The sequence below is a fragment of the Mesocricetus auratus genome, unplaced genomic scaffold (genome assembly GCF_017639785.1).
Source record: "Mesocricetus auratus isolate SY011 unplaced genomic scaffold, BCM_Maur_2.0 Super-Scaffold_100041, whole genome shotgun sequence".
Classification (NCBI taxonomy): domain Eukaryota; kingdom Metazoa; phylum Chordata; class Mammalia; order Rodentia; family Cricetidae; genus Mesocricetus; species Mesocricetus auratus.
In genome coordinates this window covers 3,708,512-4,838,137 of record NW_024429218.1, presented here as the reverse complement: position 1 = coordinate 4,838,137, position 1,129,626 = coordinate 3,708,512, and the positions used below count along the sequence as shown (strand labels likewise).

Here is a 1,129,626-nt window from a genome sequence, read left to right as displayed (position 1 = left end):
GCTTTTAAGACTGTTGTCAATCAGCCTACTTTAAATTTTCCTTAAAGGGCCGCAAGGAAGAAACGGAGGGGGTATTGCTTAACTACCCCACAAAGCAGGGGAATTAAGCACAAGAGTTGAAATAACACCGTCAAGAGTCTGAACAGTTTTGGCTAATCAAATGATCAGAACGAAGTTCAAATTCTTACATTATAATGGCCTATACTCTCTCCAATTCAACATAATCATATCCAGAAAAAATACATCTGATTTCCTATTAATTTGATTTTTAAATGCCCAAGAAAATACAAATTTAAAACTTGGAAGATGTTACTTGATCTTGAAATTCTACTTCTAAGACTGTCCTAGGAATAAGCTAAATGCATGGGCAGACATATATGCATATGATGTTCAATATATTGTTGTTTATAATTAATGTCTATAAATAAACTAAATGGCAAAAAAGGAGAGGAATCACTGAGATTCTTTGGTTAAATATTATAAATTCAAACACATTCCAGGAGACAGGTTTAATGATATGAGGAAATAACAATGGCATCAGGTTTGTAAGTTAAAGGAAATGCAATACTTAAGGATGCCCACTGTATGTAAATATAGAGGAAAACAACTATAAAAACACAACAGGATGCTAACACACATTTATTCTGTTTTTATGCAAGTATGGATAGTCCTAATTTTCTACACGGAGCATCGTTTGTTTTTATGACCAAAGAAAATGAAACACTTAGTTCCTCAGTGGATCAGAAGGTAGTACTCACATTTCACAGAAGTCTCCGCAAGTCACAGAAACATAGGCCACCCAGTATTAAGTACTGCAAATCCTTTTGAAAACCTCTTACACCACCAGCCATTCAGTGTCCATGTGGGTATGAGAGCTGTCTCATCATGATCCAGAGTTGTGGCAGATGAATTTTTGCCATCCTGTGACTGAACGGATCTTAGCAGACAAGGGTACCTTTCCCAGAGTAAATGAAATTTCCTGTGAAGGACCTAGAATTTGTCTACCTGGAAAGGAAGAGATGTGGTCACGATGGACTACAGTGACAAGACAGGTGACAACAAATGCATGAGTTCAACTTCAAGCTCTTCAGTGGTACTGTACTACTTAAGATGAATCTCTCTTAGGTTAATCAGCTCAACTCTGACCCATTCATTTTGGTTCAAAGCATTTTAACCAAAGACATTAAGATATTAAGAAGGAATCTGGGTGGGGCCTAGGAAGTAGCTGAGTTGCATGTGTGAAGCCTTAAGTAATGCAGCCGGGCATAGTAGCTGAGACAGAAGGATACAATGTGAGGCCAGTCAATGACACAGAACTCTGGCCCAGTCCGTGCTATGTAGAGAGACTCTGTCTCCAAAAGCAGACAAGACTGGACTGTATATATTCCTGTATAGCCCCTTTAATCACATTTTTTATTGTTAGAGACCAACCTAGAACTCTTAGCAAGACCATGTTAGCATATATATTAATACAATCAAAATAGAAATACTCATCACTACCAAGCAGGATGTAGACATGGAGGAGATTGACTCTTTTGACTGCTCCCTTTTTAGATCTTTCCAGTGGATTCTCATCATCACACAGAACAGATTGTTGTCTGCTCAGTTCTCTCTATGGGTGAAATGTGTAAAATACTTGAGATCAAGTAGAGAGCTCAGAGACTTCTAGAAGAGAAGGAGGGGAAGGTGGGAGAGAAAGATTAAGATGGAGGTAAAGAAAGCCAAAGGACACAGAGAAAAGACAAAGAGCTGAGTCACTAAATACAGCACGGGTTGTAACAGGTATTAATAATAAAAGCCCGGGGTTGGTGAAGATCTTCTCCCATTCTGTGGACTGCCATTTTGTCTTGCTGACTGTGTCCTTTGCCTTACAAAGGCGTCTCAGTTTCAGGAGGTCCCATTTATTAATTGTCCATCTCAGTGTCTGTGCTACTGGTGTTATGTTCAGGAAGCAGTCTCCTGTACCAATTTGTTTAAGGGTACCACCTACCTTCTATTCTAAGAGGTTCAGTGTGGCTAGATTTATGTTGAGGTCTTTGATCCATATGGACTCAAGTTTTGTGCATGGCAATAGACATAGGTCTATCTCCAGTCTTCTAAATGCCAGCATCCAGGTTATGCCAGCACCATTTGTTGAAGATGCTTTCTTTTTTCCATTGTATAATGTTAGCTTCTTTGTCAAAAAGCCACATCTGACAGAGGGCTGATCTCCAAAATATACAAAGAACTCAAGAAGCTAATAACTAAAACACCAAATAATCCAATTAAAAAGTGAGGTACAGGATTAAATAGAGAATTTTCAATAGAGGAATCTAAAATGGCTGAGAGACACATAAGAAAGTGCTCAACATCCTTAGCCATCAGGGAAATGCAAATAAAAACAACTCTGAGATATCATCTTACTCCTGTCAGAATGGCTAAAATCAAAAGCATCAGTGACAGTTTATGCTGGAGAGGATGTGGAGAAAGGGGAAAATTCATCCAATGCTGGTGGGAGTGCAAACTTGTACAGCTACTTTGGAAAACAGTATGGCAGTTCCCCAGGAAAATGTGAATCAATCTACCATAAGTTCCAGCAATTCTACTCTTAGGCATATACCCAAAAGATGCACATTCATACAAGGACATCTGCTCCACTATGTTCATAGCAGCATTATTTGTAATAGCCAGAACCTGGAAGCAACCTAGATGTCCCTGAAGTGAAGAATAGATGGAGAAAATGTGGTACATTTACACAATGGAGTACTACTCAGGTGAAAAAAACAATAGAATCTTGAAATTCACAGGCAAATGGATGCAACTAGAAGAAACCATCCTGAATGAGGTAACCCAGTCACAAAAAGACAAACATGGGATGTACTCACTCATTTATGGATTTTAGACATAGAGCAAAGGGTTACCAGTGTACAATCCATACCGCCAGAGAAGCTAGGAAACAAGGAGGACCCTAAGAGAGACATACATGGTCCCCAGAGAAGGGGAAAGGGACAAGATCTCCTGAGCTAATTGGGAGCATGGTGGGAGGGGAGAGGGAGTTAGGAGAAAGAGAAGAAGAGAAGAGGAGGGGAGAGAAGGACAGGAAAAAGCAGGAAGATGGAGTCAGGGAAAAGAATAAAGGAGAGCAAGAAAACAGATACCATAATAGAGGGAGCCATTATAGGTTTAAAGAGAAAGCTGGCGCTAGGGCAATGTCCAGAGATCTACAAGGATGACCCCAACTAACAATCTAAGCAATATTCGAGAGACTACCTTAAATGCTCTTCTCCGATAATGAGATTGATGACTACCTTAAATGCCATCCTAGAGCTTTCATCCAGTAGCTGATGGAAGCAAAAGCAGACACCCACAGCTAAACACTGAGCTGAACTCTGGAATCCAGTTGCAGGAGTGATGAGCAAAGGGGTCAAGACCAGGCTGGAGAAAACCACAGAAACAGCTGACCTGAACAAGGGGTTGCTCGTGGACCCCAGACTGATTGCTGAGAAACCAACATAGGACTCTTCCAGACCCCCTGAACGAGGATGTCAGTTTGGAGGACTGGTTAATCTATGGGGCATCTGGTAGTGGATCAGTATTTATTCCTAGTATTCGAATGGACTTCGGGAGCCCACTCCACATAGAGGGAAACTCTCTCAGCCTAGACACACAGGAAAGGGTCTAGGCCCTGCTCCAAATGATATGATAGACTTTGAAGATCCCCCATGGAAGGCCTCACCCTTCCTGGGGAGCAGAAAGAGGATGAGATAGTTGGACAGTGGGGGGCAGGCGAGAAGGGGAGGAAGAGGGAACTGGGATTGACATGTAAAACAAGCTTGTTTATAATTTAAATTAAAAAGGGGGGAAATAATAAAAGCCTGGAGTCAGATATAGGGGAAATTTTTGAGAGATCAGAGAAACGAAGGAGCAAACCACAACCACCACATGTACACAACTTCCCAGCCGAAAAGAGACTGAGCTCCTGTCTCTTCCCCCTTATCACTTCCTCTCCCTACCCAGCCATCTCACTTCCTGTCTGTCTGTACAGATCTCCAGACCTCTATGGTCACCTAATGGCTAGCTCCACCCTCTGATCTTCAGGTAAGCTTTATTTGTTAGAGTATAAACAAGATCTTGCCACAGCTATACATACCTAAGAAGCCAGGCTGTTTCAGCTTATTTAGATCCTGTCCCAATTTTTCTCCTAGAAGAGACAAAGATTCAGAAGCCACACTGAGTTCCTAATGCTCCTCATTTAATCCTAGCACTTGAACAATCTGCAAACAAAACGACAATAACAACAAAAATCCAAGGTGATGACAAAAACAGAAACAAAACCCCACAGGAGTTTTAATCACATTTTTGAGTTTATATGTGAATACTGTAGTTGCATCGTTTCTATCCCTCCATCCCCTCTCATTTCCCTCCGTGTCTTATTTTTAAGGCATACATTGAAATACAGTCCCATGAGACTGACTTTAGTTTCTCCTCTTCTTATTCACTCACTTTAAATTGCAGGACTCATAAGCAGTAAACGCAGTGTTTCAATAAAAACACATATGAATAAAATTCTTAGATAATAAAAAGATGAACAGTTTTCCAAAATGACCAACACAGCTCATTAATCTGAACAAATGCTTCTCTTAGTTTAATCTCTGTGTTATGCTTCTTATTCAAAATTCAGCAGATGTTGAAGGCAGAAAAGGTTGTTAAACACGAAAGAGAACTGGGCTTGGTGCCTTTAACCCCAGCGCCGGGGAGGTAGAGACCTGAAGATTGCTGTGAGTTTGAGGCCAGCCTGGTCTGCATAGAGAGAACTACACAGAGAGACTCTCTCTAAAAAATAAGAAACAAAATACAATAAAACAAACACTTCTCACCGGGCAGTGGTGGCGCACACCTTTAATCCCAGCACTTGGGAGGCAGAGGCAGAGGCAGAGGCAGGAGGATCTCTATGAGTTTGAGACCAGCCTGGTCTACAAGAGCTAGTTCCAGGACAGCCTCCAAAGCCACAGAGAAACCCTGTCTCGAAAAAAATAGCAAACAAACACTTCTCCCACAACGTCAGGGAACACGTGTAATGATGCCTCTGTTAACCCTTTTATCTTCTTTTATATAGAGAGGTAGCAAAATGCATGCGTGTTTTTCATCATATGTGTTGTCCGTAATTTGTTCAGTCATTCTCAATGTTTAGACACAGGGTTGATTTTTTTTCATATTATTAACCAACAATAAAATATTTGAAAATAAATTCTTCTATCTGTTAGTAATCTTTTTCTCTTTAGAATCAACTCAAAACTATGGAATTATTCAGCACGAAGCCACGGAAGCTTCTGGTTCCTTTGCAATGCATGTATTGCCCCCTCCCACTTTACAATCCCAGAGCAATCAATGTTTGTAAAAATGTCTTCTGAAATAGTTCTATTGATCTTCTCTTTGTTTGAAAGTAACAGTTTAGCTATGGGGAAGCATATACTAAAAGTGAAACAGTGCACTATCCATCTAAAAATTATTTCTGTCTGTCTGCTTAAACTGTCTAAGGAGGGTGCACCCATATACAGTAAAGACCTTGTTTACCTCCAATGACTGGGTATTAGGGCAGAAGCAACTTTGACCACTACACCCATTCATTTCTGTCTGCATGAAGCACAAGGAACTGGGCTTTGTATTAAGTGACTGAACTGTTGAATCCCCAAACCCTATTATGTGTACCATTCTGAATGACTAGGGGAATCCACCAAGTTTACTGCCTGATGTGCACAGACTGTACTTGCCGACTTAGAGAAGGAAAGATGCTAAGGACTGAAATCAAACTCATCAGTCAGAGAATATCATAAAACTCCAGTGTCCCCAGGGCAAGACTTCCAAATGACAAAAAAAGTGCCAAAGAATGAATGGGTACCAACATGTCAGGAGAGGGACCTTAGAGGAAATAACAATAGAGAAAGTAATGAAAAGAGAGAAAGGTAGATCTGCCTCAGTCTTGTCGAGACAAGAACAGGTGAGCTATTCTATGACAGTGGGTTTCCTAATCTGAAACATGCCAGGCCCCTTGTTAAATTTCTGCTCTACTGTGTCCTGGGAAGATGCTCAGGTAAAGATGATCTGTATCTGTACTTACAGAGGCAGAAAGGTCACTGAGCTGGTGTCCCCATTCTGTCTTCTCAGAAGGTTAAATCTGTAGATACTCAAGGTTTAACATGTTCCTTATATCAGTGGGTGACTTCTCAGCCATTTCCAAGTCACAAAGGTAAAACTATAAATTTCTACCTGTAATGAACAAGAACCCTTCAGAAGCTCTGATGATTGAATACCCTTATGGGGATTTATACCATGTGATTTTTTATTACCCAGAGCATAGTTGTGAATTGTCTTTACTGACCAAAGTCCTTCAAGTGTTAAATAGGCCACTTGGATGGGCTTGGGGGTCCCTTGCTACCAACAGCACTGCTCCAGGTGGAGAAGTCTTGTATACTGACCCATGTGTTATTAAAAGTACACAGCAACTTTTCTGAAACTTCTGGGAGTTGACTCAGACTTTTCACTGGGTTGTTTCTGAGACATTACATAGAATTGTTCCATGTGTGTTACATTATAGAGACCGCTGAGGTCTACAGCAGAAAACCCCGTTGTTGCTCCTTATCCTGGGACTGGAGTAAGGGAAAGCGAACTCCTTTACAGGAGTCTGCCTTTCTGCATCTCTTCCCCTCTTTCTTCAGCCTAATGGCTGCTTTGCTCAAGGTGATGTCACCTTTCCAGATGGAAAACCACTCATGTTCTGTAGATGTGAAACTACCATCAGGTCACACGCAAATTTTGCCAGACCAAAATTAACTTAAAAATTGAGTAAATGATCGAATCAGTCTGTGAATGTAAGATTATCTCTTACTTGCCAAGAGGCCAATTTTCTAATACAGTGAATTTCCAACTCAAACAAACAGATCTTTGATCCAAAGGTATCTTTACAGAGAGCTTGCTCATTCAGATGAATCCTAGAGAGAACCATGACTATTTATTTATTTTAACCTAGTTATGGACTTCTTTTTTCAGTTACAAATGCTGTTTCCCAGAAAATGAATTGTCTATGAGGCAGTGTGATTGTTGAATCACTATTGACAGTTACACCTTTTCGGACTATTTCATTATGACACATCTCTTCCCACACTCCCTTTGATTAGACGGCAAGAGAGTTAGCCTAGCAAAGCAGAGTCTGTGCTGAACAATTGTGAGTCTCCCTTAAAACCAGATCCTTAGGCCTCAGAGAGTAACTCAGACCACAAAGGTGGCCATTCTTGGCTGCGCTGTCCAAATGCCTCTGCTGTCCAGAGAGCTGCATCAATGCCAACTCTACTCTATCGGTGCCAATATTTGTTCTTTATACCCATCAATCTGGAAAGTTCTGTCCACTGTTTTATCAAGGTCCACTTATAGTAGTCTTGATACTTCCGTTCTCAAATCCCCTCTTGACTATGTTAAAGTGGAGGACACCCATTAGCACCAGGAGATGGCTCCTATGGGAAAACACTTGCAGGGAAAGCATGAGGACCTGAGTTCAGATGCTCCTGCAGATGTTTTCAGTTGGGATCCCAGCACCCACGCTGGTCTGCTCACAACCACCTGTATCGGTTCCTAGGGACCCGATACTTCTAGCTTCAGGTTCAGTCAGATCTCTTGTCTCCAAAAAGTAAGATAGGGAATGAGTGAAGATGTCAACTTCTGACTTCTATACATGTGCAAAAACATACATGTGCACATGAAAAGACATTTACAAACATGCACACATGGAGAGAAAAGAAAAAAATAAAACACAAGATGTTCATTGTCCCCCAGCCTTTATCCTAAGGCTCTAAGGCTCTAGTGAATGGCACTATTTAAGGAAGCCATGGAGTTTTTTTTTAAAGCCATTTTCGCACTTGTGGTATAAGCTTACTGGCCCATGAAATAAAACTGGCAGTTTTTGCTAAGGCCCATCCTGGCAGCCGACACCTCTTCAGCTAATCCTGAAAGTTAGTCAGCTCACCACTTATAGCAGGAAAGCCATTGAGATACAGCGTGAATAAAATGGAATCTATATTCTTATGCAAAACTGATTTTCACTAAGTGCCTGAAAATAACGGATGCTATTTAAGGGGCGCTTGCGACATATTTCAGGAATGCCAAACACTGGTAAACAGTTCAGAGCTACATTTGTAAAGAGGCAATTATTTGCTGAGTAAATGAAAACCAGGTTCTCTGGGTTATTTTTCCTAAGCAGTCACTCCAGGGTGATCTTTCCCAACTTGAAAATGGCAGGAGCAGTCCCTGCCGTGCTGCAGTTCTTCCAGAGTCCTGCCTCCTGCTCACCTTTCTGGGGCTAGCCGGAGGACAGATGACGTGACAGTGAACTGCACTCTATGCCAAGCTGTGACCAACCACAGAGCACAGAGCTGACAGCACACAGAGCGCTGTCCCACAGCACAGTCAGCTCTGCTTAACCTCCTACTCCAAGCTGACTTGCACTGGGCCTGCTGTCATTCGGGGAAGTGATTAGAGGCAGAAGCCTCCTTTCCTTTCAAGAATCTTGTATACGGATCCTCCAATCACCAGAAGTTAGAAAATCGACCATTCTAGAAATCCCAAGACCAGCAGAGGCATCATTTCTACAAAGTCAAGCCAAAATGGCCATAGCCATATCCTAGGATCTCTGCTCTGTCCTCTGTTGGTTTCCCCAGAGCAATTGATGTGCTTTGAATGTCACCAAAACTCGTGATCAGGATCAATTCTACTTGCTAATGTCATTCTCTTCAGAGAAATGAAGGCTCAGGTGCTTAGACTCCTAAGGAGGCACAGCCATCTCCTTCAGTAAACGGTATCAAGATGTAATGATAAAAAGAAACGAGCTTCCGATTGTAGGTTCTCATGTCATCTCCTCAGACCCTTAGGCAACCCTGGACATTAAAAACTGGGGTTTGAGTCTATGAAGCAGTTGTCAATCCCAGTGTAACTAATTTGCAAGTGAGTGTATGGATCGTGTCTTCTATGTTCTGCATTGCAATGTATTGGCATCTGTAGTCTTGTGAATTGTGGAAGGACTACCCCATCTTTCAGAGACAGTGGGCAGCGAGTCTTTCAACACAAACCAGCTCTATAGAGCTTGGGCCTCAACTGCTTTGCTTTACTGAGGTCTCAGCACTAGCCACTCTCCATGCTAGTCACCTCAAGGTCAGGGAACAGACAACGTGGTGTCACCTCTGGATTCCACCCAAATAATCTTTCCTAGTTTGCCTTACTGGTGCTGTGGTTAAACACTGACCAAAAGCAAGTGGGGAGGAAAAGCTTATACGTTACCGTCTTATATGTAACAGTCCATCATGAAAGGAAGCCAGGGCAGGAGCTCAGGACAGAACCTGGAGGCAGGAACTGAAGCAGAGGCCGTGGAGGCATGCTGCTTCCTGACTTACTCCCCATGGGTTGCTCAGCCACCTCTCTTATAGACCCCAGGGCCACCTGCTTAGGGGTGGCACCACCCACAATTGGCTGGACTCTTCTATATCAACTGCTAAATAAGAAAATGTCCCCACAGTGCCTCAATTGACAGCCCCTCTTCCTGGGTGACTCTAGCTTGTGTCATGTTGTCCAAAACCCAGCACATAACCTAGGTTGGCCAACCCTTCGCCTGTGGGCCTTGCCTTATTCATTCCTTCCACAGGAATCACAATCAAAGCCCCCAACAACATTCACACCCCCTACCACATGGCCAGCACTTCCTGGAGGGTCCTTGTGTGCGGCGTGTCCCTCCTCCTGACACCTTTGAGTGTTTTAGGGGTTTTGTCCTTGCAACTACAGAAAGGAAAGCAGACTAGAACACGGATGAGCATTTCAGTAGGAAGGGAAAGGAGACGGCACTGATCACTGTAAGTTTAGGCTGCAAAACAACTGGAGAAAAATGGCCATTTACCAAGTTATTGGGATGCTCTATGGTCTGGTAACTTTTGTTAGTCACAAGGATGGTATTTGTAGAAACAATGTAAGAACTGATGAATAGAGAGAGAAGCTATTAAGTGTTGACATAACATGGCTATTACACATCCGCTCACCTTAGCAATGGCTACTTGCTGAAGACCTATAGAAGATTGGGCCACTCAAATTTCCAGCATTGTTAGAACAGGGGTCCCTGAGACCTACCCTCGACAGAGGAACTATTGACAAGTGATGGCTGCTGATGGAGCAACCGTCACTCTCCTTTGGGTATTTGAGAGCTGGTATGTTTCCCATACCCGAGTAGATGATACCACACATGAAGTTTGCATGCGAGTAGCACTGAGAGGCTCACGTGGTCTTAACAACAACACGGAAAGGAGGAGTGCTGGTGCCCCAATGGAAATGTCAGTTTAGTATGCACAGGCCCTGAGTTCAATCCCTAAGCCCACTTGGAAAAGAAAGAGGCCATGGAGTTGGGAGGGAGGCACGAGGGGAGGCACTGGGAGAAACTGGAGGGAAATAGTCATGATGAGTATGATCAAAAATACATTGTGCAAATATGTGAGATTTTTCAAAGAATAAATTAAAATATTATTTTTTAAAAATCTCTTCCTCTTAGTTCAGGGAATCTGTCTCAAGCAAGATACAGCTTGGTGACCAGTTTGTCCTTGTATCCTGGAATGACTCTGCATCTGGAACATTCTTGGTTTTGATTTTATTTTTCCTGTTGTGATAAAGGGGTGCCCTAAAATTTACTCCAAAGGGAATAAAGGTTATTCTAAATCAAATATGAATGACTATAGCCCAAGAATATGGGTGCTGGCAGCCCTGTATAACTTGTTTCATTGTAGAAGTGATTGTATGAGTTTATATAGTCATAGAACAAATGTACAAACACATTGGTGACAATAAAACAGATGAAAGCTCTGCTACATATTTCAGATGCTGCCATTTGTCATTTGGGGGTTGGTAGCTGCTGGTGTTTTACCTGATAGTTGAAAGAATACTAGCTCAGACGCAGAGGTGATAATAAATGGTTAGTAGTAAGATTAAAAATAGCCCAAGATAACTTTTGTGTTCAATCTTCAACATTCCAACTTCCACAATCACGAAAGTCCTTTTGTTTGTGTGCAGGTGTGTGTGCATGTGTGTTCAGGTATGTGTGCACACATGTATATCAAGGCCAGAGGTCAACCTTGGGTGTCATCCTCACTGCCCCTATCTGCTTTGTCTTTTGAGACTTGGTCTCTTGCTCCAGATCAGCCTGTCCCACCTCTGCAGTTCTGGGATGATAAGCATGTACTATCACACCTGGCTTTTGTGTCCCCCATCTCTTCCCAGTTGAGCCCAGGCCTTCTCCTATTGTATATTTAACCTCTATCACAGCACATTTGAAAGTCATGTGTAATAACAACAATGGAACAACATGACTTAATACATGGGAAAAGGGGAGAGATGAAAGTTAGAGACGGAGATAGAAGAAGGGAGAGGGATTGAGGAACAGGGGGAGGATACAAGGAAGTGAGAGAGAGGGGGGTGAATGAAGGGGAAGAGGTGAGAGGGAAGAAAAAAGAGAAGAGAGGAGAGGAGGGGAAAGGGAAGGAAATCTTTTTTCTCTTGGAAACACAAGACTTTCTTTCCTGTATTTTCTCCCCAAGTCCACCTACAAGTAAAAGGAGAATTGCTCTATCATTAGCTTAAAAGCCCCAATAATAATTAGACTTTTCTCTTATTAGATTTTTTATGGACCTAAAACCTTCAATCAACACTTCTGCCAGAATCCCTCCTCTCCTATTCTTGTGATTTACAGACTTTAGGAAAATTAATAAAAGCTGCTCTCCAACTCTACTACAGCCTCCCTGTTTACGTGGATTCTCTGTTTCCCATTTCTCCTTTCCCCTCACTCACATACTGGGCTTACCATCTTCAGGGGCCCCGAGATGACAAGTTAATTATGAACAGCGTCTCCTCTCAACTCTGACCCAACCTGGAAATGGCATTCTCAAAACCACCTATAACTTAAAGTCAGGATTTTTTTTCACTTTAAGCAAGCGTTGCAGGTTTAAGCATCAAACGGGAAGGTCAGCAGATGTGGAGGGACTGAAATGTGGAGCATATGTTCCCTGTCCAGTCTCACACCCTCGTGCTCAAGCTCCATGCACCCACATCACCCACATTTTGAAGGGAAAGTTTTTTCAAATCTCTATTTTTATATGAAGAAATTTTCTACACTGAAAGATTTTAATGTAATTTACTTTAGACCAAATGAAAAGTGATAACTGGACAGGATCACCCCACTCCCCATCTATAGTGGTCTTTGTGGTCGCTGGTGTACATAGATGGTGGGTTGTGACTCCAGTGAGTAATCTGATATCATGATTTGTCACCTATGTTAGGTCACAAACTTTTCAGTGATGTGGTTTTTTTGGAGACATCCATGCTCCCATACAGTTCATCTGTTTTGCTATTTGTAACCCCAGCACACTCACTTATGCAGCAAACTGGACTTAGAGGGAATCATTTCTTTGCTCTGTCAATACTCTATCTTAGGCAAATACATTTGTTTATGTTCCCCCAGGAAAAGTAACTTGACACTGAACAATATAATGAGAATCTTATTTAGAAGAATAGAAGGACGAAAGGAGGGAGGGAGGGAGGGGGAAGGAAGAGAGAGGGGGAAGGGAAGAAAGAAGGAGGAAAGAAAGAAGAATTGAAGCAAGAAAATAGGAAGCAAGGGAGGGAGGGAGGGCAGAGAGAAGGAGAGAGTAATGTAGTATGAAAAATAAAAGGCCCAGAGACAGATATTCGGGTTCAAGCTTCAAGCTGAAGATCAGAATAAAAAGCTGCAATCACTAGCTCTTACCTCTACCTTAGACTGAAAGGTGATCCTGACTCTACCAAACCTCAGACTGCAATCACAGACTGCTATGCTCTACTGAGACTGACTACTGAAGACCCTGCTCCTATATTTTATACCTCTCTACTTCTGGGATTAAGGTGTGAGCTCTGTTACTCTTTTAGACTGATTCACTCTCATGTAGCCCTGGTGGCTTTGAACTCAGAGAGATCCATCTGCCTTTGTCTCCTGAGTTCGGGGATTAAAGGTGTGTACCACCACCACCTGATCTCTATAGCATGAGGCTGACTTTGCTTCCTGACTCCTCAGGCAAGTTTTGATAAATCTTAAATAATGTATCACCACAGAGTAAGAGAGAGAGAAAGAGAGGGAGAGGGGAAGGAAGGAAGGAAGAAGCAGAAGAGGGAGGGAGGAGGCAAAGAAGGAAAGGGAGAGGATTAAAAGAGAGAGATGCCATTTAAAATACAATAATACAACAACAGAAGAAAAGCATGGAATATAGCAATAAAGCCTACAGAACTCTGTCAAGAGCACCAATACATTGTGAAGTTACAAGAAAGACAAATGATAGAGGAATAATCCAATAGGTTGCTTAAAGAAGTAATATATGAAAATCCTTCCAATTCTAAGAGGAGACTATACATGCAGACTCATGAAACTCAAATATCCTTGAAGAGGCTGAACCCTTAAAGGGGTTATACCAACACATAGGACAGTCAAGGAGGGTTGTACCAATGAACACATTACAATCAAATTGTGAGAAAGGGTTTGTGCCAACACATAGTACAATCAAACTGCCAGAAAGAGTTGTACCAATACACAGTACAAACAAATTGTCAGAAAGGGATGCACAAACACAAATTGTCAGAAAGGGCTGTACCAAAACAGAGTACAATCAAACAGAAAGGGTGGTAATAACACACAGTACAAGGAATCTGTCAGAAAGGGTTTGTTACAGCACACAATACAAGCAAACTGCCACAAAAAGTTTGCACCAACACATAGAACAGGATCACCCCTTTGGTCTGAGGACTCAATAGAGAATACAGTCACAATGACCACTAGAATCAAAAGGACCTGCCTGCAGCTGGAGGAGCGATCACTGGAGCCAAGGCCCTGTCTGCACCTGGAGTTGCCTACACCTATGGGTAGACACCAATGCAAGAATATACTCAACAATCTAGAGAGCAATATGGTACCACTAGAACCTAGTGATCCCACAACAGGAAGAACTAAACATCCCAACGCAGAAGAAGCAGGACAAAATGACCTTAAAAATAACTCTATGAAGATGATAGAGACCCTTAAAGAGAACATGACCTTAAAGAGAACATGAAAATTCCCTTAAAGAAAATGAGGAAAAGACAAACAAAAATGGAAGAAATCAATAAATCTCTTAAAGAAAACCAAGAAAAAGCTATCAAACAGGTGAAGGAAACTGATCAAGACTTAAAAATTGAGACTGAGTCAATAAAGAAAACACAAACCAAGGGAACCCTGGAAATAGAAAATCTGGGCAAATAAACAGGAGCTACAGATGCAAGCATAACCAACAGAATGCAGGTAATAGAAGAGAGAATCTCAGGCATTGAAGATACAATAGAGGAAACAGATTTATTGGTCAAAGAAAGCATTAAAACAAACAAACTCATAACACAAAGCATCCAGGAAATCTGGGACACCATGAAAAGACCAAACCTAAGAATAATAGGGATCGAAGAAGAAGAATCCAACTCAAAGACACAGAAAATAGATTCAACAAAATCATAGAAGAAAACTTTCCCAAACTAAAGAAGGACATGCCTATGAAGATACAAGAAGCCTACAGAGCACCAAACAGACTGGATACCCCCCCCAAAAAGACACCTCAACACATAATAATCAAAACAAAAAATACATAGAATAAAGAACAAATATTAAGAGCTGAAAAGGAAAAAGGCCAAGTAACGTATAAAGGCAGACTCATTAGAATAACACCTGAATTCTCAATGGAGACTCTAAAGTCAGAAGGTTCTGAACAGATGTGCTGCAGACACTAAGAGACCACAGATGCCAGCCAAGACTATTATACCCAGCAAAATTTCCAATCATCATAGATGGAGAAAACAAGATATTCTGTGACAAAAACAGATTTAAACAATACATATCCACAAATCCAGTCCTACAGAAGGTACTGGAAGGAAAACTCCAGCCCAAGGAAGTTAGCTGTGCTGACAAAAGCACAAGCAATAGATAATTCCACACCAGAAAATCCTAAAGAAGGGGAACACACACACTACCACCAAAAATAACAGGAATTAACAATAACTTGTCATTAATGTCCCTTAATATCAATGGACTCAACTCACCTATAAAAAAGACACAGGCTAACAGAATGGATACAAAAACAGGATCTATCCTTCTGCTGTGTATAAGAAACACACCTCAACCTCAAAAACAGACATCTCCTCAGAGTAAAGGGTTGAGAAAAGATTTTCTAATCAAATGGACCTAAGAAGCAAGCTGGTGTTAACTATCTTAATAGATAACAAAATAGACTTAAAACTAAAGGTAATCAAAAGAGATGGAAAAGGACATTTCATATTCACCATAGGAAAAAAATCCATCAAGATGAAGTCTCAATTCCGAACATTTATGCCCCAAATACAAGAGCACCCACCCACTCATATTATATATATATGTATATATGTATATATAGGTATTATTTTAAAATTTAAATTAAAAACAAGGTTGCTTCACATGTCAGTTCCAGGTCCCTCTCCATTTCCCTCCCCTCCTCCAATGCCTTCCCACCAACTACCCCAATGCCCCCTCATTTCTCCAGGGAGGGTGAGGCCCTCTATGGGGGTGCCCATAGTCTGTCATTTCATCCAGGGCAGGGCCAAGATCCTCCCCCAAGAATTCAGGGTGAGAGTGCATCTAGTCCATTTGTATACCCAGGATAAATACTGATCTACTACCCAAGGCTCAATACATTACCTAGGCCTCCTCACTGACACCCACATTCAGGGGGTCTTGATCAGTCCCATGCTGGATTCCCAGGCATCAATCTGGGATTCGAGAGCTAACACTTGCCAAGTCAGCTGTTTCTGGGGGTTAAAGCAGCCCAGTGTTAGTCCCTTTGGTCATGAGTCCTCCCTCTCTGTCACTGGATTTCTTGAGTTCAGCTCAGTGCTTAGCCATGGGAGTCTGCCTCTGAATGAAGGTTCTGTTTCCTAGACTCTCTGGCCATGGGATTGTAGGCTGACAATCCCCCAGATCTATGTCTAAAATCCATATATGAGAGAGTACATGCCATGTTTCTCTTTTTGTGACTGGGTTATCTCACTCAGGATGGTTTCTTCTAGTGCCATCCATTTGCCTGCAAATTTCAGGATTCCATTGGTTTTTTTTTCTGCTGAATAGTACTCCATTGTGTAAATGTGCCACATTTTCTCTATCCACTGTTCAGTTGAGGGGCATCTAGGTTGCTTCCAAGTTCTGGCTATTACAAATAATGCTGCTATGAACATAGTGGAACAAACATCCTTGTTGTATGAATAGGCATCTTTTGGATATATGCCTAAGAGACCCACTCATATTTGGAAAAGAAACATTACTGAAGCTTAAATCACACATCAAACCCAACACACTAGTAGTGAGAAACTTCAGCACTCCACTATCACCAATGGACCTGTCTGCCAGACAGAACCTTAACAGAGAAATAAGGGAAAAAGCAGAGGTTATGACTGGAATGGGCTTAACAGACATCTATAGAGCATTCTACCCAAACACAAAAGAATATACCTTCTTCTCAGCACTTCATGAAACCTTCTCTAAAATAGATTACACAATCACAAAGCAAACTTCAACAGATACAAAAAGAAAAAAATGGAGTAAACTGCATCTTATCAGATCACCATGGCTTAAAGTTATAATTCAACAACAATGCGAATTCCAGAAAGGCTACAAACTCATGGAAACCGAGTAAGGTTGAACTGAATCACCCCTGGATCAAGGAAGAAATAAAGAAATTAAAGACTTCCTAAAATGTAATGAAATGAATGTACAACATACCCAAACTTATGGGACATTTTGAAAGCAGTGCTTTGAAAGCTTCATAGCACTAAATGCCTACATAAAGAAGTTGGAGAAATTCCACACTAGAGAATTAACAGTACAAGTGAAAGCTCTAGAACAAAAAGAATCAAACTCATCCAGGAGTATATGGATGGAAATGATCAAATTGAGGCTGAAATCAATAAAATGGAAACAAAGAAAACAACACAGAGAATCAGTGAAACAAAGAGTTGGTTCTTTAAGAAAATCAACAAGATAGAGAAACCCTTATCCAAACTTACCAAAAGGCTGAGAGACAACATGCAAATTAACAAAATCAGAAATGAAAAGGGGGAGATAACAACAGACACTGAGGAAATCCAGAGAATCTCCAGGTCATACTTCAAAAACCTGTACTTCACAAATTTGGAAAATTTAAAAGACATGAACAATTTTCTGGATAGGCACCACATACCAAACATAACCCCCAAGGAAATAGAAACAGTCATTAAAAGTCTCCCAACCAAAAAAAAATCCTAGGACCAGATGGCTTCAGCACAGAATTCTACCAGAAATTCAAAGAAGAGCTAATACCAATACTCTTCAAATTGTTTCACACATTAGAAACAGAAGGAACCTTGCCACACCCCTTTTATGAGGCTACAGTTACTCAGATACACAAGCCACACAAAGACACAACTAAGATAGTTACAGACCATTTATGAAAATTTATGCAAAAATACTCAATAAAATACTGGCAAACCAAATCAAAGAATACAACAAAAATTTTTAAAAGATCATATTCCATAACCAAGGAGTCTTCATCCCAGAGATGCAGAGTTGGTTTAACATATAGAAATCTGTCAATGTAATCCTCCATATAAACAAACTGAAAGAAAAAAATCACATGATAATCCCATTAGATGCTGAAAAAGCATTCAACAAAATTCAACATCCCTTCATGATAAAGCTTTTGGGGAGATCAGAGATACAAGGAACATATCTAAACATAGTAAAAGCAACTTACAGCAAGATGGCAGCCAACATTAAATTAAACAGAGAGAAACTCAAAGCAATTCCACTAAAATCAGAAACAAGACAAGGCTGTGCGTTCTCTCTATATCTATTCAAGATAGTACTCGAAGTTCTAGCTAAAGCAGTAAGACAACAAAAGAGATTTGTAGGCGAATCTATTCCATGAGAGCCCATTCAAATGGGTAACAAGGATTTATTAGAAAACACTCATGGATACACAATAAGGTAGACAGCCGTTGTGGTCTTCTGTTCTGCCAAGGTGGGCCACTCAATGGAACCAGCAATCTGATCTCCTAACACACACACAGAGAGAGAGAGAGAGAGAGAGAGAGAGAGAGAGAGAGAGAGAGAGAGAGAGAGAGAGAGAGAGAGAGAAAGAGGGAGCAACTTCACCTCTCTTTCCTTTAAAGGGGCCATGTCCTCAGACAAGGAGCTCTTGGAGGAATGAATTCCCACAACAGATAACCACACTGAAAAGGAGAAAGAAATCTATGATCAAATAGAAAAGCTTAACAAATCACAAGATTGATAAATTTAGTAAAATTAACGATACAAAATCAGTATATATACATTAACTGGATTTCTACTCACACCTCTCTAAAATAGGAAGTTAAGAAAACAACTCATGTGGAACCACAGAAACCACTCATTAAATCAAAGTGATCCACAGCTAAAGGACAATGTATGTTACCAAACTCTGTCACACTGGTACAGCATCAGTCCCCCACAGAGACAAACACAGAGGTTATTAGAACAAGGTAGAGATCCCTGAAGTAGGTCCACCCACTGTGGTAAACTGATCATCACCAAGTGCTTTAAACAGAGTGAGGAAAGGACCGTATCAGCAATACATAGTGTTGGACAAACTGGATACCCACTTGCTGAAGGATGAAATCAGAGATTTGGCTCACATATGCCTTGCAAAGTGGATTAATGATTCAGTGTAAGACCCGAAACTCTAAAACCACTAGAAGATGAGTTAGAATCTCCATAGTTGGTTTAAACAATCCTTTCTTTTCTTTATTTTATTGGAAATAGATACTTTTCTCATACAATATATCCTGATTACAGCTGTTCCCTCCCCCTACTCCCCCCAGTGCCTTCCCACCTCCCCCCCCCTGCATCCCCGGGGGGGGATTCACTCCTTTTCTCCTCTCATTATAAAAGAACAGACTTCTAAGAGATAACATCCAAACATGACAAAGTAAAATATAATAAAATGAATCAAGAAACGTTACATTAAAGCTAGGAAGGCAACCCAACAGAAGGAAAAGATACCCAAGAGCAGGCACATGAATCAGAGACCGACTCATTCACACACTCCTGAGTCCCATGAAAATGTTGAGCTGAAAGTCATACACACAGAGGAGCTGTTACGGACCCGTGTCTGCCCTGTGCTTGCTGCTTCTGTCTCTGTGGGTTCATGTGCACCCAGCTTAGTTGATTCAGAGGCCTTGTTCTGGTGTCCGCCATCCCTTTTGGTTCTTACACTCATTCTGCCTCCTCTTCCACAGGGTCCCCTGAGCTCTGAGGGGGAGGGATTTGATGGGAACATCTCAGTTAGAGCTGTGGGTCCCGAGGACTCTCAGCAATGCCTGGCTGTGGGTTTCTGCATCGGCTTCCTACTGCAGGAGGAAACTTATCTAATGATGACTGAGTAGGGCACTGGCCTATGAGGATAGCAGATATTATTAGGAATTATTTCACTGATAATTTTTTATACCAGTAGTATTTAGTTTTACCTAGGTCTCTGGGCTATCCAGTCTCTGGTTCTTAGTTACCCAAGTAGTGTTGGTTTCTTCCCTTGGAGTGTCCTTAAGTCCAACCAGATATTGGTCTGCTCTTCTCACAAGTTCTGTGCCACCATTGCCCTAGGTTATCTTGCAGACAAGGTAGATTGTAAATCAAAGGTCTTGAGGCTGTCTTGATGTGTATGTTTCTCCTTTGGTATCCTGCAGGATATCTTCCCCAACCAGACACAAGACTGTAGGGGTCAAAGCTCCATGTGGGCACCAACTCAACTTCTCCGTGTTCAATGAGTTGTGTAGGAGCTGTCCTTGGCAATGACCCCCATCAGTTTGCTGAGAGCAATACATTGTCTTAGCAATAGCCTAGGTTGGGATTTTCATGGAACCCTCTTTGCCAACAACTCAGTCCCAGTACTGGAAGTCTCATTTAGTGACAAGAGATGGCCAGTTGAAACTCCATATCTCCTATTAGTATGACACCTCATTAAGATTGCCTTCACATATTTTAGGAAATTTCCACTCAGTGCCCCTCAATTTCAGCTGCGTCTTCCAGCATTTCTTCCCTCAACCGTGTCTTCCGTCCACCTCACACCTGATCTCCCTGTCCCTGTTCCCACCCACCCCCAATCTACCTAGAAAATCTATTCCATTTCCCCCTCCCAAGGAGATCTATGTATCCTCCTCAGTCCCTTCCTCTATATCTGACCTATCTGTGTCCACACATTGCATGTTGGTTATCATTTGTTTAATGACAAATATCTACATATAAATGAATTCATACCATATTTATCTTTGTGGGTCTGGGCTACCTCGCTAAGGATGATTTCTTCAAGTTCCAGCCATTTGCTGCAAATTCCATGATGTCATTTTCTTTAACAGATGAGTAGTACTCCATTGTGTAAATGCACCACATTTTCTTTACCCATTCTTCTTTGAGGGGCATCTAGGTTGTTTCCAGTTTCTAGCTGTTTTGAATAAAGCTTCAATGAATATGACTGAGCCAGTGGTGGGATGGAGCAAACTTTGGGCATAGGCCTAAGTCTGGAATAGTTGGGTCTTGAGGTAGATCAAGTCCCAGTTTTCTGAGGAACCACCATATGATTTCCACAGTGGCCGCTCCTATCAACAATGGAGGAATGTTCCCCTAACTCCACACCGTCTTCAGCATGAGCTGTCACATGTGTTATGGATCTTACCCACCCTGACAGCTATAAAATGGGATCTCAAAGTAGTTTGATTCGCATTTCCCTGATGGCTAAGGATGTTGAATATTTCTTTAAGTGTTTCTTGGTCATTTGAGAGTCCTCTTTCGAGAATATTCTGTTTAGATTTGTTCCCCATTTTTAATTGGGCTATTTAATTTTTTATATCTAGTTTCTTGAGTTCTTTATATATTTTGGATATTAGTCCTCTATCAGATATGAAGTTGGTAAAAATCATTCTGGAGACTGAATGCCAATGCCCTTTGCCTTACAGAACTTTTTGGTTTCATGAGGCCTCGTGGATTCAAGTGCCTCTGCTATGGGTGTTCTGCTCAGGAAGTCTTCCCCTGTGCCAATGCGTTCAAGCCTATGCCCCATATGCTCTTCTGTCGGATTCAGTGTATTGGTTTTGTGTTGAGTTCTTAGATCCATTTGGACTTGAGTTTTGCCAAGAGTGGTAATCATTCACCTGTATGTATTCTTCTACATGCAGACATTCAGTTTAACCAGCACCATTTGTTGAAAATGCTGTCCTTTTCCAATGTGTGTTTCTGGCTTCTATATAAAATTCCAGGTGTCCATACGTGTGTTGATTAATGTCTGGGAGTTAAATTTTATTTTATTGATCACCATGTCTGTTTTTGTGCCAATATCTTGTGGTTTTTATTACTATAGCTCTCCAGTACAACATAAAATCAGGAATAGTGAGACATCTAGCAGTTCTTTTATTGCTCATGATTGTTTTAGTTATATTGGGAGGATTTTTTGTGTGTTTTTTGTTTTTTTGATTTTTTTTTTGGTTCTCAACATGAAGTTGAGAATTTTCCTTTCAATGTTTGTGTTGGCATTTTGATAGGCATTGCACTGAATCGGTAGATTTCTTTTGGTAGGATGGTCATTTTCACTATATTAATCCTACTGATACATGAACATGGGAGATATTTCCATTTTCTGATAGCTTCTTCAGTTTCTTCAGAGACTTGAATTTTATCATTCAATTATTTCACTTGGTTGTTCAGTTCCCCAAGATATTTATAATATTTGAGGTTATTGTCAAAGGTGTTGTTTCCCTGATTTCTTTCTCAGTCATGTGTATATAGGAGAGCTAATGATATTTGGAGGTTACCTTTGTATCTAGCTACCTTGCTGAAAGAGTTTATCAGCTATAAGAGTTACCTGGTGGAAATTTTAGGTTCACTAATGCATAGTGTCATATCATCTGCAAATCACAATACTTTGGCTTTCCAATTTGTATCCCCTTGATCTCCTTCAGTTGTCTTCTTGCTCTAGCTAAGACCTCAAGTACTATATTGAATAGATATGGAGAGAGTGGACAGCCGTGTCTTATTTCTGATTTTAGTGGAAATGCTTTGAGTTTCTGTCCACTTAATTTGATGTTGGATATAGGCTTTCTGTAAATTTTCTTCATAATTTTAAGTATGTCCCTTGTATTCCTAATCTCCCCAGTACTTTTATCAAAAAGGGGTATAAGGTTTTGCCAATGGCCTTTTTTGCAGGGATCATCATGTGATTTTTTCTTTCAGTTTGCTTATATGGTGAATTGCATTTATTCATTTTCATTTATTGAACTATCTTTATACATCTGTGATGAGACCTACTCGATCACTTGGATCTGGCTTGCAAGTATTTTATAGAGCATTTTTATACCCTTGTTCATAAGGGAAATTAGTCTATAATTTTCTTTATGTGGTTTGGGTATCAGTGTAAATATGGCCTCATAAAATGACTGGTCAGTGTTAATTCTGTTTTTTATTTTGTAGAATAATTTAAGGAGTATTGGTGCTTGCTCTTCTTTGAAAATCTGTGCTAAAGCTATCTTGCCTTGGGCTTTTTTGGTTTGGAGACTTCTTAGTTAGGGTTTCTATTGCTGTGGATAGATACCATGACCATGGCAACTCTAATAAAACATTTCATTGGGCTGGCTTATGTTTTCAGAGGTTTAGTCCATTATCATCATATTGCGACATGGTGGCATGCAGGCAGACATGGTGCTGGAGAAGGAGCTGAAAATCTTATATCGTGGAGACAACAGGAAGTGGACTATGAAACTGGGTGGTTTCCTGAGTATAGGATACTTCGGAGCCTACCCCCACAGTGACACACTTCCTCCAACAAGGCCACACCTACTTCAACAAGCCACACTTCCCATTAGTGCCACTGCCTTTGGAGGCGATTTTTTTTTCAAATCACCTCAGAGACTTTTAATGACTGCTTGTTTTTCCTTAGGGGTTAGAGATGTATTTAAATTGTTTATCTGATCTTGATTTAACTTCAGTTAAGTGGTACCTATCATGAAAATTATCCATTTCTATTGGATTTTCCAATCTTGTGGAGTACAGATTGCAGATATTACAAAATGGTACCCAATGTGGGGCATAAGAATTTCCACATAGAATCTGACAAAACTTTAAAAAGGGATTTTAGAAACAAAAGAACAAAATCAAGCACAGCTTCTTGGTAGCAGCATTCACTCAGGTGATCTCTGTTTGCTAGACACAAACAGAGGCTCACAACTCCTTTAAGGGAGGTTTCCTGACTCAGCACAAGCAGCAGAAGCAGCAGTGGGACCCTGCCAAGCCAGAAACTTATATCAACAGAAGGAAATACTGAGAGAACAGAGAGAAGGAGCAAACCACACCACACCTTACCTCCTTAGCATCTCAGCAGACAAGAGAGAGATTTCCTGTTTCTCCCTGCTTATATCCTGTTTCTGCCCAGCTACCTCACTTCCTGTCTGTCTGTACAGACCTCCAGACCTCTATTGTTAGCTAATGGGAAGCTCCATTCTCTGACCCTCAGACAGGCTTTATTTGTATAAGCAAGGTATCACCAACAGGGTTTTAAAGAATGTACTTATGATTCTCTGGATTTCCTTCATGTCTGTTGTTATGTTCTCCTTTTCATTTCTGATTTTGTTACTTTGGATATTCTCTGTCTACCCTCTGGCTAGTTTGGATAAGGGATTATTTGTCTTGTTGATTTTCTAAAAGAATCAACTCTATGTTTCGTTGATTCTTTGTACTGTTCTCTTTGTTTCTATTCTATTGATTTCAGTCCTCAGCTTCATTATTTCTTGCCATCCGCTCCTCTTGGGTGTGATTACTTCTTTTTGTTATAGGGCTTTCAGGTGTGCTGTTAAGGTGTGAGTATGAAATATTTCCATTTTTCTAATGTAGGGAGTTCATGCTATGAACTTGACTCTTGAACTGCTTTCATTGTGTCCCATGAATTTGGGTATGCTGTGTGTATTCATTTCACTGAATTCTAGAAAGTCTTTGATTTCTTTATTTCTGTCTTGACCCATTTTTCATTCAGAAGAGAGTCTTCCAGTCTCTGGGAATTTGCAAGCTTTCTGTTGTCAATATCTAGCTTTAATCCATGGTGGTCTGATAGAATTCAGGGAGTTATTTAAAATTCTTGTACCTTTTGAGATGTGTTTTGTTTTCAAGTAAGTGAACAACATTAGATAAAGTTCCATGAGGTACAAAAAAAGATATATTCTTTTCTGTTTTGAGTGAAATGTTTATGAATATCTGTTAGGATCATTTGGTTTATAACTTCTCCAGTATTTCTCAGTTTAGTTTTTGACTGCATAACTACTCCATGGATGAGATGTGTTTCTTGGATGTATCAGAAGGTTGGATCTTGTTTTCACACATGTTCTGTTAGTCTGTGTATTTTTATTGGAAAATGGAGACCATTGACATTGAGAGATACTAAAGACCAATGATTATTGATTCCCATTGTTGTTGTTGTTGTTGTTGTTGTTGTGGTGGTGGTGGTGGTGGTGGTGGTGGTGGTGGTGGTGGTGAGTGAATGCGTGTGTTTCCTTTTTTTGGATTTTGATGGTGTGAGATTATTTATTTCCTGTGTTTTCATGGGTGTAGTTAACTTTCTTAAGTTGGAGTTTTCCTTCTAGCACCTTCTTTTTGGCTGGAATTGTAGATAGATATTGTTTAAATTTGGCTTCATCATCATGATTGAAAGTTTTGCTGGGTATAGTAGCATGGACTGGCATGTGTGATCTCTTAGAGTCTGTAGCACATGCATTTAGGCCCTTCAGGCTCTTAGAGTCTCCATTGAGAAGTCAGGTGTAAATGTAATAAGTCTGCCTCTGTATTTACTTGATCTTCTTCCCTTGTAGCTTTTCATATTCTTTCTTTGCTCTGTATGTCTAATGCTTTGATTATTATGTGCTGAGGAGCTTTCTTATGAAACATTATTTTCTGTATGACTCTTGAAAATATTTCCTGGGCCTTTGAGCTGGGAAAACAATACAAAGAATCAATGAAACAGAGAGTTTGTACAATAAAGGAACATCTGTAAGCAGCACCATCCCTGACTGCAAGCTCTGTTATAGAGCTATAATCCCAAAAACAGCTTCATATTGGACCAAAAAAAAGACAGGTAAACTATTGGAATTAAACTGAAAACCCTGATATTAACCCACACACCTATGAACACCTGATTTTTGACAAAGAAGCTAAAATTATACAATGGAAAAAAGAAAACATCTTCAACAAATGATGCTGGCATACCTGGATGCTGACATGTAGAAGATTGCAGATAGATCCATACCTATTGCCAGGCACAAAACTTAAGTGCAAATGGATCAAAGACCTCAATATAAATCTAGCCACACTGAATCTGTTAGAAGAGAAAGTGGGAGGCACCCTTGAACAAATTGCTACAGGAGACTGTAGCTACACCAGTAGTACAGACACTGAGATGAACAGTTAATAAATGGGACCTCCTGAAACTGAGAAGCTTCTGTAGGACAAAGGACACAGTCAACAAGACAGAAAGGCAGCCCACAGAATAGGAAAAGATATTCACCAACCCCACATCTGACATAGGGCTGATTTCCAAACTATACAAAGAACTCAAGAAGCTAGTCACCAAAACACCAAACAACCCGATTAAAAAATAGGGTACAGAACTAAATAGAAAATTCTCAATAGAGGAATCTAAAATGGCTGAAAGATACTTAAGAAAGTGCTCAAAATACTTAGCCATCAGGGAAATGCAAATCAAAACAACTCTGAGATATCATCTTGTACCTGTTTGATGGCTAAAATAAAAATCACCAATGACAGTTTATGCTGGAGAGGATGTGGAAAAGGGGGCACACTCCTCCACTGCTGGTGGGAGTGCAAATTCATACAGTCACTTTGGAAATCAGTATGGCAGTTCCTCAGGAAAATAGGAATCAGTCTACCACAAGATCCAGCAATCCTACTCTTAGGCATATACCCAAAAGATGCACATTCATACAGCAAGGACATCTGTTCAACAATGTTCATAGCAGCATTATTTGTAATAACCAGAACTTGGAAATAACTTAAGTGCCCCTCAAGTGAAAAGTGGATAAAGAAAATGTGGTACATTTACACAATGAAGTATTACTCTGCAGAAAAATGAAACAATAGAAACTTGAGATTTGCAGGCAAATGGATGGAACTAGAAGAAACCATCCTGAATGAGGTAACCCAGTCACAGAATGACAAACATGGTATGTACTCACTCATATATGGATTTTAGACATAGAGCAAAGAATTACCAGCCTGCAATCCATACCTCCAAAGAAGCTAGTAAACAAGAAGGACCCTAAGAGAGACATACATGGTCCCCCCAGAGAGGGGAAAGGGACAAGATCTCCTGAACAAATTGGGAGCATGGGAGAGGGGAGAGGGAGTTAGGAGAAAGAGAAGGGGAAAAGAGGGGAGAGGAGGACATGAGGGAGCAGGAAGATTAAGTCAGGGTAAGAATAGAAGAGAACAAGAAAAGATATACCATAATAGAGGGAGCCATTGCAATTTTAAAGAGAAATCTGGCACTAGGGAAATATCCAGAAATATATAAAGATGACCCCAACTAAGATTTTTAAGAAATAGTGAAGAGACTATTAAATGCCCTTCCCATATAATGAGACTGATGACTACCTTATATGCCATCCTAGAGCCTTCATCCAATAGCTGATGGAAGCAGAAGCAGAGACCCACAGCTAAGAACTGAGCCCAATTTCTGGAATCCAGTTGTAGAGAGGGAGGAAGAATGAGCAAAGGGATCAAGACCATGCTGGGGAAACCCACAGAAACAGCTGACCTGAAAAAGGGGGAGATCATGGACCCCAGACTGACAGCTCAGAAACCAGCATAGGACAGAGACAGGCTCCCTGAATGTGGGTGTCAGTTAGGAGACCTGGGCTCCTATAGGGTCTCTGGTAGTGGAAAAGTATTTATCCCTAGAGAATGAATAGACATTGGGAGCCCATTTCCCATAGAGGGGGATACTCTTTCAGCCTACACACACGGTGGGGGCTGGGTCAAATTATGTGACAGATTTGATTATCCCCCATTGAAGGCCTCATCCTTTCTGTGGAGCAGAAGACGGATGGGATGGGGGTGCTGGCGGGGTCATGGAAGGGTAGGAGAGAGAAGGAAATGAAATTGATATGTAAAATAAGATTGTTTCTAATTTAAGTAAAAAGAATAATGTTGATGATTACAAAAACAGGAAAAAAATGATGATGTCTTGGCATTTCACTTTGGGATGATTATACCCCAGGTGTTGATTTCTGGATTTGTCTTTGTTGCGTGGGTTTTTTGTTCATTATTTTCTGTGTCCTCTCTGGATTTTCAGAGAGTGTGATGTCTGTTTGTTGCCTGGTTGGAAATTTTCTTTGGACCTGATAGTTCTGGACAGTAGGGGTTCCAGTTAAAATGTAATTCTTGGTATTGGTAACTGACACTTAGGAATGGGGATAGATTAGGGGGTCTGAAAGGTCTCACATTGAGGGGAAGAGCACAGTATTCAACCAGGATATGTTTGTTTCCTATCCTTGAAATGGGGAGACAATGAAGAATGCTCACCCCAGAGGGTCTGTCATAGCACTGGGGATGAAACTGAAGGTTGGATCTAGAGGAATTACTACACAAGTTTTAATAGACCTTATTTTAAAGAGCCTGGAGTCAGATATAGGAAGAATTGCTGAGAGATCAGAGAGAAGAAGGAACAAGCCAAAGCTACCTTTACCCCCTCACTAGCTTCCCAGTAGAAAAGAGAGCACGTTCCTGTTTCCTCCCATCTTTATTCCTCTCTCCGCGTAACCATCTCACTTCCTGTCTATCTGTGCAGACCTCCAGACCTCTATGGTTAGCTCATGGCAAGCTGTACTCTCTGGCCTTCAGACAAGCTTTATTTGAACAAACAAGATATCACCACTGTAAGCATTTCGGGATGGGTCGGGACAGGATGGAACGGGAGTAGGTCAGGTATTCTGGCACTGGGGAGTCACAGAATACTGAGTGTTACACAGCTCAGGTGGAAAGGTATCCAGGAGCTCAGGAGCCAAGGACCACCACAGGTTGCAGTAAGCTTGGCAGCTTACAGCCTTGCCTCAGAGAAAGGCTTCTCCCATGTATCAGCTCTGCTCCTGCTCCGGCAGGACAGGGTCTTCCAGCTGGGGATGTTCGCCTAGTGTAGCAGTTTTGCTAGGCAGGAGGTTTCTCAGGGGAAGTTGCTACAGTTCAGCTCTGCTCCTGCAGAGTGGAGAGCTGGGAGCAGAGTGTAACAACTTCGCTCTGCGGAGGAAGGTTTCCCAGGCAAGTGTTACAGCGCTGCTGGCTCTGCTCTGCTCTGCTCTGCCCAGGGTCGCCTCTGCTCTGTCGTTGCTGCAAAAGAAGATCTTCACCCAAAGCTCATCCAAAGGGGTTTATTGGAAGGCAGCTGGACCAGCCAAGCTGAACATACACAGGGTTTATATAGGGATTCTTGGGGGCGGGGAAGTTTTTCCAGAGTAGGGATTGGTCCAATTTCAGTGCTGAGCTCAGATTGGCTAGAGTTCTGCTCCGGGTTTGGTTACTTTTTTTTACACAGGATTAGGGTCAGATTTGGCTCTGGTTTCAGGGCCAAAGTCTGTTTCTTTCTCTGGTCCTTTTTAGCCTTTTGGCTCCAATTTTAGGGCCAGGGTACATTTCTTTCACTAACTCTGATTCCAGGGACAAAGTGTGTTCCTTTGGCACTGGTTTTAGGGTCAAGGTACATTTCTTTGGTTCTGGTTGCAGGGTCAAAGTGTGTTTCTTTGGCTCTGCTCAGGGTGTGTTTCTTTGACTGGTCCCTTTTCCCTATATTCCCCCCTACCACATATCCCCTTTTCTGTCTAAAAATAAAAAATGTTGTAGCTAATATAAAAAACCATATACAATAAGTATAATAACTATACACAATATATACAGACAATAACTACATCAACATTGTCTATTCCATTAGCATTTAACATATTCAGAGAAAATGCTGCATTATCTATTGTATCTCGGTGAGTCCAAAGTCTTGTACCTAATTTACTTTCTATTCTAATTTCCATTATCAAATTATCTTTTAATGTCTCTCAACATTTTATACTTTATGTATCTTTAGGGAATTTCTCTTCTGAGTCTGGTAAACAATGAAAACTATAACTATCTTGTCTTCATCTTCCTCAGAGACCTGAGAAGGAAATAATATTAACTGAGTCAGCAAGAAATGCAAATAAAGACTTCCAAAAAATGTGAGAAATGACAGAAACAGATGGCTGCTTGGACAGTCACCTAAGGTTGCTCTGCAACATTGGAGCATCCATCTTCTGCCTACAAGCCTAGCATATCTGCTAGACTTTTCTGTGAATCAGGATATCTGAAGCACTGTCCCATCATCCTTGGCAAGGTTTGCAGTCACTCTTTTTGGTGTCCTGTTTGTCCAATTTGGATGGCATACTGTCAGCAGTTGAGGCAAGGGCACTTTCTTGCCCAGTGGCTTACCTTTGCCACAAAGAAGGTAAACTCCATGTGAAGCGTCTTCAATGCCCATCATCTGCTCTGTAGTGGACTGATGCTGCCAGGAGCAGACATGTCTCATTATAAAAAAGGGAACCTATGTTATTAAAGCATTTTAAATATTATATTCTGTAGATTTCTGAAATGCTTGAACACAACCTGTCTATTTGAAATATATCTGTTTGACCTTGAAGGCATTACTTAATATGAGTACAAGTTTGATTGTAATAAGTTGACTAATCACTAACCTACATTTCCTGATTATCCTATAATCTTGGTAATAATAGTTTTCAAGGACTAGAAATTTGCATTACATTGTTAAGTGAGCTGTATAGGTACAATACCTTGAACAATATTAGAAACATATGCACAGTATGTTTTAACCAATTATTTTAACCAAAAAATTTAAATTAAATTTTTCAAATTGTTATTAACATACAATATTTGTATTCATTAAACAAAAGTTCAATCCAATATAAAATATTTAAAGCTAGTAGTTGTTTTTAAGAGTAGATTTAATAATCTCCTTTTTATCTCATCACATTTTTCCTCCCTTTTTTCTTTTCAGAGTAGATTCAATAAGCTACCCTTTTATCCTAACATATCTGTGTCCCCCTTGAATCTGATCTTTTTTGTTTAGCTTTCTTCCTGACCATTACCGATAACAAGTTGTAACCAATCCCTGTAAATGATGACAAATATCTATAACCAATTGAGGGACCAAAAACCACCCACCCCACCTTTTGGAAATGTGGGCATCATGTCCTTAAATTTACTTCCTACTCTCTGGGGGCAATGGCATTTTTAGGGGGATACTGAAAAGAAAAAGTGGGTTAATTGTCAAACTGTATCATTTGTTGTCCAGTCTCTGTGTAATGGGGAAGTGCAAGACTTGTTTCAAGTCCTGGCTAGAATAGTCTGTGATGCTGGATCACCTCAGCTAGCCAGCTCGAAAGTGTTCTGAGCAGTTTGTAATCCAAAGCTGATCTTTAGTTGGAGTTTTTCAGCTTAGCAGTGTTGTCAAGTCCTGGTGAAATTGTCATTGTGGAGTCCCATCTTCCTTTTGGAGACTTGAAAGGTTGCTGTTAAATGTGGTCATGGTTCATTGCAGAAAACTGGTAGAGACTCAAACCTGAAATCACATACAAGAAGGTAGAGGAAACCTTTTTCTAGAATTAGTTAGTACTCAATATGACCATTAATATTATGACAGAAACTTTAAAACACATATATATTAATATCAATTTTATGTAATATTATAAAACCAAGGGATTGTGAGATTAGTGTCAACAAAACGACCTTAAATATTTGTTTTTCTTCTATCCCATTTCAGATGTCTCTTATGACATGAGACAGACATTTTACTTTAACAAGCATGCTAGGATTTAGAGAAGGAGAGAGCCACGCTCCAACTCCAAAGCCAGCTTTAATCTTCAATTGGACTGAGACTACAAGAAGACCATTTACATTATATGTCTGTAGAAAAAAAGCAGAAACAAACATTTGGGAAGATTTATGAAATTGTATCCTGTTGGAAATATGATATACCAATAGGCCAATTTACTCTTTTTTTGGGACAATTTTTTCTGGATGATTTGTCCTTTTTCTTCACGTGTTTCATTCGTCCAGTTGTCTTCAGATTCCTTAGATAGATACCTTTATTCTCCTGAAAAGACAAAAGTAAAACCCTTCCCTAACCCTAAATGTTGGGGAGGTTCTCCTTTGGCAAGTTATAGCTGATCAAATGAAAAGCATTTGTTAGTTTTATAGATTAGTTTAGGTTAAATGACCATCAACAAGCATGCTTGGGTTTAGAGAAGGAGAGAGCCACACTCCAACTCGAAAGCCAGCTTTAATTTTTCAATGGACTGGGACTACAAGAAGATCATAAAGTTGGGGTGGGGTGAAAATACAGTTATGTTAGGATAAAAGGGTAGATTATTGAATCTACTCTTAAAAAACAACTACTAGTTATAAATATTTTACATTGGATTGGGCTTTTGTATATTGTATACAAATATTGTATATTGATACAAATTTGAGATAAATTGGCTAAAACATACTATATATACGTTTCTCATATTGTTCAAGGTATTGTACAGGAACAGGAGAAGGGAAGATCTACAGACAGCCTGCCTTCTTCCCCGGCAGGAGTGAGTTAGTAGGGTTAGTAGTAGGTTAGTGGGTTTGTAGGGAAGATCTACAGACAGCCTGCCTTCTTCCCCGGCAGGAGTGGGTTAGTAGGGTTAGTAGTGGGTTAGTGGGTTCGTAGGGAGTGCCTGCTGGAGTTAGTGAGTGGCTGGGATGAAGCAACAAGGGGGAGGGAGATTGGGGGGAAGGTCAGTGGCATCCACAGGAGATGTGGGCAGAGGGGCAGGCAGGCTGTAGCAGGTGGTTGCAGGGATGGGGTGAGGCGGGGTTTGGGTTTGGACGGGAGGAGGGAATGGTGGAGGACTTCAGTTAGCTGCCCTGGTTTCCTGTTCCCCTCAGCCGGTGTGTTCCCAGGGGATGTCTGCTGGTGCAGAGGCTGGGATACTGGGATGAGCTGGGGAAAGGAAGGTTAGAGGAGGAGACCTTTGTGGTCCATTGGAGATGGGATCAGAGGGAAGGGGGGATCACAGCAGGTCTTCGGCTACAGAGCTGGGGACAATATTTGGGGGATTGGAGGAGCAGAAGGAGAGGGGTGGGTCTGCCTTGGGTCTACCTGTAGAACAATCATTTTATGAGTATATGGTGCCAAAAACACAGACAAAGCAAAGATACCAGTAGAATTATGAAACTGGAAAGCATATAGGCGCAATGGAGCAATCAACAAACCTACAAAGTGAGAGAAAATACTGTCAAACCAAATGTGTGTGTGTGTGTGTGTGTGTGTGTTGATTATATATATGGCCGCACACATAACTCAGTAACAAATATATATATATACTTATTTTAACATTTTATGTATATATATATTCTTTAAGTAGGCATTTTTTAAAAAGAACACATACAAATGGCCAACAGACATATGAAAACACACTTAACACCACCGATAATCAAGGAAATGCCAATCAAACCCACAACGAGATACTACTTCATGTCTGTTAGTATGGCTGTTATCAAAAATACTAAGGACAACAAGTGCCAGTAAGGGTATAGAGAAAGAAAAACTCTTGCACACTGTTGAAAAAATTTAAATTGATAGAATCATTATAGAAAGCAGTATAGTGGTTCCTCAGAAACTAAGATAATATTATTATATGATCCAGCAACCATGTCTGTACTCCTGTGTTAACTCAGTATTAGTCATGGTGACCAAGATGGGGGCAGGAACCTTGTGTGTCTGTTAATAGAGTAATAAAATTTATACATGGAATATAGGTGAATGTATGTTTCTCTTACTGGTGGATAAATAAAGCTGTTTCAGCCAACGGAGAGGCAGGATGTAGCCAGGCAGGAAGTATAGGCGGGGCTACAAGGCTAGGAGAATGCTGGGAAGAGGAACACAGAGCGTAAGTCTCGAGGGAGATAGGACCCCCATTCTCCGGTAAGCCAAGACCTCGTGGAAATACATAGTTTAATAGAAATGGGTTAATATTGGGCCGGGAGGTGGTGGCTCACACCTTTAATCCCAGCACTCAGGAGGCAAAGGCAGGTGAATCTCTGAGACCAGCCTGGTCTACAAGAGCTAGTTCCAGGACAGCCTCCAAAGTCACAGAGAAACCCTGTCTCAAAAAAAGAAGAGAAGAGAAAAGAAAGCAAAAGGGTTAATATTTAAGAGAGCACTAGCTAGTAATAAGCCTGAGTCATTAGCCAAACAGTTTATAATTAATATGAGCCTCTGTGTGTTTATGTGGGACTGAATGGCTTCGGGACTGGGTAGTACAGAAACTTCCATCCACAAATTCTACCGTTGGTGGTAGCACAGTTAGGAAGTTATGCAATGTGAACTGTTGCAGCTGCAGAAAGACAAGAACTGCATGCTTTCACTAAACACATAATTAACTAGTGAACTTCCACACACAGAGCGGGGGCACAGTTAACTGCACTGAGGTGAGGGGAAATAAGGGAGATATTGGTCAAATCAAACAAAATTCAACTATGTAGGATGATAAAGATTTGCCAACAGAATTTTAAGAGTTCTCATCTTGAAAAAATAAAATAAAAGCTTTTACAAGGCAATTATCTGCTCTAACACCTTGGAAAGGGAAGGGCTTATCTCAGTTTATAGGTCGCAGTCCATCGCTGAGGAAAGCCAAGGCAGGAACTCAAGGCAAGACCTCACATCAGGAACCTGACCTGTGGGGTAAGCACCTCACTAGCTCTGGGGCTCTCTTCAGAAACCTGTCGTCACAGCCCTGGCCCACAGACATACCCGCAGGGCAATCTGAAAGTCTTGAATTGAAGCTCCCTCTTGCCCTTGTCAGTCTGTCAGCTATGAACTCAGCTACTCAGCCCGGGTTGGTTTGGAACTTACTTTCTGTGGTCCTCTTGCTGGAATTACAGAGATGAATCACTAAGTCTGGTTTGTTATTTAATCCATTAGATAAATGTCAGAATTTTTTGAAAGCAAAAATCTCTGAAAGAACAAAACTATAAAAGCACAGCTATTTGATAATGAAAGCATTAAAATGGGAACCAGAACACTGGTAAATCTAGTTTAAGAGCCTGAAAAGTTCATAAGCCCAGCCTCATAGTTGCCCGTAGCCTCTCCCACTCCTACTAAGTCATCCAATCAAATGCCATCACGTGTAAGTTCCGCTAACTGCAAACAGCTGGAAACTGGATCAGCGTCTCAAAAGCTTTTACAGTAATTTACCAAATAGCCAGAGATTAAGAACACTACTTATGATCAATCTAGACAAAGGAAGAAAGATACAAGTTAAACCCAGCAGCTTGAGCTACGTGGGAGTAAGCGCGGAGTTGGACTTTTAACTGATGTGGAACACAAAATTTCCATCATAAACACAATCAAACGAAGCTTACCTGGGCCTAGAGACTCTGCTCCAGCTGCATACTCTGACATGTTGATATTAAAAAGAAAAAATCCTGGGGCCTTAGAAAACTTGACTTTAAGGTGGTGCTACACAAACTCTAATCCCACTCATCTGAAGGTCAGTATCCCCAACTCCCAGCACCGCGATAGCCTTCTGAAGATGTACAGGAAAATGATCACCCAACAGCACCAGTAGTCTTTCATTTGTGCTGGGGTTTGTATGTTTCCAGGAGTAATATAGTTTTTTCTGGCCTACTAAACAAAAATGCATACACATTTAGCAACACCCCCAAGTGATTAATGTGCACATTAAACTTTTGCACAGGGCAGAATCGTCTAGAGTATTTACTAATGCATGATTCTTGGGCCTCACCCCGTGCTTCTCGCTGCCTAGATCTGGAGTGGGGGCAATAATTTCACCTATAAGTAATTCTCACTGGCCTCCATGCTGAGGGTCTGGAGAGCCCGCCGTAAGAGCCACTGTTTTCACCTAAAAGATGTTTCATGGTCCTTTAGCTGCATAGCAGATTATTCATATTTCAAGCCAGATGATGAGGGGATGGAATCCAGGCTTAGGTTCATCCAGTCTCTCGCCACTAACTTGACTGGTGAGAAACATCGGAGCTGTACAGTGAGTCTGTGCCTGACGCAGGGAGGGTGCTCAGCTCAGTGCCGGGCCGTGCGCTTCTTGTCCCGCCTCCTAGCAATAAAGGTGTTTGGAACCAAAACAGAAACAACTTGCTCCTCCTGGGCCCGTCTAATTCTCTCATGCTGGCACTGAAAAGGGCGGCCGAGGCTACTTCTTTCCTTTGATCGGATTCCTCCACCAGTCACATAAGTGACAATATTCTTCCAGGAAACCATTCTCTTTGCACATTTTGAGAATTAGTACAAACGCCGTTAAGACGTTTCAGGGAAAAAAAATCCTTCAGCGAATCCTTTTTGTGTGTTTAATGTCTGGACAACAGAGCCGTAAGCAAGTACCAGGGAGTGTAAACAAATAAGAAACGCGGCGATCTCTCTTCAGCTTCAATTGTCACCAGCTCTGTTCACCGCTGTTTATTGTCTGGTGGATAAAGACTGTAGTTTCTGGAACGAGCCCAGTGACCATTCTGTTGGCCTTGGTTCCACGCCTAGCGCTGGAACAACTGTGGAGCTGCTGCCCCACTGTGGGCAGGGAGGTCATGAGCTCCTGGTGTAGGTACCCGAAGTGAGAACAGGGCAGAACTGTGGGCATGCCAGGAGCAGGGGAAGAGGGCTCTGCTCCCTCCGCAGCTCGGGTGAAGCACTCTTCATTTTGCAGGACTTGTCAGGACTCCATTTTTGACAGGTTTTGGTGTCCTGAGCTCACCCTGACTGCAGCCGTCTTGAGCTAATTCCTGAGGAGTCATGAGGCCAGAGCAAGAGTTGGAATCTCCATCCTCACCTTTCAAGTTTACCTTGCTGAATCTCTTCCTTTTCACAGATAATGCCATCCGGGTGAAAAAGAAGCTTAAAAAGAACATTCTCCCCACTTCTAATTATCACCAGCTGGAAGTGCACATCAGCTCCAAGTGAAGTTTGTAACCGATTGTGTCTTTTATTTTTATTTTTATTTTTAAATTTAAATTAGAAACAAGGTTGCTTCATATGTCAATCCCAGGTCCCTCTTTCTTTCCCTCCCCTCCTCCCACGCCCTCTCACCAACCCCTCCATCCCCTCCAATATCCCCTCCTTTTCCCAGGGAGGGTGAGGCCCTCCATGGGGGTGTCCATAGTCTGTCATTTCATCCAGGGCAGGGCCTAGACCCTCCCCCAAGAGTCCAGGCTGAGAGTGCATCTCTCATTGTGGGATGGGCACCCAAAGTCCATTTGTATGCCAGGAATAAATACTGATCTACTACCCAAGGCCTAATATATTGCCGATTGTGTCTTTTTTCGGAGGTTCAAACCTGTTTGAACTGATCTGGTCAAACCAGTTTAAAGAACAATGCGGCAAATGGAGACCGCAGGGCCAGCCAAGATGAGTAGGGACAGAAGTAGGCCCATTGACCTTGACCTTAAACCTAAGGTAAATGCCCTTCCCTGTCCTCCCTCCTCTCTCCCCCTTCCCTTCCCTTCCTTTTGCTTCTCATACTTTTAGCCTCTTACAAACAAATAGGAGAATATAAACGCCTAATCTGGGACAGAGGTCCCGATAGGAAACTGACCATCTGATGCTCAGTCTCTGCTCTGCTCCCCGAAGCTGTGGTGGGTCTTTGAACGCCCAGCCTGAGCTTACTCAGGCATCTTAGCAGTTTACTAAGAAAGTGTGGGGGCACGCGGGGTCCTCTTCCATCTCTTCCCAAGTGTGAGAGCATTAGCCTTCAACTGGGGACCAGAAACAAAGTAACCTTTAATCCCTGCTGCCTCTTAATACTGCCCAGTGGATTTCTAGAACACAGAAAAGATCCTCTAAAGGTTGTGACTGGATGTGTGTTCTCTGATTACTAGAAGTGAAAACAGAAGGATAAACACAAAGTAGAGGAAAATAAAAATAATTAATTAATTAAATAACCCAGCACTGTCTGAGGCCACTCTAACTCCCTCCAGCTTCCCATCCCTAGGAAGCCCAAACCTGTCTCCAAGGCCACTGCTGATGCCAGTTAGGGAAGGGATAAGGCATTGGTGCTGAGGCCCAGAACCAGTCATATCCTTTCCTTTTTATTTCTTTTTTTTTTCATTCACTCGGAAGGCCATATCCTCCAAGTAGACCTCCCTGATTTTTCTGCCACCTTCCAAGAACCCATTCCAAATTTGAACCCACCAATGGATTAAATCATTGATTAGCATGCCTGGTCTAATCACCTTTCCATGATTGGATCCCTCAGCCAAGAACCAAGCCTTCAACACAGGAGCCATTGTGAGGATATGTCATATCTATACCATAGCATATGCAAAGCAGTTTTTCACTCTTTGCTTCTTCAGCCTTTGTCCTTACTACTCCAACTGAATTCAAACCACAGGAGCACCAAGGGTCCTTACGGCTGTCCAGAGGACAGTGGCATCAGCAGCACCTGGAACCTGCTGGAAGTGCACACCCACAGTCCTTACCACAGAAACACCACATCAGAACCCTGGGGTGAGCCTGGAAGTGTGTTCTGAGAAGGCTTCCAGGTAGTTCTGCTACATGCTGAGATTTAAGAACTACTACTTCAGGGAATGGAGTTGAGGTGTCACTGTGTACAAGGACAGAGGTATAGTTAGTTCCTCCACTCCCTGCAAGAACCTGGAGTTCCATTTCCCATTAAAGACGTCTATCCAGGCAAAACTAAGATTCCGCCTTTACCACTGAAACAGCTGTCAGATGAAACAGTGTACAGCACCCAGAAGTTTTACTGAAAGGTAAAACTGTAGCATAGACCTTACACACAGTAAAGAGTAAGAGCCAGGAGCTCAGCTAACGGATAAGACTTAGCAAAAAAAAAAAAAAAATGTGTATGTACTTCTCCAGGGAGTCAGACTTGTGTCTTTTTTACAACCAGAATGTTGTTAGGATCTTAGTGGATCTCAAAAGTTTGCCAAGAAACAACACACACACACACACACAGACACACGAGACAGAGAGAGAGAGAGAGAGAGAGAGTAGCCTACAACAAGTTTAAGAGTTAAAGAATTTGCTTCTGTAAACATCATTTTGAGATGGATTTATGGGGCTTCCATTTAGGTTTAAAAAGAGGGACCGGTGCTGGAAATTGCAGGTCATGGAACATTCGGTTACTCAGCACAGTTTATTTCTTGTCCTGGACAACGTGTCTTCTGGAAAACGCATGTTTTCTTGATGAGCATTTGGTTTTTGTCACTGGTTCCTGAAGCTTTCTGACTTCCCAACAGGTCAGGCGAGTTTGCCTTTTCTCAAGTTTTCTCTCGTGTGCCCATCATCGTTCCTGGCATTCTGTGTGCTTCAAAACTATTGGTAACGAGCTGGCATCAGGAGAGGTGGAGCAAGGATCCCCAGCAGAAGACCGCCCTCTGTGTTAGTGCCAGCAAGTGACTCTCAGGAAGGGTGACTTTCTCCGCACTGTCCCTTGATCTCCTTTACTTTACCAAATGAACATCAGTACAAATCTCAACTCTCCAAGACCCCCACATCGCCACATCCCCCTTCCCAGGACTCCCCATTAAAACAAAAAAGTCTGAAGTTGCCAAGGACTGTCGTATCTGTCCAAACGAGTGATACGTGTTCAAAGGTAATGTGTTTATGCTCAGGGTCACTTTGGATCCTGACAGTTTTCCCACAGCCCCTGTACTGAGAAGCTTGGCCTTCGGCCTGTGGAGCTACAGGATGTGATGGAAGCTTTAGGGAGCTAGGCTCTTTGGAGGGGGCCCTTCCTTTCTCTTTTACTTCTTGGCTTCCATGGAGTAAAATGCCTTCTCTGCCTGATTGCCTCTCACAATGTACTACAAGAGGACAAAAGTGACAAAGTAACTAAGTAACTGTGGACTGAAATGTCTGAGTTCGTGAGTCAAATGTGAACTTCCTTTAAGTTGGTAAGGTATCTCTTTTCCTAGGGAGATAAGAACACATCCTGGTCACCCACTATAGGGCACTACCAGCTTCCCAAAGAGACAATACAATCCAGCTTGGTGAAACAAGTTTATTGGAGTTACTTACAGGAGCACAGGTAGCTCAAAGGCAACTGTGTCACCAAAAAGCCTATCTGGGCATGGCAATGATTCATGAAAGTGCTGTCCCTGTACAACTTGCAGGAGGTTCCTGTCCACCAGCAGATATCATATCAGTTTGAGAAGGAGCCTCACGAACTTTGAAAACTTGTGACTACTTTCCAACGTTTAATGAGATTCCTGGGTCTGGTAAATATTTCCTTAGCTTCCTGAGTCTCAGGAACTTCACCCCTCCTTTAGAGAAGGATTTTTCAGATTGGAGGAGATAGCTCTACAGCAGCTATTTTTCCTCAATATTTTGTCACAATAGCAGAAAACTTACACATTCAAAATAGTTTAAATCTGTTACAAATTAATAACAGGGTATCTGACAGCTAGGGAGGTGGCTTGGTGGGGAAACCAAAAAGTACTTGCTACACAAGGGTGAGTTCTCGTTATGTGAGAACTAGTTATGTTTTAAGTTTTAATTACTGTGCCTAAGAGATCCATAAAACAAAATGCCTCTAACTTGTAAGCCCCTTGCCCAAGGACAGACACTTTCTGAAATGCTGGGGGCTGTTGTTTATGTTTTCACTCCCCTAAACAAGTTTGTGGGACCCATCTGCACTAGACATGTGTGGGAGGGACGCAGACAGGAAGTACATCAAGATGTAGGCTTGCCCCTGATTGAACCTGATGGAAAACACTGTGGCCTTATGGGTTTACATTTTTAAGCCTCTGCAAAATATGACTCATTGCCATTTTCTGGGAACCCTGGCCACAGTCCATCATCCTGGCCAGTATTTTACTAAAGCTTTTTCACAGTTGGCTCAAAATTGTGGTAACAGCCCCATTCTCAACCAGTGGGATTAACAATCCTCAGAGACCATGTAACACTGGGCCCGGTAATGTGTGTCTGCAATGCCAACGTTCCTAAGACAAGAGAGGAACTAAAGACAAGAGAATCCATGGGAGCTCCCATGTGGCCTGGTGTTCCTGTTGTCAGCGACAAAGAAGCCCGGTCTCAAGCATGGTGGAAGGTGAGAACCAAGAACCGAGTCGTCCTGTGACCTCTACACACACTAGAACATGAGCGCACAGACATGCGCGTACCTGCTCACACACCCACGGAATACAACAGCTGAACACAAGCACTGTGGAAAACAGATGGTGTAGTTAGGAGAGGACCATTAAATTTAACATATTTCCACCTTCAAGTCAGAATCTCCTACCTTTTTCTTTTACACTCTGAATGAGATCACCCTGAAGACATGCCAGATGGCTTCAGATTTTGGTAATAAAATCATCACAGATTCAGGCCATTGGCTAATTATTTTGTAATCTGCACTGACACAGAGTTTTGGAGACGTTTTCATGTGTGATCAAGGGCAGACACTGGGGGGGGACACTCAGAAGATGTCTAGGTCACAGCCTCGGGGAAGCAGGGTAGATATGTGGGAGGGGCCAGATGAAGAAACCTGGAAGCTTACATGCCCTTCCTTCTCCTCTACTGCACTTCCAAATTGAAACCAAAAGTCCTCCACAGCACAGGCAATTTAGGGATCTGTTTCGTGGCTTAATCCTATTATTTTTATGCTCAGGACTCTGTCATAATTATAAAATCAAAGGTAACCTGGAGGGTTTTATGCAATGAAGTTTGAAGATGTTCTGATTTTCTAGTGTATGTAATACGCCTGCATATTTGACATTTGGCCTAATTAAGTAGTCATGCACAAGAAATTACTGTGAAATTTAGTAACTTGAAACAGCTACTATTTAGTACCTCACATCATTTCTGAGGTCAGACATCAGGGAATGGCTCACACGGCTTAGTTGGAGTTTGGGTTTTCTCGGGTCCACTCAGCCTGTCAGTCAAGTTTGAATCAAAGGGCTGAGCCCAGTGGTGCATACCCGCATTCTCAGCTCCCTGGGAGGCTGAGGCAGGGGGCTCACTTGAGCTTTGGAGTTCACAACCCGCCTGGGCAGCAAGCTGAGGTCCTGTCTCAGTGAAATAACAACAGAAAGAGATGAACTGAACTGGGAGACTGGGTTAGGACTAGAAGCACAACTTCCTAGGCAGCTCACTCTAGAAGCATCACTTCCTAGGTAGCTCATTCTAGAAGCATCACTTCCTAGGTACTCACTGACAGAAAGTCTCGGCTCCTATCTAAGCCTCTAGCATCTGTGGGCATTGCATTCACATGCACATCCCCAAACACACACACACACACACACACACACACACACACACACACACGCACGCACGCACGCACGCACACACGCACGCACGCATGCACGCATGCACACAATTTTAAATAAATTCTTAAAAAGTGGAAAGGGAAAATGAACTTCAATGGAAATAGTTGTCATAATGAAAATTAGTACTATTAGTTAACTAATGCTTAGTATTAGTAAGTTGTGATGTCACAATTATGTTTTAATATCTAAAGCTAACTGTCAAAAACAAATAAACTTCCCTAAACAATATAAGTAACCAGAGAAAGGATCTCAAAAAAAATCAAATGATTGCAGGCACACAAGAGAAATGGGGATAGGAACCGCCACCAGCAGCAGCTAAGGAAGCAGTGAAACAGCGTACCTAAATCTACTAGATCAGTAAGCTCCTTATGTACACCAGTCGAAACACACATTAGTAAAGTACAGTGAACACGTACATACCTTACAGGCTGCTTCCAAAAAGCTCATTTCAAGAACAATGATGAAAACAAATGCACAAATCAACTTATGTAACTGTCTTAGGTTTTTTATTGCTGTGAATAGGCGCCATGACCACCACAACTCTTATAAAGAAAACATTTCATTGGGGTGGCTCACTTACAGTTCAGAGGTTCAGTCATAGAGTCCAGGACTACCAGTCCAGAGATGACGCTACCCACAAGGGACTGGGCCCTTCCCCATCGATCCCTTATTAAAAAAGAGCCCTATAGACTTGTGTGTAGTCTGATCTTATGGAGGCATTTTCTCAACCGAGGCTCCCTCCTTTCCAGTGACTCTAGCTTGTCTAATAGACATAAACTAGCCAGCACATTCAGTATGGCTCTTTTAATTTTTCTGCATTGTAATGTTAGTAGTAGTGTGTGATGAAATTGTGTAGCATTAATTGCATACATATATACAAGTAGGCCCAGCACTGTTTTAATGTCACTGTGTTTAATTCACTTGTGATACTACAGAATGCTGCCATTGGGAGTATGTTAGGCATGTTCCTATCACCGTAACAAATACCTGAGATGACCAACCTATAGAGGAGGAGGCGAGGAGTTGGCTCAGTTTCAAAGCCGTCTTTGGTTGGACACGTCGCTCTTAACCCTGTGGCAGGGCAGGGCATGATGACAGGAGGATGTGATGAAATAGGATGGCTCACCTCAGGGCAGCGGGGGCTGGATGGCAGCATCCCATGATCCTGAAAGATCCCATAGACAGAATCCCACGATCCCGAAAGATCCCATAGACACTGCTCGAAAAGGTTCTACCAGCTCCAAGGGCACCGCTCACCTTGGGGACCATGACTACAACATGAGGGTCTAAGGGGACTTTTCAATTCCTACTCTAGTAGAGGGAGACGAGGCAAAGCGTTTTTGCTTAGGCAAGGGTTCTCTGTGTGAATCTACAGTTATCTCGCAATATAAAATTTAATTAATTGTGTTTCATAACCAAGCATAAAATCTGTAACAACAGTCTTACTGAACATTTAACTGCATATTACCACCCCTAAGCATGTTTTGCTCCCAATATCAAGTTAGCTAGAAGGCTTTAACAAAGGGGTAGGATTCGTACATCATCTCTTTTTCGTCAAAAGTGTTGTTTACATGCGCCTGAGGAAGTCACGTGATTATTGTAGACTCAGACCCTCCAAGTTAATGAAAAGCCTTGCCTTACCTGGACCCTGAGATAAGATGGGAGGGAACGGAAAGCCATGCCCTGAGAGGGAGCCCGACACGTGGCCCCTCAGGAAGTAAAACAACACAATAAAAAAGGAGTAAAGCCCATGTGAAACAAGCCTGTAGATTCACATTTGCCTCGGACCTGTGAACTTGGTGCATGGCGGGTGGGGTGGAATAGAAAGCTGATTTTGTCTTCTGCCTGAGCGGGATGTGTGTCTGTGCGTCTATTGGCGTGCATGTACATCAGCCTGAAGTGGTGTGGCTGGCCCTGGCCCCAGTTTTACACCAGCCAGCTTATGTACATTACTAGAGCAGTTCACCTTTTTTTTAAATCTTGAGTCCAACCTTAAAAGTTGCCTGCTGTGGGCCTGGGAGATGGGTCAGTGGCAGAGAGCTCTTGCTGCTCTTGCAGAGACCGGGGATTCCATTCCCAGCATCCACAGCGGCTCAGATCAGCCTGTAAGTCGGGTTCCAAGAAATCTGACGCTGTCTTCTGACCTCCGCAGGTCTCGGGGATGCACGTGGCTCACAGACACATATCTCATACACATAAAGTAAAAATATTAAAATTTTCAGTTTCCTTTCGGAACTTCAAAAGGTAATGCATTTTATGGTAAATCTAAGGCTATAATATCTAATTTAATATTAACAACTTTCAGCTGCCAGAAATACTTTTTTTTCAAATATTTGCCAGATTATAATTTGTCCCTACCACCTCATATTTCTAATAAACACAAATGAAGTTAACCTTTGTGAGCAAGTGAATAGTTCAGGTCTAATGAAACCGTATTGTAGACATGTTGTTTCTTATTTAAAGTATTACTAGAACTTTTAAGCAATACTTTGTGCTGTGCATGGTGGTGCACGGCTTTAATCCCAGCTCTCAGGAGGCAGAGGCAGGAGGATGTCTGTGAGTTTGAGGCCACCATGGTGGTCTACAAAGTGAGTTCCAGGAAAGCCAAGACTATGTAAGAGAGTCCCTGTCTCAAGAAACCAAAAAGGAAGGAAGAAAGGAAGAGAGGGAGGGGAGGAGGGAGAGAGAGAGGGAGGGCGGAACGAAGGAAGGAAGCAGGCTTCATTATTGTATTAAAAAACATAATTAAATGATATTATCAGTGACAGCTTCATGTGGCTGAGCTCACTCTGATTTCTCTCCTGTCAGTCTCTTCTTTTCCTGATTTGTTTCATTGGCCACCAGCACATATACCTTCAAAGGGTGGAAGGTGTGCTTCTGCTCCACCAGAGGTCAGGCCAGCATCCTGAACCCCAGGTAGGACTGCCCCCCCTTCCACACACTAAGCCAGCGTAACTGCAAATGCTCCTCCTCTCCTCATCACCACATCCTGGCCCACACCTCTGGCTGAAGCCTTCTGTCCTACCAAGAGGCCAGGCCAGTGCCTGCAAACCAGGCAAGCAAGCCGCCCCCTGCTGCCCGACCTGTGCCTGCCCTCCTCTCCTTGTCACCACATCCCAGCCCAGACCTCTAACAGAAGCCCACTCTTCCACCAGAGGCCAGGCCAGCACCCTGAACCCCAGAGGATTCCCCATCATGCCAGAGGCCATGCACATAGGTTGGGCAGCCACTTCCTGCTGGACCAGAGGCCATCCAGACCATCAGAAGTCCAGCCCACAGAGTGGGCAGTCTCTGCTCAACCACAGGCCACTGCAGTAGAAGACAAGAGAGGAAACAGAAACCAACGAAGAAGACACCTTTCCACAGAGACAGATCCAGAAAATGCACCCAGACCTAAAAATCACTCTGAATCCAGATGCCTAAATGTAAGAACATAATCAACAACAGCCAGGGCAATATGGCACCACCAGAGCCCAACCATCCCACCACAGCAAGCCCCAAATATTCCAACACAGCTGAAGCACAAAAAAATGACCTTAAAACCCACTTTATGATGATGACAGAGGTCCTTAGAGAAGAAATTAATAAATCCCTTAAAGAAACCAAGGAAAAGACAGTGGAAAAAACTGGCAGAAATCTATAAGTGTTTTAAAGAATGTCAAGAAAAATAAACAAGCAGTTGACAGTTGACGGAAACAAAACTGTTCAAGACCTAATAATGTAAATGGAAGAAATAAAGAAAAAATAAACTGAGGAAATTCTAGAAATATAAAATCTACGTAATTGAACAGAAACTACAGAAGGAAGCATCATCAACAGAATACAGGAGATTGAAGAGACAATCTCAGGTGCTGAAGACAAGATAGAATAAATAGATTTGTCAAAGAAAATGTTAAATCTAAATAATTCCTGACACTAAATATCTAGGAAACATGGAACACTATGAAAAGATTAAACCTAAGGAAAATGGGAATAGAAAAAGACTCTCAGCTCAAAGGACCTGAAAATATTTTTAACAAAATAATAGAAGAAAAATTTTCTAACTGAAAGAAGGACATATTTATAAAGGTACAAGAAGCTTACAGAACACCAGATAGATTGGATCATAAAAGGAAGCTCCCTTGTGACATAATAATCAAAACACTAAACACATAGAATGAAGAAAATTATTAAGAGCTGCAAGAGAAAACAAATAACATATAAAGGCAGGTCTATTTGAATTGTACCTGACTTCTCAATGGAGACTCTAAAAACCAGAAGAGCATGGATAGATATACTGAAGACTCTAAGAGACCACAGATACCAACACAGACTAACTATACAAAGCAAAACTTACAATCACAATAGATGGAGAAAACAAGATATGTCATGATAAAGTCAAATGTAAACAATATCTGTCCATAAATCCAGCCTTATAGAAAGTACTAGAAGGAAAACTCCAACCTAAGGAAGTTAACTACACTCACAAAAACAGAGGCAATAAATAATCTCATACTAGAATAACCCAGAGAAAGAAAACACACACACACACACACACACACACACACACACACACACACCACCATCATCCACTACAACAAAATAACAAATTAACAATCACTGTTCATTGATATCTCTCATTATCAATGGACTCAATTTCCCAATTTAAAAAAAAAACACAGACTAACAGAATGGATGTGAAAACTTGATCCATCCTTTTGCTGCATACATGAAACACACGTCAACATCAAAGATAGGCATTATTTAAGAGTAAAGGGTTGGAAAAGATTTTCCAAGCAAATGGCTCCAAGAAGCAACCTGGTATAGCTATTCTAATAACTAACAAAATAGACATCGAACCAAACTTAATCAAAAGAGATGGTGAAGGGCACTTTATACTCATCAAAGGAAAAAGATCCACCAAGATGACATCACAATTCTCAACATCTATGCCCCAAACACAAGGGCACCCACATTTGTAAAGTAAACACTACAAAAGCTTAAATCAAACATTGACCCACACAAATTGATAATGAGAGACTTTAATACCCAGCTCTCACCAATGCACAGATCACCCAGACAAAACTAAACAGAGAAATACAGTAGCTAACAGACAAATGAATCAAATGTATATAAGAAATAACTACAGAGCAGATCCAGGGAGACCAGGGTACCAGCTGGTCTGGCAGGACCAGATACAACAGGCCCTGTATCCGGGCCTTCATTCCAGTGCCTGGGGATTGCCTGGGAACTGCACAGAGCTTCCAATCCCAGCGGGAACCAAATACCCCAGATTCCAGGTCTTATCTTCCACTAATGAGACCAGAAAACCAGCAGATCCAGGAGACCAGGGGACCAGCTGTTCCAGCAGGACCAGGTAAAACAGGCCCTTCATCTGGGCCTGCATTCCAGTGCCTGGGAATTGCCTAGGAACTGCACAGAGTTTCCCATCCCGGCAGGAGCCAAGCACCCCAGATTCCAGGTCTTCTCTTCCACCAACGAGACCAGGAGACCAGCAGATTCAGCAAAGGGACCAGGAGACCAGGTGGGAGGCTATGCACCCCAGATTCCTGGTCTTCTCCTCCACCCACGGGACGAGAACAAGGATGAGGAATAGAAGAACTACAAGATTATTGGACTTGCTAGCAACCACCGAAAGGGAACTCTGGTCCCCTAACCACCAGACCAGTAAGGGACTCTTTCTGCACCCACTAGAAGAAAAGATGGGAAAGAGACAATACAAAAACACACTCAGCAACAGAAAAACAAATATGACACCACCAGATTCTAGAGACTCCACACCAGCAAGACTCCAACATTCCAATGCAATGAAGCAGAAGAGAATGACCTTAAAAACAACTTCATGAAAATGATAGAGGCCCTAAAAGAGGATGTAGGAAAATCCCTAAAAGAAATGGATGAAAAAGCAAACCAAAAAGGCAGGAAATGGAAGAAAAAAGCAAACCAAAAATGCAAGAAATGGAAGAAAAAACAAACCAAAAAAGGCAGGAAATGGAAGAAAAAACAAACCAAAAAAAGTCAGGAAATGGAAGAAAAAAAACAAAAATACAAGAACTGGAAGAAAAACCAAACCAAAAAAATTCAAGAAATGGAAGACAAAGCAAACCAAAAAATGCAAGAAATGGAAGAAAGAACAAACCCAAAAATTCATAAAAGGCAACAAATGGATGAAAAGATAAACTGAAAATTGCAAGAAACAGTGCAAGGGTTGAAAACTGAAATAGAGACAATAAAAAAAACAGAATCTGAAGAAAGGCTGGAAATAGAAAAGCTGGGCAAACGGTCAGGTACTGTCCCGCGCTACCGTCTCGCCAGCAAGAACGACGCAGGACACTCGGATCCTTCTGCAGTAAAGCTTTAATACATCTTGAGAGATAGATGATCAGCTTCTGAGAGGGAGACCCCAAGCTAAGAAACCCAGCCCCTTATATAAGCCTAGGAGCTCCGAGTGAGACGTGTAGAGCCGAGATTGGTGGTTTGCTCATCACCCCAGATGACACCATGGGAGAGGCACAGCTTAAACGGTGAACTCCAACTGACAGCAGATGTCAGCGCCATCTTCTAATGGCGATAGCGATAGCGAGGGCGGCTCCTCACATCTCCCCCTATTCATTTATTTTTGAAGCCATAGGACACCCACAACTTTGGAGTGGAGATAGAGGTCAAATCCCCATGTGCAAATTTGGAACATGTACAAAGCTCCTCTCCAGGGTCTTATCCCCAGAGGGAGCCCTGACCAGTCCCGATGTCGTTTTTCTGGGGGAAGGAGATCATGACATAGAACCTTCATGCAAGATGACTTATCTCCCAGGAGAAAGTCGTTATACCGCAGACCTCTCCTGTGCAGTGCTTAGCCTTGCAACTCCTTGGGCTGCTGAAGCCTACCCACTCTATCCCGTGCAATGAGACTAGCCTCGTGGGGTGCAAGAGCCGGGAGGCCAGCGACCTATTGCTTTAACATGGTTAACCAAATGTCAGGGGAGGCTCCGTGTTCTAAGGCAGCAAGTGCTTGTGCCACCATCACTTTGTCTCTTTTGTTTGGGCTCTGAGCTTACACACCATCCAAAGCATCAACACTATTCCACAGCAGAGAACTAGGCTAAATTATCCCACCCCAACCCATTCCTTAAAATAAGAAAATGCAGATGAAATCCAGGAGGAGAGGCCTTCCATCAGAGAAAGTCGAATTCACTTGCAGGATCGCCACTCTCAACTCACGGAGTGTCTGCTCAAACTCAAAAGTCCAATTCTGTAATAAATGTTGAGACAGAGCTTTTGACAGGTTAGCTGCTCTTGTAAAATTCTCATATTGTACTGAAGTGACACAAAGGCCAGGCAACTTTTGTTCACATCCCAATTGGGCCATCTGCCACAATATATCCAATTGTTCCTGAACCAAATTAATCTGTTGGTTTACCAACATCAGGCCTCCTTGTATCTGAGAATTGGCAGTGGCCTGTTTATCTAGGGCCATGGTCACAGTGGCCGATAGTTCATTAATGGTTTGAGTTGTCTGCACAGTGGCGGAAAGTGCAAGGGCCGAGGCGGTAACTGAAGTAGTAACCACGGCGGTGGCTATCAGGCCCACAATAATAGCAGAGATCCCAAAAATCTCGCTTTTCCCTAAACAAACTCAAACTACTTGGCACCTCAACAGGAACTGGAACAAATCGAGGCATGCGCATTACCAAAGCAAAAGGGTGCTTAATAGCATCCCAGCATAATGCATAAAAACAATTCTAAGCAGAGCAATTTATTTCTTTCTGATTCTTACCTAAGGTATCATTACTCACAACCCAAATAAAGGGCAGCCAAACACAAATTGGAGCAGCTGAATAATTAGTTCTCTTAAAAGGGGTATACTTAACATTGGAGGAGGACCAATCAGATGATCCAGAGCTCTGTCCCTCACTCAGACTGTTGCCTAATGCCCCTTTCCAATCAAAAGTAATCTGTCCCTTCTCACTATATCCTCCAGCAATCATTGCCATAGGAGAAAGATCAGTACAGCTTCCATTAATTCAAAAGGATTAGCATTAGATCTTTCTGGATCCATATGAATAAAATTATCCTTTAATGAAGAAATCACAGTAAAGCACAAGCTTCCTACCAATGACAAGGTTCTCTCATCCTGAAAACTCTGTATCTGAGGATCTAAAGGCAAAAAGGCAAGCCCCAACTCTCTATTAGTTGTGAAAAATCTAGGGAACACTTGGGCATTATGCATCACTGGCATCGGTAGGGGGAAGGTAGACATGATGGCCCACCGTAACTCTCCCATCATACTAGGAACCATCATCCCGAGTAGGAGAGTCTTCATCACCCACTTGGCCTCCATCCTTCTTATTCTGGAGTTGTGAAGGAGCTCTTCGAGTGAGTCTTTCAGGGATCCACAGGGGGTTTTCTTCCTCCTGTGGAAAAACACACACAGCTCCCCTGGATCTTATAAGAATAGGATCCGGGCCTTTCCAGAGACCAGTCAAGACATCTTTCCATTTTACCATTTCTTTTGGCCTATCAGGCTCTAAACTGTGGCAATCGGCCGCAGTGTGGCCTTGGGCATCAGAGTTCAAGAAATTAAGGGTAAAAAGTGCCATGGACACAGCAACTCTTGGTACCGAGGGTAGAACATCCTCAATACTCCCCTTTTGTTTAATCAGATATGATTTGAGTGTACGATGGGCACGTTCCACAATGCCCTGTCCTTGAGGGTTATAAGGTAGGCCAGTTAGATGGGTAACATCCATTTGCCGACAAAACTGTCGGAATTTTTGAGAGGTATATGCTGGTCCATTGTCTGTTTTTAAAATTCTGGGTTTTCCCCAAGCACTCCAGGCCTCAAGGCAATGTTGAATCACATATGAGGCCTTTTCCCCTGTTAGGGGCGTGGCAAACATTATGCCAGAACAGGTGTCAACAGAAACATGAACATATTGAAGCCTTCCAAAAGAGGGAATATGAGTAACATCCATCTGCCACATCTGCAATGGTCTAATGCCACGTGGGTTTATTCCCACGTGGGGAGCAGGTAAGAATTCGCAGCAATTCTGGCATTGAGTAACAATTTCCCTAGCCTCTTTCCTGGATAGAGCAAAACGACAGCGCAAGGTCTCAGCCGTCACATGAAAGCGTTGATGGAACTCTTTTGCTGCTTGTGCGTGGGTAGACAAGGCAGCGACCACCAGCTTTGTAGCCTTGTCCGCTAAGTCATTCCCTAAGGACATGGGACCTGGGAGTCCAGAATGTGCTCGGACATGGGTAATGAAAACAGGAAATCTCCTATTTAACAAGGCAGCTTGTATCTTCTGAAAGATGTTAGCAACTCTGCTGGAGGATCTTATTATTCCAGCTATCTCAAGGAGATTAACTGCATTAACCACATAAGAGGAATCTGATACAATATTGAGGGGTCCTGGAAAAGCCTCAAGAACCTCCAGTACTATCAGACATTCTACAACTTGAGGTGAAGTTTCATTATATTGTTTAGATATAACCCTATCCTTGACCACATAAGCTCCCATACCAGTTTTGGATCCATCAGTGTACACCACAGTCCCATCTGGGAGTGGGTCTTTAGCTGTCACTTGTGGAAACACTATAGCCTGGTTTAGGGCAAACTGTAAAATTGGATGCTTTGGAAAATGATTATCAATTTGTCCTGAAAAGGAAGTAACTAAAACTGCCCAATCACTAGATGTGGCTGCCAAGGTCTGAACTTGTGCAGCAGTATAAGGCACAATCAAGGAATCAGGATCCCTGCCAAAATGCGTAACAGCTGCTTTTATTCCGCGAAGCGCAAGCTGTGCAACAGCATCAGGGTACCAGTCAATAATCTTAGCAGGGGAAGCATTTGGATGAATCCAAAGTAATGGTCCATGTTGCCACAGGACTGCAGTTGGCAATTGAGCTGTCTTAAAAACACACAGATTAAAAGGTAGTGACTCCTCAATACATTGTAATTGTGCTTCCTGTAAGGCCTCTTCCACCATCTGTAAGGCTCGGTGGGCGGCAGGGGTAAATTTTCTGGGTGAGGAGATATGAGGCTCACCCTCCAGGAGATCGAAGAGGGGTTTTAGATCAGCAGATGGAATTTTTAAAAAGGGCCTCAACCAATTTATATCTCCCAGAAGTTTCTGAAAATCATTTAATGTTTGTAAGTGGTCTTTGCGAATTTCTATTTTCTGAGGAACTATATTTTTGGGAGTAATCATTGAGCCCAAAAAGAGGCCTGTATCTGCAATTTGAACCTTTTCTGAGGCAATCTCTAATCCCCACTGTTTTAATTCAGCCACCAGCATGGGAAAAGCCTTTTGTAAAACATCTAACTCTTTGTGACAAATAAGAATATCGTCCATATAATGAATCATGATTAAAGATGTAAATTGCTTCCTAATTGGCGCCAAAGCCTCCTGCACATACAGCTGACATATTGTTGGGCTATTGGCCATGCCTTGCGGCAGTACCTTCCACTGAAATCTCTTGTCTGGTTCCATATGATTAAGAGAAGGGATAGTGAAGGCAAACCTTGGTCTATCCCGTGGGTAAAGTGGAATAGAGAAGAAACAATCCTTAATATCTATAATAATAAGCTTCCAATCTTGAGGAAGTGCAGAAAGCAAAGGAAGTCCTCTTTGAACAGGGCCAAAAAGATGCATCTGATTGTTAATGGCCCACAGGTCGTGGAGTAATCTCCACTTCCCAGATTTCTTCTTAATAACAAAAATTGGTGTATTCCATGGGGAGGTAGAAGGCTCTAGATGCCCCAGCCGTTCCTGTTCTTGCACTAATCTTGTGACAGCCTCTAATTTTTCAGAGGATAGAGGCCATTGAGAGACCCATAACGGCTCCTCTGTTTTCCACGGTATGGGTCGTGAAGCCTCAACGGCCCCTAAATAAAACCCAGTCCTTTTCTACCCCGATTTCCGTGTTGTGTAATGGGTTTTATTCTGCCTTGTTCTTGCCTACCCAAGCCTCTACCTTTTGTATACCCCATCTTTGCCATAATGGCTGATGCCTGGGGGGAGTATTCATTAGTTAGGGTCATGCCCATGGCTTGTAACACATCCCGTCCCCATAAATTTACAGGGAGTGGCAACACATAGGGGGTAAAACATCCCTGTTTGCCCTCAGCGTTCCGCCAGGTTAAGGCTGAGGCACTGATGTCAGGAGAGGACTGGTATCCAAGACCTTGTAGAGAATGAGATGAAACAACAGTGGGCCAAGACTTCGGCCACCAATGGAGTGAAATAATGCTTTTGTCTGCTCCCGTGTCCATTATCCCTTCAAATTCTTTTCCATTAATTAACAATTTTATTTTAGGTCTCTCATTTAGGGGTATAGCCAGATAGGCTGAAGATCCCATAGCCCTTTTTTGTAAAGTGTAGGTTTCTCCATCCCCGAGGGAGGGCAGCAACACCAGTTGTGCAATTCTATCTCCCTGCTTTATAGAAAATACGCCCCGAGGGCTAGAACAGAGAACTTGAATCTCCTCTTTATGATATGGGTCAACAATCCCAGGATATATAATGAATCCCTGTAAAGTTAAGGAGCCACGGCCCAGAATAAGCCCAATGGTGGCAGAGGGCAAAGGTCCAGGGGAATGGACTGGGACCGGTTGAACATTCATTTGGGGCATGAGTAAGAAGTCGGAGGCGGCATGCAAGTCCATTCCGAGGGTTCCTCGGAAGCCTCTACTTCCTCTTGATTGCTTTTCTGAAATCGGTTCCCATATTTCTGAGGGCCCTGGGACCATGGGCCCCGTGACCCATTTTTTGATTGGGGTACCTTGGGTTCTTCAATAGGCGGCAGAAGCCTCCCTTTCATATCCCGGACTGACCTGCATTCACTAGCCCTATGATAACCTTTACCACAACGACGGCAAAGCTCCAGTTCTCTTGTTCTTTCAGGGGCTTGACAATCTTTCTTAAGGTGCCCCATTTTCCCACAATTAAAACAAGCTTTTCGACTAGATAAATCTCTACGCCTGTGTGTTTGTAAAATGGCGGCAGCTAGTCCTGAATTGGTTAGGGGTCCCCCCAGCTCCCTGCACACTCTGAGCCAATCTTGTAAACCTTTGCTTTTGCGAGGGGCGATAGCCGCTCGACATTCCTGGGTTGCTTGTTCATAGACAAGTTGCTCAATTAGGGGCATAGCTTGTTCTGAATCACCAAAGATGCGACCGGCAGCCTCCCTCATTCTGGCCACAAAGTCTGAAAATGGCTCTTGGGGTCCTTGGACAATCTTTGTAAGGTGTCCACTGGATTCTCCCCTTTTTGTGAGGGCCTTCCATGCTTTAATAGCGGCGGCCGACACCTGACCATAGACGCCCCAGATGTAGTTGGTTTGATTAAGGGCATGTTGACCCTGACCTGTCAGCATTTCAAATGTACACTGCCTCTGATTCTCATCTTCAGCCGTGGCATTAACTCTAGCTTGCGCCTGGGCTGCATCATACCAGAGAGCCTTCCATTCCATTTTTTGTTCCATGTTGGGAAGCACTGCTTTCACTGTCGTCTGCCAGTCAGTGGGAGTCATGGCAAAATTAGCAAGCCTTTCCACCTGTATTGTGGTAAAGTTAGCATTGACCCCATAATTACGAACGGATTCAGCCAATTCTTTGATTTGATTGTAATCTACGGGGGTATGTACTCTTCCGCCTTCCACATTCTCGAATACTGGAAAAGCCATTTGTATTTTTCTCCGTTCCTCTAAAGGTAAAAAGGAGTCAGTACCAGTATTCAGTCGAAGCTCATACTGCGGAGGCGCCGAGGGGCGTGAGCCCGCCGGATTTATAGGCGGTGGCCTCACATTCATTTTTGTTTTCAGCGGCCGGTGTCTATCAGGGTGATATCTTTCTTCCTCATACCGTGCCACCTCCTCCTCTAGACCACCTTCTTCGCTAGAATACAGAGTGTCAGAATCGGAATTATCTAGCTCCAAGGCTTCTAGCTCTACCATAGGGTATAGGCTAGATTCTGGCTTTTTCTTTTTCTTAGATTTGTTAGGGGGTGAATGATCACTCCCTTCTTTCTCCCCCCCCCTTTCTTAACTTCTTGGGGAAGGCCTTTTTTCTTAGACATGTCTTTCCTTTTGCGAGCTCCCATTCTCTCACTCCGTTCAGTTTCTGACATGCTATCCTGAACTTCCTCTAAGGTTCCCTGACTTTCTACTATAGCAGGGTGACAGGCCTCATCCTCCAAGCAGTTTTTAACTAGCTTCCAAATGGCTTTGGTATCTAAGCGGAGATCTCCTTCTGCATGCTTCCTGTCTAGTTCTTTACCTAGCTTGTTCCATGAGGCCACAGTGAGGGACCCGGAACAAGCATACCATGGTGCCACTCTATCCACCTCCTTCACAAAATTTTGAAGTGTTTGTGGTGCAATTTTGAGATCTCTTTGTTTTAGCACAGTCTGTAGGGCAGTAACCACTGACTGTGACGACCCCATCGCGCTGGCGGCTTATCTAAAAAACGGCGCTCGACTCCTTTACCAGACTGACAGCACCGTTCTGTCAGCACCAGCCACGATGAAGAAGGACAAACAGGACTAGCACCAAAGCCTCCACTGACCCGTCCCACGGTGATAACAAACTAAGGCCAAAGTCGAGAAAAGGGGTGTTCAGGATCAAGCATACCTCTCTGAACTTACGTCCCTGCAGTTCTGAATCCGCTCCGTCTTCCTAGGGGTCTCCCGCAGCGCCGGCAGCGATGTTGAAGAGTTCCCGGGTGTCGGCACCAGATGTCCCGCGCTACCGTCTCGCCAGCAAGAATGATGCAGGACACTCGGATCCTTCTGCAGTAAAGCTTTAATACATCTTGAGAGATAGATGATCAGCTTCTGAGAGGGAGACCCCAAGCTAAGAAACCCAGCCCCTTATATAAGCCTAGGAGCTCCGAGTGAGACGTGTAGAGCCGAGATTGGTGGTTTGCTCATCACCCCAGATGACACCATGGGAGAGGCACAGCTTAAACGGTGAACTCCAACTGACAGCAGATGTCAGCGCCATCTTCTAATGGCGATAGCGATAGCGAGGGCAGCTCCTCACAAGGTACTACCGATACAAGCATTACCAACAGAATAGAAGAGATGGAAGAGAGAATCTCGGGTGTTGAAGATACACTAGGAGAAATGGATTCATCAATCAAAGAAAATCTTAAGTCCAACAAATCCCTAACACAAAACATCCAGGAAATATGGGACATCATGAAAAGACCAAACCTAAGAATAATAGGTATAGAAGAAGGTGAAGAAAACCACCTCAAAGGGGAAGAAAACATATTTAACAAAATCATAGAAGAAAACTTTCCCAACCTTAAGAAAGACATGCCAATGAAGGTACAAGAAGCTTACAGAACACCAAATAGAGTGGATCATAAAAAAAATTCCCTCGCCACATAATAATCAACACCGCAAATATATAGAATAAAGAAAGAATATTAAGAGCAGCTAAGGCCAAGTAACATATAAAGCAAACCTTTCAAAATTACACCTGACTTCTCCATGGGAAACTCTGAAAGCCAGAAGGTCCTGGATGGATATTCTATCAACACTAAGAGACCATGGATCCCAGCCCAGACTACTATACTCGGCAAAGCTCTCAATCACTATAGATGGAGAAAACAAGATATTCCATGACAAAACTAGATTCAAGCAATATGTATCCACTAACCCAGTCCTACAGAAAGTTTTGGAAGGAATACTCCAACCCAACAAAGTTAACTACAACCAGAAAAATATAGGCATTAGAGAATCCCTCTCTACCAACAGCCAAAAGAACAAAGGGGTGAAATTCCACACATAATTCCACCAACAACAACCATTGCAAATCGAAGAAGAATGAGCAATCAATGGTCATTAATATCCCTCAACATTAAGATACAAGATCAACTCAAGAGAATCAGTAGCCCTACTATATACAGCTGATAAAAGGGCTGAGAAAGAAATCAGAGAAACATCACCCTTTACAATTGCCACAAACAATATAAAATACCTTGGGGTAATGATAACCAAACAAGTGAAAGACCTGTATTGCAAGAACTTTGAGTCTTTAAAGAAAGAAATTAAAGAAGCCCTCAGAAAATGGAAAGATCTCCCATGCTCTTGGATAGGTAGGATCAATGTAGTAAAATTGGCAATCCTGCCAAAAGCTATCTACAGATTCAATGCAATCCCCATTAAAATCCCAGCACAATTCTTCACAGACCTTGAAAGAACAATAATCAATTTTGTATGGAAAAACAAAAGACCCAGAATAGCCAAAATAACCCTGTTCAACAAGGCAACGTTTGGAGGCATCACCATCCCTGACTTCAAGCTCCATTATAGAGCTATAGTTCTGAAAACAGCTTGGTATTGGCACAAAAATAGACAGGTGGACCAATGGAATCGAATTGAAAACCCTGATATTAACCCACACATGTATGAACATCTGATCTTTGACAAAGAAGGTAAAAATATACAATGGAATAAAGAAAGCATCTTCAACAAATGGTGCTGGCATAACTGGAGGCTGGCATGTAGAAGAATGCAGATCTATCCATGTTTATTGCCATGCACAAAACTTAAGTCCAAAAGGATCAAAGAACTCAACATAAATCCAGCCACACTGAACCTCTTAGAAGAGAAAGTGGGTGGTACCCTTGAACGAATTGCTACAGGAGACAGCTTCCTGAACATAACACCAGTAGCATAGACAGTGAGATCAACAATTAATAAATGGGACCTCCTGAAACTGAGAAGCTTCTGTAAGGCAAAGGACACAGTCAGCAAGACAAAAAGGTAGCCCACAGAATGGGAAAAAATATTCACTAACTCCACATCTGACAGAGAGTGTATCTCCAAAATTTACAAAGAACTCAAGAAGCAAGTCTCCAAAACACCAAAGGATCCAATTAAAAAGTGGGCTGCAGAAATAGAGAATATTCAATAGAGGCGTCTAAAATGGCTGAGAGGCACTTGAGAAAGTACTCAACCTCCTTAGCCATCTGTGAAATGCAAATCAAAACAACTCTGAGATACCATCTCACTCCTGTCAGAATGACTAAAATCAAAAACACCTAAGACAATTTATGCTGGAGAGGATGTGGTAAAAGGGGAACACTCCTCCACTGTTGGTGGGAGTGCCAACTTGTTCAGCCACTTTGGAAATCAGTATGGAGATTCCTCAGAAAAATGGGAATAAACCTACCACAAAACCCAGCAACTCCACTCTTAGGCATATATCCAAAAGATGCCCATTCATACAAAAAGGATGTCTGTTCTACTATGTTCATAGCAGCATTATTTGTAATAGCCAGAACTTGGAAGCAACCTAGATGCCCCTCAACTGAAGAGTGGATAGAGAAAATGTGGTACATTTACACAATGGAGTACTATTCAGCAGAAAAAAAAACAATGGAATCCTGAAATTTGTAGGCAAATGCATGGCACTAGAAGAAACCATCCTGAGCGAGGTAACCCAGTCACAAAAAGAGAAACATGGCATGTACTCTCTCATATATGGATTTTAGACATAGATCTGGGGAGTGCCAGCCTACAATCCCATGGCCAGAGAGTCTGGGAAACAGAAACTTCATTCAGTGGCTAATGGAAGAAGAGGCAGACTCCCATGACTAAGCACTGAGCTGAACTCAAGAAATCCAGTAACAGAGAGGGAGGACTGATGACCAAAGGGATTAAGACTGGGCTGGTTTAACCCCCAGAAACAGCTGACCTGACAAGGGTTAGCTCTTGAATCTCAGGCATCAGCCTGGGAATCCAGCATGGGACTGATCAAGACCCCCTGAATGTGGGTGTCAGTGAGGAGGCCTAGGTAATCTATTGAGCCTTGGGCAGTAGATCAGTATTTATCCCAGGTATACAAATGGACTTTGGACTCCCATCCAAAATGTGAGATGCACTCTCACCCTGAATTCTTAGGTGAGGGTATATGCCCTGCTCTGGATGAAATGACAGACTATGAACACCCCCATGGAGGGCCTCACCCTCCCTGGGGAAATGAGGAGATATTGGGGGGATTGGGGAAGGGCATGGGAGGAGGGGAGGGAAAGGAAGAGGGACCTAGAACTGACTTGTGAAGCAACCTTGTTTCTAATTTAAATTTAAAAATAAAAATAAAAAAAGAGAGAACTACAGAACATTTTACCCAAACACAAAAGAATACACTTTCTTCTCAGCACCTCATGGAACATTTTACAAAACTGATCATATACTGGTCACAAATCAAGATACAAAAAAAATGGAATAGTTCTCTGTAGTCTATCAGACCACCATGGATTAAAGCTGGATTTCAATAATAACAGGAAAAAAACCTACAAACTCATGGAAACTGAACAACTTTCTACTGAGTTACCAGTGGGTGAAGGAAGAAATAAAGAAATTAATGACTTCCTAGAATTCAATGAAAATGAATGCACAGCATACCCACTATTGTACACACACTGGGTATGGGACACAATGAAAGCTCTGCTGAGAAGGGAGTTCACAGCACTAAGTGCCTGCATGAGGGGAAATTTCATACCAGTGACTTAGCAGCACACTTGAAAGTTCTAGAACAAAAAGAAGCAAGCTCACCCAGGAGGAATAGACAACTGGAAATAGTCACACTAAGGGCTGAAATCAGTAAAATTGAAACAGAAAATAATGCAAAAAATCAATGAAACAAAGAGTCGCTTCTCGCAAGTTCTGGTGGCACAGGCAGGTAGAAAATGTTGAAGAGACAAAGAGTTGGTTCTCTGAGAAAACTAACAGGATAGACAAACCTTTATCCAAACTAACTAAAAGGTAGAGAGAAGATATTCAAATAAACAAAACCAGAAACTAAAAGGGGAACATAACAATGGGCATCAAGGAAATACAAAGAATTATTAGGTCATATTTCAAAAACCTGTACTCCAAAAATATGAAAAACCTACAAAAAAGAACAAATTTCTTAGTAGAAACCACTTCAGAAAATTAAATCAAGATCATATAGACAATGAAATAGAATGAAATAGAAGCAGTCATTAAATATCACCAACCAAAAAGAGCCCAGCGCCAGTTGGTTTCAGTGCAGAATTCTACTAGACTTTCAAAGAAGAGGTAATCAATATTCCTCAGATTATTCCAAGAAATAGAAACATAAGGAACATTGCCAAATTCTTTTATGAGGCCACAATCATACTGATACCCAAAGGACACAAAGACTCAACAAAGAAAGATAATTACAGACAATTTTCCTCATGAACATTGATACAAAATACTCAATAAAATACTCACAAATCAAATCAAATAACATAAAATAGATCATCTGTCTTGATCAAATAGGCTTCATGTCAGAGATTCAGGGATGGTTCAATACAGGAAAATCTGTCAATGTAATCCACCATATAAACAAACCTAAAAACCACATGAACATCTCATTAGGTACTGAAAAAGCCTTTGACAAAATCCAACACTCATTCTGGTAAAAAGTCTTGAAGAGATCAGAGATACCAAGGATATAACCAAGCATAATAAAAACAATATACATCAAACTGAAAGCCAACATGGAGAGAAGCTTAAAGCAATTCCACTAAAACCAGGAACAGGACAAGGTTGTCCACTCTCTTCATTTCTATTCAACATGGTACTTGAAGTTCTAGCTAGAGCAATAAGACAACTAAAGGAAATCAAGGGGACACAAATTGGAAAGGAAGAAGTCAAGTATCATTATTCACAAATATGATAGTATACATAGCAACCCAAAAAAACTCTACCTGGGAACTCCAACAGCTGATAAACACCTTCAGTAAAGTGGCTGGATACAAGATCAACTAAAAAAACAGTAGCCCTCCTATATACAAATGATAAGGAGGCTGAGAAATATATCAGTGAAACAACAGCCTTTACCATATCAACAAATAATATAAACTATATTGGGGTAACTCTAACCAAGCGAGTGAAAGACCTGTATGATAAAAACTTCAAGTCTTTGAAAAAAGAAATTGAAGATGACATCAGAAAATGGAAAGATCTTCCATGCTCATGGATTGTAGGATTAACATAGTAATACAGCAATCTACAGATTCAATGCAATCCTCAATAAAATCCCAGAACACTTCTTTATAGACCTTGAAAGAATAATCCTCAACTTCAATGGAAAAACAAAAACCCAGGATAGCTAAAACAATCCTATACAATAAAAGATCTTCTGGAGGTATCACCACCCCTGATTTCAAACTACAGAGCAATAGTAATAAAAACCACATGGCATTGGCATAAAAACAAACAGGTAGATCAATGGAATCAAACTGAAGACCCAGATGGAAATCCACACACCTATGGGCACCAGATTTTTTACAAAGAAGCCAAAATTATACAATGGAAAAAAAGCATCTTCAACAAATGGTGCTGGCATAATTGGAGGTTCACATGTAGAAGACTGCAGATAGATCCATATCTGTCACCTTGCACAAAACTCAAGTTCAGGTAGATCAAAGACCTCAGCATAAATCCAGTTACACTGAAGCTGATAGAAGAAAACATAGAAAGTAGCCTTGAGTGCATCAGCACAGGAGACAGCTTCCTGAACAGAACACCAATAGTAAAGACATTAAGATCAACAATTAATAAATAGGACCTCCTGAAACTGAAAAACTTCTGTAAGGCTAACAATACCATCAACAGGACAAAACAGCAACCTACAAAATTAGAAATAATTTTCACCAACCCTACATCTGACTGAGGGCTGATCTCCAAAATATATAAATTCAAGAAACTAGACTAGAAAGACAAACATGATACGTACTCACTTACAAGTGGATATTAACTGGAAAGGATAGCCATGCTACAATCCACAGACTCAAAAAAACTAGGTCAAAAGGAGGGCTCAAGGGTGGACCCTCAGATCTTCCTGTGAAGGGAAAATCGAAGAGATTTCAAGGGTGACAGGGTTGGGGTGAACATGAGGGATCAATTGGAGGTGGGGGAGAGTACTGAAAGATGTGGTTGGAGAGGGGGTGCATTTCAGGGTCGGGTAGAAACCTGGTGTAAGGGGAACTACCAGGAATCTACAAGGACAGCCCCAGCAAACTCCTAGCTATAATTGATGCAGAGCCTGAACTGGCCATCTCCTGTGACCAGGCAAGACTTCCAGAGGAGAGATGGAACACCAACCCAACAACAAAACCTTTGACCTACAGTCTGTCTTTCCTATGGGATGTGCTGAGATTGGTGCCTTGCCCAATTGTCCTCAGAGACGCTTCATCCAGCAACTGATGGAAACAGTTGCAGAGATCCACAGCCAAACACTAGGAAGAGGTGGGTAAGGATTGTGGGAGCCACAGGAGTCAAGGATATCACAAGTAAACCCACAGAATCAACTAACCCTAGGCTCATAGGAGCTCACAGAGACTGAACCAACAACCAGGGAACCTCTGCATATAGGGACAGTTTGTAACTTGGAGTTTTCGTGGGAATCCTAGCAATGGGAGCAGGAGCTGTCTCTTTTTTACTGGATTTCCGGACCCTGTTCTTTATACTGGGTTTCCTTGTTCAGCCTTAATACAAGGGGAGGTGCTTAGTCTTATTGCAGCTTGATATACCATGTTTTGTTGACATCTTGGAAGGCCTGCCCTTTCCTGAACAGAAATGGAGGAGTGGATTTGTGGGAGTCAGGGCAGAGGGGACTTGGGGGAAGGTGCTGGAAGAAGAGGCAGATGGGGACACTTAGGTCTGGAGGTAAAATAAATAAATATTTTTTAAGTGGAGGACGCTTTAATAATGAGTTCTCTGTGCAAGGCGATGAATTTCATTAAGGCAGATTCCCATGCTCCATATGTCATATGTGTTGCCCTGCATATCCGCCATTGCCATCTCTTAGCACCAACCTCTCCAGCTGATCCCATTTTTCCTTCCAAATAGTCTAGTTTTCATTTAACTACTTAAATGATACAGATTTTTTAAAAATCTTGACTCGGCATATGAGAAAAAAAAACTTGCACTGTTTGCTTTGGGAGATCTGGTTTATTTCATTTAAAAAAGGAAAGTCCGTTCCATTTGGTTTCAAAAGTGGCCTCATTTCATTCTTCCATGCCTGAGCCAAACACCAATGGGTGTATACATACCCTATTCACTTTATCCATCCATCTGTTGTTTCATGCTCAGTAAACATAGATGTTCGGCTCTCTCTGTGGTATGTTGACTTAGAGTACTTCACGTATGTAGCCATGAGTGTTCTTACTGGATATGATAATAATCCTATTTTCTTTTTTTCCCACAATCTTTATTCTGATTTCTATAGTAACTGTGCTAATGGACATTCCTACCAACAGCGTTAAGGGTTCCTTTCTCCCCATAGCCTCACCTGAATTTGTTGTAGAATCTCAACACACCTTGATTGCATTTCTCAGATGGCTAAGGATGTTGAATCTGTTTCCTTTTCATATAGGTGCTGATCATTTGTATTTCATCTTTTCAGAACTGTTCATTCCATTTGCCCATTTACTGGTTGTATAATATGTAGGAGGTTTTGGTGTTCTTTTAGATTCTAGAAAATTCTGGAAAAGAACTAAAAACATATATGTTAATTGGGTCCACTCCTGGGTAGAAGATCACAATTTGAAACAAATCACTTTTCATGTTGTTAAGATTTCCTGGGCTATTGGAGTTCATTTGAGATAGCCAATGACTTTCTGGATGTAAATCAATCCAGTCACTGTGGGAATCAGTGTGAAAGTTGCTCAAAATCCTAAAACAGATCTTCCATATGATCCAGCTATAATACTCCTGGGAATATACCCCAAGGAATCTAAGTCGGAATGTTACAGAGATAACTGCACATCCAGGTTTACTGTGTACCAATGTCAATAGTAAATTATGAAATAGCCTGGGTGTGCACAAACAGATGACTAGGTAGAGGAAATGTTATATAGATAGATGATAGATGGTAGGTAGGTAGGGAGGGAGGGAGCTAGAAGATAGATAGATAGTAGATAGATAGACACACAGATAGATAAGAGATGAGAGAGGGGACATACTACGCAGTGTGTGTGTGTGTGTGTGTGTGTGTGTGTGTGTGTGTGTATGTGCTACAGTTTTATTCAGCCATAAAGAAGAGAGAAATCATGACATTTGTAGAAAAATGGACTGAAATGAAGAGTGGCTGTTGGAATAAAACTGAATAGAGGACAGAAGGACAGAAAGACATAATAATAATTCAGATTTTTAAAAGATGACACCAACTAAATTAAAGGCTAGTTATAATAATGCACATTTTAGTGATTTTGTTACATTTCTGTGGGTGGGGCAGGTGTACACCAGAGCACACGTGTGGGGTAGAGCCCAACTGTGGAAGTTGCTGCTCTCCTTCCACCATATGGGTTCCAAGGATTTAACTCAGATTACCAGGCTTGGCAACAAGTGCCTTTACCCACAGCGCCCCATCTGCAGCCTGTTAAACTCATATGGAATGGACAAACTTCTCAAAAGACACTGACTGTCAAGGATACAGTAGATGACCTGAACAGTTATTTAATTGATAGTTACAAATGTTCTTACAGTGACATCTTCTACCCAGATTGCTTCACTGATAAACTACAAGGTTCTTACAGAAAAACAGAATACTAATTCTGCATGAAGTCTTCCTCAAAATAAATGAAAAAAAGGAAGATGCCCAAGTTTGTTCTAGTCAACTTTGACTGGACATTAAGACCAGAAGAAATATACAATAAGAAGAAACCACAAACCAATATTCTTCATGGGTACAGTTGGACAACATCTTAGAAATTTTTTAAAAAATTGACTCCAAAAAAAGAAAATTACACTGAGGTTATGTGTTTAACTGGAGCTTTTCTCAGGAATACCATGCTGCCTAATCTATCAAAAGTCATTCAGTATAATTTTCTGTATCAAAAGACTAAAATGAAAGATATTACATGATCACCTTAGTCTATACAGAAAAGGCGTTTGATGAAATCTGTCTCTAATGCCTGACTTTCTAAACAATCCCTCAGCAAACTAAGAATATAATTAAAGTCTTAGCCTACTGCAGGACATTCACAAGGAAATGACAGTTCATAAGTCACTGATTATTCCTCCCTATGCAGGACAGCAAAGCCAAGACATCTGCTCTCCTTATTCCTTTTCAGCCTACTGCAGTAAGTTCTAGTGACACACGGCAAGACAAACAACTCTTACATGCTTTGGAAGAAAAGTAATATTTTCTCTGTGAATAAATATTTACGCAGAAAACCCTGTAGAAGCAATGAAAAAAGCTACTTAAATGTGAATAAATGCAGCTTACAGAGCATAGAGTCAATAAAAATTCATTATCTAAGTAATAGCAACCAGCAACAATAACTGATTTCAAAATATACATGATTTTATGACCCTGAAATATTAGAAACAAATAATAAATTTGACGTGTGAAACAAAATACTGACGTGAGTAAGATTTAAGTAAATATTAAAATATGCTACATTTAGAAGCTGGAAAATTCTATGTTGTAAGATATGGATTCCCATCAACTGATTTTATAACCTCAGTAGAAACCATTTCAAAATCCAAACAGCCATTTCTATAAAAATCAACACGTTTATTCTCACATGCATATAGAAAATTGTAAAGCCTGAATAGCCAAACTTAACTTTGTAAAGGATACAGATTTTGGAAGATTTGCACAATACTGCCTCATTTCAAGGCTTCTAATGTTACTTATAATGTTATCAGTACTATAATGTACTGTAAAGAAAGATGAAGAAATTAACAGCTTAAACTGTAGAACATAGAAAATAGAAGAAAAGATCCTAATAACATCAAGTTTGTTTAAGGTTTCTTAATTTTAGCACACAAGAAACAAAATGGCAAAAGTCATCAAATTTAAAATACTTTACTATTTTAAGAATCCAGTTTGAAACTTTCAAGGCAAGTCGCAAAGTATGCGATGTAGTTGCAAATCATGCCTATGTATATACACACAATCATTTATATTTACATGCTCTAAATATATATGTGAATAGATGGGCTTATACTTAGAATGCATGGGAAACTCCTAAAGGTCATTAGCAGTTTGACCCAACACCAAAGATGCCAATCTCAAAAGGACTCAAAAACGCTAAAGATCACTTGTCACTAGGAAATTATAAATGAAAACAAAATGTGAGTCATTAATTGCCCTCCCACTACAAGGACTGAGGCTTACAGAGCAACCATACTAACCATGCAGGGCAACTAGCACTCTCCTATGACCTGAATTTTACTAAAAAAAATGGCTAAGTTGTTTTGCAAAATATTTTTCAGTTTTCCCACCCTGCAACTATATTTGCTGTATCACACACACCTACTACTCATTGTTCACTTAAGTGAAACAAAAGTGTAAGTTCATGAAAAGATTTGGACGTAAGTATTTATTGTAGGTTTAGTTGCTATGGCTGCAAATGGATGACAATTGAGTCTATGACCAGAACATCAGTCAGTCTTTGTTCATTGTGACAAAAAACTAACATACACAATGTAAAGGAGGAAGGATTTATTTAAGTCATGGTTGCAGAGATTTCAATCCATGGTCCTTGGGGCTGCTGATTCTAGGCCAGGAGTGACATGTGACATCACTATCATAGGAGCATGTGCCAGGGGGCCAGAGTGTACTCTCCTCATAGCAGACAAAGGGGAACAGGGTGTTATCCAGCACCAAACTATATCCCTAGAAACCCACTTCTTACAGAGAGGTCCCACCTTCCACAGTTTCCAGAACCTCTAAAAATAGCAACAGCAACTCAGAACTAAACTCCAATGTCACGTGACCCTATAAGACCCTATATTCAAACCGTAACAATGGGGTTGTGCATAGGTGAACATTCAATGAAACACTGCTTAAGAATTAAAAAGTCTCCCATCCAAGTACTAACCAGGCCTGACCCTGCTTAGCTTCCGAGATCAGAAGAGATAGGGTGCATTCAGGGTGGTATGGCTATGCCCCTCAACTGAAGAGTGCATTGAGAAAATGTACATTTACACAATGGAGTACTACTCAGGAAAAAAAACAATGGAATCTTAAATTTTTCAGGGAAATGGACAGCACTAGAAGAAACCATCCTGAGTGAGGTAACCCAGTCACAAAAAGACAAACATGGTATGTACTACTCATATATGGATTTTAGGCATGAAACAGGGGAGTGCCAACCTACAATCCCACTGCCAGAGAGTCTGGGAAACAGGAAGGACCCTAAGAGAGATATGCATGAAACCCCAGAAAAGAGGAACTGGACAAGATCTCCTGAGAGGATCAGGAGTATTGGGGGGAGGGGAGAGAGAGCTGGGAGAAAGAGAGGGGGAGAAGAGAATGGAAGAGGAGGACATGGGGGAGCAGGAAGGTTGAGTCAGGGGAAGAATAGAGGAAAGCAGGATGAGAGATACCATAACAGAGGGAGTCATTACAGGTTTGAGGAGAGATCTGGCACTAGGGAGATTTCCAGAGATCTACAAGGATGAGACCAACTGCCAATCTAAGCAATAGTGGAGAGGCTACCTTAAATGCCCTTCCCTGATAATGAGATTGAAGACTATCTTATATGCCATCCTAGAGCCTTCATCCAGTGGCTGATGGAAGCAGAGGCAGACACCCACAGCTAAACACTGAGCTGAACTCCTGGAATCCAGTTGCAGAGAGGGAGGAGTGATGAGCAAAGGGGTCAAGACTGGGCTGGTTTAACCCACAGAGACAGCTGACCTGAACAAAGGGGAGCTCATGGACCCCAGACTGATGGCTGAGAGGCCAGCATGGGACTGACCCAGATCCCCTGAACATGGGTGTCAGTGAGGAGGCCTCAGCAATCTATGGGGCCATGGGTACTTATCCCTGGCATACAAATGGACTTAGGGTGCCCATCCCACAATGAGGGATGCACTCTCAGCCTGGACTCTTGGGGGAGGGCCTAGGCCCTGCCATGAACAAAATGACAGACTATGGAGATCCCAGTGAGGGCTTCATCCTCCCTGGGGAGAGGAGTGGTGATTGGGTGGGGCACTGGGGGGCCTGGCGGGGAGGGGGGCAAGGGAGGAGGGGAGGGAGAGGGAGCTGGGATTGACATGTGAAACAAGCTTGTTTCTAATTTAAATAAAAAAGAATTAAAAAGTCATGTTCTATTACTTTCACACCCACAAAAATAAATAAAACAATGCATGAAACTAAAAACAGTTATGCTAGGTAAAACAAAGGACACAGAAATGCATACCTTGCGACTGTATTTAAATAAAGGTCTTGACATTTCGTGTCTGTGGTTGCCTGTGGACGGAGACATGGAGAGAGTAGGGAAAAGAATACAACAGTACAAGAACAACACTGTGAAACCAAGTTTCAGTCCGTGCTGTGGTTACAGGTTCTGACCTGAAAAGCTTTCTAGACAACCATTATGGACATCTTACGATAAGTACTGATATTTACAGAACAGCCATCCATTTTTCTTTCTTTAGAAAGAAGTTGTTTGTCTGTATTTCATGTGTATGTGTGTTTTGCCAGTGTGTATGACTGCCCCCATATACGTCTTCTGGCCTGAGAAAGCCAGAAGAGAGCCTTAGAAACTCCTGGACTTAGAGTTGTAAGTGTTTGCTTGCTATTTGTGTGTGGGAAGAGGGTGGAGTCCATGCTGTGAAAGCCCTTGGTTGCCTTTGATCTACGCTTACCTCAGATCCGAAGCAGTCAGAAGAATCCACTCTCCAGGAGGAGTAGCATTTGTTGTTGTTAAGGAGCAACACAGATGAGGCCACATTTGTAGAGCCTTAGCGACTGTGGACTCACATGATACAACTGGGAAACCACCCGAGTGAAAGCCAGAAAACCTTTGCTTTCAACTTTAATCATGAACACGCTTAGCCAATCCCCTGTCCACACAAACGTTTATATGTACACCCAACATACCACACACTTTTCTACGCTGCACCATTTTTTATAATAAAGAATTTAAAGATTAGTGGAAGAAATCATACCCTGATTTTTTTTCTTTTTTACTTTGTTTAAATTAGAAACAAGCTTGTTTTACATGTCAATCCCAGTTCCCTCTCCATCCATCCTCCCCTACTCACCACTGGCCCCTATCCTTTCTGCTCCACAGGGAGAGTGAGGCCTTCCATTGAGGATCTTCAAAGTCTGTCATATCATTTGGAGCAGTGTATAGACCCCCCCCAACATGTCTAGGCTAAGAGAGTATCCCTCTATGTAAATTGGGCTCACAAAGTCCATTCGTGTACTAGGGATAAACACTGATCCACTACCAGAGGCCCCATAAATTATCCAGACCTCCTACTGACACCCACGTTCAGGGGGTCTGGGTCAGTCCTATGTTGGTTTCCCAGCTTTCAGTCTGGGGTCCATGAGCTCCCACTTATTCAGGTCAGCTGTTTCTATGGGTTTCTCCAGCCTGGTCTTGACCCCTTTGCTCATCACTCCTCCCTCCCTGCAACTGGATTCCAGGAGTTTGGCTCAGTGTTTAGCTGTGTGTGTCTGCTTCTGCTTCCATCAGCTACTAGATGAAGGCTCTAGGATGGCATATAAGATAGTCATCAATCTCATTATTGAGGAAGGACATTTAAGGTGGCCTCTCCAGTATTGCTAGGATTCTTTGTTGGGGTCATCCTTGTAGATCTCTGGACATTTCCCTAATGCCAGATTTCTCTTTAAACCTATAATGGCTCCCTCTATTATGGTATCTCTTTTCTTGCTGTCCTCTATTCTTCCCCTGACTCAACCTTCCTGCTCTCTCAAGTCCTTCTCTTCTCTCTCCTCCCCTTCTCTTTCTTCTAACTCCCTCTCCCTTCCCCTTATACCCCCAATTAGCTCAAGAGATCTTGTCCCTTTCCCCTGCTCTGGGGGACCATATATGTCTCTCCTCTGGTGGTATGGATTGTAGGCTGGTAATCCTTTGCTCTATGTCTAAAATCCATATATGAGTGAATACATCCCATGTTTGTCTTTTTGTGATTGGGTTAACTCACTCAGGATGGTTTCTTCTAGTTCCATCCATTTGCCTGCAAATCTCAAGATTGTTTTTTTCCACTGAGTAGTACTCCATTGCGTAAATGTACCAAATTTTCTTTTTCCATTCTTTAGTTGAGGGTCATCTAGGTTGTTTCCAGGTTCTGGCTATTACAAATAATGCTGCTATGAACATAGTGGAGCAGATATCCTTGCTGTGTGAATGTGTATCTATTGGGTATATGCCTAAGAGTAGAATTGCTGGATCTTGTGGTAGAATGACTCCCATTTTCCTGAGGAATCTCCATTCTGATTTCCAAATTGACTGTACGAGTTTGCACTACAACAATCAGTGGAGGAGTGTCCCCCTATTCCACATCCTCTCCAGCATAAAATGTAGTTGGAGTTTTTGATTTTAGCCATTCAGACAGGAGTGAGATGGTATCTCAGAGTTGTTTTGATTTGCATTTCCCTGATCGCTAAGGATGTTGAGCACTTTCTTAAGTGTCTTTCAGCCATTCTAGATTGCTCTATTGAGAATTCTCTAGTTCTGTACCCCACTTTTTAAATGGATTATTGGTGTTTGGGTGAATAGTTTCTTGAGTTCTTTGTATATTTTGGAGATCAACCCTCTGTCAGATGTGGGATTGGTGAATATCTTTTCCCATTCTGTGGGCTGCCATTTTGTCTTGTTGACTGTGTCCTTTGCCTTACAAAGGCTTCTCAGTTTCAGGAGGTCCCATTTATTAATTGTCCATCTCAGTGTCTATGCTATGTTCAGGAAGCTGTCTCCTGTACCAATTTGTTCAAGGGTACCTCCCACTTTCTCTTCTAAAAGGTTCAGTGTGGCTGGATTTATGTTGACGCATAAGAAGATGCTCTGGCATAGCTGTGTTAAACACAACACCCTGGGAGAAGATGCTCATCCTGTGTGAAGGAAGCAGACAGAGGTGTTTTGACCCTGGGCATCCCTCTCAGTCATAAAGAGGGATGTTAATAGCTACAGCTGTGTTTTTCATTTAAGGTAGTAAACATCTGGAATTCATGGTCCCTGAACTCTTGAGAGTTCTGCTTTAAGAAATTCTAGGGCCCACTCCACATAGGAGGGATATTCACTCAGCCTAGATAGACAGGGGAGGGCCTAGACCCTGCTCCAAAAGATATGACAGACTTTAAAGATCCTCCATGGAAGGCCTCACTCTCCCTGGGGAACAGAAAGGGGATGGGCAGGGGAGGACTGGAGGGAGAAGGATCTGGGATTGACATGTAAAAGAAGCTTGTTTCTAATTTAAATTTAAAAAGGAAAAAAAGAAAAGAAGAAGAAAAAAGAATTTGCATTAATTTATTATTTTTATTATTGTTAATATCGCTGTTACTATTATTTCTGTGTGTGATGCTGGGGCATGCTAGCACCACAGCAAATGTGTGGAAGCCAGACAGCAGCTCTGTGATTGGTTCTTCTTTTACTCAAGTTCAGGGATCAAACACAGACAGCAGCTCTGTGATTGGTTCTTCTTTTACTCGAGTTCAGGGATCAAACTCAGACAGCAGCTCTGTGATTGGTTTTTCTTTTACTTGAGTTCCAGGGATCAAACTCAAGTCACCATGTATGTTTATCTACAAAACCATCTTGCTGGCCCCAGAATTTGCATTTTTTGTTGTTGTTTTAGTTATTCAAGACAGGGTTTCTTTGTGTTGCTTTGGAGCCTGTCCTGGAACTCACTCTGTAGACCAGGCTGGCCTTGAACTCACAGATATCTGCCTGCCTCTGCCTCCCAAGTGCTGAAGTGCTGGGATTAAAGGCATGTGCCTCCGCTGCCCAGCCAGAATTTGCATTCCTAGTAACATCTCAGATGGTGCTGAAAATCCTTGAGCCACATTTTGCATTACCCCAGAGCAGAGAAATCAAATACTGAACTTTTAAAAAACTGGATGGTACCTGAGCCCCAGTCGCAGGGTTTCTGATTAGGTAGATCTTGTCTAAGGTTTGGGCATTTCACTTTTAACACTGCCCTGGGTAAAGTCTGTGCTGCTCCTCCCAGAACCACAATCACTAACGCTGTCCCAGAACTTTCTGCATGACAGAATTTTGTTTTCTAGGAGGCTGTGGTGGTTTTGACTGCAGTATCTGTAACCCTTAGAAGAATAAAGAGGATGACAAGGACAAGAAGAGATGGTAACTAGAGACTAAGCAGGCGAAGATTTGTGCATGTACCAATATATCAATGATGTGGAAAGCACATTGGGTTTTCAGTCATACATGCACAGGTTCAAATCCCAGGTGTGATGGTGTCTGATATAAGATGCATCCCAAGCCCTTTTGTCATCTGCAAATGACTATAATGAGCCTATATCATCTGATTCTTGCCAGTGTGTTCTATATGGCAAATGTGTATCATGTAAGAAATAATAAAAGAATCAGACCATTTCTTGTATACAAGTTCATGAATTTTAGTTTACTATGCTGAAGAAAAAGTTCAAATCATTCTCCAATTTGTTCTCTTTCTCATACCAATCAGAGGCATGTGGTTTGAGGTCCTCTCCCTTCATTAAAGTATTTAACCCAGAAAAAAAAAGTCCATGAAGATGTAAACATGTAGAAAACACCCAGATGTACTATGCGCCCCAAAGTAGAAAACCTAGCAAAGTGCTAACATACTGCAACCCAGGTTTGCAGGGAACAGAACTCTCGCTTCGAGGAGGTCACCACCCACCTCAAACAGCAGGTTCAGATGAGCATTATGAGCCATCCTCCCTGCCTCTGACTCCTCTCTGCTTCACCCTGCTCCCCGGGCCCCAAGGAAAATAGGATGAGTGCGGGGCTTGGGGTTCAGGTCTGTAACACACCTTGGCAGGTCCCCAGACCTTAGCACAACTGACTTGGTGATGGACGTGCATTCGGGCTGTAAACTCAGCACGTGGACAGCACCACCTGCCAAAACAAAAACAAAGACATAACCCTTGGAGGTCCATACAGACTCTAGGGAAAGTCTCGAAATGTACTAACACTGCTTTTCAGCTTCTACAGAAAGTTCTGCTTCTAGCTAACTTCTTGCTAACTGAGCTGTGTCTAACCAAGATGAGGTTTCGTGCTTAAAACCTCACCCCCCCCAAAAAGGCTTGGGGCTACAGTTGGGTCCCAAACACCCAGTGTAGTCACCAGCCACATAATAAAGACTTTCTAGTGACTTAAACCGGTGTCTGAGTTGTCATGTCTGGTGGACTGTTGGGCTTCAGCCCCCACAGGGTCTCTGTGAGTCACTGGTCAGTCAACAAGTCCATCCTGTTTTCCAGTCCAAGTGCATCTTGTTTTCTAGTCCTGACTTACTGCCCCCACCTTGCCCCACTGAAACCAGTATCTAGCAAGAGAAGAACACCGGCTCTTAGACCTGGGCTTTTTTCCACTGTCCTGTAAGCCTGCTCCCTCTCAGAGAGAGAGAGAGAGAGAGAGAGAGAGAGAGCTCTTAGCACTTGCAATAAAGACACACAGGTATGGAACACACACACACACGTACATGCATTCACCTGGCAATAAAGGCAGCAGACGCATTCTCTAGCACAAACGGTTGGACATCTTGTCTTTCATTTCCTGATACCTCGGATTTGTTCATGGTGCAGACGCCACAGTAGACACCCCACAACAAGGCATCCTCGTTGATTATGGGGAACAGAAGACCACAGATTTTCTTTGTATTCTTTCCCATCTGTTCGTAGCATTGACTGCACCATAATCCAAGAGAAATGATTTTAGTTTCTGCTTTCTCACTCCAAGCAGAGATCAAATCACTCATGAATATGGTTTCTCTCCTGCCAAAATGGCATTCTTTTACTTATGCCAGAATTTATTCTGTTATTCCCAAAAGCACCCAATACTGCATGTTCTCCAACTGTTGTCTACCTTACTGAAATAGTGCTAATTTTACCCAAGGGTTTGTGCTGTCAGTCACTGAGTGAGAAGATGTTTGGTGACAAATATGCATAACTGTCACAACAGAACAAGAAAGGCACCATGCATGTTCCATGCCCATTGCCCATCCGACTCCTAGACTGAGCAACTGACATTGCCTCTGTTTTCATAGCCCTCTCTTGATGGGGGATGTCCTTCTGCATATGTGTCTCTCTTACTGGTTGATGAATAAAACACTGTGTGGCCAATGAGGCAGGAAGATAGGCAGGACTAGGAGACGAGGAGAATTCTGGGAAAGAGAGCCCACCAAAAACAGCCACCATGTAGACCACAAAGGAGTAGCAGGTCTAGACCCTTCTCTGGTAAGATAAGACCACGTGGAAATACATAAATTTATAGATATGGGTTAATAATTAAGACAGAGCTAGCCAATAAGAAGTCTGAATCATCGGCCAACATTTTATAATTAATAATTAATAAGTCTCTGTGTGTTTATTTGGATTAACAAGGGCCTCGGGACCTGACAGGACAAGAAAATCCTACAACACTCTCTACTAAAGGTCATGACCACAAGCCAATAGGCACTTTGCTATTGAAACGTTTTCATTTTTAATTGATAACTAATTAACAATCTGTACTTTAAAAAATCAAGCTGAATCAAACCGTTACAAATAAGGTGAACATTTATTATCCACATTGATACATATGTCTGATGTAAATATTAAACTAAATAGCTTATAAGACATGGGGCATAAACTAAGGAAAATGTACACCATTATCTTATAATGAAAAATAGATGCTCCCGACCTGCGCCAACATCCGACATTGCTCCCCACTGTCAATCACAAGAAACTATGGGAGCTCTTTCTACTTTGCATGTATTATAATTAAATGGCTACTTCTTGGTTAACCAATTTTAGATACTAAGTATGGACTTCCTATCACTCCAATAAGGTTGAAGTACTAACCTTAGTACTAGCCTCCTGCCCCTCATCTTCCCAGTATCATTACATCACACAGTTATTAATTTAGCTAGTTTAGCCATTGTTTTGAATATTGACTGTGTAACCAGTAATGTGTTGGGAAGCGCAACAGAGGATTCTGCACAGGGCGAGTTTACCTTTTCTTTCTCACATTCTGTGGACCACTCTCCCTGAGTTCTGCAGCTGCTGTTTCTCTTGATTTACATAGTTTAGGCGCTCTTACCTGCCTTTTCCCACATGTTGCACTGGGTCTGCCATCTGTGGGTTCTCCTTGCCTGCTGTGTCACGTGTCCAGGCGAGCCTCTCCTGAAGACACGGATCTTCTGCTTCCATCTCAGCTGACGGCTCAGGCGTAAGTGTCTCCTGGAGCATTCTTCCCACCGTTCTCCTGAGGTGGACTCGCCAAGTCTTGGCTTCTGTCATGAGCAAACACCTCTCAAAGGTCCCAAAGAAACCATGACTCCCCGTGTGTGTAAAATCGTCATCACATGGGGGAAGTTTCTCCAGATTCAATGGCCATGTTTGGAACTGTACCTAGGGAACTGTTTTTACCTTAAAATTATGGGGAATTCCATTGCCTTCTAGTGCCAAGTGTAACTATGTCACATGCTGTCCTGTTCTTTACTTCTGTGTTGGTGATTTTATTTCACTATTCCCTTGGAAAAGTTTAGAACCTGAACATTTGAGACTCTTTTTCCTGTATTTTAACCTACAAGAAATGCTACTGGCCCCACATCTATTTGTTTAGGAAAGAACACTTTATTAACTTGTCACAATCCTTTTTCTTTTATGTTTTGTTTCTGAAGCTCCTTTTGACTCTGACTATGTAGAGTAGAATATGTCTTCTGTTTCCTGATTCTTTTCATCTATTATTTTCTTTCCTTTTCTGGGGGAAGCTTGCTTCATGGAGTCAGAGGCCTGTAACTGTGCCTTCATACTAAGCAGTAAAAAAACTGAAAAATGGTTGGAACTTCCCTGGCTACAAATGAGAATCACCGTCTGTCCTGGTTATCCTCTGTGGTGGGTTGAAAGAAACCGGCCATGGTATGCTCATAGGGAGTGGCCAATTAGGAGGTGTGGCCTTGTTGGAGTAGGTGTGGCCTTCTTGAAGGAAGTATGTCACCAGGGTTGGGCTTTGACTCTCTTCCTGCTGCCTGCTGATCCAGATGTAGAACTCTGAACTGCTTCTCCAGCACCATGAGTGCCTGCACATCACTAATCTTCCTGCCGTGATGATTATGGACTCAAATGCAATAAAGCAGACACTGTTTCCTGAAACCATCTCTAGAATGGTTATCTCTTTGGCCTTTACTGAACCACAACCGTTGCTGTCTTGTCAGGGTATGTCCTGGTAATGATGGCATAGACTATCTAAAAAAGCTAGCTGAGTAAGCCAGAGGAGGGAGCCAGTAAGCAGGACCCCTCCATTGTTCCTGACCCCGGATTCCTACATTGAACTGCTGCCCTGACATCCTTCAGTGACAGATTGTGACCCACATATGTAAGCCTTTCCTCCCTAAACTGGTATTTGTCACAGTAACACAATGAAACTGCGATACTAAGCAAAGGCTCTGCTTTACGTTGGCTTGGCCTGGAACCTTCTCTTTGGCTTCTTAAAGGGTCCAAGCATCGGTGTGTGGTTATTCAGCTATCAACCTCCTTATAATGGACCGCTCAAGATGAAACGTGATGTCCATCAGAAATACGCCTAGCGATTACCTAGCTTTAATTCATTCCCACTCTCTGATGACATGTGGGTATTTGTAGATACTTTCCTAAATATGCCTTGTCTTTCCTATTAAACATTCCCTCAAAACTTTGTCTTGAAATTTTCTGATACACCATTAATATGTATTATATAGTAATCAGAAAATGGGAGGGGGTCTAGAGAGATGGCTCACCAGTTAAGAGCACAGACTGCCCTTCCAGAGGGTCTGGGTTTGAATCTCAGCACCCACATGGCAGCTCACAAACATCTGTTACTCCAGCTCCAGGAATTCAACACCATCTGACCGCTGTGGACACAGGGGCATACATGTACACCTGAAGCTTAAAATAAGTAAGAACAAAAATTAAAGAGAAAGCTGTTTGGGAATGTTTAAGAAGATCTTAGATTTCTTATATGTAAAATTATAATATTGAAATGTGGGGGTAATTTAAAACCAAATCAGAAGACCTAGTTTGCAATTGTATTCAACCAATGGATTTTCAACTGCAAGGAAAAAAATGCTTATGTTGCTTAGATATTAGCATGTAGATAGTATAATGTTTATACATTATACATTGATAAGCCTTTTTTCTTTTGCAGTCTAATAAATAATTTTTCAATACAAAGGAGATGAGAATTACTGCTGTAAACATTTCCATTCTTTGGAGCAAATTACTTCAATTGTACATTATAGTTTGAGGATAGGCATCTAGCATACCATTTGGTAAAGTGAGTTTTCCATATGCAAATACTGCTCTACTGTTCTTTGAGAGTGTGATCACTGTTAGATTTGCACTGCTCCAATGGATGGTCGTACACCATCCGTGTGTGAACAGCACTAATTAAACTTAATGGATTATCAAAGAGAAAAAGGACAAGAAGTTTGGGGTGGGGAAAGCTGGAGGTGGCAGATGGCTAATAGGGATGGATCTGATCGTATTTTATTGTATTCATTTGTGAAATTATCCAGGAATAAAAGAGAAAAAAATCACTAAAGAAAAAAAGCTTCATTCTTCCAGGACATAAAATAGTTTTCCATCATGCCCACATGTTCCGTATTCTGTCTTACATGTTTATGGGATGTATGGAACACAGCAAATTAGATTTAACCATTAAAATCAAGCACATTACATCACACACACTATTTTCCTTAACACATCTGAAGAGGTTTTATACAGCTCAAACCAGCACATTGAAGGAGGTGTTTCTCAATTGCCTCTGCCTTCTCTCAGAATCATTTGTTACAGCCTACACAATCGTCTTGCAGGTGATTCATGAATGTGGATTGCCAAACAGGACGAAAGCACAGGAGATGACTGCAAAGTAATTAAACCCACAGTGGAGATTGAAATAAGATAGTTTCCATTTTTAATTCCTTCCAGAAAGAGAAGTCAAAGGGTCGTGTTCTCTCCCAGGAAAACACATGCTCTCCGGTCTTTTCAAGTTGGAGATGTTAGGTGGTTATGAAGGTCTGCAAGATAAATGAGGAGTGCTCGGTGCAGCTCTGTTTTACTTGCATGAGAACAGACAAAATCCGTACTAGTCCATGAAGTCCAGGTCTTAGAGATGTCCACACTGCCCTCCCACCCGCCTGCCCTCCTGCATCCCCACCTTCCCAAGTGAGAACTAGACAGCCAAAGCAACTTCTCAGTTATTACTATCTTTCAGAATTACAATGGGACTGTTCACATTTAGCCCTCTCTCTCTGCAAGTGCCCAGTACTAACTGCCTCCTGATATAGAGACAGTGAGTTGTTTGTTGAGGACAGCATCCATGGCCCTCAAACTGTAAAATCATTCTGCTAGACATTTACCAGTCTAGGAAACATATGTGGGCATCATGACAATATGCTCAGAAAGGACAGCTGTGTGCTGAGGGGCATCCTGCATGTGTGTGAGTGAACATCAGATTTACACAGACCCATCTATAAAGAACAAGGCTCCCGAAAAGAATAAATGCCTGCAGCATAACAAGTAGGTCGGATTCACAGGTATGAAATCGAAACTTCAGGAGAGTTGGTGAAGGGAGAACACGGTCTGGCATGATTCCTTAAACACTCCCTTTGCGTGAGCTCCTCGGGGCTTCCCAAGAAGCTGAAATATCCAGCCCCTAATATCTGTACCTGGCTTCCATTGTGAAGTTCCGTTCCTCAGGTTGAAGGGCTATTTAATGGATTCTCAGATACAGCCCACCTCGGACCCATCCCACCTCGCCCTAGAAGGAGCTGCTTCACAACAGGCACAGCCTTCCCTGCACACGATGGCTATGGTTGTAGTTGGGAACAGGTTAGACTTTTTTACGAAAGAGAAACCTCCAGCGGATGGGTTAAGTGACCACACTCTGAGACTAGCATCAAAGGCTGCCTTTGACACAGGTGTCATCTTTCACACAAGCCAACCAGTCACTCGCTTGGTGTTCAGCCTTGGCTTTTCCTCTCTTGGACCTACATGTTATTGAGATGAATTGTTTCTGCCTTGCTGTTACCATATGTGATTATTTTACCGTCACCCAGTGTCTTACCTCTTAAGTTAATGTCCTACCATGTAGGGTTGGGGAGGGGGCTCAGGTAAAGTGCCTGCAGCGAAAGGGTTAGCACCTGAGTCTGAGTCCCTAGGACCCATGTTAAAATCTGGGCAAGCTAGCATGTGACTGCCACCCCAGCCCTGGGGTAGAGGCAGCAGAGACACACGTATCCTCAAAGCTCATCGACTAGTGTGGCCCAACTGCATCAGTGGGCTTCAGATCCAGGGAGGGACACTGTCCCAGAAACACTAAGGGAGAGAGTGCTGGGGAAAGACACCCATGTCCACCTTAGTCTTCACAAGCACACACACACACACACACACACACACACCACACACACCACACACCACACACACCACACACACCACACACACATGACACACACACACACACATCACACACACACATCACACACACACACACACACACACCACACACATGACACACACACACCACACACACACACCACACACATGACACACACACACCACACACATGACACACATGACACACACACACGACATACATGACACACATACCACACACACCACACACATGACACACACACACACACACACACACACACACACACACACACATCACACACACACACACATCACACACACACACACACACAGACTATCAAAATTTAGACAACAAACTAGTAATCCTTTAAGCACGACTAATGCGCTACTGAAATTATTGTAGCCAGTAGCCACTGACGGAACATCTCCTGTGTGGCAGACACGTATCCATTCTTCTGTCTCCCCACATGGCTTAGAGGCGTAAGAGAATTTGGGACATCTTTTGGCTGTCATCACAGTTCCAAGAAGCCAAACTGAAAGTGCCCTCTTCATCAGTGTTGGGGTGGACTAATTCCTCTCATGACAGGCCATGTTCACAGACCATAAATCACTTTAGTTAGGCCTATGGTTAGCAGCTAGAAAGGTCTCAGCAGAAAGTAATTACTGACCAGCACAGGCCTCTGAGACTTCACGAGGCCCTGTCACTCCACCATGCACTGTCCACGGCCACCTCACCTCACAAGTCAGGAGACACAAAGGCAGCTTTATCGGAAAGTGGTGACAGCAGCCCTAGCTACTCTCCACAGAGGGACAAGCAGGAATGTGTGAGGGCCAAAGGGCATGGCCTTTCACCTCCTTAGCCTCTTCCAGTTCTCCCTCCACCCTACAAGGAAGCCCCCACAGTGGTCCACAGAGGAACCCCTTTTGCTGCTCCCTTCTCTCTTTTCTGCCACCACAGGATTCCTTTCTCTGTTTGTGCCTAAATACTTACGAAAAGACATCCAACAATGAGCTAGCCACCAATTATAAATGGGGAATTTGACATATATCTAACCACCATGAAAATGTACAAGGATAAAAACTCTTTAGAAAATGTTGTTGCTAGAGGCCAGGGCCTCCTCATAGAAGCCACAGAAAGCTCTTCTGAGAGCTGCTTGGGCCTGTGGCCTCCCTTTTCTCACTTGAGGAGACAACACAGCAATTGTAATTTTCTGAGTGAATTTGGATGAACAAATGTGATTGTCACCCCCATGAAGTTGTCCTGTGGCTGGGGTGTCTTTCCACAGGGTTGTAAGACATTGGGCTCACCTTTGGGAAAGTTCCTTTGAGGGAGAAGGCCACAGTCATTTTATCCCAATAGTAGAGTCTCCTTGCTGAGCAGAAGACTTTCAACAGGGCATGCACCACAAGGAAGTCTGGGAAGGGAGGAAAGAGAAGCAGGGAGTGATGGGAAGGAACCTTTGTTTGAAAGTCTAATCAATAAGCATTTTAATTAGCAGCTAAGTCCCCTAAACTCACTTCAGCTGAGGGGTTGATCTTATGCAGCCCTACGAACTCCGGCCCTTGACTCTGATTGGCTAGATATTCTCCTACCTCAGGACCTTTGTCCGTCAGCTTCCCTCTGCCTTTTCAAACACCCACATACATCACTATTTCAGAGCCTCATTCAGATTCTTAAGAGGGTTCCTTTCTTATGTCTAGTTTCACAATCGTTTGTCCAACCTTGTTTCTCCTTTTTTCACTTCATTTTTTATTGCACTTGCGGGTATCTTATGTGCTAGATTTCCTTTTTAATTTATGCATGTGTATAGCTGTATATTGACCAGGGGTCAGAGGCGTCTTCCTTTGCTGCTCCTACCTTATTTTTTGAGACAGGGTGTCTACTGAGACTGGAGTTCATCAATTCAGCTAGACAGGCTGGTCAGAAAGGACACTGGGATCCTCCGTCTCCACCTCCTCAGTACCAGGATTACGTGCTGCCTTCTGTCTACATGGTGATACTGAAAGACCCCTACCCAGGCCCCCCTAGGAAAAGAAAAGCAAGGCCAAGCTGTTGCCTAATGAAAGAAACCCAGACCAGGTGCCTCGCCCAGCTGGCAGGATGTCAAACAGGATCTGTGGTCACCAGAGCAGTCATGGGACCCGGATAATAATTGCTGAAGCGTGCCAGGGTCTTTCATGAGGTAATACCAGGAAACTTAGTCCATGGGAACTACCCCTGTCCCCAAGATGAGCCAATGAAATGCCTGTTGCTATGCTGATACTTATGTAACCATTAAAACTCTATAAATATTGTGCTCCCTGCAAGCCCGGTATGCACTGTACCTGAGTAGCAGTAGCATCCGCAGGCACCTGTGTACTCAATAAATCACCTCTTCATTTGCAGCCAGTGGTCTGGCCCCGGTTCTTGGGCAGAGGGTTCGGTTCAGTGCCCAGCGCTTTGATGCCGAGGTCTTTCAATACAATATATTCTGAGCAGTATTGGGGTTTTCTTTTCCATTCCTAGAAGACACAAACTCATTTAATTTTAAGCACAAAGTATTAGTATCTTAGTTATTTTTCTATTGCTGTGATAAAACATGGTGCATGATCAAAACAATTTATAAAAGAAAGCATTTGATTGACTTACAGCCTCAGATGGTACAGGCTCAGAGTTTACATCCAGATGGTAGAGAGACGGGACAGCTGAGAACTCACATCTGTATCCACAACTGAGAGAGAGAGACAGACAGAGACAGACAGACAGACAGACAGACAGACAGACAGACAGAGACAGAGAGACAGAGGTAGTGGCTCAAGTATTTGAGACTTCAAAGCCCTGATGAGTGATGTCATTCTGTGTATATGTTGTCTTATTGGATGTTATTGAATAAATCACTGATGGTCAATAAGGAAGCAAGATAGGTGGGACTAGGAGTCGAGGAGGATTCTGGGAAATGTAGTAAAGTGAGTCGTCTCCATGTGATGTGGGGAGCACGCATGAAGCTGCCTCCTTGGAAACATAAGTCCTTATAAAAATATATATTAGTAGTTATGGGTTAATAATCAAGTCAGAGCTAGCCGATAAGAAACCAAACAAATGGCCGACAGCTTCGCAATTAATACAGTGTCTTGTGTGTTATTTGGGGGCTCAGACAACACGGCAGGGCCTGAGCGGCTGGCGAGAAGAAAGCACGTTACACTCCCCCCAATGACACTCTTCCTCCAGCAAGGCCACACACCCCAACCGTTCACAAACAGTTCCACCAGCTGGGGACCAAGTAATCTAATGCGTGAGCCTGTGGAGCCGTCCTCATTCAGCCGCCACAGTCAACGTTCCCTTCTCGTCCCCTCACCGCCCAGCCTCCTTTCCCTTGTGCCCTCCCACCCCTGCTGAGCTCCTCCCCACTTTCGAGTCACACGCGTCTTTTTGCCCTCCCCGTCCACAGCAGTCCCTGTGCCCCTCGGTGGACTTGCCTGATCATAGCCGGTACCCACTCTCACAGCAAGGCTGGAATGTTCTTGTGGCGACTAAACTCCGTTCCCCACATTGATTTCCTTTTCCTTGGTTGGAACCCAGGGTGACCAGAAAGGTCTTTATTGTGTAATTAAACATTACCCCTGGGGCTAGAAGCTGGTTTTCATCAGGACACATGTATCCCAGGTACTGAGAATAATTTTCAAGGGAGGAGTGTACTCCCATGTCTCCCTGTGACTGCACAGATGGGACAGAATGCTTAGGCGGAGAGGAGTCTGTTCTCATGATCAGGAAGGAAGGGATGAGCTGCATAGCCTCAACTTGCTTATCAGTTTTGGATTACAGAATTTTAGCCCCATGCGCTATAAGCAGTAAAACTGTGTCGTCACACTATCGTGTTAATATTTAACATTAGTATTAATTAGTGAATACTTGAATTTGGCAAAAAAGCTGCTATTCATTATCATGTGTGTATTGGATATTGTTTAGTGAATACTGTTAACATTTTTTGTACTACAACATCTAAGGCAGCAGTTCTCAATCTGTGGGTCTTGACTCCTTTGGAGTCAAATGATCTTTTGACAGTGGTCACCTAAGACCTTCCAAAAGCACAGATATTTACATTACAGTTCATAACAGTAGCAAAATTACAGTTGTGGAGTAGCAACAAAAATAATTTTATGTTTGGGGGGTCACCACAACATGAGGAACTGTATTAAAGGATCACAGCATTGGGAAAGTTAAGAACCACTGATCTAATTTTTGTTCTTGGTTTATTTATTTTTTAATGTGTGGGTTAGAAGATATCTTTTTGTATACTTAGCTTGAAATTTGATATAAGCAAGAGCTTTCAAACAGTATCCACAGGCAATGTATTGCAGTCTGGCTGCAAGGGCGAGCACGTCCACCAGCTTGGCTGTCATGAGAGGGAAATGCATAGTGAGTGTCCACAGAATCAAGCCCAAGAGGCTGAAAGGGACTTGAAAGGAATTTAACATGGGTAAGACTTACTCATACTTCATTACAAAACAGACAGGAAGTCTAGTGCGAAATGGAACAGTGTCGCATGAGCTCAGTCAGAAGGGGTTCACTGGTAGCTAAAGAATCTCAGGGCAGAGCTGAAAACCTAAAATATAATTATTTTTAATTTTCAAGAAGCTCTCCAAGGCCAATTCAGCTTTTCAGTCAGGACCGATGTCTGAGAATATCCCAGTCACCTCCCGCAGACTCACAGGTTTCTCCAGAAATCAAGTCCAGCCTCCTGAGATAAAACCAGCTTGTGGTATTCCCAAGGAGTCAACCCCAAAGTAAGATACGATACTTTTTGTATGTATGTGCATGCGTGCATGCATGTGTGTGTGTGTGTGTGTGTGTGTGTGTGTGTGCGCGCTGCATGCATATGTGTGTCCGTGTGTGCCTGTGTGTACGTGTGTGCATGTGCATGCATGTGTATCTGTATGTACGTGTGCATGTGTTGTGTGTGTATGTGTGTACATTCTCAACGATTCCTATGCCTGTGTTTTCTCAGTGCCTTCCTTGGTCTCTCACTGTCTTATTTTGGGATACGGAGTCCCTCCGAGAAGCTAGAACAGCTTGGTTTTTAAGGCTGTCATTGAACTAGGACTCGCTTGTCACTTTGGCCCCTGAACACCTGGAGTCGGGCCCCTCTCCCTCCTGATCCTGGAGTTCCAGGCAGGCATCATCAGCCGGCTTTAACGTGCATACTGGCACCTAAACTGAGCTGTTCCGTAGTCCCATGGACGTTACATCTAGGGAAACCAAGATTTCCTTTTTGGATTATTATTCAAATTAATAAAATAATTTTAAGATGGACTTGGAAGCTTAAAGACAATTTTGCTGGAGTTTGAGGGGGAAACAAGAATGGGAGAGCTGTAAACCTCAGCCTGGACCCAGAGGACCAGAGGAGAGAGATGCGGAGGGAGGGGAGAAAGCTGTGCTTCCTCCCGCAATGCAATGGGGGTTGGTAAGTAGCCAAGGGGCAGAAGGTGAGGAAGCTTCGGAGAAAGAATGCTCAGAGTGTCAGAAAAAAAAACTTGTGCCAGTGCAGAAACTAAAAAGTGATGATAAAGAAGGAAAAGGCTTGCAGTGCTGTCAGATGGAAGTTCTGCCAGCGTCTACCCCAAAGATCAGCTCCTGGGAAACACAAGCATGCCCTCTCACTGAGGGGCAATTAGTTGGTCCCTCCTGTCCTTAGCCTGCCTTTCAGGGAACCAGCTTTTCTTGTGGATGGAATCCCAGCAGGTGATTGGTAGGTTTAGATGGGGCATCACTTAAAGGGAGGAAACAGTTGGTGATGCTTACCTTTAATCCCAGCACTCAGGAGGCAGAAGCAGGCAGATCTCTGTGAGTTCAAGGCCAGCCTGGTCTACAGAGCGAGTTCAAGGACAGTCTCCAAAACAATACAGAGAAACCCTGTCTTGAAAAACCAAAAAAAGAAAGAAAGAAAGAAAGAAAGAAAGAAAGAAAGAAAGAAAGAAAGAAAGAAAGAAAAGGAGGAGACATCAGTATTGTTAGATCTCACAGAATCCAGACGAGGCACCCTCAGTACCTGTGGCCCCTCTTAGCACTTCTTTGGGCCAGGGAAACTCACTGGCAATACTTCACTTGTTAAAAATGAAACTTGATTCTAACATGGTTGTCATGGTGTCAAGAACCAGGCAGAATGCTGCAAGGTGAGAAATTTATTTTACAGCTGGACCAAACCTGCAGTCTCCTTGGGAGTAAGAGAATGAAGTGGCCAATGATGGGAGATGTGCTGTCTGTATGCTGCAAATATATGTTCCTCTTATTGGTTGATGAATAAAAACACTGATTGGCCAGTAGCCAGGCAGGATGTATAGTTGGGGCTCCCAGATGAGGAGAATGCTGGGGAGAGAAGGCAGAGGGGAGCCTCCAGAGAGACACCATGTAGCTGCCAGGAAGACAGGATACCGAGAATTCTTCGGTAAGTCAAGACTATGAGGAGATACTTAGATGAATAGAAATGAGTTAATACTTAAGAGAGAGCTGGCCAATAAGAAGCCTGAGCCATTGTCCAAACAGTTTATAACTAATATAAGCCTCTGTGTATTTATTTGGGACTAAATGACTGTGGACCAGGCAGAACAGGAACTCCATCTTCAAATGTGTAATTTATCTTTTATCCCAACTAAGGAAAGCCGCAACCATGACTATCTGTCTTCAACTTCATCAAAGACCCCAGAAAGATAACATATAAACTCTGGAACTGGCAGAGACATCTCACTACATGGACAGTCACCCAAAGTTTCTCTATAACATTGGGGCATCCATCTTCAGCCTATAGGCCCAATGTCTGGCAGACTTTTCTGTGAAGCAGGAATCGTGAAGGTCTGTCCTGTCTCTTGTCAAGTTCAGCAGTCACTTTTCTTTATAACCTACTTGTCCAGTTTGGACAACATACTGTCAAGCAGTCAGGCAAGAGCTGTTTCTTGTCCAAATGGGTATTCCTGCCATGTTGAAGGCAAACTCCATAATGAGTTTCTTCCATACCCATCTTCCCCTCTGATGTAACTGGTGTTGCCAGGAGCAGTTGTGTCTCATTGCCATGAAAAACCCTAATAAACTATTTTAAATGCCAAATTCTATAGGTCTTTGAAAGATTTTGAAGATTGCCTATCCACTTGAAATATATCTCGGTATGTCTAGACAACCTAAATAACCTAAGTTTTGTGACTATTATAGGTGACTATAATCTGTATTTAATTATATATTACATTTTTAAAAGAGCTGTGTAAACACAATATACCTATAACAAAACTGACCTTAAATTTGTATCAATAAACCAGAATCCATACCAATGCAAAGTATTCATTTCTATATCAGGCCAAGACTAAAAGCAGGGGAGCCTTTTTATAGTCCAGTTCAAGCCTGGGTACATAGCAAGCTGGGTTTTTACGGTTAACTTAGTTATAGCCAGTTCTCAAAACATACTATGAAATAATGGAAACAATTTATTATGTGTAAATTATTGGGCTGGAATCTCTATCTGCCCCTGCATGATCCAATTCGGAAAGCCCCATTCCTGTTTCTCCAAACCCTGCCCACTCAGAGAGTCTCCAAACAAAGGGAAGGCACCAAAAAACCCAGCTCTGCATTCTTGCAGCTACAGCAGCTTCCTCCCCTGAAGTTTCAGCTACCCAAGCCCCTGCCTAAAGTATTCAGCTTTTGATCATACTTGGACACAAACCCAGCTTGTGGTGGCCTCATCATTACCCCTTGCCTACAACCTATATAATCTCCCTGCTTTAGTTCAGGCGTGTGGCTTCTCTGACCACCATCTCTGGGACTGGAGAACCTACCCAAGAGTTGCTTTGCTCAAATAAACCTGTTTTTATACTTTTTCAATTCGGCTTGATCTGATTTATTGCATTGGTGGAGAAACCTATTATAGGGGAGGGACAGAAAACCTATTATGAATAATAAGATTATAGAAGAAGAACAAGTAAAAAACAAAACACAAGTTGACCTTAGCTTAGGACAAGAGTAAAGACAAACACTATAGGGAACAATATGGAAATAAATCAAATTCTAACGGTATGTTTAACTAGGAAAAGGAAAAAATGGAGCCAGCTGGCCCTTAACAGTGATCTACTGAGTACATAATCTCTGACGAAGGCCCCAGAACCAACAGGTTCATCACAGTTTAGAGGAACATCACAGCTAGAGGAGCGAGCTGCTGTTCTCTTGAACTGCAAACGTTTGTCAAATACAGAAAATCGAAACTTGCTTCTATGACTCCACTTCCCATGAGGATCTGCTAGGAACCAATTTGTCACGGAAGGCACAGGGTATCTGTTTTAACCTACAGAACAGCTCTCAGACAAACCCCATAATTTGGAGGGATGAAGACTTTGTTTGGAGTCGTGAAGATCCTTAGTGTGAACGAGATACAGAATGGTCTGGCTATTTAATCATGGAGAGCGAACGTTCTGGAGCTGGCTTGTGTCCCCCACCCAATTACTTAGAGAGCAGATTCTCTAAAGGAATATCTCACAACTGGAAATTTTCTAATACAGTCATATGGTTTCTTTTTATTCCGTTTCAAATGCCATTGGAGGGTGGGTTTGTAAGACTTTCTAAAGGTAAGGGGATAGCAGCTACTGCAGCAGCGAGTCTCTTCAATCATAGTGGAGGGCGGGGAAACTCCTGGAGGCTCTTCCATCCATCAAATGAAAACCTTTCTCTACAAGGAAGCCGAGTAGCTGACACGAGAGTCTGTTGATTCCCGGAGTCAGACTCTGGCATTCTCCCTTTCATCAGCTGGGCTCTTTTGAGTCCAACAAGGAGCATCAGGAGCCCTGATTTCTGCTCTCTTTCCACTCTGGACTCACCACCGTCTGAACAAATTCCTGCCTCCCAGGGCTAGCCCTTTCCTCTCAAACACTGGAGATAATGATACAGTGTTTCAGCCCTTAATCTTGGTAATGATGCCAGGGTTAATGAGAGTATTCAGAAGGGGAGAATGTCTTTGAGCAAGGATCAAAGCATGGGGTGAGTACATTTTATTAGAAGAAATAATAATGGCCCCTGCACTCTTGATGCCTGGCGAGCAAACCACTGCCCTCCTGGCCTGCATTAATTCTTGGACCCAAGGGTGTTAATTAGAGTAAAAATGTATGTACTGAATGGCACCCAAGGCCCTAAAGGAATTAATCCATCTCCAAAAGGTGGCTCGTTCACCGCTCCCTCCCCACCAGGCGTCTCTCCATTGTTAGCGCAGAACAACCTCACCCTTCCCACCTCTTATTAGAAAACTCTGCTTCCTCCCATTTAGCTAATAGAATAAAAAGGATCCAAAAGTGCTATTGGAATAGTCACCTCCTCCTTAAATATTTACTCTTTATCCGTTGGTGCGACAGCCCCAAACTGTGGTTATCTGTATTCAAGATCAAGCTGTTTCCCGTTGTCACAGTGTATAGAGCACATCTGCTCCGTTGAGGCAGAACACATTTAAACCCACTCCATTACCTTTGCATTTTGTCTCCGAAAATGCTTTCCACTCCCTTCACGGACACAATTCACCACAGTCCTAGCACAGATGACACCAAGAAGCCAGCTATGTCTTAGGCCTAATCTGTCTTAGCCAGAGCAATCAAATAGACCCTCAGTGTGTGGTGATGGTTATCGTGGAGTTTTTCTTTATAATTGCCATTTCACTTGGAATCGTTTGCACTGCTTTCTCGCTCATCATAAATAAAAGCACAACACAGGATTGAGGAGAAGTGAAAGGACCACGAGACACAGCGGGTAAGCCATCTGACCCCAGAAGTCATGCGAATGCTCACATGTTGGAATTGGTAAATGGGAGGGAGGACAAGCCACGGTGAAGAACACAGGCATGAATGCAAATGTGGTCCCTATAGCACATCTCCCCAGGCAGCTGGAGGGTCCTTGGTAAGGGCCTAATTCAATTTCTGTCATATAGACAGGGTACCCAGAGCCTAGAAAAAAAGGAAGGAGCTTTGTCACAGATCACTCTTCACCATCCAGGACCCCCTGCTCTGATAAAAGTGAGCTCAGAGAAGAAAATCTGCTTTGTGTAAAGACTATCTCAGTTAGTTAAGTGTCTAGACATCCCACTGAAGAGTCACCGAGAGTAGCGTCAACATCGTCCAGCTGAAATTGAAAGATCACCCTTAAAGACAGTATGGTACTTACCTAATCCTGGTGCAATAATAACACTAATTTGCTATTTAGGTAAATAGAAAGGCTAGGGTGGGCTGCAAAGGCAGTGCCCACGCATGCTTACATCAGCGCGCCCTACGCCCCAGAAGACTTGCGCTATTGACACCAGGGATGAGGAAACCTCTCTGAGACCAACTCCATTACAGGGAATTTCCTGGCTCTCCCTGAAGAATTCATCCGGAGAGGCAAAACTTGTTACAGAGGCTTCTGGGGCACTCAACAACCTGGTAAGAAAGAAGCAGCCACAGGCTGATAACTACAGAGAGAGGCTCCTCGGGGTGGCCAGCTAGAGCAGGAAGTGCAGGGAGACTAGTCTCTTATACCTCGTATATGACGAGGAGAAGCGGGATTCAGCGGATCTCTGCACTCCCCCACCCCAAGACAGAACTAACAGTTCCCTGGGGTGGGGCACCCTTCGGGGGAAGCTTCAAGGAATAATTTTGCGCCCCAAAAGCAGGAACTCAAGATTCTTTTGACCGCAGCATAAAGCTCATGAGAATACTTACGAGAGTTGATGATAAAAACAACAGATGGCTATGCAAACACTTTGGAGCTTAATTTACTTTAATGCTTATGTATATGGGTGTCGCCTGCATGTATGTCTGTGTACTGCTTACATGTCTGGTGCCTACAAGTGCCGGGGAAGAGGATATCAGATCTCCTGGAACTGGAGTTACAGATGATTGTGAGCCACCACGCTGGGTGCGGGAAATTGAACCCAGGTCCTCTTAGAGAGCAGTCAGTGCTCTTAACGGCTGAACCGTCTCTCCAGCCCAACATTTATTTGTTTATTGTTTATTTATTTATGCATTTATGCAATTATTCTTACATTATAGATATACATACTTACACGTATGTGCTACAGCACACATATAGAGACAGGACAGCTTGTAGGAGTTGGTTCCCTCCTTCCCCAAGTGGTTCCTAGGGATCCAACTAATGTCAGCTTGACAGCAGGCACCTTTTCCTGCTGGTCCTTCTGATGACCCTTCATAAACGTTTTAACTGAATTGACCTTTTCTTCATTCCTTTTCATTCTTTTCCATATCTGAAGACTATCCTTTTGTGTTCATTTCTCAGTGATTTGTTGCTGCTGCTGTTACTGTTGCTTTATTTTGTTGTTGTAGGAAATATCTTACAGGAACTTTGAAATTAGCATTGAGGCATTGCAGTTGACTGTGACTGGCTCTAACTTTCATTAAAAAAAAAAAAAAACAGAAGTGAATATATGAGCCAGCCTACTTACATTTAAAGGAATTGCCAGAAACTGAAACCTTTTTCTTCATTATTCAACATCCAAAGACTTCCTGTGGTTCTTATCCACCAGGATTCGGTTCATAACACTTTTGGGGCATCTGAGGACCAGCGCACAGAAGCCAAGTGTGCATTCCACAGGTAGCACTGGCCCCTCCATGACCCAAAGCAGCCGTCATGCATCTGAAGCCTCCAGTGCATTCCAGGGTAGTCCTCCCCTCTTTTCACCCACCAGGACATAAAACTGTGAACTGAAGCCCGAGATGAGAGCCTGTGTACTCCAAGGGTAACCCTCTCCTCTGCCTGTCTCTGCTATTCCAACCTCTGACTTTGGAACTGCAGTATGAACGTGTTTGCTCTGTTTGGTTTGGAGGGGGCGTCCATTCCAATGGTTAGAGGCTAGACCTTTCTTGTAGCTGAGCCAAGACAACTTCTGATATACCAACTACACATTAGCCCTGAGTAACTCCAAGGTGGAATGAGCAGCAAGCACCATCCAGCTGATACAAAACTTGACATGACGAGGTAAAAGTAAATCGAGATCCAAATGTCTGTTCTACAGTGGTAAGTTTTATCTCCATAACAAAAGAATCAACTGGGTCTCGTCATGAAAACACACAGCACACGCGCACACACGCACACACACGCATACACACGCACACACACGCACACACACGCACATACACGCACACACACAAAAGACAACATGTCTCCTCCAAAAATGTTCCCTGGGGAAAGCAACTTAGTTGATACACAAGACAGTGAGTTCAGAACAGCACTTATAGGTATTTTCAGTGGACTTGAAGACGATAGGAAGAAATGCTGGAATGCAGACAAGGAAGCATAGACAGCTGAATGAAACAGAGAAGACAAGTCAGCATATGAAATTCAATATAGAATCCAGTAAAGAGATGGAAATTCCAAAGGAAGTCCAACTGAAACAAAATTTGAAATAAGAAATTCAGTGAGTCTAATAAAAAGGTCAAGGGAAAACCCTCACCAATGGATGATTCAAGGTGAAATCAGGGCTTGAAGACAAGGTAAAGGAATTAAATCATTCAATCAGAGAAAATGATTAACTTAGTTCGCAATTTAGGTTTCTGACCATGTTTTACATTCATGTTCTATTATGTAGCTCTAGTTGGTGTATCTCTTTTTACTAATAACTTACATAGCTTACTTAAAAACTTGAAAACATCCTTTTCCTAGATTAATGTGTCTAAAATATATTAAAGGATTAAATTTGGTAACATCCTATTTGGTAGAAAGTATTATGAACTAACCCTTACCCCTTGTTTATTGCATTAAGCATTTCTAAGAATTGAAATTGTTTTCTTTTTATTTATAACCTTTATTACAAAAAGTCCTTATGAATAAAAATGCACCAAAATTAACCATACTCAAAGTCTAGAAGTTCATTGAAGACAGTCTACAGGCATTTGACTTGCTGTTCCAGGCTGAAAGAGTGTATACCAAACTTTCCAAAAGAGAACTTTCTACCCATTTTTATCATTCTCAGAATCTGATTTTAGAATTTTAACTTATCTAAAAGTTAATACTGACAACAGATTTATTATTCAGCAGTTCCTAGACACCTACCTTTTCAATTTATGAGCATATTTTCTGGCAGAGTCTGAGACCAGTTTATTTAATAATGCAATATAACCCTGGGAACCCCTCTAAGTCCTTTACCTTTGGGTATAAGACCAACAATAAGGAAGTTCTAGCTAAATGTTGCATTAATTAAGGGCTAGCCTCTTTCACTGTTCTGAATTCAATCCCCACTTGAATCCTCTGCCTTAGGCGAAACTCTCCTTTTAGATGAATGGATATCTTGAAAAGGAGGGGGAAATTTCTTTATGAAAGATAAAGACTCTTTCCACTTCATACTTTCTTTGTAAATTCCCTTTGGAAAAAATCCAGTGAAAGCTGAAATGGCATGAATGCAATCAGTTTGCCAACAGAATATGATGAGTCTGCCACGTAATATGGATAGAGATGTTTTTCCAAGCTGTCATACCTGTGACTCTGTTCTCAAGAGTCCTTCAGAGGACCTTCAGAGGCCTTCAGTAGCCAGCGTAAATAAGCAATCAAGATGGCTGGAGAATACAGAGAAATAATTGCCGCAGTTGTCTTATTTGGGGTGTAGGAGAACTGAAATATTTTGTCACAATGTTGTTTCAGACTTAAGCTCAACCTAGAAGGGTTAAATCACCAAATGGAGGCCATTAGCTAGTGCATGGAAAAGTACTGCTACTTTCTATTTAGAACTGTGTTCAGATGTCAGTGAAAACCTAAATTACCAAAAAGTGAGAGAGTATTGCAAATTGTCATCTAAGAATTATACACAGGCAATGGTACACCTTGAATCCTCCAAAGCAAGAATGTAACAAATGTTCATTTACTCACAAATTCTCAATACCTGCAAAAGATGTAAGAAGCTTGTCATGTGAGATAGCCTAATGTGGGCTCTAAAATGGTCATACTTCCAAACCAACTAATTGGGTAGTAGACAAAGCAGAAAGGGGGGGTTACAAAAGAGGGTGGCAATGCCAGGCAAGACTGGGGTGGCATCAGAAATGAGTGTGAACACACAGAAGGTGATGAAACAAGAGCTCGAGTATGGGGAATGGGAATGGTGAGAATCCGTGAGTCAGCCGGCCAGAGGTGGTACTCCTTTCAGAGGTGAGAGAGGATTCAACGCTCTGCACAGGGAAACAGCGCTCACCTGGGAGTGCACAAGGCTCAGAGACCAGCAGGCTATGGAGGGAGAGAAGATGCAACCTAGTGTACAAGTGAAACATATGCACTTAGTGGAATATTCATCTCCACTGTGTGAATATGTGTCATTGTGATTGGTTTAATAAAGAAGTTGACTGGCCAATGGCTGGACAGGATAAGGTTAGGCAGGAGAGCCAGACTAAGGACACTGGGAAGAAGAAGGTGGAGTCAGAGGAGACGCCAGTGAGATATGGAGAGGAAGCAGGGGATGCAGGATGAAAGAGGGGTAATGCCATGTTGCAGAATGTAGATTAATATAAATAGGCTCAGAATTTATATTCAATATTAAGTTTCTGTGGGGTTATTTGGGAGCAGCTGCTGAGACACAGAGAAACTCCACCAATACACTTAAGTGTCCTGCAGTATGTGTAAGAGCAAGAGGCATTCAGCCACACAATGGATGACTGGCAAAGCTATCCGATAAAGAAATAAGAAGTGTAATCAATGCAACACTCAGAACTCCAAGTCCACACAGATGTTTAATGCCACCTCCATTAGAAACGGAAAGGGAGTATGGGAATTACTCAAGACTATTGTCTTCGTGCACACCTTTTTTTTCAAAAAGAAAAATATAAACTCAGAGTTTTTCTAGTAGAAGAAAGCTTTTCTTTTCCATGTTTCTTGAGGACCAGTTTTCATGGTGTACTTTGTACTTTAGACAGAAGAAACTGTCTCTGTTATTCTGAGAAAAAGAAAAGATTCAAGTTACGGTTAGTATTTCTGCTAAATTAAGTGGAAATCGGTGAAGAAAAATAGTTTTTCACATATTCCCCATGCCCTGACCTTGACTAATGGAGCTGTTATGTTCCAGATGTCATGAATGTTCCAGATGTTGTGAACAAGATTTCAACTTTAAGAACCCTGCAAATGCCAGAGCAGTCTAGAGAGTCCGCCTTCTGTTCCTACATCAAAATACTGATGTCACCACCTTATATGGAGAAAGGTTTGTTTCTACTAAAGGCTTCAGCACAGGCTTTCTGGGCCTTGTTGATTCTGAGCTGTGGTAAAAACCCCATGGTAGCTGAGAACCAGCGACAGAGAGACAGAAAGAGAAAACAGAGTTTCATGTTCCTCAAGGACACACCTTCTGCGTTATGTAAAATAAGGCATTCCACCTACTGATGGGTCCACTCCCAATAGCTACAAAGCTGTGGAGCTTGGCTTTGCTTGCACGGGCCTTTGAACAATCAAGCTAAAACCAAACCACTGTCGGAGTTCATACTGACCTTCTAGGGAAGACGCAATTTCTTCCTCTCTGTCCTTCCTCACGGGCCTAAGAATTTGTCTGCTATGTATGTACTTTGTCACCAGATAATTTGTTCAGTGATGTGGGGTAGCAGTTAGAATTTTGCTACCATTTCATCAGCTATTGTTAAAAAGGAGGAGAATCAAGAGAAAAATTAAGTCTCTTTGGGAAGTTTAACAGTTTGTAGACTTGTGAATGATAGAGAGGCTATAAACAGTCAACCACAAAACAGGGAACATTAAGAAGTTCCAGAACACCAACAAGCCTTGACTCCTATGTCTTTGTGCATTGCCTTTCTCCCAGTTTTTTTTCCATTAGTGTCATGGTTTGAAAGAAAATGGCCTCCAAAGGGAATGGCACTATTGGGAGGCGTGGCCGGCCTTATTGGAGGACGTGTGTCACTGTGGGGGCGGGCTTTAAGGTCTCTTTTGCCCAAGCTTTGTTCAGTGTTACAAGTAGATCACTTCCTCTTGCCTGTAAGATGTAGGACACTTAGCTAACTCTCTAGCACCATGTTTGCCTGAAGGCTGCCATGTCCCACCATGATGATAATGACTGGATGTCTGAACTGTAAAGGCGTCACCCTAGTTAATTTTTTTCCTTTATAAGAGTTTGCATGGTCATGGTGTCTCTTTACAGCAATAGAAACCCTAACTAAGACACTTAGAGTGTGCTAGATCACGATAATAAATCCCTTTGGGTTTCTCTATTATGAGCTTCCTGTAACAAACCTAAGAAGGATGAGCAATGATTGGTTGACTCTGGGCAATAGAGGGCAACAGAGAGTTAGCATCTCCAGCTTTCACATATATATATTATATGTGACACACACATAATACATGTAAGTAGTATCAGCTCAATGGTAGAGTATTTGCTTAGCATGCATGATCCCAGTGCTCAATCTCCAACACTGAAATAAGTAACCTAATTAATTGTTAATTAAGTTAAAAATAAATGTTGGCCAAGACTGTCTCTTCCCAGTATTCTCCTCTAGACACATGCACTCATAGTGCCTCATTGCCAACCCAAAACCAAGTCCTTGTGTCAAATATCTGAGGTAGAAATAGATTTTCCCTTCTCCAGATGCCTTTAGACTCTGTTCAAGGAAGTAAATTCTATTTTCCACTTTGGTTTTTTATATTTATTTACTTACTTTGTGCATACACAGGCACCATAGTACACATGAGGAGATCACGGGACTGCTTGCAAGAGTTGACTCTCTTCCTCCACCATATTGGTCCTGAGGATCAAACTCAGGTCGTCATGATTGTCAGCAAGAGCCTTTATTCACTGAGACTGCCTGTAAATTATATTCTTTATTCTGTTTTTTTCTTAAACATGTGACAGGGTGACCAAATTGTGTCATGCCTGTGACTGTGTTTCTCCCTCTTGTAAGACTGTTGGGAAGAGCTTAGTTCCTGAGCTGCTGCCATTCAAATAACTGCTACTCATGCAACTTCCCCCTTGGGGAGTCCCAGGAGTTTTCTTTCCTTGTAGATCATGCATACAGAAGTGCTTTCCAAAAGGTATTTATCAAGGAGTGCATGGCTTCAAAGAAACAGATGGTCTCACTATGTGAAAAGCCTACACCTAAAAACCAAAATAAAACAAAACAAATCCCCAGCGTTGTCATAAAAATCCTGAAACTAGGATACTTGCAGTTCTCATAACTCAGGTAAAATTAAGTCGCTTTGCCTACATCTGGTTTTCATAAACAGTAAGGATTGAGCAATAAGGAATGATAAAGAATGAGGTGGGAAATTTGAGTAGACATTCAGCCTATTGTCCCATGCTCTTCTCTGTAACAGGGAACACATCCCTCCATCCCCTTTGCTCTGTGAAACAGTAAGTCACAAAATTCCCACAATACAATTTACAAGCTTTGCTTTCTTTACATTATTTCTAAAATAGTACTACACTGTGAAGAAAACCTTTCCTAATATTTTGTTTTAGAGTTCCACAAAGTAAATAAATTATCACTATATGACTTAGATCAAAAAGACTCCAGGTTTTTCTATTTATAAACTTCTGTTTTATTTTTTTTCTCAGTATGTAATATACTTTTTCTTCTTTCACTGCCTGCAAATACATAAATAAATAGATCTAGCCTAGTAAGAAAAGGCTTGAAGGTGCCCTTTGTAAATCTAGGGATGAGATATGCAACAACATGTTACATAATTCTAGATTGATGTATCATAAATAATTTCATGTGAATAACTGTGCACCAAAAAAATTAAAACAGACCTATGCAACACTGGTGTGCCTAGGGTAACATATTAAACTGTTAGAATTGGAATAAAGTGTTCTCTATGCTAACTGAAGAAATTCAGTGATAAACCTCTCCAATATAAATATTAGAGTTCATTAAGATGATATAAACTGCATTTTAAGTAATGAATAATTGTAAGGTCTTCAATACTTAAGAATCTTCTGAGATCCCTTTCGAGCAAACCTTGAGATGGCTTGAGAACGGCTAATGAATGGCAGCTTGTGACAATCAGGCCTTAGGTCCAACAACAAGAGAAACAGAAACTCAAGCAAAGCTCATTCACAGATCTGATAGACATTAATCCAACATGCTGCCAAGAAAAACATTTCTCATTAGCTGCCCTGAAGACCCTTCCTCTGGACGTGGAAGTCACTTGCCAGATGTCACTGCTTATTTTTCAAATCTGTCTTAGACTGTGCTTATTTTTCCTTGACCTCCCCCAGCTTCTCCCACATATACCACACGGGGGTGGGGGAGCATGGCTCTGTAACTCTTGCTGACACAGGGTGGGAGAGCATGGCTCTGTAACCCATGCTCACACAGGGTGGGGGAGCATGGCTCTGTAACCCTTGTTCACACAGGGTGGGGGAGCATGGCTCTGTAACCCTTGTTCACACAGGGTGGGGGAGCATGGCTCTGTAACCCATGCTCACACAGGGTGGGGGAGCATGGCTCTGTAACCCATGCTCACACAGGGTAGGGGAGCATGGCTCTGTAACTCTTGCTGACACAGGGTGGGGGAGCATGGCTCTGTAACCCTTGCTCACACAGGGTGGGAGAGCATGGCTCTGTAACCCTTGCTAAGGAAGTTCTTAGCTGTTCAAGTCAGTACATACATCAGTCTCAACATGTGTTCTTGTTTATGTGTCCAGCCTAATTGCTGATGGATACTGAGTGATTAGACCCCCCATTCCATGGTATCTCAATATCTGTCAACACGACAGACTACTTTACAACTTGGCATCATGAATGACATCTTTCTCTCTTGTGATAACAAAAGGCCTATTACATATAATTTTAATCAAGATAAAGAAAATAAAAGGTCAACATGAAAGAAAACTGTTGTGTTGTTATTTAAGGTTGTGTGATGCATGGCTCTCCCGAAAGATCACACAACTGCTATGCTCTGCCAGCTGGAATTTCCCTTCAGTCTTGTTTTTCCCTCAAGACAGAGCACCTTTGTTTTATTGACCTTAATCTAAAATCACAATGGTATTGGTGTAGGGTCACAGTGTCCTTGGGGTCTCTCATCCAGCCACATGTCCCTGTCAACTTGCTCAAAGCCAACTAACGGCTCTTATGGTAAGCAAACGCTGTGCAGGTTAACTTCTGACACTGATGGGATTTCCGGGGATTTGTTTCCCTGCCGTCTTCCAGTTCATTCCATAAGTAGGAGCTAGACCAGGGTATCACTGAGGCAGAGTATTAGTTACTTTCCTGTAGCTGCCATCAAACATGACGAACAAAGCAATTTAGAGAAGGAAGCGCGTACTCTGACTTGTGGTTCCAGAGGGTTAGAGCCTGAAGAGCGGCAGCAGGCAGGGCGGAGAGCAGGGAGCTCCTGCAACCACAAAACAGAGAACAAGGCTTTTTTACTCTGAAAATGTACCCTGCCCCATGTCTTACAGCTCTAGCATGTTGGTAAACACATACACCACCCAAGCGGCACCACCAAGGGGACACGGTGTTTAAACACCTGAGACTGTGGGAAACATTTCTCACTCAAACACATTGCATGGGGAAGCCAGAGTTGGAGCCTAATTGACTAGGAATACTCTGCAAGTGAGTGTAACAGGGCTGATCCCTTAAGAGTCAAAGGAACCAGAAGGCTGCCATTTAAGTTATCTTCACATGTATCTGGGAAATTTTAAATGGGAGGTAATGCATGGCTATAACCTCTTATATTATCACTGAGTTGTGTCTGACTACCCAGAGGATGGGCCCTGGGAATGTAGTAAATACACAATATTCATTAAATAGACAAATGGGCAGATGTAGTGGATGATCAAATGGATAGAAATACAGTAATTGCTGTGGAAAACATTTCCCTGTGCGTTTATCAAGATATTCAACTGTTGGATAGTAAGTCCTTACCCCTCCAAAATTTGGGCACAACTTTTTACATGAAGTTTTATCCAAAGTTGTCTCTGTCTGCTTGGGCATATCCAGCGTTCTCCCGATCCTACTTTTCTGTGTAAGGAAAGACTGAAAATAAACAATGTTAGCTGCTGTATAAACCACATTTTGTATTTTCACCCCATTTTTATATTTTACCGTGTTTTCAGCTCAATAGCACTCGTGGCTTGGTTGTGTTTTCTCGTAAGTATTCTCAAACTATGTTGGAAGAGCATACTGTTTCAAAACTGCCAAAAATGAAAACAAAAACATAAACTCCATTTTGTTCATTACTAGATGCAACAGGTGCGAAAGCCCATGCCCACTAACTCTCTTTGAGCCATACTCGACAGTTCTAAACTCTCAGGTTTATCTGGTCACAAAGTGTCCACGATTAATTCGCTTAGCAGAACCAACCTATTGGGCACACTGAGATCCTATTGGCTATGTCCAATCTTCTCCTTGCATTTCTTCAGAGTTAAGCAGATTTACAGTGACAGAATATAAGATTTTCTATTACCTCCTTTATATAACACTTAACATTGAGACTTTGCCCAAAAGGTTCAGTCTGTGTTTTAGAAATTCATTTCCAAACATTTCAAACATTAAGAATGTTATTTTAACCCATTATGTCCTTCACTCTATAGTGATGATTTTTTAAAAGTCAAGGAAGTCAAGGAAACTAAAACTCTAAGTAAATGTCTTTTTGGTTTTGTTTCTTAAGGGACTATTCTTGCTTACACAGGTCTCTGCCTCCTGCTAGAAGCCCTCCTTTCTCAGCAGTGTGGACTAGGGGGAGATGAATGCTGGGGCCAGGCTGGGCTCAGGCAGAAGATTGGATGGCTCTCAGCGCGTTGCCCTCTTCGGTGATTAGGCTGGTTTTGGATGCCAAGAAACGAGGGAGGAAAAGATTATGTCATATGTCCTTATATTTTATATGTTTTTTTCTGTGTTTCTCTATACACAGATACACTCACACTCACTCAACGCACAGGCACTCACACAAACACATGCATACGCTCACACGCCCACTCATACATCCACACACACTCATACATGCATGCACACACACACACACACACACACACAAACAAGAAAAATTAAAGAGCTGAACACGTCTTGAGGCTGAAATTCTGCCCACAAGCCCAGAGAGGAAGTTACCTAGAAGTGAGGAAAGTCACTTAGAGTAACTGAGCCACGCCAGATTTCTCCTTATAGATTCTCTCCCAATTTCCCTTCTAAAAAAGAAAAAGAAAGAAAAACCCCACTTCCTCCCAGTAACTAGCCAACACAATGTGGTGTGAGGAGCACTTCCTCTGAAGCATCAGTAAACAAAGCCAGCCTCCACAGTACCAGCCCCGCCCACACTCCCTTAACTCTAAGCAGGGAGTGAAGTCTTCAGAAGATGGCAAATTATCTCCATTGGATCTCTTAACTCTGTCTGGCTATTTGCATTTTTAGAAGTACCTTTTTCCCAAGTCCACATCCCGTTCCCTAGTGCCGAGGCTGGTTTGAGCCTGATAATCCTCTTCATGCAGGGACAGGGCTCTTGCCTTGGTGTTGAAGGCTTCCAGGCTGCTCCAGTGCTCGGCTGGCAGCCTGTGTTAGTTTTGGCCAGGCAGACGTATGGAAAACTGTTATCATGTTCTTTGGCTCTTGCACTTTGCATGTCAGACGAACCAGCAATGCAAAACTAAAACTCTTCCAGGCCAGCGAAGACACTGAGTTTCGTTAAGCTTTTGGGAGACAGAGAGGAATTCCTCCTCTTCAAACCTGGGCGGGTGTGTTCTACACCCCACACTGCTGCCCACCAGGGCAGACCATTCTGCTCGCTTCATCCCTGTATCTCTAACTGGCGCTGAAGAATTCTTCCTAGACGGGGATTTGACGAGCACAGGTAAAACACAGTGCTGTGGGTCATGTCTGAAATGACTCCCAAAGACTAACAGGTTGAAAGCCTGGTCTCCAGGGGTAATATTTCGAGTCGATTGATTTATAAAGATACACATCTCATCAATGGACTAATCCATTGATAAGTTTGTGTTGAAGGGCTGTCGGGAGGTGAAGCCTGGCTGGAGGAAACAGGCTGCTTAGGGGGTGGGTCTTGCCATCGGCCATTTACTCTCCCCTCACTGTCTCCTGTCTTCATGAGGTAAGCCTCTCTGCTTCATCATAAACATCCTGTCATGACATTCCTCACCACATTTTGTCCAGAGGCAAGAGAACCATCTGAAGTTGTGAGCAAAGGAAATCCTTGGGCCATCAAGAGGACTCAGTGGGGAAGGGTGTTAGTTACCAAGCCTGATGACCTGAGTTCAATCCCTGGAGCCCCCATAGCAGAAGGAGAGAAAAGCTACCACAAATTGTCCTTTGATACTCACATGACTAGTTTAGCTTATAAGAACACACACACACACACACACACAAATTAAGTTTTTTCATTTTCATTTTTTTGAGCTTTTCATTCATGAGCGCTGTATTTATGTCATTTTTACCACCTCTCTCAGCTCCAACTCTTTCCTTCTTTCCTCCCACACTCCTTCACAAATGCATGACCTCTTCCTCACACACACACACACACACACACACACACACACACAGAGAGAGAGAGAGAGAGAGAGAGAGAGAGAGAGAGAGAGAGAGAGATGAGAGAGAGCGACAACTTACTGAGTACATTTAGAGTTCCTTGTATGTGTATTTATTTTAAGGCTGACATTTTCCTTGGGATTGGATCACTTATCGGGGGGGCTCATTTGCTCACTGCTGGAGAAGACTGGTTGTCCCTCACTCAGCAGCTGTCAATTGCTGATGGCTCCTCATCTGGGGGTGGAGACATGTGAAATCTTCCCCTACTAAGTTGTTATCTCTGGTACCTTGTCCTAAGGTACAAAGATGACTGACGCACAGAGAACCTCAGATGAGCATCTTCAACAACTTATTGAAAAATTGTGTTTTCTGTTGTCCAAACTAGAACATGTTGAAATGTGGCATTATCTAAAGCAAAGAGTTCTCTCAATTGCTTACCTATTAAACATGTCTTAATTACTCTATACACGTGTATAAAATTGGGTGAGCTAAAACATGCCTTCTGTCTACATTCTCTTTGTTTCTAGATTTGGGAACTGATCCTTTAAGCTATGAAAATACCAAAGAGTATCTGATCATGATTATTTTTATTTAAAAAGGAAAATTATTGAAAATTTTAACTCGCATTGGTAGTTTAAAAATCATCTCTGTTACAGAAAATTTTGCTGATGATTTTACCACTTACTGTCAACCCTAACTAATAAACTTTCTTTCACACTTTTCAATAAGTCTTAGAGGGGACTAGAACTCTTTTTTTTAACTTAGGCATGACAATACTATTTATAGAATTTAGTTTTCTCAGTTGCTTAATGTAGCATTTATCTAACTTGTTATAGATTTTGTATTCTCAGTGGTGGCATACTACTTTAAAAAAACATTCACATCAAATTCACACTCATCCCCTTGAATATGAACATTTTTAACTAGCAAGTCATTATACAATATTACCTTCCCATGCAAAGGACATGAAGCTGTCACCAAGGTGGGCCGGAGAGTGTGCCACACTTAGCAGCCAAGCAGGAGCCAAGAGAGGCAGCGTTCAAAGAAAGCACTTGCCTATGATGCGCAAGACCCCAGGTTCAACCCCCGGAACTACATGAAACCAGGCACAGTAGCAGAGACCTGTGATGCCAGCCACTCACACTGGGAGGAGAAGGCAGGAGGTCCAGAAGCTCAACTTCATCCTCTGCTACATAGGGAGTGTCAATCCACTGTGCTACATGAGAACCTGTCTCCCACGCAAAAGCAAGACAGGGCAAATATAACTTGGACCAAAAAAGTAATTAAAGGCTCAAAAATAAATGATATTAACCCAAGATCTAAAATGCTGGAACCTGTAGGACATTTTATGTTTTCCTATTTGCAATCAGAGCTTTAAAAACATTCTAGGGAAATGATTTTGATGATGGTGTATTCAGAGACTTCCTTAGTTATCTTCCCTCTGAATCAGTTTTTTTGTTTGTTTGTTTGTTTGTTAGTTTTGGTTTGCTTTGGTTTTTCAAGACAGGGTTTCTCTGTAGAATTTGGAGACTGTCTTGGAACTCTCTTTGAAGACCATGCTGGCCTCAAACTCACTGAGATCTGCCTGCCTCTGCCTCCTGAATACTGGGATTAAAGGTGTTCACCACCACTGCCTGGCTGAAGCAGATTTTTAAAGAGAGGACTTTCTCTCTCTAAAATATTTGGGAGGTGTTCTGAAAGAGAGAGGCCCTGAGTCTGACAGCTCTTCAAAGTGCTTCCTCTGCGCTAAGCCCAGATCCACGCCTCACTGGGCTCCTAATAGATTAAGTAATGAAATGCTTTTCTTTTTTCTTGTCTCTTCTTCTTTGGCTTGGAGAACTATTTTTAAATTAGCATTTCCTGTCCTCTCCCAAGAACCCTGGCAGCTTTGCAAACCGGTGTTGAAGACCATTGTTTCCCTTATTCATTCACCACTGCTCCCCAGACACATAACACCCACATGAAGGCATCGCTGTGTCGAGAGCTGTAAGAAAGACAAAAAATGAACCAAAGCAGCTGCTGGACACGGCCTTCTTATTCAAGAGAACTGCAAGAAGAGAGAAGCTTTTGCTTTTGATGAGGATTTCAAGTTCTCAAACTTTGTTCGTGTGCACTGCGTACAACTCAACTCGTAACTTATTTTGCATTTTCTGTCTGCATAAAGTTGTATTTCAAACAACAACTAGATCCAATGATTTCTTTGGGGCTGCATGTTCATCTTGTGATGCAACACCTATTTGTTGGCATCAACAGCAGCAGTGTTTCAAGAGTAACTCCGGTAATTTTTTCCTGATTTTGTAAAGGAAGAACACAAAGCGCTTTCTGAAAAACCTGGAGCATTGCCCAGTGAGCCTTTTACAAACACACACACACACACACACACACACACACACCAGAGAAATATCAAGAGGAAATTTTCTTTCATCATCTTTCAGAGAAAAATCCTTGCAAACATATCTAATCAAAGATCTTTTAAAGCCAGTCTAGTATTTGTAAAAAGGATTTATTTGTTTGCCTTTTGGGTAATAATAGCACTGAATTGGGTTATACACAACGATGAGAATACAAAACCCACAAGATTTTCTTCTGTAAGTCTTCCCAAGCAGCAGCAACAGCCCGTCAGAATGGTTGACATCACTACGAGTCAGTCAACTGATGTACTTGGATGAACATCTAAATCAAAGATCTAAGTTCAAAGAGCTTAGTTTCATAGCCAGTGATACAAATGTCCAGACTATAATTTTGTAAAACAACAGACAGAAACACATATTGTTTCCCAATTATTCAAAGAAATATTTGACCAAATAGTAAACCACAAAACTTGTAGTCTAACTTAGTTAACTTAGCTAACATAACCTACTAACAAGAACTAGTTTTCTACCTTTTGATTAATTGCTATTTTGGAGTTTGTTACCTGGATTTAGAAAAAAAATGCTCTATAGGTACCCTAGAGAAAAATGTAGTTTTGCCCAAGGACTTTGAAACCCTTGAGAAAGTATGGCAGGGAGTTTATTGCCAATCAGATTGTGATATCTTGACAGATTCCTTTCAAACTTTAGAACTCACCAGGTTCATAGAAGTTGAGCTGAAGCACCTACAGTTCATTGCCACTCAAAGACAATTTGGACCTGACAAACTTCGGGGTGCTGGTGAAGACTGCATACCCAAGATTTTGTCACAGGAATAACTTGTACCCTGCTTACTCAGGTCTGGACTGCAATGTGATCTGTCCTCAATTTCCAGGCTGCTGGACGCCTTTGGCTTCCTTGTTCAAAAGTCTTCCCTGACCTTTAACAGCTCACCACATCTGTAACCCCTCTGGCTGTGTGAGAGGGAGTTTAATAAACTTCGGTAACCTTAAAGCACGGGGGCTTTGGTAGACTTTAGGGAACCACGGCGACAGCTGACCTGAATGGAGCATACAGCCTAGGAAAGCTCCAGACTCTTCAGAACCCATGGATGACCTGCTGACAGTCCCCTGTGTGTGCACCAACAACACTCTCCAGCGGTGCAAACACTTCTCTGTGAACTTTCCTAGGCCCCTTGTCCTGGGTGGGGAAATGCTAACGGGGATTGTGCCCTTTGCAGCAGCTCAGCTCCCTGAAGAAGAGCCTAGAAAATACCTGGACCTCAATAGTATGTGTTAAATTATCTAACAGTTTCTTGCCATATAAAGTATGTAACATTTACAAACTAAAAGGCATAATAGTTGCAGGACTCTTGGTAACAGTATCAAAGGAGCCATCTTTGCCCATTGTTAATCTACCAGAGTCAACTCCCATTTTGCAACATGCTAATCAATGAAACCTGCTTCAGATGGAGATTTACTCAGCATTTCTTACCTGGGCACACAATATTATACAAGTCTAGATGCTCAGTCTTAGCTCACAAATTTGAACTACACAACGTCCTGTAACGACACAAGATGGCCCTGGGCTCCAGCTAAATGTATTGTGAAGTGAAACCTCAGTCATTGCTAATCCTCTGTTTTTAAAGCTACAAAGAGAGCCCTGAAGTAGCCACCTGAAGAGTGCTGTTATTAAAGGATTACTGGGTCTTTCTTGGATGGATGTCTCCAATTTTCTATTGGTCCATCAGTGGAGTTCTCCCCTTGCTTAGAGTGGAAGCTGACACCTTTCTATTTAAGCATATCTGCAATCACATGAATTAAAGCTACAAGTTTTACTTGCTCAAGCTACAATAACCTCTGTTAGACACAAATGATCTCTAAATCTTACCTGTCAACTGACTCTTATAAATTTAATTGTACTCTGATGCCCTAGGGAAGCTTGTTGGTTTGTATGATCCTATGGTATTACATTTGCAATATGATTTCAAAAAATAACTATTTTGCTAACAACAAATTTACCGTTTGTATTATTAAACCAAGAGCTTGTTTTATAAATCTGGGTAATAATTCATTCATGCTTTAGAGGGGAAGACAGAAACTTTCAAACAACGGAAAATCATCAGCCAGGTACAACTGCCCAGGGAAACTCTTTCACTCAGTCAGCATTCACGGAAGCTTTTCCTAAGCCAAACATTGGCAATAATGACCTGGCAGTTGGAATTCCTGCTGTCCACTGAGTTGATGCTGGGGGAAATGGCAAGCACTGAGATAACACCAGTGAAACTGGTATTAAGAAAAGCTTAAATGGAGAGGGGTGTTTCAAAAAATGGCATTTAAGAGTCCCATGGGGTTGTGACATTTAGACTGCAGTCTGAGCTTTGATTGACAATTCACCAAGGAAAGAAAGAAGGGTCAGCCAGCTTTGTCCCCAGGCGACAGACTGTCATCTAAAAAGAACTGAGTAACACTTACTAAAGCCAAGGAAAAGAAGATGTGGGATGGCAAATTGGGAGAGGCAGAGTCTTGGGCAGGTCTCAGAGTGGACGCCCTTGCCACCACGCAAAAGGTTTTGAGCCCTCGTCTGACAAATACTGTTAAATGACTACACTGAAGGGAACACAGCAAGTTTCACAGTAAGTTCTATTTTCATGCTCACCTAGATCAAGCAAACAGCACTCTTACTGGAGCCTCCTTTCTCAGGCCCAGGTTATCCCTAAAGAGGAGTCAGTGGCTGCAGAGCTCCCGTGTGGAGCGTATCTGGTTCTGCAGAGCTCCCATGTGTAGTCTATGTGGTTCTGGGACTCTGAAGAGTATGAGGAAGGCAGTGAGGTGAGTGATGGAGAGGAGGCTCAGCCAATCCAAAGGTGGGAGACTGAGCTTGGCATCTAGTGTATCCAACAATCCCCTGATGGGGAACTGTGATTAAAATACCTGATTCCATTACTACACAGAAAACCATCCCAAATCCATCACCTCAAGCTTTAAGAGCCATTTGTTACATCATTCATAGCCCACAGGTAGGAACTTGGTAGCAATTCAATAGGGTGATTTTAGGTCATGATTTCCTACGAGGTTGTGCTTAAAACATTGACAATCTGCCAGGCGTGGTGGTACACGCCTTTAATCCCAGAACTCTGGACACAGAGGCAGACAAGTGGACCAATGTGAGTTCGGGGCCAGCCTGATCTAGAGAGTGAGTTCTAAGACAGCCAGGGCTGTTACACAGAAAAAACAAGCTCATGAACCATGGTTGTCAATATCTGAAGACCTCACTGTGGATGGAGATTGCTTCTAAGACAGCCCACCCACCCAGTCCTGGTATTGACAGGAAGCCTTAACCAGGTGGGCTTTTCCCTAGGCACTGGCACAGTCCTTACAAGAGGCCTGCTGGTTTTCTCCTGATTGAACAAGTCGTGAAAAAGACCAAGACAGAAGCCATAATGCCCAGGACACCTTTCCTCAGAAGTCGCACGTCATTTCTATGAATCATATTGGTCTCCATAAGTCACCTGGACCAGTAGGGAAGCAACTGCACATGGGTGTGAATCCCTGGGGACAGTGATTACAGGAAGTCACCATTTTACAGCTGAGGCTTCTGGGACCCAAGGACACAAATTCACTTTGCAATGGTCCCACAATGAGTTGTGGACCAGGGATTTAAACACAGCTTTTCTCAAAACCCCATGTTCTAAATCACTGTACACACTTCCTCTTTAAATAATCTAATACTCGAATACAAAGATATTCATCCACACAAGGAACTGTTTAAAATAATATCAAGAATGCAAAATTTAAAAAAAAACAATCCTGGAGCCTACCAATAGACTTAATTTGGCACAGATTTTTGACTCCAACTTCCTTCATCTCCGGCCTAAATTGTCAGGTTTATAAACACAGGTGTACTTGTGCCAGAATTAATCAAGTATTACATGGCACAGTAAAAGGGGCACAATCTGAGAAAGTTTAATTTGGTAAAATAAACTGACTTCAAAGCAAGCCAGATGTTTTCCACGCTACCTTTGTAAAGGAGAGGCGGAGATTAAAGCCATGATAATGAAACATTCCGTCCTCTCTGGGAGATGGAGGAGCGGGGACTGCTTTCTTCTTCTTCTTTATGAGGCATTAAAAACCAAAGGCCGGGTGACTAGATGCTGCCATAAATCATAGACGCTGCTGTACTCAGTTCTGGACAGTGCGGGCCGTACAAACAAAGCTCAGTGTGGAGACTCAGGGACAAAGGGAAGGGGCCCAGAAGAACTTTCTCCACCTGTGTCCGTTCAGTGACACCACACATGGCCTTGTGCTCATTTAATAAACCGTTACTGTTGGTGTTTGGCCAGGACCACGAGGGCACGAGTCTTAGCTGTTCTGTAGTCAATATGAAGCATGTTGACGGTTAAGCCACGTGAGACCATAGCCGCAGTAAAGAGGGGGCGTCTCCAGCGCCCCTGCTCACTACACTGGGCCCTAACTTTGTAACTCTGGGGCTCCTGCAGCCCCACGTAAAAGTGGGGGGAGCCATTTGAATTCCCTCTGAAGAAGACATTAGAGTCGCCTTCCCAAATCCCAGCCCCTAGACTCCTCGGGAACAATACCCCATTGTTCAATGGAAATAACAATCTTAGAGCTTCCAGCAACTGCTTCTTTTCAACTCTGGCCACTCCAAAAGCTTTGCCCTGTGTTTTTTTTTTTTTTCTCTCTAATGAAAGCAAATGAAAAGCAGGCGTAGCAAGGGCTGAGACCCACACGGTAAATTAAAGCCATTCCCCCACTCGCAGCTTCCCAGCAGCTTTTCATATCTGCAGGCCAGACTGCAGACTTAATCATTTTCATTCACTTCAACTCCTGTTTCAAAGCATTGGGGATGGAATAAATTAGCCAACTCAGCTTGCCCTCTATTTCATAAAAATCCCAGCATTATTTCTTTGGAGAATGCTTCATGGAATAGACAGCATTTCTTACAGGAAAAAAATTGTTTAGCAAATGGGTAAAAGATCTACAACCATGTTCAGTAAGATTTCAAAGAATATAGGGAATGAGAAAAGGCAGGACGGGCACTCCAGTGCGGTGTGGCACCTCGAACCTTGCAGGGTCTTTGATCTAGAAGGAGGGAGAGGAGGGGGAGGAGGAGGAGCGGAGGAGGAGGAGAAAGAGGAGAAGGAGGAGGAGGAGGAGGAAGAAAAGATGGAAGAGAAGAAAAGAAGTTGTTTGTGGAAGTTTAATGTAACAGTCTCCTGAAAGACAGCTAGCAGTTGAAAACTGTGATTAGTAATATACATGAATATCATCGTTTTCCCCACTCTTCTCCATGTTATAGACTCAGATGCCAGCTCTCGGAAATACGTCATTCCAAAAGATGTAGCACTTGCATCTGTAGACAAAACACACACAAAAGAGCCTCCAAGTCTATTGTAAGAGCCAAATGAAGGTTCGATTTGGTTTTTTGTAACACTGTGCTCTGGATGGAGGATATTGGAAGGTAGTACAAAATGAAGATGAAAAAGGAGAAGAGGAAAGACAGAGCCTCTTGTAAATGACAAGAGACTGTGTCAAGCAAGTTGAAAGCTGGCCTTGGCCCCCTATAAGGCAGAGTTATCTGTACAGCCCACCTGGGTGCCTATTCTAACACCAGGAAGCTTAAGCTCTGGGCTCTCAACGACATCGGGTCCTTCGAAGCACGATTCTGTCCCCAATTACATCTGTAGTTTTGAGTCTTTTTTCCTGTGGAGCTCCTCAAATTGTCTAAGACACATGGCCTTTGAAATCGGGAGTCTTTTCTGCCTCGTGCGTTTGTAGAGGTCCTCACTCAGAGCTGGTCCCCGTGGCTGTGCTTTGAAGCCTTCAGGGCTTCACGTGAGACTCTGAATAAGACGCAAATTCCTCATTGCATTCTGTGCAACCCTCCACGGTCAGGCTCTTTGTTCTTTGTAGCAAACCATTCCACACTGTCTCTGACCTGTATCCCAGTGGGCAGACTGACCCCCTTGCAGCCGCACTGTGACAGCAAACTGTCTCCAACCCTTTGCCCATTTCCTCTGCTGTAAACACACTCTCCCACTCTCTGTTTTTGCTTCCGTCCTCCCTCCCTGCCTCCCTCCCCCTTTTCTTACTGCCTCCTCCACCCTGGCTTTTTTGGAGGGAGCTCTGTGGTCTTGTCTGGTGATTCTAAATGACCTGTCATACCTCCCCCCGTTATCCTCATTCTTGGGGCTCCACATCGCACCCCACATTCTTTCCCCTCATAGCCTTATACAAGTCGGACGAATATACGTATGTCTTTTCTTTTTTTCTATTTTCATGTTTAAGAGGCCCATCATTCCAGTACAAGCCAAGCCCTCGGGGAGCATTAATGTTTGTTTGATTCACTGTTGTGGACACAACTCCTACTTGGTGTCTGGCATGTATTACATATGCCATAAAAACACATGCAAAGGATGGTCAGTGACTCATACAGCATAATAAATGTTCCCATTAATTGAACTTAAACCTTTAAGGAGCAGTCACTAATAAGATTAAAAGTAATAACAACAATCTGGTGGAAATCTTGGCATGTCTTTAAAATTGACCTCCTGAATGCAATGGAAGTTTTTCCTGGCAAGCCGGGGTTGCACTAATGAGTGGTACACACTGCGCCTCGTATAAGCTCTGGGTGCTCTTCTTGGACTCTGCTGATCGTTAGCTCATCAGTGATCATGATCATGTGCCTGAAATTGTGTGTCTGCTCTCTCTGTTTTGTCTGGGTTTATCCGTGCTGGCTTGTCACATCGCCACATTCTAGCGAAAGACCCTTGAGCAAGTCACTACCTTCATCTGCTTAGCTCCTTCATCTGTTTATGGACTGGGGAGCTAGATACTAATCTTGGAACGTGGGCATTATGTCTGTAGACAGGCTCCTCAGACACCTGATTGAAAGCTCAGTGGACAGAACAACATCTGTTTCTGTCTTCATGGCTGGTACTGTGATTGGGCTTCAGGACCCAGCAAGGTGAGCGTCTTTCATGGTACTCACCGTGCTCAGGCTACAAGAGTCAGCAAGGTGAGCATCCCCCAGGAAAGTGAACAGTACCATGGCAAGGTCCCATAGCCATCTCAGCTCTTTGCATTTCCAGGCTAAAAGCCACAAGACAGATGCCAGCTTAAATAGTAGTGCAGATGTATGTGGGAAAGTAATATGTTTGGATTATTTTTGTAGAAAAAAGAAAAATATTTTATGTAAAGGATATGAGTCAAGGGTTAATGATCCAGAAACTTGACCAAAACTAATGGAAAGCTTCCAAAGTAAGCAACTGGTAGGTTTAGCTATGTTTGGTTCATTGATCTCCCACCAGCCAATAACCAAATGAATGACTCCTCAATGAAAAAAAAATCCCTTCTGAGTTTGAAGGAGGTAAGATTGAAGAACAGATGAAAATGGAGACATTGAATCTCTGACATTTTGTTCTTTGAAGGGTGAGTCACTGTGGATCTTCTAAATGATAGATTGCAGTGTGTGAGAAAAAGAACATAGTAAGCCTTTAGAGCCCAGTGGCTCCCTGGGGATCTCCCCCCACTTTTTCAACTATCTGATTGCATAAGCCAATGCTACACATATTACCAAAGTGAAATAGCCCCAACGTTTGGTTTTGTCTGCCTGGAGTGTAGTAATGTCATTTTCTAAAGTGAAAATCCATTTAGTACTAAAATAGACTTATTCGTGTATTTTATTCTTATTTTTAATGGGGGCCAGGGTATGCCTGCATACATGAGTAGAGGTGCCTATGGAACCCAGAGCAGTCTAAGTCCTAGGAGCTGTAGTTACAGGCGGTTGTTGGTACTGGTACCAAAACCCAGGTCTTCTGCAAGAGTAGATGTACTTTTAATCACTGAGCCTCCTCTCCAATAGTATATTACTGCATTTTGAAATGTTTTGATTGCATCTTCTCCAATTTCAGCAGTGATAGAAGGGACTTGTGATAAATACCCATGCACAGAAAGAAAGCTAAAATAGGAAGGGAAAGCTGGTCCTGAGCAGTGAGAGCCAAGTCTGTCCACAGTAACAAGGACGGATGAGGACAAACAATGATTCACCAAAGTCAACTGGGCGAGCGAGGGATTACACACCTCTCATCCAAACGTAACTGGGCGAGCGAGGGATTACACACTTCTCATCCAAACATAACTGGGCGAGCGAGGGATTACACACCTCTCATCCAAACATAACTGGGCGAGCGAGGGATTACACACCTCTCATCCAAACAAAACTGGGCGAGCGAGGGATTACACACCTCTCATCCAAACTACACACCTCTCATCCAAACATAACTGGGTGAGCGAGGGATTACACACCTCTCATCCAAACAAAACTGGGTGATCGAGGGATTACACACCTCTCATCCAAACAAAACTGGGTGATCGAGGGATTACACACCTCTCATCCGAACGTAACTGGGTGATCGAGGGATTACATACCTCTCATCCAAACATAACTGGGTGATCGAGGGATTACACACCTCTCATCCAAACATAATGTGTCCCATACTCAGGAGCTTCACATCTTCTAAGAAGTATTTATTTTGTGGACGCTTTTACAAGTGACATTAGAGAAAATATCAGAAACACTCCCATCCAGACATCACCATGTTTACCAATACAGCATAATTGTGAATCATTTCATTATTCGTAAGCCCACTATGAGTACATGCACATGCGCCGCTGAGTTTTACCATGTAATAGATCCACATATTCATACACATACACACACCCATAGACATATGTGTATGTTTACACACACACACATATAAATGTAAATACATAAGCAATTCATTAAAATGCTTTGTTAAAGGGGTTAAGGGATTAGAGGCCCACAGACAATGGTTCCCCTCCTCCCTGTGTGTTAACATATTACAGCGTGGTTTGGTCATTTCCGCGTCTGGTGGTTGAGTGCATTTTTTCTCCCCTTCAATGTGGGATGGGCCTTGAGACCAGCTTTAATTCACAGAAGTGAGACTTGCAATTTCCTAGCTGGCTTTCCAGAGACCTTGCCATGCCTTTCCACCCTCTCAGCAGGAAGCCCATGACTGTGATCTGAGGCATGAGGAAACCCCTCCCCCCAGGGAGACGCCCTGCCTGCTGCCCACCTGACAGGTGTGAGAATGGGCCCTTTTTAGGCTCCTCTGTACCAGGCAAGATCCACAGCTTCATGGCCGATACCAGGAAGGACCAAAATGGGTCAAGTTGAAACGGATAAACACCAGAATTATAAACTAATTTATTAGGCTAACATCACGTTGGGGTAGTTTTCATTCCGCAAAGCAGCCACTTACGTGTGTTTTAAATGGAGATGCCGACACTCAAGGTACCCATGTCTAAGAACAGGAAAAAAATGTCTAATTCAAGAAATTGCCTTGCAGGTGCTGTGTGTATGTGTTATGCCTTCCTTTGTGTTTTGATGGGATTCCTGTGTGTGCAGTCTCTGAATCTATGTGCTTTTCTCACGCTCTTCCTTGGGCTCTTTTTGTTTGTTTTGTCCGATTCAATTTGCTTGCTTTTGCTTTATCGTATATTTTATTTTATCATCATTAAGGAGAGAGAGAAAGGGTGTGGATCAGGATAGCTGGGGAGGTGGGGAGGAGCTGGGAGGGGTAGGGAGAGAGAAAACTGTAATCAGAACACATTGCTTTAAAAAGAAAACCCTGTTTTCAGTAAAAGAAAAGAACAAACTGTAGCTGTCTGTGCTGCATTGGACGGAGCCTGTCTCCACCTCCACCTCGCTGCGTCTTCAGTAGAATAATAAGCAGACTGAGAATTTACCAACATGCTGGTGCTCTGGGAAGAACACTCTGGAACAATGAGCAGGAGGAATACAAGGTTATATGAACTGGAGGTTTCAAAGGTGATGAAGTTTCTCAGGCAGATGAGATCCAACACATGTGCACAGAAGTAGGTCTATGGGATGATAAAAGAGAAAGAGAGAGGAATAAAAATCAGGAGATCATAGTGTTAAGTGGAAAAGTGTGTAAAATGTGCCCTCTCAACGGGTGATGGTAGCATATGTCTTTAATGCCAGCACTTGGGAGTCAGAGGCAGCTGGTCTCTGTGATTTCAAAGCCAGCCTGGGCTACAGAGTGAGTTCCAGGACAGCCAGAGCTACACAGAGAAACCCTGTCTCAAAAAAAAATAAGTAAATAAAAAACAGAATAAAATAAAAATGTGCCCTCCCAAGCAAGCAGGCGCACAGGGCAACCTGCTGTGACATTTCCATGGTTTTTTCCTCCTGACACACAAAGGATGACATTTAGAACAGTGTATCTCGAATATCACAGTGCATCAGAGTTCCCGGAAGAGCTTGTTAAAATGCTGAGCCTTGAGCTCATCCCCAGAAACTTTGGTTCCATAGATGTGGAACCCGAGAACTTGCATTTCAACAAACCGGGAGTGAGTGCCTGTGTTCTCTATCACCAACAGAACCCATGCAGGCATGATCCTCTGGAAAGATTCCAAGTCATGGAAGGGCTTGTTGTTTAGCGATGCGAGTCTAAGCATGTTTCTTTCAGTATGTATATTCATATGGCATACATTTTAGTATAGACTGAGACAGACAGACAGGTTAGGTAAATAGATGACAAGTATAAGAGAGGGAAGAATAAGATGGAGCTGGGGGAGAGGGAAAGAAAGTCAGAAAGAAAAGATTGAGGCTCCTCCCCATCCCCTCCTACAGCTGGTGCTGACTGCCACGGTGCCACCTAGCAAAGACACCCTATTGCCCCTTCCTTCCCATCACCTATCAGGACGACAACTGCAAGATTACTGGAGGTCAGTGCAAACTCCATTCACTCTGGCTGCAGGGCCTGCAGGTCTGGAGCGCCAGAAAAAGTCCGTGCAGTAGCTCAGGTCACAAGCAACCGTTTCGGGGAGGCTTCTCTTCAGGCTCCCTCTCCTCAGCATCATCTAACAGCTGCAGCGGTGCAGTGTGTCGTCCCCTCATCTCTCTCCAGTCCTATTACTTCCATAAGGCATATCCCATACAGACAGACAGCTTCCTTTGTAGTTTTGAGAAGATAGATTTATCATTCCATGTTTTACTTAAAACTGCAGCTATTCTTCATCCTTGAGTACATAGTCGATTGCAATTCTGTTTCTCTGTCATTGGCTGCTGCAACAAAACACCATACACAAAGCTTAGAAACAATGGAAATTTCTTTCTCGTGGCTCTGTAGGCAGAGAATTCCCTCGATGCCTGGGGAGGTGACTCCTGGAACCCACAACCGCTAGCCCTCCTGCCTCTTTCTTAAAGATATCTGGTCCAGAGGGCTCCACCTTCCTGACCTAATCACCCCCCCAAAAAAAAACTGTACCTTTCAACACCATCACCATAGGGGTTGGGACTTCAATATATGAATTTGGCAAGGCACATCAGCCCTTTCTTCGGTATCTGCAATGTGTTCTTGGTATAAATTGCTTCTCATTTGTTTTTCCTTTCACTGGGGATCTGGCTGCATTTCCCTAGACTTGTCAGTAATTCTCCATTCAATTTTCTGCATGGCTCATGCTGCCTTATTCATCAGTTGGGTCTATTTTTGCTGGAAGCATTTTCCCCAAGCTGCCCATCAGCCTGCACAATGTCTCCTGGCCTGCAGGAATCCCTTCTCAGGCCCGTAGTGGTGACCTCACATCCTGGGTCCTGTGTTTTCTGTTCTCTTGACTCAGATCTTTTTTTGTTTGTTTGTTTTGTGAGGATAGCTTGCTGAGGAAATATGGAAGAGCTAGGATTTAAAAAAAAACAGGCCTTCTGGCTGTTTAAGCGCTTGCCTTGCAAGCATGAAGACATGATTTTAACATTTAGAATCCATGTTTACAAAGCTGGACATGGTGGGACCTGTAATTCCAAAGCATGGGAGACAGAGTCAGGCAAATCCCCTGCACTCAGTAGACAGTCAGGATAGTCAAATTGCAAGTGTCGGGCCAGAGAGAGAGAAAGACCCCATGTAAAGAAACAAGGTGGAGCATGGAGACACGGCTCCTCAGTGAGGTTCTTGCCATTCAAGATGAGAGCTGCAGTTTGGACGGTGGGAATCCACGGGAAAGCTAGGCGGCATAGCAGTGTGCCTGTGAGCCCAGCACTCAGAAGTGAACGCACAGCATCTCCTGGGGAAGTTAGCCAGCTATAATGGTAGATTGGCAAGCTCCCTGTTAGATCCTGCCTCAGGGAATAAAGTGGAGAGTGCTCAAGAAAGACACCCAGCATCAACCTCCACGCCCGTTTCACACATGCATCTACACATATGTGAGCATGCACACGTTTGTTTGCATGTCCAACACACAAAGGCTGACTGCACCCTACACCTGATTGTTGACACCTGAGATTGACCTCTGGCCTCCACGACACACATGAACATGTACATATCTAGCATACACACACACACACACACACACACACACACACACACACACACACACACACACACACACACACACACACAGAGAGAGAGAGAGAGAGAGAGAGAGAGAGAGAGAGAGAGAGAGAGAGTCTGCCTGTTTGAAAATATCTGCATTCTAGTTTTGCAATAGACTGTTTGTTTCTCGTGGTATTGGTATCTCTGAAATCTGAGGTCTTCCCCCAGTGCCACAAACTCCCTGTCTTCCATGTGGACGTTGACTGCCATTGCTGTCATGGATGCCATTTGTCATTTGCTTCTGTTGTTTTCTCTGTGGAAGTAGTTAAGCTCTCCTTTTTAACATCTGAATTTCTGAGATTTCACAAAATTCAAAAAGATATGGCACTGGTCTTTTATCCAAACATCGTATTAGGTACTCAGTGACCTTTGCAACTGAAAAGTCATGTCCTTCGATACTGAAGACCCTTGAAGAAGGCTCCAGGGTACCGCTGCTCCATCTCCTGTGCTCGCCCGCCTTCTGAGGAGCCCGATCTCTGGGGCTCTGACTTCTACGATGTTCCCACTCTCCCTCCCACTACGAATTCTCAAATTACTGCTTACATCTGCCATGAGTGTCTCCCATGAGCATTGGTCCACTAATGCTCTGCTTCCTCATTAAATGGTTCCCAGAGGCTTCTTTTCATTTCATGTATATAGCATTTCTCTGTGTGTGTATGTGGGGTGTGTGTGTGTGTGTGCTGTGCATGTGTGCCTGTGTGGTGAGTGTGTGTGTGCTGTGCATGTGTGCCTGTGTGGTGAGTGTGTATGTGGGGTGTGCGTGTGTGTGTGTGTGTGTGTCTGTGTGGTGAGTGTGTGTGTGCATTTTTATGCCCCCTTGCAATGAATTTTTCCTTGGTTTTGGTGTAGTTGGCAGGCTGGCTCCTGTCTTCGTGTTATGAACTTTGCTCGTGATTGGTCTTTTGTATCTAACGCTAGTTGCCCCGCCCTCACTAGAAGCTCTTGTGCACGTACTGAGAGACTCCTCGTAGGACTCCTAACAGGGATAGGCCATCCAGATTTCCTCCCAGTGACCTGGGAACAGAGCAAGGTGTGGCAGCATGTCTCACAACTGAACTGTGTACTTCATCAACCCTGTCCTCCTACAGCCTCGCATTTCCCTCTTCAATGACAACAGTCAAGCCTCAGACCAGGAGGAACAGCTGAGGTGCCTATTAGCTTATCAACGCTGGCCTCCAGCACCCCACCTGTCACAGGGTCTTCCTGGCCGCCATACCTGGCCCCTACCCTAAACTTCCCCAGCCCAGATCTGGAGGGCGGAGCTGCCCTTCTCCAAGCTGTCCTTTCCTAAGTAAACCAGGCGCTTTGGTGATTCACCCCTTTGGCCTTTTATGACTCTTTGCCTCCTGCCCTGGTAGCTCCTGGCCCTGCTCTTTTTCCTCTCCCTGCTCCACCTCTCCTGGTGGGGCCTAGCTCAGTCTGCTGGTGACGTCCACCCTGGACTTTCCCAGATGTCCCTCCTCCTCCCTTTCCTCTCCTCTAGACATTCATGTCCTCATTTTATTTCACACAGATTTTTATTCATCATAGTTTGTGTCCTGGGTCCTTAGGACAACAAGGTCACCATCAACTCAGAGCCTGTAGTGTTAGGCTAGGCCTAATATCATCAGGAAGAGGGGCGTGTGGGTATGCTAAACCCCGGCTCAGAGAAGCAGGAGGGGTGTCTAGATATGGGGACAGCAGAAGGTGTTCCCCAGGGACACTTTGACAATCCTCCTCTCCATCTCAGCAGGTCAAGACAAGAGACTTAATTCTCTCTACTCGCTGTCATCTTGCTCTTTTCTCTTGGCAGGGAGTGTCAGGGCAAGGGATCCTAACCCCAGGAGTTTACAGCATGGGAACACCAACAGACTCTCCTTGGTGTGCAGCAGGGCTTACTGGGTGAACCCACCCTCAGCTGGAAACAAGGCATGCCCAGCGTGGCTAACCTGCTGCCGTCAGTGCAGCTCACTGCAGAGCACTGGCTGTCTAGGAACTGGAGCTCACCTCTGGCATGCTAGGGGAAGGAGCTTACTTCAGATCTCAAGCCAGAAAGGGAACAAAATTCAAAAGCGGAGGTGTAACCTTCACTTAATGTAGACCCCTTTGCCATGGTATAAAATTAAATGGCCATCTTTGCCTCCATTGGATTGCCTACTGGACCCATCCACCCACCCCGAAACCATGACCTTGCAAATAATATCTCTTCATACAGAAGCAGAAGTTCTGTTTGGGATTGTTCTGTTCTATTTACCCAGAAAGATTGTTTTAAAAGCAAACCACAATTGATCTCCCCACTGTACAACTGAGCTTCAATTTTAAAAAGCAAACCTTGCATATCCCAACCATCGGGAGGAATTTTCCCAGCCCTCCTCCTATTTCTCTTGGAACATCAGCAAACTGAATGGCCAGGGACTTAGAAGATCTTAAGTTATCCTGCAGACATGAAGACATGGGAAGTTGGCTATAAAATTACATTTGGGTATTTTTCTTATTCCCTGTTCAAATGCTGTCCAAATTTTCTTTATGAAATTGGAAACTGCCTCCTTTTTTCCTGCCCCTGCACTCTGCATGTCTGGAGCTCAAGAGGCTCTCATAATCTCCCCATGCTTCCCCACCCCGCCCCGCCCCACCCCACCGCCTGGAGTACTCTGCAGCATTAGAGTCATTCTTCACTGTCTGAACTACTAAAAGAAAAAACCAGTCCATAGCAAAGAGCGTCCTACCACTGCCAAGATAAATCGTAATCAATCACAAAAGAACAGGACGTAGTCCAGGGACGTGGCAGCAGCGTAAAAGAAAACTCAGATGTGCTTGGACTCAGTGGGCTCAAAAGCATCTAGCAATCAGGTTGTGCCATGGAGGGTGTGTTAGGAGTGCGACCACAGCCCAGGCCAGAGTCCACACGGTATTTCAGTATAGAGTACAACCCACCCCACCCCAGTGATGTCCTTTGATTTTTCTCCCATTGTCTCAGGATGAAAGCTGACAAATTGTGTGGTTCATGAGGTCAAATGTGATACTCACTATGGAGCATTCCAGCTCCTCCCCCTTTTACCTCGAACTCAGAAAGTGTGGCCCATATGTCAACTCCTGTGTCCACATCTTCAGCGTAATCCGCAGCCCTAGAATTCAAAGAGCATGTTAGGTTCTCAGTCCTGAACCACGAGAAGCAAGTCCTGCTTAAAAAGCATGTGACGGGGACAGGCCTGAGTTATCCAAGGATTTCACTGCATAAACTAAGTTTATAAATGTTTAAGGGAGGCTAGCCTTGAACTTTCCCATAGGACAGAGTGAAGGGAGAGAGAAAAAAAATCAAATAAATTCCAGCTAGATAAGCAGTCTGGGTGAAGGTCGGGAATGGTGGGGGAGGGGCTAAGGAGGTCATAAAGCCAGGAAGCAGTAAGGTTCATTAGACCAGAGTATGAAAGGAAATTGTCCACACAGTTAATAAGGAGGTCAAAACAAGAGAGATTGGTTCCCAGGACCTTGTGCGCGTCAGCATCTGGCAGCGGACTTGTATATGTGACAATGTGAACAAGCTAGTAGAAAACACTGCGCCATCAGGAAAGTTCAGAACAGTGGCTGCCTATCCCAACAGCCCTGAACTCATGAGAGATGCAGCCCAAGGAAGCCTTCAGGGGAGTAAATGGCCAGCTTCTACGTATTCTTCAGGAAAGAATGAAAAGGCCTACTAGGAAATTCAGTGAGATTCAAAGCTCAGTCTGCATCCGAGCACCAGGGTCTCTGCCTATTCCGGGCTTGGGTGCATTTGTCTCTCACACCCAGCAGCTAATGCTCAGCGTGTATCAATGGGACAAGATCACGCGCACAGACTTCGCCAAGGACAGCCCACAGTGCCACATATTCCTGGTGCGAGTTCTTCGACAGGCACACGCATGAAAAGGCAGCATTCCCCATAATGTACGAAGCAAAAAGGAATGGCCACACCCGCTGTCCTTCTCTGGGTAGGAAATGAGTGTCCCTTGTCACCAATGTTTCCGGTGAGCTGAGCTCACCCCAGCCCAGCAGCCAGCCCAGCTGCTCTTGTTAACAAGGGCTTATCTCTCAAGGTTATAAAGCGATGACACACTCACCATACAGACCAGACTCGTCCCAGGGGGTGGTGGCTTTCTGCCTCTCGTATCTTCTGTTGCTTAGCCACACGTCTAGGACCACTCGGTGTTAAAAGGCTCATGGGGGACAGCTGCACTTAGAAGCCAGTGCTGCCTTGAGCTAGGGATTCACTGAATTGCCTTCATGTCACACAGCCATCTTTTCTCCCCTCCGAGAGCAAGAGTCATTCAGCTTGATGGTACATTTGCTTTCCCGAAGCTGTCTAAATCTGAGTAGGCCTCCACATATGCTGGGTAATGGATCTGAAGCACGGTGCCCAGTCTCCTCTTCCCGTCCATGCCCGCTGCAGAAAGGCAAGCTTTGCTTCAGAGTCTGCGGCCTGAAGGCAGATCCATTCAGGCTTTGGGAAGCACAACGGGACACACCTGCCTCAAAAACCCACAACAGAAAGAACAAGGGGTTCTGTTTGGTTTGGGGTTTTTTGTTTTGTTTTGGGGTTGAGGGTGAGACAGCATTTCTCTGTGTGGCCTTGGCTGTCCTGGAACTCGCTGTGTCGATCAGGTGGCCTCAAACTCAGCAGAAATCTCTGCCTTCTGCCTCCCAAGTGCACACACCGCCACCACCCTGCAGTTTTTGTAGGTTTTGTTGTTGTTTTTTTTTTTTAATTTTCATTGACGATTGTCAGGTTTCTTTTCCCTAAGTTAATATGAGGCCTGTTGTTGTAATTTAAGAAAAGCAGCCCAAGAGAAAGACTCCATGTGACAGGGTTCAAGCAGAGGGAATTTTTTATTAGGGAAAGGGATTGTAAAAACATAAAGGGGAGATGGGTCTCCAGGGACAGGAGCAGCAGGAGAGAGGAAAGAGGGGCAGAAAGACAGAGAGACAGAGAGAGAGAGAGAGAGAGAGAGAGAGAGAGAGAGAGAGAGAGAGAGAGAGAGGATAATGCAAAGATTTAAGTTTATCTGTTTGTTTCATCTCTGTCTTCTTTTTCTTTTTAAATTTAATTTAACTTTGTTATTGCTGTTGTCTTAATGTAAAATGCAGGGGAAGACCAGGTAGCTGAATATTTTGGCTGTTTGGAGTTCTGACAGGATACGTCCTCAGCTGTAGCCACTAAGAGCACCACCTGTGCGCGCTCTCTCTCTCGCTCTCTCTCTCTCTCTCTCTCTCTCTCTCTCTCTCTCTCTCTCTCTCTCTCTCTCTCTCTCTCTCTCTCCCTCTCTCCCTCTCTCTCTCTATACCTCTCTCCCTCTCTTCTCTTCTGCTGCTCCTGTCTCCAGAGTCCGGTCTCCCCTCTCCATTCCCCCTTGTCCCATTCACTTTCCCCCAATTAAAAAAAAAATCCCTCCACCCAAGCTCTGTCAAGTGGTGTTGTCTTTCTCTCTAGTGCTTCTTTTTTAAACTACAATGCATGACAGCTCACAATCATCTGTAATTCCAGTTCCAAGAGACCTGACACCCTCCTCTGACCTCAGGCACCAGGCACAGATACACATGCCTGCAGACAAAACGCTTATGCACATAAAATAAAACTTAAATCTAAAAACGCATTTACAGTAGGTCGTGGATCCTGCACATGAAGGATGCCTACCTCTCCCACACTATGATAACGATGACACGTGTGTCTGTTTACTGTTACCCCGGGCTCTTCATGGCATGGTCCATCAAAGGAAAAAAAAACAATTTTTAATGCTAAATGTACTAAATCTTATCAGGAAAATAATAAACTGGAGATTCATATAACTCAATTAAACTTACATGTTCTTTCTCCTTTTTGTGTGGAATCCGCTTTTATTTGAAAGAAGACGATTTTTTACTAATGCATCCTCTAAGAACTTCATATTGTAGAACAGTGCCATTACCACTGTCCATACCAAGATTTCTTACAGCAAATTATAAAATTGCCCCAAGTCATAAATAATGGTTGACCTTCATCAATGATGAGAAATATTTACATTCACTAAATTTAACTCCCCCCAAAACCCACACTTTCAGTATTTAAGATTTAACAAATGTATTTCAAATACAGTGTGTTTTACTCTCTAAAAATGGACTTCATTTTCAGGGTTCAAAAATTACATTCTTCAAAAGAAATGTCCATATACTCTTCTGTAGTGTCAAACTCTCTCCACCTTGACTGTCCCATTCCAGGCAAATCTACCATGGGTACACTTACTCCATTGTCATTGTCCTCCCAAAACAAAGTTTAAAATAAAACTGTGGGATACTCCATGAATTTCCATGTCATCCTTATACTGGAGACACTCTACCCTTCTTGGAACCATTCCAATATTAGTACATACGCTGCCAAAACAATTACAGTAACATTTTCTTAGCCTGGACAGTGTGTGTGTGTGTGTGTGTGTGTGTGTGTGTGTTACATATACATTATACTTTTCACTTATAGTATACACTTATGTAATAAAAACATACAAGCATGTAAATCACACAGAGAAATTCAAAGTTCAACAGCTCTGTCGTGAGGGAAACCAACCACAATGATGTATCTTCCATTCATATGCAGTGTCCTGAACAGGAACATCACTACAAAGGCAATGTGTAGATCAGCAGTTAACTAGGGCTGTAGGGGAGCACGGGAAGGATGCAGGGAATGCAAGTGACTTAATAACTGAAGGGTTTGCTCTCAGGTGATAAAAATATCTTTTTATTTCCTTCTTTGCAGGGTTTGGGTTTGAACCAAGGGCCTCCATGAGCGCCGTACCAATGAGTCACACCCCAGACTTCAGAGAAGAAAAATATCCTAAATTTAAGACTATCATGATGTTTGTATTTCAGCGACTACAATAAAAATGATGGGCCTGTATTTTTTTGGATGTGTAAGTATGACGCATGAGAATGACATGAACTTTTAAAAACAGCATTCGAGGGCCGGAGAGATGGCCCAGTGGTTGAGAGCACCGGCTGCTCTTCCGCAGGATCAGGGTTCAGTTCTCAGCACCCACATGGCAGCTCACAACTGTCTGTAGTCCCAGTTCCAGGAGACCCGCCACCCTCACACAGATGTGCATGCTAGCAAAACACTAACGCACATAAGATAAAGGCGAATAAATCATTTAAGTAAAACAGCCTCTAGAGGGACTATGCTCAGCTGCCCAACACACACGAGTGTTTGTTCCTTTTCTTACTGTGATCGTTACTGTGATCGGATCCCTGACAAGAAACAGGTTAAGGGCCGAGGGTTTCAGTCTGAGAGGGTACAATCCATGGTGCTGAGGAAGCCATGGGCACTGTGCTCCGTCAGCAGTCACGGGACAAAAGAGGACAGAAAGTAGGGCAAGACTAGGAAATCTCAAGGCCCGGCCCCGGTGGCCTACAGCAAGGCTCCAAGTTCCAGTGCATTCCCCAAACAGCATCACACATGACCCTGAGGGAGACACCGTACACCCAGACCGTGACGGCGAGTCAGGATGACCCACAACGTGAGGACAGCAGGTTTGTGCAAGGAGCTGTTTTGCCCCCTCTCCTCTTTCTTTGGCCATGATATTTTGCATCTCTCTGCTTGAACTTGATGTACAGCTGAGGATGACCTTGAATTCCTCCACCCCGTCCAATCCATCGGTGCTGTTTACAGCCATGCGCCGTCAGACCCCGTTTTAGGCGCTGATGACGATGAGGTACTTTGTGCGTGGGAGGCAAGCACCCTGCCACCTGATCCACGCCCTCAGGCCTCCACTGTGTCTCTTAGAGTATGCACTGATCAGAGGTCCTGGGTCATACCCAAAGCCTGATGCCTAAAACAAGCAGTCCTCAAGGAGCATCCTCCTGGACTTGGCCAGATGTCCATGTTTTCCATCCCCAAACCTCTGTCCTACCCCAGGACTCTAGTTGACTGTGGATTAGGCTTCTAGAAAAGACTTCGCTGTGTTTTGTAGCAATAGCTTGTACCAGAATGATACGCGGTGATGTGTAGTTAATGGAGACACACCCTAGACAGCATACAAACCTATCCTGGCTATTACCTGTTGCAGATTCCTTGTGGTTTTCCTGTTCTCCACTATGAGAACACAACATGAGGGGTTGACAGCCGCACTGTGTGAGCCTCGGCATCAGGGACCCCTTCCGTTCAGAACTGGAAGGACCACCTCCAACAGTGAACTTGCCTTGTTGAACCACATTTGGCATGGCTGGGGAAGAGGAAGCCTCCCAAGGGCTTATCTGAGCTCACTGATGCACAGATGCCAGACTCGTGGCTCCCTTGAGCCCCTCTGCCTTCCCAAATGTCTCCACCCCACTTTTGCCATCTCTGCAGAATCTCCACAGGATGTGGGGCTGAGGGGACTGTTGAGTCACCCAGCTGTCTGTGGTCTGACGCCCTAGTGCCTTCAGTTTTGACTTGACAAAATCTCGTGAAAACACTGGTCTTTTTCTCGCCACTGACAAACGGCAAAGTCTTCACACAATGAAATCAGCGTTCTTAAGTGGAAAATATAAGAATCAATTTGTCCGTCATTTTGTTACTCTCCTCAAACACTTAATAACTAAGGGACAGGCCCCAACATTCCTGTTAATTGCCTAAAAGGTTCTATTTTTCCTTTGAGTTTGTAGTGTTGACAAACTGCCAACACTCTCAGAAAAAATTCTTTTAAGCATTTAGGTGAAAATTGTCAAGGAGTTTAAGTGGGTCACTCATTCCAAACGAAATTTAAATTTCTTCATAACAATTTTTGTTTCATACAACTTTCTATTTAAAAATAATTCCACATAACCTTACATGAAACAAGACTAAGAGCCAATGAACAAGAGAGGCTTGCTCAAGTTCCTGTAGCTAATGTGGGTACAGCTGGGGTTGGAAGAACCCAGGTCCTTGGCCTCCTAAAGCGCTGCTGCCACTGCTGTCTCCAGGATTGCAGCAGTGGGGTGGGGGTGGGGAGGACTTGGCAGAAGGAGAGGATCAGATAACATCTCTAGTCCGAATACTGACAAGGACTAACCTACTCCCTGCACTGGAAATACAGACTTCCTGGCAGTTAAAAAAGCTGGGAAACAGGCCCTCCCACCCCACAGCTGCCTCATAAGGCTTGGAAACTAAAACCCAAAGCTTTCTGTGTCAGGACGAGGCCAAAATGAACCATGACTCACGCCAGTCTGAAAAAGTCGCAATTATATCTCTTAGTATTGCTCTCTCATATCAAATAATAGGAGCAACTACATGCACTTACATTTCACATACAAATGTGTATTTATCCTTGCAGGGTCATGTAATATAAAAGAAATAAAGAATTCCAATGAAGAAATCCTGCTGCTGCTGCACTGGTCCCGCTTCCTGCTTTTCCTCGGGTCTGCTAGGAAAATCTAGGAGACCTCCTGTCAGGAGCCATTGCTAACCCTTTTTGCTACGAGCTATTAATGGCATTGCTAATGTGTGCTTCCACAGAACACTTTCCTGGGGCAGAGGGCAGCTGAGGGAGTCCCACAGGCTCTAGGAAGACAGTGAACGGCTTAGTCTGAATGAGGTTGTTGGACCTATCAGTTAATGTTCTCCGTGGAAGAATTTCTCAGATCAGAAGATAACCGTTCAGGGAGATTCAGAAAGGCAAGCAATGTTGGAGCAGGCAGCAGCAGTTTTCAGTAAGAAGTACAGAGTCCACATTCCCCAGTCACTGTCATTTACGTTCCTGAACATGCCTACAGAATAAGACACGCCATGAACACCATAGCATGTTGTGAGCATTCAATGGTGTAAACATGTGATTGTTCCTAGCCTGTCACATGTATAAACTGCATCTTCCTGAAACAGTTTCTTTCTTCTTCTGTTCCTGCATCCCCACCTTCCTAAAAAAGAGTGTGTTTGTATGTTTGTGCATGTGTTTGTGTGTGTATGTGTCTGTATGTGTGTGTCTGTGTCTGTGTGTGTGTCTGTATGTGTCTGTCTGTATGTGTGTGTGTCTGTGTCTGTATGTGTGTGTCTGTGTGTGTGTGTCTGTATGTGTCTGTCTGTATGTGTGTGTGTCTGTGTGTGTGTGTCTGTATGTGTCTGTATGTGCGTGTGTGTCTGTATATGTGTATGTGTCTGTATGTGTGTGCATGTGTGTGTATATGTGTGTGTCTGTATGTGTCTGTATGTGTGTGTGTCTGTATGTGTGTGTGTCTGTGTGTGTCTGTGTGTGCCTGTATGTGTGTATATGTGTGTGTCTGTATGTGTCTGTCTGTGTGTGTGTGTATGTGTGTATGTGTGTGTCTGTATGTGTGTATGTGTGTGTCTGTGTGTGTCTGTGTGTGTCTGTATGTGTGTATGTGTGTGTCTGTATGTGTGTATGTGCGTGTGTCTGTATGTGTCTGTCTGTGTGTGTGTGTGTGTGTGTGTGTATGTGTGTGCACATGTGTGCGCAGCTTTGTGGAGTCAGTTCTCTCCACCCACCCTTACGTGGGCTCCAGGGTTCGAAGTCAGGACTCCAGGCTTGAGCAGCAAGCACATTTTCCCACGAGCCATCTTACAGCCTCAGCCCTTTTCATTTTCTTAAGAAAATCAACTTGTTGTACTGTTGAAGAGAAAAGGCATACGACAAACAGAGTACTGAAGCCATTTGAATTATAGGAAGCATAGGTCTAAACTGTGGTTCCCACGGAGGCGAGGAAACTCCAATCTGTCTACCAGGAAGTTCAGCCGCCCGCCCAGTGGTCAGGTCTTGTTTCAGTCTGACCCAGAAGTGTCAGTATCACCCGGACTTCTAGACGGGGAGCTCTTGAGGTGGGGGGCTCTGCGGGTACAGCAGCTCTTTCAGGTAACTCTTCTGCACCTTCAAGTCTGAGGAGCACGGCGTAAGAGAACATACTATCGCCAGATCAGAAAGGACAGCAAGGCATTGGCCCAGACAGCAGTGTGATTTCCAAGGGCTCAAGTCAAAGAGGCCTTAGGAGAATGCGGGACAGTCAAAACCTCTGGGAGGACCTTTGGGAACCACGTAGGCATTATAAATGTCACAAACATCTTCATTCATTTGGTCAACATGAACCCACATGCTGCTCATTCATCTTCTAACGAGAGATGAGCCAGGGAATTTATTAGAAATGGGCTGGGCTGGCTGATTCCCGAGACAGGAAGGGATCCGCAGTAAAATCCTTCAAGACCTGAGTGCTTAGGCTCTGGTGACAGCAAGAGAAAAGGGAGATGGGAAGACAGCATGTTACCAGTCCTGGGGAGAAAGGAACCCAGGACAGAAGCAAGCAGTCCAAATCCTGGGGCTTTAGAAAAGAGAAGGAAAATATAAACGCTAGACACAGGACTGAGACATGCTCCATCAGGCTCCCACTGGCAGGAGGCCCTGCGGGGAGTCTCCCTCTCACGAAGGAACATCTGCCTTTCTTCACGTCTCTGCAACATACTAGATGACCTGCTAGAGAGCAGTTTCAGCATCGCAGAGATCGGGACACAGGATGCTTACAAAATTCAGTCACATATGTAAACACTGACCCAGCTATTTCCTTGAGGTCAGCAGAGCAGTTTCATTTTATTGGCAAACTATGTCGATTTAGTGAGCCGCTGTGTTTTGTTAAGACTACATGAACTAAATATACGCAAGTGTGTATACTATTAAGAATATGTGAGATATGTATATATAGCTTGAAATAACTAGGAAATGTGTTATATTATTTGTGTTCGATAGAGTTTGTCCCACACATGCCTGTAAAACTCCAAGGCTTCCAGTCAAGATCTAATGGCATGCCTGGTAGAGGATTTAACCTGCTACTGATCCAACAGGATTCTGCTTGAGGTTAGGGCTGTTTGAACTCATTTCCACCTAGAGCTCTTTTCTAAACCCTAGATCTGATATGGACTTTAATCTATAAAAATACCCAGGAGAGGGCTGGAGAGATGGCTCAGAGGTTAAGAGCACTGACTGCTCTTCCAGGAGTCCTGAGTTCGATTCCCAGCAACCACATGGTGGCTCACAACCATCTACAATTCAATTTGGTGCCCTCTTCTGGCATGTAGGAAGAACAGTGTATATGTAATAAATAAATAAATCTGAAAAATAAATAAATATGTAATAAATAAATAAATATATTTAAAAAAATACCCAGGAGACTGAACGAGGCCTTCAGTATGTAGGAGAGTTGTGAATCTTGGGCTGTCTGAGGGACCCCTGGTAGTAGGACCATGATACAAACCTGATACATGAGCTAGCTTGCTGGAGACCATTCCCTGTGGGAGAGGGACTTGGCCCAACCAGACTCTGTTGACTCCTCATGGGAGCCCTCACCCATGAGGAGGAGTGCAGGGGGGGTGGGGGTGATGCAGGGGCCAGGAGGAGAGGCTGGAGGGAGAACTGTTGTTGGAATGTAAAATGAAATTTATATAAATACAGTATATAAACATCTAAGTACTCTTTTCCCTAGACACACCGTACCAGTCAGCTTTTGTGGCTGTGATAAAAACACCAACACCAGAGACAGCGTTAGGAAGAGAAGGTTTCTTTGGTTTGTTGTCCGGGAGGGATGGGGACCCATGGGCGGAGCAGAGAGAAGCGCAGCAGCAAGCCACGGGCGGGCATGGGGACAGGAGCATGGAGCTGAGAGCTCACATCTTCAAACAAACACAGCACAAAGAGCAAAGTGAACGCGGGGGAGGCTTTCTCTCTCCAGGCTCGCCCCAGGAACAACTCCCTTTCTAGCTCACACCTCTGAACCTCCTCCAACAGCACCACAACCGGGGATCAAGTGCCTGAACACTGAAGACTATGGAGGACGGCACCATAACCAAAGCTGAGAGCTGTTACCTCTCCTTTGCCTGCATCTTGTTTACATCCCTGCCTGTGCAACCTGTGATCCAAACCCTTCCCCCAGGAGGCCCCCCGCTGTACTTCCTGGAGCAAGGCTCTAGACCCTCTTCCCACATGCTGGGATTTAATAGGAATTAAAAGCTCAAACCCGGTGGTGGCAGCACACACCTTTAATCCCAGCACACTTTTAATCTCAGTACTCAGGAAGCAGAGGCAGAGGCAGGAGGATCTGGTCTACTGAGCGAGTTCCAGGACAGTTAAGGCTACACAGAGAAAGCATGTCTCAAAGAGCGGGGGAGGGAAGGCGGGAGGGGAAGGAAGGAAGGGAGGGAGGGAGGGAGGGAGGGAGGGAGGGAGGGAGGGAGGGAGGAAGGAAGGAAGGAAGGAAGGAAGGAAGGAAGGGAGGGAGGGAGGGAGGAAGGAAAAAAGGAAGGAAGGAAGAAAGGAAAGGAAACTTAGTAAAAAGATTGGCAAGTAAAACATAGTTTAAGGGCTGGAGAGATGACTCAGTGGTTAAGAGCACTGACTGCTATTCCAGAGGACCCAGGTTCAAATCCCCAGCATTCACATGGCAGCTCACACCTGTCTGTAATTCCAGTTCGTTCCAGGGGATCTGACATCCTTACATCAACACACATAAAATAAAAGTTAATAAAGCATTTAAAAAATGGTTTAAAAATACAGAACCAAGAGACGGATAGAAGACAAGTTCTGAGAATCTAGCAGTGGAATAATAAGCTTTATGAAATGGGAATAGAAAAGTAAAGAGGAAATTCGCAATTAGAAATTTAAGGAAACTTCCTAGAACCGCAGTCATGTGTTCAGCGTGGTACATGAGCTGTGAGGACTGTACCACAGAGGCGTGTCACACAGGCCACTTGAGAAGTTCAGCACAGGTTGCTACCATGATCTGGCCCCAGAGAAGACTACAAGAGACAGAGGCAGAGGAACCAGAGGGGAAGTAAGCATTAAAACATAATAGTGACTGGAAATTGGAAAATGATAGAGAAATGTCTTCAAATTTCTCAAGGAAATCTATTTTCAATACACATTTCTGTAAGCTGCCCAGCTGCCATTCAAGCATCAGGAACAGATGTATTTTCCAGTGTTCAAGGACTCAAAAAATGTTATACAAGTGCTTGTAGTGGTTAGCATCAATTGTGAACACTATGAGATGCAAATTCCTCTGGAAAATGGGGCTCTAGCCAAGGCATTCAGACTAAGACGGTGATAGCGGCACTGGGAAGACACAACAAGACAACTCGGACAGCACAGACAGTCGTGGAGAAGGGAGAAACAGGCTGGGTGCAGGGTCCATCTGTAAGTAAAGAGCAAGCCTGGTAGCATGGGCACGGATACAACGGTTTAAGTGCATCCCTACAAGTTTATGCGTTGGAAACGAAATTTCCAGTGTATTGCAACTGTAGGGCCTTAGAGGTGATCGAGCCATGAGAAGAAATCAGTGCCTTTCTCCCAGAACTGGGTCTGCCCTTTGGAAAGTGGGCATTGCTGAAAGGTGCCCTCTCTCACGTATGTCCAGTCCCTTTCCTGCTTTGGGTCACAGTTGGAACTGTGCAAGGCCCTTGAAGGTGCCATGGTCTTCGTCTTCTGAGTCTTCAGATCTATAAGCCCAAACCAATCAGTTAGCCAGTCTCTAATGTTTACATCACAGGAACAGGAAACAAAGGAATACACTGTCTGTGATGACTACCAAATAATTATATTAGGATGTCAGAGAATGGAAGGAAGTGTGTGTACCTGTGTGTGTGAGAAAGAGAGACAGACAGACAGACAGACAGACAGACAGACAGACAGACAGAGAAGAGGATTGCAAATGTTGTCTCCCAGTGTATAATTTTTAAAACTAGAAGAAGTGAAGAAATAGAAATACTTAGATAATATTCAGAGAATGCATAAACTATGAAGAACCTCTGAAGACAGAAGCTGGGAGTAGGAGTCACAGAACTGATACAGTTACTGGGTTTGTTGCTAATTTTTAGAGCTTCCAGCTCTTAAATCTTTTGCTGCTTTAAATAAATTTTGTATACAATGTATCTCAACTGTACTCTTCCCCTTCCTTCAGCTCCTCCCCATCCTTCCATAAGATTTGGTTATTAAATCTTATGGAAGGATGCAGCAACGCTGATTAAAATAAATATAGAAGAGACTGAGGCCTAAAGCAGGGACAGAGGCTGTGGGAGAGCAGATAACACATAGCATCTGAACTTAGGTCATGTTGGACTCTGGCTCCTGGTTAATTCTGTGACCCCGAGTGGCCTCTGTGAACTTCCGTTCGCTCAACTCCATGTGGTAAGAGAGTTGGTGCAAGAAACATTATTAGAACTTAAATCACATCTAAAGCCCCACACAGTTATAGTGGGAGATTTCAACACACCACTTTCACCACTAGACAGGAATACCAGACAACAAAGAAGAAAAGGGTCTAATACAAGTAATGACCCAACTGGGATTAACAGACATCTATAGAACATTTCATCCACATAAAAAAGAATATACCTATTTCTTACCACCACATGGAACCTTCTCAAAAATCGACCACATACTTGGCAACATATCAAACCTCATCAGCTACAAAAAAATTGGAATAACTCCTTGCATCTTATCAGACCACCATGCTTTCAAATTAGAATTCAACAACAACACAAATTGCAGAAAACCTACAAACTCATGGAAATTGAATAATGCTCAACTGCACCATTCCTGGGTGAAAAAAAATAAAAAAAAGAAATTAAAGACTTCCTCGAATTCAATGAGAATGAAGACACAACATACCCAAACCTATGGGACACTTTGAAAGCAGTGCTACAGGGGAAGTTCATAGCTCTAAGTGCCCACATGAAGAAACTGGAGAACAGTTATACTAGAGAATTAACAGCACAGCTGAAAGCTCTAAAACACAAAGAAGCAAACTCCCCCCCAGGAGGAGTAGACGCCAGGAAATAATCAAATTGAGGGCTGAAATCAATAAAGTAGAAACCAGGAAAACAATACAAAGAATCAATGCAACGAAGAGTTGGTTCTTTGAGAAAATCAACAAGATAGACAAACCTTTGTCCAAACTCACCAAGCAGCAGAGAGTGAACATGCAAATTAACAAAATAAGAAATGAAAAGGGGGACATAACAACGGACTCTGAGGAAATCCTGAGAATCATCAGGTCATACTTTGAAAACCTGTACTCCACAAAATTTGAAAATTTAAAGGAAATGGATGACTTCCTGGATAGCTATCACTTGCCAAAACTAAATCAAGAACAGATAAGCAGATTAAATAGACCTATAACCCTGATGGAAATAGAAGCAGTCATCAAAAGTCTCCCAACCAAAAAAAGTCCAGGTCCAGATGGCCTCAGTGCAGAATTCTACCAGAAATTCAAAGAACAGCTTATACCAATTCTTCTCAAAGTATTCCACACAATAGAAGCAGAAGGGTCTTTGCCAAACTCTTTCTATGAGGCTTCAATAACCTTGATCCCCAAGCCACACAAAGACACAACTAAGAAAGAGAACTTCAGACCAATATCCCTCATGAACATTGATGCAAAACTACTCAATAAAATACTGGCAAATCACATCCAAGAACACATCAAAACAATCATTCACCACGATCAAGTAGGTTTCATCCCAGGGATGCAGGGATGGTTCAACATACAAAAATCTATCAATGTAATCCACCATATAAACAAGCTGAAAAACAAAAATCACATGATCATCTCACTAGATGCTGAAAAAGCCTTTGACAAAATCCAACACCCCTTCATGATAAAGGTCTTAGAGAGAGCTGGGATAACAGGGACATACTTAAACATGATAACAGCTATATACAGTAAACCAACAGCCAACATCAAACTAAATGGACAGAAACTCAACGCAATTCCTCTAAAATCAGGAACAAAACAAGGCTGTCCACCCTCTCCATACCTTTTCAAAATGGTACTTGAAGTTCTAGCTATTGCCATACGACAACAAAGGGGGGTCAAGGGGATACAAATTGAGAAGGAAGAGGTCAAACTTTCACTGTTTGCAGATGATATGATGGTTTACATCAATGACCCAAAGAACTCTACCAGGGAACTCTTACAGCTGATTAACACCTTCAGCAAAGTGGCAGGCTACAAGATCAACTCAAGAAAATCAGTAGCCCTACTATATACAGATGATAAAAGGGCTGAAAAAGAAATCAGAGAAACATCACCCTTTACAATTGCCACAAACAACATAAAATACCTTGGGGTAACACTAACCAAACAAGTGAAAGACTGTATTGCAAGAACTTTGAATCTTTAAAGAAAGAAATTAAAGAAGCCCTCAAAAAATGGAAAGATCTCCCATGCTCTTGGATAGGCAGGATCAATGTAGTAAAAATGGCAATCCTGCCAAAAGCAATCTACAGATTCAATGCAATCCCCATTAAAATCCCAGCACAATTCTTCACAGACCTTGAAAGAACAATAATCAATTTTGTATGGAAAAACAAAAGACTCAGGATAGCCAAAACCACCCTGTTCAACAATGCAACGTCCGGAGGCATCACCATCTCTGACCTCAAGCTCTATTATAGAGCTATAGTCCTGAAAACAGCTTGATATTGGCACAAAAATAGACAGGTAGACCAATGGTATCGAATTGAAAACCCGGATATTAACCCACACACGTATGAACATCTGATCTTTGACAAAGAAGCTAAAAATGTACAATGGAATAAAGAAAGCATCTTCAACAAATGGTGCTGGCATAACTGGAGACTGGCATGTAGAAGAATGCAGATCGATCCATGTTTATCGCCATGCACAAAACTTAAGTCCAAATGGATCAAATAACTCAACATAAATCCAGCCACACTGAACCTCTTAGAAGAGAAAGTGGATGGTACCCTTGAATGAATTGGTACAGGAGACTGCTTCCTGAACATAACACCACTAGCACAGACAGTGAGATCAACAATTAATAAATGGGACCTCTTGAAACTGAGAGGCTTCTGTTAGGCAAAGGACACAGTCAGCCAGACAAAAAGGTAGCCCACAGAATGGGAAAAATATTCACTAACCCCACATCTGACAGAGGGTTGATCTCCAAAATTTACAAAGAACACAAGAAGCAAGTCTCCAAAACACCAAAGGACCCAATTAAAAAGTGGGCTGCAGAACTAAATAGAGAATTTTCAATAGAGGAGTCTAAAATGGCTGAGAGGCACTTGAGAAAGTGCTCAACCTCCTTAGCCATCTGGGAAATGCAAATCAAAACACCTCTGAGATACCATCTCACTCCTGTCAGAATGGCTAAAATCAAAAACACCAACGACAATATATGCTGGAGAGGATGTGGTGAAAGGGGGACACTCCTCCACTGGTGTTGGGAGTGCCAACTGGCTCAGCCACTTTGGAAATCAGTATGGAGATTCCTCAGAAAAATGGGAATAAACCTAATACAAGACCCAGCAACTCCATTCTTAGGCATATATCCAAAAGATGTCCATTCATACAACAAAGATGTCTGTTCCACTATGTTCATAGCAGCATTATTCGTAATAGCCAGAACTTGGAAGCAACCTAGATGTCCCTCAACCGAAGAGTGGATAGAGAAAATGTGGTACATTTACACAATGGAGTACTATTCAGCAGAAAAAAACAATGGAATCCTGAGATTTGCAGGCAAATGGATGACACTAGAAGAAACCATCCTGAGTGAGGTAACCCAGTCACAAAAAGAGAAACATGGCATGTACTCTCTCATATATGGATTTTAGACATAGACCTGGGGAGCACCAGCCTACAATCCCATGGCCAGAGAGTCTGGGAAACAGAAACTTCATTCAGTGGCTGATGGAAGAAGAGGCAGACTCCCTCGGTTAAGTACTGAGCTGAACTCAAGAAAGCCAATAACAGAGAGGGAAGACTGATGACCAAAGGGATTAAGACTGGGCTGATTTAACCCACAGAAACAGCTGACCTGACAAGGGTTAACTCTTGAATCCCAGGCATCAGCCTGGGAATCCAGCATGGGACTGATCAAGACCCCCTGAATGTGGGTGTCAGTGAGGAGGCCTAGGGAATCTATTGAGCCTTGGGCAGCAGATCAGTACCCATCCCAATTATACACATGGACTTTGGACTCCCATCCAACAATGAGAGATGCACTCTCACCCTGAACTCTTGGGGGAGGGTCTAGGCCCTGCCCTGGATGAAATGACAGACTATGGACACCACCGTGGAGGGCCTCACCCTCCCTGGGGAAATGAGGGGATAATGGGGGTGTTGGGGTCGGGCCCGGGAGGAGGGGAGGGAAACGGAGAGGTACCTGGAACTGACTTGTGAAGCAACCTTGTTTCTTATCTAAATTTAAACTGAAAAATAAATTAAAAAAAAAGAGTGTTGGTACAGTTCAAATGGTACAGGACAGGGACCGGCTAGAAGAGGTCAGTGAGTGCAGGGCACTTCAGTTCTGATCATGTGACAGGCAGTCACAGATGTCTGCCACACATCAGTGAACAGCAGTGTCTCTAGTCTTGTTAAGCCTACAAGAACTGGAGGAAGAGGAGGATGAGACACAAGAAGCAGAGAATGTAGTCGATGACACAGTACATCCAAACAGGGGCAAATGACAGAGACTGAAGCCCCAAAAGATCAGGGGTGTGGTTTGCTCAATAAACACCCAGGGATTTCACTCAGTGGAGCATGAGGTATGCCCAAGACGTTGGGACTTCTCCCCAGATGTAAGGGGTGGGAGAATTTGAATGAGAGAGAAAGGGAGGGAGGGCGAAGGAGGAGAAGAAGGAGGGAGGGAGGGAGGGAGGGAGGGAGGGAGGGAGGGAGGGAGGGAGGGAGGAGAGAGCTCAGCAGTGAAGAGACCTTACTTACTGCTCTAGAGAGGACCCAGGTTCAGTTCCCAGCACCTACAATGGGTGACTCACAGCTGCCTGTGACTCCAGTTCCAGGGGGTCTGACTCTCTCTTCTGGCTTCCCAGGGTTCCTTCACAAAGATGGTGCACATAGACTCATGCAAGCATACACACATGCACATGAAAACAATGAATAAATATTTTTAAGATACCTAGCAGAGATTCCTCTGAGTTTAGGGCCAGCCTTGTCTTCATAGCAAGTTCCGAGCTAGCCACTACATAGTGAGACTCAATCTCAAAATAAGAAAATAAGAAGGAAGAAAGGGGGGAGAGAAAGAAAAAGAGAAAAAAGTAGGGAGTTGGAGAAGAGAGGAGGGCACACGCAGCAGTTGAAGTCAGTAGAATGTCTAGGACTGAGATTTAGTGGGAGGAACTTAGGTCTCAAGGAGGATGTCCTTGAAACAGATGTTAGGAGCCTGGCTCATTCTGTTCCTCTCTTTGCTTCTCAGCCTCCGTGAGATGAGCAGTCCTCCCCTGTCACCTGAGATGCCACAGGCCCAAAACAAGAGCCAAGTGAGCGTGAACTAAAGCCTCTGAAACAGTAATCCAAACAAGCCTTCTTTCTTTTTAAGGTGATGACCTCAGGTATTTTGTTATAGTAATGGAAAAATGAACACACACAACATTAACAGTGTCCGTTTATCTCTGCTTTATATAATACCATTGGAGAGATTTATTTGTTCATGAATGTTTTAAAATAAGGCTGGAACCCTACCTGATGGGGGAAGTCTTCTGTACATATGTTTCTCTTATTGGTTGATGAATAAAACACTGATGACCAATAGGGAAGCAAGATAGGCAGGACTAAGAAACCAGGAGGATTTTGGGGAGGTGAAGGCACAGGAGTCACAATGTAGGATGAGAGAGGAGTAACGTGTCTCCTGTAAGAGAAGACTACATGAAAATATTTAGATTGATAAAAATGGGTTAGAAATTTAGTCAGAGCTAGCCAATAAGAAGCCTAGATATTGTCAACAGTTTCATAATTAATACAGTGTCTCTTCTGTTATTCAGGGTTTCTGAGGCAGCTGTAGAACCGGGCAGGAATCCCATAACATAATGACGCCCAACGTGGGGCATGAACTCCCACTTACAATCTCACAAAAACTTAAAAAGGGATTTTAGAAACAAAAGAACAGAAAAGTCAAGCACAGCTTCTTGGTAGCAGCATTTTTCTCAGACGAACTCTGCTTGTCAAGTGTTCTCTGGGGCAAGCAGAGGCTTATGGCTCCTTTAAGAACAGCTCCCTGATTTACATAAGCAGCCAAAACCATGGCCATTAGCGAGCAGATAAGGACTTATGTGGTTAGAAAAAGATAAAGATTTACAGTGAAGAAAAATGCACATAGACTTGGGAGAGAAAAGAAAAAATAAATAAAGTATCTGGGCAATGGTGACACATGCCTTTAATCCCAGCACTCCAGAGGCAGAGACAGGAAGATTTCTATAATTTAAGGCCAGAGTAAATTTCAAGATAGGCAAAAATAAAATAACCCTGTCTCATAAAAGAAAAAATGATTAATAAAATAGAGTTATAATGATAAATAAGTCAAGTAAAGATGAAAAAAACACAGAGAGTCTGGATACTGTATGTTATTATGTTATCTTCAAATTTTTTAATTGCTGAGAAAGGAACTACTGCTTAAAGCTGTTTAATTGTAAATGTTGCTAAATTAATCATATATATATGATTAATATATATAACCATATATATATTGGTTTTTTCCCAGACAGGGTTTCTCTGTATTGTTTTGGAGCCTGTTCTGGAACTTGCTCTGTAGACCAGGCTGGCCTCAAATTCACAAAGATCCACCTCTCTCTGCCTCCCGAGTCCTGGGATTAAAGGTGTGTGCCACCAATGCCCAGCCAACTTATATATTTTAAAAATACTTTGACTTCAAATTTTAAATCTAAGGACAGGTTACTTGAGAAAAGAGCTTCTTTTTTTTGTTTCCACAGAAAATAAAAAGTGTGATTCCTTCCAGACTAGTATGGTTAGATGAAGCAAGACCCTTGGCAATAGTGGCCCAGCTGATCCAGCATCCAAAACAGCTGAGACCATGCTGCCTTGCAGACTACAAAAGCAAGGACTTGGCCAGGTTTCTGTTATAAACAGTGCCCCTGACCAGGAGGAAACAGTTTAGAGAGAATGATGTCCACATTCCCAAATATTGTTCATAAATGTTTGTTTTCATTTAAATGGGGTTGGTTATAAACGGTTAATGAACCCAATCAATATCTTTTTAAAGGTAAAATGGAGATTATGGTATAGAATGAATATTTTGTATTGAAATGGATTTTCATTTACTGATGCAAATTTAAGATCAATTTTGTGATATGTATATTTCTCCTCTTATTTAGGTATTGTGTTTGTATAGCTCATTTAAAAATGTAATAAATGTATAATTAAATACAGATTATAGATAGTTACCTATAACAGTCAAAACTTAGGTTAGTTAGGTTTTCTAGATATATAGAGATCTATTTAAACTAGATAGGCATTCTTCAAAACCTTTCAAAGACCTATAGAATATGGCATTAAAAATGGTTTAGGGTTTCTCTTGACAGTGAGATACAACTGCTCCTGGCAACACTAACTGTGTCAGAAGGGAATCTGGACATTGAAGAAACTGGTTATGGAGTTTGTTTCCAATAAGGCAAGACTAGCCATTTGAGCAAGAAACTGCTCTTCTCTGGACTGTTTGACTGCTGTATAAAATGGACATTCAGGACCCACAGGAAAGTGACTGCTGAAGCAAAATGGACATTGCTACAGGTTCCTGCTTCATGGAAGAGTCTGCCAGACATCCTACAGGACACAGAGAAGAGTGACTGACAAACTGCCAATACAGGTGGACAGTTTAAAGTTTCCTGCTTTGCTGAGTAGTCTGCCAGACACACTATGGCCTATGGGCTAAAGATGGAACATTACAGAAGAACTTCGGGTGACTGACCAGACAGCGAGTTGTCTCTGTCAATTCTAGAGTTTATATATTATCCTTCTGTGGTCTTTGATGGTGTTGAAGACATAGTTATGATTATAGTTTTCCTTAGTTATGATAAAAATAAGTTACATATAAGATTTTAGACTTACAAAGATAGGATAGATAAAATATTTTTTAATCTTGCTAAATGTTATTGGACTAAATATTGTAATTATAGTTCTTGCTTAATAACTATTTTGTTATATATAATTTGACTATGTTAAAGTTAAAACCTTTTTATTTAGACAGAAAAGAGGAGATTATGGGGGGAAGTCTTTTATACATATGTTTCTCTTATTGATTGATGAATAAAACACAGTTGGCCAATAGGGAAGCAAGATCGGTAAGACTAAGAGAAAAGGAGGATTCTGGGAGGTGTAGGCACAAAGTAGGATTCGAGAGGAGTAACATGTCTCCAGATATTTTTCCAGTAAGAGAAGACTATGTGGAACTACTTAGATTGATAGAAATGGGTTAGAAATTAAGTCAGAGCTAGCCAATAAGAAGCCCTAGTTATTGGCCAACAATTTCATAATTAATATAGTGCCTCGTGTGTTATTTGGGGGCTCTGAGGCAGCTGCGGAACCAGACAGGAATCCCGTAACACCTACCCTTGGATTACATAACTGCATACTGAGGGAATGTAGAGGAACTCTAGGAATTAAGGCACACATAGAAAGTGTCGCTACCCCAATACCCACTTGGTTGCTTTAGAAAGCTCAGAGGAGGGCAGCCATTCCTCTCAGCTAGGGAGAGGAAGCAGGCTATCGAGCAAAGGGCCCAGAGGAAGCATCTGCAGGGCTTTCTGCCTTCGGATGTGTCAGCTTTTCCCCAGAAATGAAGAAAGTGAAAAGGACACTGAAGCAGGGCATTCCCACAGACTCGAGAGCAAACTTTCAGAAGTTTAAGCAAAGCCCCTGGCTTAGGAGAAGGAGCAGGGAGAGGCCAGTCAACGTCAGATCGAGAAGGGTCTTAACATCGCCTGGACAGCATGCTAGGTAAAGATGGTAACTAGAACGAGGACAGTTCCCTCTACAGCTGGCCAAGGCTCTGGTTGCTGGCTGTGTGTTCACCAGTAGTCAAATTCACTAAGACCAGAATACAGGCAAAAACTAAGGACTTGTTCAAAAAAAAAAAACTCTACTTCCCAACTCAGGGATTTGTGTGTGTGTGTGTGTGTGTGTGTGTGTGTGTGTGTGTGTTGCTTTCTTTTCCCAGTCTGTCTGGGACCCTCTCTTCCTTGTGTCCTGAAGAGAAACCTGTAGCTTTGTAAGGTTTAGGAAGATACCCCATCAGCGGAGCTGAGCAGATGAGTCTCACGGCTACCCTTGCGGTAAGTGTCTGTTTCCGTGACGGCTCATTAGAGTCAGAACGGTGACCGAGGCTCAGTAAAGAAACTTGCAAATAAATAGAGCAGTCACTGGCAAATGCTTGCAGCCAGCCTTCGCCTCTCTGTGAGCACGAATTCTGCTGCTTGGTCAATTGCGTCGTCCTGCACAGCCCTCTTGCATGACCTAATAAGTAGAAATGTATCGCTCACCCAGCAGCCTCCCAGACGTGCCAGGACCCTGATTATCTGAAGAGATCTCGGCCTTACAACAGTATCTCAGAGGCTCCTTTCAAAACACAATCCCATCTCTGCCAAAACCAACACAGCTAATGAGGATGGAGAACCTGCCCTGGAGCATCCAACCCTGTTCCATCCTGAAACAGCCCTGGAAGGCAGGTGCAACCATTTGCAAAAGAAAAACCCAAGGGTCAGAGAAGCCAAATGATGACACAGGGTCACACGGTGTCTGGGGAGAATGAGCTACACCTCCTCTTGCTTCCTAACCCGGAGTGCACAGCCCCTGCCTTTGTCTAGCAAGGTGACCTGCGGACATGGAAAAGAAGGCCTCCTTTCTTTCCAGGATGGAACCTATCTGGGTCTCCTAGCTTGGTGTTCTGGTTTTGTTTCTGTTGCTGTTATAAAACGCAATGAGTAAAAGTAGCTCAGGGGAGACCAGGTCATGCATCTTACAATTCTAGATGGCAGTCTGTCATCAAGGGGAAGTCACAGAGACAGAGCCTAAGTCAGCTGCTCCTACCACCTCCACAGTCATGATCAGTCAGGAGCAGAGAGGTATGAAGGCACCATGCTGCAGGCTCCCTCCTTTCCTCTTACACAGTTCAGGCCCAGCCTATGGAATGGTGTTTCACACATCCAAGGTAGGTTCTCCTGCCATAATTAATAGTCAACACATCCCCCAGACATGCACACAGGGCAAACCGATCTAGACAGTTAATAGGTTGAATCCCTCATCTTAGATGATTCTTTGCTTTAGCAAGCTAAAATTACAAGTTAACTATCATCTAGGTACATGCCAAATCATCCTGACTGTGGTAGCTCGTAGCCTCTTTCAATTACAAAAAGAAGAAGAAAGAAGAAGAAAGGAAGGAAGGAAGGAAGGAAGGAAGGAAGGAAGGAAGGAAGGAAGGAAGGAAGGAGGAGGAAATGGTAAAGAAGTTAGTGATTGCCTTGCAAGCCTAAAAGTCTCCATTCCATAAGCCACGACTGTCAGAAAAGGGGGTAGTCTGCCCGGAGAACTTTCCTTCACTCTGTTCCCCAGACCCAGCCACCCAGTCTTGTCCCTAGCACTGCTACAGAACACCCGCTGTAACCTTTCCTCACACCTGCTTACATCCCCTGTGCATCCCACAAATCATCCCGTCCTAACCTTCCACACATTCACTCGTTCCTATGTCCCAGACCCCAGCTTCAGCAGACCCAGGACAAGTGGGCACCTCTCCTACTGCTCCTGAGATCTACTCCCTGCCCCCAGCTCTATAGCAGGAAACCTGCTGTGTTCTCCCTCTCTTCTTTGACCACATCCCCAGCCTTTCCTTCCAACTTTCCTTCCCCCAACTCCAACAGGAGCAGGCATTCCCTACAAACACAGCTCGAAAGCCCAGGAAAACAGGCAATACACAGCTACCACACTCTTTGTGTGTTTCTTGGATGCAGCAGGGTTAATCCTTTTTCTCGTCAATTCTGCTAGTCTGTGTCTTTTTATTTTGAAATAGAGTCCACTGATACTGAGGAATATCAATGACCAGCAATTGTTGATTCCTGTTATCTTGTTGTTTTGGTGGTGGTGGTGGTGGTGGTGGTGGTGGTGGTGGTGGTGTGTGTGTGCTTGTGTATGATTTCCTTCTTTTTGTTTTACTGGTTTGTGATTACTTATTCCCTATGTTTTCATGCATGTAGTTAACCTCTTTAGGTTAGAGTTTTTCTTCTAGAGCTTTCTATAGGACTGGATTGTAAATAAATATTGTTTAAATTTGACTTTGTTACAGAATATCTTATTTTCTCCACCTATGGTGATTGAGCATTTTGCTTGTTGTAGTCTGGGCTCTTAGAGTCTGCCATACATCTGTCACAACTGTCCAAGACCTTCTGGCTGTTAGAGTCTCCACTGAGAAGTCAGGTATTATCCTAATATGTGTCTTTATACCTTACTTGGACTTCTCCCCCTGCAGCTTTTAATATTCTTTCTTTGTTCTGTATGGTTAGTGTTTTGATTATTATGTGGTGAGGAAACTTATTTTTTTGGCTCAATCTGTTTGATATTCTATAAGTTTCTTGTGCCTTTATAGGCATCTCCTTCTTTAGTGTATGATAATTTTCTTCTATATTTTTGTTGAAAACTTATTTTGGGCCTTTGAGCTGGGATTCTTCTCCTCCCTCTATACCCATTATTCTTAGGTTTGGTCTTCTCATAGTCCCAGATTTCCTGGATGTTTTGCATCAGGATTTCTCATTCTCACTGACTGATATGTCCACACTTCGTGTTGCTTTCAATTAAGCTGTTGGCCAAAGAGTTCTCATGGAAATCCCCAGAGAACCCAGGCTGTTGCTGAGACAAAAGATTGCTCTCTGCAAACTGACAGAGGGGCCCACTGCCTAGAACAGCACCCACATGATTCATGAACATGGAGAAGTCAAGGCGGTGCCCTCATGGAGCTTTCAAGCCTGTGTCCTAGTCTCTTTGGTGAGGGAAGGCACTCTGAGGCTACCAAAAGAGAAACACAAACACCAAACCAGTCACAAAACCTGTGATCTAGGATCTGTCCTGCCTGCAAGATACGCTTGGGCAATGGGGACACACAACTTGTGGGAGTAGTCAATCGATGTCTGATATGACCTAGGGCCCACTCTGTGAGGGGGAACACATACCCAGCGCTGCTTGGGTAACCAAGAAGCAGAGAATGGAGAGCCCAGAGACCTAGGGTATAAATAACACTATGATCTTAAAAAACAAACAAACCAAAAAAACAAAAAAGCAGAACAAAATAGTAAGATGATTCCTATACTCATAGGTCAGTGACTTATCTAGTCATCACCAGAGAGGCCTCCTCTGGCAGCAGACAGGAGTGGGTGAAGAGACCCACAGCCAGACAGTACGTGGAGACAGAGTCTGAACTGCAGGTCTTCATCGAACCCTCCTCCCCACAGCTCCCGGGATCCCCCGGAAGATGAGTTGGAAAGTTTGTAAGAACCGAGGGGATGGAGGACGGCAGGAGAACAAGGTCCTCTGACCCAACTACACAAGGCTCACAAGGCTCACAGACTGAAAGAGCAAGCTCAGGGCCCACAGCACCGCACTGGGGTTTCCGCGTACACGCTGTAGCCACTGCTCAGAGTCCTGGTGGAACTCCTGAGTGTGAGAGCAAGCCTGTCTCTGACTCTTGTGCCTGCTCATGGGACTCTTTTCCTTCTGTATGATGGTTTTTGCTCTATCTTATATGTTATTTTGTCACATTTGGACGCTATCTCTTAGAAATCTGTCCTTTCCTAATAATAAAAAGAAAGTGGATGTAGAAGGGAGGGGAGTTGGAGAGGAACTGGGTTAAGTAGAGGGAGGAGGGACTATAAGCAAGATATATTGTATGAGGGACGAATCTTTTTGTTTGTGTCTTTCCAGATGGGGTTTCTCTGTGTAACAGCCCTGGCTATCCTGGAAGTAGCACTGTAGACCAGGCTGGCCTCAAACTCACAGAGATCTACCTGCCTCAGCCTCCCAAGTGCTGGGATTAAAGGCGTGGCTCAATTTTCAATAATAGAAAAAAAAAGTCTCCATTCCATCTGCAGAACTCACGTAAGAAGGTAGGGCATCGGTGGTGTTTTCTTAAGTCTCAATGTTGGGGAAGTGGGGACAGAAGGATCCCTGGGGCTCACTGGCTACCCATTCCAGCTTAACCAATGGTCTCCAAGCAGATGAAAGGCCTCGTCTCAAATGAGGTGGATGGCATTCCTGAGAATAACAGTTGAGGTTGTCCTCTGGCCTGTGCATGTACACTCACACAGGCACATGCACCCACAGTACCTCAAGCACAAGTACCCATGCGCAGATGTGTACATGAGTGCACACACACACACACACACACACACACACACACACACACACACGTCAAAACAAACAAGACCTAACTTCTTACCCTCCATCAGCAGTGTTCTGTTGTCAGAACTTTCCTTCTTGAGAGGACTTTGTTGTTGTTGGTGGTGGTGGTTGTGGTGGTGGTGGTGGTGGCATTGTCCGGTGAAGTTCACCATTTTCAGATGTCAGATTAACTTGTTACCATGTAAGCGCCTTTGGAAACTATGAGATTACAGCTCTTCAAAAGCATGCTGGAGCCCAGTAACCCTTCTCCGAGAACTAAGATGCAGTTGAAAGGATGGGAATGGAAAATAAGTCCTCTCAGCTGCCTGCACAACTGCCCACAGGCTTAGATGTGTGCTTTGAAAGGTTGATGCCCACACAGGAAGATCTGCCCCATGCTGCTGCTTCTGCTGCTGAGTGCACAGACGTCCACTGGCAAATGCAAGGAACCTGGTCTGCAATGCCAGGCTAATCCAACCCACGTTTATGAACATCCCTGTTCTACGAAATCAGGCGTGTTTGCCCTTCACATAAATGAGTCACGATAGTCCCAAGTGCGTTATTGGTGGACACAAGTTTGATCTAAATAACACATGATCTCCAGGTTTGCACTCGGACATTTTTATAGAACAAAAAACACCAAATAACATTAAGTACTATTTATATTTCTCTAAATTTTCTTCAAAACTCTGTCACTGCCCTTCTGTGCTTGCATTTTTAAATTAATTTTTATTTAAATTAAAAACAATCTTATTTTACATGCCAATCCCAATTCCCTCTCCCTCCCATTCTCCCATTACCCCCACCAATCCCTTACCCTACCCCCTATCCACTCCTCAGAGAGGATAAGGTCTCCCATGGGGGAAATCATCAAAGTCTGTCACATCATTTGGGGCAGGACCTAGGCTCTCCCCCATGTATCTAGGCTGAGAGAGTATCCCTCCATATGGAATGGGCTCCCAAAGTCCATTCATGCACTAGAGATAAATACTGGTTCCACTGCCAGCGGCCACATTGACTGCCCAGCACCCCCAGCTGACACCCACATTCAGGGGGCCTGGTTCGGTCTGATGCTGATTCCCCAGCTGTCAGACTGGGGTCCATGAGCTTCCACTTGCTCAGGTCCCCCTTCCCCCTTCTTTTTTCTTTTTAGCATTGGGGTTATATTCTACATTCGACTCTTTGTGGTTGTTGTTTTGGTTTTGAGGTTTTCTTGTTGCTGTTGTTTGGAGACATGGTTTCTCTGTGTAGCCCTGGCTGCCCTGGAACTCACCCTGTAGATCAGATTGTCCTCAAACTCAGAGATCCCCTTGCTTTGCCTCCCAAGTGCTGGAATTAAAGGTGTGCACCACCAGCACCTGGCTGATGTTTTCTACTCTTTAAGTGAGTTTTTTGAATGTTGAGATACAGTGTTTACACTTTGCTCTGTAAGAATACATGAGCACAATAGCTTCAACTGCATTTTTGTTTCTTCTAAACCAGTTTCCCAACTTGTGGGTCTCAACCCTTTTAGGGGTTAAATGACCCTTTTCCGTGGGTTGCCTAAGATCATCTGAAAGCACAGGTATTGCACTACAGGTCGTAACAGTAGCAAAATTACAGTCATGAAGTAGCACAAAGAATAGCTTTCTGGTTGGGGGTTACCATGGCACGTATTAGAGGATCGCAGCATTAGGAAGGTCGAGAACAGCTGCTTAGAATCTAAACTCTCAGCTTAGCCATTTATTAACGGAAAGTCCAGTTAGGATGCACACACGCATGCGGGCACTCACACAGTGGCACGAAAAGAGCCTCAGCTGGCCTTCCCTTCCCCCATTGCTTCCAGAGCCTGGTCAGGGTCTGGCTACTGGAGTTCAGGGAGACAGAAAAAAGGGAGTGCTCAAGTCTTGGGGTTTACCTGGGCCAGTTTCCTGAGCCCTGTCTCCAAAGGAATTGTAGCGCGTTGCAAGGCAGAACTGCGGTGTGTAATTAACTGCCCCCCACCCTTCCCGATGATGCTGTGCTGTGTGCCTTACTGTGGTGACTGATCTGCAGCATCTAAGCAGGACAAAATACCACGCAAATACTCTTCTAGAACTCAAACCCTCGAGCCAGACCTGACTGCCTAGGTCTGGAATCCCAGATGCTGGGGCAGGAAGATTGAGGCCCGCCTGAACTACAGAGCAAGATCACCACCAATCTGCTCAGCACAGTGAGACTCTGCTTCAAAATTAGCAGTAAAAAAATATTCTGGGGACACAGCTCAGTATATAGTCCTGGACCGGCACCACAGGAAGAAATTATAATTAAAATATTCAATTTTGAGCAAAACTGTGTTGCCCCACATTCAGTTCGCTTTTCCGTATTCTTTGGAGTGCCTGAACTGTGTTCTCATCTTAGCATCGAATAGGCTCTTCATATTGGTGTAATGTAGAGACCTCAATAAACAATATTTGTATCTTTTATAAAATTTTCTCTCCTGTAATATATGTAATGGTAAACTGCCCCTCTTATTTTGAGATTTTATTGTTGTCTTTAAAATGTTGTCTTATTGCTATTTGCTCTACAGAACATTTTAGAAGTCTGTATTTAAAGTCCCATGTGTGAAGCTGAGAACTAGGAGTGAAGGTGAACTCATAGACTCCCCCAAGCTACCTTGAGGACAGACAGATCCCCTAGACAAGGCCACAGACACCATCCGGGTGGCCCCAGTCACAACCCATAATAGAATCTGGGAGAAACTCTGCTGGAAAGTCAGCTAGTCCAGGTAAGAGACCGAGCAGGCTGGGGTAGACCAGAAGCCTGGACGCTCCTGAGGGCTCAGAGGTTATAAAAAGCAGTCTCTGTCCACCTAAAATAAATCACAGTCACCGGTTCTTACTCTGTGCAGTCTACCATGTGGTTTATTAGGGAGAAAAACATCTTATGTTAGTTTAGGAGGCAGGCAAGCCCACACCAACCTTCCACTGACTCTGTGACATCTTCGGTTTTCCCAAATCTGGAAACCTGTTTTCTAGCTATAAAATTTTTACCTGGTTCCAAAGAAAAGAGAAGAAAGGAAAAAGAAAAGAAAAGAAAGGTGATGACTAACCCTTCAGTGATTTCTGATAGTGGCTGTTTAAGCTTTAAGCTTTTGGCCCCAGGAAGCAAATCTCAGCAACTCTGAGTTTCCCTGTACCTCAAGTTTGCACACGGCAGTTTGCCCTGTGACCTCAGCCCTCTGGGAAAACGTCATCTCTTTCCATTTTCTTTTAAGATCAAGAGTGTAAAACTGTATGCAGGGACTGGAAATGACACAGGGTTTCACTACGTTCATATACAGCAAAGCAAGGCCACCATCTTTACAACAGTCTTGAAATTTTGCTCAGGAGTTTCCTTACCTTGAATTAGCATAAAATCATCACATTATTTCATCACCCAATGTTACCCAAATACCAATAATATTATGATTGATATTTCACCATTTGGGTTTTTTACCAATGAGGACACCAAAGTGAAGTAGCCAAATCCATCAAAAGAGCTTTATTAAAACAGGGCCTGCTTTTCTGCAGGATCATCAAGTCCATCATTTACAAAACAGAATTTACCCAGGGTAAAGCCAAGATAAGTCACAGCCAATTAACACGAGGGCTGGATAGCCTATCGCTGGTGTATGCATCTTTCTGACCCTAGAACACACCCCCCCCCACACACACACACACACACCTCTCTTTCAAATGTACAGGGACATGCCAAGGGCATGTGAACATTTTTAAAGGCCAGCTGTATTGCCTTTCCCATGCTCACACTTTCTAACGAGAGCAGCAATTCGGCCAGGGCTCAGGGCTGACTCCTTGGGCACTGCACCCTCCCTGTCCTCGCTCAGATCCTGACTTGCAGGTGGTATTCAGCTCACTCAGTCTGCTCTCTTTAAAGAACTTCTCTCTGCAAGGTGCTTTCAAATTCTAATGAGATCTCCAGATGTCTATTGCCAAATACCTGTGGTCCTCCACACACTGGCTCACGAGTGCCTTCTTTTACCTTCAAATAGCCTCTGTGTGTTTGAAAGTTTATTTCTCAACAAGTTCTGTTTGAATACAATTCAAGGTATTATTTTTATCTAAAAGCTTTGACTTTGAAATTTTTATTTTTATACCTGAAGACATTTTCAGTTTACATGGTTTGCTGACTAGAGGGTTGACAGGTCCTGTTAAAAACAAGTTGTCAGACTGATTAATGTCTGTCCTTAAGACCTAAGACTAATTCCAGCATGCTGTGGAAAGCTACTCACCCCACCTTTGTGCTGGTGAAGATATTGCGGGGGCCGGGGCGGTGGTGGGGGTGGGGTGCTCAACGCAACATCCTCTGCATGACCATAACGTGTGCTGGGAATGTCCATCCTCTCCTGCTTATTGAAAAAGGTAGCTTTAACATTGCTGTTTGCTTTCGTGAAAAAATAATGGGCTTTAACTTCTAGTGACATAACTTGGGAAGATGTGGGGGGAATGTTGCTTTGCAGTAATTTTTTGTTTTTGTTTCTCGGGATTGCTGCTGCTGTTGTTTTGAGACAGGATTTCTCTGTGTAGCCCTGGATATCCTGGAACTCACTCTGCAGACCAAGCTGGCCTCAAGACTAGAAGATCCTCCTGCCTCTGCCTCCCAAGTGCTGGGATTAAAGGTCTATGCTGCTGCCACCACCACCGGGTTGCTTTACTATAAACGTTAGCCTACAAGACAACCAACTGCACACAAGGCCAGAAGCTTCTGACTGGTCAGAGCCATGTCTTCCTGGAGGGAGGATTCCCCTTTTCCATCCTGCCTGGCGAGCAGACCCCACCCATCAACAGGAACAGGTTTGCACTGTGCCATGCAGGCCTCATCATCAGCAAAGAGCACCTCTTCCTCATGTGGACATTTCTATGATTTGTAGTATTTATTTCTCCACGGTCACAGCTGTAAAACAGAAGGTCACTCTGTAGAATTCACAAGTCAAAAACTACTGACCGTCAGTCATACAGAATTCAAAACTGTAGTCACAACACTAAGGTTATCGTCTAATTTCTTATAAAATAACTTGCAAAGAAATAATAAGATAAAAGGAAAAAAACAACAATCTAGTCTTTAGTGAAGGTCAAAAGGCATCTGATTAGTTTGTAAAACATAACTAAAATTTGCTAGTCTCAAGAATGTTTTAATAGGAACTAGAGAGATGGCTGTGATTAAGAGCACATATTGTTCTTCCAGAGGACCTGAGCTCCGTTCCAAGCCCCCACATGGCATCTTACAGCTGCTATGACTCCAGCTCCAGGAGATCTGATACCTTCATCATCATCAGAGTGGCCTCCAAGGGCACTACGCTCATGTGCATAAACTCGCTCACACAGACACAGACATTTACACATAATTTTAAAATAATAAAAATAAATCTTTTAAAAATATTTTACAATATTAAACCTTTTCCATTATATAATTAGACCGTGTGACATAAAGTTTAACTTGTTTTTCTAGTTGACAAATCTTCAGTACATTATCGTATATGACATGGTATCTTGAGCCATGACTTCATTGTGGCATGACCATGGAATAATTTGTGATTTATCTTAGATCCTTATCATTGTTGTAATGAAATCATTTAAATCTTTTCTACTGATTTTCAAAAATATAACACATTGTTTTTTAATTATTGTTCCCAAATTGTACCACAGCCCTCTTGTTTTGTAGTGTCAATGTTTAAAACCACACAGCCACCAAGGAATAAGGGATCTGTTATGTCATCTTATAATTTCTACAGGCATCTGTCATACATTTGGGTCCTCTATTTTTGCCTTCATCACTTAATTCAATCCATGCATATGAAATTCTCCTTTAGTTATATAATTTTCATGACAAAGGCCTACTCCAAGAGTTTGCTTATGAAAACATGTATTTTTGTAATTCACAAAACGGACAATGGCTGTTCCCTACATTACTTGACACACATTGTATCTAAAACAGTTGTTATATTTTACAGTTATTACCCAAATGATTCTGTTATTTTTACAACTACTGGCCTCAGAAGTTATGCTACAATGTTGCCAATGTTTATTTTGAGCACAAATGACTTCTGCAATGGTATCAAATTCTGCTTTGATTTCTACAAAACATAATGAATGACCATTATCACACTGTATATTTTTTTGAATAATTTTCTTGCCAACAGCTAGCTAATGTACATTTGAGGGTCAATCAGGCATATCAGCTCTTTCCCCTTCTTGGTATAGCCTCTGATCACATGAGTGATTATTATGTGGAAAGTTTATGTAATTGTTAATGGCTACCATTATTTCATTCCCCTTAAGAAATATGTAACATATAGAATGCACTCACTCATAAGTGGATACCAGACATAAAGCAAAAGGTACCCAACCTACAATCCACAACCCCAGAGAATCTAGAACCCTCTTCCAGAAACAGATGGAAGCAGATGCAGAAATCCACAGCTAACCAATAGGCCAATCTCCTGGAGTACAATCAAAGTGAGGGAGGAGCGATAATATGAACAAAGGACTCAAGACCATGATGGAGAAGCCCACAGAAGCAGCTGACCCAAGCTAGTGAGAGATCACTGACTCAGGTCTGACAATTGGGGACCTGCATAAGAGTGAACTAGACTCCCTTAATATAACAATGGTGTGACTGGGACAATATATCAGGCCACTGGCAGTGGGTCCAAGATCTAACACTAATGCACAAACTGGCTTAGTGGAACCCATTCTTTATGGAGAGATACCTTGCCCAGCCTAGACACAGGGGTATGAAGTGGGGAAGTGCCTTGGTCCTGCCTCAAGAAGACTTAGTAGACTTCCTAGGGGAGGCCTTACCTTCTCCAAGGAACAGATTGGAGGTGGGGGAGAGTGGAGGTAGCAGGAAGAGAGAAGGGAGGGGGAACTGGGATTAGAATGTAAAAAAATAAATTAATAAAAACTGCTAAAAAAGAAATACATAACAAATACTGAGTTACTGCACAGTATTTGATTTTTATTTTTGTTCCTAGAGTAATCATCTGAGGAACAACTATAATCTGGCCATTTTCTTCATCTGGAAGAATTCATTTGTCACTGTACTATGTAGGAATCATACCCAGAGTGCCCTAAGGCCATGTGCTGGAGGACCGGACAGTCCACAGTGCTACCAGAAGGTGGCAGAGCTTCTAGGAGGTGGCGCTAGGTTGGTAGGCGGGGAGGATATTGGCTCCAAGCCCCTTCCTGTCTCAGGAGTGTTGCTTCTTGGCCTCCATGAAGTGAACAGTCCCCATTCACCACGTCTTCTCACCATGATGCCCTTCCTCCAGCTCAAAAGTCAGACAGCTAACTGTGGCCTGACACCTCAGAAACCAGGGGTCAAAGTAAGCCTTTCTTACTTCAAGTTCATTTCCTCGGGCATTTTGTCACAGTAACAGACAAACAACTAACACAGATCACTTCTGGAATATTCCCACATCGATTTCTGTTGCAATAGTGTGCTTCCTTAATAGAAGTGCAAGATTTCCAACAGCAGTATAAGATCCTTTTGTCTGATAGTCACATGCAGTGCCTGGGTTTGGACCAATGTCTGCATAGGGATCCTCCCTTCGATCTCTTTCTGTTTATTTTGATACAGTGGAGTAGAGATACATGCTTTCTACAGCACATGTGGAGAGGTCAGAGGACAGCCTCTAGGAGCCAGATGTCTTGCACCATGATGCAAGTTCAGGGATCAAACTCAGGTCCTCAGGTTTGATAGCAGGTACCTTTCCTCTCGGCTCAAGTGTCTCTTGAAACGCTAAGAGTTGGCTTTCAGGTGGAAGGTAAATTTCCACCCTGTTTCGTTAGTGGCAAATCTATGCTACGTCTAGCTAAGAAGCGTTGCTATAAAGTGCTTTCCTCTTGTGGTCTGTCATTCCCCAGAAAATGTATCTAACCAGCCGAAGAAGTTTTCCTTTTCATTTCTGATTTCTGACAGTTTCTCAACTTTTTTTTCTGTTACAGATGATTCACTCAAATTTCCTCTTCAACATATGGGAAGATGTAGATCTTTTTCAAAAAAACTATAAATTTTAAAATAATATCACATCTCCAAATTAGAGGTGTATTTTGTTACAGTATCCCCATAGTATCAACAATAAAGCCAAATGCTATAATAAAATTAACAAATTGTTACATAGTAATCTTTAATTTATATCTATGCAAAACATACTTTCTGAATTATTAATGGAAATCGAATTGTTGCATACTAACTTGTGTCACAATGTAAGACTCTTACATGAAATGGTAACTTGGCAATGCAATTGTAGCCCAGAAAACAAGTACCAGATGGCATAGACTGTGACATAGAACAGATAATCGAGCCAGCATGGAAAGCCAGTAAAATAGTTTTTTTTAAGATTACCAAGATAAGTAAGAGTTTCCATGTTTGGAGACCTGGTCGTCAGATCAGCAAGCTCGGAGCTGCTCTTGGGGTGGAACACATTCCCCTTCTCAAGGCGAAGCAGAGCAGTGCTTTTGTGTCACGGCCGGGCACTCCCAGCTGCTGGGAATTGGTCACACTGGCTTGGGTTTGGTAGAGCAAAACTCTTTATTGTCACAAGGCAGAAAATTGACACAACAAGGATGCAGATCATCTATTTTAGGAGTCAACAAGAATAAAAGACCCAATCTGTCAACAAGGATGGCTGTATTTGAGGGCCCCCCACTCCCCGTTCCAGGCCTTTTATATTTATATTTTATATTTATATCTGGCTGAATTGTCATCACCGCCCATGTGCAGAATAAGTACATGAGTCTTTCTTCTTCACAGTCTGAACTTTTAGCCTTTTAAGTGTTTCTAAATGTTCGTGTCTTTTGTTTCCATTGACTCACAGTGCACATACCTGTAGGTTCCATGGCTGGTGTGAGCAACTTGTCTGAGGCCACAGAGCTAACAAGACCCATGCCTTTGCCACTGTCCCACGCTGTCTCCCCACAAGGAGGCCACCAAATGCTTCCCATGGGGCACACCCATCACAGTGTGTTATTGCGCCTCCTAAAGCCAAGCTCACAGAAGCAGCAACATCGCAGGAGGGAACACTCTATTTTGTCTTGCCTTGTTTTTAAAAAAAAAAAATATTTTTTCAACCTTGCTATTTCTATCAGAGTTATCCAAGAATCACACAGAAATCTTGAATTTAAAACTCAGATGGAATGGAGAAAAACTGCTGTAGACAAATCATTGTCCCTCAGAAGAAATATTTCCTGACGAGGTAGCTAAAGAATTATGCGGACAAACAGAAGAGCATTAGAAAACTGTTTGGTGCTGAAGGCATAGGTTGAGCGCTTGCCTAGAAGGCACAACGCCCTGGGTTTGATCTCCAGCACCGCATAAACTAGGAACGGAATACATACCTCTAACGCCAGCATCTGGGAGGTAGAGGTAGGAGAATGAAAATGGGACCTGGGGAGATAGCTCAGTGGGTAAAGTATTTGTTGCTGAAATGTGAGGACCTAAGCCTGAATCCCAATGGCCCACATAAAGCCAGGTCCCGCAGGAGTGTCTGTAATCCTAGCACTTCCACAACAATGAATGTGGAGAGAGGATGATCCCTGGAGACCCACAGCCAGCAGCTCCCAGGGAAGAGACTCTGCCCCAAACATGGAAGGCACTGACCAACACCCAAGGTTGACCTCTGACCTTCACATGCTCACCACAGCTATGCATGTCCATTCTCTCACATACAAACACACAAAGTTCCTGGTTAGTCTCAGTTATGTAGTAACTTTGAGGTCAGCCTGGGATAAATGGTACCTTGCTCCAAAAAAAAAAAATTGGGTTTTGCTGCTTCAAAGTGAGAAATGAATGCTTTTTGTAAACCCCAGGGACTCCCTGAATTGTCCTTATGAAAGAAAAGAAGCCAGCATGCAACCCTGAAGGGAACACAGGGTCTTACATCACACGCGAGTCACAGGATGCTCCCTGAGATTTGGAGTAAAGCAGATTCTGTATGAAAACGAGGTACATGCTGTGTGTCTCCGCCCTCCAGAGGCATATGGCGCTATCTGAATGCAGGGCTCATAACACATCCCAAGCGTTGGCTCTTCTTCCCTGCATCCCCTGTGAGGAGCCTGCTCTCTGGGCATGCCCACACTGGAACTGCTTGGGCTGCGGTCCATGTTTCATTCACAGGCTCAAAGGTTTAATGGCAGCCCCGTCACAAGAGCATGAATCACACACAATGAAGCTTCAGATTCCCCAACATTCTTGAGCAAGATGTGCTGAGCCTTGTGTTAGGTTTGGCCCACAGAGACTTTGTCAAAGGAGCACTCTGAGTTCAGGGGATCTGGGACACAGCCACCTTCTAGCACCGTCATTTGTTTGGGGTGGTAAGGTCTCAAATTAAGTCTATTCTTGCCTTTGTTGCAATGCCCAGATATTGTCTACCTGAAGCATAAGTAATTTTTGGATCAACTCAATGACAGAAAAATTAAACTAATTTTAATCAAATGAATAAAACATCGATTATGCAGACTGCTTAACTCTATAGCTGCATATGTTGATATTACGTTGACAGACACCAAGTGCAGTGTGTCCTAAATAAAAGCAGGCATCCTATCAAAATCCCAGCGTGATTCAGACACACCCTCCGACCTCAACTCCTCCGACTTTATTCACTCCCTACAGTCACTTCAACTTCCTCTCCTTTCTTCAAATGAACCAGGCTTCTTCCTGCTGACCTTCTGAACTTCACGATTCATCCTCCTAGGACGTTCCGTGGCCAGGTAGACGTGGTCTCCACCTGCCGCTCTGATGTTGGTCCGTGTACGTCTTTCCCCCTTGGAGACCCATTCCCAGATCACAAGCCTCAGTGGTTGTCTTCTGGGACCACTCAGCAGCTTTGGTTTTCTTTATATCATTCTTGGTCTCTAAAAGTGTGTGGTTTGTTCATTTGCTGGGTTTTTTTGTTTTGTTTTGTTTTGTTTTGTTTTCTTTGCTTAGCATATGCACCGTAAGAGAAGCACCTGGCCATAACTTTTACCATCTCCTGGGAACTGAACATGTGCTGGCTGAAGCCAGATGTGGCATGCCTCGCCTGTAATCGCAGCATTCAGGGCTCTGAGGTAGCAAGGCCACAAGTTCCAGATGTAGTGTTAGACACGGGGAAGAGGGCTCGGTGCTTAAGAGAGCCTGCTGAACTTGCAGAGAACCCGGGTTCCATTCCAGCACACCACATTTGGGTGGCTTCCACCGGCCTGCAACCCCAGCTCCAGGGGCCCTGATGACTGGCCTCCTTAGCACCTACACTCACATGTACATATCCATAGACATAACTTAAAGATTACAAGTTAAATGAAAAATGCTATATTGGCGAATGAAAGAAAACTGAATAGACACAAGAATTTATAAAATCTCTAGCAAAGGAACTCACCCCAAACTCAGTCAGGAGTTAGGGTGAATCAGCATCCGTCTACAGCACAGGGGAATGACTGAGGGAAGGAGACACTGAATACACCTTTGTTTGTAAATAAAGGGCTATCCCCCAATTCGGGCAATGCACTACAATGTATAGTAGGTGGAGTTTTCTTGTCCTGACCACCTGCCCCCAAATAACTGACACTGAGACTTAATATAAATTACACATGCTCGGCTGATAGCTCGGGCTTGTCACTACCCAATGCTTACATTTAAATTAACCCACATTTCTTATCTATACTTTGGCTTGTCACCTCATTTTCTACATGTCCTGCTTCCTTAGCAGCTGGCTGGCATCTGCTCTGACTCCACCCTTCTTCTCCCATCATTCTCCTGCCTGGCTATTGGCCAATCAGCATATTACTAAACCAATTAGAATGACAACTCTTTACAGTGTGCAAGAGGCCGCTCATTTTTCTTCAGTTCTGCTTTCTCTTGACATGCCTCCCTCCCCTAAAGATAAAGATAAGGTAACCACATAATGTAAAGGCTATAGAGTAGACATGTCCTGAGTTCCTTCTGGATACAAAATAACAGAGATGGCTGCAATATGATGACTGTTAAAAAAAATGAACCAGAAACATGGTGTTTTTACTTACAGGAAAGCCACTCAGAGTGACTGCCTGCCATTTATTCATTTGCGGAGGCAAAATACTAGTGGTGTTTAACAAAACAGATAGTCATAGGACTTTTACTAAAATATTGGGATGGGAGTATCATTGTAACAGTCTATATATTTTCAATAAAATTAAGAATATAACCATTCGGGGCCCAGAATAGTGGAGACAGGCAGATCTCTGTAAGTTTAAGGCAAGCCTGGTCTACAGAGTGAGTTCCAGACTAGCCAAAGTCACATGGAGAGACCCTGTTTAAAAAAACAAACAAACAAAAAAGAATAAACAGTCAAGTCCATTTAATATTTGTTATTTTGAGTTATTCACACCATGGTGGATATGCTATTTATGGACCTTATGTTTGCAGGGCTTACAAAAAATAATAATAAAAGAAAAACTATACTTTTCAAACATATTTCCTTGTTTCAAGATGGCTCTCATTGGAAACACAGGATTAGAATGCAGGATCTTAATGCCAAAAAGAAAATGGAAACACCCAGAACTGTCCAAAGGGCAGTCAGTCTGTGCTCAGAGGTGCTGGCTCATCTGGGTTCAGCTGTGTAAATGACTCCATTCAATCCTCTGTGAAAAGCTGTAAGTACTTTTCTGAACACAGTGTAGACAAAATTGAAGCAGACAGCACAGAATTCTAGTTATTCCAACTGAAAGAAACAAAATTCTTAGCAACTCAGCACACACTGTTCTCTCCCTGCCCTCTTTCTAGATTTTTACACTGGACACTTTTCCGCTCGTTAATTCATTTATTCAGACAACAAAAATGTTAGCACTGTGCTAAACCACAAAGAATTCTTCAAATTAGTGTTATGTCTGCCGAAAGGCCCAGTTCTGAATTTCAAATTACCTTTTTAAAATACACTGGTCAAAGTCAACAGCTGTGTTTCTTGACAACACTGGGCTTTGCTCAGTGCGGGGTCAGAGGGTGGGTGTTAAATTTCATACTTCAGAGAACAATCCAGGCAAATGTTTTCCTGTTTTGTTCTGTTTGACTTTAATATACACATAAAATAATGCTCAGGAGGCAGAGGCAGGAGGATCTCTGAGTTTGAGGTCAACTTGGTCTACAGAGTGAGTTCCAGGACAGTCAGGTCTATGTGGAGAGAACATGTCTCAAAAGAAATAAACTCTGTGCATCCATTGTATATAAATTCTTCATCTCCTTCCTAAGAATGTGTCACCTCAAAATAAAACCTTGTACCAATGAGCCCTTCCCCATTCACCCCCCCACACCCATCCCCCCATACCCCACACCCAGCAGTCATCAATCTACTTTCTGTGTCTGGGAGCTGACCTACTTCAGGTATTTGCACGTAAATGGAGTTACACAATGTGTGATGTTTTGTGGCTGGTTTCTTTCACAATAACGAGTTAAAACTTCACCCATCTTGAATTTCCGGGATAAAAACATTACATTGTATGTATATATCATGATGTATCATTGCACCCTCTGACAGATGTGTGTTTTCACTTTTTGGTTAAGGCGAATTGTGCTTCCGTGAATATTGAATATATTGATTATTCCTTAGAGTTCAGGCTGTGTAGCCAGTTCCTCTAAGCTGAAATAATACATTCTAGAGGGAGACTCTTGAGACCCAGGAAGCAAACACGTTTCTCTTGTTCTGGAAAGCTAAAGCCTACAAGAGTCACAGGATCCTGGGAGAGTCTCAGTAAGCACCTGCCAACACAGTCTCTGGAGGCGGATCCCTGACCGGAGGAGCTGTCTGCAAGTTTTACAGAGCCTACCAGGGTTGCAGCTGTGTGAGTCTGCCCGCGCGCGGTGGGGTGGGCTTTCTGATGATGCAGTTGCCTGTCAGCCATCCCTGTTCCTGTAAATAACCCGGATCAACTCTCGGGCTTGCCTAGCTGTACCTCAACGTAGCCGCTATTGCTGTCTGTCGTCAGTTCCGCGTCTGGGGTAAATAGATGTTTGTGCTGTGTCTCGCCAAGAGGGGTCTCTCACAGGATTCCCTGGGAGTGGAACGCTTAGGTCAGATGGTAATTCTAGGTCCAATTTTCAAGATTGCCATCAGATTTTCCCATAGTACCGAAACCGCCTTATATCCCGCCAGCATTGTCTATGGGCTCTGAGCGCCGGCTTGCTTGATCTCCTTTTGCTTGTCCAGTGAGTGTGAAGTGTCTTTCACCATGGGTTTTACAGAAAGCTTAAACACAGAGGAACTCATCAACTAAGCCCCTTAACAACTATTGCTGGTCCTACAGCACAGGTTATGTTGTAGCAACCGTGAAAATACTCATAGTGATAGCACCTACCTTACACGTACTGATATTCCTAATTCTTGAGAAGCATGGAGCCCTCACAGCCCTACATGTAAGGTCTTATTATCAACTCCTCTATGCAAAGGAAGAGACCGAAACTGCAAGATCCTAAATGGGGTGAGGGAGCCCTGGCTGCACTTTCAGGAGACGCAGGTTCAATTCCCAGCACCCATGAGTCGACTCACAGCTATCTGTAACTCCAGTTCTAGGAGACGCCCTTCTCTGGCCTCAGTGGGCACCTTCTGCGTACGGTGCACAGACAATACATGAATGCAAGACGCCCATGCTCAGAAAACAGTCTTTAAATTAAGATCTTACATGAGGGTCTGGGGAGATGTCTCAGTGAGTAAGGTGCTTATCAAGCAAGTATGAGGACCTAAGCTCAGATGCCCTTAACCCACAGAATCCAAGTTCTCCAACAGTGAAATTCGAGTCCCAGATCATGCATTAGTCAGCCTGGCATGCCCAGCAATGAACCCTGCCTCAAACAAGGTGGAACTCAGGAACTGCATCCAAACTCTGACCCCATACGTGTTCATGACACAAGTTCACCTGCACTCACGCGCTCGTGCACACACACACACATATACACACACACACTCACACACACAACACGCACCATATACACAGTGCACCAAAGATTTCTTTTAATGACCTGAGTCTATAGCCAGTGAATACTGAAAACTGGTTTAAAATCTAAGCAGGTGACTTTGACTTAATTTGCTGTTGTTTTTATTATTAGGTTGAAGCCTAATGGCCTAACAAATGCAAGTTGGCTAATGTATGTTAGTTACAATACAGAAGTTGGAATCTAGGGACCAGCACTGTATTTGAAATACATGTGTGACTTGGAGCTACCTATAACTGCAGCACCTTCAGCCACCTGTGGGGGCGCCATTCTGCCTCTGCTGTCCAGTCAACCGGGGTTCTCCGCCCTCTATGAGTTCCACCTCTGTCTGACTGTGATGACAAGAAATGTCCGGCTTTCCTTTTAGGACACTCTCCATTTCCCCACAGACTTTAGAGGAATAGCTGGTGGCAAGAGAGGAAACGTTCCACAATTAGATCACTTGACGGCGCCTCCTTCTGCGACCCTTGCCAACACCCTGCTTATTATCTTCACCTGGTTACTAGGCAGCGACCGTTCAAACTCCTTTGATTACTCCGCCCTACCTAGTTTCCCCGCCCTAACCACTATGTAACGGGCCCGAGGAAAACAAAATCTCGCAGACTGATCAGCCATGTGGTTTCGCTGTCCGTTTCTCTTGTCTCTTGTCCCGTCATCCCAGGTTCCCGTGGGCTCGACCTTTGCTGTGCCCTGATGACCGGGGCACCACCCTAACCAGCCACGCTCAGCTCTCCGCTAGTGAGACCCTCCCTTCCATTAACCTTGCAGTGTGATTTTCCAATAAAAAGAGCATTCTTCCTGTGCCTCCCAACCCCCAGTCCACAGCAGTCAGTCTGCGGACGGTCAAGAAAGACCAGGGGCCTTTTCAAAAAGACTTCCATAAAAAACTAACTACTGACAAAAGTCACGAACCACGGAAGAATAAAAGAGCAAGAAATGCCACAAGATTACCAATGATTCAGAGAGTTATATAATGCCCTTGATTCCCCAGAGGGTTCTGCAATCTTTGCCTTCTTCATGCCTGTCATTCCTGGTTGGCTAAGCAGGGTCCAGACGTCTCTTGGTGTGTGGTCATCCTGGCTCTTAGTGTGTGGCCATCCCTCCTAACAACAGTTATCGCGCTAGCCTCCACCTCAGCATCTGTGGGGAACGTCCCTGTGCACCAAGCTTTACAGAACCAAGCAAAGACATGGGACTCTGATGGCCGGGAGACCAAGGGTTAGCTTTCAGCTTCCCCTCTGTCCAGCGGCTTCAGGAAAGTTTCTTACTGCTCCATGCCTCCCTTTGCCTATCTCCTGATGCTTGTGGTGAACCCTGCCTTGCACCCAACCTGTCAAGCGCTTGGCACAGAGCCTAGAAGCAGCTAATTTCACTGTGACCACCAGCTCTCAGACGGCCTCACCATTCCATTATCTCACAGTCCCTTCTTAGGTAAGGTTGGAAACAGTCTAGAATGAAAAGAACACTCTGAGTCCTCCCGTATCTAAATTGCTTCCTCTTCCCAGGCTAGTGCCAAGAGGCATTTTGCAGACGGGTCACGTCTTTCACCTCCTGGTGCCCCAGACCACAGAAAGCGTACAAACTGACACAGGGATCCAAGCTTTGCTCTTAATTTTAGCTGAAGGTACCACAAGCCCCCTGTCTATCTTTCTAAGCCAATCTTGTGGAAGTTCCAAATAGACACTTGGCCCAAAGTTGCTGCTACAGTAAAAGGTGTCATAGCTACTGAAGCCACAGGTCAGGGGAGGGGTGGCTCCAAAATGAGCCCTCTACCTCATCGCTGGGAGAGCTGACTGTCGGTGGATGGAAACGGAACTCCGCACGCCCCACCAGTGACAGGTCAGTTGAAAACATTGGCCTATTTTAAGAACAAAGTTGAAATTGGCCTTTTATGGCTATTCAACAGCGTACAGATAGTATCTGCAGTTGTTTACTCCTTTGCCATGGCGGAGTTGCTGCTCCCTGAAGCAGGTGGCCTGAAACAAAGTGTTTAAACAAAGCACGGGTAACTATCCATGCTTATCCGTCCGCTCTCTGTGCACACTTTACAAAAGACTCCAGCATGCTCCAGACAGAAGCAGGCCCACAGCAGAAAAGAGCATGTCTGTGACACACAGTTTGGCCCGCGGTGATCCCAACCGCTCTCTTGCTTGCTCCGTTAAATGGACGATTTTTAGCTCTTGGCTCTTTTGACCTTCGGGATACTTTCTGAAGCAATGTGTGATTGTTCTCCTCCATAGAAACAGCCTGTTCTGTCCTCTTGCCATCACGCAAGCACCTCTTTGTCTGTCCCAATTAGACCCACCGTCCCTACTCATACCGGGGTCCCCCCTACAGGTCTCCAGGTCAATGTCTGTCTTTCTCTCTTTAAGGTACAGACAACCCCATGGCACATGACACCTTCTACTGGAGGAAACTGAAACTGAATGACATATCTCAGTTAGAGAGAATTCTAAAGAGAAAAGTGTTTCCATGCCCCCAAATAAAGCAACTTGAGGCAACGCTGCTACAATACACCCTATTTACAAGTCAGGGAGTAGCAGGGCAGATATGAGCAGGGGGAACTGGAGGGCAGTTTCCTGGAATCAACTTAGCAAAAACCACCCCAAAATACTTATAAAAAGTCACACTTTTAATCCCAGCACTCGGGAGGCAGAGGCAGGCCAATCTCTGTGAGTTTAAGGCCAGCCTGGTCTACAGAGTGAGTTCTAGGAGAGGCTCCAAAGCTACACAGAGAAACACTGCCTCAAAAAATCAAACAATAAATAAATAGGTAAATAAGCAAATAAAACTTAAAAAGGTCTTGCCTTTAGATAAGGCGATTCTATTCTATAGAACAATTATGCATAGGTTGATATTCACCTCAAACATTAACAAAGAATTTCACTTGTTAATTCATTCCTAGTTCTTTTTTCCTACGTCTGCGTGTTTGCCTAAATATGTATAGATGTACTAAACATTGGGGTAAGACTTCATATACTTGTTGCATATGTGGCTGGAGAGACAGCACAGTGGCTAAGAGAGCTCTCTACTCTTACTGAAGATCTTAGATCAGTTCCCGGGAGTCACAGTACTCATACTGCGTGGCTCACAGCTGCCTGTAGCTCTAGCTCCAAGGGATGAAGATATCCTCTTCCGACTTTTGTTGGCACTGTACTTATGTATCACACACACACACACACACACACACACGCTAAAAGTAAGACAAGTAAGTAACCTTGTCTTAGTTAGGGTTTCTACCGCTATGAAGAGACACCATGACCATGACAACTCTTACAAAGGAAAACATTTCATTGGGGGAAGCTTACAATTTCAGAGGTTTAGTCCACTATCCTGATGGCAAAAAGCTTGTTGATCTGTGAACAGACGTGGTGCTAGAGAAGGAACTGAGAGTCCTACATCTTGATCTAGAGGCAACAGGAAGTAGTCTGAGACATTGGGGCATGCTTGAGCATATGAGACCTCAAAGCCTAACCCCCACAGAGACACTCTTCTTTCAACAAGGCCACACCTACTCCAACAAAGCAACTCCTCCCAATAGTGCTACTCCCTATGAGCTTATGGGGGCCAGTTACATTCAAACCACCACAGACCTCCTATCTAAGAAACAGTGCTGCTCATACAGGGCTGTGTCTTCCCACATCAAGGAAATCAATCAAGACAATCCCACATAGACATGCCCACAGGCCAATCTGATGTAGACCATCCCCCACTGCAGATGATTCTAGGTCAAGTCAAGGTGACAATGAAAACCAACTATCACAAACTGTATATACAATTTTCAATGGCAGCTAATGTGATGTTCAAGCTTGGCATGAACCCTAAAGCAGAAAAAGGAGATTGGTGAAAAATAAAGAAATGGAAATAAACACAGTAGTTGAACAAGAGTTGTGGCCATGCTACTTTTCATTTAGCTAATGATATATTGAGCACATATAGTGTTTGGGTTGTGAAGAGCTGGAAGAAAACTCCAGAATTCCTACACTGCATATACAACTCTTCTCTGCAGTCTAAAATTCACTCAAGAAAATCTGAGACATGAGAATAAAGGAAAGGAGAAACGAGTAAATGAGGAGAGAGACTCATCCTGTATCCAGGAATGAATTTTGAAACGAAGCCAGGTTGCGGGAGGGGTGGAGATCATCTGCTGTGGTGCTGGCAGGAAGTCCTATTGTCCATCCAGGAACAACACTTTCTCAGGGAATGGACAGAAATGGTTCTTTTCAACTCTTCCCAGAGCCTTTCAACTCCTACCACAGAGCAGATGTCTCAGAACAGACTAACTGGTGGGCACTTGTCCCTTTCTCCAGTCAGGATAAAACTATCTGTTTGGGACAGTAACCCAGATGCCCCTTTTGGGGGAGAATAACTCACCTGCGAAGGGTTGTAGTATAGAAAGTATTTTCTCTCAGCAGGAACTCTGGGAACAAGTATCTTCACATGTCCTTCTGGGAAAACATGTTCTCTAGGCTCCTGGTGCATAGTCATAATATGACCATAATTATTTCTAGCTTGCTGCCATTACAAGTTATAGTTGTCCCTACCCTGAGTTCTTTTGACAGACCTTTTCTGCTTAAAAATCTTCTCTTAATATAGTTACTGGAAATTACACAGGTGTGGTCCAAACAGACGGCAGGATACCCATTTGCTTCCTAACAAGCTTGGATAGGCAGCCTAAAATATTGGAAACATTTTCTTCTCCACACCCCACATGAGCCAACCCCTGTTGATTGTTGAGGAGGTTCCCTGAGCCCTCACCAATCTGTCTACTGTGCTCCTTCCTGACTCTGGAACAGTAGACATGACTATAATGGATAGCCCGGACACATGAGTACCCACAACTCATACCAGAGTTAGTGTGGTAATTTGAAGGTAATTGGCCCCCATGAGCTTACAGGGAGTGGCAGGATTAGGAGGTGTGGCTTTGTTGGAGTGGGTATGGCCTTGTTGGAGGAAGTGTTTCACTGTGGGGGCGGGCTTTGAGGTTTCCTATACTCAAGACACCACCCAGTGTGTCAGTCGACTTCCTGTTGCCTCTGAGTCAAGATGTAGGACTCTCAGTGCCAGCATCACCTCTGCCTGCACACCGCCATGCTCCCCATCCTGATGATAAAGACCGAACCTCTGAAATTGTAAGCAATTAAATGTTTTTATTTATAATAGTTGCTGTGGTCAGCATGTCTCTTCATAGCAGTAAAAAACCCTAAGACAGCCTACCAGAATAATAGCTTTACAGTATCATTGACTTAAGTTCTCTGAGCTCCCAAACACTCCAGAGCTACAAATTTGTGTTCTTCTTAGAGAATATGCTGAGGCACTGGGATAGACCCAATGACTCATGAGAGGTGACAACAGGGGTGGCACTGACCAGAGGCATAAGCAGTGCCATTAGTAATGAAAAGAAACACCAGCATCCAGTAAGCTGCAGCTGTGTCCCAGCCACTGAGTTAAATGCCACATGAGGTACATGAACTCTTGTAGTTCTCATGAATGACATGCGAAGACAATAACTTTCCAATTGTCTTAGAGCTATTCAATGTGACATGTGAGCAGCGTTACACCGACCCAGACTTCGACAGCAGATGACATCGTACTAGGCACTATGTTTGATGATTAAAATCAGAAAGTTCCAAGTAACCTGTCATCCAAATTGCCATAATAACCTGGCCTCTGGAAGATGCTTTCGGGCAGGCTGCTGTCCCTAGAGACAGCTGTGGGCCTCCTTCATTTGTTTCCAGCTACCTTGGAGGACAGCTTGCCTGAACCCAACGCCCTACAGACTCTTGAGACTTAGTCCAGCCCAAATGGTTGCACCTGGAGCACCCTCTGCTCTCCTGAAAGTGTGGATTCACACAGCTGTCTCACAGCCAGTCTTCAAAGGCCCCCGACTTCCCCTGGGCTTTAGGGTGTGATCTGACAAAGCACAGAAGCTGCCCTGCCAGGACAATGCATCTCCTCTACCCACTGTCCTTCCCGACCAATGTGGGTGGAGAGAAAGAAGACCACCATTGTTCTCTTGAGCCAGGGAGTGCAGTGTGCCCAGGCCTCTCCATTCCCTCTCTTCTGCTGCACCGTATCTAGTCAGTCAACAAATTTTGTTGGTTCTGCTTCAAAACGTATCCTCATTCCAGATCCTTGTCTCCACCTCCACTGCTACAACCATGGTCCAAACCTACAACAGCTCTTGTATGGACCTCTGTCAAAGCCCCTCCTCTGCATTTACTGGGCTTCCCTGGCTGGGCCTTGGCCAGTTGTCTACACAGCAGCCAAAGCTATGTGATTTTAATACAAGCCCAGCTGTGTTCTATGTCTACTCCCTGTGACTTCAAACACATTGAACTGTGGGCTCCTGGATGTGATGGCCCTTCACAGACTCCGCTGTTCTCCTTTGTTATTTCCTCCCTCACTCGGCTTCAGGGACACTGGACGGCACTTGCTACAGTAGAGGCATCTGCACTGGTGAACTTCCCGCTTCCTCTGTGCTATGGTTTGAGTGTACCTCTCAAGCTCTCATGAGCTGGAAGTGTCCAATACAGTGGTTCCAGGAAGAAGTAGTAGATTCCAGGAAGAAGTAGTAGATTCCAGGAAGTAGTAGTAGATTCCAGGAAGTAGTAGTAGATTCCAGGAAGTAGTAGTAGATTCCAGGAAGTAGTAGTAGATTCTAGGAAGTAGTAGTAGATTCCAGGAAGTAGTAGTAGATTCCAGGAAGTAGTAGTAGATTCCAGGAAGTAGTAGCTCTTTAAGAAGTAAACCCAAATTAGGTATTATGGAGTACCTCCCTTAGAGGAGATTAACACGGTCCTCACGGTTATTTATCATAAAATGAATCTACCCCATGTGCTTGTACAGCATGTACTGGAGCTAAGGGCCATGCACTGTATGGAAAACATGCTAAGCCAGAGGATTCCAGATGCTCTCTCAAAAGTGATAACTGAGAGGTGGCTCATCCATCGACTGGCTAGTTTTACCATTCTGCAGTTCATCGACTGGCTAGTTTTACCATTCTGCAGTTCATCGACTGGCTAGTTTTACCATTCTGCAGTTCATCAACTGGCTAGTTTTACCATTCTGCAGTTCATCGACTGGCTAGTTTTACCATTCTGCAGTTCATCGACTGGCTAGTTTTACCAGGCTTTAAAGTAGTATGCTGTACACAGCAAATACAAATAAGTGTCAATTCAAAATAGTTTTCAAAAAAAACAGTGGAAATTTTACACAAAAACATGCATAATCAAAGAAATGTAGTTTACAGCAACAAAGTCACACTAGTCACCTATCATAGTGAGGATCATTTTCCAAAGTTGTAACATCTGATTATCTCTAAAAACTATAGAAAAAAATGGAACTTGCTAGTGACATCTCAGGTCTTTACCTCTTGTTTTGTTTTGTTTTTTTGAGACAGGGTCTCTCTGTGTAGCCCCAGCTGTCCTGGAACTCACTGTAGACCAGGCTGGCCTCAAACTCACAGAGATCTTCCTGTCTCTACCTCTGGAGTGCTGGAATTAAAGGTAAGTCCCACCATGCTAGTATTTTTATTGCAAATCATGATTGATTTTCCAAAGATTTATGCAACTTACATTGTGAGGCAACTAACATTTATTGAACGTCTAGTATATTTCATGCCTGTGCAACATATTGTATACACCTCAAATCATTTAACCATGGTGACTACTGTGACAAGAGACACTATCATTATAATCTCTATTTAATAACAAGAAAACCAAAATATAATCCTTTGATTACATCTTATTACAATAATGGCCTCTTCCAAGGAGGAGGAAAATCCTTTCCTGGTTCCTCCCAGCCTTCCAGCCTCCCAGCCTTCATTCCTCCTGTCTCTCCTGCCTCCCTCTCTCCCATCCTCCCTACCTCCCTGCCTCCCTGCACCTCTGCCCTTGCGTGATCCCCTTCCATGATGCCTCTGAACCTGTCATTTGTCTCAGCCCATGAAATACCAGCAGGAGTCACAACAAAAGCCCCTCTTCACTTTTGAGACCCTAACCATATGAGGAAACGCTGGCTAGCTGGTTGAAGACCCTCTCTCCCAGTCAGTCAATGTGGAGCACCAAGCTCAGGACCTGTGAGGGGGGACAACTTAGATCACCTCACCACTGCTGTGCTCGCAAGCAGCGGGGGACACCCAGACGCTCCCCAGCAAGGAAGACAGAAGAACCAGCAGACTGAGCGCAGCATAAATGTCAACCCACAGAGTCCCAAGTCAGGGGACTCCACTCGCTTTGCAACAATGAAAACTAATGGATAACTCCAGGATAATTTTGCTATATATAATTAAGATTTAATCAAGTCCAGCCAGTGACATGTCAGGCGTTCATGGGGACACAGATAGCAATTTTAACTGTTAGCGCTTTGACAGTATGGGCTACATACTATTCATCTTTATAAAGTGCTAGGATGAGCAATTACAAACCCAAAGCACCTCAAAGCGGGGTCACTTCCGCAAGATCCACTACACAGAGAGCAACGGGGAACAGCGAAACGGTACTAACGTCAGCATGGTTTTCAGCGTCCCTCCTATACAGAAATAGAAATCTGCCATTGATGTAAGAAGATATTAAAGGTTCACTTTGGTGGCAGGCTACTGGGGCACATTCCTTGGTGTTTTATGCTCTTTACATAATTTGCTGTTCAAATGCTGGTGGGGTGGGGGGCTGTACATTATTCCCATTTATTATCAACCCTAATTATTCTAGCTCCTTGCTTATTACAGATTAGGAGAGAGTGCAGATTAAGTGTGTAAATTGCACGAGGTCAAAGCTAATAAGTGACAAGGCTGATGTCCAAGGCTATGTTCCTAATAAAAACATTACACAACTTGTTTTCCTCACAATGTGTACTTAGTTGACCACGATCAGTTATAAAAACGATACGTGGCTCCATTCTGAAAGAACACATAGCTGTTGATGTGGCATGAAGACCTAGGAAGTGACACGTGAGACTTGTAAGCACACATGTCAACAGGAAGTCCTCCTAACCAAGGGGATTATGGGTGGCTTTTATTTTCTTTATATATTTCTTAAAGTTTTCTGAAAAAATTTTGCAATGAAAATTTTCAACTTTTATTGTGGGAAACAGGCTACCATTTTTTTAATCCCTCGACAAGCTACCATTTGTTAAATGTTAGAATAAGCGGTAAGCACGTAGGTATATAACTAGGCAGTCAGCGTGTGCTAGGCTTGTGCAAGCTCTGGGTTCAGGCCTCAGAGCTAAAAATTAATTAATTAGCAATAAGTTTTAACTACATAGAGTTTCACGTGGCCATGTAAAGAAATACAAGTTAAGCCAATCATTTAATGCAATTAACCCACTAAAGCAGTTGTTTTTCTTTGCATCAAATGGGCAGCTTTTAAGTCAGTTTTCAGTGCTTGCTGGAGCCTTGGGAGATGCTGCCTGGGCCATAAGTGACACAGCCTCTCTGGAATTGAATTTAGCAATTTGTGTGAAGAAAGAGTCCATACCATGGGAAGCAATAACGAGGAAGTACTACTTAAATCAACAAATGGGGAAAAGAGCTGCGAAGTCCAAGAATAAGACAATCAATGGAGGGAGGCTGCGAAGCCTAACAGTAGGAGACAATGCAGCCATTACAAGTCGTGTTCTTGGGAAACAGCTGACGCCGTGCATTTTCCCTGCCACTTTACTATATCATCTGAAGAACAGAATATGGCAAGTAACAATATGGCTCGTGCGTGCGTGCGTGCGTGCGTGCGTGCGTGCGTGTGTGTGTGTGTGTGTGTGTGTGTGTGTGTGTGTGTGTGTGAGCGCGTGCGTGCGTGCATGTACTGAAACTTTAAACCTTACTGCTGAGTGGGGACATCCCAGACCATCTCACCTGTCTGCTCAGCAGTCCCAAGCCATCTCCTGTGGACTCGGGGACACACTGAAACCAGGAGGTCCTAAGGGCATCAAAAGTTAGGATGGAGCTCAAGGTCAGGGTCTCTGCTCCAGATCGTGGACCATAGTTCAGTAAGGAGGAGTCTGGTGTAAACCCTCATTTCTTAATTTCCCGTTAGCTTAGGAAGACGCATAAAGTGTGGCAAGTCACACGAGCAGAAATAGGTCGGAAAGAAAAGCCAGGCAGGGTGGCACAACCCTTAATCCAGCACTTGTGAGGCAGAGGAGGGTGGACCTCAGTGAGGTCAGGTCCAACCAGGGCTACATAACAAGTTCCAGGCTAACCCGGGCTACATAATGAGACAGTGCCTTTAAAAAAGAATAAAAAGTGAACACACCGACAGAGACCCAAAAGTGCTCTGCAATTAAGAGTGACATAAAAACAAAATCATACGCCACGTTGTTCTGCTGTACACTCGCCACCATTCCCATTATGAATCCACCTAGCGTTTTAGAGTCTTTCTATTTGATGCTAAGCCAACACAATGTTTGTGCTATTTGGGTATGTCCGCCAAAGCCAGGATGCCTTTTCCATACCCTGATTGTTATGGCACTCCCCACAGTGCCAGGAGAGTCAAGTAGTTCAGAATCCTTTTCAGAAGCTAATGAGTGGGTGTGGCACACGGGCCAGTAGCCCAGCTCCAATCTCCATAAACAGCCTGCATTTCACCCTGAAACAATGAGAGAAAAGTATCGAGTAGGGGGTAGTTTTTAACATATAATATGCAATCAATAAGTTATTACAAATCTGTCAGATAAGCAAAAAAAAATCAATGCAGATACTGACTTGTATTTGGGGGAATAGTTTGATCAATGGATAGAATCACATAAAGTAGTCATGGTGTAACCAAATACTTTTGACGTGAGCAGTAATGTGTGTCGGGGAGTGGCTGGTGTATGCACACATGTTGGCTGTGGGCTACATGTAACTGCATACATGGAATCCAGTGCAGGGCATTTGGTATCTTTCCCTATCACCCTCCACCGTATTTCTTTGAGACAGGATCTCTCCCTAGACCTGAAGCTCATGTGGTTGTTGTTTTGCCTCTGGGGGCTGGCAGCTGGCAGACCAGCAATCCTCCCCTCTCTGCCCCTCTCTGTGTTGAGTAAATGGGTCTGTGCAGGACCACATCCATCCTGTTAGGTGGGTGCTGGGGTCCAAACTCCAGTCCTCACGCTTACACACCAAATACACTTGCTCACAATGCTTTTTTCTCGAAAATCCCTCCTGATTTTTTAAAGAAACCTCTTGGATTCAAATATGTAGCCCCTCCCTCACATGATAGCAAGAAAAAAAAAAAACGTAAAAGTCTGGAGCAGATTCAACATTTTTAAAAACCAGTGCCATATGCAGAGTTAATGCTTGCGCTGAGCGGATACACCACACTTGGAGGTCACACCCGGAGGCCATAACTGGAGGAGGCCACACCTGCAGGTCACACCTGGAAGCCACACTTGGAAACCACACCTGTAGGTCACACCTGGAGGAGGCCATACCTGTAGGTCACACCTAGAGGAGGCCACACCTGGAGGCCACACTTGGAAACCACACCTGTAGGTCACACCTGTAGGAGGCCACACCTGGAAGAGGAGGTTCTTGAGCACATTGGGAGGATGCATACACTAGGCCCCAGGCTTCTCCTGCTCTCATCTGTGAAGCACCCTGGCTTGCATGGTTACTTTGTTTCAGTAGTTCTCAGGCAATGAGCAGAGGGTGATCCTGAGATTGCTCTCACGAGGAACTGAACGATGATGCTCATGAGTAGTCCAAACATCATCACTTGGGCAAGAGGAAACTGGAAATTGATGTACGCACTCAAATGTAACTCCCAGCCTCACATGCCATTCAAGTTTAAGGACTAAGTTAAATGAAATGTAGAATTCAATCCTTTGGTTATGTTCCTTACATTGTAAGGACTGTCTGGTCACATGCGGCAGAGGATTCACCGCTTCTATAGAACACTGCTGGACCAGAGCAGGTGTGACCATCAAAGAATTGAAAAACTGTAAAATGTATTTCACCTTGAAACAAATCCAACAATGAGATCTTGATCAGTCTTCTGTGAATTTCTGCCACCTTTCCTCAGAAGGAAAAAAAAATACAAAACCCAGAACAGGTCAGGACACTGTGTTCGCTGTAAATAAAAGAAGCTCACTTTCTGTCACTGTAGCAAAGAACAGCACAACTCAACCGTAGACGGTGACAGTAACGGGCTGAGAGACTGGAGCTGAGCAGAACCAGCACCCGCTGGGTGCACGTCATGCCAAGGCCACTCTGTCCTCCGTCCTCTCGCTCTCTTGACCTCATGCAGACAGCAACGTTGTGGAGAGAAGGTGTAGACGTTAGTGAGAGTGCTTCTTGTTCCGTCTGCCCCATCAGGGATACTCCCGGCTGAGTACTCAAAACAAGCAACGTGAAGAAACAGACAAACTCACAAAGAGATACGTGAGTTCGGGTTCTCCTCAGAGACAGAAACGGGCAGAAGGGCGCTTACAAGCCTGTGTCTGCAGCACAGGCCAGGACAAGACACAGAGAAGAGTGGGTTTCACAGTCTTGAGGCAAAACTCCTTGCACAAGGGACTTAGCCTTGATTGTGCAAGGAACACCCACGTTATAGGAAGTAATCTGCTCTACTTCGAGTCCAGTGTTTCAACGGTAGCCGTGTGTAACCTTCACAGCATTATGATGTGGACCAAACAGGTGTATGCTGTCCTCACGGATGAGACGTAGATGACCATCATGAGGGATGGGTGTTACGAAATCTTTCATTGGGGCTCTCCTGTCAGATCCCTTTCTTGAATTTTGCCCATAAAATTCAAGCAGTGCAGGAAGAGGTCATAACGATTGATGGCTACTGTAATGGCAGATTTAACTATTGTAGCTGCCTCCCATCTTTCTCATTTAAAATCTGCAGAGACTAGAGAGGCTACCATGGGCTTTAAGAATAGTTCCTCTGATGTCACTACTGGGGTGGCTTTGAAGACAGTAAAAAGCATGGCCTCTCTTCCAAGACCTGCCTAAGGCATTGAAAACTGGAGTCCTGTCTTCTTGATAATATGGCCACTGAGACATTTGAAAAATAAGTGACATGTTTGTTAACTACTTTAAGTATGGGAATAAAAGGGAAGTCATTAAAAATCTTTTTAGGCTGCTAAACCCAACTTGAATTTTCCCGGGAGTTGGTATATAGAAAAAGGATGAATTTACTGACCTAGAAATTTACTTATCTTTATGGTTTTTCTTATTCTACTGAGATATGACTGGCAACTTGTATGTGTTTGTTCCAATGTGATGGGGATTTTTTGTTAATGTTTTTTATTTATGTGTATTGGTGTTTTGCCTGCATACATGTCTGTATGTGGTGTTATGTTACTGGAACTTGAGTTATAGACAGTGTGAGCTGCCCCGTGGTTGCTGGGAACTGAAACCGGATCCTCTGAAAGAACAGCCAGTGCTCTAACCATTGAGCCATCTCTCCAGCCCAATTTTTTTTTTGAGACAGGGTTTCTCCCTGTAACACTGGCTGCCCTGGAACTCACTCTGTAGACCAAGCTGGCCTTAAACTCACAGAGATCCGCCTGACTCTGCCTCCCGAGTGCTGGGATTAAAAGCATGCCCCGCCGGGCGATGGTGGCGCATGCCTTTAATCCCAGCACTTGGGAGGCAGAGGCAGGCGGATCTCTTTGAGTTTGAGGCCAGACTGGACCGACAGCCTCCAAAACAATACAGAGAAACCCTGTCTCGTAAAAAAAAAAAAAAAAAAAAAAAGCATGCCCCACCACTGCCCAGCTGCACAATGTGATGTTTTGGTACGTATTGTGAAATGATTTTCCCAAAGAGTGAATTGTCCTGTCTGTCACCTCACATAGTAGACAGAGAGCTTTTGTGCTTAAAATCTGTGTTAAAGATGCAAACTTTAAGCCATAAGATAAATAAATTCTGGGGTTTGATGCATGGCATATGAACTATATGGCAGATTATACTTTATCATGTAGATGAAATTTGCTGAGAGATATGTTTTGCCACAGATCTCCTGCCTTTCTCCCCAACAGCGAAGTCACCAGTGAGAGTGTGTGGCCCACAGTGGCACTGTCTGAGCAGGAAGCCTTGCTTTAGTCATCCTTACACTCTGCAGTGACACTATGCTTTCAGGAAGGAGGTTTGGGTTGATTTCCTTCCCTTACCATTTACTTCAAGGTCAAACCATGTACCTATGACTCACAGGTACCAATACTAACTTTCAAGGCAACTGTGGCTTCCTGTGTTCACCTTGGCATGACCTCGGGACTCTATTAAGAGCACGTGGCTGGATTCAGTCCAACTCACAATACCAGTGAACCATGTTCCCTGAATGGGTTCAATTCACAAACTAACGAACTCCATGATCCCCAGTTACTCGGCATTCCTGACTAGACAAGATGGCTAGAATCAGTTATTTATGTCCAAAAGTATGCCAGCTTATTTTCACTCTTGGTACGCACTTCTGAAGCTTTGGAGCCCCATCCTGATGAAGGATTGTATGAAGTCCGAGAACTAACAGCTGGGTGTGGTATCGAACCATGTAATCCAGCACTCAGGAGCGTGAGGCAGCATTCGGTGCTACATCATCAGATACTGTGTCAAAACTGAAACAGAGGTTTGTATCTAATGAAGCAACTTTGTGTCAATAGTCAAAAGGAGCTCAGGAAATGGAAGTAATAAATTCATTCACGCGATGCAACTAAATAAATAAATAATGAATGATTCCCTTCGTAACTCAGCCCCTATGCACCTTCTCACATTAGACTGATCCCTGCTGCCTTCAAGGACTGCCTCGCATCCCAACCCCCCCTTGAACCGCTCGTACCCCAACTCCATGTACAGACTGTACAAGCATGTCAAAGGGCCCTCACTCACGGCCAAGTCTCACACCAGCTCACCCTTTCGGGAGCTGACTCCCAGATTACACCACTGCGCCTTTGTTTGCAGAAAACACTGTCTTCACCAGAGTTCATCTGCCTACACTTCTGGCTGGGGTCCTTTGTGAATCTTCCTCATCGTGGGCACAGTGTCCTGTTCCATCCTTCTCTCGCCACACCTACCACACAACCTGCCAAAATAAACACTTTAAATGCCATGGATGGAAGGAAACCCACCAACAGAAGCGGTTCCTCGGGGACGGCAAGTTAAGCTACTCAGCTAGCTCTTCTCAAGCCAGTGTCTGCCTACTCCAACACTGTGTCTCAGGCCCTAGGAACCCAAAGACAGCCTGAAAGGTGGGAATGGACATATGGTCCTATCCAGAGTCACTCAGGTACACTCCAGAATGACCTCCAATACCTGCGGTGTCCTGTGTCCAGGAGACCATAACAGCCGGGTCCTGCCCAGCTTTTGACCCTGTCCGTTTTTGGAGGGAAGCGTGCGCATTGAGAAATGGATGGTAGAAAAGTAAAGATACGAAAGAAAAGACAAGACACAGGACAGAATTTTGAGAGGGCATCCAGTGAACACTGGGACAAAAGCCCCAGGTTTATTACACACAGTCTTTATACACCCCAATCAAAAGTGAGGGAAGGCAAAGAGACTTCCTTACCAAGATCCAAAGAACAGGCGACCATAATTAATTACCTTCTCAATACCCAAAACATCAAGTAACCACACCCTGAACCAAATATCCACCTTAGGCTAAATATCCTGTTGTCAAGGTAAGACATCCATTAGTCTAGCCACACCTCAAGCCAAACATCCTACTGTTTATCCCAGAGAGAGCAACAGTGAGTTTGGACTCTGTGACCTTAAGTGAAGATGAAGCAGAGTCATCTCTGTGGACTCTGAAAACCACCATGGTCTTGCATGGGTTGACTGTGAAAGGATAAAGCAAGACTGGCCTCCTCTGTGGATCTTAGAACATCTCTTTCTTAGACGCACTGTCACGGGAGAGAGCTTGTTTCGTTCTGCTGCTTTTAGATGAACAGCACCCAGCATTAAATGACGTCCTTAATGCCAGTGAGTCACCTCTTTAGCCCTATCCTAAAGGCTTTCATGGTATCGTAAATGGGAATTCTTTTCCTGTTTTTTCTCAATTAGATTATTTATTTCTAAAGAATTATCAATTTTGTGTTTCAATTTAAGTATCTTACAACTTCAGTGCATTTCTTTATGAGTTCTAGGAGCTTTTTGTAGAGCTGAGTTTCCTATGCACAGGGTCGTCTGCACACGGATGGTTTTACTTTTCTCATTAGATGACTTTGATTTCTTTTTCTTGTCTGACTGCCCTTTCGAGTACTCCCAGTCTTGAACTGAACCAAAGGGAGGAGGGCAAGCATGCTTAAGAGAGTGACTGTGGTGCTTTGGTTAAGAGTGTCCCCAATTGGCTCACGTATCTGAACACTTGACCCTCAGTTGGTGGCTGTGGTTAGAGAGATTTGGCCTTGCTGGTGGAAGTAGTCACCATGGTGGGCTTGGAGAGTGTGAAGACTCGAATCCTTCCGAATTGATCTCTCTGGTTTGTGTTTGTGGTTCAAGATTTGAGCTCTGAGCTTCTTCTTCTCCGTCTTCTGTGTCATGTCTTCTTGCAGGACAGACTCTTACTCTTCTGGAATGGTAAACTCCTTCCACAAATTGTCCTGATTGTGGTGTTTTATCACAGCAATAGAAAAGTACAGTTACTCTACAGTGGCTAAGGATCTTAAAGAAAATGCTTACACTTTCTCCCACTGATTATGAGGCTGGCCATGGTTTTCAAAAATGGCCTTCACATATAGCATACAACATATTAAAGCTATGCAAATACATATACATATATGGCTTTTAAGGGGCAGTAGAATAGAGTTAGCTTGAACAGGTTATAAACACAGAATTCAGTGGGCTACATGGTATATTTGCACTAAAGAAATAAACTTGGAGGAATAACAAATGATTGTTACTTTGAGAATTATCTCTTGACTAATCCAAAAAGACAAAGACAAGGAATTATGCAAAGTGGAATTTTGTTCCCACCGGCCCTCTCTGATGCCCATCAGGAAGAGAAGCAATAAAGAGGGAAGATTCGGTAAACGAATGTCTCAGAAATCACAGGCTACTTAAAAGAAGCAAAACAAACAAAAACAAGACAAAAAATTACCTCCTTTCCAGTAAAGCTCTAAAATTAAGGACCTAGTTGCAGAGCCAGTGTGTAAGGTGTAGGGACTCAGGCATTTGATTACCTCCGCCCCCTGACGACCAGGCACTCATAGTGACTCTAGGTCATCACTATGTCACTCGTCGTGGGACTCAGTGCGCATGTACACTGTCCCCTTTAGAAGCCACCACTCAACCGCCCCCCCTCTCTCTTTCAGCTCTACAGGGGTTGGTTACCTGTCACCCACCTTTCCTTTCCTGTCCACTGTGGGGACACCAGACCTTGAACAGAGACCCACTTCCCCTTCGGCCTGGGAGCAGGCAGCTGTGAGATAATGTTTACTGAAAACAATTCAGTGCTATAAAGCTCTTGATAGGGCTCAGATAAGGGCTTGCTCACTGAAACACCATGACTTTGACACCCCCTACGGCTAGATGCTTCTTCCTGTCCCCCTGGAGATTAAACCATCAGCCAGGAGGGTGAGAAGTCTGGAAAGAATTGTATGTAGATGAATGGCAGAAGTCCTTAAAAAGGGAAGCGTTTTTTTTTTCTTGGAGAGACTTCTCCTGAGAGACTGTTCTCTTAAGCGGACTTGGGGTCTCCTCCTAAGCTGACTGGGGAAGCATAAAGTTTTCTTAAAGCAACCGACCGGTCTCTGTGTCATCTATCCCGACCACCTCGCTACATTCTCGGATGCAGGCCACACAGCAGGTGCGACAGTCCACCATAAAACTCCACGTGGGATCATTGAGTCACAGTTTGTGTCTGGTTACTGGGTAAACCTAGACATTTTAACAATATAGGGCTCTGCACATATGTGTTTCCATGTAAATTTACTGAAGTTCTAAATGACTGCCAGACAAAGAGATCCCAGAAGCAAATTTTTGACTCTAAAAGGATGTAAATCATATTTCCATCCAGAGAAATAAATCCTTTTCATTATTTATTATTAAATTTTCCCACTCAAAGGATGAAGGAATCTGATGGAGCTTTCTTTTAAAGTTGACTATAAAATAATACTGCTGAGATAGAAATCAAAACCAGAAGAGAAAGAAACAAATATCCCTACCACAAAGGCTGACCAAGCCCCAAGCTTTCTGGAAGCCGAGTGAAAGGAAAACACGGTGAGTTAGTTAGACAAAGTCTTGAGGAAAGTGCACAAATGCTTCAAGGGAGAAAAATCTTCATTTCTGGTAACACATTTTCCTGAAAGGATTCACCCATGGATACACAATACTGGGTAACAGGAGGCATTAGGGAAGGTGAGGCTTGCGTTGGTGCTTCTTAGAGATCAATGTGTTTTGTCTTGACTTATTTTTGTTTGAGCTCTCACTCAGGGAAGGCCAAAGTGTGCACTGACGACACTACAATTGTATAGTGTCACGTCTGCTGCGCGGCCTGTGTCCGAGAACGTGCGGAGGGTGTCGGGTATTGAAAACACAGAGACTCGTTCAATGATATAAAGAAAACTTTAAACAGGCTCCAAAAAGGTTCAAGAAAACCTCCTAAGAAAGGCTCCCACCAGAGAAGCTTCTGCTCTCTCCTCTACCCTGGCTGGTTCTGCTCTGACACCAGAGGTGGATGTGTGTGGGTTTTTGAAGGTGCGGTTAGTCTTTGGACAAGGTCGAGGTCAGGGCGGTTTCTGTGGGAAGGCCTTTCCCAGGAACTTATTGTATCATTTTTAGTAAACATGTTTTTACTAAACATTGTCTTACAGCTGCCTACTCCCAGGCAGAAGGGGAAGTGGGTCTCTGCTCAAGGTCTGGTGTTCCCACAGTATAGTTTTAGAAAAATGTCTAAGAATGTAAACAACAAGGTCCAGTCTGGCTCTTAGTTACATATAGGCAAACATCACTGCTGTAACCCAAGCAAGATGCCAGTCCAGGGTATCAGGCAATAGAACTGGTTTTCATCTTCAGATCTACCAAAGGCTGCAAGGAACTGCCAGTATCCTAATAAATAAATGATCACGCCAAAAGAATAATAGTCCAATGGGGCTTTGAGGGGGCTTTGCTGTGTTATTTTAGTCCAAAGACTTTAGGAGTGTTGTGTGTTCCGTTTTCACTTCAGAAGCAGGGAGACGGCTGCTCTTATTCTGAACAGTAGTCGTCTGTCTGCAAAAGGACAGGCTCCTGGGCCAGCGCTGCAGAGAACAGGGAGCAGAGGTGAAGACTTCCAGCAAGCAGTGCTCAGACAGTGGCCTGCTGGAGTCACCAAATGCTAATGAAGGGCGAAAGAGAGAGAGAGAGAGAGAGAGAGAGAGAGAGAGAGAGAGAGAGAGAGAGAGAGAGAGAGAGGACAAGGACACACAGAGCCCATGGAGTCAGGGGCAAAGGTGAGTTTCAGAAGGAAATGATTAAAAACTGCTGAAAGGCCTTTAATTGCCAAAGCCAAGAAGGAAATCAACTTAACAAGGACTTTAGGAATTCTGGAGTCTGGACAGGAGTGTCTGCAGCTTAAGAAAAGTCACATAAACCAGGGGGTCTCTAATCCATGTCTCTCACCCTAGCACTCAAGAGGCTGAGGCAGGCAGATCTCTGTGAGTTCAAGACCAGCCTGGTCTGCAGAGTGAGGTCCACAACAGCCAGGGATACACAGTGAGACCTTGTCTCAAAAAAATAAAATAAAATAAAGGCACATAATATACAAATACTATATATCAAATATAAACATATAAATGCTACGTAAAACGTATGTTATGTTTATGCCCCATGTTTGTATTAGATGAGCACATGAGTAGCTGTATCTGTATAAGGATTCAAAGTCCCGTCACTGCTCCTGTCACAGGCAAGTAAAGAGGAGAGACAGGATCTTTATGGCCATGCATAGGGACAGGAAAGGATGGGAGACATAGTGTGCAGCGCACTCACTTAGATTTGAGTCTGTTCTCACGGCTCACTGGTCCTGCGACAGCAAACAGACAGCGAGGCTGTGGCTTCTTGCTCCTGGAGATGGGAGAACAAGGGAGGTATGGGGAGAGAGAAATGACCCAAAGCCCAAAGCGCTTACTACAGCGCCATCCACAAAGAAGGGCAGTGATAACTCTCAGAGAGTTCTGGGGGAGGAGGGATGCCCAGGGAAGGGAGGAGGAAGGAGAAAGAGGAAGGGGAGGAAGGAGAAAGGAGAGGCAGAAAGAGAAAAGATGGTTCCAGCTCGGGGACACACGGCACGTTTTCAGTAGACTTCTTCTCTGTAAAAAAAAAGAAAAGGAAGGAAGGAAGGAGGAAGGAAGGAAGGAAGGAAGAAAGAAAGAAAGAAAGAAAGAAAGAAAGAAAGAAAGAAAGAAGGGAAAAGGAAAACTACATTGTTACCCTAGAAAAATAATGCTGATAATCTACAGTCCTAAGTCAGTAGTGAGCATTCACCGTGGCTGGTGTACATTTATCACCTGAATTTTTTTAACGTTCTTTGAACTTAGTCATCTAAAGGCCGTCTCCTAAATTTAATGGATAGTATTCATGTTCCATTTAAGTTTAAAGTTAAAGGAGTCATTGAACATTTTGTTCATTACGAGCCTGCCAAGACTGGACATGTAATTTTTTGGAGTAAATAATTATTACCTCCTTGTTACTGTAACAACAGTCTCTAAAGACAATTTGGCCCAGACATGTCAATTAATGGCAGAATCATTAGTTCTTGGCAAGAATAGCTTTTTGATAGCACCTACCTTGTCCTGACCAAGCTCTAACAGCCACAATCACAGATTCTTTTTGCTGCCCTATGGACTGGAGGTTTTGAAACTGTGGGCAGAAAGCATATATGCAAAGGGGAAAAGTTTTTTCTTTTCTCCTTCAGGGGGAAATGATCTGCTTCATCCAACTCCCATTGTCGAACATGTTTATTTTCAGGGAGACAGACACAGGATTTTGACTGATGTTTGTTTTTCCTTTTAATTATTTCTTTTATTTTTTGAGATTATAATTACATCATTTCCCCCTCCCTTTCATCCCTCCAAACCCTCCCAAATGCCTCTCCTTGTTCTCTTTCAAACTCATAGCCTCTTTTTTCATTAATTGTTACATACACACACCACACACACACACACACACACACACACACACACACACTTAAATACGTAAACACAACCTGCTCAACCTGCATAATGTTACTTGCATGTATGTTTTAAGCTCTGACCATTTGGTGCTAGATAAACAGTTGGTATGCTCCTCCCTGGGGAAGACTATTTCTGTTCCCAGCATTCCTTAGTTGCCTGTAGCTCTTTGTGTATGGTGGAGACCTCCTGAGCTTTCCCCCATCCACACTAGCATGCCTACTGTTCTTGTCCCTGTTTAGGCATCAGGCTGTTGAGGCCTTATGGGAGTGGCTTCTGATATGCCCAAGTTACACAATCTCACAGCCAAACCCCAGTCCCTCCTCTTCCTCAATGACCCCTGAGCCTCAGGTGCAGGAGCTGTATTATCTATGTACCCCCCCCCCTTTGGATTAGACTCCACAACTCTGCATTTTGCATGATTGTGGTTTTCTGTAATGGTCTCAGTGGCAAAGAGAAGTTTCCCTGATGAGTGGTGAGGACGACACTTATCTGTAGGCAGAAGGGCAAATATTCAGATGGTGCCGATGATGCTTATTTTCCTCAACATACATCCATCTACTCAGATGAGCTGCACCTTAGATTTGGTTCAACTATTTAACCAGGTTTCTCAACTCTTGATTTGGTAACTGCTGTCAACCACACTCCAACCGACGAGCACTAGCAAGACACATCAAGGGCATTTAAATCTTTAAGTATTGGTTATCCTCCCCTACCCTTATGAAGAAGCATAACACTTAAAGAAGAATACAATGCTTAGTTTTAAATAATTCCCATTGGGCAAAAAGCCAGCATCCAGCCCTACTTTGTGACTAACTTACTACATGAGTAAAACTGTCAATAGGCAATAAACTAAGAATGATGATCAAGGAGGGTCTATGCTGTCACTGTCACCATCACCACTTACCTTAGCATCTATGTCTTTACAAGACAAAGATAGCATTATTATTTTAACCTCTATAAGTGTTTGCTGTGTAACACAGGCCAACCATAAATCACTCAATTTTTTTGTTTGCTTGTAGTTTTTTTCAAGATAAGGTTTCTGTGTATTTTTGGCTGTCCTGGAACTCTCTCTGTAGGCCAGGTTGGCCTCAGACTCACAGAGATTCACCTACCTCTGCCCCCTGAGTGCTGAGATAAAAAGCATGTGCCACCACTATCTGGCAATCACTCAATTTTTGTGACAACCTTTAAGGATGGGTGATAGTGTCCCTATCATATCATCCAGGATATGAGTGGTAACGTCCCTACAGATGAGAACATAGACACTCAGAAAAGTTACAAATCTGTTGGAGGTCCTCGGAAAGTAACATTGTATCATTGTCATGCAGAATGAATAAGGTCTCCAGAGCTATGGGGAGACATGGGTAGGAAAGGCATAGGCAACAGCACGCTGGTGAAAATGTCACCGTTCACTGGGGTAGAAATAAAATTGGAATGACTAGCTAGTAGACCACACTGGCAACCAAGCAACACACACAAACACACAATCATACACATATACACACACACACTACACACACACACACACACATACACACGCACACACATATACACACTGAAAGAAGAACACCCAAGTCACATTTTAGAAAGGTAAATCTCATAATAATAAGATCCATTCAGATGGCTAAGAGAACTGGTAAGTAGGCTTGCACGATAAGAAAGGATATGAACACGTAGTGTTGGGAAGGATGACATACAATAGGGTTAGGTCACAAGAAGTGTCATATTCTCAACCCCAGAAGTCACGAAAAATCAGAAACTCAATTCTGGTTCTGAACTGAGCCTGAATAAAGACAAACATGACCCCTTTGATGGAAGCTGCAGAGCTGAGTTTGCACTTGAGTGGGTAATTTTCTGAAGTCAGTTCTGCGACACACAGATCTTACTCACACTTCCTGCCTCCAACAGTCCACGTTTACATTTCCCTGCCCTTCAACCATGTATCATTCCCACAGCTGTAAAATTCACATCCACCTTCTTTACTCTCTAATTCCAGACTGATACCACCTGAGCCGACGCTCTGAGTCCACCGTGGTTGTGGTAAGGTATCCTCGAAGGCACAGCTACCACCTCAGATGGACACACCCTCGGATAAGGGAAATGGTGGCCCAGACAGAAAGGTAAGGTTTTTTTTTTAAGTAAGTCTCAACCCTTGGTGTGTGTTAACATAAACCATGAAGCATTTAGAGTTCACACTGAGACGACTACGTTCCTGGATAGCTATAGGAGCATAACAAACATGGACGGTTGAGCGCATCTATGAGTCTTGACTGTTAAATGACAGTTGAAAATCCTTAACTTCTGATGAGATCGGTAGAGCTAAAGACTTCAAGGTGTGGAAAAATAAAAATCAGCAATCAGAAATTTGACCCACACAGAGAGGTGTCAGGGACACAAAGGGTGTGAAACACACTACCAAATAAAAACCAAACTATTGGACAAAAACAGTCCTGAGAAGACAAGGTCTTAGAGTTTAGACAGCAGCCTTGCAAGTATGATTCCCAGACCTGCAGTTTTGTAAACATCATCACCAAACTTAGAAAAGTTCCTGGAACACTTGACCTATGGAGTCCAAAACTCTGGTAATAATGTCAGCCACATGAGTGCTAGGAGGTCTTCTAGGAAGGGGTCCTGCTTACTCAGGTTTAGAATCCACAGTCTTGTGCTGTAGAGATGGCTCAGTGGTTAAGGGCACTTACTGCATTAGCAGAGGACCTGGGTTCAGTTCCCTGAACCATTAGGTGACTCACAACTATTGTTTGAAATGTTTTTTACTCTTTTACTTTTAGGGGGCCAACCACCCAACTCCCAGTAAATCACACATGGAGGCTTATTCTGAGTTATGAATGCCCGGCCTTAGCTCTGCTTGTTGCTGGCCATCTTTTCTTAACAAATTAACACATCTTCCTTTTCACTCTGGGATTTAATCTTTCTTACTGCTCTATATCTTGCTTTCCTTCTTACTCCATGTCTGACTGGGTGGCTGGGTGGCTGGGTGGCTGGGTGGCTGGCCCCTTACATCCTCCTCTCCTTGTTCTCTTCTTGCTCATTTCTCCTGCTGTTTATTCTCTCTGCCTGCTAGTCCCACATATACTTACTCCTGTCTTGTTATTGGCCTTTATTAGACCATCAGGTATTTTAGACAAGCAAAGAACCACAGCTTCATAGGATTAAACAAATGCAGCATAAGCAAAAGTCATGCACCTTAAAATAATATTCCCAAACATTCCCCCTTCTATATAATAAAACTATGCACAACAAAAACAGTTATAAGTAAGAATTAATTTACATTATTCCTTCCATTTGTATTTAGCATATTCAGAAAAAACAATGCATTATCTAACCTATCTTAGTGAATCCAAAGTTTTATACCTAACTTACTTTCTATCATATTTAAGGAAAACTGCAACTGTAACTATCTATTCCATCAAAGGCACCAGAAGGATATATTATTTAATTATACAAAAATTGTGCTGCAAACAACTTCCATAAACTCTAGAAATGATAGAGACATCTGACTGTCTGGACAGTCACCCAAAGTTCCTTTTGTGGTGTTGGAGCATCCATCTTCAGTCTACAGGCCCATTTTATCTGGCAGCCTTTTCAATGAAGCAGGAAATTTGAAGAACTATCCTACCTCGTATTGGCAAAGTCCATCTGTTGCTTTCTTCTATGCTTGCAGGATGTCTGGCAGACTCTTCCGTGCAGCAGGAACCCTGAAGGACTGTTCTGCCTCATTTTGGCTAAGTTTAGAAGTCACTTTTCTGTGGGTCCTGCAGAATGTCTGCACAGCACATTGTTATCAGCTAAAAGCAAGAAGAGTTTCTTTGCCCAGTGGCTAACCTTGCCACAATGAAAACAAACACCACAAGAAGTTTTTCCAATGCCCATCATCTCTTAAGTAAATTGATGCTGACAGGAGCAGATGTGTCCCATTGTCATGAAAAGCCCTAAGTTAATAAAACATTTTAAATAACATATTCTGTAGGTCTTTGAAAGGTTTGAAGACCATCTACATAAAACATACCTCTGTATGATCTGAAAAACATACCTAACATATCTACAATTTTGTTAGTGATGACTAACTACTGACCTGTGTTTCTTGATTATCCTAAATAGTTCATAATAATAGCTTTCAAAAACAAGAATTTTACCTTACATTTTTAAATGAACTGCCTAGGTACAATACTTTAAGCAAGAACAGAAACATATGTATAATAAGTTATAACAAAAATAACCTTAAGTTGGTATCAGTATACAAAAATCCTTTAAACAAGAGTAGAAACATATATACAGTGTAACCAAAATAACTTTAACTTTATATCAATATACAAAAGTCCTTTAAACAAAAGTAGAAATATGCAGTGCATTGCATTATAACAAAAATGACCTTAAATTTGCATCAATATACAAAAGTCCTTTAAACAAAAGTAAAAATATATATACAGTGTAACAAGATTGACTTCCAATTTGTATCAATATGCCAAAATCCTTGCCAAGGCAAGCAAAATATCTGAGATTAATAGTTGTCTTTTTATCCTACATTCCTACATTCCCCTAAATTATAACAATCATCCATAACCCACGAAATAACCAAAGACCACCCAAACCCCTCTTGGGAATGTGGGTTTCCACAGGTGAAGATAATAGTAGCTGTGCTAGTGTGTATGACACATCTCACTGCAAGTATTTCCTCACAGCCACACTTCATGAGAAGATGGTATCTTTTAAAAATCTGTTGTATGTGAGGGATATCTGATCTTTCCAACGTCCTGTATATGTTCTGGAATTTTCTCTGTGGTTACTTCTCTCTGTGACTCACTGGTGACATGATGAAGAAATAGCCAACCTCCACTGCCTGTAAACGCACAAGTGTTTCCAAGCTGGTCTGAACCAGTTAGTTCAAAGTAAGTGGAGCCAAGAGACCAGGTGAAAAGAAACTAGACACAATGAGAACAGAGCACTTTGAAGGGAATATGGTAAACAAAGGTGACCAAGAAAAGGACTATAGCTGAAAGAGAAGGTCAACTCAAGAAAAATACTGAATTCTTTCTAAGTAACAAAGCAAACCTTTCTTCTCTACATTCTTTTCTAAAAATATTTACCAATGCACTAAAAGTATCATTTTTAAAATGTGGGCTATTTATAATGTTCAATGTTGCATTATATTAAATTAATTCATATTCTTAATCTACTTATATGCTGCATTTGAAATGCATATAAGTAAATCTATCACACCAAAGAATTTGATATGTTAATAACCAGACTTACATCTAAAATCTAGTTTTCCGTCTCTGCCGTTTCAGCCACTGGGCAAAGGACAGAGCCTTTGGCATCTAGTTCAGCATCCTTATCCCATTGCTCTGTTTTAGAATGCCATTCCTCACCACCCACCATCAACATCAGCAGCCTTTGTCCTTTGAAGGCCCCATTTCCATAACTTCAGGTCACAGGAGGATTGGGTGGGGTGGGGTGCCTGGGTCGTTAGAATGTTTAGTCTTCCTCTGCATTAAATTCACCCCAAGGCTATTTTCCCTGGCGAATTAGCTGGGTCTAAGTGAATGTTGAGTTTTCATGGCCTGACTTCAACATTGTTTCTTTTACAATTCCTTCCCTGGCAGAATTCTCAATCTGAGCATGACTCACACAGACTGCCCAATTAGGCACTCTAATTAAAAGAATAGGCCTGTTCATGTGACACTTGTAGAGAGGGAACCAAAAGGTGAGCCCTAAACATCTGCTGGGAAGAAAAGACTCCCCCGAAAAGGAGCATGCTAAGAACTCACCCTTCCCGTTTCTGTGAAAACATCTCCACCGTGGTTCCTCTGGAGAGGCATAAATTTGAAACTCTCGTGAAAACAGACCTATCCTTACCATCGGGTCTAATGGTCTGTCCTATTTGGTTAAACAAAAGCACTTAGTATTTTGTATCTGTCTTTTCTCATATAGTAATGTCTTATTGTTAATAAGAAAGACCAACAGTTGTGCTCAAGGAATCATCTCTAAGGAAGTCAAGAATTCTAAAATTGACTTTTAAAGTTGAATTGTTAGCCGGCTAGTTTGGGTGGGTGGTAAGGAATAAGGAGATTTGTTTTTTCATTTGATTCCCATCTGATTATTTCAAGAGCCTCGGGAAAGGTGAGGACCACCTCTGCCAGTTTGAGGCCGAAAGAGGGTACTGTGAAGACCTCCAACCCATAATGCCATGCTCCTGTTCGCAGTTACCTGACAACCAAAGATATCCTCACGCAATCTCAGATGTCCCGTTGGTGGCAAAATTTCCCTCAGCTGAGAGCCGCCTAAGTACACACCAGCAAGAGAACTCTTAACTGCATAGAGGGTCTCTTTTCAGTACTGCTACCCCAGGTCGGACGAGCTCCCTGATTGCCTGGCAGTCTTCAGTTATACCCTTTAGAGCAGTGGTTCTCAACCTTCCTAACACTGCAACCCTTTAATACAGTTCCTCGTGCTGGGTGACAGCCCCCCAGTCCCACCCCCACAGCCATAAAATTATTTTCCTTGCTGCCTCATAGCTGTAGCTTTGCTAGTCTTATGCATTATAATGTAAGCATCTGTGTTTTCAGGTGGTCTTAGGCGACTCCTGCGAAGGGGTTATTCAAATGCCCGAATGGGTCACGACCCAGACCCACAGGTTGAGAACTTCTGCTACAAGGCTACCACCCTCCCACCGTCCTGAAGTCTAGGACTGGAGATGACTATTTCACACCTTCATTATCTACTTCCCTTGAACGTCTAACAATCCATCCTCAAACCGCTTTTCCTTCCTTCTTTTTCTTCCATGGTCTCCATTTTGCAGGCAGAAGCCCTCTGGCTTTAAACTTGCCATCCTCCTGCCTCAACCTCCTAAGCACACGAACCTCCACACTGAGCTCCTTACTTTTGGCTGTGATCCTACCTCCCATCTCACCATGGAAACAGAAGCAAGCAGATGGTACCTTCCTCCTGCCTGCTGCAGAATCTTCGAGCACTGACTACTGCGTCAGCACCTCTGACAGCCAGCTGAGGACTTCCTGTCCCACTGCCCCTAAGGCAAGGATGGCTGTGCTTGTCCAGAAAGCCCTGGAGAGTCACAGTGGGAGAACTCAGTGCAGAGTTCCACCCTGAAACAACCCCACACAGACAGACACACGCTGTGACTGCTCCCCACTGTCTACTCTAAAGAGCAGCCCCAGCTCACCGGCTCTACTAACAGCCGTCCCCCATCGTCTGCCCGTCTCCTGCGGGTCTCACGGGCTCATTCTTGTCAAGGTCATCAAGACCTTCACCTTGCTTTTCCCGAGGTCACTTCAGAACTCCCACCAGTTTCTTGGCAACTCTAGACCGTAGGGGATCGCTTCTTCCTTGAAAGGTGCTCTGGGACAATGCTACCGCAGGTTCTTCCCACCAGTATCTGCTCCTCTGTGGTCCCCTTCCGCGCCTCCCTATTGCTCTCCTCCATGGTGTGGAGGCCCTGCTGCCTTTGGCTCACTCCCTTCTTCAGTCGCCACGCTCCCCAAAGACAACGCTTTCATTTTTGTGGGCTTTCACTCACACAGAGGAAACCTAGCACACACTCCAAAATGCCCTACCTCTACACGGGGTAATTCCTCTACGCTTGCCTGGATCTCCAGCCGGCCACCGGGTATCACTCACGTCTTATGGGTATTTCAAGCTTGCATAACACATTGAATCCAGCTTTGGCTAAACTTGTCTTCCTATACACGTCCCATCTCCACGGATGAGGGCAACCACCCTACCTCTCCTCACAAACATCTTAGCTCTGTCTCCAGATTCTTCCAGAGTCTTATTCTGTCTCATAATTCATGTTGCTTCTAATTCAGACAGTTTTTTTTCATCCACCCTGCATCTTGGTAGTCTGTTTTTCACAGAGGAACATGCAATTTTAATCGAGTCTAATTGTCTTTGTCTCTCCAGCCCCTCCAATACCTTAAAATCAATTTACAACAATTTCTGCCATGCTGTACGATGCACCACAGAGATTTTCAACCATGAGAGCACAACGGCCCAAAAGCCCTGGAAATACACTTGAAGTTCACCACTGGCTACATGAAACCAACGGTCCTGCCAGATGCTTCCAGCCAATGACCCACGCTAAGTCAGAACTTGGGACATACAGACTCTGGACTCAAGGACTTAGATGACCTTGCAGTGCATTTGTAATGGTCTGACGCACATTCACAATCTTCTTAACCCATTATACCAGAATCTTCACCTGCAGTATGGATCTTTAACTAAAACTATATTACAAATGTATTTTGTTCGATCAGTAGCCTTGTTTCTATACTAGAATATTAGCTCCATGGGAGTAAATCTTTTGTTCATGTTTGTCACCCCAATGCCTAGGACACAATAGAAACTCGATTTAACATTGATTTCGTAAAATGTATGGTTTCTGTAATTCAGTCATGCAGTGATTTATATGTACATCAACTGCAAAGCCTTTAGCTGATCACCATCAAAGCACACACGCCGCCTTTAGGATGCAATGTGACTCCAGGGCTGTGGCAGTGCTCCACTGACCTCTGATCTTATAGTCTACTAATGATATTTAGGTTTACCGGTGAGGCGAGGCAGCCCTAATAGCCCTTATCTGCCGACAGAGCCTCTGGAGAGCCGATTCCTTCTGCCTGCTGTCAAGCAACTGCATCTGTCACTGAATAAATGGAGGGCATTGGAGAGTGAGGCTGAAAATAGGCTGGTTTGAGTGTATGTGAATATATGCATGTGGGATCCATGGATCAACAGGATATCTTATCACTCATGGTGCAGTTCCCAGAGAAACTCTAGTTAAAAAAAGAGAGCCGGGCAGCGGTGGTGTACACCTTTAATTGGGAAGCAGAGGCAGGCAGATCTCTGTGAGTTCGAGATCAGCCTGGTCTACAGAGCGAGTTCCAGGACAGCCAAGAATGCACAGAGAAACCCTGTCTCGAAAAAAAGCAGAGAGAGGGGGGGAGAGAATTGCTATGCCTGTCTGACTGTCTTACAGAAATGTTAGAAAACTTTTTGAAATGATTTCTGTAAATACGTTTTTAAAGCTGTTTGTTTTCACTTAAGAGACTTCAGTGTGGTAAATGACCTAAACACTGTTCTCCAGGAAATCAACGAGTGCACCAAACTAACAACTCTGGAGACATCTCACCCTTTAGCATGCAGCCCGGGTGCCTGCCTGTTCAGTTCTTCTTTTTCTTGGTTCCCGGGACGATTCCTACTATTGTTTTATTTGTTTGTTTGCTTGCTTTGTTTTGTTTCGTTTTAGGTTATTAGAAGCCCCAAAGGAAGAAAGGCGGGTATGATTAAGCAAGCACTTTAAAAATCTCTAAGAGAATGAATATTCAGGAGCCACAAGTAAGTAGATTGACTGGGCATGATTATGTGAATAATCTTTTTCTACACTGTGAAGATGTGTCTTTGCCAAGGCTCCCTCTGATTGGTTTAAGAAAGAGCTGAATGGCAAATAGCTAGGCAGAAAGGGCTTATGTAGACTTTCAGGCAGAGAGAGAGAAGAAAAGAGGAATCTGGGTGCAGAGAAGATACAGGGGAGACTGAGAAGAAGCAGGACCTGAAAGAGGAGAGGGAAAAGCCATGTGGCAGCACAAAGATTAATAGAAATGGGCTAATTTAAGTTCTAAGAACTAGTTAGAAACAAGCCTAAGCTAAGGTCAAGTTTTCATAATAAGTCTCTGGTGATTTGGGAACCGGTGGCCCAAGAAAGCCTGCTATAAACAGCACCCAACATGGGGCACCAGATGAAATAATTGCCTAAATTGTTCCAGTAATATAAAAACGTGGGAGCCAGAAGTTGAGATAAAGACCTGATAAATCTAAGGAAAGTGAAGAGTCTATTGGCCATCTCTCTTTCCACATTTTGCCCCATCCACCAGCCCTGGAAGTCCCTTTGGAAGTCCTTTTACCTCTCCTCCTGTCCTCTCTAGCAGACTTCCAAAGTCCCCCAAGAGTTCTAAAGCTAATCACAGTCAGCCAATCGCTGACTCCAACTTTTAAGGTGGCTTTATCGGCACAGTGGATTGGCTGTATGAACGATTCTCCCACAATGCCCACTAGTAAATGAGTCAGCTGTGATCAAATGTTGAGAAGGCACTGCTGAGAAGGACCTGGGCAGGTACCACTGCTCCAACTGGGGACGTGTGAAGGCTTGACTCCAGGGCAACAGGTAAGAGGGTAGTATTTTCATGAAAGTAGTCAAGGACATTAGCCTAAGTCATAGAACGGCACAGACTCAACACAGAAATTTACCTATGCCAAATCATTGATATAGACGATGAGACTTTGTTTGCAAGGATTATAGAGAGATAAGAAAAAACAAAGCCTTTTCTTAGTGAAGTGGTGGGGGGGGGCAAATGTGAACACCCTTGCAATATTATGGACTGGGAATGTAGATGCAAACTGTTAGTCTCAATGTTCGTGCCCTCCCCCACTACCTCCCACACACTTCCTGTGTTTAACTCCCGTGGTAATAAATAGTGCTAGGAAGCGGGACTTGAAGGAAGGTGACTAAACGGAGAGAGCAGACTACTAATTAATAAGATTAGTGGCCTTACAAAGAGGCTCCAGGGAGCCTTTCTCTTCTGCCATTTGACACCTCAGAGAGATGGCTCTGACTACGAACCAGGAATTGAGCCTTTGCCAGACACCAAAGGCAACAGTGACTGGTCCTGGACGCTGTCCGCCTCTGTGGTTCACAAACTGCCTGCTTCACACTATGTGGTTGTAAACTCTTAAACAGATTAGGGAAAAGCTAGCAGCATGGGGTTCCTGTGACTGAACTAACTCAAGATAGACAGGGGGAGACGGCATCTTTGGCCTGAATTTCTGAATTACCTCCTCAAAGATAGTAAGAATACAGACAGTAAAAGTTCTGGAAAACCATTAACACAGCCGGAACATCTCCAAGAAGTGAAGTAGATAAGGGTACAAAATAAATCAGTGTCTAAAACTTAGCATCCTCTGGGAATGAGTGATTTTCAGTCTTCTAGAGGCAGAAATCGCACTGGTGACACCGAGATGATGTCCCTAAAGCAACAAGTAAGAACGCATAATTACTTCCTCCAGACACATACATATCAGCATTTCCCAGCATTATTTAAGCACAGGCCTTAGGAATGGTGACATGTTGGAGAAACACCAATCTGGAGATACAATGCAGAAAGAAGCACAGAGCTAGGTAAAACCAGCGCTTCAGGAAAATACCAAAACTGAATACTAGTATGTGATAAAATGTAAGCAGTGAACATAATCAAATAAAGCAGAAAATGCTCTTGTATTTTAGGGATACATGAAATCAAGTGATGTGTGCCAGGCTCTCTTCATATTGACTTTAAAATACTTCCACAGAAATATATTTATGAAAAGAAAAGAATTATTTACACCTATGAAATACATAAATCAAACTCTGAACATGTTTTCCTGTTGTTTTTTGTTTATTTTTTATTTTTCCCCACGACAGGGTTTCTTTCTCTATCTAGCCCTGACTATACTGGAGCTCACTCTGTGGAACCAGGCTGGCCTAGAACTCCGAGTTCTGCCTGCCTCTGGCTCCTGAGTGCTGGGATTAAAGGCATGCACCACCACGACCAGCCGTGAACATTTTTTAGTTATTAAAACCTACAGGGAGGACAAGAGGCAGCAAACTGTAGCAGAGCTGTGGAGCCTGGAGTTTAGCAGTGTGCAAAGTATGTTTCAAAAATACCACTCAAGATACCAAGTGCAAGCATAGGTGTTGCTTGGGATTGAGTTGTGCCTCTTCACATTTCTAAGTGCTAACCCCTCGGAGTGTGACTATATTCACAGACAGGGCTTTAAAGTGGTCATTTAGGCAAATGAGATCAACAATGGTGCGGCTTGACATCATGACTACTGTCGCTAACATAAGAAGGTCAAGACACAGATGCTTTCAGGACCAAGACAAGGGCACTCACTAAGGAAAGACCATGTGAAAAAAAGAAGGAAGGAAAGGCGGGCTTTGCTTCAAAACTCATCTTACTGTTTCTTCGCTCTCTACTCCAGAAAAATAGAAATAGAATGTTCCCAATAAATCCCTTTGCCAAAAGGTACCAATAACTCTTTAAAAGCTTAATGTACATGCTATTGTAGAGAGTGTTGACTTTCCTCCTCCAAATGATAACTATAATCTAGTGAAAGCATTCACGTTAAAGTGGGCAATGACACTCTGTCTTTTGGCACAGAGTCTAATTACTGAGTTACTTTGAGTCTGGGTGAAGCAGGAGTGAGCCTAACGGCTAGACCTGCTGTGCTTAGAAGAATATTCTCCCTGGCCATCTCCAAGGCCTCTCTCTTCGTTTCTCTGGCTTCTCAGGCCCACCCATATTCTCTCCTTCCTCTGTGTCTCAGACACTGACTACCCTGCCCTGACTCCCTCTCTGATGTGTCTGCTTTAGACAAGTGTCTGACTTCTGAACTAACTGAAGACTTGGCACAGGGTTCACTCTGGTCTCTCACCCTTTTCTCTTTCACATTCTGTCTCCAGATGAAAGGCATCCAGCTCATGGCTTCAATTACTAATTACCCTGCCCTCCTATTTCAAGCTGAAGCCTTTACCTAGACCCAGGTCTCAGTGGATACTAGCCATTCCCAGATGACTGTCTGCAGACTGTTTCAGAATTGAGTTCTTCTCTTGTGAGCTCCTGCAGCCTTCCTAACCTGGCTTCCCTTTCCAGAGACCCTCATGTACTCACCACCTGTCCTCCTTGTCAGCTTAAGGCAACACTTTACATGTCTGTAACACTATTATTATAATAGTGTATTTACATAACAATACTAACAGTCTGTGCCTCCTTTTGTGCTAGTTCAGAAGTGGGATACAGTGGCTTTAAGAGAGAATGGATCATCCTCAAAAACAAAAACGTCTCCCTCGTGGATAGCGACGTCCACATGGAGCTCTATCAATTCTAGAGGCAAACCTACATATTCTCTCAATGAGGACTCCACGCGCAGCTCAGAGCCAGAGCACGTCCTCAGCCTGCATCAACCCCCAGCACCACACATACCTTCAAAGAGTGGACACCCGTTCTCTATGGCTCTGTTGTAAAACCGGTGAAGAACTTCAACATCTGGGAAGACTAACTAAACAGTTTATAGTACAGTCAGACTGTGAAATACTCCGAATTCTGAACCCCTGACAAGAGAAAAAAACCCAACAGTGCTAGGATACATAGTTAGGTGGACATAAAAAGATAGCACACCAATACAGTAATCTAACCTCATCTATGTCAAATAAACAAATGCAAAAACACAGTGACCCCAGAAAAAGCACAAGGAACCTCAAAATGGTTTTTCTTAGTGGGGGTCATGTATCTGCAAGCCAGCCTGCTAGCATTTGCTGTTCTCTGCTGGTTTAATGGGAAACACTCTCCACAGGCTCGTGTGTTTGAGTACTGTGACTCCAACTGACAGCGTTGTTTGGAAATTTGAGGAGCTTTTAGAAGTCAGGGGCTCGCTAGAGGAAGTGACCACTTTCTGCCCCATCTCTGCTTCTTCATCTGCCTTCACCCCTGCTACCACAGCCACAGGCAGCTCCTGCCTCTCTGCCTTCCCCACCACGGTGAACTGGATCCTCAGACCATGAGCCAAAAATAACACCTTTCTTAAACTGGAAAATAAAATTTAAAAAAAAATTAAATTAAATTAAAAAAATACTAACCAACTTAAAAAAAAATAACACCTTTCACCTTTGAGTTGCTTGCGTCATCAAACAGTAGCACATAGGTCGCACTCAGACAGCCACTTGCTCACTTGCTTTTGTTGTTATTGTTTGGGGTCTCTCTCTCTCTCTCTCTCTCTCTATATATATATATATATATATATATATATATATATATATATATATATATATATATGGGTATTGAAACAACCCCATTTGTGCATTGTCTATTAACATTTCTAAGCTTCAAGGACAACACTGAGTAACTGACACAAACATTCTCAAAGCTAAAAATTCAGTATCTGATCCTTTACACAAAGAGCTTGCAATCTCCACTCTAGAACAGGGACAAGGATAATCCCCCTCTCTCACTGTGTGTGTGTGTGTGCACATGCACACGCGTGCGTGCAAGCATACAGAGCACAGCTGTCAACCTCAAATGTCATTCCTCAAGAGCCATCCACTTTGATTTCTGAGACAAAGCCTCTCACTGGCACATTAGGCTAGGCTGGCTGGCCATTGAGTGTCAGGGACACTCTTGTCTCTACCTCCCCAGCCTTGGATTTACAAGCACAGGCTACCACTGCCGGCTGTTTTACATGGGTTCTGGGGATTATATCTCAGGTCCTCAGGGTTGCACAGCAAACACTTTACTGACTAAGCTTTAGCCCAACAAGGCAAGAGGAAGGCTTTGTGAGACCTCACTCTCGGCGTGCTCAAGTTAACCAACATATATTGGGGAAGTCCTGTGTATATGTCAATAAACCACTGTTGGCCAATTGGGAATCAAGATAGGTGGGACTAGGAGTCAAGGAGGACTCTGGGTAGGAGAAACACAGAAGTCGAGATGTAACCGCCATGGGGTAGGAAGCCCGGAAATTTCTCTGGTAAGAGAAATACTTAGATTAACAATTATGGGATAAATACTTAAGTCAGAGCTAGCCAGTAAGAAACAAGCAAGGCCAACAGCTTCATAATTAATATAGCCTCCTGTGTGTTTAATTGGGACTGATGCGGCTCTGGAACCAGGATGGCGGGAAGGCTTTCTATTTACATAATGGTGATCAGAAGTGGGATCATGAATTTCCACTCAGAATGATAAAAGCGTTAAGGGAATTTTAGAAACAAAAGAACAGAGAAAAGCATGGGTTCTTGGTAGCAGCATTTTTCTCAGGTGTGCTCTATTTTGCTAGTGACAAGCGGAGACTCACGTGGCTTGCTTAAGGGAGTCTTCCTGACTCAGCATAAAAAAAAAAAAAAGCAAGGTGGTTTTAAGAGACTCTGCTAACAATTGAAAAGTTGTACGTACAGGTGGAAGTGGCAATGACCACATCTCCAAGCCGGCAGCTTTTGCTGGATGTCAGCATAGACTGAGACAATGAGCTGGAGTCATGCTTGCGCCGGCCATCTTGGAAAAACTGCAGTTTAAACAGTCTCGGCTTTAACAGATAAGACACGTGGCCAGAAAAACATAAAGATTTACAGTAAAGTCAGACTTGGATGAAGAAAAATCTCTAAAGGTTTATAGTGTGTTTAAAAATATAGATAAGATTGAGAGAGAAAAAAAAAATACCGGCATAGTGGTAAATAAATAGAGAAGCCGGCTGATTTGCTGCAGAGGCAGAGGCAGGCAGATTTCCAAAGAAAAACCCTGTCTTGGGGAAAAATAACTAAAAGTAAAAGAAATACAGTAATGATAGATAAATAAATAAGCCACGTAAAGATGGAAAATACACAGAAAGTCTGGATACTGTATGCTATTGTGTTTTTCAGTTTTTTGATTGTTCAGGAAGGAACAACTGCTAAAGTACACTTGATTACAAATGCTGCTGAATTAATTCAACTTATATCTTTTGAAAATGCCTTGACTTCAAAATTTAAGTATAAGGATATGTTACTTGGGAAAGGAGTTTTAGTTTATGTTTCTACAGAAAATGAAAAGCTGAGGATTCCTTCCAGGCTTCTGTGGTTTGATGAACTAAGACCCCCGGAAGCAGTGGGCCAGGTGTTCCAACAGCTGAAACACCTAAGATGATGCAGTCTTACAGACCCTGAAACTAAGGACTTATACAGGTTTCTGAGTTTTGTCATGATCCCTGTGGTATGAACAGCGTCCCCTTCCAGCACGAAGCAGTTTGGAATGAGCGACGTCATAATTCCCATATTGTTTATAAATCTTTGTTTTCATTTAAATGGGGTTGCTTATAATTGGTTAATGATCACAACCAATCTCTTTTTAAAGGAAAAATGGGATTATGGTATGGAAATGAGTACTTTGTATTGGTATGGTTTTTCATTTATTGATACAAATTCAAGGTCAATTTTATGATATGTGTATTTCTCCTCTTGATTAAGTACTGTGTTTATACTAATCTTTTAAAACGTAATGCATAATTAAATACAGACTATAGATAGTTACTTATAATAGTCAGAACTTATAGTTAGGTAAGTTAGGTTTTCTAGATATACAGATATATATTTGAGATAGATAGACAGACTTCAAACCTTTCAAAGACCTTCAGAAAATGGCATTAAAAATGGTTTAGGGTTTTTCTTGACAATGAGAAATGTCTGCTCCTGGTAGCACCAATTACGTCTGAGAGGAAGATGGGCATCGAAGAAACTCGTTATGGAGTTTGCTTTCAATATGGCAAGATTAGACATTTGGGCAAGAAACTGTTCTTGCCTAGGCTGTTTGACTGTTGCTGTATAAACTGGACATGAAGGATCCACAGGAAAGTGAATGCTGAACTCAGTCTTACAGGGTTCCTGCTTCATGGAAGAGTTTACGAGACTTTCTGCAGGACACAAAAAAATGACTGACAGACTGCTGATGCAGATGGACAGTTTGAAATTTCCTGCTATGCTGAGAAGTCTTCCAGACACACTGTGGCCTATGGGCTGAAGATGGATGCCCCAAAATTACAGAGAAACTTCGGGTGACTGCCCAGGAAGCAAGATGTCTCTGTCAATCCTAGTGTTTATATATAATCCTTCTGTGGTCTTTGATAGAGTTGAAGGCAAATAGTTATAATTATAGTTTTCCTTAGTTATGATAAAAGATAAGCTACATATAGAACTTCGGAATCACAAGGATGGGATGGATGATATTTTCTTTAAATCTTGCTAAAATATTGTAACTATGTTCTTACTTGATAACTGTTCTGCCATATACAATTTGACTATGTTAAAGTTAAGACCTTTCTTTTTGTTTAGACAGAAAAGAGGAGATGATGGGAGAAGTCCTGTGTATATGTCAATAAAGCACTGTTGGCCAATAGGGAACCAAGATAGGTGGGACTAGGAGTCAAGGAGGACTCTGGGTAGGAGAAACACAGAAGTCGAGATGTAACCGCCATGGGGTAGGAAGCCCGGAAATTTCTCTGGTAAGAGAAATACTTAGATTAACAATTATGGGATAAATACTTAAGTCAGAGCTAGCCAGTAAGAAACAAGCAAGGCCAACAGCTTCATAATTAATATAGCCTCCTGTGTGTTTAATTGGGACTGATGCGGCTCTGGAACCAGGCTGGTGGGAAGGCTTTCTCTTTACAAACATAGATGTTGCCTATGAAAGCAAGGCAGATGTCAAAGCTAAGTCTTTTTTGCACAAAGCCCTTTCCCTATGCTTTGATTTTTTTTAAGTGCCAACGTGATTTTTTTTAATCTGGGCAATGTTTCAGCTGTATTCCATTTTCTCTATTTCTAGACCAAAATATCTTATTTCTTCTATGAATTGAAAAGGGAACAATTAATTTTATAGTTATGGTTCTCTACCAGCCATGGATACTATGTTTTATTTTGTGTACACAGAAGTGTAGACTGTAGACTTTAAAGTTTTTTAAAGAGTTACTATCATTAGAACAATAAGATTTTAAATATTCAAAGAGTTTGATTGGCTAAGGAATCCTACAAAATGAAGATAAATAAAAGTCCCACTCTCTTGGCCAACAGAATAAATCAGAGGAATTAGCAGATGAAGTTTCCTGAAAGTGTGACAAAAAACAAGGACACAATAGTGCCTGACATGGAACTCAGTGCTGGGTGGAGGAGACAGGATCCTGGAAGCACCAGGTAGCCAGGGTAGCCATTTGAGAGCTTCAGAGTGAGAAAGGCTGTCTCAAGGGCGGGGCCGCAGTGTGGCTCAGCGGTAAGGAGCACTTGTTGCTCACACAGAGAACCAGGGTTTGTTTCCCTGCACCCCAGTGCGGCTGAAAACCTCCTGGACTCTGGTTTTAGAGGATCTGACACCTTCTGGCCTCCCCAGGCATCTACATGTGTGTGCGTATGCTAACACAAACACATGCACACACAGTGCCTTTTAATTTAAAAAATGAGGTGGAGGGCTATAAAATAAAGTACTCAGCATCAACTTCCGGCATGCACATGTGCACACACCACCAGCGGAAGCAACAATCAACAAAACAAGGGAGTTGGTGTCAATGACACAGTTCCCACCCATCAGGAACTTCCTAAAGAACTTGGTCCATTTGTGTAGCAATAACAAAATGACACCTAAGCCTGGGAAGTTTGTAAGAAACAAATCACTCCCCACAGTTACACAAGCCAGGAAGTCAAAGGTCAAGTGAGCATATGAGGTCTGCTCTCCGTATCCAAGGTGATGCCTTGTCGTCGTACTCTCCAGAGGGGGCGGAGAGATAGACAGTGCTTTCATGAGTGGGTAGATTCTCTCTAACCTCTTTTCCAAGAGAATCTACCCACTCATGAAAGCACTGGTAACTTAACTACCCCTCCCAACAATGACCTCATCATTTAGTGCTACCACAGTGGAGATTAAGTTTTAACATGAATTTTGAAGGGGGAACACTTAAATGACATAACCTTGGACAAACCACTCAATCTTTGGTTTTATCAGAATCCACAAAGGACCGTAACAGAACTTACTCTGCAGAGATGTGGTGATACCTACAGGAAACAGTATACGCAGAGCGCCCAACGCCGTGCATGCCTGCAGAAGTGGGGAGGGCTGGTCACAGTTATTCAGAAGGCCTATTTCACTACGCAAGCATGCAAGCAAACAATGGGCCTCAAAGCAGAAGGTTCTAGTTGGCTGCAGAAGGTGTATGACCAGAACAAACACTCTCACAGAATACTTACAGGAAAATTCAATAAGCCTCACTTATTACCAAAGGTGTCCAGCTTTTTGGCATTTTCGTATGATTCTGTCATCTACAAACTGATCATGTTCATGGCTTTCCTGGGACTCAGGAGCCTGTGGCCTCACAGCATAAAACAACCAGAAAGGTTGACATAAATTTACTAATAGCTATATAACTGGTGTTATCTATAATAACAATATGCCTTAGGCTAGACTTCTAAGGTATTTTGATATTATAAATGAAAATGTCTCTTCCCACACTGCCAGAAGCTGTGAGCTCAAGATTTGAGCGCAGCATGGTCAGATTGAGGTGAGTGTTGTCTCCCTGACCTGCAGGTGGCCACCTTCTCGGAGTATCATCCCATGGCGAGCCGCCTGGTGTCTCTTCCTCCATGAGAGCACTGCCCTCAAGATTGCATGGAACCCTAATTGTCTGCAAAAAGCTTATCGCCCAGTCCATCAGATCACATGGTAAGAGAGATCAATACCTGAATGGCAGGGGACACAAAAACTCAAGCCATAGCTGTCCTCTTGCCCCTAAAAGCCCATGTCATTATCACCTCAAAATTCCCTTAATCCCAACAAGGCCCCAAAGTCAGTTTATTCCAGCTAAAGGCCCCAAAGTCAGTTTATTCCAGCTAAAGGCCCCAAAGTCAGCTTATTCCAGCTAAAGGCCCCAAAGTCAGCTTATTCCAGCTAGAAAGCTGAAGGTCCAAAGTCATCTAAGTATCATCTAAGTCAGAACTGAGTGAGACAATTCATCTTGAGGCAAATTCCTGTCCAGCTGGGTCCCCATAAAACCAGACTAGTGTCCAAAACACCACCATGATCAGGCACAGAACAAAATCTCTCATTCCAAAAGGCAGGAATCCCCCAAAAGAGAAGCGATGACAGATGACAAGTCCAAAACACAAAGAGAATTCCATCTGATCTTAGGGCCAAGGCATCTATCTTTGGTTTGATTCTTTGCCCTCCAGGCTTTCTCTGGTGGCAGTGTGACCTCAGCACCTCTGGAGGTGACAGGGTCCCTGAGGCAGCAGGAGGTGTCACACAGGGCCTGCTGAAATCCAGAGGCTATCCCAGTCCTTGACAACAAAGATGCTCACAGACTTCCCTGGGTCTGCAGTGACAGTTCTGATAAATGGCCTCTGCATCGCCCTAGGGCCTGACTCTCTTTCCTTGATCAATTATACACATCTGCTGCTGAACAGCCCTACTGCCCCCCAGGCCACCCCTTGGCTTGGGGCACGTATTATCTCTGTCCACCTCTGTAGTTCTTTGTCTCTCTCTCCCTTTTCACAACTCAAGTGGCTTTGTTCATGCTTTGGTAGTGGAAGCACTGAAGAATCTATAAAATACAAGACCGTCCTTCTACATACCAAGACAATATTCTAACATTTACTAATCTCCCTGTGTGTGTATGTGCCTGTGGACACTCACATGTATAGAGGTCAGAGGACAATCCTGGATGTCATTGCTCAAGCACCTTCCATTGGTTTATTTGTTTGTTTGTTGAGACAGGGTCTCTCTCTCACTATCCTGGAACTACTAGCAGGCTAGGCTGGTTGGCAGAAAGTCCCAGAGATTTCCGACTTCCTGGTCTCTAACTCCCCAGCATACCTGGTGTTTTTCTTTCTTTCCTCCTCCTCCTCCTTCTATAATCAGATTCCTGTGGACTTTCAGCGCCATCTCCCCCAGCTCAAAACCAGTAAATTCTTAACAATATCTGATGCTGACTCCAAATTGTCCAAAACAAGCAGGCAAAAAAGGTGACATTTAGAGTTGGTTTTCTAAACCTGGATCTAACCCAAGACAATGGAAATTTCCTGATCCTATCCTGTTGTCTGCCCTTAAATCTCTTTTACTGTGAGGCGGGGTGGAGGTAGGAATCCCTCTGTACTGGCTGGCTTGCTGAAGAGCTGGTGGCCTAGGTTAAACTCCCCCCTTTCAAGCTGTGTGTTTGCTTCGTTGTGTTATTTATCTCTCTTTTTGCCTCTTCACTCTCTTTTTTGAAAACAGAGACAGCTAAAGTCTTGATTATATTCAAGTTAGACATTTCTGGAATAGATACACAGAAAACACTCAGCATCTGCTTATTGCATTATTATAAGAGACACTAAGACTAGAAGTTTCTCAGCTCTCCAGCAATTTAGCTACATCATGCAATAATATTTTTTTGAATGGGAAAACCTGGGGTTTGGGAAACTGGATACAACATTGTTGCCATAAGAAAACACTTCAGGCAGGACAGTGATAGCACATGTCTTTAATCCCAGTACTTGGGAGACAGAGACAAGTAGATCTCTGAGTTTGAGGCCAGCCTAATCTACAGTATGAGTTCCAGTACAACCAGGGTTACACAGAGAATCCCTGCCTCAAAAAGAAAAGTCAAGACTTTTGGATTGTCAACAAGCCATTCCAGACACACACTTTGAAATACAATTGACCCTGGAACAGGTTTGAAATGCATGTACCCTCTTACTAATGAAATCTGAGGTTTCTTACCTGAAAATAAGGCTAGATTTTTTAATAAGAAAAGGGTATACCATAAATATACAAAAACGTGTAAATAACAGTCTAGCTTATCATGCACTACCATAAAATACATAGCAATAATTAGTTAGTGTTGTGACCAACTTCTGAACCCCAAAATCACCAAGAGGCCTATTTCGATGCAAAAGCAAAGAATCTTTTATTGTAGTTCTTTAATGAGCTAACCCCATTAGCTCGGGCCCTTCATCCAGCCACCATGGCAGACGGCTGGAGAAAAGACCCAGAGAGGCCCTGAGGCGGAGATCTTAAAGGGTAGCATAAGGGGAGTGTCTAGGGGTATGAAACAGTCTCAGGACTGGTGCACTTCTAAGTTTGGATGACCTGCCCTGTGTTGATTGGTCAACTGGTTGTTATGACCTATAGGCCCTCCCAGCCTGGTTGCTATGCCCTGCACAAGTGCACTTGTCCATAAAGCACACCCAGAGCCATAAAGCACAACCCCACCAGCTAACTTCTGATTGGTTCCTTGCCACGAGGAGGGCATCTGACCTCCTAGTGACCAGGACAGGGGCTGCAAGGTCATGCAAGCACATGGTAGCCTGTCATGGCTGCTAAAACGGGGAGGCTGGTCACTACAGTTAGAAGTTAAAATTCAATAAAAAATATACACAAACACTGAAGCATGTGTTATTGGCCATAGAAAGTGTAAAACTATAATTTAACTGTTAATGCATTTTGTACTAGTGTAAAAACTTAGATGCCATCCCCTATTGTTGAATGACAAGAGTGGCCAATGTTTGCTAAAACCCGTGTGATGCTGGTCATCTCCTAAGAGCAGTTATGTTTCCAATAGACTATGTATAACAGTCAAAGTGACCTCTCCTGGTTTGCACACATTTTCAGCATGTATTACACACATGAAATGTAGCATATGATATAATCAGTTTTTCTGTTACCTGTTGGGCTTCTGGTCAACAGCAGGCAGGTGGAAGCTGAATGCTAGGGAAGTCAATGGCCAAGCTAGAGCAGAAAGTGACCCAGGGACAGTGGAACATCCCCACCGATGCCATCAGACCGTTCACCATCACCATGCAGCATGGCAGAAGGGCTGCATCCACCTTAGCCTCGAAGCTGGGGACAACTCAAGGATGGGCAGAGAGGGGGTGACCCAGAAGACCCCATGTCAGTGGCACTTGCCTATGGCAAGACACAAGACTGTCACCCTAAGGTTGGAGAACAGAAAAAAAAGTTCTGTGTAAAGAGCAGATACAGTTTCACCAACTGTATGTTGCTGAGGACAGCAGACACTGTGTGGGCGAGGAATACTGGAGGCAGCTTCCTTGTGCAAGAGCTGTCTGTGGAAGGGTTTGTTGGTGCTGTTGAGTGACAAAGGGTCAGAGGTCCTGCTGAGGTCCCTGCTTAAGACAGCCCAACACAGGCTCTAATCACGTTGCAGGGTTCCTCCACATGATTAATTGGACAGCTGCCAGAACGGTGAGGAGAACTAGGAGAGGCTCCAGGGTCAGGCCTCACCCCAAGCCAAGGATCCCACCACCTTACACATGGAGACACCCGTGGGCACAGGCCACCACCTTACACATAGAGACACCCGTGGGCACAGGCCACCACCTTACACATGGAGACACCCGTGGGCACAGGCCACCACCTTGTACTGTACAGAGGTGAGGTGAGTGCTGACACCCATGATGCAGAAGGGGATAGACTAGCCACACACACACACACACACACACACACACACACACACACATACACACACACACACAACACACACACACACCTCTCTAACACACACTGCTCAACATGAAGGCTACAGTAATAGTTTCAGGCATGCTGCCATATATTTTCCCCTTCTTTCTTTCCTTTACCTTTGTGTGTCTCTGAATCCTTCCTGTTCTACAAAAGCATATCTTATTCTCAGCAAATGCTGTGAGAGCCAGATGCTTTGCTGTGTGCTGAGTTTAGGATCCTGGAAGTTTAGCAACTGAGACGGATTTGCACATCTGAAACCATGAAGTAAATATACAATATTTGCCTTAGGAAACATGAACAGTTGGCAGTTGGTTCTTTTTTTTTTTTTTTTTTTTTTTTTTTTGGTTTTTCGAGACAGGGTTTCTCTGTATTACTTTGGAGGCTGTCCTGGAACTCACGCTGTAGACCAGCCTGGCCTCGAACTCACAGAAATTCTCTTACCTCTGCCTCCCAAGTGCTGGGATTGAAGGTGTGTGCCACCACTGTCTGGCTGAACAGTTGGTTCTTAAGTGCTGTCTCAAGTGTGTCTTAATCCATGGTTATTGTTTACTAAATCAGTATGATTTGCTGCTGAGAGAAGTTACTACAAGAGCCTCGACAGGATACTCACTTGGTGAGCCATCGGAGGCAGAGGGCAAGAAAGTCTCCCTGAAGTGGAGAAAGCCTTCAAACCTGCACGTATCTCCTAGGGAAAACAAACAACCTTTCTAAGTCAAGCTTGGAGAGCTTGGCTAAATTTACTCATTCAGTACCCTTGGGAAGTGCTAACCAGGGATTGCAGAGGGGGTGGGGTGAGAATACTGTCCTGCCTACATGGAGGGGCAACCAGAAATGACCTAAATTTGGCCAAAAGAGATTAATTTGAGCTCACTGCAGCCATTGCCTTCAAAGTAAAACAGACAGGAGCTAAATGTGCAGTGGTAAGGAGCATCTATAGGGTCTCACCTCTGAGGCAGGGCTAAGCTTTCCTAAAAACAAAGCAGTCTGGTGCAATGATACGCACCCTGTGGGTCACGCATGACCCCCCTTGCCAAACTTCTATCTCCAAAAATTTTACATTTGATTCACAACAGTTGCAAAATTACAGTTATGAAGTAGCAATGAAAATAATCTTATGGTGGAGACAGAAGCAGAGATCCACAGCTAAGCACTGAGCCGAACTCCTGGAATCCAGTCATAGAGAGAGGGGAGTGATGAACAAAGGGGTCAAGACCATTCTAGAAAACCCCACAGAAACAGCTGATCTGAGCAAGTGGGAGCGCATGGACCCCAGCCAGACAGCTGGGGAACAGTATGTGACAGAACCAGCCCCCCTGAGCTTGGGTGACAGTTAGGAGGCCTGGGCAGTCCATGGGGCTTCTTTCAGTGGAACCAGTGTTTATCTCTAGTACATGAGTGGACTTTGGGAGCCCATTCCCCATAAAGGGATACTCTCTCAGCCTAAATACACGGGGAAGGGCCTAGGCCCTGCTCAAAATGGTGTGACAGACTTTGATGATCCCCCATGGAAGGCCTCACTCTCCCTGGGGGACTGGATGGAGCATGGGGTGTGGGAGGGACACGGGAGGATGGGGAGGAGAGGGAACTGCGATTGATATGTAAAATAAGGTTGTTTCTAATTCAAATTTTAAAAAGTTAAATAAAAAAAGAAAGAAAATAATCTTATGGCTGGGGGCCATCACAATGTGTGGAGCTATATTAAAGGGTCCAGCATTAGGAAGGGTGAGAACCGCTCATCTGGTGGCTTCCATAAGCATGCTTATTCAGATGTGAAGGTCTCTCTTCAAAGAGGCAGTAAACTCGCTTTACAGATGTCAGGACACGCAGGCAAGGAGGGCTTTTATCTTGAGATTTGTTTCTTCCTGGCAAACCGTACATAGCATGCATCCACCGTGTTAGCCATTCTCCAGCACACAGTTCAGGGGCGCTCAGTATGGGTGGCAGAGTGGCTCCCTCCACCGCTCACCCCAGAGCCTCCATCACCCGACCTAAAACTCTTAAACACACGAAACAGTCATTCCCCTTCCCCGCGGCCCTGGGAATGGCTCTTCTACCTTCTCTATGGCTTTGACTATTCTCGGTCTCTTCTATAAATGTGGCCACAGTGTTAAATTAAAAAAAATAAATAATAATAACAAAGCAGAAACACATTCAAAATGGACTCACTTGAGCTGAAGTCCTTGTCATTAAACAGGAACTAAGCTGTTATGACTTCTGAGGAATCGTTGGGCACACAAGATAGCTCAGTGGGTAAAGATGTTTACACTCTAGGCTTGCACCCAACTTCCCAAAGTTGCCTTTTGACCTACACACACACAAATAAACAAATCCCCCAACTAAGCCTATTAGGTAGAATTAGCCTAAACACTTACACAAAAGCTTTATACCCTCACCCAGGAGAGACAGGGGTTTCTCAGCATCCATGCCCACACTTAGTTTTTTCTGGTTTCATTTGTGTTTAAATGCTGACCATCCTACTGGGTGTGAAAGAAAATGTTTACTGACTAGTTCTGCGCCAGGGTGGGGCCAGCAAGCGGTGGGGACCACTGGGAGTGCTGTGGAGGAGAGTACATGGGCGGCCAGGGGGTCGCTGTTCAAGCTTCTGGCCCTGGGGTGAGTAAGGTCTGAGTTCCAGTGCATTTCACATACCAAGTTAAGCACTGCCTCTTCTGGGAGGAGGCACCAAGTTTTCTTCCTGGAAAGTCATGTCATCTTGCCAAGACAATTATTCTGGCTGCTTCCCGGAGGAGCTATAGGTAGACCAGATTAATGCACAGGATAATGCCTGGTCCAACACAACTAGAGGAATATTTAAACCCTTTCCACGTGGTATTCTGCTATCTCTCTAATGTTTTTACAAAATGGCCCCTGAATTCCTTGACGCTCCTCATATTGACAAGCGGGGTCTATGCCACCACCTCTTATCTGGGATCAGTGGCAGCCGCTCCCTGGTGCCAGTATCTGGGCCGAGGCCTTATGTAGGTGGCAGTTTCTACTTCCTCTCTCTTGGGACATTTCTTCTTGGAATCTAGCCACCACACTGTGGGGTTGCTAAAATCCCTTCCCAGGGGGAGATATAAGTCCCGTACACCCCTCCCACTAAGGTCCCAAGAACAAACTGAGGTACGATTCCACCACAGTTACCGCAGGGAACCAACAAATTATAAGGGCATCCATATGGGCAAGCCTCCTCCGAGAAACCCGGCTGTTAACTCACAGGCATTAGTGTTTGGCCCTCATCGCTCCTACTCTCCCATCTTACCATATGGTCTTGACACACTCTTCTTGTGTGGGGTCTCCCACTGCCATTTCAAGTACGTGGGCATCACCACTTCTCTGAGCACACGCTAGAGCCTTCCACAGATTTTTCAGCTTCCCCCTGCCCTGAGCTAAGCGAGGCTTTCGAGTGTGGCAGGGCTCACTTGATCCAAGGACTTCTAAGGTGAGGAGGACTCACAAGCTAAGCAAAGTTGACAGAGGACAAAGGAGACGCGACCTCTGGGCCCTGGCTTCCCCCTGGAGATCAAACACGCCCCGTTCTCACGGCCTGGTTGGTGTCTTGAGTTTCTTCCAAATGCCCCAGCCCAGCTCCGCTCTGTCACTCTCTACTCCCTCCCCTACCCCTCTTAGACACACCCCCAGCTCTATCTCAGAAAGGAAATAGTTAAAGATTCCTGCCCTTCGGGGCCTGGCGGGGGCAGCAGCCTTGCAGCCTGGTGGCCGCTCCCTGGAGGGGAGGGGGGATAGGACTCCTGCAGTTGGGTCCCAGAGTGGAGGGGAAGGTCTGGAAGCCTGTGGAGCCTGGGGAGGACCGCGGGAGGCGTGTTCCTCCGGAGTTTGCTTTTGCTTGGGAGACTCGCGCGCGCACACCCAGTGCTCTAGCCGGGCGACCGTGCGGGGGAGGTGAGGAGCCTCTCTCTGATCCACTGGATCGTCGCCGCCGGAGGTTGCAGGCTGGGCGAGATCTCCCCCAAAGGAGCCGGGCCCTGCTGGAGAAGTTTCCTCAAGTCGAGGCAGCGCTGCAGCCCCAGTCACCCGCCACCCTGCGCGCCAGCCTCGTTCTTCCACTCCGGCTCCGGCTGGCCCAGGCGCGGACCTGGCTGGCGGTGTCTGCGTCCTAAGAGCTCCAAGGTCGGTGCAAGTCTTTCCTAATGGGAACCAGGAGTGAGACAAGGGATAGGGCAGCAGCCTGGGACAATCGGCTGGGAGGAACTGGGGTGTCGCACAGCACCCGAGAAACTCCGCGGTTGGGGCCAGCACCTACCTGCCCTGGAGCCTACTGTGGGTCGTCTTTCTGGGAGTCAGCGCGGGGTGGGTTGGGGTGCAGGAGTGCGGTGATGAGCTTTGACCGCAGATCAAAAGCATTTACATCCCCAGGCAAACTCTGATTTTTTAGGGAAGAAAAGTTGGCCCAGGAGCATCTCTTTCTCCACAGGCCGGCAAGAGCTTTCAGTAGCATCATGCCTAAGGCTTGCCCAAAGCCTACTTACTGATGAAGCTGGCCCGTAGCCTCTTCGCATGCATCTGCACCCCGGTGTGTGTAGCCAAGGACACTGATCTGTCTGTGAACCCCTCGGCTCACACACCACGACTGCAGCAGCTAGTGTTGGAAATCTGTCTGTTGTGGGAGGTCTGGGCTGTTTGTTCCATACTGTCCTTTAAAGGACACTTGTTGCCTTTCACGTGCAGAACACTAGCAGTTGTAGATAAGCCATGTCTGTTTACACCGCCCTAATGGCCTCACCCCGCAGACAAGGAGTGAAGGCACATCAGAGTCAGTCGGTGCCACCCAGGAGCATCAGAGGGCAGCATCACAGAGAATCTGAACACAAGTTCTGAGTTTAACACTTTCCTCCCCTCGTAGTTTCTTATGCACCCCCATTCCCACCAACCCATCTGCTTTTAAAGTGTTGGCCAACTGAGCAAAACTTTGGCAACCGTGTCATACCTGCCCTAAACATGTGCACTTTGGGTGCCACGAGAATTTCCAAGTTGCTAATGGCAAGTGAACTTTTGTCCTGAGAGTCTGATATGTTCAGTAGGTGAAGTGCTGAGGGTTCTGTGTTTGTTAAAGCACTTAGAGCCACAAAAGGAGAAATGGTGAATCCCTTCCGTGTTGAATGTCCTTCCATCTTAAATGTAGGTTGCTTCTCCAGAATGGAGGCCGAGGACAGCCTAGCAAAGCTTGCCTTGAACACACCCAAACGAGCTCCAGATCCATCCTGGGGAAAGCATGCTAAAAGGAGGTTTCTTTCATTTGGTTTTGTGTTTTTTCACTCTGTGACAATGTGGTATCCACATGTTTTTGACAGATGTCCCTTAGATGTGGAGAGCTGACAGAGGTGTCAGGAGAAATGAGTTCTTTGGTAGTGTCTCTGTTGGGGGGAAGCAAGGGAGGAAGGGAGCAAGCTAATGTGGCTGGCTGACACTGTGGTGAGAAGCCACGGCTTTGACCTTCGCAGTGCCAGTAGCTGATGGAGGAGAGCAGCTCCTGTGAGCACCAGTGAGGCTCTTCACGAGGGTGCCATGTCAGCGACAAGCAAGTGGTTCGTGAAGTCACTCTTGGATGGTCCTAATAGATCACGAAGCTATTCCACTTATGGGAAAGACCTCTCATTTTTAAGAAAACTATCACTGACTCCATCCCCATTGGAAAGCTAGGAATTTTAGTCACAAAGCAGTCAAGAAGTTAAAGAACTGTGCCTCCCTCATTATTCAAAGGGCATATTTTAACAAGCTTTGTGCTTGGAATTCTCATCTCCATCTGGGAGAGGAAATAAGGATATTTTGTAGGCCTACTAATAATCCAGCCAGATACTCTGGGCTGTAAGAGACAGGAGAGGAAATCTGTTAACTACCTATAATTAAGGGTGAGCAGAAGTGACAGAGGGGACAGGTAGGTGGCAGGTCCCTAGCTTTGAAATCACAGCACCAAGTGAAACCCTGCAACCCAGCTGTGAGATGAGACAGCCGTCCTGCTACTTTTAGTCTGTGACGCCAGTCACGTCTCCTGAAGACTTCCTCTCACGTGAAGTGTGGACGTTGCCTCTGCCACTGCTGTGGGTAAAGCTCGAGTCAAGAAACAGGGGGTGTCTGTGAGGTGCGGTGCAGAAAATGCTGTTGTTGTTTCGGGAAACAAAGGTACACAGTACTCCGCTGGCGTTTACCTTATCCTTCCCATCCAAGTCAACATTTATTATTTTGTCCGCACACTGACTAAGCCTAAACTTAATGATGCCCCTTGACTGCTATCAAAATTCCTAAAAGTGGTCAGGAATAGTTAGCCTTGAGCAGACTCCAGAAAAAGAATGTAAGTCTCAAAACTTAGGATTGTCTGTGAGTGTCCTAGTTACACACACCACTGTCCATAAATGAAGCTATGGTCTTTGTTTACAGATTAATGAAAGAAAGGTACAAAGCACTGAGGTAGGAGGAGCTGCTTGACTTTGATTGTTAGCCTGTCACCACTGACCCTCCTCGGTTTTCTAGTGTCTTAGTGTTCTTCTCTAAGAGTTAGAGAAGAAACCTAGATCCTGGGCAACAGGGACCATGCACCCTTTGCAAGTGACAAAACAAAAGGATGTCAGAAGTCTTTTGGTCACAACCTGACCTCCCCTCCCAGTCTGCTGCTCTGGGTAAACTCTGGAGACATCTTCACTGTGATGTTGACACCAGCAAAGCATGAAAATGAGAGACAGGATGGCCTGATAACTAAAGCTCAGGTTTGGAGTCAGATGGAGCTACCTCAGAGCTGTGGGTTTACAACCATCTGTGATCTCATGAGATACTGGGGTTTCCTTTTAGCTTCTCTGTCCTCCTGATAGACCTGTGTGTGACTTCATGGGATCACCGCATGGGCTAGACAGCAGCAGCACGTGACGTATTCGACACAGTGCCTGGCTCTTGGCAAATCTTGATAGATAGTATACTTGCAAGATAGTATACCAAGAGCCAGCTAGCTCTTGGTAAACCAGTGTGATCAGCCTGGGAAAGCCAGACACTCACTTAGCCCCCATTGGTAGGTATCATGGTGGTTTCTGGTGCATAGAAGGGGAGTTTAAAATATGTGGATTTTACACATTAATGGTCAAGGATTTCAAACTAAATCTTTTCATCAGCCATCTTTTTTTCCCTGTTTTGTGTTGCTAGAGATGGAGCAGGTATGAGTATGCAAACTATTTCACATTTCATTATAGCTTGAACTGTTAGTGTATTCGCAGTGTCAAACAGACTTCTGACTTTAAGTGAACACTTTAATGCTCTGTTGCCCCTGTCCCTACCATGTGCAAACCAGCCCACACTGGGAGATGCTGAATTCTTAATCAGATTCTTCTATTTTGTGCCTCAATGTGAAGCAACTTTTCCTCTTTCACCAAAAAGATTTCTGTCTCACTTCTGGAAGATCAGGTTCTCATTAGCCTGAATTAAGAGAAAAAAACTGCTGTCTTTAAGGAAAACTGAAACATCTTTATTCCTGTTGTGTTCTAGATACAGGTAGAGCTGTAGCTAGAGCCAGGGCTGGGTGGGTGATGGGCGGTCATTGCTTGCTGTAATAAATCTTTGGCCTTTCCTATTTTGACCTGCCGTGGGTAGCCTGACATAGCTATATCTAATTACCAAATATGGCTTATATTTCCATTAAATTAGTGAACACTCATTACCAATGATCTTTGGGGCAGCTAGATTTTGTAGCACATAATAATAACAACAACAACAACAATAATAATTTTCCTATTCTTTTTTCTTCCAGGTGAAAGAAAGAAGGGTGTAAAAACGACATAAGACATTTCCTCCCATTTAAGATGGATACGTTTTGCCTCGTGGCATCCTTTTGGCTGGCCCTGGCAGGAGGCGTAATCAGTGGCAGTCCTGAGGGATACAGCATGAATCTAAGCAGCCACGCGGAGAACTTCACTCCTTATCCAGGAACAGAGTTCAACTTCCTGGGTACCACTCACCGACCCACCAATCTGGTCCTGCCCAGCAATGGCTCAATGCACAGCTACTGCCCACAGCAGACTAAAATCACGTCTGCTTTCAAATACATTACCACTGTGATATCCTGCACCATCTTCATCGTGGGAATGGTAGGGAACGCGACTCTGCTTAGGATCATTTACCAGAACAAGTGCATGAGGAACGGTCCCAATGCGCTCATAGCCAGCCTGGCCCTAGGAGACCTTATCTACGTGGTTATTGATCTCCCCATCAATGTGTTCAAGGTAGGAGATTTGCTGACCTCTGACCCTTTGCTCTGTTCTGACTGGGAGGCTTATTTCTGCTATCTTACAGCTCATTGACGTTTTAAGATTGTTATTGTTATGTATTAGACTATTTTCTAACGTAGCTGTTGGTGAAACGGTATTTCAAGGGTGACCCTTAAGATGTTTCTGTGGCATGACGTGGTTCCCAGGCCAGCGCTCCCTCCGTTGGCTGGCTCCACGGGCAGTCTTGGGGCAATCGACGACTCGAAGTTTCTTTTGAGTTTTTAGGGTGAGATGTACCAAGCTCCCAATGAACGTAAGATTGCATATATATTCGATTTCAGTTATCTTTCAGCGAGATGCTGTTCAGAACACACACCCACAGCAGAGAGAGCCTCAAGTGGAAAAGCTTCTATTTTAGTCTGGGTGCCCTTGCGGGTGATTGAGGCTGAAGGGCTTGCTGGCTTCTCTCTGTGTCTGGTGACTTGGAGATAATGAAGCCCACTGGTGGAAGGCCAGAATTGAATTACTAACCAAAGCCATTTAAAGCAGGCCTGGCTGCTCCTTTCCACACTCAGCTGTCGCATGCCCATCCCTGAGCTAGGCAGCCGGGGTCCAAAGATGGGGAAGAAGAGTTGATGTCTCCATGGGGAGCGATGGGTGCCTGAACACTGCTGAGGTCGCCTTGCCTTAGGGACTAACACTAAAACCAAAAGAAGCAAATTATTATGAATTTGCTGTAGTTGTTGTGAGGGAAAATTGCTGAAAAAAATTTAGGTACAGTAAAAGTCAAATGAAGTTGGTATGTGTGCCAAATTTTAAGGAATGTCTCTTCACCGGAAACCTAAGGAAATTGCTTTCCCCAGACTATTTTTCTCCCCTCCTCCTCCTCCTTCCCTTCCCCCCTCCCTCCCTCCTCCTCCTCCTCCTTCTTCCCCTCTTCTTCCCCCACCTCCTCTAAGGTGAAGTCAGGCTCCTCCCCTTTCTCCTCCTCCTCCCCGTCCTCTTCTCCTGTCTGTCCTCCTCTTATTTCTTATCCGCCCCCTCTTCCTTTTCCCCCTTTTCTGCCACAGGTCAAAAGGTCGTGACCCCTTCAAGGGTTGCTTATCAGATATTTACATTATGGTTCACAACAGTAACAAGATTACAGTTATGAAGTAGCAACAAAATAATGTTATGGTTGGGGGTCACCACTACATGCGGAACTATATTAAAGGATCTTACATTAGGAAGGTTGAGAACCACTGTTCTAAGTGATACAATTCTAAAACGTTACTTTAACTGCTTTTGCCACTTAAATTAAGAGTATCAGGGTGGCCTGGGGTAGCCTACCTGTTTGTGGTAGATGTGCCCAAATCACAGTGAATTCTCATAAAGACACCACAAGCACCCGTGTTCTAGCACTAAAGGTGGAAGCGGTGGTTTGTTGTTTTGTTTTGTTTTTGAGACAGACTTTCTCTGCTTAGCCTGGGCTGTCCTGTGCTCCCTATGCAGACCAGGATGGCCTTGAACTCACAGAGACCCTCCTGCCTCTACGTCCTGTGTGCTGGGATTAAAGACATGTGCCACCCACCCAGCTGATAATTTTTGAACGCTAACTATCTTTCAAAATTATACTATGCACTTTTTGGAAAAGTAGAGAAATTAGACAATAAATAATCAAAAAATTGCATACTATTTCTTCCCTCAGAATAAGTATGAATGCATGTGATTTCACTTTGAACATGAAAACAGAATTTTTAACTAAACTGCAATGCAAAGTTAAAAATGCATAATTAATTTAAAATGTTTAGCATATGCTTCAAAATTTGTTTTTTTTTCTCTTATACTTCACTTTCTTGTGATATCCTACTTCAAAGACAGATTTCTAAGAGATTGTCATGACTTTCGGTCAGAATTTGACCCTCCAGTCTCCGGTTGATTATTGGTGAATGTTATTAACTCTTGATTGTTTGCACGTAGACCCTGGTTAATGAGTTTATCTTTGTTCAGGAGAATGATTAACCGTCTCTAAGCTAACTCCCTGCTCCTGCTCTGTCTGATGCTCTGTAGATGCAACCCTAGCAAAGCTGGGTCTTGAGGAACCAATAGGTCGGCTGCAGGGGGCGGGGCCGGGGAATGATTATCTTTGCCTTGCTCCTGCCAGTCACCACACTAAACTTCATTTCTGCTGGATGGTGAGTCAAGTTAGCTGAGAGAGCTCTGACTATTGTAGGAATCCAGATACAGTTCATGTTGTGTTCTCGTAGTGACGGATTGTTGTCCAACCCCATGCCTCTTCACTTTGGGGTCTCTCATGACGGATGCACCTCATTATAATTTAAAGTAATATGGACAGTTTGGTCATGGTGCTTTCCCATCACATGACTGCGCTTGTTTAACTCCTGAGTTTTAAATGTAAAATTAAAACTTTTAATAAAGATTTAAATATTAAAATGTTTAAATAAGCACCTCAGTCCTCATGCTGGGAAAGAAAACAGCACCGTCATTGGCTTAAGAGACCACAACAAGTGTCTCCTGGCTGAGCTGTTTCCCATCTGTCATTAGCCATGTAGCTTGGTGGCTTTTCATGGTCTCTGGACATATGTACCAGTGAGCTTGACCCTAACTAGTTGTTAGCAAGGCATTTAGAGATCTTAAGTTAAAAGAAAACTGGGTTACATCTGGAGTGTCTATGTGGGTTAGGGAGAAACAATCAGAAAGTGGGGAGGAACGGCTCCAGACCTCACTTGCACGCACACCCTCACGCTTGAGTGACAGGAGAAAAATCTCAAAGTCTAACGAGACAGAATGTGAAGCAGGAGGGACACAGAAAGCAAATGAATGCCAGTTGGCTTCTGGGTTTGCAAACACACACGGTCCTTGCAAGTGGCAGTGCTGAGGGACAGCTATGGCAAACTCGATCAAAGCACAACTCCAATTTTCAGTGGCTCAGAAAGCAGATGAGAGCATAACTGCAAAAGAAGACCAGTAAAAAGCTTGAGGGAAGGAAAGAGTTTGGATGGTTTTCCCCATGTCCAGGCATCCGGCCTGGACTGCATACACTGGAGACGATTCAGTTTGCCAGGGAAATGCATTGTCTAATATTCCAACTTCAAGCAATATAAAATTCGGCCAAGCATATTAACATGTTTACAAAACATTTGCATGTTAGGATGGCAACACAATGCAAATATCACCTCTGTGTTTGAGGATCAAGACTAATTCCCAATTAGCATATTGGTTAGAAACATAGAATGCACTAATTTTTATTCTTTAGTGACATAAAATTATATTTATATCAGGTAGTCTTGCCTGTCAGGATATGAGTTTTATGATTTGTAATAAAGTAGAAACCTCAAAAGTGGGGTTTGTGGGTGGGCCAAAGCTTGGCAGCATGTAGTTTCAGGATAATAATTTACCCAGATGTTCACACAGATGTTCCCATAAGCCACTGTGCCTTGCCTTTTAAGCAGAAACAAGAATGAGGGAAAGCATATGTATGAGAGACACAGGGTAAAATGAATGTGAGTTATGGCAGTGAGGAGAGGCAAAAGGTTGAGCTTAGTGACACAGGTCCTCTGTAGCGACAAGCTCAAACTGTGGTGCTCTTTAGATAGTGTGGTAGGCGGATAGTGCCTCCATTTGCTCTTTGGGTAGTACGGTAGGCAGATAGTGCCTCCATTTAGCACACAGCAAGAAGTAGCTCCCTGAGAATCACAGAGACAGAGTGCCCTAACTGGCTCTACGCAACCAAAAGTAAGCAAATGCAGTTTCTGTATGAAGCCACCAAGAGTATTTTGCAATGGGAAGCCAAAGCTCCCAGGACCTCTATCTGGCAGAGGATCTGAGCAGGGTGGTAACAAAAGGCTTTTCCCTAATGCCAATTACTCTCCATATTCACCCAATCTTGTACTCTTTGTGGGGAGTGGACAGTAGTACAACTGTCATTTTATGACACAGCCAATCACCAAGACAGCTTGGGTCTCAGAAATAAGTTGTCATGACGCATACATCAACTAACTCAAACGTAGATGCTTCGGTAATGCTTGCTCTGGTTTGACGGGAGCCTTGACTGTTGAAATTAACTTCTATTCAGCTTTTCTTTTCTTTTTTAAAATTACTTATTTTTGGTTTTTTGCATTGGTGTTTTGCCTGCATGTATGTCTGTGTGAGTGTCTTATCACTTGGAGCTGGGTTACGGACAGTTGTGAGCTGCCATGGGGGAGCTGGGAATTGAACTCTGTTCCTCTGGAAGAGCAGCCAGTGCTCTTACCTGCTGAGTCATCTCTCTGGTCCCTGTAATCGGTTTTTATGAGACCTTCAGATGATGACAGGGATGATTTAACAAAAGGATTCTTCATTTACAGATGAGGTACCTGCTGTCTACCCAACGTATTTTCCAAGTTAAATTACCCATCAAATCCCATGTGTGGCCATCACGTTGTCGCCCCTTCGCTGTGTCTTCAACAGAGAGAGGCAGGCCTTTTCACTCATGCCAGTAGCGGTGTCGTAATGAAATTAGCTGTAGAAGCTGCCCTCAAATTTTAATAGAGAAAACCATTTCCTTTTGTCAAGACCTCTGTCCCTCGCTGGTGCTCTGGTGTCCCAGTCGTACATGTCCATCCTCTCCAGCACCTGCCTCTCTAGGCGTCTATCTACCCCGGCTACCTGACCTAAGCAAGATCTCAAGATGGTCCACCTACTTCAGATGACTCTCCCCCATGCCTCTTCTGGGCTTACTACACTTTGTATTTCAGAGCTCAGCCCCAGCATCTCTCTGTCTGGTAGCCATTCCTGACCCAGACTAGGTTTACTGCCTCCCCGTGTGCTCCCACAACATCCTCCATTAACCCTATGAGAACATTTAACACATGCTCCTTTGTATTTGCAAATTTATTTGCTTGCCTGCAAGTTCCTCAAGGCAAGTTGCCATCATTCCCACGTGTAATTGTACCTCCTATGCAGCTTAAAATATTTGAATGAGTTTTTTTTAATCAGTGTAGTTGACTGTGTTAGGCTGCTTTCTTCCAGATCTTAAAAGCAGACTTGATTAGTGAATTTATTGACTTTCTACTGCCCCACCCCCTACAAATCAGAATGTCTTGGGGCTCATAAATCTAAGATAAACTTGTGAGAAACAGAACACCACACTGTGACAGAAAAGACCCCATCCCTTTGTTTCCAGAGGCCAAGAATTCTTTTCCTATGGCTCAGGAATTATGCTATAGAACCTCCTCTCTATTTGGGAATGTATAACCAGTCAAAAAGTTTTTCCAAAATTACTATACAATACTCATTTACACTTATTTATGATGTGATTTAGATAGATATGTTTAAATCTACAAGTGATTTAGAATATCAAAATGAACACTCATGTAACAAACATTTCATTTGCTTTTCAGAGAATAGGAAATGAGTAACATTTCTGGCACTGTGAAGACATGCTCATTACAAAAATCCATCTAAATGGCTTATTTAAGAATAAATGTACACATGGAATGACAGAGTGATAATTTATTAGCCAGTTTTCTGTTTGTTGTGAGGAAGTTGCTGTCTGGACAGCCTTCAGAGCCCTGTCCAGGTCTACCTCCCTCCCTCCCTTCTGACTGCTCGTTTCCTGTGTCTGGGAACCTCACTGGCTCTCTCATGGCCGTGTTATGTAATTACTCTCATGTGGGTCTGCTCTGCTAACCCTTGGCATTTGCCTCGCAGCACAGCTTTCCCCGCTTCAGCTATGGGGGATGGAAGCATTCGTAACTGCGGGATTGTTCCCCTGGCCAAGGAGGGGAAGATGGTTTCCATTAGTGTTGGGACGTGTGAGAGGTGACTGCAGTTGAGGCTGATAGGATTCCTCCATCAAAGAGTTCACCTCGTTCCCAGAGTTTGCTTTATTCCATCCTGAGCATAGAATGTACATGTGGAACCAGTTAGCCAGTGATTTTCACATGATGTACATGCGCGAGTGTGCGTGCGTGCGTGTGTGCGTGCGTGCGTGCGTGCGTGCGTGTGTGTGTGTGTGTGTGTGTGTGTGTGTGTGTGTGTGTGTGTGTGTGTGTTGCCTTAGTTCCATTATTCTGATTGGTGAAAGCAGATGGCCTGGCTTTCTGATTCTGATGTAGGTTTGTTAGTGTAAGTTTATGCATTGCAGAAGGTGATCCATTTAGTGTGGACTTTACAAAGCAAGGTGAATGAGAGAGAACTAGACTGCGGCCCCCAAAGCTGAGGTTAGACTAGAGCAGTAAAGTGGACTCTTTGAGGAAGTCTCATCAGAATATCCCGGCCACCCTGCCGGGATTCTAAGACTGCCTTCTGGATACACCATGCTCTCTTGGGAGTGATGAAGATGACTTCCTGCATCTGCAGTTTTGTTTTTAACTGGGGCCAGTTTTTCCAGAGAAACTGTTCTGCACTGAGAACTGCTGAAACTAAGTGCAATAAAAAAACCTGAGTGTGTCATCCAATGTAAATTGTTGATAGCCCCTTGTATCTAAATTTTAACATCAACATTTGTATTTTAAATTTGGAGTGTTTGAACTCTCCCTTACTGTGTCCTTTGACTTCAGGATCCTGAATCAGATGAGCCCCCCAGAAACTCTTACTATCAATTGCACACATATTAGTGCGAATTTAGACTCTAAATTCCTCTTTCACTAGAGATCTAGTTTTTTTTTAAACAATTACCTAAGAGTAATGAGATCAAACCTCACACTTTTCATGGTCCTTGCTCAAACTCAGGACTTGGGGTCTGGGGAGATGACCCTGTGGTTAAGAGCAACGGCTGCTCTTGCAGAGGACAGGTTTTGTCTCCAGCATCCACAAGGCAGCTCACAACCATCTGTAACTCCAGTTCCAGGGAACCCATGCCTTTTTATGTTCTCCCTGGGCACCAGGCAATACCTGATGCACAGGCACACACGCAGGTAAACACTCTACACATAAAACAAAGTGAGTAGAGAAGGAACGACTTAGACAAAGCAGGGCTCCAATAATTCAAGTTTGTATTCACAGGCAAAAGAAATGGCAAATAATTAACCATTTGATTATTGAGTTTCATTAAGACTTTATTTCTTAAATTTTCTTCATTTACTGTACAATAAAGACATTGGGGAAGCAGTAGGAAACAAAACACACTCTCACCTTCATGGAGCTTAGATATTAAAGAATAGACACAAGGAAGGTAAATAAGTAAATGCAAATATAGGATAAATTCTGAGAATAATAAAATGGGGAGAGAAGAAAGAAAATGCATTCTTTGTAAACTGGGTAGAGGAAGGGGCCTCAAAATAAGTTACAATTGAGTAAAGATTTTCATGGGGAGCTGAGGGTGTAATTTAGTGAAGTGCTTGCCTGGCATACTCAAAGGTCTGGATTTGTCTACCGAAGCATTAATCTAATTACTATTAATAAAAACCAGGAGTCAGATAATGGGGTAAAAACCTGGAAGATCAGAGAACCAGGAGTAGCCACCAGTTGCTGTGTCTCCTTCCTCCGTCAAAAAAGGGCTGAGATCCTGACTCTAGGGCACCTCATCACTTCCTGTCTCCACCCCGAGTGCTGGGATTAAATGCCATGAGCCACCACCGCCCAGCTTCTACGGTTAAGTAGTGCCTAGCTCTGCTCTCTGATATCCAGGCGAGCTTTATTTGTCAGAACACAAACAAAAATATCACACAACATTTCCCCCTTTTGGTCTAGATAAAAAGCAAAGGATTTATCTAACATAGAAAAACTATATACAATAAGTACAATAACTATATTCAATTATATGTGGGCAATAATTGCATTAACAACATCCGGTCCATTTGCATTTGACAAATTCAGAGAAAATACTCCATTACCTACCCAAAGTGTTGTACTAACTCACATTCTATCCTAGCTTGTATTACCCACCCAAAACTATCCTTTTATGTCTCTCAACCTTGTACACGTCACACCTCTGTTGTGAGTTTCTTTTCTGATCGTATTTACCAGATAAAGAGGCATCTCTGCTCGTGTGTGGTGATAGGGTCCCGTTTCCTGCATCCATCACCATTTGCTGCGCTGGCAGTGTTCAGACTCCTTCCTCCCAGCACCATCTCTCTCTCTGATTTGAAGACTGCAGCTAGGAGTTCTCGCTGTCATTACCACGGAGCATTACTAGTTACTCACGCCCAGCTGCTCTGTGTCCTCTAGTTGTCAATTCTTCTCGTTCTTCCCCCGTTTACTGGTAACCCCTGTTTTGCCTTTTACTCATCTGGCATCATCTTCCAGCTTCTGGCATGTGATGAAATGTTCTCCTTACCTTCTCATAGTTTATTTTACTTAGCACCGTTAGTCCATCCATATCACCATGAGCAATGGGACAGGTTCCGCGTTCTCATGGAGGCTTAAACATGAAGTATATACCTGCTATGAAATAGTTCCACTGAATTAAATTAATGGAGAGTTTTATCATTTGTCCCTAACTTAAAATACAAGTCTTGAGCATGTTCACACTGTCCAACACCATTGCCTGGATGCATGCCTATTTGCCAAATATGGAATGTTATGCCTCTGTGTCATGTGTGTTTTATGTCAGATAATGGAATTTTTGCAGATTGTATGGAGAGAGAGAGAGAGAGAGAGAGAGAGAGAGAGAGAGAGAGAGAGAAGAAAGTACCCAATCACTGTGAGGGTTCAGCTCACAGGAAGACTTAAATCTTAGGTTCTCAAAGTTAAATGTCTGGACTTTAGTGGAATTTCTCTTTAAGGGAGTCTTTCACTAACTATTTCCAGAGATTTTGTTTGTGGAAGCAAGCCCTATAAACATTTTGGTAGTGTCCCATCACTGAAGACAATAATTAAAGTTAGACACCCTCTGGCAGAATACATTCTGAAAACTGTGCTCCAGGGATGGCTCTCTGACTCCACAAAGTGAGCCAGTGCATCACTATGACAAGACAGGCCGCCTTCAGCTGGCAGACTCCCCCTCCCCCTCGTAACCCTAGAGGAATCCCTGTCCTGACCAGAGCGGGAGTGCATGCGCCTCTGTGCTTCCTTTCCAGGGACTCAGCTCTTGCGACCTGCTGTTTTGTGTCTGGCTCCTGTGCCTCACCTTCATGCCTCTGACAGTCATGCAGACGGTGGCGTTGGCTCATAGCTCCTACGTTCTCACTGTGGTTAGGGGCTCGCTCTGCGAACAGGGTTATGAGATGTGCACATGTGGACATTCTCACACGCACTCTGCTGCACACATATATGCCCTTCTGTTGCATGTATAGGTGTATACTAAATAGACACCTTAAACATAATTCTTTATACTAACACATTTGTATTTTAGCTGACAGGTTGGGAGAACTACATCAGAGCACAGTACAGAATTATGACAAAGTAGAATTTTCTAGGAAGAATTTTTTTCTGATTCAAAAACATTAGATACTCATGTAGCCTATTGTAAACTTTGTCCATTACACTTCTTGGCATTCCAAGGAAATCTATTATTTCTCCCTATGCACATAATCCCTGAGTCAACTCACACACTAAACTAAGGATCTGAGAAAGCAGAGAGAAACTGAGGACAGTTGTGAATTCAAGTCACATGTGTTCTTTGATGATACAGACAAATATTAAAGTTTTAAAATATGTTTGTTTGTTTGTGAGAGAGTCTATATGTAGTTCTGTCTAGTCTGGAACACGGTGTGTAGATCAGGCAAGTTTCTAACTCACCAAGATACTACTGCCTCTCCCTCCCAAGTACCAGGACTAAAGGCCACCTGGCTTGTTGAATTGTTTGAAACCATAGAACACAGAAAAAATATACTATTTTTTAAACACCTATAAAAACATCTCTCTTTCTTCCAGAATAACAGATTCATCTGAAATTCCAACAGTCAAATTAACCTCAAGAGCTACATGGAGAAATTCGGAAAGTTTGACTTCGGGGTTTCACACTACTGTTTTAGCAGACAGTATTCTTTGTAAACCATAAGGTGCATACTCCATGAAGCGCTGGCTAAGAGGTGCTGGGCACAGTTACCACACTTCTAGCAGTCACAGTAGGTTGGCGAGGCTCTCCAGACAGTTTCTCTAAGGTTATTTTTGTAAAATGGCATGCCCCAGGTCTGCCTGTGTCTACGCAATCTGATCACTACACCACACTAACACCGGATGAGTACAACCGGGAGGACTAATAGTAAAAATTCTAAACCGTAAAATATGAACATAAATCTGAAAGAAAAATTCCCTTTTAGCCACCAGAAAAACATACCTCACAGCATCTCTCAAAACAATTTTATCTAAATGCCATCCACATACTAAACAGAAGAGTCTGCAAATACATTTGGTCACCGTGTTCATCACATTGTCTTTCAAGTGAGAAGAGCAGCAACCCAGGCAGTCAGATTTTAGGTGGCATTCATGTTTGCAGGAAGGGAAAGAAGGGAAGCCCGGGCCGGTTATCATCTTTAGGGACAGTTCGTTCTAAACAGTAAAAGCTCTTGAAAGATGAAAAAATACAAAACTGAAACATTCCATGTGAACATTTCTATACTTCGTATTTGTTTGGATCGGCCGGTTAAGTTACATAGTCATAAGTAAAAAGAAATGAACTTTCTTCCTCGAATACTAAAGAGGCCAGGGACTTCTCTTACAGCTGTATGGAAGACCAAGGGGCCCACGTAAGGGAAGGCGTGTAGAGGTAGACATGCCTGCTGTGCTCCATGTGTTTAACACCGTGTACACGTGTGTGCTTGGCATTCCATGATACACGATGTTCTCTGTACACATAGACCTTCACAGATGGCTGGAGAGAAGGAAGAGAAACTGTAGGGCGTGGAGGGAAGAAAGCAGAGTCAGGCAATGGAAGACTCCCTAAGGCTCATCTCTTAGATGCCAGCAATCAAAAGACACCCTGTGTGGAGTTGAGGACTGTCAGGTGCAGGATGGGAGAGTTACACCTGTGGTTCCAGCTATGAAAGGAACCTGAAGAACCCGAACACAGCTACTTATACCTCCAGGGAGGGGTCATCCCAACGAGCCACTGCTTTTTCGCTACCTCTGTATTGTTGTGATAAGACACCATGACAATGGCAACTTATAGAAGAAAGAGCTTATTTGGGTCTTACAATTTAGAAGGTGAGTCCATGACATCATGGCACAGAGCATGGCAGCAGGAAGGCGTGGCATTGGAGCAATCGCTGAGAGTTTACATCTTGATTTGAGGGGAGAGAGAGAGACAGACAGAGAGAGAGACAGACAGACAGACAGAGACACAGAGAGAGAGACAGAGAGAGGGAATGGGAATAGCATGGGCTTTTGAAACCTTAAAGCCTGCCCCAGTGACACACCGCCTCCAACAAGGCCACACCTCCTAATTCTTCCCAAACAGTTCGACCAACTGGGCACCAGACATTCAAATATCTGAGCCTGTGGGGGCCGTTCCCATTCAATCCACCCAGCTCTACTTGTAAGGGGAGCTGTACACGCAGCCTCCAGTGGCTGCACCACCCACCTCTCCTGTGGATTTGAAATTGATTCCTTGTTTGCAGGGCACTAGCGTACTGTCTGAAGTGTTATCCTTCTAGTTTCCCTGTGAAATCTCAGGGGACGTAGCAGATTCTAGAGCTGATGTTATCTGATAAAAAAATTCCTTTCTCAGCCAGAATTTGTCCCTGGATTGCTTTTCGTGATCTGTGATGCTTGGTCCAAGCCCACATTTTGTTCAGACTACCCCTTCTCCACGAAAGCCGTGCCTTTCAAGGACAGTTCCCCCTCTGGTAGCAGATGCGTTCTCATGCATTTGTGTCCTTACGTTCAGTAAAAACTTTCACAGAAAACCCTGATTTTCCTTTTTCATTTTTTAAAATCAGAAATGCATTCATGTGAATGCGCGCACACGCGTGCGCGCGCACACTCACACACACACACACACACACACAAACACACACACACACACAAAGAGAAAAAAATACACATAGAAAGAGAAGTTTTTCTGATCGGCCAGTCCTCCCATCCCTGTTTCTTTTATGTAGCAAGTGGTGGGTTTGTTTGTTTGTTTTGACAGGGTCTTACTCTGGATCCAGACAAGCCTTGACTTTAACTCATGGTAGGCTTCTTGCCTTGCTTCCCAAATTCTGGGATTATAAGTATGAGCTATCATGCCTGGCTTTCCTGTTTAGTTAGCTGTTAGCTAGATTTAATTAGTAGACAAAGCAACAGGTTTCTTTATAGTTGTCCCTCCGTATTCCTCTCCTCCACCTCCCTACGCCCCGCCCCTGCTTGTATCATTCCGTATTCCAGTTTCTTAATATTCTGCACCTTGGCTTTTTCATTTGTCATTGTATCCCAGAGGTCTTTGAGAATATATACAATGCTACTTCATTCTTTTTACAGCTTCATATTCTCCCAGTGTGAGAGAACATCATAGTTTATACGATCATCTGTCCCAATCTTTTGCTTTAACAGACAATTCTATGATTACAGACGTATACATGCATTCTCCTTATAAGTATGGGTATGATGAAATTTCCTCACATAGAATTCCTGGAGCCCAGGGTTACTATGCACATTGCTTTGGCAACTATTGTCAAAATGCTTCCGTAATACCTGCTAACACTCCACTGGCAATGTAAAGGGTTTCTTTTTATTATTATTATTATTATCTATTTTTAAACTTAAATTTAAATTAGAAGAAAGGTTGCTTCACAAGTCAGTTCCAAGTCCCCCTCCGTTTCCCTCCTCTTCTCCCGTGCCCTCCCCCAACCCCCCATTTCCCCTCATTTCCCCAGGGAGGGTGAGGCCCTTCATGGGGGTATCCATAGTCTGTCATTTCATCCAAGCCAGGGCCTAGACCCTCCTCCAAGAGTCCAGGGTGAGAGTGAATCTCACATTGTTGGATGGGAGTCCAAAGTCCATTTGTATACCCGGGATAAATACTGATCTACTGCCCAAGGCTCAATAGATTGCCTAGGCCTCCTCACTGACACCCACATTCAGGGGGTCTTGATCAGTCCCATGCTGGATTCCCAGGCATCAGCCTGGGATTCAAGAGTTAACCCTTGTCTTTTTTCTCTCTTTTATATTATCTTTTTTCAATGCCAAGGCAAATGCTGAGAGTACAGACCCCTGCCTGAGTAAAGCCCTTCCCGCACAAGTGTGAGCCCCCGAGTTTGAACTCGCAGAGCTCACAGAAAAGCCAGGCACAGTGGCACGCATTTAGCCCAGTGTTCTCAGGATGGGTTGGGAGGTGGAAACAGGAAGATCTCCGGGACCTGTGGGCCAACTAGCCTGGCATGTGAAGCAGAAAACAACAAAGAAACCTTGTCTTAAACAGGCTGCAAAGACTTGTTCTCCATTCTGAATGCCACGTGTGAACTGTACCGTTCTCTCTCTCTTCCTCCCTCCTGTCCTCCACCCCCTCCATCTGCCCTCTCTCTCTCTCTCTCTCTCTCTCTCTCTCTCTCTCTCTCTCTCTCTCTCTCTCTCTCTCTCTCTCTCAGTCTCTCTTGCTCCCTCCACTAGTGTTGCTTCTAAAAATAATTAAATAAATTGGAATAATTTTAGAAAATGTATTGGGTCTAGGAACAAAATGTCCAACAAATCAATTACCTTTGCTTAAAAATAAAGAAGACACACTAATTCAAAAAAATAGAGTATAACGCTAGACATCTTCCTGCTCTGGGGGCATGCAGTAATGTACATTCTGAGTCAGTGAATTCTACATTCTCATTATTTCAGAATTCATTCACCTGAAAATTGTCAAGTCCATTCATCTTCATACTAGATTATTGTTAATTACTAGAAAAAGAATGAGTGGCAAATTTTCCCACTACTACATATCACAAAAATGTTCAAAATGGAACCAAGTTACTTCTGTCTTCCTGGAAGAGATTTCTAATTTCAGGTTGAAAATAAAGTGCAGCTGCCTTTGGAGATAACGGAGTATGCTTTTTCCCAGAATTGAATTGTGAGTTCTAACAACTCCGTTCCATTTAGTTTTCACTTGCATTCTTTGACAAAGATTAATGAAAATCCCAGAAGCCAATATGAAAACCTGGTCCAAACCCCAGCAGCCAGGCTGCAGCCCAGGCAGCAGCTGGAGCCTGAGAGTCCTCTCTAGGGTCACTTAGATGTGATGCTTTAAGGCTGATGTCACGTGATGGCCATGAGCACGGTTGAGTACTGTGACTAGCTTGGCTCCGGGTCTCATTGGACTGAACAAAGTGACAAGAACCCATGTGCTGAACCCTCACACCATGTGTGGGCTGAGGTCCAGCGCAGGCGCAGATCCCAGGATACAAGAAGTGACGAGGAGAAAGCTTCCCTTCCCATACAGAGCTCCTCTCCCAAAGGCTCGGTGACCTCCTGACACACTGTCCACTTCAGATTGTCATGCCCAAAGTTAATGGAGGCTAGAGGTTATAACTATGACAAAAAAGTGATGGCTTTAAGTTTCCAATGCAGGTTATAGGTTTATTTTTTACTATAACAACAAACAAAAATAAAACATCACCAAAGTTTTCCTGTGAACTTGAATAAGTTATGGGCCATTTCTACCCCTTTGAGTTGTCTCATCTTTAAAAGCTCTTCTGGAGGACCCGCGTTCAGGTCCCAGCCCTCACCTCTGGCAACTGTCTAGAACTCCAACCGCAGGGGATCTCACGCCTTCTCCTGGCCTGTTCTACCACCTGCACGCGTGTGTGAGCACTCAAACACAGACACACATGTACACCTGCACACATGTGAGCACTCACACACATAACAGTACACCTGCACACGTGTGTGCACACTCACATATGTACACCTGCACACATGTGAGCACTCACACAGACACACACACATGTACACCTGCACACATGTGAGCACTCACACACATAACAGTACACCTGTACATGTGTGTGCACACTCACACACATGTACACCTGCACACGTGTATGCACACACATATGTACACCTGCACGCGTGTGTGTACACTCACACACACACACGTACACATAAATAAAAATAAAACAGACTCTTTTAGAGCACTGTTGAGGCACCTATAAGTAGTTTCTTTGTGACTATTGATATGTACCATATTACAAGAAAAACCCTGAAATTCTATAGAATATATATGCCTTGATTCACAAAAAAGTAAGGCAAATCCATTAAATATGAGGCTGTCTTTATGAAGAAAGTATTTTTAAAGAAAAATATTTAATGAGAAAATGCCATTAATTTGAATTTGAAATAACCTCTTTAATAGCTAGCTTAGTAAGATATTTGAATTTGAATAAACTTCTTTAATGTCTAACTTAATAAAATGCAGCTGAATTCTCCTAGTAGCTCCTGCTTGTGTTGTTTTTGTTTAAATACACATGTACGCACACTTGGCCTCTCCTATGTAAGTAGTTGGAGAAAAAGAGAACATGAATGTTTTTTTCATATAGTCACAGCTATTCTTTAACCTGATAGCCAAACTCTGCCCCGGGCAGCTATCTAAGGGTTGACTTTGACATGGCCTGGGAAACTGTTAATGGACTTTTCATACACTTCATGGAGCTTCAAGACTGAAATCAGTCAGACTGCTCTGTCCTGACCAGTGTGGCCTCATGTTGTTTCCCAATTATACAGATTAAACAAGTCAAACTAAACTCACTTTCAGAACTTGAAATATAACAGACCCTTGCTTAGAAGCTTAAAATTAATTAATTGAAATTGTCTGTGAAGTCACTATAATATTTACATTGTGGTGTTTATAGCCCACTGAGTTAATTTACCATACGGTTTAGACTGTCCTTTGAAAGTCATAAAATAGGCTTCACATATTCAAAACATACTGTTTTGTGGCTTCATCTGTGGAATTTCCCAAGTTCTGACAACCTTGATTCTTTTGTATAGTGGGAAAAAAACAGATGAATAAAAGACTAAGGCAATCAGTGGGAAAATTTTAAAAAATTGAGGCAACAGAATTAATCATCTAGAATAGGAAGAGGATAGCAGTCGGGCTAAGAGTAAATGGAGCATTAGCTCCAAAGAAACAAATTTCAGTTGGATGTGGAAAGAATATCTAATAAAAAGCTCACTGAGAATTTGGGGGTGGGTGAACTCTGGCCCAGGAGACCAGAAAAAACCAAGACTCAAATATTTCAGCTGGGCCTGGAGCTTGAGGCCAGGTTTCCACTCAGGACAATGCATCCTCCCTCTGTGTGAAAGGGGCCTCTTGTGGCTCTGATATCTCTGCACTGCACGTGGCATTTACCAGTCTTCTGAACCCTGAAGGGGGACTTGTTAAGACACATGTCGTTTTCACAGACAGTCACTTAATAACGAAGACCTCTTGAGTTTGCTGGTTCTAAATTGTGCCTCTGCTATTAGAACTGTGCGATTTCATTCTCTAATGAATTCTGTTAGTAGATACCGGAAACATCCCCACCTTCCTCCCCATCATATCAGCCACCGGACTCTTCCCGGGAACACACATGGTACCGTTTTCTCCACACCGCATACCCTGTCTTCACAGGGTCATTGTTTCCACATACGCACAGATAATTGTGAACACATGACACACTCTACAATGGGGAGCTAGCTCAAGTTCTGAAGAATTTACGTATTAAACCAGTAAGTACATCAGCTGCAAGTTTTCAAACACACCATGGTCACCTCTGTCACTCGTAACTGCTGGGAGACTACTGACAAGTCCACATTGGGGGCCTTGGCTCCTTCGTCTGATTGTTTCGCTTTTTTGTCTGCTTGTCTTAGACAAGCATCAGAGTGTCTTATCACAGAGAGTTATGATTACAATAAGGTCTGAAATTTTCCATTAGGCTTTGGGCCTTGTTACGTGTCCTCCTCAGAGCACTTGTCTGACAATAGCTCTGCTTGCCTGTTATTCTGACAGCTTGGAATCCTTTCTCCATTCAGGCAGTCAGGCAACATGACCCTCTGCTCCAAAGTAACGTGCTTAAGGCCCTGACCCGTGTGTTTGTTGCTACAGAGTAGAGCTTCAGTAATGAGAACATCGCAGTTTTATATTTTTAAAATGATACTCTTTCCACCCAATGATCCTTTGGATTATGTTTGCAAACTAGGAAGTCTTGGGTCCTTTGTTTCTGAATCAGTTTCTCTGAATCGGTTACTCGAGGAAATACTGTGGTTCCCACCCGTGCAGTATGAGAAGACCTGTGTCTTTCCTCTGGGGAAAGGCATTCTCCAGCTCCAAAACTCTGGAACTCTGTTTTGCTCTGTTTTTTCTTTTATTCAGTTGCTTTTGTTTTTGTTTTTGTTTTTGTTTTGTTTTGAAACAGAGTCTCATAGTGTAACCCAGGCTGCTATGAAGTTCACTCTGTAGACCAGGCTGGGCTCAAACTCACAGAGATCCACCTGCCTCTGCCTCCCCAGTTCTAGGACTAAAAGCATGTGCCACCACATCCAACATTGGATCTGTCTTTAAAAATCATTTTCTGGGCTAGAGAGATAGCTCAGTCATTAAAGATTAGGCTCACAACCAAAAGAAAAATAATAAATTCTTTCTATTGTAGTCTCTCTTCCCCCTGGTTAGGATTAACATCTATGTGATTCAGATTCCAGTAATTGAAGGCTTCAGTTAAAGAAATAAATACAGAATAACAAAAGGGGGAAAAACCCTGAAACACTGAATGTTCAGAAGTAAAAGGTGTAGCTAGTAGTTTTTAAAAAATCGTAGCAATGATTCCATGTTCTCCATCACAAGTCAGAAGAGTGAGGTAAGCTCTCAACTGTCAGACCCCAGCCACTGCAGGAACCGGCATTCCCACGTGCTGTCCACCAGATCCTGTACTCACCTTGCCAGCACAGTCAGTCAGCCACGTGGTGCAGGTTCCACTGGGGAGCAGGGATGTGACTCTTGTTGGTCACATGGCGTCGCCTTCTCTTGTGGTCCTGGTGTAGAGCTTACAGCTTTGGGTGCCATGACATCGGCCTGTCTTCTGGACAGTAAACTCCTGGAGGATGGGGTCTTCTGACTCTATGAGGCCTGTATCTGGTTCCTGCTTACTCCTCCCTTACCATCTACTCTAGTTTGAATCCTGAACTCACCCCAAAGGCGTTAGAGGCTTAATTCCCAGTGGCACTATCAGGTGGTAGAGCCTTTAAATTCTAGAAGGAGGAAGTTAGGACATGTTTTTAAAGAAGACTGTCACTTTGGCCCCTCCTCTTCCTCTGTCTTGGCTTCGAGGCTGCCATGAGGTAAGCAGCTTGCACTCCCTGCCATGAAGTATTGCCTCGCAGTAGACCCAAAGGCAAGGAGACTGAGCAGCCATAGACCTCTGAGACCATGAGCCACTGTAAGCCTTTCCCTTAAATGTGATTGTCTCAGATATTTTGTCACAGTGACAGAAGCTAGCTAACCTCCTTGGCAAAATGACACCAAGAAAGAGCTAGCCATGGACCATCAGTGACTACAGTTCACATTTCTAGACCTTTCCTTGTGCTAAGCTCTGCGTTATCTCGGCTGCTGCCTATAGTAATTGGTCCTGTGAGGCTGCTACCGTAGGAAGACAGGAGTAAGCCGTGTGCCTGAGCCATGGGTCAGAAGTGGCACAGGTCAGACCTAGTCCACAGTTGAAATGAAGCTTCCTCTGCCCCCTATGTCACTGAGAGCACACAAAGCCAGACCAGAACAGCCGTGCTCCTTCTCTGAATGTCACCTGCTACAGGAGGCAAGAGGAGCCTGAAGAAGAAGCATGTGTGGAAGACAGGCAGCTTTTACCACATTTGTGTGATAGCTTTGCCTCAATCCTGTGGCAATGAAAGCATAACGGAGGAGCAAAACCCATGCCCCGTCATGAGAGTGGCTGATCTTTCCGCGTCCGACAGGACAGCAGCAACGCCGGCGCTCCTGACCTCACTGAAAGCCCGTCCTGGGTATCACAGGCTTTGAAATCGTCTCAGGCTGCTCTGATGGGGACAATCTTCTTCCCTACGGCTTGACTGAGTGACAACTTGTACATCCCAGCTCCTCTCTAAGAATGGAGGGAGAGAAAAGCAAAACAAGGAGGGGAGGGGAGGGAAGGGGAGAGGGGAGGAAGAGAAGAGGAGGGGTGGGGAAGAGCAGAGAGTAGGGAAGGGGAGGGCGGGAGAGAAAAGTCGGTCCCTGCTCTTTGAGGACTGGTGTCTGCTTCCAAGTGGCCCACTATAATGTGTGTTCCAGGGGCAGAGACCATTTTTCAAATGTTGAGGTTTTAGCTATTGCAGACTATGTTCATAAATCCTTCCTTCCTGTCTAGGATGGGTGTGGTGAGGCGACTAAGGGAAAAGGAAACATCTACCAGCCTTACCAGAGGGAACGGAAAGAAATTGGGCCAAGGGAAAGCTGCTGCTGGTTTTCTGTGTACGGTTTTAAGATGCGGTGACAATGACAAAAATAATGCCTGAGTGATGAGATTAAGTAGTAGCAGGTATTGCCATCTGGAATCAGAAAACAGTGGTACCATTACTCAGATTACTCGTTTTTTCTCATTAAAGTCATACATAAATGGCACATGCATTTCAACTTGGGTTTACAAACTATAGCAATCCAAAATAATAGCATTGATAGTATGTGTTCAGTTGGTAGGATTCTCACGTTAGTGTTGAGCCCCCTAAATGGTCTTCTCACCACCATGGCAGGCGTGGAACCACCCCCATTTGACTAGCACAGGAAGAGTCCCAGTAGGTTGACTAGCTCGCACTAGGTCTCACAACGACAGCTTCACCCTGTCCTGAACAGAGGGAATAAGCAAACAGCATCAAGCCAGCGAGGCCCAGACACGAAGAATCCTTGTTGCTTTGATTAAGTATCCCTGTGGATTACAATGATTTTCTCCCTTGTGAATTTGTGTTTTTTTTTCCTGCTCATCCAGTTGTATCTGGCTACCAGCTCTCATCCTTGCTGCTCGTGGTTCTCCTAGAGAGATGGTTCTGAAGCAGCCGAGCCCCTTGGCAGTTAGGAATGCCCATACTTCAGCCCCACCCCGAGCGGCAGAGTCATCAGCTGTGTGTGGCAAGGCACCGTCCAGGTGCCTCTGACGCTGTTCAGTTCCCCACAGCAACTAGCCTAGCTGCCCACACTTCTTCTCTTTAATCTGGTATAGTTCCTGGGATGGTGTGTACCAACCTCAACGGCATTAAAGTCTTGCATCTGGTGGCTATTTGGGGAAGATAACCTGCTGTGTTTTACGAGATATTAGCAACATCCTTAGCCCCTACTCCCCAGATGTCAGGAACATTCCTCCTAGTCCTTAATACCTGTAAGATTCTGATATTGTCACCTATGGACAAGAGACACTACGTTACCCTGGTTGATCAGCACAGGTCTGCGTTGTGGCCCAAGTGCTGGGATTTTTTTTTCACTAACTCCCTAATCCTTACACAAACCAATATAGAGAACTACTTCTCATAAATGTTTCTGTTGGTGATTAGCTTGAATCTGCAACAAGTTAAAGAAGAAAAACTAAGCTTGTAGCATTGGACACAAAGTAACAATATGCCTTCCTGTGACGGGGACTTCATTTACCTACAATGAGCAGGGATCACCAGGGCAGAATTTCACATCACCTTCCCCGCTCCAGCCTTTGCCCTTGCTTCTAGTTGTCAGATATGTTCCAGAAAAGCAGCACACACTGGCATTGTACACGCTGAATGAGACATCCCTTTGCACAAAAACACAAAAGTGTACATAGAAGATGCATGGGGAACACAGCCATTCTGGAAACAGGCCCTCATGTGTGTATCAAATTACACACGTTTGCAAAGTAACCTGTGTCTGGCAGGGTTAAGAGAAAGGCACCCTGTCCATTTCATGACGCTGACCTGACACAAGCCAAGTCAAACACGTGAATTGGAATTTGTACGTTAACTTGCCATCTTCGAATGTGCATATGCTTCAGCCGGTTAAAGAATGCCAGTGTCCCTGCAGTCTGCAGTGATGCTCTGAACTCCTCTGCAGCAAGGGGAGACAAGATGAGGACTTCCCCACAGGATGTGTGTCATCTCCCCGGCCTTCCATGGACCTCCTAGGAAGCTGTGACCTGTCACCCAAAGCAGGGTTGTGGCAGACAACCATCTATAACCTCCCCCTACTCAATGCTCAGTGTACCATTTCACTTTACAAAAACAGTGGAAACGCTACTTTGGAGCACTGATACCTTGGAACAGAAAGTAAATCTGGGCGTGAATATGCTCTCAGAGCCTTCATGCTGTCATGTCAGAGCACACAAACACGATCCTGAATCCATGAGTTAGAGTCACTGATCAGGGTGAGTACTGACTCAGCTAGGTACCACATGGTGTTCTCAAAGAGACGTAAGCATGAGTTTTTCATAACACAGGCCTTTTTATGGCAAGAGAAACAAGCTATGACTCCCATGCTCCAAAATGACCCCTTGAGCCGGTTTGACTTGACAAGTTGTTTGCTGTTTCTGTCATGGAACTGATCATCGCTTGCTAACTTTGAAGAAATCAGCAGTTGTTTTCCTTTGGTCGAGATATACCAAATAACTGCTAATCAAGTGAGGCCCTTGCTTAAACTGTTCCATCAAAGTATTTTTAAAGCCCAAGACCTTTCTCTTAGGCAGCAGTGCTTTCCATTAATTACCCCAGAAAAAAGAAACCACAGTAAACTTTTGAAAATATTTTTATATATGTTCCCATTTGTTTAAGAAAAGATGAAGTTTGTATGTACATTGCAAGTTTTCTGTAAGAAAACGCATAGCCATCAGCAAGGGTTGCCTTTGGGTGGGAAATTTGGGGGCCTTGCTAGACTTACTGTTCAGTTGTCATTATGTAAATGTGATACGACTTAATTATTGCCACTTCAAAAAGTTTATTTAATTTTAAGTGTTAGTGAATGATAGGATGGATGGATGCCCAGTACCTGTCAGAAACCCCAAGTGCCTCTATTAGGAAAGAAAGGGAGGGATAGAGGGAGGGAGGGAGAGAGAGAGAGAGAGAGAGAGAGAGAGAGAGAGCAAAGCATGATGTTCAGTGGGTACAAAGCCTGGTGACCCAAGTTATTCCCTGGGTTCACGTGATGGAAGGAGGCAGCCAACTCTGATCTCTACACTTTTGCCATCACACACACACACACACACACACACATACACACACACACACGTGCACGTGCATATATACATACAAACACATATACACACACAACATGCACACACGCACACACACGCACACATGCACGTGCATATACACACACATATACACACACATATACCCGCACACGCGTGCACACACACAAATAAATGTAATTTTTTAAAGTCAGAAAGTGGTACACTGTGTTGTTTGCTTCCAAGATGCCCCTCCTCTTGTATGTTTTATTGCTAAGACAGAGTGAGCTGCAAGATCTTCAGCTGAATCCTTGAGCCGACTCTAGCTTGTGGCAAGTTGGCATTAAAGCGCGACCCTTGTCTTTGTAAGAGTGATTCAGCCCGGAAATCATGCTTCGTGCCTTTACTCGTGCCAGACTCTAGGCAGCCACAAGCGTAGAATTATTCGTGGTGTTCCCAAAGATCATCGGAGTTCAGAGCCGCGTGTGAGCGGAGGTCTGTGGACGTCTTTGGACAAAGTTCAGGTGGAAAGTCTGATAAGCCAGTTGAGACTGGCTACAGTGACACCAGGCAGAGGCGGGGTCAGGTTGGAGCAAAGGAAAGGCTTCTTTCAAAAGCCACTGGGAAAGGGAGAAAGCCTGATGTCTGGTCACGTGTTCACAAACAAACGCAAAAGTGCCTCGGGGATACAAGCAGGGGTGCACCTGGGGTGAGCCTCCCCGTTTCTTACTCTCTTCTCACCTTTTCAGCTGTTGGCGGGGCGCTGGCCTTTTGACCACAACGATTTTGGAGTGTTCCTCTGCAAGCTGTTCCCCTTTTTGCAGAAGTCCTCCGTGGGCATCACCGTCTTGAATCTCTGCGCTCTCAGTGTCGACAGGTAATGCGCCTCTCTCTTTTTGCTCTGGAGTGGGGTTTAGAAAATCGCTTTCCTCAGAGAGTCGGGCACCTGAGACAGCTGTTAACAAGGTCAAGTGAGTTAGGGCATTCACAGGCTTGCCCCCAGTATTTAGAATTCCTTCCCACATTTGCAAGTTCATCTCAGACTCGCACAGTATGTACCTAGCACATTTTGCCAATGATACACAGAAGGCTTCCTTAAGACAATAAAAATAAAATAAAATTAGTTGTAACATGAAAAATGAAAGACTCAGAGAAGCAAAGCAGTCAAGCCAGTAGATCTTACCTCTACCCATCTGAAATGGCGATCCTGTCTCCGCAAATCCTCAGAGGCAAAAACTCTCAGTTCCTGTCTCCTCCTCTTCACATTCCCTTCTCTGCCCAGCCGTATCCTCCTGTCTCGACCTCCCTGGAGCTGGGATCACAGGCATGAGCTTTGTTTCTCTTTTAGACTAATTCAATCTAGTGTAGGCCTGGGTAGCCTTGAACTCAGAGAGATCCATCTGCCTCTGTCTCCTGAGTCCTGGTATTAAAGGTTTGTGCCACCACTGCCTGGCCTCTATGGCTAACTAGTATGGCTGCTTTGCTGTTTTGACCTCCAGTGGCTTTAATAAATCATAAGCAATATGTTGCCACAAATGATTTATTGATGGAATAAACTTGCTGAAAACAAGAAACCTAGAATATGCAAATCCTGTATTTTAGACTTGTCATGTACTGTTATTATTAAGAAAAGGAAAATACTGTTGAGTTCTATTTCAAATGCTTGAGCCAAGCAACAAAAGTACAAGGTTGTTATGGTTTTCACCATACTTTTTTTGAATGCCCAAAGTGTTTTATATTTCTCAAGACAAACAAAAGAAATAACTCTATCCAGTTCTAGAAGATCCATAGTTCTCACAAATGACCTAGGAAGAGCTTCCCAAACTGGTGACTGCAGATCCATGGTGTGACTGATGGGGCGGAGTTGCAGCAACCACAAGAGAAATAGTCGAAGGTTTCTGAATGTTTGGTCATCAAAAAGTAATTCAGAACCAAGCGGTGTAGTGAACCCACAGTTCCTGTAGTGTTTGCCCATTTTTCACCAAGTGGCTTGCAGCCTTGCTTCTGGACGCACACCACGACTGTACGGTGTGTGTGTCCTCACACCATACTGGGCTGTGGGCCAGATTCAAGACTCTGCCATGTGTTATGAATTGCAGTGTTTATCGTGCATAGTACACATTATTTAATTACAGAAAACAAATACTTGCAATACTTCCCTGACATCATCACTAAGCATATGCATGTCTCTGCTTCGATTTGCTTTGGAATCTTTGATTTTAAGACCTGCTGTTAGGGTCATTTTAAAATACCACTAAATGAGTTGGAATTAGAACAGACTTTCCAACAGTTTCCAAAATGGTCCTAAACATACTATTTTACACTATGCATTGTAAAAAAAATGATATTCTCAGCATTGATAATTATAAAACCATAAAATCAATCACTTCTGAAAAACATTGAAGATGGTCCGCATGGCACAGTATCAAAGAGTCAGCGAAGATACAATGTTTTTGAATCATTTTATTTGCATGTGTGTGTGAGGCCAGAAGAGAGCATCTGATCCCTTGAAGCTAGAATTAACAGGCTGTGAGTTGCCCAACATGGGTGCTGAGACCTGAACCTGGGTCCTCTAAACCGCTAAGCCATCTCCACCCCCTTCCAAAATAGTGTTCTTTGTGTAAAAATAAACAAGAACTTCCGTGTCACCAGTGTGTGACCTTGCGTTCATTTTTTATGAATGATAAAGCTGGGACAGTGAGATGACACGATGGGTAAACTCACGAGCCGTGCAAGCCCAGCGGCGAGGCCAGCGTTCAGAACGGACGCAAAAGTGGGAGCAAAGAGCTGACCCCACAGGCTTGCCCTCTGACCTCTACAGATGCCATGACATGTGCATCTCTCTCTCTCTCTCTCTCTCTCTCTCTCTCTCTCTCTCTCTCTCTCTGTCTCTCTGTCTCTCTCTCTGTCTCTGTCTCTGTCTCTCTCTCTCTCACTCTCTCTCTCCCTCCCCCCCTCTCTCTCTCACACACACACACACACACTATAATAATAATAAGTAAACAAAATTTTATGTGTACAAGTAATGAGGTTGATTCACTCGTGGTACGTTACCATTAAATGTTTCACCTCGTGCCTGTTTTATCTGCCTGTTTACATGGTGTCCCATAAAAATTTTCTCAGACAAGGGGCTAGAGAGATGGGGGCATGGTTAAGACCATGTGTCCTCTCACAGAAAGCCAGAGTTTGAATCCTGGGGATCCTGGCACCCAGATCAGGCGGATCTCAACCACCTGTTATTCCAGCCCCGCTAGCTCCATGGACACCTGACATACCTACACCACAACAGACGCACATGGCTAAAAAACGGTAAAACTGTAAGAAAACTTGGTGGTAGAGGGATGGCTCAGAGGTTAGAGCACTGACTGCTCTTGCACAGGACCTGAGTTCAGTTCCCAGAACCCACATGGCAGCCTGTAAGTCCAACCCCAAGACACCCACCACCTCTTAGGTATCCAGGAATGCACAGGAGCACAGATACACATGCAGGCAAAATACCCATACACATTAAATAAAGCTAAAATGTAGCTTAAAAATTCCCAGGCAAGCTGGAGAAATGGCTCAGTGGTTAAGAGCACTGGCTGTTCTCCCAGAGGACAGGGGTTTGGTTCCCAGCACACAACGGTGGCTCAGAACCACCTGTAACCCCGGTTCCTGGGGTTTCATCGCCCTCTTCTGGCCGTGGGGGAGGGGTCACTGCATGCACATGGTGCAGGCAAACACCAGACACATAAGATACAAGTAAAACCGGAAAAAATTCTCAGGCAGAAAGGATCACCAATGGAAAATTTTTAAAGGACCTTAAAAAAGAGAGAAGAAAAAAACCTGCTTTACGCCAGGCTTGGTGATAGGGCCACACGTCTTTAATCCCAGCCTGACACACACACACACACACACACACACACACACACACAGAGTCTCTAAAGAAGAAGAGGACGGGGAGAAGAGGAAGAAGATGATGATGATCTGGTTTCTGTGCGCTTCTATATGATTCTGCCTTCAACTTCTAACATCCACAGTGCAATTATTATAAAGAACCAAAGTCAGAACACTACAGAACACTTTGTGACACTCCTGCATATTTAATACCATGCTCTGTGTTTGGTGTACAATGTATCACTCCTTTGGCTCATGTACAACTTAGGAAAGCTTTCCATTATTTTTGAGTCATACCGCTAATAATCACTGCCCTCCACACTGACAGAAGCTTACTCTCATAAAGAACAGCTAAGTGCTTAGGGATACTCAGTTATGATTTATGATTTTCAAATAAAATCATTATTGTTAAGACATCAAAACATGTTAGTGGTCATAAATCATAATGGTGTTCTTTTGTATAGAGCCATGGCCCTGATAACTGAAATACAAAATAAATAAAATGTTTTGTATTGTTATTTAAAACAAATGTGTTTGCTAAAGCTAAGACACGGAAAAATAATTCCATCTATAGTTTAAAGTACAGTGGTATGGATGATAAAAACGTCCCTGTTTCCGTGGTTAAATGCAAAGACTAGAAACCACTTCACTAGCTGTTAGACTCTACAGGAGTCCATTGAGAGACAAGTTCTACATGAGCTGCTTTCGCCTCCTCATGTCAGATGCAAAGAGCTGCTGCGTTAGGTCATAGGAAATGTGGCTCAGTGGTGAGCACCTACTAGGCATGTGCAAAGCCCGACGTTTAATTCCCAGTAAGAGAAGAAAAGAACAGTTCCCAGTGACTAACTAGCAGATTGTGGCGTGTCAGCCATTTCCCTAAGAACCTAAACAAGCACCAGCATCCTGCATTGAGTCACCGACAACGTCTCGCTGCTGTTCCCGCCACAAGTGTGCCAATCTAAGTCCTTCGGTCACCTAAGTGTGGTGTTATCGAGAATTGGCGGGATAGTGGACAACGTGGCTGCCTCCTCATGGGTTGTAAGATCTGAAACTGAGAGGCTTGAGTGTAACATCATGACAGAAGTAAAGCACTTCCTGAATTTATCAGTGTGTGTGGTTAGACGTGTATTGTCACTACATTATTTGCTTAAAATGTTTAAAATATGTCTAAAAGACATGTGGGGGAAAGAAAGAAAGAAGGAAATAACTGCTACAAAAGAAAGAACATGTTACTCCATGTTTAAAAGCTACAGTGTTCAACCAATATGATACAGTCAGAACATTGATGCAAAAATACTCAATAAAATACTGGCAAATCACATCCAAGAACACTTCAGAAAGCTCATCCACCATGATCAAGTAGGCTTCATCCCAGGCATGCAGGGTTGGTTCGACATATGAAAATCCATCAATGTAATCCACCATATAAACAATCTAAGAAACAAAAATCACATGATCGTCTCACTGGATGCTGAAAAAAACCTTTGACAAATCCAACACCCCTTCATGATAAAGGTCTTGGAGAGATATGGAATAACAGGAACTTACCTCAACATAATAAAAACTATATACAGAAAACCAGCAGCCAACATCAAACTAAATGGACAGAAACTCAACACGATTCCTCTAAGATCAGAAACAAGACAAAGCTGTCCACTCCATACATCTTCAATTTTGTACTTGAAGTTCTAGCTAGAGCAATACGACAACAAAAGGAGATCAAGGGAATACAAATTGGAAAGGAAGAGGTCAAACTTTCACTATTTGCAGATGATATGATTGTTTACACAAGTGACCCAAAAAACTCTACCAGGGAATTCCTGCAGCTGATAAATACTTTCAGAAAAGTGGCAGGATACAAGATCAACTCAAGACAATCATTAGCCCTTCTATATACAGATGATAAAAGGGCTGAGAAAGAAATCAGAGAAACATCGCCATTTACAATAGCCAAAAACAACATAAAATACCTTGGGGTAACGCTAACCAAGCAAGTGAAAGACCTGTATTGGAAGAACTTTGAGTCTTTGAAGAAAGAAATTAAATAAGACACGGGAAGATGGAAAGATCACCCATGCTCTTCGATAGGTAGGATCAACATAGTAAAAATGGCAATCTTACCAAAAGCAATATACAGATTTAATGCAATCCCAATTCTTCACAGACCTTGAAAGAACAATTCTCAACTTTATATGGAAAAACAAAAAAACCCAGAATAGCCAAGACAACCCTGCTCAACAAAGCAACGTCCGGAGGCATCAGCATCCCTGACTTCAAGCTCTATTACAGAGATATAGTCCTCAAAACAGCTTGGTATTGGCACAAAAATAGACAGATAGACCAATGGAATCGAATTGAACACCCTGACATTAACCCATACACGTATACCTGATCTTTGACAGAGAAGCTAAAATTATACAATGGAAAAAAGAAAGCATCTTCAACAAATGGTGCTGGCATAACTGGATAGTGACACGTAGAAGACTGCAGATAGATCCATATTTATCACCATGCACAAAACTTAAATCCAAATGGATCAAAGACCTCAACATAAATCTAGCCACACTGAACCTGTTAGAAGAGAAAGTGGGAGGTATCCTTGAACGAATTGGTACAGGAGACCGCTTCCTGAACATAACACCAGTAGCACAAACACTGAGATCGACAATTAATAAATGGGACCTCCTGAAACTGAGAAGCTTCTATAAGGCAAAGGACACAGTCAACAAGACAAAAAGGCAACACACAGATTGGGAAAAGATATTCACTAACCCCACATCTGACAGAGCACTAATCTCTAAAATTTACAGAGAACTCAAGAAGCAAGTCTCCAAAACACCAAAGGATCCAATCAAAAAGTGGGGTACAGAACTAAATAGAGAATTCTCAGTAGAGGAGTCTAAAATGTCTGAGAGACACTTAAGAAAGTGCTCAACATCACTAGCCATCCGGGAAATGCAAATCAAAACAACTCTGAGATACCATCTCATTCCTGTCAGAATGGCTAAAATCAAAAACTCCAACTACAGTTTATGCTGGACAGGATGTGGAGAAATGGGAGCACTCCTCCACTGCTGGCAGGAGTGACCACTTGTACAGCCCCTTTGAAAATCAGTATGGAGATTCCTCAGGAAAATGGGAATAAACCTACCACAAGACCCAGCAACTCCACTCTTAGGCATATATCCAAAAGATGCCCATTCATACAACAAAGATGTCTGTTCCACTATGTTCATAGCATCATTATTTGTAATAGCCAGAACCTGGAATCAACCTAGATGCCCCTCAACCGAAGAATGGATAGAGAAAATGGTACATTTACACAATGGAGTACTATTCAGCAGAAAAAACCAATGGAATCTTGAAATTTGCAGGCAAATGGCTGGCACTAGAAAGAACGCATCCTGAGTGTGGTAACCCAGTCACAAAAAGACAAACATGGTATGTACTCACTCATTTATGGATTTTAGACATGGATCAGGATAGTGCCAGTCTGCATTTTCAATGACAGAGAGTCTGGGAAACAGAACCTTCATCCAGTGATTGATGAAAGCAGAGGCAGATACCCACAGACAAACACTGAACTGAACTCCTGGAATCCAGTGTCAGAAAGAAAGAACTGATGGGCAAAGGAGTTAAGACTGGGCTGGTTTAACTCACAGAAACAGTTGGCCTGAACAAGGAGGAGCCCTTGACCCCAGATTGATGGCTGTGTGGAAAGCATGGGACTGACCCAGACCCCCTGAATGTGGGTGTCAGTGAGGAGGCCTAGGAAATCTGTGGGGCCTTGGGTAGTATTTATCCCTGGTGTTCAAATAGACTTTGAGTGTCCATGCCACCGTGAGGGATGCTCTCTCAGCCTGTACTCTTGGGGGAGGGCCTAGGCCCTGCCCTGGATGAAATGTCAGTCACTGGAGATCCACCATGGGGATCGAAGTGGAGATTGGGTGCGGGACTGGGGGACTTAGTGGGGAGGGCAGGGAAGGAGGGGAGGGAGAAGGAGCTGGAATTGACATGTGAAACAAGCTTGTTTCTAACTTAAATAAAAAGAAAATTTAGCAAAAAAAAAATGATAATTTTCTCAAACTGGTTTTACAAATAGGAAGGCAGGGGATGAAAAGTTCCATCAAGTCCACAAAACCATGAAGCCTGGGAGCCAGTGACCAAATGGGTCTCTTTATTCTTAACCACTAAACTCTTTTGAGCGTGCAAAATCTCAAACCAGAAAGCAGTAGAAGAAAAGAATACATTTTGATCTCTGGAAAAGAAGAACCCTATCTGGGGCTGGAGAGAATGTTCCCAGGTTAAGAGCACATACTGCTCTTGCACAGGACCTGGGTTCAGTTCCCAGAACCCACATGGTGGCTCACAACCACCTATAACTCCAGCTGCAGATTTGACATCCTCTTCTGGCAACTGTGTGAATATGGGCCATATGAACTCACAAGGCATACACATATGTATATAAAAGATAAATAACCTTTTAAAAAACAAAAGAAAAACCTCTGAACTTAAAAAGAAAGACTAGAAGCTCTGAATGTGTTCACAAATATATTTCAATATTTACTTTACATATGAGTGCTCTGTCTTCATGTATACCTTTATCCCAGAAGAGAGCATCAGACCCCACTATTGATGGTTGGGAGCCACCGTGGGTGCTGGGAACTGAACCCAGGTCCTCTGGAAGAGCAGCCAGTGCTCTTAACCACTGAGCCTTCTCACCAGCTCCACGGATATATTTTAAGAGATAAAGTTTTAACATTCACACCAAATAGTTGTAACATTTTTTAAATGAATAGGGCAATGTCTTAGCTACTGTTTTATTGCTGTGAAGAGACACCACGGCCAAGGTTACACTTATTAAAGAAGGCATTTAATTGAGGGCTTATAGTTTCAGGGGGTTAGTTCATTATTATCCTGGCAGGAAGCAGACACCACAGTCATGGCACTGTAACAGAGATCTTCAGGCAACAGGCAGAGAGAGAGAGAGAGAGAGAGACTTGGGCTAGCCTGGAATTTTGGACCCTCAAAGCCACCACCCCCAGAGTCACAACCTCCTCCATACCTCCTAATCCTCCCCAAACAGCTCAACTAGGACCTAAGTATGATGAACCCGTGTGGGCCACTGCCATCCAAGCCACCACAGGCAATAAGGCCATAAGCCTGAAAGCTGAAGGGAAAAACCATCTGTCCCACTAGAGGCCCACCAAGACTGGTTCCTCCTCATTGTTCTCTGTTTTCTAATCTCCAAAGCTTCGATTAGCCTAGCACAGGAAGGCTTAGGGCGCTGTGTAGGCGTGAAGGAAAATGGCCCCCGGGAGTGGCACTGTTAGGAGGTGTGACTTTGTTGGAGTAGGTACGTCACTTTATTGGAGGAAGTGAGTCACTGCAGGGTGGGCTTCGGGGTCTCCTATGTTCAAGCTGCAGTCATTGCGGGACACGGTTGCTTCCTGTTGACTGGGGATCAAAAGGAAGAACTCTAGCTCCTTCTCTGGCACTGTGTCTGCCTGCACACCGCCATACTTCCCGTCATGTCGATAATGAACTAAACCTCTGAAACTGTCTGCCAGATGCAATTGTGTCTTCTTTAATAAGAGTTGCTGTGGTCATGGTGTCTCTTCCCAGCAATAGAACCCTGACTAAGACAGTCACTGACATCACACACATGTCTGCTGCGGGGCACCCTCCCCACAGCACCTCCTTCCTCAACACACTTATGAACTACATGTTTCATGTCACCCTTGAGTCAAGTACCAAACAGCATGCAATTCCTCATTTAGAAAAGAAAAATAGTAAGAATGACAAGAATTATTTCATTCTGTGGTCTGACTTTTGGATCAAGCCATTTTTAAAATGTCACTCTGCTGACGTGGCCTTCATCCAGGAGACTTCTCCATGGAAACAAAGTCATCATCCTTTGTTTGTGGCCTTTATCCTTGTGCTCATTTGATGCTGACTTTGAGGACCCACGCAAAGGGGATGGAGTTGACACTTACATTCAAAAGCTTTCATACTGGAGAAAGAACCACAGTCATAATCCCTCTGTTATTTTTTTCAGGGCATTTTATTTTTAAGTGTGTGTGAATTGTACACGTCAGTGCTGGTGCCCAAAGAGCCCAGCAACATTGCATGCCCTGGAACTGGAGTCCCTGACAGAGGTGCTGGGAAGTGGGCCTGTGTCCTCTGACCTGCAGACGAGGTGATCTGATCCCTGCACTTAACTGCTGTACACACGACAACACTTAGAGCTGTACACACGACAACACTTAGCTGCTGTACACACGACAACACTTGCTCCGAGTCTTTGCTTGATTCCACTACAGCCTGCTGGAAGGGGGAACCACTCTTTCCAAGTGAAGCAGACATCAACAAAGGGGGAGTCTGGAATCCTTTAAGAACAATTTTCAGTTTTTAAAAACCACATTTTTCTTGCCTGAAACAAATTACCACCCAGGCAGAGTTGCCATGGTATTTTAATGATATTTAATGATAATCATCTTTCATTTTGGAGTTGTTCAGAGAGAAAGTCTGTATCTAAGTACTTTTGAATTTCTTCCCTAATTACTTACTGAAATATAGAATGCAATAAAACCAAAGAAACGTCCCAGCTTCGTCTCTACGGAGCTGAGTCAGATAAACAGAGGGTCATAGGTGGCACCTGGTTGATGAGCTTCGTTTTTCTCTATCTGTGGCCTTGCAGGAGTTTATCCTTGCTACCAATCCTCCTCGCATTTAACTAGTACTTACTTTCCTTTAATTTATGTTCTCACTCTCTTGTGAAAAAGATAAGAGAAAATTTTCAGAAATAGAGAAAAATTTAAGAACAAGTTTTGACCTCTGTTTAGCTTCATCAGTAAACTTTTTAATGCAAAAATTAAGTATACTTTTACAAGGAATGAACTTTTCCCAGAAAAACTATGAACAATCAACTGTTACCAACCATAAAATGTTTTTTTTCTTGCAGCTGTGATGAGCTTCAAATGTTACTTTTACTTTATTTGGGGAAGAACAGAAGGAGACAGGCAACTCAATGCTGCTCTTTGTGAAGTTAATGGTCTTGTTTAAAGTGGAGGATGATGACAGGGCCCAGCTATAAACAGGCCTGGGTACGGATCCAACTTGTAGTTAGGAGATGTCTGGAGAAGGAGCCTATAAAAAGATTAAACTCATTTAGCGGCTCTCCCAGAGCCGTGTGTAATTAGATTCCTGGAAAAGCTGCAAAGACCCATCAGGAAGGTAGCTTTTCTTCGTGTGCCGTTTACTTCAGGCGCGACGCTGCAGGTCGTCGCTCGGCGCCTTCCTTCCCTCTCAGCCCCACAGACAGATCCCAACTCAAGAGTGTTTCTGAAGCGCAAGCCTTACGCTTGGGTTCAGTGTCTTCTCGTGCTGCTGTGGTTTCTGACTATCCAGAGTGGACACACAGCAGGGCTGAGCCACAGAGAGGGGTGTGGGCGAAGCCGCGCCCTGGCTAGGGCCGCTGAGGGCCTCATTCCGGGTCTGTTCCCTGCAGCAAGTACTTCATCATCCTTTATCTTCCTCTGCTGTCAAGATCAGGCAGCTGGTTACTTTTGCTAACCCCGTTTCCCTTGGACAACCAGCTACCCTCAAACTCAGCCATTTAAAACAACCATTTTATCAGATCTTATCATGTTCTTCAGAACACTTCTGCTCCTCGTCTCCTCAGCTGGGGTCACAGGTAGTTTGCAGCTGGCACTGAGCTTGTCTGAGGTCCATAGCTTACTCGTCCGACACCTTGGCAGGAACAGCTGGAAGTCTCTGGGCCTCCCAGCCTTCTGCTGTGGAAGGACCGTGGTGCCCGCCTATCAGAGGCCCAGTCCTGGAACAGGCAGAGGCAGGCAGATCTTTGAACTCAAGGCCAGCCTGGTCTACAGAGTAAGTTCTAGGACAACCAGGGCTACACAGAGAAACCCTATCTCAAAAATAAAATAGTAATAATAGCAATAAGCAAAGCACTTAAAAAATAAAGAGATTTTAAAGTGACCTCTTTTGAATTTAATTTTTATTTTATAATGTTTTTGTGTTTGTTTGGCCACAAAAGTTTAATGTAACAATGGCTATCTCCACCCTTACTTTCAAAATTCATCGCACAAACTGGGTGCGGTGGTCCACGCCTTTAATCCCAGCACTCAGGAGGCAGAGGCAGGCCAAGAAAGATCTCTGTGAGTTTGAGGTCAGCTGGTCTACACAGAGAGTTGCAGAACAGCTAGAGCTACACAGTGAGACCCTGTCTTGGAAAAATAAATAATAATGATGATGATAATAATAATAAAGGTTCCACACATGCAGCAAATGCCTCTGGCCTTGGAAACATTCTAAAATCTACTTAAAGGCATATGCTATGACATATGTAAAAGATGCTCTATCCTTTTATTCTGACATGTAACATGTCAGGGCACAAGGTGATAAATGAGAAGCTCCCTGCGAGTCATTAGGCCAATCTCCTGGCCCAGGCTTCCCCTTTCACTGGACATGGGTGTGGCAACATCCAGCCCTTGCCTTTCCAGTCCTTAGGGTTCCCATCTTGAATACAAGGACAAAAGCAAACAGCCCAGAAGTCCCTCCTTGTTTTAAAATTATTTGATTCTATGCTTTTAAAAAGAAAGGACTAGCTTGAAAAGCGGGAAATGTTCATGACGTTGGGTGCGTTGTCCAATAAAGTAAAACGGAGCATGGTAAAGAGAAAAGGACATAGGTAGGGAGACGACACTTCATTCAGCAGGTATCTGTCTGGTACCTGTTGTTCTGTGTCCTGGAAACACTCAAAGTGCCTGACTGCACGGCGATGGGTTTCTAAATGGAGGGGTTGGCACAGACAGTCAACAAATACACAAAGAGAAAACTTTTCTTTGGTTCCATAGTGGTAAGTACTATGGAGAAAAAAATGCAAATGGAACAGAATAATTCAGGAAGAGGACTCCAAAATTTTAAGTGAGGGTTTCAGAAAAAGATATCTGAGCTGGGGGGGGAAGGGGGCTACAGATCTGTGATCCTGGCACCTGGGACGGTAATTCGGGGAACAGATCTGAGGCCAGCTGTGGCTACACAGTTGGTTCCAGCCAGCCTCGGATGCATAGTGAAACCCAGATTTAAATTTTTAAAAATGTTTCAAGATACAACTGAGTAAAGATTTGAAGGAAGCCACTGTGAGGGTCCCTCGTGAGTGTCCCCGGGAGGAGAGCGGGCGCGGCAGGATTGGAGCAGAGGGTGCCCTATCTACTTAGTAGGTTTGTTCCTTGGCTGTGGTAGGGCGAGGTGGGTACAGACACTAGTTAGGAAACTATAGAAATAGTTCAGGCAGCATGATGATGGGTGAGAAGAGAAGGGAACACCTTTTTGTGGGTTTTTGTTTTGGTTTGCTTTTTGAGACAAAGTCTATGTATTCCTTGCCATCCTGGAATTAGATATGTAGACCAGACTGACCTCAGACTGACAGCAATCCTCCTGCCTCTGTCTCTGCCTCCTGCGTCCTGGGATTAAAGGTGTGGGGCACCATGCTAAAAACGGGCGCCTTTGAGGGCAGATATTAAAAGATCTAGGAAAAGGCTGAGTGTGCGGTGGAACAGGAGTGAAGCTAAGTTTTGGGGACCAGTTGGTAAGAACGGGTCAGGAACCGGAGTGTTTGGGTGCTCGCTCGATGCCCAGTGGAACGCTCAAATTGGCAACTGTCTATTCAAGTCCAAAGTCTGAGATAGGTTCTAGGGTATAGCTGTACATTTGGGCATTACCAATACATAACTAGTTTAAACGATACTAATTCCATAGGATGAAGGGAATCACCAGGACAGAGCTCCAAGGACTTAGTGAGATCCACTACTAAAGATCTGGGGATAGAGTCCAGCTAAGGAAATGAGGAGTGACCAGGATAGTGTAGGGAAACCAAGTGACGGGACATTTCAAGATCAGTTGGTGGTGACTAGACCTACACTAGATCTCTTTCATACACACACAAATCAATTAAACTAAAAAAGTTCAGTAATAAGAACAGCATCTGTCTATCTTTCTCTGTCTCTCTCCCTCTGTGTGTGTGTGTGTGTGTGTATGTGTGTGTGTGTGTGTGTGTATTATAATAAACTTCCAAGGAAAAAATGTTGGAACATTTAGGGTTTCATATTTTCAACTAGCTCCCATGTTCATCAACACAAAGAATTGTTTCTAATTGTTCTCGTAGTCATTTTTTTAATCTCACAAAGATGTTAAGATCTATGTGATACAAATGGAAAACATTCTAATTCTTTGCGATATGAATCAATAAAGGACCTGACTGCTTATGAATCATTAATGAACTAGATGCTAAAAGTTACTTCTACATATGTAAAAAGTGCATATTGGATTATGGATGTGTCATGTGTGTGCCAGCCAGATTTACTTGTGATACAGTATGCAATGAAGCTGGCTTACAAACAAAGTCATCACGTTGTCTTATATAGACCATCGTCTTCCAAAGATGCCAGCTAGGAAATTCAGCTTCTTTCAGTCTTGTGGGAAAAGGTGCTTCATTTCAATCACCTTACTGAGTTTAGAGAAGGGTGAAGAGGAAGATGCAACTCAACTGGAATTCTTGAGACACAGACATCCTGTCTTCACCCTGGTTTTTACTGAACATCAGGCTGCCGGATCGATAACCCACAAAGACAATAAAATAGAATGGGAAATAAAAATACACAGTTTATGCCATACTGTGGCCTGTTTGTATAGCTGTATATTTTATTCCATTCTCAACTAACCTGGTCTTTTTTTTCCAGACATTCTTATGCACACAAACCTCACTTACGCTGAAATGTTCTGGAAAACATTTCTCCAGAAAACTGAGCTGCACATTTGTCATGGGTGTCATCACACTACAAGACGTTTATAGGTTCCAATCTCTAAGCATTGTTATTCTTAGGACCTCGGCTTCACAGACACACACCGTGTAGACACACTGAGATGTGAGCTAAATATAAATGACAAAGAGCTCGTCTTGGTGAATATGGGTGATTTGTACATTGCCTTGGCTTATTGATTAATCTTCAACAGTCAATCCCATGCCCTGCAAACCACAGTCACCTGTCTCTGATACTTTGGTCTGTTTTACAACCTTCTGGCACTGTTCAATGAAAGCTATAAAAAGAAACCCTTCTTTTCCATTACAACTAGAGGAAAAATGTCAAGAATGAGACCTCAAAAACACCATACCGTAAAAAACTAAAAAAGACCGTGCTGTGTCCCAAGTCTTTCCTTCTGATGGCGGTTGCCATCGGGCTATCACACCAAGTCAAGGAGCATGAAGTTTCCAAGCCAGACTTTCTTCAGACATGTAAATGTGATCCCTCTCACAAAAATATTAGATAGCCAGGCGCAGGGAACACAATTATAATCCCAGCACTTGGGAAGCAGAAGCAAGAGGACCAGGAGCTCAAGGTCGTTCTAGGAAACACCGTGAATTCTAGGCCACTCTGGGCTACATGAGACACTGTCTCAGTTTATATACATACCAAAAATACTGGAGTAAAAACTAACGTAAGCATGATTTCTGAATGTCAGGGGGTTAGTTGTATTTTATTTATTGTTCTATTCTTTTCTGTTAGGTTGTTAATCTGCAGATTAGGAATGAAGACATTTGTAACTTGGTTTCATATTTCCTGACTCAGGACTATAATGGGAGATATTTAACAATCCTTCAGTACTTACAGAAATGGTATTTGCTGAATGTGCTGCCTGGTGAAGCCCACTCTAATAATATCTTAAAGATAAAGGAAGGGAGGAAACTATGGAGTCTGTGTGGTCACGATTTGGTCAAGGATAATTCACTTCATTGGTAATGTTTCAAGTTTTGCTAATAAAGAGAAGCCAAAAGTCGTGCCCCATGTCCTTAATCCCAACACTCAGGAGGCTGAGGCAGGCAGATCTCTGTTGAGTTCAAGACCAACCTGGTCTACAAAGTGAGTTCCAGGATAGCCTGGAACTGTCTGGAATATGCATTACACACACACACACACCACACACACACACACACACACACACACACACACACACAGGAAAGTTCTAACACGTTTCACCACCCTGCCTATCTCCTCCTTGCCCTCAGCTTAAAACGCGCAGCACACACACACACACACACACACACACACACACACACACACACACACACACCTGCTGGTGCCACTCTCTAAACATGGTAAGGTTTTCTTTTCGTTTTTGCCATTATTTATTTACTTACTGGTTTACTGACAATTTCAGACATACGTATTACGATTATATTCAACCCCCACTACCTTCTCTTGTCTCTTCCCTCTCCCTCTGAACCCCTTCTTCCCAACTAGTCCTATGTCCCACCTGCCCCCTCAGTTGAATTGGGTTGCTTAGGAGCTTGGCTAGATGGTTGCTTTGCTGGAACATGAACAACCTTCCAGTGACCACACTACTGAAGAGAAAGACCCTGCCTCCTTCTACTGCCGTTAACTGCCCAGGAGAGCTGCTCAACAGCGGGTGGGCCTCGTGGGCACCGCCCCTCCATGACGGCCTGCCGAAGGGCCCAGCCCTGTGAAGGCCTTATTCAGGACTCCACGGCTGCCACGTGTTCATGCTCACCGCGTCCACGTCATATCTGGATGACAGTGTTTTGTAGCACTCATAAATCTTAGTTCTTTACAGATTTTAGACTCAGGCCTGCTGGGCCATCTTTTCCAAATGGGTAAACTGTTTTTGCTTTGTTTTGTTTTATTTCACAACAAGGCTCAAAGAAAACCTCTTGAAAGCAATGGTGTTCTTCTGCCAAGGGGAGGCACTTTGCAGTCAAAATGAGCTCAAAATGTACTAACTTGATTTACTCTCCTCCTCCTCTTCCCCCTCTTCCTCCTCCTCCTCCTCCTCCTTCTCCTCCTCTTTCTTCTCCTCCTCCTCCTCCTTTTCCTCCTCCTCCTCCTCTTCCTCCTTCTCCTCCTCCTCCTCCTCCTCCTTCTCCTCCTCTTCCTTCTCCTCCTCCTTCTCCTCCTCCTCCTCCTCTTCCTTCTCCTCCTCCTCCTCTTCCTTCTCCTCCTCTTCCTCCTCCTCCTTCTCCTCCTCCTCCTCCTTCTCCTCCTCTTCCTTCTCCTCCTCCTCCTTTTCCTCCTCCTCCTTATCCTCCTCCTCCTTCTCCTCCTCTTCCTCTCCTCCTCCTCCTCCTCCTCCTCTTCCTCCCCTCTTCCTCCTTCCCCTTTTTCCCTCCTCCCCCCAGGTACAGAGCAGTGGCCTCCTGGAGTCGAGTTCAAGGAATCGGGATCCCCCTGATTACCGCCATTGAAATCGTCTCCATCTGGATCCTTTCCTTCATCCTGGCCATCCCAGAAGCCATCGGCTTTGTCATGGTACCCTTCGAATACAGGGGCGAGCAGCACCGCACCTGCATGCTCAACGCCACAACCAGGTTCATGGAGGTATTGATCATTCACACCATTCACTCACCGTGTCACGGTCAGCTGGGGAGGGAGGCACCGTACTTGGCTGGCTGGTTTCTCCCGTACAGGGCAGATGCTCCTCCACTGCCCGGAAGGCCACACTGTGTCACCTCCCATTCTTGTCTGGTAGTACAGCCACAGACAAAACTTTCCTGTACAAAGCAGTCCAGTCAATATACTGAGAGACTACCCCTGCAAGTTAAGGATGTGATCTGCCTTTATGATTAAAAGCTACATACCCACAAGGCATTGCATCTGACAGACAGTGCATGTCACTCGAGAAAATGAGGTTCGCTCAGTTTTATTTCTGAAAACAAATCTTATTTATCCCAAAAAATACTTGACAAAACATTTCTGCAGCAAAATGAGCTGCCTGTGTGCCCTGTGGGAAATCACTGTAACATGCACGACGCTATAGGTTCTGACCCCTAAGCACATTTAGTAAAGGGTTAGATAGACATCCAGATTCCTGAAGCTCAGGCTTGCTCACTAAAAATTGGCTGCTGTGCTTGCCTGGGCTTATTTTGACATGGACCCTAGACCTGAATCCCTGAGCACTCAGCATTGCTCTGAAAAGCTTAAGTACCGGAAAATGTGTCTTAGAATGCACATCCCCTTTGCAAAACTGGTTCCAGGTGGACAGCGGACACCTGTGTCCCCTGAGTCAGTCAAATGAAGTGCTTTGATGTCAGGGTCACCTGCACAGGTCCACAGCACAGACAGCTCAGACCATGCCTCTCTGCAGTGGGAAAACTGACCGGGTTCATAGTTCTGCATCCGATCAGTTATCCTGAAAGCTGACAACCTCAAGATCAAAGTCTTCCTCTTACAGCCTTTTTAACTAGGTCAGTTTACACCATGAACAACGCAGTGGGGTGGCTTTAGCCATGTTTCGGGTTTGGAACTGGGAGGGGCACATGAGCACTCTGGACGTTGAGGGTCCCCTGGAAATGGACAGAAGGGGACAGGTGATGTCATAAAGCCTGAGGCATCCGTGGAGGGTTTGAGAAGAGGGAGCCGTGGGCTGGCCGGGGTGGCTGCGGGTGGCCGTGAAGGGTGTGAGTCAAGCTGGTGAGGCCTCGGCATCCATTTCCGGTCTGGATACACTTTTTTTCTGGCATAACTTCCATCTCCCTTCATACTCTTCAGCTGTGCTCTAGGCTAGGCTGTCCCAGCGCCCTTTCCGTCCCAGCTGATGACAGTCAAAAACAGAACCATGTCTCTCCTTCCTCAGTCAGCCCTCGTCATGGAGGGGGTGGGGCACTCCATCCAGCTCTGTCCGGGGTCACCTTCCAGACCCCAGGCAGCTGCTTCGAGGCTATGCCCGCTCAGCCTGCAATTCTGTGGGAAGAGGCTATGAAAGTGGGGTGTGCGAGGGTGTGGAGGGGTGAGCAAGGTCTCACAGGATGTTTGCACTGTACTTCTAAACAAGGACAGAGTCTGGATTTTTTTTAAGTTCCAGAAATCCTTCTGTAATGGAATGGACTAGGGGAGGTCTGTTTAACAACCAGAGGAAACAAACTCATTTGGGAGTTTGCACTTAATCTGGGGTAGATTTTGAGGGTCTGGGAGCTTGGATGGAAAAGGAAATGTGTTTGTTTTCACTAAATTTCCCCTGAAATATATCACCTCCTCTGACTTTAAATGGAGAAAATAGTCTGCTGGTGGTGGTGCACACCTTACTCTAATCCCAGCTTGGGAGGCACAAGCAGGTAGATCTCTGTAAATTCGAGGCCAGTCTAATCTATAGAGTGAATTCCAGGACATCCAGAGCTACACACAGAAACCCTCTCAGAAAGCAAAATATATATAATAAGCCACTGTAATGTTTAAGGGTACCATGACTTTTTTAGAGAGAGAAACATATGCACACAATCTTGAAATACTCATACTCATTGCTGGAATTAATGTTCAATGCTTGGTAGTTTTTAGAGCCTTTATATTATTTAATCAGACCGATATGCTATGCAATTTGCTGATGAACACACATCTTTATCAGAATTTTGTTTTCAGTTTTTTGATAGCTCCATTTCAATGTAATTGGTTTCCATTGTGACCACATACATATAACTTTGTGCTTATTAACATACAATGTTGATGTCTGGGAATTTTATCACTTGATAAAATGATAAAGTTCAGTCCCCAGAATCCATGTAAAAAGTTGGGCATGGTGACATAAGCCTGTAGAACCAGTGCTGGGAAGGCAAGGGACTGCAGCTCACAGGCATTAGTCAGATAGCCTAGCCAAATTGGCCAGCCCCAGGTCCCAGTGCGAGACCCTGCCTCAAGAAACAAGGGAGATGTCTCCTGAAGCATGATACCTAAAGCCGTGCACATGCATGTATGAGCACGCACACAAATGCACGCGTGCGCTCACACACACACATGCACTCAAATACAGACACACACGTGCACGCATGCACACTCACACGCACACACACATGCATGCACTCGAATACAGACACGTGCTCATGCACATACACACGCATGCACTCGAAAACAGACACACACGTGCACACACACAGATGCTCACTTGCACACACACTGTATTGTTCTCAGAAGGAATTCTCATGTTCACCAGATTTCCAAGGGGGTCTGTGGCATTTGGCAGTTAAGAAGCCTTGCTTGAATGTTTGTCTTCTGGAACCATTTTTAGATGACTTAATCAGCCTTAAAGGGTTCCTTTCCATGCACAGAAACTTTTAGAATTCAGGGAATAAGGTGGCCATATCTGCAGGAACTGATATCACAAGAGGCTACGTTACCCTCAGTAAGTAAAGTCTGGAGAAGGAACGTAAGGAAGTTATAGGCTTGCCTTCCCAAGCTCAGGGTTAATTCGGGAAGCATTTGAGTAGCATTGCTCAACTTTCATTTTTATCCACCTTTAAAAAGACAGAAAACTGGGGGCTTGAGAGATGGCTCAGTGGTTAAGAGCACTGACTGCTCTTCCAGAAGACCTGGGTTCAATTCCCAGCACCCTCATTGCAGCCCACAACTGTCTGTAACTCCAGTTCCAAGGGATCTGACACCCTCACACAGACAAGCAGGTGAAACATCAATGCACATTAAATAAAGTTTTTTTAAAAGACAGGAGAGAGTGCCAAGTCAGCCTTTAGCTAGAATACCGCCACTCAGTAGTTTCCAGGTAACAAGCATTGAGGGGGCGTGGAGTTGTTGATGACTAAGCTGGCTGACTCTGGGGTCACATAGCAGGCATACCAGGCAAAGGGTTAAGTCCCACCAACCTCAGCCACAGATAAGCCATTCACTGATAGCCTTCACTGTCCCTACATGAGACACTCACACTAAGCACACTTTAACCACACAACCAAAGAGTCAGCCAATCTTATGAAAATGTTGAGGCTCAGCGGTGAAAATGTCTCCAATCCCATTGTGTGGAACTTCAAGAGGAGTCTCTGTACTCATTAGAGCTCCTCAGTTGTGTAACAGAAATGAGCTCAGGGCTCTCCGAGGCACCCTTGGAAGCATAACTGGGTAACTTTAACATGCATGTCTTCATATGTTACAGCTTAGAGGACTGCACTTGCCTGGTGTGTGCAAAGCCCTTACCAGGCATGATCCAGTGCTGAGAAACACAAATTTAAAAAAACAAAAAACTGAGCACAAGGCATCTGCCGTCAAAGCGGGCAGATGCAACCGCGTCGACAACCACAGGGACTGGGGCAGGCGGGCAGGCGGGCGGGCGGGGTGCTGCACAGTCGGCTTGCGGTCCAGCGCCCCTCTCTCCCTTTCTCCTCCTCACCGGGCAGTTTTACCAAGACGTGAAGGACTGGTGGCTCTTCGGGTTCTATTTCTGCATGCCCTTGGTGTGCACGGCGATCTTCTACACCCTCATGACCTGTGAGATGCTCAACAGGAGGAATGGCAGCTTGCGGATTGCCCTCAGCGAGCACCTCAAGCAGGTAAGTCTCCGCAGGCCCCGAGGCCGCCTTGAAACGGGCAAGCCCGCTCACAGGAGCGCCACTGTCGGCCGGCCGCACCTGCACTGGCGACGGTGGCTCCATTCAAAGTGGAACTGACAAACCTCATTGCCCAGCATCTTTCTACAGGTTCTTTTCCACACGAGATATACTGAGGTAGGCAAACACCAGTGTTTTACAATTGCCTCTGCTATCCGGCACGGTAGTATGTTGTACAGATGTGTAGGCTAGGAGCCACAGGCTGGACCACACAGCCTCCTGGGAGGTGGGTGATACCACCCAGCAGTGTATTTGTATGCTCTGGTGTCTGCACAGTGTTGAAATTGCCTAGCTACACATTTTTTTTTCCAGAACATATCTGTGTCTTCGAGCCGCACATGACCATGTTGTATGCAATAGATTTATGCTGATTTTCTAAAAATAAAAATGTTCCCTTGTAGCTGTTTTCTTTATATAGCATTAGGAATTCCTTTGGGGAAATGGGAATCCTGTCTGTGAGCCAGATGGTCCTGGGGGGAGGGGCTTGAAGATAGTTAACTCGTGGTTATTTTGTCAGAGAGTGTACTGAGCATGTGTGCATGGATGCATTGAAATGGGCTTGTGGCTATGCCAGAACAGAAAGATGATGGGTGTGACCACATTTCCTTGTGGGCGTTGTAGTCTAGCTGTAGAATAAAATACAGTACAAGCAATTAGAAGATGAAATGCAACTCCGGGAAAATTGTCTGTAAGTGAGGGAGTGTGGGGGTAAGGGCTATTTGGTGGGAAAGCTGTTTCGGTTGGAGGGCAGAAGCCCTGGGGGAATGTGGGCTGGGCATCAGGCAATCGGGAGTATGAAAATGGAAATGATCAGATCAGCACCTCAGATAAGACTCATGCTAGGAAATTTGACTACACACAGAAAAAGAGGGGAAATCTCGGAGGACCCAAAATTTTAGAAGGAATTTGAACATGTCAGTGGGAGTTAACGTGTCTTTCAGGCAGCAGCTAGATCAGTTATACTTTGGGACTTTAGAAGGCAAAACTGGACTTTTAAACATCCTAGTCACATGACCTCAGGCAGATTACTTCGTGTCTCTAGGCTCCTAACTTTTTGTACATATGTAATGATATATTTGTAGATTGCCAAAGACATCTAAGGTACTTAATAGTGCCCAGTTCCTAGTAAGAGTGCAAGTAAGCTCTTGGTAGCCGTGGGAGAGTATTGTGAACACTCAACCACAAGAGAAGACGGCAGACGCTGTTATTGGAGTCCCTAAAGCTGGCTGTATAATTATCACACACGAGCGCACATTAGCACCCTTTCAACTACTGTACTGACTCCCTGAGCTTCAGCCCCTTGTCTGCAAATTGGCCATAACAAGACATGAATCAGTGCTGTTATGGGAATCTAAGGAAAGGGTGTGTGTATGTGTGCTCTGGGAAGGCTACTGTGTCCCACAAACGGGAGCCGTTTCCTTTGACTGAGAGCAGTGCTTGTGTTGAGAAACTTCAGCCTGACTTTGCTCAGGGATGAATGCTGGAGGTGCAGGATTAACCCTTCGAGGCCAGGTGTGGTGGTGCACATCTTTAATTCCAGTAGTAGGGTAGCTGAGGTAGGTGGACCTCTGAGTTCAAATCCAGCCTGGTCTACATCATGGTGCACATCTTTAATTCCAGTAGTAGGATAGCTGAGGTAGGTGGACCTCTGAGTTCAAGTCCAGCCTGGTCTATATCGTGATCCCGAGGCCAGCCTAGGATAATTAGTGAATGAAACATTGTCTCAAAACATTGCCCCAGCCCTGAACATTGAAATGCTGTATGCCCCTCCTCCAGACGTCTCTCTGAACCACACCCCAGCTGGTGTCATGACTGGGGGGGGGCTCCAGGCTCCCGTTCTTTGGGCTGCATCAGCAATTTGGGATAACACTCCCTGTGACGGGCTCAACCGGATGTGTTTATTTTCGGCTTCCTGAACTTAATGTTGGAAGCCTCAGATTAAGCCAACATTATTTTTCCAGCATTATCTTCTAGCCTGTTTCCAGTCAGTTTTGTTTGATTTTGACTGACCCCAGTTACAGACAAGTTGCATTTTATGTCCCTAGCTCTGCTTCTAAATGTGTGTGGGATGGCTATACCTCAGCATTGTGGGCACAAATGATGAGTAGAGATAATTTCCAACCTAAAGCTGCCCAGACCTCGAGCAGACTCAGAGGCTGCTAAAGTCAGAGTCAGTCCTTGGTCAGCATGCCCAGCGCTTCTAACCATGACAGCGGTGACTCCCTCCCCACACCCTTCTGTTTGCAAACAGCAGATATTCAAAACTATATGTCGTTAAAAAGGAATTTTAAATTTTAAAGCAAATTTCAAGCCAGGCATAGTAGCAGGTGCCTATAATGTAAACAAGAGCACTGATGCAAAGGCATCTCTTGGGTCTCTTTGAGACCCAGTCTCAAACAAAAGAAGCAAATAGTAAAAATAAAAGCAAAACACCTTCAACAGTAGCTTCTAAAGCAGAAACAGTAAAACGGGTTGCTTTCTCTGTACACTTGTCAATTTTCATGCTGTGTCCAGCTGCCTTGGCTATCACGCCATCTCTAAGGCCAATTGCCTGATACCCAGCCTCCAGCTAACCCCAAGTAGTCGCCCCCCAGTCATCTGCACGCCTCGAAAACACACACTCCCTCAACAAACATACATGCTCCCATGCTTAGACTCACCAACACACATGCCTTCATACTTAGATTCAACCCTGGCGTTGACTCCAGCCAGCTCCTGCCTTGTTCCTGGCATAGACCTCTGCTGTTGTCCTCGGGACATCTCGAACCTGGAGACTGACCAAAGGCATGGTTAATGACTCCTCCGTGAGACGGTTGCGCTCTGGGTCTTGAAATGTAGACGTCATGTGGAGGCCACTCCAGACCCTCCCGTGGCCCCTCCTCCCTTCATGTGTGTCGCTTTCTGCCATGCGACAGCGCTAACCTTTACCCTCATCTGGTTGCACGTGCCCTTAGCGCCGAGAAGTGGCGAAGACGGTCTTCTGTTTGGTCGTCATCTTTGCCCTCTGCTGGTTCCCTCTTCACCTAAGCCGCATTTTGAAGAAGACCGTGTATGATGAGACGGATAAGAACCGATGTGAACTGCTCAGGTAGGATTCCAGGTGTTGGCTTTTCACGTTTACAGAGTGTTTACATTCTAGCTAGCTCTGAAACTTAAACATTGTAGAGTTAATTATATGTTGTTAGCTGGCACCACCAATAATTGATCCCAAAAACGTGTGTGAGTCCTGTCTGTAACCTTGCCACTCCCTTCCTGAAGGTGTGCCCATGGGTTTCCACTGACCGTGGCATTGGCCCTGCAGAACTTCTCACAAAACTCTACCTGCCACCTACGAGACACGGCTTGGGGCAGGAGAAATGCTAATCTGGGGGATACGTGCTACTTAGCAGATTTTAAAGCAGTATGTTTTAATGACACTGTTTTCTTTTGCTCCAGCTTCTTGTTGCTCATGGATTACATTGGTATCAACTTGGCAACCATGAATTCTTGCATAAACCCAATAGCTCTATATTTTGTGAGCAAGAAATTCAAAAATTGTTTCCAGGTAAGACTGTTTCACATGCTCTCTCTCTCTCTCTGTAAAGACAGCTAAATTAGTGTACTCTGTACCCAACTGGCATTATCAATTGTTTACTCCTGCTTTGATGATAGATAGATAGATAGATAGATAGATAGATAGATAGATAGATAGATATGACACTTACACACAAAATAAGTGCCCAGTATGAGTGGGCTATTGCTTAACATAGAAAAGGAAATCACAGTAACTGCTCTCACAGAACCCATGATCTAAGCAGAGGCAGACGTATCACCCAGAGATGGGCACAAGCAGACGAGAGTTGATAACGGGACTACAGCCGCCATGGCTTTGAGGTCTCCTTGGAAAGGTGCTGGAACTAACATGGGTTGGCTCACATACATACAGGTCCTAACTAGTGAATTTCATATGTTGCGCTTGATAGCACTTGCTGGTTAATTTATATGTTAATCATAGGGCAAGGGAAATTTCCTGTTAAAAATCCTCGGAAATTAATTAAGCACAGGTCCAAGGGAATGGCAAAAGGGGAAAGTCCAATCCAGAGAGCCCTGCCTTATAATTTATAGCCTGTTCTTCTTCTACTGGGGCCCTACTATCTTCCTTTATAAAGAGATGTCAACAGCACCTACAGCGGGGCTGTTGTGAGGGTCAGCTGAGGTCCTGGTAGATGCCGAGCACCACATAAGAAACACTCTGGTGAAGAGCGGGTCCCCCAGACCCTTCCCAGCTGTATCTGCTCATGCCCTGAAAGAGCCCCCTCTCCAACCAGCACTGCTGTCCCTCCTCTTAACCGTAAAGAACACAGTTAAAATGAGAAGCAGGAGACCTTTGCTTCTAATCTCCGTCTGTTCTTGACAAGCTCCAGCTGTCCTCGGTTGTCCATGGGCATTGACCCCTCACTGGTGCGCCCCCAGCTTTCGTTTTGGCTAGGAATGGATCCGCAGGCTGACTTACACACTCCCTCTTTCCCTCCCCCAGTCCTGCCTCTGTTGCTGTTGTCACCAGTCCAAAAGCCTCATGACCTCGGTCCCCATGAACGGAACAAGCATCCAGTGGAAGAACCATGACCAGAACAATCACAACACAGAACGGAGCAGCCACAAGGACAGCATGAACTAATGCCCTGCAGAAGCACCAGGCACCACCGTCTTCAAGTCCTCTCGGAGAGACGGGCACACAGCAGCGGGCCTCCTTAGCCCTCCCAAGCTCTCTCCCCCGCCCTTCGCTAACCGCAGCCCGTGGGTCTCTCCTAAGTACTCTATATGACCTGCACATTCTGCATGTCATATCCAACACTTGAAAATTATGAGAGCTGAGGGAGGAAGGAGATCATTCAAGGAAACCACACAATGTCTGCAGTCTTTGCATGAACACAGAGTTTGCAAGTTCATGACCAGCTTTCGTGCAGTCCTATGGAACAGCCAGTGAGAAAGGTTGTCACTGGGCTCTAGAGCAGCAGTTCTCAGCCTTCCTGATGCTGCCACCCTTGAGTACAGTTCCTCATGCTGCAGTGACCCCCAACCACAAAATCATTTTTGTCACTACCCCATAACTGTTATTTTGCTGTTATGAATAGTAATGCAAATATCTGATGTTTCTTACGACCTTGGGTGACCCCTCTGAAAGGGTCATTCAACCCCCAAAGGGGGGTGTCTCGATCCACAGGTTGAGAACCACTGATCTAGATGCTGGGTTTAATGGCACATGCCTGTAATCCCAGAATTGAAGAAATGAGGCAAAGATAATCAGGAGCTCGAGGTTAGCCTCATCCGAGTGGTTCAAAAAAGCCTGGGCTATGTGAGATTCTGTCTCAGAGGCACAAACAGACAAAAGAGAGTTTAGACATTATGACAAGATTCTTTTCTTTAGCCAAACACACTGTGAGGTTAAAGCACATTTTTGGAACTGTCATTCAGTGTTAATATCTTATAATTGCATGATACCCTAGGAGTGATTATTCCACCTTATTTATATATACTGAGAGGAGGAGGAGGAGGAGGCACCAGACGAACAGTTACGTTGTTTCTGTGTCACTGTTTTATTGTAAAACATGAATTCTAAAGCTGCCACAAGTACAGCCATGAACTGGGAGTCACCGGAGCGGTTTAGTATGTGCCAACCAAAGAATTTTTAAGAACCTGTATTTTTTCTTTCCTTCCTTTTTTTAAACAAGGTTTTTATTAGAGCATATTTGGGTTTTGTTTTGTTTCAATTTTGAGACAGGGCTTTGCTATATGGGCCAAGCTAGCCCCTGAATTCACAGAGATCCACCCACCTCTGCCTCACAAGTGTTGGGATTAAGGGCATGTGCCACTGCGTGTGACTTAAGCGTATTTTTATGTTAATTTTTTTTAAAAAAAGATACTTGGGAGCTGGGCAAGATGGCACATGCCACATGCTTAATGCTCTTAACACCTGGGAGGCTGAGGTAGGGTGATTTTGAGTGGAAAATTGCCTGTAGTAAGTACAAAGATTCCACCTTAAAAATAATAGCTGTTAATAATAATACTGACATTCAATGGTTCTGTTTTTAAGCCTGTCTTTTTAAATGAGAGACCATGTCCTAACACTTACATGAGTCACTGAAGTATGCCTGAGACTTCTAGTGTCATGTCTGATGCATACGTAGGAGGAAAATGCTGAATATTTTTTGAGAACCTAAAAATTTTCTTTACGTTCTATCATAATAACACATATATAATACGCAGTCCATTTTATGCTCTCAATTTCTTCTACAATGATGACTGACTACAAGGCTTTCCTGATCGTCCCTTTTTCCAGACAGGAAAAGGTTTCAAAGTGGCCAAATGAGCTGATAATGTTGACTTAAATGAGCTGATAATGTTGACTGAAATGTAGTTAACCCTTTGTGAACCTTCAACTCTTCGCTCTTCTCTGATAGGAACTAAATCTCCTTTCTGTCCCCAGATCCCCAATGGTCACCATTTCAAAGGGCCCACAGTAACTCTACTGGGCATTTCCCCAGATGTTTACAGACTGTGAGAATGACAAAATATCTTTTATTTTGTATGTATATAAATATATAACTAATTGTACATTTCTTTTAGCCAACTTTTCTGTGATAGTCTCTATGGAGTGTGTGTGTGCGTGCACGCGTGTAATGGTACAGATGGATTTAGTATAATCTTAGAATGCCCTGTGTTTGTGCCAAAGTACATGTTGGGAGCTGACTGTTGATAATACAGCCCACTTTGGTCAGTTTTCACACATAAGAATCTCAAGTGTTCCATATTTGTAACCCAGTTAGCATTACAGATTATGGGAGGCATCGTGCAAGCGAATGACTCGTAGGCTAACAGTAGGGGATTTTATCAGGTTGAATGATTTGAAAACACAGTAGTCGGGTCATGGGGTTGGAAGTATTATACTTTTCTCTTTATTTCCATGTGGGTGTTTGTTTGTTTTTTATGCGTGAGAGTGTTTTATTTTTTGCACTGGGGATTAAGCCCATGACCTCACATATGTTAGGCAAGGGCTCTCACTGAGCTACATCCCCAACCCAGTATTACTTTGTGGTGCAACTGACAAGTTGCCTGGAGTTTCTGTCGTATGCCAATGGGTAGAGTATTTGTGAGAAACTAGTTGTCAGCCTGTCGTGTCATATATTATTGCATCAGGCTCTGGTTGCTTGGACTTCAGGGCTGAGAAATACTATCCCTCTGTGTGTTAGTAGCCAAGTTCCACTGCAGCTCTGGAGTGTCGCACACCTATGCATGCCCATCGTTAGACATAGATGCACAGTTTGTTTATTGTCCTTTTAAAGATGCTCTTTTACATAGAAAATGTATTTTTAAATTCAGAACATCATAAACCTGAATACACAGGCTTTGGTGTGCATTTTGTTTAGGACTGGTAACTATGGTTCACTCATACAAACAGTTCTAATTTCTACCTTTACCACGTTTCTGACAAATAACTTTGTAGACATGAGCCGGAAGCTAAGGGCCTGAGTTGGTAGTGGTCCATTAAACAGAAAATAAAGGTTTACAGAAGATCAAAAATGTCTTTCTCTCTCCTTTGCTTTTGTATACATTTTTTTCATTTTAAGTAGATCTTCCTAGGGAATGTCTGTCTGTTACATAATGTGTTACAAATTTCTCCTTAGTATCAGCCAGGCAAGCAATTTTACTTTTGAACAAATACTTTGTACTATGGTCTAACCCCTGCCACCCTGCTTTGTGATGCTGAACAATTTACTCTCTCACCCATCCTTTATAGTTCTAGTAAAATTTTACTGCTAGACATTGGTTATACAGCAGTGAATAAAACAGGCAAAGCCCCAGAGCTGATGGAGCTTGCAATCCAGGGGAATGAAGAGCCATGTGACCAACCAGAGGAAGACACTCATCCACTGTTCATTTGACATCTCCCGTCCGATGGCTAATAGACCATAATGTATGCAAAATGAGCCTGATGTCTCCCAACCTGTGGTGCCATGGTATTCGTCTGTACGGTTAACTACAGCTCCATCTTTGGGCTACTTAACACAACATTTGAAGTCATTCCTCGTTCTTTTCTCTTACACTTTACATCAGCATCTCAATAACTCAAGGAGCCCCCTTGGTAGATTATTCCTAGGACTGTGCCCCTTTTCTGCCCACCGAAGCCTCCATCCTACCTGCATCATTGATGACACAGGTAGCTGTCATCTGTGGTCGATGTAACTGTGGCAGGTTCCCATCCTGCCCACTTGTCTCCTGCCTTGCACACACCCACGTTCATGGGAGACTGTACTCCATCCACATTGTGACTGGGTAAAGCCAGGCTAGCCGGCATCCTTGTGGGGGTGGGGCGGCCTAAGAAAGCACTGGGTAAGAAAGAGCCCTCCCCCCGTGCTGAGGCTGAAAGCTCGTGAGCCTCGAGCTGGCACCCACAGTTTGAGCATCATGGCGAAACCAGTCTACCCAAGTCGCAAAGGAGGGAAAGAAAGTTTTTTCAGTCGCAGTTCTGGGTTTCTTAACGCTTCCCACGGCTTGTGGGAACAAATCAGCTCATTTACCTTTTGACCTATTCTGTTAGAATCATCAGTTTCCGTGACTTAGAAGAACACGTTTTCTTGACCCATCGTTTGGCATTTGGGGTTGACTTGTTTGTTTGCTGCGGAGCAGTTTAAAGTATACAAGAGGAGTGAAGCGGATTGCGGTGTTTCTACACGCCCCTTGGATTGCGTTGTTTCTACACGCCCCTTCCCTCCCCTCTCCACTCGCAGTTTCTCCCATCATTTACATTTTAGCATCAGTGCGGTACACTCAGTGCTGGCATGGCTGTTTCACTAAAGTCCATAGTTTACACTGGTATCACCTCGTGTGCTCTGTAACTCGTGGGTTGTAGCAGGCGTATAGTGCCCCATATCCGCCAACTCAGTCATGCGGGAGGGGTCCCCAGCTTGAAGGCTCCTGTCACACCACTGTCCTCCCTTTCTACCCTGCCACTGTCCCTCAGACCCCTTGGCTGGTCTTTCACTGAAAACATATACAGATGTGCCGGCTGGCTTATGTCAGCTTTCGCAAGCTAGAGTCCTTTGAGAAGAGGGAGCTAGACTTGAGAAAACACTTCCATAAGAGCAGGCTGTAGGCAACGACAGTGACAGATGAGGGAGTGTCCAAACATTGCTGGTGGGGCCATCCCTGGGCTGGCGGTCCTGGGTTCTACAAGAAAGCAGGCTGAGCAAGCCGTGAAGAGAAGACCAGTGAGCAGCCCCCCTCCTTGGCCTCTGCATCAGCTCGGGATTCCTGCCCTGTCTGAGCTCCTGCCCTGGCTGCCTTCGTTGACACGGATTGATTGTGACGTGCAAGCGTGGGTCAAACAAACCCTTTCCTTCCAGGTTGCTTTTGATTATGGTGTTTCATCACAGCGAGAGTGACGCTGAGGCAGTGAACACCCTCAATAGTACACGGTAATAGCTGCCCGTGGCATGAGATGATGTATAAATAAACACACGCCGTGGAAAACTTAGCAGTGACTCAGCGGACAACAGAACTAAGGGCTCAGGAGTCAAAATTCTTTTGGTGTCGCAGGGTCAACATGACTGAAGACATTGTGAGGCCCTTCTCGAGTCTGTGGAAATAAGATAGAAGTCCAGCATCATAACGAGAAACAGCAGTGTTACCTCTACATTGTATTGTTTTAAGTCGGTAAATATTACTTACCATTCAAAAAGTAAACCTACCCGGGGACTGGAGGTCTTACTCAGCGGTAGTGTAATTACCTACCATATGAGAGGACTGAGTTTCCACACCAGCACTGCAAATATAAATAAATAAACAAAAAAATCTACCCAACAAATCTTGAAATACTGACATAATGAACTAAGTGGACATGGACCCAAACAGCCAAGCTAGGCACACATATGTGTGAGGAGCCGCCCTCGCTATCGCTATCGCCATTAGAAGATGGCGCTGACATCTGCTGTCAGTTGGAGTTTACCGTTTAAGCTGTGCCTCACCCGTCATCTGGGGTGATGAGCAAACCACCAATCCCGGCTCTACACGTCTCACTCAGAGCTCCTAGGCTTATATAAGGGGCTGGGTTTCTTAGCTTGGGGTCTCCCTCTCAGAAGCTGATCATCTATCTCTCAAGATGCATTAAAGCTTTACTGCAGAAGGATCCGAGTGTCCTGCGTCGTTCTTGCTGGCGAGACGGTAGCGCGGGACACATATGGATTAACCTGCCGCCTGCCCTCCTCTTCCTGGTGTTGCCAGCCCCTGGTACAGTGATGGTAGGGAGGTGACCGTCTATGCCTGCAGTGAAGGGAATGCTCTGCTCCGTGAGGCTTCTGCCTCTTCCAGGCCCGAGACTGAGTCCCTGTGTTGGGGATAACTAATCTGTACCATCTCCATTGATTTTGCCCGACATTGAAACAGGCAAAGTTACATCAGAACACACATCCACTACATGCGCACTGATTGGTTCTGAAATGTTAGTGAGGTCTTCCTATTTTAATAGTCCTAGGTAGTTTTTAAATGATCCTCTGTTTGCTAGTGTTTCTGTCATAACATAGACAACCCAGTGTCAATGTTTGATTAGCTCCGTGACTCTTATATCTCTAATAAGACAGAGAGAAGCCTCAAGTCCGAGAGTCGGAAAACAATAAAGGACTGAAAATGCTTGCCTTTGCAAGGCTGGCCTCCCTAAGAAGGCAGACGGGCAGCTCCCTTCATGTCCCCTCCTTTCCTGAGCCTTGGCATCAGGAAGATCCAGTAGAATCTCTCAAATATGTTTGCTCCTGGGAAGGATTAAACCAGGAGTGGCAAAGCCAACTCTAAATAGAATTGGAAGAGTCATGGAACCTCCCTAGAGCAAAAGAGAATTCCAAAAATTTTTCCTTTTTAGTTCTAAACTACCGTCGCCTTATCTGATCGATGATCATTGCTTAGTTCAATGTGATTCTGTGATGCTAGATACAATTATGTGTTTGGTGTTGTGTGATAGATTTGTCTCAGATGGGGGTCATGACCTTGCCCAGACTATGCGCTATCCCGTTGTCAGCAATGACTCACTCCATTTACGCAATTTTTTCCCCAGAATACAGCCACTTTTCCATCAACTGTAGCTCTCTGCTTGTCTTCAACCTGAACTAGTAAGTCCTGAGATGGAAAAATCTACCAACACACTCATGTGTGCATGCGTGGAGTGTGTGTGTGTGTGTGTGTGTGTGTGTGTGTGGCGCAGCATCGACCACCAGCTAATCCCAGAAATACAGTTCAAGAGAAAAGCATCCTTTGCATTTCTGACACAGAAGAGCTGAAATTGGGAAAAGCAGAGACCCCTGTGGGGACAGAGCACAGACAACTGGTGAATCACGGTCTCAGAGGAAGTGAGAGAGGGATGCAGCCACCACACAGAAAGGGTGATGCTGTCTGCTGACAACCAACAGGGCCTGCTCCTTCAGCCATTTCCTGCCTGCGAGTCCCTTGTCCTCCGACTCTATTTCGAGTCTAAGGGCAAGAAGAGGACTTAGCTGTGACTTAGAAACACAGGCCGGTGAAATGGCTCAGCAGGTAAAGGTGCTTGTCACACAGGCTTGATGACTCAAGTTCAGTCCCAGCAACGCCTGTAGACATGGAGAGTATGGACTCCTCAAAGACGGCCTCTGCCCTCTGCACACCCATACTACCTGTGCAATGCCCCCCATATAACAACAGCAGTGACAATCGTTTTTAGGATAAATTATTGCTAGGACATTGCAAAGTTAACCAGTCCAATTGCCTGCATGAACACTTACTTTACCAGAACCAAGCCCTGGCTGGGATCAGAAAGGATCTTAGAGACTGCCGCTGCTGTTCATGGACACCACAGCAAACAACCAGATGCCCTGGTCTGTGGTGACCAGAAAGTGTGTGTGCCTGCATGTACAAGCATGTCTACGTGATTTGATATGAGAATGAGTTTCAATCTCACTCAATCTGAGTTCAGTGCTTGGGTTGAAGCTAAAAGCCGTACATTACCAGGCAGTGGTGGCACACCTTTAATCCCAGAACTCAGGAGACAGAGGCAGGTGGATCTCTGTCACACCTGCTGAGCAGCCTGCATCTGAGAATGTAGCAAGGTGGTCGGAATAGATGACACAGAGACCAGTCGGTTGCTTTAAGAAAACTTTATGCTCCCCAAGTCGGCTTAGGAGAGCCCCCCAAGAAAAAACGCTTCCCTTTTTAAAGACTTCTGCCATCCATACATACACAATTCTCCAACCGAGCTCTCACACACCTCTCACAGCTTTCCCAGACTTCTCACCCTCCTGGCTGGTCATTGAATCTCCAGCACCAGAATCGGGGAGAAACAGCAGGGAGCAGGAAGAAGCGTCTAGCCGTAGGGGGATCAAAGTTTCAGTGAGCCAGCCCTTATCGGAGCCCTATCAAGAGCTTTATGGCACTGAATTGTTTTCAGTAAACATTATCTCGCAGCTGCCTGCTCCCAGGCTGATGGAGGGGTGGGTTTCCGGCCAGGGTCTGTGATCCCCACAGATCTCTGTGAGTTCCAGACCAGTCTCGTCTACAAGAGCTAGTTCCAGGACAGCCTCCAAAGTCACAGAGAACCCTGTCTGGAGGGGAAAAAAGACACACACATAGTAGGCAAGTACTTGACTGCTGAGCTACAACCACAACTGAAAATTCCTCAACAGCTGCTTACAAAAAAGTAAGAACATTTGATTACACATGTATATTTTCTTACAGAACTTAGAGGGTTGATAAACTTCGGTCTCTGTTTCCCATAACGTGTAGATATCTAATAAGTCTGTTATCAATTACAAAGTTCTTTGGGCCCTGCTAGGTGGTCACACATGTCTATGGTCTGCCTGAAATCCAAGGGGTGTTTTCAACCAAACCACGGAGGGGTCAAAGGAGCTTCATCTACTGGACTATGGATCAGTCCAGCAAAATAATGGTGTAAGTTGTGACCATCACTCATTATCCCATCAGACGAACTCAGCACTCCAGGGAGGGTTTTGTGGTCATACTTACGTAATCTCATCCAGGAACTATGGTATGTGACGTACATTTTTACACGTTCTTGCCTCTCTTAATTATACAGGATGCAACAAGAAAAAGATGGTCAGCTCAAAGTTACCTCCCCAGAGAGACCTTATCTGACCACATCACCTGAGCCAGCCAGTCACTCTGCTGCACACTCCACGCATACTGCTCGGGAATCTTTTTTCTTGCTCACCTAATAGTAAGTCCATATCACTTATCTCCCCTCATCATGTAAAAGCTCTGCTCTGCTTTATGGTTTATAGTTTTGGGACAGCTTATTACACTATTCCCACTGTCTGGTGTAATTCTGGTTGGGCACAGTGTGCCCTCAATGTATAGGCTTTAATGAACTTAAATCAAGGAGACACAACAGAAAATGAGTAGGAGGCTACCTAAGCATTCCCCAAGGTTACTTAACCTTTAATCCAGGTTAAGTCTTCCTTATCTGAAATGCTTAAGGTCACACACAGGTCAATTTGGAATTTGGATAGGCTGGGCATATTTGCATAAAATTTAGTTGAACTTCTTTAATCCAGAACCCTGAAACCTCAAATGCTGTGAAATCTGAGACATTTTGAACATCTTACAACACTGAAAGATTTTGGTTTTCAGAATTTCTGAGTAAACAGACTCAACGTGTGTCTGGAGAAGCAATTCTATAGTGATGTTAAGACCTACATGACAGCAAAGGCTTTTGATTATTACACTGGCCTTTATTACAAGGCCTTTCTTGTTGATATGACACTGTTCTAACAAATTAAGCCTTTTTTTCTACTAAGTTACTGTTGCTTTGGTTTGGGGTGTTTGTTTGTTTGTTTGAGATAGGGTCTCATATAGCAAAGGTTGGCCTAGAATTCAGTAAGTAGCCAAGGATGACCTTAGATTCCTGATCCTTCTGCCTCCACCTCAAAAATTCTGGGAATTACAGGCAAGTGCCACCACTCCCAGCTTTATGATGTGCTGAGGACAGGACTCCAACCTTCAAGCTCACAGAGCAAGCACTCCATCAACTAAGCTGCATGGAAACCCAGAAGAGATCTCCTAGGCCCTGGAGAGTGGCCAGGAAAGCTGTAAACTTGACCCCAAATTTCATCAGAGCAGGTACCCAGTTACACCTGCTGATCTCCCGTGTGAGTTTAAGAGAAGTAGTGAGGCTAGAGATGGAACTCGGTGATGGAGAGCTTGCCTAGCATGCCCAAGGCTCTGAATCCAGTTCCCAGACCTCCCATTCTTCTTTGTGCAACTTCTGGCTTTCATTGCTTCTGAATTCAATATGTTCCCTTAAGTTTATTTATTCATTCACTGGTGGTTGTCCTTGGATAAGGTCTTTTTAGATGGATGCAAATTACTTTGTTCCTTTATTCTAAAAGAAATGTAAAAAGTCTTTTTTTCTTCTCCCCTGCTCCCCACATAAGATTGATCTTTTGCCTGGGTAAATGAATTCTAGGGAGAAAATCATCTTTTCTCTGGTCAGGGTGTAGCTTAGTGATAGAGCACTAGGCTACAAGGAGGAAGGGAGGGAGTTAATTTGGTGTGTTATTACACCTACAGTTGCTGCACTGGAAATGTGACCACTGCCTACAGAACAAGCATCAGGGAAAAGCTGAGTGCAGACACACAAGTCTGCTTTAGTGCGACAGAGGATCCCTCTACCCCCCACCCCCAATCCCGGTAGCTCATTGGACAGCTGGTCTACCTGAAGATAGAGAACAATCGAAGAAGATACCTGACATTGACCTCTGACCTTCACAAAAGCACAAGCACACACACACACACACACCACATGCATCACACACACACACAGAGAGAGAGAGAGAGAGAGAGAGAGAGAGAGAGAGAGAGAGAGAGAGAGAGAGAGAGAATAGAGGAGCTGTGCTTGTTGAGGAAACATCTACTAATCATAAAATTCTTACTTACTGATATAATCTATTATTTTGCCCTCTGTATACCCATTTTTGCTTTGCTCCTTGACCTTGGAACTTTAAAGTTTTCTAAGATATTTTCCTTAGCCAATTCATTCATTCATTCGTTCACCCAACAGATGTCAAGTTACACTAGAGGGCAAAAGATAGGACTGTGAATAAACAGTCTAAATGCCCTGATCCACTTTGACTTTGTTTTATTATTTTACGTTATTGGAACTCTATCATCTCTTTCCATTTGAAAACTCAATTACTTTTAATTCAGGAAAAAATGTATCTGTTTTCACTTTGACTTTACTGAAGACAGTAAGGTATAAACATTAATGGTAAAGATCTCTCAAATCTTCCAACGTGTTTTATTCAGCTCTGAACTCAGAATGATGCTCTAAGCTTTCAAGCTATCCACTTGGATGCCTTTCCCGTTGGCTTTTACTTCTCTCACCAAATGTATATTTTTATTTTGCCTTTTTATTTTTAATATCTGAATGTGCCTTTTCAAACTCTGTCTCTTCTTTCCTCTAGCAGCTTGATTTTGTTTGGGAGAGGCAAGTTTTCCTTCAGTCTTCCTAGGGACCATATTTACATTTAGTTTAGGCTCTCCTACTCCTGAATAATGTTTGCTCCAGGACCAACTACTGCTTCACCTCTGCTCTTCCGTGAACACTGTTTGTTTCCCTCCCCTGCCTGGCAGTCTGCTCTCTGGTCTCATCTCTCAGTGCTGGGTCAGGCTGTTTAGCACAGTAAACTGAGACGGCTTCCCTCTAGTTGTGAAGGTCTGTTTCCCATGAAGGCTGACCGTAGTTAGATAAGCGGGCAAAGTTGTGTTTGGAGGACGCCAGTGTGAGTGAAGAGCCAAGGTCCTTTTCAAATGTCTAATTACGGGAGGCATTTTTGTGTCTTTTTACCCCCAAACACTTTCTTCTCTTTGGCCTGCTTTTCCTTCTGTGCCTGGTGTGGTTCTGAGAAGGCTGGAGTCTTCGTAAACTTTGGGCTGCTTTCTTCTCAGGCATGAGTAATCTCCAGGGGCCCCATGCAAGCTGGTTGTTATTAACTTGAAGCCTGTGGGACAATCAGCGGCAGCGGCATCCCACTCCGGGGCTGGGGAGTGTTCCCAGTCAGACTAGGTGTATAATTTGCAGTCACCGGTGTAAAAGCAGAATGTATAGTCCCTTTTCTGCCTCTTACAGCTTATTTTGCCCATGTTTATGTGTATGTCTTGTCACTTTTTAATTGGGATTCTTTATTTTGCTGTTGTGCTCTTTGGGTCCCCATAGATAGTCTGCTTGCAAAAGTTCTCTCACACTGTCCCTTCACCCTGCTCACTGCTGACTTTGTGATGCCCTCCACGCTGTCCTGACAGCAAATGCTCCCTTGACAGTTCACTCTTTTACTTTTCTGTTGTTCTCTATTTCTCATCAATAAAACACAGTTAGCTTCCTGTCGTTTTTCTTCCCTACTTTTATTTCCACATTTTTTAATTTTTATTTGTTTTGTTTGGTGTTTGGTCTTTTAACACAATATTACTATTAATTTGATAATTTCTTAATTGCATACGTTGTATCTTGATAATATTCAGTCCCCCATCCTCCCTGTAACTCCTCCCAAATCCATTGCCCCTCCCAACTTTATGTCCTCTTATTTTTTCCCCATAACCCATGCAGTCTAACCTGTGCTGCCCCCAAATACTCACAAGTGTGGGGCCATCTACTAGAGCATGGTAGACCTATGAGGAGCCACGCCCTTTAAAGAAAACTGACTCTTCCTCCCCGAGAAGTCATCAACTATCAATAGCTAACAAGCCCCGCCCCTCACTGCGCTGCACTGTTGATGGGTTTGACCTTGTGCAGGTCGTATGCAGGCGCCCACAGCTGTGAGTCCATGGGTACAGAGGTCTTCTCTTGTGCAGAAGACAGTTTCGCCCAAGCCCTTCCCAAACTCTGGCTCTTACAATCTTTCCAGCACCTTGTCCACCATGGTCTCTGAGCCCCACGGTGGCTGAGCACAGCAGTGACTGATTCATTGGACTTTTGCCTTTGTGGGTTTCCACACTAATCACCCATCCACTGCATGAAGAAGCATCTACAGTGGCTTCCATAATCTTTGGACAGAGAGATACAAACTAGAAAGTAGTTTGATTATTATACCCATTTAGCAAAGTAACAACAGTACGTTCACCCCTTGGGTCTATGAGCCCCTTAGCCATGGGTTCTCCGGTTTACAGTATCTGTCATGTGCTTCCTCCTACGGAGCAGGTCTTATGTCAAATCAGAAATTAGCTGACTACTCCATAACATTCATGCCACTATTGTGTGCATGGACATATTTTGCCACTCTAATTATTACTGTTGTTCACAGGGCTTACAACAGAGGACTTATTACCCCCAGGAGCCCACATGGCACCTTCCTATGAAATTTGCCAGAAAAGAGGAAGCTTCCCGGTCAGCACCAGAGTAAGTTCCATGACCGATGAACAAAGTGCTCGGTCTCTTCGACAACAAGGTCTCATTATCAAGTTCTAGCAAACAACCAAAGCAATGGCAATTACTGCAATGTTTTGGGGATCTCTAGGACACTGCTGATCAACAATTCAGGGGGAGATATCTCATATTTGACGGGGGTTTGCATTTTTTTAGACAGTCTCCCTCTGCAGCCTGGACTGGCTTAAGGCAAGGTAGCCTAGCCCAGCCTCCAACCTCTGAACCTCTGGAATGCCAGAATTACAGGCCTGTGCTACACCTGGCCATACCTTCTGCTTCCTTTATTTCATTCAGGAATTCTCAGAGCTTTCTAGTCTAGTAGTAGGGTTTTTTGTTGCTGTTGCTGTTGTTGTTTAGATTTTGCTTTTTGTTTGCTTGTTTTGTTTTGCTTTAGTTTTTTGAGACAGGGTTTCTCTGTGTAGCCCTGGCTGCCCTGAAACTCACTCTGTAGACCAGGATGGCCTCAAACTCACAAAGATCTGCCTGCCTCTGTCTCCATAGTAATGGTATTAAAGGCGTGCACTCCCACCACCACCCTCCCCCTGCCCTGGACTGACTTTGTTTTCTGTGACAAATGCTCAGAATCAATATATGCAGATATATAAGTATTAGCATTTAAAAAATAACTAATCTTCTATGATTTGATGATGTTAACAGGAACAGCTAGAACCCAAGTTTAAAAAATTAAACCAGCGAAGTATTTGTGCTCTTCCTATTAAAAGAAGTCACATACTGCCAACATGCAGAGAGGAGACCATTAACTTTCCAGCTCTAAATGGGATAGCTACCCCTCCCCTAAGCTTAAGCATTATCCGGGGAGAGGGGAACAGAGGGGCTGCAAGAACGAGAGACCGTGCACATCTGTCGTGAAACAACATTTGCTGGACATGACACACACAGAGGCGTGCAGCTGCTTGTTCAGCCACTGCTACTGTAGTTCTTCAAATCTGGGGCACCCCAAATGTGTACCAGTCCACCTGCACCAAATCTGGGGCACCCCAAATGTGTACACCAGTCCACCTGTATCTAAATCTGGGGTACCCCAAATGTGTACACCAGTCCTCCTGTATCTAAATCTGGGATACCCCAAATGTGTACCAGTCCTCCTGTATCTAAATCTGGGGCACCCCAAATGTGTACACCAGTCCTCCTGTATCCATGTCCCCTTCCATGAACTCACAGCAGCTGTGACTGAATACACAAGGTCAAGGCGGCCAGAATCCCAGCAGGAGAGGGGAGGGGCTCATGATGTCACGCCCTGGCTGGGGAGATGTTGGCAACTGAGTGAGGTCCTGCGGAAGGGAGGGTCCATCCTCCAGGCAGTACATAGATTGATAGAAATGGATTCATTTAAGTTATGAGCTAGCTAAAAACAAACTTGAGCTATCTGCCAAGAATTTTTTCCTCAATATATGTTTTTATTTAAATTAGAAGCATGCATGCTTCACATGTCAATCCCAGCTCCCTCTCCCACCCCTCCTCCCTTGTCCCTCCACCAGTCCCCCCAGCCCCACCCAATCCCCACATCATTCCCCAGGGAGGGTGAGGCCCTCCTTTGGGGGAACCTCTGCCAAGAATTTATAATTAAGTCTTAGTCTGGCTACTTGGGAGTGGGTACCAGGACACCAAGAACTCAGCCAGCAGCATTCAGAAGCTACCTGTGCTCCGTTAGCTTGTCCTACACCCTAAGTGGATTCTTTGCGGTTTTAAAGGGAGCGTATGAAGTTGTGGAGGAGCAGCGGTGTGAGGGGGCCAGGGGACACTGGGAGGAAAGGAACGGAGGAGGACTTGATCAAAGTGCATTACATGCATGTATAAAATTCCAAAGCAATAGAAAAGTTCATAAATCTCAAAAGTCACACAACTTCTTGCATGGGTTCATTAAAAAAAATAACTCCTTAGGGGCTGAGAAGATGGCCAAGGGGTAAAAGTGTTTGCCACCTGACACCCTGAGTTTAAGCCCTGGGCTGCATGTAAATGTGAAAGATAAAACCAACGCCTCAACGTTGTCTTCTGACCGCCGCACGTACACGTAGAATACTTAAAGGAATAAGTGTCTTTTAAAACTAACAACAACAATAAAATAATAATCCTCTGGACAAGATAGTTCAACAGTTAAATGTGCTTAACACCAAGACTGTTGAGTTGGGTTCTCAGACCCCACTCCGTGGATGGCGAGAACTGACACAGACAAGTTGCCCTCTGACCTCTACATGCTACGGCTCATGCTGTGGCCACATCCATCCTTGCCTCACACGTTCATACATCCAGACTTCAAACTAAGAAACGGCTAACATGCACAATCTTTCACGGACTCGATCTCCTCTCATTTTATTCAAAGATTCTTCACGAGCAAAACCAGCTTAATGATCAGGTAGACTAAAATGCCACGCCTAGTATGCAGCTTCAGGAAGACCTCCACGCTCAGCAGCAGGCTGCTCCCGAGTTTTGGGATATTGGACATTACTTTGACTGAATACAAATGAGACTTCACATTCAAGAGCCTCTGCAAATAAAACCAGTCACCACATCCAAAGCTTACACAGCTAGGATGAGATTCTCGTAGAACACAGAGAGAGGGTTGCAGAGTACAGGCTCATAGGAAGAGAGGATGCCATGGAGATGACCAAAGACAGGGAAGGAACTGTTAGAGCCTTCTGTTCATGTCTCAAGGCTGCCACAACATGGGACTCCAAACCGGATGACTTAAAGCTACAAGGATTGACTTAGATGCCAGAAGTAGAGGCTAACCCAACCCTAGCCCTTTCATACTCTCCTGGCCCCAGGCAATCCTTGGTGACCTCTGCTGACTGGTGATCCCCCAGTTCCTTCTGTGACTCTGCTTCTCCATATTCTTATGAAGACACAGATTTTCAAATTATGAACCACCCTAATTCATCGGTAAAGACCCTATTTCCAACTGAGGGCACAGTCGAAAGTTCCTGGCAAACACAGGGCTAGGGGAGGGGCTCCAGCCATCCCAGGTACAGGCTCTGATGGGGAGGGGCTCCAGCCGTCCCACGTACAGGCTCTGATAGCATATTTCTAACCCCACAGCTCCATGCTTTAGGCCATATGTGGCTCCAGGGGCCACGATTAGGTTATTAACTCACATTCATCAAAGTTTATTGTCCAAGTCTTTCCAACATATGCAAGACCAAAGGGAAATGACAACACATGCCAGTAGCAATCTCAAGTTCATCAGTTTCCAAGTCTTAGGTATGCTCTGCTCAGGTGAAATTTGCTCCAGTATTCGGGCAGACATAATGCTTACAAGTTGTTCTTGTAGAGACAGTGCCGACAGGCCAGAGCCTCCTCCTACATCAGATTACGGCAGGCTATCACTGCAAACTGCTCTACCAACTATTCCAGTTAGCTCAGGGAACCATGGCTAAACACAACCATCAGAGAGCAAACGGGCATAGCAATAACAGGTAGGAGAGAGCACAACCAATGCAGGAAAGACGGGAAGGCAAACAGTTACTACCTCAAGTACTCGGTGAGGAAAAGAGAGGCACCCCCCCAATGCCAATTGGTACGCTCCTGTTGTTTCCAGGGGGAAGCATGGATGGAGAGGGAGGAAGGCACTGAGGGGCTCAGCAAATGGCTCGTCCTCAAGCCTGAACACCTCCCCTTGAGTTTGATCCCTGAGCCCACAAGTTAGAAAGAGGGTTCACTGCTACATGTTAGAAAGAGAGGGTTCACTGCCACAAATCATCCTCTGACCAACACATGCAGGCGGTGACTGTGTGAATACACACACACACACACACATGCACACACACACACACACAACAAAACACTTTTCTGAAAAGGAAAGAAAAGGTCCACTTTTTCAAGAAACTGGATAAGTAGCCGGTGTTCTTGTGTTCCTGTTGAAGCTCTCCAGAGTTCCCTGGGCCATGTTTGAGGCAGCTGTACACATAGGGCAGGCAAGTATACACTGAGGGACCAAGGATCTTCTGTTTCCCAGATAAGTAGATAAACAGAAGACTTGGGTCTCCAGACTCATTAATCTGATACCTTCTATGAGCACTTAGCATATACACAGGGCCAAATGAAAGCACTCAGTATAAATACATCAATAACAACATACGTTTAATGTCCAAAGAGAAATAAATTAATAAAATGACACTTAAGGAAAGAAAGCACTCACCCCACAACACATGGCATGTGTTTTAAAAAGAGAGACAAAGAGACACTAAGCCATCTGATGAGCTTTTGTGGAGTGGGCTTGTCAGCATGCCAAGGCCGCTGAGCCAACAGGGCAGTTGAGCTTTGCTGTTCAGAAGCCTAAGAAAGCACTTCCATTTGTTGACTAAGTTAGCTTAGTAGTTTAACAGAGCACGTCTCACGTTTTAGAGTGAACTGAGCTTGAAATGGAACAACATCAAGTCAAGGACTCTTCTGATGCCTGGGTTGCTCGGCAGTGTTGAGCAATGTTGTGAAAGGCCTGGATCCACACCTCTGTGCTAATCTTCATGGAAGACTGCCCTATGACAGGGCTTCTAACCTCTTCTGGGCCACCAGGCTTTTAGGAAGCCTATTAGATAATATTCTGGTGCTACTGCTGCTGCTGTTATTTGGAAACAGGGTCCAAATGTTGTTCAAGTTGGTTTTAAATGTTTTATGTAGCCCAGGTTGGTCTCAAGCTGGCTGGGAACTTTTTATGTAGCCCTGGCTAATCTGAAACTTGCCATCCTCCTGCATGAACCTCCTCCTGAGTACCCAGCTCCTATGAGTAATAGGAGCTGGGAAGAAGAGAGGGGAGAAAGGAAGAGAGAGTAGGTCATGGGGGAACAGGAAGTTTGAGTGGGGGGTAGGATAGGTGGAAGAGGGAATCATAGGTTAGAAGACAGATCAGGCACCATTGTGACCTCTAGTGATCTAAAGGGTTGACGCCAATTGGCAAGCTAAGCAATAGTGGAGAGACCACCCCGAATGCCTATTCCTGATAGTGAACTTGATGTCTATAACCATCCTGGAGCCTTCATCCAGTGACTGATGGAAGCAGAGGCAAACACCCACAGTTAAACACTGAACTGAACCCAAGGAATCCAGTGACAGAGAGAGAGGAGCGATCAGCAAATTGGCAAAGAATGGGCTGGCAAAACCAGCAGAGACAGCTGATCTGAACAGGGGAGAGCTCTTGGACCCCAGACCGACATCTGGGAGGCCAGCATGGGACTGATCCTGACCCCCTGAATGTGAGAGTCAGTGAGGAGGCCTGGGCAACCTATGGGGCCCTGGGCAGTAGATCAGTGTTTATCCCTGGTATACAAATGGACTTCATGTGTCCATAGCACAAAGAGGGATGCTCTCTCTGCCTGGACTCTTAGGGGAGTGCCTGGACCCTGCCCTGAGTGAAATGACAGACTCTAGATATCCCCTATATGGAAGGAATTGGTGATAGGGTGGGAGGCTGGGGGGGGATTGTAGGGGGAGTGCGGGAGGAGGGGAGGGAGAGGGAACTGGGACTGACATGTAAAACAAGCTATTTAAAATTAAAATAATAAAAAAAAGAAGAATTCTGCATGGAGCACAGTTGGATGGCTACAGTCACAACAACGAAATTGATATTTCAAAAGAGATAGCAGAAAGGATTCTGAATATTCCTAGCACAGAGAAATAATCAATAAGGTAACTGATAACTATGCTAATGTCCTGATCTAACACACAGAATATCCAGATGCCTTACTGTTTCCATAAATTAATTACTTACTGCAGGCCCATTAAAAATAAAAATAAAAACATGTATTTGATGTGAGTCTGCATGTGTGTGTATATTTGCATGTGTGAACACATATATGCATGAGAGTGTGTATATGGTGCGTATATGTGTGTATGTGTGTATGTATATGTGTATGTGTGTGTGGTGTGTATGTATGCATGTGTATGTGTGTATGTGTGTGTACACGTGTATGTACATGTGTGTACGTGTGTGTTGTTTATATGTTTATGTATGTGTGTGTATATGTGTATGTGTGTATTTCACAGTGTACAACTCAGTGGGCTTAACTACCTTCTCAATGCTCTCAACACCACCACTATTTAGTTGCGTGGTTTTTGCATCACTCCATGACTTCTCATATTCATTGGGCACTCACTCCTTCATCCCACCTCCCAGATTCCAGAAACCACTAATCTCCTGTCTCCACCAATCAGCTATTCTGGTTATTCCAGATGCCTGGAAACTCGTAACAATATGGCGTTTGTTTAGGAGCTAGCTTCCTTTGCTTAACTATGTAAAGTTGCAGCCTCCCTATCTAGGGAAGGTAAGAAATAGGAAGTAGAATTGCTTTTGTTATAGAAATACTTGGGGGGGTCATGAAAAATCTCAATTTTCTGCCTTGCTGTTTTACCAGGACTTAGATCTGTTTCATCTGCTCCAGAAATTCTGCTCTGTGTGTTTAACTCTTTCCATGGAGCTCCCGGATCATCACAGCTGGCTTCAGGTCAAGGCTGAACACCAGGGCAGTCAGGGGGCCATTCTCCCCCTCAGGGAGGCCCTCCTTCCCAGAAAGTGACCCAGCAAGACCATGCTGGTCTTAAGGTCACATAGCCCGAGGGGCCCAATGGTGTTTCTCTCCAGACACTTAATAACTTACTGAAGATAAAAGCAAGCCATGTTTGGCAGCAGTATAAATTATTCATGGATTTTATTTTTAAAGGGACATATTTGCAAAAAAAGAAAAAGATAACCACATCAATTCCAGAAATCCCAGAAGAAATTTTCTGCCCCTTGTGAGTCATGTATGACACTGTACCCATGGCCTGAGGAGCACAGCTACCACGATTTGTCTTTAAGGTCCCAGGCTTGCTCGGTTAGCACTTGCTACAAAGTTGCTGCACAGAAAGAATACACAGAGTTACAGAGAGGGACGCAAGGATGTCCCACCAAGACCTCCAGTCTTCTGAAGTTGGGTGGCAAAGGAGGAGCTTGACATCGCAGATCTGTTGGGTCTGAAGATGGCATTCCTCAGAAGCATGGGGGCCAAGGAAGGGCTCTCAGCACTGCAGCCCGTGTCCTAGATCTCACTGGTTGTGCATCAGGCCAAGTGACACAGGAACTACCTGTGCCACTTGACCTGATGGCATCATTAAGCAAATACCTTGGAGGTTTATCTGTTTTGTTTTAGCTTCTCTCTTAATATAAGTCTCTCTCTCTCTCTTTTACTAACAGCCAAACACTGCAAATCATTCTAACCTGTGTCTCTAACTGATAACTACGTTATCATCAAGTCTGGACTCTTTCTCAAACGGATTCATGTTGTTTTCCTGCTTCTGCTTCCCAACGTGGATCACAGTCTTCCTACCTTTGTCCCACGCTGACTTGCTTCGATTAAGTCATACGCAAAGGCACTACAGTGATCCGATAACACAGTTGGTGTGAGGGTGAATCAGTACCGCAGGCTTCATGTTGGTCCAGGAGGCTTCCTCCACAGTGCTCTCTCCTTCATGTTGGTACAGGAGGCTTCCTCCACAGTGCTCTCTCCTTCATGTTGGTCCAGGAGGCTTCCTCCACGGTGCTCTCTCCTTCAGAAGTTTCTGCACTCTCTAACAGGACTCAGCAGACTTCAATGAAAAACTCACAATGGTCCTTTTAAATAACTACAGCTGTCTTTTTACAAGAGCCCTCATTCCGTGCCATAAATATTTGCATGCAAAAGATGTGAATACCAGACAGTGCCACTTAGTTTGAACAAATCTACCTGAATTTCTCCACACATATGAATACTGTCCCACGTTAGTATCCAGAAACCTGCTAAGGATTTTCAAGACAGCTCTGGGGTTCCAGTTAGGAGATGTAACTGCTTAGTCTAAACACAAGACCGATAACATGAGACCCAGATTTACTCCTCCTCCTCCTCCCTCTGGTTTCTCTTTGTGTGGGAGGGTGGGGGGTGCGTATTCCTGCACATGCATGTAAGTGTGTGTAGGGGGAGTGTTTATGAGAGAGGAGACAAGGAGGAGAGGGAGAAAGAGAAAGAGGAGGGAGAAAGAGAGAGGCAGACAGAGACAGAGGCAAGGTCTATAGGCCAGGCTAACTTGAAGCTCCTTGTGCATCAGCATTCCACAAGCACGTGCAGGGCCTGTGGGCACACTAACAACAGGGTTCCCCCACGTGCTGAGACCCTGGGCACACTGCTAACAACGGGGCACCCTCCGTGTGCAGGGACTGTGGGCACACTGCTAACAATGGGGCTCCCTCCACGTGCAGGGCCTGTGGGCACACTGCTTATAAGCATTTGGGGCAGATCTCATGGGACAGGTATTCTGGCACTCGGGAGTCACAGAATACCGAGTGTTATAGCTCGGTTGGAAAGGTATTCTGGAGCTTGGGAGCCAAGGAAAACCACAGGTCACAGTAAGTGTAGCAGTTTACAGTCCTGCTTCAGGGAAGGCTTCCCCATTGTACCAACTCTGCTCAGGTGGGACCAGCTTCCAGATATAACAGCTCAGCTGTGGCAGGAGAGTGGAAAGCAGAGTGTAACAACTCCGCTCCCCCAGGGGAAGGTTTCCCAGGTGAAAGTGTGACAGCCATGCTCTTCTCCACTCTGCCCAGGGTCATCTCTGCTCCTCTACAAAAGAAGGTCTCACCCAAACCTCACTCACGAGGTTTATTGGCAGGGAAGAATCCAGGACAGTGACTGCCTCTGCCAGGGTGAAAGGTGGCAGCAGCAGGACAGCCACAAGCTGAACAGACACAGGGTTTATATAGGGACTCTTAGGGGGCTGAGTTTTTCCAGGGAGATTTCCAGGGTGGGGCTTGGTCAGATTTCAATACCTGAGCTTAGGATGGCTGGTTTCAGGGCCAAAGTGTGTTTCTTTGGCTCTGTTCGGAGTGTGTTTCTTTGGCTGTCCCTTTTTCCCTACACCGCTAACAACAGGGTACCTTCCATGTGCTGAGACCATGGCACAGGGCTAACAGGGCTCCCTTGCTAATACCAAAAGTAATTTTAAGAGAAGACCAGAAGAGATTTGGAACTGCAGCAGTACTGTTGAAGTAAGTGTCTAACCTTCCAAAGCAACTTCTCTAAAAAAGATGACATTAATTTGAATATATGGGTTTTTCTTTCCTAAGAAAAATGGGCTATTTTTAACCTCGCTTGATTTTTCACACACTACATTATTACTAGTTGGCTAAAGGGAGTTGGCTCTTTTTCAGCTTAGTGTAGATAGAATCCAATTTTATCTATTAACTCCATTTTTGGATTGAACAGAAGTAGAAAACCTTCAAATGTGTCCTTAAAACATACATGGGTAGATAATCTCAAAACCAAGTCATAGTCTGTGCACAACTGATAACATATAAACATGTGCATGATTTCTATAACTCTATAGATAACTAAAATTAGATGTAAATGTACATATGCACATGAACAAAATATTAAAATATAAACTCACGCAGGAGAAGTCAGCACATGCTTTCAGAGGCTTGCTTCCAATACTAATTCTGTTAAACGCGTCCGTGATCGTGTTAGAAGAACCGCACAGCGGGACTGAAGGTGCTATCAGTGGCTCCCTCTCTCTTCCCACGTCCTCGTGATCGCTAGGAATGAATTCAGACGAGACATCCAGAGCGTAGAACAGAGGGGACTTTACCGTAAGGCAACATGGAGCACACTCACGGCTGAGAGTGGGCGGCCGCCTGAGACCATTGTTCTATTTCCAAGACTCTGAATGAAACCAGGGCAAGAGAGATGGTTCAGAAGTTAAGAGCACTGTTGTCTTGAGGTGGACCTGGGTTTGGCTCCCAGAGTCCAATGGCAAGTCACAACCGTCTCTACTCCAGTTCCAGGAGATCTGGCGCCCTCTACTGACCTCCTCGGGCGCCAGGCTCGCACGTGGCACGCAGACATACATGCAGGCAAAACACACACATAAGACAAAGAAATCTCTAAAAAATTAAATTAAAAACAGACTGTTTAACTCCTAAAGGGAGAGGGCAATGAAAGGTCATTTTTCTTTACCAGAAAGCCTAGCGATGGGTTATAATCTTACAAGCTTCTGGCAGTGCCGCCCACACAGGGCACCAGCCAGGTCCAATCCTTCTCGCCGTAATCAAAGGCTGGCAGGTTTCTGCTCCTGGTTCACAGCTGTTGGTTGTGGAGGATGGGTCAATCTTTGATGTCCTCAGAGAGGCTAGTGACTGTGGAATTGCACGTTCGAGACCCCAGCGCCACCAGCACCCATACACAAAAGAAGGCATGCACTGTACACGTTAGTGTAGACACATTTTGTGTTAAGACACTCATAAAGGCATACATAAAGATAAACTTGTGCTTGGTTTCTTGTCTTTCTATCAATAAGGAAACGGCAGAAGGGCACACCATACACTGGACGTCATCACATGCTTAGGGCTGAATCTGTTCCAAATCCCACTCTGCTGGCTGCATCTCTGTGCTTTTCCAGGGCCCTTCCAGATGAGGAAAACAAACATAGAAACAGCCAACTGTGGCAGCCCCGGCTAGTGGGAGAGCATCACCTCCACAGACCGAGCTGGTCACAGTAGGAAAAGGGAAACGCCACTCCCACGTGCCTAGGAATGGCAGAGCCATCTCTGACCAGTCTTTTGCTCCCCACAAAGCAGAGTGTGTCCTTCCTTCTAACCGCTCTCTCAGTGTTCTCAATCGATCTCCTGCTGTACTTTCCCAAAAATGAAACAGGACAGATACTTCCTGACCTGGGAAAATAAAATGCCCTATGAATTTTTATCTTGTCGTTTATACGGCAAGCTTTCGGACACCGGTTAAGGGTTCGGGTGGGGCCTTTAAAAACAAAGCAGGCTAAGTAAAAAACTGCTCAAGTGCATAGAGCAAAGAGAAAATCATGACTCGTAGTGGGGTGACACCGGAGAGAAAATCATGACTCGTAGTGGGATGACACCAGGAGACTCAAGCATCTAGGAGCAGAGGGTACAGATTAGACCAAGGCAGCACTAACGAGGGTCTTCATGTAAAACACGGGAGGGGTTGTGACTATGCAAAGATTTCCCTTTTGACCTTAGAGACTATTTCACTGTGACCTTTTTTTCCAAGTGTTTCTGCTGTGTTGTTGTTGTAAACGACTCTACTGTATCGGCACTGCTCCCCGGTTCCCTTGCTTGGCCGATGTTTGCTTTAGTTTCTGTCTCACACTCTATCTGCTGCCAGTTTGCAAGGTAATCAACTATTCAGGTTTAAAATAATGTTGTTTTTTTTAATCCTCATCATCGTAAAGGGTTAAAAAATTTCAAAGTAAATACAAGCACCACAATTTGCTAATATTTCATGATTCGGTCTTAGCTTTGCCGAGCACTGCCTTGGACTAAACACGCCCCGAGCAAATCCTCAAACGCTAATCAGGAATGCAGGTTTGTGGGCCTTAGAGAGTCCCCTCATCCACTTGCTGGGATGCTGGTTCTGCCCTTCCGGTTTCGCTGAGGCTCCATTTGCTCTTGCAGCACAAGGACACACAGAAACTGTGTCCACTGCTCACCTTGAGGCAGCCCAGCCGCGGAGACCATCACTTCCTTGCACTTCAAAGAGTTTATTCACCACAGGGTGCCAAAAAGAAAGGATAGGTCCCCGCCACCACACGCTGCCCTCACACCCAGACCCAGCTCCCCCTGGGGGAGAGCAACACAAACTCCGGTTTTTGCCGTTCTAGGTAACATTTCCCACAACCCCTGACTCATAAATATTGACATTTTGGGAAAAAAAGAGAAGGAAAAAAATGCTTTTAAAAAAATTGAAGTGTTTATGTTTTTTTAAAATAAATATACTCTATCTTGGGACTTTTAAAAATAGTGTTATCCGTCAGCAGCTTGATAGTATAGAAAACCAACTTTCAAGGGGGTTTTCTAACGTTTTCTATTCCACCAGGAAACTCCTTCCAACCAGCAGAACTGAGAGTGTTTAAGCCCTTTCTCTAGGAAGTGCTGCAGTCACCCTCTTGAATACTACTTTCTCCTAAATAACAAGTCTCTAACACATAGTAAATTTGGGGTTATTTTCCATAAAGTGTTTTCTTTTTTTCCTTTGAAATATTTCCTCCCACCGGTCTTCAAAAGTAGAAATACCACGGTTACTCGAAGACCAGCCTGATTCCGCTGTGGAACTACAGCGCGACCTGGTGGTCATTTCTGTTCCCTGCCGTGTTTTGTGGATGTGAACGCAGGCAAGCGCTGTGTGTCTGTGCCGGACGAAAACAACCCAAATAACCCACGGCACCGCTCTCCAAGCATAACCACCACGCCTGGAACTTTTTAACAGCAACGTTCCTTGTAGTAATACTTGTGTACGGTTGCTGGTGCGTCGAGACATCAACAGATCATTAACCTCCCCATTCTTTCGTAATTCTTCTCTTCTGAGACTGGGAACCCAGGTTGTCCTGGAACTGCAATGTAGACTAGGCTGCCCTCGAACTCACAAAAGATCCCCATGCCTCTGCGTCCTGAGTGCTGGGATTAAGAGCATGTGTCACTACGCCTGACTAACACTCCCCTTTTCCCGACTTTTGTAGTTTAACGTCTGAAACAGCAATATAGGAAGTTAAGCTAAGTAGTTGTCAGCTGTGGGAGGAGTCTATTCTCCTTATATATAGGAAAATGATCATAAGAAAAAATATGCCTTTGTCATAAGACTTTGTTATAGTTTTCAAATTCTAGATAATTCGACTCATTTCAACACAAGTATTTTTTTAACAAATTTTCTCTCTTTTTTTTAAAGATTTATTTATTATGTATACAGTGTTCTGCCTACATGCCAGAAGAGGGCACCGGATCAAATTATAGATGGTTGTGAGCCGCCATATGGTTGCTGGGAATTGAACTTGTGATCTCTGGAAGAGCAGCCAGTGCTTTTAACCCCTGAGCCATCTCTCCAGTCCAGTATTGTTGTTTTTTTGAGACCGGGTCTCGCCATACAGTCCTGGTGTTGCCGGGAGCTCACAATCCTCCTGCTCTGCCTCCCATGGGGAAGGTGCTGGCTTATAAAATGCCCAGCACTGGAGATGCTGGGGGAGGGAGGGGTTGGTTTCATTTTTTTTTTTTTTTTTTGTGATGGAGATAGAATTCAAAACCTTGGGTGTGGAGAGCAAGCAGTTTGTCCCAGAACAGCATGATTAGCCCATGTTTTTGTTGTCGCTGCTGTTTTGTTTTGTGTGTTTGTTGCCACTGCTGTTGTTTTGTTGTTGTGTGTCTGCTTGTTTTGAGACAGGGGCTCTGCATCTAAGCCTAGACTGGGGTCAAATTCGGTCTTCCTGCCTTGAGCTGGGACTATAGGTATTCACTGCTCTCTGTAGAAGTGAGTGGTTTTAGTAAGTTCCTTCACACATACGTTCGTTGCTACTGGAACTTGAAACACATCAGAATTCCCTCTTGCTGCAATTTAAATATTTAAACGGGAAAACCTACTCATCTGCTCTTGTTACAGGATGTCCACCAGAGAAGACTGCTCAAACATGGGTTTAAGCCAATGGAAAGTCTTTCTTAACTTGCCGGTGACTACACCAGGTGTTCCGGATCCCAGTGTAGCATGGACGCTTTCTTGGGGTGAGCTTTTGAGTTCAGAAACCATGTTCCGTTAACAAGAACATTTGGCCAGAAATGGAACCACAAAAGACAAAAGGCAAAGTTAGTATATTAGCACCTTTGCCCGAAGTCTGCATGGACTTTGATGGATTAGGTCTTTGTTTTTGTTTTGGCAGGTGGTGCTGCCCATGTGCTGAGTTTTATAGCCTGAATGCACTTCTATCATGGAGTCAGTTGTATCTGGGAGCCTACTAAGGTCTGGGACCCTGTCACATTCTGATTATTATGCTGTAGCCAAACTGCCCAAAGCTTTCTTTACCATGGCCCCTGACAACTTACTTTGCTTGGCATTATTGTTTTTCCTGTCACTGATATCACCTTCTTAAACATATGGGAACATTTGAGACCTAGCACTACTCCGGGTGTCCAAACGTACAGCTGAAGCACACTGATGCCAAAAAGACTCAAGCTCCTTAAAAACTGCTGACATGGACTGAGGCTTCCATCCCGGCCAAGGCAGCAGCAGCCAAGGTTCCGGCTCCACCCACAGACCTAGGACTAGCCTGGCTGCCTGCACTTGGGGCCAACCGCTGTGTCTTCCGTCCCAGCAGCAGGAGCAAACTCACCCCAGTATCCTAGTCTCCTGCTCCACCCACGTGACTAAGACTATCAGGGCCTTTCTCCAGACCACACTCCTGTGCCTGGGGTACACCACTGGGGTTCCCATCCATCCCAGTGGGATCCAAAGCACCCCAGCATCCTAGGCCATTTCTCCACCCATGAGACCAGAAAGTGGAGAGGTACCAGAACAGTGGACTTGTCGACACCCACCATAAGGGAACCCTGGTCCCATACCCACCAGAAGAGGAAGAGGCACCCTCTAGAACCCACTACAAGAACGGATGGGAAGGAGGCAATATAAAAGCACAAGGAGCAACAAAAAACCAATATGACACCAACAGAGTCCAGAGATCCTACACCAACAAGACTGGAACACCCCAACACAAATGAACCAGAAGAGAATGACATGAAAAACAACTTCATGGAAATTATAGAGGCCCTCAAAGAGGATATGAGAAAATCCCTTAAAGAGATGGAAGAAAAAACAATCCAAAAAATTCAAAAAATGGAGCAAAAGACAAAGCAAAAATTGCAAGAAACAATTTAAATAGTACAAGGGCTGAAATCTGAAATAGAAACAATAAAAAAACACAGTCTGAAGGAATGCTGGAAATAGAAAAGCTGGGAAAATGGTCAGATACTACAGATGCCAGCATAACCAACAGAATACAAGAGATGGAAGAGAGAATCTCAGGTGTTGAAGATACACTAGGAGAATTAGATTCATCAACCAAAGAAAACTTTAAGTCCAACAAATCCCTAACACGAAATATCCAGGAAATTTGGGACACTGTGAAAAGACCAAACCTAAAAATAATAGGTATAGAAGAAGGTAAAGAAACCCACCTCAAAGGCCCAGAAAACATATTCAACAAAATAATAGAAGAAAACTTTCCCAATCTAAAGAAAGGCATGCCAATGAAGGTGCAAGAAGCTTACAGAACACCAAATAGAGTGGACCCAAAAAAAAATCCCCTTGACACATAATAATCAAGACCCCAAACATACAGAATAAAGAAAGAAGATCAGCTAGGGAAAAAGGCCAAGTTACATATAAAGGCAAACCTATCAGAATTACACCTGACTTCTCCATGGAAACTATGAAAGCCAGAAGGTCCTGGATAAATATTCTACCAACACTAAGAGACCACAGATGCCAGCCAAGACTGCTATACCCAGCAAAGCTTTCAATCAATATAGATGGAGAAAACAGGACATTTCATGACAAAACCAGATTTAAATAATACATACCCACTAACCCAGCCCTATAGAAAATTCTGGAAGGAAAACTCTAACCCAAGGAAGTTAACAACAACCAGAAAAACATAGGAAATAGATAATCCCACTTTACCAACAGGCAAAAGAAAAAGTGGTGGAAATCCACATACAATTCCACCAACAACAGCCACTCCAAAACAAACAAGAATGAACTATCAATGGTTATTAATTTTCCTCATTATTAATGGTCTTAACTCACCCATAAAAAGACACAGGTTAACAGAATGGATTCAAAGACAGAATCCATCCTTCTGCTACATACAGGAAACACACCTTAGCTTCAAAGACAGATGTTATTTCAGAGTTAAGGGTTGGGAAAAGATTATCCAATCAAATGGACTCAAGAAACAAGCAGGGGTAGCAATCCTAATATCTAACAAATTAGGCTTTAAACTAAAATCAATCAAAAGAGATGAAGGAGGCCACTTCATTCTCATCACAGGAGAAATCAACCAAGATGAAGTCTCAATTCTGAACATCTATGCCCCAAATACAAAGCCATCCCCATTCATAAAAGAAACATTACTAAAACTCAAAGCATATATAAAACCTCACACACTTGTAGTGGGAGACTTCAACACCCCACTCTCACCACTAGACAGGACCACAAGACAGAAACTTAACAAGGATATGAAGGAACTAATAGAACTTATGACCCAATTGGGTTTGACAGACATATATAGAACACTCCATCCAAACACAAAAGAATATACCTTCTTCTCAGCTCCACACGGAACCTTCTCAAAAATCGACCACATACTTGGCAACAAAGCAAACCTCAACAGGTACAAAAAAATTAGAATAACTCCATGTATCTTATCAGACAATCATGCCTTAAAGTTGGAATTCAACAATAACACAAATTGCAGAAACCCTGCAAACTCATGGAAAGTGAATTATACACAATTGCACCACTCCTGTGATGGGGAAATCCTGTGTATATGTCAATAAAGCACTGTTGGCCAGTAGGGAAGCAAGGTAGGTTGGACTAGGAGTCTAGGAGGACTCTGGGTAGGAGAAACATAGGGAGTCATCATGTAGCCCGCCAGAGAAGTAAGATGTCCGTTTGGTAAGAGAAATATTTAAATGGGTTAAATACTTAAGTCAAAGATAGCCAGTAAGAAACAAGCAAAAAGCCAACAGCTTCATAATTAATACAGCATCTTGTGTGTTTGTTTGGGGACTGCAATGTGGCAGAGCCCAGGTGACTGGTGGGGAAAAACCAAAGTGGCTGGCAAGAAAATGGCTCTCTCAACACTCCTGGATCAAAGAAGAAACAAAAAAAAAAAAAAAGAAATTAAAGACTTCCTAAAATTCAATGAGAATAAAGACACAACATACCCAAACTTATGGGACACTTTGAAAGCAGTGCTAAGAGGAAAGTTCATAGCACTAAGTGCCCACATGAAGAAACTGGAAAATAGTCACACTAGAGAGTTAACAGCACAACTGAAAGCTCTAGAACAAAAGGAAGCAAACTCATCCCAGAGGAGCAGATGCCAAGAAATAATTAAATTGAGACCTGAAATCACTAAAGTAGAAACTAGGAAAACTATACAAAGAATCAATGTAACAGGGAGTTGGTTCTTTGAGAAAATCAACAAGATAGATAAACCTTTGTCAAAACTTACCAAATGGCAGAGTATGAACATGCAGTTAACAAAATCAGAAATGAAAAGGGAGACATAACAACGGACAGTGAGGAAATCCAGAGAATCATCAGGTCATATTTTGAAAAGCTTTACTCCACAAAATTTGAAAATTTAAAGGAAATGGACAATTTTCTAGATAAATATCATTTACCAAAATTAAATCAAGAACAGAAAAGCAATTTAAATAGTCCTATAACACCTAAGGAAATAGAAACAGTCATCAAAAGCCTCCCAACCAAAACAAAGCCCAGGCCCAGATGGCTTCAGTGTAGAATTTTACCAGAAATTCAAAGAACAGCTTATACCAATTCTCCTCAAAGTATTCCATGCAATAGAAGCAGAAGGGTCTTTGCCAAACTCTTTTACGAGGCTTCAATAACATTGATACCCAAGCCACACAAATAAAGACACAACTAAGAAAGAGAACTTCAGACCAATATCCCTCATGAACATTGATACAAAAATACTTAATAAAATACTGGCAAATTACATCCAAGAACACATCAGAAAACTCATCCACCATAATCAAGTAGGCTTCATCCCAGGGATGCAGGGATGGTTCAACATATGAAAATCCATCAATGTAATCCACCATATAAACAAACTGAGAAACAAAAGTCACATGATCATCTCACTGGATGCTGAAAAAGCCTTTGATAAAATCCAGCACCCCTTCATGATAAAGGTCTTGGAGAGATCCGGGATAACAGGAACATACCTAAACATCATAAAAGCTATATTCAGCAAACCGACAGCCAACATCAAACTGAATGGAAAGAAACTCAAGGCAATTCCTCTAAGATCAGGAACAAGGCAAGGCTGTCCCCTCTCCCCATACCTTTTCCATATTTTACTGGAAGTTCTAGCTAAAGCAATAAGACAACAAAAGGAGATCAAGGGGATACAAATTGGAAAGGAAGAGGTAAAACTTTCAGTATTTACAGATGATATGATAGTTTACATAAGTAATCCAAAAAAACTCTACTGTGGAACTCCTACAGCTGATAAACACCTTCAGCACTGGCAGGATATAAGATCAACTCAAGAAAATCAGTAGCCCTACTATATACAGACGATAAAAGGGCTGAGAGAGAAATCAGAGAACCATCACCCTTTACAATTGCCACAAACAACATAAAATACCTTGGGGTAATGCTAACCAAACAAGTAAAAGACCTGTATCAAAAGAACTTTGAGACTTTAAAGAAAGAAATTAAAGAAGCCCTCAGAAAATGGAAAGATCTCCCATGCTCTTGGATAGGTAGGATCAATGTAGTAAAAATGGCAATCCTAAACCGGGCGGTGGTGGCACACGCCTTTAATCCCAGCACTCAGGAGGCAGAGGCAGGCGGATCTCTGTGAGTTCAAGGCTGGGCTGGACCGATAGTCTCCAAAACAATACAGAGAAACCCTGTCTTGAAAAACCAAAAAAAAAAAATGGCAATCCTGCCAACTCAATGCAATCCCCATCAAAATCCCAGCACAATTCTTCACAGACCTTGAAAGAACAATTCTCAACTTTATATGGAAAAAAAAAACAGAATAGCCAAGACAACCCTGCTCAACAAAGCAACGTCCGGAGGCATCACCATCCCTGACCTCAGGCTCTATTATAGAGCTATCGTCCTGAAAACATCTTGGTATTGGCACAAAAATAGACAGGTAGACCAATGGAATTGAATTGAAAGCCCTGAGATTAATCTACAAACCTATGAACACATGGTTTTCGACAAAGAAGCTAAAATTATACAATGGAAAAAAGATAGCATCTTCCATAAATGGTGCTGGCATAACTGGATATTGGCATGTAGAAGACCGCAGATAGATCCATCTCTATCGCCATGCACAAAACTTAAGTCCAAATGGATCAAAGGCCTCAACATAAATCCAGACACACTGAACCTGCTAGAAGAGAAAGTGGGAGGTACCCTTGAATGAATTGGTACAGGAGACTGCTTCCTGAAGATAACACCAGTAGCACAGACACTGAGATCAACAATTAATAAATGGGACCTCCTGAAACTGAGAAGCTTCTGTAAGGCAAAAGACACAGTCAGCAAAACATAAAAAACACCCCACAGATTGGGAAAAGATATTCACTAACCCCACATCTGACAGAGGGCTGATCTCCAAAATTTACAAAAAAAAAAAAAAACTCAAGAAGCAAGTCTCCAAAACACCAAAGGATCCAATTTAAAAATGGGGGACTGAACTAAATAGAGAATTCTCAATAGAGCAGTATAAAATGGCAGAGAGACACTTGAGAAAGTGTTCAACATCATTAGCCATCAGGGAAATGCAAATCAAAACAACTCTGAGATATCATCTTACTCCTGTCAGAATGGCTAAAATCAAAAACACCAGTGACAGTTTATGCTGGAGAGGATGTAGAGAAAGGGGAGCACTCCTTCACTACTGGTGGGAGTGCAAACTCATACAGCCACTTTGGAAATCAGTATGGAGAATCCTCAGGAAAATGAGATCAGTCTACCACAAGACCCAGCAATTCCACACTTAGGCCTATACCCAAAAGACACCCATTCACACAACAAGGATGTCTGTTCTACTATGTTCATAGCAGCATTATATGTAATAGATAGATCCTGGAAGCAACCTAGATGCCCCACTACTGAAGAGTGGATAAAGAAAATGTGGTACATTTACACAATGGAGTACTACTCAGCGGGGGAAAAAACCAATGGAATCTTGAAATTTGCAGGCAAATGGATGGCACTAGAGGAAACCATCCTGAGTGAGGTAACCCAAACACAAAAAGACAAACATGGTATGTACTCATTCATATATGGATTTTAGACATGTGTCAGGAGAGTGTCAACCTACAATCACAGTGCCAATGAGTCTGGGAAACAGGAATGTTCCCGAGAGATGCATGATACCCCAGAGAAGTGGAATGAGGCAAGATCTCCTGAACAGATTGGAGACATCAGGGGAGGGGAGAGGGAGGCAGAAAAAAGAGAGGGTGATAAGAGGATGTGAGAAGAAGGTATGGGGGAGCAGGAAGGTTGAACGGAGGTAAGAATAGAGGAGAGCAGGATGAGAGATACCATAATAGATCAAGTTATTATAGGCTTGAGGAGAGAGCTGACTCTAGTGAGATCTCCAGAGATCTACAAGGATAACACCAACTGGCAAACTAAGCAATAGCGGAGAGACTACATTAATTGTTCCTCCCTGATGATAAGATTGATGACTACCTTATACACCATCCTAGAACCTTCATCCAGGGACTGATGGAAGCAGAGACAGACACCCACAGCTAAACACTGAACTCCTGGAACCTAGTGACAGAGATGGAGGAGTGATGAGCAAAGGGGTCAAGACCATGATGATGAAACCCACAAAGACAGCTGACCAGACAAGGCAGAGCTCTTGAATCCCAGACTGATGGCTGAGAGGCCAACAGGGGACTGATCCAGACTCCATGAATGTAGTCTCAGTGAGGAGGCCACAGAAATCACTGGGGCCTTGGGTAGTAGATCAGTGGTTATCATGGTTTATGAATGATCTTTGGGAGCCCATTCCAAATAGAGGGATGCTCTCTCAGCCTGGACACATGGGGAAGGGCCTAGGTCCTGCCCTGGATGAAATGGCAGACTTTGGAGATCCCCCCAAGGAGGGCCTCACCCTGCCTGGGGAATGATGTGGGGATTGGGTGGGGGGTTGAGGGACTGGTGAAGGGACAAAGGAGGAGGGGTGGGAGAGGGAGCTGGGATTGACATGTAAAGCATTCATGTTTCTAATTTAAATAAGAAAAAATTTGTTAATTGCTGACATCTAGGTAGAGCAAAGCTACACATGAAGAAAAAGGTGAGAGAATCCACTGTAGATGATCAAAATCTTTGCCGTGCAGTCAACCTATGCATACAGTAGCTTTTTCCATCCTGGCATAAAACTGGCAGTAATAAAGAACATTGTAAGATTCATGCCTGAATCCTCTGTCATAATTCTCCATTCTAGTGCTCCCATAAGAATTCAATCTGTGCTGGGTAGATAGAGCACAAAGACGGTTCACGCCTTTAATCCCAGCTCTTGGGAGGCAAAGGCAGTTAGGTGTCTATGAGTTTGAGCCCAGATTGGTCTAGAGAGCAAGTTCCAGAACAGCCAAGGTTACACAGAGAAACCCCATCTCAAAAAGACAAAAACAAAAACAAAAAAGAATTCAATATGTGACATAGACAATACTGCAGCCCTGTTTGGATATGTGTGTGTGCATGTGTACATATACACATGTGTGTGTGTGTGTGTGTGTGTGTGTGTGTGTGTGTGTGTGTGTGTGTGTGTGTGTGTGTGTGACTGCTGTGGGGTATCCACCAGAGAAAACTACTCAGACCTGGGTTCAAACAAATAGGAAGTCTTTATTAGCCAGCTGGTGACTACACTGGTTGTTCAGGACCCAAGTGCAGTCCTGAGCCTGTCTCAGAATGAACTTTTAAACGCTGAGACCACATCCAGGGTTGGCACACCTCAGTTAGCAAGGGCAGTTAGGCAGAAGCAGAACTACAGAGGCCAAAAAACAAGGTTAGAACATTTAGGAACTTTCCCAGAACTATGGACTTTAAGGGGCCTCTTGGCGCAATGGTAGCGTGTCTGACCCCAGAACTATGGACTTTGATGGATTGGGTCTTTGTTCTCCTTCGACAGATGGTGCTTCCCATGTGCTGGGTTTCAAGGCCTGAATGGTATTTTCATCATTGAGTCAATTGAGCCCAGGTCCAGGGGCCTGTTACATTTCTATTTGTGTGTGTATGTGCATGTGTGTGTCTAAAATCTTTATATATTTACATGTGTATATTAAAATATAATAAATACATTTGATATAATATAAATATAGAATATACATTTATATAAACATCTAGCATATATAAATATATAAAAATAAATATAACAATGGATTCGTTTTATATAATACAATATACATAGTATAACATATAAATAAATTGAATTGCTATTAAATGTAATAAAATATTAGCTATTAAATTTATATCTCCATACATTTTTTTTGGTTTTTCGAGACAGGGTTTCTCTGTATTGTTTTGGAGGCTGTCCTGGAACTCGCTCTGTAGACCAGGCTGGCCTCAAACTCACAGAGCATACATTTTTATATAATTATTCTATATAAAGCCCTTTTGAGCCCTCTCAAGTAGCCAAGAGTAACCTTGAACTTCCAATACTGTTTGATTTTTTTCAGTGCTGGGGAAGAAAGCCAGAGCTTCCAGCATGCTAGGCAAGGACTCTCTCTACCCACAAAGCCACAGCCCCACCACAGAGATCATTTTTGATACTGAACTCCCTTAAGCCTAGTGTCTATGTTCTCTTTCAAACTGGGAAAATCTGTTCAGAGGTACCTCAGAACAGGTACACCTATACCCAATATTCAAGAGGCAGGGAGATCATGAGTTCGAGACCAACTTGTGCTACATAGTAAGTTCAAGACTGGCCCTTCTTTCTACCTAGACATCAGGGTCCCAAATCCTGCCTTCCTGCAGAAACTATGTCCTATCTCCTGTGTGATCTTCACTCCTTTGTCCTGTTGGGAGGTGTACCTCCTGGTAAGATGGGTCCTTTAGCAGCAGGGTCTTTTATTAGTATTTCTGAGCAGACAGGGGTCAGAGGCTGTTGAAACTTCCTAGGTATTTGAAGTCTCCAGGTCAAGGTTGGCTTGGGCCACAGATTTGCCACAGACCTACCAAAAGTCTCGTCACGTCTTTGTGCTCCTTTTCAATTACCGGATTCAGCAGGAGATAACGCTGGGCTCTCAAACTCAGAAAGTGTGTGATTTCTCCTCAAGGAAGACAAAAAGTGTGTGTTTTTCTTTCATGACTAACAGCACCGTTGATGCAAGGGGTCTGAAGTGTAAATTGGACGGTTCATAATCATTGAACCCTTTTACGTGTTCACAGTGTGATAGCATTAACTCTGTATTGAAACAGACGATAGAGGCTTGTAGTTTTGAAGAACACAGAGGAAACACCAAGAGCCTTCAAGCATCTTGGGTTCTTGCTTGTAGGTGGAAGGAAGCGTGTCGTCCATAAGCATAGCTTGCCTAGCATGCCTAGAATGTTGTCGATACTGGAAAGTATTTCTTTTTTTTTTTTTTTTTTTTTTTGGTTTTTCGAGACAGGGTTTCTCTGTAGCTTTGGAGGCTGTCCTGGAACTCACTTTGTAGACCAGGCTGGCCTCGAACACACAGAGATCCGCCTGCCTCTGCCTCCCGAGTGCTGGGATTAAAGGCGTGCGCCACCAACGCCCGGCCTCTGGAAAGTATTTCTTGTGTGGCCCAGCTTACATCAGCAGCCAACCCTGGTATGCTTAACAGGCTGAAATTCAATGCTCCCCTCCCTCCCAAAAAAAAATCTTGATTTCTTTTGCTTCTTTGTTCCCACTTCTTGAACTTCACCTTAGAAAGCCACTTGCTCTTGGGGACTAGAGTCACCAGTAACTCCAGCTGTGTGGGGAGCTGTGCCTCAGGTATCCACAGGCATCCCTACGTACCATAGGCACGTGGTCGTATACCAACACAGATGCACACGCATAATTAAGATAACACAAAACTTGCTCCTCAACCAAGGAGTCACCGGACTTTAGGCAACTGTCCTCTGTCTCCCCCAGCTTTGCAACAAAATAAAAAAATAGTTTTACTACACAGGACATTTGCTTTAATATGGTCTGATTACATGAGGCAAAGTTCCAAATAATAATTATGAGAATCTGGCCTATGAGGACGCTAAAGCTGACCTTGTCTGCATCTTGGGCCATTAGCCGATAAATGATACTTACCCGTGTTAATCCCACCATACGAGAACAAGACCGCTACCACAAGTTTTGAGCCAAATTTGATGCAAGCTTGATTTTTATTGGGGTACATCCAGGATCTGAGCGGCGACTGCCTCCTAGCTCATGTTAAAGAATAGTCCCGACACCACCTCTTCAGCCCCTTTCAAGGAGTTAAATCAGCAGTAGTGGCAAAGCAGGGTTGCAGAAGCAAGCTAAAAAAGCAGGTGGAAGGACAGAAAAATCTCAAGAGAACAACACCCGTCACCATGTGGTCACCATGTGACTAGGAAAGGTTGGGGTGACTGGGGAGGGTCAGGGTGCTCGCAGAAGCGGGCCAGGGACATGGGTTGAGGAGGGCGGGTTCCAGGGAGCAGAGACTTAGAAATGGAAACTCAGCTCTTACAGTACATGGAAACCTGTTTTTAACAATAAAGCATGAAGCCAAGCAGGTTCCTCACCTACAGTGACAGCTCAGTATGACTCAGAAAACACCTGTGGAGCAGCAACTACCAGACCCTACCCTGGGATCTTCTGAACGGTTTATTAGATGCAAGTGTTTCACATGGGTCTGTCCGCCTCCACAACCACTTTAGCGTTCGTCTAAAAGCCTCCCCACACGTTTGGTTGCCACCTCACCTGTGGCCAGATTGTGACCTCCTATTGTGACAAATAGCCAAGTCTGAGCCAATCACAGGCAGCTAGCCGTGCAAGCCCTGTTCAAACACGACAGACATGAAGGGTAAGCAACCGGGCTCGGTTTATAATCGCACGCCTTCATTCCCGTAGCTGCCTCCTTGTGTGACCGCGTCTCTGTGCTGAAATGCACGGCTGAGCACACAGTAAAGGAGGCAAGCCTCATTTTGACCCGTGGGAAGACTAAAACAGAGACAGGACAGGAAGTGGAGCCATGCTCTAAACTTCAAGGACTGCCCAGCAAGCCACTTCCTCCAGCTAGTCCCTGTCTCCTGCTGGTTCCAAACATCTGAAAACAATGTTGCCAGATGGGAATCAGCTGTTCAAAAGCATGAGCCTGTGGGCAACACTTTTCATTCAACCGTAACATTCCCGTTTGATTCGGTTTGGTTTTCATGGTGATGGGGTCTCACGGATTCTAGGTTGGCCCCCAGACTTGCTCAGTAGCTAATGATAACTTTTAATGTTTCTCTCTCTCTCTCTCTCTCTCTCTCTCTCTCTCTCTCTCTCTCTCTCTCTCTCTCTCTCTCTCTCTCTCTCTCTCTCCTCTCTCTTCCCCTCGTGTGTGTGTGTGTGTGTGTGTGTGTGTGTGTGTCTTTTGAATATTGATTTGCTATTACGTTGAGATACATCCTTTCTTTAATATTTTTATCAGGAAGACATTGAATTTCTTTCTCTCTTTTTTTTTTTTTTTGGCAGTCGGCCAGAGCACATGCCTTTAATCCCAGCACTCAGAAGGCAGAGACAGGCAGATTCCTATGAGTTTGAGGCCATCCTGGTCTACAGAATGAGTTCCAGGACAACACAGAGAAACCCTGTCTCAAAAAACCAAACTAAACAAACAAAAACAAATTTTAGACAGGATCTTGCTATGTAGCTCTGACTGTCCTGGAACTCACAAAGTAGACCAGGCTGGCCTCGAACTCACAGAAATGTGCCTGTGTCAACCAGTGCTGGGATTAAAGGTGTGCGCCACCATGCCCAAAGATACCGACCTTTTCCAAATGCCTTTCCTGTGTATCACACGGTTTCTGTCTACATTAACTGGGGAGCTTCACGCTTTGTGGCAATGTCCCAGTGGCCTGTTTAGCTGGTCACACTGCATCATCAGGAAGCACAGACAGATGGGTGGGTGTCTCCAGCTCATTTTCTCCATCTTGTGCATTCCGGGGTTCAAACCCATAGAAGGGTACAGTCCACACCCAGATGAGTGCAGCGCATTGGGGACAGACGGTCTGGGGACGGTATGTAGGAGACTGGGTGGGCTACCTTAGGGTACTCTGAAAGTGCCATGTAAGAAATACAGATCTTTATCCAACAAGTGGGAAGTAGAGGCCTGTTTTTCTTAATGTATAGAACACTTCAAAGTTTGCACGTCATCCTTGTGCAAGAGCCGTGCTAATCTCCATATCGTTCCAATTTCAGTATGTGTGCTGAAGGAGTTAAGTACCAAAGAAGTTATTAAAAGCAAATATGGCACAATAAAGAGATTATTTTGTCACGTTCACATGGCAGTGGAGGGCTGGGTGGCTTGAAGCGGACTGGTAAGTGTCTCAGTCACTGTTCTATTGCCGTGAAGGGACACCATGGCCCAGGCAGCTCTTAGTTTCTAAAGGGCACTTAATTGAGAGCTGGCTTACAGTTTCAGAGGGCTAGCCCATTATCATCATGGTGGGAAACATAGTAACAGGGCAGGCAGACTGGAGAAGCAGCTGGAGTTCTACATCAAAGACACACTTCCTCCAACAAGGCCCTGATGACCAAGCAGTCAAATCTATGAGGTCATTTTCACGCAATCACCCACAGGAAGCCTCTGACAGTCTACTAGGAGACCATGGTCATAAAGATCCAGCCAGGGTTTAGGAGTAGGAGGTGTAGACTACGTTTCAAGGACTGGGAGTCAAGATCTGCAGCTCGGAGGGAAGGAAGAATAAAGCTGTCCCTTTGTTGAGCCAGGATGATGACAACTCACAAGAATCCAAGGATTAGACAGAAGATGAGGACAGCTCACTCGGGTTACAGACATTTCTCTGAAAGTACACGTTAGGCTTTCTAAATGGTCAGAAATTGTGCCACGGTTCAATTTCTGGGGAAAAAAATCACGCAGACCTAGGGGAGGGAGATCATCCCTTCTCCACACTCCCCACCCTCTTGGTGACTTTGTAACTCCTCATTTTTTGGTGTGGTCTCTCTCACTGATTGGGACAGATTGGCTGCCCAGCACCCAGGTCACAGGCACAAGATGCCACGCCTAGCTTCCATGTGGATCCTGGAGACCTCAGCTCCTGTCTCACTCCCCCATTCCAAACCCCACCCAGAAGGTTAGCTGGGAACTCGAGTGGGCCCCACCTCTCTCCAGACCCCACCTTCAGAAAGCCATCGGGCAGCACCTCCCCTGGAACTGCTCAAGACCACGCCTACAGAGTGTTTAAGACCCAGGAGTGCTGTGCTTTGCTTTGTTTATTAAACCTGATCTTATTAATTCTGCTGGATTTGACTTATTGCATCAGCGGAGAAACCCACAACCGGGACATTCAACACACTCATCACTGGGACATTCAACACACTCATCACTGGGACATTCAACACACTCATCACTGGGACATTCAACACACTCATCACTGGGACATTCAACACACTCATCACTGGGACATTCAACACACTCATCACTGGGACATTCAATACACTCATCACTGGGACATTCAACACACTCATCACTGGGACATTCAACACACTCATCACTGGGACATTCAACACACTCATCACTGGGACATTCAACACACTCATCACTGGGACATTCAACACACTCATCACTGGGACATTCAATACACTCATCACTGGGACATTCAACACACATCACTGGGACATTCAACACACTCATCACTGGGATCTAAAGTCATATCCTCATACTTGCAGGGCAAGCACTTTACAAATGAAACTCTCTTAAGTCCCTTCTACTAGGTTTTTATTACAGTGTGTCCTGCCTGTACCAACAGCCCGGCACTCCATTAAAATCCCAACACTGAAGAACTTCCTCCCCTAGCCTCCTTCAGCTTTTGACTCCTCCCCGCTGCCCCCTGCCCAAGCTATTTGCCCTTTACCATAGCGAATGTTAAAAGGTCTGTGTAGGTTCTGCCTGTACGCAGCCTCTTGGAAAGGCTAGTCACTAAAAAGAAGAGAGAGTGGCAAATGTCCACACCAGGACCAACCACAGATCTAGCCAACATCTTGGCCGTAACCTAACAAATGCCAGTGCCATGCCCCAAAACCTACCCTACAGAAATTGTGCATACCTACTTCGGGATTTCTTAAGCCACCAAGTTTCTGGTAACGTGTGACCAGCAACTGAAAAGTGATAAAATGGGCTGGTAAGATGGTTTAGCAGGAAAGGCAGCTGCTGCCAAGCCAAACCTGACGACCAGACTTTGATGCCCAGTACCCACATGATGGGAGGAGAGCGCAATTCATAGAAACCATCCTCTGAACTCCAAACGTTTGCAGTGGTACGTGTGCGAGCACACCCACAGACAGAAACACACACTTTATAGTGTTTTTATCCCCTCTCTGTTTTTTTTGTTGTTGTTGTTGTTTTGTTTTGATTGGCTCTTTAACCTGAGAGAAGGATCCAGAACTAGCTGCAGTGGTCAAGGTTCTATCACCAGAGTCTCCCCAGTGTTACAGGAACAGAGGCTGATTGTGACACGTGTGATAGCCAAGGCAGTGAACTTCAGAGGATTTGACAAAGAGTCCCGAACAATCTTCTGTAAGAACTGGCATACGGGGCTGTTACAGCTTACTGGGAAGTCTAAGAAGTCAGTAATGCCTGGGCTCCTGGATTCCCACAAGCTAGGCTGAGGAAAAGCTCGGTTGCCACCGGGTATTCTGTGTTCTGCCACCAAGGATCTAGCTGGGCAGGGAGGAGGAACTGCTTCTGTGTTTTAGTAAGCAGCCATTCAGTTAGGAAGTTGAGCCAGACCCAACATAGAGGAAAACAGGATGCTGGATGGTGGTGGAGCATGCCTTTAATCCCAGCACTCAGGAGGCAGAGGCAGGCAGATCTCTGAGTTCAAGGCCAGCCTGGTCTATGGAGCAAGTTCCAGGACAGCCAGGGCCACACAAAGAAACTCTGTCTCAGAAGAAGAAGAAAAGGAGGAGAGGAGCAGGAGAAAGATCCCTGGCCTACTATACCCAGAACCATGCAGAGAATATAACTCTCTTGTTTTGTTTTTTTATGTTCACTGATGTTTGGCCTGCATATATGTCTGTGTGAGGGTGTCAGAGCCACTAGAACTGGACTTACAGTTGTCAGCTGCCATGTAGGTGCTAGGAATTGAACCCAGGTCCTCTGGAAGAGCAGCCAGTGCTCTTAACTACTGAGCCGTTTCTTTAGCCCTGGGTAAATTTCTTATCTACAGAAAACTGTGGGATCACTCTCCAGTAAATTTAGCTTAGCACAGTTCCATATTTCATCCCAGCAGTAATATTGACGCTACTTTAGAATCAAGAGCTTTCCATCAGAAGGAAAAGTCAGGAGAAATAGAACATCGTCTTGGAAGTTCGCATTTTTCTCTTAAATTTTAATTATCACCATGACTAACAAGTACTGAGCTTGCTGGTATAAGTCATTATGCCAGACTAATGGATAGAATTAGGTTTGCCTGATGCGGCCCAGTCTTTTAAAATCTGGTTCATTGGGTAGAATATAGACATGAAATATAAACAACCATCTATGATAGCCTATTCTGGTCACTGAATAGGAGGAGGAGTGACAAGTTAAAGATGAAGATTTTATATAGCATTTATTCCTTTATTTACTCACTTGATTGATATTGACTTGGGAATCATGTTCAATGCTTGAAGAATAAAGGAGAGGTATAGAGCCTGGACAAGACAGAGAAACCCATGAGGAACAGTACCCTGCACCAGCATAGTGCAATCAAATGTGCAGCATATTCTTATGTCTACTAGCTACTGTCTGGAGTATGTCTTACCTACTAAACACTGCAAAAATCCTAAATGGAATAAAAGGCACTCTCTGGTCGCTGTTTAAGAAGACTAACAGAACGTCCCAGGCCTTTATAGGAATAAAGAGCTACACTGCGCTGTTGAGCAGCAAGGAGGACGTGCAAGCTGCACACACAGCGTCGGCACAGGCATTGGCACAAGCGGGTCACAATGGAGGGTTCTAGAACGTTGTCTCTCCATCCAGCTCTGGACACATGACGCTGTGCTCTGGGGAAGGAGGTGAGCTCCGGCCACTGCGCAACACTTAGGGAAGTGCTGAGAGACTTGGGGAGACTCAGTCCAGCCCACAGTCGGGCAAAGAGGCCCCTTCCCTAAGATGTCATTTTTCACATCAGCTCATTGTCCCACCCCATGCCATTCACACCCTGTTGCTAGGCTGCGTGAGGGAGGGTTACTGTCCTCAACCAAGGAAAAATACCTGATGTCTTCTCAGAAAAGTAGGAGACAGGCACAAAATGAGATGAGGTGATAGACCAAGACGGTTTAAGCAAGTACATAGAAGGTCGGACATTCTAAGCAAGAGATGTCACAGCTAAAGACTAAGGATGCTTGGTTCCCTGTAGCAATTTTAGTGCTTAGCACAGTGCTCATCAGAAGCTCATACTCAGTAAAGGCTGATTTTGGTTTTCCCAGACAGGGTTTGCCAGCTGTCTTGGAACTCACTCTGTAGACCAGGCTGGCTTCGAACTCACAGAGATCCACCTGCCTCTGCCTCTCAAGTTTTGGAACTAAAGGTGTGTGCCACCGTGGCCCTGCTCCAGTAAAGGCTTATTGGGTGGTTGAAACATTTAGAAAACCTGCATGGCCAGTCCATTTCAAAGTTGGTGCTTAGAAGAAGCCACGGTGGTTTTAGAAGTGTTGAAAGCCACAAGACAAAATGACAACAATTTTACCAGGTTTTCTGATGGATAAACTATTTAAAAATTTATTCATACATATAATCTTAGCCATTATGAGTGTGTCTGTGTGTATTTGTAAATCGTCCATTTCTAGTTAGGTCTTCAAATGTGGGGTTTTAAAAGCCAGATATGAGTGTGCTTCTACAATCTCGCCGTCCTGGGCCAGAGTGTAGCAACTCAAGTTGGGTGCCATCCTGGGCTGTACAATGAGAACATGCCTCTAAATTGTTTTTGAAGACGGGATATACATCTTTGTGCTGTACTAAGACTCTGGGAGATGCATGTTGACTCTTTACCATGAGAGATTTTACGATGGGAAAGCTTGTAAAGTGTGACTAGAGGGTTCCACTGAGCAAAAATAAAGGGAAAAGGGACAAAATTGGAGCTGAAATATAAGCTATAAGATTACCGGTGTTTTCCTGAAGAAGCAGCAGCCAGGAATCTCTTGATTTAAATCAATAGTAGAGTGGAATATGTGATCCTTACAATAAACACAGTATTATATACAACACATTTATAATCAATAACAAGAATGTTAGTATTAAATGTATAACTTTCTACCAACAGGCTTCCACAGCAAGAAAATGTAAAGCTTTATCAACTATTGTTTATCTTTTGATATATATCAGTGATGTCTGTGTGTGATCTGTGCTCCTGTGTCTGGGTACACGTGTGTAGATGTGCCGGTCTGTGTGTGATCTGTGTGTATCTGGGTGTGTACAGGTCAGAGTACAGCCTTAGTGACAAAATTTGTCATCCACCTTTTAAAAGAAGTTTTTAGTGTGTTCACATGTGTGTGTGTTTGTGTGTGTGGCACCATGCCCAAGGAGAACACAAGAGGCCATTGGGTGCCCTGGATCTGGGGTTACAGACCATCAAACCCGTCTGCCTTGAGTGCTGGCACCCGAACTTGCTCCTCTGAAAGAACAGTACTTGCTCTTAACTACTGCCCCATCCCTCCAGTCCCACATCCACTGTGCTAAGGAAGAGCTTCTTGGTCTGAGTATCCTGAATGCCTGGCTACCCGGTCCCCAGGCTCCTGGAGATCCTCCTGTCTGTCTCTCGTATCAACCATCAGAGCTCCGGGATTACAGGCCACCACATTCATCTATAAGTATTATTAAATGCTTAGGATCATATATAAATCAAGAGAACAAGAAACTAACTGATTCAGTGCAATCTTTGGAAACTTATATGGTCCAGGAAGTTCAAACACTCAGAGAAACAATGCTGAATAGATCGCAGGCCATAGAAGACTTCAATCTGATACACCAGAAGCAGAGGCACAAGTAATAGGGCCTGAAGGAGATTAATATCACCTACACCTTTCAGACACCAGGAAGACCTACCTAAGGTCATTATGCCTTCTCCCAGGCTCTTCTCTATGACCCGACCAGCCGCAAGAGACAGCAAGCCTGTCCAGACCCCAGACTAAATCCCACACTCTTACACACCTGTGACCATGCCCAAATGGGCATGTTCAGCGCCACAGGTGCGTAGTTAGATCTCTCACTACAATGTATGTTTGGGGATCTGAACTCAGGTCCTCATATTTGCACAGCAAGCCCTTTACCCTCTACCTGCTGAGCTATCTACCCAGCCCTGACAAATTATTTTGTAATGAAAAACAAAAGCTGTTCCAGCTGTAAGACACACACACACACACACACACACACACACACAAATTAAAATTTCCCAACCTTCAAATAATCTGAATAAGAAAAAATACAGTCTCTTCCTAAAGTTGAAATTCTCTAAACCCTGAATAAAGACAGCATATAAATAATGCAATGTGTAATAATATAACAAGAGCTCATTATTAGAACTATTAGAGGTAAACTATTATTGGAAAGAAACTAGGCCATCGGGCTTTCTTGGGTATTACTTCTTGCACAAGTGTCTACTAATTATCAAGGTTAAAAATTGCTCTCTCTGCCTTGCTTCCTTCACTCTGTCCATAGAAACACACACCACACAGATACGACTCTCACAGCCAATGCAGTTGGCTCAGTGTTACTGTAAACTTCAGATCTGGGCATTGTCACCCATTTGCTCTTTCCAGAGACACACAGCCCTGATTTCAGGACACCTGTCACATTGTATCATGCTTTCCTAAAATGCCGATGGCAGCGCAGCTGAAAATTCAAATGGAATGAATTTGAATGGGCCAGCAGCACCCTGCCAGTGATGTTCAACTGATTTTTTGAGGCCGACATTTCTATGCGAGGTGGCCAACTATGCGAAGCTGAGTCTATACCGTGGAGCCAAGGTGCTCTTGTCAGTGTCCATGGCCATTCAGTTCAACGAAACCTTGGTGATAAGAATCGAATGTGAAGACGGCTGAAATAATTGGGTCAAGTCTGCATCCAGTTGGTTCAGTGGCCACACGCAAATGAGGGCATATTAAAAAAATTGTAACAGACTGTAATTTCTCTGGATAAAATGGGAATGAGGATGGTAGTGCATCTACCTATTTCAGAAGACACTAGCAAGTAAAATGTAAATCAATGATATTTATTAAGTGTGGAATAAAAGTAAACAACACGGTGTAGTAGAAATGTAGGCAGAATTCAGCCCCAACACCTGATTTCTAGTTCATTCCTTCTCGTAGTAGCAGTTTTAAAGAAGTTAGCCAGTAAGGAAAGCAGTGGGGAGCCGGAATACTTTAGGTTAAGGATTACTTCTAATACGCTTGGCTTTGCTGTGCTGCGTTGGGTTCCTTCCACTTAACATGCCAAACCCATCCTCTCCCCTGCTCTGCCATGCTCCGGGTCTCTGGTTTCCGCTAAATCTCACCAGCAGAGAGCAGGAAGGAGCGGAACAGACTGGACAAAGGCCGGCTTCCACTCAGCCGATGGGTGTGTCCGTGCAAACACTGTTCAGATGTTTCGTGCAAAGCCTGTCTCCAGATGGCCTCGCACACAGCCTGTCTAACTCCATATTCTAGTGACACGTTACACAGCTGTCCCAGGTGGCTTCAGGGCTCCTTGCTGACACCTTTTGTAAATAGTGCCCCCCCCGCCCCCTCCTGAACCACTCTCTATTCACTTGATTTAATTTATCATGTGTCTCCAGCTGGAACCCTGAACGAATTAGTCAGAAATCTTGTTTAGGATTGTGTGGCAAGTAATGTTCATTCAAAAAACGTTGTTCGACGGTAACAAAAAGTATGGCCGTTCCTCTTTACCCTGCCGATGGTTTCCTTGACAAGCTTCACTGTTTACAGAGCCTATGCTCGTTACACTGCTCTCCAGCTGCAGCTCCGGTCACAGGAAGTGGCCACTAACTCAGTGTGCAGGCGGTACCCGCTCCTCTTCCCTACGCTTTTCTCTGGCCCCGTTTGGGGAGACAAAAGTCAGAATTTGATGCCCAGGTTAACAACACATGAAAAACCACTCCCATGACCGTCTCTCTCTTCCACGTCTTTAAGTTCTTTCCCTTGGGGCTGGGGAGACGGTAGTTAACAGCACCGGCTGCTCCCAGAAGCCACGTGGCAGCATTCATGGTTCCAGCTCCAGGGAGTCCTACGCCCTCTTCTGTCCTCCATGGGCAGCAGGCACACACGTGAGGCAGACATTCCTGCAAACAGCACGCCCGCACACGTTAAAAAAATACAATAGATCCTTTCCTCTATGTTACGTGAGGGATGGCAGGGCTTGGAACTTTCAGCGCAGAGCCACCATTCAGCCATCACGGTTCTCTGGAGCATAGTAAGAGAGAGCTGGGGGCCTGATAGTTTTCACGTTGCTGTGACCACAAAGCCTGAAAGAATTGACTTGGGGAAGATAGACTTACTTTGTCCATGGTTTCCGGGGGTTTCCACCCATCAGGACACATGGTCTGACAGCTTAGTGGATGGCACTAGAAGTATGTTTGGAGACACCAGAGTGCAGGGCGGGAGCCAGCAGCAGATGCACCCTCCAAAGGCCCTGGCTATGACCTGCTTCCGCCAGGGAGGCTCTGCAGGCTCCCAAAAAACAGCACCACCAGCTCGGGGACAAACATTCACATCTGGCATTTCAGATCCAAACCACGACAGAGGTTTGAATACATACACCAGAAATGAAACACTTTAGTCATTCACCTGAGAGAGAGCCCATGGCCTGAACCACAGGGCGCATGGAAGTGCAATCTCTCCAGGAAGGGATGGAACATTTGGGGACACTGCACCCATGCAAGCTCGGGCTGCACAGATATGAAGAGTCACGGCGTCACAGATAGTCATGCATCCATCCTGGGGGGAGTGCAGAGTTCCCAAGGCGTTCCACCTGGAGGACCAGAACAGCCGTCTCTTCAGCTGTCCCTTCTCTTCCAACTTGGACGTAAAATGCCTGTAGTGACTGATATTTTAAGTTGCTGTGTCTCTGAATCTGTATCAACTGCCGACAAGCCACAAGCCGACATATTTGCTTGTGTGCTTCGGCAGCACACACACTAAAATTGGAACGATACAGAAAATATTAGCACGGCACCTGTGCAAGTATGACATGCAAATTCACGAAGTGTTCCATACTTAAAAAAAAAAGAGTACTTTCTGTCCCTGCCAGGTCTGTCTAATTACAGCTTCTGTTTTAATGTTTTAATGTTACAATAGCTGGTTTATGATGGGTGTTTCAGGCTGCCTAGTCACTTACTGTACCCAAGTGTGATGTTTCATTTCCTTTTAGAGACAGGGTTTCTCTGTGGCTTTGGAGGCTGTCCTGGAACTGGGTCTTGTAGACCAGGCTGGTCTCGAACTCACAGAGATCCGCCTGCCTCTGCCTCCGGAGTGCTGGGATTAAAGGCGTGCGCCACCACCACCCGGCTTGTGATGTTTCGTTTCTATCAGGACTGGGCAGGGAGCTAAGAACAGCTTTTCAAATGAGGAATAGTGACAGTGTGGGCTTCTTCCAAAGCCACCAGAGTTTCCAAGCATCACCTTCGCTGCACATCTGGTGATGTTGGATGGCTGGCTCAGACGCTGCCCTCTGCCCTTTTTTCAGGGCTCACTGAAAGCAGAGTGAGTATTATGGGTTTTCATAGGTTGGTCCAGTGTGCCCAAATGTGGTCTATGTTCTCATCAGAACCCTAAGAGACTTGTCACAAGCTATGTTTCTTCTTGGTGGATTGTGGGAGGCGCTAACACCTGCCCTTCTCCATAGAGAAGATTTCCAGTGTACCCAGGCCCCTCAACTCCTTGAAACATCAAAGAGGTAGGGCCCTGAAGTTCATTAGGATTCATTGCTTATCATCTTTAATTTTATTATTATTATTCTAATTTTGTTGGTTATGTGCACAAGAGGGCAGCTGCCCACAGAGTCCAGACGAGCTAGCTGGATCTTCTTAGCTGGCATTACAGGCAGCGTGAGCTAACATGGGCACTGGAAACTGAAATCTATCCTCTGCGAGAACATGTACTCCTTTTCTTTTTAGTTTATGGAGCACTGGTGTTTTCCCTGCATGTGTGAGGATGCCAGGTACCCTGGGACTGGAGTCACAGACAGCTGTGTGAGCTGCCATGTGGGTGCTGGGAATTGAACCCGGGTCCTCTGGAAGAACAGTCAGTGGTCTTAACTGCTGAGCCGTCTCTCCAGCATGCACTCTTAACCACTGAGTCATCTCCCAGGCCCGACAGTCTTTTACTGGCCAAACAGGACTCTCCAAGCAGATGCAGGCATTATTGCCCTGCCTGCTTGCAGGCGGTCACAGCAGCAACAATTACTGTAAGACAGATATTTCAGGACTGTCTAACTAATCTGCTCAAGGTGTGATATGCAGGCACTGCTTACATTAGCAGTACCAGTGAAGATGGACATTCTGCTCCTTCCCCGAGTTACACGCCAGGAACAGCATGGTGGGTTTTGTAGTCTTTGGCTTCTGCAGCTGGCCAGTGTCAAACCCATGCACCTCCCTGTGCTGGTGGTCCAGGCTGCTGGAGCACTGGCTCTCGGGATTTCTTCTAGCTTATGGTCTCTCTCAGTGAGGGCAAGCTCGGAGTCTCTCCCAGGAAGCTTCAGCCCAGCGAGGTTCCAGTCTCTCAGGCTTGCTGCAAGGCCATCTTTGGGAATTAGCAGTGTCCAGTCACAGGGTACACTGGAATCCCTCATGAGACTTGTCTTTATTTGGCCATCTTTTCCAGTCTCACCCTTAATCTGGCTGGGTCGAGTGAGAGCCTGCAGAGTAGGGAGAGGCATCAGCAGGGGACTCTAAGAAAGAAGCATGTCGCCTGCTCTACAGATCGAGTTCCAGGACAGGCTCCAAAACAACACAGAGAAACCCTGTCTCAAAAAAAAAAAAAAAAAAAAAACAAAAGAAAGAGAGAAAGAAAGAAAGAAAGAGAGAAAGAAAGAAGCATATCTCACCAGACTACTTCCTCCTCCATAGTTCCTGAATGTTCTTGTTTGTACCCATGTTGGCTTGTTTATCTCATGGCCACCACCAAACAGAGGGGAAGGAGCCTTTCCCCACAGCCCCTTATGAGTTATATTGCTTATAATTTACTACCTGATGTGTTATGTGGAAGGAGTTTTAAAGGCCCCAGGACATGGTCATTCCTTTCATAATAACCCTTCCTCTTTTCAGCAGGACCGTGAGTTGCTGTGTTTTTCCATCTAGGGAGAAAAAGAAAACTCTACCCACCCCATGCCCTTTACCTATGTCCCTGCTCTTATCCCATCTGCTATAAAAGCGATGTCTTTAGACCCTTGCCTTCTTGGCAGTGAGCCTAGCCTTTAATGGCTGAGCCCTCTCTCCAGCCCCAGACACGGCCCAGCGAATGCACAGGGCACAGAGCCTGGATGATGACGCATCATGGATTCAGTGCTCACAGAGGCATAGAAGCTGCTTCCCAGCCACGTTTTTGAATGTCACTAGGTATGGTAGACAGAACAATGAATCTCCAAAGATTTCTGCATGTGTGATTATGTTATCTTCCAGTACAAAAGAGATTCTGCAGGTTTATCCGGAACCTCAAGATGTGAGACATGATTCAGGGAATAAAGGTGCGTGCCACGAAGCTTCAGTCTGATCCTTGGGACCCACATAGTGGAAGGAGAGAACCAATTCTACCAAGTTGTCCTCTGGCTTCTACCAATGTACTGTGGTACCTGGACGGACACACACACACACACACACACACACACACACACACACACACACACCATGTCAGATGTGGTGGCACACACTTTTAATCGCAGCACTCAGGAGGTAGAGGCAGGTAGATCTCCATGAGTCCAAGGGCAATCTGGTCTATGTGATGAGTTCCAATACAGCCAGGATTTCAATAGTGAAACCCCGTCTCCAAAAAAAAAAAACATGTAAGATGGAGGTTTAAGTTTCTCCTGTAGTTGGCTTCAAAGGTAAAGGAAACAGATCAATAGTAAGGCATGGCCGGGTGGTGGTGGCGCACACCTTTAATCCCAGCACTCGGGAGGCAGAGGCAGGCGGATCTCTGCGAGTTCAAGGCCGGGCTGGACCGACAGCCTCCAAAACAATACAGAGAAACTCTGTCTCGTAAAACCAAAATAATAATAATAATAATAATAATAATAATAATAATAAGGCATGCGTGCATTCTCTAAAAACTTTGAACTGCTTGCAGCTGCTATCTAGAAAGGAAATGGGCACCACATTTACCTGGGTTCTAACAATGACTCCAGTGAACAAGAAAAAGAACCCTCCCCGGAGCCTCCAGAGAATAGCATAGTCTTATACACCTCTTGTTTTCAGTCCTCTGAGAAACACAGACCCCAGATTTCTGACTTCTGCAACAAGGAAATAAAATGAACAAATATTTAAGTCTATGATTTTTGTTATGATAGAAAAAAAAACAATTACAAGCAAGCAAGGCACTGTTTCCCCCAAGTCTCTCTTCCTGGGCACATCTCTGGGACTATGGGGACATTGAAAGCTCTGCCCCAAAATGATCGCCTGATTCTTACCCTGACCAAGAGTGATTCTGGAAAATGACCAAGCTGGAAAGGAAGACACAAGCCAATGTTCTCTTTTCCTCTTTTTCCAGGTAAGGAAAATGGAAAATACACAACAGAACGTATGCTGTAGGAGATATTAAATTGTTTCTTCATGACTGCAACAAAATCTTGGTACAAAAAAAAAAACACCTTAAATGTGGAGGGTTGTAGTGGCATCTTGTTTCACCCATGAACTTGCTGTGGTGGCTGTATCCTAGGAGTGTAGCTTCAGGTATGCAGGCATCACCCCTCATAAGGAAGAGGAGGGGTTGGCTCGTCCCCTAGGCGGTAGCTGGAGATCCGGAAGGGCAGAGACTATCTTCAGGAACAGGAAGACTGAGGCAGTAACCATTAATTGTGTAAGTGCTTCCCTAATAAATACCTGTTTATCATTTATCTGGGTCTTGTGGACTCCTTTAAACCTGCCTTCAGAGAGACTTTGGCTCACAGTTTCAGAGGGTTTGGTCCATGGCTGCTGGACTCTATGCACTTGGGAAAGAACAAGAAGCAGAAGGAAGAACTACAAACTTGGAAGCAGTGTAACCCTCAAGGCACGTCCACAAGAGCCCTACTTCCTGTTGGGAATCTCAGCTCTGGTTTCACTCTTCCCATTCTGGACCCTGCCCCTCAGAAAGACCAAGGGTCAGCTCCTCCCCCAACCCGATCAAGGCCACACCTACAGGGTACTGAAGACCGTGGGTCTGCCACCTGCCCTCTCTCCTGCCTTCCTGAGTGTCGCCGGGTAGTGCTCTACTCTGCCGTGCTCTGCCCTGGTCTTATTAATTCGGTTTGATTTGGCTTATTGCATCCGTAGAGAAACCCAATAACTGAGGGTCCAGTGCCTAGCACTTCCGCCAGCTGGGTCCCGCTTCCTAAGGCTCCATAACTTCCCAAAATGGCACTGCCAGCTAGGGGCCGCTTATTCATTCGCATTTCATACAGAGACAAGAACAAGCAGACTACACAGAGAAACCCTGTCTCCAAAACGAAACAAACAAACAAAAACAAAACAGAAAAAGGGAGGAGGAGGTAGAGGAGTCAAATTCAACCCTGATCTACAGAGGGAGGATATTACATAAACAGGCACTGTTTGCAGGAGCCGAGCCTGATAGACTCCATTCAGAGCATGGCCAGCAGGGAGCACTCCATCCTAAAGCAGGACACGTGCACACACTTAGGACGGGTACTCACGTGTTTTCATAAGGGCACTCAACAGCCCAGCACGTGTGAAGAAAGTAAAAACAGAACCTCCACCTTCAAAGAGCGTTCTCATAGTTGAAGACAAAACTCATTCTTCACATAACACAAAACCCTCCCTCTAATCCTTTTGTGAAAGCAAAAGCTGTTTTAAGTTTGAAGTACTATGCCTAAGAGATCCATGAAACAAAAATGCCTCTGCTCTGCAAGCCCCCTGCCCGGACAAATGCTTCCTGAAGTGCTGGAGGCTATTATTTAAGGGAGATAACAAGCCATATGTTTTCACTCCCCTAAAACAAGTCTGTTTGACCCAACTATGCCAGAAGTGCTTGATCACATGTGGGCGGGAAGTAGGCAGACAGGAAGTACATCAGGATATATGCCTGCCCCTGATTGGACCTGATGAAAATTATGTGACCTTATGGGTTTGCCTTTGTAAGCTTCTGCAAAATGTGACTCCTGGCCATATTCTGGGAATCAGGGAATGGACCTCACCAGAGTCCATCATGTTAGTGAGTATTGAATTAAAGCTTGCTTCAAATTTGGGTCAATATTGTGGTAGTGGTCTTATTCTCATGAGGCAGGTTAACATCTCCCTTTGGACAGATCAAAGGTTTCTTTGGGGATCACCACAGTTTTGGCATGTAATGCACAAATAACATTTCAGTTTTATTTAAAATCATTACAACCCTCCAGAATTTGAGGCAGGAGAATAGCAAAGCTCAGGGCCAGCCTGAGATACAGAATGAGACCCTATCTCAACACACACACACACACACACACACAAACACACACACACACACACACACACACACACACACACACACACACACACACACAAACACACACACACACACACAAACACACACACACACACAGGCACGCATGCACGCACTCGGAGAAGGGTCATTTTCATTCCCTTTAGCCTGAATTTGGATACTCCAGAAGTGTCACTTAAATTGGTCTGAAAACAAAACACTGGTGGAAATAAATAAGAGAGCTGGGCTGGGTAGGAAGTACTCAATTGGTAGAGTAGTTGTCCAGCAAGCTTGAAGCACCAGGTTCAATCCCAGGTCTGCATGAACTGCCTTGGTGCTGCAGGCCTGCAATCCCAGCACTCCAGAGACTGAGAAGGATCACAAGTTCAAGGTCATCCTTGGATATGTAGCAAAGTTGAGGTCAGCCTAGAATACAAGAGACCCAGAAAGAGAGAGGGAGGAGGGAAAGAGGAGGGGAAGGGAGGGGAGGGGACAGGAGCAGAAAGGAAGGGAAGGGAAGGGAAGGAAGCTTCCCTACCAGATAATTAGAAGCTCATCCAGTAAGCACTGATTTTACACAGGGTAATTTATTACCACATAGTTTGTTTACACCCTCCCAGTATTCCGTCCTTAGCTAGCCACCTTCATTACTGAAATCTACTGGGCAGCAGAAGGCACTTTGTCAGCTGTTGAGTGTGTGTGTGTGTGTGTGTGTGTGTGTGTGTGTGTGTGTGTGTAAACTAGAGAATGCAACGAACCCAGTACCTCTTAGTAGCACAGCTTTGAGATAAGAGCAAGGGCAATTTAAATATTCATTTAAACATTTATCTCAGTGGTTTAAACAAGGAACAAACAAAACCCAGGGTAAAAGTACACGTGCTGGGGAAGTAAACCAGATTAAAAAATGGAAAAGTAAGCTTGGAACGCATAGGAAGCCATCAGAAACTATTCAGGTAAGTACTGCAAATGTGGGGATTAATCAAGAATCAAGACCAAGGAGAAGCACAAATCCAGGGCAGAAATACAGGGGGACGACCCTAGGATTACAGCGCTCAGTGTTGTGGGCCAACAGAACAAAGGCTGCTGGAACTCACAGAAGGGTTGCGATACTTTCACTTGTATTTAACATTTTTGAAGTACAGATACAGCTGCCACAGAATATACAAATGGCTACAATTAAACTATGTGGGTATGCACATTTTTCCCTCATTTTTCTTTTGAGGGCTGAAATACCTAAGAAATAGAATAATTAGATAAGTCTTTGCTATGACTGCTGGGCATAATTTACACCTTTAATACCAGCACTCAGGAGGCAGAGACAGGCAAATCTCTGTGAACTCAAGACCAACCTGGTCTACAGAACAAGCTCCAGGACAGCCAGTACAGAAATAAAACCTTCTATGTAGCTAGTGACACAGGTGAGGCCTTTTTCAGTACCTGGCTTTACAGGCCCTTGTTCTCTCTCTCTGAATTCATTGCAGAGCCCTGTAAAGTCAGCAGATCTTGCTTTAAAATCAGTGACTATCAACTTCGGGGCATGGTGACACATACTTTTAATCCTAGCACTGGGAAAGCAGAAACAGGTATGGCTATGAGTTCCAGGCCAGTGTGGTCTACAGATAGACTGTCAAGAAAGAAAGGGGGAAGGAAGGAAGGAAGGAAGGAAGGAAGGAAGGGAGGGAGGGAGGGAGGGAGGGAGGGAGGGAGGGAGGGAGGGAGGGAGGGAGGGAGGGAGGGAGGAAGGAAGGGAGGAAGAAAGGGAGGGAGGAAGGGAGGGAGAGATGGAGGAAGGAAGGAAGGAAGGAAGGGAGGGAGGAAGGAAGGGAGGAAGGAAGGAAGGACATCTTCAAAACAAAGCAGAGCCTTTACGCATGAACAAATTTAAAGGAAAAACTCACTCTTTCTAGTTTCTCTGTTGCCATGTAGAGGTTTCATCACAAGTGAATTCCAGCTCAAAAGTGTAGGCAAAGTCATTTCTGCATCTGACGCCTTTGCCTCTTCATTGCCCTGGCTTTTAGTAATGGTTCTTATGGTTCAAGAATTTTATTTAGCTTTTTCAGAGAAACTCACAGTCTAAGAAAAACATTTAATGGCTGTAGCAAAACATAAGGATGGTGCTAGATGAAAAGTTTAAACCCCCTAGTATGGCCAACATAATAAATCAGATCAGGCTGAATGAGTAAATCCAGGGTTAATATGAGCAGAGCAACTCTGGGTGACCCTTCGGAGCAATCACATGGCAAACATAGCCACCAGGTCTTATATAGCCTACAGTCATGGTCTTGAGCAGGCCCAGGGAGGGCCTGACTTTTGGTGGACTTTCTCAGGGTGGGGTTTGGAATTGCAAGCATGAGACCAGATTGTGGAAGGGGGCCCCTAGCTGGAGATCCCCAACATCCCAACATTTTGGGGTACGTATGGACAGCAGTAGGGCTTCCACCTAAACATCCCAAACTCCTTGGGTATAGGATGCCAGGGGCTGAGATGGAGTTCCCACCAGAACATCAGAGGGTTGAGATAGATTTCAGAAATTATGTTTAAAAAACTGTTTTTTCCATGAGAAAGAATGGGGAAGACAACTCAGTGTGTGTGGCTAAACATACAGAAACAACCCACGTTAGAGAGCCCAACCCAAAAAGACCGCCGGGAAGTACATAGTAATGACATTTAGTTGTAGAGCAAGAGTTTTCTCTTACTTTCTGAACTTTAGAAATTCACAAGATATTCATTAATGGTCAGGAATTTTCCCCTAACCATTTTCGTTTAGACCAAACAAAAGTTGTAGTGCCCCTTTAAGGAAAAGTTGCAAAATGGAGAGATGAAAGACTAGAAAAATGATTGTGAAAGTCTATCTTCAGGCTCTGGCTCACAGAGTGACAGGAATATGCTATTCCATCTGTGTCTCTGGGAGTCTCGGGCCCACAACATTTTGATTGATTTGCCCAAAAGTTAACTTCTGGAACCCTCCTTTAGGATCCACCAAAGCCAACCAAGTTAGCGAAACCTGCTCCGCACCTCCCTCGCCACGCCCTTCGGTAACCTAGGTTACAGTCACGCCCCTCCTCTGTAACTGACCAATCATAAAGGGCTGACGTTTCCGGACAGGGTTTGCCTCGCTTGAAGCTCACCGCAGGTCATTGGCTTGAAGCATCCAGACGGAAACGGAAGTAGACTAACATCTTGGGAAGATGAGTTCCACTAGTGTGGAAGTCCCGCAAGCGTGAGTGAGGAAGTCGCGGGCCGGGTCTTCCGGGGGGCGGAGACTCGCCTGCGGAGCAGGAGGGAGGGAGGCGGCTGGCTTCCAGCTGCAGGTTAGAACCCCCAGGTCACCCCGGCTGTCCTCGGGGCCATGGTGCAGCCGAGGCTCTAGGCGACACCTAGACGAGGCGGCGACCCCGCCGCGGCGCACCGGGTGCATGCCGGGTGGCCGGCGAGGGTGCAGCCCGCACCTGCGAGCATCTCGAGCGGCCGCCGCTGCCGCAACCACAACCACAGCGCGACCCGGGGACGCGGAGCCAGCGGCTGCTAAATTTTTCCCTATAGAGAGCCAGAGAAGAAAGCAGCCGAGGAAGAGAACGCGCCAAAATCTCGGTTTCGTCCGTTTTCTTGGCTGTCAAAAGCTAGTTCGTTTATTAACATGCCCTGCACCTGTAATCGAAGCAACTGGAGGCGATGGATCCGACCCCTGCTCGTACTTATTTATGTACTTTCCATCCTGATCTCGGTTCCGTTGTGTATTTGGGAACTTCAAAAACTGAAGGTAAGAGGGTCCAGCACCTCTGCCCTTTCTTACACTGGTTGGCAGAATCCCTTTGTCCGCCTTGGGGTCTGCAAAACATTTCGCCTTTAAACACTAAACCGACCCGTCTGATTTCATTTTGCCGCTACAAGTGGAGGCGGGACGGGTGGAGAAAATGGCTAATGTTGCTGCTTAGAATGCTTTGCCGACACCCATCGGTTCCCAGATTATTCTTGAAATCAGATCCGCTATGCAGATATTGAGCTTGACTAGACCAAATAAAACTACCTTGAGAGCTGTGTTCTGGATTTTATAGGCTGGTAGCCTGCTTCTTGAATTCCCGTTAGTTCGACTTTGCTAATTGTTTTTACGTTTGAAGTTGCATCTTTTGTTTCTCTAATGAGATAAAGTCTCATGTAGACCAGGCTGTTCTGGAACTTGCTTTGTAGTCTAGGATGCTCCTCCAACGTCCATATTCTCAGGGCTCCTGTTTATTCAACGCAGGGGATGGAACCCAGGGCTTTGTGCATTTGAGTCAAGTATTCTACCATTACCAGACTTGTAGTTACTCCTTAGTCAAAGCAAACGCTTTACAAAAGTTCCTTGTGTATTTGTTTCTTGATTTTAAAAAATGCATTTGTTGGGTGTATTCGTGGGATGGCCCAGTTGTCACAGATCAGAGGGCAGACAAGTCGGGGGAGTGGTTCTGTCCTTCCATCATGAGGCTAAGTGAGGCAGCCTCTTACCAGAGCCATCTTTCTGGGCCATGTTTTATTATTTGTTGATGTCAACATTGTGACATTAGGAAAGCATTACAAGTTGGATACCTAGAATATTTGTAATATATGTATAAAATGAACTTAGAATTGTCAATTATTAATAGCCAGAAAGTACGATTCTTTTGTCCACTAAACTTTTGTTGGCTTTTTTAAAATTATAGTCCACATAGCTATTTAAGGCTGTTATATTAAAATTTTTTTATTTGTTAACGTTTAGGTCATTTGAAATTTGTCCACCCAAATTTAGATGTAGCAATCTTAATATAAATATAATTTCCTCACTTCTTATTCCTTGAAATATAGTGTAGGAAGATAAGTGAAATGTATATGACCTTTCTTAGTTGTGACCTTCAACCCTAGTTTTAAAGTGCCGCTAAGCTTTAAGGCCAATTCTAATCTGCGGTGTAAACTGCTAACACCCACGTCAAGCCCCTCAGGTTCATTAAGGGATGCTTAATGGAGGACCTGCAGGTGAGCCTGTCAAGCACTGCACTTGGATATGAGTGTAGACCTCAGAACAGCTTAAACTGCAGACACACGTGGGGGTCTTGTTCTCTACTCCGTCATAAGAAAACACCATAAACTGGGCTGTGGAAGATGGCTCAGCAGGTAAGGCAGTAACCAGGAGAGCCTGGCCCACTGGGTTCCCTCTCTGTAGCCCACGGGAATGGTGTCTGCCGAACGATGGAAGGTGGACACAGAATTACCTGGAAGTTTGCCAGCCAGCTAGCCTGGACACGCAGCACAGCAGCAGAATTGAGAAGGACCCTGGCCTCGTGGAAGGAGAGCTGACTCCCAGACTTATCGTCTGACCTCCACACATGCACACCTGCACTCCCACGCAGAAGCACATGTCTGTGTACCGTGAACTGAGTGCCTTTAACAGGAGCTTGGTTTTTCTCGGTCTTGAAAACTGTTTTGGAGTCAGATATCACGGGGGCCAGAGGGGTTGCTGTCTGGGGAGGGTGCTGTCTCTCAGGTTGCCATGTTCTTCTGAATCCTCAGGTGGTTAACATCTCATTTTGAGATCACCAGCCCTCTGAGACTATGACCTCATTTCACCTAAATGGCTTCCCATCAGCCTTATCTGAAAATATGTCCATTCATGTTAGGGGTTGAGTTCCAGCTTCTGAAAGGGTCGGGACAGAGACAAGGGACAGCAAAGGACCTGGCACCAGTATTTCACAAAGAATCAATGAAGTGAATTCCTGGGAAGGAGGGTTTTGAGGGAAACATTTTGAATGGTGTCCACGGTTGCAACCCTGTCACTTTTACAAGTGGAAAGGTTGTTGGTAAGCTTCGTGATTTTACTGAAATTCAAAGGACCAGAACCAGAACAGAATTGTTTGAGTAGGAATGTGTGGCAGAAACTTAGGGTCAGGAGAATATATGAGTTTTGAAGATTTTGACTCTGAAGGAGCCTGAGAGATGATAACATAATAAATAGAAAGGATCAAGATTAAAGTAAGGGCTTGTTTTTGAGTTTAAGGTTAGAGGCGTTAACTAGAGCATAGCCTCAAGAGAGCTCTTATTTATTCTGTAACTAATTTTATCTAATCCTCTTAGAAAAGCAAAATACAGGAATTCCCTCTTTATGTGGATGAGGACACTGAGGCAGAGAGAGAAGTGCCCAACTTGATATTGTGCTAAGGGTGCATGACTTATTCTTAAGTAGTCCTCAGCATCATGGGTGCTGGTCCTCACCTGCAGACAGCATCATGGGTGCTGGTCCTCACCTGCAGACAGCATCATGGGTGCTGGTCCTCACAAAGAGCATCATGGGTACTGGTTCTCATTTACAAAGAGCAAGCAGGAATCACATATAGAAAGCAAGTGACTTGCTAGGAGTGGACAAAAATACCGTATAAACTGTTCGTTTTTTTGAAGAGGGAGGGTTCTTTTGTCTGACTGTCCTGGAGCTCACAGAGACCCTCCTGCCTCTTCCAAGTTGCTACCACACCTGTCACTCCAGCTCCAAAGACGCTAGAACCCTCATATACCTGAGCAGATAACCACACTCTCACATGCACATAGCCACACAGACAATAAATATAATTTTTTAAAAAGTAAATCTTTTTTTAAAAATTGCTACTAATTTTTGGGAAATACCAAGCAGTATTAGTAATCAAATGAAAATTTGAGAAATGAAAATATTGATCTTTATAGTTCTAATATCAGAATCTAAACTAATGTGTTCTTTTGTTTTTCAAGGTTGGCATACACACTAAAGCATGGTTCATTGCCGGTATATTTCTGCTGTTGACCATACCTGTCTCCCTCTGGGGGATTCTGCAACACTTGGTGCACTACACACAGCCTGAACTGCAAAAACCTATAATAAGGTCAAATGTTAATATATTTGCTATTACTAGTATTCACTGGCTTAATTCATAAACATGGTATTAAATTTTATTTTTGTTTGTTTTACTTCCCATAGAATTCTTTGGATGGTCCCGATATACAGTTTGGATTGTGTAAGTATATTTTATTGTATTGCATTAAGAATTCTTGGACTGGAGAGATGGCTTGGTGGTAAGGAGTACTTTTTGGTCTTCTAGAGGATCCAGGTTTAATTCCCAGCACCCCATTGGCAGTTCACAACTATAACTCCCGTCCCAGGGAATCTAGTTCCTGATCTCTATAGGCACCAGGCATGAACATAGCATATACACATACATGTAGGCAAGTACTCATACACACAAAATAATAAATAAATCTTTAAAAAATTCTTTTATGACCTTTTTTTTTTTTGAAACAGGGTTTCTCTGTGTGGCTCTGGCTGTCCTGGAACTCACTCTGTAGACCAGGCTGACCTTGAACTTAGAGATCTGCCTGCCTCTGCCTCCTTAATGAGTGCTGGGATTAAAGGCGTGTATCACCGCTACGTCGATTCTTTTATGACACTTAACTATGTTTACTAGGGAATGCTTAACAAGGTAATGAACACATATTGACAAAAAAAGATTAATAGTGAAATTTTCCACTTTTTTTTTTTTTTTGACAGGGTTACTTTGTATTCCTGGCTGTCCTAGAACTTGCTCTATTGACCAGGCTGGCCTCAAACTCAGAGATCTGCCTGCTTCTGCCTCCTGACTGCTGGGATTAAAGGTGTACACTACCATAGCCCAGCTTTCTCTTTCTTTCTTTCATTTATATTTACTTACTTATTTGTATTTTTGAGGCAGGGTCTCACTATATAGGTCTGGCTGTCCTAGAACTCACCAGGTTGGCCCTGATCTCACAGAGAGCCCCCTGCCTCTATCCCCCAAATGCTGGGATTAAACAACTAGCCAAGTTCACTTGTCTTTTAATTTTGGTAAGGAAGATAATTTAATGATATTTCAGATGTTTTTAGTATATAGCTTTTTTCCTTGCTCAGTTACTTAGATTTTACGATTAGTGGCTCTTAATCTTTTTGTTTTTGTTTTTTGTTTTTATTATTTAAAATTTTTTTATTTAGGTTAGAAACAATCTTGTTTCACATGTCAATCCCAGCTCCCTCTCCCCTCCTCCCCCGCCCTCCCCACCAGGACCCCCAGTCCCCCACCTACTCTCCACTCCAATCACCAGGGAGGGTGAGGCCCTCCATGGTGGATCTCCAGTAACTGTCATTTCATCCAGGGCAGGTTCTAGACCCTCCCCCAAGAGTCCCAGCTGAGAGAGCCTCCCATATTGTGGCATGAACACTCAAAGTCTGTTTGTACGCCAGGGATAAATACTACCCAAGGCCCCACAGATTTCCTAGGCCTCCTCACTGATACCCACATTCAGGGGGTCTGGGTCAGTCCCAAGCTTTCCACACAGCCATCAATCTGGAGTCCAAGAGCTCCCTCTTGTTCAGGTCAACTGTTTCTGTATGTTAAACCAGCCCACTCTTAACTCCTTTGCCCATCAGTTCTCTCTTTCTGACACTAGATTCCAGGAGTTCAGTTCAGTGTTTGTCTGTGGGTATCTGCCTCTGCTTTCATCAGTCACTGGATGAAGGTTCTGTTTCCTAGACTCTCTGGCAGTGGGATTGTATACTGGCATTCCCCTGATTCATGTCTGACATCCATAAATGAATGAGTACATACCATGTTCATCTTTTTGTGACAGGGTTACCTCACTCAGAATGGTTTCCTCTAGTGCCATCCATTTGCCTGCAAATTTCAAGATCCCCCCCCCCCCACCGCTTAATAGTACTCCATTGTGTAAATGTACCACATTTTCTCTATCCACTCTTCAGTTTAGGGGCATCTAGTTGCTTCCAGGTTCTGGCTATTACAAATAATGGCTCTTAATCTTTTTAAAGAATGTAAAATTATAAATTATCCCCATCCACATGCAGCCACAAGGGACGACTTTCCCACCCCAAGCATCAAATGTGCTGATGCTCAGTTCCCTTCTATAGAATGTGTAGCATTCACATATGGATTAGGTGCATCTCCCTGTACTCACAGCCATCTCTAGCTGGTTTACAGCACCTGATACAGTATCAGTGCTGTAGGCCGCTAAAAGGACCTCCATGAGTTTGAAGCCAGCCTGGTCTGTATAGTGAGTTCCAGAGTGCAGACCTGGGGTCAGAGTGTTTCAAATGTCTCTGCTCAAGGGTTGGCTGAACCCGTAGAAGCAGATTCTCATAGGGATGCTGATAGTTCACTATCGTGCTTCTTAGCTATTAAGTCTTATTTGTATCCCCTCCAAAAAAGGAGAAAATAAAAGGAAAAAAGACTTTTCACAGTAGATATAACCACTCTGGCTATTAGTTATAAAGAAAATTACTTTATCCAGGTGTGGTATTGCATGTCTTTAATCCCATCACTCAGGAGGAACTCTGAGTTGGAAGCCAGCCTGGTCTACATAGTGAGTTCCAGAATATCCAGGTTATATAAACTCTGTCTGACAAAAGCACCTATAAGAAAGTCTTCAGTAGCATTTTCTGTGATCAAGCCTTTTCCTTAACTCCAAATAATTTGAGAACTCTCTTTCTATGTTTATCATTTACCCCAAGCACCTCTCTTCTTTGTTTAACTGCATCAGAGATGCTTGTTGCCCTTTAAGGGTATCTTACAGGACCTGGGATGTAGCTCAGTGATAGAGCACGGCCTTGCATTGCTTAACCCTCAGCCTTCCCTGCCCTCTTCCCCAAGTCAATTCATTCTGGATTATTTTAGAGAGTTTACGTGACAGACGAAGATCTCTCAGGTTCTAAAGTTAGCTCCTGTGAATAGCATGCATTTGAATGGTAAATCACATTATTTAAGTTACAGCTCTTTAACTTCTGTGCTTTTCCATAGTGGCTGGCTTTGACATATCCCAAAATTGCCATATACGTGGATACCTGGAGGGAGTGTTATGAAGCTTACGTCATCTATAACTTTATGATATTTCTTAACAACTACCTAACCATCAGGTTCCCAAACGTGATGCTACACCTGGAAGCCAAAGATCAACAACAACACCTCCCTCCGCTGTGCTGCTGCCCACCATGGGCCATGGGAGAGTGAGTATGTGAGGGTTACTGGGCCTTTGCGTGGCCTTGAAATGGCAGTCAGCTCTGCAAGGGGCAGAGACAGGAGGCAGAGCCCTTTCTCTATATAGCACATAGAACAGTTTGAAAGATAACAGAATACATTTTTGGGGTGTTTTGTTTATTTTTGCCTTATTTTTACATTGTTCACCCCAATAGAAAAGTTCATGCAGTGTTACAGGAGAAAGCTTAGAAAATGTTTAATTAGCAGCTGTTTTATAGTTTGGAATTGGAGCCTACAGGATCTTGAGTATGGTCACATGAGCTCAGCTAGTTGACAGGAGCAACTTGGGAACACAGTTTGAGGGTACAGTCCATGATGTTGGGCGCAGCGTGTGGCAGCTGCATGATGGAATATTGCCTCTGCTGTCAGGAAGAAAGAGAGATGGCAGCTGATACTCAGCTCCCTGCCTCCTGTTGTTCGGCCAGGGCCCCAGCCTGTAGAATATGCTGCCCAGCCTTGGGTGGTTTCCCTTGTCCCAGGAAAAATCTCTGAATACATTCACAAGGAAGCTGCATCCTGAATATAATTGCTCTGTGTGTTCATGGGCATAAGCACACAGTTCAGTTGTGCCTCAGTGTCTCTCCTGGAGCTAACACTGTCAATTCTATCAGCAAAATTGCTGAGACAGTCAGGTTTATTTGGCTCACAGATTCGGATCATTTGGTCCTGTTGATTTGAGGTGTGTATCATGGCTAGAAACAGAAAAAGACCAGGGTCCTAACATCTCCTATTCCTTTTGTTCTGTGTTGCACTCTAGTGGAGCTAAAGGGAGGCTTTCAGAGGTAAAGTTATTAAATCATTTCAAAATGGTCTTCAGAGTTCCTTGTTGCCATCCACATTCTTATCCTGCTGTCATTTAGGAGAACAGTATTGGCAGAATTCACTGTAATTGGTGTCATGTGTCAAAGTGGTTTTAGTTTGGAGGCTTTGAGATGTAACAATGCCACGGAATGGTTGAGATGTTCTCTGTCTTTTGCAGAATGCTACTCTTTCGATGCAAACTAGGAGTATTGCAGTACACTGTGATTAGACCCATCACCACTGTTACAGCATTGTAAGTACGACCTTACTTTAGCTTTTTTCTTTTTTTAATCTTCATGAATCATGCCTGGGAATATAGCTCAGTTAATAAGTGTTTGCTTTGTATGCACAAAGTGTGTTTAATTCCCAGCATGACAGAAACAAAGTGTAGTGATTGATGGCAAATAATCCTAGCACTTGAAGGTAATGGCAGAAGAATTGAGAGTTTAAAGCCCAACTGGGCCTGGTCTTAAAAAAATAATCTATGGGGGCTGGAGAGATGGCTCAATGGTTAAGAGCACTGGCTGTTCTTCCAGAGGTCCCGAGTTCAGTTCCCAGCACCCACATGGCAGCTCCCAGCTGTCTGTAACTCCAGTTACAGGGGATCTGGCATCCTCACACAGATATATGCAGGCAAAACATCAATGCACATAAAAATAAAAATGAATTATTATAAAAAAAGAAAGAATTTCCCTTTAAAAAAATAATCTATGTTCTTAAATGGGAAAAGCAAGTCAAAAAAACAATGTTGATTATGATTAATGGTGTAAATGCAAAAGCTGGGTTCCATTACAATAACAGTGCAAAGAATTGCCAGGAGATTCACTTCTTCTGAGCACAAACTGTTCAATATGTCAGAAAAACAAAACCTCCTTCAGTTGGGTTAACCACACAGATTTATTTCTATCTTGTTAAGAGTTTGTTAGGAGCACTGTCCTTAATTGCTGCCACCTTTAATCCCCGCACTTGGGAGGCAGAGGCAGGCGGATCTCTCTGAGTTTGAAGCCAGTCTGGTCTACAGAGAGACCATGTCTCAAATACACACAAAAACCATTTGATATCAAAATATGAAGCATAATCAAACTACCTAGGAAACTGTTCCCTAAAAAATCCAAAATGTCAATTTATATGATTCATCCATTAGATCTCACTTAACATCCTTCAGCTCACAAAATAAAAAAAGGCCATGTTAAAATAAAGAAATAAATAAAAACACTTCAACTCTATTCTACTTTTGAGCTAGAATTATTTATGGAATTACGCTTTATTTCCTTGCTGCTTAGAAACTGTGTAAGCATATAACTTAATTCTTGTGGTAAAATTTACTTGTGGTGTGGGGTTGTCTGGGTCTTCAGATACTTAACCTGCAAGATAATTTACAGGAAAAGGTGAACTGGAGTTAATTAATGTTTATCAGTCAAGCTTTCCAAAATGAGGCCTTGTTTTGTTTTGTTTTGTTTTTTTTAAGTTAATGGTTATTCTGTAGTTTAATGGTTCTTAGTTTATAATTCCTTTAAGTTAAAGGAAATAATCATACATATGTAGAAAAGTTCTTCTCTGTCACTGAAGTCCAGTGATTTCTATCAGCAAACTGACTCTCAATTTCAAGTATTGCTGCTACTAACCCTTAAGTATGTGTTCAGGGAGAGAGGGCACTCGGTGGCTAAGAGCACTTGGTACTCTTGTGGAGGACTCGGGTTTAGCTAAATCTAGTTCCGGATATTCACCACCCTTTTCTGGCCACCAAGGGCACGGCATGCATATAGTCACAGATGTACATGCCTGTAAAACATTCATAGACATAAAATAAGTCTCTAAAGGGTACATATTAGGATATGGGTTTACTTGGTTAGTCATAAGTTGCTTTTTGCCATTTTTAAGGGTTTGTGAGATTGTTGGTGTCTACGATGAAGGGAACTTTAGTTTCTCCAACGCTTGGACTTACTTGGTTATAATAAATAATTTGTCACAACTGGTAAGTAAATCATCATTCTTTTAATTGTACTAAACTAGTTTCTAAGTATTATCAGGCACTATTACTTGAGAAAAAATACTACCTTTTAATTTGCACATGGAACTTGAAACAACTTTAATGTATGTCTTTATACAATATAGAAGTACAGTAATATGTTCATGAATGATTTGGTAATTTACATGCAGACCTGTTTGCTCTTGTTACTGCAGAGCTATGTGGGTGTAAGCATTGTGTGCCTTCTAAATAAACAAACCATAATTCAGTCGGCCTATTAGTAAGAGGAAAAAGTTTAGTTGGCATGAGAGGATAGAGTAATCAAACACAGAAGAATCTGAGCCAGGCCGTGGTGATGTACACCTTTAATCCCAGAACTCTGGAGCAGGGTTTGAGGACAGCCAAGAAGGCTACACAGAGAAACCCTGTCTTAAAAAAGGAAGGGAGGCAGGGTTTGAGGACAGCCAAGAAGGCTACACAGAGAAACCCTGTCTTAGAAAAGGGAGGGAGAAGACTGACGGTTTCTAAAAATGAGTGCTGTTCTAGGAACTGAAGGGCTCTAAAGACAGTATTTGAGCTGATGAGTATGTCATTCAAAGTTTTTAGGTAGTGCTTTCTACATTATACATGTATAATGGAGCCTGGCATAGCATTGCACACCTTTAATCCCAGAATTTGGGAGGCAGAGGCAGGCAGAACTCTTGAGATCTAGGCCAGCCTGATCTACAAATATTGAGGTCCAAGACTGCCAGGCTTACATAGAGAAGCCCTGTCTCAAAACACACACACACACACGCACACGCACACGCGCGCGCACACACACAAAACATTTATAATGTTAAATGTGTTATTCTCCAGAGCTTTCTCCTCATGTTTACCTTCATGACTGGTAGTCCTTTTTCTGGGAATGTAGTCTAAAGAAATGGTCATAAATGTTGTATTCTGGGATGTAATGCCCATTTTAAGAAAGGACTGAAAACACTCTTAACCAGGTGGGCATAATTTGGTCCTCCCACTAGCATTTAGACATATTAAAAGTAAACTTTATGAAACATACACAAAAGTTAGCTACTTTCAGTTGAAAAAGATACTGGGGACAACAGTTTATTTAGTTCATGACAGATGTTAGAAAGTTAGGTTATGACTGACGGAATATGTCTGGAGGATTTGCCTAGTACACACAGCAGTGGATATGATCCAGCATGAGGGTAACGTGGCTCGGTGCTGAATCCGTTTGTCTCTTCACAACCCTGGAGCTTGGGGACAGGGCTCCATGAGTGTGGACAAGCGCCCGTGCTGGGTCTCAACAACTTGGTTCTTCCTTTCTTGCTCTCACAGCCTGAAGTATTTTAAATGAGCACAAAGTATCTGCGGTTTTAATGGGAAAAGTAAGCTTTCAGAAATGCTTCTTGCTGTTGAAATACTGGTTATTAACTGACTAAAATCATGAGCACTTATTTTAAGAAGTAAGGGCAGCTCGAGTTACCTGCTGCTCTCAAGGAAATTTGTTGTATGATGCAGATCTCATGGTCATATTTTATTGAAGCTGCACTTATTTAATATGTTGACTTATAAACTGTGTGTGTGTTGTGTAAATGATAACAACAGACTAGCTAACAATCTGTTTTTATAAAAGTGGCAGTAATTTGTGTTTAAAAGCGTAACAAATATGTTTGCCTTTTTCTTTTGACTGAAGGGAATCTTTACCTTTTCTTCCATTCATGTCATTTGCTTATTGCTTTGAGTTCCAGTATGTGAACACTTAGAAGCATATCCAGGAAAAATGGTCACACCTCTCTTGAGAAATTGCACGTATATGCATCTGGAGCAACGTAGTAAAGCACTAGAACATTGGTTAGTTAGCGTCAAGTTCTGCCTGGAACATTACTTACTGCAGAGCGGGCTCTGGTTTCGGCTTCAACAGTCTGTCACTGTCTTCCTATTGCGGTGTTAACTGTTGCTTTTGTTTCTAGTTTGCCATGTACTGCCTCCTGCTGTTTTACAAAGTGCTAAAGGAGGAGCTCAGCCCTATACAACCTGTTGGCAAATTTCTTTGTGTCAAACTCGTAGTCTTTGTCTCGTTCTGGTAAGTATTGCTTTCTCTGAAATACTCTCATTTATAAATGCCAGTGAAATTGTTGGTTGAGGGAGTTTGTAAAATAATGTGACTGCAGTGCCAGGCTCAGTGGTGCCTGTCTGTTATCCCAGCACTTGGAAGACTGGACCGGACTTGCAGTTCAAGGCCAGCCTGAACTAGGAAGACGTCCTTGCGCTGCAGAGGCTCAGCAGTTAAGAGTTTGCAGTTAAGAGGACCGCAGTTTAGTCCCTAGCACCCATGGAGGCTCACAATCTCATGTAACTCTAGCTGGAAGGATCTGAAGCCCTCTTCTGGCTTCTATAAGCACGCGCACACACACGTGTTTTTTAAAAGTCATCCCTTTAGCTGGAAAGATCAGCAGATAGGAGCATTTGCTCCTATGCTGGAGGACCTGGGTTTTGTTCTCCACACCAAGGTTAGTGGCTCACAGCCTTCTGTAATTTCAGACCCATGTGGTTCTAATGCCCTCTACCGGTATCTGCAGGTACTGCACATGTATCATATGCATACATACAAACTCACACACATAAGAATAAATGTTAAAAATAGTTTTTAAGAAGGTTTAAGGAAAAAAACAAATAATCTTAGTCATGTGTGGTGGTACATACCTGTAATCCCAACATTCAGAGTGAGGCAAGGGAATCTCAAGTTATGAGTTTGAGGACAGCCTGCTCTTGTATAGCAATTTGTAGACTGCCTATGCCACACACATCATGTGATCTTGTATCTAAACAATCAAAGAGGTAGTCAGATGGCCACTATGACATTTAAAAGATGAAGGTAATTAGAGATGGTCTAAATATATTGATACTATCCTTCAAATTGTGGATCTGCTTGATGTTGTGGCGCACGCCTTTAATCCCAGCACTCCCTGGGGAGGCAGAAGCAGGTGGTTCTCTGTGAGTTCAAGGCTAGCACACTCTACATAGCAAGTCTGAGGCCAGTCAGAGTTACATAGTGAGACGCTGTCTCAAAAAGAATATATTTAAAAGTATGACTCTGTCATAAATAAAACAGCATCAATTTGGGAGGAAATATTTAATGATGTGGAGAAATGTTTATCAGTGAATGTCCTTTAAAACACAAGGTGGGGCTAGTGATACATCAGAGTGTCTGCAATGTGTATACAAGGCCCTACTGTCAGTCCTCAGTGTCACAAAGCAAAAAAAAAAAAAAAAAAAAAACTTGATGTGGTATTAGATTAGAAACAGAATAGGTAATAAAAGTTATATAAAAATATATCCAGTTTAGCAATTCAGTAAGGGGAAAAGAGAAAGAATTCATGAAATGATACTACCAGAATAACTATGAGCATGTGAGGCACACGTCATGTGTAGTCTTCTGTAGAAGTAACTATGAGTGTGTGAGGGTGCATGTCATATGCAGGCTTCTACAGAGTAGCTTGTGCTATAAAAACTTGTGGGACTCACACTATTATAATTCAGATAATTGTGGGCTGGCAGGCTAGCTCAGCAGGGAAAGGGAAAGGCACTTGCCATGCATACCTGCTGAACCGAGTTTGAACCCAGAGCCCTTGTAAGAGTAGAGTCCAGCTCCACGAAGCTGTCCTCCCGTGCCTGCTACACTAATCATAAGAAGTAAGGGTTAAAATAAGGGAGGGAAACAAAACTGAAGCTATCAGGGCCAGTGGAATGGATCAGCAGGAAGAGATGTTTGCCATTACCAAGCCTGGCAATGGGGGTTCCATCCAAGAGCACGCATGGTAACAGAAAGACATGACTCCTGCAGGCTGTCCTCTGACCTCCACCCAACATGTTACATGTGTGCACATACACAGCCAAAAGTAAACATTGTTTTCATCCTAGTAATTACCTGTGTATGGTGGCACATGCCTTTAATCTCAGCACTTGGGAGGCAGAGGTAGCCAGATCTCTTTGAGTTTAAGGCCAGGTGAGTCAGCATAGCAAGTTCTAGAACAACCAGGGCTACATAGAAAGACCGTGTATCTGAATGAATGGATGGACGGACAGACGGGTGATAAAATAAAATCCTCTTTACTTACAAGCTATAAGAACTTAGAATCTAATTACTTGTACATGGTTTCAAAGCAGAAAAGATATATAAACCAAATGATGAAGTTCTGAGAATACATAATGAATTCAAGGTGAGTATATGTAATACAAGCACAACTTGTTTGGGAATATGCCCTGAAGGCAGGATAGTGGGGAGTCCTGGGGTACACCGAGGCCTTACCTGTTTTTAGTCGCACATTTAAATCTTTTTTTTTGTATGAGTGGAGACATGTGCATGCCGTGTGTGCGTGTGGAGATGAGGACAACGTTGGGTTGTCCTTTCCTTTGAGACGGGCTCTCTCAATTGTTTGCTCGCACACATGTGGCTCGCTGGCCTGCAGTCCTCCCAGGATTGTCTACCCCAGCTCTCAGTTCACCACAGGAGCGCAGGGCTACAGATGTGCACTACCCAGCCTTACTGGGTTCTGTGACTCTAACCTAGGTCCTCATACTTGGGGGACAAGTGCTTTTCCCACCGAGTCACCTCCCTAGCTCCTAATTGCATGAAACAATTGGTAATTTTGATTTAGATTTGACATTTACCTTTTCTTGACATACAGGCAAGCAGTACTTATAGCTCTGTTGGTCAAGGTTGGCGTTATTTCAGAAAAGCGTACATGGGAATGGCAAAGTGCGGAAACTGTGGCCACGGGCCTGCAGGTAAGTAGGGCTGTCTGTCAGTCTCTGAGCTCAGAGGGTTTCCTGTTTGAGCTGTTTGATGCAGTGTTGCCCTGAACGTGCCATCAAGCAGACAGTGGGCAAGACTGTTAGTTTACTCTGTAGTGAGGAGCGGGACCCTGGAGAAGTAGGTACTGATTGGTAATGATTTCATGCCTGGTCCGCTTAGATCTTCATGTTCCCATTCAGTCCTTGGGTAACGGATTGAGAAATACTTGACCAAGGGAAAGCAAAAGAGATGCAAATCTTAACATGTCGAGTTTTGAAGTGGAAAGAAATATTGAAAAATGAATATAATCTGGATTATATTTTAAAAAGTTATTGACACCCTAAATAACTTTGAAAAAGTTAGCAGTTTGAAAAACTAGATAAAACCCGAAGATGTTTGGTATTTTTGTGGCTGTTGTAGGATTTCATCATCTGCATCGAAATGTTCTTTGCGGCCATCGCCCATCACTACTCCTTCTCCTATAAGCCCTACGTGCAGGAGGCTGAGGAAGGCTCGTGCTTTGACTCTTTCCTCGCTATGTGGGATGTGTCAGACATCAGAGACGACATTTCTGAACAAGTCAGACGCGTTGGTAAGTAACAACTGCTTAACTTTTGGTGTGGGTACGTCTATAGCGGGAGTGGGGTGGGGGGGGTGGACATGGGGTCAGAAATGAGCCTCGGGTGTGGTCCCTCGGGTGTGGTCCCTCAGGAGCTGTTCAGCTTAGGTTTTGGAACAGGGTCTCTCATTGCCCTGGGCTCACATACAGCTAGGATGGCTGGTCAGAGAGCCCAGGGAACCCTGTCTGTCTTACAGTACAGGCACTGCAGGCATGCCCCAGCTTTGTACCTATGCTGAAGACTGAACTCAGGGCCTCATGCTTGTGTAGCAAACACTGTACAGACTGAGGTATCACCCTGACCCAAATACATAAGAGAAGGTCATTTACTCTAGTAATTTAAGAAATAAGAAAATATTTAAAGCAATACCACGAGACAGGCTCTTCAAATTTGGGGAAGATAAAGAGGGGGAAGGGGATGGTTATAGAATTATGTTTAGAATGGTAAAAATAACTTTTGGCTAATTTATACTGTCTTCAAGGGAGGACAATGCGAGGTTATCCGAAAAAAAAACGTTTTCCTGAAGACCCAGAGCACACTGAACATACAAGCCTGCTTTCTTCAACCTCACCAGATGCAGCTTCTTCAGGTTCAAAGCCGTCTTCCCCCCTGGGCCAGTATCAGGGCTTTGGACACACGATTACCCCACAGAATGTGGCTGCTGCATCCAAGTTCTGTGACGACATCACGATTGATGTCCCAGAGGAGCAGGAGCCTTTTGATGTAGACCAATATGACGACGACGACTCGGAAGACACAGTTACATCACAGGACACATTTCCTATAATCAAATGTGAAGACACAGTTACTTCACAGGATTCACCTACAGCAAAGCTATGTGAAGATGTCATAACTGACATCCCAGAAGGGCAGGAGCCCCCTGATAAATCAATGAATTATTAAAGTTGCCACAGTCCTCTTTGTATATAGTCTACAATGCTGGAGAATTTCAGAGATAGGCAAAAACCAGATATAACTACTATATATAATATACACACACATATAATACACACATTAGTATATATATATTTGTATATGTTTTATATATTACAAATAACATTTAAATTTCCTAGCCTTTGGCTTTCTTAAACTGTTATAGTATCATAAATTCAAACAGTAACAACTTCAGCTAAACACTCTTGTATTTCTCAAGAGGATGGATATTTGAAAAAAAATCAATGCTTCTTACCACTGCATGAATGTAATGCTCTGAACTGAAAATGAAAATGTACATATAAATTCAAATTAATTTAATTTAATCATAATCATGTGCCATTTAAGTTTACATAATTATACTTAAATTACATGTCTTTCAATAAATGCAAAGCCATTTTCTGAAAGTCTTACCTGTCTTAATCTTTTAAGACTGGGTTTCTCTGTGTATCCCTGGCTGTCCCAGAACTCCCTCTGTAAACCAGGCTGGCCTTGAACTCACAGAGACCAGCATGGCTGTGCCATTGAATTCTGGGACTAAAAGCATGCACCACCACAGCCCAGCATGTCTTACTCTTTAAATATAAATTCTTAATGCTTTAACAAAAATTGTTTGATTAGAACTACAATTTTTTTATTTTGAGCCAGACTTAATAGTGTATACCTTTTTTTATTATATTTTTTTATTTCAATTTTAAATAGCTTGTTTCACATGTCAACCCAGTTCCCTCTCCTTCCCCTCCTCCCGCACCCCTCCACTATCCCCCCCAGCCTCCCATCCTATCCCCACTTCCTTCCACATAGGGGATATCTAGCGTCTATCATTTCACTCAGGGTAGGGTCCAGGCACTCCCCTAAGAGTCCAGGCTGAGAGAGCATCCCTCTTTGTGTTATGGACACACAATGTCTGTTAGTATTTGAGGGATAAACACTGATCCACTGCTCAGGACCCCATAGGTTGCCCAGGCCTCCTCACTGACTCTCACATTCAGGGGGTCTGGATCAGTCCCATGCTGGCCTCTCAGATGTCGGTCTGGGGTCCAAGAGCTCTCCCCTGTTCGGATTAGCTGTCGCTGCTGTTTTTGCCAGCCCATTCTTTGCCAATTTGCTCATCGCTCCTCTCTCTCTGTCGCTGGGTTCCTTGGGTTCTGTTCAGTGTTTAACTGTGGGTATTTGCCTCTGCTTCCATCAGTCACTGGATGAAGGCTCCAGGATGGTTATAGACATCAAGTTCATTATCAGGAATAGGCATTCGGGGTGGTCTCTACACTATCGCTTAGCTTGCCAATTGGTGTCATCCATTTAGATCACTAGAGGTCACAATGGTGCCTGATCCGTCTTCTAACCTATGATTCCCTCTTCCCCCTATTCTACCCCCCCAGTCAACCTTCCTGTTCCCCCATGACCTACTCTCTCTTCCTCTTCTCCCCTTCTTTTCTTCCCAGCTCCCACTACCCCCACACCTTGCCGTGTTCCCCATCTGTTCAGAGGATCTTGCCGCATTCCTCTTCTCTTGGGTACCATGCATATCTCTTAGGTTCTTTCCTGTTTCCCAGACTCTCTGTCATTGAAAATGCAGACTGGCACTATCCTGATCCATGTCTAAAATCCATATATGAGTGAGTACATACCATGTTTGTCTTTTTGTGACTGGGTTACCTCACTCAGGATGGTTTCTTCCAGTGCTATCCATTTACCTGCGAATTTCAAGATTCCATTGTTTTTTTCTGCTGAGTAATACTCCATTGTGTAAATGTACCACATTTTCTCTGTCCACTGTTCAATTGAGGGGCATCTAGGTTGCTTCCAGGTTCTGGCTTTTACAAATAATGCTGCTATAAACATAGTGGAGCAGATGCCCTTGTATGAATTTGCCTCTTTTGGATATATGCCTAAGAGTGGAATTGCTGGGTCTTGTGGTAGATTGATTCCCATTTTCCTGAGGAATCTCAATACTGATTTCCAAAGTGTCTGTACGAGTTGGCACTCCCACCAGTAGTGGAGGAGTGTTCCCCTCTATCCACATCCTCTCCAGCAAAATTGTCTTCGGTGTTTTTGATTTTAGCCATTCTGACAGGAGTAAGATGATATCTCAAAGTTGTTTTGATTTGCATTTCCCTGATGGCTAAGGATGTTGAACACTTTCTTAAGTATCTCTTGGCCATTTTAGCCTCCTCTATTGAGAATTCTCTGTTTAGTTCTATACTCCACCTTTTAATTGGATCCTTTGGTGTTTTGGAGACTTGCTTCTTGAGTTCTTTGTATATTTTTGAAATTAGCCCTCTGTCAGATGTGGGGTGAGTATCTTTTCCCATTCTGTAGACTGCCTTTTTGTGTTGTTGACTGTGTCCTTTGCCTTACATAAGCTTCTTAGTTTCAGGAGGTCCCATTTGTTAATTGTCGATCTCAGTGTCTGTGCCACTGATGTTATGTTCAGGAAGTGGTCTCCTGTACCAACTCCTTGAAGAGTATCTCCCACTTTCTCTTCTAAAAGTTTCAATGTGGCTAGATTTATGTTGAGATCTTTGACCCATTTGGACGTAAATTTTGTACAAGGCGATAAACATGGATCTATCTGCAGTCTTCTGCATACCAATACCCAGTTACCCCAGCGCCATTTGTTGAAGATGCTTTCTTTCTTCCATTGTATAGTTTTAGCTTCTTTGTCAAAAATCAAGTGTTCATAGGTGTGTGGGTTAAAATCAGGGTTTTCAATTGGGTTCCATTGGTCAACCTGCCTATTTTTGTGCCAATACCAAGCTGTTTTCAGGACTATAGCTCTATAATAGAGCTTGAAGTCAGGTATGGTGATGCCTCCTGAAGTTCCTTTATTGTATAGGGTTGTTTTGGCTATCCTGGGCCTTTTGTTTTTCCATATAAAGTTGATTAATGTTCTTTCCAGGTCTGTGAAGAATTGTGCCGGAATTTTGATAGGGATTGCATTGAATCTGTAGACTGCTTTTGGCAAGATTGCCATTTTTATTATGTTAATCCTACCAATCCAAGAGCATGGGAGATCTTTCAATTTTCTGGTATCCTCTTTGATTTCTTTCTTTAAAGACTCAAAGTTCTTTCAATACAGGTCTTTCACTTCCTTGGTTAACATTATCCCCAGATATTTGATGCTGTTTATGGCTATTGTAAAGGGTGAGGTTTCTCTGATTTCTTTCTCAGTCACTTCATCGTCTGTATATAATAGGGCCACTGATTTGTTTGAGTTTACTTTGTATCCTGCCACTTTGCTGAAGGTGTTTATCAGCTCTAGGAGTTCCCTTGCGGAGTTTTTTGGGTCACTTATATAAACTATCATATCATCTGCAAATAGTGAAATCTTGACTTCTTTTCCTATTTGTATCCCCTTGATCTCCTTTTGTTGTCTTATTGCTGTAGCTAGAATATCAAGTACAATATTGAAGAGATATGGAGAGAGTGAACAGCCTTGTCTTGTTCCTGATTTTAGAGGAAATGCATTGAGTTTCTCTTCATTTAGTTTGATGTTAGCTGTTGGTTTACTGTATACTGCTTTTATTATGTTCAGGTATGTTCTTGTTATCCCTGATCTCTCTAGGACCTTTATCATGAAGGGGTGCTGGATTTTGTCAATGGCTTTTTCAGCATCTAGTGAGATGATCATGTGGTTTTTCTTTCGCAGTTTGTTTATATGGTGGATTACATTGATAGATTTTCTAATATTGAACCATCCCTGCATTCCTGGGATGAAGCCTACTTGATCATGGTGGATGATTTTTCTGATGTGTTCTTGAATCTGGTTTGCTAGTATTTTATTGAGTATTTTTGCATCGATGTTCATGAGGGAAATTAGTCTATAGTTCTCTTTCTTAGTTGTGTCTTTGTGTGGCTTGGGTATCAAGGTAATTGTAGCCTCGTAAAAAGAGTTTGGCAGTGAGCCTCCTGCTTCTATTGTGTGGAATACTTTGAGGAGTATTGAAATTAGCTCTTCTTTGAATTTCTGGTAGAATTCTGCACTAAAGCCATCTGGGCCTGGGCTTTTTTTTGTTTGGGAGACTTTTGATGACTGCTTCTATTTCATTAAGGGTTATAAGTCTGTTTAGATTGTTTATCTGCTCTTGATTTAGTTTTGGCAAGTGATTATCTGTCCAGGAAATTGTCCATTTCCTTTAAATTTTCAAATTTTGTGGGGTACAGATTTTCAAAGTATGCCCTGATGATTCTCTGGATTTCCTCAGAGTCTGTTGTTATGTCCCCTTTTTCATTTCTTATTTTGTTAATTAGCATGCTCTCTCTCTGTCTTTGGTTAGTTTGGACAGAGGCTTGTCTATTTTGTTGATTTTCTCAAAGAACCAACTCTTTGTTTCATTGATTCTTCTCAATGTTTTCCTGGTTTCTACTTGATTGATTTCAGCCCTCAATTTGATTATTTCCTGGCATCTGCTCCTCCTGGGTGAGTTTGCTTCTTTTTGTTCTAGAACGTTCAGCGGTGCTATTAACTCTCTAGTATGACAGTTCTCCAGTTTCTTCATGTGAGCATTTAGTGCTATGAACTTTCCTCTCAGCACTGCTTTCAATGTGTCCCATAAGTTTGCATATGTTGTGTCTTCATTCTCATTGAATTCCAGGAAGTCTTTAATTTCTTTTTTTATTTCTTCCTTTACCCAGGGATGGTGCAATTGTACATTGTTCAATTTCCATGAGTTTGTAGGGTTTCTGCGATTTGTGTTATTGTTGAATTCTAATTTTAATGCATGGTGGTCTGATAAGATACAGGGGGTTATTCCAATTTTTTTGTATCTGTGGAGATTTGCTATGTTTCCTATTATGTGGTCAATTTTAGAGAAGGTTCCATGTGGTGCCGAGAAGAAGGTATATCCCTTTGTGTTTGGGTGGAATGTTCTATAGATGTCTGTTAAACCCAGTTGGGTCATAACTTCTATTAGTTCTTTTGTTTCTTTGTTAGTTTCTGTCTGGAGATCCTGTCTAGCGGTGAGAGCGGAGTGTTGAAGTCTCCTATTATTAGTGTATGAGATTTCATGTGCAATTTGAACTTTAGTGATGTTTCTTTCACAAACATAGGTGCCTTTGTATTTGGGGCGTAGATGTTTAAAATTGAGACTTCATCTTGATGGACTTTTCCTTTGATGAATATGAAATGTCCTTCTTCATGTCTTTTGATTGATTTTAATTTGAAGTCTTGTTTGTTAGATATTAGGATTGCTACACCTGCTTGTTTCTTGGGTCTGTTTGATTGGAAAATCTTTTCCCAACCCTTTACTTTGAGATACCATCTGTCTTTGATGTTGAGATGTGTTTCTTGTATGCAGCAGAAGGATGGATTCTGTCTTCGTATCCATTCTGCTAGTCTTTGTCTTTTTATAGGCAAGTTGAGGCCATTGACCTTGAGGGATATCAATGACCATTGATTGATGATTCTTGTTTGTGCTTGATTTATTGGTAGTGCAGTTATTTTGTGTAGTTTCTCCTCCCTTTTTCTTTTGGTGTTTTGTAAAGTGGGATTATATATTGCCTGTGTCTTTGTGAGTGTAGCTATCTTCCTTGGATCTAGGTTTTCCTTCTAGCACTTTGTTGAGCTGGATTCATGGATATGTATTGTTCAAATCTGGCTTTGTCATGGAATATTTTGTTTTCTCCATTTATGGTAATTGAAAGCTTTGCTGGATATAGTAGTCTGGGCTGGCATCCTTGTTCCCTTAGCGTTTGTAGGACATTTGTGCAGGATCTTCTGGCTTTCATCGTTTCCATTGAGAAGTCAGGTGTAATTCGGATAGGTCTGCCTTTATATGTTACTTGGCCTTTTTCTTTAGCTGCTCTTAATATGTTCTCTTTATTCAGTAGGTTTGATGTTTTGATTATTATATGGCGAGGTGACTTCTTTTTCTGGTCCAGCCTATTTGGTGTTCTGTAAGATTCTTGTATTTTCATAGGCATATCCTTCTTTAGGTTAGGGAAGTTTTCTTCTATGATTTTGTTGAATATGTTTTCTGTGCCTTTGAGCTGTATTTCTTCGCCTTCTTCTATACCTATTATTCTCAGGTTTGGCTTTTTCACGGTGTCCCATATTTCCTGGATATTTTGTGTTAGGGATTTGTTGGTTTTGAGGTTTTCTTTGGTTGATGACTGTATATCCTCTAATGAGTCTTCAACACCTGAGAGTCTCTCTTCTATTTCTTGTATTCTATTGGTGATACTTCATCTGTAGTTCCTGATCGTTTACCCAGCTTTTCCATTTCCAGCATCCCCTTGTTCTGTGTTTTCTTTATTGTTTGTATTTCAGCTTTCAATCCTTCAACTGTTTGAGTTGTTTCCTTCATTTGTTTGGTTGTTTTTTCTTAGTACTCTTTAGATTCTTTGAGAGATTTGTTTATTTCTTGAATTTTTTTCTGCCATTTCATGGATTTTTTTGTTTTGTTTGTTTTTTCCTCTATTTCTTTAAGGGATTTCCTCGTTTCTTCTTTGAGGGTCTCTATCATCTTCATAAAATGATTTTTAAGGTCTATCTCCTCTGCTTCATCTATGTAGTGCTTTTCAGGTCTTGCTGGCATTGTTTCCCTAGATTCTGGTGGAGTCATGTTGGTCTTTTGATTGCTGAGTGAGCTCTTATTCTGTCTTCTTCCCATCTCTTCTTCCAGTGGGTGCTGGGGAGGGTCGGGGGTCTTTCTGTCTCCACTGGTCTTCCTTCCTTCCTGAAGCTGAAGCTGAGATCGCCAGAGTTTGAGGCCTGTCTGGGGTCGCTGGAGTTTGGGGCCTGAAAGGGCTGATGTCTTTCCTGGCTGGGATCAACGGAGTTTGGGGCCTGGAAGGGCTGATCTAGTGTATACCTTTTAAACCCAGCAATCAGGAGGCAGAGGCGGGTAGGACTTGAGTTCCAGGCCAGCCTGGTCTAGGGCAAAAACAAAAGCAGAAAACACTGGTCAAAGAAACAAAAGATGAAAATAAATGAAAGGATACGATGTGAATGAAATCTTAAGAGAGTGTCCACACTGCTTATAGGAATATACAGATTCAATGTAATTGCCATCAGAATCCTAGTGGCATCATTCTGGTAGAGAACAATCCTAAAAGCCATATAGAAATAGTTTTGAAAGGCCATACCACTTCTGAGGAAAGTTGGACACATGGTATTTCCTGGTTTGAAAAGTAAGCTAGGTGCCATGGTTTGTGGCTCATCATCCCACCACATAAGGCAGAAAGAAAAGTCATTTGAGTCCAATACATTGAGATTAGTCTGAGCAATCAATGAGAAATGTGCACGTGCACACACACACCCTTGCCTCAATAAAAAACTTACAAAGCTACAGTGGTCAACAGTGTAGTGGGCTGGAAATTTTGCTCAGTGGTTAAGAACACACTAGCTAGCTGCTCTCCCAGAGGACCCAGAATTGATCCAGCACCAACAATGGTAACTCATAACCATCTGTAACTGCAGCTCTGGGAAATTCGTGCCCCCTTCTGACCAATTAGGGCACCAGACATGCATAGTGGTGCACAGACATACATACAGGCAAAACACCCAAACACATAAAAATGTTTTAAGGAAAAAAAGTGTGATACTAACAAAAACCAGACAAGTGAACAGAATGGAAAGTTTAGAATAATTGCTGACAAGAGTGCCAAGTGGACATACTAAGAAAAAATAGCTTTCATCCAGTGAATTGTCCCTGGAAGTCCTGATTCTACATACCAAAGAATGAAACTAGACCCTTATTTTACACCAGACACCAAAACCAACTCACTGTGTAAGACTTACAAATATGAGACCTGGTCTACAGAGCGAGTTCCAGGACAGCCTCCAAAACAATACAGAGAAACCCTGTCTCGAAAAACCAAAATAACAAAACAAAACAAAAAAAAACACAAATATGAGACCTGTAACTAAACTACAAGAAAAGCTCTTGGACCATTGGCTTTGGCAGTGACTTTCAGAAATCACACCATGCAAGTTTCCAAAGTACTGCACAGCTATGGCAGAACCCCGTCAACAACCAGCATGACATAATAACTCCAAGAATGCAGTAGTGGCGTGCACACCTTGGCAGTAACCAACAGCTCTCTAATTGGACTTGAGATCTGCTCAACAAGAGGGAAACCATGTTTGGTACTGAAAACCCAGCTAACTACTTAGTGCTAGTGATTACTGGAGAATCTATAACCACTAATTTATTAAACCAGCGTGATCCGTGACCAAAAAAAAAAAAACTATAAACATTTGTCCTTATACACACAGATAAGTGGTTTTTTTTTTAAACCTCATTAAGGAAACGTTATCTCCACAACCAAAAATGCAGAGGTGTGGAGCCCAGTCCCAATGGATTTGTCTACAAAACACTCCCCCACCGAAGGCTCAGGGAACATTGTGGAAGAGGGCATAGGAAAAGCATCGGAGTTAGAGGATCAGGGACTTTGCTGTGAGACTGTGTCTCCTAGTGATATCAAAAGCCACACCCGTAAAGGCTCACCAACATGACTGCCCAATTTGAGCCGAACAAGGCCAACACCAAGGGACAAACCAAACTGGATAGGGAATAGCCCTCAAGGCATCAACCCTGCACAAAGAACTATAGGCAACTGAGGAAAACTGTAAGTAGGAGAGGCGGTCCTTTCCACGGAAAGGCACAATAATAACTGGTTGTTGTGTGTCAAATGGTGAGTTCCTGAAAACAAATATAGGTAGCATTATACAGAATGAGCAGGTTACATTTAGGAATATATATGCCATACATATGTGCATACAATAACAATGACAAAAGAGGCCATTGAATTTGAAGGAGAGCAGGGAGGGATATTTGGGAGAGTTTGTGGGGAGAAAAAGAAATGGAGAAATGTTGTAATTCTTGAAAATTAAAATATCACACCATAAGTTTAGCCCATATATTGGGGAATATTATTTTAAGGTGTGGTACTTTTGTTAGTGCTGCATTTGTTTAACTCTGTGAAGCTGTGTTACTTTGCCTGTTTAAAACACCTGGTGGTCCTAATAAAGAGCTGAATGGCCAATAGCGAGACAGGAGCAAGGAGAGGCAGGGCTGGCAGGCAGAGAGGAGAAATGGAGAAATCTGGAGAAGGAGGAGCAAGCTAGAACAAGGGGAGGACGTCAGAGGCCAGCCAGCCAGCCACGGGGTGAGAAGGAAAGTAAGATATACAAAAGAGAAAACACCCAGGGCAAAGATAGATGGGATAATTTAAGAAAAGCTGGCAAGACAGACACATGCCAAGGTAAGGCCAGGCATTCATAACTAAGAATAAGTTTCCGTGTGTGACTTATTTGGGAGCTGGGTGGTGAGCCCCACAAAGAGTCCAAAGAGCCAAAAGAGCAAAAACCGTGCACAACACCCACAAAAGTAAACCAAATGAGTGAGCAGGACTTGATGTGCCACATTCTACAATAAACAGACCCAAGTACACCCACAGATTCAAACAGCCCCAGATCACAAAGACCTGGGAAGACAGCATTCGCCTTTGCTTCTCACACATAGTACCCACTGAACTAGCTGGCACATCTAGAGCCCTTGTCAGGACAGAAGGACAACTACATCAATCACAAGTTTCTGCAGACCAAAGGAAAACTATCAGTGACATCAAGCAGCACACTTACTAGGAAAAAGACTTAGAAACGATACCTTCAATGGAGCTAATACCTATAAAGAACTCATGCAACTCAGTAATAGAAGAACAGCCCTGCTGCAAACGAGAAGAAAAAATCCTGAACAAACATTTCAATAAAATAAAATTGCTGCCTGCTCCTTCCTGACTGTGGACATGACATAACAAGCTATTTTGTGTCCCTGCCACCATGCTGCAGGACTGTATCCCTCTGTAGACTTTCACACTACCTGCACTTGCTCTAGTCCCACATCAAGGTTAACCTCCTTGTTGCTTTTGGTGCAGCGCTTGCCCAGAACAATTTGCAGACTGGACACTATCAGCAGCTGCAAGGATAATTCAAACTAAGACCCCTGTGGCTTCTGTGTCTCTGCAACCCAAGACATGCTGTGAACCATACTCTTTAGGAAATTCAACAAGTGTCAGTCACACTAAAAATCTTGCCAGCACAACACTTCTATGCTATGGAAGTCTTTGAAACAAGAACTCACTGGACTCAGTGACCTGGAGACCAGAATAGAGCCAGAGTCTGCCAAGAGAAGCTTAGACACAGCTCTAAACAGCATACTGAACACTGGATATACAATAGCAGGGTCAATATTGCCCACCAGCTTCCTGGAGGCTTAGCGAGAGGTGAGACATCAACATCTGTAATCCAGCCTGCAAAAGGGAAACTCAGAAACAAGATCCTGTGGGGCAGAAGTTGGGTCGCGGGGCGACACCCATGACTGTGACCCATAGCTAGGACCTAGCAGTGACATACCCAAGAGCATGGCAGGCTTCTGAAAACCACAACAAAAATGCCTAGACCTGAGACTCGTCCAGCTAGCAGGACAGACAGCATTCATACTCGGTCACCATCCAGCACTCTCCACATTTATTCCTGTCTACTCTTCCCCCCCCCTTCTCAAAGCACCCAGGCTCTGCTGGGTTTTGGGGTCTGTGTCAGCTTCCTAAGAGCTGGGTCTGTTCTGTTACCTGATATTTTGTCTCTCACATCTTCATCACCCATCTCCCCTATTTCTGAGTCAACACTAAACACTAGTCTCACTCTTTTCCCCCCTCAAACCTGAACAGTATTTAAGGGATGGTTGGTTTTTATTTGGCTATTACAAATATTCAGTATTTTCAGTTGAACTACCTCTTGATAGAAGTTATTGTTGCAGACACTAGTGTCAAGAGAAGTACTGGGGACCGCCACCAACAGCAATCTAACAGAAGAAAACATCTCAACTTTGTTACACCCTTGTCGCTCTTGAACACTGGAAACACTTTCATTGAAAGAATAAAGGTAACATTTTTTAAAAATTGTTTTCTTTTATGACTATGTATTGTATGTTTAATACCTGTGTGCCTGGAGCCTGAGATCTGACCAGATCCTCTAGAACTAGTAGTTATGGATGGTTGTGAACCATACATGGGTGCTGGGAACCAAACTCAGGTCCTCTGCAAGCCATCTCTCCAGTTTGTATTTATTTTGTGTGTATGGGATTCTTGGAAACTGGAATTGCAGACTGTTGTGAGATGCCAATGTAGGTGCTAGGATTCAAACTCAAGTCCTCTGCAAGAACAGATGAATCATGTCTCCAGACCTATCAGCCAACAACCTAACAACCAAGGTTCAAGTTCCAAGCTAAAGCACAGGAAATTGGGATATCAAGACAATACAACTTTGTGAAAACTACCAAACCCACAGTAACTACACCTAGTGAGATCACATTAAATGAAATCTCAAGAATCTGTGTGTGTGTGTGTGTGTGTGTGTGTGTGTGTGTGTGTGTGTGTGTGTGTGTGTATGCCTGGAACATGCAGGATTCATGAGGAACTATGAAAAGATCAAATCTATGAATCATGAACAGATAAGTGTCATGTCAAAGGAGCAGGAAAACATGTTCCATAAAATGACAGCAAGAATCTGCACCACCTCTGAGATCCTCATACAGGTACTGGAGGCATTTAGAATACCAAACCTCCCATGTTATCTTATGGTCAAAACACTAAATATACACAAGAGAAATATATCTAAAGCTGCAAAAGAAAAAAAAAGTCACATTATAAAGGCTGACTCATCAAAATAGCGCATTTCTTAGTAAAATTTTTAAGGAGGAGATATGGAAGGAAATATTTCAAGGTCTGAAAGACAATAATTCCATCACAGACTATTACACCCGGTAAGGTGATTTGAATGAAAATGGACCCCCATAGACTCACAGGAGTGGCATTATTGGAAAGAATGAAGACGTGTGGCCTTGCTGGAGTAGGTACAGTCTTTTGGGAGGAACCGTGTCACTGGGGCTGGGTTTCAGAAGCTCAAGCCAAACCCAGTGGCCCGCTCTCTCTTCCTGCTGCCTGTGATCAGGATGCAGAACTTGAACTCCTCCAGCAGCATGTCTGCTGCATGCTGCCATGTCCTGCCATGACCATTGTCTTACTAGGGTTTCTACTGCTGTAATGAAACACCATGACCAAAGAGCAAGCTGGAAAGGAAAGTGTTCATTTGGCTTACACTTCAGTATTGCTGTTCATCACTGAAGGAAATCAGGGCAGGAACTCAAACAGGACAGGATCCCAGAGGCAGGAGCTGCTGCAGAGGCCATGGAGGGGGGCTGTTTACTGGCTTACTCAACCCTGCTGTTTTTGTAGAACCCAAAAGCAACAGCCCAAACATGGTACCACCCACCATGAGCTAGGCCCTCTCGAATTGATCACTAATTGAGAAAATGCCTTACAGCTAGATCTCATCAAGGTATTTCCTCACATTTTCTCTGATGATTCTAGCTTGTGTCAAGTTGACACACGAAACCAGCCAGTACAATAATGAACTAAACCTCTGAACTGTCAGCCAATCCCAATTAAGATATATGTCTTTTTTTTCACAGCAATAGGAACCCTAGGGCAGAAGTAGTCAAATTACTATTGCTGAAGGGGGTACAGGGGTAAGGGATGCACAACATACACAGACCTGACTTCCAAAACTGCTAAGCCAGGTTAACAGAAGATACTAGAAAGAATGTTTTGTACTAAAGAAAACAAACATACCCATGAGTCTACGGAAAGCATAGTAACTGTAGTGAACAAATGAAGGTAAGGAAACCAGCAAACGCCAGAGTGATAGGATCAATGTGTATCTTCTCAATAACAACTCTGAACAGTAAGACGAACCCTGTGGGGCCAAAAGAAGGATCCATTCATTCGTTGTCTCCATGAAATGTGCCACCAGTACAAACAGATGATACCCTGAGGTGAAATGATAGAAAGGATTCCAAACAAATGGAACTACAAACAAGCAAAGTGTCACTCACTGCTCTGATGACTGACAGAGCCAGGCAGTCAAAAGTTACAAGAAGTCGTTTTATGTAAGGCACAATCTATCAAGAGGACGTTGCACTTCTAAACTCCTGTGCCCCCAGCATGTGAGCACCCATTTCATAAAACAAAAGCCACTAGACGTAGAGCCAAAGATGTCTCAGTGGATAAGTGCTTGCCACACAAGTAGCAGGACTGGAGTACTGAACCCCAGTACTGATATCCAAGCCAGAGAGGTGTGGTGATTTCCTATAATCCCAACACTCTGGAGGAGAGCCGGGACAAACTGGCTAGATAAGACTATTCGTTATTGGTGCTCTTTGGCTTCAGCAAAAGAACATGCCTCAATAAGTGAGTGATGAAGAGAGAGCATTCATGTGTGAATATTGTATGTGCACACTAGCACACATGCCCATACACACTAACACATACATGTCCATACACACAAACCACAAGCTTTAAATCAGATAAACAAAAAGTCCCAACACATAGTGGGTGACTTCAATATCCCATTCTCACCAACAGACAGGTCATCTTGACAAAAATTAAAAACTTGAGTTAACTGACAGCATATCAGAAGACCTTACAGATGTCTACAGAGCAGAAGACTTCACTTGAGAAGACATTCTCAGCAACCTGTAGAACTGGCTCTAAAACAGACCATAATAGATTATAAAACCCTTAACAAACATAGGGAAATTGAAATAACCTCTTTTATTTGGTCACAATGCTAAAAGCTAAAAATCAATAGCAAGAGTAACTATACAGCATGCCAAAATTGTAGAAACTAACACACCATTGCATAATGCACAGTCATTAAAGAAATCAAGAAGGCAATCAGCGATTAGTAGAGTCAATGCAAAAGGAAAACATAACATACTGACACAAAGTATTTCTAAGGGGAAATTGTAGCTAAATATGCCCACATTTAAAAACCAAAAATTAGATACTTGCACATAAATGGAAATGCACCTTAGAGCTGGGAAATAAGATGGGGGCAGAGATTAACAGAAAAGGCTCAGTGAGGCTGAGTGGGTTGAGGAGATACACAAGGGAGGGGGATGAAACTTAGCAAAATGTTTGACTAGTGCCTGAAGCACTGAGCTAGGTGCCCGCAGCCAGAAACCAGGGGTGGGAGCCCACACTTACAGTCTCGGCATTTAGGGAGGAAATGGGAGATTCAGAGACTGACTATCCTCTGCTGAATGAGGGTGACAGTGTGTGGCTTGGGCAGTCTGTGGGGCCACTGGCACTAGGACCAGGATTTATTCCTAGTACATGAACTGGCTTTTTTGGAGCCCATTCTCTTTGGAGGGATACCTTGTTCAGCCTAGATATAGAGGAGAGGGTCTTGATCCTGTCTCAAAGTGATGTGCCAGACTTTGTTGACTCCCCATGGGAAGCCTTACCCTCTCTGAGGAGTGGATTGGGGGGCGGGAGTGGGAAATGGGATTGGCATGTAAAATGAGAAGATTGTTTTAAAAGAAAATGATTTAAAAAAAGTTATCCTCAGCTACATAGCTAATTTGAGACCAATCTGGGATGCATAAGACCTGTCCAAAAGGAAAAGAAAAAAGGTAGGGAGAAGGGAGCAAAGAAAGAGAAAAGAGAGAAGGGAGAGGGAAGGTTAGAGAAGAGAGAGGAGACAGGGACTGAGAGGAACATGATTAAAAAGTCCCTAGCAAAACCAAAAGTAGGGAAAGCACTTCATGATACAGACACAGGCAAGGTCTTTCTGAAGACTTTCAGACCACTCAGGAAATAACGCCAACAATTAAAAATGGGATCCCATGACATTACAAAGCTTTGCAACATGACATTCACATTAACATTTAGAGAAATTCTGCTTTAGCATTTTTTTATGTTCATTGGTGTTTTGTCTGCATGTACGTCAGTGTGAGGATATCAGATCCCTGGAACTGAACTTACAGACAGGTGTGAGCTGCCATGTAGGTGCTGGAAATTGAACCCCAGTCTTCTGGAAAAGCAGACAGTTCTTTTTAAAAAGAATATTTATTTATTATGTCAGTGTCCTGCCTGCATGTGTCTTTGAAGGCCAGAAGAGAGCACCAGATCTTATGATGCTTGTGAGTAACCATGGGTTGCTAGGAACTGAACTCGGGTCCTCTGGAAGAACAGTCATTGCTCTTAACCACTGAGCCATCTCTCCAGCCCCTGCTTTAGCATTTTTAAGCTTCCGTTTGCTCTTAGTGTTTTCTTCTTACCTGCTGTAGATACTTCCTCCTTCCTAAGTCCTTCACTCTTCGACAACTATTTAAGCAAAGCAAGCTCGGGTTCACAGCCACCCCTCCCTCAGTCTTCAGCAGAAGCCTACTTTTACATGTTGCCCAATTATAAGCCAAGATCTCAAAACCTTAAAAATTTGTTTAACTGACATAACAATGAGACAGACAGACACCTCTTAAACCCTTACAAAGTCCAACAAATTGGCTTCCTAGTGTAAACAAAAGAAACCCTTTTACAGAGCAAAACCAAGGCTACAACTTTACGACTGTTACCATGTGCTTTATTAATGCCACCCTTAAACACTGTTTACCATGACAAGAGTTTTTATACACTCATTTTGTCATTACAATCTTGCTCACTGCTTCACTGTGATGCTGACATTGCTTTTGTGATGCTGTACACTGAGCACGAGCTCCTCTCCCTCGTTCACCCGGATGGGATTATCCAGAACCACGGCAGCTTGTTTCCAATGGGAGGCTTCACCTGAGGTGTCCAACCTGACCTCATCATCAAGGCACAAATGAAACCAAAATGGGACAGCAGTTACTCGTCCAGATCTACAAATGCGGACCTAAAGAAATTGAATTTTGAACATTTCATCAAGGCAAGTAAGTCGTCATTCTCTTTTTAATCAATTTGAATGCAAAAACTAAAATATATTGAGCCACCCATTCAAATTTAATAATAGTCTTAGACACTAATATTTATTCAATCTATTTTTGCATGTTGTCTAGAAAAGAAGATTTAAATCTTCAAAGGAAATGATAAACCATGTAGATATAGCATCCCTCATTTAAGGCAAATTGTTCTGACTATGGCAAGATCGATCATTTGTATTTGTCCTTACCTTTACTTCTCTATCGGAAGTGTTCAAATATGGAGTCATCAGATCTAATCTTAAGAGTTCCACTGGCTGGCTTAAAGGGACACATGGCAATGAAGATAAATCCAAAAACACACGGATAGGCACCTGAGGAAAAAGTACACTCTGACTTTTATCATTTGTACAGCTGGGTTCGTTCCGTACTTGAGTTGCAATTAGCTCCTTGTGACAGAATGCTTTCTACTGCCTCGTTTATTTTCTGTGTCAACCTAACGCATGAACCCTCCTGACCAATTTTTCAGGATGAATGAACAAGCTGAGGTTTAGGCAGGTTCAACACTTTGCTATGGTTTGTTAACTACAGGATGAAAGTACATTAAACTTTTAAGTGTCCAAACAATTCCAGAAACATTTATACCTACAATATGTGAACTAATAAGCAAATAATCTAACAGTAAGTATTAATGTGTTTGATCAGAGGCACCAAATTCAGCCAGGCATGGTGTGTGGTGGCTAATACACTTATTCCCAGCACTTGGGAGACAGAGGCAAGAGCATCTTTATGAGAGGCTAGCCTGGTCTACATAGTGAGTGTAGACGGAACTTCTGGGTCCATGTCACCACCAAGAAGTATGCCACTGGCTGCTCGTAAACACCATTTAATTGTTTGGTGGCAGGGCCTCTTAAAAAAGCCTTATAGATTTTGACGCTCGTGCTGAGTCAGGAAGCCTCTCTTAAAGCAGCCATGAGTCTGTTTGTCTCTAGCAAACAGAGCCCACCCAAGAAAACACTGCTACCAAGGTGTTTGCGTCTGTTCTTTTGTGTTTAGAATCCCTAAGCTTTTTGTCAGGCTTTCTGTGGGAATTCTTGCCCTATGTTGTGCACCATTTGAAGATTTTCTTTCCAGCCAGGTCCTGACAGGAGATGCCATTCTGTAAATCTGTCTCTCTTATTGGTTGTTGGCCAATAGGAATGAAAGATAGGTGGGACTAGGAGACGAGGAGGATTCTGGGAAAAAGGAAGCACAGACAGTCACGATGTAGAAAAACAGAGGGGTAAGAGGTCCGGACCCTGTTCTCCAGTAAGCGAAGACCACATGGAAATACTATTAGCAATTATGGGTTAACAATGAAGTCAGAGCTAGCCGATAAGAAATCATAGCAAACGGCCATAGCTTCATAATTAATAGCTTCCTGTGTGTTCATTTGGGTTGGTATGGCTCCGGGACCTAGGCAGGATCCCACAACAAGGTCCACAGCCTTTAGTCCAAATAAACACACAGAGGCTTATATTAATTATAAACTGGCCAATGGCTCAGGCTTCTTACTGGCTAGATGTTTGGCTAATAGCGCAGGCGTCTTATTGACTAACTCTCTCTTAATTATTAACCCATTTCTATTAATCTAAGTATCTCCATGTAGTCTTAGATTCCTGGAGAATATCCAGCGTCCTGTCTTCCCAGTAGCTATATGGTGTCTCTCCCTGGCAATTGCTTTCCTGTCTCTTTCCTCTTCCCAGAATTCTCCTAGTCTGGTAGCCCTGCCTATACTTCCTTCCTGGCTACTGGCCAATCAGCACTTATGCATCAACCACTAAGAGAAACATGAAGGACCTCTCCTATCATGTGAGTTAAGACCACCCAAGGCTACACAGTGAGATCTTGTCTCAAACAAACAACAACAATGGGTGGAGCACAAATTCATTTTGAAAAACAAGCTCTTTTCTACAAGGCAATAGTTCTCAAAACCTTGGCTGCAAATTCAAGTTAATGAGGAGCCTTAAAAGGTCCACCACTCAGGATCAACCCCGTGCCAATCTGCAGTAGGTCCAGGGTTCCAAAGCTCTGAGTCCCCACACACATCAGCCTTAGTTGCAATGCATCTCTCTCCCTTAGACTTCCAAGCTTCTTCCTCATTTGAAATAAGAAGCTACTTTCCTTTCTATGAAAGGTTGAGACTGCTACTGAAATGTCAACCTCTCCAGGGAACTCATCCAACCTTTCATAAAAGCTCAGTGGCTCAAGACCACGTCCAGTCTTCCTCATTTTGCCTTTAACCCAGTCTATGGCAGTAACTGAGAACCCTTCATTCCCACTTCTCACTGCCTGAGACTGCAACCCTTTCAGCTCTCCTCAAAGCTTACTGTCTGTCCCCACTTTTGTTTCTCAGCCTAACCTCCTGGCCTCTCCTGTCACCATCAATAACCTTTGAAGGATATGGGGACTCCTTAAGGTTGATCTTGCTGGCCATACTCTTAATCTCTTGTCCATAGAGAGGTCCTGCTCCTATCAAATACCTTTGATTTATATTGACATACCTGTTTTGCACAGAGCTGGCAGCAATATACATGGTATAGCAGATTCATGAGTTTTTTTTAGCTCAAGCCTCCTATGAAGGAAACATTCCTCACCCAATCTAATATAGCATATTGGACATAATAGGGCTATAAGGCCTACCACTTATGGAAAAATGACTCATTCTCCCCGGAGGGTGTGAACCATAGGGTAGGATTTCAGGCTCCAGTTCCAGGAGATCTGATCCCCTCTTCTAGACTCCATGAGCAATGCACACACAAGAGGCCCATGCATACAGACAGACAAACGCTTACACACTAAAATAAGTAATAATTCTTTTTTAAAAAATTGTAACCTGACTCTCAGGTTGATTTTTGTCAGGTGACATGCCCTTACTCTAGGAAACTGACTGTATTTCCAATCCAGCTAAACCAACTGACTAAGCAAAACTGAAAGGAGACAAAGACAATAGAAGACAACATCTTGGCTGAACGGTTCTCCAGACACTTACCTGAAACTGGTTAATAAAAGGTGCTATGTTCAACCCAAGAGTGTGTTCTGTTCCTTGCACAGCGCTCTCTTCCACCAGTGTCTGTGACTCCACGAGCATCCCAAACATCAACACATACTGGGGGAAGATCTTGCCTCCAGATTGCAATAAACACCTGAAGAAGGGCAAATACTGTAAAGCCTTTTAATCCCCTACATTTTATAGATACTAAGTAAGAATCATGAATTAGTGAACTGTAGATGATACACAGACTAGTAGTTCAAAACTTAAATCACTAGAAATAATTGTTCAAGAAGTCAAATTTGGACAGACTAAGGGTAGGTCCTTAGTTACAGGTCACAATCATTAATGGTGAACCACCCCTATGTGGAAATCAAAATGCTCCAAAATTCACACTTTTAGCCAGAGAGTGGTGGTGCATGCCTTTAATCCCAGCACTTGGGAGGCAAAGGCAGACGGAACTCTGAGTTTGAGGCCAACATGGTTTATAGAGTGAGTTCCTGGACCGTCAGGACTACACAGAGAAAAACCCTGTCTCAAAAAACAAACCAACAAACAAATAAGTGAAATCCAGTGCTTTTTGAGCACTCATACAACATGTGAGTTCTACATATGACTTCATAAATAGGCTGCCGTCAAAACACAAGCCCACTAAAAACACTTAACGCTGTTTTATGACTGTTTATAAGATGTATATGAAAGATGAATAAATTTTATGTGTAGACTTAAGCTTCCTCCACAGGTTATCATTATGTGTAAACAGCGGCAACAATGATGGTCCAAAGCACCTCAGGCAAGATGAAAGTTGACTAGAAAAGGATAGTCTCACAATATCACACTACAAATGGTGTAGTACATGAGGATACGGAGCATAAAGTTCCCCGAACTATTCTATAACTTCTCTGAAATGACTCCCTATAAAGGATTAAACTCTCCAAATGCAACTATATATATATATATATATATATATATATATATATATATAAACTGAAATATTCTAGAAAAGAACGCAAGACAAAGGTTAAGAAAACCCTTTCTCATGCAACTGCACTTAATGCTACCATACTCTGTTCGCCTTCATTCTCCCTGTAGTCCCACAAAAATGGTATTAACAATATTGCTTATGCTTGTTAAAAAGCATCTTGCTAAGTAGGCTGGACCTGGACAGAGAATTGTGAACAAAAGAAGTGACAGGTGGGAAGCTGGCATTCCCACAGTATGGGGTGCCAGGAGCTCCTGTAGCAAGGGTTTGGAGGCTACGGCAGGCAGAATCAGTGTCTAACTGGCTGCTACTGTGGAGTCTTGTTTCTCATCCCTGAGCTATAAAGAGGAAGCGGAAACAGAGAATAATGTAGAGTCTTGAGACCAGGGGGACAGTCCTCATCTGTCTCATCTTCAGACATCAAACCTTGTTTTTACTGGGTATTCTGAGGTGTCTTCTACTTGAACTTCCAGAGCAGGGACTACACAGAGGTGGGCACTGACCATCAAGTATATTTCACAGTAAATTTTACACCCAAGTTAAAGATCTACTTAAAACTACAGTAGGCATCTGGTCAGTTTGTACAGGTCTAAAAAATAACATGCACAAACATTTCCATTTTTGCTATGTAGCTTCCCTAAACAGATTATTAAGACTTAGGGCTGGGGAACAATTCAGTGGATAAGGCACCTGCAGTCCAAATTCGACCAGAGCTTAGATCCATAGCACCCAGGTAAAGCAGCAGCCTGCCTATAATCCTAGCATTCACTGAGAGGGCAGAGGTGGGATCCTCAACACAAGTTCAAGACCTAGACTAGCCAAACAAGCAAACTCTGTGTTTAGTAACAGATCCTACATCAACGAAGTGATGGCACCCAACACTTACAGAACCGAATAGCAGGAACTAGTGAATCACTAAATCAGGGTAGCATCCATTCAAAGGCTGAACCATGTGCAGAGGACTTAGTCTAAACTCATAGGATCATGCGCTTACACAGTGAGCAGACGGACTAGCCTGGTTCAAGGTCATGACTTATCCTTACCTGTCTGATGCCCTTACATCTAGGTGTCTGAGACGTGCTTATCCTACGTTCTCCAACACTGTTCCTAACAACAGTGTTGTTTGTGTTCAAGGGAAAGTCAGTAGTCAATCTCAATTAGTGATATTACTTATCTCCTAACAAATCCATGCAGCTCTCAACAAATCCTTCCTATTAGCTTATGAGCTGTTACGAGATTGCTCTATTTACTTGTTAATTTTCTGCCCATTTACTTAAACTTTCTAAAACTTGAAGCTCAAGGAAAGTTCTAAGATCGATTAACAGTGCATACTAACTTGCCATTTAACTGTTATTAAATGAATCATTTAGCAGGCACTAACATTGTTATTAGGCTCTCTGTGTAGCACCAAGGATAGCAGAGCAGGCTTGCCACCACGAACCATACCTCCAGCCCATAAACTTGATTGTTACTTTAACAAGTGCCTTCCCTTATTCATTAAAACTTCTCACACCAAACTGGAAAGAGGGTTTCTCCAAAATATAGCCAATTACTTCTCCAATGTCAGCTGAGTATCTTAGGATTCCAGTCAATTCTAACACTATCTATCCATGTCACACACGTTGCCAATCCTAAATCCCAGGTGTCCAGTACACGGCACCCATTGATAAACATGTGCTATTCACACAACTCCCTTTGAGGGAAGCATCTGATAATTTGCTAATGTGGCTCACAGAACTAAGAAAAACATATTACCTCTATGTACTGGCTTGCTACAAAGGATAAAACTCAGAACTGGGAAGCTGGAGAGATGGCTCAGCTGTTAGGAGCATTTGTTGCTCTTGCAGAGGACCCAAATTCAATCCCAGCACCATTTGGTGTTTCATAACCATCTGTAACTCCAACTCCAGGGGATCCAATGTCCTCTTCTGATCTCTCCAGGCACCAGGCACACATGAGATACACATACATACATGTAGGCAAAATACACTTAAAATAAATATTTAAAAAAAATTTAAAAGACAAACTCATTCAGAAATGGCCAAACACAAGACATATATAGGGCAATGGTGATTTATAGTAACACTGTATTTGATCTTCATCTTGTTTTTGTTGTTGCTGCTTCATTTTGTTTTTTTGGTACAAAGCTCCTAAATTAACATAGGAGTATTCTCAGAGTCAAAGGAGTAGTAAGAGGACATCTGCAAACCAAGGCTATGCCAGGGGCTAAGGACTCCTAGTGTCTCCTGTTTGTTCTCCAAAAAGAATAAGGAACAAAGACAGGCATTGGTGGCTCACGCTTTTAATCCCAGCACTCGGGAGGCAGAGGCAGGAGGATCTCTATGAGTTCTAGGCCAGCCTGGTCTACACATTGAGTTCTAGGACAGTCTCCAAAGCAATACAGAGAAACCCTGTCTAGGAAAAAAAAAAAAAGAACAAGTAATGGCTAGCAGAATGGACCTTTGCTGTCTTACTCCCCTGCCTGGCCTCAAAGCCGGGTGAATTATCACTAATACCCACTGATGCTCATACACCTGACGCCCCACAAAAGCCCAAAGGGACAGCATTGAGAGACTGCAGTTCAGCATGAGAGGGGTCCTGGCCAGCACGTCTGGAAGACCATGGAACTCCGCCCCTTTCCATGTGCCTTGTCCTCTGTGCTCTCCTCCTGGCCCCTCACCTGACCCTCTGTAATAGGTTAATCCAGGTCAAGCACCTTCCGAAGTCCTGTGAGCTTCAGCAATAGCTCAAGAGGGTTTTCTAACTGAGAGGCTCTTCGATTTGTGCCTGGTGGTTTAGAAAGCATCTGACTTTTGAAGTTGTGGCTGTCCTATAGGCTCTGCCTTCCTCCAGATATGAGGACCAAAACTGAAATAAATTAAAGAACACCCAGTTGGTGTCTGCTGTGGAACTAACTGCTTGGTGTGGGGGTAAGTCCCTCCATCCTATCATCAAGAATACGGAGCAAAAGTTTGATCAGAGAAGAGCCAGCTCTTTATGGGAGAGGGACCTCCTCAAGTCTTGAGGCCCACTACTCTCCCACATTTTGATGTGTTCCCCACACGCACCCCGGAAAGCCTGTGAACTTTCCATTCATTCAGAGACTTTATGAAGACTCAGTTAGTCACTGGTCATTAACTCCATTTCAGGAGAGGAAAAATCTAACCTGGCAACTAGCCTCTACCCCAAGCCTGCAGCAGAACAAACTCCAATGTCAGGATTCACCCCTACTGCCCACAAAACTCAAAACTAAAAAAAAAAAAAAAAAAAAAAAGGTGACTTTTTCACCCAAAATCTCCTATTCAATTTTACAGTTTTTGTTTTACCTGGATATTGCAGCTTTTTCCATTATTTCCTGCTGAATGAGCCCAGATGGTTCAATGACATCTAATATAATTATGCTCCACAGTTTGTCTGACTTGGGCCTTTGCAACACAGCAGCTTCGTCCTCTATGTGTCTCAGCCAAAACTCAAGTGTTTCCTTAGGGAAGTGATTGGCTTCAGATATGAGGTCCAAAGCAATGCAGTGCTGGTCTTTCTCCACAGAACTGTAGGGCTTAACCTCACCAAGTGTCCCAGCAATTACAGGCAAAAGAGAGAAGCCTTCAGACACATCCAACACATAGAAAGGGTCAGAGGTGCTCGGGGTGGTACCCGTCTGTCCACTGCCACAGTTCATCTCAATATCCTGACAGTGAGTGTGCACGGGCTGGCACAGCTTCTCCGGGGCCAGGGAAGACAGCACCGTCCTCATTGCCGTCCTGAAGCCTTCATGATATGGGATGTTATTGAGCAAAGCAATCTCTGTAGGTTCTAACACACAGGTCTGCTCCAGAGCATCTGCTCTGCTGGTCTGAAGGTTAGCCAGGGCACTACAGAGCTCAGCCTCATTTCCTAGAGAGAGCAAGTCTTTACTCTTGGTAAAATTGTTTATAACTTCCATTTCATGTTCCAAATGCAAAATATTGATATTCTGGATCCTTAGGTAACAGTCTTGACAAGATGCTTCCATTGTCACACGGTCCCCAGACTTTATCCTGTAGTCTTCATTAGTAAGAAAGGGGGAAAAAATAAATAAATACACACACACACACACACACACACACACACAAAATTGACCATCTTAGTCAGGGTTTCTATTGCTGTAATAAACACCAAGATCAAAAGCAGCTGGGGAGGAAAGGGTTTATTTGGCTTACACTGCCACATTCTCGCCCATCAGTGAAGGAGTCAGAGCTGGAACCCGGAGGCAGGAGCTGATGCAGAGCCATGGAGGGAGCTGCTCACTGATTTGTTCCCCATGGTTTGCTCTACTACCGTTCTTACAGAATCGGGGATCACCTGCACAGTGGTAGCCCCACCAACAATGGACTGGGCCCTCCCCCATCAACTACTAATTATGAAAATAAGCTACAGGCTTACCTATAGCCCCATCTTATGGAAGTGTTTTCTTAATTAAGGCTCCATCCTCTCAGATGACTTTAGCTTGTGTCAAGCTGACATAAAACACAATTGTTCCCTTGTCAATTTAAGCTCTGACCAGGCCCACTCCACAGATGCTTCTGTTTTTGGCAGCCATCCTATACTATAATACTGTTGTCTCTAATGTGCTAAGGTCTCTTGCTGCAACTGAGCTGCACCTCAAGCTTGCCCTGGGCTGAAGCTCACCTGAACTCCTGATTCTCCTCCCTTTACCTCCTAAGTGTTGGGGTTCAGGCATGTAGCACAAAGTCCAGCTTCTTACAGTTTGTGTTTGTGACTACGATCAGTAGACATACTGCCAAACTGAGGAAGATGTGGGGACAGAAAGAGGCTTTGTCTACAACAAAGATAGATAAAATTCAGGGGTCAATATGAAGCCTCATTTTAGCCTAAATAGACATTCTTTTCCCTAAAGGTAATTTCCAAAAGAATGAAAGCATTCAACACAATGGTATCTAACAGCTCTTAAGCATTGGAAATTCGCACATTTGGGAACATCATAGTTTAAGGGAAGGCTAAGTCCTGAAGGAAGTACTATACCAAGCTTCTTTCTGAGTTTTCACGTGGTCCATTTCTAAGCTGCCCATGTACAACCTTCATTCTTCTCTTCAGTCCTAGAGCCAGGCGAAAATACAATCTGTACCAGGTGTGGCGGTACATACCTTACAGTACCAGATAGTGGGGGAACTGAGGCAGAATGATTGCTTGAACCCATAAATTTTACTTCATAACCCTAACTACCGGAATCCAATGTCTAGAAATCAGTAAAGGTAGAAGGAACCAGTTGTCCTCTTACTACATGCATGCAATGGCAAGTGCATTCTTCCAAAAAACATCTTACACATCAGACAAACCACACACAAACAAAAACGTTTAACTGAAAATAACCAAAGCTGTTATTATTATGTTTAAGCATTTAAAATGGTCTTTCCCTGAGGATTCTTCAAGGAATATTTAGATTACCATAAGAAAATTAAATTAAATGAATACAGATTTTAAAGTGGAACTTGCTGAGAGCCAAGATTGTTTTATTTATATATCATATCATTCCTACAACACTCTAGGGTAGACACCACTGTCCTATTTTCAGATAGGACACAATAAAAGCTCTAAGATCTTTGCCAGCAAAGTCATAACAAGAGAACCATAATCCAAATCTCCAGACTACAGATTCCAGAGTTCCCAAGCCTTGCAAATCAGGTCCCTGACGAAGAGACCTCACAGGCATGTACTTCCATCCTGTTTTAAATGGATAGTTTTCCATAGAACTAACTGCTAAAAACACGGAAACCCATCAAACTGCTACAAAGAGTTTCCTTTTCCTAGATAGAAAATATCTTTAATATAAACTTTCCCCAGGGAAGTTTACAGATGTCCAAATTCTCTTAAAACTACAAGATTTTGTACTTCCAGGACTGAATACATTTCAGTTTCTGTATTTCCTTACTGGAGGGTATAAGTACATGCCCTGGCACGTGTATAGGGCAGAGGACCACTTAGGGGAGTCAGTTCTCTCCTCTACTATGTGGGTTCCAGAAATCAGACTCAAGTCATCAGGACTGGCAGCAGGCACCTTTACCCACTGAGTCTCTCCAGCCCCACAACGCACATTCCTGGGACTTGGGCTCTACAGATGTAATCAGGTTCTCTGTGGGTTAAGCGCCCCCACACTTAACCCTTCTCTAACCCCGTTTTGGAAGAAGAAAAAGAAGAAAATTAAGCAGTACTCATTTAAGAAGCACTTACACTAAAATTAAAATATTGGCATGATTTCTGAGCAAGGAGGATAGCAAATTTGTCAAGTGTTTCATTTCTGTTTTTTCAACGTAACATTTCTTTTTTCTACTGATAACTAACACTTGAAACTGTGAATTGGATAGTGAGAGCTACAGCTAAGGAGTATGCAACAGAGAAATTTTTAAATTTAAATTTATTTATTTAGAGACAGGGTCTCACTATGTAACCCTGGCTGGCCCTGGCCCCTCCAGAATGCTGGGATTAAAGGTGTATGACCCTGTACATAGCATTTTTGTTTTTTAACAGAGTATCTTTTATTTTCTTTTGACAATTTCATACACCACATCCTGATCACATCTACTCTCAACCCCTCTCTCCCAGGGTAATGACTGAATCTGTCTTACTATTTTTGAGACTGGGTCTCAGTGTGTAGCCAAGGTTGGCCTAGACCTTGAAATACAGACTGGACAGGCCTTGACCTCCCAGAGATGTGCCTGCCTCCTGCTGCCTCCACAGCTGTGTGATTAATGGCATGCATCACCTCAGCTAGGTTTAGTCTCTCCTAACTACATATTGGTTACTTAAATTTATTTTTGAACAAAGAACTAAAATTTTGAAATACTTAAGTACCTTTTGCTGAAAATTTCATCTCCAAAGTAATCATTTATTTTTGGTCACTGACTCAATTACTTAGATTAAAGCAACAAATTTTGTTTGTTTGGCTTGGTGAGGAGAGGTTTGGTTTAAAAAAAATTTCTATAAGATTTATTTATGAATTGTTTAAAATGTGGATGTTTTGTCTGCATGTATGTGTGCATATCAGAAGAGGCCTTCGGGTCTCAGGGGAGTAATGGTGTAGAGAGTTTGATCTTCCAGAACTCAGGTTCTCTGGAAGAGCAGTCAGTGCTCCTAACTGCTAAACCATCTCTCCAGCGCCTGATTGTTTTTGATGCGGCAATACTTACCTGCAAGGGCCTGCACTGGATAGACAGCCTGTTCCCAACAGGTTTCCTCCCCAGGACTTGTGGACAAACTGTGCTCATCATCCAGCTGGAGAACAAACCAAACCATGACAGCATCCAGCGTGCCTTCTTTGACAGCAGGGACACTAAGAGGACAAGGCTCTTTAGCTGCAAGACTCTTTAATTCCTGAAGAGAAATGTAGAATGGGGAGGAAAAAAAAGAGTTTAGGAAACTAGTAAGGAACCAGAAGCTTTTTAAATAATAAAAAAGAATGAGAAAGGTTTACAAATTGAATATATACTTTCCTCAAAGTCACACACACAGCCCATCCCCACAGTTCATGGTCCTGCCCTACCCTGCCAGGGAATCACAGGATATCATACATCTTCTCAACACACGGCAAAAACATATACACACTACTCATGAAGAAAAAATGCCAGCAACGCAGGAAAGCAATGGGATCATGTTACACTAAAGAAGTGTGTGTGTGTGCACATGGGGTCATGTTACACTAAAGAAGTGTGTGTGTGCACATGGGGTCATTTACACTAAAGAAGTGTGTGTGTGCACATGGGGTCATTTACACTAAAGAAGTGTGTGTGTGCACATGGGGTCATTTACACTAAAGAAGTGTGTGTGTGCACATGGGGTCATTTACACTAAAGAAGTGTGTGTGTGCACATGGGGTCATTTACACTAAAGAAGTGTGTGTGTGCACATGCACACTAGGGAAAGAGGAAGCCGGAGCACACACTTCAAACTAGTGGTGCAGGGAAGGGGCGACCTTTCAAAGGCAATGCTGGGTCTTTTCATTTCTGTTCTGCACTCCTTCAAAGTGCTTACACACAGACACTGTTTTTAAAACGAAAACCTTTACAGCATGTGTGTGGTGTAAGGAAAAATTCAAATAAAACGATTAAAATAAATAAAAGAACGGCTGTGGGGTCTCAACAGCTACACTCTCACTACTGCCTGGAACATTATGTCTGGTCAGGAATGACCTTAAAACCCAGGACTGCTCAACATCTCAAAACCAAACTTAAACAGCTGCACACCACCCCCCAAAAAAGGTGAGTTAAAGGGGCAGCCTCAACTACATTTTTAAAATTTCAAGTTAAAATACCCTTCCCTCAGACTACCGCAAGCCCCCACAAAAGGAGCACCTAAACCATGTGCCATGGGCATTATTCTTTCTTCAAGACACCAGCAAGGGCTTCGCTGAACACTTCTCGGGCTCTCTGGGCATTTTACATACACATTTCCTATCATCCACTAATACACGCATACATAAACTGGGACAATCCTGTCGCCTTCTTAGGCCTGGTCTGGCCTTAAAAGGCAAACCCCGAGCAAGAAGTGTAGCAGGAGGAGAGAGGCTAGTCGAGCATGCATCAGTGTCTGGTGCAATCCCTAACATCCCTAACAAAGACCCAAGTGTTCTCTATCAGGAAACCCTTCAGCCCTGGATGAAATGGGATGCCATTACCCTAACCCAGGGGTTCTCGGCCTAGATGAAATGGGGTGCCATTACCCTAACCCAGGGGTTCTCAGCCTTCCTTATGCTGAACACTTTAATGCAGGTCCTCACATTGTGATGACCCCCACTACAAAACTATTTTCCTTGCTACATCATAACTGTAATTTTGCTGCTGTTATGAATCATAATGTAAATATCTGAGTTTTCTGATGGTCTTAGGTGACCCCTGTGAAAGGTTGTTTAACATCCCTCCAAAGGGTCATACCCAGAGGCTGAGAAACACTGCTCTAAGAACTTTAATTTATTTAAATTTAGATTGTTAGGTTTAGATTTTTGTTTGTTTTAAGGAAAGCCATTAATTTGAAAAGAGCACACGACAAAGAGAAAATAAAGATCAAGGCCGGGACTTTTGCCTCTGCATTTACACACATTATAACTTGGCAGAATGTGTTACTGCAGGCAGCTTCATCTAAACAGCACACATTATCTCACGTCTACTGTCAGTGAAAGCACATGCTAAGCACACAGCATGGCACACACTCTCAAATTCTAGAGAGCTATTCCTGGCATTTAAAAAGAACACTTCCAAAAGGGAATTTTAATTTGCTGATAATCATTCCTTCGTACGTAGAACCTCATTTACTCTCAAAATGTAAGACACAGTTGGGCAGTGCTGGTGGTAGCAGTGTACACCTTTAATCCTAGCACTCACTTGGGAGGCAGAGGCAGGTGCATCTCTGAGTTCAAGGCCAGCCTGGGCTACAGCTTGCGTTCCAGGACACATCTACACAGAGAAAGTATGCATTAAAAGAGAGAGAGAGAGAGAGAGAGAGAGAGAGAGAGAGGCAGAGACAGAGACAGAGACACAGAGAGAAAGAGACAGAGACAAAGACACAGAGAGAGAGAGACAGAGACAGAGACAGAGACAGAGAGGGAGAGAGAGAAAGAGAGACAGAGAAAGAGAAAAAAAAATAAGACTTCCTACATTACCTGAAACAATTTAGGAAATTCTTTAACTTCTTATAAGGGTCAGGCATGGTGGCACACCACAGAAGTAGAGAGACCTCTATTATTTCCAGGCCAGCCTGGTTTACAAAGTAAGTTCCAGGTCAGTCATAGCTACACAGAGAAACCCTGTATGAGGGGAGGGAGAGAAGTAACTTCTTGTTTTTACCTGAAGACTGTTGAAATCCACTTTCATAATTTCAAAGCAGTCTGTCAGAGGCAGGTACCCTCCAGGGATCCGACTCATCTTTTCGGTTGTGTAAGGCTCCACTGCTTCTCCAGTGTCTACAGAAGAGTAGGCCAGGCTCTGAAATTTCACATTTGATGGCAAATGGATACCAGCAATGTCCTTAGTACCCACCCTAGTAAGAGTTTAAGAAAAAGACAGGTAAAAGATGTATTTTTTTATTACCAAAATCATTATCTAATAGTTGAGAAAATATAAAAATAAGACCAAATAGCCACAGATTTCTTACATTACATACATATACATAATCACATGAAGAAAACAGTGATAATCCATATTAAATGAACAACTGTGTAGGATGGAGAGATGATCCAGTGTCAAGCACACTTGCTGTTCTTGCAGAGGTTCTGAGTTCAGTCTGACTCCCAGCACACACACCTGCAACCCAGCTCCAGGAGATGTACCACACTCTTATGTCCTCCACAGACTCCACATACCCAAGGCACACATTCACACAAACACACATGCATAAATAAAAATTAGAAAACTGTTAAAAAGGAAAATATTTAGAACATACATTCAACAAATGATTCATATTCAAATGCACTTTTGAATTCCCACAAGTTGATAAAAGACAAAATACTTAAATACTCTACTAAAGAGGATAACCAAATAAAATAACACCAGTGATCATCAAAGTCATGAAATGGGAACCACAACAGGAGTAGTCAATAGCAAGGGTGGCCGAGGATACTGCCTCACACAACTATATTATTGCTATTCTTTAGTGAATTAAATTAACACAGAGAGGCATTTATATACGTAGAGTTGATAGTCAACCAGTACATCCTCATTCAACCAACTTGGTGACTGGAGCCCGTCTGTTTGGTCTCTTGTGCCTACCAACCTCTAAACATTTTACTATCACCCTGTAACATGAAACCAAGATTAATGAACAAGTCACAGCAACGATGAGCAGCAGCTATTTACTGGTGACCAGTGCAGGGTGATTTCTATTCCTTTCTTTTACTCATTAACACTTGCATTTTTATGTTAAAGGCAAGACTGAACATTATGAACATGCACTAAGTCTTGAAGTAGTGTTTTTCTTTGTGGGGGAGGGAGCTGGAGGGTGCTTTCTGAGACAGGGTTTCTCTGTGTAGCCCTGGCTGTCCTGGAACTTGCTCTGTAGACCAGGCTGGCCTCGATCTCAGAGATCCCTGCCTCTGCTCCCCACCCTCAACCCAGTGCTGGAAACAAAGGTGTGCACCACCACTGCCAGGGCGAGAGTGTCCCTTCTAGCCACTTACCTATGATGTCTGCGTATCTCTGCACACTCTACTGCCATCCCAAATATGACAACACTTGCTGGTATAACTTTCCCATACTGTCCACAATCTCCATTTTCTCCTTTGGTCTGAAAATATAGTAAAGGTCACATCATTACATATACAAATAAGATGTGTGTATAAACACAAACCAAGGAATTTTTCACTAAAAAGTATTTTCACTGTTTTGTGTGTATATATAAATATATATGTAATTTAATATTTAAAAGACAAGTATGAAGAGGAAGAGAGTTATAAACCTCTATCACTTCAGGACATAATTTAATAGAAAAAAGAGAGAGCTGGCAATGGTGGCACCAGTCTTTATTCCCAGCACTTGGGAGGTAGAGGCAGGCAAATCTCTGCAAGTTCAAGGCCAGCCTGGTCTACAGATAAGAGACCCAGGACAGCCAGGGCTACAGAAAACAAACAAAAAACCAAAAGCAGAGGGACTGCAGAGATGACTCAGAGGTTACGAGCACTGGCTGCTGTTGCAGAGGCCCCAGTTCAATCCCAGCACCACAAGCAGCTCACAACCGTCTCTAGCTCCAGCCCCATAGGATGTGGTGACTATGACCTCCACGAGCACTGCACACTCGTGACACGTGCACACGCGCGCACTCGACAGCATGAGCACTGCACACACGTGACACATGCATACACACAACAGCACGAGCACTGCACACTCGTGACACATGCACACACACACGCTCTCCACAGCACGAGCACTGCACACACGTGACACATGCACATACGCGCTCTCCACAGCACGAGCACTGCACACACGTGACACATGCATACACGCAACAGCACGAGCACTGCACACACGTGACACATGCACATACGCGCTCTCCACAGCACGAGCACTGCACACACGTGACACATGCACACACGCGCTCTCGACAGCACTGCACACACGTGACACATGCACACACGCACTCTCGACAGCACTGCACACATGTGACAGATGCACACACTCCACAGCACAAGCACTGCACACACGTGACACATGCACACACGTGACAGATGCACACACACGTGACAGATGTACACACGTGACAGATGCACACACTCCACAGCACGAGCACTGCACACACGTGACAGATGCACACACACGTGACAGATGCACACACGTGACAGATGCACACACTCCACAGCACGAGCACTGCACACACGTGACAGATGCACACACACGTGACAGATGCACACACTCCACAGCACGAGCACTGCACACACGTGACAGATGCACACACACGTGACAGATGCACACACGTGACAGATGCACACACGTGACAGATGCGCACACACGTGACAGATGCACACACACGTGACAGATGCACACACGCGCTCTCGACAGCACTGCATACACGTGACAGATGCACACACGTGACACATGCACACATATGTGACACATGCACACACGCTCTCCACAGCACGAGCACTGCACACACGTGACAGATGCACACATGCGCTCTCGACAGGCACACACTGGCAAAACATTCAAACACAAAATAAAAGTAAACACTTATTAAAAACAGAAAGAAAATAGAAGCAGACTTGAAATATAGAAAAAAATCAAAGTCATCGTTATTTATTTAAAATAAACTGCTCTATGTTAAACACACATCCTATAAACAGCAGACTCTATTAAAGTCCCTTACTATATACAACGCATATGATAAATGAACTGTACTGTACATATGGCTAGTGGGCAATGGTAGAGGGGTTCAGTGTTCTGCCTAGCAGCCTGAACTCAGTGAGCACCTTAAAACATTACAGAACTAGTATTCCTTTCCTCTCTTCTAGAGATCTGCCAGAATTCCACGCACTGGCACTGGGAGATTCGAAGTGCTTCCCTCTTCTACAACTATACTCAAGAAAGTTAATCGGTCCCTCCACAAATGAGACTTCCTCCCCACCACATCTCATCTGTAAACCTTAGGGGTCCATACAGCGCACACTGTGATACATGGCTGTCAGTGTTTTCTTGTTTCTTTTCAGGGATACAGACATACTCTCACATATTTCCTTCCTGTCTTGTGAACATGCTCGGGGCTCAATGCGCTTCTTGAAATAACAAATTCTTAATCAGAGTGTTTTCGTGATGCTTACCTTAGGTTGCAGAAGTAAATGCTCCCATGCATGAATTAAACTCTCCACAATTCCTTCTCCAAATACACCTGCATCGACAGTTTCTGTTACAACTAGGGACACTCTATAGAATGATGTTTTAAAGATACATGTAAGTAAAGTGACATGCCATGTCTCTAATGCATTTCATTTTAGCATCTTCCCCTGAACCCTGGGGTGTCCCTTGGCTCCTCTCATCTCCACCAGCAACTTTTCCTTGCTCTGGCCATAAAAGGGTTTGCCTTCTTAGACTTTCATTCACTGCCTGAGACCTCAAGAGTATTGGTCGTTACTGGTCCCTTCCAATATTAGCTTCTAACTCTAACACGCCATAAAAATGCTTTTCTACTAGCATGGAACAGTAGCTTATGTCTGTAACCCCAGAACCTGAGATACGGAAACAAAAGGACCGGGCAGAAGTTAAAGGTAATCTTTGACTACATAGTGGGTTTGAAGGTAGCCTGGGCTACATGAAACCCCACATTAAAAAAGCAAAAGCAAACCAAGGAGGGAATACATCCATAGATTCCCTACATCAATGACTCTTCTCAAAATGTTTTTGTTTTTTTGAGGCAGAGTTTTGTAGCCCTGTCTGGCCTCAAACTCAGAGATCTTCCTGCCTCTGCGTCCCAAGTGATGGGATTAACGGCGTGCATCGCTGCACCAGGAATGAATTTTCTTTTTCAGCTGTCTTAAAAAATAATAATAACAGTGTTTGCTTTGTGTGTGAATACGTTTACAAACTGGGCACGCCATAGTGCACACATGGATACCTGAGACTGCTCTCTCCTTCTTTCTACCTTGTGGGTTTCAGGGATTGAATGCAGGTCATCAGGATTGGCAACAAATGTCTTTACCCAGTGAGCAACCCTGCCAGTCCAGTTATAATTTTTGATATGCAAATAACATTAATGCAGATAAGAACCTTCCCCTCCGAAAACTGTATCTCTGCCTTCGGTGATATTACACGCATCTGACTGCGCCTCTGACCACTTCTCCAGTCTTCACAGAAACCTACTCCAGTGACACTCTTTTATTCATTCATTCACTCTTTCTAGAAAACTCAAAGACACAAAAGAATTTTCCCCCTCTCTGAATTCCCTTAGCTTTCACTACCAACACGATTCACTTTTAGAGTCTAAAGATACACAAAAACTTCCTAAACTATTCCTTACATTCCTCTCTAGATCTGTGGGTATCTGTAGAACTGACCTGGGTATCTCCCACAGTACCTAGACCCAATCAGAACTACAGACAAAAGAACTTTCAATACTTACGACTGTATACAATTAAGACTATGAAAAGTACCTCAAATCATCTAGACCTACAACTTAGTCCAGAAAGTGAACAAATAAGAATCTGAATTGAAATATCTATTTTGCCTGATTCAAAATCGGTCTATGAGGAAAATACAAATTAAAGTAACCTTAGCTTCATGCCATTCCAAATCTTATGTGGAAGTCCTAATCCTGTATTTGAAGACAGAGCCCTTAAGAGGCAAACAAGGTTAAATGAAGTCACCAACATGAGGTGCTAATTCAACAGGACTAGTGCCCTACTGCAAGTACAAACACTAGCAATTAGTCACACACAGATGAAAGGTCACACAAGGACACAAAACTGAGGCAGACAACTGCAGCCAGGAGAAACCCTACCTGAAAAATTACATGACTGTTTTGTTTTTCATAAAATGAGTATGCACCTGCATTAACAATCTGATAAACTTCTTCATTAGCAAAGACCACTGAAAAGTATAAGTACCATGCACACATTATTAAAACTGGAAGAAAAAGCCAGGCGTTGGTGGCGCACACCTTTAATCCCAGCATTCAGGAGGCAGAGGCAGGCGGATCTCTGTGAGTTCGAGGCCAGCCTGGTCTACAAGAGTTAGTTCCAGGACAGCCTCCAAAGCCACAGAGAAACCCTGTCTCCAAACGAAAGCAAAACAAAACAAAACGTGGGGTCAATTCTTTAAAATGATGGACCAAATGATTAAATCTCTTCTAGTTCTCGTCTGCCACTCATCTCCTGACAATGAGATGCAGATGAAAATACAGGCCTCTAAAGCTGGACGCACAGCAATTGAAGGACACAAGGCAAAATCCTGCCAACTGGCACTTCTAAGCTTCCACTTCAATCACGGATAGCAATGCAAGTGTGATGTCTGCTGACGCGAACTGTTCACACTTTAAACAGTTATTTAACACTGTTGACTTACAGGAAGTCTATCTACTTTTATGGACAAAAAAGCATGAGTTTATTGATGTGATAAGAAAGGTTTTTGTTAAATTCCTCACTATCAGTTTTTCTTAGGTTCTTTAGGTACTTTCTTTTTTTTTTTTTTTTTTTTTTTTTGGTTTTTTTGAGACAGCGTTTCTCTGTGGCTTTGGAGGCTGTCCTGGAACTCACTTGGTAGTCCAGGCTGGTCTCGAACTCACAGAGATCCACCTGCCTCTGCCTCCCGAGTGCTGGGACTAAAGGCGTGCACCACCAACGCCCGGCTTTTAGGTACTTTTTAAAAAGCATGTTATTATAAAATCCCGTATCTTATTAAACTGACTGACAACTGTGCCATCATAAAATAAGGACGCTGATACTTTTGTTAACACGAGACTCTGCAAATGCATCTTCACGGTTTTGGTGAGTTATAAGCACACCTTTCAGGGATGTGTTTTGGGATCTCTATGTCAAGTGACTTCATGTGCAGGAGCTTAATCCCAGTCTCCATCTTGTTCGCAGCCACCACGTCACAGGCAAGCTCATACATGGTCTTGGATAATTCACAGGCGTACACTGAGTCTGCACCAGCCTTTTTAGCAAACATGCTGCAAAAGAGAAAAATCCATGTATCTCTTTCCAATTTTAATAAAATTATGACTCTTCACACATGGGATCTTCTTTCCATTCTTCAATAACTATCATTTGTTCTGCATCTGAAAGATGAGAGCCAGCAAGACAGCTCAATGGGCAAAAGCATCTGCCATTCAAGTCTGACAACCTAAATTCAATCCCTGAAACTCAGAGTGGAAGGGAAAACTGACTCCTGAGAGCTATCTTCTGACTTCTACACATACAGGCACGTGTACACACAAAATACTACACACACACACACACACACACACACACACACACACACACACACACACACACAGTAATAATAATCTAATTAAGCCAGGTGGTAATAGAGCATTTTTTTAAAAGATTTGTTTATTTTATATAGTGTTCTGCCTGCACATATTCTTATAGACCAGAAGAGGGCACCAGATCTCATTGTAGGTGGTTGTGAGTCACCTTGTGGTTGCTGAGAATTGAACTCAGGACCTCTGCAAAAGCAACCAGTGCTCTTAACTGCTGAGCCATCCCTCCAGCCCCTGGTGGAGCACATCTTTAATCCCAGCCCTCAAAAGGCAGAGGCAGGCAGATCTCTGTGAGTCTGAGGCCAGCTGGTCTACAAAAGCGAGTTCCAGGACAGCCAGGTATGTTACAGAGACAAATCCTGTCTCAAGAAAGAGAAAGAGAAAAGAATATTTACATGAATAACTCTAACAATAGTATGAAAAACAACTATTTTTATATACCAATGTGACAATTTTGGTATCTAACAAAACTTTTCATTCAATAATTACAACAAACCTCAGTATTCCAGTTCCTGTGCCAATATCCAAAACACTCTTGGACCCTGAGCACACTGCCTTCTGGATTGCTGCATTATAAATCCTATTCCTCTTGGTGTCATTAAGCATGATGAAGTGCCAGCGTTCCACCAGCCAGTTCGCAACACGGTAAAAGTTCTCCTTCGCATCACTGAAGTCAGGGTTTAGCTTTACTGCTTTGTGAAAATACCCAGCTGCCTCATCTCGAAAGCCCATTCTAGAGGGGGGGAAATGACAATACATTCAACTCCATGTGTACAATTACAGTGCCTCTGTTCAGGCACTAACCCAGCCTGAGAACTCCTCATCACTACCCCAGACCTCAGAGCAGTCTATCTCTTTGGCAAACTTGCTCTTTCTGGAGGATGGCACTGTCCTGTCTTCTTTTCCAAACCTCTACCTATGCATCTCAGAGGTGAGGGGGGTGGGAGTGGGGCTCAAAGACATGAACTTGTACTGAATTGAATGAGTAGATAAAAAAATAAAAGGCTAATGGGAAATACTATCAAGTCATCTCAATGTTGCTTCTCAAACTGTGAAGAGCTTCCTGCCACTGTTTAGAATAGTTAATCATTGGCTGACTGCACTGCCCCTGACTAGTATACATCTCACATACCACTGGACTTCAGCAGCATCCAAGCTGGTCTATAGTTTGTTCACCCCATGAGTTCCTTGACCAGAGACACAAATTTCTACTAATATCAAATCCTATACACAGTATAGAATCAGTAATTTCTGGACCACACATTCAACAGAATAGAACAAACAGAATTCTCACTTGTTTCTTCACAAGCACCTTTAGTCACCACCCATTCTAAAGAAACTTAATCCTGACTTCATTCTAGGCATGGCTAAGACAAACGGGACCAACTAACAAAAGGGCCATGCTGTGCTAAATTATAGGCACCCATGTTTTAGTTTAAAATTGAAAAGTTTAAGGTCAATGCATGTTACTTCTTTGTTACCCTGAAGGTAACAAAGGTATATTCTGGAACTGCACTGAAGAAAACACATGATACTAATGTGAACAAGCCTCACCATGCTTGACCAAAATGTGTAACAAGGAGACTACTGCCCAATTACCTTACTTTGTCAGAGCTGCAGAGATTATATGCACTCTCTTCTCCAGAGCACTGACCCTGCACAGCCCTGAGTCAAGAAAGGAGCCCTTGGAAGTAGGAGACAAAACTAGCTTGATTACTGTGCTAGTTTAAATGTTACTGGCCCCCATAAGCTCACAGGGAGTGGCACTATTAGCTGTGTCTGTGTTGGGAGTAGATACGGCTTTGTTTGTTGGGAGGAAGGCGTCACTGTGGAGGCGAGCTTAAGGTCTCATATATGCTCAAGCCGTGACCAGGGTCAGTCACTGTGGAGGCGAGCTTAAGGTCTCATATATGCTCAAGCTGTGACCAGTGTCTCAGTCCACTTCCTCTTGCCTGCTATCAACAGTGTGGAAATGCATAAGAATAAGTAGAAGGAATGCAAAAAATGACATTCATTTATTAAATTCTTAAATTAGAAATTGCAACTTGACAATTTGACAGAACCATGCTCTTTCCCCCATTAATTTAAAATTTTCAAGTTCAAAAGCAATGCTTTTATTGTAATTCCGTAATTTCTCAGGAATGTGTGTGGCTTATGCTGGTATGCACAGAGTTTACACAGCAGGCCTGACTGGTACCCTTTGAGAAGCCTACTTACAAGGCTGATCTTTCACGTGGGTTTTCATTGTTTTAGCTGATAAGTGATTTAATGTGCCTCAATGATTATATAAGCAATGTGGCTTATACTGCATATGGCTTTTATTCTAGGAGTCTGAGTTTGGGGATGCACCAGAGGTAGGTGGTAGCTAAGTATACAACCTCCAATAAACACCCTGTGTACTAGAGCGCCCCAGATTGCAAACATGTGACTTACTGCTGAGGTGGGAAATGTACACTGTAACTGCAGAGAGGACCTGAGTGCATAATTTATACTTGCTTTGGACTGACCAAGAATAATCTTCATCAAGTAACAGTGAAGTCACCACAAACCTGAAAAGGTGCTCTCCCATACTATTGCAAATGACTTCATCATCAGGAAACAGCTCCAAGGCCTGCTCATAGCAACCAAGTAAGTCTTGTATCCGGCTGAGTGCATCAAGCTCCTCAGCCCACTTGAAAAGTGTATACTGAAAAGTCTCCTTTACAAACAAGAAAAAGATAAAAATTAGTAAACAAGAATGAAGAACACACAACTCTAGCTGAAGATTCCAGCAAACCAAACTATACTGAAATGCACTGATGACCTGAAATTGCTAATTTCTAAGTATTGCTGCCTTGGTCATGGTGTCTGCACAGCAGCAGAGCAGTGACTAAGCCACCAAATAAGCACATGCAGAAAAGACTGTAGAACCAGGCAGTGTGATCTCTCCGTAAGCATCTGTTCTTAGCTGCCTTTCTCCTGCCCCTGCTTTTTGCAGGTAGCTATGCACCAGGGGTGTTCTTGGCCCTCTTGCTCACCCCTAGTGCACGATCACGGATGTGTTAATGATGCAACATGTAAATGTCTACTTTGTTTGTTTTTTATTTTGCGAGACAGGGTTTCTATGTGTAACTTTGGAGGCTGTCCTGGAACTGACTCTGCAGACCAGGTTGGCCTTGAATTCAGAGACCCACCAGGCTCTGCCTCCCTAGTGCTGGGATTAAAGGCGTGTACCACCACCACTGCCTGGCTGTACCTGTCTACTTAAGACCCTGTTTTCTGGTCCTCAGACTCTAACTATCTCTACCAGTCGGGCACTGAGTCTCCAATCATCTGATCAATCAGTGTGCCAGGAACGACAACTAAAACTCAGTGATGAACATGAAGTTTGCTCCTATCCTCACAGAATCCTGTAGGCAGAAATTTAACAATCTTTAAAAAAGTTCAAAATGTTCTCAACTGCTCCACCACATTCCCTTCACAGGATATAAAGGTATCATTCAATCTTAAACCACAAAGTCACTATTTGCTGTAAATTTCCTCCAAGATTAAAACATTCCATCCTGAGAGAAAACTCTTTAAAATAGAAGGCAAACTACTCAAGAGAACTTCAGGAAGTCCCTGAAACTGACCAGATCCAGTATGTCCCTCCCTCCCCAGAATAAACAATAAACAATTTATTCATGAGAGTCACACAGACTCGCCAAGTTGCAAATAAGACTCTTGAGATCAGACCAGCTTCCTGGAACAAGCAGACCCTAGCCAGGCTGCCTGAAAGAGTATAGACCAGAGTCACTTGGAAAGACACTCTCCAGTGTGTTGGGAGGCCAGCAGGTCTTGCAGGCTGCTCCAGGTTTCCAGCTTTGTGAGTTGTCATCCACGGTGAGGTGGGTTTTGATGATACAGCTGTCTTTAAGTTATTTCTAACCCTGTAAGTAACCCCAATAAAACTCAAAGGTTCACTAAGTTGGACTTTGGTGGTATCCAGCTTTGGTTTGTCATGGGATCCCTACCTGGGCTGAGGAGCCATCCCCCAAAGTTTTGTCATAAACCATCCTAACTCCACTATCTTTAAATCTGCCACTTCCTGACAATCTCTACTGCCACAGCCTAACCTGAGCCTTAGGCACTTGGTGGAGGCCAGCATTTGCCTTCTCCCTCCCTCCCAGCTGAGCTTTAGTCTCTTCTTTCTGCAGCTGATTTCCATGATACTCCACTATGGAAGAAGGCAGGCTCAGACACTGCAGTTCTCAAGACAACAAACTTTACACAGTTAACACCAGAAGCTAAATTACAACAGCTTATAGAAAGACAAGGATAATGAAGGAGAGCCTATTATACGACAGACATTCTAGCTATTTAGATATTATATGAATGGATCAAGAGTTGTTCTGTAGGTTAATAGATTGTTCAGTGGTTGAGCAATCTATTAATCTAGGATGCTTAAGGCCTGATCTTGGTCCCTAGTAGCAGCAAAAATAAGTAAATAAATAAAACAGCTAAGTCAGGTGGTGGTAGCAGAGCATACCTTTAATCCCAGCACTCAGGAGGCAGAGGCAGGTGGATCTCTGTGAGTTCAGGCCAGCCTGGTCTACAGAGAGTTCCAGGACAGCTAGGACTACACAGTGAAACCCTGCTTGGGGTGGTGGAGGTGGCAGAAAGCCAGTTATTAAGTCCTATTGAAAGCTGGTCATTACCAGCCTGTTTGTTTTTAATAAAAAAAATTAGGGTAGGGTTGCTTACAAGCCTATCTCAAACTCATTATGTAGCTAAGGATAACCTGGCACCTAATGGTTCTCCTGCCCGCACCTCCCACAGCTGGGATTACAGCTGTGTGCTGCTGCACTATGCTTAGAGCTCATACATGTTAGACACAAGTCTACCATCGGAGCTATGTCTCAGCCATAGAGTCACATTTTACATGTTTTCTGTACTGGGAATGGAACCAGAGCATCCCACTCAGGGCCATTCTATGGCAAGCTGCTGTACAGACCTATTCTCCAAGTCAAACAACTGACATCTTGGAAGAGAATTTAGCATACCCACTTGCAAAGATAATACCAGACAGACTTGCTGACTGCTTAAATCTCTCCCAGAAAGGCAGGCTGGGTCATGAGACCCTCACCTGAGTAACCTGCAGTTCATACCACCAGTTATATGACACTGTCCTAACTGCTTGGCCTCAAGTAGAGTCTAGAGCTGTGGCGCTCAACCTTCCTAATGCTGCAACCCTTTAACACAGTTCCTCATGTTGTGGTGACCCCCAACCACATAATTATTTTTGTTGCTACTTCATAACTGTAATTTTACTATTGTTATGAATCATAAGTATCTGATATGCAGATATCTGATCTGTGACCTGTGAAAGGATCATTCAAGCCTCAAAGGGGCCACAACCCACAGGTGTAGAGTAGAAGCCAGGGAAGACAGTGGGAGACGGCAGAAAGAGTCCAGCTATGCAGCTCTGAGAAAGCTACCATTCCTGCTGGGTAAAGGCTTTCCAGTGCAGCCTTTGGTGGAGGGAGCACCCACGCTTCAAAGTAGTCCCTCATCTACGGTCTGTTCTTTAAGCAAGCCCAATGAACGCACTGGTTCCCCAGAGACCTCAGTTTGTTGGTGGGATCTTAGGAGGATGCCTTACGTCTTTCCCTGGATAAACGTTTTTCCAACACAAGCACGCCACCAATGACCAACACTCCCACCAAATTTTATGTTCTTTCAACACCCACTATTTGTCTTGTCCATTCACAGAAGCAGCAGCTAGATCTGAGCAAAGAGGAACTGTGTTGATTCTACCTCTGTCAGAGGAGTCAACGGCCCAGAGTGCTATCTGAGGTAAACCAACAGGTCCTGAGATTTCTGTGAATTACAGAAGCCTAATGCTACTGAAATCTAGGGGGCAGCCCATGCTGCTGACCCTGAAGGAAGACACAGGACTGTCTCATGCAAAATGTCAATAGTGTCAGGTTGAGAAATTCTGGCGTAAACAAAGTAAGATCACGCATAGCTTAAACTGAATGTGCAATTAAACTTCTTTTCGAAACTGAGATTCTGATACGAGAGTTCCGCGGGGCAACTGTAGCACATAGGCTGGATCGGCAGATGGAGTCCCTGAGTGGTGCACAATTTATCCCATTTCAGGACACGGTATTCCTGCTGCCGTGACAACGCAACGTCCGAGGCGGGGCTGATTAAACTAGATACTGAGGAGAGGAAGGGCTACCCAGCCTCACTAGCATTTAAAGGGCCTTTAGAATCTTTGTTGCTGGTTTTTTTTTTTTTCAAGACACAGCTTCTCTGTGTAGCCCTTGCTGTCCTGGAACCAGCTCTGTAGACCAGGCTGGCCTCGAACTCACACAGCTTCGACTACCTCTGCCTTCCGGTAGCTGGGATTAAAGGCGAGCGCCACCATCACCCGGCCGGCCTTTGGAACCTTAAGCGAGGTAGAGATTCTGAAACATGTTGCGATAACTTTTGACTTTTGTTACTAAAACCTGGGCGTGCTGAGATGGGCTGGAGGAGAAAGCAGGGAATTTACTCCCATGGTAGGTAGATGCTGCAAGTGTCTCAGACTCTGTCTCTGTCTGTCCCTCTCTGTCTCTGTCTGTCATTCCCTCTGCCCCCCTCTCCTCCCTGCGCCCCATACACCCCAGCCACCCTGCTGCCGCTGCTACGACCGCAGGGTCTGACAGCCGCTGAGACGAAGGCCTCTCACCTTCACGTCTTCCTTGAGCTCCGGCGCCAGGCTGAGCACTAGGAGGTAATGGGCATACGCAGTGCCGAAGTCCTGGGCGCCCAGACAGTGCTCGGCGCTCTGCAAGGACCGCGCCACCAGCCGGTCCCTGCCGGCCGCCCCTGCGCCATCCCCGGTGCCCCGGCGGGGTCTGGGCCTCGAGTTCGGCATGGCTGTCTCCGCCGGGAAGGCCTGGAGGAAGACGCCGGGAACAGAGCCTCTCGACGCCTCTCAGGCCCGGGACCCGACGCGGCAACACAGGGCGCAGCAAGAAAGCGCGCCCTCCCCGCCACCGAGCGACGCCCCGCCCTCTCCGCCTCGGGCAGGGCTGCGCACGCAACCGGGGGCGACGCGCAGTGATGACGACACGCCGGCGCGCGCTCTCGGGGAAGCCCCGCCCCGCCCCCAGTGCCTGCCTGCGAGCACCCAGGCTGCGAGCCCCGAGTCGAGTCTTCGGTGTCGGGTTGTTCCGGGCGGGCTGCCACCGCAGGGGTCATCTCGCTCTCCCCGCTGCTGCGAGTGCCAGACCCTGCGTGGAGCAGCCGTGTGCGACGCTCAGGCTCTCTGGAGCTCAGCGCGCCGGTCTCACTACGGCAAAACGAAGTAAAAGCCCCCCTAAATTAGGTCATGGCGTGCTCTCTCAGAGTTAAAGTGTTCTCACCGAACCCCGAGAGGCAGGACTTGGGATCACACTGGATAGAGAAGGAAAAGGCAGTCGCTGAGAACCGCTTCAAAGTGGCTCCAAGTCCGTGGGATGGGTGTGGCCGAATCCCAATTTCCTGGGGACTTGTTACATTAATACAGAAGACTTAACGTCACAGGTGGCCGCTAAGATACAACTCCGAAAATTGTGAACGATGTATAGGAATTAGAGCATTAACTATTTTTGTTTCCCCTTTCCAAGAGATTAGTAGTGTGTAGTGGCTAACAAGAAATGAAGGTAAGGGCATTTTGGATGTCAAACCAAAACTCTCCGGTGTTCCTAAAGTCAACTTTTGGGTACCTTTTGGCTGTCTCTTGTGATATTCTCTGACCCACTCGTGTAAGCACCTACCTACGTACTTCCTAAGAAAGTTCTTCAAGACGGGAACTTTTCTAGTATGGTCAAAATAAGGAGTTTAGTGTGTTTACACTTGATGGAAAGCGTTTCTCCTGCTTTTTAACTTTGCTTGTGTACTGTCCTACATATTCATATCCTTATTTTCTGCCCTCTGTACTAAGCAATGTAGGACTTAACTATGCAGCATTTCTCTGAGAAGATGGAAACACAGGAAGCTCTATCTAATGGGATGGAGCAGAACATTAAGACCAGTAAACTCCGGAGAAGCGTCTTGTTCCAGCTCATGCTTTCCCCCTTTTTGCTCATCTAGTAACCCTTCCTTACGACATTCAGAAAGACCCACTAAAGCTATCCTCCTGACTTAAGTCATAAGATTGCTCTAACTATACAATGAAATGATCAATGAGAGCATTTTACTGATATATACATAGTTAATAATTCAATGTTACCATTATCTAGAAGCATTCAGACATCATGTAAACCTTTTAAAACGCTATTACACTTGTAATAACTGTAAACATTTAACCAAAAATGTATGCTGCTATTCACATGGAATAAAAGTCAGAGGAGGCCAGGCGTTGGTGGCGCACGCCTTTAATCCCAGCACTCGGGAGGCAGAGGCAGGTGGACCTCTGTGAGTTCGAGGCCAGCCTGGTCTACAAAGCGAATTCCAGGACAGCCTCCAAAACAATACAGAGAAACCCTGTCTCAAAAAACCAAAAAAAAAAAAAAAGTCAGAGGAGATAGGCAGCCGAGCTTTGGCTGAGTTACTTCATTTGGCATCCTTTGCCCTTCCACAGGGCAGGGTCTCGTGTGTTCTGATTTTTTTCCTGCATGACCCAAGTACCTAAAATATAGAATATTAGTTGAAGATGTGTTACATTTGTTTATGCTGTGGAACATTTGTTTAATGATGCAAAGATGTGTTGCATTCTTTTATGTTATATTTGTTTAACTCTGTAAGCCTCCAAAGCCACAGAGAAACCCTGTTCTTGAACCCCCCCCAAAAATAAAGACTGTGTTAATTTGCCTGCCTAAGCACCTCATTGGTCTAATAAAGAGCTGAATGGCCAATAGCAAGGCAGGAGAAAGGATAGGTAGGGCTGGTGGGCAGAGAGAATAAATAGAAGGAGGAACCTGGGAAGAGCAAAGATCAAGGAGCAAGAAAAAAAGGAGCCAGACATTTAATAAGAAGGAAACAAAAGATATACAGAAACAGAGAAAGGTGAAAATCCAGAGTCAAAAGGTATATTTGGGTTAATTTAAGAAAAGCTGTCTAGCTTTTCACCAAGATGGGCCTAAAGCAAAGAAGGAAGCTCCTGCCCCTCCCAAAGCCAAAGCCAAAGCCAAAAAGGCCTTGAAAGCCAAGAAGGCAATGGTGAAAGGCGTCCGCACTCACCCACCTTCCGTTGGCCCAAAATCCTGCGGCTCTGGAGACAGCCCAAATACCCTCGAAAGAGTGCACCCAGGAGAAACAAGCTTGACTACTTGCCATCATCAAATTCCTCCTGACCACTGAGTCAGCCATGAAGAAGATAGAAGACAACAACACGCTTGTGTTCATTGTGGGCATCAAGGCCAACAAGCACCAGATCAAACAGGCTATGAAGAAGTTCTATGACATTGATAATTGCCAAAGTCAACACCCTCATGAGGCCTGACGGAGAGAAGAAGGCACATGTTTGCTTGGCTCCTGATTGTGATACTCTGAATGTTGCCAACAAAATTGGGATCATCTAAACTGAGTCTAGCTGGCTAATTCCAAATATACACTTTTTCACCATAAAAAAAAAGCTGTCTATAAATAAGCCAAGCTAAGGCTGGGCATTCATAAGAAAAAATAAGCCTCCATGTATTTATTTGGGAGCTGGGTGGTAGGCCCCCCAAAGAGCAAAAAGAGTAAAGAGTAAAAAACACCAACAACAATACATGAATGAAATTTAGGAGGGACATGTTTCCTTGACAGAAACAGGGAAGGAAAGAGCAGACCATAGAGAATTAAATTTTCTATGGGAAAATTCCAGTGTCACACTTCTCTACTGTGGAATTTATGTAACATGCTCAGCAAAGTGGGCCAGTTACATTTTCATCAAGTCAGTGTTGTCTAAGAGTTGGAGGGCTGGGGCTGGAAAGATGGCTCAGGGGTTTAGAGAATGCACTGCTCTTCCAGCAGACAAGCTCAGTTTCTAGCATCCACATCAGATGGTTTGCAACTCTGTAACTCTGCTCCATGAACAGACATACACATAATTAAAATGAATAAAAACTAAATCTTTTGGACTGGAGAGGTGGCTCAACAGGAAAGGGCACTGGCTGCTTTTCCTGAGGTCCTGAGTTCAATTCCCAGCAACCGCATGGTGGCTCACAACCATCTGATCTTATGTCCTCTTCTGTCATGCAGGCATACATGCATATAGAGCACTCATATACATAAAACACATAAATAAATAAATCTTAAAGAAAGAAATCTATTACAAGAGATATGGAGAAGACACTAGGCAAGACTTGTAACAAGGACAGGAAAATAAAGAATCCAGGTGTGGTTATGTTCTCATCACCACTAAGATCAACCTGTGGACAGTGACTGCTGTAAAGAAGAGAATGATAACCCTCCTGCCTCTCAGATAACCATTAGCCACCAGATCTCACTCAGCTAAGATGTAGCTAAAATAGGTTTGGCACAGATCATTTGTACTGCCTTATGCAATATAGTTTGCAGACGATAAAGGAGGTCTTTTGCAAAAATACAACTGCCAAATTGGAATGCCTGATCATCTTAAGAAACCACAATAGAGCTGAGTGTGATTGTGTACTCAGGAAGCAGAGGCAGTAGATCTCAGAATTCGAGGCCAGCCTGGTCTACAGAGCAAGTTCTAGGACGTCCAGAGCTACAGTGAGAAACCCTGTCTCAGAAAAAAAAAAGAAAGAAAAAGAAAAAGAAAAGAAAAGAAAGAAGCCAAAGTAGGAAATACATTTGACTCCTCTTTTGTACCTTTATGCTTGCCTTAATGAGACTGAGAATTATTCAAGATGGTTATCTTTATTGCAAGCTAACCTTTTATTCTTCCTGTTCTTCCTGACAGGGTTTCACCGTGTAGCTCTGACAATGGAACTCACTCTGTAGACCAGGTTGGTCTTGAACTCACACAGATCTACCTGCCTCTGCCTCCTGAGTGCTACCACCGCCCAGCACAAGTTAACTTTCAATGTAGCTGCTACCAAACCTGCCATACATTCTGTACAGAGAATACTAAAGTACAAATCAGAACAAATGTTGAATGTGTATTGTGCAAGTTAGTTTTTTGTCAGCTTGATACAGACCATGGTCACCTGGGAAGAGGTGTCAGAACATGGTCCATGGATAAAGTTATATGAAGAAAATTCTGAGAACTTGTGGGAAAACTGTAAAAGAACAAGACAAAAGTCCTGTTACCTTTGTTCTTCCAGAGCATGGGTTGTCCTTGGAATGTGCTTTGGCGACCCTCCAAGTATAGTGAAAGAGTGTGTACTTCAGTTTACCTGTCATCTATCTAGCATTACTGTTCAGATGATGTTTCCAAGGTTGTCCCTCTGACTGCATACAGTTAAATTCATGTGACCTTTACTCATTTGACCTTGATTAACCCTCAGAATATAAATTCTCTGGTGCTCTGAATAAAGCTGGGATTGCATGAGACATTAGACTATTTGTTCCCCTTCTTTTGTCCAAAATGTGGGCCCTGGTGGATAAAGGCAGTCTTTTGCACGGCAAGGCAATATCAGGGTGTTTCCTATAATAGGGGAGCCTTTATTTCCCCTGTCAAGATGCAGTTAAGGTTCTGTTTGCATAGGTTAAAAACAAAACAATGAAATTGTTAGCAGTATGACAATCATGATGAAAATTTCAACAGCAAGAACACAGTTACGTTAGACAGTCACTGTTCAGAGAAGCTTTATCTTGCTAGCTGCTTTGGTTTATCACCCGCCAGTCGCCTGGGCTCTGCCGCATTGTAGTTCCCAAATAAACACACAGGAGGCTATATTAATTATGAAGCTGTTGGCCTTGCTTGTTTCTTACTGGCTAGCTCTGACTTAAGTAATTACCCCATAATTGGTAATCTAAGTATTTCTCTTACCGGAGAATGGTTCTGGGCTTCCTACCCCCATGACATTACATCTTGACTCTCTGTGTTTCTCCTTCCCAGAATCCTCCTGGACTCCTAGTCCCACCCATCTAGATTCCTATTGGCTCAACAGTACTTTATTGACAAATAACAGGCAAATAATAGGACTTCCCCAACAAGTCACACCTTAGGAAGTCTGATTTTTAGCAATCCTTTTTCACTCACTTTCCACCACTGGGGGCTGGGCTCCTCTTCCGGGGGTTCCTTGGATGCCTTCTTGAGGTGTCAGTGATGAGCCCAGGAAGAAATTGCCATTGTCTTTAACAGCAGGAGAATCAATCACAGTCTAAGGTCCTTTCTTTCCATCTAGGTTCAAGCCAGTCAGTTTTGAAGTGGCAGACTAGCACAGCATCTCCTCGCTGGAGTGGGTGGTACCCAACAGGTTGAGCAGCCTGGACCCGAGGGAGAATCTTATCCAGAGTTAATTGCCATCCTTTTAAGGACTCAGAGATAGAAGTGGAGTAATGCTATAACAGCCCAGCATGTACCCAAGGAATCATGGGAAGTGGTCACCCAAATGGGGGAGAACGTTAATCAGTAGGGGGTACATCAGACTCTGAGAAGGGCATAAGGCAAGAATCAAGCCAGTTACCACCAGTTTCAAGAGTATATTTAGTTTAAGAATCTCCTTTAAAGTTCTATTCATTCTCTCTACTTTTTTTTGAGCTCTGAGAATAATACATACAATGAAGTTTCCAACTTGTGTTAAGAGCCTTAGAGAGCAATAAAAATAAATTGACCATGAAGGCTGGGTCATTGTCAGACCACAGAAATATGGGGAGACCAAATCTGGAAATAATTCCAATTATCAAGTTCTTAGCTACCACATGGGCTAAGGATGGAAAGGCCTCTACCCCAACTTGTGACAGAATGGACAAAGACCAGTAGGTATTTGTGTCCATACAGTCCCGGCTTGACTTCAGTGAAGTCCATTTCCCAAAATTCACTGGGCACTGTACCTTGACCCTGTTGGCCTGGGGGAAGCATGTCCTTCTTTGCATTTACCTTGGCACTGGTCAGGCAGCCATCTGAAATGCTCTGAAGTTTTCCTCGGTGTCTGGGTATCCAGACGTGGGGGGAGATGAGTTCTGAGATCTTCCTGGGTAACAAGTGCATAGCAAGTTAGCCAGCTGTGGCCTGGTACCTTTGACATGCAGATTCTTTCATCAGGCAAGATCCACCATGTGTTGCAGCTCTCCTGAGCCCCCAAGTCAGAATATGACTTGATCTCTTCTGGATGGTGTTGAGGGACATCTTCATCAAGGCAGAGTGGGGGCTCAGGGATAGCAGGCAGTTCCAAGACAGTCTGGGGTTTGGGTTCCCTGATAGCAACCCTGTTGGCAACTTGATCTGCCTCGTTATTACCTTGAGTTTGAGGACTGTTGCCTTTTTGGTGTCCTGGCCAATGAATAATAGCCAACTCAGTTGGTAGACCGATGGCCTCCAGCACCTGGACAATTTAAATTTACTTTTATTAGTCTTCCCTCTGAGGTGAGTAAGCCCCTCTGTTTATATATCTGCCCATGAACATGAGCCATGGCAAAAGCACATCAGCTGTCTGTGTAGATGTTCACCGATTTCTTCAGTCCATCTTAAAGCCTGTTTCAGAGCAATTATTTCTGCACTCTAGGCAGATGTGTACCTAGGCAAGGCTTGCACCCAGATGACCTTCTTCTGGCCCCGAATACCTGGCTCCTTGGGTGAAGCTGCTGCCATCCATATAGAGATCTGCATCTCAGGTTGCATACTTTGGATGACATCCAGCATCTCCAGGCAGTCACGGATGGGCCCCTCAGGGGCACCATCCAGCAGCAGGGTGGCAGGATTAATGGCCAAGGATTTATCAAAAGTCAGACTGTTATAATCTAAAAGAAGAACTTGATACTGGGTCAGACGGGCATTAGACATTCACCAACTGATGGCATTTCTCAGCAGGGCTTCCTGCTGTTACAGCATGTTACAGCATGTTACAGTTAGAATATGTCCCAACATGAGCTTCGCAGCTTCTTTTACAAGAATTGCAGTGGCTGCAATGACTTAAACAAGGAGGAGGCATCAATGGCTACAGGATCCAGTCTCTTTGAGATGTAAGCTGTCGGCCTTTTCCAGGGACCCAGGGTCTGAGTCAGGACTCCCTTGAGAATGCCCTTTTTTTTTCGTAAATGTAAAGAAAAGGGCTTAGAGATATTAGATCTGAAATGCTCTGAAGTTTTTCTCAGTGTCCAGGTATCGAGACGTGGAGGGGAGATGAGTTCTGAGGGGGCCTGTACCAGGGCCTCTTTTAAGTTCTTAAAGGCCTGTTCATGTTCCGCAGTCCATTCCAAAGGGATGTTGCCCCAGACACAGCAGTGATTGCAATTTCAGCAAACCCAGATATCCAAAGATGACAATATCCAACAGACCCCAGACATTCCCTAACTTGTTTCTTGGTGACTAGAGCTGGGATTTGCAGTATGGCTGCTATGGGGGCTGGGACAACAGTCTTTTTCCTTTCTCTCAGCTCATATTCCAAGTAAGTAACCTGGGGGGGCAAATTTGAACTTTATAGAAACTGAGAGGGCCAGGAAGACATCATGGCGGACCCCTAATAACTCAGTAAAGAACTAGGCCTCAGTTCCTGCCTCTTGAAATTAAACAGTTCAGTTTCTGAGGAAGACACAAACAAAGGACGATGAATTGCCCATGCCCCAGACAGTGAGGATGTAAAAAGAGGCGCACATACCACCTCCCCCACCCCCACTCCACCAGGTACTGCAAGAAGATAACCAATTAAGGACAAAGCCTGGGACTTGTCTAGACTTGTCTGAAAAAGTGGAAAAGCTATAGCCTTAGCCCACCCCTGCTAGCCCTAATTCCTCCCTAATTCCTCTGGTTGTTTATAAAAGAGCCTGCAAGCTTTTCTTGGGGGTCATCTTTGCCTTTGTGTTGGATGCCCGACCCCAGCATGCTGGCACTTCTAGTCTGGAGAAAACAAACTCTCTTGCTGATTGCATGTGTGGATGGTAGTCTTTTGTGGGTCTTCTCCAGGACCCCAACAAAGACTCTGTAGAGTTTCCAAACGGTCTCTGGTGGCTCTCAAACAGTCCTCCTCATCTTTAGCAGCCAACAATAAATCACCTACATATTGAAGCAAGGTTACCTCAAGGCACTTCCTCTGGAAGAGATTTAACTCCTGGTTGAATGCTTCATCCAAGACTGTGGGAGAGTTGGTAGTCTGGTCCAGGTAAGTTGTCCTGTATCCCCAGTTCAGGATCAGCCCATTCAATGTGAAGATGGGCTGACTCAGTTTTCACAGGGAGATGGAGAAGAACACATCTTCTCAGTCCAGTACAGTGCAGACTTCATTCTCTGGTAGTCATAAACTGAGAAAAGAACTGGGTTTTGGAACAGTTGGGTAGACGGATTCCACCCTCTTGTTCACTTCCCTCAAGTCTTGTACCGGTCTACAGTCCCGATTTACAGGCTTTTGGGCAGGCAACAAAGGTATTCCAGGCTGACTTGAAGTACACCTGCTTCGAGGAGACACCTGATGCAAATCTTAATCCCTTCCCTGGCTTCTGAACTGATGGGTACTGCTCCACTCGAGGGGGCATTGCCCCCAGATGTTAGGTTCACTATGATATGTGGCACATGTTTTACCAGGCCGGGAGGATTGTCCTCTGCCCAAACCCTAGGAATTTCCTAGGCCAACAACTTTTTTTCCCCTGGAAGGGGAATGGACTGGATTTTGGAGGAGCAGGTATTGCTCAATTATTGAGCAGGTTAAAGCCTTAGCAGGGCCTCCCAGTGCAGCCTATGAGAGTATCCTGAGAATATTGTTGCCTGGAGCTTGTTCAATAGGTCCCACTCCAGTAAGGGGTAGGGACATTCATAAACAACAATAAAAGAGTGAGTCACAGTCCCTTGTCCTAGTTTAACAGTCCAGTAAGTAGTTCATTCTTATTCTTTGACATCCCTGGTTGTCCCCTGTACTTCCATTGTCTGCTTGATAATGGTCCCAGCGGCTCCTGTTACACTGAGTGAGTAGCCTCTATGTCCACCAGAAATTTTACAGGTTGGTCCCTATGGTGAAGATTATCATAGGCTCTAGGATTGGCTTGGGTTTGGGGTGCTTACCTGTTTCTAGCATGGAAACATTCATTTTTCCAGTGACCCATTTCTTTGCAGGAGGAACATTGGTCCTTTAGAAAAGGTCTCCTTCTTATCATGAGGTGCATAGGCAGGGGCTTGTAGTGCAACCACGGTGGCACTCTCCATCTTCTTTATCAGATCTCTGCTGTCTCTGCCATCAAACACCTTCTGGGATATCTCTAACAGTTCTGAACTGTTCTTTCCTGAAAACCCATCCATCTTTTGTATGTACATATGTCAGGGGCCCACTGAATAACAAAGGCCAGGTTAATCACCTTGAGGTTTGCCAGGTCCTCTGGGTCTGAAGGAGGGTATAACTGACAGGCGTCCCGGAGACGCTCCAGGAAAGCTGAAGGTGATTCATCCGGGCCCTGTCTCACATCTGTGACCCTAGATAGGTTAGGGGCTTTCAGGCTGCCTGTTTCATGCCTTCTAGCAGAAACTGGTGGTACTCACTGAGTGACCTCCTACCTCTCTCTGTGTGTTTTAGTCCCATTGGGGACTCCATCTTGGCAGAGCACGGTCAATCGCCTCAGCCCTCTGGTCATCAGCCATTGAAGGAGTTGCTTTCATGAGAATCTGTTCCCCTTCTTTAGTGGTGAAGAGGGTATGGAGAATCTAATGACAGTTGTCCCACGTGGAGAGATGCCGGAAAAAGATAGAATCAATTAGAGAAATTAAGGAATCGGGGCTAGTGCTGAAAGGAGAGTTCTGGTTCTTCTGGTTGTAGAGATCTATGGTCAACAAAGGGACATACAGGTAATAACTGTCAGGAAACGGCCATAGGGGAACAAGGACTGAAGGAGGTGCCACCCCGAGGAGCTGGGAGGGCCGTATGGGACTCCTGGGAGGGCAGTGAAGCAGGGTGGGGGGCGGTGGAGGTAGGGAGGAACTAGACAGTGGCGTGTCGGACGGGGCAGACAGGAGGGCAGAGTGAAGTCTTGGTGGTGGGGACCAGGGTGGCAGAGGTGGAGGTTGAGTAAGGAGGGGGTAAAGATGGTTGTACGGAGGGAGGAGGGGTTCTTCCTCCTGTGAGTCCTGCAGAACGGTTTTCAGAGGGGGCTCACTGGTCTCTGCTGCAGGCCCTGGAAAGGTCCATCTGCCAACAACCAGGGCTTGGCCATCTTCCTGTTGTGGACCATAGGAACCTTGGGGGTGGGGGCAAGTTAGAAGCTGCTTCAGCCTAAGGTAAGATGTATCCAGTCTGATCTAGGTGACTGGACTTATTGAGGGTGACATTAGTCACTGCCCAGGTTGTCTGAGACTCAAAGTACCCTGGGAGGGCCAGTCAACCCCAAATGTGGGCCATTCAGTTTCAGAGAATGTTTGTAGGTGATGCTTGGTGACAGGATAGTCACAATCCTCCTTAACTATAGGGGGATAAAGTTTATCAAAATTCTTTAGAACACGTGTTAGAGGGCTATTAGGCTTGCTACTCTTATTTCCCACACTGTCCATCAGTTTAGTCACCCCAAGTTCAAAATATACTAATTAACACAGAAGTACAAGAGGCAGAAAGAGGACACTAAAAATAAAGCCAAAGACAAGATGAGACATACAAAGACAAGACAAACAGGACATAAAACCAGATCAAGAACCTCAGGTGGGCAGTGTGATGTCTTGCTATATGCCATGAACAGGAGAATATTGGGGTCCCATCAAACCCCCTCCATGTCCCAGATAGGAATCCCATAAAACAGAACTAGCCTAACTCACCGGGAGGCCTCTGTAGTTGCTTGCTGTTTTTCTCAGCATAAGGGTTCACCCATAATGATGAACAGATGAGAGTCTCGGGGCCTTGGGGTGTCTCAAGGCACATGCCTCCAGAGGCAACCTCCGAGCCCCCAGAGCTCTGGAGTGAAGGCTCGGGTTTAGATTTGGGTGGGTGGTCAGAATCTCACTGGGACCTTCAGAAAATGTTGATACCAATGTCAAGAATAAGACCACTACCATAATTTAAGCCAAATTTGAAGAAAGCTTGATTTTTTTATTGGGGTGCACCAAATAGCTGGTCAGGACTGTCTTCTAGGTTGAGTTAAAGAGAGCAGTCCCAAATCCGTTTCTCCGGCCCCTTTTGAGGAATAAAAACATGGAGAGTTTTTTAGAAGAGAGGCAATGGGGCAATAAGGAAATACAGAAAAAAACCATGTGATCACTATGTGATTAGGAAGGGGTCAGAGAGAGTCAGGGAGGGTAAGAGTGTTCTCAAACCAAGTCAGAGTCATGGATTGGGGAAGGTCAGATTCCAGGAAACAGAGAACAACTCAGTAAATAGAAACTTACTCTTTTTATTTATTTATTTTTATTTTTTTTCTTTTTTTGGTTTTTTGAGACAGGGTTTCTCTGTGGCTTTGGAGGCTGTCCTGGAACTAGCTTGGTAGTCCAGGCTGGTCTCGAACTTACAGAGAGCCGCCTGCCTCTGCCTCCTGAGTGCTGGGATTAAAGGCGTGCGCCACCAATGCCCGGCTCTTTTTTTTTTTTTAAATATATTTTTGTTTTTTCAAGACAGGGTTTCTCTGTACCTTTGGAGCCTGTCCTGGAACTGGCTCTGCAGACCAGGCTGACCTCAGAGATTCACCTGTCTCTGCCTCCCCAGTGCTGGGATTAGAGGTGCATGCTGCCACTGCTGTAGAAACTTATTCTTAACAATACAGCATAAAGCCGGGCATTGGTGGCGCACGCCTTTAATCCCAGCACTTGGGAGGCAGAGGCAGGTGGATCTCTGTGAGTTCGAGGCCAGCCTGTTCTACAAAGCGAGTTCCAGGACAGCCTCCAAAACAATACAGAGAAACCCTGTCTCGAAAAACCAAAAATAAATAAATAAATAAACAATACAGCATAATGGCTCCCACCTTCACAATGGAGTCAGGCAGGTTCCTTAAGTGCTTGCTTAGTATGTGTAAGTCCCTGGATTTAATCTCCAGTAACACCAATACATATATATTATACATTACATATGTGTAGTTCTTATGTATTATATATGTCATATAATACATGTGGTACATATAATATATTAATGAATTATAGCATATATAATGTACACACATACACTGTAAGGGCCAGAAGACTCCATTTTTCTTCCTTTTCCTAGTTCAATGTAGTGTTAGTGTGGTGGTTTGAATAGGTATACCCCCAGGACTCGTGTATTTGAAGTCATGGTCATAGGGAGTAGCACTATTAAAAGATGTGGTCTTTTGGGGTAAATTGGCCTTGCTGGTAAAAGTATGTCACTGTGGAGGGGGCTTTGAGGTCTTCTACTCTCAAACTACACCCATTGTGATTCACAGTTGCTTTTGCTGCCTGCAGATCAAGATGTAGAACCCTCAGCTCCTTCTCCAGCACCATGTCTGCCTGCAAACTTTCATGCTTCCCACCATGAAGATAATGGATTAAACTGCCGCGCCCGCTGTGCAGCCTGTGTCTGAGAATGTGCGGAGTGTGTCAGGATTGATGACACAGACACCAGTTGGTGGTGCAAAGAAAACTTCAAGAAGGCTTCCGGGCCGGGCAGTGGCGGCGCACTCGGGAGGCAGAGGCAGGCGGATCTCTGTGAGTTCGAGGCCAGGCTGGGCCTACAGCCTCAAAAACAATACAGAGAAACCCTGTCTCGTAAAAACCAAAAAAAAAAAAGAAGGCTTCCGGAAGGCTCCTCAAGAAGGCTCTACTTTATTCCTACCCTGGCTGGTTATATATACCCTGACACCAGAGGCAGCGGTGGGTGGGTCAGGAAGAGGCGGTTAGTCTTTGGAAAAGGTGAAGGTCAGGGCGTTTGCCGTATTGTTTTTAGTAAACATATTTTTAATAAACATTGTCTTACAGCTGCCTACTCCCGGGCTGATGGGGAAGTGGGCCTCTGGCCAAGGTCTTTTGTTCCCGCATTAAACCTCTGAAATTGTAAGTCAGTCCCAATGAAATAGTTTCCTTTATAAGAGTTGCATGGTCATGGTGTCTTCCCACCAATAGAAGCCCCAACTAAGAAAGAAGTTTGTAGCAGCAGCTAAGGTATTGTTGTGATAAGCCTGACCATGTGTTTTTCTTTGGAGGAATTTGGACTTTGGGACTTTGGGTTAGGAGAGTAGTGTAGTGCTTTAAGCACTGCTTAACGGGCCTTACTCATGGAAGGTTGTGGTGCTGAGGGTGATTTAAACTGTGGGGGCTGACTCAAGATGTTTCAGAGGAGAAGAATTTCAGTATGTTGCCTAGAGATTGTTCTTGTGATACTTGGGTAAAGAATGTGGCTGCCTTTGCCCTAACTGGGCAGAGGTGTGTGACATTTGTTTATGCTGCAGAGTATTGCTTTTAACTGTGTAAAAGGGTGCTATTTTTGTTTATCCCACGTCTGTTTAATTATGTAAAGATGTGCTGCACTTGTTTCACCTTCCTAAGGCACCTGATTGGTCACATAAAAAGGTGGACAGCCAATAGCTAGGCGGGAGTAAGGATAGGCAGGGCTGCTGGGGAGGGAGGGTAAGTAGGAGAAGGGAGAAGAGAACGAGAGGAACAGGCCTGGGCATGAAGCCAGGCAGCCGCCAGACAGACAGACACGAGAAGCAGTGAAAGCAAGATCTACAGAAAGAAAAGCAAAAAGCCACGAGGCAAAAGGTAGATGAAGAGAAACAGGTTGATTTAAGCTAAAAGAGCTAGCCAGAAAAGAGCCTCAGCTAGGCCAAGCGTTCAAAACTAATAAGTCTCCATGTCATGCTCTGGGAGCTGGTTGGTGGCCTAAAAGGAAAAGTCTGGTGCATTTTGCTGTCTCTTTTGTATGACTGGTGTTTGTTGAATGTGCAAGCTTACTGTTTCTCCCGTTGCCAGCATCTGGGCTCAGAATTTATCTCTGGGCATTCTGTCCACTGGATCTAATGTAATAGGAATTCAAGTATCATTTGGGTATGGATAATATTAAAGTTGTTTTATGCTATACTACTGTATTAAAAGGTTGGCTCTAGAATTGTATTATGGTTCACCTTTTTTTCAGACCCAGGTATGCTTTAATTATTATTTATTATTTTATTATTTCTTTTTGAGGCAGAGTTTCTTTCTGTAGCATTGGAAGCTGTCCTGGAACTCGCTCTGTAGACCAGGCTGGCCTCGAACTCACAGAGCCAGGCATACTTTTAAAGTCTATGTCTAGAGTCCATAGCTGTGACAAAAAAAGGACAGCTAAAAAGATTATTGGCTTATAAGTTATAAGTTAAGATGCACCAGGTTCTCTGGAAGGTAAGGCTATGTAGTAATACATATGTTAATAGAAATGGGTTAATAATGAAGAGAAATCTAGCTAGTAAGAAGCCTGAGCCATCAGCCAACAGTTTAATAGTTAATATGTAGATGGAACAGAAACTTCCATCTACAATGGTACTTTATTTTAATATTACAGGAACACACAGTTGAGAGATTTAAACTGCTTTAAAAGAAAATGTTGAAGTTTTACAGAAAATTTAAAATAAAAAACTGGATATTTTAAAGGCGCAGCTTTTACAAATATTTAAGTTTATAAGGTTATGGGACATTTTTAATTTATCGTTGTCACTAATGATTTAGCTGGATCACTTTCATGTTTGGTTTCTACTTTTTTTTATTTTTCAAGACAAGGTTTCTCTGTGTAGCTTTGTAGACCAGGCTGGTCCCAAACTCACAGAGATCTGTCTGCCTCTACCTCCTGAGTGCTGGGATTAAAGGCATATGCCATCTCTGTCTGGCTTGACATTTTGAATTTATAAGATATTTCATTATAATGTCTTTATTATTATATGCTCTTGATAAATAAATAGATAAAAGGCTAAATATCAGGGCCACTTCATGAGCACCAAACATTAAACATCAGAGACTGAGGTATTCCTATCTTATGATGCAACAAGACAAAGACCTAAGCAGTCTGGCAAAGGGTTTGGGGCATCAGTTCTCATCTTATAGGGCGTGACCCTTTGGGGGTCAAAAGACCATTTCACAGGGGTAGCCTAGGGTCACCTACATGCTGGGTGTTTGCACTGTGGTTCTTAACAGTGGCAGGATCACAGTTGTGAAATAGGAATGAGAATGATTTTGTGGTTGGAGATCACCACAACATGGGAAGCTATGCAGAAGGGTGTTAGCATTGGAAACGTTGAGGACTATTAGCTTAGAGACTACCTCTGAGGTCTGTTGGGACTTAAAATATGTCTAGCCTCCTTGTCTTTGTGAGTTTCATTAAGCTGAAGTTACCCTGACAAACTGAGTCATATAAGAAACTGTTATATTCTGTAATGCGTGCTCTAAAAGGATCAGGAAAGTTTCCAATCTGATTGTAGACTGTACCTATGAGTTAAAGTCTTATCTTGATACTAAAAGAGCTTAAATTCAGATATCATTTTCTTAAGACTAAACATAAACATAACAGGAATGAAGCTATAAAATTCTAATCTTATAAAAGCTATAAACGTATTATAAACTGTTAAAGATAATTAAGGCACGCATAGTAATTGTCAGTCACCTCATAAAGGATCAAATTCTTTAATGTGTTCAGAACTATACTTGTAATCATGCTAAGTACTAGTGTAATTAATTAGAGAAAACAACTTTATTTTGCCTCCTGTATATGTTTTCAAAGCACAGTCTAATGCAAGTTAACTAAAAACAAGGGTTGCTTAGCTCACATATACTTAATGGATAATGGTCTTTGAACTTGCCAGAGATCTGTTGAAGTATGGCATTTAAGATGTTTAAACTTATAACAGACAGAGACTCCCAGATTGTAACAGTGACCCCAGGGTCTCCAAGAAGATAATGGACATGACGTTGATTCCACCTGGGATGTGGTAACATTAACCACTGGTCAAGTGTGATGGATGTCGGGGATTGACAACACATAGACCCGAAGGCTCCTCAAGAAGGCTCTCCTTTATTCCTACTCTGGCTGACACCAGAGGTGGGGATGGGTAGGTCTGAGGATGCCGTTAGTCTCTGGAAAAGGTCAAGGACAGGGCGGTTCCCGTGGGCAAGCCCTTTTCAGGAACTTATTGCCACAGGCATTGTATTGTTTTTAGTAAACATGTTTTTAATAAACATTGTCTTACAGCTGCCTACTCCCAGGCTGATGGGAAGTGGGTCTCTGAACAAGGTCTGGTGTTCCCACAATTCCCCCTTTTTTATTTTCTAATGAGGCACTCCTGGCTTAGGTCAAGTAGGGTCACCCTCCATTGCCCGTCTTCGGGGGACCTTGAACCCCTGTCTTAGGTGGGAGAGGTCTTCCCCACAGGTTGCCCATCAACGGAATAACCTCATCCTTAAATCATCTGTAACCAACCTTCATGGCTATTGAGATTGCCATGGGCTAAGCTAAGAAATACTTGGTTACGGATCTCTTGCCTCTGGAACAAGGCACGTTTGAGCTCGGCATAAAGCCAGAATGCCTACCACCACTGCCACCATTTCCAGGACCCTCATTGACATAGCGCCTCTCCATCATGATACCCATCACCAGATATGGGCCATAACATTCTACCAGCTTTCGTCTGTTACAAGGGTAACCCACACGTGATTTACATTCTGTTACAAGGGTAACCCGCATGAGATTTACACTTACAATTTGATAAAGTTTACAATCGGTCCAAGATCTGCTCAGGAAAGCATTTAGAAAGTACACTTGCACAGATACATTAGATACATTCATTGATGTTACACATGTAGCATTATAAAAAATATGAACAATAGGCTTGTTGCACTATCCACAGAGCACCAATTTGTTCCTGTGGTGATGCAGTTTGTTGATTTAATGTCAGTAGCCTCAGCTGATTATGCAACTTGAGTCAAAGTCTCCTTTTTATCGCATTAGGACAAGTTGCATTTCTCCAGAAAAATACACTGGCATAGGCTCAATTCCAGAAACAGGAACCACCAAGTCTGATATTTCAAGTGACCATGTCCTGTTCAAATACTGAAAAGAGGCTTTTGTCACTCATCACAGTCCATACCAATGTCCAATGTTTTAAATGGGATTAAAGGCGTATGCTGCTGGCAATCTCTTGGGTTCCCTTCTTTCCTGACCTTGGTCAGCCTAAGGCCTAGAGATTTAATCTAGGAGACATTAAATATTTTTAATAAAACAGGGATTCCCCTTTAGGAGGGGGAAACTCAGAATGTTTAGTTTCTGACTTTTTAATCTCTCATTGGCAGCAGCCACTCCCAATGTATTATTGGTGCTATAAAAATTGATGAACTGGGAGCTGGAATGACTAACTGGCATCAACATGGGGGGGAATCCTCACCAAGGCCCATATTTCCCTTACCTGAGTGTTTGGCAATGGTTGGATCATCTTTATCATGGTGAGCATTCCTAGTATCCGGAGTAGTATTGGGGTCGACATGCCTGATGCACCGTTCAGGGACCCAAATGGGCTTCTCACTTCCTGGAGGGAAAACACAAACTGCCCCTTGGACCCTAGCTAATAGGGGAGTGGGTGGCTGCCATTTTCCTGTAATCAAATCCTTCCATCTGACCCATCCCAAAGACTGGGAGGGTTTGTTCCAATTATTACAGTCTATGGTCAAAAATTTTTAACTGTAAAGTATGGTGGATAACTGAATATTGGGGGAGGTAACATACTCCCCCTTTTTTATTTTCTTAAAATATTGTTTGAGAGTGGCATGGGTGCGCTCCACAATAGCCTGTCTTGTGGGGTTGTGAGGAATACCAAAAGAATGGACAATGTGATGTTCCCTGCAAAAGGCAGCAAAGCGATTGCTGGCATAGGCAGGGCCATTGTCCGTTTTTAAGGCATCGGGAACGCCCATGTAGGCAAAGGCCTGCAGGCAATGAGAAATAACATCTTTAATCTTCTCTCCTGAGTGGAGAGAGGCAAATATCAGTTTAGAATACGTATCCACCGAGACATGCATGTATTTTAATTTCCCTGCCTGTGGCAGGTGAGTGACATCCATTTGCCAGAGATGGTTGGCCCTGAGGCCCCGGGGATTTACCCCCTCATTGGGAGAATTATGATAAGGGGCACAATCAGGGCACTGAGAGGTAATCTGTGTAGCTATGGATAAGGGGCACCCAGTGTGAAATTTAATGGAGTGGGCATTTAGATGATACTGCTCATGGAGCTGGTGGGCCAGTTGCTCTTGAGTAAATAAGACCCTAGGGCGGGTCAAGGAGTCAGCAATTTGATTGCCCTGGGCAAGGGGTCCTGGAAGGTTAGTATGTGCATGAATAAATCCCACATAAGCAGGGTGGATGCGCTGCCAAATAAGATGTTGGAGCTGAACTAATAAAGAACGAACCTGGGAGGTTGGAAGAACATATGGAGAAGTTTCTAAAGGTCTAACAATGTTGGCAGCATAAACACTATCAGTATATAAATTAAAGGGCTCTCCCTCAAACATTTGGAAAGCCATCAAGCAAGCAAACAACTCGGAGGCTTGTGCTGACATCTGCCCTATGGGTACCCTCTTCTGTACCTGAGAAGAAACCACCACCGAGAAACCCTTGGAGGAGCCATCTGTAAAGAGTGAGCGAGCTCCAAGTAAAGGGTTCTCCTTTAAAATCTTGGGAAAGATCACAGGGTGTTGTTTAAAAAAAGGCATCAAGGGGCTATTGGGATAATGTTTATCAAACTGGCGCCTGTAGATGTAATAAACCGGGTCCACTCATCATGGAAGATCTGTAGATGTTCTACCTCCTCCTTGCCATAAGGAAGGATAATTTTATCAGAACTCTTTCCAAAGGTTTGAATGCTAAACTTGTGTGCCTTCCACAACAATTGTAAAATCAGATCATAGTAAGGGTCCACTATCTTCTTAGGGGAGGCTGACCAATGTATCCAATAAATAGGACCAGTCTGCCAAAACACGGCAGTGGGCGAAAAGCTAGATGAAAGTACAACCAGAACAAGGGGCTGCCCATAATTTATACGCCAAAGGTGGGCTTGCTCTATACTTTTTAACAACAATTGTAGGGCTTCCCTGGCCTCTGGGTAATCTGTCTAGCGGAAGTTGGAGCAGGATCCCCAGGAAGAATATCATAAAGGGCTTTAAGAGTCCCTATTTTCATAGAAAGAGAAGGGCGAAACCACTGCACCTCTCCCAAAAATCTCTGCCAATCATGAAGCATTTTCAAATTTGAACAATCAATCTGGAGTCTTTGTGGCCGGAGGCCAGTTTGTTGAATTTGATGACCCAAATAAATATAAGCAGGTCTCTTTTGGATCTTTTCAGGAGCCAAAATAAATCCACGAGCCTCCAGAAACTCCTGTAGCTCTGCAAAGGCTATGTATGTAACATTGTCTTTCTTCGGCCGCGGCCAAAAGAACATCATCCATGTAGTGGATAATGTAAAGATCAGGGAACTTACGTCTGAGGGGATCTAAACAGGCAGCTACATAAATCTGGCATATAGTTGGACTATTAGCCATCCCTTGGGGGAGCACCACCCATTGGAAGCGAAGGGCAGGTTCTCTAAAGTTAATCTCAGGAAGGCTAAACGCAAACCGAGGACTATCTTGAGAATGCAAGGGAATAGAAAAGAAGCAATCCTTCAAATCAATAACAATCAAATGCCAGTCTCTAGGAATGGCCACAGGCACGGGCAAGCCAGGCTGCAGAGCCCCCATAGGCTGCATGGTCGCATTCACGGCCCTCAAGTCTTGTAGTAACCTGCATTTCCCTGAAGATTTTTTTATTACAAATATCAGGGTATTCCAAGGGAACGTGGAAGGAACCAAATGACCCGTCTCCAATTGTTCTTGAACTAGCTGGTGAGCCGCCCTTAGTTTCTCCGCTGGTAAGGGCCACTGTTCCACTCATACCGGATCATCTGATAGCCCTGTGATGGGTATGGGGGCTGGCAGCGCAAGAGTGACCCTAATCAAAAATGACCAAAACCCCTTCCTGTCTCCCGGAGCCCTGGTCTCCAAAGGGAGGGATGCCACAGGGCAAACCTCTCCCTGTTCTAGTTTACCTAGTTCCCTCCCGGGGCTCCAGCCCCTCCCTTGCGTCATCTGGGGGCCCCTACTTTTGGACTTGGGTGCCTGGGTGGTGAGGACCACTCCCATTTCTTGCATGAGGTCCCGTCCCCAGAGGTTAATAGGGAGGCCAGGCAAAACATATGGCTGAAAAAGCCCTGTGTGGCCCTCAGAGTCTTGCCACTTTAGGATTCTGAAGCTTTTTTGGGGCACAGCCTGTCCTATTCCCTGGAGGGTCACTGTCCCTTCCTCTTTCAGCCAGGCAGGGGGCCAGAATTTATCTGAGAGGACAGAGATGTCCGCTCCAGAATCTAAGACACCCCTAAAGGACTTGCCTTCTATCCTTAATGTAAGCTGGGGGCAGTTCTCCATAGTGGCTACCCAAAATGCTGCTGGGCCGGTACTTCCAAAACCTTGGTTGCCCCTTTTCTCTTTAATTTTTCGAGCCTCACAAGGAGCTGTAGGGAGGAGGAGTAACTGAGCAATCCGTTCTCCTGCTGGGATGGCAACAACCCCACTGCCCACTGATGTCATTATTTTAATCTTTCCCTCACTATCCTGGTCTATAACACTGGGGTGTACCTGGATGCCTCGAAGAATAATACTGGACCGTCTCAAGTGTAGTCCGACTGTGCCTGGGGGCAATGGCCCATGCACCCCAGTAGGGAGGGCCTGGATCCCCATTTCTGGTGTTAGGATTGCCCGGGCAGAGGTCCAATCCTGCACTCCCTGAGGTGGCTCTAAGGAGGTCTGAGATATGAAGGGGTTGCTCTGGGGGAGAAAATAAATCCTGCCACTGCCCGGAGCAGGGGTCATTGCCCCGTACACATTGCTTTTGGGGCCCTGGGGCGGGGCCCTCCTCCCGTTTCCCTGTTTATTATTAGCAGGAAGGAAATTTCCATCCCGGTCAGTTTTAGAGTAGCAGTCATTGGCCCAATGATATCCCCTTCGGCAACGGGAATATAAACCAGGTCTCTTGAGACCCATAGTACTATTTTGAGGGCACTCTCTACGGAAGTGTCCCTCCCTACCGCAGCTAAAACATGTTTTTCTCTCTCCCAGAGTAGGTCTTTCTTTCCCCACTTGGGGCCGAATAGCAGCAGCTAACACTTGGCCCTGGATGAAATTCCCATCAATGTCCCTACAGATCCGGATATAGTCATTTAGACTTTTATTGCGATAGGGGCGAAGGGCTTCCTTACAATATTTATTTGCATTTTCAAATGCCATCTGCTTGATGACTGGCATCGCAGGCCCAATGCCCCCAAATAATCTTTCTGCTATCTGACTGAGACAGTCTACAAAGTCTTGAAAAGGTTTGGAGGGTCCTTGAAGGACTTTGGACAGATGATCCCCTCCTTCCTTGGAAGGCAATGCTTTCCAAGCCCCTTGGGCGGCTGCTGCCACTTGGGCATAGACTGGGATGTCATATAGCATTTGTTGCTGAATGGTGGCGTATTGACCACCCCCGGTAAGCATCTCCACATTTCTCTGGGGCTGTCTAGCTTGTGCATTTCTTTGGGCTGTCTGGCTGCATTTTTCTTGAAACTCACCCCTCCAAATCAAATAATCTCCCCCCAGATAGTGTCGCTCAGCAAAGCTGCTGCCAATCACTAGGTGTCAAGTTAAGAGACACAAAAGATTCCATTAAGGAAAGTGTAAAGGGAGCCTGCACTCCATAATTTAAAGTTGCCTCTTTAAGTTGTTTTATGTCTTTAAAACTTAAAGGGTTATGACGCTGGATGACCTCACCAGAATTGTTCGGGTCTGGAGCTTCTATTACTGGGGCCACCACCGGGCAGTATTGGACCCCTCCTTTGGGTCTTCCATCAAGGTCCAAGAAGGACTGGGTTATATCATAGGAGGAGTCCTTTTTTTCAGAGTATGGAGAAGGGTTTCTCTCCCTGTCCTGTCTTTCCTTAATTCGAGTCTTTTTTAGTTCTTTTTTAAGGGCCATGATCTCAGCAAGTAACCGTTCCTTTTCAGACGTGACGAGTCTGAGTCTGAGCTACTTCCATTTTCTAGGTCTGATAGAGAAGGATATAACTGATTCTGACTGGAGCCCTTTTTGGGTTTTGCCCGGAGACCTCTACCGGTTTTTTTTTGTTCCTAAGAGACTCATCCTCATCCTTACTAACAATGGAGCCTCTACTTTCAGTCAGGGTCTCTTCAGATGATTCATCATCACTCTCTGCCCCTGAACTCAAGGAGGCTTGAGTCTCAGTCTCTTGTAACTCTAAAAAAAGCCTCTTTTGTATCCTGAACTATCTGGCGGTGACGAACCTTATCTGTCAAAAGTGCTCCCCTCACTAATCTCCATAAGGAGAATGTGGTAGGGGGCAAGGACTCAGATCCCTCTTTTCATAAAAGTCTATGAAGATCACGACGGACCTCCTCCCAATCTGGGATATTTAAGCTTCCCCCAGTAATGAACCATGGACTGGCTCCTTCGATCGATTTTAGAAAGCCTTCTAGCATTTTAGACTTGACTGCAGTCCCATATCCTTTAAGTAACTTTTTAATTGATACTGTAATGATTCTTGCTTCCCGGAACTATTCCCTATTGTTTCTTAACCCCGTCCACTTACCTCACTTTCACGATCTCGGTGGGACCTCCAATTGCCACACCGCTGCGCAGCTTGTGTCCAAGAACATGCGGAGGATGTAGGGGATTGACAATACATAGACCCGAAGGCTCCTTAAGAAGGCTCTCCTTTATTCCTACTCTGGCTGGTTATTATATACCCTGACACCAGAGGTGGGGATGGGTGGGTTTGAGGATGTGGTTAGTCTTTGGAAAAGGTCAAGGACAGGGCGGTTCCCGTGGGCAAGCCCTTTTCAGGAACTTATTGCCCCAGGCATTGTATTGTTTTTAGTAAACATGTTTTTAGTAAACATTGTCTTACAGCTGCCTACTCCCAGGCTGATGGGGAAGTGGGTCTCTGAACAAGGTCTGGTGTTCCCACAATATCGTGGTGAAATGCTAAGTCAAAAGGAAACTCCCTGGCATGTAGGATAGAATAGTATACCAGGAAAGTGGGCCCAGATTCATCAACAGGTAGGCTCACTAACTGAAATAGCTCTACAATATGTAGGGTGTTTGGCCCCTGCTTTATGCAGAACCAAGAGGTATTATATGACTTTAAGAGAAAATTTTTGTTTCTATACAAACCATTCAGGGTTATAATCTGAATGTACTAAAAAAAAAGTAAAACAAAACAAAAACAATTACAAGAAGGGGATCTGAGATAAAATAAATCACTAAGTCCCTGTCCATTTCCAGGTTCCTCCTAGATAGTAACTTTGATGTCAGCCATCACAGGTCCTTTGGCCCTCCTGCTTCCACTAATTACTCTTGGTTCTTTCATCACTGATACCTTTACTAAATGATAATTCATATCTGGGTACCATTAAGCTGATGGTTATTAGATGGCTCATTCTTACCAAGATTTCTGTATAACATGAAAAAATAAAAGACCCAGAAGCTGATATTGGGGTTCAAACTTCAAACTGATGATCAGAGAAGCAAAGTAGGTCACGTTTCTCAGCTGAAAGGGCTGACCCTGTCTCCAGGAGCCTCAAACTACTGCCTCTCCTCAGCGTGGCTGGAGAACCTTGAGACTTTGATGTCTTCCTATCCTCCTTGATACTGAGCTTTCCTATCTTCAGTGAGGCTGGAGAATGAATGCTTCCTACTGAGTCTTTGCTCCTGACTTATATACCTCCTATGAGTCCTGGGATTAAAGGTGTGAGCTATAATTCTCTTTCAGATTTATTCAATCTTGTGTAGATCTGGATGGCCTTGGATTCACAGAGATCCATCTGCCTCTTAATCCTGCGTCCTAGGATTAAAGGTGTATACCTCCACTGCCTACACTCTATAGGTTGAGATTGACTTTGCTTTTATGAATCCTCAGGCAAGCTTTAATAAATCATAAGTAATACATCACTACAATTCTAACTTCTGCATTCTTGTTTATCTGATTGCTCGAGTGTATTCCTGTTCGGGAGAAGGATGCCAAGAACATTTAGGACTTTTGCAACAAACTTGCTCAGCCAGAGCAGCTCAAGTGTTGGTACTTCTGGTAATGGGTTTGAGGATAAAAGCTCAGTAGGACTGGAAACTGCTCAGTGCAGCTTCTGGTGATCAAAACTTTAAGCTCCCGAGCCAACAGATTGATCAGTATCTATCTGAACTGGAAACATCCATTGGCTACCTTACTTCCTCTCTGGACTCCCTGACGGAGGTCATACTGCAGGATGGAAGGGGACTTGACCATAAATAATTTTTTACCTTGCTCCTGGTTTTTGACATCACAACACATACATACATACAGATTACATATGTAATATATATTATAATGCTTGCATGTTTTATGGTAGTATATTATAACTGCCTCTGAAATACTTGGGCACAAACCCAGGTTGTGGTGGATGCATCATCACCCCTTGCCTACAGGCTATAGAATCTCCCCACTTTAGTTTGGGCATGTGGCTTCTCCAGCATTGATCTCTGGGACTGGAGAACCCACACAGGATTGCTTTGCTCAAATAAACCTGTTGTTATAACTTTTTTCAATTGGGCTTGATCTGGTGTACTGTGTCGGTATAGAGACCTACTATCAGGAAACAGGAAAACTAATATAGAGTACTTGCATACTGTACACCACACCTTAGCTTTGACTCCCCAGCACTGTAATGGAGGTTCTTTGTCCCAGATAGTCCTGCTGCCCTTCAGCTCCAAAGCTTACTGGAGAATGCCCTGACCAGTTACTCCTTTGGTGACCTACATGGCAACTAATCTGGCGGGCCCTCTCTGCCTACCTTTCCCAGAATTCTCCTCGTCCTAGTCCCGCCTATCTTCCTGCCTGATTGGCTAGACAGTGTTTTATTCATCAACCAATAAGAGAAACATATATACAGAAGGACTTCCCCATTACAGCACCTCATCAACTATGTAGTGGTGGGACAAACCTGTACTCCCAGCATTCAGGAGGTAGATGCAGAAGGATCAGACACTCAAGATCATAGCACATTGTAAGTCAGCCTAGAATACACGAGGCCCTTTCTCAAAAATAAATAAGCATATTGACACAATGTTTTTTCTTTTCTTCTTTTGGGGTAGGGTTCAAGAAAGGGTTTCTTTGTGTAGCTTTGGCTATCCTGGAACTGGTTTTGTAGACCAGACTGACCTTGAAGTCACAGAGATTCACCTGCATCTGCCTATTGAGTGCAGGGATTAAAGGTGTGTACCACCACCACCCAGTGACACAATAAACTTTTTAAATGACTAAACTATATACTATCTATAACTGCCTCATTTTAGCTTCAAATACGCAAACAGGTTTAAAGTAAAAGTATGGAAATATAGATTTTGACATATTTGAGACAGGGTTTCTCTACATAGCCCTGGCTGTCCTTCCTGGAATTCACTGCCTCTGCTTCTTGAGTGTTGGGATTAAAGGTGTGTATCATCCTGGTCAGCTTTGGAAAAATATATTTCATGCAAACATTATTGTAAAGAGAACTGGCAAATATCAGAAGAGGTGCTCATGGCCCAAAAGTACTTGCCAATGAAATACCCTTTCTCTCAGGATCCTCGCCCCAAAGACCACCAGGGAGCCGAAGTTCGTTGCAAAATGCAAGAGGATATTTATTAAGCCGGCACGCCAGGGTTCAGCAGCCTTGGGAAGGAGTGAACCGGGAGCAGAAATTACAGCAAATTTTTAAAGCCTAAAACCGCAAATGGGATGGTGGGGGTACAAAGGGAGTTTGGAAGTTGGTGCCAGACCTTCATGAATCACGTATGCTTGTGGCTGTCTGGCTGACTGGCTCATTATCTGTCTCAGGCAACATCTGTGCCCTGGCTGAACTTTGTGACCAGCCTGGAACCTTGAGGTCTGGGGAATGTTCCCAAGTCCTTGAGGACTGAGGTCTGGGAAATATTTTCAAGTCCTTGAGGACCACCAGGAGAAGATGTTTAAGTGTAGCTGCTCATGTCCAAGGACAGGACAGCTTAGTAATTTTCCAACTATTGGGGGGCTAACTGTTGGGGCTCTTCACCACATACAAATGTAACCCCAACAGTCTTACATGTGAGATGATTCCTGCTGGTAAATTAGTCAGAAGCTTGTACTTGAGAGGACTTACAAAGAAAAAAGATTTCTGCTGGCTCATGGCTTCAGAAATTTCAGTTCTGTGATTTCTTTTTAATGGTACTAATCTCTTTAACAATTAAACTTTCCTCACCAGCAACTTTTCTGGTCAAATTGCTTCTCATTCCTGATTCTCAGTATAAACATGGCTAAAAAAAGCCTGTAACAACTATGCAACAACCATGCTGGAATAGTTTACTTTTCTTGTTGCTGTAATAAAATACTCTGGCAAAAGCGGATGAAGGAAGGAAAGGCTTATGCTGTCTCGGAGAGGAAGAATGAAGTCCGTCATGGTGGGGATATTGCAGTGGCAGGAGTCTGAAGCAGCTGGCATGGCTTGGCTGCATCTGCAGGCCAGAGGAAGAGAGTGATGACGACTTTAACTAGCTTTTCCACTTTATGCAGCACAGGACACAACCTTGGAAATGATGCCGCCATTCTTCAAGTTGAGTCTTCTTACCTCTTGTTCAGCCTCACATAATTCATCCTTCACTGTGTGCCTGAAGGCTTTTCTTATCCTGTCAAGTTGACAATGGTATTAGCCATCACATATGGTTAAATTTTCCCTCTAAAAAGTGCATTATCTTAAATTCAGTCCATGCTGAATGTATTGGTTACTCTTTGATTGCCTTTTTTTTTTTTTTTTTTTTTTTTGGTTTTTACAAGACAGGGTTTCTCTGTATTGTTTTGGAGGCTATCGGTCCAGCCCAGCCTCGAACTCACAGAGATCCGCCTGCCTCTGCCGAGTGCTGGGATTAAAGGCGTGCGCCACCATCGCCTGGGTACTCTTTGATTGCTTTTATAAAACACCATGACGGAGATAATTTTTAGAAGATAGCTTTTTTGGGTTCATGGTTCCAGAGGGAGAGAGTCCATGAGGATGAAATGGAGACAGCCAGCAACAGGCTTGATGGCTACAGCAGGAAACAGAGAGATCACACTTGAGTTGACACAAGTTTTATGCTCTCAGAGCCCACCTCCAGTAGCATATTGCCTCTAGCAAGGTCAAGTACTTAAATGCCCAAGATGACGAGGGACATTTCATTCAAGCCACCATATCTTGGGAAACAGATAAAAAAAGTAGACAAATTCTTTATCCTAATGTAGCTAGATTAGCTTCTGCTCAATTCTGACTAGTGCTCTCTTTGTCAGTTGAAATGTCAGTCTGGCCTTCCCTGTGCATGCTCCTATTGGCGTCTGGTGCTCTGGGCTACCATGGTATACTAGGTTTGTTTTAGTTTTCCTGTTTTTCTGAAAATGTCCAAGTTTCTCCTCCATGCTCAGATTCAGATACAAGAAGCCCACCCACCCAGTACTGACTTCGTGAACTGCTCATCTTTCTCATTGCCGTCACCAGACAAAAACAGTATGAAGGAAGGCAGGGTTTATTTTGACTCACAGTTTTGGAGGGTTGAGTCCATGGCCATCTGGACTCCTGTTTCTCTGCTTCTTTGGAAGAATAGGAGTGTCACGGTGGCAGGGACATGCAAAGGATGCTGCTGCTCACCACATGGAGGGCAAAAAGAGCAAGGGAGAGCAGGGCTGAAGATTAGACATAACTGGCCAAAGACTGCCCCTGGATGACAGAAGAGGAATAAACTGAATTTGGCATAGGGTTTTGCATAGGGGCCTGTGAGAGGCCCCTCAAGGCATTTCCCTGTTGAAAATTTCTTGTTGATAATTTCTTATTGACCTACATTCCTTAGTCCAATGCCTTCCTTTGCCACGCCTTCTGCATAATCAAGAAGGGAGGGGCATTCTGTTTGGATTATATTTATAAAAAGAATTGTTTATAGAAATTCCCTGTTTACAACCCCTTTTAAAGTGACTCTGTTTTCCACAATTAAAGCATTTCACATTTTGATTTTTCTTTAAATCTCTTGAAATCACCTTCTCCTATCCAGGTATCATCATCATGGTCATGAGCTTCAATATTAATTGTATCTCAGATCCAATCCTCCAAAGGTGCTGACCTTACTTTTAAAGGCATAATTATCCTTTTGCATTGGACATGAGCATTTTCTTTTTTCTTTTTCTTTCTTTTTCTTTTTTTTTTTTTTTTTTTGGTTTTTTGAGACAGACTGGGTTTTTCTGTATTGTTTTGGAGGCTGTCCTAGAACTAGCTCTGTAGACCAAGCTGGCCTTGAACTCACAGGGATATGCCTGCCTCTGCCTCGGGAGTGCTGAAATTAAAGGTGTGCACCACCAACGCCTGGCCCGGGCATGAGCATTTTCAAAAGCCGTCGTTTCAATTATTTTTCTAGCATCTGAGTCTGATATCATTCTATTGACAGCTGATAATGGACTTTGTAATAAAACCATGAATGCTTCCTTTGGTCCTGTATAACTTTTGTAAATGATTCCGTTTTCTTTCCTGCTTCTCCAATCCTTTCCCAAGCATTCAAAGCTACTGTACAACATAAATCCAAGAGGTGACCATCATATTGACATTGCCTTTTTTTTGTCTTTTTTTAAATTTAAATTGGAAACAAGGTTGCTTCACATGTCAATCCCAGCTCCTTCTCCTTCCCCAACTCTCCTGCCCTCTCACCAACCCTCCCATCCCCCCCTCTCCCAATCCCCACTCCTTTCCCCAGGGAGGGTGAGGCCCTCCTTGGAGGGTATCCATAGTCTGTCATTTCATCAAGGGCAGGGCCTAGGCCCTCCCCCAAGAGTCCAGGCTGAGTGAGCATCTCTCATTGTGGGATGGGCAAAGTCCATTTGTATGCCAGGGATAAATACTGATCTACTACCCAAGGCCCCACAGATTGCCTAGGCCTCCTCACTGACACTCACATTACTCCAACAGCTAATAAATACTTTCAGCAAAGTGGCAGGATACAAGATCAACTCACTCAAGAAAATCAGTAGCCCTACTATATACAGATGATAAAAGGGCTAAGAAAGAAATCAGAGAAATATCACCCTTTACAATTGCCACAAAAAAAACCATAAAATACTTTGGGGTAACGCTAACCAAACAAGTGAAAGACCTGTATCCCAAGAACTTTGAGTCTTTAAAGAAAGAAATTAAAGAAGACACCAGAAAAAGGAAAGATCTCCCATGCTCTTGGATAGGTAGGATAAATGTAGTAAAAATGGCAATCTTGTCAAAAGCAATCTACAGATTCAAGGCAATCCCCATCAAAATCCCAGCATAATTCTTCACAGACCTTGAAAGAACAATAACCAACTTTATATGGAAAAACAAAAGACCCAGAATAGCCAAAACATCCCTGTTCAACAAAGCAACGTCTGGAGACATCACCATCCCTGACCTCAAGCTCTATTATAGAGCTATAGTCCTGAAAACAGCTTCGTATTGGCACAAAAATAGACAGGTAGACCAATGGAATCAAATTGAACAGCCCAACATTAACCCATACACATATGAACATCTGATCTTTGGCAAATAAGCTAAAAATATACAATGGAAAAAAGAAAGCATCTTCAACAAATGGTGCTGGAATAACTGGAGGCTGGCATGTAGAAGAATGTGGATAGATCCATGTCTATCACCATGCACAAAACTTAAGTCCAAATGGATCAAAGACCTCAACATAAATCCAGCCACACTGAACCTGTTAGAAGAGAAAGTGGGAGGTACCCTTGAACTAATTGGTACAGGAGACTGCTTCCTGAACATAATACCAGTAGCATAGACACTGAGGTCAACAATTAATACATGGGACCTCCTGAAACTGAAACACTTCTATAAGGCAAAGGACACAGTCAACAAGACAAAAAAGGCAGCCCACAGAATGGGAAAACATATTCACTAACCCCACATCTGACAGAGGTCTGATCTCTAAAATTTACAAAGAACTCACAAAGCAAGTCTCCAAAACACTAAAGGATTCAATTAAAAAGTGGACTACAGAACTAAATCGACATTGCCTTTCTAAAGTAGCATTAATCTCCTTCTCTAAGCTTTAATCACACCTGTCCAATCTATAGGGATAACCCTATTACATACTGACCATGTGTTTATCATCTGCTTCACAAATGGTGAATGAATGCCATATGAGACTACTGCTTCCTTAAATTTCCCTAAATCTAACATAATCACAGGCTTCCAAGTAGCTCTGATAGAACTTTTCATTTGGCACTTCCTGTAAGATTACTGGATATATTAAAGTTGGCTCTCTTAAACCTTAGATTCCCTTTTAACTTTAAGATGCAATATTGAAGCCAGGTATTGGTGGTGCACACCTTTAATTCCAGCACTTGGGAGGCAGAGGCAGGTGGATCTCTGTGAGTTCGAGGCCAGCCTGGTCTACAGAGTGAGTTCCAGGACAGCCTCCAAAACAATACAGAGAAACCCTGTCTCGAAAAAAAAAATGCAATGCTGAATTTGGTTCTCCATGTAATTCCTCAGTCTGGGTTTGAATATGTCTATAATATGCTTTAATAAGTTTTTCTAAGGCCTGCAATTTAACACTCATATCAACCAACTTTATTAGAGATAAACCAAGAATTATCAAACCAATAACAAAAAATTATCAAATAATAATTAACAATTTGTCAATCCTGGGTGATTATCCTGTCATTTAATTGTTCCATTTTTAAATTATGCATTGCATAATCAGAGCCCTAACTCTCTCCATTGCAATTGTGTTTCCTATTTTTTAATGTGGGAAAAACTCTTTTTAAAAAATGAATCCCTTCCTTTAAGAATTCCCAATAGACCTACCTGGCTCAGAGGTTAAGAGCACTGGCTGCTCTTCCAGAAGTCCTGAGTTCAAATCCCAGCAACCACATGGTAGCTCACAACCATCTACAGTTCAATCTGGTGCCCTCTTCTGGCATTTATGCAGAACACTGTATATGTAATAAATAAATAAATCTTTTTAAAAAGCTACAATCGAAAAATTCCACAGTCTCTCAAATATTTGGGGGGGGGGAACAAAAACAAAAGAAACCCTAGCTGGCCAGGCAGGGACTCAAGTGGGAGGTACTTAGGAGGAGCCCTGCCTGCAGCTCAGGCTTGGCTTGGGCCAGTGGTTTCAAAGCCTTTTCCATAAATTCATACATTAAGGTTGGATGCCAATTGTAACATGAAAAATAAAAACCCAGATACAGATACTGGGGTTCAAGCTTCAAGCTGAAGATCAGAGAAGCAAAACAGCCAAGCCAGTAGATCTTATCTCTACCTCAGACCAAGATGGCTGATCCTGTCTCCACAAATCCCAGAGTCACAAATCTCTCAGTTCTTATATCTTCCTCCTTACATTTCCTTCTCTGCCCAGCCCGTCTCCACCTCCCTAGTGCTGGCATTAAAGGTGTGTGATCCCATGTGCTGGGATCAACGTGTGAGCTCTGTTACTCTTCACTCTTGTGTAGGCTAGGGTGGCCTTGAACTCAGAGAACTCCATCTGCCTGTGTCATGAGTCCAGGAATTAAAGCCTAGCTCTATGGCTGCTTTCGATTAAAGGTGTGTAACATCACTTTCTGACCTCTACAGCTTGTGGCTGGCTTTGCTTTCTGATACTTCTGGAAGTCTTTATTAAATCATACATAATGTATCACCACAGGAGGGGAAAAAGGAATTTGTTATACTTACTGGTATTTCAAAACTCCCTTTCTTGACCCCAAGATGTTCAGAATCAAGTAATGTGTTTGATGCCATTGGCAGAAGAAAGAGATAGGAATTCCTGATGTATGACGGGGAGAAATTGTTTTCATTACAGTAGTTGCTCATGCCCTGATAAGTTACCCCAGGTCATGCTAGCAGTAAGCATCCCCAATCAAACTCAGGGTGTCATAAAAAATAGATAGATAGATAGATAGATAGATAGATAGATAGATAGAAGACTTCAAAGTAGGAATGATTGGAAAGAAAATGTTCAGTGGAAATGGGAGAGTCAGGAAGAGGTAACTGGGATGAATATGACTAAAATATGTCATCTGCATTATGGAACTGTCAGACATTAATTAAAAGGAATTCCAGATGACTCTTTGTAGCTAATGGAAATGTAAAAAGAAACGCCATTTGAAAGCAAAGCTTTGTCCTTTGTGCTATCTAGTAAATATTACAGGATATCTGAAATTTTTATTGTGTATTCAGATATATTGTCAATGTATCTTCAAGTGAATGTATGGGTATTCAGACACTAACTGAGTAAAATAATAAAATAACATAAATATACAAGTAGAATTCTAAGTTGGGTGGTGGTGGCGGCACACATATTTACGTAATCCCAGCACTTGGTAGGCAGAGGCAGAAGGATTTCTGAGTTTGAGGCCAGCCTGGTCTATAGGGAAAGTTCTGAGAAAACCAGCGAGGGCTACACAGAGAAACCCTGTCCCAAAAAAAAGGGGGTGGGGGACACTGATAGTTTGATAATACATCATGTCCATTCCTCCTCTAAAAGTGGTAACTCTTACCAAGTATGAAGTAATTCACCTGGTAACTTTCCTTCCAGATCAGCCTCATACTCTCTGTGTAGCAGAAGCATCTTGTGTGTAGATTGAGTTTTGTCATATAGAATACTAAAAGAGTGTACCCTCAAAGGGCAGACAACATAAAGTTAGCGACTTTTAGTGCTTCATTAATTAGCGGCACCTGGAATGATGCAACCTTTACTCCCCCAAGGTATGGGCTGGAGAAGAGCACAGATCACAGTCGCCCGCCGGGGTGATGCTCCCAGTTTAATCCCTCACATTGTGTCCCGCAGTGCTGATGTGAATCAGTGAAGATGCCCACTGCTGACCGATACCGTCGCTCCCGTCACAATCCTGTGCTGGGTAGATACGGGGCCAAGGGGACTCAGTCTAATCCCAGGGCCTTACGGTCCTCGGGCTTTTAGACGTGACCGAATAAGGCCTGGGACGGCACTGTATAGTAAGTAACAAGGACGGGACCAGAGACTAGGAGTGCCCGGGCAAAGAAGAATGCTTCTGGGACTCTTGGGATCCAGCGGAGATTTTGTACGGAAGTGTTCTGCATAGAGTAGGATCATTATCACCCCTGTACTCCACCCTTCCAATGCTAACACGTCCCTGCCATTGTGACAACTGAAAGTGCCTCGCATATTTCTCAATGTCCACCAGAGGGCATCTGCTACCATCCGTGATGACCTGATTTCAATACCCGGGACCAACACGTTGAAAGGAGAGAGCCAATTCCTGTACCTACTTCCATATTCGTGCACTGGCACACTCCACCCAACAATAAATAAAAGAATGAATAAATGTTAACTCAAAAGTGAAACTGAATGCTTTTTGTAATAAGGACCACATTGGCTTTTGCTTTGGAGAGAGAAAACAGAGAGGTTCTTGTTTTGTTTTGTCCAGAACAATTACAACACAAACCTAAGGCATGCAGTTAGAGAGTTTGTGGTTATCAACCAAAAGGAAATAAAGGTTCAACCTGTTGCAATGAGGAAGAAATCCAAGGTCATGTGGTTAGAACTTAGGGGTCCAGGAAGGGTAGTGCCCTGCCTACTCTCCTGAGTCAACTGAGGAGACAGTTCCACTGGGGACAGGGAAGACGCTACCAAAAACCAAGACAGTCTCCCACCCTGCAGGACATTCCATCCCAAAGCTCCCTGTGTCTGACGAAGTGACAGCAAAGAAATGGAAGACAGATGGCATATGGGTGGGGCTATGACCAGGAAGAGACCAGTAGACTAGACACAGAGATGGGCATCAGGAAAGGGACTGACCTCTGAAGACTTACGGGAACTGCCCTTCAGCCCGTTACTTCCTACAGAGACAGCAAGCTAGCAGCCACCCCACCTCAGGTGAGTCCACTGCATTTTTTTGGAGGTGCCTAGCTGCTAACTGTAGGCAGTTCAGCATGTGTAGAGTTAACTATTTGTGTACTTTGATTGTCAGTGTGCTGAAATACAAATGTCCATTGATTTTTTGTTGTTTTTGTTTTTTATTTGTGTTGAGACAGGGTCTTTCTAAAGCCCTGGCTGTCCTGGAACTTTTTTTTTTAATTTATTTTATGTGCATTGGTGTTTTGCCTGCACATGTCTGTGTAAGGATGTTAGATCCACTGAAACTGGAGTTACAGGTGGTGTTAAGCTGCCGTAAGGGTGGTGGGAATTAAACCCAGGTCCTCTGGAAGAGCAACCAGTGCTTTTAACCGCTGAACCATCTTTCCAGTCGCCATCCCGGAACTTCTTATGTAGACCACGCTGGCCTTGAACTCAGAGATCTGCCTGCCTCTGCCTCCATCGTGCTGGGATTAAAGTGAGCAACGCTGTGCCCAGTATCAAGTCCATTTCAATGCTGTGCAAGTGAAAATACTCTGATGTAATAAGACTGGCTGAAGACTACCCTTAGCAAACAGCAAAATACTTCAGTATACTATCTGTCCATGTATCTTTTTTTTTTTTAAGATTTACTTTTTTTTTTTGGTTTTTACGAGACAGGGTTTCTCTGTATTGTTTCGGAGGCTATCGGTCCAGCCAGGCCTCGAACTCACAGAGATCTACCTGCCTCTGCCTCCCGAGTGCTGGGATTAAAGGTGTGCGCCACCACCGCCCGGCTAAGATTTACTTATTACATATACAGTGTTCTGTCTACATGCCAGAAGAGGGCACCAGATTGAATTGCAGATGGTTGTGAGCTACCATGTGGTTGCTGGGAATTGAACTCAGTACCTCTGGTAGAGCAGTCAGTGCTCTTAACCTCTGAGCCATCTCTCCAGCCCCTGTCCATGTATCTTTTGACAAATATTTTACTTTTATTTAACTATATCATTTAAGTGTGTGTATGTTTGGAAAGAGGCTTTACCTTAGTTTTGACTGAATATTTACTAACAAATGATTTTATTTTTATTCACACCCCTCCCTCCCCACTGAGACAGACTTCCCCTATGTAGTCCTGGCTGACCTGGAACTCACTCTGTAGACCAGGCTGCCTTCCAACTCAGAGATCCTCCTGCCTCTGTCTCCCAAGTGCTGGGATTAAATGCATGTGCCACTACTGCTTAGCTATTCATGGGTTTTGTTTGTTTGTCTGTTTGTTTTTGTTTTTCCAGAGACAGGGTTTCTCTGTGTAGCTTTGTAGACCAGGCTGGCCTGGAACTCACAGATACCCGCCTGCCTCTGTCTCCTGAGTGTTGGGATTAAACCACTGCCCAGTTACTATTCATACTCTTAACAGAGGGTTTTTTGTTTGTTTGTTTGAACTTAGACATCATTTATTTGATAAACACACACATGTCTTTGGAGGACTAACTCAATTCAGGTGAGAATCTCTTTGAAGACAGACTGGTGAGGTGGGGGGAGGGTGTGGTTATGGAGTCCAGGTGGCCTTAATCTCTAGAATCCTTGACATTGGCTTTTAGTTGGTAATCTCTACTTTCTTCTTTTCCCAGAAAGCAGTAGAGTTGCAGCCCCCATCCCCATCTTATTCTCAAAGAACACCAAAACAATCTGAAAAGGACCAAAGCAAAAGAGTCAGGAACACACACACACACACACACACACACACACACACACACACACACACACACACACCTCACTCAGGAAGGCCTTAAGCTGCCACAAACACATGAGCAGCTTGTCCTACGAGTTCTAAAGAATGTAGTAAATTCTGTTTAACGTTACAAACAGGCAAAATGTCTGTGTTCTAACATACTTCTAGTTTTGCAACCAAGGTCCTGTAGCCCTCATGCTCCCCTTAGCAAGTGTGTGGTGTTTAACTCCCTTGCCTTATGTCAGGGCAAAGTGGTATTGTTCTCACGTGTGCCGAGGCTGACCAGCTGTCCTGTGCACTTCAGCAGTTCACTTTTTTTTTTTTTTTTTTTTTTTTTTGGTTTTTCGAGACAGGGTTTCTCTGTGCCTTTGGAGGCTGTCCTGGAACTAGCTCTTGTAGACCAGGCTGGTCTCGAACTCACAAAGATCCGCCGGTCTCTGCCTCCTGAGTGCTGGGATTAAAGGCATGCACCACCAACGCCCGGCAGCAGTTCACTTTTGACACGACTCATGAAAAACAAGACAAGACCCACAAGTTTCTTTTCTGGGGGATATCCAACAGATTTGCGGTTTAGTCCACTTTTTGGTATTATGTTGCTTAAGTTTTCAGAAAACACGAACAGATGGCACAGAAAATGCCGGAGGTGGTGGCGGCGGTGGTGGCGCACGCCTTTTATCTCAGCACTTGGGAGGCAGAGGCAGGAGGATATCTGAGTTGGAAGCTGGCCTGGCCTACAGAGTGAGTCCCGGGATAGCTAGGGCTACTGAGAGAAACCCTGTCTTGGAAAAAGCTGAGAGAGGAAGAAGAGAGAGAGGAGGGGGAGGGGAGAGAAGCTGAGAGAAGCCTCCCTTGACTTTGAGGTCTGTGGGGTGGGGTGGGAGGTCTCCCTGTGTTTCTCAGGCTGTCCTTAAACTCCTAGGGCCAAGCCATTCTCTTGTCCAGCCTCCGAAGGAGCATGTGCCCCATTCTGGCTCAGACTTCTGAATCACACCAGTGTGCTCTTTGTGCAAGGCTCAGATAGAAAAGCAAAAAAAAAAAAAAAGGGCTGTGGGCTTAAATTTTATTTTCACCATTTGATTGCTTTACTTGGTAGCTAATGAGAAATGCATAAATTATAAAATTCCAAGAACTAACTTTCAAATTCAGCACTCAAAGTCCAAGAAAAAAAATGTAAGCTAAAAACCAACTAGGCACTAAGCATGACAAGTTATTTATATCTTGCTCCTGTAATGCTCTTGCAAGTAAGTTAGAACTGCTAAGAACCTCCTGGGAAACTGTGTCAATCACTCCAAAAACAAGCTCTGCTCAGCATCCAAACCTGGCAAACACCTAGGGCAGAAACTCCTAAAAACAGTAGAATTGTTTTCCTATTTGCTAAGTATGCTAACTAAGAATGATTTTCATTCACAACAAATCCAATAAGATACAATTTTAATCATGAAATACTCTGTAAGCCATTTGTACCCTGTAAAAGAGGTGGTTGCTTGAGCTGCTATTTATAACGTTGCAACAAGTGGTGATCGGAATTTTTACCTATGCTCTGAACAAATTTGCTAGTGGTAGCCTGGCTCTCCTATCAGCCTTGACTTATAGTACTTGTGTGTGATTCCTATGTGGCAACTGCTATTAGTATTTCTAGGGATTTCCTCTATCCATATATATTTTAAATTTGCAAAGTCAACCTCATAGTGTTTTAGCTATTTCATAAGGTTTTTTTCATTGACAGTGTGTGATTAGCCAGGTGATGCTGTGTACACCCTTAATCCTAGCACCTGGGAGGCAGAAGCAGGTGGATCTCTATGAGTTCAAAGCCAGTATTGTCTACGGAGTTCCAGGACAACCAAGGCTACAAAGAGAATCCCTGTTTCAAAAACCCAAAACAAAACAAAACAAAAAACTGTGACTGATTTTTTAAAACCCGTATTTAACTTTGTAAAGTTATATACAGTTGAGCCGTAGCATAATTTCCTATTTTCATATTGCTACACACTTTGACTGTTTCCATTTTTTTGTTTTGATTTTTTTTGTTTTGTTTTTTTTTTGTTTTTTGTTTTTTACGAGACAGGGTTTCTCTGTATTGTTTTGGAGGCTGTTGGTCCAGCCCAGCCTCAAACTCACAGAGATCCGCCTGCCTCTGCCTCCCGAGTGCTGGGATTAAAGGCGTGCACCACCAACGGCCGGCCCCATTTTACTTTATTTTTAATTACATCTATGTGTCTCTATGTAGGAATGTGCTTATGAGTACAGTGCCCAAGGAGGCCAGAAGCGGGCATGGGATCCCCCCATCCCTCCTACCCCGGAGCTGGAGTTACAGGTGGTTGTGAGTCACATTTTATGGGTGCTAAGAACCCAACTTGGATTCTTGGCAAGAACAGAATGCACTCTAATGCTCTTAACTATAGAGCCACCTCTATAGGCCCTTGTTTTGGCCTTAAATTTTTTTGTGTTTGAGCCGGGCTGTGGTGGTGCACACGTTTAGTCCCAGCACTCCGGAGACAGAGACAGGCGGGTCTCTGTGAGTTCGAAGCCAGCCTGGACTAGTGCTGGTTCCAGGACAGGCTGCGAAGCTACAGAGAGAAAATCCTATCTCAAAAAATCACAAATAAATAATAATAAAAATAAAGAACAATTTTAGTCATCTAAGATAGAGGTAAACCGTGGCTTGAGGCAGGCGATTGTCATGGAAGGAGTGGAGGCAGGGCATAAGAGTGGGGTGAGGGTCAGACTCCTGCTGCATCTTTGCGGGAAGACGGTTGACTACGGAGCATGAGAGAAAGAGAAGCCTGCAGATTGTTCCAAGCTTTTGAGACCTTAGCAGTTGGTCAGATAACGTTGACGTTAAGTAACAGGAAAAGGGCTGGATGTGGGAGAGGCTTTCTAGCAGGGTCGGGGACTGGGTCTATAGACGGTAATACACACTGGTAAGTATCCAAAGAGAGATACCCAGTGGACACTGAATGTCAGTCTAGAGGTCTGGAGGTTCGCAAAATGTATTCCAGGAGACTGAGTCACATTCCAAAGGGAGTCAGAAGTCGGTGTAAGCAAAGCAGAACTGAAAACCGGGAGGGGCGTTCCAACGTGGTGAACAGCGACTTTGGGCACCAGGTACGTTCTATGACCAGGCATGTTCTATGTGCTCTGTGTGGCTTGTAGATTGACACATCTAACCTTCAAAACATTTTACCTAAGAAGGAAAATTTTGTTTTTGTTTTGTTTCTCTGTGTAGCACTGGCTGTCCTGGAACACACTTTACAGACCAGGCTGGCTTCAAACTCAGAGATGGACCTGCCTCTGCCTAGGATCAAAGGCATGTACCACGATGCCCGGCTACACATGCAATTCTCATCTTCATTTTACAGAGGAGGCATCAGAAGCACAGAAAGATGGGATAACGAACTGATCACACAATGCAAGCTTGCTCTGAGAGACACCAAGTCATCAAAAGGGCTAGAGAGATGCTGTGGTGGGTTAGAGGATCCACTGCTCTTACGGGGACCTGATTCAGTTCCATCAACCGCCTCAGGTGGCACACAGCAGCCTGTAACCAGCTTCAGAGGTCTGACACTCTTAGCTTCCACGCTTGCACACACAGTGCTACCAAAAAGAGAAGAAAAGGAAGGAGAGCATGTGGAACTAGAAATAAGCTCCCCTGCTCTCTTATTTTGAACCTAAATATCTTTCAGTCTCCCTAATATGCTTTCTTACACTAAGTTATTAGTTTGAAAAGAGGCGCATCTTTGAAACAATTAGTCTTGACAATTCTTTTATTTTTTTTGAGACAGGGTTTTTTAAGTTCTGGCTGCCTGGAACTCTTCATGTAGACTAGGCTGACCTTGAATTCATAGAGATCCGCTTACTTCTGCTTCTCTAGTGCTCAAGGCTGTGGTGGCGCACGCCTTTAATCCCAGCACTTGGGAGGCAGAGGCAGGCGGATCTCTGTGAGTTCGAGGCCAGCCTGGTCTATAAGAGCTAGTTCCAGGACAGCCTCCAAAGCCACAGAGAAACCTTGTCTCGAAAAACCAAAAGAAAAAAAAAACAAAAAAAAACCCAAAAAACAAAACAAAAAACCCAGCACTTATGCTAAACTCTGTCTTTTTCAGTAGCATTACACTGAAACATTTTTATATCATTAAATATTCTCCTACACTGTAATTTTAAATACCCCCATGGCACTTGGTTATGTGAATATATAATAAATTACTTAACAAATCCACTGTGGTCACGTTCAAACTTTAAAGCATTGGCTCTTAAAAATCATACTAGGAGCCAGATGTGGCAACGCATTCCTGAAATCTCACACTCACCAGCCTAGAGCAAGATGATTTCAAGTTGCAGGACAGCCTTGACTTGAGAGTGACAACTGTCTTCAAAACTAAGAGCAGCTGCAGAGTGTTCAAGTCATGCTGGAATTATGATCATTCTCACACGTTTTTTAATTAGAAAGTTTTCAGAAGAGAAATGAATGGGAGAGTGCAATGTTGCAAATCTTCAGATAAATACCACCCAATTATTTTCAGAAAGAAGTGACTCATGTATGTTTTCACAACATATGACTGTTTTCTCAAACTCTGATTGCTACTAGATTTCATCAGAAAGCTTAAAAATTTATTGTGATAAAGTAGATGAAATACAACATTTATCAGTTTAAAAATATTCTAGTACACAACTCGTAGAGGCATTAAACAGAATCTTAATGTTATGCAGTCATCACCATTACCATTTCTAAACTTTTTCATTGTCCCTTGCAGGAACTCTGTGTCCACAAAACAAAGAAAAAATTAATTTTCTTCTAGTTTTTCCAAGCTCAGCTCACCAGCACTTGTCCTTTGGGCTATTTTCTTTCTGTTTCCATATTTTGTTTAGTTTCAAAATGCTTTTAAAGATTTGCTTGTTCTTATTTCTGTTATGTACGTATGTATTCGAGTGTGTGTGTGTGTGTGTGTGTGTGTGTGTGAGCAGGGGCCTGAAGAAGTCTTATTGGCAATTGTGAACCATCTGTGTAAGAGCAGCCAGGGCTCTTAATTGCTGTTCCATCTCTCCAGCCCCTAGTTTTGGAATTTTTGAGATAGGGTTTCCTATAGTTCAGGCCAACTTGAACTTTCTATGTAGCTGAGGTTGGCCCTGAATCCTTATCCTACATCCACTTCTGGAGTGCTGTGATTGTAGACATGTGACACTATGTGTGCCTTTATGCTGTTCTTGGAAGTATGTGGTGTTCTCATTGGTTCTCGGAAGGGTGAACATACAGAGATGAGTCATTCTTGGCTATGTTTCTGGTCATCTGTGTCAAAGAACGCTGTTCACTGTACATGTGTTTCATATACTACCAGACAAGTTGCAAGTTCAGATTGGGGTTCAGCAAACTCACCCAAGCATATTTTTATTTCTGTTTATGTGTATGGGTGTTTTGCCTACATGTGTCTATTATAAAACACATGTAGGCAAAACATGTATGCTGTGCTCTTGGAGGCCAGGAGAGGGCGTTGGTTGCTCTGGGTCTGGAGTTCTAGATGGTTGTGAGTCTTTGGGTTCTGAGAATCAAACCTTGTTTCTACTGGAAGAGCAGCCAGTGTTGTTAACTGTTGAGCCATCTCTCCAGGCCCCATATCTTTTCAAAATGACTATTATAGTAACATTTCGTGAAACAATAAAATGATGAAGAAGACTAAGGATAAAACAGGTCAGTCAGCTCCAGGCAAAGGAAGAATTAAGATCTGGTTGTGTAGAGTGAGAGATTAAGGTGAGTATTAGCTGGATCCTTGTTTCTTCAGTATATGCTATAGGTAACTAGACTCTCCTTTCACAATCTACTTTACTCTGTTTATGGCAAGATTGCCAACTGTAAATACCTTAAGTTTTTCTCTGAAGGCACTAAATATTTACTAATATACTTCGGTTGCAAGGGAAAACAGATTCTGGCCACTAGGCAGATGGACATTTTATTCAGTTTGCCTGGAAAGCAGGTAGCCTATGAAGAAGCAGGTCTTTCTATTTCAACATGCTTGGCTGGAGCACCCGAACTTTGCCTCTCCCGTCAATGTTTTATTAGGTTCAGAAGTCAAAGTCTTGGAAGGTAAGGCTTGCGTCTTGAAATTAAGTCATGTGCCTGGACCTTGACTTGGCAGGACCCAGAGGAAGGCTTACAGTCTGGAGTGCTTTTAGATCCTCTACGTGGAAGCGGGCTCAGGAGTTTGACTGAGAATGCATGGGCACCGTATCTGGGGACATGGGTACCCAGGCGGAAATCAGGCTGCTGCTGGCAGGGGAATCCTAGTGGAGCACAGCGAATGCCGTTATCCGTCACGCAGAGCAAAGATGGGGATTCAGGCCCCCCCCTGGGCCTTGTGTGTTAGTTGGTGTGTGTTGGTTTAATATTTTTCAAATGTTAAAATGGTAGCAGCCACCTCCCCATCTTCCTCCCCCTCCTCGTCTGCCCCCTTTACACCCCTTCATTTCTCCATCTAAGGGTACACATTGAAGAGAATATTTCTGTGGACAGACTGCAGGTCTGAGGTTAACAATCCTTTGAATGGCCAAAGGACAAGGGTACACTTGCCGGTAACTTTCCACTTTCTGTTTTCCTGAAGTGCCAACGGACTCTCAGAACATGCCTTCAGTTGCTGTAGGTTGACTTTCCAGTGGCTGGATCTTTGCCCAGCTGAAGGTCACACTGAAGAAACCTCTCTAGGTCACACCATGGAGCTCTGGGTGCTGGGGAAGAGTTCTTTGTAGATGCCTTCTTTTTCATTTCTGTCATGCATATGTATATAACCTTAGTTATACACATATTGTTATATACACATGTTAGTATCTGGACAAAACAAATTCCAAGGTCATTTCTTAGGCTAGTTCATCCACTTGCCACAGGAAAGAGGGCAGCATTTGCCTGGGGTCGTCTGTGGGTGATTGGGGAATGCAGGTTTATTTGGACAGGCATTTTTATGACCTGCCTAGCAAGCGCCCTCTCCTACCTGCCAAGTCTTTCTAAAAGCTGGGGATGGGTGGAGAAGCAATAACTACACTAATGATAGGGAACTCCACCTGGGGAAGGTGCCAGTGCGTGCCATGACCTACATCTCCTTTGGCCAGGGTCTAGTAGCTCAGAGTACCAGATCTTTATTCAGAGGATATGAATTTAAATGTGGCTGGAGTAAAAACCTGGCTCCCTTCATGCTCATTTCCGCACATCTCCCCTCTGCTTCATTAGGAGTGCTCATTTTTTTTTAGCCAGGCCGCCAGGCTGGTAGAGCAAGCAAGCATCAGTGAGCTGCTCACCCACGTGCTAGCCTGTTCCTTCTGGCTCATGTGTACCAGATGGTACCTGCAGCCTGGGGACTTTGCAGTGTTACAATGCCTTGCCTACTCCGTGTCCTGAACATCTGCTGGCCTGGTGTCACCAGATAAGCGCAAGAGGAGAAGTTTTCCAGGGTCTCAAGCTCTTTTAAGCTGTGATATCTGGAGCCCTGGAAAAAGTACTCTCCTGCTAGAAGCCCACACTCCGCATTTCCACAGAAAGCAGCGAGCTTGCTGCAAAGCACATGGGAAGGGCCCTTCCCTCCTTGGCCCCACTTGAGCCTACAGTGCACCAGGTGCGTGGCCCTTTCCAAGGTGGAGTCCCCTCAGTGAGTGTTCCTCTCCACATAACATCTGCATCTCTGCTTGCTAACCCTCCTGCTTCAGGTCTCCCGAGACTGACCTGGCACATACTCGCTCGCACCTCAGCAGTCCAAAGGCCCTCTGGCAGCGCCCCGTTCGGTGTCCCAGCACTCTCCGTCTCCTCTTAACATTTGTACCCAGTCATTTGACTCCTGCCCGCTGAAGGCTCTTGGTTCATGAAGGTGGGACCCGTGTTTGTTTGGCTTACTGCTGTTATAGAGAACTCACACCATATCTGTCAACGACTGGGTTCTCAGTAACTTCTGGCAGCAAGAGCAACAGGGCTGCGTGTCACTCACACCTGCAATTGTGTGTGTGTGTGTGTGTGTGTGTGTGTGTGCGCGCGCGTGTGTGTAGCGGAAGCTGGTGAGGGTCAGGCCTAGTTCTCCTACTCTCGTGACTCCAGGGTCAGATCTCTCAGGTGGTAATGGGTTGGGGAGGTCATCATTCCCTCACCCATGCCACCACATGGCAGATGGGGGGTGGGGGCCAACTCTCCTGATCTCATGCCCTCAGGGATGGCTCACCTGTGCTGATAACCACCACCAAGGCGCTTCTAGGTGAGGTGCACACCTATGATGAGGGAAGGGGTCATCTTTCCGGAGTGCAGAGGCATCACTGTAGGGGTGTGGGCGGGGGGAGTGCGGGGGTGGGGAGGCTGAGCTCTCCCCTGAAGGGTAGGGCCAGCTCATCTGCTGCAATAGCCATCGACGGGCAGGACCACCTATCCCAGGGCCAGTGAAGGGCACCGCACGGTCCCAATGATCCCCCTGCTAACACCTGCCATGGACGTCACCACAGGCCCCAGCTGCAGCAAGACCGTGGGCTCCCAGCCTTCGGGGCAGGACAGGCCCCTCAGATCACCATGGCCCAGGCAGCAGCACGAATCCTGGGCATCACCACGATTCCAGGCGGTACCTGAAGATCCCTCCCTGGCCTCATACCATGTAGGCCAGGCTGGCTTTAGACTCTCAATCCTCTTGTCTCAGCTAATGGGATTCTGAGATTCTGGGGCCTCAGACAATATGGCTGGCTAGGTTTAGCAGAGGGTGTGGTTTGGCTCTTCTGCAGGGTTCTAGTTCAATCTCCTGTCTTTCCTCCCCTTCTCTCTCTCCTTTGTGGACTCCCTCGCTGATTTTGGTAGGAAAAGAACCTCTCAAACTGTCCAGAAGTTATTTGTAAAATATTTTGAAGCAGGAAAATGGACATTAAAATAATGCTTACCTGTGGGCTAGACTCTCAAATGGTGCGGTTTTCTAACAGGATTTATTGGGTAGGCCTATTTAGCTGCCTGCAGAGGGTTAAGACTCCTACAGCTTGCTGGCCAAATAGACTCTTAATTACTGCACTCAGTTTAAACGTTGTAAAGAGTCACTTTGAAATTTGCCGGTTCTGTTACCATCATTAAACCTTGCCATGTAAAGATGTGTTGTTAGTTTCTGAAAAATGTATGTCATGTATGCACCTAGCATCGTAATTGCTTAAAAAAATATTGGTTGATAAAGCGTCTCCAGTGAATGATTTGGTGTACACATTTCGGGGAGGGGAAATGTGTTTTTAGAACGTATGGAATAGGAAAGGATTCTCGTGGGCGCAGGGACACGAGTTCACACTTGTTTACGCTGCCTCCCATCAGGTGAAAAACCACAGAGCCCGGCATTGACTTTCGGCGGGCTATTTTTAGGATAAAGATCGCCTCCCTTACCCGTGCAAATCTGCTGAACGGAACAGACACAGGGTCTATGAGGTTTAGCCTCACGCTCCCTTGCCTAAGTCATCCCGGGTGTTCTGGAAGCTGCAAAGACAACGTCGAGGTGGGGATGTTTAAGCACTCCCTGCCTAGGAGAGCGAGCGCCGGCGTGCGAGCCCCTGCAAGCGCGGCGCCCTTCCCTGGGTACACAGATAATGAGTCAATCATTTCCGCCCGCTCGCCCGCCCCGAGATAAGTCGTCTGACCGCGGGGACCGAGGCCTGCTATTACGAAGGCTCCTTTCCGTTCGGTCGGGCGCCCACTTCGGGGATCCTCCCGAGTCACCTGGAACGCGCGAGCCGAGCCGAGCCGAGGAGGCGCAGGCGCCCGAAGGTGGAGGGCGCGGACTCCGCTGGCCACCGCGACTGCCTCGGAAGGAAGGGGAGGGGCGACTGCGCGTGGGGAAGAGAAGGAAGAGGCGTCCGGGGAAGGGCAGGGAGGAGAGCGAAGGCGCCCGGGAGGGAGAGCAGGGGCGTGGCGGCGGGGGCGGGGCGGGCGCGCCCGAGGCGGGGCGAGGCGGGGCGGGGCGGGGCGGCGGGCTCTGCGGCTGCCGGGGGCTGCCGGGATTGGGGAGCCGAGCTGTGCGCTCGCCGGGGTAGCTGGGCTCGGCGGGACATGACCGTGCTGCGCTCGCCGCGCGCTCAGCCCTGCTGCTAGCCCTCTCGCCCGCTGCCTGCCCGTCGCCTCGGAGCCCAGCCGGGCCTGCGCCCGCCCGCCCGCCCGCCCGCCCGCCGGCGCGCTCGCACCGCTGCAGTCATGGGGCTGCAGCCCTTGGAGTTTAGCGACTGCTACCTCGACAGCCCGTGGTTCCGGGAGAGGATCCGCGCGCACGAAGCGGAGCTCGAGAGGACCAACAAGTTCATCAAAGAGCTCATCAAGGACGGGAAGAACCTTATCGCTGCCACCAAAAGTAAGCGGCGCCGGCTGGCGTTCGGGCTGCGGCGTGGCGAGGAAGGCGGGAGGAGAGTCTGCCCTCCCGAGTGGGATGGCTCCGTGCCCCTCAACAGGGCTGGAGGGATAGGCGGCTCCCTAGGGCATAGGCTCCGGGACATTCCTCTTCCAGGCGGTTCGGGCGCACCCCCCCCACCCCGGCTCGCCCCGGCCCCTCGGTGGCGCGGGAGCTGGGAGCCGTGCGTGGGAGCTGCCCCGGGGCTCCCGCCTGGCCCAGCGGAGCTCGCCTCGGCGCCGGCCGATCCTAATCGAGGCTCGGCTCCGGAGTCAGGTTTTACTGCGCCCTAACGCTTGTTCCCAGTCTCCGGCAGAACGGGACATCAGTTCGACAGTTTTGTCTCGCAACCTTTCCAAGGAACTTTCCTGGAGATTCTTTGAGACCCTGCCTGTAATTGAGTTCTCCAAAAGTCTCTTTTAAGTATGTATTTTTTACGTATCCCCTTTCTGTCTTCCGTGACAGTCTCGACCTACGTCCCTCATGTACTAAACCAGAAAGTCTACCTGGCTTTGTGCTGCCTCCTGCACATTCCTCCTGCCCCGTGCTCAGGCGGGTTCAAAGACTGGGCTTCGAACGGGTCAATGGGCAGACTGCCTCCTGGTTCTGGCCAGCGGTGCTTGTGAGTAGGGAATTCTGCTCTGCTCAGCTTCCTTGGTCTGATCCCGTATTTAAACAATCAAACAGACCAACCCTCAAGCTACAACAGAAAGAGGAGTGTATCGGAGCTGTAATGAGTTTAGGAGTAGGGGCCGGTTGAAATTCGTGCAGAAACAGTTGTCATGCTCTACAAAAGGGGTGAAGTTCTCCAGGGCCAGGTGCTGGCATCCAGGTAGTGCTGGGACCCCCTAGCCCCTCCCATGAGCTACTGTGAGCTTCTCCTTTCCCTCTTAGAAAGAGCTGACTACCTAGGAGCCAAGCACAGGGGCAGTGCCTAGCTTCTTGGGTTGCTGTTTGTTAGGATCCCTGGTTTCAATAATTGCCATCCCTGGGGGTTTATAGATACCACCTCTGGAAAAATATCCCAGGCACACTCTCACCCCACTTTTTTGCATCCAGGAAGATTAAAGCACACCGTGCATTCCCTCTGTCTATCCGTCCAAGTGCCTGGCCCAGTTAATATTCACCTAATGAATGAGTTGACATATAATTTTTTAATGGGAAGAATTCAGTGGAGCCATCCCTGTAATTTGGGAGGCAAGCCACTCAACTTCTCTGGACATCTCCAAGGTTCCGTTTGTTCTGTGACCTCTTTGGTGGCGTTGAGTTGGGATTGGGTATCGTGGGCTCTTTGCTGGGATGGTTTGAGTTTTTGTGCTAGTTGGAAACAGGAGGAGGGTCTGTGATGTGGAGGACTGGCTGCAGACAGTGAGTGTGGGGAGTGTACCACCGTCGGGGGCTCCATGGCTGGCTCAGTGTTAATACGCTACACTTGGTGCCCTTGCTCAGTTGTGCATGGCGGGAGGTCAGGGGACAACCTTGTGGAGTCGGATCTCCCTTTCCATGTTTATGTGGGCTGCGGGGATCCAGGTTTTTAGTCATCCCCAGCCTGTTTTGTTGCCTAGAAGCTTCTGGTGAAGCTAGGGGGATGGAGAGGGGCAGATGGCAAAGTCAGTGTGGCCACGGGTAGGAAGCTGTTTCTGTGACTGGGTTAGTGGCTCTGCTGGCAGAAGGCATGCCTCTTGCTCCTGAGGCAGCCAGGGTAAGGGTGTGTGTGTGTGGGGGGCGTGTTAGCCTCCTTCCTCAGAAGGTAGAGTTTCTGGAATTTGTGATTAGGTGTCTTAATCCTTGTGCTATGGTTAACGATAAACACGGAATGGGTAATGTTATCTATTTAGAGAGCAGCTACCCTCGCCCTTAACTTTACAGTTTCTCTCACAATAATAAATGCGTTAGCGTGTGCCCCTTTGGCATGCTGGGAGGACCCTGCCTTTCCCTGCTTGGCCCATGAAAGTTGTCTTCTAATTCTTAGCAGAGGTTGAGAGAGTTGAGCTTGCACAAGGAGACCTGGTTTAGTTAGTTCTCCTGTGGGGTCTGGCTGGGCTGGGCATGCAATTCTTGTCATGTTTCCCCTGCTTCTCCTGTTGGCGGCATTTGGCCAGTGCCCAGCCTTTGGAAACGGGCTGATGAGGTCACTTAGCTAGTGGTCTTTCCATAGCCTTGTATTCTGGAGATAGAAGGGCTTAAGGCAGTGTCTGCAGAGGACAGTGATCAGGCGGGTCGGATTGCCAGACGGCTTCTGCTTCTTGGCGTGCTGTAGTTTGGTTTGCAGAGCCAGGCCTGTTTTGCCCCTCTTTGGCTTGTGTGTTTGCATGATGGCTGACCTTCCTTGTCCCGCAATACACTCCCTACTTGCCATTTCAATGCCTCGAAATGTGTTTGAATTCTTCCATAAATGTTTAAGGAAGCTGGGGGCTTGTGGGGCCTTCAGGCTTGCTGGTGAGTTCTGTCTTAAGGCCGCGCTAACGTAAGTGCCTCCGGATTGATGCTGGGAAGTCCTTGCCCTTTCGAATGGTTTCTGCAGTGAGTTCACTTCAGCCTGGACACTGTTTTATTTATTTATTTATTTTGAGCGTCATGGAGGTGCACTCCTGCGATACTAGCAGTCTGGAGGCTGACACAGCCGGATTGCAAGTTTGAGGCCCTTTTGGTTTACACGGTGAGAGCCTTTCTTAAAAAATTAAACTGTGGGGACTGGAGAGAGCGCTCAGTGGTTAAGACCCTCGACTATTCTTCCAGAGGATCAGAGTTCGGTTCCTAGCACCCTTATCAGTCGCCTCACAACCACCTGTAACTCCAGCTCCGGGGAATCTGGCTCCTCTGGCCTCTGTGGCACCCGGATTTGCATGGACATACTCACACACGTAATACAAATAATAAACACAAATGATGAAAATAAAATAAAAAAAGAAGCCAAAGGAAGTAGACAGGTTAGGTGGCAGGAACATGTTTGTGTAGAGCATGGAAAGATGGCTGGAATTTTAGAACTCACTGGTGTTTCATATAAGGAAGAGAGCCTTGTCAGGTTGGGAGCGGCTGAGAAGGAGCTGGAACACTTGCCGTGCTGGGGGGAAGAATGAGGTGGCCAGTTTGGCTGGAAGGGAGGCTTCATGTCAGAGCAGACCGCCAGGAACAGGAAGGCAGTGCTCCCCGGGAGAAGTCAGAGGCTTTTGATGGAGTCTGGACACGAGGGGAGAGAGGTGGCTTGGAGGCAGTGTTTTAGATGAGAGAGAGGGGAGGGCGAGTTTGGACGTCGGATGGGGGTGGGGTGCTTGGGATGGGTAGAGTTCCAGAGAGCCAGTGACTTACGTGCGAGATTGGGAGATCATCCACTCCCTTCAATGGATGCTTTGTTCAAATGGCTTTTAGGTTCTTGCTTTTGTCACTCCTCCCCTTTCGTAGAATAACCAGTGTCCTCTTTCAGTGTGGTTAAAGGATTGGAAGCTTTCCAGGCCGTCTAGTTTTAGGTGCTTGTGATCCATATAGATACATAACCAATTTCATGCTTAGAACGTTACATTCCACTGTGTTTAATCTAGAATGCCTAAACTGTAGGAAGTGTCAATAAACAGTCCTAACCATGCTAAGCACTCCTTGGTATATGAGGTGCTCTGTGGTAAACTTGGGTTGTCTGGTTTTGTGTGAGTCAAAGGCCTCAGAACGGCCCTTCCCGTCTCCCATCGTGCACAAGTAAAGGACCAAAGTCTCTTGGCTCCTTTGCCAGGTCTAGATCGGGTCTTCCCAAACTGTGCTCTGCTGTTTCTAGGCTGCTGGTTTAGTGCCTCGTGCATTGTTTCAAAAGGCAACTATGAGCCATCCCTTTCTTTCTGTGTCCTGGCTCAAAGATGTTCTTTCGGGGAAATTTCTTAAGTTGCCCTTACACATTATACCAAGATTTGGAAGACTGAAAAGAACTTCAGTTCTCTTTAAACTTGAGTGGGAGTTTTCCTTTTTTCTAACAGTGGCTCAGTGCAGACTAACTGAAACTTCTGAGACACCTGGGAGTGCTTCGCAGACCCGTCTGTTGATGCTGGAGAGACTTTCCCCCTCTGTTGGTCCAGATTTTGTACGTGTGACTCAGGGAGAGGTACTTAGGGATAACTCTGATTGATGTAACTTGCTTCTAGCTCAGTCCTAACTGTGCCGTAAAGACACAGGCAGGAGGGGCGGGGTCACAGAAACCTCAGCAGGCTAAGAATCACACATCACTAAACTAGAGCCCTGTTTAGGTAAGTCCGTTTTCTGGTCTGGCAAACTGTTTTAACATTGAGCATCCCAAGGGCTGGAGTTGTGGCTTAGTTGGTAGAGTGCTTTCCTAGCTTGCATGAGGTTTAATCCTAATACCCATAAACCGTGCTTGTGGTAGGCTGTGGTCCCAGCACTCAAAAGGTATAGGTAGGTGTATCAAAAGTCCTTGGCCATTCTCTGCTACGTTTTAGGCCAATCTGAGATGTGTGGAGAGAATGAAGGTTCCAATTCTGGTGAAGCAGACTGATGGGAAACTCGCTGGAGACACGGGGAGGAGTGGGGGGAGTGAGGGGTTGCTTTTTCCCAAGGGGACCACAGAAAAACGTCTTCAGCCTGGGGTGTGGTGTCTTGGACTGCTCCCTGTCTTTTTGGACCATGAGTGGAATGTGTCTTTGAGTAATGAGCTAATTACATCTTCGTACGTGATGCCGAGAGCCATGAGCGTTTTAGGCCTGAGGCCACATCTGAGTGTTTGTTAAATCACCTTAAGACAGTGTGGGTTGCTGTTCTCTTACTTGCTTTATTGGAATTGGTATTGTAGATTGGTGCTGATGTAGCTGCTTAGTGGAAATTAGAGCAGTATAGAAAATATTTGTGAGCACTCACAATATTTCAGGCCCCCTCCACCCCCAATACAGTAAAGCATACTTGCTTTTGTCCTAACTCGAGTGGACTTCTGCCTTGAATAGCTTTTCTCAACACAGGTGGTCCTTGACCCCATGTAGAGTCCCTTCCAAATTAGAATCCACCAGCCGCCACGGGGTGTGGCTTTTAGGATGTTTTCTCTTCAGTGAACCAATAGTGAACCATCTGTCCTTCCCATCTCCTGGGGCTCCTTAACCTTCTGTTTTTGTGAGACTCGTCAGGATGTGCAGCCCAGCTGGCCTCTAACTTACAACCTTTTCCTTTCTGTCTTTGTAATTGCTGGGATTACAAGGCGTGCACTGACGTGACTGGCTCTCCACAGACTTTTCCTAAGTTCTTCAGGCCTTTGGGAGATGACTGTGATGGTGCTTTACGTTTTGTGTTTAGTCTTTGAAACAGCTGACGAGCCTGGTGTAGTGGTGCAGTGTTCTTAATCCTGGCACCCAGGAGGCAGGAGTAGGTGACTGTGGGATGGAGGCCAGCCTGCTCTTCAAGAGAGTTCCAGGTCAGTCAGGGTTATGTAGTAGAGTCCCCATCTCAAACAAAACCAAAAACAAAAAAAAAAACAAAACAAAACAAGAAAACCCAAAGACTGATGGACGATGTAAGAATGAACAGTATACCCCATCAGAACTCCTGGGCAAATGAAGCTACCTACTGGGACCAGCTCAGTAGCCTTTCTGTGTCTGCTTGTAGGTCTACACTGGAGTCTATAGAACATGTTCCATCAGGACTACACGGACTGAGCTGATACATGCAAAGGTGGTGGTTATGATATATCACCTATGAGGCCCTTGGGGTAAAGAGGCTGTTGTGGCTTATAGATCACTTATCTAACCTTTTGGTACTTATTGCTTCTAAACAGTGCATTTGCCCAAATAATCACTAGTGATGGAGAACAGAATTGTCAAGACTCTGGAAAGAGACACATTGTGAAAGTACTGGAAAGTTCTAGAAATAAAAGTAAAAGTAAAGCTCACCAACACCTCGGGGAAGCCTGATTCACCGTGGTGTGAATGTCAAGATTCACAAAGGTGTTTGCAGAACTCTGGTGGCCTAGGCACAGCTGAGGTGTAAGCAGCCAGGCAGAGGTGCCATCCACTTGTTGAAGGTTGAAATGGCGACACCAGTGACCAGAAGTTTTAGGTGTTCTTGGGAACACTGAATAATTGTCTATCATGCTGGAAAACCGTAGCCCATTAATGGCAGTATTTGCTGGAATAAGTTCACAGTGAGAAGAGAGAGACAGAGACTCTGGGAGAGGGGTTGTCCTGGGTCTGTTAGGCAATCTGTCCTGCACCAGCTGTGTCCTGAAGCCCTGTAACCGTGCTCTGAATGACTGCTGAGTAGATGTGGCATTGTGTAGACCACTTCTGACCACACTTGAGCTAGTGATTCCTTTATCATGTCTGTGAAGTCTGTTGTTAGAAATTTCAAGGGGAAGAATGTCTGCTGGCATTCAGTGCCCTCTAACTTTGCTTTGCTTTTTCTAGGAGTATTTTTTAAAGACAACCTGTCAAATGGGCTTAATTTCCAACTCCGGAGGAGAGGGTTGAGCTTTGCAGCTTATTCTGAGTAGAAGTGTCTTGAATGTCTTTTAATAAGATTCTTTAAAAATTAAACCTCACAGGAAGGCATATTTAAATGTGTATTAAAGTTATGGCTCAGTGTTTTAAAGTACGTGCTATTCTTGCAGAGGACACGTCTTTGATTCCCAGCATGCACGTGGTGTCTCACAACCATCTGAAACTCCAGTTCCAAGGGATCCGACACCCTCCTTCTGACCAATGTACACACCAGGCATGCACATGGTACACACACACACACACACACACACACACACACACACACACACACACACGTGTGTTTGGTAATGGCTAACCTTAGTTAGATTATCTGCTGTACTTGGTGCTAAGCTCCTGCCTGTCTTATTAAGACTTACTCTGTGGTGTTCTGTCATCATGCTTTTTTAGGTTAGGGAACAGTTTAGAGAGATTTAATGCATGTCCAAACGACAGTTTGGTGGGGTTGGAACGCAAACCTGGGTTTGTCCAGCTCCTCATCCTGTAACCACAGTAACAAGCCATCCCAGAATAAGTGTGTACTGTGGTCTTGTGCAGGGCTGTTGCGGCTGTCAACCCTGCTTGTCTGAAAGTGTGCGTTTGGTGATCTATAGACTATTCTTATTAACTCAGTACAGTGACACCGATGTAAAATTTGAATTGTGACCATTGTAGTCATTGTTATATCAAAATTGACAGTTGATAAGTATAGATTTTCAGAAATTATTTTGGTTTAAAATCCAGTACAAGTCACAAACCTCCACTCACCCAAAGGCTCCCCCCCCCATTATTCCCTGCCTTTAACTGCCCCTTTCCCTCTTCTTAGTTCTCCCTCTTCTGTCTTCTTGCTGACAGGGTCGCTTTCCTATGTACTGGTTGTGCTGGAACTCACTCTCTAGACCAGTCTGGCCTCAAGCTCCCAGAGTTCTGCTTGCTTCTGCCTCCCAGGTGCTGGGACTAAAGGCGTGCTACAGATGATTAGCTCCTCCTCACTTCTGATTTTACCTTTTACTTGAGAACATTTTAGTAGAAGGTTTTTTTTTTTGAATTCAGAATTTCAAAATAGGCCCAAGGATGTGGCTTATTGGCAGAGTGCTGCCCAGCAGGAATGAGGTCCTGGGTTTTATCCCAGCACTGGGAATGAAAGTTCAAAATATCCACGAAATATAGAAAGACAGAGAAGTTTATAATTACTATCATGTGTTTGTCCTCAAAAGAAACAAGAACTGTTTGCTTCTCTCTTTCTTCCCGAAAAGCAGGAACTACCCATCTCCATTCTCATTGCTACTAGACTTCTTTTTTTCCAGATAGGGATTCTATGCAGTCCTGGATGCTCTGTAGACCAGGCTGGCCTTGAACTCACAGAAGTCCTCCTGCTTCTCCTTCAGAGTAGTGGGAATAAAGATATGTGCCACCAAGCCCAACTGCATCCTAGACATTTAATAGCAGTTTCTGCAAGCTTTTAGACTTCATATGATGGTTTATACATCTAATCCCCACCGCATTGTATTTGTGAGATTTAGACTTCCTGATGCATAGTTCTGTTGCACTCTCTTCATCCTTTTTGAAATGAGTGACATTCATACTGTTTAATAGATTTTTTTGCCTGTGTTTTTATGTTTGTACACCCCAGCCCCATGCTTTTATTTTGATAGTGAAACCATAAGTATATACAAAAGTCTGATTGTGCTAAACTGATTACCTTTGAAAATGATCTATAGTTAATGAATCCTTGAAGGTCTTAAGACCTTTCCAGGTGCTAAGTCTCAAATCCTGGGCCTTGTGAGTACTGGGTAGGCACTGTACTGCTTAGGTACAACTGTAGAACTCAGCTGTGGTTTTAATAGTTTGTGCTTCCAGCTCAGTGCTGTGATCAGAGACAGCCCTTAAGAAATGACTGACTGGTCTGAATCAACAGTAAAAAACCTCGAGAGCTTTTTAAAACTTAATTAAAATTAGACTTTAATTGTATTTCTAAACACCAGGTACATGGAAAACTTGGTAAGTGTGAGCTGCCCAGGTGGAAGGCTCGTGAGTGTGAGGCGGGGCTGTTCCGTGTCCTGTCATTAGCTGGAACTCAAGTACAAACGGAGGCCGCATAGAGTGCAGGGAAACGTGGAGCCGGAGGAGGAAAAAGGAGCCCTTCGCCTGGAATCCCGCCCGAGGCTCTTGCAAGCAGTGAAGCAAGAATTTCGTGTAGCACAAGATACGGGCCTTTGTCCCTTCTCAGATGTAAAACTGTCGGTGGACGATACTGCTGACCCCTTGTGTAGCTGTAGTGGCTTTGCTTCAAGACATACCTAATTTACCGTAGTTACCAAAAGAGAAAAGGGTTTTCCTTTTGAGATGTAACTCGAGAGCCACCAAACTGGTACAAAAAAAAAATGGCTAAAGCTAAGAGAATTAGTTAACCCCGCCTGTATCTCTGGTTGGGCCCGTCTTGGTTTCTGCAGCTCTCTTGGAGGAGCCAACAGCCTTGCTTTTGGGTGTAACTTTCCTGGAGTATGTCTTAAATTTTGGCTCTGCGTTAAAATAGCTTTATTAAGTTCTACTTCTGCTTCATAAACTATCTAGTCCTGAAATCCTTTTCTGTGTTGAAGTCACCAGTCAAGGTCACTGTAAGATCTGTGAAACTCTCCATGCTGCTGGAGGTAGCTGCCTGTGTCCCCTCACAGCTGACAGAACCATGGCCTAGTTTACTCGGCTTTCCAAATATGGAAGCACTAGATTGGCCAGAGGGCTGCTTCTGCACTGACACCCTTCTCAAACAAGCAGACAGTCACCTGCCTCTGACCCAGCTGGGTTGGCCTCTCCGGTCCAACGAGAATTTCTTCTCTGTTTCCTGAGGAAGATGCTAAGCCTGTACCTCTTAATACTTCATCGCTGAGTGTGGTTTCTCCTCACATTTGATTTGCTCCCCCACAGGCGCCTCTGCCCTTGGGTGCTGAGGCAGTGCTGTCATAGAGCAAGCATGGTGAGGTGTGTGTCTGGAGGAACTGGGTTAGGCGGAGCAGTGTCACCTCAGGCCTGCATGCCAGATGTGTAATGGTTTCCAGACAGTTGAGTGCTGTTTTTCTGGATGGTGCTGGGAAAGCTATTTAAGCCCTCAGTACCTAAAGTTTCTTTATTAGTCAAAACTCTGATTGGGTGATTACACACACACACACACACACACACACACACACACACACACACACACACACACACACACACGTATTTTTTGAGACAGAGTCTCACTCTGTTTCCTTTACTGGCCCAAAGGTCAATGGGTAGACCAGGCTGGCCTCAAACTCTTAGGGATCCACCTGCCTCTGCCTCCCCAGTGCTTTTTTTTTTTTTAAAAAAAAGAGATAGTCTCTCTGCATTTTAGCCAGATTTCTGAACTCAGTTGGTGCCCTGCCTTTGCCTCTTAGGGACCTCAGCTACAGCTGGGGCTTTTGGGCTTTTGAGTCTCCTGGGTAGTAGTATTTAGCACTCACATCAAACATTTAAAAAAAAAAAGAAATCAGAAAGGGGCTGGAGAGATGGCTCAGTGGTTAGGAGCACTGCTTGCTCTTCCTGATGGACCTGGGTTCAATTCCCAGCACCCACATGGCAGCTCACAACTGTCTATAACTCCAGTTCTAGGGGATCTGAAGCCAATGTACATAAAATAAAAGTTAAATAAATTGATTTGGCGGTGCACACCTTTAATCCCAGCACTTGGGAGGCAGAGGCAGGCGCATCTCTGTGAGTTCGAGGCCAGCCTAGTCTATAAGAGCGAGTTCCAGGACAGGCTCCAAAGCCACGGAGAAACCCTGTCTCAAACAAAACAAAACAAAACAAAACAAAACAAAATTCAGAGAACTTTATAGTCTTTATTAAAAACTCTTATCTAGCCAAATGTAGTGGAGCAGGTAACCCCAGCACTTGGGTGGCAGAGGCCAGCCTTGTCTACACCCTGAGTTCCAGGCCAGCCAGAGCCGCACAGTGAAACCATGTCTCAAGAATCAAACAAGCCAGGCAGTGGTGGCGCACACCTTCAGTCTGGACTTTCAGACAGCTGTGAGCTGACACGTGGGTGCTGGGAATTGAACCTGGAAGAGCAGCCGTTGCTCTTAACCACGGAGCCGTCTCCTGCCCTCACTTTTTTCCCCCCCAAGTTAACAGTATTTTAAGGTCTAGAGCTGAATACAGGCCTGGCATTGACTGAATAGGAATCTGATCTGAATAGTGTTGGAATCCACAACCTCCTTCATAGGCAAAGGCTATATACCTTCTGGTTTTACCTTCTCAGATTTCGTGGTCACTGCCCAAGGCATATCTAGCAGCTATTTTATAATTTCATCCATCAGAAGAGGAAAAAGAAACATGAAAAGTTTGAGGATAAAGGCAAAGGTGCTTGGAAATGGCCGTTGACGAGTTAATATAATCATTTGAGCATCTGGAAGACAGTGCTCTGTCATTGTCACAGGTGAGCCCCGCTTAGTTTGTCAAATCCAGGTCAAAGGTAGGAGAGGTGTTAAGTCACGGTGACAAAGTTGACTCTACTTACTGTGTGGCCTAGGGTGAGGTGCCTGTTTTCCTCTTCTGAACTGAAAATTGCATCCTTGCAGCATGTAAGGTTTTTATTTTTATTTTATTTACTTTTGGGAAAAGTAGTAAACTTTGTATGGGTTTGCTAGTAGGAAAAGTTTAAAAAGCCTGTTTATACTCATCCCATAATAGCCGTATTTGTGTCTGTAAGGGAGAGGTCACCTGGCATTACTGAGACCCTTCCTCTCCAGGGACTGCCCTCAAGTTAGAGTTCCAGGAATGGGACCGTGAATTAAGGAAGGAGGCAGCCTCGTTTCTGGTCATGTGTAGAGTGCTCTGTCGTAGTTAACACTTCAGGGGTGCAAGATGGCAGCAATGAAGTTCACACTGGGTTTCCTAATCAGAGATACCCCAGATCCCGAATAGAAGAGTGCTGACCAGATGCCACAGATGCTTGGAACTTTGTTTCTTGCACAGAATATTAAAAATACTGTGTCAGATTGCCTTTTGCACACATGCAACAAGTTTGGTGTTTAGAGTTGGGTTCTAGCCCCCAAACCCTGAAACACTTCTGGTCCCAAGCTTGAACAAAGGCCACTCATGATGTAGTAACTGTAAGACCAAAGGAGGATTAGGGTTTGTGCTGAGCAGGAGAAGGGATTCTGCAGGTGAAGGGAGGGTGTGGCTGGGGGGCGGGTGCTCTCCGGCCTGCCCTGCCCTGCGTGGTGGTGGGAGCGGTGGTGCTGCGGACAGGGCAGGGCATCCGTGAAGGAGGCCAGTGGCTCATCCTAAGGGCGGGCAGGGCATTGGCACACCAGCGTATTTCCCCTCTGACGGTGACACCGAGGACCGAGCGCTTTGGCTGGAGGGGTCTTCCACCTGGGCCAGCGAGTGGCAGGAGGAAAGTCTCAGCTTGGAGCTGGTCCTGGTGTGGGGGTCAGGGTGAGGTGAGGTCTCCGTTCTTGCTGCAGGAGGTGAGTGCTGGCCACTTCCAAGTTCAGCCAGCCGAACCGGCTTGGCAGGAAGGAGTCTGGGGACATGTTCAGCTGGCTTGTGTGGCTGTGTGTTTCAGGAAGAGAACAGGGTTAATGGTTCCAGAGATACTGCATGGAGACAGGAAGTGATGCCATGAGCCTTCCTGGAATCCGGAAAGAGGCAGCATCGGCTCGGAGCAGACCCCCGACTTGAGTGTTGTAGTCACTTTCTCCCTGCTGTGATAAAGTAACAACAAAGGCAGCTTACACGGGAGGAAGGGTTTGTTTGGCTCACAGATCCAGGGGGACGCAGTCTGTAACGGTGTGGCTGCTGGAAGCTGAGTATGCACAGGGCGTCTACACCTGGGAAGTAGAGTGAATGGGAAGTGGGCGGGGCTGTGCAGGCCCAAGGCTTGAAGTGGGCGGGGCTGTGCAGGCCCAAGGGTTGAAGTGGGCGGGGCTGTGCAGGCCCAAGGCTTACCCCATGACTTACTTTCCTCAACAAGGCCCTTTTAAAGGTGCCACAGCCTTCTTCCCTGTCAGTTTGGGACCAAGTATTCAAACTCGTGACCCTATGGGGGACATTTTGCATTCAGACTACAGTATTGTAGGAGGAAGAAGTGTGAGAAAGGGATAGCAATTAGAGAGAATGGAGGAAAGAGTAAATGAGTATGAATGAGTGAACAGATGGATTGGAGAGTACAGAGGCCAAGGAAGAACCTCCAAGGCCATGCCTCAGAGTTCAGGGCCATGTTTCAGAGTTCAGAGCCATGCTTTAGAGTTCAAGGCGATGCTTCAGGGTTCAAGGCAATGCTTCAGGGTTCAAGGCCATGCTTTAGAGTTCAAGGCCGTGTTTCAGAGTTCAGGGCCATGTTTCAGAGTTGAAGGCCATGCTTCAGAGTTCAGGTGGCATTTCATCAGTAAGACCTTGGTGAGTATAAGGGGCCAAGCAGGAGTGTTAAAGCCGGCTCCTTGGAGATGGTGGGAGAGCTGTGTAGGTGGGCAAACAGGAGTGGGGAGCAGGGCTCTTTTTTAAAGGATTTATTTCTTTTTATTATATATATATAATATACCCGTGTGAGGGTGTCAGATCCCCTGGAATTGGGGTTACAGACAGTTGTGAGCTGCCATGTGGGTGCTGGGAGTTGAACCCAGGTCTCTTGGAAGAGCTGTCAGTGCTCTCAGCCCCTGAGCCATCTGTCCAGCCCCATGGGAGTAGGGTTCTTGATGATGGTGGGGGAGCTGTGCAGGCAGATGGACAGGAGTGGGGAGCAGAGTCCTTGGTGAGGAGGACGTTAGGTACCCTATTTGTCACTCTGCCCACTCCCTTAAGTCAGGGTCTCTCACTGAACCTTGAACTAGGCTGATGGGGGACCAGCACGCCCTAGTGATCTTCATGTGTCTGCTCCTCATAGTCCTGGCATTATAGGCACGTGGGGCCACACCTGGCTCTTTACAAGGATAGGGGGGATTCAAACTCAGGCCCTCTCTCCCCACTGAGCTATGCTATCTGCTGAGTCATCTCTCCACCCCCAAAGGCAGCTTTTAACGTGGAAAGGTTTGGTTTGGTTTATGATTTTAGTGTGAGGTCACAGTGGAGTATGAGCCAGAGGACGTCACGTGACAGTCTCGAGAGTTCCTTCTTCGGGCTGCTTTGAGAATCTGAAGTCAGGGCTGGGAGGCCGAGCATGGGGAGAGCCAAGGAGCTCTTATGCAGACTCTGGGCTCCTTTAAGGTTGACAGTTGCCTTCATTCGTGAGTCTAAAAGGCTTGTATGGCTATGCAAAGAGACTGCTGGTGGCTGGTCACACAGGAAGAAGCCGGAAGTACCCTGTAATGTAACTGCAGTTAACGGGTTTTGTTTGCCGTAACTCCATTGAGCGCCTTTTTGGCAGTGTCTGCCTTAGTGGTGGGTCCGATTTATCTGGACCCTTGCAAAACAAAAGGATCTTTAAAAAGTGCTTTTGTGTCTGGAAAACAGGTACATTTATGAAAGAGTTTTGAATTTTTGTGGCTTTGAAACGTAAGTTGAAAACCTCAAGGCCGAATGTCCATTCCGAAGGACATGTGAGAACAATGCATGAGGCGAGGGTAGACTGAGGGGAGAGGATAGGGAGTTGGTACCACATGGGAGCCAGCACAAGCATCAGTGAGCGTGACCTCCGGAGGGTGTCGGAGAGCAACAACTGTGATGGGCACGGGCTGGCTGGGGCTGGCTGGGGCTGGCTGGGGCTGGCTGGGGCTGGCTGGGGCTGGCTGGGGCTGGCTGGGGCTGGCTGGGGCTGGCTGGGGCTGGGCTTTTCCAGCTTGTGGCCACGGTTTAATACAACTCATAGAAACTCTCCAAGTTTATATTAGGAAGAAAAGTTAGAGTGACGCGGGATCTGTGGGCGCTAAAGGTGACCCTCAGTTGGAAGACTGCTTGCCCAGCGTTCATAACTCCCAGCACTTCATAACGGTAGGGTGGGCTGGTACATGTCTAACCTCAGTGTTCCAGAAGCTTGAGGGTCAGAGAGCTTTACATACCTAGTTTGGGGTAGTATTTTGTATAAAGCCACAGGGTTATAATATCTGCAGTAGTTAATTTAGGGAATCAAACATGTTTTCAGTACGTTTCCTTTAAGCTGCTGTGGCACTCTGAGAGTGAGAGCTTCATCACCAGAGAGTGGAACTCTCTGAAAGGATTAGAAGGGTTAGGAGGCGTGGCCTCGTCAGAGGAGGCGTGCCACTGCAGGTGGGCTTTGAGGTTTCCAAATCCCAAGCCAGGTCCAGTGTCTTCTTGCCGCCTATGGGTCAGAATGTAAGCTCTCGGCTCCAGGGCCATGCCCGCCTCTGCGTGGCCATGCTTGCACTGTGATGATAAGGGACTCACCCTCTGAAACTGCAAGCAAGCCCCCAGGTAATGCTGTCTTTCCTAAGTATTGCCTTGTCCTGGTGTCTCTTCCCAGCAGTCCACCGGTGACTGTGACAGTTGCTAAGAGTCACAGGACAGACAGTCATTCTCAGATGGTCTGAGTTAGTGTCTATACCATTTGTTCATCACAAGAAAGGGCAGCTGTTTGCCTTTTAGCCAAAGCAAGATCTCAAAAGTTAGTGCAAGTGACCTAGGGGACACATAGGGGCACTGACAGCCTGATACTGACTTCTGCCGGGGGACTTTAGCTCTGGCAGGCAAAGGCCTGTGTTAGTATTCTCCTAAATAAAGAATTTAGAGAGGATTTTGCTTTGTCCTCCAAGACTGTACAGCATGGCCCAGTTGGGAGAGTGCCTGCCTAGGTTGAAGGACGCACTGCACAGGGTTGGTGACAGTGGTGACTCTCTGCTCTCTTGAGGTGTCAGCGTTGCAGAATTGTGCTCATCAACTTTCCCTTGAAGGGGGAGGGGCTGCCCTCCTGGAGGATTTATAGATAGGCGCAAGGGTTACAGAGGTTTGTAAGCCTCTCAGGCCCCAGGATTTGCAGGCATTTAACAGTTGCTGGGGGAGGGATTGCTGAGGGTACTTAGCTTTGTCAACAATTAACAGTTGCTGGCTGGGGGGTGGTAGCGGTGTTCTTTTCTTTGTTGGGTAGCTGACTGATAGGCCACCCAGCTACAGTTGCGTGGAACCCATTCTTCGCCTCCATCGTGGACCGTGGAGGAATGAGTAGCTCTTGCCTGCCGTGTCTTTTGTATCGTATGTGCCCCTCCCGCCCCTTTCTCAAATTCCTGGTTGTAAGCACGGATGGTGAAATCAGTCTGAATCATAAAGTCTGGGATGTCTGGGGTATGGAGTCCAGACAGAGGGTGCCTTTGGCCTCAGCTGAGCTGATGGATCTCAGGACAATGAAGACAGACTTAGGAGATGTTGGTCACAGGTAGGATGCGTGCCCCCTGCCTTTGAGAGCTCTCCACAAGGACTCCCAAAGGGAGCTGAGCAGGGTCCATCTGTTTGAATTTTTGTTACCGTTTCTTTTTTTTTTTTTTTGAAAGTTTTTTAAATCCCATCCCCTTTCTGTTCCCCAGGGAGGGTGAGGCCTTCCATAGGGCATCTTCAAAGTCTGTCATATCATTTGGAGCAGGGCCTAGACCCTCCCCTGTGTGTCTAGGCTGAGAGAGTATCCCTCTGTGTGGAATGGGCTCCCAAAGTCTATTCATGTACTAGGGATAAATACTGATCCACTACCAGAGGCCCCATAGATTAATCAGACTTCCAAACTGATATCCACGTTCAGGTGGTCTTGAACAGTCCTATGCTGGTTTCCCAGCTTTCAGTCTGGGGTCCATGAGCTCCCCCTTGTTCAGGTCAGCTGTTTCTATGGGTTTCTCCAGCCTGGTCTTGACCCCTTTGCTCATCACTACTCCCTCTCTACAACTGGATTCCAGAAGTTCAACTCAGTGTTTAGCTGTGGGTGTCTGCTTCTGCTTCCATCAGCTATTGAATGGAAGGCTCTAGGATGGCATATAAGATAGTCACCGATCATTATTGGGGAAGGGCATTTAAGGTAGCCTCTCCACAATTGCTTAGACTGTTAGTTGGGGTCATCCTTGTAGATCTATGAACAATTCCCTAGTGCCAGATTTCTCTTTAAACCTATGCTGGCTCCCTCTATTATAGTATCTCTTTTCTTGCTCTCCTCTATTCTTCCCCTGACTCGATCTTTCTGCTCCCTCATGTCCTGCTCTCCCCTCCTTTTCTCCCCTTCTCTTTCTCCTAACTCCCTCTCCCCTCCCCTCATGCCTTCAATTTCCTCAGGAGATCCTATTCCTTTCCCCTACTCTGGGGGCCTATGTATGTCTCTCTTAGGGTCCTCCTTGTTTCCTAGCTTCTCTGGTGGTATGGATTGTAGGCAGGCACTACCCTGCTCCATGTCTAAAATCTGTGTATGAGTGAGTACATACCATGTTTGTCTTTTTGTGACTGGGTTACCTTGATCAGGATGGTTTCTTCTAGTTCCATCCATTTGCTTGAGAATTTCAAGATTCCATTGTTTTTTGCCCCTGAGTAGTATTTTGTAACCATTTTTAATGGCTTCTTATATTTAATAAGCTGAAGGGTACCTACATTTTAAATTCTGTCATTAGATATGGATAGTTGGATGAATTTTCTTTGTTATGTGTGAGGAAAGGTAGGGTGTTTACGTCAGATAAAGAAAAACTGGTTACAGGAGAAGACAAGATAATAATTCTACACAATGATGATGTATATGTTTTTGTTAGATTTATAATAGAACAAAGTGTCTTGAGGAACACAAATGTTTCAAAAAGACAATAAAAAAATTCCCAGTGATAAATGAAAGTAAATTTGTTATTTAGGCAAAACCTAAGCTGTAACATTAGGCCATCTTGTTTTTAGATCAAAAATGACATTTGGTTTTCTCATGATTTGTGATTCTGTTCTTACTTAAAATTTTTCTTACCAGGTTTATTTTACTTACTAAAACTTTGCTTGTGTAGCCAGTTCTGTGATAGACAGTCTGATGTTCTTTGTTCACGACATCTTGTTCTATTTAATTGCTTCCAGAAAATGTAAGGCATCCCGATGTTTCCCCTTCTTGCCCATGACCAGGCAGGGGCCCTGCTGTCAGACTGTCAGGGTTACCCGGGCCAGGCTCCTGTTGAAGACGTGGACCTCATGGCTTTTCCTAAGCTAGCTGCTGGGTTCTGTCCTTTCTGACCTTGCCCAGGTGATGCTTTCTCCGCTGAAGATGCTGGGCGGTTGCTGGGCTGTGCACAGCGAGCCAGTCTCCAGGACTGCCGGGTGGGTGAAGCCGCTTGTTCCCCTTGTCCACGAGCAGCCCATCAGTTCTGGTGGCTTAAAGGCAGAAGGCCAGTCCACCTTGACCCAGCTGGCCATCTTTCTCTTGATTGTTAGGGTCGGGTTGTTGCTGGCTGGTTGCCATGGCTGAGGATTTCCAAACCACTTCCCTTTTGTATCCTGCTTGCAGAGATTGGTCTGTACACCACACCGGTCTTTGGGAAGGCTGGAAAAGAGGAAGAAAAGGTAGCTTGTATCAGGAGCATTCCTAAGACTTGCAGTAAGCTTCTTGTAGGCCACAGGTTATCCCTGCCTCCCCACCCCCGCCCCACACCTGAGACAGGGGTTCTCTGTATAGCCCGGCTGTCCTGGAACTCACTCTGTAGATCAGGCTATCCTCACGGAGATGCGCTTGCCTCTGCCTCTGCAGTGCCACACCTTTTACGTGGTTTCCTTCAATCTAGAAGTAGGTGTGGGAAGAAAGTCACTGCTTCAGCCCAAGGAGAGCAAGGAGTAAAAGACGGTAATGGCTGTTGACTGGAACAGATTCCAGATCTTGCAGTCAACAGTGCTCGAGGGGAGCGTGCCAGTTACTCTGCAGGCCATCGAGTCGCCACGATCACGCTGCTTACAGCATTAGGGCACTGGAGAGGGCGCAGAGATGGTTAGGTTATTCTAACTAGAAAGTCCTGTCTCGGGGAACTAGGACCAAAGGGGCTGTGAAATTGAGCGCTGCACCTTTTCATCAGAAGAGGGCATTCTTGGTGTCAGTTTTCTGTCACCGTAACAGAAGAACTGAGGTAGCCACACAGATGAAAGGTTTACCTGAGCCAGAGTCAGTCAGTCCCATCGCCTCTGCTGTGGTAACAGTCCGTGCTGGCGAGAGCTCTTGCTTATCTCTAGGCAGCTAGGAACAGAGAGAGGAGGAGATGGGCCCTCTTAAAGAACTGCTACTAGGTTCCATCCCTTCAAGGTTGACCTCTGTCCACTGGTGCCAAGCTAAGACAGCGTTCGATGGAGGGGGTTTTGTGGGGGCATTTATGATCCACGCTGTAGCACCTGGACTCCTGGAGTAATGAAGGCTGCTCACTTTAGGGAGAGGGCTTGGTCTGGGTAGGGTTAGTAGCTGGACTCCTGGAGTAATGAAGGCTGCTCACTTTAAGGAGAGGTCCTGGTCTGGGTAGGGTTAGTGGTGTAGCTGCCTTGAGAAAGGGAGAAGGGAGGGCTTGAGGGAGGAAGAGAGGTCATTGTTTTCAAAGGGGAAAGTTAGCATGACATGGTGGCTTCTTTAGGTTTGTTGAAAAATCTGATGTGTCCCAGCCTGAAGCCAGAAAGTCGCTGGGAGTCCAGTGCTGTCTGGTTTTGTCCTGGTTGGCGTTTTCAGCCTTGGCTGTTGGTGCCGGCCACCTTGATTTCTAGTCATCTGCGATGGTGTCCATGACTTCTCTCCAGTCATACCTTCTGCTTCCTTGACTCTGCACTCAGGGGCCTTTACCCCAAGGTGTCTGGAAGTCTTACCTGATGCTGTTTCTCCTGTCATGTTCCTTGGAGAGTTGGGTTGGCCCAGCGACAGAGCAGTGTGTTCGGGAAACGTGGTCAAGCCTGGTTCTTCCTGGCCCTTGGCTGGCCTGCCTGTTTGCTGCTTCTGGACGTGGAGCCTGCTTCTGTCGGGTAAGCCTGTGATACTGGACAGTTCTGCGTGGAATTGCTGTCTCAGCAGGGCTCAGAGGAAAGGAGCCAGGTGGAGGGAGAGGCCAGGCTCTTGACAGACACATGCCTAACTCGTGCCTTGGCTGGCCATGTGTGTGCCTTACTCTGCAAATGCTTTAGTTACTGAAAATAACTGTTTTCTCCCTCATTCTGTGAAGACTTGAATGCAGATATACAAGTCTGCAGACTTGTGACTAATATTTTTTTAGTCTATTTTTTTTAAAGATTTGTGTATTATGTAAACAGTGTTTGCCTACATGCCTGCGGACCAGAAGAGGGCACCAGATCTCATTACAGATGGTTGTGAGCCACCATGTGGTTGCTGGGAATTGAACTCAGGAGCTCTGGAAGAGCAGCCAGAGCTCTTAACCTCTGAGCCATCTCTCCAGCCCTTTAGTCTATTTTTTGAGATACAAATCATATATCTCATGATTCGTTTACTAAAAGCATACAATTTGGCTCTCCCCCCCTTTTTTCTTTGAGACAGTCCTGGTCTTGACCTCACAGATTTCTGCCTGTCTCTGCCTCCCTGGTCCTGATTAAAGGCGTACACCACCACTGCCTGGCTGGTGCTTTTTCTAAGTCAGCATGTGCAGTTGTCATCATAGTCAGTTTTACAATATTTTCACACACCCCCACCCCCACCCCTGCTGGTTTGGTGCCGATGATGTATAGGAGTAGTGTAGACTTCACGCTTCAGTGCTCTGCTGGGGGAGGCCCTCACCTTTCCCTACACTTTCTCCCCTTGCCTGCCTATTGCAACCCTTATCGAGTATCTCCCGGTGTGAGGTACTTTTTATGTCTGTTTTTCTAAGACTGTTGGCCTCACGGGCGTGGCTTACAATGGTAGGTCAGCACTGAGATGTCTGTAGGGTGTGCCTGGAGGGGTGGGTCGGTGAGTAAAGGCACTTGGCACTCAAGCCTGAAGACTGGAGTGCCATCTCTGAATCCAGGGAGACGTGGGAGATTTGTCCTCTGACCTCCAACTGTGCGCCCTGACTGGGGTGCCCCTACCCCAGTGGTGCTGCTTTTAGAAGTTTAAGAGCTGGCTCCTTCACTTTATTACATATTTTCTAGTAATCGTTAAGAGGAAGACAGAGTTAATCTAGCATGTTCACAACACTACCATTTGAGTGTGTAATCAGTATAAAAGTTATTAGGCACTTTGTACCCCCCCCTGGAATATTTGAGTTCACTGTGTATCTCTGTCTTATGGTATGGCTCCATTTAGAACAACCGTATTCCTCGTGCTCTTTAATGAGTCTGCCAGCAGCTTCTCTGTGGGATAGGCCGAGTCAGGCTGACTTTTAGGCCTCTGTGTTTCAAGCCACCTTCTTTCCCGTTGGGGACGATAGTGAGCAGGGAGTGGCTGACCATTTGCTGGGCGTTTGTTGCCTCATTTGATTTTCCCAGTTAATTGAGAGAGGGAGGGAGGGATTTTAGGCTCCTTTCACATAGCTTGTGAATTTCCACAGATGATGAGGACAGGATCTAGAGACCTTAAATAAAGTGATCGAATGTTCAAAGTTTTTGATTGGATGGGTCAGGAGTTGAATCCAACTCATATGCCATACATCTGTGTGTGCGTGCGTGTGTGCGTGTGTGTATGTGCGCACACACACGTTGAGAATTGGACGTGGTGCACATGTTAACATACATCAGTGACTTCTGTTGCTGAGAGATCTACTTCAACTGGAAAGGTTCTTCTTCCCCCCACTCATGGTTCCCTAACCCTGCCACCCTTTAATGCAGTTCCTCAAGTTGTGGTGACTCTAACCATAAACTTATTGCTACTGATATGAACTGTAACGTAAAGGCCTATTTTCTGATGGCCGCAGGTGAGTCTTTTAAAGGGTTGTGGCCCACAAGTTGAGAACCGTTGTTTTAGATGTTCTGTCCACGGCTGCTTGGGCAGGCCCTTGTGGCGGCCGGAGCATGAGGCCAACCAAGGCCTTTTCACCTTGTGGTGTACAGAAGACTGAGGGGTCAGACCACTCCCTCTCCTCCCTCCATCCCACCATAGCTTACTTTCTCCAGCTAAGGACTACACCCTGAAGTTTTCAGAACCTCTCCAAAATTATACTGCCAGCCAGAGGCCAGACCCCAGCACATCACATAACCCTTTAGAAGGGACACTTCATGACACTGTCTCTCCACTCTCAGTGTTTTGAAGCTGGGTCTCTCGCAGAAACTCCAGGTCGGCCTCAAATTCATTGTCGCCTCTCCCACCCACCTTGCTGGGATTATAGCTGTGTGTATCACCATGCCCAGCCGCAGTTCTTCTGAAGAATTGATTTCTCAGGTTTTTCTTAAAATTCCATCTCTTGTATGACAACCAGGGTTGTTTCCTTCCTTCCTTCCTTCCTTCCTTCCTTCCTTCCTTCCTTCCTTCCTTCCTTCCTTCCTTCCTTCCTTCCTTCCTTCCTTCCTTCCTTCCTTCCTTTCTTGAGACAGGGTTTCACTGTGGCTTTGGAGACTGTCCTGGAGCTTGCTCAGTAGACCAGGCTGGCCTTGAACTCACAGAGATCCACCTGCCTCTGCCTCCCAAGTGCTGGGATTAAAGATTGTGCCACCACCACTCTGCTGATAAGTAGGTTTTAAGAAGAGATTTTGACTTGCTGTCTTGATTATCTGAGGAACAGTTAGAGTTAGGTGGCAGATGACGTGAGCTGCTTTTTCTCCTTTGGGACTGATTTTCCTTGGTCACACCTGGGCCCTGCTCTAGCGTGCGTGGTGGGCAGGGTTTTCACCCTTGGCTTTGCCTGCCAAGTTTTTCTGTGGCCGTGTGTTGGTGTGAAGTTTCTCTCCACCGGAAGAGGTGGTGCTGGTGGCACTTGCTGAGTGGGTGGTTTTGTAAGTCTGAGACAATGTCCTTAAAGTGCCTTGGACACAAACAGGTTGACATTTACAGCATCTCTCTAGGGCTTTTCCACCTTCAACTGCATAGTGAATTCTTGGTGTGCTTTCTATTTCTCTGTGGCTTTGCTGGTTCCTTCAGGGTGAGTGGGGAAGCAGTGTTCAGGCCAAACCACAGGAGTGTCCACAACCGTCTCCGTGGTCCTCTGATTCCATGCTTCATGTTGGCTGTCCTTCTCCCGGGAGCAAGCATAGAAGGAACGAAGGCTTTTGTACCCTCACCAAGTGTAACTGCCTGTGGTCCTGAAACAGTAGCCCGGCTGAGGCAGTGATGTGGGTTTGGAAACCGTTCCCTTGGGGATGTGGCTGCTTCTCCCTCTGTAACGCTGCTCTGGTCTTCAATGGTGCGTTGTTGGTGCTAAGCAAGCTTGGGGGCGGTCACCAGAAGGCTCTAAAAGAAGGAGAAAAGGTGAACCAGTTGAATTTGGTGAGTAGCTGTTCCTGTTGCCCTCTCCCTAGCAGTGGCTGCCTTCTTATTTAGTCTCTAGATTCTGATCTTGAGAAATGGATTCTTTCTCTTTAGAACTTCCTTGAGATATGAATATGCCACCGAATACATTTTGGCGTCTCTCTTCATTGCCGTTAGATCTTACAGGGTACCTGACGTGGACGCAGAATGGTAGTGTGTAAGCTTGTAGGACAAGGAAAGGTAAGATGTCAAAGATGACAAATCCTTTCTGTTGCCCTCCTTGAGGGGACAGCACAACAGCTGGATTAGGTAGGGAGCATGGCTAACCAGAGAGCACACATCTGTTCTCCTCCTTGCTCGGAGCTAACACAGGTTAGTGATCTTTACGGAGGTGACGAGAATGAGATGTTGACAAGGCATAGACAAAGCAGTACAGCCAGAATGATTTATATTATGCTTAAATACACGTGAACACAGGAGGCCCACAATACAAGTGTGATAGCTTTGTTTCTGGGTGGCCGTTTTGAGCTAAACACCTGTAAACACACTCAAGAACTGCCTTCCATGCGTTGCCTTTTAGGCAAGGAAATGCTGAGGTGATATTGTGACAGTAGTTCTCAAAACTCCATTACTATCATCTGAGGAAGTTACAGAAACCGACTCCTTAATGTTTCCTTTGGGCTGAGTGATGTTATCAGCTTGGCTTCAGGATGAAGGCTGAATATTGGAAGTTTTGAGAGCTTCCCAGGCTGCAGAATAACTGCTCAGGACCAGGAATGACCACCTCTTTACGCGGACAGTGACTGTGAACTGTAGTGGGAGTCATAATCACCTAGGGTGCTCATTAACGACTTCCTATTGCTGTGACAGGGCACTTGAGAACAGTTTATAAGGGGCATGGGTTATTCTGTTCATTGTTTTCTTTGCGGTTGGCTCTGTTGATTTTGGATCTGTGGTGAGGTAGAGTGTCAGAGAAGCAGTACAGCAAATGAGCTCTTCACCACATCTAGGAAACAAAAAGGGAAGGGCTTTTCAGGGCTGTTTTTAAAAATTACTTTTCTTGTTTCTTACACAAGGTCTCAGTGCTGTCCAGGATGCCTTGGAATCGTGGGCTCAAATCTGTCTCTCTCCTGGAGGGGACTATAGGCGCACATTCCTTAATAGTGGCTCTTGAGCTCTTTCTCTCTAAATTGGAATGAATTCAAATTCAGCAAGCAGATATCATATGTCTTTTATATGATTATATTGGCAAGGTTACTTTCACTAGTATGCTAGTCCACAGAGAATGTTGTAAAATAGATTTTGGGCATGGAACCCTTTGTGTATCTAATAAATCCACAGGTACGTATCATTGTGCTTATAATCTAAGAGCTTTGTGATAACATGGCAGGTGTTCATGGACCCCAGGCTAGTCCTTAGGGTAGTCAGAGACTGAGGGCTGTGACATTGTATGGTTATACTTTAGTGTGCTGTATTCCTTGTTGCTGTGACCCCCAACACCTGGCAGGAGACAACTTAACGGGTTTATTTTGGCTCACTGTTTGAGGGGATATCGTTCCTCAGAGTGGCGCAGGCATGCATTGGCAGGGGCGTGAGGTGGCTGGTCACATGGCTTCTGCAGTCAGGGAGCAGAGAGTTGAGCGCTGGTGTTCCTCTGACTTTCTGCATTTTGGTTTCCTAGGCCGTGGAGTGGAGCCACTCGTGTGTAGGGTGGATCTCCTCCCTCAGTTACACGTCTCTCTTCAGTCACACTGCCCTGAGTAAACCCTCAGGGTCTGGTCCAGATGTGTGTCTCCTAACTGACCCTCAAGCCAGCCGACTTGACGAGGGAGCTGAACCATCATCATGAGACTGCTGCGTTTTAAACACCAGCCCAACGCTCCCAGTTACAGCCAGGGACACGGGTACGCACCTCAGTGCGCCACATCCGTCGGCGTTGCTCACGGTGCGGTGTGGTGTGTGCGCTGGAAGATGATTCTGAAGTAAAATATACTGTATCGTGTGCTGTAGTGGTCCTCCCTGTCTTCTGGGGAGGCTGTGTTTGTAGGAGGAAGTTGCGTGCAAAATAGCGTTTGGAGCCAGGTGTGATTCTTGGCGTGTTCTGTGCTGTTTTAGACACATACCACGCAGTGATTATATTAAAGCAAGCTCAATAGTAAATCTGTTCAGCTGAGTTTAAATCCACGTTTCTACGTTTATTTAACTAGACCTTCTCTTCTCAAAACATTCTTTTACTTCCCAAAGGGCAAAGATGGGTAAATATTGGTCTACGTTCTTCTGGCTGGCTGAGCCGTGAGTGTGTGGCTGCGGAGTTTTCCCTTTGAAGCCTATGTGCGGAGGCTGGAGCGCTGGCTCTGCAGTTAAGGGCATTGCTGCTCTTCAGAGGACCCCGGTTAAGTTTGCAGCCCACACGTGGCAGCCCACAGCCAAACGTTTGTGGCCCTGATTCCGGGGGATCTGATGTCTCCTCCCTTTTCTGGCCTCCATAGGCAGCTGGTACATACATGGTGCACACATACACACGCTCCTACAGTATACATTAAATACATTGAAACCAAACACACACATGAACAAGTGCTGTAGTGTGTGTCAGAGCTTAGGACAGCCAGGTGATGGTGGCGCACGCCTTTAATTCCAGCCCTTGGGAGGCAGTGGCAGGTGGATGTATCTGAGTTTGAGACCAGCCTGTTTCACAGAACTAGTTCTAGCACAGCCAGGCTGTGTAAAATAGAGGCACTGTCTCCAGCAAGCAAGCAAACACCAAAACCTGGAGCCCCTGTGAACTTAGCGTCATGTTTTAAAAAGCACGGCGAAGGCTGAGCTCTGCTGTAAGCTCCTTTAAGAAAATAGTTTGCTTCTGCTATGTGAAGGATGACACCCGACCGGGAGCTCGAATCAGAAACACGCCCTTATAAGGAGCTTGTCTGCGACTTTTGTTCAGCTGCAGTCTCTTCCAGGAAATAGACACATTGGAAAAACAAAACCCGGTGGATACCAGGGGGACTAGGGTGACAAGCAAAGGTGAAGAAAATGGGCCCTAAGAAAAGGCAGGTGAAGTCGATCCCACTACAGTTTGAGTAGGTTTGTCCCCACGGCTTACGTATTAGAGGCTGTCCTCACGGTGCTGGGGTGCGTCTTTCAGACTTAGAACCTCGTCAAAGGGCTTTAGTCACTGGAGTGTCCCCTGCAAGGGGTGGGGGTGACACCCAGGCCTGCTGGCTCCTTTGCAGTGCTGCCGTCATTTCCCGCTCTTGCACACGCTCGTCCTCAGAGACGGAACCACTTTGCTGCCCAGCCTAGCCTTCAGCCTTCTGAAGCGTGGGCTACACAGCCCTTGGTGAAACAACACGCTGTGGGTGTTTCGTTATGATACTGAAAAGTGGACACTGCGAACACTGCAGGAGCGTGCAGAGCGACGTGTGTGAGTGTACGAGGGAGTGCCCCCTTCCCTCATACAGCTGGCCTGAGAAACCGGCCGTTTCAGAGCGACTTTCAGACATTTCAGTGATTTCCGTCATACGTCAAACCCTGAATAAACAGATGTGTTTGACTGGCCTGTGTCCTGGCTCTGGATACTCAAAAGGAGTAGTAAGATCTCTGGCAGAAGCCGCTGTCTCAGAGCAGCTGTGCTGGTCTCTTCTGTGAACGCCCCCCCTAACCCTCCCAGGGCCTTCTCTTCTACGGCCCATTTCAAGCCCTAGGGATCATGAAACCAAGCTCGGCAGCACTTATGTTGCCTTCTTATATTATAACAAATTATCTGTTGAAGGACATGCGGCAGAAAGCTGGTCAGCTTACTATCCAAAAATCCTGAAGACTGCTATTAACTCTAGGTTGATTCACTTGCCCTGCCAGACAGATGGTTGACCTTCCCAGAGAAGTTTTCCTGGCTAGCATCTAGTGAGCTTGGCTTGCTAAGTTTTCTCAGGACTGAGGCTTCAGTGTACTAACACAGCCCCACCCCCTTGTCCTGGGACCTCTTCAGGGAAGTCTTCTGTTTTCCCAAAGAATGCTGTTAGGGTTGGGGATTTAGCTCAGTGGTAGAGCAAAAGCCCTTGTTTGGGTCCTCAGCTTGGGGGCTGGAGGGGGCAGGGTGGGCGTTGAGGGCCAGGGGTGGGGACTGGACAAGAGAAAATGACCTAAAAAAAAAAGACAAAAGACAACTCTCCTTAATCCCTCAACCAACCAACCAACTAAACAAACAAGCAAATAAAACACCCACAAGGCAACCAAGGAATATTGTTGCTGTTTTAGAATAGAAATGGATTACAGGAACTTTAGGAAATGCATGGGTTTGGTGACAGGGAGCTCTTGGGATATGTCTGCCTTTACCCCTCTGACATGAGTGTTGAGGACTCAAGTTTGCAGAACAAGTGCTCTTACACATGGAGCCGTTTCCTCAGGCCTGCGTTTTTAACTTTTTACTTTTTAAAGCCAGGGTCTTATTTCCTAACCTGACTGGTCTAGAACTCACTGTGTAGACCAGGCTGGCCTCAAATACAACTTTCCTTTGCCTCAGGTGTGGGATCCAGGTGTACCAGGGTTGAGCTTTGTCACACGGTGTGCATTCTGTGTCCTGTTACGTGCTTACTGCCCTCAGAGTGGGGTGGTCTTTGAAGATACCCCGATCTGCTTCACTGGTGAGACAGTTTCTCAACACACGTAGCTCTGATCTTCAGGGAAGCACCGGAGAAGGAAGAAATGGAAGTGTCTGTTACGGTTCATAATTACAAGTACAAGGTTCTATAGTTCTCTGTTCATGGTTTTAAACATATGGGAAATTTAGAAATGAAAGACACACCCGGGTTTCGTTTGCAATATGTGCATCAGTGCTGTTTTCGTGTGGTGAAGTCTGAGTTTGCTGCCACTGGCTCCCTTTACTTCTGGAGATTGACAGGTCTGTTCCACATTGGTGATTAAAGCTTATAGTGATTACCCTGGGGACACACAGAGTCCCTGTGAATCAACTGTGATGATATATGTATCCCTGCTTTCCTGCCAAAAGTTAGTTAATACCTTTTCATTGTTTGGAAACCTGGCATCAGTTTGTGATCATGGTTTTGTTTTTTTGGTTTTTTAGTTTTTGAGACAGGGTTTCTCTGTGTAGTTTTGTAGACCAGGCTGCCTCTGCCTCCCAAGTGCTGTGGTTAAAGACATACGTCACCACAGCCTGGCTAGTGATCGTGTTTTTGTTCAGCTTGCTAAAATGCTCCCCACCGAAGTCATTTCAGTTGAGAACCTGTAGGAAGCTACTTGGGGGCCTGTTTGCATCTGTTTGCCGGTTTTATAGACCCCCCCCCGCTGGAACGAAGAACATGTTGGGAACGCTTTAGGTGACTGCCAACTTTTCTAACCATGGAATCAGACAGCACATTTTTGCATGATGAGTAATTAAAATGTGTACTGAAAAATAATTCTTTTATGCACATGTTTCACATTACAAAATAGGGCCTGGCCTAAGCAACACAGAAGAAAAATAGGTTCTGAACCATTATCTTACGCCTTGTGTATGTGCATATTTTCAGGCAGGCTCTTGCGGGTTCAAAGCCTTGGGTTCAAGTGGTCCTCTCGTTCAGTGTCCCCTGCAGCAGGAACCACAGGCACGCACCATGCACCAACTTTAGAGCTTGCTTCTCTAATAATAGAGATAGACAGTCTGTTCACACACTTGGCACTGCCTCAGGCTGCATGTCATTTGGGTTATAGCACTGGTGATCCACCGGACAAGCCCATCTCTTGCTCAGAGCTTATCTCCAATTCATCACGTTGCTGATATAGTAGCATTTGTTTATCACAGCGCATAGGCTTTCTAGCCTCTATCGCGGTGATTTTACAGCACAATTTATGTCTGTGTCCTGCATTTAACTCCTGTCACGTGGCATTGATTAAACAATACAACCAGTACTTGTTGAGCACTTAATTTATGCCAAGAAAAGTACTTAAATTAGGCAGAACTGTTCATATTTTGGCCTGGACGCAAATGCCAATCGCCATAGCTAGCTCTGTTACTTTGTTCAAATTACTAGATGTCTCTGAGCCGCAGCATGGGGTGCTTACATTAGTCAGAGCAAAGTATCCCCGGTGGATCAGCTTTAGCAGAGCTTCATCGTCTCTTCCTTCCGGTTACAGAAATCTGAGGTTGGTGTGTTGGCAGCGTGGGATTCTTCCGAGCCCCTCCTCGTCTGCAGATGCAGATCTTCATACAGTCTCTGTGTTAGGTTTCTGTTGCTGTGACAAATGCCTGTGCTAATATATGTATGAAGTGAAGAGATAGATACATTTGGCTCAGAGTTTTGAAGACTGTAGCCTGTTACCAGTTGGTTTCATTGCGTTGGGCCTGTGGTGGCACAGTGTGTTATGGTGGGAGTTGCAGAGCAAACTCTCCCATGCCTGGGATGGGAAACAGGACAAGACCATGGTCCCACATGGACGTATCCCAGCCATCCATACACTCCAGCAGCCCACTGTAAAGTCGCCACCCTCCGATGGCCTTTTAGCTCCAAGGTCCTTTGGCCAGTATTCTAGAAGTGCTCCCCACGGCAGTGTACTTGAAGTGACCTCGGGGTGGTATTGTTGGGAAGGGGTCCAGTAAGCAGGGCTGAGATGGGAAGTGGTGGTGGCTGAGTGAAGGGTGAGTTCTGTTGGTTTTCCCCACCCCTCCCCAGCTCTTTGACCTGGGGCTTCCGTCAGAACTGTGAACACACGTTTGTTCCTTGCCCAGACTCGGGAATTCTATTAGAGCAGTACACGAGGCCCTCCCTCTGCGCCTGCCTTTATCTTACCCAGGACACCTTGATGGTTTAGCACCCGCTCTAAAGAACCCGTCTTCACTTTATTATCTCTTTACAGTCTTTTGTCCAAATACATTGAAGGAGAAGGAGACTAGGGATCCTGCGTGGGATTTTCTTATCCTTCTTTCCCTCTCCCTCCTCCTCTCTTCTTTATTTGAGTCAGGGTCTCATGTAGCCCACTAGTCCTCAGGCTTCCACTCATGTGCTGGGATTTTGGCATGTAGCATCAGACTAGTGTGGTGCTGGGGTTGAGCCCAGCGTTTCGTATGTGCTTCAACACTCCGCCAGCTGAGCTGCAGCCTGTGCGTCAATGACCTGCCCTCACTGAACGGAGTTTTTGAGGCATATGAACAGCCGTGTAGTGAAAAATGACCCATGCTCAAACGTTCCACTGCCGTGATGATTGACGTCCTGGAACATCACCTTAGCGCATGCTCAGTGTCAACTGGCTCCTTCCTAGAGGCCAGGGAACACCTACCTCTCTTTATACATCCCGTGCAAGCAACAGGTATTGGTGAACTTGTGTTTCATGTATGTGCCTCTGTATGACATTCCCTGACCCCACTGATGCCACTAATAAGTCATTTAAGGCTAGTTCAAGGCTCTTTCCGGGAAGTTCTTAATGTGTGTGCTGTCTTCCCTGCTACTCCCATTTGAAAATAGATCACGTTTGTTCCTTTAACCTAAAGGAACGCTGGTGCCCTTCCTGGGAATAGCAGTGACCGCCAACTTCCTTTCCCCTTGATTCTTCTGGTGTGGGATGCATCTGCCCAAGGACACAGTCTGTCTGACTGTCTGTCTGTCTGTCTATCTGCTTGCTACCCATCCATCCATTCATCTGTCTTTTTTGGATGTGCTGCTGTGGCTGGAACTCAGGACTTTGTTGGTGATGGGCAGACATTCCATCGCTGAGTGACACTGAGCACTTTTGTGTTGCTTAGGCCTGCCCTGCATTTCTCCTGTCTGTGACTAGGCTTTGCTTTTGGTAGTCCTGGCCATTGAACTGGGATCTTTGAGCATGCTGAACTTTTTAAGCTACCGACTTATACTATGTGCCGTCTGTCACAGGCTTGCTTTTTCTTTTGGTGTGTGTGTTATGTCTGTTAGTACGGGACTGTGCAGGTGCACAGAGGCCTGAAGTTGACAGCAGATGGCCTTTGTAGATTACTTCCCACCTTCCCTTTGGGGGGAAAGTAACCCCCTTAAAATTCACATCTATCTATCTGTCGGTCTGTCTATCTATCTATCTATTTATTAATTATGCTGGGCTCACCTCCACTTTTCCAGCTAAAACTCATCACTTCAGCTAGGCTGATTGTCTCTGTCCATTCTCGGTGCTGGGCTTATAGGACATGCTGCCATGCCTGGGATTTCACGGGCTCTGGAGATTATGAACTCTGGTCCTTCCTCCTGTGCAGAAGGCACTTTACTGACTGAGCCGTCTCTCTAGCTCTGCTATTATTATCCCTGTTTTAAAACCATAGTTGTCCGTAGATCAGAAGTTGGGGGCAAGGTAGGCCAGGTGAGTGAGCAGCAGCCTGAGAGGGAAAATGGGAACAGACTTCCTAACTTCCTGTCTGAGCGCAGACATGTGCCACATGGCGAGTGACTGATGGGAATTCCTCCAAGAATGCGCCTCTCAGCTGGTGACAAAGCTTTAGCAATCCTGCTTCACTCTGAGGACTGCGTGTAGAAATCAGCGTGAACTCCTAGGGCATAAATGGTTACACCGTTATTTAATTTTCGGCCTCTAGGAGAAGATATGTGTTCTATAAATAACTTAAAGTATTTGCGGGCCTTTTCCTTACTAATTCTGAGAACCTTCCCCAAGTACTCTTGCAGTTGAGCAGGGTCAGTAAGTGAAGCTCTCCAAATGGAGCTTGGTTTCCTGAGAGCTATTTTGGTGTGGTGGATAAGGGCAGCTGTTCATGTCTCTTAATATTTTACTCTGAGTCACTGGGTGGGCAGAGCTGATGTGTGCTCCAAAGCAGCGTGGAGGCAGTTAGGTGGGGACTTGTGTATAGCCGACCAGGAAAGACTTAGACAGACCCACACTGTGTAAGTGAGCAGTAAAAAAAGAATAGATCACATGTGACATCGCCGCAAGTGCCTTTGCGTTTGCTTCCCTCTGTTTTGTTAGTGGAAGCGGTATGTTTTTAAGCAGAAGACAGTGTCCTTTGGGCTGGACATGTAGCTCAGTTGGTAAGGGCTTGCTTAGCACGCAGGAAGCTGTGGATCCAGTCCCCAGCATCACATAGAGCAGACTTGATGTCTTATGTCTGTAGTCCCGCCACTCAGGAGGTAGAGGCCCCAGGATCAGGAGTCGAGATCCTTGTCAGGCTATTTAATGAGACCAGTCTGGCTACATGGGATCTTGTCCTTAAAAGTAAATAAGTAAGATAGGGTTCGTTGACAGTGTTTACAAGAATGAGGCTGGGGATTGCAGAGAGCACAGGTCTTGTGGATGTGAGGCCTTGGGTTTGACTTCTGTGTTGATTGTGTACTGGTGTGACTTTGTGGGTAACTATAAATGTCTGAAGGACCTTCACAGTCACAATCATTCCTCCTGGTTCATCACAAGTTCAAAGTTTGCTCTGTCTTGTATGTTCATCACTCGGGAAGAGAATCTCCCCCTTTCTCCCCTTCTCCTTCTTTTTTCTTCTTTTTTTAGACAGCTTTTGGCCAGGCTTGATTGTTCCCCTGCATAGTAAAGTGGCCAGTGGCTGGCTTCCTGTTGTAAGATCCCAGCTGCCCAGGACTGGCTTGGGAGACAGTGTTCAGTCTTCCTCCCTGTTGTAGGGAGCAGCTCAGGTCCCTGTGTGGGCAGAAATGTTGCATTCTTAGTTACGACTGAGCGGTGTTTTCTGGTATGTGGTTTCCAGGGTTACTGTGATCTTCCAAGTAAGGATTTAAAAACCATTATGTTTTTCCTGGGTGAAGTTTCAAACAGTCCACTACAAAGCATGTGCTGTCTGTGCGTAATAAAAGTCTGGAGTCCAAGTGGAGCGATAGGCCGTCCTGCCCGGTGAAGAGGGAGGCGAGGGGTGTGATGTTCCTTCTCGACCCTCGACTTCAGGTGTGAGTCAGCCCGCTGGGCTGCGCTGAGCTGCTGGTCGAGCTGGTCATGCCCTTGCTACAACGGCTTTCTTTTCTCCGTGGAGTGGCTCTTGGTCAGCACTAGGTAGAGCACAGCTTGGGGGTGGTTTGCAGTTGCTTGGATAGTGTGTATCAGCTGGGAATGTGGACCTGGGGACCCCACTGTCTGGGGACACACAGCTGGCTATGCCTGCTGTGTGAGCTTGAGCAAGATCTTCACCTCTCTGGGCCCCAGCTTCCTCAGCTGCCGGACGGAGGTAATAAGCGTTCAAAGGTGGTTCTGGTGATGAGTTACTGTCTCTAAGGCACATGGCAGAGTCATACAGGAACTTAGTCCTGTGTTGGTATAGACTGTCCTCATAACCTTGGTGTAAATGCTTTGGTCAGACCAAGTAGATACTCTTCCTGTTTACCGTTTCTGACCTCGTTTGTCCTGGGTTCTCCAGCTCAAATCTTAAATTCACCAGGCTAGGTAGACATGAACCCTTGGGGAGGGGTCTGCATGGCAAAATTCGTTGCTTTAGATAGTTTGTTGCTGGCTTTGGCTTGCACATGGAGTGTGGAGGAGGAGGACATGACCAGGGTTAGTGTCTGCTTTACGGACGAGGGCTCCATCCGAGTGGTTTTACTTATTTCCTCCTGGTGGTGTCCACTCTGTTGCGTGTGTATTTATGTATTCTCAGTCTTCTTGGCCCGCACTCTTGGGTGCTGTAGTGTAAGGCCACCTAGGAGTCACGCAGCTTGTTTGGGAAGATTGTGTAACTCGTACGATGCTTTACTAGTGTGTGTGTGTTCTTTCTCTCCAGCGTGCAGAGGTGGAGACAATAAACATTTTGTCATTACAGAGTCCCTCAACTGCATGTATGTGCTTGGTTACACACCCCTTACTTACTTATTTACTTACTTACTTACTTACATGCCCCTTAATGGGTTGCCACAGCCCTGGCCTCCTTGAGGATTGAGGGCCGGTGCACAAAGGGTGGGGGAAGGGAGGGAAAGGGCACGAGAGAGAGAGAGAGAGAGAGAGAGAGAGAGAGAGAGAGAGAGAGAGAGAGAGAGAGAGAGAGAGAGAGAGAGAGAGAACGAATGAATGAGAGTATCTGTGGATGTGTGCATCTGTAGAGTTAGAGGCTGGTGTTGGGTGTCTTTCAGTAGCTCTCCACTTAGTTTATTGAGACAGGATGTCTCACTGAACGTGTAGCTCCCTGACTGGGTTAGATTGTTCCAGGTGTCTGCCTGGACTTACATCTTGGCTCCCTGGCTACACATAAGCTAAGCAGTGAGCTTTCGTTTCCTGGTGGGACTTGGGCCTGTGCTCCCTTCTGCACATAGGGAAAGGTTGTACAAACACCCTGTCAAAAGCAGTGTGCCTCCAGTGTTGAAGTCGGTGGCATTGTGACCCTTCTAGAATGCTTACTGTGTCTTAGTTATTGTCTTGAGGGGCAATACATTTGTGAGATCCATACTACTGCTACAATACCCATTCTACTTATTAGGGAACCAATGTATGGAAAAGTTAAATTGAACGCAGACTTGAATCTTGCCCTGAATGTCAGTTTGCAGGTTTCCCGATGGCGAAGTTTCTGGTACCGCCTCATACTTATCATCATAGAAGGCCGCCTCTTCCTGACATTTTAGGTCTCTGCGTAGCACTCCATATGTGGGTAGACCGGCCCCTGGGCCGCAGAGAAAAACTGCACAGAGAAAGTTGACCTGAACAGATGTCATTGATGGAATGTTGATAGATGCCCTCTTCCAGCATGAGGCCTGTTTCCCCTCTCGGGAATGCCTTGTGCTTCCAGACAGCCGGCAGCCTGGGAAGCCATGTTGTGGAGCAGTTGATGAATGGTGAAAGGGAGGCTTTCCAGACCCTTCACTTCCTCGCCTACGCCTGTTTAAGCCCAGCTAACCTGGAGCTACACTACAGCTGCTGGTTTGACAGGAAGCGAGCACCCCTCATTAGGAGTGGTGGTGGTTTTGCGGAGCCCAGGGACATAGACTCCATCAAAACACAGACTCACTTTTGCTGCTGTGAGGCTAAAAGCGTGTTTTGGGGTTGTTCTGATCCACACGGGCAGCGATAGCAGAGTGAACGTTGGGTGTGTGTTCTGTCTGCTCAGGAGCTTGCCTTCTCTCCTGCTGACTGCAGTCACACTGAGATCCTGGGGCTGTGTGTGTGGCTGTACTCATCACTGACCAGTCCAGAGAAACCCTGGCGGCAGAGTGTGTGCGATGCACTCAGAGGTGGCATCACCGGTCGTGTCTGAGTGTCCAGGCGCGCGCGGCACTGATGACAGACTGCCAGACTTGTTTTTGCATGTACTAATGTCTCCCTAGTATTAAGACGTTGGGTTTTCTTGCTTTGCTAGTTGAATTAAGAGCTGTGTGGCTAGATGGAATGTGTTTCAAACTTGTCCTCATGTTTAACCAAAGGCTTGACATTGTAGCCTCTGTCAGGCAGACGCCTAGCTGCTAATCACACTGACAAGGCCGTACTGGTGACTCCTTCACACACCCACAACCTGTTCCTCTCACTGACAGGGTGAATTGTGAGGTGTTAGGGGGCTATTTTCTTTGATTTTCTTTCTGTAGTGTATGCCCTCATTTGCCTTGGTTCTTATGGTTGTTTGTATGTTTTTTTTTTAGCAAGCCTGGTTTCTGAAAACGCTTGTTTCCTCTTGGCCAGGAGGGGGTCTTAGAACTTGAAAAGTACTCTGTGGGCTATAAACCCCCTGCACCAAGAGGCCTGGTGTTCCTCTAGAGACCAGCAGGAGCATGGTGATCTGCAGTGAGGACTTGTGTCCTATGGGCCTGGCTTTGGCGTTCACAAACACTGGGCTTGAAATTGTTTTGGCGAGTGTTGAGAGTGTAGGTGTGGGAAGTCGTCCAGGAGCCGTGCCTCCAGAGCTTGCTTCCCAGCAGCAGTGTTGAGAGGCATTGGACAACTCTAACCTCAAGTGTGTGGATTAGGCCTTTGATAGCTGTGGCAGACAGGAGGTGGAGGTGGTGGAAACGGGAGGAGGCGGGGCTGCCTCAGGGTAACACAGTACACTTGGGTGTGTTCTGTCTTCTTTGAGGTCAGCAGCGCCACTTTGTTCTCTTCAGCCATGGTGTTGTGTCCCACCACAGGACCACGGACAGTGGGGCAGTCGTCTTCTCTCTTGATTTTTACGTTGTGGTAGTGATGGAAAGCCAGCTAACCTAATAAGCTTTTAACTTGGCATGAAGAGAGTGAGTGAAGGGTATTGTTTGTCATGTGGTAAATGTCACCGGTTTTGATGGACAATAAGTTTTTTGGCCTTTATTGTCTGTTATAGTATAGCTGGTATTCTGGAAAGCATATGCCTCGTGTTTCCAATGTGCTACCACTTTGACCTAATGAATGGAGATCTTCTGTGACTTGGGCTGCTCTCCCTCAACCTGCCAAGAGCTATTAAGTTGGTGTCTCTGTGCAGGCATAGTGGCCCAGCACAGCACTCAGGACGTAGAGCAAGCACATCTCTGAGCGTGAGGCTATTCTGGTCTGCATAGTGAGTTCTAGGCCAGCCAGAGTTAACATACTGAGACCTTGAACAAAAAGTTTGTTGTTGGGCAAGGCTGGGAGCTCACACCTTTAATCCTACCTCCCTAGAGGCTAAAGCAGGATTGTAAGAGATGAGTAGAGTTTAAGGCCATCCTGATGCATCCTAGAGTTCTAGACCCATCTGGGTAACAATGTAAAGTTTCCTTGCCTTGGGGCAGGGGGTGGGTAGGAGAACCAAGCTGCTGCCAAGAAGATGTTATGTTGGCTGTGGTTTGTGCAGTCTGCAGCAGTCCCTTTTCTGCCTGTCTGGATGCAGACCCTAGGTTCTCAGCCTTCCTGATGCTGCAACCCTTTAATACAGTTCCTCATGCTGCAGTGACCCCAGCCATAAAACTATTTCCATTGCTACTTCCTAACTGTAATTTCACTACATTTGTGAACATTTTTGTTTTGTGATGGTCTTAGGTGGCCCTGTGAAAAGGATTGTTGGACCCGCTGGTTGAGAACTCCTTCCCTAGAGGAACAGGAGGGTTCATAGTATTTAGCAGTTGCTTTCCCTTGCTTTAAAGCAAGAGAACTATCCAGAGGCCGTTGCTAACTGAAGAATTTCCTGCTTGGGTCTGTAGCCTCAGTCTTGTTCAACACCAGGTTCACTGCTGCTTCTCTTGGCCTAAGTAGGATCTTTAAGGGCCTGTTGTAACCCTTGCCCTACGGGTGGTTAGTGTGTCATCTTGCTCCATTAGTGTGGAATTAGTTCAGGCCAAGTTCAAAAGATGGTGGGGAACATTGAGAGGTCTGGAGAGGTTTTTTCTGGAGGAGGAAAGCACTTTGTGCTCAGAAGGCCTGGTAGGAATTCCTAGCTGGAGGGGAGGGGTGCTCTGTGCCCAGAGGTGGAAGAGGAAACTCTTCTGGGACTGAGCAAGTCAGCCCTGGAGCACGGGAAAGGCATTCTTTCTAGTCTTCCTGTCTCACAGCTTCTGCTAGCCCACAGCTGTTTCTCTTGGTTTCTGAAAGGAGCATTTCTAGCAAGTTCCCTGGTGATGTGGGTACTGGTGTAGGGGCTGCTCTTAGAAAAGCCGAAGCTGAGGGCCAGAGCTGACACTGTTGGAGCAGAGTTGGTTTGTTCAGTTGTTTCATCCAGGACGCCCAAGTCCGGTGCCACAACACACAAGTGTACTGTGTTACCCTGACATGCAAGTGCTGATCAGCCTCGGCAGTGGGCACTCCACCTCAGGTAGAATGAAGCCTGGCATGAGTTTTGATGGGGGAGAGAGACTGCTGTCACTTTCTTACAGAAGGAAGCGTCCGGGAATGGTTGCCCAACTGTGGAGAAGAGACCATGGCTGTAGCTGCCGCCGCTTGTGTTAGGATGACTGCGGGCTGGCCTGGCAAGAGCTCACTTGCTGCTGTCTGCAGTGAGGGACATGGGGTGTGGAGAGAGGAAGCCTGTCCGGGTGGCCTAGGCTTCCTTCAGCTTGTAGCCTGGAGTTGGTGACCCTGTGGAGCAGAAGCTGTTGTTGGGGAAGACCTCAGTTTTTAGACTGAATTCAAGTAGTTTCCTTCTGAAGAAGTTATTGTGTATCCCGTGTTGTAAGCAAAGCTCCATGTAATTTTTATGCCTTCAACATGTTTAAGACTGAGTCTCATTGTACAGTCCTGCATTAGCCTGGAACTCACTGTGTTGACCAGGCTGCCTCTGCCTCACAAGCACTGGGACTAAAGACATGTACCACCATGCCCAGCCTTTTAATTGCTTTGGATGTCTGAGCTTTACATGAGTCTGAACTTTGTAACCGTAGGTTTCCAAATTTAATCTCCTGTTATTCCTGTAGTTTAAATGGAAGGGTATGGATATATTTACTTAAAACAACACTCTTAATTTCATGTTAGTTCTCTAGGTTCTTAGACTCTTACATTTTTGCCTAACTAAGAGTGAGATAATATTGTTACAAGTTGTTTAGACTTTTAGCACTGTGGTAGGGTTGCAATATATTGCTACAGTGTCCTGTCCCCTTATCAGTTTGTAATACATTTTGTAATGAATTGTCATAGGTAACACTTAGTTTCTTTCCTATTATTCAAAGAGATGCGTGATCATTTAGAAAATTTGAAGCATAACTAAGATTGAATGCTAAAACTTGTTGACAAAACGTGCATTTAGCCTCATGTTCAGTCTGGCGTCGGGGGAGGGTGTTTCATGTGAACTACCTGTAAGTTATTTCTATAACATTATAACATTAACATTTAATCACTCAATCCTTCCTGTGGCTCCAAGTCCATTGTAGAGTGCAGTGGATCCTGTCTGGGAGTCCTCAGTAAGCCAGCAGGAGGACTTAGGTGACAAATTCTTTAGTAACCAGGTATCTGGCTAGGCTGCTTTCCTGCCTTCCTGGGAGGAACAAGTCTGGCAAGGGGAAGAGAGGCGTGGTCTGATGGAATGTAAGCTTATCACAAAACAAATGCATTTGGATGACTTCTGGAAGGAGGGGCTAGACTTGCTCAATGAACTGGTCATCTCACCACAGGGAAGAGAAGAGGGGGAGTCACTTGTGAGCCCTTCAGAGAGAAGGAAGTTGTGACAGGTCGGCCCCTTGTGGCTGGCGGCAGCCAGGGACACCACCACAGATGACAGAAAAGGCAGCAGCGATAGGCTTGAGGCACAGCTGCTGCCCCAAAGAGGCTCGCTCTTCGAGGTTGTCCTACGGTGGCACGCTGTGCTGTGGAGCCTGCAGAGGCAGGGCACAAAGTGGCATGGCTTGAGTATGGGGTCAGCCCCTCCTCCCCCACCTTAGGAGACGCTGAAGAATGAGACGGGAACAAAGGAGTGCTCCCACCTTCGATTTACAGTCCCGTCCCACAAGATTTAGGGAACAGCTGTTGGCGACCTAGGACCTAGGAGCAGACAGTCACTGTCCACAGCTCCAGCCCCGATTTCTTAGTCATCTACATGGTTTTTAACAGGGGTCTTACAGTTGTAGCTCACTCTAGCCTAAACCTCTTTGTGAAAGTGTCTGTTTAATTTATGACTGTCTTATGCGTGTGCACACGTGTGCGTTTGTGTGTGTATGTAGACATTTGAATGTGTGTATGTATTTGCATGCCACAGCGCATGTGTGGAAATCTGCCGAGTCAGTTCTCCATTTTTTTTTTTTAACATGGTCAAGCTTAGGGTGCAACAAGCTTTTTACCTTTGGAGCCATCTTGACAGCTCAGGCTGTGGACTCTGGAGTCTCCTGTTTAGTTTATGTCTACACTGGGCTACTAATCATAGTTGACATGATGTGGGATCTCCCTTCACACTAGGGGTGTTGAAATGTGTGCGTTAAGGGACAGGGAGTGGCTGTTACAACATGCGTGCTTCTTGCCCAGAGTGCGTCTGTGCTTCTAGTATGACCTGAAACACTAAGACAGTAATAGGACTTGCTGTATCAGGATGGTTTTGACGTTAAGTATTTTACTAGAATATTATTAATGGGTTATGTTTTATCTCCTGGGTGTATCAGAGTTTTCTTAACCAATTGGCATAAAATTACTACTCTAGATTTCCTCTGAGCCATCTGCTATTGTAAATGAAAGCAAAATAAATATCTGGATTTTTCCAGTTGAAGCCAAGTTCTTAGAAATAGAAAACTAGGTCAGATCTGTAAAGTTGCTCACGCATATTGCCACTAGGCCTCTGTCTTAAGAGGTGAGAAACTGGCTATTTGATGATAGCAGTTTTGTTGTATTGTGAATAGTTTTGAAAAAGTCACCGGATAGTTTTTCTTGCTTAATTTTTCTTTGTGACCTTGAAGTGCAGAGGGGTAAGATGCCAGCCCTCCCTCCCCTCCCCTTCCTTTCCCTCCTCCCAATGCCCTGAAAGGTTAGGGTTAGGGTTTGGATTAGGACATTTGTTTTGCAGCTTGTGTCTGGGGTGTGGGCATAGAAAGATTTGACTGTGAAATCACTCTTCTTTGTAATGTTTGTATAATATGGTCAAAGGATCAAGTTTTGGGTATGTTAATCCTGATCATGAGGAGTGTGATTTCACTCGTTATGATTTCACGGAGGTGTGACACCTCCTGAGGTGTCCTGGTGGCATTTTTGATGTGGCACACAGATTTTATCACCTGCACAGAACAAGCAGGAGTATCTTTCTCTCGTGTGAGGATAATGTGGCAGCGGCTGCCAGCAAAAAGAGTTCTTACCTCAGCAAGAACTGAAGCTGCGGAGTGTGCTCTGGGAGAACGTGGAGATCTTGGGGTCAGATGACTGGGATGGGCCCTCTAATGCTGTGTGTGCTCACCGGCTTCACCCCTGCTAGGATCTGTTTGCAGAATGCCTGCTGTGTCTGGGCTGCTCAGTGTAGACTGTTTTATGACTGCTCTGAGGGTCAGAGTGGTGTGCAAGCAGGAGAGGAGAGACATCTGGGAAATTCATGTATGGAGACTTCCTGGTTGTTTTGAGCACATTTTTGAGTTTTTTTAGACACAGAAGGCCAGGGAAGATTTCGTTATGTCTGCTGGAAACTGTAGTTGATCCTCAGATGATAAAGTGCATTGACAGGGAAAGAGCAGCATGGCCTGTAAGGTCCTAGGGTTTTCAGGGTTAAGTCATAGGATGGAGGCATCTCGGCTTACGCCTTTTAAAGCATCACACCATGTAGCAATAAAGCCACAGGACCTCAGTGTCTCCCTCCTCCCTTGGCTTTCAGATGGTAGTGTGCAGCCTTTGCCTGCCTGCCTTGTACCATGCTTGGTATCCTTTTGCTCTGGTCCCAGATACTGATAGAGTTCCAGTTGGCTTTTGTTGTTTTTGGTACTGGGGACTGAACAAAAGGCCTCTAGCATCTGAGATGTGTGCTTTCTCGCTAAGACACACTCTACTAAGACTGCTTTCAAAGGCTGGAATCAGTAGTGGGAGTGTTATTGTAAGTAGAGTGTTTATGATGGAGGTGCTCCTTGGCCATTCCTGGAAAGGATGCATGTGTTTGACATCCATAAATGACTTGAGATAAAAGGCATCTACACATAATTCCTTTACCACAAACATAGTCGTATGAGGTTACCCCCCACTTATTCCTAATGAAAACACTCACCCCTAGGAGGATAGGACTTTGATTTTCCTTCTGTCATCATTTGCAGCTTTGGGTCAGTGAGGAGAGTTACTAGTTATTTCATATGTAGATAATTGTGCCTTGTGAAGTCATCACAAAGGTTTGGCTAATAGGTGACTATTAAATGATTATTTCCTTAACCTCTAGGTATGCAAACCACTCCCTCTTTTCACAATTTATCAATGAATAAAAATTAAGTCTAGCTACTAGGAAAAAAAAACTGTACCAACTCCCTTTACAGGACCAACTTGTTTTCTGACATTGTGAAAATTGAGGTTATGGGCTGGGAGAGATGGCTCAGTAGTTAAGAGCCTGGTTCTTGCTGAGAGCCCAGTTCCCAGCACCCACATGGAGGCTGACAATGGTCCCATCCCAGTCCCAGGGGATCTGACCCCCCTCTTCACGGACACCAGGCACGTAGGTGATGTGCAAACACTTGTACACATACAATAAATCTGAAAAGAAAGAAAACTAAGGTTAGTTTGCCCATATTTATTGACAAGAATTTTTCTGGGGTGGTGTGATGATATCTTGTTAATGTTCTAACACGTAAAGCTTGCCTGAAGATCAGAGGGTGGAGCTAGTTACTAGCTAACTGTAGAGGTCTGGAGGTCTGCACAGACAGACAGGAAGTGACTTGGCTGAGCAGAGACTTTATTTGTTAGAGTATAAACAAGATATCACTACAGGGAGGATCGTTTGGACGCTTTTATCTTCCTATTGTTTTCCTGTTCAGAGTAGGGCAGAGAGACACTCCGGACAGAGCCCGGGAGCGTGCAAGCTGCTTTGTTCTGTCAAATGACTGCGGTGCGTTGGTGTCTGTCAGCGGGAGAAGAGGACAGGCAGCAGCTCCGATTGTCACATTTGTTCCACGAGTCTGGAAACACTGGCGTTCCTCCTCGTCACCAGAGGCCTGCCCCTGAGGACCAGAGAACAAGCTGGGTTGTGGCTTTCTGGACTGGGATACTCTCCCATCCCTGGGAGCAGCAGCAGGGAAATTCCATGGAACAGCAGTAGGGCAAAAGTTGGAGCATTTGATGCCAGATTTCATCATGTACTCCTGAGTCCTGGCTTCATTCCTGGCCAAGGCCCAGGTATTTGGGGATTCAGTGTCAGTTTCAGCCATATTAAGGAGGGCTACATTTTAAAAACAAATAGCAAGGCTGACAGTGCGAACTTATACTGAGGCTTGAGAAGCCAGGGTTAGCCGGCCACCAGTTCAAAGTCAGACAGCACAGAGGCAGTCCACATCAGACTGTCTCCCTCTCCTTGTGACCTCCAGAGTCTGCTTCCGGCTCTCCCTGCTCAGAAGTTGGACTCAGTGCTGTGCATACTTCTGCTGCCTGCAGGTCTTGCCACACTGCTATACTTTAAACACTCCCGTGCTAATGAGCGCTCGATTCTGTGTCTGGAAGGGGGTGCTGTTGATCTGGTGCCCCGCAAGTGTAGCCTTTTGCTCACTAGCCTTACCTCATTAGCCGGCAGTCAAGATGGAAGGGATTGGGCTCTAACAGTCCTGGAGTCGAGAGGCATTTGTGGCTGTAGGGCCCGTGGGGTACTTTCAAAGGAAGCGCAATTGGAGCCTTTTTCGCCGACCGGTTCCTGAGAGACTTGGCACAGAACGATTCAGTGAATAAGACGGGTGTGAACAGGATTAAGGAGGAGTAACTTCAACATTGGAAACCTCCAGAGTAAAACATCTGCAGAGGGCAGAGCCAGAGCTCGGGGAGGTAAATAGGGATCTTTCTTTGGAGTGACAGGCAGGAGTGAATACCAGCTAAGGAACTGGGGCTGTGCTCACCAGGCAGAGGATGAACCCCATTGCCGGAACAGGAAGGCCGCTCTGGTGGTAGTTCGGTGGGTGGGAATAGACTGGGGTGAACCTCATTTTGGTCTCACCTCAGATGCCACCCTGAGGGCTTCATGGTCCAGCTGCTGCCTCCTTGTTCACGGGGATCAACTCTTAGCACCAGTTTCTTCTCCCTTCACCAGGGCCTCCTGGCCCCAGTGACCATTAAATCTTCTCACCTTGTGCACACACCTCAGGAGCAGGCAGTAACAGCCTGACCTGCTGTGATAGCAGGCACCCTGATAATAGATGGCCACACTTCGTTCTGTTCTGGGAAATGCAGCCTTGTCCTTGGGACGGTGTAAAGCACAGGTCCTTGAGTGGGCTGGGGTCTGTGGTTTAGGAAGTGCATGAAGAGCCTGCCTTTGGTAGGGTTCAAACAGAGGGCTAAGGCAAATTCAGAGAGTCAATTATAAACCCACCAGCCCCTTCCATAACTTCATGGTTTCCTGGCTGTTTAACATGCTTCTCTTCTTGTCTCCATGAACCTGACCCACCTCTAAGACAGCACACCAGTGCCATCTGTCTCCCCGGGCTTTGGTTTTGAATCCTAGCATCCAAAGCCGCGTGGCAGCATCATGGAAGCGTGCTGCTGGTGCTTGTGTCTGCCTTGTGGAGCCTCAAAGGGGAGACCCTCGAACCTCACTTCTGGTGGCCTGCTCCTTCCTCCGCTCCGGGTACACTCACGGGTGTTCTGTGTGTATAATTTGAGCAGTGGCTAATAAATACTCTGTACTGTCTCAGCAATGTTTTGTTAAAAATGGGAAAATGCATCCCGAGGGACTTACCGTGAGTTGGAATTATCAGTAACTGGGTCAGTTCTTACGGCACCAGGAAAGCTAGGTGTTTTTGCATGCTTGGGAGGCTGATGTTCCCTTATTCACAACATCTGGACAGTCCCTCACATGGGATGATCCTAGGCCAGGGTCACACTGCCAGCTAATACAGGACAGTGAGGCTGTAAGCCCCTCACCTTTGTAGCAGCGGTGGCTGCTTTTTCTCTACTAGCGGCGTTTTCCTGAACCAAGGAGACAAATGACAGCTGCAGGATAATGACTGCATTTTGGAGGTGGCTCCCCTTCTTAGAAGCTCCACTGTTTGGGAGTATGCCCTTAGAAGAAATTGACAGAACTGCCATCTTACATTTAGCATGTATAATTTTCTAAGCAGTATTTCGTGAATGTGTTTTTATAGGCTTGAGTGCCACCTGGCCATGTTCTCTGTATATTTTAAGTGAGAGGTGTCTACCCTGATGAGTGCAGTATCTTATTCATAAGTAGGAAAAGGTCTTGGTTACCTGGACCAGGCTCATGCTTTCTGTCATTTTTTAGGTAGAAACACTGGCCCACGTAGGGCCGCAGAGATGGTACGAGGGCTCATCTCTTTTAGATTTCCTTTCCCATTGGAGTCTTTCCTAAATGCGTTATAGGTCTAATACCCCAAACTGTGACGGGATTCAAGAGGCATGTGAGGGTCTTGGGTCTTGTTGGCCAGCAGGGGCTCCTTTCCTTGTTGCTTGGGTCTCTGTAGCCCGGGTTGGCCCCTTGTGCGAGTCTCTGAGGTGCTGGGATTACAGGTGTGCACCCCTGCTTGTGCCAAGAGCTTTACCTAGCACTTCAGAAAGGCAAGCTATTTGTGAACAGAGAGCTCTTTTTAAATCCTACTGCCTTAGGTCTGGGTGCTATAACAAAATACCACAGACCGGGTGGGGTGTGGCATAATTATTCCTCAGTGTTCTGGGAAGGTCAATATCTAGGTGCCGTGACACGCTTGTTTTGGGGTGGGACCCTTCCTGCCTCACACTTATGACTGATTCCCCGCATGGGGACACTAATTCCCTTACCGTGGTGACACTCTGGTGGCGTCATCCCTAATCCCATCCCACAGGGGTGGTGGTTGCTTAGAACTTCAATTTAGGAATTTTGTGGGAACATTTGGTCCATGGCGCCTAATGATGCTTTTAACAAAAGTTATCTAGTCATGTGTGGTTTGCATATGCTTGTGCTCCCAGCACTCAGCAATGGGCTCTTGAGATTGAGGCCAGCACGGGCCACTTGGCAAGGAGCCAGTCTGAACAACAACAGAGTCAGGCTATCTGGTGGAAAGTTTATTCTATTAAAGAGTCAACCTGGTGTGTTATGGATAAGTACACATACAGATATTTAAACCTGTGACCATCCATATTTGAAGCTCCATGGAGATGAATAGAATGGCGATTGAGTCTTTCCCTAACTGCCCATTGGTTCTTTAGGCAAATACTTTGGCACATTTTCTGAGTGTGGCTTTGGAGCCCGCATTTGCTAGCTAGTGCTAAAGCCACACGCTAACAGTTTTTTTTCTAATCCTTTTTTGAATAAGTGTTTAGTCAAGTTGCTGCAGTTTGATGTTTTACTCTTCTGGCTTTTGTGGGGGGCCCACCACCCAGCTCCCAAGTAAGTCACACGCAGAGGCTTAGTCTTAGTTACAAGTTGTTTCTAGCCAGCTTCTCTTAAGGTAAATTATCCCGAATATCTTTTGCCTCTGGGCTTTTCCTGTTCTTACCTCTGTAAATCTTACTCTGTGGATTGTTGGGTGGCTGGGTGGCTGGGTGGCTAGGTGGCTGGGTGGCTGGGTGGCTGGGTGGCTGGGTGGCTGGGTGGCTGGCCCCTGATGTCCTCCTCTCCTTGTTCTCTTGTTCCTCCTCTTCCTCCTTCTATTTATTTCCTGCCTGTCAGCCCCGCCTATCCTGGCTGCTGCTTCACTATTGGCCATTCATTCAGCACTTTATTTGACTATAAGGTGTTTTAAACTGGCGAAGAACCACAGCTTCACAGAGTTAAACAAATGCGGCGTAAACAAAAGTCACACACCTTAAAATAATAGTCTACCACAAATTTCATTGTCTTTAATTTGCTTTCTGGTGGAACATTTTACAACTTATATAGAGTATTATAATGACTTCCCAAGCCCACACAGATCTAAACATTTAAAGGACATGTGTCACAGTATCTTCCTAGTATGTGAAATAGACACCACCCCAGCCCGAGACCCCTGGACACCCCCTCCCTTCCCTTTCTTGAAGAAGGACCCATTTTCCTAGATTTGGGGTGTAACACTGCCATGCATATTTTATAGTTACACACCTTTGTAAGAAATATAAATATTTTACAGCATTATGAAAGTAATAGCAAACTATATTTTCAGAGGAAAAAGCCATGTTTTACAAATGGTCTCATTTTTATTTGTCACTGGGGTATTTTTAAACTTATATATTTCATTTCATTGCATGATTATTCTATAGTATGTTTACTGTTAGGCTGTTTCCAAATTTTCACTAGGATTCATAGGACTCCTGTGGGTATGTTTTCATATAATTGCTGATACACAGTTTCTCTGGGTGCTGATACATGTGTGTGTGTTTCTCTGGGTGCTGATACGTGTGTGTGTGTGTGTGTGTGTGTGTGTGTGTGTGTGTGTCTGTCTGTCTGTCTGTCTGTCTGTCTGGGTGTCTGGGTGTGGTTCCTCATAGCTGTTGAGACATGTATGTGTGTGTTTCTCTGGGTGCTGATACATGTATGTGTGTGTTTCTCTGAGTGCTGATACATGTGTGTGTGTGTGTCTCTGGGTGTGGTTCTTCATAGATGTTGATACATGGATGTGTGAGTTTCTCTGGAGACGGCGCTGTGCAGTTGCTGGGAGGTAGGATCTACACACAATGCTATCTACAATGTCTTTCCCAGTGTTTCTCCATTCCTCTGCAGAGCAGACCGTCCATCATGTGTGGTGTCACTGATCATTGTCTCCTCTTATACTTAATATTAAACGTCTGGAGTTTTCACATTTGGAGGGTAGAAGGTAATAGTTTACTGCTCTAACTTGAATGTAGAATTCGGCTGGGAGCAGCAGTGATTACCTTTTCACACATACATAGGCCTTTCAGGTGCGTGCGTGTGTTCACACGCATGCCTGGAGTTCAGGAAATGGCATCAGGTCCCCTGGAACTGGAATTACAGATGAGATGGTTATGAACTACTTGGGTGCTGGGAACTGAAACTTGGTCCTCTGCAAGAACAGCAAGGGTTCCTAACTGCTGGGCTCTCTCTCCAGGCCTCTAGGCTGGCTGAGCACTCAGGATCCTCCTGTCCCCGTCCTCCCAGTGCTGGGACCCTCATGCTTGTGTGTGTGTGTGTGTGTGTGTGTGTGTGTGTGTGGTACTTAACTGACTGAGCCATCTCCCCAGACCCATGCCTCCTTTTTGGTTTGTCTGTTTATAATGCACATGATTGAGTGATTCAGTTCAGATAGCTGTATCAGTCACTGAATCTTGACGAGGACTCATGATCATGGTCCTAGCCCAGTTTTTATTCACACTTCTAAAGCATTGACCTGGAGCGAACTCAGCAAAAACCTCCAAAATACTAACAACTTACACTGTCTTGAATTTTGTTATTCTTTGTTTGATTCTCTGTGGTTTTTGGATCTTATTTCAGAAATAATATCTTACATTTATAAAACTATTTTATGATATAATAGTGCACGTATATGTGACACCCCAAAGAACTTACCAAATGTGATATTTAAGTATACCAGCATAATAGATCTTTTTCCACCTTAAGGAATTCTCCTTTATGAACTGATGTGTGTGTGTGTGTGTGTGTGTGTGTGTGTGTGTGTGTGTGTGTGAGTGAGTGAGTGAGTGAGTGAATATATATTCTCAGCTGAACCACTGCCTCTCTTCTGCCTGTTACATTTCCAAAGACAGAGTAGCTTAGATGGGGGTAAATAGCCTGACTTCTTATGGAATAAACCTTATAGAAGTCAATAAATACTAAAGGTTCTAGCATCTGGTTCTATAGATCTTTCTTTCCAAATTTTTAAATGCAGAAATATGTATATTCAGTGTGCATCTAGCTAATGGATGGGCGGGCTATCACTATTCTATAAGAAGGTGAATCAATCCAGTTTTACCTCAGGCTGTTGGAGCTAATGGATGGGCGGGCTTTCATTATTCCATAAGACGGTGTGTGTGCATCAAGCCAGTTTTACCTGAGTTGTTAGAGCTAATGGATGGGTATTGCTATTCCATAAAAGGCCCCGGGGCACAAAGATCTGAGATAGGCCTGGTGAGCTGGGGAGACCTGTCCATCAAGCCGTTTGTTTATACAGCCTTCCTGAAGGAATACACTGGACTATCTTGTGACCTCAGGTGTGGACTTGGGCCACCAGATGTTTCACTTAATTATGTTCTGTTCCTTCTCATGTTGTTTGTTCTATTCTTTTTGTAACTGGGGCAAAGTGGGAGACTCACCCAGTCTAAGCATGCTTAATGTACTTCATAACTATGTTAACCAAAGATTTTTACTCTTGTGTCACACTCAACTAATTGTTATCTATTATTATGACTATTTGTCACGTAAGAAGAAAATCGGTTCATCCAAAGAAGCAGTGAGGGCCTTGGCCTGCTGTGACTCAAATGATATAAACCCAGAGACAGATTATTGGGGTTCAAGCTGAACATTGGAAAAGCAAAGCAGTCAAGCCACCAGAAAGCTCTTACCTCTTCTGAGCCTTCAGGCCTGCCTGAAGATCTGAATGCTAAAGCTAGCCACAGCCATAGAGGCCTAGCAGTGGTGGTACACACCTTTAATTCCAGGACTCAAGAGACAGACGCTGACAGATCTCTGAGTTCAAGGCCCCCCTGGGCTATATGAGAGTGAATCAGTCTAAAAGAGAAAGAGTTCACACCTTTAATCCCAGCACTAGAGAGGTATATAAGATAGGAGCAGGGGATTCAGTCTTAGGCTACGTTGAGGACAGGATCTCTCGCTAGCCTTGGTAGAGGTGAGAGCTTTCTGGTGGCTTGGCTGCTTTGCTTTTCTGATCTTCAGCATGAACCCCAATATCTGTCTCTGGGTTTTTGTTATTCGTATTATGGCTTGCACTTTAGCTGGCTGAGAAGTGGAGCACCTACCTCACCTTGGGGAACAAGCCACCACTCCTACGGCCAAGCATGGACTTATTAGCCCGTGCGAGCTTTGGGCAAGCCTGCTCTCTTCAGTGGTAAGGTGTTTTGTTGATTAATGGTTGAGTTTTACTTTTGTAGTCTTTGACTTTGTCTGTTCTAACATCCTACTTTCATCTGTGTGCAGTATGTGAAGCAGGCGTGGTGTGGTAAGTCTTGGCAGCCTGTATGCCTTGTGACTTTGAGGAGAGTGGGTTTCATCTGTGATAGAGGGCTTCATGTTTGCTGTGTAGCTGCCGCTGCCCTGTGCCCTGCCCTTATCAGGAACGTGTTGGTTAGCTGTGAGTTTTCTGTGAGCTCCTTCAGGCATGGGTGATAGGCAGATGCCACCTAGCTGTACAGACAGTAGTGACTTGGGTATCTGTTTGGCGATCTTCTCTTGTGCAGGCCAGGATCCCATGTAAATGAGCCAGTTCTTACTTAGGCCTGGCATTTCTTTATTTTTTGGATAAAAATTACCATGTGTATGTGTGGGTACCCTTGCTGTGGTGCTTGGGTGGAGGCTAAGGACGGAATCTATGGACTTTCCTCCCTTCCGACGTGGTTTCGGGTCATTCGTCCCAGTGCTCTCCCTGAGCCATCTCCTCGTCTCCCTGGCCTTGCCTCTCTTTGCCCACGGTTAGTATGATACGTGCGGTTGTCTCGTTGACTTTGGGTCATCGATCTTCACCGCTGTGTATCATTCTCCCGTGTTAGTGCTGCTCTGAGTTTACTGCTGGGGAAGCGCTGGGGCTGTGAACATTCCTTTGAAAAAATCCAGATATGCGCACGTGTGTGTGCATGTGGGTGCAGGTGTTCACATGCCACATCACACCTGTAGACACGAGAGGACAGCCTCGGGCGTCCTTCTCCCTTTACCTTGTTTGAGATGAGCTATCTTGATGCTGTACATGCCAGGCTAGCTGGCCTTTGGCCTTCTGAGGCATTCTCTTGTCCCTGCCTCCCATCTTGTTATAGGAGCCCTGGAATTAGAGACAGCACCCAGCTGTGCATAGGTTCTGAGATCCAAGCTCAGGTTCTCCTCAGTCTTGTGTGGCAAGTGCTTTAAGCCATGGAGCCATTACCCTGATCCTTGAACATAAATATATATCATGTGTATGTATTTAATTATATATGACACACACACACACACACACACACAGAGACACACAGACACACACACACACACACACACACACACACACACACACACACACACACACACACACACACACACACACCTTGCTGGCCATGATCAGTGAGGCCTCTCATATTACTTGGGCTAGGGAATGCTATGATGTATTCTGAACTAATGTTTAAACTTTTCCTACCCCTGCCACATTAATTTATAGCCCCATAAGCAGTGCACAAGAAAGCAGGTTATTTTAAAGTTTCTTCACAACGAATACTTAAATTTAGGTATGTGATCATCTTTAGGAAACATTTTGGTTTTGGTGAGTAAAGTAATGCCAGCAGGTGTGGTGAGGTAGCAAGGGCTCACACGAACCTGTGTTGCGTGCTGCTGGAGACTGTCTGTGTTTATGGAAAGAGCTGGGCACTTGTTGGATGGCCAAGTGAGCTGGTTTGTATTACCAGGTTTTGCTGATACTTGATTCTTGAGACTGTGCTAACTTTTAAATTTATATTCCCTCTCAGGCTCTCACTTAAGTTCATAGTCCACAAAGCTCTCTGCTTCAGTAGTGTTTACCTTGCTCTTTGTGGACTTTTAACTTATGTGCTTTTTAGTTACAGATGTTGAGTTCAGACGGTTAGGAATTATCAACTGAGGTAGTCCTGTGAGGGTCTGGATCAAAGGTGCTTTTAAAACTTAGATGTTTTGGTCTCCATGATATTAAGCTGTATGGTACAGTAAACATCATTTTTGAATATGCAATTGTGATTATTGAAAAAAAGAGTGAGTGGGGGCTGGGGAGATGAGTCAGCAGTTAAGCGCACCGGCTGCTTCTCCAGGGGTCATAGGTTCAGTTCCCAGCACCCACAGCACTCAGGAAGGTGTCTGTAGCTAACGTCTAAGCGGTCAGAAGCCCTCTTCTGGCCTCTGTGGGTACCTGAAGCATGCGGTACACCAACATACATGCAGTTCCATACATAGACACACAATATAGTGTAATAAATCTTAAAAAAGGATGCGTTTCTAGACTCTGACAATGGAGAAACAGCACCTCTTCTGGAAGATGAACTTTGGAGTCCTAACTACACTGTCTGAGGAAAGAATGGGCTTTGCGCACAAGAGACGGCGTTTGATAGCCCGACACGCAGACCAGTCTGTGGGCAAACTGCCCGAGTTCCCTGCTCACTTCCTGCTTTAAGTGTCAGTTCCCCCTTCCTGCCCAGGTCCCATAGGTATGTCATTCAAGTTGCCTGGGATCTGTCTACGCGGTCAAAGACTTAACGTTAGAGCACCTGGAGCTGGCATTAGCTCTGTGCTTACAGCGTCACGTGCCTTCCCCCTAGCAGCGACCTTCTTTAGAGCGTGGGAATGTAGCACCCTGTGTCTGCAGCGTGCTGTGTCTGTAGAATGAGTGAATAAGTAGAAACACTGGCGCATTGCTGGTGAAGCAGATTGCCAGCAATTAGCCCGTGACGCTGAGAAGGATTTTGTGTGGCCAGTCACAGCGTTCCAAGGCTTTCCCAGTCATTCTGTAAGAACAGTCTGCAAACATGGGGTGGGATATCACTGAACAACTCCTTTTCTGTGTTGGGAGTCTACAAAGACCACCATGTGCTTGAGGCTTTGAGAGTACAGGAAGGGTAAGCTTGCATATACAGGGTGCAAGTTGCAGAATCAGTGCCATGGTTCACTTACCCAGTGGCTTTGGTGTCACAGAGGTTGTGTTAATGCTTCACCTGGGAAGTTGGTTCAGCCACTGAACCCTGCCTGAAGCCACTTCTGGGTGTCAGCAGAGGGCAGATTGAAAGAGGGCTTGACTATAATTATGCAGTTTCTTGTGTATTAGGCAGGAAACTTCAGTGTGGACTTAATTCTTGTAACATAATTTTAGTTCATACAACTCAGAATGCAGACGACCTTATAATTATCCCTGCTTACAGAAGCTTTCTATGGAGCTGCTCACAGTCCTGCATGTATATGCCGGGGTGCACTGTTAGGAATCACATCCATCCTAGAGATGTGAACCTACAAGTATATACCAGGTGGACTGTTAGGAATCACATCTATCCTAGATAGCCTGGACCCAAGGCAAAACTAGAACAGGTGTTCCTTGAATTGTGCGGTACATATTTACTTACTTATTTACATGTGCACGAGTATTGCCTGCATGTATGTCTGTGTATCACATGCGTACCTTGTGCCTGTGGAGGCCAGCGGTGAGTGTCAGATCCCCCGGGACTGGTTTTAGATGGTATTGAGATGCAGAGCGGATGCTGGGAATCGAATTCTGGAGCTAGTGCTCTTCATTGGTGAGCACGTATTCTTTTGACAGGATGTTGAGTTGTGTTTTGTCGTAACTTGCCTGGGGAGACAAGAACCAAATGTCTGCTAGGTCAGTAATTCTTAACCTTCCTAATGCTGCAACCTTCAATATAGTTCCTCATGTTGTGGTAATTCCCCAGCTACAAAATTATTTTCATTGCTACTTCATAACTATAACTCTGCTACTGTAACGATCATAATGTATCTGATATACAGGATGTCTGATATGCGACCCTTGTGAAAAGGTTGTTTGATCTCCAAAGGAATTGTGACCCACAGGTTGAGAACCCCTCCTGTAGATGGGGCACTAGCAATAGACCAAAGTAATGATTCCACTCAAATCCATCTTGGGTGAATAAATGAGTATATTGGGCGATTATGGGTGACTGACTCCCTGTGGAGGTTTGAAAGAAAATAAATGGAGTGGCACTATTAGGAGGAGTGACCTTATTGGAGGAAGTGCCTCACTCTAGAGGTGAGCTTTGAGTTCTCTCTTGTTCAAGCTTCCCTTGCTGTGACTGTCAGTCAACTTCCTGTTGCCTGTAAGATGTAGCACTCTCAGTTAGGAAAGCAGTGGAATGCTTTAAGCATTGCTCAACGGGCCATGCTAGTAGGAGCATGGAAGACAGTGGTGCTGAGGGTGATTTGATGAATTGTGGGGTGCCATCTCAATAGCTTTCAGGGCAGAAGAATTTTATTATTTTCCTAGAGATCATTCTTGTGATATTTTGGTGAAGAAAGTGGCCGCTTTTTGCCCTTGTCCAAAGAGTCTGCCTGAGGCTAAAGAATTTTAGATTAATTTTGCTGGCAAAAGAAATCTCAAAACAGGCTAGTGTAGACTCAGTCATGTGGTTATTAGTGGTAACTCTACTGAAGATTTGTAATGAAAAGGAGTGAGCTGAGCAGACAAATTTGAGGAGAAAAAGAGCACCAGGAAGTAGAATAGAGCTTAATTCTGTGTTCAGTGAGATAAATGGATTTGAGGGAGTGGTGACCTCAGGGCTTTTAAACATTGTTGAGACTGTGATAGACTATGGGGACTTTTGAAGTTCGACTAAATGCATTTTGTGTCATGATATTGTTATAAACGTACAAGGGCTAGGGAGTGGAATATGGTAGTTTGAATATAATTGGCCCCCATAGGGAGTGGCACTATAAGGAGGTGCAACTTTGTTGGAGGAAGTGTGTCACTATGGGTACAGACTTTGAAGCTTCTTATGCTCAGAATACTACCCAGTATGTCTGTTGACTTTCTGTTGCCTGCAAGAGGTAGGATTCTCAGCTCCAGCACCATGTCTGCCTGCCACTGTGCTCCCCACCTTGATGATAATGGACCAAACCTCTGAACTGTGTGCTGCTCCAGTTAAATCTTTTCCTTGTAAGAGTTGCTGTGGTCATGGTTATCTCTTCACAGCTGTAAAAACCATAACAAAGACACTCCCCAACAGCTCCGTTATTGAAGTCTCCAGGATGAATGACAGCTTTCCTGTAGCTACCCAAATAAGAGCCCACTTTTCAGTTATTTTGCTTTATTCCCCACATGAGATTGCTTCTCCCTGGGTCCTGTACATCGGGGACCAAATGGCCGACAAGGAAGGGGGTGAGTGGCTGAAATCTCAGAGGAGTGTCTCATGGCCCTTCCTGTCTCCTCTCTCTGTGAGGGGACATTAACGGGGTCAGTCTTGTTGAGGGTCTTGTGTTAATCACAGATGCCCTGATTTAATATGATAATGGCTGCTGTGTGTTCTCTGTTACTGTATGTAGCTGTAGATTGTTCACCCTCGTTATTTTGTATTCTGTTATCCCATTTTTACAGGTGATGGAATGGAGGCTTACAGCCGCCAAGCTGCTAATGGATGTAGCAGTGTCCTCAGGTGCTTTGGCAGCATGATGTCACTGTCCTTTCAAGTACCCAGCAACACTGTAGTTATTTAAGCAGATCCCTTTTGATGGACAGTTAGGTTGTGTTCAATACGTCACCGTTTATGTTTGACCACTAACAACCATCAATATTTGCAGCATGTCTTGAGGTTTCTACCCGTCTGTGCCATAGTCTGTATTCTGTTCTGGGTAGTGCAGCAGCTGGTAGACCTTAATGTCCCCGTGACTGTGGCAGCTTGGAGCCAGTATTGACACTCCAAGATTTTATGTGCTGCGTACTTGGCCTCTGAAAATATTCTGCAGAAGTAAGTGTGTTGTGCTCTTGCCTTTCTTCTCTTATTCCAAGTGACTGCGGCTACCTAGCCCCCTGTTTACCAGAAGACCTCCCGTGAAAAACATTTTAGCCATAGTGGTCAGTCTGTCTGCTTTGGACCCGATGGCATAGCAGATTCTCTGCGTCTACTTTGAGATTAGCCTTTCTGTGAATGTCTTTAGTGTATAAATTTGTGAAAGCAACTTCTGGATCTCTTGAAGACAGGGTTTGTGCCTCTTTCCTCATGGTGCCTGGCACGAGGCGGCACCGAGTGAATGTGAGGCCATCAGATGAAGACTGGTTGCCGTCTTTTGATGGACCCTTGTGATGTGACGGATGTTGGACGGCCATGGTTGACTTAGAAGTGGACTGAGTAGAGTTCTCAGTGTGCTTGTCCTTTCCTTGTAGAAGAGGGATGATCTGGAAATTTACAGAAAAAAAATCTACAATTTTATCAAATATTTGTTGAACCCATACTGGTGCTGTCCAGCAAAAAGGAAGATGGACATACTTCTAGTCCCTCCTGTCAGTGTGTGTGATCCATGACAGAGACTGACGGGTGTGGTGAGCATGCTGTGGTAAAATGTGTCTCCAGCCCTGCTGAGCAGAGAGGATAGCAAGGGCTCCTCATGGGACAGACAGACGCCAACAGAACTAAGTCTACAGGGGAGTGTACAAGTTATTGATTTGAACCTAAACGCCCCGCACTATGCTGGCTCCTATTTCTCAGGACGAGCTAGTGCTCCCAGGAGAGATTACTTAGAAGGAAGATAAATTTATTTTGGTTGGTGATGTCCATCTTTGCGCTCTTGGTTCGGGGTCTCATCGAGGCAGGACACTTGGTGAAGTGTGTGGTGAGGGAAGCTGCTTGCCTTACGCTGCTGGCTTGTTGTGGAGTATTACTTTAAGATGTGTTACACTTGTTTATGCTGTGGGACATGTGTTTAATGATGCAAACACACGCTGTGTTCTTTAATATTGCATTTGCTTAAGTCTGTGAAGCTGTGCTACTTTGCCTGCGTAAAACACCTGATTGGTCTCATAAAGAGCTGAGCAGCCAATAGTGAGGCAGGAGCAGGGTAGGTGGTGTGGCAGGCAGAGAGAACACATAGAAGGGGAAATCTGGGAGGAGGAGAAGGAGGAGCAAGACACGAACTAGAAAGTAAAGGAAGGTATGCAGGAGTAAAGATAAAAGCTCCAAGACAAGGCACAGGTAGACAAGGGTAATTCAAGAAAAGCTGGCTAGAAGCAAGCCAGGCTAAGACTAGGGATTTATAAGAAAGAATATGACTCTGTGTGTGATTTATTTGGGAGCAGGGTACTCCCCCCCCCAAAAAAAAAACAAAGTCAAAAGAGCAAAGAACAAAAGAGTAAAAACCAACAGCCTCCTGCCTCTGCCTCCTGAGTGCTGGGATTAAAGGCATGCGCCACCACTGCCCGGCCCAAACCGCATTCTTATTTCTCCCCTTATCCTGCGTAGTTTGACTCCTACAGGGTTGGGCTTTGAAATGTCCTTATGATGTCGTTTGCTTTGTTTTCTCTTCTTTTCCTTCGTTATCTGTTGTGTGGGGAGCAGCCAGTGATGGAAATCTTTGTATGTTCAGCCTTGGATCTGTAACCTGGCAAGCTGTGTGGTTCTAAGTTGCTTAACTGAGATGGACAGGACCAGTGCTCTGTTCTTCTGGTCTCTCAATCCTCTTTCTTTTTGTTTGAGTGTGTGTGTGTGTGTGTGTGTGTGTGTGTGTGTGTGTGTGTGTGTCTGTCTGTCTGTCTGTCTGTCTGTCTGTCTGTCTGTCTTTAAATTGGCAGGCCTGGCAATAGTAGCACGCTCTTTTAATCCCAGCACTCGGGAGGCAGAGGCAGGTTGATCTCTGTGACTTTGAGTCCAGCCTGGTCTACAGAGCGAGTTCCAGGACAGCCAAGACTACACAGACAAACCCTATCTTAAAACACCACCACCACCACCATCAACAACAACAACAACAACAAAACAATCCAAAAACAAACAAAACCAAAAACCAAACAAACAAAAACCTTCCATTATCCGCTTTACTCTGCATTCCCCGGGAGTTTCCTGTTGGTCGTATGCCCTGATTAGATTTTTCCTTTTTAGTCAGCCTGACACAAGCCAGGGCCATCCAGGAAGAAGGGACTTCAGTTGAGAAAACGCACCCGTTAGGTTGGCCCGCAGGCTAATCTGTAGGGCCTTTTTTTCTTTTTGGACTGCCGTGGGAGGGTGCCGCCACGGTGGGCCGTGCTGCCCTCAGTGGGTTGGCTGCTGAGGAGCTCGAGGCAGGGTGGGCAAGCTGGGAGAGCAAGCCAGTGAGCAGCCCCCATCCACCGCCTCCCCTCCAGTTCATCCCTCAGCTCTCCTCAGGATTGACTACAGCTGTCTGCCGGGTAACCCTCCTCCCTGCTTGCTTTTGGGTGTGGTCTTCGTCACAGCCTTGGAAGCAAACCAGGACATCACACCGTTCTCATATTTGGAGGCGCAAAGCAACCTGTGAAATTTCTGATATTTATGTTTTGGTTGTGAGCCTAGCCTTTAACAGCTGAGCCATCTCTCCAGCCCCATTTCTGATATTTATGAATGTCCCAGCAAGAATCTCTGTACTCCCCAAAGTCTGGTGCCGGTGACCTCTTTTTTATGGTGTCCATCTTACTCTGTCTCCTCCCCTCATGCCTGTGTGTGAATGAGTGAGCGTGTGCGTGCACACACACATGCACATTTTTCCTTTGTGTCTTTTCCATGAGGGAGCAACTCTTGGGCAGCTCTGTCTTGTGCTGTTTATAGTCAAAGCCAGTGTAAGCATTTTGTATGTGTCATGTCAGTTTAGAAAGAGGTCATCTTTGCAGAAAGCTTTATTGAAATGTCAAGTTTTTTTTTTCTAATTGTGGCAGCAACATTTTTAGTTTTCCCTCTCTTGAGAGCATTGGATAGCTTTGCTGAATTTGGACTTTATATTTGTTACTTCTCTCATCTCTTGGAAACTCAGGCCCTCTGCAGGGTCAGCGTATGTTTGGCCTCTGAGCCACCGTAGCCCTTGTGAGTCTCTTCTGCTTCTTTGCCGATACATATTTAAAAGTTTTCCCACCTATGGCAACAGACTTTCATTATTTGATTGTCGAAGCCATGCTATGGTGGCTGCTTTACACTGTTTTAGACTTTGTTTGCTCCTGGGCTAGTGTCTGCTGGTTGGCTCTCTCTCCTTTGGGGGATGATTTTCCCGTTTCTTCTGATGACTGGTTTTCAGTTGTACCTTGGCCAAACTGCCTGTTAAGATATCCTGGGCGCTGTGCAAACCTTGAGTTGTAGCAGGCAATTTCCAGTTTATTTCAGTTCACAGATCCCGATTTGTGGGCGGTGCCGCCAGTGGTGGTTCAATTCTGAGGGAGCCTTTTCGAAAATATTTTACTCTGACTGATCAGCTGTTTCTGGGGGCTGTGCTCTTGTTGCTTCCTGCTGGACTGGCCATGAGGGCTGGGGGAATTATCCCTAGATTGGACATTGAAGCTATTTCTCGGTAGGGAAAGGTAATGTCAAGCCTGTGGGCACTCAGGGACGTCCCTGCTTGTGGCAGGATCCCTTGCCTGGAGAGGTCTGGGGGGGTGGGGGTGGGCTGTGAGTCATTGTGGAGGTGATATGGGATCTCTAGTGGCATCCCGTAGTTTCTGGGACAAGGAAAGGAGCTTCAGTTAGGCCCATGGTACCAAGGAGGTTTCCTAGGTGAAGGCACTTATTGAGGCTCCACCAGCTTCCTGGGCCTGCCCGGTCCATTGCCTGCACCTTGACTCTGACTCGCTCATGATGTGTGGGGCCTCTGATCCACACACTTTGGATGGCGTGGAATTTGGTCTGATGATGCCAGGGGAGCTTGGGATTGGTATAGGCTGGTAGTACACCTGCCTTGGACCTCTTCCTGCTCCCTGGGGTGGGAAATGGTAGACCTGGGCAGGCTTGCTGTGCTGTGTTCTCTGCGACCACAGCCTGACTGCCCGCCCGCCTCGCGAGGCCAGAAGAATGCATAGAACTGTGTGTCTCAGCTAGACGGGAGGCCAGTAACCCTTCCGCTGTCGCTGGAACCCTGAACCTGGTGCTGCAGGTATGTGTGGCCATGCTCAGCTTGTTACATGGTTCTTACGATTGCAGAGCAAGCATTCTTAACTCTGGAACCAACTCTCCAACCCCATTGAATGCTGGGATTTTAAAAGCAATTACAAAATTACCAGAAACATTTAGGACTTATTTTCCTGTATTCATGCGATCTTACTTGTCGTCTTGGTAAGGAATCTTGGCAATTAGTCAGTCTAAAATGATTGGACTCAGCATTTTGTGGTACTTAAGTAGAACCCAGAGCGTATTTATGTGTGTATATATTTGTTTGTTTGTTTATTTGGCTGAAAGTGGAGACCTTGAAGCCATGCTCTAGGCTTTAGAACATTTGGCCGGACATTGGTGGCGCATGCCTTTAATCCCAATACTCAGGAGGCAGAGGCAGGCGGATCTCTGTGAGTTTGAGGCCAGCTTGGTCTACAAGAGCTGGTTCCGGGACAGCCTCCAAAGCCACAGAGAAAACCACACACACACACACACACACACACACACACACACACACACACACACACACACACACACACAGAACATTTAACATAGCTGAGAATTCACACAAGTGCAAACCTGTCCGAATAAGGAAAGGACCCAGTCTTATACTGACTGAGATGGACTACCTACTGTATATTTGATGCAACCTTAATCACATTTGATAAAATCTAAAATAACATAGTTTCTGAGTGACCTTATAAAATACTCCTTGCAAAAGAGAGCTCTGTCACCGCTGTCATCACCATTCTTACTCTACTTCAAAGAAAGTCAACACTGTGATTAACACGGTGACACCACCCAAACAAAACAACTCTTGTGCGAGCATCGTGTGGGGCTTCTCAAGGCAGTGTTTGCGCACCCATACACAGCGACGGACCGCCTCTCAAAACACTTTCCCACGCCGCCTTTCCCTGTCACGCAGTTGAAGAAGTGCACAAGTTAAGCAGCTGGTTGTATTTCAGTTCTTTTTTTAAAAAATGATGTGCTTATTTTCTTAGTTTTAGAGGCTGGGCATCAAATCCACGGCCCCATGCCCTGTGCCACCGAGTGGTGTTCTGTCAACCCCTGAGGTTCTTTTCTTTTGTAGGATGCTCTATGGGATCCAACTTCTTATGTAGGCATACAATTCAGTTGTTGTTTTTCCTCAGAGCTGAGGACCGAACCCAGGGCCTTGTGCTTGCTAGGCAAGTGCTCTGCCGCCGAGCCCAATCCCCAGCCCCGACACACGCAAATTCAGTTTTACATCAGTAAATGCAGATGCTACACTACATTGTGAACTGATAAAATTGTGATGGTTAGAATGGTTAAAAATGTGTTACATAAAGAAATGACAATTCAAAAATCAAATCAAATACTTTCTAAAATCAAATTTTGGAGAGGATAGTTAGAATAGTTACAAGATACAGAATTTATACTAGAATGTTGTGGTGTCAATGATTTGTAGTGCACTATGTTTTTCTGTTTATGGGTTTGATATGATATAAATTCAAATACTTCCCCACTTATCTCTCTCTTGGGACATACCTTTGAATTCTGTGTACTTTCAGGCAATGCAGTTGTTTTCCTTATTTTAAAGATGACAGCTTTCTGTCATTTCCACACTTAAAAATGCATGCCTCATTACATCCCTCATCAGTCAGGGAACAGTGGGTTTGGTGTTGGACCTGGGGCTGTGACAGTAACATGACCCAGTCTCACAAGGAGCGCAGGAAGTGGGAAGAACCAAACACGATTTACCAAAGAACGCTTCCTTGCCAATCTGACAGCCTAGGAGAGTGTTTGGTTATTTTTGTTGTTATTATTATTGTTTGTTTTTAAGACAGGGTTTCTCTGTGTAACTGCCAAGCTGTCCTGGGCTGTAGACCAGGCCGGCCTCGAACTCACAGAGATCCGCCTGCCTCTGAAAGGTATCGTGAGCTGTCATGAACTCCATGCCTGATGTTGCTTCTGCCTGCCTGTCTGTTGTCTCTGCCACTCTGTTTCTACGTCCCCTTCACAGCTTACTTCTCTCTGTTTTCCTTAAAATGTTGTTCAGCGTTTCACTTTGATTTCCTCTCTGCAGATAATTGACAGTTAAACTCTCTGGCCGTGACTTCACCTGCAGCCTCTTGCAGAATTGCTGTCCAGTCTGCTGTTATGAAATGGCTGGCAGGCAGTTCTTTTTTTTTTTTTTTTCTTTCTTTCTGTACTTCTCCTGTCTGTACTTCCTATTTTCTTTTCTTTCCCCTGTCACTCTCTGTTACCCTGACAGGATAATTTAGTAATCCTTGATTCATTGTTTTGCTTCCCTACAAGTTTTTTTAGAAACTCTATCTTTATCCTCATGCTGTCAACGAAGAAATGTACGCTTGAAAAGTTTACCATGTACTCAGAGGTGTATGGCTGGGCTTGGGCTGAACCAGAACCTACCCTCTGTCACTGTGCCGTGTTCTAGGTCAAGTTACTTTGTGCTGTGATCTCCCCAAAAGGCACGTAGCTTTACTTGTGTAAAACATACATGAGGTTGTGAGAGTTTAGACTCAGGCTGACTCCCATCGTGTCTTCTCTGTACATACTGTATTGCATACCTTTTTATGGGCGTGGAGAGACCCCTCATGCTGCTGGCCCAGCTTACTTCAGTCTACCCCACTGTCAGTCGCCTCTGACCTAGATCTAGAACCTGGTAGAGTGAGCTGAAAGGTGCACCCAGTCGTGTCACCTTGGTGTCTGGTGCCTGCGTTGATGGCGCATGGTGAGCGTGCTTGTGTGAGCATGCATGATGAGTGTGCTTGTGTGAGCATGCATGGTGAGCGTGCTTGTGTGAGCATGCATGGTGAGCGTGCTTGTGTGAGCCAAACCCGTGCGTAACTGCGCATTGCTCCTATGAGGTATCTATAGTGTTTGCGGGCCGCAGGTGACAGTTACAGCCATGCACTTAGTTAGGCCTGGTCTTCAAGGACTTGCTTTTTGAGGCAGGAACTCAGGGTTTTGGTTTTCCAGATGTTGATTTCTGGGGTCCTCCTGGGGTCATCTTGCATGGCAGATTTTGTCTTTTATTTTTATAAAACTTTTGACAGACTTTGAGCTGTCAGCGAGGAGTGATCACTTATTGAAGATAGATCCCTGGGCAAGGGAAGGTTACCTGGAGAAGAGCTATCCCGGGCGGGGAGAGAGCCCAAGGATTAGAGAGGCCCCACAGCCAGGAAAGGTTCCCTTAGGAGAATGTTCAGGCCCAGGAGAGGGCTGGTGCGGAGTGACAGGCGGGTGCTGAGGAGAAACCACGGGTCGGGAGGAGAGGAGGCAGGAGCAGGAGCAGGGCCAGGTTACCAGGCCCTGGGGAGAGGGAGAATCCAGGGTATCAACCCAGTCTCCATCTACTCTTTCCTGTGGGGCTGAGTCAGCCCTGGTCTTCATGACCAGGGTTCTGTCAAGTCCAGCGGCTTCTTGTAGTCTGCGTTATCTTTTGCTGTTTGTTTCAACATCTCCTCATGGTAACTCTTACTTCTCCTACGTCTGGCGAGAGGTGGTGGGCCCAGGCCGCCTTCAGTGTCCTCCCGAGGACAGTCTTTTTTCCCTTGTCTTCTGTATTGTCAAGGTAGTTGTGTGATGTAATTACTGGCCATTCCTTCAGGAACACTATGGCAGGTATGATGTCACCATGTAATGGAGTCCCTAGTCCCTAGAGGATTTGGTGTAAACGAGGCCCATGGCAGTAAAATAACTTAAAGTCAGTCTCAGCTGCAGGGCGGGGCAATCTGCCTTGTGAGCTTGGCCAGGAGGTCCTGCAGCTCCATCTCTCCTGCCGGTCAGTTGATATCTGTCTGTGCATACCCTCCCTCCCTGCCTCCCCCTTCCTCCCTCCCTGCCTCCCCCTTTCCTCCCTCCCTTCCTCCCTGCCCCCCTCCTTGTCATTTTTTTCTCATGATAAAAGTATGCTCAGTGTGGAGTGTCTAGAAATGAAGAATACACCATATAAAAAGAGGATGTGAAAGATCCCTGGCTAGGATTTTGGGGCTCTAGGCTCACTTTCTACATTATTTTAGTATCCATAGTCTTTTTCGCGGTAGGATTGCTTTTGCCTGGCGTCTTATTTGTTATATAGGTTCTTCCTCTTCTGACAGTTAATCCTCAGGATTGCTGTCACCATGTCCGTGGCCTCCGGGGTGCTGTGGGTTGTGCTGGCTGCCGTCTGTGACCTTGTGCTGACCTTGCCTTGGAGGAAGCCCTCACAGACCTCACCGTGTGACCAGCATTTGTCACTGTTCCACGTTTCTACAATTGGTCTGCTCCCTTCTTTCTTCCTGCTGGCTTTGGCCTCAGTGTAACTCTTGGAAAAGGTTTTTTTTTTTGATATTCTACTTTACACCTCTCTTCTAGGTTTCCGTATGATGAAGATATTTGGAATATTCACATATACTTTACAAAATGGCATTGTAATGAAAGGGGCTTGAGGCTGAGTGTGGGCTGAGCAGTGTTTATTTATGCCGAGGTGGATAAGACTGGTTGTTGGTCGCAGGGTTCCATCCCTGGCTTTACCGTTTGGGACGGTATTTCCTTGTCTGTGCCCTGCCGTGCTCCTTTGTAGATGAAGTGTGGACTCGGGTGTGGTGAGGATTAAATGAACTAACACGTGCAAGTCACTTGCTTGTCTTGTACACGCGAATGGCCCAGAGGGAATCTAAATAAATAGCAGGTAGTTATTACACTCCAGCTATTTGGGAGCGCTGTTTGAAATACATTTCTAGCTAATTGTGTTAAAATGTCCTCAATGTGATTGTTAATTCTAATTATCAGTTTGACAGAAAGGAGAGGTGCTTAGGAGATTAGTAGCACACACCGATGGCTATGTCTGTTTCTAGAGGGGCTTGAGCGAGGGAAGAAGGCCTCTGTGAAAGTGGGCAGTGCTGCCCCATAGCTGGGCGGGGCAGAGGAGAAAACCCACTAGCCACACGTCCTTACTGGTTGTGCTTCCTGGTCACCAGAGCGTGTGACATGAGCTGCTTAGCCATTTTTGGCATTCTAGTTACTTTCAGTTTGTAAAAGGTAAATCTGGGTTGGGCATGGTGGCTCACACCTTTAATCCAGCATCTAGGAGGCAGAGGTAGGAGGATCTCTGGGAGTTCAAGGCCAGCAGGATCCATACAGTGAGTTCCTGGACAACCAGGACTATATAGAGAGACCCTGTGTCAACCCCGAACCCCTCCGATAAAGGTAACTCTGGAAATGGCAAAGCTGTGTCTTGGCCCAGATCCCTACCCTGATGCACAAGCGATGCTGAGTAGACCTGTATACCTGGAGTGGTCGGACGCCCTTTCCTCCATAAGCCACACTGCCTCCGGCCGCTGCCTTTGATTTCTCTCCCGTGGATGAAATAGTTTCACTACGTTACATTGCCTCTGAGATCAAGTCCCCACTTGATCAAGCCTGAGTCCCTGCGTCCCCCTAGAATGGGTGTGTGATGTTGCGTTGGTCATGTTGAGTTGGTCATCCAGTGGGATGCCTGTGTTCCTTGGACAGTCAAGTGAAGATGTGCCAGCGGTTTCAGATTGGGCAGGCATGTGACCTCGTCAGGGAGGCGGACACTGGTGGAGCAAGCCTGTCATCTTCCCTCCACCTGAGCAGCCTTTCTGATCTCTGTCACTTCTCTCGGGCTGTGTGATTTTGATCAAATCGCCAAAACTCCACCTTCTTGGTTGTGTGCCCGCAATAGCGCGTGCCACAGGGGCAGCATTAGCTGAGCTGATAAATGCTGGTGGTCAGAGGTAGTCCTTCCATTGGGAGGAGGGGTAGTGGTCTGACCCCCTGGAAACTGAAGGAAGATCTGTAGATGTGACTAAATTATGGGCCCTGAGGAAGGGGAGATGATCCTGGACTGACCTCGGGACAAAGATCGTTCTGGTGGGTCCTATAAAGTTACAGAAGGTCATGTGACCTCGGAGATGAGAACGAGGCAGTTGGTGGTTGTGGCTCGTGAGCTAAGGAATGGGGGCGTCCTGTAGATGTGGGGCCCTACAACCTTCAGAGGGAATGAAGCCATGTTTGTACTTTGGTTTTAGCCCTCTCCAGACCATCGACATAGCTCAGTGCCTTTCTTGTTGTCAGAGCACAGATTTATGACCTCCATGAGTTTACTGATGATAAAGCCATTATATTTGTGATCATTTTTGTAGTAGCAGCGATGGGAAGCACATGCAACCTGTTTTATCTTTTGTGCATGTATGTGCCTACGTATGCATGCAATCAAGCATGCCTGTGTTCGCTACAAGTAAGATTTTATTTAGCGGAGGATCTTGTGCTCTGACAGTTGACAAGGCAGTGGGCCCAGATGTTGCTGACATCCCTTTCCCATTCAGTAGTTGGTTGTGGCAGGGGCTGTGTAGTCTGCGCCTAGCCACAGCTGACCCTTGCTTCCGTGGAGTGTGTACAGTGCGTGTGAATTGCACGTGGCTTAGGGAAGATGGGATGCTGCTATTGAGTGGGGACTGCACAATGGGACGTCCAAAGAGTTTTTATAGCCGGGAAATGATTTTGTATTTGATTAAGTGGTATGTTAGGTTTTGAGTCTTCTCTTCCAGGTATGTATGTGTATTTGTCTTGGGACGTATGTTCTTTGTTAGTTTCGGCTTGATGTCCCTTTACCTCATCAGTGTGTCATTTTTAATCATTCCAGTGACTTCAGATACTATTTATTCTAGGAATAAGAAATTAGTTCACTGACTACCCACACCACCCAGACTTGGGGAGTTAAGTCCAGGAACACTTTCAGCTCAACATTACCAGACACTGTTGACCCGTGAGCTGCTCTCAGTCCAGCCTCTAATGTGGCTTTCAGGCCTAGACTAGCTCCGAAATGCATTGTGGGCTCACGGGGATGTTTGCGTTACTTTTTTTTTTAAAGCCTGCAAGGTGAGTTTTTTACTTTCTTTTTTGACTTGTAGAAGGAAACCTTACTGCTCTTAATGTACGGTAGTGCTGCTGGCGTTGTCACATGGGAAGACATGAAAGAAAGCTTGAAGCCAGCTCCCAGTCCTAGAAGGGTTTTGTTTCACTTCAGGTTATGTGGATTACCTTACACCAGCGTTATTCCCTTGGCAAGAGTCTGGCATGAAAACTCTTAGAATCTACACACTGTTCTGTAAACAAAGCATCGGTGACTTGGTCTCTGGCTTGAACGTGCATGATGGGCGGCCATTTCCTTGGCAGACTGTGACACAGCAGATGATCTGGTTGTTTAGGTCTTTGTATGCCAAGGAATGCAAGCTTCTAGGTGCAGTTTCTCCAATTAACAAAGGGTCTTGGACCCCAATGTGATTTGTAAAACGTACACATTTTCCTTAGGGTTCCTATTGCTGTGATGAAACACCACAGGCAAAGCTAGTTGGGGTGGAAAGGGCTTATTAGGCTCACACTTCCACATCACTGTTCATCATCAGAGGAAGTCAGGACAGGAACTCAAGCAGGGCAGGAACCTGGGGGCAGGAACTGGTACAGAGGGCATGGAGGGTGCTGCTCTCTGGCTCGCTCCTCATGGCTTGCTCAGCCTTCTTACAGAACACAGACCGCCAGCCCAGGAATGGCACCACCCACCATGGGCTGGAGTCCTTCCTCCATTAATTATGAAAACGCCCTATATGATCTCCTGCAGCATGATCTTACGGAGGCATTTTCTCAGTTGAGGCTCCCTCCTCTCAGATGACTGTACTCTGTGTCAACTTGACGTAAACCAGCCAGCATGCCGAGAATAGCATGCTATCCTCATTGTTCATTTTCTTCTCTAGTCTAAGATCATGTCATAGTTCTTCAAGCATCTCACCGGTACTTCAGATGTTGGGAGTACAAGCTGTGGGAGACTTAGGGGTATGTGCTTGTCAGGTCTAGGTTGAATCAAACTGGCAAGAGAGACCCTTAGCTAGGGAATTTCCTCCATCATCTTGGCCTGTGGCATGTCTGTGGGTTATTACTCGATTGTTCATTGACAAGGGTGTGCCTGGACCACTGTAGGCAGTCCCACCCTGGGTAGGTGGTCGTCTGCTGTGTGTAAGGAGAGCAAGTCTGTGAACAGCGACCCTCCATGGCCTCTGCTTCAGTTCTGCTCCAGTTCTAACCTTGGCTCCTGCCCTGGGTTTTCTTCGTGAACTGTAAAGCCTTTCTTCCCAAGTTGTTTGTGGTTAGTGTTTTCTCGAAGCAACAGAGACCCTACCTGGGCAGTCAATCATCTCACGATCAGCGCCACACTTGAATTTCAGTGCTGCCTAAAAGAGCCTAACCAGAGGCCACGCCAACCTCCACCGGAGTCTAACTTTGTTATTTGATGATTTTAACTAAAGCGCTGCTGTAATAAGTTTCCTTTTCTCACTTAGAAAGTTACCAAGGCGCACAGAGGCTGTTGTGCGAGCAGGGGTGGGTTGGGGGTGTCTGGGGGCTTCCCAAACCATACTGTAAGTTAAGACTGTAAAGCAGTTGTTCAGAACAAATGCCTGTGGACAAGTGTGATAATGGAGAGACGACCATGGCATTCCTGGACACGTACATCATCTCCCAAGATGAAATCATGGAGGAGGAAACCTGAGCAGTTAGAGTTAGTAACAGCCACTTATCCATCAGGAAATAGAAGACCCAAGAGCAGATCGGTAGGCAGCGTGAGGCTGAGTCAGCAATAAGAAGCCATCATCAGAGTGAATACCAGGAGCTCGCTGTGGTGACTCATGCCTGCTGTCCCACTCACGGGAAGTTGAGGCAGGAGGAGCCCTGCGAGTTTTAGGCTAAAGGGCTGTGAAGGTGAGATCTGCTTCTAAAATTAAATGAATAAACGTGAAGCCCCAGGACAAGGCAGCTTCCTGCTGATTTCTGTTAAACATTATAAAAACAGCGAAGACCACTTCTTTAGTTATTCCAGGAAGGACTTCTCAGTGTGTGCCACAGGGCCAGCACTACATTACTCTAACTTCAGAGTCAGGGCGGGCACAAGCAAAGTGGGCAGGTGCTGAGATGGTGCTCAGTGGGCAGGGAGACGGTGGCTCAGTGGGTAGGGAGACGGTGCTCAGTGGGCAGGGAGACGGTGCTCAGTGGGCAGGGAGACGGTGCTCAGTGGGCAGGGAGACGGTGCTCAGTGGGCAGGGAGACGGTGCTCAGTGGGCAGGGAGATGGTGCTCAGTGGGCAGGGAGACGGTGGCTCAGTGGGCAGGGAGACGGTGCTCAGTGGGCAGGGAGACGGTGGCTCAGTGGGCAGGGAGACGGTGCTCAGTGGGCAGGGAGACGGTGCTCAGTGGGCAGGGAGACGGTGCTCAGTGGGCAGGGAGACGGTGGCTCAGTGGGCAGGGAGACGGTGCTCAGTGGGCAGGGAGACGGTGGCTCAGTGGGCAGGGAGACGGTGGCTCAGTGGGCAGGGAGACGGTGCTCAGTGGGCAGGGAGACGGTGCTCAGTGGGCAGGGAGATGAGGCTCAGTGGGCAGGGAGATGGTGCTCAGTGGGCAGGGAGATGGTGCTCAGTGGGCAGGGAGATGAGGCTCAGTGGGCAGGGAGATGGTGCTCAGTGGGCAGGGAGATGGTGCTCAGTGGGCAGGGAGATGAGGCTCAGTGGGCAGGGAGACGGTGCTCAGTGGGTAGGGAGACGGTGGCTCAGTGGGCAGGGAGACGGTGGCTCAGTGGGTAGGGAGACGGTGGCTCAGTGGGCAGGGAGACGGTGCTCAGTGGGCAGGGAGATGGTGCTCAGTGGGCGGGGAGATGATGGCTCAGTGGGCAGGGAGACGGTGGCTCAGTGGGCAGGGAGATGAGGCTCAGTGGGCAGGGAGACGGTGCTCAGTGGGCAGGGAGATGGTGCTCAGTGGGCGGGGAGATGATGGCTCAGTGGGTAGGGAGACGGTGCTCAGTGGGCAGGGAGACGGTGCTCAGTGGGCAGGGAGATGAGGCTCAGTGGGCAGGGAGATGGTGCTCAGTGGGCAGGGAGATGGTGCTCAGTGGGCAGGGAGATGGTGCTCAGTGGGCAGGGAGATGGTGCTCAGTGGGCGGGGAGATGGTGCTCAGTGGGCAGGGAGATGGTGCTCAGTGGGCAGGGAGATGGTGCTCAGTGGGCAGGGAGATGGTGCTCAGTGGGCAGGGAGATGGTGCTCAGTGGGCAGGGAGATGAGGCTCAGTGGGCAGGGAGATGGTGCTCAGTGGGCAGGGAGATGGTGCTCAGTGGGCAGGAGATGGTGCTCAGTGGGCAGGGAGATGGTGCTCAGTGGGCAGGGAGATGGTGCTCAGTGGGCAGGGAGATGAGGCTCAGTGGGCAGGGAGATGGTGCTCAGTGGGTAGGGAGACGGTGGCTCAGTGGGCAGGGAGACGGTGGCTCAGTGGGTAGGGAGACGGTGGCTCAGTGGGCAGGGAGACGGTGGCTCAGTGGGCAGGGAGATGGTGCTCAGTGGGCAGGGAGATGAGGCTCAGTGGGCAGGGAGATGAGGCTCAGTGGGCGGGGAGATGGTGCTCAGTGGGCAGGGAGATGGTGCTCAGTGGGCAGGGAGATGGTGCTCAGTGGGCAGGGAGATGGTGCTCAGTGGGCGGGGAGACGGTGCTCAGTGGGCGGGGAGATGATGGCTCAGTGGGTAGGGAGACGGTGGCTCAGTGGGCAGGGAGACGGTGGCTCAGTGGGTAGGGAGACGGTGGCTCAGTGGGCAGGGAGACGGTGGCTCAGTGGGCAGGGTTGCTGTACACAGTCCTGATGACTAGAGTTTGACCCTTGAAAGGTGGCAGAAGAGAACTGACACCAAGAGCTCTGACCTCACATGTGCACCTGCACTCACACATGTATACATTAAAGCACAGATGATTAAAATAAGATTAAAGAAAGAATAAAGCTATAGGATATATCTTTGAACCTACTCGTACAGATTTCAATAAAAACACTACCGGTCCCCATCTACAGCACATTACAAAGATGGGCACTATGATCAAGTGGAGTTCATCACAGGCGTGATTCAGCACATGCAAACTAATATATATATATAACCAATATGGTGAAGAACAAAACTATACTTTTTTACGTAGAGAAAGTAGTTCATTCCTGATAAAAACATTGTTAGCTGTTAGATGTAGAAGCTATGTCGGACAACAGGCCACAGCTGTCATTGTGCTCAGGAAACGTCCGCAGCAAGTCAAAGGCGTCTGCCGGCACCACTTTCGTTGCTGGGAGTCTTGGAGTCATCAGGAAAGCAAAAGAAGCAGTATAATCAGATTACAAGAGTTCAACGCTGCCACTCTTGCTGCAGAGCCTTTGTACAGAAACCCTGAAAAGCACTCTTGACCTGTTAAACCAAATCCACACATTCAGCAACATTGCAGGACAAGATACCAGCGCCTCACTGTCAGTAGTGAACTATCAGAGGACCTGGGAGTCATGGGAAATGTCTGGAAAGTTAGAATGGTGCCAGGGAGGGACTTGTGTGACAGTCTGAGATACTCCGGGCAATCTAAACATGGTTAGGACTGGTTAGGTGCCCAATATCTGTGAATCTGTGCCAGCCTGCCAACTCATTATAAGAACCAGATGAATATGTGTACGTCTGCCCTTAGCCTGTGTCAGTAAAGGAAACTTCCCTCCTGTGGCTCCTTCCTGGCCTTCCTAGTAGAGGGATGGAGCTGCCCTGCATATCTACTCGTAAGAAACTGGGCGAGTTTCCCATGGGATGTTGCTAGAAAGAAAAGGCCTTTGGTGGGTTTCATTACATTTTCTAAGCTGAAACCACTTCTTGTTGTTTGGAAAAGCAGCATATGTCTGAGATTAGGGATGGTTTGGAAAAAGACAGAGATTTAAAGTGTCCTCAGTAGAGGTAGGGTGGAGTGAGCATAAGTCCTGGCTTCCTCCTTCACCTCAGACAGGAAAAGGAAAAGCTAAAATGTACTAAGCAATGGAAAAGCAGTTATATTTGTAATTATTAAAAGAAGCGTATTTTGATGTGGTCAAATGTTTCAGTGTTGCAAATATGAACTCTTGACAGCAGGAGGAGATCAACCAAAATGGAAAATGAGTATATTAAAAGAAAAGTCTAAATGCTTAGCACTAATACAGAATTATGTGTGGGAGGAGAGATGTCAGATTAGCTATGCAAATGACATGAGGAGTTAGAAAATTAATGTCGCAAACTGTTATTTAAAAAATGCCACTCTAGAACACTGAATTCTGTTCACCCAGCATACTGTCTTTAGATGGAAGTCCTCCATGCTGTCTTCTGGTGGTGACCTGGGTATTGAGGACACAGCTTCAAATACACGAATATACACATGCTCAGATTGAGAGGAGCACTTTCCTTTTTTTTTTTTTTTTTTTTTTGGTTTTTCGAGACAGGGTTTCTCTGTGGCTTTGGAGGCTGTCCTGGCACTCGCTCTGTAGACCAGGCTGGCCTCGAACTCACAGAGATCCGCCTGCCTCTGCCTCCCGAGTGCTGGGATTAAAGGCGTGCGCCATCCGGCGAGAGGAGCACTTTCAACAGCTTAAGTGCATACGTACACATATGGCCCACTTGCAGGCTGCTCTTCTTTGTTGGGGTTGGGGTTGAGGTGGTTCCAGTGGCCAGGAACTCTTCTTGTCCCTATCTCCCAAGTGCCGGAGTCCTAGCCATGGTCACTGTGTTCTGACGGACCATGTTTGCTAAATGAATGACAGAGTTGTTTAAAATGAGACTGTGGTCCCCAGTATTTAAAATAAGTGCATGACTTGAAGTAGAGGAGGAACCCTCCTTCCTACCTGCTTTGCAGTTAATGCTTTTTTCTTTCTCTCCCGAGGGTTACCTCTGTATTTCCTTTTCTTTTCTTCACGTTGTATGGCTACATAGGATGATTTTTGGTTTTGTTTTTGGTGCTGTTAGCAGATACTCCAAACTGATTATACGGGGATGAGTCTTGCAGAGAGTTTTCTGTTGCTCATCTGCAGATGTCCATGTGCAAGAGTTTTATCCTGGAAATTTACCAAAATTTCTTGGATGTAGGACTTCATCAAATTTACCTGAAATTGCCAAACTACCAAAGTAATTATACCAATTTTGCCAGTGAGAGATTTGCTTCTTCACATCCTTTGGCCGTTAGGAGATTGAGCTATCTCGAGGTTTTTGTTTCAGGGTTGTGACCGCTGAAGTCGCAGCAGCTTTTCATGTGGCTGCAGCCTCTGTAACTCCTCTCACTTCCTCTTGTGAAACGCACGTGTTGCCCAGCTTAAAAAGAGAAGTTCAGCCTTTACGGCAGTCATTTTTATTTTGTGGTTGTGTGCTTCTCTCAGTCCTCTTTAGGGTTCCGGCTCAATCAGCAGTGTTAGCATTAGTCAGCTTTTCCTATGTGAGTAATCACGCCAGGACCGTGTGCCTCTAAGCACAGGCGCCACCGCCGAGCGCCAGGCTTTAGTTGGCTGATTTCACCTGTGGAACTTCCCTGTCCTAGTAACCTGTAATGAAAAAAGGAGATGGCAACATCTCATAGTTCTTTGGAGACTTAGCTTCACTGTTGTTATAATAGCCCTTTAACTGTGACCATTTAATCTGAGCCTTTAAGTTACTTCTGTATTGCTTCTTTCAGTGAACCTTTTTAATTTGGAATCTTCTGGTTCCCTTGGGCTGGTGCATGCTTTTCCCTCTTCCTCCTTTTTTGTTGGGGGGGGTGTTGTTGGTGGGTGTTGGTGGTAGGTGTTGGTGGTGGGTGGTAGGGTGTTGTTGTTGGTGGGGTGTTGGTATTGGTGTTAGTTTTGTCATTGGTGGGGTGGTGGTGGTGGGGTGTTGGTATTGGTGTTGGTGTTCTGTCGTTGGTGGGGTGGTGGTGGTGGGCGTGTAGGGGTTTTGGGAGTGTTGTTGGTAAGCGTGGTAGTCTCAGTTCAGAGTATGTGGCTGACTAACCAGATCTTCCCTGGAGGGGAACCTGGAGGAATGATGTCAGATGGATGCTAATTACCTTGTGAAGTACAGAATAAATTCTGCCCTGCTTGAGGAGGAGAGAGGAAAGTGCTCAGAGATGTGCGGTGATCAGCTCCGGCAAAGTGGGCAGGGGCAGGGTATGGTGGATTCTCCGGCACTAGGGCGTGGAGGGAGACAGAGTGACCCGGGCCTGTGTCTTTTCTCTGACTGTGGAGCACAGTTCACTTGCCCCCCCCAGTGCTAACAGAAATGCATTCTGTGGTAGTCCTGGGCTCTAAAGCAAGTCTTTCTTTTAGGTCTGTCTGCGGCCCAGCGGAAGTTTGCCCACTCGCTCAGGGACTTCAAGTTCGAGTTTATCGGGGATGCGGAGACGGATGATGAGCGCTGCATAGGTGAGGGAGGGCGAGGGCGGGCTTGCCTCCCCGCCACACCCAGCACAGACTCACGCCTTTCTCCTTACAGACGCTTCCTTACGGGAATTCTCCAACTTTTTGAAGAATCTGGAAGAACAGAGAGAGATCATGGTGAGTATCGGGGATGAAGATATATTGAGTAACAGTTTCCAGGAGGGTTCAGTCTGGGCTGTGCAGCTGGGCTGGACACAAGTTTTGATGCATTTGGTACTTTTCGATGGGAGGGGCTATGGTTGGGGTTTCTCAGCTCTGGTTTCTGGGTCCATGGTGGTGCTGACAGAGGTCAGTTCTTGGGTGAGGTTCTGGACCTCTAGGCACCTGTAGCCTAGAAGGTGGGTGCTGGTTTGCCTTTGCTGACAGAACCTTTGGCTTGCATAGATGCCATGCAGACGCTGAACATAGCCTCAGGCTGAAGGCAGGAATGCGTACTTGGAGGTAGAGGGAGCGGAAGGATTTTGAGCCATAGCTCTGTGGACTCGTACTTTATGAGGGTGACAGAGCTCAGACCTGGACGTCTCTGAAGTTCCTCTGCCCTGGGTTGATGCGATCGGGATTCTAATGAGAGAGCCTCTCCAGCAGGCTGCTCTGTGCTCCACGTGCCTGAGTCCTTTGCTGACTACCCCGGGGACTCAGCAATGAGGTTGTGTGTGTGTGTGGTTACATGATATCTGCCTTTCTTGTACGTTTGTGTGTCTTTTCCAATTAAACAAAGATTCACAGTATGCTCACCCACTTTTCCCATACTGTTCCCACTCACTCCCCCCCTCCTTCCGAGCTTTAAAATAATTAGAACTTGTGGAAGACACAGAAAAGTTTTCTAAAATCTCATCATTTTCACCATGCCCTACATTCTGAGATATTTTCTAGATGTTAAAAATTCCATGTAGGGTGGGGCAGTGTTGGCACACACCTTTAATCCCAGCACTTGGGAGCCAGAGGGAGACGGATCTGTGAGTTCGAGACCATCCTGGTCTACACAGAGAGAGTTCCAGCTCAGCCAGGGCTACACAGAGAAACCCTGTCCTCAAAAAACCAAAAACAGGCAAGCAGGCAGTCCATGGATGGAGCTGGGAAGATGAGACCACTTGGTAAATTGCTTGGCTCACGAGTGTAGTGACTCAGGTTAGGCTGCCTGGCCTCATGAAGGAAGGTTGGGGGTGCAGCATTGTGCACATGTGATCCAGAGCGGTGCAGGTAGGAGGATCCTGGAGCCCGCTGGCTAGAGAGTGACCGAATTGGTGAGCTGCTGACTCAATGAGACCTGCCCTCAAAACTGAAGGCGTGCAAGTAATTGAGCAAGTCACCTCCTGTTGGCCTTTGACCCATGTATACACCTATGTAAACACATGTATCTGCAAAGAGGTGTGTACACATATGACCATATACACGTAGCACACCCAGAATTTCGTGTCGTGCATGTGAAGATAGTGTTTCTTGGACACACTCTGATAGTTTCAATTAGTGTTTGTATAATGTTAGCCACTCATTTCTCAGCTGCTTTGTAAAGACTAAATATGACAGTAGATCAAAATAGTGCTACGACATCACCTTTCTGCACGGTGTGAAGTGAACGCACGGGGGGGTGGTGGTGGTGGTGGTGGGGGTGGGCTGGTGATGGTATGTTAGATTGCACAAGAGGTGTGTATGTGTGTGTTTGACATTTAGCATTCTTCTCTGGGATCCTGAGCATGTGACCGGCATTTATTGATCTTCTATGTTCTTACTGGTTGGAATCTGAGGGCTTGGCAGCAAACATTGCAGAGCCCCTGCACCCACAGTTTTATGTGCTGGCGAAGGAGGCGGTGGTTAGACATACCCGCCATCAGGCAGGGCATGGGTATGAAGCTGAGGCTGAGCTGGGCAGATGCATTGCACAAAGTGGTGAGGGTCGTTTTGGGAAAGGACTGTTAGGGAGTCTGGTGTGTGCAGGAAGGGGTTCTAGGTGGAGCGGGGCTGGGGTTAGACTTTACAGAAATGCCACGTGACTACTTTCTGCCTTGATGGTCTCTTTCTGCCTGGGTTTCTCGGAGTGATTTGATGAGCTCAGGAAACTGGATTGTGGTCCTGGACTCTGATACAGATATCAGTTCACAGAGATGCTGTTCGCTGATCACCGACTTAATCTCAGCTGTGGTGGCCGCTGACAGTGTCTCTGTCTGAGGTTAAGATGAGCGTAAGATGGCTGCGTTTCTGGGGCAGGGCAGATGTGAGAACAGGATTGTGTCTGTGGAAGGCTTTGAACATCAGAGAAGAATGGTACACCATGTTAAAACTGACATGTGGGCTGGGCAGTGGTGGTGCCTGACTTTAATCCTGGCACCGGGGAGACAGAGGCAGGCGGATCTCTGTGAGATTGAGACCAGTCTGGTCTACAAAGACAGAGAAACCCTGTCTTGAAAAACCAAACCAAACCCCCCAAAACCCACAAAACTGGTTTGTGGGAACATAAATACCTCCTGGAGAGGAAGTAGTGGGACAGCCACAGGCACCCAAAGACGTGAACAAGACACTCCAGTTTAGTTGAGGAAATTGAAAGCATTACGAGAATACCGTGTTAAATTGCATGCTCTCAGCACCCAGTGTGACATCTGATCCTGTTTCTCCCGTATTCCTAATTCCCCTGTTGGCATTTTGGTCGGATTTCGGCACCAAATGTAAGCATTTCGGGATGGGTCAGGGCAGGATGGAACAGGAGTGGGTCAGGTATTCTGGTACTCAGGAGTCACAGAATACTCAGTGTTACACAGCTCAGGTGGAAAGGTATCCTGGAGCTCGGGAGCCAAGGATCACCACAGGTTGGAGTAAGCTTAGCAGCTTACAAGCCTTGCCTCAGAGAAAGGCTTCTCCAGTGTATCAGCTCCGCTCAGGCAGGACAGGGTCTTCCAGCTGGGCATGTTTGCCCAGTATAGCAGTTTTGCTCGGTGAAGTCGCTACAGTTCAGCTCTGCTCCTGGAGAGCAGAGAGCGGAGCGGGGAGCAGAGTGTAACAACTCCGCTCTTCCAAGGGAAGGTTTCCCGGGCAAGAGTTACAGCCCTGCTCCCTCTGCTCTGCTCTGCCCAGGGTCGTCTCTGCTCCGTTGCCACCGAAAAGAAGATCTCCACCCAAAGCTCATTGAAGGTGTTTATTGGGAGGGAAGAATCCAGGAGAGTGGCTACCCTCTGCCAGAGTGGCAGAGGACAGCCAGGTAGCATGAACAGACACAAGCTGAACAGACACAGGGTTTATATAGGGCTTCCAGGGTGGGGATTGGTCAGATTTTAGTGCTGAGCTCAGATTGGCTAGAGCTCTGCTCAGGGATTGGTTAGTTTTCTGCACAGGATTAGGGTCAGATTTGGCTCCAGTTTCAGGGCCAAAGTGTGTTTCTTTCTCTGGTCCTTTTTAGCCTTTTGGCTCTAATTTTAGGGCCAGGGTGCATTTCTCTCACTGACTCTGATTCCAGGGACAAAGTGTGTTCCTTTGGCACTGGTTTCAGGGTCAGGGTACATTTCTTTGGTTCTGGTTGCAGGGCCAAAGTGTGTTTCTTTGGCTCTGCTCAGGGTGTGTTTCTTTGACTGGACCCTTTTCCCTACATAAGGAAGGTCTGTTGTGCAGCCTAGGTTGTTCTCAAGCCTGTAGTCACCCTGCTTTTGCTAGGTGTGCACTGTCACATGCAGTGATACTCTCTGCTGGCGTGTAACGCGTCTGTAGACGTTCCCCGAGTCACCATAGGGTGCAGCAGTGAAATTAATAAACGCTGAAAGATGTGTGCCATCTATCCACACTATCATCAAGTGACCTCTGTGGTCTTCTGAGACTACCTCTTTTTTAAGTGAGAAAACTGGATGGAATTCATCATGGCTGCCTTTGTGTCTTTAAAGCCCCTTGAAAGCTTGTGAAGAAACCATTGCGACATTGGTGGGTAGGACAGCTGTAAACTTTGAATAAGAGCAGATAGGTACCTGGAGACAGTTTCAGGGTGGTCCTGGAGAGTAGCTGGTAATTGGCCGGTTAATTAAAATAGACGAAAGTATGCCATGCTGTTGGCGGGGGAGGGGAGACTGGAAGCTGGGCCTGGGAGGAGTGGGCCCAGGCATAGGAGGTCCTCAGTGCTCTCAGAAGCTGCTCTCTCCTAAGCACATCAGCCAGGAGCGGCGTTGAGCAGCTAACCCGAATGCAGGTGCAGAGCAGACTACAGCCAACACGTCTCTTAGGATGAGGGTCAGCTAGCAGCGTGCTGAAAGCCATGGGTTGGGAAAGGAAAGTGGAAGGGGACAGCTGTGAAATTGTATCTGGGAAGCTTAGTGTAATTTAGTGAGTATTAAATCTTCCAATGTAATTAGTGTTCATAGTTAAGACTTAATCAGTAAAATGGAAAAAAACAGTTAAAGTTTGTAGAGGGCCAAGTGATGTGGGAAGTCCCGTGTATATGTCAATAAAGCACTGTTGGCCAATAGGGAAGCAAGATAGGTGGGACTAGGAGTTGAGGAGGATTCTGGGTAGGAGAAACACAGGGAGTCAAGATGTAACCGCCATAGGGGTAAGAAGCCCGGAAACTTTTCTCCGGTAAGAGAAATACTTAGATTAACAATTATGGGGTAAATACTTAAGTCAGAGCTAGCCAGTAAGAAACAAGCAAGGCCAACAGCTTCATAACTAATACAGCGTCTCCTGTGTGTTATTTGGGGACTACAACACGGCAGAGCCCAGGCGACCAGTGGGGAAAAACCAAAGCAGCTGACTAGGAAAAGGCTTCTCTCTACAAATGGTGTCAGGAGTGGGATTCGAAATGTCGTAGGAAGTTTTTTACTGAGCAGTACTTTGGGCGCAGCAGTTGGCCAAAACTCCCCATTTGCTTAAGCCGACAGCATCGTGTTCATGTGCCTAGTCTATAACTGGGGGGGGCATATTTAGTTCAGCAAATATCACTGTATGCTTACTACATGCTAGCTGCCATGTTGTGACAGTGATAGCACAGGTCTTCCTCTTGATGGTCATGAGCACGTATACTCAGTAATTTTATAGTAACAGAGGCATGGGAATTCAGGGATGTCTCCTGGAGAGGTGGGTGATGAGCTGAGCTGAAATGCTAGGCCTTCCTGAGGGGAAAACTGGATGCATTTGGGAAAGAAGTAAGGCTGCTTGAGACTCCCCTGTCCTCGCCATTGCTATTGACTGAGTTTATGGGTGTGGCTAGTGGTGGGGTGTGCTCAGTACAAAGGTCAGTCCCTGCTGTCAAGCAGAACAGTGAACTGAAATCCAGTTACTCACTGGAAAGGGAAGTGGGCAGAGAGCTCCATAGAAAAGAAGTCACAATTTGCTTCCGCACCCAAAGTTTGGTCTCCATGAGTGGACATGCCCAGCCCTCTAGACAGTCAGTGCCGTTAAATGATAGTTTTTCTCCTTGTGTTTCTAACCCTGACTATGGATGTGAGGAATCTAAACTGGGGAGCTGGATTGGACACAGTAAATGGCCAGAATGGGTCGGATTGTGTCTGTGCATGCTGTCTGAGGGAAGTGCTGGCAGTGTTCCTAGAATGTTCTGTATGGCCTGCAGGACATGGTGGACAGGCAGCTGTCTAGGAGTCTATGGACCTTTAAAGTAGGGTGTTAGCATTCATGAGCATCTTTTAAAGGCCCTTCATACTGCATTGACTTCCTTTTTCAGTGTGTCCCATAGCAAGTGATCGCTAAGCATGGGGTCTGGGCCAGTGTCACCTTCTGTAGTGGGGGTTGGGTTAGTGTCACCTTCTGCAGTGAGGGTCGGGTCACTGTCACCTTCTGCAGTGAGGGCTGGGTCAGTGTCACCTTCTGTAGTGAGGGTTGGGTTAGTGTCACCTTCTGCAGTGAGGGTTGGGTTAGTGTCACCTTCTGCAGTGAGGGTTAGGTCAGTGTCACCTTCTGTAGTGAGGGTTAGGTCAGTGTCACCTTCTGCAGTGAGGGTTGGGTTAGTGTCACCTTCTGCAGTGAGGGTTAGGTCAGTGTCACCTTCTGCAGTGAGGGCTGGGTCAGTGTCACCTTCTGTAGTGAGGGTTGGGTTAGTGTCACCTTCTGTAGTGAGGGTTGGGTTAGTGTCACCTTCTGTAGTGAGGGTTAGGTCAGTGTCACCTTCTGTAGTGAGGGTTGGGTTAGTGTCACCTTCTGCAGTGAGGGTTGGGTCAGTGTCACCTTCTGCAGTGAGGGTTGGGTTAGTGTCACCTTCTGTAGTGAGGGTTAGGTCAGTGTCACCTTCTGCAGTGAGGGTTAGGTTAGTGTCACCTTCTGTAGTGAGGGTTAGGTCAGTGTCACCTTCTGCAGTGAGGGTTGGGTTAGTGTCACCTTCTGCAGTGAGGGTTGGGTCAGTGTCACCTTCTGTAGTGAGGGATGGGTTAGTGTCACCTTCTGCAGTGAGGGCTGGGTTAGTGTCACCTTCTGTAGTGAGGGTTAGGTCAGTGTCACCTTCTGTAGTGAGGGTTGGGTTAGTGTCACCTTCTGCAGTGAGGGCTGGGTTAGTGTCACCTTCTGTAGTGAGGGTTAGGTCAGTGTCACCTTCTGCAGTGAGGGTTGGGTTAGTGTCACCTTCTGCAGTGAGGGATGGGTCAGTGTCACCTTCTGCAGTGAGGGTTGGGTCAGTGTCACCTTCTGCAGTGAGGGTTGGGTTAGTGTCACCTTCTGTAGTGAGGGTTAGGTTAGTGTCATCTTCTGCAGTGAGGGCTGGGTTAGTGTCACCTTCTGTAGTGAGGGTTAGGTTAGTGTCATCTTCTGCAGTGAGGGTTGGGCAGTGTCACCTTCTGCAGTGAGGGTTGGTCAGTGTCGAGGATTGGTTTCCATGTCAACTCTCTAGGGTTTGGAATCACCTGAGAGACCCAGCAGTAGGCTTGTCTGTGGAGGTGTTCCCAGAAAGGATTAGCTGAGGAGCAGTGTCCACCCTGCAGGTGGGCTGGGGCCTGTGACTGAGTGGGAAGGAAGAGAGAAGCAGCTGGCTGAGAGCCTGCACTTACCTCTTTGACTGGGGTGAGGTCTGACCACTGCCTCACGTGCTACCCGCTTTTCCATGCTGACTGTGCACTCTGAAACCTTGAGCCATGGCGAATCTGTTTCCCCTAAGAAATTTTGTCACAGCTTCAAGAAAGTAATTAGTATAGTGGGGGATATGCTGGAAATGCCTGTTCTCAGGGTGTTCCCCAGACCTGGTGAATTCTGAAATCTGAACCACCTTTGCCCCAGAGGTAGTTGTCTCAAAAAGTTAAAACATGGTTTTCGATGGCTTTATGCCAACCAGAGGGGTTAAAATACTTAATGGATGAAGTTTTTACCTGTTCTTTTTAGAGGCCTGGAAACTACGCCCATATCTGATTTGTCTTACTGAAGCAGGGTTCTACTGTTTTACTATTGCTTAATAATGGTGAATGTTGCTTATGAATGTGAATTTATGTGATCAGTAGCATAAACAGTAGGCATTACTGGGGAGTGTATGCCTTCTGTTTACTCTTACAAGTCATACTTATAGTAACAAATGTGTGATCAGTTCTATAGATGACACATTTGTCAGTGATTCTATTGGCTCATGAGGGGAGAAATCCTAGCAGTCATTCATGAAGACATTTCTTAGTTTGCTTTAAAAGTTGTCTATGGCAGTATCAGGCATAATGGAGCACACCTTTAATCTCAGCACTCAAGAGGCAGGTGCAGGTGTGGATCTCTGAGTTTGAGGCCAGCCTGGTCTACAGAGCAACTTCCAGGACAGTCAAACCTACACAAAGAAATCCCGTGCTTTGAAAAACCTAAAAAACAAAAACCAAAACCTTTAGAAGTTGCCTGTGACTTGGTTTCAGAAAGACTTGCTTCCTCTTTGGATATGGTCTTTACCATGTGTTGGTGTGTTTTATCATTCTATCCTGCAAGCCCAATACAGTTTAGTCAGGCATGCATGCTGTGTTGTAAATCCTGCTGCAGGAATGTCCCAGTTGAGGATTTCTTTCTTTCTTTTTTTACACATCTAGAATACATAAGGAATTACATCCTCAATAAATGCAGCTCAGAATTTTAGAGTGAGTGGGGATTGGTGAGGACCTGGGGCCCTCTTTGGGAGAAGCCTTTTCGTCTCATGAGTCAGTGTCCTCTCTTTGGTGACTCACCATCATCTGTGACCCTCCGGCCTGTCCTCACCAGATTCCACTTCCCTGTTGGAGCTCACATTTCCTCTATTTCATATCCTTGGGATCTGTTCTGAAGAATTGTCTCATTTTAGATTCTATATATATGCACACACGCATGCACTCATAAATACACCCACCCACCTACTCACTCACCTACCCATTCACGCACTCACCCGAAGAGACACCAGAATTTTACCAGTTCATTCCTATAATTGCCTACACTGGGATACTTTTGTAGATTTACTATTTCATGGCATGCACTTTTCTATCAGCTAGGTCACCTAGGATCATACATGAGTTGGAAAGATAAGAGGAAATTGGAGCCCACTGAAGTGGGTGATTTGTTCTGTAGGAGGCCAGCAGACAAGAGTATCATTCTTGGCTTCAGCTGTCTGCAACTTGTGTTTCTCCACCTCTTCTCGAGGGACACAGGCTGGAGACTGAATCGAGGGCCTTGTGCTCACTAAGGATGCGTTCTCTCAGTGGTCTACACCTCAGCTCCTTCCCTCCAGCTTTGAACCCGAGGGAAATGTACATAATACACGCATCATACGGCAGCAGCATGAGTAGGCGTGAGTTTGGGTCTTCTTCTTGCCAAGGGCAAGTTGTCAGTATTTCAGCTCAGTGTTAAATAAGGGACAGTTACAGAGGGAATGATGAGTCCCTGTTGTTGCTTGGAAACCTAGTTTAGAGAAAGTGGTAAGTCAGTAACCACGTTGTCAAAAGTGGGTGCTACTACCTTGGAACTAAATCCTGGATATTAAAGTGGGCACCATTTACAGAAATGATGTGTTTCCAGTGTTCTAAATGGAGTCACAAAGGAAAAAAATGTTTTTGGGAGTCGGGGAACCAGATTTTGGTGAGTAAGATGGAAAGTGATTCAGAGTGTTTGGGCTCCGAAGAAGTTTTAGAAATATTTTAACACAAGTAGTTTATTTCCTTTTTCATGCATATACACAATGAAAATAAACCGTTTCTCAAGAAGTTATTTCAATAAACTAAAATACTAAGTTTACATATAATTAGACTTATTTAACTTCTTTTTTTTTTCCTTTCCTTGATAGCATATGAGATACTGGGGTGTTTACCACGTTGTGGCACGCTCTGGTCAATAGAAAAGGTTTTATATTGGTGGTGGTATTTATTTGAGGCCGTAATGATGTGGAGGACTCTGGGAGTTTTGCTAGTAACAAGTCTCCTCACCGATGCAGGGAGAGGGAGGATAGGGAATTCATTGTGTTAGTGTAAAGACCCGGCCTCCTCCATCTGCCCTCTCCCTGCCGACTATGCACTGCAAAGCCAGGGGAGAAGGAGACTATTCCTAGAGGTTTTTTTTTTTTTTTTTGCAGCCCGCTGTGCACCATTCAGCCCTCCTCTCTCCCTCCCTTTCCTGGGATCAGATGCACATCCACCTCAGAGCTCTCCTGCCACCTCTCTAGGTTCCCTAGCTCTCTCTCTCAAATGCTTTCCCTGGTGCAGTTCTTGGATTTCTGTGCTGTGTGTGTGTGTGTGTGTGTGTGTGTGTGTGTGTGTGTGTTCTATGCTGTGTGCACGCGCGTGCGTGCGTGCGCTTGTCTTCGGAGTAGGGAAAACAAACTTTTGTAGCAGAGATTTGTTCATGGGCACAGTTGTGTTTGTTATTATCAGTATCAGCAGGGTATTTTGTGTTGGCATAGACCATGCTCTTTTAGCAGTCTAAGCGTCTGAAGCTTCCTTCATAAAGCAGATAGTTTGCAAGTCTTCTCTGTGCATTGCATGTTCTGGCACCCAAGGATGCAGTGGGGGATTAGCTTCTTGTTCAGGACAGGTGCTTAGCTGATGGCCACCCAGGAGGATGGATTACCATGGGCCCAGGTGGTGGCCTCCCCAGCCAGGGGTGACCCAAGCCTCTCAGAGAGGCTGCAGATCAGGGTCCTGTTGGTTAGATGCTTTTATGCTTTTTTTTGAAGATCTCTCTCTCTCTCTGTCTCTCTCTCTGTCTCTGTCTCTCTCTGTCTCTCTCTCTCTCTGTCTCTCTCTCTCTGTCTCTCTCTCTCTCTGTCTCTCTCTCTCTCTCTCTCTCTCTGTCTCTGTCTCTCTCTCTCTCTGTCTCTCTCTCTGTCTCTGTCTCTCTCTCTTTCTCTCTCTCTGTCTCTGTCTCTCTGTCTCTGTCTCTGTCTCTCTGTCTCTGTCTCTCTCTCTTTCTCTCTCTCTCTGTCTCTCTCTCTGTCTCTGTCTCTCTCTCTTCTCTCTCTCTGTCTCTCTCTCTGTCTCTGTCTCTCTCTCTGTCTCTCTCTCTCTGTCTCTGTCTCTCTCTCTCTCTCTCTCTCTCTGTCTCTCTGTCTCTCTCTCTGTCTCTCTCTCTGTCTCTGTCTCTCTCTCTTTCTCTCTCTCTCTGTCTCTCTCTCTGTCTCTGTCTCTCTCTTTCTCTCTCTCTGTCTCTCTCTCTCTCTCTGTCTCTGTCTCTCTCTTTCTCTCTCTCTCTCTCTGTCTCTCTGTCTCTCTCTCTCTCTGTCTCTCTCTCTGTCTCTGTCTCTCTCTCTTTTTCTCTCTCTCTGTCTCTGTCTCTCTCTCTTTCTCTCTCTGTCTCTCTCTCTGTCTCTGTCTCTCTCTCTTTCTCTCTGTCTCTGTCTCTCTCTCGCCTTATTGAGTATGTTTTACTTCCAGCTCTGTCCATAATATCACTGATTTTTTTTTCTGACTTAAAACTGGAAAGGCAAACTTTCAAATTCTGTCTGACAATGTGTTTGTAGCCTTCTGACAGACTCCTCCTTCACTTATTCCCATGGTTTGGAATTCCGTCTCAAAGTGTTCTGCCCAAGTATTTATTTTGTTAAAAAGATAGCAGGGTCCTTACTGTCCCACATGCAGAGAGGAAAGAGAGCCAAGGTTAAGCAAGGGTACATCCCAAGTGTACTTATTAGGCTGATGCCCTCCTGAGATGCACAGCCATTCTTGAGTTAAGGTTTTTACTATTTACTAAGCCTAAGTTAAAGCATTGTTACCTACAAAGGGCAATAGATCTTAAAAATTATAGTCAAAGGACCACTGTCTTCCTTCAGAATCCATTATTGATTTGCTCTGTTCCTCTCCCTGTTAGCCAACATTCATCGGGGATGTGTGCATGGGTGCTTTGTGTGTATGTGGCTGCGTGCGTGCGTGCGTGCGTGCGTGCGTGTGTACGTGTGTGTGTGTGAGTGTGAGTGGGCGTGCATGTGTATATGTGTGTGTCTATGCATGTGTGAGTGAGTGTGCCTGTGCATGTGTGTGCCTGTGCATGTGTGTGTGTGTGTGTGTGTGTGTACAAACTTAAAGATGCTGTAGAGCACAGACATTAAAAAGAATCTTGCTGGGCGGTGGTGGCGCACGCCTTTAATCCCAGCACTCGGGAGGCAGAGGCAGGCGGATCTTTGTGAGTTGGAGTCCAGCCTGGTCTACAGAGTGAGTTCCAGGACAGCCTCCAAAACAATACAGAGAAACCTGTCTCGAAAACAAACAAACAAAAATATTAAACTTTGGTATGCAGACTTAAATTCTGTTTTTTCTTGCTGTATTGAATCTGAGCCTAGGTCACAGGCAGTATTCCAGGACGTTAGTCTGAAGCTGAGGCTCTCAGAACTTCAGTCCCAGCCCTCCTGTTTTGTTGGTTGCAAGCTAATTGGGATTTAGGATTGGAAGCTGACAGACATTCTCACTGGATACTTTTTGTTCTTATGGGAATGAAAACGGAAATGTGATAATTGAACTTACAAATGTGCACTGTTCTTGTAGGGATACACACTGTATGTACATGCATGGTTAACCCAGGTGGTCATGGACTGAGAGCTTGGCTTTCAGGGATGTTTTGTTCTGAGCTCCTTCCTGATTTCCAGGTTGATACCCTGTTGAGTGTACAGCACCTTTGTCCTTAGATCCTAAGTGCTTCTGTGAGCTCCTTGAAATTCTCACCAGTTTGCCCTTGGTCGTGGCATACACCTTTAGTTCCAGCACTGTGGAGGCAGAGACAGGCAGATCTCTGAGTTCGAGACCAGCCTCGTCTACACAGCCAGTTCCAGAACAGCCAGGGCTACACAGAGAAACCCTGCCTTGGGGGAAAGTTCTCAGTGGTTCTAATGTTTTATGGGGGGGAGGGGGAGAGGCCAAGCAAGCAGCACGTGTGAGTTGGTGTGGACACACAGGTGGGTGTCGTTGGAGTTTACAGGATATCAGTGTTCCCGGGAGCCATCCATCTTGCTTTATTTGCAGCAGGGTCTCTCATTGGCCCAGAGATTATGGATTTGGCCAGTCTGGCTGGCCGGTGTGCCTCAGGGTCTTCTGGAATCCATCTTCACAGCCCTGGACTCACACACACCACCACACCTGGCTTTTTTGTTTTTTTTTTTAAATAAATGTAGGTTCTGGGGATTATTATGTTGCTCTTGCTTTATAACCCAACCCAATTTGTGATCTCAAAGTATCTGAAAGTAGATTTGGTTGGCACTGTTTTAGGTTAGGGTTGTTTGAGCAGTTGTTTGTGATCAAAGTAATGAAAAGTGGGATGGGCATTTGAAATCTGAGTTTGAGCCTTGGAACCCACGTGGAGACTCCTGTAAGTTGTCCTCTGATCTGCGTTTGTGTGATATGACATATGCCCAGCTCCTCAGTAATGCACGAGGAAAAAAAAATCAAAGCACACTTCCTGGGAAGATTTACAGAATAAAATCCTTAGACGTAGCAATCCTTTTTTGGAAAAGTATTTCTCATTTTGGGAAAGCTGTTTTGTTCGGATAGATAAATCCTTGGCTCCCTTTCTTGAGGTTCTGTTTCAAGGAAAAATAAACACTGTGTCTCAGTTCAGTGGTTCCTTTGCTGCTGTCTGTAGAGATTTCCCTTTAGTGCAATAAAATAGAAAGTGTCTGTAAGGTCATGGGAGAAAATAGTGGAGAGTCTTTTGCTCTCAGATCGTGCATTCCTTTAGAGGTCACAGCCACTTGGAATCCAGGCTTTAAATAAGGAGACTGTGGGGGAATGGACACATTCCCTCTGTGTCTTCTATGCTCAGCCTGTTTTTGCTAGAAGCTCCTCATTAGACAGGCAGGGTTTGATGTTTATCCCAGCAGGCTCCCTGTGTTACCTGGGCCTCTGCTTTAGAAAACTGTGACTAATGTTGCTGTGGTATGTGCATACTATCCGTGCCATTTTACTTAGTGTGAGTCTTTGGCCAGAAGTCTTACTGTCATCCACCGTACATCCTAGGAACTCTGCCATTGATCTCCAAGCTGCTACAGTGGCTACCGCCACACGGCAGAACCCTGTCCTGTATTCTCTTAGGTTAGCAGGTTTCTTAACTCTTCTTAAGCTGGAAGGTTGCCCAAGGTAAGTTTCCTTTTCCTGGTGTGTTTTTGACACAGTCCGGGAATTTGATCTGCCTAGTGGGTGCTCTGCCATGGAGCTCTGTCCATAACCATCGCATTATTATTATTTGGTTTGTGAGGCAGGGATTCTTTGTGGAGCCCCTGCTGTCCTGGAACTCTATAGACCAGGCTGGCCTCGAACTCAGAGACCCACCTCCCTCTGCTGCCAAGTGCTAGGATTAAAGGTGTGTGTCAGTACCGCCTAGCTCAAGGGTTTTAGAGCCAAGCATCTAGTGAGACAAGATCTGAGACCAGAGTCATCCTTGCGAACACTGCTGAAAAGTTTTATGGCAATTTGACTTTTATCTTGCATTGTGAGTCTCTGGAGTTTGCTGTCTTAACCTTTCAGAGGAACATGGAAATGCAGTTTGTGTTTTGCCTTTCTCCAGCTCACCTAGAATTCCCAGGACTGAGGATACATTGGGACCTCAAGTTTCTTGGACTAACTTCTGTGGAGAAGGACATTGAATGCTAGCTTCGTCGTGTTTATATAGAGGGAGTTTGTCATCTCTACCTTGGAAGGCGGCCCTGATCAGGATAGCTCTTAATAAGTTCCTTTTAATAGTGAAACCAGACTCTGCTGCTCTGAGGTCTCTACCTGTTCCGTCTGGTGTTGCACACTGGGAGCAAATTAAATCTGTTTTCTTCCTTTTCTCTCATATTATCCTTTAAATGCTTAAAGACCTGTGTTCTTGCTAAATGCTCTGCCCCATTGAACACTGCCTGTAGGTCTCTCCACCCACCTCTAAGTGGGATCTAGGGATTAAACTGTCAGGCCTGAGCAGCAGGTGCCTTTTCCTGCTGAACCATCTCAATGGAGGGATCCTTTTTAGCATTCTAATTAGGAACATCTCCATGGAATGTTTCACTGTCCTGTTGTGAGGGCTCTTAGATGTAACTGCAGAGTTGAGCGCCATGTGTAACTGGTTTGTTCCTTCACCATCTGACGGGACTCGATTGGCTAAGTGAACATTTTAGGGCTCAAAGCTCATTACTGAATTCACACAAACTGTTAAAATGTCCTGTATTCCTGAGCAACTACCTTTCAGCATCAGAGTCCAGGAGCTTTCTCACCCACGAAGACTTGGTGGGATCACGTTTGAGTCCCTCTTTTAAGTGAGAGAGCTATGGAAGGGTGGTGCTCCCAGCCAGCATTGCCCCAGTCTCTGGTCAGCAAACTCACAGACGATGGAAGCCACTCTTCAGGCAGGGTTGGCAGCCTGGCCCGGGGGCAGGTCTGCCTTGCATCCTGTTCCTGCACTAGGTTGGCTGGTTTTGTGCTCCAGTGCCCTGTCACCTGACCTTATATAGAACAGGCTGGCTGTCTCCTACTGCAGTACAAGGTCTCTGAGACAGCAACGTGTTTCATGTTCATAGAGTCGCCTTTTGTCTCTAAGACCATCTAGAACCCTTCCCAAGGCTCAGGAAGGAAGGGATTCTGGGATTTCTTTCTACCAGAATGATTTCATCATCTTTTTATGTTGTGATAGTAAAATCACATTCTATATCTGTTCTGTTTCATCTCTCTCTTTTTTCTAACACTTGGAAGTCTTTCTCATTCAATTGTTAATTCAATTGTCTTTGAAATGCAGAAGGCATTATCTGCAGATTGCCTTGGGAGTTGCCTTGGGAGCCACAGGGTAGCTTGGTTGGAGATTTGGTATTCCTTTGTCCCTGGGGAGGATAAGCGGTGTTTAGTATTAGGAGGACTCCTTTGTCCCTGGGGAGGACAGTGTTTAGTACTAGGAGGACTCATTTGTCCCTGGGGAGGAGGGATAGTGTTTAGTATTAGGAGGACTCATTTGTCCCTGGGGAGGAGGGATAGTGTTTAGTATTAGGAGGACTCATTTGTCCCTGGGGAGGATAAGCAGTGTTTAGTATTAGGAGGACTCCTTTGTCCCTGGGGAGGATAGTGTTTAGTACTAGGAGGACTCATTTGTCCCTGGGGAGGAGGGATAGTGTTTGGCTTTAGGAGATACTTTGCAGCAACAACACTATGTTTCTGTGAAATTATGAAAGGAATGTGAGACTCCGTGGAGCCTCCAGTCTCTTTTGAGAGGAAGAAGAAAACAGTCCTTCTTCTGTGACAACAGTACCTTACAAAATGGTGAGTGACTGGTCATTACTTTGTTCTTAAAAGAAACATTTTAGGCTCTGTTCTAGAGTTACATATTAGACTTTCCAGGGGAACGACAATGTAATGGTGGATTTTAAGCTTTGCAGAGCATTTTAGTGAAAAAAACAAAACAAAGCAAAATAGACACCCTTAGACTTGTGTGTACTCTTGGCGGCCGCCACTCCTCCCTTGCTTTGGGAGTTTGCTTATTGGCTTCCAGCTAGAAGAGGCCTCCACACTCTTTCCATCGCTGTGGAGCTCCTGGTGGCCGGGCAGATTTCATGGGCATCAGATCAGGCCTCTAAATGAGGACAATTCCATGACCTGAAGTTACTCTTGAGCTAGCTTGTCTGTTACCGTTTTCTGAGGGACTGTTTGCTGTGGAGACTGGCGCATACCCGTATTACAGGTGTCTTTGTCGTCCTCCGAGCATTTCCTTGGGACGCTTTTGATGGCAGCAGATGGCATCTGATGACTCTAGCCTCCTAGGGGCCTCTTGCCTTCATTGCCTCCACCAGCAGCGGACTGCTAAGAGCTGCATACCTCAAAGTGCTGTGTTCTCTTTCCACATGGAGGACGGTTCCGGCTCTCACCTTTGCCTGGAGAGCACTGTTTTCTGCCCCAGTTCTGGGTCTGTGCATTTTGATCAGGGCATGATCTCTCACCGCAGGGTTCACGCTTGTGACTTGGAGATTCCTGCAGCTCAGTTCAGCAGCATTCCAGATACCACAGCTTGGGATGCTGGTGCACTTGCGTCTCTGGGAGATGCTTCCAACTGGGACGAACCTCATCTCTCATCTTCTCTCTTCATTGTGAGAGAAAAATCCCACAATAAGGCAGTTGGAAACTTACGTTCACTTCTGCAGCAGGACTTCAGCCCTGCCCAGCGTTGTTCCTGTTTCCACAGGCAGCCTGCCTGCCTGCTTCCCTGCCTGCCTGTCTCCCCCTCTGTCTTCAAATTATTTTCAGCCTGGACCTCTCTGTGAATGTCTTTGCCTTACACCTCACAGAGAAAATAGCCATCTGGTAGTCCTTGCCATGGCATCTGCAGGCGTATGGATACTGGCTCTTGCTAGAAGGGAAGGAAGGGCCGCAAGTCTCAGGCAGGGTAGCTCCCTGTGCAGTGTCAGCATTCCGTGTCTTCCCGTGTTCTGCGTAGCTGCTGTTCAGCCTCTTTTGTAGGCTCTTCTCATGGCCATTTGCACATGTTCTCATCTCTTATGTAGCGACCTCTGTCTTTAAAACAAAACAAAACACTCTAGGAAAAGTCCTGCCCTCCTCCCTCTCCCTCCTCCCTCTCCCTCCTCAGTCACCTCTCTGAAGAGTGGCTGTCCTCAAGATAGTTACTCCTCAAGGTATGATCCCCTGCTGTCTGGCCTTTCCCATAGATACTGGACTGGATCTACCCAGGGTCCTATAAATTAAGACACACTTAGGTGACATCTGTTCCACTTCTGGCTCTCGTATCTAGATCTCTCCTATTCTGTATCCGAATGACCTATAGATTATATATTTTCTGCAGAGGCTGGCATCCCAGGAGAGAAGCCAGGTCCCAGTGCATGCTGGTATAAAAGCTGGCATTCTAGGAGAAGGGGCCATCACTCATTGCATGCTGATATAACAGGTTGGCAAATGTTCACAGTCCCAGAAATACAGGAGAGTGTTCAGAGTCATAGACATCTGAGCCCACGCTTAACAGACTGATGCTCACATGGCAGACCCCCTCCTTCATCTAACATCAGACTCTGGCTCATCACAGGCGCTGTTCATGGTCGCTAGGCTCCTTTGATTTTGTGCTGATGGTGGGTCAGGTGGAGCAGAGCTGTTCAGTTTATGTTGAGCGGGAACCCCAGAAGAGAAGGGGCTACAGTTCCAGTATTCCTTTCACGGTGATGGTTCTCCTAGTACCACAGGCTGCTGCTGCTGGACCTTTCAGCATATGGACCTTTGGAAGCCGTTAAGGATCCAAACCGACGGTGCTCTTAGGTAGCTGTTCGCTCATACAAAATCTGGTAGCGATTACAGATATTTCCATTTTTTTCCCCTGTACTCAGTTGACTTAGCTCGTAGATATGTCTGAAATCTGCTTGCTTCTTTTTCGTGTCTATAATTGCGTGAGCCAGCATTATGTCTGGTCTCCTGGAGAGCCTTCCTGGGAAGAGTTTCTTTCTTCTTCCAGTTTCCCCACCGCTAAGTCCTTTGCTCAGAGCAGCAGATTCCCAAGAGATGCAGTTATCATTCTATCAGTTCTTTGAAGATGGCTAAGGAGCCACACCAAGGATACCGGGAAGGGGAGTCGTATGATACTTTATTAGAGAGAGAGAAGTCACTTACATGAGTAGCCGAGAACTGAGCTCAGCGCTCTGCTGGTCTCCGACTTTCAACCACAGCCCCAAGAGAGAGCCTGAGCCCTCCTTCTTTGACCTTTATCTCTGCCTCTCCCTCATGTACCTGTGCTGTAGGTACTGTGAGATCTCTACCTACAATTCCCCTTTTAGTCTAAAGAAAGATTTAGACTTGAAACAAATTGTCTCAAACATATATAAAGCATAGAAGGTGCTAAACAAATTATAATCTACCTTTATCGTATTTTAAGCATATCTATCCCATCTAAACCCTAAACTTTTCTGAAAGAGATGCCCAAGTCCTTCCAATCCCAACCCTAAAGAATTGAAAACTAACCCTAGCAGGTGTAAATTATCCTGTAATATCAACAGTAGGGAAAGGGGGCGTAGTATTCTCAAAATTACTTCCTGCTGAAATGGGATGATGATAACCTCATGGGATCCTGTGGGAAGAAAATGTTAGTGTAGTGAAAGTCTCAAGTGAACTAGCTACAACATTTGTACCGAGTCTCTGTTTGATGGGAGGTGCTTGATTGAAGTTCTAATCTCGATTGAAGCTCTTGTCTGAGACTCTGGCCAGAGTGTAGAAGGTGCACCATATCAGTTAATTAGTCGGGAGGTGTGTAGAGCTCTCTCCTTCAGTGTGGGGTGCTCTCCCGCTCGTCACTATTTCCAGTCACATGGTGCTACATGTTCAAGATGGAAGATGAACGCATTTTCTCTGTGCCGACTGTTCTTTTCCTGTGGGTCTGTGTTACCCTAGCTCTTTTGCAATTAAGTAGCAATGTTTCTTGTGTTCTTGTGTTTGCAGGGATATTTACATATTTTGTATTTACCTTGTGTTATGAGTGTTTACCTTAGCAGTAATCCTTATGTAATGAGTGAATGAAAAAGAGCCTTTGGTTAAATTAAGAATCCCAAGGCCAGGGAGAGAACTTGGCCTGGAGAACAGGGGGGTACCTCTGTTTGATTTCCTGTATGTTCCTTTTAAAAGCATTTGACATTTTTCCTTTGTTTTAAGCTTGGGTCCCCCTCCCCCTTTTTTTGAGGGGCTTTGTAAGAGGTAGATGACACATCCTTGTGTAGTGTTTTAGGGTCCTTCCATCATTCTGGATATTTCTGGATCTTGGAGTTGGAGGCTGAGAAAGCCACTGTTGAGTAGTGTACTGTTACCCAAGTGTGCTCTCCCTGCATTTGCAGCATTCTGTGGCTTTGAGTAAAAGCCCAAGAGAGTCAGAGTAAGATGTGAGTGAGTCTGTGGTCAGAGTGTGTGTGGCCTGCCGTCTTGACCCTCCCTGAAGCAGTGCTTGCCAGCAGGGCCAAACACTTGCTCTGGCTTTTGCTTGAGTCCCCATGATTCCGCCCATGTCCCTAACGCACTCTCCACTCTCAGGAGGACAGGGGGTTGTTGATGGTGAAGTCAGATGGCTCGTATTTAGAAGATGTGCACGGTTCTGAGTTCTTTCCTTACTGTGTGATAACCAGGGAAGGAATGCAATTGAATTTTAAATTTCTGAGGAGGAGGTGATCTCAGACAGAAGTGTTATGTAGTGGGTGTCATAGAGCCCTTTGTTTACTGATAGCCTTTGTGCTGTTTGAGGAGAGCTGTGGGCTGCGTTACATGTTCTGTGCCTGCTGCTTCAACCCTCTCTCCTGAAAACACTTACAGACGTGTAACTCTTTAATAGGTTGTACAGTGCCGTAGTTGTTATCTTGGCAGAATGAGGCAAACCCGCTAAATATGTTGATCATGTTACTTCTGGGTGGAGCGCAAGAGGAAAATGAAATACTATGTTTTTCCTAATACTGTGTTCTTTTGTTATTACTCTTGTTCTCTAGGCATTAAGTGTTACCGAAACCCTGATTAAACCCTTGGAAAAATTCAGAAAAGAACAGCTCGGAGCGGTAAAGGTTTGTGTCTAATTTGAGCACACTTGTAAACAGAACATTCTGGCGCCTTAGCTGTGACTGTATTCTTTACTCACATTTGGCAGAGTGGAGGGCATGCTGGGGTAGACCATCTGTTGTTTAATGTTTTAAATGCACTTTTCCCCTTCGGGGAGGTGAAATTGAAAACAAAACAAAAACACCTGGATGGGTAGTAAGCCATCTAGTAATCTTTGGCTAAATCTTGACAGGGAGCTTGCATTTCTTTCTCTGGATGGAAAGCTGTCTGCTAAAGTCACCACTGTGTGTGCATCTCTTGTTGCTTGAGAACTGTGACTGTGCTAGGCTTTGGTTAGGGACACTGCTCCCACACGATGCCGTGGAAACTGGGAAGAGGTTACTGTTGTTGGGAGGTAATTTCCTCGACTCTAGCAAAAAAATTACTGAGCTTCTATTATGTACAAGTGTTTATTGGAAGAGTGACCTACAGCCTCACATTCAAGGATCTGGGATGTAGCCAGCATTTCCCGGAATAATACAGCAAGCAGCTTTGCCATGGGGGCGGGGGGGGCTGAAGATATTGGCAACTTCTAAAGTTTGTGATATCAGCCTCGAAGTTAACCTGGAGAAATCATTTACACCCATCCTTTTCTCTTGTAACATGAGAAGAAGAAGTACTGTTAGTGTCTTGTTGACTGTTCTTGGCCTAGAGCAAGGAGAAGAGAATTTTCTCATCTGTCACAGTTCTCTGCACAGCGCTGGGGATGTGAAGGGTTTTTCCTTTCTCTTTATGCTCGTTAGATAGTGAAAAAAAATCAAATGCTTTTGGTACAAATAAATCTTGTGCCCAAAAGCTATAGATAGGCACAACACACACCAGTCTTTTTGTTTGGTATTTATAGAATCTTCTTCAGATTAGTTGGTATTTCTGTTTGGCCATATAATGTACAGAAAGACTGTAAGTTGAAGGTAGTGGGTGTCATCAAGGGTGCCCCGTGCCCTGCCCCTTCTCCTGACAGTATATGAGCCACAGCAGCCACAGCAGCTCGTAACTGCAGCAGGAGATGGGGTGCACCTTCCACTCATGACAGATCCTTGCCTTACCTGTGAGATGAAGGACCCAGCACCCTTCTGCTTTCCTCTGGTGTGTGATATAGAAATGAGTACCTTACATTGGCATGGGTTTTGGTTTAGTGATACAAATTTAAGGTCAAGTTTGTTATCATATATATATATATATATATATATATATATATATATATATTTCTATTTTTGTTTGGGGGTATTATGTTTATGCTGCTTATTTAAAAATGTAATGTATAATTAAGAGATACAAATTAATAACAGTCGAGCTTATAGTCATGTTAGTTAGGTTTTCTAGATGTATTTCAGATGGACAGGTAATCCTCAAACACTTCAGAGACATACAGAATATGGCATTTAAAACTTTCTTTACAGTGAGACACATCTGCTCCTGGCAGCACCAATTACTTCAAGAGGGTTATGGGCATCGAGGAGGCTCCCATGGAGTTTGCTTTCAAGGTGGCAGGACTAGCCTTTTGGGCAGGAAACTGCTCTTGACTGGACTGCTTGACTGTATAAACTGGACATGCAGGACCCATGGAGGAGTGACTGTTGAACTTGCCAAGATAGGATGGTACAATCCTTCAGGGTTCCCACTTCACAGAAGAAACTGCCAGATGTTCTACAGGACACAGAGGGAAAAGTGACTGACAAACTGCCAATACAGATGGAGCAGTTTCAGACTTCCTGCTTTGCTGAGAAGTCTGCCAGACACTCTAGGCCTGTAAGCTGAAGATGGATGCCCCAGTGTTGCAGAGGAACCTTGTGTGAATGTCCAGGCAGCCAGATGTCTCTGTCATTTTTAGAGTTTTGGAAGTTGCTTGCAATATACTTGCTGTTTACTTAGATAATATTATATCCTTCTGGGGTCTTAGATGGAGTTGAAGACTAGATATAATTATAGTTTTCTGAGGTTACAATAAAAGATTAGTTACATAAAAAACTTGGGACTCACAAAGATAGGATAGTAGATGATGGAGTATTTTCTTTAAAATTTCCAAATGCAAACGGACTGGGTATTGTAACATAATTCTTGCTTGATACTTGTTTTGTTATGTGTAATTTTACATTGTTGGAGTTGGAAAACCTTCCTTTTTAATTAGGAAAGGGAGGAAAGGGAGGAAAGGGGAGGAAAGGGGAGATGATATGGGATGCCCCTCTGTGTGCTGTGAATATGTTTTGTTTCCATTGCTTAATAAAGAAACTGATTTAGCCAGTGGTCATGCAGAATGTAGCTAGGCAGGAAATCCAAACGGAGATAGAGAGAGAAGGAAGGCAGAGTCAGGGAGATGCCAGAGCATTGCCGGTAAGCCACGACCATGTGACAACACATAGGTTAATAGAAATGGGTTAATTTAAGTGTGAGAGCTAGTCAGTCATATGCTGAAGCTTAAACATGCCTCTGTTTCATTGGCAGGCACTACACTAATAGAACATTCATTTCATACTTCAGTTAGATGGTGGGTGAGGGAGCGCAAGGATTATATTACTTTAATGTAAGAGCGATTTAACCAGTAAATTGCCTTATGTTTTTATTGTCCATTTTCCCCAGTGTGTTGTGTACGTTTCTTTCTTCTGTTGCTCATTAGTAGAATCTTCTCACAGTGCCTTTCCTGGCTCCATGCCTCCTTCACGAAGTTCCGTGTTGTTTGTTCAGCAAAGCAACTTGCAAAATCAGGGAGAAATTGCTGCGGTAGTGTGATGTGTGACTCAGGCTGGGTAGTGACCAAATGCTATCCCGAAGGCCCTTTTCTTTGCGGTGCCATTGTGTTTCTGACTGTAGGTTTTGAAGGGTTTAGCTCCATTCTTGGTGAGTACAGCATGTGGAGTGACTGTCTTGTCTGTTGATGTCCCTGGGAGGACACGCCCTTAACAACTGAATAGAAGTGGTTTCCTCTGTAATACAGTAATACAGAAATGGGTATGTTTTGCATTACATTACTAAACCTTCCAAAGACTGTGCATAATTTTTCTTTATCCTCTAGAACCTTCTACCTTGCCTTATCATAGAAGATGTCTAGAAAAGTGCTTATTTGGTTAATAATAATTGTGTAAGAACCAAACTTGGAGTTTAGGTACCTGCTCATGTGTGAGCGTGTGTGAGCATGTGTGAGTGTGTGTGAGCATGTGTGAGCGTGTGTGAGGGTGTGTGTGTGTGTGTGTGTGTGTGTGTGTGTGTGTGTGTGTGTGTGTGTGTGTGTGTCTGTCCCTGTCCCTGTCTGGTGTCTGCTTTTGGGACACCTAGCCTTGTTGTGACAAGCATGTACTTGTGTTCCTTTGGTGAGTGTGCTTACATGGGATAAAGCCCATAGTTTGCGGACTGTTTTGACAAACATCACAGAGCAGTTTTCATGTGGAGATGAAAACAGCATATTTAGAAGTTGGCTGCATCAGAGTTTGGAGATGTCAGGGTCAGCATTTTATCTTGTCTCCTCTTCTCTTCCCCTGTGTTGGTTCCTCCCTGCTTGCTCTTCTGTGAGCTCCTGGTTCCATCTGTGCCTGCATTCTCTAGTTTCTAGAAGCCTAATTACACGTTTAACTATGGTGTAAGTGTAATCTAAGCTGCTAGGTGGTTTCTGTAAATTGGGCTTTTAAAAACCTCTGAGGTAGTCCTGAGGATTTTGTTCTGTTTTGATGTACCTGCCTTGAGTCATGTCTGTTGGGTTTGGGCTTGTTTCTGTTTTGAACACTCTTCTGTGTTTTCGTGTGTGCCTGCTGGAATCAGACGTGGGTCGAAGCCCATTGGCCTTGGCAAGACCCTGGGTGCTTCTGGCTGTGCTGTGGTGCTGTTGGGAGTTTTCCTCAAGGAGGGCTTCATTCTTAGCCCCTTCTCGCTCTCTTCCCTTTTTCTGTGCAGTGTTGGTGTCTACTGTGCAGTGTCCCCCAGCGCATGTCAAGCTCGCTGGGGGCAAAGCGCATTGAGTGAAGGGTGCAGGTGCCAGTGGGAGAGCCCAGCATTGTTGTCTCTAACGCCTCACCAGCCAGGTGATGGTGCAGACCCGGCTCTGCACCAGTAGTGGCAGTGGGCTAGCAACAGTAGCCGCAGTGTGCTAGTGTCAGGACAGATGCCGTAAACTGTCCTGACAGACGATTCAAACGACCTCGGAGAGAGCACAGTTCCATTTCACCCAGTGGCCCCAAAGCATTTAAACACAGGACGAAGCTTACAGTCATGCTTTAAAAATGTTTCTTTCCAAGAGTATATCTAATGAACAGACTTACTAAAAACTGACTGGCCCTGATTTTGTAAATAAGTACAAAATATGAGCAGAACCAAATCTGCCCAACTAGCTCATCGTGCCAAGTGGTTTGGTAAAGTGGAACACTACTTAATCCTATTACGTCTCCCTTTAGTTACAAAGCACGTAGTTGTGTCTGTCACGTGACACAGTGTCTGAGGCCCAGGGACACACAGTGAATTAAAGTACTGGCTAGCTGTCAGCAAGTCTGTGGGAGAGTAAGGAAGGGGAGGGTTAGCGAGGATGAGCTGTGGAAAATGGTGGGGTATGCTGAGTGAGGTCTGTGATCTGCCCCGCCTGGCTTGGGAACACACTCAGCCCCGTCAGGGAGACGGCTTTGCTCCTGCCTGCGTGAACTGTGATGTAGGGCTAGCTACTTGACGTGCTGTCCCGTGGTCCCCTGGTCTGTCTCAGGAGGCAATTTTGAGATGTAAAAGAATCTTGAACCACCCACCACGTGTCAGGTTCGGGGCCTGATGTGTGTGGTTGCACACGTTAGTATCCTACCTTCGGCTTGCCCCCTCATCTTGCCAAAAAAGAATGGCTTGGGGTTTTAATCCACTCTTCATTCTGGACTGACTATGATTTATCTGCCCAGCTGTGGCACACGTTACGTGAATCCACAGCAGGTGTTCTCGTGCCGTGCGTCTCTGGTCAATGTTGATGTCCTGTGACGCCGTGCTGGCTGAGTCACTTGCCCTCCTCACACTGGATGAGGAGCCAGGCACTGGATTGTGTGGGAAGAAAAGCTGGACTCCCTTCTCTAAAGGAAGGCCGAGTATGGACAGAGGGTAGTTCAGGGAGGCGTGTGCATGTGTGCGCTCACGCACGCACGCACGCCGCACGCACGCACGCACGCACGCACGCAAGGCCACCCTGGATGGGCAGGGAGTGCTTCCTGGAAGTGGGTCTCACCTGGCGGTAGAACCTTGCTGGAGTCTGGAATGGGGACAGAGCCAGCAGAAGCCTGCTTAGCTGGAATGTGCAGGGTGGGGTGGGGATGTCTAAAGAGTGCCTGTGATGGTTGCTGCCTGTCTTTGGGGTCCTGTTTCCAGTGTGACGTATAGTTCACCTCCTCATTCAAATAGAAAGAGAACTGAAATCCCCTAAGAAAGTGTTTAAATTCTCTAGACTGCTCAAATGTTTAAAAGAAAACCTGTTTGCTTCCCAAGAAAAGTTGCAAAAATGTAGATAACTACACAAAGATAGTTATGCTACAGTAAATGTAATAATAATAATAATTTAAAAAAACTTCCCCCTTCCAAAAGAAAACACAAACTCTGGGGCAATTCACAGATATGCTCATATTTTTATGACTTCTTCCCTTTTCTGACGGAAATGTAAAAATGATGAAATGCCTTTGACTTGAGAATGTTTGGTTCTTTTCGACTGCAGTTCCCCTGATTTGCTGTTTACTCCGTTAGCTGGTGTACTGGACACTTTTTGAGGTCTGGAGGATCTCTCTGGGCTTCTACCAGTTGTTTTGCTTAGATGGTCTTTGTTTTATTTTGAGATGTGATGACAGTCTTTTTATTACAGCTTCATATTTAACTCATGACTCTTTCAGCCCATCTGGAATTAATTCTGACATGGGTGGGGTTCTGTTTCTGGTTCCCCAGTAAACAGTTATACCAACCCAACTAGTTAAGTAATATATTTTAAAATGGTGTGCTTTCTGCAGGGCACCTTTGTTTGTATTTTACTTTTTCTTTCTGTGGGCTTTTTTTGTTTTTGTTTGTTTGTTTTTTGTGAGATGGTGTTTCTCTGTGTAGCCCTGGCTGCTCTGGAACTCACTCTGTAGACCAGGCTGGCCTGGAACTCACAGAGGTCTATGTGCCTCTGCCTTCTGAGTGCTGGGATTAAAGGCGTGGGTCACTGCTTGACTATGTTTTATTTCTTAGTAACTTTTACGAGTTCTGTTAATTTTAGTTGTGGGTCTTAGGTTCATGACTTTCTTCTTCCATTATACATTTATATTGATCTTATTTTATCCCACACTACTATTTTAAGTCATATCTCTACTTTTTTTACATGTGTAATTTTATGACAGATTATAAGGTAGCTTCCTGTGAGCCATATTTAATCTGTAAACAAAGTTTACTTGGCTTAGTGAGTTTTATAAAAACATGACACACGTGATAGGCTTGTATCTCACGTGGAGACAAGCCCCCACCTTGGAGGGCTGTCGTCTGGCATTGACAATGCTCTTCTTTCTTCAACCCTTTTTCCGGCTGGACACCCTTCACTGTCCTACCGACTCACTCAGACTCTCAATGTTTACAATGTCCGCGTCCTGAGAGAGAACCGCTTGCCTCTTGCAGTTGACTTGAACTCCAGGATGTTGCTGCCAGTTTGTAGTGTATCCGTCTCCTGTGTACTGTTGCAAAGAGCGTGCTCCATTCTTACTGGTTGCTCCCGACTGCAGTACTGAGGACTTGTATATTTTAGCACAAGAAATGGCTCGAACACAAAGAAACAAATATGCTACAGCCACACTCGAGGTAGACACAGGGAGAAATAATTGTCTGAGTGGAGATTCCTGGAGCAAATGCTCTGGCACTTTGGCAGCCCAGTATTTCTCCTCCAGTAGGTGCGTGACCCTGGCTCCCAGATCAAACTCTTAGTTAAGAAAGCCTTTGTGCTGCTTTTCTCTCCCATCCCCAACTTTACCCACAATTCACATACCTCCTGTGGTGATCTGTTGTTTATGATTTACTAAAGCTTGCCTGAGCATTCAGAAAGCAAAGTCAGCCTCAGGCTATAGAGATCAGGCAGTGGTGATACAAACCTTTAATCCCAGCAGCCAGAAGCTAGGAGGTGGTGGCACACACCTTTAATCCTAGGACTCAGGATTAAGAGAAAGACGGGTCTCTGTGAATCCAAGGCTATCTAGATCTATACAAGATTTAATCAGTCTGAAAGAGAATTATAGCTCACACCTTTAATCCCAGGACTCAGGAGAGGTATGTAAGTCAGTTTCAGGATTGAGAAGGAGGCATTCGCTCTCCCGACATGCTGAGGAGAGGCAGTAGTTTGAGGCTTGGTGAAGAGCTTGTTTTAAGGCTTTTCAGATTGTTGGTTAGAATTGGGAAGATCACCAATTCCCGAGTCTCGGCTTCATTGATGTGGGGTTCATTTGTGGTCTCAAATGCTGAAGCAGAGGCTATGCTGTCCCAGGCCCTCAGAGCTCAGTGGGACATGCATGCCAGGATGCAGAAATCACAGTTTTTGTTTCATCTTCCCCTAAATGAGAAAACCCAGTCTAGAAAATTTGACTAGGGTAGTTCACTGTCTTTGATTTAGAAAAAAAAATAGAAAAATAAGGAAGGGACTTTGCCTGGGGCGTGATAGGGAGTAAGGGGGAGTTTGATGGACATTTTTTTAACATCACAAAGATGTAAGCTTAAAAATGTTGTCAAGAGTGAATTGACTGCTCTGCCGTCCTTACCCTCAGACGCTGGCTTACTTGCTTTCTCAAAATGCTTTTACAGCCAAAGCAAAGTCTAGCTGTAGGCGGTACCCAAGAAGTGTGTGCTGAGCTAACTGACTGTCAGTATTGTGTTGGGGCCTGTGGACCACTGATGCTGTGCTAAGTGGCATCTGAACCTCGTAAGGTGGGGAAACAGTAGCAGTTCTGACTAGAGCGTCATTCTCTTCAGAGCAGACTATTGATGGCTGTCTTCACTGAGATTCTCGGATTATTAATGAATAAAAATCTGTGTGGCAAAGCTTCCTCAGCCTGTCACGAATTTCATCTCTGAGCAAAGTCCCGAGAAAGCCTGTTCTGTAAGTTCAGCCTCTTAGGTGGTTTTCTTTTTTGTGAGAGAAGAGTGAGGTAACGTGAAGACTTGAACGCTGTGAGCAGCGGGAGTCGTGTTTCATGGTCCCAGAGCCGACTCTGATCAGAAGTGCAGTTCAGGGGCAGGCGGCATGGCCTCAGCAGTGTCCCCACATTTAGTGTCCCCACATTTAGTGTCCCCGTATTTAGTGTCCCCACATTTAGTGTCTCCTTACTTTCTTTTCAATGCTTCACATTTCTGCCTCCAGTAGATCTGACTGTGCATGTGATTTGCGTGTGCTGTGTGTAATCATCATTGTCTGGCTTTGACTTGTAGGAAGAAAAGAAGAAGTTTGACAAAGAGACGGAAAAGAATTACAGCCTGATCGACAAACACTTGGCTCTCTCTGCCAGGAAGAAAGACTCACATTTGCAGGAGGTATTCTTTTTCACGTTTCTCTTGATATCTGCAGTATATACCTCTTTCTTTTTAAAAAGCTACTTTACTTGTGAAAACTTTTCACCTGAGATTGTACAGGCATGGCAAAAACATACTGCCCTGAATAAGAGTAGAGTTCTGTGAAATGAGGCAACAATGCATATGTTTTCCAGTGTTGATTAAGTTTGGATTCATAGTAGTCAGTTTTGGGCTCTGAGTTTTTCACAGGAGCAATGTTAGTCAGTGTCACAAAGAACTTACACAGCCAGGTGTGGTGGCACATGCCTTTAGTCTTAGCTCCCAGGAAGCAGAGGCAGGTGGAGCTCTATGAGTTTGAGGCCAGCCTTGTCTACAGAGCAAGTTCCAGGACAGCCAGGGCTACACAGAGAAACCCTGTCTTGGAAAAACTAAAAACAAAACAACAATAAAAAACCAGTAAACCCCCACAAAACAGAACCCCACACACTACTTTGCAGGGACTTTCCAGGTCTTTTTGATGAGCTGAACTGAATGAGCTCATGCACTGTTTCTTGTATGTGATAGCAGGGTTAGTCTCCGTGAGTGCTGAGAGATCAGGGGTTCTTGTAGGAAAGAATAGATCTCTTCTATTTGTGTCAATAGACAGATTTTTATTTTTTTAAAAGCAGTATGTAGGCAGAAAGGAATTTATATCTTAACTCTCATTTTCTCCTTTTCTTTCTAAATTTTCTAGACTTTTTCCCTCTTCCTCGTAGGCTTGAATATTAGCTTCAGTTATTTATAATATGAAATGTAGGCTTTAAGAGTCGTCTTAATTTTTAATGCATGTATGTGTGTGTGTGGATATGTGTACATGAGTGCATGTGCCCATAGAGGCCAGAAGAGAGTAGCAGGTCCTCTGGAGCTCGGAACTGAACTTATGTAAGAATTGCATGCACTCCTGTTTCAGAAAAAAAAATTATTTGTCCTTGACAACACATGTGCACATTCGCACACATAGACCCCACCCACCCCCAGGCCCCCAGCATACACCCCTGATACCACCTATACACACACCCCACCACACACACACACACACACACACACACACACACACACACACACACACGCACGCATGCACGCATGCGCGTGCATGCGATGTAGGATCACATATGCTCCCTGTTTCCCCTCAGCTACTGGGACCTCAGTACCTTCTCTTAAACACCCAGCCATCTCCTGAGCCCCAGCTCATAGATTTTGTTAGCAATAATGTGATAGGCAGCTGAGGCTTGACACTTACCAACGGAAGCACAGAACTGCCTTCCCTCCCTTTGTTTGTTTTTGAGCACACGTGCATCTGGGTGTAATGTCCTACTACGAATGCATTACCCTCCAGATGATAATAGTATAAAACCCAGCTGTGTGCTTTGCTTACAGACCGAATGTGTGCATACCTCGTTGGTTTGACATCTACAAGTGACATTTTCTTTTGTTTCTTACACCTTTGACATTTGGATGACGTTTAGTACTTTATAGAGAGAAGATAGCTTTTATATCACTTAATCCTCGCTCCATTGCCCGAGGCAGGCCTCTGCCCTGTCTTGTTGCCTTCTGTGTAGGAAGCCGGTGGCTGGGTTTTAGGCTGCTGCTCTTTTCACCTCTCTTCCCCTATCTCCACTTTCAATTATTCCAAGGCAGTTTTAATCCCGCGGGTCAGTTTCCACATCACTCTAATTAGCCATCTCGTCCCGAATGCTCCTTGTGCGTAATGTAGGCGGTATCCTCAACTCCCATACTCCCCCTCTCCTCCATCAGCCTGTGGCCCCTTCTCACGCCCCCTTTCTTTTAAAAGCCCTGCTGATGGGACCTCCAGAAGCATGGGACCCAGGACCCCAGGCAGGTTTCTGGCTGGGTTCTTTGCATTTGTTCTTCAGGCTGCCTGGAATATGATTTTATTTTACTAATTTGGTGCGTTGGTATAGGCACACACTTGTTCCGACCCAGGGGTCTGCTTCCTTCAGGTACTGTCCCAGATACCCTTTACTCGGGCCCTGTGTGAGCAAAGCTTCTTCCAGCCATCCGTCTGTTAAGATGAGCTCCTTCCTCGGCTTCCTGTTTTCTTACCCCTACTATGCGTTGTTGCATGGCTTCTTTCAGTGGCTATACGTCCTCTGAAGGATATACTCTTGCTTTAATTCTTTCTGCCTAGAAAGTACCCGTCAGAGTGAGGTTTGAATGAAGTACAACAGGATGTGTGAACAGTGAGGCTATACAGGTCATGAATTTCAGGAGGCCCCAAGATGAATGGTTTCAGTTCCATTTCAGTTGAACATGTTTTCTCTCTGTTTACTCTTCGTAACCATATAGGCTCCCATCTGAAACAGCCTTCTCAAAAGGGACGAGGCATTTAAAGAGGAGAAGGCTTGGTTTTGGATTCTCATTGCTTTTGTGAGCTGCTAATGTGTCTGTTCTTCAGTGACTTGACTTTAGCCCAAGAGATTAGTTAGGGTTGCTGGGGATGACCCTGGGCAGAGGTGTCATTCTTAATTCAAAGAACAGAACCTTGCAGTGTGTTCTGTGCTGACTGCTTTGGCTGTGGCGTGTTCACACCGTGCTGACTGACTACTTTTTATTTCTGCTAGGAGCTGCTGCCCCTACCCTGTGGGTACCATACACAAGAACTTCCACCTCCATCAGTGTCTCTGAATCCTAGGGCAGGGCAGAAGAGTCCATTTCTTTTCTTGGCTTTTAATGTTTGTTTTCCTCCTGTAGACAATTTAAATATCCCTGGAGAAGTAACACTGAATAATTTTATGTGAGACTCATCTTCTGTCTTCTACTTGTGTAGAGCTCTAATTGGGTTATAAAATGCAGTTGTTTATTAGAAGCTAATAACTTTTGCTTAGTGTACGTGCTAGTCCATCTTGTGTTGCTGTTACAAAACACACATGGACGCACAGTTTATAAAGAAAACAGATTTATTTAGCTTGTAACTCTGGAGTTCTGAGACCGTGACATTGGCATCCGCTTGGCTTTGATATGAAGGGCTTCACCGTGGCTCTGTGTCTAAGAGACCAGGGAGGTTCCAGACTCCTTAAAACAACCTAGTCGTTTGGGAATCCATCCAATTCCATGATATCTTCATTAGCCCTTTCCAAGACTCATGCCTCCACGCCCTGGTAACCCCGTAGCAGGCCTTATGTCTTGACGAGTCCATCACCCAAGTGTGCCACATCAGAGGGAGGCCAGGGTTTCCAGTGCACTCAAGTTTTCTGGGCACATGCAAGCTACATCTAAATGATAACATGTGGGAGAAAGTCAGGGAGTGCATTTTAGACGGGCAGGGTGGAGGACTCATTCTGTATCCTAAGAGCAACCGGAATATTGGGGCGGCTGCGTAAGTTACGAGCTGAGCGTGACCTGGACCATGGTCACTGGGTCATAAGGCACATGGCCCAGTAGTTCTTGGTGTTCAGAATGTCAGAGGTGGTGACAGGGTGACCAGCAGCGTGAGGGGCGGGCCACAGCAGGAGCAGCTGAAGGTTGGTCCCATCTGCATGTGATAACCCCCAGTGACAGTGACATGAAGGAGCCGTTCCTTACCGTGATTACAGGGTCTAACTGTGGGTCACCCTGTTGATAGGCTGAACAATCAGATTGACTACTGGGGACATAGAGTCATGATTTCAGGTGGAAACTTTTATTTTGGTAACTTTACACTGAAACTTTATTTTGCGTAAAGCATCTTAATTAAATACTAGACAGATATTAGACTTGTTTCAGAAACTTCTGACATTTTGCTGTAAACTGTTTATCTTCTAGTTAGTTTTAGCCATTAACTGTCCAGGGTCATTGGCTCAATGCTCTACTTGGCGGTGCCGCCATTCCCCACTTGTCTCCAGAGCTCGAAGGAGCCCTTTACCTGTGAAGCTGCCACTCACCCAGGCTTCCAGCAGCACTGCCGTCCTTTCTGTCATCCTGCTTGTCTATCTGGGGCATTTAATGTATCTGGAGTTTGTGGTTTTATGTCTCATGTGTGGCATTTACTGTGAGAGCCTAACAGTTCACCCGTGCAGGGTAGCATCGCCATAATTTGCTTCCCTCCCCCCTCCCTCTCCCCTCCCCCCTTTCTTTTTAGACAGTTTCTCTGTGTAGTCTTGGCTGATCTGGAACTTGCCGTGTAGACCAGGCTGGCCTCGAACTCACAGAGATCCTCCTGCCTCTGCCTCCCGAGTGCTGGGACTAGAGTTGTGCGCCACCACTCCCAAGCTGCTTCCTTTTCTTTTTAAAGCCACAAAGTTGCTGTATAGCCTCTAACTTGTCCCCTTGCCTTAGCTTCCTGAGTGTTGAGGTTACAGGTGTTCATGTTACCAGTATGGTTTGCCTCCTTTTGTAATATTTCATTATGTGTGTGTGTGTGTGTGTGTGTGTGTGTGTGTGCACGTGTGCAAGGGGGAGGAGGACATCGGGTGTCCTGCCTGACCTGTCACACAGTCTGCCTTGTTTCCTTGAACCTGAAACTAGGCCACAGGCCAGCAAACCCCAGCAATCCTCTGCCTCCACCCCACAGAGGAGAAAATGCAGGCATGACCTGTTGGCCGGTCTGCATGGCACACTGTGCTTCTGAATAAGAAGCAGGGCCCAGCATGCTTGTGAAGTCAGAGCACTGAATTCTGAGGAAGCGTGAGTAGTGTGCAGCCGGCCTGAGTCTGCACTCCCCGTGTCTCCTCTCATGAGGAGACTCTGCAGGTCTGAGCGCCCGCTCTTCAAGCCCGTGTAAAGTGTTAACGTCACAGTCCATAGGCTTCCACTGTATAAGTGGTTGCTCACATGCAGTGAGACTCGTTTCCTGGAACCTTCTCTGCAGTGCTTTATCTCTGCATCTTTTATTGACCCACAGCGCTTGTGGTCCTGTCTGGGGACGCCCAGTTATGATGACAACCCCTCCTCCCAAGCTTGTGTTACAGGCGCGTGTGTGGCCACACCTGACATTTTATCTAGGTTCGGGGTCCCCGTGTCTCCTCTGTAGGCATTTCTACCACCAAGCTAGCACCCAGCTGTTGCATTTTTAGAGGCAGATTATATCCTATTGTTTTCCTAAAGCACATTTGTCCCGTCCTTAGAAACTTGAGTTGCTTCTACCTCCGAGCTATGCCCTGTCTTTTTGAGCCATTGCTTTCAGATATTTTGCGTATGTACCCCAGAGTGCACATAGTGGGTGATAGCATCTTCCACTTTTTTCCACTTTTTTTTTTTGTGGAGTTTTTGAGACAGCCCTGGCTGTTCTGGAACTCACAGAGATCCGACTGCCTTTACCTTCCAGCTGCTGGGATTAACGGCGCACACCACCACTGGCTAGTGCGTCGTCTGCTTTTTATGGTGTTCGCGCCTGCCGTGCCGTTTGCCGTGGTGAGCATGCATGCTTGTTGTGCCTTCGCTCGAGCACAGGGATCTCAGTTCCGCCTCGCCCTTGCCTCCCGCCCAGCAGGCAGCCCCAGAGCGGTGTGAGGCGGCCTCTCCTTGTGGAGGCCTCTCCTTGAGCTTCCCTCAAGGCTAATCTTCTTTGCGTATGCTGCCCATCTGTGCAGCTTTTTTTATTTTTGAGACAGGCCTAGATGAAGGCTTGTTGTAAAGTTGTATCGCTTGATGCCTCTAAGGGTGTCTTCCAGGATGAGGTTTCCCACTGCCCTGTCTGACACTGTGCACCTTCTGCCCTGCCCAGTGAGGCAGCATAAGTTGTGTTGCTGTTTGAGTAGTCTCCCGACCAGCTGGCACCCCCCTCCCTCCCCGGGCCCTGGGGATCTGGATCATGCCCATCTCCACATGGGCCTGGAGTCCTGGCTGTCATGCCCTAAGTGTTGCTCCCTCACCCCTTGTGGAGGCGTCTGCAGCTTCCCTGTCTTCCGCAGCAGGCTGGCATCACTCTTCGAGGGCTTGCTTAGGAGAGTGAGTGCTGTTGGTGGGACTTGGGACCCAGTTCCATGGCGAAGTGTACTCCTCAATCTTCAGTCTGTGGGTGACAGGAGGGTGTTCTTCAGAGTCTGGGGAGAATCATGTCGGACTTTCGCGTGTGCTCCTGCGGCAGGAGAGTAGCAGCGAGTGAGACACCAGCGAACACTCACAGGTTCTAATACAAGTTTGTAAAAGCAGCGCACCGCGGGTTGGAGTTCACTGACCTGTGGTGTTGAGTTTGATAGACAGTTCCCCGTCTTGGGGTCTGACTAACGGCGACTGTTTTCATACAGGCAGATCTCCAAGTGGAGCAGACCCGGCAGCACTTCTATGAACTCTCTCTTGAATATGTGTGCAAGCTGCAGGAAATCCAAGAAAGAAAGAAGTTCGAGTTTGTGGAACCCGTGAGTAGCAAGTTGGCGGTGGATCCCTGTGAATAGTGTTGTGAGACACAGGACGAGACCCGCACCTAGGTTCGGGTGGACACAGCTAGTCAGTCTAGGAAAGCACCAAGCTGAGGGAAGGGCCTTGTCCACACTGCCCCGTGAGTGGGGACACTTCCTCCGCACGGTCTCACGCTGCAGTTGACACAGTCTTTATGTAATCATCTGCCTCAGCAGCACACGTGAGGGACAGGGCTAATCTTCATGAGGCAATGGTTTTCAGTTTCTTTAGAGGAAGTTTGTTTAAGTGTTCTCTTGTTTCAAATTTTACTATTTTAAGTCGTGTTGCAGCATTTGAAGCAGTTTTGTTAATGGCTGACCTTTATATTTATACCGGAAACACTAGTTTCCACATTTATTTTAGCCTTGTGTTTCTGTATGTGTGTCTGTGTGTGGGTATGTGCGTGTGAAAGCAGGTGTCTGTGGGGGCCAGAGGTATCGGCTCTCCCTGGAGCTGGGTTAATAGGTGGCTTTCCATTCAACATGGACGCTGGGAATTTAGCAGAATGTATTCACTGAGCCATGTCTCCAGCCCCCAGAGACACCAGTTTTGTGATTATATCGATGTCTTCTAATAAGTTCTGTTACATATAGCATATATAGGGTGTGGATGTAAACATCTTAATCAAGTGCAGATGGCATTTCATGTAATGGGTTTTAACAAAAAATCATCTGATATAATTTTAATAAAGACTGAGTTTTCCCCTTGCTTTCTCGAACTATAATTCAGATACTGGAGTTGGCCCATTATCCTCATGGTGAGAAATAACACTTAAACAGTCAGTTGGGAATAGCAGAATCACATAACCAGAGAGAATTAGCCCTTACAGTGTCCCTTTCGTGCTGAAGTGATTATGGTGCATGTCACCTTGTTCTGAGTGCCACATTGCTCACCCTCGTTCTGCGCAGGAGCTCAGACACACACTCAGGCCACCCCAGGGTAGCAAGAAGAGGAACGGAAGGGAAAGTTCAGTGCTGTCAGTGTCCCCACAGCTGACTGACGTACATTGATACAGCCTGGCCGTTGGACATCGGGTGTTTTTTATTGTATGTGTCTTGCAGCATTCTGAAGAAAACGAATTCACGATTTTAAAATTCTTTTCCCCGATCACTTTTACTTTGGAGGCATGCTCACCGGTGGCTGGAAGCAGCTGCATTCTAGGAAGGGGCTCTTGGGAGTTGGTGGAGAACTAAGGGCTTAGTTACTGATGGCCCCCTCCCCGGTCCCTGGGCACGCACTTGAGCACCTCTGTGGCGTCCCTCTGTGGTGTCCCTGGAAGAAGGTGGGCCATGCTTTCACCGAGTCCACCTGATGTTGCACGCAGTGTTCAGGTTCCTGTTCTAAGCGGCCAGCAGGGTTCCCGTGACTCATGAGGTATCTATCAGTAGATAGTTAGAATTGGAGAACATTGCATTAAAAATGGTTTAGTGACGCTGGTATTTGTGAATAATGGCATTCTTCACTTTCAGCACAGACCAATGGATAGGTGACACGCTCTTACAGTTATTTCAGTTCTCGTGGCTTCTTCGAAGCTGCTTAGGTCATGAAGTCACATACAGGGAGATGTTGGGTGTTCTGTATGGTTCTTTTTTGCTGTTATTTTTTATTTTCTCGGTGTGCACTAATGCCCCCTTTCTCCTTTGTCTTAGATGCTGTCCTTTTTTCAGGGGATGTTTACTTTCTATCATCAGGGTCATGAACTTTCCAAAGACTTCAATCACTACAAAATGGAGCTGCAGATCAACATCCAGAATGTAAGGGAATGAAAGGCTTGTGCCTCCTGGCTGCTGCTGTTTGCTGCCCTAATGACCAGGCTGGTACCGAGAAAGTGGGGATGTGTTGCCATCTAGTGGTCAGCTCTTGGTGTAACAAACGTTCTCTTTAGCTAATGGAGGCTCCGGAAACTGCCCTTTGGAGGCTCTTCCTGAGCTGTCTGGGGGCAGCTCTCAAGGCAAACTTTATGTTATCTCTGAATGGTGTGTGTTAAGAGACTGCTGTCCTGGCAGTCTATCTCGGCTTTGGTGCTGACCGACAGTTACGGCTTTCCTTCCCAGGCTGGCCTGTGGAACTGCGCTCCTAATGTGTTGGTGTTCACAACTGCCTTCGCTTTCCTTGCTGTCCTGCGTGGGATGTGTGCTTTCAGCCTGATCTTGGAAAATGAGATTTAGAGAGTATTGCTAAGATTCTTTTAGGCTGAGGGGATGAGTAAAGCTCTTGCTATGGAACCCTGAGTTTGCATCCCCAGAACCCATGTGGAGTCACATGTGGTAGCCTGTGCCTGTAATGCCAGTGCTCGTCCAGCAAGGGAAGGCAGGGAGAGAGGACCCCCAGAGGCTGTGTATCGGCTAGCCTGTGAATGTCAGCCAGGTACGGTGGGGCCCTGCACCTAAGGTGACCTCTGTTTATACCTGTGGCATGCCAGCCTCCACATAAATGTGACCCCCCCTTATATGCTTCACTCAGTGTACACTCAGAAAACTAGAGAAAAAGGTTTTATTTGGGTGACAAATGCTCTTTCCAGTTAGGACCTTTGTTATCAGACACGTTCTCATAGAGTAGCTAGTGTGTTAGAGACCCAGTGTGATGTCTTTGTGACGTATGTGGAAACACACACGTGTGGTGTCCTTGTGGTGTGTTTAGCAGTTAGGTAGGCAGAACTTGGAACAGACCTGTCCATTAGTGTGAGCAGGTGCATTCTGTTGGTGTAATTTGCAAAATCACTTTTGTCTGTACACACGCAGGCCAGAGGCTGCCTCCCTGTCTGCCTCAGCTGCTGTCTACCTTGTCTTTTGAGACAGGGTCTCCCGTTGAATCTGGAGCTTGCCTGTTGTGTGGGGTAGCTGGTCAGAGAGCTCCTGAGGTCCGCTTCTCTCCTTCCTGTCATGCCATGACCTCTGCCCCTGCTGTGTGGCAGACGCCGGGATATACCTTTATGTGGGCGCTAGGGATTCCGATTTGCATCTTTATGTCTGCACAGCAGGCATGTCACTGGCCGAGCCATTTCTCCAGCCCCACAAGAATTTTTAATGAGATGATTTGTTTTTCAGCGTACCTTGTAGGCTATAAAACGCCGTTTGTGAAGAGCACCAGTTGAGAAGATTAGATTATGAGATGACCCTCACTTCCAGCTGGGTATACGATTGTAGGATTAGCATTTTCTCTCTAGACCTCACCCATCAGCTCCGGTTAGGACTGGTGTGTGCTTTGTGGGAGCAATGCAGCGTAGGGTCCCCCAATACAAACAGGGAAGACTTTGAAGATGGTGGATCACCGCAGATGGTAACTCCTTACATTCAGTTGGGCTGGTTTTGCTCGTCACCGAAGCACTTGGGAGGTGGGGGCAGGAGGATGGGATGTCAAGCCTCACCTCAGCTATGTAATGAGTTGGAGACACAGCTTGAGTCACACGAAATCCTGCTTAGGCAGCCCTCCCAACCCATTAAATATAGCAGAACATTACATGGCCCTGTAGCACAGGCCATATGTGACTGTACAGGCCACTTGCCCATGAAGCCATCTAGATTTATTCCAGGCTCTGTAGATGACAGAGGAACACATCAGTCTCCTGGGCTTTGACCAAACTGTCCTTACTTGCTTACGGACAGAAGTACTGTTACAGTGTACCATGGGGAAGAGGGCGAGCTGTGAGTTTGTGTATACCGAAGTAAGCCCAGGAAGACTTGGCATGCCAGCGGGACTGAGTCATATCAGCCATGAGATAATGAGGAGCAAAGCCCAAAGGCTTAATCTACAAACGTCACTCACTGACCTTGTAAATATGTGGATGAACTAAGAGCTTACACATTTGATAGCCGCACTCACTCTTTATTGTGGAGGAATGGGGAGGTACCTTTCTGTATATTGAGGAACCCAAGGATGTGCACTCATCAGCGTATCCAGCCGCCTCTCCAAATATCTGTTTCTGAGGCCACTTGGGTGCTGCTCTTTGGGAAGCTGTTCCTTCTGCCTCGCTGTTAGTGCCAAGGGCTCTTGTTATGTGTGGTCTAACCTCCTTCCCTCCCTGGGGATGGGAGCGAGGGCACAAGCTGGCCGAGGGTTCTACCGCTCCCCTTAACCGTCTCCTTGGCTGGCCTCCCCTCATGGGCTCAGGCAGTATCCCCCTTCTCCTCCCCAGCTGGTGTGCAGGTGTGAACCGCCCCGCCCCGCCCCGCCCCGCCCCTCGGAAGCCTTTCACATCTTGTGTGAACCAGAAAGCAAGAGAGTAGAGATGGCTTTTAGGAAGTAGGTGTTTTACCCTCAGAAGAGAGGAAACTGTATCAAAACTAAGCTTACACTTTTTTGATCCCATCCCCACAAGACTGGGGTGAAAGTCCTGGCAGGAGAAGCAGATTACTAGGAAGACCCTCCTTTGTGGTTTAAACAAGGCTAGGGATAGGTAAGAATGGGCAGATACTTTACCTCTGGTAGGAAATAATTGTGGGTTTTCACTAGCACAGCCATGAAATAATAACGCTTGCTGTCCCTCTGATCCTTACTGCGCTGATTCCTCCACTGTGTGTAGAGGGCGTAGCTTCCTGAACACAGGGCTGCGCAGGAAGGGAAAAATCTCTTCTTTTTTATTTTTAATTTTTTATTAACTTTTTATTTAAATTAGAAACAAGCTTGCTTTACATGTCAATCCCAGCTCCCTCTCTCTCCCCTCTCCCCCAAACCCCCATCCAATCCCCACTCTGCTCTCCAGGGAGGGTGAGGCCCTTCATGGGGGATCTCCAAAGTCTGTCATATGATCCCGGGCAGGGCCTAGGCCCTCCCTCATGTGTCCAGGCTGAGACAGCATCCCTCCATGTGGAATGGGCTCCCAAAGTCCATTTGGATGCCAGGGATAAGTACCGATCTAGTTAGTACCCAAGGCCCCAAAGATTGCTGAGGCCTCCTGTACTGACACCCACATTCAGGGGGTCTGGAACAGTGCTATGCTGGCCTCTCAGCCATCAGTCTGGGGTCCATGAGTTCCCCCTTGTTTAGGTCAGCTGTATCTGTGGGCTTCACCCACCTGGTCTTGACCCCTTTGCTCATCAGTCCTCTCTCTCTGTCACTGGTTTCCAGGAGTTCAGTTCAGTGTTTAGCTGTGGGTATCTGCCTCTGCTTCCATCAGCTACTGGATGAAGACTCATGTTTGTCTTTTTGTGACTGGGTTACCTCACTCAGGATGATTTCTTCTAGTGCCATTCATTTGCCTGCAAATTTCAAGATTCCATTGTTTTTTGTTTTTTGTTTTCCTGCTGAATAGTACTCCATTGTGTAAATGTATCACATTTTCTCTATCCACTCTTCAGCTGAGGGGCATCTAGGTTGCTTCCAGGTTCTGGCTATTACAGTCTCTTCTTGTAGACCCTTACTGGTGGGCAGTGCCATGAAGGGAGGAATTTGAGCATTACTTGAGTCCTAAGCCTGCTCTGCTTAGCTCAGTCTTAATGTTGGGCTAGAAAACGGGTCACACCTGGAGTAGCCGGGATCAGTAAGCTCAGGCCTTGGGGGATCATCCTGGCTGGCTACCTGCCTTCTCTGGACTTTAAAACTTGCGGGGAGCATAAGACTCTTGTTAAGGCAAGGGCTGAGATTTAGGCACAGCTGGCAAGCCTGGCCTCTGATGAGCGCTGTGACGGGTGTGGGCTTTGCTGTGTCTTCCTCTGAGACTGGATCAGCTGTTCCCTGGGATCTGCTGGCCCACTCTTCCTTTTCACCCACCTCCATATGGAGAACTCTTGAGAAGATACGAGGTGCTAATGAGGTCTGTCTGTCTGTCTGTCTGTCTGGGAACCCTACTTGGCTTATTTTGGTAAGGTTAAGACCCCCGTCATGCTGTTAATCACCCTCTGCCGTCCTTTGCTCTGTAAGTGATGTCCTGGGGCTGAGATGGGAACCCTGACTGAAAAATGGCAGTGTGGGCCTGCAGTCAATCGCTGCTCGCCCCCCGCCTCTGCGTGCTTAATTGGACGTGTCGTAGCTGCTGTTCCGTTGCTGTGATGAGACGCCATGGCCAAGACAACTTACAGAGGGAAGCTTATTTGGGTTTGTGGCTCCTGAGGGTTGGAGTCCTTGATGGTGGAGCCTAGGTGGCAGGCGTGGCATTGGAGCAGAGGCTGAGAGTGGCAGTCAAAGACACTTCCAGTGCCACACTTCCTCCTGAATGTCCAGTACCTCCCCAGCTGCGACTACTCAGATGCCAGGACAGTGAGGTCTCACTCCAGCTACGGCACTCGGGCCCTCTCCTCCCGTCCTCCTCACTTGACGTCTTTAAAGGCATCCACGTTCTGTTTTGAATCCTTTTTGTTCATGTGTTTTTTGAGACAGGGTTTCTCTGTGTAGCCCTTGGCTGTCCTGGAACTCGCTCTGTAGGCCAGGCTGGACTCAAACTCACAGAGATCTGTCTGCCTCTGCCTCACTGGGTGCTGGGATCAAAGGTGGACACCACCAAGCCTGGCGTTGTATTTTCTTAAAGGGCATACAAAGTTTTTTCTTACACATTGGCTTTTAATCTCTGGAAATACTATTCCTTTTTACATATGCTCCAACTTCCTAGGAGAAAGGTACCATTATGCCATCTTTTCTGTTTTTGTTTTTTTCCCCACCCTTATGGGCTTTGACGACCATTTTTATGGTAAGAAGGAGAGAGGAGAAATTTTACCTCTAGTTTTCTGTCTGAGCCCCTTTGCCCTTTCACATCAACAGTCTTTTGGTATTAACGCAATTATTTTTGAGTCTGGCTGAAAGAAATATCCATACACTGGGTAGTAACGACTCATCCGGATGGCTGTGGTCACTCTGTCGCTTCGTTTGCACGATGTGTTGAGCTGGTCCATTGGGCAGGTATTGGTAGGCCTGTCTCCTGGGTTTCTGAGTGTGGTTAGCCTCTCTAGATGCGTGGACATTGTTTGCTGGTGAGATCTTCCTCCTCGCCTTCCTCAGGGAAGTCATGTCATTTTCTATTGTAGTCACCACAGTCTGGAAAAATGGACACTGACTTTTTGTTAGCTTGCAAAGCATAGTTATTTTCAGATTTTTCGTGCTCAGATGACTGCCATAATAATAACAGCTTGGATCAGGGTGATTGTTGCCAACACCTTCTATTTACCAGGGAGATAGGTATTTTGTGGCTAATTTGCCTTTCAGTCTAAGATGTCACAAGTCCAGGAATTTCGAGGTGGAGAGGCTGCCCCTGGCGTCAACACTGTAGCGGCTGGTTCTGCTCCATTGTCTCAGCTTCTGGATTGGCCGTTTGGCCGTTTGGTTTTGTTGTCTTTGAATACAAACCTCAGTAAGGAGACACATTGGAAAGAATAGGCTTTTTTGAATTCTGCAGATTTGATTTTAGTTACACAGAGTCATTAAAATATATGCCCCTCCCCCCAAAAACCCCATAGAAGTTGAATTTACTTGTGTTTTTTTCTGTTTCAGACGCGGAATCGATTTGAGGGAGCCAGGTCAGAAGTGGAGGAGCTTATGAATAAAATCAGACAGAATCCCAAGGAGCACAAGCGAGCCAGCCAGTTCACGGCGGAAGGCTACCTGTACGTCCAGGAGAAAAGTAAGAAGGGCAAACACAGGTCGGGTGGCTGCTTAAAACCCACGCCTTCCCTCTGAGCCTTCAACACCCACGCAGTGAACAGATCTGAGCAGAACGGTCAAAACCGAACCAAGCCAGCCACTGCATCTGTCGGTGCAAGCACAGACTGTGGTTCATTTTTGAGACGTCTTACTGCGTAACCGGAGTGGCTTTGAACTCCCTGTGTAGCTCAGACTGGCCTCAGCGCACAGTCTGCAAGTTGTTGGAGTTCTGGCGTGTGCCGCTACACCTGGCTCCAGAACTCTTCTCATTTCCATCTACTAACTAACGCTTGTTTCTAAGGGCGCCAAGCTTGAACGCGCAGCAGCCAGAGGCCCCTGTTACCAGCCCCCGGCTCCCCGCTCCTCTTCTCACCCCTTATCAGTTCCAGCCAGTGCCTTGACCTTGTCCGCATCTCTGCGTCCTCCCCCACCTCCTCGTAACCCTGCTGCTCACGTGTGTCAATGGGGGCATCTTGTTCCCTCACGTCCTTCTGTGATAGGCTGTTTTTTTCGTTTTGTTTTGTTTTGTTTTTCGAGACAGGGTTTCTCTGTGGCTTTGGAGGCTGTCCTGGAACTCACTCTGTAGACCAGGCTGGCCTCGAACTCACAGAGATCTGGCTGCCTCTGCCTCCCGAGTGCTGGGATTAAAGGCGTGCGCCACCAACACCTGGCTCTGATAGGCTGTTTTTATTACGGCTATTAGCAAAGGGGCTAGAGAGATGGCTCAGCAGCTAAGATCACTTCTTGCTCTTCCCGAAGAGCCGGGTACAGTGCCCAGCACCCATACCTTGTGGTCCACGACTGTTCAAGGGGAGTCTAATGTCTCTGGCTTCTCTACTCACATGTACCCATTCACATAATTAGAAAGAAAAGTCTTACTAGATATGAGGAGGACTGTAGATGGATATAGAAAATATTGCTACATAGCAGTATTGTACTCATAGCAGTGGTCTTGTTTTGTGTGTCTGATAACAAAGTACGTGAGGGCTGATACTGTGTAAAGAAGTGACTTGTTTGGCTCATGATTTTGGGGTTTGGGAAGGGTCCCATGGCTGCATCACAATGTAGCAGCGTGGAAAGGCAGTTTGCTGCATGTATAAGGGGTGCTTCACTTTAGATAACCTGCCCCGGCCTGAGGAGATGGCTTGGTTTGTAAAGTGGCTGGACCGCAAAGCGAAGGTGAGGCCCTCAGACCCGCCTCCCACAGCCAGGTGTAGCCACGAGTGTCTGACCCTAGTGCTCGCTGTGCAGGCATAGAGAATGGCTGGTCCTTGGAGCCCCCTGGCCCGCCCGTCTGGGCGGCTGGTGAGCTCTGGGTTGAATGAGAGACCTTGTTCCCAGAAGAGACGGGAGAGCGTGATAGTGGGAGACACCTGATGTCAGCCATGGCCTCATGCGTCCGTGGGCTCACACACTGAGCCTATGCACTCACACACTCTCGCCATGAGAACTAACCCACAGAGAGCTCCCTTAACCCTTGGGGGGGGGTGGTGTCCCATCCCCCAGTCAGCTTCATGTCGCTAGGACTGGGGCTGCCCCACGCGGCGGGTCTCTGCACATTTGCTTTGTTCAGATACAGTTGGAAAATTAAAGAAACGAAAATCTCATTCAGAGCCCTCAGTTGAATTCCTCAACTGGTCAGATGTACCGAATGCTTCACTCCTGCTCGCCCTTAGTTTTCCTCAGGGCGCTTCAGTTTCCTTTCCTTGACTAAGTGTGGTCCCCTTAGCTGACTTTCACACTGGTCATCTGGGGAATGGAGGATGGGGGGGGCGATAGTGCTGTCTGTCACATCAAGGCTGCAGGCGGCAGGTGCTGAGTTTCCTCCCGTTAATCTGGAATTTCTGAGGAACTCCTGGGTCTTCTATAGCAGGCTGCAGTGTATGTCATTTATTGCGTGTGACCGTGAGTGAGCCCGTGCAGTCGAGCATGTGGGGACGAGGTGGCTCGCTCTTTCCCCGCGGGATCTGGGGATTGAGCTCAGGCAGGCAGGCTTGGGCTCTCAGGACTTTAGCACACCGAGTCAGCCCAGTGTCAACATGCGACTTCAGCTCCCAGTGATCTGGTAAAAGTGCCTTAAAATCAGGTCTCGCAGTGCTCTGAGGCACTTCCTGTCTCTTGCAGCCCCTTTCTGTTAGCGCCTTCATTTTTATGCTTTGTCATGTCTGCCTCCTCATGAGGGAAAACACAAACATTTGTGCTTTGTTGAAGGGCCGGCTCCATTTGGGTCCAGTTGGGTCAAACACTATTGCATGTATCGGAAAGCAGCCAAGAAATTCAACATGATCCCGTTTGAGCACAGGTCTGGGGGGAGACTGGTAAGTATTTAGTTTTTATATTTTTATGAGAGATACTTGTTGGACCTGCTGTTTCAATAGTTTCGTACTGACTGTTAAGAAATCTGATTTTGGGGGCTGGAGAAATGGCTCAGCGGTTAAGAGCACTGACTGTTCTTCCAGAGGTCCTGAGTTCAATTCCTGGCAACCGCATGGTGGCTCACAACCACCTTGAATGAGATCTGGTGCCCTCTGCTGGCATGCAGGCAGAAGGCTGTATACACAATAAATAAATAAAATATTTTAAAAATCTGGTTTTAGGATTAAAATCTCTGTTTTGATTCTAAATCACACTCCTGGGTCTTTACAGTTAGATTTTAAGACAGGGAGCAGTAGAGTTACGTCATTGTTTTAGAAGAGAAAGAAGGCTCCTGCAGGAAGCTCTGTGACCTGTTGGTTGCCCACATTCACGTAGGAGGTTGAGCGTGTTCACTCCTTACGTACTCACAGTCTGAACGCACTGGAAGGAGACGTGGGCTCTCGTTCCCTCATTCAGTTAGGCACACTGAGTTTTACACCCTGTTTGCTTAGCTGCTCGTCCTGACACCAAGCTCGGTAGTGAGGCCTGGGGAGGAGCTGTGTGAGGAAGGTGACCCTCCTGCGGCCAGTGAACGGTTGCCGTCCGTTGCTCACAGCTAGCCCTGGTCTCCTCGCACCAGCAGTGAGCGCCATCGGCCGCACATTCTCGGAAAGCACGTCAGTTGGTTGCTCGCTGGGTAGTTGGGTGACATTTTGCTTCTAAACTGACTTCTGTCTACATACCCTTGGCTTCTTCTAGAAACAGACAGACAGACAGACAGACAGACAGACAGACAGACAGACATTAAAGCAGGCTGTACGAAGGAGCCTTCTGTAATGATGGCTGTGGAAAACAGCCTCCCAGAAGAGGCTGAAGTGAGGCTGTCACTTGTGGAAGGCGGGGGGTTGGAACATTAGCCATGAGCTCACGAGTTTGCAGCTTCTCAGCATTTCTAGTTAGTGACTGCTTTCTATTCTAGGCCCCAAGTGACGAAGTGATATATTGTAGAATATAGCTGTGATGTTTTGAATATTTTACCTACCTTGGGTCTTTTAAAATGCCGCTTACAGACCCTCAGTTTCTGGGAAACCCTAAGTGTAGACTCGGACTCTGCCGTCGCTCTCTGCTGAGCCACTGCGTTGCTTTTGTCTCGAGTCCTACGGCTTTTGGGGAGGCTGGTGGCCAGAGACAAGTGGCGTTTCAGTAGAGGGGAAACTTGTAAAGAAGTGTAGCGTGACCTCTCAGGACGCAGGGCTGATGCACAGATGGACCGGCTCCAGCGTTAGAGGGTAAACACTTGTGATCCCGGCTCCCTATGCTGCACACCCAGGTTGGTCGCAGTGTGTACAGGCTGGTAGTGGTCACGCCGATATCGGCACGCTTTAGGGTGGTGTGACGTTAAGGCAGATCTTGACTCCTTAAAGAGCGTGTTGACAGGCAGGCCATCCCTGAGTGCGTGGGCTCATCCTGTGGTCAGCATTTGTGAAGTCTGCCTAACAGTACCACTCTCAGGGGTCACTGGAGACCCCAGGGAAGGGCCTGAGAGCTGAGGAGCTGAGGGGCTAGCCTCGCCTCCTGCAGGGCAGCACCAGTGGGTTCTGCGCAGCAGCTTTGAGTATTGTGCTTGTTTGCAGGGGGATGGAGAGGTGTTCTTCTTGAAAGAATGCACCAGAAGGCACGCCGACTCCATTGACAGGAGGTTTTGCTTTGACCTCGAAGCTGCTGACAGGTAAGTTGTAGTTAATTAGCTACAATATTAAAACTCATTTGGCAGTGTGACTTTTTAAAAATGTGTTGTAGGAGTGATTTCTGTGAACTAGAAAAATGTTACCTTTTGGTGTGTCCAGAACATCTTCACTGTGAGCTGTTGTTGGTCACTGTGTAGTTGTAGGGTTATGATGGCTTTTTCTTGGCTGGAATCATTCTAACCTGTCCTTGTCACCTGAAAGAGGAACACTGAGCATTTTACTGTTGATGCACTTCCGAGTGACAGCAGGAAGAGAATAATGAAAGAGAATGTCAGCGGTGTGAGGTAACGTTAAAAGAAAGTGCTCAGTGTAGTAGTACAGAAACAGTGCTCCTTCCTGTGTGTGTGTGTGTGCGCGCGCGCGTGTATGTGTGTGTGCGCCCGCGTGTGTGCGTGTGTGCACGTGTGTGTGCGTGTATGTGTGTGTGCGCGCGTGTGTGTGCGCGCATGCGCAAGCACGTGCAGTTTGCATGTGCAGTTGGGAATTCATTGTGTGGTAGAGGGCAAACCCTGTCACTACAGTCAAAGACTTTTCTTACTAAGTCACGAGAGTCTCTGGCAGAAGTACCAGAGGTGACACCTGGAGCGCTCGGTGCTGCCTGGATGGTGATTCCACGCCTCCCTTGGTGTGGTTGCAGTAGTTTGTAGATAAAGCTGTTTGATGCGTGTGTAATAAAAACTTTTCAAAGGAGAGTATCAGGAATGAGAGTGTTTCACATGAGGCCTAGTTGTTGCTGCTCTCTTCGCATGGCCCTGCTGAGAATGTGGAGTTAGCACAGAGGGAGAGGCCCATGAGTGGATTCACGGAAGAGCAGTTGCAGAACGATGTACCTGCTGCTCAGCACCCTGAAAAATTTGGCAGTACTGTGACAAGGACATACAAAGGATGGTTTCCCAAGATTGTAACAGAAAGAGAACATTGTTTGAAAAGAGGCTAAAATTTAAGTCACCAATGAGCTTGGTCAGTAGCCGGTAAGGCCTCTGTGTATGCTCATGAAGAGCGTATGTCCATAGCTGCCCTCTGCCCAGTCCTTGCTGGTTCCTGGGTATTTATTTTATCTCATTTAATCCCCACCACACCTCCCCCAGGAGAGAACCTCTACAGCCCTATGTTTATTTTAATGTTATGTGTTTGTTCAGATGTATGTGCACCATGAGCGTGCTGTGCCTGGAGAGGCCAGAAGAGGGCGCCATGTAAGTGCTGGGAACCCAAATCAGGCCCTCTGTCAAAGCAGCCAGTGCTTTCAGCTGCTGAGCCGTCCTTCTAGAGCTCCCCCTGTGTTTTCTTGTTGAACTCTAAAGACTTTATAGACTATGTGCAGTCATCGATACTACCGTTCCTTGCCTACACCCACCTGTCTTTAAATTTCCTCACAAAAAACATTTAGTTTTGTAACCATTCTTCATTCAGACCGATTCTCCCTCCCATCAGCACACACCACATTATTTCATGCCTTAAGAAAAAAAAAGCCTTGTTATCACACCGTTCGTGAGCCCTCTCCTTCCACCTACTGCCTGTTTTGTTCCACGAGCAGCAAACAGCCCTCGGAAAGCCACCACGTGATTGTCTTCCTGCTGCGCTCTCTGCTCAGTGCCCACTCTCCCCGTGACGCAGTTGGCTGGGTTGCTGCAGGGACGCTGTGCTTCTTGCTTTCCTCCTGCCTTGCTGCCCCCCCCCATTTTTTTCTTTTTTATTTTTTTTACCTTCAGCTCATCTCCCAGATCCGGTGGCGCTGGAGTTCCCTGGGCTTAGTCTTCCGGACTCTTTTCTCCCTTATGACCTTGTCGGGCCCATCATTCAGTGCCAAGCGTCAGGGTTTCCTCTCTGGCCACCTTTCTGTATTCCTGTCGGGACGGCTCAGTGGGGTTGCACAGTTGGAGCTCATAGGTTGCCTCTTTAATGATTTTTTTTCAAGGACCTTTTAGGTTCTCATTATTTTTGGGTGATGCTGGTGTTGCAGCCCAGGGCTTTGTATGCATTGGGGAGTATCCTACCGCTAAGCCATTCACCTCATTGCATGCTGTTTTGTTCTGAGTAGAAAGTATACTTTGTTGGTGGGATCCAGAATTTTATATATGCACATGAAGTCAATCTTACATAAATCTAACCTATATAAAAAGTATTGTTTGCTTAAATCTCGCCATTCTCTAACTCTCTGGTTAATTTGAAAAATTGCTCATAATCATAATCCTTGGGTTTTCAGAATGAATCCCGTTTTTACTTTTGGATTATAGACTCCTATTGCTTTTGGCTTATTTCTTCATTTCTCAGTAGAGAAACATCTACTTGTGTCTGCTTTTATCAGTGTGTGGTGCAAGATCCTGTCATTCCAAACTGTGTCACTCATTTGTGGAACGAACACTTGTGGTCTAGGGCTGGAGGGAGGGTTCAGCAGTTAGGAGCACAGACTGTTCTTACAGAGGACTGGACTTGATTACCAGCATCCAAATAAGGCAGCTCACAACTGTCTCTGCCTTTGGCTCTGGGGGATCTGGCGCCCTCTTCTGGCCTCTACAGGCACTGTACTTTGGTGTATCTATCCCCACCCCAACCTAAACACATAATAAAAATGGCTTATGAAAAAGATAGTGTGCTGGATATGAGGGGTGAATGTACACTGAAACCTCTATAATTCCGAAGTCGTCAAGGTATTTCCTAGAAGTTCAAATGTGATGGGCCCTGCCTTAGTTTATTCCCCGATTTCTGGCCCAGAAGACTGTTAGGAATCACAGTCACTTATTCTCACGGGCATTCTGTGAGAGTGGGGTCCTGTGCCCCGGACGCAGTCTTTCCGTGTGGAGGACAGCCTGCACGTTTGCACCGTGTTAACTGAAGTTACTCGCTCTGCGGAGGAGGCAGAGCCGGGATTGGCTTCAGCCGAGCACCCACCAGGCTATGCTTGGCTTTGTTCTGCTGCTGTCCAGCCCAGGCTTCACTCCGCTTAAAGGGAAATAAGTTTAGCCCGTTTTGACATGTCGTGTGGGCATTGTAAATGGGTTTCTGCACAGTTCCTATTGGGATCTTTTGAATAGCAATTTCATAGCTGATTATATACTTTTAATCTAAATTTCGCCTGCTTTCCAAGTGTCTGTTTTTGCTATTTTGTATTTTTGAATATTAAAAGAAGTGGCATTGTGGCTGAGTGTTCATGAGCCTGGGCAGACATTTAATCTTCTTGCGTGGGTGTCAAGAACTCCCTACAGTTGTGGGTTTTAGTTCAGATCAGGTTTGGTTAGGCTTACTAGTTTTAGTTCAGATCAGGTTTGGTTAGGTTTACTAGTTTTAGTTCAGATCAGGTTTGGTTAGGTTTACTAGTTTTGGGAACGAGTTACCATGGCTTTAAACAGTGCTTGTCTTTTTCCGGTTGGGGAATCCACAGGCAGCCAGGTCAGGGTTGGCTCATTTCCTTGGGCCTGGCTCCCATTTCCCTGACAGTGCTGTTGTTGTGAACATTTCCAGAGATTTCTCACACTGGTGCGCCCGTGTTCCCCCAGGTACAGCGTGGCTCATAGGAAGCATTGGCATCTTGAGGTTGAATCCCTGTGCTGATGCTTAGATGACCCGAGGGGGCAGGGAGCAGCAGGGGGCTGAGTGGGGATCAACAGGCCATTCTTACTGTATTGTTTCCTAGGCAGATACATAGGACCCCCCCCCCCCCCTTAATTCACAAAAAGGCAGCTTTGGATATTTTCTTGGATAGAGGGAAACATTTAAGAGCATGTGCTAAAAAACCATTAAAGAATAGAAAATTGAATGGTTGTTATAGCACTCTTAGAACTCCACAATTAAAGACGTAACATTTGAAAGTGGGTAAAAGATGTTTTTCTAAGGAAAATGCACATGTGCACGTGGGCACAAGGAAAGCTCTTGGACATGATCAGTTACTCGGGAAACGCGAGGCAAAGCCACGTTGAGGTGATGCTTGATCTCCCCAGGGACAGCTGTGTTAGCGAGGTAATAGCAAATGCTGCCATGGGTGTGGACGATGGCCGCCCCCCCACGCTAAGGTGGGGATATGAGTGGTGTAGCTGCCGTGGCAACAGTTTGCAGCCCTTCCAAAGGCAAAGCGTTACATCGCCCCCTGACACAGGAGTCTTACATTTCACTTCTATATGCACATGAAGTTTATAAGTGTACAGACATATATCTGGATGTAGTAAAACGTATATCCACATAAAACAGTAGGAAGAATGATTTGTACGATTTTTGCCAACGTAGGAATTACTGGAACATTTATATGTTGATGAGTGCATGCTGGAATGTTTGGAACAAGCCTTGAAAGTGTTTGAGTAAGAGGAGCCGGTGATAAAGTAACACACGTCATGTAATTCCGTGTGTGCACATGTCCACAGCAGATAAGTCTGTGTGGATAAAGAGCGGAGGAGGGCTGCTTAGGCCTGGGGTTGTGCAATGTGGCAGCGATGGCCGCTCCAGGCAGACCTTTTCCTCATGCATGTTTTAAAATTGGCTTTGGTGATGTTTACACAAATCTGAAGATACTCACTTAGAGTGAAGCAGGTTTACGGTGGTGTGCAGTGTTTGCTCACCAGCAACTCCAGTCTGTGTGGGGTGCGGCTCTGTTTTCCAGATTGACAGTTAGAGCATGTGTCTTCCAGAACATGGGTCGTGCGGTTGACTTTGACAGCAGCGGGAATGCTGGAACTGTTAGCACCACCTCACCCTGGCTCGTGGACAATTGCCAGCTGGTTCTGAGGGAGGTGACAAGGGATAAAGTGAATGGCCCGAACTTTCAGCAACTTCAGGGGCGGAGGGCTTCAACTTTGTATGAGAGTAGAGACACTTCACTGCCATAGGCTTGCAGGCTAGTGTTAAATTTTACTTTAGTCTTTTGAGGCAGGATTTTTCTGTGTAGCCCTGGCTGGCCTGGAACTCTCTTTGTGGATCATTCTAGCCTTGAATGAGAGATCCGTCTACCTTTGCCTCCTCAGTGCTGGGACTAAAGGCGTGTGCTGCCACACCTGGCTCTTATTTTTTTTTTTTTTTGGTCCTTTCTTTTTATCTCGTGGAAATGAGGTTTGAATTCACAGCTTTGAAAATGCTATATATTACTTTGCTGTTGAGCCTCTGAGCTACAGCCCTGGTGTTTCCCAGACCTTTGCAGAGACAGGGTCTGGCTGAGTTGTCCAGGTTTACCTCCAGACTACTTTTCCTGCCTCGGCCTCCCGTGCTCCTGGAATTACAGGTGGATACTATTGCATCCTGCTGAGAAATGATGTCTAAATGCATTCTTGCTTTTCTTTTTTGGGGTAGAGACTAGCTTTGAAATGCTATCAGTGAGGGGCACTCCAAGTCCTAAGCTGACTTTTGCAGATTAGGTGACAGTTGGGAAATTCAGAAATAGAAGTTCAAGGCAAAATGAGTCATGGGAGGTGCCGAGTTAAGCCCCACCAGTCAGCAGTTCTCAGCTGTGGACAGTGCCGTACGTTTGACAGTGTCTAAAGATACTTTCAAACTAGTTTGTGTTTGAGGGTGGGGCAGGGTTGGGAGGAGCTGTAAGTGGTGGTTGGGGTTAGTGGATGATGGTGGAGACAGTTGCTGCAGACATCTTGTGGGCAGAGGCCTGGAGCGTATGAACCAGTACAACGCACAGTGGCATTACAGTTGGGAATCCATGTGTTTGGTGAGACAGATGCCGACAAATGCTTGCAGAATTGCATTGTTTCGTGTAAGTGTATGTATGTATGTAGTATAAAGCATTGGCTTAATTTGGCTATCGTACAAATAATGACTTAAGGGAAAATGGTGAACCATGGAAAATTTTAAGTTCCTGTTTAGAGAGACTAAGAAGTGTAGTTATTATTATTTTAAATCCTTTGTAGAATTGGGAGAGCACGGAGCAGGTAGAGGGAGAAGCATCTCCGGTGCTGAGGCCTCTGTGCTCTTCAGTGTGTGTACTGAAAGCATCTCCGGTGCTGAGGCGTCTGCTCTGCAGTGTGCGCAGCTGTGTACTGAAAGCATCTCCGGTGCTGAGGCCTCTGTGTTCTTCAGTGTGTGTACTGAAAGCATCTCCGGCGCTGAGGCGTCTGCTCTGCAGTGTGTGTACTGAAAGCATCTCCGGCGCTGAGGCGTCTGCTCTGCAGTGTGTGTACTGAAAGCATCTCCGGTGCTGAGGCGTCTGCTCTGCAGTGTGTGTACTGAAAGCATCTCCGGCGCTGAGGCGTCTGCTCTGCAGTGTGTGTACTGAAAGCATCTCCAGTGCTGAGGCGTCTGCTCTGCAGTGTGCGCAGCTGTGTACTGAAAGTGGCGTGGTTGGTAGTGATGCATCCACCGCCACGGTTTTGATTCTGGAAAGGAAATCTGAGTTGACGCTGTATGAGGCTACTCTTGGGATGTGTGTTGAAGGGAGTTCCATGTGGGCTGTACAAATGATTCACTTTGGTGAAGGAAGCATCTAGTGCCAGGGTTCTGTGGTGACAGTTGTCACTTCCTGTTAGTGAGGAGTAAACCCAGACAGTGGGCGTGTTAGTGTTACACGCTGTGGCTGTGAATCCTTATCAGATACACTAGGAAGTTACCTTTTACAAATGATTGGTAGCATTTTTTTTGTTCTGTGAGATATTTGTGTACACCAAGTTCAAAAAGGACTTTCCTATTTTCAAAAGTGAAAACCGTTGTAATTAATGTGTGACTTGCAAAGATTTGGCAGGGCCATGAATGATAAGAGGTCTATTTATTTTTCTCATACAGATAACTAGTATTCCTAGCACCAAATGTTGGCATAGACTTCAATCAGATTGAACTGTTTTCATTTATTCTGTTTCCAGGAATTATTTAGCTAGGTGTGGGTCATTAGTGAGGGACAAGGATACAGACCCATGCGGTCAACCTTAGCAGTCCCCTAGGCCCTTTGGGACCTCAGCTCAGCCAAGCCAAGGACTCATGACTTCGACCACAAAGGAACTCAGGACTCTTTAGCATGAATTGGAATTGTTCTATTAAAAGTAGAGATGTGCACGAGGAGAGAAAACACTCATGGGCATAGGCTTTATTGGAAGAAATTTCCTGGGCCTGAAGAGACGGCTCAGCAGTCGAAAGTGTTTGCTACTCTTGCAGAGGACCTGGGTTCAGTTCCCAGCACCTACATATCACAACATCTGTAGTTCCAGCACTGTGGAGTCTCATGCTCTCTTCTAGCTTCTGAGAGCACCTGGCATGCGTGTGGTGCACATTCATTCACATAGGCAAACACACAGAAGTAGAGAAAGAAGAATTTGACAACACGTGAGTGTACGGATTGGAGGAGTAGATGTGTAGGGAGAGTATCAGCTGTTCTCACGATGGGCTCTGAGCCACAGTTCAGGGTCGTAGCATTAGCTCTCTGCACCAATGTGGTGACTCTCAGGGCGGCTCCAGGGGTCCCTTAAAATCTGGTGACAAAGCCAGGGTGTACAGATGGTTTCTGGTGAGAGTTTTAGGAAATAGACAGGCTGTCGGCTGTGAAGGAAGAAAGGCCTTACCTAGCTGGTAATTGTGTTAGAATGCTTGCTTCGCAGCTAGTGGGAGGATTCAGTTAGACTCCTTTCCTGGCTCAGTTTCCCCTTCTGAGACTTCCATCCCTTTATGTTAAGGTTGAGGGCAGAGGATAGCTGTCTATGTCTTCTTCCACACTGATGGGATGTGGATCCCTGTATTGAGGTGTCTGAAGTCTCCACACTGATGGGATGTGGATCCCCGTATTGAGGTGTCTGAAGTCTCCACACTGATGGAGATGTGGATCCCCGTATTGAGGTGTCTGAAGTCTCCACACTGATGGGGATGTGGACCCTATGATCCACTGACTTTTAGAGAGCCATCATTTGAAAGAAAATATGGAGAAGAGGATGTCATCACACAGGACATCAAATCACACAGCATACAGTAGTTTGTTAGACAGAGAACAGACCCAGAGCAGCAGGGGTCCCTTCACCTTCCTTTGAGATGCCATGCAGCCGAATTGTCAGCAAGCATGACTTGGAAAAAGCCCAGCAGAAACTACTAATGGGATGTGATTTCTTTTCCTGTGGCACTCAGATTAACCGAATTAAAGAGTCAGAGTGTACAAATGGCAACTGCCACAGGTTGAGGAACAGTATGTAGGAAAGAAGTGTTTGGGGCATGATAAAAAATCTTGGGGCCTGGCACAGCAGGGTGACATGTATTTGCAATCCCAGCACTCAGGGGGCAGGGACAGGAATATATTGAATTCAAAACCAGTTTGAACTACATAGTAACACCCCCCCCACACACACACACGTATTCTGGAGGTGAATCATAGGGGTGGTTATACAATAACGCATTTATCTGTAAAAACTGCCTAGATAGCAAATTTTACATTATATGTTATTTATTAACGAAAACATTTAATCCCGGTGGTCAAGAGTCTGGAAACGGAAAAGGGGTTGTGTTGGCACTGAGTGACCCTATGCTCTCCTTGTCTTTCAGGCCTGGAGTCCCCTTGACCGTGCAGGCGTTTTCAGAGGAGGAGAGGAAGCAGTGGCTGGAAGCCCTGGGTGGAAGAGAAGCTGTAAGGACACCGGGGCGTTATTTCTAACCCCGTACGGGGGGATGCCAGCCACGGCATTCCTGATTTAAGGAGTTAAATTTTCCTTTACCCTTAGAAGTTTCTCTTTCTCTGTATAGATTTAGGGCCCAAGTTTTTAAACTTTTATTAATATTAATTTTTGGTTCTTCAACTGGATCTGAGCCAGACTTGTACTCTATCTTTTTGCTTCTGGCCTTTGTGTGTGTGTGTGTGTGTATGTATGCATGCACATTCATGCATGTGAGTGTGTGAGAGTATGTGTGTGTGTGTGTGTGTGTGTGTGTATGTGTGCGTGCGTGCGCTAAGGATGGAATTTAGGGTCTCATGCTGACAGAACTCTTTGACACTCACCAGCACAGATTCCAGCTCCCATGCTTGGCCACTATAACCACGGGGAACTCCAGCTCCAGAGGGTCGAATGTCTTTGGCTTTCATAGTCACCTAAACTCTCACAGATACATAATTTAAAAAACATGGTGGTGCATTCCTTTAATCACAGCACTTGGAAGGCAGAGGCACGCTGATCTCTGACTTCAAGGCCAGCCTGGCTTACATAGAGAGTTCTGGGACAGAACTACAGAGAAAGATCCTCTCTCTAAAATGAAAGAGTTTTGATAGTATGGAGATGTAGTTATGCTAATCCTTTAATCCTTTTGAGTAAGGGCATTTCCTTAACTGTGATGATTTCCCCAGAGCCTCAAGAAGCACGTTAGAAAGTGGGCTTCCATGCAAAAATACCGCGCACACGGGCGCGCACACACACACGCACACACGCACACACACACACACACACACGCACGCACACACACACGCACACACACGCACGCACATGGTAGAGCCTTTGAGGAAAACGGGCTTCCAGTTTGGTTTTGTCTTGAACTCATGATCAGTTTGACTTCCCCTGTGAAGAGCCAGGTCACTGGCAGACAGCGGCTAGGACGAGGGAAGACTGCTCAGTGATGCTGGGTGCCTTGCAGCTAGTGGGTCGGTGCTAGGATTCTGAGAAGCCGCATGACTGCCATGCTAGTCCAGATGCAGCTGCTTAAACTGTGGGCAAGGACTGTCTGCTGCTTTTGTGAACACCAGGAACAGTCAGGAACGGTGGACGTTACTGGTTGGAACGCCGCAGCTTGTCAGCCCGCCCGTCTGTCAGGTGGAGCGTTTCCCGTTTGCTGGTAGCAAGTTCCTTACAGACTGCAGGGCTTTTCAGCTCACTGTTGCCAGTGTGGCATGCCTCTCTGCAGGAGCAAAGCAGACGGAGAGGAGCCCTGTTGGTGTTACTTACTTTGCATGTGAGCGTACAGTAGCCTGCCATTGACCACGGGCGGCACATCCCTCCTGCGTTCTCATTGGGTTACACATGGGAGCTTTCCCACACTACTAGTTGGGACACCGGCTGGGTGTCCTAACAGTTCACTTCAACTCTGACGCCGCTGTCTGGAGTGTTGGTGGCATTGGCATCTAGGGGACTGCTCTGCTTCAGTTTTGCCAGTAACAGGGGCTGGCCTTTGGAACACAGTGTGGTGTGAATTGGGGGATTCCTGGGACCCCCTTCCTTGGGTGTAGTAGTTGGCTCGCAGAACTCAGGGTAAAGGCACACTTTGTAGCGTCTCGTAGAGCGGGCGTGTGAAGCAGTCCATAGGGCCGGTTGTCAAGTGAGGGTGGGTGTTGAAGAGCTCCCATGCCCCTGTAGTAGTGCCACCGTCCCAGCTTTTGATGTACTCATGGGGGAGGGGTCATCAAAGCTTGTTGATCTTACAGGTTAAGCTCATTCCCCAGGTGGAGGCCCAGTGTTAATTCTTTTATCACGTGCAGTATCTAGTTACACCCTTAGGCTGCATATTCAGGTTTCGTTTCCTAAGCTATGTGTTTAGCGTGAATTTAGAGCTGTCCCAAAGGGCTCTTGAATAGCAAAAACGTTTCTATCAGGAAACTCCAGGTGTGTGGGAACTCTGTTCTGTAAAACATGTGCTGCATCATCTAATATTAAATTGATGACATTGAAACTGTGCATGTTCTTATTGACTGGCTCATACTGATTTGCCGAAAGTGCTGAGATTTGTCTCTTTCTTTCTCTTGCTAGCTGTTCCATACTTTTAATAGAGCCATCATCCCGAGACCAGAAGGAGGTAAGTGCTCCCTCACCCCGTTCATCCCCACCCCATGCTGTTGCTGGGCTCATAGGGTGGCCCTCCTGGCCCCATCGGAACCTCACTGTTGAGTCCTTCTGCGCTTATGTAGACAATGGGGAAGTCTTGGTCAGGAAGCCTCCAGCCTTCTGTGCCTCAGGAGGCCTTGGAAGGGGCTGCTCCTTGGCCCTCTCCTCTCAGGCTTCCTCATCCCGCCACTTGTCACTCTAGATAAAAACATAATGATGTTTGGTTGAGAAAAGCTAGATGTTGCAATGGTCCTACACGGGGCGAGCGTGCTCAGGGAGCATGAGAAAAGAGAAGATTCTTAAGGCAAACGTGAGGAGGATTACTTCAGATATTTTGAAACAGTAACCCTTGGCCACAGTGAGTAATAAATAACAAGAGTGACCCCAGTCTGACGGTAGACCCCTAGATGCTGGGCAGATTTCCTTGCGTGAGCAGTTATATAGGGTGTTGGTTCTGTCCTGGGCTGACTGTGGATCCGTGTAGGGTTGTGGATCCGTGCAGGCTGTGAATCTGTGCAGAGCTGTGGGTGCGTGCAGGCTGTGGATCTGCAGGGCTGGGGTTCTGACAGTCTTGTTTTGGTTACCGTCAGGTAGTCAGGACTGAGAACTTTCCTTTCATAAGCCTCCATCTTCATTCTCTTGAGTTGGTTTGATTTTTGGCCACCCATGTGTTCCTGTCACCCTTGCAGCCTCCAAGTGTGTGCTGTACAGGGAACATACACTTAGTCTTGGAAAATAGCAGCAGCAAGGGCAAGCTGAGGTGTTCACATACCGTATGACAAGGACCTGCACAAGGGACAACAAAGCATTGCCACAGTCAGCCCAGGACAGAACCAACAAAGCATTGCCCATCTCTGTACACAGAGTGTACAGAAACAAAAATGCTAAGGCCCGCCACACTGCTTTGAACTCACTTTTGATAGGTTTCGTGAAATTAAGGCTATACTTGGCAAAGCCATAGAAAACCCTGTGTAATGTGAAACACGGTTTCAGAAACAGTTGTGATCACTTGTGCTAACTCTTGAGTCAGAGACTAGAGATCTGTAGCCTGTTGACAGATGCCCCCGAGGGGCCGTGTTCTCCCTCTTTCTTTACTGGTGCCTTCTCTTCCAGCCTTCCTTTCTCTGTCCCTCGTTCTAGCCTTTACCTTTGTCTCCGTCCTCTCTTAATATCTTAAAGAAGTGTAATCATGTCCTCTCCTGTCATCAGTCGTGGATCCTTGAAACCACTGTTCAATTTCACTATTAAAATTTACTTTAAAGACACACAGTGGCATTGCACGCCTTTAATCCCAGTGGCAGGCAGAACTCTGAGTTCAAGGCCATCCTGGTCTACAGAGCCAGTTACAGGACAGACAGGGTGACACAGATAAACCCTGTCTCGGAAAACAAACAAAAAAGTTCACTTTAAGCCCAGTGTTACGGATTCTGAACAAAGTTTATATCCAAGAACTAGAAATCCCCACGAAGCAAGCGTTAGTGCTGCAGTCCCTTAGACCTGACAACAATGGCTAGGGGGTGCTGCTTTCTTTCATTAAAGTTTGGAAACAAAAGAAGGTTTACAAATATATGCCAGCCTGGTCATAAGCAAGCATTTATATTGGAAGCAGTATAAAATTGCATTTTCCATTGGCCTGTTCTATCACATGAATCGTCTATTTTAAATTCAAAATTTGAAAGCAATAAAATCATTAAAAAGCCTTGGTGCATAGTGAAAATTATCAAAATACTGCCAAGAAAACATTTAACAGAAATTTTTACTAAGATTTTCCTTTCTGTGTTAAGCAGAAGCTCAGACGCACATTGAAAAGTTTTCATTCATATTTGGAGTTTTCTCTAATTGAACTACTCTTAGGATTTTTGGCAAAACACAGAGATTATTTCTAGGTAGCTTCCCTTAGAAATTGCTCTTATTTTCTTTTATGGTTTAAAATAATCTGTACTATTAATGTAAAACATTTTATATTACAAGTTGAATTATAATAGTTGGACATCTTGATTTTCATCATGGAACTCCTATAAATACATAAATTACGCAGGAAATATGCAGCCTTCAGCAGTTTTAAAATAGGTGAAACAAACATTCTAGTACCTTAGATTGTTTTTTCTTTTTTTTTTTTCTTTTAAAGGAAAGAACACAGTAACTACTTGTCCCTTAACATTTTATAACTGTTTCTTTTAGGTGCACAGTTGGATACGTTGGGATTCACAATTCTCAGGAAATGCATCAGTGCTGTTGAGACACGAGGTAATGGTCACGCTTGCTCAGTAGGTTCATTCCTGGAGGTGTGTAACACCGGAGACCACTGCAGCATGCGGTCACATGTGCTGGAGGTCTGGAGGTGTGTAACACCAGACACCACTGCAGCATGCGGTCACATGTGCTGGAGGTCTGGAGGTGTGTAACATGGGAGACCACTGCAGCATGCGGTCACATGTGCTGGAGGTCTGGAGGTGTGTAACACCAGACACCACTGCAGCATGTGGTCACATGTGCTGGAGGTCTGGAGGTGTGTAACATGGGAGACCACTGCAGCATGCGGTCACATGTGCTGGAGGTCTGTAGGTATGTAACACCGGACACCGCTGCGGCATGCGGTCACATGTGCTGGAGGTCTGGAGGTGTGTAACATGGGAGACCACTGCGGCATGCGGTCACATGTGCTGGAGGTCTGGAGGTGTGTAACACCAGAGAGCTCTGCATCATGCGGTCACAGGTTACTGCACACTCCTGAGGTCTGTAGGTATGTAACACCAGACACCACTGCAACATGCGGTCACATGTACTGGAGGTCTGTAGGTGTCTAACACCGGAGACCACTGTGGCATGTGGTCACATGTGCTGGAGGTCTGTAGGTATGTAACACCAGATACCACTGCATCACGCGGTCACATGTGCTGGAGGTCTGGAGGTCTGGTAATGCCAGACACCACTACAGCACTTAGTTACATTTTACAGCATAAAAACTCTTTCTAGATAGCAGGGTCAGTTATTCCTTTGTTATGGCAGTGTGGGTCCCTATATTTTCTCCTGTGCAAATGTGGGTTAACTTCACATATTTCTTCTTTATGTTAAAAAAGGAGGCCATTGTTAAAATGGAATCGCATTTGCTTGTTAGATCCACTTTCACACGAAATACCGCAGGGTAGGTGACTGAGGTGCAAATGCTTCCTCACTGTCCTAGAGGCTGGAAGGCCAAGTGCAGGGGAGATGGCGTTAGTTTCTTCTGCGGCCTGTACCCTGGCTTGCAGATGACATCTCCCATTGTGTCTTTTCTGTGAGTATACACGTCCCTGATGTCTGTTTCGTGTATTTAGATTGCTCTTTGTGTATTTATGGATTCAAATCAGGCTCATGGCAGAGGTGTGTGTGTGCGTGTGCGTGTGTGTGTGTTCGTGCGCGCGCGCGCGCGTGCACCCAATTTTAATAACCTCACCATCTTCTTAAAGTCCCGTTTGTTTTTTTTGGGGGGGTGATGGGGTTGGTTTTTTTGTTTTTCTTTTTTTCAGACAGGGTTTCTCTGTGTAGCTTTGGAGCCTTTCCTGGAGCTCACTCTGTAGACCAGGCTCATCTCGAACTCATAGAGATCCACCTGCCTCTGCCTCCCAAGTGCTGGGATTAAAGGCATGCGCCACCACCACTAAAAAATGTTACATTCCAAGGTTCTGATGTTAGAACTTTACAGTTCAGCTTGTGCAAATCATTGGAAGAATCAGCAGTTGGAAAGCTAATTCTTACCATTTTGTTTAAGCACCTTAAAGATGGTTTTCTTAATCTTGCGGGATACTATTAAACCTTACTTAGTGGAAGAGGCTGGGATGTTCAAGGCTCTGGGTTAGTACACATACATATACACTTTTGAAAATAGTAAAATTCAGTGATCTTTCATAATAAGATGTCTTTATTAATTCTTTGACTATTTTATACAAGCATACCATATTTTGATCATATTCATCTCACACTTCTGAATTCTCTTAGAACCATAGCTACCTCCTTCCAACCTCATCTCCTTATCTCTTTCAAATAATTCACTGAGTCCAGTTTTTGCTCCCCTATCCTCATGGTGTGGGGCTATGCTAGATAGTTTTATGTCATCTTGACACATGCTAAAGTCATCTGAGAAGAGGAAGCCCCAGTTAAGAAAATGCCTCCGTGAGACTGGGCCATAGCTAAGCCTGTAGTGCATTCTTTTAATTAGTGTTTGATGGGGGAGGCCCAGCCTGTTGTGGGTGGGACCATCCCTGGGCTGGTGGTCCTGGGTTCTATAAGAAAGCAGGCAGAGAAAACCTTGGGGAACAAGCCAGTAAGCAGATCCTCTCCATGGCTCTGCCTCAGTTCCTGCCTCCAGGTTCCTGTCCTGTTTGAGTTCTTTTGCTGTTTTCCCTCAGTGTGAAAGACCCCCAAAGGGAATCTTCCCGGCAGGAGACCCTTGCCCAAAAATCGAGACAGAGCCACTGGATGCAACAGCAAGAGGGTTCTTTATTGCTCACACAGGCGCCTGCGGATGCTGCAGCACTTTGGGAGGCTGAGCATACAGGGATGGATTTAGTACAGCTTATATAGAAGCAGGCTTTATTTGCATATGAAGTCCTGCAGACCTTGCTAGAGTGGCTCTCAATCAGGTCTGGCAGGCTTGATATGCAAAATGAGGTAGAAGGCAATAGGGTACTCGTCTTGGTGATATCACAGCTTTTGAATTTTGCACTCTTAGGAGGGGCGCGGTTTACATGAGTGCGGTGGGGGTCTTTCAAGTGATGAACAGTGATTTGACGCCAGTAAGTGCTTTCCTCCCCAGCTTACTTGTGATCACGTTTCATTGCACCAAAAGTAGCCTTGCTAGGACAGAGACCTCACTGGGGTATGGCAGACCCAACAGGGAGTGTGGAGGATCCAACAGAGAGAGAGTGGAGGACCCAACAGAGAGAGTGGAGGACCCAACAGAGAGAGAGTGGAGGACCCAACAGGGGGAGTGTGGAGGACCCAACAGAGAGAGTGGAGGACCCAACAGAGAGAGAGAGAGTGGAGGACACAACAGAGAGTGTGGAGGACTCAACAGAGAGAGAGTGGAGGACCCAACAGAGAGAGAGTGGAGGACCCAACAGAGAGAGAGTGGAGGACCCAACAGAGAGAGAGTGGAGGACCCAACAGAGAGAGTGGAGGACCCAACAGGGAGTGTGGAGGACCCAACAGGGAGAGAGTGGAGGACCCAACAGGGAGTGTGGAGGACCCAACAGGGGCAGAGTGTCAGGACCCAGCAGGGGGAGTCTAAAAGCAAACTGACTCCCTCTGGAAGCCACCTGTTGATAGCTGCTCAGTTAGCGGTAGGGTTTGGAAATGAAAAGTTTGGATTTCATCTGTTCAGTTGTGTTGCTACTGCTGTCACAGCCTTAGATTGTTTATGTCCTCCATGCTCCTCTCTGTCCCTTTACAGTCTTTTGCCATTCCCACCTTGATAAGAGCCACACAGACATTTGTAACAGACTTGATGACGTATTCTAGGATTCCCTGGTGGTCTTTATGATTCCTGGGTTCAGTCCAGATCTGTGAAGGACCATTGTTGGTCCTAGTGAAACTGGCCTCCTGTAGAACAGCCATGTGACCAGAGGGGGGCGGGGTTCTATTTGGCTGTGGGGACAAGAGTGGACACGGGAGGTTTCTGTGCATGGAGCTTTGGAGATTTTAGGAGAGTGAATATGGACGTAGAGGAAAGTCTCCATCACAAAACTTGGAAAGTCTCCATCACAAAACTTCTCAGTGTGGCTGAATTTCAGCGTGTCTAGCCAAGGGAACAGTGTCAGGTGTTTTGTAGACAAGGGCGAGCCCCTAGGAGACACTGCTGACCTCCGTCTTCTCCATCTTTCTCTGAGTTGTTTTTATCCCAAGACATTAGTGCCTCTCCTCTGTTGCTCAGGCCCTGGCTTTGCTAATTACATTTCCTGTATTTACTTTGTTTCTGAAAATATACTATTTCCTTGGAATGGAGAAAATGTCTTCCTTATTCCTTGTGTTTCTTATTTCTGTTAGCACCGAGTGCCTTTTGTGTGTAGTCAGCCTCTGTAAGCAATCTCTTTGGTGTGGACATTCAAGAGACAGGGCCGACCTACCAGACTGGCAGATTGACAGATTGCTCGCCGTAAAATTATTGGAAGGGCTTGTTTTTATGTGGTTAGGATTAATATTTTCATTTAACATATAGGAGCTTCACCCTGTTAGATGCCTGTGCCAGCATCTTTCTGGATTATGGGTAATATAGAACACAGAGAAAGAGGAAAGTTTTCTGAGCGGGAAGTATGATTATATAATTTTCTCAAGTAAATAACTCCTCTTCCTAGAAAGGAAACATGCCAAGTTTGTTGGTTTTTTTTTTCTCGATGGGCCTTGCAGAACACCCAATTTTGAGGTATATGTATGGCATTGTAAACAAAAACAGTAATTCTTTTGTTTAAAGACATCTTAGTTACTGTTTTTTAAATAGTCATTATGTTAAAACTAAATTTGTATGTCACTTTTGTTTACGAAGTTTCTCTTAAAAGTCTTCCATATGTGCATAATTTGAATATTCCCTTTACTTTTTTAAAGCATGGCATTAAAATGTTAGTCTAGGCAAGCTGTCAGTTATGAAATTCAGCATCGTAACAGGCTGTGAATTCATGGGGTGGATAAGTCATGACAGGCCTTGATTTGTCACATGTAAAGCAATTCCTCTTCCTTTGAACAGCAAGGTTTTAGATTCCTGGAGACTCTTCTTGACACTGGCTGAAGACCGTGCCGTTCCCATGCGGTGCTTCGGCTGTTGGGGGCTGATGCTGGGCTGGGGCCTCACCATTAATCTCTGAAGGTGGCTTTGGGTGGGGAGGTGCCCGAGGGGAGTGGCGGCACATTTCCCCGTGATTGCACATTAATCCTCAGTCACCAAGGGCGGATTCCAAGCGAAATGAGGGAAATAAAGAACAGCTGCCCTCAGAAAAGTCACACAAGGGAACAGCTCCTCGCACTCGCCGTCTCTGTTTAGTCAGTGTGGGTGTGAGGTGAGCGTGGGCGTAGAGGACAGTCTCCTGTGGGAGGAGCGAGCTGGAGAGCCATGTGGTACCCGCAGAAATGCAAATGGAGGATGGAAAGACTGCAGCCAGGCGGGTTAGGGCTGAATATTCATTCCCTCAATTAGCCGGCTCACTCATTTTTAGAAAACTCACTCTGAAAATCTATTAGCCTTAAATGGATAATCGAGTTAAACTAGTGTGGGTAAATACTTGCAGAAGTATGGTCCAGGCCATGTCCCTGCTTACCTCATGTCCTTGAAGTGGAAGGTTGATGCTGTTGATTCTTCTCTTGTTCAATGGCTGTTGTTTTACTCAGCCGAGAATTCTCCAGCTTGCTTTCATCTTTTGCTTATCTCTGGTTTTGTTCACTTTCCCCACCTTAGCCCTTAAATCCTTGCAGTAGGCGTGAACTCTGTCTAGTAATCATGTGAGTGATCTAGCTTCTGGGTGTATTTGGGGTTGGGTGTTACAGAGTCAAGAAAACAACAGTGGCATATTTTCAAGTCATGCCGTATGTGTGTTTAGACAGAAGACTTGTAAACTTGGTGGAATTGTCGGTAAAGTTTCTTGCTACATGTTAACTGACTAGGTTTTGTGTGTTTCCACCAGAGTCTGGATTGTGGTGTTTTATCTAAGCGTCCTCCAGCCAGGCCTCACTGCTGTCTCAGCTTGAGCAATCAGTAACCCACTTCTTCATCTCATTTTATCTGCGAAGGAGGCTGTTGCCTGTGTCTCCCGTCCACCACCGTTGTGGAACGGTGCGTGTGGGGTGCTCCTGAGTAACATGGAGGTAATTAAGAAGTGCCGTTAGTGATGAACTTTAAGGCATACTTCTTTCCCATCATGACAGTTTACACGGGGAACAACTGTCATTTTGTATGGCTTCCGTGACAAGCTGCAGTTAGCTGAGTTGGCTTGAACCTTTTCTGTTCCTCATTGTGATGTGGTCACTTGAGCAACAGAGCACCAAACAAGACAGATGATAAAGAAAGGAAGGCTAGAACATCGTCTCAGGTTTAGAACATTCACAGAAGGGGAAATGAGGGCGAGAGGGTTGCTGGTTGCCTGGAATTGATCAGTACCTGGTGCCATAGCTGCTCTGAGGCAGGGACAGAAGGCAGCATCAAGACAAGGCTGGACATTTTCAGATGATTTAATCTGCATGGGGAAGGAAGATCATGAGACTTCCAGAAATCAGGAGCCAACTTCCTCCTTGTGTCCAAGGCTCTTTCCTAACTTATGTGAGTCAAAAGTTTCCATCACTCATATTCGAGTTGTGCGTATAAGTGATGATCGAGGACCCTTTGATTTGGTTCCTCTGTCCGTCTCAGCCGACTTTAATACTTACACTTTCTGGCCACACATGTGACTAGTGGACTTTAGTCAGTAGTTCTTGGGTCATTTCCTATAGGGACCCTGGATGATACTAAATAGCAGCTTACAGAAGGAAGGCTATTCTGGTTGAAGATACAGTTCATCATGATGAGGAAGTCAAGGCAGCCAGAGCTTGAAGCAGCTGGTCATGTGATCTTCACAGTCAGGAAATAGAAGGACGCATGCTTGTACTCAAGCCAGCCTTCTCCGGCTCGTGCTTTTGGGAACCGAAGCCCATGGAAGGATGCCACCCATAGTTGGGTCTGTCTTCACATTTCAGTTAACCTACTCAAGAGTATCATTCACAGGCCTGCCCAGCATTTAAAGTATCCCAGAGATTCCCTCATAGATGTGGTGAGAGAGAGAGAGAGACATATTCTGTGGGTTACTCTAAATCTAGTCCAGTAGACCGCCAGTGTTAGCTGTCATAGACGTTTTTGAGTTTATGCCACATTCCTGTTCTGAGTGATCCTGTGCGACTTTTTGGAGAGTGATAGAAGAAAAAGATGATTAAAATCCAGACAAAGGCCCACACGTGAGTCTGGGTAGCTAGAGCCCTGCACTTAGTTTGCTTCTTTTACTCTCAGTTACCAAGAGCACTGCCAAGGGTGAACGACGTGTACCTGCCCGAACCCCAAAGATGACTGACATTCACCTGCTTGAACCCCAAAGATGACCTACATACTCCTGCCCACACCTCAAAGATGACCTACATACTCCTGCCCGAACCCCAAAGATGACCGATGTACTACTGCTCACACCTCAAAGATGACTGACATAGACCTGCCTGAACCCCAAAGATGACGACACACACCTGCCCACACCTCAAAGATGACCGACATTCACCTGCCCACACCCCAAAGATGACCGACATACTCCTGCCTTCACCTCAAAGGTGAACGGAACAAACCCGATGTGCATCTGTGGTCTCACTCATGCCGATGTTATGAGAAAGTCACTGTCACAGAAGTCGGGAGTAGAATGGTGGCCACTGTAGGCCAGGGGAGAGGGTGGGTGGGAGATGGAGGAGAGGTTGGACAGGGCAAGCTACAGTAAACTCGAATGAGAACTGCTGGTGTGCTGCTGTTGTATAGTAGGGCGGTTGCAGAGGGCAGTAGTAGATTCCAGAAAGCCAGAAGGGAAGAGCTGAATGCTTTCACCCTGAATGCTGCAAGAGATGGGCGTGGGTAACCTGATGGAAATACCATATTGTAGGTGTGTGCTGGTATGCTTGAAACACTGTGCGGTTTTTGTGTTTTTCTGTAACAGTTAAAAGTTGATATTGGCAGTGGAAAGAAGGGATGAATGTGAGGAGACACTTGACGGGAAAACAGACTACTGTTGGCTATAGGAAGGAAAGGAAAGGGAGAGTAGAAGCTGATTAAGCTCCCCAATCCAAGGTGCATGACACGTTGATCCCAGGCAAAGAATGCAAGATGAGCAGTGGGTTAGAGAGGGATATAGTTGGCTTTTAGGTTTTCTGAATCCAAGGTTCATGGGATGTGTCTGTAGGAAGTCTGTTGGAGCTGAGAAGAGAGAAGGAAGACATTACACAGGTAAAGTTTGAGGGAGCAAAGAAACCCATGGCCATGGCATAATGAGCCAAGCATAGAATCCACACGGGTCCCTGTATTGAGGGGATGACAGGATAAAAATGAAGGAAGCATTTGTAGTCTAAGGAGGGTGGAGACATAGTAAGTGATAGAGCACTCAGAGCACTCAGTTAGAGCACTCAGTTAGAGCACGGGCAAGGAAGGCCCTCTTTCAGTCCGCAGCACTGTCCACCTCCTCACAAAAGGATAGTTAAAGTGGCCAGGTGAGTATAGTGATGGAATCCACGGGGAGACCCGTGGCAACTGGGCCGCTCCACAGAAAGAGGGCAGGGAGTACGGTATGATAGGTCAACAGGGGAGACCCATCACCAACTGGGCTACTCCAGAAAACTTAGGTAGACAACAGAAACCAGCATCCTCCTACCTGTAGTCCAGAAGTGGTCAGGAGGTTGTCTTAGTGGGTTTCCTCATGAGCGCCCCATCTGATGGTACCGTCCCAAGTGGAGGGATGCATGCGGTTGACTGTGGACACTTCTGAGGTGGAAGGCTGCAGGCTGGGCCACGCGTCCGTGTGCTGCTTAATGTGAGCTCTCCACCACAGTGAGTGCAGGGAGATCGAGGCTCCACAGGCTCCTCTGAGGGGCTTAGGGATGAAGGAACATGCAAGAAAGAGACAAACGTTTGAAGAGTAGAACATGTTAGAGATGTGGACACCGGGGAAAGGAAGAGGGGAGGGGATATGTAAGTAAGTTTGGGGACAAACTGGAAGTGAGGACAGCACACTCTTGACCTGCTCATCTGCATTCGCATGACTTCATCCCAGAGTGTCACCTGGCTCCTGATATGTACTCCCGCATGGACCCAGCAGATGGACTAGCAGCAGACGAGAGATCTGGCCTTAGGAGTCCCCTTCTGGCAGATGAGATATCAGCATGGAGTCTGCTTTAGACACTACCTGAAGTTTGAGCAGATAGTCAGTATCTCTACTGGTGGCTCAGAACAAGTTAGAGCGAGCCTGCCACAGTCACACAGCGTGTACTTGGAGCACTGTATGACATGTTCCTTTTTATCAGGAGTCAAACCACAAGGAGAGACTGAAGGACAAACACAGTCATAGCTGGTGCCTCTGACATCCTGGGACAGGCAGGTATTAGACTTCTGGGAGAGTTTGGTCCCTAGGATCCCCTCTCTGTTCCCCTGAAGTTTGCTTTGGTCTCTCCATCCAAATGTTTCTCATGCTTGCTGTCTTGGATGGTTGTTACATGACATAGCAGCGAATCCCTGGGCTGTCTGCAGCAAAAACAGAGACAGTGTTTGGTATGAACAGGAAGTAAGGGCGGTCATGTTGGTATGTAGTTCATTTGACCCGCCTTCTAGTGAACCAACTCCTGCTGTCTTTGAGGCTCACATTAGCGGAGATGAGTCTCAGTACGACTAGGTGCGGCTTTGGAGTCCTAAGCCTTACTGTATGTGCAAAAATACTGGCTTAGAGCTGGCGTGGGGTGTTTGCGAATTCCACTTTTGTCTTGTGCTGGGTTGGGAAGTAGGAGTGGCTTGTTGGCCATGCTCAGAAGCCATAGTCCTTGTCATATGCCACACTGCCTCTTTCCTGAGTTTTCAGTTGCTGGTTTGTTTGAGTGGAGAATGCCAGGGAGGCATTCCTAAAGGCCTGCTGGTGGGAAGCGTTCTCAGAGCAGACACAGGAAGAGCGTGTGCCAGTGAGGACCCCGCGCCCATGCGTGCGAGGGTGGCAGAGATGTACTCTGTGGGCTGTTGAGAAGGAAGAAAGAAAAGGAACATGAATTTGGTTGGGGGAGTGTAAGGGGTTGGAAAGCAGACCTTTGAGGTGTGGGGTATGTATGGGTGTGATTGATCCAAATATATTGTATACATGTATGGAATTCTCACAGAACCAATATATTTTAAAAGTGAGAGCATGAGGGCACGTACTGAAATGACAGCAAGACTCCCAAGAAGAGAGAGAGCAGAGAAATTACCAGTGAACGCTGGTTGCTGGTAACGTTTTGCTTTATGTGGGTACTGGGGAATCTGAACTCAGGTCCTCATGTTTACACCATGAGTATTTTACTTAGTGACCGTCTACCCACGTCTTGTCTGTAATGCTTTTCTATCTTTTGACCAGATAGTTAGCATGCAAGGGAAGGAGTTGCAAATGTTACTGGTGAACAGCAGACCTGTATTTTCTTCTTTACACCTATTCTTTTATCTTCTGTCTGCATGCACATGTCCCTGTGTGTACGTGGAGGTCACAGGACAACCTGTGAGTTATGTCATACCTCCACGTGGAGTCTGGCTACTGAACTCGGGTTGTTAGGATTAGTGGCAAGTGCCTTTACTGAACCATCCTGGCTGAGAGTCACTCGTGCTAAGTAAGTGTTGACTCTCTTCCTGGCATGTGCTATATTTTATAGACGTGGGCTGTGAAAAGCATGTCTTTCATGTGTAATATACCTAGCTCTTAGAAAATTGGTTTTAAATTTTTTGGCACAGTTAAAAACTTTTAACAAGAGCTGACTCTTCTCTCAATGTTGGTGTGTAGGGGGTGAGCCCACAATACCCCCCCCCCCCACAATTCCCCTTTTAGTCTAAATAAAAGATGTAAACTTGATACAAAGCTCAAACATATGCAGCATTGGTGTCTGTTAGTTAAACAATGTAAGAGATCTCTGCAGCAGGCCCTCCTGAACTGCAGCCCTCAAATCATGACATAGAGAATTGTTATTAATTGTGAATGCTTGGCCTTAGTTTATGCTCGTCCCCCTGGCTCTTTTAACTTAATTTAACCGGTTTCTCTTCATCTATATCTTTCATTTTGTATGTCCCATTTTCTGCTTCCTCTATGGCTGGCTGGCCAGCCCCTGGTGTCTCCCTGTTTTTCTCCCCCATTCTCTCTTCTGAGCCTACATTCCTCCTCCTACTTATTCTCTCTGCCTGTTCCTCTGTTGCGTAGCTATTGGCCGTTCAGCTTTTTATTAGACCAATCAGTGCTTTAAGCAGGCAAGTAAAACAAGTGCAGCACATCTTTGCATAGTGAAACAAATGCACCATAAACAAATGTAACACATCTTTACACAGTTAAAGGGATATTCTGCAACATAAACAAATGTGACACATCTTTTTACATAGATAAAGGAATATTCTGCACCATAAACAAATGTTACACATCTTTTTACATAGATAAAGGAATATTCTGCACCATAAACAAATGTTACACATCTTTTTACACAGCTAAAGGAATAATCCACAACCCGTTTCACCCTTCTCTTGCCTTCTTGTGTCTTAACCTCACCCATCTTTCCTTTCCAGCATCCTTAGTGGTACCCTCTTAGTTTTGCTGTCCTTTTTGTTTTCCTGTTCCTCCCTGCTTGGCATCAGAGAAAAAGGAGATCCTTGTCTTCCTGAATCTAGTTTTTTATTGCTATGATCTCTGGTTCCATCCATTTTCTGGAAGATAACAAAATTTCACTCTTTATTTCTGAGTAGAACTTCATATGTGAGGCTTGGTCATTCAATTTCCTCAAAACCCCATTTCACCAGTATCCCCAGTTTTAGGTGAACAACTTGCCGGGTCTCACAGGAAGGAATTGATAGAATGGGAAGTTTCCAGGGTATTGCAGGTAACTTTAACTTGTAAGGATTTATTCCTAACAAGTTCGTCTTGCCAGGATTCTGGTTTGTTATAATGAGACTACCAAGGTCTTCAGTACTGTACTGAGCTTTGCTTACACAGCTGACGTCAATCTTAGAAGTAGGCTTTACATTGATCTCTGCACCATTCACATGTGCTAGACTTCAAATGATGACTCGCTCTCCTTCCAAAGTTTTAGACTTAAATAAATACAGTGCCTGAAATTTACAGTGGTGAATCTATGCCTTGTTAATACACAGTAACTCATGTTTAGGTCTTGTATTTAAGATGAGGCTGATATTAATACCAGTCTAACAGAACCTGAAAATGTTATGTATTGCTGAGTTTGTGATAGGAGTGTTTTATACCCCAGCCTGTTTAGTTTTCTGCAATCCAGTGAAATAGTTGGTTGGGAAGTGTGTGCTATATGCTGGCCTTTACATGTACATTTATTGAGGATGAGCATGCATATATGGAGCATAATTTTACATTTTTTGTTCAATGACATAAAATAATATTTGTGAGCTTATAATTTTTTAAAGTTACCTCTATAGCATGTCAATTTTGGCCATGCTGTGAGGATTTTATTGATTTTATGTGTACTGTTTTTTTCCTTTTGTTTTCAAGTCTTACCTTAGCATTTTTGATTATGTAATTAGAATATGCTGAAAATAATGGTTTTACTTACATATGCATGAAATTGTATGCCTCTTTCATCCTAGGATTTATGGGAAATTAGCTTTTGCAATGCTGGTATGATATATAGACTGCAGTTGGGGTTGTGTATGCACATACACGTCCTACTGAAAAAGCGAGACATTGCAGACGTCTGATGTAAATTCTGTGAATGTGAATATGAACATTAGTGACTTTCTACCCTGTTGTCATCACACACAAATGCAGGTGAATGATTATGTCATTCCACAATCATTAAGTACCTTGTTGCATACCAGGTGCTCAGCAGGTTGCTAGATGAGAGCTGAGTGAATGTTGGTTTATTGGCTGGACCTCAAAGGCTCCCACTAAAACATTGAATTTAGGAAGGAATTAATGGTGAGTTATGTTAAAAAAACAAAGTGAGCGGATTTCTCTGGAATAGTATGAGAAAAGTTGGGTTTCCCTTGGATTTGACTGGAAGGAGGACTTAATTTACTCCTTGCCTTGCTTGGGAAGCTGGAATCCTGGCTGGCACATATTTGGTGGATAAATCATGGCAGGTGAGTTAAGTTTGTGAGGATGAGGGGGCAGTGTTCTTGTCAGCTGAGGTACGAGTCTGAATGGAGCCATGAAGGGTGGTCTGCAGAGTCGGTATTTGTCTGTACCCATCTGTAGTCTGTTTTGATTAAAACCCTGTCCTGTTGGGTGTATATAACAGTAAGGGAAAAATCAGGGCTTATCTCAGAATTCTACCCTGAGAGATCAGCATAACGATTCTTCTCAATAAAAGAGGGGGCTTGGGAAGGTCAAGACCAGGCTGGAGAAACCCACGGAAACAGCTGACCTGAACAAGAGGTTGTTCATGGAACCCAGACTGTTGCATAGGATTGTTGCAGACCCCCTGAATGTGGGTGTCAGTTAGGAGTCCTGGGGAATCTATGGGGCCTCTGGTAGTGGATCAGTATTTATCCCTAGTACACAAATGGACTTTGGGAGCCCAATCCACATAGAGGGATGCTCTCTCAGCCTAGACATACAGGGGAGGGTCTAGGCTCTGCTCCAAATGATATGACAGACTTTGATGATCCCCCATGGAAGGCCTCACCCTCCCTGGGGAGCAGAAAGGGGATGGGATAGGGGGCCGGTGAGGGGAAGGGGAGGAGGGGAGGGAGAGGGAACTGGGATTGACATGTGAAAGAAGCTTGTTTCTAATTTAAATAAAAAAAGGAGAACAGCTGGTGAAGCTGTGCTCCACATGCTGGCAGTTTTGGTTACATCCTCAGCTGTCTGTGATTGCTGTGTTGCTGTGAACGTGTGTGTGGCCGTGGATGAAAGGTGTGCTCAGGCCCTTGTTTGGCTACTTCGAGCCTTTAAGAACAGCATGAGAAGCAGCAGCAAATCCCCTAGGATTTGATTATTTAACGTGCCATTTCCCACCTGCCTTTGTACAGAAAAGGAAAACACGGTGTTGAGCTGTCACTCTTCTTGGCACCTTTTATTATGGATTAATAATTAACTCCAGTTTTCACAGGTTGATGAAGTTGAACTTGATCAATTATCCTACAGTAATCACAATCACAGAGTGATTATCATTGCTGAGGTGACATTCTTTTCATCTCTGTATTTCTGGCACTTTTCACAGATGCTTGCATTTGTTTGACTGCAGAATATGACTTGCTCTTTTGACTCTGTCACTGAGGTCAAACTACTTAAATTGAGTAGTGCTGAACAAAATCCCGGGGTGTTAAAAACCCTCGGGACGTACCTTCTGGGAGAAGGGAGCTGGTTCTGATTCTTGCTTCTTGGTGGCTTCCTTTGCATTTCTTAGTCTTGACAGGCCTGTGCTGTCCTTTCTCCTGAGTTGTATCTGGTCCTCCTTTGGGAGGGGGTTCTCTGCTGCTGGGATGGTCACTGTCTGGATAAATGTGTCTAGACTGTGGGCTAGTTCTGCCCTCCTGATTCTAATGAGACCTTGAGAGAGAAGGGACATCTGTCATTGGGTTAAGGCTGCCACAGCGAAGGATCATACAGTGCATGATTTGTACATGGACACGATCTCCCCCACCCCTCTGGGAGCTAGAAGTCCAGTGTAAAGTCAGCAGCATGGTTTATTTGTTGTTAGGGGCTTCCCTTGCCTGTAGGAGGCTTTTTCCTTCCTGTGTCTTTATGTGGTCAACTCTTTGCCACTGTCTGTTTCCAAATACATTTCTCCTTAGGATATAAACCATGTTGACTGGGGCCACCTGATAGACTGATTTGAAATTAATACCTCTTTTCAAGACTGTTTGTTTAAACTCAGGAGTGCTGGAGAGATGGCTTAGTGGTTAAGAGCACGGGCTGCTCACCCAGAGCAACTGGGTTTGAGTCCTAGCGCCCCCAAGGTGACTCAACTGCAACTCAGCCAGGTACAGGGAATCAGGTGTCCTTTCCCTGGCCTCTTTGGCTGCTGCAAGTATGCATATATGTGTAGGCAAAACACCCATAAACAATAAAGATCATGGTGGAAAAATTAAACACAGTTAGGAATTAGAAGTTTAACATGTAAATGTTCTTGTTTCACAATTGGTTCTGTAACACACACACACACACACACACACACACACACACACACACACTATTTGAGAACCTTAGAAAATGAGCGCGAGGAGGGATTGGGATATAGCTTGCTGGTATAGCTCTTGCCTAGCATGGAGGAGGGGGAGGGGGAGGGGAGGAAACCACTGGTATGGGGGTGATGGCTCAGTGATTGCAGTGTTCACTGTGCAGGCCTGGGACCTGAGTCCAGATCCTCTGCTCCCATACCCACAGAGAAGCTGAGCACGATAAGTGAGGACCACAGTGCTACAGTGTACAGGTTCCTGGTTCTGGCCCGCAAGTCTGTTCATAATGGTGACTTGTAGGTTCAGAGAGAAACCCTGCCTCAGAAAATACTGGGGCAGAGAAGCGGTTAAGGCCCAGACATCTTTATGTCAGCCTTTACTCACATGCACACAAAACAAAGAGGAAGCAGTAGATGACAAAGGAGTGCTGATTTGGACTATGAATGTGATATTTGTGTGTGTAGTGTGCTATGGTTTATAGGACGTGTTCACATCATCTCCTTCCCTTCCTAGCATAACACAGGAATACTGCCCGTGTTCCCAGACAGAACACCCAGAAACCAGACGTTTCTCGACTTGCTTGTGTCTAGGTGGCTCCCAACCTACACTTTGGACTCTGGATTAGTCTTATTGCTTCCGCAGGCAGGGAGCTTAAAAGAATAGTCCTTGTGGGGAGATTCCGTGACCTTTGGTGATTGGGCTTTTGTGTTCTGGAAAGTTGGGCTATTGGAGACTTTTCCTGGGCAGTCAGTGTGTTCTTGTTAGTTCTCCCATTTGTAGTACAGAAGCCAACACAGTCAGCAAGTTACAACTCTTTGAAAAGAAGGAGATGAAGCCACATTTTTGGGGATCTTATTTGCTTGAAAGCATTTCAAGCATGAGATTAGTGAGATTGCTGTAGTGAGCTCCCAGCTTCTAGTTCTTAAATCCTGGTTCAACAGTCACTTCAATTCTGCAAGGCTTCATCTGTTACCCCTTCTTTCCTCTTAAAGCAACTCACACGTGAGGTAGTCACACCGGACATTTTCTCACTCACCTAACCTGGCTACCCATCATAGCTTCCTGATTACTTGCCAAGTGTCACTTAACAATTGGTTTGTGTGTGTGAGACCCCGCATGAAGACATCTGCCCAACATGTGTTTAACACATGAAGTTATATTTGGGTAACATTTCTTTTGCCTCTGTCTCTTGTACTCAAGGACACATGAGTTTTCAACAGAGAGTGGATGCATTAAGCTGAATAATTTATTAATTTGGGTGGAGTGTATGGCAATGTTGTTGTTTAAAAACAGACTCAGGGCATGGTTTTCAAGAGTCAGCTAAGCACTTTCATAGTATGTAGTGTGTGTTAATCCTCGTGTTAAAAAAGGTTGGGGCGTCCCAAGGGAAACGTAAGCGAGTCAGTTAAGGCGAGCATGGAAGCACACACGTGGGAGCTGCGCTGGGCTGCATTTCAGGTTACTTTGTACTCCTGCTCAGCATTGGACGTTCTTGCCCGCATGGAATGCCGCTTTATGAGGCTGTTGTCCAGTCACAGCTCACAAATGCAAGGCTGATATACCACTTTGATGAACGTTTGATTTTGTCAAATACAAATGCAAGGCTGATATACCACTTTGATGAACGTTTGGTTTTGTCAAATAAATTTTACAGTCTACATGTAGGAAACCTGCAATTACAAGTTATCAGAGTTTTTTTAAAAAAATGTAACGGTTTGACAGCCTTTAAAACACTGTGATCTTGTAACCTGCTAACATTTTGTCTCTTTCAATAGGTATAAATGACCAAGGATTGTACAGAGTTGTGGGGGTGAGTTCAAAGGTCCAGAGACTTCTGAGTATGTTGATGGGTATGCCTCTTTAATCATTTTTCCATGCATTCACTGTTTATGCTCATTTACTTTGCTATTTAATGTTTCAGTGGTATATATTGTGTACTTAGGAATACATCCTTCCCTTGTGCTGGTTACTTGGATATGTTGCGTCCTCTTCAGCGGAGGCTGAGTGTTTGTGTCAGCTGAGATTATCCATACATCCCTGTCCCTTATTAAGCAACGAAGGCAAAAGGGTTCAGCTTGTGGGTTGATGCCTCTCCCCATTGCCTTTCAGAGTGGAGCAGTAGTCAGGCCTCTGTGATGTACCTGCTTTCCAGACTGCCTGTCCAGAATCTTGACAGTGCATTTGGTTAGACAAGACCACGGCGATTCACTCACTTTTATAGTTTCCCAAACTGTCGTTTGCCAGGGAGGGCCTGTGTCTCAGAGACTGGTTGTCTGCAGTCCTCACTAGGCACTTCTCCAGATCCATGTTCCATCTGTGCTGATGGCACAGTGTCCCTTGGCCTGGCAGACTGCAAGAAGCCAGAGTGAATTGATTTTGTTACCCTAGGTAGTCTGTGAATGGTAAGGCTCTTTTGCATTATTTGCAACCTGTGAAACGCTTCATGTCTCCTCTCCCCTCCCCCCCCCACCAGAGCAGGCTGCCCTTGAAGGGTGATCATAGCTCATCAGCCTGGAGGGCCTGGTTATCAAACCAGTCATTTTGGCCTTGCTACATAAGAATTTATTTGATACCTCACTCTAATTAGTCAATACTAACAATGCCTTCAGGTGTTCTGGAGATTCATTTAAATCTGACTATATTGAAAGCTTATTTTTGAAGTATAAACTAAGATGACGAAAACCAGCTGACACGTTATGGGCAGTTCGGCTTACTGGGCTGTCTCTGCAGCAAGGGTTTCTTAAGCAAGCACCTTTTGAGCTATGAACCACAGGAAAACTTGCCCATCACCAGTTGGAGAGATTTGTTAAAATCTATTTGCTTTCATGGGCTGTTTCCACTCTCTGCCGCTCTGGTTTAGCCTGGGTGTGCAATTCTGGCAAACACGGTTTCCTTTTCACTGTTTGTGGGCTCCAGATTAAACAGTCAGGTTGCCAGTGGTCCAGTAGCAGCTGGAAGACTTTAATAGGCACACCGCATCTGTTCTACTTAATCTTAAAATTAGAAACCTTAACTACTGTGCTTAGGACTGGAAGATGTTGTCATCAGACCGCATCTAGGCCAGAGGCACATTTGGGTGGTGGATTGGCCGAAAGGATCCTGGCCCTATTTTGATCACTACTTTGTTCATATTCAAGGAAACTTAGAACAAGGATATTTCTGTGGTCTTGAAATTTGTACTTAGTCTCACAAAATCTTACACATACAATATTGTTTAGCTCTAAAGGTTAGTTTCTCTGCTCTTGGGGGGAAAAAATCCCAAAACAGCCTTTAACTCACAAGGTATTTTAAAATTTCAAATATCAAAGCCCTCAAAAATCATGACCTGAGAGATCTTCCAGATGGCTCAGAGGGTAAAGTGTTTGCTGCCCATGTGTGTAGACCTGACTTTAGTCCCATTGCCTACGTAGAAGTTACATGAGTATGGATGCTTGGACACCAGTGCTGAATTTTTGCATTTTGGGAGAGACAGGAACGTCCCAGGGCTTGCTGACTAGTCATTCTAGCCAAACAGTGAGCTTGAGCTTCTTTAAAAAGAAAAATAAATCAGAGAGAGATATTTAACATCAGCCTTTGACCCTGTATGTTCATGCATGGGGTAAGTTCATCTGCACGCAAGTAGGTCACAACTTCATTAGGCTGCGGGCATAGAAAACATTATGTTTTCAGTAACATTTGCAAACAGAGGAAGTTGGAAAACTGGCATGAAGACATTAACTTGTTATTTCCTCATTAAATAATTCACTTAAGAGGGCTGTGCGGAATGAATTTGTTTGTATTAATCTGTGTGTAATCTGTAATATGAATCAGATTGTCCATCAAAAGTGTAGCAGCAATACCATTCATTAGTTTGTTAATAACATAAACCTTAGTTCTTGACAAAATAGATGTCATCACTGTTTCCTGATCAATTTACCATTTTCTTGAGGTATTCTTTTCATCCTGATTAGATATTAAAATTCAGTCACTTAATACATTTAAAAAATTACTCCAGAGTTTGAATAACCATGTGTACACATCCCCCAGATGTTCTCGCTGAGTTTCCCCTTTACATCGTGTTAAGGTTACATCCTAAAGGGAGAAGGGCACCAGCCTGCCAAATGCTTAATTTCTTCTAAAAGCCAATCAATCCTGAAAGTAATATGTTAATTTCAAATTTGAAAATTTCTTGGTTCCATTTTATGGGCGATGGAACTTTCTTCATGAAAATGAGAACTAATTTTTAAACATCCTGGAAAAAGTTCCAAACCATTTTATGTATTTAGAAGAGGACCATTCATTCACTTGATCTCTAGTTCTTGAGACCTGTTTAGATCTTTTTAAAAGAGAAATGATTGGCACTTATGTGGGAAGATTTACCTTTCAGTTTCAATTGTTTTAAGTATTCTTCCAGCCGCATAAACGTCTGTGGTGACCCTGGCCTTGAGTATGCTTCATGTTATCCTAGCTTATTCCCTTCCTGTGGTCTTTCTCCTGTTTGAGATTAAAGTAGACAAGCCTGTCTCTTTCCACCCCCTCACTCTCCTCCCCTTTTCCTGCCGTCTCCCTGACCTCTCCCTCCCTCTTCCCATTCACTGTCTTTCAACTGCCTCCTCCCTCCCTCCCTCCCTGCCTCCCTCCCTCCTTCCTAGGAGCATGTAGCTGATGAGGAAGGCAAGGAAAAGTAAAAGATGGAGCATCTGGGAATCCCTGCTACTTCTCAGTGCCTTAGGAATGTGAAGATGAGTTAGAAGAGTTAGGGCTGAGTAGAACTGGTTTGTACTGCCTGGTAATCTTTCTTCCCCACACCTTAGCATGGAACAAGAGCAGAGCGGGGAATTCTGGGGAAATGTGCTTATGCATATGTGATCTGGTGGACCTTCGTATTTATAAGCCTAGTTTATAAGACTGGGTGGTTTTATTTATTTTTTGGACATAGAGCTATAGAAAACAAAAATAAAATATTTTCTTGTTTATTTGTTGGAAAATTTCTTGTATAGATTGGGCAAAATGAGTAATGTAGCTAGAAACACAACTTTTGGTACTAAAGCATATTTATAAAACACATGTACTTTTTGCTTCTTCAAGTATTAAAAAAAAAAAAAGAATTGGCCCAAGTCCATGTTGTCTGGGTGGCACTTTGCAGCTTCAAGGAAGTGACCCATGCTTGTACAGTCAGGACATTCATACATGACAATAATGCCAGCTCTTGGGCTCCCTGCTTGTTAGCTTAGACTTTTAACTATTGAGTTATGTTCTTTGGTCAGGAAGGAAACACAAGTTCCCCTCACTTGTGGTCGAACACATTCTAAATGAACACTTGAAGCATATTTTAGGTGTGAACCCTAAATAAATTAACAAATTCCACATAGCTCATTGATTGCAAAGGACTGCCAGGTAAGATTGAGATATTTGAAAACAGTGAACATCTAATAGATGATTAATTACATAGACATACAGTCGTTAACTTCTGATGTGACAGCTGTTTTTGTTCTGTGAATTTAGAAGGATGGCTTAGTTTTCCATAGAAAGAATATGAATCTCAAAATACAGACTAATAATTTGGCAGAAAGTAGGAAATAAAAGAGTTCCTTTAGAAGCCTGTTGGATTTTTAAATGGTTATTTGCTTGTAGCAAGTTTATTGAAAATGTTATCTGACTGGTATGTTAAAATGAGATTTAAATAATTGATTTAATGAGAAGCAGAATAATCAGTTACAGAAGTAATTGGTTGGCAAAGCTGTTAGAACAGAATTATTTAGTCCTAGTTATAAAGGATTGCATCTTTAATCAGAGTGCTTAATTTGATTTCTGGAACATGTCTGTGGCTTGCCTGACAGGCTCAGTAACAAACGAGTTCTGGATTGTCGGGACTGATGAGAATGTAATCAGTGTCAGTGGCCATTGTTGTGGTTTATTGCATATTGCTGTCAGTTGCTGTAATCAAGACATGCTGGAGTGCCTAGGAAGTCTCCAGCCCTTTGAGTAATGGACCTCACATGTGTGATGCTGTGGCTGTAAAATAACCACCACTTCCTGTTCGACTCTCGGAAAGTTTGAGTCCAACATGGGGCAGCATCCTTTTGCTGCAGCATGTCCATGCCCAAAGCTTTGGGGCTGCGTGCTCAGCCTGTCTGCTGGCCTCACGTGCTCAGCCTGTCTGCTGGCCGCACTTTGACAGCCTTTTCTTTGCTGCTTTTGAAAAGGAAGTGCCAACAAGGTGCTTTTTTCCCTGCAGAGACAAATCTGGCCTGAGGGAGGAGGAAATCTGGAGATGGCCAGCTCTTTGTTTTTAGTTGAGGCCTTCTTCTGGAGTGAGGGAGACAGCGTTTCCCGGAAGTTGCTGACTGTCCTCTCCTGATTGTAGGAGTGTGGAAAGCCACATGCATTTCTAGTGGTGGCTTGACACCCTTCCGTGTAACCTGTTTTCTGCTCCTTTCTTTGGGGAGAGCAGCACCGCCCAATGTCCTTGCTTTTAATGGCTTGGCTGTGGCAGTGGCCTGCTGCTTGTGATAATCATGGACGTCTGCCCATGATTTGTTTGCTACTCACACTAGTTTATGGGAGCATTTGCTTGCCTAGATCCCCTTGGCACAGATGAGGATCAGACATTCAGTTGGATGTGGGACTTTCTTGCTCGGGGTGGCTTTCTGTTCCAGGCTGGTGCAGCATTAAAGCTCAGCCTTGGAAGACCCAGGCTCCAGCTGTGCTGGCCAGAAGGACAAGAATGACTCTGAGCTCAGAATGTTTGCCTTCCCCGTTGTCCTGTTATTTTATTTCACCCTGGATTAACACTGCAAACTCCACCCCCCTCCCTCCCCCTCTCCCCCCCCTCTCCCTCCCCCCCCCGTTTTTCTCTCTTTCTGTTTGTGCTTGTATATCCTTTCTTTAGAACACTAGGTATTTCTAAAAAAGAGCATTTGGAAACAGAATGTCTGCAACTCACTTTTAGGACAGATAAACTAGCTCAGTTGAGAGTAAATGACAGAGGTGCTTCCAGGGGCATCCAGTGTTCTCAATGGGTAAACAGATTGTGATGTTGGCATGAAGGATTACCCACAGGCATTCTTTCACTTAACTAGATTTTGTTTTTTACTTTATGTCTTAATTGCAACTCTTTTTTACTAATACAAAGAAATAAAAATTGTACATGTTAATGTAAAATGGTATATTGATACGTCTACATGTTTCTGTCTGGGCTGAAAACAGCTGTAAGGAATACAAATATAGGAATTCTCTCCCATGGACACGCTGCCATTTTAATCATCATTCTACCTTCATGGTGATAGCGTTTCTTAAGTGATAACACAGTGGATAGTAGCAGGGCCAAAGGGGACAAGTCATATCCGTTCTGCTGGTAGTGCCCCATGCTCCAAGCTGTGGCTGCTGAATGGTGCCTTTACTGCGGAGGTGACATTCGCTGGCTTGTTGCCATGCCTGGTTCATCCTTCTGCACGTTTCATCTCCGTGTCAGACCCTGTTGCTTTATGTCTCCCGTAGACTCTCTGAGGGATGAAATGTCTAGTAATACAAGGTAGCATATGCTGTTAGTCAAAGATTGCATAGAACGTTTTTCTGGAGAAGCTCAGGGTTAATTATCTGTTGTTTTCGCTGCTTACAATTGGAAGTTTCGTGAGGTTGCTAGGACTTCGGATGGTCAGATTTTTAACTGTTTTCTTTTTTGCTTGTTTACCAGATGCAAAAACATGCAATGAGCTGGACCTGGAGAATTCTGTAGATTGGGAAGTGAAGACAGTGACAAGTGCCTTGAAACAGTATTTGAGGTGAGCCTCTGTCACAGACCAGGCGCTCACTCCACAGGAGTGGCAGTGGTTATATTGACAATAAAAGGAGAAATTCCATGAGGTACCCAATAATATTCCAGAAAGCGAAGCCAGTAGTGATGAGCACTGTCTTGTTCCTGTCCTGTCGCTGTGAAGAGACATTGCGGCAGAGGCAGCTTAGGAAGGCATTTAATTAGGGACCTGCTTACAGTGTCAGAGAGTTAGTCCATGATCTTTACGGTGGGAATCATGGCAGCAGGTAGTCAAGGCGCTGAAGCAGTGGCTGAGAGCTCATAGCTGACCCATAAGTTGCAGAGACAGACAGGCAGACAGACAGACAGATACACACACACGCACACACGCACACACGCACGCACTCCCGCAGGCACATGTACACGTACACGTACTCATACACGTGCGTGGGGGTGGGTTGACACTGAGCCTGATGTGATTTTTGAATCCTCAGAGCCCACCCCCAGTGACACACCTTATCCCACAAGGACACACCTTAATCCTTCCCAAACAGTTCCATCTTCTGGGGGTCAAACATTCAAATCTATGAGCCTGTGCGGTTATTCTCATCGAAACCACTGCAAGCCCATAGTTAGGTAAATGGCAGCAGAGGAGCCTTGGACCCTGAAAGATGTAGAGCATCTCCATTATGCATGGTGCAGCAACAGGGAACCTTTTATTTGTGTTTTAAGTTAAAACGAGGGCTTTGCTTTAATTTGAACAGTATATGGTAAGACATAAAAGTATTTTTAAAGTTTCCTTACTAAGACTCATCCATTACAGAAAGTAATGTAGGGCTGGAATTAGAGAAGCGTTCCACACTGTAACTCTCGCTTCATTTCGTTAGTAAAGGAGCTTGCTGATTGAAAAGCTAGTGGTTTACTAAAGAGAAGCAATAGGGAATACCGATGACGGCTGAAATCTCTGCAATGGCTCTTGGAGGTTTGATGTTTCTGTGGCAGAAGGGGCAAGAGGTGGGCGTGCTTGCCCAGTGCAGGGCACATGTCGGCCGCTGAGACAGCTGCGGGTGGTTTTCATGTAAAATGACTCTGGCTTCCACGAGCATGTGCGAATCAGATTACGCTTTACTTTGTAGTTTTTAAAACGACATTTCGAATTATGAGGCCTGGAGAGGGAGTACAAGGAATCCTCACAGCTCAGTGTGCCGCTTGAGGCGGTGGCTCCCTGTTTCCTCATTCAGTCTTTTCCCTGCCACTTTTTCTTTGGACTAGAAAGATCTTTACAGTTTTATTACTGTACTAATAGATGCTTAAATGAATATATATTTAAAACAAAGACTTTTTAACAGGGTTATCAGAATATAATTATGGCGACAGCATCAGTGCCATTGGTATGTCACAGGTCACGGCATCGGTGCTATTGAGTGTCCCTCTGTCCGTGCTCACGATCTAGATGCTGCTGATGATCCTTTGGTTGGTGTGCTTTGAGTCTGACCTAATGTGTGCAACCCTTACCAGTGATGGTGTCTGCTGATGAACCCAGTTACTTTTAAACAGAGTCCTGATCATTTTCTGAGGCCCTTTATACCCTCACCGTGCCGTGCAGCATGCTTCTCTAATCTTCGTATTTCCTGTAAAATGGTTAAGCCTGTTATCTTTGCTGGGGTCAGGTTATGTCTTACTTCACGACTTTATTTAAGTGACCCATGCTCTCCTCCCGATGTGTCACAGCAGCTGGCCGCCACTGCCCGCTTGTCTTGTTTTTAAGTCGTACAAAAATTTGGCACAGGGTTCAGGTCTTGTCATCAGCTTTTGAGCATTTCATTTAAAAATAGTTTTCCTTCTTACATTCTTTGTTGTTACAGGAGTAAAAAACTAAAGCTAAACATACATCCTTAGTATCAGATTGCCATCAACCGTGATTGGTTTAGATGTGCATGGAGGTTCCCTGGAGAGATGGGTATTTTATGTGTGTTCATTGCAGTGTCCTGTCATTGAGGTATTCAAACAGTGGTCTCAACTGGGGTGCTTGGCCACCTAGAGGATATTTGATATTACCCGTGTGCATTCTGGAGGTTTATTTATTTTTATTTTATGTGTATGCCTATGTACCATGTATATGCAGTGCCCACGGAGGCCAGACAAGGGCATCGGATCCCTGTGGCACTGGGGTTACAGAGGCTTCTTAGCTGTCATGAGGTCCTGGAACTGAACCTGGGTCTTCTGGAAAAGCAGTCAGTAAGCTTGACTGCTGAGTTGTCACAGTTACTGGAGGGGGCATTACTGGCATCTGGTTGGTAGAGATTGGGGATGCGCTGTTTACCTACAATTCTTAGAACAAGAACCCTACTTTCTCTAAAGCATTTGATCACAAATGGCGGTAGTGCTGGAGCGGAGAAAGCCTATATTAGGTGGGCCAAGGAAAGAGTGGACGGGATAAAAATAGAATGGATTGTGTATGCTCCACTCTGGCAGGTGGCCTTGGATCCATTTACTGTTTGGTATACTACACTTAGTGCAGAAAAAGAGATTGACCGAAATGACAGTTGTTAATGGAAAGCTTGAGAGTAAACATTGATCTCTTGGTAGTAAATGGTGCTTCCTGCTTCCTGCTCCACGGGGCTTCTTTCTTCTCCCCTGTAGGGGAGTTAACTTGGTGAACAAGGGGCTTCTTATACACACACACACACACACACACACACACACACACACACACACACACACTTTCCTTTTGGGTCTTGATGCCCTCTGAAGCTAGGTCCTTATTACTGCTGATCTTGTGCTGCGTTATTTGATTTTTTTCCTACCTCCATATTCCTTCAGAGTTGTGGCCAAAGCAAGTCTGTTTCTTCTGACCTGAGAGACATTGCTGTTGGATGGGTAGAGGACGTGAGATCTGGAGCCTACAGGCTGGCCAGAGTGGAAATCCCAGCTCTGTCACTCACAACACCAGGGCATGGGAAGGAAGGAAGCCCAGAGTTTCTTCCCTCTTAAGCATTCGCCTTTGAATACTCCTTGCAGATTGCCAGTCACTGTTGCATGAAAAGCTTGAGAAAGGAAGGGACTGGTCCCGGTACCAGGCAGAGTCAGAAAGGAGGGAGTAGCCTGGCTGTGTCTTAGAAAAAGAAAACAGTGCGCAGTGAACCTACATGGGGCGCCTCCTTCGTTTTCTGCTGACCTGGGGCAGTGTTTTACTTCTCTGTCTGAGAGGCCTAATCCCAGCCCTCTGGGTGACGCCTTAGCTAGGCAGTTGGTGATTTTGATTGCCAGTGATGTGTTCATTGTCAGTTTCCCGTTGGGAGGTGACAGATGAGCTGTTTGTGATGTTCCTGGTCAAGTTAACTTTACCTGGAGGAAACTTCTTTTAAGTGTGGAAACTGGAATGGGTTTTTAGGGAAGGAAACATCAGCTTGAGTAAATATTATGATTTATATCCTCCAACAGATCCCAACGGGTGGCAAAGAGAGGTGGCGTCAGTTGGGTGGGAGGCTGAGGGAGGTAGCGGCTCGGTATAATAAAATTGGGATGGAGAACTTGTCATTTCTGTTACTGCTTCCCTAACATTAATGTTACTTATTTTTATATGCAGCATTGCCAGCTAGACATATGGCAGTGATATAAGTAGCTGGCAGACGATATTTAAACACAGATTCAGTCTTGCTGGAGGGGAAATGCTCTCCACAGTGTTCTTTTTCCTTTCCTTTTGACCCAGCACCTGAGCTTTCCTTCTGTGGAAATGGGTAACCCTTCCTTTCCCTCGTGACTTTCTGCTTGTCCAGACTTGGACATGAGCCGGGGACTTGACCTCTCCTTGCCCGTCGTTCTCTTGGTGGAGGCTGTGCTGTTTCCTTTAATTAGGAAGGGAAAGGACAGGGCAGAGAGGAGGAGCCGAGGCAGCTCGTTCTCTCGCCTATGGTTGTCGTTGTTGGCAAGTGCCGCTTGGTGTGCCTGGTCATACTGGCACCCAAGCTGTGTGTAACAAACATTGTCCTCAAACATTTTTTAATATGGCTTTGTTTTGTGAGTAGCTTTTCTTCATAAATCTCACCTGTATTTTTATTCTAAGTAGAAACATTGAGGTATGTGTACCGTTCACAGCTTTTTTTTGAAGTGTAATTATTTGGAGTGAGCTGCACATATTTATAGCGTATATCCCCATAAGCCTGATACCTTTAAACTCCTGTGAAACCATCGCCATAACCAAGGGACGGAGCCTGTCCATCACCCTTCTAAACCTCCTTCCAGTCTCCTTTGGGTTCCTCCTTCATGGCTTCATCAGTAGGTAACCATTTATCTGCTTCCTGTCTTTATGTGTTAATTTGCATTATTATGATCTTTATAAGTGGAAGTGTTCAATATGTACTTCAGAAAACATCAGTTTGACTTAGAGTAATTGTTGTGGCATGTTGGCATCCGTTGATCTATTCCTGTGCATTTGGGTGGTCTGTAGCTCTTGTAGCTCTTGGCTGTTATGCATAAAGCTGCTTAAATGTCTGTAGAAATCTTTGAGACAAAGGTTTTCATTTCTTTTGGATAAATTGTAGTGGGCAAACACCTGGACCACGTGGGAGGTATATGTTTAACTTTTTTGGAAACTGATGGGCTTTTCCAAATGTGATGCACTTCCTTGCATTCCTCACCAATAGTGTGATGGGGAATGTCCTTCTGTATATATGTTTCTCTTATTGGTTGGCGAATAAAACACTGATTGGCCAGTAGCCAGGCAGGAAGTATAGGCGGGGCGACCAGATGAGGAGAATTGGGTGCGGAGAGAGGCTGCCAAGGGTCACTATGTAGCCAAGCATGCTGGAGCATTCTTGAGTAAGATGAGAGCATGTGGAAATACTTAGATTAATACAAATGGGTTAAAAGTGAAGAGAGAGCTAGCCAATAGGAAGCCTGAGCCATTGGCCAAACATTTGTTTATAATTCATATAAGTCTCTGTGTGTTTATTTGGGACTAATCAGCTGTGGGACCAGGTGGGAAAGAACTCCTTCAACAGTAGTGTACAGGACCTGCCCTCTCCGTGTCCTCTGAATATTGTCAGCTTCTCTTACTTTAGTCATTCTAATACATTTATCTTGTCGCCTCATAGTTCTTTCAGTATGAACTTCCTCAGTGTCCAGAATTTTCTTGACGTGTGAACTTATTCACCACCATGTAGACTCTTAGATGGAGTGTGGCTTTGCCTTGGTTTTTGAGACTGGGTATTCCATTGAGCCTGGAGCTTATTGATTGGTTGGTCAGCAAGCTCTAGAAGGATGTTTGTGTGTCTGCCTTCCCAGACAGATGATATGTGTGTAGCACCACACTCAGCCTCTGATATGGCTGCTGGGGCCCACGCTTGGGACCCCATGTTTGTGTCACAAACACCTTACCCACTGACCCACCTCCTCAGCGCCTCTCTTTTTGTTGAAGTCAGAGAACTGCATAGGACTTGAACTTCGTACAGTTGACAGAGATCTGTTTCACAGTCCAGCGTATAGTTTCTCTGGCAAAGCAAACTGCCCATCTACCGGGTCTGTGTATATTGCTTTGGGTTAGTCATTTAATTAAAGGACATGCAGTTAGGTGGAAGGGGTGGGTTGTTTTACTCAAACATTCTGTGTCCTAACTTACTTTCTTTGCACGTGTTCTGTGCGTTTGCCCACCCCATGCAGTCTTGTCAGATTTTGCTTGTGTCTGGGAAGCTCTGCTGCTTGATCTATGAGTGAATGCTTGTTTTGCTCCCAAGGAGTCAGCCCTTTCGTCAGCGTGGAGCAGCCTTCCTTATCCCCGGCATTATTTGTAGCTTTTGCATCTATGTTTAAGTGTGCGCACATGCGTGGGTGCGGATGCTTGAGTGCTCATGTGTATTTGACTGTGTTTTTAAACATTTAGAGGGGAGCTCTGAGTCCCAGGTTTATGGCTCTTTGCCCTTCAGAGTAGTTCTGCAGATTGACCCTTGTTCTTGGGGGTTGATGCAGTTAACAAACCTGGCCTGGCAGAGTTAAAGGTTTTAACAGGATTGACTGAAGTTCAGCATCGAGCTACTCACAGGATAAAATATGCCACTGTTTGCATAATGCAGTTTGCAAAAACAAAAATAAATGCTGTATATATTTTTACATTGTCATCAGTTTGAGTTTATCTCCCTGCTTCACAGCCATAGATTACAAAGCCATCAGTTTTCTTGTTAAATGTTTCTTCTGAATCAGTGTTTTTCAACATTCATAATGCTGTGATCCTTTAATACAGTTCCTCATGTTGTGGTGACTCCCAACCTTAAACATTTTTGTTGCTACTTCATAGCTGTAGTTTTGCTACTGTAATGAATCATAGTGTAAATATCCGACTTGCAGGATGTCTGCTGTGTGACCCAAAGGGTCGTGACCCACAGGTTGAGAACCAGTATTCTGCATGTGCTTAGGCATTAAAATTGATACCAGTTATTTCAATAGAAATATCAAGAGGAGGGTGCTTGCTTTACATTTCTTAGCATTTTATGTGTATTATTTTGGAATCAATATTTTACTGATGCCTTTCAAAACTCTGCTTATATTTGGTTATATACAATAAGTTAAATATGTCAGCATATGAAGTTCTTATATGCAAAGTGAGATGTTTATAAAGGTACTTTTCGAGATGAGATATGAAACATGGCGTGCTTAGACCTGAGAAGAATTTGTGACTGGTTATTAGTTGGCGGTGTCTAGGAGAATCAACAGTTGTGTTTCCACGTCTTTTGCTATTTAAAGGTTAATGCAGACATGCACACGCAGTTTAATGTAATGTTGTAAGTCAGAGATGACTTGTTTGGATTGTTTGGTGATTAAACTGTGTTTTTCTTTTCCCTCCAGGAGTCTTCCAGAACCTCTTATGACCTATGAGTTACATAGAGACTTCATTGTTCCAGCCAGTAAGTATTATGTGGATATACAAAGACTCAGATTTGTGGTTGATGGTGTGCACACAAAAAATTTCCACATGAAAGTTTAACTCAATAGTATTACCATCTGTGTTAGAAGCAAAGACCGCTTTAGAGGATGGATGTTTTTCTTCCTTTAGAAACTGAGCAAGGGCTGGAGAGATGGCTCAGTGGTTAAGAGCACTGACTGCTCTTCCAGAGGACCAGGGTTCAATTCCCAGCACCCACATGGTGGCTCACAACTGTCTGTAATCCTGGTTCTAGGGGACCCAACACCCATGACAAAACACCAATGCACATAAAAATAAAAATAAATAAAAAGATAGCAAAAAGATTTGGTAGCAGATCACCCATGAGCATTAACAATTGCCTGTTGTTACTTTGACTCTGGTAGATGCTAGTCGGGTCAGGCCACAGCAGATTTTTGGCTACAGGGGCCAGTTCTGTCTGCATCAGACTCTCATTACACTGTGGATACCTAGTATTGGCATGAACAGAAGACCACAGGACCTCTGTAGGAGCTTGGAGAAATGGCAGATAGACTGGAGACAGTTTCACTTGTAAAGACATCTACATAGACCACACAGTCAGAGGAGTATCCTGAGATAACTACTTGATAATGAATTGTGTATGATATATGTTGAATGAAAAAGGCCAAGAACGGGTGAATTTTAATTTGAGGTGAGGTATTTTCTGACTCCTATACCCATGAGTACTTTGTGTCTGCAGTGTGATGAGAGTGTAGCTGGGGTCGGCAGAACTGGGCATGTTTCTGTCAGACAGCTCTGCTCTTGTTCATGCTGCTAACCATTCTTCTGAAGGGTACCGATGCCAGGGAGCTCAGGGTCTAGGAAACTGAGGTTGACAGGTTGTAGAAACCCTTACTTAAAATTAAAACTTCCCTCCGCTGGCTGGACTCTGCAGTGTTTGTTTTCATAGGCTCATTGACCGTAGCTGAAATTGTGCCCACACCTCCTGGGTAAATTTCATAGTTTAATTTGTTGAAAAACTTACAGCAATCCTATTGGGTCCTATACCACTGCTGCCCGAATACGGCTTTGGTTGTTACCTTCTTGTGCGGGCACGGCTCCAGACTGTGTAAGATTCCTAATTTGTTTCAGAAAGAGTTCACTGGGCTGGCAGCGTTACATGACACACAGAAAGGAATCCTTTGGGAAAGGCCAGATACACTTGTGTTCAGATTTATTCCAAAAAAGAGAATTTGTATGGCCAAGGAAGTGGGGAAAGTTGTCTTGGCAAAAACACAACTAAATGCTTAGTAGTTTGATTTCTTCCCTGTGACATATTTTGGTCCAACAAGAAAGAAATTAGATTTACTTGGAGGACAGTTTGGAGCTGTTCGTCATATAGCCTGGAAAAGCTGAAGCGTGCTAGTTTCCATCTTTGCATTCTGGAGAAAGACAGAGTGATTATGGAATGAGGTTTTACATCACTAAAGTTAGTGTCACAAGAATTATTGCCATGTGGGACTAGCAGTGGAGTGTTCAGAATCTAATGCCAAATGTCTTGTATCAGATGAGGAAGTTGCTACCCATCAGGAGGTAAGGAAGCCTGAGATGGTGGGATTCGCTGGTCTATTAAACTGTGTGTGTCACCTGTTGGGTCCATACCCAGTGTTTTGTTTTCCTGACCTCGTGGCCTTGCTGTAATAGTTTTCATACTGATTTGAATAACAAGGCTATGTAAATGAACCCTGCGGCTCCTGTAGTTACTGGCATGGACTCATACCTATGGACGTTTGGACCTATGTGCAGTTGCAGTTGGAGGGGACCCACGCTACTCTAGTTTAACAAGGAAAGCTGCACTTGTTAAATGGGTTTTCTGAGGGGTTCAGTATGTGTTTAGGGCAGAGCTGGATTTCTCCTCTTCTTTTCTGTGAGTTACCTTCCTCTACACTTGATGCCTCCTGGGACAGGGCCTTGCATTTTGCATATGTATTTAGAAATTTTGAATGCAGTTACAGAAATCAGATGGCCAAAATTACTCTCCTTTTGAATATTGGTGACCTGGGATTGTGGTTTAATTATCATTTCCCATTGAGAACAGCACAGCTTACCTTGTTTTGCGATGTCTGTGAGTAGCTGACGATTAAAATGACCCCACACACTGGCATGGGAGCTAATCTTTGACTCTTTTCCACTGTGTGGTGGTTGCTGTGTGTTCTGTGATATTGATAATGTGCTCTCCCCTTCACTGAGGGGTCTGAAGGCTTCTCCTGGCTGCCTTAATTTTCTTTCCTGTCATTTTCTGTTGAGAATGTGAGCTTTTCAAGTTGATAATACAAAGAATTTGATTCTGTGTTCTTATAACAAAATGTGTATCTTTGTGTTTGTTTGTTTTTTTCAGTCATGAAGCTATTGGCCGGTGGCTTGGGCTTCTTATTGGCTAGCTCTGTCTTAATTATTAACCCATTTCTATTAATCTAAGTATTTCTGCATAGTCTTAATCATACCAGAGAACACCTGATTCTCATCCTCTCCTCCTGGGATCACATGATGACTCCTACTCTGCCTATGCTTCCCAGAATCCTCCTTGTCTCCTACTCCCACCTATCACTCTGCCTCTTCACAGTGTGTCTGGCAGACTTCTCAGCAGAGCAGGAAACTTTAAACTGTCCACTTGTACCTGCAGTCTGTCAGTCATTTTTCTCTGTGTCCTGCAGAATGTCTGGAAGATTCTTCCATGAAGCAGGGACCCTGAGACTGGCCATTTTGTTTTGCAAGTTCAGCAGTCACTTTCCTGTGGGTCCTGCATATCCATTTTATACAGCAACAGTCAAACAGTCCAGGCAAGAGTGGTTTCTTGCCCAAATAGCTAGTCTTGCCATGTCAAAGGCAAACTCCATTAACAAGTTTCTTCGGTGTCCATCTTCCTCTCAGATGTAATTGGTGTTGCCAGGAGCAGTTGTATCTCACTGTCAAGAAAAACCCTAAACCATTTTAAATGCCATATTCTGTAGGTCTTCGAAAGGTTTGAAGAATACCTATCCTTCTCAAATATATCTGTGTATCTAGAAAACCTAACTAACCTAGGTATAAGTTTGACTATTATAGGTGACTATATATAATCTGTATTTAATTATGCATTACATTTTAAAAGCTCTGTATAAACATAATACAAGAGGAGAAATATACATATAACAAAATTGGTCTTAAATTTGTATCAATACATGAAAATCTATACCAATGCAAAGTATTCATGTCTATATCATATCCCCCTTTTTTCTTTAAAAGAAGATTGACTGTGATCATTAACCATTTTTAATCAGCCCTATTTAAATGAAAACAAACATTTTTAAACAATATTTGGAAATGTGGGTGTCATTCTCTCTAAACTGTTTCCTGCTGTTTGGGGGATCCTAGAAAACACAGAAACCTGGCCAAGTCCTTGTTGTAATAGTCTGCAAGGCTGCATCGTCACAGCTGTTGTAGATGTGGGATCACCTGGGCCACTGCTTCAGGGGGTCTTGCTTGATCAAACCATATTAATCTGGAAGGAATCTGCACCTTTTCATTTTCTGTGGACACAAACAAACAAACAAACAAACAAAAAGCCTCTTTTCCAAAGTAACCTGTCCTTAGACTTAAATTTTGAAGTCAAAGCATTTTTAAAATACATAGGTTCGAATAATCCAGCAGGATTTATAATCAAATATCTTTTAGCAGTTGTTGCTCCTTCCCCAGCAATTAAATAATTCAAAGACAACACAATAGCATGTAGTATCCAGACTCTCTGTATACTTTCCATCTTTCCATGCCTTTTTTACTACTCTTTATTTTTTTTCTTTTCATTTTATGAGACAGGGGTTCTCTGTTTATTTTTGCATTTCCTGGAATTCACTCTGTACATTAGGCTGGCCTTGAAATCACAGAGATTTGCGTGCCTCTGCCTCCCATGTGATGGGATTAAAGGCATGCATCACCCTACCCAGCTACTCTATTTCTTTTTTCCTTTATTCACAACACTTGATAGCTTGGTAAGAGCTTTGCTGAGTCAGGAAACCTACCTTAAAGCAGCTGTGAGCGTCTGCTTGTCTCTAGCAAAACAGAGACCATCCAGGAAAATGCTGCTACCAAGAAGCCGTTCTTTCCTGTGTTCTTCTGCTTCTAAAATCCCTTTTTAAGCTTTTGTCAGGTTTTAAGTGGAAATTTGTGCCCCAATTCTGGGCACCATTTTGTTACGAGCAATCTTCCTGCCAGCCTGGGCCCACTGCCGTGTCAGCCCCAAATGAACACTCAGACACCATAGTAGTTATAAAGCTGTTGACAGTTGGCTTGGGATTCTTATTGGCTAGCTCTGTCTTAATTATTAACCCATTCCTATTAATCTAAGTATTACCACGTGGTTTTAATCTCACCAGAGAATGCTTGACTTGAGTCCTTTTCCTTCTGGGATCAATGACAACTCCTACTCCCTTTTTCTTTCTTATTGTAAAAGAGAAACTCAACTGTTCAGTACTTAACACATTGGAAACATTTTTCGATTTCAGCAATTTGAAAGCCTTAAGCTGTTAACTGTATTCATGAGGTTTACTAAAAGAACTAAAAGCACCTATCCATGAGAAACTATACTGTACTTTTAGGAAAAGAAATCCATAAGCTACAAATGTCTTGAATCGGTCTGTGCGATACTTCAAAGGATTGTGTCAACCCATGCAAAGCTGGTAGCATCTACCTGGAGACCTTCCCCTGTCAAGCCAGTTGCCCTTGAGAATGAAGGCATCCATGCTCTATAGCCTTAGAGTCCTTGGCATGTCGGTGGTGAGCATGGACCCATCCTGCGGGGTTTGACTCACACTGGCCTTAGCATGAGATAGACAGCTTAATCCTGGCTGCCTGCCTGGTGTTGGGGCTTGAGAACCTGCCTCCCACCTGTTGTTCAAACTAGAATGCTGTGTTGTGTTTTTGCTTTCTGTAGTCAGGTTACTTGTGGTTACTGAGTAACCACAGCCATTTCTGATGAAAAGCAATGTAGGATCCAGTGCTTGGTATTTGCATAACCAGAGCATTCCATTCCATTCTTGCTGGAAAAATACACACAAGGAAGGATGCAGAAATGTGGACATTACAGGGATTGAGTATGTAATATTGCCTGCTTCTCATAACCAGGCATGCTCATTTTATAGTAGGTGAGGACCACAGGACTGCAGTACTGTTTTATGTGATGACTGAAGCTGGTGTGTCCCCTAGGAACTGCTTGGAAGGTTACTGCTGGTAACTTTCTTACATTATAATACTATTGACACATACCATTTGCGTATTAAAATACTGAACAGTCTGCCTGAGTGATTTTTAAGCTCTCATAAGCTTGCTCGTATCTGCAGCCCCGGCTGTTAATGACATCATAAGCAGATAGACACGGAAGTGTGATAGGTGCTGATCTGTGGTTCCCCAATCCTGTATTTTTCTGTCACAGCAAACTTAAGTCTCTGGCACGTTACAGGAATTTATTGTATGCTTAATTAAGTGCCATAGACAAAATGATATGCTTTTTATTTGTCGTCAGCTAATATCAATGAAAATATAGCAAACTGCCATAGCATCAATAACAGAAAATAGTGTATCTTAGCAAGAGTTTTGGGTGGGGAGGACTATGTTACCTTGTGGAAATGCCTATTAGTTGAAAGATTTGATGTCAGAATGATGGAAGTCGACAAGCTGAAAAAAAGCAGACACAGGAAAAGAGTGTGTGTGAGAGAGAGAAGGGGGGGGATGTTTAATGGACCGCAGGAGGTTTCTAGGAAGAGGGACTTGAGACATGACGTGGAAGGCTCTCCTCTTTTCTCAGACAGGTTTCAAATGCTGGTCATTGCTGAAGTGAAGAGTATCATCTCTAGGAGGTGGGAAACCTATCTCTTCGGCTTGTATCTAGGTGATGAGTCCTGAAATATCAAACTAGATTTCTATTGAGGGCAGCTGCTTGCTAGAATCAGGGTAGACTCCTGGGCTAGTAGTCCTTCATTGCAAAGCCTTGAGAGCTCTAAATTCCTGTTGAGTGTGGAGCCTATGACTGCTTCTTCAATTTCTGCTTTTATTTTGTTATTTAAAAATCAAAGCAATGACTTGAAATTATGTTCTTATTAACAATCTTACATTATACAGTCATCTTTTTTAAAAAATTACTTGCATTTTATGAACATTGGTGTTTTGCTTGCATCTGTGTCTGTGTGAGGCATTGGGTCCCCTGGAACAGGAGTTACAGATAGTTGTGAGCTGCCATGTGGGTGCTGGGATTTGAATCGAGGTTCTTTGGAAGAGCAGCCAATGCTCTTAACCACTGAGCATCTCTCCAGCCCCCATACAGTTATCTTAGTTGGCATCTGTAAACTTTTATATAAAGCCTCTGTATTAAGCATTTCTTTTGTTTCTGGTATTTGATATTTGGAACCGTCTGTGTCCTGCCCGGCTATCCAGTTCCTAGTCACAAACTCCACTTTGCTCTTCGTGGACTGATAATCAACGCAAAGGAGCTATGTGCTCTCAAGTTCCACTCTTGCATCCCCCAGGGACCGAGCCCTCAGAAGTGAGAGTGCCAGTGGTAGTAGCCCTCCCTGCCATGCCTCACCGGACTCTTCCAGAAGTACCTATTGTAGGGACCCCCTACCCTGAACTTCCTTCTGCGTGTGCCTTGACTCAACATAGCACTTTCTTGCAGGGTTCTGCGTGGCTTGTGTGCTTCCTGTTGGTATAGTAAGTGCACATTTTTTCCTTTGTGCACTTGCTCCCACTTGTTACTGTACAGCATCAAAAGACACCATGGGCTCGGTTTAGAACTATCCCTTTCCGAGGCACCTAAATGATGCAACTTGAGCATGTATTTTGGGGATACTCATTTGACCCTGTAGCCAAGAGGCTCCTGTTGCTGTTAATGGACTTGTGTTTCCTGGTGGGTTGCCAAACGCTGGACAGAACTGTGAGCTGACTAGAGGGATGTTGGACAGGGGAGAGGTTGTTAACGCCAACCAGGGAAGGCATGCACTGGGAAAGGAACACCCTCTCTTCTCAGATCCTGAGCAGGCAGGCTGTTAGAATTTCCAGTTACGAGTAATGTGTTTGATTCTAAGTACTCTATTCACCATTTTCCCTTTCCCTTTTTAAAACAGAAAGTGGCAGCCCCGAGTCCCGTGTTAATGCCATCCATTTCTTGGTACACAAACTGCCAGAGAAGAATAAGGAGATGTTGGATATCTTGGTGAAGCACCTAACCAAGTGAGTGTTCTTTCCTCTCTCAGCTTTCCCTCGGTGCTGTGGGCACTGTGCATTGCCCTTGGAGCTGTGTGTCCCCAGTCCCGGGAACCACACCTGGGGGCCAGGCTGGACAGTTGCCTCACTGTGTCTTTTGGACAGGGTGGTGAGACGGAATGCCTGTTGACACTGTGTATTATTTGCTTAGCCCCACGGGCAACATCTCAGTGAGAGGAGAGCATGTTGTGTATTGCCCCATCACAGGTTGTGGACATACGATTGTCAGTCTGCTAACAGACTGAGTCTGGTCCATTCATGTTTCCTGTCTGTAGAGCAGATTGTATTGACACAGTGGAGAAATTTGCCTTTTCGAATAAAAACAACTCCCACTTCACTATACCTGTAAAATTTGAGTAAGGAACAAGTTTGGAACTGTGGCTTCTCTAAATGCAACCTAGTGTCTTTGGGAAGTGCCAGTGGACACATAGTCGGACAAGATAAATGACGCCCTACTATGTGAAGCATACGGAGAAAAGAAACACATTACAGCAAATGCCGAAGTAATTTCAGCTCAGTGGGCAAAAGAGCAAGTTGTGTTAAGATGATGGAGAGCCTGAGTGTGGATGGCCTCTGATGGGATGGAGTCTTGAGTTTAGTGGTAGGATGGCCGAGAGCACCGTGCATGGTGCTCCCGAGAGCACCGTGCACTTCCCGAGCGGCAGGGCAGGAATGAGTGAAGGACGGTGCTCATGGAACGGACAGTGCCAGGAAGCTGCAAGGCCCTAACGTCTGCCTTAGCGATGGGATGATGGTCAGAGGAAAGGGGCGTGTCCTAAGCTGCCCTTTTCCGTGGGTAGCTAACACATAGTGAATGTGTGTTTGGCGGAGGAAGACATGCTCGAGGGAATGACAAGCAAGATGACTTATTCTTGTCAAACAAAATGCAGTTGATTCAGGAAATTCCACTTTTATTTTCAATCATTGGTTCACGACAACCGCACAATCTTTACGTCTAATTAAATCCACTTAGCTTTAGTATTGAGCTAGTACATATGAAAAAATGATGGCAGGGCTGTTGAAGGAACGGCTGCTTAGAAATGAGCTTGCAAGCATGTCAGTGGGAACAGCTTCCCAGAACTTCCCGTCGCCTTGGCAAGGCCTCCAGCTGGGTCAGTCAGCTTTCCACACACACCTGAGAGGGAACTGAGAGGAGGGAAACTTTGTCCTGCCCTCGCTTACCGTCTGAGGGACTTCAGCCCTAGGTCACTGGCTCTATTGCTCTGGGCATGGGGTGAGTCCCGGTGATGGAAGGAGCCTATGGCTGAGGAGACTGGTTACCACAGGGAGGAGGGAGAGGCTGGGGAGGGGGAGCTGGGAAGAGAGCAAAGAGCTTCTGGGAGCAGGCTGCTCTGTGGTCCAGGTGTCGCAGGCAGCTTCTGAGGACAGTTTGAGTCTTTTGCATTTTTGTACCTTAAGGAAATGCAGAGTTACAGAATATTGAATAACTCTATAGTTACCACCACCAAACTAAGATTGTTTTCCTTCTTCATCAATATTAGTGTGTCAAATCACTCGAAACAGAATCTAATGACCGTGGCAAATTTAGGAGTGGTGTTTGGACCAACTCTGATGCGACCACAGGAAGAAACTGTTGCTGCCATCATGGATTTGAAGTTTCAGAATATTGTCGTAGAAATCTTAATTGAAAACCATGAGAAGGTACGGTTGTCTTTTTCCTCTCTAATAGTATTATGAGTTTGGCTTGTTTACATGTGCATGGCTTTGTTATTAGTCAGTATTGCTGTGAGTTTATTCCTAAGAAGTGAATTTTTTCAGCCATCTTGTGAAGGAGTATCTGAAGCTGACCCTTGCTGGGCCTCCCCTTACCTCATTGCTTTTTTGAGGAAACATTGTACCCAGATGCAAATGAATAGGCAGTGCCAATGTGATTGTGATTGCAGATGGGTTAGGCTTTTTTTTAAAACAATATTTTCATTCCTTGCCAAATTTTATGTGTTAGTCACACCCGTATGCTTTTGGTCAAGTGAAGTCTTTTGTTTTTGTTTTTTTCTCGAGACAGGGTTTCTCTGTGGCTTTGGAGGCTGTCCCGGAACTAGCTCTTCTAGACCAGGCTGGCCTCGAACTCACAGAGATCCACCTGCCTCTGCCTCCCGAGTGCTGGGGTTAAAGGTGTGCGCCACCAACGCCCAGCAAGTGAAGTCTTTTCAGCTTAGGGGAAAGTGGTCACCTTTCTGCTTCTGTGACAACTCACAAGGAAGAGGGACGCATTGTGGTTCATGGTTCCAGAGGTTTCTAGGAAGGTTTCTTGTGGCCTTGCTGTCTGGGGCCTGTGGAAGCGTAGTAAATCATGAAATAGTGAGTATAAGAGGAGGCTGGTTTCCCACAGGAAAGAAAGAGAGAGGAAGGCGAATTCCTCTGTCATGAGAAGTACGTGAGAATTTCCCTCTCACGAGCCAGCCCTGAGCATTGCTCACCAAGAAGGATGCATTGCTTTTGCCTCTCTCTGGCTAGGGCTTGAGCACTTCAGCCTGGAGTGTGGGGGAGATTCCCCTCAGATCCCAGAGGATTTGGTACCTAAGTTCAGCCCTCAGTGTGACCCTGGCTGGTGTGTAGTCTGTCCCATGGCAGTGTGTGTTAGGATGTAGCCGACTTCTCTTGGGGTTCACTCAGTGCATGTGTGTGTATGTGTGTATGTGTGTGTGTGTGAGTGTGCACGTGCATGTGTGTGTGTGCGTGCATGTATGTGTGAGTGTGCACACACACGAATGGCTTTAGATGCCCAGTTTTGCTTTGTTCACCTCCTGCACACCTCAAAACTAAGTTTCTTCCTGTCAAGAAGAGGCCCTCACAGTGTAACAGAAAAGCACTTTTGCATGGGGTACAGATGGCAAGTCCTAGCCTGTTTTGGACCTTTCCTAGTTTACATAATTTTACCCCTCTTCTTGTCCTGAGAATTTCACGTCGTGTGCACGTGTGCCTTCTGTGGTGGCTCCACTTTCTGTGAGGAGAGGTGGCTCCAGCAGCCTGGACCCCCCCATCAGACTGGACAGCAGTGAGGGAGGGAGCAGCCCCTTGGTAGATGTTTAGGACCAGGAAGCACTGAAGAGAGGGACTGGAGGGGTTAAGAGGCTGGGGAGGAGGGAAAACATTGCTACAGGGCTCAGAGGCCCAGCCTGAGGCCAGTGGGCAGAGAGGGAAGAGTGGGCAGAGCAGGCAGGAGACTCACGGACTCGAGGAAGGGGTTTTTCTTTTCTGTCAGTGCTCATTTTCCTTCCCAGGATTGGGAAAAATGTTGGGTGTTTGAAAATCAGCAAAGCAAAGGGGAAATGCCATATTATTAAAGCAGAAGAGCTCCAGCTGGGTTTGGAGTGAGGAAAAGACAAAGTTCTCTGCTTTGGAGATCATAGTTCCCTGGCCCCTTTGCTGTTTCTTATAAAATCCATATGTTCTTGCTAGGAAACTCATTCCATATGTCTTGGCTTCTGTTGCACACTAGACATTAAGATGCTGTTTTGAAAGGAGTGTTCCTGGGCCAAATACATTATCAGGGTGGTGTGTGTGTTTTCTTTTCTTTGCAAGACAGAAAATTGTGTTTCCATTGTAAAATGGGTACTTGAAATTCCCACAGATTTTTCCGGCTGGTTATACCTATGGCTTTGTGACTTTTATGAACTCATTACACATTAATTCAGAGCACTGTTTCCTGAGTGCCTGTTGTGACTTAGATGTGTGTGATTTGGGGAAAATAAATATGTGAGTCCTGTTATGGGAAAGAAAAATGTTTACAAGTAGCCATTAAGATACTGTGGGAAACTAGAGAATGCTGAGGACTTCTGGGAGAGACTGTGTCAGCTTTGGTGCGTGTGTGTGTGTGTGTGTGTGTGTGTGTGTGTGTGTGTGTGTTGAGTGCAGGTGTTAGAGTGGGCTGTAAAGTGGAGGTGTGTGAGGAACACATTCTAGGGTAGGAGATGGCTAACTACGGAGCATAAAGAGAAAGTATGAGATGAGGTTAGAAAGGGAAGCAGTTGGGATACTGAGAGCATCACTATAGGTACCTGGATAGCTCAGGTTTGGGTAGATAGACTCAGAGCATCACTCCAGGTACCTGGATAGCTCAGGGTTGGGTGGGTAGACTCAGAGCATCACTTCAGGTACCTGGATAGCTCAGGGTTGGGTGGGTAGACTCAGAGCATCACTTCAGGTACCTGGATAGCTCAGGGTTGGGTGGGTAGACTCAGAGCATCACTTCAGGTACCTGGATAGCTCACGGTTGGGTGGGTAGGCTCAGAGCATCACTTCAGGTACCTGGATAGCTCACGGTTGGGTGGGTAGGCTCAGAGCATCACTATAGGTACCTGGTTAGCCCAGAGTTTTATGTAAACTTGCTTCAGGCCATGTAACTGACTGGTGTGTAACAGGAAGTACAGTAACAAGTAGTGAGGAGGGCGGGCTAGGTAGACTAAGAGTGTGGTCAAGAAGCCAGGGCTCTCCAGGATGAAGAACATACTCAGCAGTATCCAGTGTCTAATTTGGGTGGGTCTCAGAGGAAAGAGTAACAGCTCAATCCTGGGAGAACGTGCTGGCTTTTGGCTGATTAAAATATGGCATTTGCATCTTATGAGCCTGATGGGGTTGGAGGTTTTTATGTTTACAGACCTTTAAAACACTTGCTGAAAACAAAGTTGAGCATCGTTGTGCGTGCCTCTAGGCCAAAAGTCTGAGGCAGATGGACACCCAGTTCCTGGAGAGCCTGCCCCGAGTTTGTCAACACTACTTCAGTGGTAGAGTTTACTCACCTAGCACACATAAGTCCCTGCCTCCAGCTGTCTGTCTGCACCCCTCCTAAACAAGAACAAAACCAACAGACATCCAAGCTGCATACATACTCGGGAGCACATGGTCCAGGCCTGATTGCACCCACAGGTTCCATAATATCCACACAGGTACGACATTTCTGTGTATCGCATCCTGTGAGAGATGAGCTTGTTCGTGGGGACACCGTCCCCCATGACGGGGGTGCCTGGGCTCGCTCTCAGAGTGTTTGTGTCCGATGCTTTGATGTTCGTTGCTAGAATAAGAACACTATCCTTGAGAAAGATTTTGGACCTGGTGATAAAAGAGGAGTCATAAGCGATCCTGGGTCAGGGCTGCTGAAGAATGTGACTCGGCACACAGCGGTTGCCTGTGAAATGAGACTGGGAAACGGAGGAGGCACGGAGTCATTCAAGAGTGAACTGACCTTTGGGAGCAGGAGCTGAAGGCGGCTCCCGAGGCCTTGGGAGATTGTGAGTTCGCTTCACATCTCCTGTGGCAGCACAGTGCTGCAGGGGGAAACCCGGAGGACCAGGAAGGCCCGGGGTGATGCAGGGCTGTGCCTCTGGTTGGTACTTCTCCCATGTGGGGGTGAGGAGCTCTTTAAAGAAATAGTTGGGCAAGCCGGGCAGTGGTGGCGCACGCCTTTAATCCCAGCACTCGGGAGGCAGAGGCAGGTGGATCCATGTGAGTTCAAGGCCAGCCTGGTCTTGGGGGTGGGGGTTGGGGTAGGGGGTGAGGAGCCATATGAGCAGGCAATAGCCTCAGGCATTGTGTCCATGCACATTGAGCCTGAAGGAGAACCCCCCTCCCCGAGCAATGCCTATCTTCAGCAAGATCCTTTATAACGTGGGAAGGAAAGTTAAAGCGACTGCCTTGGCACATGGGCAAAAGCAGTTTATACAGGTGAAGGCGGAAACCCGTGTTAGGACCAGGTGGTTAATTTAATTAGGCATGTTAATTAGTGAAACAAAGGGTCAAAGATGTGGTCTAATAAGGGTAGCTAGCTTTAAGAATGTAATCTGATGGTTTTTAGCAAGGCGAGGGAATGGAAGAAAAGGGCAAGGCCTTCTAGAACCATATGTTTTAGTGGACTGTCCTTATATTTTACATTTTATGTTTCAGAGCCTGTCCTTGTATCTTACACATTCTAAAATGTACTAAGGTTACAATGTCACTGCTCATCCAAAGACCCTTGAAGATGCTAAAGAGCCTTTGAGAGCGTCAGAGAAAGCAAAGTTAGGCTGTCTTTCTTTGCATTTTTATTTTATGTTAATGCTGAAAAGAATGACTCCATATGAAGTAAGACATACAGCTCCTCTCCACCAAATCAGCCTGTAGACTGTTAGGACATAATCTAGTTCTAGCTAGCTTGAGTGTCTTACTGAGTATGTGGAGTGGTTTGTGTTGACCTGGGCCTCGTGTAGTATTTCTGTTTGCTCAAGTATTTCATTGACTCCCAGAGATCAGAAGTTTGTCCCAGGTCTGAGGGTTATGTAGCTTCTTTACACCCCAGGGTGTCCAGAGACAATTAAACCTTTGTTACATAAAACTTTTCTTTGGTAGCTTTGTTTCTCTTTATAGCTTTGTCAAACTAAGTGTGTTAGCATTTGGAATGAGGAGTTTTGTGCTGTTTTGTTTTGTTAATTTAACTCAAACTTAGACATACCTGAGAGGAAGGGCTTAGGGTTGAGAAGTTCATCAGATTGGCCAGTGGAGTATCTGTGAGACATTTTCCTAATCACTAGTTGGCATAGGAGTGCTATTTCCGGTGGTCTATGCTATCCCAGGCAGGTGGATAAGGGAGCTTGCTGGGTAAGCAGGTCCCTCTGTGTTTCTGATTCAAGCTCCTGCCTTGCCCCCCCATGCCCCCCACCCTGACTGCAATCTGTGAGCCAGATAAACCCTTTGCTCCCCAAGTTGGTTTTTGGTCAGCCTTTGATCACAGTCACAGAAAGCAAATAAGGAGAGGGCTATATCAGATTTGGGGGTTTGAAATAGGGATCATTTATGATGACCATGCTCTTTGCAGAATGTCGGTGTCTGTGTCTTTTCCAGAAGTTTCTATGCTGTGGGTTTTTTTTTCCTGTTGAAAATATGTATCATAAAGTCTCCCATCAGCCGACACCCTGCCCCCAGTCATAGAGAACGGGAGAAGACCAATGGGATGGGTGCATACTTAGACTTCTGCATCTCAGGTGCTGCTACACCCTGGGGGTCAGCCAACCACTGGTGGGAAACACAGTGGGAAAATGGGTACAGCTACACTGAATAGGAACAGCCTCTCTCCTTGTCTGTTCCTAAACAGTGCTGTGTAACAGTCTTCTAGGTGGTGTTTGCATTGCATTATGGGCAATGGAGCTATGACTCACAGGGAGGTGGTGCTCGAATTAGATATGACTGCCGTGATGTTTTATTCAGAGTGCTTGAGCATTCTCACATCTTAATATCCACGGACCCCACACACCACAGATGACTCCATTTCCCAGCAGTCACCAGACATCTCCACCAGAGTATTAAACATACAGCATACCTCTCAGGTACCCCTCTTCATGAACATTTGTGTCTGTGGTGTTCCTGTTCTGTGCTTTCTGTTTAGAGACCACACGTTTTCAGACATGTCTTTTAAAAAGGCATTTAAAGTACAGGAAATCTTTTCCTTATTTTACGGTGAGAAGGAAAACAACGATGACTGCATTCCCTACTCTGTTCTTCTCTGTAACCTGGAGCCAGGACATGGGAAGGGATTCCCGGGGTCTTCTTCCCCAGGGGACCTCGGTAGTTTGAGAAGAGACCATTTTGGGGAATGGAGTTATTTTGCAGTGTGTGGGTCCCCAGTGTAGAGAAAGCACTGGAGTCAACTCCAGAAAGCGGGAGGGCTGCAGTAAAGAGGGAGGGGGCAGGTTCTCAGTTGTCTTAGGAAGCATTCTCCACGAAAGGGGCATGGACTTGCCAGGAGGGAGCTTTTCACTGAGCAGAAGGAAGACAGTCATGATGTTGAGAATGTTAGATGTTGGAGATGAGGCTGGGGAGGGCTGGAGTAAAGCTCGCTGACCTCTGAGGTCTTGCCCACCCTGGAAGATTCTGCAGAAGTGTCTGGGGCTGTGGAGCCGCAAAGACCTGTCCTCAGAGCCTCCGGTTCTGCTGCAGACGAAAACGTGATAGTGCAGAACACAACTCTCTCTCTCGTCTTTTTCAGTTGTTTGTATTCTCAGCACCAGAAGGAATTCTCAGAAAGGGAAATAGGAGTCAGGGAGTGGGGCTTCTGGGGCGGTGTGGGTGGGCAGGATAGAGAGGAGATACTGTGTGATGCCTTGATTGTAGGGGACAGGCTAGTGTGGGGGTGTTTGGGCTAGATTTCCTCTCCTGGTCGTTATTCTATGTAAAACAAAGCTTGAGTTTACTCTGCACTGATGGGGGATGTCCTTCTGTATGCTGGAGAGATGTGTTGTTCTTATTAGTTGATGAATAAAGCTGATTTGCCAATGGCCAGGCAGAATAGAGCTAGGCAGGAAATCCAGAGGTGCAGAGAGAAAGAAGGCAGAGTTGGAGAGAGGCCATGTAGTCACCAAAGGAGTTAAACAACAGAACACCAGAACAGCCACACGGTGATACACAGATTAGTAAAAATGGGTTCGTTTAATTGTGAGAGCTAGGCAATAATATGCCTGAGCCATTGCTCAAACAGTTATAATTAATATTAAGCCTCTGAGTGTTTACTTCAGGAACTGGTGGATGGGAAAGAAGCCTCCACTTACACTGCGCCTCCCAAGACACAACCAGGATAATTTCAGAACCCACGAGACAAATGCTCTTTTGTGTCAGGCCTTGCTCGGCTCTTATGGAGTTTCACTGACATAGTTTACAGTCACCAGGGCGCTAAAAGAAAAGTTCCTTGTGCTGGAATCTGTTTCACCAACTTGAGGACCTTTTCATGTGACTTCATCAGCCTCATTGCCAGCGAACTGGTCTGTCAAACTAGAACAACTGGAGAACATACTTGAGTCACCAGGGCAGGGTTAACTAATGCCAGAATCTCACCACTCAGGAAACAAACAACCAGAAAGTAGAAAATGTCTGAGCTGAGACTTTAACCCAGGTTTTTCCTTTACAGGCGGCTTCCTAGCTCTGATAAATACGTCTGAACAGTCGCATTAGAAGGACTCTAGTGACTTGTTTGAATTTTAAGAAAACCAAAAGGTTAGGTGGTTTTTGGAATGAGTGTGTATACAGGAAGGGCACTCCTTTTTTTTTTTTTTTTTTTTTTTTTTTTTTTTTGGTTTTTCGAGACAGGGTTTCTCTGTATTGTTTTGGAGGCTGTCCTGGAACTTGCTCTGTAGACCAGGCTGGCCTCGAACTCGCAGAGATCCGCCTGCCTCTGCCTCCCGAGTGCTGGGATTTAAGGTGTGCGCCACCAACGTCTGGCCAGGAAGGGAACTTCTGTCCCTCACTTCTTCCCTCTGCTGTCTCAAGCGTGAGGGACACTCCACAGCTGGTGCAGCCTCCCCTGGGTCCTCCGCTTTCCGCTAGCCCGCCTCATTTCCATCTCATAGACATGGCGAATAGAATTATGCTTCGCTGGCATTGTAAAATGCACCCCCGTGTTAGGTATTTGGTTGACAACCCCATCTCAGTTTCTAACTCCGAGGCACATACTAGGTTGTCTGTGTCTCACCGGTGGGGAAACTGGGCATTGGGTGAAGAATGTGCTGCTGGTCAATAATTGCTAGTTTTCCACAGGACAGTGCACTTTCCCAGGTGACTCTCTGGCCCTTTCTCTGTGTCCTAGCCTTTTGATCTTAAACAACAGATTTGAAATAGTTGTGGATCACACTAAACCACCTACATGATGCCTGAAAATATTCTCAGAAATCTGAAGCTACACTGAACATTCTAAGTAGAACAAGATAAATATGAAATATCACAGCAGTAAAACGTAATGAAATGAGCTTTTTAATTTTTTGAGCTATAAGCAAGTCTTAAAAAATTACACTCTTTTCATGAAAGTTTTGGCATAGTAAAAGGGTCCATTAATGTACACAACAAACAGATCTTACCCAGCAGGCTTAGGGTGAGGAGTGGTTCGGGTTTCTGGAGATTGAACTACGTGCTTTACTTCTAGTCAAATTCAGACATGCTTCACAATCGGAAAGTTTTGAGTGTTATGTTGATGTGTGGCAGAGCCTTTCACAGTCCGGGTTTTCGGGGTAGGATGTATGCTTACTCCTAACCTCTGGGTCCTCCCACTCTGTAGTGCAATACAGCAGCTTGGTACTTAGATTTCACTGCCCAGCCCCTCTGAGACCTGCTCACTGTGGACGTGAGCGTCTGTGTCACTGTTTGGAGGTTTTGGTTTCCTCTTTTCTACGTCTGCTTGTCACTGCTGGACTAACTAAGATAACACAGATCAACTGGTGGAAGGGCCCTGGCTGAGCAGAATGACCCTTTCACAGAGGTCACATGTCAGATACCCTGCGTATCCAATACTTACATCATGATTCGTAACAGTAGTAAAATTACAGTTGTGAGGTAGCCAGGAAAATAATCTTATGGTTGGGGTACTACCCACGAGGAACTGTATTCAAGGGTCGCAGTGTTAGGAAGGTTGAGAACCACTGCTCTAGAAGCTCAGGATCAGGCTGTAGAGAAACTGAGCTTGTTGGTATGGGGTTGCTCTTGGGGTCCCAGCCTGAAGGATGCTCCCTGGCAGGCCTCAGGCAGAGTACACGGAGCCCCAGCTGGCCGTCCTCTGCCTGAGGATGCAGAGGCTGTAGGTGGAAAGCCGAGTTCTTGACTTTTGATGACCTTCAGATGCTAATCAAGGTGGACTTGAGTTCCTGCTGATTCTTACTAAAATAATATTTGCTCCCTTTGGTTTGCCAAGGCTTTCGTTACAAGCGGATCGTCCTTAGACTGCGTGAGCGGGTGTGAGACACCTCTGGTAGGTTAGCTGGTTCTCATGGACAGGTGCTTGACGGTTTTGATTTAGCTCAGAGGCATTCATGTATTGCTTTGGGTATCTTCTGGGGGACATCAAGGGTCTGGTCACAAAGCTTTAGGTGGAAACTGGTGCTTTGGAGCATTCCAAACCTGAACCCCTTTCAAGCCTGGCTGGCTCCGAGCCCCACAACGTTATGCCTAGAGCCAATGAGGACTGCTTTCTGGTCTTGTCTTCCTGGTTGCCAGTCTAGTCTTTAACAGCCGAGCGGACTCCATCCCTCCACTTATCTTCCCAGTTTAAGGTTTAAAGTAGAAATTACAACCATTCACACATCTCCCCTCCACCTCTCTCTCCTGCCTTCCCCCTTCCTCTCCCACTACTCCTTCCCCTCCTCCCCCCCTACTACTGTGCTAGTTCACCTGCTCACGAGTGAGTTCTTTTAGTGGGTGATGGCCTTCCAGGCTCGTGATCTCTGTTCTGAGGTCCTGTGCTCTCCCATGTTACCTGCTTGGCCCTCTGGTCTGACATGCATCTGGCCAGCGAGCATTGACATTCCATTCCTACACCTGATGTCCTTTCCCCTAGTCTCCTGAAACCTTACTGTATCAGTGTGACTCTGGAAAATGCTGGAAACTTTGGGTCCTATTTCCAGGAAATTCTCTGTGTACATTTAAGGAACGTATATATTATTTCAGGAGTGGGAGGGAATCTCAGGACAGCGGCCTAGGCCTGTGAGAAACTGGGAGGCTAAGACCCATGAGTGGTTTAAGTTCATGGAAAATGTGTCTAAACTCAGCTCCTTTTTGTCTTTTGTTTACATTTATTGTGGTTCCTCAGCAACCTGGTGGGCGGGGCTTAGGGAATCTCCTTCTTCCTGATCAGGAACACCAGCCATGGACATCTCTCACTGTGGCAATCCCCCCTTTACCCAGGGAAGGTAGAAGCACACTAAAATAGACAAATAATTCAGAAGTCATTTTAGGTTTCCCAGTAATGGGTAGAATGAATAAAGAAAGCCTTTTTGTGGCCTTCTGAGACACCCTGGCACCCAACCTTCTGGGGATATGAGGAAGTAGTAGGGAATGGCCTTGGGCAGATTGCAAAAGTCACCTTGGGAGGGCTCAACAGATGGTTCATGGTTAAGAGCATGGGGTTTGGATCCCAAGACCCACATAGTGGCTCAGCCACCTGTAACTATGTTTCTTGGGGATCAGATGCCCTCTTCTGGCCTCCATAAGTGACAGTGACAGGCATGCACATGGCGCACAGACAGGCATGTAGACAAACACCCACACATGTAAAAACGTAAAAGAAAAAGTCACCCTGGTCCCGATTAGATTTTTGTCAATGTAATTTCATTATCTCATTTGAAAGTCTTCTAGATCTTCTTCTCCAATCGTATTTCAATGGCTAGGGAAAAATGATTGCTCAGCATATGTTATTGTCTTAGCATTATAACATCCATTTCCTTAAACAGTTTTTTAAGTTTTGGGGATTGGATCCTGGGCCTCATGCATGCTAACTGAGTACACAGTGTCTGTCACCGAACCACACCCCAATAGTTATTCCAATGGCAGACACTGCTGTCCTTGAACAAGACTAAAGGTTCTGACTAGCAGATGCTTGCCAGACAGTGGCTAACCTAAGATGGACAGTCTTTGCTCATGCACTCTGGGTAAACATGCTGGTCTGGTTCTCCTGGACGTCTGTCAATCTTCCGGTGTGTTTCACTAAGGTCAGAGTGAGCAGAATTGCTACGTGAAGGCCGCTCCTACACAGGGAAGCCAGGTGCCCTGCGTCTTTGGTGTGTCAAGGTCTTGAAGACAGACTGCACTCTTGGGATACTTGCTGGGAGGACTCACAGGTGCAGCAGGCAGTTGTCCTGTTAGGACACAGAGGTCATAGGGGTAGGTGACACAGGTGGGGTAGGTGACACAGCCTGGAGGTGCTATTTGTAGACTTCCTTATACTGTCTTTCACCCACAGTGATCACAGGGTCTCAAACTCCAGATCCAGGACTGCGTTACAGGTTGTTGGTGGGCAACTTTGCTTAACATGTACCAAACCCCAGAGTCCTGGAAGGGAATAAAATCTGCACACAGTGGGCCATCCTGACCACTTAGGGGACGTCTTACATCACTTTAGGAATGGTTTGCCTGCCAGCAGTCAGGCCTTCCCTGATGGTTCTCTCCTACAATCTGATGCCGGTCAACTGCTGCAGTGAGGGTGGAGATGAGGTCCTGTCTCTTCATCTGTGTTCCCAACACAGCGATGAGAAACCCTGAGATAGACAGGCTGGTCACCCTGGTTCATTTACTGCACATAGCATGGGCACTGGTCACACACAGCATGCAAATGTGTACACATCGTGTCACTAAGAGTACTCCACTTCTGGAACTTTGTTGTGGACTTCTTCACAGGGAAGCATGGGAGTCTAGAGGAGTATGCTCAGAAAGGGCTGAGTCAGCCACATGCCACATGGCCTCATGTCACTGGGTTGATTTGGCACTGGATGAAAAGTCCCTCAAAAACACTTCTTGTTTTCACTTTCCAGTTGGCTGGTTCCTCAGAGTGCTGACTTTGGGGTCCATGCCCTCTGGAGAAGGTACCGTCTTATGTGCCCTGCCCCTGCTGTGTCCCTGACCCCCTCCATCCCTCAGCCTAGGCTTGGGTGTGTCTGCACCACAGCGTCCCATCTAGATTTCCTGTCCTCTCTTTGTCTTCTGGGTCACTGGTTTCCAAAACCCTTTGTAAGAAGTTGTACAGAATGCTCTCTAGCTTTCAGCAGGTGAGTGTGCAAGCAGTGTTCACATCTGTCCTGTAGATTTTTGTAGAGGTGGTGTCTCTCTTTAAAATATCATAGCTAGTCCTGGTAAAGACCGATCGAAATCCATAGTGATGCCACAGCTCCTCACTGTACCAGCTCAGTTCCCTGTGAGACTGCGGGAGTGGTTCTCACCATTTCACACTGAGCACCTTGCCAAGACAGACTGTTCTTCTTACTGGATGCAGTAGAATCACATCTAGTGACTTGACGATTCCAAATTATTTTGCTTTAGGTGGGAATTTGCTTCAAGTTAATCTTGGGGGTATAATGTAGTTGAGACAGGATTGGTTATGATAATTGATGGAGCTAGGTGTATTCGACTTGATCATGTCCTTTTTATTCGTGCTAATAGTTAAATGATCTGATAATTGTGGTTGCCAATTTTTTCTTTTATGTAGTCACTAATTCATTTGGTGGACATTTATAGAACTGTATATTCTTTCTGTATTGATAGCCATATATATATATATACATACACACACACACACACACACACATATATATATATATATATATATATATATATCTTAGACTTGAGACTTCTAGTGCTTTTGAGACAGGTGACATTGCAAGTATGAGATCTAACCAGCATGAGTCATGGCTTGAAGGTTGTGTATTAGATCTTTGAAAGGCTGCTGTTTTCATTGTCCAGAGCCAGGGCCATACCCTTGGTACTTCGGAAGGCTTACTCTACTGGGCAGTCTTTCTAAATCCATCTGGTTGTTTTCTTGGAGAATGTATACCTATTTGTACTCACAGCAATGTGGTCTAGACTGGGCAGGGAGGGTCAGCTCGAGTCAATTAAAATATGTAAGATTACTTTCCCTGGATTTCAAGTCTGCACAGAGAAGGAGTTAAGTGTCGATGGCTTACTGGGTACCTCGTGTCCCAGACCTTGGCAAGTTCTGGTTTCTACAGAGAGTGAATCCACCAACTGACCCCAGAAGGGTAGGTAATGGTTTTTGTGCAATTTGTAGGGAACTGCAGGAAGCTAAAGCTTGGAGAGCTGAAGTGAACATACGATCACATAGCCTCTTGTATTCCTTTACAGTTTGCCTTGTTCCAGAAGGATCTTAGGTGGTTAAGCAACAAGCTGGGCAGTTCCTGTGGTCTTTTTTTCTTTCCCAAGAAAAATATTTCAGCACTTTTTTTTTAAAGTTTAAATATCGGTCAGTATTACAACACGGACAGCTGCAAGTTTAAATTGCACAAAAGTGCTCATGTCTGCCTCTTTGGGAGTGTGTGGGAGTCAGAAAGGAAATCCCTGTGTTTGGTTTTAGAAAGTCACGAGCTTTATATAGCTGCTGGAAGCCACACATGCCAGTGCCTGGTGGTCCCCCAAGAACGTTCACATCAGTCTCTGCACAGCTGTGTGACGTTTGTTGCCGTTATTACTTATTCTTAATTAGCAGAAGCACACATGGGCTTCAGATTGTAGATGGTGCCAAACCAAATCTCCAAAATGGTTGCATTAATACATTATGAGGAAGATTTCTAGTCCTCTGTAAATGAGAGCAGTTCTGTGTATGTTCACATAAAGAAACAGTATGTATGTGTACACAGAAGCGCACAGACGCTGCCTGCTCCACAGCCTCCGATATGTTGTCCTCGGCATCCCCTTCTGCTGTACTTCATGTGTGATCAGCTCAGCACCGCAGTGTATTGAAAAGGGAATGTATTTGCCTGCTGTCTGTCCTTTGCAGTAGCTGCCTTTCCTGACCCCAGCAGTAACTAAGGGAGGAGGCATTCTACTGAGGAGGGCTTGATCTCTTTGGGATGCCAGTTCTAGTCAGGAAGAAATGTGGGGAAATGGCCCCTGAGAGGATTAGACATCATTTGAAAGTTTAATGACCGAATCAGGTCACATGTGCTTAATGTGCTAATAAACTCAACTACGCCACGCTGCTTTGACGGATCGGTGTGGCAGGTCCTCAACTAGGGGTTGGTTCTTGTGAGCGATCATTTTATGTTTGTGGTTTCTGCTGGGCCGTGTTTGCAGGGCCACGGCACATGCACACTGTGACTTTTTGGGAAGTGTGTGTTGCCTTTGTTCCCCTTCCACAATCCTTAAAGAAAACCCCTTCATGCCACGCTAACCCATTCCCGACTGCCGTCCATCCTCCCCTCAAGGTTTTTATGTTTGATGTGCTGGAGAATTTAGAGGACTTCTAGCAACTGTACTTCCTAAGGAGCCCACCGTTCTCCTCGGGGCCGCACTCCCGTGCCATTCAGGGGCGTGGTAGGAACTCCGAAGTCTGTTAGTAGACCTTGCCCAGCAAAGGGCGCTAGCAATGAAACCGACACAGGTAACAGAGAAACAGCCAACAAAGGCATGTGTGTAGCAGTGAAGATACTTCAGATCTTCACAAGTCATAGCTGTTTATACGTAAGTGTTGATATGTACTGTTGTCCACTTACCATAGAGGTAACTCAGAAGCATGTTTGTAAGAAAACTGCATTGTTTGTTTTTGATGTGTACGGGTACTTTGCCAGCATGTGTGTCTATGTACTCATGTGTTCTCAGTGCCCGTGTAGGCCAGACTGGAGTTACAGACAATTGTGAGCTGCCATGTGGGCTCTGGAACCAAACCGAGGTCCCCTGGAAGAGCAGCCAGTGCTCTTGATTGCTGAGTCATCTTTCTAGCCCCCCCCCCATATTCCAAGGTAAAAACAGACTTCAAAATCCACGAAAAAAAATAGACTAAGAGAAAAACATCAAAACAGAAGTTTTTTACAAGACCTCTGGTAGCAAGTGGAGGACAAGGCTTAGTGACAGGCGAATAAACCCCCCCCCCATGTGATTGCCTGTAGGTTTGTGTCCTAGCGTGAGGAGGCAGGCAGGGGGACTGAGAGGCCAAGGCCAGCTTGGATTTCATAGTGCGCCTTTGACTCATCTCCCCCTCGAAGTCTCCCATCTTACTTATTCCTGACTTGACCCTGTGTAGAGAATAGAGGGAAATGAGTAAGGTATGTAACAATGTCCTCAGAACCAGCTGCCGAAAAAGAGGGAGAAGGAGCCCCAGAGGAGAAAGCTTTGTGCCCCACCCTGATGAGCTTCCGGACAGATCTCTTCAAGGATGATGCGAATTGATGGATAAGGTGGTTTCTGTGCATGCAGAGTCCCTGGGGGTGGGGACTGAGGTCTGCTGGGGTCGTGTGCAGTCTACAGAGGAAGGGGACATGGATGCATTCTGCAACGGGCTTGCACCGAGGCCTGGCTGTGCCCTTGTCTGTTCTTGTTCTGTTCTGTGTTACTGTGCTGTGCATATGGACCAGAATGTTTCCCTCTGGTTGCTATGTGGAAGTCCTAAGCTTGAAGTGTATTTGAGGACAGGGTTTTGAAGCCCCTAATAAGGAAAAGAAGATACCAGGACTGGCTGCAAGCGTGGAAAGGTGTCAGTGACTCAGAAGGCCGTTTTCTGTAAGCCACAATGAGGCCTCTGGGGAATCTGGCCCTGGCAACACTGGGCTTGAACTTGTGAGAAAGCAAGACTTCCTCTGTTGAAACCCTAGTCTGTGGTAGTCTCTAGTCTGTCAGAGCAGCCATAGTCAGAGATACACTTTTCTTTCAGGTGACGGAACAAGCAAAATTAGTATAGAGAAGAAAGCAGGTACCACACAATGGGAGGAGATAAAGCTTGCCCATTTATGGTGTTAGTGTAACTTAAACCAACCACCCAGAGATTGGCGGTATGGAATGTGTATAAATGTGCCGTAGCAGGAGGACAAGTGGAAACTGTAGGTCAATAATCTGTTTTCCTGAAAAAGAGTGCTGATCTGAGGAAGAGGAAGGGGGAGGCTTACTAACATTTACAGACAGGAACTAAATAGTTCAAACAAAGACATGTAAGGAATAATTTTAAAGGAAGCTTGCTAAACAAAGAAAACAGATAGATGCCTACAGCAGCATTTCAAAGCACACGAACAAATCATAAATGGCAGTGAATAGACCCAAAGTTAAACAGAGATTGCTGTCATTGATGAAACAGTCACACGCAGGGGAGGGGCCGCTAGGAGGAGAGAGCTGTGGCGCAGGGGAGGGGCCGCTGAGAGGAGAGAGCTGCCTCGCAGGGGAGGGACCCCTGAGAGGAGAGAGCTGTGGCGCAGGCAGTCCTAAGGAGATGGAAGGAAAGCAGTCTCACTGGTAACTAACTTAGCTGAGGAGTGTACTTAACCCGTTCAAAGTCCAGTGACTGTCAGAAAAGGTCACTTTTACATCCCAAGCCAATCAAAATTACCCACAGCAAAGATGCAGTAAGGGTTAGTTCCTGGCTTTGAGGAGAAAGAAAAATTTGCTGAGTGGATATATTTGGTTCCCTTGTATTTTTCTACCACAATGTTGATACATCTTGAGGACCTGATTTTGGCTTTAAAAACAAAACAAAGCCCAAACATCAAAATACAAAAATAATGCTACTTCTTCTGGCCACAGTACTGTGAATTTAGATATAAAAAATATTAATGCTAATGGAAGAGAAGTAAATATTTCCTACCATATTGAAATCTAAAATGAGCTCTAAGTAGAAAAAAAAAAAACAAGCCTGAAACATACCAAGAAAAATAAACATCATGAAAACAAGCACCATAAAAATATAGGGAAGGCAGAAATGAGTCAGAGAATTCATACCCGGAAGAGTCTCTGTGTGCTATCCGGAGAGGTTAATGTAAGCACCGCTTCTCCCATGGGAGAAAAAAAATGCATGTTCAAATATGACTTGCACTTTGGGGAGATTAAACCATAGAGTAAACCCAAACCGATAAACCATGGGCTGTGCTTGAAGAGAAACAGAAGGATGGGTGTGCACTTGGAGACCAGAGTAGAGCCTCTGAATGAAGCTAGTGAGGGAACTGAGGGATTCCTGAGAGCAGAAGCCCATGTCCCAAACACTGGGCTCTGACATGTCTTTACAGATGGATTCAGTTCTACTCTTCTCGTTTCCTCCTGAAGCAGGGCTTCCTGTAGTCCAGGCTGGCCTGGAACTCACTATGCAGTTAGGACTGACCTTGTGCTCCTATTCTCCTGCCGCCACCTCTTGGGTCCTGGGGCCACGCCCAGCTCTGGAAGAAGCAATTCTGTTAATGTTTAGACTGAGCTGCAGGCAGCCTGTGACAGGAAGTCCCATGCAGGCAGGCACTAACACTGACTCGAGGGAGAAGGTTGCCAGTCACTTTACTTATGAATATTATGGAATGATATTATATAGCCCATCTGCAGATGACAGCAATACAGTAAGATTTTGAGTATTTCAATGTAATTTTATTTCATCTGTATTAAAGCTACAAAGTTGACTCTGTATATGGGAATATATTGATTCACACCACATTATTAAATCAAAGGGGAAAGCTTTCGCCAGATTCCTGAAAGCATTAGATAAAATTTATAGATTCCTTACAGTAGTTTGAAACAAACTGTGACTGACCTAGTCAGTCACATTAATATGTATTTGACCCACATGATATTATATTTTAAAATTGTTAAAATGCTGAAAATATAAATATTATTAACGGTTGCTCTAGACATACGAGAAATTGGGAAGGCATCATGTCAAACCTGGAGGGGGCAAGGTTTTATTCTGATAGCACAAAAGGCAGGGTGGAGAACATTGCATATGCACGTTCATGAAACTGGGGAAGATGAGATAGTCCAATGAGCATAACTGAGGACCGCCTGATGCATGGAAATTAGAAGACACAGTGGGAAGATGGATCTTCCAAGAAGATGGATCATGTGACTGTGAGCCTACACCAACAGATGTAGAACAGCCTTGGGAGGACTCTGCCAACTGACCAGAGGGCTCTGTGACAGGGGGAAAGAAATGGTGTAGTTCTGGCAAGAATGCATTTCCAAGGTGGGTTGGCATTGTCCAACGCCATTTAGAGTATGCATGACCTTTGACGATACACGCTTTCACTTTCTTTTAGAATCTAAAACTCTAATCCTATGGAAATATGAAAGAGAGAAGGCTGACTGTGGGCTGGAAAGAATGTGTGGGTTCTTCCTTCATGTCCTTCAGTTTTCCTGTGGCTGGCTTGCCCTTATGTCCTTCAGCTTTCCTGTGGCTGGCTTGTCCTTAGGTGACAAGCCTTGAAGTAATAGAGAACTTTTGTGTGGTCTGTTTAGCATATGTTAAGTGTGAAGCTTTTTTATCTCGAGGCTAATGTGGGGTTTGCTATTTTGTTTGTAGCAATTGTCTGGTTATGCATTATGGTATTGATAAGTGAAACAGGTGTCTCATTGTGGTAAAGATGAACAGAAATGCTTTCACTTTTCCTCTTTATGCGTGAGGGTTCTACATCTCCTGCCTTTGACTGTGGCCAAAGGATCTCTTGGCTGTAACCAAAAGATTTGCAGCTTCTGCTCCCTTCTATTTTGGATATAGGTACCCTGGGACTGTTAGGCTATGGGGCAGTTCTCCTCGGGTGGGAGAGGGAGAGAGAATGGGGGGGGGAAGGATTGGGGGAGGGAGGAAGGAAGAGGGGGAGGGAAGAAGGTAGGGGATCTGTTTTGCTGCTGTAGGTAGATACTATCTCACTATTTCAGTGAGCTTGCTTTGGGGTTTCCTGGTTGACCTCCCAGGAAATAGTCTTTTAAGGTAGCAAAAGAACATTCTTTGTCACCAGCTCTTTTTTGTATAGTAGAGCTCTGGGAAGTGGAGATTCAGAACGGGACCAGAGGGGCCATTAATTATCCCCACATGGCTCTTGGCATAGTTGAAGCAGTTACAGCGATGGCCACTGGGCGGTGGTCTCCTCACGCGGTGCTCTCCTCCTGTCCCCCTGCGTCCTCGGCGTGTGCACTTGTGCACCCAACACTCTGGCCTTTTCTAGAACCGCTCAGGTAGAACTGTATAGTACCTGACAGATTTTTCTCGGTTCACCCATTTTTGTCGCAGGCAGGTGGAGCGAAGTAAGATTTAAGCGTCTAGGTGCTGTAGGATTTGGTGGAACTTCAGGAAGGTTAATCTTTGGGCTTTTGGTCAAAAGCCACTTTCTTTGCCTGTTGGAAATGTAGAAGGCAAGTATGAAGGAGAGCAAGTTAAGATGCTTGGTTTATAGTTAGTGTGTGTGAAGCTGGGAGGAGCTAGAGCTGCCCTGTAGTGCCCTGTGGCATGTGAGCACTGTTAGCCTGAGGGGAGGGGAGCCCCCTTGCATGCCAGGCCTGTTTATCAGCGGGAGGGGAAGGCCATCCCCAGTGCTGAAAAGAGACCTTCGGTCTTTGTAGGATTGCAAGGCCGTGAGAAGTGTGGCCCACTGGGCGCAGATAGCGTGGTGAGAAAATCTTTCAGGGGCAGTTACATATTTTCTTGCTCATAGAGTCGTGAGTTAAGTGTCTACGTCATTTTGAAACATCAACCACCCTTTCCTTTTGAAATCCTGGGGACATGCAGCCTAAGCTGCTGAGCTGACCTCGCCTAAGAATTGTGAAACTTGAGCAGTTCAGGCTTCCTTCTCCTTATATTCAGTGGACCGTGTTTTCCTACAGTCTCAGCCCTTTAACCCTGGCTTTGTTCCCTGGGGATTAATCCAGCACCCCCCCCCCCCCATGTGACAGTGGCTTAGAATCTGAGAATCTTTGGAGTCGTGTGACTTCCTGGTTGCATTCTCTGGAGGCTGGCGCTCCTGGTTGTCTTCCTGCAGAACTGAATGGAGTGTGACCAACCCCTGGCATGGGTCTACTTAGTGAGCTTCGTCAGATCAGCATCTTTTTCTTCTGAGACTGGCCACCTGTGAGGTTGTCTCTTACAGGTGTGACGTGCGCAGGCCCGTTCCTGGCACCCTTGGGCTCTTCTGCTGCCTCCATGGTGTTGTTAGGAGGCCGCTCTCGAAGGCATCTCGTTTCTCTAGGGACACATTGCTGGTTGGCTGTTGCCTATCCACTAGAAATACTTTGGAGACACTTCTCACTTCCTAGTTGCTTTTGTTGTCTATTCTTTATGCTCTTTCACTCTTGTGCTCACAGTTGTAGAGCGCTGTTCTCGAGAGATGATGGGACACATTGATTGTGGGAGCAGAGGGAGCCCGGCCGCTCTGTGAAGTCAAACTCAGGAAGTCTCCTGAAGGCAGTAGTGTTTTCTCTGCATTGTTGTTATTTTGAAAAGAGCTGTTTTCCATAAAATCATGTTAATGTTTTGTTTCTAGTCTTAGGATTTACTGTTTAATTTGGAATATTGTCAATCGGGAGATGTTATCCATACAATTCTTTATGACCTTCACTAATTTTTAGGAGTGTGTGAAGAAGTCACAAGAGGAAGAAGTAGTAATATCATCTGATGCTATCTGTTCCCATCACCCGTGTAGAGTTTCTTACAACTGCCTGTGATCCAGGGGGAGTGGGCCCCTCCTTAGGCAACCACACACTTACAATAAAAAAAAAGGAGAATTAAATAAAAAGTAAAAACAAGGACAAATTCAGGAACTTTGTTAACACTATTGCTGTCAGGACATCATGAGTCTTTGTGTCCAGTAATCAGCACATTAACTGGGCATTTTCTGGAAATGACTGCACTGAGCCTTGCTCCAAGTCTTCTGAATGAGAAGCCATGTTTTGGTAAGCCTTCTTGGTGGTTGGTATACACACACATGCTTGAGAAGGTATGCTTTAGTAGGTAATATGTGCTCATGATAAATTCAAGAAAAATCCCTTGGGTTCAAGACTCAATCTGCAAATGTGCTTGTCATGTCTCTTTAATATCTTTAGTTTCAATTTCTTGGTGTTTACGATTTGTGACATGGGCACTTGAAGTATGTGGGGAAATTGTTTCATTAAACATTATCTTTGATTTTGACTTTATAATGATTGGATTTGGGCTCTGTATTTTATGGTGGTCCTTCTCTAAGTACATCTTATCACAAGACATCGGATGCTGGTTCAGTTACCAGTGAAACCACATTGATCATTTGGTGAAGATGCTGTCTTAGCTGCTTTTCTTGTACCTGACAAAGCAACTCAAAGAAGGGTAGGTTTATTTTACCTCACAGTTTAAGAGCACAGTCCAGTATGATGGGGAAGGCAGGGCTGCAGGAGTGTGAGCCAGCTGGTTTTATAGGACAGTGGCCACAATCAGTAAACAGAGAGATAAATGCCAGTGTTTGTTAGCCCAGTTTCTCTTCTGTTCATTTCAGGACCCTGTGTGTAGGGTGTGTTTTCCTACTTCAGTTATCCCGTCTAGATATCCCCTCATAGACACACTCAGGGGACTGTCTCTTAGTTGCCAGTCTGGATTAACCATCACAGTGGTGATTGGGAAGAGTGAAGTGTTGCTGAGCTCATCAGTGGCTTTCTCTCATGTCTCAGGTGGGCTATAGGAGAGAAGACAGAAATGGGTGTGTGTGTGCAAGGGATGCAGTGGTCAGACCAGCTGGCCCGACCACGTTGTGTCCTGGTGCTGCCCTTCAGCTTTGGCATATCCTCAAGCATATAGACCTGCTTATATAGGGCAAGAGAGGTAATGAGAAACCAAACTTCCCTTCTGGTATCCCGGGCCTTGGATCAGGCCAGGACCAAAGACATTTTGGCTTAAACACTTCTGGTATCTCTGGCCTTTGGTAAAGACGTTGCTTCCTACAGGGTTCTTTCTTCTTTTAGACAGTCTCTACCCTGAAACCACTTGGCCGTTTCTACCTCATCTGTGATATCCAGTTTCTTACCATAGGAGAGCAAACCACCCCAGATTTAGTTATTTTCATGATTAAACAGACAAGGGAAGGCGAAATTTGCTTTGCTCTGTAGCTGGGCCTGAGCTAGGATGTTTTCAAGCTTCTGGGGGAGGACTGTTGAGGGCAGCCATCTGGAAGCTGCTATGGTCACATCTGGTGCCTGAGCTGGGTTGACTGGACTCCTACCTACACATGACTTCTGTACAAATGCGGCCTCCTCAGGGCTCCAAGAAAATGTTCAAGCCAACAAGGCCGAAACAGAGTATAGGGCCCTTTGAGGATCTGGTATCAGATATCCTGTAGCTCATTTTAACATATGCTCTGGTAGAAGCTGCTCTGGGCCTGCATAGATGTGGGGAGGAGAGCATCATTGTCCTCAGCATCAAAGAAATTATCATTAAAATTGCACACATGGTGACTACTGGGATTATTTGTTGTAATGTGTCTCCTTTCTCTTCAAGATTATCAGAAATCTATCAAGAAAAATCCTAAGAATATTTAAAAAAATCTGATTTCTTATCAATCACTCTGGTTTCAGGATTAGTTATTCCAAATTTATTAGATGGCATTTGATTATAAGAAAGTCTTAACATGCTGATTTCTCTGGAAATAAACTCAAAGTGATGGCAGACAGTGTTGGATTCTGGACCAGTTTCTTGTGACAAAGTAAGTTTATGTGACTCTGTTTGATGGGTCCTTAACCTTTCATACCAATGAAAATGCCAAACACTTTATTATGAGAGTGTCAACAGTAATTTGGATGAAGGGTTTTTGCTCTGCTCTGCATGTGGTTCCATGGTTGTTTTACTCCACTGTTTATTCTCTTTTCAATTGAGGAAATGTGTTCAGCAGTGCGTGAATACACCCCTCTAATGTGTGTGGGGACATTTGTGTCAAAACCAGTCCTAAGCTTGGCCAGAGTAAGTTCCCTTGAGCAAAAGCTGTCCATTGCTCTTGAAGCATAAGGATGTGATTGTGGGAGGGACAGAGTTCTCAACTGAGGAGGTTATGCCTTCCTCCTTTCAAGGTAGGAAGTAGGAAAGGATTGAGGCTCTGTTACTGTCACCTTTTAAGATCTATTGATTCGATCGAATCCAAGAACACATCAAAAAAGCCATCTACCATGATCAGGTCAGCTTCATCCCAGGAATGCAGGGATGGTTCAACATATAAAAATTCATCAATGTAATCCACCATATAATAAACAAACTGAGAAAGAAAAACCACATGATCATCTTACTAGATGCTGAAAAAGCCTTTGACAAAATCCAACACCCCTTCATGACAAAGGTCTTGGAGAGATCAGGGATAACAGGAACATACCTAAACATAATAAAAGTTATATACAGCAAACCAATAGCCAACATCAAACTAAATGGAGAGAAACTCAACAAGATTCCTCTAAAATCAGGACCAAGACAAGACTGTTCACTCTCACCATACCTCTTTAATATTGTACTTGAAGTTCTAGCTAGAGCAATAAGACAACAAAAGGAGATCAAGGGGATACAAATTGGAAAAGAAGTCAAACTTTCACTATTTGCAGATTATATGATAGTTTGCATAAGTGACACAAATAACTCTACCAGGTAACTCCTACAGCTGTTAAATACCTTCAGTAAAGTGGCAGGATACAAGATTAACTAAAAAAAAAAAAAAAGAGTAGCCCTACTATATACAGACGATAAATGGGCTGAGAAAGAAATCAGAGAAACATAACCCTTTACAGTTGCCACAAACAACATAATGCTAACCAAACAAGGGAAAGACCTGTATCTCAAGAACTTTGAGTCTTTAAAGATAGAAATTAAAGACGGTACCAGAAAATGGAAAGATCTCCCATGCTCTTGGGTATATAGGGTTAACATAGTAAAAATGGAAATTTTGCCAAAAGCAATCTACAGATTCAATGCAATCCCCGTCAAAATCCCAGCACAATTTTTCGTAGACCTTGAAAGAACAATTCTCAACTTTATATGGAAAAACAAAAGGTCCAGGATAGCCAAAACAACCCTGTACAATAAAGTAAACTTCCGGAGGCATCACCATCCCTAACTTAAAGCTCTATTATGGAGCTATAGTCCTGAAAACAGCTTGATATTGGCACAAAAATAGACAAGTAGACTAACGTAATCTAATTGAAAATCCTGATATTAACCCACACACCTACAAACACCTGATTTTTGACAAAGAAGCTAAAATTATACAATGGAAAAAGAAAGCATCTTTAACAAATGGTGCTGGAATAACTGAATGCTGCCATGTAGAAGAAAGCAGATTGATCTATGTCTATCGCCATGCACAAAACTTAAGTCCAAATGGATCAAAGACCTCAACATAAATCCAGCCACACTGAACCTCTTACAAGAGAAGGTATGTGGTACTCTTGAATGAATCGGTAAAGGAGATCGCTTCCTGAACATAACATCAGTAGCACAGACACTGAGACCGACAATTAATAAATGGGACCTCCTAAAACTGAGAAGGTTCTGTAAGGCAAAGGACACAGTCAGCAAGACAAAATGGCAGCCCACACAATGGGAAAAAATATTCACCAACCCCACATCTGACAGAGGCCTGATCTCCAAAATTTACAGAGAACTCAAGAAGCTAGTCACAAAAACATCAAATAATCCAATTAAAAAGTGGGGTATAGAACTAAATAGAGAATTCTCAATAGAAGATTTTAATATGGCTGATAGACACTTAAGAAAGTGCTCAATATCCTTGGCCATCAGGGAAATGCAAATCAAAACAGCTCTGAGATACCATCTTACTCCCCTCAGAATGGCTAAAGTCAAAAACACCAAAGACAGTTTATGCTGAAGAGGATGTGGAGAAAGGAGAACACTCCTCCACTGCTGGTGGGAGTGCCAACTTGTACAGCCACTTTGGAAATCAGTATGGCGGTTCCTCAGGAAATTGGGAATCAGTCTACCACAAGATCGAGAAGTTCCACTGTTAGGCATATACCCAAAAGATGCACATTCATACAACAAAGATGTCTGTTCCACTATGTTCATAGCAGCATTATTTGTAATAGCCAGAACCTGGAAGCAACCTAGATGCCCCTCAACTGAAGAATGTAAAGAGAAAATGTGGTACATTTATGAAATGGAGTACTACTCAGTGGGGAAAAAACACAATGGAATCTTGAAATTTGTAGGCAAATGGATGGCACTAGAAGAAACCATCCTAAGTGAGGTAACCCAGTCACAAAAAGACAAAAATGGTATGTATTCACTCATATATGGATTTTAGACATAGAGCAAAGGAGTACCAGCCTACAATCCACACCACCAGAGAAGCTAGGAAACAAGGAGGACCCTAAGAGAGTTAGGAAAAAGGTACAAGATCTGCTGAGCTAATTGGGAGCATGGGGGAGGGGAGAGGGAGTTAGGAGAAAGAGAAGGGAAGGAGGAGTGGAGAGGAGGACATGAGAGACCAGAAAGATCAAGCCAGGGTAAGAACAGAGGAGAGCAAGTCAAGAGATAACATAATAAAGGGAGCCATTATAGGTTTAAAGAGAAATCTGGCAATAAGGAAATGTCCAGAAATCTACAAGGTTGACATCAACTAACAATCTAAGCAATAGTGGAGAGGCTATCTTAAATGTCCTTTTCCGATAATGAGATTGGTGACTGCCTTATATGCCATGCTAGTGCCTTCATCTAGTAGCTGATGGAAGCAGAAGCAGACACACACAGCTAAACACTGAGCTGAACTCTGGAATCCAGTTGCAGAGGGAGGAGTGATGAGCAGAGGGGTCAAGACCAGGCTAGAGAAACCCACAGAAACAGCTGACCTGAACAAGGGGGAGCTCATGGACCACAGACTGATAGCTGGGAAACCAACATAGGACTGTTCCTGACCCCCTGAATGAGGATGTCAGTTAGGAGGTCTGGTTAATCTATGGGGCCTCTGGTAGTGGATCAGTATTTACCCCTAATACATGAATGGACTTTGGGAGCCTACTTCACATTGAGGGATACTCTTTCAGCCTAGACACACAGGGGAGGGCCTAGGCCCTGCTCCAAATAGTATGACAGACTTTGAAGATCCCCCATGGAAGGCCTTACCCTCCCTGGGGAGCAGAAAGGATAGGGGGTCAGTGGGGCCAGGGGAGGAGGGGAGGCAGAGGGAACTGGGATTGACATGTGAAAGAACTTTGTTTCTAATTTAAACAGAAAAACAATGGAAAAAATATCTATTAAGAAACGGTGCAGTGCACACTGGGAAAGGCTGGTGTTTGGCTATGGGGTGTGTGATTCCCACCTAGACTTGGTTTAGTAGGAGAAGAGTTGGAAAGTAGACTGTTTGGGTTGTTTAAAATATCCATTTATGAATGTTCTTAAATTTTAATGGTAAGGTGTCTTTTTTCTAATGTGTTTTTAAATAAAATCTTGCTCTGAAGTTTGGTTTTGATCAATGTGTGTAGTGGCGGATGTGACCAGCTAGGGACAGGATGTTGGTGACCTCGTATGTCTCCATACAGAATATTTTGGCTGCTTTCCTCTGTAAAACCAGACAAGACTGTGCAAGACAAAACCCCCAAAGACGCGTCCTCAGAGCATAACAGCGCTGCTTGACTATGTGAGTCTCTGGGTGTTTAGTTGCTTTTCCTGCTGCTGTGAGAAGAGATCCTGACAATAGCGACTTGAGAGAGGAAGGGTTTCTTCTGGTCCACAGTTCCAGGAAGTCACAACAGTAGGAGCTCAAGGCAGCTGACCCAGTTGCACCCACAGTCAGGATGAAGAATGTTGAATGCTGTGTTCAGCCCGTGGAAGGATGCTACCTACAGGGGTGACTCCTCCAACCCGGTCAACATAGTATAGATATTCCCTTACAGGCTGACCTAATGTAGGTAATCTCCATAGTTGTGCTCACAGGCTGACCTAATGTAAGTGATCTCCATAGTTATGTTCACAGGCTGACCTCATGGAGGGGATCTCCATAGTTATGCCCAGGCACTTTTACCTCTTGATGATTCTATGTTGACAACACAGTGGTCAATTTTTATCTTCTAAGAGATTTTTTAAAATATTTCAAACATTTGACATTTTATCCATTCATCCATCCATCCATCCATCCATCTATCTATCTTGGTTTTCTGAGTGCAGGGATTAAAGGTGTGTACCACCAACACCAGACAACATTTTAAATATTGCAAACATTACCGCCATTGTAATGTGTATGAATTGTAATTTGAAAAAAGTTATTTTTAGTAAAGAAAGAAAAACCATTGCCATAAATTGTAGAAGTAGTGGTTAATGGTACAAGGATACCCACTACCACGCCCAGTGTAACCCCTCAAAGTCCCAGTGGTGGCTCTAAGGTGAGGACCCACCCTGAGGAGTTATATCAGTGCTGGTGGGGGCAAATGAGTGCTTCATGAGCTCTTAAAGAGTCAGGCCACAGTGACAGGCATGTGTACTTGAAAAAGTTCCAGATCATTGTGATGAATAGTTTTCTTTGTGATTCAAATCTACACATTGAGTTTTAGAGATTTGATAGATCCATGCCTCTTTTTTTATTTTTTTCTGCTAGAAAACTAGTTACCCAGCCTTCTTGTTTTCCAAAAGAAGATACTGTCGACCTTGAAAACATATGAGGTTATGCCAGCTACTTCCAGATTTGTTTGCTGGGATTGAAAGTTTCCAAGTGGTTTATGAAATAGGACTTTTAAAATCACAGTTGATACCAGCTTCAGGGGGAACTTCCCCCAGGCTCCCTGGGCCTTTAGGACTGCACATGGTGGCTTCCTCCTTGGAGGCTTCTGTCCTACTTTCAGGACTAAATAATGTCTTGGGATGCTCGAGCTCCCTTCCCCCCCCCCCAAAAAAAAGTGAAAAGAGCTGCCCTCTCCAAAAAGGGTTAGCCGGATCAAAGCAGAGAGAGTGCAAGCAAACCAGCACCACCCACCCTGGATCTGGGTCATAGGTGGCACAGAACGTGCTTTTGTTAATGTTATTCTGGACCTTTCTTGTGAAGTGTTTTTATGCCTGTTAGCAAAGGACACGCTGAAGAAAAGTTCTCGTGAGGCATTGGGTTTTCCTAAGTGAAGAGTATTTGCAGATGTTTGGGTTATGGAAGAATATTTGTAGATGCATGGGTTTGGAAAAGTGATTCCGTCTGACTGTGGGAACTCGATGTGCACAGGTGCAGACGGGTACCGTTGCACCTGGAGTGATTTTTCTAAACTTTAGTAAACCACAGAACAGTGCTTTATAAGTGGGATGCGTGTTCACAGCATGGTACGCGGGTTCTGCTGCTATGCTCCGGGCCAGAGAGGCCTCCTTTGTATAGATAGGGTCAAGCTACTGGTGAGCATGTAGGGGCTTCCTGCTGTCTTAGGTTCTATAGTATTACCAGAGGTTTAGTGCCCATCGTCCCCTTGTCTCTGCCAAACGCTGGCAGGACACTGGTATTCTATCCGCTGTTGATTCCATGGAGCCTGCCTGTGATTTGGAGTGTGTGGGGGCATGCCCCTCTTTGTGAAGGCTGATTAGAAAAAGTTGACCACCAAAACTGCCAAGGCAGAGACCACAGTCAACTGGGTAGTATGATCTCGTCTACGAGAGCTACAGAGACCGGTATCTGTTGAGGTCTGGGGATGTGTCCGCACATGTCTTCCAAAAGAAAGCTTCAAAGTAGGAAGGAAACAAGAATCATATCAATTTCATAAATATGCCAAATAAAATTTCTTTTTTTATTTTTATTTTTTTACCTTGTAAATCCAATGCCAGGGCCACCATCAGAGCCTGAGTTTGTGAGAAGAATGCACGCAACAGCCATGTCCTATGCTCTGTCATCCTTTATGTTCTCAATCCCTGTCCAGTCTCCCAGTCTGACAGGAGGCAGCCAGCCCCTACCATGCTCCTGTTGCCTAGCCTCAGGGGCCTCATTAGCATATGAGAGCTCTTTGAGGCCCTGCAGCAGTGAGCAGAATCTTTCCAGAAGTGGAGGTGTATTGGCCCTTGATGGCTGGTTCTAGGATGACATCCATATGGCAACAGCACGTTATTTCTGTATAACTCACATAGCCTGTGTACCTTAATCATCTCCCCATTACTTAACAGTACCTAGTGCAGTATAATTGCTGTGTAACGAGGGACTACATTGCATCTTTAGACAATAACGAATAACTAGATAAAGTCTGTACATATTCCCTACAGGGATAATAGTTCTCTTCAAATATGCTGTCTCTTTGGACTGCACTCTGTGGGATATGGGACACACCTGTGGAAGGACACTACGCATGTGCAAATCCTACTTTGTTGGGGACAAAGGGTTGGAGCCAGCAGGATGTTAAATAGCAGTTGACTCTGAGGCCTTTGTCTTGGGATAAGGCCTTGAGTCTGGCATTGATGGATGAAGGGAACAAGGGCAAATTTTCAACCACAGGGACCTCAGTTCACCTAGCTGTGCAGAGAAGTTGGTGTGAGAGACAAGAGGGACACTTTCCAGCCAAGAGTCCAAGTGTTAATGAACTCGAACCAACATGTAGCCTTAAAGTTCTCAAGTTGGAACCTCCCTGGCTGTGTTTGTCAGTTCCCATTATCAATTCTAGTTGAATGCCCTAGAATAGACCCATATTTAGTCATGGGGTTCAGCTAGCTCAAGACTAGACAACCGGACACTGTTTTTCAGTTTTGTCTATAGTACACAGGGAGGATAAACCAAAGGGAAGTCATCAATGGGTCTTTGGGTTCACTCAGAGCCATCTCAGTCACACAACCCCACAATGGTGTATTTTGCTCACACAGTAGACTCTGAAGCTGAAAGTGACTTTTGGGGTAATTATGCATTTTAGGAAGATTAGATGTCTGCTCTTTCTTCCCACTTCCCATGTTTACTTGGGAGAGAGAATGCATTGGCTTGCTGCTGTCTTCCTGAAATCTACCCCTAGCACCTTACTGTGGAGGCCTTCAGATGAGTGGGACTTAATAGTCACAGTGGCGTTTAGTGGCTGAGATTTACATCCCAGCATCAGGAAATCTGGTCCAAATTTTTGTATATAAAGACTTTTTTACATACAAAATATAATGTATAATGTCAGGCATAGTCATGTGATACATAAATTGTACCTGCTGCTGGGGCGACCAGAAGCGTGCAGACAGAATTGACAGTCTTCCTTCCACGGTGAAAAGGACTAGATTCCTGCAGAGACATCGCTGTGGAGATGAATGACTGTTCTCCTTCAGATGCTGCTGGTTGGAGTTGGGTGCTGATGCAGGCATTTCAGAGATGGTCCTTGTCTTCTGGCAGAAGTGATTCATAGCCACGCCTGGCCCTGGTGGCGTGGCAGGAAGAGCTTGCTGATCCCCGTGCAGAAGCATCTACTTCATGGCATCTGCGGGGCCCCTGCCTGTGAACGATAGTGACAGACTCTGTTTGTGCTAGCACTGTGGGGTGACCTGAGGTTGCAAACAGCTTCCTTACCTGACAAGCTTTGTTTTATTGTTAGGATTGTCTGGTCTGAGTTTTTCTTGTGCTGTAAATATGGAAATATGTGAAGAAGTGTTTAACCCCAGAAATGAATAAATTTGATCTGTTCTCAAACAAAGGCAACAGAAGGTAGATTAGGGGATTAGGAACAATAGGAGGCATGTTACTGTGGTAAGGGAATCAAAAAAAATCCCAGAAAGAGACCTGGGATGTGTGTAGTGGTTCAAGAATGATGTTTTGGTAATGTAGTGCAAACCAAGATGTGTAGAACATTCTAGAATTGGATCACCAGAAAACAGCTCAGCATTTCATGTGAAGAGCTTTGATGATTTCCTCTTGCAAACTCAAAAAATATATATAACTTAAAACCATTCCTGCACATTGCAAAGAATCACAATAATTAGTTTCGTAGCCTTGTGACAGGGAAAAAGACCTTGGAATCCATGCTACATTGGAAGGCAAGGTGGATGCGTTTGTGGGGCGTGGTCACTGGTGGGCTTATGTCCATGTGCCCCAATGCACCTCGTCTAACCAGTGGGCGGTGATTTAAGTGTAAAGTTTTGGTGCTAAAGTAGAAAAGGGAATATGTAAAAGCACCCGATTGGCTCTAAGTTTCTGAGAGTCGTAAAATAGCAGCCTTGCCTGAGGTCTTTCTCTGGAAGAGCGGGACAGCTGCTCAGAGCACTGGCTCTGAGAATATTGAGAATATTCTCTGGAAGAGTGCGAAATGATCACTGTCTTGTGAAAACAGTGGTTAAGCCGCGTCGTAGAGGTCTGAATTCACTTCCGCTATTTGTGTGTCATGGCACAAATGCAGGTTGGTACCAGTTATTCTGAGTCCTGTGTGCCCAGTGCTGTACTGAACGATGCAGTTTGTTAAGAGGTCTCCTGTACACTAACATCAGTTCAGCCATCCATCTCTGCATTCAGAGCTGGAGAGGTCCCCAAACCCACATGGTGCTGTCTCTGGGAGTATCTAGGCTTGGTAACTGTACTGAGGTGTAGGGAGACTCGGCTGTCTGGATGCCGGTCCCACAAAGAATTTAGTAAGGCAGTGGTCTACACCTGGAATCTGAGCCATCATATGTATAAATGGGGTGTGGCATGATCTGAGAATTCACAAGCATGTCTAGTGCCTATTTTTTTCCCCTGAAATACATTTTTGGTGTTCTGATTTTTGTCTTTAGTCCTGACACAGTTGTCTTAACTGTGGGATGATTTCCATGTCAGGGTTTCTTTGAATGACCCAGGAGCTTTAACATGTAAACCAAGGAAAACAAAACGACTTGAAGGCACATAGTCTGGTGCACACCCAGTGGTGCCTAAAGTCTTCTGAAGACCATCTCATGTTCAGTCCCAGCTCCTGGTTCTGAACTGAAGTGCTGGGAGGGACTTAATTCAGCCTTCAGGGTTTGGTAGAGCCACGGTGGTCTGACTCTGCAGACTAGGCAGCCCCCCACACCTCCTTCCCCATCGCCCTCCCCAAACATCTCATCCTCGCGAGATGAGGAGGAAGGGGTGCACAGATTGTCAGCACTCACACCACACTGGAAGACTGTGTGGTCTTTCCGAAAGGCCTGTCTGAACCGTCTCCACCCACCCGGTGCCAGTCCTTGGGGCCTGGCGTTCCGGTGCCCACTGGTGCTTTGGATGTCCTGGCCCAGTGTGGTGTTTGGTTTACTACTCTGATAGTGTCCTCGGGGCATCCGCCATGTTTGTGCAAATTGAGCACAGGTAAGTTCAGGGCTTTTATACAGCGTGGTCACGGTGCTGTTCTCTCTGAGTGGGACTATGCTTCCCGTTGTCTCTCCGTCACTGTTCTCCCTGCTCCCGTGCCCGGATGCCACTACCTTTTCCAGCTTGAATGGTGACAATGACAGGACACCCTCTGTGCCGGCAGTCTGGGCAGCAGCAGATTTTCAAAGCAGGGCCCTCTGGACCCCAGATTCTGCGGAAAGACACTGTTAGTATGTTACCAGGTACAACAGCAGATGAGATTCTCACTAGCAAATATTGGCCCACGGCAGCTAAATAATTTCTTATTCTGTTTATACATGAGGGGGCAGTGTGACACTATAAAGCAAATACACTGTTAAGTTAGCTTATTTTTGTAAGCATATAATGATTTTTAGGTGAGAATTTCTAGGGTTTCCAGTTAAAACTCTTCTCTGTCAGTCTTTCTGTGTAGACACACACACATCTAAATGACACCTTCACTCAGCACACAAGTCATACGCTTGCGTTTGCTCACGTGGGTAAGTGATCATGGCAGTGTCGTCTTTTATTGAGAGTTTCTCAGTGTGTTCTCTTAAAGCTAGGTGCTTGCCTCTAGTCTCACCCAGAGGAGTGTTTCAGCACTCTGCAGCAGTGTCTGTCAGGCTGATGTCTCTAATGTTTTATTTTTCATGACTTCATTGAAGGCTGGAGTTGCTTATGCTGAAGGGAGCCTCTAACCCCAGGTCTTGGTGCCAGGGAAGGTCTGTGATAAATCACTGCAATGTGACCGCTTCTCTTCATGGCACACATATTACTTTGTCCAAGGAAAACAAATTGCCAAGCAAAGAAGCAGCACTTTTTAATTAATGTTATTATTTCTGATATATGAGTGACACTGTAGATAAATCACAGCAGTGATGTTCTGGGCTTTAGAAATAGGAGAGAAAATTATTAAGAGGGGTTGGAAGGTATTAAATGAATTGATGAAATCTATAAAACATTAAATAAGAAAATTATGAAGACTGTAAATCAGAATCCAGACAGGTGATTTCATAGGCACAGCCTATTTTTAAATCAATAAAAAAATGCTTGTAAATGAATGTTTCTGTTTATGTTGTTAGGAAAAAAATAAAGTCCAGTATTTGGGCATAAGAATAACCCTCTGTGAAACTTTGGGGTACTTAATGCCTTGATACTGTATCCTGGCTACCTTTCTTCAGGGATGAAAAGTCATAATTTTGTCTACCCCATGGCGAAAACCATTGTACTTGTTTACTTTTGGGGGGAAAATTGTTTGAAATTGATTTGGTGCTGTTTTAATTTTAGTGGGATTCTTTATTTTGAAATCTTGTGTTAAAAAATGCTTTCTGATGTCAAATTCAGTGGGCTGGATTTTAGCTCTGGCCTGTCATGAATGAACCCCAAGTCTATTGTGACTGGGTTCTGGTTTGCTATAGCAATGGACAAGTTTCACTCATGGACACTCGTTGTCATGCTTATACCCAATGACAGATATTTCGGACCTCGCCAGATACTGCATTTCCTGAGCCCCCCTGCCTGTCAGCTTCACCTCCAAACGCTCCACCGCGGCAGTCAAAGAGACAGGGGCAGCGGACGAAGAGGCCAGTGGCTGTGTATAACCTTTGTCTTGAGCTGGAAGATGGTAAGATGCGGGTGGTTCTTGTGCTGGTGGCTGGCTGACAGCACCGCATGTCATACGCCCTCTGGGCAGGCCCCAGGATTTAGTCTCTGTGCTCTAATTTCTTTCTCCCCTAAGTTGTAAATTGTAATGTTTCAGATAGCAGGGAGGTTGGCATTTTCTCATCAGGGAGAAAAAAATGTAAGTTTCTGTTTTGTGTTTGTTTTGTTATGCACAGTTCTTTTTTATTTTTAAGACAGCTTAAATTTCTTTTTTGGGAGACACGTGTGACCTCCCGTGAGGTTACATAACCCTGAGACAAATGGAACTAAAATTAAAGCAGATCTTTGATGTGAGGAGTCGGTGGAGCCAATCCAGTGTTAATGCGCCTGGATTAAAGGCACAGGTCACCGTTGCGGTAGGGCTTGGACTCTGTACCACACCAGTGGACTGGCATTCTCAAAAGGCAGGACTGTTAGTCATCTCCAAAGCCAGGGGTGGCAAACTGACTTGCCTTTGAAGTTAGGCTGCATGAACTGGGTTCAGCGGACCCGAGGCAGATGGTGAACCTCATGTCCCAGCCAAGCTATGCCAGCCAGCGCTCACCTCATAGCCTTGTCTGGATCTTTAGGTCAGAACTGAGACTGTGAGCCCCATCAGGGCTGATCGGTGACTTGTTCTCATGTGGTTCTTGTGTGATATGGTGTCACAGCCTGTTTACGTGGGTATTTCTCCTGTTGAGTCAGCTCTCCAAATTTAAGGTCATCGACTTCTCTTCTTGCTGCAAGCCCGTAAGCCTTTATTATCCTTCCCAACATCCATGGGTACGTTGATCAGGACCAAAGTATCATACCATCATCATAAACACATATTCAAGAGAAAAGTATCTATCAGTTAATGCACGGAGGTGACAACTGTCCTCAAGTGACTGGGGGTATACCTCTGGTAACAATACTGGGGGTGAGCTGCTCTTGGTTCTTTCTGAATCACTTGCCACGTGTACGTGTGACAGAAATACAGTCAGATATTATTTTCTGTCTCCTGGAGAAAGTCATGAGCCATGAATATCAGTTTCTGGAGAGAGGGGGCGGGGAAGGTCAGAGATCACCCTACAGCCCATCTTCCAGGAGTCTCCTGTTGAACTTGGAGCCCACGGATTGGCAGTGAACTCCCGGGATCGCTCCGCCTCTGCCCAGTGCTGGGGTTTCACTCCATCCTCCTTCCCGGCATAGCTTGCTCAGCAGGTACCTCACTGATGGTGCCAGCTCCCCAGCTCCCAGAACTTCTCTTCAGGCCTCCTTTCCCCTCATGCTCCCTGCCAACTCTTCTCACTTCCGTTCTTTGTCAGCAAGGCTGCTAATAAGGAGTAAGCTTGACTGGTCTGAGTTTCACCTTCCCATACATCTCACCTGTTCCCTGGAGGAAGTGCTAGTAAACAGCGAAACACGCAAATGCCAGAGAGGAGGGAGGGGTGAGAAATACACAGGGCACCGCCAGATACCTGACTGGCCTCCACGGAGAGCGAAGCTAGCCGGTCCATGATGGAAGTGACCCAAGTCAGGCGTTTGTCTGGAATCACAGCCACACTCTGTTAGTCTTAGGAATAAAACTGTATCTCAACAGTCTCTGGAAGGGCTGCTCTTCTGTGCAAAGTTTCTAGATGATGACTAGTGACTGAGAAGTGCCCATTAATCTCGTCTTTGATGGAAAACTCAAGATGGCATATAGAGTGCATTGGTCCTAAGTTTTAGGAGATGTGTTTCTCCTCGGTGCCAGCAAATGCGCTGCAGTTGAACCACAGTCCCTCCTGATGTTACACTTCTTAAATGCTACTTGATTTTGAGGGGGAGAAATATCAACTATGCACTTCCTTCATCGTATCTTATGCTTGTTATTTCATGATATTTAATTGAATGTTATTTTACTGCTTTCTATTTTATAACTTTGTTATTTCTTTTTGGTAACAATCTTGACTTTTTTAAAACCTGCATTTACTTATTTATTGAAAATAGATTTTTATGCAATATAGTTTAATTATGGTGTCTCTTCCCCAACTCCTCCCTGATCATACCCACTTTCCCACCCACCCAAATCCATACCCTTTCTTTCTCACTCATTAGAATACAAACAGACCTCTAAAAAACAATAATACTAGAATAAAAGAGAACTAAACAAACCAGAAGAGGACAAAATGGGGGCGAGAGAGGGGAGGGAGCCAAAATAGTACACACACAGAAAATCAATAAAAACAAAGTTGTAAACCATAACACGTAAGCATAACCGTAAGGCTGAAATGAAAATCCAGACAAAACATTGAGACAGAAAGCACTCCCGAAATGCCGTTATGTCGGCCATCTACTACTGACTTGGCGCTGCTGTAGGAGGAAGCTTCTCTGAGGAGGGCGAACAGGACTCTGCTCCATGGGGGTAGAAGAATGCCATCAGGAGTCCTTTTAGTGCTCTGTGCTTGTAGCAGAAAGTACCTGGTTTCCCCCTAGGTCCATGGCCTGCCTAGTTTCTAGTCAACCTTGATCTTTTTCTTGTTTGTTTCTCTGTGTCAAATTAAACATGTATCAGTGTTTTTTGGCTGGAGTGCACTCTATGCCCCACATGTGTACAGTGCCACATGTGTACAATGTCACATGTGTACAGTGCCTGTGGAGGCCAGAAGAGAGCATTGGATCCCCTGGAATTGGAGTTGCAGATGACTGTGAGATGCTCTGTGGGTCCTGGGAATTGAACCTGGATCCTCTTAACTGCTGTTCTTAACTGCTGACCCACCTCTCTAGCCCCAATCTACCTACCTCAAAGTTGTCATCGTGGAAGCACCGGAGTTTGGTGATTCGGTAGTTTTTATATTGCCTTGGAGGTGAGGAGGTAATACAAACAAGTTAAAAAGACTACCCCCCTTTATTTCTGGAGCCACGCTTCAGATCTGGGTCGTGTGTGAGGAAAATGGTGGCGACAGTTGGGGACCACCTACCTGAAAGGAGGCGCACAGGGAAAAAGCAGTCGATGTTAATGTTCACATGTTACAAATTCTACTTCCTGGAAAATGCTATGTACTCCTTTTTATTATGATCTCAGTGTTTTGAGAAAGCATCAAGTCATGCAGCTCAGGCTGGCCTTGCACTCTCAGTGATGCTCCTGTCTTAGCTGTCAGAATCCTCACCACAGTGTGTACCCCCAGATCACATCAACCTGCTGCTGTGTTCTTGTTGCTGGACCGTGAGTGCCTTCTTTAGCGTTCAACTTTGTAAGGGTTCAAAAACCACCTAAAATATTTTTTGGTATTCTCACAGTAGAGTCACTTCCTGTGTTTTATCTGGTTTTGTTTAAATATGTGGTGCATTCTGGTAGAATACTGTAATGTGAATATGTCCCTGATCTCCTTGTCTCATTATAAAAGAAGGCAAATTTGAGTTCATAAACAAAATCAACAGTTTCTGGTGAAAAGTTAAGTGGATTTTTTTTCCTGCTACGATCTGAGGGAAGGGTTTGAATGTGTAGAGATTGCCTGTGTGGTCATAGGTTTGGTAGCTGAGCTTCCGGTATGCTCCATCTTCCCTGAGCCGGTCAGTCGGCCCTGGAGACTGCTTAGCATGCAGTTCAGCATCCACATAGATGTGGGCCTGTGAGGCCGCTGTGAGGACCCAGCAGGCCTGTGGGGAGACGCCTAGGACAGGCTCCACAGAACCCGCCTGGAAGCAGCAACGCAGCACCACGGTCTGCACTCACACAGCATGGACGAGCCCATCCCATGCGGAAAGTTGCCCGGTGTAAGCGTGGCAGCTTAGTGCTCTATAAAGACTGCTGTGGGCACACTTATCATGAAGGTCACCACTAAAGATGCCAGCATCGGGAAAGCCTGTGAGATTGGTACAGAGAGATTTGGATATAGGTAACACAAAGCAACTGAAGGCAGTTTTCGTCATATGTGACCAAATGACATTAAACTTACCTGCAAAGAAACTTAAACTTCTAGTTATTTCCTTAAATGAATGGCATGACTGGCAGTGGGTGTAGAATCCAGTTCTCTTAATTAGAGCTGGTCCTGTCTTCTGAAACACTCACGTTTTATCTTATAGAATGCGCATTGCTCACTTTCCTATGGCCACTGGTAATTTCTTGAACTTCAAAGCTGCGCCAGTCTGTTATGAAGTAGCAGAGTCTGAGGCAGGTCCCTCAGAACCCTGCTCAGAGCCTTCTCCTTGTCCTGTGTTCTTGTTCCCTTAGAACCAGTGGTAAAGCAGCGGAAGAAGCTAACTAAGGCTGTGGTGGACGTTCACATTCCCAGCTCCCCTGTGTTCGTGTGCACGCCCCCTCGTGTATGAGGGAGCTGCTGTGTTTGCTGCAGTCCCCTCGACTATTAAGGGCAGTTTGTGAGCCTGTGTGAGGTGATAGTGGCCGCTTTTATTTTCCTTTCGTGGAAGGAAAAACAAAACAAAACAAAACTAGAAGCCATGGCTTGACGAATGAGGAGGAGAGGCTTGCCATCTGAGTTTTGACTGAGTTCTTCCTCCCTTCATACAAGCTCTAGTTTTAAACAGAACTAGGTGTTTATGAGACTAGTTGTTATATGCACCTTCCTGAATATAATTAGATATTCTGAGCCTGTCTTCTGCTCGTGATATAGCAGTTTGCTTCTTTAGGCGAGTTCAAACTGATTGAAATCAGGTTGAGGGCAGAATCATCTGCCAAGCCAATTGGCAGGATATAGTATTCTCTACTGTTGGCCTTTCTTGGGCACCGTTGGGTTGGCACTTTTGACACTGGGTGACAAACTGTTAACTGCAGCACATTTTGTTGAGCATGTGTTATTGTAATCCCACAGCATGGTGGATGGAAGCAAAGGGAATGAGTGTGCACAGCTAGGGAGAGGCAGACAGAGGGGGAGGCCTGGCCCCTGGTACGTCCTTCTCAGCTAGGGAGAGGCAGACAGAGGGGGAGGACTGGCCCCTGGTACGTCCTTCTCGTGCTTAGGGGGCTGCCTTATCTGGGCCAGCCTCCGAATACACGGTAGGACAAAATTACCATGTTGACGTCCCTTCAGTCACCATTCAATGCCACACATCATCACTGGACTGTCCCGTGCTACCGTCTCGCCAGCAAGAACGACGCGGCACACTTAGGATCCTTCTGCAGAACAGCTTTAATGCGTCTTGAGAGGGAGAGCATAAGCTTACAGAGCGGAGACCCGGGGAGCGGAAAGCCCAACCCTTATATAGCTCAGCAGTCCCCGCCTCGGACGTGTCATCTCCTGACTGGCTCCTGCTCGTCAGCCCATATGACCCCACGGGAGAGGCAGAGAGTAAGGGATGGAAAAGTAGCAGGCACGTGCGCACCAAGGTTGTTTACTCCAACTGACAACGGGTGTCAGCGCCATCTTGTAACGGAGAATGTGGGGGCGGCTCCCCACACTGGACACGTAAAGAGGTGATGGATATGAATTTAGACAACTTCAGTGGATTAAGAGAACATATTTTAATTAGGAGGTATGAGCAAGAGAAGCGAAGATGAGAAGACAGGCCTCTGTGGTCTTCTAAATGTAGACTTTGCAGGGTAACTCAGCCTTACGTATGTAGGTGAGCATTCGGTTGTATCCCCAGCATATGCAGATTTTTTAATCCTGAAATAGTGAACCTTATTAACTGTTGAGGTTTCCGACGCTGTCCTTCACTTGGGGTTTTTATGACAATGAATGCTAGAATGGAAATTATGCCACACTGTCACAAAGAACTTCTGTAAAACCTGTGCCGTGCACACCACCTACACACTCAGGCTCATCTCTGCTCACACTCAGGCTCATCTCTGCTCACACTCAGGCTCATCTCTGCTCACACACTCAGGTTCATCTCTGCTCACACTCAGGCTGATCTCTGCTCACACTCAGGCTGATCTCTGCTCACACTCAGGCTCATCTCTGCTCACACTCAGGCTCATCTCTGCTCACACTCAGGCTCATCTCTGCTCACACTCAGGCTCATCTCTGCTCACACACTCAGGATGATCTCTGCTCACACTCAGGCTCATCTCTGCTCACACTCAGGTTCATCTCTGCTCACACTCAGGCTCATCTCTGCTTACACACTCAGGCTCATCTCTGCTCACACTCAGGCTCATCTCTGCTCACACTCAGGCTGATCTCTGCTCACACACTCAGGCTGATCTCTGCTCACACACTCAGGCTCATCTCTGCTCACACTCAGGCTCATCTCTGCTCACACTCAGGCTGATCTCTGCTCACACTCAGGCTGATCTCTGCTCACACACTCAGGCTCATCTCTGCTTACACACTCAGGCTCATCTCTGCTCACACTCAGGCTCATCTCTGCTTACACACTCAGGCTCATCTCTGCTCACACTCAGGCTGATCTCTGCTCACACTCAGGCTGATCTCTGCTCACACACTCAGGCTCATCTCTGCTCACACTCAGGCTCATCTCTGCTCACACTCAGGCTCATCTCTGCTTACACACTCAGGCTCATCTCTGCTCACACTCAGGCTCATCTCTGCTCACACTCAGGCTCATCTCTGCTTACACACTCAGGCTCATCTCTGCTCACACACTCAGGCTCATCTCTGCTCACACACTCAGGCTCATCTCTGCTCACACACTCAGGCTCATCTCTGCTCACACTCAGGCTCATCTCTGCTTACACACTCAGGCTCATCTCTGCTCACACTCAGGCTCATCTCTGCTCACACTCAGGCTCATCTCTGCTTACACACTCAGGCTCATCTCTGCTCACACACTCAGGCTCATCTCTGCTCACACACTCAGGCTCATCTCTGCTCACACTCAGGCTCATCTCTGCTCACACTCAGGCTCATCTCTGCTTACACACTCAGGCTCATCTCTGCTCACACTCAGGCTCATCTCTGCTTACACACTCAGGCTCATCTCTGCTCACACTCAGGCTCATCTCTGCTCACACTCAGGCTCATCTCTGCTTACACACTCAGGCTCATCTCTGCTTACACACTCAGGCTCATCTCTGCTCACACACTCAGGCTCATCTCTGCTCACACTCAGGCTCATCTCTGCTTACACACTCAGGCTCATCTCTGCTCACACTCAGGCTCATCTCTGCTCACACTCAGGCTCATCTCTGCTCACACACTCAGGCTCATCTCTGCTCACACTCAGGCTCATCTCTGCTCACACTCAGGCTCATCTCTGCTCACACACTCAGGCTCATCTCTCAGTTGCACAGTTCAAGTACTGCTGTGTCTACTGCTGAGTATAATGGACATGGTTTCTGCCTTACATGTGACATGATAGTGACCACTCAAACCCCACTGTTCCTCCTAAGTAGTGTTCTTAGAGCCCCAGCACTTTTAGCAAGGTGACTATGTTCCAAAGGATGAGAAGAACACTAAATAGTTGTCAGGAAAGAGAAGAGTTCTGCCTCTGGAGAGGCCGTGGAAAGGGAAGTGTTAGCTACCACCAAGTGTTTGTCTTCTCAGAGAAGGAATAGTCTTTGTACTCACAAAGAAGACAAACTCATTTTCCTGAGTATATTTTACAGTTTTAATTAATTATATCGTCCCCCTCCTACCCCCTGTATATACTCTTCCCCTCCCTACTCTTGGGACTGTCTACTTTTTAAGCAATATGTGTGTGTGTGTGTGTGTGAGAGAGAGAGAGAGAGAGAGAGAGAGAGAAAACATGACAATATTGCCTGCATGTGTGTTTTGGAGGCTGACCACTTGGTATTGGATTTCAGTCGGGGCTTGTAGGTAGGGAAGATTACTAGATTACTTCTCTTGTTCATTGGCCATCGCTGTTCATGTAGGGTGCGGCCCTATGGTATTCCCTCCACTTGTGTTGGCATGTCAGCTGGAATTGCGCAGACCTTGTTTTTCTCTGTCTTTTACAACACATCCACTTTGATCCGTAGGCTCATCCCAGAGCACGGAGGCACCGCTGCACACACAGACCAGGTCTGCCTGGTTGATATTGTGGTGGCCGCGTGTTCCCAAGAGAGTGTGCTTACAAAGCCTCTTTTCCCCTCCCTTCCCTCTCGCCCCCTCCCCCCACCTCCTCTCTGCCACCCTCCCTAATCCACCCCCCTCCTCCACCTCTGTTCAGAAAGGGGCAGGCATAGGTGCCAAGAAAGCATGGCATATCAAGTTGAGGTAGGACTAAGCTCCTGTCCTTGTATTAAGGTTGGGTGAGGCAGCCAGCATTAGAAATAGGTTCCCACAAGCCATCCAGAGCATTGGGAACAGTCCCTGCTCCCACAGACAGGAGTCCCACAAACAGACAGGAGTCAAACATGCAGAGGGCCTAGGTCAGTCCCATGCAGGCACCGTAGTCATTGGTCCATAGCCTGTGAGCTCCCATGAGGCCTGTTGCTTCTGTGGGTTCCCTTGAGATGACCCTGACCCCTCCCTCCCCCATCCTTCTTCCCTCTCCTCAGCAGGACTCCTCTGCTTGGCCCAGTGCTTGGTAAAGTCTCTTAAGATGTGCTTTTGTTAGGGAGCTGTGGCTGCCCTCACCGCAGGGGTTACCAAGCTTGTGCAACAGCAGTGTGAGGAGCAGAAGGCCACCGTAAAACCACAGTTGGCATGCACCATCAGCCATGACCCACAGCCTTGCCTTGCCTTGTGGACATCATCTGACCAGGTGTGTCAGCCAGCTTACTGTATGAAAGCAGTCTCCATCTTGGGGTTGCAAATGGCTCTTCTTGTCATTGTTTTGTAATTGTTCAACCTGATACTTCATCAGTGGGCTCTGGGTAATCACTTCCTGAGTGTGGGTGCCTCTTACCACCCCCTCAGAGCATACTGTGATTTCTTGATGTAGAACTACCGGGCTGTAATGCTGAGTCTGAGACTAGGCCCAGAGTGTGGCAGTCCACGTAGACAGATTATTTCTTAACTCATTTTTACAGTGGCGAGATGAGTGGGTTAGAGAAGAGAGCTAGAAGCTTCAGGCTGTAATTGAGTTGTGCCGTGCCAATAAATCATGCATGCTGCCGCCCCTGCATAGGCCTCTCCTCGAAGCCTCCCGTGAGCTCAGCCCCTCAGTGCTAGCATGTAGCCTCGACTGTGCTTGTGTGGGATGAACATTGTCCCCTTTCTTGGGGAAAAGGAAAGAGGCTTATTTAATGCCTTTAAAACACGCATAGCTGCTACTGTGGTGAAAATAAGTTCATGGCAGGTAACTAGACTTTGTAGAAGAGAGAAAATTCCTTTAAAGCTGGTCTCCCTGTGGAGTGTGTTCTTTCTTCACTTCTAATAGCTTTTATTTTAATTCCTAGTTCTGAATTCAAGCAGCTGTCACTCTCTTTTTAGCCCTCTTTGAGAGTCTTGCAGCGTAGGAGGTAGCCCGGCTGTCTAAGAAACATCTTTTCAAACCAACTACAGTATTGTTTATCCTGAATGAAATGGAAGTTTTGAGGCTGTCAAGAGTGACTGATTTGAAGTGTTTTCTATGGTAGCCAGGAATGATGAGCAGATATCTCAGAGGGGGAAGGGTAACGTGCCAATGTGGCCAGTTCCGAATTTACTTACATTACAGAGAAGCCGAGAAGACCCCAGAGAATAAAGGTGAGCTTGCAGCTAAGGCATGGCAACCCATGGCCGCTTCCTCAGCCCCTACCCACTCCTTCCAGCTGTTGAGGAGAAGAATCAAGTCCATACAGAGAGCGTCCTCACTCGCAGTGTTTCCTAGGGTTTGTGTTTGGCCTTCAGTAGCTCTGGGTGGCACTTCCAGGGCTTGACTGGCTTCCATGTGCCTGCTTGTGAAGGACTACAGTGTCACCTTTGGGAGTACAAAAGAAAATCTTCGTGCCTGTTCAAATTAAGTTTTGTGTTGTGGTTTTTTTAGGACTATGAATGTTTCCTAAGTTTCACAGGCCTTTTCAGGTGTGAAATACAATTGTGATCATGACTTTATAGAAACAGTGGTTATTAATTCTGTTTGTATCTTGGTTCTTTTGCAGACTAAGATTATGTAACATACTCTTTACTGTTCTTACCGGTATTTACTAAGCTTGGGTACTCCTCAGAAGAAAGTACAGGTGGTATTCATCTCTCTGGGAAATAAAGAAATTGGAACAGAGGGTCAATAGGTGGTCGGTGACCAGACCAGGACTAACAGGAGTGGTTCTAGAACTCTGGGTGCGTCATCACTGTGCTGACCAGCAGGAGAGGCATAGCCTGCAGTGATGATGAAAATCTCCACACCCCACCCCATCCCAGCAGTGTGATTATGCATGAAAAGGAAATCCTAAGAGGGTCTCCTTTGAAGGAAACACTGTCTAAATACACAAATAAGCATAGAAATCTAGGAAAGTAATCCGCACTGACAGTGGTTAGCCTACGGGCTTCAGAATCTTGTAATTGTGTTTACCTCTCTTTAAAAAATAATAGGGACCACTTGTTATATACACATGATATCTACATATGTATACAGACAGCATGGAGACATTCATGTAAGTAGATGTATGTGTGTAGAAGTCTAGCTTCCTTTCATTTCATGCTTGTTGTGTTGGGTTTTGGTTTAAGAGGGCTGAAAAGTGGAGCCCTGGAATGTGGCATGGGCGTCCCTGTCGCCATGGCCACCTCTGGCTGCTTGGTGTTTTCCTTCCTGAGGTGTTCAGCGACCTTTGCCTTTCCCCCCTTGCCCTTCTGGAGACACTTGGGCAGAAAAGAGTTGGGTTGAATGGCAGACTTACATTTGTGTTTAGATGAACCTGGACCGAAATCTCTGGCCTCGCTTTTGATGACTTTATATGGCCTCAGCAAATCCCCCACTGCCTCCGGCGTTTGTGCAGCACAACTGTGATGTAGTTTTTGCCAAACACCATTGAGTTACTGGATGCAGCCACACAGTGTGTAGTGGATGCTCCCTAATTTTAGCTTCTGTTTTCTTGGTTGCTTTGATATATGAGCTACCTCCATTGGCGTGCTTTCAGGGAAAATGTGGTTGGTATTTTGCATGATCTTTCTCTAGTGTAATATCTAGGATTGTTGATGGCTAACACCTTTACTTGGTAATTGCTGCTAATTCATGTTCGGTATGTCACAAAAAGGCAGGAGTAGAGAACAGGTAAATAGCTGGGAGTCTTAGTAGCTCTATTGTCCACAGCAGTGGTTCTCAACCTGTGGGTCATGACCCTTTTGGGGATTGCATATCAGTTATTATCATTGTGATTAAAAACAGCAGCAAAATCACAGTTGTGAAGTAGCAATGAAAATAATGTCACTGCAACATGACGAACTGTATTTAAGGGTCTCAGTATTAGGAAGGTTGAGAACCACTGGACTACGCTGTCTCTGTGGACCCCAACTTTGTGTTCTTTGTACAATGCTCTCGGTTACCTGGAATGTCAAAGTGATAGGTACCTCTGGAGTTTGTGTGAGGCTTTGTTCGGTGCCGCTGTCTCTTTGGTTTCTAAGGATAAAGATACACGGTTGTTGCCCAACACTGTCTCCTGACGTACCTGTGCTACTACCCTTTGGCTTTGGCCTCTCAGGTGTCTTGAGATTACAGGTGTGCCATCGCCGCAGGCAACTGTTCCTTGAGTCTCACAGTTAGCTTTCCTCCTGTAGTGGGCATCTGACAGGGCTGGTTTTTGTTTTTCACTCTGTTCTAAGATAAAAGTTCCTGAATAAAGGAGCTTTCTGTCAGTGTTCATTTTGAAGTAAAGTTGGACTTGAATTTTCTAAGAACATAATTGGTTCCCTCATATCTTAATGGCATCTGTTGTTAAACTGAGTTTTCCAGCCTATCTTTAAAAAACCAAGTGTCTAGTTAAGGAATGGGGTGTGTGTTTACACACTTTTCCAGTTAAGGAAAACTAACGTGTAAGTTAATGCAGTTTCTCTGGTGTAGATTTTGATGAAGGTGGAATAAATATCCGGCCTCAGAACTCTGAAAGAAAACACTTTTAATTTCTGTCTTGCTTCTGACAGAGATCTTCCATATAGATCTTCCAATGCATTTGCTGCTCTCGACAGAGCGTCACAAAGACAACATGCCACTGTGGCCGCTTCCGTTTCATCTGACTGGCATATGGGAGGCTATAAGAGGAGCATGGATCGTCTTTGCTTGTGTGGTGTTAATTGGGTTTTAGATCCGCTCTGCTCCTTCCCAGCCATGCTGTCTGCAGCTTTCTGCTGGGTGCTGCTCTTTCTTCTGTGTGTTACAGATACACGTAGAGCAGGTCAGGGGAGCCCTGAGGCTCTGGCTAGCCCGACTCCGGGGTGAGCTGTGAAAGAGCAGCCTCACTTCTTGGACAATTAGGGAGTAGGCAACTTGGAAGAAAACAGTCTTAGCTGAGAGAGAGAAAGAGAGAGAGAGAGAGACAGAGACAGAGAGAGAGAGAGAGAGAGAGAGAGAGAGAGAGTGTGTGTGTATTTTTTGAGGTGCTGTAAGTATTAACAGACCCTTAATGTCCCTTTTGAAGCTATAGCAAATCTCAGGAAGCCATTCTAGACTCACATTCCTGACTCAGAGTTGGAGCTGAGGGATGTCCTACCATCCACAGACCGCACGCACAGTAGACGGGAACCAGCCAGTGTGCTGATGCACTTTCAGGGCCTGGGCAGGAAAGGTAAAGCATATGCGGCTCGTGTAAGGGCATGTCCTACTTAACAGTGCAGGGTTTCGATCTAAGCTGGTTGAGGACAACAGTTGCAAGGTGTCAGTCATTTCCTGAGTGTCACCAGTACACATGGGCTTGCGTTGACCGTGTATCAGGAAGTAGCGCAGCCTGGTCCACAGTCCTCTATTTTATCTGTCCTTCTGTTTAGGAAGGATGCCAGTGACACCTCTTGCCCCCTGCTGATCTTAAAATTGAGTTGCTGGCCCACACCCCATCTTTTGTGCTGGCTGTATTGCTCCACCAACAGGACAGGTTCAACTGTGTGTACTCACCTCCACATCTGCTGTCCAACAGGACATTTTATTTATGGTGTCATGTAGAGTAGCATTTTGAGCTGGGGAAGGAGAAGTGTACAATTTGTCATGTTGTGGTTTACGCTAGTCCATGCAGCATTAGGTAATAGTGTTGGTAAAATCCACCACCCAGACCTTATTTTAATAAACTAGAAAGTATGTCAAAACATAAAAAATGAGTTCTTGATTCTAGAACCCATAACTCTTTCCAGTGTCCTCTGTGTGTCTATGGTGCCAGTGGTAGCTGCTTGTGAGTGGCCCTCTGGACAATGGGAAATACAGGCTGGCATTATGGCCTGCTGGGGAAGTCCACTTAATTTGTATTGAAGCCACTTTCAAAAATAAAACAGTTGGTATTGGGGTTTGAATCTGTGTAGAGGAAGTTGCTAGATACTAGATCACTTGGAAACTTTTTTCTCAGTAAGCTTTATTTACTAATAAGCAATGAAAGTAATATTTAAGGATATTAACTTTTTACTTATATAATAGCTTGTGCTTATTACAGTGTGTGAATAATCCCTGTTACATGAGTTCATTAAAATAAAGATGCCAGCTATATTCAAGTGAATTCTATGATGACTATTCTTTGGCTATGAATATTTGGGAAGATTATCTGTTGGCATAAAATGTTACTTTCTAGTAAGATATAAGTTTATTATTTATTTAAAGCTATAGTTTTTTGTTATTTGTTAACCTTGCCTTATAAATGTTAGTATGAAAAAAATTTTGTCATTGAGTTCTAAGTATTTCTTAGTAGCTTCTTTAGTAACTATATTTAATTTGCTGGCATGGGAATTGTAAAGTATATCAGTTTGTTATGAGGTGTAGATTGTCTTGCAATTCTCATCTGCTTTAAGAAGGATAATTTACAAATTTTTCAATTGGTATTTGCAGTGATTTGACTGAGGACTTCCCCTGCAGGCTAATATGTTTGAATGTTGGTCCCTAGTCGGTAGAACTCTTTCGGAAGTATGAGGAGGTGCGACCTTGTTGGGTGTGTAACACTGGACGCGTACTTGGAGGTTTCAGAAGTTCACGCCATTCTCAGTTCCCTTTTCTCTTCCTCCCACCTGCTTCTTTCCCTCCCTCCCTTCCCTTTTCTTTGCCTCTTCCCTCTCTCCCTCCCCCTCAACACGTAAGCTCTCAGTGCCACACACACGTACCTGCCTGCAGCCTGCCTCCCCTCCATGATGCTCATGGACCCGCCCTCTGAAACTAAGCAAGCCCTGATGGAGTGCTTTCTTGTATAAGTTGCCTTGGTCGTAGTGTCTTTTCACAGCAATAGGAAAGTAACTGAGATGTATTTAAGATGTTATGGCCTCCATTCAAAAATACTTTATGTGGTGTTGAGAATATTATCCTCTATTTGCTGCAAGTTGTGTGTGTTATGTCTGTGATGGGGGTGGTGGGCTGTAGGAGTCTCCTTGTACATTGATTCCAGGTCGTCGTCGTCGTCGTCGTCGTCGTCGTCGTCGTCGTCGTCTTCTTCGTCTTCTTCTTCTTCTTCTTCTTCTTCTTCTTCTTCTTCTTCTTCTTCTTCTTCTTCTTCTTCTTCTTCTTCTTCTTCTTCTTCTTCTTCTTCTTTTGCTACATGTTGGGGTCTGAGTGTTGACTTTTCTGTTTTCTCTGTAGCATATGGTTGGTTGCTTGAGGTTTTATGGTTTTATTTTGTTGTTTGATCATGACCTTGGTCTTTGTTAAGTGACCTTCATGTACCAACTGCCTTTCTTTTGGGTCCTAGTTACCTAGTATATCCATCCTTTCCTCTTGTATTTTCAACCTTGTCTTTTTCACCTTACGCTTGCTTCTTCAAGTCATCATAATGCTTGACTTAATGTATTTGGAGAATCACTCTCTTTTAATAGCCAAGTGTAATCCATTTTTATATAATTATCATTATGTGATAATTTCTGTCATTGTGTATTTTTCATTTAATGCATTTTCCCTTTTCATTAAGAAAGCAAATGGGCTTCTGCTATTTTCTGTGTTCCTGAGGGTACTTCTGACTTTTTGTTTCTAGAGTGTTTCTCCTTCTTTGAACCTTATACTCTCATTTCTCTGTTGAGTCCTAAACTATCTACATTTTGCCTCTGTAACCAGTAAGACAGTCTAATTTCCCCAGCTTTTTTGGTGTTTCCTAGAATGTGTTTTGAATTTTTTGTTGTTGTTGTTACTCCCTTCCCATTTCCTTTATTAATGGCAACAGTACACACTGCTAAGTTAGTTGAAAATCCCTCTGTTGCTTCTGTTGATAAAATCTTGAAGAATTTCTTTATGAGAATAGCTGGTATACTTCTTTGAGTGTCAGACCTTTATTTGTTGTTTCTCATGATATTTTATTATGCCCTCACATTTTGAAATACAGTTAGAATTCTTTTTCCTTGATTCTTTGAAGTCTTACTGGATTCTGTTGTGTACACAAATGCTGTTGAGAATTCTGTGTTATATTGACTTTTATATGTTATGTTCTTTATATTTGCATGTGTTTTGGTTTTGTTCCTTGTATCTGATATTCTTGAATTATGCAGTCATGTCTTACATTTATGGTTTTCTTTATTCTCTAGTTTGCTGTTTTGAGTCTGTTAGGTTGAAGTCTTCTGTAATTTCTTTAATTTTTAGGAGTGTGTCCTTACTTCTCTAAGCATCTCTTCTGCCTGGTTTATTTCTTCTCCTAGAACCTACTGTTCTCTGTATTAAAATCTTAAAATCATTGCCTTTTCATATTTTCTGAGCATGCTGACTGTAGCTATTCCTGCTCAACTATACCCCAGTACCTGACAAAAGCAAGGGAGGGATTATTTGTTTTGGCTCATAGTTTTGGAGGGTTGGGTCCTTCCTTGATTGTCCCTGTATGCCTGAGCAGAGCATCATGGTGGTTCCAACATGTGGCAGAGGACAGATACTGACGTCATGGGGATCCAGGAAGCAGGCAGTGAGTAAGAAAGGAGCCAAAGATGATGTCCCCGACGACCTGCTCCAGTTACCCACTTCTTCCCCTAGGAGCTGCCTCCCAACATTCTCAAAACCTCCCAAAATATTGCCACCAGCTGGGCACCAAGTTCTCAAAACATTGGCCTGTGTTGGCCTTTTTTATATTCAAGCCCTAGCCCTGCCTTACTTCCCCCTTGCTCTTAGCTCAGGTCTGTTCACTCCTGGGAAGGGGCATGCTGTGGGGGTGCTGGCTAGGGTGCGGTAGATCTTTTCTCTCGCCTTTCTCCTGCCCGCTTTCCTCACTTCAGATGATTGCAGCAGTGTACCTCAGGGCTTCACTTAGAGCCAAGTTTATTGTTTGCATACAGTTAACAGAAATGCAGACAGTCGAATCCAGTTCCTCGGGTCAGTGGACACTTAGCTGCACAGTGTTCGTTCATGTTTAATGTGGAGAGCTTCATACTGCCCATGGCCTGGTCCTGCCCAAGGCCTGGTGGGTCACAGGCTTTGAGAAGTCTCAGGACCTGAGCATTGTCCGGTTTTCTGGGCCCTGTGGGTCTCTGGACCATTGGCCCTTGGCTTATGCTTCCGTTGACCTTTGAGTGTTTCCCTCTGTTGCAGGAAGACAATGGACAGGTATTTGAGGGCATGTATGTCTTCTTTATTTAAAACAAATATTATTTGATCTTTTTCTTGTTTCTGGGCATATGTAGGAAGAGAGGAAGATTTCCATTTAAAATGTCTAGGCTAGAAACTCCCTGATTGGACTTTATCAGAAAAGTGTAACTATGTCCTTGTGGGTGCAGTTACTTAGTTCTCAGCAAATCTTTCTGGTCCTAGAGATCAGCCATTTGATAATTGGCAATCTCCGAGGTTATGGACCCTGCAGTGGCAGCCTACTGCTGTCTTTGAACTAACCAAATGTGTGACTGTGAGGTTTATGTAAATTAAATCTAAACAGTAAGCCAGTATTCTCTTTTCTTTCTTTTCTTGTTTTCTGTCCTCTCCCATTTGCTCTTTGTTAATATGCAAGTCAAGTGTTTAAGAATGAGGAACCTGGCCATCTTGTGTGGCCAGGCAAGACTTTCAGTGTAGGGATTGGGACACCAACCCAGCCACAAAGCCTACAGTCTGTCCTGCCTATGGGATATGCTGGGATAAGGACGGCATAAAGATTGTGGGAGTGGCTACTAATGACTGGTCCAGCCTGTGACCCATGCCACCAGAGTGAGCTCATCCCTGACACTGCCTGGAGCACCGGGGCCCAGAGGTTGGGTGGCCCAGAGACCTAAGATTGAACCAAATATGATTGGAGAGAAAAAAAGTCAATGTAATGATGCCTAACAATAGTCTGTTATACTTATAGATTGGTGGCTAGCCCATTTGTCATCAGAGAGGCTTCATCCAGTAACTGGTGGAAACAGACGCAGATACCCACAGCCAAAAATTAGTCCAAGCTCAGGGAATTGTGCTGAAGAGAGGGAAGGAGGATTGTAGCAGCCACAGGAGTCAAGGACATCACAAGAAAGTCTACAGAGTCAACTAATTTGGGTTCATAGGAGCTCACAGAGACTGAACTGACAACGAGGGAGCCTACATGGGACTGACAATAGGCTCTATGCATATACGTGACAGTTGTGTAGCCTGGTCTTCTTGTGGGACTCCTAACAGTGAGGGTCGCTGTCTCTGACTCTTTCACTGGCTTTGGGACGTTACCCCTCATACTGGTTAGCTTTTCCCAGCCTTAATACCTGGGGATGTGCTTAGTCTTACTGTCACTTGATATGACATATTTTGTTGATGTCTGTGGAGGTCTGCCCTTTCCTGAGGAGAGGAGGAGTCAATGGGTGGTGGTGCGGGGGACTAGGAGGAGAGGAGGGAGGGGAAACCATAGCTGGGATGTAAACTAAATGATAAAAAGTGTTGGAAGGAAAGAATGAGGGCCACGGAAGTGCCTTGCTCCTGCAGAGAACCCATTCCCAGCACTTGCAGAACTGCAGAGGCCTTGTAGGGATCTGTGTCATGACATTTGAGGCTGAGTGGAGGAAGAGCTAAGAAGGGACTCGGGGATTGGTCTGTGCTGACAGGGAGACAATGACAAAGGAGGCGTGATCGGTAAGGTCGTGCGGAGCTGTTGCTCCTTCACACATGCTGAACAGGGAGGACAGCTGGCCATCATGGAGCAAGAAGGTCCCAGGCATAAGAGCTTAGCAGAGTGTGACGTTAATTACTGTCGGCTGTTGGCTGCGGTAGAGCTGTGGGTCCTCGAGTTCTCCCTTCTTGATCTCTTCCTTTCAGTCTCTGAGTCTTGTTGATTATGAAGACAAAGTGCTGTCCACCCCCTCAAGCTCATGATCAAATCCCACTTGGGGTTCATTCGGTGTGCTGGCTAAATGTGGTAAGACACAAGCTGGAGGCATCAGAGAGGAGGGAACCTCAGCTTGGCAAACACTTCCATAAGGTGGGCCGTGGGCAAGCCTGCAGGGCGTTTTCATAAGTAGTGACCGATGGGGAGGCCTAGCCATTGTGGGTGGGGCCGCCCCTGGGCTGGTGGTCCCGGGCTCTATAAGAAAGCGGGCTGAGCAAGTTGTGGGGAACAGCACCCTGGGCTGAGCAAGTTGTGGGTAACAGCACCCTCCATCGCCTCTGCGTTGGTTCCTGTCTCCAGGGCCTGCCCTTTAGTTCCTATCCCGACTGCCTTCAGTGATGAACAGTGATATGCAAGTGTAAGCTTAAAAAAGAAACCTTTCTCTCCAACGTTTGGTCATGGTGTTTCATCTCAGCAATAGAAACCCCAACTAAGACCCTGCTAGAGCACTTGCCCAGCATGTCAGACCCTGGCTCGGTCCTCGGTCCTGCAAGAAAACACTAATAAATCACACTCAATAGTGAAATGCGTGATCCCCTGGCATGCCTTTCTGTCTAGTTTTGCGGGGAATTTCTGAGTCACTTTCTTACCCTCACTTGTCTTCTCTGAGTTCTGCTGACTGCAATGCCTGCATGCCTCCTGGATCCATTCTCTGTATGTGTTGCCCCCTATCATTCCTGCAGGGGCATCTCTCCAGCTGCAGGTAAATTCAGATGTCCCAGCATTGCACACAGAACCCTGTTTTCTTCCTCTGCCCCCCATACTCCAGCCAAGTCCAACTACTTCACGGCCCTGAAAACTGCTAAGCTCTCACTGGTCTCGGCCTTGGCGCTTCTCTATCAGAGCAAGCCTCTGTTCTTTGAAAGTCTGGCAGTGATCTCTCCTCATCCCTGTCGCATGTCTCCCACATGTCTTCCCGCCCTCTGCCTCGGGTTCTGAAACTCTGTTATTTCCAAGTCTCAAAGCCCCTTACAAAGTCTCATTGTGCAAATACCACCTTTGCTGTTTATTGTCACCGTCTCTAGTGTTAACCTGTGAACACCTTTGGGCTGGGGACTGATGCTGTTACTGTAAGGCCTTGTCCCTGATGTGCCTGGTGAGTAGTCAGAAGGGCAGAGCACAGGCACTGGAGATGTTTGTGGTTGGAAGGGAGGAGCTGAGAAGCGGAAGCCGCTAGCCGGCTTTGTGGAACTGCATTGAAAAATCTAGATCCTCTATTCTTGGCTCGCTCTTGGAGGCTGTGGCTTTCATACCCATGATGTTTCTTGTAGCAGAGCATCCGTTGCATTTCCCCAAGTCTTGCCTGGCAACACAGTGTGCCTGTAAAAGATTACCAAGCCTGAGACACATCATGGAAGTTGGGTGGCAGGCTAGATTGGTTCTTGAAATAATATGCAGCAGCAAAATGCCAGATGGATGCTGCTTTGGTTGAGAGAGGAGAGTGCAGACGGGTTGGCAAGGGTTAGGTGGAGGTCAGGCTTAAGCTGGGTGTGGGCTGTTGTCTTATGTGTTGGTGATTGTTCAAAACAAAAGGTGTTTAGTACCACACGCCGCTCTTTTTATTCACAGGACTGCTTGTAGATGTCCATTCAAGGGTGGCTGGGACCTGAGGGGAAAGATTGATGTAGATGGAGTTTCTGTCCTGCACCATCCCAAATAAGCACACAGAAGCTTATATTAATTATAAACTATTTGGCCTGTGACACAGCATTCTTATTGGCTAGCTCTCTCTTAATTATTAATCCATATATATTAATCTACACTTCTCCTTATGGCTTTGGCTCACCGGTGGTACTTGGGTCTCTTGCTTCCTCAGCAACTACAAGGCATCTTTCTGGCAACTCGTTCTCTGTGTTCTTCTTCCCAGCATTCTCCTAGTCTGGTAGCCCCACCCATGCTTCCTGCCTGGCTACATCCTGCCTCTCCATTGGCCAAAACAGCTTTACTCATCAACCAATAAGAGAAGCATATATTCACAGCATACAGAAGGACCTCCCCATCAGCTTGCCTTACTAAAGGAAGTGAGAGATGAAAAGGACCAGAGTGGGGCTGTGGCTGTGACCCTCTGGTAGAATGCTTGCCCGGCATGCATGCTCAGTCATAAATTAGTCTGACAAGATTTCAGACGCAGGCTTTAGAAAGCATTGAGTATGGGTTTAGGAGATACCCCAGTAACTGAACTACTTGCAAACATGATGACCTGACTCCTACCCTAGAACACACATTGAAAAACAAATCTGTGCATGGTGGTATATGCTTGCAATTGTAGAGAAGGGGAGGTGGAGACAGGGGGATCCCTGTGGCTTGCTGACCAGCCAGCATAGACTACTGCTAATTTTCAGGCCAGTGAGAGATCCTGTATCAAAGGAAACAAGCGTGTCTGAACATGACACTCTGGATTGACCTCTCTGTTTCCACATTCAAATATATTGTTGACCCACACTATTAGGAGAGGTGGTGAACTGGAGTTTGGGAAATGGTTACAAGTCTGACTATTGATGGACATAATGGGTGTGATTCTTGTTCCTCCTTGTACACAGTGATCCTTGTCCAGCAGACAGACTCACCCCGGAACAGAGACGGGGAGAGGGTTTTGTATGTTGAGAAAGCAGTGTGAGGTGTCTGCATCTGCTCAGTCTGTAAACATATCCCATCTACCATGTCACTCTCACCTGTGGGCTCAGACTGCCACTGTTTGGCAGGCTGGAAGACAGTGCCCTTAATAGAGTGTGACTCAGCATGCTGAGTGACAGTTTGTGCTGTGTCAGCCTGCCTGGGGAGAGGACCAGAGGCACTGTAAAAATGAACTGCTCTGTCTGGTGGTGTTTTTAAAGTAACATTAGACCTCTGCTCTCAGGCTCCCCAAACCTGCTTCTCATCTGCAGCCCTTCCCCTGGAAGGAATGAGTCAGAGAGAAGCTGCTCCCAGGTTCTCCACAGTTGCTTTTGCTATGTTAGGCACTGCCTTGGAGTCAGTGGGTAAGCATGGCCTGAGGGAGCCAGGAAACCAGCTGTGTGTGTCCCTCTCACCAAGGGTTGCCAAATCGGGTTCTTGTAGTTGACCTTGAATTGGTTACCTGTCTTAAAGGTAGGTTGATGCTGAGGGTGTTTTTATCATTGCTGTGGCCATATCCCTGTCAAGAAGCCAACTAAGGGATGAGATAAGTTCTTTGGACTTATAGCTGGAGGGATACACACAGTCCATCTGGGTAGCACCTGCTTAGGTTCATTGCATCCCCTGTGAGGAAGCAGTGAGGGGAAAGGAAGTAGGACTAGACCATAAAACCTCAAGAACAGCAGTGCCTAGTGGCCCACTTCCTCGGGCGAGGCTCCCCCTTTTAAAGGCTATATAACCTTTCAAGACAGCTTCAGACACACAAATCTATTTGTGTGGAGGGGTGCATTTCACACATAAGCCATAGAAATTATCTTTGAGCCTCCTCTTTCTAGTCTTGTATGTAGTCTAGTCTGACTTGAACTCACTAGGTAGACCAGATTGGATGCCTGCATCAAATTCTGCAGCCTTTGAGCCCCCGGAGTCCTGAGCTCGAAGTTGAGTTCAGCACACCCAGCTGAGTCCCTCTCAGTTTTGTGGAGTGGTAATGCACAGTGACAGAGGGACACAGTGTGCACTAGTGTGGAAAAGAACTGGAGTTGAGCTTTCTAACCTCAGGAAGAGGCGGTCGTGCTTTCGGAGAGAACTCCATTCTAAAGAGAATCGAAGCAATATTCTAACATTGCCTTGGTTCACTTGCCTAAAGTTGGCCCTACTGTTAGGACTGAATTTCTCCTATTACAAATATGTTTGTGCTGAAGGGCTATCGACAAAGTTACTTAACTGAAAGATAAATTAAGCGTTAGTTCTAGAATGTGTTTGTGACTAGGACAGGACAAGACTTTACAAGGAGGCACAGTTCAGGGAGAGCATCCACTTAAAGTTGGTCACTCAGTCCATGCAGCCTTCTCTGCAGCCAGGCTGTTAGCTGATTGGTCTTCAGGAGCACTCCATATCCAAACTGTGATAAGCTCTTGAGTGTCTTAGTTAGGAAAGAAGGAAGGAAGCAAGCAAGGAAGGAAGGAGAGAGGGAGGGAGGGATGAAGGAAGAAGGGAGAGATGAAGAAAGGGAAGGGGAGGAAGAAAGAAGGGAGAGATGAAGGAAGGGAAGGGGAGGAAGGAAGACAAATCCACAGGTGCAAACCTTCAAAGGCAGGGAATCCACGTACTCTTGGGCTGAATTATAAGTATAATTTTGACAATAATATGACTGACTGGTAAATAATGTCGTTTAATTATTAGGAGAGTTATTTGTTTTTCTTCTGTGTTTGAAGTCTAGTGCTCCTTTCCTTCTAGGGGATAGTTGCAGCCCTGTCAAGGAGGACACCGCCACCAGCAGTCAGGACTCATTGTCCACCCCATCTCCCACAACCTCAGCTGCCCATGGGCCCTCTGGGCCAGATGGAAACCACCTTGCAGCAGATGGAGGGCACTGTGGAGACTCGACAGCTACTACGTGAGTTGCTGTGCTTTGGTGTTCTGCCGAAGGAAGGGAAGCCATCACTGTTTTGGCCAGCAAGCATTGAAGTCATTAGATCTGAGGACACGAGCTAATCGGTGGTGGCTCTCCAAGGGAGAAGTGCAAAGCAAAATGTTTGTTGAGTAATGTCTTTCCGTTTCCAGGCTGGAGGGGAAGGGTGTGGTTTCCAGTCTGGTCCGAGTTCAGTCTGTGGTAGTTTGGGGTCATGGGAAAGAAGCTGGCTACTACTCCTCTCAGCATTAGTTTTGCAAACACAGAAAGGTGAGGTTGTTTGCACTGTGCTGGGCTGTCTCTGGGAACTGTCCTTGGGTGGTGATACAGGCAGGCGGGCCTTTGGTTGTTACTAGGCTAATGTTATGTTCTACGTCATAGCGCCCTGCTAACGGGGACATGGTGACTGACATGTGATTTCATCTCCTCTGCTATAATGCTGAGCTTGTGTAGATCAGTCAGGTCTACTGCAGTGACTGAAAGCCATGAGCTTGTGTGAATCTTTGGGGTTTTCTCCTACAGTGCAGAACGGAGCCTGAGGATCCTCTGCAGAGCAGGGGTACTGAGCCTGCAGAGGGCGTCTGAATGCTCACAGAGAACAGATTTGTGAATAGTTATAAGACCTTACTTGATTAGTCAATCGAATATATCCAAAATGAATTTATAATTCACCCAGAGAGCATTAAAACTTCTAAGCTAAAGTTTCTTAAAACAGATTATAGATACTGATGCCTCTACTCTAGCAGGGCATTCTTGGGACTCTAAATGGATTAGAAAGTGTTCCTCATAGTACTTGGGTTTTTATAGCCTCAGCTGGATTTATACGAAATCATTATGATCTTATTAAGTATTAAGAGAGACTGGGAGGGATTAAGCATGCTAAAATTTTGGGGTGACCTAAAGATATTGATAAGCTGCTCTAAAATCAGAGTGAAAATCCCAAGTTTGGAGACTCATGCTCTAGAGGTAGGTGTGTGTGTGTGTGTGTGCGTGCGCGTGCATGCACATGCATGCATGCATGCCATATGTACCTCATCCAAAATTATTTTAATTTTCTGTGCGAAGATGATATGTTCTGGACTTAAATCATGGGTACTGAAATATGATTGTCACCTTTAACGATGTATCAGCAATGAAAGTCCCCTTTGATGTTGCCGTGGTATCCAGTGTCTAATTCTGGCTGCACTCGAGTTGGAATTAGTCTGTGTGCTCTTTAGTGAAATCCACATCCCTAGCCATTCCCTTCAGTAAGTGCGTATTGGAGTCAGCGGAGAACAGTTTAGTTAGCCATCGTTCTTCCATCGTAGCTCTGCAGGAAAGTGACATTATGGGCCATGGGATAGCTGTAGCTCAATTCACGACCCATTCGGGCCCCAAACAGAAAGAACTCGATGTGTTTGGTCATAAATCAAATGAGGAGCGAATCCCCCTGCTTCCTATTCATACACATTTGAAAATGTCACGGAAAGTACCCCAGCCCTGAGAGCTAAGCAGGAGGGGCGGGAAGCAGTGGGCGCAGGCAGGGAAAGATTTTGTTGTAATGGAAGCTTGCATCCTGCGTGAAGTCGCAATGTTTCTCTTCTTCTTGTGTTGTACAGGGAATATATCTGGTACTCTTAAGTACGGGAATACTTCCATTCCTGTGTGTGTTTGAAAGGATTTACTGAAGCAGGGAGATGGCTCAGTCGGTGGTGTATTTGCTGTGTCAGTGTGAGGACCTGAGCTCGGTCCCCAGAGTCCGCATCAAAAGCTAGGTGCTGCATGTACAGAATGGGAGGCAGGCTGTCTGGGGCGCACTGGCCAGTCAGCCAGGCTTCGTAGACCACCTTCAGGCCAGTGAGAGACTCAGAAAAAACAAGGATACGATTCCTGAGAACAGCATCTAACTCTTGGCTTTCACATGTGTATATGTACATGTATACACACATGCCAAACACACACACACACACACAGAGTTTACTAGTTTCTATCAGCCCAAATTACCTTTGATATACAGATGAACCCTCCTCAAATGGGCATTCCTCAGACACACCTTACACCCCAAGCTGGGCGTGTGGCTCAGTGGTAGAACTTGTGCTTAGTGGGCTCCATTTATTTTACAAAACAGTTTTTAGAAAGTCCTCCCACTCCTGTGGGCCGCACCCCACAGCTCAGGTTGGATCTGTGGGTCTGAGGACCTGGAAAGCCTGTGCTCCTCACGTAGAATCAGGGGATGGGTAGAAGCGGTGACCTGCTCTCCTGGGCCTCTTTTCCCTCTTCTGGCCTGGGTTGCCCCAAGGTAAGTGGGTTCTCCCTGTTTTGTTAATGTTTTTTAATTTCACAAAGTGGTTATATGTCTTTACTGTATGTCATAGCATGGCAACTCAGCTTGTCTATTTTTCGTATATTCATCACCTCTTACACTATCAGTGAGGGTAGGGTTCCAAATGTTCTTCACTGGGTCTTCTGGGATGTGCAGCTGGGCAGTTGCCCCGCTGTGCTGTAGATAGAAGTTAGTCCTCCTGTACACCTGCTCTCTGAAGAGCTCTTGACATCCCCCCCCCAGCTTCTAGTCCTGCAGTTGTGTCTGCTTGTGTGAGAGCACTGTTTTTGGCGTCCATGTATTCATGAGAATACTTTCTAAGTTCTTCTAGAGCGGCACACCCATCGTCGCCTGGTGGCCTGCGAGTCTCATGCACACTTGGTTTCCCAGCTTTAGAGAGCTCTCTGCCTGTCTGCTCCAGGCAGCCTGAGCTGTCTCCTGGATCTCGCTTAATCCTCACGTGAGGAAATCAGAGCCGTCTCTTGATCATCTTCATTTGGCATTAACACCTTAGCCTCGGACTATTAATTAGTATCTACCCTTTTACTTCACACGTATGTGGTATGTGAGTGTATAATCACTACCAAGCTTGATCATAGAATTCCCACTAACAGGAACTGGACCTTTTTTGTGCTGTTGACATAGTCATTAGTAGATATTTCATTTCCCTTACTAATTATCATTTCTTTATAAAAGGGGTCCTTTTGAAGACCCTGTTTCCGTCCGTATATCACATATATTGCTTTGTCAAGTCTGGTGTCTGTCCGTCCTTATGGAGAAAGATGGGAACCAGTTACCCCAGGCCTTCCACAGCATTCATCAGTCTTTGTGTTTTCTCTTTATAGCGTTTCCCTTTGCATTTGTAAATTTCGTTGCCATCGTCATTTCTCATGTGTTTTTCTCCCTCTGTTTCTACACACCAGCTGTGCCATACCGACTGTAGTAAGCTCTTACTCAACGCTGACCAAGTTTCTTTTAAACCAAAGTTTCCGTGGGGGCATTAAAAACTCAACACTAGGCTTTGAAGGGAGTTTCCAGCTAGGGTGTACCCTGCAGAACTAGCCCTTCTCCCCATCCTGACAGCTCCACATGGATCACATAGGACCCCATGGCGGTGTTATACACAATGCCTTACCCGCAGCCGCTGGAAGGCAGACTGACAGAGGGAAAACCCCGCAGCAGCTGTGATCCTGACCTGGGCAGTGTGTAAATGCAGTCATGGCCTCCGGCAGGTGGAGAACAATGCAGCAGAATTAGATTTCCTGGGCTTCTGCTGATGTGTACGACTTGCGGGCATTATTCCCTGAAGGCAGTCAATCCAAAGCTATTACTTACCTGTACACTGAGGTGATGGGTGACTTCATGGCCAGAGAAGAATTGCTGGCTCAGACTCCTTGGAGGACATGACATCATAGGTCAAGGTATTTCAAATGTCCTAAAGTCATTTTCCCCCAATAAAGTAGTTTTCTCTAAACAGGTTTTCTTCTATTGTAATTGATGGAGCCTGTTCCTTCACAAGTAATCCTTTTAGGCTCCTACACAGAGGAAAATCTCTTTTAAGAAATACCAGGAATTCCTTTCTGTTTTCTCACTCACTTGCTAATGAAGAGACATGGCCTCCTATGCTGCTGTACTCCAGATGGCCGTGTCCCATGGTGACTCTTTCCTGCCTGGGTATATGGGCGCCTGTGGTGCCTCTCACTGTGGGCACTAGGAAGTCAGGCAGGGAATGCTTCCTGCATGCCGAGACACTGAGCCATCTCTTCAGATCGCCATTGAGGAATACTTTCATTCTTTGAGGACATCCTCTAGCGAATTTTGATCATTTATACCACTTCCTCCAACTCCTGCCAGATCGTCTCTCCATTTCCCAGCATTATGTGCTCCTGAAAACAAACAAACAAACAAAACCAAGAAACCGTTAGGTCCCATTTGTGCTGTTCATAATCTCTTGGGTGTGTGGCCATGGAATGTGGTTGACTTACCAGGAAGTAGATTCTTAAAGCAAATTGACTCTCCTTATCCCAGCAGCGACCCATTGCCAGGAGCTCCTAAGGGTGGGACTTCATGCCTACCTCCTGTCCATGCTGGTACTTTGTCTTAGCTACATCTCACGCATGTGTCACAGTTGCTGGGAGGTCATCTGGGCAGTTGCCATCCACTGCCTGTTACTCACTTTCCCTGCTGTCCTCCACAGTGACCTCTGAGCCTTGTGGGAACGGGAAGCAGTTGATACGGGGTCTTACCTGGGGTTAAGCTTCCACAGTCCCTTGACTAGTTGTGGGTTCAGCCTACCGTTTTTATTCTTAATGAAAAAACAAGCTTTCTTTAAATTGGGCAAATCGGGATTTCTCAGAGACAACTACTTGGCATTTCAAATTCCTTGATTGTTAGCCAGGACTGTATTTCATCGAAGTAAGCCAAAGTGAACAACTTTGTTGGAGAAATGAAAATACTCCTTAGGTATGATGTGTGGTTTAATATTACCACAAAAAACCCATGAATGATGTATCAGAAGTTCAGAAAAAAGAGTCGTTTCATAGCAGATCTCTGAAAAATTACCACACATGCAGGAGCTGACTTCGTCCTTGCTTTCTCTCCCCTTGGCCTTCCCAGCCTCCCCTGATGCCAGCGTAACTGCACACTCTGCTTATTTTTGCTCTGCTTTGTTTGAGCTTTTTGTTTGTTTCATACGGAGCTGAGGGTTCACCCATTGCCTAGCACATGCCAAGAAGCTGTCTACTGCAGAGTGACACACCCCTGCCCCACCTGCATAATGCCCCAACCCGTGTTAGACCAGGACAGTCAGTTACTCCTAGTTGGTACTATACTTACTATACTTTATTTGCCATTATGTTGTGGCTGTTGTTTCTAAAGAAAATAGATTTCTTTTTCACACTTGGTATTCTTGGTCACAGTTAAATACTCATTGCTTTTGTAAGAAGGGCAAGGATGTTGTGTAAATTTAGAAAGACACTGGGGAGTGATAGTTCTCTTAGGCAACAGATTACCCATTTCAAGATGTCCTGTGACCAGGCAGTGATGGTGCATCCCTTTAGTCCCAGCACTCGGGAAGCAGAGACAAGTGGATCTCTGTGAGTTCCAGGCCAGCCTGGTCTACAGAGGGAATTCCAGGATAGCCAGGACTACACAGAGAAACCCTGTCTCAAAATTAAAAAAAAAAGTTCAGAATCTTTTTTGTTTGGTTATAAAAATCTGGGTGAGGGCATACTGTGCAGTGTCAGCCGTTGTGAAGAATGGATCAGGTCATTCCACTGGATGGATTCACAGAGGCTGTTCTGAAGAGTGTCAACTCTGAGGAAGACCTAGTAGGAGCATAAGGCTCTGCTATGATGTGAGCACCTATGACTCCATAGTAAACCATACGGCTATGGTTGGGGAATAAAGTCTTAAGTCTGGCCACTGCACATTCATTATCTAGCACCTTACCTGAGACTTGCAGCAGGGGCTACGGTAAATGCTCCACCACCCTTAGGAGGGCTGAGGGACTTGAAATGTTGATGATTGAAAGAACAACGTCTGTAATCTTTTTCTAAGGAATGTGTAATTATCTCCCATTAACTTTGGTGAAGCCAATCACAGGAGCCTCATATGTGGTCGTCAGCCAATCATAAATGTCTGTCCACAGCCCTTTGCAAGTATAACATTTCCCATGTAGTTCCTTGCTTGGGTGGTTTTGATAACTGCATTGTGTGTGGCTCTTAGGTACACCTAACTCTTGTCTTTCTGCTCTGCTTAACTGCACATTCTAAAACTCGTCAGTTTTCTTTTAAATCAGAATGTTGATTACCCATAGAGCTTTAAATCCCCATAATGGAAAGTTGACCTCTGAAATAAAGACACATGTCTAAATTTTGTAGTAGCATTTTTACGCTTAAGACTCCAAATAATTAGTAAGTCTTACATTCAATCTTGTTTGACTTTGATTTTCCTTGAGTTTCATTATTTTTTGTTGGCTAAAGATTTTTCTCACTTGATGCTATTGTTGGATTATTGTTACTTCCTGCTTGTGGATTGGTTGGCTATGACTCTAGAGTAAATAATGTTGGAACTCATTGGCCTTCTCTCTTAGCAGGGAGATAGCTTCACCTGGAAAAGCATTGATTTCAGTCACACAGACCCGGCTTTGCACCCACTTTCTTCTTCCAAAGGTCTTAGAAAAGATCATGTAACTTACTCAAGCACACTGAGCTTTGCGAGATTATCCATACAAGGCAAAGAAAACACCTGCCCCTCCACAGTGGCAAGCTTTCAAGACACCATAGTTAATAAGCCCAGTTACTGCTCTCCTGGGAGTTCTAGGTAGCTACCTGCTGGGCGTTTACCAACCCTGAGAACTTACTATGATCTTCTTCAACTTAGCCCCAACTTCCCATTCTGGTGGTTTCATAATCTGCCCACCAAGCCTTGGAGCAGCCCTGGATCTTGACCTTAAGTTATACTATTCAACAGTCCCAGAGGACTGAATTCGACTCCTTCCCCAGCCTTGATGTTTCAGTATCTCTGAGAAAAGTCACATGGCTACCTGAGTCCCCAGCCTAACCTGTCAGTTATTTGATGCATAATGGGTGATGTAGTTGTCACAGTCAGCTTGGTGAGTAACCACAGCATTTTTCTTTTTAGAGTCACTGTGTGTCCCCCTGAGCTATTCATGGTTTGTGGTAGGTCTCCTGTTAGGTAGCTGCCATTTTCTACACAGGAATTGAGCTGGTGGAAGCAGTCTCATTGGGACCCTATAGGACTGCAACTCCCAGCCTCTAACAGCCTGCAATTTTCTGAAATGAGGCTTCAGTTCCTTTCTGTTCTGCTAGCCAGCTCATTTACCCCTCCGATCTGATTCCATGGCGATCATTTGGAAGGGAGGAAATGGGATTCATTCTCTAAGATTTGGTCAGAGATGCAACTCTAAGACAGTTCTTGTATGGTAAAACCAAGGAAATGTCGGGGAATGAACTTGTATGGAGTCCGTGTGAGGACGTAGTTGTGGCGTTTCTTGATAGAGGACGTTCATGAGGAGTGGCCAGCGCCCTCCGGCCTGAGGACTGTGTTAAATGGGTCTGTATTCCCTCTTGACTGGATGCTCTCCCTGTGCTCCCCACTTCCCTGCCTACATATCCCTGCTGCAGGGTGAGCAAATTCCAGTGTTTCAACTGGCTCTGTTGACTGGCCAGCACTCTCCTTCCTGGGGAGCATTAGCTGCACAGTTTAAAGCACTAGGTGATTACAGGTCAGATCCAGGCTCTGGCCTGGAGCTTAGCACTGGGACCCACTCCAGCTACTGGTTCTCAACCTTCCTAATGCTGTAACCCAAACCATAAAAATAGTTCATTGATACTTCATAACTATAAGTTTGCCGCTGTTAGGAACTATAATGTAAAAACTGAAACAATCATTAGACCCACAGGTTGAGAACCATCACTTTAGAGGGAGAAATAGGGGTGGGGTGTCTCTTAAACCTAGGGAGTTTGTCATCTTTGGGCTCTTTTGCCCCTCAGGAAACAGATTTACCTGGTCCAATCAATCCAGGGTGAGTACCTGTGGCCCGAGGCTAGCTAACTTTGTAGATACATCTTATTGTGACATGGTCACATCTAGTCCTTCCTTGTGATTTGTCTGGGCTGCTATTTCTTCACAGTGGTGTCAGAATTGAGTCAGGAAAGACTGTGTGGCCTGCAAGGTCCTTTTTGGAAGAAGTCAAATGAATCTCCTTGGAAAACCAGTATTTCTCGTAAGCCCATTTTCAGTGTAGGACTTCACCACCACGTGAACCACGTTGTCTGATGGGCACTGTGGGTCGCCACCACGCGGGCCACGTTGTCTGATGGATGCTGTGGGTCGCCACCACGTGGGCCACGTTGCCTGATGGGCGGTGTGGCTGGTTTTTCAGCATAACCTCTGTACATCTTTTCTTCCCCTCTCGCACACATGCTACAGAACTCTAATATCTTCAGTAAAAAATGAAATTAGCATGTACGCTGCGTGTTTCTTGGCGAGGCGTGCGGCCATGCTCTCCCATCCTGTCCCTTTTGCCCATTTCAAATAGAACGGGACATGCATTTAAGGAGGTGACACCACACAGAAGCCTGTGGCCAGCAAATGGCATTACCAGCCTCGGAACCCAGGTCTATCTGCAGGGCGACCAGTGTCACGCACTCAGCATGTGTGTGATTGTGACCCCTTGTAGCTATCATTACCTTCAGCTCATGGTCTGCCTCCTGGGGCCTCTGAACTCCCACCGCTGGCCCTTCCTCTGCTCTTTCACTGCGGCCACTGAGGACTGGAGAATGTCATCTCCAGTGTCTTGCTCATTCACGGTCTTGAGCAAATCTCCGTCCCTTTTCTGAGGTTGTCTTTCTGTACGTGCCATGGACTGTTGGGTCCTGGGGAGTTAGTCATTCCTCACAGGGGTGTGAAGAGAGGATGGCCTGGAAGAAGGATCCTCTTGCTCCTTCCTCCAGAAACCTCCCTGGTGACCAAGACATGCTTAATGCTTCCTTCTCTGTTCCTGTGAGGGACTGTAGGTGGCGCCAGGCATGGCTTCCCTCACCCTGCCCTGCCTGAGCCTGTCTCGAGAACAGGCAGGGTTGCAACCTTCCTGGTGTCCCCCGGGCAGCGTCTGGTGGGTTCTTCTCAGACCGTGAGTAATGAGTGAACGGGGTCTGTCTCACACTTTTCCTAATAGGCACCGTCTTTTGTTAGGGTTTCTATTGCTATGAAGAGACACCGTACCACAGTAACTCTTGTAAAGGGAAAACGTTTAGGTAGGGTGGCTTACATTTTCAGAGGTCTAATCATGTTATGACAAGATGGCATGAAGACAGACATGGTGCTGGAGAAGTAGCTGGGAGTCCTTATGTCTAGACCCGCAGGCACCAGGAAGTGGTCTGAGTGTCACACTGAGGGAAGCTTAAGCAAAGGAGACCTCAGAGCCCGCCCACAGTGACACACTTCCTCTGACGAGGCCACACCTCCTAGTAGTGTCACTTGCTTTGGGGGCCATTTTCTTTCAAGCCACCACAGGCACAGACTACCTTTATCTAACCCCACAGATTCGGTGGCATCCTCAGGGATAGCTGTTGTCTCTTCACTCTTACTCCTTGATGTGAGCTCATGGAATGAAACCCTGTGCTTGCTGTGGAATTATCCCTCTGAACACTAAGGAACCACTGGCATTTATTTGGAAAGAGATTTCTCAGAATCTACACATCTATAATATTTCATTCTGCCTTTATTAACATTTTCAAACACTTGGACAGGACAGCTGTTCAAGACTTAGGCTGTGCATTTCCCAGATTGGCAGGAGATCATTTCACTAACATATAAGCTTTTGCTCAAATGAAGTTCTGAAAATCACACATTCCGGTGTAGACTTTCAGTTTGATTCTGATTACATATAATCAAGTATCTGGGAACATGGAGGACTTAGTCACTTCTAATGAGTGGTCATTTGTTGATACTGTTTTCCTTACTGTACTGCTTGAGTTTTGAGTTGCTGTCTGTCTTCCATGCCCTGGATTGGCCGTCTGTTGCCAGCAGTGCTCAAAGCTGACCTATCTGTTCTGCTGAAGAAATGCTGTGGAGTTTTCTGGGGACCCTTGCAACTCCAAAGGTTCCAGCCCCTTCTCTCCTGTCAGAGATGTATCTGCTCTTCTGACATGGGACCTGTTGGCATGCAGGAAGTGATGGGTGTCCCTTGGGGGTGGGGGAAAGTAGGCACTACACCGATGACACAGGCATCCGGAACAAGTTGAAACAACAAGTTCAGTCTGTTCCAGGAAGGGGTGAGCCTTATATACCCTCAACCCTGCCCCAGGGGAGGACATCCACTGAGCTGGCATCTGCTGAGGTGACGTGGTCACTGTCCAAGGGTTCACGTCATGTCTCCTCAAGGCCCTCTGGCAGACCCATGGCTGTCATGAAATATCTACTGCGCATGCTCTCGATATAAGACTAGGTGGCTGTCAGGAGATACATACTGCATATGCTGGAGGCCATCCGTCTACCCACTGAGGCTTAGCTCTCCCACAGTCGGCAATGCAGGAAATGCAGCCTACAGGAACCTGTTAGCATGTAGACACTGCAGCCTACAGGAAGCTGCTGGCTGCTGAAACTGCAGCCTCTGATGCTGAGGTCGATTGGGCTGGGTAGGACTCATGAGCAGCCTGACGATTTGTTACACTTCACAAAAATGAACTCTAGAAGTAGATGTGTTGGTAGCCAGCACAAGTTTTGTTACTGTGTGTGTGTGTGTGTGTGTGCGTGTGTGCGTGCGTGCGTGTGTGTGTGTGTGTGTGCATGTGTATGTGTGCGTGCGTGTGTGTGTGTGTGTGTGTGTGTGCGTGTGTGTGTGTGTACGCACGCATATCCATATCCTATCTTCTGCCTTTCTCCCTCCCCCCCCACCACGTCCCACTCACTCATGGAAACCTCAGCTGTCCCAAGAGTGGCTGCACAGGTGTTCACTGTGTTTTCAGGAATGTGCTTCCGATAGCAGTTTGAGATCTCCATGTGTTTTTAGGGAAACAGTTGCTTTTTCTTGTCCCCTTTCCTTGAAAAGGTAATAGTTTCCTTCCAGGGGGACGATGATATTGTTGGCTCTTGTTCTTCCGTAGGAGAAGATGCAGTGTGCTAACTGGGAAGTTGTTCTCTATAGTTTATTCCTGTTTTGGTAAATGTGGTTGCAGAGCTTTTCAGGAGGGACTATCTTTTCTTTTTCTTTTTCTTTTTTCAAACCACAGTTTTGCATTCAGGAAACTGGTGAAACTTAGGTACATCATGTAATGGTTCAGCAGCTCCCCTCTACATGGGGCTAGTGTCTGTGTTTGCCCAGCGTAGCAGCCAAGAATTAGCTGCAGCAGAGGGAAGACGGGAGCAGAGCTTCCAGGCTGAAAGCTGAAAGAACAGAGCATTTCATTTGATGTTCTAGGACACACCAACTTTTATTGTGATGTCACCAACCATTTTTGCTATTTAACCCAGAGACTCTCAGCCAGGTTTCGTGTGAACTGTAAAACACACAAAGATGCTGATGTTTGTACGCTTTCCCAAAGGTAACATGGCTGTGGAGGTCTGTGGATGGTCTGAACGTCTGTGGTGTTGCACACTGTTAAATTAGCCTGCCAGCTGTGTGTGTCCTTGCAGAAGGCACAGGGCTCCCAGCCCAGAGTCACTAGCAGTCGTCAGGGCATGGGTATTTTCTTGTCCCACTTCCAGGGGGTGATAATGACAGGCCCAGGTGGCACCTGTGTGAGGTAGTATAGGAGAGGAATCCAGGCCATCCATGTCGTCCATGTATCTTATTTGATGGGTGAAACCTGCCCTTTGCTTCAGAGAGACACAATCTCTGTTGTCTGCAAGCCCAATTTCCCTATACGTATTTTCAAAAGCAGTGCCCAGAGCCAGGAACCAAGGTGTCCAGATGGTTGGACGTGTAGAGGCATAAAGAAACCCAGGGAGGACTGTCTTCCAGGAGACACACGGGCAGAGCCGTGCTATCTGAGAGCAGGGATGGTTAATTCATTGGGTACATGGAGGGCTTGGGGCTTAGGTGGGAAGCTGCTGTGGCTGCCCTTCCAGGGAACCATGTGGCTCTCCCTGAGGATGTGTTGCTTGTGCAAAATAAGGTTTCATTGTGACCGTTCCATGGTCTATAAAATGTACCTCAGCAGTGCTCGTCTTACTGCTGTATCTCACACTTCCTCCCTCCTGTCTGTCTTCCTCCTTCCATGTACCTTCATGTCCTTTGATTTTCGCTTCAGAATGTCTTAAAGAAGGGGAAGGGAATAACAGAAATTGTCTTGGAAGATTATTTTCCTCCACTATGAATGTTTATGCTGAATTACAAAAAACAATTAACCAAAGTCCACGTGTGAACCTGTGGGACTTGGGTGTATTGATTTGCCCATTCGTTGCCTAGAGGACAAGATTACAACATTTCTTGTGCCCAAGTGGCTGCCCCACTCCATTCCCCGAACCATATTCCGCAGTGCAATCTCCCCTCCCGAAGCTCCCAGCTCTCCAAGAGCAGGACCATCCCAGACACTGTTTCTAGATTGCATTATGCCATTATTTATCACCGTCCTAACCCACACATCTGTGCCTGTGGGGGTTAAATGAGAGTGACCTGTATATACTTGAATGTTTGGTTCCTGGTGGGTGAGCTCTTTAGGGAGGACTGGGAGGTGTGGCCTCACTGGGGATGGCTTTGAGGTTTCAGAAGCCCATACCAGATCAGTGGCCTCCGTGCAGTAAATCAGACATGAGCTCCGAGCTGCTGCTCCAGCTCTATAGCTGCCTGTCTGTGCCCATGCCCCCCCACCCCACTGTGATGATCATGGCCTCACTCTCTGACACTGCCAGCAAGCCCCCAATTAAATTCTTCCTTTGTGACACCTTGGTCATAGTACCACTTCACAGCCACAGAACAGTAAATGATACAGTGCGTGTGTGCACGTGTGTGCGTATGCGTGTGCATTGTGTGCCTGGAGAAACTCAGGACACAGATACAGAAGGTGAAGTTGGAGTCAGTTATCTCAAATTGGAAGGCTGTCCTGGCGAACTGGTTAGCATCGGTGCTGAAGAAGTTACAGAAATCAGGACGCCGTTGAGAACCTGGCCCCTGAACAGAGTTTGCTAAGTGTGGGTCTCAGGTTCAGGACAAGGTAGACGAAGGCATGGGCCCTTACCTTCCATGTTATTCCAGTAGCTCTTTCACTTTGCAGAGGGAAGGGTTACTCTCCCCCTCCCAAACACAGCAGTGAGAGGAAAACACAAAGGAAAGCTGAGAGGGTTGTGTAGACAGTAGCTGGAGAGTTTGCTCTTCCCTTGTCAAGGCCCCTGTCACGTTGTTTGTCTCCGCCCGCGGCCGCCTCCTCCTTAGGAGATGGAGGGCCGTCCTGTGTCCCATCCACCACCCTTGTCTGGGCGGATGTGGTGGGGGTGTGGCACGGCATCTCATCTGCAGCCACCACTCCAGCATCCTGAATAGTTGCTGTGAGATTAAATAGCAATTGCTGGGCTGACTATGGCTCTAAATTCTCACTGCCCCGCCCTTCTCCCTTCCTGACTGCTAAGACATTCATTTTCCTGGGAGAATTTAGTGTCTTTTGTAGCGCAGTGGTTCAGATCACCAAGATGTGTAAGTTTCTTGGCGTAGAGTGAATCTGGGTTTTTGACTGCCCAAGTGGCCAGGTTCTGTAAATAAGCTCTTTTAGAATAGTATCTTTTACTGAAGCCGGTTATTAAGCATCCGTCGGCAGTAGTGGCGCACATCTTGAATTTGGTGTCTCAAGTATGTATTGGTTTGCAGCTTCTCACAGGTTGCTGAGAATTGGGTGAAGGCTCTGCATGCCTGGCATTTTATCTGGCTTTGTCGGGACAGTGGAGTGAAAGTCTGGTTTTGCCACAAAGACAGGAGAAATATTTGATACCGTCATGAAGCCACTAATCCTAGCCTGCCTCCCATTTATTGTGACAGGCCTTCAGAGGTCCCTGGCCTTCCCTCTGGGCTGAAAATGGAGCCCGACAGGAGAGGAGTCAGCAGGAAGCCCAGCTTAGCACAGGCGTGGAGGCTGCCGGCAGCTGGAGAGCAGCACCAGGGTTCAGGGACCGATGGTATAGGGCATGTGGACTGCTCTCACTGAGTGTGGCTGCCTGGAACCCAAGGGCTGGCACCACCAGGAGACCATGTTGCAGCACAGCATAGAGCAGTAGGGGCGACCCTTCTCATGGTGAAGGGGAGAGTTGAAAGGGGGGCAGCCTGGGAGCTGTGTGGAAGAGAAACAGGCAGAAGGAGTCCTGCAGAAGGAGTGGAAGGCAGTGCCGGAATGTGCCCGGGCAGGCAGGCCACTGGCTGGAACTGGTTTGAGCCGAGGGTGGTGACTGTGGTGAGAAGCATGGTCAAGGTGAACATGTGTGCTGGGAATAACTGAGTTAAAGGGGCACATCTGTGTGCATGTGTGCACGCGTGCCTGTGTCTGTCTGTCTGTCTGTGTGCACATGCATAGGTGGGGCTTGGTGGCAGAGTATTTCTTGGGCACGTGCCAGACTCTGGGCTCCACCCCAGCACCACAAAGACAGCAGGGAGATAATAAGTGTGCTTTCCATATGTTGGTTTTCTTTGGAGGTGGGGGGTTGGTTGGTTCTTTCTAAGTTTTGTAGCCTGATTTCATGGTGCAGACTTTTAACTCCTGGAATGCAGGAGCAGTGAGTTTCAGGTAAGGAGGCAGGAACTTTGTAGATCATAGCTTCGAGACTCTAGATCTGAGGTAGTTGGTAAGTAATCCACATTGATGGGTATATTCTCAGAGGCCCACACCGATTAACTTTGTATTAACGTACACAGCTAGACCTGCCTGGGAAGAGGGAGCCTCAATTGAGAATAACTATCAGATTGACCTGTGGGCAGTTTCTTGGTCGGCCACTTTTGTGGGAGGACCTAGCCCACTGGGACGGGGGTGTCACAATTAGGCCAGTTGTTCTGAGTTGTAAGAAAAGCAAGCTGAGTGAGCCGTGGGGAGCAAACCAGGTCCCTCCGTGGCTCTGCGTCAGCTCCTGCCTTGAATTCCTGCTCTGCTGTCCTTGATAACACAGCCTTTCCTCCTGGGTTGCTTTCTGTGGTGGTGTTTATTGCAGCAGCTGAAAGCAAACTAGGGTAAGTCCCCTCTAAGTCTGCTCACTGGCCTCTTGAGGATTTTTTTGAGATGGTATTTTATTTTTTATGTGTATGTGTATACGGTGCATGTTTCACCTATGTGTATGTCTGGGGAGGCCAGAAGAAGGTATTGGATCCCTGGATATGGAGTGACGGATGGCGGTGAGCCACCATGTGGATGCTGGGAATTGAGCTCAGGTCCTTTGGAAGAACAGCCAGTGTTCTTAACCTCCGAGCCATCTCTTTTTTAAATTCTAAGGAGTGACTCAAACACCAAGGACTGTTTGTAGTTCATAGATTTCTTCTTCAAACTCTAGTCTTTTGCTCTTTCTGGAGGAGTCTTAATTGCTAGTAGCAGAGCTTTCTGGGTTTCCGCATATGAATACCAGGTGAAGGACCTTTCAGGGCTAGAGTGTTAGTGTGTTGGTCTCTCAGCTGCAGGCCGTGTGCTTAACGGTTAAGTTTGTGTGACCCTCTGCATAAGCAGAAGGAGGTGGGGGACATTTGCAGCACACAGAGCCTCAGCTTGGGGTTCTTGACTTGGGAAGCTGTGGAATCAGTGTGCGTTCAGGAGAAACATGTTTTACGCTCATCCTGTCTGGTCATAAGTGAGCAGTATTCCCAGCTTCAGTGGGTCTGTCAGAGAATCTGACCTGGCTCTCAGCCCAGGAGCATTTCTAATTAGTGAACTGATTGCCGTGGGTAGGGTTTCTATTGCTGTGATTAAACACCATGACCAGGAGCATCTTGGGAAGGGAAGTCTTTATTCCAGATTCAGCTGTAGTCCAGCACAGAATAGACATCAGGGCGGGAACCGGAAGGCAGGAAGTGAAACAAAAGCTAATTGGATGAAAACCAACCAAGACAGTGATAACGGCGGTAGGTTAGGCAAGGTCAGATTACCCACAGTTCCAGGTGTGGCTCCTTCTGGAGTGGCTTGGGTTCTAGTCCTGGGAGGGCACAGACAGGACTCTATCCCTGGTGGAATGAAGACACGTGGGTGTTGGCACCTGGACGGTTGTAGAATTGTTGTTAAGAGTGTTTATGGTACTAATCCTGTCCTTTATCTGTATCCTTAGGCCAAGCCAGCCCCGGCCACCTATGGTGCAGTGGCTAAATCTGCAGTCTGCAGCCGCAGCAAGCTCCACCCCAGCCGGCACACCTCCTTCCCCCGGGATGCCACATTTCCCCCTGTCTCTTGCGGCCTCCATTGTAGACAAGCTGCCCGAATGGTACGTGGGTTGGAGTGGGTGTGGCTTGGAGTGGGTGTGGAGCAAGGCAGCAGCACATGGAAGGGCCTCTGTTAGAGAGTGCCTGCCTGGACCCCTTGGCCTCCCCAGCTAAGTTCCTGTCAGGGTTGTGTCTCGTCTCCGAAGCAGGGGCAGCATCCTTAGTGCTGTGAGGGTTGGCTTCGGAGCCCTTTGCACCTATCCAGTCTGTCCTCTGCTTGCTCATACAGAATGATTTTGTATCTTACCTCTGACCCACACTCATCCTCCTGGGTATTTGAAGTCATCTGTAGGTGAATTTTAATATCCGATAATGTAAGTGCCGTGTAACCTTCACTACACTATACTGTCTAAAAGTCTCGAGAGGAAAGCCCGGATGCATTGCACAATGCAGATGCCTGGTTTAGGAGTGGGGGACACCTTCAGTGAATGGCTGACTCTGTAGATTGTTTTGCCTGTCTGTGCAGGGCCAGTTGCAGGTTCCTGAGACGAGTGTGTAGCGAGTGGATGAGCCTTACTGGAACCTACTCTCCCTTTTTGGTCCTTCCTACCAATTTATGGAGTTAGGTGCTTCAGAAGAATTTTTTTTTTTTTTTTTTTTTTTTTTTTGGTTTTTACGAGACAGGGTTTCTCTGTATTGTTTTGGAGGCTGTCGGTCCAGCCCGGCCTCGAACTCACAGAGATCCGACTGCCTCTGCCCCTCCCGAGTGCTGGGATTAAAAGCATGCGCCACCACCGCCCAGTAGAAGAATTTTTAAATGCAGATGTAAACACATTCTTTGTTGAAAAGGAAGGCAGAGTGGGCACTGGCAATGCCAACTTTTGTGGGCATCTTATGACCAGTTTGAAGAAGAGAAAGTAGCAAGTCTGCCTGCCTAAGCATCGGCTGGCATAGTTCTTGCCATCAGGAACTTCTCTGTCTCCAGGAAGATGGGGCATATCTTTCTTCCTTGGCTTAGATATGGCTAAGTATGGCTTCCCCATTTTCCATTATGCTCTTCTCTCAGGAGGGCTCAGAACATGTTCTCACAAGTTAGGAGACGCTGAGCCTTGTGTGCCTTTTGGGGGGCAGAATGGTCTAAATAAAGAAGACCTTAGCAGGGTCGGCAGCTCCTACCAGTGTGCTGTGAGAAGTGTAGGCACACGCACACACTCGCTGGCAGCTAGTTCAATGCGTGTGCCTCTTCCCCTCACTTTGCTAAGGCTCCGCTGAAGCGCTCAGAGGTAAACATGCCCCGTGTGTCCTTCTGTGCTGAGTACTGGAATGGGGCATCCCACCGGGCGATGAGGAGAATCTGGTCAGCTTCCCAGGCAGGCTCCCCCAGGAAAGGTTTGTATCGGAAACCCACCATTTACTTGAAAGCCAAGTGCTACAGCTCTGCCTGATGCTCACGTCCCTGTCGTTCCCTCTTCAGAGTCGGCGTGGGAATGAGACTTGGGAGATGGGGAGGGGCGTGTGAGGGTTCTGTCTTCAGTTTCTCATTCACGCTTGTGTTCTCCCTGCAGCGTCATCAATCGCAAAGCCCGTGCAGTGTACCCTTGTGAGGCAGAGCACAGCTCGGAATTGTCCTTTGAAATAGGAGCCATTTTTGAGGATGGTAAGTGCTGGCGAGAGCTTCGTGGTGGGAGCCATTCTGTCTGTCCCTAATATTTGCACATAGAGTGCCAGCCACTGTTTGTGGCCATGCTTTGACACTGGCCCACAGAGATGACGTATTTGACTACAGACCTGAGCTCCAGGAGCGGTGGTGGTGGGCACATCTTGGCCGGTCTCCATCCCTTTTGATCCATGTAGGCCTTCATTCAGGTCATCTGATTGCGGCAAGAAGCCAAGAGCACTTGAAAGTTGAGGGCTTCTGACGCTCACCCTTTGTTTTCTCTGCGCCCGCCCTCCCTAACCAAGCTGAGGCGCTTCGCATTACGGGTGAAGAGTCGGAAATCCACACACTGACTTCCCTCTTCCTGTGCTTTGCGCCTCCCTGCCGACTGGAACAGTGTGCACATCTTTGGAGTTTGCATTTTAAATAAGGGTGTGGATTTTAGTTGAATGTTTAATATTCATGCACAGACATTTAGGAGCTATGCCTGTTTGAATATTTCACAAATCTCTCCTCTGGCTCAGTGAATATATTTTCCTCCCTTGCTCTTGGTTTCCTCCCTCCCTAGTCACACTCGTTATGAAATTCATTGGTTGCTGTGGAAACGGTGATGTCGAGTGTGGGTGGAGCTCCCCAAAAGAGTTCCTAGGAAGCAGGGGGAACCTTGGATGCTGCTGGAACGGAATGGCTGACTAGCCAGAATGTTTGGAGTCTGTGGAACATATCGCCACAGTGCATTGTGGGGGTAGTCAGAAGTGCAGCGTGTTGGTGAGGGTTGCTGTCTAGAAAGCAAGTTGCTTCATTTAAAATAGATTCTATGTGTGTGGTGTGTGCTCCTAGAGCCAGATCCCCGATAACGTCAGAAAACCACAGCAGCGCCCTCACACGCGGTTTTTCCTACACATCACCATGACATGACACATACAGTCATCAGTCAGGAGGACATGGTCGCACAGTGGTCCCGTCACGTGTTGGAGCAGCACATGGCAGGGGGACACGGAAGTACTGAAACCGCGATGAATCCTTACACGGTGTCACTTGTGTGTGTGTGTGTGTGAGCCTCCAAGGCTCCTTGCAACGTCCTGTGGTGAGAGGTGAGTCTGTAAGGACGCCCTAGTTGAGGACTACAGAGCAGACACAACTGGCTGAGTCCGTCGTGCACGGGCTTATGTGCAGAGATGCTAAGTAGGTGCTCAGGGCTGTAAAGATGTCATCAGGACCGAAGTATCCCCGTGTTTGCTGACCATTCTGAGCTGCAGACGTGGGTCTTTGACTGGAGTCCTTGTGGGGTGAGAAATGGCCGTAGTTCCAGACCACACATAACTCCAGCAAAGGGGATGTCTCTTCTTTGTATTTCTTTTATGAGAAAACTTTTCAAGAACTTGCATCTGAGTTTAACTGCCTTACATCTCTTTGGTTAAAATTGGGTCAAATATTCGTGGTAAAATTGTCACTCTGAGGACTTAGGTCAATGAGAACCCATAGCACCTCATTTGGACACACAGTCATGAGACCCCAGTCTCTCTAAACCAAATCTGAGTCTGCTGGTATAGATGGAATCAGCCAACTCTGAAGGCCCAAGTTCTCCATCACCAAAGTCCCTTGATGCCTTTTAGAAAAGAGTCTTAAAATATGTATATACTCATACATATATGTACAAAGAGATAAGCATTCCCAGCGTGCATGTGTGTACTCTCTCTCTCTCTCTCCCTCTCCCTCCCCCCCCTCTGGAAACTGTAAGTGTTCTGTGTATAAACTCTTTCATCCCCGTCACTTGGGGGACATGCTGGTGGCCACTGTGCCCTACAGGGCCCATTACAGTCTGTGCAGATAGGGTTGCATCTAGCCAGATTATGTCTCCCTTGGGCATAGTGCCCCATATTGCTGGTGGCCATCTCTGTCTAGCATGCTGGCTAGAACACCCAGGGCATCTCAGTGGTTCCTCAGCCCCTCCCTCTGAGGCTTGCATTCAAAAAAAAAAAAAAAAAGGTCTACTTGGTATGCTGGCACTCTCTCCTCCCCAAGTGTAGATGTCTTATTTCCTGTGAGCCTTCTGTCTTACAGGTACACATGAACTCGGTGGAAAATATGCAAAGTTGGCACAGTACAACTTGCTGTTCCTTAGGAGCAAGTCCTAAAGGCACAGGAGCTTGAAGCCCTTAAGTAGGGTGCAACCCTAGTGTATGCACAGATGCTACATAAACATTATGTACACTTTTATCTGCAGTGCATAGTTGATCTCTCAGCTTGTTAAAAGTAGGTATTTGCTATAGAATGTCTCAATGTCTCGAAGAGTCCTCTTGTCTTCTTCTGTCACCATATTAATAGCCACACCTTTACGGCCAAAGTGACCACCACGACCAATTCTGTGGATGTAGTTTTCCCTGTTGGTGGGAAGGTCATAATTGATGACTAAGGAGACCTGCTGCACATCAATGCCTCTGGCCAACAGGTCAGTGGTAATTAATACTCTGCTAGAACCAGACCGGAACTCCCTCATGATCACATCTCGTTCCTTTTGGTCCATATCTCCATGCATGGCGGAAACAGTGAAATCCCGGGCATGCATCTTCTCAGCGAGTCCATCCTCCTTCCTTCTGGTATTGATAAAGATTACTGCCTGGGTGATAGTCAGGGTTTCATACAAGTCACACAATGTGTCAAGCTTCCACTCCTCTCTTTCCACATTGATGTAGAATTGACGGATACCCTCCAGGGTCAACTCTTCTTTCTTGACAAGAATCCGAATGGGGTCTCTCATGAACTTCTTGGTCACCTCAAGGACATCAGAGGGCATTGTAGCAGACAACAAAACTACCTGTGTGTCCTGCTACCTGGCCCTAGCCAGGGTTCAGTCCTGGGGGGCTGAGGAACAGCTGGAGGGGGGAGGGAAGGGAGCCAAGGCATGGACATTTTGTTTTCTCTCTCTCTTTGAATAAATGTCACTTTTTGAGGCAAAAAAAAAAAAGTCGGTATTTGCTCAGAATATGTTCGCCCCTTGAATGGCGGTGGGGTCTTTCCTTCTGACAAGCAACATGAAACTAGACAGTTAGGCAGGTCATGGGATCTCCTGTGGAGCCAACCAACATTCCAAGTAGCCACTATTTACAGCTCAATCTGTGGAAGTGTGTCCAGAAACACCCCCTTGCTGAAGATAGCAATGCTTAACATCCCTGACACCCAGGACTGTTTTCTTGTGTGCACATAATGGTTTGGAATCTTCTAGCCATCACAAGGATCCTGTGGTGTAATCCGTTTTTGTACTGTAGGCAAGGACAGAAACCAGTTTATGTCAGTCAGTGGCCTGGTATGACCCCTGGGCTTCACTGTTCATAGGACTTTGGAATAATCACAAACAGGAATCTCAGATCAGTGTGTGGAAGGGAAGGGGATTTTTAGTAAGTGTGGCACTCTGTAACTTCTCACTGTCTCCTTTTACTGTGAGTCTGTGGACTTAGGCTGTGAATTCCAGCTCTTGTCTGAAGATGTGTTTCTGTAGCTGTGGGAAATGTTTCCCATGCTCTTTCAGGAAGGTCCGTGCTCACTAGTGTGGCCTCAGGGCAGCCAGTGTTCCTTTCAAAGCTAGAGGAAATGTCCCCTTTCTCTGGGGCTCAGAAGTCCCATAAATACACTTACTGATGGCTCTGCTAGTCAGGGATGAAGTGTGGTTTCCCCTGGGTTTGCCCACAGGGCCATAGGGCCCATGAGCACAGGGTTTGCCAGTGTCTCTACTGTTGGAGCAGCAGGTGTAGACCATATTAATTCTTGGAAGCCTCTAGAAATTAAATTTTAAAGGTCTCAAGCACATAGATTAATCCTTGAAAGGCTGTTTGGCATCTCTGGGAGGCTGATGGTATGGCCGTCACCACCCAACAGGGCCTTCCAGATGTTTTCCTAATGTGGGACTCTCTGAAAGCTGTTCAGAGCCAGATGAGTACAGGCAGCGTGATGCTGGCTAAACTCAGAAATCAGCGGATTGGGATATAGACTTGTGGGACAGAAGTATTTTAGCTAAAGCTTAGGGAGGAGAATGAGGAATGTGACTTTTGAGCCCATGGTCTCCCTGCGGAGGGAAGTGTGTCGCATGGAAGAGAGAGGGGAACCCTCAGATGAGCTTGCATGGGTCCCGCGTCGGGCTTGCTAAGCCAAGGCTGGGTTCCTCGTATTCTCCTGTGCTGAATCTTCAGTATTGTAAATATTTGTCACAGGTATGTAGTTTGCCTTAGGTTAGACTGAAAAGGCTAAATAGGTGATTCCATTTATAATCAGATGATTCCAATAATGGAAACATCCAGATTCTTAGCTAGAAGGATGGAGGTCACCAGATGGGAAGGTAGCCCATGCGAGAGGGCCCGCCCGTCGCAATGACAGAAGGCGGGGCCCCTGCGTCTCCTGCTGCCTTGCCATGCAGCAGTTAGTTCCCAGGGCAGGAGACCCTTTGGGATGCTCTGCCAGCTCCTTCTGTCTGCCGGAGCAGCTGCAGTGTGGTCCCTGCCAGCGCTGGCCCTGCCCTGAGGTGGGGTGGGATTAAAGAATGAACAGATACTTCTGAAGTCACCATGAGCCCTGGCAAGCTATGCGCCTCAGCTTGGGTTTACAGTCTTCCGGGGTTCCATGTGCAGCAGGTGGCTCTGGTGATGAACCCAGTCCACCCCCCATACGCTGGCGGTGATGCAGTGTAACACATGGATACAGCGTTTAAAAGCCGCGCCCTTAGAAACAAGGTGGGGGAAAGGTCTGTGACGGGGTGGAAAGAGGGAATTGCTGCCTGCCGCGTCACCCTGCAAACACACCTAAAGTCCGTTTGCTCGTTATTGCGTAAATGATTGTGCGAGACGCTGGGTTAGGTGCCAGGGCACATGAGTTCTCATACGTTATGTTCTGCGCTCCCGGTTGTAGCCTAAACTGGGAGCCTCACTCTCCTGGCCTCTTAGGCGCACGTGGAGTGTGTAGGCACGAGGCCCTTCGTCGGGTCTGGAATGGGCGCAAAGCCGTAACTGAAGTGTGAGTCTGTACTTCCCAGGCGTGGCTGCGGTGTAGAGTGTTTAGGACCCAGGGAGCATAGAAGAAAGCGTCAGAAGGCCATGTTGACACAGATAGCAGAGTGCACGGTACGTCTTTCAAGGAGGAAAGCGATTAGCGGCCTCATTGAAAACGGCAGTCGGAATTGCACCTTTGGTGTTCTCCACGTGAGTGGGTCATGAATTGCTCAATTCACGATTGGCAGTCACAAAGTCATAGAATAAAGAGAGCAGCTCACACAGAGGAGGAAACACTGCTTCACAGGATGGTGGAGACAGAGCGTCTGTTCCGCCCAGTCCTGCAGCTGTTTAGTCCCAAATAGACACACAGAGGCTTACATTAATTATAAACTATTCGGTCAATGGCTCAGGCTTCTTGTTGGCTGGCTCTCTCTTAATGATTAACCCGTTTCTATTAATCTGTGTATTGCTCCTTGTTCTTGGCTTACCAGTGATGCCTGGACTTGTTGCTCCCTCCACAGCTACATGGCATCTGTCTGGTGGCTCACTCTCTTGTCTCCCTAGTCCTAGAACTCGCCTACTCTGGTAGCCCCGCCTATCATTCCTGCCTGGCTACATCCTGCCTGTCCATAGGCTGAAACAGCTGTATTCATCAACCAATAAGAGAAACATATATTCACAACACACAGAAAGGCATCTCCTAGCATGACAGAAGTGTGTGTATGCCTGCACTCAGGATAAAGTAATTCGTGTTGGTCGTGATCTGAAGCTGCATTTCAGAGCTGTTTGCTGGGTTGTTCTGTGGGCAAGTACTGCCCCCTCCCTGCAAGGCATGTGACTGCTGCCCCTGTCCAGAATTTGGTACTTCACCTGGGGTCCCTTAAATTCTTTTGTGTTTGATTCCAAAATGCTAGTGTATTGGCCAGAGCCCTGGGTTATTGATATCCAGTCTGATCCTTGTCATGTGGCTATCACAAATATGCATTGACACCTATAGTGTGCTGGGCACTGTGCTCAGACGTATACAGCCCAGGCCTGCTAGGAGGAGTTCCTCATCCGGCGTAGCAGTGAGACAGTGAGATCATGGTGTACTTGATTCGTGGAAAAGCTTGACACGGACCTCCCTTAAGGAGACACTGTCTTCCTGAATCTGAAGTGGAAGAGTTACCTAGTGGGAAGTACTGCAGGCCCTGGAGTCCCAGTTGGGAGTTCTCTAGTTGACTCAGGTGAACTGCTTGACAGGGTAGGGGGTTCTCAGCGCTGCTGGAGCTGCGGGAAGGACCCTGTGTGCACTGGACCAATAAACGGGGTTCTGACTTGAAGCAGGGGAAAGTGCTCTGCTCCTGTTCTCGGGAGCTTATTGAACGACTTGGTGCACAGCGAACTAGGAGCAAGGTTGGAAGCTGTGGACTAGGTAGGTGAGCTTTGTGTTACCAGTCCTGGGCAGGAGCCCAGCAACCCCCATGGCAGCTTTTGTTATTCGGGCCCCGGAAGTGGCCTGCTCTTGCCTGGCCGCTCCATGGTTGAGACTGCAAGAAACGCCGCGGCACGGTGGGTGTCAGGGACGAGCTCCAGGAGCAGTCTGGTAAAATGGTCTCTGTTCTTTTTCAGTTCAGACCTCAAGGGAACCTGGCTGGCTTGAAGGAACCCTGAACGGCAAAAGAGGGCTGATTCCACAGAATTATGTCAAGCTGCTGTAGCTCCTGCCTCGGGGGCTCCCGCTGATCCTGGCACCCATGCACCAGCCTGGAAATAGCACCCAAATGCTACCGTCACGCTCAGGAACTGCAGATCACCACGGGCACTCCAGAGCTGGAGAGGGAATGGAGCTTGCCACCTAGGGCTGTGCAGACGTGCAGGAGAGCATGCCCAGCATTGGTAGAGTGGATTCCCATCTGGCAGGCATGGGGGCTTGCAAGTTTTAACTCTACAGCCTGTGGAGCGGGGAGGGCAGGGCCCCGCTGGTGATGTCACTGCCAGGCATGGAAGGACCCGCTCTCCATGCCCCTGCTGTTGGGTTTTCATGGGATACCTGCTACCTTCACATTGTGTGTCCAAGGCGCATGTGGCCTTGCGGGTGCAGGGCAGTTGGTCCCAGCCTGGAGGGAAGCAAAGAGAGGCTTGGTCAGTGTATGCCTTCCTGCCTGCCCCCTCCGGCTCCCACAGCCTGCTCACTGGCAGCTGCACCAAGCTCGTCTGAGTGCTTGCAATGGCCTCTTCCGTGTGCTCATCCAGGTGCTGCTCGCCCATGCCACCTCGTTGCCACAAGGCCCCTCTGTAAATGAAATAAAGTGTAATTTACTAGTTGGTGTGTCTGGCCTACTGTGGCTCACTGGTGATTCATGGTTGGACAGTTACGTGAGCGGACCATAAGAGCGTTGCATTGCAGCAGGGAAGGTGTGGCCTTCTCTGAGAGGAAATTCTGGTGTTAGGAGCTCTAGTCTCCTGCATAGGCCTTTTCCCCAAGACGCAGTGGGATGGTAACTGGTCTGTGGCAATGTGTGGGTGAGCCGCACCCACCCCGAGGGCCAGCCCTCCTGGCTGACTTCTTTGGGCGGATATCTCTCATACCACCCAAGACGGCCTTGCCCTCCAGGCCTCAGCCTTGAGTTTCCCCATCATGATGAAGTCAGGCTTTGGGAAGGGTGGGCTGACAGCTGTCCTAGCAGGGGTGGCCCTGCTCTTCCCCATTCTCAGCCCTGAATCCAGGCCCAGGCATGGCCAAGTCCTGTGGGGAAGGGCTGGCTGAATCCCTGCCGGAGGCTCGGCGCTGGTGACCTTGGGATGTGAGGCTAGTTCTTCGTGGGGGCTATGGCAGGGGCGGCTGTGGGAGGTGGGGTACTGACATCGAGCCCCCATGAAGTTCCTGAGCCTACCTGAATTTGAATTTATCAAAAGAAGGGTGTCGCACCGTCTCCCAGACTGACTCCGGAACTTCTGCTCTGCCGGTTAGCAGCTGTGGACCCACCTTGTGGATCAAGCTTGGAGCTGGCATGTCCCCCAGAGGCCCATTTGTTAAAAGTCTTGTCCCCAGCTGTGTCACTGTCTGCAGGAGACTGAGTTTGAAAACGGAGTCTTGTGGGAGGTTGTAGGTCACTGGAGTGTGCCTTTCGGGGTTATGGAACACTAGTCTCTCCCTTTCTCCCGTTTGTGTCTTAGCTGTGTGGTGAACAGTTTACTCTGCTGCAGGCTTCTTGTCATGTCCCGCCGCAGGTCCAAGGCGCATCCACCGTGAAGTGCCACCTCCAAGACTGTGAGCCCAAGTAAACCTTTGCAAATTGATCTCCTCAGACAGCTGAGCAGCAGGGGACACATGAGGATGGAGGAGTGTGCTTTCTGGAAGTGTATATTCTGGAAAAGAAAGTAAGGACCATTTCCTTAAGGTGTTTATTAAAATACCAAACCATAGGTCCTGAGGGAAGAATTGAGGCTACTGAGGAACCCCCAGGGCTGCACTGGAGTAGCTGTCTTGAGGCTTGAGTGGAGAGCCTGGCCCTGGAGGAAGGATCAGAACCTTTGGTGCCTGTGCTTTGACTTAACAAACGTGCTTGTAGGGAAAGGCGCACATGGGAAGGTATGGTGGCTCAGTGTGCAGAGACTGACTCCTAGCAGTGCCCCCTCACTGGGATGCAGCGCACTGTGGCAAGACAGCTTGAAGACCTGCCCTTCCTGTGGCCTTTCGGTTACACCAGTCACCACAGGTCTGGCCGCCTCCGCGATTCTGCCCTTGCTTCCTGATGTGAAAACTGAAGCATGAAGTTAAAATGTGTGAATGAAAGGAAAGTGAGTCCTGTAACGGACACAACTACTTGAACTTTAGTTGTCAGTATCTTCTGTGTGCCATGGGATTCTCGCGGGCCAGCACCAAGGACCCAGAGTGGTGTGGCTGAATAGACTTCCTGTGACCCCAAGAGCTGCAGGCCTGTGCTTATCTGGGGAAAGTGGGAAGTGCTTTCCTCTAAGAGGCAGAGAAATGTCAAGGGTGTTTTTATCAGAGTATGTCCCAGGAGCAACTTGGCTCTGCTTCCCATCACCACAGGCCAGAGTAGAGAGCTCAGCCCTGGGCAGGACCCAAACCCTCCATAGTAATGGGAGCAGGGGTGTGTGGTTACACCTGGAGATCATTTCCAATCTCCTGAGAAGGGGTGTGCTTTGTTAGATGGGTGGGGCTAATCCTGGGAGCATCTCCAGGAGGCTGGCTTCACTCCGGACTTGACACCAGCTGCATCAGCCACACTGCTAGGACTGTATCTTCAGTTGCTGTTGGTTCCGAGGTCCTGCGGGCGTCTTCATGCATGGATTTCCATCAGTGACACGTAGAGATCAAGTGCCATTGGGAGCTTTAGTCGAGTGTGCATGGCAGGAAACACTAGTAAGTAGAGAGTGGGAGGCAGGCTACTCTGGTGGCTTTCCATCTCTTAGCTGCTGTCATGGTTTGGATCTTGGGGGTCTGTCGAAGTTCCACGTGTTGAAGGCTTGGCCCCAGCTGAGGACACTACGGGGAAGCAGAGGCACTTACCAGCGGCCTGAGCGTGCCCTAAAGGATGAGCGCCATTCGTCGCCGTCGCTTTAGTTCATGCTCTCTGCTGTGATGTCACACCCTTCCACAGGCCCCGAAACCAGAGTTGGCTAACCACAGACCGACCTCGGAAACAGGGCTTTACGCCAACCATCTCCTTTAAAGGTTGACATCAACCACGCTGTCCGAAGGAGCAGTTCTGATGCAGCCACGCGCTCCCTTCCTGCCATCTCACCTCAAAGGGCCCCTGTTCCTCAGACACGGCTGAGGTGCCCATTCCATTCTCTTCCCAAGGTCTCTCCGCCTCTCTAAGCCTGTGCTCATTCCCCGCCCACCTCACGCTGGCTGCATTCTCATACTTGGTTTCTCTCAAGTCTCTCAGAGCCAGCCTCTGCCTATTTCTTCCTCTGCCAGATGTTTTCATGACCCCCTGAGTCTTCTTCAGCCACACAGCTTCTCCATTCCTCCCTCAGGATGTTATTGCCCGGCTGGCCTCTCACGCCCTGTAAGTGTTGTATCAGATGACTGTCAGCTCACTTTTCCTATTCTAAGCAGTGATTTACTGCTACCCCGTTGGGGAACACAGCTTATGCTCCCAGTGCTGAATGTCCAGCTAAAAGTGTCTCAAGTCTACTCGCTAGAAGAATCTGAATCTGTCTACCCAAAGACAAGCACGGATGACAATTGTTCAACAAGAGACACGCACAATTGAGCTTGGACAGCAATGTGGATTGGAGGAGGCTGAACGTCGCTGCCACATATTGGTGTGTGGATTTCTTCCTTGGAAAGTTAGTGTCTTTGAAAATTCTGCAAAGATGGGTGGAAACAGCTTGCTCAGACCCAACTGAGTCTGGCTCGTGAGGGCATGAATAAAACTCCCGAAAGCCACAGAAATAGGTTTTGTTGAGCTGGGAGAAAGTTGGGAGTCAGTCTTGGTAACACGCATTCTGCAGTGTCCCCGAGTAACTGAGACTTGTAGTGATGTAGTCTTCTACCCCTTCCTGGATCCAGGTTCTTTAGTCAAGACTCTCACAGTTTGGCTGGGAACTTGACCCTAGAACTCGGCTTAGTCAACGGGACAGGAGCAAGTGTAAGGACCAAGGCTTGGAAAGCATTAACCCTTCCCATCTCGTGCTGGGTGGTGAGCGGTTTCACATAGCAAAGCTGTCTCAGGCTAAGCACAGGTGCATTGAACAAACCATACTCAGTGGACTCCCCGGGTGGTTCACAGACTCTGGAGAGACTGAGGAACTAGCAGACTGCTCTGTTGCGCAGCAATTCTAGCTTGTACTTCACTTGGCTTTGGACAGCCTTGGCTCATGCCAAACGTCTGGGTACTATCTTAGTGCTCTTCTATTTAATGCTGTTTGGGAAACAACTGTTTTGTTTTCAGTCAAAATGCTGCACTGAGAATTGGGTGGCCGGAGCAGAAAGTGTTAAGATAGACCTGTAGTGGTCTTCATCTGCAAACACTTGCATCTTTTATCAAAGGGCATGCTAGTGATTTTTATGAGAAAATTTCTGCTCTCTGCTTTGGGGGGAACTTGACACACACAGACAGTAACCCCCTTTTCTATATGCAACACATGGCTAAATTTTAATACTGTGGCAGACAGTAATAGTTGGCGGGCCTGGTAGTTCCCAGCCAGAGCTTCCTAATAGGGGATTGAAGTCTTTTGGCCTACGAGTTTTGTGATGTTCTTAAAAGCAAAATAAAGGTAAACTTGATCCAAGTATAAGCCTCCAAAGTTCTGAAGGCCACCTGCTTTCTCAAGGGTGCTCACGGGTAGGAACTCTTGGCAGCCTCCAGTGCAGGATAGCTTTTGTTTCAAATTTGAGACTGTGAAAAATCTTTGCTTCTTAAACAGGTCAACTTTCTTAAAATGTTTGCGTATAGATTTGCTTTCGCTTACCCACCCATGTGCATCCAACTCTTCTTGTGGGCTGTGGTCAGTGATCACGCTATGTGTCCCAGAGTTTTAGCTGTGTGCTTAAGCAATGTTGAAGTTGTCTATCACCCAGGACTCTCTTTCTGAAAGCCAATCAGCACTCACCCATTAAATGAACATTGCTTGAATGTACCTATGATTAAATGTTTCCTATTTTAAAATGAACTCGTAATTACATTTTCGTGGTCCATGTTCATGAGAGTCAAGGGCGAGTCCACAAAGAGTGGGTAACCATGAGGGTTTGCTGGTACCTGAGGGATATCAAGACCACACGAAGGAAGAACTCTAGATTCAACTGGCATGGTGGCCTACTCCAGTGAGTCTCAGTGTGTGCTGGGTGGAGACATACAGGCCATGCTTACGTGTACACACATGGCTATGCTGTACACTGTTGTGGCAGAGTTCAGTGAACGGAACATTAGCCACAGAACTGGGATGACTACTCTGTCCCCGAAGAGAAGACTGGCTGATCATGTGACAGCCAACAGAGCTCTTTCTAGCCACAGTCAAAACTCCAGTGGTTCCAGTGTTGGCTGCAGGGCTTAGTGTACAGGGCCACAGGGTAGGAAGGCACAAAGTCCAGATGCACCTCTAGGCATGCGAACGAACAGTCACCAGAACAACGGGTGATTAAAGTAAAGGATTTATTGTAATCTGCTTACAGTCCTTTGCAAAGACAGACATGTTTTGCATAAAGATATAAATTGCTTCATTTTAAACTAATTTAGTGTTTTAATTATATGAAGACGTTTTGGTGAATTATGAATTGTACCAAACCGAGATTTTTAAGAGCAATATGGTACAAAAATAAGAGCGGACAGACAGTTTGGCCTGGGACAGGCGTTCGACAGTGAATTTAGAGAATATGGCTTCGCTGTTCAGTTAAGCAGAGTTACCTGGAGACACGCAAGGAGCCAGTAACTTCATTAATACACAAGGCTAACGCAGACAGTCTGTACTCAGTCCTGGCTAGGATGGAATTCCAGTCATAAATAGTCACCCTTCCACAGACACCCCGTCTGCGTGCTGAGTCTGCGCACCTTCGAGGTGTGGCTTTCATATTGCTGTGCTGTAAGTTGACTGCGTTTAAAGATCTGCCTATAAATTAAATTCTTGAAATTGCAAATTATGTAAGGAAGCCCCCTCCCTTTGAGTCCCATGTTCCCCTCCAAGAAGGCAGGCGTCTTTTGAGAGACAAGGTAATGTTGCCTGCGTGGTGAACCCTGTGAGCACTGTCCCGACCTCTTCTGCTTGAGCTACTTTTAGGGTTAGGGAATTTGTGTGATTTCACTGAGTATAGATGAGAGTCATCACCACATTTGAAAGATTAATTTGGCCTCTAGTCAAAAATTATTTAGTGCAATCATATTGTAGTGCCCCAGAGATACACATGTTCGTGATTTGGAGCAGGAGAAAAGCCATAAATTGCATCAGTATTGGACAGATTAATGAATTAAAATTTTAGTGTCACTGTCTTGCTTATATGATCTGTAGTGTTTCTGTGTTTTTTCCTCCAAAACTGTTTATGTATAAAATTTTCAGTTTTAAAACCTACCTTTAAAAAATCTAAAAACCTTCTATAGTGATCTGCGGGTCTCCATGCCATTCTGATGGACTTGTGCCCAGATGGGTTGCCCAATACCTCCTGTCATGATTGCTATTCCCATGACCGGCTCCAGGAGTGAAGAACCCTGTCCAAGGTCAGAGGTGACTTTCTGATCTTTGACAGATGTGGAAAGTGCATGGAGTTTTCCCTCCGGAGGAGAAAATGGTTTTTTTCTGAAATGGGAGAATTGTGCTCTCTGAGCTGAGTTTCCAGTCTCCCCTTCTGAGGGTGGGTTCTGCTTCTTGTGGAAAGGGGAAAGGCAGCACTCCTAGGACCTTGGCCCAGTGGGCCCTGTCAAGTGACACCTGCCAGTTGCTGCCCGCACGGCAGCGTCATCCCCGATGGAAGCAAGAAGAAGCAGAAGCCAGAACAGGGCGCCGGCGTCTCAAAACACCCTGCGCAGGAGACCGAGAACAAAACAGATAGGACAGAAAAAGTAGAAAGGCTTAGAGACAACCAAAGAGGTTTAAGTGTGGTTATTTACAACAGAGACTGTAAAATGGTAAATTAGATATGAAGCTAAAAAAAGGCACAGCTTTCCCTTTCTTTAAATACACTGTAAACGGTTCAGTACGCATGCAGAGCATCTCACGTTACAAAAAAAAGTTTTACCTTGTTTAGACAAAGATAGTACTTAAATAGTCTCCAGCAAAATAGAATTCTTTCAAAAATACTTTCCCATTCATCCTATTAACCATTAAAGATTTTTTTTTGTATGTGTCTCATTTACAAAAGTTCCTTACACCTTATTTCAGGCCTTCACGATTTATACATACAGTAATGTACAGCACAGCAAAAGACTGCAAAAATTATTTGTAAAGCCAACACAAGATACTAGAAATTGAAACCAAGGCATTTAACATCTTATCCATTCTAATTAAATAATAAATGGACGCTAACGAGTGTGTTGCCAGCGATGCAGAAAAACGTGCCCTGGGAGGCCGCATTTCCACGCCACGTGTTCTGTTACTACACATCAGGAATCTGTATGTATTTTTTATGGTTTTTTATACTTTTAAATAACAAAAGAATATTAATGCCCCATATTGACTAGACGTTTTATGTGCAAACCAAGGGTAAGCTTAAAAAGTTCTCTAGTCCTCGAACCCTTTGAAAACAAGCAGGAAATACCAGAAACTACATGGCATAGTTAAAACTTCCATCTGTTAAAATATCAAAATCAGAGTTATTGACTAGATATGGCTTTTCATCCAGAGGAACGGGAACGTGTTTTCTAAGCGCCGGGAGTGGAGAGGGAAGAGTCCGTTAGCCAGCTCAGGCCTTGCCAAATCCATGTCCCATGGCTTTCCCGGCTCCATACCCTTGGTGTGATTTTAAACTTGAGAAACTGCTGAACATCACCACACGTTACAACAGCGAGTTCCCGGGTCCTTCGTAGGCATAGAACAATGCGGGGAGACTTAAGGCAAAGCTCTTCCTGGCTGACGTCTTCTGTCACTTCCTGTGAAAGTACAGGGGTGTGGCGTTCCCCGACTCCACCTTCGGCAGCTGGTCGCTGATGATTTCTACCAGCATGGCGGGAAACTCCACCTTCAGGGCCTGGGACTCTCGGAAGGTATAGAAGCAGAATTCCAGCAGGTCACTCACCAGCTGAAACACAGACACACAGGGCATGATACATGATAGGACCTCATTTCCAGATCCCCTTCTCCTCTGAGGCCTAGCCCTGGTGCAAACATAGGCATCAATGCTCGGGAATTCTGTCAGGAAAGTTATCTGGGGGGACAAACGAGTGTGTTCCTGTCACCTGCCAACCATGTCTTCATGCTCAACAAATTTAGCCAACTGTCTAGATGAAATGAATATCCAAGGCACTTGGGACATCAATGGAGACAACAGTCATGGAATGGCCCCTCCACAAATTCTCATTTGTCAGCTTGTGAACTGGTTGACTCTGGCATGTGTATCTATATGCTGGCATCAGGCCCACCCATGCTGACACCCCAGAGGAGAGGCTGCCTTGTTGGCAAGTAAGAGGATGTCTCTGCGGCTGAGCTGGCCAATGGACCCGAGGCAGCCACCATTTCCCAGGGCTCTGCCATGAGCTGAAGAGAGCTGAGGATCCTCAGCTACACTCCAGTTTCGCCTCATTTTGAGAAAATCGCAGCCTCGAGTTAAGGGTTATCTGTCCGTGTGCTGTCCCTACCCTGAGACTCGAGAACCTTCCCCATTCTTTCTCCACCTGAACCACCGCAGGTTAGGCAAGTTAAGAAAACCCATAAATGTATTATGGCATTAGTGTCACTAAAGAGCATAGAGTGAAAAGTATTGAGAGTTTCAACATCCTAATTGATAAGACAGAATTCAGAACTTGAAGGCAGATGCTTTTACAGATCTCAGTTGAAAAGGGAATGAAAACCATCATGAACACTTATGAAAGGTCTGTTAACTTAGCAGATTTTACATTATTGGAGTTCCAGAACAAATACCAAATGGGAGAAAGCAGTTGCTCGAAACTTCCTAAATCCTGGGTAAACTGATGTGTCTTCAAGAAATAACTACAGTTGAACAAGAACAAAAAAAGCCAGTGTCAGGGATGTGTGGAGCAGGACTGTACTCAAAATGGCTGGGCAGTGATGACAGTGAACAGTGGGCAGTGATGACAGTGAGCAGTGATGCCAGTGAGCAATGATGCCAGTGGGCAGTGATGCTAGTGAGCAATGATGCCAGTGAGCAATGATGACAGTGAGCAGTGATGCCAGTGATCAGTGATGCCAGTGAGCAGTGATGTCAGTGCGCATTGGGCAGTGGAGCCAGTGAACAGTGATGCCAGTGAGCAGTGATGCCAGTGAGCAGTGGAGCCAGTGAACAGTGATGCCAGTGAGCAGTGATGACAGTGAGCAGTGATGCCAGTGATCAGTGATGACAGTGAGCAATAATGCCAGTAAGCAGTGATGACAGTGAGCAGTGATGACAGTGAACAGTGGGCAGTAATGCCAGTGAGCAGTGATGCCAGTGAGCAGTGATGACAGTGAGCAGTGATGACAGTGAACAGTGGGCAGTAATGCCAGTGAGCAGTGATGCCAGTGAGCAGTGATGACAGTGAGCAGTGATGACAGTGAACAGTGGGCAGTAATGCCAGTGAGCAGTGATGACAGTGAGCAGTGGGCAGTGAGCAGTGATGACAGTGAGCAGTGACGACAGTGACCAGTGATGACAGTGAGCAGTGATGACAGTGAGCAATGATGACAATGAGCAGTGATGACAGTGAGCAGTGAGCAGTGATGACAATGAGCAGTGGGCAGTGGAGCCAGTGAACAGTGATGCCAGTGAGCAGTGATGACAGTGAACAGTGGGCAGTAATGCCAGTGAGCAGTAATGCCAGTGAGCAGTGATGCCAGTGAGCATTGGGCAGTGGAGCCAGTGAACAGTGATGACAGTGAGCAGTGATGCCAGTGAGCAGTGATGACAGTGAGCAGTGATAACAGTGAGCAGTGACGCCAGTGAGCAGTGAGCAGTGATGACAGTGAGCAGTGATGCCAGTGAGCAGTGAGCAGTGATGACAGTGAACAGTGGGCAGTAATGCCAGTAAGCAGTGATGCCAGTGAGCAGTGATGACAGTGAGCAGTGGGCAGTGATGCCAGGCATTGGCTGGCTTCTGCCCCACCAAAGGATCAAAGTAGCAACCACACTGTGAGGTAAGTGGCCATGGAGAACATGGGAGCTCTGTAGGGTTCAGAAACCTGGGACAACAACATGGAAGGAGACACAGAATATCCCTGCTGTGTGTCCTTACAGGGGTAGGGATTGTCCCTTCTCTGCAGGGTGGGGGAAAGGTCCCAGCAAACTCCATTAGGGTGATACTTGTCATCCCAGAAACTAACATCACCATTCTAATGGGCCTGTCATCTTGGGTAACTAACCAGAAATTTTCTCATTGATTTGTTTTGGAAAATGAATTTACTCACTCACAGTAAGCCAGGGCCAGCAGCCATCTAAAGACAGGCATACTCTGAATATAGACTGCTCTCGAGGTTACAAGTCACTATGTATTCCATCTGAGGCCTTAAACCTGGCTAAGCAAAGTGACCCAAGTCTTTCTGGGTGTTGTGACAAAGGAATGGATGGCACTGTCCTCAAGAAAAACTTTACCTTTGAGACCAGGGGTGTGACCACTCACTTGAGGACTTTATCTAGTGCCAGGAATGAAGGCAGATGCCAGTGTAGTTCCTGCTGCCACCCCCTGTGGCGACACATTATTTACGATTTATTAAACTTGCCTGAGGATTCAGAAAGCAAAGCCAGCCTCAAGCTATAATGATCAGGCAGTGATACACACCTTTAATCCCAGCAGCCACTGAGCTAGGCTATGGTGGTACACACCTTTAATCCCATGACTCAGGATTAAGAGGTACACGGATCTCTGTTAGTTCAAGGCCACACTGACTACACAAAATTGATCCAGTCCTAAAAAAAAAAACCCAGCTCACACAAAGGTGATCTCAGCACCTGGGATCACAGGCCTTTAATCCCAGCACTAGGGAGGCAGAGACAGGAGGATATGGCTGGGCAGAGAAAGGAGTATAAGGAGGAGGAGACAGGAACTTTTGCCTCTGAGGATTTGTGCAGACAGGATCGCCATTTCAGCTGGGTAGAGGTAAGATCTACTGGCTTGGCTGCTTTGCTTCTCTGATCTTCAGCTTGAAGCTTGAACCCCAGTATCCGTCTCTGGGTCTTTTATTTATCATGCTACAACCCGCATCCCCACCATGGTACCCTCTGTCCTTGAAGAGGCCCTTGGTCCTAGCCATTGTCCCTGAAGAAAGGAATTACTATTGTCAAGCACAAGTCCCATTAAAATGGTAGATCCACAAAACAGACAGAAAGGGACCAAGCATCATCAATACAATAATCCATTAAACTGGGATGAAACAGACAAATTAAAACATGCAGGCTGGGTGGGTGGATTGAAAACTAGAAGGTACTGACATCAGGAAGCAAGAGAGAGACTGAAGGCACAGGGGTGCAAGGGAGACTCCCAAATAAAATACACTAAAGATCCAGAGGACCCAGGACAGCAGGAAGGCGCAAGAAAATATTCCACATAAACGAAAGGAACAAAATAGAGATCCAGCTGGTTTTTACCAAAGTTTTGTTTTTAAAAAAACAATACAGTGGGGAAAATATACCCACTTCAGTAAATACGACTGAGAAGACTGGACACCCACTGGCAGAAAGTGAAAACTTGAGCTCATCTCTGGCCATGTACAAAAGTCCTGTCAAGGTGGACCAAGAGCCTAAATGTAGGCTTCATGGTGGTGGTGCACACCTTTAATCCCAGCACTCTGGAGACAGAGGCAGGCGGATCTCTGAGAGTTCAAGGTCAGCCTTGTCTACAGGGCAAGTTCTAGGATGGCCAGGGCTACACAGAGAAATGCTTTCTCAAAAGACAAAACAAAAGCAAACAAACAAAGTCTAAATGTAACACCTAACACTTTTAAGCTACCTGAAGAAATCATGGGGAGAGAGCAGAGGGCATGGGCTACAAACAATGATTTTTCTCATCAGGAGCCCAAAGAGAAACAAATGCCAATACGGATGAGTAAGGATTTATCAAATTAAAATAAGAGACAGGCTATTCTGTGCACGTAGAGACAGCCTACAAAATGAGAAAATATTTACTTATTCACCTGAGGGTCCAGCATATGTTTTTTCAAAAAGGCCAACCTCAAAATTAATGGAACCACAGCAAAAATTACCAAAAACAAACAAACAAAACCCAACTTCAGCCACCAAGCATTTACAAGTGACTACAACAATAAGAAATGAGTTCATGAAGCCTAGAATGGCTCTTCTAAAAAATGCTGATGAAGGAGAAAAATGAAGTCATGTACTGTTAAGGGACATTTAAATGAGTACACACATTATGGAGCAAAGCATGGCTGTCCCTTTAAGAAAGGAGTCTATCATATGGTCAGTTGACTTACAGGAAGTAAAATCAGCAGATTAGAGAGAGAAAACCCGTGTTTATCATGATGCTATTCTCAACAACCAAGGTACAGCATCAACCTGTGTGCCCACCGGTGGATGATGGGTGAAAAAAACGTGCATCTATACAGGGTGCAACGTTGCCCGGCCATAGACAGTGAAATCCTATTTGTAGTAAGAGAGCTGCGATGGGATGATATTACGTTCAGTGAAATAAGCCAGACACAGAAGGACAAACGTCTTGACATGGGGAAGTTTAAAAAGCTTGAACTGAAATAGAATGTTGATTATTAGATAACGGGAAGGGGAGTGGCTAAAAGGGCGGTCCATCAGTGTTTGTATGACATGAGGAACGAGAAAAGGTTGCACTTGTGAGGGACTCTGAGAAACAGACTATTTGAAAGAAACCTTGTACATTAGAAGAAGATTGGATGATATATTTAAAGTCCTAAAAGAAAAAAATGGCAACTAAACTATTATACTAGTTATATACTATAATTTTTAATATAATTTCTGTTATAATAGAAAGACTACTAATAAGAAATGAGGAAGGAAGTTTTTTCAACATACAAAGAAGCAAAAGTGATTCATCACTCCCGAGCACCAGAGTAGCCTCACAGAGAAAGCCTGTGGGCCACACTAGGTGCCAAAGGCTAGCGAGTACCATCGTGAACACATGTAAAAATGCAAGGCTACACCACACAGACTACAGCACACAGCAGGTGCAGCAGAAACACAAGGTAACAATGCGGTGTGCTGGTGTAGGAGCCAATGAAGACGAGCAGTGAAGGGCAGAGGGTACAGGAATCAGGACGGAAGTCAACAATTACAGGTGCACAACTTCAGTCATCAGTGGCAGTCTCGAATGTAAATCCCGTAGGTTCCCCAAGTAAAATACATACACTGAGTGAGTTCCTGTGTGTGTCAGTGTACTAGACTCAAAGAAGCAGCTCACTGGATTGGAAATAAACTGGAAGAGGTAGAACACACAGAAAATAGAGGTTAGACGGATATGACGGACAGAAAGACTTAAAAAAATGTTAAAGGAGGAATCTGAGGAGATGACTCAGTGGGTAAGAACACTTACTGAGCAGCATGAAGACAAGAGTTCAAATCCCCACCTAAAAACTTGTGTGGTCACATGCATGCCCGTAACACCAGAGTTGTGGGGGGTGGGAATGAGAGGGTCACTGTGGCTGGCTGGCTTCTAGGCTACCTCTAGATTCAGTCAGAGACTCTGTCTGAAGTTGAAACAGCTGAGAATTAGAGAGCAGGACACCTGATGTGCTCCTCTGGCTTCTGCTTGGGTGCACACAAACACACACACATGCACACACACACAAGCACACACACATGCACACACACACGCACACACTCACAGCCAAGGAGAGACAAAGAAAGTCACTATATAATGGTAAAGGGATCAACTCAGTATTAGGCGATTACATTTATACAAATATACATACCCAAACTAGGATATGTAATTGCATAAAGCCAACATTATTCAATTAAAATGTGGGATACAACCTAATATAATGATAATATCTTGGGGGCCTTAAACCCCACTTTCATCACTAGACTGTCCAGATTAAAAACCACAAAAAAAAAAACAAACCAAACCAAAAAATCCAAAGCCAAAAACCTTACAATGACTATTACAGACCAAACGGGACAAAGATGTCCCCAGGCATTCCCACAGCAGCCACAGAACACATGCTCTCAGCGACATGTGCACTGGACATGTTCTAAGACAGACTATCCTAGGCCACAAAAGTTTCAAGGAATTAAAAACAAATAAATTATAGCATGTATCCTTTTACCACAATGTTGTAAAAATTGATGACCAGAACCTTAACAGTTGCATACACACACTAAAATGATTTTGAATGACCAATAGCCAGTCAAAGGGGAGATATTAAAATTTCTTGCTATGAAAAAAGTGGAAATAGAACATGGGAAATAGAACATGGGTAAGAACAATACCAAGAGGTAAATGTGTAGTGACAATCTGAGATAACCTAATGATGTAACTTGAGAAAGAAGAAAATCAAGAACCAAGTCAAAGTCGGCAGAAGGAAAGAGATAGCGAAGACTGGAGCAGAAAGAAGGGAAACAGACTTTATAAATGAATAAACTGAATTGATGGACTGGCACATGCCTGCAATTCCAGCTCTTGTGAGCCTGGGGCAGGAGCATCGTTGTGAATTCAAGGCCAATATTACATACCAAGATCAAACATGAACCTACATCCAGTAACTGATGGAAGCAGCCAAGCACTGCTTTGACGTCCTAGAGCTCAGCTGAAGACGGGGAGGAAGGATCTTATGAACAAGGGGGGGTCAATACCATGATGGGCATAAACCGCAGAAATGAATCTGAAATCTTTTCATCTGAGATCAGGAGCAAGACAAAAATGTTCGCTCTCAGCAGTTCTATTCAGTATAGTACTATCTTATCCAACACCATATTATCTTACTGAACACAGTATTAGAGTACGAGAAAGGACTTAAGGGCACCCGAATAGGAAAGGAGAGAATGAGTTTGTCCCTGTTCAGAGACACCACAACTGTAAATATATAAATAAAGCTAGAGACTACATACACAGAGGTGTGCTAGAGGCAATAATGACTTACTTCACTAAGTCAACAGGATGCAAAAGCAGCACACAAAAGTCAGTAGTTTTATGTGCACGGGAAGGAAATTGTCAGAAGGAATCAAGAGCACAGTCCCCCTCACAGTAACTGAAACAAACAAACTTACAAAATGTGACGATGCCTAGAGTTAAAATGCCGTCATCCTGAAGAATGCCATTGACGTGGACACAGAAAATTGGAAACATACATCATATGCTCTCAAATTGGAAAAATGAACATCACTAAAATACCCATATTCCCAAAGCATCCTACATAGTCAATGCTATTCCTACTCAAGTATCAACGGCAGCCCTCACATAACAGAAAAAGTAATCCTGAAATATGAATGAAATACAAAACACCCTATAACAGCCCTAATCAAAAACACCAAAGTTAGAGACATTACCTGACTTCAGAACACAGTGTGAAGAGACAGTAACTCAAACACCATCCTGGCTTAAAATCAACCATGTGAACAAAACCCTGAACAAAAAATAAGTCCATATATCTACAGTCAAGTGATGTATGACGGAGGTGCCTCGAAAATCAGAAATAGAACTACCATTGGCCCTGCTATCTCCCTACTATGACTATGTATATTCAAATGAATTGAGATGAGCATGTCAAGGGGACATTTGCCATAGCAACATTACCAGCAAACAAAGCAGAGCACAAGGGACGGGAAGACAGGAAGTGGGTAAGTGGCTTGTTTTGCAAGTGTGAGAACCAGGTTCCAACCCTAGAACGTGTGTGTGGTGATATCCTGTTTGTACAAACAAAGCATGTCTGAAGCTCAGAGGGTGGGGCTTGCCACTAGCTAACAGACAGACAGGAAGTGAGATGGCTGGGCAGAGACAGGAAGTGAGACGACTGGGTGGAGAAGGGATTATAAGCAGGGGGAAACAGGAACTCTCTCTCTTCAGCTGGACGTTGTCGAGGTAAGGTGTGGCTGTGGTTTGCGCCTTCATCTCTCTGACCTTTCATCTTTTGCCTCTGCATCTGACTCCCAGCTCTTTTATTAACGAGACCTATTAGAACTCGTGGCACACTCACGTAAAATTGGGGCATGGCGGTGCATGCTTGTAACCCCTACTCTGGGAGGTAGACAGGTGGATCCTTGGCTCACTGACCAGCTAGGCTAGCTTATGTGGTAAGGTCTGGACCAGTGAGAGATCCTGCTTCAAAAGAAAAAAGGTTCAAAGGGAACAGTGTACACACTGTATTCACATGAACACACATACACACAAGGTACAAAAAAGGAAATGTAGTACATATCCACAGGGAAATACTATTTAGCCATTAAAAGTGAACGTGTTTGCTGCAATGTGATGGAACTAGAAGGTGCATTAGGAGATACAAGTCATGCTTTCACTTGTATGTAGAAGCTAAAGTTGATTTCAAAGAAATAAGAATAAAATAATGGTACAAGTGCCTGGGAAAGGTGTGGAGGGTGGGTGGTGGAGGCAGGAGAAGGAGCTAGTTAAAGGGTGGGGGAAGGCTGGATAGGCGTGACTCTTGTTCTACAGCACAGGATAGAGAACTGTGTTTGATAATGAGATGACTACTCACCAAACAGTTCGTCAAAGGATTCTGAATGTCCCCAACATAACGAAGTCATGTGTGTCTGTGTCTGAGGTGACAAACATACTGGTCACCCTGCTCTTACCATGACTGGCTGTGTGTATGTATTGAAATATGTTGAACAAAAGCACAATAACTGTGTGTCACATAAAGATTAAAAATGCACTAAAAATTTATACATCTGTGCAAGTTTGAGTGTCACTGGTTCCCATAAACTCACAGGGAGTGGCATTATTAGGAGGTGTGGCCTTGTTGGAGTAGGTGGGGTCTTGCTGGAGGAAGAGTATCACTATGGAGGTGGGCTCTGAGGTCTTCCAAGCTTCACTCAGTGTGACATTCAGACCATTTCCAGTTGTCTCTGATCAAAATGTAGCCAGCATCATGTCTGCCTGCACACTGCCAGGCTCCCCACCGTGATGAAAATGGACTGAACCTCTGAAACTGTAAGCCAGCCCCAATTAAATGTTTTCCTTTATGAGGGTGGCTATGGTCATAGTGCCTCTTTACAGCAATAGAAACCCTAACCAAGACAGAAGTTAGTACCAGGGACTAGGGTATTACTGTGATAAGCCTGACCATGACTATGGACTCTGGGACTGTGGATTAGCAAAAGCAGTTGAATACTTTAAGCACTGCTTACTGGGCTATCCTCGTAGAAGGGTGGAGACAGTGGTGCTAAGTTGTTTGAACTGCCAGGGACTGGCACAGGAGATCATTCTTGTGATATTTTGGTGAAGAAAGTTAACTACCTTTTGTCTTTGTCCTAAAAGTCTTCCTGAGGCAAAAGAGTTTTGGATTAATTTCACTGGTAGAGGAAATCTCAGAGCAGCCTAGTGTAGACTCTGTAGTGAGGTTATTAGTGGTGACTCTAGTGGCAATTATAATGAAAAGGAGTGAGCTGAGCAAATAAAACCACAAAATGTACAGACTGAGAAAAGGGGCACCAGGAAGTGAAATGGAGCTAAGTCCTGTGTTCAAGGAGATGAACGGATTAAGAAATGGAATAAAACTGAGGCTTCCATCCCGGCAGAGGCTACAGGAGCCAAGGTACCGTAGTTTCCTGTTCCACCCACAGAACTAGGACTAGTCCAGCTGCCTGTGCTTGGGGTCTACTGCTGCGTCTTCCAATCCAGAGGTGAGAACCAACACACCATAGTCTCCTGCTCCACCCACAGGACCAGGTAAACCAGGTCCCATTTCCAGACTGCCTGTCTGGGCCTGGGCTCTGCCACTGAAGCTTCCATCATGGGCAGCAGCAGCAGGAACCAAAGTACTACAGTTTCCCACTCCACCCACAGAACTAGGACTAGACTGGCTGCCTGTGCTCAGGGACTGTCACAGCAGCTTTCATCCCAGCGGCAGGAGCAAACTCACCCCAGCATCCTAGTCTCTTGCTCCACCCACATGACTAAGACTATCAGGACCTGTCACTAGGCCACACTCCCGTGCCTGGGGTCTACCACTGGGGCCCACATCCATCCCAGTGGGATCCAAAGCACCCCAGCATCCTAGTCCATTTCTCCACCCATGAAACCAGGAAGTAGAGCTACCAGAACAGTGGACTTGCTGACACCCAACAGAAGGGAACCCTGGTCCCACACCCACCAGGAGAGGAAGAGGCAGCCCCTGGAACCCACTGCAAGAACGGATGGGAAGGAGACAATATAAAAACACAAGGAGCAACAGAAAAACCAATATGACACCACCAGAGTCCAGAGACCCTACTCCAACAAGACTGGAACACCCCAACACAAATGAACCAGAAGAGAATGACATAAAAAACAACTTCATGGAAATGATAGAGGCCCTCAAAGAGGATATGAGAAAATCCATTAAAGAGATGGAAGAAAAAACAATCCAAAAAATGCAAGAAATGGAGCAAAAGACAAAGCAAAACTTGCAAGAAACAATTTAAGTAGTACAAGGGCTAAAATTGGAAATAGAAACAATAAAAAACACAGTCATAAGGAATGCTGGAAATAGAAAAGCTGGGAAAATGATCAGGTACTACAGATGCAAGCATAACCAACAGAATACAAGAGATGGAAGAGAGAATCTCAGGTGTTGAAGATACACTAGGAGAATTAGATTCACCAACCAAAGAAAATTTTAAGTCCAACAAATCCCTAACACAAAATATCCAGGAAATATGGGACACCATGAAAAGACCAAACTTAAGAATAATAAGTATAGAAGAAGGTGAAGAAACCCACCTCAAAGGGTCAGAAAGCATATTCAACAAAATAATAGAAGAAAACTTTCCCAACCTAAAGAAAGATATGCCAATGAAAGTGCAAGAAGCTTACAGAATACCAAATAGAGTGGACCCCCCTAAAATCCCCTCAAAACATAATAATCAAGACTCCAAACATACAGAATAAAGAAAGAATATTAAGATCAGCTAGGGAAAAAGGCCAAGTAACATATAAAGGCAAACCTATCAAAATTACACCTGACTTCTCCATGGAAACTATGAAAGCCACTAGGTCCTGGATAGATATTCTACCAACATTAAAAGACCATGGATGCCAGCCAAGACTGCTATACCCAGCAAAGCTTTCAATAAATGTAGATGGAGAGAACAAGATACTTCATGACAAAACCAGATTTAAACTACATAACCACTAACCCAGCCCTACAGAAAATTCTGGAAGAAAAACTCCAACCCAAGGAAGTTAACTACAATCAGAAAAACATAGGCAATAGATAAACCCACTTTACCAACAGGCAAAAGAACAGTGGTGGAAATCCACATACAATTACACCAACAACAACAGTTCCAAAACAAACAAGAATGAGCTATCAATGGTCATTAATTTCCCTCAATATTAATGGTCTTAACTCTCCCATAAAAAGACACAGGCTAACAGAATGGATTTGAAGACAGAATCCATCCTTCTGCTGCATACAAGAAACATACCTCAGCTTCAAAGACAGACGTTATTTCAGAGTTAAGGGTTAGGAAAAGATTTTCCAATCAAATGGACCCAAGAAACAAGTGGGGGTAGCAATCCTAATATCTAACAAATTAGACTTTAAACTAAAATCAATCAAAAGAGATGAAGGAGGTCACTTCATACTCATCACAGGAGAAATCCACCAAGATGAACATCTATGCCCCAAATACAAAACCATCCACATTCATAAAAGAAACATTACTAAAACTCAAAGCACATATAAAACCTCACACACTTGTAGTGAGAGACTTCAACACCCCACTCTCACCACTAGATAAGACCACCAGACATAAACTTAACAAAGAAGCAAAGGGGCTAATAGAAGTTATGACCCAATTGGGTTTAACAGACATCTATAGAACACTCCATCCAAACACAAAAGAATATACCTTCTTCTCAGCTCCACATGGAACCTACTAAAAAATGGACCACATACTTGGCAACATATCAAACCTCAGCAGGTACAAAAAAATTGGAATAACTCCATGTATCTTATCAGACCATCATGCCTTAAAGTTAGAATTCAACAATAATACAAATCGCAGAAACCCTGCAAACTCATGGAAACTGAATAATACCCAATTGCACCACTCCTGGGTCAAAGAAGAAATAAAAAAAGAAATTAAAGACTTCCTAGAATTCAATGAGAATGAAGACACAACATATCCAAGCTTATGGGACACTTTGAAAGCAGTGCTAAGAGGAAAGTTCATAGCATTAAGTGCCCACATGAAGAAACTGGAGAATAATCACACTAGAGAATTAACAGCATAACTGAAAGCTCTAGAACAAAAGGAAGCAAACTCACCCCAGAGGAGTAGACACCAAGAAATAACTAAATTGAGGGCTGAAATCAATAAAGTAGAAACTAGGAAAATGATACAAAGAATCAATGTAACAAAGAGTTGGTTCTTTGAGAAAATCAACAAAATAGACAAACCTTTATCTAAACCTACCAAATAGCCGAGTATGAACATGCAAATTAACAAATCAGAAATGAAAAGGGGGACATAACAACGGAAAGTGAGGGAATTCAGAGAATCATCAGGTCATATTTTGAAGAGCTGTACTCCACAAAATTTGAAAATTTAAAGGAAATGGACAATTTTCTGGATAAATATCACTTACCAAAATTAAATCAAGAACAGGTAAGCAATTTAAATAGTTCTATAACACCTCAGGAAATAGAAGCAGTCATCAAAAGTCTCCTAACCAAAAAAAGCCAAGGGCCAGACGGCTTCAGTGCAGAATTTTACCAGAAATTTAAAGAACAGGTTATACCAATTCTCCTCAAAGTATTTCAAGCAATAGAAGCAGAAGGGTTATTGCCAAACTCTTTTTATGAGGTTTCAATAACATTGATACCCAAGCCACACAAAGACAGAACTAAGAAAGAGAACTTCAGACCAATATTCCTCATCAACATTGATAAAATACTGGGGATAAAATACTGGCAAATCGGATCCAAGAACACACCAGAAAACTCATCCACCATGATCAAGTAGGCTTCATTCCAGGGATTCAGGGATGGTTCAACATATGAAAATCCATCAATATAATCCACCACATAAACAAACTGAGAAACAAAAATCACATGATCATCTCACTAGAGGCTGAAAAAGCCTTTAATAAAATCCAACACCCCTTCATGATAAAGGTCTTGGAGAGATATGGGATAACAGGAACATACCTAAACATCAAACCAATAGCCAACATCAAACTGAATGGAGAGAAACTCAAAGGAATTCCTCTAAGATCAGGAACAAGGCAAGGCTGTCCCCTCTCCCCATAAGTCTTCAATATTGTACTGGAAGTTCTAGCTAGAGCAATAAGACAACAAAAGGAGATCAAGGGGATACAAATTGGAAAGGAAGAGGTCAAACTTCCACTGTTTGCAGATGATATGATAGTTTACATAATTGACCCCAAAAACTCTACCAGGGAACTCTTACAGACCTTCAGCAAAGTGGCAGGCTACAACTCAAGAAAATCAGTAGCCCTACCATATTCAGACGATAAATGGGCCAAGAAAGAAATCAGAGAAACATCACCCTTTACAATTGCCACAAACAACATAAAATACCTGGGGGTAATACTAACCAAACAATTGAAAGACTCGTATCACAAGAACTTTGAATCCTTAAAGAAAGAAATTAAAGAAGACACCAGGAAATGGAAAGATCTCCCATGCTCTTGGATAGGTAGGATCACCATAGTAAAAATGGCAATCCTGCCAATAGCAATCTACAGACTCAATGCAATCCCCATCAAAATCCCAGCACAATTATTCATGGACCTTGAAAGAACAATTCTCAATTTTGTATGGAAAAACAAAAATCCCAGGATAGCCAAGATAACTCTGCTCAACAAAGCAACATCTGGAGGCATCTCCATCCCTGACTTCAAGCTCTATTATAGAGCTGTAGTCCTGAAAATAGCTTCATACTAGCACAAATATAGACAGGTAGACCAATGGAATCTAATTGAACACCCTAATATTAACCCATACATGTATGAACATTTGATCTTTGACAAATAAGCTAAAATATACAATGGAAAAAAGAAAGCATCTTCAACAAATGGTGCTGGCATAACTGGATGCTGGCATGTAGAAGAATACAGATAGATCCATGTAAATTGCCATGCACAAAACTTAAGTCCAAATGGATCAAAGACCTCAACATAAATCCAGCCACACTGAAACACTTAGAAGAGAAAGTGGGTGGTACCATTGGACGATTTGGTACAGGAGACTGCTTCCTGAACATAAAACCAACTGGCAAACTAAGCAATAGTGGAGAGACTACACTAATAGCCCCTCCTTGATGATAAGGTTGATGACTACCTTATATGCCATCCTAGAACCTTCATCCAGTGACTGATGGAAGCAGAGACAGATACCCACAGCTTAACACTGAACTGAACTCAACTCCTGGAACCTAGTGACAGAGATGGAGGAGTGATGAGCAAAGGGGTCAAGACCATGATGATAAAACCAACAAGACAGATGACGGGATAAGTGGGAGCTCTTGAATCCCAGACTGACAACTGAGAGGACAACAGGGGACTGACAGAGTCCATGAATATAGTGTCAGTGAGGAGGACACAGAAATCACTGGGGCCTTGGGTAGTAGATCAGTGTTTACCATGGTGTATGAATGATCTTTGGGAGCCCATTCCAAATAAAGGGATGCTCTCTCAGCCTGGACACATGGGGAAGGGCCTAGGTCCTGCCCTGGATGAAATGACAGACTCTGGAGATCCCCCAAGGAGGGCCTCACCCTCCCTGGGGAATGCTGTGGGGATTGGGTGGGGGGCTGGGAGGGCTGGTGGAGGAACAAGGGAGGAGGGGTGGGAGAGGGAGCTGGGACTGACATGTGAAACATTCACGTTTCTAATTTAAATGAAAACATATATTGAGGAAAAAAAAGAAATGGAATAAAGGGCGTGGTGACCTCAGGGCAAGACCCCACTCAGCTAAGTTTCCAACTTGTGAAAAGGAACTAAAGAAAAGCTTAGAGCCAGGTGTGACAGGAAGGCAGAGGCTGGTGGTTCTCTGAGTCTGAGGCCAGCCTGGTCTGGAGTTTCAGGAGTTTCAGGACAGCCAAGCTTAGCCAGTGAAGGAGAGAAAGCTGGTGAAGATGTGACTGAAGGAGGGAGTCATGTTCCAGCCCCAGCAAGCCGCAGACCTTGGCAGCTTCGTCCACGTGGTTCTGGCTTTAGAGTTAAGGACAGAAGAAGGGGACTATGGAATAGAGCCCCTGAGGCCAGGCATTCTGTCAGGGGTGTCTCTTAATGCAGGCCCAGAGAGGCCATTGTGGGAAGCTGTGAAGGTGACACCTGGATTGCCTTGGAGACCTCAAGAAGTTAGACATGCCAGAGCTGTAGGACACCTGCAGAGGAGAGCTGCTAACAGGGAGTGGGGCCAGCCCAAGAGAAAGAAGCTCAAGTTGGAGATCTGAGGAGTGTTTTGATACCAGACATGGAGACACAGATTTTGGACTTTGTCCTGCTGGTTTTTTGGTTTTCCTTTGGTTCAGTGTTTCCACACCATGCTCACTTCCCTACATTTTGTTTGGAACAGTAATGTATAACCTGTGCCATTAGATGTTGGAAGCATGCAATGGTTTTTATTCTGATTTTGTAGGGAATTACAATTAAGAGATTGCATGAATCTCAGAAGAGACTTTGGACTTTTAAACATTGTTGAGATTGTGATAGACTATGGGGACTTTGGAGTTGTACTAAATTCATTTTGCATTATGATATTGTTACAAGCTTATGGGGGAGGGGGAATATAATTTGGTAGTTTGAATGTAACTGGTCCCCATAAGCTCACAGGGAGTGGCATTATTAGGAGGTGTGGCTTGTTGGAGTAGGTGTGGTCTTGTGGGAGGAAAAGTGTCACTGTGGAGGTGGGTTCTGAGGTCTCCTAAGCGTCACTCAAGTGTGACACTCAGACCATTTCTGGTTGCCTTTTGATCAAGATGTAGCCAGCACCATGTCTGTCTGCAGGCCACCATTTTCTCCACCATGATGGTAATGAACCATAAATCAGCCCCAATTAAATGTTTACCTTTATAAGAGTTGCCATGGTCATGGTGCCTCTCCACAGCTACAGAAACCCACACTAAGACACTAAGTTCTAGACAACACAGGCCACCACTGGGACAACTATGCTTTCCCCATTTCTTAAGCAGGGGTGTCTGCTCTGCCCAGTACTGGGGAACCATGCATCACCCCCTCCCCACAGCTTCTGTGTCTGCTCCACAGGGCAGAAACTCACACATAGGGGGTCAGGTGTTGTGTTCACAAAGAGTGCGAGGTGGTGCTGCTTTAGGAAGGCTGGGCAGAAATGCCTCTCCGAGAGCTGACCATGGCAGAGCACTTGAGGGAAGAGAGCTGAAGTGTGTGGTCGCCAGGGGAAGCACATTTGTGGGGCTAATATTAGCAGAGAAGTTTAGCTGACTGCCAACTTCAGAAACAGGCTGCCCAGTGGGGCCAGCACAGGAAGGCTCACGTTTGCACACAGGTGGCATCAACGTTGCCCGCAAGCACCTAGCATGGGCTGGGGATGCCGAGGGATCATAACAGCATGGAGATGCTACAGGCTTGGCCATCCGCCTCGCAGGTGCCCTGAGGACAGGTGTCCTAGGCACTACTCACTAACCATGGATGCTGACCCAGGTGGCTTTCCAGCCACCTGGTCCTGTCCCACCCATAGGAACCTAGAGCCTCTGTTGTGCTGCTGAGTGGCTTAGCGGTAGGTGCCACTGAGCCTCAGCAGCAACCTAAACATGCTGGCTAACACCCTGCACGGCACAGCCTGCTCTGGGACGAGGCTGCGCTTGCTGAGGCTGGTACAGACATTGGAATGGGAACAGCTGCCCCTACTGTGGAATACTATTTTAAGCAGGCAAAGATGTGTTACAAATGTTTATGCTGTGGAATATTACTTTCACTATGAGCAAGTGTGTTACATTTGTTTCTGCTGCCTTAGTTAATGATGTAAAGATGTATTGTGATGGGGGAAGTCCTTCTGTGTATACGTTTGTCTTATTGGTTGATAAATAAAGCACTGTTGGGCAATAGGGAAGCAAGATAGAGGGGACTAAGAGTCGAGGTGGATTCTGGGAAATGTAGTAAAGAGCAGGGAGTTGCCACGTGATCCTGGGAAGAAAGGACGCATGAGGCTGGCGTCCTCAGTAAGATGAGTTCTTGTAAAAATATATAGATCATAGCCAAAGGCCAACAGCTTTATAATTAATATAGTGTCCATGTGTTATTTTGGGTTGATGCGCTACTGGGACCAGGCAGGCATTATTGTAACAGTGTTGTGTTTGTTTCAGCTTGCCTGTCTAAGGTATAATAAAAAGATGAATGGCCAATAGCTAGGCAGGAAAGGGATAGCAAGGGCTGGCAGGAAGAAGAAATTAATAGGAGGAGGAATCTAGAGAAGGGAGAAGAAGAAAAGAACAAGAGAGAAAGAGAGGGACATGACCAGGCCAGTAGCCAAGCAGCCACCAGACAGACAGACACTGTAGGAAACAGGAAAATAAGATTAGAAAGAAAGGAAGGAAGGAAGGAAGGTAAAAGCCCCGAGGAAAACTGTAGACAAACAGGTTAGATTAAGTTAGAAGAGCTAGCTAGAAGCAAGCCTAAGCTAGGCCAAGCACTCACAACTAAGTCTCCTCGTCCTGATTTGGGAGCTGGTTGGTGGACTAAAAGACAGCCTGTAACATGCCCCTGCCTCCGGCAGCGGGAAGCCATTCGCTTCCAGTTTCAGCTTCTGCCTTTAGTGATTGGTGGCCTTCTCCAAAGCTGGCCTGCAGCAGCTAGTGGTTTAGTGGCCTCGAGAGCGACACCCACAGATGCCAGTCCTTAGCAGCTCAGGGTGAGTGAGCTGCAATGCGGGGTGCTCTCCCTATGGGAAAACCAGTTACCAAAGTAGAGGAATCTAGAGAAGGGAGTTCAGCCCCTTCCTCATAGATGGGGCAAGACCACAGGCGATTCATACACCGAACAGCCAGACCATAACAAATGCTGCCGGTCAGCACGCACCAAACTCCTCCTATCTCAGTGACTCCAATGATTATCCTCATCTGGTAGCACCAATGTATACAATGCCAAGCCCAGTGCCTAGTACTCGCCTCCCTCCTTCCTTCCTTCCTTCCTTCCTTCCTTCCTTCCTTCCTTCCTTCCTTCCCTCTCTCCCTCCCTCCCTCCCTCCTCTCTCTTCCTTTCCTGAGATTACTATTCAGTGTGTACGTACCGCACAGCCCATGCCATCATGTATTACCTGACAAGGGAGTCTGAGACCCCTGGCTCCTTAGTGTGGATGGAGGCTGATGTAGGAGCCAGAGTGAGGGGCAACAGCGTGGCTCTGTCTGCCACCAGCACATCAGCCTTCCCTGAAAACAGATGGCCCAGTGTCCCCATCTGCTGCCCCTCTGTGTGGATTCCCATCAGCAGCAAGAGTCCTGTACTCTTAGGAGTCAAAGATTTGTGCACGACCTCCCATGTCCCAAGGCCCCAGAAGACCCCCAGAGGCCCAGAACGCTTCCAGAGGGCTGGATGGGCAGTACGGATGTCACGGAAGTCTGGCAAGGTCACAGTGTGTCTCGTGACTGACAGCTGGCTTTGATGACGAGGCCGTCTGACTCTGTGCCTTTCTCCTGCTTTACTGAGTCATTCCTGGGGCAGGCTGAGGGCGCCCCCTGTGTCCTGCTCTTCCACAAGCTGTGGCTTCTCAAAAGCCTGTGGGAGGAGTGCTACACAGCTGCCTCAGTGTTGAGGACCTGAGCTGGAGATGCCCTGTCTGCTTTCAAGATCTCTCTCATCATTCTCGCTTCCCAAACGTTATCTCCCGACCGGAGGAAGCACAGCGATTAGGACTTGACCTTGGCCTAAGCACTGGGAGGAAGCTGGAAGCAGTGTGTTCGAAGAGCAAACTTTAGCCCTGTGGGTCTAGGGATATAGTTCAGTGACAAGGGGGCATCCTCAAATGTGCAGAGCCCTGGTGCCACTCCCAGCGGCAAAACCAGACTCAGCCAGATTTAATGATGGGGGTTAGGACAAAAGACACAAAAATCAACTTCAAAAATACCAACAGGTTTACTGGCCACAAATGACTAGTTACTATTCAGTCTAAGTGTTCCAGAAATAGACTTGTGAACATTGGAAAGTGCTCCACAGAGATTATGTAAGGCACTTGGCCTTCGTTCAAAATCAAACAGGTTTATTCCTGGATCTGAAACCAAAACCACAGGCAACAACTATGAAAAGCAAAATGCGCTACATCAAAACTAAAAGCCAAGCATCAAAGACATCACCAAGAAAGTCATAAGGCACCCCACAGAATGAGATGGAATATTTTAAAATTGTGTGTCTGAATAGTGGCTAATACCTAGAATATATTAACAAAACTCCCATAACTGAACAATAATCAAAGTGATGTTTGAAATGGGCCAAGAACCCAGAGTCTTTCTCAGAAGTCAAAATGGCCTTTAATACAGGAATACAACACTTCTGGTGACTATGGAGATGAAATTGAAGCACATTTAGATTTACACTAAGTAAGATGTCTGCTATCCCAAAGCAGGGGGAGAAATAGCTTTTTACAATGATATAGAGATGCTGTGGAATATGCCTGTACACCGTGAAAATTATGCTCTGATTGGTTTAATAAAAGCTGACTGGCCAATAGGCAGACAGGATAAGGTTAGTTGGGAAAACCAAACAAAGGAAGGAAGGAAGAAGGGAGGAGTCACGGGAGATGCCAGCCAACCGCTGGAGAAGCAGGAAGAACAGGAAATGAGGTAACAAGCCGTGAGCTACACAGCAAAGCACAGACTTAAAAACATGGGTTAATTTACGTGTAAGAGTTGGCTAATAATAAACTAGTAATAAGCCTGAGCTATTGGTCAAGTGTTTATAAATAATATTAAGTATCTGTGTGTTTATTTGGGAAGGGGCCGATGGGATAGAAAAACTATTCATATATGGTACCCAATGTGGGGCTGTAATTTCCCCATAAGACCTAGTAAAAATAAAAAAACAAGAAAAAACCAAACCAAGAAAATTATTCTAAACACACAGCCAAGAGTGACTTCTTGCGTCTCTCATGCCTGATGCAGTACAGAGGTGCATCCCCCGGCAGCTGCCAGCACACAGTGACATGCATGGCATGTCTCTGCAGTGCCACACGGGACACAGTACAGAGAGGCATCTCCTGGCCACTCCCGACATGGAGGACTTAGGGTTTTTGCTCAAGCAGACAAAAAGGGTTACAGATACACAGTAAAGACAGACTCACACAGGAAAAAAAAACAACTCTAAACAAGTTACAAGGTGTTTAAAATATATATGTAGGCTTAGGAGAGAAAAGAAAAAGGGTAGAAAAAGTCCTTAAAAAGGAATAGAGTGATAACAAAACACAATAAGTCACATAAAGATGGAAAACACACAGAGCCTGGATTCTGTATGTTGTTATGTTGTCTTTAAATTTTTTGGCTGCTAAGAGACACTGGATTATGGAAACTGCTAGATTCAACCAATCTATATTTTTAAAAATATCTTGACTTCAAAATTTAAGTTGAAAGATAAGTTACTTTGGGAGAGAGGTTCTGTTTTTATTTCCACAGGAAATGAGAAGCTATGGATTCATTCTATGTTAAAGAAAATCAGGTTTGATTAAGGAAGACCCCTGAAATCCTGATTACAGACATGTAAAAATAAACCTAGAGGAACTATAAGACATGCAATATATATATATATATATATATATTTTACCTTGTCAAACACATAACAAAAATCTATCTTCAGCTAACTTATGTACAATGCAAAGAATACAATTAACTTGATACAGATATATATTTACCTTTAAAAGTTTTCAGAGCAAGGGAACCAGATACCAATAAAAACAGCCCAGATGATCCTGTATCCATAATAGCTCCCAGGTTGCTGACTGAGGTGATCCAGCCTCACAGAATACTACAGCCAACACTTAACAATTATTCTGATTTTCTCAGAGTCCCCTGAAGATTACCAGTGCCTCCAGGTAATTAGCAGGAAGTAGTTTAGAAAACTATGCTCACATTCCCAAAATATTGGTTATAAATGTTTGTTTTCATTTAAAGGGGGCTGGTTACAAATTGTTATTTTCATACTAAAAAAACTAAAAAAATGAAATTCAGAGATCTAAAATAAGAAAGGGGATATAATATAGAAATGATAAGATAAAAGGTAGATTATTGAATCTACTATTAAACCAAAAAAGCAACTACTAGTCTTAAATATTTTTCATTGGTATGGATTTATGACACTTAAAATGTTTTAATAACTTAGACTTTTCTGAACTTGAGACATGTCTGCTCCTAATAGCACTAATTACTTTGAAGTGGATGTTGGGCACTGAAGAAACTCTTTATGGAGTTTGTTTTCTTTGTGGCATAAGCTGGTCATTAGGGCAAGAAACTACCCTTGCCTCGACTGCTGACAGTAAGTTGCCCAAACTGGACAAGCAGGATATAAAGAAAGGCAACTGCTGAACTTTGCCAAGACAGGATAGGCCAGTCCTTCAAAATTTCCTGCTTCTGAAAAGAGTCTGTCATATATTCTAGGCCTGTAGGTCAAAGACGGGTGCCCCAGTGTTGCAGAGGAACCTTGTGTGATTGTCCAGGCAACCAGCTGTTTCTGTCATTTCTCACATTTTTTTTGGAAGCCACTTTCTTCTACTTCTTGCTTACTCAGGTAATATTATTTCCTTCTGGGGTCTTTGATAGAGTTGAAGGCTAAAGAGTTATGACTTTAGTTTCCCTTAGTCATAACAAAAAGCAAATTAGATACAAAACTTATGAAAATAAGATACAAAATTAAGTATTCTCTCTAATTTTGCCAAATACAAATGGATTGGATATTGTTACTGTAATTCATACTTAATAATTGTTTTGTTACATATAATTTTAGTATGTTAAAGTTAAAACCTCCCTTTTTTAATTTAGATAAAAGGGGAAATGCTGTGGAATATTCCTGTACACTGTGTAAATTATGCTCTGATTGGTTTAATAAAGAAGCTGACTGACCAATAGCCAGGCAGGATAAAATTAGGTGGAAAAGCCAAACTAAGGAAGGAAAGAAAAAGGGCAGAGTCAGAGGAGATGCCAGCCAACCACCAGGGACACAGGGTGTGTAGAAAATGAGGTAACAAGTCATTAACCATGTGGCAAAGCATAGATTAAAAAATATGGGTTAAGTGTAAGAGTTAGCTAGTAATAAGCCTGAGCTATCAGCTGAACAATTATAAGTAGTATTAAGTCTCTGTGAGTTTATTTGGGACCAGGGAATGGAACGGAAAAACTTCTCTTTACATAGAGAGACCAGAACCTTTTGCATAAGGAAGACAGTACAACAACTTTTCAAAAAGTTAAAGAACCCAACATCTAGTATGGGTCTCCACCAAGAATAATAGAGACGTGTGTGTGTGTGTGTGTGTGCGTGTGTGTGTGCGTGTGTGTGTACATGTGTGTGTGTGTGCTTTCAACACCATTATTCATACTAGCTGAGATCTGGTGCTAATCTAAAAACCCATAGGAAATAAATAGGTAAGAAAATGATTCGTATACACACACACTCAACTTACTCAGCTTTAAAAAAGAATGAGACCTGGTACACATTAAAGCATGAGTGAACCTCAGAAACGTTATGCTAGTGAAGACAGCTGCACATGAGGAAAGATACTGTGTAATTTCATGTACACAGCAAACACAGAATAGTGACATTCATAAGACAGAGGCACAACTGTATTTGCCCCGGTGGAAAGAAGGGAGAATGGGATGGTTCTGCCTGGGGATATGGCTGGTGGTGGGAGTTGACTGCACTATAGTATGGAGGGACTTACTGCCACTTAAAATAATATGCACATACATTTTCCACAATAAAAAAATCACTTGAAAAAACCCCAAAACAACTATGAAACAGGTAAGGAAAATGTGGCACATTTATGCAGTAGAATACCATTTAGCTATTAGAAAAACAAAATTATGAAATTTGTAGGTAAATGGATGGAGTTAAAAACAATCTCAGTGAGGTATAGTGGACAGAAATACAAACACTGCATGTTTTCTCTTATATGTGGATGTTAGCTTTTTCAGTTTTAAGTAGGTGTGTTTCATTTAGAATAACCACAGAAGCAGGAGAATAGCAGGGGACTGGGGGAGGAGATAGTCTCCACGGAAGGGGAAGGGGAACTAGGATACGGTGTTTTTAGTGGAAAGAAGAAAACTAGAGAAGGAGGGTAAAACTAGGATTAAATGGGCAAAGGAGGGAACATGAGGAAGGACAGCTAACACTAAAGACCTTAGTAACAGTCATATGGAAAACTGCTACTGTAGGAGCTTCTTAAAATAATACACATATGGAAGAAAATTAAATGGACTTACACATATTTGGGAAGACAATGCCACAACTGACATCTCATGCCACCAAATCAAAACCCCAGCACCAGGAATAGATTACATCTTGTTGAGTGATTGATTGACCAAGGGGTCCTATTGGAGTGAACCCCAAATATCACAGGATATTACCAAGGCTATGGGTCTTGTCTTCTACAACCTTATGGCAAGGCCCTACTGATCAAGACACCATTTATGTTATCAACCATTGGCCTATCAAGCTGATGTCCAACTAAAAGCTTCAACCTTACCAACCTAGTATTCATGGCGTTGCAAGGCACCCTACGTGCTACCAGAGGAGGAAAGTCACCATCAATGTCACCCAGCTCTGAACTCTAGGACCTACAATAGGGAGATGCCTGCAAGGCACACCGCTGCAATCATTACAAAAATATTACAGGAGTAACCTGCCACTATTTAATTGGATTCATGTCCCACTCCATGAGATAGAAGCCACATTATACACTGATAAAGGGGGCGAGAACCTGAAACTAGATTGGTCATGGGTCCTAGAGGAAAACCTACTCCTCTAATTCTTCTGAAGGAACACAGCAATAAGACGACCCCAGTGACACACTGCTATACTCACAGAGCAATGCATTGCTCAATGTCATCACAGAAGATTCTTCTTACAGTAAATGACCATTAACACAGATACAACCGGACAATGTGTAGAGGGTGAAGACTTCAGAGCACTAAGCCCAAAATGGAATGTCTTCATCAAACCCCTCCTCTTCAGGCTCATGGATCTATGTGGAAGGGGAGGCAGAAAGAGCCAGTAGTGGAGAATGACTCCTAGGGGACAGCCTTCCAGACACAACAGGGATGATGTACACCTGATCTCACAGAGACTGTGACAGCAGGCATCTGCACAAGCTCAAGCCAGCCAAAACTCCAGAGGATGCAGGCACAAAGCCCCGCCCCCACCCCCAACACTAACCCTAACCCCACCCCCAACCCCCAACCCCCAACACTAACCCTAACCCTAACCCTAACCCTCAGAATGGAGGAGACAGGCACAAAGCCCCACCCCTAATCAAGAAGCTCCTTACAACTGATACCCTCTGGGAGAGGGAATACCAGTTCTCTCCAATGGACCCATGCTTAGAGGCAGTTGACAAACACAAAGGGACTCCATGTGTGTGTGTGTGTGTGTGTGTGTGTGTTTTGTTTTGTTAATTTTTGTCTTTTGGGGGGTAGCAGTTTCTGAGAGAGAGAACATCAAGTTGGAAGGGTAGGAAGGTGAGAAGATCTGGAAGGACTGAGAAAAAAAAGCCAAAGAAACAAAACAAACAAACAAACAAAACCCTTCAGAAAAAGAACCAGGTTCCAAATCCACTACCCCCTTCCCTGCACAGGTGAGCAGGGCATTCCATATACACAGGTGACAAAGTATGGCCTTGTGGCTCTGCTTTTTGTGGTTGGTTCCACCTCAGCAGAATGTGAGAAGGCTAAAAAGACCATCTCTCATGACAACTTGATGGCATTTGGTTTGGTTCTAGTCCCGGAGCAAATCTAACCTTAAACAGGGCTATGGTACACCCTACCATGGATTCCTGTCAGGAAACCCAGGGAGGGATCTCTGGCAATGCTCTCTCTTCCAGATTGAGTTCTGGAGAGTCCTGAAGGCTCAAAGGCATTTCTGAGGCAAAACTTTTCTTATCCAGTGTATCAGGTAGGCACAAAGGAGACATTTAGGGACTGTACTGGCTGGTTCTGTGACAACTCGACACAATTATAGCATCATCAGAGGAAGGAGCCTCAGCTGAGGAAATGCCTCCTTGAGACCTGTAAGGCATTTTTTTATTTAGGGATGAACAGGGAGGGCCCAGCCTATTGCGGATGGTGCCGTCCTTGGACTGGTGGGCTTGGTTTCTATGAGAAAGCAGGCTGAGGAAGCCATGAGGAGCAAGTCAGTAAGCAGCTCCCCTCCATGGCCTCTGCCTCAACTCCTGCCTCCAGGTTCCTGGCCTGCTTGGGTTCCTGCTCTGACATCTTCGACGATGACCAGTGACGTGGAAGCATAAGCCAAATAAACCCTTTCCTCCCATCTGGTCACCGTTTGGTCACAGTGTTCGTTGCAGCTATAGAAACCCTAACGGAGACAGGGGCAGATGCTTGCTCCCCATCTTCTGTGGGCTCTGCCCACAATCCCAGGTTGGGGATCCCCTGTGAGCTTAGCCAAAGCCAGAGCTCTAGATCAGGATGAGGCCCCCCATGCAGGAGGTCTCTGCACAGCCCCTGGGGTGAGAATGGGAACCCCCAAAGCCAAGGTCATTTCTGTAAGCTCCCTACACTGCTGCCCACCTAGTAGCTCTCACACTTTGATTTCTTTCTCACTACCAGTTTTATAAGAAATCATCGATCTCCGATCAATGGCGAATACTAATGCCTCCCAATCTGTTACTTGGATGCCACGATGAGCAAAAGGGACTAATTTCCCCTTACTTCTCTGGTACTTAAATTTATTTAACTTCCATCCTGTTTAAGTTCCCTCACACTTCAAGCCTTGTTCTAGCCCTTGACTCCGCCTTCTTGAGAATAAGGTCTATTGTACACGTGAAAGACACAAAGAAAAATGACACAATGGCGAGAAGGAAGCGGAGCTTAAAGATAAAGGGGTAATTAGAACATTGGCGAACAAAAGGGCTCTGATGAGAGGGTTGTGCTTGGAATGCATTGGCATGTTACTGTATATAGAAGCACGAACTTTCCCTAATTCCGTTTTCAATATTTCCTAGATCTTTCTTGCAGATGTATACTACACTGAGTAGACTAAAAGTCTAAACCAACTCATGCATACATGTTACCAACTTTACCACTAGGTTGAGTTTGTATCAGGCGATGAGAACCTTACTCCAGCCTCTGGCTAAAAGAGAATATAAAGCAATAAGGGGCAGGTGCCATCAGCCAGGGGCAGACGCCATCAGACTGCTGGAAAGCTAGGTGGCCTTCCTTTCCCTTCAGAGAGACTGGAGAGAGACCTGAACCTGCAGGCACACACAGCTTAGTGTTCCTGTATTTTACTCTTCTTTCGTGTGTACGCGTTTTATACCGGCAAACATTTGGGAAAAGAGCAAAACGATAATGCCGAGTAAGCCCAAGGACCTGCACTTGGTTCCCGTATAAAGGCCGGGTATGTCTGTAATCCCAACCCTGGGAAGGAGAAGAAACCAGATCCCCAGAACTCACTGGCCAGGCTGACCAATCAGTGATCTCCAGGTTCAGTTAGCTTCAAAACACAATTGAGAAAGATCAACCCAGTATCAACCTCTGACCTCTATACACTTACACATGCATGAACACACGTGCACAAAGACACAGGAATATGTATGTCCACAATACATACACACACATGCACACACACACACATGCACACATGCACGCACGCACGCACGCACGCACACACACTGCACCACATGGTGCAGATTGCTCTCCACACTCCTCCCCTGGCCAACATGACCTGGCGCAGGTGGCAAGACTCATGGGTCCCAGTGCACAATGAGACCATGCGGCCTCTCACTCCAGGTGTGTATGAAGAATTTCAAGGTGGCAGCTACCGAGCATTCCACAGGGGTGGGGGCCTTCCAGTGTGGTCTGTGTGCGCTGCTCTGCTGATGTCTGCTTTACAGAGGCCCAGACAAAACTGGACCTGCCAGACACAATGGACCTCGGGAGGAGGGTGGCTGGGCCTGCTGCCACCAGGTGACATCTTTTCAGGCACGACTCTCCTACATTCCTGACTTGTGCACAAACCAATGAAAATTGGCCCTGGTCACTCCGTCACAAGTCCTTTCTCTCTAAAAAGGATTAAAGTAAATGTTACCATTATTCCCTCTTTATAGAAAAAAGAATTAGGACAGGGGACTGTTAAATAGTAATGATTACTCTTCCTCACACAAGGTTACTTTGGATAGGTCTAATGATAAGACAGGCAGAGGGGATTTATTGACAGAGCTGTCAAACAATGAGAGTGTTTCCCCACATCTGTCTTACAGATTTCACATCAGAGAGAGGTATGTGTGTGTGACAGAGTTAGGGCCGTCTTTGGGTCTGGCCACCAAGGTCTAGTTTTATTTTTCAGAAAGCTGGCCCTGTGGTGCACAAGCGTTACCTACGGTCAGGTGGGAAAAGAGACGTGGCTCTGTCCTAAACAAGACATGACCGTGGGGTTTCCAGGAAGCTTTCAAAACCGTGGAGGTGGAGGCAGGAGAATCATGAGTATACAAACCCAGTTATTAACATGACAAATGTCCCGTGCAATGTCAACCGACAGTGAGGCAGACTTAAGAAACATGCAGCCCCTTTAGACTGGGTTCAGACCTGGCTTTAACTGTTGCCAGTTAAGGATCAAATGTAGCAAACTACTGCTTTGCTACAAGTTCAGAAGACAAGGGAGACTTTGCTAAGCCAACAAAACAACAAAATGTGGGATGCTAGAAAATATTTGCCAATAACATATCTGATGGGAGCTGTGCAGATTTCCCATAAACCAATAACATCCCGATCAAACCACAAAAACTACCTAAAGAGTGGGTCTCTGGGAACTAAGACCAGGCACGGAAGACTGGGACCTACAATCCTAAATTAGATGTCCTTGCTATTAACTTGCGCTGTGACAGTGACAAGTTAGGTCTGTGATCTCATCATAGGACGCAAGATCAGCTCTCCTGTGACCACAGCTGCCTCTGCTGTCCGGCTGTGTCGTCCACACACACCGACACACACGTGCACACAGTACAACACAAAGCTCTCAGCTCATGTGCACGTGGAGGCCACGGTGGAGGCTGAGGTTTGCTTGGGGGCTGCTCACGAGGCCATTTTTTCCTAAGCTACGGGAATTCTTAGCCACACGAACATAACCTATGTGTGTTCTAGAACACATTCAAAAAGCCGGCATGCACACATCCCGCCAGACGGCAGAAGTGCACAGAGCGTGTGCATTCACTAAGACATCTGTCTCACTTCTCTCAGCAACACTTTGGACTTGATTTAGAGTTAACTCGTTCTGTTTGTTCTGTTTTTCGAGACAGGGTTTCTCTGTGTATCCTTGCCCGTCTTGGAACTCACTCTGTAGATTAGGCTGGCTTTGGATAGAGTTGACTCTTATCCCCATTTGCTCTGTGGATCTTGATACGGTTGCTGGAAACCTCAGGAGAGAAAATAAGTCGATTCAAACTGCTTGCTACAAGCCCTCTTGGTTGCCATAGCTACTGGGCTTTCTTTTCAGAGCTGTGCTAGCTGACTTTTCTTTAGTCTCTGCCCCGCGGGCCAGCACCTGCACAGAGCATACACACTCCAGCTCTTCTCTCTTTTGCCTCTTCTCTCCTCAGTTGTAGCCCCCAGCCCCTCCGCAGCTGCCTCTCGTTTCCTAAGTCGTGTGGTCACCGTTTGTCCTGTGGGCGCAGCTCCACACCCTTCCTGCTGTCTATCCACCGGCGCCAGGGATGGTACTACCTCCCGCGACTGTATCAGCAGCTTGCCTTCATCCGCAGAACTCAGGGGACATTTCTTCTGGAAGGTCCTAACATCTCCAACCTGAAACAAGCCAGCTGCCACTCCTTGAGAGCGCCCCTCCCGGACCGTCCCCCAGCAGGCACCCTCTTCCTTTCCGACCCCATCGCTCCCGTTTCCTCCACGTGCTTGTTGCCATGCCACGTGGCCAGCTGCACATGTCACACTCCCAGGCCACCTTCTCTCGCCCGGACCTCAGGACCAGCTCCCCAGTGCTCTTGCCCTCCTGTGTGTCTATAGAACCGTTCTTGCTAGTTAACTCCGTGGCAAGTAGCCACACGCATTACTGGGCATTTGGAATTGAGGCTAGTGGCCCTGGACGACTCGAGTTGAATGAACTGAAACATCAGCTGCCGCACACGGCAGGGGTGAGCATGCGTTGACAGAGCAACCTTCTAGTCTGAGGATGTGGTTCAAACCCCTCAGTGCCGAGGCCCGCCATCCAACTGCGTCATCATTCCCCCTTCTTTCAGATATACAAAGAAGGGAGACACCATCCAAGCCACCAACTGATGTCACCGTTAGACTACTGATGAAGGAACACCCCATGAGGGCACCCCACAAAACTCTCCAAGGATTTGCTCCTTCAGCTACCAACATCTAACATCACCAATCCTCAGACCACAGACTGTCTATAGCACACTCAAGTCAACTCCTCTGACTCAGTGGGACAATTGTGTGTGTGTGTGTGTGTGTGTGTGTGTGTGTGTGTGTGTGTGTGTTTTGGGAGGCAAAAGAAGGCACTAGAATCTCTGCAGCTGGAGCTGCAGTCATTGTGAACTGCCTAATGTGGGTGCTGGGAACTGAACTCAGATTCTATAGGAGAGCCCAGGCTCCCCTAACCCTTGAGCCATCTCTCCAGCCCCTGTTTATTTATTTCTCTGAAAAGAATGCTGAGGCAAGGCGGAGACTCACTATGCAGCCCATTTTGGCCTCAACTTGCCACAAAGCTCGGCTCCTCTGGAACCTGCACTCCTCTTGCTTCAGAATGCCAGGGCGAGAGCTATCAGCCACCACAGCTGACATTAAATGGATGTGACGCTCACTGTTTCCACTATGCCCACATGCTTCCAAAGGTAGCGAATTGCCCATTGGCACAACTCACCCAGGGAAGTGCTGGACCACACTTAAAACCAGAAACTTGAGATGCAAATGCCAACCTCTACCTACCAGGGGAATGCCAAGGGGGACAGTGTAAATGGCCAGGCATTATTCCCTGACCTCACCATCCAGGCAGCATTCATACCCTGGGTCTGGAATCCTCACTGTGAGACTGGTTATGGGTAGACATCTCTGTCTGCTTGCTCCCTGATTCCTGGGGAGGTAAGGCCTAGCTTGATCAGCTGACAGCAATAAACAACTTTATTTAGCATCTTTCTTAGTCATAGTCTCCCCAGAGAAGGCGGCAGCATGACGCTGCTAACAATTACATGAAACACTCGCATGGTTTTGGGTTTTGCTCCCTCCCAGACGCCTGCGTTACTGGCAGCCTGGGCACTTCATTACAATTGTGGAATCAAATATCCCGATTTATTGTCAGTGAAGCAACAGGGAAAGAGAGAATGAATGTTTTATCCAGTTGTCTCTTTTGTAATGTGGTATTATGCCCATTTTAGGGATGAAGAAACTGAGGACGAAAGCATGGAGGAGAAGTGTACACGTGTACCACATGTGCTCAGAGGGACGCTGATGGAGGGCCACGGGTCATGTTTGCTCTCTCCCTGGTTGTCACATTTCTGTTGCTGGCTCCTATCTTGGTGTCAGAACTTGACCAGGGAGATTACGACACTCAAAGTGAGAGGGAGCTAGCACCCCATTGTTGCGGGCCTCTGGTAAATGATGCTTACAGAGGTTTGTGTCACCCTCAGACCCACATGTGAATGAATCAGGAAGGAGACGGCCAGGGCTGAGCCTGCACACAGAGGCACTTCTTGAGGAAACGAGCAGTAAGCATGCTGAAGGACGTGCTAGTAACCCTTGGCAGCGAGCCAATGCACACTCTACCTCATCTTGGTGCTCCCTCAGCCCATCGCCTGGTTCCCACCCCAACACCTCGCCTTGGGGAAGGCTCCCAGGCTCCAAGATTGGCTAGACAAGAGCCGCCTCAGCTGTCCGACATTCCCCACAGCACTGCAGACACTAGTCACACAGCGAGAGACACTCAGTATTTCCCTTCAGTAGTCGGATCAGATCTGAGTGACAAGTCCTGTCTAGGTGTGATGGTCATATGCACAGCATTCATCCGGGAAGCTGGGCAGCTGTGCAAACATTTAGCCATGGCTTTCTTAACCCCATGGGACAATGAACAACGAGGTAGACAGCCTTCAGGGGATGTGACTGTGCCTCACAGAACTGACAAGCTTCCAGAAGATGCTGGGGAAGGTCCATATGAGCCCGGGGAGCAGGGAGCAGCAAAGCTGTCGTCCATGCCACCAGATGTGTGTTTCCAGGCTTCCCTGGTGCAGCCCTGTCTGAGATGAGCAGCTGCTGCAGGCATGTGCTGTTCCTCATCGAGAGGTGTTGGAGGTACCCACGGTGAGCCTGCGTGGTTCCAACTGCTCATAGTCATAGAAATCACGCTCTGGGCCTCCGTGGCTTTTACAGGAGGTCTCTGACATCCTTAACGTTTTCCACCTTTCCGTTAAGCACAGCTGGCTCCAACATCTCTACGAAACGTGTCCATTTAGAAGGGTCACTAACGATCCACCATTCAAGGCGTGCCCACCTTGACCTCCAGGCACCATCTGGCTCCTTTTGTCCTGGTGCACAGAGGCAGAGGCTCCCCCACAGGGGGATGACCGCAGGAGCATGCAAGTGCCCTCCAGGCGACATACCCCAGTGCCTGGAGACCTTTCTGCCTCTGTAGACTCCAAGCTGACCAGGAGGTCTCATCCTCTGTGTGTTCTCCCTGGCACTGTCTGTATTACAAGGTGTGGGCACATTTTTTTTTCTGTTTTGGTTTTGCAAGACAGGGTTCTTCTGTGTAACAGCTCTGGCTGTCCTAAAGCTAGCTCTGCAGACCAGATTGGTCTCAAACCCACAGGGATCCATCTGCCTCTGCCTCCCCAGTGCTGGGATTAAAGGACTACCGCCTGGCTCATGGCTCATTTTTGTAAAGTGTATGTACCAAAATAAAACTGTAACTATTACAATATTTAAAAGGAAAGGGCATTTTGCCTCAAGAGATACTACTTGTGTTTACTAAATACCACAGACCATACCACAAAGTTCCTTAACTTGTGAATGCACAGAAAAGAGCAAAAAATTCATTAGACACATACTTCCTATACCCACAGGAAATGTCTTACACCTCCAGTAATAGCTTTAAAATGATTGCCAATTCTCTCCCATACGGTAAAGAATCTCTGTAGTTTTTACACACAACACCCAAACCTCAGCCATGCCGAACACACCCCACCTCCCAGAATCTTCCCAGAGCTGTGCTCCTTGAAGCATTGTTTGGGGGAATCACTGATGTTCAGAGGGTCCTGATTCAGGGAAGCTGCTGACCGACTGCCAGGATCCGTTTTTGAAGGACATTCCTTTCCCTCACTCACCTCAGCATAGTTCTGCCCACATATATGTGTGAAAGAAACCCACGTGTCCTGGAGCCCTCACACATGCAAGCTTTGGGAGCACAACTGCATCTATGTTTAAGTGACTCTCACTTGTGTGGGGATCAAGAACATGCAGTCTCCTTTCCAGAAAGTGAACAGCCACTATGTGGTGCAGCAACTTGTTCCTTTGAGGAAAACGCCACAATGTTGACTCAAGGATTGACTTAAATGCAAACACTGGGCATTCCCCAAGCCCACTCAAAGCGAGTGTTAGAAAGAACCCTCTAGAATTCCCATGCATTCTGTCCTGGACCGGAATAGAAAGAAAGCACTCTGGGTAATTCTCTCTGACCTCCTTTGAAAGCAAGCATTTTTGACGCCCTACAACAAAAGATTCCTGGATAAGATCAATTCCAAGAAGTGTGTTTCCCTTCCACTAAAATAGAGTAACACGGTCTGAATATGTCATTCTATTTGCAGGAACCCTAAATGTTCACGGTAAACAAGAACAAAGCATGAGAACGTTGTTTCTATGACAGCAGATGCAGGGAGGGACAGGACTGTAGAAGGAAGAGCTGGAAGGTCTGTGGCCCCAGGCAACCAAAGACTTCCAGACACAGCACTAAAAACATGGCTGGCAAAGGCAGCGGCAATCCCTGAACTCCGCTGCTGTAGATGTCACCCAATGACATATGTGCAGCAGACTCTTGCTGCTAGGGAGAGGTGCAGAAGCTTTCGGAGGTGGGGCCTAGAGGGAAGTCTTTAGCTCTCTGGAGGTAGCTGTGTGCGTGCGTGCGCGCGTGCATGCGTGTGTGTGTGTGTGTGTGTGTGTGTGTGTGTGTGTGTGTACACTCAAGGTTGATTGTGGAACCCAGGACTCTTCTTTCTTTGTTCCCTGGCTCCTGAAGAATTGAGTGGTTTTGCTTTGCTAAACCTGCCAAGATGTGCTGTCTTGCCACTGGCCCCAAGGCACCAAGTCATCCAGTTAAGGATGGAAGGCCCCTGAAATGGTGAAGCAAAATAACCACTTTCTTTTTACCAGTTGACCTCAAGCATCTGTTACAGCAACAGAGGGCAGCATACTTGTTAAACTTAAAAACATTGAGGCTGGGAAGACAGTGGCAGGGTAAAAGAGCTTGCTGTGCAAATATGACTCTAATCCTAACACTAACCCTAGCCACCTGATCTTGGATGCCTAGAACCACAGAAAAACTGGGTACGAGCTGCAAGTGTTAAAAGTCCCAGCATTCCCACAGGGAGACGAGAGGCAGAGTGGGGCAATCTGCCAGCTCTCCAGGACCCACTCACCTGGTGCTCCACGCTAGAAAACAAGAGCCCTTGTCTCCAGCAAGGCACCAGATGAGGACCCACACCGTGGTTGTCCCTGACCTCCACAGCAAGGGCACATTCACATAAGATGGTTCTTCAAAAGGCTGTTTCCCGGAGAAGGCAACGGAGAGCCACAGACCAGGAAAAAAATAGTTAAAAACCCTCATATCTGAGAATAATAATGTTTGTAGCTACTCTATCTAAAAGCTTTGTAAAGCATAACAACTATAGCTGGAGAGATGGCTCAGAGGTTTAAAAACTTAACAGATAATGAACAATAAAATTTAAATAAAAATGGCAAAGAGTTAGAATGGATACTTCATCAAATAAGTGGAGAAAAAGGTTAACCCCACCGACCATTAGGAAAACGCAAATTAAGAACCATGGTGACTGCCAACATGTAGCAAACAGAACACCCAAACTAAAAACTTTGGATAGCCGTGCCAAGTGTTGTCAACTAGGGTGTGGGACATTCGGCACTCTCAGGTACATCTCATGGGAATGTAAGACTAACCATTTTGGAAGACATTCTGGCATTTCCTGTAAAAACCAAAAATATACATGCATTTTCCACCAGGAAATCCACTACCTGATATCCCCCCAGGAGAAGTGTCTGTCTTCTCACAAAGGCTGGTGCAGAATTATTCGGGATTTACATAGACTACTACAAGCCAGAAACACGCCAAGTGTCCATCAGCGAGTGCACTGACAACATACACGAATATGGAATAGTCGCTCAGTGATGCGCAGTGTAGAGCCTCCAGAAAACAGAGCACTGCATAGCTTCGGAACACATGAAAGCGTGGATGAACTTCAGCACATCTACCATGAGAGCACAAGGACCACCTCAGAGGGCAAGGGGAAGCATCTAGAGTTGGATATGGGCACTAGCTGGGTTGCTGTGGTATAGTATCACGAATGCATGATTATTGCAAAACTTAATTCCTTTTTTAATTGGTTCAACTTACCACGCACCAACTGTATCTACATAATAAAATCCAAGACACTAATTTATGATGAGAAATCACACACACACACACACACACACACACACACACACACACCAGCCTGATGACACAGGTACACTGGAGGACAGAGGAGGGATGTTGGATTCCCTGCTCTATGACTCTCACCAACCTGGAGCTGGGATGGCAGCCAGCAACCTCCAACCAGCATCCGGTCTATGAGTGCAGCCATGCCTGGCTTTTAGGTGGGCACTGAGGATTTGAACCCGGGTCTGCGAGCTTGCTCAGAACATGCTCTCCTATTGATGCATCTCTGTAGGCCCACATACTAATTTTTTGATTTTGTTTTTTTCAAGGCAGGGTTTCTCTGTGTCGATCTGGAGCCTGTCCTGGCACTTGCTCTGTAGACCAGGCTGGCCTCGAACTCACATAGCTCTGTCTCCTAAGAGCGGGTATTAAAGATGTTCACAACCACCACCTATCCCACACACTCGATTTGATAGCGCTCATTGCTTTTGTACAAAGAGCAGAATTCACTAAGGATGAACCATATGATCCCGCTTTCACCTCTACTAAGAAGGAATGCCAATGAGGTCGGTGGGGAAGGAACAGCTGACCTCACCCAGGTGATACCCTGTGATATAAGACTTCACACAGGGAAGATCGCTATGCCCCTTCTATTTTCTCCAGGATGAGTCGTGAGCCTTGCCAACCATCATCTCACATTTCCAAGTCGATACATCCCTGAGCTGACCTGAAGAGAGACTTGCCTCTTTGTTATCAGAGAAGCTTAGCGAAAGCAGATGTCTGTGCAAAACACTAGGAAGCGCCCCCTCTCCACCTGGGCCAACAGCACAGAGGAAAGAACACTGCGGTGGTGCAAAGTGAGTTCTGATTGCACAGGACTACACTACTACTACAGTCTTGGCCACTGAGTCTGTCAACATTTTCCTTCTCAGGCAAGAGTCATTTATCATTCAAACCATACAAGCAAAACCTAGACAGCTGATTGTCCAAAAAAAAAAAAAAAAAGGCGTGGAAACTCCTCGGTATGAAGGCCCCCTTGGGCACGACTGCACACAGCATTCTTTAAGCAAGAACTGGAAAAGCTGCTTGCAAAGAGTAACGAGAAAGAGAGAGTGTTATCTGATTTGGTATTTGTGGAAACTTAACCAACATGTCCGCTAGATCTCTGACTGATGAAACCAGAAAACAAAAAACGCAGAATCCACTTTCTGTATTTACCCAGAGCAAGGGAGATGCCTCCTATGAAGAATAATGAATATAGGATTCAAAGCCTGGCAATGATTGAGGTGATCCAAGCTGGCCCTGGACCACTAATAATGTTTTTGAAAGATTGGGTTGTTAGATTAACAGTTGTGGAAGATGGACACTATTTATGCAATGTTAAAGCAAACATTTTTACGAACCAAACATTTTTTAAACTGCAAACAAAAATGTGAAACTCTATCTGACACCTGTAGCAAATCTGAGCGCCTTCCCTGGTCCAGGGCAGAGTCATACCCTTCTGTACACAGGCTCTTCCCAAAGGTTAGGAAAAGAATGGTCACCTTAACTGGATTTTAACTCTTGCAGTCTCTCTCTGGACACTTGACTCCATTTCTTCCAATAGCCCCATGAATGCAGTTGTCTGGCTTTTGTGGGTCAAGTCGTGTGTGTGTGTGTGTGTGTGTGTGTGCGTGTGTGTGTGGTGTATGTGTGTGTATGTGTATATGTGTGTGTGATGTGTGTGTGTGTGGTATGTGTGTATGTGTGTTGTGTGAGTGTGAGTGTGTGTATGTGTGGTGTGTGTGTCTGAGTGTGTGTGTGGTGTGTGTATGTGTGTGTATATGTGTGTGTGGTGTGTGCGTGGTATGTGTGTTGTGTGAGTGTGAGTGTGTGTATGTGTGGTGTGTGTCTGAGTGTGTGTGTATGTGTGTATGTGTATATGTGTGTGTATGTGTGTGGTATATGTGTCTGAGTGTGTGTGTGGTGTGTGTATGTGTGTGTGTGTATGTGTATATGTGTGTGTGTGATGTGATGTGGTGTGTGCATGGTATGTATGTATGTGTGTGGTGTGTGTGTCTGAATGTATGTGTGGTGTGTGGTGTGTATATGTGTGTGTGTGGTGTGTGTGTGTGTGTGTGTGTGATCACTGAACATTAACTTCGTCTACTTACATCGTGCATGGAGTCTAGAAGCTTGGTCAGCTGGTAGAATCTCTGCCAGCTCTGCCCAGAACTGCTGTGACACTTGGTGACCATCTTTCTCAGTTCTTTGATGTAATTTGTCCGCATCTCTTCAAATGCAGCTTGGGCTCTGAGGCCATCTTTTGGAACTGTGTTAAGGAATACAAACACACATTTCACCATGTGAAAAACAGCTTTAGCATCTTTGCAGTCTAATAGCCTCTAATATTTTAAATTCACATACTGATTATGAGGCTGGGCTAAGTCTTAATTAATTGTAATTATGAATAAATATGGCAGCTACATACTTGGCAAGTATTAGCTCTCACAAACACAAAAGAATGATAACTTATCTATTACATATGGATTATTACTTTGCATGCATTAGCTCATTTTGTCCTGATACCAATATTATCACATAGCTCTCTATTATTCTTTCTTTGTAGATGAGGAAATTGGGCTGTAAGTGGATTCACTACTATGGAGTGTAAAATAAATAAAAGACAGCTCAAACCCATTTTCAATATCTACCTCCTAAATCCCATGCACTGTATGCTGTGTAGTCTATCTTCAGAGTGGCTTCTAAATCCTAGCTTGTCAATACCTCAGAGGCAGGAAAACATATTTCAGTATCGTGGGACAATCTAAGCCCAGACAGCATTGATTCAAGTTCAATTACAAACACCATGGGAACTGGCCATGTACCACATGGACAATTCTGAATAATCATTTTCTTCTTCTTTTTTAAAATTTAAATTAGAAATGATTTTATTTTACATATCAATCCTAATTCCTTCTCCCTCCTATCCTTCCATGCCCCTTCCCATCCCCCATCCATTCCCCAGGGAGGGTGAGGCCTTCTGTGAGGGATCATCAAAATCTGTCAAGTCATTTGGGGCAGGGCCTAGGCCCTCCCCTGTATCTAGGCTGAGAGAGCATCCCTCCAAGGAAAATGGGCTCCCCAAGTCCGTTCCTGCACTAAGGATACATCCTGGTTCCACTGCCAGAGGCCCCATAGTCTGCCCAGTGCTCCTAGCTGACACCCATGTTCAGGGGGCCTGGTTTGGTCCTATGTTGGTTCCCCAGCTGTCAGACTGGGGTCCATGAGTTCCCACTTGCTCAGGTCAGCTGTTTCTGTGGGTTCCCCCAGCGTGGTCTTGATCCCTTTGTTGGTCACTCCTCCCTCTCTGAAACTGGATTCCAGGAGTTTGGCTCATTGCTTAGCTGTGGATCTCTGCTTCTGCTTCCATCAGCAACTGGATAAAGGCTAGGGTGGCATTTAAGGCAGTCATCCTGAATAGCCATTTTCTATGACTGCCCACCATCACCTGGCTGTGGAGATTTTATCATAGAAGTGCCCACTGGTTTTCAACACTGTGCCGCACTCGAATGAGAAGCAATGCTCACTTTTACCTTCGATGAGGCAGGAAACGAAGGATCGTATTTTCTCCTTATGTTTTCTTTAGTGACTAGGTTTTCACAGTGGGACAAAAGGTTCTCTTCCGAAGAATATTTTGGGAGCTGAATGTGCAGCTCAGTGGCAGAGCCCTTGTCTAATATGTACACGGCCCTGGGTTCCCTAGCCAGACCCCACCCAATGGGGATTCGTGTCGTCGTGCACGGGTGGGCGTCCATGCCCAACCGCATGCCCCGTTGAGAGGAGCCGCCTGCCAGGATAGATGAGGAAGGAGCAAAGGAGGCCATCTGTGTCCGTGCAGCTACGTTTGCCTCTTCGACAGTGTGCTTCCTGCTTGATTCCAGTGTGGTCAGTAAGTGACAACACGGAGGCCTTAACCTAGGAGGAGTGCAGTCGCCTAGAGCTGTGGTTTCAGGAGATGGAGACCTCATGAAAATCCACCCTGTGATAATAGCACTGTGACTTTCAAACTGCTCTTACTTTCTTACTTCTTGATTAAACCTTCTGTTTACTCATTTTTATTGTCACTGTCATAAACAGTAATTTCTTGGGTCTTTAGCACTTTAGGGTGGCTGTGGAGAGCTCTGGAGAGTTCTGTGAACCAGGTATACCATTGCCTCCAAATTAACCTTGCTTTTGCAAATAAAGATGCGAACTGGCTTATGAATCAACCTCCATCACCATGCTGTTGGGGCTTTTGACTTACTGCTTCCTTACATCTGCTTTTGGAGGCTAACAGATTTCTAAAGTCACCACAGAGGTCCTTGAGGCTTGCCAAACAGCAGCGGTGGCATTAAATATCCCACTTTAATATTGAGTTAAATGCCACCCATTATATAAGAAATCATTTTCTGTTTTTTTAATAGTTTATCAATTTTATGTGTTTGAGTGCTATTGCATGCATGTATGTATGTATACCGTGTGCATGCCTGGTGTCCATAAGAAATCCAAAGAAGGCACCATCCCTGAAACTCAAGTTTCCGGTGGTTGTAAATCAGTGTGTGGCTTCTGGGAACCCCTGAGCCATTTTCCAGCCCCTAAGAAATCATTTTAAAGTTTAAAAAATAAAGAAAGATGGCAATAACTGGCATGTTAACAGTGAAACTTGATCCACCAACACTTTAACATAAACTTGAAACTTGCTATAGGAAGCTGAAAGCTTGCCAAGACCAGCCTATGCTGCCCAGCAACAGATTAGCAGTTTTCAAAGCAACAAAGCCAAAGTAAGTCTTTTTCAATGAATGCTTATGTGATAGTGCTACCTGCCCCCCCCCCCAAAAACCCACACACCACATAAGGACAGTGTGCCATTCACTATTGTAATACTATTTGCTAAAGCAACTAGATTAACCAAAACCCTCCATATTTCTGATAGCTGCATTATCAAAGAATCAGGATTACATCATCCCATATCAAACATTAACACTTATGTCTTATTGCTGCAAATATAACACGCTGGGGTGTATCATCTCAGTTTCCCAGCCACAATTTTTAGAAGTTGAAACAAATCAAGAAATAAAGGGAAGTTAAGCAAAAACTTGAGTTTTGGATGTCTGCCCAGAATTTCTGAGTTTCTTTATTAACTGCGGCAGGCCTGTTGGAACAACTCCAGCGCCTACATGCTGCAGAAGAGCGAGAGCTAGAAGGTTGAAGTCAGTCTGCTGTCCTCTCTAAGCAAAGAGCTCGAGATTCTTCTGATACCACCGCTAAATCCCGAGAGCCTGGGCATCCGTTATGAAACTTAACATGCTTCAAGAGCGGGCTTCATACAGAGCAGCCAAGTGAGCTGGCCAAAGCCTGCAGCTTCTGGGATTCCAAAACTCCTTAGGCATTCCTGCCTTTTAATTTGCTTTTTTCAGAATTGAAAGTACTAAGGAAGTTGGAAGCTAATAAGCTAATTCAGGTAGTTTAAAAATGACATCAGAAGCCGCTGGAGGCTGAAAAGGTCACTGGATGTAAGCAGGATAAGGAAGGGGAGAAGTCCAAGTAGTCAGATTTGTAAAGAATCAGAAATGTGAGCATTGGCAAAATCATTTCCCTTTAAGTCTATCTTCCATCTAATGCTTTAGGGAAATGTTTTTCTAAACAAGACTAGTGAGCAGCATGGTTTCAAAATGGAATAATACCACTTCTACTAAACTGAAGGATAAGTTTTGCAAAGTTATGCTCTGGGGAGGAAAATTAGGACTTTGAGGAAGCCCCTGACTGGACGTGGAGCAGGAGAGAAGGCCTTTTCCCACTCACCCTGCATAGGGATGTCTGGGTGCAACTGATGAGGAATGGCCCAGCCTGTGGTAACCCAGGAAACCTGAACCCTGCCCTGGGCATGAGATTCACTGAAAACAGTGCAAGAGGCTAAGAGCAACCTCCACAGCGGACACAGCTGAGGAGGGGCCTCTCCCGCCAGGTTTGCTGTGGCTGCCAACCATCGTGCCCCATGCTTGCTGGCCCCTTGCTGCTGTTACCCACCTCAGAGGCAGTCAGCAAGCTAGTCCCCAGGAAAGCAGCAAGGCATTGCCTTGAGAGACGCCGAGGTCCTGAGTCCTAGTCCTCATGGAGAACACCAACAAACACCTCCTAATGGGGCTCCAAAATTCTTGGAGGTGCTTTGCGGGTCAAACTAGACAGCGTATGGAAGGCAAGCACATTGACCTGCGAGGCTCCACATTCATGAGGTCAAGCTGTCATCCACAGTCCCTCTGCTCTGATCTCCGGGTTCAGGCTCCATCCTCAGAGCCAGCTGGAACTTGACCTCTGCCTGTCTGCTCTGCCCTGAGCCACTCAGTTCTAGTCTCCTCGCATAGGAAGACCACCTCTTCCACAACCCTTTGTGGGGCATGCGTGGGGCTGGGCGTGGACCACACGCCTTCCTCTTTACGGCATCACCCCATCCTCTCTATCCCATGCTACTCTCCATGACATGCAGGCTGGCTCTTGATATCCAAAACTCCTCTCGGTTTCCGCAGTGGCTGCCTTGGGCTCGGAGTTCTCCCTGCTACATTGTCTCCTGCCATCATCCTGGCTCTATATCTGGTGAGCTCCCTCAAACGTTTTCTTCTCTATCTGAAAATTCTTGTGTGGTTGTTTGAGAAGGAAGCACCCAAGACTACTGCTGCCCTTCTGTCTCCTGGAGCACCTAGTTCCATGAGATTTTTCCCTTCAAAATTGATTACAGAAGCCCAAGAAAGCTTCCCATCTGCCCCTATGGTCAGTTTCAGCTGTCCCCTTTCAATTTCTCACCTTTCTCTGTTCAAGTCCCAGCACTAGTCATATCCGTCTTGGGACCGTACGGACTCTCTGACACTCCGTCCCCTCTGCCTTTACCAAGCGTCTGCTGGTTCTTTGTTCTCAACTCAGGAGATGGCCTGTGATTAGAATGTATGCCCCACAGGCTCATGCTTGGAAACACTCCCTAGCTGGTGGCACTCTTTTGGGGCCTCCTGGAAACTTAGGAGGTGGGCCTAACGGGAGGAAGTGAGTCTGTGGGCGCTACACCCTTTCCTGTCCGCCTCCGTTTTCTGCTTGCTATGAAGAAGCCCCTCTGTCACATGCTGTCTCCACCCTGAACATGTGGGGCCAATGACCATGGCCTGTGATGTCCGATACAGTGAGCCAGAGCCAATCTGTCTATGAGACATTCAGTCACAGAGCCAGGGAGCCTGCTGTGGGGCTGTGTTACCTAACCAAGACCCAAGCAAAGACAGTATCAACAGACAACTTGCTAATGCAGAGGGGCAGACTTCGCAGAACCAAACTACAGGTGTCTAGTAACGATGGAGGGAGGGAGAATTAGCCTCTCCCAAGGGTGAGCCCCTACTTGGTTATCCAATGTAAAGTGGCCAGCCCCCAAACATACACAAAGAACAAAAGTGGACTCACCAGGCTATGTTTATATATTTGTTATCTATATGTATATGCAACAATAATAATTAAAGAAAAATAGTACACTAATTTTAAGAGAGAGACTGGAGTGAAGAAACATGGGAGGGATTGGAGGAAGGAGAAGGAAGGGAGGACATAATATATTTTAATCAAAGTATATTAAATGAAAGTTAATGTAAAATGTGGATGAGAATATGTCTCTGATTTGTAATAACTGACTTATGTTTAATTTTAGTTTTTATGACCTACATTTTTGTAGGTCAGTTATTATAAAAAGTCAGTCAGTCAATAAAAGTCAATTATTATAAAAAAAAATCCTAACAGTCACAGCAATTCTACTTACTATTGAGTCTCAACCATGGATAATAACAAATATTATTTATGTTTTAAACCTGACTTCTGAGCTCTAGTGTCAAAATTTCCCCATCTTCTGGCCATCTCTAGCAGGATACAGAGTTGGTATAAAAAATAACCAATCAAAAACTAGAATTCATTGTATAGTCCATAAAATCCTCTCAAAGCCAGACTCACACTATGGCATTCTGGTGAGGGGCCTCTCCTGTACTGACTACACTACATCAGGGTTACTCAGACTCACTTTCCTCTTCCATCTGGACGGTCACCGAGACCAGCTCTGCGATGGTCCTGCTCATCATGTGACCAGTCACCATGGCCCATGGGTCTCAGTGCTTCTGAGGTCTGCCATGCGCCTGCTGCTCCCTGAATTTTCCCTGCTGGTAAGTCCTCGCAGAGCCATGAAAGGCAGCACTAACCCTGCCACCCACCTGCTCAAAAGTGTTGGTGTTGGAGGTAAGATTTAGATCCTCCCCCCCATTGGGCATTGAATAAATCTGGTCAAATCAACATCCTTACTTTATTCTCCCCTACTGCCTCCCCAGTACAACACAACCTGATGCATCTTGGAAAATTACTGGATGCATGCATGAAAATATTTAAAATTAATAATAATAGTCAAGCATCTATCCCCATCCTGTACATGCTCGCTCACCCTGCCAGTAAGAACGGCATAAAGAGACTGCACCCTCATACCCAGTCTAGGACCACTGCAGAGCCCCTTACGATCCAGCAGGGCTACATGCTATCCCTCATCTACAGAACTGAAGTGTCCTTTCTTTTTTTTTTTTTTTTTTTTTTTTTGAGACAGGGTTTCTCTGTGGCTTTGGAGGCTGCCCTGGAACTCACTTTGTAGACCAGGCTGGCCTCGAACTCACAGAGATCCGCCTGCCTCTGCCTCCCGAGTGCTGGGATTAAAGGCGTGCGCCACCAACGCCCAGCATGTCCTTTCTTTTCTGAGTCACTGTCACAGCCCTTTTCTGCTAGTCACAGTAGGTCACCGTGTCGATCAGCGCATTCAAGCTACCCTTGAACTTGTCAGACTAAGCTTCCCAAGGCAAAGGCCAGGTAACCATATATACATAGCCAAATGCTTAACAACACTCCCCGCCTCAAGGCCTGAATGGTTACATTGTATAATATATACATAATTTTATCATCAGCAAGTAATAGTCCGTCTGAGGTCAAAACCCTCCTTCCATCTCTTCTGCATTTCTTTTCAGGGGTGGGCGCCAGCTACCTGAGCATCATAAATGGGTCACTCCCCTGCAGGAAGACGACCTGACCGTGTGAAAGAGTGCCAGGGCGGACATCGATGTACCTGTGCTCAGCAGCAGCAAAACCTTCATTATGGAGTACTCTTCAAAGGTCAGCTGCAGCCGCACGAACTGAAGGCTGATCTGACGCATCCCCTGGCACAGCTCGTACATGGCGGACTGATGCATCTTCTCCCTGGAAAGGAAAAGCAGCCGCACATGTCTGAGACAGGCCACCACCATGTCCAGGCCAGCAGCCTGGGCAGCCTAGCAGGAGCCCTGAGCCCGTTCCCCCTCTGCCTTCCTCATGAAGCAGGTGTGCATGTTAAAGACAGATCAGATGCCTTTCTGAGTGACTACGCCAACTGTTTCTAAAGCCCTATGGAGCCACTTCCTGGCTCCCTGTGAGAACATGGGAGGCCGCTGTCAGGGTACCGTGACTCCCTTCCAGATTAAGGGTACTGTTAGTGGGTGGTGGTTCTGTGGTGGGAACACCCACAAGGCAGGGCAGCTGTGGTGATGTGGGGTGGAGCCCCAGGACGAGTTCCCTTTGGCTGCAGGTGTGGCAGACTGGCCGCCTTCTGGAAAGGACGGGGTCAGATGCCGTGAGCAGAAGGTGGTCAAAACCATGCGTATTCCCATACTCACACCTCTGCAAGTGTGTCTGTGGAGTGCGTCTGTCGCCAACTTCATCGACAAACGTGATACGGTAATTAAAGGCAATTTAGTGAGGCATGGAACCCAAGAAGAACTGCCTCTACTCAAGACACACAGCAACATGGCAGCTTATCGCCATATACACAAATACTTCCATCCACACAGCCAACCCATCCCCTCACCCCACTACCCAAATATTTCCATAAAAATCCATGCTGCACAACAAAGAGGCCTTTCTTTCTCTTTCCTTGAGGGTTAAACAAGGCATCTCACTGTTTTTAGATGCTTTTCAGGAAAATACGCCTGTTGGGAGGCTTTGCAAACATGATGAGGGATGGATGGTGAAACAGGAAAGGACTTGCCAAAGCAAAGGCACAGGGGAAGTCACAAGGCTGATGCATTTCTCCAGGCGAATCAAGAGAGGTGAGCGCCTGCCCTGCAGCCTCTTCCCAGGATACACCCTGCATTGCCTTCCGGTGCTAAGGCTCTTCCAAGACTTGAACACCAGGAGCACAGGGAAATATGGCATACTTTGTTCTGGATGGTATGTATGGTGTCTTCCTCTTCCTGTCGGAAGCTAGAAGCTACTTCAATTTAAGACAAATCTCTCTCTCTCTCTCTCTCTCTCTCTCTCTCTCTCTCTCTCTCTCTCTCTCTCTCTCTCTCTCTCTCACACACACACACACACACACACATGGGCACACACATAGTAATAATAAAATCTTGTAGATCTGCCACCCAGAATTAAGCATATAACAAATGCTAACACCACTGCAATACTTGCTTTAGACTTTTAAACAGTTTCATCATGGCACAGGTGAGGTCTAGTCTCTCTCCTGTTGGATCTGGCCCATCTCTTCCTTATTCAAGATGGGAACAACCAGCTTGAGAGCTTGTCATTTGTTCTCCGATGGATGTATTAACTAGTGTGTGTGTGTGTGTGTGTGTATAAAACAATACACACTCCTGTAATGCCATGCAGTGATTTGAAACTAGATATGACATTCCTCAGTAACTAATATCCACTCCACACCTAAGTATGAGATGTAACTACTTTAATACCAGAGACTCTGTGATGTTGTTCTGGCTGCTTCAAGCTTTGTTTGTGAATCACATCACAGCTTTTAACAAATTTTTTAAAAAGTGTGTGTTTGCGCGCATGTGCACATGCATGAATGCAGTGCCCATGGAAGCAAGAGGGTGGCAAATCTCTCAAACCTGGAGTTACAGACAGCTGTGAGCTGCATGGTGCGGGGGCTGGAGACCTACACTCAGGTGTCCGTAACCACTGAGCCATCTTTCCAGTCCCATCACAATTTAACAAACTCATCTTCAGTGGTGGGGACACAAAGATTCTTATCTCCTTATTGCTGTTACAAAGGATGCCCAAGGAACAGCAGTGTATCCACAAGACAGAGCTTGGTACAGAACTGCTTGCCTAGGCTTCCTACAGCCGTTAGTGCCCCTTCCCACCAACGGTGCACAGGGGAGCCCTTTCCTTCCACACCCATTATCCGGCCCCAACTCCTCTGCCATCAGATGAGTACGTGTTAAAGGGTAGCTCAGAGTTGCTCTCTTTTCCACTCTCAGGTCACCAGCTCAGCAAGTTTTTCCAAGTGTTTGCTGATTTGTCTCCTCATGTTTCTCTCCATACTGTTATATTTACAATTCCTTTCGTCACCAGGTAACACTGTTAATAATAACAACAGCAAGCATTGCTGTTAGTCAGGTTTCATGTAGCTCAGAGTGGCCTCAAGCTTGCTATGTAGCTGAAGATGAGCTTGAGGTTTTCACCCTCCTGCCTCCACCCACTGGCGTAGTAGGACTGCAGGCACTCACCACCATACCCAGTTTCTATGGTGCTGGGGATCGAAACCAGGCGTCCATTCTGCCCCCAAAGAGACAAGGTCTGTGTTGACTATACACTGGGGTAAAGCAATCCTACTGCCTCAACCTCCAGATATCTGGCATAGCAGGCATGTACCCACATGTCAAGCTTCCCGCTCTTGTATTCTTCAGTTTTTTCTTTAGCTTGTTTGCTTTATTTCCACGCCATCTTTTCTCTCCCTCTCTCCTTTTCCTCCTTCTTGCTAGGACTTGCCTGGTGTTTTCTCGCCAACTTTATAATCTTTTGGTTTAAAATTTGCCACATGCATCTAATCAGCAAAAGACAAATTAAAAAAATCTGAGCACCTTCGTGTTTTGCCATTATGCAATCCGTAACACTGGCCACTTGAATCACTCGGTTTAATCTGTTTTCATTTATTATGATGACTGCACATGCTTGGATTTTCCCACCATTTAAACTTCCTCCTCTCCTTCTGCTGCTTCTTTTGCTACTTTCCTTCCACGAACCGGATCTACTCAGCTTTCTGAACTTCTCTCTGTCTCTCTCTTTATGGCATTTAGAAGGTGAGCTTCTATTTTCACACTTCTAATGGTTATTTTTGAATGAAGAACTTGCATGGTTACATTATTTTTGAATGAAGAACTTGCATAGTTAAAAGTCTAAAGTTAACTGGGAGATTTCCCCCTAGAAGCAGGAAGCTCTCAGAACACTGCACCATTTCTCCTCTATTCCTTCCATTAAAATCTCTGTGTTAATGGTCTTCAGGGTTTGCAACCCTCCATACTGTCAAGCCACCATCAAAACTGCGTTGCCTCTTTCACAGACACACATTTCTTGTTTTAGACTCGCCAGTGTGTTCATTAGCACCCCGGCCCCCTCCTGCAGTGCTGAGGATGGAACTCAGGCCCGCACGCACGCACGCACGCACGCACGCACGCACGCACCCACCCTGCTATGTAGCTCCCGTGCAGCTCGACACGAGTGTTTGGAGGCATCACTGTCTTTGTTTGGGCATCAGCATGTCTTTCCCATCATGCCTCACTCCTGGGTTTAATTTCTTACTTATTGAAGAGCATATTTTAGTGATTCTTCCAACTGAAATTCTGAGTCTCAACTTGTTTCAAAGAGTCATTAACTACCGCTTGGCGGATGCCTTCTACAGCTATAGAGTTCTAGGCTGACAGGTAATTTCTCTCAGTACTTTGAGGCGAGTATTCCCTCAAAATTTCTATGTGCTTTTTTTGGGGGGGGGTGCTCAGTTCAGTTCTCACTCTGTTAATCACAAGATTCTCAGAGGACCTGTGCTCAACCAGGCCTTTTAAAAGTCAGAAATAATATGATATGCAAGTGTTAACTTATCAACTTTTACTCAATATATATGTGATGATAAAAGAAGAGAAGGAAAATGAATGAGAAGTAGTTACAGCTCAGAAATGGAGGCACGCAAGTGTGCATACGATGTCGTGGGAAGCAGGGGGAATACTGGTAATTTATAGATAGTAAGATTAGTAAGTGGTTCCGAAATTAGAGATTGATACAAATATGCACTTGACATTGGCTTCTGAAATTGTCCTCATATGTAGTGTGTGTGTGCACGCATGTGTGTGTGCCTGTGTGAGTGTGTGTGTGCACAAGTATGCCTTCATGTTGGTGTGGAGGCCAGAGGACAACTTTGCATGCCAGAATATAGCATCCTGAGGAGGAAGGTGCCATCCCCCTGTGTTTTGGAGACAAGGTCTCTCTCCAGCCAGCTTTCTGAGTAAGCAAAGCCTGGCTGTTTAATCCCAGGGATCCACCCATCTCTGCTTCTCCAACATGTGCAGTAGAAGCAAACCCTGCACCTGGGTATCTAAGGTGGGTTCTGGGAATCAAGCTCAGGTTCCAGTGCTTGTGGGGCAAGCACTTCACTGACTGAGTAGCTCCCAGCCACTCACACATGTTTCCAGTCCTAACCAATGTGTTCCACAGGGGAGCAGGCAACTTTGGCTTTGCCGTGGAGAGCCTAGTGCCACACAGCTCAGAGGCTTGTCTCCTGTGACTTCTGAGACCCAAGGGTCTCACTGGCAAAACCCAAATACCATGAATAATTCCAACTTTGCATGGGCATAGGAATGAACCATGCAGCAGTTCCCAAAGCATAAACTACAGTGTGACATTGCTCTTTAAAAATATAATTGTAATAGAGAAAGTATTTCTAGAGAAGTTATGGTTCATTTTGGTTGAAAGAAGCCAAGAAAGCATCAAACTCTTAAAATGAATTTCAAGGAAAAAACATTTTATTATCATCATGTCTATATATAGGCTGGCACACCAAGGGCAGAGGAGAGACAAGACAGATGTTCACAAGGTAGAGGTGACTTGCCTAAGGCTGAACATGAGAAGTAAACACCTGCGTGTCAAAGTGTTTGCTACTAAGACGTGTTAACACACTATCCACACACGGAACAAAGGTTAGAGAGAGACTCAGACTCTCTGAAAGCACATGAGAGGTTCACACGGCAACACACCTAAAGAAAGCAACTGTTGTCACGTAGGTCTGAGCACAGTCCTTAACCCTTTGTTGAATAACCTTGCAGTCCTTAGGACTGTGTTCAGGGAGAGTTCCTGCATACAAGAGTTGAGTTACTTTTTGATAATTCTTATGATATCTTGTAAGGAACTATCCTCATGGCTATGAAGAATTTTATATTTGAGGGAGCCATGATCTAAACTCTGATGCTTTACTTAAAATCTCAGGCACCATTGGCCTGAAAATAGCTTTTGAGTCTCTTCTACAGTCATTCAGTGACACAGAGATCTTGAGATGGCACTGATTTTGTAATCAATGAGTACATTGTTGGTACTTTGTTCTCCACTATGTAGTAGAACTTTTGTGTTCCCAAATTCCTCTCAAAAAGAGGAAGGTTATATACTCAATATAGTTTGAAATTCATGAAAATAAGCTGGCCAGCTTACAAACATACTTAACTATACCACATTATTTTCACAATTAGATTTAATATACAGAAAGGTACTTTCAAAGAAGTAGAAGTAGGGACAATATTTTGGTGCGATACTGGTATTAGCACTACAATATGCCTTTGCAGAAAGATTCTTCTATATGATTTTATTCAGTTAATGATTGCATTCTATTTTGAACAGAATAATCAGGTATCATCAAGTAAGATTATGCTTGACTGCTTTCGGAAAGAAAGGCAACTCTGTATTCTGCTTCTAAAAATGAAAAATAAGTGTGTAACTCCAAGTTAGCCTTGACCAGTGAGCTGAAGGGGAGCTATCTGGGCATCACACATAGAGGGCTGGCAGCCACTATCCTCTGCTTCTACACACGAACATATTTGCATATAGAATCCTTTTCTGTGCACCTTCTTAAGTTTGGAATTTGTGCAAATACAACTCCTAAAATGGGCATAGAAATCCAGATCTGATTCTGAGAATATTGGGTTAGAATTTTTAAAAAGAGATTCATTTTTATTTTCTATGTGCATGAATGTTTTTCCTGTATGTATGTATGTGCACCAAGTGTGTGCCTGGTGTCCACAGAGGTCATATTAGGACATCAGTTTCCTGGAGCTGCAGCTACACATGCTGTGAACATGTGTTTTGGAAAAAAACTGGGTCCTCTGAAATAGAAGAAAGTGCTTGTTGTGGAGAAATCTTTTGTACGCTGTGAAGATGTGTCACTTGGATCAGCTTGCTAAAAAGCTGAATGGCCAACAGGAGCTAGGCAGGAATTTTGGGGGCAGAGAGAATGCTGGGAAGAAGAAGGCAGAGTAATCAGCCAGAAAGAGAACCAGCAGGATGTCCAAGAGGAGAGGTAACAGCCAAGGGCTGCATGCAGGATGTAGATTAATAGAAATGGGTTGATTTAAGTTATAAGAGTTAGATTAAGTTATAAGTTAGAAACAAGCCTATGCTAAGCTTTCATAATTAATAATAAGTCTTCATATCACGATTTGGGAGTTGGCTGGTGGGACAGAAAAAGACTTGCAACAAGTGCTCTATTAACCACTAAGTCAGCCAGGCGGTGGTGGCGCACGCCTTTAATCCCAGCACTCGGGAGGCAGAGGTAGGTGGATCTCTGTGAGTTCGAGGCTGGGCTGGACCGATAGCCTCCAAAACAATACAGAGAAACCCTGTCTCGTAAAAATAAAAACAAAACAAAAGAAAAACACTAAGTCATCTCTCCAGCCCCTTGGGTCAAAAAAATTACAAAAATAAAACTTTGAACACACATGCATGCAAACACATATATACATGCATGTGCTCTGCTGTGTAGCCCAACATTACAGGTATGAGTTACAATGCCCAGCTGCTGGGAAATTATTTTAAAATACTTCAACAGTTCCAGGTACTTGAAAGTTTTTCCAACTGGGAAACCAGTTTCACTTGTAACTGTAGCTCTACTGGGCCCTCTCTTGGGACTTCTACTCCACTCAACTAAAAATCGTACGACATTATGTAACCCTGTCTCTTCTACTTGAATTCCACTTGCAAAAAAGTGAATATTCACAGTCAGAAAACATTTTGTTGTTGTTTAAGAAAATTTGGGTTAGAAAATTTTTCTCCTACAATAATAGTAGGGATTAGACAAAGGCCATTAAGATCAGGGTGTGTGGAGTCTTCAAAATTGAAATGATTTGCATGTGAACTGGATAGTTTTATTTCATATCGAAATTACTTGGACACCTGTGTCTAAGCACTCACACTATCTTGTTATCTTTTTTCCCTTAATGTTTCTGGCCACTTATTATTAAAATTACCTCCCATCCATTTTATGCACAAAATAATGTGTCATATGGTTTTTATCTTTTAAAGCTGAGGTGTTTCCAACAATGATCTATAACTATTATTTCCTGGTTCAAGAGTCAGTTTCTTCAGAGACGGGACCGCTGAGAGATGACCCATGCCTCAGTAGATGATTCTATCCCCATGCAGATATAAGAAGCACTAAGTGGACTTAATGGGTTACAAAAAAGTACATGAAGTTTGGAGACATAAGTGGCAGGGGGATACAGGAAGAATTGGAAGGAAGGGAATGGAGAGTGGACTTGATCAAAACATATTGGATGCTTGTATGAAATTCTCAAACAATAAAAAAATGAAGTACACTTATGCTATCAGATCATATCAATAGTACCGTGCTAGCTTACATTATGGGTTCATTGTAACATTCTTTTTAATTCTCCTCTCACACATTATATCCTAACCACAGTCCTCCCCCATATTATTTCCAATCCCCCATACCTTTCGTCTCCTCAAATCCACTCTTTCTTTGCTTCTTTCAAAAAAAATCAAGCCTTCCAGGGACATCAACCAAACACAGCATAACAAATTACAATAAGACTAGACACAAACACTCATATCAAGACTGGACATGGTGAAAAGGGTCCCAAGACAAGACAAAAGAGTCAGAGACACCCCAACTGCCACTGTTGGGAGTCCAATAAGAACATGTTTTGGCATTCATGTTTTGGTCTTACCTAGCTAAAATAAAAATTAAAATACCCCATAGACATTTATCTACCCAGATGGCTACCTGGTACCTGCTGATGGCAAATGACAGTTCTAGAATCACAGTTCTTTTCTACTCTGATGCAAGCAGACATCTGGTCAAGTAAACTGAAACTCAGCAGCATCTGAAAGCTTACAGGGGCTCCTCATGCACTGGCCTTCTGGAGTGAGACCACAGCTAGGTCCTTTCAGTGTGCGCGCGCGCGCGCGCGCGAGCGTGTGTGTGTGTGTGTGTGTGTGTGTGTGTGTACTCTTCCCACCTGCCTTTTCCAGATTTTTACTAATGATCTCTATTCTGACCTCTTACACATTGATATATGGGCTCATCTGGGTTCACCTTTGAGGTGGACAATTTTAGAGGTACTAATAATACTCACCCTTTAGTTGTCTCATGGGTACTATCCCTGACATTCAGGAAACTTGCTAGAAAGTCAGGAAAACACGAAGACAGAAACAGTAAGGAATGGAAATCTGTCCCTAGGAAGAGCCCTTAGGGAAGGGCTCTTCTTTGGCACACAGCTGTTGGGGAATGACTTCCATTGCAGTGGCAATGGTGACAATGATGAGCTACCATACTCATTACAAGAGTGTTGTGATACAAACTTCTTTCTCTCTCTCTGTTAGTAAAAGCTTTTCATGCCTAAATTCTACTTTTAAAAATCCTGCAGGAATTGATAGTGTATCAACTGAAGACATGTACATGAAAACTCATGATGGCAATACTCAAGTTAGGCAAAAGGTGGAGGGAGCCCAAGTGTCCACTAACAGAGTGACAGGTATACAAAATATGGTGTGAGCACATAGCAGAATATTATTCAACTTTGGAAAGGAAATTCCTTCATGCGGTGTCACGTGAATGAATGTTTAAAAGGTATTTACTTTTACTATTTTTAAGTGTGTGTGTACTCACATGCTGTGTGCATGCAGGTACATGCCTGTGAGTTCAGGTGCCAATGGAGGCCCCAGGAAGTGGAGTTATAGATGGTTGCGAGCTGACTGGCCTGGAAATCAAATCTGGGCTCTTAACCACTGAGCCATCTGTCCAGCATGAATGAATTTCACACTGTACACCAAGTAAAATAAGCCACTACCAGTGACAAATACCGTATGGTTTCATCTCTGTGGGGGCTCTCTAAGGAGTCAGATTCGCAGGACATAGAACGGGGACAGACTTTCAGCTTTATGCGTAACAAAATTCTGTTGATTAGCTGCACAGCCATGCGGCTGCATTTCATTCCCCTGAGCAAGACTCGTGTGCTTTCATACCTACCAGGTTTTGAAAAATAAAATGACTGCTTACAAATCATCATCTTTCTCCACTCTGACAGAGACTATGAAACCACACTTGCGCTTATTCACGTTGGCGTCTGTCAGGACTTGGTGTGGGGTACCTTTTCTTCTTTTATAGGACACAGACAGCTCTGCCTTTCACTCCCACAGCTTGCCTTTACCTTCCTGTCTTGTCAGTCCTCTGTGTTGCTGTACACAAGTTTTATTGCAAGCTGCACCCAAGGCTTTTAGAAAGCAGGCGAGGCAAAATTCTCCAATAAACCATGGTTACAAAGGTCGCCCAGAAACAGTCCCCAAAGGCCTGCTTGTTGTAGTGCTCCTGCCCTATGGGGAAGATGAAAACGGACCTTCATGTCTCACTCCTCTGTCTTCTATAAACTGCCATTTAATCAACGTCACCCTGTCTTGCTGGCTGATGCTTCAAATGCCCAACTACAACAGTTCTCCAACCCTGATACCTGTGCACCCAGGAAAATAATGATGTTTACTCCAGATCTCTCAGCAGCAACGCACTAACCCGTCTTCTCACGCACACCTCTGAGACGTGTAAACCAGCACGCTGGGAAGCATTGCGAAAAGACAGCTAAAATATCCCACGGTCACGCCTGCATTAAACCCAAGGGAGTGCCCGCACTGTGGCCTCTGCCCTTCTCAGGAGCAGAGCACATGTCCTTCATGATTGGTTTTCATATATGGTACATGTTCACAATGTTGAGAGGTGAGTGGTAAATAAATTTCTCAAAGCCAATGCCCTTGAGTTTCTGGACTCTCAGAAGCAGGTCCATCAACAAGGACGTTTGGTTTACTAGTAGCCAGCTATTACTTCAGTAAACTGTCCCTAGGCCTGCAAGTGGCATGGTCTCATAACAGTGAGTCAAATCACTCGGGATCACAGCACATCGTCAGGTTGGGACAGATCGAACATGCTGATTAATGGACAGGGTAACAGATGGCTCCCTGACGGCTTGTCACTAAGAAAAAGTCCACAGAAACTGGCACTCAGAAACAGTCTCTACCTCCAAACCTTAACGAGAATGCAAAGGACCTCAATTTGAATCTGCAAATCATGCAACTTTACCGTTTCTCCCTCCAACAACGGACATCAAGAGGTTGTCCCTGAACAGCGGAACACAGGCAGCACATCTGCCTGTTGCACCCTTAGGATGTACAGAATTTCTCTGCAGTAGTATTGTTCAGTTGTCAGGTTCTGGGATCACCATGAAATTCTGTCTGGGTTTGCTTTCCTGGACTGGCAACCTATTGGTCTCAAGGACATCCATTTATTCTCCATTAATCTCCCACCAAGTGTTCGAGTACTATCTAGAAGTCAATCCAGTGTTCTCTTTGTCACCTAAATTAATGTTCCAAGAGAGATATGTTTTCATAAAACTATCCTTGGACTTCAGCACCTTAATTTCCATTGGCTTCAAAGGATGTGGAAAATAATCCCTGCCTAAAAACCTAGAAGGGGCCTAGTGACATGGCAACTGTCATTTACCGCTGGCAGTCCTAGATGTGTAGGGAGAAAAAGCATTTTTTTTTCCTATAAATGTTACACATGGCCCACCAAGGGCCACATAAAGATGTTCTGGGCCACCACCAAGGGCCATGTTAGTGTCTGAGGACCCAGCCGCTGTTGGGGCCATACAGATCAGAGGGTCCTGTGCTGCCACCCAGGGCCATGGTGTTGTCTGGGCCTAGGCTGTGCCAAAGGCCGTGTCTGGGTCTGTGGCCCTGCAGTGGCTGTCATCTGTGTTGATGTTGGGGTCTCCTGTTACCACCAAAGGCCATGAGGATAGGGCTGCTCAGAGTTGGTGTTGCCCCTCACTGGCTGCAGCAACAGGGAGAGCTGGCCCTGCCCCTCACCAAGGGCAACACTAGAGAGGACCAGTCCTGCACCTCACCTGGGCAGCACAGCAGAGCCGATCCTATTGGGGTGAGGGCAGGAGAGCTGCATTGGATGAGCTGGCAGGGGCAGCGCTGGAGAGCTCACCCTGAGGGATGTTGAGGGAGAGCTGGTGGGCTGACCAACCCAGCTACGACCCAGGCCCAGAACCAGGCCCATGAGTTAGCCCACCCCAACATCCACCCCATCTGTGATCTGCTAGAGCCTGTGAAGGGCTCAGACCTACAGATCCCAGAGAGCAGGATCTCCGCGACACAGGACAGCTACAGGGTATCCAAGAGGAGTCCCAGTGAGGGTCCAATATGGGCAGTGTAGCAGAAGCAGAAGCCAGACCAATGGCAGCGAACACTTGCGAGTAAAGATGTAGGCACTAAAGGGGACACTGGGTGATCACTGTGTCACACCGTGGCTTTTTGTTTGTTTGCTTTTGGTTTTTGTCTTTCTTTTAAATCTTATTTATTTTTATTGGGGGAGGTTGCGAGGACAGAAGATGGATATAAAATAAAGGGATGAGGAGATGAGTGGGATCAGGAGGCGCGATGTGAAATCCTCAAAGAGTCAGTAGAAGGAAAAAAAAACAGAACAAAAAATGTTACATATGGCATTTGTAAAAACATTCATTCATAACATAGCTTTAAAAAACACTTAATACAGAGGAACTGGGCAGTAGATCTGTTGGTACAGTACTGCCATATAAACACGAGGACCTGAGTTTGACCCCCAGACCACATGGAAAACAATTAAAACAACAATAAAATATGTCTGGTGGCATATGCTCATAGTCTCGGTGCTGGGAAGGCAAAGGCAGGCAGGTTCTTGGGGCTTGCTGACCAGACAGCCTAGGCATATTGGAAAGCCCTAGAAAAACAAGCTGCACAGTTCTGAAGGAATGGTGGCACCCTGAACTGTCCTCGGCCTTCAAACAACATGCATCTGCACAGATATATGTGCATCTGTACCAGCATATGCTTCGTACAGTCGCCGGTTTCTTCCAGGTACCAGGAAAGTTTGGGGTACAAGAAAGCAAGCATGCAGCCAGAGTCACCTGCAAAGACACAGGCTTTGCAGAATGTAAACTGCGGGTAACTGCTGAGTGACATCACACAGGCTTCATGCTCAAGTCCCTTCAGCTGTTCCTCTCCCCGGGCCATAACACTACAGCTGACTGGAAAAGTGGTCCCTAAGCAACTTTTCAGGGTGACTTCTTACGTCACGGAGGTACACTTGTCTCTGAGATCAGTGCTGGAGAAGTCGCAGTATGGTGAGGGCAAAGGGTTAGAGGAAACCCCAAATCATGTGCACCAGCACTGGGGCCTTCAGCATGGGGACACCTCACACCAGCACTGTGCCTCAGGATGCTAGGCTCTTGCCCTGGAGGGGACGTTTTCACACCCTCACTCTGATTATTCACGTGACTACAGCGATTTACTCATTGCAGGATACCTCTTGGAAGGTTAAGTGGAAGGTTTGAACTGAGGCAGGCCAGCCCCAGAGCTGCAGTTCTAAAATGGAACAGAGTGCTCTGTACCCCAGGAGAGCTCCATAGATGCTCACTGGGTTAAGAACTGCTACCCCAAATCGTTATCTATCAGGCTGCCATGCACAAGCCACAGATTTCCTTTACTGGGAAAGTCTTACTAGACAAGAAGAAAATATGCCAAGAGCCGAGCTGTGTTTCCAGTGACACTATTACATGTGGTAATCAAATTGGGTCCTAGGATATTGGGACCCATAAAGATGGCTCCCGCTCCATCTTGACTCAAGGTCGGAGAGCTCAAAATTGTCGTTGGTATGTCAAAAGACCTAAAGGTCTAAGGCTCTGTTACTACAGGATATTTTGGTCTTGGTAGTGGATATCTTATCTAAATAACAACAGACTTGGGCTCAGGAGTGTTTATTCCTGACCCTCAAGGTGTGGTTACCAAATGCATGGAGGATTAAGGGAGGAAAGTCTGTTTGCACCTTATGCATGATAATAGAAGTCTTCTGCCATGCCCCCTTTTGGTTGGGGTACTTAAGAATGTTAAAGAATGGAGGGCATTCAGTATTCAATGCCCTCCAGACTCTATCCCGTGCCTCTGTCTCTTTCTTAGTGTCTTTACCTGCCCTTTCTCAATCCACACTCCCCTTCTCAGGTACAAACTGGGCAAGTCTGCTGGATCCAACTGAAGCCCACAAAGATGGGTTCCCACACTAGGCATCGTTTCTGGGGTGGTATAATTCTGGATGAAGGGACCATCTTTTGTTTCAATTATTCTATAAAAATTGATGCATTGTCTGCTTGTGTGGAAAAAAGAATGTTCAACTCAATTAATTTATTAGACATTGGTCACATGCCCTCTCTTATTACTGATTCTGAACATCTGTCACAGAATAGATTTTGTTCAGGACATTATGAACAACTGCATCATTCATTACTGCGTGAAAGGACTGTGCCACCACCCAGCCACGATACCACACATGACATCCATTTCCCATAAGACATGCATGTTGCATGATGCCACACAGAGCTTATCAGGGCATAAGCCTAGAGGTTTATTTGGTTTATCTGTTTATATAAAAGCCCTAGTGAAGACGGCGGGGAAATACACAGCTAGCACTCTCTAGCCTGTCCCCTTACCCTGAAAGCGGGTGAGCTCTTAATCAGAACCGAGGGGTCGTGCTGTTGTTTTTTTTAATGACTAGCGATTTGTTAAGCTCTGTGTTCATCGTCTAAAGGCAATGAATGCATTAAGACCAGGACTTCTAATGTGTTGGTCCCCGTGTGTCTCAGGTAGGACTCAGGTCAGCAGTACGTAGGGTAGCCTGGCTAGAAAGAGAGGTGCCTGCAACCCAAGTCCCTCCTTCACTGTGACATTCCACACAGAGAACCGGGTGGGTGCGCATGGAGGACCCTTCCCAGGACAAGGGAAAGGATGTGCCACCATCTTCCGGTGTTTCAAGTTCCTTGCCAGCATGGTGGGGTGTGTTTAGAGGCAGGTCTTTTCACAGGTTAAAACATGGATTAGGGTTGGTGTTAGCTACCTTTCTCTTTGCCTTTGCTCTGACCCAATACCTGGCAAGAGATAAGCCACGGTAGAAGGGGTTGGTTTTGGATTAGAGTGTCAGAAGGAATACAGACCACGCTATCAGACACACTGAAGCGAAGAGAGGCCATGTACTTCCTCCAATAGGCCCCAAATCAAGGTCCCCTAGCCGTGACCATGTGTTCAAATACATAAGCCCATGTGGGGTATTTCTCATTCAACTCACAATGAGGTCTTTATCACGTTGACAGGGGCAAGTTTGGACTTTTCTATGTTTGTGGGACACAGCTTCCATTCTCCTGTGTAGGAGTGCCGTTTGGAAGCAACCACAGAGCAAAGCGCCTTAACCAGATGCAAAACCTGCCAGCAGCTTGCTCCTAAGTTTCCCAGCCTCCAGAATTGTGAGAAGCGCATTTGTGTTGCTTATGAATCACTCAGACTTCGGCACTTGGGCATTTTGTTATAGACTGAGATTAACAATGATCACGCCCCCTTTCCAGTCCTGGAGCACCCAGCTATGACATTCTTGTCACTGGTCACTTGACCTCATCATGTTAGTGCTCTTCTCATGCAGCCATGTCTCATGTGTGCAGGTTTTCATCAACCACACCGCAGAACACTGCGGGGCAAGCTGCACTATTTTCTCTTCTGTATTCTTTGCCACAGTCTCCTTGCGGCTTTGCACGTTGTGGACAGTTCTGCATGTTTACTACTGACTGGGAAGTTGCTAGTTACTGCCCATACATTTTTGAATTCTTTCTCTGTACACATATGAGAGCATGTGTGTGTTCATGCATGTGGGTACCTGTATGACAGTGTATGTGTGTGGGGTCAGAGGAAAGCCTCGGGTGTTGGTTCTTTCCTTCTGCTTAGTTTGGAGACACAGTCTCCTTGTTCCCTGGCTGCATACACCAGACCAGGGGACTGTTCTGCATCCATCTACCATCCGGTTGTACAAGTGCTGGGATTCTTCCTTGGCTGTGTTCATAAGTTTTTTAGTGAAGTGATAAAAGGGATTTAATGTCATATCCAGGGAAGCGAGTAGGATATTCATTTATGCTGTCATTTTAAAAAGGTATGCTTCCACCTCAAACAACCAATAATAGCGGATTGAAAGTAAGATGCAGATAACACTCTTACATCAACTATTTTTCATATTAGCCAGATGAAAGGAAGGACTTAATGTAAGGATTCAGACATTATGCTGGCCTTCCCCTGTCACCAGGAAGAATGCACTCAGGCAGTACCCTGGTCAGCCCAGGTGCAAAGGACCCCTTTGAAAGAAAAAAGTCTGCCCACTTATGCTCTCTTTCCACTCTCCCTCTCTCTTTCCCGCTGTTCCCCCAGGGTAGACAGGACTTTTCCTGTCTCCCTCTCCTCTCCTGTCTCATCTCTGTCTCTGTGTGTCTTTACCTCCTTTCTCTTTCCTTCCTACTCTTTCCCTTTCTAATGAAACTTCCACTTAAGCTCATCTGCCTGGCACATTTGTCCCTCTGCCTCAGTCACCCTTACCGGCCATGGAATCTGCCAAGGTCCTCCTCCAGTTTTATCTTAACACTTAAAAAAAACAATGCCACTCTTCTAATGTTTTGGGTAAGAATGGTTATTTTTATAAAATGATTATGTGATATTATTTATAATAATTTAATGAGTTATTAATCCTTATTCCATTTGTGTGGGGCTGGGGTTTGAACCCAGGGCCTTGTCCATGCTAGGCCAACACTACTACTGAGCTGTAACCATATCCCTGTTGTTATTTTAAAATAAATTGATAGATCAATAGTTCTAAAATTCTCTTTGGGTAATTATCAGTAAATATAACTGATATGAAGAGAAGGACTTCGTGTTCCTCAGTGATTTTGAGAGTAAAAAGGGGGCCCAGCTGTTTGTAAACTACTGATGATGAATTTCCTGATATAGTAGATGAGAAGTGAAGGCTTAGAGAAATAAAGTCACTCGCTTGACAACACCAAAGTTGTTCCCAAGAAAGGTAGAGACTGGGCCTTCAAGGCTGAGCTCTTAAGCACGCTATGGTGGGAGACACAGCTGATCCAAAGTGGGACTAAAGTTAGTTATTCTAGGAAGATCCAGTGGTGCTCTTTACACACTGGTGCATTTCTACTTGTTTGGAAAGGCAGCTCTTATGAGAGATGGCATGTGATTGGTCGGTGAGAGCCCCACATTATAAAGTATCAGAAACCATTATGATGTCTCAAACGTTTACACCATAGCCCAAAGGGAGCAGTCTTGACTTCGCTAAAGATGGTGAGTTGTAGATGGAAGGACTCTTGGTCCAAGCTTGGACCTTAATCTTCTCATCATTAAAAGAAGAGGGAGAACAAACGTTGCTGTCACAGAGTTGGGGGGACTAAATACAATGGTGCCTTGAGGCCCTCTGGTGCCGTCACATTGCTTCATGGCGACTTTACCCTCTAGGGTCCACAATGGTAGAGAGACACCTCAACTTAGCCAATCCCCACTCCATCAGATGCCGGCATCCTATGTGCAGGGCAGAGGTACCACAGAGATGCTTCTGCTCAGCAAGGCGGCCACATCTGGATGTGTAGTCACCCGAGCATAGGCACTTTCCATGTACAGCATCTTTTTCATTTGTTTCCTCCAATATATACTTACTTTATTTTTTTATGTATTGTGTGTGTGTGTGAGTGAATGAATTAAGTCACTTTGCAGACTGTATGTTGTTAGTACTGAGGAAACTGGCCCAGATTCACCTGAGGGAGCACATTACTGTTCCATCACAACAAGCAGGGTCACTGGAGTGGACCCTGGCTCTCCAGCTGCCATATAGCTGAGCTTTTCACAGCTATACAAAGAGAAGAGGCAGACTCTTCGCCCTTCCCGGGAGTTAGGAAGGAAGAATAAGAGAGAGGGCTTCAGGAAGTGATAGCTTTTCACTAAGATGCACTCATGCATTAGTGCATGTGTGTGTGTGTGTGTGTATGTGTGTGTGTGTGTGTGTACCTGTGTGCACATGCGTATGTGTATGCATGGATAAAAATAAGAATGAAGGGAGTAGGAAAGGTTCTATACTGGAGACCATAAGAAATCCTAATTAAAAAGGAGAAAGGGCTTGAGACAGAGGAGGGCACTTACAAGGAGTTAGTACTGAGGAAACTGGCCCAGATTCACCCATCCCCAGTCTCCTCTCATTGGTATAGTCATTCCTTGTTACTGGATGTGACACATAGTCACTCCAGTGGCTTGGGGTCTCAGTCATTTGGGGTGAAGGTTTGTGATGTTATAACCAGTTACCACAAGTGTCTCTGAAGATGCCCTCATTCAAGCTACCAGGTGTCCCTGAGGTTGATCTCACTCCAGTTACCCTAGGCATCCCCAAAACATCCCCAAGGATGCCCTCACTCCCAGGTTTTCCCAAGGATGCCCTCACTCCAGCTACTCCATGTATCCCCAAGGATGCCTATGAACAGACACACTCTTGAGACACAGACAGGGCCTCTTGAAGTTCCAGAGTGTTGAGTGCAAGGGGTCCCATTGGTGCTGTTCGTTGGGAGGAGGGCTGGGGAAATCCATCACCGAAGACAAGTGGAAAGTGTCAGTGTGGTGACCTAGCAAGCCAGGGACACGGAAGGGATCAAGGCGCTATGAAAACGTTACATGAAATGACTGATTGCTGAGCTGTTGGTTCTAATGGCACACAGTGTCATAGTCAACATAACTAGGAGGATGTGGGCTGACTAAACTCTGCCACATCAGCTGGAATGACTTTTCTTCCCTAGAGAACCACTCAGAGTAACTGGAAGAGACTGGAGAGGAGGTACTGGGATCGACCACCCCCTTGCTCTCCCCAACAGTCTTAGGACCACAATGACACACGGCTTAGATGACATGCATTATTACTGGAGAGAGATTACATATGCCTCCAGCAGACTTCTAATTTTAAATATTGGCCAAGGCTTTAAAGATATTGACTGAAACATGGAATCTTAATTTCAGGGCAAAAAGAAAAAAGAGGAAGAAAAAAATAAAAGAAAAACTTCCATTACAGGCTTAAGTGGAAGTTTTAATATGTGTGTTGAACTGATAAGAAATTTAAATGGCTGCAGTGATCTGAGGCAGTATGTACTGTATTGTTTCAAGGTAGAATTGAATAATTAATCATTTAATACATATCTGAAAAGTTTTGAGTTTATAATAAGAAAAGTTCTGTGCTAAAGTATTAACTCATATTTTCACTTCAGTGTTTAATGAAAAAAATGGGAAAGAATGTTTCCTTTATTATTCCCCATTTCCTGCCTCTCCTCAAGCTCAATATTGCTAATGTGCAGCTGAAGGATAAGATCATTAGACAGCACGAGACTCATTTCAAAGGCTAGAACAGGCATGCACCTACCAAGTTCTGTTATTCTTGCAAATACAACGATACTCCTATTTACAGACATATCACACCCAAATCATACTTCTCCCCCACAACCTTCATTCTGGTAACCAGGAATATGAATTCTGAAAAACCCTTCCAGGCCAACTAGTAGACTGGTGGGTTAATTTGTTCAATAATTAATCTACCCACGAAATATTTACAGAGCAGGTACTGTGCCTCAGGCTCAAGGCTAGGTACTAGGTTGGAAAAGAACAAAAACAAAAACAAAGACTGGTCAGAGTCTGAAGCCAACCAAAGGGACTAGCTAAACCTTCAAAGTAAGGTGTTTCCCCTGACTTTCATGTGCTCAAAGGTTTTTTTTGGGGGGAGGGGTTCTTTATTGGACATTTAATCTTGGGATGTTGCATATATTTTTAAATTAATGCTTGGTATCAAAAGTAAAGGACACAAATGGAAACAAAGGGGAATTCAACTTCATAAAATTAGGAATATCTGTGTCACATAAATCACTGTTGAGGGCTGGGCATGGGGTCCAGTGTGGAGCACTTGCCTACTGTGCATGAAACCCTAAACCCAGTGTCCAATACCACGTAAACTGGCGGCGTGCCCACTGCCCTAGCACTCGGGGCGTAGAGGCAGTAAGATCAGGAGTTCATGGTTAAGTTTAGGGCTAGCCTGGGCTACCTGAGCTCTAGCTCAAAAATAATAATCAAATGAAAAAAAAACTTTCTACTTTCAAAGAGTGGGAAAAATTACTAACAGATTGGAGCAAATAATTACAAGTCATCATATAAAGATTTTATATCCAGCATACATAAAGAACCATAAGCAAAGAGCCACATGGCAGTCAATGCGAAGTAAAAATGAGAAAAGGCCTTCACCTGGCATTTCTCCAAAGAAAACATGTCACTGGCCAGTCAAGGTAGCCCAACACCATTGGCTGCCAGAGAGACACAAAGTCCAACTATAATGAATGGTCACAGTTAATAGGATGAACGTTCAAAAGAAAAAGTATTGGCATGAACATGGAGAAATTGGAACCTGTTTTCAGCTGGTAGGCTGTAAAAACGTCACAACTTCTGCGTACAGTTGGAGAATTCCTCAAAAAGATCACTGCAGAATCAGCGTGTGTCTAGAGTCTACTCTGAAGTATATATTCTCAGGAATTGAAAACATGAGCAGGAATTGTGGAGATTTGAATGAGAAATGTCCCCCAGAAGCTCATGTGTTTTCCTATTTGATCCCTTGTTTGGGGGAGATTATGAAACCATTAGAAGGTGGAGCCTTGCTGGAGGAAGTCTATCACTAGGGGAGGGACCTGACGCCTGACTCCGCCTCCTGTTCCTTTTCTCTGTTGTCTGTGTGTCAGCCCACTCCCTTCTGCCACCACACCTCTCCTGACAAGATGGACTCTGTCCCTCTGGAGTCATAAGCCAGAATAAATTGTCTTTCCAAAGTTGTTTTTGTCGAGGCGTGTGATCACTGCCCCAGTAAAGTACCTGATATCACTACAGACATCTCGAGGGGCATTTGCCCATAGCTGCATCATCACTGGCCTCAAAGCTGGCAGCCGACTACATGCAGACATTCAGTTTTGCTGTTTTTCACAGCTATGTCCTATGAAGGCAAGGCAGAGTGAGGCGGTAAACACAGAGCCATTTCCCTAAGGGGTAACTGAGGGCCGGGCCCCAGCATGCCTCGGGGCACACTTTTTCTCTGGTCTTCTGTATACAGTCTCATTCTGTGTGCATTTCTATTCAGATACCTCATTTAACACACACTGCTGGATCATTACGATCGAGCTCACGGCGAGATCGACGCAGCTCACGACTGTATGATGCTTTTCTGCTCTACAATCGCACCGTTCCAGCCTGGGTGAGCTCAGCGGCACCAGGCTGCACACCAGATCTGCACTCTGGCCATTTTAAACGGGACATCACCAAGAAAAGCGTAGAGCTGCTCAGAATGCAGCAAGAAATAGAAAGCACAAAGGAAGCTGGCGTACAATCTCGGAGCTGAAGCAAAAAGGCAGAACGCAGCAATGCACGCTCTTTGGTGACTTACTTACCTTACATTCTGCATGTGCTGTGGATGATGGCTAAGACACCGTGTGTGCTCGTGTGGGATTAAAACTAGATGTAACCACCAACAGGCAAACCCACAGGTAGAGAATATATAAAGAATGAGGGCTGGTGATATACAAATAAGGGAATACTGCTGAGCCATAGGAAGGACCGGAAGGTGAAGGCATGCTTCAGTGTGGTTAAACGTGGACAATATCATGTTCAGTGAAAATAAGCCAGGCGCAAGAGGACAAATATTGTATACCTGCATTCCTACGTGATGTCTAGAATACAGGTAGGCTCATAGACTACAGGTCCATGGGGGGGCGTCAATTTAGAATTATCACTTAAAATATTTGGAGTGTCAGCATGGGATGATGAAAAAGTTCTGGGGGCAGAGTCTGGGGTGGTTTATAAAACAGCACACAGGTCAAAGCATTAGCTAGAAGGCAAATGTTACAAATGTGAAAACTGGATACTCATGCATCGGAGGACTACGCAGATCACGTCAATCTTCTGTTCAAAACAAAACAAATGCAGATCTCTGGTGGCACAGGGATTCCTTCCTGCCCACACTTCCCGTTACAGGACATCCTCAGTGTGCCTTAAGCACAGGTTTATTCTTTAACAATATATTTAATAGCTGATCATTGAGGAAAACAAGTAGATTTAAAATGTGCAGGCCGGTTCTTGGGCTTTACTTCAGATGTAAATTTTTGCTAGGATCATTCTGATTGCTTGCCAGAGTGGAGTTGTCTCAAGAACCCGTGATGGTCTTATACTGTCTTTGGAGCAAAACCACTGTGGTGGCCAACCACACCAAGGTGAGCTGGCGGGCCTCAGCAGGTAACGACAGGGGTGTTGTGGTATCTTAGCAAGGCGTTCCTTTCCTTTACCATCACCTATCTGATACCTCATTCTAGAAGTCTCTATATCCTGTGTCTCTAGAGAGAGACTTCTGTTAGAGGATGGCTGTGGTTACTGTCGTAATTCCGGTGATCCCTTTTAAATATTTTTGACCCAACAATTACCAAGAGGCATTGCTGAGTATAAACATATAAGGAATGTGCTAGTGTGAAATGCAAACACCAATAAAATGTCAGCTTAAAGTAGGAAGGCACTCATAGCCAAAGGGGAAAAAAATCTACTAAAATTTGTTCAGTCTTTTAAAATGCATCGTGAGATGGAAAAAAATGTTTCACTGCAGAATAAGGTTTTGGCTTCTTTTATGATTGAAAGGACGGGTAATTATGATTGTCATGAAAACACATTGAGCAGCTGTGTACAGTTAACAAAAGAGCCATTCTATGATGCTCTCACAAACTGGCACTTACATACTCCCATTTCCTAGAAATGCGCTCCTTTTCAGCTGGAGCAGATACAAAGAGACTGCTTTCTAATAACCATGGCACTGTACCAGGTGAGTTCTCAGCGCCAACTGGGTCCTCTCCTTTTGGTACAATTCCCACATACATGGCGTGAAGTGTTACATATACTGACTTACTGATACTTAGACATGTGTATGTTCTACCATTGCAGAGACCGATTTGTAGGTTCTCAAACTCAATTATTTAAAAAAATTAAGACTCTTAAAAATGCCTGTTTCAGTAGATTCTTTCACACTTGTACATCTGGCTTAGAGATTATTTTAAATAACAGCATAACAAATAATTCTGCAGTTTGTTTTATGAGGGCTAATTAATAGGTACTTACTCATTAAAGACTAGGTCTGGTGCAAAATAGAGAAATTGGCTGTTCGTATGTTTGTACGATCTCCAACTCAAGGCAAACGATGATAGACACATCCAAGAATACTGGATGAGGGTAATTTGGTCCTCAAGAGGCAAGTTTTTAAATCCTAGAGAACAGAACAATTAATCACAGAAAGCCACTTAGCATGTGAGTACACTCCAGGAAGAATTCCGCCTAACCACCTTTCCCAACACACTCAGACATCTACTGGGGAGCACGTGCTGGGCTCTACAACAGATTTCAATTTAAATTCACACTAAATGCTTGGGGTGGGGGTGGGGATGGAGAGGGAGCGAGGCTGGGACAGATCACACAGGCTCATCCAGTGAGCTTCTGCTCTGATAACCAACACACCGGTACGATCTGTAAACACCTGCGAAACTTGTTTCATTCCCACACAACCAAAGGCGCCAGTTTAAAGGGGACTTTAGCTGTCACCATCTGCATATCTGCAAGAGCAGAAAAATTTTAGTCCTTTTGACTTTGGGGCACCTAAGAAATCTTACTCCTTGTCCCCCATTGCCTGGGATGCAAGTACTCTGCAGCAGTGAATTCTTGCTCTAGCCCCTCCCCGGCCTCGCCCCGCCCCTGTGTGCAGGCGTGTCTCTTGAGTCCCAAGCAGGACTGATTCTTTTTTCTAGACCAGGAAGAGTTGATCAGGGTGTTGTACAAGGGGAGTGTCAACCTTAAGTTCCTTGGGCTTGAGCTTAGATGAACTGGGGTACTGTGCTGCCTGGAGCTGCCTCAGTGTGACCTCAGAAACAGAGGTCATTAATACCTGGGGACATTAATACTTGGGGACAAAATAACCCCTTTCTTTTGCAAACACCATGGGCGCTCCTGTTTTAGGAACAATAGGACGACAAGCCTGCATTCTTGGAAGGAAAGAAGTGAACCAGTATGCAGAATTCTGCTACCAGTCTGGTGTCTTTGATAGCCACGTCAGGGTTGCTGCTCCAAGGGGACACCAGGGCACTGCTAGTGCCTATGCGAGCGGCTGCAGTCCTACCTGGAAGTACCTTGGCCCACTTCACGACCTGGATCATCTGTTTGCCCGCCAGGCGGTTCAGTGTGGAGAGCAGGCTCTCCGGGGTGTCAGGCTGGGAGCTGTCATAGCCGGCATACACGATCTCGGGCTCAATGCTCTCCAGGATCATGGCCGGGGATGGCGTGAGGGCACGCGTGATGGAGGAGAGCTGCGGGACCAGCGCAGAGTTCACGGATGGCTCCTTGGCAGGAGCAATATACGTGGTCCCCTCTTCCGGGCTCTGTGGAGGCGGTGGCGGGGGCTGCTGTGGCTGCTCCTCGTGAAGGCCTTTTAACTTCCCCAGCTTCTTCGACTTTCGAGCTGTGAAATACAGAAATCCAACGGGATAAGGGCAAACGAGCATGATGTCATCTTGAGCACATTGCATGAGGCAAACTTCTGCAGGCCTTTGAGTTGTAACCAGTGCATGCCTTCTCCTAAGGAATACCTGAACTGAAGGAGTACTTTCAAAAGAATTTCCCAGGGCAAACAGCAATGCTCCCAGGTTACTACCATGGGTAGCAGGCTAGCAGCTGCTTCTTGATTTTGACTCATGGTACACATCTTTCCTTCTAGGCCATGGAGACCTGCACACACCTGCACACTGACTCATCCTGTTCTCACAATGGAGAGAAGGGACCACAGAATAGGACACAAAACTGTACTATTGCAGGATACAAGTGGGACCCACAACAACAAAAAAAAACAGCAAAAATAAATGGAATGCTTAATACCAGGTATGTTTCAAGTGGTTTGCACAAAATTCCCAATTTAACAATTACTTTGGGACGAGACTACTATGGTTCTTATTTTAGGATAGCACTTAAAAGTTTGTCCAATCGCAGGAAATGGTGTTTGGAGGAAGAGCAACTGCTTCAAACAGTGACATCCTGGGAGCCGGCAGAGGTGAAGACAAAGGTAATTGGGGAGATACACGAGAGAATGGGTAAAAAGAACTTTCTTCACTCAGAAGAGCCAAGCTGAGCTTAGGGCTGTGGTAATTACCGATTTCGCAATTATAATAATGCTTTCAATTGATTTAAGAATTCTCCATGAGCCAGACACAGCACCGACTCAATCCTAACTTGAATCTCAGCCTCACAGGCTCACTGAACACAGAACAGGGCTACACCACACCAGTGAGCTTGATGTAAAACACAACCATTTCTGTTTACAATTGTAGCTATTACTATTTATCATGTTCACCACAGGAAAAAACCTACAGCTCACCTGAAAGTGAAGCCATCTCCCAAGAGCAGGCATGCCATCAACCGTTGGGACAAGGGGCAGCAGAGAACTAAGACATAATTTCTACCCATAAACGTTTACCAAGCTACTTTAAAAATTTCAGTCATTTGTTAACAGACTCCGGCCACCAATGGAAGGCTTGAGGCAGAGGGCTCTGCTTCCAACAGCATCATTTGAGGGATGGTGTCTTGTATCCACATTCTGCTGCTAGGTAGCTGTGGACACTGTGGTATATGCAGGTAGTCAGGATGCTTCAAGGGAATGTGTGAATGAAAACACACAAAGCAACTGGCCAACTAGACCCAGAGAAAACTGAGCAGCTAAATAATCGCAAATGTTGGTGGATCAGTGACTCTGGGGGAGCAGAGGGGGCCTCTGGAGCTGTCACTGGTCATGAGGACAATCAGTTCCATGAAGCTTCGTGCCACAGAAACCTCTCTGAGTCTCGGGGCGTTTACTTGAAGAGTGGGGGTCATGAAAGAGCCCATTTACAAGATAATGTAGCAAGCAATGTAGACTTCTGACTCCCACAGATGTGCCCACACACCTGTGCACACACCCACAAGTACTCTAGATGCTGTGTGCAGGCTAACGTCTATAATCCCAGAATCTGGGAGGCTGAGGCAAGAGAAACAGTGTGAATTCAAGGTCATGCTGGGCATCGGAATGATTTCGCAACTCATGTGGGCTGCAATGAGATGCTATCTCCAAAACAAAACCAAGAATGAGCTCATTAAGTTTTTCCCATATTTCCTGAGACTGATCAATGTTAGACATATTTTGACTTATTAAAAGTGATAACTGCTTGCAAATTAATTATAAAATTTGCACTTGTTTTATGTCCTAGGTCTACATTGCTGTGTTGATTTTTCATGTCCGATTACAGTCAATTCTATGAATAGCATAAAGAATATTGAATGTCTTCCCTGGGCTGTCACCTGTAGCATAGCTACCACTCAGGTTATCAGCGTTGTGTCTAGCATTTTACTTCATTCGTTCTGTGACTTTGTGAACACCAGGGAGCTTGGAAGTGAGTGATAATCTGTCTTTACAGAGACTGTGTTGGATTCTCCAGCCTAACGTATGTATCTAGAATCTCTTCTGAAGGCTCAGGGAGCATGGTGAAGACATCCATGTGCATTCTTATAATACCACACTCTGCACCATGTTGCCCACTCATGATTCTTGGCAAATGTTTGCTGAATAGATTTGTTTCATTTTTAAAAATTAATAAACTTCACAGAGCATCACATACGCGGAGCCTCAGTTTATTTCCCTGTGAGAAATGCAGACAAGCTCCTCAGGTTTTTAGATGAGATTTTTGAGCCACTAATTATTCCTCTGCAAAATTTCTACTGTGTAGTGTGGCCCGTTTGTGAACTTACCACCCTTAATACTAAGCTACACCAGTTTCTGAACACAGTTGAGCAGATTCTCTGTATTGTCAAAGTCCAGCGCTCATCAGACCCTGTGACTAGGCATTATTGCTATTTCCATTTTGTGCAGATGAAGAAGCAGAGGAACCAAAGGAGAAAGACCTCCGTAAGCTTCCAGAGCCAGTGGACACCGGTGAGCCAGTGAATCCAGCCAGGACCCTGGCTTCCACTTCTGCGCTGTGCACTGCCTCCTCCAACCCTGCCTCTCTGTCCTCAGGATTGCTTTAGAATGAGCACCAGCTTCAGATCCAATAGCATAACTAAGACGTTTGCTAACTATACAGGGACAATTCTGACTAAAGCTCCTCCATGAGCATGTTTCTATCATTCAAAATGAACCTGGTTTTGGGGTAGGGTTCCTAACTAAATTCTCTGGAATTAAAGGCCACTGGGCTTGGGGCTTTCGTGGACCCCGGAGATCAAGGCCGTACCCACCTTTATGGTCAGCCAATAGCAGTGCCCTCACTCACACTCTCTGCCACTCCTCTCCATTCTCTCTCTCTGGGTACGGACACGTCACATGTGTAAATGTCTCCCATCCCACTCATACTCACTTAAAAGAGGAACTTCATTTATCCACATTGGATTGTACAGAAACTAGTGTGTGCTCCGGGGTTTCCCCACAGGTGCCAAGGTCTTGCTGGCAACATTTTGGCAGCTGCTATCTCCTGGTCCAGCAAGGAAACAGAGCTCCATAGATTCTCCCTGAATTCATTCCTAGGATTCAGCAATGGGAGGCCCTGCTTCCTGTTCCTGGCCAATAACCAGAGCGTCAAGCTGGCAGTCCTCTGTGGTACTCCACAAAGGTTGGGAATAGTCCCCCAGTGTGACCTGGATTCTGGTGTAACACCACATCCTGATTGTTTGTGTTCCCTCTGAGGGATATGAGAACCACTGAGCACCTTCAGACAAAAACCTAGGCTGACTCAATGATGGCTACTTAGAAATGAAGACCTTCTTGCATCTTCCAGGGGCTCTCCAATTACCTGTATCACCTCAACTTTCTTCCATGTTAGAAATTGCAGTTTATCGAAAATTAACGACTTAGCATCAGATATCAGAGATGTTGTCAAGGATTATGCTATTATTATTATCATCATTGTTGTCGTCCTTACAGTTGGCTCACAGATCAAATGTAATTGCATCCCACAGGGCAATAGCAGCACTCCCCGACTCTTTGCGCGTTGGCTTCAGCCAAATAAACATGATCGATCATTTTCTTTTAGTTGCCAGAGGAGGAATGCAGAGTCAGGGGCAAGTAAGCATTTCTCTGTCACCAAAAGGAAGAAACATCACCTTTTTACAAAGGACACTAATTGGTCATACAGCAAAACCATCTTAATTTGAAATAATAGAAAAAAATCCCATCTAAATGGTTCTGAAGGCAACAGGCACTAATTGGATAGGGGTAGGGCATTAAGCACAAGTTGCCTTCATGAATAAATAATTAGTTTCTCAATGGAAAGTAAAGAGGCATCTCCCGATTATTTCCAAATACCCCTGCAACAGTTAAGAAGGTTGAAGATGGCATTTAAAAAGGATCTGTACATAGTTTCAGATCCCTCTATGTAATTAACAAAGTAGTATGCACTACTGATTTTACAGGACAAGTGCTATGGCAAAGGGAAATTCCACTTCTCACCATTTTGTAAGAAATTCTGAGTTAGTGCATTTTCAACTAAATTCTCCGGTGTATGAAGCTATCCACAGGTAATGCTATGGCCACAATCAATATGATTTTGTTGCTATTTTCACAGGTCACATTTACCAAGTACTCAGGAAATAACTAACATCCTCACCGTAGAGGGATTGTGGTGAGGAAAGCTTAGCCCTGACAAGAGAACCATCCTGAGGAAGCTGAGTCAGAGTACTAATCAGGTTCATGCAAGCTGCCGGGACTGAGTTCTGGGTGAGGGTTCCACGACATATTCAGGGAGAAAGACAATGGCAGACAGCCGTTTTGTCTCTGCTGTTCCTTCTATCTGACTGTCACCGTGCCTCTATCGGCTTTTGCTGTGACTTGGAAGAAGACTAAGCCACGCTCCTGTAGAAGACACATCCATAATCAGACACTACTGACCTGCCCAAGAGCAGAGTCCTTCAGAGCAGAAGCCATAACTGATTGTGGAGGTTGGAAGGAATGCAAGAAGTCAGAACAGGGCTTTGGGTTTCACAAAACAAGGTTCTGCATATGGCTTCCCTGTAGGAGATGTCTACGTGCTATTCGGGGTGTGGGCATAGTTATTCCCATGGCATTTTTATTTTCTATGAGTACACTGTTTTGGTTTTTTTTCTCATTCCCTATTTTGCTTTTGATGTTAGCAAGAGTCAGGAATATGCATATACACAGCCACACACAAGGGCAAGGCTCCATCGTGGGCTACTGTTCTAAGGGAGAGAATATATTTTCAGGGCAGCCAGGTTGGAGATGGTAGTGAGAAGGACCTTGGAGGTTTGGAGAACTGCACTCCGTGTTCACCTGCAGGCAATGGGGAGACATCCAGAGCTGTCTCCTGCGGAAACCGTCTCTTTTTAAATGAAGAGAAGAAGGAGGGGGAAAAGGAGGAGGGGAGGAGGAGGGAGAGGAGGAAGAATAAGGAGGAGGATGAGGAAGAGGAATAGGAGAAGGAAGAAGAAGGAGGAAGAGACAGAGGAAGAGAAAAAGGCAGAGGAAGAGGAGGAAGAGGAGGATGAGGAAGAGGAAGAGGAGGAGGAAGAGGAAAAGGAGGAGAAGGAAGAGGAGGAGGAGGAGGAAGAGTAAGAGAGTTTTGACAGCAGGGACTGAAGCTAACCCTTAACTCTAAAGTTCCCTCTGGCACTTTGGACAAAGGTCTGTGAAGCCTGGCTAGGCAGAGTGATTTGTGGATCCAAGTGACATTTCCTACTAGACACCTGTGTCGAACAGACCTTGGGACTATACATCACAGTGTACAACACTAAGTCCATGAATCAAAGATGAGAGAGAACAGGACTTTCTGCATAGGGGCCTTATTCAAATTTTTGCCATCCCCTCCACCCAGGAGTACTTTGAAAACTTGAATGGTGTTGAACACCTCATTTTCTCTTTTCACCGAGGATGAGATAAGTCACAGAGGCTCTGCAGGACCAAGAGAGGCTTTAGAGAAGACAGCAGGAAAATCTTCTCTGAGGATCCTGGAATGTATTGTGGAGAAAGCCTAGAGTTTACTGCCCATAAGAACATGCAATGCTGTTTTCCAAATAGCCTGAGGTCCTGGCAGTAGGCATCCTGTTGCTCAGGGACAGCATAGCCCTAAGGTAGAAACCAGTGACTGAATAGTTTTGGAGATATGAAACCCGTTGTGGAGTCAGGGAGATTCTGATGTATACTCCAGTCTCCCGATACTAAAGGAGCCGCTGTGTTCAGCTTTGTCAGAAACATAGGATTGAGCTCCTTATCCCTGCAGGTGTGGTAGGGCATACCTAAGCAATGTTTTTCAAAAATATGCATAAAGGGCAAATACTGTGACTTTAGGATATGTGCTCGAAAGAATTTTCAGTGTTATGAGGAGAAACCCTACCTACAAAAAAAGTGGTCTCCTCATCGTAAAGTATAGCTCTGTTTGTTTAGTTCCAAATTTAAAATACAACCTTCCTTTTCTCCTAATCCCCAGTACATTTATGAGTTAGGAAGTGACAAAGGGCAACCAAAGATCTGTATGCAAGGCAAGTTCTAAGACAGCCTCTCTTAAAAATACTGCATTTAATCTTCAGTCACACCCTGGGAGATAGGTGCTGTGTCCCCACAATTGTCCTCATACTGCACGGGTAGGAAGATGTGACTTGGCTCCCACTCGGGACAGGTGAGGCTGTTAAACAGAAGGCATGGCCACCTCCACCAGGTCTCGGACCTGCTTTCTTTTCTAATCTCCAAGGCAGCGTGGCCTGTGGTTGGCCCAGTGTGTGGTTCACTGGGACTGCGTGACAGGCAAGACAAGCCTTTTGCTTTTGCTCCTGGCCATGTCACCTTCACTGCAATTGGGAGACAGTTCTAAAAAGGCTGGAAGCCAACCAGTCAATTTGCCTACGATCTAGAATTTACCAAAGGAGGGACCTGTGTTTTGCTAAGGATTGAAGTCCAAAAGCACTGAAATCGATCACTGGGTTCTTTGGACACCCGTTTTAAATGAAAGTAACAAACTTGTGAAAAGTATAGACATTGATCTCCATAAATCCTGTTCTCTGGGGATCGCTATGTAGAAGACTCGTATGTTTGTAAAACCTCTCAGTAGTTTTGTAGTACTGACTTAAAAGGAGAAAAACTAGGTCTGGTCGCCTCTTCCTGCAATCCCAACACTTGGGAGACTGCTGCAGTAGGAGGATTGCCACCTATTCAAAGCCAGTTTGGACTACTCAGTGAGTTCCAGGAAAACCTGAGCTACACAGTGTGCTCAAGGCAAACCTGGGCTACAGAGTAAGAATCTCTCTCAAAAGGCAGACACATAAAAATTATAATATCTAATAAGGCAAACCAGCACAATAATTGCCACGGCCATCCAGAAAAAGGCCCCTCTTTCAAAGGGCAAATTCTTTAACAGCGGCTGCAGTTGCCATCTTGGCACAAGCACGAGCAGATTTTATTACACGGAGCAATCTCATTGGTATGCCAGGTAAATGGACTCATTAAGAATGGTTTATGAAGAAGCATTACTATTGTAACAAGGTTGTGGAGGTGAACAAGGCCTGAGAAGGAGGCAGGAGGCAGTGACCTGGAAATCGCTCCAGGGCCCGGCTTAATGGGCTGTGCCCTCCCAAGTTCTGCTGATCCCTGGTGAGATCAGGCTGAGCAGGATGGAGCAGAAGCGAGACCCCTGGCTAAGTAGAAACCTCGAAGGATGGTCCCGCACAGACCTGCTCATGCTGGTAGTTAATTCAGTGAGACCTGCCTTATGCAAATAAAATATGGGGAAAAAACCCGAAGAGTCTGGGGGTTGGGGTAGAGTTCAGTGGTGGAAAGTGTGTTAGGCACGCAGGAGACCCAAGGTTTCAAAACACTTCCGGGAAGGAAAGCACTGCATGCAGCACAGAGCTCCTTCAACACGTGCACGAGGACCGCTTCCAACACGGCCCGTGGCCCTCTGCTCACACTTTACTCTTACCCGATGCTCCCCATGCTCTTCTCCGCCTTTGTTGCTGCCTTACTGCAGGAGGACCCGTGGTTCCCGAGACTTGACACAGGGCACACACCAGGGAGTTCTCAGGCACCCGATGGCTCAGTGGTTAGAGCACCTGCTGCTCTTGCAGAGGCCCCCACTGCAGTTCCCAGAACTATGGCTCACAGCCATCCATAACTCCAGCTCCAGGGTCTGATGCCTTCTGACCTCCACAAGCACCAGGCATGCATGCAATAATATATATATATATATATACATATATATAATTCATATATCATATACACATATAAGTGAGCAAGACATGTACACACAAAATAAAACATCTAAGAAGGTAAAGGAAATAAAAACTATCAGTGGGGAATGAAAAAATACACAGACTCAAAGGACAGTCAAGTTTTATCTCCAATGTTAATTTTTTTGGAAGAGAGTTCTTCCTTTTGGTTCGACATTGTTTCTGTAAAATAATTACTCATAGCCATATCATTTTAATTCTAATTTTTTTCAAGAATAATTACTTGGAAGCATGTTTTATTGAAAAAAAATCACCTTAATTTGAACCAGATTGTCAGAAATCTTTTACATTGTTTACACAAAAAGTAAACTGAGCAAGTTTTACCGGATTATATTGTGATTAGATAATATATTGATATCATTAGATAATACTAGTTACTACAAACAACTAGTATTAGTAATATTAGACAATATTAAGTGATAGCATGATTTAAGAATCATTTAAACTGTTCAAGAACAAAAGGGATGGAAAGGACGGGATCGTCTAACAAGCTAACACTAATGTAAAAGGACCAGGGGACAATGAGGACTTCACAGGTTGCCCCTCAAGCTAGGGAGAGGATTAAGCAAGCCTAAGGAAAGTGAAACTAATGTCCATGTTTACAGCTTTTAAAATAAAGATTATTCCACATTTTATTCTTCTGACACTATCAGAGTCTAAATTAAGAATTAATAGTAGCCAATGATGCATATCGTTGAGAAAAAGCTTATTTTTCTAGGCTCGGTTCTCTTCAGGATACTGGTAGACTTGGTGTGAAGACTCCCCGATCACGGGGAGCCAAACCAAACTGGCCTGTTTTGAAGCAGCGAAGAGGCAACCTGCAGAGGCTCCTCTGCTCTCCCTCCCAGCGTTCCTGGGCACAGGGGTTAGCCTGCAGATCTGAAGTCGGGCAGGGAGCAGCACCACGCCCGCCAAGGCCCGCCCTGCCCAGCTGTTTACAAGGCTCACTTCTATTTAGTCCTTTGGTCTTCTGCCACAGTGTAAATTCCAGAGCATTGGAGACTCCCTCAAAACCAGTCCAGCACTGCAAGCTGAACAAAAGCTCCTTTAATAGGCTAGGTTTTCCGTCTTCATTTCAAAACCATTCTTCACATTAACACTGTTTAGCCAAAACAGACAGACAAACAACCAAAGAAAACAACCAAGCAACTCCCTGGCAACAAAAAAGCAAAACCGGAGAGCAAACGCAGAACAAGGTGCAGAGAAGGTTCTTCCTGAGCCAGAGGCCAAGGCACTAAGGGAGGTTATCAGTTACTCAACGGGAGGCTGGGTGGCAGGATTCTGCAGGAGGAAGTGAACACAGCTCTGATTGCATGAAGCTGTGAAGGTAAGCCGCTGAGGGGGACATGTTACCAGCTGTAAGAACTTCCGGAAGGGAAAGTAGGTCTTTCTAGAAGCATTTCTTGGAGGACCTCAGTTCACATTTGAAACAGTGTTAGCAAGTCACTTAAGAACTTTAAGGTACAGCTGGCAACTCTAAAAGAACCTTCACATTCACAACGGGGGAAGGCCTAGATGTCCTTACTGTTTATTTTTGCTTCCAAGGTAGGTTTCCCTTCACAACAAAGTCAGCTGGGAAATAATGACGGCCACACCCCTACATGTAGCTCATCAGAAAACTCATTGGTGGACTCCATGGCTGCCCTTTTTAGTGTCTGAGAAGCTCTTTCTGGTGTGGCATGGTGGCCTGTGACCTCTGCCTCTGGAGGGATTCTTGAAGGAAACTGAGAGTCCAGTCAGCATTGAGGCCTTGGAATAAAAGGCCAATTTCATGATACAGTTTTCAAATAGATCCAAGTCATACACCCTGTGAAAGGCAAGTTTTAATTCTTACTATAATCTTTAATTGCCAATTAAATTGACACACCCAATTTGAAGGGGATGCCAGGAACCTGTAACTTTCTCTTAGAGCATTTCTAGTCTTCAATATCTAATTCTTGGACCCAGCATTAGTGTTAGAAACCCTCTGCTGGAGGACATAATCTCCCTTCACAGGAAGACCATGGAGATAAAGACCTTGCAGCTATGCCCCCTATCATAATGTACTCTACAAACTTTCCTTTGGTTTCTGGGTTGTGATGCCGGAATTTGCTTAAGCTGTTTGCTGTATGGACTACAGCAGACAGTGGAAAAGGGAAGGAAAAGAAACAAACAAATGAGCAGACGCTTTTCCGATTGTCCCGAGGCAGAGATGCCCTAATGTGACCACTGCAGTTCATTCTCCGACAAAGCTTCTCAGAGGAACAAGACAAGGCTGTTAGGTTCCATCTTAAGTCCAGGGTAGGTTTGTCTCCCTGGAAGACAACACTAGCCAAGGCTCAGCCCAGCCTGTCTGAACAAAACCGGGCCAGTGTAGTCCACAAGGGCGAGGGTAGAGTGGCAGAGGGAGAGGTCGCGTGGGAACAAGGGGACTGACTCTCCAAACACAATTCAGATTGGCAAATTATAGTTTCTCCAGAATCCTAAGAGGAAGCTGCTGAAGTTAGAGGCTGCAGGAGTGTGGGATATCTGTCCCTGTGTGAAGGTGTACTTCTGGGAGTGGTGTAATAAAAAAGCTGAACTACCAGTAGCTAGGCAGGAGGCATAGGTGGGACTTCCAGGCAGAGAGAGGAAGCAGGAGGAGGAAGTTGGGTACTCAAGAAAGATGCAAGGGGATGTGGAGGAAGCAGGATGGACAGTGCGTGTCAGATTTATAGAACGGGTCAATTTACGTTCTACTCCTAGTTAAAAACAAGCCTAAGCTAAGGCCAAGCTTTCATGTTTAATAAGACTCCCTGCTGTTATTTGGGAGCTGGCTGGCAGGACAGGGAAACACTGGTTGCAGCCACCATTGCTTGTATGAGGTTTAAATGCCACGTGCTTGTGGAAGGACACCTGGGACCTGGAAACAAAATATCCATAAACGGCCTCCATGTGCCGCCTAGCCAGTGCCACCTATCATTATCTAATTTTAAATTTCAAGAAGATGTTTAATATCTACAACTAAGATACTATGCATTACAATCAGTGCCCTAGTAACAAAAGCATATGCGATGTTCTGCAGGAGTCAAAGCCAGTTAACTACTGTGGTATAAATGTGCCATCTTTCCAAGTAGCAAACAGCATTTGAGAGACAGGTCTTACATCTCTACAACCACTCTTACAGTATTACCTTTGGGAGTTAATAGTTTACAACATTTAGTTTACATCTGTTTTAAAGAAAGAAGTCATTCATACAAATCATTCTCCACATTATCAACTATATAAGGCCTTCTCTCTCTCTCTCTCTCTCTCTCTCTCTCTCTCTCTCTCTCTCTCTCTCTCTCTCTCTTTCTCTCTCTCTCTCTCTCATTTTGTTCTTGTGCTTAGAATAAAAACCAAAAGTTTAGCTTTGACGCTGAAGGGAACCACTACAAAAGGATCTTTATGTCTACATAGCAGACTTCAGCCAAAACCTGAGGGAATCTGGGAAAACGTCATAGGATATACTATTTAGCCATTGGGCCAGGAGTAAGAGTTAAACGTCACAGTGACAAATGTATGCTTTCAGTCTTAGCCCACAACTACATTTCAATCATTTCCCTCCAACACACGAGTGTTGGTTAAGAGCTGTCTGTGTGCACAGCCTCGTGAAGGCGACACCATCTAAGAGGAAAGCTCATGGCGAAGGGTGTAAAAGAAAGAAGCAGGGATCCAGAGGCCACGGCAACAGAGGCGAGCATCCCCACTCCCCCAACTGTGGGGCCCGCATCACCCTCGCAAAGACTGGGGTGAAGTCTCCATGCAGAATCCCGGGCTGCCCATGGCCCGCATGTCAGAATGTATGTAAGTGGAGGGCTGGGGGCTCTCCTTCTCAAATTCTGTTTTCTTGCACGTGAGGCTGAGAGCTACCATCTCAAAGAGCCTGAAAGAAGAAAATCCCGAGTGAATAGAAGCAAGATTGGAGGGAGAGAGGGAGGGGGCATGCCAGAAAGGGGAGAGGAATGGAAGGGAGGGGAGGGAGGGGGAGAGGAAAGAAGGAGGAACAGTAAGGATTTGGTCTCTTCCCCTTCACTGTTACCTTGGATTGGATAGTTCATGGCCTTAGGGACAATCCTGTCTGTCAAAGAATGTTGAGCAGCAGACTTAGTCCTCCACGCATTAGGTGGCAGTAGCCACCCCGGCCACCAGCTGTGGCAACCAGGAAGGTTTCCAGACCACTGAATGTCCATCCACTCTGAAGGGAAAATCACCCCTGGTTGAGAACCAGGAGTCTACTTAACCAAAGTCATTAGAAGAAGAGACCTGGGCGGAAGAGGATCTTCCGAGACCACACGAACAGCGACTGATGGGAGAAGCCTGCTGTCCATCCCATAATCTATCACGTTCCTAAAAGCAGGTGTCATACGCTGGAGACAACCATACAAAAGAATTCCCTCACTTCCAAAATCTGAAAGTTTTCACACAAGATGGTGTTTCAAGCATTCTTCAAATCTGGCAACGCTAACTTGTTTTCCTCACGACAACAAATATCTGGAGTTGAGAAGTGGCCACTCACTCCACTAGAGGCTGGACCAGCTGTGCCTCACACACAGACAGGTGAGCTTCAACCAACTTCTCTAAAGACGCCCCGAGTGTTGCAAGAACAATAGAACCTATTTATATCTGAAACTTAAATCATTTCTTCGGTGTTCAAGCTCATCATCAGGGGCACAAATACAAAAATGCACCAACAAAATCTGCAAGCAACCCGGGCACACACACAGCCCCCGGAAAGAGTCCCCAAGTTTACGGTAATTGTATCATCAAGTTTACAACCGGAAAGGCATCCAAGTGCCCCCCACACCCAAAGGGCGTGTGTATGGACTGACAAGTGCACATCCTGTATGCTGCCACCCTCATTAAAAAAATGAGTAATGGCTGATTACCACGTTCACCCTCGCATTAAATTTAAGCTGGGCTTCATACAACCGGTGTCTTTACTAACCCTCTATTAAAAAGAATATTTGTTCCTATGATGAGACGGGGCCTCCCCACAACCCTCCCTCCCAGATGTGTGGCAGGTCGGCTCCCCAGGATCAGTTTCCTGATGCTACCACCTGGGGGTAACAGGTGCACACCCTGCATTTATAGACTATTAGGGGCGCCTCTTATCCCGTCCCAAGAGTGGCTGCGCTGGCTCAGGGCATGATAACAAATGACTCCAACATGAAGAAATGGCAAGGTCACTTTACCCTGAGAGCAGTCCCACACTCTGTGAGCTCCACCCACAGGTTTTGGTGTAGGTTTCTAAGATGTCCTCAAGCCCGGCCTGGCCATTCTACTCTTGGCTGGCCACCGAGACATGAACTGAGGATTTCTGTCAGTCTGGAAATTCCTGCAAACACAGGTGATTTCCCTGCCTGAGCTCTCCACTCCTCCCCAGCTGGACCCTGGAGAGCAATAAGTCAGGAAACTGTGGACTCCACGAATCCTCATTCATTCCGCCGCATTTTCATCTAAGTCTGCTCAGCTTGGCTTTGCCTCACCCCTGTGGTTTTCTTTTCTCTTACCTTTGCTGTTTCTGTTTTTCAGGCTGCCCTGCTATGTACACCAGGCTGGCCTTGCACTGGGATTATCTGCTTGCACTGGGATTATCTGCTTGCACTGGGATTATCTGCTTGCACTTGGATTATCTGCTTGCCCTGGGATTATCTGCTTGTCCTGGGATTATCTGCTTGCCCTGGGATTATCTGCTTGCCTCTGCAAGTGCTGGGAATACAGGCACTCTACTTGGCCCTCTCTTGTCTTTATTTCTCACTTTTTTGGGGGAGGGGCTTAATTTATCTGCCTTTTTATTTTAGGTTAATTCACCATCACTTTTCACCTTGAAGTTAATGTTTAAGCAAAACCTATTAGGCCTGGCTGGCATTCCCACTTTGGCAGCATCAACAGTTAGTCTGAAATGTATCCCTCCATGCTGAGGACAGAAATGTCAGCTAACAAGTAGCAAGGAGATGTGCAACATCACTTGGAGCTCCTGCTTGTGGGGAGAAGACGTGCTAACCCATTTTTTCAATACATTATTATTTAAGAAAGCTCTAGATTAAACTAATGCATGTAGGAGGCCAAGACATTGACTTTTTTGCAAACTGCACTTTCCCGTAAATCAGTGGCTTTCACCCTTCCTAACGCTGCGACCCTTTAACTCAGCTTGTCATAAAATTATTTTGTTGCTACTTCATAACTGTAACTTTGTTACTGCTCTGAACTGTAATGTAAATATCTGATAGGCAACTCACAAAGGGCTCATGACCCACGGGCTGAGAAGCACTGCTGTAAAGGGATGGAAAATAACATTATCACAGAACTTTGATAATGCATTGCTTTTAGAACCTGCTATGGGATTAGTTTAAACATGAAATACCTTTTGTCTTTATAATTATTTAACTGAACTTTGGGAGGGGGGATGGGTTTATCTTAGTAGTGCACGGGCAAAGTTTAACCATATTTCCATTCACTCACTCAGCAGCACTTAATAAGCCCACGTGACCCTGGATCTGAAGAGAAGAGGGCAGTCCTGCTCTGACAAGTTGCAGGTGTGACCGGTATGAACGGCCTATAAACAGATAGCTACAGTGCAGTGTGCTCAGGGCTGTGACAGAGCCTGGGGAGCACAGAGGAGGGACCAAGAGACTCCATCAGAGGAAGCAGCAGTCTTAATAAGTTATACAGGAAGACGGAAGTCTCTCCCCACTGTGTAGAAAACCACCTCTGAGGAGTGAGGCTCTTTGCTGTCGTTGTTTTGTTTTTGAGGTGGGTCTTGGCTGGTGGCAGAGACTGTCCACCCTGGGGAGGAACATGAGGACCATTTCAGACCGTGGACAGAGGTACAACCAGCTGGGGGCACTGTTCTGAGAGTGTGGAGCTTTCAGGAAGTGGGACCTGGCTAGCAGGAGATCACTAGTGCTCTGAAGAGCACACCAAATTCCTGGTTTCTGCTGCAGTCTTTCGGAGTCCTGAACCGCAGTGCTCCAGCCAGCCTTAGCCTCGTGCTCTGTTCCCATGATCCGGGAGCTCTGTGCCGTGCTTCCCCCACTAAAACAGGCTACTACTCCTTGTGACTGTCAGCAGCGGAATCCTTCCTCTGTATTATGCCAACCCGTTCAGTCAAAGCCATGCAGAAGGAACTAATACGGTGCCTCAAAGACGTTTCTTCCTGATCCCTGGAGCCCAGGAGGGGGTCACCTCACATGGCAACAGGAGAGACCACAGGCCGGAGAATGTAGGGAGCACCAAGAATTGGGAGGCAAGCAAGCGGATTCTCTCCTCCCGCTTCCCCTAAGGAACCTAGCCTGCTGCTGCCGTGACTTGAGCTCAGTGAGATCCACGTTAGTCTTCTAACCTGTACATTTATATGCAAACAAATTTTCATATAATTTTATTTAAACCAATAAACTGGTAGCTACTTGTTATTAGAGCAGTGGGAATTGAATACACATAGGAATCCATAGGTCCCTTGCTCCTGGCCTTCTCATGCCTTTGTTGGAACTGACAGAGATGGCTCCATCCCTCAACCCGTCCCTGTTACCTTAGCAGAAAGAGTCCCTAACAGTGAAGAGAGACCGAGTGCTGGAAATGGCCCTGACTGGTCCAGGGGCTGGTGACAGGATTAGGACCATTCTCAGGCATGACTCAGAGTCCTGCTGAGGGCAGGGCAGGAACAGAACAGGATGTGTGTTTTAGTGATGAAAACAAACCAGCAATGTGCGGGGTCTGGGTAACCTGCCATTTTCAATCCCAATCCAAAAGGAGGCTTCGGATTTCCTTAAGGGAAAAATGAATCAAATAATTGGAGGAAAAACAAAACAAACAAAAACACAAAGTGGGCCTTTGAGTTAGTCAGTCAAGCAGACACTTCCCTTAGCTTCTCCTTTTGTTTTGGACCTGCTTTTCAGCGCCAGAGGATTTTGAGCAAACAGTCAGAGAAGGGTTTTCCCCCCCCTTTAGTTCTAAGCCTACTCTAAGCCAACCACCCTGTGACCAGTAGCATCTGACAAAGCTCACTGAGGTGACTCAGCCATTTTTGCTGCGTGAGTATGGAGAAGTGGGATGAGGGGTTACTTCCTGGGGAACAGCCTGGAGAAAATCTACTCGGACCTTAGAAGACTCCACACACTGGTCATCTGTTTAGACCCTACTGAGACCGAGGCTAGGGTAGGGACACACACTGCTCTTTCCTGCCTCTTAAAGTATGCATGTACAAATGTTTCCATGTGCCCAGCATTTAGGGTGAGGACAGACAAACAATGATGTGACACAGGGTGGCATGTCCACACTGGGTCCTTATCTCCTGGTAAAGGATAGGCTGGATCCCTGGCCTTCCTCTTCTGTAACTGCTGTTGATTTTAAATGTACACTTTAGAGTTGCATGGTCTTTGTTTGCTTGTTTACTTACTGGAGTATGTGAAGGTCAGAGGACAACTTTGCGGAATCTGTTCTTTCCGTGTGGTCCTCAAGATGGCATTAAACTTAAGTCATGAGACCTGGCTTCAGGAGCCCTCAGGCACTGAGCCAACTTGAGGACCCCGTCCCGCGCCTCCCCTGACTTCCTCGCCTCTTTCCCAGCCCGGCTTGCCAACGCAGAATGCTAAGGTCTTCCTATGTGCTTTTCCTGAGGATTTGAAGCCCACCTTGTATGTGAAGATGAACATTCAATCCACATGTGTGTAGCATTTGGATGCAGTTTATCAGATCCTTAAAGCCATTGAGACACAGCACTGTGAGAGTATTCTTCCTTTGTAAGAATACATTACCGTGCCAAGGAAAACCCAAATACATTGACTTAAAATATTGTTTTCTGGACTGTTCCAAATGTTGATGGTCGTCATCAACTGACCTTCTTTTAAAACAATGAAGCCACATTTCTGCTGGTGCCACTCTTATTAGCTCTGGAATTCAGCTTTTAAGAAATCCCATGTCAAAAGGTAGATTGTTGTTTTCAAATGCAAATCAAGTGGTTAGCAACGTCTTGCCCACTCTGTCTTCATTCCCTCAGGTGTTACAGAAAACTACTGCCACTATAGTGAGGATGTGTTTTATAATTCCCACATTACTAACATGCATTGATTTTACACTCTAGGGAGGGCTCACTGTGATACTTTCATGTGTACAAAGCATGCAGCGATCAATCAAAATCCTGTCCGCTCTTTCCACGCCGCTGCCTTCTCAATTTGTAGAAATCATGACTACTTTTTATGCAAGCATCCATATCTGAGAAAGTGTGATGTCTGCCTTCCTGTGTCTGGCTTAGTCCACTGAACTATAATGTCTTCCAGTTTCATCTCTCTGCTGCAAACAAAAGGGTTTTAGTCTTCTTTACAGTCGAAAAGCTGCCAACCTTCCTCTGTTCATTGTCTGCTGATGAGCAGCAAGGCAAACTCCATGTCTTAGATATTTGGGGCAGTCCCTCAGAAACATTATCATGCACGTGCCTTTTTAATATGCTAATTTCATGTCATTTGGATAGGTAACCAGAAGTGTGATAGTGACATGGGCTGGATATGGTAGGAATCTATTTGTCTGTCTGTCTATCCCTCCATCCGTTTGTTCATCCATCTATCTAATCATCTACCTACCTAGCATCCATCCATCCATCCATCTATCTATCTATCTATCTATCTATCTATCTTCTATATAATCATCTGTTTACCTATCTGCTATCTATCTAATCTGTATGTATGTATGTATGTATGTATGTATGTATGTATGTATTATGTATGTAGGTATTAGGAATTGGGCACGGTGCAGTTGCAAGGCCTATACATTCTTCACAGTGTGTTACCATAGATCTACACCCCCATCTTGGAAGATCTAATTTTAGTTCTTTGAAGAACCTTCATTGCAGTGACCTTACCAATTTACATTCCATAAACAGTATATAAGAGTTTTTCTTAGTTGGGTGGTGGTGGTGCACACCTTTAATCCCAGCACTCAGGAGGCAAAGGCAGCTGAATCTCTGTGAGACCGAGACCAGTCTGGTCTACAAGAGCTAGTTCCAGGACAGGCTCTAAAGCTACACAGAGAAAGCCTTTCTTGAAAAAAGAAAACTAAAAAAAAGTTCACTTTTCTTCATATCTTTGCCAAACTTTTTGAGTATCAGGCCTACTAGGATGCTAGTTACTGTATTTTAGTTCTGATTTGCATTTCTATCACAGCTAATGATATTGAGTATTTTCCATGTATTTGTTGGCTCACTGAGTTACTTCTTTGGGGGTATATATTCAAAGGGTTTCCCCTTCTAAAAGCAGATCACTTGTTTGTTGTTGTTAAAATGCTCGCTCTGTTTTGGACGGTAGCCTCTGCTAGATGAACAGCTGGCAAATGTTTTCTCCTTGGTGTAGGTCATCTCTCAACTCTGTTGCTCATTCTCTCTGTGTGTCTCCTTTATGTAGGCTGCCCCCTTCTCTGATTCAGTGTTTCAATTGTGATGGAGAAGCTTACCGCTTTGTCTTCTAACAATATTTATATTACTATATCACTGCTGCATTGACAAGGACATCCCATGCACACGTGTAATATAATTTAGGGATGCTGCCTCTACTATAAGATACCCCCTCTTTTGTCAACCCCCCTCTTATTGGTTTCCTTTTTTCTCCTATACAGTTTGCTACTATTTTCACGACATCAACATACACAATTTCATCCGTCTTCACAAAATATAGGATCCACAAAGAGAGAAGCCATGTGGTGATGATGGTCTTTATGACATTGACTAAATTTGCTTAATACGAATATGTCCAGTTGCATACACTTTCTTGAAAAGAACACACCATCTCTTATCTATTCCACTACTGATGGAATATAGCTCTTATGAAAAGTGTAGCTGTACATGTGGCTGTGCATGTATCTCCAGTATGCTCACTCAGAATGTTTCAGATAGATATGCAGGAGTGATTGTAGCTGAATATTATGGCAATTTTTTCCAGGGACATCCATGCTGCTTTCCATAGGGTTGAGTTCACATACCAATCTTCTGCCATAACTACAGTCAGCGAAGAGCTTTTTGTCCATTCTGTACGTGATTTCTTCCCTTGATTGTCTTCGCTGCACGCCTGCTGTTTAACATCGTGGAATCCCATTTGCCAATGGCTGGCATCATTTGCTAAGTGATCAGAGTCCCTTTCAGAAGGTTCTTGTCTATACTCATAATTTGTCTCTCCACTTTGTATTTCTAACCTCTTCATTAAAGCCATTTGGAAATGATGCCTGACAAGTTGAGAGGTTGGGAGCTAGTTTCATTATTCTGCGTGTGGATATCCAGTTTCCCCAACAAAATTTATTGAAGAGGCTGTCTTTCTCCTATGTATAGTTTTGGTGTCTTTGTCAAAACTCAGGTGGCTGAGTGGGTTTACATCTGGGTCCTTTGTAGCATCCCATTGAGTCACGTGTTGGCTCTTGTGCTGGTATCATATGTTGTGACAATAGCCCCATGGGATAAACTGTAGGCACAGTGAGACCTCCATTGTGGTTCTTTTTGCTCAGGATTGCTCTGGATGCCCTGGGATTTTGCTGCTTTCCCATGAATGCTGAGATTGCCATGTGTTCACTCTCTCTCTGTGAAGAAAGGTACTGGGATTTTGAAAAGGATTGCACTGAATCTGCAGATTGCTTTTAGTAGTATATCCACTTTCCCAATGTTAGCTATTTCAATCCAAGATCCTTGCAACGTCTTTTTCAATGTCTTCATTTAGTGTTTTAAAGTTTTCATTGCAGAGTTCTTTCTCTTCTTTGGTTAAGTTTATCCTAAGACATCAACTGTGAATGAAATTGTTTTCCTGGTTTCTTTCTCAGCATGTCTGTATTGGTATATACAGCCATTGAGTTTTAAGTGTTCTAAGTGTGTTGTGAAATCTCTAAGGTCTCATATTCCATATCACACCAACTGCAAACAAGGATAATTTGACTTCTTCCTTTCCAATTTGTACACATTTTATTGCATTCTGTTATTGCTCTAGTTAAGATTTCAAGCATTATGTAGAGTAAGAGTGAAGAAAGTCAACACCCTTGTCTTGTTAGATTTTAGCAGGAATAACTTGAGTTTTCCTCGCTTGGCCCAAAGGTGGCTGCCAGTTTGACACCATTATGTTGTGCTACATTTCCCTAGTTTCTTCAGAGTGAATATCACGTAAACACGCTAAAGTCTGTGAAAAGCATCTTCTGCATCTATTGAGATAACTATGTGATTTCTGTCCTTGAGTTCATTTAGGCAATATAATTATTCAGTTTGTATGTTGAACGACCCCTGCATCTCTGGAATGGAGCCAATTTGATCATGGTGAATGATATTGCTGTGTTCTTAAATTCATGCTCCACACATTTCTCTTAAAAGTTTTATATCTACGTACACCGGTCAAAGTATGTGTTTGTGTGTGTGTGTGTGTGTGTGTGTGTGTGTGTGTGTGTGTGTGTGTGTGTGTGTTTGTGTGTGTGTGTGTGTTTGTATTTGTGTGGTATGGTCCCTTGTTTGTTTGGCTGAATAAAGAGAGTTGGCAGCATTCTGTCTCTTGCCACCTCCTTCTGGGATTGTTTGAGAAGTGTTGCTGTTATCTTTGTCGAGGTCATGTAGAACTAAGCAGTGAACCCATTTGTCCTGAGCACTTGGAGTTGGGAGATTTTATTTTATTTTCTTATTTTCTTTTACAGTACCCTTTCAGTCTCATTGCTTGTTATAAATATGTTAAGTTGTTTTCCTTGTGTAAGTCTAATTTTGTTATGCCCTATCAATCTAGAAGTTCATACATTTCTTTCAGACTTCTAAGTTAGAATATAAGCTTTTTAAAAGTATATCCTGATTTTTTTCTGAATTTCCTTGAAATCTTTTGTAATAGCTCTGTCTTGGTTAGAGTTTCTATTGCTGGGATGAAACAGCATGACCAAGAAGCAACTTGGGGAGGAAAGGGTTTATTCAGTTTAAACTTCTACATTACAGTCCATCACTGAAGGCAGTCAGGACAGGAACTCAAACAGGGCAGGAAACTGGTGACAGGAGCTGATGCAGAGAGCATGAAAGGGTGTTGTTTACTGGATTGTTCCTTTTGGCTTTCTCAGCCTGCTTTAAAAAAAATAGAACCCAGGACCACTAGCCCAGAGATGGCTTTGCCCTCCTCTGTCAATTACAAATTTAAAAAATGCTCTACAGGCTTGTTTACAGTCTGATCTCATGGGGGGAATTTTCTCAGTTGAGGCCCCCTCCTCTCAGATGTCTTCAGTTTGTGTCAAGTTGACATAAAACTGTCCAGTACAATCTTTTTAAAGACAAAACAAAAACCCCAAACTACACTGTCAAACCTTATTTTAGGCTTTATTATAAAAAGTTACAAATAAAAAGCTAAATGCTGAAATTTACCTGCTCCAAAGACCCTCTATACTGTGATAGTAACCTCTATACTGTGATGATACATTGACCCTCTACACTGTGATACATTGACTCTCCACACTGTGATACGGTACCCTCTATACTGTAATGATACATTTACCTCTACACTGTGATGACACATTGACCTCTACACTGTGATTATACATTGACTCTCTATACTGTGATGATACATTGACCCTCTACACTGTGATGATACATTGACTCTCCACACTGTGATAAGGTACCCTCTATACTGTAATGATACATTTACCTCTACACTGTGATGACACATTGACCTCTACACTGTGATGATACATTGACTCTCCACACTGTGATACAGTACCCTCTACACTGTGATGATACATTGACCCTCTACACTGTGATGATACATTGACTCTCTATACTGTGATGATACATTGACCCTCTACACTGTGATAAGGTACCCTCTATACTGTGATGATACATTGACCTCTACACTGTGATGATACATTGACCTCTATACTGTGATGATACATTGACCTCTACACTGTGATGACACATTGACCTCTACACTGTGATGATACATTGACTCTCCACACTGTGATACAGTACCCTCTACACTGTGATGATACATTGACCTCTACACTGTGATACAGTACCCTCTATACTGTGATGATACATTGACCCTCTACACTGTGATGATACATTGACCTCTACACTGTGATGACACATTGACCTCTACACTGTGATGATACATTGATCCTCTACACTGTGATGATACATTGATCCTCTACACTGTGATACAGTACCCTCTATACTGTGATGATACATTGACCTCTACACTGTGATGACACATTGACCTCTACACTGTGATGATACATTGATCCTCTACACTGTGATGACACATTGACCTCTACACTGTGATACAGTACCCTCTATACTGTGATGATACAGTGAACCATCTGAGGAAAGGGCGTGCCATATCCTAATCAGGTTGTGGGGGTTCCTTCCCGCGTGGTCCCCCGATCTGACCAGCTGCTTACCCTGACCATCTGATGCTCTAGCTTCGCCCAGTTGTCCCCCCACGCCTGTCTGGGTTGGAGGGAGCTACCCGAGCATCTGTGCTTGTTCTGCATCTCCTACCACGGCCTGTACCTCCTTGCTCCAGTTCGAGGGGATCACGCGGGGCAGAGCTGTCGTCTTGTGGGGTTGTTCTCATGGTCGGGGGAGGGCGAGAGGGGTCGTGTGCACGCCCGAGTGCTGTCTACACTGTGATGATACAGTGACCCTCTATACTGTTAGAGAAGTCACACAAAACAGAGGCTGTGGAGCTACACACTGAGCACTATACTTTCACTAATGAATATGTTTTTCTGCACTACACACTGAGCACGATACTTTCACTAATGAATATGTTTTTATACTCTTAACTGCTAACTTATCTCTACATCTCTGCTTCCTGTTTTCCCAAACTAATTACATTGAAAACTTTTCAACTCCAAAATAAGGCCATTATTGGTTTTGTTCTATGAGGCATAAAACCTATTAATTTTGCCAACTGCTCCTTACAAATGGATTTACATTTAAATGTATGAATAAATTAAAACAAGTAGATAAAAATTTGAGTATATCAGAAAATTTTCTGTAATTTAATGATGTCCACAATTAGATGTCTGCTACCATTATGGCTTTAAAGTGAAACATGTCTACTACACTCTGATTGCTACTTTCTAGGTCCTTTCTAAAAACTGGGCCAAATCCTTCCTGTCCTAGATAGCCATGATATGAGGCCATAGTGGCTTGGTAAGGAAAGCCACGGTAGTCATTTCTGTCAGTCAGTGTAGTGCGCACCAGGAGACTCAGCCCTCAAGGAAGCGCCATGCTGATAAGGACCACCAGCGCTCTGAACCTCGTCCTGACAATTTGAATACAAGATCCCAGGAGAGAGGCAGAGAGAAGGCGTGAAATATGAAGGCACAGTAAAAATCAAGTAGGAGTCATTGCGTAAAAAGAAACTAGAGGGTGGGTGTGACATAAAAGGAGAATCCAACAGAGCGAAAGCCTGACTTATTTTTAATGATGCCCCATGCTTCGCAGAAGTGCAGTTACACATAACCTCATAGGAGGGCTCTCCCATCAGAGAAAGTGGCCAAAGTGTTGGGCATGAACAGCACAAAGGACGCCACCCATTGTCCCAGCGGAGCCAGAAAATACATATGTATTCCTGAAATAGCAGTGCATATGTGAAAACAGAAGCAAGTCAGGGCTTGGCTGACCCGTGTCTGTGAGAGGGTGCTGCTTTTGGGTTGATGCCCTGGAATACTCCTTTACACTGTGAATATATGTTGCTGTGATTGGTTTAATAAACAAGCTGACTGGCCAATAGCTGAACAGGATAGTTAGGCGGAAGAGCCAGACTGAGGATGATGGGATGAGGAAGAGTGGAGTCAAAGGAGTTGCCAGGCAGACACAGAGGTAGCAGGAGATGAATGTGTCATGCTAAAAAAGGTACTGCCATGTGGCAGAGGGTAAATAAAGAGTATGGGTTAATTTAAAATGTAAAAGCTAGTTAGTAATAAGCCTGAGCTATTGGCTGAGCATTTGTAATTCATATTCAGCCTCTGAGTGGTTATTTGGGAACTTGTGGGTGGGAGGGAAATGTACGTTTACATATGGCACCCAAACGTTTGGCAAGAAACTCCCCATAAGACCTGAATAAGCTTAACAGATGTTCTAAATGCACAAAAATGGAGCTGCACTGGGCTTCCTAGTCTCTCATGTTGGTGTAGAGTTGCATCTCCAGACAGCTGCCTGAGAGATAGAATCTGCCACCATCAACTGCCATGAACTAAGCAGCATGGTGGGTTTCTACTGTGTCTCACATGGGCTGCAGTCCATAGAAGCATTTCACAGTCACTACCTTTAGAGTTGAGCTGCGAGCACCAGCTCAATGCATGCTGGGTTTAGGGGTTTTGCTCATGCAGACAGAAAAGATTACAGATACACATTAAGGGCAGATTCAGATGGAAAAAACCTCCCAACAGACTACAATGTGTTTTAAATGTATGTAGGCTGAGAGAAAAGAAAAATGGTAGAGAAAGTCATTAAAAAAGAAATAGAGTAATAAAAAAATAGAACAAGCCACATAAAGATGGAAAGTACACAGAGAGTGTATATTATTTATATGTATATTATTTATATTATTGTGTTGTCTTTAAATTTGGGGGCTGCTAAAAGACCTTGGATTATGGAAAGTACTATATTAAACCAACCTACATATTTTAAAATTATTTTGACTTCAAAGTTTAAGTCAAAAGATATGGTACTTTGGAAAAGAGGTTTTGCTTTTATTTCTATAGAAAATAAAAGGTTGTAGATTCATTCAAAGGTAGAGAAGGTCAGGTTTAACTGAGTTAGACCCCCAAAACAACTCTGATGGGAGCAGTTGCCCCAGATGACCCAACATCTCAGAGCACCTCTGTTGCAGTTTCCTCTGAGTTCTGCATCCAGAACAGCTTCAAGGCTGCTGGCTGAGATGGTCCAGCCCACAGAACACTCCAGTCAGGACTTGCCCATAATCCTAAATTTTCTTAGGTCCCCCAAAGATGCCACAGCCCCACAATCAGCAGGAAGTAGTCTAGAGAATAGCGCTCACATTCTCCCCAAATGGGTTTGGATATTTATTGTCATTTAGGGGGGGTTGGTTACAAGTTGTTATTGTTAGAGGTCAGGAAAAAAGCTTAACAAAGGAGAATAGATTCAAGGATCTCTTTCTGAAAAGAAAAGGGGGAATAGAAATGATAGGATGAAAGGGTAGATTATTGAATCTAATCCAAAAACAACTATTTTATTTTAAATATTTTACGTTGTTATAGATTTTGGTTTATTGTTACAAATTTAAAGTTAATTTTGTTATACTATATGGATATTTTTACTCTTGTTTAAGGTATTATGCTTATGCAGCTCATTTAAAATATAAAGTTTAATTAAAAATACAGATGAATAGTCAGCTATAATAGTCATGTTAGGTATGTTTTCAAGGTCATAAATGGATGTATTTCAGATAGACAGGCAACCTTCAAATACTTCAAAGTCCTACACAATATAGCATTTTTAATGTTTTGATAACTTAGACTTTTCTTGACAGTGAGACACGTTTGCTCCTGGCCGTACCAATTACTTCAGAGAAGATGATGGGCATCGGAGAAACTGCACACAGAGTTTGTTTTCTTTATAGAAAAAGCTGGCCATGTGGGCAAAGAAACTGCCCTTGCCTCAACTGCTTATATATACTGTCCAAACTAGACTCGGAGGACACAAGAAAGGCAGGCCAGGCCTTCAAAATTCCCTGCTTAAGAAGAAATATCCTTGGGAGTACGTCAGATATTCTAGGCCTGTAGGCCAGAACTGGATGCCCAGTTTTGCGTGGCACCTCAGCTGACTGCCCATGCAGACTGATGTCCCTGTCACTAGGTAACACGAAGACTACATAGAGACTACATAGAGACAATTATAGTTTTCCTTAATAATGATAAAAGGTAAATTAGATTCAAAACTTCAGAGTCACAAAGACGAAATAGATAAGACTATTTTCTCTAATTGCCCAATGTAATAGACTATATAACTATAATTCTTACTTGAAAACTGTTTTGTTGTATATATTCTTAAAGTTAAAAACTTTCCTTTTTATGTAGATAAAAGGGAGAAATGCTGTGGAATACTCCTTTACACTGTGTGAATATATGTTGCTGTGATTGGCTTAATGAACAAGCTGACTGGCCAATAGCGGAACAGGATACAGTTAGGCGGGAGAGCCAGACTGAGGATGATGGGATGAGGAAGGGTGGAGTCAGAGGCGCACCAGCCGGACACAGAGGTAGCAGGGGATGAATGTGTCATGCTAATAAAGGTACCGGCATGTGGCAGAGGAGTGTGGGCTAATTAAAATGTAAAAGCTAGTTAGTAATAAGCCTGAGCTATTGGCTGAGCATTTGTAATCCATATTCAGCCTTTGAGTGGCTTTTCCACCACTCGGGCAGGAGAGAAACATATGATTTCAGGTTGGGACAAGAGAGTGGGAGGATAAACATGAGGACTGGCTGAAAATGAAAAAGCCAAGGGAAAAGTGTGAACTGAGTGTGTCTGCATATTCAAGCAGCTTTTCCCTGTGCATCTGGGTTTTATATTTTCAAAGACTTGAGAAAACTAGTCTACTTTGATCAGTTCACTAAGGCAAGTGTGCAAGTGTAAAAATGTACAAGTGTGTGTACTTCTGGCATGGAATGAACATTCTCAACGTCAGACGTCACCACCCAGTCAAACAAGACATCAGCTTAGCGGAAGATCTGAGGGAAATGGATGGAAATCTAACTGTATTAGTTACAAATTATAATCACAAAAGTATGGTATGAGAAACAGGTATGAAAATGGAAAGGATAGAGAAAATCTAGTACATTCTATGTGGGACCAATCCTGACAACACTCTACAACATCTCCTTCACAAGTTCCTGAGAGATAAAAATACAACTGCTGATTTCACACGTACATCACGATGGCAGTTTATATAGCTTTAGCTCGTATGCGAAAGCCCCCCAAACTTACTCTTAGTTGATTCAGAGACAGGTGTCAGCGCCCTCTCAATTTGACTGTTTGAAAATCCCACTGAAATTGTTTCTACTCAGTGGAAAGGAAAAAGGAATGCAAGGGATGGTATCTTTGCATGAGACTCAGGGTAGACTGGCTTTCTTAGGTTCTGCGCTGACTGGACAGCCCGCCTCTGGAGATGCCTTCAGGCGCCAACACACTTTCCTGACAGGATTTCAGATGTGCAGCCTCACTCTCACTGGTATCCATCCTGCAGTTTCTCTCCCCAGGTCTACACGGCTTGAGCTTTGTTGGCAACTAGCTGTGGAAAGCCGCTGGCAGAGAGAGAGAGAGACATCTTTCCTCAGATAAATCTCTCCCCCGTCCCCTGCTCTCCCCTTCCTTCTGTGCCAGCCATTTTCCGCCATTCTTTCGTCACTCCATCTTTTGTTTTCCCATCGCTGCTCCATTTTAGTTTTAAGGAATTTCCCAGCAGGGTGTGAAGGATGTCTTAGACATTCTCTCTCCCTCTTCCCTGTTCAATGGGGAACTGCTTTCAGTGTCTAGTTCAGTGCCATCAGTTTTAAACACCCATTCTTTGCTCAAAATCCTGGATACCTTGTTTTCTTTAAAATGTCCACATCATTTGTAAACAGGGAAATAACGAAACCAATGCATCCTTTATCCCGCTTCACAAACACCTTCTCCTAGCTTCTTGACTCTTGAAGCTCTCTGCACATATGTGAAACTGTGATCCCAGAATTAAAAAAAAAGGCTAAATCATTTTGCTGAGTCTTAGTAGTTTTCCCATATCAGTCATGTTTTCACAGAAAACATTTAACGAGGTTCTAAACATCCACATCCATAATTGTACTGGGCAGATAACAGTGTAGCCTGAGCCTGGTCTTGGGTGTGCCTGCAGCTTTGGCCACATGCTCACAAGGAACGCCCTGTGGGACTCTCCGTGCATTCCCAGCACCGTGTCCCCTTGCTGCCTTTGGTACCCAAAGCAATCATGGCACCTTCTGTGCCCTGTCTGTGTCCTTTGTGTCTTTGTGTGTGATATGTCCTATCCAGAGAGAAGGAGGTGTGGGCTTGGACTCCATGTCGTTACCGGTTACAGTTCCTGTGAAGGAGAGCTTCGGTGCATGATGGGAGTAACACATACCAGAATGAGGAGGCAGACTCAGACAGACTGTGGCCCACAACATCTACTTTATTCCTATTCCTATTCTTTGAGTCTGTATTTTTTTTTAATTTACGGGAAACTAGAATTTAAATGTCCTAGAATCGTCATTAAAGGAATGTGAAAACTTCCTTGTGCACCTTGTGGAGCTTGAAAGAGATAAGGCATAGTGTAGCTGACAAGAGTAAAGAAGATATAATTAGGACCCTGGATTGCATTTACAAATTGTGCACAGATTGGGTCTTGGACTTTAGGTCCCATTTCTATAAAAAGGGTAGGAGGGAAAAGAAAGATCTCTTACATCTTCTCTCTGCTCCACGGCCAGGGCACAGTTCAGCTGGGAACACTGGGGAGATTTCTGGGTCTGAGGACCAATTAGCTGCAGTTCTGTGCCCCATATATTTTAAGGATAAGGCAACTCCTGTGTAGACCACCGGACGTGAGAGCAAAGGAATGGATTCCTTTGGGACAGTCTCCAGACAGGTCCTCCTGCATGCCACTGAGGTCTTCAAGATGGAGTAACATGGACACCACGTGAGTGGCAGGCTCAGGCTGAGGGCAGGAGAAGCAGTGGCTTTCTTTCCCAGTTCTTTGTGGACATTCTCACATCCTCTGCTGTATTTTCTTTTGCAAGCAGCCTGAAGCTCAGCAGGACTTTAAAGAAAGGAAATATACTCAAAGCAGGAGGGAGCCAGAGGGTCTAGAGAAAAGGGTGAGGTGCGTTTTACAGCTTTAACTTTCGAGCCAGCCTGCCTGCTTATCTTTTTGCTTGCCTGCTTGCCCATCCTGCTTCTTTCTCCCTCCCTTCCTCCCTGTCCTTCCTTCCTTCTTTCCTTTCCTCCCCTCCCTTCCTCTTGTTATCCTTCCTTCCTTCCTTCCTTCCTTCCTTCCTTCCTTCCTTCCTTCCTTCCAGAGGTGACTTTAGGAGTATGGCCAGGAGTGCCAGTAAACCAACTGTCAGCACCAGGAAGAAATGACTCCAAAGTAACTTGGACCTTGTTCCCTGAGTCACCATCATTAGCAGAATGTTTTCCATGTGGTGTATGGTGCCTTAGCAGCTGCCTTACCCCTTAGAGGGCATTAAGCTGGCCTAGATAACACAGCCTGTGATGCTGGCACACATCTGAAGAGGTCTGAGCCTAATTCACATTTTTAATCACAGCAATTGCTCCACATTAAAGGCTAAATACCCCCATCATCTTCTTGTAACACGATAAAACCATTTGTGTTTTCTGTTCTAAACAGAAATAAAAAGCAAGGCTTGGGAAGAAATTATGAAGAAAAAAGAAGAGGGGGAGGGTGAGGAGGAGTAGGAGGAGGAAGGTAGGTTATTTCAGCTGAACCAAGGTAAAGTCCTTAAACTTTATCCTGAACCTGAAGAAAGCAGTGTTCCTAACTGTCAATTTCCATGCTTCCCATCACTTCCTCTCTACTGTCAGTGACATCAAGAATCAAAGAATGTTCTTCCAATGTGTACTGAAGCCAACAGCTAATCACAAGCTCTGTGCCGTGTCCTTTGCCATGCTTCACCGGTGGTCACAGACACGGGGAAGCCACCTGTGTGCCTCGGTGCTCTTCTTCGATAACTTGAGTCAGTGTGGACCACAGCATTCCACTCTGTGTGGCAGAGTACTGCCAGGCTCGGGCTTGGTTCCAGCAGCAGAGATGTGAGTGGCTAGTGCCACTCCTTGGGGTGTGTGCCAGCTCTCTGACTTGACAATGCATTCATTAACCCACTGCTAAAATGGACACGTTAATAGCCATGCCATGCCATTTAGCTTGGAAAGCAAACGGAAGAGCTTTTGTACAGTGCTGCTGGGCTCAGAAAGTGAAGTCTCACTATTGTGGAATATTATTTTAACTATGTTAAGATGTGTCACATTTGTTTATGTTGTGTAGTATTACTTTAACTGTGTAAAGATGTATTACATTTGTTTATGCTACATTTGTTTAACTATGTAAAGATGTGTCACCATTTGTTTATGTTGTGTAGTATTACTTTAACTGTGTAAAGATGTATTATATTTGTTTATGCTACATTTGTTTAATGATATAAAGCTGTGTTACATTTGGTTTTTACCTTGCCTGCCTAAGGCACCTGATTGGTTCTAAAAGAAAACTCGATGGCCAGTAGCTAGGCAGGAAAGGAACTGGCACATCTAGTGGACAGAGAGAATAAGTAGGAGAAAAGAAGAGAACAAGGGAGAAAGAAAGGAACGTGCCCAGGGCCAGAAGTCAGGCAGCTGCCAGCCAGACACTGGAGGAAGCAGAAAAGTAAGATATACAGAAAGAAGGAAATAAAGGTAAAAAAAAGTCCTGTGGCAAAACAAAGATGGAGAGACACAGGTTAAGTAATAAGAACTAGCAAGAAGCATGCCTAAGGTAAGGCGGATCATTCATAGCTAAGAAGTCTCTGTGTCATGATTTGGGAGCTGGTTAGTGGCCCAAAAGAAAAAGCCTGTTTCACCCTGAAGTGTGGCAGTTGTATACACTGAGGCCTTTGGGGTGAGAACCAAGGTGTCTTGGACAATATCCCAGCACTGTTTCCTGTCCTTTCTAATGCCACCATAGGCAGGGAGGGGTTTTCTCTGAAACTCTCTTACCTACTTAGAGCAGGAATCCATGAGAAAGAAACAGTTGCGTTCTACTGTTTCCAGGAATAATCACATTCAAGTGAGAACAAGTTCATAGCTCAGAAGAAATTGAAAGTCAAACATCACACCAGTGTGCAGGAAAAGCTGTCCCAGGCAACGTCATCTCCTGTATTTATTTACTCTCCCTATAAAGATACCCACACGAACCTTGTTTGTGTGGGGGAGTTCTTTCATCTTTACAATGCACAGAAGCCACTGGAAATGGAAGTCATTCATTTATTCAACATGGACCTATGGGATACTAGGATGTCACTAGGGATAAAGGAATTAAAAATACACAGAAATGAAACTATCCTTCGGTGGAATTTAAAAATAGTCCCAAACATTTAAATATTGCTTTCCAGGAGCTGCTTTTGCTACTGCTATGTCATTAGGTCTCCTGATAAGAAGCTCCCCATTGGAGACTTGGTCCCAGCCACGGTGGTCAGGGAAGCGGTAGGATCTCTAAGAGGTAGGTTGCAGCAGGGGGTCTTCCGAATCTGGGTCTCAGACACCTTCTTTCTTTTTGTTGCCATGGTTTCACCTCATGCCACTGCCATGACCTCACCACACCTCAAAAGTACAACCATAAACTGAAAGCTGCACAACTGTGAGCCCAAACAAACCTTTCATCTTTACAAGCTTATTGTTTTAGTAGTGTGCTACAGTACCAGAGAACTGACCGACACTTTCAGCACCCAGGAAGCTCACAGAGTGACCACTTCCTTCTCACTGTGAATTTACTCACTTAGTCAATTAGTTGCCACAACCCAGTCCACAGTTATGCTTATCAGTTGTGGGATATTTGATCACACTATGTGAAAATGGGTCACTGTTTTATTATGATTGGTTTAACAAAGAGCTGAATGGCCAGTAGCTAGGCAGGAGAGGTTAGGTGGGACTTCTGGGCAGTGAGAGGAACTATGGATGAATCTAGGTATGTGTGCATGCAAGATGCTAGAGAAATGTGGAGCAAGTTGGATGTATCAAATGGAAGAGGTAAAAAACAAAACAAAACAACAACAGCAAAACAAAAACAAAAGCAACACATGGCAGAATGTAGATTAAAAGAAACAGGTTAAGTTATTAGGAGCTATTTGGGAACAATCCTAAGCTAAAGATCAAGCTTTCATAATTAATAATAAATCTCTGTGTCATTATTTTGGGACTGGTGATCAGAGTATGTTTGATGAGAAAGACCAACTACATTTGGTGCCCAACGCATGGCACATAAATCCACAGAGGGCCTGAGACAGCTGACAAAAGTTCTGGATTCAAGTCAGACATGGCTTCCTCCTGGGTAGGCTTGGGGTTGGAGGCATACAGAGGTGCTGCTCCTTTATGAGGCCCCGCTGTTCAGCCAAGCTTCTTGGCACTAGAAAAAAACTTCCCAGAGCTTGGGCAGAGACACAGGCTCCAGGCAGGGCCTGTAGGCACAAGACCTGACTTTCAGGGATCCAAAGGGGGCAGAACCAGCCACCAGAACCATGTGCTAAGCTGAGCTGAGCAGTGGGTAACCTAGCCACTACCTAACTGTTTAAGGTTTGGCTCATGAGGTCAAAGAAACAATGCATATACAAACAAACAAGCCAGATCCAGGTCAAGAAATCCTCTAAATGGATGCAGATACAGTATGCTTGAAAATGTTCTTATATGGTATAGACACTCATAGAAAAATATAAATGGTTTTAAAATAATAGTCTTTAAAGAAAGAGTAAAGTAATATAAAAAGGATAAACCATGTAAGGATGGGAAATGCTCATGCTGTCTGGGTCCTGTATGGTGATTTGTTGACTGAATTTTTTGAACATTGATGAGTGAAGGACAAATACTACTGAGAGATATTAGATTGTGGAAAAAAACTACTGAATTAAACCATCCTATATATTCTAAGGATGTCTTAACCTTAGAATGGAAGTCAGGAAATGTGTTGCATTGGGGAAGAGGTTATGTTCTTATTTCCACAGGACACAGAAAGCTATAGATTTCTTCAAAATTAATAAAAATCAGATTTGACTGGAGGAGACCTCCTGAAAATCTTGGTTGCAGGCAGGAAAGAATAAACCAGAAAAACTCCAAGATAGGTGAATATAGCCTGATCTCTTTACATGGGAACAGCTCTGTGACTGAATGAGACATGATAAATCATGTTGGCTGTAGTCCTCATGACTTATTATCCTTTCATGTGGCATGGATAGAGGTTTATATTATAGTTTATCTATGCAGTCCAAATGAACTTATAAAGTTGACAGATGCCTTTTATCTGCTCAAACACAGACCAGAGAATCATCTTTAATTAATTTATACATACCACACATTCTACACTTGTATTAATGCTACTTTTAAATGTGTATTTTCAGAAAAAAGGACCAGTCGTCAGTGAAGACAAGTAGCCCAGGTGATCCAGCCTCTCAGAATGCCCGAGATACAGTTTCCTCAAAAAATCTACATCCAGAACAACTTCAAAGTTGCTAGGTGAGATGGTCCAGTCTCATTGACTCTCCAGCTACAATCCAGATAAGTTCTGTTCTTTCCCATCACACTGAGACTGGACCACAGCTAGTTCTCCTAGGACTTGACCATTATCTTGATTTCTTCAGTGTCCCCTAAAGATGCCACCTCTCCAGACAACAGGAAGCAGTCTACAGAATACAAAGCCCACATTCACAAGAGGTGGGGTGAGTGGTTTTGGATCATTCAGTGGATTATGGATGGTTATCATCATGGGGGGGGTTTGGCTGCAAGTTGTTATTGGTTGTGGTCAGAGAGGAAACTAAGCAAAGGAGATCAGATTCAGGGGTCTTTTTTGAAAGTATGAAGAAGTGAGGATATAGGAGTGATAGAATAACCAGTTGTCAGGATGACTGAGCAGTGTAAGGCACTGCATTCAGGAATGATGGTATAAACTCATAGATTATAGAATTTATTTTTAAACTAAAAAGCAACTGTGACATCAAATATTTTTATATTGGTATGGATTTTTGTATACTGATACAAATTTAAATTTATTTTTGTTATAACATACTGTATATGTTTCTACTCTTGTTTAAAGCATTGTACCTATGCGACTCATTTAAAAATGTAACATATAGTTTTAGTTCTTTTTTTTTATTTGGTTTTTATGAAACAGAGTTTCTCTGTATTGTTTTGGAGGCTGTCGGTTCAGCCTGGCCTCGAACTCACAGAGATCTGCCTGCCTCTGCCTCCTGAGTGCTGGGATTAAAGGCATGCACCACCACCACCTGGTATAGTTTTAGTTCTTGAAAGCTATTTAGGATAATTAAGAAATGTAGGTTGGAAGTTAGTCATCCCTAACAATCAAACTCATAGCCATGTTAGGTATGTTTTCAAAGTCAAATGGGTTAGATAGATAAGTTGTCTTCAAACCCTTCAGAGACCTACAGAATATGGCATTTAAGATGTTTTAATAACGTAAGGCTTTTCATGACAGTGAGGCATGTCTGTTCCTGGCATCCCCAATCTACTTCAGAAAAGGATGATGGGAATTGAAGGAGTTTGCTTCTATTGTGACAAAGTACACCACTGGGCAAGAAACTTCCCTTGCCTCAACTACTGACACTATCCTATCCATATTGGACAGGCAGTACACAAAAGACGGTGACTGCTGAACTTTGCCAGTACATGGTAGGACAGTCCTTCAAAAATTCCTGCTTCACAGAAACGTCTATCATACATTCTAGGTCTGTAGCCAGAAGCTGGATGCCCCAACGTTGCAGAAGAACCCAGGGTGACTGTCCAGGCAGCCAGCTTTTCCTGTCATTTCTATAGATTTGGAAGCTGTTGGCTCTGCACTTCCTGTTTATTCAGGTAGTATTTTTATCCTTCTTGAGTCTCTGGTAGAGTTGAAGACTAAATAGTTATACAGTTTCCCCTGTTACGAAATTCAGAACAGAAACTCACAAAAGAGGTATAAAGTGTATAAGGTTGAGAGACATAAAAGCTTAAGTTGTTTACCTAAGGAAATGTTTTAAGGTTTAAAATGATATTTGTAGGATGGTAATACATGTTATGGTAGAAATCGAATTAAGTAAAAAACTTTGGTTTCACCAAGATAGGACAGATTTTCTCAGAATTTACAAAATACAAATGGACTGGACATTGTGAATATAATTTTTTGCAGTATTTTTTTCAGGTTAGTATTTTCAAATGTAGGATTTATTAAAGTTGTAACTGAAGATTCATTTAAAAGATTTTCTTGTATGAAAACAGTCTAAGGTAGATATGGAAATGTCTAGACTTTAAATATTATTTCAATAACAAGTTTGTTTCCTAGTTATTTATCTATCTTTAAAATATACTATATAATTACAAAGTATAATTAGTAATGATAACAAAAATTACCACAACACAATAGAACCGTGGACCCAGAGCCCCACAGACACAAGGAAGTAATAATTTGTCTACGTATTTAAAGGAAAGAGATTGTAGTAGCAGTAATATTGGGAGGGGGATTGAAAGTAATTTTTCCTTATCCTCCACAGAAAAGTAGACAAAACTTTGATACCTGTTGCTAAATGAATGTAATTCTTACCTGATAATTTTTCTTATTGTACATAGTTTTACTATGTTAGAGATAAAACCTTTCCCTTTTACTTAGACAAAAGGGGGACTGTTGCAGAATATTTTTTATTACATTGTGTGAAAATGTGTCACTATTTTATTTTGACTGGTTTCATAAAGAGGTGAATGTCTAATAGCTAGGCAGGGGAGGTTAGGTGGGACTTCCGGGAAGAGAAAGGAATTTCAGATGAATCTAGGCATGCAAAAGATAACAGTGAGATATAAGAGAGGTAAAACGCCACATGGCATATCATTAGAAACAGGTTTATTTAAGTTATAAGAGCTAAAAGCCAAACTTCCAGGATTAATAATAGTCTTGATGTCATTATTTGGAGGCTGGAGGTTCACCCACTCCATTGTTCAACAGGCAGAAGGTAAGGCTGCTAGGCACAGGCTAGGGGTAGCGTATCTGAGGTTACAAGGCTAGGAGGGGCAGAACAGAGGTTTCTGTCCTCATCATAGGTGCCATTGTTTCTGAGCTCTTGATAAGGCCCTCTGACATGCTCTCATCTTCACCATCTTTCCTAGCCAACATCATCTTCCTTTGACTCCTAAGAGATTCTCTGTCACATAGGCAGCCATGTCACACTAGTCAGGAGCAAATCCATTCACCAAGACAAAAGGAGAATGAAGTTGTACTTTATTATATTTTTCTAATATTTTATTTCTTTTAGATATGTAACAGGCACACAACACAGGGTTCAAATGTAACTTAAAATTCTAAGGCTCATGGAACTGTTGTATGTTGTTTTTCTAAAATAGATATAAAATCCATGGTATGGAATACCCTACTTTGCAATGTTAATTTGTTTTTGCTGAACATCATTGTGGAGATAAGTCTGTATTCATGCATAGAAACCTAACTTGGTTTTATTAATGTTGTAAAAGTGTTGGTTCTAAGTTCTTAATTCTTTCTACTTCTTTTAGTGAGCTACTACTACTTTACAGTGTTTTTTTTTTTCTTACATGTGTTACTCTTGGCATTAAGAATACATTCCTATATGTCACATGCTATCATCAAAAGATACAGAGATGACAATCGTAGAGATGACAAGTGTAATTCATAATTTTATGCACAAAGGCAATATTTTTTGTTTGGGTTTTGGCTAACGATCCAGTTCTTGAAACTTAGCAAACTACAGCCATCTCCTTTTAATTCCAGCCAGGAAATACTTCCCTGCGAAAACAGAACTTTGTTTTGTGGATCTTTAGACATTTTGCTTCACATTACCCCTCCCCCCACCTTTGCTTCTGGCAGAATGAGGAGTCCACAGCGCACACCACACTAAGCCCACAACACTTACCTCCCAAATTCATACCAGCTTGAAGACATTTCTGGAGTCTGCAGGCAGGACAGTTCTTTCGCCGAATCTTATCAATGATGCAGTCATTCCTTCCAGCACATAAATAGTTGTGTTGCCCTGATTTAATAATAAAAAAAAAGTGTGTTAAGACAACAACTACCAGACTAGAACAGAACACTAGCAAGTATAATCAGAATAGGGCTCTTTCTCCTTTCCTACTTGGACATTTCTTCTTCAACACAGTGGGGGCAAACAGGTTTACAGATAACAGAGGCAAGAGACTGGCGACTTACCGCCGCTAGGCCTTCCCTGTGCTGACGCTGTAGGGCTCACAGATTGTTACATAGGAAGAAGAGCCATGCCCTCCCGCTATTTGATTTGTTAATGGCTGCGTGTGATATGTATTTCCATCACACATGATAAGCAAGGATTGCAGCTTAACGTTCCAAGCCCATTTTGCTGACAGGTCTTACGTGCCCTTGTCAGGCCAGAGTTATCTGAAAGGAGGGAATCTCAGTTGAGAAAATGCCTCCATAAGATCCGGCTGTGAGTCATTTTCTTCATTAGTGATTGATGGAGGCGGTTCCAGCCTGTTGTGGGCAGTGCCATCCCTGGGCTGGTGATTCTGGGGTCTGTAAGCAGGCTGAGCAAGCCATGGGCAGCAAGCCAGTGAGCAGCACCCTCCATGGCCTCTGCATCAGCTCCTGCCTCCTGGATCCTGCCCTGTTGAGTTCCTGTCCTGACTTCCTTCAGGGATGAACAGTGGTATGGGAGTGTAAATAACCCTTTCCTCCCCCAAGTAGCTTTTTGGCCACAGCGTATCTCTGCAGAAACAGAAAGCCTGACCAGATTCTAGAGGAATCCTGAAGAGATGTCTCACTGGAGACTAGGCTAACCAACTAGAAAAATGAACTGCCTTCAATTACAATGGGAAGATGGCAGGGACTAGGTGCTTGTGGGGAGTTACCCCATCTCAGTCTTGGGCAGGTCAGATGCTTCCAAGTAAAGGTGTTGGCAGGTAGACATCCAGGTATGGAGTGAGAAGAAGTCTGGGCCTGGCATGCTGTCAGCTCAGGCTGTTGTATAAGTCATGAGGCAGAGTGAGATTGTGCCGTAGGTGAGCACAGACTACAGAGAGGTCTGGGGGCAACTCATGAACACAAGTGAATACAGTGTCTCACTGATTGCTCTCACACAGTGGACAGGTAGGTTAGGTTAGACTCCTTTCTTCAGCTCAGCACTATCATGTCCCCTTGACTGATAATTTCTAATCATGGTAAGTATCCAACACAAATAACGTGCATCTCTTAATACAGTGAATCACTTAAAACGATACTGGAGCGGTAGGACACGCCTACTGCACATGCCAGGCAATTGTCACTACTCCAGAGGGAGAAACAGAAGCTAGAATCAGCAGCGATGAAATGCAGAATCAAAGGGAAATTCAAAAGGCCTGGTGGTGCGGGTCTCCCTCGAGGCCAGAGGGCTGTCTAAAGAGCAGCTGGCAATATAATTTGCTGGTGGTCTGACAGCACGTGGAAAATGCTCTTTGGAAATAATAAACGATGGAACTTTGGATAAAGCGCACTTGCTTTATTAGGCAGAATTTCCATTGGCAACTGGCACTCTGTGCCTTTCAGGTCGTACGAGAGTGAACGCCCAGCCACAGGTCCATCTGTAACTCACGACGAATTGAGTCAACTTTAAAGTCTAAAGAAATAATGAAGTGTAATTTTGATTTATTTCCATTCACCAGGGACTTGCGGCTACAAGATGTTTGCATACGGCATTGGTCTCATGGGGTGCAAATTTCTTTTCATTTCTGTAGATTGGTGATAAATGTAAACAACCCTCATTGGTATATACGAATAAGCCAGAAATGGTCTCCATCTTCCGTGCGCACGGAAGGCATCCTCTGGTTGTTCTTTTGAGGATGAATGGCTTTCAAAGGCCAGGATGAATTGATGATCAGCATCCTTTAAAGATGCAGGATCCTATGACAACTGCAGAATGGTTTCCTTCCAGGGCTGTGTTCCCTCTGTCACACAGAACAGGAGAATTGCGGGATTCTTCTGCAGGCATCTTATAACAGATGCCAGACAATTCTGTTACATACTTTCTAGTTGTGCAAACATTAAAGAGCAGTACATTTTTATTATAATTTAAAAAATGTATGTGGGTTTTGCCTGCATATCTACTTGTGCTCCATGCAGATCCACGGTACCTGGGGAGGTCAGAGGACAGTATTAGATCTTTTGTAACTGGAATTACAGCTGTGTGTGAACTATCTGGTGGTTGTTGGGAATGGGCCTGGGTTCTTGGGAAGACCACCCGGTGCTCTTAACCACTAAGCCATCTCTTTAGTTCTAACACTGAAAATCCGAATTGTACTCACACAAATGTGTGGTTTGTGTCTCATCCCTTAGTCGCCAAACAAGAACAGGCTAAAATTGAGAATGCAGCTGGATGATTTCAAGCCCATTAATTTCCCTTCTGAAAGCCTGTGCTCTCTTAGCGCTAAGGTAGCTAGCTAATCCTGAAGAAGTCATGTCGTAGGCTATGTGCAATAAATAATTTTGACAGAAATACTAAGACTGGCAGACAATCAGAATCCTGAGAAGACGGTGGTGGCCAGGAATGACAGCTAAGGGACTCAGCAGTCACTAAGCAGGTCCTGGGACGCTATTGCGATTCCTGCTTCCAGGACGTCGGGTCCTGATCCATGCTTCAGAAAGATAAATCTTAAGATCATGTGACAGGGTAGTAGAGTGGAAATAGTGGCCACTGTTTGAGGTCCCCATAAAAGTCCAGAGATCCCATATGAAAATAAGTAGCTGTGTACTAGTCGGCATACAGAGAGCCAGGGGAGTAATTCTGGCTTAAAAAAAGAAACCTCAATGGCTAAGGAAAAAAAGTTTGATTTTTTTTTTATTCAGTTGCATATCAATTATGAGGGTAATTCTACATTTGAGCAATGACATAACAGCTTAAAGCAGCTTAGGCCTCCTGCACATACTTATAAACTTTTCAGCAAAGCATTGGGCTAAAAAAAAATTTACAGATACCTAGGAGTGACCAAATGCAGGGAGACACTGGAGGAAAATTACTACCGAAAAGAGAAACCCTCTAGGCGAGGTCCTGTGGAGGACTACCCCCACCCCCAGCCATATGATCCCCCTAGTACAAGATGGCTAGAAACGACAAAACCAAGGGGGGTGGGGAGGCCTTAATGTTAAAGAGAAAAGACAGGCTTTGAGACTGTGGTAAAAGATGGAGATACGGGACGGCAGGGTACATGAAAGGTAGGTGAGAGACCCCAGAAATGATCACGACGCATCAACTCGGTGTAAAGCACAGCTGAAGCCTGAACTAGGCGAGCAGGAAGCTCCGTAGCTGCCCGCCAAAGAGGAACAGTGCTCAAATCCCACAAAACTAGGAGACACAAAGCCTTCTGGCTTTCCTTTGAAACGCCAAAGGTTCATGCCCTGCAAAGAGATACTGTACCCCACACTTGGGGCAGAATAGATTCCCCCAAAGTGAAAAGCAAACAAAACAAAGTAACTACAGGTTCAAGGTGATTGCCAGTGATTTAATTGACAACTAGATTAAAATTCATCTTTCAGGAAAACAGAAAACATAGCAAAGTACAGACTCTTCAGAATAAGCAGGCTATGATAACAATGTATAACAATATATGAACAGAAAAATATGAGCCACCATAAACAGGAAAGAACCGTCAGCGAAAGGCCTTCGTAAAGGACCTACAGGCTGGAATTAGAAGCACCTGCGAGTTAGGATGTGATAAAAAAAAAAGGATGACTACAGGGGAAAAGAAATGAGAGCCAATGATGCAGAGCCAGCAAGCAGCACAGACAGACACACAGGCGAAACGGGTGGAAACGGAAGTGACATGTGCAGCAGTTAAGTTACCGCGAAGAATTATCAGGAGACTGGCGTTCAGCAAGAATGCATCAATGAGACGAAATAAATACAGGCAGAAACTGTTCAAAAGCACAAGGAGGAAATAATTTAAAATGAGCGAACGAAACATCAGTAGTGTGTGGACTGCTGGCCCAAATTATTTAATTCATGTGTAGAGTCCCAGAACCAAGGAAAGGATGGATCAGGAATATGTGAAGATATCCTAATTTAATTTTTTAATGTCAAAAGATAAACAGAAACAAAGTAACTGAGGCATGGCACAGTCAAATGTCTGGAGTACGAATATAAAGACAAAACTCATAAATGCAGTTGGATATGGTGGGGAAACTACCTCGCACAGGAGGAACAAGGCTGAGTAGTAACTATTTTCGACAGCTGCTGGGAGAGGAGAGTTAGTTTTCTTTAAGATGTGGCCCCTGGGAAGTTGACCACGCTGCAGTGAATGGCCACATTCCCAAGGTATATAGCCAGCACCAACGGTCTGTGTTTTTTAATGAAGACACAAAGTTGAGTCGTAGGAGATGGGCAGAGGGTAGACGTGGGGGGGGGATAGTTGAAGGTGGGTGGTTAATATAATCAAACTACAATGTAAGAGATTCTCAAAGAACTAACTAAAAATGTGTTTTACAAACACCTGAGGCCAAAAAGATGCTGTGCTGAGACAATTGTCAATCTTGAGTTTTAAAAGTAGTTATCCAAATCAAGGAGAAATGAAGATTTTCCCCCCTTTGGATAAATGAGAGCTAAGAATATTTGTCAGTGGCACAATTGTGTTGTAGGAAATAAAAAACAAAGCTCTTCATGCTTAAGAAAACTAATGCCAAATGGAAATTTGGGCACACAGAAAAAAATTAGAGTTGAAAATAGTAAGTACATGGGAAGATTTTATAAAAATAATAAAAACACATTGTGAGATTTTCAAAATACACATATACAAAATACCTGTCAAGACAGTTCTAAGAATAACCTATAAAATGGGGTATAAAAATCCACTACTGTAAGTTTTGGGTGTTATTTTTGAATATATAGATGGATTGTAGGTAGTCTAAGGTAATTAGGATATATGTATATACTGTATATAGTTGTACACACAGATATAAATGTGTGTGCACATACATATATTACCTTTAGCAGTGGTTCTCAATCTTTGTTGTCTGTTATATACACATCACCTAAGAACTTATCAGGACTTTATATTCACTGTCCTTTTTTCAAAGTTCTGAGATGGGGTATTGAAACCTGTGTTTCACATAACCATAAATTTGATGCCCACTGAGCAATATACCATACCACACCATAAAAACAATAAGGAATGCAGTTTAAGAGACAGTTGAGAGAATACTGGAATAAATCAATCCAAAAAGAGAAATAAAAGGAAAAAAAGGTAAACAATCAGCATGGGAAGCAAAAAACCAAAAAACCAAAAAACAAAAAAAGTAAAGGATATAATCCAAGCATAAATTTCATTAAATGTAAATGCTCTAAATATTTGATAGTCAAAGTTGGTGGACTAGTTTAAAAGCAAGATGCAATATGTGCTAAGGTGTATTCTAAACATAAAAATACTGAGAGATTATAGATTAAAGGTAGAAAAATAGATCTACAATGTAAATAGTAAGAGTAAGAATGCTGATATGACTATATTAAAATCAGACAAAGAAGATATTAAAACAGAGTATTGCTAGAGAGATGTAATATAATTTTATGCTGACCAAACTGGAATTATAACAACCCCAAATAGACACATAATAACAGAATATTATGTATACACACACACACACACACACACACACACACACACACACACACACACACAGTCAATATAAAAACTATCAGCACCCAGGAAAGCAGCTACTGTCTAGACAGTCAGGAGTATTTACCGGAGTTGAACACTATTATTTAAAAACTTTCATTCATCCCCATCTGAGTGGCCCAACTGCACAATATACATATTTTGTCTCAAGCACATGTAGGAAATTCTGACATAGAATTGTGAAAGGACTGAATTTATGCACACAATGTAAAGGCACTCATAACCAAAACATACACTCAAAAAATAAGAGTTCCATATGATTGAAAATAAAATAAAACACATGATAAACAACTGAATTTTTTTTGTATTTACGAGACAGGGGTTCTCTGTATTGTTTTGGAGGCTGTTGGTCCAGCCTGGCCTCGAACTCACAAAGATCTGCCTGCCTCTGCCTCCTGAGTGCTGGGATTAAAGGCGTGCGCCACGACCGCCCGGCTCCGGCTTGAATATTTTAAATTCAGTAACAGTGAATGTTCAACAAACACTTGAATCCAACTAAAGCCGCACTTAGTAAGAATACTTTTAGCTGCATATTCTTATATTAGAAAGGTATAAAATTAAAGATCTAAGACTCTACCTGTAGAAACTAGAAGAAAAGAGAAACTGAACCCCAAATTAAAAATTCATGAGATAATAGAGGACAAGAAGAGACAAACAACCCAGGAAAATCCAAACCAGTTGTTTCTGCATTGATTCATGTTAGGCCACTGCAGGAGCTAGAAATGGATGATTTCTTCTCTCTCCAGACATCACAGAGCAGCTTGCGAGCCCCAAGGTGAGAGTGCAGATTCTGACTCAGGAAATCTAGCTCAGTCCTTGTTCAGGGCCAGTGCACTGGTCCTGTCCTGTCCCGTCCCAAGGGGGCCTGATGACATGAAGAGCCAGAGGCTCACAGGGTGGTGTGGGGACAGTGAGGGAAGGGGAGGCATGGAATACAGTCTCTGGAATGGAAGTTCTCGTGGAAGCGGCCAACATTTCAGCTTAATGATTTTTTTCCGAATTAATTTTTATAAAGTCGAGGGCTATTTACACAGTGAGGGTTTTTTTGTTTGTTTTAATTTTTAAAATTTTGTTGAGTATTACTAAGAGTAACCAGTGGGTAAAATTCACTCCTTTGTTGAGGGAGACCTAAAAGTCAGTATGTTATTTCAATAAATACTGAAACCCAGGATTTCCAATGAAGTTTGAAATCCTACTTGTTTCATCAGTACCAATACACTAATATACCTGCATACTCAAGAATTTCTACAATTACAAGGCAAACAATTTAAAAGTTTACAGGGGCATGCAAATGTCCTGTAGCTTTCTAATTATCATTAGGCTAATGTGTGCATACAGCACATGGGACTTGCAAGTTTATGCAGTGTGCTGTGTAGACGCAGACCCATAGTAAAGCATGCTCACTCAAGACTCCTAAGTATCTGGCTTACAAAGGACCCACAGATACGAACATGTTTTTGCTCCATTCCCGTCATGCTACCATGAGCTCCCCCTCCATACTGTGTCCAATAATGAAATGAGCTCTGAGGAAGTATGGAGGTTCATCCTAGCATTTGGGAGGTAAAGACAAAGAGAGCAGAAATCCAAAGACAGTTTCCTCTTTATGGCAAGTCTAGGTCAGCCTAGAGAATAGGAAACTTTGCTTAAAGTTCTTTGTTTGTTTAAAGGAAGGACAGAGGAGGGAGGGAGAAGGGAGGAAGGAGGGAGGGAGGAGGGAGGGAAAGAGAGAAGTGAAGAAGGAAGGGAGGAAAGAGAGAGGAAAGAGGGAAGGAAGGGAAGAAGGAAGAAGGAAGGAGGAGGGAAAGAGGGAGGAAGGAGAGGAGTTCTGTGGATTTTCCATACAGTCAGTGAGGCAGGAGTAGCTTTCTGTGGCTGAGTGTTAACGGCAACTGCTGGTCTCCCAGGAGAACCTGCGCAGTGTGTGCTGCCCCAGGCTGTGGTAGCGTTTGGGAGGAAAGGCAGGCAGTCGGAGTTCCAGAGGCTTCCAAGGTGAGAGGCAATCTGGATGGAACACCAAGGTGCTGACATCAGCAATCGTGGCCGAGAGAAATTCAAAGGCTGACTGGAAAACCAGCACTCGAGCTTGCTCAAAAAAGAAATCAAAGAAATCACACAGCTGAGTTCAAAAACAACAAGTGCAAGCCTTTGTTATTTCTGTATTGCTTCAAACTATAACATTGCTTTTAACTGTAGGGTAATTTGGGAAATGTTTAAAGTGTAAACATTGTTTCAAAAATTCCCGAAAGCAACAAAAGTTATCTTTGGCATTTTTTAAAAATACAAAAATACAAAATCCTGACCTGGTGCCAAATGAGAAAGGCAGATCCAGGGACCTGAGGGTCTTAGAGACTTGATAACACAAAAACAGAGAAGGCAGAAGATGGAAGGCTATGAGGAGAGCAGGAAGAAAACGGCTTAGCTGGAGCCTGTGGACTCAGAGGCTGATTCAGCCCCAGAGGAACTGAAAGCCACATTCAGGGTGCTTTACACTCAGAGTTCTGGCCCCCAAACTATAAAATGGAGACACCGGTGCCAAGCTGGTAACCTGTGGTATGGATTCAAACAAAAATGCATAAAAAAGAAGCACAAAATCTGGCCTGAAGTAAAGAGTGAAAAAAAATGAAAAATTAAACTAATTAAATAATATTAGTAGTGTTGCCACTTATTACTTTGGTTAGTTCATTCCCCTCCCCCCAAGTGAGAAAACAGAAATGACAGTCCACTCTTAATTAGAAGTGAGCAGGACACTCGCTGTAGGGCAGAGAATCACAATGACCTTAGGTGAAAAGGTCCCGCTTGACACAAACACTACTCATTTCTGATCCCATCTTCAAGATTTAGTTTCTTCCAAAAGCCAACAAGGAAGTAAGAGAGTTAGACTATATCCTAAAAGTAAACAGAAGACAAAAGTCAAACCCTCCCACCTGTCCGAAGCTCAGCTAAGAACGGGATGAGGGCCCAGGGCCTGGAGGCGTCTAGAGAGGAATGACTTCCTCATTGTTGTTATTGAGCATCAACTGTCCATGAGCTGACATTACTCAGTGCCTTTTAAAGTTAGAGAGTATGCGAGGTCACATGCTGAGTCCCTTGTGGTCACACAAACCAGTGGAGCAAAGGTGAGGAGAGCAGGTATTCACAGATGGCTCCAGGAGGAGGTTCTGGGATTCAAAACCCATCTGCAGCCTTGATTCAACGCCAGTCAACAAGTGTGTGTGTGTGTGTGTGTGTGTGTGCTCACAAGAAATATGCATAATACATGCTCTAGGGACCCAACCCAAGGGTCTCCTGTCATCCAGACACGCTCTCTACCAGTGAGCCAAACCCCCAGCCCAAGGATTTTCAAGGCAGGGTTGAAGGAGTCAAAATGCTGCCTATCCATCACCCCCAAGACTTTACATTCTGGAGGGTCAGGAGTTCGGAGATGTCGAAAGGAGTCAGTCATAAGGCATTGATATCATGTGACTTTATAGAGATGGCCATATGAGGGTGGAGAGGGAGGCCTTTATGAAGGGGACCAGTCAGGAAGGGGTAGGGTACCAGTGTGACCATGATTGTAAAGTACAATGGATGGCATATATGAAAATGTCACAATGGAATCTGCTATGCATACGTTAATTTAAAAAAGGAAGGAAAACACCCGAGCCCTAGAAAATGTTTAGAAGGGGAAGCATGGGGAGAACAGGTGAGCAGCACAACTCAAACAAAGAATTTGTTCAAAGGGAGGTGGGGGACATCTTTAAGTGCCTGGAGGCAACTGCTCAGGCAGGCTGGCCGGCAGGAGCACGGAGCAGCAATCTGCTTGTGCGGAGGTAACTGGATGACCAGAGCCTGACAAGCTCTAGGGGTAAGTCTCTTTCTGTGGTAGGACCCACCAGGCTGGGTCCACAGCTCACACATTCCCCGGGAGGTGGTAAAACCTTCCAAAGGCGGAGCCTAGTGAGAGGAAGCTAGGTCACTGAGGACTGAATTTGGAGTGGGATATTGGAATCCCAGTCTCTTTCCTCCTCCTCATCTCATGTTCCCTACCTCGCTTTCCAACCATGCCTTTCTCCTTTGCCACGGGCCCCACAGGTTGACATCACTCAAAACCTGAGTCCAAAGCTGAGCTTTCCTCCCCTACACGGATTTATCTCTGGTATCTCATCACAGTAACAGAGACCGGTCAACATTCCCCTGGATCTCAGACTCACACGTGCAACAGTTTCCTCAGTGTCTTCAAAGCTAACCCCACTCTGCTCACAAACCAATATAACGTCCCTATCTGTCTGGAAGACCTCCTCAAACTTTTGAATTCTCTTTACAGTTCTTTACAATTGTAAAGCTACAGTTATGGGACCCTCAGAACCATCATTGCCTCATACGATCCCTCATCTGTACCATTTCTATCTTTGATTGGTAAAAATGCCCCCCAGGATTCCTCCCCCTGAGATTTTCCTGCGTCCAGTCATCTCCACTAGAACCTTCTCTCATTAGTTCAGGTTCTCTTGGGTCAACGTCTAAGGCACAGAAGTGTGAAGCTTTGCTGCATAAACAGACTGCAGAGACATTAATTTGCATTCCACTTCCTGATCTGCTACATGGACTATGCACGGGCTACCTGATGACCTGTCCTCAGATCAGAACGCCACAGAGGCCACTTGACCCAGTGGATGACACACACAGGGGTTTAATGAATGGTAGTCATAGTTACTGTTGCTGTCATCATTCCAGCTATTATCTTTAAAAGTCGCTATTATTTTAAATTTATTTTTTAAAATGTTCACATACAATTTCATACCTATGTTTTGTTTATATAATTTCCCTTCCCCGAGTTTCTCCCAGACACTTACCCCGCAATGTATTCAACTTCATGTTTTTTTTTCCTCTTAAATAAAAAAGAAATTTAAGGGGAAAACCACGTCAAACCAAACCAAAATAAAGCACATAGAAAGGGAACCTTTTGTGTCAGCCAGCTACTCCTGGGGACAGACCTGCCCTGGAATATGGTTGACAGACCCAGAGTCACTCCATTCAAGAGAAGTGAAGCTCCCTCTCCCAGCAGGCGCCACCTGCAAACAGCTTCTTGGTTGGGGAGGGACTTTGGGTCCACTTTCCTTCTCTGTGCTGGCATTTTGCCTGACTTCAGCATGTGCAACTTGTGGGTATGACGTCACAGTTCATATGTGCACCCGTCCTGTTGCATCCTCTCTAACTATCTTCATTCCAGATGTTGTCATCTAGTATTACTGTTGCATCCTCTCCAACTATCTTCATTCCAGATGTTGTCATCTAGTATTACTTATTGCCACGACTAACCCTGGAATCGGACCACCCGTCTCCACGATGCACCACTTCTACATCAAATGCTTCTTACGCTTAAAAACATCTTAGCCGGGCATGATGGCACATGTTGTTAATCTCAGCACTTGGGAGGCAAGACCCCTTTGAGTCTGAGGCTAGCCATGTCTACACAGTGAGTTCCAGGACAGTCAAGTCTACAGAAAGAGCCTGTCTCAAAAGCAAACAAAAACAACTTAAAAATGTATTCTTTTATAAGACCCTGGGTACACACACACACACACACACACACACACACACACACACACACACACACAGACAGAGAAAGAGACAGAGAGAGACAGAGAGAGACAGAGAGCTTCTCTGGTGGAAATGAGTATGGAGAGGGCTATCTTCTGTTGACAGTGTCCCAGGAGGAGCTCTTCTGGACAGTCTGAGCCCTCTGGGCCATGAGCCTCCACAGAGGTGTATCTGTTGTAAGATTTCCTTAGTACAGTGACCCTCTGAACCCCAGATCCAATCCTGGCACTGTTCTGTTTACATCTTTCAAGGTCCTGTATGAGTTGTGCTCTCAAAGCCAAGACTGGAAGCAGCAAGGTTACTGCTGCCGTGAGCCCTGCGGGCACACGGGAGGGAGCTGGGCAGGGAAAACACAGAGGCTCAGCAAACCTCCTGCTTCTGTTTCAGAAGCAACAGCTACAGATTGGACCGGAGGCATCGGCCCCAGTAACTCTAGCTTATTTTTATTGGTGCTTTGGCTTTTGGGATCTTACTGCTACTATTATTGATATGGATGACAATATATGATGTGACTTCTTTTAACAACATGAAAACTTGAGAAGTTAGTGGCATATTCAGATAAGGAATGTGATATTGAATCATCCACACCCAACTTGAAGACATCTTAAATGACAAATGGGTAGAAGGGTGTGCAACCTGAACCTTCCTGCCATTTGACCCCAGTTAAAGTTCCGCACACGTGACATCTCTTCCCTCTGATTTCAGGAAGGGGCTCTGCTGGATGAGCTCATTCTGTATTCAGTAATATCTAGGGATTCACACCTTGGGCCTATCATGTCCAGCCTGCCTCACTGTTCCTCCACAAGCATGGTTCTAAGGAGGGTAGTACACTTTAATAAAGAAAAACACTGACATTTCCAGGGGACATTAGACATAAGAAGCCCCAGGTTCTAGCAGCTCCAATGCCAAGGTCAACAGCTACAAACACCGTTTGGAATCCTCATGGGTAGATTCATGGAGTTGGGGGCACTTGGATTAGACCCTGTGAGCAAACACTTAGCCAAGCAGGAGACTGGGGCCACTCAACATGGACAAAGGGCCCAAACTACACGCATCAGAAAAAGTACACGATTACACCTTACACCCAGGGAAGCCGAGGCTGGTCCTGCAGCACTGCAGTGCTGGGACCTCAAACGGAACCCTGGAGGTGGGAACACTCGCACTACGCTGTTCATGTTTCCTTTCGGCGTGAAGAAGCTGCGTGATGTCACACCTCGGGCCTTTGTACCTCTGCTGGGTCTTCTCTGATGGGGAGATTCGCAAGGGTATCTGGCCTGCTTGCCTCTGCCCCTAACTTGCCTCCATGGAGAAAGCTGTCCCGAGAGCAGGCAGGCACTCAGCCTCCTGGGTTCTGGGAAGGTCTGCCCTGACCCAGCAGAGCCCATGCCCGTGTCTTGTTCCCAGGCTCAGATTGCAGATTCTTTTCGCTCTCACCACAAAGTCATCTCCTTCAGCTTACTTAGCCCTCTCAAAAGGTTGGAATTTTCTCTTCCACAAGCACTCCTTTGTCATTCAGTCTGCCCAGAGTCTGGGTGGGGAAATTCAGCACTATTTATGAGGTAGGTCTCTTAGACATTAGGAGAATCCCCAGAGTCACACTGGAGCAGTGGGACATTTTTGCTGAACCTAAGCTCTGCCATGGTGTCCTGCAATGTCCTCTGCTTCTGTCCGTCCAGTTCCATATGTGGAGGTCACTGAAAGGCAGGGAGGGGCCCACAGCCTCGGGCCACTGCGGGAAGCCAAACGTTATGGTAGCAAGCCTCTTTACAGCTGAGGCACGGTCTAAACCCTTTCTCTAGTCGTTTGTGCTGTCCTTTGGAAAAACAACAACCTTGTCCAATTTCACCACAAATCTTGCTTTCCTTTATACTAGTTTAAATGTTTATTGTGTTATGTGAAGCAAGCATAATTTTCTTTTCCTACCTTAAGGCTACAAAGGAGATTAACTAAAAAGACAGCAATTTACAAGGTGGTTTAATACTTAAGATATATCATTGAGTTGAAAGATTAATAATTCTTGCTTAATAATTTGTTATTCATCCAATGTCAGGAAGTCTGCGGATCGGGCTGGTGGAGTGTTTCACTAAAATGTGGGAACCAAGAGTGAAAGCGTGGCCCCAAACTCATTAGGAAGCCTCCCACTTAGCCACCGTGGGTACCCTGAAATGGCCAGACCTCAGGAGCAACAGTCCTCTTTTTCAAAACGAGAATTCCCTTTCAACATAAGAAAGGCAATTTCACTAGGTCCTTTTTAAAATTAACTTTTTTCCTTGAATCTCATTTTCGTTTTTGAGAGTTCATTTGTTGTCCTGCTGGAGGGAATTTTTTTTTCAGCTGACAACTGCCCAGCAACAGTAGCCCATGCTTGCAGTCACTATTTTGGGCTACATCACATGTCCGTTACATAACCTTGTTTAACTGCTCTTGAACTGGTTCAAACAACCTGGGGAACAGATCAGGGCAGTCCCAGCAACTCCCCCCCCGCCCCCGCAGATTCTGATGAGCGATTTCCCATCCCCCATGCCACCCTACAATGTGGCGAGATGGAGAGCAGCGAGAACTGGTTATTCATTTCTAGAGCCAACTAAAACACTGGATAATTAACTTCCTCTGCTCAGTTAAAACCAGTCCGGCCCGCCCACAATAGCCCAGTGGACAATGATTCCTGCTGCAGAGTTTCATGAGCGAGCTGGATTAACATGCTTTAAAATGCCACAGGGAAAGACAGCAGGGGAGGTTGTCTCTGCCACCTTGAGACAAAGTCTTTAAAGTTACGGCCCAGGACCCTAACTTTAAGTTGGACTTATGGCTCAGGAGCTTTTGCTATGGGGGAGTAAGCATAAGATTCCTGGATGTTTATCCTCCTTAGAGTGAAGGGTGTTAGTTTTTCAGGGTCTGTGTGTGTGTGTGTGTGTGTGTGAATTATCCTGATGTAACATTTTAAACACTATTTTATAAAAGATAATAAAAGTGACTATATGAAGAAATCCAAATGCTGGAAGATTTTTAACCTAAAGAAACAGTTGTCATGACAAACAAGAAGTTCTCAATAAGGAAAATTGTGTGTGTGTGTATGTGTGAGTGTGTGTCTCTGTGTGAGTGTGTGTGTGTGAGTGAATGGGTGTATGTGTGAGTGAGTGAGTGTGTATGTGTGAGTGTCTGAGTGTGCATGAGTGTGTGAATGTGTGTGTACATGTGAGTGTGTGTATGTGTGTGTGTGTAACCCCCTCCCCCAGACATGAATTACATCCTATCGAATCCCACACTAGGACTTTTCAAATCTTTGGACTTGGACTTCACTATAGAATAACATCTGTGGTAGAGATAAACTTTGAAGTTATTCAGGGCAGTGGGCAGATAACTAACATTTGTTAAATTCTCATTATGTGATAGGTGCTTTAAAAATCATATAATTTAGTCCTTATTTTCAATTGTTGTGAGGGAGTTATGAGGTCAAGAATATTGTCTCTATTTTGCCAAGTAAGATTCAACTATGCAGCTAGTTTTGCTGGGCTTCATGCCTGGATCTCTATTACAGTACAGTTTCTTCTTTGGATTCACACATATTAGAAATATCCTCAATATGCTTAGGCCTAGAGGGCAGAGTGGCACTCAGACAGAATCTGTAGTGAAAGATATGCTTAGGCTGCCTCATATAGGATTCAGACAGACGTAAGCATCACGAAGCATGCTGACATTGAGCATTCAGGTGTACTGCGACTCCAATGACAGTACACAAAGGTCGCTAAGCTTACACACTGGCATGTGTGTACACCAAGCCTTGGCAGGTCTAAAGCACCGTCACACCCCAGGCTTCGAAGGACACAGGAGCACAGCCCCGCAGGAACGGAAACCCCCTTGTATTGGTTTTCAGATATTTTCTTTGTCACCCGGTCAGCTAGCTCTTTGTGGTCTTGAATGTAGAAAAGGAGGGAGAGTGAGAGAAGAGACTCTTCAGACAGCCCTTAAAAGCTTGAAGGGTTTGTTTGTTTTTTAAATAATTTTGTGGGTGTTCCTCTGTCCCCTTGGGCATCACCAGTGAGCCCCAGGTGAAGGCCAATATTGGTGACAAAAGACAACATAGACATAACATAGACTCTACCAGTACACTGAATATTTCAAAAAATAAAAGCAAACCTATGAAACCGGTTGTCATGAAGTCCTTTGCATGTACACATGAAATCGGACTAGTTTGGAGTACGTGAGGTAACCCCTGCATGGGTTATTCAAGAGGTCACATGGCAGAAAATGCCTGCCTTCCCTCTGCTCCTGGTTCTACCTCAAAGCAAACCCTATGATCAACATCACTGTATCCTACTGAGATTCGTTTTTTAAGTGACATGTGCTTTTTAAACTATAGTAAATGTGCTCCATTTGTGATGTGAGGCATTGCTAATTTAGTATGTCTTCTTGTTTTCCTATTAATCCAACAAAGGACCACTGGCTATTACATGCCAACTCCCATGACCAGCTCTTGGTGGGAGGGTGACCAGGACAGGAGACCTGGGGGGGGGCACTGCAGATCCAGGGCAGGATGGTGGCTGCTAAGCAGATTAGACCCTGGCCAAGGACAGCACATGCTGTGAGGGAAGAAGGAGCTATCTTTGCCCCACACATCAGGAAGGGCCACAGGAAGAAAAGAACATTAGAGTTGTGCCTTAAGGATGTTTTCTGGATATAAGGGGAACCAGGAGTTTTTGAACAAGATACATGATTAATTTTAGGAGAAGGCATGGGAAGCAGAGTATGACAGAGGTCAATGTGAGCCTGTGAGGACATGCTGCACCATGGGGTCTGGACCTGAGCACTGAGCAACGGGGACGCCAGCCAGGCCGACTTCTGGTGTTAGCTCACCGGGACCACTGACCATCACATCTCCTGGGACGATGTCAGAGGACTAGTTCAACTCACCAAAAGCAATTCACAATCAACTGATCTGGGCTGCTTTCCTACTCTAGACCAGTGGTTCTCAAACTGTCAGTGGCTCTCAACCTTCCTAACACTTCAACACTTTAATACAAATCCTCATGCCGTGGTGACCCCCCCAACCATAAAATTATTTTCGCTGCCACTTCGTAACTGTAATTTTGCTACTCTTACGAGTCATAATGTAAATATCTGCGTTTTCTGATGGTTTTAGGTGACGCTGTGAAAGGTCACTTGACTCCCTGGGGATCCGAGTGGGGATTGGATGGGGGGCTCAGGGGTCCTGGTTGGGGGTGAAGGGGAGGGAGCTGGGATTGACCTGTGAAGCAAGCTTGATTCTAATTTAAATTAAAAAAAAAAAGAAAAAAACAAAACAAAGAAAGGGTCATTTGACCTCCAAAGGGGTCGTGACCCACAGGTTGAGAACTGCTGCTCTAACCCTGTCTCCCTTTATCTTACGTGCCTTGATAGCCACTTGTCACTCAAATGAGGAATGGAGAAGCCGCCTCGCGTCAGTTCGTTCTGGTCTCCTACGCATACGTCCCTCCCTTTCCTAAACGGACCATGCCGAGCTGTGCAGTTCAGGCCCCTGGGTCCTGCTGTTCTCGAGCAGCAGCGGATGTGGCTGCAGGAGCCGAGGCTGCCAGCATCTTCTGGTTTCACATCCTAACACACCAAACAGAAGTGCTCTCTTTGAACCCAAGTCCCGTGTCTATCAAGAAAAAGTAGCACACACACTGGCACCTCCAGTGTGCTTCTGCGGACGACAGACTGACGAGGGCAAGCACCTTTCCACTACTGAAACCCAATGTCTGAGACAACCGTCTCTCAAGGGAAAAGGGTTTGCTTTGGCTCGCAGATTAAAAAGTCAGTCCATGACCACTGGGACGCAGCTTTGGCTTACGGTGCACCAAGGCAGGAGTACATGCTGGAGAACTGTTCACATCACAGGAGCCAGAAACCAAGGAGAGAACCAGCCGTGCCCTGATGACCCGACCCTCCCTCTGGGCCTCACCTGGGAGAGTCCCCCAGCTCCAGCAGCACCCCAGCAGACTAAGGTTTCCTTAAGGCGTGGGCTGCAGGGACATCCCAGACAGGAACTATAGCAGGGAGGGTGGGAGGAGAAGGCTGTGGGAAACTGTGGACTACTCTGGTCTGTAAATCAAGACAGGCTGAGAATGAGGAGATGGGTGGATGATATGTAAGTGATGCAACCATGGAAACAGGAGAGACAAGGCAAGAGAAATTAAGAGGACTCTTATTTATTGAGCACAAACCGCGCTGCTCAGGCTTTAAGGCCGGGAAAGTTATACCATCATTTAGTGTTAGGACAGCTTTGTTGAGAGGTTACAGTGTCCTTCACTTCTGAGCAATGTCCTTGGTGCTTTACCTGGCCAGCAGCGATGGCAGGATCGAAACCCAGGTGTGACAAAGCCCACTCCCACTTGGAAAGTTCCTCACAAGCAATCCTGGTCTGCACACAATGGAAAGACCTCGCTATAAAATGAGATTGCTTGACCAAAGTGCTTAGAATAAATGCATTTTTATCTAAAAAGAGCTTGGCTCTTACTTACTCAGGTCAAGAGAGAGCCCTAATTTAATTCATTGCAGTGATGGCCTTGGGGTAAGACACATCAGGTGACACCTAGACTCTTACTAGCTGTTGACTAAACCATTTAACCTTATATATTCACCTCTGTAAAGCTAGTGCCACTAAAGTTATGTCACAGGGGCATATAAAGATTAAGTGTTACTGTATATTTAAAATGTCTAGCGTCACTAAAGTTATCTCACAGGGGCATATAAAGATTAAGTGTTACTGTATATTTAAAATGTCTAGCTCCACATCTGGAGCACTGTTTTGCAGCTACAGCCCAGGATATCAGAAGTACCCCAGGAAAAAGCTTGCCTCCACTTGGTGTTAGCATTCCTGGGCATGCCGTCTGTTTCCCCGTGGTAGCATGCAGCCCTGTGCAGCATCTTCAGGCCTCTATTGAAGATTTGGGGTGGCCCTCTGCACTAAATCACGCTTCTGGGAATTATGCTTGTAGCGCAGTTTGATTCTGGGAGTGAGGGCTGGGTTTGATTCTCTTGTTCTAGGACCAGTCCTGCTGTCTGAACCATACCCTAAATCTTACAGGAAAAATTCCTAGCAGTGGTGTGCTGTGCCCCTAGGCTGATGCTGATATCTGCCTTTTTAAAAGTTACATTTGCTGAGCTGGGCGTTGGTGGTGCACGCCTTTAATCCCAGCACTCAGGAGGCAGAGGCAGGCGGATCTCTGTGAGTTCGAGGCCAGCCTGGTCTACAAAGTGAGTTCCAGGACAGTCTCCAAAGCTACAGAGAAACCCTGTCTCGAAAAAAACAAAAAACAAAAAAGAAAAGAAAAGAAAAGAAAAGTTACATTTGCTGAAGACTAACTGCTTGCCACCTCTTTTTCCCTCAAGACCCTCATGATGTCCCAACAACCCACCAGATTTTCTCCTGGGCTACGTTTTCTTGTCGACCCTCTGTGCACATTTGACATGTTGGTCCACTTATGGGTCCATCCGACCTGGATCTTAGGCCTTTCCAGTGTGCTTCATCTCCAAAGAAGCATTTCCTATTTTTAAATTATTGTCTCTACATCTCTCACAGGAAAAAAAAAAAAGGAAAAAAAACTTCACAGTTTTATCTGCCATTACATGTTTTTTTTTTATCCCCCTCCTCCCAAAGCTAGAGACTATCATAAAGAGTCTGCAAATATCGCTGGGTTTTATCATAAAAAGTATACGGATTTGCTTTGGTAGCCTATCAGCATGTGCTCATTCGTTAATGAGCAAGACTTGTGGTTTAGGGACGTACGTGGGAGGCTAAGAGCCAGGCTGTTTATTCTCAGCTCTGCTAGTCTATTCATTTCTTAGCCCTTCCATCCACCCTGTTATCCTGGTCCCATCTAACTGCAGGCCTTGGGCCGAAGTCCCTAGGCCAGGAGAGGCCTGCCTTGGGTTCAGTCTCTCGTATTCTCTCTAGGGTGGAATTGGACCCAAGTGAGCTGAGATCATGGAGCTGATGCGACGCCTTGCCTGCCAGTCTTCCTCAGTCAGATCCCTCAGAGAGAAGGAAAGTTTTGCTTCGACAGGGAGTGCACATTGCGTTTCTAGCCTCTTGCTTTCGTCTATGCTTGCCCTTTGTAATACTTATTTAAAAGTCCTTAAACCACAGTAGGATCTGAACTCCAGCAAGTTGGCCGTCTGTCTGAATTGACATGCCTGCTCCTGCCTCCCTTCTCCATCATCTCCGTGGAGTCATGGCAACCTCCCCTAAACTACAGTAGGAGGATGCTCTGTGTGCCATTTCACCTCAAGATCTTCATCTTGTTTGTCCTGAAGTTGGCTGAAAGAACAGTAACATAGCGTGAGGATGAAAAGAAATCTGAATGTAACAGGTATGCATGAAACACCAATAATTTCTATCTGTAAGCATCAATAAATCATCACCCTGTCAGACACTTCATATATAAGTGCCTGTCCGGTACTTGGCAGGTGGTCCTAGTCCAGTGACAGCCTGTTTCCACTCTCATCTTTAAAATGGAGAGATTTGTAGTCCCTACTCCTCTTGTCGCTTAACGGACAGGCTATCTCAGACAGACATCGTCACCAGTATAATCACTAGGCAATGCATCGTGGGCTGGATTTGTCCTCTGTGACCTCTTAAATACTCCCCGGACCCAAAGAAACCCAGCAAGCTGCTTGAGACCCCCACAAGTGCTGCCCCTTATCTGAGGAGACTCTCAGAACTGCAAATCAGTGAAGAGAATCAATAAGTCGTCGCTGTAGTCCTTGATGAGAAAGGCAGTGAAAGGTACGACCAGTTACTTATTTGAAAATTCCTCCAAGGAGTGTGCTCCGGCACACAAAAACAAAATGGAGACGTGCAGACTGTGTACGCATGTGCACGTATCTATTCATGCACACATTTTACATAGTCCAACTGTGTCGGAAACTAAACGGTGACGACGGCACAGTCTCAAAACAGATCTAGAATTTATGGTTATGCGTTACAGTGAAGATGATATTAGGGTGCAGAAACGGGAAGTTTGCTCCAAGGACCGCTTACGGCTCTATGGAAGCTGCATACTTATTTATTTTTACATTGCAATTACGAAACACAAAGATCCCAGAAAAAGTTAAGCATTGAGATTTTGTTTGAGACAGAAAAGTCAGAGATTTTTGGTAAGCTGTGACTTCTCTGGAAGACTATGAAAGAAAGAAGGTCTCTGCTTAGCACCTCAGATCAAATTACGTGAAACAGTGTGACTTAGGAAGCAGGACGGGATAAACAAAATACAGCTTGTAGGCCCAAAATAGCCTCGTTTTACCGAGTGCTGCATTCCATCTGTCAAAACAGGGTGGATGGCACTCATCAGATACCCGCTGTGCATATCTAACGGGGCGGGTCCAGTGCTCTGATGGACTTTGCACTATCAAGTATCAGAACAGCCAACCAAGAGTTCAGAGTCTGTGTAACTGTGTAAGTACCAGATGCTCTAGCCATTCTCAGCCAGAAAATTCTTCCTTCCCTTCTGGAGATAAAGGGTAGAGACTTTCCCATCCTTCCCACATAAGCCTAAGACACCCAGTCTAAAATCTGCAGAAGTCAAGTTTCCCTAAACCTTCCCCGACCTTGGACAGAAAGTTCTCTGTCTGAAACACCTTCAAAAATTAAAATCTCAGTGGTCCACCTTCACCGAACACCACACCAAGCTGGTGCTGTGTTATTTTAGGTAACTTTGACCAGAATACCGTGTGCCCATGTGCTGTTAAAGCAAGTCCCATTTCATGCTGCGTTTACGTCACTCAGGAGTTCTTACTGGAAATTACGATGTCCCCCATGTGCAGTTTGGGTCATTTTCATGTCATTTCTTCTGGTTTGTATCAGAATGTCTTCAAAATAGGGACATTGCTTTCTGGACCCACAAAGCTCTTGGTGCCTGGCACCTGCCTGCCACAGGTGCACCTTGGTCTTAAGTCAGGGGAGGGCTGTCCTCAGCACTTTGGACCTCTCGTTCAGCAATGGGCTCCTCCATAGGCAGAGTACGCTGCTCCTTCCCAATGGAAGCCCCGCCTCTGGAGGTCACTGCCCAACCCTGCAATGCCTGGTCTGCCACAGTGGCAGACTTTATTGTTTTCAACCCTTGGCCCAGTGAAGTTGTCAGCTGTATAAAAGTTGACAGCACCATAGAGTAAGGGTGGAGGAGGAAGTGTGGGAAGACATGGGTACCTAAAAGCGAATGGATTATTTGAAGAGAGAATCAGAAGTGCATTTTGGTGGTGTTTCTAGTAGTGTGCAGTAAGAGGATAAAATAGGCTCTGTTCCATCAACACTTAATCTGTGTGTGATGAGGAAGGCATCTTCTAGTTGTACGGCTTCAACCACCACGTTGCAAAGTATCAGCCGGATGACACACATCATGTTGACTGTACACAAAAGAACCTGGGAAAACTCCTTGCTTGCAAATTCACAAAACGATGCCCAATTCTCCCCGCACAATTACAGGGTGCCTTTGAGTGGACAGAGAGTGCCAAGAAGCCATAGGGAAGAAAGAAACAGAGGCAGGGTGTGGGGTGGACAGGGGCGGCTACTCCAGAGTCTCACACAGAGGCTGCCTTTCATTGGGTTGTTGAGGAGAAATTTAGCTTCTGTCTGTGGAAAGGAGATGGTAGACACTTGTGGTCTGAACGGGACACGTCCCCCTTGAGTTGACACGCTTGGATACTCACTATCCAATTGGTGATCCTGTTTGGGAAGGTGGAACCTTGGTGGGGGGCTTGCTAGAGGAAGTGGTCCCCTCAGGTGGGTCTTGGGCTGTTTTGTATAGTCCAACCCTACTTCTTCTTGCTCTCTGCTTCCTGATTCCAGAGGTAATGTAACCAACTGCATCGTGTGCTGTAGCCTTTCATAAGTCTAAGAAGGTCTATGTGAGTCAGAACAGGCTGTCCCTTCTTGTTTCCTGTCAGGTACTTGGTCATGGTATTAACAAAAGTAACTAACTATTAATTAGGCAAAGCCTAAGCCTTTCCTTTGGCAGATCCCTTCCCAGGCCAGGTCATGGCTGCCCTGTCAGACAGCATGGTTACCTTCTGTACAAACTGTACACACATGAAAACTTAAAGTCAGCGTAACACGATATTTTAAAAATCCAAGAGAAGGCAATTCAAATCACAAAACTGGAAAAACGTATTGCTAAAGCCTGCAGAGTACAAACAAGTTCCAACCATTGGCCTCCCAGTGAGAAAGGGCTTCTTATGCACACTGGAAACTCAGCTGTAGTACCTGAGTTCCGTCAGGAGTCCCTTTCCACTTTACTATCTGTTGTGTTGTGAATGAAATACGCTCGTCTCGTGGAAATGGAAGTGTAGCATTATGGCAGAGCAGTTTCCAAGGATAAGGTCCTGCCCATGTACTCGACCCTTAAGTCAGCACAGTCTAGAAGTTTAAGAAGAAATCACATTAGAGACAGTTATTCTTTCTAAAAACACCACATTGCCAGGCGGTGGTGGCACACATCTTTAATCCCAGCACTTGGGAGGCAGAGGCAGGCAGATCTCTGAGTTCGAGGTCAGCCTGGTCTACAGAGTGAGCTCCAGGACAGCCAGAGGTAAGCATAGAAACCCTGTTTCCAAAACAAAACAACAGAACAAAAACAAAGCACTCAGTTGTTTAAATAGAAGTCTGACTAAAGATAAAATAAAAATTTCTTGAATAAAACGTGCAAGGTTCTTAGAACTTTCCCAAATGTTTATCTTTGGTGCCTGACTCAACCCCAACCCATAAAGCCATGCCTGGGAATACTGCACGAAGCTGCAGTCACACTGCCTGCCTGCCAAATACTTTCCAACTTGCAAGCCTCTTCATTCTTGACTTTGAAAAAGGTAAACACAAAGGGTGTGATGTTTCTTGGAATCTGAATACTTGATAATACGTTGAATTATTGAACAGAAACTTTTCTTTCTTATTAAAGAAAATGAGTTCTTTCATCCCTGCTTGTTTTGAAGTTTAGAAAAATTTATAATCTTAGAGCTAGGGAGAAAATTAATTCCAAGCTAGGGCTTACCCTGGCCACAAAGCTAATGGAAAGAGCTAGGCTTTAGAGAAGAGACCAAGGTCCAGAGAAACTTGTACTCATTGGCTGGAAGCTGCTCTACTTCCGGGTCAGCTCCTTATCTGTGTTTGTACAAATATAACCCCCAGCTGAGTGTGACGGCACTTACCGGCAGTTTCAGCCCGGGCAGGACTAGCGTAGGACGACTGCAAGTGTGAGGGCAACCTGGGGTTCGTGGTGAAGCCCGGTCTCAACACAAGTGAACAGCTTACTACATCACCGTCAAGGAAAACCTCAGCGCATCAAGGCACAAGGGGCAGTGCTCAGCAGAACGGGTGTCCGAAGACAAGCTATGAGCTTGAACCTTGAGGATATTATTACTTAATGCCAGAGTGCTTGCCCAGCAATCAGGAAGCAGTGGTGTCAATCACTAGTAACTGCCCCTCAGCACACACAAAAGATCTGCTGGTAGGAAGTTCCTTACATTGTCTATGTGTTGTTGCTTTCCTTTGTGTTCAAGAAAAGTAAAAAAAAAAAAAAACAAAAAAACAAAAAACAAAACAAAACAACAACAACAACAAAAAAAAACCAGAAAATTAGAATAATACCACAGCCATGCTCCCAGACTCCACAATTTGAGTTGCTTTCTGGTATTTGTATCCCATGGTGCTGGGGGGAAGAAACCAGATCCTTAAAAGTGCTAGGAAAATGTTCTACTACTGAGACATGGCATCCCCCTTTAAAATAAAACAGGGTAGAACTCAGGTTTTCAAGCTGTGGACACGGTTACAGTGGCTGCACGTGGCTCTGTGATCACGTCATCTTCAAGATGGAAAACCCAAAATCACCTGTGGCTGAGGTGGCTAAGCCCGCCTGAAGAGCCACCTAATGAGGAGGGCAGAGCCAGCCTGGCAGCTGTGGGACAGTGAGCCAGGAGCTGATGAAAGGAATGGGCTCTGGGGGTCACAGAACCTGGCTCGCAGGGCAGCGACTGCTCCAGCTGCATGCTGGGGTCCAGCCTCAGCAGCTGCAGAGCTTTTTGCAGCTTTGGGAGAGGCCTGCTGTTCAGGCCGTGTCTGAAATCTCCTTGCTTTTGAACACTGGCAACTCATTTAAACATATAAAAAAATATCCAAGCCAAACAAAACACCTTGGCAGGCTGGATTTAAGATGCAGAGATCAGATTAGGAACCTTGAAAGGACAAGTGTGGCCAGGACAGATGGGGCTTCTGACTTTGGGAGCTGGATGGTTTGGCAGCGGAGTCGGGGAGTATTTGCCCCAGAAGAGGAAGCGGAAACGTGACCCCACAGGAACCCGCCCTTCCCTCGCCTGCAGGATTGGCATTCTTACTTCTATGCTGGAGATCTCAGATCAAATCGAGGATCCTGGCGTTCAGACAGATAACAGAAAGTTTGTACAGGGCAGGCAAAGACAAGAGAAGGACCCAGACAGGCACGGCCCTGATCTGCCGGGCCCTGTGTCCTTGGGATCTGCAGCTGCGTGCAGCTGCTGCTTCATAGAGATCGGGGAATCATTCAGAGCAACTCTCGCTTCTCTGGAAAACCATTCCAGTTCACTAAACCGTAAATGTTACTAAATGCCCTTGAGGCACTAACCCATGAACCCTGTATGCCAGTGGTGACTGTGCAGGGCAAGCTGACGAGAGTCACCCACGGTCTTCCTGATGAGGAAGCAAATGGCACGAATAAACAGCATGGAGAAGGCTGGAGTGATGTATTCACCTGCAGCAGCAGGAAAGCACTGAGGGGAGATCTGTATTTGTAACCTCAAGACTAAGGCAGCTACAGATTCTGGCTTCCCTGGAATGGAACTGCCCCGGAACATGGGAACCTCAGGACCAATCAGCTCCCTCATTTTTCTCCACTTAAAAGAGGCACAACTAACCTTCTAGGACCTAGAATTTGAGTAAGGTTCAAACTTGGGACCAGGTTTTTATTACAATTTGTCAGTTATGCCACTGCAATAGTATAGTCACACTGATACTACGTTAATGTGTGAGCATGGAGGATGGAAAGATAGCTGACTCCGCGATTAAGACCACTGGCTACTTTTCTAGGCTAGAGTCCCAGTGCCCATATGGTGACTCCCAACCATCTGTGGCTCCAGGGTATCTGATGCCTCTTCTGGCCTCTGTGGATCCCAGGCACAAACACAGTGCACAGACATAGATGCAAACAAACAAACAAAACCTCATCACTTAAAAGTTTTTAAATAAGTAAGCGTGGCTCTGCTCCAGTGAAACTCAAGGGTGAACTTCATATATGTATGAATATATAAATACTTATCTCTACTCTTACCATTTAGTTTTCAGTCCACATAAAAATGACCAGTGGGCTAGAGCTAGACCTAAATCTACAGTAACACCGAACCAGAAAACACCATGACAACAGTTCCATTCAGTAACTATCATCTCCATTTTGCCTCTGAGAACACCAAGGCTTGGAGCAGTCAAGTCATGTGCCTAAGTAAACAGAGACAGTAAGCAGCAGCTCAGACGTGTTTCTGGAGAACATGGAGACCTCAGTGAGCCCAGACCATAGCTCTGTGCAAACAGCTGCTATCAGCTGCAGATGCTCCTTCTGAAATCTGATTCACACCCAATGCAGATCGGCCTGGCATTCTGGAACCTTACCTAGCAGGGTCTACAACAACAGGGAAGCTCTTCATCAAGGGCATCAGCCCACAACAAACTAAGCTCCTGATGGTGGCCAGAGTCTCATTACCAATGCCAGATTTGCTGGAAACCACTGTTCCAGAGCCAAAGTTAAATCGAACTTGGTACCTAGATGACAACAAGGTCAACCTGTGGCACTGCTGCTAGGCAAGGTAATGTAAATCATATGAAATATGAAAATAATAATTTTAATCCAACTGAACACAAATGTACCAGCAAGTTTTGTGCCATAACATTTATTTAGAGCCTGTCTGCAATGGGTTCCCAGAAGTTAGAATCCTTCCTCACAGCTCTGGGGTACACTAAAGTGTTTGGGGGGAAACTTGGTATATGAAGCTCTTGTGAATCTCTCATGAGGGCTAACCAGTAGAACGCCACAGAAGGCAGTCTGCATAGGTGATGTGCTCCCACCCCTAACACCGAGGCGGAAAGCCAGTAGGACAAGTGCAGGAGCCATCTCCCTGGTCTCACCCTCCCTACCAAGCACCTAAAGGTTGGAGATTTTCAAGCCCTGTCTTCCTGACTTTCACCATCGATATTTGGGAATTGTCTGGACGGTGTGACTCTGCTATGGTGATTTCAGGCAACCAAGGGCATTTCACCTCCTTCCATCTTTTCTTTTGGATGCCCACGCTGGCCCACTTGCTGCTGTCTCTGCCGACACAAGGCCATCTTTCTCTCTCTCTCTCTCTGTCCCTTGTCATGTTTCTGACACTGAAAGTGATCTAGAGCCCTGTTGCCTAGAATAGTCTAATGTTCCCACTCTTCCATTGAATGCTCACTGCAAATCAAGTACAGAGAAGCCTGGAGCTATGAAGAAAGAGGTAAGACATGGAAAAGGACTACCCATGTATTGAGATGGAACGGTGTGATGCACGGTAGCCCTTGTAAATGAACCTCTGTAGCCGCCAGCCAGAGGTGTTTCACAATGACAATGTAACAATGATGCAAGAATGTAACAATGATGGAAACAAAGGCCTTCCGGCTATGAGAGATTATTTGCTAGGAGGGCTACTCAGATAGATTGTGCTGCCTTGTTTTAATTTCCTAATGGCTTCCATATAACTTCAGCAGACATGTGCAAAAGAAAAACAGACCAGCACTGGCTGCCCCTTCTTAGGACCATAGAAGCCCAGTGTCTTCCTGGAAGGTTTAAGTCTGTAATTTGCCACTAGGAATAGAACCAGCAGAGGTGATCATAGTTGTAACTATGTCTCTGATACATGAGAATAGAAATATATGTTAGAGATGAGAATATGTCATTACAATATGAGAAAAACAATTAAACCATAGAGGCAAAAAGGAAACCACATTTAAGGACTGAGATCCAAAGAGGAGATACATATGAAAATGGATTATATATTGACAGGCTGATCACATAAATGATGTAAGATTCAGAACTACAGGGAACACTAGGGTCTTTGAGATCTTAAAGGTTATAGCACAGATCAACACATTCTGTCACCAACAACAGAAATTCAAATGTTTGCCTAGTGCCTTTATTATTGATTTTGTTAACATACTGGGGTATTTCCTCCATACTATTTTTTACTTAAAAATTTTAAAAGATATATTTATTTTATGTGTAAGAGTGTATTGCCTGCATGCATTTACATGTAGTCCATACATGCCTGGTGCCTGCAGAGTTTATAAGAGAGTGTCTGATCCCCTGGAAATAGAGCTTTGGTGGTTTAGGACCTCCATGTAAGTGATAGGAACTGAACCCAGATTCTCTGGAAAGCAGTAAGTGCTCTTAACTGCTGAGCCATCTCTTCAGCCCCCATTCCCTGTCATATTTCAACTACATATTCTTTAACATAGTAGTTATAGTGCTCTCCACTCCAACTAAGTTACTCAATGATTATTAGTCCATTTCCACATGGTATGGAACATCATCACCACAATTCAGTTTTAAAATATTTTCACTCTCTCAAAGCTCTCTTCTGACCAAAGGCAACCAATGTCTGTCCCTGCCAGCAGAAAACCGACTGTTAATACGTTTTCTGTCTCTTTTGATTGACCTTTCTGGATATTTCATATACACAGAAACATATTACCACTTGCTATTGGTATTTTTCACTTCGCACAATGCTTTTAATGCTTTTAATGTCAGTCTATGTTGTAGCATGCAATTGGTTCCTTTCAATTGCTGAATAATAATCCATTATGTGGATATGACATACACACACACACACACACACACACACACGCACACCACAATTTATCAGTTGATCAACATTAGGTTGTTTATATGCTTTTCTTAGATTTTAAATGCTTACATGAACCTCTGTAAATCATTTTTATGTAGGTGAATATTTTAATTTTTCTTAAATAAACAACAGTAGGCAAGTTTAATTTTTTAAGAAAGTAAATAAAAATGTTTTTAAAGCTTGCTATACTATTTTACATTTATAACAGTAGGGAATGGTTTTCCTTGCCCTCTTGAATGGTGTTGATTGGTTAAAAAAGATTACTACTAAAGTCATCTTAGTTGGTATATATTGTATCTCAGTAAGGATTTAACTTGCATTTCTTCATTGATTAGTGAACATCTTCTCATGTGACTATCAGCCATTTGTTTTCTAGTGGATGCCTATGCCAATCTTTGTCTTTTTCAAAAAGCTGTTTCTAGTCTTATTATTTGGGTTTGAGAGATTGTTTGCATGTTCTGGAATCAAGTCCATGATCAATTTCTTCAATACTGTTTGAGAATGTGAAGGAGTGTGCTGCAACCACCAGGCTGGCTGGTCACTGAGGTGGAAGGCCATAGCTTGTGACTCTAGAGACCATGCCGCGGTACTTCCATATACCAGCAGCAGGCACGCAACGTCTATAGTCAAGGGAGTGCTTTTCCATGGAACTCAAACAGAGCAAGAAAATGTTGCAGACTATGGGGCTGGACTATTTCTCTAAAGCCCTTCCATTGCATAATGAAGAGTAAAAGGAACCAGCAAGGGGGACATACGGACAGAGAAAACGGGGTGAAGCCAAATTTCTGATGTGATCATTGTTGCAAATTTGTTGAAGTATGCACATGAGATGAGCCTAAGCAAACAGGCTCTGGGATGGTGCTTCACACGCACCGTCAAGCTGCCCTCCGTCTCCTAGATGAGCCTAAGCAAACAGGCTCTGGGATGGTGCTTCACACGCACCGTCAAGCTGCCCTCCGTCTCCTAGGACAATGTTGTTAGGAGATAAAGGCTGAAGGTGTAGGGAGCTAAGCTCTGGGCTTTAATGCTATCTGAGCAGCCTGCCTAGCATTTACCTCAGCTACACTTGCTAACTCAACCGAGAGTCCCAAAGTCATACATTGTAGAGAGACACTTGATCTGTACACTCACAGCATGACTTAAATCCCTGGTGATAAAATCTCAAGAAATACTATAAATAAAAGGGAAATTGAATATGGAGAGTGAAAGAGGGAATGACAGCAGACGAGACAAGTTTTCTCAAAACAAGTGGATGAAAGGTTATTTTATTTAGTGAGACTAGAAATAAAGGCAACCTATAAAAGATGCAAGATTTAAATCAAAGGTAAAATAATTATATTGTAAAAAAAAGTACTCCATGTCTCTGGTATAGAAGAACTGGAATGCTTTAACTTGAAGATCCGTGCACACGTTTCTGTGTTGAATGTGTTAATATGAAAAGAACTGTGACTCACACATCACAATGAGTCAGCAAGTGGGAGACAGATTATTATGACTATTATTGATACAGAAGAAAAAGAATCACCGGTACCAAGCAAGACTTCCATTTGCTTTTTAATCTATGGAATCTCATCCTATATTGCCTTGAAATTAAATGAAATCTCATTGGGATTTGAACATTATCTTATGAAGGACGTAAACATTACCTGAAAGAGTCATAAGACATCATGGGAAATGATAAGTTTTTGTTCTTTGCAATTATGGGAAGTGTGGAAATTATGGACAATTACAATTCACAACAGACTTCTTCCTTTGGAGGAGGTCATGTACTACATACTCAGGAGCCTGTCGATTTGATGCATGGGTGCAAAGGCTATGTGCCTACAAGGTGTGCCTGGAGGAAATCCACCTTGGCTACTGAATGCTGCTAAAAGGAAGACAGAGCCATTCCTAGTTTTTCAAGGGCAACTCTACTCTTCCAATCCTCAAACTGTCAAAAGACGGTGAAGGGAGAAGCAGTGTGCCTCTGGATGTCTTCACTGGATTATGAGTGACGAAACGACCGGGAAATCCCACGACACTGTGCCAGTGCATTACAAATGGTGCCCATTTGGAAAATTAACAGAACATGAAGGAAACATGATCGCCCAATTGCAAAACACGTTGCACGTTGATTAAGATTCCCACTTACTGCAGAGCACGCTACGGCTTGCTACCTGAAATGCTCCCGGAGGAGGACTGGGAAGGGAAAGGCTTTACTGATGGTGTACTTGTCACCTGTCTGCTTTTTACAGGCCAGTCACAGGTCACTCGGCTCTTGGGATCGCACGTTGCAGCCGGGGAATCTCATGGATTAGACTGGGTGTGACAGGGCCTATATACAGGGAGGGGCGTGGGTCTGCACAGCATCAGGAGGAACAATTTGGGACACTGAAGAGTGGAACTGAATGATGTGAAGGAGCATTTTAAAAACCAGTGCTGGGGAGAGTACTCAAGGGTGACAGAAGAATGAATATGTGGAAGAAAGGTATTCTTCTCCAAGTTCTGTGTGTTGAAGTCACATCTATTTACCCTGTCCCACACGCTGTCAAATCGTTCAGCAACAGAGACATGTCAAGCCGCAGATATTCCATGTCCCTGTCCATTCCTTCTCAGCCTCCTAGGTAACCCAATTCTTCGGCTCATAAGACTGAGCTTAAAGATCTGGAAGGAGTTATTCTCCCCACCCTCTCCCGAAGCACATCCGTTTTCACACATTTCAATTGTCCTAGTCCAGAACAGCTGAGCCACAGACTACATATTCTACAAACCCACATATTCCCCAGAGTGCCTGGTGGGCTGTTGGTGAGTGTTTGGTCCCTGGCTAAGGTGGAAGGTGATCTGAGAGCAGACAAATTCAGATCCGGGCAGTGATAAGCTCTGACTAACGACAGGCGTATCAAAGTGGTCGTGGTGGAGTACCTGCGGTCACAGCGCAGTTAGCTTCAGAGAGGAAAGTCGGCTACGTGTTGGAGAACAGGTCCCCACGTAGAAGACAGAGCCAGGGAGCTGTACGAGGGGCAAGCCAGGCTTAGCGATTGCTGTTACTTGATGGGCGAGGGGATGGGGCGGTGGATTACAGACCACAGCAAGGCTAAGAATGCAGCGCTCACTACCACCAATGTGGGAGCTGAAAAGAACTGCCAAGTTTGCAGGAGGGCTCCAAAATTCAGCTTTTACTGTGGGGGCGGCTTCTGGAAAGGAGGCCCAGGAAGATACCGTTGGCAAATGGACCCCTGGAATCTAACAACAGGAGCTAGAGAGATGAGGATGTGACCACGGAGATGGTCGGATTGACTGAATGCTCCCAGGGACTCGCTGAGAAGGGGAAGTGACCAGAGGGTCAGGACCTTCAAACGAGGTTGGAGAAAAGTGGCTTCAATCTCAAGACCAGCAGCCTACCACCTTACAGCAAATTACAGACTAAAGCCCAGATTTTCTGATTAAGGCACAACACATAAAGATTTTAAAATAAAACATCTATGTTACTAACCAACACAAAGCATTTCTAATCTTACAACAGAACATAATTTTGCCTCTGATCTCTTCCTATGCAATGCAGCTCCAAGCAGACATGGAAAAAGAGTTTGTCACATTAATGTCAGAAATGTTTCTCTCTAGTCATAAACAGTGAGTTAGCATGGCACCTTGGAGACAGTGGGAAACAAGGCTGTCCCTAACTCTATGACAGAGCTATTGATATCCCATAGCTAGAGATCACTTACTTATTTTAAGTGATCCGGAGATGGGAAAATGTTTGGATTTGGGACTAGAACACTTGGGAGTCATAATCTGAGGTCTGCCATTTGTTTTGAAACTGAGGCTTCAGGAAGCAGTGACCTGAATATCCTCATTAAAACAAAACTGGAACCAAACCCAGTGAGAATCTGGGGCTTGAGGAGACGACTCATCATTCAGGAGTGGTAGCTATCTGTCCAGAGGACCTGAGTTTTGTTCCCAGCACCACTTTGTGCGGCTGTTTGTGGCTCTGGCTTCAGTGGATCCTACCCTCTCAAGGCACAACATCCACACAAGCATTATTGACAAATAAAACAATAGTCTCGAAAGTGCCGTGTGTTCACAAGAGAGTTCACCTACCTATGCATTAGGAAATGTGAGTTCATGTTTGACAATAAGAATTCATTATAGAACAACATAAAATCATGTCTCAAAAGACAGATGTAAAAATATAAATTCCCTCATCTGCAGTTTTGTTTACAAAAGTACATGCATAACAATGTTATGAATTCTGTAGGAGTTTAATTTTTCTCTGCTGAAATGGATGCAAATGTTCATTTAGCAACGTCATTCCCAATTCTAATGAATTACAAGTAATTTGTGAATATTACAACTTGACTAATTTTGAAATAATTAGAGCTCTTTTGAAAAGAGAATCCAGCATCTATACTAGTTAACAAATTTACTTAGTTCCAAATACTGTCACTGAAAACAATCACAAATAACACCCCTCCCCATGTGTGTGCGATTCCACGAACAAGAGCCAGGGAAAGCAAAGGCCTCACAGCAGACTCTGGGAGATTATAACCCAACCTGTCAACTCTCTGCACTAATCTACACACATCTGAAATTCTGCACTGCAACTCACTGGACTATTTCTCATGCCTTGAGTCTGGCGCTTTAGACCATCCTGACTCCCTGCTGAACTATTTCTCTACTTTTGAAAAAGATTTTTATCACTTATTAACAAATGGCATAGTCTTATTCAGAAGTCTATTTAAGAACTGTCGTCCTTAGATGTCTACAATCTATAATCTAAAATACGTTAACAACATTTAGGTAAAATTAAAGATACATCTACCTAGAAAATAGGACGTAGTGAGATTTCCTTACTGAAAGTTTCACATGGGTTAATAATAACATTTTACAAAAAGCTTACTTAGCACACATTCTGTTTAGTCTTGAGTCTTTTACTGAACTGGGATAAAATTCAGTGCATAATTTACTATCTCTGGACAAATATAGACATTTCCTGAGTTAAAAATAAGAATATTTCTTCATTAATATTTCCATTTGTCAATGTTATTACAAACTATAATTACATGAAATCTGAGTTTTGCTTTTACTTGAACTTCATGCAACAGACTTTCATGTCTTCCAATCAACATAAAGCTAAAAAAATCCCTGCTATTATATTTAGTAGCTCACTTAGTCATTACAGAAAATCCACAATTTAGGATGGGATTATATTTCAGTAAACCCACCATAAAATGAAAGAAGTATAAACTTGAAACACATTTAACAAGCCCAACCCCTGAACATCAACCCAGCTTGGTCTGCCTTCCCTGCTCTTAGAATCCTTATGCTGGCGTCCCCTTGGGCAAAACCACTAAGCAAGTCAATGATGGGGGATGTCCTTCTATATGCTGTGAATATATATTTCTCTTCCCAATGTAACACGTGTCCTGGTTTCCATTTGGGGGTCAAAAGGAAGTACACTGGTTGGTTTAATTCCTTAGTTTTTTTCTGTTTCCCAGTGTCTCTCCACAGCTGTTGTTCCTTTCCCTGAAGCATTCAGAAAACTCCAAGTTAATAAATCACTATGCAATCTATTTTGGGGGTTCTTTATCATTCTTTTCTGTTTATTTAGCATATCCTTTAAAGTTCTATTTGAACTTTCTATAACTGACTGCCCTGTAGGATTGTGTGGTACACTTGTAATACGCTTTATTTTATAATAAGCAAAAAAATAAAAACTGTCTCATTTTCTTAGAGACACATGCTGGAGCATTGTCTGTATTTATTTATGCAGATATGCCCATGGTAAATAAAGCTGTTTTGGCCAATGGACAGGCGGGATGTAGCAAGGCAGGAAGTATAGGCAGGGCTAGCAGACTAGGAGAAATCTGGGAAGAGGAAGGCAGAGAGTGAGTCTTATGGGAGACACCACGAAACTGCCAAGGAAGCAAGAGACCCGGGCATCACTGGTAAGCCAAGACCATGTGGAAATACACACATTGACAGAAATGGGTTAATAATTCAGAGAGAGCTAAAAAATAAGAAGTCTGATTAATAGGCCAAAAATTTATAATTAATAGAAGCCTCTGCATGTTTATTTGGGGCAAAATGGATGCAGGATCAGGGGGATGAAAACTTCCTTCAAGAAGTCTGGGTGTGATAGCTCCTGTCATTTGTTTACCGTCTGCATCCAGCAAATGCTGGCAACACTGCAGACTGGAGAGTAGCTATTCCGGAATGGTCTCACAGTAAGGCAGGGGCTTTAGCTTGCTACCACTGACCAGCTCTGAATGCAAAGAAAGGGCTGCAGATCCCCAGGCCACGAAAAGGTCCATGTGCAAAATCTGAAGTGCAATGTCTGAAAGCAGAACTCTTTTATACACCCACGAAGTCAGGTGATCAGAAGTTGGATAATCTTAGGTGCAGAATCTTAAATAAGTAATGAAAACACGCAGATTACCTATTTTCTGAAAGGTGCTACAGGCATTCTCTGTAGAAATGCAGATGAATGTGTTTCCATCTGCTTTGAGAAGCACCTGTGAGTGAAATACTTGTGCATTTTATTTAGAGTAGGTATATCCTACATAGATGGCATGTGTGTGTGTGTATGCATGCACACACACACACACACGCATGCACACTTGTATTTGTGCATAGGTGTGTTTACACAACATATTGACTTTCCAGAATGCTGACAACCATAGGCCAAGTGCTCTCTCCCACTCCAACAGGAACACACAATAGATCCAGCTAACCTATATATATCCTTGCTAGTATTTATTTATATTTATCAATGAATATTTGGAGCTGAAAAATGTCATCCAATGTGGTTTTGAGTTAGAAATTTTCTTTTCTTTTTTTCTTTTTATTTTTCTTTTTTCTTTTTCTTTTCTTTTTTTTTTGGTTTTACGAGACAGGGTTTCTCTGTATTGTTTTGGAGGCTATTGGTCCAGCCTGGCCTCAAACTCACAGAGATCTGCCTGCCTCTGCCTCCCGAGTGCTGGGATTAAAGGCGTGCGCCACCACCGCCCGGCTTGAGTTAGAAATTTTCTAATGGTGCTGAATGTCTTTTGCGAGCTCATCAACAGGCAATATTCAGGTGTGTGCTTGTTCACCTTTTGCTATCTTTTTGGCTAATATTTTAAATTTTGGCAATTTGTAAACAACAAAAACGGTGGCAGAGAGCAGATCCCTGATACTCTCCTCACTCTTCTCCTTAACGTTAATAAGCCACAAGCCCTGTCTTAACTGCCACTGACGCGACAGTGTCATTACTCACAGATTTTATTAACCAACTTCTGGGAGGCATATCGTAGTCAGTCTACCACATCCTTTTTCATTTTCTTAATGGCATTTTGATGAACAGAATTTAAAATTTTGATGAACTCTAATCATCCTTACATCCAAAATTTTGATGCAGAGTAAAACACAAGGCAGCTTTAAAATGTCTGGAGAAGGACCAGACTAAGAAAACCTATTCCTTTGAAGCAGATAACACCAACGAATCAAGCTGGAGTTGTTCAGAGAACTTCGCATTCATCCCTACATGATGATGGTGGTGTCTGGAGCATTGGACTTTGGCTGGTGAGAAAAAGAAGGGAATGGCCCTAACGTCTGCGTGATGCCAACTAAAATGTGGGGAGGCACACAGGAGGCTAACAGCTCCAGTGAGATCCCAGGATGCCACGAGCACTGTGCCAGCGCCCCATGAAGATTCTTCCGCAAGAAGCCCTGGTGCAGACTGAGAAGCTGTCCTGCAACTCTGCAAAAAGGAGTCAACAGCAGATGAGACTAGGCATAGCACGTGGGCTGCCGTAGGATGTCCTAAGTCTAGAAAAACAAGTACTCCCCAGGCTCTGACTTTCCTGACACAAGGGTTGGGATGCAGGTCTGGAACCGAGTCTCTCGGTTCACAGCAGCCCACAGATACCCCAGAGAAATCTGGGCCACCCAGTTCAATGACCGGCCACACAAAGCAAAGAGAGTCTAACGAGACAGTTGTCACAATGCGGCCAATTTAAATAAGCAGGAGAGAATGCAGTTTAGGCATCTGGGTGATGACCCTGGGAAAGAGCACTTGCTGTGTGGGCATGAAAATCTGGATTTTAATTCCCAGTTGCCAGGTAAAAAGCCTGGCATGGATACTCATGTCTGTGGCTACAGCTTTGGAAGACAGAGAGACAAGCAGATCCAGAGAGACTGGCGTCTCTGACTTCTGCACCAGTGAGAGCCCCTGTCTCAAGGCAGTAACAGAGAGGGATAGAAAACCAAAATCTGCCCCCTGGCTTCTGCAAGTACTCGAGCCAGCATCCAATTCTCCTATGCCTGCAACAATACAGAAAACATGGTTTCTCATAAGCTGCTTAGCGTTGGAGGCATTGTAGACATTCCTGCAGCCTGCCTTCCATAGCTCCCCACCCGTCCCTTCCATCAGAACTCTGCCCTCAGTCCCTCCCACCGCATCCTGCACAAGCCAATGACGTCAATCCAGGCAAGGATGCAGTCCTGCAGGGAAAATCCAGTTCCCGTGTCGGTGAGGGCCAACAGGCAGCCGTTTAGATAGTTTTACTAGGGCTTCTGAGAAAATAGGCAAAGTCTCTCTGTAGATAAAGGAGAAAAGCACAGAGCTCCAGTCTCGAAGCCACCCCCTAGGGTGAGCAGCCTCTGATTGGGCAGAACAGACTCAGAGAGGATCTTCACACTGAGAGGCTCCCCTTGTCCATCCTGCTCCGCTGTGCGCAACTGTGTGTGGCCGTCCCTTGTAAGGAACAGAGAATGCAGTTCTGTGGTACTCTTACTGCTAAATTCAGCAGGCTGTGTACTTCCTAGTGTCACATTATAGCTGGGTGGCAGGTACAGAATTAAAAAGAAGTGTCCAACACACCTTTACCGTTTAAATATGTACTGGAAATGAGTCCCTGATCACAAGCTCAGTTCTTTGGAGCGTGTGGTGGCTCCACTGGCCCAGCCAGGACCCCACTTTTCAATCTCAGCCCGGCGGCAGTGTGAGTATTTCAGTTCCCACGACAAATTAACCTTCTCAGCCAGCATTTTCTTACCAGTGCAATGCTCTAAGCTGACACCTAGAAACTTATCTTTTGAAGACAGACATAACTATCAAGTGAATGTAAGGGCCTAATTTTTAGCTCTAGATTAAACAAACAAACCAAAAAACCAAATCCGAGTATTTTTTGTTTGTTTTGTTTTGCTTCTCAAGACAGGGTTTCCCTGTGAACTCCTGGCTGTCCTGGAACTTGCTCTGTAGACCAGGCCGACCCTGACCTCACAGAGATCCACCTGCCTCTGCCTCCACGGTGCTGGGGTTAAAGGCGAGCGCCACCACCGCCAGGCATAGAGTACATTTTTATGACATTATATTTATAACTGAGTATACGTGATGCAACGTCTGCAGGTCATAGCACAGCTTGCAGCAGCAGGATCTCTTGCTCCACCTGTGGGGACTGAACTCAGGTTGTCAGGTTGGGTACAAGTGCATCTACCTCCCGAGTCGTCCCACAGGCCCCATTTTTAAAAAGAAAGAAAGAAAACTAATACGGTTTTACACGTTTTTACAACGTTTTAAATCGAGTACTTTCACCTTAAAAAACAAGCTTGTCACAACTACCAACAATTTCTTTCATAATCACTGTGAAGACAAAAGTAACCCTGCATAATATTTTTGGAATAAAGCCAGGCGGTGGTGGCGCACGCCTTTAATCCCAGCACTCGGGAGGCAGAGGCAGGCAGATCTCTGTGAGTTCGAGGCTGGGCTAGACTGACAGCCTCGAAAACAATACAGAGAAACCCTGTCGTGTAAAATTTTTTTTGGAATAAATATCCCACATTGCCAAATAGTGACATGGTTGACCACCACTTGCAAGCAACCCCCTAAAAATAATTTCCTGTGTTAGTTTGATTTCTGTCTCACCCTAGAAAAAAGCCTTCTGCCTGCAGACACCTCATTTGCGGCCGTTGAGCTTGTCTGTGCCAGACTTCAGGAAGGTGACACACCATTAGTAATTATTCATACATACAGGAAAGATCTCTAACTATGAATATGCTTCAAGGACATTAGCACTAAGCGCAACATCTGCTGTTTATGGTGTCATATGAAAATGGACCTGTGACCTCAGAATGTCAGTGAAACATACTCAAGATCACAACTCTGAGCCATTAGGAAACCAGTGACATGAAGATTTATGAAGCTTGTATAGTTTTTTATTGTGTAAAAAATATTAATAAAATGATAACAGGACCTTTTCAATGAGTTATCATGTAACAATAATTGTATTTTCATAATTTGAAGTTATAATTATATTTAAGAGTCCTGTCCATTAAATATACATATTAAAGATTTATGGATAAGGGGATGTTCTTTCAAATACTCAGATGAATGGGCGAGGGGAGGGAGGAAAAGCAGAGAGAATGACGACGGGTAAATGAGAATTCATTTACTGACTTGACACGCTTTCAAAAGTCTGTATGATAAAGTTTAACAGCCAGTTTTAAAAACAGAATAACTAAAAGCAGGAGGTCTGCAGGATTTCCTTCAGGCATTTTTAATATAGCTCTGTCACTCTGAAAGTTGATTCTGTTTTTCCTCTAACCTCTTGCATTAACGCATCATTTATAGCCACAGATTGTACCCACTCCAGGTGTACAGTTCACGGATTTTTCTTAGCAAGTTTACACAGCTGTTCAACCATAAGAATACTGATTTGATTTTTGAACTGTGAGAATATTTTGCTTTTGTTGACATGGGAGTGTTTTGTTGTTGTGAAACAAGTCAGATTTAAACAGTGGCTGGACTAACAATAAAGACACACTTCAAAAGCAGGCTTACTTTCCTGTTTGGGGAACACCGATAATCCTAAAAATGAGTCAGCAATTATATTTGGTCACTAAAGCTGTGTCCTCCTGTCCCTCTATCTTGGTTAACACTTCCATTTCTTGCCAAAGCATGACGAAGAAATCCCTCTTTCCCTCTTGCCATGTAACACATTTCCTGGCACACCGCCAGGCAGGCATGTGTGCTGAGGTAGTCCCTTTATATTTCCAAGGCCCAGCAGAGCAGTCCTGCGATTCCCACCCCAGAAACCCCAGGGACCTTGGAGTTATCCTTTTAGAACAATGTTTATTTGTTTTTATTTCATGTGCATTGATATTTTTGCCTGCATGCATGTCTGTGTGAGGGTGTCAGATGCCCTGGAACTGGAGTTACAGGCAGGTGTGCGCTGCCATTTGGGTGCTGGGAATTGAACCCAGGCTCTCTGAAAGAACAGTCAGTGTTCTTAATCACTGAGCTATCTCTCCAGCCCCAGGAGCTATCCTTTTCTTGTGGCTGGGATTGCAATAAGCAGAACACATTACAGCAGGCCTCAAAAAGAAGCACTCTCAGGTAAACCAATGTCATAGTGGCTCTGTCTCATCTTTTAAAAAAGATTTACATATTTTAAAAATACTGTCTCTCTCTCTCTCTATGTGTGTGTGTCTGAGCATATATGCATGTCTCTTACATGTGTGTGTCTGTCACATGAGCACGGCACCGTGAAGTTCAAACAGGGCAGGATAAGTTTGGCCCCACGGTTTGGAAACAGGAGCATCTGCCAGTCTGGGGCAAAGCAGCACTGGATTCCTATACCTCTTGGCTGCTTCCCACCGCCAGGAACCTCCCTGCTGCCCCGGCCATGTGAGCCTGTCTCCAGCTTAGGTTAGCTGAGAGCCATCACAACTAAACAGGTCATCGTGGGAGTCTCTCTGTAGTCTTCAGGTTCCTAGTAGAGCCACCATCCCGTGGAGATGCAGAGACCAGGCAGGGTGCTATCAAGCTTGCTGGGAAGGCCTTCAGCTTTGGAAAGGGGGCAACCTGGAAATTGCACAGACTTACAGTTTCCAAAAATACGTTATTTACGTTTTACTTCCTTTTGAAATATGTGTGTGGGCATATATACATATGAGTGCGGGCATCCATGGAGGTGGACATCTGCTCCCTGGAACTGGAATTACAATGACTGTGAGTCACCACACGGTGCCAGGAATCCATCCTGGGTCCTGTGGAAGAGCATCCAGTGATCTTAACTACTGAGCCACTACTTAACTACTGAGTTTTATGGGTTTTTTTCTTTGTTTTGTTCTGTGGTATATTGCTAAGATGAAGTAAATACCATGTGAACATGTGTGAGGGTCTCCCATTGTTTGGAAGAAAGGAGCCTTTTCAAAGTTCTTATGGACAATTTTTTGCTTTTCCCCCTCCATAGTGACTCTTTAGAAGCTGCAGAGGAGAAGCCATGCACAGGTCTGTGGCTCTCCCCTCACCATGAACTCGGCCAGATAGATGCCCAGGTGTGGTGGAAAATGTGACAAGAGTGGGCACAGTGAGGGAAATATTTCAAATCTCCTGATAGCCGCATGAAAAACAAAATCAAACAGGTGAGATTCATTTCAGTAGTCGCTTATACTTAACTCAACCAAAGCATCCCATTTATCATGTGATTGGTATAGAAGCAGTTAAAGATATTTTCCATTTATTCATACAAATCTCTGACACACAGTGTGTACTTTATGGGTGTATCGCATGTCTGGATTGGCTGCATTTCTGGGACCTGGAAGCCACCTGCAAGTACTCTCTGCCAATCTGGACACGGATCGGATATTTTACAAACAGCTCCTCTGCCATGCTTTCTAATGCAGCCGGAGCATATAGATTTCTTAGGAAGAACAGCTGTCCCAGATGAGGGTGCCTCCCACTCACGGGCCATGTGAAAATCCTCATTTGCTCCAAAAATCTTAGTGTGAAAACTCATAAATGTACTAAATATAAAAACATGTTCATTTACACACACACACACACACACACACACACACACAGTGGCCTCTCTGAAGCTCTCACTGTCTACTAGGCCATCGGCTTTCTTTGGGAAAGGTCCAGTATGTGCATGTGTGCATGTGTGTGTGCATTCTCTGTATATGTGTACATGTGATTTTTGTTCCCATGGCCCTTAAAGGTGACCAACCTACAGCAGAATCTAGATCTCATGTAAGCCTGTATTTACCTAAAGGATAGGCATTTCTGTCTCCTTGGCCCATTTTGGCTGTTTTGTCCAAAATGGTTTCTTGTATGAGTAGTGGGGAAGGCTTCATATACAAAGGCTGTTAAACCAGTGCAGGCTCGGCACACCCCTGTAGGCAGGGAAGTTTGCACTCTATTATGAAGTAAAGCCAAGAGTCACCAGGAGTCATCAGGATGTTTGAGAGCAAGCTGTTACATCATGAGTCTTCACACAATTTGCCAAACTTCGAAAGTCGTAAATTTCATGATTAACTGAAGACATAAAGCAGCCGTGACTAACATGACCATAATGAAAGCTGGGTCCCTAGCTGTTACAAAGGACTGGTTTAGGTGGCAGGCTTCCTAACTACTTGGGGTTATTTTTTATTTTAATTAAATAGTAGTCTATGATGGCGTTGAGTTTGAGGAAGATGGTTTTATGATAACAAATGTTAGCTTGTTGACTGCTGTTACAAAAGTAAGAACACTTGAACATGTTTAAGCTTTACTTGTTCACTACTGAATGTGTAGGTGTGTATGTGTCACGGTGTGTCTGAAGGGCAATGGTCAACCTGGGGGAGCTTGTTTTCTCTGCCCACCATGTGGGTGCCGGGTACACAGATCATCAGGCTTGGAGGCGAGTTCCCTCAGCTGCTGGGCCAGAGGTTGCTTTGTTTTGTGTTTCCTAGATGGATTTTCAGTACCAAGGAGGTTTGCTTTCTGTCTTCTACCTAAGACTAGGCGTTTGTGATTTCAGAGTGCACCTGGGACTTCTGTAGACACTGAGAAATGGTACATTTCACATTTACTCTTATTTATGCCATTTCATTTTATTCAGTATGGATTTTCAAGGGATGGGCTTTAAGTGGGGCACACAACTTAGCTCCCTGCTGACAGCTGGGAAGAAAGCATGAAATATCACAGTCACAGGTGAAAACCTCGAGCTGCCACAATTTCTTATGGTAGAGAGCTTCCAAACTTGCAGAAAGCGACTCATCTGTTGACTTCCACACTGGGCCAACTGTGACGTCTGGAGCACTCTGTCTCAAACAAGCGTTGAGGAGCTGTGGGTTATGTCTGAGTTTCTGCCTGGCAGTTTCCTGTGCTTAGGCCATTCACAGGTGGCTCTGAGTGAACGTCATTGGCAGGTTGACTTGAAGGACAGTCATGACATAAGAGAAAGGGTTTACCCTGGTAAATTCTGATTAGCATGTGTCAGCAGGACCAGGCCCTGGGCAGGCGACATGGAGGTGAACTTGTGACAAAACACGCCATCCTGAAAGATGGTGCCTGAGTCCTCACACTGGGATCTGATGGGCTGTGTTAGATTGAAAAACTGGCCCATAACCATCCTCAGCCAAATTACCAGTCCGTAACTGTCCTAGGTCAACAGCTGTCCTCTTTGTAGTGACTTGCATCTTACCTTAGGAAGGGTGAGCAAAGGCATCAGGATGAGAGGGGAATGCGTTCTAGTTATTCTAGAAAAACTCCCCCACCCTGTTTTAAAATGTGATTGTGGGCTAGAGAGACAGTTCGGTGGTTAAGAGCACATTTGTCTCTCACCAGAGTCACTTTCCTGTGTGTTTTAGGAGGTACAAATACATGCACAGATATCCCGAGTCTTCGCTGAATGTAGAGAAACAGATGTAAGCCTCACTGCATGTTTCTCCCCAAGCTGGAGCTCTGAAGTCACACCTGTGCCAGACAGGCTACAAGGGGACTCTAGCGACTGGAGACGGAAGTGATTGTTACTGGAACTGGTGATCAGAACTATATGAACAGTGGGAACAACATGTCTCAGTTTCGTTTCTGTTGCCATGACAGACATCCCAACAACAGGGTTTAATTAGTTTACAGTCCCCTGTGTCTTAGTTAGGGTTTCTATTGCTTAGCACAACACCATGACCCAAAAGCAAGTTTGAGGGGAAAGGGCTTATTTGACCTATACTTCCATATTGCTGTCTATCACTGAAGGAATCCAGGACAGGAAATAAAACAGAAGGAACCCAGAGGCAGGAACTGGAGGCCATGGTGGGATGCAGCTTACAGGCTTCCCTGAGGTGCTGGGGACCAACGCGGGTCCTTCTGCCTGAACAACAGGTCCTCCGCTGACTGAGCCATCTGAGTCCTGCCTCATTTTTAAAACCAAGGATTGCATTTCCTTCTCTTATAAAGACAAAAAAGTTATTTCCATTTTGGGACCTGGTAAGCAGAATTTTGGTAAAATTTTGTTTCAAGTTAGAATTGGAATTACTCCTTTTAGAAAAATAACAGCATAGGACTTTTGAACTTTGGCCACATCTAATATCATGTGGTGTATCTCAACTGCAAAACAGTACTAAGCTTTTAATGTCATCCATCACAGCATTTGATAATAAAAGAGAGCTATTTGAACAACTGGAAATGCTGCTGGCTCTAGGTCTACAATTCTATTTCATTCTTTTTTCTTCTCTCACCAGGCTTCATATCTATTCCTTATTGGTTTCAAATATGCCTTTTATATTTAGTGTATGCGGGGAAGACTGGAGTTAGAATCTGTCATCAAACCTATTATTCCATATCACATTTATAGATCATTCCACCACACAACCAGGTAGAAAGGTTTGCATATCATGTCCCAGATCCCATCTGACAGGGAACCCAGCACTGAAGAGTGATCATTTACTCACTGTCTCATGGGCCAGAGACTTACTATGCGCTGTCTCCAAACTCCAAAGCACTGTGAGAACTCAAGTATTAACCAATATTACTTCTACAGTTAGTGATCAAGATGTCTGGTACCATGCCCTGGAGTTAGAGTCAGTCATATGTCACATAGTGAAATAAAGAAAGAGCTTATATGCAGAAAGGCCTGCTCATGGCCTACAGCTCTGTCCTTCACTGTGTACATAGGGAGAAATTGCTCATTTTCCTAGTCAACTTCTCCCTTAAAAATTAAGATACTGGAGGAGAGGTGGCATGGGGTTTGACTTGATCAAAGCACATTATATGCACATATGAAATCTCCAGTTAATACAGCACTGGGATACTGCCTAACCTACCCAAATTGCACAGAGGTGGGGAAAACCAGAATGTTCACTTCAAGCTTGGCTTGTGGCTGTACTTAATACTTACAAACTATGACAAAGACTATGAACAGAGACACCAGAGTTTCAACGTGACCTCCTGAGGTTATGATTCTGATTACAATGCGGTAAATTTAAGAGGAATCAGGAAAACAAGATCCTATCATTAGTCTCAGTTACAATTAATATCAAGTGAAAGCAGTTGTCCAACATTAAGCTTTAACAGACCGAGTTTAGAAACACTGTTTTCAAAGGGAATCTTATAAGGAAGAATCAAATTGCCTATTTTACATGCGACAGGATCATTCTGTTACGTGATCTTAAAAGAATCTTAAGTATAGTAGGAAATATTCATTCTACAGTTGGTGTGACACAGGACAAATCATCGCAGGGATTCCTTCCCCTTGATTTCTGAAGTAGCTACTCACTCAATAACAATTAGTAGGTGTGTGTACTGTATTCTAGGTACAATACTGTTGATGTCTCTTCATCAGATGGCATGGAAGCAAGGGGAACCTTTCTGTGAGTCTACACTAGGCGATGTGTACTTTAGGAGAGGCCCTCCTCTCCAGAACACACCTCTCTCTGCACAGCGACATCTCCACTCTTCTCAGGGACGACAGGAAAGTCCAAATCACACAAGTGCACCCCAAGTGCATGCCCTAACTGTGTTTATAGATGGAAAAGATGCTCACAACCTTACCATTGCTAGAAACAATTACCAATGTTTTCATTTAAAATCTTAACTATAGTTTAATAACTGTAAAGTTATGTAAGAGGTTTGCAGAGGTGGCTCAGGCAGTAAGCCTGATGTATCCCATTAACCCACATTAGGAGTTGCATGTCTGTAACCCCAGCACTCCTACAATGATGTCAGGCAGAGACAACAGACTCACTCCGAAGCTCACGGCCAGTTAGCCTGAAACACTCAGTGCATTGGCAGAAACAAAAAGAGGCCCTGATTGAACAAAGTGGAAGGTAAGAGGCAACTCCTTAAAGTCCTCTGACTCGTACACATATGCCAGTTCTCTCTCTCTCTCCGTCTCTCTCTTTCTCTCCCTCTCCCTCTCCCTCTCCTCTCTCTCTCTCTCTCTCTCTCTCTCTCTCTCTCTCTCTCTCTCTCTCTCTCTCTCACACACACACACACACACACACACACAAACAGCTATTTTTAAAAGTTATCTAAGCATCAAGGATTAAAAGCCCATGTTTAGTGAGTATAGGTATCTAGGGTACTTGAGGTCACATTCTCCTTATGGTTCAGTTAGCAACTGAGGATATTCAAAGAAACCATAGTCCGATATGTTAAAAGCCTATTTAAAGAAATTTAAAGGGAAAATTGTCCAGAGGAATATCCAAACTTTGTTATTTCCTTAACAAAACTCTTTTAAAAACAGACATTTTGTTAATGTTTATTAACATTGTTTTTATTACTCTTCCTCTTTAAAGTGAAATTTCAAGGCATATTAGATAGTGCAAAAGACAGACAGCTGGTCAGCACTTACACAGTGTGTGTGTGTGTGTGTTTATGTAATGGTGTAGACAGAATGGGACGCTCACCTGTTTCCACACAAAGGAAGAAACTTCTGAGGTGTGCCCCTTCACCAGACGTGACACAACTGACCTGCTTTTTTTCAAGTAAGTTTTAAAATGCAACAATTCTCTGACGTGTTCATAGTTCAACAGATGCTAATTTTTCCCACTAAGATGGCTTTCCAAATTTGCATCTCTTCCTGGTGGATCACTACCGTAAATTACAACTCAACTTGAGATGCCAGTGTTCTAAGACTGGAGAACTGAGCTCCACAGTGAGAAATTTTACTAAAAAAGAAAAGAAAAGAAAAGAGAACAAATCTTTCAGGATTCCATTTGGCTTTTGCAGTAGTTGTACCTTTTCATGGATACTTTTCAAAATACAGCTGATGATTGGCGGGCGTAGTGGTGCACAGCTTTTATCATAGCACTTGGGAGGAAAAGGCAGGCAGACCTCAGTGAGTTCAAGGCCACACTGGTCTTTAGAGTGAGTTCCAGGACAGCCAGAGCTGTTGCACAGAGAAAGCCTGTCTCAGAAAACAACATACACATATATGATATAGAGGTCTGATGACTAAGAAAGTATGCAGAAAAGGGACTCAAGTGCTGTACGTGAGGTCTTCGTCTTTTAACCAACGGGAACAGACTACGGAGTTCACGTGGCACCTGCTCAGAGAGGCAGGCTGAGGGTTATACCCGACTTTGCACACAGCTCATGAGCTCCAGCCCTCTGGGCACTCTGCCTTTCATCTTCGCAGAAGCCAAGGCTGCCTGGATTCCCAGCTTTCTGAACCTCTCTGTTTGTGTCTGTGTGAGTTCTCATCTACTGACTACAGCTCAGCTCTCAGTGATGATGGCAAACTTAGACAAGGTCAGTTATTTTAATGTTTTCAAGGTGCATCAGAAACATATTGAATCTTAAATATCATTAATTGTTAATTATAGTAACTGAAACTCTTTAAATCCTAGTCAGATGTGTCACAAGCACATTTAATTTAAAAAAATAGAAAGAGGAGGTTGTTAGATGGATTTTTAATTTAGTAGTGGTATTACTATAAATATTTCACATTTTCTCCCTTAAAATTATTTCTATTAAGAGTTTTAGCTAAAATTTCTATAAAAGGCTATTAATACCTTCCATTCCTACTCATTTTCCAGTTTATATCATATACCAACAGCAGTATCAAATTGTGGAGTCTGTTTACTGGAGAAATGCTATGTTATAACCACATTTAAAAAACAACCACAATCTGTGCTGGGGAGATAGCACAGTATTACAATGCTTGCTGCGCATGTGTGAGGACCTTGGTTCAGATCCTCAGGACCAGGTAAAAGCCACGTGCAGTGGTACAGGTCTGCTGTCTCAGTGTTCATCGTTGAGACGGGAGACTAAGATCACAAAGGCCAGCTAGACTGTCGCAAGAAACTTAAAAAGATACATCCTACAAACACACAAAGAAACATACATATATCACATACAGAGAAACACCAGAAACATCACACACATATTTCCTACATACATACAAAGAAACACACAAAGCATCACACACACACTTCCTACACACACACTCCCGACATACACACAAAGAAACACACATACATCCTATGTACTCACAGAGAAACACAGGAAACAGAACACTCAGCCTAGCCTGCTTCTGTGCTGACTCTAAGTTGTCCACTCAGAGTGGAATGGTAGATTTCAGGGTATCTTGATACAACTAATTAATGATAAAAAGGAAATCAGAAGTATGATCTAGAAAGATCAGGAAGTTGTCTTTGCTTTTCTAAAAATTTTATGCCTTCAAGACAAATATTTAACATGTCCACAAATTAGCTGTTGTGTAAATAGTTCCTATTTTACTGATAACCAATGCATGCTGATGGAGTTCTGAAGAATGGGAAAGCATTTTTAACAGGAAGGTTAGAAAGCAATCTTTTATTGTTTCTCAAGTAACTTAAACATATGTGTGCCCAATTTTTATCTTCCTCCAAGACAGGCAAGGCAGATGCTCTAAGATTTATTTTCTTTTGTTTATAGAAGAGGAAGCAGACGGCCAATGATTTGCTTAGTCTCAAAGTGAGTAGCACCGCTCCATAAAAAAGGCACTGGAGTCTGTGCTGGTGATGCCTTTATTACACAGCTGCTTAGTGCGGGAGTCATGGTAGGAATTCAAAGGGCTGAGTAAAATCCAAATACCGTTCCCTCCAGTATCTGTAAGTGGTTGCTCTAAGGGCATGAGAGTCTCTAACTCGAGCCCTGGTTCTTCCTGCAAAACAAGGCATTGAGAGGAAAGAAGAGCTGCGTGCCTGGCATCCTGGCACTCGGGAGGCAGAGGCCCCTCGTGAGACCCCGCTCCTCCCCAAAATAATAAAAACAGAGTAAGGCAAAACACAAGAGGAAGGAAGTCCCCTTTCTACAAACTGTAGCTTCGAATCTCCTGAAACAAGTAAGTAAAATAAGCATTCATACCAAACTTCTGAAAGCTTTGTATTAATACCTACTCCCAGCCAATCTGCTCTGACCGTTCAATGTTCCTGACGTGTCAGTGTGCCATTTTGCATTCAGATCCTTTTAACTTTGTCTAATGTTTTCTGATTTCCCTGTTAGAAAAGTAAAACACTGTATTGGGAATGTGTTGCACTGTCCAATGCCAGCACTTCCGGGAGTTAAGGACGGTCTAGACTCCTTTGAGCCCTCAGACAGCATCTTATACCTGGAAGGGGAAGATGCCAGTCTGTTGCTGAGTGACTGTTCTTCACTATCTGAGCCGTGCGAGCTTGCTGTCGTAAATAACACCACACGTTCTCAAGAGGTTTTCTGTAGCATGGTGTCATGGTTCGCAAATTCAGTTTACTAAAGGGTTCCAAACAAGACCGTTCTGGGACAAAACAGAAAGCCTCTATGTCACTTTGGCAGCTGTAAGCATCACTGCTTTGTGCTGGTCTCCTTTGGATGGGGACTTGGTGAAGAGGGGAAGGGGATGGCAGACACACTTACAGCTATTTTAATAGCTGCAGGTGCCTTTGAAGTCTCCTTTCGGAAACCTTGCTTCCCAATCTCATTTCAGAGGAGCCGAGGTAGGCAAGATCAGGTTCATAGAGCATGTATCCATGGCACTGCTTCTCTCTAGCACAGCCCATCTGCCCTGGTGAAGGGGCTATCAAGGTCATTGGATGGAGACACAAATCATGAATATAAAAGATATTGTTAGTATACATGTACTCTATGTATCTCTTTGAGGATGAAAATTTGAGGAACTTGAATGACTAGCATTTTTTTCTTATTTTCTACAGAGGTTTTTTTTTCTCCAATCATAATTAGCATCATATTATGACTCCCTTGGGTATGCTAAAGTTGTCATGTGGGACTGGTGACACTAGGAATAAGAGCATCAGTAACCCCACCCCCAGCACCATTATCCTAGTTGGCCTGGCTTTCTCATGATACCTTTTATAGACTTTTGAATCTCTAAGCAACTTCCTATGCCTCTTCTAGGCAGCCATGGTGGCTGCTGACTTTCCATTATCCAAGCTCATTGACTGCCAACTAGCTAATAGCTAACTGTGCTGTTTATTTTTAAACTCTCAAGTAAACTCGGCAGGAAAAGAATGAATTCTTTTATTATTTTTTTAAATAGCTTTGTCCCCTTGCTTTTCTCTTTTGGGACAGCTTCATTCCTTTTGGAGAATGAATTTCTGTACCTCAAAGTTCTAAGCTCTACTCTTGTACCTGAGGATTAACCGGAGGCCTCCCCGAGTCTCTGTCAAAAAATGGCCATCATTCTCTAGAACTATCCACCATTAAACCCTGCCAAATTTCCCTTCTCACTCCTGAGTCAGGCCTCCCACTCAGCTGGGGCTAATTCCACCTACAGGAAGAGTCCCTTCCCAGTCGTCCCCCGGCTGTGCCCTCCACTAGACCTCACTCGCAAAAACAACATCGGGGAACAAACCACTATGTTGCCCCTCCCCACACTGTAAGTAACAACTTCGCTGTATTCAAGAGAAAAGTTGAGGTTTCTCATTCCAGTATTCAGGCTTGGGTTCCAGGATTTTATTTAATCTGCTTCTCTACCTCTTGGGCAGGGGCCTACTTTAGTCAAGCAGGTTTACACAGGACTGCAGGAGCTCAAGAGGGTTTCCCCAGGGTCAAGTTCCCATGTTCTTGCCTATACCATCTCTTAGTTCACTCACTCAAGAAGCCCCTCTTCCTACCCTCCCAGGCTTCTGTCTGGGCACTGACTCTCAGGAAGTTCAGCAAATCTCATTTTTGGGACTTAATCATTTTCTTTTTGGTTTTACGAGACAAGGTTTCTCTGTATTGTTTTGGAGGCTGTCGGTCCAGCCTGGCCTCGAACTCACAGAGATCCGCCTGCCTCTGCCTCCCGAGTGCTGGGATTAAAGGCGTGCGCCACCAACACCTGGCGACTTAATCATTTTCAAGATTCTTAAATCATATAAATTTCATGAAGCTCTAATTACACTACAAGAGCATGTCAAGGAAGGAGACTAGTCTCTTGACTCAGGTGGGGTTGTGAGCTAGTGTACATAAAGCAGACAGCTAACAGCTAAAGAGAGTTTCTTTTGAGTTAGAACTTCTCTCAATGTTTCCTTGAGCCTTCTCAAAGCCTACATATAATTTTTATTACACAGAGGAAATGAAATAAAGAAACATAAAATTGTCAAATAAGGCTTCATGTTAATATCAAGATGTTACAGAGGTACTTCAAGATGGTAATGGTGACAACTTAAAAATATGAAGTTCATTCCTTAAGAAAGAGTAGAGATTACCCATTTTTTGTTTTTACCATTAAGGGAACAGTATTTTGAATTAGAATTTCAACTTGGAATGGGTAGGAGTTAATTATTTAGAATATAGCAAGATAACTATTAAATTATAATGGGCCCATCTGACTTTTTTATGGGTAAAATAGTTGAGATTTGAGATAAAAGAAGGAGAACCCATGTGCTAAGTGCAGAGGATCAGGCTGCCTGGCTATTTGAGGTTCAAATCTTAGCCCTGGCCCTTCCTTCTAGTTAGGTTATATATGCTTTCATGGGCTGATCTCGAATACAGGGACGGCCAACTCTACTCGCTGCAAGGGATTACCATAAGGATTAAAATGATAAGATACAATAAACTTTTGTCATAATGAAATAATTGCTCAGTAAATAGTATTTGCAAGAGTTGGAGAACAAGACCAGTAGGCCTTATTCTGAACTAGTTGACATTTTCCCTGTCATGACAATTGCTTAGAAAGTTCAGATGCAAAGACATTCCCTTCTCAAACTCATGAAATCTTGATTCAAGAAGACTGGGAGTTGAGGATACAGTTAAGTGACAGGGTTGCTTGATTGTGTGACGGCCTGGATTTGATCCCCAGTAGTGACCCCCCAAGCGACTAACTGACGGCAACAACAACAAAAATCCCTTATATATAAATCAAACATTCTATCAGTGGCAATGGAAACGCTACTTTTAAAATTCCAGGTTACCATTCAGATGGAAAAAGTAGGTACATGTGAGCCAAAGCTGCTCATGAAAATTTCACATCAATTCCTTCAGCGAGAGTTTATGAGCGGCATGGCTGATTAGGTGGTACTGTCTCTCCATTGTTCATGTGAACCCCACGGCAGGTCAGGTGACCGTCATGAGAAAGCTGTGAGTGAAGTGAAGCCAGAGAGTAGAGCTCAGCTCCATGAGGAGGGGCAAACCTCCGCAGCTCGTACACGCTCAGCCCCACGCGGAGGGGCAAACCTCCGCAGCTCGTACATGCTCAGCTAGCTCCACGGAGGGGCAAACCTCCGCAGCTCGTACATGCTCAGCTCCACACTTGCCTGTCTTACTCCTGTTTCCCCCTTCATCCTGTTTTCTGTCTCACTTGTTTTAAGTTTTACTTAACTCACAGAAATCAGAGAGCTACTTACACGTTCTGAGGGAGAAGATGTGCTATAAGCAAACACATCAACATGAGCAGTAGCTTTGAAAATTACTTTCTCCTGATTAATATATTGTTCTCAAATTTGCCACATGAAGTGAACCTTTGGATAATGCTAATTTTTTTGACTCCTGCATCCCAGTGTCAAATCATTCTCTAAAAAGCTGCTGCAAAGTGTTTTCCACTCTAGAGAATCAGATAAACGACACAGACACACGGAAATGAGCCCTACACTCATACTAGTGGTCAAGTAGTCGATACATTGACATGTGTGGGGCACTGCTCATGCAGTGTTGAGCAAATCAAATCCCTCTCAAGTCACGTTTGTCTGGGACTCTGGACAAGGTCAGCAAGAATGAGGCTTCAAGGATGAATAAAAATCCAGGCTGGGATTGAAAATGCTCAGACTCAATGCCTGAGGAAGCCGAGGAAGGCCAGTAGGGAGCCAGACATCTAGCAACTAAGCTTTTTCTGCATACAGTAGGAAGGAAGGTGAGAGACAGATTATTTACGTGAGCATATGCCATGCGTGTTGTCAGAAACTCTAATGTCTGCCTAGGTGGCCCTGTCTCGGGCAATTGCATCTGCTCTCTTGCATGATTCTTAAACCTTCTCTCTCAAGCTTGCTTTGTTCCTAAGCGTCAGAACCACGCACCCCACTTTCTGTCGGGCACACCTGAATGTTCCACAAACATTGAATTCCCTCATGGTTACACGGCATCTATCAGCCTTTCCGACAGTGTATAACCAAGTCATTTGTTATGGTCACTGTTTATCAGTCCCTCACAACACTGTAGGTTCCCTCAAGATAGGGGCCATTGGCCATTTCCTTCTATTTCCTTGATCCCTCTCAATGTGTCCTAGAAATACAATCCCTGGGATTGGTAGGGGACGAATCAATGATGGCTGAACAAATGACCCTTTCCTGACACACCCAAGGTACACCCACTCAGTATTCTGCCTCAGAAAATGTCACCAGGAATGGAGGAAATCACTTTTGTGTTTGGCTTCTCTGCCTTCCAGCCAGAGCTAAATGATATTCTAAGATACCTTTTTTATCTGTCCCTCCTGTTATTTCTATCCCTGATGGCTTTAGTCTGTTCTTGGTGAGCTTTAGTCTGTTCTTACCTAAATGACAAAAGTGGCCACCAGATCTGTTACCATGTTGGTAAATGTAGCTCATTACAACCAGCCCCTAAACGAGACACTGACATACCACTCAACTGTGCAACTGTGCAAACATCCAGGGTTCAGTTTTCTGAAGGAGGAACTCAGGCTCCTTCTTGAAATCCAGGACAGGGAGCCCATCTGTGTCTCTGTCCTCATTTTCATAAACCTCACACCTTGAACTTTACATAGTGGTAGCACAAAATTGTTTCTGATGCCCTTTGTACCCTGCCCTTATCTCCACTCAGCACTGCTGAGTCTAATCTTTCTACAGGCACTTTGGGGTCAATTCTTTGAGAAGCCTTCACTCACCTTCCAGGGTAGTCTAAATATTATGTCCATGGTGTGTTTCCATAGCAACCAACATTTTCCACTAACACTGACACAATTTTGTATGGAAGTCAGAAGCTGTAGTTAGATGATAAAGTGTCCCCCATGGTTGCATGTATGAAGGTTGGTTCCCCAGCAGAGGGTGGTCTTGAGGTGGGGCCTAGCTGGAGTTAAGTGGGTCACTGGGGGTATGATCCATGCCTTGTCTCTTCTCTGCTTACTGAATGCAAGGTGCCCAGTAACCTCAGCTCTCAGGCTGTGTCTTTCAGATGTGATGTGTTATAACCCCTCAAAGGGTTAGCCCTCAATGCCCCACCCCCCCTTAAGTTGCTTCTTGTCAGGTATTTGATCATAGTAACAAAAAGTAATTAATAAATGAGTGTTCATAGAGATTCTGCAGTAAATGGGATCAGTCTCCATGGTTCCTAATTTCAGATAAAAGAAAGACTATGGTCAATTCAATCTTTAAACTATTTTACGGAAAGCTGTGGGGGAGTCCCTGGCTTTCCTGCCTGAGGGAGCAGGGACAAAGGATATGGATACCCATTAGATTTATATAATTCTGGGAACACGAGGGGCTGATCTTATATTACTAAATGAAGACATCAGATGGACATTAAATTATTTCCTTGCTTTATCATTGCCTTAATTTCATATTGCCAGTGGCCAGGGGATATATTTGAATCACTCAATACCTTCCAGACTGGCTTGCGTCTCCTCCGTTGGCGGTCTCTATTTTTTGGCACAATGGTCAATTCTGTTCTCCAGCAGGTGTTCTTGCTCACGTACACTCTGGTTTGCAGGTGCACACAGAAACAACCTGAGTACACTGCATGAGACACACCTTCTTCTCAGCTCCCTCCTTAATCTTAAAGTCACTAAGAAAATTCATCATTTGTCATCTGTATCATTTCCTTAAAATATTAAAATATTTCTCTACATAGAATCATGAACCAACAAATCTAAGAAAGGGGACATAGTGGAGAATGAGGCACGGCTTCATAGGTTTAGCTGTGTTAATACTTGGGAAACGTCAACAGGAAATGAAACCTTTACGGCAACTGCACTTTAAGAAACAGACTTGCAAGTCTCCTCCTTCAAGAGAAACAGAGGCTGGCACCTGACTTTGTGGATCTAAGTTGGTGACCTTTGAATCTATCAGGTCTGTTTACAAAAAATGTAAATCCCGTTGACCTTAATAATGACTTTCCTCCCTTTTATAGTCTTGGAACTATTTGATGATTTGTGGGAGCTATGTGTCCTACACACTGCTCATCTACTGTGTATCTGTTGAGGAAGTTAATCCACTCTGCTCATTGAGGGGTCACCATGTGAAATACACAAACAATAGGAAGTTACAGTATTTCACTACTGGAGCAGGACTGAGGGACTGAAAACCCAAAGGAGAATTAGAAGTTCCGCATCAGAAGTTAAAATGCTGACAGGAATTCTGGGAGAAGTTCTGGTTGGGATTAACTGATTTGGGGTAGCCATTTTCTCTTGATTTTTCTGCATCACACAGGGCATTGCTGCACTTATCTAAACATTCATTTGGTGATTCTTTATAGCTGGAGCCTTGCTAGGATCTCAAGGAAGGCTGTCTTGTCCCAAAGAATTCTGACGGACAAGCTGAAAGATTGGTGTGTGACTATCAATATTGTCTCGGTTGTGTAACACCCAAAGGTGCCAACCAACCAGCATGGCCACAGAGGCTTCATGGCAGGCGCTAGCTGACTACACAGTATCCCATCCAATGACTTTCCATCCAACTCTCCCGTATCCCCTTCGAGAACTGTTGAGTCTAGCCCAGTGGTCCTCAACCTACCTAAATACTGTGGCCCTTTAATACAGTTCCTTATGCTGTGGTGGCCCTCAACCATAAAATTGCTTCACTGCTAATTTTCATAAGTATAAGTTTGCTACTGTTACGAATTGTCATGCAAATGTCTGATATGCAGGATATCTGATACACCACCACCAAAGGGGTCACGACCCACAGGTTGAGAGCCTCTCACCCAGGAATATGCTAGCAGCTCAAGGGGCATCCCTAAGCTGGTATGGAGCTCAGGATGTGGTGTGACATCCTGTCTACTCTAGCATAATGTCCCCTCATCATTCTTTGGGACCTTGTTCCCCTTTAGCTTTAACTAGCTCTCTTCTCTGCTTCCTCTACAAACCATTGCCTTGAATTCTCTGCTGTAGTCTAAGAGGAGCTTAAGGATGTCAAAGGACCAGAAAAGAACTAGCATTTAAATAAACAAGCATATGTGCACACACATGTTACCTTATACATAGTCACACATACACATACCACATATACACATATGTAAATTCTTCTTGATGTTTTGATCACCCCCTTACTAACTCAGTTGGCATGAATAGAATAGAATGGAGGCTAGAATTTTTATGAAAATGTAAAGAACTGATTACAAGGGTTGGGTAGCATCTGCGTTTGGGTGGAAGAGAGGGTAGGGGTAAAATAACAAACAAATATAAAAATTCACAAATACAAAAACAAAGAGGATTTTGGCCATTTGTATTTTAGATCCACACTTGCTTCATGTAGTTGAATGTTAAAAGTCAAATTCCCAATTTAGAATGGAATAAACTCTATTCATGAAAGTCTTAGGGCTGGGGGTTTGAGCCAGAGGTACATTTGCTTATCAATGCATGGTCATCCCTACATCAACACACACACATACACACACACACACACACACACACACACATCAAAGCTCACCATACCAAAAATCTAAAAATGCACCCAGCAAACCTCATCCCATCATCTCTTTAACTGATCTACTTTCTAATAAACAAAAATGTAGTACCAATATTTGGGGCTTTCCACATGTATTTATTCCCTAGTTACAAAAATAACTCTTGGTGGATTGCCACAGAGACTATTTAATACAAACTAAGCAAGAATTCCTAAAACAGTTTCTTTTTTCCACAGAAAAAGGCAGATTCTGGACAGAACAGGTCTCAGCTCTCACATGGAGCTAGCCCAGGTATGGGTGGTGGCAGCTGGCCACTCCACCGTGCTCTTCTCCGCAAAACTTTGTTTTCAATGCCACTTACTTAGTTTACTGATTAGAGAGAAGAGACAGGAGAGGTCCTAGGGTGAAAGTGTCAAGGGTAATTAAGAAGGTGCCAGAAATCAGTTTACCCATTTCTCTTATACTGAGCCAATCGTGTGACTAGGGAAAGAAAACCAGATTGATACCTTTAGTATTGTGAAAAATCTATTTTTTTCCATTTTCTGAAAATCAACTTTCTTCTGGTAACAGATTCTACCTTTCTCAGAGCAACACCCTTGTCAAACTCTGGGTCTTGGACCTCAGGTTGTCTGGTTCGGCATCCCTCATGGTGAGGAGAACAGCAAGTTGAGCCATGTTCCATCAGAGACAGCTCCATGGGGACCTTGGTAGGAACTACCAGGAACAAATCACTGCTTTAAATGGGGGCCTGGTACCCCTGTCTGTAGCCCAAGAGATAATGGGCAGGCTAGAGCCAGAACAAAGTCAATGGCCAAGGGAATTCTAACAGCCTGGCTTAAGACTGTGGTTTATATAATATGAAGTCTATGTTAAGACTTTTCAGGCAAGGGGGCCAACAAGTTTCCTCTGGGCTCCAGCCAGTGTGAGATGAACTGTCTGTCATTTCTAACAAGAATACATCTACTGAGAGAGAGCGACTTAACTCCTACTAGAAACTCTACGCTGCACTCTATCTATCAGGTAATTTAGATTGTAAACCGGGCTGTGGTGTGGCTCTATGTAGAACACTTGCCTACATGTATGAGGCCCTGGGTTCAATCCCAGAACTGTGTAAAAAAATAGTTCCAATAAAACAGTGTAAAACCATCCTAGGAGTGAAGTAACTTCATATTGCAGAACTAAGAATACAACTGAGGTCTCTGGGAAAGAAAGGTGTTCGAACCATGGATGTAGCTCTTTCAAGTCCCCCAGGCACCCACTCGTCTCTGCACAGGTTTCCCTGAGAAGCTAACCTCACAGGATCTTCATGTGAAGCTTCTTAGAGACATAAATGTCAACGACAAAATAATTCTTCCAGCAAGAGTGAGAACTCTCCCCACTCAGAGAGTCTTCAACATTAATAAAACCATCTGGCCTAAGTCTGATATTAATTAACTGCTTGCCAGCGAGGGTAGAGGGAGGAGAAACAACCGTTTCGACTGAAGATGTCCTTGTTTGCCTGGATGGAAGCCAAAGCTAGCCTACACATACACATTCAAGCCCAGGCAAACTTTTCCGTTACAGTATTTGAAGGGAAACCTTCAGCAAGAATAAAGGCGGCACTTGGAAGAGGGGGCCTGGAGTTTGAGTAGTCACTGAGGAAATGTTCTGAACCGCACATAACTTAATCTGAGCCTGCATCTCTACGTTCACGTTTCAATTTGCACGGATGCATATATTTGCAGAGAAATACTGCGAAGGGAGAAAAGACGAATTCTGTGTGACTACTGAAAAATGCTATACTAGAACATGCAGATCGGATGCTCACTGACGCGGAGTTCTTGTTACATGCTGACTGGCTCTGCTGGTGGTTCCAAGGGCTCCCAGGAAACGCTGCTCAGTGGGAAAAAAAAATCCTCTGGGAGTTTTTAAGATAAGGTGTCATTACTATTCATTACTGGCAGATTACATCAAAACCATTTTACAAGAATTCCCAACAACACTGCAAAGTGGACCGTGCAGGCAAAGGGCACTCAGAGGAATGTGTAAAGGGAACACCCACGTGAACATTTACCTTCCACGGCTCTTTTGAAGAAGACTTTGCAGCTGCCACAGGTCACTACCCCATAGTGACATCCGGAGGCCTCATCCCCACACACCAGGCAGATTTTGGAAGGTCTTGACGATCCAGTAGAAACACTTCGTAAAGTAGAGCTAGGGAGAGAAATCAAGATTTAAATAACTTCACTGTGATGGCATATCTCCTGTCCTGTTCAGTTGCATTCCAAATTTTCAACAGTCCTGCCCCCTTGAGTGAATTCAGTTTCCTTGGTCACACATTGAATGACTCCGGAAAAATGAAGGTGAAGTCATTTAAATCAGTTGGATGGTACCATCAAGAGTGGCAGGCACATAGGCTGGAGAGCCACCTCAGTGGTAAAGTACTTGCTCACCGTGGAAAAGGCTTGGAGTGCAGATCCCCAGGAACTCACATAAGTGCAGGGCCTACCTGTAGTCTCAGGACTGAGGGGCAGAGAAAGGGCATCCTCAGAGCACGCTGGTTAGTCAGAGAAGAAAGCTTTGGGTTCAGTGAGAGATCCTGCCAAGGTGTAGAAGTATACACATCATCAAGATATACAAGATGGAGAGTGATGGAGGAGACATGTGATGTCATCCTGTGGCCTCCACATGCATGCACGCACACGTGCACACACACTCACCTAATACATATGTGAGCATGCACACATACATGTACACATAAGAAAAGAACAGTGTACAGTCGGTTTTCAGTACAGGGAGACGAGGGAAGAAAAAAATGGCACATGAACACATTCCTCCCTTTGCCTGTGTCTGAGAGTATTTCAGAAGCCATGCCATGAAGATCACCAACGTGACTTCACAGACATGAACTGAGCAAGGACAACACCAAAGGCATGCCCAACTGATGGGGTCAAGGGCACTAGACCTCAAACCTGCACGAAGAGCTACGGGGACCAAGGAAGGTGGAGAGCAGGGGAAAACTGTTTTCAAGGGAAGAGCGCAGCAATGGCTATCTATCCAATACCGGTGGTCATCCCTGGAAACATCCATGAAAGCAACATATACAGACACAGCATGATCCTGAAATACATATATGCACGTGTGTACATATGTGCATTTAACAACAATTAATGAAAAAAAGAGGAGGCCATGGATTTGAGGAAGAATAAGTATACAGAAAGATTTGGAGGGAGGAAAGGAAAGGGGAAATGATAATTATAATCTTAAAAATAGAACAAAAATTATTTAATAAATGTACAAAACCAAACTTTAGCCTTTTTATTATACTTTGATGGATACCTGAAAATATATGCTATATCTGGTTTTACTATTGATGGTATCCTTTCAAATTAGTAAGCAAAATGAATTATATTGACTATGTCTGTAATAGCAGGGCTTTTGGAAGGGCCCAAAAGTAGCCTTTAAGCAACAATCTGTTTGGAAGCTGTTTAAGAGGAACTTTCTTTAGACGTTTTATACATTACTGGGTTAATTAATGGTATGCTCCAAACAGAATGCCTTACATTCTGATGAGCAACGGCAGCTGAGTGACAGCTGAGGTAGGTGTGTCCTGAGCAGGTAGAGAATTGTACTTTTCTGAATATTTACCAGTACGTCTTACGCAAGGTACTGAGGAAATAAATATAAAAACCCTGGTTTCTGCCCCAAAGCTAGTGGGGGCACAAATTATCAATGTTTGTGTTGCTGCGGGGTATGATGGTGCTTGCTACACTGTGGATTCAGCCCTGCAATCCGGGGAGGGCAGTGATGTGGGCGTCAGGCAAACATTTCCTCCAACCCGGTGGCGGAGTTGAATTAGGTAGCATGGTGGTGAAACGGGGAAATGGAAGCAGAGTGTCCAGAGGCTGAGGGGGTGTCCTGGCCACATTCGGGGGGCCTTGGGTGCTATCTGCTTCAGCTCTTCCCCACGCTACACACGTCCAACCCAGCGCGAAGCAGCAGACAGGGAAAAACAAACCAAAACACCAGCTCAAAGTAAACACACCCAGTGGCCACAAAGCTCATGTCATTGTCACGGTCCTACGCTTCTCAGATTTGCTGAAACCCGGTCAAGTTATGTTCATACGCATTTGTCTAGAAACACTTCCAGGGCATGAACAACCCTGTTGCCAAAGTCAGCCGGAAGAACCTACATTCGCCGCTCAGTCCACTGTAGCATGGCTGCCTTTCCAGAAAGTGCCTTTTTCAACCATGGGCTGAGACAGCCCTTTCCCAAGCTGTTTCTCCTCCTGAGAAAGGGGCTCTTTATTACTTTTATTAGTGCCCTCTGACTCCTTTATGGCATTCAAAACATTCCATTCCAGCACCAGCAGCTCTGCAACATATTGGCTGGGAAAACTCTATCCATGCTCAGGCTGACTCACAGGACACTTCAGAGAGAAGCCGCAACTGTAAATATTTGGAATATAATGTAGAATCATCATTAAAATGTAATTGCCTTCTCACAATGACAAGCACATGTGGGCTCTGTCTGGTTTGGGTTTTGTGGTGCTGGGATTGAATTTGGCTTTGCGACCACTGAGCCCAAATATGAGATTTTATTCAACATTTTTTGTGGGTCCTGATCTTTTACTGGTCTCTTAGCTTTGGTCTTGGAACTCTTGTCTATTCTGGCCGAATTTCCTCTTGGTGTGATCTCATCTAGTTTACTGACTTTAAATAACCCCAGTGTCTTTTGGAGTCCCGCATGTCCATCTTCAGAACTTCAGACCACTTATCTATCTGGCTGCCAACCCGGCATCTCCACCAGGGGCTCTAACAGCACCCCAGACTCAACACGCCCACCCCCAACTCCGCTGGGTCTCTGCTCCTCTGCTGGCTGTCCTCCACACCTCTATATCTGTTAATGCAAACAGCTGTGGGTTACATTGTTTAACCTCTCCTTAAATTCGTGTGTTGAAATCCTGGTCCCCAACCCTTTAGAATGTGACCTTCATGAGGGCTGCTAGTATGTGTATTAATTTTGGCGAAGACATATTGGAGTTAGGTGAGCCTTTAATTCAGCGACTGGTATCTTCATCAGAAGGGGAAATCGGGCCACAGATACCAACACAGTGAGTGCCATGATCGTACATGTACAAGGCAGAAACTGTATGTGTTTAAAGGCCAAAGGGCATCCCAGATTGCCACATTCTCCATTAAGGACCTCTAAGTCAGCATCGCTGGTCTTGGTCTTGGATTTACAGCTTCCCAAGCTGAGGTGTTTTCCAGTGTGTAATGGTTTGTTTGAATAGTCCTGCAAACTAAGGCGGCAGCAGCCTTTAGATTTTTTTCTAACTTCTGTGGTGTGTGTGTGTGTGTGTTTGTGTATGTGTGTGAGTGTGTGTGCGCGCGTGCACGGCTACGCTTATCCTGAATTTTCCTTGCTCGTTCATACACACACCTGACACATGCAAGCTGTTAGGTCTCACTCAGCACACACCCAGGTTACTTCTACAAGCACCAGAGGTAGGACTTCTGTGGAACTCTGAGAAACTTCATAGCTAGTCTTTCTTTTTCCCTTCTCTCCTTCCTCCACTCTCAAGCCTGAATATTCTGTTCATCTACCCTTTGCCTCGAAAACACTCCCAAACCTCCCCACACACTTGGAGTCCAGCACAGGGCCACAGAGCACGTTGTTCTCTTCTTTCTCGCCCGTGCATCCTCTTCAAGAGCAGCGCTGAGCTCCCTGATGTCTTCAAAGCAAACATCGAGATATCAAACAATGCAGTGTTGCTTGTCATGCTTCCTGTGCTCTCTTTGTGGGCTGTGTCATCTTCACAACAGCTGCAAGCTCAGTGTGAACCCAGATTCATTTGTGGTTTTCACTTGTCTGCCCCCCCCCTTCCAGGGATGGAACCTGATTCTCAACAGGCCTCTGACGTTAGTTGTGGTCTTACACATTCCCCAGGCTGTGCGGCTCTCTTCGCAGACAGGACAGCTTTAAGGGGTGGGGCCTGGTGGGAGTAAGTCGGATCTCAATTCTTCCCCTTTCAATTTCTCTGCTTCCAGGCCACCAAAAGTTGAACAAGCCTCCTCCACCTTACATGACGTACTGTGTCACCACAAGCCCCAAACGACACAGCCAAGTGATCATGGATTGAAAGTTCAAGCTGACGCTCAAGTCCTTCCGTTACTAACCAGGTGTTCTCTTACAGTCAGAAAGCTGACTCACAGGGCACCCAGACAACACGTGCTTCTGAGCCATCCATCAGGCGGCGTCCTCCTCACCGCTACGCCATCAAGTGTGACAGCCCGCTGCTGCCTTTGAGCAAGACAACATGATCACACCTACTCACCAGTAGAGAAACAACATGGTAGGACAGCCAAACCTAAGCGAGATGCCGGAGAGTGCAGCATACCCAGGTCCACCGTGGACTGGAGATCACAGCATCAGTCAGTCTGCTACATTAAAAAATGGAGTCATCATCCTCTTCCTCCAGTTCTCAGTTACATCTCCCGACAAGAGAGTGTCAGCTTCGCCTCAGTCTGCCTCGGGGTTTATCTGCCAGCATCCCAAGCTTTCTCATCCCTGTCTAACACACGTCTTCTTTCACAGGCTCTTTCCCATGCTGCTCAACAACTTTGTCTGGCCATCTTCCCGTCTCATTTCCACAGCCCGTCACTTAAGGGTCTTATGCACAACGTGTCTTCAGACAGTTCTCATCTGATATCTAAATCTCAGTTCAACTCTGCCCCCCCTTTCCATAACCTTCCTGCTTCTGCTTACTGTGAACTTCGTAAATATGCCAGTCTCAGAGCCCTGTTCGTCTCCTTTTCCACACTCGGATATTCTGGAATGCTACTAGCACCTTGGAAGGACTCAGGGTCAAATCCTGTACCCTTGTCCCTTTGACATCAGTGGATAGCAATGACCACACGTGCGTTAAGCCGCTTCATGTAGACCCTGTAGCACCGTGGCGGTCTTTTGATATTTTGCACTGTGGAGTCTCCTCTCGTGGCTGCCTTTGCTTTGGGGCCATCTGTAAGTAAAACACGGTCTATCTGACCATAAGCACTGTGATATACCACCACAGGAGATCTGCTAACTGTGCTGCCTACTGAGTGACTAAGGAGGACACTCTATACAGGAAGGAAGTGCTGGACAGAGGAACCATTCATGTCCCACGTAGGATGAGGCAGAACAGCCTGAAATCTCCTCAAGGTGCTCTGAATGGTGTGCAATTTAAAACCTAGGGAATTTTTCATTTTTTGGAAATTTCCATTTAATATTTTCTGACTATAGGTAAGACAACCAAGACTGCCCAGGGATTACTACTCTCTTCCTCCACCAATCAAACATTTGGTTATCAAATGCTGCTTATCAGCCTTGCACAGCCTTCCTCTTGCTGCCCTAGCTCAGGTCTTGGGCAGTTCCAGGGGCTCTTCTCCATCTCTGGTCTTACTCCCATGCTCAGAGACGTGTCACTGGCTCTGCTGTATGTCATCAGTAAAGAAAACCTTGTGAGACATTTGAGTTCTTGTCCTATGGCTAACCTTCTCATAGGTCTCCCTGTGGTGTCTGTCTTCCATTCACACGTTACTAACCCTGCTGAGGGGTCTGAATGACCATTTACGTAACCGGGCATTTTCTCCTCCCCCACCCTCAACCCCCTCCCCCATACACATTTTCACGGGGCGTGTCCAGCTGGCAAGTTAACCCTTTTCTCTTGACATCTTGGCAGTAAGGAAGCACCTCTCCTTCAACAGACACCACATTGCGCTTGCATTAGTGACCTGAGAACTTATCCTAATCCCTCTAGGGCAAAAACCTTATCTACTGCTCTCTGTGTTTTTCTAGCCACTGACCTGGGTTGGCATTGTTTACTGAATGGATAAAATCATATTCATAATGTCGTTATAGGAGAGCATAAATTCACAGAGGGCAATTTTGCAGAAGGTAAATTAATAAAGCCAAGGTTATAGGTTCAATTTTCGGGCAGTTGATTTAGCTTCAGAGAGAGAGAGAGAGAGAATAAAAGAGAATATGCTTACCCAGACAAATTAAAACAAAGACCTCAGGACGGGGACGAGGACTGACCTCTTAAGCAGCTCATTCTCATTGTCCCATCACTTAGGGAGAGCTTGGTAGTGTATTATCTTTTATGGAGTTACCTTTGTTGATAAGTGAGTCATTAAAGTTTGAGGGGGACAATTCTGCCACAGTTCATAATATATAGCAGTCATAAATTAAAGAACAGAGGTTCAACTTAGAATCTAAACTGTGCAAACCAAGTTACAGCTTAAGTTACCTGGTAAGGGAAAACTCAAGAATACAAATGCAGCCAGGCGTTGGTGGCGCACACCTTTAATCCCAGCACTTGGGAGGCAGAGGCAGGTGGATCTCTGTGAGTTCGAGGCCAGCCTGGTCTACAGAGTGAGTTCCAGGACAGCCTCCAAAGCCACAGAGAAACCCTGTCTCAACAAACAAACAAACAAACAAACAAAAACAACACAAATGCTTTGGAAAATAAAATTTAAAACATAGTGATGACGACACCAACAATTAAGTGGTTATTGATAAATGTGGTGGGGCAAGAAAAATGAAATAAAGTCCAAATAATGGGAATACACAGACACACACACACACACACACACACACACACACCAAAAACAACCCAACAAAATGAAAAACCAAAACCAAACAAAATCCCACTAGGATGCAAAACTCAGTGAACATCACTCACTATTACAAAGAAACTTGGAGAATAGTCCAAATCACATAGTCTCCATATAAGACACAGATGTTAAAAATTGGGCAGGCATTTCACAGTTGACTGGAAATGTGCCACGGAAAAGGAAGAGACACCATTTCCAAGAACGCACCACATTTACAGCACGTGAATGCAGTGACAGATAGCAATCTTCGGTATAAGCAATGCAAGCAGGAAAGCCTGGTGAACTGAAAAGCACTGGAAGAGGCAAGTGTGAAAAGTACGTTCCCCAGGGCAGGACTGAGCAGCAAGCACAGTTCACCCTTAAAGAGCAAGGGCTCTGTGTTTCACTCCTGGGGCAGCTATGAATGAGCCTATGCGGCGAGCAGAGAGCATCACAATACTGGGGTCTTAGTTTCATTTCCTGGTGATCTGATAAAAGCAAACTGAGGAAGCAAAGGTCTATCTGACTCACAGTTCCAGCTCACAATCCATCACTGCTGGGAAGGAAGGTGGAAGGGACCAGAAGCAGGTCCATCGCATTCATATTCAGGAGCGGAGAGCAAGAAAGCCTGCATGCTTGTGCTTAGCTTGTAGTTTCCTTGCCCGCCAGTCCCAGGCTCAGCCTAGGAAACGGTGCCACCCACGCTCAGGGTGGGCCTCCCTCTCACTTAACATAATCCAGATACGCCCCCACCTCCACCACAATATTTTCAGAGGTCCTTTTTTGGGGGGGGGTGATTTTAGGCTGTATTAAACTGACAATTAAAATTAACCATCACAAAAGAGAAAAGTTTCAAGATTCAAGAGAAAAATGTTCAGAAAACACAGACAAACAAACCAGTACTTCTGATTAGGCAGGGGAAGAAAGTCAAAGAAGAAAACTTCCAAGGCAGAGAGGAGGAGGATTGTGAGTTCAAAGACATCCTCGGCTATATAGTGAGTCTGTAGGCAGCCTGAGTGGGCTACACCATACCTGGTCTCAAAATCCAGACAGACAGGGAGAGAAGAGAAGCAAGAGAAGGAGAAGGCGGGAGGGAGGATGAAGAGAGTAAGCAGACAAGATAGCACCGTCTTGGAGTGGAAGGGACAGGTGGATGGTACGCTCAAACAGACCAATGTCACCAAGAGGACAGGCAACACAATAGGCCAACCACCGGGGGCAGCATTGCTGACACGGCTACCATCAATGACAGTTTGTATGTGTATGTGTATGCATAATGTGAATACAAGCTGTACTGAAACATGGGTGTTATACATCTTTCCTATCAAGGAGTCTCCATACACAAGAAAATCTGATTTACAGAATTAAATGCATAGTCATATGTGGAATCTCTAAGAATAACATCAAATTATCTCCAGAATGAGGATGAGTGTACATATGACAATCAATGGTTTCCAATATGACAAGTAAATACAGATACTAAAAAACTGCAGCATGCTATTATTGGTTGTTGTAGTCACTGGCATGTACCAATTTATATACAAGGTACTTTTTAGAATCCCCTGTAAGGTAATTCTGTGGTCAGAGATTTACCACAAAGAACATTTTACAGGAACTACAACTGGATCCTTGCTTGAATATTTCTTTTCTTTTTTTTTCTGAGAAATGTCTCACTGTGTAGCACTGGCTGGCCTAGAACTTGCTATGAAGCCAGGCTGGCCTTGAACTCACAGGGATCTGCCTGCCTCTGCTTCCTCCATGCTTGAGTATTTTTAAATGACTTTTGAAAAAAAGAGTGTGTGTAAAATGTGTTTGTGTGTGTGATGAGTGTATGTGTGTGTGTGTTTGTGTGTGTGTAACTATCCTTCTGTTACAAAGCAGTCTAAAACACAGTAGATATCACAAGACACTGAGGAGTGTTGGATTTGTAGCTCATGTTTCTTGAACCTGGGTTATTTAGAAATCAATCCCTATGGTTCCTATGTGTTTTGCATTCGCTGAATTAAAAAAATGTTGATATAAAATGTGCTTTCTTCTCATGGACTTTGGAAGCAGAACAGTACCTCTTCTCTCTCTCATACATTTAACTGAGAGTCACAGTTTCGGCTTTGCCTTGCCTTCTGGAGCTATGGTTTCCCGTGCAGCTGGCATCGCTGTGAGGATGGCCGGCTCAGCTCTTCCGATGCTCTGTGATGTGGGCCTGCCTGCCAACTGCACCCTCTTCCCACCTCCCTCACAAGATGAAGGGATGTTTTCAAAAAGAATGTACACACAGTAGGGCTGGGACAAGAGCATTCAGTGGTCTATGGCATTCTTAACGACGACACTGCCTTCCTTAGCTGATGACATTCTCACTTCAAGTGTACTAGGTGCCTACCTTTGAGCAACGGCATCACTCCTCAAACTACTAACACCAGCGTCTTGTATGAAACTCAACATCCCTAGGAAGACAAGGATCCATTCCTCAACACAGAACTTTCTAAATAACAACTGAGGTATTATTAAATAAGGGAAAGTTTGAAAAATGTTTTCTCAGGTAATGCCTTATTTTCTCAGGCATAATCATGTAGTTGTGAAATAGCATAAAGGCTTCCATCAGTTTAATACTCTAACATAATGTTTTAATAAAATTATAAGGAATGTATTAGAAGAAAACATCTCCCTTCACATATTAGCTTGCACTAGATAGAGCATGTGTCCCTTTACAAAACAACCGCGAGGTTCTCCAGTCACTAAAGGTTTGTTTGATGGCAGTCTGTATTGTGTAAAAAGAGCATTGCTACCCCTACTCTTCAAGGCAAGGTGACTTGTCACTGATTTGTACTAATAGGCAACACCAAGAAGAATGGCTTTGTCAGTGATGCGCAATCCTTTTCAGGGGACGGAATTGCTCAGTGGGAAACTCTGAAGCCCCCCCACACACAGAAAGAGCAAGAGAGAGTGAGAGAGAGAGGAGAGAGAGAGAGAGAATGGCCATGGGTGCACCAGACACACAGATGACTCTTGATGAGTGATTTGTATTTTTAATTAGCCACTCCCTCACAGGAAAGGACAGAGGTGGTTGTGGGCAATAGCATCAAGCCAACAGGATTCAGCAAACCAAGGGGCTAAGCCTGCAAAGAGATTCAGAGGCATGCTTCGAACCCACCCCCAGGAGTCAGGAAGAGGAACCCATGTGCTCTTGCATTTGTTCCTAACCTCCACTGGAAGCTGCTTTGGAAGTTCTCCCTTTCAAGCTGGGTCTGTAGAATTACATGGTGTGAAGTAGGTGCTTCTCCACGGTCCTCAACCCACAAAGTCCAGAATCCCTGTGGTTCACTAGGATATATTTTCCTCATTCTGGCATTAGCAACACAACCATGATCATCTGCCCGAAGAAAATCTCCAGTTCAGTAAGAGGATGCTTTCTTATCCGTAGGCATTGCTCCCCTCCCCAGACAGGGGCGGAGCCGCTCTTGTAACAAGGCTCTCCATCAATTTCGACTCCTTTTGAACTTATGATATTACTATTACTTTTATGTGAGTTGTTATTTTTTATGATGGATTTTTGGTGTTTCTGTTTTTAAGTGAAAATAGTAGCTTAAAATGATTTTAATAAATCAAACAGTGTGTTCATTTCCTTACTTGGCAGCGCCAACAGTAAACACATCCTGGATATTTTCTGTGTCTTTGTTTTTCTCAGGGTTTGAAGTTAGGGGCTGTTTCTTTGATTTCTTCTTTCCAAAAATATTTGGAGCCTAAGTTTTCATAAAGGCCATTCTTTGGCTTCTAGAACTTTCTCCTCACGTGGAACTGAAAATGTAGCCACTGGGGCAGTGCTGCCTCACGGGACCAACACACTGCTATGTAAAATACAGGTTCATTTTGTTAGCAACATCTTTCCTAGGCATACTTCACTCATCCACCATTTTTACGGAAGCCAGAGGAAAACCTCTTTTACATAGTCTGGTCCCATATGTATTTTGCTTTGATGAAAACACACACACACACACACATACACACACACACACACCACAAAAAAACACCAAACCACAACAAACTACCAATGTTACCATAGGTTTAGGAATGCTGGTTTTTACCGGAAGAGATTAAAAAAATTTTTTTGGCGGTTTTAAAATTTTCTAACCATGTGTTTAACCATATGAACAGCTAGCTGGTGTGGAGGGAGGGAGAGCAAGGCTCTTCCTAGCCAGCTCACCACATTTCTACTCTCTCTGAGCTCCTCCTTCTTGCTAGCCAAACATCCTTCCCAGCCTTTTCAGGAGGTGAGCAGGCCCTGAAACAGCAGCCGTCCCCCTTGTCACTCATCTGTGGCAGCTCCACATCCTCACATCATAGTGGGGACCCAAGACTCGGGTCAGCTAATGAGCACACAATGCTGGTTCATGAAACTCTTCTCCAGTGCTGGAGAAGGAGGCAGGGAAGGAACACACACAGATCCCACCGGGAAGTCAAGGGATCAGTACAGGCTGAAGATCTCTTACCAGAAGGGGCCCAAAAAGTTTAGGGGTTTAGGATTTTTTAAATTTGGAAACCTTTGCATATGCATAATGAGGCATCTTGGAGTTGGGATCCAAGTCTAAAGACGAAATTCATCTATGTTTCATGTGTTCCTTATACATATAGTCTGACTGTAATTTTATGCAGTATTTTAAATAATCTTGTGCATAACGCAAATCAGAATGCTGCGAAGTTTTCCTATCGAGGCATGTGTTGGCACCCAGAATGTTTCAGGCTTGGAGCTTTTCAGACTTAGGATGTTTTGAATTAAGGATGCTCGACCTGCATATACAGTAAGTGCTCTAATGCATGTATGTGACTTTCCTCACGCTTATAGACGTAGATCAAGCCTGTTTAAAACAGTCTTTCCTCCCAGAAAGGAAAACCAAAATAAAAGTTCTAAATTCAGCTCACTCAATGAAAGTTTCATTTCTTATAAATGAGGTAAGAATCATGGAAGGCAGGGAAATTCTCCAAAGAGGGCTGAGTCGATATCAAAATACTTTTACTGCTTAACTGTGGTGTGCATGAATGCTTGCGTACATGCATGTGTGTGCACACTTGTGCATTTGTGTGTGTGTGTGTGTGTGTGTGTGTGTACAAGTAGGAAAACACTCTTGGAACCTATTAAAGAAAATACTGAAATACTATAGTTTTGTCTTGCTTTCAGTAAGGTATGCCCCCCCCCAAGTAACATACCTGTGTGTTAATGGCATTTTAAATGATCAATTTGTTTTCCAGGGCTATTAAAATTCTCACTTTAAAAATAAAAGTGGTCACCCTCACTGAAGTAGCTTATCTTCTGTCTAACATTTTAAAAAGGAATTAAAGACCCCTCCCAACGTTAGGCTTCTGTCCTTGGAACTGATCTGAGGGAAGATGAAAAGGGTTTCTAAGACAAGGCAATGGCACAGAAATCAAAGCCGCATGGCACCGCGGTCAGAAGTCAGAACCCCACTGGGGTTTGCGAAGGAGAAAGACTCTGTGCGCTGCTGAATGGCGATGAAAGATGCTTCGCAGGGGAGGAAGCAAAGGCAAGCTCGATGGAGGTCTTTAGATCTCTCTTGCTTCAAAAAGGTCTTCCTGCCATGTGCTCCCGCGACCTGGCCTTGTCCCTCCCATCTTGTTCGATGGAAGCCATCCTACAGTAAGACTCAGGAAAGGGATTCCAGGCACAGCGCATGCACACTAGGGCACCTGCCTGCCTGGCATGCTCAAGGCCCTAGGCTCTATCCCCAACACAATGAACAAATGAAGACATATAAAAATAAATGAAAAATTAAGACATCACACCCCCCACTGGCCACAATGTTGACAAAACATTGGTATAAAGAAGGAGTGGTGGAAACTTCTGGATGCTCCTGGGCTCGATTTTAATGCCACAAATCAGAACTGTCAGCTACTCTAAACTCAATTTTGTTAGGGATAAAGTGTGTGGGTGACCTTGGAGGATACCCTGGCAGGTGAGGGTGACTGGGGTGGAGGGACAAACATGCCAGGCAGACAGAGCTTAGTGAGAAGTCTTATCAGGAAGGGAAGGGAGGGGGAGAAAGAGAAAAGGGGTGAAGACACAGAGACAGAGAGGACAGAAAAGAAGAGGGAGACAGGAAAAGTACTATCTGCCCCGGGGGAACGGCAGGAAAGAGAGAGGGAAAGAGAGAGCAGAAAGAGAGCATAAGTGGACGGAGGTCTTTCTTTTTAAAGGGGTCCTTTGCACCTGGGCTGACCAGGGTACTGCCTGAGTGTGTTCTGCCAGGTGGCAGGGACAGGCTAGCATAATGCTTGAATCCTCACAGATTTCAGGGCAGTATGTATGTACCACGAACATTTGCAATGAAAACAGCAAAATCTACAGTAATATCCCCTTTTAATATTTACTCATTAAGGGGGAGATTAGGATAAAATGCATTTAAATACAAAGACTGCATGTAGGAATATATCTATGAAGATTTACTATGCATTACAAAATATGACCACAAATTTACTTCTTATATACTGTAGTGTGTGTGTGTGTGTGTGTGTGTGTGTGTGTGTGTGTGTGTGTGTGTAGAGGGTAGCATAATATTCAGGTATCAGGACAGCATCTTGAATAAAAAAAAAAAAGACCCAAAATGATAACCTAATCTTCAAAGAGACACGAAGGAAAGCGTGGGGGCATAGAAGACTCGCTGACTGGCGAGATCTGAGGAGCACAGGCATGCTCAGGGTTATGGGCAAGCAACAGTTTCAAGCCAGAAAGGCCCCTCAGACCCCGGAGCCCCACAGCTGATCCACCACAGGACTGGTGGTACAGGGTTGGGTGGGGCTGAGAGCAGATAGCAATTACAGCTTCAAGGGCAGATCAGCTGAGGCCCATAGGAGCTCTGCTGCACATTGGGAACCCAGACGCCAGACCTCACCACACACAGCAAGAGACAGGTCACTGTGCTCAACAGGAATGGAAGGGAGCATGGTGGGGAAAGCTCCCCAGTGCAGAGGAGCAGAAGACAGAAAAAAAATTTTAGCAAAACGGGTAGCCACCAGTATGAATATGGCAGGTGTTTTATGGGAACGGCTGTTAACAGATACATGACAAATAATTTATCAGAGACTTAGAGAGGCGGGTTATATGAAGACTTAGTTGGGCAATTTGCCTTATGATGGAAGGCATTTAGAGGAGGAAGCAGCAAAATAAGGAACAGATAATAGGAGACGGGAGCCTGAGTTACATATTTAAGTGCATTCATTGTTCATCCTCACGGCAGAGAAGCTACTTGTTAATTGAGATATAACTGCAGCCAGCCTACATGGAAAGCCCAGAGGCATTGGCAATGGTAGGGTTGCAAAGGGCTTATGACCTTAAAGTACATTCAGGTTGATGAATTTTTCTAATAAATACAAGCAAGAAATTACAGGTAGGAAAAGGATTTGCTATTGTCTTTCAAAGCTCTCCACTGTATGCACAGACTGGAGGAAAATAAGTTGATGAAGTCTAAAATTAAGCTAAAGAGATTTGCTTGCATGTTTTCAAAATATTAGTCCCAAGAGCAAAGATGAACTTATGGGGAATTCAACCTCACATACAGAAGAAAAAGCTAGCTTTATAATATAAAGCATGTGGATCTTTGAAATATAGTAGATATAATTAATAACACCATATGCTCTCATATACCTACCAAGAGAAGAAATAATCTGGAGTTTCCAAGAATCCACAAACATTAAGATATTCTACACAAAACTCTGAATTAAACAGATAGATCTTGCTGAAGAAAGTCACAATACTTGAGTTAGTCACAAGTCCCCTTTTTCCCTGGGCACTAGTGGAGTGACACTACAGCATATACAGGACCTCATAAACTCAACTGTCTTACTATATATTTCATGAACTTTTTAATATGTTTCACTTCAAAACAGTTCCAGGCACAGGGCAGGGAAGCATGTTTGGTATAGGCACACCTCGGGAACCAGGTGTTGTTTTGTCATCTAAGTCCAACTAAATCCTGGGATTCTGCATAAAGAGAGTAATGGCAGGGGTTCGATCACTGCTGCTACGGAAAGGCCACAGCTCTTCTCTGCTGGCTCTCAGCATGTACTATTTAATGGATGTGGAAGCTGACCAAGGAAATAAGAACGGAAGTTCAAAGACAGGATAAGTTTCATCCAAAGGTTACACAGGGTTAAAAACTCAGTATAAGAATTAAACAATTAACAGTATTATAGTAACATAGCAGCAGGGATTTCTCCTGTCTAAAAATAGACACGGTTCCAAAATCTAGATAAAAGGCTATTGTCCCATAACAAGAACTGCATAAAGGACTTGTTTAGCAAGGAGCTCTGTGCAAGCAGATGGGTGTGACTTCCCTTCCCCATAGTTAGAGGCAACTCTTCCCACAGCCAATGCTCAGCTTTCAGAAGTGTGCCAGAGCATCCTTCCGTTCAAGGAACATACAAGGGAAGATCCCAGCTTCATTATTTTGCTCTTATGCTATGTTAGACCAGGAATACCAACACATGGGATGAATCTGTTTCATAGCTAGCCCCTTTACTCTAGTCAAAATATCTGACTACCGTGTTTGGGTTATTTCAGACCGAGTTTAGACAGTGTGGTTCACTGTGACTTGAGCGGCTTAACGGCATTATTTCACTTCATTGGAAGCAAACTTCCAATCATAAACAAGGAGCTGAAATTTACATAAATCATCTCACTCTAGAGAGTACTACACTCTACACAGTATACACACACATACAACAGACGCACACACACTATGGACAATATATATAGCACACACACACACAGATATTTAGTGATAGCTTGAAGATCAGTATCAACTTAGTACTTTTATTTTTGGTATGTGTTTGTAGAATGTCCTATTGATCAAAACTGCCTCATAAATTGAAGCTGATTTTCAGCTCACAAAAGTCTAGTTCTATCCTTTTGTAATATTAATATAGCAAATACCCAGGGAGAACATTTAGAGACTATAAAGCAACATGAATCATTGCCACACAGAAAACCAGCTCCTCTCAAAGTCTTGTAGCCATGGTGCATTCCCTCACAGACATACAAAGTTTGATGTAATTTTCAATATTATTGTAAGCTCTTCAAATTTCCAATGAAGTCATCTGCGTTAAAATTACATGTGCTTTTTATCTGCATTGTAAAGCTGAAGCAAGAAACAGGAATAAAGCCTTACAAATGGTGCCGGAACCTAAACACCTCTGGCAGGTTGCTCTCACCAGCTCCTCCCTCGCTCAGCAGGAACTTTGCTCGATTGGCTGCTGCAGCAAGAACAGTCCTCATCACCAAACCAACAAAAAGCCACAAAGGCCACTGTTGGCAAAGGCACCAATGGGGATTTTCATCATGGGTGACATAATGAAATTATTTTTACATTTGGAGAAGTCAAGGTGCATTCTCTAAAAGGTAATGAAATTGCTCCTAGTATCCTGAGATGGAACTCTATGCTATTAATAGCATATTGTGTGTGTGTGTGTGTGTGTGTGTGTGTGTGTGTATGTGTGTGTGTGCGTTGCATGCATATGATGGGCTCCCACATTAACAAACCAGAGTCAGACTCCAGGTATCTTCTTCTACTGCCCGTTGCCCTATTCTCTTTAGATAGGGCCTCTCCCTGAACGAGAAGCTCATTGCTTTGGCCAGGATGGCCAGGGAGCTCCCAGGATCAGACTGTCTCCTCCCCCATTGCTGGGGTTACTGGAGTGTGCAGCTGTATTGCTGAGGATTTGAACTCAGGTCCTCATGCATGCAGAGCAAGTGCCCTTACCCACTGAGCCATCTCCTCAGCCCTCCATTGAGGACATTTCAAAGGACTTTCCAAATACAACCCATCTGTAAATGTAAGACAGTTTGCACCCATACTTACCAAACAATGCACACAAATTTTGGGGGACTCCAAACTTGGGAAGGCAAAAAATCAACACATGTCCATAAACATAGGACTTTATGTTTTAGATGAAGCCCACTTATACTAACCTACAATATTCCAAGTCCCTTAATATTTTTTTAAAGTTTAACTTTCCTTCTGACTTTGTCAGAAAATTCCTAAGAAACTTTGGGGAGATACACATTGGATTTTCTGTTAAGTTAAAACACACTAATGGCTTGATGGCTCATGCCTGAAATCCCAGCGTCAAGGAAAAGAAGATTCAGAGTCCAAGGCAACCCTTGCCTACGTAGTAAGAGTGACTCAGAAAACAGCCTTGACAGTACTACAGGCGACCCACACATGGATAGAGTACTGTGGTTCACCTTCTAATGAAGGGAAAAGTATTTTAAAATATGACTCACACCCTCTGTGATGGTGAATATTGGCTGTCAGTGTCAATTGACAGGACGTAGAATTACCTCAGAGACGAACCCCTGGGCATGCTTGTGAGGGAGTTTCTATGTTGGGCTAGCTGAGGCTGGAAAACCCATCCTTAAAGTGGGTGACACCAGTCTATGGGCTGGGGAATTGAACTGAATAAGAAGGAGAAAGTGAAAGGAACATATTCATCTCTCTCTGTTTCCTGACTGAAGATGGAATTTGATAAGTTTTATCATGTTCCTGCCACCATGACTTCCCTACAACAATGGGCTGTCCCCAAATAAATGCTTCCCTGTTGAAGTGGCTTTTGCCATGAGTTTTGTCACAGCAACAAAATGAGTAATGGATACACTGCCTTTTATGCTCTACCCTTGAAACCATTAAAGTTTCAGTTCCAATACTGTCAAAAGAAATTAAAAATTTAGACTGATTTCTTGACTTGTGGGATAGGTAACTGCCAGACTAACAAGCACACAAGAAATTTTCAGAAATGTGTAACTGTAAGGCAAAATAATATACTACTGAATGGAACAACGCTTGGTGGAAAGCTTTGACTGCCTTTCTTCCAGCTAGTAAAAGGGCCATAACTATCACGAATCTGCCTTTTATATCTGCAAATCCAGGGAGGTGGAGTCTTTGAGGATCAGAGTCCAAGGCTATTCTCAACTACATAGCAAATTTCAGAACAGACCTTGTCAATTTGTCTAAAGGCAAAATTCTTTAAATTCTTTGCAAATTCAGTTTGTACATTGTAATCCAGCAGCTTTCTAAGAGTGTGGGAATATGATGGATAATTGTTTACCAAACTTATTGGGGTGGAAGCCATAGATTTATGATCCTGCCTGTGATGTTCACTGGCTGTGTGACCTTTGTCAAATTATGTGACTTCTCTGTGCCTTGCTTCCATACCTGGTAACATAAGAAGGTTAGGGTTTAGATGATCCTTGAGAGATTTCTCAGGAAAGACATGGAGATGCTCCACAGGAGGTCACTATTAAGAGTGAAATACTCAGCGGGGTTTCCCACACATAAGCTTTCAGATCATAAGTACATGATATGTTCCTAATATTCCATCCTCTTGTGGTTTTACCCTTAAATGTTTCATCATTCCATTAATTGCTGAAAAAAATGGTTGTATTATCTTTTAAAAAAAAAGAGCAAGACCGAAAAATTCTTGACTAGAGATTCAAAATTAAAATACGAGCAAAGTTGAATCAAAGGTCTTCAAATTCATAGGCCAATGAGAAAGCGTGTCCTGTTCTTGCAAAGACCTGGGTTTGATTCTCAGCTCGCACACAGAGGCTCGCCGTGTCTTTGGGCCCCAGGCGTGTACGGTGGTGTCAAGCAAGCACACACACAAAATAATAATGAAACAAATCTAGGTCAAACTTTCACTGTTTGCAGACGATATGATAGTTTACATCAATGACCCAAAGAACTCTACCAGGGAACTCTTACAGCTGATTAACACCTTCAGCAAAGTGGCAGGCTACAAGATCAACTCAAGAAAATCAGTAGCCCTACTATATACAGATGATAAAAGGGCTGAAAGAGAAATCAGAGAAACATCACCCTTTACAATTGCCACGAACAACATAAAATACCTTGGGGTAACGCTAACCAAACAAGTGAAAGACCTGTATCGTAAGAACTTTGAATCTTTAAAGAAAGAAATTAAAGAAGCCTTCAGAAAATGGAAAGATCTCCCATGCTCTTGGATAGGTAGGATCAATGTAGTAAAAATGGCAATCCTGCCAAAAGCAATCTACAGACTCAATGCAATCCCCATTAAAATCCCAGCACAATTCTTCACAGACCTTGAAAGAACAATAATCAATTTTGTATGGAAAAACAAAAGACCCAGGATAGCCAAAACAACCCTGTTCAACAAGGCAACGTCCGGAGGCATCACCATCCCTGACCTCAAGCTCTATTACAGAGCTGTAGTCCTGAAAACAGCTTGGTATTGGCACAAAAATCGACAGGTAGACCAATGGAATCGAATTGAAAACCCGGGTATTAACCCACACACGTACGAACATCTGATCTTTGACAAAGAAGCTAAAAATATACAATGGAATAAAGAAAGCATCTTCAACAAATGGTGCTGGCATAATTGGAGACTGACATGTAGAAGAATGAGGATCGATCCATGTTTATCGCCATGCACAAAACTTAAGTCCAAATGGATCAAAGACCTCAACATAAATCCAGCCACACTGAACCTCTTAGAAGAGAAAGTGGGTGGTACCCTTGAACGAATTGGTACAGGAGACAGCTTCCTGAACATAACACCAGTAGCACAGACAGTGAGATCAACAATTAATAAATGGGACCTCCTGAAACTGAGAAGCTTCTGTAAGGCAAAGGACACAGTCAGCAAGACAAAAAGGCAGCCCACAGAATGGGAAAAAATATTCACTAATCCCACATCTGACAGAGGGTTGATCTCCAAAATTTACAAAGAACTCAAGAAGCAAGTCTCCAAAACACCAAAGGACCCTATTAAAAAGTGGGCTGCAGAACTAAATAGAGAGTTTTCAATAGAGGAGTCTAAAATGGCTGAGAGTCACTTGAGAAAGTGCTCAACATCCTTAGCCATCCAGGAAATGCAAATCAAAACAACTCTGAGATACCATCTCACTCCTGTCAGAATGGCTAAAATCAAAAACACCAATGTCAATTTATGCTGGAGAGGATGTGGTGAAAGGGGGACACTCCTCCATTGCTGGTGGGAGTGCCACCTGGTTCAGCCACTTTGGAAATCAGTATGGAGATTCCTCAGAAAAATGGGAATAAACCTACCACAAGACCCAGCAACTCCACTCTTAGGCATATATCCAAAAGATGCCCATTCATACAACAAAGATGTCTGTTCCACTATGTTCATAGCAGCTTTATTTGTAATAGCCAGAACTTGGAAGCAACCTAGATGTCCCTCACCCGAAGAGTGGATAGAGAAAATGTGGTACATCTACACAATGGAGTACTATTCAGCAGAAAAAAAATAACGGAATCATGAGATTCACAGGCAAATAGATGACACTAGAAGAAACCATCCTGAGTGAGGTAACCCAGTCACAAAAAGAGAAGCATGGCATGTACTCTCTCATATATGGATTTTAGACATAGATCTGGGGAGTGCCAGCCTACAATCCTATGGCCAGAGAGTCTGGGAAACAGAAACTTCATTTAGTGGCTGATCGAAGAACAGGCAGACTTCCTTGGTTAAGTACTGAGCTGAACTCAAGAAAGCCAGTAACAGAGAGGGGAGGACTGATGATCAAAGGGATTAAGACTGGGCTGGTTTAACCCCCAGAAACAGCTGACCAGACAAAGGTTAAATCTTGAATCCCAGGCATCAGCCTGGGAAGCCAGCATGGGACTGATCAAGACCCCCTGAATCTGGGTGTCAGTGAGGAGGCCTAGGGAATCTATTGAGCCTTGGGCAGCAGATCAGTACCCATCCCAAGTATACACACGGAGTTTGGCCTCCCATAGAACAATGTGAGGTGCACTCTCACCCTGAACTCTTGGGGAAGGGTCTAGGCCCTGCCCTATATGAAATGACAGACTATGGACACCCCCATGGAGGGCCTCACCCTCCCTGGGGGAATGAGGGGTTAACGGAGGGGGGATTGGGGGGAGGGCACGGGAGGAGGGGAGGGAATGGGAGAGGGACCTGGAACTGACTTTTGAAGCAACCTCGTTTCTTATCTAAATATAAACTGGAAAAAAAAAAAAGATGTAACGTGTGTGACCACAAATTCACACACAAACTCCAAGAGCACCAAGGGTCCTTAGTGCAGAAGGTGGACCTTAACCGACTAAGATGAAGTACACGCTGTATTCCTATGTGCCATCCAAAAAGCAGTCACTTTAGCTCCCAGTCTGTTTATTGACAGAAAACGCAGCCCTCATCACAGTAGATAAGCCCAGCCTTTAGCTGAATTTCACTGAGTTCCTATGGAAGAAAAAAAATCTAGCTTTCAATAACTGTCCAAAGAAATTTTAAAGTATAATATATCCTCAATATTTCCTTGAAGTGTACTGTTTGTTAACTATCAACAGTTAATGGAATCTTATTTCTCTTGAGAAATAAAAATGGCTTGTTCTGCAGTTTTCCAGTTTATAAACACAGTTACCTGGAAGGAGTAACTGGAAAGCAAGCTTTGAGCAATATCAAAAGGAATGTAAAGTGCGACAGGAAAATACCCAGAGTATGCAAGAAATAACAAAGATGGCACAGGCTAGTCACAGTCACCTGCTTTAGCATATTAAGAAATAATATTAACCCTATTTCCTCACTCCCAGGAGGAAAACCCACACATGATGTGTACAATCTCATATAAAGATAAAATGAACAGGTTAATATGTGTGTTGATTTCTCTATTATGTTAATTTTTGGCACACGTTCACATGAGTTCCAGGCTAGCCCTGAAGTTTCTATATGTAGTCATGTATGACCTTGAGTTTCTTATGTTCCTGCTTTTACCTCTTTCGTGCTGGGATTACAGATAAGAACCACACCTGCTTTAGGCAAGCACTCTGCCATCTTGGCTACCTCCTCAGGCCAGCACTGACAAAAGGTATTTCTAACCTTTCTCTCCACTTTCAGGATCTCCTAGGAAAAGCTCCACGCTTCATGAAATTTATACAATAAAAACCAATACTCTATAATTCTATTCTTGGTTAATTTATGAGTTCTGCTTACAAAATAACTTAGTTCATTAGTTCATAATGGAATCCATCAGTTTCTGGAAAAAAATCATTATTTGACATTGAGCAACAGTTGGATGGAAATTCAAAGAAGTGATGAGGGAGATAGCTCAGTTGATAAATCATCTGTCGTGTAAGCATGAGGACCTGAGTTCAAATTCCCATATGAAGCCTGGTATGGTAGGGGCGAGCATGTCTGAAATCCCAGTGTTTGAAGCATAGGCTACAGACACAAGCAAATCTCTGGAAACTTGTGGGCCTGCTATCCTGGCTCTGCAGTGCCTAACAAGAGATGCTCTCTCAAACAAGGTGAAACGTGATAACTGGCACCCAAGGTTATCCTTTGACCTCTGAGTGGCAACATGGCATGCTTACATACACATTTCACGCAGACACACAGCTAAAAAGTGAACTAAAAGGTGTAAACAAAATTGCAGAGAAACTCGAAGGAATATTAACTTCCATCACAAAGTTGGCCGAGGAGGAGCCAGATAACAGCCCAGTTCCAGCCCTGCCTTATTGGAAGGGGTTCCTATTCCAGTACCGTCACATCAGGAAGTCTTTCCTGGCCTTTTATCTTGTACACCACGGGCCATGTGAAAAGAAAGGCTATGGTGAACTGTGGGATGACACAGCAGGGGGAGTGGCATACTCAGGAACCACTGGGGAGGACAGGCTAGACACGCCCCTACTGCTTACTCTCCCGTGCGTGCATATACTCCCATATACGCCTATCAGTTCCTCAAGAAGAGAGGGTTGACCTTTTATCTTTAGGGCTGCAATAAATTAATATTAGGAGTCAATACATGCATTGCTGGCACGAATGCCTCAATGAGTGAGCCCAAGGAAGCAAGCATGCGGTTACTCAGCCGTAGGGGAGAGTCCCGTGTGAGCACCCACTCCACGCTGAGTAACGCCAGCCATCTTCACCCTTATCTATGAGAACTCTTCTTTCCTGCCTCCCGCTCTTTCTCTCTTTCCTTTGACATTATTTCCGTGTGCTCACGTGAATCCGTGTGTGTGGAGGTGCCTCTAGATTCCAGAACAGGTTACTAGACTCCCTAGAGTCACGGTTGGCTGTGAGCTGCCGTGTAGGTGCTGGGACCCAAACTCGGTCCTCCGAGTAGTCCACAGGTTCTTGAGCCACATCTCCAGCCTCGCCTTTCTCTCTGGGGTCCAGGTGCATGGACGAATGCATTCAGGCCATTTATATATTTCCAGGATTTCACCATAAGGCTCTCAGGCTTACAGCATTCTTACCCATGGGAAGGGGTGGGGTTCCGAGGCTCGCTCGGCTTTGACTTACAGTGATATGCAACACTCTAGCAAGCCTCCCACTGGGCTGTGGCACTGAACCCTCAAGTCGCAGTGCGAACCCTCTGACCTTCAAGGAGATAGGAAGGACACCCACTTGGGCTGACATTAAGTGTTGAGAGCCTAAGGCCTCTAAACGTATCACATAATCTGATCCTGGGAACGAATCCTCTCCCTGTAATCACTGTTCCCATTTGACAGATGAGGAACTGGAACTCAGAAACTACAGCGCCCCCTAGTGCAGGGCAGGCAATAGCCGGGGAAGTAAGATGGGCTTTGCCGGTCTTGAAATCCTGTTCTCTCTGCTGCATCTTTTCCAGATGCCATCATACGGGGCTTCCATCTGCTGGTGTGAATGACGGAGCTCTGAGAGCTGTTCTCTAGAACTTTCCTGGATCATAGCATACTGAAGGGGTAAGGCCAGCAAGGGCCTTACCAGAATGTCTTTTGAAGACAGAACCTTTGACTACATGGTCACCTGAAAACTACAACTTCTTCTTACATAAGGGAAGTAGCTTTCTCAGTGGAGCAAGACACAGACAGTCCACTGTCCTTGCCAGGTGGTGGTGTGATAGATGGATCCCCTTCCCACAGCCAGCTCTGTGGTCTTAAATGCTAACACTTTCTTGTGTGACTTCTGTCAGGATTCTATTTCATATATGTAGCATATTTAGTACGCTACATATCTGCAAAGCACTAACATTTTATTCACATGATCCTTTTATTCAAAGAAGAATTATACAGAATATTTTAAAAGGAGAATTGAAACAAAATCGTATGCAGTTTACTTTGCAAGCAGCACATTAACTAGAAGTGTTAGGGGGCAGGGTACTGTGCTAAGCACAGTCACCTGGAAAGGTGAGCTTGTTCTCCAGTGGCGGCGCAGGGCACCGCCAAGCACACAGCACACATAATTATATAAAACAAAAGGAGCCTATCATCACTGGAAAACTGACATTCCATTAAGCCAAAGTACCTGATCATACTCACTCACTCATGGTTCAGTCCATGACAGACACATGCCCATGTTTTCTGAGCAAACTTAAGAGCCAAGCCCAGATCAGAGGAAGCATGATAAGCAGACCATGCAATGTCAACTCTAAAGCTTTCTTACCCGTTATGTAAGCTGGTTTTAGACATTAAATGGAATGCACGGTTAAAGAAATCTAAGTGTAATCAAAACAGCATTTTAATAAACTCAATCTCTTGTTTTATAGACATCAACATAAGTGCACCAATTAAACTCAGTAACAGCAAAGACCTCAAAACATAATTCTGCCTATTATGTCTTCACAATCATGTACAAAAAGAGTCCCCATTTATTTCTGAATGGGAGAGTCGTTAGCATCTCTAGACTCTACTGATGGACCACATTCTTATTCTGCGCCCGTGTTTCCTGTTCGTTAGTGGTAGCATACTAATTTCCACTATTTTAAATGAAAGCCCCACATAATGCAGCTCTCGTTTCATTTAAACAAGAACGAGAGATAAGGGTAAGTATAGGACTGCTCGCCCACAAGGCTACTCACCCTGGCATTCCATTATTTTGCAGAGAATTAGCAGCTGGGAATGGTACCCATTTGTTTTTCTTCTCATGTTTTTGAATTCTGATCAGAGCAGTTACTACTGTTTCTAACTTTGTACCCTCTTTTGCAAGCTTTCCCAAGCCCCTTATTAGAGCCCTGGGAAGGCTTCCTATCTGATGCGCTGCCAGCCACCGTCCTTCTGAGCACAATGCACTCAGGTTATTAGCCTGATGTGCATCACTCAGCAAGCTGCCTCACAATCACTCTGATCACCATCATGCAAGATGGAATTGCTGCCTTGCCCATGGCTTTTAGAATTATATAATTAACCAAAATTAGCTTGATGTTTAAAACACAATGCCGGCCCATTGGTTTATTTTTGGAAGAGCACTTTAATGAACACAATGAGTGGGCTGATATGGAATTGCCACCTTGGACTGTCAAAGTTTTCCTATAAGATTATTAGATTTAAAAAAAAAACAACCTTAAGTTCTATGACAGCAAACACCATCAAAATAAGACTGTTGATGAAATGACCAGGAACCATATTATTTTCATTCACCATGAGGTTTAATGGAGCCCAGACACACAATATTTCATTCAGCTCTTTGAGTGTGTTCTACAAATATTCATCAATGACAACCCCTAGAAAAGTATAAGCTCACTTGTGATTACATACCTCAAACCCAAACAATATTACACGAACAGAATAATGAGTACAAACCCTACCATTCAGAAGTTCTTGGTTTCAGATTTTAAAAATTTTAAAGTACTAACTAAATTCTGAACATTGCAATAGTTATAACCTTGGAGAGGAGCTTGAAGTGTTATTACTAAAATATCCCTAAAATATATGTGGCTCATTAGCTTTCGGATGAACCACAGGAGCACAGTGGCTACAATCTCCATAAAGGAAACAGAAAGAACAGGATGATTTTCATACAATCACTTCTATAAAATGTAGCCTGCCAATAAAACAGAAAAAGCTGACTCTCATTGTGTGTGACCACTGTGAGTTCCATTAACACCACTGTACAAGGGATGTGACTCCCAGAGTTTGCTGACTCATGTTTTGAACAACTTGAGACTGACTCTGGTGCTCTGTAGCTCGCTGTCTTTCTAGGTAAGATGGTGACAATCATATTCACTCTTGCAAGGATCTAGTAGTACATAAATATGAAACGCAGCCAGCATAAGGCAGGAGTTCAAAGCTCACACATTTGATTCATTCTGTCAGTATTATCCCGTCTGCCTAGGTGCAGGCATTGTTGTCCACACTGGGCCAACATGGTGGATAGTCTGTGCCCACACAGAACTGACACCCTGGTAGAAACAGGAAGAGTTTGGCTTGTGGCACAAATGCCAGAGTGTCCTCCAGGCCAGCTTGTCCTCACTCTGCATTGAGCACACAGCTGCTGGGCGTCAGCCAATCGCTCTGGGATACAGGAGAGAGGGCAGGATTTGAACCCTGCCCAGCCACTAGGCTTTTCCTCAGTTTGCCTGCTCCCTTCTTTATTTTTATACTGCGTCCTCCAGTGTTAACCTTTTATGATTTACAATAGTGTTAATTTACGTTGTGTGAAGCACTGGGTCAGCTGGGGAGGTGGCTAGGAGCTGGGATGGGCTGGCTTGGGGAAATAGCCAGTCACCCCAAATCAGAGCAGTGTCTCTAACAGAGTCGTTTGCTATCTTCTGTTTAATCCACTGTGCTTCCAATGCAACCCTTGGTGTGAATAAATAACTTTTTAGTGCTGAGTGGATGTTTACCGAGATGAAGAAGAAAAAAAGGAGGAGGAGAAAGATGAAGAGGAGGAGGAAGAGGAAATGTGAAGTAGGTTCCTAGTTAAGGGAGAAGCTCAGCACAGAGCTTTACTCTGCATGTCCCAAAGCTCAGGGGGCAGTTCTTAACTCCTAACTAGAAACATACATGGAAGATGGGCAAATTGTTACACAGGACAAAGAAATGAGAGGGAGTTGGAAGAGGCTAACCAACAAAGGAAACATCTAAGACATAAGACACTTGGTTTAGACAGTAAACCATACCGAGTTGTGTTTGAGATAATCAAAAATATTTAAATACAATTAATGGTTACTTTCACTAAGTGTTGTTTTTGATAACAAATTATGTGGTAAAATATATATTTTTAAAGAAGGAAAAGTCATGATCATCATGTGTATAATTTGGGGGCCCAGGGGTTATGAGCACTTGTTGCTTTTCCAGAGATCCTGAGTTCCCAGCACCATCAGGCAGCTCATCACATGAAAGTTCAGTTCTCGAAAAGTAATAGAACTTTTCTAGTTATGCAGGCTACGCCACTCATGCACAGGTACCCCACACCCCATGCACAGAGAAACAAATATGCATATAACAAATATCTTAAAAAGTTCTCTGTGTTAGAAATATTGTGTATAATTTTAAGAATTGCAGCAAAAACTAAATATGACATAAGTGACAGTCAGCAATTGGTAGATCTTAATGTTGAGTGTACTATATATTTCCCTTGACTTTCTAAATATTTGATATTTTTCATAGGAAAAAGTTTGAACTATAGCATGCTACTTAAAATTTTCATAATCTAATTATAAAAGTGAGTATTAAAATGACTCACTAACAACCATAAGGGAAATGGTGTCTTAGTCATTCAGGCTGATATGACTAAACAAAAACATAGGTTCATGGGTTTGAGGGCTGGCCAGAAAGACTCACTTCTAAGCAACAGCAAACAGGGAAAGTGAGATGGTGCCTCAATTTCCGTTTGACAACAAATGGTAAAACGTGCCACAATACAACTTCCGCGTTCTCTTCTTCAGGACTTGCTTGCTTTGACAAAAGGTGTTGCCCTGTCACATGCAAGCTACCCTCTGCACTTATGAGGACTGAGCGAGCCCTGGGCTCATAACCTGTAGAGAGACCTGATGCTATCAACCACCAGGTAAGCATGGCCAGAGACACAGCCTCTCCAGCGACAAGCTCTGCAGCCTGCCAGGACCCAGTGTTATTTTTGCAAGACTACCAAAATAATGTGTCCAAAGTCACTCACATCACAGGGTGGGTTGTCAGATTTCCAAAGTATGAGCACAGTTGGTTTGGGGCCTTTTTCCTGTCTTTTGCAGTTGGCCATCTCTTCTGGGTACCTTCCTGTGACATCTCCTCTGTGCACAGAGCACTTGTGTCCATGTTCATACTTGCTCCACCCACAGCTAGTACACAGCCATGTTGGATGAAGGCTCATCCGTAAGGCTTCATTTCAGCTGAGCAATATCTCGTTAAGACAGTGTCTCCTCAGAGAGAAGCATGCTGGGGTTCCAGGAATTGAAACTTCAGCATATGAGTCTGGGAGATGGGGAAAGGACAGCATTCAGCCTCTAGGAGACCCCAAAGAACAAAACCTAGGCAAATGCTGTTGGAATCCTCAGCCACAGAAATATGTAGTAATGTTTTGAGCCACTGAGATTCAGGGGTTATTTATTATGTGGCCATAAATGACCAACCTAGCAGCCAAATGATTATCAGCATTTACCACTTGGGCTCAGAGAAGAACAACTTAATAAAACTCCTATGTGTTTAAAATAAGCCTAAATCTCCATTCCATGTCTTGATGGGCTTGAGGGTATGAATATATAAAATGGTCAATGTTCTCCGACTGCAAAGAATTGACTTACAACTTCCCAGTGCGAGCCCATCCGTCTCCTAAATGCCAGCTCTCGCTGCCAAAGACCTTCTTCCTGACTCTACTTACCACTGCTTCTGGAACTGCTCCAATGCTTGCAATGTCAAAACGCAGCATGTGGAGTACTTTGAGACTCATCAGTTTAAAGAGGGGCTGACCATTGTCTCTCCTGTACTTGCAAAACATTTTCAGTTTTTGGATTTTAATCACTGACTGGAATGAGTAACTCAATGTCTTTAAAAGCTTCTAAATTTTGCCAGGTGATCATAGGGACACCTTAGCATGGTCTACAGAGTGAATGCCAGGACAGCCAAGACTACACAGAGAAATCCTGTTTTGGGGGGAAAAAATCTCTGTATTTTCTGTATCCTTCTACTTACCACTGTATACACACCTTCTTTCTGTACTGTCCACTTATGCATCACATCAAGTAAATTAGCACTTTTATTTATAGACAATGCTCACATCTACTCTTTATTCCATAGGAATTTAAAACAAATAATCCCTATTATTTAAATACCCCAAATTCAAATGTTTTTTTTTCCATTTTATCTTCCCTTTATTTATTGTGAACCTAAGGGCAGAGTATAACTATTCTAAGAATGACTTTAAATTTTTTCTTTTATTTGTAAATGCGAGTGCCTGTATGTATATATGTGCACCATGCTGATGGTCTGGGAAGCCAGACCTGGAGCTACAGGTGGTGGTAAGCTTCTGTACGGGTTCTGGAAACTGAATGTGGGCCCTTCGCGAGAGTCACATACTCTCTTAAACTCTAAGTCATCTCTCCAGTTCCCTAAAAGTGTCTTTACCACCTAAACCTTTATGGTAAGAGTTTGTAGTTTTCTATATAATGGAAAACATCCTAAGTTTAATATTTTAATGTGATATTTTCCAAATATGTAACTATGCAGACATTTTAGGATATTAAACATGAAATCTCTTGTAGAAGGCTGCTTTATATATCATTAAAATGTATTCTTATTGGTATTATTTTGGGGACTCGTATCTTTTCCTGCTATGATTAATACATGAAATGCTACTGAGCAAGAGCCGGTGAAGCCTGCATATTAGCACCTGCTCAGGTCTCACCAGCATTTACACGCAGCAAAGAGAGACAGCTCACCTTTTTCCTCTGATCTTTCACTTCAATAAGTGAACTTTGCTTACTTTAATTTTTTTTCTTTTTGAGACAGGGTTTCTTTGGGTAGCCCTGGCTGTCCTAGAACTAGCTCTGCATGCCAGGCTGTCCTCAAGCTTATCACGGATGTCTGCCAGCTGCTTCCCAAGAGGTAGGATTAAAGGTGTGTGCCGCCACTGCCTGGTTATCTTCAGTTACTTTAATGTCATAACTTTTAAATAATTTTGCCAATGAGCAAGTGCTACAGATTCTCCGGCTCCTAATTTCATTTTTATGTAGAGTCATGAATGCACTTTTAAAATCTGGACTTGCTTAGTTTCCTTTACTATGCTTTACATCACACGTAGCACTTACACGTTTGTATTTTCAAATTTGTCACTTTCTTATAGTGTTCACTGTGCACCGTGACCATGACCACCGGGTACAGCTTGTCACAGAGCTCTGTCACTTCAGACTGGTACTCCAGGAAGCTGTTACATTGGCTGTGATCTGCTTCTTAGAATTTTGTAAGTGAAATGAGCCTGGCATGTTTTAATGCCCACCAAATACTTGTTGCTTTACATGATGGCACTTTAAGAAGCAAAATACAAAGTGTCATGTTAATTTTGCTGAAATCATTATTACTATATATGCTGTGGCTGTTAGTTTGGCATTCTTGTGGGACTCCTAACAGTGGGAGTGGAGGTGTCTCTGACTCTTTTGCCTGCTCTTGAGACCCTTTTCCTCCTATTGCGTTGCCCTGTCTAACCTTGATATGCTTTGTCCTACTGTATCTTGTTTTGCCTGTTGTCTCTTGGAGGCCTGCTCTTTTCTGAAGAAGAAATGGAGGAGAGGAGCAGTCAGGAGAAGCTGGGAGGAGTGGAGGGAGGGGAAACTGTGGACAGGATGTATTGTATGAAAGAAGAATCTATTCTCAATAAAAATAAAAAAAATCATTATTACCATATATAACACATACTGTACAAAGGAATTAAAATAAAACTTTAATACTCTACACAATACTTGTATGATGTATATAGTTGAGACGCACGGAAAACAACATAAACAAGCATGTTGTTTTCCCCAGTTGCCACATATGACAGTCACTGCAAGCTGCAGGCCAGAATATACGGCTTCTCTAGGGTTGTGGCTTCACAATGAGAGACAAGGATAACAGGAAGTTTTAATAAGGCTTTTAAAAAATAAAACAGCTGACATTTTGATGTCATTCCAATTACTGCTGTCAAAGTTCTCTCAACTACTCAGGGTTGTTACCAGGAACTGGGCAATCTACCATCAACAATTATGATATAATAGGCTAAAGTCTACCGAAAAATAACCTTTGGCAGACCACCTCTTAGATCACACTATGTTGTGTACTATTCAAAAGCACATGGCATCCTCCCTCCCTGGGGGCACCCAGGCTACGATGGGGAGGGGAAGCAGAGAACACTGGCATATTTTGATCTTGAGCCTTGGAAGGAAGGTGTGGCATGAGGGAAGGCTAACCATCACTTATAGTTCTTGTTTGTTTAAATATTAACTTATAGTAAGACAAGTTGTATACCTTTTTCTAACAGCTATAAACTAATATACACTCACATATAATACCATTAGAACGTGAGCCATCGGTAAAATCCACTACAGATAAAACACTTCTCAAAAACAATAGCAACTCAAGGTGGTATAAATTTCACGGTATCATTATCACTCCTGCATCTTCATGCTAGCTCAAAGTTCATTGATATTAGAAAACATGTTGCTTCACATCAATAGCCAAATGATGACAAAAGAATCATTCTCATATTAGTGGTAAAATATGAAATACGTAGAATGTCAATTTCAATATATCCATAAAAACAGAAACTAGGGGGGAGGGGACGATCTTAAAAATTCTGTCTCCACTCAGACATTCCACAAAATCAATGTTTCTTTTTAAAATAAGATACATTTGAAGATTCCCCTCTTCCCCTGTAACTCAGTATTTAGAAATACCGAAATGTTAGAGTAAGAAAAAAACAATGCTGTTTTGAGTAGTTCCACAAATTCACAGATAGCCCAGGCTGAGACCCCTGTTGTCATAGCCAGGCTCCAGGGTGTGGCTGCCTTCCCTCCCTCCCTCCGCGTGCCTGCCCCGCCCTCGCCAGTCCTTCCGTGTAACCTGCCCTGTGGAGAGTGCCTGCAAAGGCCGCTGCCCTTCCTGGGCTCTGCGCTGCTTTATCCCTACCTCCAGGACCTGGTCTTGGGGTCTGGGTTAGCACTGACGCAGAGACACGCACCCATTGCCAGTCTTCCACGGCGATGGGCACTCTGTGGGTGAGCAGCTTCTGCAATATGCTCCTCTGTGGGCTCAGCAGCAGCGGGATCACGGGACTGCGACTGCAAGTCCTGAAATGGTGAGACCAAAGCAACTTGTCCTGCTATAAGCTGTTCACTGCAGGCATTTCGTTACAGTTCAGAACAGGTGACTAATGCAGTAACCGAGACAGGGAGAGGCAGATAGAGGATGGCCTGAGTGAGGTCACTAGGTATCTTGCTGGACTTTGTCCTTCTTACATCAATAACAGATATGTCTTTTTATTTCATAGCATCTATAATTTCAAACATTATTTTAAAGGATGGAAGGAATTAATTCCCAATGTCAATTTACTTATGCTCCAGTGTCATTTAAAATGGCCCCACATTTCTGGGAATTGTCCCAAAAAGCAATATTCACAGCTCTTCCTTAAGATCTACAAAATATTCTAGATTGAAAAAAAGAAATGGTATTTATTTTGTCCCATTACGGTTTAGTCACAGACAAGAGTGCCGTCTGATTGGCAATTCCACTCATTTTATCTCTTCATTCTGAGATCACCTAATCACAGAAGTAAAATGACTTAATTCAGAAGGAAAATGGTTGTTTTCAATGATCTGCTGTCTTCCTGATTCCAGGCTGTGCACTGCTGGTCTCACCAAGTAGGGTACAGCACATGGATTGTCACAGGGGCACCTGAGAAAGTTCCTCCTGTGCCAGATAGGAAGGTTCGACAGCTGCCAGACTTATTTTAACATGGAAACGTCTGGGCAGTTGAATGGTGTTGGGGACAGCTAAAATACTCCAAGGCTTCCAGGTATGTCCAGTATTGTGACAGTGTGACACAGTGTCATCTATGAACTCCAGAGCCACACAATCAGGTTAGAAAAACAAATCACAAAACCTCAACATTTTAAATACCTGTGTGATTTTGTGTTGGCCCACATTTATACCTACTGTGGCTTCACTGTGAGCCATGATCTATAGACTGGATATTCCTGTTTTAAAACCTGCAAATATGTGCTTAAAATACCATGTATAAAATATCATTGAAACCGAAAGACAATGGCTACTTCTGAAGGCAGGCATCCACCCCCCCCCCCCCGCATATAATAATAAAGGCTTTTAAAGTTGTTTTACAATGTAGCCAAATAGTAGGCAATACCTGTACATGGGTATTTAGACAAACTATCCAACAAGCTACCTACTGCCATGCACAAACAGTAAAATTTAGACATCGGCTGCCAAGTTGCGCAGCCGCACTCAGGTATCTGAAATTTAAGTGTTACTAGTAGATTCCATGTTGAAAACAGAATGAACATGTGAACTGACATAGCGCACTACTAGACAATGCTATGAGACGATTATAGTAAAATGGTTAGCAAATTAATGAATCAATGATTGCTTGCCTTACCTGATGGACCAAAAACCTGCTAAAGCATGCATTTCCACATTAAGCTTGAGCAAGGCTCATTCCTACATCTCCCCCTCCCCACCACACTGTCCCTTATCTGGAGCCTCTATGGTCTTTATTCACTAAATTTCTTCACACAAAACTATGAAGAAAGATAGTCTTCACATGTTTGGAAAATGTCTCTATTTTGTAATTTTAAAATGTCATAAAATATACAAGTAACCTAGCACAACCCATAACACTCAAACTGGCCACAGAACCCTTTAAAATACACATACATATTTCAAAATCACACACTACACCTGGCTAATATGAAAAAAAAAAGTGGGCAACACTAGACATTGGTGAGGAGATGATGAAAAAGGAATTCACTGTTTCACATTTACCCTCAAAGTTACTGATTCAAGAAAATGAAACAATGTGCACAGAAGGGCTTCAAAGAAGTGGTTTATCGACAACAACGAATGATAAATTGATGGGGGTGTCCTTCTGTATGCTGTGAATATATGATTCTCTTATTGGTTCGTGAATAAATGCTGACTGGCCAGTAGCCAGGCAGGAAGTATAGGCAGAGCTACTAGACTAGCATGGCTGGGAAGACTCTTGAGGGAGACGCCATGTAGTCGCCAAAGTAGTAACAAGCCAGAGCATTATGGGTAAGCCACAGCCTTGTGGCAATACATAGTTTAATAGAAATAGGTTAATAATTAAGAGAGAGCTAGCCAATGAGAAGCCTGAGCCATCAGCCAGTTTGTAATTAATATAAGCCTCTGTGTGTTTATTTGGCACTAAATGGCTGCGGGACTGGGTGGAACAGAGACTCTGTCTTCAATGAATAGCCTCATGTTCAGACAATGGCTATTACACCATAAAGAAGTTATGCACAACACTATTAAATGTCTAAAATACAGTGTTCAGTGAAAGAACATGGCACCCTATGATCTCCTTCACCTGAGGTTCCTGAACGCACCAGCTACCTATGGTAAGCAACAGAGCAAAACAGGGTAGGGATAAGGGAGACTGCCTAGTTGATGGGAAGGTGTTGGCTTCTAACCAAATGGCATGCAGCAAGAACGAACTGACTGCTATTTGGTTCCCTTTTATAGAAAAGGCACAGCTAATTTAAAAATCATTAACAGCAAATTACAGTGAAATACGACAAAACGATCAAATGATTGATGTGGGTGTCTCAGAGCAGACAGCAGGGTATATCATCACAGAATTTTCTGCAGGCTGCACCTCCTTTTGAGTCTGTAATTGCTCCTTCATTGTCGGTGCTCTGGGTCCAACGAGGCATACAGTCCAGCTATTGTCCAGCAGAGGGGCACAAACACTGTGGCAACCACTGACTTACATAACTCAAAGCTTTCCTACTTCTAAGTCACTGTTAATGCGCACACAATCTGTAGCTGGTCTTCTACATAATTCTCCACATCTACACTTCTTGAGCGGCCAATGAATTGGTAACAAAACATGTGCTTATTTGCAAAATAATGGGAAAATATCAGCAACATGCTTTAGCATCACAAGGATGCCAGAAAGTTCCATGACATGTGCACTGGGAAGGTGGAAGCTAGTCATGTCCCATCTGAGTCACTAACTTTTTAGCTTCATGTTTTTTTCTCTCTCTCTCTCTCTTTATTTACTTATTTACATGTAAGTGTGAGTGTGTTCTGTGATGAGGGAGGACCATGTCTGGGAGTTCCTGTGTACACACGTGGGCCAGAATGAAACACTGGGTACCCTTCACCTCATGGGATATGTCATTGAACCTGGAGCTCATCCCTTTGGCTAGCTGCTGGCAGAGGTTCTGGGGATCTGCCTGTGTCCACTTCTCCGAGGTTGCAGTTGTGTACTGCTGCACCCAGAATTTTACATGGGTTCCAGGGTTCGAACTCAGGTCTTCATGCTAGTGTGTGAACAATTTTACCAAATCAGCTGGGTTTTGTTTTGGACCATCTATCTTTTGAATCCAAGAAGAAATAAACCTCTTCTTTATTGCCCTCCATGCTGAGCATTCTTCTTTGTGTCCATCAAAGCAGGCTTTCAGAGGCAGGATAAGTGGATCCCCCAGCAGGTTCTGACCTGAGGGGACTGTTTCTACCAGCTGCGTTCTGCATCTGGGCCTGTCCGCACGAGGAGGCAGACACAGGCACCCCACTGGAGGACTGAGCCCAGGCCGCACTGCCAGCCTCCCCTCCCACCCCCCAGCACATCTTATGAAATTCCTGTGAAAACCTCCAAAATGCTGTTTGGGGAAAACTTTTAAAACAGTCTTCTGTACTTCACACGAAGCTCCTCTTTTTCTGGGCATGAGGCCCCCGCCTGCAGTTACAGTGACACAGGAGGTGGGCACAGGGACATGGGGAGTTTGAGGCCAGCAGGGACTACTCTTGGAGACCTCCAGACTGACAGAGCAGAACTGCGGGAGGGTAGGGGGGGGGCTTTTGTGGGCAAGTTTGGGAACTCAGAAATGGAAGGGCCCACTCTTATTCACACAGGTGAACATTCCTTGGAGTACGAACTATGAAACCCTGTGGAAGTTACAGGCTCCGCGCGGGTCCTGCTCCAGCTGCTTTTACTACGTGTGTCGAATAAGCAGCTGCTCTCCCAGTTCTTAGAACACTGGCTCCCGGGAGCGAGGGCATCATGGGAAGGACTCCGCAGCTAGACTTGAGAAGGATAAAGTTGATTCTATTTTAAAAACAAAATAGCGCGTGGCTGCCATCTGGGCAGCAATGCCCACTCTTGGGTTGCCTAGCTCTAGCCCATGGGCTTGTTTCCATAAATTGGATTTTTCTGATTCATAACACACAGCGTTCTAGGCAACCTTACCTACATTTTCAACAAAGCAATTAAAACAAGTCACTTAATTACCCTGCAAAGAACCGAGGAGTGAAATCTTACTTGAGGCTCAACACAGCCTCTGCGTACACACATGCATGCCTTACATTCCTCTGTGGGGCTGGCCCCCAAACTCTCCATGCTCAGGATGACCATGAACTTTTGATCCTTCTGCCTCTGCCTGCTGGGTGCTGGGATTACAGAACGCCTCACACACCTGTTTTAGGAATCGCTGGGTATCAAATCCCAGGCTTACCCATGCTAAGCAAGTATTCTGCTCAATGAGCAACTCCAAGTGTATTTCATCTTCTCCAACTGGTGATTTTCCTCAAGTAATGTAAACCAAACTACTGCTCCTGTATCTGTCTGTCAAGTCCTTTCTTCCAGCTTAGCCTAAAGTTCAAAATACTAAAAATATAAACTGGATACTTTTCTGGTGTAGGAAACCATACACAATACACAACAACTCTGAAACATAATGGCTATAACGCAGTGAAGTTTGCGTTCTTTCTGTGCAGACGTAGTAAGATTCATTTTAACCTCTCAATTGTGGATTAGGAAGGCTAATCTTAAAGATTTCAACTACAGAAACATACTAATGAGGATAATTTCTTTTGCCAGTGATCTCTAACAGATGGTTTTCAAATGAAGGCTATGGAGCTAATGTATAATGTTGTCTCATAAGCATACTATACGTTAAAATGAATCATAGGAATATACCTACATGCTTATCAAACAAGATGAAGAAAATGCTGAAAGGGTAGGCTCATAGTTAAGAAATTACAATGGTTTGCAACCAAGTCCCTCTTTTAATAGATTAAAGGATTAAATGAGACAGCATTAAAAAAAGCCACATTAGGTCTACTTCGTTAATTTGTATCCAACATATTCATTTGGTATAAGAGGGATATTAACATGGATATTTTTATGACAGCTTAGACTTTTTAAACTAATTTTTTTGTTATTTCTCTTTTCCTAGGAAGAAACATCATGTCTAAGCACCAACAAACTTAATAATTGCATTTCCTCTAATTAGATTAAGCAAAAATGCAAAGGATAAAACTTGGCAAAGAAAATGACAACTATCTTTGAAGGAATTTTTCCAAATTAAGATGTTTTCTATTGAATCCTCCCTTGAATCTGCTGTTTTCTGACACCGTGTACTGCAGCAATGCTTTGGAGATGCCCACCAGTCATTCTTTATGCTGTTCTTATTATGGTAACTCATCACCCCCAGCACAACTGCCCGGGCTTGTGCGGAGACCAGACTTGCTTGGCCAGCAGCAAGTATCAGGGGAGGGCTCCAGAGGCCACGGTAGATGTCTGCAGGACAATGATTCACTGTACCTATTTATAGACCGTGAGAAGTTGTACTTCATGGATGCCTTTATACGCAGTTCATACAGTCAAATATGAGTGGACCTTCACAAGGGCTCCACTGAAATGGGCAACATGTGAAGTCCACGGAGAGAGTGCTGCCACTGTGGGAGAAGCTAGAAACGAGACAGGAGCCTGAGGCGGCTAGAGACAGCAGATGTGTGCTCTCAGGAGGGCAAACCCGAAGGTTACTGATTTCTGGGAGTCTGTGCATGGGAAAGGAGCTAGCATCAACCCAAGCTTTGCTTCACAGAGGAAAAGGGCATCCAGTTGAATATGCTGCAAAAGAACGTGAGGTTAGAACTTTGAGGGAGGAGTCAGGGAGGGTGGGAGCCAAAGGAAATCACAAAGGCAGCACTCAACATGCCAGGAGGGACCTCCAACAGGGCGCTTTTAAGTTGCTATGAGGTTTGGGGATACTGTGTCCTTCGTGGAACTACAAAATATTTAACAAGATTGTCATTGATTGGGTTAATTAAAAGAACCAGAAGAGACACAAGGCTCATGTCCAGGTGTCACAGGGACTGGATTCTGGCACCCGCTGATGACTGGAGACAAGAAGCCAGTCTATGTTCTGTTTTCTAGAACATAACAAACATAAATGTATAGAAACACATTAGACAACTATGTTTGGAAATTTGTGGGTTTTTTTTTATTCTATGGGGAACAGTCCTAAAAAATGAAAAAAAATCCAACTGAAACAAATATGCTAGAAATATTCAGGAAAGCCACAGATCCTCACTGGTCTATTTTTCTCTTGATACCCTCCGTTACATAACGGTGGTGTAGACATTATAACTACTGTGTTCTGGGAAAGCAATATCTAAATAGAGAATAATAATGACATCAACCTGTTAAACATTGCACTTACAACCAAAGTTATTTAACAACTATGCACTGAAAACTTTATCCTATAGTTTTGTCCTTAAGAAATCCAAAATCACCGGGCAGTGGTGATGCACACCTTTAATCCCAGCACTCGGGAGGCAGAGGTAGGCGGATCTCTGTGAGTTTGAGACCAGCCTGGTCTACAAGAGCTAGTTCCAGGACAGGCTCCAAAGCCACAGAGAAACCCTGTCTCAAAAAACAAAAACAAAAAACAAACAAAACAAAACAACAACAAAAAAGAAATTCAAAATCCATTAAAAGATAACTATGTACCTGACTGGAGCAGGAGAGATTTTTATGAACGAAAATAGACTGAAATCTTCCCAACATCCTTTTCAGTTTACAGACCTTCAAACAGGAATAGGGATTGTCCAAGCTCACACTGACATAAGTTGAAAGGCCATGTACGAGCCGAAGTCATTTGGCTCCTTATTTGTCCCTTAACATCGTGACTCCAAAGCTCTGAGTATGTGACTAAGGAACATTCGATGACAATACGTCCTCTGATCTGGGTATGGCTCCCACATATTGGAAGCCCAGCCCCAGTGTAAGTTTTAGAAGGTGGGAACAGCTTTAGGAGCTCCAGTCTCCTGGGCTTTTGTTCATCAGTGATGCTGCCCTCAAAGGGATTAGGAAATTCTTATGTGGCTGGATAGTTCTTGACAAATGGCTCTTACAATGAGCAAGCAGACCCCCTAAGTGGCTCATTAGCTTCCTGTCTTATCATATGATCTCTCCTCCAACCAAGATGGCATTCCCCACAGGCCTGCATCTGATCCTGCACCAATGGGCTACCTCATTTTGAGCTTTTAGCCTTAGAGCTTTTAAGAATTTTGTTGTGCATAAAAATACCTTGGGATAACGCTAACCAAACAAGTGAAAGACTTGTATCGCAAGAACTTTGAGTGTTTAAAGAAAGAAATTAAAGAAGCCCTCAGAAAATGGAAAGATCTCTCATGCTTTTAGATAGGTAGGACCAATGTTGTAAAAATTGCAATCCTGTCAAAAGCAATCTACAGATTCAATGCAATCCCCATTAAAATCCCAGCACAATTCTTCACAGACCTTGAAAGAACAATAATCGATTTTGTATGGAAAAACAAAAGACCCAGGATAGGCAAAACAACCTTACTCAACAAAGCAACATCTGGAGGCATCTCCATCCCTGACTTCAAGCTCTATTATAGAGCTATAGTCCTGAAAACAGCTTGGTATTGGCACAAAAATAGACAGGTAGACCAATGGAATCAAATTGAACACCTGATATTAATCCATACATGTATGAACATTTGATCTTCGACAAAAAGCTAAAAATATACAATGGAAAAAAGAAAGCATCTTCAACAAATGGTGCTGGAATAACTGGAGGCTGGCATGTAGAAGAATGTGGATAGATCCATGTCTATCACAATGCACAAAACTTAAGTCCAAATGGATCAAAGACCTCAACATAAATCTAGCCACACTGAACCTCTTAGAAGAGAAAGTGGGTGGTACCCTTGAATGAATTGGTACAGGAGACTGCTTCCTGAACATAACACCAGTAGCACAGACAGTGAGATCAACAATTAATAAATGGGACCTCCTGAAACTGAGAAGCTTCTGTAAGGCAAAGGACACAGTCAACAAGACAAAAAGGCAGCCCACAGAATGGGAAAAAATATTTACTAACCCCACATCTGACAGAGGGCTGATCTCCAAAATTTACAAAAAACTCAAGAAGCAAGTCTCCAAAACACCAAAGGATCCAATTAAAAAGTGGGCTACAGAACTAAATAGAAAATTTTCAATAGAGGAGCCTAAAATGGCGGAGAAAGTGCTCAACATCCTTAGCCATCCGGGAAATGCAAATCAAAATAGCTCTGAGATACCATCTTATTCAGAATGGCTAAAATCAAAAACACCAATGACAATTTATGCTGGAGAGGATGTGGTGAAAGGGGAACACTCCTCTATTGCTGGTGGGAGTGCCAACTTGTACAGCCACCTTGGAAATCAGTAGGGAGATTCCTCAGAAAAATGGGAATAAATCTACCACAAGACCCAGCAACTCCACTCTTATTATATCCAAAAGATGCCCATTCATACAACAAGGATGTCTGTTCCACTATGCTCATAGCAGCATTATTTGTAATAGCCAGAACTTGGAAGCAACCTAGATGCCCCTCAACCAAAGAGTGGATAGAGAAAATGTGGTACATTTACACAATGGAGTACTATTCAGCATAAAAAAAACAATGGAATCCTGAAATTTGCAGGCAAATGGATGGCACTAGAAGAAACCATCCTGAGTGAGGTAACCCAGTCACAAAAAGAGAAACATGGCATGTACTCTCTCTTATATAGATTATAGACATAGATCTGGGGAGTGGCAGCCTACAATCCCATGGCCAGAGAATCTGGGAAACAGAACCTTCATTCAGTGGCTGATGGAAGCAGAGGCAGACTCCCACGGCTAAACACTGAGCTGAACTCAAGAAATCCAGTGACAGAGAGGGAGGACTGATGACCAAAGGGGTTAAGACTGGGCTGGTTTAACCCCCAGAAACAGCTGACCTGACAAGGGTTAGCTCTTGAATCCCAGACTGATGCCTGGGAATCCAGCATGGGACTGATCAAGACCCCCTGAATGTGGGTGTCAGTGAGGAGGCCTAGGTAATCTATTGAGCCTTGGGTAGTAGATCAGTATTTATCCAGGGTATACAAATGGACTTTGGGCTCCCATCCAACAATGTGAGGTACACTCTCACCCTGAACTCTTGGGGGAGGGTCTAGGCCCTGCCCTGGATGAAATGACAGACTATGGGCACCCCCATGGATGGCGTCACCCTCCCTGGGGAAATAAGGGGTTATTGGGGGGGTTGGTGGGAGGGCACGGGAGGAGGGAAGGGAAACGGAGAGGGACCTGGAATTGATATGTAAAGCAACCTTGTTTCTAATTTAAATTTAAATATAAAAACAATATATATATGTATATATAAGAATTTTGTTGAGGCAACAGATAACAGAGTAATACCATACTTCACTTATCAAAGGTATTAATATATTCCTGGGGAAAAATTAAGGGGACAAATGGGCAACAAATTACTCGACCCTTCTCTCCAGGAAACTTGTACAAGATAGAATAATGAGAGTTGCCAGGCCTCGCAATGCTATTTTGCCCATTAATATAACGTGTTAGTAGGAACATGGGAGCAGGAGAGGGGGTCCAGTGGGGAAGAGGGATGTATTAGGAGGCTGGATGAAGGGCGTATGAAGACAGGATGTAGAGTCCCCATGGAAACACACCTGGGTGTTTCAGCGAGGCCTTTCTAAGAGAGGCTACCTGAGGAGTAAATACACACTGTGCGGGTGTGGGTGACGCCAGTTCAAGAGCTGGGGTTCCAAAGTGAACAGCAGAGACAGCGAGCTAGAGCCTACGTTCATCTCTCTGCTTCCTGACTGTGAGCACGCCTCAGCTTTCCCGCTGTCCCCAGGTAAGTCCTTGCTCCCTGGAGTTGCTGTGATCATGTATTTGGCCACAGCAAGGAGCAAAGAAGCTAATACAGACGGAGGAGCAGGAGGGGGTCAAGGAGAACAGATATACTATGCAAATGCCTCAATGAGATCCATTACTCTGTTTGCTACTTTAAAAAATCTAAGCAAACATGGCACTAAAAATAAAACGGCATATAGAAAAGTATCTATAGAAAAGTACCTCCCCCCCCATTTGTCAAACTCTAGGGTTTTATAGATGCAAAGGAAACCACACGAAACACCTTAATAGTTTAAGTCTAACTCTGAGCTTGGGGACCTCAAAGTGTCAACAGATCTATGATCTTGCTGTCTGACAGAGGGGCACTCCTGTGTCCTTCTGAGGTCCCAACACTTGTGAGTTTCTTTTCCAGGACTCCTTGTCACCGCATCTGGCTGCTCTGGGGCTTGAATGAGCCTGACAGTCTTACCCATCTCTGTTCTTATGGCTTTGCAGTTTGCCGCTCTCCACCAAATCTCCCTTCAGATTATTAAATCCCACTGTCTACCCACCACATCTATTTAAAATCTACTAATGTCTTAAAGGTGTGACAGGCACCTCGAGGTTAAAATCCCACAAACCCATGTCCGTCTCTGCAGACCTGCAGCGATGCCTTCACCTATCAGATTGCTCCTGTTATGTTCCAGCTACTCAAAAACTAGCCTTGGGGTCATTATCTCCTTTGCTCCACATGGGCAAATCCAGTCAAGCTTCCTGTTGTGCTGTGGCCATGTCTTACCAGCATCTCTACACCACTGTCTAAGCGGTCACCAGATGAGCTGCCACAATGGTGTCCTAACAGACTTCTGTGCCGTGGCCCTTGCGTCCCAGAATCTCACAGCAGCCACAATAATCTTGTGATATATAATCCAGACATCACTCATCTGGATACTTGAAACCTTAGAACAAGGAATCTAGTTCATACTAACGGCCCCACGTGATAATACCCTACTAATCACCTCACTGCTCATTAGACTACCCACTCACTTTTAGACACATGTGTTAAGACACCTGCTTCCAACAGTTGTACCTAATACCAAATGCTCATTGTGCAAGGATGGCTTTCCCCACAGATGTCAAAAGCATATTGGAACCTGGACCCGGTCATCCAGGTACCTTCTTCCTCTACACACTCCTGCATGACATTCAGCCTCATCACAGGCCTGCAATGGGGCCCACTGACTGTGGACCAAAACCCCAAAAATGTGAGCCAAAAGAAACACTTCTTGCTTATAACACTGCTATCTCGGATATTTTTTTGATAGTAACAGAAAGCTGACTAAAACACAGACACGTTCTTTACCTCTTTGTGAAGACTGCTCAATTGTCAGCTTGTTGACTTACGAAGCAACCATTCAGGGAGTCCATCACTGATTAACCAACAACCCTTTTAAAAGCAATGTCTTGGGTGAACACACCTACACATACCTGTATAAACATGTTCCATCATTACACATCACATAAACAGAACAGTCCAGCATGTACACACCACATACACATGCTCCAACACATACCCCCAGCCCACAATGCCCCAGCATTCATATACACATAGACAGACACATTTCAGCACGTACTCACTCCACCCACACACATACACAGGCACATTCTACACACTCACGCTCTCCCTGATCCTCACATGTACAAACTATTCACACTCCAGAATCACCAATGCCCGTTTCCTGTTTCTACTTTACTTTTGGTAATAAAAATTAAAATGTGGTTACTTTCTTTTTTTTTTTTTTTTTTTTTTTGGCTTTTTGAGACAGGGTTTCTCTGTATTGTTTTAGAGGCTGTCCTAGTACTAGCTCTTGTAGACCAGGCTGACCTCGAACTCACAGAGATCCGTGTGACTCTGCCTCTCGAGTGCTGGGATTAAAGGCGTGCGCCACCAACGCCTGGTGGTTACTTTCTTTAATGCATATTTTACTTTTTTATTTGTTCCATAGTGGTGTAGTGAAAACAGCTTATATTAGCTCATAGAAACCAACTCTTAAGATTTTCAGAAATTTTGCAGATCAATGTAACGCTATTATTACAAATTCCATCTATAAATTTCCGATTCATTATCTATAACAACAAAAGTCAATGCACACATAGTAGACATGATTTCCTAATTATGACTCCACTGCCCTTTGTGTCTGCAACATCATGGATGCTTACTTCACCCGTGTGAGGGGCACGCTGTTAAGCTCTTCCCAACTTTGCATTCAGGAGCATCATATCTGTAGCCTGAGATGGGGTGTGGTGGGAATATTTACACCATGGAAATAAGCAAACACTGGGAAGCAGGGCTTTCTGTTTCTGCAGAGTCGGTTGTTGACCAGCAGACACAGTCTCCAGGAGCTGCCAGGCTCTCCCGTGCTGCCGCCAGAGCACAGCCCAGCACCCAACATTGCCTTAACACAAAAATATTAATGGGATGAAAAAGGGATCTCTCCGAAAGCCACTTGCAGAAGTCTAATGAAAAGGAGCTGCAAAGCCAGAGAACATTCCCATCTTATAAAACACATAGTTTATTGCAAAACTCTCCCTACTAAATAATGCCACATTAATTCAAATAAATGTCTCATAAAATGATGATTCAACTCAGCTGCAGCTGGCGTCTATCCAAACAAACAATCAGACGTTCTAAGTTGAAGTTTTCTTCTTTGAGAGTTCTGTTTAGTTTTACCGTTCAGCAAATTTGCAAAAGGCTGTGTGCGCGCACATGTGTGTGTGTGTGTTCGAAAACACATGCCTTTAACTAAAGATCAGTTGCAAAACTAAATACTACTGAAGATAAAAATTTCAATTTACCTTTGAACTAGAACTAATAGCATAGACAACAAGTGCATCATTAACCCACAACAAATAAAATCAATGCCTTCTAAAGGCGAGAAATAGAAATGGTCTTCTTGATTACTTGTTTAAATGACCCGGGGATGCTATTATTATCGTTATTATTATTATTATTATTGGTTTTTACGAGACAGGGTTTCTCTGTATTGTTTTGGAGGTTGTTGGTCCAGCCCAGCCTCGAACTCACAGAGATCCTCCTGCCTCTGCCTCCCGAGTGCTGGGATTAAAGGCGTGTGCCGCCACCGCCTGGCTCGTTATTATTATTATTATTATTGCCAACTGAAGGGAATAAGCCATACGCACTAAAATGATATAAAGCAGGATGGTTTGTGTCAAGATATGAAACATTCCAGTATTTAGAAATTCTTTGGGCTATAATCCAATGACATTTATCTTTTGAGCACAAAGCAGATTTCTTGAAATCTTTCAACATTTCTCTCTCTCTCTCTCTCCCTCTCTTACACACACACACACACACACACACACACACACACACACACACACACTTGGTCCCTTTAAAAATATCTACTTAAGCCGGGCAGTGGTGGCGCACGCCTTTAATCCCAGCACTCGGGAGGCAGAGGCAGGCGGATCTCTGTGAGTTCGAGGCTGGGCTGGACCGATAGCCTCCAAAACAATACAGAGAAACCCTGTCTCGTAAAAACCAAAAAAAAAAAAAAATAATATCTACTTAAAAATTTAAGCCTGCTTCACTCTTCATATTTTGATGTAAGAAAGTACTTTTAAATTATCCACTGAATTTGATTTGATTTGTGAAAAAATCTACCTGGTGGATGACATAAACAAAACTTTTTACTGTCGCTCACAGATCTTGTACACTATTACAAAATGTTTACATTGATATTTAAAAAAAATCTAAGGTAGCTAACAAAGCATTGTAAATCTATCAAAAGTACAAATATAGCAAAAGCCAAAGTCTGAGGATGAAGCCGTGTGGAAGGTGTTACCAGACCTTCTTTAAGCATGAAGAGACTGAATTCCACCAAGTTATCCAAGACTACACAGGTGAATGGGAAGAATGTGCTCAGAGTTTGACTGAACTGTCTGTCTGCTCTTTCCATACATCTTGGATTTCCAGATGGTTTTCGCTGTCATGTTTCAAACTTGATTTGCTTAGCTTTGTTCTGCCCTTACCCCAGCTTGCCTTCCCCTTCCTGTGTGTATCACACAAGACGGTAAACACAATCCTAAACATTATTCTCTCGCTGTTTTACAGGGCAGACTACAGTAAGCCTCCCTTGCAAGCTTGGGATGTCCAGGTTTATGGCAGCAGCTAAGACTTCTGTACTAAGCCGTGTCCTCCTAGGAGGAAGGCAGGTGACAGGAAGCTATCCATTGCAGAAGCCCAGAGTAGTCCAAGTTCTCTTCGAAAGAGAAGGCATATTTTAAAAGAGACGTGTATTTATTTTGTTATTCGTGTGTGTGTGTGTGTGTGTGTATGTGTGTCTGCATGTGTGCACTCGCATGTGTTTGCTGGTTCACACACAGGCTAGAAGAGGATGTCAGATCCCTTGAAGCTGAGGTTTCAGGCAGTTATGAACCACCCCATGTGGGTGCAGGGAACTAAACTCCCATCCTCTGTAAGAGCAGCAAGTCCCCTACGTGCTGAGTCATCTCTCAGACCCTAGAGGCTCTATTTTACTGTCAAAGTCTGTGTGTGGTGCTGCAATTCCAAGCCTGATGAGGGAGTCACAGAATCTGCTAAGAATGGCTGCACCAAAAAGAAACAACAAAAGGACTGTGTGTGTGTGTGCGTGCGTGCGTGCGTGCGTGTTGTGTGTGTGTGTGTGTATAAGGGGATGTTCAAAAGTAGGAACTTCACATAGCTTAAGGTCATGGATGATGAGGGAGGCAGACGCTCAGCTTACCACAAGTCACCAGAAACCAATGGTTTCCAAGGCAAGGACACATTTTTGGAGTGCTGGTCACCTGCCACTGTTGGTGCTGTGGGAATCCTGATCCTTCTTACAGACTGTGCCTGAGATCCAAGTGTGTTTGCCCTTAATAACTATTGAGTATCAATTGCAGGAGAGGTCTGTGCAATTGCCATGCATAGAGTTCTGTGGGTATTTTAACACTAAGTGGGTTGTGTAGAATACAATTTTATTTTGTTTTTCTACTTTACAACTTATACAGCAATGACAATTAAATACTTAAAGCCTTTAATGATAAGTATTCTATTCTAATAAAATACTATGAAACTGCAAAGCTTATGTAAATGTGATCCTGGTGTTAATAACAATCGTTCACAAAGTTTTATAATTTTCTCGATATCTACATTTGTTCTGAAGTGAAACTAAATATCCGATTTGTAACAATTTAGCAGAGTTCAAGGGCAGAGCTTCTCAAAATTCACTATCTTTATATTATCTCAAAATAAACCATTATAACACAATCATATCTCCACATCCAAGAAAGCTGTATTATAATCACACAGGTAACTGTAACATAGCAAGCACTATGAGAGTTTCACTCCATGAAATAGAAATATGTGAAGCCTATGTGAAATGAAAATACCCACACTGAAGAAACATTCTGCGAACATGACACCATAAGTGACAATTATGAACTTTGAATGTGCACTCTTGATTATCCACAATCCAGGCAAACAGAAGTTTTAAATAACCAGTGTTTTGACAGTGTCAAAGTCGCTACGAGATTTTATTTTTAAAGCCAGCTTTTGCAGTATGTCACGGGCCCAGAATAGTTTGGACCAGCATTGCCACCTCCTCCCACATGGAGGCCTCGCTGCTCAGTCACTCTGGGCTGCCAATTAGGTGCAGCACCCAATAGGGTCTTCCTAGGACTGACTGGGCCCAGTCCTAGGTCACTCATTAGTTCCTTGGCAAACCACAGTCCTCTTGGTGGCTTGAAGCTGTCACCATGCCATGTCCACTGCCATGTAAAATGATCTGTGGTGCCACCTGGCAAGTTGTCCACCATAGTAAGTAGTTGTTTTAGTATCCCTAGCCATCGGACTCCTAAATAAAACTTGAAGAAGATAAAAAAAAGAATTCTGGAAGGCTCTATAGAACCCTGGCTTCTGTCTACTGACGACAAGTGTTGCTAAGGGCACTTTGCATTCACGTTATTATGAAAATTGGAGCTTTTATTGTTTTATACTTTTTTGTCACATAAATTATTTTACTTGACAAGTGAACTTAGCTATTTATGAACAACACAATAAAATTGTTTTGCTTAACTGGCATTGTACGTCCAAGACTAAGAACTTCAGCATGCTATCAGAAAACCAACAAGAGACTCCCTAGGAACATCAGAGCCCTCTGAGAGAAACTTTTGCTTGCTAAAATACTCTTACATTCATATCATTATTGCATATGCTTCAATCTATATTCTATGACAAAATCTCTCACATTCATGAATGATGACAAAACTATCATGCTGAAAATAATGCAAATGAAACAGTTTTAAGTACCTAAGCTCTAGATGTTGGCACATTCAATTTCATAAAACAAATGATACTGGATACAAAAGGACAGCTATCTGGACAGATATGATAAGAGTGTCTAACTTCTACACTTTTTGCAACTGACAGTTAACCTCTCTATACTCTAACCAACTGACAGCCACCCTGTCAAAAAGTCAACAAGGAAATTTCAGAATTAAATTGTACCATAGGCCAAAATGGACTTAACTGACATCCAATAGGTAAAAATACATATTCCATGGCAGCCCATGGGATTCTCTCCAAAATATACCACATTTTAGGTCAGGAAGCAAATCTTAACAAATATAAAAAATTGAAATAATTTCTTGTATCCTATCAGGTTATAGTATATGGAGATTCAATACCATAGAAGCTATAGAAACCACACACATGGATACTTATCAATACATTCTTGAGTAGCCAGAATGCTGTTAAAGATATTAGGAAGGCATTTCAGAAATTCCAAGAATCATATGAATATTGAAGAACAATGCACAAGAATCTTTGGGATGCAGCAAGACAGTTTCAAAAAGAAAGTCTGCAGCTACAAGTGCTTACATTAACTAATAGCAAGCAACGGCAAAAGCCAAGAAGATCTAAGCTCAACAACATAATGACGCATCAAGATCTCACAAAAGGAAGCCCTCAAGCCCCAACCCATAGCCAGAAAAGAACACTAAAGGTTGTGGGAGATATTAATAAAGAATAAAAGAACAATAGAAGAGTCCATTGAACAAAGGGTTGGCTCTTTAAAGTGTTACTATTTAAAAGTTCTGAGCTACACTGACTGCAGAAAGATAGGAAACACTCAATAATAATTAATAAAATCACACGTCAAAGGAGTTGTTACAAAAGATATTAATGAAATCCAAAGGATAATTTGGGGAAGCCTGTAATACACAAATATGGAAAATCTGGAAAAATGCATAAATGTCTAGATGCATATGGCTTGCAAGAATTAAATAAACAAGATCTAAAACAAAGAAAAGCTCAAACTAGATAGGTTTACTGCTAGAGTCTATCAGATTTTTAAAGAAGGTTGTTAACCAAATTGTCCCATAAAACAGGGATGGAAGAAATACCACCAGATTCACTTTATGACGCAGTATTACCTGATACCTAAACAAGATAAGTATACAACACTAAAAGAAAATAATCAATTTCCTTGTTGAACATAGATGCACAATAACATCTTTGCAACTAAATTAAACAATACAGTAGAAAGATTACACACAGCAGGGTGTGGTGGCACATGCCTTTAATCCTAAAACTTAGGAGGCAAAGATGGATCTCTATGAGTTCAAGGCCAGTCTGGTGTTCAATGCAAGTTCCAGGACAGCCAAGGCTATTTGTTATACGGAGAAACCCTGTCTCGAAAACCAACCAAACAAACAACAGTAACAAAAACCACGCATACCATGATAAACTTGCTTTGTTCTAGGGATAAGAGTATGGTTCAACACACACAGATCAATAAATGTAACAAACCATATAAACAGACTCCTTCAGAAACCACACAATATCTCAACAGAAACAGAAAGGGCTCTTAATTAACTCAACATTGCTTCATGATAAAAGCCCAGATGAGTACAAGAAAATAAAGAACATACGTTAGCATAGCAAAGCTGTATTGATAGAACTATAGACCATGTTACACTCAATGGGGGAAAATACCAAAAGGAGGCATGAGAGAAAGGGGCTCACTCTATTCTTACTCAGTATGCAGTTTGAAGTCTTTGAGCGATAAGGAAAGAGACAGGAAAAAAGGAAAATAAATAGAAAAGACAAGATCAAATTATCCCTATTTTGAAACGATGTAATCATACACTAGAAAAGTCTAAGTTGTAATAAATAACAGGATATAAATTCAACACACAAAAATCAGGAATGTTTCTACAAAAAATAATGAACTTTCTAAGAAATAAATCAGGGGAGTAAATTATATCAGAGTATCATCAAACAACTACATATCTAATCTGAAACATAAAATTAATTAGGGAGGTAAAAGACTCCACAAAAAAACCTTACAATATGAAGAAGATATTAGAAGAAGGAATAAAAACCTACCATGTTCAATAGATCAATAGAGTCAATGCTACTAAATTGTTATATTACCAAAAGTGGAGAGACAGATTCAATACAGTACCTATCAAAACATCATCAACATCCTGCACACAAGTAGAAACAAATAAACAAAAACCCCTAAAATTCATTCAGAAGCAAATAACCTTGAATAGCCAAAGGAATCCTAAAGCAGAAACACAGTACTGAGACATCAAAATACTTGATCTCCAACTACACTACAGAGCCACAGTAACAAGAACAACATGCCACTCATGTAGACCAATAGAATGGAATGAAGGACATGGGGTTAAGCTCACAGCCACCTGAATTTTAACAATAGTGCCAGAAGCATACACAGAGGAAAGATAACCTCCTTAATAAACAGAGCTAGGAAAACTGGATCCATGCGTATTCAGATGAAACTGGATCCCAATTTCTCCCTCTACAAAAATCCAAGATCTCAATGTGACACCTAAAACTTTAAAGTTACTACAGAAAGACACAGAGAAAGATTTCAAGATATTATGGGCTGTGTTAGTTACTTTTGCTGTTAAGACACCATGAATAAAAGCCTCTTGTGGAAGAAAATTGCTTTGGTTTCCAGTTCCAGAGAACTGCCCATTCATGTGCATTGCAGTACTAGCTACAGTAGCCAAGAGGAAGCGCTTGCATAAAGGGCCACCAACAGGTGATGCGGTAAGTAAAACGTGGTGATTCGCTCAACAGCCTTATGCAGCCGCTGAGGAAACTCAAATTGTGACATCTGCAGGGCCTAGACAGGCAAGGTTATCATGGTAAGACAATTAAAGCAGACTCAGGAGGACAAATACGACATTTTACCTCAGATCAGACTCCACACTGAAAGAAGAGCTGCGTCATGCTACCACTGACCCTCTTCCCTTCTACGATAGATCGTACCTTCAAACGTGAATGGAAATAAAGTCCTCCTCAAGTTGCTTTGACAGTGCGTGTCTGACCCTCTCTCCTTTCCCTCACTCCCTCTCTGTCTCATGTGTGAAACGCTTCTTCTTTATCCATCTATCCATCCACAGTTATTTATGTCCATGTCTTGTCTGTTGTAAAGAATGTCACATCCTCAGTGGACTCAAGGCCTAGAGGGTTGGAAGATGCATGCTTTAGGTTTGGGGGTGCTTCCTCTATCCCCCTCCCTCCTTCCCTACACTTTACCCTTGTCTATCTCAAACCAGAGGCAAGCTATAGATCACTAGCACAAAATCTGAATGCTCTCCCCTGACGGTGGGGGCTGTTGTTTCACACACGTGATTTTCATCGGTTAAATGTGCTACTACTGCCCACTGAATCATACCATTGTCATCAAGTACCATCATCAAAAATACACTTGATTGACAACTTATAACTCAACTGCAAAAGGAACTTCAACCAGCAAGGTCACTGGACCTAGAACGGGGCACAGATCTCATGTTTCATGACTAATTTGTGTAGGTTTTGAAGAATATTTATGTGACGCTTCAAGTTATTGCTAGTAAGCATCCACCATGAGATAATTCCCCAGGGACAGGTGATCCAAGCAAGTGACCTACTGTTACCCAATATTTTTCTGTTTCAGAATTAAGTTGACAATCTTTAAACACCTAGGCTATTCAAGTTTCTTACTTCTTTTCTCCTTTCCTTCTCTTTCTCTCTTACTTGAGGGATTTGTTTATTGCTGTTGGATTTTGAGACATAGTTGCATTATGTAGTCCTGGCTGTCCTGGAACTTGCTATATAGATTAGACTGGCCTTAAACTCATAGAGATCTGCCTGCCTCTGTCTCCGAAGTGCTGGAATTAAAGATTTGAGTCACTCTGCCCAGACAGGCTTGAAGGGTTTTTCCCCTACGCCTTCCTCCTTCCAAACAACCCAATATACTCCCTACCTTTGCTCTCTTCAAATCTATGGTCTTCTGGTTTCTTTTTAAAAGTTTTTTGTTGATGGTGTTGCTGCTGCTGCTGTTGTTGCTGCTGCTGGTGGTGTGTGTGTATTCCTAACTATATAAATACAACCTGCTCAGTTCACATAATGTTACTTGTATATACATTTTCAGAGCTGACCATTTGGTATTACAGAACCCACTGGTGTGTGCTCTTCTCTGGAGAAGACAATGACTTGGAGATCCTGATTAAAAACAAACAAACAAACACCCCCTGCTATAACACAGACTTCAACAACACAGTAAGAATGAGGCCCACAAGTCTGAGCCCGTGCTGCTTCCCATCACTAACAATATCCTCTTTCCCCAATGGAAGTTTATGGCAGTGCTCAGGAATTCCAGTCTCTAATGTTTTATATTTTAAAACCCCACTTTCGTGGACTAGAGGAATGGCTTAGACATTAAGAAAGCAAATCATTCCTGAAGAAGTTCAGTTTCTAGCACCCATGTCCAGTTGCTCACAACCACCTGTCACTCCATCTCCAGGGAAAGCTCTGTTCTGGGCTCCTAAGGCACATGAACTCACATGTACAAGCACACAAACAGACACACATACACAAGACATCCAGACAGACAGACAGACACACACACACACACACGCACACACAAAGACATGCATACACATACACAGACACACACACACAATTAAAAATAATAAAAAGTCAATCTTCTAAAACATGCTTTATAAATTAACAGAAAAGGAAAATAGTGAAAGATTTCATACTATAAACAGCGCTGAAGATGTATTCACAGAACACAAGCCTTACATGCTATTTGCAATTACTCCATCTAAGCTCATCATAGGCACGCTGTTGTTTGATTGACTGGTTCTCTCTATACAGAAATTACTAGATTAAACCGGGAAAAATATGAGGTGGTTTGAGACATTAATCTTCTGTAATCAGCGCAGCTCAATAGGAACACAGATATAAATGCCTTACTTCCTCAACCCTAATTCACGACGAATGGACAATGCATCTTAACTTACTCTTGGAAGAAGAAACCCGCTTATGTGATCTAGTGACTGAAAGAAACCTCTGATTTCCTTCGAAATAGGACACATTTATTATAAATTATGTACATGCATGTGTTTCTATGTGCGGGTGTACTATCTATGCGCCGGCATGTGCACAAGAATGCAGGACCCAGGGAGGCAAGAGGAAGTCAAATCCCCTGGAGCTTGAACTCCTGCAAGTTGTGAGCCACCCAGTATGGGGCTGGGGCCCAAACCCGGTTCCACTGCAAGAGCAGGACACAAGGCTCCAGCTCTGAGCCGTCTTTCTCCTTGAGCACTTCACTATCTGAGCTTTCCAGAAGCAGAGAGAAAACCAAAAGTTGTAAAATAAAACTCTGTGGCTACCACAGTTGAGGACATGTGGGGGTCTTGACATGTGTTCATGGTTGTTTTTGAGGTCAAGCCAGACAACATTGAACCACATGTGCGTGGACATGCTCCAAAGTCTTCAAAGTCCCTTGGCATAGGGGGCCTTGGGGAAAATTACTACAGCTCTGATGTGTCTGCGGCCAGGAGCACCAGGGTCTCCTGGTGTGGGGAATGCAGTTTCCCGATGGTCTGTTTCAGACATCCTCAAGGGTCAGGGCTCTCAACGTCCATCTGTCCATCTGCAGTAGCTTCCTTTAGTCTTCTCTCCAGTCCCTGATCAGTCTCTAATGTGCTCGGAGATAGGTCTTCCGGGTAGCAGATGTTAGCTAAGGCCTTGTCTATTTATTGTCTAGGGACAGACACAGATACTCTTGCACGGAGTTGGCAGAGTGCACTCTGCTGGCATTGGACGCCGTGACACTAGCAAGTTGAAATGCAGCTGTTGGTCTCACCTCTTGGTTCAGACCCATCGTGCTCTCCATCATCCTATGCTGTGCCCTTTGTAATTGCCCCCACGCTGGCCACGAAGCCACATTAGTGACTGCATGTTTCTCCATCCCTTCTCCAGGGGTGAGAGAGCCTCTGGGTCCTAACAGCCGTCTTTTCTGGTCTTGACACTGTGCCCCAGCTTGCCTTCTCCAGAGGCAACAGGGAGGCCCAGAAGCTCCGGATATCGATGTCAGGTCTGGATTCCTGCCAGGGCTTTGCCATTTGGAGCCAAGGCTGCATTTGCTGTAGAAATGATGGAGCAGGAAGGAGGAGGCAGCAGCTGGGAAGGACTGATCCCCTGGTTTCTCTTTTGCCTGCAGCCACACAGATCTACACTGGGCAAGAGGCACTAAACGGCTCTCAACTGGAAATAGTTTCCCATTGTGGAAGGAGGGAGGGGAGGTTGGAGGAGGAAGGACGGGTCTGGCAAGGTGTGCCCCAGGGCGATGAAAGCAGCTGTGCAGCAAGAGACGGACCTGCCCCCAGCCCAGGCACTTGAGACTGTCTTGCAAGATGGACACATAATATGTCCCTCCAAAGGAACACTGGAACCAGAGGCAAACACTGGGAAGACTGCAGCAGCATCTTCTCCTGTCTTCTGCCTACACACCAAGTAACACCCGCCCCCAGACAAAAGGAGACAAGGGCCCAAGAGCCTGGATAAATGAAGACTAATAGTCAAACAAGTGCTTCCCCTCACTATTTACTGGCTACCTGGATAGCCAACATGGACTCTTAAATTGCTCTGCTTTGAGCCTGATCCTGAAAAGTGTGCCTTTAAGACAGGGCTGCCTTAGAGTCTCAGCTCAACAAGGGGAGAGACTCACGACCGCAGGCTTCCCTCTACCTAGGAGGCGGACGGGCTGTTGTGCAAACCATTGTAAATATCTACTTTCACGGTCAATAAACAGCAGAGTACAAGTTCTAGGTCAATAGTCTGTGATTCTGAATGAACTGTTATTTGGAATTTACCACGTAAGTATGACACAGCCAACACCATGCCATGTATGTGACAATCATTCTGTAAGGACATGTCAGGTGAAGTCACACTGCAATGCTCACACAAAGACAAACTGCCTGACCACATTTCTCCTAAAGGATGCACGATTGTATTTCAAAACCTAACCTTGGTATGCAGCTTCGCCCCAACTCCAACCACACTTCTGACAGATCTCTTGGTGTTAAATTTTATTTTTATCTTGTCCCTTTTTTAACTCTCACCATTTGTAGAAATTTCAAATTCCAAGATATACAATGGAGTATAAAATGGCATTTGCTGTGATAAAGGCCAATCGGACACCAAAATTGCAAGTACTCTCAGGCCCGGTAACTGATCGCCTGAGTGAAGAAAGTGGGTCTAGATGTGTAGGGCTTGTAGTGAGCCGAGGAGCACAGCTCTGGTGTCCACTGGCACCCGCTGCGCGGAGCTGGACAATCCTCCTGTATTAGAAACCAAAAAATAGACTGAAGTCCTTTTCCTTTTCCTTCCTGCCTTCTTTCAATTCTTTGTTTTACTCTGCCTCCCCACTGATGTGACACAGGCCATTCTTAAATATTCACATGTGTGCATGTATATATGCACTCATGCACATACTTACCTGTATAATTATCTCAGCATTTCATTATTTTCAGCACATTCACAGTCCTAACTCCTAATTCTGTATGGAAATTCTAGAACGGAACACCCTCATTTTCCATATCATTTAAAGAACAGGCAGGTTTTCTTTCATTTACCCTGTGTACAGTGACTCCTTCCTGCTGCTTCTGAAGGTCTGTCTCCTTATCGGTACCAATTTCATTACTAAAGGGAATTATCGATTAAATTCTAACTCTTTATGGGAAAGACAGCAAGGCTACCCGTTTTCTTAACACTCACCATATGCCACGTTATTCATGTTAGATTTATATAGACTTGGGTCACTACCCACCCCTGTACTCCAGGGAACAAACAGAAGTTCAGCTAACTTTGCCAAAGCAGCGGGAGCCAGACCTGGATTGTGAGAGATTCTAGGGCAATGACCTACTCAGGTAAACCTACTGTGTGGTCCTCTCACGAATCCGTCAGTGTGGAGAGCTTCCTTTTACTTATATATTTGAATGGTTTTCCTCTTCTTTCTCCTTGCTTGATGCATAATCACCTCTTGTCCCAGGCAGGACACAAATGATTTGTAAGTAGAAACACCTGTGGCATGGGGCCGTGTGCTTCTAAGATTAATCTCCCATTATCCAGCAGCCACTTTGGTGTTAATGTCAGTAGAAAAAAATACTTCTTAGCACCTATGCATGCCTTTTGTCATCATAAAACTCACCACACATTAGCTGATCAATCCTAATGAAATGCTCCAATATCTGTAAGGTCATACTCATTCTCAACAGGCATTTATAAGCAGGCAAGCTGTGTTTTCCTAATTGGTGAGACCGCTGGCTCACTGTGATTATGAATCACTGCCTTCGACTCCCAAAGTCCATGCAGAGTCCTGATGGAACAGCAAGCTATGCTTTATCACCGGACAGTGCTTCGCAGAACTTTGCCTGGCTGCCCTGTGCCCTTTGATTTTGCAACATCTCTGAAAACAGGGTCCTTTTCGTGATAAGCAGGAACAATCCAATACACCAATATAGCTTTTATGACTGTTAATAGTGTATTTTCTTTTTTCCAACTTCTGTAGATTAAAACTCGGGAACAGGTCATTTTTTAAAACTAACATTAGGTAAGCATTAGACACTCGTGTGAAATACACACTATTATTTTCCTATTTGACTTTATATTCAAAAGTTGGCACATACCCAGATGTGGTGGTACATACCCGTAATTCCAGCAGTCCGAAGGCAAACCAGGAGGATTCCAAGTTTGAGGCCAGCCTGGGATACATAGCTAGGGTGGAGGTTATCCTAGAGGGACCATATTTCATATACAAGTTATACATCTATTCTTCAAAGCTGCTCCACATGTCTGATATTTATCTTTATTTAAACTCTCTTGACAAGTGTGTGTGTGTGTATGTGTGTGCGTGTGTATGTGTGTGTGTGTGTGTGTGAAAGGTAGGACTTTCTAATATGTTAAATATTCTCTTTACAAGAAAAAAAAGAAGCAGGTGAGTTAAGGCAAGACAACTGTCCCAAACATGAGCACTGATGACCAGGATGCAGGGAAACCCCCGAGGGAACATCACTTGTCAGTACAGCAGAACAATAACAGTAGGTCCAAGGTCCTCCTACCACCAAAGAGCAGAGCATATTAACTACGAGCATACATATGAGACAGGGCTCCAGGAGGAAAGCCACAAATACGACAAAATACAAGATTTCAAACTGACAATTTAAAGCCATTTTTCCTCCATACTTGCCTAAGATTTATATGACTTCTAGAGTAAAAATGTCCAATCAATAGTAGTTTGATTTCAGAAGGGGAGAGGATGGATCTTGCTAGTGAATATACTAAAGTTATGCAAAGAGGGAGACAGTGTTGTCTGCGTGTTCTCATGTTCACATCCCAGCAAGTGAGGATGAGGAGGGAACAACCTCTCACAGAAGACTACTGAACTGTCACACACAGAGCGCCATTTCTGAATTGCTGAACACTGGGTGTGGCCATCCACTCCCATTTCCCCACCTCGGCACTCAAATTACGATTCCTCATAGCTCTAACTCATATATAATGCAGGGTGACTTTACACATTAATAAGTGTGTGTGTGTGTGTGTGTGTGTGTGTGTGTGTGTGTGTACGAGCGCGCACAGGGGCGAGTGAGCATACATGTGCATGCATGTAAGCACCTTTACCTGATAAACTAACTCACTGGTCAGCATCTCCCAGTCTTAGTCAAAGAGTCTGACTTTCAAACTAGGCAATTACTGCCTACCTAAAGGACAGTATTTCCCAGACCACTATGCAGCAGAATATGACCAGTTCTAACCAAGGAGAATGATACAGGAAAGATCTCCAGAAACTACTAGACAGCTACTTAAAATCTAGCGATTGGAAAAAATGGAAGGTCGGGAAGACGATGAACAGAGGGTTCTGTACACCAGCTCAGTCTGTAGCCATTTTTTTTCTGTGTAGCTGCAGCTAATACGAGGCGCTACAAAGTCAGATAAAGCGAGGCATATTGCTGCGGGGGCTGTTTCAAAGTGAGCCAGGCCGATTTCTGAGTGAGAGCAGGCGCTGTCCAGACCCGCCCTGGCCCAGCCTTAGTCCCCAGGAATCAAAACACTGGGCTGGGTCATCGGGCTGGTCCTAGGAAGCTTTCTTTAAATCCAGATTTTCAAAGAATGGATTAAAAACCCTGGTTTCTTTCTACTTTTTATGACATGTCTTAAAACTCACATTGATTTTCAATGTACTGTCCACTGAGAAGAGGGACTGGTAGTCAGGAGAAAGAGAAAGAAGTTGAGAACTTGAATCAGTGAAAATACACACAGCAGAAAGGTGGACTTGAGCCACCTTTATCAAGAGGGACCATAACTGACCTTTGTACAGAGATCACACAAGCCTGGAAAACCCTGAGGAACATTGAAGTCACACGTGGAGAAAGTGAAGATGTGTGTAGAGAAAGCAAAAGTGCGCGTCTAAGTTCGCTTGAGCTCCCCCCCCGTGACATTATCCACATGACTGCCGCAGCACCTACAACCCAAACTGGACATTGCTGAGACCATGTTTTAGATGACATTGAGGAGTCACCCACCCAAGGTGTGGGGCTGAGTGGACAGGCAGAGCTGTAGCTACCAAGTATGTTACTTAAAAACATTCTTGACCTGGTATGTTCTCTTGCTAAGACTCTCAAAGCAAAGTACTGTAAATCGGGCAGCTTAGTCTACAAAGGAGTCCTTAAGTCCGGAAGGACAGAGGCATCTGAGCTCAAGGTGCTGGCCTCGTCCCCCCTGGCCACTCAGGCTGTCACTGCAGGCTCCTCACCTGGCTTTGGTGCTCTGCAAGCAATCCGCAGCACGCTTGGCTTCGGTTGCGGCACCCTTTGTGGCCGCGCGCCATCTCCTGGAGGGGTATCTATCTCTTTATTTTTCCCTTTTACTCAAGGCAACCACTGTACTTGGATTAGTGGCCCATTACACTTCACTGCGACTTCAGCTTAACTAATTGCACCAGCAGCAAACTTGTCTCCAGATAAAGTCACATTCTGAGGCACTAGGGATAGTGATTCATGTATGAACGGTTTATGTGATAACCCCACCTTGTAACAGAGAGAGCAATTCTTGGTCCTTCCTACTGTGGCTGCATGAGATTGGATGTGTGCCAACTATTACAGAACTTCGACCCAGTATCTTTGAGGCCTGTTAATTTACAGAGTGTTGGATGTCGGAGAAACCCACCAACCAATGTTTAGCTGAATAGAAGCTTCTTGGGGTTGAAGATTAGAGAAGGCTGGTGGGCATGTGCACAGATGGAGCAATAGCTCAAAGCCACAGGAGCAGTTTTGCATACAGAGAAACCACTATTCAGCCTGGATATAACAGCAGCCACTTAACTATCTACGGAAAGCACGAGCTCCTGTCTGCTATCTCGGTGGCTAGGCTGGTCAACTGAGAAAAGATTTAAAGGAGGTATTAGAAGTGTTTGAATAGTCACTATTTTAAAAAGAAACTGAGAATGACTCTGAAAGCCTTCTCTACTTAGTACGCAGTTATACTTCCCAGAATATGCCAGTTTTCGAATTCTATACTAGAAAGCATTTTAGTTATACTTAAAATGCCATTAAAAACTCATCAAATATTCTACTTCTGGGCATATACCCCAAGGAAACCATAAATGGAAAAAAACACACATAGCAATGTTCATACCGCTGATAATGGGACATCAGTTATGTGAGGGCAGCTCATGGCTGGCAAGCTATAGTCTACCATGTATTTCCATGCAACATGTGGTTACGGAGCTTTGTTCTGTGACCTTTGTCTCCTCAGTGGTAGGCATGGTTCATCCTTCTCTTGCCTCAAGTGCTTCAGAGAAGCACCGGGAGACGTCATTTGAAGACAACCTGACTCTCTGACATCTTCTGCAAGCCTGTGTTTCTAAAGGGTGTTACTGTGAGCAGGTAAGAAAGAAAGAAGTATGCATTTGAGAGCTGCAAAATGAGGGTAGCATCCTTGAAATCTGCCAGAGCCCCAAACAGGGAAGTGTCAGAGTACGGCAGGCCAGAAGTGGCCATGTGATAGGTCTGTGCAGTCAGACCCCTTGCTCTAGGTAAACTGTCAGGATTTCTGTGCCCAACATATATGGTGTCACCAAGCTGAAAGATCATGACAGCTTACATTACTCACAATAATGGTATGTGTCACTGGGCAGTGACTGTGGGCCTCATTCCCACACCCTGGTATATCTTCTGGCAGAGCAGAGTTTCTTATACACAGAAGACACGGAGTATAAAATGTTTCCCATGTCCTAGTGTGTGGATTTAAGAATCATTTTTTTTTTTTTGCCTCACATGAAGTCTGCTGTTTAGTTTTGTTATTCCTGTTTTTTGCAAAACCTGTCTAATGAAGAATCTCTGTCTCCCTGGTTGGTTAACTGGACTGTAGTAAAATGGGTCCACTGAAGGTAGAAACATTAAGAAGAAGAAACCGTATGTGTATATGTGTGTATGTGCAGGTGAGTACAGTTGCCTATGTAGGCCAGCAGAGGGCATCAGATCCGCTGGAGCTAGTAGTTACAGGTGGTTGTGACCCACCAGATGTGGGCACTAGGAACTGAACTCACATCCCCTGACAGAGAAGTACAAACTCTTAATCACCGAGCTATCTCTCCAGCCCCAAGAAATGGTACTTTTTTTTAAGGGTTAAGATGTACTGCTGGTTAAATTTAAACATAATTTATCTGTTTTGTTAGAGCATTTCATTTAGTATGAAAAGATTTTGTTTTAGTTTGGTTAAATATTTGGGTTTTATAGTATTGCTTTTAATACATTGAAGGAAAAAAATCAATGTTAAAAATGATCCTGTGGATGAGCAGAAATAGATGGTGAATTTCCAAAATTTGGCCAACATTTCAGGCAAATCCAAGAAGTATTCTGACTAACACTTGCAATGCAATGATTTTGGTATACAAATGAGAACTCACTTTCTGGTTTTCCTTTTGTGTAAGGGGAGAAAGGAGGCCTTGGCGGGCTAAGGTCACGCTGTAATTTTGTCTATTACATGGTGGTCAAGTGCTTATGAAGATGAACCCTGAGTTTATATGTTGATACAAAGTTTTCTAAAATTTACCAACCTCATTGTCCCCCGTCAATGGCACCGGGATTATCATGAGTGGCCTTAATACAGGGGTAAGGATGGAACTCCCTAGGTAGAATCCATGAGTCTGAAATGGGAATGGCTCATGGCTCCTCTGTAATTCTCTCAGGGGCCACACTCAGGAAATGGTAATACTACCATGTAACTTAGAAAAGCCGTTCCTACTTTGGAAATTCCAGTTTTTGCTATAGTGTTAATGACTTACTTTTAAGGAAAGTACACTTGGTTATAGGCTTGTTAGTCTCCACAGGGCTGTAATGTTAACGCTTCACCACTCAAGAAAGAAAGGTGAAATGCTAACGATGTGTCTCACAGTCCAAACAACAGCCACACACACAGGGAATTTCTAGTCAGAGCAATGGAAAATTTAAGGGCAAAACATGACTGATTTTTTTTAAAATGCTATTTTCAAAAACAATAAAAATTTTTGAGGAAAACACCACAGTTGAGATGATAGCATCTTATGTGCTTTGCTGGTGGGATAAAAATCTTTCTCATGATTTACCTGGGACTCCTTTAATCCGCTGACAATTGGGGATCGAAACTCACACGGTTCGAGGGGTTGGGAGGAAAGGCAGGATACATCCTCAGGGCGGATACATCAGTCTGGTGTCTAACAGCAGTCAGCCCAGTCTCACCACACAGGGGCACCCAGCTCTAATGGTAAACTCAGCAGCCTGGAGCTGGCACCCTCCAAAAGAGGCGGCTGCTGCAGACAGGGGGGCGCTCGACACAGTCATGGGTGCCAGAGAGCCTGACCCCATCTCTCCTAACCCCAGGCATTAGCGACAACCCGATTAAGAATGAAGGGGCCAGTTTAACTAAAGCAAAAAGAGCCCAGCAATGCTCAGTGGCCAGCAACAGCAGCATGGTGTAGTTTGGAATCTGTGCCACGAGTCCTGTGAACTGCCTACATTTTCAATATCATTGCTTTTGAAGTATTTGAAATACCTGAAAATATTTTAGTTGAAAAAAAAATCATGTGAAAGACATACATGCATACATACACACATGAATTTTAATACATCCATTTATATTTAGGAAGCAGCTAGATGTGACCGAGCTAGTTCCAGCACTGTCTATTCACAATGAAGCCAACAGGATGGAGAGGGCTTCTGCGTCTTCCATGCACGGTGGTCGCAGAATCACGTGATGGATTCACACGGAAGCCTCTGCCACCCCGCTCACTTGTCTTGGTCTGTCTTTAACACTGTACTCAGCCTGAGGGTTATTGCAGGGGTGTGGTGAGAAGGGTACATGTAGGGGAAGAGTGGGATTGAAGAAGACAGTTATGCTGTCTACTCTTAGGTCAACTTGTCAAAAAGCCACCTGAGAGAAGGGGACCTCAACTGAGAAAATACCTTCATAAGGCAAGCTTGCAGGGCATTTTCTTAGTTAGTGATTGATGGGGAGGCCCAGCCCGTTGTGGATGGTGCCATCCCTGGGCTGGTGGTCCTGGGTTCTATAAGAAAGCAGGCTGAGCAAGCTAGGGGCAGTAAGCAGTGCTCCTCCACGGTCTCAGCCCCTGTCTCCAGGTCCTGCCCTAATGTGAGTTCCTGTCCTGACTTCCTTTGACAATAAACTGTGATGTGGAAGTGTGAACCAAATCCCTAAGCTGCTGTGGTCACGGCGTTTCATCCCAGCAGTAGTGACCCTAACTCAGACAACAGTTTTGACTCTGTGGTAAAATTGAGTGACAGGTGCGAGCAGTTACATCTGGCGGACTGAGAGTTTTGGTGACGGGTCACTATGGCCTACCTTGATCCTGAAGCTCAGGGTATTGAGACCAGCTCTGGTGACTTTGCCAGAGTGCACAACAGTTCAAACCAGTGCCTTAATTAACACAGTGCATGCGCGCAGAGCTGCCACAGGAAAACGTGGGTGCAGTCAACACTGCATTTCAGAATGCTGTCAGTTTATTTCAACTAATACTTGCAAGGCCCTAGGACATCACAAACACTTGGTAAGAATACTCTGAGAACTGTTCTCTTGCCTTACGTGGTAGCACTCCATGGCACTTACAACATGCATGTCCCCTAATGCGTGAAGTGCTCCAGAAAAACGAGAGCTGACCTGGCAGACTCCCTACCAGTGGGCATGTCAGAATACGACTGTAGAAGGCAAACACATGGCTGGTGTTTGTGGAAGGATTTTAACTGTAACGAAATGCTGGCAAATGTTGTTCCAGTAAGCAATAACTGGATGGACTGGATTTTAGCACTGGTGCTGTCCACACAGGCAACACATGCTGTCGGAAGCAGGAGGAGCTAAGGGACCTCCTAGCATCCCGGAAGTTAACTGTTAACCTTCCTCCAGAGCACGCAAAGAACCGCAGCAGCATGTGTACCAGGGCTTCGACCCGCTGAACCTGTGAGCGAGCACTGACTAGGAAATGATGCTGCCGGGGTGTACCTCCAGCACACACGACACCCCCGGTCCCTCTGTCACTGAAGGGAGAGGAACGCATGCCCTGGTTCTTTGCTGTGCCAGGCCATGCTTGCACAGCTCTGGTAGGCAATTTCGGAAACTAGGAACAAGAATAAGCTATTAAAAACTTGAGGCTAGGTAGGGGACTCTTCCCCACACAGCAGTATTTCTAAGTGCTCGTTAGCTAACATAAACTTTTATTCTTTTGTTAATATATCTTTAACGCCAGAGGTTGGAAATTTCAAATCAACTCGATATTAAACTGAGGGGAAACCCGCCTTTCTTAACGCCATTTTAACAACTCCCAAACTTTTAGCAGACCAAAGAGTAAAGATCTCGGAGCACAACGAAGGAAACCCGTGACCAAAGCGAAGAGCCCAACTGCAGAAGAGGAGGAGGAGGGACCAGGGTCACAGCCAGGGTAGTAAAAGGAGGAGGAAGGCTTAGGAGTAAATCCATGTCACTTCGCAATGTCACAGCTACATCAAAGTGCCCTCTAGCAAGAGGCCGAACACCCCAGTGTGCAGAGTCCCCTGTGGGAGCACAGAGCAAGCCAGCCCTGTCACACACCTGTGTTTCCTATCTGAGGCCGCTTGGCTTGCTGCTGATCCTTAAGAAGCCCCTTAGGAGCTAAGCTGAGCTTTCTCCATAATCCTTCCTCGTAGCTCTGAACCTGCTGCAGGGATTTTTTTAAAGCAGCTATTAGCAGTGACTAAAACTTCTAATCCCTCATTTTGCCTTTATTAACACATACAATTATCATGCCGCTGCATTAGGGCACTGGGAAAAAACTGTCTTCATTCTACACTCACCCTTCTAAAAACAATACTGGGATTGTTATAGAAATACCAGTTGAGTCATTTTGTCTGTATTTACTGGAAATTACTTTAGCTATCAGGGTAACTGGCATCTCTTACAGGGTGTAAGAAACTCCTGTACCTGGAATGGACCCATCACTAAGGCAACTACTTAGAATAGGAAACAAGCTTTCTTTAGTTCATGAAAGACAAGGACAGATTTTCTGCTCGTTCCTAGAAGGAAAAATAAAATCTGTTTTTGAGATTAATACAGCAGTTGCATACAGAATAGGGTGCACATGACAGATACGGCACCTGTGCCACAAACTTAGGAAAGACACTGACAAACCATCCTGAATGTTGAAGCCACGGGGCAAAGGAAGACAGACACTCATGGATGACTCCTGAGACTTTGAAGGAAGACAGATACTCATGGATGACTCCTGAGACTTTGGCGCTCACCCAGGGTCTATCACGAGTAGCTTCCGAGCACCCCCATGAGCTCTTTTCCACCCTGGAGCTCTCCTTTTCCACGCCACTGAGAGAAGACCCATGAAGGAAGGAGTTTTAGCTGTTCCATGGTTAGGCCCCAATTCTGGATTTCTGCATCCCATTGGTTCAAGGACCAAGAAGAGGGCGCGGGGTTAGCTCTATTCATGAGCTGAGCTTCATGGGGAGAGAGGATAGTTAGCCTTGGGGCTGCCTTACTGGTCACACTGCCACCTGCACCCTGAGGTTTTACAAGGTTAATTCATCTTAAGCCTCAGTGTCTGGGGTGGGGATGGATGGTCTGAAGCCCAGATTTCTTACCCATAGTATTTATTCAAAATCCCAATAGAAGCTTGAACAAGCATGAGGGGTCCCTAAAAATGAGAAATTAAACATCTACTAATAATCACTTTAGAGATAAATGAGAAAAATTAAAAGATCAGGTAACAAGTCACTCAGTGATGCAGACCTGTGCGTATAAACATAACCCCCCAAACTATAATAAAATCTGTCTGCTGTTTTTTTTAATTCTCATCATGTCACAAATTTTGTCTGTGGCCATATGTGGCCAAGTACAGTTAGGAGCATGGTCCAACACAAAATTGCAAACTTTATTAAAGCAGTATGATAATTTAAGTGATTTTTAATTAATTTGATTGCATGGTTAAGGGGCATAAATTTTGTACATGGGGCTGTTATATGGCCCTGAAGGAGGCCTGAGTTCAATCCTGGGACCCACATGACGGAAAGGTAAGTGGGATGACTCTAGCCAATTGTCCTCTGACTGACCTCTACACATGATCTGGGTATGCATGTGCTCTCGCACATACGTCACTGGAATGAAACTCATAAGAAGGTCTGTGGAATGCTGCACCGTGTCACAGCCTGAACGGACTGGACACACCTGGTAGATATTTCTATTTTGAGGGTTAAATTATGGATGTTCAACAGGAAGACTGGCCTAGTGCAGGGACTGAATGTTGAGGCTACTCACACTTCTGTTTGGTGAGCTCCTGGGATAATGGGGAAGTTGAGTGGATGACAATTCCTGGTACGGTTTTAAGTTAATTACCAAACGCCACTATAACAGCAGCTGCGTCTGGAGAAAGAAACAGCTACGTTTATTCAAAACTTTGCAAAGATCAGGTCTAAAGTTCTGATTCTTTTATTTACATTTGGCTTTATTCTAATCAGAAAACAAAACAAAACAAACAGATAAAAACAGAAAAACTTCTATTGGCTTTCTCTGTTAAACACCAATGGAAGCTGGTAGGGGAGCATGGGCTTAGTCTGTGCAGGGCTCTGGGTTCAAGTGACAGCATCAAAAAGAATAAACAAACAAAAAGAAAACAAATGTCCATTTGCAGGTTTATATTTTCAGAAATATTAATAGCATTGGGAGAAATTTGATCAAAATATTTCCATGGTAATGGTATCATGTAACGTTTCATAATAAAAGGTTTACTAATGTTAGTGAAAATATTCTAATAAGTATTCTTTATACAGTTTATCTAAAATGTTAGATTTCTATTTAACATAATGAAATCCTGGAACTACAAGCAACAGCAAGGCCAGTAAGTCATGAAATGTAAGCAGCCCAGAGGCAGGATGGCTGACACAAGCTAGGACTGCTGTGCAAACTGCGCAGGGAGGGAGGAGCTCAGCCTCTCTAATGGGAAACGGGAGGACATACCTCAACCACCAGGCACAGCGCTCAGCACTTCATCAGCATTCAGTAACAGCCTGCAGCTACGCGCATGCTCTGGAACTCAGCCCACACAGGCAGGATTAGAGGCCACATCTGTCCACCTCTGTTGCCCAGGTTCTCTTTTCAGAGCAAGGTGAACACCATTGCTATTGCTCAACGTGCTTATTGTTATTAAGAGACCTTAGGAGTTCTGAAGAATAGATGACCGGAAGAGGAGGAATAGCGGCCACGGTCGAGACAGGCTTCTCTGCAGGATCTGAATGTAATGGAGTGCAGGAAAAAATATGAAGCTTCGAGCTACTTACCCTGCTCTCTCTTCAGTGCTGTTTCCAGGCCGCTTGGGATTCCACTGACTAATACGGAACCAAAGACAGAGTAGAGGCAGTTTTCAGACGCACAAAGTTAAAGGCTGAGAAAACACAGTATTGCTAAAGTGTGCACCAATGAAGGATCCCTTTTTATTTTAATTGTTCTTTCCCAAACTTTTAAACGTTACATCCAATGGAATAACTTTAATTTGCTACACTTTGTTCTCATCTTTCAAATACTGTAACTGGCTAGATTCCAGATAGAATACTTATCCTCAAATGCCTCCCAGTGAGGCCTGCCAGATTCTGTGGCTCTGAAGTAATTTAAAAGTAGAAATGTGTAGCAAATGAGACCTAATGGAAAACACTGAATGTTTTATACTCAAAAGGTCAGCTCTTTTATTTTCTGGGAGAAATGTACAACGCACACGTGCCTGTTTATCTGAACACACACAGGCCCTACATGTAAGACAGAAGACAATAAGACAATCTCTAGGTGTCTTCTCTCAATGGCTGTACACAATAACTGACAAGGGTAGATATTTGAATACATGTGTATACACAGATGTGCATACACTCACACACACACACTCTCTCTCACATACTGTTGTGCTTCTCGAAAGGAGATAAAATTTACGTTCAAAATAAGAAGTCAGGTCAAGATCTCTCTATCACCAAGGATCAAGCAGTCCTCAGGTCTTATAAAAGTGACTCCTATGCGGATAATGGTTAATGCAACTGTGGATCTCAACCCTCTCCTCATCATGGATCTGTTTAATGCTTTCAAATACCTAGAAAACGACGACTAAAGGCCAGGGACCTTGCTACATACTGTATATATTACAAAGAAGGATGTGCTCTCTTCGCAGAGCTGAGAATCCAGTGGGGAAGACTAAACATGAGGACTCAGGGGCTTGATCTCTGCAGGACAGCAGTGCAGCAGGTGTGGAGGTGGAGGGTGACATGCCAGAGGTTGGGGACATACACTACACCAGAAAAAAGCAAAGGGCCAGCTCTCAGCAGCATGGAAGAGGGCAAGGGCATCCAGCTTTGACAGGAAATCAAGTAAGAAAAAGATAGCAAAGGAGTGTAAGCTAGAATGCAGAAGGAAAAAGTAATTGCCCTCCAATTATCAAACTATACTTGTATGGCTGTGATGCTTTGGTATCTGAGCAGCTAGTGACTGGCAAGCTGTAAGTCATGTAACCCACGCTGATAAAGAGCAGGGGTGGCTGTTGCTATGGAACATGACCTATGGTCTGTCTCCTTGTGCCATTGATGGGGAGGGGACCAAACAATAGGATAGCCTGGGCTACACAGACTCCAAGTACCTTTGTCAGGATTATATATTCTCCGAGCACCGATAGATCTCTCCTTTACATCACTCCCACCCCTGGTCCCTGTAAGGAGACAAGGAATGGAGTGGTGATTGGCACCACCTTTCCCTCTCTCTACTTTCCCTGGGAGAATTTCCAACAGAATGGAGTGTATAAGCCACATTTTAGGATTAGTTCTCAAGCCACACTCTGTCTGAATAGACCTACCTTACTGTTAGATCTAGAGTACAGACTCCCAAGAGCCAGCAATGCCATAACCCTTACAACATGCCTTGTATCCTAAGAGCAGCACCTCCATGGGGATAATTTACATCATGTGATTCCGGTCCAGTCTTCTTGAACTCCCCAATAAAGGCAAGGATTCTATCTGCTTACATATCCCCAATATCCAGAAAAATACCATATAGTGGCACTCAGAACATATTAACTGCATGAAAATAAACTTCCTAAACGCTGGAAATGCATGCAAGCATATACCCCAACTTCTCTTTTTAAAAATCAAAGAGAAACCTCATATCGTCAGTCTTCTTGTATAGTCTGAAATAAATGTAACTAGATCCTCCCAGCGTCATCATTTTGAATCCTAATTGTGTGCTTTGTAGTAAACGCAGATACGCCACTGTGGGGCTAATGAGGTTAACTTGACCTGTTGTCTGGATAGCAAGACTCCCCAATTGCTGTGCTAAGTGTCTGTGTCTAGCTGTAAAGATTTGACCATCCCTTTCTACCTCTTTCTGTGTGTTTGTTCTCATGACTAATTTGATGTTTCTAATATATAGTATCCCCAAGGATGCAGACACTGTTTAGTGGCCTTAGCAAAAGGTGTGTTTTGCTATGTCTATTTTAACTGCTGGGAATACTTTCTTTCTGGCTTTTTACTACTTATAAACCTAAGGTTAACTTAAATGTTATTCTATTTTTGCTGCAAAGTATTATTACCAAGCATAGAAAACACACATCTAGAAAGAAAGTAGAACCACTATGCACGCACCACATTAATTTACACATGTGTTTCACAGAAGGGAAAATAACTTCAAGAGGTCCAAGGAAGACCTGCTGTCACTTGTGACTGGCACGGATAAAATCATGGCTTCAAACTGCATCCCTTCTGGGGGGCTGAGAATCACAGTACTCACTATGCTAGACAAGCCTTCCGCTTTTGGGGGATCCTTCAGTTTCAGTAGCGTTCCTCTGATCTGCACCTCGCTTTTATTTCCTTCTACGCTGCGTGTGAGAAGAGGCACCTGGTGGTCATAGATGTGCTCCTGGCTTAGCCTACCGGAATGCTATCAAAGTCAGCTAGAGGACCAGCTTTGAAGAACGGAAAATTGTCCTCCACGAAGGAAGGGTTTATGACAACCATCTGTCATCTTCTTCAGGGTCACCCCCATGAGGGAGGGCTCCACAGAAAAGGATCACAAATGCCTACAAAGGTACTTCATTGTCTGCGAGTGAACGACAGAGATACTTCATTGTCTGGGAGTAAAGCAAACCACTTTATGAGAATCATCTCCCTCCCACAAAGGCTCTGTGCTGCTGGGTGGAAAAGAGTGCATAATGGCCGCTTTCCTTAGCATTTATAACACATTTAATTTTTTGTTGTTGATTTTAATGTATGATAAGCAATATCCTAGTTAATTTCATGACTTTCGTTTCCCACTAGACAACTTTTCATTATTTGCTAAATTTTGTTGATTCCCCAGAAAAGTGTAAAAGAAAAGGCTGATGGTCTATACTGTTGCTATCAAACAACACTCCAGTCTACTGTTCCCGAGGCAACTAGGAGGCCAAGGGAAAACATTTGAAGGAAGAATAAAAGATAAACATAAAACCAAGGAAATATGCAAGCAAGGGTCCTATTATACAAGTGGCAAAATAAACCAAACAGCCCCCAAATTACAATATATTTTTCCTTCCTGAAAGATGGTCGCTTCCTCATAAATAAAAGCAAGAAGCACTTACTTGTTGCTTAACCATGAGTTTGTATTGTGTCTGATGTTTCACTCCCCGATCTCTTCTAAGTCAGGGAATCAAGCACTGGACCCATTTTACACAGGGGAATATTGAAGCCCAGGGACTGGTTTGCCCTAGTCAAGGAACCCAATGACAAGATATGGAAAAGGGTCTGCTGACTCTACAGCCAGTGTCTATGCCTGCCAACATTATAAGTCACTGTGCCACTGGCCTTCTGTTGCTGAAAACTGAAATTTCATAGAAACTTCATGCACTAGATTGGAACTAACAAGTGCCATTTTAAATTGTGTATTCCTATAGGAAAGACCAACTATATATGCTCTACTTTCAAATAATTAGCACTAATACACTAATGGAAAGAATTCAAAGGCAATAAAGTACCTATAGCAAACTTTTGCCTTTTAATTTTTTTAAATCAATTTCCAAGTCACACTGTAGTGCTGGCCACACTGTTTTCTCCCGACGGATCCCTTCAGGCACTGCTTTGAGAACTAGGAAACGGTACACACTGCAAAAGCAAGCAGATTGCCCTGTTTCTGAAAGTGTCCAGGCATCTTCAAGCATCTCATTAGCATGAGAGGCGGGACTGAGTGGTAGCTCCTGTCACAGATGTGGTAAATGGCTGGGAGCTCAGGGGCCAGAAACAAGCTTCATTACAATAATTAATGTTTATGGAGATGAATTAAATTAATAGCCTCCAACTCAGAGAAAGCGCCCATCTACCAATCCATTGTTCTTCAAGCCTTATTTCATTTAGTAAAAGAAACTATTGTGCACATATCTGGATGCCCAAGTAGCTGTGCTAGGTTGTGTTCAACTAGTAAGACCGACTCCAAAATTCACCCTGCAACCAGCCCCAGTGTTCACAGCTCAATTTCTTTTTAGGCTAACACTTAAAAGCTTCCACATTCAAGCCAGTTATCTGTTTTGATCAGCTTTGTGCTCTGTTCTGGGCTGACAGGCATTCTACTCTATCTTTGCCTCTGTCTCCTTTATTATTTTACCCACCCTTAGAGGCCTGATGACTTCCTTTGTCTTTAGCAATCTTGTGGGATGACCCCACCCAGAAGTCACTGTTCCAACAGCTTCATAGAAGTGCCCCTGGTGAGGCTGGCCACACCCCTCAAAAAATGAAGAGTAAGGCAAATGTGACCTCTTGTTGTTTTTACAAACCAGTCCCTTCCCAGGACTGTGAACAGATTATCATCAAATGCTTGTTGAGCAAATAGGTGAATAAGAACAAGTCTGTAGTCTGTCTGACAGACAGAATGGGTCAGTCTAGGCGTCCTCAGCCATAAAGCATGGCACATGCCAATCTAAATGGAGACCTGCGACTATCAGAGATCACAGTACCGTGAAGGGAGGCATGCCCAGAGCCCAGCCTCCTCACTACCACAGAGGCCTTCAGTTCAGTACTTACAGGGTGAAGGAATGTGTGATGCAAAAAAATGAAAGAATTTTATTAAACCCTCACTCACTCTTAAGGAGCAAAGACAAAAATGGCCTCCTTGATTTCCTGACTCGGTAGAGGGAGGAGAGAAGAAACCAGATCATTTTCTTCATAGACTTCCTGGAATAGCCGGGTCGTCTTTTCTGAAACATCACTATCTTGTCCACTTTGCAGCAATGAAACATTTGAAAATATTTTCTTGGCTCTCAGTTTTCAGGAGTCATCTTGAGAAATGGTGATTTGTGGGATGGAACAGGGCTATACTTGGAGGTCACTAGAAAGTTTCGTTTCCTCTTTTTTGGGTTAATTAAAATCACAAATCTTAAATCCTCCATGTAGCCAGGAGGTGGTGACTCACAACTTTAATCCCAGCACTCGGGAGGCAGAGGCAGGTGGATCTCTGTGAATTCGAGGCCAGCCTGGTCTACTGAGGGAATTCCAGGACGAGGGCTGTTATACAAACAAACCTTGTCTCAAAAAACAAACAAAAAACCCAAGACAAAAACAAAAAACAAACTCTCATGTAGTAATGGCAATATATATCTTCTTCATTTAGCCAACATGGTGCCTGGTACTTCTGAGATCCTATTCACCCGAGGGATTCTGATAGTGGGTTGCTGCTTTGATGGGATTCCTGGAAGGGCCCATCCCAGTATCACATTCTACCTCCCTACCAGATCATCAAACAGCCTTGAGGAAAGGCAGGAAACTATACATATCCTCAGCACCTGACCTCTCCTGACCATATTCTTCTCTTTTTTTAATAATAGTAATAATTATTATTTTATTTAGGTTAGAAACAATCTTGTTTCACATGTCAATCCCAGCTCCCTGTCCCTCCCCTAATTCCCCTCCCTCCCCTCCAGGTCCCCGAGTCCCTCCCCCAATCTCCAACTCCAATGCCCAGGGAGGGTGAGACCCTCCATGGTGGATTTCCAGTGACTGTCCTGACCATATCACATTCAAGACTAAACAGCAACAAGTTTCCTCCACAATAAAACCCTGCAGAAGAGAGCCACATTGTTTTTATATGAGGATGTACACACATGTCCAAGCATGTGTGGTAGCACACATGGAGGTCAGAGACCTACCTACCTACCTACCTACTTACCTACCTACCTGTTTATCTACTTGAGGAGGCTCATTCTTTGAAACTGGAGCTCACTGATTTCAGCTAGATCTGCTGGCCTGCAGGTCCAACAGATCCTCCAGGATCTACCCTACTGGAATCCCAGGCACACATCACCAGGCCAGCTTTTCCATACGGGGGCTTGATATCCCAACACCTCATCTTACACAACACCAAATGACCTATCTTTTCATTCCAGAAACTATACATTTTTCACGTACAAATCATATTTTAAAACAAGTCTTAGAAATATTAGATACCCGCATTTTTTGATTTGTTAGAATACAGATATAAATAATTGGAACACTAAACTCCCAAAGTGAATCTCTAACTATATTTTCATGTGATGTTACTTTTAAATTGTAAAGCAGCTAATAAGTAGCTTAATAAATTTTCCAAGTTTATCTAAGATACAAGAGCAAACAACAAATGAAGAAACATCCACATAAGGCAACAAAGCTTGTCTTCACACTTTATAGCTACTTGGAAGTATTTGTACAGATACAAAAGGCAAAACATGAAGCAGTCACATTAGGGAAAAATATTAGTTCTTACAAAACTAAAAGAATCTTATTTTTTATGTGTGATGGAGTAGAGGTATATCCAGCATATTCTAGGTTACACTGAATAGAGAGAACATACTTTAGAATTTCCAATGTATTAAAAAGTATACGGTAAAACCACATAGCTATATTTAATTCTACAACCTCAAATTATAATGAGCAACTCAGTAACAATATATTTTCATGAATACAATTTGTTTTTATTTTTAAAAATTATGGGTATTTGAAAATCTATGCTAAATTTAGTTAGTCAAAATCACCATTAAAATCCTGTCTAGTGACAGCAGAGCATTTACATGAAAACCAAGGTGGTTATATACACACATGTGCTCCATATATGTAGATATACACCTATGTTTATTTTCTGAAATACTTAACAGGAGAAAGCATTTGTGCTATACAATATATGCAAGCACTTAAAAAAAGACAACACGTACAAAACTAAGCCTTTTTTTTTTTTAAACATTCATAAACCTAGAAAAAAGGAAGTCAAATCTGGAGTATCAAGTACTTTACAATGAGGAAAATGAAGTTTAGGACACACGCATACCATTCATTGTTAGTACTCAAAGCTAAACCACTCCCTATGGGTGAGTCATGGCGGGGTCTTATGTCACTCTTCATACTGACCAGCATGATTTTACCAAAACTTTATTGTTTTAGACACTAATCCATGCACTGTAAACAAGGAACCATACCCTAGTGATTTTTTTTGAATATTAAAAGAGTTTTATGTAATGGTATCTTTGAATAAAAGGGAGTGGGGCTTAGTGGCGGAACACTTGAATAGAATGCATAAGGCTGTCTTAGTCAGGGCTGCTCTTGCTATAATGAGACGCCTTGACCAGAGCAACTTGGGGAGGGCGGGGTTTACTTTGCCTACATTTGACACATCACTGCTCACTATGGAAGTCAGCACAGGAACGCAAGCAGGGCAGGAACCTGGAATCAGGAGCCGATGCAGAGGCCTCGGAGGGGAGCTGATCACTGGCTTCCTTACTCTGGCTTTCTCAGCCTGCTTTCTTATAGAACCCAGGACCACAAGCCTGAGGGATGGCTCCACCCACAATGGGCTGGGCCCTCCCCCCATTAATCATTAATTAAGAAAATGCCCTACAGGCTTGCCTACAGCCAGATCCTCTGGAGGTATTTTCTTAATTGAGGCTCCCTTCTCTCAGATAACTCTAGCTTTTGTCAAGCTGACATAAATCTGGCCAGCACAGAGGCCCTCAGTTTAATGTCCTATGCCAAAAATTTGCAGCAGTTGGAAATTTATTATGTAAATCACAGGTCTTAAGATATAAACCATCCAGACACGCCAAAAAATTATTTTAAACTTGAATAACCTTGCAAATAGCCACTCATCCTTTAAAAGGGCATTATTGGGGATGGATAAGGAGAAATAAATTTTCTAAGAACTGTATATGGATTCTAGCATTCTGTAGAAAAGTTAGCTGACAAGGCATATTTGTGTTTGGCCCTGAGCCAAGCGTTCTAAAACAGCAGGACCCCGACTCCAGCGCCAATCAGGACAGCTGACAATTACAATGAGATATAGATTGTTTTCACTGTCATTGGTGGACAAAGTGTCTCTCGAAAAAAATTTCATGTAATTATTCTTATGAGAAATACAAAACTTCTCCACATCCAGTTACGGATGATCACGATTCACCTTAACTAGGAATATTTTCCTTTTAGAGCTATAAGATTAAACAGCTCACAACCAGAGAAATATGAGCCGCCAGCAGAAGCTCTACCCTCAGAATTAGGAAGATGACCTGAGGATTGTATGCCAAGTTTGTGCGTCGTTTTTTACCTCTGCCACATGACTGATGTCACCAAACTCTTTCAGCGAAAGGAACAGTAATTTCTACCGGAATCCAGCAAATCGCCCCGCTGCTATAACCCGTCCTGTGCCCTACCCCCACCTGCTCCTCCCCACACTACACAAGGCTTCTCAAGGTCAGTCCTTATACGTGGGGGGAAAATGGTGTGTGGATGGAATTAGAAGCTGGAGGGGAAAATGTGGCACAAATCGTGTTTACATTTAGGAAAAGATCGCTTCAAAGATGTGAAGCTGGTATTACACACACACACACACACACACACACACACACACACACACACACACACACACGTAAGACCTAACTTTATCCTAAGACACGGCCTTAGTTCGTGTGTGCGCATGCGCACATGTGGTGGCCAGAAGACAATCACGGGTGTTGCCCTTAAGCACTACCCACGTTTAACTTTTGTTCATTTATTTATCTGAGACTTGTTCCTCACTGTCCTGGTAGACTGTGGGCCAGGAAGACCCCAGGTCCTCCTTTGTGACTTGTCTCCCGTCTTTGTCCACCCATCACACCTTTCCTCTGACCCCTTTGCCCGCCCATGGCTGTTTACCTTTAACCCAGGCATAAAGCTGAAGAAGACGCTCTTCCTCGTCTCTCAGGCTAAGCCACCTCTGTACTCCTCCACCCCTGAGGACAACGCCACCACACCTGCCACAATGCACACGTGGTCCCTCCCTCCCCCAGAGGAAAGGCAGGGCTGAGCATCCAGTGGTCCTCTCACACTGTTGACAACAAGCAAGTGCCCTGGAGTGACAGCCGGTGTGGAAGGCACGGGGCACTGGGCGAGCACTGGCACTGGGCACTGGGCAAGCACTGGCAAGCTGTTTACTAACAAAGCCCCGGACGGGGCAGAGAGCAACACTCAGCAGCGAGCAGTTTCTTGCCAGAAATCTAAAGGAAAAAAATAAATTTTAATTGTGGAGGTCATATCTTGCCTCAGCCGCTTGACCCTTGGCCAAATTCTTTAACTTTTCCAGACCTGTTTTTTCTTTGTTTTCAAGGGAGGACAGGGCTGGGGACCACCGCTTTCATGGGCACACACTGAGCCGTGTGTAGGTTTCCATTAGATCTACACTTGACCAAGTTCCACAGCAGGGAAATCTTGAATGAGAAAATCGCACATTACCACATGTGAACCGGGTATGTAGCAGACACTTAGCAAGCTTTGGAGAATTAAAAGGCACAGATTTAAAACTATCTTATATATAAGACAGAGGAAGCCACTGTAAGAAGCCATGAGCTCTGTAATCTGAGAAAATTCATCCAATTTATGAAAAATGAACTCGATGGACTTACCATACTCATGAAAGCTAAAGTCAGCTGTGGGTGTGCAAATGAGTTTGTTAATCCTGGTAAACTGTGTGTGGGTGTTGACACATACATGTGCCATATTTTTGAAAACAGCTCAATGGCTATGCTGGTAGCAGCTTCTCATTTAAACTGACACAATAGTGCAAGACATTGGGGGGGGGGGAGGGAGTTCTGGGTGGTTCCACCCACAAATGTGGACTTCAATGACAAGCTCCCTACAAGTAGGTATGCTGAGGACTTAGAACGAAGCTATCTTCCATAAATTCAAACCTGCCAAAGAGATACTTGGGCCCCATATGTAACTGTGACATTATTCCATAATCAAAAAGACTGCTTCTTCCAGTAGCCTTATGTATATGGCACACGTCCCAAGGACAGATTGATTTACAAAAATCCGGTCCCCTTAGCTTATGTGTGTGTATGTAAAAACAGCCTTGTTACCAAAACAAAGTCTCACTTTCCAACAATTCTCTAATGCAAGAAATCTTTCGCTATTTCTAACCTAGCATGTCTAGAGGGGAAATTCTGGTGCAAATCTGGTTGTCTGTAATTGGGGGGTCCTTCCCACGTAGGCTTAGATGTTTAAAGAAAAACACAGAAGCAAGACTGGGTGTGTACGTATGTGTGTGAAGGGCTTTTTTTGAAGTAGAAGTCTGTATGCTTCTACTTACATTACAGGTACACATATACACAGTTCTGGGGAGGGGATGAGACTCTTAAACCCTGTAGTGAAGTTTGTGTGTCTGAGTAAAACATGAACTATGAACTCACAGACTCTAAACTCTAGGAGAGGGAGGGAGGGAGGGACGGAGGGAGGGAGAGGGAGAGAGGGAGAGAGAGAGAGAGAGAGAGAGAGAGAGAGAGAGAGAGAGAGAGAGAGAGAGAGAGAGAGAGAGAGAGAGAGAGAGAGAGAGATGAAACATGCAGAGGGAAATTCTAAACACTTTGGGGGTTTGGGGGAAAATGAAATTTTTTCTTTTATTTCAATATGAACCCTCAAGAATAGTTCTTAGATCTTCTTTTGTAAATCCTTAAAATCTGGATATCTGGATTCTTTCATTTCTACACTAAAAGCATTGCCTTAATCGGACACAAGCTCATTTATTCTACTGAAAAAGCAGCCATGCCTTCATTGTCCTAGGCCGCCCCCTCCTCTGTGGAGGATTTACTCCTGAATCTAACATACAAAGCCAGACCATGAGCACTCTTTGGTTACTGGCCATAGCACAGAGGTTTCCTTTAACTTGTAAGTTCAGAGTTAGGCAAACAGAAAACCTTGCTGTGATTTCTAAAACTGTAGAAATCTTCTTAGAAGAAGCAAAGACAGCTAACTGGTCTCTGTGCTACATTAGACACAAGGAAGCTGTCATCAAGGATCCTTCTTTTTACTTGACATTAACTGTTTCTGTGAAATCACATCTCTAGTATGTTGATTTTTTTCTGTTTAACAATCCCCATGATTGCTTTTCAAGTATGATTGAATTATAATCATAAATTTAATTCTGATTTATGATGAAAACACTGGGCTAGGGGGATGGTGTAGGACTGGAGTTTGGAACACAAGAACCCCCTTAAAGTCAGACATGATAGCACGATCTGTAACTCTAGAACACTCAGGATGATATGAGAGGCCAGAAAAAGGAATCCTGGGAAGCACATCAAATACCTGACCCTGAGTGTGCTGCAATGGGCATGATTCCCTGCCTCCAATACAGTGGAAGACAAGAGCTAACACACAATGTAGTCTTCTGACTTCTGCAGGTACACCAGCACACACACACACACACACACACACACACACACACACGTATACACACTCACACATTCACAATATGCTTGAACACATATATACACATTCACACACGAACACACACTTGCACACACATTCTCAAACACATACAAATGCGTACACACATACTCACATACTCCTGCATGCATATACACTCACACACATTCACTTACACACACAGACACATGCATACACAGACATTCACAGACACATGCATCTACAGACATTCACACATGCACACATACTCGAAGTCACACACACATACACACACACACACACATGAAATAAAAATATCTTCAGGCAAAGATCATAGGCCTTGGAAAACCCCTGTAAGATCCTCTTCCTGCAACTACACTCAACATTTTATGTAGATATTCACTTTACCTTGCAGCTATATTTAAAGAGAAAGCTAACAATCTGGATGTTTACAGTCACTTTGGGGGTGGACTGTACTACTGCATGGTTCTTAAAGATGCTCCTATAGGAGGTAAGATTCAGCACCCACAGCTGGCAACATCCACTTGGGTCCCACTTAGGATCTGCACCATCTCCAAAACAAAGGGATTCTAATGGTCTCTGGTTCCACCACTCCAACAGGCAGACATTTCAAAGAAAATTATAGTGCAAGGAAATGAAAAACAACCAATATTATATGTGCCTATAAATTAGTTATCATCATATCTGTTTTTACTACGATGAGTTCAGAGAGATTTTTGTTTTTCTTTCCTTCAGAAAAGAGTATATGAGGGAATCAAGGGTATTCTTCTCCTCTTGTCTTACACCTCAATATTATTTTGTCTACTTAGCATGAAGCATAGTAAAGATTTAATTTAGGAAAAAATAAAATTAATCATTTAATCAACACAATTTATTTACACATGCATGCATACACACAAAGTACATTCTACATTTTGCCTTACAAAACAGTCTATGTTTCCTTCTTTACATCAAAACCGAAAATACATTTGAGCTGAAACTAGATGAACATAACGCTGTCCAGGGTCCACACTCTGTGATGGCCGTAAGAGTCATAGGCTGTAAGAGCCGCAATATGCTCTTTGGTGACCTACTCTGCTCTGTGTGTTAGCGGCTCTTACTGCAAAGTAATGAGCTCTAGGAACAACAAATAAGACCAATGCGTCACCAAGCTGCATGATGTTAGAATTATATAATCCGTGGCAACGTACCTATTTTCTGTTAAAGGAACTTTAAAATTTCTATAAGCATGTGACATATTAAAGAGACTAATCATTTATGTTTAGATTTATTTAGAATGTGTTTAGGTTATGAACAGAATCAAGCTTTCAAATCACTGTTTGAAAATTTGAAAGAGAGAGAGAGAGGGATAGAGATAGAGAGAGAGAGAGAGAGAGAGAGAGAGAGAGAGAGAGACACTTACTGACTGATTGACTGACTGACAGACTGGGAGAGAGGGGTGAAGGGCTTAGATACCATGACCACAACACCTCCTATGAAGGTAACATTTAATTGTGGTGGCTTGCTCACAGTTCAGAGATTTAGTCCATCATGGCGGGGAGCATGGCATGCTGACAGGGATGGTGCTGGAGAAACATCTGAGTGTCCTACATCTTGCAGGAAATCAACTCACTGTCACATTGAGAAAAAGAGACCTCAAAGTCTGTCCCCACAGTGACACACTTCCCCAACAAGGCCACACCTCCTAATAGTGCCACTCCCCTTGAGGGCCATTTTCTTTCAAAGCACCATACTAGGCAAGCACTTACCACTGAACTACACCCTCAGCCCTTCAAACATGATTGTTTCGATTCTGGAATCTTCTAATTCACATAGTAATTAAGGAGTTAAATTAAACTCAGTGCTACATGTCAGGCTTAAGAGCTTTTATGTAAGTTTTCATCTAATAACATAATGTTAAAGTCAATTGTTATATTTCGTATATACTGGCAAGAAATAATAATAATGAATCATTTAATGAATTTAAACACAGAACATCTGGGTCTGCATGACAGCAGGGTGTCTACGAGGCCATGGCTGTCACCTTCACAAATGGCATCCTCAGATGCTACAGCAGCCTCCTGTGGCATCAACACCTTGAACTTTATTTTGTTGTTTTTCTTTTCTCCATTCCACCAAACTGTCAGCACCTCAAAGGCGGAAAACACAGTAAAATGCTCTATATGAATGTCTGTGTTCACAAAACACTCAGCGTGCACACGCTGCGTCTAGTGCTATCGTGGCCCATGTTCATTGGAGGCGTGTGCTCTAGGACGGGCAGGTGGTGAAGTGTGGGACTATCCCTGGGTTAGTGACACATGAAGTCATGCCCACGAAACTTTAATGGGTTGAAGAGTCGTGCATACAAACTCGTTTTCTCATGAAACAATAACTAATTAACACATCCCATATCAGCACACAGAAAGATACAGATGCAGCATTTATTATAGTATATTGTTAAACAACCATACCAGGTGTCAATTAAGCACGGTGGGGGGAGGGGAGGGGGGAAGGATGTTCTGAGAGGCACATCATGAGGATAGTTCCTTGTCATGCAAACATGAGTGCACATGGATACAAACAAGATAGTTACCTAGCACTGTGTGATACCATTTTAGGGGATTACTGCCATACATATGATCAGGAATGCTGACAGAAATGTTGTCATGTGTTGGTTATGGTCATTGCCAGTACCTCATAATAAATCTTTGAGGAACACAAACAATGAGGTATTTATTTATCGATGATCTTGCAGCAGAAGTTGAGTGTTTAAGAAACATGCAAGGATAAGATACATCAATAATAAATGAAAACAGGAGCTCTCTGGGGAAGCGGAGATAGTTCAGCAAGGCAAATCACTCGCTGCACACATGTGAAGGCCAGAGCCCAGACACGTAGAATCCGTGTTAAAAACTGTGTAGGAGTGGCTGTCTGCCTGTAACCTTATTGAACTGTGGGTAGACAGGGAATCCTCAGCGAGCTAGCTAGCTGGACTTGCTCAAACAGTGAACTCCACATCCATGGAGAGAGCCTGCCTCAACATATAAGGTTGAGCATGGCTGAGGGTGACACTGAATCAGGCTTGGGCATCCATACACACATACATGTAAACACACACATAAACATACAAAGACTCCCTCAACATATACCACATGTTTCAAAAATGAAAAGAAAGTCTGAACTGGAGATTTAGAGGTATGTATATAGGTCCCCATATTAGTTACTCAGAATCAGTTCAGATGTGAGAATTCTCAATAACAAAGCCAAATCATGTCTATACCATGGCACTCTTTTCTTTCTGTAACATGATTACCACACTACTATTGGAGCAGTTTGCATTGTGACCGACCTTAACTGTGAGAATTGACAGAGAAGCCAGTTAAGGGACAGCCACACAAGTCTCACTCCACAATGGCTCTGCAGGCAGCTGCCCTTGGATAATTCAGATCAGTCTTTCCATGTACCCCAAACACATGTAATTAAGGGGATATCATGGGCTCTGACGTTAACCGTGGTCTGACATAGTATCATCTGACAAGCTAAATCTTTCTGGTGGACCATCTCTTCAACTGTGAAATTGGATTTAATGTCCCTCGTCCCAGGACTTTGTCGGAGACAGACAGCATCCTCTCTAACTGCTAAGCCCTGCCCTCCTCTTTTTTACAAGGTGCATTTTTACCTGTAATGCTCGCTGGGGTCTGGCTCCCCACTTTCTCTGTATACAAAATTGGTACATATACAATCCTAGCCAGATTGAACATGTGGGGGCTGGAGAGATAGCTCAGCAGGTAAGAGCACTTGTTGCCCTCACAGAGGACCTGAGCTCAGCTCCCAGCACCTACACGGTGACTCACAACGACATGTAACTCCAGTTCCAAGTGAGCCAACGCTCCATCTTCGGACTTTGCTGAGTGCTGCACATCTGTGGTACACACACACGCACACACACACACACACACACACATACACACATACATACACACACAGATACACACACAGATACACACATATACACACACATACACACACACACTAAATATTTTTAAAAATCCAACATGTGGCTTTTCTAGGAATTTTAGGAAAGTTTTGTATGAAAAGTCTAATCTTCTGTCCCCACATTGATTGTTCTATAATGTCCACTCATTTATAGAATTGTGTTTATTGACTCATGAAAACTGCTTCAAATTTACAGAGTTGTAGACATCATATATGAAATCTGCAGTAAAAGGAAATAGACATAGTTCTCCATGCCATGGGGTTGAGTACACGGGAGCTAAGGACAGGAGACCATTGAGCCCAATAATAATGATGTGTTATGGGCATTCTTCCCGCCAGCCTGGTCCCTGACCCACATCAGCCCCAAATGAAGGATGCTATATTATCTATAAAGCTGTTGGCCTTTGGTTTGGGTTTCTAATTGGCTAGCTCTGTCTTAATTATTAGCCAGTTTCTATGTATTGCCATGAGGCTGTGACTCACCTGGTGATGTCCAACATGGTTTTACTCCTCTGTCACCCTGCATGCTGACCACCTCTGCCTATGTTTCCCAGAATCCTCCTCCTCTCCTAGTCCCACCTATCTTGCTTCCCTATTGGCCAACAGAGCTTTATTCATCCACCAATAAGACAAACACATGTACAGAGGACATTCCCATCATCTCCTCTTTTCTGTCTAAATAAAAAGAAAAGTTTTAACTTTAAGATAGCAAATTATACATAGCAAAACAGTTATCAACTAAGAACTATAGTTACAATATTTAGTTCACTAACATTTAGCAAGACTTAAAGAAAACATTCTATCATTTATCCTATCTTTGTGAGTCTAAAGTTTAATATGTAGCTTATCTTTTATCATAACTAAGGAAAACCATAACTATCTGTCTTCTGTTCCACCAAAGACCACAGAAGAATAGTATACAAAGTCTAGAATTGACAAAGCCATCATGCTGCCTGGACAGTCGCCCAAAGTTCTTCTGTACACTGGAGCATCCATCTTCAGCCCATAGGCCACAGCGTGTCTGGCAGACTTCTCATCAAAGCAGGATACTTGACACTGTCCACTTGCGTTGGCAGTTTGTCAGTCAATTTTCTGTGTCCTGTAGAATGTCTGGCAGACTCTTCCATGAAGCAGGAATACTGGAGAAATGTCCCATCTTGTTTCAGCAGTCATTTTCCTGCAGGTCCTGCATGTCCAGTTCATACAGCATACAGTCAAACAATCCAGACAAGAGCAGTTTCTTGCCCAAATGGCTAGTCTTGCCATATTGAAAGCAAACTCCCGTAACGAGTTTCTTTGATGTGCATCTTCCTCTATGAAGTAATTGGTGTTGCCAGGAGCAGTTGTGTCTCACTGTCATGAAAACCTTGAACTATTTTAAATGCCATATTCTGTAGGTGTTTGAAAGGTTTGAGGAATGCCTGTCCATTTGAAATATATCTCTACACATCTAGAAAACCTAACTAACCAACTATAGGTTTTGGCTATTATAGGTAACTGTCTATAATCTGTACTTAATTATACACTGCATTTTTAAATGAGTTATATAAACACAATACCTATTTTTAAATTAGTTATATATAAATGCAACACCTAAACAAGAAGAGAAGCATACAGATAACAAAACTGACCTTAAATTTGTATCAATAAATGAAAATCCATTTCAATACAAAGTATTCATTTCTATATCAATGATGAGTTGTTCTAACTGCTGTGGATTACATATAGAGGACATCAATTGCATAACAAGAAAGCTTGGCTTGGCTGAGGGATAGGGGAGGATGGGGAAGGGTCTACATGGGGAAACAAAGGAGTTGAGAAAGAGCACCCGGGCTGAGCTGTGGTGGTACACGCCTTTAATCCCAGCACCCCGGAGGCAGAGGCAGGTACATCTCTGTGAGTTTGAACCCAGACTGGTCTACGGAGCAAGTTCCAGGAGAGGCTCCAAGCTACACAGAGAAACCCTGCCTCAGAAAAAGTAAAATAAAGAGAGAGAGAGAGAGAGAGAGAGAGAGAGAGAGAGAGAGAGAGAGAGAGAGAGAGAGAGAGAGAGCACCCTGATGGCAGGGCCAAGAGCACCACAATACCCCCACGTCGAAGTCTGACTATAATCTAGCCTTCAGCTTTCTCCATGACCTGCAGCTGCTCACATCAATGAGCTATGCTTCAGAAGAGCCCAGGTTATGAAGCAGATGACACACCATGAAGTGTCTATCATGTAAAGATGACACAGGTGTGTTGACTTCCTGTGCCTTTAACCACCACTCCCCACAAGGGAGCTCTGAGAAGACAAAGCTTCTCTGGTGACTCAGGAGGCTAATCAATGGTGCCAAATTACTTCACCTGACTAGTCCCCCTTTCTTAACCTTCTGCTGTTATTCTTTCAAGAGGCATTTATCCCGAGGCACAGCCCTGATTTTCTTGGAGTCAGAAATCTGACACATCCCAAATCACCTTCCTGCCATTTTCAGCCACTTGACCATAAAAGACTTTATAAACATGGATATATGTCAAAAGTCATAAGGAGTTTTCTAAATGAAACTCCAGCATTAACCATCATTACTGATATCTAGCACAGATTCCTAAATCAAGTGACACCTCTAATTGGAAGTGCAGAATCACCTTCCAAAACTGCTCAGTCTCAGGTACTAGTGACAAAATGAATTGTGCAAGAGAGATAGAAAACGCCAAAGAACACCTTACATTTTAAACTTAATGCCCAACAAATTTTATTAGTAATTACTTTTAACTCAATCATAAAGCTTTATAATTAACCTGAAATTCAAGTCTGAGTCTTTTAACTTCTGAGAAATGTGAACATTTAACAAGTCGCCTATCAATTCTAGTTTATTCATCTGCCAATAACCAATATTCATGAGGTACATAAGGTTGGCATAGAACGTAAACGGTGATAAAGCGCTAGAGTTGTCCAGTGTGTGTTCAATGTGTTCTTCCCTTTCTTGGATTTATTGATTCATATATTTAGCAAATTAAGGAGTTTCTCCATATGCATGGCATTTATTATTTTACTCTGCCCCTGCAACCAAACACAAAATAAGAAGCAACTTAAGCTGGGCTTCAGGGATCCAATTTACAAAGGTAAGGAAGCAGTTGGATCAATGACATACATTTGGGACTTCACCTTCTTATTTCTTGAAAGAAGAGGAAGCAGAGGCTGGACAGGTAAACTTGCCCACCCCCAGTGTCCCATGCCTCCTATGTGGCTCTATCTTATAAAGGTTTCATAACTATTCCAGAATAGCATTAGTAAATGGTGACCAAGTGCTCAAACACAAGAGCCTGTGGGGGGCATTTGCACCCCAACCACAGTGTCATCATGCTTTGGTTTGCTGGAAAAGAAGCACACACTTTCTCCCAGACTTCACATGACTCAACATCACTTTGGGGAGACTGAAGCCCATGAACTTATAAAAAGATTAGTGAATATAGGCACCAAGTGTAAAAGAAACATTGAGGGGAAAGGAATCCTCTTCGCCTCCAAGAACGGCAACATTTCGAGCTACATTGGAACTGGCATGTTCCTGTAGTCATTCAGCGGGAAGAGCGTTGATACTGAGGCACAGTCTGAAGCTGTTGGCTGAGAGAAGATGCTTCATTGACGGTCTCAGCAATCCTTAATAATTCATACCACATCTTACGAAGGCAAAAAATATCTACTTAAGAACATCGTCTGTGTGCATAACACCAACAAAGTTCAAAGCTACTCGCTCATCTTGTTTTCCAATCCTCTTAGAAATGGTGGGTGTCATCATTATGTGGCATGAGACACACAGTCTAGCTGCCCATGGTCACAAGGAGGTACTGAGAGAACTATCTCCTCTGTCCCCCAACCCAAGATTTCTTAAGAATGCTTTCTGCCATGGATCGTGTGTGTGTGTGTGTGTGTGTGTGTGTGTGTGTTAGCACACCCAACTTAAAATACATATATAGTAATTTTTATTAATACCTTGAGAATTCATACGTGCACATAATATATTTGGATGTTATTCAGCCCCCACTCCTCTAAGATCTAGCTCCCAAATCCACCTACCCAGCCCTGTCCCCTACTTTTAAACATTATGTATTTCTTTAAAATAACCTACCCAAGCCAATTTGTGTTATCTATATACTCATGGGTATGGAATCATCCACTGGAGTATGACCTACTTACCAAGAACTATACCCTAAAAAAACTTGGCTCTTCTTTTCCAATAAGCCATCGGCCATCAACAGCCTCAACTAGGGTTGGTGCTCATGAGCCATCCCCTCCATGCTGGAATCTTGACTGCATGCCCAGTGGATTCCAGAATAAAATTCAGATCCTAATGTTTACAAGGCAAGTGCTTTTAACACTTTACCAAATGAGATGTATCTCCAGATCTCACCTGGGACCCTTTCTGCAGCCTATTGGTACTATAGACCCAAGAGATAAGAGGTAGGAGGAGAGAGAGAGAGAGCGAGAGAGAGAGAGAGAGAGAGAGAGAGAGAGAGAGAGAGAGAGAGAGAGAGAGAGAGAGAGAGAGAGAGAGAGCGCATATGTGTAACTACATTTCATAGAAATCAGTAAGACTGGCAGTTATCAAAATATTGTGACATAGTAACATACTGTTTTATTAGTATATTAAGCAACAAGATCTAAACGTAATTAGTAATCCTGTAACTTTAAAGTGATAATAAGCCTAAAGTTTTGAGAATTTCTACAGTGTAATGTGACAGGAAAACACACGTGTATTCTATAAAAGACAGAGTGATGAGCTCTGCCGATCAGTGCCTCTCTGGTTTATGACCCACGTAGATATCATTGAAAATGAAAGTGTGGTAGTTTCTTCACCCAAGTTCAACAACTTTAAGTTAGTGTGTTTCAGTATATGACAAAGGCTGTCCTTCATGACAAACTCTAAACACTAAACAAACAACACTAACTCTGGAAAGCTCTGTTTACCAGGTTCACAACTGCTACTCTCAGACCTTCACCTGATCTTTACGCAAGATCTGCTAAAATGGTCTGTGGAACATGGGAGTTTTAAAAACTTAGTCTGTTGAAAACATATAATGCTAGGCAGACTGATTTTGCCTTCTGCATCAAGGAAAATGATAACATTGTTGGCTCTCACCTGGCTGTGAAAGGTATAAAAAGGATACAATTTTCCACCCCCTTCCCCAAATCTGCTCATTGTACCTTTCACTCTGTAAACTTCGTGACCTCGCTTCTTGCTTCAGTGTAACCCTGTGTAACGCTGTTTCACACGATATGATTCCCCGAGCTCGGAGACGTCAATGGAACCCCAGGCTTTTCCCGAGGCAGATATGCAGCCCAGTCTCTGAGCCCAAACAAAGAAGTCGTGGCTTTGTTAGCTGCTAGGCAGGAGTTTTTCAGAAGCAAACACCTGTGTTCTGCTCTTTCTATGACCTTCCAGAGAAGAACAAGCACAAACCAGTTCGTGCCACCCAAAGTCTCATTACTTTAGGTTATGGCTCGGTGTGTTGCTCATTTTAATCTCATTATAAAGTTAAGATCTCTGCCTGCAGTTCTTCCGGTCTGCCATCTTTGAGCACCTGTGCAGAAGTAGACCGTGACTGCTGGTACCTCAGGTTTTCCAAGGGGAGGATGCACGGGGCTCTCCAGTAGCTGCCCTTGCTTCCGTGTTTCCGGAGACGCAATGCTCCCAGACTTGCTGTCAGTACTGACCCTCTCTCTCTTTATGCCTGGCACTCTGCACTCATCCAGAGGAGCCCGCTGCGCCCCGTTACAGTGTGACAAGAGGCAGTCTACTCACAATGACAACCAGACGTGGTATTTGCGACCTCAAAACTCGAAGAATGGGCACAGTGCCCTCTCCTGAGAGTGCCCATATGAATGAGTTCCACTCTTCACCAGCAGCCCGGCTGTCCCATGCAGCAGTGACACACACATGTCCAGTCCACAGGCTACTCCAAGGGCAGGCCCAGGCAGAATTTGCCAATTATGTGAGGGAAACAATTAGGAACCACTGAATTAGCCACAGGTGCTTTTTCACAGCCTTGTATTTCATAACATTGAGATGTTGCAGAGGGTATGGCAGCAACAAGAATAGAAGTGTTGGCTCTGGAATTTATTAATTTTGAGGCAATAACTAGTTTAACACAGCCTAAATTGGTAATTTTGAACAAAACCAATTTCTTTTTATACTGACTCATCAGTTCACAAGCACCCCCACACTGAATGCACAAATAAAACTCCCAAGCACCAGGAAATCCTGCTGATTCTCTGCTTCATCTTAAAAGAAGACTGAGTGCCCTCCCTCAAAACTCAAAAGTTAAAACGACAAAGACAACCCTAAAAACACAGTCATTTATAAGAGATTTTTCACTGAAATGTTCTGCTATTGGTTATATTTGGATTTTATTAATAAAATAAATCCTGAATTACAATGGTCATGTGACTTCAGTTATTCCCATCTCTGATGAAGCTTCTTCATGGTGGTGTTTTTGTGTGGCTCCTCCCCTCCCCCTCAGGGTATGCTAGCACCATTCCACCCTTACAACTAAAGAAAAAAAATCTCATAAGGAAGGAAATATATACGTTATTCCAGGAAAGCAAAGTAGTATTTACCATTTCCAGGGTTACTCATTTACACAAATCTTCAAACAAAAGGAGTCCAGTCCCTCCATATCTGAGTCACTATTCTAAATTAATCAGTCCACACAACAGAATGGATTTGTTACAAGATTATGTATTTTTGCTACAGTTCAAATGAGTGGTTGGTTTCAGGGAATGGCATGGCTTCAACACATAACAAAAACCTAGGTGTCCCATGTAAATTTTTAGTTGATATGGGATGTCCTTCTGTATGCAGTGAATACATGTTGTTTTTATTGGTTGATGAATAAAGCTAGTTTGACCAATGGGCAGGCAACCGTATGGCTAGGCAAGAAATCCAAACAGAGTTATAAAGAAAAAGAAGGCAGAGTCAGAGAAATGCCATGTAGTCATCAAAGGGGTAAGATGCCAGAACATTACTGGTAAGCCACAGCCATGTGGTGATACACAGGTTATTATAATTTATAAGAGAGAGCTATCCAGTAATAAACCTGAGCCACTGGCTAAGCAATTACATTTAATATTAGCCTCTGAGTGATTATTTTGTAAGCAGCTGCGAGGATCCATGAGTAGGAGAGAAACCAGTCCAGGGGGACTAGCGGGACAGAGAAAAACTTCCAACTACATTCAGTATATTGAAATTATTCTGTCATATCATAGGTACAACTGAAGTTTAAACAAATGATGCCATAACTTAAGAGAACAACTATAGGTAGACTCAGTAGGCAAAGTGCTTGGACAATACCCTGAGTTGATTCTCAGCACTGGATACAGTGGGCATGGTGCACACATGAAATCTCAGCACTCTGGAGGTATGATCAGTTACAGACTATCATCAGCTATACCCTGGGTATGAGGTCAGCCTAGGCTGCAAGAGATCCTGCCTCAGAATATTTAAAAGTTTAAATGTATTCTCAAATAAACTGCAAAAAACTCTGCCTATTAAAATTCAGCTGGGGTTTGATATGAAAAATGTTAACGTACCAAGAGGATTCCAGTTAAGCAATCATGTATAAACACAGATATTAGCCTGAAATATAAGACAGGCTGCTGAAGTGAATGATGAGACCATCAGCTTGAGTTTTCAGCTCATTAGCTTAACCACAATCCCAACCTAATATCCATAAAGTCACCAAGGCAAGTATAATATACCTCCTAAGTTTACAGAACTACGCAGGTTTTTCATTATTCCCATCATGAAGGATTTATGGTCAGCACTACTTTATCACACTAGAGAAAGAACCAGATGAGTGTTTGAGGAGAAAATTAGCTTCTTTAAAAAACATTAAAATTCTGGGTTTCTCAGGTTCAAATCAAATGTCTTTTAAAAAAGAATGGAGGTTGTTTAAAAAAAACAAAAAGAATATTCTACAAGTTAACCATTGTCCTTCACCCAAGTAGGTGTCAAGGCAAGTCTCCCTTTCTGTTCCATTTCTTCTCCTGCTTTCCTGAATGCCCACATCTGGTCTCCTTCCCTCTCTCCACCCATTGATCACTCTCTCACAGCCCAGTCCTCCTTGGTGTCCTTGTTTGTGGGTGGGGAGCCAAGCACTCTCCTCACCACACAGGTCAGCTGTCCCCTCTCCTCTCCTGGCTGCCAGGCTGCCTCAGATGTCAGGGTCCCACAAACCCTGCCTAGCCTTGCCCCCTTCTGAAGCTTGCTAGGTCTCTTCCGGGGCCTCTGAGCATTTCCAACTTCCCCTTCAACTGCTCCTGCGGGAGTGTGGTAGGAAGTTGCATCCTGGCAATAGCACTCTGCTCTTCAGATGAGATGAACTTTAACACTAAGATGAGGCTGGATTCCTGTCTCATCAAAGAACAGAATGGAGACAGGGAACAGTGTTATTTTTAGCGCCCATACCCCACCCTGCTATAGTTAGCATACCTCATCATTAGCGCCAGTAGTAGCCAACACTGGTGTATTTTATCATAAACAAAACAATGCGCTACATTTACATACGCAGTCCTCCCCCAGCCCAAGCACATGGAGTGTGTGGGAAGACATGTACTTTACATCAGTACACACAGACGCCTTGCGCTCCCCAGGATGGGGGCTGGAAGCCACCGGGATGACCTCTGGAGCCTGGAAAGGAAGGTGCAGAGCACCAGATAACACACAAATGAGGAAGTCCCTGGTGATCTCTGACCATGAGGCTCCTTCCTTGCTGTGTGCGGTTGGACAGGGTCAGTGGAAACAGATCTGGTGTACGCTGTCCTAGGAGCATCTCAGACTCACTTCCTGTTTTGCAGTGCTACTATTGTAACACTCAGCTCCTTTCTAGCATGGCCTGTTTTGTTGCCATTGACAACCACTGGCAAATAGATAGCCTGTGCTTTAGAACCCTTGGAAGCAGTGGGGGCTCGTAACGTTTGGCAGTTACCTGTCAGCAGGGGGAAATTTATATACTTTAATCTACTTTATAAAAAATAGCCCTAAATGGATCCCAAGGGCAAGTATCTAAACTGTGATTCCCCTCAGCATTGCACAAATGACTTTGTTCTAAAACGATTGATATAAATGGATAACATGGAGCTGGGAGATCGCCTCACTGGATAACATGCCTGTCGAGCAACACACGAGGGCCTGAGGGTGGACCCCGGTATCCACCCAAAAGGCTGGGTACAGAGGTGAGTGCCAGTGCAGATAGGCAGGTCCCATCCAGACCATCAGTTTAGTTAAACCATGCGTTCTATGAGATGTCAATGAGAGACCTGTCTCAAAATATAAGGTGGGAGGCAACAGAGACAGACACTCAGTGTCTACCTCTGGCCTCCATACATGTGATGGAGGACGTCCTTCTCTTATTGGTTAATGAATAAAACACTCTTTGGCCAATAGAAGCAGGAAGATGGGCAGGACAAGGAGAATTCTGGGAAAGGTAGGCAGAGAGAGAGAGATTGAGAGAGAGACACAAATGTAGTCGCCAAAGGAGCAACGGATCCAGGTAGTCTCCAGTAAGCCAAGACCATGGAGAAATACATATATTTATAGAAATGGGTTAATAATTAAGACATAGCTAGCCAATAAGAAGCTCTAGCCACCGGACAACAGTTTATAATTAATACAGCATCTGTGTGTTTATTTGAACCGGCAGTGGGACCTGGCAGGACAGGAAAACCCCAGAGGCTTACATGCTTACATGTGTATGCACAGGTGGCTGCACGCACAAGCTCTGTATGCCACGCACACAACAGTGAATGCACCGAGAAACAAGTGAGATAGGTAAAATGAAGGACCCGTTAGAAAATCTGTCCTACACATAGCCAAAACACGAAAAAGGTATTAGACAATCACATATTGATGCAAGTGAGCCACTTTTTGATATGCTTATTAAGTCACACTCTCCCCTCACCCCACACTTTATGACCAAAGAGCAACACTACCAGAGACAGAGGTGTCATCCTGAAGCATGAAAAATTAGAGGTGCTTTTTTTTTTGGTTTTTACGAGACAGGGTTTCTCTGTATTGTTTTGGAGGCTGTCAGTCCAGCCCGGCCTCGAACTCACAGAGATCCGCCTGCCTCTGCCTCCCAAGTGCTGGGATTAAAGCGTGCACCACCACTGTCCGGCAGAGGCATTTAAAAAAAAAAAACTTATTTTTAATCAAGTGGCAAAAATGATGAGAACTTAAGACTGGCATTCAAATATTTCTTTAACACTTAGAGTGTGTCCATTATATCCACTACTTCTAAATCCAGGTGTCTCTTCATTTTCAAGCACACAATAAAATTTCTCCGTGGCGGGTGGATTGTGCCCACTCTTAGGCAGCTAATTACGTTCATGTCTAGAGATGCTTACGTGTCCTTTGGCAGGATAGTAACAGAAGTGGCTGGACAGCAAGATTTGCCCTGAGGTTATGACTCACCATTTCTCCACAGGTCACAGTGAGTTTGGTAGCCCTGGTGGTGCTGGAGGTTGGAGCAGGTCTCGGTGTTTTGGGGACAGTAACTTGCTAAGTCAATAACAGCATGAGCCCATCCCAGGACACCCTTTGAAGTGTTTTTCTAACAGTGCTGATGGACACTGGGATTTGTCCCTGGGAGACAGACAGCCAGCGACAGGTGCAGGACAACTGGCTGCAGTCTGCCATGCCATCTGACCAGGAAACACAGCAGAGTCCTTGCTGGTACCTCAAGAGACCCGCACCTTGGACCCTTGGAGCCCCTGACTGACCACCTCAAACAAGATGAGGCTCCTTGGGCCCTTGGAGCCCCTGACTGACCACCTCAAACCACTGAGGCACCTTGGGCCCGTGGACTGACCAGGAAAACTACAAAGACCCAGGCAACAGCGTGGAAACCAGCTTCTCCTTGTTGACTCTTCATTTTTCTATGGCTCAGCATTTAGAGAAAGCTCCCTGCAAACCAGCTAAAAACAATCCCACAGTGAAAAATACTCCAGTAAACCCTGAGGGTAGCTGCTCAAATTTATTTTGCTAGGATGTTTTTTCACTCATGACTCTAACCATGAACATGCATAATTAAGAGAAACATGTAATTAGTTTCCTCCATGATTTACTTGTGTCAATGCCTTGTCTGTGTCTGTGTCAGTATGCCTATAATTCAAAGAAACAGATAGGTCATGTTTTAGATAAAAACCACATGGAATGCTGTCAAAATCAAAGGGTTTATAGAGTTTCTCCAACTCCAAAGTCAGTAAGAAATTGTGTAGAAATGCAGGTATCTGGAGGAGATCAAAGTTCCTCCCACAAACTGATTTTCTTTTGAAATAGAGGTAACCTTAACAGTATGCGCTTGGTTAGAGAATTAGCGGAATTGCTCCCATCGCTCCTGGAGTCCATAAGCACAGGGTCCTGTTTTTATCTTGAATGTGACTTTAGAAGGAACAAAAGAATAAATGCTAGGTATCTATGGGGCCCTTCAGATGCCACACCTAATTCATCTGAGCTGGGGTGGGGGCACCATGCTTGCTGTGGTCTGTATCTGGGGTGTGCCCAAAAGACCATGTGTTAAAGTCCTTGTCCCCAGCTTGACCTGAGGAGAAGCTGGTGGGAACTTTCAGAGGTGGCGGCTAGTAGGGGCTTTGGCGCACTGGGACGTGTTTGTGAAAGACTGGGGGCTATACTCCATGCTCTTTCTCTTTCGTTCCTAGCCGTGAGGATAACAGCTTTCTCTGTCACATACTCCCACCATGCTGTCACCACAGACCCAAAGGCGATGGTGGCTACCAGTCATGCACTGAGAATTCCAAACTGTGACACAAGGTAAGCTTTTACTCTTTCCTAAGGTAGGTTTTGAAATGAAAATACAATTGCATTTTTTCCTCCCTTCCCTTTGCTCTCCAGTCTTTCCCATACACCTCCTTTCTCAAAATCACGGCTTCTATTTCTTTAACACGCACATGCACAGGTTCCTAAATATATAAATACAATGATCTCAGTCCTTTCTTCTCTTTAAGAGAAGTGTCTCAGATATTTTGTTACAACAGCGGAAAGCTAACACAATATTCAAAAGTATCAGGAATCTAGGAGAGACACCAGACACCAAATACACATGGTCCTTAAAATAGTGCTGAATGGAAGGTGTGCTCTTTAATGCTCACGACCCAGAGCAGTGGGCACTATGGTGAAGATGTTGGTCTTTAATTGTCATGACCCTGAGCAGTGGGCTTTATGCTGAAGATGCTGGTCTCTAATCCTCATGACTCTGAGCAGTGGACACTGTGGTGAAGATGTCGGAAGACCATAAAGCTGAAGAAACGACAGATTTAGTAAGTCCAAAGGTCACTGGTAAAATTCACAAAATAGCAAATGACTGAGTAGAGAAGCAAAAAAAAAAAAAAAAAAAAAAAGCCTGGAGGGGAGCAACAACTTTTCAACAACAACAAAGGTGATTTCTATACCTTTGATTTCTGTCAACGAACACTGGTTCAAACACACACAATTGGTCCCCTACTCAGCAAAGAAATAATGGTGGAAATTTTGTTAATACATTAAAAAAATTATGGCCACCAAAACAAGAAGTAAAATATACCATCATGCTTTAGCAAGTGTGATCTTTCAAATATAATGTACTGGGATGAAGATACATTCTCTCAGCAGATGGAACATTAGATGCTTTCTTCTGCCTTTAAACATTATTAAATCATGAATCAGCCAAAGCATAAGGATGTCTGAAATTCTAGAAGTCTCCTTATGACGTATCAACAAAGGCTGGCAGGATTTTAGATGCTACAGCATATTCTCTTGCTTACACGGCTGGCTCATCATTTCTCCAAATGAAACCCTGGTCTAGATCACTAGTTCTCTTATTCTGTCTGGGTGCTCTGAAGCGATGGGATCTGCGTCACAGCATCCCTCAAAGAGAACAGAAGCAGGAAAGTACCAAAGATGTGCTCTGCTGGGGGTGTGGGAGGAGCATGGCTCACCGGTCGTCAGACTCCAATGAGACATAAGTTGTCCCACTCATGGCAACTTGTATTTAATTCTCCCAGGAGTGGCTTCTATCGAATGGAAGCCACGGATGGAGCAAAGAGTTAACTTCTTTGTTCTTCATGGTCACTATGAGACACAGGATAAAGTGCAAGAAAACTCTGTCACAAGTATATGTGAATCTTCCACTGACCTCTGACCATGATTCCTATAGTTTAATCACTTTAAAGAATTACTTAAAATGCGCGCACACGTGTGCACGCACGCACAGACACACACACAGACACACACACACACACACACACACACACACACACACATACACACACACACCCCTAAAAGGAAAGGCAGGCTCTTACTGAGACAGGCCATAGGATGTAGGATTAAATGCCACCTCTTCCTGCCTGGAGCAGTGTGCTGCAGCTCCTCCTGGTTTCTAGTGGCCTGTCTAGTGTCATTTCAGTTTGTAAGCCTCTCTTGGGTCTTTCTTTCTCCTCCCATGTAAAGAACCTCACCCAGTCTCAAAGGCCAGGTCAAGTCCACCTCTTAGTCCAACAAAACTCATTTGTATGAAAAAGTGGAGATCCAAAGAGCCAGTGTGTTTCCCCAAGGTTTAAAGTTATTTCCAATGAATCTAAAACACTTCTAGAGTTGAAAACACATGGTTGTTTGAAGGCAACGGGTCTTACTGACTGGCAGAGCATCTCCATGGAGTATCAACTGCCTGAGTTTTCCTAGATGCCACCACATACCTTCAAAAGACTGAAGTGAAAATCATCTGATTGTAGACGCATAGCCTTGGCTTGTATCTCTGTCTGAAAACACATTCCAGCGATCTAGCCTTTTTTTTATAAGGAAATAGAGATGAATGACTGAAATGACATGTGTGGTCAGTTCTACTGTATAAAGAAATTGTAATGTTGGTGAAACAGACAAGAGCAATTCATATAATCATAGCTTTATTTTTCAAAAAGAATCACAATATAACTTTAATTTCTACTGAGTCTTAGATGTTTTCTCTGCACAAAAAAATCAATAAAACTGCAGAATTTTTATGTTTTGACAAGAGGATCTTGATATTAATCTTCTGCTTCCTGGAATCTTCCACATCCAATGTAAGCTGTCCTTTGCAAACATACAAAATTCTTAAGCTTTCTCCCAAATTCAAAAGGAGAAAAAGGTTTACGTTACACCCCTAAAGTTGGGAGGCAGAGCCGCCCTTCATTGCGTTCCCTTTCCAGCTCAGCCACAAGCACACAGCGGACAGGAGCAGCAGTGTCAGACAGTAAGAGGTGCATTGGAGACCAATCTAAAAACAAAACTATTCCAGAACACTGCAGGAAGGGAAGGTCTCCAAAAGTGGCCAAACAGAAGCAGGAGGTCAGAATCCGCTCTGGGAGGACAGTGGCATTAACAGGTCTCCGGAACCCCACTCCGTCCCCAGACGTGGATCACGAGCGGACCTCACACTCGTGAGAATAGAGGTCTGCCTGGTTCCTTTTCCACTAGGCCTCCATCCAACCTCAGGAGAGTGGCCCTAATAAGCAGAGCAGCGCTATTGCGTGGTTTGAGCTTGTTGTCCCCAGCCACAACTGTTTTCTTCTCTTAAGATATGCAAAAACTCTTCGGGGTAGAAGGAGAAAGTAAATAAAAGGAGGTAATTCTTGATCCCATGCCAACTTACAGTATTAAAAAAATCAAAACAAAGAGAATCTGAGCCACAGCTTGGCAGCCAGCCATATTTACAGTAAGCTATCTGGTGTTTTCCCCAACAGAAGAACAAAGGGCTCCATGCTGCGAGCCTGCCCAGGAAGGAATGTGGCCCCCAAGCAAAGGAGCCCTTCCCTCTCCACACAAGTTTGTGATAGGCTCAGACAGATCCAGCCTGTTCATTTCTTTATTCTCTGAAATTTCAGATGCTTCTACTAGTCAACTTACTAAAAACTTTAGCCCCAGCTTCCAAGAACAGTAGAACCTAAAACAAGAGCCTAAAAATGGGTTTGGGGTTTGATTTTCTTGGTAAGATTTAAAGTGAACCCTTCCATTAGACTGTCAGAGAATATTAGCAGTAAATAGACTGAATAGCATCAGGAACATTATACTGCAGCCTCAATTTTAGTATAGTACATTCCTAAGTTAATTCTAGAATTAAAATATATGTTAGAATTATACAAAGAACATTAAAATAAAAAATAACAAGCCTTTTTCTCCAAGTTATACTTTTTTAAAATAACACTTTAAAAATGGAAATGAAAATTATGTATACCTGTAAGGATTTAGGCATTATGCTGGCTTGCCTCCCCCCTCCCCCCACCTGGCAGAATGCACTCAGGCAGTACCCTGGTCAGCCCAGGTGCAAAGGACCCCTTTAAAAGAAAGACCTCCGTCCACTTACACTCTTTCTGCTCTCTTTCCCGCTGTCCCCCTGGGGCAGACAGGACTTTTCCTGTCTCCCTCTCCTCTTCTGTCCTCTCTGTCTCTGTCTCTTTACTCCTTTTCTCTTTCTCCTCCTCCCTTCCCTTTCTAATAAAACATCTCACTGTCTACCTCCTTGAGTATTTGTCCCCTGCCTCAGTTACCCTCACCTGCCATGGAATCCGCCAAGGTTCCTCATGCTTTATTCCTAACAATGCCAGTGCTTGTTTCTTTATAAATACTTGAGATTACTCATTGGCTTGGGTAAAAACTTTTTTTCTGCTTGTTTGTTTGTTTGTTTTTGACACAGGGTTTCTCTGTGTAGCCCCGGCTATCATGGAACTTGCTCTGTAGACAAAGCTAGCCTTGAACTCAGAGATCTGCCTGGCTCTGCCTCCTGAGGGTCGGGATTACAGCAACACCACAGCTGGTTTTGGGTAAAACTTTTTAAACTTGACAATTAGTAATCAGTTTAGTGTTCTCAAGGACAATTGGTTGTAGTGGGAAGAGAATAAATGGTAAATAACTATAATAAAGGGGGAAAAAGACACCTCGTTGGCTGACTTGGAGCAGGAAGAAGAGAACAAAATGCTAGTTAGAAGCCCGCGGACGGTGGCTGTGGAGGGTCAGTCTGAGGTCCAGACCTGCAAGGTATGAAGTTATGACCAGGCCTGGGGACTCGGGGGAAAGAGGAAGCTGGGGAATTGAGTAAGCATATTCAACTGCTGTGAGCTTTGCCCAAAGAGGAGGGACTGCAGAGACAGCTTCATTTAAAAATAGACTGCTTACAGAGACAAGGAGCTGGCGGAGTGACGGGGCACTGGCAGCTGGCATGGACGCCACCGAGAGGGGCTGAAGCTGGGGCAGGTAAATGGGGGAAGAGGAGCCTGGAAGCCATGTCATGACCCTAGAGCAGTCAAGCCGAACTGGGCACTCAGGAGAGGGCACAGCACGGGCAGGTGGGGCGGGGCAGGAGCATGGGGGGGGGCAGGAGCATGGGGGGGGTACTGATTGTTGGTTCTGCTCCATCCATGATATTTGTTTCCTGGTAACAGGTGGGATCCAGAAGTTCCCGCAAACACAGGCAGAGGGCCTTAGGACTTAGCAGGACAGACCGGCATGGCAGTCTTGGGGTCCCCCAGCAGGGGACAACAGAAATGCTGGATCAGGTGGAAGGAGCAGCACCCCCAAATGGGATATCCTAAAATGTTTCGCTCTGTACCTGATGGCTCTGCCATAGGGGTCCTGTAGAGTGGTCAGAGAAAAACACTGAATGTGATCCTGGGAGATTCAATTTTCCTACAACTTAGGACAAACAATTGCAAGGAAGGAAACAAACATTCATGGCCAGCAGATTCGCTGGTTTGCGGTGATTAGCAGCACTGTTGGCCAGAGTAAGAGGGCTCTCATCCACCGTGGGCAGCATGGAAACTGCACGAAAACCATCTACAAGTAAGCGACAGTAAGAGCACGCCCCAGCCCTGTCCACTTCATTCACAGGTCTGTACTCTTGAGAAACTGCCTTTGCACCAGGGACACATGAAAGAATCTGCTGTGTCATGATTTAAAACACACAAATATCATATAGAATGTCCACATGAAGGAGAAAAAAGTTGTATTGAAATTAATAGAATATTCCACAAACTGCAAATCACCAACTTAAAAAAAAACCCACAGAGAAAAAAAGAAAAATCTATCAAAAAAGAAACAAATAGCTTGAGCAAACCAAAAAAGACACAAAACAATGCACAGTATGATGTGCCTATGAAGTTTCAAGGCCGAGCTCGCCGTGAGAGCACAGACTTTGGCACTCAATAGTCCTGAGGTGGAGGCGGGAGGTTAGGAGTTTGAGGCTGCCCTGGACTACACAGAGACACAGATTACAAACCAGAAGACAGGGGTAGAAGGGGATTAGGCACTTAATGAAAAAGGATTTAGAATTCAAGTTTATCTCATATGTAATTATTTGCAAAATTGGATAAGGAGTTCAAGTATAGACTCTCCAGAAAGTGAAATTAATCCTTTAGAAGTTACAGTAGCTCATTCCAAGTATATATATCTTTCTTAGGCTCATTTTTCTTTAATGATTTAATCTTGGGATGCTGATGAGGTATTTTGTTATTTGCTTGCTTCTTAGTTTTTTTTTTTTTTCCTATGCCATCAATCCTCAAATCAAGGTGGCCAGGAAGAGAGGGGAGGAGCAAAACCAACATGCTCAGGTGGACAGCTTCCCTGCCTCTGCCCCTGCCCCCCCTTTCTTTGCTCCACACCCCAACTCCCATCCTGAGGTCACAGAGGCAAACCAACTAAGGCCTCAGAAGATATGCTAAGCTGATTATTCAGAGGGCCTGAAAAACCATTCTGCTAGCAGCCTGGCTTCTATTCAGAAACAAGAGTTGGCAAGAGATAACAGATTTATTTTGAAAGAAGAGGAAAAAAGTTATATTTCGAGTGTTGTGTATCATGTGCTGAAGAAGCAGCTCCCATTTTCTAAGGACGCCAGGGAGAAAAGCAAGGAGAAGCTATGAAAGCGTCACACCATAATTAGAAAATATCTTTTCAAACGGGCTAACAGGGGGCAGGCAAACCTGGGGCTAGCCTTGCACCTCCTGGAAGATGTTTCTTTCAGCACGAAGACATCATAAAAGTAAATGTCTATTCTTCCCTAATTTGGAAAATGAAAATTAAGGCCTATATGAAAATGGACTTAAATAATGTTGATGTTATTCAAACTGGCATGAAGGAGAGTTAGGGGTCTTCTTAAAATACAGTAATAAGGGTCATGAGGAGCAGTAGTGTTATGGATATGCAGATAATATATAGTGCTATAAACCTTGAGACATTTATAGTATTATAGTGGTGTTACAGTACATAACACTTTACTAAATAGTATGATCAAAAAAACATGAGGATAACAATAAAATTTTAACCTTTTACGGCACAGTAGTGAGTGCTGGTACCTGATACTGATTCTAAATAATAAATAAGTTTCAAAATTTGCTAAAATTTCTAAGTTGTTTTCAAACTAACTTCTTGAATCTTTTCTAGACCAAACTAATACATTAGCAGGTTATATTCAGAAACTTCTCATCGTTAGTTTAAATACGACGGTAGTAGGTGGGGGATAGCTCAGCTGGTGCAGGCTTGCCTCCCTTGACGATCTGAGTTTGATGCCATAGCCCAGGTATGGTGGCACACACTTTAATACCAGTGCTGGGATTATAGGCAAAGATGGTCTGATCCTTGGGGTTCACTGGTCTGCCAGCCTAGCTTACTTGGTGAGCCTAGGCCATTGAGAAACTCTGCTTCAAAAACAAGGTAGACATATTCTGAAGAACAGCTAACGTTGATTTCTGGCTTCAGAGGGCTCATGCACACACATAAATAAAGTATCACACACATACAAACAGTCTAGTGTCCCATGTGGGACATGTTTCAAGACTCATGACACAGATGATCTCTGTACAGTAAAAGATGTTTAAAATGGTAAAAAAAAAAAAAAAGCAATCAAAATAATCCTACAAATAAGGATTCAAATGTTCGGAACATTTAAGGTAACTCTACCCATGACCATCAGACCTCATTTAAGGTACACTCAAGTTAGTGGCTACTGAACAGTACCAAGGCCTTGTCACTGAGACCACCGAACGTATTTATGGAGTCCGAATAACCTCCTCTACACCCTTTAGTCTTCGACCTCTGGACATATGCAAGTCTCTCTATTTAGAATTTTTGTCTTCAGGTTTTTCCCTGAGCACTGCCACCTACCTAGATGTCACACACATTTCATGTAAATCTGAAGTTACTGTTCCCTCACTGAACAACTAACATAGGCACAGTAAGGGCAAACATGCTCACAGGGTAGAGAAAGCAGCCGGATATGAAGAGCCATGTGTGACCCCAGGCTTCCAGTCCGGATGGCCAGCTCCCCTCCACATAGCCTTTATGAAGACAGGAGTGAACTGAAAGAGAACAGTCTCCAAATTATGAAGGACCGAAGCAGTTGCAGTCCATTCTAGGTTCTCTAAGTGAGTTAGTTATGATTTATTCATTCACGCATCATTCAACATTTATTCTGTCTCATCCGAGTGCCAGCCCCAGAGCTAGGTACTAAGGATAAAACCCAAGACTACATCCCAAGCACTTAATAAACATTGGCACTAATCATGCTGTCCAACAGCTGCGCTATCTCTGCGTTATCACTTTTAATCTTTACACCAGTCCCCTTCTGCATGGAGAAAACAGACCACGAAGTTAAGTGGCTTTTCCAGGCTCACAAAAGTTATCAGCAGGCAGGTCTACGTCAACTTCAGTCTGTCCAACTCCAAATCATGGGAGCACAAAGCCACCAAGCCGCACAGACAGCGGGGCGTACATGCCAGGTACAAATACATACTCCATACGTGTGCTAGCTATGTATCTATGTCACATGACATCAATATCTATCGTTTGAATGATGCCACATGGTAAATGGGCCCATCTAGGCATTATAATTGATAATATCTCCTCTTTAGAATGCTAGATGAGTAATGCTAATCAATTCAGTACTGAGCTTAGTGGATCTATATTGGAGAAAAGAAAACTCAATAAATAATTTCAAAGAAGGAAATAAGACCTTGGAAATAAAGTCTGCAGCCTCTTCTCGCCAAAAACTGAAGAGAAACTCCTGCCCCACTAATACCTTAAGAAACGTACGTGGTAGGGCTGGAGTGATGGCGCACTGGTTGCAAGCACTGGCTTGCTCTTCCAGAAGACCTGCGTTTCGTTCGCAGTCTTCACATGGTGGCTCAAACCATCCATAACTCCTGTCTCAGGAGATGCAGCATTCCTTTGGGGACAGGCATGAACCAGGCATCTACAGACATACACGTAGGCAAAACATCCACATAATAAATAAGTAAATAAAATGTAATATATGTGACTATGGTTTCAGTTTCATCTTGGAAAATACTTTCAAAGGCCATGCACATCCCAACATGGAGAAGGCTAGAGCAGGAGGACGGGCAGTGAAAGATCCCTGAGGTACAAAGTGGGTGTGTAATGGCTTGAGCTAAAAAGTGAGTTCAAGGCTAGCCTGGGATATATAGCCAAATTCTGTCTCAAAAACACGAGGGCTCTGGATATATCTCAGTGGTGGAGAACATGTCTAGCACATGGAAGACCCTGGGCACCGGAGAATAACATATATACATAATTTATGTATATACATATATAATTATGTGTGCATAATTATGTATGCATGAGGTAAAAAGAAAACAATCTACAAATTAAACAATTAGCAAAAAAGTATTCAGAATAATTTGAAAATAAACCTAACAAATGATTAAGGTCCCCACAACCTACACGTTAGACATCAAAATACGTACACACTTCATGCTTCATTCTGCCATAATAAAAGGTGGATGTCATAAGAACTGAAGCAATTTTGAGGAGATTTTCTAGTCTTTTCCTATCTGAGCAAAGATGGCAAGGCATTAAGGACTAAGGAGAAGGTTAATCTACTGCACGGAGAGATGCTTTGCCTTCAGATAAAGCAAGACAACTTGGTTATAATTTATTTATTTGTTTGCTTGTTTGTCTTTCACGTCTCAGCCTGTAGTACTGCAGAAGCTCACTTAGATTGTCAGGAAAGATGGCGTGCCTCTCCCTTTGGTTAGTGTTGTAGGTCTTCTGACGTCAAGCATGACACTTCTGCTTCAGTTCTGTGAAGTCATCAATGTTAAATAACGGTTGCTGGTCTGGGGACTCACCATGCCGAAGGTAAACTAGCCTTATCCGAGTGCTAGGTCACCCATGAGCATAACGTAGACACAGTGGACCAAGGCTGACTTCAGAAGGTCTACAAACAATCACTCTTTAACATTAAGTGACAGCAACTAAAAACTGCATACCTAGTAAAATAATTGAATAAGAACCAAGATTCATGGTCAATTTCTCAGAAGGAAAAACAATGCACTTTATGTGACTATACTTGAAACATATTTTCCATATATGCAAAATATAATTGAAACCATTTACAATGAGTAACTCATATTTTCTATCACCAAAGTACTTAAAATGTACAAATGGGATTTTTCAGTTCAATAATAAGAAATAAGATTTTTCATGTCAACATAGACTACAAGGTAGAAACTTCATTTCTTACTCTTATATTTGTTTCATACACAATATAAATCTTCATATTTATTTCAAAGCATAATAGATTTTCTTCATGAGGAAGAAAATATCATAATAACTGTAGAGCTATGTTGGTCTTTCTGGCTGCAAAATTTTGCTGAGAGAGAAATAAAAACATACCATATGGTATAATCAACAGAATAAAAGCTCCTTTCCCTCAATCCCTGTACGTGAAAGCCACTAATGTTATGTATATCAACACCACCTGGCCCTGAACTTAATGCTCCTGTCAAGATTCAGTACACACACTGAGCAAACAAGAAACTGTATTTGCTAAATTTAATTCCCCAATTGAATACAACAGGTTTTTCTTGTTCTGTTTGATAAAAACTACAGGTGTTTTTCCCATGCTTCTGTCGTTGTGTAACTAAAATGTCCTATTTTCCCTCCTTCATAAGATGCACCATAAATGCAGAGATGGGAATTATGTGACTGGAATACCTCATTGCATTCTGCCGTGTTTCACTTCACGATGAGCACGCCGGTAGGAAGGGATGCTGGAATACACTGTTCTAGATACTGCACAGGAGGCTAGAGAGGGATGCAGACAGCACAGACCACGGCTGCGTGTAAAATCCCCATCACACTGCTTATGGAAACTACGTCACTGGAGGCCATGAGCTTCCGCATCTATCTTCCCTAAATGACGCATCTTCCCTCTGGAGACCATAAACCACTAGGATTTCTCAGTCACCCATGTGCAAGCATGACAGAGGCTCTGAAATCGACATCGCAACTGCAGAGACCCTCCTGGAGGACAGTAACAACGAGATCACCAAAGACAGGTTCTACAAGAAACTGCCACTGAATCCAAGAGCAACCCCATAGGGGCGTGGACCGATCCATCCCAGCGCCATTACATAAGAGGAAGAAATCTGATGCTCAAGAGAAACTAAACTGCTTAGTGATCTCATTCTTACCAGAAAAATTATCTGCTGGAAAAATCCTTCAAGGTCAACCTTGGCAAAAATTAAAAAATAATGAAAAGCATTCATCCCTAAGGCAGAGTGAGACTGTTCAATTTGAAGCAATGCACTGTATATTTTATTAGCTATAACTCCTTTAATTATTCATGACATCTCTTCTGATATTCCATACAGAAACCTCACATTGCTCAGATTTCTATCTGCAGCCTTTTGTAAAATTTCCTTTCTTACTCAAGGGCCTTAGGAGCCTAAAGCTCTCTACCTGGCACTACCCACTGAATGCTAACATACATTAAAGTCAGACTCCGAAGGAAAAACAGTCGGAGAGGGAGTGAGAAGAGAAAGACCCACAGACACACCAAACCGCTGATAAGCCACCCTCCAGTGCCATCTGCACTCTGCTGCTGCCTGGGACACTATGCAGCCCCAAATGCTGCAGAAAGCATGCTAGGACACTGTCCCAGGCCCATGCATCACTTCCTGTCATCTGAGAGGCTCTAATGCTAACTGCTCGGCTTGCTTCCTGCTGCATCTTGCCCCAAAGATGCACTTTTCCCACCTCCCACGGGTTTAATTATCTGCTGATTTCTGATGGATGGGTATGCCAAAAAGTTGTGCCCCATGGAAGGGGACCCAGGATAGAGAATCTCAGGCAGTTCCTCACTGGAATATTGATATCCACACAGGCTTGCCGCTAATCCCTAGCCTGAAGACAGTAGAAACATAAATACCGCCAGTGAACCCTGGGAAATATTAGTTCCTCTCATTCATATGAATTCCAAGCTTTCCTTCCCTCTATCCACCGTTCTGAATCTGAAGGTCCCAAGCATAATCCAATTAGCACCAAAATTAATGGGGCCACATTTCTGAGTGGCCAGGGGACCAAGACATGGCTTTTGTCTCAGAGGGGATAGTTCCGGTTAATTCCATGCCTCAGCTTTCATGTAATAAGGCCAGCGACAGTGGCAGTGATAGGTATGAAAGACTCTGTGGTAGTTTTGAAAGAAAATGGCTCCCCTAGGAAGTGGCACTACTAGGAGGTGTGGCTTGTTGGAGTAGGTGTGGCCTTGTTGGAAGAAGTGTGTCACTGTGGGGGTGGGCTTTGAGGTCTCCTATGCTCAAGCTATGTCCAGTGGGTGGTACAGAGATACTTCCGGTTCCCTGTGGATCAATATGTAGAACTCTCAGCAGCTTCTCCGGTACCACGTCTGTCTGCACACCACCGTGTCCCACCATGATGATAGTGGACCAAACCTCTAAACTGCAAGCCAGTCCCGATTAAATGTTTTCCTAGATAAGAGTTGTCATGATGTCTCTTCACAGCAATAGAAACCTTAACTAAGGCAGACTCCAAATAGCGTGCTTGATTGGCTTCCTATGTATGGCTGTCTAAAAGGGGCCAGAACGGCACACATGCTAGTGGACTATAAAGTAACCAAGACGTGTTTCACTTGGAGAGATCACAGTCTGTCAGCTCTGTAGTTAGAGAGGGGAGAAGCCCCTTGCATAATAAGAATGAGCCATTTGAGGATCTGGGGAGATGGGTTAGCGGGCAAGCTGCTTGCTGCACACACAAGAGAACCTAATCCAGATCTCCAGTATCCATGTAAAATCTGGGTGTGGTGACAAGTGTCTCTAACCCCAACTCTGGATGCAGAGAGAGACAGAACTGTAAGGTGTTCTGGGCAGGAAGTATACACCCAGGAGCTCCAGGTTAGTGAAGGAAGGCCCCTGTCTGAAAAGATAAGTTAGAAAACTTGACTGAAGAAGATATCCAACCAACGTTGACTTCTGGCCTCCACAAGCATATGGATACACACACACACACACACACACACACACACACACACACACACACACACACACGGGGCAGGGGGAGTGATAAACCCATCTGCTAAGCATAACCAAGTCAGACACTAACAACTCAGAGCCAGCATCTCAGTCCCCTTAACTTGAGGGTTGCAGAACTTCTATTGTATTACAAATATCTAGCACTCACGAATTATTTGAGGTCAGTTTCCAAAGAAGAGCTATGGAACACTAACTCTATTTATTCCCATTTTCCCCAATAGCAAGTTATTTGCTTCCTTCTAAGTAGATTGACTTTTTTTTTTTTTTAAATAAGTGTACTTTTCTCATCTATGTCTTTTTCCTGGGCTCTTGGCATGGCAACTTCTATCATGCCAAAGCCATGTGGGAGTCTCTCTGTATAGTAATCTAGATTCCCCCTTTTGTCTTACTGAGGCAGGTCCCCTTTTATGCAAAACAACATTTCCCTGTTAAGAAGCTGCACACCTCAACTTCTTTTGCAACTATGAATGGCCAGCTTTATCTCATCACCCAGAACTGGTGAGATAGAAACGAAAGTCCTTACCGGAGCATCTAAGCAGCTCCTTAAAGGTTCACCTTTTGTTCATGGAGAAAGCTCAAAGTAGTTGTGACTGCTTTGGATTGCATATACATCTGAGGCCTTTCACTTTCTCCAAGGACCCTGGAGATAAAGCAGTCACTTTGCTACCACAAGGCAAGATATGAGAGGCTAGAAGCCACAGTCAAGAAGACGATTATAAACAGTCTCAAAAAAGAATGGTGTTTGAGGCTATCCTCCTGCCCAGGCTACCCTCAGACTAGATAAAAGAGAGTATTCTATCTAATTGAGCTACTTTGCCTGAGATTTTTGTCATATATGAATGTCATTATTTCTCACTATCAGTTGCCAGTGGATGTCATCATAAATACAAAGAGAGAGAGAGAGAGAGAGAGAGAGAGAGAGAGAGAGAGAGAGAGAGAAACTGTAATCATGTACTTCAAGCGTTTTATGGTAACAATGTTCAGCCCAGATCCTACCAGAATGCTTGTGTGAGGTCACTAAGAGTAAGGTGACCAGTGACCTTAGAGGCCACAACAATACACTACACTGTAAAAATATGGTCATTTCAACTCACAAAGTGCTAAGCTTACAGCTGCAACACGAGAAAAGGCAGGGAAATTGTGTCAATTACTGCGCCAATCCCTAAGAATTAGAGTGTGATGGTAACTTCTCCCAGAAGAATAAGGAAAGTTCCCAGGAGAATGGGTCTTCCAAACAGCTGATTCTCAGGTCTCCATGATGAAATTTAAAGCAAGTGGTAGCTTACATTTGGTATAACAAGTCCTATGCAACTGGCAACCCAATTACTATCCAATATTTTTTGGCTCAAATCACAACCAGAACATGAACACATCACTGAAAATTCCTCCCACGATGCACTCCGCATAGCCATTCTCCATGCCCAGCGACTACCCAAGAGCTGAGATCCTCCACCTCTGCCAGACACATTCCCACACATTTTTGTCTCCTTTGGAAACTCTAATATGTTACAGTCAAGAAAATGCCTGCAGAAAGTAACTCTCATGCTACAGTTGTTTTCTTTATCTCTTCTTTGGATAATAGGCGAGTAAAGAGACATACACTATTTTAGGAAACCAATCGAGTATTGAGAGATATAGAGAGAGAGAAGAGGAGGAGAGAGAGAGAGAGAGAGAGAGAGAGAGAGAGAGAGAGAGAGAGAGAGAGAGAGAGAGAGAGAGAGAGAGGAGACTGCATCTGCCTTAGATGTATCCATTCTTTGGAATTTTAAATTATTAAAAAATGTATTATTTAAAAACTATATGTAACATAAAGCAATATCAATACTAGTTCCAATGGCTTAACTAGACAGAGAATGAAGAAATGCTTAAAGAAAGCACTGGACCGAGAATGAGCCCATTTCATGAAATTACTTAACATGCTGAAAAAAGGGTATTGAGTGAGAGGAACCTGTACAGGTGGCTGGCAGGGGGCTCACAGAATGCCCTGTGGGAAGGACAGTTTTCCTGGTTTCTCAGCTAGTCTTACATAGGGGACTTGTATGATATACATACATTAAGAAGGACACAAAGGGACTGCAGCATTACACATAGGCTTTGGGGGACCATGAAGCATGCTGGCTTATAGATAATGGCTCCTGTCAATATTCAGGTATCTGTACTGGCCTGTCCTAGGGGTTCTGACAGGATACGCAACTACTAAGAGTGCCTCCTGTGCACATTCACTACTTTCCCTTCTAAGAGGGCCCTGCCCACCTCTCAACCTCTTTCTGTCCCTCTCCTTCTCCTCTCTCTCTCCACCTCCTTCCTCTCTCCTCTCTCCTGCTGCTTCTGTCTCTAGAGGCCAGTCTCCTTCGGCCCCCTTCCTCCCTTTTTATGATCCCTTTTCCTAAAAAAAAAACCACTCTGCTTGAACCCTGTCTCATGGCGGCTTTCTCTTGTGTGCTGCTTTTCTTAAATTATAACAACTACACAGCAGACAATGTCAGGCACTTTTTTGGGGAGTTCAGGTTAAGTTGGTTGTGTGTGTATATGTATGTTCCTGTGGGTATACACACACATGTGTGTGGAAGCCACAAATCAGTGTGTGTGTGTGTGTGTATGTGTGTATGCTCATGTGGGTATGTGCATACATGTGTGGAGGCCACAAGTCAGTGTGTGTGTGTGTGTGTGTGTGTGTGTGTGTGTGTGTATGCTCATATGGGTATGTGTATACATGTGTGGAGGCCACAAGTCAGTGTGTGTGTGTGTGTGTGTGTGTGTATGTGTGTGTATGCTCATGTGGGTATGTGCATACATGTGGGGAGGCCACAAGTCAATGCTGGACATCTTTCTCTCCTGCTCTCCACCTTGTTGTTTTTAGAGACAGCATCTTTCTGTGGACCTGACCTTGTTTTTAGAGACAGCATCTTTCTGTGGACCTGACCTTGTTTTTAGAGTTCTAGGAACCTGTTTTGGTGTCTTTCGCCCTGGGATCACAGATACACTCCTGCTGTGCTCAGGTTTGTACCAGGCTTCTGGGAAATAAGCTCTTTATGCTCATGTGGTAAATGATTAACCAACTAAGCCTTGCCCTATCCCCAGCCTTATGGGCAGGTCTTGATTGGCTTGACATTCAATGTGTTCATCAAGAAAATTTTCAGTGTAGTTACTGTCATTACTTCCTTCTATCACCAGAATGGTCCAATGGGCCTTTACTGAGAGGAAAGAAAACCTTCCTTGCTTCTTCCCAATCTTCTTGTTTCTTTTTTTTTCTTTTTTTCTTTTTTAGGTTTGGTTTTACGAGACAGGGTTTCTCTGTATTGTTTTGGAGGCTGTCAGTCCAGCCTGGCCTCGAACTCACAGAGATCTGCCTGCCTCTGTCTCTTGAGTGCTGGGATTAAAGGCGTGCGCCACCACCGCCTGGCCCAATCTTCTCGTTTCTAAAGAAATATGTATGTATATATATGTATGTATATATACACACATATATATGTATATACATTCACACACACACACTATTGCCAAGACAGCAGTTGAGTAAATTTACCTGCCCCAACTTTTAAATTATTATATATACATCATATGTGTGTGCATTCACACACACACACACACACACACACACACACACACACACACACGCTCACACTGTTGTTTTGATATCCTGGCCTATTGCTTCTTGCTTTCCTCAGTAACGTCCTAGCATTACTCCAGTGAAGAGATATGGAACCATTTTATAATTGTAGGCAAATAATCCCTCATTTAGAAAACGTCTCAGTTTATTTTGTTGTTGTTGTTTTGGTATTTTTGCTGTTGTTGTTGTTGTGAGACAGCCTATCATGTAGTCCATGGCCTCAAACTTGCTATATAGCCAAAACTGGCCTTGAATCCTGATCATAACTCAGCCTCCCAGGTGCTGTGATCACAGGTATGAGTCATCATGCCTGACTGAGTTTACTTTTTAAGAAAAGAATGAGGATAGAAGAGAATGACCCCAGTTAAGACTCCTAGCAATAGGGGATAAATGGCCATCTCCTGTGACCAGGCAATACCTCCAGCAGAGGGATTGGACCAACAACAGTCACATACCCTTTGACCTACAGTCTGCCCCGCCTATGTGGTGTGCTGGGGTAAGGGTGGCACATAGATTGTGGAATTTCCAACCAGTGACAGGTCCAGCCTGAGATCCATGGCACGAGAGTGAGCCCACCCATGACACTGCCTTGGAGTGCCAGGACCCAGAGGCTGGGTGGCCCCCAAATCTCGGATAGAACCAAACATTATTGGAGTAAGAAATGTCAATGAAATGATGCCTAATGATACTCTGCTATACTCATAGATTGGTGTCTAGCCCAATGGTCATCAGAGAGGCTTCATCTAGTAACTGATAGAAACAGATACAGAGGACCACAATCAAACATTAGGCTAAGCTCAGGGAACCCTGCTAAAGCGAGGGACAAAGGATTGTAGGAGCCAGAGAGGTCAAGGACATCACAAGAAAACTCACAGAATTAACTAACCTGGTCTCATAGTTGCTCACAGAGACTGAACCAATAACCAGGGAGCCTGCATGGGACTGGCCTAGGCTCTCTGCATACATGTTACAGTTGTGTAGCTTGGTGCTCTTGTGGGACTCCTAACAGTGGGAGCAGGGGCTGCCTCTGACTCTTTTGCTGGATTTGGGGTGCTTACTCTTACTGCAACTTGATATGCCATGTTTTGTTGATATTCATGGGAGGCCTGCACTTTTCTAAATAGAAACAGAGGGAGGAGAAGTGGATTGGGGGAGGGGCAGAGGAGAGGTTAGGGAGAGGGATTGGGAGGAAAAGAAGGGAAAAATGGTGGTTGGAATGTAAATTTAATTAACTAATTAAATCAGGCACCCCAGAGACCCTTTATTGAATTAACAGAAACAACTTATATCATCTCCCCCCAACCCCCAATTAAACAGGCAATTCACTGAAATAAACAGGACTTACATACATGCTGTTTCATTGAACTCTATACCTGGAATTCTTTAATTTATACAAAGCATTAAAGATAGAAGAGCAAAGGGCACAGAAGAAAATCTTTATGAAATTTAATCTAAAGAAGATCAGACTACTGAAAAAGTTACTTGTAACACCAGGCCTTGATTTTAAAATTACTACCTTCTATATACATGAACATGTAAAGCATTAGTTCATTTTGTTTGTGGGTGGACAAGAATATTCTGTAAACATAAAGCATGGACTGCAGAGGCGAGAACCCAAGAAGGAAGAAATGCAATTAGTGACCCTTCAAGTATATATTCTTTTAGGAAATGTTGACAAATCTTTTATTATTCACAACTATTTTAACTATTCTGTTTATTGTTCATGTGTATGTGTGTGTGTTTCATATGAAATTAAAGATTTATTTTCCAGTATCTGTGAAGAATTGTGTTTAATTTTGATGGGGCTTGCATTTAAACTATACGTTGCTTTTGGTATGATGGCCATTTTCACTGTATTAATCCTACCAATCCATGAGCATGGGAGATCTTTCCATCTTCTGACATCTTCTTAAAGTTTTTATTATACAAGCCTTTCACTTGCTTGGTTAGTTATCCAAAGGATGGGTATGTATACATACATACATACATACATACATACATACATACATACATACACACATACATACATACATTTGACATCTGTATATAGGAAGGCTGTTGAATTTTTTGCATATTAATTTTGTATCCTGCTAATTTGCTGAAAGTATTCATCAGATGTAGGAGTTTCATGGTGAAGTTTCTAGGTCACTTACCTATACAATCAACATCTGCAAATAAAGAAACTTTGATGTCTTCCTTTCATATATGTATCTCCTTGAAGCCTCCAGTTTTCTTATTGCTGGAATTAAGACTTCAGATATTATACTGAATAGGTATGGGGAGAGTGGACAACTTTGCCTTGTTTCTGATTTTAGAGGAAATTCTTTGAGTTACAATGATGTTGGCTGTGGACTTGTTGTAAATTGACTTTTTATGTTGAAGTATGTCCATCGTATCCTTAGTTTCTCTAGGACTTTTACCATGAAGGAGTCTTGGATTAGGTCAAAGCTCCCTCTGTATCTAATGAGATAATTATGTGGTTTTTGTCTTTCAATCTGTTTATATAGTGGATTACATTTATTGATTCTGTATATTGAACCATCCCACTTTTCATGGTGGATATCTTTTTGATATGTTCTTGGATTTAACTGCAAGTATTTTATTGAGAATTTTTGCATTTATGTTTATAAGGTGTTGTGGAATATTATCTTAAGATGTGTTACTTTTGTTTATGTTGTAAAATATTTGCCTAATGCAAAGATATATTGTATTCTTTTATGTTGCATTTGTTTAACTCCATAAATCTATGCCTGCCCAAAACATTTGACTGGTCCAATAAAGAGCTAAATAGCCAATAGCTAGGCAGGAGAAAGGATAGGCAGGCCTGGAATGAAGAGAAAATAAATAGAAAGAGAATAGAGAAGAGGGAGGAGCCAGAAAAGGAGAGGGAGAGGAAAACACCAGAAGTCAGTCACCCAACCACACAGCCAGCCACAGAGTAAGAAAGAAATAAAGATATATAGAATAAAGAAAGGTAAAAAGTCCAGAGGCAAAATGTAGTTAGAGAGAAATGGGATAATTTCAAGTTAGAAAAACTGACTAGAAACAAGCCAAGCAAAGGCAGGGCCTGGGCATTCATAAGTATGAATAAGTCTTCATGTATTTATTTGTGTGCTGGGTGGCAGGTGCCCAAAGAGTAAAAAAGTATCCAACTATAATAATATGTGGTAGTCTGAATGTAAATGACCCCCATAATTTTATATAGAGGGGCACTATTAGGAGGTATGGCCTTGTTGGAGTGGGTATGGCCTTGTTGGAAGAAGTGGCTGTGGGATCGGGCTTTGAGGTTTCCTATGCTGAGGATACTACACAATGACTCAGTCAACTTCCTGTTGCCTGCAAGATATAAGACCTTAAGCTACTCCTCCATGTCCACCTGCATAATGGACTAAACTTCTGTGGTGATATTTTGTTTATGATCTAATAAAGCTTGCCTGAAGATCAGAGTGCAGAGCTAAGCTACTAGTTAGCCAAACATACACTAAGCCACTAGTTAGCCTTAGAGAACAGGCAGTGGTGGCCACACCTTTAATCCCAGCACTCAGGAAACAGAGGCAGATAGATCTCTACAAGTTCAAGGCTACCCTGGGCTACATGAGAGTGAGTCAGTCTAAAAGAGAAACAGAACTCACACCTTTTGACCCCAGCACTTGGGATGACACGTCTTTAATCCCAGCATTAAAGAGGAACATAAGACTCCCGGGAGGACACAGGAGCAGTCTAGGCAGATGAGCCTAAGGTTTGGTGGAGACAGATGCAGTCTAAGGGTAGGATTACCCCTTTGGTCTGAGCACTGGTAGAGTTGAGAACTCTCTAGTGGGTGACTGCTTTGCTTCTCTAATCTTCAGCATTAGCCCCAATATCTGTCTCTGGGTTTTTATTATTCATGCTACATGAGTGAGCCCCCTGAATTAAATGTTTCCATTGTAAGAGTTGTCATGGTCTTGATGTCTCTTCACAGCAGTAGATCCTAAGACATAAGGGATATTGATCTATAATTTTCTTTACTGTTGGGCCTTTGTGTGGTTTAGACAGTAGAGTGATAGTGGCTTCATAAAAAGCATTAGGAACTGTTGACAAAAGCTGGGAATTAGTTGAATTAGACTGTCTACCTGGCACGCATGAGGTCCTACATTTGATGCCTAGGCACTGCTTACATTGGGTGTGGTAGCAGATACATGTACTCCCAGCACTGGGTAGTGGAGGCAGGAGGATGAGGAGGAGAGTTCAGGGTCATCCTTACCTACATAGTGAGTTGGAGACCAACCTGGGCTAAATGAGACCACTGAAGGAAATGGAGGGAAACAGAAAGGAGGAAAGAATTTGACAATGAAATCTGAGAGACAAACATGAGGGTTTGGTGGTGCTTGTTAGATTACTCTCTCTTCCTCTGCCTTAAGACAGGCTCTCTTTATGTAGCCAGGCTAAGTGCTGGAATTCCAGACCTGAACTGCCACACCACACTTGTGTTACACTTCTCTAGTCCTTTTGTATAAAGACGATCCTGGGGTGGAATTGTGGAATTCTCACATTCTCAGAAGAAAGCATGCTGAAATTAGATTTCAGGTCGGGCCAAGGTGTCGGGCCGTGGTAGGGTTCCAGTGTTTGGGAGAACAGCAGGCAGGTAAGGGATTAATGGGCATGGCTGGTGTTTATGGAAACAGTAGTGTTGGGATCACCTAAAAAGAGGACAGGCAGGATGGGTGAGGGACACAGGACACTGCCAGCACTGTGTTAGCAAAGAACACAAGTCCTACTCAAATTGCCGATCTTAGCTGGGTGCTGTGTGACTGCAGAATTGAGAGCTGTATATATCAGCTTACTGGGGACCAAACAGGCATAGCACAGTTTGCTTGTTGCATAAAAATGAACTCTTAATCTTAAATACATAGGAAATCACTAAAATAATGTTAGGAATGACAATCTTGGACTAAAATTTGACAACACATGGGGAAAAAAATACATGCTTACCAATAAAAGTAAAAAATTATGCCTGCTCATAACATGTCTTTAAGAGAGAAGTCAGGAATTTATTTTATCTGGTACACCACAGCAATTTGCTATAAAGCTTTATGAAATAGCTAAAGTAATGTTACAGCCAGAAACCAATTGTTGCTAAAATGCATTCGGTTAAAATGGAAAATATAGGGAAATAAAACACTGTAATTGTCTCTCAACCCACATTGTATATTATGTTGCTAAATTATATACTATTATATTTTTTTCATTTTAATATGCTTTCCCATAGAGGAATTGATAACATAAGGAAATGATTCTCTGCTTTATTTCTGAAGACCTAAATATTATCCCACATGTATTTATAAACCAAACAGGGTGTCATTCTCTTATTAGATCTCAAGGCTTATAAAATCCATTTCATGAAGCCATATTTGCAACAATGCGTGAAAGAATGAACACAAATGGCCTTCTGTTCTATTTCTTGCTTGTTTCACAACTGGAAGTTATATATTTGAAGAGAGCTATAACAATATGTAAGGGGGAAACCAAGGTTTTCTTCATTCTAGAAGATCTTTTGATAGCATATTGTATAATTCTTGCAGATACTGTCTTTGGCCTTGGTACTATTTTATTCAGCCTTGTCCATCCACTTAGTAATTGGGCTCACCAAAGAGATGAAAAAATTCCATGGCCTGGATCCACATGTAGCAGGATGTTGACAGAACACAAACTAGTAAAGTGCATTGTGTCTAAATAAAAGGTCAACTTCTTCTTCAGTAGGGATTTTGTAAAGAAAAAATTTTTATATAATAAGCCACAAAATTGACAGAGCACTGAAAAAAATCTTTGTGGATATGAGAAACTTATGTATGTAAAGATGATAATTCCTAAATACAAAGTGAGCAATTATTAGGTGCGTGTTTTAGACAGAAACAGTGTATCTGAGATAGACGGAGATGTTTAAAAGGCCAAGAAAGGCCACGGTCCAGCAGATATACAATATTAGTTCCTTTCCTTATTGCTGTCATCAAATACATGACAAGATACCGCTACAGAGAGGAAGGGTTTAGTAGGGCTTACAGTTTGAGGTGTTACATGACAGTTCATCATGGCAGAAAGACATAATACCAGTTACAGAGAAGCAGGAGGGTGAGGGGCACTTGTCATACTGTGTCCCGACTTAGGAGTCAGTGTAGAGACAGGAAGTGGGCCCTGGAGAGAAAAACACAATCTCATCTCCAAGACTCACTTTCTCCAGCAAAACTCCACCTTGTAAGAGCTTCAAACAACGCCACCCCTGGAGATCAAGAGTCTGTGGGGGACACACTTTGATTTCAAACCCTGATTTGTACTAATAAGCACAGCTTCCAAAATATTAAGACATTCTGACAGAACAATAAAGCACATATACAAATGCTAACAGACACTTGATTTAGAAGAGGTAGGTTGGAGTAGAAATTTTAAATACACCATCTTGTGATTTTTTTCCCGAGGTAATACTATCAGTTCAGATGTTCTATTAATGGTCTGAAGTACAAGGTAGGAAAGACAATGGAAAGCCCATCAGACCCATGTGTGACTAGTAGCGATTCGGGATTGCTTTAAGTTAGCACCTGCACAATCTCATTCCTTGTTGTGGAGGTTGTTTGGGGCCACTGAGAAGACAAGATAAGGCTGCTCACTTCACAGCTGTGAGGCACAAATAAGACCATGCTAGAGAGACCAGGCCACCCCTTTCCAGGGCACACCCCAGTGATGTAAGGACCTCCCACTAAGCTCAACACTCCAGGGTCCTACCAACAACAGTGCAATACTAGATAAATGAGGGCACCGTAGACTTTTCTCACATCTTCCCACTGCCCTGCACTTACTGGGGTAGGAGACAGGTGTTCAGAACTGGCCCAGCACACTCTATAGATGTACAGTCCACTAAGACAGGAGGCTGGGCTGCCAATATGCCGCAGGAAGGAAGGCCAAGGGAAACAAAGGCTAACCTTAAAACATGGCTCTGAGTGACAAATGGAAATAGCTAGTTTCAAGTTTCCCTGTTTAAATTTTAAGCCCTCCTCATGATCATCATCTACTTAGAAAACACATACACACTCTCCAGAGTTTTCATGATAAAACACAGACAATTATGTTCATTTTTTAAAATTCTCCCTAATGGGCCCTGGGAAGAAAACAGGAACGCCATTTTAGCAATGGCTTCTGAGTCAAAGGAACTGGTTGTATAAATGCTTCATATATATGTAAGTCTGATTGCCAGTGGCAAGTCTCAGTAAATATTTAAAACAGAGTATGGAAGAAAAATCTAATTCCTTTGGGTGAGTCTTGCTTCTCCTCTCCCTCTCCCTCCCTCCTCCTCCCCTTAATTAAGTGTTACACAGGTGTTTGCTAATGCCCATGTCAGTCTTAAGAGTGCAGAAAACATGTGCTGTCCTCTAAATGGGCAATGTACGGAATTTTACGGATCTTTCCTCTGTTGAAATTGAGTGTCTGATTACATTTGGAATATGTAACTTGGATTGATGTGTTTTAAAGTAATTTCAATTGCAGTCCAACAGTGCATTTAGCAACCGTCCTCTGAAAAATAACTTGGAGAACTTTAGTTAACCAATAAAACCAATTCATCACAAAAAAACAAAAACAACAAAAAAACCATAGTTCTTTGGAACTGATTTCAAGTAAGAGCTGACTCATCTAAAACATGTGACTGTGGGGGAAAAGTATTTTACAGGCTTGTAACAGAGCCACCCACTACGACATGCCCATCCCATGTAATGCAGTCTGGTTACTTCTTAGTCCCCTTAAGCGATGTATAACTGTACCCCAACAGCAATGAGAAGGCTACTGTGTCCATAGCTTCTTCTCGAGGTGGCCTACGGCTGTTCAAGTTCATAGCCATCTTCCATCTTTCCACAGGTAGAGGCTGAGGTGGCCCGTGAGCTCCTGTATGAGTGGTGTACTGTGCACGATCCCCCGTGAGCTCCTGTATGAGTGTACTGTAACAAGTGCACGATCCCCCATGAGCTCCTTTATGAGTGTACTGTGCATGATTCCCCATGAGCTTCTGTATGAGTGTACTGTAACAAGTGCACGATCTCCCTTGTTGTGGTATAGTCCTTTTGCACACTGAAGATCTATCTGCCTGTTTTACCTCACCCGCGTAAGCCGCCTTCTGATTGGTGTAGTAAAGAGCTCACTGGTCAATAGCTGGGCCTGACAGGATAGAGTGGGCTTCTGGGGAAAGAGGTGAACTCTGAGAAGTTGGGGGTGGGGTGAGTTGGATGTACAGGTGGAGGAGAAGGAGGAGAAGTAATAAACCATGTGGCAGAATGTAGGTTAATATAAATGGTTTGGTTTACGTTGTAAGAGCTACTTGGGAACAAGCCTAAGGTAAGGTCACACTTTCCTTACCTTAGTTAATAATAAGTCTCAGTGTCATTATTCAGGAGCTGGTGGTCCAAAGAAAGTCTGACTATACCCCATAACTGTAGTGAATGTTGACACATTTGTATGTGTATGTTAAATCTAGAGTTACATTTTAATTCAAGGTAAAATCATTTCTTAATTACTTACACTAATCTTGTGGATTCATTTCCTTTACCCAGTGGTTCTAAATGACAGAACTTAACAAAAACACTGTGGCACTTGGTAAATGCATAGGCCTAATTCTGCTGGATAGTGAGTTGGATTCAAAATGTCTTAGACCCTAGTATATCACCTGGATATCCATGTCCAATAATGGTCTGTTCACAATCACAAGGGAATGGAGACAGTCTAGACAACCATTGATGCATGACTGGATAACGAGAAAGTTGTACATGCACACAACAGAACTTCTTTCAGCTATAGGACCATAACATTTCTGGGGAAATGACAGAATAGAAAAATACTGTATTTATCAAGGTGACCAGACTCAGAAAGTCCTTCTTCTGCATGATCCTAGATCACAAGTTCTAAGTTTGGATGTGTAAGTGGGGTGGATGTGGACATAGGCTATGAAATGAGAATGAAGATGTCAGAGGAGGTGGGCAACCGGACAAATGAACAAAGAGAGATGAGAATGAAGATGTCAGAGGAGGTGGGCAACCGGACAAACGAACAAAGAGAGATGAGAATGAAGATGTCAGAGGAGGTGGGCAACCGGACAAATGAACAAAGAGAGTAGAAAGGGTTTGTGGGGACAAAGGGCACAGGAGGGTTGGGATAAGGGAAAAGAAGGGAGGAATGGAATTAACAAAAACAGTTTCTTTTTAAACATTAAAATGAAACCTAATAGTGTGCTTGATAACAACTTTAAAAAGTCAAAATGCTGCAAGTAGCTTTTTTTTTAAAGGGTGGGTAGGTTCTCAGGATATAGGTCAGATGTTACTGTGCTTATCTTGAATGCACCAACTCCCGGGTTTTATCCTGCAATCCTAGCATCAGGGAGCTGCAGGCAAAAGGACCAGGGGTTCAAGGTCCCCCTCAGCCACATAGGGACTTTGAACTTGGTGTGGGCTCCCTGAGACTGTCTCAAAACAAAAAACAACAGAAGAGGTCTTAAGAGGCTGCAGGTGGTTCTAACACACAGCCCAGAAAGATGAGCAGCGATGGGCACAGACACCTGGGAGCTGGGTGGACGGTGTCAATGAGTGAACAGCCAGCCAGTCATGGAAACTGTGTCAAACTGAACAAGACACACCCTCCTGAAGCAAGCAGTGTGCCCAGCTCTAGCTCCCTTGGGGACAAAGGGAGGCAAGACTAATGCCTCCATTTTGTTAAAAAAAAAAAGTGCACCCATGACTCTGGATAGACTGTTAATTTTGCCTAAATGTACCAAGGGTTCCAGTGCAGCCATAACAGTTTGTAATCTATGGCTTATAGAATCAACAGTATTGACTCTTTTTTACTCACTCCACAGATGTGGGGTGGTGTTATATTTAAGAAAACTTAAATAGTTGGCTGTGTGTATGTGTGTACAAGGGGGTCATTTTGTAGTTTCTTCCAAGAGTTCACATTAAAATAAATACGAAGGTACTATGTCTAGATTATAAATTGCCATCAATTTTAAGATATATCTTTAAAACACAAGCCTTGAACGAATGTTCCAAGGGGTAAGCATTGTTCTCGTCCTCTTAGGCATATGTGGTGGGCAGGCAGGGCAGCAGTGAGCTATGCCTGCAAGGAATCCTCACCCTGAACGTTTTGGAAACTTGGCACCAGTTAAAGGTCCCAGTCAAGTGAGGAGCCTAGCAACGGGGGCGTGACGGAGTCACAACCGTGCCATGGGAAGATCCCAGCCTTCTCTGGAGAAAAGACAGCAGCAAATGGCAAGAAGAAGTGAAGTGAAAACAGACCCAGTGATAAAAGACGACCCTGCTCTTCCGAGCCAGCGGGCTGAGCTTACGCGTGAGGAATCTGCCTCGTATGTGCTTGCGCTGTGAGTTCTACTGAAGCGTGCTCAGTTAAGCATTCAAACCTGTGCTGGGGAGATGGTGTTTAGGTGGAGGCGGATGAGCCCTCAGAAGAGAAGCAATGATGGCAGTGTGAAGACATGACAACAAAACTCGGTCTGCCAGTTAATTCGGGGAGGCACCTTTTTGCATAATTGTTTCTTTTAACCCGGTGAATGGACCGGTGTGTGTCATGGTGAATGGGCCAGGAATTAAACACACTAACCATACTCTCTGTGCAGTCACAAGCAGATGGATGGTGGTGACTTAGGCACACTCACCTGTGTCTGATATACTTCCAGGGAGCTTCAGATGAATTATAATTTACTCATTCATTAAGGAAAGGTTTGGGCTAGTAAAATCTATTTAAGAAGATGGGAATATGGTTTGTTTTAGACAGATTTTTGTTCCAAATGTCTAAAACAAAACACTCTTGAATTTTAAGCAACTTCTCCACCCTCTGGAACGATCCCAATGCCAAGTTATACTGAACATATCATATGCAATATTTCATGACACATCATATAAATATAAATCAGCGCAGAAAATAAATCACATATATAAACAGAGACTGAAACTTCATATGTTAGTACTTAGGAGTAATAAAACTTAAAATGGTTATGCTTCCCCGGGGGTAAAATTTCATTTTATTCATTAAAAGTTCAAGGCAATTTGAGCAAAATTTATATGCAACCATTACACATACATCAAATTACCATCAACTTTGCATAGCCAACAATCTCTCACTAAGGCTTCAGTAAAGTAACTGAAGCCTAACTTGAAATATTTTTAATTGAAAAAAAATTTATATTCTTTCCATAGTCAACTAAGTTGGAGAGAACGATTTCATTAAACTGTGACAAATATGCACAATTTTTATGCCATAATTTGGTGTTTTTTAGCTGAAATGATAATATAGGGACAAAAATGTATGAGTCCCTAGAAACGAGCTCCAATAAAGCTATCTCCTTAGAAAATATTGTCAGCACTGAAAGGTATTTTAAATCCATATAGAAATTACACAACTGCCCATCTTAATGTACTCCATAAAGTAAAATGTATGCTTGATTAGCTGAAAACTTATTACACTCTAATAAACATTGAATAATTCTAAAGCAATTTTCAATCTTTCATGCAACTTTTTCTTACAAACTAAGTGCATCACAAACATGATATACAAATAGCTCTCTCCCGTCCTGACTCACGTATCTGTCTCTGTAGTAGTCAATGCTTACCCATGTCTCTTCTCTAAAAGAAAATCTGAGAATCCTTCTTTGGGATAGATTCCAAGATATTACATACAAAGTATAACTAACCTTTACAAATGCTCTCTGTAAATTCTGGTATCAAAATCTACCACATGGCCTGTGTTGGAACTCAGCCACTTTGGCATGACACCTCATGGGCTACATGGATCTTGTTATTGACTGCTGTTATTGGCAGTTATTTTTACTTAATTTCCTCCTCCCACCCAGGTCCTCAGGATGAGGCTGGTGGCCACCAAAGAGCTGCCTCCTTGTTGGATTGTCTATGGCCCACCATCATGGTCACCAAGTTGAGAGTGGCATCCCTGGGAAGCAGGGGAACCTCACTGGCCTGGCCGTAGACAGTAGTGTGCCTTGGGCTTTCAATAGGATCCTACTCCAGGCAACCCTTTTTGGTAAAAGTAGGAATCCTTTTAGAGCTGGGGAGCCCTGGGTTCTAACTCTGTCTCTACTGCGTGGCCTTGAGTCTGTCCCAGGTTCTCACACAGAGTAGTCCATCTCTCGCACTAGAATCTCCCCAACATGTATCGTTACTGTCCAAGAGGAAAGCAATCTGTGGTTCAATGTGATCTTTTTCTTTGTAGTTCTGTAACAATGAGATGGAATTTTGATCGGAATTGCACTTAATCTGTAAACTGCTTTTGGTAGAATGGTCATTTTGACAGTATTAATTCCACCAATGCAGGAGCACAGGATATCTTTCCACTTGAGTGTCTTCCTAAGTTTCTTCAGAGATTTAAATTTCTTTCATCTCCTTCATTGAGCATGTTTCTCATAATTTTATTTTCACTGAAGCTGTTGAGAATGGGAGTTTAGTGTCTATGCTCTCTTTCTCAGCATGTTTTGGGTTGGTGTATAGAAAGGCAACTTATTTTTTCTAAAGTTATTTTTGTATCCTGATGTTTTACTGAAATTATTGATCATCTCTGTAGGTTTTCTCATGAAATTTTGGGCATCTCATCTCTAATAATCACATCAAAACCAACAGGGATAATTTGGTTTTCTTCACCCCCCCCCTTTAATTTCCATTTCTTATTGAATTGCTGTAGCTAGTGCATCAAATACTAGAGTAGGTACAGGGGACAGCCCTGTCTAGTTCCCGTTTTCAATGGGTTGTTTCTAGTTTTTCCATTTAGGATTCTGTTGGCTGTGGGTTTGTCATATAATTATAGTCTTCAATGTGTTGAGATATGTTCCCTCCAGTCCTGCTCTTTCTAGGACTTTTAGCATGTAGACTTGTTGGATTTTTTCAAAGGCTTTTTCTACATCTATTGAGATGATCATGAGATTTTTGTTTTTGAGACCATTTATATGATTTCTTACATTTAATGATGTACATTTGTTGAGTCACCCCTGCAACTTTGGGATAGAGCCTACTTGATCATGACACATGGTCTTATATGTGTGTGTATACAAAAATGTATTAAGCTTGCTTGCAAGCATTTTATTAATTATATTTACATATATACTCAGCTAGGCGGTGGTTGTGCATGCCTTTAATCCCAGCACTTGGGAGGCAGAGGCAGGCGGATCTCTGTGAGTTCGAGGCCAGCCTGGTCTAAAAGAGGACAGCCTCCAAAGCCACAGAGAAACCCTGTCTGGACAAAGCAGAAAGAAAAAGTTCTGTCATTTCTGTAATTTCGTAACACTGTGGGTTCATCAAATGATAGTCTGTTGAGTGCTTTGAACTGAAGGAGACTGAAAGGGTCTCCGAAACAAAGCTTCTCTTGCTTCTTAGCTTCTGTTCTTATATATATATATATATACTCATTGTCAATAGGATCATATTCACTGTCACTGGAGATTAGGATTTGGGACAAATATTTTTAGTGAATTCTATTGTAGTAATTAATTCACAAATTCTGTAAAATTAATTTCTAATAAATACAAGTTAAGATAAAGTGTTTTTACTTTACTCAGGTTTTGCAAATAAAAAACATCAAAATTTATGGCTAGACATTCTTTGGGTCATAAAATCCTCAAGTAGATGCATAAAATGTCAGTCCTTTGATCTGAGTGTGGTGTAGTATGTGCTTTTATGTAATAATCTTGAAAGTGTACAATAGCACTTACTTCACACATAACCTGAGACAAGAACCCAAGATATAAGTAACCACCCAACTTTATCAGTGAAAAAACAAGACTCGGCAGCTCAACATTTGTCCAAAGCATGGAGAGAATACAAATTATGATGGGGATTGAGTGTAAATTCCTAATTTATTTATTTGAAAACACTTTCTGAATGCTTCCTATGGTGAAAGATGTAAATCTGTAAACACAGAATGTCTTTTAGAGCCTCTCTTCTAGTAGGGAGACAAGAAGTTAAGAAACTCAAAATGACTAGCAGCAAATCTCACAAGGCATCGGGGTAGAGGTGTGTGCATGCGTGTGTGGGGGGGGAGTGAAGGCATCATGTGTGGATGGCTCTTCACTGATACACAGCCTGAGAAAGAGGTGAAACAATCATGAGCATCAGTGTAAGAGGAGTCTAGAACAGTGGCTCTCAACATGTGGGGCACCACCCCTTTGAGGTGGTATGACCCTTTCTATCACACGGGCCACCTAAAACCATCAGAAAACACATATATTTATATTATGATTCATAACAGCAGCAAAATTACAGTTATGAAGTAGCAACGAAAATGATATTATGGTTGGGGTCACCATAGCACCAGGAACTGTGCGAAAGGGTTGCAGGGTTAGCATGGCTGAGGAGCACTGATACAGAAGAGAATAAGTGCGTTCTGAAGCTGGCACGGTAAAGATTCTATCAACCATTTGGGGTTAACACTCCAGGGATTTTCCCACCACTCAGTCAAGCTCACACTCTCCTCCACCCATCCCCATTCATGGCTAGGGCCTTTTGACAGCTTCAGTATGCCTCTTAGCAGAAGACCGCCCTGTTTTCAGAGATGCAGACATCTTGTCCATTTTTGTATGAGCTTTATAATTATATTAAAACAGCAAGATAAAATAAACTAAATACTATGATGGTTTATTATGTTATCATTTATTTTTAATAAGCCAACACTGTTTTACTGAAATTATATGAAATATTGAGATATTGTATAAATATCATCTTATAATCATACACATCATGCATTACATATTATTACAGAAAATTAGCAACAATAGCTTTTAAAATAATAGCTTACAATAAAAATAATCTTCATTGTGGCAAGCTTTTAGTCTTTGGAATGGTTATGCATATTGGATTTTTAATGTGGGATGCAGAGAAATACAACTTTTACATGGCCTATGAGAATTATAATTATTAAGGTTAATGTAATATTTCACATCTTTGCTTGCAAGCCTGTTTGAAATAGAGTTCATCATCCCTGACAGATCACACCACACACACACACACACACACACACACACACACACACACACACCACCACCACCACCACCACCACCACCACCAGTTCACATCATATTGGATAGATAAATATGCTGGGCATTTTCCAAGGGTTTTGTTTTTACACATTTACTTATGTGAGCCTGGAGACAATGAACCCAGATGTGAGAGAGCATACATATCAAACAAAAACTGTGAATATGGCTGGGATATCAAGTCTCCCCTGTTCCTATCTAGAAGATAGGAACATTCATTCATTTCATTCAATTAATTCAATTTCATTCATTAAGACAATATGCTAAAATAAGACATTTCTCCGCTTTCCTTGGCCAAAGAGATGGTCATGTGATGCAACTTAGGCCTAGGAATGTAGATAGAGGCCTACTAAGGACTCCTGTTAATGTTCCATAAAATGCTCCCTTCGTTAGGTTCTTATTTCCATGACAAACACCACAACCAAAAGAAACTTGGGGGAGAAAGGGTTTACTTTCTCTTAGAGTTGTTATTCATCATGAAGGGAAGTCAGGGCAGAAACTTAAGGCAGGAACCTAGAGGCAGAAGCTGATCAGAGTCCATGGATGAATGCAGCTTACTGGCTTGCTCAGCCAGCTTACTTACACAGCTCAGATCACCTGTCTACATACGGGAACCCTAAGTGTAGCATAGGCTTGCCCAAAAGCCAATCTGGTAGGGTGATTTTCTCAACTGAGGCTCTTCTCTTTGAATGACTCTGGCTTGTGTCAACTTGACATGAAACTAGGCAGCAAAACTGACCCCTTGTCATCCATTCAAACAAAACAACCAGTAAACTCACAGGAATTAGCAAACATCTTTCAGTGACAATCCTTAATGTTAATTATTTCAACTCACCTAGGAGACTCAGACTAGTAGCTTGTATTTAAAAATTTAATACAACTATATGTTATCTCCAAGAAACATATCACAACGATAAAGGCACATGTGACAAATGCTGAGGACTTATATGAGAGTTCCATGATGGAAATAAACCTGCCGAGCAAATGGAAGCTGAAAACAAGTAACAATGTAGTTACTCTGATGTCTAATAGAGCAAACTTTAAGCCAAATCAATCAGAAAAGATAAACATTAATAAAGATATCAATTCATCAAGAAAATACAACAGATGTAAATACAGATGCACTCAGCATTGAAGTCCTGACTTCATGAAACAAAAATCCATGAGAATAAAGAGTATGATAAATGCTGACAATAAAACATGAGCACACTGGGAGTCAAACCAGATTTAAAAGCCACACCTGCCTGACACCAGAAAAGGGGTCAAGACTCATTATTAAAGACAGTAAGAAGCAAACAAACGCAAAAGAGAACTGTGAGGATCTGCACCTCTTAGTCTCCTGGAGCAGGAGGCAGGTTTTCTTTTAGTGTAGAAAGATCAATATGAAACTTTTCCTCTATCAAAATTCTGGGGTTTTGTGTATGTGTGTATGGCATAAGCTAATATGAAAAACATCTTCATATATGCATTTAAACATGTATGTATCTTTCGATCACATGTTGTCAACAGTACATTTAGAAGGAATTTTAAATTACCTAATAGAGGTGGTATTAAAATAGCTCAATTCAAAAAAGTGATACCATGCCAAAAAAATCTTCAGAAAATCCTTCATTTCCCCTTTAACATTTCCATGAATCTGGAACTGTATATTTCAGTAAATTACTACTTGAGATCCAAATCACAGATCACATGTTGAAAATGAGAAACATATCTCTCTACTCCACCAGCCCCTAGTTTTCAATACTTTGTTATGATCTACTTTCAACTTACTGGATAAAAACACCTTTATTACAGACTAAATGCTCCTGGCTTCAAATCTACCATAAGAAAGGGAGGAGACCAAGCCTGTGAGAAGTAGCAATATACAGAGATGTTTTATTTCCTCCTGACAGGAGTGGTAAATATCTACTTACAGCAGATTGCAGGACCTGCCCCCTTAAACAAAATTACTTAAGTTTATTTCTAAATATTTTGTAAATTTTTCTTTCTTGCTTTAGGAGACATACTTATACATAGAACAGATACTGACAGAAGAAAATAAAGCTAAAAAATTAAGGTAAACTTTTAAATGTACTAGTTGTGTTAATAGTAACATACACTTAAATGTTCTAGATAATATGAGGTGAAAATAAGTACCAGTGTAAATGTTTCTATATTCACAAAATTATAATCACTGAAATAATTCCTCTGATAAACAGAAGTTTTAAAAACAACTGAAGTAAGTTTATAAAATTTATATTTCAACCAGAATGTATTTATTGGTAATGTCATTTGTCTTTCAAATGGGATGCAGCTTTTGAAGCTCTATTTCTCAATTGTGACACATGGAATTCATGTTCACAAAGAGTAAGAAGAAAACATTAAAAACTTAAGTATCTTAATATCTGACAGGCAAAATTGTGAGGCTGGCAAAGACAACTTCAAGGCTGCCAAAGCCTTTCTTGTTATAGCATGCTGTTATAGTTTTTCTGTTTGTTTGTTCCAGTACCAAAGGACACAAGTGTCTATGCACAAGATGCCAGTAAGCACTTCTGTCTGATACTAGTGTGATGCTGTGCTCATTTCAAGAAATCCTTTTCTAACACTTACGATCTACCATCCCATCTAGAAATTCAAATTCATACCAATATACATGGATCTTGATGAATTTTTAAAAGGAAAAATGATAAAATGATTTCGAAACAATATTGAAGCACAAGAAAACAATAAAAAGCGAGGAAATGCACTTTGGGGCATACTTCCAGCAGCAATGAAGTCTACAGAATGTTTTTCATTTTCACTCACAATTTATTTGTAATATTTGCTTGGGAGAATGTTACCTGAAGGATAAAATTATAATCAAATTTAACTGATTTAAAATAACCAGAAATAAGAGCATATACTTAGCCAAATCTTCTAAGCTTATACACTTAAATTCATGTGGGGAACCTGACATTTTGAAACTCATGTACTGGATTTTTAGTGAATTATAACAGCATACTAAGTCACTGAGCAGTTAAATATCAAATAACATGTATTCCTGAGGATTCATTTCTAGTTAAATGGTACTGTTTTTTAAATTATCTTTTGTTCATATCCAAATCCAAAACAGACTTATTTTATTTAAAGAGATGCAGTGGATAGAAATAGAAGAGCAGATCGATGACTATTTGATGTGTGATATGACTTTGTACACGAAGGTACCCTTGTTTCTTTCAGTAACAACAATGTGAGAAACAGTCACTGTGGGATGGGGAGAAGTCTCAGAGGCAAAGCATTTGCTATGCAAGCGTAAACAACGGGGTTCTGATCCCCTGCATCCAATAAATGCCAGTCAAGGCAAGACGGCCTCCCTGTACCCCAGTGCTCAGACTGTAGACCTGAGAGCAAGGCAGCCAGCAACATTAGGTCAAATTCTCAGGTTCCAGCTTCAAGTGAGACCCCACATATACCTCAACATGGTACCCTCTAACATTTCACACGCCCCCATGCCCACCCCACATGTGTTCAGTAGTAGACTGGGAAGAACTGTAAGAATGAAAAGGAGGTCACAATGTTTGGAATATCATCCTACAGAAGAAATAGCTAAGCCCTGAAGACACCAGGGTGACAGGAAGGACACAGACTTGGGTCAAGGCTATTGTGATGGGGGGCGAATTGGGGGAAGTCTACTACCCTGCCTGAGTATAGATGATGCTGGAAGTAACTGGGCACTCCTGGAGCTAGGGTGTGGCTGAGAAGATAAGAACTTCTTAGGGCCAGATGAGAGCCACATTAAGGACTTTGGATTTATCAACTAAAAGACAAGGGACAAACATCAAAAGGTTGAGCGAGGGATCCTACAGAGAGGAATTTGGTATTATTTTTAATACTAAGCTACTTGTTTAAACGAACGTACAAAGTAACCAGTTTCTGAAGCATTTTCATCTACAGTCTGTGTTTGCTCACCCACCTCTCTCATCTTCTTCTCCATCCACTGACCCCCTTACACCCCTGAGCTCCAAAAGTGTCTTTCTGTCTCTGTCACACATGAAACAACCAACACTTGCTAGTAAAAACTGAACACTGTACTATCATACAATATTTTAAAAAAACCATTTGTTCAAATTCCTTTCCAATACGATATATCATCCGGAAGGCCACATGTCAAAGAGTGTATGAGTAGTACCCAGTGTATTTTATGGGATAAAAATCAAGGAGGACATACATTTGGGTGGGTAGGAAACAGTAGTGGGTCTGGTATGAGTTGGGGGTAAATATGATCAAAATACTTTACAGGAAATTCTCAAAAAAAAACCTAAATAAAATGGAGAAAGGGAAAGATAAAAATGCAGTCTAGAAACTAAAATCTGACTGTTGACAGATTGAAGGAGATCTGAATTAAAGTTGCACATCTATTAGAGTTACATGCTTTAGGAAAATGCAGTACAGCTTAAAGTATTTGTTCCAATTAAATAATGGCAATCATTTGCTTATAGTTGATACTGATCTAAGTACTATGCACTACACTGATGTTATGTGAGTGCCATTCCCTTAATCCTGATAGGAACTGGAGAAATTAAACAGGTTGTAACAGCTGGAGAAACTAAGGCTTGAGAATTTAAGCGTCCCTGTGCCCATGCTCACAGTTGTTCAGAGCCAGAGTTCAAATGTAAGTGGTACAATTTCAGTTTCTGCCACAGCATAAGACTCAAGCCAGAGGTCTTTCAGGAGGATGGCATCCTTAACACAGGAGACACATGATCCACCAACAAGGACGGAAACCTCCATTACATACAGTGGCCATTTCATTATATTTTCTTCAACTGATGAAAGTTTAAATCAAACCAGTCTATAGCCATAAGCGGCTTTCTATGTCATAAAAATGTACTCCCTTTTATGTGGCTTTCTATATTAAAATTATTTTATCATACCTCCCAAATATATAATTAGTTTTGATTGAGTGGTTTACTTTTGTGAAACTTTATTGATCCTTTCATTAAACAGCCTATTCTTCAAATAAAACAGTATTAAAATCTACATAAATTACCAGTGACAGACAGGATTTCACTAGACTTTCTAGTATGCCAAATAGCTTTCTTTGGAGTTCTAGAATATGATTTGCAAGCATATGCACATAATGAATTTAAATGAATGTAAATCACTCAGATCCATCAGAGGTCTCACTTCATTAGGAATACACCCTCCTAAAGAATTAGTTCAACATCCCATTTTTACATCAGTTAGCAGCTCCATTGACTATTTTAGTCTTACTATAGTACCATAACATGCCACACATTTCTACAAAAAAAAATCAATATCTTCATCTCACTACTATTTACTATTCTGATGACATTCCACCTTGAATTTGAATCCAAACACGATTTTCTAACAATATGTGCAAGCAAGTTCACAGGCCTGGAATCCTACTGACCTGACCTGCCGACACACCTTCAATTGAAACGGACCTGAGTTTAAAGCAGAGCTTTGTAGACTAAATTTGCAAAACCACAACAAGAAAGCTTCCATCATCAAGTCATTCCCTGCTCATTGCTTCCAAATGGCTAGTCAATGTCCTTGCTAAAAAATAAAAAATAAAAAAGGCTTTTTATTAACTCCCATGTTGATTTATTCTTGCATGGACTTAAAATGTGCTTCAACTTTTAATTTCTCTACATTTATTCTTAAATTGTGTGTGTGTGTGTGTGTGTGTGTGTGTGTGTGTGTGTGTGTGTGTGTGTGTAATATGCAGGTACGCTTGCCTGTGTAGGTACCAGAGGTTTATGCCAGATGCCAGACGCTTTCCTTATGTTTTTTTAGACAACTCTCTTCATGGAACCTGGAGTTCACCTTTTTGGCCAGACCAGCTAGCCTGAGAGCCTCTGGGATCTACATGTTTCTACTTTCCTGATGCTAGGGCACAGCTGTCCAGCCCAGCTTTTACATGAGTGATGGGAATCTGAATTAAGGTCTTCACATTTGTTCAATGCAAGCATTTTAACCACTGAGATGTCTGCCAGCTCCTCATGTTTCTATTTAAATATAGAAAGGAGAGGAAAGGCATCCTACACACATCACAGAAAGGCCAAGCCTAGCTTCTAAATCAACATCAATGGATACGATCAACAGCATAGATGAAATATGATCAATACCTTGGAAGGATATGATCACCAGCATGGATTCATATGATCAACACCATGGATTCATATGACCAACACCATGGATAGATATGGTCAAGATACACTGCATGATGCTGGAGAGATGGCTCAGCCGTTAAAGGCTAGGCTCACAACCAAAAATATAAGATATGCTGCATGAACCTCTCAGGTCTCCAACCTTCGTTCTAATGTAACTAAGGTAGGTTGTGCAACTTCAAGATCTTGTTTTGTAGATTCCCAGTTTCCTTCTCCACATATTACAGTCTTGGAAGGCAGAGATTTTGCTATATTTCTTTATACTCCACAGCTTCAAACTCAGTGATATAAGCTTACTGAAATACTGAAGTCAGCCATAGAAATTTTAAAATTCAAACAAGAATATTTTTCTTTATAAAGTATACCAGATAGTATGTTTTTGCTTATCATGAAGCATATCTGCAACCCATAGGCAACCACACTGTGGATTAAAAACAGCAGTCTGTAAAATATAGAAAACCTCAAAGTATCATGAAAAAAATGAAGCCCTCCATAATATTACTATGCAAAGGAATAAATGAATATTAATAATAACATTTATAAATCAGTATAATGGTTTATTTGATCTGTTAATTCCATTTTATTTGACACCTATGAATATATCTGATTCTATCTCAAGATGACACTGTACATACTGCTTTATGCTATGTCACTCTGTGTTTCAGGAAATGACATCTTCTTCTACTTAATAGCAGTTACTATAGCTACAGCAGCAGACCAAGTATCACAGGATGGTTTGCAGTCAGCTGCTATTTCCCAGTCTTGCGAGCATCGCCCTGGCTCTCTGTAAATGTTTGTCCATATTTCTCCCTTTCCCTTAGGATAGCTTCCTAGAAGTGGAGATACTGGGTCAAAGGGTAAAAAAACAAGTCTTTTTTTAAAACATATTGCCAAACTGCTTTCCAAAAATTCTGTGGTTTTGTGTATGTGTGTCTGGCATAAGCTAATATGAAACACACACACACACATATTTATGTATAACTTTTTTGAAATGTTGACAATGTGGAGAAATAAGCAATAGAGTTTGTTGTCTTGCTTTGTATTTCCTTGATATCCAATGAGATAAATCATCTTAGCATATGTGTGTCAGTCACTTCTTTCCCTATAGAAATACTAGTGTTTTTCTTCAGCAAACTTAGTCCTGAAGCACTTGGGCTGATTAGAAGCTATGAGCTGCCATTTTTACGGTCACACATGCACTTCCATCTTCCTCTACCAGATTTATCTCAAAGTCTTCCCATTAACCTTTATCAAACTTTTCAACCTAAAATTTGATCATTTCCCATGTTCCATTTCTTGCATTACAGTAAGCATATCTTAAATATATATTTCTAGTTCAAAGAGCTAGATACTCAAAATGTATTCCTTATTACCAGGCAGTCTATCTCCAGATTAGTATTTTAAAAACCAAGACTATAATAAAATGTTCAAAAATTAAAGGTGTGCTACTAAAATTAGAATACATCATTGTTTATATTTAAACTTCATGCAAGAATATTTGCTTAATCTTTTTAACTCTGATAAAAAAAAGTGGCCCAAGGAAAGTAATTTACTTAGTTTCAAATTCATTTTAAACAGAAATTGTCCTTAGGAGCTTACATAACATATCCTAAATTTCTCTGTACTAAAATTCCCCATAAATATCAAGGAGTTTGAAATTTTCCTTATAGATCATATGGAAGGATGTTATGAATCTAAATAACATAATACTACAAGTTCCTTTAAGCTGCCTCATATCTAGAAAACTACATAAATCTCAGCAGTTACCTTTATGCATGATGTTTTCTATAGATCACATGAAGCATAAACCTTTAACGAACATCATATTTAAATCTGGATCTTTGAGTTGCCAAATTCAAAACTGTATCTGAACTTTCAGATGGTACACTACTAATCTGATAGGCATAAATTGCATCTTGTTACAAAAGGCATGATGTAATCAACTCTTCCTCTGCCTCCTGGATCATACCACCATCCAGGATGAGGCAGAGGCCCACCCTCTTCCAAGTCCACCTGAGCTTCCAGTGGGTGCCCAGGATGTCTAGTAAACCTCTGTGTAGAAATCCATCTTTAAAATGAGGCAATGAACAGACGGCTCTGAGAAACTACATCACCTTTTGAAAGCTATGAAATCCAAGTTCTGATATGCCCTTAGTTTAAAGCAAACTCACCTTTAATTGAGTAATTACAGTAGTTCACAGTTTCAAGTTTATAGAGATTTCATTGGGGGCACAGTTAACACTCCTTTCTAGTTTAACTGTGGAAGCTTAAATCAAAGTTTAAGATGCAAAAACAAAGCTATCCATACTAACAAGCCTTATGATCTGTATGCACAGCTGAGACCCTTTGCACTCTAATTCAAATAGTGCATTTTCCTTACCTCCCCATGAGTGAACTTGAACAAATTTGAACCTACGAATCAGATCACAAGGGGGGAGGGGTGGTGAGTGATCATTCAAAGCAATGAATACTTGTGGATCAGCCACCTAGCTTTCTTTCTTACCAACATTTGAGGTTGAATTTCTGTGCTTACATGCTCCCAGAGCACATCCATGCTAGGGATCGTAACTCATTTTAGCACACTTGAGGGGCAAGCACTTTCCATGTCCGTGCTAGGGATCGTAACTCATTTTAGCACACTTGAGTGGCAAGCACTTTACTGACAGAGCCAACTCCCCTGTCCTGCATTTGTCTTTTGCTCTGCCACTGGAAAAGCTTTCCTTTTCTGGCCCACCTGCATCACTATAATCATCACACAAAGACTACACAGCACCTCGTTGTATCTAAGATGGAAAACACAGTGAGTACACGGCTCACACCCGCGTTACTGGTGTTTTCCTTGCCGTGTGGACTTGCATTTATTTGTCAAAGGAACTTAAAGTATAATCTAAATCGACCTCCAATGACTGTAATCATCAACACTAGAAGTTTCTTCTATTTCATCTTCATCAGCAAAATGTAGTCAGACATATTTGAACCTCAAGCCAAGTAAGAAATGAATACAATCTTAACTTTTGTGTTCCATCTAGGGTCATTGAAAGCTCTGAGGAGCTAGGTGGCAGTCACTCTCTGTCAAATCACAGCATGTGACTGCTTTCTGTTCTCAGCCCCTTACACATGACAGGGAATTATCCCCCATTGCTACAGAAACTCTTTTAAGGGATGGTGGTAGAAGTGCATTATTTCCTAAAGCACCACATTCTCAAGAAATAATCTTCCCAGCTTCGGCATGGAGAGCTTTGAGACTTAAAGTTTCAGCAATAGTAACTAGGAGAATACAATGGAAAACGAGTTATAGGGAAAGATTTGGGGTAAGGCATATAAAGGACAAACTGTAAACAAATTCAAAGCAACTGTAAGGAAAAGAATGTTGTAACAAGGTTAAAGGTCATAGCCTGGCAGATCACATTTGAACTTTGTATGTCCACTGAAATCTGAAATGCTCTCTGAGTTTTTGAGCACTGATATGAGCTCACATAGAAGATTCCATGCTGTGAAACTTAAATTTCAATAAAATTACTTTTACTATGTGTATGAAATGTATGTAAAACACAACACATTTTTATTTAGGCTTGGTCCCCATGCCAAAAGTATGGCATTTCATGAGTGTGTATGTATGTATGTATGTATGTATGTATGTATGATGTATTTCAATACCTGGAAAAGTCTGCAAATTCAGATTCTCCCAGTTCCAAGCTTCTGTTTGTGTCTTTCTTTCTTTCTTTTTGCAAGACGGGGTCTCATATCGCAAGGTAGCACGCAAAGCCATATAAAAGAAGATAGCCTTGGACAACTGATCTTTGTGCCTTCACTTCTAACTGCTGGGATAATAGGTGTGCACCAACACACCTGCTTTACGTGGCTCTGGTTTCAAGCCCAGGGTTTCATGCATGCTAAACAACATTCTACCAAATAAATTATGTTCCAAGTCAGTGTTTCTGACAGGAGACAGTCAAGCTGTAATGATTTCAACAACTAGTAACCAGCCACAAGAAATGTGAGTAGAGGCTGGGCTTGGTGTTGCACATGTGCAAGCCTAGCGCTTGGGATGCAAAGCTGGGGGATTGCCAGTGAGAGGAAGCCTGAGCTATATAGGAAACAGAGGCTATCCTGAGCTATAAAGTGAGATCCTGTCCCCAAACAAGAACAAAGGACAAAAATCATGAAGAGGTATAAACAACTTGTATAAAGTGAGATTCCAGACTTATAAACCTATAAAAATATGTCCAACTCTAATGTGGGATGTTCTTCTGCATGCTGTAAATATGTGTTGCTTTCATTGGTTGGTGAATAAAGCTGTTTTGGCCAATGGCTAAGCAGAGGATAGCCAGGCAGGAAATCCAAACAGAGATAGAGAAAGAGAGAAGACAGAGGCGAGGAGACACATGTATTTGCCAGGGCACCACTGGAAAACCACAGCCACATGATGATACACAGATTAGGAGAAATGGGTTGGTTTACAAGAGAGAGAGTAATAAGCTTAAATCATTGGCCAAACAATTACAAATATATATTAAGTCTCAGAATGTTATTTTATAAGTGGCGGCTGTGGGAACCTGGCGGGTGGAGAGAAATGGGTCAAGGGGGACCAGGCTACGCCGTAGAAAAATCTCCATCTCCAAAACTCCAAGTGAAACATTTGTGTTACACACAACAAAAAGTATCAGTAAGGAAGCCGGGCGGTGGTGTCGCACGCCTTTAATCCCAGCACTCGGGAGGCAGAGGCAGGCAGATCTCTGTGAGTTCGAGGCCAGGCTGGACCGACAGCCTCCAAAATAATACAGAGAAACCCTGTCTCATAAAACTAAAAAGGGCGTGAATTACCAGTACCATGCAAATGTTGCTGAAATGTAAGTCAGTCTACACACTGAGGGTACCGTGCAAAGTTCCTAAATTCAATATATGTGTTTCTCCACCGCCCTGAAGTTCTATTTCTAATAACGTATCCCTAAAGAAGTTCTCACTCTTATGTACAAGGAGACATTTACAGAACTGATCTGCATGGTACTACGTGTAACCAATAAAACTGGAAACAATATAAATGTCCATTAGCAGGGAGACAGATAAGCAGTAAAATGCCATCAAGCAACTAAACTAGAATGAGCTAGATGGAAATGGATCATTACACATAGAACTCAAAACCTGTTAAATATTTCGCAAGCACACATTGCATCCTAGAATTACTAAATGTTTGTAGGTACCTGCATATATGACGCAAATATAGTCAGAGGATGTGTACTGCATTCCTGACAGAGGCGTCCTCAGCAAAGGCAGAGAGGAAGGGAGAGCGATGGAGAAAGACCAGAGGCTCGGCCTCATCTGCATCACGAGGCCTCTGAAAGAGCTATCCCAAGTGACAGATTAACATCTGGTAACTGACTGGAAAAGTATGTTTGCATTAGTAATTTACTTTAAAAATAATAAGATAAGAAATGGCTAAGGCATCATTTGAAAAGTCCTAATCCAATCTAGTTGACTTGGTACCTTTCAATTCAACAGGTTCAGCTTCTAAGTGGACAACTACAGCTTACTTTGGTTGCCACTGACTTTGAGTAATTCCATTCTGAACTTTATGCCACTGTTGAGAAACATACTTGGAAACTAGAAACAACAGGCCAAATAAATTAAGATTTTTGAAAAATAGCTGTTGTAAGTATTGACGTTAAACATGAGAACTTTAAGAAGAAAATTAGTGTCTTTCTCCTTAATTTTCCTATGAAATCAAAAATTCTCCTTAGCAGTAACACATGAACAGATGATACAGTAAGGAAGTAACTTCTATAATCATCACAGTTTTAATGAATCCAGTATTCAGTCAGAACACCAACTGCAAAGCATGGATTGTTAGCAATGTTAGAGTAATCAACACAATGTTTTTAAAGCAAATACTTGTGATATGCATAAAAATGAATTGTTGACATATTTTACAACTGTTTAGAATACAAAATAAAGATAAAAGGCTTGCAAAGTGTCCAATGATTCATACAATACCAATTAATAAGTAAAACGCTTGCCATTTACTCACTTAGTTTGTCTTCCTAAAGCTAATGGATTAGTATGTGGAGACAATAAAGCTTTAAAAAATAGACAAACAGAGAATAAAAGAAAAAAAGCAAAGGACAGTCCTATCTTAGGTGTGTGAAGAACCATTCTTAGAGTAATCACAAGAATTAAGGAGAACAAATTTCAGGTCTGATAATTTACTATAATGAAAGATCATTCAGGTAAAGGAGAAAACAATGAGAGAATATGAGACTTTCGTGCACTATTTTATTCAGCCCTAACAATTCTTGAAGCTATTCCATTGCCTTAAGGAATAAATTACATTATAAGGAAACCTGCTGCCTTTACCATGTTTGCTTGTTCAGACACACCACTGTAACTATTGCACTTTGATTTACTCTCAGCTCCAGCCAGAGGTCCCACAGCCTAGAAGAGTCTAGAGAGAGGAAGTGCCCGCAAGAGACAGAGTGGCATTCCAAGCAGACGTGCAGGGTTCCCACTGGCAGGCCTTCTTGCCTGTTCTGGGGGGAGCCAAAATCAGAACAGAACAGCCCAGAGCACTCATCAGCCCAGAAACCCTGGCTTCTTTGGAAATGGTGGTGCCATCTGGAGGCAAAAAAATGTGCTCCCCGTGTTATATGAAATCAGTCTTATGCTCTCTGAAGAAGTTGTTTTTCTACAGAAATGATAGATTCTCATTACAGAAATTTTGGTAAATAGAACAGCAAAAAAATTAGCAAGGAGCAACTCCATTACTCAAAGATAAATACCAAGGATTTGTAGTATTTCCTCCCACTAAGAAGGGAAATGCTCACCTTCTTCCAACTTGGAGTAAAACATGCACATACACAAAAACATAGAAATTCTATGCTGATCGCTGCACAAAGCAATTAACAAAGCAAAACGCTTTTTAATGGTGGCCTTCATAGAGATGCCTATGTTTATTCCAAGAGAGCTAAAACCTGGCTCAATACCAAAGGAAAGAAAATTTTAGCAAGTCCTACTGGTATAAACATGTGAGTTCATCACTTGGGAGGGTGGGGCCAGGAAACTGCAAATCAGAGGCCAGTCTGGATATATCATGAGTTCCAGTCCATCCTACCCTACCATGAGATCCTGTCTCAAAAACAATAATAAAAGATTCATTTGTCAAGACGTGGTTGGTGCCCAATTTGATGGAGAGAAAAATGTTGCGTAAATTACGTGTTTGTTGCCATGTGTGATGCTTAGGAACTAGTCCTAGGAATGAGAGCTTTGAGATACAGGAAAGCGATGGTAAACACATATAACTGTGTGGGCCTTAGCATTGACGTTCATTAACCTATAACACGCTCTGGCTTTCTCTATCACCATTTCCATTTGACAGATGAGGAGACGGAGGCATCCCAAGTTTAAGTAACAGGCCTGAGTCACAGAGCTGAGATTCAAACAAGGACATCTGACCGGAGAGGCCATGTATTGGGGTCACTCCATGACTTCTGTCACCACATGGACACTCAATAATGCCAAATTCAAGGCACAACCTACCAGCTGCCTTCCCTCAAAGTCTGATAGGTTTAAAATGGCATCAGACTGGCTTCCGTTGCTCTCTCTTCTTTTCGGGATGACAGTTTATACGCTCTGTCCACGTTGACTTTCCTGTGAGTGTTCTGCTCCCATATTTCCCTCTCCTTACTAGAAGCTTCACTCTCGAGACTTCATATTAACTCTTGGCATAGAGACATCAACCTAGCCAGTATTTCCCATCTTCTGTCTTAACTCTCTCCTCTCTCTCTCTCTCTCTCTCTCTCTCTCTCTCTCTCTCTCTCTCTCTCTCTCTCTCTCTCTCTCTCTCTCTCTCTCTCTCTGTGTGTGTGTGTTTTTCTGGACTGAGGTTCTCTTTGAGCTATGGGAAAATGATCCATCAACAGGGTAGCATTTCATCTTAAGAACAGTAGAAATTTGAAGACTTAATATGGTATTAAGTCTACCACACTTCCATCTTCATGAAGTTTTAAGACTGCACAGCTACATAGGCTGACTTATTACAATAAAGTTTCCCAACCTGAGAAAAAATATCATTATCTAAGACTATTCGGTTCTGGTTACGGCCCCATCAAAATTGCCTCAAACCTGAGCATCCTCCTGCCTCTGACAAAGTCAGAGTTACAGCTCCCATGAGCCACCCCTCCACAGCAGTTATAGTGCCCAAAGTAGCAATAATTCCTCGGCAGGATTTTCACAGAAGAGCCAAAGCTCTGTTTCCTTTTTCAATGTTGTCATTTTTCTGTTGTAAAAAGAAAAAAAGCCTAACTATAGATTTTGATGCTGTCTGCTTACTAGCTTTTACATTGGAACAGCCTCAGACACTTAGCGCTTGCGACTGTGTGAGGGATAGAGAGATAGCTGATGTCTTCACTCGCTTCGCAGGTTCGCTTCTACCCAGAGGTCCTTCGAATGACATTACAGTGCATCCGGGCATGAACAGTGTGAGCTATATGCGGAGTAGCATGTTAACAACCCTTACGCTGAAGTTCCTTAATGGCTCACACGTTCTTGTGCCAGCACGACTCTCCTTGGTAGTCTGGTGGTTTTCCTAAATCCAAGAGTTGGCTGGCATTAAAACCTCACAGTGCATCACCGTGCAAGCCTGTCCTACCCATGCCATAGTCCATCATAAGCAATTCATACTGACTCATATTTTTGTGCCAAATATTGATTTTTGTGAATGTCACAAAAACAAAAAGCTTATGGTACTGTTTGCTGCACAGCCTACATGTACACACCCACACAATGCTCATAAATCAGAGTAGCAGAGTACGTGATATGTGTGAATATTAATCTTCATCTGTATCAATTAAAAAATGAGTTGAGAAATCACTTATCTAAGCTACCTTCACAATACTCTCTATTTTTGGAATTTGAAGACTAGACTCAAATACCCCATGAGTACACGAAGAGCTGGGAGGATTTCCTCTCTGGGTAAAGCTAGCTCGTGGCTGACTTTATTAAAACCGCACTGCTGATTCTTTGCCTGATGAGATCTTGAGGTCATGCTCTCACGTGAGTCATGTTTTGGCCACTGCACTTCTCGTCTCCTCCTACTCACTCGCTGAGGCCTGTGCTGAGCATCCCCTAAATGCCCACACTTTCCAGAAGTTACCACAGAACCACTTCCCTTGGCCCACAGAGATACAGAGAGACAAAAGCATTATTGCCACTGTCTCGCAGATACAAAAATCCATTCCTGGGTTAAGAAACATGCTCCAGGTCATGTGACAAGCAAGTGAGATTTCAGGTCCAGAGTTAGAGTCTCTGCCTACAATAGTTCTCCTATGCATTTCTTCTCACATTTTCTCCAGCTTACCAAGGTTATCCTGACGGTTGATTTTATCTTCCCCAACCTGCTCTCTATTAACCTGTCAAACTCTGCAAGCCTGACAAACCTTCCTTTTGCAGACATATCTCTAGCTTGTTTGTTGCTGAAAGCACTACTGCACACAAACATGCTATGGATTGTAAGATAAGGTAAATATATGGTGTAGCACCACTGTGAAGCAGATTTCTAAGTGTATGCTCAACTATAAATGTTATACTAGTAGTTCACCAATACAGCCCTTTCTTGTAATGTAGTTATAACTGAAGAAGGACGAGGAGGACTCAATATTAAACCTGAAGTCCATAAAGTGCTCATGAAATGTTTGGTGGGCGGATGGTATCTGAATCTTCAAACCATATGGAAATTCCACTGTGTATGTACTTTGTGGTGGAGTTGGGAGCACACACGATCTAGATCCATGTATATTCATGAGGCCAGTTTAATGAGTCTCTTAGAATTGCTGAGTATGTACGCATCTCTGTATACATCAACAAATGAGGGCAGATCTCTGGTATACTTTTCTTAGAAGACATTCTGGTTACTACTATACTCATTTTTCTCAGGAGTAAATGTATTCTGTGAAAGATGATTAAATTTTTGCTGCTACAAAAAATTGGCTTTGACCCTTTCTGATCATCAACTTCCTCTTCTACACAAGATGGCAACACTCCTAGAAACTGCATTTTAATTAAAAGCTTTACTGAGGGTTGTGCTTAGGGAAGCAAGCAATGAGGTCAACCTTCCTATTTAAATAAGTTGCCATCTCTGTGTGTATGTTGTTTATGTGCATAAGTGCAGGCAGGAGCTCCATGACTGACGCCTGGTGGCTCTGTAAGAAGACAGAGGGAGACCAGAAGGTAAGAGTGCTCAAACACACACACCCCTCCCTTTGTCTTCCCTTGTGTGGTTCTGACCTGCCTTCAAAACAAGAAGGCCACCCATCAGATGTGTCAGCTCCACCATGCACCTCCATCCCATGAGCCAAGAGAAACTTTTGTTCTTCTGACATCTGTGGGGTTATAGCATGAGAAGATTGATGCCTAAGGAATAATGGATAACTATATGGCCATTTTTCAAATTAATCAGAGCACATTTTTTTCAGATTCTGTAGAGAACCATCTCCCTGTGTTCTTAGTCGATGTAGCTTAGCTGGGCAAGGTTAATCAGCCACCACCCATGCACCCATGCATGCACACACATGCATGCACACCCCCAGCCCCTCTCTCCAGAGCTGCACGTGTGAGCCCCGCCAGTCCAATCAGAGTCTGTTGGGGCGAGGCTGATCCTTGTACCAGAATTAATAAATAATGACATTGACAGGTCAGAGGGCTACTGGCTACAGTCCCCAGCCAAATGTAAAGATGGACAGGTAAGCCTGTGCCTGCACCTTCTCACACCTGAAGTCCAGTCTTTGGAAGGCTTTTGTCCTTGAATTTCTTCCATTTGCGGAGCCTTGATTCAAACTTAGAGATGCTTTCCTGTGCTGCCCGCAAATATAGAGTCCTAATCACACTAATTACATTATGACCACTGTGTCATTTCATTAATTGAATTAGCACCAAGTGCCCCACGCCCACGCTGTCAAGGATTATTTGATACCTCCAGGATAAGACCTACCACATCTACTTTGTTCTGGGGTCTTGGGTGTGCCTAGGTCAGTGCTCCTAAAGAATAAGAAGCCTCACTCTTCTCTCTGAGTACCGCTCTGGAGTACGCTATAACAGCATGTGACTAACACATGGCTGCCAAATAGAAGTGAACAGACCACACATGGCATTGGACCCACCAGAAACTGACAAAGGCGGATGAGTTGCTTCTTACATGAGCTAGCACTCAGCACACCTCAGTGTCTTTTGTTCCGTGTCAAATATTATCAATGTGATGCACTCTATATTTTTAGTGTTATTTTTAACTGTGACTAAAGAATATGAATAGAGTTTATCTTCCAGCTATTTTTACTGTTGCTGTACAGCCACCACCCATCTCCAGAACTCTCTATGGATCAAGAGTTTTTGCTACATATTGCTGTTCACTACAGACTCCACGGAGTCTAATAAATAGAGTTGGCATTTCAGACAGTTATTTACAGGTAGCAGTGCATTCTTCTTTTCAAAATATCCATGTTTTCTGTCTTAAAATAGTCTTGTTTTCTCCTCATGGGCAGAACCCAGGAGAGGGCACCCCTGGCAAAGACGAGCAAGTGAAGCATCAGGCGGTCACGAGGCCGCGTCTAAGAGCAGCAGATGAGGGGACTTCTAACCACCCTTCCTTAATTCAGCGTCTTGAAATAAATTGGGACTGGCATGTTCAGTATCCGCTCTATCTTGATTGACTGCCCCAACTGGCACGGAACTCTCTTCATTTTCCTCATTAATTTTTATATCTTGTTTTAGGTCTCCAGTCCTTAAAACCCTCAGAAAACTAGAATCTGCTTACTTCTACCAGAGTAAAAATTGGCAGAAATTAGCTTCTCCAAGGCTCATTTTATCAGTGTGAAGAAAGCACGGGAGCAGGCCTGTGCTATTGCTGCTCTTCATTTCCACAGCTCAGGTACTGGCAACAAAATCCATCCTTCAGAAAAATGCACAGTTAGGGCAATTATGCTCTTGTGAAAAATCCTTAGCCTTTAAAGTGCGTATTAGCCAGGACCTGCTGATGGACGTCTAAGAACCACCCATGGATCTAAGTATTAGAAATCCTACAGACGGAGAAGCTGATGGCCTCGGATGTCACAATGAATGATTGCAGGGCTTGTAACTCCACCATCCACAACCCCAGGCATCTGTCAATCTCTTTAGTTCCCCTAAAAACCAGTGCTTAGGAGGGGAAAGTACTATTTTCACCTGAATCTTAGCAACCAAGTCCAAATACAGGGTATATGTCAACCAAATTACCATATTTCTCCCACATATAGAAAACTCCAAAATCCACCCAAAGTCTCAAAGAGAAAACTCACACACAATCACCTCCATTGGATCTGACAATGACAAAGGGCTAGAGAAAAAATACTTTGTACACTATAACCAATAAATTATTTTCTCACACCTTCCAGCTTAGGAGAATGAATGCCTCTGAATATAAGCCCCATTCAGACGAACTGAAAACCCAGCTGGCATAGACTGGAGAGTGCCTGTCCCAAGACATCTTTCCATCTTCATAATGTATATCCAGAGTCCCCCGCCCCCAGACATCACTATCTTCATCAGGGTTTCACGTAGTCAGACTGCCCTTGAACTAGCTACAAAGACAGCATATCTCTTTGCTTTGGGGCCGTCTGCCTCCACTTCCTGAGAGCTGACCGAGTTCTATGGCAGGTACAGCCATGAGCCACTACACTTGGTCAAGGTAGTCGCAATGATGGAACCCAGGTCTTTAATGCGTGTTAGGCAAGCACTCTACTAACTGAGTTAAAGCCCCACCCCAACTCCATTTTTTAAGTTAATACAAACTTTACTATGTGATGGATGAAGACAATCACATTTCCACTTTTAGAAAGATAATCCTGAATCCAATGCCAGTGCCTAAGGACACAATGAGAACTTCTAAACACTGTGACCCTGTCCCTGATCTCTGGGTATGCTCATCAGAAATCCATAAGTCACCATTGCTAATTCAAATTTGTGTCTGATTTTTTTCTAACCAGTAGCTTGTTCTTCCATTTCCCAGTATTATTTTCCTAGTGGCCTAGTGGAAAGTATTTTATGTTAGTGACAAAATTGAATTTTACCTTTATTCAAACACAAAATTATTTAGCTTGTGTGGAGGTTTGAATAAGAATAGCCCCCATAGGCTCATATATTTGAATGCTTAGTTAGCAGGGAACCTCACTATTTGAAAGGATTAGGGAGATTAGGAGAAGTGATCTTATTGGAGGAAGTGGGTCACTGGGGGCGGGCTTTGAGGCTTCAAAAGCTCATCCCAGGTTCGGTGTCTCTTTCAGCCTATGAATCAGGATGCAGCTTTCAGATGTTGCCCCAATACCATGTGTGCCACTATGTTCCCTGCCCTCATGGCAATGGACCAACCCTCTGGAACTGGAGGCAAGCCCTCAACTAAATGTTTTCTTTTACAAGAGCTGTTTTGGCTACGGTGTCTCTTTACAGAAACAGAATACTGATTAAGACGGCTTGATTTAATACCGATACCATAATTTAGCAAGTGCCTATTATTTCTGTAACTTGTGTTTTTCATGCTCTTTCCAATGCTCCTTGGCAAACTATTTTTGTGCTGATAACAATTAACATGCTTTGTGGTACAGTAGAAACAAGTCAGGGTCAGGTAGCTGGACACTCAATCATTTATTTCTCTAAAATACTACTAAAGCTTCCATCCCGTATTCACGATCTGGCCACTGGAGCTCCCATGCCACCAGAATTCCCCATATAGCCACCTCTCCACCTCGTCCTGCCTCCACAGCTAGTTCCTAGTTCCCTTGGCAGATTCACCGTTCTACCTCTTTGTGCCATTCTTATGAAGAACATACTGGCTTGTGTTACATCAAAGACCTATCAGGCACCCAAAAGAGCCAGTGTAAAAGAGAGGAACAATTTGTTGTGCTCACGGCTCCTGAGATTTCAGCCATTGTGCTAGCAAGGGCTTGGTGAAGAGGAGCAGTTGAAGTGACAGCGGTCAAGGGGGTCCAAGGACAAGCTACAGACCCTAAGGACATGCTCTCAGAAACCCATTTACTCCACCTCCAAATAGTGCCAATAGCTGGGCCAACTCTTCAACACATGAGCCTACGGGGACACCATATTCAAAGTCCAGTAGGGCCCAATACCTCATTCTAGCAATCGCAGATTTCTATAACCTAAGTTCTCCAAATACCGTTAATTCCTTCCAAGCAGGCTCCGTCTGTGCTGTCTGCACACTCAGCCTGTGCTGTTACTTATCCCTGAATGCCCGCCCCACTCACCGCCAAATACCAATCTTCAAATGTCAACTGGATCTCACCTCCCATATAAAGACAGCTTCCTTGACTTTGCAGCCCACACAGAACGCTTCCTTTTCCAATCTTTGGTAACACTTCTTATCAGCAGCGCACAACCAAACACGTAATTAGGGAACAGGAAAAGGCTATGCACACTCATTAGGCCTTCTTCTCCAACTAGATGGGAGACGGCAGGGCATGGGCTCAGTCACACTCATTTGCTTCTTTCACACTAAGAGCACAGTGGTAGGTACAAAATAATACCTGATGAAGAATGCCTGTCGTTATACCCACTGACAATACAGAATTTCCCATTTGGTATGGGAACTTGCTCAGCGTGTGTGTGTGTGTGTGTGTGTGTGTGTGTGTGGGTATGAACGCGTGTTGAGGTGCACGTGTGTATATACATGTGTGTAGGAGTGCACATGTTACACACACTGACAACACAGAATTATTTAAATAGCTGTTTTTCTTTTAGTGTAGGTCTTCTATAAAAACACTTAAATTAAAATATACTGACTAGGCAGACGGCGTGGCTCAACAGGAATTGTACACCAAGCCTGACAACCTGAGTTCGATCCCTAGGACTCACAGGGTAGAAAGAGAAAGGATTCATGTACATTTTCCTTTGCCCTCTACAGATGTGCTAGGGTACACACAAACTACACAACATACACAAAACTGAAATGCAATTTAAAAACATCACATAATGCAACAGTAACAAAAGTCTAGAAGGAAAAGATAGAGAGAAAAAAAAAAAAGAAAGCCATATAATAAAAATGGACTTCGGAGTAAACCAGCAAGATAGGAAGGCATATGAATAATAAATATGACAAGATGTGCAATTTCATTTCCATGTCAGGAAAATGCCAATTTAGGGTACATAGGACATCAACATACAGCTATTATAATGTCAAAAGTAAAATATCACCTCATTCTCTTAAGTGTTGGCAAGGATGCATCAGAATCATAGTTTTATACACTGTTGATTGAAGTATAAAATGTTAAAAAAACCATTTTGGAAAACAATTTGATCTCTTTTTTTAAAAAAAATTAACAATTTGATCTTTAAAAAAAGTAAAGTTGTACTTACCTTCCAATCTACTTTAGTTTACTAAAGAAAAATGAAACATACATTTACACAGGGATCTGCATGTCAACATTTAAACCACCTTTTCTGTAAAGCAATTTAAGCTGGCAACAGCTGAGACGCCCAGACAGGTAAACAGATAAAGGTAATGTGAGTCATCTACAATGGAATATCAATCAGCAATAAAAAGAAAGTAAGTCCTAATACATGCACAGTTAAATTTCAAACACATTATAAGTGAAACCAGCCAGGATCAAAAGGCTGCCTGACCAGCACTCAGGAGGCAGAGGCAGGAGGATCTCTGTGAGTTCGAGGCCAGCCTGGTCTACAAGAGCTAATTCCAGGACAGCCTCCAAAACAATACAGAGAAACCCTGTCTCGGAAGACAAACAAACAAACAAACAAACAAACAAAACAACAACAAAAAAGGCTACCTGATCTATTATTCTGTTTACATGCTAATCTAGGGAGATATATCCCCAGGGGTACAGTGGCACTGTCTCAGGGGTAGTCAACAACTGTCTAACTGTACTTGAGGAGCATATGTAGGAGGGTCTGGTAATGTAAACCTGGCCAAGAACCCAGGGCTGAAAAGTCATAGACCCTAGAAGAGAACCATTATTGCTGTTTCCCTGAATTAATATAGATGTCAACTGTATACTAAATATTTTTCCTTTTCCCTTTGGGTAAATGTAATTCCCACCACTCACCAAACAAGCTTCCTTTTACTGCAAAGGCTACAACAGAGATTCACAACTGATCATAATGCAGAAAATGAGTGGGCATGGGGGCACGCAGTCCCAGTAGGCACATCTGCAACACACTCTCCACCTAAGGCTCAGAAAGCCTTGCAGAAGAGGGGGTGGAAAGACTGCAGGATACAAGACCAGGGTACCCGCTGTAAGGGAGCATCATGTGGACAACGGGGCTGCTGCACCCCTGAACTCTCAACAGTATGGTTGTGTCAACGAGGCCCATACAATGAATACATTCGTCACTATGTCAACAGAAATAAGGGGAAAAAGGATGTCACCCATTGTGGCTGAGAGAAGAATCCGTTTTCTCTAGGGACAAATTCCCTGACCAGTTACCTGATCCCAAGTGGTCAGCCCTAAACACATGTCCACAGGGTCAACACTAAATGGGTTTAGTATATTGAGTGTATTGTTTAATAATAATAATCACCAATGACGCTATGAATTTGAGAGCATTGGAGAGACAGGAGGAGTTGGAACAGGGAGACGAAAGACTGGAAATACTGTAAATACAGTGTACTCATATAGGAATTTCTAAAGTAAATAAATAAATATGAGGAGAGGACACACACTAGGGTTACTTAGACTTGGGAATGAGGGGAGGGGTGGATGAAAGGGGCCACAGAAGGGGACTTGGTACATTAAGCAACTGCTCTGTATCTTGATTAGGTGTTGATGAATAATTTCACACTCAGCAAAACATTCAGAACTCCATATCCAAAGAATAATTTTGCTATTTGAATTTTTTTCTGGACAGGGTTTCTCTGCATTGCTTTAGAGACTGTCCAGGAACTCACTCTGCAGACCAGACTGGTCTTGAACTCACAGAGATCCAGCTGCCTCTGCCTCCCAAGTGCTGGGATTGAAGGCATGTGCCACCACTGCCTGGCTCATCTGATATTTTTTAAAGTAACCTCAAAATAAAGTTTGAGAGCATATGTTACCAATTAGCTTGGGAAACATCATTACCAGCTACTTTTTTTGTGTGTAATGTGAAAAACCAAAACCACATTCCTTATTATTTTGTGAACATCTCTAAAATGTGTTGATAGATGCTACTTTTTTAAAGCTAAACTCAATAGAATTTGCAGTGTCATTTGATGATAATTTCAAAAGCATATAATCATCACGAATACCTACCTAGTGATTCTATATGTATGCCTGCCCCAAGTCCCTCTCCTAAGGAGTTCAGCCCTTTATCTCCGCATCCAGCAAGGATTCTGGAAATGACTAAACTGGATGCTGGCTTTCCTGAGGCTTATATCCTAGTTACATTCCTGGTTAGAGGAAGTGATGTAATAGGCTTTTACCAGAGCATGAAGGAGATTGGGGCATCACTTTGAATAAAATGGCAGCGACTGTGGCTGGTGATGTGTGCACTGATCCTTAGTGAATGCCCAGAGAGAAAAAAACCAAAAACTTGAGGAGAGGTATTTTAGCAAAGGGACCTGTCAACAGAGGGTGGAATTTAGACCCTTAGAGCCACAGAAAGTTCAGCATCAGCAGGGGACTAGGAAGAAACAAATACTAAATCCAGTAGTTGGGGACTGAGAACTAAACCCCTCAGTCATTTTTACTTAATCCTTCATTCAGTGAGAAGCCAGCAGAGGGCTTTGTCGTGGGCACACCATCTGATTTACATCTTTAAAACCTCCATCAGTCTGCCTATTTCTTCAGAGCGCGTGGCCTTCTCTTTCAACTATCAGTCTCTCCTCAGTTGGGTGGCATTAGACTAATCATGTATCCTGTCTCTGTTTTAGTATTTGTTAAATGGGTAACAGCAGCTTCCAATAGCTGCCAAAACATATGGGTACCATGTAGAAGTTGAACACTTGATGACCGAGGCCCAGCACAGTCCACTTCCCAGCCTCACCCTCCTTAGACACTGTCCTTGTCATCTACTCTCCCTCCCTCCCACCGGTCTAATCTCAGCCAAGCCTACCATACCTGTAAACCACACCCTGACTCTGCTCCTAGTGATTCTTTGTACTAGTATCTCTTCCCCCATTCCTTTCTTCTTTGTCATCCAAACCGATGTCTCTGAAGACGTTAGAGTTCCTGGTCTGCCCATGCATCCCATATTTCTCCTCTTTATTGCTCATCGCTTGACTAGTCATGACCTCACTCCTGATTCCACTACTGGGGCATTCTTCCCCAAAACTCACCAGAACTACTGTCACCAGCTCGTATTCCTGGACCTGAAGACCCAGACTATAGTGCAATATCTCCTCCTAGAAGTGAGAGACAATTCAGCAGAGGGACACAGGACAGGATTCTACCATAGCTTATAACTAACTACTGTGCATGGTCATGGAAAACACATGTAATTTCTCTGGCCATTAACATTGGGGTCTAAGGGCACAATGGTTGAATCTATAACCTTAAAAGCCCTTCTAATTTGTCACAAGGTTTACAATAATTCTTAGCTTTGGCATCCATGCATCAGCTGTTTATTATTCTAAATAATTTCTGTCTCCTTTGTTAGAATATGTTGCTCATGTTAGAGGTCCATTTCTCCAAGTTCTTACTTCAATGCATGCATCATGACCTTCTCAACACATACTTCTATAAAGAGGCCCTCACACTGCCTGTTCAGCATTGCTGCCTATGCAAGCAGTCTGCAATCAGAGGGAACACTGGATTGAAAAGCTCAGTTAACCAAGTTGGGCACTCCCTAAAGAGATGGTGATTCCGTAACTAGAACAGGAAAGTACAGATGGACTGAGAGCAAGAAAACAAGTGCTCAAACGATGATAATGGAGTCATGACAGAGGGACTCAGAAACCGGCTCTAATGGGCTCCCTGGTTACAGGCTAGAATCCATGGCATAAAATAAGAAACAACGATGCCATGTAAACATTCAAAGAAATGAGCAAGCTAAATTTGATGAAGGGGCGTTTTGATATCTTCAAAGGACTTTCCTAAATAAGACCTAGTTATTAAAGGGTAGGAGCCACTTCACCAGGGAAACCATGGAAGACCGAACTTGTGAGTCCTCAGTGAATATTAGAAAGCACAATCGGAACCATATGCACTCAACAAATGCAATGGGAAACTTGCAGAATTGCTTTTGCATCCCCTGGGTGTAATCACAATGCAACTGCTGAAGAAAACACTCCTGGACACTGGGATTGGCAGGAATTTTTTGTGGGAAATACGCTAACAAAGCAAAACTAAACAAACAACTTAGAAATGTTTTCACTTGGCAAAGAAAATCTCATCAAAATGAAGAAACAGCACATAGAATGTGAGAGAAATTTTGCTAATGACATTTCTGACCAGGGTTAATATCCAGAACATATAGAGAAGTCTAAAACTTTTAAAAAGCAAGCAAGAAAATGATGTAATTACATTCTCAAGAGAAAAAAAAGAGAAAAGGAACCCTAACCAATAGATTCAAGAAAAGACTTCTCAAAGAAGGACATTAAGTGGCTAAGTGGTGAAGAGGTATGTGAAAAAAGTATTAAACACTAGAAAAGCACACACCATAACCATCATGTAAGAATAACTATTATCAAAACTATTGGCAAGGGCATAGGAAAGTGGACCCTTGAATACTACAGTCATTACACAAAGAACTATTGGGTTTAAAAATAAACAAAAAACAGCTGCCATAGGGGGAAGGAACTAGCCGGCAGGCTCCACCTTGAAGGTCCCTATCTGAGCAGAAAGCTCCTGTGTGCCACTGCATAGTAAGCGTCCTGTGCCTGGATACCCATAATGACAGTTGTACTCACATATTGGAAAGCTAGGAGGAAGAGATTCAGATGCTTTTCCATAGAGAATGATATCCAAGTATATAGATGCGGTTCACTGTAATTACTCAGCAGACATGATTCAAATCACATGCCTACAAAATTAATAAGGTCAATTTTTAAAAGGTCATATAATCTAGAGAAGACCGAGGAACTAATCCAGACCCAAAGGGGAAAAGAGATATAGCCAGTTAACATAGCACTAAATTGTGAACTGGGACCTTTCCCTGAAAGAGTCAATATTAGGACAACTGGTAACAGCATAGTAAGGTCTGAGGATAGATGCTAGTAATTTATCAATAACCATGTTTTTTTTTAGTTTTTATGGTAGTTCTTCAGTAGTACAGAAAAGGTTTTTATTTTCAGACATTCTTTATAAAGGACTTCTTGTATAAATTTTTATATAATTCTGAAATAAAACTTGTATACAGAATTCTGTTTTGGAGCTTGGAAGATAGATGAGTCAGTAAAATGTGCGCTGTGCAAGCAATGGAAACTGAATCTGACCTACAGAATTCAGGCTAAAAAAGAATCAAAATAACAAAGCTCAGCATGGTGGCACTGGTTTGTAATCCCAGAACCTGGGAGATAGAGAGGGTGGATTCCAGGGCTTCTTGCCCTGTATGTCTGTCCTAATATGTGAGGCTTCAGGCACTGAGAGACTGTCTCAAAAAACAAGGTGGATGGTGCCCAGGGAATGACTTGGTTGACTTCTGGAATCTATATGGGTGTACACAGACACTTTGCTGTGTGACATTGTCCTCAGATTGAAACATTCCATCCTGCAGGGATGCTCTATAACCAGGAAGGTAAACAACTCAAAATAGCTTCAGGAAGTTCCTGAAACTGACCAGATTTACTAGGCCCCTCCCTGCCATAGTGACCAATAAAAGCCAAGAGTCTCCTTCACACCGAAGGAAACTGAGCTACAAAGACCCTTGAGACCAGACCTGCTACCTGGAAGACACAGAAACAGCTAAGCTGCCTGGAAGAGGTTTAGGCAGACTAAGGTGCTTGGAAAGGATGCTCTGCAGTCTGTTGAGCTGCCTGCAGACTGTGCAGTGTGCTTCAGGTTCCCAGTTTTGTGAGCCGTCTCACTGATCCCAGGTGGGCGTGGGTGATGCAGCTGTTTGGTTTTTTGGGGGGGGTCATCTCTGCCCCTGTAAGGAACCCCAGTTAAACTCATGGCTGGTTCACTGTTGTGGGATAATCTTTTTGTACACTGTGAAGATGTACCTTTGCCAAGGCACTTTCTGCTTGATTTAGAAAAGATCTGAATGGCCAATATCTTGGCAGGAGAGGATAGGAGGGATAAAGAGGAGGAGGAGATGAATCTAGGGGTGCAGGAATGCCAGCAAGATGTGGACCAAGTCGGACATACAGAATGGAAGAGAGGTAATAAAGCCATGTGGCAAAAAGACAGCTTAGCAGAACCAGGTTAATTTTAAGTTATAAGAGCTAGCTGGGGACAAGCCTAAGTGAAAGGCCATGCTTTCATTATTAATAAGTCTCTGTGTGATTATCTGCAGACTGGTGGTCCCACAAAGAAAAGTTCAGGTACAGATCAGCAAACACAAGTGGTATCTGCACTTTGGTCTGTCCTGGGGTCTCTTTTGGGGGGTGAATAGATGTGCGTGTTGTATCTCTGCAGAAAAGATTTTGCCACACACAACACATGCATACACACAAGGTGGTTTCCTACATCAGTGTTTTTTTTTTCTACAATATTTCAAACCTGCCCTCTCCTGTCCGTTGCTCAGAGAGACAAGCTTCCACCCTTCCACACAGATGGCATGCTCCTGCCCAACTAAGGCATCCTCGTACAGTGCAGCTCCCCACTTCCCTGGTCCTGCCTCAGCGCTTAGAACACTTTTCCTTACCCACCACGTTAGGCAGTGATTTCTTAGTGTGGCTTTAGAGTTCAACCTGATTCTGGTTCCAAATAACCTGTGTCTGGCCACTTCTCCCAGCCCACCCATTTTCAACAGCAACACAACTGGTTTTCTGCTCAGTTCTGCTCCAGAACTCCCTGTGCAGGTAATATTCACCTCTTACAAGTTCTTTAAAACGAGGTGAAAATACTTAACTGTGACCATTTCCCAGGGTGAGTCCACACCATCTCGCCTGTCAGAACACCCAGTCAAACATAGTCTTACAAACTATACTCCATTCCATAGCATACTGCATTTCTTAGAGATTTGTCTCAACAACAAGTAACGCATGAGGCGAAGCCACACTCAATAGACCACGTGGCCATGACCACGTTACAAATCCAGACAGTGGTTTTCTCACACACGCTTCCTGAAATGAGGACTTTCTAATAGTTCCAATTGTTGTCCATTTAGCCGGTATCCTTTCTTGAGTACAATTTTCTCTTCCTACTACTACATACATAATGCCTACCTCTTTTTAACATAGAAATCTGGGCTTTAGCCATACCATTAATAACCCTAAACCTAGAGGCTTCTAGAACACTTTTAGTTTTCCTTGGTTTTCATTAATAACTTTTGGATACAACCATCCAAGTTAATATGTTTATTTAAGCATAATCAAGAAGCCCAACTTTTTTTCTGTATATGAGTTTAGTAAATAAAAGAAAAATGACAAATTACTTAGTAGCAGGGTTGAAATTTTATTGCCGGACAAGCACTAGGAAACTGAAAGCCAGAAAGTTTCTGGAGGGAAAATATAATGGCAACAAAGCATTGGGGGAAGCTGAGCACTACCCTGAAATTGTGGTAGCGACATAACATCTGCTATCACTTTGTCACGCAAGGACGGGAAGGGTTGGACACGCCCTTTCAATAAGCAAAAGGCATAGGATCCATAAATGCTAACCCTCCATGTCCTGGCTCCAGCAAACTGCAGGGATGGAAACTCCCTCAAGACGAAATTGTTTAACTTACCTAACTGTAACTATGGAGTGCAGCTCAATATTCATATTCAAGTATTAAGCACCCAATAAGGCATTTTTAGGGGATGACAGGCAGATGTGCTGCAACTTAACCCTGAGACATTTCTGATGCGAGAAGTAAGACTTAACAGAAATGTACTGTCACAGTGGTTGTACACTATAAAACTCTTGGGGTTTTTGTTGTTGTTGTTGTTTGTTTTGTGTTTTTTTCCCAATAAAATGATCACCAGTTTCTCCAGAAATAACATAAGTTAATGAAAGTAAGTGAACTTCCAGGAGAAGCAAATCTCATTTTAAAGTCATTTCAAACGCTTTACTTAAATGACTAGCCTGGAGAAATTACAGATATGTCAGCCATTTTGAAGCCAAAACACAGTGTGACAAGTAAACAAAAGAACAGTGCACATTTTCATCCCAAATGTCCCAGGCAAGGCCGGTTGGCTTTTCTACCGTCCACACCAACATTGACACACACAGCACACCTCCATCAGATCCACTATGTTTCTTGGTGTGCAGCCTGTAAAGCTATTTACATCTCCACAGCTTATCTGGAAAGTTTCCTGATAGGGAATACTTTGTCACAAACTTCTTGAATTCTGAAACTTGTGTCACCAGAGAAAGACAATTAAAAAAAAATAAGGATAACTGGCAAATAAAAACAATTACCTGTGATTTACTAAATTTTTATCTTCTGTCTGAAAAAAAAAGTACAAGTTATGGTACCAGTGCACAACTGCTTGTGCTGGAACCTGCCAGTCTGTGCCCTTTGAAACAGTGGACTTTATATTCAAAACTCTAAGTCAATGTTAGCATTGCATTATGGGACTATCACAGTGACTGTGGTTATCGCCATAAACAGCCAGTGTTGTGTTAGCAGAAGGCCTGCTTGTGCCAGGAATAATGCAAGTAGAAAGAACAAGAATTCATAGCAGGTGTCAGACTTTAGAGAAGGAAATATTGGGCCGAAAGAGGGATGAAAAATGACTCTGCTTTCCAATGAGAGGTCACTCCCACCTCTCAATTTCACCCAGATAAAGAATATTGCTAGAGGTGTGTGTGTGTGTGTGTGTAACACAATTATTTGAGATCAGGTTAGCAGTTGGTTTAAGGAACACTCTTTTGATTCTCCAAAGGGAGTCCCAGTCATCTCACAGGGAAGACTTCACAGAGAATCAGGTTTTACTCCCTCACTCTAAAAAGAAGAAACTGAGGCACTAAGAGGTTGTGACTCACCCGAGGTCACAGTTCTGTTTGCTCTAGGGCTGACAGAGAAACCCTAACCCACATGACACAACCTAGGTCCAGTGTCCACCCTTTACATTTAGCTTTGTCATAATTTACTTTACAACTTGGAACTCAGCCCCTTCCTTGGGGATGATTAACAGAGGTGACTTTCGTCACTGCTCCCACAGAATGCCCACACAGCAAAGTAAAGACAACACGTACATCACGGCCATTACTCTCTCCTGGCAGCCTAAACAACAGTCTAGGTGACAGTCATTTCTCTTACTTGAATAGGGTGCCCTTTCCAAACTGCTCAGTAGGCTAATACAAATTAGATCCCCTTTCTCTATCCACTCCCGATTTGTGTGGACACAGGACAGACCAGCGATGACAAAGTCTACACTGGAAGCACCTTCCTCTCTTCTGAACAAGGATCAAGTCCAGCTAGGGAGCCTAGTGGAGGGAGGTACCTGCATTCCAGCATCCAGGAGGCTGAAGAAGGAGTACCTAAGGCTAGCTCATGTAGGACAAAATCAAGTTATAAGCAGGAGCTGCTGTTTAACTCATTTGAAAACAAATAATTACATATTAATATAAACACAAGTTTATGAAAAATAACTATTTAGGCAAATGAAAAACTTTGGTGAAGAACTGGCCATTTTTTTTCTGGCAAGTCTATTTCTTCCTCTAATATAAGACCAAGATTCCCATATCAACTCTGCATTAACATATACTAATATAGTTTGTTCCATGCATATGGGGAAAAAGGTAGCCTCACATGGATTTCCTAGGAATGGGAAGAATACTATCAAGTCTGTTCAGATCATTGCAGGCATGGCTCTTGGGGACCATAGTGAAAACTGACAGCGAGTGCTTTTAGAAATGGCGAATGGTAAACAGTTACAAGGTGGAATCTACACAAATCCCAAGCTACTCAGACACTGTATGCAAATCCATTAATCCACCTACTCCATGAAGAGCTTTCACTTACTCGTGATTTATGACTTCATGAGCCTCCTCAAACAGGTCTCGCAACCCCCAGATCACTCTTTGAAATCTTAAAAACAGGTTTTACCCAGAGAGGAGGATGTTACTGAGACCAGCAGCATCCCACATGGCCCCTTCAGTCATCCGTGCTTTATTTACCCAACATTGAGCAAAAGGGGATGCCATCATCATAAGTGAAAAAAGTGGGAAATAAATTTTGTCTAAAAAGATCCATTTTTGTCTAAAACATTGATTTTGTCTAAAAAAGAGACTAATGATGAAACTTGGATGAGGCTGTTGTGCTGTGATACCAAATTCTAGAAATCAGCCTGTGTACCTTCCGCTCCTGGAGCCTGTATTCTTGAAATGGGCAAAACAAACTGGCTTAGACTGCAGTCACCAGAGAAAGCTGTAAAGGCTAACCAACCTATGGGATGCCAAGCAACACTGAAATCTTCACAACGAAATGTGGAAAGCTTAATCTTAGTTGACACTAAACTGGCAAATGCACAGGCAGAAAGAATCTCTGTCACTGTATTCATAGGAGGAGGTGAACACGGGCAGTGCTCCCAGACACGTACTGGTGGTTCATACCTGTGACATGCCTGAGGATGTGGGTGGCTGGGTAATCAGGAGGGGACTGAGACACAGCACTGTGCTGGAGTGTGACATGCAGCACTAGGAAGAGCTGTTAACAATGTATGCTTTATGGAACATTTGCTTCTACAAAAAGCAAGAAGAGAGAGGTTTGATCCAGTGATAAGGAAAGGGGTTCTCAAACAATAAGTTTTTGCTTTGTGTTTGAAAAAGACAGAAAAAAAGTAAAAGATATCGGACTATAGGTATACCCTATATTCAGTTAACAGCAAGGATATATTTTCTGCAAAAAAAAAAAAAAAGATTTAAGGAAATGAAGGGAACCGCCCACATGTTCCTACATGCCAAAGGAATAAAGTGTAGTTAGAAAAGTTATACTTTATATATTCCACAAAAGGTTCACTTATCACATCCATGTAATAAAAGCAGAATTGAAGCAAAGTCCAATGCAAGACTCATTGCATAAATAAGAGCCACCCTTTACCCTCACATCTGAAACCTCTTCCGTGTTTTCTAAACATACACAACACACTCTCTGCAACAAGGAAAGCCAAGGCACACTTTACAGTGAATGAAAATTATCTTCATGTAGGTCTCATAAGCTATAAAATATACCAGTTCAAAACTATAGTGACACATATCATTTCTAACATAAGAAGGTAAGATTGTCCACTAAGTGCTTTTAGATGGCTGAGTCTTTAAACATCTTCACAGTTAAGGGAATGATTTAGCTGGACAGGAAACTACAGCTTTCATATACTTAGCCTGCTTCTCTCTCCTCCCCTACCCCAAAAGAAGCCTTCCTAGAAAACAGTGAAAGAGGAGGAAGCTTGTAGACAACAGATTTGGGGTTCTGTTTTATTTGCACAACTATTGAGGTAATTAATAAAGAATTTTATTACAAAAGGGAAAGTAGGACCATGAGGATAAGTAATTTAATACAGTCTCAGTGAAGCAGCAGCCAACACAGGGAAAGGAAGATGTCCTCATCTGTTCAAGGAAATGCAGTAACTGGTGTAGAAAACACACCTTTTCCAAACACTAAAACAGACAACAAGGGGCACCTAGACATTCTTCTTCAAAGTCAACACAAACATTGTATAAGAGATCTTTAGATTTTTTTGTCCCTGTCTTCAAAAAAAAAAATACTATATCAACATTCCAAAGAGAATAAAATGACCATCCTTAAACAAAAGTAAAACTCAATCTCTTGAATGCAAAAATAAAGACAAGATGTTAACAATTTACAAAGCCAGGGTTATCAAGAAAAGAAAAGGGGAAAAGAAAAGGAAAAGGGAAGGGCGGAGAGAAAGGATTACAAAATAAATCAACTTACTTTGACACATTTTCTGGAATGTACTCTAGGACCGGATATCCATCGCTTCTCCTAGATGACAGGTCACCGTGTGGTTTCCATGACTCCACTAATGTATTGACGGGTGGAAAGGAACTCAAGTGTTGGAAAGATTGGTCTCTAGGTGACCGTGATAAAGATATTGTACCTTGAGCACCAATCCGGTAGTGAAAGGACTGTCCACCCGAATTCACGCCAACGATGGCAGATGGTGGGATGCTGGCCTCAGGGTAATAGCTCCCGTCATCCGACTCTTGTTTAATCCCCATTGGGAATGTGCTGCCCTCACAGCTACCATCAAAACCGGGCACAGGTGGTCCTAAAATTCCTGATAGGGAGTAATAGTCTTTATCATCCATAAAGGAAAAATATGAGCCATCCATGAATGGGAATGGGTTGACCGTGGGGTTCCCTTTAAAAGAGGTGCCCGAACACGAGTGCTTGGTTGACTCTTGCTTTATTGGTACGGAGAATGGAGAGCTGGGATTGGCTTTGCTGTTTCCTCCCAAGCAGGAGCTGCTGAAAGCCCCATCTGGTTCTGGTTTTATGTACTGGACAATGTTGAGCTGGCCAGTCACACCATTGGAGATGGCCTTCTCGACTTCCTCTGTCTTGGGGAAAGGAACATCGTGAGCACCTTTCTCATGGGTGTCCGGACTGGGAACCACATCCCGGATGGCACCGGCTCCGGCAGCAGCGCCTGAAGTGGCATAGCTGAAGGCGTTGCTGATGGGGCTGCAGATGGAGCCCACAGTGCTGGCTGTCGGGCTGGAGAGTGTCGATCTGTTATTGGTGTTGGAAGGGCTGGAAACGGAGCACCTTGAGTTGTTCAGATTTGCCGGGCTGGACACAGAGGAGCGCAGAGTGACATTATTAGGACTGGAGACTGGAGATTTTGCACTGCAGTGACTTGGAGGGCTGGAAATCGGGGATTTCATGCTGCTTAAGGGACTTGAAAGAGGGGAGCCCACATTGCTAGCGTGTGCGGGGCTGTGCGACCGCGAGCCTCGGTTTTCAACATTGGGGGAGCATGTCAGAGGGGTTCCTTGAGTGATGGGGCTGTGCACTGGGAAGCTGGCAAAGCTGGCCGTGGAGGACGACATGGAGCTGATGCCCGCAGGGCTGCATACCGAAGAAGGCATGTTCAGCGGGCTGCAGACTGAGGGGCTCTTCTCATGACAGATGATTGGGCTCTTAGCAATGGCACGCGCGACCCCACCATTCATGGAGCCTCCAGAGTCGGGCATGAATGGCCTCAAAGGCCTGCTCATACCACTTAACGTAGAGGGCCGGTGGCCATTCTCTTTGTAAAACTTCACCAGCTGCTCCATGTTTGGGTAAATCTTTGCCGGGCTCACGCTTCCTTGTTGGTTCTGCTGATCATAGGAATAGTCGGAATCTCTCACAGAGTCCATGTATAAACCCATGGACTCAGCCACAGTGGCTGAGAGTTCCTTGGATTCCAGCTCGGTTTTAACATCAGATGGTAAAATCCCAGACCGACTATTGTCTTGCTGAAGGCAAGGGAGTAGTTGGTGTTTTTCTTTGCTGCTTCCTTGAGTACTGTTGTTTGCAATAGCACCGGAAACACAGGTGACGTCGACAATCTCCATGTAGTTGTTCTCATCCGTCCTGTCTGCAGGTCCAACAGAAGAGCGCTCTGCCGTCTGAGGAGCTTGACTCCAGTGTCCTTCCATGTCTAGACCTTCAGGGAGACTGTGGTAGCCTTTGGTTTCCATAGCTAACAGACAAGATTTATATTAACATGTTAGAGTCAGTAACGTTATAGTATGCTGAGGCATTCTAAACTTGCATTTACTGAGCTACAATATATATTCTATATTATAAATAATATTTCTAGTTGCGTTACAATGTATCTTCTTGGGTGCTGAGGCAATATATCACACACACAGAACATCGCCTATAACTTGTTCAGAAAAACCAAACGTAATTTTGCAGCTCACTAAAATGCATGCGCTGTAGTACAGCCTTCACAGTCTGTAAGAAACATTTCTAAATGTGAACTAACTTGAATACTAAATAATAGTCAATATAATCCCAGGAATTGAAGAGGTGGTCAGAGTAGAAAACGAGGACAGAGGTGGGTGATTTGACAAAGCTAAAAACATGGTGACAAATGTCAAATTTAAAACTAACCTGGGCCACCTTTCCTTGGGGTCCACTTGTATGCAGGAGCATGGCTGGTTTCCTTGCAGTTAAGCTCACCCCCATAATAAATCTCCTTTATATACTAAAACAAAACAAACAACTAACTTGATGACTCCAAAGTTTTTTGGAAACTTGGTCATATGAAAGCTGCCTTCCATATGATCAAACGCATAGTCTTATAAAGGATTATAAGTGGAAATGCAATATTTCCACAATATATGCTTACCAAATGAGTAGTCATAGGGAAAAAATCATTGATGAATTGTTTCTTAAGCTAAATTGTGGTGAAGACAGTTTAGTGTCAATTCTGAAGAGCACAGGTTTATATAAACTGATTGACTTGGAACACAGATCAGGGCGGTTGCCAGACAAGTCGGCAGCAGCCAGGGCTTTTGCTTGTACTTCAATAACAACCACCCTGGCCTAGCAATACCTCTCTTAAGTCTTCCAACAGCTGGGCAGTGGAGGGAGCTTACAAACGGCCCTGATCATGTCAACATCTATTCAATGATATTTCCCAAGCATTTGTTACATCCTGGGTCTAAGAACAGTCCTGATTCTCCAGTAATAAAAAACTGGCCTAGTTTCCATCCTAGAGGATGGAATATACATTCATCTCCATCTGCTCTAATCAATTGGTTCATGAACAGATTACAATAGGCTATATGCTCATAATTATTAAATGCTACTTAATTCAGCACACTATTTCAAGCCTTTCTGATATATAACTGAACCATATGAACTGACCTGTAGAGAAAAACCCACTCATAAGCACCACAATTCAGAGACTGGGTTCAGGCCACACAGCTACGTGGAGAAGCTGGGGTTTGATCTCAAGTCTCTCTATTTACCAATGTTTCTCAACTTGGGTCTTAAGGACACTTCTGAGCAGATCACTTCTTGTTGTGGGCACCTGCCCTGTGCACTGGAATATGCTAAGCGGGTCTCTGTTTCCTAGTCCCTGAGGCTGGTAATACCACCCTCCCTAGCTGTGACAACAAAAACCAAAGTCTGCAGATTACCAAATGCCCTAGGAAGCAAAGTCATCCCTGGACAACCGTGCCACAGAAGCAGACCACTGTGAAGACAGATCTGGCATAAAATTAATTCAGTCCTATTAGCACAGCTTAGTATTAAAAACCATGCCTGCATACATTTTTCAAATCTGTATGTCCTGCCAAGTCTGCGGTTCTACGTATATAATAAAGCCTGCTGTGGCGCTGACATCCTCTCTCTGCTTACCTCTAGCCCCTTCTCCCCTACCCTCATCATCAAAAGAGAAACTGGAAGTCCTTTGCTACAGAATTTATGTTAATTAGCACTGCAAAACAATATAATGACTTCACTAAATAAATTTGTATTACATATTACAAGCCTCTATAATGAAGTGCAATGCACAAATTGCTGGAGTATTACAATTACCCCTGATTTCTCTGTATTCTACAGTAGATTTTAAATTATGAGCAGTCAGAAACTACCAGTTCCACCACTATGTCCCAGATGCATAGTAAAATGCAAATAAAAATGTTTAACTATTATACTACTATCAATACTCAATTCATGAACCTTGAAATCTACCATTTATGCAGCATGCTTTCACTTAAAGAACATTATTCTATTAATTCTTAATCAAAAATCAATCACCAAAAAAGTAGAAAAATAAATCAAATCACAAAGATTGAGGTAGTTATCTGGTAATTTCAGCCAAAAAAAAATGAGTATGGATAAAAACCAAGTTAAAGTTGAAGCACACACACACACACACACACACACACACACACACACACACACACACACAAAGCGAACTGTCACCTAAATCATTGTTAACAGTGGACTTTTTTTTTACCTTCCTGAAATCTCAGTCATAGCAATGAATTGAAAAATACAGTAAGTATTATGTGCTTCTTCTACTTCTACAGGAAATATTCTGTCCTTTCCTTCCCAAAGACAGTTGGATCCTACTAAGGAATTAGTACCCTTTAAACATCACAAGAACTCTATCTCTTCAGAACAGAACTCACGTGTATCTGTCCTGTCCGGGCTCCTCTGCTGAGCACTGCTGTGAGCTCCCTAAAGACATCCCCACTACAAGGCTTCCACGGGAACCACCCCCACTCTTACAGCTGTAGCCCCAACCTCTCCTTTGTCCTAGGCAACAGAGCTATGCCCCCTGAGTCTAAAGGGGACCCCAGACACTTCTCCAGAACTTCACACATCCAACTGTCTTTTGAAATAGATGGACACTCTTCTTTTTATGAGTTCTCAGTAAAATTCTGAACCCTAAAATCCCTGGGAGATTCTGAAGTGCAGAAAGCAGTGTATTCTAATCCAGCACTACCTAAAGTCAGCTGATCTTTGGACACCTTGTTGTTCAGAAGACCTACTAATATTCTGAGGGCCACTTGTCACCTGCCAGGTCTCCAAACTCTAAAGCTCCCAGTAGAAGTCTTCCTGGAGACAGTGTGCAGCAGCCAGAGCTCTCCACAGGGAAACACTTTATCAGCTAACATCAGACAGCTGATCTCAACTCCCCACGCCCTGTCTCACCAAAGCCTGAACTCTCCTTACAAGCTCCAAAAGTCAACTGTATTTCACCATGCTATTGACAGGAATATCATGAAGAATTTGCCAGAGGCTTTTCTGAAATCTGAATTGGCTTTGTTCAAGGTATCCTCATCTATCAACCTCATCCTCGCCTCAAAGGAAATAGAGTAAAGGTTGCCAGCTAACACAGAAAAGTGGACAGCAAACCTTGTTTCTGAGACCACATGCTTTTAAAACAGCATTGCCGAAATGTTTTATGTTAAGCTCTGCTTGGTTAGTATTTTAGTTAGTATTTTCTATAAACAAATGGGTTAGATTAGAAATTTATTTCCTGTGTTGTCCAGGAAACTCGGGTTGTCCTTTTAGAATTGGCATAATGACCATGGCTTTGAACAGTAGTTCAGTCAACCCGAACTTACCAGTGACTACTAAAAATACGACTTGATGAGTATGATCCTCATAAAACTTTATCCTGAGGGTAAAGGGAAAGTTTTTGTTACTTAAGAATAAAATCAGGCAGTGAAATATATGAATTCTATTCCTAGCTTAAGGAAAATCAGGCCTCTAAACTTCCCAGTGGACACTACCCCAGAGACTCCTGGGCCATTGTGAGTCTTTATTTTCATGCAAAAGAATCAGGAAGGTGAGAAGAAACTCAGTAAGGGAAAGCACCAACAGGTTTTGTGTGCAAATGCATGCAGATGTGGGTTTGGAGTGCTGCTAATATCCTGAGGGGCACTTGTCACTGTTGTCCTAAATGAGCCATATGCCAGGTTTATGAACTTCTCTAAAGAACAGAATATTATGTGTATGTATATGTATACACACACTTAAATCCTATTTTTACGAAGGAAACAGACTTTAAAACTTTGTTTCATAGTCTGTTAAATTGTCCCTTTCCATAAGGAAGTAATTTCTCCCCCCCACCCAGGAATTATTAAAGATCCTTGGGATTTTGCATCTTGTCTGAAAACTTTCACTTTTAATGCTCTCTGGAACATATCCCCTTCTTAAAAGGCATCTTTCCCCCAATTAAGTTGCTTTGGGTGGCACAGCAGAGACCCAGCTTAGGGCTTCCCAACACGTGGCTGCTTTACAAGGCAAAAGATGACTTCAGGAAACTAGTTTTAGTTGCTCTTCCTCTCGGGACTGTCATCTTCCCTCTGTCTTACAGAGGGGGGGAAGAGGCATAGATCTGCCAAGGTCACCTAAGGGAGTGGGAGAACCAGTTAGAACCAAGTACACCTGACTTCTGCTAACTGGCAGGACCCATTGAGCCACATTAGCATTCCGTTTCTATTTCTTTTTTTTTTTTAAAGACCAAACGACCTCTCCCATAAAGGGAAAAGCTCCGCTTTGCCCCCCCCCACTTCTCCCCGAAAGCATTTCCAAGGTAGTGTGTCGTGTCAAACGTGAAATTAAAGCTCCTAGGGAGGACTACACAGATGGAGAATGCAGTTATCATTACTATGTAAATATCACCAATAACAGCACCTAGAGAATTGAGGACCTGAAATGTTAGGAGCCTTTACAATTCAGCGGTCATAATAACTCGTCTGCTATCAAAAGTTTTCCGAACTATGTTTTAATAAATAAATAAAGCAGATGGTATGATAAAGCATTATGATTTAAAAGTCGTTTTTTTTTTTTTTAATGCCGCAGGAAAAGCCATGCATCTAAAACCCATCTGGGCAGGGATGCCACCCAAAGAAGCTACATCCCTTTTCCATCCCTGCCCAAAGGATCCCCTAGAGCTTCCCAATATCAAGGAACGGGGAAACGCAAGATTTCCCAGACCCTTTTTATACAAGATCTGTGGGGATCCAGCTCCTTCAACTGCCCTATCGGCTACACCTCCTACTCAGATTGAGGAGCTTCCGCAATTGATAGATGAAAGAAACACTATTCAAATGTCCTTTAAAATTTGCAAGAGGAAAACGATCTGAAATTCATTTGGGGGGAAAGGGGAGGGTGGTAGACCTCCCACTGCCAAAGGCGGTTAAACGCCGCTCTTTAGAGGGCATTTATCCAAAGTGGCCAAACTTTCCCAAAATAGTCCTCAGCCGGCCGGGGCGAGGGGGGGCAAGGGGGTGGAAAACCAAAACAAAACAACAAGCACACAGTACCATACTGACTGTGCCTCCGGATTACGCAGCGGCTTCTCCCTGCAAAGTGCAAGCCACCCTTGCCATGGCCGCACGCCCGGGCAGGACTTGAGGCGCCCCACTGCGCACCCCTACACACCTGCCTCGGCCGGGGTCGTCCTCTCGCCTTCTACCTGTTGCAGCACTTGCCACCGCCACGACACCCCTGCTGCGGAGCCCCCCTACATCCAACCACATCCAGGCCAGCGAGTGCTGCTCTCCCTGCAGCGGGAGAGCCCGAGGCAGCAGCGCTGGCGCCCAGGTGACTTGCACCGGCTTCCTCTGAGCAGCCTGAAGTTGGCTCTCTTCTCTCGGGCCCAATGACACCCTGGGTGCGCAGGAGCTAAGGGGAGGGGTCAGGGGCAGGGCCAGACGGGCAAAAGAGGGAGGGAGCGCGCGGGAGGAAGCGCGCGGGAGGGAGCGGGCGAAAGCCCGGAGGGGGAGTGGGCCAGCTGGAAGGCTGGCCCTTTTAAAAGCGGGTCACATGTCCAGAAAGTTCAGGTCGCTGTCCCGCCCGCCGGAACCATTTCCATTGGCCAAGGGGGAAACAAGGCTCCACGCTGTGCAGGCCAGGCGTGCTTCTCATTGGGCAATCGGGGCTGTCAGTCACCAGGCGGGCGACATGACTGATACAAAGTTGCTGCGACACAGCCTGGACTCGGCAGCTTCCTTAAAGCCGCAGAGGCTGCAGGTTCTCCGGGTTCGCGGAGGTGGCCACGACCCCGGGCGCCCCTGCGCATGACGCCCTTTAACCCGCATCTCTCCCTTGCCCCAAACTTGCTCTCACCCCTCCAACTGTCCCTTGGTGGTGGTGGGGAGGGGGGGGAACCGCAGACAAGCTGGAGAGAAGGGGAAAGTGTGATGACGCCGTTGCAGCCTAAATGGTCAGCCCAGGCGCTCTCCACCTGCAAAGCCAGGTGAGCCGCATCGACTCACACCCGACACCGCCCACAAGCCCTGGGCGACTCAGGTGGGCGACCCCGGGACTCCTAACGCTCTGCTCCCCACCCCCTCCAGGTCTGAGTTACCTCCCCTCCGCGCAGCCTTAGTCTCCGCGGTCGAGAGCCAGAGGATCACGTTCCCACTCTATTTCAGTTTCCTTGTTTTAACCACGCAGGAAAAGCGGGTGCTTTCGGTGCAGCCAAACCCCTTTAAACACAGCCTTCCTCCCACCCCACTCCCTGCCAAAAAAAAAAAAAAAAAAAAAGTGACAGGGTCAAGAGCTGAGGCGCCTGATAATTTTGTTACTGTACTCACTACTTTAGTACTGGATTTTTCCACTAGTTCAATATGCAAGAAAGCTTACTATCGAGGATCTGCACTTTATAATGCATAGAAGGGGTGCACATAATTGGGGCAGGCTTATTGGAGGAGGGGAAGGCACTAAACTGTTTTCTAATGATCATTTGTCTGCGCGAAGAAATGTTGGCTTCTCTTCGCCCCCACCCCGATTTTCCTTCCGCCCACCCAAACACTTCCCTTGCTAAGCCTAAGGATGGGCTCCTTAACTTTAATTTCTAAGGACTTTTAGATTTTTGTGAGACTCGCCTTTGGACTCCCCTGCTGGCTTGGAGTCAGCACCAGTGACGTACACACCTAAATCTGGTCCCCTGGCCCTTGGCGACCCACAGGCCGCCGGCGCAGCTGTGCAGCGTCGGGCTCACCCTTGTTCCCGGCGAGCCGTAGCCTCCGGAGGAGGAGGGCACCTTGTGCCCCAAAGCCCCTCCTTTCCTTACAGTTAGTTAAGCCTCTGGATCCCGGATCCCAAGCCCTGGGAGACTGGAACTCTCAGCCACTCCCGCAGGACACTCCCCAGAGGCATGGGGCACTGCAGCGGCGCCTGCGAGCTGGTCGGGACTCTGGACTCCGGTGGCCAGCAGTCGCCCGCGCGGAGCTAGCCCCGGAGCCCCTACACACACGAATCCCCGCCGAGTGTCCCAACTTTCCCGCGAGGCTAGCTGTCACGCGCGCCGGACGAGCAGTCGCAGCATCGATTGCTCCCGGGGCCGCGCGCGGGTGGCGAGCTGGAGCTAGAGGAGTCCCGGACCCGGCGGCCCGGGCTCGCCAAGCAGCAGCAGCTGCAGCTCAGCCAGGGTGACAGAACTACCATCGTTGAAGAAATGGACGAGTCTCCTTTTTACTAAGTTTTTACCTCCTTTAGGGAGGGCTGGTCTTGCTCCTTGCAAAATCTAGGTTAGAACGGCGCAGAGCAACCGCCGTGCCCCGCTCGCCAGTCGCCCTGCACCCTTGTCCCGCGCCGGCCAGGCGGGCACCTGGCCTCCTGCCCCCAGCCCACCTCGGTGCGCCGACCCGCGTCCTAGACCCTCTGCGGTGGCCTTGCCACCCCAGGGCCACCCCTGTGCTCCCGGGCCCCCTCCTGCCTCTGCCGGCGCAAAGTGACAGTCGCTGCACTCACCTTTTCTAGGACATGGTAGGGAGACTGGGGCGGGGGAGGGGGCAGCGAGACTCCCGCCGCCTCCGCCGCTGCTGCAGTCACCGGCAAGTCCAATACCGGCGGATCTGCGATGGGGATGGAGAGGGTAGCAATCCCGGCAGTCGCCCTACTGACGCTGGGTAGAGCAACAGAGCGACTGTGCAGTTATCCTGCTGGAGGCAGCGAGCCGGCGGCACCAGATCGAGCCGAGGGTGCTGCGAGCACCCGCCGGTCCCCAGCAGTGGCAGCCCGGCCTGGGGCCGGCGGGTCTCCGGGGCTGCTGGTTCACCCCGCGGTGACTGCGGAGGTTCCGGGAACCCGCCAGTCCCGCGGTAAGAGTCCGCGCCTGGAGCGGGGAAGCGCGGCTTCCGCGCCCCCTCCTTGGGTTGGGGTGGCCGGTGACAGCTCAGGCGACAGAGCTTGGTGTGTGTGTGTGTGTGTGTGTGTGTGTGTGTGTGTGTGTGTGTGTTTGTGGTGGCAGCTGCAGGGGGAGCCCGCGGCGCTGGGGCCCCCTTCCCGGGTCACACCCTCACTAGCAATATGGGGTACTCCAACGTCCTGCCACTTGCTGGTGGGAGACAGGGTGCTGGTAGCTGTGGTCGGAACCCCAGTCACTGACAGCAAGGAGGCCGAGGGAAAACAGAACCCCAGTGCACGCACCGTGCCCTCCCCTCCTCGCGGGTCCACAAAGTCAGCCCTGACCTGGCGCCTGGCCTCAGGCGCAGGTGCCACCGGAAAGGAAGCAGAGGGCTGGAGGACCACGAGCGGGCCAAAAGGGAAAAGTTTCTTTCCTGCGCCTCCCCTGCCCACCCGGTGAGACAGCTCTTGGGTCGCTGCCCCACCCCCACCGTGGGGGGGGGGCCCGGGAGCGCCGGGGTGTCTGCGGGAGCGGTCGCCCCGGACCCCTGCACTCTGACAGCGGCCGCCGAGCGCTGCGGGCCTTGGAAGGGACAAGCGGCGACAGCCCGCCCCCGCCGCGCGCCCCCGCGCCGCCCCGCGCGCCCCCGCGCCCGCCCGGGCAGACACCTACGCAGCTGCGAAAGTGAAAGGCGGGCTCCCTGGCCGGGCGGCGCGGTGCGCGGGCACGAGGCGCGGGGAGGAGGACGGGCCCGGAGCTGAGATCCTAGGATTCCCCACTGCCCCGCGCGTGGTGGAGCTGACCGCTGCCTTGTCACTCTCCAGCCTTCCCAAGTCCCCAGCCTCTCACCCCAGGGCACTCTGGTCACCCCAGCCCAGTGCGCGCGCGCTCCTTCTCACGCGCACTCGCGGGCGTGCGAGACTCCTCCACCGCACCGTTACACACGCCCCTAGGTGGAGGTCTGCGGGGCGGGGAGGCTCGAGCCACTAGCAGGACAGGCTCAACCTGCCAGCTTATTTTTTAGGACTGAGCTGAATAAACCCAGGGCTTGACCGCGCACCCTGCTTGCTTTTCTGGTTTGGCTCTCCTTCCACAGCTTTTTAACCCCTCTGTAGCCCCTCCCTCTTTGCCAATTTCCTCCTAAATAGGAGTGAAAGTTGCTGATCTCCCATTAAAAGCGGTGCTGTCCTGTTAAAACAAACCCTGCCTTTCTCAGCCCCACTCCCACAGTCCAGTAACAAGCTTAGCTGCTCCACTGCCCACAGTGTTGACAATCCTCAGTTCTTCTGTGGCTCAAGGTAGCCTTTTGGCTTGCTGCAAAGTAGACTTTCCCTGTCTTGTAAAAGTGACTTCTAGGTTAACTTTTGTGGAGGCATGTCTTAGGTGAGACCAAGAAAGTGTTTAAATAATTTATAATGAAATTTAACCTTATATTCAGCTGAGTTTAAAAAGGACAATTTAGAATACTGATGTTGACAAACTGACTGGAAATGCCTTTAAAAAAAGATGGATTGGTACCGATGGGCTGGTTAAATGAGCAGAAAGATGAACAGAGGTGTGGTAAATCATAGGTATGTATGTAGTATAATAATGGAAGAGTCAAATTGCTGGCACACAAGAGTTTTCTCCAACTTCCTTGTATGTTTGAGATTTTTCATAGTAAAGCACTAGATGAAGAAAGCCCACTGTTGAAGGTAATTTGAGATAATGTGTATTCCGTTCACAAGATTGACAGCTTAGGCTTGGACGATCCCTTTCCCACTTAGAAAGTAATTATTTTCCTACATGCTCCTACCACGTCTTTAGTCAATGCTTTCAAACACAGACAATGTGATCAAAGTATGGTATAAAATGGGTTATAATAGCTGAAGGATTTTAGAAACTTAGGAGCTGTCTTCTTGTGGGGTGTTTTGTTTTTTGAAGCGGGGTTTCTCTGTGTAGCTCTGGCTGTCCTGAAACTTGCTATGTAGACCAGGCTGGCCCCGAACTCAGAGATCCCACGTGCCTCTGCTTCTGCCTCCTAAGTGCTGGGATTAAAGGTGTGTGCCACCGCTGCTTGGCATCTTCCTATGTTTTTATTTAGCCATTTGGCAAAATTTGAATCTGCTCTGCCTTTAAGGTTGCGTGGTATTAAAATCCAAGGTTTTTGGTGTACTCTTTTGAAACACTTTCTTACCAAAATGGGGGGGGCAGGAGTCTCTGTATGGCCATACATGCCAGTTTCTTTTATTACTGAGGATTTAGAGGATGTTGCAGTTATCCAGAAGTGAAGTTTTGGGGTTTTCTATTTTTAAATTTTTATCTGAGTATTAATTTCTCTTGCATAATCTTCGTTTGTTGGCACTCTGAGATGACAGCAGCTCAGGAGATCAGTGCCTGTACATCCCGTGAAGGGACAACAGGAAAGTGGTACTGCGTTCGATAGGATCACCCCATCAGTGCTGTGGCGGGCATGAGAAAAAGAGAATGTGGGGCTCTTGGGTATTAGCATGCACTCCCATTTACATGCCCAAAGTTGAGTTCTGTCAGGCTCCATATGTATCTATCAATGCCATTGCCTGAGAAAAGCTTCCTCTTTAACCAAGGTTGTTGTTTCCAACTTTTTAAATAAGCATATTTGTTGTTTGCAAAAGGATGGAAATTTCAATTTCTTTTGAAAAAGAGATTAAAAATTAAGAAATGAACAATCACAAATAACTTTCACTCCATCTCCTATATAACCACCAAATGTCAAAGTTATAGGCGCCTGGGTCTCTCTCCATTTTGACAACCAGAGCACATTCAGGCTCAACCTGAGGACACCTCCCTCCCCCATGCCATTAGTGTCAAACTCCCTGAGGTTTGCCAAGGAAAAGTGCACGACTCAGCGTTTGTAATTTACATGTGTGACATCACATCCTCTATTATGTAATTTCAGAAACAAAGCCTAACATCTAAGTTTGTTTTGGGAAAAAATTCCTCCCTGTCTGTGTTTCCTCTTGAACAGAGCCGCTCTTAGCTCCCTGTTTCCAGTTGCAGCAGTCAGTGAGCTCCATTTATAAGCTGGAAAACTTCTCTGACCCCAAACTGAACGTATCTTTCTCAAGTATTTGTTTGCTAACAAGAAAGTTAAGGCCATTTTGTTTATTTGTATTGAATAGGTTTTTGTTTTGTTTTTGTTTTTGAAGACAGGGTTTCTTTGTGTGCCTCTGGCTGTCCTGGAGCTCACTTCATAGATCAGGCTGACCTCAAACTCAGACATCCACCCCCACCCCTTTTTAAGATAAAGTCTAAAGCATTTAGTTACAGGTTAACTAAATTAATAAGCTGTGCTGGGGTTATTTATTTATTTGTTTAAGCTTTTCTCCTCCTTGTTTCTTACCAACTGTTGGAAAGAGTTGAGACAGACAGGGAGAGTCAGAGAGAGAAGAAGATAAACAGGACAATAACACAAGATCAAACTTTGTTTATTGCAAAACACACATGTTACAGTTTATAAACATTACAAGAGAAGAAAAAATAATGGACTAGAAGATAAATACAGAACATATTAAGGGTTTTGCTGATATCCAAAATTACCCAAACTCAATTTTCTACATGATTTAAAATATTTGTTTCAGCTTTCATTATTCATTAATTTGAATAATTAATTAGGTATTTGTTTACTGATTGATTTATCTGTCTACCTTTATCCTATTTTCAGGCAGTTTAAATACAAAGTTCACAAACTTACTCCATTTCTGTGGCCAAATTTTGAGATGGAATAGCATCAAACAGCACACACATCACGATTAGTATGCCGTATTGTTACAAGCAAATCAGATTTCATTTGCCTCACACAGAAGAGCTAAATTTAGAAATGATGTACAGTAGTTGAAAGAGGGGAGGAACTTAGAACAGTATATTTTTATAAAATAGGGGCATGTTCGTTCAATTTCTTCTCTTTTCTCATGTAGTCTCGGTGCAGTGGAGGGAATTCATCACCTTTAAATAACTGTGCTAATCTTACATAAATAACCACATGGTTGTGTACTCATTAGGAAACCAGGCTGTTTTTCTGGTGCAGTAGCAGCACACACACACACACACACACACACACACACACACGCACACGCACACGCACAGGCACAGGCACAGGCACATGCATACATACACACACAGACATACACACATAAATACACACTACACACAACACACCCACATAGACAAACATACTATTCACCACACACAGCACGTACACTCATACACATATACACTCATACACATACATACACACTCCCGAAACACACATGCCACACACTACATACATATACACTTGCACACCACACATACGCACAAGTGCATACACATAGACACACACATAGACTCACACACCATACACACATTCACACATGTGTTAACATACAAACACACATATATGTACATACAAATGCATGCACATACACATATGCACACACTGAAACCCGTTGAGTCAAGTGTGTGAAACCCCTACCTCTGTTGAGCTTAGTGAAAACCCATTTATAATTTCTCACCCAGTCTTCACAGGATTGGATAGCTTTTCAGTAGTTGGCACAGTATTTTTAGCAGCATTTTAACAGCTGTCAGTAACAAGGAGGACAACATTTTGATCAACAATACTTTTTATTCTCTCAAAGATGATGGCAAAAAATAATGCCTCAACATCTAAATGTTTAGCCATTAAAGACAAATAATTTCTTGGGATAGAAAATGCCACAAACACATCAGAAACAGGCACAAAATAATTGCATAAGACGAGGCCTAATGGATTATTTTATTTAAATTTCTTGACAACTGCATACAGGTAATAAAGATAATGATTCCCAAAGGTGTCCATGTCGGAAAGAGAAACACCACAATGGGAGGGTGCATAGTGTCTTGTCACACGTTTGCAAATGGGTGGAACATAATTGCGTGGGGAGAGAACCTGAATAGAATAATTCCCCTAGCAGTTTAGGAAGAGAGGCTATCATGTGTCAGATAAATGACACTGGAAACATCAGGCAGAAAATGTAAGAAGCTTCATGACAGATGTCATCACTATCCCTAAAGATAACCATGGTTGCATCTGTGGAGCTGTGTGTATGTGGTGACTAATCGCTGTCCTATGGAGAATGTATTACAAAGCACATGAACCAAGTCTCCCAGTGTGTGTAGGGTAGGCTCCCCAAACCCAGTGATTGTTTTGCTCCAAGATAAATAGAGCTAATGGTGTTTTGCTTCATAAGACACCGGAGTCACCTCATTCAGAGGTCATCTGCTCACCTCAAGAGCCTAATCCAAGTTGTTGTGAAGACAGCTAAGTATTTTCTCTTCATCTAGCCCACAGACTGGAGAATTTGGGCATTCTTACATCAAGCGATATTTCTATTGCATGACATTTGTGTTCTCTAATCCTGTTGGAGTTCCATACCTCTTCTAATAGGGAGTATTTTAAATTATATGACAGGATTTTATTAAAAAATCATGCAATTTTTGTAAAACAAAAACAAAACAAGTTTAGATTCACATCTCTAACACAAACCACTTTTCAGGTGCAACTCTTTAAGTGATAACGGTTTTTCAGAGTATCATATATGCTTTGTTTTTAAACTTGAATATTTATAAAACCATATCACATGCTGTATTAATATTAATATTTAATCCACAATCCCATTTTGAAGTACTTAGTGCTGTTTGTTGCTTGTCCTTACTATCTTTTCAAGTTAAGTAGGAATTTTTAAAAAGGATTGATTTTTATTTTATGTTTAGAGTGTTTGTTTACATGCATTTATGTATGTGCACCTTGTATATATGATACCTGCAGAGGCCAGAAGAGGGCGTCATGTTCCCATGGAACTGGAGTTACACTTAGCTACATGTGGCTACTACGAAACAAGCTGGGGTCCTCTGCAAAAGCACCAAGTGCTTGTAACTGCTGAGCCCTCTCTCCAGCCGCAATAGGAATGTTTTACTTTTAACTTAGCTGTTATTATTTTTTAAATCTATACTTACTATAGAGCTCAAAAAATTGTTCTCGTTCTGAGTGTGTCTTGAAGATGGGCCCATTACCTGAGGGAGAGTTTGATACTTCAGTTTTCATTAGTTTGATTAAAATATGATGAAACCTCTGTAGCCATTACTGTCTTTTTCTTTCTTCCTTAGTTTATTAAGGCATTATGTTGTAAAAGACAGTGACATAACAAGTCATCCTTTTTACCTTTTGCGAACATACAGACTCAGTGGTGCTGTGTACAGCTACGCTGCCGTGAAGTCATCACCACTGCCCAGCTGCAGAACTTGTTTCATCTCAGAGCACAGAACACCACTAGTTCCTGATAAGTTATTTTGGGGGGTGGTGAACTTCCTATTTACTTCTGTAATAATTATTACATTAAGAATAATTATTAAGAAGGGTTTGACATGATGGGATTTTTCTTCTTTAAGAATCTGAACAGTGAGATGCCAGAGAGACGGCTCAGTGACCTGCAGCATCTGCAGCTCGTGCAGAGGATGAGGACTCAGTTCCCAGCATCCACATGGTGTTCACAACCATCCAAAGTCCAGGGCAAGGGGATCCCATGCCGTCGTCTGGCCTCTGAGGCCACTGGGCTCACGTGGTGCACACAGACATATATAAGCAAACACTCAGAATAAGATAAAATGATAAATCTTAAGACAAAATAGGTTGAACAATGAATCTCATTCAAAATAGATGAGGTTTCTAGGTTTTTAGAAATATACCTGCTGAATAATCAAGGAACTTCAGTTGAAATAAAATGAAGCTACATTATTTTCCACCTCTGTCTTCTATTTAAATTTGAAACAAGCTTGTTTTACACAGCAATCCCAGTTCTCTGTCCTTCCCCTCCTCCCCCGACCCCACAGGAACCCCTATACTATCCCCCTTCTGCTCCCCAGGGAGAGTGAGGCCTTCCATGGGATCTGAAGCTACATTCCAAGTGTTACATAAACATTCATTGGGCTGGAGAGCTAAGACAGAAAGAAAGAAGTGTGTATTCCGCTGTGAAGACAGCTGCTGTGTTTTCCACAGACTGGAGACGAAGCATTCTGAGCAGCTTTAGAAAGGAAACTTCCTCTCCTGATAGATGGTGGCAGCTCAGAAACACTAACCACAGCAGTGTAATTCAATTATAAATATTACTAATGGGTTAAAGAGATGGCTCTTTACTGCTCTGAAGTAAAACCTGGAGATGGGTCAGATAGATGTTGGCACTCACATCAGGCTGGTGGCTCACAAACACCTGTAACTCTCTCTGGCTTCTAGAGATCCAACACCCCCTTCTGGTCACTGCTTCAGGGGCCAATCAGGATGTTCTTAAGAAACAAAGGTCAAAGGAGCTAACATCCCTCGGAGAAAGGGGTTCTTTTTTTCCCGATCTGCAAAACCTCTTGTAGGGAATGCATGCAAAGGAGAAACAAAGAGAAGACCCAGGCTCGTTTGCCACGAGACCAACAACCCACCATTCGGCGTTAACATCTATCCAGGACTCACCAGTCTTCATGGAGTTCTGATGAAGAATTTCAAATTTCCCATACATTTCAGATACCACAACACACACACACACACACACACACACACACACACACACACACACACACACACCATCACCAGCACCATCACCATTGCTGAATGTTGGCATGGGCTGCAAGAGAAGGTATGAACTTCCTATTCTAAAGGAGATGAGAAATAGGATCTACACTGACTTGGTGTAGACAAGGCCCTGCAAGCAGAGTGACAGAGGAAGCTAGCAGCTTGCTGTATTGTTTTAAGTAATTCTTTTCATGGGAGAAAGATTGGAAAGGGAAAAGGCTCCCCCTTTGTGGCAAAGAATATTGGTACTCTGACATATCTTTTATGCTTTTTTTTTTAAGTTACCATCGTGAGTCACAGACTAGGGGGTCATCTAAAAGGAGAACTCCAACTCTGAAGCAGAGCATCATGGGTCGTCTTAAGAGAAGAATTCCCGTCGTGAAGCAGACCTCCATGGCGGTTATATGCCTCATGAGTGACATGAAGAGAAAACCAGGGCAAGATACAGTCCCAGGGGCATGCCTTCTTTCTTTCTTCCAACACAGGGACATCTACTTTCTCCAGGTAGGGCCATTTCCTGCTTTTTATCACCTGCCAGGGATGCCATCTCATTATGGATTCACCAAAGGACTAATCATTTGACTGCATCAACACAGTCAGAATCCAGTCGCATACCAATCATCTCGCACCCCAATGTGTGGCCTGAGTGTGTGTGAGTGTGTGTGTATGTGAGTGTGTGTGTGTGAGTGTGTATGCGTGTCTTCATATCCAAGCCATAGCGGAGGTGAGGGTATAGATATAGCTAGCCTCGGTTCAGACATCACCTCCAACCACTGTGTCACTACTGGTAAGTTATTAAGCCCTGTGCCTTAGTTTCATCACCTGTGAAATGAAGTAATATACCTTACTTCTTAGGGTTGCTATGAAGACTGGCAACTTATGTAACAGCTGGATCATGGCAAATAATGCATGTTGGCTACAATATCTTCACATGTGTTTACTTCTAAGCCATCTGTTCCTAACCCATTTCTCTACCCACATTCTTTCTCTTCCTTCATGCATTCATAATCTGTCCTCTTTGTGTAGTTGTGATCCTGGGGACTGCCAATTCGGCTTCCTCCCACTAACACCTAGGCATATCCATTTTCCATGTGCCAAGTCAGCCACTGCAAAATGTGTGATTCCCTCAGTATGCCGTCCCACCCGAGCCCCACATCTGTAACCCAGTGAGTACCGGCATAAAGGTGACACCAACATTTAAGTCATTATAGAATTCCTAATCTCTTAGAAGGAAATTCTCTTATGTGGTATAAAGGCAATGGGTTCACAACGTTTTGTTCCATTTTCTTGTTTGGGGCCATGGAGGATCGGCTGCATATCTTAGTCCCTCTTACATTTAGGTGTGAGCTAGGCACAGAATCTGCTGTACTCACAGAAGCCATGGATTCTACTTCAGGCCTGGCCATGAATCTTCCTGGGTGATTGTCCAAACTATTTCTTCTCCTAACACGTGCCAGTTTGGAAGCATCGGTGTATGGAGGGAAGATGTATTCCTGAGTCATCTTTTGGTGGAAAGCTATAAAGCCAATTACATGGGACTGTGGCAGAAGCAAGGGATAACTATTTTGTCTACTCCAAGAGAGTTAGGGCAGATATGTTATTACATTGCCCTAATGTAGGAGGCATAGAAGACGATTAAATAGACATGATAGAAGGTTATATTGGATCACATGTAGTCCACTCTCAATGTAACTATGTTACAAACAACATTACTGAACAATTGTGGAGTTTCCAATGTGTTGTAGAGAAAGAATATGGATCATAGGATCATCCAGAACCAGAGTAAGATTCTGTCCCCAGAATTTATAAGCTTTGATTTCAAAATGTTCTATATCTGGAATCAAAATAGAACACCTTTAAAAGAAATCTTGTTGGATACATAAATTAAAACCTGTTAGGTAATGTTCCTTAATTTCCTTCCCTTCCAACATTTCAATATGCCTAACCTGGTGTATAATATCGCTGAGTCCACATCATAAAAGACATTTTAAAAATATTGACTTTGTGAGAGCACTGTATTAAATCTTGACAAAATGGTAGCAATTTAGTCCACACAAAGCACTCATTTCCATAATATGTGCCCAAATGAAAAAAATCATTATAAAACTTTTTATGTTGAAAATAGTACTGTGTAGAGAACGATTTTGCCTTTATTTAGTGCATTATTCAGAAGGTTCCTAACCTAGAAAGCTTATGCTATGCACCATAGCACAATCTTGAAAATATTGTATTTAATTAAAATGGGAATTTCTGAAATGATTACAATAGCATTTATCTTTCAAAACCTCACATAAAATTTTTGACCCATAAAATATTTATGAGTTAATTTTCCTTTCCCCATCTCAATTTAGCAATCAGAAGAATAGTTTCCATTTCAAAATACTAAGGGTGGACCACTAGCAAACTGTGCACTGGCAAGTTTTAAAATACCTATGTACCACACATGTATGGCCACATGTACACATGGGGCAAGCAAGATTTCAAAGGTGTTTCTCTAAGGTCACCACTTGCTAGTTAATATTTCAACAAATTGTTAAGAATTTATGACATCTATTTGGTGGCATTTTAAGTGGAAAAAACAAAGCTGGAGTATTACATATTGTATTAATATAAAATGTGAGTGGCTGCTGGACGTTGGTGGCGCACACCTTTAATCCCAGCACTCAGGAAGCAGAGGCAGGTGGATTTCTGTGAGTTCGAGGCCATCCTGGTCTACAGAGTGAGTTCCAGGACAGGCTCCAAATCAATACAGAGAAACCATGTCTCGAAAAACAAAACAAAAATGCAAGTGACTGAAAAAATTTACACTAGTCACACAACAACATTAGCAAGTCTACAGGTATTCATTGATCTTACATTAATCAGCACAACTGAATGAATTCACATACATAGTAGGCTTTTCTCCTAAATTATCAAGTAGGTATTTCTGAGCATTGGTAGAGTAGCAGCATGCTCATTCTGTTCTCTGTCTTATTTTTCACTCACGATTGCTTAATTTTCTTTCTTCTCATTATCTCAACCTGTGCTACCCTCAAGACAATCCCAAGACCCCTATTAACCTCTCCCAACCCCTTCTCTCTCCAAACATAAAGCTACATTTTTACAGACCAGTTTCATCTACAGTAACATGAAACATCATACACAGTCGGAAATACCTTAGAGGCCACATTCATCTTTCAAGTACAATATGTGTGCCCATCTTTATGCATCGCATTTGAGGCTGTTAAGCCATCCAACTCAACCAGTTTTTTCTCCAGCATTGGAACAGATTGCTGTTTTCTCAGCTAAATACCTGATGAAGAAGTTGGCTTGCATTTCAGGGCCATGTTGTACTAAAAAGAAAAAAGAAAAAAGAGCGTATCTTTAAACACTTGAATCACACTCGGATGGTGAGATGCTCATACCATGAGAACAATTCGGGAACTGAGACCAAGGGAAGGAACATCAGACTCGAATCTCCCTTCTCACGCTCTCTTGGGGCATATGCTCTAGTGGGCCGTGGGACAGATGTACCCACACTGTTTACATTCTTCGTTTCTTTCTCCTCCTGGCAGAGTCAGTAGAACTGAGTATGGGTGTGAGCTTTCGTGTGTGTTGAGGAGATGTGGCATTTCGAACCGTAATGTTTGCTCAGAAGGGCACGTCATGCGAAAGGCGATCTAGGGTCCTCGGCTCCCGTGTTGTTGGAGCAGGAATCCCCTTCGATTGATTAATGGAGTTGTGTCTCAGTGATTAAAAACGAGACAGTGGGGAGGGTGGGGGACTAAGAGGACCATTAATTCAGTAACCCTGCTTCTCAACGTTAGCTCTGTGCATTTTGACTCACTCCTCTGTAGATGGTTACGATTTTCCCTGTTTAGGAGCAGCGTAAGTTCCCGTTTCTTGTTGTTGAGATCCATAATGGCAGGGAAGTTGCAGCAGCTGGGATGGAAGGCAGCTGGTCACACTGCCTCCTCGCTAGGGAAGCAGACGGACATAGGTGGGGCTCAACTGGCAAACCTTTTGATAACGTCAAGGAACCTAGCCCATGGGGTGGTGCCATGCACATTTAAGACCAGTCTTCTTTCTCAATAAAACCGTTCTGGAAACACTCGTACAGGCACATGCAGAGGTGTTTACGTGGCAGCGCTAAACCAATAAGCGGACAAGCAAGTTAAACGTGAGGCGAAAACATGCATGGCGTCAACTCACTAGATGCCTGCAAGAAACCTCCTCAAAGGTCTGACGACTGAATGCCACTGGACACTACCAGAAACCCTACCTTTGGGAGGGGCCAAAATTACCCTGGACTGGCAGATACTTCTCTTTGTAATGGGAGACTGGGGGGAGTATTTTTTATGGAAGACAATATGTATAGGGTTGAGGCAAGGCTTGATGCCATGCCAAAGACCTCTGAGAGTCCTCAACCATGAATTTATGAAGACTTATAAAGCAGTTAGGTCTAAAATCTCATGTAAGCTATTTTCTGTTATGTAATCCCAATTCCATCTCCCAAACCTTCAGGGAAGTCTTCCAAAGACAACAGCACTATGTATGAGCAGCTAATCTGTGACTTTCAAGCAATAAAACGAGTCCCCATGTGGGCTGATGCAGCTTGGAACGGGGATCACATAGCTACTGGAACCAGCTTCCACCACTAAGGACTGTGGATTTTGGATTTCCAATATGTATTGGTCGTGGAGTTAAACATTGTCCATGGAGCTCTTTGGGGTTCAGAAGCCTCTCAATTACAGTTTGTAATAACAGGGATCATTGTAGAAGGAGATGAAAAGGCTCTTCTCGCCAACTTTCTACCACTTGCACTGGGATTTGGGCTATTGTTTCCACTGTGTAAGGTCAGCCTTCATGAGGGCGCATCTAACTGCCCATCTCTCTCACTCTCTCAGTGGTACAGAAACTTCTGTCTTTCAGTCTTAGCTGCTTCTCCATTGCCCTGTCACACAGTATCCTGAACACTCAACACAGGTCTCCTTGCATCTCCCATGGCTACCTCACCACCCAGGCATGATCAGAAAGGCTCAGTTTCTCTCATCCCTAAACCCCTTGACCCTAGGTTGAAACTGTCAGATGTCCACTGTCTCCAGAGCACAGTGTGTTCTTTATTTCTCCCATCCAGTTGCCTTAGTTTGTTTTTTCTTACTTAAAAAGCTATGTATTTCATATCTTCAAATCTTAATGTGATGTATTCTACTCTCCTTTGGGATATCAACCCCAAAATGGCCCTTCTTACACTAAACCAAACTGTAAACTCACAGGATTTTATCTGTACCTTTTAAATGACATTTGTCATTTTCTTTCTGTTTTCATAGCAACTTGTCTTGAAAATTGGAACTCGGTCTTAGTAATTGGTTCATGGCAGCTGCTAAGTAGTTGATTTCAATTACTTTTGTTTTCTTAAAAAGAATTTAAGGTGGCTAAAAAGGACACATAAAGTAATAGCTAATGGCTTAAATCAGAAGAAATGAAAAAAAACAGGGAAATATAACAGAGACCTAAGAATAATCCATTATCCCCACAATACTTATTGAAACATAAATGGCATTTTCCTCAAATGAGGCTTGTTGATGCATTACACATCTCTGTCCAGGGTAAAGTTCATAGTCTTCCTCCATAAGTCATTGTTTTATCCCTCTACCAAATCTGGCCATGCTTTTGTGATGCGGTCCCCTAGATACTGTCATCTCTTTTGGATGGCCTTACCTTCCTGACCATAGTGATGACTCTGGCCATGGACCCTTGACGCCAAGACAAACAAAACAAAATCTTTTTCTTGGGTTTGTTTTTGGGGCCAAATCAAGAAGTTTTTGCACCGTGGATGATGAGCCAGGAAACTGCAGAATCCCCTCAGGTACAGAAGACAGACTTTCAGGAGACAGGAAGGCCAAGTGCACAGGGAGAGACTAGAAGCAGAGAGAACTCCCACAGCATGCTAACCCTGGTCCTGGTTTCTGAGACCCCTCTCCCAAAGCAGCTCAGCCCTTCTGAAGCATAATTAAGCATAGTTATCCCAGCATCTTTGTGTTCTTACTGGATGAGGTTGGAATCCTGGATCTGATAGCCTTGTTTGTGATGTCTCAGAATTAGCTTCTCTCAGATGCCAGGCAGGCTCATTCATTCATTTGTAATTTTCTTTGTTACTTCCTTACTTCAAATGACCTTTAGCTTGCCCTCTCCTAGCCTTTCTCCAGGGTCCAGTTCAAGATCCATCTCCTCCATGAAAACCCTTCTTGATTGATCTTTTCCTTCTCTGATCTGTTGTGGCCCCTTTTTCCCCAGCCCTTCCCATACTGTTGAAATGGGTTGATCTCCCTTGGTTTGTTCCCTTCTGTGTTCTCTTTGTAAGAGAATGGATACTTCCTTCCTCATTCCCCTTCTCATCTGGTTTATTTACTTACAAAGACCTGCCGTTAAGAAACCAAGTCTTCTTTGTTTAAAAGCACTTTAACTTGTTTGGCTGTGATGGCTAGCGACAAGCAGTGAGGGAGAGTTGAATTTTATCTGTATAAAAGAAGGAAGCAGAATATGAAACTCTTGCAAACGGTCAAGAAAGGGAGATGTGAGGAGCAGAGGAGGAGGCCGAGAGGAAGGGCTAACAGCTCCTGGAGTAAGGAGACTGTGACCCTTCCCCATGTTCCCACATCCTTCTAGGGGAGGGGAGGAAACAAACCTGTGGAATGTCTGGGGAGCATGTGGAAAATAGAGGTGATGAGTCAAAGGATAGAGTTTGGGTGTATATAGTCAAAGGGAAAGACAAAGGTAACCACTGCATGTGGGTGTTGCAGAGACGGGGAAAGCCCAACCCCTCAACTTGCAGGAAACATGGGAAGGGTTTTGAGATCTACTCAGGTCTGAAGTTGGGAGTTTGGGCTATGGAGCAGGAGGGCTCAGTGAGTATGTATGTCACAAGTGCTTATTAGTTTTTGTGTGTGTGTGTGTGTGTGTGTGTGTGTGTGTGTGCATACTCGTTGGTGGGTGTGCCCATGTGTGTATATGCTTGAGGTCAACATCATGTACCATTTCTCAGATTCTGTTCCCCTTGTTTTTCCAAGTAGGGTCTTTCATTCGACCTATATTTTCTAACTGGGCTAGGCTGGCTGTCTCACATGCTCCAGGGATCTGACTGTCTTTGACTCCCAAGCTAGGATTAAGGATTCTAGAAATAGAATTTAGCCATGGGTTCTAATGTTTGTGTTCAAGCCCTGTCCTGACTCCAGCACTTCCCTCACACCTCTCCTCTTCATGCTGGCAGCGTAGCTTTCAATTTTACTTTATCAAGCCATTCATGGAGATTGTTAGGGAGAGGGTGAGGCGTGGAGGGAAGAAAGGAGGGGAAGAAAAGGACCGCGACCTTGCTCTCCACAGCCTTTCAGACTCTCCCATCAGATTCCAGCATTGCATGACTTCATTCGATTTATTCAAGCAAACATCCTTTACTAGCATGGTTGTCTTTCCAGGGGAGCTGAGGCTCTTCATGCACACTAGGCTCAGACCATTGCCTCCACTGATGTAGTCACTATCTCTGGCTGCCATGCTACTGTCTACAAACCTTGCTTTTTCTCTTATTCCAGCAGACCATGACTCCTCAAGGGAACCTACTCCGACTTGCAATCTGCAGTCATGTTTAACAGATCTTGTATTTATACAAGTATGTGTGTGTGTGTGTGTATGCATAGCACAATATTCGTATGCCAAACAATATTGTGCTATGTGACACTGAGTGTTGCTCTCTTGCTGACTTTATGGTGGTCAGTCTGCTCATAAGTAGCTTGAATACAGAAGCAGCAATTTGACATTCTTGTATGGTGGCTGCTTAGTGCTCACTCGATGTATAAAAAGTCCCTCAGCTGATTGCATTCACAAAGGTCAGGGACTTTGTTTAGTTTTTTACTCTTCCTCAAGGCCAGAACACTGCCTGGAAAATAGTGGGTCCTCCATGCATATTTATTGAAAGCATGAGTAAATATGTCTGCCAACTTCCAGTACTCCCAGAAGTGAGGGACAATCTTTTCTTCTTTGTTTCCCCATGTAATGCTTAGGAGTGAGTCTTCCATAACTCTCTTAAAGCTAATAACTTGTACTTTCTCAGCTGAGTTTCTCAGTCATTCTGTGTATTTCAAATGTTATCCCTTGCTCCTTGCATGTGCAGTCATTCTTAAAGTAACACACTCATTTCAAGTCACATTTAAGCCATATTCAGACTATTTATTCATAGGCTCGGCCATTCATTTCCATGTCACCTGGGTTACCGTGACACTGAAAAGTAAGAAAAGGACAGGAAAGGGTTAAAGGAACCTCTCCAGGGACATGCCATTTTTCACTAGTGGAAATGCTCAAGACACAGAGGTATGAATGAGCTCCAAATTAACAGGAGCCCAACATGTACTGGGAAGAAAAGATTGAGAGAAGTCAAGGTGATTTGAAGGAAAGAAAAAAGGAAAAGGACTTGCTTTTTCACGTCATCGAGACTTACTCGAAAACCATCTTAATGAATTTAAGGAGATGGTGGTATACAGACAGATAAAACAAGCAAACACAAACCCAAAACACAAAAAATGGCAAGCATGCCAAATTAGCCTGGGTCACAAATTCTATAGGAAAGATACTGGAACAATTAGCTGGTATATGAAAAAGTATATCTACTATGTCACACATGAAAATAAATATAGATTCTGGGTAGATTACTATCTCAAATGCAAAAGAAAATCATTTTTCAAATATAGTACTGAATATTTTCAAAGTTTAGAGTAGGAGGTAATTTTCTAAACTACACAGAAATGCAAATACTATAGGAAAGAAAGATGGGTAAGTGTGACAGCGTTAACATTTAGTTTATCCATAAAATGGACATAGGAAAGTTCAACAGTAACTCACAGACTGATCTCGTTTCTTAGATATATGTATGTATCTGACAATGGTATCAGGAGTATATATTTTAAGTTAAATATCCAAATGATCAAACATTCAATAGAAAGAATGGGAAATGATTTGAATAGATAACTCACAGACAAGAAACATAATTGGTCACTGCATTCAACTCTAACAGTATTTAGAGAACTGTATCATCTAATAAAATTAAATCTGAACATACTGTATCTTACTGCAATTCTTATCTTATGTATATGTGCTTGCACATACACACAGACACAAACTCTGCATTTATGAACAAATAACATATGCGAAGAAACTTACAAAATTTGTAACCATAAAAATTGAGACAAAGTCAAGTTGTGAATATCAGGGTAATGGGTAATTACTCTTGGTATTTCTCCAAATTCAGCTGATGTACACTAGTAAGAGTTGTATGAACCAAAACAGACTTCAAACATCATCCAAAGGAAAGGATAAAAGCCTACTATGTAAAGTATATTATGACACAAGGCTTTTATATTACACAAGGACATTTGCTGTCTGGTGTAACTGAGTTACCCCCAGATCAGGCTCTGAGAAATTACCTCTTGGAAGCCTCTTTACCAAGTACTCCAGAAACAAGCTCTTGGGGAAGGGAGGTAAATGCAGGAGGACAGGATTTGTGGAGATTGTACAGCAATCTTAAGTACTTCTGGAAGCTTCCAATGCTGAAATTGATTGTCAGAATGGTTTCAGTTAGGTTAAGGTCCTGTCTCCTCACCCTGCAAAAATGTTACCGGTTAGTGAGAAGAAGGAAGACCTGGGGTAGACAGCTTTTCTCATCCTTCTGCATAGTCATGAGGAATATTCATTCATGCTGACACTCTCTTGTCCTCCTGGAAATAAAAGCACTTATTTGGGTGTAAATGGAGGCTTCTTTCCCACCCACCAGCTCCCAAATAAACACTCTGAGACTTAATATAATTATAATTGTTTGACCAGTGGCTCAGGCATATTACTGACTAGCTCTCACAGTTAAATTAACTCATTTAGTTTATATTTTACCATGATGTCCATGACTTGTTACCACACATCTTGCATCTCTGGCGGCCAAATCAACTTTTTTCATCAACCAATAAAAGCAACACATATTCACAGCCAACACAAGGACTTCCCACATCACTCACTTTGCCACCTTGAGTTTCTCTCCTTATTTCTTACCCAATAGTTATACCTAGTGTTATTTTTAATCTTGCTTAAGCTCAGGATTTCCCACACCATGTTCTATAAAGAACCCATCATGTGAGCTGTTCTCCGAAATCATGGTTTTTATGGTCTTTAGGTAGGAAACCACACATAGTGTTGCTCTCAGGGATTTATAATTGCTCATTAGCATATTAAATTTCCTAAGCAGTCTTTCCATTAAAAAAACTGTGTTAATTAATTTTAACTTTTATTTCAGAAACTCATTGGACTATGGAACCCTAAAAATAACATCCATTAACATCTGACAAAGGAACACATTTTTGGAAACTCTGCCTTTAGCAATTTTCTTTTTTCCGTTGCAAATTAAACACATCCAGCAGGTCTACTTGGGACCAAAGAGAATGGAATTGGGACTTATTCACAGCGGGTTCAAGAACTAAGAACCTTTCTGTAAACACAGCAGTTCAATAGAATTGACTTGTAAGAAACTATTCAGTTGGTTTTCAAATCAATCAACACTGATTTAAGATAAACAGTACAGCAAACACTAGAATGTGGGGAATATTGGCTTCTCATTTAGCTAAAGCTGAGAATATATTTTCAAAGATTATATGTAGGTTAATGAATATAAAGTAATTAAATTATTTAATGAATGTTGTCAGGTTGATGGGTATAGTTGGAGCTTTCTATTCCTAGGATAACACAGTTACTAAGGAGTTAGTTGGACTGTAACACAAATAATAACAACCCAGAGACAGATATTGAGGTTCAAGCTAAAGATCAGAAAAGCAAAGCAGCCAAGTCACCAGAGAGCTCTTACCTCTTCCAAGGCTGGGGCAATCCTTCAATGTGGCTGGAGACTGAATGTCAGCTCTGAGACACTGCTCATGCTTTATCCTACCTCTCTAGTGCTGGAATTAAATGTGTGTACTACCACTGCCTGCCCTTTATGTCTTTGGCTAGCTTTGCATTGTGATCTCTAGGAAAGCTTTAGTAGATCATAAGCAACATATCACAACAATTCCCAGAAGGCTATAAGTAATATAAAAAATGTACAATAAGTACAATAACTATATATAATATATACAGGCAATAACTACATCAACAATGTCTAGTCCATTTGCATTTGACAAATTCAGAGAAAATACTCCATTATCTATTCTCTCTTGGTGAGTCTAATTTACTTTTTATTTTAGTTTACATTATCAAATTATCTTTTAATGTCTCTCAACCTTCTACACTTTACACCTCTTTAGTGAATTTCTTTTCTGAGTCTGGAAGTCAAGGAAAACTATAACTATCTAGTCTTCAAGTCTGTCAGAGACCCAAGAAGGAAATCATATTAACTGAGTAAGCAGGAAGTGAAAGGAAGCAACTTCCAAAAACTGTGAGAAATGACAGAAACAGCTGGTTGATTAGACACTCACCCAAGTTTCCTCTGCAATGTTGGGTCATACATCTTCAGCCTAAAGGTCTTTTCTATGAAGCAGCATATTTGAAGGACTACCCTGTCTTATCTTGGCAAGGTTTTGTAGTCACTCTGTTTTGTGTCCTGTTTATCCAATTTGGACAGCACACTTTCAGCAGTTAAGGGAACAACATTTTATTGCCCACTGGCTTATTTTTGCCACAAAGAAAATAAACTCCCATGTGGAGTTGCTTAGATGACCATCATCTTCTCTGAAGTAGATTGATGCTGCCAGGAGCTGACATGTCTCATTGTCATAAAAAAAGAACCTATGTTATTAAAACATCTTAAATTCCATGTTCTTTAGATCTCTGAAGTGTCTGAAGATGACCTGTCTTTCGAAAATGTATCTCTGTTTTACCTTGAGAACATACTTAATGTGACTACAGGTTCAATTGTAGTGGGCGACTAATTACTAGTCTGCCTTTCATTGTTATATTATACAGTTGGTAATAACTTTCAAGGACTAGAAATTTTCATTACATTATTAAATGAACTGTATATGAACAACACCTTGAAGAATATTAGAAATATATGTACAGTATATTTTAACAAATTAATCTCAAATTTGTATCAATATGCAAAATGTATATACAATATACAAAAGTCCAATCTAATGTAAAATATTTAAAATTTATAGCTGCTTTTTTCTTCTCAGAACAAGAACCTTGAATCTATCTCATTTATTTAGCTTTTTCCTGACTATTACCAATAACAACTCATAACCAATCCCCCTAAACAATGACAAATACCCATAACCCAGTGAACAACCAAAAACCACCCAAAAAAGAATGTGAGCATTGTATTTTTAAATCACTTTCTGCTGTCTGGGGGTGATGGCATCTTTAGGGACTACTGAAATGAAGAATTTGGATTACTTGGGAGAGATAGCTGTATCATTTTTGTCCAGTCTCTGCATAATAAGAAAGTGCAGGGCTTGTCTCAAGTCCTGACTAGAATAGTCTGTGAGGATGGATCACCTCAGCTAGCCACCTCAAAATTGTCCTGAGCAGTTTGTAATCCAAAGCTAATCTTTAGTTGGTGTTTTCAGATTAGTGGTGTTGTCATAGTCATCGTGGAATCATTGTTGTGGGTTTCCATCTCCTGTTTGGAGATTTCAGAGATTAAATTAGGTCAGATTATTCCTTGGTAATTTTTTTTTCAGGATTGTTCTTCCTTCTTCTTTGGATGACAATTTGTCCAAAGGTCTTTAAATTCCTCAAGATAGTCGTTTTTATTTTCCTGAAAAGACAAAATCAAAAATCTTCTCCAACCCTAACTTTGGGAAGGTTCCTAATTTAATGTTTATCAATTTTTATTTATGGTGTTTCCTGAAATTTTTGTCTTAGCTTCTAAATTTCTTTTATCATCCACTGCAGTATTTGTTTCTTACAATAGGCACTAGGTTATTTAATTGTTCTTGGAAGGACTTTCCTCTATAATGACAGGAAATTACTGAACTGAATTTGGGATAGAGGCCTACAAGAGGCCCCTTGGACAGTTTCCTGATGACAAAGTATTGCCTTGAATGTCTCTTGTTGAGCTATATTCATTAGTCCAATGTCTGTCTTTGCCACACCTTCTGCCTAATCCAGAAGGGAGCAGTGTTCTGTTTGGATTATGCTTAGAAAAAGCATTGTTTCTAGGAATGCCCTGTTTACAATCCCTTTTAAGGTGACCTTGTTTGTCACAATTAAAACATTCGACGTTTCTATTTTTCTTCAAACCTCTTGAGATCACCTCTCCTATCTGTGCAGCATCATGGTCATGAGATTCAATATTGAGTGTACCTTGGTCCATTCCTCCAAAGGTGCTGACCTTGCCTTTAAAGGCCTAATTGTCCTTTTGCATTGAGAGTTAGCATTTCAATAGTGTGAGATTCATTTATTATTTGTATAGCTTCTGAATCTGGTACTATTCTATTTACCACTGTTGCCAATCTTTGTAAGAAATCCAGGCCTTTGGGACCTGTGTAACTTTAGTAAATGACTCAATTTTCTTTCCTACTTCTCCAACTCTGTCTCAAGCATTCAAAGTAGCTGTGAGGCAGAAAGCCAGGGCACTTCTATAGTAAGATAATCTCCTTCTCCAAGAATTTGATCTTGGGAGATTTCCATCCCTCTAGCTTTACAACATTGTGCAATAGTCTCAGATTCTTCTCTGAACCAAGTACTCCATTGTAATTGTGGACCAGGCTCTACGATAGTATCAACCAAGTCTATCCAGTCTTAAGGGATAATTCTATTACTAATGATGAATTCATGCCAATTGTTTTACCAAATCTGCCGATGATCTGTGAGGCGCAGCATGTCTGATCAGAGAATTAGCGTGCAGTCATGAGCTGAGAGTGGGAGCCTGAAGACATGGCACACACAGCTAAGTCCTAGGGATCCTCCAGATCCGACTGGCCAAGCACTGGGATCACAGGCATGGGTCCTGTGCCTGACCTTGAACCTTAGGGCTAGTACTCCTAACATGCAAATGTTTCACTGACTGAACCATTCTCCCACCTCTTCACTTACTGATACTAATCAGCTCTTTTTTTTTTTAAGCATATTTTTTTTTATTTTCCATTTTAAATTTAGATAAGAAACAAGGTTGCTTCACAAGTCAGTTCGAGGTCCCTCTCCCTTTCCCTCCCCTCCTCCCGTGTCCTCCCCCCATCCCCCCCCCCCGTTATCCCCTCATTCCCCCAGGGAGGGTGAGGCCCTCCATGGGGGTGTCCATAGTCTGTCATTTCATATAGGGCAGGGCCTAGACCCTTCCCCAAGAGTTCAGGGTGAGAGTGCACCTCACATTGTTCTATGGGAGTCCAGAGTCCGTGTGTATACTTGGGATGGGTACTGATCTGCTGTCCAAGGCTCAATAGACTAATCAGCTCTTATTCAATTACAACATATAAGAACTTAAATCACATGTATACATAATTAGAGAGATTTTCATCTTTTTGTGTTCCCATCACAGTATCATGAAAAAGACAACGAAATCAGAACTTTCCGGTTTCTCAGTCAAACAGGTCTCAAAATTGCCTGCCTGCTTGCCTGTCTGCTTTATCAATGTAGCAAATTATAGCATGGTTTACTGGTTGAAAAAAAAGTCCTACTCAAATCAAGGTATGGCAGATTATTGCCAGTGCCTTGATTAGATTACTTCTTCCAGAATTTATGTCAGAGTTTACTTCTATGTAATGGATATTTCATAATTTAATAAATTAGACTGGTTGGCATCCCAAGCAGATGGAGGAGAACATTGACAAATCTCTCTTCTTTTTCTGTGTTTGATGAGAATGAAAGAAAAAATGTTGAAACATAAGGGTAACAGGGCCCTACCTCTAACACAAATGAGCTAGAGTTAGGAATTAAATTTGTAGTGTAATGTATTAGGTACTTGGAATCCAGATATTTTGGGAAGAGATAGCTCAGCAAAAGCACAAATTACTTTTAGATCCAATCTATTATTTATTATCTCAATTTATAAAAAATGCACCCAATGCATCTTTGAGATGGAGAGTTCAAAGTCATTGTGATGGCTTAGTTGGCTTATCACGTACACATAGAAATCTGCATATTTTATGTTCACTTGATATTATATTCTCCGAGAGATTGCCATGGCATGAAAATAAGTCATTTTAAAGAATAAAAATTTCAGTGGCTGCATACACGTGGTAGTTTCTTCAAAGTTACTGCCATAGTTCCATTTCTGTTGCTGGGACAAACAGCCTGTCAAAGCAAGACATAGGGTTTATTCAATTTGCAATTCCAAGTCACAGTCCAACCGTTTGGTGAAGTCAAGGCAGAAACTCAATCAGCTAGTCACATCACATTTGCAGTCAAGTGCAGAGAGAAAATCAGCACATCCTTACCTGTGTGTCTGTTTCCTGACCCCCTGCCTAGGAAATGGTACTGCCCATGGTAGAACCCCCCCTGACTAGGAAATGGTACTGCCCGTGGTAGAACCCCCTGACTAGGAAATGGTACTGCCCGTGGTAGAACCCCCTGACTAGGAAATGGTACTCCCCACGGTAGAACCCCCCTGACTAGGAAATGGTACTGCCCATGGTAGAACCCCCTGACTAGGAAATGGTACTGCCCATGGTAGAATCCCCTGACGAGGAAATGGTACTCCCCACGGTAGAACCCCCCTGACTAGGAAATGGTACTGCCCATGGTAGAACCCCCTGACTAGGAAATGGTACTGCCCATGGTAGAATCCCCTGACTAGGAAATGGTACTCCCCACGGTAGAACCCCCTGACTAGGAAATGGTACTGCCCATGGTAGAACCCCCGCCCCCCCCCACTGGGAAATGGTACAAAAAGCAAGCAAACAAATAACTAAAACCAACAAGCAAGTGTTTATGCTGGGTCCTAGTTTGAAGTAAGAATACTTAGAAAGTTTTGACTTTGGCCGGGCGGTGGTGGTGCACGCCTTTAATCCCAGCAGAGGCAGGCAGATCTCTGTGAGTTCGAGGCCGGGCTGGACCGATAGTCTCCTAAACAATACAGAGAAACCCTGTCTCGTAAAAACCAAAAAAAAAAAAAAAAAAAAAAAAAAAGAAAGTTTTGACTTTGATCATGAGACTTGCCCCCTAAAGGTCATCTATAATGAAAAGTTCATAAAATTTAACTTAAGTACTACATTTAGTTGAAAAATATGACTTTGAAGTCAGTTTCTGGCTTTTTACTTCAAATACATTAAATCTAAGCAAATGAAAATATGTCTATTAAAAGCTGGATTACAGATACCTGCATTCATAAATGTATACACTTTGAGTCCAGGTTTTGTTTTCTGTTTGATTTGTTTTGTTGTTTGTTACTTAATATCACATATATGATATAATGTAACAACTTTCGAGCAAAGTAAAAGTAACTAAAGTCTACTATGTAGTAAACACTAAGCTTATTGCTGTATTAATTAAACGTGAAAGCTGGGGCTGGAGAAATGCATCAGCAGTTAAAACACAGAGAACACACGTTTAGTTCTCAGTATCTACACGTATACCCACAACTCTCTGCAACTCCAATCCAGAGTATTTGAGCTCTTCTTCTGGTCTCTGTGGGTAACACACACACACACACACACACACACACACACACACACACACACACACACACACACAAACATGCAAGCAAAAGAACCATACACATGAAATAGAAATTAAAATTAAAAAGTGAAAGTTTACTTTAAAATTTTTTTCCATTGGGATGTGTATGTGTGGGGGCTGTGTGTGTGTGTGTGTGTGTGTGTGTGTGTGTGTGTATGTGTGCGAGTGTATGCCTACATTTGTGCCATAACACAATGGAGGACATTGCTTTCTCTTTCCATCAGGGATCAGACTCAGGTCATCAGGCATGGCAGCAAGCACTTTACCCACTGATCCGTTTCACCAGCTTAAAATGAGAATTTGTCACTCACAAATCATAATTCAGTAACCAGTTTGCATTTTCAGATATTAAATTAAGTAGTATTTAATTAGTAAGATGACCAGAGGGATGGGTGAGACCCTAGCTATAGCTCTGGCAAGCAGCAAATCTCCTTTAAGTTTATATTTCAAAGTTAATCAAAGAAATGAGATCCATGTTGCCACAACTGTTCATGTCTGAATGGTTAGGAAATCTGCCTGTTGAATCCAGCACCGTTAGATCTAAATCGGAATGCAAAAAGCAGGGGTATGACACAACCAAAGTCAACACCTCCACAGAGTGAGACTTCAGAAGTGACGTGTGTGAGGCAAGCTTCGTGGAAGCGTGCGGTTCACATGTCTGTGCAGGCAGTTGGTAAACAGACTTGTGCATTGCTACTTCAACAAGGCTTCTGGGCACATACGAGATGAACAGAGTCCTGTGTTGTAGAAACAAATGATTAAAAAATTGATCTCAGGCTTTATCTTCACACATGACTTTCCCCGGAGTCTGGAATGAAGCTCCTGCTCTGGCTAACGTCTAGGACAAAGTACAAAACATTAGAACCAGAGATTTTGTCTCTTGACACATGAGAATGTTTTAGAGAGGCTGGAGATAGTGCTGTTTCCAGAGGGTCAGGGGTTGTGTCCTACAAACCCGCAAGGCAGCTGATGACTTGCTGTAACTGTAGTCCCAGGGGATCTGACTCCTTTTTCTGTCTTCCTTGGACATGGCATGTTCATGATACCCGGACATGCATGCAGGCCAAACAAGCACACGCACAAAATTAAAAACAAAGCCAGCCCTGATTTGGATCTGAGGGTGTGGCTCAGTGCTAGAGCACTGTCTAGCATGGGAAGGCCTTGGCTTTGATCCTTGGTTACCTATGTCTACGTCTATCTCCAGTTACATACGTCGTCCTTGTGATTTCGAGGACCCAACTGGCAACACCGAATTCTGTTGCTGTATTTTCTTGGCATTGCCTTCAGGAAGCACAGAGCACCCTCAGGGGTCATTATTGTGACAAAATGCCTGATGAAAGCAACTTAAGGACAGAAGGAAGGAAGGAAGGATGGACGGATGGAAAGAAGTAAGGAAGGAAGGATGGATGGACAGAAAGAAGGAAGGAAGAAAGAAAGGAAGGAAAGAAGGAAGAAGGATGGAAGTTCTCAACTCAAGGTGCAGTCCAGCATAATGGGGGAAGTCATGACAGCAGGAGCTTGGGGCAGCTGGTCATATTTCATCTAGCCAGAAACCCAAAGTGATACATGCTAGAGTTCCAGGCCCTTTCCCCTTTTGTTGGGCACTCGGGATGAGGCTGTCCACCTCATGTAAACTAATCTAGATGACCTTGAACACTGATGCCTTGAGTTTTATTGCCTTTGTGATTCTAGGCTCTGTCAAGTGGACAGGCGACAATAGCAATTAGACAATGTGTTGTGGAATGCTCGCCTGGCCCCCAAATATAAGTAAGAGAAAGGGCTCAGGATTTCCCCCTAAGACTTCAATCCCATTCCATTTGTAAAGTAGAATTACTGTAACCGAGGTATTTACTCATTCTGCCTTACCTGATTTAGATAACCTTAGTATGGGGTTTATTAAATTCACAGTAAGTTTATAAGCAATGAATAAATTTTCAGTGAAGCCAAGCCTTGTGCTAGTTGTGTATATTAGCTGTAGTTGCTCATATATCCATGAGTCCATGTTCTTAGCTAAGTGACTTTGCAGATCTCATCAAGAGGAGAGTGCAGTTCTGAACTCTATCGATTTGCTTTGGTCAGTATGTTGGCAGATGTGATGTGGGTAAGTACTCAGCACAGCACTCATGAGGCTTTGCAAGTTGTCCTGAGGACCCCACATGTGACAGGGAGTATGGTCAAGGTCATCGTTTCTGACACAATGCTGATGCACCACTGATCACAGTGTGTGAAAGGGTCCAGCTAGAACTGGAAAAAGGTCTCACTGAGCTGAGGCAAATAAATGGTTAAGTTATACAAAATATTGTAACTTTATTTGCTTTACATATGCAATGCACATATGCGTGCAAACATTTAAACCGTCTGTTAAGCATGTTGCAAGGCTATCTTTTGGTAGCTTAGAAGGTGAACTGCAGTATGAAGCATGGTTATGTGTCTTTGCTGAATCATTCCAAATGTGTGTTTTTGATTAACTGGCTTCCATATAATGAACAATGTAAAACTGAAAGGCAAGGACCAAACAGTGAAACAAAGTTTTGTACAATTGACCTTGCATGTGCACACACTATTTCAAATGGTCAGCAATTTTCATGTGCATCTGGGTATTTCTGATCATGCTATCAGAATGAGATATGATTAACAAGAAAAAAGTGGACTGAGTCAGTAATAAATATCTCTTATAAAAAAAGAGAAAAAAAGCCCAAGAACAAGTGACTTCCTAGATGAAAGTTTCCAAACACCAATCTTAAAACCTCTCAAAAAGGCAAATGAGGAAGCACTTCTCTTTAGGAGTCCATCATGACTTGAAAGTCTAATAACTGCAGAGTGAAAGACACTCCTGCAATAAAGGGCAGTTTAACATAAACAGATCAATGGATGCCTGTCAGGGGCCCAGATATGATGTTTGGATATAGGCCTCAGCTCAGTTCCAGGACCTTGAATCTCCTGTAGTCTTTTAGACATCTGCTGGTTACCTTCGGATGGCCTGGCCACAGCTGGGAATGCCTTCTAGTTTGCATAACAATAGATCTAGGCCGCACACCCATCATGGGGGCTACCTTAAGACTAGCAAGACTTGAGTTAAGGGAAGTCTGAAGGTTTGTGTACCTGCATTCTAGGACCATCTCTAGGGTTAAAGAAGTGTTTCCTAGTTAGCCCTATTTACGTGATTATAGATGTCTTCTCCTGAATAGCCCTGTGTTTTCTCCTGAATAGCTCTGCTTTTAGAAAGCTATTTAAGAGGATGCTTGAATAAACTGGTGTCTCCAGTATGGATTGGATGCCCTCCTGAAATGGCAAGATGTCTCTGTGTCATTCTTAGTATCTCTACGTAACTAGGACTTCCCTGATCCACACTCCCTCACTCAGGGTCAGACCCAGGGCTGTTCAGCTGGCTCCGAACACAGCCCCAAGGACATCAGTCCAGGATAGACGACCCCATTAGTGTAGAACTGGTACAGGCCGGCCCCCACAGATGCCACATGCTTCATTTGCAGAAAGAAGGACAAAAATCCATATGACGATAGTTGCAAAAGAGCAGGATGTGTGTGCAAACATATAAGTCAAGACACAGAGCCAAAGACCTGTACTCCAAACATTTAGAGTCTAAATCAGGAAGATAATGAGTCTGAGACCAACTTTGGCTAGAGGGTAAAATCTCAAAAAGCTTAAGAACACAACAATGAAGACAAAGGAAAGGGAAGAAACGAAAAGGAAAAGCCTAGCATTTATATGTAACCACAGAGGACCCTGAACAGTTGCAACAATCTTGAGTAAAAGTAGTAATGCAACAAATGTCAAACTACCTGATGTTTAAAATGTACTAGAGAACTATAACCATCAAAGCAGCATGCTATTGACATAGAAGACATAGACCAGTGAAATGAAATAGACATCAAAGCAGGCCCATATATTTATTGCCAATGGAGTTTTGATAAAGGCGCCAAGAACGTTTAATAAGAAAAGGATAGCTTATTTACTAAATGATCTTAGGAAACAGAATATCTACATGTAAAATATAATTAGATTTTTATGCCACACCATAGACAGAGACTGAAAACGTACTAAAGATTAAATTCTAAGTCCTAAAACTGTGAAAGTGTTTGAAGAAAACATAGAAGAAAAAATTTCCTGGCACAAGTCTGGGCAAAAGCTGTTTGGGTATGACACTGAAAGTACAAACAAGAAAAGCAGAGGATAAAGGCATCACAGCACATTAAAGCCTTCAACAATGGAAGCAGCTCCCAGGACAGGCTGAAGAAAGCATTCTTCAAACCATACCCTGGGTAGGGGCTGCTTTCAAAATGTTTGAGAAGTTCAGGCAACTCAATATCAAGGAAACAACTCAATTAAAAAATGGGCAAATGACCCAAACAGCCTTTTGTTAAAGGAAGATATACAAATGAACTGTGTGTGTGTGTGTGTGTGTGTGTGTGTGTGTGTGTGAGAGAGAGAGAGAGAGAGAGAGAGAGAGAGATCAACATTGCTAATCATTAAAACTAAGAATGGCAATTGTCCAAAAGTCAAAAGATACCAGGAGTTGGTGGGGATATGTGAAATATTTTGCAGCATTGGATCTGATGTATGTATGTATGTATCATCTATTATCTATCTGTCTGTCTGTCTGTCTATCATCTATCTATCTATCTATCTATCTATCTATCTATCTATCTATCTATCATCTATCTTTTGTCTTGTTAATATATCCCATGCTGGACTCAAACTTATGATGCTTCAGGCTCTCCAGAATTGAAATTACAGCCATCATTCTTGGTAGTAATGCATATTGATTAGCTCATCCGTGTGGTGGTTTGAATAAGATTGGTCCCTTAGGCTCGTGTGTTTGAATGCCTAGGAAGTGTGGCTCTTTGGGGATAGATGTAGCCTTGCTGGAGGAAATGTGTCACTGGGAGTGGACTTTAAGGTTTCAGAAGCCCAAGTCAAACCCAGTGTCTCTCTTCCTGCTGCCTGCGAATCCAGATATAGACTGCTTCTTCTGCAGCACCATGCCTGCCTGCAATGCATCTTGCCAAGTTTATAATGGACTAACCCTCTGAAACAGTAACCCAGTCTCAATGCCTCTCTTTATAACGGTTGCTGTGGCCATGGTGTCTCTTTACAATAGGACACTGACTAAAATGAGCCATTATGAAGAATGTTGTTCTTCAAGCATCAAAACACTATGTGATCAAGCACCCCCAATTCTGAGGATACATCCAAAGAAATAAATTCTTAAAGACATATCTGCATCTTTGTGCTATTTCAGTGTGATTCATAAAAGCCAAAATATAGAATCAACTGAAGTCTCCATCAACAGTAATCTGAAAAGGACAACACAGGACTAGAGATGTAGCTCCAAGAGCCCTGAGTTAAATTCCAAGAGCTGCGTGGGACTGAGTATGCTGGTGCATTTCTGTAGCACAGAACTTGGTAAGTGGAGACAAGAGAATCAACAGTTCAAGGCCACTCTTAGCTACCCAGGATGTTCAAGACTAAGCAAGACTACACAAGACTTTTTGTTTGTTTGTTTTTAAAACAAGTGGACACACAATAGAATACTGCTGAGACTTTAAAAGAAGCCAATTGTTTTTTGTAACATGGGTGAACCTGGGTGGGTGAATCATAATGAGAGAAATAAAACATCAATAAGAAAGGATACTGTTTGGTCTCACTTGGGAATCCAGAAAAGTCGAAAAGCTGAATTATGGAAGCAGAGATCAGAATGGCCACGGATAGGGATGAGGAGTTGGGGAGGGTTGGAGAAATATTGTTCAAAGGATAAAATTTCAGTTATGCTGTGTTGTTTGGCTTTTCCTGGGGAGATGTGTTTCAATTCCTGCTCACCCCAGGTAGGGTACCAATGACAGACTAAGGTTTCCACCCAAGTCTAGATATACAGGATCATGGTTTTTTTTTTTTTTGCAATCGCATGGGTGACCCTAAACCAACTGTATCACCAAAATGTTTCATCTCAGCTTGACCACTTTCTCAGCTTAGGAGGTGAAGTTCCTTCTTTAGATAATTTTCCACCCCCTGTATACACTATAATCTCCCCTAAACCATACACAAGTAGAGCAGAAACTACATCCGACTGTGGGGAGGGGCTGAATCTCACATAAAGGTCTATTAATCCTCCCTCCCCCTGCTGCTATGAGGGAAGGTCAACTGGTCCCATCTTGATCATCTGTTGAAATAACAACTGATCTGACTAAGATGGTAATGTCTGTTATGTTGGGAGAGAATTCCACAATACATGGGGAGAATAAATTGATAAGATTATTGTGTAATATTCTGACTATGGTTAACAGCAATGAATATTAGACTTGGAAGTTGTTAAATAAGTGGATCTTAAGTACTTTCAACAATCAAAAATAAAAATGTATATCAGTTCAATTTAGCTATCCCACAACCTATGCCTATACTGAAACAACAGTTTATGTACTGTAAACATTTGTGATTCTTATTTGTCAATTTAAAGAGTTAATATGAGGGGGATGGACAAGTAGCTGAGCAGTCAAGAGCTCTTGTTCCTCTTCCAGAGGACCAGGGCTGGGTTCCTAGCGTCCAACCTCCTGTAACTCCAGATCCTGGGAATCAGGTGCCCTCTTGTGTCGTCTGTGGGCACTGTATGCACATGGTGTACAGGCATACACGGAGACAAACCGCTCATACCCAGAAAACAAAAATAAACCTTCTTTAAAAAGGTACTATGTGGTGATTCCTTATTTCAAATCATGCTGTTACAGTTTGTTTAGATCACTACATCCAATGATCAAACCCGTCACAAGTCACAAAACAGATAAGTCATTGACTTTCAGAGTTGTAAGGAGCCTCGGAGGTTACAAAGGTAAGGAGGGTATGGAGTAGTCAGAAACAAAAATCAATAGCACATGAAGAATCCTATTGTGTCCCTAGCTGTGCCACATATACGGTCTTTGGTCAGCAGTTTTTGGCTGGTGAAATGAGAGATTTGGTACTATTGACTCTATGTTAGGGGACAAATAAAAAAGGATGTGAGAAGAAAGGAACTGAGTTACAAGGCTTATAGGAGAAGGATTTGGAGAGGTCAAGCGGGAAAGAAAGAGAAGGGACATTAGTAGACAAAAGACGTCAAATGAGAACTGGGACAAAGGACTTTAGGATGCACCCCGAGTTTCTCTATGAAACTCTCTAATAGTTTTTGGGTCTAGAATATCACAAATGCGGGGACAGGGGAGAATCAGATGGGAGGGTACAGTGAATTGCCTCTAGGAGCTCTGACAGACAAAACTGACCCAGGATCTCGGGTACATTGAGGCTGCTCCTTTGTGCTGGGGCATGAGCAAGTGTAAGCTGGGGGATCTGTGTGGGTCTCAGTACCCATGGACAAAGCTGGGTCTTCGATTGAAGAATGGCCTCCAAAGGCTCACAGATCTGATTACTTGGTTACCAGGGAGTGGCACTATTTGAAAGGATTAAGAGGTGTGGCCTTGTAGGAGGAGGTGTGTCACTGGGGTGTGGTTTGGGGATTCACAAAGCCCATGTCAAACCCAGCATTTCTCTCTTGCTGCTGCCTGTGGATCCAGATGTAGAACTCAGCTGCCATGTCTGCCTGGGGTCTGCTGTACTTCCAGCCTCGAGGACAATGGACTAAACCTCTGAGAGTGTAAGAAAGCCCCAAGGAAATGTTTGCCTTTATAAACGCTGGTCATGGTGTTTCTTCACAGCAATAGGACACTGACTAAGACATTGGGCATTGTGGTACACTCCCAGGGAGACTCAGCAAGTTGAGTCCCTAGGGCTCACTGTACAGCTAACCTATCCTAATGGGTGAGCCCAGCTCCTAGCTAGGGCTCACTGTTCAGCTAACCTATCCTAATGGGTGAGCCCAGCTCCTAGCTAGGGCTCACTGTACAGCTAACCTATCCTAATGGGTGAGCCCAGCTCCTAGCTAGGGCTTCTGTCTCATAAAATGAGGTGGACACTACTGAGAAATGATCTCTGTTTAACTTCTAGCCTGAGCACATGCATGTGCAATCATAAATACATACACACACATAAACACACATACACACACACATATATACACATAGACACACATACACATACACACATACACACACATACACATACACACATACACATACAGACACACATATAGGCACACATACACACATGCACACACAATACACATATGTACACACACATACACATACACACATGCATATACAGACGCATATATACATATAGACACACATGCATACACACACACACACACACACACACACACACACACACACTAAATTTCTTGTTTCTTTAAATGTCTGGCTGCGAAAGCTGTCCTTAGTTCACAGCTTTTACACTCAGTGATAACTCGGTTCATTCTAAATTCTGTAACTCAGAATTTTTGATAAGCCACTTAGAACCTGATTTATGTATATCCCCATGCTATATAGAGAGAACAGACCTGCCAAAAAGAGAAATGAATAGCACAAATAAGATCATAAAGCAGCTCTTGGGATGCTTGAAAGAGTAGCTTTCCAAGACCCTAAATTATGTCAGAGCACAATTCAACCAACCGTCCTCCATAAATACTTTAAAATCATGGCTGATCATCTAGAAGGATGACGCTATATTTTTCCTAAGATTTCAGAAAGAGAGTTGCAAGGCATTTCCTTTCTAATGTGTGAATTATAACAAGGGCTAGGGAAATTGCTAATAATATGTTAGGCTGATCAGATGAATTAGTAAATTAACCGAAGCTGTTACTCTACATATGTAAGTCCTCTGATATGGGAGTTTTTAATTGACTCTTCAAGGGTACATATTAAAAGTGGTAAGGTGGCTGCTTGGCTGTTCATGTAAATGTATATATTTTAAAAGCTAACACAAAAAAATAAAGCTACCCAGTTAACTTCCAGGATGGCTGTGATGGATGCTCATAGAGCACTGGCGTTCTGCTTGAAGCTCAAGGGTAGTTGGCGTCTCTGTCTCCTCTTGGCTACTCCGTACTCCTCACACCCATTCCCATCCATCACAGTAGCAGGTCCTGTTTGCAGCGACGCTGCCGCATACATTCTCTTCGAAAGTTCATTTTTCTTCATTCTTGCCTCTCTCCTGTTCTAGTGTAGTGTCTTACCCTCATAATACATGGCTGACCATATCAAGGTTTCATGCACAGTCTTGCAGAGAAGGGAATCAGAATTGAACTGCCTGAGCTGTTTCGAATCCTCTGAAGGTGATATCCACCTTGTATGGTGGTGGCAGTTCTAGCTGCTATAACCTGTCGTAAGTAGCTAAATGATTTTCTCTGTTGTCCCTTTTTACTGAAACCCAGCCTTAACCACAATAGTCTCTGGGTATTATCCAGTTTGGCTTCTGTGTGTGTGTGTATGTTTTATATGAAAATCTATCTATCTATCTATCTATCTATCTATCTATCTATCTATCTATCTATCTATCTATCTACCTATCTACCTACCTATCTACCTACTTATCGTCTGTCTATCATCTGTCTACCTATCATCTGTCTATCTATCATCTGTCTACCTAATATGTGTGTACCTGACTTGTGTGTGTGCATACATGTGGAGACCAGAGGTCAATCACTCTCCACTGTATTAGTCAATTTCACACATGTGCGCAATGCGTGCTGTCCACTCTCACTCCTGCTTGCTCCCATCTCCATACCGTACCACCCCCTCCTCCCAGGGTCTCTTTCCATGATTCACTGTGTTTACTCAAGGCAGCCTGTGCACCAAGGGTCTGGAGCTCTCTGTTGGATCTCCATGTAGGCCCAGGTAGAGACTCCATTGCTGTTGTTTAACTAAACTGACATAGTATCAGTTTTAAACTGCCTTCTAAATATTTGTGCCTATAATATCCAGAGACAAAGGAGTTCAGGGCCTTAATTAGAGAAGCCTCTCCCTCCACTCAGTAAATAATGATAAACGCAGTCACAACTTCCCAAGATGCTGAGGGTAAGTGACAGTTGTGAACTCAGCCCTAAGCTAGACATCTACCCCACTGTAACTTTTGAGACAGGGGCTGTCCCTGAGCGTGGAGCTCACTAACTGACCAACTGACAGGCCAGTGAGCCTCCTGGGATCTTCTCTCTGCCAAGGCTTTTCTGTAGGTGCTGGGAACCCAAACTCAGATTGTCACACTTGCTTGGTTGGTATTCTACCCACTAAGTCATAATCTTGGTTCCTCAACTTCTTCCTGATGATTTGTTTTCATTTAACAAACTTGTCTTTCAAGGAGAGATGTATCCTTTACTTCTAGACAGTAGCAAACACAAGTCTCTCCTTTGATGCTAATAATAAGGATTTGTAGTAGGTGAGAAGGTCAGAAGTGTCTCAACGATGTGTCGAGGTCCTCCTGCCATTTTCCCTGGGACATTTTTTATTAACCCTTGAGAACTCTGAACTTAACTATTTCCGTCTTCCCTCCAGCATCTGTGGGCATCTTCAGTGAGTTTGTGATCTATGTAGGACTCTGCCTAGAACCATGTATTAATTCTCTTCTCAATCTTTCATTTCCACAAAACATGTTGTGATTCATCACACACATTCTCAACTCTCTGTAATCCTTCCAGGTCTTTCATTCTATTAGGGACCTCCTAATTTATTTCTCCTTTAACTAGTCATCCATCCATCCATCCATCCATCTATCCATCCATCCATCTATCCATCCATCCTACATTTACCGAGTGTCTTTTGTATGTCTCCCACCAGTCTGTCCTTTTAGATATCCCCATCAATACGTTCCTTTGTATTCTCCAGCCAAATTTCTGCTGTATTTACTTGTTCCCCACTTGTCATTCTTTGGGCTTTTCTCACTCTAGAGAGCATCCTGGTACTTCCTTGTTCATCCAGCCCTCTTTCCCTGAACTCCTTTTTGTCTTTAAACTTGCAAACTCTCTGCTTTCTGCTCTCTTCCAGTGAGTGGCTCCCTCTGAAACCCAAGGCATCAGTTAGGAACTCTGGACAGCCTTCACTGTTCCTCCTGTCCTTCAAAATTCATACATTGAAATTTAATTGCTTCTTAGAAAGTAAACATGAAGGCAGGATCTTTGAACTGCAGTCAAGCTATGAGGACAAAGTTCTCTTGAGTAGTATGAGTGGATCTACCAGGTTCTATTTTGTCCGTTGCCCCACACCATGTAATCAGAGCAAGAAACAACTATCGTGTTGGAAGTTGGAAGCAGACCTCACCAGACACTGAATCTGGTGGCCCTTGCTTGATCTTAGGCATCTCAGACTCCAGAATTTTGAGAAGAAATTTTTATTATTATGTTACTCAGTCTCAGGTATGTTGTTTTGGGATTACCATTCAACTAAAACAAAAGAAAAGTGAGACATTGTTTCTACAGCCATCTCCTTAAGTATTCTGGTCCCGTATCTTCTGACTTCCAACTTGAGTCTTAGACAATGTTCTCCTTCAAGCTTTCATTTATCCTTTTCAATAAGCCCTCACCCTTTGCCAACAAACATCCTAAAAAGCCTTTGTCTTTACCACGCCTACTACTCAAGCTTTCACACCAATTTCAGTAACTTGAAGTGATCTCTGTTTAAAGATTTATTCTTTCATTTGAAATAATTTATTTTAAATTATTTGTATGTGCACAGACCCACATGTGAGTTTAAACATGTATGCCAATGCACATATTGAAGGAAGCTAGAGACAATGCATCCTTTGGAGCTAGAAATATAGGCAGTTGTTTGTGAGCTGCCTGATGTGGAAATTGAACTCAGGTCTTCTGGAAGAACAGCAAGTACTTTTAGCCATTGAGTCATCTTTCCAGCCCCAACATTCAGTATTCAGAGAAAGACATTTCCACTCACTGTCTTCACTAGCTCATTTACCCATCCTCAGCGCACAGCTGGGAACTCTCCGTTATGTAACAAAACTTCTCAAACACAAGATTGCCAGTCCCTAGTGGCAAGCCAGGCTTCTTGGTACTGAAGATAATTGGTGCCCCTTGTATCTATTCTTACTAAGTCTACCATTTGCCTAGAATTTGGTCATTAGCTTTGGCAAAAATAAAATACAATAAAAATTCTGGGTGTCCCCTGCACTGTTTTTCCAGTCTTACTCCTGCTCCTCAGATCTGGGTGTACTTGTTATCTGCCCTCTGACTTGACTGTCAGCCAGAACTTATCATTGCCATCTGATGACAGATTTGCATTCTCTAACACATCTTCGGAGCAGGCCTCGGTGCCTAAGCTGTAAGCCTCCTGAGGCTGGCTGACAGATCTGGCTTCCAGGCTGTGTCTGCTTTGACCTACTCTATAGGGTGGGCTCTCATGGTCTTTGCTCTCTTGGGTTTCCTGAAAAATTCTCTCCTGGTGCCTTTGTACTCCTCCAAACACCTTTAAGTGTCCCATGAAATCTTTTCTTTCTCCTCTCTTCACTTCTCTTGGCAGAACGCATCCACTCCATTGGCTTAAACACCAACTCTACATTGCCAACTTCCAAATTTATAATTCCAGTTCCGAAGATTTCCCAAGTTTTACATATGTAATAGAAACTGCCCACTGGCTAGCTTCTCTGTTTGGACCCTACAGTCAACACATTTAGAAGCAAGTATATCTTTTTTGCCTTATGACATATCTTTCCTCATGTTCTCTACCTCTGATAATGCCATCTATAAATACAGCAGCCACTGGAACACATGTGGGCCACGCAGTCCTCATTTGTATGTATATGTGTTTATATCAATTTCTTCTGATTAGCTCTTGACTGAACTTTCCAAGCAATGTTGTCACTGGCTGTCTCTGATATTCATTACCTCTTTGAAGTTATTTATCACATCAATTCAGAATTCGTCTTCTAGAAGATAATGTTGTTTGCGATAGCTCTTAGCTCTGAAATCTTTCCTGGACTATGCCTCCTATGGGGTAAAATCTCACTTGTTAATGCGGTTCACCAGGCTCCGAGATGCAGACTGTGCCTCCGTTTTTGCCTTAAGATAAATGTGACTGAGAATCAGGTTCTTTCCAGCTTGTGGCTCTCCCATCTCTTGGAGCTCACAGTGTCTCTCTCCCTTTTTTTTTTGAAACTAAATACATTTTAATAGAAAACAAAATACAAAATAACTCTTTTCAGAAAACAGAGATGTTTAATCATTTCCACACATTAGAACTTCCTGTGTCCTTAGAGCATGGTCTGATAGTCGTGAGTCTGGACTCATGATTCACTCCTGTGTTCACTATGCTGCAGTGAGGGGTGGAAGCAGACCATTGAGGGAGAAAAAGACACCAAAAGGCCACATCTCAGAATAAACAGTCATCTGGAAGTCCAGCTTTTAAGTCTATTTTGACGTTTATTCAAAATTATTCTTTATCATAATTTCGTTGATGGTACTAGGGATGGAACCTTCAACAACAGTGCTGGGGCCCATCCTCTGCCCCCCATATTTCTTTCCAGGGTAGAGAAGACTGACAGAAATGCAGCCAGTAAGAGAATCTTTCTCTCCCTCCATCACTGCAAGAGCTCAATGTTCAGTTAAGCTACCTGCCTGCTTGCAGAAGCACATTATATGGTGCCCCTTTCTCCTGATACATGGGCTACCAAAGTCTGAATTCCCTGAACCTCAAAATTCCAAGTATGCAGGAGTCAAACCTGCAGGCAGAAGCAGAGACGCCTCTGTCAGGGCTAGGTTTCCTCCTCAATAATAATAATTAATAATAATAATAAAATAATAATAATAATAATCCTGGTCCTATCATTATAGGAAAGAAAGACTGTTAGATCATCCCTTCCCTTCCTAGTTCCTGTCCCCACTTCCTTGATGGGTAGCCACAGGGGACACTGTCTACAGCTGCTACAGAGGAGTTCTGCAACTGCTCCAGTAACCCTACTGGGAAGAGGGGGATGCTAAAGTAAGGTGCCTGCATAGAGCCAGGAGGCCTCAAGCCTGAGCATGCGGCTCTCAACTGGAGTCTTGTGCACCAGGGCTGTGTTGGGTGAGTGTGGGGTAGGGGAGGGCTCTTTTGCAATCACTGATTCAGTTTCAGCAAGTCCTGGACTGTGACCAGTCTTCCAGCCCCAAGTCTGCCACCTGACTTAAAAACTTAATGTTCTTGATTCTCTCGTGTGATTCCAGTCACCAGGAGGAGGTTGCAGGCCATGAACTGTACACTCAGGACACTGCTCATCTGTCCAGTGTACACGCCCACTAGCTCACCCGAAGAGGGCGGGTGTGTTGCAGCACGTGCTTCTGATGTCCCAGACACGCACAGAGTTGTCCATGGAGGCAGAGGCAACCAGACCGCTGTCTGGGCTAAAGGCCAGACTGGTGACACTGTCCGTGTGGCCCTTCAGTTCTTTAAAAAGCGTCCCAGAGGCCAAGCCCCACAACTTTAACCGCTGGTCCTCACCAGCGGATGCCAAGTACTTACCTTTGGGAGAAAAGGAAAGGGAAAGCACGGGACCTCGGTGACCCATGAATAGTTGCACTGAATTCCCCTGTTGGGCACTCCACAGCCGGACAGTTTTGTCAGTGGAACCTGTAGCCAAGTAGTTGGAGTTGGGGTGGAATTTGACACAGTCCATGGCAGCCAGGTGTCCTGCATATATCCTCAGCGGGTACGTCCGATCGAAAGACCACAGCCTGGAGTACGGCCATGGGACCCGCTGGCAAAATACAGGCTGTAGGGGCTGATGTCCACGTCCCATACAGGGTCGGCATGTCCCTGACACAGCACAGTGTCGGTGAAGCTCCCTAGATCCCAGTACCTGATGGACATACCTTCAGAACAAGAGAGCAGCCCGAACTGTCTGCAAGGACCGTGTGCTGTACCCTGGGCCACAGGGTCCCCGCAGGACCTTCACCTCTGTGCCTGTATTATGTCTCTTTAGAAGTCACGCGAGGAGGGCTTCATGCCATGTGCCATTGTTCCTGGCCACCCAGTGGCAAAATCTCGGCTGTGGGGTTGACGCTAAGGGCAGCAGGTGTTGAAAACTTTAGCCTGGCTATGTCAAGGGCAGAAGAGGAAAAGAATTTGGCGGCTCAGTGGTGAAGCTCCCTCACACTGATGGTTAGTCTGTGTATCTGCTAAGGGAATGAGTGAGCTGTTGCAGAAGGGGCGGGTGCAGCAGCAACCCTGTACCAGGGTAGCAGCCTTTTAGGTTCCTCGCTGGCTTTGAAATGTTTATTTTGAGAATATCCACAACATGCGGACCTTCTGATTTGGTTAGGATACTGACAGTGTTGTTTAACCAAACATTTTCATCTGTAATATTTGCTATCTATAACTCTTATGGCCATTACACATTTTTAGAGATTAGCCACTATCCAAAGAACACTAATAGTGTAATAAACATCATTTAATGTATGTTCCCCACCATGATTTTAAATATCATTCAGAATGACTTCACGGTGTGGCCAGACTGCAAGGTTGTTATTCCAGCTCCATTCAGTTAACAGTCTCTTTTCTGAGACTGTAGAATCTGTGAAAAAGGCAGCCATACTCTGTGACGAGAAAGAGCACTAGGTCTGACGCTACACTCTTTCCTGACTGGGACTAATCCATAGGACATTGTAGCCAAGATTTTTTTTTAACCTTTAAAATTATAGGTTTTAAATGGATTGAGTTTTTAGTCTTCTTAAGTCTTTAGCATTTATATCCAGGACCTGTTGCAAAGTGCTGGTTTATGGGGGATGGGCTGTTTAACAGGACAATAGCACTGCAGTCAATGGCAGAAATGGCAGTTTCTAAGTGAGTTGTTACGAATTAGATTGAGTTTGGTATTAGAAGGATGCCAATCATCACAAACATCCAAGAGAAAGGAGTAGCTAAAGCCAGATGAAGTCTGCTTTATTGCTGTATCCACGACGAGACACTGAAGTACAGCAGTTCATTGGCAAAGACTGCTCCCTTCCCGCTCCAGCATTCTCTCCCTATTATATACCTGTCGGGCTGCTGAATGGACCGCCACTGAGAGCAGCCAGTGGCTTGTTATCTTAACAGTGCTACCCCTCAGGGTGATGCTGTGGTCACAGTGTAGCCTTAGTTTATTGCTAGAGTTATTGGAATAGTCCGCTAAGGGCTTGTTTGGGAACTGTGGGAAAAAAGGCTGGACCAAAGGGTTTGTGTGCCCTTTCTGGGGTATTACAGATGCCAACCTTCGGTTATTTTCCTACCATCTCAACCAGCACCAGTAAATGGAGGCTGCCCTTTTTAGTATTTGTTTGTTTATTGTTTCAGATGGTTGTTTCACATTGTTCCAGAAATTTATAGCCAGCGGATTCAACAGTGTGCTTCAACTCAGTGTGATTTCTCTGTGGGTTCTGCAAATAGGGGAGACTCCATGAAGATACCTATAACACAGACCCTCAGAACCTAAACTGTCATTTACTCCACCTGCCACACTGGTCAAGTTTCCTAAGCTTGCCCGTCCTGATTTGTTACCTATGAAATGGGAACAATGCAGCACTTTATTTATTGACAATTTTTGATATGCTAAATATTCTTATTGAACTGGGGAAGTGGGTTGTAAACAAAATAAATTCAGACTCAGGTGAGGTTTCTTTCAAGTAGAGAGAACAAACCAAAGATACAGCGGATGAAATTGTTACTGAGATTTCGTTCTGGCCTCTCCTTGTAATCCTTACCAAATACATTCAGCTGAGATACATGGAGTGTAGAGTCAGGAAGAGTGTATTACTAATAACGTGAGGCATTCTCAGATAAGAGTTGGCAGTGATCAATGGGACCCTTAGAAAGGAAAACTCTCTCATGGAGCGAGAGTGGGCTATTTCCAGGAAGAATATTTCCAGGTCTAGGTGGCCTTTATACTGTTTTCTCAAAGTGCAGAACAGGCTTTCCTGAGGCAGGATTTTCTGCCCAGGTGATTGACGTGCCCATTTGGATGAACTCTTGAAGAAAGGGACAAGAAGGCTGTCTTTATTCTTTGCCAGAAAGCCTCAGCTAGAGAGTGATGTCATACTTTCTTGGGCAGTTTAAGATGCTATGTTTCCACCCAGGACCAGAGATACAACTGAGATCCTATGTTGTTTTCTAAAATTTAGTTGTTTTTTTTTCTGTGTCTGTGTGTGTGTGTGTGTGTGTGTGTGTGTGTGTGTGTGTGTATGCAGAGGTCAAAGGACGCACCAGATGCCCTGGAGCTGGAGTTTCAGGCTGTTGCACGCCACTCCATCATGGTCTTCAGGAAGACCAGGAAGAAGTATTGAGTGCTGTGCCATCTCTCCAGCCCTATAGTCAATCATTACTGTCCTGAGGCTTCTGTTCCCAGGTTTACAAGCTAAGGATTGGAAAGGCAGGAATCCATCCTGGAAGATCTTCAAAGCTGCTAGGGTCTGTCTAGACACTCAGCAACACAGTGCTGTGGGGAGAATCAAGGCAGAGGCATGGGGACAGAGCAGAGCTCGTTTGGGTGATGTTTTATTGGGAGAAAGCACAGTTAATGACATTTGAGTAAAGACTTGGAAGAGGCAAAAGGAAAAAGCTAAGATATCAGAAGAAAACATGTGGTAGGAGAAGAAGGCACATAATAAAAAGCCTGGGAGAAAAATCATAATTTCTTGTTTCACCAATGTGGCAGTAGGCCACAAGGATCAAATGAAGTAATGAAGGCAATTCTTATGTGTTTACTATTGAATCTGTCTCCTTGCTTTCCTGCTTAACATTTGTATGGCTCATTGTTGCAAAGAAAACCACATTATATCTTATTAAAACAGAGAAGGCCTATAGTTTTGTAGCTTGGTCTTCTTGTGGGACTCCCAACTGTGGGAGCAGGGGCTGTCTCTGACTCTGTTACCTGCTTTTTTTTTTTTTTTTTTTTTTTGGTTTTTACGAGACAGGGTTTCTCTGTGTTGTTTCCGAGGCTATCGGTCCAGCCCGGCCTCGAACTCACAGAGATCTGCCTGCCTCTGCCTCCCGAGTGCTGGGATTAAAGGCGTGTGCCACCACCGCCCCGCTCTGTTACCTGCTTGTAGGACCCTTTCCTCCCAGTGGATTGTCTCATCCAGCCTTCATGCTACAACTTGATGTGCCATTTCTGGCTAATGTACAAGGGAGGCTTGTCCTTTCATGAAGAGAGAGGAAGGGATGGAGGCGGATGATGGAGGTTGGGGGAAGGATGGGGAGTAGAGGAGGGAGACAGGGGAAACAGTGATCTGATAGGGCTGGAAAAAATAATTAATTTAATAATAATAATAGTGATAATAATAATAAACAGAAGAAGTCACTGAGAGAGGGATTAAAGGACATCTAGGACTGGCTACAACCCCAAGGTTTACCAATGAAAACACCCTCTTCTGTGCCTTCCTTATAGAAGATGATTGCAATGGCAGTCAGTGTAGACACAAGCTCACCAGGCAGGCATCAGGCTGTTGGGAGTAGCTCATAGAATCATCTCTATGCTCCAAGCATTTTGTGATTCCAGCGACTGTATGACTTATGTTTATGAGATGTTCACATTTCCACAAGGTTGGCTTCTTCCTCCCCCTCCTTCCTTCTCTTCTCTCTTGTTTTTCCTGCACTCCTGCACTCGAGATTTGTGAAGTCTTACACTATCTCAGACACTAGCGCTTGAGAAAGAGGAACCCGTCATGTTCGCAAGAATGCAGCTCAAGGCACAGTTCTTAACATCAAGTTCTGACATTAAGTTCATAGCTCTCTCTGACAACAGTGGTGGGGAGAAGAGTGCCCCTTGTGTCTGTCTACTAAGACTGCAGAACCTGTGGTTTGAAGAAAAAAGATCCCCTTCCCTTTCTAGTTGTCTTGTTTATAGACACATGCATGCGTGCAACAAACACCCAAAATCTCTTGTGAAGTGAAGTAGATCATAGGTAACAAACCTCGAACACAAAAAAGGGAAATGGGAGGCATGTTTATAAACGGACACACAGAGAACTATTTTATACAGAGGCCAGGTCCCACAATGGTCATGCAGGCATGGATAAGTAGGTGGCTTTTATGTGTTTTGCATATCATTGATAACTAGAAGCATATTATCCTGGACACTAACTCTTGTCACGATTGGAAAGCCAAACTTCTTTTGTGATACTGTGCTGACAACAGGCTTGTTGGTCTCTGATTCATTTATTTATTTAGCATTTTCAGCTCCATGTTTGTAATCCTTTCAGAGCATCTGCTCTATCTGTCGCTCTCATGCCCTGGGCTTATAGTGCCTGGGAAAAACAGAAAGCTTAGGCCTACAGAACGCTGGGCCATTGGTAGTTTTAGCTGGCAGAAGAAATGGCTTTCTGCCCGGGTCCTTCCAGGCCTCTTTCTCGGAGGTCACACAAATTCTCTGTCTGCTCACTTCCCAGTCATTCCCCGGAGACTCGGGGTTGTTAAATGGTAGAAGTTTATGGCACACTGAGGTGCAGGCTCCAAATGTGAAGGTCCTTACTCAGCACATCTGGGGTGCCGCATATAATCCGCATTCCAAATAAAGACCCAGGTGACGCTGATGCAGGTGGCCTCAGGACCGTGCTGGCAAACACTGCTGAGATGAATTGGCTCAAAGGTAAAGAAGTCTTTAGAGGAACTGAATGTTGTGACGAGTGACAAATGGTTGACAGGTGGCCCTGCTCGAGCAGGAGGCTTGGAGCCGTCTGAAAGTGGTGGGGGCTGTGAAATGGTTTCCGCAGAGCATTTCTGTTACATTTCAGTACAGAATTAGGAGTTTCTCTGGTTAGAAGGAGCACGAGAAAAGTGATGTGGGCTAAGCAGAGTTAGAAGAGTTGGAGGCGGATGGCTTCCAAGACAGCTCGAAGCCTGAAAGGAGAACGAGAGTTAGCGGGGTTGTCTGGTTACTGAATCAAGTGACAAGATATCCCCAAACTTAGTTGTTTTAAAGTAAACTCATTTTACTGTGCCATGGATTAGGGACTCGGGCACGGTTAATCTAGGTCCCATGTCTGGGACCTCACTTGGGGAGAATCCAAGGCTTGGAATGTCTCTGTGGATGGAGTCTGGAGGCCCCATCAGGCTATTTCCTGCATGTGTCTGACAGCTGGTCGTCTGATTTGAAGGCAGGAGCTGCAACCGGAGTGCCTCCTTACCACAGCATGGCCCCAAGGCGTTCGGGTGTTTTACCCGGAAGTCAGAGCAACACACGAGATGGAGCACATGCCTTAGAAGACTATTTAGCCCAGCCTCAGAAGCCACTCTCTCTCATCCATCATGCTCTGTTGTTTGAAGTAGTTACAGGCTCATCTCGTTCAAGTAGAAAGAGATTGAACGTCACTTCCTGGGGGCAGTAGCCAAGTCACATAAAAGAATAGCTCATGGTGTGAGGTGTATGACTGCATTTTCTTTGAAACATAAAACTTTTTTTCAAGATTATGGAAATAACCCAGGGATTTGGGTAGCTAGAAAAGAAGTGGGAATAAAAATCAATAAATTAGTCATGGGAAGTTTATTCCACACAAGATCATACAGCAATGGAAGTAGGTGAACTGCCACTGTAACATTAACACAGATGAAGCTTAGAAATCCTGTGTGCCATTGGAAGTACAAGTTTCTAAATCGTCACCATCCATACACTTCCACTTTTATAATCGTTGACATAGTTGAGATGGAGTACCATATATGTGAAGAAAGAGAGTGCACTTTTGAATAGTGGCGTTCTCTAGGGACAATGGATGAGAAGATGAAAGAGCAGAGCTGGACACAGCGAGTTCCTCAGCTTTAACAGAGCTTGCCTGTCAGAGGTGGGGGGCTCCATGAGGGGTCACCCCACTCTATTCACTTGGTGATGTTTTATAAGTTTTGGCTGAGTGATCTTACTCTTCAACAAGTAGAGATGAGAACCAGCATCAAACTTTGAAGCATGAAGTGACTGAAGAATACAGATGTGGTTCTTCCAGGGACGTCAGTGCTCTAAGAGAGGACATTGTTCTAAGGGCACATGACCCGGAAGTGCAGGGCAGATGTCTGCAGGGCAAGCACACCTTAGTAGGGAGCTAAGTGATGAGCAGAGAGCCGTGTGCCAAAGATGTAAATCTGCTTTTCTGTCACTCAGTTTCTATCTACCAGGAAAAGTTTTCTTCAGAGCAGCCCATAAAATTATGTATTTGTAGTTCAGAAATACTACAGTGTGTTACATTCAGGTTATGGTAGCAAAATAATCAGAATCAGTTAACTTGATGGAGAAAAATAATTTATCTCCATCTGTCAGGTCTGAATTGCAATGGTATGTAGCCCAGGCTTGGTTGGATCACTTGACTGGATTGCTCACAGTAAGAATGTCCACACAAAATGTTCACATCTGGAATGAAACGAGGAAAAAGAAAACCAGTTCCCTTCAAGACCTTTACCCCAGTTACCCAAGGACCACCTACAAATGCCTACCTCCTAAGCGTCCACAGTACTCCCCAAGAGCAGGCAAAGGAAAGCAGGTACTTCCCATGTGGACACAGCAACTTTTGGGAACCCTATCTCTACTCATTATTTTCTTCATTGCTCTGGCAAAACAACTCACAAAAACATTGCAAAGGGGGGATCTTTATTTTGGTTTACAGCTTGAGGATGCAGTGCACCTCAGCAGAGAAGGCATGGCTACAGGACTGTGGTCACACCTGTCCTCAGAAGACAGGGAGATGAATGGGGGAGCTCAGCTTGCTTCCCCCTTTTATTCAGTCTAAAACCCAGCGCGTGGGGTGATGGCACCCATACTTAGGATGATTTTTTGCCCCTCAATTAACACAAGCTGAAGCTTCCCACATGTATGTTCAGAGGCTTATCATCAGTTGGCAGTCTTAACCATCATACCATATTCAAATCATGTCTCATACTGAGATCATGCAGGGAAGAGGGAAGGGTGCCGAGGCTGAATGGAGCTAAGATCTTCTCAGCGACAAGTTGTCTTACATTGCCCTAGTCTTTGTTTCTTAAGCTCAGGTACTCTACTTGCCATTTCTGCTCCACTATATCAAACCGATCCCCCAAATCTAAGACGGAATTCATTCTTTCAATTTCCCAGATCACACCCCAGTTCCCATCACGATTCCTGCTTGATGTCCTCGACCCATTAAGATGTTTGAGGCCTCGTGGGGATCTGTGTCTTTTTTGCTTTGCACTTTTCATGATGGGCAAGGGGTAGATCCAGGTTTAGGGGACTTTCTTTTGGAAAGAAATAAAGAATTGTATGTACAAAATTAGACATGGAAATTAAATTTTATTTGGCCTGGGAAAAACGAATGACAGCTGCCAAATACCACAAATGTTAGAAATTCCATGAAATTACCAGAGTGGTTTTATTACTTCACTGTCCAATATATTGCATCATGAATTTTTGGCTACATAGTTACTGACCATGCCTTTGTATGCCAAATATTATGCAATATTTTCTGTAGAGAGATTAGAAAGACAACCAACTCACTTTCTGCTCCGACTTGGTGAACTGACCTTTTTCAAAAGCAGTAAGAGTTTAGAAAGGTTGCATGTAGCATCAAAGTCTGTTATTGATAATGTCATGTAAATTGTTCTCAATTTTCTTTCCATAAATAAGCCGCTTTAGATGTTTTGTAAGATGAGACTAAAAGCTTGCGTACTGTAAATCTAGGCATTCTGGTGCATTTTGTTTTCTATTATTTCAATACAAAAAGAAACAAAATATGATATGTTCATTTTTTGCAAATGCAGTGTTACAGTTATAATGTATGTGGTGCACTGCTGAATACAATCCGGACAGAATCTCTAGTCTGATTCAATGAAAACTTGATCCTCTACATTCAGCTTGATACATGTGATAGATGACTTTCTTGAAATTTATTCTTACTCCCATGAATTTCAAAAAGTGTTTCTCTCCTACCTCCCACTACCTTTGGGGAATTGGCATGCTCTAGTCCAGTGACACACACCTTCATGTAAGTTGGCATTAAGGCAAAGCAGTATTTAAAAAACAGTTTCTTCTTCTTCTTCTTCTTCTTCTTCTTCTTCTTCTTCTTCTTCTTCTTCTTCTTCTTCTTCTTCTTCTTCTTCTTCTCTTCCTTCCCCTCTTCCTCCTCTTCCTTCTCCTCTTCCTCCTCTTCCTTCACCTCCTCCTCCTCCTCTTTTGCTCCTCATCCACCTCTCCTTCCTCCCTCTCCTATACTGGTCTTGAACTCATGGCAATCATTCTGTTTCAGCATCCTAAGCTTACATTTTTACGTGTATAAAGATGTCGATGATTTAACTCTACAAGGGGGTGACTGAAAAACTGCATAAGCAAACCTCAACTAAACCCCAAAGAAATCTCTCTCCAGCTCACTCCTCCTCTAGCAAGCTCTCTAGAGTGTGTCATGCCGCAGCAGAGCACAGGAAGGAATGCAGACGTGAGAGGGGTCAGTGGTCCTAAGCAATTAGTATTTTACTTTTCAGATCTGATCAAACCTGTTGTTTTGAATCTAAAAGTATTCTCACCTAGAGGCCTTTCTGTATGCCGATGGGCTTCTGTGAGGCCGCTGGATCATGATAGGGCTGCAACACCAACAGAGACAGATATCGGGGTTCAAGCTGAAGACCAGGGAAGCAAAGCATCTGGCCACCAGCTCTCACCTCTAGGTCAGGCTGAGAGGGCTGATCCACGCACGATCTCTTCACCCAGTCTCAAGCTGCTGCCTCGCCTTAGTGTGGCTGGAGAGAAGAATTCCCTCTGTCTTATGTTCTTCCCTAATGTGGGGATTTAAAGGTGTGAGCTATAATTCTTTTTTAGACTGATTCACTCTTGTGTAGATCTGGGTGGCCATGGATTCTCAGAGATCCGTCTTTCTCTTAATCCCGAGTCCTAGGATTAACGGTGGCTGCTGGGATTGAAGGTGTGGCTGACTTGGCTTTCTGAATCCTCAGGCAAGCTTTAATAAATAATAAATAATATATAACTACATAGTGCTACCTTTACTAATTGATTAATTCACTGATGAATTCATGGTGGAATGGGCTAGTAGGGGATGGGGCTTGGTTCCAAGAAATAGGTCACTGGAGGTGTGCTTTTGAAGGGTGTATCTTGTCCCAGACCCTTTGTTTCTGTCTTTCTGATTCACAACTTCTACACAATGAGCAGTATCTTTCCCCATGCCTGTCATGTGTGGGTCTAGAAATAACAGAGCCAACTGACCAGAGTCTAAATCTGTGAAACAAGACCAATCTTTTCTGCTTTGAATCATTCCTTTTGGGAATTTTTTCACAGCAAGGAAACCACCTGATGACGTGAGGGTTTTCCCAGGGTCTCCTGAGACCTTGGCATGGACCACTGCAAGTATCATTAGCTCATGGTAAATTCATCTCTTGCTATAACTCTGGTTGTAGGCTGTAGCTCTTTGTACTTAGGCTATTGCAGTAATTTCCTAATGCATTTCTTTAAATCAAATCTCGCCTTTCAGCCAGATTGCATAATGCGCAGAATAATATTTCCTGAAGAACTTTTACTGTGACCTTCTCTGCTTAAAGCCACAGGACACCTGCAGAATTAAGTCCAAATCTCATAGTCTGATGCTCTAGATCTCTATCCTCTGTCTTTAATTCTTGTTTATATGTTTTTAACCTTGTGGCTTCCTATGACCAATAAAGAAAATTCAATTAAGTATGTGGCGGTATTTAGTTACAAGAATTGCTTCACAAGGTTGATATGTAGTTTTAAATGTTTATAACATGTATGAATGGTTTAGGCTCAAGAGAATGGAGGCTTGGAGATTATAACCTGGGCTTTTGGGGGTTTAGCTCAGTACTACAGCACATGTCTAACATGCCCAAATCTTGGATTCTAACAACACAGTGATCCAAATAAGTTGATCAAGCAAAGGAGAAAAAATAAAACCCGGCTGGAATGGGAGTGCAGTTGTCTCGCTCCGTTCTCCTACTCTTTCTGCCACACTAGGTGTCTATAGTTTTGCCCTTGCATGGAAGCTTCACAAATCTGCTGTTTAAACCCCATCCTGACAGTGCGACTTTTGCAATCCCCCTCAATCAGGATTCCTTTTCCCCACTGAGCAACTTGATAGAGGATGGATATCGTCGGGGACATGTGTAGTTTTCTCTTTCATCCACTTTATGTCTTCTACTTCCAACTCCACCCGGATTGCAAACTCTATAGAGAAAATAAAATATGGGTGTGTATCCCTGGGAACAAAGAGCCAACCAGGCTTCATACAGCATGTAATACATAAAATGCATAATTCTAGGATGAATATATAGGATAGCAAAATGAAGGTAAAAAGGGGGGATAGGCTGTGCCATAGTAAGCTGCATAACCAGAAGAAGGGGAAATAGCATACCTCTTTGCCCCCCTCTTTTCATGCTGCATTATTAGATTATCAGCCCTGGGAGCCCTTCCACCAGAGTTGGGTTTGAAATTCTCCTGAAACATGCGTCTGGGAGTTGCAAAACCTTCGAGGACTCTGCAACAGCACCAGTTCCACTCAGCATAACTGATGCAGGGATGCTATTTCCTAAATCACCACTCTTAGGGCGACTGACACCCCAGAAGCCTTCACATCCATGACAGAGAGGACAGAAGAACTTGAGTCCCTGCAGTTCAGAACACTTTACTGGAGAAGGTGAAGTTGCTGGGATCATCCTGGCACTTGCCCATAGTTCTTTAGTAATATCTGTCTGTGTTTAGCTTCCCATCTTACTTATTGTTGGGGTCTAGTTTTTATCAGAAGTCAGAAATTCAATTTTGTGGTTCTACTCGTTGATTTCAGATTTTATTGTATACCACTGGCATGTAAGCATGCATATGTAAATACCAACCATATGTTTGGTATGTTTTTATACACACACACATGTGTGTATATATATATATATATATATATATATAATGAACCCCCAATCCTGGGTAATTCTGAAGCAAAATTTCCAAATCTCATTATTTCATTCTTTATTTATTTGAAAAATATGATAAAAAGTTTTTGACAAAAGAAAACTTCATGAAGGGAAAATTTAGAAATAACACTTTAATATGACAGTTGAAAAATTATGACATTTGATTTATATTTTATTTAACTTTAGAAAAACATTATGCAAAGTGTCTTTTTATATAAAAATTCCAAATGTGGAAATCCTGAGAAAGACCAGAGGAAGAGGAAATTAATATTGTTCATCTTGTTCAAACATTAGGAACTAGATATTAAGAATAATTATAAAACCCAACTAGTTTATTGTCTGCTGGATTTACGACCAGAAACATTTTCAACTAATTCTGGTATTTGCATTCTGTCAAATTTTTTTTGGTTTTACGAGACAGGGTTTCTCTGAATTGTTTTGGAGGCTGTCAGTCCAGCCTGGCCTCGAACTCACAGAGATCCGCCTGCCTCTGCCGCCCGAGTGCTGGGATTAAAGGTGTGCGCCACCACCGCCCGGCTGCATTCTGTCAATTTGTTGTTCTCTCCCTCCCCCCTTTTTCTCTCTGTCTCTGTCTCTGTCTGCCTCTGTCTCTGTTTTTCTCTGTTTCTGTCTCTCTCTCTCTGTCTCTCTTTGTGTTTCTCTGTGTCTCTGTCTCTGTCTCTGTCTCTCTTTCTCTGACTGCCTCTGTCTCTCTCTCTCCATGTCCTAGGGACCTGGGGTTTTATGATGCTAGGCAGATGCTCTGACCTGAGTTGCACTTCCTGACTGGATAATTCTCTTTTTCACAACATATTTTCACAATTCATTTGGTTCTACAATGGTTGGTCAGCTACTCCATTATTGTTATTCCCAAGTGAGTGGTTTTGCATGGCTTTGGCTAAAATTAGGACAATACAGGACTATGAAACAGAGAAGAATGTGTTAGTGGTCAAAGGGGCATTTCTGTCCAGCAGCTTTCTTTCTCTTTTTATTTTTAAAATTTATTTATTTATTAAGTTATTTATTATTTATTTATTTTACAGCCCCACCACCATTTCCTCCCCCAATCCTTAGCCTCTCTCCCATCCACTCTTCCTCTGTTTCTGTTCAGAAAGAGGTAGGCCTCATGAGTATCTACAGAACACGGCCTATGAAGTTGCATTAAGACTAAGCGCCTCCCCTTGTATTAAGGCTGTGCAAGGCAACCCAGTATGAGGAATAGGATCTTAAGAAGCAGCCAAAGGATTAAGGACAGCTCCCGCTCCCATTGTTACAAGTCCTACAAGTTTACCAAGCTACACAACTGTCACATTTATGTACAGGTCTAGGTCAGTCACATGAAGGCTCCCTGGTTGTTGGTTCAGACTATGTCAGTTCTTATGAGCCAGGTTAGATACAGGTGTGGGTTTCCCTGTGACGACGTGGAATCTCTGGTTTCTATAATCCTTCCTCCATCTTCAGCAGGATTCCCTGACATTTGACTGTGGGTCTCTGCATCTGTTTCCATCAGATACTGGATGAAGGCTCCAATCTGACCACAGGAGAGGGCCAGTTCAGGCTATATATCCACTATTTTTAGGAGTCTTAGCTGGGGTCGTCCTTGTAGATTTGTGAGAGTTTCCCTTGCAACAGGTTTCTACCTGACCCAGAAACATACCTCCTTCCAGTCATCTCTTTCAGTACTCTCTCCTTCCATCTGCCTCCTAACTGGGTCCCTGAGGTTCCCATCCCACCTGCCCCTAGTCCACCCAGGAGATCCCTTCTACAAGATCCATTCTCCTGCCGCATACAAAACAAAACAAAACAAAAACACAAAAACAAACAAACAAAAAACTCAAACAAACAAAAACCCAGAACTTTTTCTTTTCTAAAAAGTATTTATTTTTACACCCAGACTGCATTTCCCCCTCACTCCTCTCCGCCACTTCCCCTCCCTCCTCCCCTTTGCTTCCCCAACAGTTTCTCACGGGTACCAACAAAACATGGCGCATCGATTTGCAGTAAAACTCAGCACCTCCCCTGTATCAAGTCTGAATAAGGCAACCCAGTATGAGACCCAGGTTCCCAAAAGCCAGCCAAAGTATAAAGGACAGTCCCTGCTCCCACTGTTAGGAGCCCCATAAGTAGACCAAGTTATACAACTATCACATGGATGTAAAGGGCCTAGGTCAGTCCCATGCAACCTCCCTGGCTGTCAGTTCAGACTCTGTGAGCTCCTATGAGCCCAGGTTAGTTGATTCTGTGAGTTTTCTTGTGATGTCTTTAACACCTCTGACTCTTAGAATCTTTCCTCCCTCTCTTCAGCAGGATTCCCCAAGCTCAGGCGAATGTCTGGCTGTGAGTGTCTGCATCCGTTCCCATCAGTTTCTGGATGAAGCCTCTGTGATGGTAACTGGGCTAGGCACCTATCTGTGAGAATAGAGGGATGCCATTAGGCATCATTATGTTGACTCCACCCCCCCATTCATGTTTGTTTCTATCCTAGGTCTCTGGTCATCCAGCCTCTGGGATCTGACATTCAGGCAGTGCCAGGGGTGGGCTCACGCTGGTGGCATGGGTCTCAGGCTGGACCAGACTTTGGTTGGCCACTCCCACAATCTGTCTGTCCTCTTTAACCCAATGCATTCCATAGACAGGACAGACTGTATGTAGGTCAAAGGTTATGCGGCTGGGTTGGTGTTCCCTTCACTCTACTGGTAGTCATGCCTAGTCACGGGAGATGGCCAGTTCAGGCTATGTATCAGCTATTGCTAGCATTCTTAGCTGGGGTCATCCTTGTAGATTCCTGGGAGCTTCCCTTACACCAGGTTTCTACCTGACCATGAAAAGACCCCCTTTCCAATCATCTCTTTTGGTATTCTCCCCCTCCATCTCTCTCCACCTGATCCCTCATGTTCCCATCCTCACCCACCCCCAAACTATCCATGGTATATCTTCTATTTCACCTTTCAGGGAAAGTCAAGCATTCTCCTTTGAGCTCTCCTTGTTACCTAGTCTTTCTGGGTCTGTGGATTGTGGCATGGTTACCCTTTACTCTATGACTGGTATCTATTTTTAAGTGAGGACATACCGTGTTTGTCTTTCTAGGTCTGGGTTACCTCACTCAGGATGTTTTTTTTTCTAGTCCCATCCATTTGCTTGCAAATTTCATGGTGTCATTGTTTTTTTCCAGCTAATACTCCATTGTGCAAGTGGACAGCCTTGTCTTGTACCTGGTTTTGGTGGAATTACTTTGCGTTTCTCTCCATTTAATTTGATGTTGGCTATTTGCTTGCTATATATTGCTTTTATTATGTTTAGGTATATCCCTATCTCTTTAGTCATGAAGGTGTGTTGGATTTTTTTAAGGCTTTTTCAGCTTCTAGTGAGATGATCATGTGGTTTTTCTTCTTCAGTTTATATGGTGGATAACACTGACAGATTTTCATATGTTGAATCATACTTCCATCCCTGGGATGAGGTCTACTTGGTCATGGTGATTTTTCAAATGTGTTTTTGGATTCTGTTTGCCAATGTTTTATAAGGAATTTTTGCATCAATGTTCACGAGGGAAATTGATCTGTAGTTCTCTATCTTAGTTGTATTTTTGTATGACTGTGGTCTCATAAAAAGAATTTGGAAATGTTCCTTCTATTTCTATTTGTGGAACAATTTGAGAAGTATTGGTATTAGCTCTTTTTTAGAATTCTGAGCTGAAACCACCTGACCCTGGGCTTTTTTTGGTTGGGAGACTTTTAATGACTGCTTTTTATTTACTTAGGGGTTATGGGTCTCTTTAAATTGTTTACCTGATCTTGATTTAACTTTGGTATGTGGTTTCTATCAAGAAATGTGTCCATTTCTTTTAGATTTTCTAATTTTGTGGAGTACAGGTTTTTAAAGTATGAACTAATGATTCTTTGGATTTCCTCAGTGTCTGTTGTTATATCCCCCTATTCATTTCTGATTTTGTTAATTTGGATATTCTCTCTCTGCCTTTTAGTTAATTTGGAGAAATAATTTGCATATTTTGTTGATTTTCTCAAGTAACCAACTTTTTGTTTCATTGATTATTTGTATTATTCTCCTATTTTATTGATTCCAGTCCTTGGTTTGATTATTTCCTGTTGTCTATTCCTCTTGGGTGTGTTTGCTGCCTTTTGGTCTGGAGCTTTCAAGTGTGCTGGACTGAGATTTCTCCAAATTCTTTAGATAGGCACTTAGCACTCTGAACATTCCTCTTGGCACCACTGTCATTGTGTCCCATAAGCTTGGCTCTGTTGCACATTCATTTTCATTGAATTCTAGGAAGTCTTTAATTTCTTTATTTCTTCCCTGAACCAGTGGTAATTCACTTTCAAGTTTCAATTTCTATGAGTTTGTAGGCTTTCTGTAGTTTCTTTGTTGAAATTCAGCTTCTATCCATGGTCATCTGATATGACACAGGAGGTTATCCCACCTTTTTTGTGTGTGCCTCTGTTGAGACTTACTTTGTAACTGAGTGTTTGGCCAACTTTGGAGAATGTTCCATGAAGTGATAAAAAGAAGGTATAATCTTTTGTGTTTGGGTGAAATATTCTGCAGTTATCTGTTAGGTCCATTTGAGTCATAACATCTGTTAGTTCCATTGTTTCCCTCTTTAGTCTCTGTCTAGGTGACCTCTACAGTGGAGAAAGTGGGGTATTGAAGTTTCCCACTATTAATGTATGGGGTTTTATGTGTAAGCTAAATGTAATATTTTTTCTTTTTCGAATGTGGTGTCCTTGCATTGGTGACATAGATGTTCAGAATGGAAACATCATCTTAGTGGATTTTTCCTTTGATGAGTATAAAATGTCCTTCTCCATCTCTTTTGATTAATTTTGGTCTAAAGTCTATTTTGTAAGATATTAGAATAGCTACACCAGTTTGCTTCTTATGTCCATTTGCTTGAGAACTCTCCTTCAAATCCTTCACTCTGATGTAATGTCAGGTGTGTTTCTTGTATGAAGCAGAAGGATAGATCCTCTTTTTGCATCCATTCTGTTAGCCTGTGTCTTTTTGTAGATGAATTGAGTCCATTGATACTAAGGGATATTAATGGCCTGTGATTATTAATTCTTGTTATTTTTGGTTTTGTTGAACTTCATAATAACATGATTATATTTGAATAGCTGACTCTTGGTATGTATGACTAGGTGTCTTGGCTAGTTTTAACTATCAATTTCACACAGACTAGAAAGCAAAGTTTCTATTGAGGAATTGCCTTAATCAGATTAATCTGTAGGCATGTCTGTATGGGATTATCTTGATAACCAACAAATACTGGATGGTCCAGGTCATTGTGGGTGACACCAGTCCTATACGGTCATGGGGTGTATTTATCCAGAGATTGAGCAGTATTCTCCTATGGTTCCTGCCTCCAGGTTCCTGCCCTGAGTTCCCCGAAGGATAAATTGTAAACTGGAAGCATAAGTAAAGTAAAGGTGGAACATACCTTTAGTCCCAGTACTCAGGAGGCCGAGGTGGGAAAAAGATCTCTAAGTTTGAGGCGAGCCTGGTTTATAAAGGGAGTTCTAAGATAGCCATGGCTACACAGAAAAAACTTTTCGCAAACAACAATAAAAGCACAAAATAATGATAATGATAATAACAACAACCCTCCTCTTCGTCCAAAAGAGAAGACTGCTGGAGGCCCTTCTCCTCCCATTTCAGCACCAACTCCAGTGGAGTTCCAATGCTTGGCTGAAGTCCATACCAGGAACCCTGGCAGATTTCACTGGCTCAAGTACTGTCCACGCCAGGCAGAAGAACAGGTGACTTGCTTCCCAGCCTAACTGTACCACGCCCTGGATCCTGATCCCCAGCACACATCCCCACGGTCCTTTTCCTCCCATCTCAGCACCAACCACTACTGGACTTTGTTCCCACCTCAAGCAAAATTCCACTGTATGGGTGCAATCCAAGCCAATCAGGGAAGCAGACTTCATCAGCTCAGGTACAGTTCACACCAGTTGAAAGCTCAGGTGCAAACCTCAGCAGTCACAGAAAAACAGGTCACACCAGTCAAAAGAACAGAGATCCTCCCTGCTGCATCAAGGGCCAAGCTAAGTACCAGAAGGCCAACTCGCAATTTGGACAGAGACTCCCGACTAGAATAGAGCCCACACTGTCCACTAGAAACCCAGGCCACAGAGACTCAAAAGACCAAAAAAGGAAACTGAAACCAAGGAACAAAACACCCACCAAACAAAGACAAAATCAGAAATCCTAACCTAGACCTACAGTCATCCCAAAACCAGATACCAAATGCCAGTGTAAGAATACAATCATCAACAGCCAGGGCAAAACGGTATCACCAGACCCTAGCCACCCCACAACAGCAAGACTTGAATATTCCAAGGCATCTGAAGCACAAGAAAATGAGCTTACAAACAACTTCAGAGGTCTTTAACAATCGTTGCTCACTAGTGTCTCTCAGAATCAGGGGACTCAGTTCACCAGTTGAGTCCCAGCCTACAGCACTAGAGTCATCCTGCAGTTCGGACCGAGAACAGCTGTGGGAGGCAGGGATGTCTGCAGATGTTCTAGCCACAAAGGCTTTTCAGGACCATAGTAGATCTGCTGAGAGTAGGTGAGGCAGCCCCAGTGGCACCCTGCATGGATTTCCTATGGTCAAATTCAGTTTAGTTTAGGGAATTAAGAATTGCTGCATTTCTTAGGCTTGCAGTCTGGAGTAAAATCCACAAGTCTATTTTATACTTTGTCTAATTTGCCTTCTCAGAGCTTTTGAGAGAGTCGTCAGAAATATTAAAGGGAGCTTATCGAGTTGAATAATGTGACAAAGACTGACAGGGCTTAGGCTATGGTTTGAGACTGTAAGTGGTTTTTAATTTTAATTTTGACAACACATTCATGTTGTCAAAATTAATTGCAAGTGGAAAACCAATGAGAAAAAAGTGAGTTTCACCAGAATCACTTAAAAATTCATGATTTTGACTCCCTGCCATATGCATTGAGCTGTGCCTGTTCTCCCTCCACTCACAGAAATTTGTAAGTGACTTTATTTATTTAGTCAATCATTTATCTGTTCATTGGTTTATGGGAGTGCTGGGCATTGGAACCGGAGTATCATACATGCTAGGCAACACTACCATTGAGCTTCAAGACCAGCAAATGACCAGTGTTAAAGGAGGTCATAGGATGGGGTCCTTACCTAGCATGACCAATGCCATTATAGAAAGAGGACCCAGAGATTCCAGGCACACAGAGAACTCTACCATGAATCCATAATTTCTTAAGTTAGACTGTTAAATTAACTGGCATTTTGAATACATTTTAAGCTTTGCGTGCAACATAAAAAGTCAGTTTTATCATGCAGTTGTTTACTGACTATGAAGGAAAATACGTTAGTTGCTTTTGGTTCTAGCTATGCTAAGATACTAACATATCTCTGGGTTTCTAAATCCTTAGACATTTCCAAATATCTGTACTATTACACATTGGGAATAAGAATCAAATCAGTTCATCTGGTTACTTCTCTCCTGATTTATTTATCACATAATATATGGCTTTTATATGTTTAAGAATGAATGATAGCAAAGGTTAATAGTGCCTAGGTTTCTTACACTGATCAACCTGGTAATATTATTATTTGATTAGAACAGTTAGATTATTGGGCGCTTATCTTTGGGTAGTTATTTCAGGTGACATTCTCTAGGTGACAGGACTTGATGCTGATCCTGGATCTATAGAATCCCATTGTGCAGGTATTCTACATTCTTTCTACTCTCTTTTTTTGTGAAGAACATTCAGGCATAGTCTGTCTACTGACTACAGTGAGCAGTGGTGTCTGTTTGATACACTACCTTCTTTGCCTTTGGACATAGACCCAGTACTGGGGTTGTTGGGTCCTGTGGTGGTTCCATACGCAAGTCTGTCTTGTCTTGTATTTCCTCTCCTTTCCTCTCCTCTTCTTCCATCCCTCCTTCCTCCCTTTCTTTTCTTTTCATTTCTTCCTTTTTGTTCTGAGACAGGGTTTCTTTCTGTAGCTTTGGAGGCTGTCCTGGAACTCACTCTGTGGACCAGGCTGGCCTCAAACTCACAGAGATCTGCCTGCCTCTGCCTTCCTAATGCTGGGATTAAAGGCATGTGCCACTACTGCCCAACCCATGTGCAGTTTTTAATGGGGACCTCCATACTGTTTGCTGTATCAGCTATAGTAATTTACATTTCTTGTTTTTTTTAAATGATGGGGGTAAGGTGGGGTGGGGGTTGAAACAGGTCCTTTCTATATAGCCCTGGCTGTCCTGAAACTCATTCAGTAGGTCAGGCTGCTCTCATACCCACAGAGATCTACCTGACTCTGGCTCCCAAGCATTGGGATTAAAGCTGTGCACCACCATTGCCCAGAACAATATTCATTTCTTGTGACAAAGTACAAGTGTCCTCTTTCTTCCACATCCCTTGCCAGTATTTCTTATTCCATTACTATTATTGTTGTTGTTATTTTGGTAACAGCTATTCTCATTGAAATGTGGTACTATCTCACTATGGTTTACATTTGATTTCCCCTGGACGTTAAGGATTCTGAACACTTTTTTCATGTCCAATATTTTGGCCATTTGTATGTCTCCTCTAGATAAAAATCTCTTCAGATGTTTTATTATCATTATTATCAGATAAGATAGTTTGTTTTTATGTGAAGGTGTTTTAGTTTCTTCTGTATTCTGGATTTTGTCACCTTTCCAAATATATAGTTTGCAAATGTCTCATCCCCTTTTGTAGGTTGTTCTTTGTCATTACAGAATCCTTTGTTTGTTCAATTATCCCGCGTCCACTTTTTGTCACCTGTTCAGTTTGTGTCAAATCTAAATATGTTCCTTAGGTCAATGTTCTAATGTGTTTCCCTCTGGCATCTCTACAGTAAGAGTTCTTACAGTTAAGTTATTAATCCATTTTGAATTGGGAACTTCTAAGGTGCTAGTATCCTTCCTTGGCCTGTGGCTATCCAATCCCTCAGCATCATTTGCTGAAGACGCCTCCAACTTTCACTGTTTCTCTTGGTCCCCTGTGAGAAGCTGGCAAGGTGCACAGGCATGCCCCTATCCCTGGGTGTTCTCTGTTGCATTAGTCTGTGTCTTCATTTGTACTGATGCCATGCTACATTGACTATATAGTGTTATGTATCTTAAAGTCTGATGTGTCTTGTTTCTTTTTACTTAGGATTGCTTTGACTATCCAGAATTTTTATGGTTCCATATAAGTTTTGAGATTGACTTTTCTAATTCTGTGAACAAGGGCATTGGTATTTTTCTGTAGACTGCCTAGGACATTTTTTTACAGTCTTAATTATTTCCATTCATGAAGATGGGATAGCCTTCCTTTTATTTGTATCCTCTTCATTTTCTTTCACCAATGTTTCGCCATTTTCATTATGAAGCACCACTTTGATTACATTTGTTACAAGATACTTAATTATTATATCTATCTTCAGTGGGGTTGTTCTCTTGAATTTCTTTTCAGACATCTCTCTATTAGCATACAGAAATGTTATTGATTTTTGCATTTTGATTTTTCGTGCCAAATGCAATTTATTACTTGAAACTAATTTATTAGTTGAGTTGGTGGCGTCTTTGGGGCTATTTGCATATGAGATAATGTCATCAACAAACAAAGACAGCTGCAATCCTTTATAATTTAGATGTCATTATGGAACAGAGTTAAATTGTCCACACAGACTCCTGTGTTTAAGCACTTACTCCCTAGCCTTTAGTGACGTTTTAGGTGGTTGTAGAGAATTTAGTAGGTTGACCTCACTGGGCACTGAAGACTGTAGCCTAGTTCTGCTCTGGTTCTAGCCCTTTTCCTGAATACCAAGATGGTATAACTATCTGCATCACACTCCTGCTACTATTCCTTCTATACCACGGTAGACTGCTTCCCTTAAACTATGAGCCCAATACTTCCTCTTTCCTTAAATTGCTTCCTGTCAGGTATTTGATCATAAGGGCAAGAAGGTAACTGATATAGATGTCCCTTATTTCTTTCTCTTGAAAACTTTCTTGAACTCTACATATTATGTTAAATAGATGAGGTAAAATTGAAAATTTTCATCTTCTCTAAGATGTTAAGAAAAAGTCGTGTTTTTCTCCACTGTATATAATTATAGTTATGATAATGTTTTTGGTGATCTTTATTATGTTGAAGTATATTATGTTAAAGTAATGTGTTGGGAGATTTTTGTAATGGTGGAATATTGAATTTCACTAAACATTTTTCAGCATCTATTGAAATGATATCAAGATTTGCATTTACTTTGCTGTGATGTATCACACTTATTGACTTGCTTAATTAATCTTGCATCCCTGGATGAATCCACTTGATCACAACACTCTTTTCTTTTTTTAAAATTTAAATTAGAAACAAGTTTGCTTCACATGTCAATCCCAGCTCCCTCTCCCTCCCCTCCTCCTCTGCTTCCCACTAGCCCCCCAGCTCCCCACCCAGTACCCACTATCTTCCCTAGGGAGGGTGAGGCTTTCCATGGAGGATCTCCAGAGTCTGTCATTTCATCCAGGGCAGCACCTAGGCCCTCCCCCAAGATTCCAGACTGAGAGAGCATCCCTCATTGTGGGATGGGCACCCAAAGTCCATTTTTGTATGCCAGGGATAAATTCTGATCCACTACCCAAGGCCCCAGAGATTGCCTAGGCCTCCTCACTGACACTCACATTCATAGGGTCTGGATCAGTCCCATGCTGGCCTCTCAGTCATCAGTCTGGGGTCCAAGAGCTCTCCTTTGTTCAGGTCAGTTGTTTCTGTGGGTTAAACCAGCCCAGTCTTGACCAGGTCCTCCCTCTCTCTCACTGGGTTCCGGGAGTTCAGTTTAGTTCAGTATTTAGCTGCAAACACTCTTTTTAAAATAAATTTATTAAAATTATTATACATACTAAGCAGTTCCCCTCCCTCCCCTCCTCTTCTTCCATTCCTTCTACCCACCTCCCTTCTACCCCCAATCTACTCCTCCTCTGTCTCTACTCTGAAGGAGTAAGGCCTCCCATGGGAGTCAATAAAGCATGGTATATCAAGTTGAGGCAGGACTAAGCTCCTCCTCCTTGAATCAAGGCTGAACAATCATTCCACCATAAAGCCATCTCATGTGTCAGGGATAGGTCCTGGTCCCACTGCCAGGGGCCCCATGAAAGACCAATCTACAGTTGTTGCCTTGCTCATATAATCTCTACTTCCTCCTTTCAACGGAACTCTGGGATGTTGGCCCAGTGTTTGATTGTGGATCTCTCCATCTGCTCCCATCAGTTACTGGATGAAGGCACATGTTTGTCTTTCTGAGTCTGGGTTACTTCACTCAGGATAATTTTTTTCTAGTTCCATCTATTTGACTTCAAATTTCATGATATGATTGTTTTATTCCACCTAATAATACTCCATTATGTGCATATACCACATTTTCTTTATCCATTCTTCAGTTGGAGGACATCTAGGTTGTTTCCAAGATCTGGCTATTACAAATAATGCTGCTATGAACATATTTGAGCAAGTGTCCTTGTGGTTTGATTGAGCATCCTTTGGGTATATGCCCAAGAGTGGTATCACTGGGTCTTGAGGTAGATTGATTCCCAATTTTCTGAGAAATCCATACTGATTTCCAAGGTGGCTGTACAAGTTTGCCCTCCCTCAAGCAGTGGAGGAGTGTTTTCCTTACTCCACATCCTTGCCACCATAGGATGTCATTAGCATTTTTTATCTTAGTCATTCTGACAAGTGTAAGATAGTATCTCTGAGTCATTTTGATTTGCATTTCCCTGATAGCTAAGGATGTTGAACAATTCTTCAAATGTATCTTGGCTATTCTAGATTCTTCTGTTAAGAATTCTCCCTTTAAATCTGTACCCCATTTTTTAACTTAAATTATTTGGTATTTTGATGTCTAGTTTCTTTATATATCTTGGATATTAGTCCTGTGACTGGATACAAGATTAACTAGAAAAAAATCAGTAGCTCTCATATATACAAATGATAAATGGGTTGAGAAATAAGAGAAATAACACCCTTTACAATAGCCACAAATAATATAAAATATCTTGGGGTAACTTTAACCAAGCAAATGAAAGATCTATTTGACAAGAACTTTAATTCTTTAAAGAATTAACTTGAAGCAGATATCAGAAAATGGAAAGATTTCCAATGTTCATGCATAGGTAGGATTATCATAGTAAAAATGGCAATCCCCATTAATATTCCAACACAGTTCTTCACAGACCTTTAAAGAACAATACTCAACATCACATGGAAAAACAAAAAACAGCATAGTTAAAACAATCCCATGCAATAAAGGAAATTCTGGTTGTATCACCATCCCTGACTTCTAGCTCTACTATAGAGTTTTAGTAATAAAAACAACAGTTTGGTATTGGCACAAAAACAGACATGTGTACCAATGGAATCAAATCGAAGACTCTGACATAAATCCACACACTTATGAATACATGTTTTTTGACAAAGAAGCCAAAAATATACAGTGGAAAAAAGAAATCATCTTCAACAAATGGTGCTAGCATAACAGTTTGGCAGTATGTAGAAGAATGCAAACAGATCCATATCATTTCTCTTGCCCTGCACAAAACTCAAGTCCAAGTGGATCAAAGACTTCAACATAAATCTAGTTACACTGAAGCTTATATAAAAGAAATTGGGAAGTAGCCTTGAATACATTGACACAGGATACCACTTCCTAAATATACCATCAGTACCACAGACACTAAGATTGACTTTTAATAATGGGACCCTCTGAAACTGAAAATTTTCTCTAAGTCAAAGGACATGGTAACACAAAACTGTAGCCCACAGAATGGAAAAAGATCTTCAACAACACTTTTTAATGTGCTGTTGAATTTAACTTTCTAGTATTTTATTGAGGATGTTCACGTCATGTTCATTAGGGACATTGACCTGTGGTATTTGCTTACTTTCATGATCTTAAGAAGGATGGGACTTACATAAAATCAGAGATAAGAGCATATGGTATTACAGTTGATGACTCAGGAATACAAAGGAACAGTAGAGGAACAGTATAGGTGGACAACTGTACACATGCAAACTACTAAACCTGAGTCATGATAAAAGAAAACAACTAGACAAACTCATAACACCCAATGGAATTGAACATCTGTAGAGTCTTCTATCAAGGAAAAGCCCCAGGACCTGACGGCTTAATTGCAGAATTCTAGCAGGAATTTAAGAAATAAGTAGAAGCAATTATCAAAATATTCAGAAAACATACCAGGACTATAATAACCTTATTACAGGATTTTTAAAATGAACTCCTTCTACAAGCTCTTGATTTGGTAATATCTTAATAAAAATTCAATTGAATTTGCTACTTCCTATGACTCTAAGTGGACAAAACTTTTGTATCCTGTCTGCTTAGTATTTCTTAGAAATCAGATACTCTGTTCAAACAACTATTATATTTTATGTCTTGAAAACTAATATTGTTCTTTAATCACGCAGCATTAAAAATACTTTTTTAGGCTATGTAAGATGATTTTTTCCTATACTGTGAACTCACACATTTTAAGGGATAGTAAATGTTGGTCCCTCACCAGTCTTTTCATTTTTAAGAAAGCAAGTAGATGAGGGGGCAATCTGACTTCACAAGAAGAAAGGGAATTCTGTCATGGCTGTGTCTTGACAATTACTGGTTTCCTTTCTTCATCCAACAAAGACAGTATTATTCAGCTCTGAACTCTAATAATATTGGTATACCACAAATAATGAAGCACTTTTAAGAACGAATGTGTTATATGACTCAGAGTCGAAACCAATAATTTTATTGTTCTCTAGTAGAGAAAATTCCACAGTCCTTAAATTCCTATGTGAACAAATGCCAATTACTCTGTATTTTTTTTTTGTGAAGTCATACCACCCCTGAAGCAATCATAGGTCGACAAAAGGATGAAGCAGGAAGCATGGAGACTTGTGTTTGTTGTGTTGGGCAACTCAGGATTATCTTCTTGTTCTAGATTGAAGCAACTGCAGAAGTGTAGTTGCTCTCATTGCAACATAGTGTCTTTCCTTGAAAGGGCAAAATTTAGGACACATGACTCCTTGAGAGACTATGTTTCAGTCCAGTCTTTGGGAAAGTTTTACCCTCTGGCTACCATGTGTTTGAGTAAGTCTCCTCTGGCCTTAGCACCTTGTTTATCCTTAGAAGCTTCTTTCTGGAAAGAACAATAACTATAGTAGTGTATGCGTCCATAGGTCAGTTTCATGAAGTGGGTCAAAGGCAGTTTGGAGGTATAAAATGTAGCAGCTGGCCTCAAATCCAAGGGGAAGTACCTATTTGTAATTTTCCAGGAAGTGCTAATCCTAATATTTCAATGATGTGCATGCCAGGTAACCTTTAAAATATCAATGAGGTCAATGATGTATTCTGCAGTAACCACTTGGCTCATTTCTACTGTGTATACTTTAAAAATTACTGAGTCAATGGAAAGGAAAGATTGCTATCATTTAAGTAGAAGTTCGTATTGCTTTTCAGAATTCAGAGATCGAAAGTAGAAACCAAGCTGGCACACATGCTGTGGCTTACCTGATAGTGATTTAAAATGTACAAGGGCACTACTTTAAGTGAACTTTCACCAAAATTCGGTTGCCAGGGAATGCTTCAAACCTTGCTCTTTAGTTTCCTTGGCTCAATTGCTCTGTCTGTCTGTGCATTTTATTTGCTGTTCCAGCTATGCGAGATATAGGATATATAAATCATGCTTTTTGCCTGGGGAAACCAAGTCATTTCCAGAATCACAGTTTAGATGATATCAGCTGAATAGTTAAAAGCTACAGAGAACAATTTCTGTTCTACATCAGCTATGTGTTTCACTTACTCTTAAGCTTCCTGAATGCTTTTGGTAATGATATACCAAAATATTTTCATATTTGCATAGCAAGCTAAAATGAGTGGAAGGCCACTCACATGGCAAGTCTTAGGTTTTCCAGTTTCTCTAACCTTTTCCCCATAAGCCTGAAGGCCAAGAATATCCTTCTGTTCTCCCCGTCTATTCATGGCCACACAGACTGATTTATTTCAAACTAGCTTCATAGGCCATTAAAACAGTTCACTGACTGACCCAGAACTCACTTCCCACCATCAGTCATCACAGATTAGAGAGGAAGGGGGCCTGAAGGAATCGTTAGAATGGCCATTCAGGTCATAGAGGTGCCAATGAAGGCCAACAGCAGTACCGCTGTGGACTAGGACGGAACAGACTTTCGGATAAGGGCTTCTTCTTAGGGCTCCTTCAGCATGTTGTCACCTTGAGCACAGGAAGCAACTCGGAGTCCCCATGACTTCACTTACCAAGCAGGGAGATTCATCCCTACATTGGATTTAATATTTCAGGATAGAAGACAATGAACATGAGCCGTGTGTCTAGCGCAGTAATGGTGCATAATTGACTGCTGGTTTGTTGAGCAACTTGCCTTGTTTGTAAAGCAAGATGCAGAGCCTCAAAAAGTATATTTATGTAATTCTCAGGTGAGTGTACTGCTTACTCATTGTACTGGCTCTGACCTCTTGGAGCCCTCTCTTAGATTACATCTCTTGTGACCCCTTACTCCTGGGTACTAGAGTCTATGCTGTTTCTGCACAACCAGTAGTTACCTGTAGTAAGTCTGATGGAAAACAGATTCTTTTCCATCAATACTAAAAAATGACCAGTATTCCTAGAGCACCTTCCAGGTGAAGCTGGTTCAGAGAACTGGGAGCAGCTCTGAGTGACACTGGGGACTTGCTAGGTAGAGGCTTTCATCATGATCTATATGCTGAGAAGGAAGTTTAGATTTAAACTAAGTTTAGGCAAGAGATGTGGTTCAGAGAATCACTGTGCCTGTTCTCCTTGTGCTCCTCTGCTCTGGTGTCTCCCTGATGGGACTTGAACCGATTGCAGTGAGTAGGTTGTTGGTTTGGACCTCCTGGCCAGGTCATCGAATGATGAGGGAGAAGGGGTTAGACCCAAACTGAGGGTGGAGAAGGCAGTTAAGAGGCGTCATGGAGCCAGTCACAGGGACAAGCTGAAATTCTGGGAGCCAAGAAGGCTTCTCCAGATGTTTTCCAGCCATCCAGGAAAATTTTAATTTGCTAAAAGGAAGAGTGTGATCTAAGGCCTCTGGAAAGTGGCAGGATGCCAGCTCACAGCACCACACCTTGCCTTCCGCACTGTTTTTCTAGTGCTTGATAAGGTGAGGGAGCATTTCACTAAGCATGGTTTAGCTCTAAATTAAACCCTTAAAACGGTAACATGACACTTTAGAAAAAAGACATCATCCAGCTTAACCATTGCTGTGACAATCTACACAGAGCGAGGCCCTTGAACTGTGAGGGGAAGATTGCACTTCACATTTGGACTGAGAAGGATGCTCTCCCCTTCTTGAGAATGCAGCTGCAATGACCCAGGGGTCCACTCTTTGTTCATATTATTTTAAAATTTACTTTCCTGTTCAAAGTGATCTTAGAAAACCAACTTGGAGACACTATCAATAATATTTTCTGAAGATAACAGTTAGGGACTTTAAGGTGTGACATAAAATTAGGAAATTGAATAATGTTAGTTAATATTTTCTAGGACTTAGGATAAGTCAAGTATGTAGAAACATCTAGAACACTGGGACTAGCTGGAGATTCAGAAATCATTTCCCTAACATCCTCGTTTTGAGAGAAATCTAGATGCAGAGATTAAGTGACCTGCCTCAGTTTGCATATTATTTAGTAATAAAGCTAGAAACCAAACCAACTTTTCCTAAAAAGAAACTTTTAGTGATATTTCTAGTTTCCTGATGTGTGTTAGCTAATAATGGAGGCTCTTCTCCAGGGCTCCGCATAACAGTGACAGGGAGGCAGAAGACGCTACAGTAAGCTGCCCTTAAGGCAGTGGCAGATCTTTGTGGAGGGGGAAGGCATTAGGTGGCCAGCGTCGTCTGCTTTAAAACCCATGGTCACATAGTCATTCCACACCCCCACTGTCTTGTTGAATTCCGTGCACAGTTGAAAGTGTCTCTCTGCACACTTTAGTTTACAAATCTTGCTTCCAGTCAAACACAAGAAATGGATTTAAACTGAAGAGAATCTCTCTCTCTCTCTCTCTCTCTCTCTCTCTCTCTCTCTCTCTCTCTCTGTATGTGTGTGTGTTTATGTGTGTGTGTGTATACACGTATGTAACAATCACTTGGGGAATGGACACTTTGTGTATGATTTTCAATTTACTTTCTTTCTCTCTCTGTGTGTATATGTGTGTATGTGTGTGTGTATATGTGTGTATGTGTGTGTGTACACATATGTAACAATCACTTGGGGAACGGACACTTTGTGTATGATTTTCAGGTTACTTTCTTTGTGTGTGTGTGTGTGTGTGTGTGTGTGTGTGTGTGTGTATACACATATGTAACAATCACTTGGGGAACGGACACTTTGTGTATGAATTTCAGGTTACTTTGTGGCGCCCAGCCCTTGCCCACATCAGGCAAGTGTCCTACCATCAAGTTGCATCCTTATCTCCAGAGATGCTGAAAAAGCAAGGAGTTAAAAATTAGTGACAGGAAAGAACTACATGCTTAAGAAAACATGTTGATTTATACCAAAATCAATATGAAATTAAGGCTCAAAGCTGACCCCATGAAATCTGGCTCCAAATGCTTACATTTGGAATTTATATAGGCCTCATTTCTTTTAGAATTATACTTTTTGATCTTTCAAAACATTACTTTCTTCCCTAGCTGTATTATTTCACAACTATGAAGGCTGCAACTAGCTAGCCTTTGCCTTAACTTTTTGTTTTTTAACTTACTTTAGTAGATGACATAGATAAAACAAGTGTTAAAAATCATCTCAGCTTGCTGGTTATGCAGTGGACTGAAATATCCCGCTGGACTTTGCATGTGTGCTCATATGTACACAGTTAACATGTGGGTGGGTGAAGAGGATATTGTGAATACGCCTCATTTTGTTTAAGCATGAGTCAAAGCTCTGTTCTGTGGTTGGCTTATATTAAGCTGTCTGGCCCTGACTCTGCTTGGATGCCTTTTAGCACACACAGTGCTAAGTGTGTAAAGATGTGTGTACTATTCATGAGGCCAGTCTAGAGAGAGACACGAAGGTAGACCAGACAAGTTGGGAAGAAGGAGAATCAGTAGGAGTGGAAGAGTACATAAGAGGGCAGTGGGGGTAAATGTGATCAATGTAAATATATGTAATGAAATGGGGTAAATGTGATATATATATAATATGAAATTCATTACTATGTGCAATTAATATGTGCCAATAAAAACTTAAAAAGAAGCACTTTAAGCATTCAGTGGTTCACCTATCCATTTTATGGCTATTTGTGGAGATTTTGTTATGTGCAGGTGTCGTTGTGAGTGCTGGATAGATCTTGGACATCTTCCGTAGTGTTTCTATTCAGTTAAGGAGAAAAACAAATTCCTGTTACTTAACATGTGTTCTTTCAAGTCATGAAGACAACAAAAAAAAAACATGAAAGAAAAAGAATCCAACTATTCTTACTTTGTCTCTTAGGGGTATTAAACATGTTCCTTTCAGAGCCATTCTTACAACCTGTTATTGCTTGGGGATTAGCTGTTCCCAGAGAAGTCTTGGTTCCCAGCATGCTGTTATTGGGAAGTAGAGGAGTCTTTTGGATGTGGACCTGGGGTAAGTTGCTGGCCATTGGCAGAGCACCCTAAAGGCATTATGAGCCCTTGATTAGGAGGGTTCTAGACCCTTGTCTACTCCTTCCCTCATTTGGTTACCTAGTCTGTAGTATAAGCAGTTTTTCTCCCCATATACCTCTGGCATTGTCCAAGCAATGGTACTAGCGTCATGGGTTCCAAATGAGCTAAGTAAACTTTTTTAATTAGTTATCTAACTTAGGCATTGTGTTATAGTTACACAAAGCTAAGTAAACTTAAAAGATATACTAGTCCTTCCCATGCTGAATTAATTTTCTGGTGGTTCCCTATGTGGAAACTTGTTGACTCTCCCTTTGATGTCATTATTTATGATTACATAGGATCTATGCTTAAGGATATTTCCATCTTTGTAATAAAGCCATTCATAATACTATTGTCATGGGAAGCTTTAGATATTGTATTTTCAGGAATTGACTTTTTTATGATCAATACTTATAACATGTTAATTGGTCAACAGGTTAAGCATTTTTGTATAATATTTATTTTGGGAAATACAAGCTAACTAATGAGTATACTTAGGTATATAAGTAGAATTAAAATTGTCTTCCTTTTCCAAATATGATTTTTTAAAAAAAATTTAAAAATTTAATTGAAGTCTTTATTGCCCTGAATTCTATCAATGTTCCTGGTAGTAAATCTGCCTTGCTTTCCCTTCTCTGTGTCACCCATGTTAGATATTATTAGCCTCAAACCTAACAGTCACTGTCATGTCTTTCTTTGCTGATCCCAACCTAACTTGACTGTTCCTACACCAACAACTCTCAAAGTGGAAGAGACTTTTTTATTTGATTTCCACATTTCCCGAGAGTGAAATGTCCTGCAGTCGATTCAGTTAGTACTTGGAAATAGAAGAAGAGTCCACGTCACCATGGGCTGTTCAGTTTGCTTTAAACACGCATTGAATGACTAGACTTGTCCTGATGTACTTGGAAAGCAGTATCTACAGGAAAAGACAAAATGAGAGCATGAATGAAACCAAGATGAGTCACCCATTGTTCTGGACTCTTGGGTCCTTTTCTAAAATATATAACTGGTGTTGACATTGTTGTGCTAACGTATGCTAGCTGAAGAGCCAACCAAAGCAAGATTAAGCCCCTACTGACGTTGGGTTGATAAATATGATTAGCTATTTCCTAAGCTTCATTAGTTAACGGTCATTGCTGAAAGATGTAGAAACTCTGCCACCTGAGATGACTTGCCTTTGTTTTACATTCACTTTCATGAGATGTTTTCGTATTGCACACGTTGCTGTCTTGACGTCATCAGCTGTCTCTTGTCACGGTGCACGCAGCTCCTCTTATTGTTGCCCTTTGTATTGGGTTTTACCCATAGCCACAGCCTGTGGAAGCAGAGGGAGGACTCATATTCAGATTCTGATGAAAGGAAGAGTCACTTAAAAGAACTATGCAACAACCCAAGTTCCTGACTCCTGGCCGGAAGTTGTTCTTTCAGCTTTCTCCAGGGACTACAGATGTCAGAGCCCATTGCCATTACATTAAAACAGGTGACTCATGCTGTGTATATTTCCAGGTTGGAAGGCTGTTTCCTCTTGCATTTCTTCCCATGGCTGCAGGGGAGAGGGGTCATCCTCCTGTTTCTCTGTGACTTCACAGGAAATGTCATATTCCTGTCTGCTCTGGTGAAAGTGGAAGGGTCAATGTCAGGAATTCTAGGCAGATGGGTTTCTCTTCTCCAGAAGCGTGTGGGGTGTGTGTGTGTGTGTGTGTGTGTGTGTGTGTGTGTGTGTGAGTGAAAATTTAGAAAGTACAGAAAGCACACACACATGCACCCACTCACATACACTCACACAGGGCAGCAGTCTGGTTTTTATTGAAGAAGAAAAACCAAGAGCATGGGATGCTAAAGTAGAATATCTGAATACCCACTAAGCATGAGCTACTGGACAATGCAAGACACATGTCTAAGCTTAGCGCCCTTGACTCGCTGGAGAAGCAATGCCAGCAGTTCCTGTCCTACTTAGTTTATACTGCCCATGTGTATGTGTAAAGGTGATTTAAATCCATCGTTATCAGATGGGACACTTTCGTTTACTTGCCTGCAGTGGCAACCAACTTAACTTATGTGAATTCAGGACCTCTTCTAAAATATCGTCACATGCCAAAGGAATGAGTAATTTGTTCCATAAGGATATTGGTTTTCATTTATAAAATTAACAGCTCTAGGGAGGAAGAAACTCCATTTGGGTGAAAGATCATTCACAGAAGAATTTCTGAAGGGAGATTAAAAGAAATGCCATTGAGGACGTAATTGCGCAGGTGAGGGTGGGAAGTATGGGTTTCAAGACACGCTTGCCTATGGCAGCTGAGACAATGGTGTATTTGATCTTAGTGGTCACCCTAGAAGCTCAGATTCCAGCCCTGCCTCTCTCTCTGCTGTTGTGTGACACCTTAGACTAGCAGTTCTCAACCTGGGGGGCATGACCCCTTTGAGGATTAAGGTACCCTTTCTCAGGGTCATGTAAGACAATCAGAAAACATAGATGCTTATATTGTTTCACAACGGTAGCAAAATTACAGTTATGAAGAAGCAATGAAAATAGATTTATGGTTGGGGGTCTCCACAACATGAGGACCTGTGTTAAAGGGTTGCAGTGTTAGGAAGGCTGAGAGTCACTGCCTTAGAGAGTCTCAGTATGAACCTACACCAGACTTGCAGTTTGGATCTTCTATCAGTAAACCAACAGTTTGTAGTGCCCTCAGTTAGATCTAACATGGAGAGTCATTTATGTGCATGGACTAGTAGCTATTCCCACGTTTGGCATAGCCTACGCCACACTCTTGATGCACCAGTGAAAACACACAGTGGTATCTCCTGAAATAACCAGAACACTTGGTGTCCAGTCATGTCTGGAGCTATTCGGCATGGCTTTCTGTCTCCAAGGCTGCAATGAGAGTGTACCAGAGCACACAGACTGCAGATTTCACTCATGTCCGGCTTTTCTTAGATAAAACCAAGGACCACCGCAGACACGGGTCACCTGTGTTTCTTCAGGACTCAGTTCAGAATGTCAAATGCTCTTTATGTCTTCATGGCAGCTGATTGGTTTTATGTTTGTATGCCAAAATATGCTTGGCATCTAGAGGTTGTGTTTCCTCAACCAGGACTTCCAGGTTGTATTTTATGTAAATGTTTGTAGTTTGTGACATGGTAACATTATTGTATTTTTTCATTTTAAAGATTCATTTGTTTTCATTTCATGCATATGAGTCTTTTGCTTGCATGTATGTATAGGCGGCATCTGCATATAATGTCCATGTAGGCCAGAAGAGGGCATTGGACTCCCTGGAAATGGAGTTACAGACAATTGCAGACTGCCATGTGGATTCTGAGAATAGAACCCAGGTCCTCTGGAATAGCTACTAGTGCCCTTAACTACTGAGACATTTCTCCAGTCCCAGTTACTGGTATTTTTATAATTCTGAACCACCACCTCTAAAACCGAAATCACATTCATGTTACTCATTTACTGTTACTTTTCTATTGCTATGATAAAATACCACAACCAAAGCAACTTAAAAAAAAAAAAAAGAGGACTATTTTAGCTTACGGTTCCAGAAATACTGACAGAGTCCATAATAGGAGGGAAGGCAAGACAGCATGGATGTGATGGAGAAAGGTCATTTTCTTGTCTACACAGGAAACACGCAAAGAGGACAGGAAGTGGGGTGAGGCTACAAGCCCACGAAGCCTACCCTCAGTGATGAGCCTCCAGCATCGAGGCTCCACCCCACCAAACAGCGCCACCAACTGGGGATAAGTGATCAAATCCATGAGCCTGTGGGGGGATGCAGATGATTCAAGCCACAACATCGGCCCTCGGTTCCCATAGGCTCATTGCCATCTCTAGACGCAAAACGCATGTAGTCCAGTTTCAGGAGTTCCCACTGTCTTTAAAAGTCTCAACACTGTTCAAAACTCCAAAGTCTAAAGTCTGTGCTGAAGCTCAAGGAAACCATCTCACTCTTACCCTCTTTAGAACAAAAGCCAAAATACACATTCCTAACACACGAGAACACAAAACGCAATTACCATTCCAAACTGGACGAACTAGGGAACAGCAAGGACATGCTGGCTCACGTCAAGGGTGAAATGCAGAGGACAGACACCAAGTCCTGCAGTCCCGTGTGCAGTGTCTGAGGTAGAACACCATGGGAAAAGTAGGAACGAAAGGTTTATTCCCACTTACGACCCCAAGGTCATAATGGGGGAAGGCTATGGCTAAAGGGACAGGAAGCAGAGAGATCCCATTTTCATCCACACACAGGAGACAAAGATAACAGAAAGTGGTGGCGGGGGCCGCTATGAACCCTCAAGCCTGTCCTCAGTGAGGTACAGCCTCAAGCAAAGCTCCACCCCCCAAACAGTGCCATCAGCTGGAGGCCTAGCGTTCAAACACATGAGCCTATGTGGGACATTTTCATTCAAACTGCAACACTGTCTTAGTTTGTGATATACTTCACCCCTCAATGTCTCTCCTCTCTCTCTCTCTCTCTCTCTCTCTCTCTCTCTCTCTCTCTCTCTCTCTCTCTCTCTCTCGTCTCATTTTGAATGCAGGCAGTTAAAAGATTTCTGCCATAAGCATGCAGAGACCAGCCAGAATAAATTTGTGGTGGTGTTTTTATTTATTTAATTATTTAATTGAGATGGAATGGAGTCCTTTAGAATTTAGTGAGCCAGCAGCAAGCGGTGCGGCTCTGGCAGTGTGCTGACCGGACGGCAATCATGGATTCTCTCGTTGAAAAGGCAATGGTGACCACACTTGTGACATGTTTATCACGTTTATATTTCCCAGAGCCGATTACACTCATATCTTTGTTTTAATAATGCATATGTATATGTTCAAAAAGAACTTTTCCGGTCTGAAAGCTTGCGCAATACTGTAAAATGACTATTTCATCTATGAATACCATATGAAGGCAGTGGGAAGATTCAGAAAGGCTACCTGCCACCTTATTAGGCACAGGTAGAGCTTCTGGAACACTGCTAAGTATCTTAAGAAGGGTTTCTTACAAGAACATTTCACAAGAAGACATTTAGCTGATGGCTAAGAACACAGGCACTTTAACACAGAACTTGCGTTCCCCATATTTGCCTGCTTTTGGGCAAGGGTCATATTTTTAAATTGACCTAATTGCAATTCAGAAATATTCCCTCATACAGACTTATCTTTTAAGCACCATAAAATTCTGTATACTCTCTTCATTTCTTCTTCCAGAAGTGTATGTTGAATGTGGACCACTTTTATTACAAGAAATCATATTTCATTATTTTTTAATTTCTAAAAATATCAAACAATTTAAATAAGCAATACAATATTAGTCAATTAAACTATTGTATCTTCAGTAATAAATTACCATGCCATAGTAAAAGACAATAAAGGGATTTCAGAAGGTAGCAAAAATTAAAAGCTATGTATGTGCATCTGAAGAGAGAGTAATACACAATGAGATACAGTAATTGAGTAGCAGAGATATAGATGATTTTCTTTAGATTTAGAAGTATTCTCCATTTTCCTAATTTCTTTAAGAATCGTGTATTATTTTTTAAGTAGGTAATATGCCTATTTTACTGTAAAATAGTCTTCAGTATTTGCACACACCTTTCAGATGCCTTATTTCTAGCAGGCATGATAAAGAGGGAGTCAGTGACCCAGGCACTGGGAACAGAACAAACACATTCTTGCCAGTGCAGATCAGGACATCAAATTGGTTTAGCTCTGAGAGATCCAACGAGACCACATTACAGCCATGTAGTTATTAATAGCCCTGATTTTCTAAATTCCCTGGCTCAGATAGGTGATCAGTTATCTTGTCACTGTATCTCACCACTAGGAAACTCCTGGAGGGTCATTTGCAGGTGACCAGCCAACTAGATTTACAGTCTGGAGAGCCTCTGTAAAGCTACGAGATAAAGAGCACACAAGTGTGGGCAGACTCCTCTTACACACCGTTGCAGACGGTGGAAGCCAGAGAGTAACCACAGGGATAGAGACAGAAGAGGGAACTAAATGGGAGAAGTTTACACACGACATGAGAGACATTTTTAGAAAGTTCTAGAACAGCACTGTCCAAAGGAGCTTTTCATATTGACGAAAATGTTATTATGTTTTCCAATACGATCATCTTTGAACACACACGACTAGTAAGAACATCAGATCAAGTTTAAATAATATTAAATCTCAGCTGAATTTAAAATTTGAACACATGTGCTCAGACAAATGTGTCTGGAGGCTTTTGTGTAGGACAGTGCAGAGTTTCTTGGTGTTTATCTACTTTGTATGTAAGAGAGTTCTAGAGTTCATTTGGCTTCCTGAGAATCTGCTATGAGCCCTTTTCAGGAAGCTTCCGCCATCGGAGAGCATGCAATGGGGGAAGGGCTGCACGTAGAGGATTAGCACAGGAAGAGACGATGATGCAGAAAGTTGAGGATCGGTTAAAGAATGGCCAGAAGAGGGGATTGACTGAGTTACCAAAGGGCTGGCGGTGTCCAGAACTTCATTGTATATAACCTATTCTCAGTACTGAAAGATTCATGGGTAGCCATCAGGAGCTCTGTTTCCCCCATTATTTGGTGATTTCATTTACATTGCCTTCAATAGGCAGAGTTTTCCTGTCCTGTAGCCATTCCCAAATAACTGTTCAGAGGCTTACTGTTAATTATAAATGCCTGGTGAATAGCTCAGGCTTGTTACTGTCTAGCTCTTAGACTTAAACTATTTCTATTAATCTATGTGCTGCCCCGAGGCTTTTGGTTCTATCCCAGTTTCTATGCCTGAAACATTCTCCCCTGGCTGGTGACTCACTGTCTCTGCCTTTCCTCATCCCATCATTCTTAGTTTGGCTTTCCTACCTAGCTTTATCCTGTTCAGCTATTGGCCAGTCAGCTTGCTTATTAAACCAATCATAGTGACACATATTCACACAGTGTACAGAAGGATTAGTCCACAGCATGCATGCATATATATATACATACATATATATATATATATATATATATATATATGGACGCTTCTATTGTATTAGGTTTCCATACAACTCCTCAAATGGCTTTTAGTCCCCTCCCGTATTTATTCCTTTACTCCCACTCCTGTTGTTCCAGGCATCCACCCCTGGCCATTCTTAACTTTCTATTCCATTTCCTCTTCCTAGGGAACTACACCTCTTCCCCTTCCTCCTAGTCCTTTACTTTAGCCTGAGATCCGTGGTTATATGGACTGTGCCTTGGTTATCATTTACGTAACAGCAAATACCCCCATATGTATTTCCTTATTTTATAATTGATAATTTACAATCTTAGGAGTGACCCAAGTCTGACTGCCTCTAGGAAAGTTCTCTCCATAGAAGCATTCCAGCTCTCCTAATTTATTTGGATTCTATGTTTCTAATTCTCTTTCTCTTTAAAGCTGATACATCCTTGTCTCTTCAGTCTTCTGGAATGTAAGTTCTTTATCATTTAATCTACCGTTTCTTGTCTTATAAGTAAATGTCTAAATACCTTGATCTGGTCTGATACCAACATTATCCTTGATTTTATAACCACTTCTGGTATATTCTAACACGCTGTTGAAGCAACATGAAATGAGAGCTGTGTCATCGAGGAGTAAAGTTCACTAAAAAGTCACCAGCAGCTTTTAGCTGTGGGAGACATTCACTTTGGGGTCTTTGCTTTGTTATGTTACCCAAAGAGAAAGCTGATAGTTCACTTTGTGGTGGTTCTGAATGATGGTGTATTAGTCATCTGTCACTGGAATGAAATGCTGGAGACTGTGAACTTTTCAAATACAAAAGGTTCGTTTCACTCACATTTCTGCACTGGATCTCTTCTAGTGAGAGCCTGGTGGTGAATGGCAGATGAACACGGCCAGAACAAGCAGTCACATCTCAAACATGGAACTGTAAGAGGGGAATGGCCAGCTTTTAGGAAAACACAGGGAATGCTGCAAGAGATTCTTAAAACAGTATACTACTTTAATACACATTTGTAGATGAAGACTTAAATTGGACATAAAAATCTCTAACCATGGAAGATTTATAAGTGGTTCTCTGCTAAAATCAACACAATGTTTCACTGGAAGTGAACAATTGTTAGGTTACGAATTTCAATAACGTAAAATCATGAAAATGATGTTATGGTTTCTTACAAATCATGCAAACAAGCAGAAAACGTTGGTGTTTTGTGCTAGACTTTCCTTTCTGTGACAAAATACTTGGTGTTCTTCTTAAGGGTGGCAGTATTTATTTTGGTTCAAAGGTCAAGGATTTCTGGTCACTATCCGGGGGCTCCATGGCCCAAGGCCAGTGGTATGGCATCTCATTTGCTAATAGACAAGAAACAGGGAAAAGGAAGGGCCGGGGAGGGGAAGGATCTGCCTACTTCCTCCTGTCAGGCCCCATCTCCCAATGTTTTTAGCACCTTCGGAAACACCAGCACCAGCAGGGGACCCTGGCTTTAACACGGGAGTTTGCACAGGGAATTTCATATTCATATGTAACATGTTGACCAGACCCAACTAAGCATAACCCTGTATATGATCCGTCTTGCACGCCCGGTAACCGCCTTCTTTCCCTCCCCATCGCCCAGTCTTATTCACCCTTCTGAAGCTGTGGGCATATTTCACCCGTAGGCTTTCTCCACTCTAACCGCCTCCTTTCCCTCCCCATCGCCCAGTCTTATTCACCCTGTGGGCATATTTCACCTGTAGGCTTTTATACTTCCATAGAACATTTGCCCTCGAATAATGCTGCTCTATTAGTCAGCGTCCCAGCCAGAGAGTGACAGCACACTCTGGGCAGGGGTGGGGGGGAGTTGACAAAAGGATTGTTTTCAGACATGTGGTATAGAAGAGAAACGTGAGAGATTTCAAAGCTCGGCCCAAGAATGAGTGCCTTTGGATTCTCTTACCATAGCTTAAGAAGGAGAAGAGATCCTCAGAGAAAGAATGCAGTGATATTAGTCTGCCTGACAGGACCTTTGGCCCAAGCAGGCTTCAGTCCAGGAGTCCTTGCAAGAATGAAGTCAAGGCAGTGAACTCTGGTCTCACATTCCTGCCTGGGGAAGTTTCTTGTGGCAAAGACAGACTGACATAAAGGAAGCAGATAAGCCAGGGACTGCAGAGATGGAGCTTAGCTGCCATGGTGAGGGTCCAGGGGGCAGGTATACATGCACAAGCTGTCAGGAAGCTGCCCCTGCATCCGGTACCTGACGCTCCATCTCTGTGTGAAGTTCACCGTCTCTCCATGTTTCCTTGAGCTGACTGCTTCTCTCTGTCGTTTTCCTGAACTTGTTATGAACTCAGTGTTTTACTATTATTCATTTTCCCCCTTTCTTTCTGGGGAAATATTGACTGGAGATGCACTCTGTTCTTGTCAGTCACGCTTCTGTTCAGGTTTTGAGGTGAAAAGAGGAAAACCACCTCTACTGTTTAAAGATAAACACTAAGTCCGCTGGAGGGTGTGTTCCAAAGTCTCTGAGCGCCAGAGGCTCTGCCTTGGTTATCTCACAGCCGGGAAGAGTTGCCAGCTCTGAGAGATCTGTCTGCTGAGTTTAGGCTCTGAAGTTTTTAAGGGCCAATAGGAACAGGACCATTGTCACAGCAGCTGCCCAAGTCTTTCTAGTCTTTGCCAGCACCAATTCAACACTATACCCTCTTCCTCATATACTTCATCTTTCTTTAAACTCATTACTTACATGACTCCATTGGAGAGTTTCAGCTCCTGAAGTAATGTTACCTAACCCCAAAGAAAGCTGAGAGCACAATCTCTAGCTTCTACCTGCAGTGATACAAATTTTCCAACACAGGAAGGATTTTCAAAAACTCTTGGACCAAGTGCCCGAGGCTGGGTGCTTCATGAGAGAAAGGTGTGTTTGTTGTATAACTCTGGTTACGGGAAAGTGCGAATGGTGAGCCATGTGAGACCTGGCATCTGACGAGGAAGCCTCTGGCTTGGCCACAGCATCATGTGACATAGACGTAGAACCAATCGTGTGCAGAATGGTTGCATGCTTGGACAAGGAGGCAAAATAATAAGGAGGAGCTGCATTCACTCTTCAAATAATTCTTTCTGTCAGAAACTAACCCCAGCACAGGGACTTAGCCCACGTTGGAGCTACAGCTTTGATCAACCCGTGGGACCCCTGACCTTCCAAAGGCTCCGCCTCTTAAAGACATCACAACCCGCTACCAGCATTCTGGGGACCAAGCTTCTAGCATGCAGACATTTAAGCAACAGATTGTGTCCAAAGGACAGTATTACCCACACCAGAGAAGCTGTCATTTTATTCTAATTCTTATCTTACTGTGGTTGAACCCAGGGACAAGGTCTCAAGCCTGGATTACCTTGGGGATTATCTAAGGCTCCTTCATTCCTCAGATGATCCCCCAAGCAGAGGGTGCAGGTTAGTGGTGTCATTAAACTGTGATCAAGCTTGACTCTTTAAATATTCACGTGATTTTGCTGAAATAGTATAAAATCCGGCTTTGTAGCTGGTTATTTTATATTTTCATTTCTCATTTCTTTATTAGAGTTTTAAATGTCTCATTTTTTATGAGTTTTAAACACCATAAGAGTGTATGTTTTCGCTCTTTTAAAAATTGGAGTCAGCAGACTGATATCAATAGAAAATTAGGTATTACCAAAAAAAAAATACTTAGCCGGGGAAATGGTGGTGCATGCCTTTAATCCCAGCACTAAGGAGGCGGAGGCAGGTGGATCTATGCTAGTTTGAGGCCAGCCTGGACTACAGAGTGAGTGCCAGGACAGGCTCCAAAGTTACACAGAGAAACCCTGTCTTGAAAAGCCAATAAATAAATAAATTATAAAAATAAAAATAAAATCAGGTATGCAGTAAACACTTGCTCTTTGGCTAACTTATTGTTCTAGCCTTGATGGATAGGAATAATTCTCATGTAATTTTTTTACAAATATCTGCATGTACTGTCCACTGTCCAGGTTAGGATAAGAAGCAGTTTATTCAACTGTACTTACTCTATCTCCAAAGACCATGTTTATATTATGCTAAGAAGTTTTAGAGTATACTTCTCCCTCACTTCAACTTCTTACGTCGTAGATAAGGTGAATGCTGGCAATGACACATTTATAAAAATGGTTAATGTAATATTAACTCTTTTGAATATGGATTTAAGAATGTGATGAGCCTGTTTTGAAACATGAAGTTGGGTAGTAGGAATCTGCAGAAATATTAGTGTTGCTGGACGGTGAGTGGCGATGCCTGAAAACCACGTGTAGGGAGAGGGTGAGACCCCACACCTCACTCCTAGAATGCGGTGGTAGCACGTAGGGAAATACATATTTAAAACAGATGAAAACCTTGGCAGAATAAATACGCAGCCACAGGCTGGTCTGAGGTCTGAGAAGAATAATATCATGCCTGAGCATGCAGAGAGGAAGCTAGGGAACCGTTTACTTGTTTTGATTGGCAGCAGTGAAAAGTCACCATTTTTTTCTCTCTTGGCAATTAGTGAGGCCCAGGAAGTCCAGAAGGAGGAGTGGAAATCGAGTCAGCCAACAGTCCTCCCCAGCGCAGGGTTTTCCAGAGTGCTGCCTTGAGTGATGACTTGGTGAGGTAGCCTTATACTGAAACATACACACACCTTGCGTCCTGAAGGGGGAAGAGAAACATGCTCTACTACAAGCAAAACTTCCCCGTGGAAGTGACTTTCGTACTGTGATAGTCCCACCCTTAGAACAATGCCTGGTGCTTCCAGAAATAAGCTCTTAATTAGCGGAATAAACGATTTCTTGGCTTTGTCAGTTCCCTTTGTTAATGGTATTTAACTTTAAAAGGGGGAAGTCAGGCAAGGAGGACCTAAATCAGCTCGTGTAAACGTGTGGTTTTGAGAAAGGGCGGTATGAAAAACACATGAAAAAACAGAGGATGCACCTAGGAACCGCTTGCTTCTTCAAAGGATGGAGAGCAAAACCAGAGGGAGCCGGAGAGAAGTCATAATGACACCACGAAGGAAAGCTGCGACCTGCCCAGTGTGCTCCTGGAATTCTGACTGCTGACAGGCTGAAGACTAGCATCCGGCAAGAAGTGGAGCTGTTATGGTGAGGCAGCGGGCGGAGGACAGGCGTTAGCGTGCCATCACAAACACGCCGAGGCTCTGCAAACCGGGCCCTAGTGCCAGCCAAGGGAGGGCCGGTACAGAGTGGAGAGAACATGTGGCCAGACAAAGGGCTGCCAGTAAAAATGTCCAATCAGATAATGTCTACTACCAATATTATTGCTAAATGTAAAGACAATATTTTTTTCTGTAATTAGGCCCACAATTATACATGTAATTTTTAAATTACGTGGAAGCTAGATTGACAGATGTGTTCTTTTATTTCCTCCCCCCCCGCGTGTGTGTGTGTGTGTGTGTGTGTGTGTGTGTGTGTGTGTGTGTGTATGCGCGCACGCTCACGGGCATTCTCATGCCTACAAAGGCTTGAAGACTTGAAGAGGGCTGAAGAGGGCATCAGTAGAGCTTCAAGAGATCATTAGAACCCTTGGAACTATAGCTACTGGTGGTTGTGATCTTCCTGATGCTGATGTTGGGAACTGAACTCTGGTCTTCCGGAAGAGCAGTATGCACTGCTTTTCCTTTTTCTTTTTCAAGTTGAATCAACTTGTAAGTAATTTGATTATCATCTTTCACAGAAACTCAAATAGGAGAGAAAAGATATGAGAAAATGGAATTCATTTTTTTTTCTTGCCACAACCAACAGGGAGTGTCACCAACAGGTAGGACAAGGTTAAGATTGATAGGAAAGTGACACTGCCCAGTAGTGCACCGGCCTTCCACATTGCGTACACGGTGGGTAGGAGGTCACTAGGCCCATGTCGGAACTGCGGCCTAGGAGTGTTACTGGGTGGTCAATAGAATGGTGTTTCCTGGAGAAGTAACAGAGCTCTCAACTGGCACTGGAAGTTAGCACCACTGAACTGTCTCTTCAGGCCCAGTTGTGTTCTTTGGAAAGAGGACTCTCTATGCAGAATGGAAGCGGAAGGATCTTAGTTGTGGCAATAGATGTCTTTCATTTGGAGGAATGTGTGTCATTAGCACCGTTTCAATGCAGGTAGAGCTTTGTTATGAAATGACTCACTAATCATACCAAGTCACATGCCCTGAAGTACAATCCCCACATACAGCAGAGTCCCAGACTATACAGCTGGCCCACTAATCATTCACTTACTCAATTCCTTTATTCACTCGGCAGACACAATCCATGAGTCTCCTCCATGGGAGGGATTAAGGGCAATGCAAGGAGGGATGATTTGTAAACTTCATGGATTATTATTGTGAGAAAACTAGATTCGTCTTGTGAGAGGATATGCTTCAAAAAGAACCCTGCTGACCATTTTCATGGCAAGACTTTTTGTTTTCAAGTTGTTGTTCTAGATTTTTCAGTGAATCTCTGGTGGCATCTTCTTCCAAATAGGTGTTCAAAGATCTATTGACTTTGAAACAGAACTACAGGTTCATTAATGAGTATCAATGTGTTTAGATTTTTCAAACTAGTGTTTTTCAGCCATTTGACTAAGATGGAGTGTTAAAAACTCCGTTGTATGCCTTTATCGTAATTATGAGACTGAAGAAAGAGTTGCCACTAGGTGAAACCCTGTTAGAACTGCCTATCTCAGATGTAACTCTGTCTATTAGCTAATTAAGCCAAAACACTTAACTGCCATGATTTAAGGTAAGTCTACAAACTCTTAAATATGTTTAAGTATAGATAGAAGACCATTCTTTAAAAAAAATCTCTATTACACGTTTGTGAATGGATCTTTGACCAAACCACATTGAAAACAAACACTTCCACTCTCTCCGAAGACTCAAGAAATGGAATCAAGATTCTTCTCTTGGTGGGTGGAAGAGAAAAGTCACATTGCATACCTATGTGCGTACAGATGTAGGACAAAGTTGTAGTCATTTAATTACCATCGGGTATTTCTCAGTACCATGCTTCATTTAGCTCTGTTGATGCATTTCCATACAACACTAATCATGCAGGTATTAAATGACTGTTAGATCAGTTCAGGGCCTTGATTTTAAAAAGTAAGCAAACAATACCAATTAATTCCCCTTAGCCTAGGTGCTATTATAAAAAAGTTACTTTTAAGTAAAATTGAAGAATGAAACCTATGTTATTGAGAAAAATGCTTGAAGTTTCTTAAATACCTCTATTGTCATTTTTCCCAGAAACGTTTACTTTTTATTTAAAATTTTAAAAATATTTTAATTGAAATAGAACTGTATCAGTTTTCTCCTTCCTTTTCCCCCTCTAGATGCACTTAGGTTTTCTCCCTCAATCCCCTCCCATATATGTGCATGCACACACACACACACACACACACACAGAGATTTGTCAACATCTGTTTTTGTTGTTGGAGTGATTTCTGTGCCAACCACTCTGTATATAACAACCAGTGTGAGTTGACCAGGATAAGGGCCATTTGCCATGTCTTAGCTGGTCCAGCAAACAGGAATTTCTATGGCTCCTTTGCCTCTCTCTATTCATCCCCTTTGCTCCCATTTCTAGGGGATATGCTCTCATCCATGTCTAACATGTTTTAATGATTCCTAACATATGTTTGCAGCTTTCATCTGTCTTCTGAGTGTCAGAATTTACTTCTTGATGATCCAGCAAGGATATCCTATGTAGACAGTCTTAATGCAATCTTACTGACATCTGTTTCATTCTCAGAATGTACTGTTACCATTGGCTTGGGCTCCCCCTCTCTCCTGCCTTCCCACCATCATCAAGACTGTGGTTTTTCAACTCTTAGTGTTTCTGGAGTTCAGGGTTTTTTTTTCTACTGTATTTTCTCAGTCAGAATTTTTAGTTTGACTTCCTGTTCCAAGCTTTCCACAGACCTAACTAGGATGGTTGTTCTGTGACATGACTTCATTGTGTTATTCCACAATCTCCAACAGGAAACCCTATAGCCTTCAGAAGATGACCAACATTCTTATCTTAGCTGCAAGTCTCTCTAATCCCTGCTTCCTGTGCTCTTGATAAAGGAAACAATTTCTCAATTGCATCATGATATCTCTTACCTGATTGTTTAAATTGATCCCCTGTCCTTAATTCCTTTCTACTTCCACCCCTCCATCAAATAAATTCTTACTTGCCTTTTTAGCAATTCCTTGACAGGGCATCCTTTTGATCCAATAAAATGAATATAAACAATCTGCTTTTGAAAGGGCATTTACAAGATCAGATTTCAGATGATGGGTAGTCCCATAGTGGCTGCATGTAGGTTGAAGAACCAGAGGAGTCAGTATCTACTTAGCCCGAGAAGCTGGAAGTCCCAGAACAAGGGAAGCAAGGATGCAGCTCCAGTCTAAGGCTTAAGGCCTGGAATTCTCCTGGGGAGTGGTTGGTATGAGTCTACATAAAAAGTCTGAAGAAGCTGGAGCCTGCGCTCCATGAATCATGGCAGTGACCACGAATGCACTTGCTCAGAAAGAACCACATGCTGTCCATGGGCTTCCTCCTTCCCCTTGTTCCTTTCTGGACTGCCAGCCTAATGGACAATGGTGCCAACTTCAGGTTGGGTCTCCACACAGAAAACCAGTGTTAGTATTCATGTAAGGGGGGCAAATTAGAAATGTCAATTTAGTAGAAATGATTTTATTTTCTGAGAAAAAATCTAAAAATTTTTGGACTCTCTCCAAGTCAATACTTTTACTGTCTAATAATATTAATGGTAGCATTACATTTTTATATCTTAAATTTATCATATTATCACCTGTGTGTGTGCAGAAGCATGCATGTGGAGGTCAGAGGACACCTTGTAGGACTCCCTTTTCCTTCCGTCATGTGGGTCCCAGGGACTGAATCTGATTATCAGGAAGACATCCTGATGAGACATTCTACTTGCCCAATAATGGGATGATTGATATTAATAAATTGAACTTGACGCTCTGCATTTATAACCAATTGGGTGGTGGCAATTAGTCCCCCCAGCTTCTCATTCTGGAGTGGTCCACTTTGTAGTTACATATGGAATTTGTTACTTTCATGTCATCATTATACATTATGATAATAAGACTTTTTATTGCAGGTATGTATGAGGATAAAAAAGTGGTCTGTGCATTTTGAAAATGTCCCCCCAATGAAGAGAACAGCCATGCTGTCAACACTGCCCTGCTGATTTTCGTTCCCAGCATGGCAGGCTCCTACTCAGCTTCCTGTTCTTTCCAACAGCCCATTTCTTCATCACTCAGCTTGAACTTCTGACAGGTCTGCTTTCCCTTTCAGCTCAGGTAATTATTTTTCTTTCTATTCCACAAGAAAGTGAAGCCATTAGACCAAAATACTTTTGACTTCTTGACATGAAGTGGACAAGCTTGTCAGAGAGCATGCAGCTGACTTTCTCATTCCTTCCACAGAGTAGGTAAAATCTACCCTCTGTGAGCGTTAACCAGCATCTTTCTCTACACATCTTCTCTCACTTCCTATAAACCTTGGTGTCTTTCCTCCAGCACTTAAAAACATCCAACACTTCCATTAACAGCTATTTTATGAACTCAACAAACTCAATGGCTGAATCTCTCAAGCAAATAAATAAAAAATGGAAAAAGGACCCAAAAATACACTTTTCAGGAAAACAAAACTAACAACAGCAACAACAAAGAAGACATACACATAGACAACAAGTATCTTTAAAAAATTTCAACATCACAACCACCAGGGAATCACAAATCAAACTACCATGATATTCCCTCATACCTATTAGAATGGCTATTATGAAAACATAAAAGGCAAATGTTGACAATGGTACAGGGCAAAGAGAATCTTTAAACTATGTTGGTAGGAATGGGACTGAGCAAAGCATTATAGAAGATGGTATAGAGGTTTCTCAGAAGCACAAAAACAGAACTGCAGCATGATTCAGCAATTCTACTGGTAGTATAAATATGAAGGAAATGAAACTGCTATCTTGGAGAGCTATCTGTGCAGTATTATTTACAATATCCAAGATATGAAGTCAACCCGAGCACCCACCAACAGATGAATACAGAGCATGCGTGCGCACGCATGCACACACACACACACACACACACACACACAGAGACTTATGGTTCAGGCGTAAGTGGGATGAATGAATCTGGAGGAAACGCAGTCACAGGAAAGCACACAGCACGTGACCTCGGGGGAAGAATTAGTGATGCAGATGTGGAGTTGCAGAGCTTCAGAATCTCAGTTACACAGAAGGAGTGTGCTCTGGGGTACAGCCTACAGTTTGTGACTGCAATAATAACCCATATTGTTATGCTGTGTTCTGTTCTCGAAATTTGTTAAGCCAGAGGATCCTAACAGTTCTTTTCACGGTGGGATAGAGAGATGTCACAGCTGTGAAGTGAGTACTGCTCTTGCAGGAAGACCCAAGTTAGATTCCCAGCACTCACCTTCAGTAGCTTACAATCGCCTGTAAACTCCAAGTCCAGCTCCAGGGAATCTGCTGCCCTCTATTGGCACTGTACTCACATGCACATGCCCCCTCCCATAATTAAAAAGGCTATCTTTTCACCATCTTCTACAGTGTTTAAATCTTTGCAAGAATGCTCTCATCACAAGAATGACCTGAAGGTCACAAGTGTATTTGTTAACATGACTGTTGTCTTAGGTTTCTATTGATTTTTTTTTTAAACACCATGACTGGAAGCATATGGGGAAGGAAAACTGTTTATCTTACAGTTGCAGTCCACCATGAAAGGAAGTCTGGGCAGGGACAAAAGCCAGGAACTGATGCAGAGACCATGGAGGAGTGCTACTTAATGGCTTGCTCATCATGCTTTCTTATATAACTCATGATCAGGATTGGCACCTCCCACAGTTGGCTGGATCCTCCCATATACATCATTAGCCAAGCACATGGTCCATAGACTTGCCCAAAGGCAAATCTGATGGTGGTGTTTTCTCAGCTGAGGATCCCTCTTTCCAGAAAACCCTTGCTGAGTCCAGTTGGCAAACAAAAAATCTACCCAGAACAATGGTGGTAATCATTTTACAGAGAACATGTATATTAAGATATCATATTGTATACTATAAATGTATATAATTTTAAATCCTTAACTATATCTCAAATGTTATAAATAAGAACTATTGGCCACCAGAATTTAATCCACTGAAAATGACAAGAGAAAAATTCCTTTTATTGTATATATCAGTTGGTGTTTTCACTGTTCCGTCTTTTTATTTTGTAACTGCATTTTGGTAGTGAAGAGTATATATCTGTTGTCTCTGTTCCTTGTTGTCTCTTACCCCCATTGTGGCCTACAACCGACTCTAGTCTAGATTCTGATCCATTTCTTATCTTACCCTTGTCAATTTACCAAAATTATCTTTGATTCTAAAGTCAATGGGCATGTTGAAAATTTAATGTTATGGCCTTTACATTTTTTTGTTTCTTAAATTTTTGACATTTTTATTTTACATGTATAGACATTTTGTCTGCATTTGTGTGGATGCACTGTCTGTGGAGGCCATGAAGGTCAATCAGATCTCAGAACTAGAACGCCGATAGTTGTTGTTAGTCACCATGTGGGTGTTTGGAATTGAACTTAGGTCTCCTGCAAGAGCAATACGTTCTGTTAACCACTGAGCAATTTCTCCTGTCTCTGTAATTGTCTTCTTTTTAAAAGTTTAAAAATTTTATTATCTTTTGTTAATTCTTTGTCTGCATATGTGTGTGTGTGTGTGTGTGTGTGTGTGTGTGTGTGTGTGTGTGTGTGTGCTTGAAGAGGCCAGAGATGTCAGATATTCTGAAACTGGAGTTAAAGGCAATTGTGAGCTCCCTGTTGTGTGCTTGAAGTTGAACTTTGGTCCTTTGGAGAACCAATACCTGCTCTTAACCACTGAGCTATGTCTCCATCTCACCTATAAGTGTCTTCTTATGCATTCAATGTTCAATTCTTTATTGACGGAGCAAGCTTATGCAACAAGTAGATGAAGCAAACACTTGAAAATCCTCCATGAGTGCAGTCAGGCAGAGGGAACAAGTTATAAAGTCACAACTGGACCTTAAATTTTTAGTGCATTCTTAAGAAAAGCTAAATGGAAAGTCCGCATGCTGTATGACTCCAACTACATGTCATTCTAGGAAAACAAAAACTTACAGAGACCTAAAAATGCCAGTGCTTTCCAGAGGTTGGTATCTGGGAGGATGAGTAGACAGGGCAGAGAGGATTTGATGACAGTGAAAATACTCAGCCAGACACTGTAATAATGTATCATAACATGGGCTTTACCGGGGTGCACAAAATACGTAATACCTACAGTGAGCCTTGGACACTGGGCAGCAATGAGGTGTCAGTACAGGCACATGCATTGTAACAAATGTTCCATTTGTGTGTGGGATGTTGAGAGTGAAGAAGGGGGCGTGTTTTGGAAATGGACTGTCTGCAACCCTCTGTACTTTATACTCAGTTTTACCATGTAAGGAAAACAGCTCTGAGAAATAGTCATTTTAGAAAAAACCCAGGCCAATGTGGTGGTACATGCCTATAAACCCAGCACTTTGAAAATACAGGCAGGCAGATCTCTGTGAGTTCAAGGCTAGCCTTGCCCATATAATTAGTTCTAGGCCAGCCCAGTCTACAAAATGAAACTTTGCCTCAAAACCAAAACCAAACACAAAACAAAAAACAAGCAAGCATGTTTTTCTTCAACTGTGCCTTCCTCCATTCTATATTTGCTGTATGTTTCTAGACGGAACCCCCTTGTCTCTGCGAACTAGCCATGTTCTGAGTCTGGACTCACGTCTCGCGCCTACCTGGGACTCCTTTGTGATCTTCTCATCCTGCTGCCACACTTCCTTCTTACTGTATTTCTCCCTGAAGGCCTCTCAGCTGGGGGTTGCCTTGCTCACTACCACAAATACAGAAAAAAATAAAGAAACCAAATAAATTAGATCTGGAGCAGGGCTCAGTGTTTAACAGCTCCAAGTTTGGTTCCCGGCACCCACATGGCAAACATCTGTAACTCAGATTCCAGGAGAACTGAAGAGGTTGTTTGGTCTCCACAGGCTCTAGGCACACAAGTAGTACACATACATAAATGTGGGCACATACACATAAAATACAAATAAGTATTTAAAACAATAACCACAGGCTTAGCTTGCCTCATTTAATAAGAACAAGAGGTATTAGGTGTAAATACATCTGAATTTCATGTAGACAACTTACAGGCTTTGGTATAAATACATCCACCAATGTAGAATCATCTTATAATATTTAATATTTTATATTATTTAGCTACGATTACACTAAAAACCTATTCAATGTCCACAATCCTAATTAAACAAGTCACCTAATTAAATGACAGCCAAGCTATTACCACAGAAGGTTCTTGATAATATACTCCACAGGGGAAGAAGGGCGACAGCTTTGTTCATGTGACTAGATGGAGGAAAAGACTTTATGAAAGTAATAGACAAACAAACTGGACTTGTGAAAGAAACAACCAAAATAGCAATTCAGCAAACCTTCTGTGCAAATATGGGAGAAGGAAAAGACACACAAATAATCCAGCAAAATAGAATATGACCCAGGGCATGTATAGGAAACAGTAAACCTCTTCCTGTGATAGTTTCAAATAGAAAGGGTCTTAAATCACCACTAAAAGAGACAGACTAGATTAAAAATCAAGAACCAACTATATGTTGGTTGTCTTCAGGAAGCACACTATCAACAAAGATACCCAAATGTGTAATAGCAAAAGATAGAAAACAAGCAACCAAGCAAATGGGAAATGCAAACAAGCAAGTGTCGTTAACTTTATATCAAAGTAAACTTCAAATCAAAACTAATTAAAAGAGATAAAATGGAATACTACAGTTAACAAAGGGAACAATCAATCAAGGATATATAACAACCGTAAATATTTATGCACAGAATATTGGAGCAAAACAAATATCAAAAGACAGAAATGACCACACAGATTCCTACACAATAATAGTGAGGGACTTCAATCCACTCTCTTATCTACACAGACTTTCCAAACTAAAAACAAGACACTTCAGAGCTAAACATACTACAGATGGACTTGCTCTCAACTGACAAATATAGAAAATTCTACCTGACAGATAAGAAATACACATTTCCTCCCCATAGGAGCACATGGAATCTTCTCCAACCTGATCATATGATAGGATACAAATCACACTTCAAAACATACTGTGTCCTTGTGTCCTACCAGACCACAATTCAATAAATCTAGAACACGAGAAGCTACAGAAGCCCAAAAATACTTGGAGACTAAACAATACAATTTTAAATGAACAATGTGCCACTGAGACACCAGAGAGGAATACTGGAAAATTCCTAGAGACAAGTGATCATAAAGACATAAACTATCAGAGCTTCTGAGACATGGCCAAGGCAGTTGGTAGTGATAAGTGCTTGTATTAAAATCATCTGAGAGATATACAAACAACCTAATTATGCTTATGTAGTCGCTTGACGGGGCTGCCTGAAGTTTTATCCAATAACCCTGTTAAGCCCAAGTAATTAGTTTCTAGGACGACTTGCTAAACACAGGAATAGAATTACTGCTTCTCTCTTGAATTATCTGCAGTAAAGCTCTGCTTCCCTGGAAAAACTTCCCATTTCAGTGCATGCAGCAAAACCTTCTGCTCTCTACCATGAAGAAAGCATTTACCATGGCAGGGGGAAGTATTTCTGTCTATAAGTGATTTGTTTTTCTTCCGAATGGTGTTATTTACATATAATTAACATACTACTTAGTTCACTCACTTAAAGCATACAATTTTGTTCAAACTGTGCTGCTTTTACTACAACATAAATTTAGCACATTTCCATTCCTATCATCATTAGTAGTCATTCCCCACATATCACCCACCCTATGTTCTGAGGCACCCATTGACCAAGTGTATGTCTCCCTAGATTTGTTTGTCCTAACAATTTCATATAAATAAGAGACACAAAGTATATGCTTTTGTGACATGCCTTTCCCCTTTAGCATAATGTGTTTAAGGCTTGTTCATATTGTAGGATACACCAGTGCTTCATTCATCTTTTAGTAATGAACAATATTTCATCCCATTCACCAACTAATAAAGGGACTGAGGAAACTTTCTTCAGTTTTGTGTAACATTAACATTTTTAAACAGATTTTTTAAATTATTTTTTGTCTTTTCTATGAAAAAGAGAGAAAATTATTTGCAACTTTCTATCCCTTGGAGTTGAGTTATGTTACCCACACTAGACCCTAACCTCCAGACTCATGGGATTCTCCTATCTCCTCTGTGTAGCTGGGATGACAGGTGGATGTCATTGTATCAGCTTCTCTGACTCTAGTGGCTGTAGAATTTTATTGAGATATTAACATCTGTATTGATGCAGTGATTGGTACCTACATTAGTAACTATTTGGACAGGCTGTACCAGTTTTAGATGTCTTGGAAATTATTATTATTATTTTTATGTGGTGCATTTTGATCTGGTTCATTGATGAGTGTGTCAAGAACAACCAATCAAAAGGCAAGACCCTAACAGCATGGTATTAGGAGGCTTATATCATCAAGGGTATTGATATACAATTTTGAAATCCTTAAAGAAGGCAAGTGTGTGGATGTCATGGCATTGTCCAGAAACATTCTGGGGTAAGTCAAATGGCTGTGTTTAAGTCAACCTCCACTAATAGGAAGTTTGCAGACTTAAGTACTCCTGCTATCAATACATGGACTTTTCCCTTAAGCTCACTTGAGTTGAGAGGACAGTCTGAATATTTCTTAAAGGAGCCATGACATTTTGGGTCATTTTTGGACAAATAGTTGTGAGTGTATGGTAGTAGTTTTAAAATTAAGGCTTTGTGATGACCTGGGGAATATGGAATATTCAATTACACATTCAATTATTTCAAAATTTGAGCAAATGTTGAAATGAGATGAATATGTCTATAGGTTTTGAAAAGTCCCAGGCTGACCTCAAACTCACTTGCCTAGAATGATGTTGAATTTCTGGTCCTCCTGCCTCTGTCTTTTCAAATGCTGGGATTATGGGTGTGTGCTACCACATCCTGTCCATATGGAGCTGGGAGTTGAATCCTGGACTTTGATCATGCTGGGCAAGCACCCTATCAATTCAGCTACATCAAAGTCCTATTCACTTTTAATTTGAAAGTTATACATACTGTAATCATTTGAAAATATTGAAACAAGAAACAGTAGGCTTTAGGCTGTCACTTCCTTTATGCCTTCACATCATCCATATCTATCTTTCTCAATATTCTTGAAGCCCATGCTTGAAAAGTAAACCTCTAAAAAGCAGAGTTAATCACTCTGACCCATTAAATTGGGTATGCATTGTTATCAGAAACTGCTGGATATTCACTATCTGAAACTGTAATGCTACATTTAGTGAGTTTAAGACTGTGTTATTCATTACCAAACAGGTAGAAGTGGCTAATGAATTATAATAAATTGTAGGGTGCATTCTGAGTTTAGACGTGAAAGAGTGAGGAAAATGTGCATTTTCATGTATGTGGAAAGAAACAGCACTATTGGAAGTATCTGAGCATTCCCAGAAGGCAGCTGCACAAAAGCACAGAAGGCAGTGAGGATTTTACCGAGTTAAAAGTCAAAGCACTGCGTAATGGTTAGCTATGCTGAATCTTGGCTGACTAACTGATGTGGGGCTACTTGTCAATCAACTTCCATATGTATCATAGCCTACAAAGATTGCTGTCTTGCCCTCCCCAGTGTTGGAATTACAGAAAGACAATCATGCACACAGGGAATTCAGATGGTATCTGGGGATTCGAACTCTGGTCCTCGTGTTTCTGGGACAGCACTTTAACTTCTGGTCCATTTCTCTGGCCCACCCTCCAGTCTTTTACCCCATACTTGACGTGGCATAAATAGTGTTTGTTTTCTTAGTAAATTAATGATTAAATGTGTGTCTTATTCTCACACATTGTCACAGAATACAGTTCAAAACCATACTTTCTCATATAAGAAACTGTTAGATGGTTGTTCCACAAATGTCAGCCAGCTGTGTAAGGACGCAGTCTCAAGTCTACGGGATTGGTTTTCTAGTCAGTGCTTTGTTGAGGTTAGAGGTCACAGGAGTTTCAAAGGTTCTTATTGTGTGCGTTTGTGTATGTATATGTGTGTGAAGGGAGAGAAGGCGGAGGAGGGAGGGAGAGGGAGGAGAAAGAGTATGCATATGTACTCATTTGTTTGTTTGGAGATGATAGCTTCGATTTGTGGTATCTACTTGGATAACTCAGTGTATTTGGTGAGTATCTCAATATGTACTGGTGGATATGTCTGCATCTACCAATATATAGGTCAGGAATGCTGGGGAAAGGCATGTGATGGTACACTAGTTGTAGAGTTAGTGGTTTTAGAGCCGAGAAAGAATACACAGCCCCTGTATTCTTACTGTGCGCTAGGCAATTCTCTCAAACTTCATCTGAATGCACCCAAGGTTCTGCGGCAAGACAGAGGCTGACAGGCAACCAGGAACTGTGACGTACGGTGTGTAGAAGAACACATGATTGCCTGGCTCCAGAGCACATCCTCTTAACTTGTGCTTTGGTTCTTTAATGTAAAATAGATTGTACTGATCTTAACAGAACCGAACAAATTAAAAGAATAAATCAGTGAAAGGAGTGTGGTTTGAGTTGGACCAAGACATCCTCTCGATGTATTTTAAAAACTGACACGTCGGATTACAATTGATGTCTAGTTTTCATGAAGGAAATTAATTTGGAGACAGATGGGAGAGTTCAGCCTAGGAAGGAGAGAGCTAAGGTATACACCCACGTGAAGGAGAGGGCAAGCTCAGTGAGCAGTGGCATGCCAAAAATACTTATGGAAATATGTCAGCAAGACAGCAGGCGACTGTCATCATCAAGTCCGCAGGATGGAGACCAACATGGGAGATGAAGAGCAGGTGACGGGGGGTCAAACCTCTGCTGCCTTTTATAGGAAGGAGTCTTGTGTGAGGAAACGGGAGAGGTGGGTAGTGGAGCTGTAACTGGGTGGACGGGTTGTTGGAAGAACTGAGAAGCTGTAGTGAGTCAACCAATCAGCATCAAGTAATACCTTAGGGAGAAATATACTTGAACACTGGCAATGTGGTTTTAAGGCAATGAAGTGTTTTATCAGAGAGTTACATTGTTTTTTTGCTCTAGTACGATAAATGAAGTTGCAGAAAAGTATTATTTAACACAATTTGCAAAACTATGTCTAAAAACAATGATAAAACAGAACTGGCGTAGGCCTTTTGAACCTGCTCAGCTTTCACAAGCACTCAAAAGTGTCTGAATTACTGACCCAAGTGCAGATGAAAAGAGTACGACAGCTTAATGGCAAAATAGAATCATGGTAAAATCATGTTCCACACTGGACAGAGCTGAGAGGGCGTATGGTGAATCCCCAGATCCATAATGGGGGATCTGAGAACGCCCCTGGTGAATTCAGAGTTCCACACAGAATGGGGCCGAGAAAGGAGCTGCCCGGGAGAGGGACGAAGTCTCTGAAGTGAAACCGGAAGAGTTCTGAAGGGACGATGGGGAGAGTGTGAGCTGCAGGAGCTGGCCCCTCCAAGCCCTTCCCTTTGGTGCTCTCTGCTCCAAGGACAGGCTTGTGTGCCTTTGTGTGCCCACAGTGAGTTGCTTTTACAGCTGTGCTCTGCTGCTGTTACCTGGTGAGCAGAATTGTGAGTAAGCCAAGGTGAATTTTGCATTGGGGAGCTGTTCCATTGTGAAGAATCACAATACTCACAGCTGTGTTGCTGGGTCTGTTTCTGTGACTGAATCTGCATTTGAAGATGGCACCGTGTGGGTGCTGGGAATCGAACTTGGGCCCTCTGCAAGAGCAGCAAGCACTCTTTCCAGCTCTATTTCTAAAAGTCAATCATCAGTCAATAAAGAAATGAGGCTGTTCTTAGCCTTTCTCGCCTGGTGCTTAGGAAATGGTTCTGTCCTTGACTGTGGTATCTTATAAAAGTCCTACTTGGGTCTTTCTCAAATGAAGCTCTTCTCTGTGTCTTCAACACTTATGTCTATTGTTGATCCTAGAAATAAAAAGGGAAAATGTCACGTGATTTTTTTTACTTTAAAACGTTAAAAATCAACATTTTCAATTTAAAATAAAAATGCCCAGTACTCTTGATTAAATAAAATTAATATCTAAATTTAAGAGAAAATATAAAATAGCTGGTATATCTAAAATATACATTGTACTTTATGCAACAAGAGTAAACACAGACAATTTTCTGTCTTGTTTTGAATTAAACAGCTCTCTGTGCCTGCTTATCTGTATTTTTGTACCGAGTGGTAGTTTGTTAGAATTCTTACTGCATGATTCTCCCATCACATTAGTAAAATCATTTTGAGTGAAGAACTGCTTCTCTCCATATAGGTTAATTATTTCTGAGGAGTTGGCAGATAAAACAGATGACAAGAATATGATTGCTTGTATTTAGCTTTTAGCGTACTTAACATGGGTAGCTGAGATAATTAGAACAAAAAAGAACGCTCTTTCTAGATAATGGATTAATGGGATGGGCACCCAGAAGCCCGTCCCAGGCTGTCCAGATCACCTTCTGTGAATCGACTGAGTCGATGCAGTAATTTCCCAAGCAATAGGTAATCATGATTTGATGCTCTGCGTTTATCTTTTGCATTCGAGTTACTTGCACATGTTCATGCGATATACAACTTTACTTTTAAAGTGTTTGCTTATGGAAGATGCAAATAATTTGATTCTAAATATACACTTGACAATATGGATTCAAATGTAACTCACTGGTGTGCAACCTTCCATGTGATAGCTGAGACCAGAAGTTGTCAAATGGTATATCAGAAAGGTAAATTAGCATTTGCTCAGTGAACCTGAGATGACAGATGGGTAGGAGGAGGGTGCCACCCCGAGAAGAGACTAAATATATTATAGTTTGGATGTATGTACAAACTGAGTAAAGATCTTCTAAAAGAATGTTCAATGCCAAACCTATTTTCCACACTTACAGTAATTAGTCCAACCTCCTGTAACTCATTCCATTCTATGCTTCCACAAACTGCAAATGTGGAATTATTATTCTACAGGGTTTGTGCTTATTAAGAACATACCGATTTCAAGAGAGCATGCTCCAGTATTATTATCCTGCTAGTAGTATAAGTAGTAAAAATGGTGACACTGATATAGCGCAGTCATTGAGCACATATCAGGGACCAGGCGCTGGCCTAGTGCGTCATCTGTACGCACACAGCCACACCACACGGTCATCTAAAACAGCTGACTAGCGAGTGGGTGGGCAACACTGGTCCCTGAAGACCACAGGAACTTAGCATGTGAGGGTCTACGCAGAGTGGACTGAACTGAGCTGGCTGAGAGGTGGACAGACAGTGTGGGGAAGAGGGGAGAATCTCTGCAGCCAGCAGCGGGACAGGAAAGTACAGTCGAGAATGAGATCTTGCGTCGGAGAGAAAGCAATGACCGAGAAGGTTAGGTGAAGGTTAAGGTTAAGGGCCCCCGAGGGAAATACCACTTATGTAGCTTAAAGCTGTGAAATCCGGGGAGAGCCCCTGAAGATACTGAATACTCGATTGTGGAAGATTTAGACACTGGAAGCTGGGCTGGAGGGGTGAGAATGACAGACAGACAGACTGGGAGACCTCGCACTTGCTTAGAAACTAAGGAGAGCCGGTGGCCACAGCAAGCCTGGAGGACCTAGTTAATGCGCTTGTGATGGATATTTTCTCACTACGTTTTCTCTGAAGGGAGGAATAAAAGAGGACTCTGAGCCATATACAGTACACATATATAATTCCAGCACTGAGGAATCCGAGGCAGGAAAGTGGAGAGCTCAAGGCCAGCCTGGGTTGCATTGGAGAGATCTGCTGCAGATAGACAGGCCGACTGATTTTCATGGTCTAGATGACCTACAGATGAGGACCTATTTATGGGAGGTAGGTGATGATACCGGGATCCACAGATACTAAAGGGTGGCAGCACTGAAGGTTCTAGAACATATTTAGAATCACCAGAAGTAGCTATATCTCCAAGTCATCATCCCAGAGCTGAGGACAAGTTTGCAGAGATAAATGTTCCATCTTTAAGACACACAGAGTAAGGCATGTAGAAGGTCAAGGGAAAACCCGTTTTGAAAACACCTACGAAGTCACTTGACATCTGAGGTCACACTTGTAGTAGACAGATAGAATAATATCTCATTTTTTTATTTTTAGTCTTATGCATCTGCATTAGTTTTGAAATTGACAACAAATTATACATATTTGTGTGTAAACGTTTAGCCATTCATGTATGTTATGGAATGAATACATGGAGCTAACTCATGTGTTTATCACACTATTTTAAGAACACTTAAAACCTACTCCAAACATTTCCAGACATAAATTATGTGTACCACATTGGACAGTAGATTTCTTGTACACACTTTCCTTCTTTCCCTTTCTTGGAATTCGGTATCTTTTCTTCCACGTCAGTGTTGGAGGGAGGTGGAGATGGGGAGGGTTGTCAGGGCTTTTAGATTGCATGTTTTTATAATCACAGGTTACCTAATATTGTCAACTGTTTGTATACTGACACTTGGTAAGTAGGTTAGATTGTCTAGAAAAAAAATCACTTGTATCTTTAGGCCTTCAACACTGATATGGATAGTAGGTACAGGGGCAGAATATGAGAACAGGGGCCCGCTGGGGATTCTTCATATTCCCAAACCAGAGAAGGGAAATAATGCAAGGAACCTAGGTTTATTAGCTTGGTATTCTTATGGGATTTTTAGCAGTGGGAGTGTGGCTGTCTCTGGCTCTTTGGTCTTCTTTTGAGATCCTTTTTCTCCTTATTGGGTTACCTTGTCAAGCCTTGATATGAGGTATGTGCCTAGTTTTATTGTAACTTGTTGTTATACTATGCTTCATTAATGTCCCTGGGACACCTGCTTTTTTTCTGAATGGAAACAGAGGAGTAGTAGATCCGGGGGAGAGGGGAGGTGTGGGGGGGTGTGCTGGGAGGAGGGAAGGGAGCTGAGGCTGCAGTCAGTGTGTATTATATGAGAGAAAAAGAAAGAAAAAGAGAGGGGGAGAGGGAGGGAGGGAGGGGGAGGAAGTCAGGAAGAAAATCTGGTTCAAAGTAGTTCTTCCTGAGTGAGTAGGAGACCCTACAGATGTTGGAATAGAATCATATATTTAGATTTTGAAGAAAGCCTTTTTTTGTTTATTCATTCAGTTCTCACCGATTTTTAAACAAAGTGTATCCTGCTCATTATTCTTGGGATAAGTGTCAAATGATTCATATATACCAATAATTACAGTAGGAGGGATTAAAGAGTCAGAGTTTGCTAAAGAACTCTACCCTGCCAGTCGCAACCAACACACAACACAGAGCAACTCTGCAGAGTGTCCATAAGAGAGTCCAGTTTGTCACAAAGACGGCTGACTGGACAAGGTGGAACTCTTGAACCCCAGTCTGATGACTGAGAGACCAACAGGGGACTGATCCAGACTCCATGAATATAGTGTCAGTGAGGAGGCCTCAGAAATCTCTGGGGCCTTGGGTAGTAGATCAGCATTCACCATGGCGTAGGGATGAACTTTGGGGGCCCATTCCACATAGAGTCTCTCAGCCTGGACACATGGGGGAGGTCCTATGCCCTGCCCTGGATGAAATGACAGACTTTAGAGACCCCTGCAAGGAGGGCCTCACCCTCCCTGGGGAATGATGTGGGGATTGGGTGGGGAGCTACGGGGTGAGACTGGTGGAGGAATAAGGGAGGAGGGGTGAGAGAGGGAGCTGGGATTGACATGTGAAGCCTGAATGTTTCTAATTTAAATAAAAACATACATTGAGGAAAACAAAACAAAACAAACAAAAAAAAAAGAGTTCAGTTTGGAGGTAGAGGGCTCTGCAGGTGAAGGTGTTTGCTATTAACCTTGATGACCTGAGTTTGACCTCATATGGTGGAAGGAGAGAGCCATCACCTGCAATCTATCCTTTGATCTTTATGGGACACACACACACACACACACACACACCACCACCACCACCACCACCACCACCACCACCACCACCACCACCACCACCACCACCACCACCACCACACCACCACCACCGAAATAGATAAATGTGATTTAAAAACAGAGACACATGTTAAATTTCTATGGCAAGGAGGCTTTAAGCCTGTCCAATACAACTACAAGTGTGGGGATGGAAGCGTAAATTAACTAAGATTAAAGGGAGCTAAAAGTTCAGACGCACAGCTCAGCACACATGAGGTGTTCCGTGTCCAGCAGATATAGAGCTCTTCCATCACCACGGAGAGTTCTATTAGACAGCCAGGTATAATCTATAAAGCCATCGAAAGCACAGCCTGCTATCATAACCAGACGTGGGTGCCATAGATAGAAATAATCTTGTTTTAAAGGATACAACAATATTTCACAAAGGCCTCTGGTTGCTAAATCTTGTTACAGTGGGGCTTATTATCTCCATGGTCCAGGGTTAAGTTTGGCTAGTATAACTCATTTTTACAAACAGTTACAAACTCTTTTCCAGGGAACTATGGATGAATCTGAGGCAGAGAAAACAGTAGAAGCAGATCTTTGGAAACTTGAAAGACCAGCCATGGCTGTTTCTCCTTTCACACTGTCTTCCTGAGTGTGTGCAGGGCTCTAATTTCACAGATCACGAGAACTCCCTGTGAGCACTGAAGGTGAGTCTGGGCCTGGAAGCCTAAGGGTTCACACCAGCACATCTTAGAGCTGTGGCCAAGCAGTGGTGTTGGGAATGGGAGAAAGGGGCATAGAGCAGTGGCTGCAGGCATGCAGTGAAAAATATACTGTATTGTGTGTGTGTGCATCATGCCACACAGGTAGAGATGTGAAGATAACGTCCCAATAGTGAATTCTCTCCTCCCGCAGTGTAGGTTTGGGAACGGTGGCAAGTACCTCTGCCTGATAGACCACATGGCTGCTTCCTACAGGCTTTTACAAGAAGAGAATTTCTGTTGTGTGGTAGAAGAGGGAGTGCGATCCACCTGGTAATGACGATCATCTTGGGCTTTAACCTTCCAACACTTCTAGGCCGCACTTCAGCTGGCCCACCAGTGTTCCAAAGACCTGGAACAGAACTCAGAAATACGAGAGGCCCTCTCTTGTGACTGGGTACTGTCAGTGTGTCCTGAGTCTGTGCCGGAGTGCCAGAGACTGCAGCTGTAGCTGCCTTCAACTGACTAATGCAGGTGACAGCTGCTGTGCTCAGATGAAGCCCATGGACAGCGTGACTGGGGGCTGACACATCTGCGTATCACTGACACATGCGGCTTAGAGAAGTTGGGGACGTGCTCACCAGCCTAAATATATCACATGCCAAAGATCACAAGTGGCCTGCGCTGCTCCTGTGTACAGCTCAACCCTCCCTCCCTACTCAACGGCTGGAGACTGCCTGGTGCTTACTTCTCGCTGAACACCCGAAGTCCCACTTAAAGCTCCGCGGTGTAATTGTCTTCAAGTTTTTGCAAACATGTAACTGCTTCTCCTCCACCATCCGCACAATCTACAGAACTGTTTCCGCAGACCCCAAACTCACCCATGATCCTTTGCAAGAAACTCCCTTCCCTATTTCCAGCCTCTCACAATCACTAGACACTTTGTTTCCTTATAGTTTTGCCTTTGCAAGAACGTTGTATAACTGGAAATGTTCCATGTAATAGCTTTTAAGTTCAGTTTCTGCCCTTCAAATAATGCATTCCAGAATCTCCCAGGTTGTCGTTTTTTTATTAACAATAATATTTCATTGCGTGGCTACACTACAGCGTTTTTGTTTATGCCCTCATCATGGGACATTTGGGTAGTTTCCAGTTCCTGGTAATTACAAAGGAAGCTGTGGCAAGCATTTGCACACAGGTTTATATAAATGTAAGTTTTCATTTCATTTATGTAAATACCTAGGAGTCAGATTACTAACTCATTATGTTTACATTTTTAAGAAACTGCCAAGCTGTTTTTGAAACTCATGCTGTTTTTGTTTTCACCATTGATGTATGAGAGCTCAATTGTTCTACAGTTTGAACAGCGTTTAGCTCTGAGCCGTTCTAATGGTGTTTAGCTATAGCCTATTGTTTTTTACATGTGTTCCCATGCAGGGGGATGATGCTCAGTATCTTCATGTGTTTACTTAGAGTGTGCATAACTTCTCTGGTGACATATCTGTCTGTTTGTTTTATAGATTATTTGCTGTCACACTAATAAAAATATTTCATGGTTTTCTTTAACACGAGTGTAACAAATAGTTTCTCCTCTTGTGTTACTTGTCACTCTCTTAATCATGTATTTCAAAAGCAGTTCGTATGGGACCCTGCACAGCCCCCTCTCATGGCTTGCATCTTATATTACACCTAACAAATGCTAAAGACTTTCTCCTGAAATGTTTACAGTTTTCTATGAGGATATGTAATCCACTGTGAGTTTTGTGTGTGTGTGTGTGTGTGTGTGTGTGTGTGGTGATCACAAGGTAAAAATCATAATATTCTTTTTATTATGTAGCTGGGTTCTAGTACTACTTGCTCAAAAGACCATTTTTTTCCATTGAATGATAAGTATCTAACTGCATTATTTGAGTTTATTTCTTTGTCCATCTGATCCACTGAGATATGTGCTCATCATTTTTCTAGGGCCACAGTTTTGTACAGCTTTGTAAGGCTACTACTGTAGCTTTGTAAAAATAATTTGGAAAGTAAGGTATTGTTACTTTTACAAATTGTTCCCCTCTCAAAATTGTTTTTACCTACTTTCATGATTTTTGTCTTTTGGAACAACTTGATAATTTTTATTAATAATAATAATAATCTTGATGAGTTTAAGCTGGAATTTTCTCAAATCTGTGTCATTTTTCAGAGACTTAACATTTTAACAACATTCCCCTTATTTGATCACTGAGAGTTAGTAGTTCTGAGCATACCGAAACAAAGGAAGACATATGGAGACACACACCTCCTAAGCAGTCTTAAGACTCCTGTCTGCCAGAAGGTGTTGCAACAGACATCACAGCAGAACTATCTGGCATGGCCAGCTAGCACAGGGGACAGTGCATATTGATCTGGAAAGGACAGTGGTTTCTTTACTTTTTGAACATTGTCTGAGTCTCCTCTAACTTGGTTAGCCCTCCAGTGTGACTAAAGTATGCATATCTGCCAAGTGTAATTTATATTTCATTGTGGGTCTTTAGGGGTCTAGTGAGTTGTTAAAAATTATCAGTTCTTAAAATAAGATCTATTTAAAGTTTGGAACATTTCCTGTTTCCAACGCCCCCTAAAACTGGGGATTTCATAGGAAATGAATCAAATTTGTTATTACTTTTGTCCTGAAGATTCCAGATGGACAGAGAGACGACTGAATGCCCGGGTCTGACATCGAGCATCTCAGTATTAGTTGCAATTGCCTGGGTTTGAAAGCCAAGTACAGCTAATTATGGGAAACTTCCTGAATATCTCTGCATAGTTCTAAAAGCTGGAAAAACGTGTAAGAACTCTAGCTGATAGAGGAGGTGACTGTCCCCAGCACTGGCAATGAGGAATTTACTACTTTATAGTCAGTCCCTTCCTATTGTTCATGTCCCGTTCAACTTTCAGAACTCTGTTGCTACCCAGGTCAGACTGTTAACCTTCTACTGCCGAGCTCTGGCTTCTTGGTGGACAGCCAACTCAACACAAGCAGGACGCCAGACCAAGCCAGATTAAACTAGCTTGATCTAAGAAGTAAGCCAGCGCAAAACAGTGAGATCCTCATTAATTTTAATTAACAGCTCCAAACAGAGTTGCACAACAAGGTCATTTTTCCTAAATGAATTATTAGAGATGATGTAAAGGACCAGCTCCACCAAGCAGGGCTTCTAAGCTCCAGGAGTTGGCAGTACCTGCCTCTGAGAAGATGTCTTTCCAAGTTAGTCCACTTACACAAGGCGGAGGCCAATATTCTTTGAAAGCACTAAGTCACCATATACACTTCTTGTCCCCCAATTACCAAAGATTTACATTGCAAGTTCAAAGCCTTTCAGACAGTAGGAAGAAATTTTTTTCTTTGCTGTGATTAGGAAAATCAAAGCAGATTTTGAAATTGTTTTTCCCTATAGATTAAAAATATTTTAGAACTTCCAGTGAACTTTTGAGTGGTGGTCTTTTAAATGTTCAATGATATTTCATGAACTCTTGTTCAGTAAAAAATGCACTGGGCATGTTTATTATTAAGCAGGGTTCTTAGTTCTTTTGTATCTTTGGACTTTCATGCATCTTAATTTCTTTCAGCAGCAAATATAATGTTTCTATGAAAGTCTTTAACTTGGGATGAAATACAGAGAACAATGTTTCTTAAGTATTAAGGTCTCAGTTTGCTGAAATATTACCCAAAGATCTGACGAATAATACCAGTAAAATCTGATGCTGAAAATTAGGTGTGGGCATGTAAATACGAATGAACTAGATTGTTGATTGTTCAGACTTCTCTGAAATCTGCCAGTGGCTGCTTACCTACCCCAAGCACAGATCTAGGTGAATATAATGCATGCAAATATTGTGTCTTTGTCATTCTGATGCTCTGGTGAAGAAGAGAAAACGCTTAGCTTAAAAGTGAATCTAAAAAATGCAGTCTGATTTGAAGTAACTCTAAGAATTTTTGTGAAAAATCAAAACGCTGCCAAAAGCAGCTGACCCAGCAGCCTGTGTCTGAAGGAGACAGACACTGAAGCTGTAGGGGTTGAACTCAGCATATGGTATCTGATTACTATTAATCTGGAGGCCAGACCATCAGCAAATTGAGAGAAGAATCTCTTACTGCAGCCATGTGTCACACTTTTGAGGTTTCAACTGCTCTCATCCTTTCTAGACCTCACTTTATTGTCAGAGAGGGATAATGGCCTCCATAATGCATGGATCTTTATTGCAAATGATTGTTATATATGCTCACACCAGTGAGTTGTCAAATTTCAAATTAACACTGCCATGGAAGTATACACATATAGAGACAGAGCTTTAACTATGTTGGCATACTATTTCATATGTCAAAAATGTCCACTGAATGCATATTATGAACTGAATATATCCTTTATTTGTTCATCTATTTTACATGTGTATATATAAAATTAGCCTACTCTTTTCCTCTTTCAGCCTCTGTTCAATTTATCGAACATTTGCCAGGTTTTTTATAAAAGAGGGAGGAAACGGTACACACATTTAGATATGGTTTGGTACTCATGGCCGATTTACCGACCTGTGAGCAGAGCCAGGTGACTCTGTCATGTCTGCATTATTTAGGTTTGCTTTTGAATTGCAAGGATACATAAAGGTGTGGAGAGAGAAGAGCAGTTTGTTAACCCGTTTTGGCGACCACTTACAAAGAAGACAGACGAACTTTTATTAAGAACAAGATAAATAAAAATAGTTAATGTGGTTCAAACCATGACAACAAATAAATTTGCCTCAATACGTTCAAAGCGGACCCTAAATTCAAGCCTAGTGGGCCCAGTTTCATTGGCACGAGACGTATTGCAATTCTAGTAACACGTGTCCATTCTCTGAAGTGCACTACCCAGTATTTCCATATCACTTGCACTGTTGTCTTCTGTTGGAACAATCTCGGCGTGTATATCTGATTGGATCCTTGAGAGGAGGGAAGCGGTGCAGTTCATAGCCATCAACCCAGTGCTCAGCACGCTGCAGGAAAAGCTCACACATCCGAGGCTAAGCACAGTGGTAAGGAGGATGAGCAGCGGGTTGCGGGGGAGGACTAAAGTAGGATGTGCTCCAGACAGCAGAAGGGGTGAGTCTAGTGAGCAATGGAAAGGACAAGGCCAGTCTGCCCCCATGGCTTCCACGTAATCACTGCACGGAAGCTCTCAGCAATAACTGTCTTTGGCTCCAGTTCTCTCCGCAACCTCCCAATACAGAGGATTTAGATCCTGTGAAGCACACCGTGAATTTCTGAATGCAATGTCCCCTTATTCCTTTTTTTTATTTTTATTTTTGTATTAAACTGAGGCCTTTGAAACTATAAACATGCTAAAGAAAGAACCAAGCAAAATTCATTCCATGTCTCTAAACAAGCACAGGCTTTTCCCCTGTGGTATGTGTAAACAAACAAACAAACAAAAGCCACCAGACTAAGGAAGTATGTATGTGTGAGTGTGATTGGGACAGAGAATGGAAAAGGAAATGAAATAATCTAACGGCCTCTGATTAGAAAATATCGCTACATATGGGAAACTTAATTGTTTGAAAAATTAAAAGGGAATTAAATAGTAGAAGAGACTTTGATAATAGCTGAATTGATTCAGTAAAAGGCAAATTAAACATATTCAACAATATTTCAGATACTAAGAAGAAATACAGAGAATGTAGATGGCCCATGTGAGCGAGTAATCTATATGAAATAAGACTTCTCTAGAAAATAGACAGGTTAGACAAACATACAGCCAAAGAAAAAAGAAAAACACCTTTTAGAAAATGTGACATCAACCTCAAAATCTAGGGCAGTCAGTGACTTACAGATTAACTTCATGAACATGGATGCCCACCTGGACACAGTCTTGTTAAGTTTTCTTAAAAACTTCTATGTTATAACATAGGAAAAAATTCATCTGTTTAGTGCTTTGTTTTCATTTTTCCTATGTGTGCATGTGTACACACATGTATTTGCACATGCACATGTATGTTAGTGTATGTGTGTGCATATGCATACACACATGTGCATGTGTGCTTACATGGGCATGTATCAATGTATGTGATGTGAGTGTGCCTATTTGTATATATGCACATGTGTATGTGAATGTGTGTGTCTATTAGTGTGTGTGTGTGTGTGTGTGTGTGTAAGCTAGGACCTGACTCATTGCTTTATTTTTATTTATTCATACAGAATCACTCATTGAACCTCAAACTTACCAATTGGCTAGACCAACTGGACAGCGAGCCCTCAGGTTCCTATCTTCTGTCCCTCAGCACTTGAACCATAAATGTGTCCTGCCACAATGGAGTTTTTACATGGGTGCTGGGAATTCGAATTTAGATCCTTATGCTTCCAAAGAAAACAATTTATGCAGTGAGGCATTTTTCCCAGTCTTGTGTTTGTTTCCATGCAAATAATAAGTGTACCTTCACATAGTTGTTAGGATTACATAAGTTAATGCATTTAGAATATTTAGAAGAGTACTGGACTTGGTAAGTGAAATATTATTGGACTCCTTTCTGCTGCTTCCTTCTCCTATTTTCTTTCTTATCTCCTTCCTTACTCCTCCATCTCTCCTCCCCCTCCCCCTCCCCTTCCCCTTCTCTCCCATCCTCTTTTGCCTCCTTATTCCTGTTCTTATTTGTATTACAGACCTTTGAAAGAAGTTACATGAGATACATGCCAATGGAAAAATGACAGCAAATGCAAGATAACTACAAGTCGAGAGAAAGTAGTGTCAACAGAGGACAAAAAAAAAAAATTAAAGCCAGTATGTCAAATGTTATGGGAGGGTCATTTAATCAAAAGATGTTTAAAAAAGTAATGGAATTAAAAATGTTTAAAAAGTTCCACATGCAAAATAGTCTCTAGTAGAGAAGATGAAAATTTGGACATTCAAAGACACTTGACAAAAATTTAGTTAGAGGGATATTTAATTACTATGATAGATCAGTTATAACAGATGTGTTATCAGTCACATAATTAATTTTCATGTAATTAGCATTAAAAGAAAATAAAATTAGAGGAGATGGCTTTTTGCATCTATCAAGAGAGCAAAAAGCCTTAAAAAATATAATAACCAGTGTTAACAAGTATGTATTGAGTTAGTTCCTTTCATAGCTGGCAGATGTGTTAATAGATACAATTTATTAGAAAACACATTATTTATATAATTTAAAAATGTTAGAATTGGAGTATTTCCCTTCTTGAAGATGGAATGGGGGGGGGGAAATCAGTGTTTATTCACATTGAATCATATTTACTGGTATAAGGAAATGATATTCATTATTATAAAACAAAATTATTACTCTGAATTTGATAGACAAAATAGTCCAAGATTTAGTAAATAAAAGAACTATGTAGAAAATGTTGTAAGATATATTATATGAAATTTATAGAAATATAGTGAAATAAGCACTGCTCTCTGGGAGATTTTACAGAAACATTTTCACACCCTTGTGTACACTTTCTAACCTTGCTGCTGGATAACAATAATGATGAAAATTATTAGCCAAGTGTGACCGCACACTTGGGGTCCCAGCACCTGAGAGCAGGGGACACAGTGATGAGAAAGAGGGTCAAGATCAGCTTGAGTCACAAATTCTGGTAAAACCAACAAAAAGGAAGAAACAAACAGAACATGCAATAACACACAACCACATACACACAGCCACACACAAACACAAGCACAACCACACACAGACAGCCACACACACAAACACACACACAACGACACACACATACACACGACACACACGCACACATGCACACACACACCACAATCATTTTGAAAAGAAGAGCTCAAAGGGAACTGCCAATAAAAAAAAAAAAACAAAAAACAAAAAACAAAAAACCAGACCTACTTTTGAATTAGGGTCTTCAGATCACCTGGTACTGTGTCAGAAGTGGGATAGTGAATTTCTACGTAGAAAGACAAACGTTTAAAAGGGATTTTAGAAACAAAAGAACAGAGAGAAGCACGGCTTCTTGGTAGCAGCATTTTTCTTGGGTGGGCTCTGTTTTGCTGGAGACAAGCAGAGACTGCTGGGCCAGTGCTGGCCGTAAACTTACGCCGTCATCTTGGAAAGAGCAGATTAAACAGCTGCGGTTTTAGCAGATAAGACACGTGTCCAGAAAAGCATAAAGATGTACAGTAAAGTCAGATTTAGATGAAGAAAAACCTCTAACGGTTTAGAGTGTGTTTAAAAATTTACGTAGACTTGAGAGAGAAAAAGAAACAGGATAGTGGTGAAAGAAATAGAGAAGCTGGATGGTGGGTGTGCACGCGCCTTTAATCCCAGCACTGGGGAGGCAGAGAGCCGGTTGTGGCGGCACATGCGGGTAGGATTTGCTGAAAGACACGCAGACAGATTTCCACAAAGAAACCCTGTCTCAGAGAAAACATAAATAAATAAAAGTAAAAAAATCAAATAATAAATAAGTAAAAAGTCACTTAAAGATGGAATATACACAGAGTCTGGATACTGTACGCTATTGTGTTTTCCAGTTTTTCAATGGCTAAAGAAGGAACAACTGCTGAAATACACTTGATTATAAATGCTGCTAAATTAATCCAATTTATATATTTTAAAAATGCTTTAGCTTCTAAATTTAAACATAAGAACAGTTTACTTGGGAAAAAAGTTTTTGTTTCTGTTTCCACAGAAAATGAAAGGCTGTGGATTCCTTCCAGGATTCTATGGTTTGATAAAGCAAGACCTCTGAAACAGTGTCACAGGCAGTTCAACATCTGAAACAGCTGAGATGATGCAGGCTTCCAGACTACAAAAACAAGGACTCAGCCAGGTTTATGAGTTTTGTCTTGATCCCCATGGTATGGACAGTGCCTCGTATCAACAGGAAGAAGATTGGAATGAACAATGCCCAAATATTGTTTATAAATTTTTGTTTTCACTTAAATGGGGTTGATTATAATTGGTTAATGATCACAACCAATCTCCTTTTAAAGGTAAAAGGGGGTTATGGTATGGAAATAAATATTTTTTATTGGTATGGTTTTTCATTTATTGATACAAATTCAAGGTCAATTTTGTAATGTGCATATTTTTCCTCTTGTTTAGATATTGTGTTTATACTGTTCTTTTTAAAATGTGATGTATAATTAAGTACAAATTATAGATAGTTACCTATAATAGTCAAAACTTGTAGTTAGGTTAGTTAGATTTTCTAGATATACAGAGATATATTTGAGATAGATAGTGTTCAAACCTTTCAAGACCTTCAAAAATGATATTTAAAATGGTTTAAGGTTTTTCTTGACAATGAGAAATGTCGGCTCCTGGCATACCAATTATGTCTAAGAGGAAAATGGGCATGGAAGAAACTAGTTATGGAGTTTACTTTCAAAATGGCAAAGCTAGCCATTTGGGCAAGAAACTGCTCTTGCCTGGACTGATTGATTGTTGCTGTATAAACTGGACATGCTGGACCCACAGGAAAGTGACTGGTGAACTTGGACAGCCCTGTAGAGTTCCTGTTTCATGGAAGAGTCTACCAGACATTCTACAGGACACAGAAAAATGACTAACGAACTGCCAATGCAGATGTACAGCTTGAAATTTCCTGCTTTGCTGAGAAGTTTTCCAGACACACTGTGGGCTGGAAGATAGATACCCCAATGTTACAGAGGAAATGTAACATTCCCAGGTAGTGAGATGTCTTTGTCACTTCTAGTGTTTATATATTATTCTTCTGTGGTCTTTGATGGAATTGAAGACAAATAGTTATAATTATAGTTTTCCTTAGGATTAAAGATAAGTTATATGTAAAACTTTGGACTCACACAGATAGGATAAAAGATAAAATACTTTCTTTAAATCTTACTAAATGTTAATGGACTAAATATTGTAACTATAGTTCTTGCTTAATAACTGTTCTGTTATATATAATTTGACTATCTTAAAGTTAAAACCTTTCTTTTTATTTAGACAGAAATGAGGAGATGATGGGGAAGTCCTGTGTATTGTAAATAAAGCACTGTTGGCCAATAGGGAAGCAAGATAGGTGGGACTAGGAGTCTAGAAGGATTCTGGGAAATGTAGTGAAGGGAGCTGTCACCTTGTGATTCCCGAGAAGAGGGGACACAAGTCTGCATTCTAGGTAAGATAAGACCTTATAAAAATATATATTAGTGGCGGATGGTGGTGGCGCATGCCTTTAATCCCAGCACTCAGGAGGCAGAGGCAGGCAGATCTCTGTGAGTTCGAGGCCAGGCTGGACCGACAGCCTCCAAAACATACAGAGAAACCCTGTCTCGTAAAACATACACACACACACACACACACACACACACACACACACATATATATGTAATTATGGGTCAATAATTAAGTGAGAGCTAGCCAATGAGAAACAATAGCAAAAGGCCCACAGCTTCATAATTAATATAGTGCCTTGTGTGTTATTTGGGGGTTCAGACAGCTTGGCAGAGCCCAAGCTGCTGTCAGGAAGACTACACGTTACAGTACTGTCACTGCATCAAGACAACCTGTGTGAGATGGGGGGACATTTTATTTCTTAGGACAAGCAATCACAAACTAAGTCCAAGAAACAAGTTACAGTTACTGAGAAATTTTTTTTCAGTTTTTTTTGGAGATAGAGTTTGTCTGTGTAGCTCTAGCTGTCCTGGAACTCACTACAGGATCAGGATGGCCTTGAACTCAGACATCCACCTTCCTCTGCCTCCAGAGTTCTGGGATTAAAGGAGTGCACCACCACTGCCCAGGAAAAAATTTCTTAATCATTTTGTTTTCACTCAGTTGAGTTTTGAGTCCTCTTTCAAATTAACATTTGTGAGCCTCATGTCTATCCATAGGCTGCAAGTCACTGTGGATCTCTGTTATCAAATCCAATGTTAAAATTACTGTGGACTTTGGTCTACATGTCAAACTCATCCTAAATGGCAAGGCTGAACATATTCAGCAATTTGCCTAGGCTTAAATGTTAACCAGAATGCAGACATTCATTAAGACCCTTGCAAGTAACCACCATTGTGCAGTGAAGGGCCAGGGGCAGGGCTCACAGAGACAGCATGAGGTCCGCTCAGCCCAGCCACAGCCCAGCATAGCCTCTCCTGAGCCTTGCTCTGGGAGGGGATGCTGAGACGCACTTTCTACCCTTCTTTGGGGTCGCTCTCATCAGGAAAACCAATACAGCATTTTAGGTGCCAGCGTGCTTGTCCTATTAGAATGTCTGGAATGTGAACACTATGCTTTGCTCATTCAAGAAGTCAAAGGAGAAAGACCTAAAGACCTAAAGGCCTAGTATTGTATTCCTGGCTGTTTCTCTGTCTGCCTCTGCCATGCAAGTCTTTTTCAGGTGTCTCAAGTTTCACAGCCTCATATGTAACATGTAGAGTCAGCTAAGTCAGTGCATTACATAGCTTTCTTTAGTCACTGTGACAAAATACTTGAGATAGGCAATGTAAAGGAGTAGAGATGTTACTTGGATTCTAGCTACTGGTTTCTGAGGTCTTTGCCCATGGTCACTTGGCCCTTTTGGAAGTGTGTAGGGAATAAAGCTGCCCAAGGTAGCCAGGAAGTCAAGAAGGCAGGATGGGGCCTAATGTCAGCATCCCTTTCAGGGGCAAGGCACCAATGAGCTAAGCTCCCCACAGGGCCTTATCTTCAACGGATCCAATCTAGTCTCTAGTGCATGAAACTTTGGGGGCTCTCCAGACTCAGAGTATACCACTATAATCTGGGCACAGTGGGGTGCCTCCAATCTCTGTGCTTGGGAGGTAGAGGCAGAAGGACTAAAGGTCCAAGGTCATCTACAGCTGCATACCAAATTTGAGGTCCACTGTATTGCATGGAAGCCTGTCTGAAAAAACAGAACAAAACAAAAACCAAAACATTACAATTGCAATCATCATGATCAACAGCAATAATAAAATATTGATTGTGACAAACTGACAAAAGCAGTTTCTGCAATGAGTAGTACCTGTAGGGACAAAGGTAAAAATGGCCATAAGACCAGAGTGCTCCTTTTCATTTAGAATATTAATAATGATGTTTTTATAATAAAGGAGAGTTTGGAAGCAATGACAGTGATCAAGATACGAAATAAACTCTGAGAACTCCTTAGGGAATTTTGAACCCATGAGTGTCATTAAGTGATATAATTTATGAGTTTGTTCTACTTGAGTCTAAAAGTGATACTTGAAATTTATCTGTAGTCATGGAGACATTTAGAACAATTACCAAAAAAAACAAAAACAAAACAAAACAAAAAAACAAATGGTGTTTTCACATCTGGGATTTTTAATTAGTAGAAGAAATTATTAGAAGGAGGCTTGACTATAGCAACATTCATCCTCATTTGTGTGTGTGTGTGTGCATGCACACGTGTGTGCACAAGTGTGTGCATATGCGTGCACATCTGCGTGCATACACAGATACATACCATGAGGTTGATTTATAAAGACACATCTGTCTAGGTGGGCTTTTCTGCCCCTCCAGCCAGCTCCCAAATAACCACACAGAGTCTTCTTATTAATGATAAATGCTTGGCTGGTAGCTTGTGTCTGTTACTAACTAGCTCCTACAACTTAAGTTAACCCATCTTTTATCAATGTGCATGCTGTCACATAACTCCTTTCATCTCCCTGTCCTCTTGTATGTATGTCTTGCTCCCTCCCACACTGGCTGGCAACCCCACCCTTCTCCTTCCCAGCATTCTGTCTGGCTCTCCCGCCTACACCTTTTCCTGCCTAGCTATTGGCCATTTAGCTCTTTATTGAACCAATGAGAACACAGATTCACAGTGTACAAAAAGATTGTTCCACAGCACATCTCCTAACTTAATGTCACCTAGAATCAAATGTAAATATGGTAGTTTCTTAAAAACGGCCTTGATGCTGCTTGGATAGAGTCACACTGCAGCGAGTCTTCTCTTTGAGTTGGTAGTTCTTTTCTCACTGTGTCTGAAGAAAGCCTGCAACACAATCTACCCTCAGAGTTTCCTCTTTCTCTGACGCCCACGACATGCAAGCCTGTAATTCTGGTATGCATGATTCTATAGATGAGGAATTGGAGTCTTGCTCAGGACTGGGCTCAGAGTAATTATATGACACGTGCCCAAGGGTTACTGAGCAACAGAGTTTTGTCTTCACGCTGTTGCATTTCTATCGCCATTCTAGGAGCATGGTACATCGTTTGTCTGTGTGGTGTGTGCTAATTCTGTTTAAGGAGGGCTCCTGACAGCAACTAAGACCTGGCAAGGCATGACTTAGGTTATTTTGTCTCTTTTGTTATAAAGTGAAGGGTAATTTGTCTCCCATTACAAAGACAAGTTTTACTGATGCTGTTGTCTCCCTGCTGGCCGCCACCTATTCAAAAATCTCTAACCACTGGCTGCTGTCCCATTGTCTTACTGGTGTATGGAGTCTTAATCTCTAAAGAGTCTGTGTGAGAAGAGCTGAGAGAGGACAATGCATGGTGTTTGTTCTAGCATGGGTGCCATTCGCTGGAAGAATATTTAAAACTGTTCTAATGGAAGAAGCTGCTTACTAGTTCAACACTCATGTTACCATGATCTTATGACACTGGTGTACTCAGCAGATGACACACAAATCTAGAATCCCTACTATCTACTATACTCTGGAGACCTGAGGCTATTTTTCCATCATAAGGTTAGGGATATTGTGATTGAAGAGAAAAATAAAATAGAAGTTTATACCACCTAAGAAAATTGGTTTCACATTAACAGAAAACTATCACAAAAATAAAAGATTGTGTCTCTTTGTGGCTTTGGAAGTGTTGTAAGTATTTGTGGCACCTCTGGACTTCCACACACAGAACGACAGCAGGGTTCTCTAGCTGTTCATTTACTTTACCAACTCTCCTAACTTCCTTTTAGTGGTTAATAAAAAAACTTCACCAAGACATTTCAATATGAGTAATAAAAATGCATATGCTTATCCAGTACATTTTACAAATAAAATACATTTAGAATTTGTAAGGGTTACCAGACTGCTGCTATAGCAAGTGACATAAAGCAGAATTTCTCAGCATCTTGTGAAAATATTGAGCATGTTCATCTATGCTGTGCTGGGACATATTTGGCAACTGACTCTGAGGGTAGGGCTGTACTTATTTGTAGGGCCTACAGATTTCCATTCCATAAGTATTCCCACCATGACTAAGTTTAAACTATCAACACAACATCATTGGATTCAAAGATGGGAATAACCACACACAGTTGTGTCTCACAAGCTGTGCAGGATAGCTGTAGAATTCTGGTCTCTAGATGTTCATAGGAGCTTTGTGAAGACAGCATTCACAGTTTGAAACAAATGGATGAAAATCACAGTTGTTTGTATGAAGTTAACCATAAGAGAATTCTCAAGACCATTAAAATGGTGATTTGAACAATTACCATTTGAAAAACTTTTAATCTTACTAGCCTTAAGATAAATGCAAATCAGATCTACTTTGAGATTGCATTCTACCCCAGTCAGATTGTCAGTCATGGAGAAAACAAATGACAACAAGCACTGTTCAGGATGTGAACCCAAGGGAAATCTGTATACTGCTGGTGAGGATGAAGATTAGCTCAGTCTCTATGGAAATCTGTGTGCTGGTTTCTCAGAAACTAAAACTAGGCCTACTGCATGACTCAGCCATGACACTTGATAAAAGACTATGGGCCAACACATAACAGACATGTGTAGAGCAACGTCTAGGGCATCATCGTTTAAAATGACTAAGCTGTAAAACCAATTTTAGTGCCAAGAGCCTGAAAGTAGATAAGGAAAATACATATATATATGCACACACATATACAGGCACAAACACATACAACACACACATATACATACACATATACACACATGCACAAACACACACATACACACACAACACACACATACACATGCACAAACACATACACACACATGTATGCTTGTGCATGCAATGGGTTTTTCAACCACAAAAGCACTGAATTTATTCATTTGCAAGAAAATAGGTGCAATTGAAGATAATCATAGTAAGAGAATTAAGCCAGTCTCAGAAAGACAAAAATGTTATACTTTCTGTATTTTTTAGCTAACTACATTCTCTATAATCACTATAGAAAATGAGAGTAGAAGTAAAATTGTCTAGGACAACAAGGATGACAAATGAGATGGGGGAGGGGTGAAAAAGTGAGGGTAAACAGTAATGGGTCTGGTGAACATACTTAGCATGCAATACACACCTGTATAACTTTTTTTAAAAATGGTAGTTTGTATTCTAAGATTAGTTTTTAAGAATTTGATGACTGAACATTTTGATTGGAACACACATATATTTCATGATATACTTGTGCTCCATCCAACACATTTATGGGGGATCTCACTGTGTAGACCAAGAAGGCATGGAATTTGCTTTGTAGACCAGGTTGACACACAGAGATCTACTGATTTTGCCTCTCAAGTGCTGGGATTAAAGGTGTGTCACTATACCCAGCTCCAAACATAATTTATGAAGTGCTTATGTCATTTTCTCAGTTTTTGTGTTGTATATTTTATATTTTTAGTTCTTTGAAGTTAAAAGAGTTATATTAGACTCAAATTAATATCTATAATACAGTGGAATTAAAATAAGTTTAATTCTCCATTTTTAATTTCATATACCTAAATTGATCAACACTACAGCTTGAGTGTATGCCATTTCATATTTTTTATCACACAATTATGTATATATATATGTGTGTGTGTGTGTAACAAATACATAACACATAATGACTATATTACACATATCTACTAGCTTCCCTGCTATCTTTAAAAACACATAGCATATAACTTCAAACAATGGTTTAGAGTCAGTAATGTACTTGCTGCCAAGCCTGATGACTGGACTTCCGTTCTGGATTCCAAATGGTGAAAGGAGAGGACTACAGTTATCTTCTGACCTCTACATATCCACAACGGTTTGTGTCTGTTCCCACCCACACTTACACATACCCACCCCTACACATTTACACACAACATAAATAAACAATAAATAAGTTAATGTAAATAAATACATGTAGAAAATTTCAAATCACAATAGCAGCAAACTGCATACAACTGTGTGTTTGAACAAACTTGAGGGCTTAAGGATACAGATCACTGTTCAACAGTCAGAGGCTTTCCATTCAATAATCCTACGCTGGGATCTCACGTGTTCCTGGGTGAGGCAGAAGCACCTCTGGAACCACACTTGGGGAGCCCATGGCTTAGTGAATTATTAATAACATGAACAATGCATGTGTTAGTGTGTGCATGCATGCATGCGTGTGTGTGTTTGTGTGTGTGTGTGAGTGTGTGTGTGTGTGAGTGTGTGTGTGTGAGTGTGTGTGTGAGTGTGTGTGCATGCATGCATGTGTGAGTGTGTGTGTGTGAGTGTGTGTGTATGTGTGTGTGTGAGTGTGTGTGTGAGTGTGTGTGTGAGTGTGTGTGTGAGTGTGTGTGAGTGTGTGTGTGAGTGTGTGTGTGAGTGTGTGTGTGAGTGTGTGTGTGTGAGTGTGTGTGTGTGTGTGTTAGTGTGTGCATGCATGCATGCGTGTGTGTGTTTGTGTGTGTGTGTGTATGTGTGTGAGTGTGTGTGTGTGAGTGTGTGTGTGTGTGGTGTGTGTGTGTATGTGTGTGAGTGTGTGAGTGTGAGTGTGTGTGTGTGAGTGTGTGTGTGTTAGTGTGTGCATGCATGCGTGTGTGTGTTTGTGAGTGTGTGAGTGTGAGTGTGTGAGTGTGTGTGAGTGTGTGTGTGTGAGTGTGTATGTGTGTGTGAGTGTGTGTGTGTGTGTGAGTGTGTGTGTGAGTGTGTGTGAGTGTGTGTGTATGTGTGTGTGTGAGTGTGAGTGTGTGTGTATGTGTGTGAGTGTGAGTGTGTGTGTGAGTGTGTGTGTGAGTGTGTGTGTGAGTGTGTGTGAGTGTGTGTGTGAGTGTGTGTGTGAGTGTGTATGTGAGTGTGTATGTGTGTGTGTGAGTGTGTGTGAGTGTGTGAGTGTGTGTGAGTGTGTGAGTGTGTGTGTGTGTGAGTGTGTGTGTGTGTATGTGCTCTTGTGTTGAAGTAGGGCTTTGCTTGCACAAGAAGCCCTTGCACAGGGCGAGTTCCAATGATTTTTTCAGAGGAAACTCCTCCTGACCTTTTGTTAATCACAGGTTTTCAAACCAGTAAAAATCTTCCACTGTCAAAGACTAATCTTGATTTCTCCTTCAGTTTTCAAGTGTTTGTGAGCAACTCTGGAATTTGAGCTGCTGAGGTTCTGTAATGGGTTCCTTCTGGCTTCTCATTCCCACTCCACTGGAACACACTCATTTGCCATTTGTATTTTCCTCAACTTACAACTGGATCCAAAGATCTGATGGGACCCACATCCTCCTTTATGCAAGAGCACACAGGCAAAGCCCATAAATTTCAAATATGGTATTTTATGAGTTATTTATGCAGTCAAGAAACTTGTCACAGTGATGATGTAGACATTTCCATGACCACCGAAGCTTTCTGTTTCTTTCTGCAGACTCCTCTCCCTGTCTACTGAAAACCACTCATTTTCTTTTATCACTATGGTTTTGCCTTTTCTAGAATTTTAAGTAATTGGAAAAATGTGCCATAGAGTCTTTCATGTCTGACTTCTTGCACATTGTACCTTTGAGATTAACTTTTGCTTCTATGTGAATTGATATTTTAATTAATTAGTTAATTAATTGAGACAGATTCTAAGTATATAGCCTAAGTGCACAAGAGGTTCTTTGTCCTGGCTGGTTCTGCTAACTTCAGCCCAAATAAACACAAGGATGCTATGTTAGTTATAAAACTATTGGCTGGTGGCTTGGGCTTCTTATCAGCTAGCTCTGTCTTAATTATTAACCCGTTTCTATTAATCTATGCATTTCCATGTGGTCTTGGCTTCCTGGAGAACACCTTGTGTGTCCTCTCTTCCTGGGCTCTACATGACGACTCCATCTGCCTGTCTTTCCCAGAATCCTCCTTGTCTCCTGGACCCACCTATCTTCCTGCCTCATCGGCCCCAGTGTTTTATTCATCAACCAATAAGAGAAACATATACACATAAGGACAACCCCCGTCACCCAGCTTGCCCTTGAACTCACAATTCTGCCTCAGTCTTCTGAGGGCTAGGGTTATAGGCGTGTGCCACCATGGTCACCCCTTCATCTCCCATGGTTGAGTGGTATTCTACAATGCAGATTTGTTAAGCCTGGTTAATCCATTTAACAGTTGATGGAGTTTTGGGTTATTTTATGTTTGGAGCCAATATGAATAAAACTGTATTGAATATAGCTGATGCTTGGCCAGTTTGTTAAAATAGTCAAATACTTATAATTCCTCTCTCCCTAACTCCTCCCCAGGTTCTGAAAGCTGTTCATGCAGCAAGGATTTCGAGTCATTACTTTTTGTATTATAGCCACAGTTTGTTTTCTGGTCTTTTAGTCTCTCAGTTTGCCATTTCCCAAAGCATTAGCCTTAAAAGTAGTTGTATTTTATTGTTTTTTTCACTTATAATTTTATTTAAACTTTTAATACTTTTTTTTATAATGATAAAATTCTACATCTACTATTTAATTACCCAGGGGTAAACTTATTGGGAAGGCAGGATTAATGACTCATTCTTTCTTCTAACTTATTTAATTTTAAAGATAATGAATTAGTTTCTAGACACCCACAGGTGGCCAATTAATCTTTTAAGATACATAGTTGTGATGAATGATTAACTCCCATATTAGTCTGTTTCCCATTGCTCCAACAAAATATCTAACATATATAATAGTATCACAGGAAATTATGAATACAGATGTAGAAATTCTCAGCCAAATATTAGCATATCAAATATAATATTCCTGCAAAAAATTATGTAAGCTTAATGGGATTTATCCTGGGAATGTAAGAATCATAATGAACAAAACAAACTGTTCTTATCCACCACATTCTTACTCTAAAGAAAAGACTCAGGATTGTGTCATATCAAAAGATAAAGAAAACCCATTTGACAGAACTCAATATCCAGTCACAATGAACTCTCCACAAAACTAGAAGAGTAGGACTTTTTCAACCAATTGTGAACATCTATGAAATCCCAAAAGCTTACAGCAGTCTTAATGGGGAAACTAGAAACAATCCTGCAATATCAGCTATCAAGCATGGGTGTTCCCTCCAGCTACTGCTTCTCAACAGCATGCTGGACAATGCAATAAGAATACAAGAATTTGTTATGAAATTCAACACGTCCATCTTTCTATAGTGATTCCTTTGTAATCCTAACCCTTTAAAACAGGTTCTTTGCTTTCTAAGATGACAAAATATCATACATTCCTGTTCATTTCATTTCTGTGGCCAGAATCAATTATGTCATAGGAAGCATGCTCACCTCTTTTTTATTTGAGGAGTTTCAGGATCATAGCTGGGCTTGCATGTGAGATCATTGTGCTAGGATTGGTCATGGTGGGAGCTCACTGCTCTCGCACTGGTCTTTGTATGTGGGAGCTCACTGCTCTAGGACTGGCCATTGTCTGTACATGGGAGCTCACTGCTCTAGGACTGGCCATTGCTGCTAGGTTGTTTCAGCATACAGAGTGAAACCATACATACACCGTGCATGCTATCAATGGTGCTTCTAATTCAAATCAGAACCATGGAGTTTTTACTAAACCTAGTCTGCTTTTCATTCTAAGAATATTTCAAAGTTATAGGTAAATTACAAATAAAATATCCTATAATTGCATGTTTTATTCCACTTTACATACAGAGCAGTTTATAACACTAATTATTAATATAGTCACCAATTAACCTTATGTATGAAATTCTATAATGTTTCAATGCTTTTTAAAAATTGCTTTTATGGGAAGGAGAGGGAGCTCGGATTGACATGTGAAGCAAGCTTGTTTCTAATTTAATTTAAAAAATTACTTTTGAGAAACTGCCAATGTCCAAGCCCATTCCTCATTCATGGAACAGGCGAGGTAAGCATGGGCCTGTTTCCGGCCTGCCTTCCAGGGCCCTCCACAGAACCACCAGAGACATGGGGACTACACACTATGGATCCCATCCCAACAGGAGTCAGACCACCCAGAGACTGCCAGGACCATAGTCCCTTTCTCCACGCACGGGACTAGGTAGGCCTGGGCCTGTTTCTGGC

At 44.0% G+C, this 1,129,626-nt stretch overlaps 6 protein-coding genes, 5 long non-coding RNA genes and 2 other non-coding genes across 23 annotated transcripts; 8 read left to right on the top strand and 5 right to left on the bottom strand.

Annotated features, from left to right (window-relative positions):
• Positions 1-89,188: 89,188 nt before the first annotated feature.
• On the top strand, positions 89,189-99,697 carry LOC121135722. Of its 2 annotated transcripts, none has more exons than XR_005872827.1 (3): positions 89,189-89,269; positions 93,889-94,020; positions 99,453-99,697. It is a non-coding gene; the product is annotated as an uncharacterized LOC121135722 (long non-coding RNA). The 2 variants fall into 2 exon arrangements; XR_005872828.1 differs by lacking the exon at positions 99,453-99,697 and adding an exon at positions 95,492-95,551.
• Positions 99,698-194,754: 95,057 nt separating this feature from the next.
• Positions 194,755-262,340, top strand: Ednra (endothelin receptor type A). Of its 2 annotated transcripts, XM_040734835.1 has the most exons (9): positions 194,755-194,800; positions 199,369-199,503; positions 211,046-211,517; positions 234,238-234,365; positions 250,581-250,779; positions 254,571-254,723; positions 257,735-257,868; positions 258,216-258,324; positions 259,297-262,340. In XM_040734835.1, the coding sequence occupies exons 3-9, from the start codon at positions 211,098-211,100 to the stop codon at positions 259,435-259,437; spliced, it is 1,284 nt and encodes a 427-aa protein (XP_040590769.1). In that variant the 5' UTR covers positions 194,755-194,800; positions 199,369-199,503; positions 211,046-211,097; the 3' UTR covers positions 259,438-262,340. The 2 variants fall into 2 exon arrangements, with proteins under 2 accessions (XP_040590769.1, XP_005077798.1); XM_005077741.4 differs by lacking the exons at positions 194,755-194,800; positions 199,369-199,503 and adding an exon at positions 207,016-207,426.
• Positions 262,341-298,112: 35,772 nt separating this feature from the next.
• LOC121135736 lies at positions 298,113-298,216 on the bottom strand. Its single transcript, XR_005872843.1, has one exon. It is a non-coding gene; the product is annotated as a U6 spliceosomal RNA (small nuclear RNA).
• Positions 298,217-307,104: 8,888 nt separating this feature from the next.
• Positions 307,105-307,207, top strand: LOC121135733. The gene has a single exon (XR_005872841.1). It is a non-coding gene; the product is annotated as a U6 spliceosomal RNA (small nuclear RNA).
• An 8,492-nt stretch (positions 307,208-315,699) lies between these two features.
• On the top strand, positions 315,700-332,153 carry Tmem184c (transmembrane protein 184C). The gene is made up of 11 exons (XM_005077767.4): positions 315,700-315,814; positions 316,138-316,354; positions 319,324-319,454; positions 319,550-319,586; positions 322,389-322,594; positions 323,605-323,679; positions 325,308-325,401; positions 327,369-327,481; positions 330,087-330,186; positions 330,614-330,785; positions 331,295-332,153. The coding sequence occupies exons 1-11, from the start codon at positions 315,783-315,785 to the stop codon at positions 331,714-331,716; spliced, it is 1,599 nt and encodes a 532-aa protein (XP_005077824.2). The 5' UTR covers positions 315,700-315,782; the 3' UTR covers positions 331,717-332,153.
• A 15,001-nt stretch (positions 332,154-347,154) lies between these two features.
• On the bottom strand, positions 347,155-374,986 carry Prmt9 (protein arginine methyltransferase 9). Of its 3 annotated transcripts, XM_005077743.4 has the most exons (12): positions 374,646-374,986; positions 370,501-370,649; positions 368,448-368,684; positions 367,472-367,639; positions 364,797-364,899; positions 362,667-362,773; positions 361,339-361,531; positions 358,690-358,873; positions 354,832-355,549; positions 350,524-350,677; positions 347,744-347,866; positions 347,155-347,467 (listed from the first exon to the last, which is right to left on the bottom strand). In XM_005077743.4, exons 1-12 carry the CDS (start codon positions 374,832-374,834, stop codon positions 347,252-347,254), a joined length of 2,541 nt encoding a protein of 846 aa, XP_005077800.1. In that variant the 5' UTR covers positions 374,835-374,986; the 3' UTR covers positions 347,155-347,251. The 3 variants fall into 3 exon arrangements, with proteins under 3 accessions (XP_005077800.1, XP_012974350.1, XP_021087281.1); XM_013118896.3 differs by lacking the exon at positions 368,448-368,684; XM_021231622.2 differs by lacking the exons at positions 368,448-368,684; positions 370,501-370,649 and having other exon boundaries at positions 374,646-374,777.
• A 36,325-nt stretch (positions 374,987-411,311) lies between these two features.
• On the top strand, positions 411,312-414,758 carry LOC110342337. The gene is made up of 3 exons (XR_002384381.2): positions 411,312-411,407; positions 413,547-413,652; positions 413,774-414,758. It is a non-coding gene; the product is annotated as an uncharacterized LOC110342337 (long non-coding RNA).
• Positions 414,759-420,524: 5,766 nt separating this feature from the next.
• Positions 420,525-672,666, top strand: Arhgap10 (Rho GTPase activating protein 10). 3 transcript variants are annotated; one of them, XM_040734822.1, is made up of 23 exons: positions 420,539-420,863; positions 493,843-493,938; positions 494,009-494,070; positions 513,746-513,817; positions 522,231-522,332; positions 528,536-528,646; positions 530,336-530,440; positions 536,106-536,235; positions 538,467-538,573; positions 540,245-540,339; positions 548,801-548,882; positions 550,984-551,029; positions 553,240-553,305; positions 569,707-569,781; positions 575,607-575,694; positions 582,507-582,565; positions 589,698-589,803; positions 591,339-591,498; positions 624,714-624,864; positions 647,404-647,563; positions 663,633-663,785; positions 665,289-665,380; positions 671,974-672,666. In XM_040734822.1, the coding sequence occupies exons 1-23, from the start codon at positions 420,710-420,712 to the stop codon at positions 672,060-672,062; spliced, it is 2,361 nt and encodes a 786-aa protein (XP_040590756.1). In that variant the 5' UTR covers positions 420,539-420,709; the 3' UTR covers positions 672,063-672,666. The 3 variants fall into 3 exon arrangements, 2 of the variants coding, with proteins under 2 accessions (XP_040590757.1, XP_040590756.1); XM_040734823.1 differs by lacking the exon at positions 513,746-513,817 and having other exon boundaries at positions 420,538-420,863; XR_005872780.1 differs by lacking the exons at positions 591,339-591,498; positions 624,714-624,864; positions 647,404-647,563; ... (1 more) ...; positions 665,289-665,380; positions 671,974-672,666 and having other exon boundaries at positions 420,525-420,863; positions 569,707-569,741; positions 589,698-589,780.
• Positions 462,635-464,411, bottom strand: LOC110342345. The gene is made up of 3 exons (XR_002384386.2): positions 464,017-464,411; positions 463,588-463,727; positions 462,635-463,036 (listed from the first exon to the last, which is right to left on the bottom strand). It is a non-coding gene; the product is annotated as an uncharacterized LOC110342345 (long non-coding RNA).
• On the bottom strand, positions 667,623-669,137 carry LOC106021749 (eukaryotic initiation factor 4A-I-like). Its single transcript, XM_040734853.1, has 2 exons — positions 669,069-669,137; positions 667,623-668,207 (listed from the first exon to the last, which is right to left on the bottom strand). Exons 1-2 carry the CDS (start codon positions 669,135-669,137, stop codon positions 667,623-667,625), a joined length of 654 nt encoding a protein of 217 aa, XP_040590787.1.
• A 4,791-nt stretch (positions 672,667-677,457) lies between the features above and the next one.
• Nr3c2 (nuclear receptor subfamily 3 group C member 2) lies at positions 677,458-1,009,817 on the bottom strand. 5 transcript variants are annotated; one of them, XM_013118894.3, is made up of 10 exons: positions 1,007,372-1,007,645; positions 1,005,547-1,005,599; positions 1,000,397-1,002,155; positions 842,196-842,335; positions 784,143-784,259; positions 747,397-747,735; positions 746,349-746,493; positions 724,036-724,166; positions 717,053-717,210; positions 677,458-680,047 (listed from the first exon to the last, which is right to left on the bottom strand). In XM_013118894.3, the coding sequence occupies exons 1-10, from the start codon at positions 1,007,467-1,007,469 to the stop codon at positions 679,892-679,894; spliced, it is 3,096 nt and encodes a 1,031-aa protein (XP_012974348.1). In that variant the 5' UTR covers positions 1,007,470-1,007,645; the 3' UTR covers positions 677,458-679,891. The 5 variants fall into 5 exon arrangements, with proteins under 5 accessions (XP_012974348.1, XP_040590753.1, XP_040590754.1 ...); XM_040734819.1 differs by lacking the exons at positions 1,005,547-1,005,599; positions 1,007,372-1,007,645 and adding an exon at positions 1,009,688-1,009,817; XM_040734820.1 differs by lacking the exons at positions 1,005,547-1,005,599; positions 1,007,372-1,007,645 and adding an exon at positions 1,008,300-1,008,412.
• On the top strand, positions 940,348-948,072 carry LOC121135681. Its single transcript, XR_005872782.1, has 2 exons — positions 940,348-940,543; positions 946,252-948,072. It is a non-coding gene; the product is annotated as an uncharacterized LOC121135681 (long non-coding RNA).
• A 99,063-nt stretch (positions 1,009,818-1,108,880) lies between the features above and the next one.
• Positions 1,108,881-1,111,049, top strand: LOC110342340. The gene is made up of 3 exons (XR_002384383.2): positions 1,108,881-1,109,116; positions 1,109,333-1,109,489; positions 1,109,698-1,111,049. It is a non-coding gene; the product is annotated as an uncharacterized LOC110342340 (long non-coding RNA).
• The last annotated feature ends 18,577 nt before the right edge of the window (positions 1,111,050-1,129,626 follow it).

Excerpts from the sequence above, each read along its gene's own strand:
- Ednra (XM_040734835.1), top strand. The coding sequence starts at position 211,098 with ATGGATACGTTTTGCCTCGTGGCATCCTTTTGGCTGGCCCTGGCAGGA. Across the intron at positions 211,518-234,237 it reads TCCCCATCAATGTGTTCAAG|CTGTTGGCGGGGCGCTGGCC; the intron begins GTAGGAGATTTG and ends TCACCTTTTCAG. Across the intron at positions 258,325-259,296 it reads AATTCAAAAATTGTTTCCAG|TCCTGCCTCTGTTGCTGTTG; the intron begins GTAAGACTGTTT and ends TCCCTCCCCCAG.
- Tmem184c (XM_005077767.4), top strand. The coding sequence starts at position 315,783 with ATGAGTTCCACTAGTGTGGAAGTCCCGCAAGC. Across the intron at positions 316,355-319,323 it reads GGGAACTTCAAAAACTGAAG|GTTGGCATACACACTAAAGC; the intron begins GTAAGAGGGTCC and ends TTGTTTTTCAAG. Across the intron at positions 323,680-325,307 it reads ATCACCACTGTTACAGCATT|GGTTTGTGAGATTGTTGGTG; the intron begins GTAAGTACGACC and ends GCCATTTTTAAG.
- Prmt9 (XM_005077743.4), bottom strand. The coding sequence starts at position 374,834 with ATGCCGAACTCGAGGCCCAGACCCCGCCGGGGCACCGGGGATGGCGCA. Across the intron at positions 367,640-368,447 it reads ACAGGAACTGGAATACTGAG|CATGTTTGCTAAAAAGGCTG; the intron begins GTTTGTTGTAAT and ends TCTCTTTTGCAG. Across the intron at positions 347,468-347,743 it reads CTTCCGATAGAGAAGTAAAG|GTCCGCATTTGTAGATCTGG; the intron begins GTAAGGACAAAT and ends CAATTTCTTTAG.
- Arhgap10 (XM_040734822.1), top strand. The coding sequence starts at position 420,710 with ATGGGGCTGCAGCCCTTGGAGTTTAGCGACTGCTACCTCGACAGCCCG. Across the intron at positions 540,340-548,800 it reads GACCTCGAAGCTGCTGACAG|GCCTGGAGTCCCCTTGACCG; the intron begins GTAAGTTGTAGT and ends CTTGTCTTTCAG. Across the intron at positions 663,786-665,288 it reads GTAGACAAGCTGCCCGAATG|CGTCATCAATCGCAAAGCCC; the intron begins GTACGTGGGTTG and ends TTCTCCCTGCAG.
- LOC106021749 (XM_040734853.1), bottom strand. The coding sequence starts at position 669,137 with ATGGTCTACACCTGCTGCTCCAACAGTAGAGACACTGGCAAACCCTGT. Across the intron at positions 668,208-669,068 it reads CTCATGGGCCCTATGGCCCT|GACACACAGGTAGTTTTGTT; the intron begins GTGGGCAAACCC and ends GCCAGGTAGCAG.
- Nr3c2 (XM_013118894.3), bottom strand. The coding sequence starts at position 1,007,469 with ATGTGGTTGGATGTAGGGGGGCTCCGCAGCAGGGGTGTCGTGGCGGTG. Across the intron at positions 784,260-842,195 it reads CTTCAAAAGAGCCGTGGAAG|GGCAACACAACTATTTATGT; the intron begins GTAAATGTTCAC and ends TTATTAAATCAG. Across the intron at positions 724,167-746,348 it reads CCAGACCTAGTCTTTAATGA|GGAGAAGATGCATCAGTCCG; the intron begins GTAAGTACCTAT and ends TTTCCTTTCCAG.